At 46.4% G+C, this 938,309-nt stretch overlaps 16 protein-coding genes, 6 long non-coding RNA genes, 2 other non-coding genes and 3 pseudogenes across 131 annotated transcripts; 13 read left to right on the forward strand and 14 right to left on the reverse strand.

The window, feature by feature from the left end:
• The first annotated feature begins 11,512 nt into the window (after positions 1-11,512).
• Positions 11,513-16,193, forward strand: LOC147360283 (uncharacterized). The gene is made up of 2 exons (XR_015139068.1): positions 11,513-11,636; positions 15,985-16,193. It is a non-coding gene; the product is annotated as an uncharacterized LOC147360283 (long non-coding RNA).
• A 3,852-nt stretch (positions 16,194-20,045) lies between these two features.
• Positions 20,046-48,237, reverse strand: MANBAL (mannosidase beta like). Of its 8 annotated transcripts, none has more exons than XM_086331911.1 (4): positions 48,205-48,237; positions 44,955-45,495; positions 38,621-38,829; positions 20,046-20,920 (listed from the first exon to the last, which is right to left on the reverse strand). In XM_086331911.1, exons 3-4 carry the CDS (start codon positions 38,768-38,770, stop codon positions 20,813-20,815), a joined length of 258 nt encoding a protein of 85 aa, XP_086188037.1. In that variant the 5' UTR covers positions 38,771-38,829; positions 44,955-45,495; positions 48,205-48,237; the 3' UTR covers positions 20,046-20,812. The 8 variants fall into 8 exon arrangements, with proteins under 8 accessions (XP_086188037.1, XP_086188033.1, XP_086188036.1 ...); XM_086331907.1 differs by having other exon boundaries at positions 20,046-21,001; XM_086331910.1 differs by lacking the exon at positions 44,955-45,495 and having other exon boundaries at positions 38,621-38,826.
• A 5,770-nt stretch (positions 48,238-54,007) lies between these two features.
• LOC147360285 (arrestin domain-containing protein 2 pseudogene) lies at positions 54,008-55,346 on the reverse strand (annotated as a pseudogene).
• A 19,521-nt stretch (positions 55,347-74,867) lies between these two features.
• GHRH (growth hormone releasing hormone) lies at positions 74,868-84,323 on the forward strand. Its single transcript, XM_086331913.1, has 5 exons — positions 74,868-74,962; positions 79,178-79,278; positions 79,546-79,650; positions 81,888-82,007; positions 84,179-84,323. Exons 2-5 carry the CDS (start codon positions 79,199-79,201, stop codon positions 84,192-84,194), a joined length of 321 nt encoding a protein of 106 aa, XP_086188039.1. The 5' UTR covers positions 74,868-74,962; positions 79,178-79,198; the 3' UTR covers positions 84,195-84,323.
• Positions 84,324-93,632: 9,309 nt separating this feature from the next.
• Positions 93,633-148,292, reverse strand: RPN2 (ribophorin II). 2 transcript variants are annotated; one of them, XM_086331923.1, is made up of 18 exons: positions 147,987-148,292; positions 143,829-144,022; positions 134,428-134,523; positions 133,728-133,903; positions 128,916-128,991; positions 127,766-127,900; positions 125,500-125,676; positions 123,920-124,038; positions 123,119-123,224; positions 110,611-110,702; positions 108,778-108,892; positions 104,637-104,831; positions 103,276-103,362; positions 101,680-101,775; positions 100,278-100,353; positions 98,279-98,408; positions 96,726-96,773; positions 93,633-93,951 (listed from the first exon to the last, which is right to left on the reverse strand). In XM_086331923.1, the coding sequence occupies exons 1-18, from the start codon at positions 147,997-147,999 to the stop codon at positions 93,939-93,941; spliced, it is 1,944 nt and encodes a 647-aa protein (XP_086188049.1). In that variant the 5' UTR covers positions 148,000-148,292; the 3' UTR covers positions 93,633-93,938. The 2 variants fall into 2 exon arrangements, with proteins under 2 accessions (XP_086188049.1, XP_086188051.1); XM_086331925.1 differs by lacking the exon at positions 96,726-96,773.
• LOC147360288 (small nucleolar RNA SNORA38) lies at positions 136,235-136,365 on the reverse strand. Its single transcript, XR_015140071.1, has one exon. It is a non-coding gene; the product is annotated as a small nucleolar RNA SNORA38 (small nucleolar RNA).
• MROH8 (maestro heat like repeat family member 8) lies at positions 147,847-205,752 on the forward strand. Its single transcript, XM_086331926.1, has 23 exons — positions 147,847-148,133; positions 153,262-153,383; positions 155,654-155,799; positions 159,416-159,538; positions 167,310-167,389; positions 168,157-168,301; positions 169,123-169,218; positions 173,137-173,241; positions 178,118-178,253; positions 180,097-180,215; positions 182,847-182,999; positions 184,672-184,832; positions 188,548-188,683; positions 192,271-192,461; positions 194,002-194,139; positions 194,600-194,714; positions 195,042-195,182; positions 195,521-195,685; positions 196,729-196,884; positions 198,971-199,093; positions 200,576-200,675; positions 200,911-200,976; positions 205,599-205,752. The coding sequence occupies exons 1-23, from the start codon at positions 147,847-147,849 to the stop codon at positions 205,745-205,747; spliced, it is 3,153 nt and encodes a 1,050-aa protein (XP_086188052.1). The 3' UTR covers positions 205,748-205,752.
• An 8,072-nt stretch (positions 205,753-213,824) lies between these two features.
• On the reverse strand, positions 213,825-217,910 carry LOC147360290 (uncharacterized). Of its 2 annotated transcripts, XR_015139070.1 has the most exons (5): positions 217,357-217,792; positions 217,094-217,204; positions 215,700-215,756; positions 214,956-215,014; positions 213,825-214,329 (listed from the first exon to the last, which is right to left on the reverse strand). It is a non-coding gene; the product is annotated as an uncharacterized LOC147360290 (long non-coding RNA). The 2 variants fall into 2 exon arrangements; XR_015139069.1 differs by lacking the exon at positions 214,956-215,014 and having other exon boundaries at positions 217,357-217,910.
• Positions 217,911-217,926: 16 nt separating this feature from the next.
• RBL1 (RB transcriptional corepressor like 1) lies at positions 217,927-278,653 on the forward strand. 8 transcript variants are annotated; one of them, XM_086331918.1, is made up of 23 exons: positions 217,927-218,161; positions 221,122-221,255; positions 224,305-224,388; positions 228,697-228,897; positions 229,147-229,211; positions 229,313-229,441; positions 229,553-229,713; positions 231,401-231,450; positions 232,049-232,235; positions 233,206-233,372; positions 238,226-238,338; positions 238,524-238,627; positions 242,562-242,699; positions 244,473-244,637; positions 246,543-246,675; positions 250,958-251,224; positions 252,293-252,504; positions 256,823-256,999; positions 260,217-260,288; positions 262,750-262,840; positions 272,275-272,423; positions 274,861-275,025; positions 276,559-278,653. In XM_086331918.1, the coding sequence occupies exons 4-23, from the start codon at positions 228,719-228,721 to the stop codon at positions 276,727-276,729; spliced, it is 2,895 nt and encodes a 964-aa protein (XP_086188044.1). In that variant the 5' UTR covers positions 217,927-218,161; positions 221,122-221,255; positions 224,305-224,388; positions 228,697-228,718; the 3' UTR covers positions 276,730-278,653. The 8 variants fall into 8 exon arrangements, with proteins under 8 accessions (XP_086188044.1, XP_086188043.1, XP_086188046.1 ...); XM_086331917.1 differs by lacking the exon at positions 224,305-224,388 and adding an exon at positions 224,935-225,164; XM_086331920.1 differs by lacking the exon at positions 229,147-229,211.
• Positions 278,654-287,862: 9,209 nt separating this feature from the next.
• LOC147360292 (glucosamine-6-phosphate deaminase 1 pseudogene) lies at positions 287,863-289,008 on the forward strand (annotated as a pseudogene).
• Positions 289,009-297,092: 8,084 nt separating this feature from the next.
• Positions 297,093-310,165, reverse strand: LOC147360293 (uncharacterized). Of its 2 annotated transcripts, none has more exons than XR_015139071.1 (3): positions 310,045-310,165; positions 299,255-299,353; positions 297,093-297,343 (listed from the first exon to the last, which is right to left on the reverse strand). It is a non-coding gene; the product is annotated as an uncharacterized LOC147360293 (long non-coding RNA). The 2 variants fall into 2 exon arrangements; XR_015139072.1 differs by lacking the exon at positions 297,093-297,343 and adding an exon at positions 298,731-299,183.
• LOC147360294 (5-hydroxymethyl-dUMP N-hydrolase pseudogene) lies at positions 305,557-306,265 on the reverse strand (annotated as a pseudogene).
• Positions 310,166-310,253: 88 nt separating the features above from the next.
• SAMHD1 (SAM and HD domain containing deoxynucleoside triphosphate triphosphohydrolase 1) lies at positions 310,254-377,628 on the forward strand. Of its 5 annotated transcripts, none has more exons than XM_086331946.1 (16): positions 310,254-310,494; positions 314,389-314,440; positions 321,821-321,872; positions 328,068-328,228; positions 332,920-333,035; positions 335,043-335,113; positions 338,294-338,452; positions 339,521-339,621; positions 339,801-339,909; positions 340,721-340,812; positions 342,365-342,480; positions 351,720-351,856; positions 352,639-352,734; positions 360,109-360,213; positions 360,743-360,880; positions 377,404-377,628. In XM_086331946.1, the coding sequence occupies exons 1-16, from the start codon at positions 310,287-310,289 to the stop codon at positions 377,458-377,460; spliced, it is 1,770 nt and encodes a 589-aa protein (XP_086188072.1). In that variant the 5' UTR covers positions 310,254-310,286; the 3' UTR covers positions 377,461-377,628. The 5 variants fall into 5 exon arrangements, with proteins under 5 accessions (XP_086188072.1, XP_086188073.1, XP_086188071.1 ...); XM_086331947.1 differs by lacking the exon at positions 377,404-377,628 and adding an exon at positions 364,675-366,861; XM_086331945.1 differs by lacking the exon at positions 377,404-377,628 and adding an exon at positions 364,693-366,861.
• Positions 352,757-378,507, reverse strand: TLDC2 (TBC/LysM-associated domain containing 2). Of its 15 annotated transcripts, none has more exons than XM_086331927.1 (8): positions 378,317-378,507; positions 376,056-376,133; positions 374,155-374,316; positions 372,866-373,018; positions 372,614-372,709; positions 371,865-372,000; positions 368,854-368,927; positions 352,757-355,248 (listed from the first exon to the last, which is right to left on the reverse strand). In XM_086331927.1, the coding sequence occupies exons 2-8, from the start codon at positions 376,086-376,088 to the stop codon at positions 354,022-354,024; spliced, it is 1,881 nt and encodes a 626-aa protein (XP_086188053.1). In that variant the 5' UTR covers positions 376,089-376,133; positions 378,317-378,507; the 3' UTR covers positions 352,757-354,021. The 15 variants fall into 15 exon arrangements, with proteins under 15 accessions (XP_086188053.1, XP_086188054.1, XP_086188061.1 ...); XM_086331929.1 differs by lacking the exon at positions 352,757-355,248 and adding an exon at positions 366,693-367,983; XM_086331933.1 differs by lacking the exon at positions 352,757-355,248 and adding an exon at positions 367,335-367,457.
• Positions 374,838-374,910, reverse strand: TRNAE-UUC (transfer RNA glutamic acid (anticodon UUC)). Its single transcript has one exon. It is a non-coding gene; the product is annotated as a tRNA-Glu (tRNA).
• An 8,222-nt stretch (positions 378,508-386,729) lies between the features above and the next one.
• Positions 386,730-458,237, forward strand: MTCL2 (microtubule crosslinking factor 2). Of its 3 annotated transcripts, XM_086331951.1 has the most exons (15): positions 386,739-388,153; positions 410,027-410,251; positions 417,996-418,154; positions 430,226-430,288; positions 430,944-432,134; positions 433,322-433,468; positions 434,837-434,962; positions 436,167-436,397; positions 443,630-443,734; positions 444,704-444,871; positions 446,430-446,681; positions 447,713-447,784; positions 448,723-448,793; positions 450,522-451,875; positions 454,559-458,237. In XM_086331951.1, exons 1-15 carry the CDS (start codon positions 386,756-386,758, stop codon positions 454,709-454,711), a joined length of 5,715 nt encoding a protein of 1,904 aa, XP_086188077.1. In that variant the 5' UTR covers positions 386,739-386,755; the 3' UTR covers positions 454,712-458,237. The 3 variants fall into 3 exon arrangements, with proteins under 3 accessions (XP_086188079.1, XP_086188078.1, XP_086188077.1); XM_086331952.1 differs by lacking the exon at positions 446,430-446,681 and having other exon boundaries at positions 386,738-388,153; XM_086331953.1 differs by lacking the exons at positions 443,630-443,734; positions 444,704-444,871; positions 446,430-446,681; ... (2 more) ...; positions 450,522-451,875; positions 454,559-458,237 and adding an exon at positions 441,243-441,557 and having other exon boundaries at positions 386,730-388,153.
• A 7,038-nt stretch (positions 458,238-465,275) lies between these two features.
• On the forward strand, positions 465,276-481,277 carry DSN1 (DSN1 component of MIS12 kinetochore complex). Of its 4 annotated transcripts, none has more exons than XM_086332009.1 (11): positions 465,276-465,600; positions 467,301-467,343; positions 467,522-467,896; positions 469,774-469,847; positions 470,484-470,556; positions 472,128-472,215; positions 476,215-476,274; positions 476,766-476,840; positions 478,127-478,274; positions 479,449-479,536; positions 480,345-481,277. In XM_086332009.1, the coding sequence occupies exons 3-11, from the start codon at positions 467,674-467,676 to the stop codon at positions 480,446-480,448; spliced, it is 933 nt and encodes a 310-aa protein (XP_086188135.1). In that variant the 5' UTR covers positions 465,276-465,600; positions 467,301-467,343; positions 467,522-467,673; the 3' UTR covers positions 480,449-481,277. The 4 variants fall into 4 exon arrangements, with proteins under 4 accessions (XP_086188135.1, XP_086188132.1, XP_086188133.1 ...); XM_086332006.1 differs by having other exon boundaries at positions 467,573-467,896; XM_086332007.1 differs by having other exon boundaries at positions 467,579-467,896.
• Positions 481,278-489,421: 8,144 nt separating this feature from the next.
• Positions 489,422-552,514, forward strand: NDRG3 (NDRG family member 3). Of its 30 annotated transcripts, none has more exons than XM_086332000.1 (18): positions 489,422-489,579; positions 503,761-503,860; positions 512,202-512,237; positions 517,829-517,920; positions 523,663-523,768; positions 524,797-524,917; positions 526,709-526,771; positions 528,012-528,072; positions 529,069-529,155; positions 530,840-530,896; positions 539,090-539,193; positions 540,467-540,532; positions 540,646-540,697; positions 545,924-545,971; positions 548,529-548,564; positions 548,652-548,703; positions 549,839-549,877; positions 550,928-552,514. In XM_086332000.1, exons 5-18 carry the CDS (start codon positions 523,690-523,692, stop codon positions 551,107-551,109), a joined length of 1,047 nt encoding a protein of 348 aa, XP_086188126.1. In that variant the 5' UTR covers positions 489,422-489,579; positions 503,761-503,860; positions 512,202-512,237; positions 517,829-517,920; positions 523,663-523,689; the 3' UTR covers positions 551,110-552,514. The 30 variants fall into 30 exon arrangements, with proteins under 30 accessions (XP_086188126.1, XP_086188110.1, XP_086188130.1 ...); XM_086331984.1 differs by lacking the exon at positions 517,829-517,920 and adding an exon at positions 490,378-490,469 and having other exon boundaries at positions 489,422-489,467; XM_086332004.1 differs by lacking the exon at positions 549,839-549,877 and adding an exon at positions 490,378-490,411 and having other exon boundaries at positions 489,422-489,467.
• Positions 552,515-555,059: 2,545 nt separating this feature from the next.
• On the forward strand, positions 555,060-582,509 carry SLA2 (Src like adaptor 2). 5 transcript variants are annotated; one of them, XM_086332012.1, is made up of 9 exons: positions 555,065-555,435; positions 558,391-558,524; positions 563,266-563,365; positions 563,728-563,814; positions 565,827-565,930; positions 578,001-578,150; positions 578,885-579,017; positions 579,404-579,607; positions 582,107-582,509. In XM_086332012.1, the coding sequence occupies exons 2-8, from the start codon at positions 558,434-558,436 to the stop codon at positions 579,567-579,569; spliced, it is 831 nt and encodes a 276-aa protein (XP_086188138.1). In that variant the 5' UTR covers positions 555,065-555,435; positions 558,391-558,433; the 3' UTR covers positions 579,570-579,607; positions 582,107-582,509. The 5 variants fall into 5 exon arrangements, with proteins under 5 accessions (XP_086188136.1, XP_086188138.1, XP_086188139.1 ...); XM_086332013.1 differs by lacking the exon at positions 582,107-582,509 and adding an exon at positions 579,695-579,913; XM_086332010.1 differs by lacking the exon at positions 582,107-582,509 and having other exon boundaries at positions 555,060-555,435; positions 579,404-581,843.
• Positions 580,550-587,997, reverse strand: RAB5IF (RAB5 interacting factor). Its single transcript, XM_086332028.1, has 4 exons — positions 587,672-587,997; positions 585,683-585,786; positions 582,285-582,414; positions 580,550-581,094 (listed from the first exon to the last, which is right to left on the reverse strand). Exons 1-4 carry the CDS (start codon positions 587,783-587,785, stop codon positions 581,053-581,055), a joined length of 390 nt encoding a protein of 129 aa, XP_086188154.1. The 5' UTR covers positions 587,786-587,997; the 3' UTR covers positions 580,550-581,052.
• LOC147360303 (uncharacterized) lies at positions 587,813-605,885 on the forward strand. Of its 3 annotated transcripts, none has more exons than XR_015139079.1 (3): positions 587,813-588,154; positions 589,248-589,335; positions 605,137-605,775. It is a non-coding gene; the product is annotated as an uncharacterized LOC147360303 (long non-coding RNA). The 3 variants fall into 3 exon arrangements; XR_015139078.1 differs by having other exon boundaries at positions 588,138-588,648; positions 605,137-605,885; XR_015139081.1 differs by having other exon boundaries at positions 588,138-588,648; positions 605,428-605,806.
• On the reverse strand, positions 596,785-616,581 carry TGIF2 (TGFB induced factor homeobox 2). Of its 10 annotated transcripts, none has more exons than XM_086332022.1 (4): positions 616,525-616,581; positions 612,605-612,830; positions 599,031-599,577; positions 596,785-598,853 (listed from the first exon to the last, which is right to left on the reverse strand). In XM_086332022.1, the coding sequence occupies exons 2-3, from the start codon at positions 612,794-612,796 to the stop codon at positions 599,056-599,058; spliced, it is 714 nt and encodes a 237-aa protein (XP_086188148.1). In that variant the 5' UTR covers positions 612,797-612,830; positions 616,525-616,581; the 3' UTR covers positions 596,785-598,853; positions 599,031-599,055. The 10 variants fall into 10 exon arrangements, with proteins under 10 accessions (XP_086188148.1, XP_086188144.1, XP_086188143.1 ...); XM_086332021.1 differs by having other exon boundaries at positions 598,566-598,853; positions 616,431-616,581; XM_086332016.1 differs by lacking the exon at positions 616,525-616,581 and adding an exon at positions 615,522-615,674 and having other exon boundaries at positions 598,566-598,853.
• A 1,230-nt stretch (positions 616,582-617,811) lies between these two features.
• Positions 617,812-625,910, forward strand: LOC147360305 (uncharacterized). The gene is made up of 3 exons (XR_015139082.1): positions 617,812-618,075; positions 618,503-618,557; positions 625,697-625,910. It is a non-coding gene; the product is annotated as an uncharacterized LOC147360305 (long non-coding RNA).
• Positions 625,911-631,741: 5,831 nt separating this feature from the next.
• On the forward strand, positions 631,742-633,733 carry LOC147360306 (uncharacterized). Its single transcript, XR_015139083.1, has 2 exons — positions 631,742-631,881; positions 632,724-633,733. It is a non-coding gene; the product is annotated as an uncharacterized LOC147360306 (long non-coding RNA).
• Positions 633,734-637,031: 3,298 nt separating this feature from the next.
• Positions 637,032-645,012, reverse strand: MYL9 (myosin light chain 9). Its single transcript, XM_086332027.1, has 4 exons — positions 644,971-645,012; positions 641,779-641,988; positions 638,765-638,926; positions 637,032-637,817 (listed from the first exon to the last, which is right to left on the reverse strand). Exons 2-4 carry the CDS (start codon positions 641,960-641,962, stop codon positions 637,645-637,647), a joined length of 519 nt encoding a protein of 172 aa, XP_086188153.1. The 5' UTR covers positions 641,963-641,988; positions 644,971-645,012; the 3' UTR covers positions 637,032-637,644.
• Positions 645,013-656,664: 11,652 nt separating this feature from the next.
• On the reverse strand, positions 656,665-799,897 carry DLGAP4 (DLG associated protein 4). Of its 22 annotated transcripts, XR_015139073.1 has the most exons (13): positions 799,698-799,897; positions 745,619-746,690; positions 741,826-742,067; positions 739,250-739,364; positions 736,611-736,661; positions 733,515-733,755; positions 690,653-691,014; positions 688,425-688,504; positions 688,081-688,169; positions 687,121-687,533; positions 660,192-660,283; positions 659,348-659,503; positions 656,665-658,495 (listed from the first exon to the last, which is right to left on the reverse strand). XR_015139073.1 is itself a non-coding variant. In XM_086331954.1 (12 exons), exons 2-12 carry the CDS (start codon positions 746,615-746,617, stop codon positions 658,277-658,279), a joined length of 2,979 nt encoding a protein of 992 aa, XP_086188080.1. In that variant the 5' UTR covers positions 746,618-746,690; positions 799,698-799,897; the 3' UTR covers positions 656,665-658,276. The 22 variants fall into 22 exon arrangements, 20 of the variants coding, with proteins under 20 accessions (XP_086188080.1, XP_086188081.1, XP_086188084.1 ...); XM_086331954.1 differs by lacking the exon at positions 688,425-688,504; XM_086331955.1 differs by lacking the exons at positions 688,425-688,504; positions 736,611-736,661.
• A 112,912-nt stretch (positions 799,898-912,809) lies between these two features.
• On the reverse strand, positions 912,810-933,033 carry AAR2 (AAR2 splicing factor). 3 transcript variants are annotated; one of them, XM_086332058.1, is made up of 4 exons: positions 932,974-933,033; positions 929,308-930,104; positions 924,752-924,981; positions 912,810-914,132 (listed from the first exon to the last, which is right to left on the reverse strand). In XM_086332058.1, exons 2-4 carry the CDS (start codon positions 930,062-930,064, stop codon positions 913,965-913,967), a joined length of 1,155 nt encoding a protein of 384 aa, XP_086188184.1. In that variant the 5' UTR covers positions 930,065-930,104; positions 932,974-933,033; the 3' UTR covers positions 912,810-913,964. The 3 variants fall into 3 exon arrangements, with proteins under 3 accessions (XP_086188184.1, XP_086188185.1, XP_086188186.1); XM_086332059.1 differs by having other exon boundaries at positions 929,308-930,107; XM_086332060.1 differs by having other exon boundaries at positions 932,649-933,033.
• Positions 933,034-938,309: the final 5,276 nt, after the last annotated feature.

Raw genomic sequence — 938,309 nt, forward strand, 5'->3', positions numbered from 1 at the left:
GAAGGTTGTCTATGGAGAATATAGAAGCCGGAGGAAGTAGTTGCAGGTGAAAGATGGGCAGAGAAGGCGTTCCGGGCAAAGGGACCAGCATGAGCAAAGACACAGAGGCTGAAAACCCTGTTTGGAAGCAGGCTCAGGCAGTGCTAAAGGAGCACAGTGTAATGAGCAGTGGGGCTCAGGCAGTGCTAAAGGAGCACAGTGTAATGAGCAGTGGGTGCCTGGGCTGGGGGAAGGGAGGTGGGAAGGGAGGCTAGGGGGAGCCCTGAAGATGCTTGAATGTCAGGCTTGGCTTCTGTCCTGGAGGCAATGGGGAGCCATGGAGGGTTGGTCGAGAGGTGCTGTTCCTGAGCAGGGAGCAGATGGAGGGGTGGGAGGAGCAGTCTGGGGCCTCTGGGTTGATGGCAACTACAGCTGAGGACCAGCGGAGGTGGAGCCCCTGGCTTACAGTGTGTGTGTGGGCGCAAACCTATATTCCAGGGAGTGAGGCCAAACTGGCCCGAAGGCCTAAGACCCAGGATGCCAAGGGACTGCCCCCAATCCCATGAGAACCAGAAGGAGCTGGGAGCAAATGAGCGTATGTGTCCTCAGAGGCCGGCCTCCAGAGGGGTGGTCAGCCAACTGCAGGCTCCTGCAGCATCTGCCCACCTCCGGGGAGGGATGGAAACAGTGAGCACCTGAGCAGATAGAGCCCAAGCGAAGACCAGCAAGTGACGGCGCTGACCTTGGAATGCCACCCGCACACTTAGTCCTCGCAACCCACCTTCTGGGTCTGCACGGTCACTTCACAGATGGAAATGTGTGATTCCAACTTCTATTCTCAGCCTGGAGTCTGGAGACAGAACAGAGGCTGCCCATGTGAAAATAGGGGAGACTCTTGCCCCCCCCCACTAAGAAACTCAGCTATTCTTCACATCACTCCCCTCAGCTGAGGCCCAGAGGGGGACAGACACTCTCCCAAGGTCACACAGAGAGTTATTGGCCAGCAGAACCTGCCCTCCTCCACCCCAAGCCTCCTTCCGCCAGAATCTCAGAATGTTTGTGAGAAAAGATAAAAGGAACCAGGGCCCTTGATCTGCCTGGCCTGGCAGGAGGGCAGAGGGCAGGGCGGAAATCTGCAGCCAGAGCTGTGACCCCAGACATCAGAGGGGGTGAGAAACCTGCTGAGCTGAGAGGAGACAGTCTGCAGCAGAAGGGCTTCACAGAATGCTTGTGAAAATAATCAGCGTCGCAACAACCCACAGTGACCATAGCCGGAGCTCCCTGGGCAGTGCCCTGTTCTGGGGTCTGTGCATAGCAATGTGCTTGTTCGTCACGGCACTACAGGGTAGGAGCTATTTTTATTCCTACTGTACAGATGAGGAAACTGTGGCGAGGCAAGGCAATGTGCCCTGGGGAGGGAGGGCAGGACCTCGATCTCAAGCCCTCCTGAGTCTGAAATTCAGGCCCTGTGGTTCTGTCCCACCCAGACCTTGGGCGTATTTCACGTCCAGTAGGGAGAGGCGAGACCCACAGAGCTGGACGCCGCACCTGACCTCTCCTACCCTGAGCCTCTGCTTCCATCTCATGGAATGTCTCCATCTCCCACATTTCCCAGGTCTGTTGGATAGATGGAACATAGCAATGTTCTGTGGGAGTACTTTGAAAAGTAGATACTAAAGAAGAAAAAAATGGTAACTCAAGGAGGGGTGCATAACTCCCAGCTCATTAGATGGGGGGTGCTCACCGTGCCTTCTTCCTCCAAGAGAGGACAGCATGGGGTTGGAGGCAGTAACATTACCTTGGAGAGACCTGACAAACACTCCCTCAGCCAGGTGGTCAAGATCTACATCAACAGGGATAGGGCAGGATGATAATATGTACCCTTGATATGATATGATGAACATAGCACTTCACCTCTGTGGTCTTCCTCCCCCAAATCCACAATCCCAATGTCCTCATGAGAAAGACATCGGACACAGTAGTCCAAAGACATTCTACTAAACAGCAGACCAGTTCTCGAAACTGTCAAGGTCATAGAAAACAAGGAAAGTCCAAGAAATTTTCACAGCCAAGAGGAGCCTAAGGAGACATGATGATTAAATGTTATATGGCATCCTGATTGGGATTCTGGAACATAAAAAGGACATTAGGGGAAAACTTAGCACTCTGAATGAACTATGGACCTTAGTTAACAATAGTACACTGAGATTGGCTCATTCATTGGAACAAATCTACCATCCTGATGGAAGATGGCAGTTATAGGGGAAACCAGTTGGGGAGTATATGCCATGTTGGGCTTCCCTGGTGGCTCAGTGGTAAAAAATCTGCCTGCAATGCAGGAGATGTGGGTTCGATCCCTGGGTGGGGAAATCCCCTGGAGAAGGAAATAGCAACCCATTCCAGTAGTCTTGCCTGGGAAATCCCGTGGACAGAGGAGCCTGGTGGGCTACAGTCCCTGGGGTCCCAAGAGTCGGACATGATTTAGTGACTAAACCACTGCCACCATATGCTCTGTTATGTTCTTTAACAAAGGACAGAATTTTAGGATAGACAGGAAGCCAAGAGAGCTGTCACTAAACATTTCCTTTTAAAACTTGGAAAACCAAGGACTGGGGAATAGAAGAGATTTTCCCAAGGTCACATGCAAGTTCATGACAGCCCGAACTAGGATCAAGGGTTCTGGATGGCACAGGTATTTATCAAATACCTACTGTACACAGGACAGCAGCCTAGGTCCTTGAGAGTTTCAGAGTTTTGTCCATAGGTCAGCACCTCCCCTGGGCCAGGTGTGCAGGGACACAGACCCTGCCCATTGAGGGCTCTCAAACCAGAAGGGGAAGCAGATACTGAAACACCCTGAGCAGGAGAGCCAGAGAGCCATGAACTTCCATGTCTGGAAGATTCAGCCCCACCGTCTGCAACCCACGTGATCTTGCTAAGCCTCACGATGCTGCTTCATGGAAAGGAGCTGGTGATGGAACCTTCTCTCCATGATGCTCAGTGATGCTAAGAGGAGGCGATAAGGTGTTGGAGCTCTGGGGGATCTAATACAGCACTTTGGGCCCTGAAATTTCTCCATAAACAATGATTCCTTATTTTCAAGAGCAGTCTGAGTGCTGGAGAGCTCAGAGAGGGAGCGATTTGTCAAGTTGCTTTGGTGGGGCTTTCTTGGGCATCTTCCTAGGTGAAGGACCTTTCAATTGGGTCTTGAAGGATGGGAAGGAGTTTGCCAGGGAGAGAGGATGTGGAAACTGCAGCCCCAGCCGCCAGAGTTCACCACCTGGTCTGGCAGAGAAGGAAACGCATCGAGCAGCTCTCTGAGGGCATTCCCACGGGATGGGACTTCCCCATTTCTTGGCCTTGATGCCTCCTTCCTGACCTCCCCTGGGCTTTCGGGTTCACCACTGCCTTGAGTCAAGGGCAGAGGCAGTGGGAATGGGCGAGGGCGGGGGCGGCCACCAGAGCTGAACAACTCCAGGACTGTCTGGAAATGAAACCCAGCCCTGCCTCCCACTCACCAGCTGAGTGTCGCTTATACAACTTCCTCCTTCTGCTCTTGTTCAGGAATTACCCGGGGGCCGGGCTCTGCTGGTTGGGGGCACTGCCCCAAAGTCTGGGCCCAGAACCTCCTGGGGTCTGCTCTGGTCACTCAAAGACTCAGACACTTGGTCTCGTGTCCCGCCCCTGCCCTCCAAAATACACTTTCTCCTTCCTACCTCCATTCTTCTGCCCGTGATAGCCCGCCCTCTCCCCTCCACTAGTCCAAACCCCAGTTGCCCTCCTCAGCCCATCCTAAGCTCCTCCCGGAGGCCTTCGGCAGAGACCCCTCCTGGTCCCTGTATCCTCTCTACCCATTCATGCCTCCTGCCTGGCAGGCAAATCAGCAGCGAGCAAGACTGGCACGAACCCTGTCTTTGTAGCAGGGGCCTCTAGGCTCTATGTCCCATGCATCCTGCAGGCTCTGTCCACACCTGGGATGGTGAATTGGAAGTCTGGTACAGCCTCTGCACTGTGTGATCTTGGGCAAGTCCCTTCCCCTTTCTGGCCAGTGTTGTTTCCATAGCTGCTGAGGGGAAAGGTTCAATGCCACATCCAGGGAGCCTTAATTAAGGGAACAGGCAGGGGAGATGGAAAGGGTTGCCCCACCACCCCCCATTCTGTCGACCCCAATACAAAGCTTTCCTCTGAGTGGAACGGGTGAAAGGCAGACTCAGAGCATCGGTTCATCGGAATTTCTGGGTGGAAACAGACATGGGGGCCTGGGAAAGGAGGCTATGAGGTGGCCAGACATCATGATTAAGAGCAACTATGAAGACAGGGCTTTGAATCCTGCCTGGATAGTTCTGTGGCCCTGGGCAAGGCACCTGACCCTGTCATCCTCACTGGTATCATTTATAAACTAGGGGTAACTGTACACATTTCCTTTGGTTTTTAGAAGCATGACACATGCTTCTTGTTCAGTCACTCAGCCGTGTCCAACTCTTTGTGACCCCATGGACCGCAACACACCAGGCTCCCCTGTCCTTCAGTATCTCCTGAAGCTTGCTCAAACTCATGTCGATTGAGTCGACGATGCCATTCAACAACCTCATCCTCTGTCACCCTCCTTTCTGCCTGCCCACAATCTTTCCCAGCATCAGGGTCTTTTCTAATGAGTAGGCTCTTCATATCAGGTGGCCAAAGTATTGGAGATTCAGCTTTAACATCAGTCCTTATTGAATATTCAGGGTTAATTTCCTTTAGGATTGACTGGTTTGATCTCCTGGCTCTCCAAGGGACTCCGAAGAGTCTTCTCCAGCACATAGTTCAAAAGCATCAATTCTTTGGCACTTAGCCTTCTTTATGGGACCATGACACATGCTAGATGCTCAGTAAATGGATATTATTACTATTGTTATTGTTATTATTTCTGGTGTAGCCAGTTTACGGTTCCATTAGAAAAGTGGACAGCTGTGACAGTCTTAAAATTAGCAGTGTACATCTATATATTTTGCCCCGAAAGGGTTCATACTCTACTAGTACATTTAAATGTTATAGTATTAACAATATAATACCATTTCTGTTTTTAAAAAAATGTGGGAGTAGGGAAAATAAAAGGAATAAACACTACCACATTTCGAGCAGTTGTCCCAGGGATAGGGGGATGAGGGGCAACTCACAGATGAGCTTAATAATTTTTTCTTCTGTGCTTATCTTTATGTTTTAAATTTTCTAAAATGAGGTCATGATTTTTGTTGTTCAGTTGCTCAGTCGTGTCAGGCTCTGCAACCCCATGTAGCACACGAGGCTTCCCTGTCCTTCCCCATCTCCCAGAGCTTGCTCAAACTGATGTCCATTGAGTCGGTGATGCCATCCAACCATCTCCTTCTCTGTCGTCCCCTTCTCCACCTGCCTTCAATCTTTCCCAGTATCCGGGTCTTTTCTAATGAGTCGGCTCTTGCATCAGGTGGCCAAAGTATTGGCGCATCAGCTTCAACATCAGTCCTTCCAATGAATATTCAGGATTGGTTGAGGTTTTGATTCGGGGGCAATAGAAAGTGGTAGAGATTATTTGTGACTTGATCGGCTGCCTCACTGGTCTGGACGCCCAGGGCCAGGCCTGGTCATAGACTCCACCGCTCAGGGCTCCTGGGGGCCAAGGTCCATGAGGGTGAGCTGGCCCTGCACCTGGCCTCTCCCCACCCGCTCTGGGTGACCCACCCCCACCCTCCACCCCCAGGTGCCTCCACATGGGATCCTGTGGCTCATTTTGCTCCTGGCCCCACCTGATGAGGAAGAGCCAGGCTCCCGGGGGAAGTGCCTGGTTCTCTTCCATGATGTTCTGGGGCCCTGCTCTTTCTCTTTCCCTAGACCTTGGCTCACCCTGTGTATGTCCACAGGCCCTTCCAGGATGGGGCAGAGGCAGGTGATAAGGAGGGGGGCTCCTTGGCCCGGGGCCTGGGTTTGGGGCCGAGGGCACAGCCCATAGTAGCCCGGGAGGAGCCCACAGTCTGCAGGCTCCCACTCATCTCCATCTTGGTCCAGTTCTCCCAAACCAGAGCCTGAGGCCACACTCCTCTGGGAAGGGATTGCAGAAGCCACTGGGAGGGGACAGGAAGAGACGCAGAAGAGGACAGGCCAATAAAGGAGGTTGATCCAGGCCGGAGGCCACAGGCTCTCCAGCTCCTCTGAGACCTCAAATGAGTCTCAACACGCCTCCACAACTGTCCATCCTACGGAGATTTTGTCCCTCGGTTCTGACTCCCTTTGGCTTCGGGATAGCCCCCAGGCTGTTAACTCCCTCACATTCCATGACCAAGCCTGCTCCCTGCCTCCAGAGAGCCAGAGGGAGAAGAGTCCAGAAGGGAGCACCCACCCAGCTTCACCCGAGCCCCCCTCCCATGTCTTGGTCTCTCTCTCTAGAGCTTTGGACCTGTCTGTCCATCATCCTCCAGATCCTTCCCCAGGACACGCTCCCCTCTCCCACTCTGGCATCCTGGATACTCCCCCACCCCCAGAGCTCAGGTGAGCTTGGAGCATCCAGACAGCATCCGGGTCTCTTCATGATCTCCCGGCCTCTGGTCTCCCCATCCCCCACTCTTCCTCTAACAGCCCTCACCTTCCTATTTTCAGGACACCACTCTGTCCTTCAGTGGCTCCCCTGTGGCCTCAGGCCACAGCCCATAGAAGAGGCCACACAGGGCCAGACAGCCTCTCCAGTCCTGTCTGCATCCTCCCCAGGGCTGAACCGAACCAGCAGCACTGTCTCACCTTTACTCTCTATTCCACAAGGGATGATCCTTTCCCTGCCTCTCCTCCCAGGTTAATCCTCTTCATGTTTTGGCCCCTCCCCTGACACCCCTCCACCAGGCTTCCCTGGTGGTTCAGTTGGTAAAGAATCTGCCTGCAATGCCAGAGACCCGAGTTCAATCCCTGGGTAGGGAAGATCCCCTGGAGAAGGGCATGGCAACCCACTCCAGTATTCTTGCCTGGAGAATCCCATGGACAGAGGAGCCTGGCGGGTTATAGTCATGGGGTTGCAAAGAGCGACAAACACACATACACAGTGATTCCCCCAGTCTGGGTCAAAGTTTCACAAACCTCATCTGCCTGTCTCACAAGGAATGTCCAGTTGACCATTCCCCCCACCACAGGCTGAGAGCTCCGAGTGGGTAGAGTTTGGGCCGGGGTCATCCTTGTACCCCAGCACTGCCCCTCCTTACCCACAGGGCTTGACACTGAACAGGCCCCAGGCTTGTCAGGACAGGAATCTCAGGCCTGGATTTCCCAGCTCCACAGAAACACTGCCTGGCCTGTCTCAGCCCTTGCCTGAGGCTAACACATTCACTCAGCCTTCCATACCAGGAACTGGGCCAGCCACTCAGGTCACACTCCAAGTCTGGCCTCACCTTCTCCCCGTACTCCTGCTGGCTCAGGGAGGGGCTCGCTGGGGTTGGGGATCCCAGAAGGAGCCAGAAAGGAGCCTGGCCCTTCCCTGTCTGATACCTCTCCCATCCCAATGACGGAGTCTGGGGACGCACCTCCCCACAACTCCAGTTTGAACCAGGTCTCTTGCCGCCTCCTGTCGCTGTGGTCTGTCCTCAACTTCTACCGCATCTACCTCCCAATAATTAAACATATTTAATCATCCCTGGTGGCTCAGACAGTAAAGAAATCACCTGCGACGCAAGAGACGTGGGTTCGATCTCTGAGTCAGGAAGATTTCCTGGAGGAGGGCATGGCTACCCACTCCAGTACTCTTGCCTGGGGACTTCCATGGACAGAGGAGCCTGGCAGGCTACAGTCCGTGGGGTCACAAAGAGTCAGACATGACTGAGCGACTGAGTACTCACAACCATCCAACAGGTAAGAGAGCTCCCGGGGCCTTGAGCCTAGCTCCCCTTCCGGCTTCTCATTCCTGGAGGTTCTGGCATCTGTGTTTTCAGGGCCTTGGGGGCAGGGCTATTTGACTCAGTGCAGCTCAGTAAACACGGTGGAGCACTGTCTGCAGTAGGCAATGGTGCCAGCCAGGCTGCCTCCCTCCCCGCTGCCCCTGGGGCCCAGACGAGGAGAAGGAGTCCATCTACCTGTCGGGCACAGGAAACCCAAGGCCCAGAGAGGGTGAGAAACTTCCCCAAGGTCACAGAGCCCAGGAGCAGAGATCTGGTTAAGGACTTGGGAGTTGATTAAATATTTACTTTATCATCTTGTGGGTACACATGGTTGATAAAATACACACAGCTCCTGCCTGTGTGAAGTTCACCGGTTGGTGTGAGGGGTGATGGATAAAAAAGGCACAAACCTATAGAAAGGCGGATCGTGCTACCTACTAGGGTGAGAGGAAGCCTGGAGTGTGATGGGGAAGAGTGGGGAGCACTGAGGACAGGAGGTTTGGGAGGGCTTCTCAGAGGAGATGAGTTTTAGCTTTGAAATTTGAAAGATATACAGAGTGGCCATACAAGGACTTAGGAGGAAGAGCGTTCAGGCAAAGGCCTTGAGGTGAGAATGGGCTTGAGTTGGTCTGGGTGGAGCAGTTGGGGTGGGGGGTGGCGTGGGGCGCAGGCAGAAAGGTGAAGCTGGAGCCTGGAAAAGGGCCTGGAGTTTCCTGGGCTGTAGCGAGAGCCTTGAACTTTATTTAAATGCACTGGAAAGCCTATAGATGTTAAGCAAGAGGGAGTGACACGATTCAATGTATGTTTTTGAAATATCCCCCTGGCAGCTGCTCAGAGGGGGATTACAGGGGGGCAGGTAGGAGCAGAGAGGCGGGCGAGGAGGCTGGGACGCCCTCTTGGGGGGTGGTGAAGGTGGCTCATCCCAGGGGTCGGGGGCAGGGGAGATGGCAGAGGGGCAGGGGAGGTGGAGAAGAGCATGATTCAATTGCATGTGGAGGAAGCGCCCACAGTCCTTGCTTGCATCGGGAGCGTGGGCGCACACAGAGGGCGGAATCGAGATGAATCCCCAGGCTTTGGGTTTGAGTGGATGGAGTTGCTGTTAGCTGAGATGGGGAAGCCTGGGTAGGAGCCAGCTGAGGGCAAAAAGTCACAAGTTCGGCATTGGCCAAATTATGTTGGAAAAACCTTTTAAGTATCCATGGTGATGTGGAAAAAATGAATACTTCAGCCAACACTCATTGCACACATTCTGCATCAGGCAATTTAATCCCTTCATCAACCCCTAGGAATAGGTACTGTTATTATGCCCATTTCCTTGATGAGGAAACTGAGGCTTGGAGTAGGATGTAGCGTATAGGATGAGAAGAAAGCCAGGCAGAGTTTCAAGACGCCCTCATGTCTAAAAGACCATGGGCGGGGGATGCCTCTGAAGGGAGTCCTGGGCTCCCAGAAGGTGGTTCTTCTGGATCATCCTGATGTTGCCAGGGGTCACGTGAGAGAAGGTTGGGATGACAGAGTGTCCAGGGGGTGGAGACACAGCTTGGGTGCAGAGGAGTAGGGGCTGGGAGCTGGATCACAAGAGCTCAGGAAGGAACAGGAAGGGGAGAGGAGGACAGAGAAAGTGGCCTCACATTTTCCAACATCTAAGTCTGGCTGGAGAGGGCAGGAGAGAGACGGGGGCAGCTAACAGGGGCTGAGGGTCCTGGGCTGCCGCCCTGCCCATCTGGGGGCAGGGACGCCCATTTGCCAGAGGGATGGACACTTCAGAATAACTTCCTTTCTGATACAGTCCAGCTGGCGGTGCCCCAGTCCTGTGTTAGCATGGAGCGCTCCCTCCCATCCGTGGATTTTCTTCAGGGGACCCAGGACAGGGTGTGGGGTTAGGGGAGGCAGATGACTCACTGTCACTTCTCTCAACCCCCAGTATTCCCACACAAACCAGGGCTTTGTCAGAGCCAAGAGGTGTGTGGGGCACCCTGGTGCTTCCTGGGGACTGTGGGCCTGTAGGGGACCAGGGTGCTCAAATGCCAGAACAAGGAGCCTCACCTGGCTGCTGGACTAGGCGCCCTCCACGCTTAGAAACTTAACATCAAAAGGAAGTGGGGTGATGGGGAGGAATCGGGAGATTGGGATTGACACATGCATACTATTGATACTATGTATAAAATAGATGACTAATGAGAACCTACTCTATAGCACAGGGAACTCTACCTAATATACTGTGGTGACCTGAATAGGAAGGAAGTCCAAAAGGGAGGGGATATATGTATATGTGTGACTGATACACTTTGCTGTACAGTAGAACCTAACGCATTCTAAAGCAACTATATTCCCAAACATTTAATTAAAAAAAAAAAAGAAAGAAACCAGCAAACACTTTCCCCACTTCAGAAAGTCCAGAGTGACCACAGCTCTCAGCTGAGTTAGCCATCCCCCTGGAAGTGTGCTCCTGGGAGTTTTAGGCCCAGAGTGGGGAAGGGTCTTGCCCAACACCTCATTCCATTGGTCAACCCCTCCTTCATCAGTGCCACCAGATGCTAATCCTCTGGCATTGTCACCTCCTCCTGGAAGCCTTCCCTGATTCTCTTCCAGGCTGGATGAGGGACTTCCCTTGCATTCCCAAAGCCCGTCAGGTATAACATCACCAGACTTGCCTATCCGATTGTCTATCCGATTGTCTGCATGTCCACTTGGCTCCACAAATTGAGGGCAGAGGCCACATCTGATCCACAGCAGTGCCCAGCTCAGGGTCTGCACAGAGCTGAGGTGTGGGTGTGTTCGTTGAACAGATCTCATCTGAACCGAACCGGTGGTGCCTTGTGAAGGCCCACAGACTTTGATCCTTCTCTGGCTCCCAGGCAGAGTACCACATTTCGGGCTTAGCATACCTACCAAGTGGACGTGCAGAGGCACAGAGGCCCTGAAAGAAAGGAAACTGAAAGGGACACCCGGCTTCTCATGCTCATGTTCCAGGGGAGGAAGCTGAAGCTCAGAGCGACAAAGGCATGGTCCACGGGCATAACGTGAATCATGCTCAGATGGTCTTGGCCCTGTTCTATGGCTCTCCTCCCAGGAAAGCTAAAGCCTAGGTTTCCTCATCTGCAAAACTGGGCTAGATGCAGCAGCCTCTGGAAGCTCAGGCACGGTCCAGTTCTGTGAACTCACAGACGCCAGGCGCCGCGGTAGGGGAGGAGGGATCATTCCAGAGGCTGTTTATCATCTTGTCGTACCCCCTTGAGCTCTTGGAGCAAAACATTCCCAAGGAGCAGGGTGATTCATCACAGCACCATTTGCCAGTTCCAGAGAAAAGACAGACCATGAAATACATTCTGCAACTGTTAAACAGGAGACAAGGAAATTTTAAGATTAAGTTTCTTTTTAGTGGACAGAGACGGAATTGGGATATATATATATATATATATACATTTTTTTTTCCTCCCAGAGATTCAGGCTTTGAGGGAAGGAAACTACCATGGTTTGAGCCAAATTGTCCCCAGATGCAAGGTGGCATCCTCAGTGAACACCGAGGACAACATTGCTTTTTAAACAGCATGGAGGACTGAACCTGACAAGAGCCACTGTGAAGGCTGACTGACTGGATGTGAGTTAAAACCAAATTAGGTTGGATCCTTTTGTTGTTCTTGGCACTAATCCATTCCAGAACTCTGATGGTCAAAAGGAAGATCAGCAACTTATCTTGCTTGCTCCACTTAAACTAAGCAAAGGAGAGCTTGCTGGATGGTTTGGACATCTTGTAACTCAAGAAGACATGGAGGGAGGTAACAGGTGAGTCTGGTTGGGGGATCTAGGGGAAGCATGGTTTAATTGCGGTGAACTTGAATGGTGAGCTTCCACCATTCACAGAAAACCACAGGAACTGCTCCAGCAGTGCAGGGACAGATGGATAACCCCATCTCTTATTTCGAAGTCACTGGATATCTATGCCCTGAGTTCGCATCTCTCATAATACAACTGTTATATTCAACTCTTTAAAAAATGGTACTTTTTGTATGTTGGTAAATGCCAGGGGTCAGGGTAGGGGGTGGGAGGGGAGATGGGAAGTTAGTGTTTAATGGGGACAGAGTTTCAGTTTAGGAAGGTGAAAAATTCGGGAAATAGATGGTGGTGCATAGTGTAAATGTACTTAGTGCCACTGAACTACACACTTAAATATGGTTAAAATAGTACATGTTACATTATGTGACTTTTACCTCAAAAAAAAAATTGGGGGGGTCATAAATGATATTTATTAAGAATGCATATTCTCATGATTCAAAACCAAATACTTTAAAGGAATGGTATTCCTAATAAAAACTGACATGAAAGTGTTTTAAAATTGTAATAAAAAGCGAACATTTAAAACACCATTGTCTCTAGAAACACAGACTTTAAGGATTAAAAGTAACTCCAAACTGTCAGAATTAAAAGCTCACGTCACAGAAACGCTTAATCAGGACTGACCAACAGATTACAATAATGGTGGTGGTTTAGTCACTAAGTCGTGTCCGACTCTTGCGATCTCATGGACTGTAGCCTGCGAGGCTCCTCTGTTCATGAGATTTTCTAGGCAACAATACCGAACTGGGTTAAAAAAAATTTTTTTTTAATTGTACTTCTCACTCCCATGACCTGACTGGGCAGAAGTGGGAGTTAACTTGACCTCTTTGCCCAAGTGAGGTTGTGTGATAACAGTAAGAAATTTCCAGAGATATGGCTTCTAATTTGACTCGGATGCCAAGAAGCTAAGTCTCCTCACTGGGACTCAAGTTTCCCCAACTGTAAAATCATAGGGAAGAGAATGGGTAGAGTGAAAAGAGAGGACCCCTGAGGCATGGGCTTTGAAATCACACAACCTGGATTCTAATCTCATTTTTCTAGCTGTGTGTCCTGAGGAAAGTTGCTTAACTTTTCTGAGCCTCAATTGTCTCATCTGTAAAGCAGAGACAATAACATCTACCCATGGGATTTGCTGACAGGTTAAATAACATGATGTGTACAAAGCACATAGCTTAGTGTTTGGCCCATATGAATTTTTTTTTTTTATGAAGGTATGGTTTACACATAGTGAAATGCTCAGATCTTCAGCATTCAACTTTGATGATTGCATAGCAAGATACAGAACATTTCAATCACTGCAGAAAGTTTTCTCATGCCCCTTCCTAGGCAACACTTCTCCCGGGGTGGCGGGGGGGAAAGAGATTTGATTTCTATCACCACAGGTTAGTTTCATCTGTTTTACAATTCCATACAAATAGAATTAGGCAGTATATATTGTATTTGTGTGTTTGTGGGGATTTTTAGCTTCCTCAGCATGACAGTTTTGAGGGTCATTCCTATTACTGTGTGAGTGAGTAGGATGCTTCCTTTATGGTGTGTAGTATTTCATCACATAAATGCAGTACAGCTTTTCTATTATGAGCTTCCCTGGTGGCTCAGAGGTTAAAGCATCTGCCTGTAACGTGGGAGACCTGGGTTCGATCCCTGGATCGGGAAGATCCCTGGAAAAGGAAATGGCAACCCACTCCAGAATTCTTGCCTGAAGAATCCCATGGACAGAGGAGCCTGGTGGGCTACAGTCCACAGGGTCACAAAGAGTCAGACACGACTGAGCGACTTCACTTTCACTTTTTCCATTGTACTGGTGATGAGCCTCTGGGCTATTCCCAGTTTTTGCCTGTTATGAGGAAAGCTGCTATAAATCTTCTCATTAGAATTTAGTAGAAGACTTTCATGGACAGATATTTTCATTTCTCTTGGGTAGATACTTGGGAGTGGAATGTTGGATCATAGGGTAGATGTATGTTGCACCTTTGAAAGAAACTCCCAAATGATCTTCTAGAGGGGTTGTATCATTTCACATTTCCATCAGTGACGTATGAGCATTCTAGTCACTTCAAACCCTCGCCAACATTTGGAGTGGTCAGTCTTATGGATCTTGGTCATTCTGGTATCACATCAGGTTTTAACTTGCACTTCTCCATGACTAGTGACTCCCTGCCATGCGCTCATGTAGAAGACTTTCCAGGCAGCTCGTCTCCCCTTTGCTGCTGTGTAGCTTTCACGCTCTATGATTAGAAGGACTGACGAACAAATAAGGGGGGAAACTATGACCAAATCTACTGAAAATGTAAAGAGCTCTGCAAATACAAAATCAAACATAAGCTCAGCCTGGAATCCCTCCACTGACTTGGGTTTCCCAGGACTAGGGAGCTAAGGACTTGCTTTTCTTGAATGAACTGGGGGACAAGATCATGGCTGACTTGATGTCAGAATTTTTTTTTTTTTTTGGCTGTACCGTGTAGCGTGCGTGATTTTTGGTTTCTCAACCAGGGATTAAATCCCTGCCCCCTACAGTGGAAGTGCAGAGTCTTTTTTTTTTTAATTTTATTGTAGTATTATTTTGAGGTTTCCCAGGTAGCTTGTGGTAAAGAATCTGCCTGCAATGCAGATGCAATACCTGAGTCATGAAGATCCCCTGGAGAAGGAAATGGCAATCCACTCCAGTATTCTTGCCTGGGAAATCCCAGGGACAGAGGAGCTTGGTGGGCTTCAGTCCATGGGGTCGCAAAGAGTCGGAGACAACTTAGCCGCTAAACAAGTGCTATTTTTTATTTTTTAAGGAAGCTCATTCTATTTCACACTGTGACTGTACCAATTTATATCCCCATCAATAGTGCACAAGGGTTCACTTTTCTCCACATCCTAGCCAACCCTATTTATCTATTTTTGATAATAGGCAAACTAAAAGACGTAGAGATATCTCACAGTGATTTTAATTTGCATTTCCCTAATGATTAGCCATGTTGAGCATCCTTTCATGTACCTGTTGGCCATTTGTATATATATTTTGTGTGTGTGTGTGTGGAAAAATGTCTATTCAGATCTGCTTATTTTCTAATTGGATTATTTGTGTTTTGTTATTGAGTTGTAGGCTTTCCTTACTTTTTTTGGATATTGATTCATTATCAGACAGAGGACATGAAAATCTTTTTAAAGTTTCGCAGTTGCCTCATTTTGTTGTTGCTTCTGTAGTGCATCAAAGATTTACACTTCTTTTGTAGTGCAACAGATTTTTGATACTTTTTTTTCTTTTTGTTGCTTGTTGGTACTGTCAATGATTTTTTTGGGTAGGAAGCAGGGAGTCAACCACTGGACCACCAGGGAAGTTCCCAGAATGTTTTAATGATAAACTTGTCCCTGACTGAATAATCATGTTCACTGCTGCCTTTTATAAACTGCCTACTCTGCTCCAGTAGTAGCACGGTACATGTCTTTACACACGGTATGTGTATTTTTACAATAACCCTGCAAGGTTGTTATATGATCTCTATTCGGTGGTCTCTAAACACCAGGTATGAATTTCATTTATTTACTTTTGGCCGCACTAGGTCTTCCTTGCCACACACGGGCTTTCTCTAGTTGCGGTGATCAGGGGCTAGTCTTCACTGCGGTGCACGGGCTTCTCATCGCTGTGGCTTCTCTTATGGAGCACAGGCTCTAGGTGCATGGGCTTCAGTGGTTGCAGCTCATGGGCCCTAGAGTGCAGGCTCAGTGGTCGTGGCTCACAGGCTTTAGTTGCTCCATGGCATGTGGAATCTTCCTGGACCAGGGATCAAACCCATGTCTCCTGCATCTGCAGGCAGATTCTTATCCACAGAACCAGGTAAGTCCAAAGATATGAATTTCTTTGCCTAACACCACACAGCTACATCTCCATGGGGTCTAGATTCAAACTGCAACTGTGGCTCCAAAATCTCAGTCAAGTTGCTTTTTATTCAGCTATGAAAAGGAATGAAGTGCTGATACATGCTGCAACATCGACGAACCTCCGAAATATTGGGCTAAGCGAAAGACGGCAGACATAAATGGTCACCCAGTGTGTGATTCCATTTATGCCAAGTATCCAGAAAGGGTAAATCTACCTTTAGACGGATAGCGAGTAGGTGGTTGCCTGAGGTTGTGGGGAGAGGAGAACTGGAGAAATTGTTTAATGGCTGTGGGCTTTTCTCTTGGGGTGACAAAAATGGTTTGCAACTAGATGGAGATGGTGGTTACACAACACAGTAAATGTAATAAATGTCACTGAACTGAATACTTACGAATTTTTTTTTAATGTGTTTGCACCGGGTCTTAGTTGTGGCATGTGGGATCTTTGATCGTCACTGTGGCATGTGAAATCTTTAGTTGCAGCATGTGGCATCTAGTTCCCTGACCAAGGATTGAACCCGAGCCTTCTGCATTGGGAGTGCAGTCTTAGCCACTGGACCACGAGGGAAGTCCCTAAAACGGTTAATTTTATGTTACATGACTTTTACCTCAATAAAATTTTTTTAAAAACCAAACACTTCACCCTGCCATCTTTTCCTCATTAATGAGCATAATCTTACCACGAATGATTAAGTCCTTGGGGTAGTAAAGTTCCCCAGCACCTGGTCCCAATCTTTTCTCTCCCAGAGAATCCCTGCTTGCTTGAGAATTTCAGGGAGGAAATGGCAGCATGACCCAGAGAATGGGCCCTAGAGTCAGCCTGCCTGAGTTCAAGTGCAGGCACCTCCATGTTCTCATCCGTAAAATGGGGCTGCTAATGCTACCGGGCTCATGGGGTTGTTTGAAGATGGACCAGTATCGGGCATGTAGTGTCCGGGCACAGGGAGTGTTTAGAGGTGCTGTCTACGCACCAGGCTGTACTGTCAGGGCAGACCACCTGCTTCTACTGTGTGGACCAGTATCGGGCGTGCAGTGTCCGGGCACAGGGAGTGTTTAGAGGCGCTGTCTACTCACCAGGCTGTACTGTCAGGGCAGACCACCTGCTTCTACTGCCACCCGTGCTGCAAATGTTTAATGAGCGCCTGCTACATGCCAGGCACTCTTGTAGGCCTTGGGGATTCATCTCTAAGCAAGAACAATAGAATTCTTTCTTGGAGTTCACACTCCAGTTGGGGTACAAGACGATAAACAGACAACGTAAATAAAATGCACAGTACGTTGCGTGGTGCCTGCTCAGTTGTTCAGTCATTTGCGACCCCATGGGCTGCAGCCTGCCGGGCTCCTCTGTCCATGGAATTCTCCAGGCAAGAACACTAGGGTGGGTTGTCATTTCCTTCTCCAGGGGCTCTTCCCGACCCATACTAAAGAGGAAAAGATAAATAAAGGGTGTGGATAGGGAGTTTGGGGGAAACATTAGCATTTTTTAATTGGGTGGCCAGAGGTTTCCCTGAGTAATGTTGAGGGCAGGGAGGTGTCTGCATCTCTTCTCGCTGCTCTAGCGAGTTAACACGAACTTAGTGGCTGAAAAAAACACAAACGTAGTATTTTACATTCTTCAGTTGGTTCAAAATGGGTCTCATGGGGCTGAAACCAAGGTGTTGGGGGAGCTGTGTTCCTTCCAGAGGCTCCGGGGAGAATTCGTACCTTGCCTTTGTGAGCTTCTAGAAGCTGCCCACATTCCTTGGCTCACAGGCCTGCATCATTCCAGCATCCACCTCTGTCATCACGCCTTCTTCTCTTTGACATTTCCTACCTCCCTCTTTTCCTTATAAAGACCCTTGTTGGGGCTTCACTGGGGGCTCCGTCAGTGGTAGAGAATCTGCCTGTCAGTGCAGGAGACACAGCTCAATCCCCGATGCAGGAAGATCCCACATGCTGTGGGGCAACTAAGCCCATGTGCCACAACTACTGAGCCTGTGCTCTAGAGCCCAAGAGCCACAACTGCTGAAGCCCACGCACCCAGAGCCTGTGCTCAAGAGAAGCCACCGTAGTGAGAGGCCTGAGCACTACGGTGAAGTGCAGACCGCACTCGCTGCAGCTAAAGAAAAGCCTGAGCAGCAGTGAAGACCCAGCATAGCCAAAAATAAATAAAATTCTACATATATGTATATGTATACATGTATACATATATACACACATATATGTATGTACTTATATATATACTTATGTGTATATATATACACATATGTATGTATGTACTTATATATATATATATATACACACACTTGTGTGTATATATATACACATATATATGTATGTATGTACTTATATATATACACACATATATATAAAGACCCTTGGGCCCACCTGGATAATCCAAAATACTCTCCCCATTTCAAAATGCTTAATCACATCTGCACAGTCCCTTTTGCCATGTAAGGTGACATAGTCACAGGTCCTAGGGATTAGGATGGGGACATCTTCTGTCCACCACATGAGGCATAGTATCTAGAGGACAGCAAGTGCAAAGGCCCTGAGGCAGGGCTTGCCAGGCATGTCTGAGGAAGATGGAGACCAGTGAAGATGGAGGGGAGTGGGCAAGAGAGGAGTGGTCTCTCTTGAGGTCAGAGGGGGGAAGAAGCTTCAATGGCTCTTGCAGATCCTTCTGGGTCCCAGTGAGGACTGTGACCTTAATCCAAATAAGCTGAGAGCAGGTGAGGGACATAACCTTATGGGTTTTAATGGGATGCTTCTGGCTGCTGTGTCGAGAACAGACTCTCCATTGCAGAGTCTGTGGGATATTGCAGGTGGCTGCAATATCCATGAGATGATGCCAGCTGGACCATGGCAATAGAGGGAAGCAGTGAGATGGGTCTAAATCTGGATTTTGAAGGTCAAGTTGCAAGGAACCACTTAGGAATCAAAAGTGAGGTGTCACGGAAAAGAGGGGAGTCAAGGATCAACAACTGAAAGGACTGAGATGCTCTCCAAGATGGGAAGACCACAAAGTCAGGCCTGGGGCTGCTGGTGTCAGGACTTTGAGATGCCTGTTGGGTATCCAGAGGGAGATACTTAGTAGAAAGTTGATTTATGAGTCTGGAGTTTGGGTGAGGGATCTGGAGGGATGTTGGTGAGATATCGGCATGTTGGTATTTAAAGCCATGAGCCTGGATGAGCTCTCCCAGGAAGTACAGGCAGAGCGATCAAGGACTGATCAAGGACTGGGTCCCTTTGCTGAGGAGGAACCAGTGACTTAGGAAGAAAACCAGGCCAGGGCGGGGTCCTGGAAGCCTCGAGAGTGCCAAATCCTGCCAACACTATCCAAAGTGAGTGCAGAGCAAGGATGGCGGAGCAGAGGACTGTTCTCTGGCCAACAGCCTCTACGGGAGACAGTGTATGGGAGCTGGACTACAAGGCAGCCCTGCCATTCCAGAGCTGTCTTCCTCCAGGCAGCTGGACAGATCTGCTCGAGAGGTCTGACCCCTGCTCTCCCAGCATCATTTCCCTCTGGTCTCAGCTCCAGTTGGGCTTTTAAGACTCAGTTCAGTTACTCCCCTCTGCCACGTGGCTGTGCTGCCCCCCAGGGCTGAGCTGGGGGCCCCAACCCGGCTCCCACAGCTCCCCACTGGGCAGCTCTCCACACCAAGCCTGTGTACATGTCTCAGTCTCCCACTGGGCTTCTCAGAAGCTTCCTGTTTGGGCATCCCCCGGCCTAGCGTGGTGTGAGGTGTCAGACCCTCAGTAAACATCTGAGAACACACTCAGCAGAAGCCCCTTCCCCTGGGATATGGCTGTGTCCAGTGCTTTGTCATGCAGACGCTTCCGTCCCCTGAAACTTGGGGTGCTGGGATCCTTCCGGGCCCTTGCAGCAGACTGGCCATCACAGCACCCACCTGCTAACACTCACTGAAGAGCTGTTAAATATCAGGAAAGGGGCCAAGGACTGGGTCCAAGTTCAAGTCCTGGCACTCACGAGTCATCAGGACTTCAGTCTCCCATCTTTGAAAGGGAGAGGATGCACGCTCATCCCTTAAGCTCCTCCTCCTCAGCTGTGACCTCTGGGAGTGTGTTTGGCAAACTAAACCAGCCGGGCATTCGGAGGTACCACAGTCAAGGCTTCTCCCTGGCGATTCGGGCATGTGACTAGAACTGTGTGACCCACCCCAGGCCACGTGAGGCCTCCGAGTGGGTTCTCCTCAAGCCACTCTGAGGATAAGTGGCATCCTCACAGGCAGCCGGATCCGGGGACGGAGTGGGACCTGGCCCACGGAAACTCTAACACACACGTGGATGTTCATAGCGTTTCCACTGACAGTGACTAAGGGCTACATGAAGCAGTTGGCTGGACCCGTCCTGAAACTCATCCAAGATCTGCTCTGACCAGACCCCACTCAGGTCACCTTCTTTTCCAGGGGTGTGCCCTGCCTCACCCTCCAGGGCAGGGACCAGGCTCTGCCTCAGCACAGACAACACACAAGAGGCTCAGCGTGCGGGGCCATTCATTGACCTTTACTTCCCCAAATGACTGTGGTCAGGGGTTGAAGGAAATGGAGGGAGAGGAGGGGATACAGACAGAAGCAAAAAGCTACACCCTCAATGTGCTGTGATGGGCTGGACAGAGGTTTGTCTGTGACTGACAAGTCCCTGCCCCTATCCCCTATTTGAGATGCTCAGGAAGTCGGGACTCAAGAATACACACTCATTCAAGCCAAACCCCTTCCATCGGCTGGAGGAGGACCAGGCCTCTTAAGGCCTGGTTGCTGCACCAGTGGGACCACTGTGCTAATGGCCTTGGCGCGTTGACTTAAACAAACAGGGGAGGCCTGGCCTGGCTCCCTCTGCACAAGCAGAGACGAAGGTGACTGATTAGCAGGAGATCTGATCTGCGGGGTATAGATAATGGCAGAGGGTGGTGGTTGCGGCAGTAGATAAGGACTCTAAAGCGTAGTGTAAACCTACAAGGGGGTGACTAAAAGTAGGACACGGGGAGTAAGTCAGAAAATGGAACTCTGTGAGGTGACCCAACTTTTCAAGAAGCTTCCAGGACAGTCTCTGTTCACAGGGTATTTCAGCCCCCTTGGCCCGAACCCCTCAGGAAGGCAGAAGGAAGAAGTGGTGGTCTGCACTCCGGGGCCTGGGCACTGTCAGGATGGTCCAGATCTCTGTGGTCACAGGGCATCCCAGCCACTTGAGATCGTGTGCCACAGGAGGGCTGCCCTCAGGGCCCTCGTGCCAGGCTGCGAAGGCCGCCCCTTCTACCGCTTCTTCTTCGCCTCCTTCTTGGGTCTCTTGTTTGCAGAAGGAGCAGTGGCCTTGGGTTTCCTCGTCACCTCTGCACTTCGGGGCTCGGATGGTTCTGCCTCCTGTGTGATGACAGAGAGGAGAGTCCCGCTTAGACAAATCAAGCCTGACACCAGCGAAATGAGATCACGTCTGAAAGGACTCTGCAAACAGAAGCAGAGAAACCAGGGATGAAACCATCACCACGGGGACCTGGGAGCCGTGTGTTCCTGGACTGTCCCCGGGGAGCAGGTGAAGGATAAGGGAGGAGGCCTGAGGGGAGGGGCGGCCTTTGGAGTCTCACAGGCCTGGGGGGCACCGAGGCTCCCCCAGTTCCAGCCAAGTGACCTTGCTTGTGGGCAACTCCCTTCCCCTTTCTGCATCTCGGCTCACCCACCTATGGGATGGAAACAGTGATGCGCACCTTGCAGGGCTGATATGAGGCCAAAATGCTCGGGGAGAACCCGGGAAACGCACCCAGGGGCTGGTGGGACGCAGTGAGCAGGGCCTGGGCAGAGTACGGCTGGGGAGGCGGCGGTGGGCAGGCTTTCTGCCGCTTGCTCTCCTTCTGGCCCTGCTATCCTCTACTCCCATTCAAGCCACAGAGGCGGGGAAGGGAAGGGTGGAGAGCGCAGCCGCTACACAAGGTTCTGTGGCGCCTGGCAGGGGTGCCCTGTGGGAAAGGGCAGAGGGCAGCCTCAGGGCACAACTCAAGACTCTCCCTATGTCCAGGGCAGCTCTGGTTTTTATCTGTCATGTACACTGTGATTTGTTCCCTGTACGATCTGGTTTAAACAAAGGTTCTGCTGCTGAAAAAAAGTTTAAAACCACAAAGCCAGCCCTGGCCTTCAAGGGGCTGATAAAGAAAGTGGACTGTGGGGAGGGGAACTGGCCTGCCCCAGCCTCACAGGCTCATGTCAGAGGAGACTCTGGAGCGGGCCCTGTCCTGTTGGGAGTCTCCTCCTCCCTGTGATAAACTCAGCCAGGAAGGATGCTAGAGTTCCCATATAGCACAGAGAACACGAGCCACGGTCCGCAGGCCTGGTCGGGCCCACAGGCAGACCTCACTTGGCCTGCAGTGTTTATTTTTAGGAATTCGAGCCAGTTGGGAGATTTCCCATTCAACGTGGAGTCCTTGCTTTTCTTGAAAACTTTAAACATCCGGTGACACTGGCCTCACGGAAGAAATGGGCTGCGCACTGGCCGTCCCTTTATTCAGTGGCCCCGCCCCCTGCCCTGGCTCCCGCCACTCCACTGGCCCCAGCACTGTGGTAAAGAAACATTTTCAGTACTTGTGTTCTTTTGTTAAAAATGGGAGAAAAGCAGACTCAGAAGACAACGAGGGAGCACGGTGTTTCTAGAAAAGCATTTCTTCGCGTCTCACTGGCCAGCTCCCAGCTCGCTTCACTCTCAGTCCTTCTCTGCTCACTGTCGGCTTCTGGCCCCAGCCTCGAGCTTCCCTCAGACAGAAGAGGCTGGACTGTGGTTGTAGACGGGCGGTCCCCACCTAAGGCCCAGTCCAAAGGTGCACCGGCTGCCTCTTATCAGCCTTCACTAGCTCTCCACCCTCCTCGCCTGCCAGCAAGGAAACCAGGCGTAAAGGCCCAGCCCAGTTCCAAGCACCCATGGGTGATCCTCCCTAGATAACCAGGGGGCCAGCCCCTGGCTGGCCAGATCTCTGATTGAGCTCAACCAGTCCCCTTGCAGTGATGCTGTTTATGAAAGAGAAGGAGGGAGGGTGGAAGGGAAGAAGGAAGGAAGAAGAAAAAAGGGAAAAAAAGCTACCCTATTAAAAAAACAAAGAGAACAAAACCTCAGAGGAGACACTGTGTCAAGCGCACAGGCTGACAGCTGCAGAGCCAGCAGGAGGGCGATGGTTTAAGGCCGACCTCACAAGCACAACGCCTCTGGAGACTTTGGGAACTGGAAACAGTCCCCAGTCCAGTACCTGTGTGGCCAGTGGAAACCCGTCAGTCCCTGCGTGCCCCGAGCAAACAAGATCTGATTAAACAGAAGGGTTTCTGCACAAGGGACTTGCCAGGCCTGCCAGGATCTCCAGGGATGGAGCCCCACTCTCAGCTCAAACCTGGGGTCTCCTCTGATTTTAGTGGGGCCGGTTCATAACCCAGAGACGAGGACACCCAGCTGCCATCCCTCCTTTACTCCACAGACCTCTCTGGCACCTCATCCTGTCTGTCACCGGCCAGATCTCTCTCCTGGCCCAGCGTGGAACGGGCACCTCCCAGGCACCTCCAGCTCAAGTGTCGCAGACAGAGCATGGCCCCTCTGCAGCCGGCCTGGCCTTCCTCCTCCACCACACCCCCTCCAGTAGGCAGAACAACCCGAGTCCCAGCGACTCCACCGCCCCTTTGCTCCCCTCTGTCCAACAGTCACCAAATCCTGCTGACTTCACCTCCTCCACCTTGACTTGGCCACTGTCTTGAGCATCAAAGGCCCTAATTCTTTATGCCATGACTCGTGTACCTGCCAAAAGAATTTTTCTAAAATGCAGATCCTTTCCACGTTAAACCTTCCAGTGGCTTCCATCACCCACAGTCTTTTATGTCCTGGGATGGCAGCTAAGGAGGCCACCTCTCCAGCCTCTCCTCCATCCCCCACACCAGGCCAGGCCCCAGTGCTTCCACTGCTCAGCCCTAAGCAAGAGGAGCACCCTTCTCTCCTCGGTCGCCCAGCAAAGCCCTCCCCACGGCCTGGCCCCCCCAGGAACACACCGCTACTCCCTTCCAGCAGGTGCATGCCCTCCACCCTGATGCCCCAGGAACCTCAACAACGCACGTGCTCATGATGGTCTCCCCTCCTAGCCTGTGAGCCCCTTAGACGGCTTCAACTGTTTCTGAAAGAATGAATGAAATCAAAGAACACACAAGATCTCCCATAACCATGGGAACTTCTCCCTTGCTTTATCATCATGAAAATACAGCACTTAAGACTAGATCTGGGGCTTCCCTGAGTGGCTCAGTCAGCAAGAATCTGCCTGCCAATGCAGGGGACGTGGGTTCGATCCCTCCTTCGGGAAGATCCCACATGCGGTGGAGGAACGAAGCCTGTGTACCCACAACCACTGAAGCCCATGCGCCCTAGAGCCTGTGCTCGCAACAAGAGAAGCCCAAAACGAAGAGCAGGCCCTGCTCGCCACAACTAAAGAAAGCTCGGGCACAGTAGTGAAGCCAAAAAATCAGATCAGATCAGTCACTCAGTTGTGTCCGACTCTTTGCAACCCCATGAATCGCAGCACACCAGGCTTCCCTGTCCATCACCAACTCCCGGAGTTCACTCAAACTCACGTCCATCGAGTCAGTGATGCCATCCAGCCATCTCATCCTCTGTCGTCCCCTTCTCCTCCTGCCCCCAATCCCTCCCAGCATCAGAGTCTTTTCCAATGAGTCAACTCTTCGCATGAGGTGGCCAAAGTACTGGAGTTTCAGCTTTAGCATCATTCCTTCCAAAGAAATCCCAGGGCTGATCTCCTTCAGAATGGACTGGTTGGATCTCCTTGCAGTCCAAGGGACTCTCAGGAGTCTTCTCCAACACCACAGTTCAAAAGCATCAATTCTTCGGCGCTCAGCCGTCTTCACAGTCCAACTCTCACATCCATACATGACCACAGGAAAAACCATAGCCTTGACTAGACGAACCTTTGTTGGCAAAGTAATGTCTCTGCTCTTGAATATGCTATCTAGGTTGGTCATAACTTTCCTTCCAAGGAGTAAGCATCTTAATTTCATGGCTGCAGTCACCATCTGCAGTGATTTTGGAGCCCAGAAAAATAAAGTCTGACACTGTTTCCCCATCTATCTCCCATGAAGTGATGGGACTGGATGCCATGATCTTCATTTTCTGAATGTTGAGCTTTAAGCCCACTTTTTCACTCTCCACTTTCACTTTCATCAAGAGGCTTTTTAGTTCCTCTTCACTTTCTGCCATAAGGGTGGTGTCATCTGCATATCTGAGGTTATTTATATTTCTACCGGGAATCTTGATTCCAGCTTGTGTTTCTTCCAGTCCAGCGTTTCTCATGATGTACTCTGCATATAAGTTAAATAAACAGGGTGACAATATACAGCCTTGATGTACTCCTTTTCCTATTTGGAACCAGTCTGTTGTTCCATGTCCAGTTCTAACTGTTGCTTCCTGACCTGCATACAAATTTCTCAAGAGGCAGATCAGGTGGTCTGGTATTCCCATCTCTTTCAGAATTTTCCACAGTTTATTGTGATCCACACAGTCAAAGGCTTTGGCATAGTCAATAAAGCAGAAATAGATGTTTTTCTGGAACTCTCCTGCTTTTTCCATGATCCAGCGGATGTTGGCAATTTGATCTTTGGTTGCTCTGCCTTTTCTAAAACCAGCTTGAACATCAGGAAGTTCACAGTTCACGTACTGCTGAAGCCTGGCTTGGAGAATTTTGAGCATTACTTTACTAGCGTGTGAGATGAGTGCAATTGTGCGGTAGTTTGAGCATTCTTTGGCATTGCCTTTCTTTGGGATTGGAATGAAAACTGCCCTTTTCCAGTCCTGTGGCCACTGCTGAGTTTTCCAAATTTGCTGACATATTGAGTGTAGCACTTTCACAGCATCATCTTTCAGGATTTGAAAGAGCTCAACTGGAATTCTATCACCTCCACTAGCTTTGTTCGTAGTGATGCTTTCTAAGGCCCACTTGACTTTACACTCCAGGATGTCTGGCTCTAGGTCAGTGATCACACCATCGTGATTATCTGGGTTGTGAAGCTCTTTTTTGTACAGTTCTTCTGTGTATTCTTGCCATCTCTTCTGCTTCTGTTAGGTCCATACCATTTCTGTGCTTTATCGAGCCCATCTTTGCATGAAATGTTCCTTTGGTATCTCTGATTATCTTGAAGAGATCTCTAGTCTTTCCCATTCTGTTGTTTTCCTCTATTTCTTTGCATTGATCGCTGAAGAAGGCTTTCTTATCTCTTCTTGCTGTTCTTTGGAACTCTGCATTCAGATGTTTATCTTTCCTTTTCTCCTTTGCTTTTCGCTTCTCTTCTTTTCACAGCTATTTGTAAGGCCTCCCCAGACAGCCATTTTGCTTTTTTGCATTTCTTTTCCATGGGGACGGTCTTGATCCCTGTCTCCTATACAATGTCACGAACCTCATTCCATAGTTCATCAGGCACTTTATCTATCAGATCTAGGCCCTTAAATCTATTTCTCACTTCCACTGTATAATCATGAGGGATTTGATTTAGGTCATACCTGAATGGTCTAGTGGTTTTCCCTACTTTCTTCAATTTAAGTCGAATTTGGCAATAAGAAGTTCATGGTCTGAGCCACAGTCAGCTCCTGGTCTTGTTTTTGCTGACTGTATAGAGCTTCTCCATATTTGGCTGCAAAGAATATAATCAATCTGATTTTGGTGTTGACCATCTGGTGATGTCCATGTGTAGAGTCTTCTCTTGTGTTGTTGGAAGAGGGTGTTTGCTATGACCAGTGCATTTTCTTGGCAAAACTCTATTAGTCTTTGCCCTGCTTCATTCTGTATTCCAAGGCCAAATTTGCCTGTTACTTCAGGTGTTTCTTGACTTCCTACTTTTGCATTCCAGTCCCCTATAATGAAAAGAACATCTTTCTTGGGTGTTAGTTCTAAAAGATCTTGTAGGTCTTCATAGAACTGTTCAACTTCAGCTTCTTCAGCGTTACTGGTTGGGGCATAGACTTGGATTACTGTGATATTGAATGGTTTGCCTTGGAAACAAACAGAGATCATTCTGTCGTTTTTGAGATTGCATCCAAGTACTGCATTTCGGACTCTTCTGTTGACCATGATGGCTACTCCATTTCTTCTGAGGGATTCCTGCCCGCAGTAGTAGATATAATGGTCATCTGAGTTAAATTCACCCATTCCAGTCCATTTCAGTTTGCTGATTCCTAGAATGTCGACATTCACTCTTTCCATCTCTTGTTTGACCACTTTCAATTTGCCTTGATTCATGGACCAAAAAATAGTGTAAATAAATTAATTTAAAAAGACTAGGCCTCACTTTTTGCATAGGGACAGAGAACACAGCAGATTTTAAACCCAATATACGCACCCTAAGTCAACATCTAGACATAGCCATCAATAAGAACAGTAACAGTAAGAGCCACAATAGCTGCTAATATTTACAACATGCCAGGCTCCATGTTCTGTGGTCTGGACATGTCTTATTTTTCCCTCACAAAATGCCGTAACATGCCCCATTTTAAAGAAGAGACATTCAAAGAGGTTATGTGACCTGCGTCCGCTGGTAAGCAGCAAGGCCAGGATGAACCTAAGCCGAATGGTATATTGCCTCTTTCAGGTTTCCTAGTGGCCTCGGGCTGATGGACATCAAGAATCGGAGTGAACTGTGAATCTACTTTCTGTTTAGCCAAATCTGGAAGCACGGGGGATGGTGGACTGACAAAAACAGCTTGTTCAGGACCCTGCCGATGGGTGGCTCAGGACCCCCTGCTTGCGGCAGGAGTCAGGAAAGCGGTTTTGTGCTCCTCGAGTCAGGCTTTGCTCCTACAGTTGAGAGCAGCTCTCCACGGGCACGTGGACACAGTCCTTGAGTCATCCGAGCGCCTTGTCTGTCTCCTCTTCACCCCAGGCCTCCTCCTCTCTTCTCCAGCTCAGGTTCTAGCACTGTCACGCACCCAACTCCCCAAGCTACAAACCACTGAGCCATTTCTGAGTTCTCACCATTCCCTGCATGCCCCCACATCCAATCTGTCACCATAGCCAGTCCATTCGGCTTTCCACAGAGCTCTCAGCTCTGCCCGGTCCCCTCTAGACACACTACTGAGCCGGCTCAGACGACCCCTGCACCGCCCACCCCAACGCCCCAGTCTCCTGCCTGCCCACCTCAAGGTTTTCCTCACCATCCGCCACACTGCTTTCAGTCTATTCTCCTAAAACAACCATCCTGACCAGACTGTTTTCTGTTTTAAACATGTTGCTGGTTCCCTCTTCGTATAAGGCAGATTCCAAGAACCCCTGAGTGGCCTCCAGAGCTATTCCAACTGCAGCTTTGGCCCTGTCCCCAGGCACGCCCCCTCATGCAGCCCACTTTGCCACTTCTGGGCAACTGGCCAGCCAGTAACTCCCAGATGCGCTGTGTCTTTCCCACTCTGCACAGGTGCTCAGCACCCACAGCCCATCCGTCTGCGCCCAGCGCACGCAGGTTCTGGGTCAGGCAGCGCAGGGGAACCAAGAGGAGGAGCACTTCGCGATGTGTGCTGTATGACTGCCTCACAAACAGCAGCCACTGCGCCTCCCCTCACCTTGGTGAGCCCATCCCTGGGAGCCCTTCATTTTACAGGCCTCACCAAGAGGCTCACCAAGACTTAGCGACTCAGACAGTGGGGAAGAGCCCCTTCCCCGAAAGGGGGAGGGAAACAAAGGTAGCTGTTACACACGTGATTCGGCTGCTGGGGTCCTAGCCACACAGAGCAAGTTCCAAATTCTTAGCTGGCAAGAATGACTCTGAATAAATGGCTGACTTTTCATTTCTCTTCAAATGCGCATTGCTAGTACAAGCTAGGCAGACAGCAGACTCCGAACACGACAGCCCCACCTTTCAGTCGCGCCTCCTCTGCAGCAAGTTCCCCCCGCAATCTCACGTTAGGGAGTGAAAGAACCCCTCCACCCGGGGAGTTCCTGGGTCTGCGGAGGCGTCCTCCGTGATACAGGGCTCATCAATAATGAAGCAGCTCCACAGCCACTTATGAGGCCAGGAAATTGCTGCTATTCATCAGCTTCAAATAATCGAATCTGTGCCACAGTGCATCCAATCTCTTCCAGCAGGGAGAGCACACAGAATTTTTATAATTTCCATTATACAGTTCAGGGTGGACTGAGTCCAATAAATCAGGACAAAATGTCATTCTACACAGACTGAAGCTCTTCTCTCCTCTGAAATGATCCTGGCAAAGGAGACCCTGTGCTGTGCGCAGGCAGCCCCATGGGTCTTATCTCACCCAATCCTCAAGGACGGTGTGGGACAGACATATATACACGATCACGTATAAAATCGATAACTAATGAGAACCTACTGTATAGCTCAGGGAACTCTTCTCAACGCTCTGTGCTGTGCTTAGTGCTCAGTGATGTCTGATTCTTTGCGACCCCATCGACTGCAGCCCGCTAGGCTCCTCTGTCCATGGGATTCTCCAGGCAAGAATACTGGAGTGGGTTGCCATGCCCTCCTCTAGATCTTCCCCACCCAAGGATTGAACCCAAGTCTCCTGCATTGCAGAAGGATTCTTTACTGTCTGAGCTACCAGGGAATCCCACTCAATGCTCTATGGTGACCTAAACAGGAAGGAAATCCAAAAAAGAGGGGATATATGAATATGTATGGCTGACTGGCTTTCTGTACAGCGGAACACAACACTGTAAAGCACCTATACTCTAATTTTTTTTTAAATTATATTAAAAAAAAGAGGACCACATGGGTCGGGCGTGAATGCCCTCCTTTTCTAGCTCAGGACACGGGCTCGGAGAGGGTAAGGCGCCCGGGGCTGAATTCCAGTCTGCCCTGCTGTGCACTCTTGCCTGAGGCCCTGGGCAGGGTGGCGGCTGGGACACCTTGCGGGCTGGGACTAGCACTGGCCTTGAGCGGAGGACAGGACCAGCTGAAATCAAGCGGGGGAAGCTGTTCATGTGAGTTCCACAGGCGAACAGAGACAGAGTCCAGGACGCGCTTGGCAGGCGAGGAGAGCTATGATTAGAGAGAACGGCCCATGCAGCTTACCCCAGACACGATTCAGCACCCCGCAGGCCCCGCCCATCAGCTGGTCTGTGGCTTCATGCATGTCCGGCCGTCTCTCCCATGAGTTGGTAAGCATCTCAAGACCGTGTTTAGACCTTTGCCCTACCCACTGTGTGGCAATCTCTTGAGAACGGCTCATTAAGTAAAAAACATCCTGCTGCCCAATTCAACTGCAAACCCCTCCCAAGCTTAAAAAAAACAGGGCAGAACTGAAGAGGTGGTTCTGTGAGACTACCTCCTGAGGTGTGGAGAATAGGTATACACCTTGCCCAAGTTAATCATTTACTGCGGCAGCCTTCACTGGCCATCGGGGGCTGAGTTTAAAATCAAGACCTGGGACTTCTCTGGCAGTCCAGTGGTTAAGACTTTGAGCTTCCGATGGTGGGGGCATGGGTTCAATCCCTGGCTGAGTAAGTAAGATCCAGTTTGCTACACAGCATGGCCAAGATAACAAAATCAAATCAAATCAAGACCTCCATGCTGGATATCCCAACAGGAACTTCCAGGCCACGGCCCCACTACCAAAGGAAGGCTCCATCCATCTCGGGGCTTCCTGGTTGACAGTGAAGTCTACGTGGGCATCGCATGGAATGCCACTCCTGCCATCAATTCTGGTGAGCTCTCCTCCGCTGGATCACAGTGCTGGGCACCAGTTGTCTTTGTCTGCCCTCCCCCACCCCCGCCCATCAAGGCCATGCTCTTTCCTTGTCCCATGTGATTCTGGGGGGCTCTCAGTCACTGTGACCACAGCCACGGCCCGTTAAATGTGGCCTGGCCAGAAATGGTACCCAATGCCCCTTCCCACCTATGAGCCAAAGTACAGACATGTGGCGAGGCCAGGGCCAAGCAGAGGCCTTCCACGAGATCGGGAAAGCGAGCAAAGGCAGAGAAATGGCTTTCTTTGCTTATAGAACATGGGCAATAAGGACACAGACTGGGGCTGCTGCAGCCATTCTGCTGACGTGTGGCAAGGCCCTAAGAATGAAGCCAGCACTGGCGGGAAGGCAGGAGATGGAGAGACAAAGGGAGCCCTGATGACCTTTCAGCTTCTGGATCCAGTCTTGACATTCCCAGTTCTAAAAGCCCATACAGTCTCTTTCTAACCTCCTCAAAATTTTTTTTACTTATTTATTTGGCTCTACCGGGTCTTAATGATGGCATGGGGACCTTTGTTGCCACGTGTGGGATTTTCCATAGGTGCGGCATTTGGGATCTTCCCAAGCTCCCTGCATTGGGAGCATGGAGTCTGAGCCACTGGACCACCTAAAGAGTCCCCTATAGCCTCTAAGGAAACTGCTGGAGTTGAGTTTCTGAGTTTTCAACTGAAAGAGTCCCCATTAACAGAAGAGACTGAGGCAAGCCCGCAAAGACGGCAGGGTGGCAGTGAAAGCACCTGCCGAAAGGCCGGCAGCTGGCTAGGCACACGTGACATAAGCATATGAAGACCTGAGAACAGTCGGTATTTACACCACTAGGAGAGTTTGTGACTAGCAGATGAACCATTACTACCTACGACATGAGTCACTGAACAAAAAAAGTCAATACCTGCTTACCCAGGATGGACAGGATCAACATTCTGGGCAGAAGCGGATCCAAAAGAGGCTTGGGGAGGATGCTCAGGTAGGCTGTGGGGAACACGGAGAGGACTCCCGACCTTCGCTTCCTCATTACCTACTCCTTCATTCCTGGAATGTGGGTCCCACCTCGTTCAAACTACTGCTCTCCACTTGGAGAAAAGCTATAGGCTATCTTCCCAGAAGATGTGTCTAAGCATGGAAGCATCACGTTTTTGCACAGAACTGCAGGAAACGCACAGGCTTCTGCAGTCTTTATCTAGGGGCGCTCTAGGGGTCCAGAACTCTGCTAAGAATTTAGTTCTACTGAAACCCAGCTCTGAAGGAGGCAGTCTGAGTATGTCCTCTTCAGGTGGAGCAGCCTTCCCTCCATCACTCAGCCCAGTCTCGGTGTCCTCCTCGAGCCACATGGGGGTCTGCAGCGAGACCAGAGTCTTCTAGTCCTCTGCCCATTAGTCTGTCCGTCTCCAAGAGAGTGAAGGAACGGAGACCCCAGTTTTGTCTGCATGGCACTCCTGCTCCCTTGGGAACTGACTTCCCACTCCCCCACAGAGGTCACACCGCAGGATGCTCCCCTCTCTCACACTGGCCACAGCAGTCCCAAGCTGGGTCCCAGGTACAGCTCCTTCTCTGGGGATTCTGGAACTGGGACCAAGCAGGAAGGCAGGCTCCAGAGGCTGCAGGTGAAAGATGCAAACTTGGGAATCTGTTAGTGGCCATGTTGTATCTTATCACAGGGACAGCGAGCAGAGGAAGGAAGGCAAGAGAAGTGAGAGACAGGAGACGCACAGGAGGGGAGGCAGAGGGGATGTGAGTGATGGGGTCCCACCCCTTCCAGAGGCCCAATTGCATCCCTGCTCAGGGAGACCACCCATATCTTTTCAGTATCTCCACACTGCACAAGAACTGCCTCAAGCAAGCCAGGCATGCCTCAAGTCCAGGCCTTCCCTGAATCTTCATTTCCCTTGAAAGGCTTAGCAACTCATTCTTAGGGTTTCGAGAAGTAATACTATGTTGGTTAAAAGAATCCCCAGGTCTCCATCCCCAACTTCTTGCCAGCTCTTCCCTTCCCACTTGGGTGTCATCTGTTATTACAAACTTGACACATAGAGCGGAACACCTCCTGTGTGCCCCAAATCGGTTTGTGCTTCAGGGAGACAGTCTAAGGACCAGTGGCTGCATTACAGGATCACCTGGGCACTTGAAGAAATTTCTGATCCAAGGCTTCAGAGAACAACTGAACCAGAATCTCCACGGGTGCAGCCGAGGCCTCTGAAAATTCCCCAGGTGGAAACAGCCAGATAAAGAATCACAGACCAGACCAAGGAAAGGCAATTCACGATAACGCTCGCCAGTCCCTTGCTCACGGCAGACATCAACAAATAATTTCCTTACTCTGAAGCCTAAAAGCAGCCCCAGAATCCTTTCCACCATGGCCGCCATACAAACATCAGACTGAGCATGAGAGATGAAACACCGCTGCATCCTGGAGCTGACCGAAATGGTACAGGATCTACCTTCTTAGATTTTAGAACCTGGCCTACGAGGAAATGCTTGGATTAAATGTGGCCCAGGCCCCAATCAGGCTCAACCAAATGTTTGTTTTCTCGGGTCTTGGTTTAATGAGGTGTCAATGAGAAAACGTTCTCATCTGGCTTAGGATTCTAGGGGCTTTGGTTTTAATTTTACAAATTAGTTCTCGTTCCCACTATAGAAAAGAAAGGGGGGTGGGGTGGGAAGCATTTCTCTGTGTTCCTTTTTTCCTTCCCTGATTACCCCCAAAAGAGCTTTCAAATAATCTGCTAAGTATTGAAATACTGAAGTCATAAACTAGTTGCAGAAAATCGGCTTACTGGAACAACAGGAAAGACATTCTTTTGCCTTTCAAAGCCTTTCCCATCATCTAGAGCCAAAAATATTATCTTCTGACCCGAAAAGCCACTAATAAACCTTGCTTCTATAGGCTAAGCAAGAGGCATGATTTTCCCCTAAGCAATGTGGCTGAGAGAACAAGACTGTTCTCTGGGCCCCCCAGCCCATATCCATCCTCTCCCACCTCCTTGTCACCTTCAGCTTCCAGGTACTTTGCTCCTGCTCTCAAGCTGCCTAGAGTCCCCACAACTGTCCCCATTCCCACAGGCTCCTTTCCTCCACAAGAGCACCCCAGCCCCAAGTTAAAACCCCTTTCTTTTTCCCTTCCTATCCAAATTCCAGTCACAGCTAGCTGCTGAGCACAATCTCTAACCACAGTCTTAGCACTCATTCTCTCTTCATAGAGCTGTTTATACACACAGAATTTGGTGTTTCTTTTCCATTTACTTAAGAGTTTGGGAAAAGCCTGCCTTATGGGGGCATGCAGAGGAAAGCCAGCAATGGAATCCCTGCATAACTGAGGACCATTTTCGGGCATGACGCATTAATAAAAAGTCAAATTAATGGTACTATATTTTTTGCTACTGATCCACTGAAAAACCAAAAAACAAATAGAAACAAAAAACGTAACACAGGAACCTTCAGTTACAAAGATAATTCATTTGTGTTCCTTATTCCCCTAAACTTGAAGATAAAAGAAAATGAGATGTTTTGTGCCACATTTGTATTTTAAAACATGAGGCTATTACAGAGTAAAGTCAGTCAGAAAGAGAAAAACAAATACCATATATTAAGGCATATATACAAAATCTAGAAAAATGGCACTGATGAACCTATCTGCAGGACAGGAATGGAGACGCCGACATAGAGAATGGACTTGAGTACGTGGGGAGGAGACGGAGGGCAGGAGATGGCGGGACGGACTGAGAGAGTGGCAGGGACATACGTACACTCCCATGAGTGAAACAGAGCTGGTGGGGAGCGGCTGCAGCACAGGGAGCTCAGCCCCGTGCTTTGTGATGATCTAGAGGGGCGAGATGGGGGGGAGGGAGGCTCAACAGGGAGCAGACAGTGTACATATGGCTGATGCACAATACTGTACAGCAGAAACCAACACAACACTGTAAAGCAATTATATTCTAATTTTTTTAAAAAGATGAGGTTGTTGATACCAAAATCAAAGATGTCACAAATAAAGAAAATTAAAGGGTGATATCACTGATGAACACAGTGACGCAAAAATCCTCAACACAGTATCAGCATACCAAATCCAACAGTATGTTAAAAGGTTCACACACCATGACTAAGAGAGATTATCCCAGAGAGGCAAGGGTCAATCAACATGATATACCATATTAACTGAAGAATAAAAACCATATGAACAGAGACCCAACAGATGCAGAAAAAGCTTTTGACAAAATCCAACATCCATTCATGATAAAAACTTTCCAGAAAGTAGGCACAGAGGACATACTTCAACATAATAAAGGCCAGATATGACAAACACACAGCTAATGTCACACTCAATGGTGAAAAGCTGAAAGCATTTCCTCTAAGATCAAGAAAAAGGATGCCTACTCTCACCACTTTAATCCAACACAACACTGGAAGTCCTAGCCACAGCAATCAGATAAGAAAAAGAAATAAAAGAAATCCAAATTAGAAAAGAAGTAAAATTTCCCTGTCTGCAGATGATACTATCTGTCTACCATACATACAAAATCCTAAATAGGCCACCAGAGAACTGCAAGAGCTCATTAGTGATACAGAAATCTGTTGTATTTCTATACATCAACAATGAACTATCAGAAAGAGCAATTAAGGAAACAATCTCATTTACCATCATGTCAAAAAGAATACAGTACCTAAGAATAAACCTATTAATACCTAAGGAGGTAAAAGACCTGTACTTGGAAAACTATAAGACACTGACAAAAGAGATGGAGGATGACACAAACTGATGGGAAGAAATCCCATGCTCTTGGATTGGAAGAATCAATATTGTTAAAATGACCATACTACCCAAGGCAATCTACAGAATCAATAAAATCCTCTCAAAATACCAAGGGCATTTTTCACAGAACTAGAGCAAATAATTTTAAAACTTGTATGGCAACACATAAGACCCCAAATAGCCAAAACAACCTTGAGAAAGAAGAACAGAGCTGGAGGAATTATGCACTCTGACTTCAGACTATATAAAGCTACAGTAATCAAATCAGTATTGTAATGGCACATAGATCAATGGAACAGAACGGAGCTCAGAAATAAACCCATGCTCTTATGGTCAATTAATTTACAACGAAAGAGACAAGAATATATAGGTGAAAAGACAATGTCTTCAATAAATGGTGCTAGAAAACTGAAAGTGAAACAAGTAGTGTTTATTAGGAGGAAAAAGAGTAAGTATGGACAGACACACAGGTGAGCTCAGAGAATTTCACCTTCATGGTGGTTTTATTATAATCACTTTTATGGGGCATTTCTTCCAGGTTTTCCTTCAGCCAATAACCTTACTTTGCCTGGTTCTGAGTCTGTACTTGGCATCATTATATTTCAGGGCCCTTCCATGTGAGCCCACGCATCTCTTGGCCAAGATGGATTCTAGCGAAGGGGCCTATGGGTAAGCTGACATCACTTACTACAAGCTGACATCTCCTCTCGTTACCTCCAAGGAGCCTTTCTGGGCATGTGTAGTTGAGAAAGTCTCCTTGACTTTGAGAATGAGAAATATGTGGTCTTTTATCTCTTAACTGGGCAGGCTCAGCCCTTCTCTCTCCTGCTGTTTTGGAGTAGCTGTCCAGAGGGGAGAAACAAGCTGTTCACCCAGAGGCCCATCTAGCTCTTGCCTCTGCTCCACATTCCCTCCTAAGAGACCTCATCCTCTCTCATGGCTTTAATTATATCTTGCTGCTAAGTCGCTTCAGTCGTGTCCGACTCTGTGTGACCCCATAGACGGCAGCCCACCAGGCTCCCCCGTCCCTGGGATTCTCCAGGCAAGAACACTGGAGTGGGTTTGCCACTTCCTTTACCAACGCATGAAAGTGAAAAGTGAAAGTGAAGCTGCTCAGTCCTGTCCGACTTCTAGCAACCCCACTGACCGCAGCCTACCAGGCTCCTCCATCCATGGGATTTTCCAGGCAAGAGTACTGGAGTGGGGTGCCATTGCCTTCTCTGTAATTATATCTTGAAGTGAAGTGAAGTGAAGGGACTTCAGACGGTAAAGAGTCTGTCTACAATGTGGGAGACCTGGGTTCAATCCCTGGGTCGGGAAGATTCCCTGGAGAAGGAAACGGCAACCCACTCCAGTACTCTTGCCTAGAAAATCCCACGGATGGAGGAGCTTGGTGCAGGCTACGGTCCATGGGGTTGCAAAGACAGACCCTCCTCCTCATACAGACCAGTAGATACAACTGCCTACTTGATATAATCACCTGGACATTTTAAAGGCCTTTGTTAAAAACTGAACCCAGCATGCTCCTTCCCCAGATATATAATCTCCAGAATATCCTGTTAAATAAGGAAACATGTAAAACTGTGTTTAGTATCGTTTGTACATCAAAGGGAGAAAATAAATGAATAAATAAATATCACACACACATTACATTTGCATACACCTTCAGAAAAAAGAAACAAAAGGGGGATAAATCAAATAAAAATGGGTGCCTACCGGGGAGGAAGGGGAAAGGGTGCAAGATATACAGATTCAAGGAGATTTCTGTAACTGCATCCTGTTACACAGTTTTGACTTTGGCAAAATTTGTAATATAAAGGTTTACATAATTTTAAACTAAATCAAAAGGAAAAACCTCTAAAAGTGAAAAACAAAATGAAGCAAATCAGTGTTATGTCATGGTAGGAGTATACCAATGTGAAGAAAAGGCTTCTAAACACAGTACTCTGAATATATATACATCCCAAACTGGGACACATTTTGGGGCCCAGAAAGAAACATAAAGAAATCATGAATTTCATTCTAAATCTTACTGTTAATAGAGAAAAATAACATAGTTATTTGAAAGCTATAATAAGTATGTTTCAGGTGTGCTGAACAAAGTTTACATTAAAAAAAAAAGTAAACTGCTGTCCTTAGAAAACCCAGCTTGCAAAGCTGGCCCTTGGCTGACATTTGGGAAACTGGATTTCGGGTGGTTCCCACAATTCCCAGAACTGATAAGAATGGCTCACTATGCCTAACCTGTCTGTGGAAACAACATGGTTTATGTTGAAAACCTGCCTTCCTGCTGGAAGTCTGGAATTTTGGTTTGTGTTAGGCAAAGGGTGCTTATGTGATCTGTCCCCAGTAAAACCCTAGGCAATGAGTCTCTAATGGGTTCCCTTGGTAGACAGTCTTTCACACAACTGGATGGGGTTCCCATTGAAAATCAAAGCTTTATTGGTCAAGATTGGAGGTTGCTAGAGTCCAAACCCACAACTCTGAAAACTAATAGAGGGAAAGAATCAAGCATTTATCCTGCCTTTTACTATGAACAGCATTTCAGACTAATCATATAGGTGTGACAAAAACATGTTCTTCACTGAAGAATTCCAGGTAATAAAATGCAGAAGGAAAAATGGCTCTAAGCAATGATCAATGGATGCTAAAACCATTTAGGTGAAAGAGGGATGAAGATTTTGTAACAGAGGGATCAGCTATGACCACCTGAACCCACGGATATCTTAGAATCTCTATATGACAGACAGACACTAACTGCCTGTTGATTTCAAAGAACAAGACACCCACAGCACTAGCTATGAGGTGGTCTCACTAAATAACTGGACCTGAATTGAATCAAGCCTCTAGACTGCACTTCTCATTGACAGAAAATACGAGGAACAAGTTGAACATGTCAGATGACACCACACAGAAGCAATCAGCCAAATCCTGGATGTGGTAGACGATGACCTACCTCCTCCAACAAATCAGTGACACGAGAAAAGTGAAGGTAGGGTGGAGGAAGGAGGCTGTAGAGCTACAGAAATACAGACCTAATGAATAAAAGCCGAAATAACAAGAAAGTCAATCTGATTACATCACTCTTCTTTAAAAGCCCTGGGCCCCCACCCCCACTCTTCTGGCTGTACCTCTCATCACGTCCCCTCTGTGCTCTGGCCACAGTCACCTGCATTCAGGGGTGAGCCCATTCCTTCATTCCTTGGGTCCCTACACATGCAGTTCCTTCTCCCTGGGAGAGAAGTGTAAGTTCAGGTCCTCCCCCTGTTACACACCTTCTCAGTACCCTGTACAGGGAAATGTGTGTATTTGTTTCATATCTGCCCTTCTCCCAAAGACTAGAAGTTCCTTGAGGGCAGACACCACATCTTTCAGCAGAGTCTGACACATGGTAAGTAGGTACTAAATAAAAATCTGTTTCTCACACATGCAAACAAACAAGGTATGAACCACATGGCCCAGTGCCACCAGGTGGGAATTTGGAGACACTTTAAATCAATCAAGCCCCGCATAATCCCGGCTAGTCTTCACGGCTGTGAAGTCTGTAATTTTCAGGACTCAGAACCCAGCCTGAGGAGCTGAGGCTCACAGAGAAGGACTCACCGCCTCGTGGGACTTGGGAACAGGAATGATGATGGCCAGCACGCAGATGAGCTGGAAGATGGCCCCCAGGAAGAGTCCATACCGCAGCAGGTTCTCCAGGAACGTGGGCTCAGGCACCTCGGGAGGGGAGAAGTCCAGGTCGGAAGCCATGGCCCCAGCTGCCTGCTGCCTGAGGTCCCCTCCAACTCACCGCTCTCCAGAGCCAACTTCTAAATTCAAAGAGTTAATGTCACGTTTCCACAACTGATGTTTAAACGGTTCCACTTACACAAACACGCCCACATACATGCAAGAATATGTAAAGCACCTGTGGTGAAATGTTAACAGCTCTTGAATCTAAATGGAGGATATGCGCAGAGCCACCGAATCATTCTTTCAATTTTCTTCTATGTTTTAAATCTTTTCCAAATATGAAGTTACAGAAAATAAATAAATGTAAACACTTCAACAAAAATCTCAAATCAACATACATTTGCTGAAGGTCTGCTCTGTTTCAGGTTTTCTTTACTTGTTCACTTATACATCCAGTCATTCATTTAACAAATACTTATTGAACACCAAGCACTGAAGGCTGAGCAAAACAGTCTTCTCTTCTCTCGAGGCCAACTTCTAAGGACAGAAGGACAGAGGAAGACAAAGAACTCATCCAGATGGAACATGCCAGCTAGTGGTCACTGTTTGAAAAAAAGCTTCAGAAGGGCATCATTTTATTTTGTATAGAGTGACAGGAAAGGCCTCTCTGAAGACAAGACAGGAATGAAGTGGCGGAGACGGGAAGCGTGAGAGTGAGGCAGGGCGGCATCTCTGGGAAGTGTAGCCCAAGCAGAGAGAAAAGCAAGTGTAGAGGCCTGTGGTCAGGGATATGAGTCCAAAATGGCCAGAGACGAGTGCAGGAGGGAGAAGGAGGAGGTAAGATAGAGAGGAGAGGGACTGACCTGGAAGCACCCTGACACTCTGATTTTATGAAGTCGCCACAGAAGGGTTTTGAGCAGAAAAGTGACATGATCTGACTTACATTTTAAGTAGGGCAAGAATGGACATGAGGAGACCCGTGAGGAGGCTACTATCAGTAATCCAAATAAGAGATGCTGGGGACACAGACGACAGGGGCAGTGGTGGTCAGCGGTGGCAGGTCCAGTCTCAATCCACCTCTCCAGACCCTCCTTTCACCAGAGCCCCCAACTCCTAACACCCTGGTCAAGCTGAAAGACCTGCCTGTAATTCTCCAAGAGCACTGAGCTCTTTCAAATCCTAGGCCTTTACCCAAACTGCATACTCTGCCAAGAATGCCCTCTCCCACTCTGACCGCTTGCCAAGTCCCCACTCTGCCTCTAAGGCTGAGCTCATATCACCTCCTGAGCATGCTTTTAGCACTGCCCTCCTCCTGTCCTGGACTGAACTGCTCCCCCTCTACCACAGGACCCATGAGTGGCTTCCTCTGGCCCACCCCAATTTTGGGGAAAAGTTTTGGGCACCAGACCCATCTGACTCCACAGCCCTTTGTATTTTCAGGGATCTAGGCCACAAGGAAACTTTCTGCTAAATCTAAGCTGTCTGATATCATGGTCATGATATCACGTGGCTATTGAGAGTTGAAACACAGCTAGTCCAAACTGAGATGGCTGTTAAGTTAGATACACACACAATTTATAAGCGAGGATGATCCTAAGAATGAAAAATATCTCACTAGCAATGTTTTATATTGAATCCATATTGATGGCATGTTGAAAAGATACACTGGGCTAAATAAATTATCAATTTCATCTATCTTAAAAAAAGAACAAAGTTGGAGGATTCACTTTCTGATTTCAAAATGTATTATAAAGCTACAATAATCAAAAGAGTGTGATACTGGCATAAGAATCTAGGGCAATGGAACAGAATAAAGAGCACAGAAGTAAATCCTCACATATACAGTCAACTGATCTCTGAACAAAGGTGCCAAGACCATCCAATGGGGAAGGATAGTTTAGTTAACAAATAGTACTGGGAAAACTAGATATCCACATGCAGAAGAATGAATGGAAGTTAACTCAAAATGTTTCAAAGAACTAAACTTAAGAGCTAAAACTATTAAACTTATTGAAGAAAACACAGGAGGAATCTTTATGACATTGGATTTGGCAATGACCTCTTAGATGCCAAACCACAGGCAACAAAAGAAAAAATAAACTGACTTCATCAGAATTGAAGATTTTTGTGCATCAAAGGGCATTATCAAGAGAGTGAAAGACAAACTGGCAAACAGTTTGGCAGGTTCTAAAAAACTTAAACCTAAAATTATCCTATGATCTAGCAATTCCACTCCTAAGTATATATACCCAATAGAATTGCAAGCATGGACTCAGATACTTGTACACCAATGTTCACAGCTACACTATACACAATAGTGAGAAGACAGAAACAACCAAGTATCAATCAACAGATGAGCTGATAAACGAAATGTGGTATATTATATATAAACACCCACACGTATGTTTACTCGGCTGTTGAGATGAATAAAATTCTGACACATGCTACTACATAAATGAATCATGAAAACACAGTTAAGCGAAATAAGGCAGACGCAAAAGGACAATATTGTATGATTCCACTTGCTAGGTACCTAGGAAAGGCAAACTCATAGAGACAGAAACTAGACTATAAGGTTACAGGGACCTGAGGAGGGGGGATGGAGTAATGGTTACTGTTTAACGGGTACAGAGTTGCAGCCTGGCATTATGAAAACGTTCTGGAAATAGTGGTGATGGTTACACACGCTGTACACTTAGAAGTGGTTAAAATGATAAATTTTATGCTATGGATACTTTACCACACACAAAAAAACTGTACCTATTTCTTCTTACTTTTTAAACATAGCTACTAGAAAACTAAATTAAACACAGTGGCCTGCATTATACCCCTATGGATGGCTCTGCGTTTGCCCGAAAAGCTTCCTCCGCTTTGGCTCTGACACTTCGTTGCTCTGCAACATTTTTCCAACATGAACGCGGAGTGACTAAAGGATGACAAAAATGATCTTTGAAGTGAATAGACTGGGGGGTTTATGCAAATACACATGGTCTACCTTTTAACCTAGTCTCTTAGGAAGGTCATGTGCCTGTGCCGACAAGGTGGCCATTGTTCCACGCCACTCCTGTCTCCCTTGGGAATGGTTTTCAAAGTCTGAGGTTCACTCCCCCACCCCCAAACCCTCAGAGCTGGCAGATCTTATCCTCCCAGAAAAGATCTGACTTCTGGAAAGAACCCAACATCATCTGGATCGCAGGGTGGTGAATCAGGTGGAGCCTCAAGCCCAGGAATACCATTTTTGGTCAAATACAAGGTATGACGCTCAGACCCTCGGCAGATTGTTTGTAGTGGCTCAGACACTGGCTCTGAAGTGAATTCCAAGGCGGCTGCAAGAACAGCTTCACGAGAGGAAACATACAGCCAGGCAGGGCACTGCATCCTCATGCTGTGTGCATAGCAAGGCATAAAGAAGGTCTCTCATTTCTTCAGTTACACCTCATAAATACACACTTTTTAAAAATGCCCTTGGCCCTAAACTTTACCTTTAAGGCTGTAACCAGCCTAGGGGGTTTATCAATATTTAGATTTATTAGTGTTACTAACAGCAACATTGTTAAGAATATTTCTAATACAATAAAAACATGGGGCCAAGAGTCAGGCTAGGGGCACAGACTCTGCTTCTATTACCAATTAGCTACACTTTGGACCAATCTAGAGACTTATTGATGTTCTCAGGAGCCAAACAACAATAATGCATTCAAAGCTATAATGCATTTAGAGTTTTTTTTAAATAGCAATTAGGCAACACCTAACAAGAGTCATAAAAGTGATTATTATATCCTTTGACTGAGTAACTCACTTCCTGGAATTTACAGTAAGGAAACAATTCAAAAGAAGAAAAAGGCTTCAGGTACAAAAAAAAGAGTTCATGGCAGTGCTATTCAGAATACTGAAAACCAGGAAGCAACTCAAGTGTCCAACAATAAAGAAGCCATGATGTACCGTAATGTTAACCCAATTACGGTGCACCATGGCATGTTGCCCCTTGGCTTAAACAGCAAATACAGATGTTGTGTATCAGGCCAGTGCAAAGTCTTTGCAAATTTATATTACATGAAAAAATTAAACAATTACATAAACACTATCACTGCAACCATGTATAAATTGTGATTTCACTGGCTAAAGATCAAAAGAGGCCATAAGAAAATGTAAATAGTTGCTATTAAAAGTGAAGGGGCCATACGTTTTAATTCAGGGGAGAATCTTATTGAAAAAATTAATATAATCTAAAAGAAAAATCCATGCCCTATCTGCTCTCTTCATAAAACTTTTATAGAGTCTAATGAAATGTTGCCCAGGAGAACTTTCTGCAATGACTGAAATGTTCTATGCTTCTGCTCTCCAATATGGTAGCCACATGTGGCCAGTAAGCACTTAAAGGAGGACTGAGGAACTGAATTTTTCATTTTAACTTCAATTAATTTATAAATCATCACATGTGGTTAGAGGACTCCCAGACTGGACAGCACAAGTATAACCAGAGGATAGCTGTGGTAACGTTCTAGAAAACATAAAATGCTCTCTACATCCTGTGTCTGCTTTAGAACTCCTGTCTAGTTTTCTCTGCACCCGTGCTTTACTTCCTCGCCCGCCTGCCTGGATTTCTGGGTTTTCCTTTCCTGACTACAGAAGTCACAAGAGTGCTACTCATCCTTTGGCTCCCAATGAAGAGGCTCTTAGCTCTGACTCCGTGACAGGCTTTGCTCCCCGACCCCCTCCACTGTCACAGCAGATCATCTGCTAGATGAGCACAGTGCTTTACAGTCTAACTCATTCAATTCACAACCATTACAGACAGGGGGTATCACTAATGAGGATGAGGAAACCGAGGCTCAAAGAGGTTATGTGGCCTACCCAGGGATTACTTGGCTGACAAGGAGCAAAGTCAGGATTCAAACTGCCTGGTGGGTAAGACTGAAACTTACCTGGGGGTCAATGGTTCTCAAACTGCAGGTTTTGGCCCATTAGTGAGCCATGGAAACCATTAAGGGGCTTGCCGCTGACACTTTTTAATTTTATTAACCAGTATAATAGACAATATCACATTAGTAAGGGTGAGCATTATATCTTGAAGCTTTTTTTTTTTTTTCCAGTTATATCCATCTACATCCCAGCATGCATGTTCTGGGTCAAAATTCATTTCTTATTGTTTGAGAAATACCACACAGTCTAATATTCTTATTGTTCCACTATAATAAGCTCCTGAGGTAGCTGGGACCCAGGGTCCATTTTGAGTTTGTTCCAGGGACTGACACAAATATCTGGTAACTGATCAAACCTGTGCTTGTTTCCCATCTTTAAAGAGCAGCCTCATTTAACAAGGCGGGGGGGGAGCTGAGAGGCACGGGGCCTACGTAGGCTCGCCCACTGAATCAAGGCAAAGCTGAACATCCTGCTATGTCTCTAACCCTGTGGTGCTCCAGACTTGCTTAAGAGCAAAGGTTTGGTTTGTTTGTTTGTTTTTTAACACATGGGGATACTCGTACCCCCACTGGAATTTAATAAAAAGTACAGACTCATTTTGGAGAAGGAAATGGCAACCCACTCCAGTATTCTTGCCTGGAGAATCCCATGGACAAAGGAGCCTGGTGGGCTACAGTCCATGAGGTCGCAGAGTTGGACACAACTGAGCAACTAACACACACACACAGACCCATTTATTATCAAACATGGAAAATAATTTTATAAGGTCATCAGACCCCTTGAGGCTCATCCATGAATATCAGACACCAGTGGTCTGAGACATTCATTAACTGAACACAGAGTTACTGAGTCCCAGCCATGGAGTTTCTATACAATCAGAGGCACCCAAACACAAAGATATAATGTAATGTCGGCAGTGAGTAGTATGAGAAAATATAGAGAGGGAGGTAAGGAGTGCCATTTTATATGAGGTGGTCAGGGAAAGGCCACCCTGAGAAGGCAACATTTCAGCAGAGGCAAAGAAGAAAGTGAAAGAACAAGTTATTTCAACATCTGTTAGGTACCCCAAGACGGAGGAGAACAAGGGATAAGGTCTGAGGCAGAAATGAACTTTATGATCAGAGGAGCATAAAGTGAGCAGCTGTTTAAGACCAGTAGGACTCTGGGTCAAAGGGCAGCCACTGGAAGGTTCTTAGCAAAGAAACAACATCATCTGACTCATTTTTAAAGGGTCCCTGTGGCTGCTGTATTGAGAACAGATTGCAGAGGGACAAGAATCTGAAACAGGGAGACTAGTTAAGAGGCTACTATACTAGTGGTAAAGAACTGAGTCCTCTACCTGCAATGCAGGAGTCCCAGGATCAGTCCTTGAGTAGGGAAGATCCACTGGAGAAGGAAATGGCAATCCACTGCAGTATTCTAGCCTAGGAAATCCCACAGAGGAGCCTGGTAGGCTACAGTCCATGGAGTCGCAAAAGAGTTGGACATGACTTAGCGACTAAACAACAATTATTAGTCAAAACGACACATCTGCACCAGGCAATGGCACCCCACTCCAGTACTCTTGCCTGGAGAATCCCATGGACGGAGGAGCCTGGTAGGCTGCAGTCCATGGGGTCGCTAAGAGTCGGATACGACTGAGCGACTTCACTTTCACTTTTCACTTTCATGCATTGGAGAAGGAAACGGCAGCCCACTTCAGTGTTCTTGCCTGGAGAATCCCAGGGATGGGGGAGCCCGGTGGGCTGCCGTCTCTGGGGTCGCACAGAGTCGGACACGAGTGAAGCGACTTGGCAGCAGCAGGCAGCAGTGGAGGTGGTAAATTCTCAGGTTATAGATACATTCTAAAGAGAGGGCCAACAGGATTTCTGGGATGAAATCTAAAAGAGAGAAATTAACGAGACCTGAAGGTGAAATTATTCTGTATGATACTGTAACAGTGAATATAAGATAGGAAGTATTTGTCAAAACCCACAGAACTTTACAGCACAAAGAGTAAACTTTAATGTACACAAATTAAAAAAAAAAAAAAATCATTTAGGTATCCAAGATGGGATGTAGAATGTGACATTCTGAGTCGAAATATATTACAAATGGATGAGGTAATTTCACGGAAGGGATAGGGGGAATGAGGTGCTGACCTCAGTAACTGTGGAAATGGACAGAATTGAGAAGACTAAAAGCAAGAGGAACTGTACATGGGCTGTTGTTTTCTGCATGGTATACAGTTAACAATTCTGAAACTATACACACACACTGGAATTGCACTACTGAGTCAATGGATGGCAGATGGTGGGAGCCAGGTTTGTTACAGTTGGGAATAGAAGGTTATAGATAAGCCAGAGGAGGCTGGATGGTCCACGTGGATGGATAAGCGTTGTGGATATCAGTAAAAGTCATATTTAGATTATTACAGATACAGACAGCTATATATATATATATATATATATATATATATAAAGAGGGGCGGGGGAGAGGATAGCCTACACACACATGTCTCTTGCCTCGCATTTTCTGAGAGGGCCTAGAAACGGGAATTCCAAACAGTAGCAATAAGCAGGCCTAGCACCCAGACCTTGGTGTCTAATACGATTCTCCAATACAATGAACCAGGGGCTCCTTAGAGAAACGGTTAAGTCTAGGACTGAAGCAGGAAATATATAAGATGAGCCTGTAACAGAAAGTAAGAAAGTGTTCAAAAAAAACAAAACACATTGATCAGGGTATGTCAAAGGGATATAAGACCCACTTCGATGGCCAAAGCCAGAACAATCTGCCCAGCAAAATAAATTAAGTAGTCCTGGATTATAATCCAAAGTATGAAAAGAATTATTCAAGGCCGTACTGATATTATTTAATAAGCAAACAAACTTCCCAAGGAGAATTTAAAATAATTTATGTAAATAATCTGTCTTAAAGTGTGAAGTATAACCCCACACTCCTTAAGGGCGGGCTGTGCATAATGACTTCCTTCCAGGAGTACAATATGGAAGAGTGGTAGAAGGAGAGGAACTTCACAGTGGAAGAACCTCACTACTTCAAGCTAGTGATCTGGGGTAACATCGACAGTGATGACGTATACTGACAGCACGTACCCCACTGTGACGGTGTGAGGTACGCACAGCATAGTATATACCCTGTGAGGTGACGAGAATGGCACTTGACCTCCGGGATCTTCCTCCCCCAAACCTGTAACTCCAATGTCATCATAAGAAAAACATCCGACAAATCCCAAACGAGAGTCATTTTATAAGATATCTGACCGGTAATACTCAAAACTGTCAAGAAGACTTTTCTACAAGAAAAGTCTGAGAAACTACCACAGTCCTAGAAACCTAAGAAACCTAGAAACCTATGACTAAACATAATGTGGGATCCTGGAACAGAAAAAGGACTGAGCAAAGAAAAAACTGAGCAAATCTGAAGAAAGCATGGACTTTAGTTAGTTACCAATACTGGTTCATTAACTGTGACATGAGTATTGTACTAATGTAAAATGTTAATAATAGGGAAAATTGTTGGGGGGACATATGCGCCACTCACTGTAGTATCTTCAGAGTAATTTTGAAAATCTAAAATTATTCTAAAATTAAGTTTATTGGAAAAAAGTCAACATTTCAAAATAAATAACCCTTCAAACATGTATAGATGTCCAGACTTAGCAAACAGAAACTAAGTCTTGTCTAACACAGAAAAACCCAGATTCCAAGTATCTTGGTAGGGTATCCTTGGCTTCTAATGAAATGATTTTAGAATTCTGCTCTGAGACTTCAACTGGAACAGAATGGGTAACAGAAAATCAGTGTCAGGAATTACTAACTACCCTGTGCTGTTTACCCAGACCCCTCCCATTACAACAAATTCCCAAGAACTGCTCAAAACTGAGTTCGAATTTTGTCCTATGCAAAGATAAGCCATCTCCCAGAGCAGTAAAAGCTGGCAGCCAGTGGGCTGAAAAGACGGGCAGATGTCCTGTAAAATGTCATTCTGATGTGGTTGCCACAAGAAAAAATGTGGTTTCACAGATTCATTTCTCACTTCTCTCAAAAAAAAAAAAAAAATCAGCAAACACGCATTGTACATTTATTAGGCCTTTTGCATTCACCATCTCATTTAACCCTCCAATCAACTTTATACACCCATTTTACAGAGGATAAAACTGAGAACCAGAGAAGCAACCAGAGCTCGCCCACAGTTACCGAGTAATACGGTACACTAAGGATCCGAACCCCGGCCAGACTGACTCCGGAGCTCTGGCTCCTCCGAATGCTCCGCCCTTGGGAAGAAAGGCCAGGTCACAACTGTGAGGAGCACCGGGTCTGGTCCCAGCTCAGAGTTAAGGCGCTGGACACGAGCAAAGCAAGGCCCTCCGCCACCCTGGGAGTCAAACTCCCCTCCGCAAGTAACTTCCGAACAAGCGACCCAGGAAGTTATTTGCGCCAAACACGGAGCGGTCCCCGGGCCAGCAGAGCAGCGCCTCCGGGACAGGGGCAGCGGCGCCGGAGCCTAATCCCCGCTCCTGTACCACAGCCTCGGCGACGACGCCCCGCCCCGAAGCCCGAACCGACCGCGGGAGCTTCGGTACTCACCTCCCGCGCCGCCGCGCCGCGCCCCCCGGAAGTGGTTTCTTGCGACCTTGGGGCCCGGAAGTGACGCCCCTAAGCAACCAGCTGGCTCGGTTCCGCCCCTCCGCGTTGCTAGGGTTGGTGGATCCAGGCTTTGTTAGCCTTTTGTCCTAACCCTGTGGTTTGGAGCTGGAGAGAGGCCTACAGAAGTGAAAGCCAGGCTCCCTCGATTCTCTAAGGCTCTGTATCACAGCCCATTTCAGCAAACATTTATACACGTTTATAGACGCCTTCATTTTTTTTTTTTAAGTTTGATTTACAAACTAGTTTGTAAGTTTTAGGTGTGTTTGTAGTGGTGTGTAAGTTTTAGGTGTACAGCAAAGTGATTCAGCTATATATATATATATATTTTATTCTTTTCCATTATAGGTGGTTATAAGATATTGAATATAGTTCCCTGTGCTATACAGTAGGCCCTTATTGTTTATCTATTTTATGTTTGTTGTTGTTGTTGTTGAGTCGCTGAGCCATGTCTGATTCTTTTGCGACCCCATGGACTGTAGCCTGCCAGGCTTCTCTGTCCATGGGATTTTCCAGGCAAGAATACTGGAGTGGATTGCCCTTTCCTTCTCCAGGGGATCCTCCCAACCCAGGGATCGAGCCTGCATTTTCTGCATCTCCTGCTTTGTCAGGTGGATTCTTTACCACTGAACCTCTAGAGAAACAAGCCCATTTTACACATAGTGTATCTGTTAATCCCAGACGCCTAATTTATCCCTTCCCCTCATCCTGTTTGGTAACCATAAGTTTGATTTCTATGTCTGAGTCTATTTCTGTTTTATAAATAAGTTCATTTGTATCATTTTTTAAAAGATTCCACATGGAGGTGATATCGCATGGTATTTGGGCTCCCCTGGTGGCTCAGATGGTAAAGAATCTGCCTGCAATGCTGGAGACCTGGGTTCAATTCCTGGGTTGGGAAGATTCCCCTGGAGGAGGGCATGGCAACCCACTCTAGTATACTTGCCTGAAGAATCCCCATGGACAGAGGAGCCTGGTGGGCCACAGTCCATGGGGTCACAGAGAGTCAGACACAACTGAGCAACTAAGCACAGCACACATGGTATTTGGCTTTCTCTGATTTACTTCACTTAGTATAACAATCTTTAGGTCCATCCATATTGCTGCAAATGGCAATGTTTTTATGACTGAGTAATATTCCATTGTATATACATACCACATCTTCTTTATCCATTCATCAATTGATGGACATTCAGGTGGTTTCCATGTCTTGGCTACTGTGAGTAGTGCTGCTGTGAACACTGGGGTGCATGTATCCTTTTGAATTAGAGTTTTCTTGGACATATGCCCAGGAGTGGGATTGCTAGATCATTTGGTAACTCTAGTTTTTTTAAGGAATTTCCATACTTTTCTCCATAGTGACTGCAGCAAATTTACATTCCCACCAACAGTATAGGAGGGTTCCCTTTTTGCCACATCCTCTCTAGCATTTGTTATTTGTAGACTTTTTAATGATGGTCCTTCTGACCATTGTGAGGTGATACTTCATTGTAGTTGATTTACACTCTATAGATGCCTTAATTCCATGTGAGGCCCTGAGCTAGGAGCCTGCAATGCAGAAAGGAGACAAGCACAGTTTTATAATTCAGACAGAAGCAAATTATTAAAATTCATTCAAAACATTCACCAAGTACCTACTCTATGGCTTGTGCTGGTTGTTGAACTAGACAGATGGAGTCTCTGCCCTCACAAAGCTTACAATTTGAACCCACTATCATATAATGTGACAAGTGTTTGGATGGCAGTACAGTTCCTGACTGAGTGTGGGTTGGGCAAATAATGAAGGGGGAAGGGAACTCTAGTTGGACATGGTAATCAGCCTCCACTTTGGACCTGAATGATTCTTGAATCATAGGATCCATGCCCGTGTATAGCCCCTTCTCACACCAAATAGGGCTAACAGATAGTTAATAGGATATAATGGAAATCATGGAGTATGAGTTCCAAGATTAAGACATAAAAGATATTGTTCTTCCTCTTTGCGCTCTTTTCATCATTCATGAGGGATCCATATTATGAGGATACTCAAGCAGCCCTGGGGAGAGGCTTGCATGAATGATAACTGAGTCTCTTGCCAACAACCACCTCCAACTTGCCAGCTATATGTGTGAGTCATCTTGGGAGTGGATCCTCCAGCCCCAGCCGAGCCTTCAGATGACTGCATCCCTGGCTAAAATCTTGAATATGATTGAGAGACCTTGAGCTAAAAACAACAAAATCACTCTTCAATTCCTGACCCATAGAAACGATTTTAAGCGTCTAAGTTCCAGGGTAATTTGCTTTCAGCATACAGAACTAGTACAGAGAAGATCAAGGAGGAGGAGGGGGATGCCAGAGATTCAAAAACAAGAATGAGACCCGATCTTTCCCTCAAGGAGTTCATTTTCTCCTAGAGGACACAGACAGAAATGATTATAATTCATTCAATATCCACTATCACCCTTACTGTGTGAGATGATCTGGAGGATCCAAGGATGTGTTTCTTCATTCATTCAACAGATATCTATAGTTTCTACTCTGAATCATACACTATGGAATCAGGAAGGCCAATAGTCAGTAGGTTGGTCCCTACCCTCACTGTGTTTAGAGGTTAGGGGTTATCTGACACCTTCATTAATCAATTGCAAAGAAATGTATATTATTAACCATGAGATGTATAAGGAAGAAAGAAGAGGAAACCATGAGAGAGTAAATAACATGGGAAATGCAATCAAGAAAGGGTGATCAGGAAAGGTCTCTCTGTGGAGGTAATATTTAAACTAAGAAACAAAGGATGGATAGGAATTTGCCAGGCAAAAGAGGCATAAGGATAGTAGGAGGTGGGAAGGCTGTTGAAAAGGCTTGATGCATAAAAGAGTGGGGAGAAGCTGAGGCCTGAAAGGTACAAATATTTAGGGGAATTCCCTGGTGATCCAGTGGTTAGGACTTAGCACTTTCAGAGCCCAGGTTCGATCCCTGGTAGGGGAACTAAGATCCCACAAGCTACACAGCATGGCCAAAAAAAAAAGAGAGAGAGAGAAAGTAATGTACAGATATTTTAAGATAAGACTTGGTGTTTGTCCTGGAGGGGCTCACGGTGGGGTGTGGATGAGGAGGGCCATAGGAGATGGAGATGTCTTATGTTTTGAATTGTGTCCCCCAAAAATGATTTGGTGGAGAACCAACCCCAGTACTTCAGAATGTGATCGTATGCAGAGACATGGTCTTCACAGAGGTAATCAAATTAAACTGAGGTTATTAGGATGGACCCTAACCCAATATGACTGGTATCTTTATTAAAGGGAGAAATTTGGACACCATGCACACTTAGGGAGAATGCCATGTGAAGATGGAAGCAGAGACCAGGGTGATGCTTTTACAAGCCTAGGAATGACAAAGATCGCCAGAAAACTACTGGAAACCATGGGAGAGACATGGAGGGGATTCCTCCCCACAGCCCTCATCCTTGATTTCTGATTCCTAGCTGGCACAGCCGGAGAAGGCAATGGCAGCCCACTCCAGTACTCTTGCCTGGAGAATCCCATGGATGGAGGAGCCTGGTAGGCTACAGTCCATGGGGTTGCTAAGAGTCGGACACGACTGAGTGACTTCCCTTTCACTTTTCACTTTCATGCATTGAAGAAGGAAATGGCAACCCTCTCCAGTATTCTTCCCTGGAGAATCCCAGGGACGGGGGAGCCTGGTGGGCTGCCATCTATGGGGTCGCACGGAGTCGGACACGACTGACGCGACTTAGCAGCAGCAGCAGCAGCCGGCACAACTGTGAGAAAATAATTATCTCTTGTTGAAACCACCCAGTTTGTGGTACCACATTATGGCAGCCCTAGCAAACTAATACAGATGTGCAGGTGCTTTGAAACCTGTTAATATCAGTATCCAAATGTAAAATATTCCCAGCACGGCTGCTGCAAGCACAGCTACTTCCTTACTCTCTGGAAGCTTCTGGAGGGATCCAGCTGAGTCTTACTCATCTCTGCGCCCTGCCTGGCTTCATTAGCACCACAGCACGGTGGAGAACTCTGCGGCATGCTCATTCTTATCCATAACATCTCTGTGAGGCACACTGTTTGCACGATGAAAGAGAAAAAGTTGCAAAAAGCATGGTGTCTGCTCTGAGAAACATTTCCAAACTAGATGAACGCAACAGGGTGAACCAGTTTGAAATGATTAATTATAGCTGCTATTTATTGAGTATTCACCAGGTGCCCAGCGCTTTACATATATCAATATTCTCCCAGCAGCTTCCCTGTAAAGCAGATATTATTATTCTCATCTACAGGTGAAGAAAAGCAGGACCGGAGAAGTTAAGCAACTTCCCCAAGGCCCCACAGAGATGGTGTGTATAACCACTGAGCTACCTAACCAAGCTGTTCAAGCCAGATGGGCATTCCAGGCTTGAGTGCTCTAGGATGAAGGGAAGGATCAACAGGGAACGAGGTATCCAGGAGGGCTTCATGAGGAAGGTGGCTCAATGTGGGTCCCAGATGATGGGCTGAATTTGGATATGGGCGAAGGAAAGTGGGGTTTTCCTGGTGGCTCAGACAGTAAAGAATCTACCTGCAATGCAAGAGACCCAGGTTTCTGAGTTGGGAAGATCCCCTGGAGAAGGGAATGGCTACTCACTCCAATATTCTTTCTTTTTTCGTCCTCTGTGATTTTTATTTTTAAAAAAATGTACAAAAGAGAACAATTTAAGGCCTATCAGAAATGTGGAGTCCCAGGCGGGGGCCCTGCCTCAGCTGGGTCTCTGCACTTGGAGGCTTGTCCAGCTGCCCATCATATTTTGTCCCTCTGGGACACAGGGGGTGTTCAGAAGCATACTGTGGCCCTACTCTGTCACCCCAGGCTGACCTCTGTCCCCACAGCCTGGGTTAATGCTCTGCTGTCCCTGTCTTGAAATTCTTAATTCTTGAACAAGTAGCCCCACGGCTTCATTCTGCAAGTTATGTAGCCGGTCTTGTCTGTCTTCCTTTGAACCTGTGTTTTTCAGGCCATGCAGTACCCAGGCAGTGCTCATGTGCTGGAGTGTGTGGAGGCACCCAGGCGCTCCAGCCTGGGACAGGAGTCTCTGGTTTTCAAAGGTTTTAAGGCTGGAGCCGATGCACCTGCCACCCTTCAGCCCCACATGGCCCTGATGGTCTGCTTTCCTGAATACCTCGTTCCTAGGCGCTCTCGCCTCCTGGACCTTGCAGTATGGCCTCGACTGAGGTGCTTGCTCTCTGAGCCCCACTCCAAAGATGAAGGGGACAGTCTCCGAACATCAGTCAGCTCTGACCTTCTTTGACTTTTCCTCTTGCTTGCCTGCCTACCAAGCTCTTGTTCATACACCAAAGCCTTAGCTAAAATGCCCTTTCCCCAGGAAGCCTTCTCCACTCCCTCTTTGGACTCTCCCAGCTCGCGGTCCTTTCCTCTGGTCCTGTGGGTCTGGAAGTATTTATGTCTGGTTCTGTCGCTCCCAGACTGGAGGTTTCTGAGGGAACATAGGCCAACACAGACTGGTCGAATGGTTTCTCAGATCCTACTGTGGGTATCTGGTACCTTATGAGGACCAGTCCAGATACGTCAAGACTCCAGACTGGCTCTTCCCTTGTGTGATGTTGGAATGGCCCCGTTTTGTTCTGAGACTGTTTCCCCAACTTCAATGTAGTCAGCCCAGTCTGTTCTTCATCTAGCCACTCCTTGCTCATGTCCACGGTGGCTGGAAGCATGTGTAAACACCTTATCCTTTGAAGTTTCCACTTGACGCTCAGCAGGTCATGCAGCAGGGCCTCCTGGCCTCGGAGGGTGGGTTTGGATCGTCCTCGGAGTACAGGGGTGGTGGACGGTAGTGGAACTCCTGGATGTAGGCAAAGAAGGGGACTTCCATGCTCACATCAGGGTCTTGCAGTAGTGGCAAGAGGCTCTGTTCCATGGCTGCCACCTCCTCATCAGGTACCACCTCGGAGTACTCAGGAGGGGCTTCAGGCCGCTCTGGCAGGAACCCCAGCCCCCAGTCCATCAGGAAGCTGGCATGGCTGCCCACGCTGGATGAGCGGCTGCCGAAAGGGTACAGGGGGATGGTGCCTAAGACCAGTGGGAGCTCCAAGAGCAGCTTGGATGAGCCCAGGATGTCCACACAGACCTTGAGGGCATAGTCCATGTGTAGCAGACGACCGTGCAAGATAGAAGGACAGGAGGGATCCGAAGAGCCCGGCCCTGCCACAGTGCCCGCCGCCTGGGGCCCACAAGCTCCCCTGAGAGGCTAGCCACCATGGCTCGCTTCTGTTTGCGGGCACCTCGCTCCATGAAGGTCTGGGTCTGGACCACGGCTGCCCGAGGGAGCACGGGGCACGTGGAGCCGTTGTCAATCTCAGCGAAGACAGGGATCACTTCACCTGGTGTGTAGCCCTTGCCGTCGATCTTGGCTGAGAGGGAGACAAGGCCACGGTTATTGTACCAGGATTGGGCGATCTTTTCCCGAGCTCCAGCTTGAGGGGCCAGCAGAGCCGGTGTGTTGCTGTCCACAGGCTCAATAACAGTAAACGCCTTCTTTGTCCGACGGGCAGGGACCAGGGCCGGTGGAGGGTGGCTTTGATGCAGTATCTGACACTGCCGTGTTTGCCTTCAAAGGAAGTCAGTAGCATCGGTGGCAGCTGGAAGCTGAATGGGAATTCATGACGCCCAGGAGGCAGCGTTGTGGTCTCTCCAGTGCCTTGTCGAACAGCATCGCCGCGGGGATACAAACTCGGCCCCTGTCTTCAAACCCCTGGCGGCTCTACGGCTGCAGCCTCAGAACTCGATCCCACCAGGCGCGCACAGGCGCACTTGAAGGTCGGGCCAGAGACTCCACTCCAGTATTCTTAGCTGGAGAATTCCCTGCACAGAGGAGCCTGGCGGGCTACAGTCCACCAAGTCGCGAAGAGTCGGACACGACTGAGCAGTTAACACATACACAAAGGAAAGTGAGGCACAAGACTTGCTTTTCCACCTCCAAACCTTTGCCTTTGTTAATGTCTTCACCTCTTCTCCCTGCTCTTCACAAGAGAGGCTCATTCGCATCACTCAGGGCTCATCCCAAACACTACCTTTTCAGAAACATCTCCCATGATCACCTTTTCTAGCTAGTTATTTTTTCTAGGAATGGCTCCAGCAGTGTTGTTCATCCCACAGGGTAGGGCCTTTTCTGCCCTATGATTGCTTGGACCAACTACGTACAATGGAAGAGATGCTGTGTCCATCTCGGACTTCGCGCCCAACTGGCCTGAAGGTCAGCCATCAGCTAAGAGGTATGACCAGCCCTAGACCAGTGAGCTGTGAGAAGTCCAAGCCACATAGGGAGGAAGGGAATCTGAGCAGACACCAGACCTAGAAGTGAAGAAGCCATTTGGAGAGGTAGAAAGATAGACAGATGTGTGATAGAGCAAAGATGGTAGAATGTTAAGTGTAGAATCTAAGTGGTAGGCATAGCATGTGCTATACAATTCTTTCAACTTTTTTTTTTTTTTTTTTTGTATATTTGAAATTTTTCACTACAAAGTTGTGAGCAAAAAAGAAACCATCTTGGAATGGGATGCCTCAGCCCCAAACACCTCAACTTATCCCACTTGGAGCAGAGGTGAACCTCTCTGCCCAGCCTTTCCCAAATTCCTGACCCACAAAATCATGGATGGATATTTTAGGCCACTAAGTTTTGGGGACTAGATTACAAAACTTCTCTAAGTAGATCTCTTTTACTTTCTATCACAGCTTCCTGCCTATTTCCTTTATAGCATTCATCACAGGTTGTCTTATGTGCTTGTTGTCATCAGTCTCTCCCCTTCTAGGATATAAACTCTGTCTCCATTGTTTACTCCTACCTCCCAGCACCTAGCACCCTGCCTGGGGTATGTGTAGGTTGAAATGAATGTTTGTTGAGTGAGCAGGACATGGAGCTCTTCTGAAGAGTACTACAAGAGAATATGGAATTCACAGAGTTGGGGAAAAACTGCCATTTGTCTCTTGGGCTGCCCAAAATCTGAACCCGCATTTGTGGGACTCCCAAGAGGTAGGAGGAGACAGGCCCCCCTCACTGTGGCAGATGGATGGAATGAACACACCCTCTCCTTAGGCTGGAGCAAAGATGCTGAACTTAACCACGACCCATCAGAAGCCCCCCACTCCAGATTCTGAACCTGGGGCAGGAGTGCCAGCTCGAAGGGTCCCAAGTCTAGGGCCTTGTTCGGATCAAGTGGATCCTGGCCACTCCTGACCTTGGGTGGTTCCTGCCTGAGCACCTTCAGTCCTGCCGTGTTCCATTAACTCCTTCTCTGCCCTTAGGTTTGGCTCCAGCAAGAAACGAGGAATGTTGAGTGTGGTGCATCCTGGTAAATCCAGAATGTATCCATTGGTGAAGAAGCATATTTTATGTATTTCCCTCCAAATGGGGAGGACATACTTTATGTGCCAGAAAGGCAAGGAACACATTCATCTTGGAGCCAGCAGAGCCTAAACAATAGTGGAGGCTCATCATATTTTGGATTCTTTCTCTGGGCCTCCAGGAGCCTTCTAGCAGATAACCAACTCTGATAGTTCATGGACTGTTCTCTTGCTTTCTACAAGGTGTGAACTTGAACTAAAGGCTAGATTTCACACTTGAGTGTCTATAAACCCATGGTGGACTTCCCTGGTGGTCTAGTGGTTAAGACTCACCTGTCCGTGCAGGGGACATGGATTTGATCTCTAGTCCAGGAAGATTCCATATGCTGTGGGGCAACTGGGCCCATGCCCCACAGCTCCTAAGCCTGTGCTCTAGAGCCTGTGCTCCACAAAAGAGAAGCTGCTATAATGAGAAGCTCATGTATCGCAACTAGAGAGTAGCCCCCACTCATGGCAACTAAAGAAGGCCCACACATATCAATCAAGACCCAGCACAGCCAAAAATAAATTAATTCATTAAAAAAATTATAAACCCATGGTTTGTTGTTGTTGTCCAGTCACTAAACTGGACACATTTAGTGTCCATAGAAGCACACCAGGCTTCCCTGTCCTTCACTATCTCCCAGAGCTTGCTCAGAATCATGTCCATTGAGTCAGTGATGTTATCCAACCATCTCAACCTCTGCTGACTTCTTTTGCTTTCAATCTTTCCCAGCATCAAGGTCTGTTCCAATGATGGTCATTGGTCATCAAGGTCGGCTCCTCACATCAGGTGGCCAAAGTATTGGAGCTCCAGCTTCAGCATCAGTAAACTCAGATCCTAATACTGTGCTCTAGAATATTCCAGGAGCATGTCTGCTTCAGAGGAGGAGAGGTTCACCCATGGGCTCATTAAGTCATCACACAGGACTTCCATCAGAAGGTAGAGTACACATCAACACCACAGAGGGTTTGCCCTTCCCAGGAAAATCCAGATGCTATAACTTGTTCTCAAGACCCCAGGTTTCCCACAGTTTTGAAACCTGAAAAGTTGTATCCAGCAGAAATTCACTGAGAGCCAACTATATGTCAGGGAAACACTGGAATAAGATCTTAGGCTCTGGTGAGAGAGACAGACATAGATACAAACGAACACAATAAGATATTTTGCGTTTCTACAAAAGAAGTGTGTGCAGAACGACATAAGAACCCAGAAGAAGCATCAGACTTTGCTTTCATTGATCATGGAGGGCATCCTAGAGTAGGTGACATTCAATCTCCAGGAGGAGGTTACAGCTGAAGCAAAGACCAGGTCAGGGCTCATACTTCCAGAGTACTGAAGTTCTGGAAAGAGTCCAGAGCTTCATCTCCTTGAAAATCCTTCAGCCATGGAAGCAGCAAAAACTTCACAGGAAGCCAGCATCTGGATGGTGCTAATTACCTCCACCTTTATGAAGTGCTGCATTAAACCAGGCACATGAAAAGATATTCTGCATCACTAATTATCAGAGAAACGCAAATCAAAACTACAATAAGATATCACCTCACACCAGCCAGGATGGCTATCATCAAAAAACCCACAAACAATAAATGCTGGAGAGCATATGGGAACCCTCCACACTTTTGGGTAGGAATGTAGATTGGTAGAGCCACTATGGAAAACAGAATGGAGGTTCCTTAAAAAGCTAAAACAGGAGCTACCATATGACCCTGCAATCCCACTCCTGGGCATATATCTGGAGAAAAACATGATCCCAAAAGATACATGCACCCCGATGTTCATTGCAGCACTGTTTACAATAGTCCAGACATGGAAGCAACTTAAATGTCCATCAGCAGAGAAATGGATAAACAATATGTGGTACATATATGCAATGGAATATTACTCAGTCATTAAAAAGAATGAAATAATGCCATTTGTGGCAACATGAAAGGACCTAGAGAGTGTCATGCTGAATGAAGTAAGTCAGACAGAGAAGGAGAAATATCATATGGCATCCCTCATGTGTGGAATCTAAAAAGAAATGATACAAATGACCTTAATTACAAAACAAAGACAGACTCGCAGACTTCATGAAGGAGATTCTAGCTGCCATGGGGAAGAATGGGGGGAAGGGATAATTAGGGAGTCTGGGATGCACATGCACACACCGTTATATTTAAAATGGATAACTAACAAGGACCTACTGTGTAGCACATGGAACTCTGCTCAATGTTATGCAGCAGCCTGGATGGGACCAGAGTTTGGGGTTTAGTTGCTCCATCATATCTGACTATTTGCAGCCCCATGGACTGTATGTAGGCCCCCAGTCTCCTCTGTTCATGGAGTTTTTCCAGGCAAGAATACTTGAACAGGTTGTCATTTCCTCCTCCAGGGGATCTTCCTGACCCAGGGATCAAACCAATGTCTCTTGCGTCTCCGGCATTGGCAGGCGGATTCTCTACTACTAACACCACCTGGGAAGCCCTTGGGGGAGAATGGATACATGTATATGACTATCCCTTCAACGCTCACCCGAAACTATCACAACAGTGTTTGTTAATCAGCTATACCCCAATACAAAATTTTTTTAAAAATCCACACTATTCAATTATGCACAACACAAGCAGAGTCATATTTAGTGGAGATCAGTTCACTTGTTCTGTGAAGGCACTTTTCCAGCTAAATAATGATGGTGCCTTTTAATTGTGCACTACCTTTCTTCTCGGGAGCTTTAAGTGGGACCATGTCCCCAGAGGAAGCCAGAAACTAGGTGTATCATCTCCATTTTGTAGTTGGATGGACTCAGTAAAGAGATCTGGCCCTAGGCACACAAATCGGAATCTTAACTCCTCCCCAGGGCCCAGCTCAAATTACCTTGTCTTAGAAGATTTTTTTGTTTCCCCCATCAGAATTCCCCTGCTGTACATGACCCTGGAAGAAGCTGAGAGAAATGGCTGAGCTTCACTTTCTACAGACCTTGTGTTAGACACTTGATCTGCAATTACTCACTTGATCCTGCCAACAAACAGGAGAGTGCATTCCCATTTCACAGCCAAGGAAACTGAGGCACAGAGATGCTGAGTGACGGGTCTTTGATTGTATAGCTAATAAGTGTTAGGATTCAAGCCCAGGCCTCCAAGCCCTTTGTCTTAACCACACAGAATCCTGGCCCATTCATTCATTCATTCAACAACTATTTGTTGAGCATCTACTGTATACTCAGTGTTTGCTAGGAGTATAATACTCGCTAGGGATGCAGTAGGGAAGAAAACACAGTCCCTGCCATAACAAAGATTATCACCTAGCAGGGAAGACAGATATGAAACACTTTCACAAACAATTATTTAATTACATATCAGGCATCAGGCAATGTTCGCAGAATTTAATTGAACTAGGTAAGACACTAGCAAGCAAGAAAAGAAATCAGGCTCTGGGTAGCTCTTTCTTGTCTGCAATTCAGGAGTCAGTCAGCTCTTCCTTTTTTCTTAGATTCAGTAGCTAAGCAATGCCCGCAGATGCACACAACTGCTTTGGGAGTTTCCACAGACCACACTTCCTTCTCTGAATCATGGAGTTCCCAGGCTGTAAAATGGGGATGAAAATAGCAAAAGACTGGAAGTAACCCAAATATCTATCAACAGGGGACCACTTAAATAAGTGATGGTACATCTACAGCCATGGAATATGCAGCTATTCAAAAGCACGAGGCAACTCTAAATGCTAGAGAAGGATCACTAAGATCTGGACCCTGGTGAGTCACGGAGGGACATACTCTTTTTAAAAAATTATTTTATTTTTCTGGCTGCACTGGGTCTTTGTTGACGCGCACAGGCTTTCTCTAGTTGCAGCGAGCGGACTTCTCATCGTGGTGGCTTCTCTTGTTGCAGAGCACAGGCTCTAGGGCATGTAGGCTCGCTAGTCACAGGGCACAGGCTTAGTTGCCCCCATCTCATGTGGAATCTTCCTGGATCAGGGATCAAACCCACGTCCCCTGCATTAGCGGGCAGATTTTTAGCCGCTGGGCCACCAGGGAAGTCCACGACTTACTCTTAGTGTGTGCCATTTTGTACCTTATTTTGCACTCTATGCAGGTACCTTATCAAAATATAAATTAATCAATTCAAGAACATTTTAATACAACATTTTGATGGGTATAAAAAAGCAGCAAAATAGCCCTGCTCAACTCGGCCCATTTCATGGTGTTATTGTTAGTTTCAAAGGAGAGGTTAGATTTGGCAGCCCTTGGAAAATCTAAAACAATTAGAACACATGTTGCTTCTAATGAGATAAGAGAGGAATAAGGGCCAAACAGAGAAGAAAGGAGGAGGAGAAGAGGAGAAAAACAAAGAGGCCATGCAGAGACTGGCAGAGAAAAAATCCACAATCACTTTAGTGCCACTGAGACCCCAAGGCAGCTGTGCTACCTGCTTCTTTCTAACCAGCTGCCAGGTTGCCATGGTAATGTAATAGCCTGTGATAAGCTTATTTATGATTCTGAAAACATTAAAAAAAAAAAAAAAAACCCACCAGCAAGCTGCAGATATGCTGCAATGAGCAGAGAAGATGCCTGCATGAGAGGAGGCGTCAAGGTGACCTTCCTGAGGATTGAGGTCCTCCCTTGAAAACTGGTGGGGTCAGCCTAGAGCAGAGGGTCACAAACCTGAGCATGTAGCCAAATCACCTGATGTGCTGTGCTGTGCTTAGTCGCTCGGTCGTGTTCGACTCTTTGAGACCGCATGGACTGTAGCCCACCAGACTCCTCTGTCCATGGGGATTCTCCAGGCAAGAATACTGGAATGGGTTGCCATGCCCTCCTCCAGGGGATCTTTCCAACCGAGGGATCGAAAACACAGATTGTGAGACTTCCCTGATGGTCCAGTGGTTGGGAATCCGTCTTCCCATACAGGGGACACGGGTTTGATCCCTGGGATCGATCACTGGGATACCGCATGCCACAGGGCAACTGAGCCTGTTCTTCAGCTAAAGAACCCGAGAGCCACAGCTATGGAACCTGCACACTCTAGAGCCCAGGTGCCGCTATGCGAGAGCCGCGAACTACAACGAAGACCTAGTGCAGCTGAAAAAAAATTTTTTTTTAATTAAAAGATAATAATGATTTAAAACACACACACACACACAGATTGCTGCACCCATCCCAAGAGATTCAGATTCAATAGGTATGAGGTGGAGCATTTCTAACAAGTTCCCAGGAGGTTCAGAAACTGAGGCTTGGAGACCAGCATCCTAACCATCTCAAAAGGCCTCTCGTACTCAGGATTCCATGAGCTTTGGGCTCCACCTCCCGCTCGCCCTGAAACAGGAAATAATGCTTCAGTCTTTCGGGGCAAAGCACGTCCATCCCCTCCATCAGCTCCTCTGTTAACTAAGGAGCTACAACACCCAGTGTGGGTTGTAAGGTAGCCCCAAACACCGGGTGGGCCAAGGCCTTTGAGGGCAGTTTCCAAAGCCAAGGCCAATGCCTCATGCAAGCAATTGCCTGGGAAGATTGGCCGGCATACCAGCTGCCTTTGCCAGAACTCTCTCGTGGGGCCAATTAACTGGGTGTGATGGCCAACAGGTGTCATGGGGCCGGAGGAAAGGCGGCTGCCAGTCAAGACTGTGACTGAGCTAGGGCCAGGGCTGGTGGGAGAGGATTTGAAACTGACAGAAGCCAAATCTTCAGGCGCTGTAATTTCCCGCAGTGGGATTCTGATGCCCCACAGAAATGGAAGCAGGCAGACAAGTCCGAACACCCAACCCCGTTTAGTGCACACAGCATCCCGAGTGAGAAAGCTCCCGGCTGGGGCAGAATGCAGTTTTAGTGACAGGTCCCTCCAAATTCAGGATTTCTTGTACATTCAACAAATATCTGTAGAGCACCAGAGGTGTGCCAGATGCTATGATAGGTGATGCAAACGTGGGCAGCGGGCAAGAGTGGCCCCAGCCGTTATGGAGCCTACATTTAAGTAAAAGGAGACAGACATTATTCAAAGAATCAGACAGTTTAATTGTGCTGTGGTTTTGTAAGTGAATGATCTTGTTCTCAGGAAATAATGCTTAAGTATTTCAGGGTAAAGGGGCAAGATATCTGCAACTTATCTCAAGAAGTTCAGAAAAATAATCATATATCATATATTATCTATACATTTATGATTGTATATATTACCTATATAATCTATTACGTATATACATACATGGAGAGAAACAGGGAGAGAAAATGATAAAGCAAATGAGACAAAATACTGACAATTGTTGAATGGAGGCAGAGTATATGGGAAGGAGTTCTTTGTATTGATATTATTCCTAGAATTTTTCTGAAAGCTTGAAGTTATTTCAAAATTTGGATTTTAAAAAAGGCTCACATTATGAAATGGCACCTTGTCCTTCCTCTTAGCATTACAGGTTTTGCCAAAAGAACATTTTTGCGTCAAATATTGATGTGTGGAAGTGAGGGAGCTGGTCTGCTAAACCAGTAGTTTGAGATACTAAACTGTCATTTTTGCACCTTTGAATACTTGAAAGGCTGACTTTGTATAAATGTATCCTCTGGTTTCCTAGATATTGGAGATATTTAGACCATAATTTCATTATGAGTAAATGAATAAATATTCAAAAAATACAAAAGGATCACATAAAAACATGACAAATTATAAACAGTGAAGAGTGCTGTTTTGTTTTTTTTTTTCAAGTATGTAACGGTGGTGAGGACCTAAAGACGAAGTGGTTTGTCTTAGATAGGGAGATCAAGGAGGGCTTCCTGGAGGTGGCAGGTTTGAGCTGAGGTCTAAGTGGAAGTTGACCAGAGGAGAAGAGTTACCTTCCAGGCAGAGGACACAGCTCTGGCAAAAGCTCTTTGTAGGAAAGAGCAGAGCTCATTAGAGGAATTGAAGAAAAGAAACGGGGCAGTTGGAGCTGAGCTCTGCACGTCCTCTCCTCCGAGCGTGATGGTGGGGAGCTGGTGGGGGTCAGGGTTTCTGGACAGGGCTGCTCTTCTGGCCCCAGACAGGATCTGTTTTGTTTCTCTCCTACCCTTCTGCCCTTTCCAGCTCATGTTCTCTTGTATCTTCCTCTGGCTCCCCACTGAACCCAGGTCCTAAGATTCTGCTCGAACGCAGCTCCCCAGGCCGAGGCCCAGAATCCCAGCAGCATATAGCAACATGGTCTGACAGCTTCTCACTGGCCCCTTCCCTGTAGCTCCCTCTCAGCCTCCAATCCCTGGTTGCCATCCATCAACCCTTTTACCTGCTATACAAAAACCATTGGGCTGTCATTTAAACTTATTTCTACAATTTGCTTCCTGGGCCTCAGGCAACCAGCTCCATCTGCAGATGGCTCCGTGCAGTTTCCATCTGGTCTCCATCCACTGCTGGTTTTCCCGAGAGCTCACATGGAGCCACCTTTCAGATGTCTTCCGGGGGCTCAACCGAGAGCAACCGCAGGAGATTTTGGACCACGAACCTGCCTGATAAAAGCGTGGCATCCTTCATCTGGCCACGCATTCTGCAGACACGGGTAACATCATACCATATCCCGGTAATGCTTTGTAAACTCAAGGGCATGAGTGCCATTTCATTAGGTATCCATTGAATCACAGAGTTAAAAGCTTAAAAGGGAACTTCTTGGGGTCTAACACCCTCATGTTGCAGATCAGCTCAGAGAGGGGAAGTAACTTGGCCAAGATCACAGAGCAAGTTCGTAGAGGAGCTGGACCTAGAAATCAGGTTTCCTGAAGCCCAGTGGAAGGGTCGTGTCCAGCTGATACTCCAAGTTATAAATAATACGCAGGACCTCCCAGAAAGCGAATGTCCTCAGAGCAGCTGCAAGACAGTCCTTATCTACGAAGTAAGCAGGCTGGAGAGCCTTGGTGGGAAACCAGCCCCATGAATCTGTCTTGTTAGGTTTAGCAGCTACTCATTGTGTTATTTTTATCTGTTTCGTTTCGCTTTAGACCTGGTTCCCATTTCACATTTATGACTAAAGGCCCTTGTGTGAGGAAAAGGGAAGCTGGGAAGAAGATTCTTTTCTTTTGTACTCTGCAAACCTTTCCAGACTTTTTTTTTTTTTTTTCCTTTTATAACATTTCCATTCCAGGGCCCCCAGAGCTTCTCAAATCTTCTGCATTTCCAATCCCCTGTTCGGCCTTCACTGTAATTATCTTGGGAAAATTTAAATTCCTTATCATGGTTCTGTGACAATACCGGCTAAAGATAAGCACATTCTGAGGTCTTGTCAAATTGCCCTCAATAGGTTCAGTTAATAGGAATTACAGTTAGATTTTTCTATAAGTGTGATAATGGTATTGTGCCGATGTTAAAGAAAGAGTCCTTATCATATTGAGATACAGACTGAAATGTTTATGGATGATGTGATATGAAGTCTGGGATTTGCTTCAGAATATTCTTATGAGAGGTAAAGAAAAACCCGCTCCCTTCATACAAAGCTCTCCACTGGCTTTCTCTAGTTTCTTTTGCGGCCTCTTCCCCTCCCCCAATCTATGAATCTGTGTATTCCCTATCTGGGGGTGGGATTTGCCTCCTGGGGTTGCAGCCCAGAAGAGAGCTTATAGATGCTGGAGCCAAAGAGGCTTAGATTCAAAACCCCAGCTCCACCCTCATGAGCAGAGGGACCGAGGACAAGCCATTTAAGTGTCTTAGTTCTTACTTCCCCATCTGCAGAGTGGAGATAATACATCGACAACCAACCAACAGCCTATTTTTCTAATTTGTTCTTTTCCTCCACTTTTTCTAAGTCTGCCTCCACCAGCCCTAAAAGTGTATCTTTTTCTCCAGGATCCCACCCGAGCCCCTTGGCTCTTCAGTGAAAGTCACTCAGTCGTGTCCGACTCTTTTCGACCCCATAGACTATACCGTCCATGGAATTCTCCAGGCCAGAATACTGGAGCGGGTAGCCTTTCCCTTCTCCAGGGGATCTTTCCAACCCAGGGGTCGAACCCAGGTCTCCCACACTGCAGGCGGATTCTTTACCAGCTGAGCCACCAGGGAAGCCCAAGTACTGAAGTGGGTAGCCTATCCCTTCTCCAGAGGATCTTCCCAACTCAGGAATGGAACCGGAGTTTCCTGCATTGCAGGCAGATTCTTTACCAGCTGAGTTACCATGGAGGCCCTGGCTCTTCAGAGGCTCATCCTACTGCCTTCTCTGTGCTGGCTCTCCCATCCACCCACCCTGCCGCTTCCCCCGTCCCCCACCCTCACACCCAACCTTCCCACCATCCTCACCCTACCCAGATCGAGATCCAGGCTGGATCTGAGTGCCTGTTCCCCACTTCCTTGTGGAGGTGCCATGAGTCTGAAAATCCCAACACATGTAAATTGGAACTCATTGCTCCTTCTCTTAATCTGCCCCCTACAAAGCATCTGAACACCCTCCAGGCTCCCCACCCCTTCCCTCTTTTCCCTCCCCCTTCTCCTCTCCCCACTCCATCCTATCTGCCTCAGCCCCACACTCTCATCTCCCAGAGCTCCCTCAAATCCACCTCAGGGGCTCCTACCACATCCTCTGCTCAGGCCCACAGGCCTGGCCAGCTGTAAAAGCCTCCCACCTGGGCTCCTTCCCTGGGACCCCTCTGCTTTCTAGTCCCTGCTCCAGGCTGCTGGCACAACTCTCCATCCAAAACCAGCACTCTTGGACTGGAAGGCCTCCCAGGGGCTCTCTCTGCTAAGAAGAGAAAAGTTCCAAATTCCTGAGCTCGGTATTTGACACCCTGCATAGCCTGGCCTGTGCACATATTGTTCCAGAGTCATCCTCTGCATTCGCTGCCAAGGAAGCCCCCGGCCTGGGCATCTCGGACTGCCATCTCTCACACCAGCATCAGAATCATCTGGGGCCTTGTTGGGAAATGCAGAACCCTGGGTCCTACCCCAGACAACTGAATCTGGAGGGGTCCAGGCCTGATGCACACAAAAGCTGAGGACCCTCACTCTAGTCACACCAAACTGCTTGCCTGGATCATGCCTCCAGGCCTCTATTCATGCTATATTAATGTTTCCCCTTTCTTTAAGACCTAACCTAAATGTCATCTTCTCAGGAGTCATGTACGGATGTGAGAGATGGACAATAAAAAAAAAAGGCTGAGCGCGGAAGAAGTGATGCCTTCAAACTGTGGTGTGAGAGAAGACTCTTGAGAGTCCCTTAGACAGCAAGGAGATCAAACCAGTCAATCCTAAAGGAAATCAACTCTGAATATTCATTGGAAGGACTGATGCTGAAGCTGAAACTCCAATTGCATCCAATTATCTCCTATAGCACTAGGCACACACCTCTGTTGCAGACTGCATGTATCACAGGGTATGTAATGATCCGTTTGCCTGCCTTCCCAGCTAGAAGGAAGTCTCCGCCAAAGTCACTTCACAGAACGCCCAGAGCCCCCTACACAGTGAACGGCACCCGGCAGGCACTTGATAAATATTAATTAATTTGAATTGCATCTTACTACTTCTTGGCTCCTGGATCATAAACATAATGCATAGCTCCCGGCAGGTTTTATTACATTGATGTCTGATGGATGAATTATCAAAGGATAGATGAGAGCCTGAAATGAATGATGAAATATGCAAATAAACTAATGATGAATTTTCATCTTTGATTAGTATTCTGAAACGCCTGGGTGTGCCTAAAACCATCTCTAACCTGACGGGATGTATAAATCGGGTCCAATGTGAACCCAGGACTTCTGGTTCCAGGTTCCCCGGTTGAAATCGGCAGACCAAAGTTCTGATGTTAATCAGAAATGTCACTGTCACGATGATGAGTGCATGGCCATCTTCCATCACAACTTTCCTGGCATCAGCCTCGGGAAATCCTCACTTAATCACATTTATCATTCCACCTCACAGGGTCCACAGAGAGCCTACTGATACTGCTCAAAGAGAAACCTGATATCTGTTGTGAGGAGCAGGAAGAAATCAGCCTTCAGGTGCTGAGGCTGGGGAAATTCCCTGGCGATCCAGTGGTTAGAACTCCACACTGTCACTGCCGAGGGCCTGAATTTGATCCCTGGTCGGGGAACTAAGATCCCACAAGTATTGTGGCACAACCGAAAAAAAAAAAAAAAAAAGATGCTGAGACTGGGGTAGAAGGCAGTAAGGCATGTCTGGTGGCAGACAGGTGCCACTCCTAGTCCTGGCTTCTCCATTTACGGTCTGTGTGAGACCGGACAAGTTACCCAATGGCTCCAATACTCAAGTTTCTTCCACCATAAAAATAAGGTCACTTTGTGTTCCTACCCTTTAAGGTTATTGAATGAGATCATGTACATTACATGAGTAGCACATAGTACGCATCACGCTCGCGGTGCAGGGGGCCCAGGTTCGATCCCTGGTTGGGGAACCAGATCCCACATGCAGCAACTAACACCCAGTGCAGCCAAATGAAAAATAATTTAAAAAAAGAGAGAGAGAGATAGAGAGAGATGTTATTGCTACACTGCTGTAACCAGGGCAGCTAGATTCCAGTAAATGATTAGGTGGTGGTGAGTGGGGCTGACTCAGGGGCTGGAGTAACTGGAGTCAAGAAGCCAGGTCTCAGCCATCTCTTAGGAATAGATTCCCCAGTTAGAGGAGAATTCTAGCTTTAAGAATGGGGCCAATGGTGGGAATGCAAACTAGTACAGCCTCTATGGAGAACAGTGTGGAGATTTCCTTAAAAAACTGGAAATAGAACTGCCATATGACCCAGCAATCCCACTGCTGGGCATACACACCGAGGAAACCAGAATTGAAAGAGACACATGTATCCCAATGACCATCGCAGCACTGTTTACAATAGCCAGGACATGGAAGCAACCTAGATGTCCATCGGCAGACAAATGGATAAGAAAGCTGTGATACGTATACACAATGGAATATTACTCAGCTATTAAAAAGAATGCATTTGAATCAGTTCTAATGAGGTGGATGAAACTGGAGCCTATTATACAGAGCGAAGTAAGTCAGAAAGAAAAACACCAATACAGTATATTAACGCATATATATGGAATTTAGAAAGATGGTAACAATAACCGTATATGCAAGACAGCAAAAGAGACACAGATGTAAAGAACAGACTTTTAGACTCTGTGGGAGAAGGTGAGGTATTGTCTCAAGGTATGACTTGAGAGAATAGCATTGAAACATGTATATTATCATATATGAAATAGATCCCCAGTCCAGGTTCGATGCATGAGGCAAGGTGCTCAGGGCTGGTGCACTGGGATGACCCAGAGGGATGGGATGGGGAGGGAAGTGGGAGGAGGGTTCAAGATGGGGAACACGTGTACACTCATGGCTGATTCATGTCAATGTATGGCAAAAACCACCACAATATTGTAATTAGCTTCCAATTAAAAAAAAAAAAAAGAATGGGACCGAGCGTGGAAGCTGATCATTCTGCTCTGTGGCCTACGTGTTCAGGAACCAAATGATGCAGAGTCAGGAAAGGCCAGGAGGATGTGGCCAGACTGGGAGCTTTGGCCCCACAGGGAAACCCCAGCAGCACTGCTTCCAGTCTGGAGTCAGGGCTCTTTGGCCAGGTTTGCCCCATCCACGGCTAATGCAGCTCCCTGAACTGCACTCTGACCACAGACGGAAGTGAAGCCGTAATCTGGTCCCTGGTATGGGTCACCCACATCAAATGGGGAACTGGAAACTGGAGTCCCAGGCGGGCCTTGGGTTTTTTCTGTAGACACTGAATTACTGGGAACTTCCTCTCTCTGGGTCTGCAGGCCCTCTTGTCACTAAGATGCAACAACTCTGACTCCCAGTGAGAAGGGGCCTCGCAAGAGATGCCCTCGTCCTCACCGGCCAAGTTCTTGCTGGTGAGCCAGGCCGGAGGGAGGCTCCAAGTGCTGCTTTCTCCTTTGTGCTTCTTCCTGGGGACTCTGGGACAGGGGCTGAGCTTGGGGATCACACAGCCTCTCCTAACTGGAAACATAGCTGAGAACCCAGGGCAGGACCTGGGTAAAGAAAGATGAGGGTGTGGGCGGCACAAGGGGCTGAGGAGGGCATGGCCTGATGGAAGTAATTGACCTGGACCCTGGGCGCTCCCGGGATTTCATAAGGAACAAAGCCCTGGCTGTGGGACCTCTGACTTTCTTCCCAGGGCTCGACATGGTCAATGACTGGGGAACAGCGCCATCTCCTGGCTGCCTGCAGTCACAGCCCTCCTCCTGGTGGGAAAACTACAGGACGTTCAGAGACCATCTTAGGTGTGGGATGCCTTTAGAATCCTGGAACAAACAGGATTTTGTTTTTAATTCGGTCGTCTGGGGTGGAGCCCAAGATTCTGCATTTCTAACAGGCCGCCCATGCCACTGGTTTAGGGACCTGATCAGAAAGCTTTATATCTCAGTAAAACTAGAGGAAATTAAATGCTTTGAGGGGCTCAGATATGAATCTGGTCCCAGACACCCCAAGGGTCTCAGGAAAGATACTTTTCCACATATAAAATCTGTGAGTCACAAGGCAAGACAAGTAGGGAAAGCTTCTCGGAGGAAAGGGATCCAAAGTGCATTCTGAAGGGTGGTCAGATAGATCTTCACGACGGGAAGCTTGCCTAAAGGGTCAGCTGGGAACAGCCTTCCTGCTGCCTTGGGTCTACCAGCCCAGACGCAATGGTTCACAGCCATAATAACTGACCTGGGGCTGGTCCAAAGATTGCAAGCAAGGTGACTGGTTAAAGTAATCATGGGAGGGCTTCCTTGGTGGCTCAGTGGTAAAGAATCCGCCTGCCAAATGCAGGAGACTCAGGTTCGATCCCTGATCCAGGAAGATCCTACATGCCATTGAGCAACTAAGCCCGTGCACCACAGCTACTGAGGCTGTGCTCTAGAGCCCGGGAATGTCGACTACTGAAGCCCGCTCACCCTAGAGCACGTGCCCCCTAACAAGAGAAGCCACTGTAAAGAGAAACCCGCACACCGCAACCAGAGAGTAGTCTGTGCACTGCAACTAGAGAAAAGCCCGTCCAGCAACAAAGTCCCAGCACAGCAAAAAAAGTTATTTTTTTAAATAAAGTACTAATGGCAGTAACATTTCTGAGCAACAGTCACTTAATTGATTTGCTAAATATAATCAACATCACCTCTTATAAAGAGTTCTTCTAATGACCTTCCCAAATGCAGAATTTTCCAGAAAGAGATGAACGTCTAATGGTGATTGGATCACCCTTCAGTCACAGCCCCTTCTGCTTAGGTAGGACATGAAGTAGGAGAAAGGACCCCATTGGCCCCATTTCACAGAAGAGGAATCTGAGGCTCAGGGAGGTCACGTGACTTTGCCTGAGCCCACCCAACAAGGCTAACCCTGAACCCCTTGACATGGCACTCAGGAGCACTCCTGTGACATCTGCCAAGTTTGACTCCATAAAAACAGGCACAGAGAGGAGGAGGGGGCGGCGGGCCGGGGGTGTCACGGGAATCTGGGAGTCTGGGGTCCAGGCCTTCCATGCCTGCACAGTCACCTCGAGCTGGGAGCCCTGCCATCATCCAGGGAGGGTGAAAGCAGCTTTTACAAAGCAGGGTCTGAGGGCCTCGGACAGGCCCCCCTTTGTCGACTTCCTCCGTCCTCCGCCCCGACGCCCCGGCCTCAGCCTCCAGCGTCACCCTCTTTGAATGGCTGGCTCCTACACACTGGAAATTTGCAACACAAATGCACGGCTTGTATCTCGGTAGAGCTTCACTGCCCTAGCCTTTTGGAGCCTTTTAAAGCCAGCCTTTCTCTGGGGCGCTTTCTTTGCACAGCTCAAGCCCCCAGCCCTTACACGCAGGCATGATCGCTAATTAACGCTGGGTGAAAACCCGTCCTGGGAAGAGAGCCGGGTGGCGAGCGGGCTGTTCCCACCCCTCTCCAGGGCGGCTGGCAGCCAGAACTGGTGGAGGGGGCTGAACTCTCACTCTCAAAGCTCATGCTGGCTTCCTCCCTCCATCCTCTTCCTTGATGGGTTTGAAAATTTACAGTAAATTAAGCTCATCACCCAGGATGGCACCCAGCTTTTCAGAGCTCAGCTCTATTCATAAGAACTGCAGTAATGGCTAACACAGACTAAGAGTACCAGACACTTTATAAACATATTTCTGATGCTCATAACAACCTGGAAAGGCAGAGGTTATCACGCCCTATGTAGAGCCTCGATAACTGAGGCTCAGAGTGATTAAACACCTAGACCTGTGTCACACAGCCTACAAGTGGCAGAACTGATTTTCAAATCCAAATCCATCTGTGCCCCAAACACCTGCTCCCACTTTAGGCTTCTCTCTGCTCCTGTCCAATGCTCTCCCAGCTTTACTGTGACTTCTCCCTTTTCTCAATTCTTGGAACATCTAGTGGTGTGTCCATCTCTAGGTCTACTTGCCTGAGGTGATGGTGGCCCAACTGAATAAACTTATGAAAACATTGAACTGTAGACTTCAAACAAGTGACTTGTGTGGTACGTGAATTGTACTTCAATAAAGCAGTTAAGGCTCTTTGAAAAAAAAAGGGGGGGCAGGAGAACAAGAATTGGTGGTCTATGGGGACTTCCCTGATGGTCCAGAGGCTAAGACTCCACATTCCCAATGCAGGGGGCCCAGGTTCGATCCCTGGTCAGGGAACTAGATCCCACATGCCACAACTAAGACCCAGAGCAGCTGAATAAATAAATCAGTCAGTTCAGTCACTCAGTCCTGTTTGACTCTTTGCAACCCCATGGGCTGCAGCATGCCAGGCTTCCCTGTCCATCACCAACTCCTGGAGCTTGCTCAAACTCATGTCTATCAAGTCGGTGATGCCATCCAATCTATCTTATCCTCTACCATCCCTTTCTCCTCCTAGTTTCAACCTTTCCCAGTATCAGGGTTGGAGAAGGCAATGGCACCCCACTCCAGTACTCTTGCCTGGAAAATCCCATGGATGGAGGAACCTGGTGGGCTGCAGTCCATGAGGTCACTAAGAGTCGGACACCTGAGCCACTTCCCTTTCACTTTTCACTTTCATGCATTGGAGAAGGAAATGGCAACCCACTCCAGTGTTCTTGCCTGGAGAATCCCAGGGACAGGGGAGCCTGGTGGGCTGCCGTCTATGGGGTCGCACAGAGTCGGACACGACTGAAGCGACTTAGCAGCAGCAGGGTCTTTTCCAATGAGTCAGTTCTTCACATCAGGTGGCCAAAGTATTGGAGTTTCAGCATCAGTCCTTCCAATAAATATTCAGGACTGATTTCCTTTAGGATTGACTGGTTTGATCTCCTTGCAGTCCAAGGGTCTCTCAATATATACATAAATAAAAGATCTCTTAAATAAAGAATTTATGGACTATGGAATATTAGCTTGTCATGGATCGATGAATTTGCAAGTCAGAAATATTTGAGTCTTGGCTCTGCCACTGCCCTGCTGTGTGACGGCTGGAAAGTGGGCACCCTCTCTGTGCCTGTTTCCTCATTTATAACAGCAATAAAAATAGCAGTGGTAAGAGCTCATTTATGAGGTTTATTGTATTCCAGGCCTGTATCTTATCCACTATCACGTGTAATCCTCACCCCACAACCTCACGAGTTGAGCCTCATCATTCCCATTTTACAGTTGAGGAAACTGAGATCAGGCACAAAGTCTTTAGCACAACCCCTGTCACAGAGCTTCAGCCGAGGTTGAATTCGATCCCCATGATTTCTTCAGCTGACTCTGTGTGTCCTATATGTGCACACTGGTCTGGTGACCGTTCAGGGTGCCCAGCTCTCACATGGTGCCCAGCTCTCCATGGTACCCACCTCGTGTTTGCTGAGATAACCTCCTGACTGTATGAGCTCCCATTGCCCCAGAGGCTCCCGCCTCCTCCATCTGCCTCCGGCTGCTGTGACCCATCAGTCCATCCTTACTCCCTGGGGATCTGGCCTGACCTGACCGCTTTGTGTCCAGGCCTGCAAGGAGACCTGTCCCTCAGTGCCTGCCTCTCTGGGGAACACCCCGTGTTTGGTCTGTGCCAAGAACTTGGTTCAGTGCAAGCTAAGAAGCAGGATCATAAAGTATCACTGCTAGGAGGTTCCTTCAGAAACTACTGGCTCTGGCACTTCCCCGGTGGTCCAGTGGTTAAGAATCGCTTGCAATGCAGGGGACGTGGGTCCAATCCCTGGTCAGAGAATTAGGATTCCGTATGCCACTGAGCATCTAACCCTGCATGCCACAACTAGAGAATCTGTGTGCTGCAACGAAAGATCCCGCATGACACAATTAAGACTGGACATAGCCAATTAACTAATTAAGAAAGAAATGACAGATTCTAGCTGTGAACTGCAGAACTGTATCCTAAAAGGCAGTCTCCACTCCCTGCTCTTCAACCAGACCAGCCCTGTTTGAAAAAGTCTGATTCAGATACTGCACTTCCCTAGATTTCCAAAGAAAGATCTAGGTTTCAAATTCTTTTAAAATCTTGAAAACTACTGTCCTTTGCTGTTTCTCTGTGGATGGGAGTAGGAAATTGATGGTAAAGAAACTGAGGCCTGGAGGGTACCAGTAACCTGCAGAGGGTCACCGAGGCAGTGATGGATGGACACAGGAGGGCAGCAGGCGTCTGGACGCTTAGCTCAGAGCTATTTCCCCTGCTCGACAACAGCCGTGTGGGAAAGCACGGCTTCTGCCTCCCACACTTTCATGCCATTCTTGAGGATTCTTTAGCATTAGGCTAGAGAAATCCGAAAGTACAATTCTCCTAAGACTTCTCATTCCTTGCCTCTCACTCCATACCCCTCTGAGGCAGCTGTCGACTTTGGCCACCTCGACACAAGACAACGATGCTCCCCAGGCCAGCTGCCTACACCGGCCTGTGACCGCAAGAGGTTAGGCCAAATAGAGGACCATTTTGATAATTGGGCGACAAGGGAAATGGCAAACAACTCTCCTCACTAAGGGGAGAAAAAAACACTTTCGTCCGTAAAGTTGACTGTCGTCAAGTGAAATAAAGTTGCACACGGACAAAACAAGATTATGTGAACTTTTTAAAAGGCTCATTTAATTTCAGAGAGTAAATGAACCCTTGGCTGTCTCACTGTTAGGAGTACTCCAGTTATTAGATGAGCAGTATTAGACGCTTCCTCTGGGAATAATGTTATAACTTCTCGCTCTGTCCTTTCTCTCCAAGATAAAGTTTGATATGAATCTTCATTTGCAAGGGGCAAAACCTCTCTCCCCTATTAGGTTTTGTCAGTGTGATGCTAAAAATGATCCTTTGGCGGACTTGTGAGTAATTGACCCTCTGACGCTAACAACGCCCAGGCAAATAAAGGTATAATTGGTGGGAGCGCCACGCAGCCGCTGGAGCAGACGCCGAGGCCTGTGGAGCTGGAGCGACCTCTCACTGCAGAGGAAGACCTGCCACCTTGGAGGTGAGCGGGTAAGGGGCGGGGGGTGGCCCTGGGGGCTGGACTGGATGGGAGTGAGAACATTGAGCTGCTCACCAACTCAGAGGCCCCACGTTCAAGAGGCCCACTGCCATCCTCTCTGCCCCTGGACTGGTGAGTACATTTGAGGCCCCTTGTTAGGGGCTCGGGAATATGCTTTGAACGGTGGGTACCATTTTGAGGTTGTCTTGAATGCTTGAACCTCAGTCCATGGGGTAGTAGCAGCAGACAGGTGCCAGGTGGGCTGTCAGGGGCAGATGAGGTCTCCGTGCTTTTTCAAGGGTGTGCCAGGTGGGCTTCCAGGACAAATGCATCACCTGGCAAGATTCTCCTGTCAAGCACGGGATTCTGCCATGGACTACAGCTTCCCTGGTGGCTCAGATGGTAAAGAATCTGCCTGCAATGTGGGAGACCCAGGTTTGATCCCTGGATCAGCAAGATCTCCTGGAGAAGGGAATGGCTACCCACTACAGTATTCTCACCTGAAAAACTCCATGGACAGAGGAGTCTGGGGGCTACAGTCCATGGGGTTGTACAGAGTTGGACGCGACTGAGCGACTGACACTTTCCAAGTGGCTGTGCAAATCAGTACCTTGCACTGATCACTCAGAACCGATTCAACGTAATTGCCTGGAAATTGATAATATTTTGCTTTCTTGTGCAATTGTAGCTGTGCGCCTTACTTTAGGTTTTAGACACGATTATCTGCCCTTGGAGTACTCTATTACCCCCTGTTTGTCTCTCAACCCAGCATTCAATGATCCTAAAGTATTTGTATCTTTTATCACAAGCCGCCTCGAACCCTTTCTGGAAGAAGGTGAGGTGTTCTTTTGAATGACCATTCAAGATGCTTCTTCATGAATAACTTAGATCTCCTTTGACTTGGAACACTAGCAGTGAAACAGTTTATAAAGTGAATCAGGACATCATTGCTTTAGGGTTCTTAAATTACATAGCAGAAGATTTAAAAGAGGTAAAAGATTGTTTTTTTTCCAGAAGTTCAAAAGTGGCCTTGCTGGATTTGTACTTGAGACCTTACCTCTGTTGTTAACTGAAAGTTTGTCTGCAGAATTCTTGGAGCATTCCTGGCATGAAGTCTGGCAAAATGTGCCAACTAATGTAGATTAAGTGCCCATTTATCCTGAGTCCAGACGACCTCAAATATATCTAATCACGGAATTAGTTTGTAAGCATGGTGGAGAGCTAACTGATACACATAATGACAGCCGATAAATGCTAAAATGCCTTCAGAACCATCCAGGAGGTGTTGATGGTGTTCTTGGACTCATGCTTGATTTAATTCAGTGAATTCTAGTTTCTTAGACTCGCCCTGTGGAAGCTGTCTGCCACGACCACTTTTTTATTCCTAGCGGCACAATCTATCCTCATCATACCAGCAACTGGATGATTCTTGTTGTTTTCCCTCTTTGTCCAATGGGATTTTGTAACCCCGTGGAGTAGCTTATCACTGGTCAGAAGTTACAATGGTGTTTTGATCCATCCCTGGGGTACGTGGTTTTGGGCGAATGTTGTGCTTCTTGGTTGACCAGATTATGAGGTTGCCCAGCCTCCCTCTGAATGATCTGGGGTTACTGGCTTTCCTGTGACTTGACTCCCAAAGTCTGCCAATCTCAGGTTATTTTCTGCTCCCCAAACCCCTGCTGTGCACAGGGACAGGCCAGCCAAGCAGGTGTTCCTGTCTGTCCCCCTTGTCTCCTCCCCAGAGACTCAGTAACAAAGAGCAAACGCTTTCGGTCTTCTCAGAACTGCTTTCCATGTGCAGGAGATGAATTCTGGAGCGCCACCATGAATAGGGAGCCCTGTGAATAGGGGATTGTATCAAAGAGGCTGCCGCGCAGAGCGGGAGGCCCATTCTAAAGTGCCCACTCTGCGACTAATTTGATGGAGGGCCATGGAAAAAAAGCCCTTCTCTCTGGGTTCATTTCGTTGGCTGTCTAAAACTAGAGCTCGTGATACCTGCTCCCGAGGGCGAGTGTGAGGGTGGGCTGTGAGGGACAGGGGGGCCCAAGGGGCTGGGAATCCCTGGGAGAAGGGGTAAGCGTTGGAGAGGCTGAGATGGCGCTTAGGCCAAAAACAGGGGTTTGGGCTTTGCCCTGGAGGGAGTGGAATGCCAAGGGCTTCTGAGAGGTGAGAGAGGTGATTGCGAGCTTGGATGTGCTCAGGTCATTGAAAGAGCAGCTGGAAAGAAGGCAAGAAAGCCCAGACTGCAGCTGGGAGACAGAAAAAGTAGTGGTCATGTCAAGGAGACCCCTTTGCCCCCAAAGATCTCCCTGTTTAGGAGACTCCAGCAGAGGAGCAGGTCTAGAAAAGAGAGATGGGTGTGATAATGTGTGATGAGGACAGAAAGCTAAATATCCTTGGTCTGGGGAGCCAAGGTCTAAATCAGGTGCAAAACGCATCTAAAGGGCTCATCCTGTGGTTAAAGGTACAGAAGGTCTGGGAGGCACAGCTGGTGGATGTCAAAGGCGAGGCCACGGTCTCATCTTTTCTCTAGCCCCGATCCTTACCAGAGTGGTAAAAGCTTAACAAATATTTGCAGGATAAGGGGACTTGGACTTGACACAATGGGAAAAGCTTCCAAACAGGAAAAGCTGCCTGGAAGTAGGACACACTGGCTTGGAGGTAGTGAGCTCCCTGTCACTCACAGTGTTTGAGCTGAAGCTGGACCATAGGCTGTTGGGGGGAGGGGGATGGAGGGGAGCACATCAAAGAGGGGGCTCGCGTTTGAGATCTGGATGGCTGCTCGCACCCTCCAGCTCTGGGGGTGCAAGGGTCTCAGGCAGCAGTGAACAGTCCGCAGGGATGCTTCCTGGGATCTCAAGGCCTCCCGGGTTTAGTCCAGATCCCAGTGTCTGGGAGACGGAGGGTGATACCCTAAGAGGAGAAGTGAGCCCAGGGATGGAAGTGGATTCCTCCTGGGCTGCCCCACCTGCCGGAAATCCCTTCTGAGCAGGACCTGCCGGAAATGGAGACACTCAGGGAGATGGTGGGCTGTGAGTTGTCTCTTGCCCTTTCCAGGGCTGGCCAAGCATCTGGAGGGGTCTGTATGCCCCTAGAGGGGACATCCGGCTGACAGGGGGGTGCCTCTGGGAGATGGGAAGTCCTGACCCTGAGGTGACTGAGTCTCCCTGAGCCCAGCGGTTTCCACCCCGCAGTCTGGGTTGATAGCAGAGCATGGCCCTAGCAGAGGCAGCTCTGTCCCCCGAAGACTATTCTTCCTAACTGCTGAGAATGGTGTCAGCAGGCCCCCATTAAGAATAATTACATGATCTATGAGATGGTTCTGCCACCGGGCTCCCCAGGTCCCTGGTCTCTTCCAGGGCTAAAACTCTTAGACAAAATCTAAACTTCTGGAGCAAGAGGCACAGCCATTCTCCCTTCCCTCCAACTCCACACAAGACAAGACAGCCTGCCCTCTGAACAGGTCCTCAGAGCAGAGGTGCGTGAAGAATACCCCCTGTGCCAACCACTCACGTCAGCCGCCTCATCTCAGTTCATGCTCACACGACCCTAGGCAGTAGGTCCAGTTATCGAGTCCATTTTGTGGATAGAAAAACTGAGGTCTGGAAAGGAGAAGCCCCTAGTCCTGGGATGCACAGCTAGTGATGACCAAGCCTGGATGTGAACTTGGGTTTTTCTGACTCAGAGCCTGAGCTGTCAGCCCCACTCAACGCTGTCAGTGCCACACTGGGCAGGGGGGGACTTAGGCAAATATGAGAAGCTGTTTGCTCCTCCCCCACTCCAGTCTTCTCGCCTGAAGAATCCCCACGGACAGAGGAGCCTGGTGGGTCGCAAAGTGTCGGACGCAACTGAAGCGATTTAGCACACATTATTATATTATTCCTTGCTGAGGCCTGAGTCCCACGTAGAATGCCCTGTAGGAAGCGGTAGTTTCCCCATTGTCTTTCATTGTATGTTCAACCCTGTGAGGTCAGCGGCATAGCCTTATCATGACCATTTTACAGATGGAGAAAATGAGGCCAGAGTTTGTGACTGGCAGAGGCAGAACTTGAACCCAGGTGTGTCAGACTTCAAGTCTGCTCTGTCTTCCCTACCCCACAGCTTCCAAAAGACAAGGATCATAGCTCTCACGGACCAGGCCGAGGGCCAGAGCTAGCAGAGGGCATCTCAGTGTCTATGGCTATGCCTGACCTTTTCTTCCTGTCTGTCATTTCCCAGGTACCAGCACAGGGGTGAAGGATGCTGCTCTGGGTGTTCTTCCTCGTGACCCTCACCCTCAGCAGCGGCTCCCACGGTTCCCTGCCTTCCCAGCCTCTCAGGTAAGCAGTTCTGACAAGAGAAGCAAGAGAGGCACTTTGAGGATGCAGACTCGAGCTGGTCCCCAGCTGGGTCCTCAGGCAGCCTCCCTTGCTCATCTCTGGGAGGGTGGCAGACTGAGCCCCAGAGAGGTCACCACCCAGCCCTGGTTCCAGCCCTCTCTGGGGACGAGCAGGGCAAGAGGCGACAGAAAGACCTCACAGAGACCAAGTGAGCACAGTCCCCTGGGCCTCCCACCCCACCCTTTGACCTCTGACTCCTTCTACTAGGATTCCACGGTACGCAGATGCCATCTTCACTAACAGCTACCGGAAGGTTCTGGGCCAGCTGTCTGCCCGCAAGCTACTCCAGGATATCATGAACAGGCAGCAGGGGTGAGCCAGCGTTCTCGTGACTTCTCCCTGCACCCTCGGTTCATCATGATTTGGAGGAACCAAGTCTGGTGTCTTCGCTTGCACAGCAGCTGTCACTTCTGGACTTGCCAGGGCAGAAGGGCTCCAGTGTCAAACCTTGTCTTAACCCTTAACTGATAAGTGATCATTGAGCATAGATGCTTGTCCCTGAGTTGGGCTCCAGTAGTAACACTGACAGCAGTCACCACTTGACTGACTCTACCAGAAAAAAAGACTTTGCACTGGTTCATCAATATACAACCTGGCACAGTGCATAGCAAGCCCTTGGCAGTGTCAGCCATTATGCTCAGGTTCTTATGTGCTGTTTCCAACAACTTTACAAAGGATGTCCTCTTACCCCCATCACACAGAAGTTACATTAATAGCTTCTAAAGGACACACAGCAATGAGCGGCAAAATTAGCATCCAATCAGCCTGACTGCCTAAACATGTTTTAATTTTCATTTTGAAAAAATTCCAAACTTACAGAGAAGTTGCAGAAATAGTACAAAGGGCTTTAACATGCCCTGCTCTAAGAGTCAACAATTCCTAATATTTTTTTACTATATTTGCTTACTCCATATCTGGGGCTTCCCTGATGACTCAGTGGTAAAGAATCTGCCTGCAATGCAGAAGATGCAGGTTCCATCCCTGGGTCAGGAAGATTCCCTGGCGGAGGAAATGGCAACCGACTCCATTATTCTTGCCTGGAGAATCCCATGGACAGAGGAGCCTGGCAGGCTACAGTCCATAGGGTTGCAGAATCAGACATGACTGAGCATGTATACACACACACACACATTCTCTCTCTCTCTCTCTCTCTCTCTCTGCTGCTGCTAAGTCGCTTCAGTCGTGTCCGACTCTGTGTGACCCCATAGACTGCAGCCCACCAGGCTCCCCGATCCTTGGGATTCTCCAGGCAAGAACACTGGAGTGGGTTGCCATTTCCTTCTCCAGTGCATGAAAGTAAAAGTGAAAGTGAAGTCGCTCAGTCGTGTCCGACTCCCAGCGACCCCATGGACTGCAGCCTACCAGGCTCCTCTGTCCGTGGGATTTTCCAGGCAAGAGTACTGGAGTGGGGTGCCATTGCCTTCTCCATTCTCTCTCTCTCTCTCTCTCTCTCTATATATATATATATATATATGGGTAGATACAGGTCTAGACATATGTACACAAACTCAGGTATGATTATGAGTATTATTGTTTTGCTGAACCATTTAAGAGTGAATTATAGTCATCATGACGCTTTATCCTTAAGTTCTTTTGTGTGTCTCCTCTAATAGCTAATCAAAGGATACTCTCTTATATAATCACAGTATAATTATCACTTAGAGTCCATATTTAAATTTCACTAGTTGTCCCAAAATATCCTTTATAAAAATTTTAAAATATTTTTGGCTGTGTGAGGTCTTAGTTGTAGCACGCAGGCTCTTCCACTGTGCCGCGTGGACTCTCTGGCTGTGGCACATGGGCTTAGGAACTGTGGTGCTTGGGCTCAGTTGCTCTGCGGCGTGTAGGATCTTAGTTCCCCCATCAGGGATTGAGCTCATGTCGCCTACACTGCAAGGTGGATTCTTAGCCACTGGACCACCAGGGAAGTCCCTGTAACAATTACTGATCTTCCTCATCCAGGACTCAGTCCAGCCCCAGGTGGCATTTAGTTTCTTTTAGTCTGGATCAGTTCCTCAGTCTTTATGACACAGACATTTTTTATTAGTAAAGGGCAGTTCTTCATAGAATGTCCCTCATATTGGGCTTGCCGGGTGCTTCCTCATGAATAGATTCACATTATGCAACAGAGGTAATGTGTCCTTCTTGGTGCATCCTGCCGGGAGGCGCGTGTTGTCCAGTTGTCGCATTGGTGATCACTTGTAACCCATTGGAACCCATTGGTGATGGTAACTTTGATCACTTGTGTAACACGACGGCTGCCAGGTTTCTCCTCTGTTAACATCTTCTCCTTTGTGCTGAATAAGTCATCTGTGGGAAGATATTTTGCAAATGTGTACTTCACAGCCTATAGTCTTCACTCCTATACACACTGCCTTCTTAAACGCTGCTGAGTCTAATTCAGCTGGGTGCAAGAGTCTATGCCAGATATCGCAATAGGCCGAGGGATGCACCCCCACTCTGCTCCCTTTGCCCTGAACTTTCCTAGGCCTCCTCCACTTCCTACTCAAACAGCAACTTCTGTTGTTCCTCTTTTTCTAATCAAACAGAGAGAGAAACCAGGAGCAAGGAGCAAAGGTACGGCTTGGCCGTCAGGTGGACGGCGTGTGGACAGACCAACAGCAGATGGCACTGGAGAGCACCTTGGTGAGCCTGCTGCAGGAGCGCAGGTGGGAATATGTGTGTGTGCACAAGTGTGAAGGTGTGCACAAGTGTGTATTGAGGGACCTCAGAGGCTTCTGTCCCCAACGGTAGCCAGGAAAAGGACTCTCCTCCTCTCCAAGAAAACTGGGAACGAGGTCCGTTCTTCCATACATCAAGAACCAGAAGAAGGGGGGACATGTGTGATGGAGTCTGGCTCTCATCCACTCCTGTATCTCCAGTGGAGCCAGAGGCCAGCCTCAGTGTCTGTGTCCAGAAACGTCCCTCACTCATGAGTCCTGGGGATAGGACCCAGGAATCTGAATTTGAACGAGAGTCCCAGGGGACTCTGATGCTCCTAGTCTGAGATGCATGCCCTGGATCCCTTGCCAAGTTCATCAAACTGTAAAATCAAAGGGAGACCAGCCCCTCCCAACACCCTTGGGTAGAGGACTGTGAGTAGCGCTTGTGAGAGGGAGAGATGGGAATGACAGTCGCTCCCCAGCTCCCTGACCCTCACAATCCTAGTAGGAGTCAGGGAAGATCAGGAGTGAGTTTTCCCATTTTACAGAGGAGGAAAACTGAGGCAAAGAAGAAGAAGTAGCTAGCCCCAAGTCAGGGACTAGGCAGGCCCAAGACCTGCCTTTCTTCCCCAGAGCCCTTCACACGAACTCCATTTCTTCAAAACGACACAACTGTTTGCAGAAACTGTGCTGTATTTTAGAGCCTGATTTTTGAACTGTGAGCACAACCATGCCCCAGCGTGACTCTGCCAGACACCTCCAGCCCAAACTATTAAGCAAATCCAGTTCCCAGCAGAGTTCTCCGTGTGCCCCCTCGCCTTCTTCCCAGCCTGATTAGACACCGAGAGCTCAGAGATCTGGCCAAGTATTGTCCTGGGGAGATGCAAGCCGCAGCAGGCGGACAGGCAGAGCGTAGCAGAGGTGAGAACCAACCCCGGAGGCGGGATGGACACCTGAGCCCCAGGTCTGCTTGTGCAGCCAAGTCTTTGCACACAGCCAGTCATCTTCCCCGTTCCCACCTCTGTGAAGGGAGCAGATTTGCTCCAATGACCACCAAGGTCCTGGAGGATAGAATTCTTTTTTTAAATAAATGTCCCTAGAGAATAATGCCTCCCCCTTCCACACCGCCCCAGCCCCGTGCCTCTCATGCTGGGATTAGGTCACTATTCACCTGCTTCAGGGCTCCCACCAGGCCCCAGTGGGGTAGAGTGGCCCCAAGGAGAGCCACATCCTAAGAATGCAGGCTTGGTTCCTGCAGGTTAAAAGCTAGAGGCTTCACAGAGCTGAAAGTCCTAGAGCGGCAGGAAGGCCCCAGAGGTTGCCCCAGCCATTGTTCCCCCTCCAGCTCAACTGTTGCAAATCCCAGGACATGAGGCGGGGGCGGGGGGGGGGGCGGTGCTGAGAAAACAGAACTGCTGAATGAATTCTTACATTAATACGTTAAGAGTAGAATGATTTGGCAGTTAGCAGCCTTTCACACCCACCATGCTTTATGTCCATATAACAGTCCTCTAAGTTAATAAGTTCAGGTTTCTCCATCTTCCCAGCTCTTAAAAGTCATCCAGGGACTTCCCTGGTGGTCCAGTGGTTAAGACTTCACCTTCCAATGCAGGGGGCATGGGTTCAATTCCTGGTCTGGGAAATAAGATTCCATATGCCTTGTGGCCAAAACATGAAAACATAAAACAGAAGCAATATTGTAACTAATTCAGTAAAGTCTTCTAAAATGGTCCATATAAAAAAAAATCTTAAAAAACAAAAAGTCATCCAAAGATGGCCAGGCTCTGGGCTGAGGGGACGGGCATGGATGGGCCAGTCTTGGTTTCTGCTCTCATGGAATTCATAACACACTGAAGTAGACAGAAATTAAACAAGTACGTGCACAGTGGATTATTTAATTTGTGATAAATGGTAAGGGATGTGGTGAACGTGTGTGCTGGAAAGAATGACCTCATCTACCCCTGTTTGGGAGTTAGAAGTGGCTTCTTCAAGGGCCAGTGATTGCCCAGGCTCTCAATAGGAGTGGGTTGGGAGAGCTGGGGCTAAGACTGAGGTCATCTTGGGAGTCGGTCAGTCTCAACATTGGAGTCACGGTCACCCTAGTTCCAAGTGTCCTGTCCTACCTTGCCTTGGTTTCGGTGCCCCTAGACTAAGCTTTATCTTTCTTTCTGCAATAGGAATTCCCAAGGATGAAGATTCTGCCTCTATTTTCTGCTCCCTGCAGCTGAGACACAACTGCATCCGGTTAATCCTTTTAAATTTCTGACCTACTTTTTCCTTTATAAATACAATAAAGTTCCCCCATACTGGTCTGCATTTCAATTTTCTTTTATCTTCAGCCTAATTTTTTCACATCTTACAGAGTTCCATTTCCCAAAGTGGTATTACAAGCTTTTCTTTTTTTTTTTAAAAGCTAACATTTACCAAACACTCAGAGTGCCAGCTGGGCAGCTTCACGTGTAGAACCTCATAGACTCCCTACACAGCCTAACAGGAGGTACTGGCATCATTCTCATTTCACAGATGAGGAACCGAGGCACAGAAGGGTGAAGTGAATTGCCGTGGTCACTGCCAACAAGGAGAGAGCTGGGATTCAACTATAGGGGACCCAGCCCAGAAGTGGGCTCTTAACCATATTCGACTACTCTGAGCCCAAGTCATCCTTCATCCACTGGTGACTCATCCACCTATGAGCAATGCCATTTATTCACTCAACAAACGTTTCTAGAGATCCCACTATGTGCCAAGTGCTGTGCTAGGCAAACAAAGCCGCTGGCCTCATAGAGCTTACGTTCGTTCTTTCTTTTTGGCTGTGCTGGGTCTTCACTGCTGCATGGTCTTTCTCTAGTTGCTGAGAGCGGGGGCTACTTCAGTTGCAGTGTGTGGGCTCTCATCACAGTGGCTTCTCCCGCTACAGAGCTCAGGCTCTAGGGGGCACAGGCTTGTGTCATTGTGGCCACACGAGTTTAGCTGCTCCGAGGCATGTGGTATCTTCCCAAACTGGGGATCAAACCTGTGTTCCCTGCATTGCCAGGCGGATTCTTAACCACTGGACCACCAGGGAAGTCTAGCATAGAGCTTATATTCTAATGGGGGAAAGAATAATAAAAACAAGTAAATACAGAATTTGTAAGATGGTGGTGATTGCAAAGAGCAAAAAATTAAGGCAATGGGAGTACTGGAGGGGATAATCTAACCATAATGAATGAGTATGTGGTGCAGTGGTTAGGGAAGGCCTCTCTGATGAGGGACATTTGAATAAAGTCCCTCAAGAGTCGGCTTGAGGAGAATGACTCAGAGGAGGATGACTGGGTGAGGAACATTTTCAAAACAGTGAAAACCCAACACAAAGGCCCCTAGGCAAGAGTGTGGAGGGAGGAGGCGCAGGAGGCCGGTGTGGCTAGCCAGAACACAGTGAGGCTGAGAGCGGAGGAAGGGAGGCCAAGAGGGAGCGGGAGGCCAGCTCATGAGGAGGTCCTTGGAGGCCGTGGGAAGAACCAAAAGGATCTCTCAGCGAGATGGGAGCCACCGCAGAGTTTAAGCAGAAGAATGACATGATCTGACTCGCATTTACTGCCACTCTCAGAAAGGGTCAAATGCTGGATATATTCTCAGGGTAGATGGATAAGGTATGGGAACTGGAGAGGAGTTAAGAATAATTCCAAAGTTTGAGGCCTGAGCAACTGGAAGGACGGAATCGCCATTTAGGAGCTTTGGAGGTGGGGGGAGAATTAGGAGTTGGGGTTTAGACATGTTGAGTCTGAGATGCCCTTTAAAGGCCCCAGTAGGGGGGCTGAGTAGGCACCAGGGTATGCAGGTCTGAAGCCAGGAGAGAGGTCTGGATAGCTGTCACCTTTTAGGTGGTCTATAAAGTCAGGAGATTAAAAATTTTTTTTTTCATTTTTTAACAAGAACTTACTATACAGCACATGGAACTCTGTTCAAAATCATGTGGCAGCCTGGATGGATGGGGAGTTTAGGGCAGAATGGATACATGTACATGTATGGCTGAGCCCCTTTGCTGTTCACCTGAAACTATCACAACACTGTTAATTGACTACAATTCATACAAAATAAAAAGTTTAAAAAAAAAGGAAAATAATATGAAAAATAGTATATATGTATAACTGAATCACTTTGCTGTACAGCAGAAATTAACACAACATTGTAAATCAACTACACTTTAATATAATTGTTTTAAAATTTAATTTAAATTTTAGAAATTAATTTTTTTAATTAAAAAAATTAAAATAACTTTTTTTTTTAAAAGAGAATCCCCTGGAAGTCCAATGGTTAGGGCTCAGTGCTTTCACTGCTGGGGCCCCAGGTTCAATCCCTAGTTGGGGAACTAAGATCTCATAAGCTGTGAGGTTGTAGCCTAAAAAAAAAATTTAAAAATAAAGTCAGGAGAGTGAGTTAGATCACCGAGAAAGAAGAATAGAATAGCAGAAGTACAAGGACTACCCCAGGGCACTCCGTATTTAAAGGCTGGAGGAAAGATGAGGAACCAGCAAAGGAGACTGAGAAAGAAAAAGCAGAAAGACTATGAGAGAAATTCCAGAAAGCAGTTCAAGAGAGTGATGGACTGTACCAAATGCCGCTGATGGCTCATCAGTTGAGAACCGAATGTGAAAATGATCATGGAAGCCAATGATGACCTTGGCAAGAACAAATTGGGTGCATGGTGGAGGCAAAAGTCTGACTCTAGTGGGTTCAAGAGAAAATAGTCGGAGAGGGATCAGATCTGGAGAGTAGAGATCTGGCTGTACCGTATGGTGACCACTGAACACACGTGGCTGCTGAACACAAGATGTGGCTAATATCAACTGAGATGTGCTTTACATGGATTTCAAAGACAGTATGAAAGAAGAATACCAAATGTCTCATTCATGTTTTATATTGATTACCTATTAAAATATCTGATAAGTTTGGTTAAAATAAAATATATTAAGCTTGATTTCACCTATTTCCTTCTTACCTTTTTATTGTGGTTACTAGACAATTTCAAATCACCTATGGAACTTGCAAGCCTGGTGCGCTGCATGCAGTCTGTGGGGTCACAGAGAGTGGGACACGACTTAGCAATTTAACAACAGCAAATGGGGCTTGCATTATATTTCTATTGGATGGCACTGGCAGAGTCAATTCTTTTGAGAAATTTTGCTATTAATATAAAGAGAAGCAGAGAGTTGAAGTCACTGTCCAGAGTTACCTTTGTCAGTGATTACCCAACTTTTTCTTTTCATGAACCATTTTACTTGGGCATATCCCAACACATTGCCTCTTCGAAGAATTGGTGACCTTGGGACTTCCTGGTGGTCCAGTGGCTAAGACTCCATGCTTCCAATGCAGGGGGCCCGGGTCTGATCCCTGATCAGAGAACTAGATCCTGGCATGCCACAAATAAGAGTTCACATGTCACAGTGCAACTAAAGACCCCACATTCCGCAACTAAGACTCAGAGGTACTAAATAACTACATTTTTTTTTTTAAAAAGAATCTGTGCTTTCATTGCAGGGGCCACAGATTCCATCTCTGGTGGGGAACTAGGATCCTGCATGCCCTGAGGCACGCACGGCCAAAAAAATAAGTAAATAAAAATAAAATTTAAAAATAATAATAAATAAAAAAAATTTTAAGTGAAATGTCTAGATGATGGGATGTGTGTTTGGATTAAAACCATGAAAATATTCACAGCATCTTGGAGTTGATGGGGACTCGGAGGTGAGCAATCTCCTCTCTGTCCTTTTCCGGTCTGAGACACGTCAGTGCTGTATCCGTGGGTCCGTCTCCCACACCGGGACCATAAAGCCAGCTTGGGGTTTCACAGCATTCAGACCACCTGCTCTCCACAGTTTATCCTCCAAGAAAGAATGTGAAGCGTGGGAACAGCTCCACAGGGAGCCCGGGTGGCTCCACGGAGCAGACAATACCCACAATGGGGAACAAAAGACCCCTCCGGAGGAGAAGGCTGGCCTCTGAGGGCCGCAGTCCACTTCAACCAAGCCGAGCCGGCCACCGAGAACCTGCCAGGGGAGCAGAACAAAGGAGGCGGCTGCTGAATGGTGTCCAGCCCGACCCCCCTCCATCCCCCAGACCCACCTGCTCATCTCTTTCCTCCGCCTGTCCCCACAAAAGCAAAGACTGAGGGCTCTCTCAACTTCCAATTAGTTTTTCAAATGAAATAATGACCGCTGGGGCCCGCTGCTACTTGTGGGTTTCGAGGTGAATGCCGTTCGTTATAAAGGAAAAGACTGTGATGGCCACAATTCCGGTGCTTTATCTCCATTAACTACCACACTAATGGCGGCTTAAAGGACTTAACCGCTGCCCACAGAGGGGCTGGGAGCTTCCCGATCCCTTGAGGGTCCCACTTAAGATGAAGTGCTATTTTTATTATTTTTTTTTGTCCTACAGCATGCTCTGATCAATGGAGGATTTGTTTCTTATGATAATCCCTTATGTTTGCATTAAAACTCACAAAGAGGTTCTCATCCATTGCTTCATGGACTCCCTACCACAGCCCTAGGGAGAGGGCAGAACAGAGGTAAGAGGTCAGGTCCTTCAGCTCGGAGGGGTCAAAGCTGATTCCAGGACAGTGCCCTTGTGTTGTTCCAAGATGCCAGGCCCCTCAGGAAATGCTGGGGAAGCAAAGGAATTCAACCAAACAACAAAGAAACAAAAGGACCTAGTACAAACTGCTCCTGGGCCCCTGCTAACAACACAGGAAATAACAACAGTAATGTCTATACTAATCTGAGCAACCTCTGAGTCAGTGTCAGTGCCAGGCGCTCTGGTGTGTGTTTTGGATGTGACCTCATTTAACCCTTATAAAGCCCTCAGAGGTGTTATCCCATTTTTACTGATGGGAAACTAAGGCCCAGTGGGCTGAAGAAAGGTCAGTTGGATACTGACCTGCTGTGCTGCCTACTTGTGGGAGGCCAGGTCCAGGCACTACTGTAATGCCAAATGAAAAACAGAGCTGCATGGCAGTTAAAGTGGTAAAAACAGATTTTATCCAAGACTATTTCAACAGCGGGAAAGAAACCTCATATAGAAGTGGGCTCAATTCCGAATACAGTGTGGTCTACTGGGAATTGGTAGCCAAGGAGCAGGGTGGGGATCAGTGGATGAAAACTTACGAAGAGGATACAGCAGGGGTAAGGGGATTCTGGCTGAAGACAGACCAGGGAGATGAGACATCACCTGGGAGATGGTGGAGGGTGAGAATTCTGATCATATATCAGCGTGATCAGACGTGGAGGTGGGAGGGTCTGGTTAAACTGCTTAGCAGGATTCTTGCTAAAACTAGATCTTAAAAAAAAAAGGCACATATAGGTGAAGGAGAAATTTCAGGAGCCTGGCTAAAGTTTGATCAAGCAAAGAATCTTTGCCAGTGGTGAATAATTTAAGCAACAAATCTGGTGTATGTCATAAGTCCTAATAAAGAGTTAGGCCAGTTCTCAACTGCAGCCTACCCAGATCCATCCCTAGGCTAAAAGCAAGCAGACTCTCCCTTGCAGGCTTCAAGAGGCTTCTCCCAGTGGGTAGGACCAGAAAGACAGCATAAAAGGTGTTTCTGCCTCTGCTGCTGCTGCTGCTAAGTCGCTTCAGTCGTGTCCGACTCTGTGCGACCCCAAAGACGGCAGCCCACCAGGCTCTGCCGTTCCTGGGATTCTCCAAGCAAGAACACTGGAGAGGGTTGCCATTTCCTTCTCCAATGCATGAAAGTGAAAAATGAAAGTGAAAAGTGAAAGTGAAGTCGCTCAGTCGTGTCCACTCTTAGCGACCCCATGGACTGCAGTCTACCAGGCTCCTCCATCCATGGGATTTTCCAGGCAAGAGTACTGGAGTGGGGTGCCATTGCCTTCTCCTTCTGCCTCTGCTACATCCCAGCATAAAATTCAAGTTCCCTAAACTTGCAGTTGGTCCTAAAATAAAATTTACCCCCTTTACCACAGCCCTTAAAAATTGTATTTGGAACTTCCCTGGTGGTCCAATGGTTAAGACACGGGTTTGATCCCTAGTCCAGGAAGATTCCACATGCTGTGGAGTAACTAAGTCTGCACGCCGCAACTACTGAGCCCAAGCTCCAGAGCCCATGTACCAAAACTACTGAAGCCCATGCACCTAGAGACCGTGCTCCACAAGAGAAGCCTGTGCACCACAAGGAAGAGTAGCCCCCACTCCCTGCAACTAGAGGAACCCTGCAAGCAGCAACAAAGACCAAGCACAACCAAAAATGAATTTTTAAAAATTCCATATATATGTATTTGTGTTTCTCTAACTTACTTCACTCTGTATAACAGGCTCCAACTTCATCCACCTCACCAATATGCAAGGCAGCAAAATGTGGCTCAGCTGATAAAAAATCCACCTGCAATGTGAGTGACCTGGATTCGATCCCTGGGTTGGGAAGATCCCCTGGAGAAGGGAAAGGCTACCCACTCCAGTATTCTGGCCTGGAGAATTTTATGGACTGTATAGTCCATGGGATGGCAAAGAGTCGGATACAACTGAGTGACTTTCACTTTCACTTCATTTTCAAGAGACACAGATGTAAAGAACAGACTTTTGGACTCTGTGGGAGAAGGAGAGGGTAGGATGATTTGAGAGAACAGCATCGGAACATGTATATTACACGTAAAACAGATGACCAGTTCAAGTTCCATGCATGAAGCAGGGTACTGAAGGCTGGTGCCCTGGGACAACCCAGAGGGACAGGGTGGGGTGGGAGCGGGGAGGGGGGTTCCAGATGGGGGATGTGGCTGACTCATGTCGATGTACGGCAAAAGCCATCAAAATATTGTAATTATCCTCCAATTAAAATGAATTTTTTAAAAACCCTGTATTTGTTCTAACTTCCAAGGATACTCTCTTCCTTGCTAACTCTGCCCTGTTTACACTGCCCTGCTTTCAGAGCCTTTGCATAGGTTGCTTCTCTGCCTAGAATGTTCTTCCCCAGCTCTGCAAAGACTGCTCCTTTCCTTTGTCAGCTTACCCTTTCCAACCCCTCTAAATAAAAATTCCTTTTCAGATTTGGACTCATTCTGCTCCCTTTCCCCTGTCTCCTCTGGGATATAAGTAAACTGAGGGCAGAAAAGGCATCCATCTTGCTTACTGCCACAGCTCAACCAAGCCCAGAACCCGGCATGTAGCAGATGTCTGCTATGCTTTATTTATTTACTTATCGATGGCTATGCTGGGTGTTTGTTACTGCACACGGGGCTTTCTCTAGTTGCAGCGAGCAGGGGCTACTCTCTAGCTGCAGTGAGCAAATTTCTCGTTGCGGGGGCTTCTCTTGTTGCAGAGCACAGGCTCTAGGGGCGGTGAGCTTCAGTAGCTGTGGTACACCGCCCTAACTGCTCCACCACATGTTGGATCTTCCTAGACCAGGGATTGAACCATTGTCCCCTGCACTGGCTGGCAGGCTCCCAATCATTGAATCACCAGGGAAGTTCCTCTGCTGTGCTTTATTCTCCAGACCAGCCCTGAACCAGTCATGGCATCCCTGAGCCCTGCCAGCCCCTTTTCCAGACAGTTGTTTCCTTACCTCCTCTCCTCCATCCACTCTATTTCTGTTCTCAGGCCCTAATGCCCTGGCTCTCCACCTCTGTCCAGCAGGCTTCAATCAGCATCTTCCAGAATGGTACACGTCTGGTTTCAGTGTGAAACTCCCAGGTGGGTGGGCTCTCCTGCTCTCCCCTCTTCCCCACCACTCTGAGCTATTGAGGTCCCAGCATCCCTAAGTAGGGACACTAGGAGACACCCCTTGGACAGCAAGGAGATACAACCAGTCCATCCTAAAGGAAATCAGTCCTGAATATACATTGGAAGGGCGGATGCTGAAGCTCCAATACTTCGGCCACCTGATGCGAAGAACTGACTCATTTGAAAAGACCCCGATGCTGGGAAAGATAGAGGGCAAGAGAAGGGGACAATAGATGGTTGGATGGCATCACTGATTCAAGGGACATGAGCCTGAGCAAACTCCAGGAGATAGTGAAGGACATGGAAGCCTCGCGTGCTGCAGTCCTTGGGGTCGCAGAGAGTTGGACACAATTGAATGACGGAACAACAGCATGGGAAACCAACATCACCTTTTCCCATCAGAGTGGGTCTCCAAGTCATACATCTACGGCAGCCAGGCAGGTGCCAATCCCATGAAGTTGGTAGGGGGAACAGGCCCAGGGTAGGTGGAACTGACACCATCTGGGGCCGGGTAGGGGTGGAGTGGGACTATGGCTGGCGGAGAGTGCAGGCCCCACTCAAAGGCAAGAGCTACTCAGCTTCAGCTGACTGTTGCCATTCAGAAATCAGGCCCAATGTTGCCAGCTCTGATTTTCCTTTTCCAGAGAATCCTAAACCCTAGACCTGGATTTTTATATGAATTTTCTCAATTTGTGAATGTTAGCAACTGACTCAATCAAAAAAAAAATTATGGATCAAATAAAACATGGGTCACCAGTTTGCAACCTCTGGGAAAGGTGAAGTCACTTTTCCATCTTAGAGGCAGTCCTGTAACTGTCCATATGGGCCTCGCCCCCGCAGAATCCCATTCAGAATTAGCCCAGAGCTCCCGAATCGCCTTCACTCTCTCCCCAATCAAAACCCCCATTCCCTCACTGTAGCGAAGTCCAGCTAAGCTGGAAAGCAATCTGATTAAAGTCATTTCTCCCCCAACCCCAAACTCAGTAAATACTCAGGATTACCTGTATTTCAAAAGTTACCTTTTATTATGTTTGTTTATTTTTTTAGGCTGTGCCGAGTCTTCGCTGCAGCTCGCAGACTTCTCCAGTTGCAATGCATGGGCTCAGAAGTTGCAGTGCTCGGGCTTAGTTGTGGTAATGTGGGCTCTTAGTTCCCCAACCAGGGATCGAACCCGGGCCCTCTGTACTGGGAGTGCACAGTCCCAACCACCGGACCACCAGGGAAGTCTCCTATTATTTTCAGTTAATGGAAGTAAAGGCAATGAGTCCAAGTGTGTAACTATGGGCCAGTTTGGATAGATGCCAAGCACTAGGCCAAGATTTCAGATGCATGAAACTCCTTCAGTCATGTGAGAAGGTACCGTCATTATCTTTTACAGAAGGAAAAAAAAGGCAACTTAGTGACATTAAGCCACTTGCCCAAAGTCCTTCACCCTGTGGTGAAGTAGGCTTGCCCAACACTCAAGTTTGCACACTTGGAATACACAATTCAATATTACTTTCCTAGGTGATACCATATGACCTCTGTGCAATGGTGGTCCTGGGTACAACTCCAAAGGGGCATTTCCAAGATGCGTGTGTCCCTCTCAGCACCTAAGATGGCTCATGGGCCCAGCCTTCTTTTAAGATATTCCCTTCCTTTCCCCTCTGCACGCCAAGACCAAACTTTCCAGAAGGCAAAAGCAGAGGGGCCTTCAGATATCAGCAGGGCATAGGTGGTACCCAGTGCTGGACACAAAGCAAGGATGCTGGCTTTTCTAGGCAATTCTCACTTCTGTTAGGAAAAGTGAGAAGGACGAATGTCAAAGGTCCTGGAGAATCACCTCGCCATCACGTCAAGCATACTTTCCAACTAAGGCCTCATGTCATGTGTCCTAGAGACCCCACCAGCCCCAAAGTACCAAAAAAACCCTCTCAGGTCTTTGTTCCTGTTATTCTCTTTATTCCATTAACAGATTAATTACAGATTTCAACTTTTCAATGCAACAAGTGGGTAAGTCAGAATATTCACAGCATCTTGCTGGGGCACCATGCCAAAGAAACCAAGTACCTGGGTGCCTGCTCTGTGCTGGGGATACAGAAAAACAAGCAAAGTCTAACCACAATTTTGACTTTCTTCTTTTTAAATAAAGGGGTTTTTCATTCCTCTTTTCAAGCTGTGAATTGTCCTTAGCTTCTTTTATCAATATTCACTTCAGCCTTCAGAACTTCCTTCCTTTTTCTGGAACTAATGTGTTGTTCTGAAAGAAAATGGAGACAAACACAAAATTATCGATGGTTCCAACTCACTGTTACAGCTCTTAACTTGGTGACAACAGAGAAACCAAGGTCCTTTCCCACTATGAGATCCCATTTGTAAGGGAATAATCATTCCTCTATTTCCTATTTATTTATGTCCCACCTCATTTCATGAAAAATGAAAGACAGCTCAAACTAAAGCTGATGACAACTTAAATAAACAATGAAACACACCTGATGATACCTAAGTAAGCGTGATATGTGAAAACACAAGATGAGGTAATTAATTCCAGGCACACCTCTCACAGTGTAAGGCCAAAAGGACAGTGTACACTTCAACTAGAGGAAGGGTTTAAAGAATGCTCATCTTCAACTTCCCAGACTCTGGGTCCACCAAACAACACATGGCCCTCATGTAGCTTGGACAATGACATCCTAACCTTTTGGTACAGAAATCTGCACCATATTCCTGCCATGTGGTCATGTTCTTGTCAATGATCAGACTGGATGTCTAAACGTCACAGAAAAAAATTAAATCTACATCTCACTAAATCTCTTTAGCCTCCCCTAGACTTCAAGAAGTGACAGAGAAACACAAGAAGGACAATGATAATCTGGACAGATACTGTGCGACCAGAGGGTGAGAGCACCCAGGAGGTGATCTGGACGGTTCTGGTGACCAGAGGCGAGGGGCTCACACACATGCTCTCCTCACAGGCAGCTGTCCCCAGTGGTGAGGGCTGATGCGATGACAAGGAGGTCTTGCAGAATGGCATGCTCCAAACCCAGTAACCAACAGCCAAGGGGCACACACGCACAGGTGTGGAACTCGTCCTGAGTGCCTCTAATTCTGTGCCAACATTCAGAGGTTCCCAGGTGCCTCAAAATGTGTGTGTCCCAGGAATTCCCTGGTGGTACAGTGGTTAGGATTCCTCACTTTCACTACAGGGGGCATGGGTTCAATCCCTGGTCAGGGAACTAAGATCCCACAAGCCACATGGTTCAGCCAAAAAAAAAGTGTGTGCTCTGAAATATTTATGCAGAGAGGACAGTATAATTATGAAATAAGAACAGGTGAAAGCGTGGTGACCCACAAACCTCCACTGTGGCTGAGAAGCTAGCCCTCTATTATGCCTGATCAAGTAGATACCTGTCCTCAGATCAAAAACGCTTGGCTACCAGGGACTCTCCAATAAAAGACGAGGGCCCGACATCAGGAAGTCCCAGATGCCCAAATGATCAAGCGACTTTCCTCTTTCTCGGGAAGTATGGTTTGGGGCTAGCAGGGTCGGGGGTTAACTATCTAAAAATCAAGAAAAACAAATCTAATCCAGTTAGTCTGAAAGAATTAAAGAGCTCAATATGCAGGACTAGTTCTGAAAGCAAATCTCAAAGAGAGCGACTATAATTCAGGACAAAACCAAATGGGTAACGCTGAGGAATGGGGCGGGAGGGGCAGACCACAAAGGGACATGGATGGAAGCTTGCTGGAGGGTGGAAACAAGTTTGTACCTTGGTTGAGATAGTATTTACTACAAGATTGTCTACGTTTTTCAAGATTCACAGAATTATACACTAAAAAGGGTGAACTTTACTGTATATGAATTAATACTGAAAAAAAAATCAAAACATGTGGTTGCTTTCTATGTTGAGAACGAGATGGTTCAGCTTCTGTTCACACATCAGTGCAAAGGCTCTACATTCTATGCTCTTGTGAATTTCTGTTTCCAGAGGAGTGAAAATTAGATGGCTCCATTGCTTTGGCAGCAAAAGCCATCTCCATGGCAAAGGACAAGGGGGAACATGACCTGAAAACTCAAATACCCCCCCCCTCTTTGTTGTTCTAGTTCAGGGGTCAACACGTTGTGCCCCAGGGGCCAAATTAAGCCCAGCAGCCGTTTCTGTAAATAGCATCTCACTGGAGCACGGCCATGCTGGCTTGTTCACGTGGACTGGGCTGTCCTCACACTATGGTGGCAGAGTTCAGTAGTTGTAACAGAGACCGCACGGCCTACAAAGCCTCAACTACTACCTGGCTCTTTCTAGAAAACGTCTGCCAATCCCTGGACTACAGGAGATGATTAGTGAAGCATCAGACATTCTCCTTTCACCTTGCCTCCACTCCATCCTCATCCGAGGACCTGACAAGACGGAGTATGGGTGGTACTTCACTGGGCATTTTAGCCACACAAGGAGCACCCCTGAACCATGTCCTGAGCTCTAGGAATGTGAGTTTGGATGCTGGCTTTGATCTGTGGCCATCAGTCTTTATAATTTAGTGTCTTACCAAACTCCACTGTTTGGCCCAACCAGAGGATACTACTACAAAAAGGCCTAGAACGGTGACCAGGTGTGCCGGGATTTTCCATGGGACTATCATTTAATGAATTTAGATGTCCTGAATGGGGGGTGGGAGGGGTCCCCTTTAAGAAGTACTAAAGTTAAATCAGTCTTTTCCTCAACTCTGCTCTCCTATGAACACAGAGAGGGGCTCTGTCTATGAAGTACCTGTGGGACATAAGTGAGGAGGAAGCCTTACAGTCAAAGCCAGGTCCAGGCTGCTGCGCTGCCAAGTTACCACCAGCTAGGCTAACTCAGGGGGCTTTGGCTTTTGCCCTGGTCCAGGAGGTGGGGAAATGGCCTCAGAATTCAGCTCTGGGGTAGGGGGGATGGGAAGGAAGAAGTGTGCTGAAAATAGGTAAGTAACTGACATGCATGGACGTGGGCAAGGTGGAAAAGGGGCCCTGCTCCTGGGTTGAGTGCCCCTCATCTTTACCGTAGTGTCCTATATTTTGCCAATCTACTGCTCTGCTCTGCAGCGATCCTGCCAAAGGAAAGAGGGTTTGAGAGTCAAGAAAGGACAGTGAGAAGAGAAATAAGCTGAGGAAAGAAATGGCAAACAACCAACCAAGAGCTTTCGTTAATGTCACCGCTTTCCCGAGGGGCAAAGCCTGATTCTAGAACTCATGAAGACAGCAACAGACAGCTGTAACTTTCTATATAGGATGGAGGGGGCATGAGAGCCATGGTCTTCCTCCCCAGAAAATGTACTCCGTTTTATCTGTATTAGGAACTCCTGCTGAGTGGGATCTAAATCAAATGGTTTCCACCCCCATCTCCTCTCAATCTTGTTCGTCTTGTGTGAGCAAACTCCAGAAAAGAGAGCTCAGCAGAGGACAGCCTTTTGGCTCCCGGGGGCCTAGACGGGCTGCTCTGAGAAAACAGGGCTCTGCTGAGAGAAAACAGCTGAGCCCCTGGCTCTCTCTCAGATGCAGCACAGAGCTGCCAAGTTAGGGCTGCTGCAGGGGCTGAGAATTGAGCCAGCTGCCACTGCTGGTGCTCTGGGAAGCCCCAGCGGAATGCGGGCAACCCCGGGAGAGGCAGGGAGCACCCTGGGCCAGTATTCCTGGGGAGGCCCTCAGAACACTCACAATGGATATCCGGGCAGGAAGGAGACATGTGGCTCTCCCACCCATATGGTCTCTGAGAAAGCTGCTCTGTTGATCTGCCCAACTTAACCAGCAGCAGCACTGAGGGTACATTGAGGGTACTAAGATGCATTCTTCTAGCAAGAGTCCTGGAGAGGAGAACGCAGGGCACGTCTGAAAATGTTAACTTCCAAAGGTGAAAGCAATTCTGACCTTTTCTTATTGACCTTTACGTGGTTGAAATCACCCAAGTTCTAATAAAGTCAAATCAATGAGAAACACCAATGTGACATTTAAATTTACTTCTAATTCAGGTTCGAAAGTCAAGCTGCCAGCTAGCCGCCATCACGTTGGGCCCTGACCCTTTGTGTGAACTGAAGTTGTCTGGTTCTCGGGGACATGATGTGGGCCCCCGTGCAGTGCTCCCTGCCAGGGGCCTCTGCCCGATGCTGTTTTTTGGAGGGGAAGAGCATGGACCTCATGCTTAGGAGGAAAAGCTCTGGAAGGCCATTGGGGTTACAGAGGAGTCCCTCTCTGGGGCATGGGAGAAGCATGGAGAAGGATTCTCTGTGGTGGCAGAGGAGAAAATGGTTACACTGCTAGCACTTTAACTACAATCTTCTGCCACCTGTCCTGATCCACTTTAATCTTCACGAAGCAATTATTTTCTTCTCTCATTCTAATGTGTCAGGGCATAAACTGTTGTGGTTTTAATATATTTAAAGCTTACCATCACAACTGATTTAAAATGCTTCTGTTTCAGGCTGGATTGAGGTGTCACAATGGCCCCTCAGGATATGAACCTTTTCACCACATACTGTTGGTTCAAAGAGCTGGGTGGACAGAGCTGACAAAAATATTTCTAAACCACTCTGGGCCCCTGACCTGCCCCAAGCCTTACCTCTTGATTGCCTGCTGCGCCAGCATCCGATTGCCAGCCAGAAACGTCACGCTGCCTAAGATGGCCAGGTACTTCAGGGTCTGGAACATGTTGAGTTGTGTCCAGTAGACATACATGAGCCCCAGCATAGCTACAAGGACAGGCGTCGTGAGAACCAACTGAATCAAACAGTGACACTGCCCAGGGCAGAAGACAACCAGAAGCCAGTAACTGCGGAGCCCGAACAGGTTTGTATTTATAGACCAGCTGGTTTTATTCCTTTCCTCTGATGCCAGAAAATACGTAACTCAATATACTTGCTTCTCAGTCTTGACTACCAAGAAATTCGGAGGTAAGAACCAGATCTCAGTGATCTGATTCCACGTTTTTGCATCTCTGTTCTTAAATGACGGCTTTGCATTTGTTTTTTAAAATTGCTGTCAGGTTATATTGGGTTGGCCAAAAAGTTCATTCGGATTTTTCTGTACCATCGTCTAGAAAACCTCCAATGAACTTTTTGGCCAACCTAGTAATTTGGGATTCAGCTGATTTTTCAAATTCTGAATGAAAGCCCTCAGAATTAAAGAAATAAATCCTTTTCGTTTTTACTAAAAGTGAGAAATAGAAAAAAAAATTGAGGCTAATTTGCCATTGAAACTAGGAAGGAAGCAAGGAGGGCAGGAGGAGGGTTTAGCCCAAAGGGCTCAGGCCCAGGGATTCCCTGGTGGTCCACTGGTTAAGACGTCACCTCCCAATGCAGGTGGAGCAGGCTTGATTCCTGATGCGGGAGCTAGGATCCCCACATGGCTAGTGGCCGAAAGACCAGTACACAAACAATGCAAGCAGTGTTATAACACATTCAATAAAGACTTTAAAAATGGTCTATATTAAAAAAAAAAAAAAGGAAAATATTACAAAAAAAAAGCAGCTCAGGTCTGGGCACTGAGAACCCTGGGTTCTGACCCAGCCTCTGCCCTTCACAGCCACTTTATTTGTCTGAGCCGAAATTCTCTCACTCGTCAAACCAGGATCGTAACTCCTGCCCTGGTCACCCCCATCAGGGTTGTGATGAGTCAAATACGGGAATGTGCACAAAAAGCACTCTGGCACAAAAAGTCATGGCTCTAAACAAATTTATATTCAGGTTTTGTTTTCCCTGACCCAGGAGGGCTATCACTCAAATTCAGTAACTGGGCTGGAGAGAAAGGTCATCCTGTCGATTTTGCCCAGAAGGATGATGGATGAACTACAGCAGGGCTTCTTAGCCATTTTTGAGGTCACGGACCATTGTTAGAATTTTGATCAAAGAGACAGACTCTCTTTCCCCAGGAAAACAGAGATACACATTTGCCTAGAGTTTCAAGTGGTTCATCTGCGGACCCCTAAGGAATCTGAACACTACAGAAATGTGGGAGGGCTCCTACAGAAGTCAAAGAAATCAGAAAAGAATATTGAGGTCTTGGTGAAATGCAGGGGCCACCAATCCAATAGTGTCGAAAAGTTTCTGAAACGCTTAACTAATTTGTGAATTTACTGTCTTGTAACGTTTAGGTCCTAAGTTCTCTAGGGGACAATGCAGGACAGCGTGTTTGATTGTGGAAGGGACTGTTTTCTATTACTGTCCGGACACAGCCGCCAGCAAATGTGAAGATCGATATGGTGGGGGAAGATAACCTTTGGAAACTGCATTAATGCTCTCCATCCAGGAAGATGGCTCAACGTAAAGATGCGATAAGTGAGTAATCTCTGGAAATGAACAGAGCTATTAACTGAGGGTGAAATGGTCTGCCAATGGCAGCCTCATACAATGAAACCCGATATAATGACAGCTGTTCTAAGCTGATGGGCCAAATAGGTTTATCATCATATTAACCGTTGTAAAAGGCCAGGAGGAAGAGGGAAATGTTATGCTATTAAGTCATTATAGTTAATAGGTTGTGGGTCTACTTAACAGGGTTTTGGCGTGGGCAGGCGAAATGTCAAAGGAGGTTAAACGGAATTAGCAGCCTGGGGCGCTTACCAGCATGTCCCAGGTGAAAGACAATTGTGCTGGGAGCAAAAGTGAAGTTGGAGACATTGGCACCAATCCGGATCCACTGAAAGATGGGGAGAAATAAATTAAGAAGACATTAGAATGTGAAAGGGAGGCAACCCACACTGTGCCATGCTAATCCAAAAAACAGCCCTAAGGGCTTCAAAATTCATACATACTTGAAGGACAGGGAATTTGTCCAAGTGACAACCACCCTATTGTGAGTCCTAAGGAAAAAAGGCATTCCAACACCTGTTCGCAAAAGTGCTTGAAAATCATTTTTAACGACGGCAAACTTTTCTATTTTAAAACAGGTGAAGCCATGGAATGGAAAGGTCCAAAACTGTATTGATGATAAAGTGATGACACCCCTGCTAATGTCTCTAAGTTTTGGTAAGATAAACCCACTGGCAGCTGGGAGGAGGTGTGCTCACTGTGGGTTCTTTGCCTTTTGAAATTCTGATTACTCAAAATAACAGGTGCCTAGGGTTGGTTTCTGAAAGCTTGTGGCATGCCTTTCAGATTTTGACCAAGCAATAATTCTTTTATTAAAATCAGAGGATTAGGAACATCGACAATTTTCCAAAAGTAAAATCTAATGAGTTTTCTATATGGTTCTCAAAATTCTCTGAACTTGGAGGATCTGCATCTACGTTTATAGATTCTAAAGAGACAAGGGGAAAAAGAGATGATTAAAAAAAAATATTCAAATACCATGTTAAAATGGTAAAAATGTCCTTTCTCTATACTCCCTAAAAGGCCTTCTCCTTAGAGGTGACCAACACCAATAGTTAATGCCTTTTTAAGGTTTTTAAACATAGAAGATGATACCAAACACCCTATCCTACCACTTGCCTTCTTCACTCAATAGGACATTCTTAACAACCTTGTCATATCCGTTGACAAGTACATTAATTTATCCATTGTTTTAATGAGCTGCATATTATTCCATTGTGTGGATGTACCATAATTTATTTAACACTTGCTTTTATGAGGACTTTAGGTTGTTTATAGTTTTGTGCTCCAAACAGTGTTGAAATGCACAGCCTCTGTACTCATTTTTTCTACAGCTATCAGCATCAGGTCTTGCTTTTTTCACACTTGGCTTCATCTGAACATTTGTACGGAGCATACGTGTCCATATTTTGACCATTTATAATGGCTACCAGGTACTTTATCATGCCCCTTGTTAAGGGATCAGTTTTTTTGGCAGGTCCCCTATGGTAGGTAGTTTTATTTATTCTAAACTTTTTGGACCATCGGTTCAGGTCACAGCTGCTGGACCCCTTTGGAGCTGTGCTGAGGCCAGAGCACAGTCTCCTTTGGAACGGCTACATCTGTGGAGTCTGGCACCAGACACACGCTGCCCATGCTAATTACAGCAACTCACCAGAGCAAAGAGCAGGAGCAGGGGCGAGAGGATCAGCGCGGTGAATGTATTGGACACCACTGTGGGGGGCCTCTTCTCAGGCTCGCGGAACAGGTGCTGCCAAAAGAAGACACACCAGGAATATTCTACCATGTGTTCTTCCCAGCGGGGCTGCCATGTATACCAGGAGCCAAAACCCCAATGACAGTCAAGAGGAGGAAATGCCTTCCAGAGGCTGAGCCTTCCTGGCCATGAGCACCCCGTTAGCCTTTTCCCTCTTCCCAACACTGGCTTCTGCTCCCACTGGTCTCCTTCCAGGGACATCACACCAGTCCCAGCTCACAAATGGCAAAGTCTCTTTTCCCCTCCAAAACTCACTGCCATTTAGAGGCTAGAGGATGTAACCTATCAAGCAGCATCCACCTGGTAACAAAAATGGTACCCAAGCATCTGGATGACTAGGGTGACACATCCCAGGCAGGACGCTGGATTTCACAATGTTTCTGAGTTCCCAGGGTGGTGTCATCATATTTTGCTGACTTAAGTTAGCTAACTGCTGTATTAACGATTTTAAATTTTGAAATTTTCTTGCTTGCCAATGTCCAGTCAACCCAGCTCCATGACAAGGCAGCTCCATGTGAGACTCCTATTCCCAAATTTTTAACCTCAGCTCCTCTTTGCTGTCACTGTCACGAAGGGACTTCTAATATGGCCCGTGGCAGCTGCTGCTGCCTACCCCACCCTACAAAATCAGTTAGCACCCTTTGTCATCATGGTTATACATTCCAGTGTTTAACTGCATTCCACATTCTTAAATGATGCTATAGCAACATCAGGAAGAATTTTAAAAATACTACTACTACTCTACCTTTTGGGCCCTTGGCTTTTTTCTAAGTGGAGTAAGAGTCAGTAGTCTGCTTGGAACACTTCACCATTATTTCAGATTGTGAGTTTCCCTGTTACTGCAGTATAATCATTTCTGAGGACTCCAAAACAGTACACTGAGTGGATCCACTCAGTTTCCTTAACCAGGGCTCCAACTGTTTAACAATTATTGTGTTCATTTTGTACACTGCTTTTAGAAACTTTTCAAAGCTATTCTTTCCTTATCTGGGAACTATTTTGAGCCTCACAACAGTCCCATGGACTGGGCTGGGCAGGGATTTCTAATATTTGTGTGCAAGGAAGGTGAATCCCGGGAGAGAGGAAGGGCTGGCCTAGGGGGTGAAAGCCCTATGCTCCAGCTGAGTTGGCCACCTGTGGGCTCCATCGGCCCTGGTCTATGCAGGAACACAGAGGAGCAAAGCCAGACCCATCTGTGCTGTGGCATCAAGCAGTGATCTGAGGAATGAACCTCCTGCATGTTTAGGAAAAACAGACATAGGTTCTGATTTTGTCTCTAGTTATCTGCTTTCTGGGAACTGGCCGGCAGGCAATCTGAGCCTGTTTTTTTAAGCTCCAGGATGGGGCTGACATTTGCCCTGCCTGATCCACAGGGTGGCAAAGACCAAGCTACAACGTATCATCTAAACCACAGCCAGTGCCTGGGGCTCTGCTGCCCTCTCTCATGTGTCCATTTCTCCTCTGTGTTTAGCGAAGAAGCCCTCTGGGATGTACCTGAATTTCCTGTTTGGGGGTGAAAATGTTCTTGGACAGGACAGTTGACGGAACATCATCTTCAGGGAACCTGATGACCACATCAGCCTAAAACAATAAAAGCAGTGATGAAAGGCCCAGGGGCAGAGAAAGGGGTGAAACTCATCAGCAGGACAGTATCTCCCAACTCCCATCCAGGACTGTGACTGAAAGGAGCTCCAAGCAGTCCAATCACTTCTGAGTCATTAGCCAACAAATTGAGGCAGTAAAAATTTCAAGAACAAAATAAGTATTTGTTGAAAATGCTTTTTAGAGCAAGAGTTCCAATTTTCTACTGGTCTGGTGAGCCCCACAGGGCTGTTTAATACAAAAATCCCAGTTGGTACTCAGGCTGTTACAGTAGCAATCAGAAACTGCTCCTGGGGAAGTATAATTTAGTCTCAGACAAAGAAAAAAAAGAAAAAGAAATGAAAAAGTGCTCTCATACAAAAACAGCCCAAAATCCGAGAAGAAAAGGAGCTTTGACTACAGTAAGAAAATGCAGCTGCCCCTTTGTCTTGCACAGGGAGCCACCCATCATTCAAGGCCTGGCATCTGGCCTCTGCTACCTTCCCCACCTCACCACCTCCTGCCCTTGACCAGATTCAGGTGCTCCAGCAAAGCGGACCCACTCGTATCTCACTGAAAGCACCTCAAACTTTCCTGGAGGCTGTCCCCCAGTGATCATCCAACAGCCCCTCGGATACAATCCTGAAAAAGCCCTGCAACTCTTCAACCCTGGCTCAAATGTCATGTCTTTTAAGAAGCCTCCTCTCATCCCACCAGCCCAAAGTGAGTTATGTACGTGAAATGCACTATGCAAACTATGAACACACCATGCAGCTGAAGGGTATTAGTTTATCCTGGTTATCCTAGATGGTTATTAGAATATCCTGCAATTCATTAGTCCACACCATAATGAATTGGAACTGGATTTCAAACCTCAGGCCCCTCTCCAGCCTACCCTGCAAGGGCACACTGTACCTCAAAAGCTAGAGACTTTATCTCTTATATCTGTGTATTCCCTGCAGTGTTTTGCCTGTAATATGAAAACCTTCTTCAAGTACAGCTTTTAAAGAAATCTGCTAGAACCCATTAGGGCAAATCGATATACTTCATTCATTCACTCAGTCACTATTTATGAAGCCCCTATGACATGCCAGCCAGGCCATGTGCACGCCCCTAAGACTGCCAATGGGACGAGCATGATGTGTACTTATTTATGGCCCTCTGGGTGGCATGGGAGAGGCCTGGGTACAAAGCCCACGCCCTGGAGAGGGGCCATCTTTGTCTGACTGTGGCATAGCCACTCCTGTCTGGGTGAAGTTAAAGGAGGCACATACCACATTCCACAGGATTGGGTTCTTCAAAGTTGCATCTCCGATGATCAAGTAGAGTGTGTAGGTGCCAGATGCAGAGTCAAATTCGAGCTTTCTCTCGGAGGTGTCCAGTTCAAACTTGTACACATTCTTGCTGTCCGGCTCTGCAACAAACACCACTTCCTGGCCAGTCTTCTGGTTGTGGAGTCGGACAAATGTCTGGATGGAATAATAACGCAACTTTTCATCTGATGATTTCAAAACTCCCTCCGGGCCCAGATCCCTGAGGCAGCAGGCTGTCAGCTCTTCTGTCCCAGTGGGAGTTCTGAGGTCAGCCAGCCCCACCCTGCTTATAGCTCCGAGATCAGACAGTACTTTCTGCAAGTACAAGAAATTTAACTTAGGGGTCCGGCCAAATCTCAACGACTTGTAGGCCGAATGCCCAGTTTGTGAATGATTTAAGCCCTTTGCTGAGGCTGTAATTTCCTCTTCCTGCCAGCCTTTTGCTGCCCAATTAACTTCTTCACTAGAGGGTGAAAAGAAGGGAAATGAGGTGAAACTGTAAGAAGCCCATTTTCAATTTCCTAGTGCCTCCAGCTAAAGATTTAGGAGAGGAGGCATGGGGATGGATAGCAAGGCAGAGTTCTCATCATGCAGGGCAGCCCAGTGTCAGAGAGAACCCAGGCTTGAAGACAATCAGATATGATTTCACTACTTAAGAGCTGTTATTTAACCTCCTTGAGCCTTGATTTCTTCATCTTTAAGACAGATTTAACTTCTACATGTGTTGTATCCGTATGAAGACTCACAGTAAAGTACGCAATGCATTTAGCGTAGGACCTGCTATACACTATCTAGTCAACAAACATTTATCAATATGATGATACAAGTCTAATCACGTAATCCCCCAATGGTATAAGAAAATAAGGTTTCTGCACATAAGATGCAGCAAAACTTAATACACTCAGCTTTGCTTTCAGAAGTTTCCAAATAAAGAATTCAACAAAGCCGGTAGATTGGTTCCATTTTACAGATCATAAGGCATGGAGGATTAAATGAGTTGCCGTGGTCACACAGGTAGTGCTGAATCCACAGGAAAAAAATCTAAATCTCATTCATTACTCTACACCTGGGCAACAGACAACAACCATCAAAGTATTTAGGAAAAGAGACCCAGAGTTGTGAAGCCTCCTGGTTCCTGCAATTGTGGCCAAGAATGGGATTTAGGAGCCTGGATGCATGATCTTCCTCCTGTCACAGCCAAGCACAGGCAAGCAGCCAGGCTCACCCGCAAAATGCCATCTCTACCTAGGAGGTCTGTAAGCCAGGCTTTCTAGGATCTTGGATAAGACAAGTCTTCAGTTAAAGTTTTACTTCCTCACTAGCTCTTCCTGCACTAATCCTAATCCCACCAATTTTGTTTTGTATAATGACTTCTCTTCATATTCCTTCTTCTCTTGGGCTTTCATTGGCAAGTGTCATTTTGAGAAGGGCCTGGGAGATGCTACGGAGTTGAAGCAATAGTCATGGCTAAGTGGGGCTGACCCAGCTCTCTGGAGACTGGGGGTGGAGGGGAGAGAAGTTGAGAAGGGCAGGGATGGTGGTGCCAGGGGCAACCACTCTGGGCCTGGGCACGAGTGCAGCAGCTGCAGCAACGAGAAACAGAAAGCCAAAAGGTTTCCAAGTAAATCCACTCAGCTCCACGGTCTGTTTTGATGCTGCCTCTCTGTGTGGATTAAGTCTGCTAGCTCCAACTCAAGGACTACTACTAGAAAGCACCTAAGCCACGGCCACTAGGGCCCAGGTTCTTTCCTGTTTTTCCACACTCAAAGTATTTCTGGGATTTCCCTTTACAATACAACCATGGATGAAGCCGTGCACAGAACAGTTATTCTCAACCAAGTGGGAAGACAGAGGCAGGAAAGGAGGGAGTCTAAGAGAACAAAAGCTATATCAGATTCTCTGGGAAAAAGATATGGTTTGAGAATCTTTTCAATAATAATCATTATTTTACATATGGAAGACAGAAATGAAGCCTATTGCTTCCATCATACTTAGTAGGCACAAGTTAAAAAGTGCTGTTTTTGGACTTCCCTGTTGGTCTACTGGTTAAGACTCTGAACTTCCAGGGGGAGAGGGGCTCCAAAAAAGAAAAAAACTGCTAGTTTTCAGATTCTTACAAAATAGAAAATCTGTTTTGGCCAGAGCAAAACATACTTTGGTTACACTGCCTAAGTTTTCCTTTTTTCAAAATTATTTCAATATATGTTTTTATTATAGTCAGAAAGAAGAAAGAAAAAAGCTTCAATTAAATGCTAATCTGCCTTAAATATCTTTCGTACACTAGCTAATCTCTCTAAAAGAAGGCTCAGGGTTACTTACACACACACACACACACACACACACACACACACACACACACACACAGAGAAGTCGCTCAGTCATGTCCGACTCTTTGCGACCCCATGGATTGTAGCCCACCAGGCTCCTCGGTCCATGGGATTTTTCAGGCATGAATACTGGAGTGGGTTGCCATTTCCTTCTCCATGAGCAAAAGAAGCCAGACACAAAAGACAGTATACTAAATGATTTCATTTACATGAAGGACAAACATAGGCAAAACAAATGTAGGATGATAGAAATCAGAGAGTGGTTGCCTTTGGGGTGGGAGAAATTGGACAGAAAGCAGATGAGAGAATTTTTGGGGCTGATAGAAATCCATTATATCTTATTTCTGGTGGTGGTTGCACAAACTGTATTAACTATACTTAAGTAAGAATACTTAAAATCTGTTATTTTATTGTCTGTAATTATACCTCAATTTAAAAAAAGACATTCTAGAATAAAAGAGCATGGTATGTTTATAGGTGCAAATGACTAAGATACTCAGGGCTGATGGTTGCTTCTTTTATTTAATTTTAGCCTAGAAACCAAGAGTTCAAACCCCTGTCCCCGTGATAAATTATTCCTGTGTTTTAATCCACAGCAATGAAAGAGTTATTTATTAAAGCCCTTTCTCATCATTATATGTGTCATATAGGGGACAGGGGTTGAAAACATCAAAATTAATGAAATAAATTTTATCTCAAGTGGAATAACTCAGGACATGTTAAAAAAAAATGATCAGCAGCATGTGAGAAAGGACATGGCAGCTGGTTTTAAAAACTTTGGCTGGTGGAATAAGAACAATTTGAGTGGGGAGAATTACTCAAATAAGCCTCTGTACTCTATTCCTTCTACCTCCAAGTTATACTCAGTAAGTTTTACCCCCCCCCCAAAAAAAATTAATAAAAAATGATTGGTATCTGAAAAACAAATCCTGGGACCACACATTATATTATGATATAAAGAACTTAATTCATGAACCTTTCTTTTGAATCATGATTTACTTCTACAGGTAAGGCACTGTGTCTCCTGCAACTCATCTTTATATCCTTAGAAGAATCTAGGCCAGGATCTTGAAATTAATGGATCTGCATAATCATTTACTGACTTGAATTAATAAATAAATGTACTGACTAATTAGTTAGAATTTAAGTCCCAATTACACGTTCTTGTAATGGGAAATTTACCAAAATTATTTTATAATATCTTCATATAAAATGTTTGAACCAGCAATGATCTCATTTGGTAATTTATGAGAAGTATATTTAAAAGGAGTACATGAAATGATATAGAAGTCCAACTCACCCCAGCTTAAAAATACAAGCATACTGTAACTATCTTCCTGGGTTTTTGAAAAAACTTATTTAAAAAGTACAATTGCTAAAAATATAAAAAACAAAAAAACCCACCAAGTCAAGTTTTGGTCTCTGTTTGGATCTCTAAATGATTATAAGAGCGCGAGTATACTATTTTGCACTGAACACCACACTGGCAAGATCAGAAAAGCTGTGAGATGAGAAGGAAACTGTTATTCCAGTGATGGAACCTCCTCTCCTGAGTATCACTGCCAGCAGCTGAGACTTCAGAGGATTCTCACTATGAAAATCAGCAGTCCTTAGAGTGTCACAGGGGAGAACCTGATAGACCGTGAGGGTTCAGAGTGAAGACCTGAAAGCAGGAATTCAGAATTTTCTTGACTCTGTGTTAAATACCACATCCACACAACTATCGTGTACAGCAAGGTTTCATGCTAAGAGAACTGTCTGGGCTTTTTCCTGACCTGGTGAGGGGTGAGTTCAGCGCCAGTGTTCACATCTACCAGCTGGAAGAATAAGGCAAAGTTCTGGTGGCTGTCCGCGATGAATGTGCCCTTGGCTTTGGCTGGGTAGGTCACCCTGAAAGAGACATTTATATGGTAAGTCTTCAGAGAGGATCTCTGAGAACAGAGGGAAGGAGACCAACTTTGCTTCGCTGCCTAATTTTCTCTCTCCCAACTCTGTCTCTCAGTTCTAACACTTCTGTGGTCAAAAGAATGGAGAACTGTCTATGGCCCGAGGGCAAACGGGACTGATAAAGCTAAGATGGAGAAAAGCACAGAATCAACTTCCATCAGGGTCTGGGGAAAATGCTATGTGTGAGTCTCCAGGCTTTCACTTCAAGGATCTAAGGATTCAACCAAGCCAGACACCAGAGAGACTCACATGCCCTGCTGGAGGCTCCCGGGCAAACTGGAAAGCTGGGCTAGCAGAACCACAAAGATTAAAAAAAAAAAAATTAACAGGATGGACATTAGCAGCCTATGTGAGCATGGTTGGGAAACCAGGAGGTGGGAGATGCAAAAGAATGAGGGCTATTGACAGCTTTTTCTTTTTTTAATGCTGCATTTTTTTTTCCTTTCACACTGTTTCAACTATTTTTCTGCCTGAAATTGAGCTTTAAAAAGTCATTTTCTCCAAAGGCAGGAGTGATGAGAAAACTTTTCTCAGCTATCTCCTGAGATTTTAGGTTAAGATGGCCGGAGGATAAAAAAACAATCCCAATGGTTATAGAGCTCACAACTGGCTATATTTCCTGCTTATTTACTTATGAGTAATACCAACTCTTTATCTATATAGAGCATTAAACTCTGGAAAGCACTCTTACAGACATCATTCCAGTGGGTTCTCAATAGTGCTCTCATTTCTAAAGTCACTATAAAAATATACAAGCCAGAGACAGAAAGCCTAGCCCTTTCACATGACTTAAAAGGAGTAAATGCCTGGATTCTAGTCTCTGGCTAACATCCCATTTTCAAAATGACCTTGAGGGTCCCCCTCCTTTTTGTGATATCTACAGCCACCCCAGTTGAGTAAATTTGGGGTCTGAATTCTACCCAGAGGTCTAGATGGGCATTCTACCAAGGATCTGGAAGAGAACTAAGAAGTGGGCTTCATACAATGTTCCAGACGAACTCTGATCAGTTACTAATGGTGACCTAGAAGTGTGTGCTAAAAAAGATGCTGAGTTCCACAATCACCAATGTTATGACTGATCAGTGATCTCCATGGACTGGAGGAAAGCAATCCCAGCCCTAGCGCTGGGTACCTGCCATCTCATCTCTAAGGACCTATGAGACATACAACTGATTTCAGACCCACTGTGGGCCACAGAGTGTGGCCATGAGGACCCTAAAACCAAGTTCAAGATTGTGAGGAAAAACAGATAACACCAGAAAATAAATTAATACACTGCTTCCTCCATCAATAAAGTTTTTTTTTTAATTATCATCTGAACTAAATAGTGTGCTTGGGAATAAATCTGATGCAGACTTACATTCTGAGGCGAGCTCCTTCCCAACTTGTGGACTGTTAATAGTTTGTATAATGTATACAATATACATACAATACAATAGTTTGTTCAGGGACTGATTGCCAATATAGACAAACCCCAAGTTTGTCTGGATGCCAAGCGGCACCCTTGGTGCGGTCCCAGAAGAATAACAGCCACTTTAATTTGGAGTACAAGCTGGGTCACTGCTGACATGGAAAAGATGGCTGGAGGGCCTCAGGGCCTTGGCATTGTCCTCCCAGCTCAAGCCTGGGTTCTCCCTGGACCCGGGAGGCATCCCACCTACCGCGTTGTTTTGGGGGCGATGCTCTGATCCTTATCCACAGTGGAGAGATCGACATTTGTGATGCCAACTTCAGTGGAAATCTTGACTCTGAGCTAAGGTGAAACACGGAAGAAAATCGCCAGGTCAACTGGTGAATATACGAGTAATCAACATACATATCCAGCGTTTTCTCTTACTGGTGAGTCAAGGCAGGAAAAAATCCTAGGACAGGAATCTCCAATAATTTTAGTAAAACTGACCCAACCAGGTAGTATTTCCATCTCTTCAATCCAGAGGCCTAAAAGTAACTCCTTGATTCTTATCCCATCTTCCATTCTTTGGCTTTGGATGAATGGTATATATTAAAAAAGAAATGAAAAGAAACAAAGTGGATCTTTTCACAGGTACTTTAAAAAAAATAAGGGGGTAAAAAGTCCTTAAGTAGTAAGCTTCAAATAGTTTAAATTAACAAGTACTCAATTCTAAGCCACTGAGATTTGGAATTTGTTACAAGCATAACCAATCCCTCTTGACTCTTTCAGTGTTTAAATTCTATACATTCCTTATAAACATTTTCACAAACAGGAGCTAGCCAATGCTATTAAACAAGAAATTTTTTTAAAAATTAGATTCAAATAAATGTAAATTTCCAAAAGAGAAAACACGCTAAAAGTCTACTCAGGGGAACTTTTTTATTTAAAATTTTTATTTAAAATCAAAGTTAGAATGTGCAAATTATGCAATCCCAAAGCACTTCTAATCTGTAAACATATCTATGAGACTTTCAAATATTTGAAAAACTTGAATGTAATGCTTAAGGTAATCCTTGCCAAATCCACTGGTTTACAGCCTAAGTCAGGATGAAGGAACAGAGAGAGAGGTCTGGGCAAATAACTGAAGCAAAGCTTCAGCATTTTTCTCAAACACACTATGAAGGTGTGACAGCCTCAAATCAAGGGCAAAGAAGAAAAATTAAAAAGGGATAAAGATAGCTATCAAGTAATTCTTTTTAACAGCCTCTCTCCTGCCTCTATAATAACTATTTTGTGACAATAACCTCAATTATCAGGTTGAATAGGGGGTGTTCTGTTTTGCTCAAAAAGAAAAAAAAGAAAGCCCTAATAAAAGATTTATTACCAAAGGCCATAAGGATATTATTATCTCCTACTTTTGAATACAAAGCCACCTATTGGCAGAACTATGTTTAGCATCATAGTCTGTCACTGAATCTAGGCAACAGGGTGAATTATGGTAGGGGGAGGGGAACCGCTGGTCTTCAAGTTGAATAAACCATCAAGGAGAGAGCTACAGCAATCAGAGCAGAAAAAGAAATAAAAGGAATCCAAATTGGAAAAGAAGAAGTAAAACTCTCACTATTTGCAGATGACATGATCCTCTACATAGAAAACCCTAAAGACTCCACCAGAAAATTACTAGAACTGATCAATGATTATAGTAAAGTTGCAGGATATAAAATCAACACACAGAAATCCCTTGCATTTCTATACACTAATAATGAGAAAACAGAAAGAGAAATTAAGGAAACAATTCCATTCACCATTGCAACGAAAAGAATAAAATACTTAGGAATATATCTACCTAAAGAAACTAAAGACCTATATATAGAAAACTATAAAACACTGGTGAAAGAAATCAAAGAGGACACTAATAGATGGAGAAATATACCATGTTCATGGATTGGAAGAATCAATATAGTGAAAATGAGTATACTACCCAAAGCAATTTATAGATTCAATGCAATCCCTATCAAGTTACCAACAGTATTCTTCACAGAGCTAGAACAAATAATTTTACAATTTGTATGGAAATACAAAAAACCTCGAATAGCCAAAGCGATCTTGAGAAAGAAAAATGGAACTGGAGGAATCAACCTACCTGACTTCAGGCTCTACTACAAAGCCACAGTTATCAAGACAGTATGGTACTGGCACAAAGACAGAAATATAGATCAATGGAACAAAATAGAAAGCCCAGAGGTAAATCCACGCACATATGGACACCTTATCTTTGACAAAGGAGGCAAGAATATACAGTGGATTAAAGACAATCTCTTTAACAAGTGGTGCTGGGAAATCTGGTCAACCACTTGTAAAAGAATGAAACTAGAACACTTTCTAACACCATATACAAAAATAAACTCAAAATGGATTAAAGATCTCAACGTAAGACCAGAAACTATAAAACTCCTAGAGGAGAACATAGGCAAAACACTCTCTGACATACATCACAGCAGGATCCTCTATGACCCACCTCCCAGAATATTGGAAATAAAAGCAAAAATAAACAAATGGGACCTAATTAAACTTAAAAGCTTCTGCACATCAAAGGAAACTATTAGCAAGGTGAAAAGACAGCCTTCAGAATGGGAGAAAATAATAGCAAATGAAGCAACCGACAAAAAACTAATCTCAAAAATATACAAGCAACTCCTACAGCTCAACTCCAGAAAAATAAATGACCCAATCAAAAAATGGGCCAAAGATCTAAATAGACATTTCTCCAAAGAAGACATACAGATGGCTAACAAACACATGAAAAGATGCTCAACATCACTCATTATCAGAGAAATGCAAATCAAAACCACTATGAGGTACCATTTCACACCAGTCAGAATGGCTGCGATCCAAAAGTCTACAAATAATAAATGCTGGAGAGGGTGTGGAGAAAAGGGAACCCTCTTACACTGTTGGTGGGAATGCAAACTAGTACAGCCACTATGGAGAACAGTGTGGAGATTCCTTAAAAAACTGGAAATAGAACTGCCTTATGATCCAGCAATCCCACTGCTGGGCATACACACTGAGGAAACCAGAAGGGAAAGAGACACGTGTACCCCAATGTTCATCGCAGCACTGTTTATAATAGCCAGGACATGGAAGCAACCTAGATGTCCATCAGCAGATGAATGGATAAGAAAGCTGTGGTACATATACACAATGGAGTATTACTCAGCCATTAAAAAGAATACATTTGAATCAGTTCTAATGAGGTGGATGAAACTGGAGCCTATTATACAGAGTGAAGTAAGCCAGAAGGAAAAACATAAATACAGTATACTAACGCATATATATGGAATTTAGAAAGATGGTAACGATAACCCTGTGTACGAGACAGCAAAAGAGACACTGATGTATAGAACAGTCTTATGGACTCTGTGGGAGAGGGAGAGGGTGGGAAGATTTGGGAGAATGGCATTGAAACATGTGAAATATCATGTATGAAACGAGATGCCAGTCCAGGTTCAGTGCACGATGCTGGATGCTTGGGGCTGGTGCGCTGGGACGGCCCAGGGGGATGGTATGGGGAGGGGGGAGGGAGGAGGGTTCAGGATGGGGAGCACGTGTATACCTGAAATTTAAAAAAAAAAAAAAAAAAAATAGAATCCTCTACTTTGGCCCTTGGGTGCTCTGCTGAGCAAACAGCTTCACAACTCATACAGGGCTCACAACCAGAGCCAACTTTGCTATTACAAAGCTCAATCCAGAGAGGCACTGACAGGACTTCCATTTGGAGAAAACCTGGAGTGGAAGGCTCAAGCAAAGTAGTTAAGAGCTTTGCTTAGCAATGCACCCCACTGAGATCACTTCCCCACAACCCCCCAGAGCATCTGGAGCACCCAGGTGCAGGGACAGAGACAGCGAGATGCACTTCCTGTCCTAGAGGGAAGCATACAGGCAAAGCTAAATTACAACGGAGCAGGCTGCTGCCTTGGTGGAGGGAGGGACAAAGTGATACAGAAGCACAGCAGGAGGATCAGGGACCCAAGTCGGCAGCGCTTGGATGGGGAGGGAAATGGGTAGCAGGAGGGCTTAGGCAGGCCTCCAGTTTAGGGAGAGGCAGGACCTGAGCAACCACTCCATGCTATAATCTGTTTTCATAGGTAATTACTTTGCAATCTTCATCAACATCAACTAGATAATTCCCTCTTCACTTCTCACTCTCTTACGGACTCATTTAATCTGTAAATGTGCTTTTAAAATCATCATCTCACCTAAATGTCCATAAACAGGAGACTAGTTAAATAAATAATGGGATATTCACGTACACTTTTAATTACTCTGGAGCAATTAAAGAGAACACGGTAGGTATCTATGGACAGATAGGAGATATATCTCCTACTTTTGAATACACAATCACCGATTGGCAGAATTATATTTAACATCACCTGTCACTGAGTTCTGGCCACCGGTTGAATTATGGCAGGGGAGCGTGGAGGTGGGGAGTAGTGGGAGGCCATGAAGCTGAACAGACCCCAAGGGGTAAGCTGGGAGGCTCTACTTTGTAACAAAAGCAAAGAATGTAACTTTATAGAATGATTGTTTTTGTGTAAATAAGAAAGAATGTGCATACATTCAATGATATGGGCATTCTTCTTTTTCAAAGTAAATACAGTTAACTGTTACTAAAGGAGAGGGACTGGATCAAAGGAATGAGAGAAGGCTTTTATATTTCATTACATACTTTCTTACACTTTGAATTTTTAAACTACATGCATAGTCCACTATTTTTTTTTTTTTAATAGGGCTTACCTGAGCAATGACACTGTGTGACAAATACTTTCTTCTTTATAAACAGTTTTGTATTAAAAAGTACCACCCAATAAATATAATTAAAAAAAATTGCTCTCCCTTTCAACAGATGGATAAATACAAACAGATGTTTAAAGATATGTATAAGGTTCCTCAATGTATCCTAATTATAGTGATAAAGAAGCCATCAACTTGCGGGTTTTTACTTAGAATCCTGACTATAAGCTTTCAATAATAACATGGTCACTAAGGCCTGCTAATCAAGATTCAACTGTGTGTTCGTTCGGAAGACTTAAAAGCATTCACAGCAGAGACATGGAATAATGAGGGCAGACTGCAGTGAGCTCCAGTCCTTCTGGGATCGCTCTCAGCCCTAATTTTAAAAGGCCCCCCAAGTTACAGCTTCCTGTGCTGCACAGAAACCATAGGGCTGCTCTTAAATAGGGAACAATTTGAAACAAGTCCTTCTGCCCCTAAAATCTTAACTGCAAATGGGTCTCTGGAAACATTTAAAAGAAAAGCTTTTTTATGCTACTCTCTTAGAGCAAACTGAGAAATAAAAATCACGGTAACTTTTTTCAAAGCCCTGTTGTAAAGAGTTCAGAGGAGGATCCCTGTCGATTAGCTGCTCCTTCTCCTTCCTTCAAACTAACACTGCAGGATTCATTTTTTTTATAATAGGAAAGGGACTTGTTTAGCCACTTTAAATGCCACTAAGCCTGCTTTACAGTGAATCAACCAGTCCTTCCTTTGCCTGTGCTGCACGCCACATACACCTCAAAGTTTTAATGCCAGGAAATGCAGTCTTTCTGCTGAGAGTAATAGCCTCCCTGTTTAGCTCATTACTGTCAAAAATAATGGTGCATTAGGGGCAATTAATGCTAATGACAGCTTCTAAAACCCATGCTTCCCCTGACAGCAAGTCTAATGTCAATGAGTGCTATTACAGGCCTTCCACACCAAACCACTCTTAATGCACTCTGACCAATGTCAAGCATCTCTCAGGAGAGTAAACAGGACCTGCTGACCCGCTCTGAGGTTCTAAGTGTGACTACTACCGAAATTACAAAGTAAAGTTGCATATGTGACAGAGCATGCACGTGCGTGCACACACACACACACACACACACACATGCATAAAGCTTAATAAAATGAAGAGGAAGAGAGGAGATTTGTAAGACTTAATCACTGAAAAGAAAAAGGACAGCAGTGGCCTCAATGGGAGCTTATTATCTTTGCACGAGTAACAGAGCTATAAAGCATTTCTGCTATTCTGTACTTATTTAATTTTTCCAGCAACCACAGAAATACTTGCACAAACACCAAATTTGATGTTACAAAAGGTCAAGCTGTTCCAACAATCAAGATAGTTAGGTACTGGTATAAGGATAAAAGTATAGATTAATGGAATAGAACCGCAAGTCTAGAAATTAACTTTATATTTACAGTCAATTGGTTTTTGACAAGGATGCCAAGACAAATCAACAGAGAAAGAACAGTCTTTTCAACAAACGGTGCTGGAACAACTGCTCATTTACATGTAAAAGGATGCTGGATCCCTACCTCACACCACACAGAAAAATTAATTAAAAATGGATCAGAAACTTAAATGTAAAAGCTAAAATTATAAAATTCTTATAAGAAAACATAGGAGTAAATCTTCATGATCTTGGATAAGGCAACAGTTGATTAGATATGGCACTTAAGTCAGTGCTTCTTTCAGTGAAAGAAACAATTAAAAATATTGGGGCTATTAAAATTAAAACCTTTTGCGCATCAGAAGACAACATTGAGAAAGGGAAAAGACAGCCTACAGATGGTGAGAAGATATCTGCGAATCATATGTCTGACAAAGAACCTGTATTAAGAATATACACAGAACTCATAGCTCAGGAATATAAAAAGACAGTGGAGTAACAAAAGGAAATAAGAGCTATATAGATTCAGTTCAGTTTCGTCGCTCAGTCGTGTCCAACTCTTTGCGACCCCATGAATCACAGCACGCCAGGCCTCCCTGTCCATCACCAACTCCTGGAGTTCACTCAGACTCACGTCCATCGAGTCAGTGATGCCATCCGGCCATCTCATCCTCTGTCGTCCCCTTCTCCTCCTGCCCTCAATCCCTCCCAGCATCAGAGTCTTTTCCAATGAGTAGGAAGGAAGAAATAAAAAGACAAAATTTTAATGGGGAAAACATCTGAATAGACATTTCTCCAAAAAAGATATACAAATAACCAATTAGCACATAAAAAGATGTTCAACATCATTAGATATCAGAAAAATGCAAATCAAATCATAAGATACCACTTCACACCCACCTAGGAGGGTCAAAATGAAAAAGACAGAAAATAACAAGAGTTGGTGAGGATGCAGAGAAATTGGAATGCTTATACATTATTGGTGGGAATGTAAAGTGGTACAGCTTCTTTGAGAAACAGTGCCCGTTCCTCAAGAAGTTAAACGTACAGTTATCACATGACTCAGTACTTCCATTCCTAGGCATAAACCTAGAAGAATTGAAAACAGGTGTTCAAAAAAAAACCTGTAGATGAACATTAACAGCAGCATCATTTATAATATCCAAAACGTGGAAATTTCCCCACATGTCCATCAACTGATGAACGGATTAAAAAATGCAGTATATCCACACAAGGGACTATTCAATTATTTAGCCATTAAAAGGAATAAAGTACTGATACATGCTACACCATGAATGAACCTTAAAAATATTATGCTAAGTTAAAAACACAAGAAGCAAGATATTGTATTATTCCAGTTATATGAAATGTCCCAGACAGGCAAACCACAGAAATACAAAGTAGATCAGTAATTGCCAGGACAGAGAGGAGGATATATTCTTATAGAACAAGGAGTGTCTACAAATAGACACAGGGTTGCTTTTTGGGGTGACAAAAATGCTGTGGAATTAGATGGTACTGATAGCCACACAACTCTAGACATACTAAAGATGCTGAATTATACACTTCTAAAGGGTAATTTTCTGGTATATCCTCAATAAAACTTGTTTCAAAGAAAAAAGAAAGCTGCTTTGTACAGAATAAAAGGCTCACCCCTAAAAAGATGAATTACCACAGTTCTAAGGGTCTTGGAATGCGGGAAAACATCTTTAATCTTCAGACCACTCCATCCTTTTCTTCTCTTAAGTGGTCTGAGATGGAAGCTAAGCACTGAAAAAACAAGAGTTGGTCTCTGCCCATAGGGAGCACCCAGCTCAATGAAAAAGCAAAACTTACAAGCAAACAATGGTAATACAATGCAGTAAAAACAATTATGGACACAATATAAAATACCATAGCAACAAAAATAAGCCAAGTAGACTGAAGCCCTAAATATAAGGGGAAAATAACTTAAAAACTCTTGGAAGAAAATACTAGAAAATACTTTTTGGATCTTGGAGCAATGTAGAATTTTTTAAAGACACAAAAAATACAAACAATCTAGGGGGGAAAAAAAGACTTTTAAATTAGGCTTCACTGAAATTAATTTCTGGGCATCAAAAGATGCCATAAAGCAACACTAAGGAATTATATCTGATGCTTATAACTAAGGATTTACTAATACATACTGCTTCAGAATATATGCAGCACCTAAAAAGAAAATCAGTAACTAAAAGACTAACAAACCAAAAGAAAAAGACAAAAGATATATGGCAATTCAGACAAGAAACCTAAATGGCCAATAAACACAAGAAAATATGCTCAATCTTACAAGTAACCAAAGACAAACATTAAAACAACAACATACCAGTTCATATTTAACAGATTATCAAAACTCATCATACCAGGTACTGATAAGAATATGAAGAAAACAGCAATTTGGCAAAACATAAGAAAGCTGGAAGATGAACATATCCTATGATCCCACAACTTCACTCCAGATAAATAAAACATGCATGAAAAAATGTACTAAGATGTTCACAGCAGCACTGTCTGTACCAGTGAAAGTCTAAGTGCCCAACAACAGAAAATGAATTAATAAATCCAATGCATTCATAAAAGGAAGACAATTTTATGAAAATTATTTATATTTATGCATAGCTCTAAGTTTGACATGCATAAATATGGCTGTCATAAAATTAATATTGAATGAAAACAAGCAAATTGCAAAAGGATGCATATAATGAAGCATATAAATCTGGGGAAGATGCAAATCAATGCACTATACTGCTTAAAATGTAAAAACTGGCGTTGGAATATACACTTCAAATGTGGGCAAAGAGGAAAGAAAAAGTGAAGAATATACAGAGAGCTTAAGTTCAATCTATAGGGTTTTATTACTTACCAAAATAAAACAAAATGAAGGAGAGGAGTTTCCCTGGTGGTCCAGTAGTAAAGAATCCACCCGCCAATGCAGGAAACACAGGTTCGATCCCTGCTCCAGGAAGATCCCGCATGCAACCAAGCTGTGCGCCACAGCTCCTGAACCTGTGCTCCTGAGCCCAGGAGCTACAACTACTGAGCCCATGTGCAGCAACTACTGAAACCCGGGTGCCCTAGAGCCCATGCTCCACAAGAGAAGCCACCGCAGTGAGAAGCCTGCCTACCACAGCTCGACGGTATCCCCACTCTCTTCGACTAGAGAAAGCCTACACACAGCAATACATACCCAGCACAGCCAAAAATAAAATAAATAAACAAAACAAAGGAGAAAATATAGCAAAATGTTTGGGTTTGAGGGAGACAAATAGCTGGTAGGTATATACCAATGACACTATTCTCTATTCTTCTCTATTTTTGAAATAGTCTAAACTGAAAAAATAAAAATAAAATTCTAAGGGAGCACTGAAGGAGCAACATTTGAATTAGACCTTACAGGATGAGTACTTCAGCAAGGGAGGGGAAGAACATTCCCCATGGAGGAAACAGATGCCCAAGCGCATGTGCAGGTGGAGTATAGATGAGGACCAGTATGCAGTCAAGAGCAGCTAGAGCTGAGCGGATGAGGATGTAACCACAATGAAGGATGCCCATGTGCCTTGCGTGGGGGGCCTTCAAAAGGCACACCGAGGCGTCTAGACCTTATTCATATGCAATAGGGAACCAAAGAAATGTTTAACCACGGGAACACTGTGATTTTTATTATTCTACTGGTGTTTATGGCGCTTATGAAGTGGAAGGGGGCAGAGACGGAAGACAATGAAACTTGCTGGAAACTACCTACCTATTTACTTGGGATCTACCCAAGTGGGACCAAAGAACAAAGGAATCACGGAAAAGCCATTGAAAGGTGGACTCAACAGGGCTTGGTGACTGACTGAAGTCAGAAGTGGAAAGGAAGAGAGAGATTAAGAATGGCCATGATGCATGGGTATGGCACTTAAATTGGGTATATCAGTATCAAGATTGTACAGGTAGAAGGAAGGTTTCAAGCAAAAAAAAAAAAAAAAGGTTTGCCTTTCAATGAGTTCAGCTACAAATAACAAAAATAAGGCAGGAAACTAAAAGTGAAAGAATCTGACTTTTAAAGGTTAAGGCTACAGTCCATGGGTCGCTATGAGTTGGACACGACTGAGCGACTTCACTTTCACTTTTTCACTTTCATGCATTGGAGAAGGAAATGGCAACCCACTCCAGTGTTCTTGCCTGGAGAATCCCAGGGACGGGGGAGCCTGGTGGGGTGCCATCTATGGGGTCGCACAGAGTCAGACATGACTGAAGCAACTTAGCAGCAGCCGCAGCAGCACACACTACAATACTTTCTATCCAAATCTGTGTTAGTGAATGAACTAGGATCAGATGTCTCCTGCCTAAAAAGGTCAGACATGAGGGAGAGAAAAGGCAGAGCGATTAGAGTTCCAGAAAACATCCTCCTTTCTACCAAACTTTTAATCTAAATGCTGAATCTATGTTAAGTAATGGCCCGCTTTTAAAAAGGTCAAACTTTCTAGCTTTGTGTCCTTTCATTAAAGAAAAGTGACACAAGGCCAACCGGAGGAGCTCTCCAAAGGCTGAATCTGGGATAAAATGAGCAAAAAATAAATGATGACAGTAACGGATTATAAAATATACAGTAAAATAAGAATCCATGAGTAACTAAATACAGGGAGAGGTGGACAGCGTTTTCTTACAGTGAAATTCCAAGTAATAAATGTAGACGGAATGAAAGAGAAAAATTACCTTTTGGCATACACCATATTAATAACTCTTGTAGGCAAAATCGTCAGGGTATGTACAGTCTCAAAATATCACTATCTACAGTCTCAAAATATCACTTCAGCAGACACTTAATTACAAAGCAGAAAAAACAGCAACTTTACAATAGAGAAACCTAGTAGATGCCACCTTAACCAGGAGATGAAGGTTAACATCACCAGCAATGAGACATACCAACAGCATATACTTCCTAACAGGACACACTGGGAAGGAACATTGCTTTTAGAGTATTTTTGCATGACCTGAATTTAATTATGAGGAAACAGCAGACAAACCCAAAGTAAGGAACACTGTACAAACTAACTGGCCAGTACTTTTCAAAAGTGTCAAGGTCACAAAAGACAAAATACCCTAACTGGAGGAGGGTAAAGGGTCATGGCAACTGAAGGAATATGTGATCCCAGGTTGAATCTGGGACCAGAAAAGGGACATTAGTAAGATACCTAGTGGAATCTGAATTAAGTCTACACAGATCAGTTAATAGTATTGTATTAGTGTTAATTTTCACATATTGAAATTATATTAGTTATATAAAGTATACATTTGGGGCAGCTGGATAAGGGGTATACAGGAATTCTGCATACCATTTTCGCAATTTAAGACAGAAATGATTTCAAAATGAGAAAGTTTAATTAACAAAGAAAAGTCAGTGGAAAATGACATCTGAATAGTGAAGAAAACAACTGTCGCAAATAGCATATATGTAACTATTGAAAAGGCACTGTAACACCACAAGTTCCCCTGACCCAACAGAATGTGGGACAGTGTGGCCAAGGAGATGCAGAAACATGAAGAAATGACAGCTCCAAGGACAAAGTAATACTACGAACAGGCCGGCAGGTACAGCCGCACACAGGTCTCAGCCTCTGAGCTAGCTCAATACTCACCAGGGCAAGTAACTACACCAGCACTGTGGAAGGGATTCACCAAGCACAGACAGGCTAGAGGTTTTGGACAAATTACTTTACCCCTCATCAGTGAAAGGAAAAGGACTCCACGCATCTGTTAGGACTGTTGTAAGAATAAAATAATACAAGCAAAAGCACAGAGAACTGTGCTGTGTATGTCACATGCTTTCATGCTGATGACCCTCAGGCAGAATCAGAAAGGTTAAACCGTGTCTCATAGTTCAAGAAAGTAGGAAAATGTGTAATTCATCTTCAACAAACTTTTATCCAAAAAGATAAAAATGAAAACCACAGTGCCTGGAGGGGCAAACGTCAATTAGCTGAGAAAACCACTAATGTGAAATAACTCATTCTCACAAAGCATCAGATAAATGAGGCAGAGCTTTCCACCCTTAAAACCACTTGGATCTTCAACACAACTCAAGACAGCTAAACATCTGAAACACAGTTCATTAGGAAGGATTACCGATTTTCTTTGGTATTTCACCCACATAGCCTCGCTGTGCTGCTACAGGTCACTTGATGCTTTTGGTCCCCTTAATTAGCACCAAGCCCATCTGTAAATCTATCAAGGCCAACCATAGAAAACATCTTAAGAATATTTATATCTCAGGGGAATTAGGGATGATTTTAATTTTCTCTACTTCCTAAATTTTATGTTAAGAGAGTAAGGCTAAGTTACAATGCAAAATGAATAACTGACAAATCCAGCTGCCTATGATCAAGTTCTTGGCTGAGTCTGTCAAACAGCATAGTTCAGACCTACCTCTCTTAACATATTCATTTTAACTGGGTCATAAGAGAGGTCAATACATGTAAATGGTTAATGCCATGTGCCTGTATGGTCATTTCCTTGGGTGTATTAACACGGCAATGGGGATGACAAGAAAGCACTTACCTCTACAGTATTTGCAATGTAACGGTTGTCACCTTCAACTTTGACAGAGAAGTCATAATAACCACTGGAAAATTTGACATTCATGAAGTTTAGCTCAAAAACATCCCTGTTAGGAACGACAGTGGGGTTAGCAACAACTTGCACAGGAAAATCACAAACGGACACAACAAACAGGCTGCAAAGTGCAGCATTCCAGGGATGCACCACTTTTTTTTACTTTTCCACTTCCCACCCATCTTGGGCCACCTCCTGTTCAATCACGTATTATTATGAGGGGCAAACTTCAAAACCACCTAAAATGACCTTCTCTTTCAAGTCTCTAAAGTCTTCTTTTTCTATTCCCTACCCACCCCTCCTCCCAGCTCCTAAAAATCCCACCTTCTTCAGGTAAGTCTTCCACAATTACATTTTTTTTTTTAAAGTGGAAATGTTCAAAGAGATTGGTGTAGGGTAGTATAATTGTAGGTAATTTTCTGCATTAATTCTACTTTCCTGTGCTTTTTGAATTTCCTAAAAAGGGCATATCTTACTTTAACTTACTAATTCAAAACTTAAAAGTTTCCTACAAAAACTAACCCTTAATTTTTTTTTTAATTACCTAACAATAACACGCAGCCATTGAAGATAAGACTACGGAAGTATATTAAGCCTATGGGGGAAATGTTCCTGACACACTGTTATTAATAAAGCATAATCCTAAATGTAGGTAACTTTGGTTTTATGATCTGGGTTATATTGGCTGCAGGCTAACTTTCCAAAACAAGTATGTCAGCGCTCTGCAGAGATGTGCTCAGGACTTACCCGATGAGGGTGAATGATGTCTTCTGAAGGACTGTAGCTCTGGAAGCAACAGATTTCGCATGTTCTAGTTTAACAGTAGCCTGAGTCAAAGGCTGGGACAGAACGTTGGTGACCTGCAACTGGAAATACATTTCAAAATTATCTGTAGCCACAGAAGCTGAGGGGGTACAGATTTTTGCTTCTAGGGGTGGAAGCTTTATCCACAGGGAGTGAGCTCTGCTGAGGGAGAATCATTTCATTTCAAGAACAGTCTCTAACCTGTGGCCTACTATCTCTGAAGGATCAAACAGAGGAAAACACAATTAGTTCGGAATGACATAGATTACAGAATGTTAGGGGTGGGGGAGATCTTAAAGATGATTTTACCCAATGATCTCATTTTTCAGGTAAGGAAACCAAAGTCTAGGGAAAGACAATGACTGGCTTCAGATCACACAGTTAACATTTCCTTCTCTCTGATCCCCTGATCTTCCCACTCTACTGCTCTACTATAGTACTTAAAAAAGAAAAATTATTAGCAAGAAAAATACTTTATGACGGTATGGGCAATGAGAAAACTGAAGAAATATGGATAATGTTAGTAACAGTCATTTGTTAAAAGTCGACTATTTGCCAGACACCAGGCTAAGCACTTGTATCTATCCTACCACCAATCATCTGAGACAGCTGGTATAATCTTCACTTTACAGATGAAGAAACTGAGGCCACAAGAGGATATGGGGCAACTGAAGGCCACACAGCTAAGGACTGAAACCCCAGGCTATCTAGCTTCAAAAGCCGGTACTGTTTCTACTTTGCTTTCTTAGCTCCCCTGATTCATGGTGAACTATATTACCCAGGTGAGTTCTCACCCCAGTCTTTGCTGAGGGGAGGTGACACTTAAGTAGGAGCACAAGAGGCAACTCGACTCTGGGGCACTTCTCCTGGAGAGTATCTGAAGGGCCCTGCAAAGCACAAGAACTGATGGGACAGGTGGACAGTCCTATGTGAACGCGTGTATTTAGATATCAACAAGATGCTAATTTCTTATGCAGATTTTAGCTGCTCACTGGTTTCCAAACAATAGCAACAAATGCCTCATTGGAATGGAAACTCTTAAGTTGTGTGCATTTTGTTCTGCTCAGACAGTTAACATACACAACAGTCCTTGCTTACTGCTGAGGGGACGGAGTGCTATGTTATGAAGAAGTGGAAAGATACACTGTCGGCTCCAAGGAATAAGAGACCTGACACTGATCCTAACAATGTTAAAGAAAGCTACCTTAAAATAATGGATTTAGAAAGTCTGGGTATAGGAAAATACATTTTAAGAAGTAAGACTTCTCTATACATCTGGACTTATGAATCCATAAATGCAGTTTTCCAGCACTTCATTGAAAGCTGTACTACTTCAAATACTCAAAAAAAAAAAAAAAAAAAAAAAATCCTGTGACTAGTTCACTGAGTCCCCATTTGCTCATTTAAGAGATTATGTCCTATCTCCAATGATAATGGGGGTTACCACTGGCTGTGTAGATTTCTGGAAGCCCAACACTGGAAATGGCAATCAGAGCAGCACTCTGGGGACATGGAAGTCATACCCGCAGGATAGCCTGTTCCTGAGTGTAGGAAGGAGAGCCCTCGGGCACAACCACAACGGGCACATGGTAGCGATTCTCAGAGAGCGCAGCGGCAGCAGAGGCCACACTGAAGGCTTCAGAGAGTGACTCAAAGTTCTTCTTGCTGAAGATGGCATTCATGAGCTGGATGACCTGATCCTGCAAGAAAAGGCGAACACAGCTTGAGATCTTCCTCAGTCAGGCAGGGGGGACAGCCACCCATCCCTGTCCACCAGGGCTCAGTCATTCCTCCTCTGTTTCCAAGTGTTCACGAGAAGTCATTCAGCCACTAACCAATTTGGTAGGGGTGGGGGAAGCAAATATTCTGCATTTAAGCGTAAAACTTGAATTTCGTTGGTTTTTTGAATCTTCTAGTACAAACTGAAAGGGATGCATTTCTTTGTCAACCATTTACGAATGCTTGCTGTACAAATGTAAGGAACTTCTAGACAACTACTGAGATATAAAAGTTACTATATTATACCTATCGCAGTACCCATTTGTTCCAAGTCTATGTGTGCCAGGCACTGTTACAGGTGTATTAACTCAGATCATGACAAATAGCCTGAGAAGACTGCTCTCAATCCTTTCCAAATAAGGAAACTGAGGCTAAAGGAAGTTAATTAACTCTTACAAGTTAAGACAGAAAGAAAAAGAGAAGGACCAAAATTCACATGTAGGTCTGTTTGTCTCCGAAGTCCTTTCATAATAAAATATGTCCTTTCCTGTTTCCCCTCACCCTTAGCTCCCCTCCTACCCAACCCACCTCCACACAGGATGCTGGGACTAAGTAGGTGTTTACAAGACCAAACTGCACAGCCAAAATGTACATTAGAAAGAAACTAAAATAACCCTCCATTAAGAACTAATGGGCTGCTTAGAGAAGAGGACTGAAAGCAATTTTTTAAAAAAGTAGAACCTAAAAGGCATTATTAAAATTCTAGAGGTTGTTTGCTTAAGAGGAAACATTTTCCATTTCAATCAGTTTTATTTTTTAAAATCTACCATCTAACAAAAGAGCTCCCCTTGTTCCCGACAGTGTTATTCACAGTCGACATGAAATAATTTTCTTTAATTGTACCAATTACATTTTCCATCACTAAGCTGTTGACATGTTAAAATGGGGGACTGTTCACCAGAATGGTTATATCAAAAGCAGTAACAGCAAAATTATCCCAGCCAAATATCTGGTTGGTAGAAGTCTGGGAATAAAGCAAAACAAAGTTTAAGTTGTTTAATGCAGAATATCACCAATTCATCAACTGCACTGTGTACAGGAAAATCTCTAAATGATTTGTACCATAAGACCCACGTTCTTGCACTTTCACCTATAATGGAAATTTAATAAGGGTGTGGTGTCTCGAGACCTCTAAAAACTTAGGATGAAGGAGAAGACAACATAAAAATGCTAACACGTGACTAAATTATCAGATCATAGCCTCCAGAGAAAATACAAAATTAACTCAAATTACTCGAGAAAGGTAATTATTTACTGTTTAGTTGAAACTCGGCACACAACTCACAATGCATTCCTAACACACAAAAGAAGTGGAAATTCTAACTGGGGACCCAAATCTTTCCTCCTCAAATTAAAACAGCAGCAGCTTGTATTTGAAGTCCTTGAGATCAAGGGTTGGTCACCTTCTTACAAACAAGGGGTATCAAGAGGGTCCCACTCTCAAGACTTCCCACACACATTTCCACTAAAGGTTCCTTCAGGTTAACAAGCTCCTTTTGAAAAAAGAAAGAAAAGAATTAACTCTTGGTGGATGTCTGGTAGACACATGCCTCTCAGTGAACTATGTCAATCAGCACAGATTAGCTCTGATTGAGCCACTGCCGAGGGTCGGAGGGAGAGAGAACAGGCAATTCTGACATATAGGGTGCTTCTCAAGAGAAAAAGGATATGCACGGGCCACCAGCGTGGAAAGAATTCATGAGACAAGCACTTAGGAGTGCTGGGGAGGACAGGGAGGGGGACAGAGAAAAATGCACTTGGCCTCTGCACCACTGTCTCATGACAAAACCATATTCCATTTAAAACAAGTGTAGCAATTTGCTTTCATGCCTGTCCCACTGACAACCAATTTCTCAAGAACAGGCTTCACATTTTTCTTTCTCATTTCCATGCCGAACCCAAGATAGCCCAAAGCTAACCAAATAGCCCTCTCTGAAAGGCTATCGTTAGGAGATAATGTCAAGGATGCCTTTGAGTTTCATGTCAGAGAACTGTGATGTAGGAAGGCACCTCCTTAATGGATGGCTCCGTCCCCACATGGTCCATAAGCTTGTAGGTGGCAGCCACAAACAATGCCGTCGTTTCCAGTCCTTCTTCAAACTGGAGATACACACCTCCCAGTTCATCCAGGCGAGCAACAAGGTCCTGTCATGACAAAAATGGAAGCTGGTTGGAAGTCAGGGGATAAAACAGAGGTAAGATGGACAAACCACCGTCACCCCAGTGCAGACAAGGTTTTGGGAAATGTCAGTCTGTAGACCACTTCAGTCTCTCAGTGCTTTCTCAACAAAGGTGCTTAGGCGGAAAGCGAAGTACAGCATACAGGCATCTGAAGAGAACTGTATCTTCTGCAGCTCTGAGAGTGCTCCTTCCCCAACCCCTTCAACTTATGCCCAAGCCCAGGAGTCAGGCCACTCAAGGCACCAACTGCTCTGGGCAGAAGGCCAGTGGGCCAGGCTGCGGTGTAGCTGGGAAGCACTGTGACATGGATGGATTCGAAGGCCATCTGTTTGGATACAAGCTCTAGAGCTAAGCTTTTCTCCTCCTTAATCAATGCTCTAAAGGATGGAGAGAGACATACTGCTCTCCGGGGGAACATGATGAGGCAGCTAACGTGCCTGTGGGGCAACCCAGTGACACTGTCAGACTGCCTGTCATCACTGGCTTTGCGGTCCATGAGAGCAGGCTCTGAGCAGCGGGAGGGCCTGGGCAAAGGATGGAAGAAGGGCAAAAACCACAGCGACCACTTGCTGAGTGTCGATTCTGTACTAGGCACTTTAGAACTCCACTTGTTCCTAACTACCACCATGTAGGCAAATTGAGGCTCAGGCATTAATAATTTGAGGTAACAAAGTAGTAAGTAAAAAAAAAACAAAAAAAATGAATTTCAGGTTTGTTATGTTCTAAAATCTGTGGACTATGAGACCATACCTACCAAAGTAGGATGAAGTAGTTTGTTGTCTCACTGATGGTGTAACTATACTTGCCTAACCAATACTCCCTATGAAATACTGCTCTGATACAAAGAACAGAAGTGTGCCAGGGATATGAAAAGAAAGGTAACTGGCTGTAACAAATGATTCATGTTTATATGCAAGACTCTTCTAATGGGTTTCAAAGACAGGAACTGGGAGATTCCCTTGGCAAAATAAATTTGTACCTCAATCTCCTCCACGATGCTTCTCAGGTCAGCCTGCTGGGACAGGTAGGAGGCCGTCTGTAGAGCCTGGACTGTTCTGGAATGTAAAGAGTAAAACCCCAATGAATGGCAAGTCTCTATGCACCCCTTCCTGTATTGGGATATCTGTAAAAATATCCTGCTCTTGTTCTTTAGAAATGTGACAGTCTCGGGCCTGAAGGAGCTGGTTTACAGTCTATGTAAATGGGAATCTAATGGGGATTGTATGTACATTACATACAATCTATGTAATGTAAATCTAAATATATGGGAAAGAGGCAACAAAGACCATCACATTACAAGGAGTTCCCTGATGGTCTAGTGGTTAGGACTCAGTGCTCTCATCGCTGGGATCCCAGGTTCAATGATTGGTTGGGGAACTAAATCCCATAAGCCATGTAGTACAGCCAAAAAAATAGACCATTACTATCACAAAGTTCACTACAGCTAGAGAGAAGGCAACCTGGGCAACAGGATCCACAAAAGTACTGAAGGCAGAGAGAAGAGATGGAGCACCAGTGAACCCCCTTCTGAACCTCCGTTTGGTTCCTAATGGCATTGCACAGAGAACACTAGACGAAGACTTCATTAGCTCTAGAAGAGATACACTCTGAGATAGAATGGGACTCAATTCAACCAAGGGACATTGGGCATCCCCATGTCATATGAGGTACTGTGCCAGGCAGAGGCTAGCTACCTGTTAACTTTCTACTTTTCTTACTCCAAGACCAAAGAAACTTTGTGGAATGTACATATGTAGGTTGCTGGTAGAATCTGGAGCAACTTTTCTGAAACCAGATGAATGCAGCAGAAACAGGAAGCATTTGGTAAACATACAGCTAACACTTGTGCTGTTGTCATCCAGCTAGGAAACCTGAGAGCTGCTCGTCCTTGAGGCATTAAATAAGGTGAAAGGAATAAAAGATCTGGTTCTCAAACCAGAGTCTATTCTTTTTTTTTTCTTTTCTATTTCTATTATCATTTACTTCTGACTATAAAAGTACATATTTGTCAAAAATTCACACAGATTACTAAAGAAAGTTAAATTTCTTTAGGTTATTTAAGAAAGTTAAAATTCTTGTAATGCCTACCCCTAAAAGATAACTGCTCTCTAATTTATCTTTAACTTAATAGACTGTACACACTTTTCCATGAGTACATATAAATGTATTTCATCCTTATTAACAATGACAAAGTATTATATTGCTTAGATGAATCATAATTTACTCACTTAATCTTCAACTGATGCCCATGTATGTTTTACTAGGTCATACAGTGCTGTAACTGTTAACCCTTATCCATGATTGTATATGTATATATACATTTTAATTCACTGAAGTGAAATTCACATGAAATTAGCCATTTGAAATTAGCCATACTAAATTCAGAGACATTTAGTATGTTTCACAATGTTGTATAATCACCACCTCTATATAGTCTTAAAGCATTCCCATCAGTCCAAAATATTAATAAAACCCTATATCCATTAAACAGTTTCATTCCATTTCCCATCCCCCACTCTCCCTGCCCCCTGGCCCTGGCAATCTGTGTTCTGTCTCTATGGATTTACCTATTCTGGATATTTCATATAAATGGAGTCATACAAATGTGACCTTTTGTGTTTAGCTTCTTTCATTTAGCATAATGTTTTCAAGGCTTGTCCACTCTTAACACAATCAGCACTTCATTCTTAAGGTGCGATGTAGTATGTACGTCCGACAAAGGTTTGCATAGTCAAAGCTTGCGATTTTTCCAGTGACTACTGGAAAACTATTGTATGGATGTGACAGCTGAGCGCCAAAGAATTGATGCTTTCAAACTGTGGTGCTGGAGAAGACTCTTGAGAGTCCACGGGAATGCAAGGAAATCAAACCAGTCAATCCTAAAGGAAATCAACCCTGAATATTCATTGCAAAGACTGATGCTGAAGCTAAAGCTCCAACACTTTGGCTACTTGACGTGAAGAGCCAATTCACTGGAAAAGACTCTGATGCTGGGAAAGACTGAGGGCAGGAGGAGAGGGGGGTGACAGAAGAAGAGATGTTTGGGTTGCATCACGGACTCAATGGACATGAGTTTGAGCAAACTCCAGGAGTTGGTGATGGACAGGGAAGCCTGGCATGCTGGGGTCACAAAGAGTTGGGCACAACTTAGTGAACAACAAACAACAAGTTAAGTATGTCCATGTAAGATATTTTATTAGGTTCTATTCTCTTAACGTGGGTAACTAAGAATGGAAATGGTGCTTTTAGAAGTGGAATGGAGAGAGCTGAGGACCCCTGGTGGTTAAGCTGATGCTGCTCAACCCTAGAAAGGTTCTCTAATTCTCAAGAGATGACCAGGCCTTTGTGTAAAAACACCATTTATCAAGTCAGTATTTTGGGGGATGTAGAGAGAGAATTTGTCTGCTTTCGTTGTGATTATAACAATTTAGATTCCCTCCATGGAAAAAAAATTCCATTAAGGTGGCAAGCTGGAAAACACAGGAGTCAGAACTCATGGAGATGCTTGTTAGAATGCACTTGAGAAAATGAAACCTGAATTTCCAAACAAGACAGAAATTCCACATCTGCCTACAATAAACACTGAGCCCAGAAAAGACTGCTAGGAGAGCCTAGAAAGAACTTTTCAATTAAGATATCATTTTTCTCTTCTTCAGAACAAGACAGCATCACGCTGGTAACAACCTCAGAAGTTTTCAGAATGAAATTAATCCACTTAGCTTAATCCAAAAGCCATTAATCATTGGCTTTATTTATTCCCCAGTCAGCAACTTCTCTCCCTCTGGAGCACTATATGCAAACACTAAGAAAGCAGATCCTGTCTTACTAATATACTGTTGATGATTCAAAGACACTGGGTTATGAGAGACCACAACAGCATCTTTTTAGATTGTTCACTCAAGCTTACAAATGTTCTTTTCCTGTTCTAGACAAGTTTATGAACATTCATTTCCTACAATAAGTTCAATTAAATGTAGAAGGCCCATTTAGAAAAGTCTTAATTTATATCAGATTTCCTAAAACAGGGCAATTGAGTAGTAATATTATATAAGGCATTCTGCCAGTTTGATCTTCACAATAACCCTATGAGACAGATATCATTCTCCCTGTTTAACATACGAAAACACTGAGGTTTAGGGAGGTTAAACAGCCTGCTCATGGTCACAAAGTATAAGAGGCTGGACTTGAACATTTCTCTCACATCCCAAGCGTGTGGTCTTCCTATCTGAAGTTTTTCAAGAGGAGAGAACAGAAATATAAAAGTATAGTTTTGAACTTAACTCTTTCTTGGGCACCTACCATGGTACCAGGCTCTCTGAGCACTACAAATAAAGCTAAAAAATTACAATACAATCAAGTAACCAGCTCCCTAAGAAAGGGACCTGAGAAGGAAATGCTCTAGCGAGCACGAACTCCATGTGGCCCATGCCCACTAAGACCAGGCACTGCACTAAGCTCTTGACAAGAACCATCTTACCGAACCTTGATATTTGTTCTGTGATGTTAGGATTACTGATCTCATTTACAGATGAGGCTCAGAGAGGTTAGTAACTTGCCCAAAGTCACACAGCAAGAAACAGAGCTAGTATTCAAACTCAAGTCTAACAGACCCCAAAATGGATATACTTTCCTTGTACTTCTTTCTGTTATGGAGTTTAGAGGAGGGAGATTTTCCCTTTTGCTTAGAGGGCAATGGAAAGATATTTCTGTAGAAGGTAGCATCTGAGTGAGGCACTGACAAATGAATTCATGACAGGAGACACAGTGGTGATAAGTCCTGTGACCTGAAACCAGAGCATCACAAGGGCCAAGCACTGGGCAAAGTGTGCACAAAATGTCATTCCTAGGAAAAGCCCCAGCCCCCAAGTCACTGATTACTGACCATGTGAAAATGAGTAGGATGTGAGAGTGACAAAGAGAAAGGCAACTGACTGTGAACCTGCTCTTAACAAAGCTTCAAGTTGAGAAACATTTCAGTTCTTAGCAAAAGCAAAAGCAAAAGCAAACCAAACACTGGGAGACAACTGAACTACTCTGCAGTAGGGCACTGCGTCGCTAATGTCTTGCTGACGATAAACAGGAGTCCAGGTACTCCAATCCCTCTCAGGGTTGCAATTAAATGGGGGGCACGTAGAAAATGAAATACATGTATACTGTGCTTAATGAGGAGTTTCAGGATCAAAGTGGGGGAAAAACTACGTGCAACTTGTAAGCTTAGTAAACATCCTGAAGTCAGTTACAATACACGTACAATAAATGTATAACAAACAGGAAAGTTGCTCAGTGTTCCTTCCTAGTGTGTGCTTCTCCCTCACCCGAGCCTTTTGCAGACGAGCAGGGTTAGATCCCTAGGATACTCTCCCCTCTGAGCCCCTACTCCCCCGCTGGGTGCTGTCACCCACAGCTCTAAGGGACCCCATGAGCCCTCCTCCATGGCAGAGTCTCCACCATCACACCGTGGCCTGGCCAAGCCTCAGCACGAGACACACATGGCTCCCTGGCCTCGCTCTCCCTTGGTCACTCCTACTCTTGCTTCAGCCCTAACCTCAAATGCAATCGTGTCTCTGTAGCAGCACACTTATGTTCTGACTCAGTATTTGCCCTGGCCAGGGCAGCTACAGGAGACCATGTCTTGGGGAGCTGCACAAGGACATGGACCTTAGTACAACACGATGTCTGCAGTGCCGACAGAGCACCTGGAGCACAGCAGGTGCCCAGACAACACCTGTGGAACCAGCGGATGAAGCCTCTCGGGGAAGCAGCCTGAGAAGCGCTTGAGATGCGGACTTACGCTAGCACGGTCTCCTCCTTGCTGAGACGGGCAGTAAGGGCACCGAGCGCTTCCTGGGAAGCCAAGGGGAGGCCAAAGCCACTGAGGGCTGCCACTGCATGGTAGATCTGGGCCACCGAAGAGTCTTCGCTCACAGCTGCCAGTAGCAGGTCTTTGGTCTCATTTGAAATAGAGATCTAAGAAAGGACAGGCAGACACAGAGTTTAGAACAGGTGAGGGCCGCCTGCGGCAGGCAGAGCAATTACCACAATCATATCACCCACTTGGTCCTCGATCACTGTCTTCAACATCTCAGAAGCCAGAATTAAATATCTGGGAAACCTCAGCACAACACTTTTGAAAATATTCTGGCAAGTTACTAGCCTACTGATAGGGTTCTCCTGTGATCAAAAAAATAGATTTCTAGAAATGTGGCGTTTTCACTTTAAACATTTTGAAATGTTAAAGGGAGACTATAAGAAAAAAAGCAGGACTTCCCAGAAGAGAGGCAACTCAAGGAAGAAATTACTTAAAAATTCACAAAAAGTGAAAACTTGGGAAACATAAACCAAGTCCATCTCTTTAAGAAAAAAAAAAAACCCCACAAGAATGGAATTCCAATAGTCTCCCTGCTAAAAAGAAAAGTCTCACGTGACCACCTGTCTTCAAAAAAGGACTTGACAGTTTAAAGTAAACACAAACGTGAAGAAGCTGGACTCACCTCACACCCTGAGAGGGCCTGGCTGGACTGAGCGGCGTAGAAAAGGGAATCCACATTGCTGGGATCAAGGTTTGATTTAATGAAGGTGCACGCTTTCTAAACAGAGGGAAAATCAATGGTAAGTGGTGATACACACGATGACTGGGTCAAGTGTACGCAAGACTGAGCGACTGACCTGGACTGAACTGAACCACAGCCCCAGCTCAGGGGAAACAGCCCCTGAGAAAAGACCTCCAGGAAGCGCTTTCCCCCCAGGCCTGGAAGTAAGAGTTCACAGGATGGGGGGAGCCTCTTTTGGGGAAGAAGAGGCAGCAAACCGGCGTGTGTTTGCAAGCCTTTCTTTGGAAGGACCGTGTTAGCTTCTACAAGGGGAGAGCTCCAGAACTGCTCAGAGGCCCGATATTGCAGAATCACGGCCGAGATTCTGCTCTGCCCTTTGCGAGCCTTGCCAAGACATTCCTAGCTTCTAGCGTTACTGCCCAGGAAGGAGCAGGCTGCGGGAGTGTGTGAGACATGACTGGCGCCTTACTGGCCTCAGGGCCGCTACTGCCTTTCCTTTCGACCTAGGACCCAGGCCTACTTGGAGAGGGGTTAGGGTCTGGTTGTTTCCAAACTGCCAAGGGCTACAGCAATGAGAGCTCTGTCAAAGGTAAGGGAAGAGCAATTGGATGGATTCTCAAGACGTTGCTTGGTCGCACTTTTTTGAATGATGAATAAAATTCTGAGCAATCTATGATGGCTTAAAGAACCAGCCACACAAGATTTCAGTTTTTAAACAGATATTTTTCACAGGAAGCTATATTACTCCCAAATGCTAACTTCATAGAAAGAGCAACTCTAGGGCTTCCCTGGTGGCTCAGTTGGTAAAGTATCTGCTTGCAAAGCAGAAGACCTGGGTTTGATTCCTGGGTTGCGAAGACCCTCACCTGGAGAAGGGAATGGCTACCCACGCCAGTATTCTTGCCTAGAGAATCCCATGAACAGAGGAGCCTGGTGGGCTACAGTGCATGGGGTCACAAAGAGCTGGACATGACTAAGCAACTAAGCATACACACACACAGTCCTTCTGAAGCTGGAAGTAAGGAAAGGAAAGGTGGTCACTCCCACTGACACCTGCTCTGGCATAACCTGTGCAGGGTGTTTATGATGCTCTTCCTCTTAATGAACATGAGGACCCTGTGGCAGGTATTATCATCCCCAGTGAACAGAGTAAGAAACTGAGGTTCAGCATTGGTAGGTAACCTCATGAAGGTTACAAAGCTAATAAATGGCAATGTCTTCACTCAGATGTCTCCAAAGCTAAGTCAGGTTCAACACATCTAAAAAGGATTTGAAGAAGAAAACAATCTATTCAAGAAATCCTTTCAGCAGAATGTGGGTAATTGCTGTGTGCTTTGTCGCCATCTGGTGCTTTAACAATAGAACAACATCCAAAGCCCCAAATGACTATGGTCATTGTTAGCACTTTTTGAGCACTTAAAATGAGGCAAGCAGTGTTGACAAGTGCTGTATAAGCATTTCTCCTTTAGTAAGAGGATCTATGCACTAGGTCCTCCTATTACCTGAATTTTACAGATAAGAAAACTGGGGCATAAGGTCACTCAGCTCTTAATGAAGGAACTGGAATTCAGACCCAGGCAGCCTGGCTCCAGTCTGAGCTATACAACCTTTCTAGGGACTAAAAAAACGACCTATTCCTGTGTGAAGCCAGCATCATGCCTACTATACTTGCTTTGCAGAGACAGATCTACCAGCTGTCTGTGATTTCAAAGCTCAAAATGTCAGCAGCTTGTTTTTGCTTTTTTTCCTATGTGGGATGGTCGATCTTGAGCCTGCAGGAAGGAAGCTGGCCCCAGATTTCTCCAAATCCACATTTGTTTGCCTCCAATTCTTACGTGTCTAAAGACAGGAAACCACAGACACGCCTTTGTAGGAGGGTCATGCACGCTCCATTCTCTTTGACTCCACGAACCACAGCCTGTCAGGCCCCTCTTGGGGAAAATTCCATGAATATGGAGGCAAGAATACTGGAGTGGGTTGCCATTTCCTCCTCCAGGGGATCTTCCCAATTCAGGGATCGAACCTGCATCTCCTGCATTGGCAGGCAGATTCTATACCAAGGAGTCACCTGGGAAGCCCTACATATACAGTACTTAACACTGAAATGAAAGATGTTCATTCTTCATTAACACCTAAAATCAACTCTTATTCCACACTCCACTGTTCCCAGAGCTGTGCTCTCCTCTCATACTTACTCAACCCCATTCCTCTGTTTTCCTGTTGAATCTGTTATGACAAAATAACCAAAATCTCCCCTAATGATCTATCTATGACAGCAACCAACTCAGTGGATCTAACAGAACTGAGGGAGTTCTCCCTACTCACTGAAAGCAACGACAGCTGAGCAGGACACACCCCACTACATGGAAGTGGCAGTAACAGAGACTCTTTCTCAACTGGTTTATTTAATGTGCATCTCTAATAAGGAAATCCACCAGCTCCTAAACATCCATACAACTCCCTTCCTTCCACGGCTTACAATGTACACATCACACCCTCACCACAGCATGTTTCGTAAGTGATTAGAAGAATGAAATATGTGATTAAGCCATTTATTTTCTGATTAAGAGGCACATTTAGAGAGTTTTCATTTCTATTACGCTAAAGTTTACAATTCATTCATTCAACAAATATTTGTGGAACACCTTTTGTTCAGTAGGCATTAAGCAATGCGGATGGCAGTTTGATAAAAAAAATAAAACATCAATGTACATGAACTACCACTATTACATAATAGTACCATCAAGAGCTAATACTGATTACACACGTATTACCTGCCATCATCATGCTAACCACCCTACATCCATCAGCTGTGAGCTGTACTGTAACTATCTCCATGTTACAGATGAGAAAACAAAGATTCTGAAAGGTTCGGTAAGCAGCACAGGTCCCTCGGTGGTGCGGTAAGTCAAGATCTTGAAGCCAACCACTGAATTAGGAACAAAAAGGCACAGCTAACTGTACAATTTGGAGAAGGAAATGGCAACCCACTCCAGTATTCTTGCCTGGAGAATCCCATGGACAGAGAAGCCTGGCAGGCTACAGTCCATGGGGTCCCAAGAGTAGGACACGACTTAGCGACTAAACCACCACCACCACCAATCACACAATTAGCTGTGGTGTTGCAGAAGACTCTCAAGAGTCCCTTGGACTGCAAGGAGATCAAACCACTCAATCCTAAAGGAAATCAGTCCTGAATTACTCACCGGAAGGACTAATGCTAAAGCTGAAACTCCAATACTTTGGCCACCTGATGGGAAGAACTGACTCATTTGAAAAGACCTGATGCTGGGAAAGATTGAAGGCAGGAGGAGAAGGGGATGACAGAGAATGAGACAGCTGGATGGCATCACTGACTCGATGGACTTGAGTTTTAGCAAGCTCTGGCAGTTAGTGATGGACAGGGAAGCCTAGTGTGCTGTAGTCCATGAAATCGCAAAGAGTCGGACATGACTAAGCAAATGAACTGAATCACACAATTACCCCCGAATCACAGTGCACTGCAGCTGTCTGGATGGCTTTAGCCTATACCTTCAGCCTGGGCCAACATCCACTCGAACTTGTGACATCAGCAGAGAACACCCGCAGGGGCAAGAGTTCAATCTAAATCCACATGCAGCTCCAAATCATGAGACAGATTAAAACGTAGCGTTCTGGGCTTCCCTGGTGGTCTGGTGGTTAGGAATCTGCCTGTCAGTGCAGGGACTTGTTGGGTTCAATCCCTGGTCTGGGAGGAAGGATCCTACATGCCGCAGGGCAACTGGGCCCGTGCACCACAACTACTGAGCCTGCACTCTAGAGTCCATGAACTACAACTACTGAAGCCACTTGCCTACAGCCTGCGCTCCACAAGAGAAGCCACCGCAACGAGAGGCCTGCACACCACAGCTAGAGAAAGCCCGCATGCAGCAACAAAGACCCAGCACAGCCAAAAAATATAGAAATAAATCTTTTTAAAAAAAAGACATCATTCAAGTTAGAGTAAGACCACCCCACTCTTCCAGGAGGCCCCTGGACTGAATGCTATGGTCCCACAAATGTTTGAAATCCATCAGTAGAAACCTCTCATCTGCATTCAAATCCAAAATGTAAAATTAACCTAATAATCCCCATTTTCTCTCCTATACTTGATGGTACAAAACCTCTGCTGGTCAAGATTGCTCCACTCTATGCCTCTCAACTGCTCTCTCTCTTCCCAGGCTCTTTACAGACACCATGGGCTGTCCATACAGTATCTACACCAGCCCCGTCTGAACTCTCATGAATAAATTATCAAAAGCAAAATTATAAAAGCAAACGTTTTAAAATATTAATTATAACAATAGTTAACAATCAAAGGGCCTTTCATGGGCCTGTTACCTATCAGGCATAACATGATTTCACATTATCTTTTCAATGATCCCAGGAGAAAGGCATCATAACTCCCATTTTACCGAGATGGAGCCAAGATCAAAAGCTTGGGCTAACGACTCTGCTGCTTGTGCACTTTCTTTTGAGTAAAACTAATTTTATCAGGCGGTACCTTGACCTAGAGGGTTTACAACAACATGAGGAAAGTTAGTTTCAACAGTCACACACAGAAATACCAGGCAGGAACAAATAATAGCTATCAGGAAGATATTTGAATTTCTGAAAAAGTGCAGCTCTCATACAGCAGGGATTAGCAAATTTTCTACAAAGGGTCAGAGAATAAATAGGCTTTGGGGGCCAGATAACTCCCTTTAGTAATTACTCAACTTTACTGTTAAAGTGTAAAAGTAGCCATAAGCAATATACAAATGATGGGTCTAGTTGTGTTCCAGTAAACTTTTATTTACAGTTAACAGACTTCAAGCTGGATTTGACCCTAGGAGCCATTATTCAGATGATGGTTGGCAGACACAGGGCAATTTTCCTACCCTTTCTGAACTTATGTTTTCTCCTCTATTATAGGAAAATGTTTCTGACCATATGGAATTAAGAACTGGAAAATTCTTAAAGAGATGGGAATACCAAACCACCTGACCTGCCTCTTGAGAACTCTGTATGCAGGTGAGGAAGAAACAATTAGAACTGGACATGGAACAACAGACTGGTTCCAAATAGGAAAAGGAGTACGTGAAGGCTGTATATTGTCACCCTGCTTATTTAACTTCTATGCAGAGTACATTATGAGAAACGCTGGGCTGGAAGAAGCACAAGCTGGAATCAAGATTGCCAGGAGAAATATCAATAACCTCAGATATGCAGATGACACCACCTTTATGGCAGAAAGTGAAGAAGAACTAAAGAGCCTCTTGATGAAAGTGAAAGAGGAGAGTGAAAAAGTTGGCTTAAAACTCAACATTCAGAAAACTTTAAGATCATGGCATCTGGTCCAATCACTTCATGGGAAATAGATGGAGAAACAGTGGAAAGTGACAGACTTTACTTTTTTGGGTTCCAGAATCACTGCAGATGGTGACTGCAGCCAAGAAATTAAAAGACACTTGCTCCATGGAAGAAAAGTTATGACCAACCTAGACAGCATCTTAAAAAACAGAGACATCACTTTGCCAACAAAGGTCCGTCTAGTCAAGGCTATGGTTTTTCCAGTAGTCATGTATGGATGTGAGAGTTGGACTACAAAGAAAGCTGAGCACCGAAGAATTGATGCTTTTGAACTGTGTGTGATGTTGAAGACTCTGGAGAGTCCCTTGGACTGCAAGGAGATCCAACCAGTCCATCCTAAAGGAAATCAGTCCTGAATATTCATTGGAAGGACTGATGGTGAAGCTGAAACTCCAATACTTTGGCCACCTGATGGGAAGAACTGACTCATCCAAAAAAGACCCTGACGCTGGGAAAGATTGAAGGTGGGAGGAGAAAGGGACGACAGAGGATGAGATGGTAGGATGGCATCACCGACTCGATGGACATGAGTTTGAGTAAACTCCAGGACTTGGTGATGGACAGGGAGGCCTGGCGTGATGCAGTCCATGGGGTCACAAAGAGTCGGACACCACTGAGCGACTGAACTAAACTGAGAATTAACAACACTCAAGATAACATGTCCAGTGTATCTGGCATATATCAGATATTCAATAGATAGTAGCAATTACTGATTCTAGTCCCAGCCAGGAAAGATAAACCAAGGACATCAGAAATTCTCAAAGACTACCAGTTCACAAAAACACACACATACAGAAACATTCTGGCCCACTGGCAAAAATGGAACATTTTAAGCATCAAAAAAAAAAAAAAAAAAAAAAACCAATTGCAATGGACTCCAAGACATCAACTGGGACTACCTATTTTGACCAGGACGGAATCAAAATATTAAACTGCCACATATAACTATAAAACTGAACAAAATGAGATGTTGAGACACCAGACAGCACAAGGCTGTGATCCTTGAAAAAAAGTAAGAAGTATGACAGTAGTACAAATGATGGGAGTTTGAAGAGAAATATTTTGTTATAAGGTCCTTTCCTTACTCATGATGCAGCAAAATAATTCAAAATATACTGTAATAAGTTAAGATGCATATTACAGGGACTTGCCTGGTGGTCCAGTGGTTGAGAATTCACCTGCCAATGCAGGGGACATGGGTTCGATCCCTGGTCCAGAAGATTCCATATGCCACAGAACAACCAAGCCCAGGCCACAAATACTAAGCCTAGAGCCCATGAGCTGCAGCTATTGAAACCTGTGCTCACCAGTAAGAGAAGCCTCCACAACGAGAAGCCTGTCCACCAGGCTAGAGTAGCCCCCACATGCCACAACTAGAGAAAGCCCACACGCAGCAACCAAGACCCAGTACAGCCAATTAAATATTAAGTTTTTTAAAAAAAGATGTTTATTACAATCTCTAGATCAACTGCTAAAATGCTAAGTAAGCAAAAAGTCAATAAAAGAGATAAACTATTTTTAAAAAAAAGATTCAAACTAAGAAAGGAAAGGAAGAGGAAAGGATGGATAGACAAATAGAAAATAACAAAATGGTAGACTTAAATCCAACAGCATAGTTACAAAAAATATAAATGAACTAAATCCCCAACTAAGAGACTGAGATTGTCAGAATAGATGAAAAAACAAATCCCTGCTATATACTGTGTACAAGAGATAGACTAGTGTTACAACACGTGAATCTAATTTTATCATAACTAAAAATGAAACAATCAGGTATCATGCATCCACTAATAGGAAGTACACAGCACTGCCTACAAACTGAATATAAATAAGCCTCAAGAATTATCTGTTTATAAGAATCCAAGAGTTAAGAAAAGATGTTCAAAAACAACATGAGGATATAATCAATCAAAGGCAGAATGTGGAAAATTCTCCAGGACAAGTTGACAAGTAAAAGATGGGGGCAGAGGGAGACTGTTAAAGATACAAAGGATGTGAGAGTCCAGGAGGATGCCAAGACAGGCCTTGGCAAAGGGAGTGAGCCGCTAACTGGACACGTTGCTGCTGCTAAGTCGCTTCAGTCGTGTCCAACTCTGTGTGACCCCATAGACGGCAGCCCACCAGGCTTCCCGTCCCTGAGATTCTCCAGGCAAGAACACTGGAGTGGGTTGCCATTTCCTTCTCCAATGCATGAAAGTGAAAAGTGAAAGTGAAGTCGCTCAGTCGTGTCCGACTCTAGCGACCCCATGGACTGCAGCCCACCAGGCTCCTCCATCCACGGGATTTTCCAGGCAAAAGTACTGGAGTGGGGTTACCGCTCCCTAAATTGCAGTGTCCTCTGAAGATTACATTGCCCTGATCTGTTGAATCCAGGCATGGCTACCAGACTTGCTTTAGGCAAAGAAATGAGAAAGAAAAAACAAGTGGCAAGTATCTCTTCTGAAGAGAAGTTGTAAAAGTTATGCTTTCATCTCTACAACAGTCCAGAAAGAGACTACTCCATCAGGCTAAATCTTAGCCTGAAGAATATGAAGCAAAGCCCCAGCTGACTGTTGATGGCCATATTATAATACAAGTGAAAAATAAACTTTAGTCATAAACCATTTAAATGTGGGGCCATTTCCATGCTAGTATAAGAAAGGCAGCATTCTAAAGATGTCATTGTCAGATTTCCATCCATTGATTATATATTTGAACACTAACCTAAGAATTGCTATGAAGGGATTTTTTTTAGGTGTAATTACAGCCCCCAAACAGCAGACCTTAAAATTTAGAGATTTTCCAGGTAGGCCTGACCTAAAAGGTAAGCCCTTTTAATTGCAGAGAGTTTTCTCCAACTGGTAGCAGAAGAGGAGGTCAGAGAGATTTGAAGAGCAAGGACTCAACATGCCATGACTCACCTAAGTGGGGACAGGGCAAGATGAAAAGAAAGGAGATGGTCGTGAGGAGTGGACAGCAGCCCTTGGCTTGACAGCGAGAAAATGGGGACCTCAGACCCACGACCACAAGAAACTGGATTCTGCCAACAACCTGAAGAGCCTACGGTTAAGAGCCAAGCCTGGCCAATATCTTCAAAGGGACCTATGAGACACTAAGCAGACAGCTCTGCCAAGCCTGTCTGGACTTCTGACCTACAGAACTATCCATTCATAAATCAGTGTTGTTTTAAATCCCTAAGTTCACAGTAATTTGTTACACAACTATAGGAAACTGAGACACAAGGCTTATGTGAGAAACCTGGCCCTGATTCCCTACCCTAGGCTGTCCATGTTGCTGTAATAAATAAACTGTAAATTCACAATTTAAGACTTTTCCTAAATCCAGGAAAGGTTTCAGTCATGATGCATTTTTCCTCATCAAAGATCCAAAAAATGTATCAGAATTGCCTGATGCTGTAACTGTCAGTGTTTAATAAAAGTGAATGCTCCCCATCTTGAATTCCTTTAATATTTATTAGCCACACACACGGGGCACTTAACAAGTATACCCTCACTGTAAGTGAAGTGAAATGAAATGGAAGTCACTCAGTCGTGTCCGACTCTTTGCCACCCATGGACTGTTGCCCGTGAGACTCCTCTGCCCATGGGATTCTCCAGGCAAGAACACTGGAGTCGGTTGCCATTCCTTTCTCCAGGGGATCCTCCCCACCCAGAGATCAAACTGCGATCTCCGTAATTCTTTACCGTCTGAGCTACCAGGAAACCCCAGCCTCACTGTAAAAGTTTCAATAAAAGCTACAGAAAGTTCCTAAAGGATTTATGACTTGGTCTTCTTTATACTTTACTAAACACCCGGCATGGTACTAACATACATTAGTCATTCAGGAGAAAAAAGAGGATCTGTCAGATTGATATAAATAGTTATGATATTGGCTTAGCCTTGGGTATTCTCAAATAAGCAAGAGTTAGGTTTGAAGTAAACAAAAGGAAGACAGTGAGGGAATGAGGCCACCAGGGCAAAAGTGATCTCACCTTTACATCTGGCACCTGGGCACCAAGGCTGCTGAGTCCCACGATGGAGTAGAAAGCAGACTCCAAACTTGTGAAAGGGCGGTCCAGAGAGGCTTTCAGTCTCTCCACGTCATGCTTGGTGAGGTAGTGAGTAGGCGTCAAAGCCTGGGTGCTGGCTATGATTGTCAGGGCCAACAGGAAGACAGTGCTTGAACCTTAGGGGGAAATGATTGTTAAATAAATACACTCCACACTATTCAAACTTTTATACACAGTTCCAATGATGAGGCGCACCAAGGTCTGGGAACCAAGTCATGTAAGGAAGGGTGAGGAAATGGGAGGTTCCACCTGGGGAACCGCTGGGCACAGTCTTCAACTATTTGAATGACAGTTCTCCCAGCAGCTTCTGGGCATCTAAAGCAAGGGGCTCATCATGCCATTCCTGTCTCAGGTATGTTTGTAGCTCCAATGCCTCCTAGGACAAATCCAAACCCGAGTCCTCACGTGGCCTTGCCTGTTTCCCAGTGGGATCTCTTCCTCCACTCTTTCATCTGTGGCTCTCTGCCCTCCTCTCCGTTCCTCTAACGAGTCGTGTTCTTTCCTACCCAGCTCTTTGGCATGTCTTCTCCTGCTTAATTTCAACTTTCAGATTTCAGGTCAAGTATCTCTTCCTTTGGAGAAGGCAATGGCACCCCACTCCAGTACTCTTGCCTGGAAAATCCCATGGACGGAGGAGCCTGGTAGGCTGCAATCCATGGGGTCGCTAAGAGTCAGACACGACTGAGTGACTTCACTTTGACTTTTCACTTTCATGCATTGGAGAAGGAAATGGCAACCCACTCCAGTGTTCTTGCATGGAGAATCCCGGGGACGGGGGAGCCTGGTGGGCTGCCATCTATGGGATCGCACAGAGTCAGACACGACTGAAGCAACATAGCAGCAGCAGCATCTCTTCCTTAAGAAGCCCCCCAGCAGCCCTCCTCTGGATGGGGTCCCAGTTCTATGGTGAAACACAAGGTGTCTGGGGCCAGGTTTAAATCTCAGCTCTGTCACTTTTTAGCCAGGTGGCCATGGCAGTTACAATGTGACCAGTCTGTGCCTCAGTTTCCTCAAGTGGGATAATACCAGTATCTACCTCAGGGTTGTTAGGATTACATGCATTAAGTTAGAGTATCTTAGTGGCATGTATATAAATGTATATCTAGTGTATATATATAATGTATATCTAGTGTATATATATATGTATATATATAGTGTATATATATAATGTATATATAGTGGCATGTATATAAATAAGGGTTACTACTCCTTCTTTTACATTATTGTTGTTGTTTCTATATTTCTCAAAGCAACTTACAATTCTATGTAGTATTTTTTACAACTAAATTTAGTAATGTCTGATTCCTCTGCTAAACTATAAGCTCCACGAGGATAGGCTGTTGCTTTTATTCATCCCAGTATTTCCAAGCCTTGCACATGGTAGTACTGAACTAATATTTGCTGAATAAATGGGAAAAAAAAAATCAGTCCTCATCTATTATGCCCCAGGGGACAGAGGGAAATGCCAGGAGTCGAACATTTCTACTTTTCATTGGAATAAAATCCTTTCAAACAGGCAGCTTCATGAACAGTCTGCCTTCCAAGTAACAATAATCACAAGGTTAACATTTATAATTAATTCCCCTTTGCCTATATCGTCTACTTCAGTTTGAACTAGAACCCCTTAAGAAAGGTATTTTACAAATAAGAAAGACAACCAGAACAGCCTTTAGACACAGCCAATCTTGGACTCATATCCAGGTCCATCTAGAGTTCTCACTCCACTATTTTTGGGAGAATGTTGATGAAGGGATGCCTACATTAGGGATATGAGTGTTCGTGCTACTTAAGCCCTGGTGTGTATTAAATAACCTAAAGAATGTGAAAGCTCTTTAAAAAAACTAGAAAGAGATCTGTAATGTGGATCATCATTCATCAAATGTTTCTGAATAACTACTATGTACCAAGAACTATCTTTGGTGTTAATACAACATGAAACGGAACAAAAACCCCTAACCTCATGGAACTTACACTCTACTGGGAAAAGACATGACACAAAAAAACTAAGAAACATTATTCATCATCTTAGAAGGTGAAAAGTGCTGTGGAGAAAAATAAAGAACATAAGGGATATCTGGGAAGAGCTGCAACTTTAAACATGGCAGCCTCTGAAGGCCTAACTAAGAAATAGAGATATTATGTATAAACCTGAGGGAAAAGAGGGAGAAAGTCATGAAGATATCCAGAGGGAAACTATCCCAAGAAGAAAAGCAAGTACAGAGACCCGTCTGCACTAGCCAGGAGGACATGGCTGGAGAGGATTAAGCAAGGGGTGAGAAGTAGGACAAGGTGACAGACACAGCAAAGGTCAAACCTGGACGACCCTATGGGCACTCTGGCTTTTATTGAGAAAATTTTGAGCAGAGGAGTGATCTGTTTTACATTTTAACAGGAACTTTGTGTTGAGAACAAACAATACTGTGCTGAGATTACAGAGGAGCAAGGATAGAACCGGAGAAGGCAATGGCACCCCACTCCAGTACTCTTGCTTGGAAAATCCCATGGACGGAGGAGCCTGTTAGGCTGCAATCCATGGGGTCGCTAAGAGTTGGACACAACTGAGTGACTTCACTTTTACTTTTCACTTTCATGCACTGGAGAAGGAAATGGCAACCCACTCCAGTGTTCTTGCCTGGAGAATCCCTGGGACGAGGGAGCCTGGTGGGCTGCCGTCTATGGGGTCGCACAGAGTCGGACACGACTGAAGTGACTTAGCATAGCATAAGGATAGAAAAAGAGACACCAATCAGGAGACCACAGCCATACCTCAAGAAAAAAGATGGTGGTGGTCTAAACCAGGGGACCAGTTGGCTAGAACTCAATTAGAATTGCTGATACGTGTAAAGATGTAAAAGAGGGATCCAGATACTAATGCTGACCCAGTGCCTTGAATTCATGCATGTACTCAGTACATTAAGATCTAGAAACTATGACCAGCATTTTCCCAGCTAGACTGCAAGTTCCTCTAACACAGCACTTGTGCTAGTGTCCTGATATTCCCACCTCATATCAACGATATTAATGATATTACATCTTTGGGGACTGTAATCTGAGCACTTAACACGTGCCTGGTATGCCCACACAATACAAAAGAACTCTGTGTGCCTTTAGTCATTAAATCCTCACAATACCCTAGTCTGTGCACTTTACAGACAAAGAAACTGAGTCTCAGAAATAGTTACCTGCCCTAAGACAGGTTAACTAGTTGAGAATCAAACTGCAGGAACTCTATTATCTTCAACCTGTCAAATAATGGAGCAGTGAGCCCACAGATTTATTCATTGTTACCTTGGGCAAGTTACCTGTCTTCTCTGAGATTCCGTCTGTCAAGTGGAAATAATAAAATAGTACACATTTCCCAAGTTGCTGTGAGACTACACGAGGTTGCATCCTGCAGTGTCCTCTCAATACCTGGCAATATAGTTCAGTTTACTGAGTGCTTACTGATGCCGCGCACTGTTCTACACTATGCAGGGAGATGGTCTCATTTAACTCCCATTGTAATTTACGAGACTAACCTATTTAACAGATGAGAAACTGAGGTGCAGAGGAGTTAAGTAACTTGCACAGGGTCACTTTACGAAAACGTGGCAGACTGCAAGTTTGTACCCGGAGACATCTTAACTTCAGAACTCACGCTCGTAAGTTCTCAAAGAGGTGTGATTTTCTAACCCCTTTCACTGAACAGGAAACTATGGTCCAAAGGACGATTTAGCCAAAAGCTCACTCTTAGGCCACCTGGCCCGGAAGCCGGCGCGAGTCAAATGAATGGGTGAAGCCAGACCGCGGGTTTCCGCGGCTGCGGTTCCCGACTGGGTCTCGGGGGGACCCGTAGCCCGCGCCGTACCGACCGCCACCCTCTCCTCCACTCGCCCGCAGTCCCAACTGCTGGCCAGGCCAGCCCCCCCTCAGACGCCGGACCCCCAAAGAGCCCGAGCTCATGCCCCTGCCCCGCAGGGGAAGAGGACCACTCCTGGCCGGCCCCCGAATGGCCAGCACTAGCCCCCCGCGGGCGACGGCCCACTCGCCAAGGCGTGTGGGCCGCGGGACTCCCTTGTCCAGCCCTGCGCAACGCCTCACCCGGCAGCGCCATTCCTCCGAGCAGGTCCCACCAGGGCCCGAGCCGCAGGCGGACTTCCGCTCGAGAAGGTGGCTCCAAAAGGGCTCCGGAGGGGACGCCGGGGACTCGCGGCAGACCCCGTGTGCTGGGATGGGCTCCAGGCACAGGTCAGTCCCCGCCGTTCCGCTGGGCAGGGCGGCGCTCACCAGCTGCACAGTGTTGAGCGCGCAGTGCGCCACGGCCCGCGCGTACAGGTCCGCTTCCTCTCCCCCGCGCCCCGGCCCACTTGGAACCGACCTCCTTGCAACGGTCCCATTCCGGAAGGCACCGGCAGGCGGTTGGACAAGGCCTCAGGGGTGGGCCCGAGACGGGGCCTCCTGTGATTGGTCGGTCGCAGTGTCACTCAGTCGTCTCTCTGCAACCCGGCCGATTTTAAAGGAATGGAAAGGGTCCGGTGGAAAAGGGCCGGCAACATTTGAGCGGTTTGCGGGTTTGTTTTTTTTTTTTTAATAAGAAAATTATAGCAGCTTTCCCTGAAGATTGTTTCGGTTGTTAGTAACTGACTTATAAGTTACTTTTAAACCGATCTGCATACTTTTGTGTGAGGAGAATATAAATCCCAATGGAAGTGACTCGTCTAAGAATTTATTAATTAGGTAACTCAGATTATTCAACGTTTACGGGATAGCCAGACAGCGTACTAAACGCTCCATATACTTTGTTTCATTCACTGCTCATCCCCAGTCTGTGAGATATGTACTATTAATATTTCCATTTTATAGAGAAGAAAATTTAAAAATGTTAACCGGGACAGTCTGACTATAATCTGCTTTTAACTGTTACGAACACAAAGTATTCAGAATGCGATATAACTTTTACAATCATTAGTGTCCTGGATATTACCGTCTATTACTGTCCCAAACAAGGAAGAGTCAGTTCTTTCTCTGTTTGGTCGTGTGCTACTGTATGGTATACTAGCCATTAAATATGTGGATATTTTAATTTGAATTTAATTAAAATTAAAAATTCAGTTTGTCATTTGTATTAGCCATATTTCAAACATTCAGTGGCCCCATGTGGCTGGTGGAGATGATACTGAACTGCGCACAATTATAGAGCATATAGAACATTTCCATTGTCACAGAATATTCTAATGGACAGCACTGATCTAGAATATATAAAGAACTCCTCCAACTCAATACTAAGACAACCAGTGGTGTGCTGAAGCCTCAAACTGGCTTGTGAGAGTCAACTGTTAATTTTCTCAGAAATTTTGATAAACCTCAAAGTCCTACTGGGATGTTGGCAATTGGATCTCTGGTGCCTTTTTTTAAATTGCCAAATTTGAAATAGTCAAATTGTCTAGTCAAAGCTATGGTTTTTCCAGTAGTCGTGTATGGATGTGAGAGCTGGACTATAAAGAAAGCTGAGCACTGAAGAATTAATGTTTTTGAACTATGGTGTTGGAGAAGACTCTTCAGAGTCCCTTGGACTGACTGCAAGGAGATCCAACCAGTCAATCCTAAAGGAAATCAGTCCTGAATATTCATTGAAAGGACTGATGCTGAAGCTGAAACTCCAATACTTTGGCCACCTGCTGCCAAGAATTGACTCATTGGAAAAGACCCTGATGCTGGGAAGGATTGAAGACAGGAGGAGAAGGGGACAGCAGAGGATGAGATGGTTAGATGGCATCACTGACTCGATAGACATGAGTTTGAGCAAGCTCCAGGAGTTGGTGATGGACAGAGTAGCCTGGTGTGCTGCAGTCCATGGGGTTGCAAACAGTAGAACTCGACAGAGCGACTGAACTGAACTGAAAAGTCCTACTGTATAGCACAGGGAACTGTATTCAGTATCCTATAGTAAACCAATGAAAAAGAATGAGAAAAAATATATTTTCTGTATACATCTATATATTCTCTCACGTTGGTGTACACCAGAAACTAACGCAGCATTGTAAATCAACTATATGTGCATACATGCTAAGTTGCTTCAGTCATGTCCAACTCTTTGTGACCCCATTGACTGTAGCTCTCCAGGCTTTTCTGTCCATGGGACCCTCCAGGGTAGAATACTGGAGTGGGTTGCCATGCCCTCCTCCAGGGGATCTTCCTGACCCAGGGATGGAACCTGAGGTTCTTATGCCTCCTGCATTGTCAAGATGTGTTCTTTACTACTAGTGCCACCTGGGAAGCCCATAAATCAACTATGCTGCAGCTGTTGCTAAGTCGCTTCAGTCGTGTTCGACTCTGTGCAACCCCATAGACGGCAGCCCACCAGGCTCCCCCGTCCCTGGGATTCTCCAGGCAAGAACACTGGAGTGGGTTGCCATTTCCTTCTCCAATGCACGAAAGTGAAAAATGAAAGTGAAGTCGCTCAGTCCAACTCTTTGTGACCCCATGGACTGCAGCCTACCAGGCTCCTCCGCCCACAGGATTTTCCAGGCAAGAGTACTGGAGTGGGTTGCCATTGCCTTCTCCCTAAATCAACTATGAAGGGAAGGGAAAGTCGCTCAGTCATGTCCGACTCTTTTCGACCCCATGGACTGTAGCCTACCAGGCTTCTCAGTCCATGGGATTTTCCAGGCAAGAGTACTGGAGTGGGTTGCCATTGCCTTCTCCAGGGAATCTTCCCAACCCAAGGATCAAACCCGGGTCTCCCACATTGTAGGCAGACACTTTACCCACTGAGCCACCAGGGAAGCCACCTAAGTAAAAAATATATAAGTGAGGGGAATTTTGCAATTGGTTGTTAAATATTAGAAGAATTAAATTATATATACTTAAAATGAAATAAAGTATATTAAAAACAAAATTCATCATTTCCTAATTATTTTCCTTTATTTTACCATTGTCTGTGCTTTTGTGGTAGCTTGTATCTACTGTATATGAATGGTGGAAATATTATATCATGCTGTGCTACTAACACATCTCTTTCCAGTAACATTGGTAGCTTGATTTGGCTGCAAATGGAATATTTGTACCATAGAGTCAGCAAATGCTACAAACCAGGGCTTAACTTATTGCTTTGTTATTGAGTAAATTTAATGTTGGAGATAATGTTAATCGAGATTAAACTTAAAAATATATCTCATCTGTAGATTTTACATTATAAATAGCACAGAAACTTGAAAATATTTGTGTTGTGTTTGAAAATTACTATCTAATTCAGAAAATAAGTCACTTTTAAAGTTTCAGTTACATGTTTATTGTTGTTAGAGTCCCTTGGACTGCAAGGAGATCCAACCAGTCCATTCTGAAGGAGATCAGCCCTGGGATTTCTTTGGAAGGAATGATGCTAAAGCTGAAACTCCAGTACTTTGGCCACCTCATGCAAAGAGTTGACTCATTGGAAAAGACTCTGATGCCGGGAGGGATTAGGGGCAGGAGGAGAAGGGGACGACAGAGGATGAGATGGCTGGATGGCATCACTGACTCGATGGACGTGAGTCTGAGTGAACTCCGGGAGTTGGTGATGGACAGGGAGGCCTGGCATGCTGCGATTCATGGGGTTGAAAAGAGTCAGACTGAGTGACTGAACTGAACTGAACTGAAGTCATGTCCCACTCTTTTCAGCCCCTTGGACTTCAGCACACCAGGCTCCCCTGTCCTCTATTATCTCCTGGAGTTTGCTTAAATTCATTTCCATTGAGTCAGTGATGCTATCTAACCATCTCACCCTCTTCCGCCTCCTGCTCCTTTTGCCTTCAATCTTTCCCAGCATCAGGGTCTTTTCCAGTGAGTTAGTTCTTCGCATCAGGTGGCCAAAGTATTGGAGCTTCAGCATTGGTCCTTCCAATGAATATTCAAGACATTTTAGTAGAAGGATAATGATGATACAATATCATTAATAAGTGAATGATAGATGATACTGTGAGATAAGAAAAAGTATGAAAGGGTAAAGGGGGCTGAAAGAGGGGCAGTGTTCTGCCTCAGTCTCTTTTATCAGTGGAGTAGTATCTTTTACCTATCCATTCACTTCTCATGAGGCTGACAATGTGTTAGGTACTGAGGATGAAACCACAGAAATATGTTTCAGGGGCTCCAAAGAGCCCCAGTTCTTTATGTCTCAACACAGAAAGAATTGACTGAAAGGCAATGTTATAGATAAGAAGTGATTTATTAGAATAGGATGCTTGTGAGGTTTACAAGCAGATGGGCAGGAGGGTGCAGGGCTCAGAACATACTGCCCTATAGTTTTATACTCAAAGGAAATGTGGGGAGGGGGAGAAGACCACCTTCTCCCTCATTCTTTAGTGGACATCGAGCTTCCATCATCAGCTCCTCCTTTTCCTCTGTATCAGGTGGGGGAGTTTTCTCATCTCTACATGTTCAAACTGGGACTGTCATGGTACAGTGAAAATGAGCAAAAAGATGGTAACGAACACCATAAATGGTAAATCATCTCAGGTTTCAGTATAATGTCACCTTATCCCTTTTTTAGTGTGTGCAGAGGAGCATGAAATAGGAATCATTAACTCATCGACCTCATTGGACAGGATGTGGGTCTCATTCCCCTATTGTTTTCTTGTGCATGGGTATACCTCATGCTTCTATTGCACAGGTTTCTGGTGGTGGTTGTTTTTTTTTTTTTTTTGCCGTGCTGCATCTTCGATGCAGGGTGTGGACTTTCTTTAGTTGCTATGCATGGGGGCTCCTCTAGCTGCAGTCAGTGGGCTTCTCGTGCTGGGTTGCAAGGGCTTCTGTAGTTGCAACACATGTGCTTAGTTGCCCCGCAGCATGTAGGAACTTAGTTCCCAGACCAGGGATGGAACCTGCATCCCCTGCATTGGAAGGTGGATTCTTAACCACTGGACCACCAGGAAAGTTCCCTGCTGCACAGTTTTGTTGCTCAGCTTTGTTCTTAGTTTTGTCGTAAGTAAACCTGCTTTCTAGAGTGACTGTTAACTTAGGGGTCTCCCGTACTTTTTCCATTACTTATGATTCCTTAGTGGGATTACCTATTTAATCACCTACTTTGTCCCTTTACTCTGCCCATATCAAATATACAACTGTGACCACATCAACAAGATTTCTTCCCTCGTGGAGTTTATAGTCTGATGGGAGATGGTCAGTAAACAAACACACATAAACTTGATAATTGTAGGTAATAATTAAAAACTATGCAAGAAATGAACAAATAAATATGAGACTGGGTAGGGAGAAGCTACTTAATGTAGATTGGTGATCAATAAATGCCTCTCTGAGAAGGGGACATTTAAACTTTCACTTGAGTGATGAGACAGAAGCCGTCCTGAAAAACTAATTTTTCCAATCCCCTCTTCATTCCTAGGATCTGTGGTCGAGAAGAAATAGTGATGCCTTATGCTTCTGACAGTGATTCAGGAAGTGTGGATTTGCAGCTGGGCAACTTAGAGGATATTAAAAAGCAACCAAGTAGCCTTGAACTTACAGGTGAAATGGGGGAAAGATAAAGGAGTGGGGCTGGGAACAGGGAATCTCTTGTCAAGTGACGTTTCAGGATGACCAGCTGTCAACTAGATTTTGACAGCGAATTTGGTCCCTGACTTTAGGACCTTGGAATGTGATTGGCAAAATGAGGTGATATATTATTCTAGGTATATAGAAATCTAAACTTGGTCCTGAAACATCATCCTAAAGGCTTGTACAGAGTCTAAGTGCTAGAAGGATTCTGAGAAGGGAGAGGTAGATGTGGATGGTTGCTGGATTGGGTTACAGCATAACTATCTTTCATTTATTCTACAAACATTTTTTGAGGACCACTTGCTGGGCATACAACAATGAACAGGGCCAATGTGATCCCTGCCCTCATAGGATTTACATTATAGTGCTTTTTGAAAATGACCCCCAAAAAGTAAACAGACAACAAACAAAGTAATTACAAATTGTAGTAAGCACTATGAAAAAGTTGAACAGCTACAGTGTGTTTGAGGAACTACATTAATTCACTTGTACATTCATTCAACAAATATTTATTGAAGCCCTATTGTTCTCTCAACACTGATCTAGCTATAGAACAGTGTGCTTATAAACAAATGATTGGAGCTCAGTATAATGTGTGTGATTAAGGGTTGGGGAGGAAGTAATGAGCAGACAGAGAAAGGTTTATTAGCAGCTCAGAGGATACTTAGCCAAAATGCGCAAAGGGGATTCAGGAAAGGGATCCTGGAGTTGAGCTCTGATGGATGAGTAGGGGTTAGCTAGGCAAAGAGAGGAAGGGAAGGTGGGGAGAGGAAGAAGAAACAAGCAGGCAGAAGGAAAGCCTGTGCAAAGATCATAGGTGAACAGGAACATAGGCTTCCAATGGACGACAGACACATGGCAGGAAGTGGGAGAAATATACAGAAGACAGTAGTCATGGAAACCACTAAGTGAACAAAAGTAGAGAAACCCTCAGCTGATAGGTGTGTTAGGGAGGAACTAGGAAGGCTATTTACCCAATAGGAATAAGAAATTTGGTATCAGAAATGGAGGAAGCAAGGATATAAAACGACCTGAATCTAGGAAGGCCCAAAGGAAAACGCTATGTTCCTCACTGGCAATAAAATTATTGTATTTCCTCAATTATAAGATATACATTGTCACATTGTATAATTTCTAATCATGATATATTTATTTTATAATCACTGTAATTGGTATCAGAGTGTTCCTTTTTTCCTGCAAAGTTTATTAAACAGAATTGGTGTATTTTATAATCTTAAAAACTACATGAACAGGGAAATGATGCCAGCAGAATCCTTGTCACTCGATAAAGAAGGTTGTTATCATCCCCATTTTGGAAATGTAGAAATAGGCCCAGAGAAACTAAGGTTGCATAAAGTCAGAAAGCTAGAAGAGGCAGAACCAGGATGTGAGCCTAGGCAGACTCTGGAACCTGTGCTATTAAAGTATTAGGTTGGCCCAAAAGTTCATTCAGATGTTTCCGTAAGATGGTATGGAAAAACCCAAACTAGCTTTTTGGCCAACCCACTATATCTCAGGTCAAGAAGGAGATACCTCAAGCACTTACTCAGCCACCTGCTCCACTTGGAAAGAGATCATCAGCACAAGAGGCCACTATATTTTAAGCTCTAGTCACTGCAGGCTCAAAGACTTTTGGATTTACAGAAGAATATCTACCATTGAAGTGCTTACTGTGGGCCACATACTGAGAAAGTCTTCTGTATGTACTACCTCACTCAGTCTCCAACAATAACCCTGTTTTATTGGTGAGGAATCTAAGCTTCTAAGAGACAGACTAATTTAATGAATGTCATATAGCTAGTAAGTGGTGGATCCAGGATTCAAACTAGTCTCAGACTTAGAAAAACCCATGCTCTTATAACCCTCAGCTCAGCCTTAAAGGTGTTTGTAGTTTAGGAGGGCCTTGGAGAACATTGGAGGCTGTTGGAGAAGGAAATGGCAACCCACTCTAGTACTCTTGCCTGGAGAATCCCATGGACAAAGGAGCCTGGTAGGCTACAGTCCATGGGGTCACAAAGAGTCGGACACGACTGAGCGACTTCACTCACTCACTGGAGAACATTGGATTTGTAATTGAGAAAACAGACTCAGGAGGGGAAGAGACTTGTCCCAGGTTGCAGAGGAAATAGGAAGGGTGAGAACAGGACCTATCTATCTTGATGTCCAGGGGTCCTCCCCACTAAACCGTGTGACTTCACACAGTACAGAGGCACCATCCAATGTCTTTCTTTCGGCGTTAGACTCGGACATCTCGGAAATCCCCGGACTCCCCAGGGAATCCCTCACAGACACCTCCAGACACCTGACCCACCAAGGCCCCCTCGGTGAAGTCGTTGTCGAGCAGCTGATCCAATCCATCCAGAAGTTTTTTAATGGTGAACTAAAGGTACGCACAAGCAATCTTCCAAGGTATTCCAATTATTCATCTACCAAATATCTTAAAATTTTTTATATAAAACATTTATACTATAGGGTATAAAATTGATTAAATGTATACTGTCAACTGGAAAAAAAAAAAAAAAGCATAACCTGCAAATGAAGAGTTCGGCTTTTTCGGAGGTGTTACTAAGGACTAAAGGGCTTCCCTGGTGGCTCAGATGGTAAAGAGTCTGCCTGCAATGTGAGAGACCCAGGTTAGATCCCTGGGTTGGGAAATGCCCTAGAGAAGAGAATGGCAACCCACTCTAGTATTCTTACCTGGAGAATTCCATGGACAAAGGAGCCTGGCGGGCTACAGTCCCTGGGCTCACAAAGAGTCGGATAGGACTGAGTGGCTAACACTAAGGACTGGAATGACAGTCTTTCAGATAGCTCTGAGGGACTGTTGGTAAGAGAGGAGTCAGGATAAAAAGGAGTTTTGATGGGGAAAAAAAACTATGTAGTGAAAGCACCAAAAGATGGACTGCTAATTACAAAAGCAGACATTTCCAATTAATCATTTTAGTGCGTGTGAGAAGGTACGGAGCAGCTCCAATGGCTGATGGCTTGACAGGCACAGCACCGTTTGTTCACTCAAATGGCAGGTGGCATTCTTTATCCACAATACTTTTACATTTATTTTTTGTATTTATAATAAATATATTTACATATTCTTCTACATTATTTTTATGTTTATAGTAATTTTAAATTTCGTATAAAAACAAAGAAAACTGTAATAAAAGGTATAGGTTAATCTTCCCTAATCCTCTCAAGATTTAAGTTATCTTAGTTCTCCTTCTACAGAGAAGGCAATGGCACCCCACTCCAGTACTCTTGCCTGGAAAATCCCGTGAATGGAGGAGCCTGGTAGGCTGCAGTCCATGGGGTTGCGAAGAGTCGGACAAGACTGAGCAACTTCACTTTCACTTTTCACTTTCATGCATTGGAGAAGGAAATGGCAACCCACTCCAGTGTTCTTGCCTGGAGAATCCCAGGGACGGGGGAGCCTGGTGGGCTGCCATCTATGGGGTCGCACAGAGTCGAAAACGACTGAAGTGACTTAGCAGTTTTCCTCCTAAGATAATTTCTGTTAACATTTTGGTGTATGTATTTTCAGACTTTTTCTTGTGCGTACAAATACATGTAATTATAGAAAAGCACGCATCAGAGATAGTGGGAGAAAAAAGAAATTTCTTGGTCAGTAACTATAGATCTGTATTATCCTACTTAATAATGCAGTATTCATTATTTAAGTGAAACATTCATTCATTCTGTGGGAGCATATAACAAAAGAATTTGTCTTGACCTGGGGGTAAATGGAGGCATTCCTGAGGAAGTAACCTTTCAGCTCAAGTCTAAGGAATGAATAGGAGAAAGTAGGAGAAGTTAAAATTGGAGGATTGATCTCTGAGTTGGGAGGATCCACCAGAGGAGGACAGGGCAACCCACTCCAGAATCCTTGCCTGGAGAATCCCATGGGCAGAGGAGCCTGGTGGGCCACAGTCCATGGGGTTGCAGAGAGTCGGACACGACTAAAGTGACAGCACACACGCACGCACGTTCCAGAAATAGGAAATGAAACATTTAACAGCTTTGTGGCAGAAGGGGTCAGAGAATGTCTGATGAACTCAGAGAAGCCTGGCACATCTAAAGCAGTGTCCAAGGTCTCTGTCTTTTGTCAACAGACACTTGGGTTACTTCCATGTTCGTGTGTGCTCAGCTGTGTCTGACTCCTTTCGACCCTGTGGACTGCAGCCCACCAGGTTCCTCTGTCCATGGAATTCTCCAGGCAAGAGTCCCGGGTGGGTTGCCATTTCCTACTCCAAGGGAGCTTTTCGGCCCATGGATTGAACTCATGTCTCTTGCATCTTCTGCATTGGCAGGCAGACTCTTTACCACTGTGCCATCTATCTAACTGTGAATAATGCTGCAGTGAATATGGGAGTGTAGATACCTCTCTGAGATCCAGTTTTCATTTCCCTTGAACATATGTGCACAGATGTTTGGGGTTTGTGAAAATTCAACAAGTTTTATATTTTCTCTATGTATAATGCCAGTAAAAAAATTTTTTTTAAGACTTAAAGCCAGAGTGTTGGTCTTCACTTTTGACTTTGACTTTGCTTTATACTTCACGTCAGTAGGGCTTTCTAAAGGATTTCTTTGTAATTAATAAAGTGCTTGGATTGCTGCAGTGAATTGGAAAAAAAAAAAAAGCCCATTCCCTGCCCTGACCTAAATCCACAGCGTCAGGGTAATAGATGAGTAAGAAGGCAACTTTATCACAGTATCACAAATACCATGTTAGCAATATATACATGTGGTTAATGGATACACTTAGAAGGGTACTTAACCCAACTTCAGGAGAGAATGCATGATCTAAGTCTTAAAGCATATATATAGATTTCAGTCAGTAAACAAAAAGTGTAGACAATTGAGAAGGCGGAAAGGCCCAAAAGCAAGAAAGAGCAGCATGAAACTTAACTGGGCTAAAACTCAGTATGCTACCAGGCAAGGTGGAAGATGAAATGGCAGAAGTTAGCTGTGGTCACTTTGAGAAGGGCCTTAACTTTAATGGGTGCTGTTGAAAAGAGTTTCAGTAGACAGTGAGTTACCTGATAAAATTTGCATTTTATGACATGAAACTGGTCATAGCTGGGTGAATAGACTAGAAGGGGACAAAACTGGAGCAGAGTAACCCAATGTAGGCTTGTTCTACTAATCCAGGTGATAGAAAATCAGGCCATTGCTATATATTGCTACTTATTGCCACTTGCTGTCCAGAGGGCTTATACCAATTTATACCATCTACATGCAGGGGAAAAAAGACGGGAAGAGATTTTCTCATGATACATAGAATTATTGGTGTCTTTTGCTTTCTTCTTAATACCCTATTTTTTCAAAGTTTGTATGATAGATATTGCTTTTATAATCAGAAAAGGAAATAATACAAAAGATTTTATTCTTCAAATCAGAACTTGTATTTTCATAGAAAACAAAGACTCAAAATAATGAATTTTTAATGACATCAGGAGAGCTGGACGTAACAGTGTCAGAGGTCGCCTTTAAGAAACAGTAAACAGGGAGGGCTTCCCTGGGGGCTCAGACAGTAAAGAATCTGCCTGCAATGTGGGAGACCTGGGTTCGATTCCTGGGTTGGGAAGAGCCCCTGGAGGAGGGCATGGCAACCCACTTCAGTATTCTTGCTTGGAGAATCCCCATGGACAGAGGAACCTGGCAGGTCTGTCCATGGGGTTGCAAAGAGTCAGACATGACTGAGCAACTAAGCACACAGCACACAAACAGGGAAGGTAGGTGGAGATGCAGACTAAAGGTGCATAGAGCCATCATGGAGTACTTAGGAAAATCTAGCTGAGAGGGAAAATGAAGACCCAAACTCAGGCAGGGCCACTGGACAAGGAATGTTATTCCTCTGTAACTTCTTTATTCCTTGTAATAAAATGCTAATCTTGGGTTGAATGAGATGTCATTTAAAACATTCCAAGAAGCTTTTCAAAAGCCTTTTACAATTATCAAATGAGATTATAATGTAGAGTTGCGTTTTTATCATTTTCCCACAAACTCAGAGTGAACTTGAGAAGCTGACAGCCCTGAGATCTTTGTCTTCTCTCAGCCGAACTTTACCTTCTGATGAAACCACAGAATCATTCATTCACAGCCACATAGCAGACATTGTGCATCTGCTAAGTGTAAGTATTCTGACCTTATCCCAGATTATTGTCACCATGCAAATTCTATGACAACAAAATTTTTAGTGGCTGCATCTATGTTATCAATTCCCTCAACTTCTTTTTCATATTAGTATTTCTGCATAGAGGAGAAATACCCAAGGTACTCCACTAAGATAATCAGCCTTGAAAACCAATTAAAAGAGCAGCAGTAAGGGAAGGAACAGCATTTAAATAAGTGAGCAGTAGTTCTGAGGCAGATTCTATAATCAAATGCCTAGTTCAGTGCCACTTCTGCCTCTTTCTAGCTGTGAGACTTCGGGAAAGTACTGCACTTCTCCGTGCCTCAGTATTCTCATCTATTAAATGAGAATAGCTGTATCTATTGGAGTGGCCAAAAATTTTGTTTGGATTTTTCCATACGATGTTATGAAGTTTTTGGCCAACCCAGTACTTTACATAGCTACTGAGAGCATTAAATAAATAAATGCCGGCCACAGAACACAGTACCTAACACATATTTTGCATTTGAGAAACATGGTGGTATCCTTTTTATTGTTGTCCTGTTTTTATTTAACTCTAGCCATACTCTGCCACTAACTCATTCATGCATTGCCTTGCTAAGTACTTGACAGTTCCAGACAGTATCCTAGGAACTGAGGCCACAAAGATATAATCTCTGTTCCTGCAGCCAATCAAGTGTCACAGAGACTATAACAAAAGTTTAAATAAGTCTAGTAAGGGCACAGAGGAGTAAGTGAGTGGTCTGTTCCATGTCAAAGGATCCAGATGCACTTAGACAAGCACTTAACTTTAAAAAAACTTTTTTAATTGAAGGAAAATTGCTTTACAGAATTTTGTGATTTTCTGTCATACATCAACAAGAATCAGCCGTAGGTACACCTGTAGGTGCACAGATTTGTAAGGCTGATTAGATTGATGATTAGTTTTCAGAACTGAAGGCTAACCTGCTAACGGGTGTGTTAAGTGGTAGGCGTGGTAAAGAATCCACCTTTCAGTTCAGGAGACACAGGAGACATGGGTTCAATCCCTGGGTTGAGAAGGTCCCCTGGAGAAGGAGATGGCAACCCACTCCAGTATTCTTGCTTGAGAAATCCCATGGACAGAGGATCCTGGCAGGCTACAGTCCATGGGGAACCAAAGGGCCAGACACAACTGAGTGAGTGAGGCCATAGGCACGCCAGACTATATCAAAGATCTTCTGTACCCAGAACATTGTGGTGCTGGTTATTCCTTGCCCTTCAAGAGTTTACAGTTTGGAAGTGACTACACCTCATAAGTAGGTTGAGAAAAATTCCAAGTAATACATTATGTAGAACAGAATGATATGATGCAGATTTAAGGGTGAGTGAAGGTTTTTACTTGGCTCTGCTCCATGCAAAGAGAGTTATATGCAGCCATAGGACTCAGCCAAAATGGCATGATTCCACAGTCCCACGTCTACAAAAATTGGCAGCAGTGGGTTGACACATAGTTCAGCCAGTCAGCTCAGAAGATCCACAAGCTGAATCCACAAGCACGCTGAATTTCCCCATGCTTTGCACCTGAACCTGTCCAGCCAGTAGCAAAATACCTACTGTCAGGCATCAACCCAAGTTTGAGCTGGCAAGGGGTTCAGCCTCGAAGAGTTAAGGAGAGTCAATGTCCACCAGAAAACTCCAGGGGTCAGGACATCATTGTTCAAGACCATGTGCAGGAGCTAAAAGAGTGTTGCTTCCAACAACCAAGAGGAGAGGCAGCTCTGAGAAGAAAACCAGGGTCATTCTAAAGAAAGAGGTTTATGGGATTTTCCAGTCTTTCTCTTGATCCATGACAAAGCATGGCTTTTCAGTATCCAAATAAAAAGAGCAAAGGAAGCTGAGAGTAGAATATGGAAAAGAAGGGGGAAAAGAATCTGTTACAGTACTTCACCAGAGAAGATTTACAAATAAGCACATGAAAACATGCTCCATCACTGTGATTAGGAAAAAGCAAATTACAACCACAAGAGGGACTTCCCTGGAGGTCCAGTGGCTAAGATGCCACATTCCTAATGTAGGGTGCTTCGGTTCAATCCCTGTTCAGGGAACTAGATCCCACAAGCTGCAACTAAGAGTCTACATGCCGCAACTGAGACCCAGCACAGCCAAATAAAGAAATAATACACATTTAAAAAAAAACACAATGATATGCAACTTTATACCAACTAGACTGGCTAAAATAAAAAGAAAGGTGGTACCAAATGTTAGTGAGGAGGATGTGGCACAACTAAGACTCCCATGTACCCCACAGCCATTTTGGAAAACTGGCAGTTTCTTAAAAAGTTAAACATATACTTACCATATGACCCAGCAATTCCATTCCTGGGTAAAATGAAGCATATGTCCATACAATGACTTGTACGCCAGTGTTTTATAGCAGCTCTATTTGTAGAAACTAAACACTGGAGACAACCCAAAGATCCATCAACAGGTGAGTGGATCAACCAGTTTTGGTATATCCATACAATGGAATACTACTCAGCAACGCAAATGGATGAACTGTTAATATATTGTACAGCTTGGATGAATCTCAAAATAATTATACTAAGTGAAGGAAGCCAGATAGAGAATATACTCTGTGATTCCATTTACATGAAATTCTGGAAAATTAAGATTATCTATAGTGATATCACATTAGTGCTTTCCTGGAGGTGGGAGTAGAGTGGGGACAGGCAGGAGGGAGAATTTACAAGGTAGCACAAGAGAACTTTTGGGAGTGATCCATATCCTGATTGTGGTGTTGATTCCATGCATACATACCTATGTTCAGAATCATTAAACTATACACTTTAAATATGTACAGTTTATTGTATGTCTGTTACTTCAAAATCAAAAAAGATGTAAACAATATGTGGAGAACTTTAATAGAAAAGAGAAGAACTACAGTGACAATTGGGATATAAAGTAATGACAAGATTTGAGTGAAATTGATCCAGATAGATCTCCTGAGCTAATCTTAAAAGGAAGTGATAAATAGGGTTGAAAGAAAGAACCAGTGAGTAGGGACTTTGAGGGGTAAATTGGGATCTGGCTATGTGAAGTAGTAATTCTGAGTTATGGCAGAATTATTCATAACCCTGGGGGCTTCTCTCCTGGGATGCAGGCTAACTTGCCTCATAGGCATTTGGGATCTTAGTTCTCCCACCCGTGTCCCCTGCATTGCAAGGTGGATTCCTAACCAGTGGATAACCAGAAACGTCCTCCTGTTGCAGAATTTTAAAGTAGCTGGACTTGTCCATAATGCCTCTTAGTTTTCCTCTGGCAGCTTGGGACTCCACCCTAATTCTGCCTTGAGGTCCTCCACAAAACCCTACTACTAGGTCATCTGGTAAAGGGTATACTCAACATTGAAAAAGCACTGTGTTACTTGAGCAGCAGAGTAAGAAATGGGTGAGAATGATGTTTTAGGAAGACTCTTCTATGATATGAATAATGCATGCTGAAGGAGTATGGAGGACAGGCAGTTCACAAGACTGAACTAATAAGAAAATAATCTGTCCTGTTGTCCAAGTGAGAGTTTGAGCTCCCTGAAGCAGAAGGATGGAGAAGAAAGGGACCTGTTTTAGGAATTAAAGGACATAGTTTCTAGTTCTAGTTCTGTCAAGCACAACCTTTGTGATTTTAGACAAACCACTTTGCTTCTCTGAACCTCTAGCTCCACTTGGAAAATGGAGATAGTAATATCTGTATGGCTTTCATTAAGACCTTTGAAACAAATGTCTCATTTTGTTAAGATTGGTTAAGATTCTTCTTGAGGCGAGCAATGAAGATCAACTCTGGCTCACTTATGTTAAAAACAAAGGGATGGGGACTTCCCTGGTGGTCCAGTGGCCTCCCCTTCCCAATGCAAGGAGCCCGGGTTCAACCTGGTCAGGGAACTGGATCCCACATGCCACAACTAAGAGTTCTCATGCCACAACAAAGACCTGGAACAGCCAAATGATTACATATAGAATTAAAACCAACAAAGGACGCTGGAATATCTCGCTTAGAGCCTAAGGAAGATGTTTACCTATCAAGCCTCCAAAAAAGCCCATTCCAGGACGCCTCCAGGAGTCTCAAAGGCAGGGAATGCTCTGCCATCACTATGACCCTAACCTCTCGCAGCTCCCAATCTGTCCGTGTCGGTCAGTCCTTAATTCCACAATCCGAGGGAGAGAGTCTGCTTGGCCCAGGCTGGGTCTCTTCTCCACTCCTGCATCAATCGGGCGTGTCAGGGGGCAGCATGGTATCATGATGCCATGACTTCTGGGCATCCCTCCCTCCCTGTGTATTAGAGGCAGCTCCCAGAGAAAGGGTGAGTGCTATGATTTGGATAGTCACCCTGGGAGGTCCCTGCTACACAAATACTTTACAATCAAAAAGCCTCTCAGCTTCTGATTCCACATAGTGGTTAGCATAATTGTGAATATATAATAAGCCATTCATACCTTACTGATTTAAAAAAACAAAAGACATACTGGGTGAAGTAAGTTAGAGAAAGACAAAAGATACAATATCACTTATATGTGGAATCTATAAAAGAATACAGATTAACTTATTTAAAAAACAGAAGTAGAATCGCAGATACAGAAAACAAACTTATGGTATCAGAGGGTAAAAGGGAAGAGAGATAAATTGGAAAATTGAGGTTGACATATATAACTATATAAAATAGATAACTATTAAGAACCTACTGAGGGAATTCTACTCAATACTCTGTAATGAGCTTTATGCGAAAAGGAGTGGAGATATATATATGTGTGTGTGTGTGTATGTGTATAACTGATTCACTTTGCTGTAAACCTGAAACTAACACAACACTATAAATCAACTGTTCTTCAATAAAAAAAATTTTTTTAAAGATTATTCTGACAGAAGTGGTCAGGTATATTGAAATCAGAACTGCAGGCCTGGAGTTTTAGCTAAAAAGCACTGCCTTCATCCACGTGGGAGTGGCTACAGGAATATGTAGGAATATGGGTACCGGGATGGAGAGTCAGAATCTGTGCAAAGCAGGAAGGGGCTATCACTGTGACAGATTGGACATGGGAAGTAAAGAGAGGAAAAAAACCACAAATTGTCTCTCTTACGAGCCTGGGAAAGGATGCTGTCCTCAGTAATTGGAGGCAGAGAAGTGCTGTCCTTTGCATGGGAGAATGATGAGCTCACCTCTTAACATCCAAATGCCAGGCTGTCCCTGTGACCTTAGTGATGATGCTCTTGAGAGACGTAGATCGGAGTGAGTAGAGGCCGACTGTCAGCCTGAAGGCCAAGTCTGATGCTTTGTTCCTTCCAGACTGTGAACCATACAAATAAGTAAGAAAGCTCCATGAGGAAATCAGAAAGAACAAGTAGTCCATCTGCAAGATCTGACCAGAGTTGGAAAGTGAGACGAGAAAAGAGAAAGAGATAACTCAGAGAAGGGCACAAAAAAGAGCCCAGGCATGTTTGTTGAGCACTGCCTCCTGGGCACCGTCCTAAGTTCTAAATGAGATCTTTTGGGTGGCAGGCAAGAGAAACCTAAAAGGGAAGATCTATTCTTAGGATCACTGCATGCTGCCTAGAATCCTGTAATAGGAAGAGCATCTTGCTCCAGAAAGGAAATGAAACCGCACACACACACAAAAATTTCCTCATGCCCAGTGCGAACATTCCACCTCTTTCCTCCTTTGTGTGCATTTCCATCTCCCTCCGTCTCCCTCCTCCTTCCCTTTCCTCTCCCCCCTCCCACTTCTTTCCTGCCAAAATTTGCTCGTTTGGTTACCCAATCCATAGGGCAGTGCTCCCAAATTTTTAGTTTTCTCCTTTCATAGACCAGCCAGAGATTGAGGCTCCTTGTCTCAGTTCAGCATTCCTAAGAGAGAGAATATAGTGAGTTGACCTTGTGGTGTGTACTCCTAGACAGACGAGTTGTGGTTAATGGAAGAAAATGACTTAGCAGAAACATGGCTGTGTGCGGACTTCCCTGGTGGTCCAGAGGCTGAGACTCCACGCTTCCAATGCAAGGGACACAGTTGGATCCCTGGTCAGGGAACTAGACCCCACATGTCACAACTAAGGATCCTGCATGCTGCAACTAAAGATCTTGCGTGACACAATGAAGATCGAAAATCATGCTTGAGGCAGCTAAGACCTGGCACAGCCGAATACATGAATATTAAAGAAACGTGGCTGTGGAACACCCACTGTTGATGGCCGAAGGCAGTTGCCAGAGAGGCTGGGTAGACGGTCCCATAAGGAGGCCCCTACATCCGTTCACATCTGCTCTTCAGCTCAACTCCCTGAGAAAGAGCTCATCTTCTCCATCTGGATAAGGAAACTTAGGCACAGGAAAGTTCAATATGACACACAGGGTCACAGAGAGCGAGAGAGTCAGAACCAGTGCTCAAACCCAGGTGTATCAGCTCCAGAGCCTCTTTTTTCCTACCACTCTGCAGGTTTATTCAGTAGTGCAAAGCTGCTTTCCCTCTGCCAGTTTGGAATCCGTGAAGTTATTTGTTTTCCAGAACAAGCAACTTAGAATAAGATTAGGCACTAGACTAGAGATGGCTGGCTTAGTAGCAAGAAGAGTTAGGAAGCCTAAACTGGAAATAATCACTGCTGCTGCTGCTGCTGCTAAGTCGCTTCAGTTGTGTCCGACTCTGTGCGACCCCATAGACGGCAACCTACCAGACTCCCCTGTCCCGGGGATTCTCCAGGCAAGAACACTGGACTGGGTTGCCATTTTCTTCTCCAATGCATGAAAGTGAAAAGTGAAAGTGAAGTCGCTCAGTCGTGTCCGATCCTCAGCGACCCCATGGACTGCAGCCTTCCAGGCTCCACTGTCCATGGGATTTTCCAGGCAAGAGTACTGGAGTGGGGTGCCATTGCCTTCTCTGGGAAATAATCACTAGTCATGAAAATAGTGACTAACAGACACTATCTCACAGTTACTGCTGCTGCTGCTGCTAAGTCGCTTCAGTTGTGTCCGACTCTGTGCGACCCCATAGACAGCAACCTACCAGACTCCCCTGTCCCTGGGATTCTCCAGGCAAGAACACTGGAGTGGGTTGCCATTTCCTTCTCCAATGCATGAAAGTGAAAACTCAAAGTGAAGTCGCTCAGTCGTGTCCGACTCTTAGCGACCCCATGGACTGCAGCCTACCAGGCTCCTCTGTCCATGGGATTTTCCAGGCAAGAGTTCTGGAGTGGGTTGCCATTGCCTTCTCTGCACAGTTACTGAGGGCTACTGAGTAGCCAGTTGGCTACTCCAGTTGGCTCAGTGGGTAAAGAATCCACCTGCAACGCAGGAGATGTGGGTTTGATCGCAGGGTTGGGAAGATCCCCTGGAGGAGGGCATGGCAACCCACTCCAGTATTCTTGCCTGGAAAATCCCATGGACAGAGATCCCTGACGGGCTACAGTCCGTAGGGTTGCAAAGAGTTGGACACGACTGAAGCGACTGAGCACACATGCACTGAGTATTATGAATTAGCTCATTTAATTCTCACAACCAACTTATGAAGATAAATAGTACTGTTACCTTGTTTTGCAGATAAGGAAACAGGTACAGGCAGGTATCCGCTCAAATAGCTAGTAAGAGGCAAAGCCAGGCCTCAGAGACTAAACTCCTAGCCTGGCCACAGTCCTGCTGCCAGCCCGGTGGAACCCAGGAGCAGGCCCGCCAGAGGACCTGCCGTGGTTATTCCAGGCCGTCCACGTCTCCTGCCATCTGGCCTAATGGCTCTGCCTGTTCTCGACTCTCTAAAGTTCTTTCCCTCTCACTGCAGACACTGGTAGAGGAGGAGCCCCTGCAGTCTCTCTTCAGTCCTGTGCTCCAGGAGGTCTTTATCACCATCACTGACTTCAGGTGAGGCCCGCATGCCCCCTATGCATGCATCTTGCTTCCTCATTCAGGGCCAGTGCCAGAGCCAACAGACGTGCTTCCTATTTTTAACTCCTGAAAACTATTTAGAAAGAGAAGGGAAAGCCAGATCCATGTTTCTGTGTAAGAAGTTGGCTTTCGTGTGTGCTCCCATCTGTATCTCAAAGACCCACTAGAACCTCTGTGGAGCTCAGTTGTGTCCAGAGTATATTCAGTATAAAGGTATTCCCATATATGCTTCATGACAGCAGAAGTCCATGGCCTGAGAAATTTGGAAGGGCTGTCTGCTATTTACCTCTCTTAGAGATTAGTACGGCACATTAACTGATTAAAGGTCCCAAGAAGTCCTGTAGTTAAAAGGTTTTTAAACTTGGGTCCGCCTACCAGTCCCCAAACTCAAAACCAAAAACTAACAAGCATTCAGCACAACACACTTTGGAAAATTGTGGTTTGTTGTATCAGACTGTAGCTGGCTTCCTTCTGTGGTTGAACTGAAGGAAAGCCTGAGGAGTCACTCTTGTGGGTTGGGGAGGGAAAGGAAGGGACCAGGTTGGAGGCTCTGAGCCTGAAACTCCTCCTCTTAACCTTTTCGAGGTTTGTCCAGACAGACTGACAAGTGTGCCATTGGTCTCCTCCATTAGAATGATATACCAAGCAGTTTCTCCTTCTCTTTGGGGTCACTTGGATTCCTGCTTATCAACATCAAATCAGATTCTTCCCAGCTAGTTATTCCCAAACTGTCTTTTTTTTAGTTGCCAAGATGTCTACTTGCTGTTTGGTTCTGAAGATCGAGCTGACCTGTTCAGTCTTGTCACCAAAAGTGTAATCGCTCTGCCCTCTATCAAGACCCTTATCCATCCGCAGGAAATCATGCCAGGTGGATCCTGCAATTCAGAGGTAACTCACACCTTGCCAGAGTAACTCACCAGCCACAGGGTCAGCTGATCTTGGCTTTTTGAAAGTACATTCGATTTTTTGGAACTCACCAAAAACTATTTAAGCAAAGTCTGGTGAATAAAATGGGTGGCGCAGCCAGGTGGCACAGTTGGCAAAGAATCTGCTTGCCAGTGCAGGAGACGAATAAAATAGGTTGTTAAATAGTTTTGTTTTTTTTAATCCCACTTTATTTTGTTTTCTTCCCTTCATTCCTTCTTTTCCTGCACTTGGCTTTACAATAAGACGGGAACGTTCATATGCCTAGTTTTTCAATAACATGGGAAAACCAAATGAACTTGTTGGCCAGCCCTATGCATCAGGTGCCAGAGAGAGGCTTCCTGATGAGGTGACAGTTGCAGAGAGGGCATGTCAACATCTCTGTAAGAAAAGCTTTCAAGCAGAGAAAAGAGGAAGGGAAGGGCCAAGGCTGGATTTCCTTCTGCAGCTGGTAAACTGGAAGGTGAAGCAGTTGCCAAAGGGGACTTTGTTCTCTGGGTTTTAAGGTATCAGAAAGGCTCACAAGTCAAGCTTTAAAAGTATGTTGATAACCTGTAAGTAGTTCTCACATGTAGTGAGAATCAGTTAACTGGGTTCCTGGTAAGGCTGAGATGTCCATTTGAAATGAAGATTTATTGTTTCACCTCGAGTCACATACTGCCTGCGAGTGCTTTACGCAAAGGTCCTTTACCTTTGAGTAAGGTCTAAGATAACCAGGAGAGCCTTAAAGTGTGCAGTGTGGGAGAGCTTCCCGCGGGGTCCTCACTAACCCTGTGCCTTTGCAGTATCTCTACAGGCGGACGTTCCAGGCGTTCGTTGAGATGCTCCAGAGTTTGGTGATAAAAGACCGACATTTGGAAAATCTTGACATCATTTTTAAGGTAAACAAGATATCAGGAGAGAATGGGTAACTATTCCTATTAACTGGTGAAAGTGGAAGGAAAAAATTTGGAAAGGTTAAGTTTTAGGAGGCAACGTAATAGGCGAGTATGGGCTTCCCTGGTGGCTCAGACGGTAAAGAATCTGCCTGCAATTCAAGAGACACAGGTTTGATCTCTGGGTCAGGAAGATCCCCTGGAGTAGAAAATGGCAACCCACTCCAGTATTCTTAGCTGGAAAATTCCACAGGCAGAAGAGTCTGGAGGGCTACAGTCCATGGGGTCGAAAATAGTCAGACGCAACTGAGGAACTAACACTTTCACTTACTGTAATAGGTGAGTATCAGCTCTGCATGTTGAGCCAGACTTGGGTTCAAATTCTGACTCTCTGCCATTCATTGGTTACATACATTCAGCAAGGAATTTAATCTTGCAGTCTTCACCTTTTTAAAATACTTATCTATGTATTTATGGCTGCACTGGGTCTTGTTCTTCGAAAGCACAGGCTCCTTCCAGTTGTGGTGAGCGGGTCTGCTCTGCAGTGCATGGGCTGCTCATTGAGGTGGCTTCTCTATTTGCGAAGCACAGGCTCTAGGTACATGGACTCAATAGTTGTGGCACACGGGCCTAGTTGCCTCAAGGCATGTCAGATCTTCCAGGATCAAACCTGTCCCCTGTGTTGGCAGGCGGGTTCTTAACCACTGGACCACCAAGGAGGTCTGTCTTCTCACCTTTAAATGGAGATAATAATTACTATGAGTATTGAATAAATGGCCTTCAAAAATGGTTTAAATGCTTGCTATAATTATTCCTTAAATTATTTTTGCTCATTACTATAGAAGGGCTTCAATCAGTGATCAAGAGAACAGAGTCAGCCTCATGAAGGAGTAAATAGGCAGCTGCCTACCAGGCAAGGTTGTTCATAGCCACCTGCCATCACCTGTACCCTTTCCAGTAGCTGCCATTCCACCAATAGAGTGTTACTCATTGGAGTGCATTCACTGCAGTTCAAGCGTCTTACTCTCTTTCTTCTTTTTAAGATGCAGCTATTCTAGAAAGGGATACCCTTTAAATTATTATTAATCATTTGTGCCTTTATGCAAATGGATACTAATCTTTGCCACAACAGACCTTAATGTTATTTTTCATGCTTGTGCTCAGTCACGTCCAACTCTTTGTGACTCTATGGACCGTACCTGTCAGGCTCCTCTGTCCATGGGATTTTTCCAGCAAGAATACTAGAGTGAGTCGCCATCTCCTCCTCCAAGGGATCTTGCCAACCCAGGGCTTGATCCAGTCTCCTATGTCTCCAGCATTGGCAGGCGGGTTCTTTAGCACTGAGCCACCTGGGAAGCCAGACGTTATTTCTCATCCTCCTTCTATTTATACATCAACACTCCAGCCACGTTGGGTTTCTCTCATTTACCTGGTTGTGCCTTGTACCTTCCTGCCTTCCTAGCTTAATTCAAGCCATTTCTTCTACCTGAAATGCCACTCTTTCTCTGAAGTTCCTCCTCCATGAATCCTTCCCTGACTGTTTCAGGCAGATACAATTTCCCATTCTCAGTTCAGTTCAGTTCAGTTGCTCAGTCGTGTCCAACTCTTTGCGACCCCATGGATTGAAGCACGCCAGGCCTCCCTGTCCATCGCCAATTCCTGGAGTTTACTCAAACTCATGTCCATTGAGTCAGCAATGCCATCCAACCATCTCATCCTCTGTTGTCCCCTTCTCCTCCTGCCTTCAATCGTTCCCAGCATCAGGGTCTTTTCAAATGAGTCAGTTCTTCGCACCAGGTGGCCAAAGTATTGGCGTTTCACCTTTACCATCAGTCCTTCCAATGGACACCCAGGACTGATCTCCTTTAGGAAGGACTGGTTGGATCTCCTTGCAGTCCAAGGGACTCTCAAGAGTCTTCTCCAATACCATAGTTCAAAAGCATCAATTCTTCAGTGTTCATCCTTCTTTATGGTTCAACTCTCACATCCATACGTGACCACTGGAAAAACCATAGCTTTGACTAGACAGACCTTTGTTGGCAAAGTAATGTCTCTGCTTTTTAATATGCTGTCTAGGTTGGTCATAACTTTTCTTCCAAGGAGCAAACATCTTTTAACTTCACAGCTGCAGTCACCATCTTCAGTGATTTTGGGGCTCAAAAAATAAGGTCTGTCACTGTTTCCTTATCTATTTGCCATGAAGTGATGGGACCGGATGCTGTGATCTTAGTTCTCTGAATGTTGAGTTTTAAGCCAGCTTTTTCACTCTCTTCTTTCACTTTCATCAAGAGGCTCTTTGGTTCTTCTTCACTTTCTGCCATAAGGGTGGTATCATCTGCATGTCTGAGGCTATTGATATTTCTGCCGGCAATCTTGATTCCAGCTTGTGCTTCATCCAGCCCAGTGTTTCTCATGGTGTACTCTGTATAGAAGTTAAATAAGCAGAGTGACAATATACAACCTTGACATACTCCTTTCCCTATTTAGAACCGGTCTGTTGTTCCATGTCCAGTTCTAACTGTCGCTTCCTGACCTCCATACAGATTTCTCAAGAGGCAGGTCAGGTGGTCTGGTATTCCCATCTCTTGAAGAATTTTCCAGTTTGTTGTGATCCACACAGTCAAAGGCTTTAGCATAGTCAATAAAGCAGAAGTAGATGTTTTTCTGGAACTCTCTTGCTTTTTCGATGATCCAACAGATGTTGGCAATTTAATCTCTTGTTCCTCTGCCTTTTCTAAAACCAGCTTGAACATCTGGAAGTTCACAGTTCATGTACTGTTGAAGCCTGGCTTGGAGAATTTTGAGCATTACTTTAGTAGCGTGTGAGATGAGTGTAAATGTATGGTAGTTTGAGCATTCTTTGGCATTGCCTTTCTTTGGGATTGGAATGAAAACTGACCTCTTCCAGTCCTGTGGCCACTGCTGAGTTTTCCAAATTTGCTGACATATTGAGTGCAACACTTTCACAGCATCATCTTATAGGATTTGAAATAGCTCAACTGGCATTCCTTCACCTCCACTAGCTTTGTTCATAGTGATGCTTCCTAAGGCCCACTTGACTTCGCATTCCAGGATGTCTGGCTCTAGGTTGGTGATTCAGGCAGATGCAATTTCCCATCCTCAAAGCTCCTTAATAGCAGCACATCATTGCTTTTCTTTCTTTCTTAAATAGATTTCATAAGGCTAAAAACATACAGAAGTAGAGAATAAATAATTGAGGAAAGTTGGATGAAGAGAAAATCAAGTCTAGAATATAAGCACCGGTAGAAGCTGGACCACCTGACTCCCTAGGTCTTTGTGGTGGTTTGTCATCCCACTACTTTCATTTGCAACCAGAACTGGTTTGTCATTTAAGAAAATGTTTTCAGATGTGGTAGTGACATGTGGCAGACTTCCCAGAAGGCACAGTGTTAGGCCGGTGCAAGAGAGACAGGAGATGAGGGTTCAGTTCGTGGATTGGGACGATCTCATAGAGCAGGAAATGGCAATCCACTCCAGTATTCTTGTCTGGAAAGTTCCACGACCTGAGGAGTCTGGCAGGCCACAGTCCATGGAGTTGCATGGAGTTGGACATGACTTAGCGACTGAGCGTGCATGCACAGAGTTATATGTGAGACTTTTCCCTCCACACTTCTTCTAAAAGAATATGGTGTTATCATAGATCTTCCTGATAAACCATTTTTTTAAATGTAAAAAGTTAGTTTCAAGTTTTCCATTTATACTCTGTAAAAGCAAATTGAATGCCTCCTGTTATGCATAAATATCTTAAGTGATAAGATTTTCTAGGATTGTAATAGAAAACCAGTTCTATCAGAAAGTCTTTGAGTACCTATTAGAGAAATTAAACAATGTTAGTAAAATATGAGCTTGTGACTTTTGGGTTATTTTCCTAGATCAAGCTGCTTAACCATTTATTTTTCACAGCACATGGATCCCTGGTTACGGTCAGACAAAGACCATGAACGGGAACGGGCCACAGCCAGCATGACTCAAGTTCTGAAGTGTTTATTCAAACATCTCAGCCTGCAAGTAAGTTGACCTCCAGTTGAAGATGAAGGACCCAGAGCTATCCTTTGAACTGCCCAGTTCCCCTCCTGTTTATGGCTCTCCAGACTGGTGCCTTCTTGATGCTCATGTAAGAACATTTGGCATTATTCACTTATCTGCTCCTCTCCCGTAAGTGAGCAGCTTGAGGCCAGGTACTGTGTTTAGTAATCTTGCATACCCAAGGGGATGCACAAGAGTTTGAAGCAGTAAAGTGTAGCAGGCAAATATAAGTATGTAAGTCAATTTAAAGATCTCCCAGCATCTCAGAGAAAATGGTTGTACAATACCTCCTCTCTTTTCCCTTTTGCATTCTCACTTTCCAGTTGTTCTGAATTCTCTCCCATAATTCCTAAAAAGAATTCCCCAAACTCAGATCCTCTTTCCTGATCTGTTCCTTTTTGTCATCTACAAAATCTCTTTCTTCTTTCCTCAGTAGATCTTCTCCACACTGGAGTCTCTTCTGTTCTCCATCCACCATTTCTCCAATCTGCATAGTAAGGCCCAGGAATTGGAAGAGAAGCTGGGGGAGAGTCGGAATAGTAGGTCTTTATGACAATTCCTCAGAGAACTTAGCATTCATGTGACTATTCTAACAGTCAAAAGGACAGCGTGCCACTACCTTTCTCATTTCTCCCTTTGAAAACACATCCAAACTTGCCACCTCCTTACTGAAGCTCAGCCCCTCAAATGATGGAACTTCCCTGGTTCTCTGTTTGGTCGATGAGAGCACATGACTTCTGGCTCACTGACCACCTTATTATTCTGTGCTCACTGGCTACCCTATTGTCTGACCACATGCATGCTTCTTCCTCAAACTCTAATTTTGGCTGCAGACTAAAGACAAGAGTTTCAAATGACTTCTTCCTATGCATAATCTCCCTCTAGGCTCGGCGGAACCTCCTCAGCATTTTCTTCCTGGCAAGAATTGCCAACGTAAGGGTGCTTAACTTAGGTGCCTGAGGGGTCTGTGAACGTCCGGAAAGTTCTATGCAGAATTTTGTGTGGTGCAGTCTCCTGGACTTTTCTGAGGAAGGTTCACTGTTTGTGTCCGCAGTGGCAGCCCCAGTGCCTTATCCATAAGTGCTATGGTCATAACCAGTACCTGGCACATAATGGATACTCAGTGTTTGTTGATTGAAAGAATGAACATATTATCAGAGAATGAAAGATCTTACACAGTTTGCATATGTGTTTCTCTGTTTAGTGTACATAGGTTGTAGAAGCTGTTGTTTCCACTATCTCAATGTATTTTTCTGAAAAGCCACAGTGGAAATTTCTTTCTGCCTCAATCCTAGGAACAGTCGTGCTGCCTCTGTATGGCTATTTGCTTCTTGCTTCATGGACAGTGTGAATCCTATTAGTGCGTTCCTCTGTGTGAAGCCTGAGAAAGTTTGAAGCCTAGCTCTGTGGCCTAGTTTGAGTAAAAGATGATCCTGCATTCTGCATGCTAACAAAACCCTTAACTTCATTTATCTTTTCTGCCTTCATTTTTTTTTAATTGGTTCCACTTGCTTCATTATTTATTTTAAATTATATTTCTTTTTCTGGTAGGTTTTGACCAGCTACTTGACTTTTTTTCCATAATATGGTAAAGTATCTATAAATAAAAATTTTAAATATTGTCAGTTGGTATATCTCAACTTTGTATCTGACTTTTTCAACTTAGCAAACTAGCACATATTCCTGAAAAAAGGGAAGAGTGAAAGTTAGTCACTCAGTTGTGTCTGACTGTTATTCCATGGAGTGCAGACTGCTACACTTCTCTGTCCATGGAATTCTCCAAGCAAGAGTGTTGGAGAGGGGTGCCGTTTCCTTCTCCAGAGGATCTGCCTGACCCAGGTATTGAATCTTCATTGCAGGAAGATTCTTTACCATTTAAACCACCAAGGCTAATTTATTCCCAACTTATTATAAATTCTTGGGATACTTGTTTCCTAATGGTTGTATTCATAATTCTTGTTGTTGTTCAGTCAGTCTGTTGTGTCTGACTCTTTGCGACCCCATGAACTACAGCATGCCAGGCTTCCCTGTGCTTCACCCTCTCCCAGAGCTTGATCAAACTCATGTCCAATGAGTAGGTGATGCCATTCAACCATCTCATCCTCTGTCATCCCCTTCTTCTTCTGCCTTCATTATTTCCTAGCATCAGAGTCTTTTGTAATAAGTCAGCTCTTCACATCAGGTAGCCACGGTATTGGAGTTTCAGCTTCAGCATCAGTCCTTCCGATGAATATTCAGGACTGATTTCCTTTAGTATTGACTGGTTGGATCTCCTTGCTGTCCAGGGGACTCTCAAGAGTCTTCTCCAACACCACAGTTCAAAAGCATCAATCTTTCAGTGTGCAGCCTTCTTTATGGTCCAACTCTTACAGCCGTACATGACCACAGGAAAAACCATAGCTTTGACTACATGGACCTTTGTTGGCAAAGTAATGTCTCTGCTTTTTAATAGGCTGTCTAGGTTGGTCATAACTTTTCTTCCAAGGAGCAAGCATCTTTTAATTTCATGGCTGCAATCACCATCTGCAGTGATTTGGGAGCCGAAGAAAGTAAAGCCTATCACTGTTTCCATTGTTTCCCCATCTATTTGCCATGAAGTGATGGCACCAGATGCCATGATTTTTGTTTTTTGAATGTTAAGTTTCAAGCCAGCTTTTTCACTCTCTTCTTTCACTTTCATCAAGGGCTCTTTAGTTCCTCTTTGCTTTCTGCCATAAGGGTAGTGTCATCTGCATATCTGAGGTTATTGATATTTCTGCCAGCAATCTTGATTCAAGCTTGTGCTTCATCCAGCCAAGCATTTCACATGATGTATTCTGCATCATAACTTAAGTAAGCAGAGTGACAATATACAGCATTGACGTACTCCTTTCCCTATTTGGAACCAGTCTGTTGTTCCATGTCCAGTTCTAACTGTTGCTTCCTGACCTCCACACAGATTTCTCAAGAGGCAGGTCAGGTGGTCTGGTATTCCCATCTCTTGAAGAATTTTCCAGTTTGTTGTGATCCACACAGTCAAAGGCTTTGGCATAGTCAATAAAGTAGAAATAGATGTTTTTCTGGAACTCTTTTGCTTTTTCGATGATCCAACAGATGTTGGCAATTTGATCTCTGGTTCCTCTGCCTTTTCTAAAACCAGCTTGAACATCTGGAAGTTCACAGTTCATGTACTGTTGAAGCCTGGCTTGGAGAATTTTGAGCATTACTTTAGTAGCGTGTGAGATGAGTGTAAATGTATGGTAGTTTGAGCATTCTTTGGCATTGCCTTTCTTTGGGATTAGAATGAAAACTGACCTCTTCCAGTCCTGTGGCCACTGCTGAGTTTTCCAAATTTGCTGGCGTATTGAGTGCAGTACTTTCACAGCACCATCTTTTAGGATTTGAAATAGCTCAACTGGAATTCCATCACCTCCACTAGCTTTGTTCATAGTGATGCTTCCTAAGGCCCACTTGACTTCGCATTCCAGGATGTCTGGCTCTAGGTGAGTGATCACACCATCGTGATTATCTGGATCGTGAAGATCTTTTTTGTACAGTTCTTCTGTGTATTCTTGCCACCTCTTCTTAATATCTTCTGCTTCTGTTAGGTCCATACCATTTCTGTCCTTTATTGTGCCCATCTTTGCATGAAATGTTCCCTTGGTATCTCTAATTTTCTTGAAGAGAAAATTATTGTTTTCCTCTATTTCTTTGCATTCATCACTGGGGAAGGCTTTCTTATCTCTCCTTGCTATTCTTTGGAACTCTGCATTCAGATGAGTATATCTTTCCTTTTTTCCTTTGCCTTTTCACAGTTATTTGTAAGGCCTCTTCAGACAACCATTTTGCCTTTTTGCTTTTCTTTTTCTTGGGGGTGGTTTTGATCACCACCTCCTGTACAATGTTATACATCTCCATCCATATTTCTTCATGCACTCTATCAGATCTAATCCCTTGAATCTATTTGTCACTTCCACTGTATAACTATAAGGGATTTGATTTAGGTCATACCTGATGGCCTAGTCATTTTACCTACTTTCTTCAATTTAAGTCTGAATTTGGCAAAAAGGAGTTCCTGATCTGGGCCACAGTCAGCTCCCCATCTTGTTTTTACTGACCATATAGAGCTTCTCCATCTTTGGCTGCAAAGAATACAATCAGTCGGATTTCAGTGCTCACCATCTGGTGATGTCCCTGTGTGGAGTTGTCTCTTGTGTTGTTGGAAGAGGGTGTTTGCTATGACCAATGTGTTCCCTCTGACAAAATGTGGTCCACTGGAGAAGGGAATGGCAAACCACTTCAGCATTCTTGTCTTGAGAACCCCATGAACAGTATAGTTCTTATTGCTATTGGCAATTATTTTGAATATGTGGTCTTTAAAAACCATGCTAGAGGGACTTCTCGGCGGTCCAGTGATTGAGCCCACCTTCCAGTGCAGGGGACACTGATTCCATCCCCAGTTGGGGAACTGTGATACCACATGTCCCAGGGCAACTAAGCCTGTAAGCCGCAACTACTGACCCGGAGAGCCACAACTAGGGAGAAGCCTGTACACCACAACAGAAGATCCCACACGCCACAACTAAGACCCAGTGCAGCCAAAAATAAATAAATATTTAAAAAGAAAAAAGTAGTAAAAACAGTGCTAGAATGAACATCTTTAAACACAAAGGATTTTTCAGGTTGCTTACTTAAATTAGAATTTATCCTATGTAATAGCATCTGCTGGATATATTGTATCTACACATGTAGATAGAACACTGGATAGAACACTGGCCTTCTCTCAAGCAGGAGGTTCCAGAATTACTTCTACAGTTGAAATCTGAGGCACCAAATGCACATGCAGTCTAATGGTATTTTTCTTTTGCTTCCTAATCAGCTTCCAGTGCAATTCCAAAGACTTGGACACCTGGTGGCTCTGATGGCTCTGCTGTGTGGGGACCCACTGAAAGAGGTGGCCGAGGAGGCTGCGGAGGGCATGCACTACCTGCTGCACATCACCCTGAGGCTGAAGTGTAAGGCACTGCTGGAGGCAGTGAGGCCCTGAGTTCTCCAGCATAGCACAAAAAGCACCAGGCCTCCTTGGGCACTCACTGCCCACATTCTAGAAAGACTTTTACCCTGGTTCATAGAGAGAAGGGTAGCCTGTCCCTAGGCAAAGATAGAGCCACACTGACTTAATAATTAGAAGGATAACACTGGGTCAGACCCATCAGTGTTAGCCATGTGCATGCCCATGGAGTTGGAGCAGAAAACATGTGGCCCTGTGGAAAAGCTGGAGTAGTTAGTTTAGTTGCAAGCAGAAGAAGTTCTTGCCATCCCTTGGGCCTGCCTTTATGTGTTTATCCCAGAAATGTTTACTAAGTCCTTACTCAGATCTAACAGTAACCAGAAAATATGTGGTCCGATCCTTATGTGGGCTTCACAGGGGGCGCAGTGGTAAAGAATCCGCCTGCCAATGTAGGAGATGCAAGAGACATGGGTTTGATCTCCAGGTTGGGAAGATCCCTTGGAGAAGGAAATGGCAACCCACTCCAGTATTTCCGCCCAGAAAATGCCATGGACAGAGGAGCCTGGTGGGCTACGGTCTGTGGGGTTGCAAAGAGTCGGATACAACTAAGCGCACACACACACACAATCCTTAGATGTAACACATGATCTAGTGGGGGCATCAGAGAATCAGGGGGTCAACAAATAACTCTTCTTATAAACACTTGACTGCTATGAAGGGAGATTACAGAGGCCATGAGTAAGGATCAAATCTAGTTGTGGGGTTCAGAAACGGCCTCTCTGAAGATAACCTAAAAAATAACATTTAGTCAGGTGAAGTGATAAGAAGAGTGTATTAGGCAGAAGGAACAGCGTGAGCAAGGACACTCAGCAAATATGAACGTGGGGAATTTGAATAACAAAGAGAGGGCCATGGTGGTCAAGGAGTGAATCACCGATCCCCACAGTTGGAAGAAACTTCAGAAGATATCTAACCCAGACTTCCCCAGTGTTGAGTCTGAGTCTGTTCTATCCCTACCCAGCAGTTGCCCAGCCTGGCCTTGCTTATACCAAGGACAGCATAGTGCTCTACTTCCCAAAGCAGCAGTCTCATTTCCGAGCAGCTCTGAGTATGAGCTTTGTCTCCCGAGACGTATAGCCACGGGAACACAGCTGGTTGTTCATTCAGCAAATATTTATGAAGCACTTCTTGTTCGAGGGATGCATTGGTGAGTAAGACAGGCAAGGTCCCATCCCACAAAGAGCTTATAGTTGGAGAAACAGTATCCTCAACCACGGGCTCAAATACTTCCTATAGATCAACCATGGGCTCAGATACTTTCTAGAGATAAATTTCCAGTGAAGATGAGCCACAGTAAAACACAAGGAAAACAAAACACTGTTAGGGCATCTTGGCAGACTCAGTATCAGCAAAACTAGACACATAGACAGTTCTGATTGCAGAACTATCAAACTCAGTACAAAACTGTGTAAATTTTTGTCGGGACCTAAGCTTCATAGGAAGGAAGACTCCTCAAAAGTCCTCACCAATGGGGAAATAAATGGTTTAACTTGCCTCGTTTGTATTCCCAAATCACTCAAAAGCTCTTACAAAGAGCTCTTCTTTTTTCTTTCAGCTCTTTTTATATATTGCTCTTCCACAGAAGAGAAGCGAATCAGATTAACATACATTCCTTCCCCCATTTTTTTGGGAGGGGGTGTAAAAAGTAAAAATGAGCATTTTTACTCAAGTGAAATAGACAAAAATAAGACTGGGGATCTACTTCAACCTGAAGATCAACCAGACTTGCAAAATCAAGAAAAAGGAAATAAGTCAGAAAGTATTAATATGTTACATTATTTTCTCAGGTATCACTTACGACAAGAAAAATCGCCAACGCTTGAAAAGAGCAGTGAAAAAATGCCGAGAACTCCTAGAACTCTACAATGTTAAACAGTTCTATAGTTGTCCCTTCAGAATTGCCCAGGTAATCAGAATGACTAAAATTTTAAAGACAGCTTGAAATGTTGGAGAGGATGGGAAACAACCAGAAGTCTCATACATTTATTCATGGGAATGTGAAATGATAAAATCACTTTGGGAAAAGGTCTGTTAATTTCTTATAAAACTAAACATACAAGATTGCCCAGAGAACATAGTTTGGAGATGAGGTAATGGCCATAACTGTTACACACTTTGCCCTGTGAGTTTAAGGGATTTAGATCAGACCGTCAGTGAGGCCAGTATCACTGTGTGGACATTTTTTCAGACCAGCTCTGTGCCTGTTTGCTCTCCTAACCCCACCCAACCCCTTGCAAATGTAAATCCTTGTCACGAAAAGAGACCTCAAGAGGGTGAATTTGAGGGACTTCCCTGGTGGTCCAAGGGTTAAGACCACCTTCCAATGCAAGGAGTGCAGATTTGATCCCTGGTTGGGGAGGTAAGGTCCCCTATGCCTTGTGGCCAAAAAACCAAAACATAAAACAGAAGCAATATTGTAACGAGTTCAATAAAGACTTAAAAGAAAACTCTAATTTTAAAAAAATGGGTGTAATTGATCCAAATACAACTATTAAAAAGCCATACACTTCTTTGTTAATGTAATTATCCAATACTCCACAAATACTAAACATCTTCTAGGTATCAGGGTCTTCCCTGGTGGCTCGGTGGTAAAGAGCCCACCTGCTAATGCAGGAGACCTGGGTTGGGAATATTCCCTGCAGAGGAAATGGCAACCCACTCCAGAATTCTTGCCTGGGAAATACCATGGACAGAGGAGCCTGGTGGGCTGCAGACCATGGGGTCACAAAAGAGTCGGACACAACTGAGAGACTAGGCAACAATAGGTGATACACAGAAAAAAAGCCTACAGATCTTATTCATGTTTGGTCTAAGGAATCAGGTAAATTGTCTTTACGTCAATTTCCTCATTTGTATATGAGGATCTGTAAAAATTAGGATAAGTCAGTTGTTATGAGAGTCAAATGAGATACAGTACAGAAAATGCTTTGCTTAGTGCCAATCACTTGGTAAGTGCCTAGTAGATTATACCTATTATAATTATGTGGAGGACTTTATTCACTGTCATGTACAAACTGTGGAAAATTCTTCAAGAGATGGGAATACCAGACCACCTGACCTGCCTCTTGAGAAATCTTTATGCAGGTCAAGAAGCAACAGTTAGACCTGGACATGGAACAACAGACTGGTTCCAAATGGGGAAATGAGTATGTCAAGGCTGCACATTGTCACCCTGCTTATTTAACTTATATGCAGAGGACATCATGCGAAATGCCTGGCTAGATGAAGCACAAACTAGAATCAAGATTGCTGGGAGAAATATCAATAATGTGCAGATGACACCACCCTTCTGGCAGAAAGTGAAGAAGAACTAAAGAGCCTCTTGATGAAAGTGAAAGAGGAGAGTGAAAAAGTTGACTTTTAAAACTCAACATTCAGAAAACTAAGATCACAGCATCCGGTCCCATCACTTCATGGCAAACAGATGGGGAAACAATGGAAACAGTGACAGATTTTATTTTGGGGGGCTCCAAAATCACTGCAGATGGTGACTGAAGCCATGAAACTAAAAGAAGCTTGCTCCTTGGAAGAAAAGTTATGATCAACCTAGACAGCATATTAAAAAGCAAGGGACATTACTTTGCCAACAAAAGTCTGTCTAGTCAAAGCTATGGTTTTTCCAGTGGTCATGTATGGATGTGAGAGTTGGACTATAAAGAAAGCTGAGCACCAAAGAATTGATGGTTTTGAACTATGGTGTTGGAGAAGACTCTTGAGAGTCCCTTGTACTGCAAGGAGATCCAACCAGTTCATCCTAAAGGGAATCAGTCCTGAATATTCATTGGAAGGACTGATGGTAAAGGTGAAACTCCAATACTTTGGCCACCTGACTTGAAGAACTGACTCACTGGAAAAGACCCTGATGCTGGGAAAGATTGAAGGCAGGAGGAGAAGGGGACGACAGAGGATAAGATGGTTGGATGGCACTGCTGACTCGATGGACATGAGTTTGAGTGAGTTAAGATCTGGGAGCCGGTGATGGACAGGGAAGCCTGGCGTGCTACATGGGAATCACAAAGAGCCAGACACAACTGAGCAACTGCACTGAACTGAACGTATAGTGAGAAGCAGAATGACACATTATTTTAATAAATCATCTCCAAATTATTTTAGCTAGGCTTGTGTCCCTGTCAGCCATAGAGCATTAGGGCCTTTCCTTAATTCTTATTTCTATAAAAGTATCATATGTCACTCTTTCTGAGTATCTCAGTAATCAAGCTTTTTTATCTTTGGCCATGATCCCTAGCTTGCAGGATCTTGGTTCCTCAACCAGGAATCAAACACGTGCTCCCTGCAGTGGAAGCACAGAGTCCTAACCACCCGACTGTCAGGGAAGTCAGTACAAGCTTCTTTCTAAAAGTCAGAGTTGTAAGAAACCATGCACAGTCCCTCGGGACACTGGTTTGCTTCCAGTTTTTCACTTCTGTAAACAGTCTTTGTGTGCTTCTCTGATTGTTGACTTAGAATTGTTCCTTGTTCAGGACTCTTCCTGTTAAACCATCCATCTCGAAAGTTCATTTTCCCTAAATCATCTCAGGTCTTCGAAGTTTTTCTCAATTCCAACGACCTCTACCAGTTTGTGATGGCTACACTGGATGGCCTGAAAAACCTGAAACATCCCCACACGCAGCGGTCAGCGGGGGACTTGCTGAAAGCATTGGTGAAGAATGCACAGTCCCGGTTTGAGAAGGTAAACCACTCAGGGGACATTTCCCGAGTTTAAAATGCAGGTAGAGCCCTGTCCCCACCTGCAGATGCTAAGGTCTCTCCTGCTGTTCCTATTCAGCAGAATACAACTGAGAACAACCACTGAAGGGACCATGGCCAAAGCCTTAGTCTATTTAGTTAATGCGGAAAAATCATGCATTCAACAAGCATATACAGCCACTGTGTATGCAGCTAGGATGGCAGGTTTTGTTTTGTTTTTTTAATCTGAGGTATGGCCCCTGTTTTCCAAAAGATTGTAGTTTTGTTTTGTTTTTTTTTTTAATATAATTAACATACACGAGAATGGTAACTCCAGTTTAGATCCTCATTCGGGTTAGTTAAAGGTACCAAAATTTAAAAAACCAAGCCATCAGTGATCCTAGAGGGAGGCTAACTTAGTAAATTTAAAATCAAGAGAGTTTATTTTAATGAAATTGGTACATGAAGAAATAACAGTATGGTTATATCATCTAAAATGTGGAAGGACATACTGGAAGAAATAAAATGGATTAAAGTGGTTGTCTCTGGAGTATGGACCTGAGGAATAGGCCAGAGAGAGCCTTGAATACCACTGGACTTTTAAAATTGTGTGCATGTTGCACTTTGATAAAAATAAAAATAATTTTAAAATGATGAAAACCCATTTTTTAATCTATTAGCAAAGATACAAAAAGATCAGTACTATTTTGGAAGATGGTGAAATGGGCATTTGTATCTTTTGGGTGCTCTCAGCTGTGAAAAAAAATATTTGTGAGAAGCTTATACAAAGGGTTTATCACCTCATATATTAAGAAGTCTGGAAGTAAGGTATATTTTCTAGGATGGGTCCAGCAACTCAACAGCTTTATAAGAGAGCCAGGAGTTTTTCCATCATTCCCACTTAATCTGTTCATATATTCATAAGTAAGACAGCCACCACAATTTCCAACTCTCTAAGCAGTTAAGACTACCCAGCAAAGAAGAGAGAGGTTGCTTGCCTTTAATCAGAGAGAAAAATCTTTCCCAGAAGCCCCCAGCTGGTTTTCCTCCATGTTCATTGGCCAGAATGCCATCACATGCCCATCCTCAAACTGTTTCTGGCAGCTGGTGGTAAGAACGGCTATTTTATATAAGGCTACTAAGGACTGCCTTTTGAAAAGCTGACATTTTCACAGAGACCTTGAGCCACAAGACTAGGAGCAGGAAGAGCAGTCAAAGCAGAGAAATGGATCAAGCCCAGTGGCTCTTGTTTCCTTTACCTGAATATGATAAACTTCTGCAGGAGGAAGGCAGCTATGACTCCCCTGCCATTCTCAGAGCCAGAGTGGGGAAAAACCAGCCTCCTTCCAGCTTTTATTAGTTTGTCTTATTATAAAACCAATACATAATATTTAAGGAAAAATTAGAAAAAATATATAAGCAAAAATGTAAATATCCCATCACTCAAAGACACATTAATATGTTTAGATATATGTTTTTCCAAATCTTTTTATGTGCATATACATTCATACAGGTATACTTTTAGTAGTTTTGATAATAATAAACTTTTTGAAAAATAATAAACATTCGGTATTAAAAGTTGCCCCCAGGACCTCTTCAAAATAACTACAGTATGCTCAGTAACTATCAATGTCCCACAGCAGTAAGGTCTTAAGCGATTTCTTTCCCTTCTTCAGGTGCCAGAAATTATGGGCGTTATCTGTGCCCTGCTCTCCACAAGCAGCCAGCCTAATGTTCGCCAACAAATCACAAATATTGTGAGTTTGCTTATGTCCAGGCCCAAGTACACAGATACAGTGATCGATCACCTTCTGTGTCACCCAGTACCATATGACAGGTAACGGAATTGGTACAGCCTCTGGAGTAAGTAGGGGTGTGTGCTACACCTCTGAGTACTGTGGAGCAGGGTTGCCCTCAAAAATCTAAGGATGTTCTTGTTGAAATATGATATAGACAGATGTCTTCAGGGTAAATCAGAACATAATGCCTAAAATAAGGAAACAATCCAGAATGAAGAACATTTTACAAGAGAGTTGGACTGAACTCTTCAAAAAAATTATCATGAAAGAAAATAATTGTGCCAAAGGCACTGTTCTAGATAAAAAGACACTAAAGTGACATAACCAAATGCAATAAATGACTTTGATTGGATTCTGAAAGAAAAGCAAAAGCTATAAAAGAAAATTTTCAAGAGATTTAAATATATATACTAATTACTAAATTAATGTAATCTTAGTTGTGAAATAATAATATGTAGAAAATTTCCTTATTCTTAAGAGACAGATAATTTAAGGGAGATTTAGGGGTGAATGTCATGATATCTGCAATACATTTGAGAAAAATTTAGCCAAAAAATGAATATATATATAAAAAATAAAGTATAAATATATATATATATAAAATAAAGTATAAGTATATACATAAATAAGAATAGAATCACAGAGAGGAACAAAGAAGAAGCTTTTTTATGACTAGTGGTTTTGAGTTGGAGGCAAGGCACCCTGGAAGTTCCAGGAAATGCTTTATGGGGAAGGCAATGAGGCATTCAGGCCCTATCCCACTTTAACCAGAGCAGCCCTTCTATTTATCTGCTTTATATACTGTGATTTTGGGTAATTACTATTTTGAAAGAAAGATTTCTTAGCTTTTTAAAAAATTGAAGAATATTTGATTTACAGTATTATGTTAGTTTCGGGTACACAGCAAAGTGATTCAGTGTTTGTATTCACATTTTTTCTAGATTCTTTTCAGATTCTTTTCCATTATAGATTATTACAAGATATTGAATATATTAATAGTTCCTTGTGCTATACAGTCAGTCCTTGTTGTTTAACTATTTTATATATGGTGGTGTGTAACTGTTAATTCCAAACTCCTAATTTATCCCTCACCCCCGACTTTTCCCTTTGGTAACCATAAATTGTTTTCTATGTCTGTGAGTCTGTTTCTATTTTATTAAAAAGTTCATTTGTATCAGTTTTTTAGAGTCCGTATGTAAGTGATACTATATGATGTTTGTCTTTGTCTGGCTTACTACACATAATATGATAATTTCTAGGTCCATCCATGTTGCTGCAAATGGCAATATTTCATTCATTTTTATGGCTGACTAATATTCCATTGTGTATATATACCACATCTTTATCAGTTCATTTGTTGATAGACACTTAAGTTGCTTCCATGTCTTGACTACTGTAAGTAGTGCCACTATAAACATTGGTATGCATATGTTTCTGAATTAGAGTTTTTATCTTTTTCAGATATACACTCAGGAGTAAAACTGCTGGATCATATGGCAAATCTATTTGTAGTTTTTTAAGGAACTTCCATACTGTTTTCCATAGTGACTGCACCAGTTTACATTCCCACCAACAGTGAAGGAGGGTTCACTTTTCTCTACACCCTCTCCAGCATTTATTATTTGTAAACTTTTGATGATGGCCATTCTGACTAGTAGGTGTGAGATAATATCTCATTGTAGTTTTGATTTGCATTTCTCTGATAATTAACGATATTGAACATCTTTTCATGTGCCTGTTGGCCATCTGTATGTCTTCTTTGAAATGACTATTTAGGTCTTCTGCCCATCTTTTGATTGGATTGTTTGTTTCTATACTGAGCCGTTTGACCTGTTCAAATAATATGTTTTGGAAATTAAGCCCTTATCAGTTGCATTGTTTGTAAATATATTCTCCTAGTCTGTAGATTGTCTTTTTATTTATGATTTCCTTTGCTGTGCAAAATTTTTAGGTTTGATTAAGTCTCATTCATGTATTTTTGCTTTTATTTCTTTTGCCTTGGGAGACTGATCTAAGAGAATATTGCTACGATTTATGTCAGAAAATGTTTTGCCTATGTTCTCTTCTAGGAGTTTTATGATCTAGGAGTTTAATGTCTTATATTGAAGTCTTTAAGCCATTTTGAGTTTATTTTTGTGTATGGTATAAGGGAGTGTTCTAATTTCATTGATTTACATGCAGGTTTCCCAGCACCACTTGCTGAAGATTTCTCAGCTTTAAACTTTGAAAATTGTTTCAAAACTGGTTTCAATGAATGAGTTTCATATAATGTCTTGGTGCAGTGTTAATGTTTTCTGCAAGCTGAGAGAAAGTTTAGTTGCTCAGTCGTGTCCGACTCTTTGCAATCCCATGGACCGTAGCCTACCAGGCTCCTCCATCCTTGGGATTTTCCAGGCAAAAGTACTGGAGTCCGTTGCCATTTCCTTCTCCAGAGGATCTTCCTGACCTAGAGATTGAACCAGGGTTTCCCACACTATAGGCAGACGCTTTACTGTCTGAGCCATTACCCCACTGTATCAAATAAAGGAGAACTTTTTTTTAACTTGTTTTGCACTTATTTTTTGCAGCATTTATTCCCGGGCCATAAGTTTTTGTTTCTTCAGTTTCTCCTGGGATATCTTTTTCTTCCGTGCAACCTCCTCTTCTGGTTTAGGAACAATCTGTTCTTTTTCAATAAGGATCATCTCAATGTGGCAGGGAGAGCTCATGTAGGGGTTGATCCAACCGTGAGCTCTATAAGTCCTCCACCGCATTTTGGGACTTTGTTCACCTGGATGTGCTCAATGACCAGAGAATCTACATCTAAGCCCGTAAGTTCAGCATTACTCTCTGCATTTTTGAGCATGTACAGTAAAAATTCAGCACTCTTTTTGGGTCACCAACCCTGCGTCCAGCCCCACTGTTTGGCCTGTGCACACCTACCAGCTCAGCCGTTGTAACGACGGAATGGCACACGTTGCTTCTTTAAAGTGATATCCTTCAGATATTTGGTGGCTTTTTGGATATGCATATCCTTCATGGCCTGGGCAGTTCCACGAGTGTTCTTAAAGTGAACACGAAGATTTTAACCTCTTGATTTGCATGATTTTGTGGAGTTTTCTGGGTCGAGTGAATAGTGCACCATTTTTAGAGGTCACCTCAGGCCACTTACCGGAAAAGGAATAAAGGAGAACTTTTACTCATCCAGAAGAAAAATGAGTTAATACAGATTGTTTAATGGTCTTAATTTTGTGTATGTCTCTGAAACATTGTTTTTAAATCTTTACTACTTGCTTCAGCTTACCTATTAATACACTAGATTCTTATGTAAAATATATGATTTGGTATAAAGTATTAACTATATTCAGTTGATTTAAATGTAATTTTAGCATTATTATATTTTTTTGTGCTTGTTCTAGTTCTTGGAAAACTATTGCTTTAGGTCAAGTGAGAACTGTAGACTCTGTTAGAAATGAAAATGAGGTAGGAAACTTAGAGTACAGAGTATGAGATAGGAAAGTTGTGAGATTGAAAAGATATGTTAGGACCACCAGTTTGTGAATGGTCTTAATGTCCATGCTGAGGTTGTGGGAACTTGAGTCTATGAAACCTTGGGAGTTACTGTTGTGAAATCAGATGGCAATTCTGAAGAATCGAGCCTCAGAGAGGAAAACCTCTTATAGATTGGATTCCAGATGGATTCTGGGAAGCTCATGATCATGGTTGGCCTAGGATAAGCTGTTCTTCTGAACCCTCTTCCTCTGGGATTTCTAGGCATCTGGCTGAGTTGTGGAGAACTCTGGAGGTGGAGCTGCCCAAAACGACCTGGATTCTCTGGAGACTCCTGAGGAAGCTGCAGAAATGCCATGATTCTGACTCCCAGGACAAGATGGCCTATGTGGCTGTTGCTGTAAGCCCTTGAGCTTTGCCCCTCCAACTTTAGCCCACCATGGCCCTCCTGGATAATTGGCCCAGCACCATCTGGAGAGTATTCCTTTTGGTTCCTCTCAAAGTTTGTTTCCCTCATCCATTTATAAATCCACCAGTGTCACCACCAAGGGATGGATGTGGAGAAGGCTGAGATAAGTGAAAGAGTCAGTATGGTTTCATCTGTTTTAAACATTCTTTTTCTCATCTTTTAAAAAATGCATATCATCATAGTCAAGAGAGTACAAACATTTCAAAGAATATAGAAGAATATAAAATAGAAACCAAAGGTCCTCCTTTGAAAAATTGTTTTTTTTTTTTAATTTTTTTTGGCCACACCTCGCAGATGTAGGATCTTAGTTATCTGACCAGAGATCGAACACACATCTCCTGCATGAAAGGGCAGAGTCTTAACCACTGGACCACCAGGGATATCTCCCAAAGGCCCACCTTGAGCAGAGGTTGGCAAACTTTTTCTGTCAAGGACCAGGTGGTAAATATTTTAGGTTTTTCAGGTCACATATAGTCTCCAGTCTTCACCACATATTTTTGGATATATTTTTAAATAATCCCTTAAAAATCAATAAACTATCTTAGCTCATGGCTATACCATGTCCCTAAAAATGAGCTTTCTGCAAGTGTTTATAATGTATAAACTTCTTGTATATGTACTTGGCATACTTTTTCCCTCTATATTTTTCCTTTTAAATAATTTTTTTTTTACAGCAGTTTTAGGCTCACAGCAGAACTGAGCAGAAAAGTACAGAGAGTTCCTATATATTCCCTGCCCCTCTGCATACACAGCCTCCACCATATCCATGTCTATTTTATTTCATTTTATTAACAATGTATTAATTTCTACTATATATAGGAAGGTGATTCAGTTATTCATATATATATATGTATATTCTTTTTCATATTCTTTTCCATTATGGTTTATCACAGGATATCAAATATAGTTCCCTATGCTATACAGTAGGGCATTATTGTTTATCCATCCTGTATATAATAGTTTATATTATTAAAGCAAACTCCAAACTAATTTTAATCCACCCCTCTTCCACCCCACTTCACGACTACTTTTTTTTTTTTCTTTTTTTATAATGTGTCTGCTTTTTAATATGCTATCTAGGTTGGTCATAACTTTTCTTCCAAGGAGCAAGCATGGTTGCAGTCACCATCTGCAGTGATTTTGGAGTCCCAAGAAATAAAGTCTGTCACTTTTTCCATTGTTTCCCCATCTATTTGCCATGAAGTGATGGGACCAGATGCCATGATCTTAGTTTTTTGAATGTTGAGTTTTAAGCCAACTTTTTCACTCTCCTCTTTCATTTTCATCAAGAGGCTCTTTAGTTCTTCTTTGCTTTCTGCCATAAGGGTGGTGTCATCTGCATATCTGAGGTTATTGGTATTTCTTCTGGAAATCTTGATTCCAACTTGTGCTTCATCCAGCCCAGCATTTCTCATGATGTACTCTGCATATAAGTTAAATAAGCAGGATGACAATATATAGCCTTGACATACTTCTTTCCTGATTGGGAACCAGTCTGTTCCATGTCCAGTTCTAACTGTTGCTTCCTGACCTGCATACAGATTTCTCAGGAGGCAGGTGAGGTGGTCTGGTATTCCCATCTCTTTCAGAATTTTCCACATTTTGTTGTGATCCACACAGTCAAAGATTTTGGCATAATCAATAAAGCAGAAGTAGATGTTTTTCTGGAACTCTCTTGCTTTTTCAATGATCCAAGGGATGTTGGCAATTTGATCTCTGGTTCCTTTGCCTTTTCTAAATCCAGCTTGAACATCTGGAAGTTCATGGTTCATGTATTGCTGAAGTCTTGCTTGGAGAATTTTGAGCATTACTTTGCTAGAGTGTGAGATGAGTGCAATTGTGCGGTAGTTTGCACTGCGCCTTCTTTGGCATTGCCTTTCTTGGCAATTGAAATGAAAACTGACCTTTTACACTCCTGTGGCCACTGCTGAGTTTTCTGAATTTGCTGGCATATTGAGTGGAGTACTTTCACAGCATCATCTTTCAGGATCTGAAATAGCTCAGCTGGAATTCCATTACCTCCAGTAGCTTTGTTTGTAGTGATGCTTCCTAAGGCCCACTTGACTTCACATTCCAGGATGTCTGGCTCTAGGTGAGTGATCCCACCATTGTGATTATCTGGGTTGTGAAGATCTTTTTTGTATAGTTCTTCTGTGTATCACGACTACTTTTTACTTTATTTTATTCCCTACCAGTTTACAGTTCTGCTTTCTCTGACCTAAGTTATTATCATACTTTTTTTTTTAGCTTTCAGAATTACTTTGAAGTCTCTAATCTGCTACTGTCTTCTCTCTTATGCTCTCTGTTCTTGTGGGTTTATGCCTTTTAAAAAATCCCTAAAATGTCCTTTTAGTGCAGTTTTAGGTGTTAGAGCAGATAAAGGTATACATTTAATCTGATTAGTCTATAAAATTCTGTATGTATATTAATAACATCACAGTACATACCATTTGATGACCTGCTGTTCTTCATTTAATCATACACAAACTACTTTCTATATCAATATGTAGGGCTCTCTGTTATCCTTTTCATAGCTGCATAGTAACTGGTTTTAATTACCTTTTTAAAAATAGGTAATACATGACGCAGAACCATTTATTTCATTATTGTTTCCTATTAGTGAACATTTGACACTTTTCAAACTTTTGTCGTGAAAACAGTGCTATAGCAAACTTAATCATGCTTGCATCAATTTTGTTATACATACCAAATTATTTTCCTAGGATAAAGTCCATTGAAGGGGAATTTCTGGGCCAAATGGTGGGCTCATGTAAACTTCTGGTACTGTTCCCAAATGACCCTCTAGAACACTGCCCTCCTGTCATCATGTGTGAGCACGGCCTTGCCACACCGAGCATCGTTGTCTAGCTGCTAGGTGAAAAAGGAACGTATTCTAATTACAGTTCCGTCACTGGCAAGGTTCAACATTTATGTATGTTTTTCAGTTGGTCATTTATGTTTCTTCTTTCTTCATGTCCTACACACCCGTGCTTCTCCGTTTTAATACACACGCAAACCACCATCATCTAAGGATCTAATTGAAGTAGACATTCTGGGCTGGAGGAGGGGTGCTTGCGCGTCTCCACTTCTAATCAGCTCCAGGTGACGCCAGTGCTCCTGGTCGGTGGCCTACACTTCCCACACTTTGAGTAGCAGGCCTTTTCACTTGTTCCTCCTGACATATATGGGCATTGTGTATATTAAAACTATAGCATTTCTGCAAATTATCTGTCATCCGATTTTGTTTATGAACAGTCTTTTTTTTGCCCGGGCTTTAAATTTGTATGTGGTCAAATATGCGAATGGTTTCCTTATAGTTTCCTTCTGGTTTTCAGGATGTCCCTCACTGTGGCAACTTTTAGTGACAACTTCACTCCTATCCCAGTACCCTGTCACTTGCTGTTCTGCCTGTGATTTAGTAGAACCAGAAAGCATGTCCTGGAACAAACAGAAGTAAAACGAAAGCAAGACTTTAGGATTAGCAGGTGTTCAGCTCCACTGTGTGCTTTTCTCCACAGGTGACAGATGCCCTTTATGAGGTGTTTGTGGGGAACAGACTCCGGGCAGCTACGTTCCGGCTCTTCCCTCAGCTTCTCATGACGCTGCTCGTCCAGGTTCACCACGCCATCGGCCTCACCATGTCTGACGTTGCCATCCCCAGTGGCCTGTACCCAGAACAGGAAGTGTCTTCAGAGGTCACCCCCTTGTGGTACTGTCCACTGTGACTTTGTTGACCAGGAATCATTCTGTGCTCTCACTGGTTCTCTTTGGTCTTACTGGTGATGTCCGACTCATTGAGACCCCATGGACTGAAGCCCATGAGGCTCCTCTGTCCATGAAATTTTCCAGGCCAGAATACTGGAATGGGTAGCTGTACCCTTCACCAGGGGATCTTCCCAACCCAGGGATTGAACCCAGGTCTCCTGCATTGCAGGCAAATTCTTTACCATCTGAGCCAAGGAATACTGGGAAGCCCAAGAATATTGGAGTGGGTAGCCTATCCCTTCTCCAACGGATCTTTCCTACTTAGGAATCAAACTGGGGTCTCCTGCATTGCAGGCAGATTCTTTACCAGCTGAGCTACCACGGAAGCCCAGTCTTATTGGTGTCAAGGCAAATTTGGCTATCTGAGTTCATATGCCCTGCAAAATAATGGATGACAGCATGCCAGCCCTTTCTTGATAAATCAGGTAGCAACAGAGACAAGCGAGACAGCCTTAAACCTACCTCCAAGACCATACTGATCCGAAGCTGAGCATTTTCTTATTTCTGCTTCATGTATAGGGAGGTATTTTTAAATTCTCCTTTAGGGTCTCAATAGAAATTTCTCAGTATTTCTGGGGCACATGGATTTCTTTCTGAGGAAGTGCTCTAATATGGAATATTTAAGAATGCCTGACTAAGAGGCAGAAGAACTTGAGTTCTGATTCTCATTCATTTTTTGTTTAAGTATTTATTTTAGGGTCTTTGTTGCTGCACGCAGTCTTTCTTTTGTTGCAGCAAGTTGGGGGCTACTCTCTAGTTGCTTCTCCTTGCCGTGGCTTCTCACTGTGCAACATGGGCTCTAGGTGCATGGGCTCAGTAGTTGTGGTAGCCCGAGTGCAAGGCTCCATGGTTGTGATGCACAGGCTTAGTTGCCCTGCTGCATGTGAAAGCTTCCTGGAGCAGGGATCAAATCCGTGTCCTCTGCATTGGCAGGCGGAGTCTTAACTACTGGACCACGAGGGAAGTCCTGATTCTCATTCCTTTAAATAACTCTGTACTCTGGGCGAATCTTTCTGTTGTTCTGTGCCTGTTTTCTTATCTGTAAGTGAGCTCAGGCTAGGTATTCTCCAAGGACCTTTCCAGCTTCAAGATTCTCTGATATTATGTCCAAAATACTAGTTTGATAAGTAGTTTTCAAAAGCAATGGAGTAAATTTAAGGGAGGTATAAATTCTATCTAAATAAAGCTGTAAAGGAAAAAGCAGTGAATCTCAGTTTAGCATCCTACATCATTTGTTTTAGCATAGACTTCTTTCCATTCTCCCAGGGAAACACAATTTTATTGGATTTCTTTATGCTTAGAGTTTGTGTGAAAGGCCTTTCAAGTATTAGAGCACTGAGAATCTTTAGGAAAATCTAGAAAGAAGAGAATTAGAGTCCAGCAGCTATCAATACATGGCCTTCCTCGGTGAGAGCAGGTGATTTTATGCTCTTCAGTTGGAGGGACCGGTACTATATTCACTTGTACTATTTTTCTTGGATTAGCTTTGCCATACAGGCTACAAAGACTCTACTCCTCAGAACATTCTGCTGGCAGGAATTCAACATCATGGAAAAGAATAAAGGATGGACCCTTCTGGAAGGAAAAGATTGCCATCTTCAGGGAGTATCCCTCCTTGCCAAGTAAGACTTCCTTGCCATGCATCCCTGCTCTAAATCAGCTGTGTTTTAAGGTAATTTTTCCCCCCTTTTAGTTATCAGAGCCACCAAAGTTGAATAACCTACTCATCCCAGAATGGACAAATGCCCATAATTCCAGCAAATTTTTCAGCCCTGCCTTACCCTCGGGAGGAGAAGGGGGCGACAGAGGATGAAATGGTTGGATGGCATCACCGACTCGATGAACATGAGTTTGAGTAAACTCTGGGAGTTGGTAATGGACAGGGAAGCCTGGCATGCTGCTGTCCATGGGGTTGCAAAGAGTCGGACACAACTGAGTGACTGAACTGAACTGAACTTACCCTCTCGTGCACCTGAAGCTGAGGAAAAACTTGAGAGCCCCCTCACCCCCAATCCCTGCCCTGGGAACATTGCTCTCTGAGTAAGAGCATTTCTGAGAGTTGTTCTGTGTTCTGTCTTGCAGTGCATTGCTGGAGAGAAATCATCTCCTTGCACATAAGGTCATGTACCTGTTAGTGCCTTTTCTTAACCGAGGGAACAATAAACATAAGCTCACATCGGCAGGCTTTTTTGTGGAGGTAGGACTTCTTCAGAGGCTGTATGTATTCAGGAAGCCTATAAGGGAGCTGTACCAGCCTTCCTAGGCCATGTCCAACTGAGTGACCAACTAGGGTCCGATTCAGACATAGGATAGAAATGGTCCAAATTTAACCTTATTGAAGTTCTCTGTCCACATATTCAGTGTTCCTTAGGTCCCTGCAGTGGAAGCATCATCCTGTAATGTATGTGCTGTAGAGTAGAAGTTTCAAAGGAAAATAGGTGTTTCGGAGTTGGTAGGAAGCTGGCTCCCCTCATGGAAAAGGGCTAAAAGGTAACTTCTTTGGCCACTTTCTGGGTTCTTTCAGCTTCTTCAGAGTCCAGTGGCTCGGAGATTTCCCAGCATATACTGTGTTGCCCGCTTGAAAGACTGGCTACTTCTTGAAAATAATCCCTTTAAAATTCTTGCCCTGAGGGGACTGTGCTATCTTACCAGACAGGAGGAAATGGTAAGACCACCAATTCTATTTTTTTAATTAATTTTAAAAATTATTTATTTTTAGTGGAAGGATAATGGCTACACAATATTGCATTGGTTTCTGCCATACATCAACATGAATCAGCCACAGGTATACATATGTACATAAGTTCTTTTGCCTTCTCTACTTATCAGTCCTGCCAATACTGAGAGATGGCATCAGGCCCTCTTTAATTCTCTGTTCTGGGCTGGCCAGAACAATCAAAAACTCAACAAACACCAGGGACAGAGCACAGGTGGGAAGCCCTACTCTGGTAACAAAGGAAGTGCCGTCGGGAGGGGTGGTGATTCACTGTTTTGGGCACACAGAGGGAAGACATCAAGAGCCTGCTGCCGTGCATCCTAGACCTTTTATGTGAATCCGACGAGAAGATTGTTTTGTTAGCCATTCAGATACTCCTGCAATTCGTCAGGACAATGGATTTCACCACCCTGACTGCCATGATGAAGACCCTCTTCTCCTTATTTGGTGATGTAAGATAAGGGGAGAGGAGAGACTTTCCTAGGGGGAAGGTAATTGGCATAACAGCAAACCGAGGTTGGGATAGTAATAACTCTATTTTAGATCGTACTTTTTTGTTAAGAGCACTTTCAAATCTCTTAAGACCCTTCTAGGTAACCCTGTGATGTTGGTAGGGCTGGTGTTACTGTTTTTCAGATTAAAAAAACTGAGGCATAGAGACTTGCCAAGGTACTCCCCTGCTTCCTGGGATGAAGAAGGAGTTTCTATAAGAAAAGACATTGTCTTTTCTTTCAAGGAACAATCAGGACTGGGTCAGGATAGTGGACTATACTTATGTCTCCATCCCAGATCCCAAAGATTTGTTAAAAAAAATACACAGGGAGACTTCCCTGGCTGTCTAGTGGTTAAGACCCTACGCTTCCACTGCAGGAGGCGTGGCTTTCATCCCTGGTCAGGGAACTAAGATCCTGCATGCTAAGTGGCCCAGCTAAAAATAAAAGAGAAATAAATGTGGCCCAATGAACCACATTCTGAAGAGTCAAATATGCCAAGGCTGGAATTTTTAATTTCAGCAAAACAGCATGTGATGTGTATGTGCTAAGTCACTTCAGTCGTGTCCAGCTCTTTGTGACCCCATGGACTGTAGCCCGCCAGGCTCCTCTGTCCATAGGATTCTCCAGGCAAGAATACTGGAGCGGGTTGCCATGCCCTCCTCTGGGGGGATCTTCCCAACCCTGAGACAAAGCAGCATCTCTTACATCTCCTGCATTGGCAGGCAGGTCCTTTACCAACAGCACCACCTGGGAAGCCCAGCCTGAGTGGATGGTTAATACTAGGAGCAGATACAAGTGGTGAGGACTCATTCCTAGAGTGAGAGAATGAGCCATGCAAAGCAGCAAGTGTGACTGTCTCCACATATATTTGGTTTCTTGCCCTCAGCTACCAACATCTAAATATCCTCCTGTTAGGACTGGCATTTCAGCCGACCTAGAGCTCTTATAAGTTAAGCATGAACACATTCAGTGAGTTGCTTCCCTTTGAACATCCTTCATAGGTAAGACCGGATGTTCATCGTTTCTCCATGACCCTCTTTGGAGCCTCCATAAAGTCTGTGAAATACGCAGATAAGAAGGGTGTAGAGAGCCAAGTCCTGGACAGCTTGGTCCCACTTCTTCTGTATTCTCAGGATGAGAATGATGCAATTGCTACGGTAATGCCTACTGTTAACTTCTTTCAGCCCTGAATAAGTTCAAATCCAGAGTCAACTCTGCAAACAGGCCCTCATTTCTTTGAGGGCATGGACTTTGTGGTATCATCTTTATTCCCCATTTCCTCTGGCACGGGCTTCCTTTCAAGTATTTTACCTAAGTGAATTGTGTGAAAAATCTTACTCCTTATTTCTGTGTAGCAAATCATGATCCTATGTGGGTGAAAATCATGTATTATTATACCTTTCTGTAGCCCCTCCAATATTCAGCCTAGCCCAGAACTCTCAACACACTGCCTAATTCAAGAAACTCTTTCTGTTAATGATGATCACAGTCTGTTGTCTTTTCTTTTTAATTCAAGAACAGCCTTGTGGCCTTGAGACAAATAGACTAGTGTTGAGGCTAAATCAGGAACAGAGAAGCTTCTCTGAAATCTCCTTAATCTCCCAGAGGTTCCTCTATAAGAATTGTGGGAGGGATGGCATCATCTTTAGTACTCTCCCATACCTCAGAAGCTGGTCTTTTTCAAGGTCCTGTGACCACCAGTTACAGCCAACCAGAGAAGTGGGTTTAGGCTGCAAGGAGTCTGGGAAAATGCTGGAGCTCCCACCCACCTATAGTCTTCCTTACAGAAAGATTCAGAAACAGGACTAAAGATTATGGTGGGCCTTGGCACCTTGTTATGAGGGAAGTGTTATGGCCTTGTAGCCATAAATACAAAATATTTCAGACCTCAGTGAAGTATAGGTCAGAGCCTCCCAACCAACTGATGGCAAAGTGTGCCCCATAGAGGTCACAGACATGGGACAGACAGTACTGATCCCTAACCCCCACCCTGCACCCCAGCCAGCTTTTGGTGATCAGGCAAAGCCTAGAGCAGTAAAGACTTATTTTCCTTCAGACTTTGAACACCTTCTAGCCAGCTTGTCAAGGCTCCTCAGAAGGTGGCCTCAGCAAAGGGGAGGGATCCAGCCTAAGGTTAGGAATCACTGGCACTGACGACATAATTTAAAACATCAATACACCTACCACCTAGGCTGAGAAATAAAACTGGAAAAAATCACGCAAAATCTCAAATTTTGTTATCATTTCTGAGGTATTATTTTTCATGTTTTAAAACTTTATCTGAAAAAAATTTTATACCTTAAAAAACTTTGTTCATATCATTTGTAAATCCTTTCGGCAATTTGCTTTTTCTTTGTTTAACATATTTAGAAGATTTATTCATGTTATATAGCCCTAATTCACTTATCACTGCTATATAGAATTCTGTCTTATAACTGCAACTTATCCCATTCTTTTATTCCTAGACATTTAGATTACTTTTATTTTTTCCTTATTATAATGCTGCAGTGAGCATTTTGGTAAACTTCTTTGTGTAAATGTCTCAGAGTTTCCTGAGGGCATCAACCCAGAAGTGAAATATCCGGGTATCTTTAACTTTACTAGACACTTACAATTCATAACAAAGTAACTGAACTAATGTGCATTCCATCTGTCCCCAGAGGAATTTTAATGGCCCAGATGTCTAGTGGAACTGGGACCAAACACTTGCTTGGAGACTTACCAGGGGTGTTATATGGTGCATGGGGGCCTTCTGAGGGCAGTGTGTAAATAAGAAGACCACTTGCTAATTTTGCTCAAGTATCAGGATCAAGACAGGATCAATACTTTCCAAAGTTTCTTCCAAGCTAGAGATTTACAAGGACTGTGAGATGGGGAGCTACTTTTCTATGCGTAGTGACAGGAGAATAACCTAGGAGCAGCAAGTAGGCATGGGAGCCCTCTCTCTAGAAGCATGGGGTAGTGGGACTCCTGCTCAAATCTCTGATCTGGGTATTACACTTGATGTTAGTAGCTCTCACTTATGCCCTCGACCAGTGGTTTCTCCATTTTCCCCAGAACCCTGCAGATTTTATGGGTTCTCTGTAGAGACTGTTTGGGAAAGTTGAAGGAAGGCACCTTGCCCTCACTTCAAACAAGATAATTCTGAGTTTATCATATTAGACTTTAGCATTTTATTTGAAGAAAGGTAATCTCAGCTAAAACATGTTTGAAAATGCTGATCTCTGATCATCCTTTTCACAGGAGAGCAGGCAAGTGCTAACTATATGTGCCCGGTTCCTGAAGTGGAAGCTGCCCCAAGCAGTGTACTGCAAAGATCCCTGGTTCATCAACCCTAGTGATGTTGCAACAATCTGCAAGTTCTTTGTATGTGAGCAATAATGGCTTTGGTAACTCCTTAGTATGTTGACATGCTTATTTTTTTTCAGACATAGTTTTTAATGAAGGAATATGACATAAAGGAAACATTTCCCATCCTTCTCACATCAGCACTTGATATCTATGACCAATCTTGTTCTACGAATCCATTTTTCTGTAGTTTCCTCCCAAATGAATCAAAATTCATTTTCTCTTACCACCCTTCCTCACCAAAAAAGCCTAGTGAACTCTTGGGAACTCCACTAACCTGACTTAGGGGCTGCAGAGTCAGGGTAACAGTCCACACTCAAAAACTACTTATGGGGTGAATGGAAATGGGGTTATGTTTGGCCTTTGCAATGATCTTTAATCCTTTCTTTGGATATAGTGAATTATTTTACCCTCCATCAGAGCATCAGCCCAAGCAAGGGCTGACGTGCTGTTGTAAGCCTTGCAACACAATGGCGGCATGCCACTGGCTCTGAGAGGCCCCAGATGGCATCCTTTCTCTTTTAAAACTTGAGAGAGGCTACTGTGACTCATCTTAGGGGCAGGCTTGAGCCAGAGCAGCCCAAGGAGGCCCATCCATGGTTTTCTAGACAACTGAGTCTAGAACCACTGGTATCTGATTATGAAGACTCCTTGACTGACTCTTGCCAGGGGTCTTCCATATGTGTAGCCATTGAGGACCCAGTAGGGCCTCCTCTGATCAGACTTACTGGCCTAGGAAGCCACACAGTGCCCTTGTGTAAGGCTTTCCACGCAGGATTATCTCTCTGACCTGTGATCAAACATATCACAGATGCACTAATGACAGTTATTTTTGAAGCAAGAAATTCAATGCTGTTGGTTGATGAGACCACATATTGTCCATGTTAAATCATAAGTTCTATAAAGAGCAAAATCCTGTCCTCTTCCTGTCCCTGAGGTGCCTGGTAAGAGATCCACTGAGGAGTGAATTCATTCATCCAATAAGCATAACATGCTAAATGTGCAACAGGCCGCAGAGAACCCAGAAACATGCCCAAGATGAAAACTTGTAAGGGGAGCTTACAAGCTAGTGAAGGAGATTAAACCTCTGTGAAACACTGAATGGAAATGCAAGGTGGAAAATGATGTGTTGCCAAGACAGAAGGACCTGCAAAACACTCAAGAGTACAGGGTTAGGTCAGGAAGGTAAGAGCTGTCAGGGAAGAGCTATTAGGAAGGCAGAGCTCAAGACTGAGCTTAGAGACCCTAGAAGACTTACATACAGAAAAGAAACGACAGATTAGAGGCAGTGCAGGCACAGTATGTGGGTGTGAACGAGGTATATTCAGAGGATTTAACATTGCCAAGGGCCTCGTTATTGTGGCATAATTCACTGAGCAACTGAAGTTATTTCAACCACTATACTCTGTATGTATATCTGACACAGTCCCTATGTAGTGAGGCTGATAAAATAGTGCTGCTACTTCACTCCTTCATACTCTTTTTTTCCCCCCAACTTAGGGAAAAAAATGCAAGGGGAAGGTCAACATTTTAGCCCAAACATTGATGTTCTCCAAGAATGCAAAACTTCCTATCAGAAGAGCAGCAGTCTTATTTGTAGGTACAGAGAAAATCCTTTCATTTCTACAGTCACTTTTATCCTGTGCTTTCCCAAATTGCGTTTTTGGTGTCCCCATTCTTTATGAAGATGACCTTGAAAATACTTCTTTGGAGAAGGGGGCTATGTTATCTATAGGTAACCATCAGGCACTTGGAGGAATTCAGTTTTTAGAAAATCTAATTATCAGAAAGTCAGTTGTGCCAGCACAGACTCACAGGCTTTATCCTGCATTTAGGGCTCTTATCGAGGTACGTGGATCACAGCGAACTCGGGACGAAGGGTACTGACTGGATAGAGGATGGTAAGTGGTAAACACTTGGACTTGGGGTACCACGTGTTTGGAAGGTACCTGAGGCAGGCTCTGTGGTAGAGATGAGACTGGGAACCAGAGAGCTTGACTTTTGTTATTAAAAAAAAAAAGCCCTTGGAGGCTTCAACCAAATGACAGTCTCCTTCCAGGCCAGTTCCTTCTTTAGGAAAAGACATGACCCTATTTGTCTTGGAAACTAGCTTTGATGAATGTCTCAGGGGCAATTTCTGAATTTCATCGGCCAGAAAATAAATTATGTAGAAATATTATCTTAGTAAGTTCTGATGACACCTCATGAGTACTACACAAATTGACTGCAGCCCTCTTTTCTGTAAGTGGCTATTGTCCTGTAACGTGGGAGGACTTGCTAATAGAGAAGTTTTATAGTCCTGTAAGGCAGTTGTCATGTAAGTGGATTTCTACAGTTGTACAGCTTTAGGGATTTGTCACTCAGAGAATATTTATTTTCATTTAATAAGTAGTCCTACAATCAGAAAGTGCCATGAAATGCTAAGTCTCACTATTCAGAAGCATGTACTTTGAGAACCAAATTAAAGTCCTGAACAATTCATTGCTTTTAAAACAAAAAATATGTAACTGGTAATAGAGCCAGAAGCTGAAACTTATTTAAGAAAGATCATGCCACTTTTCTCTATGGTGCTCTACTTCCCCATAGATATCAAAAGCAAAAATGAAAAAGAAAAGTCATGTAGTTATTTTATTCTATGAGATGAGATATCACATGGTCAATTCTGGTCAATTAATAGGAAATTATTTTCTAATCTAAAACGCTGGGGAACCAAAGTTCTTTTTCCATTCCAAATTTATTTCTCAAATATAAAAAAATGTATCTGTACAGATGATTTAAGAGATGTGTGTGTGTGTGTGTGTGCGCACGCGCATGCTTAGTTGCTCAGTCATATCTGACTCTTTGCAACCCGGTGGACTGTAGCCCACCAGGCTCCTGTGTCCATGGAGTTTTCTAGCCAGGAATACTGGAGTGGGTTGCCATTCCTACTCCAAGGAATCTTTCTGACCCAGGGATCAAACCCACATCTCCTGTATCTCCTGCATTGACTGATGGATTCTTTACCAATGGGTCACCTGGGAAGCCCAAAGATATGTATAGGGTTGGCCAAGAAGTTCATTGAAGTTTTCCTATTACATATGGAAAAACCCAAATGAACGTTTTGGCCAACCCAAAGTGTAGATTATATATATATACATCAGAAAGAACCTTATTAAATTGCCATTTTGTAAGGCAAAAACAGTCAAATATCTGCAATCTCCCTTGGTTAAATCTAATGGAATAATCCCACCCTCTTTCTTCCCTTACAATGGCTTATCTGTCTTAGAAACAGGGTAGAACATCCTAGCACTCTTTTTTGGACAAGTTTATGTCATTTATCACAGGTAATTTTAAGCTAAATTTGAACAAAAAAATAACAAAAGTTTAAATATGAATTGAGATGAATTTCATGACAAAAATAAGTTTCAGTTCCTTTGGATTCCAAAATTGATGACTGCTCTTTCATATGTTCTGTGGAACACATATATCTTCATGCAAGAACTATAAAAAACTAGTTAAATATTCCATTTTTAAAATAAGCATGATGAATTTAAAGACTAAACTACTACTTAAATAAAAGCTCCAAACTATGAAAAGGTCCTGAGTATTTTTGAAGTCTTGGAGAATTAGAAATTAAAAAGAGACCATTTTTCTTTTTTCTTTTTTGGATTTGCCATGCCGTAAGTGGGATCTTAGTTGCCTGACCAGGGATCCAACCTGTGTGCCCTGCAATGGAAGCATGGAATCCTAACCACTGGACCACCAGGAAGTCCTCACCTTTTTCTAATATGATTCAAACACATATCCATAAAGTAAAATGATGGATATTTCTACGTAAAATTTTAAAAAACCAACTTTGAAAAATAAAGAAGCAGACAAAACTGAAAAATAGGAAATAATGTGGGAGGAGTATATTTACATTAGGATAAATGGTTAATATCCTTAAAACACGTCACTACTTCTGCCAAAGAAAAGTGGCAAGCAATGTGAATAAGTAGTTCATAGAAAACCAATAGCCAATAAATATATGAAAAATATTACTAGTAATCAAAAGTTTGTGAAATAAAACAATGATGAGATGACAGTATGTGTTTTTCTTTCAAAATGGCAAAGATTACTAGTTAATACTGAGTGTTGATGTGTTAAGGGAAAACTGATGTTATCATACACTGGTATGAGCATAACTTTTTATAACATACTCTTTAAAAAATTTTGTTTGATGTGCTGAGTCTTAGTTGAGGCATGCAGGATCTTCAGTTATAGCATGTGAGCTCTTAGTTGCAGCATGTGGGATCTAGTTCCCTGACCAGGGATTGAACCCAGGCATCTTGCATTGGGAGCGTGGAGTCTTAGCCACTGGACCACCAAGGAAGTTCCTGAGTATAATTTGATACAACTTTTTTATAGGGAAGTTTGGCAGTATGTATCAAAACCCTTTATTTTTATTTATTTACTAAAAATTTTTTTATTTACATGGCTGTGCTGGGCCTTAGTTGTGGCATTCAGGATCTTTAGTTACGACATGCGAACTCTGAGCTGCAGCATGTGGAATCTTTAGTTGCGGCATGTGGGATCTAGTTCCCTGACCAGGGATTGAACCCGGGCCCCCTGCACTGGCAGCACGGAGTCTTAGCCACTGGACCACCAGGGAAGTCCCTATCAAAACCCTCTAAATAAACATACACACTGACTTGTTGATTCCACCTCTAGGAAATTAAACTATGAAAGTTAGCAAAAATTGTTACAGGAATGTTCATTTAAGTGTTATTTAAAATGGGAAAAATAGGAAGCATCTAAGATTTAAAAAAATAGGAAATTAGTTAAGTAGAGTTTATCCATATTGTAGAATCATATATTTGGCCAGGAAAAATATTGTAGGAAAATGTTTAAATGACTTAGATAAATGATGATGCAATATTACTAAATAAAATAAGCAATGATTAGATAATATGTATATTATGGTTCCATCTGGACAAAAAACAGAAACATACCAGTGTAAATGAATGAATGGAAATAGACCAAAAAAGTTAATGGTGGTTTTCTCTGACAGGAGGATTTTAAGTGACTTTGATTTTCTTCTAGTGCTTGCTGCTAAGTTGCTTCAGTCGTGTCCAGCTCTGTGTGACCCCATAGACGGCAGCCCACCAGGCTCCCCTGTCCCTGGGATTCTCCAGGCAAGAACACTGGAGTGGGTTGCCATTTCCTTCTGCAATGCATGAAAGTGAAAAGTGAAAGTGAAGTCGCTCAGTAGTGTCCGACCCTCAGCGACCCCATGGACTGCAGCCTTCCAGGCTCCACTGTCCATTGGATTTTCCAGGCAAGAGTACTGGAGTGGGGTGCCATCGCTTTCTCCATCTTCTAGTGCTTACATACATGTATTGTCTAAATTTTCCACACAATGAACATGTATTTCCTTTGCAATAAGAAAACATACACTAAAAATTTTAAAGAAAAATTAAAAGGAAATAATGATTTATTTAAAGACTTTTGCTCCTTGGGAAAAAAGCTATGACCAACCTAGACAGCATATTAAAAAGCAGAGACGTTACTTTGCCAACAAAGGTTCATCTAGTCAAAGCTATGGTTTTTCCAGTAGTCATGTATGGATGTGAGTTGGACTATAAAGAAATCTGAGCGCCAAAGAATTGATGCCTTTGAACTGTGGTGTTGGAGAAGACTCTTGAGAGTCCTTTGGACTGCAAGGAGATCCAACCAGTTCATCCTAAAGGAAATCAGTCCTGAATATTCATTGGAAGGACTGATGCTGAAGTTGAAACTCCAATACTTTGGCCACCTGATGCAAAGAACTGACTCACTGGAAAAGACCCTGATGAAAGATTGAAGGCAGGAGGAGAAGGGTTGACAGAGGATGAGATGGTTGGATGGCATCACCGACTCAATGGACATGAGTTTGAGCAAGCTCCAGGAGTTGGAGATGGACAGGGAAGCCTGGCATGCTGCAGTCCATGGGGTTGCAAAGAGTCGGACACGACTGAGTGACCGAACTGAACTGAATGATTTAAGAGTAACCTCAAAGACCAACGGGGCTTTCTTGGTGGCTCAGCGGGTAAAGAATCTACCTGCGATGCAGGAGACCCGGGTTTGATCCCTGGGTTGGGAAGATCCCCTAGGAGAAGGGAATGGCTACCCACTCCAGTATTCTGGCCTGGAGAATTCCGTGGACTGTATAGTCCATGAGGTTGCAAAGAGTCGGGCATGATTGATCAACTTTCACTTTCCAGGACCAACACAGGAACTCACAAATTAACAGTGTTATATGTGGTCTGCCAGGTCCATATAACTTGAACTTGGATTACTTGGCAGTTTGATTATTGTAAAGGAGTGAAATATTTGGCAACTCAGAAACAAGTTAAGTTTTGTAAGTGAAAACTGGAATTGATCCACAAGTATACAGACTTTCACACAGAGGTATGGAAAAAGTTAGGTCTACGTCTCAGCTGTTCTGGGCATACTGGGTCCTTTGTGTCTGATCAGTGATCGTTTCCATAGATCTTCACCTGCGATTTGTTTTCTTACCACTTAGATCTGAAAAAACTGCTGCATGACCCTGAGCCATCTCTTCGCATCATCGCCTCCCAGGCTCTATTCCGAATCCAGAAGGCGGGGGCTGAACTACATTCCAGGCAGACACTGTATGGGCTGAGGAAGCTCATAGGTTGTTTGCCTTTCTAGAAGCCCAAGGCAAGCAACACTAGGTAAAAAAAAAAAACAAAAAACGAATCCCTTCAGAAGCCCCAGAAGCACCTGGTGCTCCATTAGCAAGAAACTTCCTCCACCCACTTAATCACCTCACAACATATTTTTTGCTGTCAAAACCTTTAAGGAATGGCAATATAGAAGACAGAGCAGCTTCTGGTGTACCTTTGCAGAAACAGTGAAAATCTACTGAGATTCTGAGGCATGCCAGAACACCCATAAAGTTCTAGTCTTGATAAACAGGTTGAGGAAAGCTTCGAGAGATTTTCAGTGTTCATATTGCAGTGTTGGTAGTGTTGGCTCTTTTATCAAAGCTCAATCTGCTTGTCAACCATCTTAAAGTAATGACCAGTTCTTATAATTTGATGCTAGTGATGTATTTTTTATAAAACTCCTTATGGCCTTTCTTCTTCCTCTTTCTCTTAAAAACAAGCAAGAAGCAGTTTCTGAAATGGTGTAATACTAAAGTATCTGATATATGTAAAGTTTCCACTCCTTACTTTGCCCTCTCTTATTTTCCTGATTCCTCTCCTACAATAGCTATCAGATCCTCAAATGGTTCTAGGATGGGAACTGTCATTTGTTGAGGACCACTGTCTGTTTTAACCTTTAACCATAGATGGAGAAAATTTTCTTACAAGTAGACATTTTCTGAGAAAGAGATTTGTTTTTACTGAGTGAATACTTTGATAAGCTGCATGTGGAAGGTTGGGACTAGATTAATTAGAGATGGTCTCTCATGGGCTAATTCCAAGGCTCTTGTTTGAGGAACCTAAGTGGAGAGCAGAGCTCAGTTATTTAAGGCAATGGAGAGGCATCCTGGAGGTGGGATGGAAAAAGAGAAAGGAAATGAGGCAACTGGCATATGAAGAAGAGATACATCCAATGGTGGATTGCATAAAGTTGTATGAATCCCTACTCCATCCCACATTCACCCCATCCCTCTGCCAAGACATCTTTAGGAATACGTTTCTCCATGATTCATTGTAAGTTGGATATATTTTGAGGGATGTGACAGCCAAGGGTGGCTTCAAGAGCAAGATTCCTACTCAAGAGAGGTCTTCATATTTGGGACTAGCAGACAGGAGTTTTGAGCTAAAAGGCAGGCTCCAGCTGCCTATGGACTAACTGTTCACCCTCAAGCAGAGCTAAGAGTACACCTTGAGGGTGGCCATTGGATGCCAGCTTCAATGCATTGAGCACATTGGAGTTACGTGCACCCCTTACTGCTTTTTCTTTGGTCTCACTACGTGCCACCAACTCCACTCCCCTTTCAAACTATCCATTTTGTCAATCACACAATGAAGATAACCTCAGATATGCAGATGACACCACCCTTATGGCAGAAAGTGAAGAACTCAAAAGCCTCTTGATGAAAGTGAAAGTGGAGAGTGAAAAAGTTGGCTTAAAGCTCAACATTCAGAAAACGAAGATCATGGCATCCGGTCCCATCACTTCATGGGAAATAGATGGGGAAACAGTGGAAACAGTGTCAGACTTTATTTTTCTGGGCTCCAAAATCACTACAGATGGTGACTGCAGCCATGAAATTAAAAGATACTTACTCCTTGGAAGGAAAGTTATGACCAACCTAGACAGCATATTCAAAAGCAGAGACATTACTTTGCCAACAAAGGTTCGTCTAGTCAAGGCTATGGTTTTTCCTGTGGTCATGTATGGATGTGAGAGTTGGACTGTGAAGAAGGCTGAGCACCGAAGATTTGATGCTTTTGAACTGTGCTGTTGGAGAAGACTGTTGAGAGTCCCTTGGACTGCAAGGAGATCCAACCAGTCCATTCTGAAGGAGATCAGCCCTGGGATTTCTTTGGAAGGAATGATGCTAACGCTGAAACTCCAATACTTTGGCCACCTCATGCGAAGAGTTGACTCATTGCAAAAGACTCTGATGCTGGGAGGGATTGGGGGCAAGAGGAGAAGGGGACGACAGAGGATGAGATGGCTGGATGGCATCATGGACTCGATGGACGTGAGTCTGAGTGAACTCTGGGAGTTGGTGATGGACAGGGAGGCCTGGCGTGCTGCGATTCATGGGGTCGCAAAGAGTCGGGCATGACTGAGCGACTGATCTGATCTGATCTGATCTGAATGCATATTGAGTGCTTACAATAAACCAGAATCTAAGTACATTGTATGGTTAACTCTTTTAATCCTCATTACCACTCCATGTATTATTATCTCCATTTGGCAGATGGGGAAGCTAAGGGACAGAACATGAAGGTGACTTGCCCAAGGTCACACAACTAGTAAATTCACAAACTCAAGTTCTGGCTCGAAAACCCACATCCTTGGCCAGTCTGCTCTGCTCCTCTCCAGTGTGCTGTTTCCCTTCACTGTGAATAAAGATTTCCTCTACAGTTCATCTGTTGTTGAATTCATGCCTGAAATTCATGTAATCAAACAAATGTTGTGAAATGTTATTGAGCCTCAGATTACAAAGTTTGAACACTTCTTACCTAAAAGTTAGTGCATCTTATTTTTGCCCCCCAATGGGATCGAATGCACATGCTACAGTGTAAGGAGTGGAGTTAGAGCAAAAAGTGGTGATTATTCTTGAATATTTTCTGAGTCCTTGGTTTAATCTCATGAGCTATCTGTGTCTCACTGCAGGGAACAGAGCTTTTAGATTTAGGAAGCAGTTTAGACCTCCAGTGACATATAAGAGGTTGAGTGAATCCTTCCTCTACACTCACATTTACCCTAGAGTTGCCCTCCAGGTGGTATTTTATTGCCTGAGTAATGCCACTAACAGGGAGTAGCAAGCCCAACAATGCTTATTCTATTTTATTTATGTTTATTGTGTTAAAATCCACAGAGAGAAGTATCCATTAAGAGAGGACTGCGCTTCACTCAACTACCTCAGTGGTTTGGGAAGGGCTGAAGAAGCACTTAATAGTGATTGTATGAACAAGTCTATTTATTCTAAATATCTCCATTACTTTTACATAAGGCTCTCTTCATAGATAGGTTTATGTTTTTATGGAATTTTAAAAATATACAAAATAAATATTTCTGGACACTTAATTTGTTGTAATATGTTGCATACATATTAAAAAGTTCCATACAATTAAATATCATTTTGACTTTATTTTCATCATATACTTTTCAAATGTACTGTTTGTTATCCATTACTGGCCCAACTGTGTCTTTATTATTTTATATTTTGCCTTTTTTAAAACTTTGAGTATCACTTTTCCTCCTTATACTGAGATATGTATTCTTTCTTCTTCTTATTGAAGTCTTTCAGCCAACTAAACCAAACCTACTAAATGCTGAATTTAAGCTCAGTATATGTATTAGTTGATCTTAGGAAATCACTTTTATGGCAAGAGGGGCACAACACTAAGAAGGAAAAGAATTTCTAGGCAGTTCATGTGTTGTGATCTTAAAACTAAAGAAGTTGGTATTTCCAAGGACGTTTCCACTGCAATAGTCTTGGTGATTTTTTTAATACTTATTTTTGTATATTTATTTTTCTAAATTTGTTTTTCTATATTTATGTGGCTACACTGGATCCCACAGTGTTGCAGCATGTGGTTTTTTAGTTGCAGCCTGCAAGATCTAATTCCCTGACGAGGGACTGAAACCCGGCTCGCTGAACTGCCCCTGGACCACCAGGGCAGTGCTGTCTTGGTGATTTCTAAAGAGTTTTTGTATTGTATTACTGTCCAGATTATCATTTTAGGTCAAGACCCCTTAGAATTTATAAGTCTGGCCAACCAATTACATTGCATTTTAGTATTTTAATATGAAAAAATTTTTTTCAAACAGGTTTTAGGCCAAACACATTTCTACAACTTCCTTTGTGGTAACCTATTTTAGAGCTTTAAATAGTCTTGTCATGTTTGGGGTTTTTTTGTGTTTTTTTTTTTTTTAAGATTTCTAAGCCAAAATTTCTGGCAGTCATTTCCATCTCCTGCATTATTAATAAAAATAATAAATTATAAAAGGATTTTCTAACTCAGACCTTCAAAGCTTTTCTTATTTGACAGTTAATGAAACTGCCACAGCATCATGGCTGCTAAAGAACCTGTTAAGATGTTTGAAATATTAGTATCATACCACCACCTAGGTCTTATCACTGCCAAAAGTGAAATAAAAGCATGAAGCAGACATTATTAAAGTAGTCTTGTGTTGAAACAAAATCAGTAAATGATTGAATCTGAAAATAATCTCAAGATATTCATCTCTGCATCTGATTCTTTATATGAAAGCCCCAACCTCAGTGTACTTCTTTAAACTCAGGATATTAAGTCAGTTGGGGTTATTTGAAGTTAAAATACAGTATTTTTCAAAAATTCAGAAAACTGTTTAGTCTTATTACAGATTAAAGTGGTAATGCATGTGTGTTCCTGTATCAGTCATGCTAAATCACTTCAGCCGTGTCCAACTCCTTGTGACCCTTTGGACAGTAGCCTGCCAGGCTCCCCTGTCCATGGGATTTTTCAAGCAAGAATACTGGAGCAGGTTGCCATTTCCTCCTCCAGGGGCTCTTCCTGACCCAGGGATTGAACCTGAGTCTCCTGTGTCTTCTGCATTGCAGATGGATTCTTTAGGCTTGAGAAGGTAATATTTGAGCAAAGACTTGAAGGAAGTGAGGGAGGTGGTTAGGCACATCTAGGGAAAGAACATTCTGGGCAGAGGAAATAGCCATTTCTAAGTCCTAAGGCTCCAGGGTCCCCTAGGCTAGTCAAGGAACCACAAGAAGGCCACTATGACCAGGGTGGGGTAAGAAAGCTGAGAGGAGCAAATGAAGACATAGGGAAGTGAAGTGATAGACCATGACAAAGAGTTGGGCTTCACTCTGAATGACATGGGGAGTCACTGAAGCATTTTCAAACTTGTGGATTTTTGCCAGTTTCAGAGTGTTTTTTTTTAATGGCTTTTCAGTGGCTTAAGTTTACATTTTCTCTTATTAGAAAAGTTGAGCATCTTTTCATGTCTAAATGCCATCTATATTTCCTTTACCTAGACTGTATTCACCCAAGAAGGAAATGGCAACCCACTCCAGTACTCTTGCCTGGAGAATCCCATGGATGGAGGAGCCTGGTGGGCTGCAGTCCTGGGGTTGCTCAGAGTCGGACACGACTGAACTACTTCACTTTCACTTTCAAGAACTGGAGAAGGAAATGGCAACCCACTCCAGTGTTCTTGCCTGGAGAATGCCAAGGATGGGGAAGCCTGGTGGGATACTGTCTATGGGGTCACATAGAGTCGGACACGACTGAAGCAACATAGCAGCAGCAGCAGCAGACTGTATTCAAGTCCTTCCCCCATTTTGAGATTTGTCTTTTTCACATTGATTCATATGAGTTTTTTATACTCAAGAAATTAGCGTTTGGTCTGTTACTTTAGTTACAAATTCACTTAACACCTTAAATAGTCTATAGTCACCTGGATTTTGCATTCTTGTGTTGCATTTCAAACTTTAGACCTTGGCAAAGATATTGCAATTTTATATGAAAATTAATTCATGATTCTTCACCCCTGTGTTAAATCATATATACAGAAAAATCATTTCTGAAATAAAATGTTAAGAAGTTCCTAGAAGCAGTTTTTAATTAACTGTTTATCCATAAAAATAAGTAGTAAAAAAAGTATTTTAAGTATCACTGTATACATATGTGATGGTCTATTTATTTTATAGCATACATTTTCTTTATTTAGTTTTGGGCATAAGTTCAAAGTTTAAGATACAAAAAGATAACACACTAAAAGTAACTTTGTTCTCAGCTCACCACTTTCGAATTTCTCTTCCCTTAAGCAACTACTGCTCCCACTTTCTCATGTATCTTTCCAGATATTTTATACAGATGCACAAACTCTGTTTGCTCTAAGTGAACACATTCCCAACCTCAGTTAATCTACATTTAAGAATCAGTAATACTGATCGAGACATGACACGCATGTGGAAAGAAAGTGGATCAGAGTTGATTGTAAAGCATCCACTTGTTTCTGATGCAGTAGAAAAGCAGTCGAGGAAACAGTAGTTATTCTTGTTCTTTGTATAGAACTTTCATGTTATTTTTTTTACCTTGAAGTGATTGTGTAATTTAGATATTATTGTTATCGCCATTTTACAGATGAGGAAACAGACTCAGAGAGGTTAAAGCCAGAGAGCACAAAATCAGTAGGTGATAGTGCTAGGACTTAGACTCAAGACTCTTGATTCCAATTCTCTGAACTTTCTTCAGTAGCTCCATAGGTAATAGCCTTAGCTGTTTTGAAGAAGAAAAGAAAAATATCAACTTCCCTAAATCGAATGAGGAAATTGAAACGAGGCAAAAAGCAATAGGGATAGTCTTGCTGAGACTATTTGCTATTGCCATCTCTGGGTGTAACATACATCTTTCTCATATGGCTTAATTTTTCCAACAAGACCTTCTCCTTAAAAGGCTTATACCTGGGGTGGGTTTTCACTAATGTTCAGTTTTCCAACTTTTCTGGGAATGCAATGGAGCAGGAGTTACCAAAGTATGTATAGATTGAGGAAAATAAAGTGATCCTAAGTTTTGGTTCTAGTAGAATGAAGTCAAGAAGGCAATGGCACCCCACTCCAGTACTCTTGCCTGGAAAATCCCATGGAAGGAGGAGCCTGGTAGGCTGCAGTCCATGGGGTCGCTGAGAGTCAGACGCGACTGAGGGACTTCACTTTCACTTTTCACTTTCATGCATTGGAGAAGGAAATGGCAACCCACTCCAGTGTTCTTGCCTGGAGAACCCCAGGAGCCTGGTGGGCTGTGGTCTGTGGGGTTGCACAGAGTCGGAAACGACTGAAGCGACTTAGCAGCAGCAACAGAATGAAGTCAATGTCAGGACAGTCTCTTAGAGGAAAACTTAAAAGAAAATGCTGTTCTGAAATTTCTTCTCATGACTGAACTGAGTGCCCAGGACACAGGTTTTGGTGGAGAAACCCTTAGAATGAACATTTTTAAGTTAAATTGGGCTTTTCAGTTTTTAGTTTCCTTATCTAAAGTCTGAAAGAGGTAGATAAAACATAAATTGTCCTTGTGAGCAGGGCAGGCTCTAATTTCTCTCTAAGGATCCAGCTAAAGGACCATCAATTTAGCTTTTTCTTTGAGGAACAACAGTTAAGAATGACAAGGTCAGGCCTTGCCCCTCCCCCACAACTATTAACTGCTTTTTTTTGTCTGTTAAAAGGTTAGGAGGTGAGTAGATTTTCCTAAGAGGGGCATGTGCCAACTAAGTAGTTGCTTAGGGCAGACTATCCCTGTTGCTTAGAGCAAAGCTGGGGGACAAAAAAATTTTGGAGGGGAAAGAATTACAAAATGAAATGGTCATGTTGGGGAAAATAATCAGAACTTTGTTGTACTTTCTTACACTTATTTTGGGGTTTAGAATTGTTTATATTTTGAATTATATTTGGGAGGTTGTAGATCCTAATCTTTTTAGTCTTGGAGCCTCTAAAGGTCTGAATCAGGCTCTTGACACATGCTCCAGGGAACTCTGAAATTTTAAATCCACAACTGGGAGGCTGCTAATCATACAGGTACTATGGGATTAAAATATAAACAACCTTCATGACGTATCTGGATCAGAAATGGAGAGTAAATCTATCTCACCACCCATAATTCATTTTCTAGTCAAAGAAGCTCAATTGAGTGTTAACACAGCAGGCCATTGGATAATAACGAAAAAAAAGAACCAACATGTACCCTGAGAAAAAAGCAGGGAGAGCATATTGACAAAAGGGAAGAGAGAAAAAAAAAAAAAACATGAAGGTGAGGCTGGATCAATGCTTACCTACCTAAATTTGATTCAACTGGTAATAGTGAAGCCCTGAAGAGTCTTGAGAAAGAGACATGATACAAATGCTGCTTGAGAAAGACTGGACTAGTAAGTAAACATAAGATGGATTGGAAGAGAAAATATAACATGTTGAAAGACAACTAGAAATCTGGTGGAGGAGGAATCCACAAGATTTTGTGATTAGGTCCACAAGATTTTGTGATTAGGTGTAGGGGATGAAGGAGCAGGAGAGTCAGTGATAACAAAAAGGACAGCATGGGCTGGGTTTTTTTTTTGGTGAGTTTGGCAGTCCTGTTTATTGAAAACCAATGACACAGTTAACAGTCCAAAAGAGGGGAGTAGGGGGAGAGTACAGTTTAAATCTGCTTTATTTCATAAGGGAAAGAAGGGAACTCAAGAGTATTTTCCTTTTCCTTTTATCTTGACCTCATTTCCAAAGCTTGTACTTCCTAATAGTTCATTTCAGGATAGTCTGAGAATTACCACATGGCAAAAGGAAACGTCATAGACGTGAGCGGTTAATTGAATGTAAAGAGTTACAGATCAAATGAATCAAAAGACAGGAGAGGAAAATGGGAGGTTCACATAGACAGGATAACAACGTATTGAAAATCCAAAGTTAGAGCACAGACTCACTCCGGAGGAGGAAAAAAACCCAGCATGCAGTGTTTCTCATTTTTTGTTTGGTGGATGACCTTTGAGAGAGGTGTGTCTTTTGTTTCTGGGTCATTTTCAAGCCAGCAGTGCCCCTCAGTTCAAATCTGGATGATCTGAAAGTCACAGCAAGAGAAGAATCAGTATCTTGCACATAGTAGGCATTCAGTAAACATATTTGGAATGAAGAAACGAAGGGTTTTCAGGACTTAGTGTGTGTGCATGAAGCAGAAAAACAAATCAGAATCATTCAGCTGCAAAGAAGAAATGGCCTTATAGTACATACACTGCAACTCACTGGAAACCCCACTACTGACTAAAAAGATGAAAAATGCAGCAATGACTCTCTGGTTTTCTTTGGCTTATAATTCCTGAGAGCTGTTTCCTTTTATCTTGGTTTCTTTTCAAGACCAGAATGACCCTCTGAAATTCAGATCTGGATAAAAATGGGTTCTTTTCAAGACCAGAATGACCCTCTGAAATTCAGATCTGGATAAAAAAGAGATTAATGAGTTATGGCAAAGGCAAAAAACTTGAGGTCTCTCAGCTCTTATGATCTTGTCCATGACCAGCTATGAAAGCCAAGACCCCATGGGGTAGTCTTATTTTTATTCCACTTTTCTTCAAAAAATTCCAATCATGATGTCTGTGTTTAACAGAGCCAGGGATACTTCTCAACAAAGAAATATCCAAACCTTTACCACTGTCATCTCCCAATTGCATGTTGCTATTTTCTACTCACCAGAGTGCCTCTCAGGTCTGTTTAATCTAGATGTGCGGTGATAACCTTCCAGAAAAGAGCTGTGAAAAGGAAGACCAGCCTCTAGATCCCCATCTTGGGCACCTTCTCCAGGGCCTGGCTACATCACTGGTCTCTTTATCTTCAGTCTCTGCCTGTCCCTGATTATTCACATGCTTGTGTTTCCCAATCCTAGAAAATACCCTTCCATTTGGCTCTCCTCCACCAGACTATGTAAAGACAAGTTTTTACTTTGTATTCCAGCTTTTTGACCTTCCTTCCAGCAGCCTCTCAACCACAGTAATCTGGCTTCCACTCCCACTGTGCTAAAGACAGCTGCTTCTGGAAAAGGTTACTGAAATCATATGAAAGATAATATAGGAGGTCTTCGTTGAATTCCTCATCCTACATCCTCTCTGTAGTGTTGGACTCTATAGAGTACTTCTTTCCCGGCCTCTGAAATACTGCTCCTCCTCCTTATACCTTCCTGGACAGTTTTTTTTTTTTCCTCTTTTCATTCACTCCTAAAATTTTGCCTATTGCTGAAATGTTGGTACTCCTAGAGGGTCTACCCTTGAGTCTCTTCTCGTGCCAACACACTCCCTGAGTGATATAAAACTGATCCCTTAACTTCAGGTACTGCCTGAAAATTCCCAAATCTTCATGTCCAGGCTGCCTCCACTCCTGGAGCTCTTAAAAACAGATGCACAGCAGCTTAATTAGAAAACAAATGATCTAGGGACTTACCTGGCAGTCCAGTGGTTTGATCCCTGGTCGGGGAACTAAGACCCTGAATGCCAAGTGCTGCGGCAAAAAAAAAAAAAAAATCCAGTACAGGAAAATCTTTATCCATTTCATCTCCACTAATCCTGACATTTCTTTGCTGAAAAATCTAATAGGAGGTGAGTCTCAATGCAGACACTACATGCCAATACCCCTTTCAGAAGATAATAAGATGGTCCTGAAGTCAGCTAGAAGAAAGCAGAGCTAGAAGTACCACATTTGAGTTTGGGGGAAGGAGTTTGAGTTTTTACTCATTTGATACCCAGACTGCAGCTGGTCCCCAAGTCCCAGCCCTCCCTATGTATGGGGAATGTAGAAGACTGGGAAAATGCTCAGGGGAGAGGGACGACCTTCTAGGATCCCACACACAACAGTTCCAGAACTGATCTTATCCGTCTGGTTATACTCCATTCTAGTTGAGAGTATCACCTTTCGTAGCCCAAAGGGAAACCTGTGTTATTGGAGACTCCTCCTCTTCAGCAGGGCCCCTTTCAGCTCTAGGACAGAGCTGTCTCTGCAGAAGGGCTCCTATCTATACTGGACTCATCTCCCACCATCTCCATACCTCTGCTCTCTACCCCCAACTAACCCATATGTGACACCCAGAGGAACCTGGTTGCACAGACTTCACCTCCTTTTATTAAAATCTCCATGCTTTTACCCTTCTGAGATCCTTTGCAACCTAACTGGACCTGCTTCCGTTTTCATCTCTGGTGACTCCTTCCCTCATCCAAGCAATAATGGGCTCTTTGTCATTTTTAAACACACCATACTAAGTACTGAGTGCCAACTATGCCAGTCACTAATCCATAAACTCTGGAATACACTGAATATAAAAAGAAGGTTCCTGCTCTCACGCAACTCACGTTTTAGTAGGAAGAGCCAGCAAATAAACAAGATAATTTCAGATAGTAATAAGGTGCTATGAAGACAATGATACAGGTGTGTGTGTGTGTGTGTGCGTGTGTGCGTGCGTGCGTGTGTGTCAGGGGGAGAGATGCGGTTAGCTATTTTAAATACAGTGCTCAGCAATAAGCTTGACAAGGTGACTTTTTGTTGGATGATGAGAAGGAGCCAGACAAGCAAAGATCCCATGTAGAGTATTTGGGGTTGTTTGACCAGCATGTGAGAAACGCTTTGAGGTAATAATTAGTTTGGCAGTTTGGCATGTCCAAGGTTCCAAAACAAAGCAGGTTGGAACTTATTACATACCTAAGAAAGGGGACAATGCCCTAGATGAGGTGGGACCAGATCACATGGGGCCTTATAGGCCATGGAAAGAAGTTTGGAAATTATTTTAAGAGCAACAGGAATCTATTGAAGGATCTTGAGTGAAGGACTGAGGAGCTCTGATTTACCTTTTTAAAAGATTCTGGCTCTTCCTGGAGAAGGGGTTTTTGATGGAGCAGAAGTGTAAGCCTTCAGACCAGTTCCATGCCTTCAGGCTTATGCTCAGGCCATTCCTAAATCTGGAATGACAAGTTTTTACTGGGTTCCAGGGTCCCAGTTCCTAGGGCCCAGGGAGCTGAGGAAGTGCCCCTTACTCTCAGCTCTTTCAGCCCAGGTCAAGCCTCGTTTAGCCATCAAAAAGAGATGGACAGGTGTCTGCTAATATCTTTACCTCATCAACTCCTCAGTGATTCTAAAAGACCGCTCTATAGGCGCTGGAGACTCTGAGGAGTATCCGACGAGGCCCTCCCCTGCCCTTGATGCTGTGGGATCACTTTTTTCAGTTCCCTCCTCCGTTTCCTAACTCAGAGAGCAAGTCTCGATCAAACTGTGATTGGAGTCCTGGGGCAGGGAGGCCCATGGGTTGGCGGGGCAGAAGACGTTTCTTCCTAAGATGAACGGGGCCACCTCGCAATTGGTAGCCCTGCCTGAACCAGAGCCACCAAGAAAGGGATGCGCCCCTGGCGCCAAAGCTGGATACAGACTACAACTCCCGGCAGACCCTGCGCGCGGACTGCCGATCCCTCCGCTACCAATTTGCCCCGCCGGCTGTGTCCACCGCTGCCCGCCAAGGGCCAAGTTCAGGTGTTTTAGGCCCCGAAGTCGGTCTTCTTATCACATATCCGGAGAGGGCCGGCTGGGAGCCCTGGAGGAGAAACGGACTTTTTAGAGGAGAAACGCGGATGCAGACCATCGAAGAGACGTCGTCCTGCAGCTCCCGATTTTCGCGCGCTTTTCGCGCGGGTGGTTGTGGGTAGCGCGCCCAGGAGGGAGAAAGGAGCCGGGGGGCTGTGACCGCGCCGCCCGCCGGGCCTGAGGGGATGGACGAGGACGATCCCCACGCCGAGGGGGCGGCAGTGGTCGCCGCGGCCGGGGAAGCGCTGCAGGCCCTGTGCCAGGAGCTGAACCTGGACGAGGGGAGCGCGGCCGAAGCCCTGGACGACTTCACTGCCATCCGGGGCAACTACAGCCTAGAGGTGAGCGGCGGCAGGTGGGGCGGCGGGACCGAGCTCGCCAGACCCCACCCCCGCCCCGCCCCTACCCCACCCTGTGGGGCGGTGGGAGTTTCCCCACCGGGAAGGGTCTCTGCCCAGGCGGGCGCCGAGGAGTGCGAAGCTGGAAGGGAGGGTATAGATCCCATTTCTCCATTTATTTTGAGGCGGGAAACAAGTCCGGAAAAGGAGTGGCTTTTCCAAGGTCACACTCCACTCAGAGGTCGTCCCCTGGTCTTCAGACCAGCGCCACAGACGTCTTGAGACTGCCCTTAAGTCCATTTGAGAAGCAAATACCATAACGATAAAAGCCGGAATGACTTGTGTGCCAAGACACCGCTGCCCAGCGCTTTAGATGTGTCGTCTTACTTGGTTCTCTCCACAACCCTTTGACTATGTTCTGTGATCCCCATTACACAGATGAGGAAGCTGAATCCCAAAGAGGTTAAGCCCAAGGTCGCCCGGTTAATGGTGGAGCCAGACTCAGTCTAAGCCATAATCTCTCTACCCTGCCGGCCCGAAATGTGGGTTACTTTTTTGCCGTATTGCCGCGACACAGCTATTTCATCAGAGCCAATTGTGCACACAAGGCTTATCTCTGGGCCCCAGATTCCTCCTCTCTCAGACGGGGATAATTAGATGTTCTTGACGCTAAACACAGTGTCTGTCTCTGAACAGAATAAAATGTAAGCTATCATTAGATTTTCCCCAGCCATTCTTGGGTTAACTTCTCACAACAGCTCTGTGACACGACAGGGCAGGGAGTATTAATCCTGCTGTCCAGGTATCAAGACCAGGAGGGTTGTGTTGCCCAGGTTCGTTCTGCTAATCATCGCAGAAACCCAAACAAGCATAAGCCCAATATAGAGGTAGAATTATGATGGAATATATTTGCAGTGGCCTCATGATCAAAAGTTTTTGTGATCTAAGAGGAGTGTTCTTCTGACTCATCACCCAGTAGAATAGTTAATCGCTGAGTTCAGAGGCATGGAGTTGGAAATTTGGAGTTGACTGTGTATGTGTGTGTCAGTATATGAGGGAGAAGAAGAGAGACTCTTGTTTGTCTCCAGGGTAGGACTGGATAGACTGGATTAAGGACAGTCATCTGCATCTCGGGTGACACGACTGGAAAGCTGAGGAAAGGAGGAGAAAGTAAGGGAGATTATAACTTACAGCCTCTCGATTGAAAACAAACTTTTTAGAAGCCAGAGAAAGCGTTTCTGACATCCCAAGTCTTCATTTAGTCTCTCATTGAATGTGCATTGCTGAGTGTAGACTGTATTGAAGGCATTAAACTAGGCGCTTCTTTCAGATTCTTGAATATGCCTAGCTTGCTCCTAACTTTCTCCATGCCAGTCCCTCTGCCTGGAAACTTCACTCCCCACTCCAGGGAAAGTTTAAGAGCCGAATCTCCAGTTAGGCAGAGTTGATCAGGATATCTTAATGTTTGACTTAATTCACAGTTGTGTTGAATTAAGATTTTGTGTTTATTCTATCTAAAGTGTTTTATTTTCCTCTTCTTTGTTGCTTTGTTTTTGGTGAAAGGCATTTTCATGTATCTACTGCTTCCTAAGAATCCCTCTGCCCAATCCCTATCCCCTCTAGTCTACCTGACAAGCTCCTGATTACCCACCCCACTTCACCCGTACATTTTGGTGGTTTATCACCACTTACTACTTTTGTCTCCCTCTGTGAACCCTTCTGTGACCCCCCAGTCAAAATCAGTTGCTCACTACACTATATTCTCCCATAACACTTTATTTTCAATTCTTAAAACGTGTATCTCACCAATTATAGATAACAGTATCTGTTTCTCTTAGTTCTACACTTGGAGTTTTATAAGGTCAGAGTGTTTTTGTATTTTGAAGGCCTAGTATCAAGAAACTAATTTAAATACTATAGGTGCTTTTTATTTTTAGAAAAAAAGTCAAAGTAGTAATTTTGGTTCTTAAAGTTTCTCTATATTAATCGTGTTTTCGTCTAGTAGCCTGTATCCAAAAGCTCTATAATACTTGGGTGTTATACCCACACAATTCGTTAATCAAGGCTTCTAAAAGTATTCAACCTTAAGCTTACCTGCCTCAAGCAATTAAGACTTTTCACTACTTTAGGGCAGGAACACTGGGTCTTAGATTTATTAGTAGCTACCAATTTCTGCTCACTCCTTTTGGATTATTGCAGGAAATCTTTATTAGTCATTTTTATTCTGCTAGAGTCTGGTCTTAAAGAGGATCTGCACTACAGTATTGTGTTATGGTATGAGATTTGTGGCTAGTTCTTAATTTCATGTAAAGCTCAGCAATGAAGTCATAAAGTGAATCTAGCTTCAATAGCTCAAGTCTAGTGTTGAATTCTCAAATGTCACCTTTTTTGTAGCATTGCAAATTGAAATATCTGCTAAGATAGAGAGCCATACTTAGACTGTTTTAAAGATTAGGGTAAATAATTCCCCCAATTTCTGCCTCACAAAACTGACAATCTCCTTTATGTTGAACACGATAGGTATTAGTTTTTATATGTGTGATTCTTTTGCCATGATTCTACTCTGTTCTTTCCTTTTCTCTGCCTAAGTGATTAAAAAAGAAACAAAATGATAGAAAGGAACTTCCACATCATCAAGGCCATGACTGGTGTTATAATACTGAAAAAGCTAATGCTGAGAAATTGAGAACTTTTTCAGTAATATTAGATTTGGGGTATAGATGAGAGATCTATATTTAGATTAATATCAATTTACCATGTTACACAGGACTGAGAGTAAGGAATTTTATACCCATTTTTGCTACCAACTAAGCTTTCTGACCTTGGGCAAATAGCCTCACTTCTCTCGCCTGTTAATACAGTATGAAAATTAGACCAGATAATCCTAAGATCTCTTTTGAGTCTAGAATTCAAGTGTTCTAACGAAATATATCCATTTTGCTGTTTTATCTTTTGCCTGCCAGGGAGAGGTTATACACTGGTTGGCGTGTTCGTTGTATGTTGCTTGCCGCAAAAGCATCATTCCCACAGTTGGAAAGGGTATCATGGAAGGAAATTGCGTTTCACTTACCAGAATACTACGTTCAGCTAAACTAAGGTAAAGCACTTTGATTTTTCAAACATTACTTTATAAGTCCTGAATTTAACTTTAGAATTTAATTTTTCTTCATTTTAAATCATTTAGCTTCATCCCATTCTAAGGTTTTTTTTTTACAGTTCTCACATTTTTTTCCTAGTTCTCACATTCTTTCTCTGACTTTCTTCCTCAAATTCTAACTTCAACCAAAGGCCCCTGTTCTAAATCTTTTTTTTTAATTGAGTTACAATTTATAAGTCATATAATTTACTTACTTGTACAATTCAGTGATTTGGGGTATTTTTTACAGAGTTATGTAACTATCACCACAGGCATTACAGGCATAGAGGTTTTGTTTTTGGGTGTTTTTTTTATTTTGGCTGCACCATGCAGCAGGTGGGAACCTGTGCCCCCTGCATTGGAAGCATAAAGTCTTAACTTCTGTACTGCCAGGAATATTACTAAGTCTTTTTATCTATGATTTTTTCCATTAATATTTTAAGTTTGAGAATAATTTGAAGCTTTCAGAAAAGTTGCAAAAATAAGAAAATTACAAAGACCATCCATACACCCTTGACCTAGACTCACCTTTTAGTGACATTTTACTCCATTTGCTTTATCATTTAATCTTTTTCCCTTAAATAATATATTTTCCTCAACTACTTCAATTTAAGTAGCATCCATTATAGCCCTATACCCCTAAATATTTCAGTATGTATTTCCTTAAATATCTATAGTACAGTTATCCACGTCAACAAAATTAATCCTGATACAATAATTTTCTATAATCTAACATCTCTATTCTAGTTTTATTACTTGACGCAGTAACGTTTTTTCTCTTTTTTGGCTATTCTGGGTCCTTGTTGCCGCTCGTCAGCTTCTGTAGTTGCAGCACAAGGACTCCTCACTGGGAGCACAGGTGCCAGTGCCTGTGGCCTCAGTAGCTGCAGTGTGCGGGCTTGGCGGCTTTATGGCACGTGGGATCTTAGCTCCCCAACCAGGGGTCAGACCCATCCCCTACGTTTGGAAGGTGGATTCTTCACCACTGGACCACCAGGGAAGTCACTAATTTTAAGTGACTATGTAGATCTTTATAGACTTGGGAAAATATGCATCAAATATTGCTAAATCATACTGCAAAATACTGTAGAAGTATAGATTCATACATATACCTGTAAAACTAGAAGATTTTTATTGATTTACCTGTGTGCCAGATATTATGTGCTAATAGTTTACATATCTTTATTCATTTAATCCTCACAGTAATCCTATCAAATAAATCTCATTTTAAAAATGAGGAAGCCAAGTCACCAAGAGGTTAAATTATATCCAGTGGTTATATACCTAAGTGGCAGAGCCTCTGAAGTCCATGCTGTATTACTTATGTATCAGTAAACAAAAATACATTAGTGTGTCTTCTCTTAAATTGTATCTTTAATTCAACTTCAGTTTACAAAAAAAAATTAGCCTAAGCAATTTCCAACTTAAAAAGAAAGTTTCATGTGGGAATTCCCTGTCTGTCCAGTGGTTAGGACTATGCACTCTCACTACAAAAGGCCTGGGTTTAATCCCTGGTCAAGGAACTAAGATCCTATAAGACATGAGGTGCTGCCCCCCCAAAAAAAAAGTTTTATGTAAAAATTTGTTCTGCTATTAATAGTGTTAAATATTAGTATCTGTTTTATAATTTGAATTTTAAATTCTTAATAAAGCAGCTGTCTGAGCCTCATTAAGTAGTGAGAAGTAATTTTTCCTTATTTTTTACAAGTTTTTTAGTAACTTGTGATTTAAATCAAGATTATTTTCATTCACTCATTATTTTCATATTTATTAGAACCTGAATGAAAAATTACTTTTCATAATTTTAATTGAAACATTGATATTAATTTTTTACAAAGTAATTTTCTTTTTTGCCTTTTGAGTACCCTTAAAAATAGATGGTGTGCCACTATTGGGACATATGTTCCATATTACCATCTTTTCTCTGTACTTGGTTTTTGCTGGCAGGGTGAGTCATAGCTCCCAGTAAGCCATGCAATCAGCAGGGTAAGCAACCAGTACATTTACAACCATTCTGTCTCACAGCCATTCTGTTTTTCACTTTCAGTAGAGTATTTGTTATATTATGTGAGATAGCCAACACTTTTTTTTTTTTTTAATAAAATAGGCTTTGTGTTAGATGATTTTACCCAACTGTAGGCTAATGTAAGCATCTGAGCATGTTTGAGGTAGGCTAGGCTAAGTTGTGATGTTCAGTAGGTTTAGGTATATTAAATGCATTTTCAACTTATATTTTCAACTTACAGTAGGGTTACAGGTTATATCCTGTAACCCCATTTGTAAATCGAGGAAGATCTGTATACACATAAATAACATAAAGAGAGATGGATGACAAAGCAAATATGCAAAATGCAAAATTGGTGAATACTGTTGAATAAAGAAGTTCTTGTATACAATTCTTGCAACTTTTCTGTAAGTTTGATGCTATTTCAAAATAAAAAAGTTTAAAAGAGAAAAGGGAATGCTTAGATACATTTATGGCACATCCATATAGTGGAATAAAATCCAGCTCTTAACATTATGGAAGGACGTTCATGTGAACTGAGAGGAAATGATCTCCAAAATTATAGGAAAAAAGAGAAGTATAGAATATCTATTGTAGGTAGTATTGTTTCATTTGAGTGGGGAAAAAGTATTTAATTAGGTGTGTATTCATAAATACCCTAAAAAGTTCTGCAAGGATAAATAAGAAACTAGTAACAATATAATTGTGATTTTCTCTGGCTCAGTAGTAAAGAATCTGCTTGCAGTGTAGGAGAGCCAGGTTCAGTCCCTGGATGGGGAAGATATAATTAGTCACTAAGGCAAAGTTGGTTGCTTTAGTGGAAAAAAACTGGGAGGGAGGTGATGGACAAGGAGAGATACTTTCCATCATGTATCCTTCAGTACCTTTGAAATTTTGTAATTATGTACATTACTTATTAAAAAAAGAAAAAAAAACTGTCATAGGGTAGCATGATATCCATCTTTGTATAAATATTTTTGCCTATATCTTTGACTCTCTCCTTAGATTCTCATAAAAAGCAATTTTTGGATGAAAGAATTGAGTGTTTTTAAGACTTTATATTCATGTTGCCAAGTTGCCTTTTGGAAGGTAATTACTAATACTTCTAGCATATTTCACTGTATCCTTTTTGGAGTAGCATTTTTTTTTAACAGTCCTGTTGAAATATAATCCACATATCCATTTAAAATATATAGCTCAACAGTTTTTAATATATTCACATACTGACTACAATTTTAGAACATTTTCATCACCCCAAAAAAGATACCTCATACTCATTAGCATTCACGTGTTGTACCCCCACTAAATCCCCTTCCTCTGGCAACCACTAATCCACTTTCTGTCTTTTTGCCTATCTTGGACATTTCCTATAAATAGAATCATACAGTATATGATATTTCTTTGTGATTGGCTTCTTTAACTTAGCATAATGTTTTTAAGGTTCATCCATGTTGTAGCAGTATCAGCATTTTATTCCTTTCTATGACTGAATAATTTTCCATTGCGTGGATATAAACATTTTATTAATTTTTTGGTTGATGGACATTTGAGTTGTTTCCACTTTGGACTCTTATGAATAATGTTGCTATGAATGTGTACAGCTTTTTATGTAGACGTATTTCTCATTTCTCTTAGATGTATGTATAAGGATTGCTGTGTCCTGTGGTAACTCTGGTTAACCTTTTGAGGAGCTATCAAGCTGTTTTTCAAAGTGACTATACTAGTCATTCTATGAAGATTCCAATTTATCCACATCTTGTCAACACTTATTATCTACCTTTTTTTTTTTTAAAGATTTACTTATTTGTTTATTTATTTATGGTTCTGCTGGGTCTTCGTTGCTGCACAAGCTTTCTCTAGTTGAGGTGAGCAGGGGCTACTCTCGAACTGTGGTATGCGGGCTTCTCATTGCAGTGGCTTTTGTTGGGGAGCACGGGCTCATTAGTTGTGGCTCCCATGCTCTAGACCATAGGCTCAGTAATTGTGGTGCATGGGCTTAGTTGCCCTGCAGTATGTGGGATATTTCCAGATTAGGGATCAAACCTGTGTCCCCTGCATTGGCAGCAGATTCTTAACCACTGGACTACCAAGGAAATTCCTATCGGTTTTTTTTTTTTAATAGTCAAGTGCCCATGAAGTGCTGTCTCATCATGGTTTTGATTTGTATTTCCCTAATGTCTAATGATGTTGAGCATCTTTCATATGCTTTTTTGGAGTACTGTATTCTTTGTAATAGATTTTCAATGAAACAAAAACTTTTGAAAGCTGTGAAGTTTACTTTGTATTTTAATTTAGTTTAAAAAAATCACATTCATAGTTTAAGTGATATCAGTCCTGGCAATGGCAACCCACTCCAGTACTCTTGCCTGGCAAATCCCATGGACCGAAGAGCCTGGCTGCAGTCCATGGGGTTGCTAGGAGTCGGACACGACTGAGCGATTTCACTTTCACTTTTCACTTTCATGCGTTGGAGAAGGAAATGGCAACCCACTCCAGTGTTCTTGTCTGGAGAATCCCAGGGACGGGGGAGCCTGGTGGGCTGCTGTCTATGGGGTCTCACAGAGTCTGACATGACTGAAGTGACTTAGCAGTAGCAGTAGCATTAAGGCTCTTTTGTTTGTTTTCAAACACTGATAAACTTTGTTCCAGGTTCAGTTTAGTTCGTTTCAGTCACTCAGTTGTGTCCGACTCTGTGACCCCATGAATTGCAGCACGCCAGCCCTCCCTGTCCATCACACCAACTCCTGGAGTCCACCCAAACTCATGTCAGTCGAATCAGTGATGCCATCCAACCATCTCATCCTCTGTCATCCCCTACTCCTCCTGCTCCTAATCCCTCCCAGCATCAGAGTCTTTTCCAATTAGTCAACGCTTCTCATGAGGTGGCCAGAGTATTGGAGTTTCAGCTTTAGCATCAGTCCTTCCAAAGAACACCCAGGATTGATCTCCTTTAGAACGGACTGGTTGGATCTCCTTGCAGTCCAAGGGACTCTCAAGAATCTTCTCCAACACCACAGTTCAAAAGCATCAATTCTTCAGCACTCAGCTTTCTTCACAGTCCAACTTTCACATCCATACATGACCACTGGAAAAACCATAGCCTTGACTAGACGGACCTTTGTTGGCAAAGTAATGTCTCTGCTTTTCAATATACTATCTAGGTTGGTCATAACTTTTCTTCCAAGGAGTAAGCGTCTTTTAATTTCATGGCTGGAGTCACCATCTGCAGTAATTTTGGAGCCCAAAAAAATAAAGTGTGACACTGTTTCCACTGTTTCCCCATCTATTTCCCATGAAGTGATGGGACCAGATGCCAGGATCTTCGTTTTCTGAATGTTGAGCTTTAAGCCAACTTTTTCACTCTCCTCTTTCACTTTCATCAAGAGGCTTTTTAGTTCCTCTTCACTTTCTGCCATAAAGGTGGTATCATCTGCATATATGAGGTTATTGATATTTCTCCTGGCAATCTTGATTCCAGCTTGTGCTTCCTCCAGCCCAGCGTTTCTCTGGGCTCTGCATATAAGTTAAATAAGCAGGGTGACAATATACAGCCTTGATGTACTCCTTTTCCTATTTGGAATCAGTCTGTTCCATGTCCAGTTCTGTTGCTTCCTGACCTGCATATAGGTTTCTCAAGAGGCAGGTCAGGTGGTCTGGTATTCCCATCTCTTTCAGAATTTTCCACAGTTTATTGTGATCCACACAGTCCAAGGCTTTGGCATAGTCAATAAAGCAGAAATAGATGTTTGGGATAGCAATATATACATTGGATTTATATGAGAACATATTAGTTACGGCTCTTATTTATTAAAAAGAAAAAAAAAAAAAAAAAACAGATACCAGCTACCAACTTTGGCTCTCTTAAGGAGAAAAAAAATGTATTGAAAGAATATTGGATAGCTGACAAAGTCTTTAGGATAACTTAAGAAATTAGGCTTAGAAAATGACCAGGAGAAAGAGAAGCTGGCTACACAACCAAAAAGCGTATCACAGATCCCATCTAATAGGTACACAGCTTGCATGGCCAGCAGTGCTGTCCCTGGATTTTGGCAATGTTTTTGTCCCTAGGAGCTGCTATTGAGCTCCATAAGAATTTACCACTTCCTCATTTCTATGCTGTCACCTCCAGATTCAAAAACCAAACAGATATATATGATTAAGGACCTCAGGTTTTATGCCTTCACCCTAAGTTCCAATGCAGCTTACCGTTCTAGTAGAAAATCCTCAGACAAAGGAAAGAATAGAATTTCACATGCTGAGCATCCCTGTCTCCAACAAAGTCCTCTATAAGAGACTATAATTTTGTCAGCCAAAAAAATTTTAGTAATCTAGCTTTTTTTCTTTTGTTGCTGCTCTTGATAAGAATCTTTTAAAAAGACTCAAATTCTTAGATTTCAGTCAGCATGTCTGGAGTTTGAACTTCTACAGACAACTAACTGATGATTTCTTCCACCACCTTTAAAAAAAAATTACATTCATTATTCTGTAATATCACTAGACACTTAAATGAACTTTAACACTACAAAATTTCAGTCCAAGACCATACTAACATGGGAACATAAAAAAATGCACTTATAATTGTATAAACCAGAAATGTAGAGCCATAGTCCATTAGGTGATTTTTCTGGGTATGTTCTACCTTCTTAGGTATATATTGATGTTTGATAGTAGAACCACGTGTTGTAACACAAACACTTGAATTTTATTCCTGCCCTGTAATAGTCTGGTGCTTTGTGATCAACTTCCAGAATCTAATATTGAGACAGGCTGTCTTTCCTCAGACTAGTTTTTAGTTTTGTGAACTCATCAGTCTGTTGACTAACATTTACTTTGTAATTTATATGCAGAGTATTGTCTAGGTACTACAGGGACTAAAAAAAGTAGATAGATACTGGAGAGGGCAATGGCACCCCACTCCAGTACTCTTACCTGGAAAATCCCAAGGACGGAGGAGCCTGGTAGGCTGCAGTCCATGGGGTCGCTAGAGTCAGACATGACTGAGCAACTTCACTTTCACTTTTCACTTTCATGCATTGGAGAAGGAAATGGCAACCCACTCCAGTGTTCTTGCCTGGAGAATCCCAGGGACGGGGGAGCCTGGTGGGGTGCCGTCTATGGGTCGCACAGAGTCGGACACGACTGAAGTGACTTAGCAGCAGCAGCAGATAGGTACTACCTACATAGTCAAAGATATTTTATGTATTGACTGTTAAGTTCTCACAGTGATTCTGGGAACCAAAGTAATTTCATAGCACTTGAAATGGGGTTTTTTTTGTCTCTCTTTTTTAAAAAATAAATTCAGGGATTTTAATGAAGATTCTTAGGTATAAGTAGAGTGTCTCCTTTTCTTACCATTATGTGGATTCATTTTAAATTTGCTTTTTTCTGTTTGTTTAGTTTAATACAGTTTTTTAGTAAAATGAAGAAATGGATGGACATGTCAAACCTGCCACAAGAATTTCGTGAACGTATAGAAAGGCTAGAAAGAAATTTTGAGGTGTCTACTGTAATTTTCAAAAAATTTGAGCCAATTTTTTTAGATATATTTCAAAATCCATATGAAGAGCCACCAAAGTTACCAAGAAGCAGGAAGCAGAGGTGAGACACTTTATCCTCATATAATTGACATAGAAATTATGATACAAACTTATTAAGGGCATTTGCATTTTAAAAGTCAACTTTTTAACCCCATTTAATAAACCATGGTTGTCTGTCCTTTGTGAATGGGATTTTATATGTAATTTGACTGCTACTTGGTGTATTTGCTGTTTCAATTTTTAAGTGACAAACGTAAAATGATATTTAGTAAGTTAGATAAAAAGTACGTTCCCCCCGCCCCTTTTTTAGGAGGATTCCTTGCAGTGTTAAAGAGCTCTTTAATTTCTGCTGGACACTGTTTGTTTATACTAAGGGTAAGGTGACACTTTCACTTGCTTTGTATTTCTGTTGTGGGAACTCGGTGCTATTTGACATGGAAGGTTCCTGGGTTTTATGTCTCTTTTTTCTTGTAAAGGTAATTTTCGTATGATTGGAGATGATTTAGTAAACTCTTATCATTTACTTCTGTGCTGCTTGGATCTGATTTTTGCCAATGCCATTATGTGCCCAAATAGACAAGAGTTGCTAAATCCATCATTTAAAGGTGAGACCTTATTTATTTTTGAAAACTGATAATCAGTTTTTAGAAAAAGAGTATTAAAAGTTGATCATATTCTTTTTTCCATCCATTGGTTCTTACACCCTGTCAAACTAGGTTTACCATCTAATTTCCAAACTGCTGACTTTCGGGCTTCTGAAGAACCTCCCTGCATCATTCCTGTACTGTGTGAACTGCATGACGGACTTCTGGTAGAAGCCAAAGGAATAAAGGAGCATTACTTTAAGCCATATATTTCAAAACTCTTTGATAGGAAGGTACTGTACTTACATTTAAATGATTCAGCTCCTGTGGGTCAGCAGTAGCAGCCTCCAGGAGAAAACCAGTATTTTAAGCAAGTTCTTAACATTATAGTACTCGGGCTCAAGTTCCCAGGTTTCAGCCTCTGCTGTGATGCAGTCCTGGCCAGTGATTTTCTGTGATGTGCAGAACTGAGCTGTGGAAGAATGTGACCAGCCGTATGTCCTGTTAACTAAATGCACAGCCAGAGGCATCTGTAGGAGGTTCTGATAGAGAATTAATGAAGGACAGACATCAGAGTAAGCCTAAGGAAAAGCAGGAGGTCAGAGTAAGCTGGTTTATTGCCACAATTTGAATACTGTTTACACAATTTGTTATTTACTAAAAGTAGGATGATATTTAACAGCTGTAGCTTTAATTCCATACAAGTAGAGCAAGAGTCCCTGAAAGGATTAGGTCATCACTAACTGGGTTCTTCTCTTACGTATACTTTTGTATCTAGTCTTATCTTTCAATAAACAAATATTTATGTGCATATACACAATTTTTATATTTCTGTGTGTGTGTATATACTCAAAATATCTCTTTCTAAAACTTTAATCTCCAGCAAAGTAAACTTTAAAGGAACTGAAGGATTTTGTCTGTTGTGCTCTGTAGAAACGGTGCACTCCTGGGTATGGTGACCATACATCTTGGTTTGCCTGGGTTATCTGGGTTTTGGCTGTTGGTGTGGCATAATTACTAGAATGTCTCCTTTTTTCACTTCAGAAGTATCCTGGTTTGAACAGTGGTTCTCTTGCCCATGGGCCACAGACCGTTTATTTGGCCTGTTTAGGATGTTTTACATTTTTATTTTGTTCAATTTTTAGCTGACACATGAAAACCTTTTATGTGAAAATTTTTTAAAAATCAGAATTGGCAGTGTTGGTAACTACATGGGTAACGATTGTCAAGCTCAATAATGGCTACCTCTTAGGACAAGGAAGCGTGCTTTCTGCCCTCTTCATTTATATATGTTAAACTCTGACCCCTGAAAGCATTTGAGTTTACAATCCCTGATGTTTGATAATCTAAGAATAGTGTGGATACACAGACAATGTGAATAACAGTGTAATTTTCCTTTCTCACCAGTTGTTGTTGTTAGTCACTCAGTCGTGTCTGACTCTTTGTGACCCCATGTAGCCTGCCAGGCTCCTCTGTCCATGGGGATTCTCCAGGCAAGAATACTGGAGGGGGTTGCCATTTCCTTCTTCTCACCAGTAACAGTAGCTATATTCCTTTCATATCTTTTGCTTGTCTGACACATACCATCATTCAATAACTGTTAGTTTCCATTCTTTATAAACAATCTTTAAAATTGGACAGCTTTCATCAGAATCGTTTGGGGAATTTGTTAAAACTGCTGCCGTAGTTCAGGCTTTGAGATCTGTCAAGTCTGCCTTTTTAACAAGTTCCCCTATATGATTGTTATGTCACTAAAATTTGGAAACCACTGCTATGGGTAGACTAACTTCAAAGTATTTTGAAATCCTGACGTTAAATGTTTTTTAATATTCGCATACTAAATAGGAGGTATTGGTCTGGAAAAAAATGTTTAATAATTCTGTTTTGTGTTTGTGTGTGTTAATTTAGATAAATGTAATGTTCTTGTGTGTATGTTAATATGCTTACTTACATAATGTCACAATGACTTTTTCTTCCCAGATTTTAAAGGGCGAATGCCTTCTGGACCTTTGCAGTTTTACTGATAATAGGTAATTATCTAGCACTAAAAGTATCAGGCATATCATATTACTGTCAGTAATGATTTGTTACAGTTGGTTAAGGGATATGTTGTATCAAGTTAACAGCTCCAAATTCAAATTCAGGTTTCTTCTGCATTGGTGGAATTCAGTGCGTGTTATTGCTAAGCCTTGTAGTCTTAAATTTATTTTCAGAAACCATTGGCACTTAAAATATCTGCTCTCCTGAGAAACTCATAAACAGACCCAATGACTTCTGTATTTGAGTTTACATTCTTTCACTAATCAAATATTGGCACATTCAGAATGTACTTATATTTCAAGGCCACACACAATTGTTTCCTCAATGATCAGACCTTAATTAGGTTCAACTAGTTTTCAGATTAAGTACAGATTCTTTTCAGTCACCTTGCAAAGTAATTTATTGCCTTTTATGTGAATGTGAAGAATGTTCATGATCAGATAGAAACCTCAGATATTGTTAGATGGGCAGAGTTAATAAAAACTAAAAAGTCATGAGCTTTTCCATGCTATGGAGTCAAAATCTATAAGATAAATCCATTGTGTAACTTAGTTGTATCATAGGAGCTTAAAAGAATTCTCTTTTCAGCAAAGCAGTGAACAAGGAGTACGAAGAATATGTTTTAACTGTTGGTGACTTTGATGAGAGGATCTTTTTGGGAGCAGATGCAGAAGAGGAAATTGGAACCCCTCGGAAGTTCACTGGTGACGGCCCATTAGGGAAACTGACAGCACAGGCTAATGTGGAGTGTAACCTTCAACATCATTTTGAAAAAGTAATATAACCTAGCCTGGCCTCAGTCTTGAATGGTCTTTTTCTGTGTGTGTGTGTGTGTGTCTCTACTAACAGCAGAAAAGTGAAGAAAGTGAAAGATGCTCAGCTGTGTCTGACTCTTTGCAAACCCATGGACTATACAGTCTACGGAATTCTCTAGGCCAGAATACTGGAGTGGGTAGCCTTTCCCTTCTCCAGGGGATATTCCCAACCCAGAGGTTGCACCCAGGTCTCCTGCATTGCAGGTAGATTCTTTACAGCTGAGCTACAAGGGAAGCCCAACAGCAGAAGCATCTTTCAAGTTAAATCTTGAATTTCTTCTACTAATTCATATTTCCCATGAAAACTTTAAAGAATAATTTTCAAAACTATAGCATATAGTATTTAGGTCATTTCTTGCTATTTTTCATATTTGGGTATTTTCCCAGAATGCCTGGATTTTCAGTAGACTGTGTCTTTGGATGTGAAGACATACTTTTTTCCTGTTTTTCCTTTGTACCACTTTAGCTGCTGCTTTCTTGCTTTAAAATTTGCTTTCCTACCATATGCTTTTCTCAAACATCAGCCATATTATTCTGGATTTGATTGTTTATAGCCAAGGCTTAATTCTCTGTTTATGTGTTAGGTGGGTTAGAGTATAAGGTCTGCTAGAAAACTCATAGAAACCTAAGTTTCAGTCCCAGCACTTCCATTACCTTTGTCAGCTGTTTCCTCGCATGCAAAATGAAAATGTGCATGTTATATTTCAAATGAATGTTATGAAGATAATGAGATTGTAGAGAGAAAGCACTGTGGAAAAGTGTTATTCAGAGGTAGGATGTTATTAGCATAATATTGCTAAAAATGTGGTAGGTAACCAGAAGAGGGAGAAAAAGTAACCTACTAAACATGAATAGAGAGGATGGTATCTGTACTAAATTAAACATGTAATTTAGTAATTTTTAATGTCACATATTTTTCTTTTCTGTCAGAAAACATCATTTGCGCCTTCTACCCCACTGACAGGACGGCGATATTTAAGAGAAAAAGAAGCAGTCATTACTCCTGTTGCTTCAGCTACCCAAAGTGTGAGCCGGCTACAGAGTATTGTAGCTGGCTTGAAAAATGCACCAAGTGAACAACTTATAAATATTTTTGAGTGAGTATGATACTATTTTTTTCCAAGTTTTCCTCTAATTTTAAATTAGATTCTGTAGTTCATTCTGTTTTCAGTACTTCTGAATTCTGGAGATAATGGATATACATCTGACAAGTTTTACTGTACCATTTCAATCCCAAAGTATATTGACCTAAAATCAGGTAGAAGTACTATGAAAAATTATATATAAATTTTACTTCATATTATTATAGACTTTGAAGATTAAGCGCATCTTAATGGTTATGTAGCTCTAACATTCCACTCTGGTAACACCCCTAATTTATGCATTACTGTTTTTGTTTTCTTTTTTAAATGGATTCAATCTAAATGTCCATCAAATGGAAGACTGGTTACATATTGATTGTACAGCCATGAAATGGAATTTTATGCAGTTGTTGGAAAAAAAGAGACACATTTTATAGTAAAGATGATAAAATGAGGCCAGACCAGAGAAACTTATTTCCTAATACCTAATGAAATAACAGAATAATAAAAATCAGCAAACTATCAGCAGCAACCAAATGAAAAGAAGGATATTATTTCATGCTATAATTTTCCAAAGCGATGGTCAAGAAAGGAAATGGATGCTCCTAGTATGCCCCACCCCCAAGAAGCATTAGTGAAGGAAAAGGGTTTGTTAACAGGGTCTTGAAAATGCTCATTGAGTGAGTAGGCAGATGGGCAAAAAGTCCTATTAATAGAAACTCCCCAAGTGAAAGTTCCTCTATACCACCAAGATAGCAGCAGAAATATGAAAAATCCTTAGGGCCTTCCATTTTCTGAGGTTCCTACCTGATTTGTGGTGAGATCCTCATAAAACTGGAAGGTATCCCTGACCTAGGTATAGTGAACCCTGGAATGGGGATATTTAACTAAATCTCAGAAGAGAAAGCAAAGCCCTGGTCTTCAGCAAAAGCTGAACCTAGCACCATCTGTGTTGTACTCACAGTCCCCAAACCTCAGTCTATAGAAAAGTGGACAGAACATTCATCCCCAGCTTCAACCACAGCTCAGAAGATAAACAGATGGCAGGGAAGGTAGGAAGACTCATAGCATCTGATCTACCCTCATAGTATTTGAATAAATAGATCTGGACCGAGCTGTGCATTTAGCATGAACGAGTTAAAAAGAAATGGCAAAGCAACTATGCAAACTTTTTAAAATCAGTACACTTATTTATTTGGCTGTATTGGGACTTAGTTGCAGCATGTAGGATCTTGAGGCATTGTAGTACATGGACTCTCTAGTTGTGTGTGGGCTTAGTTGCTCCATGGCATATGGGATCTTAGTTCTCTGATTAGGGATCAAATACTGCAAGACAGATTCTAAATACTGGATCACCAGGGAAGTCTCTGTGCACACATTTTAAAGCACAAAAGAAGGAAGGAAGAAAATGTGGAATGCAAAAGACAACCTGGAAATAAATAAATGGAAAGACATTTCGTGTCTATGGATTATAAGATTTAATATTGTTAAAATGTCCACATTGCCCAAAGCAATCTACAGAATCAGTACAATCCCTATCAAAACCCAATGACATTTCTTATAAGAATAGAAAAAAAAAACTAACATTCATAAGGAATTTTGAAGGACTTCTAATAGCCAAAATAATCTTGAGAAAAAAGCTGGAGAGCTCACACATCTTAATTTCAAAAACACATTATAAAGCTATAATAATGAAATCAGTATGATATTGTTATAAAGACAGACATGTAGACTAGACATGGAATAGACTAGCATCCCAAAATGCAGCTTCATGTATATCATCAACTGATCTTTGACAAGGGTGCCAAGACCACACTATAGGGAAAACTGGATATCCACATGCAGAAGAATGAAAAAAGACTCATTTACATATACATAAGTTACTTTAGATACCTATTATAGGTGGAATCATGTAGCATTTGTGTTTGGCTGGATTCAGTTAGTAGAACATCTTCAAGGTTCATCCATTTTGTAGTATATAATAGGATTTTAAGGCTGTATATATATATAGAAATATATATACAGCATTTCTCTATATATTTCTATATATAGAAATAATGGAATATTATCTATTATATATTATTTGCATAAATAATGGATATTTTGTATGTATATATATGTGTATGTATATACACACACACACACAGTTTATCTATTCATTCATCAGTGCACCTGTAGGTTGTTTCCACATCTTGGCTGTTGTGAGTAATGCTGCAGTACACTTGGGTCTCTTTGAGATATCTCCATGGAAAAAAATGAAGATGGGATTTTGTCTTATGCTTTATACAGAAGTTGACTAAAAATGGATTAAAAACCTAAACATGAGACCTGAAACTATACAGCTAGAAGAAAAAATTGGTGAAAAGCTTTGCAACATTGAAATAGGCAGTTATTTCTTGGATATGACATCAAAAGTATAGGTAACAAGCAAAAATAGACAAATGGGACTACATCATACTTAAATATTTCTGTATAGCATTGGAAATAATAGGATGAACGGCAGCATACTGGAATGCTTGCTTGCTTCTGCATGCTGAATCATGTCTGACTCTTTGTGACACCAAGGACTATAGCCTGCTAGGCTCCTATGTCCATGGGATCATCCCGGCAAGAATAATGGAGTGGGTCGCCATTTGTTTTTCCAGGGAATCTTCCCAACTCAGGGATCCAACCCGTGTCTTCTGTGGCTCCTGCATTGACAGGCATATTCTTTACCACTGAGCCACCTGGGGAGCCTTACTCAATTAAAAAATGAAAGTGTTAGTTTCTTAGTAATGTCTGACTCTTTGCAGTCCTTTGGGCTGTAGCCCCCCCAGGCTCCTCTGTGAAAATCTCCAGGCAAGAATACTGGAGTGGGTTGCCATTTCCTTCTCTAGGGAGTCTGACCCAGGGATCAAACCCAGGTGTCCCACTTTAAGGGCAGATTCTTTACCATCTGAGCCACCAGGGAAGCCCTATACTAGAATAGGAGAAAATAATTGCAAGCTGTATATCAGAAAAGTTAGTAGCCAGCATAGATAAAGAACTCCTACAACTCAAAAAAAAAGGCAAAAAACACTTCATTTTTTTTTTTTTTGATATTTTATCTCTAATTTTATTTTATTTTTAAACTTTACATAATTGTATTAGTTTTGCCAAATATCAAAATGAATCCGCCACAGGTATACATGTGTTCCCCATCCCGAACCCTCCTCCCTCCTCCCTCCCCATACCATCCCTCTGGGCCATCCCAGTGCACCAGCCCCAAGCATCCAGCATCATGCATCGAACCTGGACTGGCAACTCGTTTCCTACACTTCATTTTAAAAGAGGGCAAAAGACTTGACATTTCTCCAAAGAAGACATACAAATGGCCAAAAAGTATATGAAGAAAATTCTCAATGTTATTAATCATCAGATAAATGCAAATGAAAACCACAGTGAGATATCACCTCATAGCCATTAGAAAGACCACTATCAAAAAAAACAGAAAATAACAAGTGTTGATGAGTATTAGAACTGGTGTTCTGTTGCTGGGATTGTAAATGGTGTAGCTGGTATGGAAAATAATATGGAGATTTCACAAATAATTAAAAATAGAATTTTTATTACCTAGCAATCCCACTTTTGGGTATATTTTCCAAAGAGTTGAAAACAGGATCTCAAAGAGATATTTGCACACCCAAGTTCATTGCAGCATTACCTACAAGAGTTCTAGAGATCTACTGTAATGTGTACATAGCTAACAAAATGTACAGTTAAAAATTAAGAGGGTGAGTTTATTATTTGTTTTACCACATAATGAAATAAAAAAGACAACCTAGTTTGAAGAAAATATAACTCAAGAAGCACAGCTTTGTATTAGAAGAATGCAATAAGAACAAAGTGTTTTTGCCACGTATGCTACCTGCCTTTCTACACATGATGCTGGTCCATTTGAATATGGGATTGAGAATTCTGAACCCTGTGCTTGTTATTTGGCTTTGGGCAAGTCACATTCTTTCTCATAAACTTGGATTTGTCATTTCTGAATTAATACCTGTATTCTGTGGTTGAATGATAGGAAGGTAACAGAGTTAATATAATAATATAAAAGTAACAGAGTTAATTGCTTCTCGCCAGATGTCTTCCTTTTTGATGCTACATTTTTTTTTAACTTGTTTTGATTTTGGTAAAAATTACATGCAATTCATTTTTACACCACAGTATATACCTAAACACTGCCCATTATATAGTTTTTTAAATCAGGTTTATTGAAGTATAGCTCAATTGGTAAAGAATCCACCTGCAATGCAGGGGACCCCCGGTTTGATCCCTGGGTTGGGAAGATCCCCTGGAGAAGGGAAAGGCTACCCACTCCAGTATTCTGGCCTGGAGAATTCTATGAACTATAGTCCCTGGGGTCTCAAAGAGCAGACATGACCGAGCGACTTTCACTTCACTTTACTTCAAGTATAATTTATGTATGACAGTCATCTTTTTTACTGTACAGTTGTATGAGATTTGACAAATGCATACAGTTGTATCATCACCATGATGATTAAGACATAGAAGAGTCCCTCCAAATTTATGCCCCTTTATATTCAGTCCCTACACCATCCCCAGCCTCTGGAAACTGTCCTTATAGTTTTGCCTTTCTAGAATTTCATATAAATAGAAGCATAATATAGAAGACATAGACTCCACTAATGTTGAAATTCTAAAACAATATGCCAAATGGTTATATTTAAAGGCTGTAGACTAGTTTGAAATATCCTATGTTTATATATCCAGGTTTACAACTTAAAATAGGACTTTGGTCACTAAAATCCTGACTAATTCTTGAAAGAAGACATGTTAGTAGTCTGGGTTTTTTTTCCTGGTTATTAGATTCCTTTTGTGTTTTATAGGTCTTGTATGCGTAATCCTATGGAAAATATTATGAAAATAGTGAAAGGAATAGGAGAGACTTTCTGCCAACACTATACTCAATCAACAGATGAACAGCCAGGATCTCACATAGGTAAGGAGACAAAACTGAAATTGATACAGCATTGAAAGTAGACTGTCCCAAGAAAAATAGAAATCCAAGTTTTTCCTTCCCTGTAGTTTTTAATATATCAGATTTAAGTTTATATAAATTTTGTTCTTTAGTTATTAACAGCTACATTTCATTTTAGCACGTTTTCTTTTTATTTGCCCTCATAGACTTTGCTGTAAACAGACTAAAGCTTGCAGAAATTTTGTATTATAAAATATTAGAGACTGTAATGGTGCAGGAAACACGAAGACTTCATGGAATGGACATGTCAGTAAGTAAATTCACTCTACCAGCCGCTGGCAAGTTCCATAAATCCTAAGCCTGGAAGCTGTGTGTTGAGAGGCTCTGTAGTTCATTGTAGGTGGTTCATGGTCAGCAGTTAATGGCACATTTAGCCATAATGACATATTAATTGGCCTTCATTGTCTTTGGCACACTCAGTACTAGCCACCTCTTGGCAGAAATGTGGAACATGTAAAATTCGTTTTTGGTACGCCATCATCATCTTTCCCCTTCAGGTCTGTTGTTTGTCTTTCATTCCTAGTTAACTAATGTTGAAACCCCCCCACCCCCTGCAACTATTAATCCAAGTGATAACTTAAATATGTGGCCATACCTCTCAGGGGTTTTTAAGGAATAAAATGTTAGCAGCTTTTTTTTTTAATTGCTCCATTTTCTTTGGACATTTGATGAAGTTGGATCCCTCTCTCCAATAGCTCAGTAAAGAAATTTTTCTAAAAAGTTAATCCTAGCATGTGATCTTTGTTTCTTCCTCCTCCACTCTCTTGTCACTTTTGGAGCCTTCTGACCGTAATTTCCAGTAAGAGCAAGTTGATGTTTGGGGGTGCTGCTTTAACTGTTAAAATAAAATTTCTTTGTGTTTGCACCCTGGAAGCTTTCTTCTGTGTTGGTTCCCCATTTTTACTGGATTCCATGTTTTTATTTTTCACGATTTACTAATATTTGATGGAGCATAGGCTCCCATAACCTCCTAAGAAAGAAGTAAATTTTCAGCTTTTTATTTTGAAATAATTATAGATTCACAGAAAGTTGCAAAAGTAGTACAAAGGATCTCATGTATTCATTTGTCCCCAGTGGTTACATTTTATATAGTATGATACCAAAACCAGGAAGTTGGAACAATGTATGTCGCTCCCTTTACCATTGTATCACATGTGTAGATGAGGTAACCACCACCAAAATGAAGATACAAAATTGTTCTGTCATCATAAAGATCTCCCTCATGTTACTCCTTTTTAAGTGACACTTGCTTTCTTTAGCCACTAATTTGTTTTCCGTATCTATACTTTTATAATACTCTGTGAGTTCATTTCGTTTATATTTGTTGAGGTTTATTTTATGACACAGGAATGGTTTATCTTGGTGAATGTTCTGGGCTCTTAAAAAGAATGTGTGCTGTATTTGGGTGAAGTGTTCTGTAAATGTCAATTCTGTCTTTTTGGTTAATGGTATTGTTAAATTCTTCTATATCCTTGCTAATTCTTGGTCTAGTCCTGTCAGTTAGTGAGAGGAGATAAGGGTATTGAAGTTTCCAAATGAAACTAAATTTATCTATTTCTCCTTTCAGTTCTGTTAGATTTTTTTTTTAATTCATATATTTTGAAGCTTTGCTGTTTGATGCATAGACATTGAGGTTACTGTCTTCTTGGTGAATTAACCATTTTATTATGACAGAATATCCCTCTCTTGAGTCTGGTAATTGTCTTTGTTCTGAAGGCATCTGGCTGATGTTTATATATAGCCACTCCTGCTTTCTTTTGGTTAATGTTTGTATGATATAAGCATATGTAGTTTTATTGTGCTTCACTTTTTTGTGCTTCACAGATAGAGAGTTTTTAATAAAAGTTTGTGACAACACTGTGTCAAGCTTGTTGGTGCTGTTTTTCTAATAACATTTTCTCACTTCATTTCTCTGTGTCACATTTTGCTAATTCTTGCAGTATTGCAAACTTTTTCATTATTATTGTATTTATTATAGTGATATGTGATTAGTGATCTTTGATGTTTTATTGCAAAAAGATTACGATTCATTGAAGCCTCAGATGATAACATTTTTTAGTAATAAGTATTTGTAAATTTTTTTTAGACATGATGCTATTGTACACTTAATAGACTATAGTATAGTGTAAACAGCTTTTATATGCATTGGGAAATCAAATAATTTGTGTGACTCACGTTACTGTGGTATTTGCTTTATTGCATATTTATTGCAGTGGTCTAGAACCTGGTATGCCTGTATATATTTTTCTACTCTTTTACGTTCATTCTACCTGTATCATCCTTTGAAATTAGTTTCTTGTAGGCAGTGTATAGTTGAGTCACGTTGTTCTGTATACTATGTCAGGGTCTTTCTTTTAACAGATATTAGCTTGCATTTAATTGTTCCTATGTTAAGGGCATAAATCTACTATTTTATTTTTTGTTTTCTGTTTTGTTGTTTGTTTTCTTTTTCCTACCTTCCCATGGATTACTTTGAGCATTTTCAGAGTGTATACCTTTGTATTAAATTTTTTTTAGTGGTTACTCTAGGTATTACACTATACATACATAATTTCACAATCCACTGTTATAAACATTTTATTGACTTAAGTGTGGAAACCTTACCTTGCTTTAAATTTCTTTTTCAAAACTGCATGAATGTTTTATTTTAAACTCATACTTGATTAATAGTTGTCTGTATATAGGATTCTAGATTGACAATCATTTTCTTTTCTGATTTTGAAGGCATTGCTCCATTATCTTCTAGATCCCAGGATTGCTAATTAAAAGTCCAGGGGCATTTTAATTCTTTGTCTTAGTACGTGACCTGTTTTTACTTTCTGGAATCTCAATATGGGAGTCTTTCCTTGAATGTTGGATTATTCCTCAAATGTTAGGTTATACCCTTGTCTTTCAATTGGAGGAATTCCTCAAATGTCTACTTTTTGAATGAGTCACTAAAAATGAGACATTAATAAACCCTTATGTCGATAAAACAGTTTGGGGTCAAAACTCTTGTGCACAAGAGTGAGAATAAAAGTCCAGAAGCCTCGAGTGATCATGTAGTATAGGGACCCTCAACTGTTGGTGTCTTTAAAACTTATCTGGAGTATTTTGACTTGTCTAGAGAAGTATCTGCTAATCTCTTGCCTGGCTATTGGTGTTATGGAGCAGAACACAGAAGGGAAAGTTGGTCTCAAATTCAGTCTGCAGGCTTTCACCTAAAACCACAGTCTCTTCTATACCTGGTGTTCTGAGCTCTGATTCTCTCTAGTTCAGTTTTTGTAGAGACTAATTCTCTAGACTAGAGGCCTATCATCTGATTCCTTAGAGTGGGTGTTGTGTGGGAACCTGAAGAGTTCTATGTTAATACTGTGAACTTGCAGATCACCCATCCATGTCAGCCCCTGCCTAATAATCTCTACTTTCCATTCTGCCTGTGCCTTCAGTTGCTGTGTTTTTCTCAGGTTGTATGGAGCAAATTCACTTAAGTGTCTCTAGTCAGGCCCTTATGTTTGACCATCCTGCTTTCTGCTGGGTAATTTGTCATTCTTTCATCCACCTTCAGTTTACATATACAGTTTGTGGTTATAGGTAACTCCTTGTTTTATCCTAGGTATTTTCTATTTCTTATTCTCTTTGTTGATTTGGAGTGGTATTTTTAAGAAGGATGGCAAAAATACTATTTATAAAACTGAAAACTTACGTTAAATTTTAAACTCAGTGGTAAAATAGGACTTTATCTTCTTAGTAAAATGTTTCTTTCTCTGAACTTCTAAAAAGTCTTAGCTGTGATATACTATACCTTTGATTTTAGTGTTTGATTAATAAACACTGCCCTCATGTTGAGAGAACAGGTGACACAAAACTCATGTAAGTAAAGGAGCCAATTCTTATGTTTGTCTCTTTGTGGGAATATTAATTATTTTATTATTTGCTCCAGTTTCAAAGTAGATTTTTGTTTATGCCTCATTTACATTTAACATCTACCACTGACCAAGATTATATCTTACAAGAAAACTCTTTTATCAGTTTAAGAACTTGAAGTCTTATCTATATTAATCTAGTAGAATGGAATATGCTCTTAGATAAGTTATAATATGATTTATAACTTACGTAAGTTATTTTTTCTTGTTTCTGTAGTCCTCTTTATATAATGGCAGAGGCTAAAATCCTATTAAACTGTGGTCTTTCTCTTCCCCAAGGTTCTTTTAGAGCAGGATATATTTCATCACTCCTTGATGGCCTGTTGTTTGGAAATAGTGCTCTTTGCCTACAGCTCACCTCGTACTTTTCCCTGGATTATTGAGGTTCTTAATCTGCGACCGTTTTATTTTTATAAGGTGAGATGAGAACAAAGTTTTATTAATGCTTTGCCTCACATAAACATTCTGTTTGTATTAGTGATGAAGAAGTGAACTGTAGTGATGTCTGGATAATATTTCCAGAAGTATTCTGAAAACATACTGCTTTTGGGGTGGAATCAAGGACAAAGAAGAGAGGGAGAGAGAATATCAGTAAACTAAGCCTATCTCACAGCTTCAGACATCACTGAATTGCAAGTATGGCCAGGAACTAAGTACTTAACTTTGAGTTTTCTGTATTATGAATGAAAAATCATAATCCTGTTAAATAGAGGCATGATGAAGAACAGAAATTCTTTTCTCCTAGGAGAAAGAAAAATCTAAAATTAATCACACTCCTTCCCCAAATTTGAGTTAATTCACTGTGGATAAATCTTACTTCCCCTTTTTTTCTGCTGAAACCTTTTTCTTCCCTTTTTTTCTGCTGAAACCTTTTTCTTCTAAACCACAGAGGGCACAGCTACAGTAACACTTAATGTTACCTAATTTCTGAATTTAAGATTGATGCTATTATTATACTTGTTGGTGTGGTTTAGTTAATATTTTGTCACCTATGTTACTTTCAAACTTCTGATTATGGAGAAGTTAGTTTGGGACTTCCCTGATGGTCCAATCCAGTGGTTAAGACTGTGCTTCTACTGCAGGGGGCATGGGTCAAGGAACTAAGATCCTGCATGCTGTGTGGGATAGATAGATAGATACAGATAGATAAGCAAGCAAGCCTAATGTTGTAGAAATGCAGACCACTGAAAAGCTTACCCATTTGAATTGCTGACTGTGGAATTTAACTTCTTTTTAGTTTTGTGGCGAAAATTGCTTTTCTATATTTAATATTTATGTGAGTATTTCAGATTTTTCCATTAGGAAATATATGTAGTTTTATTTGAGGAAAAAGTTTAGTTTTTGCCCTCACCTAATAGAAATTCATTTTTATTTGTAACACCCTTTTTTTCATTCTAGAAGTTAAATACGTTAGTTTTTTAATCATAAATAATACTCCCTGAAGAAAAATGAAAAGTATATACAATTGTAAATGTTAAAATCATGCATTATAATCCTAATATAAATGATAATTGCTGTTAATATTTTTGTATATACGCTTTCAGAGTTTGCTCTAGATGTTTATTCTTATTGAAAGTTAGTTGCTCAGTCATGTCCGACTCTTTGCAACCCCATGGACTGTGGCTGCCAGGCTCCTCTGTCCACGGAATTCTCAGGCAAGAATACTAGAGTGGATTGCCATTTCCTTCTCCCGGGAATCTTCCCGACCCAGGGATCGAACCCAGGTCTCCCACATTGCAGGTGGATTCTTTACCGTGTAAGCCACCAGGGAAGCCCAAATATTCCTATTAAAATGTAACTATAGTGTATAAAGGCAAAGTTCCTTTTATATATGTTATCCATGAGCTGTTGGGAAGAATAGTCTGAGAAAGGAAATCGAATTCAAAATAGCACTGGCTTGGAAACCCAAGACCTGACTTCTACTGTTGGACTATTGACCAGTTTTACCTATCATTGCTTCAGTTTTCCATATACAGAATAAAACATGAAAACCAGAAATGTATGTGAAAGTATTTTTAAGATCTTTAAAACTTCTTTATAAATTAAAATATATTAATAAGCCACAGAATTATGATTCAAAATGTTCTTGGTTCTATGTCATTAATAAGACCAGAGCTAGCCATACATGTAAGCCTGGTCTAGAAGTGACTACTTGAGACCATATTACTTTCTCTGTTTTCTCTTCCCCAGGTTATTGAGGTGGTAATCCGCTCAGAGGAGGGACTTTCCAGAGACATGGTAAAACACCTGAACAGCATCGAAGAACAGATTTTGGAGAGTTTAGCATGGAGTCATGATTCTGCGCTGTGGGAGGCTCTCCAGGCTTCTGAAAACAGAGTTCCTACCTGTGAAGAAGTGAGTTAGGGCAAGGCTAATAATCCCATCATTTTATGAAATCTCTTTATTGAGACATGATCCCATACTGTATAGTTTACCTATAAGTATACAATTCAGTAATTTTTAGTATATTCATAGATATGTGAAATCATCACCACAGTCAATTTTGAAACATACCACCTCAACAAGAAAAACTTTAGGTATCACTTCCCTACCACCTGCACCCCTACAGCCACTCGCACCTGTCTTCTTCCTGACCCTAGGTAACCAGTAATCTACCTTCTATCTCTATTGATTTCCCTGTTCTGGACATTTCATGCAAATCATATAATATGTGGTCCTTTGTAACTGGCTTCTTTTATTAATATAGTGATTTTCAAGGTTCATCCATGTTGTTATATGTATCAGCACTTCATTCCTTTTTATGGCTTAATAATATTCCATTGCATGGAAATATGTATATATACACACACACACCGTTTTGTTTATTCATTTATCAGTGGATGAACTGGTGGTGTTTCCACCTTTTGACTATGGATAATGCTGCTATGAACATTCATGAACAAGTATTTGTATGGACATGTTTTCATTTTTCTTGAGTATATGGCTAGGAGTAGAATGGCTGGTCATATACTAACTCTAAGGTTTTGAGGAACTGTCAAACTGTTTTCCAAAGTGGCTGCACCATTTAACATTCCCACCATCAGTATATAAAGATTCCAATATCTCCACATCCTCTCCAGTGCTTATTATCTGTCTTCTTGATTTCTAGCAATCTTAGTAGGCATGAAGTATTATCTCATTGTGGTTTTATTTGCATTCCCTGATGGCTAATGATGTTCAACATTGATTCAAGTGCTTATCAGCCATTTGTATATCGTCTTTGGAGAAATATATGTTCAGATCCTTTGCCCATTTTTTATTTGGGTTGTCTTTTTAATATTGAGTTATAGGAGTTCTTTACATATTTTAGATATACTCCTTTATCTATTATATGATTGGTAAAACCTTTCTGTGGGTTGTCTTTTTACTTTCCTGATGATGTCCTTTAAAAAACAAAAGATTTTAATTTTAATGATGTCCAATTTATTTATTCTTAGTTTTGGTATCAGAGCTAAGAAATAATTAATCTCATCATTTAAAAATTTTCAAATACAGAATTTCATAAAGAATTAAACATTTTTCATTAGTAGTATTTAGAATAAAAAGATCAAAAGCTTCTGCCTAATACACTCAAATTGCACATTGAACAGTTTGGTATCATGAGAAATTGAGTTTTCTCCCTCCATCTCTGTGTTATTTTTTGACTCCTGTCTACATCCTTCTTTGCTTTTTTGTGTCTACTTATACTTCAATTAACCATCTTGAATTTTTCCCTAATCTCAAACTACTGAAAGAACTATTTAAGACTAGGAAGAACTGAAAAGAAAATGATTTCTTAAATACTCTCTTCCATGCTTCTGTTGTCTTTACAGCAGACTGTGGTTAATTGGACAGTCTTCAGTATTCATCAATTTTTCTATTACAGGATCCATTGGGGAATGAAAAAAACTATGACCTTGAAGGAAAAGGATTTGAGTTGAAGCCATTTCTTTAATACCTAATAGTAGTTTGTCCTTAGGCAAATTTCACATTTTGAGCCTCAATTTTCTCAGTCCCTAAGTGAAGAACAGTAGTGCCCACCTGATAGGTTTACTTCCAGTGGTCAGTAATCTTAAATGATATAAGGTTAAGTAAGATGAACTCTTTACATAACTTAATATTAACTATTGAGCATTTTATACAAGTTGGTATATTTTGTGACGAGAGAAAGAAAGGGAAATAAAACAGTAAAAAAGTTAAGACTTTTTTCTTACCCTTTCTGTTATGTTTTGATCAGTGGGTTTATCTGTATGTAAAGCAGAGGGGTTTTGTTTTCTTCAGGTTATATTCCCAAACAATTTTGAAACAGGAAGTGGAGGAAATGTACAGGGACATCTTCCCATGATGCCAATGTCTCCTCTGATGCATCCAAGGGTCAAAGAAGTTCGGACTGACAGTGGAAGTCTTCGAAAGGGTAGGTTGACCATTGGTAAAACAAAGGAAAAATAACAAAGACTTTCTTTGTTAGAGAAAATTTCAAGTTTTGCCCTAATATGTTATTAAGAAACCAATTTTTTTTATGAAGATTTGAAAGGGGAATAATGTTTATGCCAATACCCTTTGTGGCTATTTATATACTTTTTTATATTAAAGTAATAAGGTTTCCACTATGATTCTGAATATAATTATTTTTTTAAATTGCAATATCAGTTATTATAGAAATCATATTTTGGCCTTTTTATAAATACACACAATTTTTCCTCAATGCTAATAGAAAACTACTTAAACTAAGTACTCATCTTTGCAAATGTGACAGAAGTTATATTCTTTCTCTATGTGTGACTTGATATAAAAACGCCTAAAGCAGAACAAAGAACTTGTTGGGATACTTAAGTTCATTTAATGAATTACTTATCTGTACTCTTAAAATAGTTATTTTGAGCCTTACTGTAGGAAAATTTTAGTGCATTCTTCTTTATTTTCTCTTGTGATATACCAAACTGATGTGTGTATCTTCTGGACTATATAACTCTTTAAGTTTTAAAAATCAGTTGAACCCTTCTGACCACAGAATATCCCTGAAGAAACCTCAGATGAATGAATATTCAGGTTACTTAGTAAGGTAGCTCAAGAACCATTTCTGAACTATAATTGTGTGTGTGTGTGTGTGTATCTTGCTTTGCATGTAGTGTAAGTTCACAAAAATATGCAAGCTGTGCATACAAAACAATCCTCATTAAACTATAGGAATAATCAGGACTGTTTTATGACCTTTAAAAAATTGTCAAAACTAAAAACTTCCTTACTGTCAGTTATTGGTATTTATCAAAGAAGTGAAAAAATAGTAAAAAAAAAAAACAAAAACTTAATATATGGTTGGTTTAGTTGCTAAGTTGTGTCTGACTCTTGAGACCCCATGGACTGTATCATGCCAGGCTCCTCTGTCCATGGGATTCTTCAGGCAAGAATACTGGAGTGGGTTGCCATTTCCTTCTCCAACTTAATATATACTATGATTAAAAACTTTGGAAACATTGAGAATGGAAGTGTTTTGTTTTTTAAAAACTTAATAATGATGCTTGCCACTTTCTTCTTATATAACTTGTGATACTGAGTGAGCTTTTTTCCTGTGCCTTGGTGAATTTTCATGTTCCTTTCACACTAAAGGAACAGCTTTCAACACTTTTATCCTTTGCTCTTTGAGTGTTGTGAGATTTTTTTTCCGAGTTCCTTTAAAGTGAAGTTCTTTGCCATTGTAACTTCCTGTTGGATGTCTTCATGCTGTTCATCATAACAACTTTGCATTTATATTAATAAGTCTCATCTTCACACAGTTATTCTGGCTGTATATCTAATCTCTTGAACAGCAGCAGTGTCAACATTCTTAGGGTCAGCTATTCTATAATTTCACTGACAATTTTAATTTCACTTTCAGCATTATTACTCTTCATTTCTTTGTTGCACTTTTTTTTTTTTGACAATTCCCTCTTTCATTTATTTTTGTAAAATGTGGATTTATCACTGGGAAACAAGGAGGCGAGGTAACTGTATGCTTTATGCCCTACATGAGTTGAACAGCAGATTTGCCCTGACCCATGACTGACAGACTTTGAAAGAAGTGACAGGATTGGTCACCAATCATGATGCACATCTATTATTTACATATGATTTGTGGGAAAAGTTTGTAGTTTATGCAATTACAGTTAATATACCATGGCAACAGAAATTTGAAATTTGAACCTTTTTGTTAAGGCTTTTGTTAATTTAACTATGTTGTGGAAACTGAAATTCATGTATACTTTAACTGTACAAAGCATGAACTTTGTGTGTAGCATATATGTATCTGACTATAATTTATATATTTATGTTATATGTGTGTGTGTTACCTGGAGAATTCCATGGACAGAGGAGCCTGGCAGGCTACACTCCATCGCTTTGCAAAGACTTGGACGTGACTGAATGACTGACACTGTGTGTGTGCAGCCTAGCTAGAGATCTCAGAACTAAGATCATGAAGAATGGTCACTAAAATGATTTTCTCTCAATGGTGGGATTTTAAATGTTAACTTTTTCCTTATAGTTTTTGGTGTTGTTTGAATTTTTCAGTGAGCTTTTAAAACCTGAAATATAATTCACATACCATAAAATTCACCTTTTTAAAGTATGCAATTAACAGGTCTGTAGTAAATTCACAAGACTATACAACCATAGTTGTATATATGCCATTGTATACATGCCATCTAATTACAGAACATTTTTATCACTCCCAAAAGAATTCCTGTATCCAATAATCACACTTTATTTGCCCCTCTACCAAGACCCTGCAACTACTAATCTATGTCTCTATGGATTTGCCTATTCTAGACATTTCATATAAATGGAACTATATAATATGTGACCTTTGTGATTGGTTCTTTTTCAGGCATGTTTTCAGGTATATATATGTTGTAGCATGTGTCAGCACTTCCATTACTCTTTATGGCTAAATAATACTTGGGTCCAACTCTTTGTGACCCTGTGGACTATAGCCCTCCAGACTCCTCTGTCCATGGGATTATCCAGGCAAGAATACTGGAGTGGTTGCCATTTCCTTCTACAGGGGATATTCCTGACCCAGGAATCAAACCAGCCTCTCTATGTCTCCTTCATTGGCAGGCAGATTCTTTCAATACTGAGCCACCTAGGAAACCCTGAGCAAAGGTTTTTGAGCTTAATATGCATTACCTGAGAGACAGGGTTCCCAGAGATGGGCCATTATGGATAATTTAAGCTTATAGGCAACATCCCTTTAGTGACTAACCTGCAATAAAGGTTCCTTCCTCTTATATGGCAGTGGGATTTTGCAGTGAAGTGAGATTAAGTTCAACTCCTAGTACAACAGAGAAAGTAGGAACTTAACTGATGGACGTTTGGGTTATTTCTACCTGTTGGCTTTTATGAATAGCACTGATGTGAGCATTCAGGTAATATATTATTTTTATAATTAGAAGAAAAAGTTATTTTCTTGTAGGGGTTCATGCAAGAGAGTCAAATAATAGAAAATCCTTAGAAAACAATAATATTGAGCCTTGACTGTAGTGGGGGAAAAGACAGTTTATTAATTTGTATACTTACTAAATTTTTATTGAATGTCTACTGCAGCTTTTACAATACTGTGCTAGGCAAAGAATCATTTCAAGGGGTTTGCAGCTAACTTGGTGGTTATAACATGCATTTTCCCCCTTGAAATGTCAGCTCTGAACATTCCTACTTAGCTTCAAGGACTACATCGGTTTTCTTAGAAATAAGACATAAAGGTAGACTTCTGTTAAGGGCAATAGGCTACAATAGAACTTCCCACTTGTTTGCTAAGGCTGAAAGTCAGAGCTGCTTTCATAACCCCCAGAATTAAGAAGAGATTTTTATTAAACCATAACTATTTCCCCAGTTACCTCAGAAATCCAGAGAGTTGTCAAATTATTACCAGAGGTGATTTTTCTACCTTATAAACATGTTTTGAAAATAGATGACATGGCTGTTACACACTAATGCCTCAAATTAAACAGTCATAACACTTCTGCTCATCTTCATCTTTTAGTGGGTTTGTAAAAGATGATTCTGTGTCTACTAAATCAGAAAGCCACAGCTACTGCCTTAAACTGTTTGAAGTGTAGATATGTGGGAAGAGAGAAAATTGTGAACCAAATCACTGATTTTTCCTTTTTATCAGGAGGAGACAGAAGTAAGTTGGACTACTTTTCTAATTTAACAGTCACTGTATTCTACCTCTCAGCTTCTACTTTCCCCATAATATTTTGGTTCTTTAACATAGGCAGAGGTTTAAGAAACTAGGGAGGTTAGCTATTGTAATTTTAAGATTTATTTCATTCTTCTCTCTCCCACTAGATTCGATATTGCATGAGGACAGAGGCTGTTATTTTAGCATAGTAACTCAGTATCTAGGGCTTCCCTGTTGGCTCAGTGTTAAAGAGACACTGAGTGTCTGTGCAGGAGACACAGAAAATGTGGGTTCAATCCCTGGGTCGGGAAGATCCCTGGAGGAGGGTATGGCAGTCCACCCCAGAAATCTTGCCAGGAGAATCCCATGGACAGTGGAGCCTGGCAGACTACAGTCCATAGGGTTGCAAAGAGTCAGACACGACTGAAGTGATTGAGCACAAGTATAGCACAACTCAGTATCTATGGAACGAGTGAGTAAACCTGATTTTTTCTGTTTGAAATACAAGTCAAACTGTTAAAATTTTTCTCTTTATTAGATATGCAACCATTGTCTCCGATTTCTGTCCATGAACGCTACAGTTCTCCTACTGCTGGGAGTGCTAAGAGAAGACTTTTTGGGGAAGACCCCCCAAAGGAAATACTTATGGACAGGATCATTACAGAAGGAACAAAATTGAAAATTGCTCCTTCTTCAAGCATCACTGCTGAAAATATATCAATTTCACCCGGGCACAGTCTTCTGACAATGGCCACAGCCATAGTAGCAGGGACAACAGGACATAAAGTTACAATCCCATTGCATGGTAATATTTTGATGCATTTTTTTTTTTAATGGATAAAAATTTAAGAAATGTCTTACTGAATTATATCACATGGTCTTATTACTCCTGTGTTTTCTCCTGAACCTGTATTTTTTTTCCTCTAGGAGTAGTTTTAGGTTCATGGCAAAATTGAGCCTTTCTTGTCATCAATATCCTGCACCAGACTAGCTCATGTATTACAACTGATGAACTTTCATTGTCACATCATTATCATTCTAAGTCCATAGTTTACGTTAGTGTTCACTCTTGGTGTTGTACACTATATGAATTTTGCAAATGTCTAATGACACATATCTACCATTATCCTGTTATACAGAATAGTAACACTGCCCCTTTAGTTTTGTTTTGAATGTACAGAGGCTTTCCTCATTTTATTTCCTCATTTTATTGCACTTTGCTTTATTGAACTTTACAGATAACTTTTTTCTTTTTTTTTTAACAAATTGAAGATGTGTGGCAACCTTGTGTTGCCGTGTGATGATTAGCATTTTTTTTAGCAACAAAGTATTTTTTAACTGAGGTACATACAGTTTTTGAACATAATGCCCATAACACACCCTATAGACTGCAGTATAGCAAAAGCATAATTTTTTTATGCCTCGGAAACCAAAAAATTCATGTGACTCATTTTATTATGATATTCACTTTATTGTGGTTCTCTGGAACCAAACTCTTAATATAAACTCTGAGGTATACCTGCACAGTTTTTTGAATTTTCATATTTTATGGATTTACTACTCTCTTTGTTAGGACTTATTTTACCTGAGTTTTACAAATGAGTGCATTGAGCAAAAATTTTGTTTAGTGTTTAAAAACATCTCCTTTAGACCACAAAAGAGAACAGTATTATTGTTTCAGAGCAGAAATAGGAAACAAGAATATCATAACCTAGAATTAGTATTTTTGTGGCTTTCTTCTTCTAACATTTCGCACAGATAGATAGTAAACAAGAAGAGGGAGGGAGGGAAGAAGGAACGAACCAAGAAAGAAGTATTGACAACTTTTCTGGGACACATTTCTAAAACTAAGAACTCTTGCTTCTACATTCAGGTATTGCAAATGATGCTGGAGAGATCACACTGATACCAATTTCCATGAATACAACTCAGGAGTCCAAAGTTGAGAGTCCTGTATCACTTACAGCTCAGTCATTAATTGGTGCTTCTCCAAAGCAGACCCACTTGACCAAAGCACAAGAGGTACATCCAATTGGAATAAGCAAACCAAAGAGAACTGGGTCCTTAGCACTGTTTTATAGAAAGGTATGTGTTTTTATAGCATCTAAAAAGATCTCCTTTAATCAGTACAATAAAGATTGAGTAACAGGACAGCTTTGGCCTTTTTTTTGTACGTGGTAAAATATACATAAAATTTACTGTTCTAACCATTTTTAGGTGTACAGCTAAGTATCATTAGTACATCCACGTTGTTGTGCAGCTTCCACCACTGTCCATCTTGAGAACTTTTTCATCTTCCTAAACTGTAATTCTGTACCCATTAAAGAGTAACTCCTCATTTCTCCCCTTAACCCCCAGTCATCATTCTAATTTCTGTCTCTATGACTTCAGCTACTCTAGGTACCTCATAAAAGTGAAATTATACAATTTTTGTCCTTTTATGGTGGGCTTATTTTACTTAGCATAATGTCTTCACAGTTTATCCACATTTTTGCATGTGTCAGAATTTCCTTCCTTTTTAAGGCTAATATTCCATGGTATGAATATACCATGTTTTGTCTATCAATTCATCTGTAGATGGATATTTGAGTTGTTTCTGAACCTGCCTGCCAGCGCAGGAAACAGAAGAGACGTAGGTTCAACCCCTGGGTCGGGAAGATCCCTTGGAGGAGGGCTTGGCAACCCACTCCAGTATTCTTGCCTGGAGAATCCCATGGACAGAGGAGCCTGGTGGGCTGCAGTCCATACGGAGGCACATAGTCGAACAAGACTGAAGCGACTTAGCACATGCATGTAGCTTATGGTTATTTTGAGTGAGTAATGCTGTTATATTGATGTGCAGATATCTAAATTTCTGCTTTCAGTTCTTTTGGGTATAAACAGAAGTAGAATAGTAATTCTAAATTTAATTTTTGAGAAACTGCCATACTATTTCCCGTGGTGGCTGCTGCTGTTGCTGCTGCTAAGTCGCTTCAGTCATGTCTGACTCTGTGCGACCCCATAGACAGCAGCCCACCAGGCTCCCCCATCCTTGGGATTCTCCAGGCAAGAACACTGGAGTGGGTTGCCAACTGGAGTGGAATGGCAACCCACTCCAATATTCTTATCTGGAGAATTCCTTGGACAGAGGAGCCTAGTGGGCTGCAATTCATGGGATCGCAAAGAGTCAGACACGACTGAGTGACTAACACTTTCACTTAAAAGAACATTATGATCTTGATGAGCTGTGTTTGGACTCAAGTTCATAGAATTTGATTCCATTTCCTGATATGACTTAGGTTTCTTGCCAACTTCATTTGCATAACTTTAAGAAAGCAGTTGGAATTTACAGGAACTCCACTGTGTTATATTGCTTTGAAAATTGAAAGTGAAAGTTGCTCAGGCGTGTCTGACTCTGCAACCCCATGGACTGTAGCCTGCCAGGTTCCTCTGTCCATGGAATTCTCCAGGCCAAAATACTGGCTTGGATAGCTGTTCCCTTCTGCAAGGGATCTTCCCAACCCAGGGATCAAACCCAGGTCTCCCACATTGCAGGCGGATTCTTTACCATCTGAGCCACTTTAGATTGAGTTTATTGTGGCACAAGTACATCTTAGATCTTATGTATAAGTTTAAATTACTGAAGATTTATTATTAAGATTTTGGGGATACTGTGGGGAGTCTACACAATTTTTATCATAAATCTCATTTGTTACCTGTAAGATTTGACTAGTCATTATAATCCCTAAATTGTTTTAGTATTAATGCAGAGATTTAATGTAGAAACAATTTCTATCCTGCCTTGCTTTTATAAGTACCTTCAAGCTTCTAATAAGACAGACATGTTAATCAGATATTTGTAGCCAAACATGCTGCTGCTCTAAAATAAATCCCAGAATTGGGAGATATCTCTCCAGTCCACTCTATAACTAGTAGCTATCTAGCCCATTCTTAAAAATTGTAAATGAAAAAAAAAGGCACTGTTTTTTTGTTTCTTTCTCTCATTGTGATTAGAGTTTAAGGCTTAAAATTTTTAAGAAATTCATTTCTTTTTCAGATTATTTTTTGATGCAAATTTATTTCCTCTATCTAGTCTTTCTTAGAATATTTCTTGAGACATGTGCTCTTTTTTCCACCTCCCACTACCTTTTCTACTCTATCTCACCATCCCCATTCCTGCCCACTTGTGCGTAATGCCTGTTTTTAAAGGAGAGTTCCAAATGTAGTATTTCCCCCATTCATTTCCTGTTTTTAATTTTCAAAATAACAAATTGCTGCCTTTGATAATGAATCTAAGATTGACAGAAATAAGGCTTTATTTATAAATTTTTAGTTCTGAATTTATTTCAGAATCTAGCCTGTCCATTTCCTTTCATTTAATTATAGCTTACTTAGAAGCTGCTGCTGCTAAGTCGCTTCAGTCATGTCCGACTGCGACCCCATAGACGACAGCCCACCAGGCTCCCCTGTCCCTGGGATCCTCCAGGCAAGAATACTGGAGTGGGTTGCCATTTCCTTCTCCAATGCATGAAAGTGAAAAGTGAAAGTGAAGTCGCTCAGTCATGTCTGACTCCTAGCAGCCCCATGGACTGCAGCCTACCAGGCTCCTCTGTCCTTGGGATTTTCCAAGCAAGAGTACTGGAGTGGGTTGCCACTGCCTTCTCCTACTTAGAAGCTTAAAAAAAGTTTTATTCTAAAAGGGAATTGAGATGTTCATATCTAATAATGAGTTCAAAATAACCATTTCTTGAGTAAATTGCAGCTGTTATCCATGCTGAACTCAGTGTGATACTGGGTGTCCTATGCCTGAATAGAATTTACTATGAATTTTTTGTTAGAATTAGCAGCCTTTCAGAGGATGTATATCAGATTAGCTTCAGAGAAGTCATTGGGTTAGCTTTGTAAAAGATACTTAACAAGTAGTAGTACCTAATCCTTCTAGCTGGGGCTATATCTGTTATCTTCTCCTATCATGAATGTAAAGTTCCAGCATGTTTCCCACTGCTCTGACCCCAGTGGTTCCTATTTATTTCTTGACCAACTAGACCAGAAACAAAGGGATGGAATGCAGAGAATGAGTTTGTTATAAAATGAATCACTGGTGGCTTTGGAGTCAGCTTTATCTCTCTATCAGATTAGTGTATTGGATAGTTAAAATTAATTTTAAAGCTCTAATTTGTAAATTTTTTTCCCTCTCAAAAGATATTTTGATGTAAAGAATGCCTTACTCTTTTATTTTTTCTCCTGAATGTTTAGATTTAAAGCCTTAGTTCAAACAGAATAGTCTAGTTTAGGAGTATCACAGTAAGGTTACCAATTCTTAAAATAACAAAACAGAATGCTTTTTGAATGATCAGAAATCATTTTAGAATCTTTCAGGACCTTTGAGTCATTTTCATTAGTATCAGTTCATACAAAGACTCTGTATATAAAAGATTAAACTGAACTGAATTTACATTGAACTGAATTTACTCTGATATGTTTAAAAACAACTTGACAGAGACAGACAAATACTACATGATCTCATTTATATGTGGAATCTAAAAAACAAGCTCATAAATACAAAGAGCAGGTTAGTCGTTGCTAGGGGCGAGGGAGTGGGTGAAATGGATGGATGAAGGGAGTCAAAAGGTACAAACTGGAAGATATAAGTAAATCATGGGGCTATAATGTATAGCATGGTAACTATAGTTAATAACACCATATTGCATATTGAAAGTTGCTAACAGGATAGATCTTTAAAGTTCTTATCACAAGAAAAGAAATTATAAGTATGTGGTGGATGTTGACTTATTGTGGTGATCTTTTCACAGTATGTGTCAATAGTGAATCATGTTGTACACCTGAAACTAATAATGTTTTATGTCAGTTGTATCTCAATAAACATCAACAGTAAAATCTGGTGTCTCATTTACTTAACATTCCTTTCATGTGCTCATAAAAACAATGTAGAATATAGGGGAATTTTTAAAATGATTTTGCTCTCAGAGTCATTTTTGAAGTCAAACATTTTAGTGTATTATGTGACATTTTAGGCTTTCTAGCCATTTTACCTGAACCAAAAAAAGAGACTTCTGATTTCTTAAAAAGTTATATATTTATAATGGTCATAATGCTCATAAATCAAGCCATTTAGTTTTAGTATTTATCACTTTACATAGTTCACAGCATAGATAGAATAGCACAAAGCATCTTTTCCCAAAAATTGTTTAGGCTAGTTTTACAAAGAGAATTTTGTTTTAATATATTTTATTTAGCCACAGCAGTGAACTGATACTGTAAAATAGGTATTTTATGTAATTTAATGCATCAGCAGCCTTAGGTGTTTATTAATCTTGACCAAAAGCCCATCTTCATGGTAAGACATAAATTTGAGAAATTATTGACTTGTTTTTTTGCATCAGTGTGCTATGTTTTGTCTTAGGTCTATCATTTGGCAAGTGTACGCTTACGTGATTTATGTTTAAAACTGGATGTTTCAAATGAGTTAAGAAGGAAGATATGGACATGTTTTGAATTCACTTTAGTTCACTGTCCTGATCTGATGAAAGACAGACATTTGGATCAGCTCCTCCTTTGTGCCTTTTATATCATGGCAAAGGTAATGTATAAGGTGGGGGAAGCTCCTTGCTGTCCTTACCTATATTTGAAGCATGAGGTGAAAATCTGTTGCACTCATTAGTTTACCTTAAGTGCTATAAGCCAACAGTGCCCACCTTCATTAATTAGGTGGTAAATTCCAGCTAATGCAATTGCAGGCCATTTGTAGTAAAGTGGTTCTCCACACTATTAATAGAGAACCATTTCCATCTCCACCCCTGTAACACCTCTAATCTTATACTTTAAAGTAATAATTCTAGATCATTACGTTTTAAGTGAGTAACAGAGACTCAGAGCTGAAAGTAACTTGGCCAAAATTACACAATTAGTGACAGCCTGTGATCTCCTGATTCATAATTTGATGTAAAATAGCTTCTATACTATATTCCTTTTTAGTGATTTATTCCATTACCTCAGAAGAGCATTTTATTTTCTGGTTGCTACAACATGTTTTAAGTCATAAAATGGCATATCTTTCTTGTTTTAAAAATTCTAATGTGTCTATAACATTCATCTGTAACTTTGGTCTTGATCATATTGGCCACAGATCCTAGCAGATGAGCATGTTACAACCTAATTTTTCAGCTTCTTGAGGCAAAGGACATGTTTTCGAACTCATTTGTGACTTCCTTTTCACATTGCCTCTTTAAAATCTCTATACAAAATATGTATTAATAAATATTGTTAATTAACCTTTTTTTAAGTTATTACTATTTTTAAATTATTTCTCTTAAGGATACCAGAACTCTAAAAACCAGCCATGGGTTTCTAATTTAGAGAGTTAATTTCCTTCTATGGTTACAATTTTTATGCATTTATTCCGGAACCACTAGATAAATACAACACAAAAGACCACATAGTTATTCCCCTTTTATAGTCACATGCTACATTGGCATCCATACCAATAATGCTTTATATTTGTATTCTCTTTCCACTTTTAAAACCACACCTATATGCATATTTCATTTATTTTACCATTCTAAGAATCTCCAGGGAATTACCCAGGAGTCCATTGGTTAGGACTTTATGGTTTCACTCCTGAGGGCATTGGTTTAATCCCTGGTGGGAACTGAGATCCTGTAAGATATACAGCAAGGCCAAAAAAAAAGGAAAGAATCTCCGAAGTCCGAACACTAATGACAACAAAACCCAAAGTTGTCCCAGAACTGATAATACCGCTGGGTTTCCCAGCAGAAGCAAACTGCTTTGAGGCATGAAACACTCAACCCTTAAGCCATTCAGTATTCACATAAGTAAAACCCTTACTAAAGTAGAACTAAAAAAATCAAAAATTATAAAACATTCAAGGAAATGAATCAATATAAGTATGTCAACAGATAAAATTTAGAGCAGGTTAGATATTGAAAATTTTAGTTAATGAAATTATTGACCTCAAAGTAGGCAGTTAATATGTTTAAAAGGATTTAGTGTATACAAGAAAATTCATTTTATGAATAAAGACCAAGTTACTTTAAAAAGGACCCAAAAATTAAAAAAAAATTTTAAATAAAAAGGACCCAAAAGATGTCAAAAAGAACTGAAGGAAACTTGGAATGGAAACCCAGTGAAATTTGGATGGAAACAAAATTCCAACCCAAAAAGACTCAATAGATTAGAATATAGATCTGTGGAAATAAAAAGCAATGTATCACATAGAGATAGAAAATACAAAAAAATTAAGAGACAGAGTGGCAAAACATTTTTTTCTTGTTCCCTTTTTCTTTTGTTCTCTTGTGATTTGATGACTAACTTTAGTGTTGTGTTTCATTTCCTTTTTCTTTTTATCTGTTGTAGATTTTTGATTTCTGGTTACTATGAGGATTTGCTATAGCAATCTATGTAGAAACAAGATTGTTTTAAGTTCCTCATCTTTACAAGTGCATTTCCAATATCTTGCATTTGTATTATCTCCTCATAATTGTTGGTTTTGATATCATATTTGTGTATGGATGATTTCCTACCTTTTGTGTGTGCTTGTGTATATTTGCCTTTACGGGTGAGCGTATCCATTTGTAATTTTCTTGTTTCTAGTTGTGGCTTTTTCTATTTAGAGAAGTTCCTTTAGCATTTGTTGCAGAGCTGGTCTGGTGGTACTGAGTTCTGTTAGCTTTTACTTGTCCATAAAACTTTTGATTTCTCTGTCAAATCTGAATGAACACCTTACTGGGTAGAGTATTCTTGATTGTAGGTTCTTCCCTTTCATCAGTTTAAATGTATCATGACACTTCCTTCTGGCCTGTAGAGTTTCTGCTAAGAAATCAGCTGATAAACTTATAGTTCCCTTGTATGTTGTCATTTTTCTCCTGTTGCTTTTAATATTTTTTCTTGGTCTTATTCTTGTCAACTTGATTACTGTGTGTGTCTTGGCATGTTCTTTCTTGGATTTATCCTGCCTGGAACTCTGCAATTCCTGGACTTGAGTGAATGTTTCCTTTCCCATGTTAGGGAGGTTTTTCAGCTATTATCTTTTTGAACTTTTTTTCATATCCTTTCTCTCTTCTCCTTCTGAGACCACCCCTATAATGTGGAATGCTGATGTGTTTAATGTCCCAGATGTCTCTTAGACTGTCTTCATTTCTTTTCACTCTTTTAAAATTCTCTTCCACAGCAGTGATTCCCACCATTCTGTCTTCAGGTCACTTATCTGCTCTTCTGCCTCAGTGTTCTGCTAGTGTATTTTTCATTTCAGATGTTTTATTGTATATCTCTGTTCTTCAGTTCTTCTAGGTCTTCATTAAACGTTTCTTACATCATCTTGATCCTTGCCTCCATTCTTTTTCTGAGATCCTTGATCATCTTCAGTATCATTATTCTGAATTATTTTTTATGGAATGTTGCCTATATCCACTTTTAAATAAGTACGTAAAAACTAATAAAACTGAAGACTACAGGAGAGTCAGCAGATCTGAGTTTTCTTATGTTCTTTTTTATAAAGAAAGGCATTTTGTGGTTTAAAAATACATTTTCAGTAGAGTTATACCATAATAATCTTAGTGCTTTTGATTAATGAAACTATCTGCTGAGTTCCCACAGGCCACAAAGCCTGAACTTTTAAGGTAGTAGAAGTCATAAATGGTAGTGGTTTTTAGTTATGAAGTGGCCTGGGGTTAATAGCTTTCTGCAAGACTGCTCTCAGTGCCAACTGGTAATTGAAGTTTTTGTTTAGAGCCATTTTTCTTTTAAAAGCAATTGATGAATGAGGTTTTTATTTTCCTTAGGTAACAAAAGAAGAAAGAACTTTTCAAGAAATAATGAAAAGTTATAGGAATCAGCCCCAAGCTAATAGTCACGTGAGTTACATTATTTTTCCTCCTGTCCCGAAATAGATTTGTACTATTTCTCTGCTGATAAGTCATATAAAAGGTAAACTTCTTTTCTAGGTTTACTATAGATATTTGGTTTTATGGATACCATTAAACTTGAGACAATTTTAATCAAAAAAGTTTCAATAGAAGCCAAAAATCTTGCTGTTTCTGACTAATCTACATATTTGCATGTACTTCTCACACATTCTCTTATTCCATGTGTCCGTTTGTTGAGTGGGGATGTTTTTCACTAGAAAATCTAATGAAAAATATTTATAATAATAACATTCTTTAATTATATGAGATTTGATTCTCTGATGATATTTAAATCCAGTGAAATTTGAAGATATATTAAGTCAAGTTTCTTTTTTCCATTTGCTAAGAATCTTAATGTTTGTATCTTTGAATTTGAATAGATGTCAGTCATTTTTTATATAATAGCCCTGGTAAGAATTCTATACAACATTTCAGTCATGGAAATATAAAATGTTAGCATAGTGGCCTGGCACATGGTAAGCATTTAATAACTGTTAGCTCTACATGATTTTTATTGTTGTTCTGAAGAACACAGGATTAGTTTACAGTAAGGCTTTGGCCGTTCAACAGCCTGATTGCTCTAAAGGAACATATTGGCCTCCTCTGTGGCCCCAGTGATCTGCCATCTTAGACTAGAAGAGAGAAAATAGTAGCTGAGATAACCCTGGCCCCAGTACTAGTAGCCGTACCCTTCTGTAGGAGAGCCCCACAGGTAGTTTCACTTCTTTACTGAAGCCCCAAATACACTGCTAGCAGTATAGAGATACTAGAAGAGCCAAGTATAGGCATTTCTTATATCCTGTGATAGACTAGAAGAGGCCTGGTTTCTGGGCCTCTTCAGAAAAATCGTTCAGAAACAGAGCTTAGAGAGGTTCAGAACATCCCTAAGTTCATTAAGGCAAAGTTAATGTGGGTCAAAATTGGGTCAGGGGATTTCCCTCATGATCCAATGGTTAAGAATCCACCTTCCAATGCAGGGGACATGGGTTTGATCCCTGGTAGGATAATTCATATCCCACATGCCGTGGGGCGGCTAAGCCCATGCACCACAACTAGAGAGCCCACAATCTGCAACTAGTGAGCCACGCACTCTAGAGCCCATGCTTTGCACCAAAAGAAGTCCTGACACGCTGCAGCTAGAGAAGGCCAGCATGCCACAACAAAGACCCAGCGCAGCCAAAAAAAAAGTCATGCCACAGCTTCCTAAAAATTCTCTCAATACCATTATCCATAGGATGAGGGAGAATGGGCATGCTTTTCAGTTACCCTGGAGGTTAAAAACAGTTTAGGAGCAGAGAGGAGAACATATTTTCATGTGCCCACCTGAAAAGACTTGGTATGGGATTGGAACAGGAAAGCAAGCCCCAGAGAGATCAAATGAGTCTCACGTAAGGAATTAAAGGGAGGAAGGAATAGGCTCAGATCTTTTAAGTAGCTTTTAATTGGCAAAACTTGCTCATCAGTGTTTAGTTGCTGCTGACTTAATTCTTCTAATTTGTAACCTCCTAAATGGCATATTTCAGGTGGTAGGCTCTGCTTAATAGCTCCTCTTCTAAGATGTTTGCAGTAATCTACAGGCTTAAAGCTCAACATTCAGAAAACTAAGATCATGGCATCCGGTCCCATCACTTCATGGGAAATAGATGGGGAAACAGTGGAAACAGTGTCACACTTTATTTTTGGGGGCTCCAAAATCACTGCAGATGGTGATTGCAGCCATGAAATTAAAAGACTCTTACTCCTTGGAAGAAAAGTTATGATCAACCTAGATAACATATTCAAAAGCAGAGACATTACTTTGCCAACAAAGGTCCATCTAGTCAAGGCTATGGTTTTTCCAGTGGTCATGTATGGATGTGAGAGTTGGACTGTGAAGAAAGCTGAGTGCCGAAGAATTGATGCTTTTGAGCTGTGGTGTTGGAGAAGACTCTTGAGAGTCCCTTGGACTGCAAGGAGATCCAACTAGTCCATCCTAAAGGAGGTTAGGCCTGGGTGTTCTTTGGAAGGAAGGATGCTAAAGCTGAAACTCCAATACTTTGGCCACCTCATGCAAAGAGTTGACCCATTGGAAAAGACTCTGATGCTGGGAGGGATTGGGGGCAGGAGCAGAAGGGGACGACAGAGGATGAGATGGCTGGATGGCATCACTGACTCGATGGACGTGAGTTTGAGTGAACTCTGGGAGTTGGTGATGGACAGGGAGGCCTGGCGTGCTGCAATTCATGGGGTCGCAAAGAGTAGGACACAACTGAGCGACTGAACTGAACTGAATAACATCTTGCCCTTAATTATCACCCTTACAGACAAATACTTTTTAATTGGCTTGATATCTTGCTCTTCTTATTTTGGTTTTGCTTAACCTGTGCCTGTTTGTGACTCAACAGTCCTTTATTTCCCTTATGACCTATAGGTCTATAGAAGTGTACTATTGAAAAGTATTCCAAGAGAAGTTGTGGCATACAGTAAAAACCTGAACGGTGATTTTGAAATGACAGATTGTGGTAAGTTGCCCAATTTAGCATTCTATATGTAGTATACCTTTGGTTATATATTTGGTTACATACTACAGTGGGTGTCTTGGAGTTACTTATGTAGGTGGGGTGGATAATGCATGTGTGTTTTGAGAAGAAACAAGTGACTTTGAAATAAGTATGGGTCAGGTACCTCCCTCCACAGAGATTGTGTATAGAAACTATTAATTTATCCTCTGTTTAATTGTGTTTTAGAAGTTTCCTAGTATACTTATACACACTAATATTGTATATACTTGTACACATTTATTGTATAAAAGACACAATAAAATTCAAAACTAAATCTGAATGACAGGAAAAGTAAGACAGCTGTCAGTGATCTGCCCGGGAAGACAAGGAAATGTCCTGTTCATTAATAAGTGTATTTGATATTCTGCCACCATCAGCAAGGTCACCTTGTTCCACCATCATGCTAAGACTTAAGACTCTAGTAATTTTTTTTAAAGAAAGAAGAATCAAATATTTGGTATTCATATGTTGATAAATTATGAAAAGGCCTCTTCTGCCTATATCCTTTTTCTTGTCTCATCTTTCCATTACTTAACGTAGACGTATGTGTGCATGTGTATATAGGTACTGTAATTTATTTAATTCCTCAATGTGAGGCATTTAGGTTGTTCTAATTATATACAGCTTTGTGAGGAACATCATTGTAAATTGGTCTTTGGTCCACATCCTTAGAGCAAATTCTTAAAGAAAATTGACTGGGTCAGAGACATTTTTTAAATTACCCAAATATCCATGATCATTATGGTGTCTACTGGGATCTTAAGTTTTAAGGTCTTAATGAAAAAATGCTTTAATGATAACGTCCTAGAATCTGATCCCATTTAAGGCCACACAGGCCAAATTCAATTCTTTTTGTATAGATATAGACTAGAGATCTCTTCAAGAAAACTGGAGATACCAAGGGAACATTTCATGTAAGGATGGGCATGATAAAGGACAGAAATGGTAAGGACCTAACAGAAGCAGAAGAGATTAAGAAGAGGTGGCAAGAATACCCAGAAGAACTATACAAAAAGTCTTAATGACCTGGATAACCACGACGGTATGGTCACTCACTAGAGCCAGACATCCTGGAGTATGAAATCAAGTGAGCCTTAGGAAACACTGTATTAATATGAACAAAGCTAGTGGAAATGACAGAATTCCAGCTGAGCTGTTTAAAACCCTAAAAGATGATGCTATTAAAGTGCTGTCAGCAAATTTGGAAAACTCAGCAGTGGCCACAGGACTGGAAATGATCAGTTTTCATTCCATCCCAAAGAGAGGCAATGCCAAAGAATGTTCAAACTACAGTTGTGCTCACTTTACATAGTAGCACGGTTATGCTCAAAACCCTTCAAGCTAGACTTCAGTACGTGAACCAAAAACTTCCAGGTGTTCAAGCTGGGCTTAAAAAAGGCAGAGAAACTAGAGATCAAATTGCCAATATTTGTTGGATTATGGAGAAAGCAAGGGAGTTCCCGAAACACTTCTACTTCATTGACTATACTCAGGCCTTTGACTATGTGGATCACAACAAACTGGAAAATTCTTAAAAGAAATGGATGGGACTATTAGACCAACTTACCTGTCTCCTGAGAAACATGTATGTGGGTCAAGAAGCAACAGAACTGGACATGAAACAACTGACTGGTTCAAAATTAGAAAGTAGTAGGACAAGCCTGTGTATTGTCACCCTGCTTATTTAACTTCTATGCAGAGTACATCATGCAAAATGCTGGGCTGGATGAAGCACAAGCTGGAATCAAGACCGTCAGGAGAAATATCAGCAATCTCAGATATGTAGATGATACCACTCTAATGGCAGAAAACAAAGAGGAACTAAAGAGCCTCTTGATGCAGGTGAAAGAGGAGAGTGAAAAAGCTGGCTTGAAACTCAACATTAAAAACAAACTAAGATCATGGACCCAGATTGCTTTGGCAATTATGGGTCTTTTATAGTTCTCTATAGGTTTTAGAATTATTTGTTCTAGTTCTGTGAAAAATGTCCTGGGTAATTTGATAGGGACTGCATTAAATCTGTAGATTGTTTTGGGTAGCATGCCATTTTAACAATATTCTTCCAGTACAAGAGCATGGGATATCTTTTCACTTCTTTGAATCATCTTCAGTTTCCTTTATGAATGTTGTATAATTCTCAGTATATAAGTCTCTCACCTGCTTGATGAGGATTATTCTTAAGTTTTTTGTTGTTGGGTTTTTTTTATTTTTTGGATGCAATTTTAAAAGGGATTATTGGATTATATTCCCTGTTTTGATATTTCATTGTTAGTGTAAAGAAATGCATCTGCCAATCTTCTTATTTTAAGTATTTCTAATTCCCTCAACATAGACTGATTTTTAGGATTAGGCATACTTAATAAATGACCACTGTTTTCATCAATAAAAACCTACTTCTGATGTCAAGTATGTTAATTATCAAAGCATTGGTCTTTGATTGAGATATGCCCAATAGAAACCCTATTTATAGTAGCCACCTGTGGAGAAAGAGCTCCCTTGTTAAAAAACCAACTGGCTACTCGGCCTGTGCATTCATTATCATGTTAGCAGAGCACCCCAGACTAGCATTCTTGATTAGAACACTTGAGAGATCCAGATTATAGCTTAGTCTAAGTGATACAAAAATAATGCTCAAGTAAATTGAAAACTTTACAATACTTCCTCTGAGACTTGGCTTAAGAATTTTTTTAAAAAAAGATGCATGTGTGGTGTTTCATACAAGGCCTTCTCACAGTAAGGCCTTAGTAAGTAAGTAGTAATTATTATTTTGTTTATAAGTATAAAATATATTTTATTAATCAGTATGGCTCTTTAAATGTCTTTTTTTTTTTAAGCTAATTTTTCTAAGGCCATATTCCTTACATAAAATCCTTTAAATGTTGAAAACTAGGTCAGACACACAAAAACAGTTAAATCCTCTCAAGTGACAAAAGTTCTGTTTCCATAGGAGATGTATAAGACTGATAACTACAAATTGATAATTAAGTGACTTTATTGACATTAGAACTATTTTACGGTCACCAGATAGACAGCCAAATGTGGGTAGAGCACATTTTCCTTTTAGATTGTCTGTGTAAACAAGGTTTCCTTGGTTTTAGATTACAATGAATGCCTTTTAGAGCTTATGAGAAACTGCCAAAATAGTCTTAAAGCACTGTAGTTTTAAACTGGTGTGTGCTCGGTGACTTTTGCATAACTGGAGCTCAAGGGCACTGCAGCCTACACACTTTTACAGTGAGGAGCGAAAGAGGATAAGGAGGAACGTGGTAGGAGAAATACACAACAAATACCAAATGCTTACTCCAGGGAAGTGCTGCTGTGCTGGTCAACCCCATCACATCTCAACATGACCCTTGAATTTAGAAATAAATTCTGATCTTTCTTACTTTCATCCTAATTTTGCTTCTTTACTTTCTCCAGTTTCAGATGGTAAAAACTCACTGTATGTGTTTCTTCTCAGACTGAAGGCTAAGGACTATATGCAAAGAAATCAGCATCAGTCACTTGAGCAGCTCCTCTAGGAGTGAAGGATGGGGTTTCATTAATATGTGCATTCTAGACAGTTATGTGTGCCCATCCTCTGAAACCACGTCCCCTGAGAAATGCATATCTACTGTGCTCTCAGTCTCTTTTCCCCTGAATGCAATTATATTGTCCTGGGATATGAAACTAACCACGTATTATGGTTGCATTTGTTGGCCACCTGCAGCCCTGGAATAATTTGCCTTGTCCCTTCCCACTTTCACTTTAGATCCTTTGAAAATTCTGAAGTCAGAGATCCAGGCTAAAAATTTCAGCATGTTTCTCCAGAGTTCTGCAGATAATATCTCCTTTTTTCTAAGAGCTTCTGTCATTCACTGATAGTTTTTTATGAAACCACATTTTAATTGCTTGACAGTGTTATATAATAATTCAGAAAAGACATTCTTCTTATTCATGAGAACATTAGGGAAAATTATGAATCCATATGTAGTTCATTGGTTCATTTCACAAATATATGTCAAATAAATACCATGTGCCTAAATTTATATTAAGCAGAGATCCCTTCTACCCTCTCAGGGAAAACAGATTTGAACCATTTATAGCACCAAGCAGGAAGATCTCATTCTCTTTCCCAGTCTTTCATAAGTTCTGCCTGCCAATGTATATGTTGTAAGATGGGTCACCAGGCCTACTGAAGCTTTAATTTCTGAGTGCCAAAGTCCTTAAAGAGGTGAGAATGTAGAAATCTTTTTCCAGCTTAAAGGATAACTGACATCTTGTTTTCTGTTTTGAAATGAAAAAATGCTAAATAGCTAAATGTTGTTCTTGTTTATGAAGAACTAAAAGACCTTTTAGAACTAACACCCCAAACAGATGTCCTTTTCATGGTATGGGACTGGAATGCTAAAGTAGGAAGTCAGGAAACACCTGAAGTAACAGATTTTTGGCCTTGGAGTACAGAATGAAAGCAGGGCAAAGGCTAATAGAGTTTTGCCAACAGAAAGCACTGGTCATAGCAAACACCCTCTTCCAACAACACAAGAGAAGACTTTACACATGGACATCACCATATGACCAGCACCGAAATCAGATTGATTATATTCTTTGCAGCCAAAGATGGAGAAGCTCTATACAGTCAGCAAAAACAAGACCCGGAGCTGACTGTGGCTCAGATCATGAACTCCTTATTGCCAAATTCAGACTTAAATGGAAGAAACTGGGGAAAACCACTAAACCATCCAGGTATGACCTAAATCAAATCCCTTATGATTATACAGTGGAAGTGAGAAATAGATTTAAGGGACTAGATCTCATAGACAGAGTGCCTGATGAACTATGGACAGAGGTTCATGACATTGTACAGGAGACAGGGATCAAGACCATCCCCAAGAAAAAGAAATGCAAAAAAGCAAAATGGCTTTCTGGGGAGGCCTTAAAAATAGCTGTGAAAAGAAGAGAAGCGAAAAACAAAGGAGAAAAGGAAAGATATAGGTATCTGAATGCAGAGTTCCAAAGAATAGCAAGGAGAGATAAGAAAGCCTTTCTCAGCGGTCAATGCAAAGAAATAGAGGAAAACAGTAGAATGGGAAAGACTAGAGATCTCTTCAGGAAAATTAGAGATACCAAGGAAACATTTCATGCAAAGATGGGCTCAATAAAGGACAGAAATGGTATGGACCTGAGAAGCCGAAGATATTAAGAAGAGGTGGCAAGAATACACAGAAGAACTGTACAAAAAAGATCTTCACGACCCAGTTAATCACGATGGTGTGATCAGTCACCTAGAGCCAGACATCCTGGAATGTGAAGTCAAGTGGGCCTTAGGAAGCATCACTACAAACAAAACCAGTGGAGGTGATGGAATTCCAGTTGAACTATTTCAAATCCTAAAAGATGATGCTGTAAAAGTGCTGCAGTCAATATGTCAGCAAATTTGGAAAACTCAGCAGTGGCCACAGAACGGGAAAAGGTCAGTTTTCATTCCAATCCCAAAGAAAGGAAATGCCAAAGAATGTTCAAACTACCGCACAGTTGCACTCATCTCACACCGTGGGAGCCTGATGGGCTGCCATCTATGGGGTCGCACAGAGTCAGACACGACTGAAGTGACTTAGCAGTAGCAGCAGTACATGCTACTAAAGTAATGCTCAAAATTCTCCAAGCCAGGCTTCAGCAATACGTGAACCATGAACTTCCAGATGTTCAAGCTGGTTTTAGAAAAGGCAGAGGAGTCAGAGATCAAATTGCCAACATCTGCTGGATCATCAAAAAAGCAAGAGAGTTCCAGAAAAACATCTATTTCTGCTTTATTGACTATGCCAAAGCCTTTGACTGTGTGGATCACAATAAACTGTGGAAAATTCTGAAAGAGATGGGAATACCAGACCACCTGACCTGCCTCTTGAGAAGCCTGTATGCAGATCAGAAGGCAACAGTTAGAACTGGACATGGAACAATAGACTGGTTCCAAATAGGAAAAGGAGTACGTCAAGGCTGTATATTGTCACCCTGCTTATTTAACTTCTATGCAGAGTACATCATGAGAAATGCTGGGCTGGCGGAAGCACAAGCTGGAATCAAGATTGCCAGGAGAAATATCAGTAACCTCAGATATGCAGAGACACCACCCTTATGGCAGAAAGTGAAGAGGAACTAAAGAGCCTCTTGATGAAAGTGAAAGAGGAGAGTGAAAAAGTTGGCTTAAAGCTCAACATTCAGAAAATGAAGATCATGGCATCTGGTCCCATCACTTCATGGGAAATAGATGGGGAAACAGTGTCAGACTTTATTTTGGGGGGCTCCAAAATCACTGCAGATGGAGATTGCAGCCATGAAATTAAAAGGTGCTTACTCCTTGGAAGGAAAGTTATGACCAACCTAGACAGCATATTAAAAAGCAGAGACATTACTTTGTCAACAAAGGTCTGTCTAGTCAAGGCTATGGTTTTTCCAGTATTTGTGTATGGATGTGAGAGTTGGAGTATAAAGAAAGCTGAGCGCTGAAGAATTGATGCTTTTGAACTGTGGTGTTGGAGAAGACTCTTGAGAGTCCCTTGGACTGCAAGGAGATCCAACCAGTCCATCCTAAAGGAGACCAGTCCTGGGTGTTCATTGGAAGGTCTGATGTTGAAGCTGAAACTCCAATACTTTGGCCACCTGATGTGAAGAACTGACTCATTTGAAAAGACCCTGATGCTGGGAAAGATTGAGGGCAGGAGGAGAAGGGGACAACAGAGGATGAGATGGTTGGAAGGCATCACCGACTCAATGGACATGAGTTTGGGTAGGCTCAGGGAGTTGGTGTTGTTCAGGGAGGCCTGGCGTGCTGCGATTCATGGGATCATAAAGAGTTGAACATGACTGAGCGACTGAATTGAACTGAACTGAAATGCTGTTCTTGTTTACTCACTTAGTTCAACTTTTTTTTTTTAATGTTCTGTATAACAAGAATTTCTTTTCCATGGGGATGGATCACTTCATGGGAAATAGATGGGGAAACAGTGGAAACAGTGTCACACTTTATTTTTTGGGGCTCCAAAATCACTGCAGATGGTGATTGCAGCCATGAAATTAAAAGACTCTTACTCCTTGGAAGAAAAGTTATGACCAACCTAGATAGCATATTGAAAAGCAGAGACATTATTTTGCCAACAAAGGTCCGTCTAGTCAATGCTATGGTTTTTCCTGTGGTCATGTATGGATGTGAGAGTTGGACTGTGAAGAAGGCTGAGCGCTGAAGAATTGATGCTTTTGAACTGTGGTGCTGGAGAAGACTCTTGAGAGTCCCTTAGACTGCAAGGAGATCCAACTAGTCCATCCTAAAGGAGATCAGTCCTGGGTGTTCTTTGGAAGGAATGATGCTAAAGCTGAAACTCCAGTACTTTGGCCACCTCATGTGAAGAACTGACTCATTGGAAAAGACTCTGATGCTGGGAGGGATTGGGGGCAGGAGGAAAAGGGAACAACAGAGGATGAGATGGCTGGATGGCGTCACTGACTCCATGGATGTGAGTCTGAGTGAACTCCGGGAGTTGGTGATGGACAGGGAGACCTGGCGTGCTGCAGTTCATGGGGTCGCAAAGAGTCGGACATGACTGAGTGACTGAACTGAACTGATAACAAGAATAACCTACAACTGCTGTAACTAAGGAGAAGGCGATGGCTTCCCACTCCAGTACTCTTGCCTGGAAAATCCCATGGACGGAGGAACCTGGTAGGCTGCAGTCCATGGGGTCGTGAAGAGTCGGACACGACTGAGTGACTTCAGTTTCACTTTTCACTTTCATGCATTGGAGAAGGAAATGGCAACCCATTCCAGTGTTCTTGCCTGGAGAATCCCAGGGACGGGCGAGCCTGGTGGGCTGCCGTGTATGGGGTCACACAGAGTCGGACACAACTGAAGCGACTTAGCAGCAGCAGCAGCTGTAACTAAGCCAGTGTTTACTGTCTTACAACAGTGTCCCCCAGGATGGTAGCAAGTGTCATGGAGAAGAGGGACTGTGCATAGAAAGTTTGAGAAATATGGAATTAAAGTGAACGTATTTTTTTTCTAATTGCAAAACTTCTGTAAGCCTTTATTATACTAACGTGTATTCTGAATTCCTAAGAGAAGGCTATAATATGCAGCATTTTTTCAACTTACTGATCACATAGCTTTTTCTGCCTTACTAAGATCCTGCAAAAATAACGGGAGTAAAAAAGACATCCAAATGGGGACCAAGATTCCCCAGGGAGATTCCCTGTGGGCTGCCTGACTCTTGGACCATGTCAGAGTTTTCTTATTTTCCTAAGGTAGAAGCATAGTAGTAGTAGTAGTGTTAGGTGCTCAGTTGTGTCCAACTCTTTGTGATCCTGTGGACTGTACCCCGCCAGACTCCTCTGTCCATGGGATTCTCTAGGCAAGAATACTGGAGTGGATTGCCATTCCTTTCTTAAGAGGATATTCTCGACCCAGAGATTGAACCTGGGTCTCCTGCATTGCAGGCTCTTTCTTTACTGTTTGAGCTACAGGGAAAACCAAGGTGGCAACATTCTTCTACTCATATTCTCAATGTTTGCAGGCCAATGTATTGAGAATGAGACATTTTTTTCACATGCTGAATTCTTTTTAATTGCCGGTAGTTTTCTTAGCTGTGTACAAGAAGCTCAGTTTAGGTAAACATCAACTCAGAGCTAGGTGATTGTTGTTAGTACAAGTAGAAGATGTTTTGTAATTCTCTCCCCCCCAAAAAAAGAACAGGATAAAGTTCTGCCTGGTGTCACAAGCTACCCTAGAGTTACACTAAAAAATATGAAAGCACCTTGGGGCAAGCAATAATTTTATAGCTGAGGATGATGCCTATAGACAGCATTAAGTTCCTGTTGTGCATGAGAAAATAAGGCTTTTTGAACACTTGTCACCTGCCATGTATTTGCAGAAAAGTAAACATAAGCAATTCACCTTGCTTCTTCCTTAACCTCTGAGGATACACTTTACCTTTTAGAGTCTTTCCACCTTTTCCAAAGAGCCAGTAAGAATATCTGCAGTCCTTTTTGTTATCTGAAGCTCAGGATTTACCACTGTTACCCATATTCTGAAGCTCAGTTTAGGCAAATTTCAACCCAGGGCTGGTGCCCCTCTGAGAGTCACCGGTGACAGTGGGTTCAAAGGAATGGTTGTGAAAACATTCTTGCTGAAGTGATATCTAGAGAATAGAGCACCCATTTAAGTTTACATGTTTGTATTTCTCAAGTTTCCAATTTATCCATAATATAGGTAGATTTCTGAACTTTTCTAAAATAGGTCATTGTCTTACATAAATATTTAGGTTTATTTGATTTTTTTCACTTTTATATTGTAGAGAGAGTTGTGTTTCAGATCCTCAAATTATAGATTAAGGTACACCTATCACAACATTGAATTCTTTTAACAGACTTGGAAGATGCTACAAAAACACCGGACTGCTCCAGTGGTCCAGTGAAAGAGGAAAGAGGTGATCTTATCAAATTTTACAATACAATATATGTAGGAAGAGTGAAGTCATTCGCATTGAAATATGACTTGTCAAATCAGGACCATGTGGTACGTTTTTTATTTTACTACTTTATTAATATCTGTTCTCATAATTGGTTTACTCTGAGTTTATTTTGGTAGATAAGTATTTCAAAGTTAAAGCCTTACTGATACATTTTACAGGAGAAAACATGCTAGTGATTAATCAGCGTGATTAAGGCTGTGATAAAACAGACTAGAGAAAATTATGGAAATTTCATCCATACTGTGATTATACATTTCTAGAAATTATGGATGCATATGGGCAAGGAGTCAATGGGAAATGGAGCAATGAAAACAATTCTGGTGGTTTTTTCCCTTGGTTTTGATTTCTGTTGTTATATTTCTGAGAGAAATGTTTTTCTCAAGATAAAGAGAAAAGGAAATAAATAGGCTTAAGTCAATAATAGAAACAACGCTAAGAAATTTTTATGCTGTATCTAGATTTGACACTACCAGCAGGCCTTTGTAAGTGTTATCAGTGTATAAGCTGATGTTGGTTCCCAAAAGAGCAGACTTCAGTTATAAGAAAGGAACCGAGTAGAAGCTGCATTCAGGCAGTAGCTATATACGTGTCTGTGTCTTTACATTTCTTTCCTTGTCCCTTTCAATGAATATGAGCTGACTATCCTCAGAGGCCATGACTACTCATTCTCCTCCCTCAGTTCCACACATCCCCCCACCATGTGCTATACTGAGGATATCTCTAACATCAGCTAATTGGGAAAAAAACAAAACTAGTTTTCCTAGCTTCAGGTGAAGATGATGAATGAAATAGTAATTAAGGAGTCATCCCCATTTGTGCTTGGAATAGAACATTGTATAGATTATTAACAGTGCAGTTCCTTCTCACTTTATCTCTGAGTCCTTTGCATTTCAGCATAAAGTCTTATACTTTGTACTAGTAACTCAATCAGTAAAAGAATCTCCCTGCAATGCAGAAGACGGGAATTTGGTCCTATGGTTGGAAAGATCCCCTGGAGAAGGAAATGGCAAGCCACTCCAGTATTCTTGCCCGAGAAATCCAATGGACAGAGGAGCCTGGTGGCTATAGTACTTGGGGGTCAAAAGAGTTAGACATAGTGACTAAACCACCAGGCATAAAGTCTTAACCATTTTATTAAGAGATTTGTTCCTTGTTGGACTCTTCTTGCTGGCCCACAGAATACTCTGTCTCTCTCATTCTCTGAGCTACTAATCTGGTTGTGGGTATATATGTGTGGACTCTTAAGACTCTTGAGACACCTTTGGTGATCAAAGGTGCATGGAGATCAAACCAGTCAACCCTAAAGGAAATCAACCCTGAGTATTCATTGGGAGGACTGATGCTGAAGCTGAAGCTCTATTAACATTGGCCACCTGATGTGAAGAGCCAACTTATTGGAAAAGACCCTGATGCTGCAAAAGATTGAGGACAAGGTGCGGAGGGGAAGACAGGACGAGATGGTTAGCTAGCATCACTGACTCCATGGACATGAATCTGAGCAAACACCATGAGACAGTGAAGGACAGGAAGCCTGACACTGCAGTCCATGGGGTCACACAGAGTTGGACACAACTTAGCACCTAAACAACAATGTATGTGTGGAGAGAGATCCTTATTGCAAGTGTTAGGACATAAGTTATTCTTTGCCTCACTTTCTGAGCATGGCATGAAGTTCCTATTCTCTTGGCTTACTGCTTCTGGGATCTTACTCAGAATCCTTCAGGATTTCCTGAAAGATCCAGACAAATAAATTTGAGTTTATCCATTAGTAATTGTTGAAAAACAAGGGTTAATGAATCATTTAAAAATTTTTTTCAGCCATAATAAGTTCTTATGGTATAGTTCAGTTCAGTTCAGTCGCTCAGTCGTGTCCGACTCTTTGCAGCCCCATGAATTGCAGCACGCCAGGCCTCCCTGTCCATCACCAACTCCCAGAGTTTACCCAAACTCATGTCCATCAAGTCGGTGATGCCATCCAGCCATCTCATCCTCTGTCGTTCCCTTCTCCTCCTGCCCCCAATCCTTCCCAGCATCAGGGTCTTTTCCAATGAGTCAGCTCTTCACATGAGGTGGCCAAAGTATTAGACTTCTAATTAGGAGATACCAATAAGAATAAAAACATGGTACAGGAAAAAAAGTTCCATGTTGATCCTTCACCCTTATGAGGAGGAGGGGAGTGTAGAATAAAAAATATGGTGGGATTTAAAAAAAGAAAGAAAACCTTTCATCTGATAAAAGCTTTGGTGGTGGTTTATTCACTAAGTCATGTCTGACTCTTGTGACTATGTGGACTGTAGACTGCCAGGCTCCTCTGCCCATGGGATTCTCCAGGCAAGAATACTGGAGTGGGTTGCCATTTCCTTCTCCAGGGTATCTTCCCTACCCAGGGATTGAATCTGGTCTCCTGCATTGTAGGCAGATTCTTTACCAACTGAGCCATGAGGGAAGCCCTATAAAAGCTTTACTTTTATGTTATTTCAGATGGAAGCTCCGCCACTCTCCCCTTTTCCACATATTAAGCAACAGCCAGGCTCCCCACGCCGCATTTCCCAGCAGCACTCCATTTATGTGTCCCCACACAAGAATGGGTCGGGCCTTACACCAAGGAGTGCTCTGCTATATAAATTCAACGGCAGCCCTTCTAAGGTAACGTGCTCCCAAACTTTACTCCAAAATGGCAATATCCATGTTAAAAATTGGATTCCAGATTTCCAGTTAGTAATCTTTAATCATACCCCAATTTTTTGCAAAGTTACTGCAAATAAATACAAACTCTTACTATGGCAAGTTTCCTGTGTATCCAGTTGAGGGAGTTTAATCTGTTATGACTGACATGGTATTGGGGGAGTTTGCAGTGTATCCAGTTGAGGGAGTTTAATGTGTTATGACTGACATGGTATTGGGGGAGTTTGCACCAAGAGCACAGTGTTTCCCTGCTCAGGCACCATCTTGCGAAGGACCAGTAAGGCAGCACCTGCAAGTGGTCAGATATGGGGACACTGTAAAGAAAGATCTTGGAAGGGAAAGTTCATTTGGTGGATGGCGCCTGGGATAGGGAAAAGTCTGAAAGCAGAGGCCTCTTCTGACTTACACAGACAGCTCTGTGGTCACCTCCATCTTTAGTCTCATTAATGATGATGATCCAAAGGGGACATGATTGCTGTTTGCAGGTAATTTAAGGACTATCAAGTAGATGTGTTCATTGTATCTCCAAAAGCCAGAATGACTACCAACTAGAAGGAGTTGTAGTGGGATAGGTTGTAACTCAGTCCAAATACGTGGCAGCTCCTTAACTCATTAGTTTCTTAACTCATTTAGATCCACAAGCATTTGTTACATTCCTGCCATACTTAGCAAATAAAGTTTACTGAGATATACCTCACAGACTTGCATTACCTCTTCGTAGAAGGACTTTTAGAAGACATTCTTGGATAAAATCAGAAATGGGTCTAATTGAATTCTAAGGCAGTAATTTCAGAATCATAGGTCAGAATCTGGGGAGCTTGTTGAACACAGATTTCTGTCCCGTAGACTTACTGAATCACAGAGCTCTAGCAGGCAGATTCCCTGGACAGTGTTGATGCACTGTGTTCAGGAACAACTTCTCAAAGGCTGTTTTACAGTAAGACCAGCAACATCAGCATCACCTGGGAGCGTGTCAGAAATGCAGAATCTCAGGCCTCACACCAACCCTACTGAATCTGAATCTGCGTATTATCATTCCCCAGATGATTAGTAAGCACATTAAAGTTTGAAAAGCAGTGCTTCAGAAAAAAGACCTCAAACTTGATGAAAGTTTGTTTGATTTATCAGAATCACCTGGAGGGCTTGATAAACTAGAGATAACTGGGTCCAATACCTAGAATGTGTGATTCAGTCGGTGTAGGGTGAGGCTTGAGAATTTGCATTCCTAATAAGCTCCTAAATGCTCTGCTGCTTGTGGTCTGATGTCCACATTTTAAAAACTATTGCTATAATGTAAATCCAATTTTTAAAATCACCTGAAAAGATTAATTCTAATCACCCTTAATAACTTGACCTAGATTCAAAAAATAATCCCTTCCTCCAGTGTTTAGCTTTGGATAGAGGATAAAGGGTAGGAAAAAGCAGTTAGTTTAGTTCTTTGCTGCTATTTCCCCCCTTTCCCCTTTTACTCACACATATCGTCTGTTTTTGCAGAGTTTGAAAGATATCAACAACATGATAAGGCAAGGTGAGCAGAGAACCAAGAAGCGAGCAATAACCATCGATGGTGATGCAGAATCACCTGCCAAACGCCTCTGTCAAGAAAATGATGATGTTTTACTTAAACGACTACAGGATGTTGTCAGTGAAAGAGCAAACCACTAGCACCCTTCTCACTTCTGTGGTAAAAGCACTCTCAGGTTGTTTTGCAGCAAGCTGGGGCTCTGTCTTCAAAACAGTCAACCCTGAAGGTAGTAAACATCACTGAATTACAAGAAAAGGTACACCAAAGTTAAGTGGATTTTTTTTTTTTTTTACTTTTATCCAAAATGTAGTTGACAGATGTATTTTGAGTTGGATTGTAAAGGAATGTTTTTAAGTGCACTTAAAAAGGAATGGTTTTAAGTGCATTTAAAAAGGAATGGTTTTAAGTGCCTTTTAAGCATATTAATAGTCATAGAATTGTTAAAATATTTGTTCTCTGAGTTTTTCAGACAAAGTAAGGAGAAACCTTATAATTTTTAAGCTCACTTTTTAAAATAATCAAATGTCCTCTCCTTCTGGGCTTTGTCATAAGAGGGTGAATAATCTATTTTTGGTAGGTATGCTTTGAGATGTTTGTGCTCCCAATTTAATATTGAGTAGGGGTTGCGTCCCATGGCATCTAGGCCAGAGGATGATGTAGGAGCCTGTCTCTGACCCAGTGTGCTAACTCCACATCCAGGTACCACTGTGGGTTGTCCAGAGGCTTCTCATGCTCTTCCTCTCCTTGAGCAGAAGCATGTTTGTACTTAAACCCATGCACTGCCCGACTCCTTGCTTTCCAACCTTAAGCCCTCTTAGCCTGGTGTCACAACCTAATAAAAGAGCTACTTGCTCCTTTTTAAAACTATTATTACTTTGTTTTCCAAACCATTAACTTAATTATATATGATTATATCATATAGCTCTCAAAATAGGAAACTGCTTCTCAGGCCAGTAGAGTAAAATACAGAAAAGAGTTGTTAGAGACTAAACTTCGTATTAGTGAGGTAGCAGCCATGATAATATGTAAGATACTGTTTTTGAGATCATTATAAGATTGATCATTCTCAACGTCTAATTGATTCCTTAAGAATAGTTGAAACCTTTCTCAAAACGATGTTAATATCTTATAATTATGCCTTATAATTATACTATTCCATCCATGACACAGCTGCTTATCACGTCCCGCTCTTTGCTCTCTGTATCATCAGTGCATTATGAGTTTCCCATTAGGGTCTGATCACTGGCCCCTTAAGGATATTTTCTAGGGCTAGGGGTGCCACTTTACAAAGAATCAGCTGTTCAATATTCACTTTTCTAGTGTGTTTCCAGAATCTGGAAGGAGGTGAATAAGCCATTCTTAATTAATTTTGAGAAAATTTTATCAAATGTATGTTTCTTAAACTGCAAACTGTATTTTTTTTAATGCTAAATATTTAACTAGTAAAAAGTGAAACTGGCTCAGTCATGTTCGACTCTGCCATCCCATGGACTGTAGCCTGCCAGGCTCCTCTGTCCATGGAATTCTGCAGGCAAGAATACTGGAGTGGGTAACCGTTCCCTTCTCCAGGGGAATCTTCCCAACCCAGGGATCGAACCCAGGTCTCCTGTATTGCAAGCGGATTCTTTACTTTCTGAGCCACCAGGGAGGCCCATTTAACTAGTAACCCTGGCTAATTTGAATTAGTCTAAAATTTGGCTATTAACTAGTATCAATAATTATGATTATTAGGAATTTTATTTTTAAATTTTAAGAAGAAAACTGAGTCTGGTCACATTTTGCTTTTCTTAAAATTACATCATTTTTTTGTGTAGTATCTACACATGTTACAAGCCAAATACCATCAAGTCTGTCTTGAATCCTTGTATATATTTTTATGTAGCTATAAATATTGTGTCATTATTAATGTGCAAAATGTAAATGAGCATTTGTACGTTGTCTTTATAAGAAAATCTGGATGTGTTTCTATCAGTTTTCTAGACTGTATATTCATGTACATAAAATGGTTAATAAAATATTGGTGTTTTTGTGAGATTACTGAATAAAACCTATCAGTTCAGTTCAGTCGCTCAGTCGTGTCTGACTCTTTGTGACCCCATGAATTGCAGCATGCCAGGCCTCCCTGTCCTTCACCAACTCCCGGAGTTCACTCAGACTCACGTCCATCGAGTCTGTGATGCCATCCAGCCATCTCATCCTCTGTCGTCCCCTTCTTCTCCTGCCCCCAATCCCTCCCAGCATCAGAGTCTTTTCCAATGAGTCAGCTCTTCGCATGAGGTGGCCAAAGTACTGGAGTTTCAGCTTTAGCATCATTCCTTCCAAAGAACACCTAGGACTGATCTCCTTTAGGATGGACTAGTTGGATCTCCTTGCAGTCCATGGGGCTCTCAAGAGTCTTCTCCAACACCACAGTTCAAAAGCATCAATTCTTCAGCACTCAGCTTTCTTCACAGCCCAACTCTCACATCCATACATGACCACTGGAAAAACCATAGCCTTGACTAAACGGACCTTTGTTGTCAAAGTAATGATCACTGAGGAAGGCTTTCTTATCTTTCCTTGCTATTCTTTGGAACTCTGCATTCATATGCTTATATCTTTCCTTTTCTCCTTTGTTTTTCTCTTCTCTTCTTTTCACAGCTATTTGTAAGGCCTCCCCAGACAGCCATTTTGCTTTTTTGCATTTCTTTTCCATGGGGATGGTCTTGATCCCTGTCTCCTGTACAATGTCATGAACCTCAGTCCATAGTTCATCAGGCACTCTATCTATCAGATCTAGTCCCTTAAATCTATTTCTCACTTCCACTGTATAATCATGAGGGATTTTGTTTAGGTCATACCTGAAGGGTCTAGTGGTAGACCTTTCCCTACTTTCTTCAATTTAAGTCTGAATTTGGCAATAAGGAGTTCATGATCTGAGCCACAGTCAGCTCCCAGTCTTGTTTTTGCTAACTGTATAGAGCTTCTTCATCTTTGGCTGCAAAGAATATAATCAGTCTGATTTTGGTGTTGGCCATCTGGTGATGTCCTTGTGTAGAGTCTTCTCTTGTGTTGTTGGAAGAGGGTGTTTGCTATGACCAGTGCGTTCTCTTAGCAAAACTCTATTAGCCTTTGCCCTGCTTCATTCTGTATTCCAAGGCCGAATTTGCCTGTTACTGCAGGTGTTTCTTGACTTCCTACTTTTGCATTCCAGTCCCCTAAAAGGAAAAGGGCATCTTTTTTGGGTGTTAGTTCTAAAAGGTCTTGTAGATCTTCATAAAACCATTCAACTTCAGCTTCTTCAGTGTTACTGGTTGGGGCATAGACTTGGATTACTGTGATATTGAATGGTTTGCCTTGGAAACAAACAGAGATCATTCTGTCGTTTTTGAGACTGCATCCAAGTACTGCATTTCGGACTCTTGTTGACCGTGATGGCTACCCATTTCTTCTAAGGGATTCCTGCCCGCAGTAGTAGATATGGTCATCTGAGTTAAAGTCACCAATTCCAGTCCATCTTAGTTCTCTGATTCCTAGAATGTCGACGTTCACTCTTGCCATCTCCTGATTGACCACTTCCAATTTGCCTTGATTCATGGACCTAACATTCCAGGTTCCTATGCAATATCGCTCTTTACAGCATCGGACCTTGCTTTTATCACTAGTCACATCCACAACTGGGTATCGTTTTTACTTTGGCTCCATCCCTTCATTCTTTCTGGAGTTATTTCTCCACTGATCTCCAGTAGCATACTGGGCACCTACCGACCTGGGGAGTTCCTCTTTCAGTATCCTATCATTTTGCCTTTTCATACTGTTCATGGGGTTCTCAAGGCAAGAATACTGAAGTGGTTTGCCATTCTCTTCTCCAGTGGACCACATTCTGTCAGACCTCTCCACCATGACCCGCCCGTCTTAGGTGGCCCCACAGGGCATGGCTTAGTTTCATTGAGTTAGACAAGGCTGTGGTCCTAATGTGATTAGATTGACTAGTTTTCTGTGTGTATGGTTTTAGTGTGTTTGCCCTCTGATGCCCTCTGGCAACACCTACTGTCTTACTTGGGTTTCTCTTACCTTGGACGTGGGGTATCTCTTCATGGCTGCTCCAGCAAAGCGCAGCCATTGCTCCTTACCTTGGACGAGGGGTATCTCCTCACCGCCGCCCCTCCTGACCTTAAACATGGAGTAGCTCCTCTCGGCCCTCTGTGACTGGATGCAGTTGTGCAGCCGTCTAGAATCTGTATCTCTAAGTATCTGGTTTATATCTTTTAAATGTCTTAATGTAATTAAATGTAACATTAACAGTAAAACTTGGTGTAACAGTGTAACTAATTAACATTAAAAGTTAATATTCTCAGTGCTTTCCAGGAGCCAGGAAGAGAATGGGGAGTGAATTGTCTGATTGACAAGTACAGGGTTTTCTTTTGAGGTGATGGAAATAATTTTATAACTTGATATAGGTGGTGATGGCATACCATTGTAAACTTACTAAATGACAATGAATTTTACACTTTAAAATAGTTATTTTTATGTTGGGAGAATTTCACATCAATTGAAAAATGCCTTACGCACATATAAGAAGCAGAATTGTGTCAGGGCCTTGAAAAGGACCAAATTACCATACGAATTAAGGAAAAGTCTTCCCTCTTCGGAGTGCTTTCAGGTATATTTATCCATTTGAGACTCAAAGCTTAAAAATTCTTTGCTATTTAAGATATTTTTAATTAATTTTTAAAATCAATTAATTTACTTAGCCACATTGGGTCTTAGTTTTGATGGCAGGATCTTCACTGGGTCATGCAGGATCTTTGATTTAGATGCACAGACTCTCAAGTTAGGGCAGTTGAGCTCAGTAGGTACTTCCCATTTTATAGGATCTTAGTTCCCTGACTAGGGATTGAACCCAAGTCCTGCATTGCAAGGCAGATTGTTAAGCACTGGACTATCAGGGAAGTCCCAAGATATTTTTAATTAACTTTTTAAAAATTTTGGCTGTACTAGTCTTCCTTGTGGTGAGCGGGGGCTTAGTTGCCCTGCAGCGTGTGTGCATGTGTGCTCAGTTGCTCAGTCTGTCCATCTGACTCTTTGCAACCCCTGTGTCATTGGAAAATGGATTCTTAACCACTGGAGCCCCAAGGAGGTCCCTCTAATTATGTGGTTAGATTGTTTAAGTTTAAAAAAAAAAGTTTTTTAAAGATGGTAATATTCCTGCGTGTTTTTATTTTGTTACTTACGCTACTTTCACCAAGTCAACAAACCTAATTGGCTGTTTACTCTATGCCTGGCCCTTTGCTATGTGCTAGGTATGTGTTGGAGAAGACCCTTGAGAGTCCCTTGGACTGCGAGGAGATCCAACCAGTCCATTCTAAAGGAAATCAGTCCTGAGTGTTCATTGGAAGGACTGATGCTGAAGCTGAAACTCCAATACTTGGGCCACCTCATGCGAAGAGTTGACTCATTGGAAAAGACTCTGATGCTGGGAGGGATTGGGGGCAAGAGGAGAAGGGGATGACAGAGGATGAGATGGCTGGATGGCATCACCGACTAGATGGACATGAGTTTCAGTGAACTCTGGGAGTTGGTGATGGACAGGGAGGCCTGGCGTGCTCTGATTCATGGGGTTGCAAAGAGTCAGACACGACTGAGTGACTGAACTGAACTGACCTGAGGGATGTAAAAGTGATCCAGGCATAGTTCCTGTCTTCAAGGTATATTTGTAGTCCATTAATATAATGGTGTAAGTATAGCAGTACAGTACTACACAGAGAGGTATGGTGTTAGCACAGAGCAGATGATTCACTCTGCCTAAACAGGTGTGTCAGGGAATGTAAAATCACTCTAAGTAGTAGTGTTAGTTGCTCAGTCGTGTTTGACTCTTTGAGATCCCATGGACTGTAGCCCACCAGGCGCCTCTGTCCATGGGATTCTCCAGGCAAGAATACTGGAGTGGATTGCCATTCCCTTCTCCAGAGGATCTTCCCAACCCAGGGATCAAACCTGGGTCTCCTGCACTGCAGGCAGATTCTTTACCATTTGAGCTACAGGGAAGACCAAAATCACTCTAAAGTGGGGGTCAAATGGTAATTTAGTCCTTAGGGATGACTACTGCCAGGGCAGTAGAAGACAGCACAACCAGTAGAAAGTCCCAGAGAGATGGAAGTACTGTAGGTTTAGGAATTGCAGATACTTCAGCAAGGTTGAAAGAAAGTGTACATACTCAAAAGTGCAGTGCAAAGAGGGCTAGAAAGGGGCCTTTGTTAGTTGGGCTCTAAGCCAGGTTAGGGAGCTCAGGCCTGGTCATTTCCAATGGTTCTCAACATTGGCTGCAGCTGGGGAGTTTTAAAAAACACATCAGTGAATGGGCTTCTCCACCCAGAGGTTTCTGATTTAATTGGTTTGGGGAACAACCTAGCTTTAAGATTTTTAAATACTCCCTCAGTTCAGTCAGTTCAGTCTCTCAGTCGTTTCCGACTCTGCAACCCCATGAATTGCAGCACGCCAGGCCTCCCTGTCCATCACCATCTCCTGGAGTTCACTGAAACTCAGTCCATCGAGTCTGTGATGCCATCCAGCCATCTCATTGTCTGTCGTCCCCTTCTCCTCCTGCCCCCAATCCCTCCCAGCATCAGAGTCTTTTCCAATGAGTCATCTCTTCTCATGAGGTGGCCAAAGTACTGGAGTTTCAGCTTTAGCATCATTCCTTCCAAAGAAATCCCAGGGCTGATCTCCTTTAAAGTGGACTAGTTGGATCTCCTTGCAGTCCAAGGGACTCTCAAGAGTCTTCTCCAACACCACAGTTCAAAAGGATCAATTCTTCGGCACTCAGCTTTCTTCACAGTCCAACTCTCGCATCCATATGTGACTACTGGAAAAACCATAGCCTGGACTAGACAGACCTTTGTTGGCAAAGTAATTAATCACGATGGTATGATCACTCACCTAGAGCCAGACATCCTGGAATGTGAAGTCAAGTGGGCCTTAGAAAGCATGACTACGAACAAAGCTAGTGGAGGTGATGGAATTCCAGTGGAGCTCTTTCAAATCCTGAAAGATGATGCTGTGAAAGTGCTGCACTCAATATGCCAGCAAATTTGGAAAACTCAGCAGTGGCCACAGGACTAGAAAAGGTCAGTTTTCATTCCAATCCCAAAGAGAGGCAATGCCAAAGAATGCTCAAACTACCACACAATTGGACTCATCTTACACGCTAGTAAAGTAATGCTCAAAATTCTCCAAGCCAGGCTTCAGCAATATGTGAACCGTGAACTTCCAGATGTTCAAGCTGGTTTTAGGAAAGGCAGAGGAACCAGAGATCAAATTGCCTATATCCGCTGGATCATGGAAAAAGCAAGAAAGTTCCAGAAAAACGTCTATTTCTGCTTTATTGACTATGCCAAAGCCTTTGACTGTGTGGATCACAATAAACTGTGGGAAATTCTGAAAGAGATGGGAATACCAGACCACCTGACCTGCCTCTTGAGAAGCCTATATGCAGGTCAGGAAGCAACAGTTAGAACTGGACATGGAACAATAGACTGGTTCCAAATAGGAAAAGAAATACGTCAAGGCTGTATGTTGTCACCCTGCTTATTTAACTTCTATGCAGAAGACATCATGCGAAATGCTGTGCTGGAAGAAGCACAAGCTGGAATCAAGATTGCCGGGAGAAATATCAATAACCTCAGATACGCAGATGACACCACCCTTATGGCAGAAAGTGAAGAGGAACTAAAAAGCCTCTTGATGAGAGTGAAAGAGGAGAGTGAAAAAGTTGGCTTAAAGCTCAACATTCAGAAAACGAAGATCATGGCATCTGGTCCCATCACTTCATGGGAAATAGATGGGGAAACAGTGGAAAAAGTGTCAGACTTTATTTTGGGGGGGCTCCAAAATCACTGCAGATGGTGATTGCAGCCATGAAATTAAAAGATGCTTACTCCTTGGAAGAAAAATTATGACCAACCTAGGTGAGTCCAAAATCACTGCCATCTGTGACTGTAGCCATAAGACGCTGCAGAAAGACACCTTGGAAGAAAAGCTATGACAAACCTAGACAGCATATTAAAAAGCAGAGACACCACTTTGCCCACAAAGGTCTATATAGTCAAAGCTATGGATTTTCCAGTAGTCATGTACAGATATGAGAGTTGGACCATAAAGAAGGCTGAGCACCAAAGAATCGATCCTTTCAAACTGTGGAGCTGGAGAAGACTCTTGAGAGTCCTTTGGACTACAAGGAAATCAAACCAGTCAATCCTAAAGGAAATCAATCCTGAATATTCATTGGAAGGTTTGATACTGAAACTGAAGTTCCAATACACTGGCCACCTGATGTGAAGAGCCAACTCAGCAGAAAAGATCCTAATGCTGGGAAAGATTAAGGGCAAGAGGAGAAGGGGGTGACAGGATTTGTTGGTTGGATGGCATCACCGACTCAATGGACATGAGTTTGAGCAAGCCCCAGGAGATGGTGAAGGACAGGGAAGCCTGGCATACCTGCAATCCATGGGGTTGCCAAGAGTCAGACATGACTTAGCAACTGAACAGCAACAACAGGTGAGTACCTAAGGTGAGAATCAGTGGTATATAGGTCACGGGGGCGCCACTAAAGTGTTTTGTTTCTAATATTTATTTAATTTAGACTGTGCTGGGTCTTGGCTGCAAGGCTTCCCAAGTGCATGGAAAAGAATCCACCTGCCAGTGCAGGAGATGCAGGTTCAGTCCCTGGGTTGGGAAGATCCTCTGGAGAAGAAAATGGCAACCCTCTCCAGTATCCTTGCCAGGAAAATTCCATGGACAGAGGAGCCTGGTGAGCTGCAGTCCATGGTGTTGCAAAGAGCCAGACATGACTGAGCTTGCACACAAGGCGGGGGTGGGGCTGGGGTGGGTGGGTAGTCTTAGTTGGGGCTCATGGGCTCTTCCATCTTTGTTGTGATATGCGGGACCCAGCATGAGAACACTTAGGTGCGGCATGTAGGATCTATATCCCTGACTAGGGATTAACATAGGCCCCCTGCTTTGGGAGCACGTAATCTTAGCCTCTGGACCACCCGGAAAGTCCCAAAGTGGTTTTTTAATTTTATGTGGATAAGGACAAAATCTGATGTGTATTTTAGAGCAGCAGTTCCCTAAGTTGCCCAAAGGTAAGGATTACCTGAGACACTTGACTCCTAGGCCCCACCCTTGACCCAAGGAATGAAATCTTCAGGAGAAGAACTTAGGAATTTTGTTAATCTCTGTTTCAAGTGATATTTAACCTCAAGCAAGTCAGAGACGTTTCTGGCAGTGTTTCTCAAATTTTAAGAGCATAGAAATCACCAGGACACATGTATACCTGTGGCGGATTCATTTTGATACTTGGCAAAACTAATACAATTATGTAAAGTTTAAAAAAAAAAAATGCAGTCTGGTGTTGGGTCTGAGATTTTGCTTTTTTAACAAGCTCTTACCTAACACCAGTGCTGTTAGGCCAAGGACTGTGCTTTGAATAACAAGTTTTAGAAATCTGGAAGCTATGTGGAGGACTGATTAGAGGATGTTTAGCCTGATGAGAGACAAGTTAGTCATTTTTAACTTGGTAAATTTTACCACCTTCAGGGACATTGGCAATGACATTTTTGCATTTTGGTTTGTCACAACTGGGTATGAGAGGTGGTGCCCAGTAGGTAGCTAGCAGACAGGAGCCAAAGATGCTGCTAAACATCCTACACTGTACTGGGCAGGCTCACAATAAAGAATTATCCAGCCCTAGTATCAGTGCCAATCCCTGAATTAAGTAAACTTTTACCTGGGCAAGAAGAGCTCTGTGTTTTAATGTCCTAGTAGTGGAGATAGAAAAGAAACCACCAAGGGTTACCCCACTGAGCAGGTATGGAGTCCTAGTCAGTGATGGCTTCATAAAGAAGATGACTTTCCAGGGAGGATTCATCGTAATAGATTCCAGGTGGAATAACTAATAACACACGTGGGATTATTTGGTGTTGATGATAGATCCTTAATATGTTGAAGAAAATGTTCCTGAGGTTTCAGATTCTACCTGTGTCAGTGGTTCCATCACATTTTCCCATGAATCACCTTTGCAGGTTTATTAACTATGCAGATTTAAAGTGTAGTACACAAACAGCTTTGTTAAGCATCCCAGGCTGCTATTCTTACCCAGGAAGCTCAGAAGGTACCAGTCTAATGATCAGAAATACAGAGATCTGGGTTCAAACATCTGCTCTGGCACTGTCTCACCAAACCAAGTGGAACTTAATTGCTTACTCACCTCAGTTAGGTCACCATCACTTCAGGAAATAATTATGGAAAATAACATTCATTGTAGAAAACAGATTATATATAAGCAAAAAAATAAAAACTATATTCCCACCAACCAGAGGTCACCTTTTCAAATTTAAAAAACATTGTTTTTTCACATGAGGAAATTGTATAAATCTTGTTTTATACTATGATGAATTTTTCCCAGCTTCATTGAGGTATAATTTACATAGAATAAAATATACCCATCTTAAGTGTACAGTTTGATGAATTTTAGTAATTATGTATGATTGTATAACTACCACCACAATCTTCATCATACTGTGCTTTGCTTTATTGATTTTTACAGATAATTGCTTTTTTTTTTTTTTTAACAAATTGAAAGTTTGTGGCAACTCTGCATCAAGCAAGTCTTTTGGACTTTTGCAACAGTATTTGCTCCTTTTGAATTAGAGTTTTCATCTTTTCCAGATATATGCCCAGGAGTGGGATTGCTGAATCACATGGCAACTCTATTTTTAGTTTTTTAAGGAACCTCCATATTGTTTTCCATAATGACTGCGCTTCAGTGACCTCTTGATGTGAATCTTCCTAGACTTTTTTTCAGTGAATTTATTATGTATTTTTAAAGTATTAATAAAAATGGATCATATATGTAACTTCATATATCCTTTTTGGTGGTGGTGGTTTAGTTGCTAAGTCGTGTCCGACTCTTGTGATCCCATGGACTGTAATCTGCCAGTCTCCTCAGTCCATAGTATTGTCCAAGCAAGAATACTGGAGTGGGTTGCCATTTCCTTCTCCAGGGGATCTTCCCAGCCCAGGAATCAAACCCGGGTCTCCTGCATTGCAGGCAGATTCTGTACCTATTGAGCCATGAGGGAAGACTATATCCTTTTTGCAATGTCTAAGTTTTACCTCTCTGACAGTATTAATGCTTGTGTTCCAAAGGATTATTATTATTTTTTTAGTATTCGTTTGACTGCTTTGAGTCTTAGTAGCGGCACATAGGGTTTTCATTGTGTCATTCAGGATCTGTTCACTGTGACGCACGGATTCTTTACTTGTGGTGTGTGAGCTCCAGAGCAGGCAGCCAGTGAATTATTTATGTTATCGTCAAACAAGGAAAGATTAGCACAGTCACTGCAGCCACTGCAGGAGGTGTTCTCGACAAGATGAAGCACAACATTCTGGACCACTATTCTCAGGCCAGTGAGTACTCAGCCAAATATATCAGGAACTGCATCACCAGTTTAGTGCAAGACCAGACAAGTACTTCACTCTGGGGCTCCCCTCTGGGAGCACCCCCACTTGGCTGCTACAAGAAGCTGATTGAGTACTATAAGAATGAAGACCTGTCCTTACAATATTGAAGACTTTCAACATGGATGAGTATGTGGGCCTTCCTTGAGACCACTGGGAGAGTTACCACTCCTTCATGTGAGACACCTTCCTCAAACACATTGACATCCTCCCAGAAAACACCCAAATTCTGGATGGGAATGCAGTTGGCCTACAGGCTGAGTGTAATGCCTTTGAAGAGACAATCAAGGCTGCAGGTAGGGATTGAGCTGTTTGTTGGAGGGATGGGCCTTGATGAACACATTGCCTTTTACAAGTCAGGCTCCAGTCTGTTGTCCAGGACCCATGTGAAGATGCTGGCCGTGGACACCATCCTGGCCAGTGCTAGGTTCTTCAGTGGTAATCTCACCAAGGTGCCCACCATGGCCCTGACAGTGGGCATGGGCACTGACTGTCATGGGTGCTAGAGAGGTGGTGATCCTTATCACAGGGTTCACAAGGTGTTTGCTCTGCACAAGGCCATTGAGGAGGGAGTGAACCATCTGTGGACCATGTTTGTCTTCCCACAGCATCCCCACATGGTACTTATGTGTGATGAGGATGCCACCCTGGAGATGAAAGTGAAGATTGTCAAGTATTTCAGAGATTTAAAGCTTGTTCATAACAAGTTGGTGGACCCCCTGTGCAATATCAAAGAGAAAGAAACAGAGAAAAGCCAGCCTTTTAAGAAGCCATACACTGATTAGCTGATGCTACTTGTAGTCTCAAGGACCTCACTGGGACAGGTGGGTCTCTCTGAAGATTGTCTTTAGGAGGACAGAATTGTTTTTCTTTAATCTAGTATGGTTACTAGCTAAATGGGTGAACTTGTTCTTGGTGGTGCAGTGTGGAGTCTAGTCATGGAATTCAGCTAATTTATAATTTAATCAGAAAAAAAATCACTACATAATTTTGATGTTTGCCCCACAGATTCGGGGTTTTTAACTTTTTATTGTGCCTCTAACACTGTTCATGTGTACAATATACTCCCGTCAGGAATGTCTATCATTACATGCACTGATTCTCAATTGAGAGGGAGCTTGGGGCTTATGTGTATTGGACAAAACCTCTTTGGAAAGTCTTAAAAGCCTGTGTTCCTGCCCCTTGTTTTAGAATCATTGTTCCGGATCAAGGAACAAACTCAATGTCTAAAATCAGTGTAAGGCAGCAGTCCCTTTAGTCAGTAACATGTGCCATGGGACGAAAACTCTCCCTCACTGTTTTTCCCCAGCTAGGAAAACTTTGCCCAGCTGTTTTTTTCTGCTCTCTCAGTTGGCCTTTTCATGAACTCAGAGGCCTCCTTGAGAGAGGATTCGGGTGGGTGGGGCTAAAGAGAAGGCTTTTGCCTATGAACTCAGTGCCTCAAGTGGCCCAGCCTCATCAGACTCCTATCTCTCAGGGACGCTCCAGCACCAGGAGAAAGGCAGAGATCCTGTGTTTTGTTCCAAGGTCTCACTATGGTGCCTCTCTTATATACACTCATTCATATGTAGGAAGTTCATGGGGGCAACAGACACAACCAAGATTCAATGTTATGTTGAGCCAGGGGTATGGGGTCAGGGGAAATAGCTCAATTATGAGTTTAGAAACAATACCAGAGATACGTGTTTTCTGTGTCCCTAAGAGTTACAATACCAGAGATACGTGTTTTCTGTGTCCCTAAGAGTTGACCGCCAAGAAATATATCAAGTGCTTCTACAGTCGTCTAATATCCTTTCTCCACTTAAAATGTTCTGCCCTTCTAACCTCCTGGGTCTGTGTGGTGTGGTCTGATGTTCCCAGAACATCAGGAAGTACACTTTTGCCCCGTTACCCTTCACTCCTTGTTCACAGGATGAGTCTATCGCTCTGCCTTCCATTCCCTCTTATGTCTTGATGGTCTAGATGCTGCCTTCTCCTCCTCCCAGTGTTTGTGTCTGTTTGAAGTCGCTCCTGCCTCTATTTCTGGAAAGGTCTTTCAGAGCCTGGCTCAGGCTTTAACTGCTGTGTTTGGTACCAGCGTTTCCTTTTTAGCTTTTATACGTGATTGTGCTTTCCTTCTGTTTTTTTGTTTTTGTTTCATTTTTAAAGTTTATTATTATAGATATATTTATTTTTGGCTGCACTGGGTCTTCGTTGCTGCATGTGGGCTTTCTCTAGTTGAGTCAAGTAGGGGCTGCTCTCTAGTTGCAGTGTGCAGGCTTCTCACTGTGGGGGCTTCTAATTGCAGTGGCTTCTGTTGTGGAGCACAGGCTCTAGGGCATTCAGGCTTCAGTGGTTGCAGCTCTCAGGCTCGGGAGCACAGGCTCAGTAGTTGTGGCGCATGGGCTTAGTTGCCCTGCAGTATGTGGAATCTTCTTCAACCAAGAATCGAACCCATGTCCCCTGCATTGGCAGATGGATTCTTAACCACTGGACCACCAGGGAAGTCCTGTCATTCTGTTTTAACCTAATGAATCAATGGACTTATTTTACAGTGCGATATTTTCTATTAAATCTAGTACTTTCAAGGAAAAAATAAAGATTTAAAAGGTTTTAGATTTATTTCTTTGTTGAATTTGTTTTAGATACTGGCATTTGCAATAAATTTAGTGAGTCTAATGTTTGCAAAGTTAAGAATTAGACACTATTTAATCTATAATATTATGATGCAAGTTGGCTAAAATACGAGATATTGATTACATAATGGAGTACCCCTTACTCCCTTACTTCATTTGGGTCTCTGCTGCAAGTTGGCTAAAATACGAGATATTCATTATATAGTGGAGTACCTCTTACTTCATTACTTCATTTGGGTCTCTGCTCAAGTGTCAGGTCATAGCACTTCCCAGCCTTTCCTATACTCTTACTTAGCATGTTTTCTTTTTCTTCCCAGAATGTATAATCTACTCATTTGTTATCTGAATCTACCACTAGTGAATGAAGCACCATGTAGGGGGAACATTTTTTCTGTAGTTTTCCCAGAGGATAGAATGACGCGTTGAAGGAAGTATGGACTCAACATTTGCTGAATTAGGGAACTGAAGAAAGAGGCTTAGTGATGCTTTCTCTGTTGTTGTTTTTTTTGGTGGTTTTCTTGGCCTCTTGGCATGTGGGATGTTAGTTCCCCAAACCAGGGGTTGAACTCTCACCCCACACGCCCCCCACTGCAGTGGAAACATAGAGTCTTAACCACTGGACCACCAGGAAAGTCCCCAGGTTGCTTTTTATAATAATTATATCTCACATGTACTAAGCACGTACATACTACAATGAACAAGGGGGCATATTTGTTGTTGTTCAGCCACTAAGTCACGTCCAATTCTTTGTGACTGCAGCCACGAAATTAAAAGACACTTACTCCTTGGAAGAAAAGCTATGACCAACCTAGACAGCATGTTAAAAAACAGAGACATTACTTTGCCAACAAAGGTCCACATAGTCAAAGCTATGGTTTTTCCAGTAGTCATGTATGGATATGAGAGTTGGACCATAAAGAAGGCTGAAAACCGAAGAATTGTTGCTTTTGAACTGTGGTGTTGGAGAAGACTCTTGAGAGTCCCCTGGACTGCAAGGAGATCAAACCAGTCAATTCTCAAGGAAATCAGTCCTGAATATTCATTAGAAGGACTGATGCTGAAGCTGAAGCTCCAGTACTTTGGCTATCTGATGCAGAGAGCTGACTCATTAGAAAGAGACCCTGATGCTGGGCAAGACTGAAGGCAGGAGAAGAAGGGGACAAGAGAGGATGAGACAGTTGGATGGCATCAACGGACTTGAGTTTGAGCAAGCTCCAGGAGATGGTGAAGGACAGTGGAGCCTCGCATGCTGCAGCCCGTGGGGTCACACAGAGTCAAACATGACTGAGTGACTAAACAATGTAATAAGTGAGTGACAAAATGTACTAAGCATTTTCTGTGTGCCACACCAAATTCCCATAAAACCTTACAACAAAACTGTTTACAGAGGAGGAAATTAAAGAGAGTATGTAACTTGCCCAAGGTCACAAGATTCAAACCCAAGCACTCTGGTTCTATAGTCCCACTTTTTAAAAATTCAATGAAATCGGGGGTTTTGTGTGGTAACATATGGATAACATAAAACTGATCATTTAATCATTTTAAGTATACAGTTTACTGGCATTAACATTCATGTTGTACAGCCAATCTCCAGAACTACTTCATCTTGCAAAACTGTAACTTTATACCCATTAAACAACAGCTCCCTTTTCCCTGTCCCTCCCTGCCCCTAGCAACCACCATTCTACTTTCTGTTTCTCTTATTTTGACTACTTTAGATGCTTCACCTAGGTGAAATCATACAGTACTTTTTCTTTTCTGATTGGCTTATTTCACTTAGCATAATATCCTCTGGGTTCATGCATGTTGTAGCATGTGTCAGGATTTCCTTCTTTCTAAAGATGAGTAAATATGCCATTATGTATACTGGCATACATATTTTGTTTATCCATTCACCCTTGGATGGACTGCAGCCCAATTCTAATCTGTAAACTTTTCAAAACTGTGTCTTTTGATATTAATCTTGAGGTGACAGATTGTGGGAAGTACCAACTGTCTAAGCTTCTCTTTCTTCTGTGGGAAACATTTTTACTTCTTCTTTCTGTTTTGGAACAGATCTTCTCACCCCCATCACACACACAGGAAATTCAACTTGTTGAAACCTTTCCATCCAAAAAGTTGCTCACAACAAATATTTGGGGATGGAGAGGGGTTGTTCAGTGGTCCAGTAACAATCTTCTCCCTTCAGTCCTTCACTTCCAAACCCTCTCTCCCAGTTGCCTCTTGGGAGCCCTAGATTCCTTGCCTTTATTACATGTTCCCTAAATTTCCTACTTTACCATCAGCTTTCACCAACATCCTGAAAATTGAGTCAGGTTGGCACTGAAAAGGGTCTTTTTCTCCAAGGAACCCTGCTCTCCTGCTCAGAATCCAGTGCCAGCTTATTCCCAGATACTCAGAGCACACTAGATGGGAGAATGTTCAGTGCCCTAAAGCTGCCTCACATGCAAATTATACTTCTAATTAGTAGGGAAAATTGATGTTTTCTCAGTCTTTTGAAAATATGTGAATAAGAGCATCTTACTGTTTTGTTTTCAGTTGTGTTTGTTTATTTTGGCTGCAGCATGTGGGATCTTAGTTCCCTGACCAAGAATCGAACCCTCATTCCCTGCATTGAAAGTGGGGAGTCTTAGCCACTGGACCACCAGGGAAGTCCCCCAAATAAGAGTATCTTAAACATTACTATGTGTATTGGCATACTCTAACTCACAATATAGGAAAACACAATACAGTAAGTCCCCTACAGATGAACAAGTTCCATTCCAAGAGTGTGTTTGCAAGTCCAATTTGTTCATAAGTCCAACAAAGTTAGCCTAGATACCCAACTAACATAATTGACTATATAGTACTATACTGTAAATAGGTTTATAATACTTTTCACACAAATAATACATAAAAAACAAAGACAAAAAATAAAACATTTTAATCTTACAGTACAGTACCTTAAAAAGTACAGTAGTACAGTACAGCACCTGGCAGCACCTGGCACAGAGGGGCTGGCATCCAGTGGACAGGCAAGAAGAGTTACGGACTGGAGGAGGGAGAGGGTGGGAGATGGTAGAGCTGAAGGATCATCAGCAAAAAGAGGAGGGCAAGCTGCAATATCACTCACGCTTGACACTGATGGCACAGGTTCTGGTTCCTTGCTGGATTCAGCTCTATCTACCCACTTGACATGAGTTTGAGTAAGCTCTGGGAGTTGGTGATGGACAGGGAATCCTAGAGAGCTGCAGGTCACAGGGTCACAAAGAGTCGGACACGACTGAGCGAATGAACCCGCTTGAAAAAATGGTCCAGTGATGACTGGGTCAAAGTGAAAGTGAAGTCGCTCAGTTCTGTCCAACTCTTTGCAACCCTGTGGACTGTAGCCCACCAGGCTCCTCCTTCCATGGGATTCTCCAGGCTAGAATACTGGAGTGGGTTGCCGTTTCCTTCTCCAGGGGATTTTCCCAACCCAGGGATTGAACCCAGGTCTCCCGCATTGCAGGCACACACTTTAACCTCTGAGCCACCTGGGAAGCCTGTGATGACTAGGTGTTGGCTCTTTTTTTCTCATTGTAGATGACATGGTAGCACTGGATTACATTTTGAATGGCTGCTGCATCCTTTGTGCACTGTTCTACATTCGGCTCCTGTGCCTCAGAAACTAACAGTGCCTCCTCAAATAAGGAAAATCCCCTCACCATTTCCTGTGTCATGAATCGCTTCCATTCTTCAGTTACTACTTCTTCCTCTTGTTTCTATTTGTCCTTCCTCTGGGCCTCCAATTCCATCAGGCCTTCATTAGTAAGCTCTTCGTGTTGCACAGAAAGTTCCATTATTTTCACTTGGTGCTTCTTAGCAATACCAGCCACATCACCACTCCTTTTCGCTTGCTTACAGACATCCTGGGCTTGAAATGAAAATATTGTACTACTATACTCATCTCACACGCTAGTAAAGTAATGCTCAAAATTCTCCAAGCCAGGCTTCAGCAATACGTGAACCATGAACTTCCAGATGTTCAAGCTGGTTTTAGAAAAGGCAGAGGAACCAGAGATCAAATTGCCAACATCCGCTGGATCATCAAAAAAGCAAGAGTTCCAGAAAAACATCTATTTCTGCTTTATTGACTATGCCAAAGCCTTTGACTGTGGATCACAGTAAACTGTGGGAAATTCTGAAAGAGATGGGAATACCAGACCACCTGACCTGCCTCTTGAGAAACCTGTATGCAGGTCAGGAAACAACAGTTAGAACTGGACATGGAACAACAGACTGGTTCCAAATAGGAAAAGGAGTACGTCAAGGCTGTATATTGTCACCCTGCTTATTTAACTTCTATGCAGAGTACATCATGAGAAATGCTGGACTGGAAGAAGCACAAGCTGGAATCAAGATTGCCGGGAGAAATCTCAACAACCTCAGATATGCAGATGACACCACCCTTATGGCAGAAAGTGAAGAGGAACTAAGAAGCCTCTTGATGAAAGTGAAAGTGGAGAGTGAAAAAGTTGGCTTAAAGCTCAGCATTCAGAAAACGAAGATCATGGCATCTGATCCCATCACTTCATGGGAAATAGATGGGGAAACAGTGGAAACAGTGTCAGACTTTATTTTTGGGGCTCCAAAATCACTGCAAATGGTGACTGCATCCATGAAATTAAAAGACGCTTACTCCTTGGAAGGAAAGTCATGACCAATCTAGATAGCATATTGAAAAGCAGAGATATTACTTTGCCAACAAAGGTCCGTCTAGTCAAGGCTATGGTTTTTCCAGTGGTCATGTATGGATGTGAGAGTTGGACTGTGAAGAAAGCCGAGCGCCGAAGAATTGATGCTTTTGAACTGTGGTGTTGGAGAAGACTCTTGAGAGTCCCTTGGACTGCAAGAAGATCCAACCAGTCCATCCTAAAGGAGACCAGTCTTGGGTGTTCATTGGAAGGACTAATGCTGAGGCTGAAATTCCAATACTTTGGCCACCTCATGTGAAGAGTTGACTCAATGGGAAAGACTCTGATGCTGGGAGGGATTGGGGGCAGGAGAAGGGGATGACAGAGGAGATGGCTGGATGGCACACCGACTCGATGGACATGAGTTTGAGTGAACTCCAGAAGTTGGTGATGGACAGGGAGGCCTGGCGTGCTGCGATTCATGGGGTCGCAAAGAGTTGGACATGACTTAGCGACTGAACTGAACTGAACTGATTTTTTTAAAGTCTTTATTGAATCTGCTATAACATTGCTTCTCTTTTACATTTTGTTTTTTTTTTCACCACGAGGCATGTTGGATTTTAGCTCCCTGAGTAGGGATCAAACCCAAACCCCTTGCATTGGAAGATGAAGTCTTAAGCACTGGACTACCAGGGAAGTTCCAGGTTTACATCTTTGAAAGTTTGCAGTTTGAAGGTTTATATGTAGGGAACTTATTATATATTTGTTTTTCAAATGCAACTCTAAAGACAACCATCCAATCCCACCCAGCTTATCAGCTCTAAAGTGAAAAGTGAAAGAAAAGTGAAAGTGTTAGTTGCTTAGTTGTGTCTGACTCTCTGAAACCCCATGCCTCTAGCCCATCAGGCTCCTCTGTCCATGGAATTCTCCAGGCAAGAATACTGGAATAGGTAGCCATTCCCTTTTATAGGGGATCTTCCCGATCCGGGGATTGAACCCAGGTCTCCTGCATTGCAGATGGATTCTTTACTATCTGAGCCACGAGGGAGGCCCCACCTCCCCTTAATAAAAAATCTGAAACTATTTTCCTTGTCAATCACAGTATTTAACAACTCCCAAACACTAAAATGCCTTTAGACCTTCTTGAGATAGGGTAATGTTTTTAGATGAGAAGGATTACTATGTAACAGATACTTAACTTTGAGGAAAGAATATTTTTTAAAAGATCAAAGCCTTCCTTAACATTTGAATTAATATGTACTTTTAAAATATGATAGATGATAAATGTATATTTATTATATGATATATTATCATATGATAATGTAACAAATGATAAATATAAATGATAGCACACTTAGAATGGAGAAATAGACAAGTATGTATGAGACTTTATTCTGTATGGTATGCAATAGCACAAGGGTTCTTGGTTGTAACCAGCTCCATGGTTGTCAGAAGTTTGGGGCCCAAACATTGCGAACCACTAAATCAAAATGTCCGACCTCAGGACATCAACTCAGGAGTGGATATCACATAGTACAAGCATGTTGGAGGTGTGTATCAAGTCTGCTAGGGTTGCCATGACAATATACCATGGACTGGGTGGCTTAAACAACAAATTCATTTTCTCAACAGTTCTGGAGGCTGGAAAACCAAAATCAAGGTGCTAGCACAGTTAGTGTTACTGAACCAGGTCCATCTGCCCAATGTGCAGCAAGCAAAATACTGAAACGCCAAGGTTTACAGTCAAAGTTTATACATAAGACAGCCAAGTGAAGAGATGGGGGAACAAATCTCAGATCTGCCTCCCTGAAGGCAGAAGGACTGGAGTGCTTATGGGATAAGTAGGATGGTCTAAAAAGTGAGCAGGACACTGCAGAGCCCTCCTGAGTACAAACGCTCTTCCATGTCCCCCATTTCTCATTTGTAGGAAAAAGGTTTCAGCCTTCTAGATCTTCCCTGAGTTCCAAAGGGCAGATTCAAGCAATTACCTATTACAGAAATGAGGGAATGAAGAAACAAAGGAAAAGCAGTTAAATAGAAAAGTAATAACAAGAGTGCAGCAATATAAGAATCTCTTCCTCAAGAGATACACATAACAATCCAATACATATCTTGAGTTGTTTTTGTAGGAACTAAGTCTCCCCACCCAGGTGGAGGATGGTGACTTCATGTGGAGCACAAGATTCCTGGAATATAACCCATTACTTCACCATCCCCCCATCAGAAGAAAGCTATGCCCTCTGCAGCCCTCACCCAAAAGTTGGCTTTAAAAACTGTTCCCTAAAACCCCTTATCAGAGAGTTTGGGTCTTTTGAGCATGAGCTGCCCATACCCCATGTTTGGCACCTGCAATAAAAGCTGTACTTTTCATCATTCTGAAAGTGAAAGTGAAAGTCGCTCAGTCATGTCCAACTTTTGCGACCCCATGGACTATACAGTTCATGGAATTCTCCAGGCCAGAATACTGGAGTAGGTAGCTGTTTCCTTCTCCAGGGGATCTTCCCAACCCAGGGATTGAACCCAGGTCTCCTGCATTGCAGGTGGATTCTTTACCAGCTGAGCTACCAGGGAAGCCCTTTCATCACTACAACCAGGTGTTAATAAATTGGTTTTGCTGCACAGGAGGTAAGTGGACCCAAGTTCAGTTTGGTAACAGTCTTAGTTGTGGGATAAAAGTAGCTGGAGGTAGGGGGAAAGGTGACATAATAAATATTCTGCACAGGTGCTTCTGGGTCACATACAAAGACTTTATTAGAATATTAAGAATTGCAGTTCAGGAGACACAGATTTAGGTGAAAACCAAAAGAGTGCTCAGAAGAAGAAAATGAATCAGGCTTACATGGCAAAAATCACAAGGTTGTTAGGGTTTTGTGTTTAGGTGAGAATTGTCATTGACTCTGACATAAAGAAGCATTTGTTATTAAGGAATAGGCTGCCACGAGTTGTTTTGGGGTAAGGTCAATAAGTATCTTGCATTTCTGGCACATGTTCTGGATGCCTGTGTTAAGACAGCAATGGTCAAAAGTTCAGTTTCCCTCCAGGCTGAGATATGCACAAGTCCTGTTTCCTCAATGGCCTTTCAGCTCCATCTTAGTGACCTCTCTTAGCAATACCTACTCCATTTTGACTTTTCTTTCACATTTCCCCCCTTTTGATCAAGATCTTTCTTTGGGAGGCATCAATGATCAACCATCTGGTTATCTGACATCAGCATCAACTTCCCCTGTGCTGGGAAGGCTCTTCCCAGAAAGTCATGTCACACAGAGGAAGGAAAATGGTGTCTATGCGAAAGATATGGTTTTAGAAAGTTTATGGCCATATTTGAGCAACAAGGAGTAATCTAGGAAGTGAGACTTCAGAGGCACTCAAAATAATAAAAGTTCAAAAACCTTTATTAAGAAGAATCTTATTGGAGTGGTCAGTCATCTCCAGATGTCTAGCTATCATTATTCCTTTTAGTATTTCTCCAAGACCTGGTATTAGGTCGTTCATAGCAATTATTTATTTTTTCATATGACTTATTAATTGTATGACATTCAGCAGTTCTCAACCTTTTTAGCACCAGGGACCAGTTTTGTGATTATTCAAGTGCATTACACTTGTGCACTTTATTATTATTATTATTATTACATTAGCTCCACCTCAAATCATCAGGCATTAGATCCTGGAGGCTAGAGACTCCTGCATTAGATGGTCCATGTGGTCTGGAATCTTGGGAAAGCCGTTCACAACAGATTTCATCTGCTTCATTATCCTGACCTTTGTCTGATTAACTTTGCTTTCAGGTCTGTAGACTTGTTGTGACATCCAGGAAGGAGACGGTTCCTTCTTTAAATGAGAAACAGGAATCTATGAGTCAATGTCCTTAGGTTTAACAGCACAAATTTAGTTACCAATACCTGTCAAGGTCCCCTCCAACAAGGTTGGAAGACGTCACTGTTAAGGTGTCATTTCCAGTAGATACAGTCACCAGTCTGTTTTTTCCTGAAGGAGTGGATCTGAGATTAAGCAAAACGAAAGTCAGTGCTTTGGACCACAGAAGCTTAAATGATTAGTCATCATAAATGTGCTGTGGTAGGTAGAGTGCAAAGACAAAAAAAAAATTTAGTTTGCCAGGAAGCCAGGAAGTACCAAGCAGTTGTTTTGGTTTTCCTGTAGCCTCCACTGTTAATTTAATTTACATCCAGTGTTTACCTATCTTAATTTCTCTGATTCAGGAGCAGTCTGTTGCCATGTTACAAGATATCAGGATAGGAAAAGTCTGACAACGAGAGGTCAATTCTTCTGAAGAAGCAGAATGGATTTCATCTACAAATGCCACAATATTTACATATTCTGTTGCTGCTGCCTTTGCATGAAAGTCAGCTAGGACTTTCCCCTTATACTCAGTCCTTTTAGTGTGAGCTTCTATTTGATGACAGACAACATTTTATGTCAGGACATATCAGACTTCTAGGAATTTCACACAATTTCTTGAACACCTAAAACACATACCCACATAGACACAACATAAAGAAGGCTAAACATTACTTATTTGACAATTCTTCCCCTACAATTTAAGCATATCGAGTGCATCTAATTAGTTTAATATCTCTTCCTTTACAATGAGAGAGAATAAATCTTTGAGATCTCTGAAATATCTCTTATCTCAAGTTAGTTCTAAGTCAAAAAGAATTCATTTGGAATTTGATTTGGGGAAGTTTGTAAAAAATATCCAAAGTTTTAAAATAGTCAAATAGGATCATACGTCACTGTGAAACAATGCTTAGTTATTCATTTAACCAAGATAACAAAGAATTCACAGGCAAATAGGGAAGGTTGGGCTTCTCAGAGGGCTCAGAGGTGAAGAGTCCACCTGCAGTGCAAAAGAACACCTGCAATGCAGGAGACCTGAGTTGGATCCCTACATCTGGAAAATCCCCTGGAGAAGGAAATGACAACCCACTCCAGTATTCTTGCCTGGAGAATCCCATGGATAGTGGAACCTGGCAGGCTACAGTCCATGGGGTCGCAAAGAGTCAGACATCACTGAGCGACTGAACCACCACCACAGTTCTGAGCAAATCTTAGTTATCAAGAGGACTTGCATTACTTAAGTTATCATATGATAAAGACATGATTATTTTGATAAGATACAAGATGTTTGTTTTTTTCCCTAGGCATATTACTTAACGGTAAAGAAAAATCTTCCTTATTTCTTATCAAGAGCAGACAGATAGGAAAAAAATCAAAAACAAAAAACTGTCCTTTTAACAGAGGGAGAAAGCCAAACATATTACTTAAAGTTAAACAAAAACCTTTCATAATTTCTTATTTGAAGACCATACCATTAGGGAAAAAAAAAAATTATTTGTCCTTTAAACATAGAAAAACAAATTCCAGTTTTGTACCAGTTTACTTTTGATATTAAAATTCATTTAATTAAATTCATTTCAATCATTTCTAGTCTTAACCAGGCATGAAAGTCCTTTCTAAAGATTCCTTCTTCATAAACTTTCTTTTACGGAAAACAGACATCCTACTTTCCTCATATATGGAGATGTTTTTACTTATTTGTCTATTTATTTAGCTTTAATCACATATATTAGAATTTTTAAAAAATCCTTCAGCTCAATTGCTCAGTCGTGTCCAACTCTTTGTGACCCCATGGACTGCAGCATGCTAGGCCTCCCTGTCCATCACCAACTCCTGGAGCTTGCTCAAACTCATGTCCTTTGAGTCGGTGATGCCATCCAACCATCTCATCCTCTATCATCCCCTTGTCCTCCTGCCTTCAATCTTTCCCAGCATCAGGGTCTTTTCCAATGAGTCAGTTCTTCACATCAGGTGGCCAAAGTATTGGAGCTTCAGCTTCAGCATCAGTCCTTCCAATGAATATTCAGGACTGATTTCCTCTAGGATTGACTGGTTGGATCTCCTTGCAGTCCAAGGGACTCTCAAGAGTCTTCTCCAACACCAACTTAAAAATCCTTCTTAAGATTTTTAACTTCCCCACTTAAAAATCCTGAGAAAACTTTAATTTGAAAATTAATAAGAACTAAATAGCAATTATGAACTATGTTTTACATTGGCATTCTGTATATTGGCAACCTTATAAATAATTTTTATCATTTCTAGAAACATGCTTTCTCATAGAAAATTTCTCAGACTGGCATCAAATACTTTAGTTTCTCTGTAAAAAGAAGTCTATGTTCAGTAATTAATTCAATATCATCTTATTTGGAAATAGATATTCAATGAATTTAACTTAAAATTTAACTTATTACTTAATTTAGTAAAACTCTAAAGGTGTAAGTTACCAGTGAGATTTGAGAACCATTTTATTTATTTAAAATATTTATTTGGTTGCCTGGGGCCTTAGTTGCGGCACATGGGATCTTTACTTTCTGGTATGCAGGATCTTTAGCTGTGGCATGTGGGATATGGTTCCCTAACCAAGGATTGAACCCAGGCCCCGTGCTTTGGGAGCACAGAGTCTTAGCCACTGGACCACCAGGGAAGTCCCCCTGGGAAACTATTTTAAGTAATTGTTCAGTGCGTAAGTCGTAGCCAACTCTTTGTGACCCCATGGATTTTAAGCAGATATATCATTGCTAAAAAGTTTGCCTAAAAACTCAACTTACTTACATTTAATTCATTTGTTCTTAACAACCATGTTTAGATCTCCTATTAAAATACTTCAATAGACATTAGATAACATCAGTCATCCTAAGTTATTTTTCTGACTGACAAATTTTGTAACAGAGGTAACATGAGCTTATTTGACTTTTAGTAAACCTAAGTAGAATAAAATGTTATACTTGAGATTTTCCTGGTGATCAGGGGTTACGAATCCACCTGCCAATGCAGGAGACGTGGGTTCAATCCCTAGTCTGAGACGATTCCACATCTCCAGGGGTAACTAAGTCTATGTACCACAACTGCTGAGCCAGAGTGCTCTAGAGCCCATGAGCTACAACTGCTGAAGCTCACACGCCCTAGGGCCCGTGTTCACCACAACTAAAGAAAGATTGTGCACAGCAACAAAGACCCAGCACAGCCAGAAATTAATAATAAATAAATAAACTTATTTTTTAAAAACTCCTTAAAAAGTGTTATACTTAATGTTGGCAATGCTAACGGAATGTCTGTATTAAACCAACAAACTTAAACTAGCTTTTATTTCCTAAAGATTCACCCTAGATCACGTGAACTTGAAAAACATTTGGGTTAGGTTCTATTACATTTTTGCAAATAGACTTAATTTATATAATGCTTGTTCGTGTTAAGCCAATGCAATAGAACTCTTTTACAGATTAATTTTAGCAGCACTATCCAAAGGTAGGAAAAATACCACATATTCCCAATATATTTATATATAGACACATATGAACATGGTCTTCCCTAATAGCTCAGATAGTAAAGCATCCGCTTACAATGCAGGAGACCCAAGTTCGATCCCTGGGTCGGAAAGATCCCCTGGAAAAGGAAATGGCAACCCACTCCAGTATCTTTGCCTGGACAGTCCATGGACAGAGGAGCCTGGTGGGCTACAGTCCATGGGGTCGCAAAGAGTTGGACACGACTGAGCAACTAACACACACGCATGAACATACAGACAGATGCAAACAGAGGCCTTAAAGTTTTTGTTTTAAAACTTTTCTTAAACTGGATTTCTAGGCAAAGGCACTTCTAGAGCAGCTTGTATTTTTATTTATTTATCTTTAGCAATTTATTTATTCACTTATTTTTATTTTTGGTTCCCGGGCCTGCCTTCCTTGCTGCTTTCAGGTTTTCTCTAGTTGCAGCGAGCGGAGGCTACTCTTCGTTGTGGTGCATGGGCTTGTCATTGCGGTGGTTTCTTTTGTTGCAGGGTATGGGTTCTAAGGCGTGTGGGCTTTACTAGGTGTAGCACGTGGGCTCAGTAGTTGTGGCACACAGGCTTACTTGCTCTGAGACATGTGGAATCTTCCCAGGTCACTTATCGAATCCGTCTCCTGCATTGGCAGGCTGATTCTTATCCACTGCGCCACCAGGGAAGTCCAGCAGCTGTATATTTAAAAGTCTTCTTCTCTTCCTTTCCCCTCCTTTTTTTTTTTTTTTTCAATTTTAGGAATTGGAGGGAAGTGGTCTAGATAAGAGTTCCCAGAGAGGTTACAAGCCTTTGAGATAAACATGGGAGATGTGGGGAATGATGAAAAGGAATGGGTGAAATATGAACTGCCTCTAGAACTACATTTCCACTTTCACAAAGATTCATAAGGTATAACTTACTGTAAATAACACCATAGGCTGATCCACCCATCCAACTACTTTATCCTCAGTTTGCTTCTTTATATTAGGGAGATTTCTAACTGAGATGTAAACAAAAAAAAAATTATGTTTTGCCCAGGCAACATTGTTGGTTAGCTTTGTCACGTCACTATTAATTGGACATGCTAAAGGGCATGCTAAAGAGCATGTCCAATTAATAGTGCTTGAAAGGTGGATTTACATGCCTTAGTCCAGAGGATATATGTAATGGTGTGGTGCCATCCTCATTGGACCTGGCTTTAAAATGGGCTGCCATTACAGGATGGGCAGTATGGATGGTCTTCTGCTGGGGATCAAGCTCAGTGTTACAAAAAAATAAGGAAGTTCAGAAAGAGATGGATAGCAGTGAGGAGAGCTTTATGACAGATATTCAGAGGGACAGAAAAAAAGGAGATTTGGAAAGAGAGAGTTCTCAGAAGCCTCAGAGGATTTTTCTAGCTTGGAAATCTTTTGAGATAATTGTGAGTTAGTTTCTCAGGGGGAAGCAATAGTAGCAGATTCATTAATTATGGTTGGAGGCCTCAAAATATGAATTGAAATATGCTTCACATTCTCTTTGTTTTGTACTATAGCTTTTCTCCAGTTGACCACACAGATAAACTAATTTTGAAATTCTCAACAAGCCAAAAGTAGACCAACAGAGTTTCAAGTCATTGCAGGCGATTTTAGTCCAACGCAAAAGAAATTTACAAGAGGAAGGCCCATAACGTGTTTTTTTTTTTTTTTTTTTTGGCCCATAAGTTTTAAACATTAATTGATCTGGAGTTCTGAACAGTGGCAGTGCCTTTAGAAACCTAATTCCCCACAACTGAGTACTCACCAAGATGAACCATTCCCTTTCCAGATAAAGCCAGCCATAGAGGACCCCCAAATAAAGGCTCAGAACCTTGACTTTACTGGGAGGTTTGAAACTGAGAGGACTTACCCCTAAAGACGCAAGATCACTGAGGAGACGACTGAGTACAAAGTTGAATATAAGTTGAAATACAAGAGGAGGTTGGCTGTAAGCAATGAGTTTAAAAGGATTCATGAACTATGTTTACTCAGGAGCAACCCACTGAAGTCTGGCCACTCCCTCAAATGTTGTTTGAGCATCCTAACTCCCAAAAACATGGTCACTCCACCCAAACACTGAGGCACTCCTAGGAAGTCACCATAAGTGAAACTCTATAGGAGTTGGCCACTCCCTGTGACTGCCTAAAAGCCATAGAACTTGTACCCAGCTCAAGTTACAGAACAGAACAGTGTTTTTCAAGGCTATGCGTGTGTGCTAAGTTGCTTCAGTCGTGTCTGACTCTGTGAACCTATGAACTGTAGCCCGCCAGGCTCCTCGGTCCATGGGGATTCTCCAGGCAAGAATACTGGAGTGGGTTGCCATGCCCTTCTCCAGGGGATCTTCCTGACCCAGGGATCAAATCTCTGTCTCTTATGTCTCCTGCACTGGTGGCAGGCAGGTTTTTTACCACTAGCATCACCTGGCTGATCTAGGTTCAAATCTCAAAGCACTTAACACATAGGTGTGGGCTTTGGCAAGTCATTTCACCTCCCTGGGCTTCATTTCCAAATTTATTAAATAACACCAAGAATCTTTGTCCAGAACCAAGTCTCTTCTTCCTGATACTAGACCTTGCCCTCCAACCCAAGGGGTAACGTACATCCTGATTGGGTCAATCATTTCAAAACACAACTGGTCCAGGAATGAAAGCAATCCAGACTTATTGAAGTCATTCCCTTACATTTGAACAGAGGAGCAGAGGCTTTCTTTTATTTCTAGATATGAAGCCATAAAGATGGGACCTCAAAGCCACTTGCAGCTGGTAGCCCTCATGTTTCCACATGATTTGCACCCTCCTTGACTTAATCTCTTAGTACTTACCCTTTGCTCACTTTTCCCATCCACATTGGCCTCTTTTCTATTTCTTTTCTTTCTTTTTTTTTTTGGAGGGGGCATCAGGAGAATTTAATAAAAACTGGGGTGAAGTCAAGCAGTTGGGTCAGGAGAGGCAGCCACCTGCTCAGGAGGATATGCCTCAAAGTACCGATCTAGCAGGGCCTCCACCTCTGCTTCCTCCGTAGTCCCACACCTGGAACCTGGAGCCATCGGCTGCTCCCTGGATCATGGCTGAGAGCACTTGGCCAGACTTTGGGCGAAACAGGCACAGGACCGGTTTGTGGAGGGCCACAGCCCAGCCCAGCTCATAGCCTACCCCCAGAGAGGGCTGGGTCACTTCTGCCACGACCACATCTGCCTGCTGCAGCCAGGCCAGGTCCCGATCATGGATGAACTTGTCGCCTCCAGCAGCCTCTTCCCTGCTCTTGTCCAGCTCGGCGGCTGCCACATGCTCGGTGAGCACCACCCCGAAGCTCCGGAGGCGAGACACGATGCGCACGTACAGTTCCCGGTCCTCTCGTCCGCCGCGGATACTCCCGCAGAAGTACAGGGAGAGAAGACCCGGCTCCCCACGCACCAGGATTCCAGCCGCCGCTGCCATCCCGGCCGACGCAGGCCCCTCTCTTTGCTGTTTCTTAACACCCAGCATGCTCCTGCTTCAAAAGCCTTTGCACTTGGTGTTCTCTTTGTCTGGAATGCTTTTCCTCCAGACACCTACCTGCATGGTTGAGGAAGGGTTGAATCCTTCCTCTCCTTCCTGTTTCCTTAAATTTCAAGTTCTCAAAAGGCCTATTATATCCCCACTACTCAAAACTGTGACTCTATCCTCCTCCTCTACTCCTCTTAAAAAAAGTTTTTCCAAAGTACCTTCTTCTAACTTTATTCTTGTTAATTAGACTATTATTCATTGCCAGTCTCCCCCAGCTAGAATATGTTTCACTGGGGCAGGGGTTTTTGTTTCTTTGGTTCATTGTTGTGTCCCAGGTGCCAAACAAATTAGTATGTACCCAGTAAATATTAATATTGATGGAATGAATGAATGAACATATTTATAACCAAAGAAGATCAGCTAGTATAATACCTATCTAATGACATTGTTATAAGGATTGGAAATTATGGATAGAAAGTAAAGCACAAATAGACTATCTGATTCATAGTAGGTACTTAAATATGTTCAGTTCAGTTCAGTTCAGTCGCTCAGTCGTGTCCAACTCTTTGTGACCCCATGAATCACAGCACGCCAGGCCTCCCTGTCCATCACCAACTCCTGGAGTTCACCCAAACTCATGTGCATCGAGTCGGTGATGCCATCCAGCCATCTCATCCTCTGTCGTCCCCTTCTGCTCCTGCCCCCAATCCCTCCCAGCATCAGGGTCTTTTCCAATGAATCAACTCTTCGCATGAGGTGGCCAAAGTACTAGAGTTTCAGCCTCAGCATCAGTCCTTCCAATGAACACCCAGGACTGGTCTCCTTTAGGATGGACTGGTTGGATCTCCTTGCAGTCCAAGGGACTCTCAAGAGTCTTCTCCAACACCACAGTTCAAAAGCATCAATTCTTCGGTGCTCAGCTTTCTTCACAGTCCAACTCTCACATCCATACATGACCACAGGAAAAACCATAGCCTTGACTAGACGAACCTTTGTTTGCAAAGTAATGTCTCTGCTTTTGAATATGCTATCTAGGTTGGTCATAACTTTCCTTCCAAGGAGTAAGAGTCTTTTAATTTCATGGCTGCAATCACCATCTGCAGTGATTTTGGAGCCCCAAAAAATAAAGTCTGACACTGTTTCCACTGTTTCCCCATCTGTTTCCCATGAAGTGATGGGATCAAATATGTTACTATTATCATTTTGCCAGTTCACTCTTTTTTTTTTTTTTAACAATTCCCTGACAAACATGCAGATAAGTTTCTGCATCAATGAACCAAGAAAGACTTACAAAAAAAGGAAAAAGAAAAAGACTTATGGGGCATGCAACCACGATCTGTATCTTTGGATCTGTATGTGTCTATATACACATTTTGTTTCCCAAGTTTTCCTTCTTGAGCATTATTTTTATCAGACAAAGAAATCTATATTTTTTTTTAAAAGAATTTTGGCTTGCTTTGGGATTTTGGCAGATGGAACAAACAAGGTCCTTGAGGAGGTTAGGTTCTGAGAGAACCAGGGAGTGGTGATAGATGGCACTGAGAACTAGCAGTGCTGGTTGAAGAGGAAGTTGTGGAGAGATGCAAAACCACAAGGTTAATAGTGCCAGGAATAAAATTGCCCAATTCAGCTGGGTGGGTGGAAGCTAGCTTGGAAGAGCAAGGAGGACTTGCTGACGGTATTCAAGGTCATTAAACAATGGGCCTTAAATTAATTGAACTTTGAATTCTTTTTTTCTAGTTCTAACTATGGTGAGATTGACATCAGAGGAGCACATGAATATTCATTTCTCTCAATAAGACCAGAGCAGAGGGCCTGTGTCTAGTAGGCATTTGTTTCCAGGTTGTGGAATGCCTGGATGAAACAGAATCACCAGGACCAAGTGGAAGTAAAGCAGCAAACTAGAAACCATCCAAGTTTTGGAGTCAGTTCTGAATCTTGAGTCTGTCAGTTACCAACCATGTGACCTTGCACAAGAAACCAACCAACTTGTGTAAGATTTAGGGGCCCTATGAAGTAGATTAGGGGAAACATAATAGCTATGGCATATATCATAGTCTTTAATGAGCAAAAACAAATAGAAAATTAATTTCTCAAAAGCAACTGCTTTGAACAAACCCAACTGATTAAACTTAAAACCCTGCTTATATCACCTTCTACTGTCCAAGAAACCTTGCTGTCAGGGCAGGTTTTCCCACAAGTCTTATAAACACAAATTTTCAAACAGCCACGTTCAAGTTTAAATATATATCTTTCACATATGTTACTTGTCTCTTTGACCCCCTTGCCCTTGTGGTTTTGGTTTCACAAGTCTTGAAAAACATTCTTTACTCAAAATATTCTGGGGTTTAAAGATATGTCTTTTGGGCCCCGGTTCTTCCGTCCTTCCGTGCAGAGGAGGGCAAGGTCACCTCTCTATACTTTCCCTCAGGGTTCTATGGGATAAGGGAGCAATTGAAAAATTTGGGTTAACTAATATAAAATAATTTTGTATCAGAATTCCCATTACCAAGCAATGTTGGCAATTGAGTAGGAGCAGGGGCTTCAGAGAAAAGCTAGATTGCCCCCTGTTTAAATTCAGGCTTCATCACTCCCTAGCTGGGTGACTTTGAGCAAATCACTTATTTCTCTGTACCTCAATTCCTTACATCTTAAAGTTATTGTGGGCTTCCCTGATAGCTCAGTCAGTAAAGAATCTGCTTGCAATGCAGGAAACCCCTGTTCCATTCCTGGGTTGGGAAGATCTGCTGGAGAACAGATAAGCTACTCACTCCAGTATTCTTGGGCTTCCTTTATGGCTCAGCTGGTAAAGAATCAGCCTGCAATGTGGGAGACCTGGGTTCGATCACTGGGTTGAGAAGATCCCCTGGAGAAGGGAAAGGCTACTCACTCCAGTATTCTGGCCTGGAAAATTCCATGGACTGTATGGTCCATGGGGTTGCAAAGAGTCAGACACACCTGAGTAACTTTCACTTCACTTCACTTAAAGGTTACTGTGATGCTTAATTAATACTTGCAAAACCCTTAGAACAGTGCCTGGCACACAATGAAGTTCTAAGTGTTTGCTAAAAATATTTGGCTCAACTGCTAGACCACTGACAGGTTCATGCTGCTTGATCATAATCTGCCTCATTCAACCTTTATCTCGTAGATGGGTCTATGGTTGGGTTGATGGGCAGGTGTATCGGCTTTAGTAGCAGTAGTAATCCTTTTACAAGTAACTGGACAGATCAAGATTTATAGGTAAGTTTGGGTCCTGCTCCAGGGTGGCAAGAATGAAGGCAAGATGCTTGCCATTTTCATAGGCAGCTACCACCAGGTAGTAAAAGTCCTTGAAGATAAATTTTAATTTATCAGATTGTCCACTTCCTTTCCTCTGGGCAGGGAGTTGGGATGGAGTGAGGGGTGAGATTCTTTTGGAAAGAAGTCTGACATCTGCTGGTGTGTGGAGACTTGAAGATAGGCTAAGAGTTCATGGACAGACATCCCCAAGACCTTCTAATTGGCCAGCAATACTCCAGAACTTGTTAATGCAAGCTGACAGCTTTACATCAGGTTTTAATTCATTCTAGCATCTTCCAGTTCTGCTTCCTGCCCACTTTTCTCTTAATCAAGATGAGGGCAACCTTATGGCCTTTCAGGTTTCTTTTAAGTTTAGCGCATCTAAAAAAAAAAAAAAGTTTAGGGCATCTGAAATACGGCCAAGGGTAAACCTGGGATAGTCTGAAGTTCAGTTCACCAGAATAGCCTCTGCTCTGGACTGTAGCAGCTTGTACTGGGCACACTCTTTGCCGGTTCCCCCCCTTATTAGCACTACCCTCACTTTTCCTTCTACTCGCTCGCTTTACCGTAAATACCTGGTTGCGGTTTAGGTCCATTGGGCGGTCATTGCGCCTGCGCAGGGGCTGGGGGGTTGGGGGACTGAAGTGGGCGGCCTGTCTGGCCTCAAGGCCTGAGCTGTCAGTGCGCCTGCGCGGTCGGCCTGCAGCCTGGCAGTATTAAGCGGACTCGCGGCCGGCGCCGAGCTGCGAGTGCGCTTGCGCGCGGGTCGGGCGCCGGGGTTCTTGAGTGTGCTGAGGCGAGCTGTGTGTGCGTAACCATGCAGAGTGCCGACTCCCAGAACACCCCCAAGCGGCCCCGGCGCGATGGCAGCCCAAGAACGCCGCCAGACTCCTCTCCCGCAGACGCAGAGACGTCCCCGAGCCACGATCTCGACCCGGACTACCGAACCTGGGGCCCGGAGCAGGTGTGGTCCTTCCTAAGGCGCTGTGGCTTCAGCGATTCGGAACTGCTGAAACGCTGCCGAGGTATCATAGCTGGGTTGCTGAGGGGCCGCGGGGCTGGCGACCCGTGCCCGGGACAGCCGGGCCTGAGAAGAGGGCGCCCTGAGGCGGGGGCCTCTAAGAGGGGCCAGAGCGGCCAAGGGAGACCGGACGCGGGAGGCACCCGAAGGGGTGGACTGAGGCGGCGGCGCCGAGGAGGGAATGACCTGAGGCGGAGAGCGAAAACCTGAGGCGGCGAGCCCCCGGAGAAGGGGACCCGAGGGAAGGGAAGGGCAGACTTGACACGTGGGAGGCATCCGAAAGGATGGACCTGTGGCGGCGGCGCCCAGGAGGGATGACCTGAGATGGAGAGGAAGGAGAAATGGGGCGTCTGGGGTTGGGGACCCGTAGGCAGGGGGCGGACTTTGGGGGTTGGGACCCTGGAGGAGAAAGAGGGAGCAGCTGGTCTAACTCTGGTGGGCTTCTTCAGGAACTTAACAACCCGGCGCCGGAGAGGCGAGTCTCGGGTCCCTTTTTTTTAGAAGAACCTAAGTGGGAGGGTTGCTGTCACTCATGTTCACCAGGTTCAGGACACCCCTCTGCTGATGCAGCTGCATGAACACTAGCCGCGTTAGATTATATGGGGATGCTCGAAGGGGCTGCCCAGGTGGCGCTAATGGTAAAGAACCCGCCAGCCAATGCAGGAGACTTATTAAAATGAGACGCAGGTTCCATCTCTGGGGAGTCGGAAAGATTCCCCTGGAGGAGGGCATGGCAACCTACTCCAGTATTCGTGCCTGCAGAATCCCCATGGACAGAGGAGCCTGGCGGGCTGCAGTCCATGGGGTCGGAAAATATCGGGCACGACGGAAGCAACTTAGCACACACTCTCTGAGTGCTTGAAAGTTTGTGTTTCCTCCGCTCCCCTCCCAACCGGGAGTTTTTCTAACGGGGAAAGAAAATTTTTGTTAATCTCTTAATCCTCATCGCCTACCGTACCATCCCGGTAGGACTCTACGTGCTTGGTGCCTGTACTTGCAGAGCTTGGTGAAGATCATGTTTTGTTATCCAAAAGCAGTTTCCCTCGCTAACTCTAAACTCTAGAGTGGCTCAGTTGACCTTTGAACTCCCAGGAGCTTGCAATTTGGCTTGTAGGTTATGAATTTTAAGCAACTTTATTGGCTCAAGTTCAAACATCCATCCACTTGAAATCTACTGAGCTTCCTGTAAGCGATGTGAAGCTTAACCTCTGCTTTACCCTCTGAAGTGTTCAATAGGAAAGTGGGTGTGATTTGCAAATTCAGAAAACTTTTGCAGTTTGAGGGTGGAGCCCTGTTTGCTTAGGCTGGGGACTAGGGTGGGAGGATCTTCAGTGGTTCAAGTCTTAAGAATAGCTTGATGGATGTTGCACCTAACTACAGCCAGACAATGTCTTGTTAGACTGAGGTCACTTCTCCTCCAAAGGTTCTGGTTATCTCTGCTTGTCCCTTCTTTATCCTATTAAAAAAAAAAATCTTTTTTTTGAGCCACTTGCAGATTTCTGAGATCAAAGCATTCTCCCTATTGCAAATAATTTTTCTCATTAATTAAAGTCTGTCCCTAAGTTCAGATTTTTTTAAAAATTGAAGTATGGTTAATTTACAATGTTGTGTTAGTTTCTGGTGTACATCAGAATGATTCAGTTATACAAATGTGTGTGTGTATGCTATGATCATTTGTGTCTCTTTGTGACCCTATAAACTGTAGCGCTCCAGGCTTCTCTGTCTAAGGATGCACGAACACTGGAATGGGTTGCCATTTCCTATTCCAGGGGATCTTCTCCACCCAGGGATCAAACCTGCATCTCTTGTGTCTCCTGCATTGGCAGGTGGAATCTTTACCACTAGCGCCACCTGGGAAGTATGTGTGTATATATATATATACACTTGAGATGTATATATATACACCTGAGAAGTATGTATATATATATACATTTATGTATATATGCATGCATGTGTGCATGGCTTCAGTCGGGTCTGACTTTTTGCAACCCTATGGACAGTAGCCTGCCAAGCTCCTCTGTCCATGGGATTCTCCAGGCAAGAATACTGGAGTGGGTTGCCGTGCAATCTTCCCAGCACAGTGATTGAACCTGCATCTCTTATGTCTCCTGTATTGGTAGGCGGGTTCTTTACCACTAGTGCTACCTGGGAAGCCATATATACACATATAGAATGTAGTTCCCTGTGCTATACAGTAGGAACTTGTTGTTTTATACACAGTAACTTGTGTACAGATTAATTTTTATTTGACAAACTAAGCACAAAGTGCTGGGTCCCTTTCCTCATTTTGGAATATGATTTACAGGAATTTAGAAGCTGTGATCCATGTTTTTTAACATGGTATATTTGAGATTCAAAGGTCACACAACTAGAAAAAAACAGAGTTGGATTTTAAGATTAGGTCTTTGAACTCCAGAATTCATCCCAGCTATATCTTAACAAGTATTCTCATCAAAATACGCTGAATTTCCCTCAGCAATACAGGAACAAATAAACCAATAAGAAAAGAAAAGAGAACATATCCAAAGTTATAAAGTCAGCTAAGAGCAAGGAAAAAAACACCCCAGTAGGAAAATGAGCAAAACACAAGAACAAACAGTTGACAACCAGCTTGTAAACACAGAAAAAGATATTTAAAGATTGATAATAGAAATGGGTAATCTAATAAAGTTGATGAAAGTATCAATTTGTTTAACCCTGGACAGTTTGGAAATACCTTTTGCTTACAGGGAATTTCACTTGTAAAAATTTATAGAAATATTTGTACAGTGTCCAGAGAAATATATTCAAGAATTATTCTTCTAACCACTAGTTATAAAGAGCAAAAAAATAGAAATTTTCTACTGGACCAGGCCCTGCTCACCTGACACCTGAACGTTCATGCTTTGATCTAACTCACCCTAGCCTTGTAAGGGCAAGGTTGGCTGTAAACTTGGGGGCCCAGAGTCACCTTTGCCCTCCCACCAACAAACCCACGTGGGAGGTGCTGAGTCCTGAGTGTTCAGCATCCACACTATGTGACCCTGAGCTGGCTCCATGGAATTTTCCAGGCAAGAACACAAAAGTGGGTCTCCATTTCCTACTCCAAGGGATCTTCCTGACCCAAGGATTGAACCTCCATCTCTTGGCAGGAGGATTCTTTACCACTTTGTCACCTGGGAAGTACCTTGTTGCCAGTACTTGTTGCCAGCTGAAATCTTGGCCTTCTCTGCCTACTGAAGCTGAATGAAAAATATGGAAACAGAGTTTGGAGGAAATAGAAAAGTGGCTTTTATTCTCAGCTGGCGGAGAGGGGAACACAGTAGGCTCCTGCCTGCAGAACTGTGCCCCCACCCCACCCCCGCTCCACGAGGAGTCTGGGGGCTTATGTAAAGCAAGGGCTTGCAGTCAGGAGTCAGTGATGAGGAATAAAGGTGATAGGATCTTGATTTCTTCCTCTTGTATTGTTTCAAAGACAATCATAAGCTGGCATTAGTAACCCAGTGATTGAGTCTGGCAGTTCAGTGGCTCTGTGGCCTTCTTTCTGATATGTAACTACAAGGTGAAGGGTGTTGTAAGGGTAAACACCAGATACGGGGATGTATTTAGCATAGAGTCAAAAGAAAATAGGTGAGAAGTGTAGCTCCTGCAGAGTTAGGGGGCAGAAAAGCAAATTCAGACATTCAGAATTAGGAGCAAAGTGAAAAAAACTAGGAATGTTGAGACCTGCTCACTATTCCTTTATATTTGTTCTCAGGAAAGGGAAAGAGAAAAACTCATTGTCCTTTTCACTGCAACATACTGGATGCTCTAAAAATCTTGATCTGAGTAAATTCTGATGGATCCAAACTGAAAGAAATGAAAAAGCAAATGCTGTAAATATTGAAATCATTTATTTTTTCTCTGTTTTCTTCCATAGAGAAGAGAATGTCAGGTTCGTTACTGCCCTTTCCTGAAGATCTTGGAATAAGGTGAGAATGATAAAATTCACATTGTATCCAAGCACACTTAAGACCTTTTGATTCACATTTGAAAGACAAAGCCCAAGATCATTAGTATTAACTGTCCTCATTTTAAATTTGTAGGGTTTTAAAACAGAATACCATGCCTGCTGTTTAACAGTTGTTTTTGTTTTTGCTGTGCAAATCCTGTGTTTAGTATTACTAATGATTCCTGTTTAAAAATTTTTGCTGACAAACCTTCATGAAGTTTGTAGTGACCAACTTTTTACTCTCAAGTTCAGAATAATTGAATTATTCACATCAGAAAATGTAGAACTGATAGGAAAAAACATTAGCAAGCAAAATGCAGTCCTATCTTGAACGTATTTCTAGGTTTTTTCTAAAGGTGTCTTAAGACTGAAATGCTTCCTTGGTGTTAAAGACACTGTCCAAAGAAGTTTGGCATTTTTCATTTGAATGATATGGGACAATTTATTTAACCCTTCAGTTTCTGCACCTGTGAAATGGATACCTGTGTGACAATGTGTGTAAAGTAATTAGCACATGATAAGCCCTTCATAAGTTATATGTATAGGTTGAGGTCTGTATGTATGACTGGAGATTCCAGGATCTAGATCTAGGTCTGCTTTAAAGATCTAGGTTGAGGATCCAATATCTAAATATTCCTTAAATAGAGACTTTATTTCTATTGGAATTGGCAACAGTAGTAAAATACTGTCTTTTTTCTGGAATTCCACTTAGTTAAGTGTTGTTTGTGGGAACAGTAAGCAAAGAATCAAAACAAAGGATTATACTTGAGTTACTTTGTGCATTGCTGCTTAGTAGTTGGTAAGGGAAGTAGATTGAGGGAAGAGATCACTTTAGGACTTTTAACAGACTTCATTCCTCCAAATTCCCTCTTACTACCTATTTCTTAGGTATAGTAGTTGCCTACTATTTGAACTGAATGGATTTTTCTAGTAGAGTTTTGCTTTAAAAGGGAAACGTGTAGTTTGTGGATCCAAATACTATTGATTTATTCAGCAAATATTTGTGGAGGACCATTATGTGTTAGGCATTCTTCCAAGAACTTGGGACACATGAGTTAACAAAATAGTACAAATTCCAAAAGGGACACTATATATCACGTCTTTTTGTGTCCATCTCTTAACTCTGACGTGGGTTCTGCAGGACTCCTTATAACTGTGTTTTTCTATACAGCAGCCGCTAGCTATGTGTTAAAATTAATTAAAATGGAAATTTTAATTTCTCAGTTACACTGAGTCACAGTTCATTTCAGTTCATTCACTCAGCTGTGTTCGACTCTTTGTGACCCCATGGACTGCAGCACGCCAGGTCTCCCTGTCCATCACCAACTCCCGGAGTTGACGCATAACTCATGTCCGTTGAGTCGGTGATGCTATCCAATCATTTCGTCCTCTGTCGTCCCCTTCTTCTCCTGCCCTCAATCTTTCCCAGCATCAGGGTCTTTTCAAATGAGTCAGCTGTTCCTATCAGGTGGCCAAAGTATTGGAGTTTCAGCTTCAACATCAGTCCTTCCAATGAACATTCAGGACTGGTTTCCTTTAGGATGGACTGGTTGGATCTCCTTGCAGTCCAAGGGACTCTCAAGAGTCTTCTCCAACACCACAGTTCAAAAGCATTGTTATAGCCATGTGTTCTGGGAAACAAACTCACTCAGAAGGACAATGCAGATAGTGAAGTGCAGATTGCACTGGTGGGCCCACGGCAGAGTCTCCTCTTAGCCAAGGACCCCAACCAGTTTTTGTGAAAACCTTATATACCCTAAGTGTAAGTGCCCAAACCCACCTCCCCAAATTCCCTGAAACTAGTCTGAACAAAGGAAGAGAAAGATACAATCAAAGGTAACCCGTGATTCATATGCCCTAAGCCTAGGTAGTTAACAGTGGACAATTATCAGTAGGCCTGTGGTCATACCCCAATAAGCATAATAGAATTTATGATTCTATTTGGTTACACAGATAATTAGGGTATTCTTTTAGGCAATGGAGAGTCTAGGTATGAGCCCTGGGGTTCTTCCATCCGGGGGGTCTGGTTTTCCAGTTGCTGTGTCGTTTCCATATGTACTGGGCATATAGCTCAAAGTCCACAGTCTGGTCCAACATGGAGTCCTACTTTTAAGATGGAGCCTGTTCTGTCTGTTTCCTCCTTCAGCATCAATTCTTCGGCCCTCAGCTTTCTTTATAGTCCAGCTCTTACATCCATACATGACTACTGGAAACACCATAGCCTTGACTAGACGGACCTTTGTTGACAAAGTAACGTCTCTGCTTTTTAATATGCTGTCTAGGTTGGTCATAACTTTCCTTCCAAGGAGTAAGCATCTTTTAATTTCATTGCTGCAGTTACCATCTGCAGTGATTTTGGAGCCCCAAAATATAAAGTCTGCCCCTGTTTCCACTGTTTCTCCGTCTATTTGCCATGAAGTGATGGGACCGGATGCCATGATCTTAGTTTTCTGAATTTAAGCTTTAAGCCAACTTTTTCGCTCTCCTCTTTCACTTTCATCAAGAGGCTCTTTAGTTCTTCCCTTTCTGCCATAAGGGTGGTGTCATCTGCATATCTGAGGTTATTGATATTTCTCCCAGCAATCTTGATTCCAGCTTGTGCTTCCTCCAGCCTAGCGTTGCTCATGATGTACTCTGCATATAAGTTAAATAAGCAGGGTGACAATATACAGCCTTGATGTACTCCTTTTCCTATTTGGAACCAGTCTGTTCCATGTCCAGTTCTAACTGTTGCTTCCTGACCTGCATATAGGTTTCTCAAGAGGCAGGTCAGGTGGTCTGGTATTCCCATCTCTTTCAGAATTTCCCACAGTTTATTGTGATCCACACAGTCAAAGGCTTTGGTGTAGTCAATAAAGCAGAAATAGATGTTTTTCTGGAACTCTCTTGCTTTTTCGATGATCCAGCGGATGTTGGCAACTTGATCTCTGGTTCCTCTGCCATTTCGAAAACCAGCTTGAACAACTGAAAGTTCACGGTTCATGTATTGTTGACACCTGGCTTGAAGAATTTTGAGCATTACTTTGGTAGCATGTGAGATGAGTGCAATTGTGCGGTAGTTTGAGCATTCTTTGGCATTGCCTTTCTTAGGGATTGGAATGAAAACTGACCTTTTCCAGTCCTGTGGCCACTGCTGAGTTTTCCGGATTTGCTGGCATATTGAGTGCAGCACTTTGACAGCATCATCTTTTAGGATTTGAAATAGCTCAACTGGAATTCCATCACCTCCACTAGTCATACTTCAGGTGCTCAGTAACAATTTATGACTGGTCGTTACCATTTTGGACAGGGCAGATATAGAATATTTCCATTTTGACAAAGTTCTCCTGCTCAGAGCTACCTTTGAGGATCCCACTGGGATCAGCTGAAGTTGTTCACATTAGTACCAATGCAACTGATTAAGTATTTTCCCCTTGTTTCCTGTTTTACCTTTCCTAACCCTCCACTCCATTTCCCAGGATTCACATCCCAAAATAAATTACCTGTATGCAGGCTCTTGTCGTAGGCTCTCCTTTCTATGGGGAAATCAGTTTAGACAAGTACTCCTGTATTTCCTCATGATTAATTGATGATTGTAAAAGGTTTTTCTAAAAAAATATTAATAACAAACATTGTCACATAAATGTATACATCAGTTGTAAGAAACATTACATTTCAGAAATGATGAAATACAGAAATAAAATCTTCTTGTAGTCTATCCTGGCCCAAATCTTTGTTTAAAGTATTTATTTGGGGACTTCCATGGTGGTCCAGTGGTTAAGAATCTGCCTGCCACTGCAGGGGACACAGACTGGATCCCTGGTCTGGAAAGATGCCATGTGCCTTGGAACAACTAAACCCATGTGCCGTAACTATTGAGCCTGTGCTCTAGAGCTCAGGAGATGCAACAAGAGAAGCTATTGCAGTGAGAAGCCTTCGCACCACAACTATGAGTAGCCCCCACAACTAGAGAAAACATGCTCAGCAAACAGAGTAGCCAAAAAACAAAACTATTTACTTTATCATAACTTTTGCCAAAACAAAGACATTTCCAGGTTTTGGGTGGCTTTTTAATATACTTTAATCAGTAATTTTTTTAATTAAAATTTTATTGAGGTATAATTGACATGTAATATTATAGTCATTTCAAATGTATAATGTAATGATTCAGTATTTGTATATATTGAAAAGTAAAAGAAAAGAAAAGTGATCACCATAGTAAGTCTAGTTACCCTCTGTCACCATACAAAGTTACAAAGAAATTTTTTTTCCTATGATGAGAAATTTTAAGATTTACTTTCTTTGGAATTCCCTGGCAATCCAGTGATCAGGACCCCGCACTCTCACTGTCGAGGGCACAGGTTCAGTCCCTGGTTGAAGAACTTAAGATTCTGAAAGCTGCGCAAGGAAAAAACCAACACCGAAAAAACAACAAAAGTTTACTCTCACCAGTCAACAAAAAATTAGAATTCCATATAAAGGAGAAATAGAGAATTTTATTTGAGCCAACCTGAAGATTATAACCCAGGAGACAGCCTTTTAGAAAACTCTGAGGAATGTTCTGTCTGTTAGAAGTCAAAGACAGTCATGTACATTTTTGAGATAACAGATGGTACATCAAAGTGACGCACTGAAATTTTACATACAGTTCACCAGAGATTCATACTCCAGATCTGCACATAGGAGTAATGTGTCACCATGACCTTTACAGGGTTAGGAAAGGAAAAATTCGTCTTCTAACGAGTTACATTGTTTACATCAGAAGGAAAAACAGCATTTTTTTTTTTACACTCAGGCCAGCATTCTCACCTTTGAAGAAGTCTGGTTAATATGTAATCCAGATACACACTGCACATTAGAGAGGGCCCAGCACAAGCAGGGAACAGGTTATACTTAAATTTTCTTGCCTTGCCTTAGAATAGAAAATGTATTTTATCATTTGGCAACTTTGAAACATGTACTGCAATATTAATTGACTATAGTCATCATAATGTTCATTACACACCCATGACTTATTTTATAGCTGCAAGTTTGTACCTCTTGAACCCCCTTCACGCATTTTGGTCACCTCCTCATGATTTCTATATGAATACGGTAGCTTCTTTTTGTGGAGAAGGCAATGGCACCCCACTCCAGTACTTTTGCCTGGAAAATCCCATGGGCTGAGGAGCCTGGTAGGCTGTAGTCCATGGGGTTGTTAAGAGTCAGACAGGACTGAGTGACTTCACTTTGACTTTTCACTTTCATGCATTGGAGAAGGAAATAGCAACCCACTCCAGTGTTCTTGCCTGGAGAATCCCAGGGACGGGGGAGCCTGATGGGCTGCCGTCTATGGGGTTGCACAGTTGGACACGACTGAAGCGACTTAGCAGCTTAGCAGCAGCTTCTTTTTGAGTTCTAATTAAGTAATGAATACTGCATATCAGTTGAGGGAAAGACTAGGCAGTGAGGTTGGTTTAGGTTTGGTATTGTTTTATGCTGTGATTCTTGGTTATGCTGTGCTGTGCAACAGTGCTTAACCTTTGTCAGTTATAGCTCTGCCTTTAAGTACTTCTTGGGCCTGGCCTTTTTCTGTGCTTGTTACGTCAAACAGCTGAGGAGAGGGGAATAGTAAACACAAAGCATGCTGCTTTAATGGTTTATCAGCTGTAATGATGCTTCTATACATTTTAGGAAAATTATTCTTAAATTCTGTAGTTACCCTGAGTTTCAGGGTACAACATAGAGGTCAATTATAGTTCTCCTGGTTCCAAGTCTATTTAAGTACTTTTAGCAAACAATTTGGAGAAGGCAATGGCATCCCACTCCAGTACTCCTGCCTGGAAAATCCCATGGACGGAGGAGCCTGGTAGGCTGCAGTCCATGGGGTCGCTGAGGGTCGGACACGACTGAGCAACTTCACTTTGACTTTTCACTTTCATGCATTGGAGAAGGAAATGGCAACCCACTCCAGTGTTCTTGCCTAGAGAATTCCAGGGACAGGGGAGCCTGGTGGGCTGCCGTCTATGGGGTCACACAGAGTCGGACACGACTGAAGTGACTTAGCAGCAGCAGCAGCAGCAGCAACAAACGATTTACATTTCAGTCTGATTAGCTAGCGGATTGATGAAACCTAACCCCTTGCCTTCTGCTTCAGCCAGGTATCAGGCTGACATGCCTAGACCATTTAGTAAGTGTAAATGGAGACTAATTAATAAGTGTAAATGAAGCAGGAAAATTAACTACAGGATTTTGAGCTGTTAAATTCCTATTCTTTCTCAGAATTTTAGTATTATGAGTAATTACTGATAGAGGAAGATAGGGAGGTATAAATGAAGCTAAAACCATAAATATTTGATTCATGCTTAAGTCATACCTGTACTCATAAGTCAAACTTGGACCTTTGAAACTCGTCACTATAGTGAATTTTAAAAGTCTATTCATGATCTTGTTTTTTTTTTTTTTTCATTCATGATCTTGTGACTGATCACCACCCCTGCCAAGAAGTTTTGTATTATTCTGCATTTCCTTTCATTGTATCCTAGATACTTCTTAATTGACATAAGCGACAATTATATCTCTTTGAAAGTTACTTTGATATGACAGAGACTCAGATTGTCAAAAAAATGTAGTTTTCGTAGATGTGACATCTTTGCCCATTTAGGTAGATGACTTTGTTTACATACTCACCACAGGGTTACACTAATAAACTTCTAGATTCTTATACTTGAAACACTGCTGATGGGACAGATATTCACTTGGACATCAATAGTAATTTCTATAACACCTGTAATCATAATTAAAATTCTGTAGTTCTTGAGGGCAGGGACTGAGTCTGTTGTAACCTCAGTGGTGAACACACTGTTTAATCCCTCTGCAGCCCTGTGAGGGAGATATTAATAGTATTATCTCTGTGCTATAGATGAGAATATCAATATACCAAAAAAGGTTAAGTGACTTTTTCAAGGTCATGTAGATTCCATGAGAAGATGTGAGCCAGTTCCGCCTGATGCCAAAATCATTTTTCATTATCACTGTACTCTACTTCAAAGAGACCTGGCTATCTTGAGATTTCACTTACGTAAATCAAGCAAATTTTAGGATCATTAGGGTAGATGTTGGCATTGGTTAGGTTTAAGTAAGTTTGAAGTGTATATTGAACATTCAGTGATGCAGATATGGGAAGTGTTGAAATCTGAATTTACCAAGAAAGGAGGATTAAGGGCAAAAGTCTCATGTCTCAAAAGAAAAGGTAGGAGAGGGTTTCTAGGGAGGAGCATGTTTGAATTATTAATTGTCCTTTTAATCTGACTTCTATTCTAACAATCTAAAGTTGATTATATATTCCAGGATTATTATTAAGCAAATAATGACAGATTTGCTTATCCTGTTATAATTTTAGTTCCTATGGGAAGAAAATGAAGCTGCTTAATTGTATCCAAGATACAATGAAGGTAAGAGAAATCTGAGTTTATTATTATTTTTTAACATAAAGTGATATAATTCAGTTATGTAGAGGTCATTTTTAAAAGAATGGAAAGAAAGCTCTTTTCAGTAATTGGATTGAGAGTAATGGGTTATTACTTTCCTAAACTTTCTGCATTTTCTAAAATAACCATAGAGTATATAAGTCAAGAAAAGCTAAAATATTTTAAGCACATAGAAAGTATACATAGGCTACTGCCGAGCTTGTCAGATTTTAACATTTTGCTTAATTTGCTTCAGGTCTTTCATTTCTAGAACAAAATATTAGAAACAATAGAAGGCCTCCTTTGTATCCCTCTTGAATTCTGTTTCCATCCTTTTTTCTCCAAGAGTAAGCACCATCCTGAACTTGGTGTTTAATCATTTTCTTCAATGGTTTTTGGATTTTTTACTACATGTATATATCCATAAACAGTGTATAGTACTGTTTTACATGTTGTTTTTAAACACTGCTGCTGCTAAGTCACTTCAGTCATGTCTGACTCTGTGCGACCCCATAGACAGCAGCCCACCAGGCTCCCCATCCCTGGGATTTTCAGGCAAGAACACTGGAGTGGGTTGCCATTTCCTTCTCCAATGCATACAAGTGAAAGGTGAAAGTGAAGTAACTCAGTCATGTCTGACTCTTAGCGACATTATATACATGGAATTTCATTCACAGTAAGTAGCCTTCTAATGTTGTATTTTTGAGAGATATTCATACCAACACATATAGCCCTACCCTTAGTCATAGAATAACAGTTTTTTCTTTTTTGCTATCTGGGTCTTTGTTGCTGTACATGGGCTTTCTCTAGTTACAGCTATTCTTTGCTGTGGTACACAGGCTTCTCATTGTCGTGGTTCCTGCTGTTGCAGACCATGGGCTCTGGAGCACTCGGGCTTTAGTAGTTGTGGCACGTGGGCTCAGTAGTTCCAGCTCCCAGACTCCAGAGCACAGGCTCAGTAGTTGTGGTGCACAGGCTTAGCTACAGTATGTGGGATCTTCCCAGACCAGGGATAGAACCCATGTCTCCTGCATTGGCAGGCAGATTCTTTACCACTGAGCCACCAGGGAAACCCTAGAATAACTTTTACATTAACATTACTTAATCAGTTTTGGTAAACATTTTTATCAAATGATGGGTCAAAGAGTAGGTATAGGCCTAAAAATTAGTTGTTTATTTTTCATCCCCCAGCCCCTTCCAGACATTTTAAAAGCCGTGTTTTTCAGACTTAGTGTCCCAAGAATCATTTTAAAAAGCAATCAACTGCCTAGCTCCCATCTCAGAAATTCTGATTATGGGAACTTACTTTAGATACCTAGGAATGTGCATTTTTCACAAGCTCTTCAGCATAGTTCTAATACCATAATTAAAGAAATTTTTTTTTTTTAAAAAGGAAACATATTTCTTGATTGGTTAGTGATAAGAAATGTACAACATTGCTTACCCTTTGACATCTATAGGGTAAGGAAACTTAGTTTCAGATCTGGAAGAGGGGACAGGGTTGTCATTCTCCTTTTACCAAGTCACCATTTGTATTTTTCGTCAGAGGTATTATATGCACTGAGTTATCTTAGATCCTATGACCATTTTACTTCTACAAATTAGTCTGCTTATTTTCCATTGAAAATCACATTTGAAAATTTGCTTCAATTCCACAATAACATCCTTTTAGAGATGAAGTAGTGATTCTTAGAGTAAATTTATTTAATTCCAGCCCTTTTTTGAAAAAGTTACCTATTATTAAAATACTTCATTTTCATAAAGAAGTAAATAGAAGGATCACTTCCAAAGATGATATCTAAATATTTCGTCCTGCAGTTGGAAGACAGTTACTGTCCTCCATTCTCTTGTGTCCCTCCTCAATAGCTGCAGCTTGGGTGGTCTCTTCAGGCAGGGCAGAGATAAGATGAGTTTTCTTCATTAGTTGAGATCATCTCAGATAATCTGAGGTCACTTTTTCACAATTTGCTGCAAAAAATCTTTTCAAAGTAATTTTCAAGTCAGTAGTTTCATTTATTCCCTTTTATTTATTTTTCTATTTTTCATGGAAAGCAAAATTGTTTAACCTCATGTATGAACTATAGTCACTGAAAATAGTTCTTAAAGCTACTAAGTGCTTGAGTCAGTGAGTCACTGTCTAGTAATGAAATTGATACCTTTTTGACCTTGGTTCCATCAGCAGTACAGTTGAACAAAAAATTGATTTCTACCCTAATTTGACATCTACCTTTATTTCTTTTTAAATAAAAACAGCTTTAGTGAGATAGAACTCACATACCTTACAATTCACTGTTTATTTTTTCATTTTTATTTTTTATCGAGATGTAGTTGATTTACAATGTTGTGCTAATCTCTGCTATACAGCAAAGTGACTCAGTTATACACATATATGCATTCTTTTATTCGTTCATTTTAAATATATGAGTCATTGTTTCTTAGAAATTTCATAGTCATCACCACAATCTATTCAAATTATGAGTTCTTTATATATTCAGGATATAAGACCCTGATATTTGATACACTGTGCAACTATTTTCTCTCATCTTCTGGATTATCTTTTTATTTTTATTTATTTAGGGCATGTTGAGGAGCTTGTAGGATCATAGTTCTCCAACCAGGGGTTGAACCTGGGCCCCCAGCAATGGAAGTTTGGACTCCTAACCACTGGATTACCAAGGGATTCCCTATCTTTTTACTTTCTTAATAGTGTTCTTTGGAGCATGAAAGTTTTAAATTTGGATGTAGTTCACTGTATCTATTTTTGCTTTTGTTTCTTACACTTTTGCTATCATATCTAAGAAACCATTGCCTAGCCCAGGATTATAACCTCTATTCTTGAGTTGGTTTTCCATGCTAAATTTAGTTCAGTTTGCCTCTGAAGCCAGAAATTATATAATAGTGAAGATGAAGTACAGTATTTGACATAGCAGGCACTAACTCCAGGACCCAGCATTACTCACTGGTGGGTGGGCACCAGTCCCAGGATCTCCTGGACCCCGATCCTCCCACACACCAGAGGGCAGACACAGGCCCCAAGACCACTGCAGCCCCACAGCCTACCCTGTCAGGACCCAACCAACACATTAGCAGCCCAGCAGCAGTCCTGGGGCCCTACCTCCTGGCCCTGCCTTACAGCAGGCTAGCTCCAGCTTTGGGACACCTTGGGTGCCACAGCCAGTGGTCCTGGGATTCAGGCCCACCCATCAGCAGGCTGACATCAGCTTCAGGACACCAAGGACCCTGTATCCAGAGACCTTGGGACCAGCTACACCCACCAGTGAGCTAGCACTAGCCTGGAATGCCCCCTGAGCCTGGCCCTGCCCACCAGCAGGCTGACAACAGCCCTGGGACCCCCCAGGCCCTGGACTCACTCATTAGCAAGCCAACACAAGCTCTGAGGCACTTTGGACTCCTCAGCCAGCCACTATGGAATTCATCCCCACTCACCAGCAGGCCAGCACCAAACCCAGGAACCCCGCCTCACAGCCTGTCATCTCAGAGCCTGGCTCTGCCCACCAGTGAGCCAGCACTAGCCCCAGGATGCTCTGGGGTTCTGCAGCCAGCTACCTTGTGATCTGGCCCTGCCAACCAGTGGCTGGGAGTCTCCACACAAGGCAGGCCCTGGCAACCAACCTAATTGGGGAGCAGGCCACACCTACCACACTACCCACGATACTCAGCCCACCACAGTAGAAGGACCCACACTGGGGGCACCCCTGAAGCATATAGCTCTGATGACCAGAGGAGTGTGAGATGCTGGGACACACAGGACATCTCCCACAAAAGGCCACTTCTCCAAAGTCAGGAAACATAACCAACCTATCAGATACATAGAAATAAAATCCACAAGTTAGACCAAATGAGACAACAGAGGACTATATTCCAAACTAAGAAACAGAACCACAAAAGAACTAAGTGAAGTAGAGACAGATAATCTACCTGATAAAGAGTTCAAGGTAATGGTAAAGATGATCAAAAACTTGGGAAAAGAATGGATTTACAGAGCAAAATGTTAGAAATTTTTTAACAAATAGAAAAATAGGGAAGAATCAAGCAGAGATGAAGAATACTGTAACTGACATAAAAAATACACTAGGAGGAATCAATAGTTGACGAAGTCATACAGAGGAGATCAACCAGCTAGAAGACAAGAGTGAAAGCAAAACAGAAAAAGAAAGGAAAACAAAAATGAGAACAGTTTAAAAGACCTCTGAGAGAACCTCAGGCATTCACATTCTAGGGGTCCCAGAAGGAGAAAAGAGAGAGAAAGGAGTAGAGAACATATTTGAAGACATAATAGCTGAAAACTTGCCCAACCTGGAAGAGGAAATAGACGTCCAAGTCCAGGAAACAAGGAGAGCCCCAAATAGGCCCAACCCAAAGAGGAACACATCAAGACATACTATAATTAAAATGGCAAAAATTAAAAATAAAGAGAGAATATTAAAAGCAGTCAGAGGCTAGCAGCAAGTTTATATAATGAATCTCCCATAGACTATTAGCTGACTTTTCAACAGAAAATCTGCAGACCAGAAGGGAGTGGTAGAGTAAAGTGATGAAGGGAAGAAGTTAAAACCAAGAACCTACCTGGCAAGTTCTCAGTAAAATTAGATAGATCAAGTTTTACAGATAAACAAAAGCTAAAAAAAGTTCATTACCACCAAACCAGCTTTACAAGAAATGCTAAATAAAGGCACTTATGAAAGGAAAAGCGCATTGGTAAAGCCAAATATACAGTGAAGGTATTCAAACAGCCACATATAAAACCAGTTAAAAGACAAAAACCAGAATCATCTATATCTATAGTAAGTAGTGAAGGGATACGCAAAACAAAAAGAGGTAAAATATAATACCAGAAACAGTACTCAAGGGGGTCTTCCCTGGTGGTCCAGTGGATAAGAATCTTCCTTATAGTGCAGGAAACTTGGGTTTGATCCCTGGTCAGGGAATTACAGATCCCACATGTCACAGAGCAGGTAGGCCTGCATGCCATAACTACATGAGCCCTTGCACCACAGCTCGAGAGTCTGTGCACTGGAATGGAAGATTCCACATGATGCAGTATAGATCTTGTGTGCCTCGACTAAGACCCAAGGCAATCAAATAAATAAATAATTTTAAAAAATAGTACTAATGGGAAAAGGGGAATAAATAGAAGTTTGTTAAAATTCATTTGAAATGAAGAGATCAGCAACTTAAAATAATCATGTGTGTGTGGGGGTATATATGAGTTTGAGCAAGTTCCAGAAGATGGTGAAGGACAGGGAAGCCTGGCATGCTGTAGTCCATGGGGTGGCAAAGAGTCAGACATGACAGAGTGACCAAACAACCAACATATATATATATATATATATGTATGTATGTATATGTATGTATGTATAAACACATGTATGTATATATATACACACATATATAAATATATATATTGCTATATATAAACCTTCCAGTAAGCACAAACTATAATAGATATACACACACAAAAAGAGAAAGGAATCCAAACATAACATTAAAGATAATCATCAAATCACAAGGGAAGAGGACAAAAGAAGAAAGGATCAAAAGCTACAAAAACAATCCCTAAACAATGAACAAAATGGCAATAAGTACATACCTATGAATAATTATTTTACATATAAATGGACTAAATGCTCCAATCACAAGACATGAAGTGGATGAATGAGTACAAGAACAAGACCCACATATAGACTGCCAGAAGACTCACTTCAGACCTAAAGAAACACCGACTGAAAGTGAAGGAATGAAAAAGTGTTTCATGCAAATGGAAATCAAAAGAAAGCCGGGGTAACAAAGCCGAGTAGTAAGTTAGTCCTGTATTCAAGTTAAACACATTCATTTAACACACTCATTCAGATCGTATAAGCCATTAGACTCTACTAAAGGCGGATGAAATCATATACGTAACAGAAAGGTTGAAATCTTTACCCTTCTGTTATTAGAATCCATTAAGAAATAAAGTGTACCCAGGTCCAATACACTTGATCTGTCTGATAGTGATTCCTAAATAAAGTTAAGATTTTCATACCTTGTCATTTCCCGTAGTAGTATTCTTACTTGAAAGCAAATAGCTTTAACTTCACACTGTAGATCGGAATGAGTGGACAAAAATTTTAGATGGGGTAATGATTTCTTGCTCACATTAACTTAAACATAATTTTCTAGGTGATCAATGATCCTATCCATGGCCACATTGAATTTCACCCTCTCCTCATGCGAATCATCGACACACCACAATTTCAGCGCCTGCGATACATCAAGCAGTTGGGAGGCGGTTACTATGTTTTTCCAGGAGCTTCACACAATCGATTTGAGCACAGTCTAGGGTAAGAAGCCTCCCTGTTGACTCAGATGGTAAAGCGTCTGCCTGTAATGTGGGAGACCTGGGTTCCATCCCCGGGTTAGGAAGATCCCCTGGAGAAGGAAGTGGCAACCCACTCTAGTATTCTTGCCTGGAAAATTCCATGGATGGAGGAGCCTGGTAGGTTACAGTTCGTGGGGTTGCAAAGAGTCAGACATAAGTGAGCGACTTCACTTTCACTTTAGGGTAAGAAGAATACAATGAGTTAAAAGTTATGTGATTAATTTAAATTTTTTTTAAAAAGTTATGTGAACGTAGTTTCTCCCTCTCTTTCTGAATACCTTGTTGTATAAATTTAATGCCTTTTTCATCTTAACTAAGCACTTACCACACACCATAGCTGTAGCTTTCACAGTTTGAGGTATATCATTGAAACTAGCACAAATTTCTTTTTCCTTCTTCACAATTTCACAGGAGATCTATTCTTATGATAGATCTTAGCAACCTCAGCATAACAATCTTTTTTTATCTTTATTGAGTTGAGAATTTTGACCTTTTTGCTCACTTACAATGGACATGAGTTTGAGTAAACTCCGGGAGTTGGTGATGGACAGGGAAGCCTGGCGTGCTGCAGTCCATGGGGTCACAAAGAGTTGGACACGACTGAGCAACTGAACTGAACTACTCACTCACAGGAAGCACTTCTAGGCTTCTCTTTGGCACATCTGAATTGCCAGATTTACTACTCTTGCACTTTGGGGCAAAATAAGGGTTACTTGAACATAAGCACTATGAAATGTTGATAATCAGCCTGATAATTGTGCTGGCTGCTAAGTGGCTAATGTATGGGATGCGCTGGACAAAAGAGTCATTCATGACCTGGTCATGATGAAACAGAAAAGTATGAGATTTCATCATGCTACTCAGAATGGACTGATTTAAAATTGATTTATGAATTGTGTATTTCTGGAACTTTCCATCTAATATTTTCAGACTATAGGTGACTACTGGTAACTGAAATGAGAAAAATGAAACCAATGATAAGGGAAAACTGCTCTGTTACTTTGGTCTTGTTTATTTGTTTAGAAGCATTTTTAATTAGCCAGAACACAAACATCTACTCAAATCTTTATTCATCAATAAATACTTACTGAAAAATTGTCCAGTTCAGTCACTCAGTCATGTCCCGACTCATTGCGACCCCACAGACTGCAGCACACCAGGCTTCCCTGTCCATCACCAACTCCCGGAGCCTACTCAAACTCACATCCGTCGAGTCGGTGATGCCATCCAACTATCTCATTCTGTGTTGTCCCCTTCTCCTGCCTTCAATCTTTGCCAGCATCAGGGTCTTTTCTAGTGAGTCAGTTATTCACATCAGGTGGCCAAAGTATTTTTAGAAAAATTGTTAGACCATACCAAACTGATAAGGTAGCAACTGTTTCTATTCTTGTGGAGTTCAGAGTTTAGGGGACAAGAAAGATATTTATTCATTCAGGAAGTACTTTCAGGTGGAAATGCTAAAAGTGTATTTAACATTTGTTGGGCACCATATCTTCAATCTATGTTGTAAACATTAAGATGCCAGAAGTTTGCTTTTTAAAAAAATGGGATAAAATAAACAATATAAAATTTACCTTCCTAACTATTTTTAAGTTTACAGTTCAATAATGTTAAATATGTCCACATTATTGGGCAACCAATCTCCAAAACATTTTCATCTTGCAAAATTGAAACTCTGTATCCATTGAATAGCAAGTTCCCATTTCTCTTCTCCCCAGTCCCTCAGTAACCATTATTCTACTTTCTGTTCCGGTGAATTTGACCATGTTATGTACCTCATTACAGTTTCCCAGGTGGCACAGTGGTAAAGAATCCACTTGCCAATGCAGGAGATGCAAGAAACTTGGTTTAGATCCTTGAGTTGGGAAGATTCCCTGAAATACGAAATGGCAACCCACTGCAGTACTTTTTGCCTGGAGAATATCATGGACAGAGGAGCCTGGCGGGCTACAGTCATATGAGTGATTTCATAGAATATTTGTCATTCTGTAATTGGCTTATTTCACTTAGCATAATTTCCCCAAGTCACTCATGATGGAGCGTGTGTCAGAATATCCTTACTTTGCTCAGTTAAAAACTGCTGATAGGTTACCCTAAGTGACAGACACTGGGAAATTTGTATTATGTATGTATAGAATTTGTACTTACAAGTAGTTGTTTAATTGGGAATTAACTCTTATCCTAAAGTTGGCCAAAATGGGGTTCTTTTGATATTCCAAAATTAATTTTTTTCATGTGCAGCTAGAAAAAGCCAACTTGATAAAACATCTTTTCAAAATTCTGAACTTAAAGAAATAGAAGTCTTTCTGGGAGTATTTGCGTTTCTTTTCCTGTAATCTTAAAGATATAAAAGTTCTACCTGATCTTCTTAGGCATCCCCCCACCCCTACTGTGTTCTGAGATCTTGGTTTCTGCTACCCGAAAGTTACTCACATGGTATACATTTGGCAAGCAGTCAGATAGACTGGGAAGTCTGTTTGTCTGGCTGTGGCAACTCTCAGGAAAATTTGTTATAAAGGGTCTTTTTCATCTTAACCTTCATTACATCCTCCTATACACCAAAGGACTTTACTCTCTTAGGCTGTTTTGGGAAATAAATTTCTAAATCTTATGAAGGTTGCGTCCTTTGCACTCTCTTGTGGGGATGCCTCTTGCATTTTATTGGTTTGAGTCACTGTTAAGATACTACTTGTCAGTGACCAGACAATGGATCCTTAAAAGTGGAGAAACTTGGTAAATTGGTAAATTTTTTAGAGAGCTTTCATTATAAAGAGCTGTTTTATTGTTACCTATGAAAAAAATTAGAAGACGGATAGTATATAAGACAGCTATGCCATCAGTTTAGAACAGACAAAAATAAACAAATTTGGGAAGGCTTATTTTGTAGTGTCCATTTAGGGTTCCCTGACAGATGCCAATAAACACATTAGGTTAATTAATGTTAATTAGATTGATTAATAGAGAAAAAAGCTGAGAGGAGAGTGACGAGACTTCTTCCCAAGAAGGTGAAAATTTTAAAGGGATTTGTCCCAACAGGATAAAAATCTTTAGATTTTATTAAGAAATTAGATATTTAAAATGGATGTTAATAGGATTAAAAGAAAGGTTTTGATACAACACTATGTAAGGTTGGATGGGCCATGGGAACCTTCTGTTGGTGCCCAATATAAAGGGCCCCAAACAAATCCATTCTTTTTACCTCAGTTTAGTTTATATATGTCGAGAGTCAGACATGATTGAGCAACTTCACTTTCACTTTTCACTTTCATGCATTGGAGAAGGAAATGGCAACCCACTCCAGTGTTCTTGTCTGGAGAATCCCAGGGACGGGGGAGCCTGGTGGGCTGCCGCCTATGGGGTCGCACAGAGTCGGACACAAATGAAGTGACTTAGCAGCAGCAGCAGTATATATAGTAAATATACTTAAATATATGTTTAAAATATTTATGTATATATTTAGAAGGCTGGAAGAAAATTACACTGAGATACCTGATCAATAATTGTTGGGACAACAGTTAAGCCAGTTAATCAAGTTAAAGGTATTTTTTTAAAAAGACCTGAGTCCCTTAGTTATCCTCCTCCCTGGAGACCCCAGAGCCTTTATATAAAAATAGATAAAATGACCAGAGGATAAAAAGGAAAGTTTCTAGAACCCCTTGTAAGACCATAGATTGTTGATGGTGTACTGCTGCTGCTGCTGCTACGTCACTTTAGTTGTGTCCGACTCTGCGACCCCATAGACGGCAGCCCACCAGGCTTCCCGTCCCTGGGATTCTCCAGGCAAGAACACTGGAGTGGGTTGCCATTTCCTTCTCCAGTGCATGAAAGTGAAAAGTGAAAGTGAAGTCGCTCAGTTGTGTCCGACTCTTAGCGACCCCATGGACTGCAGCCCACCAGGCTCCTCCGTCCATGGGATTTTCTAGGCAAAAGTACTGGAGTGGGGTCCCATTGCCTTCTCCGTGATGGAGGCTAAAGTTAATGGTGTAAGAGTTGATAGGATTGAGATGACAGTTTATAAAAATAGATGTATTTAAGTGGGTTTAATATAATATGTTTATATCTCTTTTTCCTAACTATATTGTGTATAGACATTATGTCTTCCTGGGGAATGCTTCTCCTGCCTGGTATTATAAGACAGGATATATAAATCCACCCCTCAGAAAATATTAAATATATAAAAAATTCCAAAACAATTCAATAGGATTACCTGAACTTACACAATATAATGTAAAAATAAGGCCTAATATTCATAAGCTAATAATAATCAAAGTAAAGAAAAGGTAGCTGGGGAAATCAGTCTTTTAATATTATTCAGGCAGCAGACCAATTCTTTGGGGAGTTAAAATCAATTCTCTCTGTCTTGCAAATCTCTACAAATCAGAAATATAAAACAGCCTACAAGGACCAGAAATGTAATACAGGCTGTTACAGAAATGTAATACAGCCTACAAGCTCAGACACGTAGACTCTGAAACAAAAAGAGAAAAAGAGGGCTTTTTACACTCAAACTGCTGAGAAGGGTCCATAACCCATAGTCTGATTCACAGCCTCCTTAGGGATTTATCATGGACAAATATACATCTTAACAGTCGCTCATCTTTCAAACAGAAAAATAAATTTTTCGTTTTTGTTTTGTTCCTTCCTGCTCTGCAGCGTGGGGTATCTAGCAGGACGTCTAGTTCGTGAACTGAGTGAAAAACAACCAGAGCTGCAGATAAGTGAACGAGATATTCTCTGTGTTCAGATCGCTGGTCTTTGTCATGATCTTGGTAAGCAGTTCAAAGAACCAGAGTTCTAGTGTAAAATCACCTGTCACCTCTCTTTGAAATACAACTAAGAGCAATATGAAAGTTGTGTTCTAATTCTTTGAAGAGTTAACATTAATGTAAATTTGCCATTGCTTCTTCCTAGAATGGTTCATAAGCCCAAAGCATTGCTTTCTTTTTTTTTTAAGTCTTTCAATGAGTTTCCCACGTTGCACCCTTCATTGCAGGTTATATGAAAGGACGTTCTAATAGTGGTTTTTCCTTACTACTGTGTGTTGGAATGTTGTAAATTTGATTTTTCCTTTATCTTTGCTGAATAAAATTGCTATTTCCCTTCAGTTACTTTGTGAAATCTATTCTCACACCTAGAATATATAATCTGCTCTAGCAGATTAACAAGAAATTTAGAGAACTCCTTGTGACCTATACTCACAACCTCAGTCTTGGGCCACTTAAATCCAAGTAAAAGAATATCATCTTTCTCCAGAGACAAAGAGAAAAAAGAATGTTCTCTTTTATCATGAGGAGTTTTTCCTCTCTTCTTGTAATTTTTTCCTATTTACTGGAGTAATTTATGGATATCCCAGGCAGTGAAGTAGTAAAGAATCTGCCTGCTAAAAAAAAAAAAAGAATCTGCCTGCTAATGCAGGAGACTCAAGAGACATGGGTTCAATCCCTGGGTCAGGAAGATCCCCTGGAGTAGGAAATGGCAACCCGCTCCAGTTTTCTTGCCTGGAAAATTCCATGGACAGGTGAGCCTGGCTACAGGCTATGGGGTCACAAAGAGTCAGACACTAAGCGTGCGCGCGCACACACACACACACATTGAAGGATCCTAAGAGTTTGCATGTGCCCTCGGTGCAGACAAAGGGAGGTTTTTGTGTTTCAGTAGTCAGATAATTAAAGGCATAGGGCTGTCTTTTCAGCACGTTCCCTTGGAGATTTTAGTAGGACCAGTATCAGCCTTCGATCATTAAAGATTCTTGGTATTTTGAGAGGGAGCTTTTGGGAATCTTATACCAATCCCCAGGAGTCTAAACTCTGCAGTAACAAGCCTTTATTTATGTACTGAAACATGCAGAAAAGGCCTGGGGCTGGTCCAAGTGAGCTCCCTCTCCCATCTAGCAAGGAAATGTGGGGGGGGATTTGTTCCCAGGACCCCCTCCGGATACAAAAAAAAAAAAACGAAAGCCCAATGCTTATATAAAATTTGTATATAACCCATACACATCCTCTCCTGTGTATAGAGAATTAAATCAATTATTCTATAATTAAATCAATTCTAGATTACTGATAATACCAATATGTAAATAACTGCCAGCAAGCTTGGCAAATTCAAGTTTTGCTTTTTGGAACTTCCTGAATTTTTTTTTTCCCCCAAATATTTTCTGTCCAAGGTTGATTGAATCTGTGAATGCAGAGGGCCAAGTTTAACTCCTTCAGAAATTCTGATGATTCCAGATTTGTGCCTCAGCAAAGTTTCATGTTGATAGATGTTGTAGAATGTTAAGGTCACTTATGAATAAGATGAAGTAGTGATCTCCACTTTTGATTGCCCATATCATCAATAAAAACAAAGATAAGCCCTGATATGTGTCTAAAAGTACATACATTATAAAATTTACATAAAAAGGGATGTTTTTAAAGGTTCAGAGTACTAAAGTTCTAATGATTTCCTGACCCTAGTAGATTGTCTTAAAACTGCTTTTCTAACACTACCAATATGTAATCTAAAGAAGCCAAAAGTTTTTGTCATTAACATTCCTTTATTTACACAAAACTGTCCTTTCATTATGTAAACTCCAGTGACTCAGAGACCCCTCAGTGGAGAATTTACATTCTTGTATTGTTCTGCTTCCTGTTCTCTTGTTTTAGAAAATAGGAAGGAACAATTTGTTCCTTTTTTGTGATTATAAATTATTAATTTCCATTGATATTCACATTTAACTAAAAAAATTTCCTTTCCACCAATTTACAGTGTTCTGTTCTAAGGCAGCTTTTGTTTTTAAGGTCATGGGCCATTTTCTCATATGTTTGATGGAAGATTTATTCCACTTGCTCGACCAGAGATAAAATGGACGGTATGTATCCATATATTCAATATTTAGTAAAATAAAGACTAAGCAGTGACTACTGTGTTATAGTATAATTCCTGTTACAGTTTTTCAGGGTGTTGTTTTCATTTGATCCTCACAGCAGTCTCTAAGGAGGAAATCATTATCTCCATTTTTGTAAGTGTAAAGGAACTCGAAACCCAGAGGTGTACTGATGCACCAAAAATCACAAAGCCTGTGAAATGATAGAGCCAGCACTAGAAAACCAGCAGCTAATTTAATGCTCTTTCTACTCTGTCATACTAGTATAAAATAAAAAATCAAAGGCTGACTCTGGCTTTGATTCATTTTGTGTGACCGTAAAGTAAGTTCTAGACTAAGTTCTTTGTATAATTACAGATTTGCAGGTAGCTAACCCATTTTTCTGGAATCAGTTTTTGAGAAGTAAAGGTAGGTCATCTTCCATTTTTGGCTGCACTATATTTGAAGCAGAAGATGATATCACTGCATCCTGAACACTTCATTACATGTCAACCACTATTTATTCTCTCATTTTTAGAAAGGTATAATTCATCTTAAATATGTTGTCCAGATCATCATTGTATAGTTCAGTGAGTATTGACAAGTGTATTCATCCATGCAGCCACTACTCAAGTTGAGATGTGCAATATTTTCATCTTCCTGGAGAATTCCTGTGTGACTCTTTCTAGTCAGTTCCTACCCTCCCCATCATCATCACCTTCTAACTTTTATAAACAGATTCATTTTGCCTGTTTCTAGACTTGATAAAAGTAGAATCCTGTAATAGGTACTGTTTTGTCCTGTTTGTATTCATATTGTTTGTCCCTGAGGTAATAGCCCATTGTATGAATAAGTCACTATTTGTTTATCTTTTCTCCTTTTGTAGAATTTGGGTTGTTTTCAGTTTGGGGCTATTACAAATATAAGGATGTTGTACATGTTACTATACACAATTTTTGTGGAAAATATTTTCATTTGTCTTAGTTTCATTTCTCCTTACCTAGTAGTAGAATTGCTGAGTCATCAAGTAGATGCATATTTAACTTTATAAGAAATTACCAGACCTTCCCCATTTTACACTCTGCCAGCAATATGTGAGAGTACCTGTTCTTCCATGGCCTTACCAACATTTAGATTTTTGGTTATTCTTTCTATTGAGTGTGAAATAGTCTTTTGTGGGATTTTCCCTTTTTTATTTGGCATTCTCTTTGTGTGTTAACTTCCCATTTCCTCTACTTTGTCACTGATAAATCATCTTTTGTAAAGAGATTTTCCATTTACCCATTAGAAAAAATTGAATATTTACCTTTTAGTTATCAATTTGAATAAATATATATATATATAGTCAGATACATGTATTATGGATATTTTTTCTCTGACTTACCAATTACCAATTTATTTCTTTAAGATTTTTTTTTTAATGTGGACCACTTTTAAAGTCTTTATTGAATTTTTTATAATATTGCTTCCATTTCATGGATTTTTTGTTTGTTTGTTTGTTTTCTGTTTTTTGGCCACAAGACCTGTGGGATTTTAGCTCTCTGATGAGGGATTGAGCTCACACACCTTGCACTGGAAGGCAGTCTTAACCACTGTACTGCCAGGAAAGTCTTAGTTCATTTCTTGAACAAAGGTGGCTTTTCAGAAAGAAAATTTAAAATTTTGATGAAGTATTCTGCTTCTTTCACCTAGTAAAAAGAATAGATTCTTTCCAGTTCTCCTGCCCTAGGGCCTCCCTCAGGCTAAAAGCCATAAAAGAACTGGAATGTTGCCCACAACAAAGAAGAACTAGAACGTTTCTCTTCCAAGTGTTTAGTTCTCTCTAACATCTGCCTGCTTTTGGTGGTAATCCAATACCTTCAGGAAGTTCAGTTCGGTTCCATTTAGTCGCTCAGTCTTGTTGCACTCTTTGCAACCCCATGGACTGCGCCAGGCCTCCCTGTCCATCACCAACTCCTGGAGTTTACTCAAACTCATGTCCGTTGAGTCGGTGATGCCATCCAACCATCTCATCCTCTGTCGTTCCCTTCTTCTCCAGCCTTCAAACTTTCCCAGCATCAGGGTCTTTTCAAATGAGTCAGCTCTTCACATCAGGTGGCCAAAGTATTGGAGTTTTAGCTTCAGCATCAGTCCTTCCAATGAATATTCAGGACTGATCTCCTTTAGGATGGACTGGTTGGATTTCCTTTCAGTCCAAGGGACTCTAAAGAGTCTTCTCCAACACCACAGTTCAAAAGCATCAGTTCTTTGGGGCTCAGCTTTCTTTATAGTCAAACTTGTTGCAGGAAGGGGGACCCCTTCCAAGGCCGAAACTGGGCTCTTGTCTAACACTCGGGAATGAGTTGCCCGAGGAGACACATGTGCTGATAAAGCAAGAGATTTTATTGGGAAAGGGCACCGGGGTGGAGAGCAGTAGGGTAAGGGAGAACAGCTCTTAGCAAAGATCTGTCCTATCACAGTTCTTAGAGGCCCTCCAGGGGGCCATTTGTTCTTTGTAACAATTACAAATGACTGACCAGAGACTGTGAGTAAAATGAGTCTATAGTTTGAGATTCCAGCCCAGATTTTAACTTCAGATCTCTGGAACATCCCGACACCTTTTTTTTTTTTTTGCTTCCAAGTTTGGAATTACCCCTTTTCACCACTAGATGGAAATGCTAATAGAACTTGTAGCTTCACAAATTCCAAAGCTGATGATACTATAGAACTAAATTTTATAGTAATATTCATTAAAATGGTATTCTACTGGGAATTTCCTGGCAGTCCAGTGGTTAGGGTTTGGCGCTTGCACTGCAAGGGCCTATGTTTGATCTCTGGTCAGGTAACTAAGATTCTGCAAACCATGAAGCTCACCAAAAACAAACAAACAAAAAGGTGTTCTATCCTTAAAATCTGGTAGTATTCAGCTGTGCTCTATAATACATACGTATTATAAATCTTATATCTCATTAAATATATTTATCAAATAATGATGCACCTGGATTATAAGGTTTTGTAGACTGGTAAAATATAGACAGATTTGACAGATATTTTTTAAATATCTGGAGGACTGTAGTTGAAAACTAGGTCATTAACGTGCATTAGAACTTTATCTCTGAATTACCAGGGAGCCAAGAGTAATTTGAATAATCAGGGGTCCCTGATGGACTAGAGTCTGTAACAAACCATACTGCTGCCTTTTCCTAGCATGAACAGGGCTCAGTTATGATGTTTGAGCACCTCATCAATTCTAACGGACTCCAAGATGTCATGAAATACTATGGTCTCATCCCTGAAGAAGATATTTTGTTTATCAAGGAACAAATTACAGGACCACCTGAATCACCCATCAAAGATGCTTCAAAGGTAAATTTGTGTACAACCTAATTTAAATCAACTGGTTCTTTTCATCTCGTCTTCTCTTGGTTCCTTCAGATTTGTATTTGAAGGGGTGACATTTTGCTATTTTAGGAGACTAAATGATAAAATATGTGATACATTTCTACTGTTTAGTGCAAAAAATAAAAGGCTTATATAGTTCTTCCAGCTCTTAACTGAGTTCTTTAGAAGTTATCCCCCAAATTAAAATACACATATTAATATTTTTAATGAATATGTATGCAGAATTTTATATAGAAGCCTAAAGTAACTTAGTTCTGAAAGTATGTGTCTTGTTTACCCATTAAAATTAATGTTTGGATTATTTAGATATGTGAAGACCTAGAAAAAAAAGTTGAATTAGTTCAGAGGGAAGTATGATTTGTTTCCTTTTTGATCTTTTTTCTTTTAATTAGGAAAAAGAATTTCCCTTAGTGTTTTTTAGTCTTTTTTTCCTTAAAACACACAAATCTACTTGTAAGGTATAAGATAAATAGGAGGATTTTACAGCAAATATCCTATCTCCAAAAAACAGAGTTCCTAGGAATTCCCTGGTGATCCAGTGGCTGGGACTCTGGCGCTTTCACTGCCGAGGGCCCAGGTTCCATCCCTGGTTGGGGAACTAGGATCCCCAGGATCACTCAGCGCAGCCAGAAAAAAAACACAGAGCTCCAAGAATTTTCACTCCTGAATTTAAGCATTCGAATATAAGAAACATTCTTACTAGTTTATAAATAGATCTTAATATTTTAAAAAATCTTTTAAACCAAGAAAACAAGAAAGCTTGTTGGTTATCTAAGTGTAATAGAATTAGGATCCTTCCAAAGGCACTAGGTTTAGTATTAACAGGATATCATATTTTAGCATTTCTAGCATTTCTTTCCCTTTTCTACTAATTTGGGAATTAAGTGAAGGAAAAAAGAGTAGAACCTTCTCACTTACCTAACATTCGCATTCAAATATCTGTTTATAATTTTCGGGTTAATACACTTGCTTTGCTTATAAATAGATTTATCTCCTGTTCTATAACTTTCAGTGGGTTTTCTTCTCTTCCAGTGGCTCTATAAAGGGCGTCCTAAAGAAAAAAGCTTCCTTTATGAGATAGTGGCCAATAAAAGAAATGGCATTGATGTGGACAAATGGGATTATTTTGCCAGGTATGCACTGAACACTTCAGAAAAATTGATTAGAAATCTTGTATACTTTAAATAGATACAATTTTTATTTAAGTAAATAAGCAAGCAAAATAAAACCCTTATATAAATTTAGTATTGATATTTAAGGTATGGTTTCCTTTGCTGAAAAATTTCATCTCTCTGCTTGGGAATCTCTCCAGGGACTGCCATCATCTTGGAATCCAAAATAGCTTTGATTACAAGCGCTTTCTTAAGTTTGCCCGTGTCTGTGAAGTAGATAATATGAAGCATATTTGTACTAGAGAAAAGGTAAGCTATGTCAGAGGACAATAAGGAAGGTGTGATTCTTAGCTTGAAGTCTAGAAATACCCTTTCAGTAAATTGGAAAAATCACTACCTGGTAAATTATCTATCTCTTTACTTCGTGCTTAGCATTTGTAAGTATTTTAAAGCTCTTTTCACTTCTCCTGTATGGTCTACTGTCTACAGTAGACATTTACTGAGTCTTGTTCTCAGCACTGTTTAACGTGCTTTAGAGGATTAACTCAATCTTCACAATCCTGTAAGATAGAAACTGTTATTTTCCCATTTAACAGATAAGCAAATTGAAGCGCAAAGAAGGCATACAGTTAATGGCAGAACTGGAGTTTCAATCCAGGAAGTTTGGCTTGAGTCTTGTCCTTAATCACTGTATTGTATGTTTCATAGTAGTTATAATCCTATAATCATTAATTCCCTGCTAGGTTAGTCATATAACTAAAGAATAGAACAGTGCTATACTATACAAAGTCTTTCTTTTCAGAATGAAGATTAGAAGAAGAATACCTAACTTCTAGAATTATTGGGAAATTTAAAAAATATATTTAAGATGCCTCAAACAGAATGCATCGCAGAGTTAAGATGCTCAGTAGATTTTGGTTTACTAAGAATAAAAGTTGCAGATAAGTAGTATTATGAGTCTTCCTTGCTCTTTCTTGGGAGTCTTAGGGGTTTTGATGAATTTTACCTGTGTCCAGTCTTCTTTTATGCCACCATCCCTTTTTCCTGACTTATATGCTGTCTACTAACAAGGGAACCTAATCTGATCCTACCTTAATGTTTGTTTCACCTCTTTCTGCAGGAGGTTGGAAACCTGTATGACATGTTCCACACACGCAACTGTTTGCACCGCAGAGCTTATCAACACAAAGTTGGCAACATCATTGATACAATGTAAGAAATTTGATTGTTATTTTCGTATAAAATTTTCCATGATTTTTACTAGAGTATCATACTTGGGTCAAGTTGAGATTTCTAAATAAATTCAAGTAAAGTTTAAGTGAACAAATCTAAAATGGTTCCCTTAAACAAAACAAAAACTAGCATAAAGTGAATTTAGAGGTGAGTGTTAAAGAGGATAGACTCAAGCAGAAGAGGGGGTTTAGGCTAGATAGGAAGAGGCTACCCTGGGATGGCTTAGATCTCCACACAGGTAGTCACTTAGGTACCAGATATTAATCATCGAGGTGAGAAATGAGATATGGATAATTGACACTCTGAAATTAATGACAAAAATGAATTTTGAAGATTAATGTCTCTCCCTACCCTGTCAATTATCAACATTAGTAGAAAACAGTAAAACCTACAGGAATTTCGGGCTTTCCTCGTAGCTCAGTCAGTGAAGAGTCTGCCTGCAATGCAAGATATCCAGATTCTATTCCTGGGTCAGGACGATCCCCTAGAGAAGGAAATCGCAACCCACTCCGGTATTCTTGCCTGGAGAATCCCATGGACAGAGGAGCCTGGCGGGTAACAGTCCGTGGGGTCGCAAGAGTCAGACACATCTGAGTGACTAAACCACCACCACAGAAATTTTACTTCTCCCTGATCCAGTCAGAACCAAAGCAGAAAAGTACAACTAGGTCCCTAAGTGACTCAGAGACCTCATGAGGAATTTCCAAAAGTGGGGTATGAGTCAAGTTAATTCTGTGGCCCTAAAATAGTTTTAAATGAATCTCTTTTAAGCTTTTACTGTTCATGTTTACATTTGTGTTGAGAAAATTTACTTTCTGCTTTTTTCTTCATCTTTTGTCATGAGCAGACTAGTTAGAATCCTTTCTCCTATTTGTATGGCTGTTACTTTGGTAAGCGGAGAAGGCTAAGAGGTTTTTTTTGTTTGTTTGTTTTCAATGCAGAGACTCAGAGAGATCTAGAAACAGTCTGGTACTGCTTCTTCCTAACTTGATTAAATGAAAATTACTCAATTTCTATGTCTATATAATATAGGTTGATTACACCTGTGTTACTGATAGAAAGATTAAATATGATGATGTATCTAAAGCTTTGTAGTAATGCCTAGAGCACAGTAAATATTACAGTCCACAAATTATCGTGGACTTACTTAGCATGGTTGAGATGCAATTGTCTTTTTTTGGTTTGTTTTAATTGTAAGTTGCAGGTGTACAATATAGTGATTCACAATTTTTAAAGATTATATTCATAGCTATTATAAAATATTGACTACATTCCCCATTGTACGGTGTATCTTTGTAGCTTATTTTATACCTAGTAGTTTATACCTCATACTCCCTCACCTGCCCCTGTCCCTCTGCCTACTGATCACCACTAGTTTGTTCTCTATAAGTCTGAAAAGCAGTTGCCTTTAGAACATTGTATCTCAAGATTTTGTTTCTTAAAAGTAGAGAGGTTTCCTAAATGTTAAGTAAAGCATAAAGCAAATATTCAATTTCCTCATAAACATAAACCTTTATAAAATGATCTTTAGGATTACAGATGCCTTCCTCAAAGCAGACGATCACATAGAGATAACAGGTTCTGCAGGAAGAAAGTATCGCATTTCTACAGCAATTGATGACATGGAAGCCTTCACTAAGCTGACAGGTAAGAAGTAGAAGGTAACATAGGTGGTCCATCTCAGAAACCGTGTAAACTTTCCCTGGATTGCAGATGGGTTATTTTCCAAACATTCCAGTGTATTTAGCTTCTGAAGTGATTGTATACTACTGGATTTGAGTTTTATCTCTGCTTTGTACTAACAAGATAACCTTGATAAAGTTATTTAACCTCTCTGAACCTTGTTTCTTCATCTATAAAGTGGGAGTAATGATACCTAGCATGTAGTTTAGTTGTGATGCTGCAGTGAAGCATATAGCACTTGGAATAGTACTTGGCACACAAGTGCTGTGCTGTGCTTAGTCGCTCAGTCTTGTCGGACTCTTTGTGGCCCCGTGGACTGTAGCCTGCCAGGCTCCTCTGTCCATGGGGATTCTCCAGGCAAGAATACTGGCGTGGGTTGCCATGCCCTCTTCCAGAGGATCTTCCCAATCCAGGGGTTAAACCCAGGTCTCCGACATTACAGGCAGATTCTTTACTGACTGAGCCACCAGGGAAGTCCAAGAATACTGGAGTGGGTAGCCTATCCCTTCTCCAGGGGATCTTCCTGACCCAGGAATCTAACTGGGGTCTCCTGCATTGCAGGTAGATTCTTTACCAGCTGAACTACCAGGGTAACCTAAGTGCTCAATATTAATTATTTTTAACTTCGAATACAATTTGGCTTCCCTGGTGGCTTAGTTGGTAAAGAATCCTCCTGCAATGTGGGAGATATGGGTTTGATCCCTGGGTTGGGAAGATCCCCTGGAGAAGGGACCAGCTCTACCCACTCCTGTATTCTGGCCTGCAGAATTCCATGGTCTGTATAGTCCATGGGGTTGCAAAGAGTGGGACATGACTTACACTTTTAATTACACTTTCATAAAACCAGACCAATACCAAAAAGCTGACTTGCTCATTTAACATAATTTTTGTTGCAAAACAGGATGCCAAAGACATTTCTGTGCACTTCAGCAGAAACAAACAACTTAGGGTGGGAAGGAAGAGGGGTGAGGTGTCATAACTGATTCTTTAATGTGGGAAAGTTTAAGATCAGTAAAGCAAAAGATGTAAACCAAAAAGTATATACCAGTTAAGAGTTCTTAGTTGCAAATCCTGAAACTGACTCTGCTTAACTAAAAACAAAGTGATAGAATCAGTGAGAAGGCTGGAGTTTCTGAAACGAGAGAATGGCAGAAGCTGAGTGGCCTCACACACAAGATCAGCTTCCTGTTCCATCACTGCTAAATTTTTTTTATACAGGTGTAAGCAGTGGCACCCCACTCCAGTACTCTTGCCTGGAAAATCCCATGAACGGAGGAGCCTGGTAGGCTGGAGTCCATGGGGTTGCTAAGAGTCGGACACGACTGAGTGACTTCACTTTGACTTTTCACTTTCATGCATTGGAGAAGGAAATGGCAACCCACTCCAGTATTCTTGCCTAGAGAATCCCAGGGATGGGGGAGCCTGGTGGGCTGCCATCTATGGGGTCGGACATGACTGAAGCAACTTAGCAGCAGCAGCAGGCAGTTAATATATGGGCTTTCTTGGTAGCTCACATGGTAAAGGCTCTGTCTGCAATGCAGGAGACCTGGGTTCAATCCCTAGGTTGGGAAGATACCCTCAAAAAGGGAATGGCTACCCACTCCAGTATTCTTGCCTGGAGAATTCCGTGGACAGAGGAGCCTAGTGGGCTACAGTCCATGGGATGGAAAAGAGTCAGACACCACTGAGCAACTAACACTTTCACCTTCAGGCAATTAATAGAGTCCCCATTACACTTGTAACTTTTTAGGCACTTTCCATTCATACCTAAACTACAGGTTAGAAGGGAAATGGTGATTCTATGTATCAAATGTTTATATACTGAGAACACTGTGTCCATCAAATATTTGCAGTTTATAATGTGACAAGTGAGTTTACTTTTTTCTTGTTAATTCATCTGGGTTGGATTGATGACAAAGTTACTTATAGGGGATAATGTATTTGCCCTGAAACTTGTTGGCCCTTGTGTGGTGCTTGGTTTCAGTGCAGGTATGGAGGCATTTGATGAGCTCCTGTCAATTAATGTTCCTTGGAGTCAGGAGCTCCCTGGAGTCAGGGTTTGGACTTAAGCCTCCTGCTTCCAGTTATCGGTCTTATTTTTACAGTAGTTTCATAGCTTCTCCTTCTATACAGCACCATTGATAAAACATCTACGTTAAAGATGAAAAGTTTCTCTACTGTGAGGGTCACCCAGAGAGGTTCACAGCGTTATATGGAGAAGAGAAGAGGGAGGAGGGAGTTAGAGGTGACCCGAATGAGATGAGGTGGAATCAACAGAGGAGAGAGTGGGCTATCCAGTAATCTCTTCCTTATGTGCACTCCACAACTGGACCACTCAGAGTTGTTCACGGAGTTATACAGAGAAGAGAAGAAGGAGGAAGGTGACAGAGGTGGCCAGGAGGATAAAAGGGGGGAATGAAAAGGAGGGAGACAGATCCAGCCAGTAATCAATTCCCTAAGTGTTCTCCACTGTCTGGAACACACAGAAATTCACAGAGTTGGGTAGAGTAGAGAGGGGTTAGGGAGGAGACACAGGCGACCTGGTGGAGAAAAAGGAGAGTCCAAAGGGAGAGAGAGCAGTTAAGCCAGTAATCTCGCTCCCTAGTGATAAAGGGGTACTGAAGATTGGGTTCTTAAAGGTACAAAATTGGTAACAAATACATAAAAGCAAAAATTAAAAATCTAGAGTAGAGTTTGGAATTTCAAAAATATGATGTTAAAGAAAAGAAGAAGGAAAAGAAAGAGAGAAAAAACAAACAAAAACAAACAAGGTCGTGAAAATTATAAAGAAAATATAGGTACAAAATTGATAACTAATACCAAAAAGCAAAAGTTAAAAATCTAGAGTAGAGTTTGGAATTTCAAAAATACAATGTTAAAAAAAGAAGAAGAGAAAGAAAAAAAACCAAACAAGAACAAACAAATTTGCATAAATTATAAAGAAAATACAGGTATAAAATTGATAACAAATACCAAAAAGCATAAATTAAAAATCTAGAGTAGAGTTTGGAATTTCAGATATACAATGTTATTTAAAAGAAGAAGAGAAAGAAACAGAGAAAAAGAAAAAGAGAAAATAAAAAAGGGTCACAGAAATTGTAAAAAAAAAAAAAAAAAAAAACAACTACAGGTACAAAATTGATAACAAATACCAAAAAGCTAAAATTAAAAATCTAGAGTAGAGTTTGGAATTTCAAAAATACAATGTTAAAGAAAAGAAGGGAAAAAAAAGGTCAAAAAAATTATAAAAAATATATATATGAAGTTTGCTTTAAAAAAAAATGGGGTCTTCTTTTTTTTTTGCAAAGTCATCGGTTATAAAAGTGAAAATTAAAGGAATAATAGAAGACTTAAAAAAAATTTTTTTAATTAAAAAATAAAAAAAGAATGATCATAAAAATAGTAAAAATATATCTAGGACTTTCTCTGGTTTTGTTGTGAGTATTGCGGGTTCAGTTCATTTTTGGCTAGTTCCTTGGTCCGACTTATATTCTCAAGATCTACAGGCCCCTTCCTGTGTAGCTGGTACTAACCACAGGGTTTTAATCTATTGCCTGTAGCTTCTAAGGCGGTTCCCTCTGTTATAGCTTCCTCTGTTTGCTGGTCTCTTCAGTGTCTGGTTTCCGCCCTGAGCCAAAGGGGACGGTGGAGGACACTTTTTTTTTTTTTTTTTTTTAGGCTCACTTGTTCAGTTGCGCTGAGGGGAGGTAGGGAGGGATGCTGCAAACAAATAACACTGGTGTGTGCTCACAGTGCCTCAGCCACACTGGGTCTGCCCCCTGTTCACGGCGTGTGTAGCCTCCCTGCCCATGCTGCTCAGGCTCTAGGTTGCTCCAATGGGAACCATCCGTGGCCGGCCCTGGGCTGCCTGCACTTCCAGGTCCAAGCCGCTCAGGTTCAGGCACTCGGGTAGTCCTCAGAGGTGCAGACTGTCGGTTGGGCCTGCATTTTGTGCCCTTCCCAGATCCGAGCAGCTCAGGTGATGAGGTGTTTGGTGCGTGGGATTGCTGTGACTTACCGCCTCCTGCCGCTCGGTTATCTAGGTGTGCACCGGCACACCTTCTCAGGCAGATATTGACCGTCCAGACCCCCAAGAAGTTTTAGTTAGCAAAGAAGCCTGCTTACAGTTTTACAGATGATGTCTCTCTGGGGCTGCGATTGTCCCCTTCCAGCTCTGGCTGCCTATCACCGGAGGGGTATGGTCTGCCGCCGGCTATCTCTGTTCAGTCCTTTGTTCTGTGCGCGGGCCTGGTGGTGTCATAGGTTAGGGCTGGCTTTTTGCGTGGTAGATATCCCACAGTCTGGTTTGCTAGCCCAAATTATTTCACTCAGATAGCGCTCGGGGTATTCAGGCCAGATCCTTGCGATGCAGCCCGCGCCGCGCCTCCCTGCCCAGCCCCTGCTTGCTAATGGCGGATGCAGGCGTCTGCGCTGCTTCTCCGCTGGGGGAGTTACCATGGGGCTCGAAATGTGCGGGTTTTAATTGTTTATTTATTTTTCCTCCCTGTTATGTTGCCCTCTGTGCTTCCAAGTCTCGGCACAGATTCGGCAGTGAGAAGGTTTCCTGGTGTTTGGAAACTTCTCTCTTTTTAAGACTCCCTTCCCTGGACGGAACTCTGTCCCTCCCTCTACTGTCTCTTTTTTTGTCTTTTATATTTTTTCCTACCTCCTTTCGAAGACTTGGGTTGCTTTTCTGGGTGCCTGATGTCTTCTGCCAGCATTCAGAAGTTGTTTTGTGGAATTTACTCAGTGTTTAAATGTTCTTTGATGAATTTGTGGGGGAGAAAGTGTTCTCCCCGTCCTACTCCTCCGCCATCTTAGCTCTTCCCCCTTCAGAACAGCATTTTCTTTTATGTTTTCCTCTAAGAGACTGTCCTGACATTGACTTCATTCTGTTGCTGCTGCTAAGTCGCTTCAGTCGTTTCTGACTCTGTGCAACCCCATAGACCACAGCCCACCAGGCTCCCCCGTCCCTGGGATTCTCCAGGCAAGAACACTGGAGTGGGTTGCCATTTCCTTCTCCAGTGCATGAAAGTGAAAAGTGAAAGTGAAGCCGCTCAGTCGTGTCCAACTCTTAGCGACCCCATGGACTGCAGCCTACCAGGCTCCTCCCTCCGTGGGATTTTCCAGGCAAGAGTATTGGAGTGGGGTGCCATTGCCTTCTCTGTGGCTGGAAATGGAAAAAGAGATTATAAGAGAATTTAAGCAACCTACAGATAGTTATTTTTAAACTTTTACTCATACTGAAGCAAATGATGCTGTATTTTAAAAAATCATCTTCAGTCTTCCTCAGAGACCAATCCTAACCATTTATCCTATAACAGTATGTTACATTTAAATTATCTTTCCAGTTAAAAACAAAAATGAATTTTGGACTTTATACACTTTTGGGTTAACTGACAAACTGTCAAATATCATACATCTTAATGAGGTCATAACTCCACGTGTCTGTACATAGCTCTTGCTCACCATGAATGAACATGCTGACTAGAACACTGAAACTGGCTTTTACCCTGTTCAGTGAGATGAGTTCACTGTTCACTTGCTTGGATGTTGTCACAATGCCAAAAATCCCAGAAAAGAAATTAGGTCACGTTTTTATGCTTTAACTGTCAGAATATAGAAGAATAAGCATACTGCCTTTCCACTTTCGTCATTTGAGCCAGAAATCATCTTACTTTTCTTGCATGTTATTCTGAGCAGTCATATGATCCTTATTGTCCTTAATAATAACACGACCTTGAAGGAATAGGATCCCATGAGCCCTCCTTTTTTTGGTTGCAATTCCAAAAGCAACTCATCTTTATTTTGAAAATCTTCACTTCTTATTTTTAATTTTTTTAGAATTTTTTTCATGTTTTAGGGATAAGTGTTGAAAATAAACAGCAATGTTAAAAGAATTTAACAGTTGAAACCTATATACCTAAATACTAGCATTTGCTGGACTTGCTTTATCACATATTTATTACTTACCATCCCTCTATTCATTTATTTAAAGCTTGACATTTGAAAGTAAATTTCAGACATCAGTATACCCTAATTCCTGCAGCATGCAGATTAACTAAAGTTCAGTAACTGTTATAGATTTTTCTTCTTTTTATGCAAAATTACATGCAATTTATGTGTTAATAAAAATTGTAAGGTTAACATTTGCTGGACAAATGCAGGACACAGAACATTATCTTCTCCTTAGAAAGTCCCTTCATGCTCTATCCGACAATACCTGTTCTACCTCATCTCTAGAAGCAACCACTATTACCTGTCCTAGAGTTTCATATCAGTGGAATCATACAGTATATATTCTTCTGCATAAGGCTTCTTTCACTTAGCATTGACGTTTATCCAGATTGCATGTATCAGTAATTCATTCCCTTTTATTGCTGAGTAGTAGTCTATTGTATGAATATGCCACTGTTTGTTTATCTCTTCTCTCTGCTTCCTAAATTCCTATTTCTGATGAATGTTTCAGCTTATCTGGATGCAACTATCGTAAGCATTGCAAATGTTATGACCACTGTCTTAGGTAGTCATTTTCATATCTTGGTCTTTATTCTGCAATATTCCTAAGCAATAGGTGGACCTTACCCTTTCTTCCCCTTCCCTTTCAAGACCTTACCCCCAAATCCCTTAATTAAATTGGGGCCTTAGAATGTTAAATTCAAAAGAACCTTAGAGATCATCTGCTTAAAACTCCTCTTGATGAGGAAACTAAGGCCAAATGAAAGAAAGCAACTTATCCTAATAAATGGCAAACCTGAGCTCAAATCAAGTCTTCTGACTCCCAAGTTGAATGTTGTCTACACTCTTTTAGTAAACACTTTAATCATTCAGTTTAATAGACAAGCAGTTTCCCTTTACTTTTGTACATGACTGTTTTCTAAAAAAATGTATGTGGAACAAATAGAACTCTCATACATGGCCAGTGGGAATGCAGATGGTACAGCCACTTGGAAAAAGTTGAGCATTTTCTTTTAAACATATATGTATCCTGTGACCCTTTAATCCCTCTTTTGCCCACTCAGCCAATGAAAACGTCAGTCCACCCCAAAACCTGTACCTGGTAGAATAAGATGAAAGGCATAAGAAGAGTATCGGTTAAGTTCTTTGGGGTTCGAGGGAAGAAGAAATTACATCTCTAATTTGGATGCACTGGGGAAGGTTTCATAATTAGGCAGTTTTTGAGATGAACCTCAGAGATTAGATAGGCCTTCAAGAAGTGAGATTCTGTCATGGGGGAAAGCATTTCCCTAATTTAGCTGGGAATAGGGTAGATTAAAGCATGGATTAGAAAAGTGTGCTCTTATTATATTAAAATTGTTTTGTTTTTCAAACTGAATATAATATGTAAAGAAATAATGAAAACCAGACTTCCCTGGTGGTCCAGTGGTTAAGAATCCTCCTGCTAGTGTACGGGCCATGGGTTCCATACCTGGTCCGGCAGGATTCTCCATGCTATGAGGCAACTAAGTCCATGCGCCACAACTATTGAAGCCCATGGGCACTAGAGCCCTTGCTCTGCGACAAGAGAAGCCACCACAGGAGAAGCACGAGCACCGCAGCTAGAGAAAGCCCATGCCCAGCAAGAAAGACCCAGCACAGTGAAAAATGAATAAAATGAACATGCTTTTAAAAGATGTTTCTTAAAAGCATTACTGAGAGGGTAAGGAATCTGTTAACCATGGATTAAGAGGGAAGAACATACATATACATGTAGGTGACGTGAATGACATAGGCTGCTAATATTTTGCCAAGAAAGGGCATTTTAATAAAATTCACTTTGCAAAATGCAATGGTTGATTCAATCAAGGATAATGAATGAATGCTAAACCATTGGTTGAAAACTTACTGGGATAATCAGAGCCTCTGAAAATATCACCTTGCAGAAAGATTCACTTTTAACAGAGAAAAACCTGAGGATTATTGCCCTAACCAACTTTTGGAACTTGTTAACAAAGCCCATTATGTGATACATGATGTGATGCACTGAGCCAAGCTCATGTGGTGCTCTTAGATGTTATAACACTTGTATAATGTTCTTCATAACAGTGTTTTCCTTGAATCTAGTGGTAAAGAAACAGTAAACAAGTTCACAGTCTGGACATTTTACACAATGACTGCGTGAACTTTTCTAAATTGTCAACATCATGAAAGAAGTTGGAATTACCTAGTTCTAGATGGGAGGAGCCTAGAAAACACGACAACTAATGTCATCCATCATCTTTAATTGGTATCTCTATCCAGCAACAAAAATTTGTAAATTGCATTGTTGCAACAATTAAACAAATTCAAGTACAGATTGTATGTCAGATATCTTTATATCAGTGTTAAATTTCTTGACATGATTGTGATTAAGTTAGATAATATTCTTGTTCTTGGGAGGTATATGCTGAAATATTTAGGAGTCAAGAGTCTTGCTATCTGTAATTTTCAAACGTTTCCTCAAAAATTTATATGTGCACACATACAGTGTTTGCATATGTCGAAACAAAACAGTTGATAAATTTTGGTGAAGGGTATTTTATTTTGAAATTTCTGAAATAAAAAGTTTGAAGAAAAAGGAAGAAGGAAATTAAGCTACCTTCTATCATCATGGAATGAAACCTTTAAAAGCTTTTTCTTTTTTTTGACTGTGCCTTTCTTTGCAGGATCTTAGTTCCCCTACCAGGGATCGAACCCAAGCCCCAGCAATGAAATTACTGAGTCCTAACTACTGTACCTTCAGGGAACTCCCTTAAAAACTTTTTATTAAGGAAATTTACATCACTTAGTTTCATGAGTTAGCTGCAATAATTAGCATTGCAGTTTTATTTCATCCCTTCACCCCATCAGACCCTGGGCCATTTTGAAGCAGATCTCAGACATAATTTTGTTATTCCTTAAGTTTCATTCTCTTTTTTTTAAAAAAGCAATAAACTAATATACCCTTTTGTACCCCCAAACTCAGTCTCAAGTCATCATCTCCAGTGCAGTCTTATCTCATCTCTCCCCTTTCCCACTCATTAGGTTATCCTGAAACAAATCCAAGACACTGATTGGAGCACTTTTTACAAAAGTTTTTTCACATCTTTATAATCATAGTGTATCTATGTATGTAAACCTCTGCTTGAAATCATTTCAGAAGTACAGCAATATGAGTCTCTTTAAATATTGTTTTTTTTTGTTTTTTTCATTCTAATATAACTGAAATTTCATCAAATTGGCAGATAACATTTTTCTGGAGATCTTATACTCCACTGATCCCAACCTGAATGATGCACGAATGATTTTAAAGAAAATTGAATCCCGTAATCTATACAAGTTTGTGGGTGAGACTCAGCCCATGATACAAAGAATTAAAAAGGTAAGTTGAAAGGTCCTCTGTCCCCACAAGAGGAAACCATACCCATTACAATACCACAGCTGTATTCTAAGTCCTTTATAATTAATACGTTCTCATTTAATCTTCACATCAATCTCTTGAGACGTATCTTGCAGACAAACTGAAGCTTGGGAAAGATTAAATAACTTGCTTACAGAAGCACACTTAGTAACCTAGGATTCAAAGTCAAGTCTCATTTACTCCAAACCTTTACTTTCTCAACTCGGAAGTGAGAGGGGGCCTCGTTTTACCTAGATCCAAAGACCAGAAAATGACTGTAATGGAAAAGGGGCCTCAAAATAAGGCCTCTGCAGGAGCTTCTTTGAGACTCTAAGGACCTGCTTTTTAACTACTTCCTTCTTTCACGGTTTATCACTTTGTCCCAGACAGTGCTTGCCTGCCTGCCTTAGTTCAGTCATTAGTTCTCTCTCCTGCTTGTTGAAGGGTCTTATCTTTGTCAAAAAACCTGTAACACAAGCTATGCTGATAACCACACCCTGCCTCACAATACTGCCTTAGGTCACACTTTACTTCTTCTTGTTTTACTAATAGGTTAATGCCTCATTTTTTTAATGTGAAATTCTGTTATGAAAATCACACTATTGTGATTTGATTAAAAGGTAGCATGGGTATATATTTGTTAGGGAAATCTCTATCTATGTGTCTTGGTAAAGTGCCATTTTTAGAGAAGAACCCTCTTGGTGGCACAAACACTGTAGGATGAAGAACTGGAGTTCTAACATAAGGAGCCTTGTCTTTTCCAGGAAAACTATGAACACCTTCCAAATGAGGTCGCCAGTGCGAAACCCAGTGATGTAGAGCTAGAAGCTGAACTGAAGGCTGAAGATTTGATAGTGGATGTAAGTAGTTAGCTCAATAACATGCTAAGCAAAGAATTTATTTAAGGTAAAGCATCACTACCACCCCTGTTATAACAGTAGTACATGTTCATTAGAAAATCTGGAAAATATAGAAAAAAAGATGGATAGAAGAGAATCACCTATGATATCACAGAAAAAACTAACATTAGGCAGATTTTTAAAATGACAGCCAACTCCAGTATTCTTGCCTGGGAAATTCCATGGACAGAGGAGCCTGACAGGCTGGGCTAACAGTCCATGGGGGCGCAAAAGAGTCGGGCACAACTGAGGGACTAAACAGCAATGAACAAAATTTTCTTTGACATATTTTTATGTCAATATTGTCAATATTTTTATGTAATTGTGGTCATGTTATTAATATAGCATTGTATATAATGATTTTTAAATGTTTTCTTGATCAAAAAAGTAATTGTTGTTGTTCAGTTGCTCAGTCGTGACTCCATGGACTGCACCATGCCAGGCTTCCCTGTCCTTCACTATCTCCCAGAGCTTGCTCAAACTCATGTCCATTGAGTCCGTGATGTGATCCAACCATCTTGTCTTCTGTTATCCCCTCCCCCTCCTGCCTTCAATCTTTCCCAGCATCAGGGCCTTTTCTAATGAGTGGGCTCTTCACATCAGGGGGTCCACTGGAGAAGGGAATGGCAAACCACTTCAGCATTCTTGCCTTGAGAACTGTATGAACAGTATGAAAAGGCAAAAAGATATGACACTGAAAAATGAACTCCCCAGGTTGGTAGGTGCCCAATATGCTACTGGAGAAGAGCAGAGATATAGCTTCAGAAGGAATAAGAGGCTTAGTCAAAGTGGAAACAACGCTCAGTTATGGATGTGTCTGATGGTGAAAGTAGAGTCGAATGCTGTAAAGAACAATATTGCATCAGATCAGATCAGATCAGATCAGTCGCTCAGTCGTGTCCGACTCTTTGCGACCCCATGAATCGCAGCACACCAGGCCTCCCTGTCCATCACCAGCTCCCGGAGTTCACTCAGACTCACGTCCATCAAGTTAGTGACGCCATCCAGCCATCTCATCCTCTGTCGACCCCTTCTCCTCTTGCCCCCAATCCCTCCAAGCATCAGAGTCTTTTCCAATGAGTCAACTCTTCGCATGAGGTGGCCAAAGTACTGGAGTTTCAGCTTTAGCATCATTCCCTCCAAAGAAATCCGAAGGCTGATCTTCAGAATGGACTGGTTGGATCTCCTTGCAGTCCAAGGGACTCTCAAGAGTCTTCTCCAACACCACAGTTCAAAAGCATCAATTCTTCAGCGCTCAGCTTTCTTCACAGTCCAACTCTCACATCCATAAATTACCACAGGAAAAACCATAGCCTTGACTAGACAAACCTTCGTTGGCAAAGTAATGTCTCTGCTTTTGAATATGCTATCTAGGTTGGTCATAACTTTCCTTCCAAGGAGTAAGCGTCTTTTAATCTCATGGCTGCAGTCACCATCTGCAGTGATTTTGGAGCCCAGAAAAATAAAGTCTGACACTGTTTCCACTGTTTCCCCATCTGTTTCCCATGAAGTGATGGGACCGGATGCCATGATCTTCATTTTCTGAATGTTGAGCTTTAAGCCAACTTTTTCACTCTCCACTTTCACTTTCATCAAGAGGCTTTTGAGTTCCTCTTCACTTTCTGCCATAAGGGTGGTGTCATCTGCATATCTGAGGTTACTGATATTTCTCCTGGCAATCTTGATTCCAGCTTGTGTTTCTTCCAGTCCAGCATTTCTCATGATGTACTCTGCATATAAGTTAAATAAGCAGGGTGACAATATACAGCCTTGATGTACTCCTTTTCCTATTTGGAACCAGTCTGTTCCATGTCCAGTTTTAACTGTTGCTTCCTGACCTGCATATAGGTTTCTCAAGAGGCAGGTCAGGTGGTCTGGTATTCCCATCTCTTTCAGAATTTTCCACAGTTTATTGTGATCCACACAGTCAAAGGCTTTGGCATAGTCAATAAAGCAGAAATAGATGGTTTTCTGGAACTCTCTTGCTTTTTCCATGATCCAGCAGATGTTGGCAATTTGATCTCTGGTTCCTCTGCCTTTTCTAAAACCAGCTTGCACATCAGGAAGTTCACGGTTCACATATTGCTGAAGCCTGGCTTGGAGAATTTTGAGCATTACTTTACTAGCGTGTGAGATGAGTGCAATTGTGCAGTAGTTTGAGCATTCTTTGGCATTGCCTTTCTTTGGGATTGGAATGAAAACTGACCTTTTCCAGTCCTGTGGCCACTGCTGAGTTTTCCAAATTTGCTGGCATATTGAGTGCAGCACTTTCACAGCATCATCTTTCAGGATTTGGAATAGCTCAACTGGAATTCTATCACCTCCACTAGCTTTGTTTGTAATGATGCTTTCTAAGGCCCACTTGACTTCACATTCCAGGATGTCTGGCTCTAGGTCAGTGATCACACCATCGTGATTATCTGAGTCGTGAAGATCTTTTTTGTACAGTTCTTCTGTGTATTCTTGCATAGGAACCTGAAATGTTAGGACCATGAATCAAAGTAAATTGGAAGTGGTCAAACAGGAGATGACAAGAGTGAACACTGACATTTTAGGAATCAGTGAACTAAAATGAACAGGAAAGGACCAATTTAATTCAGAGGACCATTATATCTACTACTGTGGGCAAGAATTCCTTATAAGAAATGGAGTAGTCCTCATAGTCAACAAAAGAGTCTGAAAAGCAGTACTTGGATGCAATCTCAAAAACGACAGAATGATCTCTGTTTCTTTCCAAGGCAAACCATTCAATTTTACAGTAATCCAAGTCTATGCCCCAACCACTAATGCCAAAGAAGCTAAAGTTGAACAGTTCTATGAAGATCTACAAGACCTTCTAGAACTAACACCAAAAAAAGATGTCCTTTTCATCATAGGAGACTGGAATGCAAAAATAGGAAGATACCTAGGGTAGTAGGCAAGTTTGGTTTCGGTGTACAAAATGAAGCAGGACAAAGTCTAACAGAGTTTTGCCAAGAGTACACACTGGTCATAGCAAACACCCTCTACCAACAACACAAGAGACGACTCTACACATGAACATCACCAGATGGTCAATACCCAGATCAGATTGATTATATTCTTTGCAGCCGAAGATGGAGAAGCTCTATACAATCAGCATAAATCAGGAGCTGACTGTGGCTCAGATTATGAACTCCTTATTGCAAAATTCAGACTTAAATTGAAGAAAGTAGGGCAAACCACTAGGCCAAGGTATAAAGTAATACATACCAATAATTTTTTAATAGCACACACACACAAAGGAAAATATTAAGATTTTTTACTCCTATTTTCGTAGAGAATGTAGTGTCTTCTTATATCCTATGAAAATGCCAAATGACTTTCTAATATTTTCTTCTGATCTCTAGTAAGAAATTCTTTTCAGAGTTCTACTCCTGAAATCTCAGGACAGTCTTCCCTGTGTACTTTTTCCATAAGCCTCTCAATTCTTATCTTCTTGCTGATGCATCTTTGAGTGAAGGGCAATCTTACTATAACCATTCTTTGCCCTTGAACCCCCTTTCTATTTCTTTGGCTGCGTGTTCAAGTGCCTTAGATCTGCAGATCGGCTGCAGCTTCCTGTTTGATTAGATGAAGTTCCCTCAGAATAAAGGGATCTCGCGTCCTGACTTCCTGAGGCTCTGAAAGGCTTCCCTCTCCGGAATGTTACCCCTGGGCTTGCACATGTCTGTGCTTGCCCTCAGTGCCGAGCATTGCTCCTAGTAGTCTCCCACTTCCCAGTGCATCCCCGTCCAGGTGGCCTCATGCATAGCTGACGTACACATGGCCAGTAGGCATGAAAAGAAGTTTAACTTTCTTATTAACCTGTAGGCAAATTGATGCAATGAGTTTCTGATTCTCAGATATATAAGACGAAAAAAATTTTTTTAAGATTTTGTGATAATAAAGATATGTGATAATGGAAGTGTAAATTGACACAAGAGATCAAACTTGGGTCAGTTTTAACTGACCTGGCAATTTCAGTCTGGAGGTTTGTCCTAAGGAGATAATCAGTTTTGCACCAAAACACAAATATATTTATTGTGGCATTATTATAGTGTGAAATTTGAGGGAAAGTGTATATGTCAGTGGAATAATGGAAGCATTAAAAGTTGTTTTTAACATGGAAAGATGTTTATAATAAGTGAAAAAAGTACATACAGAATTATTTTATTTTTGTATCTTTAAATTTATATACACGTGTGTATACAGTGAACACACTGAAAAATCCTGGATATATTAACGTTGTTTCTACCTGGGTGGTAGAATTGCAGGTGACTTTTTATAGTGAGTGTGGTATAAGAGTTTCATAATCAGAAAAAATAACTATCCATTTTAAGATGGGTAAAGCCCTTCTATATTCTGAGAAAACAAGTAAAATTGCTAACTACATTTCTTATTGTGTGTTTGCATTCCAGTTTAAGTTTTACAGTGTGATATATTTATGTGGTCCATTTTACCATGCGTGACTCCTTTTAAGACTGCGAGTAGTAATTTTATGATTATCTAATGGGCTGTAAAACATAATTTGCTAGTTAGAATTAAAAATATGTAGTTGTTGGTCTGTAGCTACGTTTTACTCTTGAGTCCTTGGTTAAAAATGGGGTCTCTGGGACTTCCTAGGTGCTCCAGTGGTTAAGAATTTCCCTGCCAAGGGGACACTGGCTCGATCTCTGCTCCAGGAAGAGTCCACATGCCACGGGGCAACTAAGCCCGAGCATCATAACTACTGAGTCCACACTTTAGAGCCCACAAGCCACACCCACTGAGCCCGAGAGCCCTTAAAGAATGGGGTCTCCAACATTGCCCTCTGGAAGAATAACTGTTTCAATAAATCTGCTTAAAGGAGGAATTTACAGTACATTGTAGAGAAAATGAGGATTACCTTTTATTCCAATTCTAAAGCCAAGGAAATAAATACCTAAGAGCTAGGAGTACTTGTAAAATGGTTGAAAATTTGATTAGTATTCATGCCTCATCATGATGGGTAAAAATGTCAAGGCTGCATCAGGGCTCTCGCACATGGCACTACACAGGGGCCTGTGACAGCACCAGCCCCGGGATCATGGGGAGGACTGAGCAGCTCTCCCTCACGTCAGAGGGATGCAGCTCTCAGAGCCAGTGGACCACACAGAATGGGAGGGTCAGCCATGTACTGCAGATGCTGGGCTCACTTCTGGCCCACAGCTGAATCTCAGATGTCCACGCTTCTCACAGGGAGCATCGCCACCAAAGCTCATATACTGGTTTTCTTCTGTCACCACTCACAGGAAAAGCCCCTCTCATCATCTGTTCTTTTTTTTTTTTTTTTGCACTATCCTCGCCACATTACTCTATTTCTTCCTGTTATTTCACTTCCAGTTTCTTCCCTTGTCCTGAACTTATCCATGAAGCCCTTAGGAATTTCCATTCCATAATTAATGCACCTGTATCTTCAGCCTCTTCACTATCTCTTTGCCTTTGTTGCATGCAGCCTGCTGTCCCCTGAGAAGCTTATTCCCCTGCAGCTCTTTCAGGAAAAGCACATTCCTCAGGGTCAAGAGATCTTGGTCATCAGTCCTTTTGTTCCCTACTACCATCTCCAGACCCCATGCAAGATCCCCGTTCCTCTGAGACTGCCATCCTTAAACCAGCTCCTGTCCTCTTGGTTGAAGATTTTGGTATAGTATAGAGCCCTCCACTCACTCCAGTTCCTGCCATCATCTTTAGAGGCTTCATAGTCCCATGACACCAGCTCTGATCTCCGTATCCTCAACCTCAATGACTTTATCCCCTCCACCTCAGCCAGCACACTCAGCGGATTATGCACTCTGAACCTTATTGACATTGAAAAAGGCCCTTTCTCTAAAATTCACTAATTTAAGCATCCCATCTCTGTACACAGACTCCTTTCTTCCTTACTTTCTTGTTCCTAGCTCATTGGGAACTTCAGTTTATTGTCTCCTTCCTTTCTTCCAGCTTGTCCCCTTACCTTTCCTGGGTACCACGGTCCACTCCATATTCTCCCCTCTTGCCTCTCTTTAACAACCAAACTTCTAAGAGTTGTCGTCTCTCTTTTATTTCTCGACTTCTTTTTTGTTTTATTGTTGTTTGTTTTAAGCCACGCCATGTGGCATGCGGGACTTCCCCCACCAGGGACCAAACCTTTTCCCTGCAATGGAAGCACAGAGCCGTAACACTGGACCATCAGGAAAGTCCATTTTCCTCTACTTCTAAACTGCTTTTCTGTCACTATCACTATACAGCTCTACTCGTTTTATTGCCAGTCATCATATTGTACTTGGCATGTATTGCGATATCTCTAAGGTCTAGGCCTGTATTAAAACTACTCACTAAGACCACCAGTGACTTCAGTGTTACTAAAACTAGCAGACAAGTTTCTGTCCTTTGTGCCTCAGAGCTGTTTCTTCCGCCTAAAATTCTTTTCTTTCCTACCTAAGCCTGGTTAATTTCTGCTCACTTTATTAGTAAAATCACTTTTCCCAGGAGAATATTTCTAGTCATTGCCTGCTGCTGCTAAGTTGCTTCAGTCATGTCCAACTCTGTGCGACCCCATAAACGGAAGCCCACCAGGCTCCCCCGTCCCTGGGATTCTCCAGGCAAGAACACTGGAGTGGGTTGCCATTTCCTTCTCCAATGCAGGAAAGTGAAAAGTGAAAGTGAAGTCACCCAGTCGTTCCTGACTTGTAGCAACCTCATGGACCACAGCCCACTAGGCTCCTCCGTCCATGGGATTTTCCAGGCAAGAGTACTGGAGTGGGTTCATTGCCTAGGAGCCCCAGACTACTAGGTTCTCAGGTCACAAAGTTTCACAGCACCATTTGCTTTTCCTTGGTAGCTTTTTTTTTTCTTTTTTTAGCCACACCACCATACAGCTTGCAGGATCTTAGTCTTCTGACCAGGGATCAAACCCAGGCCCCTAGCAGTGAGACCACCAAGTCCTAACCACTGTACCGTAGCAAGGGAATTCCCAGTAATTACTTTTATAATTATTTGTTCTACCTTAGTCTAGGCCATGTGGTCTGTAGGGGCTGGGATTTTATCAAACGTCCTTGTATCTCTGCACAACAGTGCCTGGCACATGTCTGTCACATAGTGTATATTGACTTTATACCCTACTTATGTTGAAAGCACAAAATGTCTGTCCTTACTCCACCCAGATTTCAAATCTATGGGTCATGCACCAGAACTCCTGTCGTTCCACTATGAGCCACTCCAGCAGGGCTCCTACTTCTCCAGAGAGTGCAGCTTCGTTTCTTGTGATACCCTCACAGTCCTGAATTAAATTCTCATTGCTGTTATGTACATGATCGCTCACTTATTGCTTGTATTAAGGTTATCAACATGGATTATGGGATGGAAGACAAGAATCCTATTGATCATGTTCGCTTCTATTGTAAGAGTGACCTCAGCAAGGCAGTCATGATTACTAGAAACCAGGTAACTACTTACAGTGGCATTTGGCAAATCTTTGTAGTAAAGTTGCAGTTTACATGCAGCTTAGGCTCTGAAGTCAATGTATACAGTTTTAAAAAAAGAAACAGAAACATATCTTTAAAGTATACATGATTTTCATAGACTAGACCATCTTAACAGCCAGTTTTTCCTGTTTGCTGAACTTGAAGAAAGCTCCGTTTTTTTGGTTTAGAAGGTAATTTATAAGTCTGGTGGGACAGAAATATCATGGTTGAAGTCCTCTAAGTTAAATGTGCTTATTTGTATATCTTCTGTGAGAGAGTCTGTAGTCTTCATATATCATACAAACCTTTCATATTGATGAACATAAAATTATGGGACATCGTGCAGGATGACAGTTACCCTGAATTCTTTTCTTTGGATAATCATTGGTATAAAGTACCAAGACAACATGGGGTGTTTAATACCACATCGAGCGCAGAGCTTAGGAACAGCTGATCTCTCTTCAGCATGTGAATTCAGGGTGACAGTGAAACCTTTCCTTCTTTAAAAGGTTTCTCAGTTTTTGCCAGAGACATTTGCTGAGCAGCTGATTCGAGTTTACTGTAAGAAGACAGATGAAAAGACTCTGTTTGCTGCACGACAGCATTTCGTCCATTGGTGCTTAATCAATGACTTCACCAAGCCACAGGTGGGTGACTTATTCACATGCATCACAGAAATTTTAAGTAAAAGCCACAAGCAATCTTTACTTCCCTCTGAAAAGTTCTCATTTAAATGATAGTCGTTTGATGAACTTACTTATAAGACAGAAACAGACTCACAAACTTAGAGAATGAACTTACAGTTACCATGGGTGAAGGATGGGGGCGAACAGGAATAGTTAGGGAGTTTGGGGTTGACATGAACACACTGCCATATTTGAGATGGATAACCAGCAAAGACCTAGGACCTTCTGTATAGCACAGGGAACTCTGCTCAGTAGTATGTAACAACTTAAATTTGAAAACGAATAGATACGTATTTATGAATAACTGAATCACTTTGCTGTATACCTGAAACTGAAATAACACTGTTAATCAACTGTACTCCAATATAAAACAAAAAGAAAATAATAGTCATTTGACTTGATTTGGGGGGGAAAAAGTTTTTCCACATTAAGCTGCCCTTTAAATCTTTTATTTTTAAAATTGGAGTATAATTGCTTCACAATGCTGTGTTAGTTTGTGCTGTACAACAACGTGAATCAGCTCTATGTAAACATAAATCCCGTCTCTGGAGCCTCCCTGCCACTCACCCCCGTCGCACCCGCCTCGGTCATCACAGAGCACGGAGCTTAACTCCCTGTGCGGTACAGCAGCTTCCCACTAGCTGTCTGTTTTACACCCTGGTAGTTTTGCCAGTCATTTTATTATACTTTGCATGTATTGCAATATCTCCAAGGTCTTGGCCTGTATTAAATCTACTCTCACTAAGACCACCAGTGACTTCAGTGTTACTAGAACTAGCAGACAAGTTTCTGTCCTTTGTGCCTCAGACCTGTTTCTTCTACCTGTAATTCTTTTGTTTCCTACCTAAACCCGGTTAATTCCTGCTCACTTTATTAGTAGAATCACTTTCCCAGTGCTGAGTAAACTCAGCATTTCCAAACTTGTAACCTATTTAAATTCACTAGTTGCCAATCCCATAGAGAATGTTGTTGAAATGGTCCTTTATTGACCTGCACGTGGTGGATGCCTGGCACAGAGAACATTGATAGTTGTTGATTGAACAAATGATTGGTAGGTAGGTTGGAAGCAGCATTCTGCTTCCTGGTCTAGTACTGTCTGTCACAGCACCCTGCCTGCTTTAACCCCCAAGCATTGGATACTGAAGGAAACAAAAGTGAAAGGTTAGATGTGAAAGAGTAGCCCAGTATATCAGATCTTTGTCAAATGCCAGAGGGAGGGACACAGGGAAGTCTTTTAGTATTCAGAGTTGAGAGAGCTGTCAGGTAGGAGGGAGGATTCTTCTAGATCCAAAAGCTGGATTGTGTTTGGATGAGTAGCAGAGAGAAATGAGAGCTACACAAAAATGAAACTGGAACAAGTCGGGTGTGTTTGGGAGCTATGAAGAGACTGGTCTGACTGGAGGAGAAAAGTCATATTGTTGAGGTGACAGGGCACACAGAAGGAATTGGCTTGATTGTGGAGAAGCACTGATAATCAGCTAAGAGTTATTCTTATGCACAGTGGGGAGGGAATTGCCGAGAGTATTCAAGACTTACCGTGCTGCTATAATTATTTTCTTTTAGCAATTTTATTTATGTTTTTTTTATTATTTATGTATTTTTTAATTTAATTTTATTGATTTATTTTTGGCTGCACTGGGCCTTCATCGCTGTGCATAGGCTTTCTCCAGTTGCAGTGAGCAGGGGCTACTCGTTACTGCAGTGCACAGGCTTCTCACTGCAGTGGCTTCTGTTGTGGAGTGCAGGCTCGAGGTGCCCAGGCTTCAGGAGCTGTGATGCACGGGCTCAGTAGTTGTGGTGCATGGGTTTAGTTGCTGCATGGCATGTGGGATCTTCCAGCCTGGTCCAGGGATTGAACCCATGTCCCCTGTATTGGCAAGCAAATTTTTGTCCATTGTACCACCAGGGAAGTCCCTGCTGTAGTTATTATTTACTTCTGGGCTTTTATCTCTAGCTAGACCTGTGGGAATATAGGAAGTATGTCCATCTTAAGAACTATAGCTTCTAAGGAGACTAAACCCCTGATGAGAAAGGAAGACTCTAGCGACAGATAGACTGGCACATGGAGAGACTGGAAACAGAGAGACAAGACGCTACTCAAGTTCAGCAACTCAAGTTGGACCCTAAATCCAGATACATTCTTTCAGGGAATGAGTGTTCCCTCAGGTCCTGTGTCCGGGACCAGGCTTGGAACAGTACCTGAGACAGTTCCCGAGGGTCTCGCTCTAGTTGGGGACAATAAAAACTCGAGTAAATAATAATCACAGTAGTGCGTAAGTACTTTGGGGTCAGAGCAGTGTGTACAGTCTTAGAGGAGCAAAAAGGTGAAGGGTTTATGCCAGAGTTGGTTGGTTGGGAAAGACTCACTTAAAGAAGGACTTGGAAAGACTTCCCTGGTGATCCTGTGGTTAAGAATCCACCTGCCAATGCAGGGGACACGGGTTCAATCCCTGGCCTGGGAGGATCTCACGTACCATGGGGCAAGTAAGCCCGTGTACCACAATTACTGAGCCAGTGCTCTAGAGCCCGCACTCCACAACTAGAGGAGCCACCACAGTGAGAAGCCCATACACTGCGACTGGAGAGTAGACCCCACTCGCCACAACTAGAGAAAGCCCGTGTGCAGCAATGAAGACTCAGCGCAACCAAAAATTAATCAATTTTTTAAAAAAGGGCTTGGAAGCTGAGACCTGAAGGATGGATGAGGAGTCAACTGGGTAAAGAGGGTGGGGGACTGGAAGGTGACAGAAAAGTAGGTGCATTTAGGGGTGAGATCTGGGCTCTGTGCATAGTCCTGTAAGCCAGGAGCCCTGGAGCAATGGGAGCCGTTGGGGTGTTTTAAGCAGGAAAGTTACACATTCAGGTCAGCGTTTACAGCAGAGTCACGGCCACTGTACCTGACCAGAGAACTCATAGAAGCACCTTGACTTCTCTTCCCACCTCTCTTCCAATCTCCCACCAGTGCCTCCCACTAGCCCAACCTGACTGGAGGCCAGTAGGCAGGGGAGCTGGGAGACGTGGTTCACAAGAGCCGCTCCTGTTATGCAGAGCAGGGCAGAGGGAGGCAGAGAGTGGATCTGAGAGCAAGTAGGCATGTGAGGCCCACAGTGTTCTATGCCAGCCTTCTCTTCCTTGTGCAGTAAAGGCTCTGACAGTCCTGTACCCTCATGTAGCCTAGAGAATCCAGCCACGAGTTCAAAAACAGTTCAGGATAGAGTCAGGCGTTGGAGGGCCTAGCTTCTTACACTCTGATTTCCAGTTGTAGTGTCGCTTCACTTCGACACCAACCCTTGTTTTGGGTGGAATCTAGGAGGCTGAGGCCAAAGTGACAGCTTTGATTATGGAGCAAAGGTCAAGTTCCACAGGTACACACTATCTTTCCCCTGTTTGCCATCTTGTAGACCTGGGCCATTTGTTACAGGGGAGACTAAGAGGGTCGAGCAAGGATCCAGCACATTCCATCTTTCCCTGGAAAACCAGGACAAGGTGCGTCCCCGGAAGCTGCATGAAGGGAAGGGGTCACTGAGCTGGGCCACGTGCTGCTTCTGGCCATCTGTGAAAAGAACTGGCGTGGTGGCTTTTGCTCTGAAAGCTCTTCCCTTCCCAGGACCGTGTGTCTCTAATTAAGCATATACACCATCCAGGGTTTCCCAAGAGTAAGTCTGTCCAGAAGCAGGCTATCTGCAGGACGAGGATATGTGTGCTTGAGACATTCACTCAAAACCACGAGAACTGGCTTTCTTCTCTATTCCTAGTTACTCTGTCTTTGACAGGATGGTGACGTTGTAGCCCCGCTTATAACACCTCGGAAATCGGATTGGAATTCAGCTGGCATCCAGGAAGCGGCCAAAGTCAAAGCCCAGCTTTTCCCAAGTGACTCGATGTGAATGTCTACACTCGATTGTTTACAAAAAGCCCCTCCCATGCCCTTTCCCTCCTCCCCCAGCACAATTAATTTAGGGAATTTGATCACAGAGTCTACAAATGGAGTGACAGCTAGTGCTTTATATTTTATATCTTGAATGTACGCACATACTAAGTCATTTTTATCCAGAGGAACAGGTACTAGGCAGACCTTATTAACATGAGCTGTGGAAAGCGCTGCCTTGCCTCTTTTTAATATTAATCAGTCTTTCTTCTTTAGCAGTCTATTTTCTTAGAATTAACAGCTTTTTTAAGTACTTTGAACTCTTATGACATAAGATTGTTTTTTAAAAAATGTGGAAATAAGACAAAGGCGCACACTGGAATTTGCAGTTGGGGTTGTCATGAACAGCCGTGGTTAAAAACAGTACGTGAAACTCCGGCCCCCTGAGGAGGTGCCCATCACCCTGAATTTGAGGCTAGCTTTCCTTGAGTGATTGCAATATTAGTGAAAGGTACCTCCCCTCACCCTTTTAGCCCCCCATAAACTGCCAGGTTGGGGTCAACAGTATAGGAGGGCCACGAAGGGGCTCCAGCTCTTCAATGAGAGGCCTGATTGATTTGTTGAAAAGATCTGAGGGTGCTGGCCTCCTCTGAAATGGGACATAAAACTGCCTTATAGGAGACCCCCTAGCTCCAGTAGCAGAGGGACTCCCCAAACCAGGCTGTCCTCTGGGTCAGCTGTGGCTCCAGCCCGTGTGGGTTTCTTTCTCTTCTGAGTGCTCACTGCCCCCTCCCTGAGGGTTCCACCACTGCCCAGCCTGGAGAAAGCAGCTCACCGCCCCCGCCCCCCAACTCTGACCTCTGCCTCTCACTTGGGTGCTGATCGGAGGCCTTCGGAGGAACCGCCCTCAGGGCTGCTCAGAGCTGGGGCTTCATTTTTGCCAGTTCAGTGCATTTGATGAGTTTCAGGGCAAAGACTGGCTGCCTATGCTGAGACAAAGTGATTTACCCAGTGAATTCCAGGTTCCCCTTTGTGTCTCTACCTCCAGGAGTGGAGTAGCCACCACTGTGGTTGAGCAGTGCTCCTGAGCTAAACAGATTCTGGAGTTAGAGCTAAATCCGGCCGCTGCCAGAGGCAGGTCCGTGGGGAGTGCAGTCGTGAGCGCTGGCATCCTGTACTTCACCACACCCTTACAGAAGCCTCCCTGGCAGCCTGGGCGTGGGGAGCCAGCCTTGGCTCTGGGTCAGAGCAAGAGGGAGCAGGGAGGAGCTCAGATCACAGGGCAGAAGATCACCCCCAACATCTTGGGGGTGCTGCCACCGTCCACTGTGTCACCAGGTGCTCCTCTGTTGACACTAGGGTGACAAGCGTTTGGAATGTCTGCTGTTCTGCTCTGTCACCCCTCTCCCACCCCCAGTAGATAATCGAGTTGACCCTAATTCCTAGAGTAGTTAAAACCGTGCTCCTCTCCCACCACAGTGCTGTGTGATGGGGATGTGGATACAGTGGGCTCCTAGAAGCCCAAAGGAAGTGGTCATGGTACCAGGTCATGTCCGTTTTGGCCACGGTGCTTCCAAAACAGCCAGTGGGGGGAATCCTCCACCTCAGACTTCATGTGTCCAGGCCCAAGGTCAAGAATGTAATGTTTCTCTGCAAAGATTGCTTGATTTTTGCCACTCCTCCATTTACATCATTGTTTTATTCTGGAATTTTGTCATCTCAGAGTGTATCATTGTGCTCTCTGAGGAACAACTTGAATCTGTTTTGTTTGCATCTTTTGTTACTTTTTGGCAGCTGCACTTTATGCTCTTTGCAACTGTTTTAATTATGGGAACCACCTGCCATTGACAAGGTTAAATTTTTCTTAAGAAGCATCTTCAAAAAAAAAAAAAATCAAAAAAAAAAAAGAAGCATCTTCACTATTGTATTAAAAGGGAGCCTTTAACATTAACAGCTTGGCCTCTAGAGTTACTGAGCTTTGTCACCTTGAGAATGTAAATAAGACTGCAGGTTCAAGTGCCTGGTCACTTCATCCTGGTGAGGGAAACAGCTGCAATAAAGCTTCATGAATGTATCTCTGTCTTGAAATCAGTGGTGTCTTCCTCAGTGACTTTCACACTCATGTGCCCAGTTTTGACCCTTTTATGCAAAAGAACTGTGTTTGGTCTAGGAGTGTACCTCAGTACTGTGCTGGGTCTTCTGAGGGGATGGTTTTAACAGGCCCTATGTTACTTCGTTTTCCTCATTCAATAAAGGCAAGTAATGGCGTGATAAAGAATCTTATTCTGTCAGGAGGCAGGCTCTAGCATGGGTTGTGGGTTTTTTTTCTTTTTTAGTTTTTCTAAGTTCCTCTTTTGCCAGAAAAAATACCCTTCCTTTTTGTTTAATCTCCCTGAGTTCCCGAATCTACAGAATTTCAGCTTCTTTACCCAAATGTGCATATAGTTCATTTGCTGCTTTCATATTTTCCTTGTGGAATTAAATAAGAGATCTTCAAGTACCCAGCACAGTGGTAGCAGACTGGTCAGTTTTCTGGGAAAAGAAGAATGCTATTTTGGAGTCTTTATTAATTTCACTGCTTGAGTTAGGTGTCTGTGGTTTGACAATATTCTTTAAAATAATGTCCAAAGTATATAGAGAAGAATCCTATACACCTCCTTGGAAAACTGTCTGGAAGGATATACATGAAAATGTTAGTGTTTTAGGGGATGGTTGAATTTTAGTCAATTTTAATTTTTTTACATCTTCTGGTTTTTCTACAATAAACACACATTAACTGTGTACTCTCTAAAAGGATCATTTTCCTGAGGAATTTTGTGCTGCTCGGGTGAGGTATAACTGTCTTTTACTCCGTCAAATCCCCTCTCAGTAGAATGTGGCCTGTCTCCACAGCTGTCTTGGTCCTCAGGCGCCAAGAGGCTGCTCTCAGCCACAGTCCACACCGGACACTTCTCCATCTGTGTTTCGGATGGAGCGGGCTCCCTTGGCTGAGCGCAGCCTCGTCAGCATCCGGGGGCAGGTCTGAACGCCTGTTGCCTCAGGAAGCTGCCCGCCGTGGCATCAGCTCAGGACCCAGGCCTCCAGCTCGTTGATGTAGAACTGCTCCTGTCGGGCCAGTACCTCATTGTTGAAGGTCGCACAGGGGTGGCTCCCCCCACGGTACAAGTCTCCATCCAACCACAGCCCAAAGCGGCCACTAAAGAGAGGAGAGTTTTGGCACAGCTCCCTCCAGCACCCTTCAGACCTGCCCCAGCAGCCCTTGGCCACACCGTGACTACTCTGCCTTAGTCTCATCTCCTCTGAAACCAGTTTGTCCCAAATTGTTAAGGACTCACACATTGTCCCCCATGGGGTTTCAAGCTTTTTTTTTTTAAACAATTCAATGATTTTGATACACATATACAGTGGAGCAACCATCACCACAGACCAGTTTTCGAACCTTAAGAACATTAAGATGGCAATGCCTTAACCAAAGGACGGACTCTCATAAACTTGGACTCCAAGCCCAGAACACGTCAGACCAGGGCGTCCGTTCTAGTCCCCTCTTGACAGCAAACCTAGGCTGGAGCTGGGAAGTGGGTTACTGCAAATTGGCAGCGGCTGGTGGGGACTGTGTCAGTCCACCTGTCTGTGGAGGCTATTCAGACAGCTGGGAGAGCGAAGAACTTGTGCTAATCAAGCAGTGCTGTCATCTGTGCCCTCAGGATAAGACTGAGTCTGCCTGAATATGCAGGTCACACCAGAGGCAAGATTGACCGTGTAAAACACACTCCACTTCCCACCCCCCAACACACACACACACACACACATGCTGTCATCAAGTAAACACTTTGGGGGACATTTCACGCCATCCTCACCTCTCAGTATTGACTTAGAGCAGAGTTTAGGGGGTTGGCTGGGAGGCCAGGCAGTGCCACAATATCTATCGAGAGGAGATTCTTGAAGGTTAACCAGCAGCCTCCCCCATTTTGTCTGGGGTTGCCTAACCCAGCATTTCCAGACAGGGGAAAGGACCAGAGTACAGACCACCTCGAGACTCAAGACTAGGGAAGAGTAGGACACGCACCTGCCACAGCCCATCATCAGAGAATCCAAGTCGCCTTTCACAAAGAAAGAGTTGCTTCCGGTCCACTTGAAGACCTGTGATAAGAAACCTCGTTATTGGTGGAGTCCTGCTCATGCAGTTTTACTCTGGACCACTGGGTGGCAGTGTGGTGAAGGAAACAACCTCCAAGCCCCGACTAAGGCACCAGAGCTACTCTAGGCTCCTAACTCGCAGTTTCTCTCCGTCTCCCTGGAGTTCACCTCCTCTTGCCCTCCAGTCTGAATTCCCACAGCCCCAAAGCCCTTCTGTTCTAGGAATAGACCAGAACCCTCTGAGGCTTCCTGCTTCCGAAGCTGGAGAGAGGAGGGGAAAAGTCCACATCAGGAGCCAGGCCCTGATTCTACCATTAACTGTTTCCTGCTCTCACTGGAGTTAACACTAAGCCTGCACACCCTCAGTGCTATTTCACACCCAACAAGTGTTTCGATCCCCACCCCAAAGAGACACCCTGACTACCACCAATTCTGTCCCCGCCAGTCACTCCTTCCTGGATCACAGCCTCCTAATGGGTCTCTGCTTTCTCTGTCTCCTGCCCCGAAGCCCATGTGTGCTCTCTCAGTGAGCTATTCAAAATTAAATCAGGGATTCCCCTGGTGGTTCCGTGGTATAGAATCCACCTGCCAATGCAGGGGACGTGGGTTCAATCCCTGATGGGGGAAAATCCCACATGCTGTGGGCAACTAAGCACCTGGAGCCAGTGTTCCCCAACAAGAGAAGCCTGTGCACTGCAACTGGCGAGTAGCCCCTGCTCACTGCAAGTAGAGAAAGCCTGCGTGCAGTGACAAAGAGTGAGCACAGCCAAAAAATAATTATTTTTAAAAAATCAAATTAGATATTAGCCCTCCTCTGCTAAAGCTCTCCAATGGCCCTGACAATGAGAATAAAATCCAGCATCTAACAACAGCCGAAAGCCCAGCGTGCTCTGCCCTGATTTTCTCTCCAACCTCTTTCCCCCTTTACCGCCTGGACTTCATCTACCCTGGCCCTTCTGTTCTGGGAGACCTGAAGCTATTGCTGCTCCAGGGTCTTGCTGACCCCTCTGCCCAGAATGCTCTTCCCCCAGATCCTCAGAAGGCTCACTGCTCAGCTTTCAGATGAAATGTCGTCCCAGAGAAATTTAAAGTAGCCCTTCCTTCCAGGCCCTGTTCAGTGACAATATGCCCTGGTAACATGTAAGTTCCATGAAGGCTGTCTTGATTCTGGCAGTATTCCTGAGACATGGTGTAGATGTTAAGTGAACAAATTATTCAAGAGTCAATTTAGGACTTCACTGGTGGTCCAACAGTTAAGGATCCACCTGCCAACACAGGGGAAACAGATTCAATCCCTGGTTCAGCAAGATCTCACATGCCACAGAGTAATTAAGCCCACACACCGCAACTGCTGAAGCCTGCACTAAAGCCTGTGCTCAGCAACAGGAGAAATCACTGCAATGAGAGCCCGAGATCTCAAGTCAAACAAACGCAACTAAAGAGTAGGCCATGCTCGCTGCAACTGGAGAAAGCCTGAGCACAGCAATGAAGATCTAGCGCAGCCAAAAATAAATAGAATACTATTTTTTTTAAGTCAGTTTAGCTAATAAAAAGATTTTTAAAGGGCTGCAAAAGTATAGCCTATGATTGCCTGTAATTAGTTGCAAAAAGTGCTCTGAGCAACCAAAAGGTTTTTAGCAAGGAAACGGACTAATCGAAGATAAGCCCTGGGCTCAGAAGAGATAATATTAACAAGTGACCACAAAAAGACAGAACTATTCAGCTCCTCCTCTACTTTCCTCAAGGTACATGACCTTCAGACTTGAAGGAGGAAGATAAACATTGCTACAGAAAAAATTAAGATGATGCTTCTTGGAATGAGGGTCAAGGAACTGGTGGGAATTCATGAAGAACACAGATGCCAGAAGACCAAAGACAGGCAAAAATTAACCAAGTTTTTGAAAAGATGAGATTCCATAATAATAGCCTGGGAAGACCATAGCAATTGCCTGGAAAAAAAAAATCATTCCATTCAAGAGTTTGGTTTTTTGGTTTGTTTGTTTTGTTTTTACATTTAGCACAAGGCACTCTTTTAGGTACTGGATAGACCAGTGATGTAACAGACAAAAATTCCTGCCTCCTAGGACTCCCACTCTAGTGGCAGGAGGCAGGTTAAAAAGTAAAATAAATAGTGTGTTAGCTGTGACAAATGCTTAGGAGAAAGAAGTAGAGAAGGGCGATAAGAGTTTCCAGCAGCTGGAGTGCTATAAATGTAAACAGCAGGAAGGGTCCTGCTGAGAGGGTGATATCTGAGCAGAGTCCTGAAGGAAGTGAGAACTGACTTACACGGAGATCCTGTGGAGGGAACCTTAGGGAGAACAGCATGTTTAAAGGCCCTGAGGTCGGAACAGGCTTGCTTGTTTAGGAAGCAGCTCTGAGGTCAGTGTAGGGAGAGGGAAAGTAGCAAGAAATGACGTCAGAGAGAGTCCAGAAGACGTAGAGACCCGTAGGTTATTTTAAAGACTCGGGATTTGTCTGGTGGTCCACAGGTTAAGAATCTGACTGCCAACGGAGGGGATGTGAGTTCAGTCCCTGGTTGGGGAGCTAAGACCCCACGTGCCTCGGAGCAACTGCCGCAACTCCTGAGCCTGCGTAGCAACTACAGAGAAGCCTGTGCACCACAGTGAAAGGCCACACGTGTCGCAACTAAGACCGGATGCAGCCAAATAAATAAGAACAGATTCTGAAAAAATACTTTGGCTTTTCTCTGAGGGAGAAAAGAAGCCATTGGGAGCTTGGAGCCAAGGAGTGATATGTTCTGACTTCATTTATTTTAAACATTTATTTGGCTGTGGCTGTGCCGAGTCTTAGTTGCATCACACAGGATCTTCAGTTGCGGCATGTGGGATCTAGTTCCCTGACCAAGGATCGAACCTGGGCTCCCTGCAGTGGGAGCTCAGAGTCTTAGCCACTGGGCCACCAGGGAAGTCCTCGACTTACCTTTTAAAAGGCTCACTCCAGGTACTGTGATGACTGAAGGCGGAAGCATTAGGAGGCTATAGCAGGGACACAGGCAAGTAATGATGGTGGCTTGAACCAGGGTGACAGCAAAGGACATTGTGAGAAGTGGTAGATTCTGGGTAGAGATAGAAAGAGAAGGAGGAGCCATCAGGGTTTGTTGACAGCTCATCAGATATAGGGTGTGAAAGAAGCGTTAAGAAGGGCTCCAAAATTTTTGGTCTCAACAGCAGGAAAGACAGAGGTGCCATTCACTTTGTCAGGGAAGATGGCAGGAGGAGTCAACTTTCTGGGAGAAAGTCAGGAGATCAGCTTGGCAAAACCCCAGTCGTGGTTGGACCCTCCCATCCACGCTGTCTGTGCTTGAACCTGATGAGCTGAATGCTGCTAGAGGAAAGCACACAAAGAAACCAGCCCTGGGACTTCCCTGGTGGTCCGGTGGTTAAGAATCCTCCCTGCAGTACAGCAGACATGAGTTCTATCCCTAGTCGGGGAACTAAGATCCCACCTGCCACTGGGCAACGAAGCCCATGCACCACAACTACGGAGCCTGCCCACCCTAGAGCCTATGCTCCAAAACAAGAGAAGCCACCACGATGAGAAACCTAAGCACCGAGACTGGAGAGTGGCCCCTGCTAGCCACCACTAGAGAAAGCCTGCACACAGCAGTGAAGACCCAGTGCTGTCATAAGTAAATAAAAATTCTTGAAAAGACAAAAAAAGAGCATCACCTTCAGCTGTGGAGAGAAGGAGAAGAGGAAGGTCTCGCCAGTACCATAGAAGCCTTTGCTGAGTCGAAGGGCCGAGGAGGAGAAAGCCCCAAACATCTGGAAGGAAGAGTTTGTAGCTTGCAGCCGGCAGGGAGCTGGAGATCCCCTCCAGGCTGGGGAGTCTGGGGCAGAGCTGTGGGGGTCGGAGAGGCCCCGGGGGACCCATCAGCCCTTAGTGGCAGCTCTCTCCCCAACGCCCCCAGCATGGCTCACCTGGCCGTCCTGGTCTCTCAGCACCAGCAGCACCGGCCCGCTGTGGCCCTCCATCTGCCTGTACAGGCTCTGCAGACTGAAGCCATCCCTTGACGTGCAGAAGGCCAGGCTCCAGGAGTATCCAGTGACTCTTGGGGGCAGATGGAGACTGAGCTGGGGACAGAGCAGAGGGTGAGCAAGGGTTCCCCGTCCTCCCACCCTCGGTGCTCCATATCCTTGGGGTCCCAGGAGGACTAAGGTTAAACAGCCACCCCTCACCCACGCCTGTGCTTTACAGGTTCAGTTCAGTTCAGTCGCTCAGTCGTGTCCGACTCTTTGCGACCCCATGGACTGCAGCACGCCAGGCCTCCCTGTCCATCACCAACTCCCAGAGTTTACTCAAACTCATGTCCATAGAGTCGGTGATGCCATCCAACCATCTTGTCCTCTGTTGTCCCCTTCTCCTGCCTTCAATGTTTCCCAGCATCAGGGTTTTTTCCAATGAGTTGGCTCTTCGCATCAGGTGGCCAAAGTATTGGAGCTTCGGCTTTGGCATCAATCCTTCCAATGAATATTCAGGACTGATTTACTTTAGGATGGGCTGGCTGGATCTCCTTGCAGTCCAAGGGACTCTCAAGAGTCTTCTCCAACACCACAGTTCAAAAGCATCAATTCTTCGGCGCTCAGCCTTCTTTACAGTCTAACTCTCACATCCACACATGACCACTGGAAAAACCATGGCTTTGACTAGACGGACCTTTGTTGGCAAAGCTTTACAGGTTATGGAGTACTTTCATGTTTCCAGGGGGCACCATGGAAACACCAATGAGCAGGAGGCCTCAGAGAAAGGGATCACTATTCCCATTTTATAGATGAGGAAGCTGAGGCTCGGGGAGATGAAGCAAATTGCCGGAAGCCCACATGGGGAGGAAGTGGCAGAGCCAGGATTTGAACTCAGGTCAGGCCCATCATGGCCCCTAGCAACCAAAGAATAGACGAGATACTGACTGCCTCCTCCTAACTCCCCATCTCATCCTCCCATTCCCACCCCAGCTTTGGCCTCAGTTCCCAAGGACTGGTTCCACTTAAAGAGTCAAGATTAGTTCACCATATCCTTAACCTCCTGGTGAAGTGAAGAAGGTGGTGCTAGGATTACTGACTCATTTCACCAGAAAAGCCCAGCGAGGAGAAGTGAGTTGCCCAAGGTAACATAGTGAGCAGAGGACAGAGCAGGAGGGACCCCAGGCATCCCTGGACCTGGCTGGGGTGGGGCAGGACTGAAGTCTTTGTACCACGGACTGTGCCCGAACCTGACTCATTTCTGAGGCTCCCAGAACCTGGCTGGCTCCTGCCAGCTGGGGCACCACGGGGTGTTCAGGAACCGGAGTTGGGGCTGGGGTTGTGTCCTCCTCCTTTTCCTCCTCCTCTTCCTTATCCTCCTCCCCAGACAGAGCATCCTCCACCTGGCTGGGCTGTAAAGACACACAGAGGCCTGGTGCGTTGAGAGACAAGGAGACACGAGCTTCCACATGTCCAGAGCCTGAGAGCCTTGGCCACCTCATCACCCTTTCCCCGGGCCCCTGCCAGTCCAGCCGGAGGAGGCTGTGAAGTGTCCACAACAGGCCAGACCCTGTCCTTCCCGCCAGCCAGCTCCCTCCCTGGCCCCTTCCAGCTGTGCCCACTGGATGGGGCCTTGGGCCCCTGAGGTTTGTCTGCCTGGTTGCTCTGGATCCAGAGTGGATGCCAGGGATTGTGTTCTAAGCTTGGGAGGCAGGAGAGAAGGGCAGGTGGCAGCTCCCAAACTGTGTGCATTTGTACATGAAATAAAAATAATAATATAGTAGTGGCTGAATATACAGGTAACAGGACACACTTGACTAGGCCCGTGTGAAAAGCTTGGTGAGCATAATCTCTGAATTTTCCCAAGAATCCTAAGAAGAATGTGCTTCTTTTTTGTTTTTTTGGCTGTGCCACAAGTCTTGCAGGATCTCAGTTCCCCAACCAGGGATTGAACCTGGGCCCTCCACAGAGAAAGCGTGGAGTCCTAACCACTGGACCACCAGGGAACTCTCCAGAGTAGGCTTTTTATTACCCCCATGTTATTATTATCTCAAAGGAAGAAAGAAGGCCTTTTGAGCTGGTGAAAGAACGCATGTTTCTCATGGGTGAAACAGTGCACAGGTTCATATAAAATGCGCATTTAGGGCTTCCCTCGTAGCTCAGTGGATAAGAATCCACCTGCCAATGCAGGAGACACGAGTTTGATCCCCGGCCCAGGAAGATCCTGCATGCTGAGGAGAAGCTAAGCCTGCGCACCAAGACTACTTAGTCTGTGCTTTAGAGCCCGGGAGCCACACTGCTGAGCCCGTGAGCTGCAACTACGGAAGCCTGTGTGCCCTAGAGCCCATGCTCCGCAACAAGAGAAGCCACTGCAGAGAGAGGCCTGCGCAGCACACCCAGAAAGTAGCCTCTGCTTGCCACAACTAGAGAAAAGCCTGTGCAGCAACAAAGACCCAGCATAGCCAAAAATAAAGATAAATTAAAAATGCCTCGATAAAAAAATGCACATTTGTGTGAAGGTGTGTGATGTGTTGGCTTAAAATAGAGTTGTGTAGGCAAATCAGCGTGAGAAGGTGTTGAATGTAACTTTGTATGTTACCTTTCAGTGTGTGTGTGGGTGTGAGCTGGGGTTGTGTTGTATGTGAGTGTCAGTGGGCATGTATAATGGTGTGTTCATTCATTCATTCATTTAATCAATCACTGAGCTGCCACTCTGTACCAGAACATGTGTGTGTGTGTGTGTGCACACACGCGTGCACATGATGCCTGCACACAAGGACTTTGGGGCTTTTCATCAGGAGAGATCTCCTTGGGGAGAAGAGTTGGACAGGACACTGCTTTCCTATTCCCCAGGTTCAGGCCTACGGAGAGAGTCCTAACTGGACAGGCTTCTGGACAGAGCTCCATCTGGCACCCACTCCAGGGAGGAAGGAATGGAGACAGTAGTCTGCTCCTTGAGGGTCCCGGAACCACAGGGCTGGGCGCTAAGGCCCCAGCTTCCTGAGTCCCTGCTCTGAGCCCTGGGCCAGCTGGGGAGGGCCTCAGAAGGGGGCCACCCAGCTGTATGCACCCTGGCCCAGGCCCCACGCAGCCAGAGAGCTCACCTCCCCTGCCTGTCCTGACCGATCCCCGCCCCAGCTGGGCCTCTTACCAGCCGAGTGTAACGCCAGCGGAGACTTTTCATTCTTCTGTCCGAGCCCAGCCAGGGGCAGTAAGTGAGCCTTCAGCCCTGCCAGGGAGGAGGCAGTGCTGAGTGAGACCTGGAGCCGAGAGGGAGGGGCCTGGGGCACGCCTGGCTGGCTCCACACCCACCCAGCTGCCCTTTGCTCTCTCTCACCTGCCACTCACCTGTCACTCCCAGGCTAGCTTGTCCATGAGTGAGTCTGTGAGGTCAGCTATGCTCGGCATTCAGGGCCATACTTGTAGTTAGCAACTAATGCAGGTTAGCCATAAATTCTAGCTGTAATTCAGGCCCATAGACGGTAACCTTTGGGCGGCTGCCTGAGCCCCAGACAGGGTGTCTGGGGCCTGTACTTCCCTCTGTGACCTTGCATAAGTGCCATGTACCCCTGGGCCTCAGTTTCCCCACATATGACATGTTGGACCAGATTGTCTCAGAGGCCCTCACAAGACTGACAGCATGCAATTCGGTTTTCTCTCAAAGCCATTATAACAGAAGCTTGAAAAAGGCCAAGCTAGACCAAAAGAACAGAGATATATATATTTAATAGTCATTTTTCTAATTAAAAGAGCAATACATATTTACTAAAGAAAATTTGAGAAATTTAGAAAAGAATAAAGAAAAATACAAAAATATTCATAATTCTACCTCTTAAAAATAAACTCAACCCCTACAGGTTTATTTTTTCATCCTTTATATTTATTTCATATAAATGTATATACATACATTTATAAATAGATCATACAGTGTGTTGCTTTATAAGGTGCTTTGTCAAGCTTAACAAAAGAAAAATTTCCAGTTACATTCAGTACCCTTTGAACATGTGATTTTTTTTAATGTATTTATTTAATTTGGCTGTGCTGGGTCTTAGTTTCAGCACACGGGATCTTTTTTTGTTTATTTCACGTGGGCTCTAGTTCCCTGACCAGGGATTGAACACGGGCCCCCCAGCATAGGGAGTGTGGAGTCTTAGCCACTGGGCCACCACGAAAGTCCCATGAACATGTGATTGTTAATGGCTGCATATTATTTCATGACAGGATGTACATCATTTCTCAAATGTTTGACATTCTGTTTGCTTATAATTTTCTGTGATTATAAGCAAAATTATAAAAAACTTTCTTGTTCATAAATCTGATTATATTTTTATGATAAATTTCAAAAGTTGAATAATGGATCAAAGGGTGTTCACACATGCTTTTCCAACTGTTTCCAACGAGGCTTCCCAGAGCTTAAGGCTGACCAATGTCTGGATATCTTTCAGGAATCTCAAGGTAATATCTTTCTGATCATCATGTTTTACATCCTTAAATTACAGATAAAGAAACTGCCACTCAGAAAATCGAAGAAGGAGCTAACCACAGCCACAGGATAATATAACACAGTGAAAAGAGCACAGACTCTGGAGTCAGGGAGTCTAAATCCTCTGTCACCTTGGGCAAGTTACTTAACATCTCTGTTCTTCTGTCTCCTTGTCTGTAAAATACTAATACTTGTTTACCTGATAGGGCTGTTGTAAAAATAAATGAAGGTAATGCCTGAAGGGACGACTCATTGGAAAAGACCCTGATGCTGGGAAAGATTGAGGGCTGGAGGAGAAGTGGGCGACAGAGGAGGAGATGGTTGGATGGTATCACCGACACAATGGACATGAGTTTGAGCAAACTCCGAGAGATAGGGAAGGACAGGGAAGCCTGGCGTGCTGCAGTCCATGGGATTGCAAAGAGTTGACACGACTGAGCGACTGAACAATGCCTGAAGAACCAGGAGGCTGAAAACCAGGTCTCCATCCTCCTGTTCTGAGTTCAGTGAGATGACACACGGTGCCTGGTGTTTGGTGAAAAAGTGAAAGTGTTAGTTGCTCAGTCGTGTCTGATTCTTTGCAACCCCATGGACTGTAGCCCGCCAGGCTCCTCTGTCCGTGGGATTCTCTGGGCAAGAATCCTGAAGTGGGTTGCCACTTCCTTCTCCAGGGGATCTTCCTAGCCCAGGGATCAACCTGAGTCTCCTGCATTGCAGGCAGATTCTTTACCGTTTGAGCCACCATGGGTGCTAGGTAAGTGGCAGTGCTTAAGACCATCCCCCGACCGACTGCCTCTTTGGGAGATTCAGGGCTCAAATCACTGACAAATGGCCACTCAGTCTCCACCCGAGCACCTTGGGCACAGTCACTTGGTCACTTGCAGGGGTAGGTAGCTCAGTGGGGCAGGGAAGGGCAGGAGTGTACTCACTTTGCCAAGTCTCGACCTCTGGTGACCTCTTCCAGCTCGTCCAGCCTGATGGCTTCCCTAGTACATCTCCGGGATCCCACAGAGAAGGGGCCACTTCCGGAACCGACCCTGTCCACCTGGAGGTCTGTACGAAGCAGTTTTAGCTCTGTACCCTGGTTCTCTGGCAGACAGCTGTCACTTCTGCCCCAGCCAGGCTCCAGCCCTCCTCTCCTGGCTCTTATACCTGCCCAGAGGGTGGCATGCCCTGGCCCCGAGCCTGCTCCGGTTTCAGCCGGAAGGACCTGGCTGTGATTTTAATCCATCAGAAACTCAAATCCCACAAACAAGAGCTTGTCACCTCAGGTCCCTGCTCTACCCCTACCAGCCCAAAGAGGTGGGGTTTACCGAACTCCTGGGCTCTTCCTGGAGCCTCTCACCCACAGCTACTGAGCGCCGCATGGTGCCTGAAGCCCATCATGGAAGGCACTTCCCTTAAGGGGCGCAAATGTTACAGGAAAGGGTCGAGCTGTGGGGCCACATCCACCTCCTTGTGCTTCAGGGGAAACCTGGGGCTTGGCGGGTGAGGAGAGGCCGCCCTGCTCTGGTCCTGTTTCCCTTCTCTCACATAGGGGAGGTGATTCTTATTGGCCTGTCATGATGTGGGGTGAGGTTATGCACAGGAAGCCCAGTATCTGGCACACAGTAGGCATGCTCTCGGTTCAGGTAGTTCTCTGTCCCAGGCTCATAGTGGGACTTTAGTGAATGCTGCTGTTGAAACACAGAACCTCAAAGTTAGAAGGGGTTTCAGCCAGTCCCAGACCAAGTGACCTCCATGCAGGGCAGGAAGTCATGAAAAAATATGCCCAGCAAGGGTCCCCCAGCCTGTTTGGGGTGGGTGAGCCCACTCCCTTTGGTGGCTCACACCCTCGGACGGGCCAGCTGCCCGCTGGGGGACCAGGGTACAGAGCTACAGCTGTTTCACACAGACCTCCAGGTAAACAGGGTCAGTTCTGGAAGTAGCCCCTTTTCTGCAGGATCCAGGAAATGTGGGATGTGGTGGTGGGGAGGCTGTAAAAACCCCTTGGCTTTTAGAACCCCTTGGCTTCTAAAAACCCCTTGCTGGCCTTGGTGGAAAGGACTTGGGTCACCAGATCCTTTCTCCATGACCAGTTCTCCTGGGGCAACGCCCCAACCAGGAAGATAGGATACTGAAAGGACTTGTATTAATATTATGGGGAAAACATTCAAGTGATGGGCCCTGTTGCCATCTCAAACAAGGCTGTTGCAATACGTGTTTGAACTATTAACAGCCTGGAGGTCACATGTCTGGCCCTCCTGCTCTCACGGCCCCACTCCCAAATCTTTTTCCTCCACACTCGATTCCTGAACCTTTGGGCACTTTGGGAGGCCAGTGAGATGTGCCTTGCTGTCCCATTCTTTGTCCTTAAGTCTAGAAATGTGACCTGGCAAGAAAGCTAATTGCCACGAAGTGTGTTCAGTCGTGTCTGACTCTTTGCGATCCTGTGGATCGTAGCCCAGCAGGCTCCTCTGTCTGTGGAATTCTCCAGGCAAGAATACTGGAGTGGGTAGCCATTCCCTTCTCTGGGGAATCTTCCTGACCCAGGGATGGAGCCTGGGTCTCCCACATTGCAGGCCGATTCTTTACCATCTGAGCCACCTGGAAGCCCAAATCACATGTAATTGGCTTCTGAAAAGCTTCCACGATCAGATTCTAGACGCCAGAGGGTTGAATGTCCCAGCTCTGCCTTGCAGCCTGCCTTCTCCTTTCTCCACCAGCCCACACGCTACCTCTTTTAGCACGGCAACAGTCATCGCCAGGAAACAATTTCAATGTCCAGTACAAGGGGAAAAGGTTAATCGACCCATGGAACATCCACTCTGTGCATTATTTCTAAGAATTAAAAGCGATGTTTGCCAAGAGTTCATAAATGCACAGGAAGATGCTTCTGCTACTCTGTAAAGTGAAAAAAGCAGATATAAAATGAGATGTGTGGCACAGTTTCCGCCTTGCAAAATAAACCCTAAGACATTAGGAGAAAAGGGAGAGAATACACCTGGTGGCTTGCTGGGCTGACTGGCTTCACTCTGAGCTGTGGATGGGTGCATGATGTACCCCTCGTGCATCCTGGGAGCTCTGATCTCCGTGCTCTGGTCCCTGTAATGGGCCGTCTTTGCCCCACTCACACACAAGTGCCACTCCTTTGGCACCTCACTCTCAGCTGGTGACTTTGTTCCTCTTTGAGAAAATGGAAGTCATCAGTCCCTCCCTCACCCTTCCGATAGACCCACCTGCATCTCACCCATCTCTTCCGCCTTCCTTCCAGGACAGTGAAGGAACAGCCTCTGTTCCTTTTGGAAGCCAGTCCCTGGGGTCCCCCTAGACTTCTCGCTCTCCACTTTTCTCTGCCTCATCCGTCTCTCGCTTGCCCTTGCCTCTCGACGTGACCATCCCCTCCATAACGGCTCCATCCTCTTCTCCCCACACTCCACCTCTACCTCCTCATCACTGTTCAATCCCTGGCCTTTGACATCTGTCCTGACCACCCCTGCTCTTGTTGCTCTAGGCTGGGGGTGGGGGGGACACACTTTTCTGCTCTCATCTTCCTCCAGCCCCTCTGCTATTTGACAGAGTGATCCTCCCTCTCTTACACTTACTCCTTCAGTGGCAGCTCCCCCGCTGTCTTTTGTGGCTGGTGTCTCCTCTCTTATCCACTTTTTAGTGGATTCTTTTTTAATTTTCTACTTTATTAAAGAAATGATATATGGATGTAGCTTTATTTAATAAGATTCGAACAATTAATGATAGATGTTCTGGAAGCAATTGTGAAGGCCCCTCTCATCCTGTCTTCTCTCAATCTCATCCACAGTTGGAGGGAACAACTACCAATTTTTTTTCATTTTTAAATTTTACTTTTTATTTTAAATTGAAGTATACTTGTTGTACAGCATTATATAAGTTACAGGTGTACATGATAGTGACTCACAATTTTTAAAGGTTACATTCCATTTATGGGTATTATAAAACAGTAGCTATATTCCCTGTGTTGTACAATAAGTCCTTGTTGCTTTATTATTATTATTATTTTGGGAGGTGTGTGCCACATGGCTTGCAGAATCCCAGTTCCCCAACCAGGAACTGAACCTCGGGTCATGGCAGTGAAAACCTGGAATCCTAACCACTAGGCTACAAGAGAACTCCACTTGTAGCTTATTTTCTACAAAACAGTTTGTACCTCTTAGGCCCCTTCCTTCTCCCCACTGGTAACCACTAGTTTGTTCTCTGTATCTGTGATAGAACCAGGGATTCCTAACTTCCTGGTTCTAGGGCAGTTTTTCCTCTCTCTCTAGACCGTCTCTGTATGTGACCTATCTGGTCTCATGGATTTAAATATTATCTAACTGTTAATAACCTTTCATGACTCCGGACCACATGTTACCATGGGCTCCACACTCATAGGTCTGTTGCCTATATGCCTTGAAAGTCTCCAAAAACATTTCAAAGAACTTTCAGTTGGGCCCAGAAAGAACTCTCAATTTCTATCTCTAAACCTGGTCTCTCTACCCACAATCACCTCTAAGCTGTTTTCCCTGTCTCGTTAAACCACACCACCACTTGTCCTGTAACAAAAGCCAAAAACCTGGGAGTTGAACTTCATTTCTCTGATCCCTCACCTCCATGCATGGGTGTCTAAGGCTTCAAAGTTCCCAGAAGCGATCTCTGGAGCATCCCTCTTCTTCCCTCTCTACTGCCTCCACCCTCATCCCAGCCACCGTGACCTCTCAGGGGCTGGTCCAACAGCTCCATGCCCCATCTTCTAGCATCTTCTTGCCATCAGCTAGAGTGATCTATTTAAAACACAGATTACGTCTCACCCTGGCTTACTCCAAAGTCCCCAGTGGCTTGTCACTGCATCAGGAATAAAGGCCTGCAAGGGCTGCTGTGACTCCCTCTGTCCACTCCAGCTCTGTCCATCAGCCGTCAAGTGCTGGTCACATGGCCCTTCTCACTTTCTTGAACATCTATCAGATGGGTTCTCTCTGCCTGGAATTCTCTTATTCTGGATCTCTGAATAACTCACTTTAAATGTCACCTCCGAAGAGAGGCTGACCTGACTACTCTTTTTAAAGCAGGTTCCCCTACTAATTCCTCTAACTCTTCTTCAGCCAGTGGTTTGTATAAGGGACAAAAACTTTGGGACTTCCCTGGTGGCCCGGTGGTTAAGACTTCACAATTTTTAAAGGTTATACTCCATCTATAGTTATTGTAAAATAGCAGCTATATTCCCTGTGTTGTACAATAAGTCTTTGTAGCTTATCATTATTATTATTATGGGGGGTGTGCTAGGGCATGGGTTCCATCCCTTGTTGGGGAACTAAGATCCCATATGCTGCATGGTGTGGCCAAAAAATAAAAGCACTTTTAATAAAGGAATAAAAATTTCAGTTTTTAAAAAATCACCTCCTCTTGGGAGCCTTCCAGGATTTAGTCTCTATTCAGTTTCCATCATGTTGGTCAGTTCAGCTGCTTGAATGGGAGAACATAAATTGTTTTTCCACTGGGTGATCAGCATCTTCATTTCTTACAATCTGATTTATTTCTTATAATCATTTAATTCTTCATGACTTCTAGAGTAGAACTTTATACAGTGTGTGCCTGAGCTGAACACTACCCAGCAGTGCAGCACAACACGGTCAAAAGCTAGATGGCCCTCGGTTCAAATCTACCCCAGCCCTGCCACTTCCAAGTTATATGACCTTGAACAAGCATTCCAGTTATTCATTGCTGCATAACAAACTACCCCCAAAATTAGTGTCTCAGAACAACAATATTTATTTTGCAGTTTGGGACAGCTCATTTCTGCTCTGCTCTGTGCATCAGCGGGCACAGCTCCAAGGCTAGAGGCTATATCATCTGAAAATTCCTTCTCTTACATGTCCAGGGCTTGGTGGGGACCAGAGCTGGAGTTGTTCATTGGAACACCTTCATGTGGCCTCTCCCATGAGGGAGGCCTTGCTTCCTCCCAACGTGGTGGCTGGGATCCAAGGGAAAGTGGATTGAGAGAGAGAGAGACTCAGAGACACAGAGAGATTGAGTTTTCAGTCATATTGCCTTTTAGGACCTAGCTTTGGAAGTCACACTGTCACCTCTGCCATTCTCTGTTGGTTGAGGCAGTCACAAAAGCTGCTCAGGTTCTAGGCGAGGGAATACAAACCTCGTCACTCAGTTGGAAGAGGGTCAGTGCCACACTATAAAAAAGAATAATTGGGGGACTTCCCTGATGGTCTAGTGGTTGAGAACCCACCTTGCAATGCAGAGGACGTGGGTTCTAGCCCTGGTCGGGGAACTAAGAAGCCTTGAGCCCTGTACCTCACCACTAGAGCATCTGTGTGCTGCAGCCGAAAGATCCTGCATGACACAGTGAAAATCCCACATGCCGCAACTAAGCCCCCATGCAGCCAAATTAATAAATATTAAAAAAAAGAATAATTGGGATAAGCTATACGTACATCAAGGCTGTATATTGTCACCCTGCTTATTTAACTTATATGCAGAGTACATCATGAGAAACACTGGGCTGGAAGAAGCACAAGCTGGAATCAAGATTGCTGGGAGAAATATCAATAACCTCACATATGCAGATGACACCACCCTTATGGCAGAAAGTGAAGATAAACTAAAAAGCCTCTTGATAAAAGTGAAAGAGGAGAGGGAAAAAGTTGGCTTAAAGCTCAACATTCAGAAAATGAAGATCATGGCATCTGGTCCCATCACTTCATGGGAAATAGATGGGGAAACAGTGGAAACAGTGTCAGACTTTATTTTTTGGGGCTCCAAAATCACTGCAGATGGTGATTGTAGCCATGTAATTAAAAGACGCTTACTCCTTGGAAGGAAAGTTATGACCAACCTAGATAGCATATTCAAAAGCAGAGATTACTTTGCCAACAAAGGTCCGTCTAGTCAAGGCTATGGTTTTTCCCGTGGTCATGTATAGATGTGAAAGTTGGATTGTGAAGAAAGCTGAGCGCCAAAGAATTGATGCTTTTGAACTGTGGTGTTGGAGAAGACTCTTGAGAGTCCCTTGGACTGCAAGGAGATCCAACCAGTCCATTCTGAAGGAGATCAGCGCTGGGATTTCTTTGGAAGGACTGATGCTAAAGCTGAAACTCCAATACTTTGGCCACCTCATGCGAAGAGTTGACTCATTGGAAAAGACTCTGATGCTGGGAGGGATTGGGGTCAGGAGAAGGGGACGACAGAGGATGAGATGGCTGGATGGCATCACTGACTCGATGGACATGAGTTTGGGTGAACTCTGGGAGTTGGTGATGCACAGGGAGGCCTAGCGTGCTGCAATTCATGGGGTCGCAAAGAGTCAGACACGACTGAGTGACTGAACTGAACTGAACTGATACATCCCTGAACCTATCTTCAAAAAATACAGTCAGTCCCCCAAAATTCCTAACCTTTCCAGAATCCTCTGCTGAAGTGTTGGGCACTGAGCCTGGCATGAGTGCTCAGGGGGGCAGGAAGCCCTGGGTGGTCTCCCCACCTCCATGGAGCCAAGTCTGGGCCCCTGGCAAGTCTTACTCCTTCTGCTGTTTCCCTCCTCTGAACAGAGTCCAGAGCCCCCACCTTGACCTTGACTCTACCCAGCCCTTGCCACCCCACCCCCACCAGGGCCTTGCTGTTCCCCAGGCTCTTCTGGGGCTGCAATGTGGATTCAGGGCTCCCCACATCTGAAGACCCTCAGAACAGGAAGGGCCATTCGCCCCCTGCTTAGCCATGAGTGTTGGGACCCAGACAGGGTATGTGGTAGAGCCAGGACTCTGGCCCAGGCCCACATGGGGAGATCCAGGCAGCTGCTGCTGTGGCCATGAGTGTGTCAGGAGTGGCTGAGCAGCCTGCTCTAGCACGTATTCCTCTGCCACAGTTCACATCATCCAGCATCTCCAAGCCCACATTCTGCATAGATGGAGAAATTGAAGCTCAGAGAGGGTATGGAGTTTCCAAGAGCCACACAGCAGCTCTCTGTGCCAGACCAGAACCAGTCTACAAGAAAGGGGGACATCAGAGCCAGAAGGACCCTGTCATCCATTATATCACATGGGGTCTTCTGAGGCCCGAGAAGCAGAGGAGGGCCTACCTTGGCCCTTGCCTTGGTGGAATATCATGCCATCCTATGGATGATGACTCTTTTGTGGCTCATCTCCTCCCTTGACTGTGTGCTCCATGAGGCCAGGAATTCACCACTGACAAGTCCAGCACTGCGGCCCTCTGTGGACTGGGTGAGTGGACAGTCAGTGTGGGCAGGGGAGCTGGTGCTTTGCCAGGAGCAGGTGGAAATGCCCCTGAAGAAGTGTTTGCAGAGGACCTGTCGAGGGGCCCTGCTCCTTACCTGGCTGATGGAGGGCACCTGGAGAAAGGGTTTGAGGATGGAGGGGGCACTCACACACCTAGACACCCCTAGATGGGAATGAAGCCGTGCCTCACAAGGAGAGGGCATACCCCAGGAGTGTATTCACCGCTGTGGGGGAGGAGGGACAGAAACAAAGTGGACCTGGGGCCAGCTGTGTGTCAAGGGCGGAGGAGTGAGGTAACAGGATTGGGGGGAGGAGGAAGAGGAGGGAAAGAGAGAAATGAAAAAGGAGTGGGGAAAGGGTTAGGAGGAGGAAACGAAAGGAAGAGGAACAGAGGGAGGTAGAAGGGGCTGCTGAGGGGTAAACACAGCCCTGCCCCCAACAGTCGCAAGGGGCTGCCACCCTGAGGGTGATCGCCAGCCCGCTGGGCAGCCAAAGGACTTCCGATGACTCTGCCCAGCAGGGGCTCGGCGGCGATGGCGAGTAGCAGCGAGGAGAGGGGGCGGGGAAGGTGTGACAGCCCCATGGGAAAATCAACAACACGGCAGCACAGTTCTGGAAGGAAAGAAACAACACCCATCAGAATCGGGGCTCCAGGGTCGTATGGAGTTGCTCTGTCGGGGACGTGTGAGGATCAGGGCAACCAGGTCCAGCTCGGACTAGCCCCCGCGGGAGCGAAAACCTACTCCCAAAGCACCCGCAGGTCTGACTTCTCAGAACGGGTCGCCTCGATTTTAGCCGGGCAGAGCCTGAGACCGGGTTCAGGGAAGGAGCGAGCGTGCCTGGGGTCACAGCCGGTCAAGGCGTGCAGAGCCGGGCAGGCACCGAGGGCCAGACGCTCCCCACGACTATGAGAGGGAAGCCAAGCCTGGACATCCGGAGCACGCCCTTGGAGGCGCGAGGTCTGGCGTCCATCCCGGCTCTGCCAGTAACCGTGGGCCGGGATCGCCGGTCTTCCCCAGGCTTCAGTTTACGCATCTGTACATTGGGATGATCTGTCTCGCTCTGCCAGGTTCAGGGGGGCGGAGTTCGCGCACGCTCCGCACAGCCGCGAGGGGCGAGGTGCTCGGCGTGTATATGGATGCTGGCTCACGCGATCTGAGGTCCGCCCGGCCTCTGCCTGGGAGTCCCCCGTCTCGCCGCTCGCGCGACCTCTGCGCGGACGAGGGGAGCGGAGGCGCCTCCGCCGGGGGCGTCGCCCAGGCCAGCAGGGGAGGGCACGGCGGCGGAACGGAGGCGGAGGGAGCCGGGGCCTCGGCAGCCTCGGCCGGCCTGACCCTTGAGGGGGTCGCTGTTGCCTCGCAGATCCCTCCCTCGCTCGCCGCCTGTGTCCCTCCTTGCCGCTCCCGCCGCGTCCGCCTTTTGTTCGCGGAGCCGCGCGTCCCCGAGCCGAGGCGGCGGGGCGGGGAGCTGGCGGGGCTGCGCGGGGGGCGGGCCGCGCCGGGCGGAGCCGGGGCCCGGGGCGCAGCCGGACTCGGAGCTCGAGAGAGCGATCGGCGCGCAGGCTGCCGGGGCCCGGGCACGCTCCGGGGGCGCGGCGAGGCCGAGGGGGCGGGCGCCGGGCGGAGCCGGAGCCGGAGCCGGGGTGCCTGGAGGCGATCGGGCCGCTCTCTCCGAGCCCAGAGCAGCGGAGAGACCGTGCGGCGGGTGTCCGGGCCGGAGCGCAGCCCGGGGGCTGAGGTGGGCCGAGAGGAGCCGCGACCCCAGCGGCCGCAGCGGCGCCAGGAGCCTCCCCCGGGACGCGGAGGCCGGGCGGGCCCGGGCCATGCGCGCCGCTCGTTGAGGCCGAGGGAAACCGCGATGGAGGTGCCGGCGGGGGAGCCCCCGGCTCGGGGCTGCGGCCCCCCGCCTGCTCCCGCCCCGGAGAGGAAGAAGAGCCACCGCGCGCCGTCGCCGGCCCGGCCCAAGGACGTGGCCGGCTGGTCGCTGGCCAAGGGCCGCCGCGGCCCAGGCCCGGGCGCCGCGGCCGCTTGCAGCGCCGCGTCCTCGGCGAGGCCCGACAAGAAGGGGCGTGCGGTGGCGCCCGGGGCGCGGGGCGCAGGGACGCGAGTGGCCGGGGTCCGGACCGGGGTCCGCGCCAAGGGCCGTCCGCGCCCGGGGACCGGGCCGCGACCGCCGCCACCGCCGCCCAGCCTCACCGACAGCAGCTCGGAGGTGTCGGACTGCGCGTCGGAGGAGGCGCGCCTGCTGGGCCTGGAGCTGGCGCTGAGCAGCGACGCCGAGTCGGCTGCCGGGGGCCCCGGGGGGGCCCGCACGGGACAGCCGCCCCAGCCGGCGCAGCCGGCGCAGCAGCCTCCGCGGCCCCCCGCCTCCCCCGAGGAGCCGTCGGTGGCCGCGTCGTCGGTGGGCAGCAGCCGCCTGCCCCTCAGTGCCTCGCTCGCCTTCTCCGACCTCACCGAGGAGATGCTGGACTGCGGACCCGGCGGCTTCGTGCGAGAGCTGGAAGAGCTGCGCTCGGAGAACGACTATCTCAAGGTGCGGGGTCGGGGCTGGGGACCCGGTTGGGGAAGGGGAGGCCGCGGGGAGGCGCGGGTGTCCGCCCCACCGGCCCGAGGCACCAGCCGGCCTGCTGTCCCACCGCTCGAGGTGGGCAAGGGGCCTAAAGCCTCAGGGGCTCCGTCGCATCCCGCTTCCCATTGTATCTGGGAAACCTCCTAAGGGAAGAACCTGGAGGAGGAGACTGCCGACGGGCTCTGATTTAGGAAGGGGGTCTTGGGTGCTTTGGAGGATGCTTAGATAAGGTGCCTGGAATGGGGGTGGGTGCTCCGTGAGGGGCTGGACCTCGGATTCCGCGGCTCAGAGCCCCCACCCCCAGGCCGCTGGGACAGGGCCCTCCTTTCTGGGACAGGCACTGATGTGCCGTTTGCCGGGGAGACCTGTGGCCATCTCCGGCTAAGGAGAGGCCTGAACACTAGCCTGAGTCTTCACCCAGGGCTTTCCTGGCTCAGGCCTGTCCCTGCCTGCCTTTCAGGGCGGGTCCGCGTTTGAAAGCATGACATCTGGGAACATCCCCTTGGCTAGAGTCCGACTTCCGCTCAGTCTAACGGTCCTGCAGCTTGGGAGGATGGTGTCCTGGAGAACCCGTTCACAGCTCCCTAAATCCCAGGGTATTGTCTTCTGCCCAGTTTTGGATAGGCCCTGTATACACAGCAGTCCTATCGGTGCCCCCCAGCAGTGCCCATCTCCTTTCCAATGAGAAGAGGGAAGCTGGCATATAGGGAAGCTTTTTCTCTGGGCATGTAGGGGACCTGAGAGCTTCCCAGGAAAGCAGGCTTGACCGTCACCCTTTCGGTGCACATGAGGACCTACTGGATCCAGGCCAAGCTCTGTCTGCCCACTGAGGCAACTTTAGCGTCCGCCCAGCCCTCCTATGCTGGTGGTGGCCTGGGAGGTTGCCGGCTTCCTGGGTTCTCTCCACATGGGCTGGGCACGGTTTGGAAGAGGCTGAAATGTTACCTGCTCTTATCGCTTGATATCCTGGCACAACACACAGAGCACCCCTGGCCAAGAGCCTCCGAGTTCATGGCACTCTGCTAATTTCTGTCTGCCTGGCAACACTTAGCCTTGCACTGTAGCTCTTCAGGCCAAAAGGGTTTCTCTCTCTTTATAGTCTGTGAGGTCTTGCTTAACTGTGTCTCTCCTTCTCCATCTCCCCCAGGATCTGCTACCCTACATGTGTTTGGTAACTGCTTGTACAATACAAGCACAGGGTCTGTCTGAATCAGAATAACCTACCCCTTTAGCCTCTAACCTTTCCTCAGTCCAGGCCTTAGTTTTCTCATCTGTTAATTGGGAGGGTAAGCCTTCCTGAAGCCCCCATTCAGTGTGGACGATCGGGGGCTCAGTCAGCTCCTGCAGTCTTCACAAGCCAGCTGTGAGGAGGGTATTAGGAGAGAGGAGGGAGATAAGCCAGAGAAGGCCTGGCCCTGCCCAGGTGGTGCCTGACCTGCCCTGAACTTGAACCCTGAGCTCCTCAATCCTGCTTCCTGGCCTCCATCGCTCCCCTGGCAAGGGAAGATGGGCCATAGAACTTGGCTTCATGGTCTCCCTCACCCACCCCCACCAGCTCCTGTTCATCCCAGGAAATTACCCGGCAGAGCTCTGGAGTCCTGCTGAGCCACCCATGACTGTTAGGATGGAAAATAGTTCCAGAAGGCTGGAGATTGAACCTGAGGCCTCACAGGGGCCAGGGCCTGGCTGGGGACCACCCACTGCCTGGGTCAGGGCTCAGCCTCAGTTTCCCTCATTCATTCAGTGTTTCTGGCTTCACGAGCAGGCCTCAGGCCACTGTTATATCTGAAGAGTGTGCCTTCCTGGCTGTGTGATCTAGGGCAAGCCCCTTAATGTCTCTGGACCTCAGTCTCCTTGTTGTAGAAAAAGACATCACACATCTTCCAACCTTAAGGGTTAAATGAGTTATGTGCGCAAACACCATGAGAGCGCCTGGCATGGAGCGAGCCTCAGAGGAGGGTAATTTCCACCACTGTTATTCTCAAGTGGTACATGACACATTTCCGTGGGCGCTTACCATGTTCTCTGGCAGACTCTGTGGGGAAGGAATAGAGCCTCCTCCCCACCCGAAGCAGTCCTGGCCCCTCATTCATTCATTCGCCAACTATTTACTTAATGCCTGCTGTGTACCAGGCACTAACACAGATCTGAGGATGAAGTGTCTGTTTTCATGGAGCTGTTGGTCCTAGTGGAGGGAGACTGGAATTAGACAGTGGTCACACACTGCATCACACACTACATCACACTAGGGATCGTGATAAGGGTGGGGAGGGACATGAGGTGGGGACTGGGGGGCTTAGGGAGGCCAGGATGAGAGGGAGCCAGCTGAATAAGGAGCTGGAGTGAGACCCTTCCAGGCTAAGGGAAGTAGGAAGAAACTTATGGAATTCAGGGAACAGTTCAGAGCCTGGATAGAGGGAGGAGGTTGGATAGGAGAGGTGAGCAGGACTGGACTGTGAGGTTAATGCTGTGTCCACGTGAATCAGTCCCTGATCTACTCTCCAGCTGCCAGCCTCACAGAGGCGAGGTGAAAGCCTAGAGACTGTGGATTTGGGGCGTAAATGTAGAGGCTATTACAGGAGTTGAGTTCTTTGTTTGGTTTTGTTTTGGGGGGCACGCCATGCGGCATGCAGGATCTTAGTTCCGGGACCCAGGGATCAAAGCCGCATTCCCTGCAGTGAAAGTGCAGAGCCTTAACCACTGAACCGGCTGGGAAGTCCCAGGAGGAGTTGTTTTGTTCATTCTACAGATGGGTAAACTGCAGCCACAGCAGGGAGGGGGACTTGCTCCAGGTCCCAGAGCCAGTGCTCCAGACAGCCAGGCTCGGAGTCAGAGTACCTTGTACTCTTGACGTGTTTCCTGCCCCTCTGGGCCACTTTGCTTCTAAGATGCAGGAACCAAGTTACCAGGAGAGACTCCAGGTCCCTAGCATGTCCTCGGCAGGCCTGGTGCTGCCTGGCTTGAGTCCCTTGGAGCCCCGTGGGGCCTTGCTAGAGCTCACCTCCCAGCTGATGGATGGCACTGAGACCTGTCGCCTGGGGAGGGCCTTGCGGATGATGACTGCAGATCTCCTGTGCCCTGAAGCTTGCTCTGGGGCCCCGGGGGTGGGGAGTGGGGAAGGTGGAAACCTGGCAGTTCTCTCCCAGTGAGGAGCTGCTACAGAGAAGGGAGTGAGCTTGCTGTCACTTGAGTTATTCAGAGTTATTGAATGCTGGAGGTATTCGCCTATTAGATAAAGACATGGGGCTTGTGGAAAACAGCTTGTAAACTGAACAAAATGTAGTGTTTGTGATTAGTTGAGGAGGATTTAGGAAGAGGTTTATGTGAAGGCTGTAGTTGAAATTGCCTGACCTCAGGGTCCCTTCCAGCCAAGGAAGTGTGAAGGTTATTAACTTTTTAAAAAATGTAAACAAGACATTGAAGTACAGTGGCTTTACAAGGTTGTGTTAGTTTCTGCTGTATGGCAAAGTGAATCAGCTATATGTATACATATATCCTCTCTTTTTTCCTTCCCATTTAGGTCACCACAGGACACTGAGTAGGGTTCGCTGTGCTATAATAGTAAGGTTCTCATTAGTTATCTATTTTTACACAGTATCAATAGTTTATATATGTCAATTCCAATCTCCCAATTCATCCCATCCCCTCCTTTTCCCCTTGGCATCTATGTTCTCTACCTTGAAGATTATTAACTTTTAAGGGTCCAGGATTCAAAGAAGCAGACAGATTGACTGTTTGACCTTCAAAATCCTGGTGGTCTGAGGTCTTCCATTTCCCCATCACCACTACTTGTTGCCCGTGTACCATCAGGACATGCTGGGAACCACCCCGTGTGGACTGAAGAATCTGAGAGTTGGAACCCAAAGATCTGGCTTTGCAACCTGACTGTCATTTACTGTGTGGCCATGAATGAGTCACATGGCCTCTCTGAGCTCTCTTTTGGTTTCATCTGTATAATGAAGAGATGGAATCTGCCTGGGCAACCTCAGAGGACTGTTTACAGGGATTCAGTTCAGTTCAGTTCAGTCGCTCAGTCGTGTCTGACTCTTTGCGACCCCTTGAATCGCAGCACGCCAGGCCTCCCTGTCCATCACCAACTCCTAGTGTTCACTCAGACTCACGTCTATCGAGTCAGTGATGCCATCCAGCCATCTCATCCTCTGTCGTCCCCTTCCCCTCCTGCCCCCAATCCCTCCCAGCATCAGAGTCTTTTCCAATGAGTCAACTCTTCGCATGAGGTGGCCAAAGTACTGGAGTTTCAGCTTTAGCATCATTCCTTCCAAAGAAATCCCAGGGCTGATCTCCTTCAGAATGGACTGGTTGGATCTCCTTGCAGTCCAAGGGACTCTCAAGAGTCTTCTCCAACACCACAGTTCAAAAGCATCAATTCTTCGGCGCTCAGCCTTCTTCACAGTCCAACTCTCACATCCATACATGACCACAGGAAAAACCATAGCCTTGACTAGACGGACATTTGTTGGCAAAGTAATGTGTCTGTTTTGAATATGCTATCTAGGTTGGACATAACTTTCCTTCCAAGGAGTAAGCGTCTTTTAATTTCATGGCTGCAATCACCATCTGCAGTGATTTTGGAGCCCCAAAAAATAAAGTCTGACACTGTTTCCACTGTTTCCCCATCTATTTGCCATGAAGTGATGGGACCAGATGCCATGATCTTTGTTTTCTGAATCTTCAGCTTTAAGCCAACTTTTTCACTCTCCACTTTCACTTTCATCAAGAGGTTTTTTAGTTCCTCTTCGCTTTCTGCCATAAGGGTAGTGTCATCTGCATATCTAAGGTTATTGATATTTCTCCCGGCAGTCTTGATTCCAGCTTGTGTTTCTTCCAATACAGCATTTCTCATGATGTACTCTGCATATAAGTTAAATAAGCAGGGTGACCATATACAGCCTTGACGAACTCCTTTTCCTATTTGGAACCAGTCTGTTATTCTATGTCCAGTTCTAACTGTTGCTTCCTGACCTGCATACAGATTTCTCAAGAGGCAGGTCAGGTGGTCTGGTATTCCCATCTCTTTCAGAATTTCCCACAGTTTATTGTGATCCACACAGTCAAAGGCTTTGGCATAGTCAATAAAGCAGAAATAGATGTTTTTCTGGAACTCTCTTGCTTTTTCCACGATCCAGAGGTGTGAATAGACAAGAAAACATTTTGCAAGCAGTGAAATCCTGCACATTTTAGGGAATTACCATTATTGTTAATCAGTGAGCAGAGAGGATGTCTAGGTCTTCATTCTTTTTTGGGGGGTGTGGCTGTGCCGGGTCTTTGTTGCTGTGCAGGCTTTATCTAGTTGCGAGGAGTAAGGGCTACTCTCTAGCTGTGGTGCATGGGCTTCTCATTGCGGTGGCTTCTCTTGTTGCAGAGCATAGGCTCTAAGGCACAGGCTCAGTGGTTATGGCGCATGGCCCTAGTTACTCTGGGGCGTATGGGATTCTCCTGGACCAGGAATCGAACCCGTGTCTTCTGCACTAGCAGGTAGATTTTTTACCACTGAGCCATCAGGGAAGTCCTGAAGTCTTCATTCTTGACAGAGCTGGGAGAAGACAGGAGGGTGGATCCCCTTAGCTTTAAGATGTTAATAAATCAGGAGCTGCTCCAGGGAGGACAGGAAGGTGTGGATCACATTCCATACTGTGTGGACTCCATGAAGCAAGCCCTCCCCACCTCCCTGGAGGTTCTGCATGTGAGAGTTTGTGCGTGCACGCTATCACTTCAGTCATGTCCGATTCTTTGCGACCCTATGGACTGTAGCCTGCCAGGCTCCTCTGTGCATGGGATTCTCCAGGCAAGAATCCTGGAGTGGGTTGCCATGTCCTTCTCCAGGGGATCGTCCCTATCCAGGGAACGAACCCGAGTCTTTTATGTCTCCTGCATTGGCCAACGGGTTCTTTACCACTAGCGCCACCTCGGAAGTTGGAAGGACAGCCAGTTTTAGATGTCAGCCCAGGAGGGGCCAGAGGAAGCATCTAATTCACCTCCAGTTCCCACTGGGTACAGTTGGGTAAATGGAGGCTCCAGCTCACACAGCCAGAATTCCAAACCTGGTTGGTCCAACCGTGGGTCCTGTTCTTTTCACAGTCTGAGGAACGTGAGCTTGTGGTTGCCAACGACGGGTCTAGTGTGGACAGAGGTTGGTGAGAGGAATTCTATTGTGTGCAGTGCCCTAGGCTAAGACTTGCTGGGAGCAAGTAGAGAACAACCTATGCTGGAGCTGAGGGCCTGGAGCCTGCAGGCAGTGTGTGTTGGGGGGGTTGGGCGGGGTGGCACGTGCCTGCCTCCGTGTACATGGATATGTACCCTGCATCCATGCAGAGTGAGGTTGGGACCAGGGGTCTGAGACTGGAGGAAGTGATGGGGGGTTGGATCCAGCTTTAAGGGTTAGATAATGGTTAGGCTGGAATCCAGAGTGCTGGAATGTTAGAGCCTGCCTGGGGACCCCCAAACCACTGATTACTGGCCTTCTCTGGTTCTTGCGCACAACAGCTATCAGCTATGAGATCATTTCCAGAGTGCCAGGCCCTGAGTTAAGTAAGTCCTTTACTCCTCCCAGCAGTCCTGTGTGGAGAGTTCTGACATCAGACCCGTTTGACAGAGGAGGAAGTGGAGAGGTTATGTCACGTGCACAGCTGGTACACTTGGGACCTCATCAGACAGCCCCGGGGAGCTCCCTTGCCCAGTCGTTCTTCCACCCTCTCCCATGCAGGAGGCAGCCCGTGCCTCCAAGTTTCACAGAACAGGATTCTCGCCTGATTCTGCCAGTTACAAGCTGTGTGAGATCCTCAATCTTTCTGAGTCTCTGTTTTCCCTTCTGAAGAAGGGGAGATAAGCATATCTGCCCCTTTTCCAAGTGGGGACCCTTTTCCAAGTGACAATGTAGATCTGCGTGTGTGCCAAGTCACTTCAGTCGTGTCCAACTCTTTGCGAACCTGTGGACTGTAGCCCGCCAGACTCCTCTGTCCATGAGATTCTCCAGGTAAGAATACTGGAGTGGTTTGCCATGCCCTCCTCCAGGGGAGCTTCCTGACCCAGGAATCAAACCCACGTCTCCCGCGGCTCCTGCATTGCTGGCGGATTCTTTACCGCTGAGCCTCCGAGGAAGCCTGATATACATCTAGCACGCAGTAAATGCCAGTGCCTGTCCTGGTTGTCACCTTTCCCTTACTTGCTGCTTCAGGCATTCATTCATTCATTCATTCAACATATATTTTCCGAGTGCCTCCTGGATTCCAGGCCCTGTGCCAGGTGTCTGGGGCAGTAGCCAGCAAGCTGTGAAGCATTTCTCAGCTCCCGGGAGTTGTAGGGGGAAGGGTTCAATCTGCCTGTCACTGGATGGGGGGAGAGGAGTGGTCATCGGTCAGCAAAGCTCCTGGCCAGTCCCTGTCTTGAGTCGCAGCTGTCTCTGAGGCGGCTGAGAGGTGGCCTGGAAGAAGCAACTCTGAGAACTGGGTCTTTAAGGATTTTCAGCCTGTCATGGGGGCAGGGAGCAGCTCCAGCGAGATGGAGAATGAGATGGAAAATGTGAGATGGCTGCTGCTGAGGCCTTAGGAGGACCACGAAGCTCCCAGGGCTCCCAGTATTCCTGGCAGAGGGGCTTGGCCTGTGTCCCTGGGCACACTTTCTCCTGCACACACAAACTCACGTACCCATATTCACAGCGCATGCGCAGAGATCCACGCCCACTGACACACCGTCTCATGTACCCATTCAGGCACAGGCTTGTGCTCTCTGCTTTCCAGAAGCACACTTGCAGGCGTATTAGAGAGGAGACCCACTCAGAGAAGTACACAGACCCACGCAAGATACACCATACGTGTCTCCTCACACCCCCCGTTACCGGACAGACACAACACAGACTCACACCGTCTAGGAGACGGCAGGCTCCGAAACACACCCTCACACACCGCCAGACACGTTTGGCCGCGTCCCAGAGATGGACAGACCCTGGAGACAGTCTCAGACGTATCGGAAGTACACGTGCGTATGCGGGCGCAGACTTGGTACACAAACCCACTCAGACTCATTACACACAGGTGTTGGCACCCGCAGAAATCCACAGACCCACTCCTGCCAGGCAGGCACAGACACCGCCCATCACCCAGACACCCCCACTGTGTCTGCCACAAAGACAGCAAACAGCAGACCCAGGCTCACTGACCCGGGCTTGCACACACGGGCTCACAGACACACACAGCCAGGAGACACATGTGAACAGGACATGGAGCCATGACATAGAAGCAGGCCATGAGCACAGAGCGTTCAGATGTCAGGTCTGTAGCATTGGCTAGCAGGAGCCAGAGACCCACAAAGGAGGATGCCCAGACATGCTCTCACACACCACACACACACACACACACACACACACACACACGCTGGCTGTGACATTTCAGCCACACAGAAACACAGGATATCCTGGCCCGTGTCTCCCTGGAGCTTATGTGTACAAACTACTGTTTTCAGCGCCTCCATGAGGCTTCCTTCCACTAGGCTGCTGAGAACAGTGAGGAGTGTGACAGGGGCTTGATTTTCCAACCTCTGGGATCTGGGTGCCCTGGAGCCTGACTGAGGCTGAATGGTTTGTAGGCAGATAAAGGGCTGGGAGGTCACCGAGGTGGAGAAACTGCATCAAAGGCCCTCAGGCCCCGGACACACGACACTTGGGTTGGGGCCCAGTTAGCCAAACGGAGCAATTGTCAGGCCTGCCTGTGGGAGAAATAGTGCCCAGGGGCACCTCCCTCCTAATCTCCTCGGAATTTCCTGCTTGCCCTCATCTCCTGCCTCCTCCCCTTGCCCCTTTGCTGGGGCTGTGGAGGACTGTACCATTCCTGTCCCTAATGAGTGCCTGATTGTGCCTGGGAAAAGGAGACTGGGATAGGGAAGTATGTGGGCACTCAGAGGATGGGCCTGGAAGACTTCCTGGAGGAGGAGGCATTAGAGTTGAGGAGTTAGCCTTGAATGACTGCCTCTGTGTCCAGTGGCCGGGACCGTGCCTGGCACATCCTAGTGATTCAATAAATATTTGTTGCACGATTGAATGAAAGGCAGTGATCTGGGTCTGCAGGTGGGCTGCAAGCAGACTATGGGCTTAAAATAGAAGAGCTTGGGGGAGTGGTGGGCGGGGGCAGTGGTGAGGGGGAGACTGGGAAGGGGAGGTGGGCCCGCTCGGAAAGGGCACTGGGCGCTGGGCTGACTGAGGCATTGTGAATGCCTTGCTGGTAGGGGCTGTGTTGGCCTAGAGCAGGGCTAGGCACTGCCTCCTTTCCATGTGTCTTCAGCACGGGGCAGAAGACCCAGGGGCCTCTGCAGGGACGTGGAGAAATTCCACTTTGGGGATCCGGTCTGGGCCAAACCTTGCTTTGTTGCCTCTTCCCTGTACATGAACCCTGTGTTCAAGGCCCCTCTTCAAGCCTCAGTCTTCCTGTCTGTAAGATGGGAACTTAGGGGGTCCAGTGATTAATAATCTGCCTTCCAATGCAAGGGATGCAGGTTTGATCCCTGTTTGGGGAACTAAGATCCCACATGGTGCGGGGCAACTGAGCCCATGCACTCTAGAGTCTATGCTCTCTATTAAGAGAAGCTCCTGGATCACAGTGAAGACCCACTATAGCAAAGAAAAAACAAAGGGAACTTAATTCCTTTCTTTCTTTCAGAGCACTTGGGAGGATTAATGGTCAGGTATACAGCACATTCAGCACCATCCTGGGCATAGCAGAAGGGAGGGAGCCCCACATGTGTAGTCTCTGGGGCAGAAAGAGTTCCTCAGGGGAGGAGCTTGGCTAAGTTCTAAGCAGAGGCCTGACCAGCAGCCAAGGTTATAACTAAGATCATTCCCCTGGGTGCCCCACAGGCGTGACCTCATATGCAGTCACATTCTCTTCCTTCTGGTGCCAGAAGGAACTGGGAACTGGGGTGGGGAAAGAGCCTGGAGACTTGGGTGTTCTGGGCCGGGCTGGCCCTGGCAGTCACTGGAGGAGCCCCACAGGTCAGCGGATGGTGCTGGCCTCTCTGAGGAATGGTGGGGAGCTGGAGAAGGTGGGAGCAATAAGCCAGCCTTTCCCTTTTTTGGGGTCCAAGGCGGTAGAGAGCACTGTGGTCTGGAGCCAAGCCCACTTGGGCTTGAAACTTTGTTCTGCCTTTTCTTCTATGAGCTTTGCCTTTACAAGCCTCAGTCTCCTCATCTGTACAATGGATGGGCATGCTGATGGTGCTCGCCCTACAGTGTTGCTGTGAGCATTAAATACGAGAAAGCATGTATGTGAGGATTACCCGGGGCCTATAAGGTCTCAACAGCTCTGCACCCTCATCACTCGTTATCACCAGGCTTGGATCTGACTGCCCGTGAGCCCTGGGTTTTTGTTTTTAATGTTTATTTATTTATTTCATTATGTTGGGTCTTAGTTGCTGCACACGGGATCTGTGTTGCAGCATGTGGAATCTTTAGTTGCAGCCTATGGGATCTAGTTCCCTGACCAGGGATCGAGCCCAGACCTCCTGCATTGGCAGTGCGGAGTCTTCTGCCCTGGACCATGGGGAAATCCCACACCCTGGGTCCTTGACGACAGGGGTTGTGCCTGGCTCTGGGTGTGGGTCTTGGCATGGAGCAGGGGCCTGGGAGGTGTGTGTGCAGCTGAAGTGCATTGTGGGTATCCCCAAACACATCTCTCCCTGCAATGCCCACCCTTTTCCCTCCTGCCCCAAGTCAGGCCAGTGCTGCAGGCTCTCATCCAGAGATTCCTTTTTGCTGATGAGGGCTACTTTTGGGGATCCCACATTCTAGAAGTGGGGTGAAGAATCTCCCATTGCCTGTGCCTCAAAGAGAAGCTCAGACTCCAAAGAGTTTGGGGTTCTGTATCCAGGCTGGACCAGCTGTCTTTACCCTGATTTTGCCCCATATCCACATGAGTTCTTCAGGGTCAGGTGCCTTGACCTCTCCCCTCCACACCCCTCCTGAGCCCTGCCCAAGTGCCTGGGTGGCCTGTGTGGTCCTGCCTTTCTCAGCCTCACCTCACCCCAACTCCACCCAAGCTCTGAGCGCTCTGTGCACCCCAAGCCTGTCTCTGTCTTCTCTGCCGCTGGGCCTTTCTACTGCAGTTCCTCCCGCCTCCGTGGGTTTCCTCCTCCACCTTCCTGTGTTCAGCTCCAGGCCAGGCTCCTGACTTAGACACCTAGGCGCTTCCTGTGGGCTCCTTTGGGGCATTTACCTCTAAGTAATTACATTATTAACTAGATAATTACAGGTTTCATCCCCCTTCCCCACGCTCTGCATGAGGATACAGCTCTTACCCTGGTGGGACTTAACCCCTTCCTTTCACATTGGTGTCTGTAAACTGAAGCTCAGAGAGGTTAAGGGGCTTGCCAAAGGTCACACAGTCTGTAAGTGGCAAGAGGCAGAAGGACTAGGGTCGCTGGTGCTCTTTGCTGGATGCTAAGCAAGGGAATGGTGCCCGCAAAGGTTTGGAGGTGTGCGATGCTGGAGTGTGCTGGTGCCTCAGGCCACACCGCCTGGAGCCACTCCCTTGACTCTCCAACCTCGCCTTCCCTCCCTGTACACCTTTGAGGCTGTGCTGTCTCTGCTCAGATATTTGGCTGCAGCCCAGAGGCTGTTTGGGGGATGATTTTGAATTTTTTAAAAATTATATTTATTTGTATTTATTTTGGCTGTCCGGGTCTTCATTTCGGCACACAGGATCTTCAATCTTCGTTGCAGCCTGTGGGATCTAGTTCCTGGACCGAGGATCGAACCCAGGCCCCCTGCATTGGGAGTGCGGAGTCTTAGCTACTGGACCACCAGAGAAGCCTCTGGGGGACGTTTTAAATACATCCAGATCCAAATGCTACTTTCCTTCCTGTCAACAGAGAAAGGACAGGAGGGGCACTGCTGGGTGTCCCCGCTCTGAGCGCCCCCCAACCCAGAGGCATCAGGGGCTGCAGAGGTCTCGATGCTTTGGCTAGTGAGGCCTGGAATGGGACAGCGACAAGTCAGGCCTGGCCTTGGAGGTCAGCGGTGTCCAGGTGTCTCCTCCCTCCTCATCCCCTGCTGCCCATGCACACCTATGCCGACACACACACAGCTCCCCACCAGAGAGTGTCTGTGGTCTCATGCATAGAGCTGTGCCACATCTGAGGGGCTCACTCCTGATTGACTTTGGAGCCTTCTTCCTGACTCTCTGCTTATCTGTAAAATGGGCATCTATAGAATAGCACTTGCCTCAAAGGAATTGTTACTGAGGTAATGGACATTCAGAGCTCAGCCCGGTGCTGGCACAGGGTAAACCCTTGTATATATCAGCTATTATTACTGTCACTACTGTCCCATCAGAGACGCCGTCTAGTCTAGTTTACAAGAGCTCAAACTGGACTCGAAACCTGGCCATGCCGTTTAACGTGTGACCTCAGTCCCTCACCAGTCAGTGCGGATGGCTGGAGATACAGCGAGATACGTGTGCCGCCTGGCACAGTTGGTGCGCTCGGGCAGCCCTGTGCCTGTGGGCGTTTATTGCTCTTGGAAAGGCAAGTCCAGGACTCTGTCTTCTGCCACTGAGACCAGGCAGCCTCCATGCCAGTGGGAGGGGGCATTGTGTGGCATGGCCATGCCTGGCTGGGGTCCAGGCCCTCCTTCTCCAGGACCTTTGACCCTGACCCCACTAAAGCTAGAACCCAGCCCCCACACAAGGAGGCTAAGCGGGAAGCAGGAGTGCAGAGTCCCTCCCGGCTTGACTCCGGACAGTCTGGGGGACAGCGGGGTGTCCCAAGCCCCTCTAGACCACAGAGCCCCTGCCTGTGAAGGGATGAAGTCTCTGGGCCCCCCCGCCCCTGCTACTGCTCCTGCAGTTCCTGGCTTTCGAGCTGGAAAGGAAGTGGAGCCGCACAGCCTCTGCCCTCCTTGGGGTCCAAGTGCGATGATCTCATCTGGAGCCTTGTCAGACCCTGGAGGACGGGCAGAAGGGACAGCAGATGGCTGCCCTGGCCTCTCGGGGAGGCTGGCATGCTGCCCTCGTGGCCACTGCTGGCCCACCCTGCAGGTCAGCCCTTCCAGGCGGGGGCGAGTGGCCCGGCCAGAGCCAGGGTGGCAGATGGGCAAGCAGCCTGGGCTTTGGCCTGAGGGAGGGACCGTGGTGGCCAGGGTGGTGTGGAGAAGGCCGGCCAGGCGGAGGCTCCCAGGCCTCTGTGGAGTGGTTGCCATCCTGCAGATTGAAGCTTCTGGATCCTTCAGCTCAGCTGTCATTCTTGCTGGGTCTGTTGCCCATTGGTGGGTCAGGTTCCTAGAACCTGGGAAGGAAGTGATAAATTTGGGGAAGGTTTGAAATTGAGCGACGCTTCCCTGTGACTCAGATGGTATAGAATCCACCTGTAATGAAGGAGGCCCGGGTTCGAATCCTGAATTGGGAAGATCCCCTGGAGAAAAGAAGGGCAACCCACTCCAGTATTCTAGCCTGGAGAATTCCATGGACAAAGGAGCCTGGTGGGCTACAGTCCATAGGGTCACAAAGAGTCGGACACGACTGAGCAACTCACACTTTCACTTTTCTTTGAAACTGAGCAGGGGTGTAGTCGGGCTGCAACATGTGTTACGCTCCATGGAAGAAAAACAGGGTTGAGATGGACACGATGGGCCTAGAGGGATCTGGAGGGCTTCTCTGAGGAGGTGGCCTTTAAGTGGACTCTTCAAGCAGGACGGGAAGCCGGTAGTGGGAGATGCAGGGGAGGGGAATCCAGGCAGAGGCTTAGAGGTGAGATAGGTGAGGTATCTTCTGGCCTCTGGGAAAAGACCTGAGTGGCCGATAAGAAGAGGAGTTGGGGTTGGCAGGATCAGGCTTCTCTTTTGCTCTCAGGCCCGGTGATTTACATACAGTAAAATGAACTTTGGCAAGTGTATGGAGCTCTGTAACCACCACCATAATCATTCCATTCCCCAGTGGGTCAGATGGTTAAGAATCCACTTGGGCAGGAGACGCGGGTTCAGTCCCTGATTCAGAAGAGCCCCTGGAGAAGGAAATGGCAACCCACTCTAGTATTCTTGCCTGGGGGAAATCCCATGGATGAGGAGCCTGACAGGCCACAGTTCACAAAGAGTCAGACACTACTAAAGCGGCTGAGCTGCACCAGCTCTTGCCCCCGCCCAACATTCCCCCATACCACTTGGTGGCCAGCGCCTCCCTCCTCCAGCCCCTGGCAACCACTGATCTGTTTCCTGTCCCTATAATCTTGCCTATTCCAGAATATCATGGAAATGGCTTCATACAGTCTATAGCCAACTGAGTCTGACTTCCTCCACTTAGCATAATGCCTTTGGGCTTCACCCGTGTGGTTGTGGGTATCAGCAGTTCCTTCCCCTTTATTGCTGAGTAGTTATTATATGGATGTACCACCGTTTAGCTCTTCACCAGTTGAGGGACCTTTGGGCTGTTTCCAGAGTTTGATGATTGTTGAAGGATTTCACATAGGAGAATTAACGGTTAAAAAAAATCACTCCATGTACTAAGTGGAGAACAGATTAGTGGGGAGTAGACCAGCCATCCTGGGGACCAAATCCAGTGATTTGGTGATGAAGCTGGCTCACTGCGTGTGTGCTCAGTCGTGTCCGACTCTTTACGACCCCACCTGACTCCTCTGTCCTTGGAATTTTGCAGGCAAGAATACTGGAATGGGTTGCCATTTACTACTCCAGGGGAGCTTCCCAACCCAAGGATCAGACCTCCATCTCCTGCATCCCCTGTATTGACAGGTGGATTCTTTACCCACCTAGGAAGCCCGTAGGTACTCGATAATTCTTCATATAAAATGGCTGTGCCCTGCGGTAGCCAGGGAGGCTTCTTGGTGGAGGTGGCATTTGAGGTGGAGGGGTGAGAAGGTGGGAGACAGATGCAAAGAGGAAGGAGGCCCAGGCAGTGCAGAGTCCCCATGGGAGCTGGGTGGGCTGGGACCCCAGCTTCCTGCTCCTGCCCCAGCCTTGGTATCCCAGGGTTTCTAGAATGTGGTCTGCAGGGCCCAGATCAGGATTCCCTGGGGATGCTGGGTGAGCAGGCACCCGCCAGGGCCCACCCCAGCCCCATGTGGGCTGATGCTCTGGGGTAGGAGTTAGCCAGGGGACCTCAGCTCTGGAACAATCTCTTCCTTCTTGGCTGATAAGAGGCTACCCCCTCATGCGTTCAGGAACCTCCTGTCCCCCTAGCTCCTCCTGTCCCCTCTGGGCCAGCTGGGAGCTGTTGCTGGGGGCTCTCCCACCTTTTGCTACTTGCTGTGTTTCTTTAAGGGGCTTTGTGTTCGTCCCTTGCACCTCCAACCCCATGGGCTGGGAGACCTCACCAGCTGCTTTCCCAGTCCAGTTCCATCAGACGCATGTATCTGGAGCCCCTCCGAATGTTCCAGTAGCCCCAAATATAACCCCTCCCTTCTGTCCTCATTGTGCAGAGATTAATCATCTTACATTCCAGTAGGTTTCCTGCTGAAAGTATTTTTCCTGGAACATCTTGTATTTTTTTTGGCCATGCCACACAGTTTGCAGGATCCTAGTTCCCTGACCAGGTATCAAACCCCCACCCCCCACAGTGAGAGCCCCAAGTCCTAACCACTGGACTGCCAGGGAATCCCCTTTTCTGGAATATTTTAAATGTGGCTTGAAATCAGAGCTCTTCTCCAGCTTTATGCCCTGATGGTGGAGAGAGAGGGTCTGGGGTCGTTATCCAGACCCTACAGATGAGGCAGCTCCAGAGGAAACACAGATTCCGTTTTATTTTGTGCCGTGTCTCCCTTTAGTCTCTCTGCTGAGAGTAATTTTCAGAATAGTGTTTCTAAATGTTTAAAACAAAATGTAAAGGAAAGCAAGCATATGGAAATATAATTATCAAAGTATATATTTAAATGATGACATAGTAATAGGTGTGCTTATTAACTCATAAGATCTGGAAATAGGTCTACTAACACTGTAATTTCAAAGTACTGATGAGTGTAAAGGATATTTTGACATTTCTGCAACAACTGTTATATGCTATGAAAATCTATGTGGTTTCTTTTGGTGCCAAAGCCGTAAGTACTGCTGATACAACTGTGGTTTGTCCAGAATAGAAGGAAATGTTAATTTTTAGCTAGTGTTAGTGAAAAATAAAGGCGTGATTTTTTTTCCCCCTTACCACTGAAGTTCATGGGCTCCCTGCATTCTGGTGCAGATGAGAGAGCCTGAGTCCTGCTTGGAGGTGTCTCTGGGTGACCTTGGGCACAGCCCACATCGCTGTGCTCCTCTGTGGTTCTTTGCCCCTAGAACGAGATGGTAATTCCTGTGCTGCCTGGCCGTGGGGCTTCTGTGAGGACCCACGAGATGAGTCACGTGGAATGTCTCTGTAAACTGTGACGCCCCGTGCTGCCATGCAATGCCATGCTATTATTAGCGGTCGTGTGAGCTCATGTTTGGCCCTCCAGCCCAGCGTGGACCGAGAGACTCTTCCTGGCCAATTCCCCCAGGGTTCCTGGGAATCAGTCCGTTTGGGGGAACTGGCCTGCCCCTGAGAGGCTGCTTCCTGCAGGCTGACCTCATGGGTCATTAGGGAGTGTGGTGGGGATAGACTGAAATGTACTTGTGGGCACGGTGTGGGTGGGGGAGCAGACCCTGCCCATCCTCCTGGGTGGCATGGGGGTCTGAGGCCAGTGCTGGAGCAGCCTAGGCTCTCCCTCTTTTAAAAAAATTAGTTAATTAATATGGCTGCATCAGATCTTAGTTGGGGCACATGGGCTTCGTTGCTACACAGCATATGGATCTTAGTTCCACGACTAGGGATTGAACCCATGTCCCATGCATTGCAAGGAAGATTCTTAATCCTTCTGGGAAACTTCTGAGCCTCAGTTTCCTCATCTGCAAAGTGGGAACATTTTCCCCTACCTACCTCACAGGGCTGGTAAGGGGATCAGACTGTTGTGCATGTACTCCGCTTGGACTGGGCCTAGTAATCAGTGAGCTGTTTTTTATTTGAGGGCATGTCTAGACATGGGGGGCTAAGGATTCTAGGGCAGAGGGAGGGCTGTGAGCGCTGTGAGGAGGAGACCTGGGGAGAGGCGGGGCTGGATTCCAGGGTAAGAAGCATGAACCTAACACAGAAACCAGCAAGAATCAGGAAGGAAATAGAAAGCTACCTGCTTTTTCTTTTTTTCAAGTTTTTCCCAATAAACAGGTGTTACCTCTATGAAAGTGAAAGTGTTAGTCACTCAGTCATGTCCAACTCTTTGTGACCGCGCAAACTGTCTGTGGAATTCTCCAGGCAAGAATACTGGAGTGGGTTGGGTTGCTATTCCCTTCTCCAGGGGATCTTCCCAACCCAGGGATCAAACTCGGGTCTCCTGCATTGTAGGCAGATTCTTTAGGATCTGAACTACCAAGGAAGCCCATTACCTCTATAATCAGAGCAAAATAATTTTTTTTTTTTTGCTGCTCCGCACACTTTGCGGAATCTCAGTTCCCTGACCAGGGATTGAACCTGGGTCACAGCAGCGGAAGTGCTGAATCCTAACTACTGTACCACCAGGGAATTCCCAAACTAAATATTCTCTGTAAATGGAAAGTCTGACTACTGAGGCTGCAGCGTGGATGTCCGATCTAGTCTTCAGACCTCCCCCCTCTACTCCCCGTCCTCAGGTTAAACAATCAGGTTAAGCTTCAGGGGGAGGAGAGGTTACCTCGAAGGAGCGGCCAGAGCAGATGAGTTTGGAGGCCTAGCAGACTGGGCCCAATCTGGGCACCTTTCTTCAGCTTCTTTTTTTTTTTTTTTAATTCGTTTTTTAATTTTTTACTTGTTTCTTAGCCCTGCTGCATGGCATGTCGGATGTTAGTTCCCTGACCAGGGATCAAACCTGTGCCCCCTGCGGTGGAAGCAAGGAGTCTTAACCACTGGACTTCCAGGGAAGTCCTTCCTCAGCTTCTTTAGTCTGGCCTTTCTGACAGGGGTTGAGAATCAGGGGCCCCCAGGCTCCAAGGTGGGCACCTTTGGGCAGTGTGGCTGTTTTCTGTCTGCCGTGGGGGATGAGGTTTGGGTTTCCCCACCGATACGGGGTGGGGGGTGGTCTGTGACAACCTTACTGAGTAGGCACAGGGCTGGCAGAGTCCAGTGGAGTTTGGCCCCTCTCTCCCCACTTCCGTGCTTTTGGGGTGAGGGGCTCAACTGGGTCACTGAGAGGTCTTTGAAGGGAAGGCTGAGCCCCCCACTCCTCTGGCAATTCCTTACCAGCTCCCTCCATTGGATCAGACAGCCCCTGGATGCAGGAGTCCTGGGAGGTGGAGAGGCTCGGTGAGGTCTAAGAACCTCGGAGGAAAGCAGAGTTCTGCTCTTTGCCCGCTCCTCGTGTCCCAGAAGCCTCTTTCCCAGCCCCCACCTCAGACCCCGAAAGCTTAACCCGGCCTATGTCCCGCCTTCACCAGCTTCTGCTGCCCACATCCCAGCAGACCCAGCCATGCGGCCCACAAGCCAGCCTTTGTGGACTCAGCCTCTCCTGTGGACTGTGCCAGGAGGGGCTGACTGCATTCTGCCCAGCTGGGACAAACCCCCAAGGGCCCTGGGCCCCCCTTGGCTGCCACGGAGAGATGAAGCTGGCACGAATGCAACATCCTGCATTTTCAGAAATGGACTGTGGTGAAGGGTGGGCCCAGAGAGGCAGCTGCTCGTGTGAGAAAGATCATTCATTCATTCATTCATTCACTTCTTCAATAGATGCTTACTGAGACCCTGCTCTGTGCCAGGCCCTGGGCTGGGGGAGCTTGTGTGCTGAGACACAGGACTCTTGCCCATTTAGGGAAAAAGACTGTAAGGAAACACCCTGCCTTAGAGTCACTCGGGGCCCCCCATTTCCAGGGTTTCTGATTCAGTTGGTCTTGGTGAGGGTGTAAGAATTTCACAGTTCCCCGATGTAGCCCACACTGCTGGTCCAGGGACCACACTTTGAGAAGCACTTGATTCAGGACCAGGTGGAAGAATTTTGAGTGATTTGTATCCGCTATATTTTCTAAACTATTTCTATGGTCATCATTTACTTTCATCAGCAGAAAAATCAGTTATTTAAAAGGTTATTTTTTAAATGGTCCTGCAAAATTGACTTCAGTGCAGTGGGTGTGGTCCTGTGATGAGGGGTGTCACCTCTTATGATCTAAATGTCACACATCTTTTTTAAAAAATTTCATTTATCTTTAATATTTATTTATTTGCTGAATGGCCTTTTCATTGCAGCACGTGGGATCTTCGTCGAGTCATGTGGGATGTTTCGTTGTGGTGCATGGACTCTCTCGTTGTGGCACACGGGCTCCAGAGTGTGCAGGCTCAGTAGTTATGGCACATGGGCTTAGTTGCTCCTCAGGGATCCTAGTTCCCTGACCAGGGGTTGAACCCACATCCTCTGCATTGCAAGGAGGATTCTTAACCCACTGGACCACCAGGGAAATCCCTAAATGTCATACGTCTTTTAATGTAGCCGAGCATCATTAGTTGTGCATGCCCTGCACTTCCCTTTGGCTCCTCCTGAGCTTGGGATCCACTCAGACCCCCACATCCTCCTCATAAACATGTTCTATAAATGGTGTGGTGAGGATTTGAACACAGGCCCATCTGGAGGCTGGTTTAGCTTGGATTTAGCCAACTGGCCCACACTTCCTGAGTGCCGTTTCCGTTATGCTTCCTTAATCTTGCCAGCTGAAGTGCGTGTGGACCCCTCACTTCCTCATTTCTTTAACTGATGTGATCATTGACTGGCCCACTTCCTCCTCCACAGATTAGTTATCTATTTTATATATAGCAGTTCAGTTTCTCTTTTTAGTGAACAGTCTTATTTAATGCGTTCAGTCATACGAAAGGTAGATCCTTTTATTTGTGATTCAGCTTTCACATCTGCTATTAGACATAGTGATCATTGGTTTCTTCTCCCGGGTCTCCCCACTGCTACACTTTGTCTAGTGATTGCTGCAGGTTGGTGTGTCTCCTTATGGTTGTTTGCCTAACCAGACCTGCCACCATGCACTCAGGATGTTGGGCCCTATGCTGGGTGTGGGGGATTCAGCAGGGAGTGAGATAGACATGGAGAAGCTCCCTGCCCCTGCCCCTGGCACTCATAATGTCTCTGGGAGATAAACTATTAAATGAAGTATTACTGATGGGTTCATGTGGACAAAGGGGAAGTGAAGGACATCTGGGAACTGATGACAGAGGTGGTCAGGAGCTGCCTTGAGGAAGTGAGGTCACCCTCCTCACCCCAACCCCCTCCACTTAAAACCCAAGCTCAGATTCTTTTATTTTTTATTTTTTTGGTTCTGCTGGGTCTTCGTTGTTATGCACAGACTTTCCTCTCCAGTTGCAGTGCACGGGCTTCTCGTGGGCTTCTCCTGTTACAGCACAGGGTGTTCGGTAGTTGTGACCCATGGGCTTAGTTGCCCCACGACACGTGGAATCTTCCCAGACCAGGGATCAAACCTCTGTCCTTTGCATTGGCAAGCAGGTTCTTAACCACTGGACCGCCAGGGAAGTCCCAGACTCAGATTTTTTATTCAGCCCTTCAAAGCCCTGGATGGCTGACCGTTGTCAGTCTCCCCAGCCTCACCTTACCCCTGTAGCTTCCCTGGCCACTTTGCTGTATCCTGATACGCTGAGCTCTTTCCTGCCTCGGGGCCTTTGCACACACTCCCCCCACCCCTCTGTCTCATGGGTGTTCCTTCTGCCTCAGCTCAAATGTCCCTTTAGGGGTGGCCTCCCCAGCCATGTCCTCTAACATAGCACGTTCCCCCATCACTCTATCATCTTACCCACGTGTTTTGTTTTTGGCTTTTTATCTTCATAACTCTTAACAGTATCTGAGGGGTTTTTTAATCTGTCCATTTACAGTGTGTCTAGCCAGTGAGACTTGGGTCTCCACACAGACGATACAGAAAGGGCCACGTTCGTCTTGGTTGCCATGTTCCTTCCCCACTCCCCTGCTTGCACAGGGCCTGATATGCAGTTGGTGCCCATAAATGTTTGTTGAATGAGCCCTTTTCTGCTTCCCCACTGTATTAGTTTCCTCTTGCTGCTATAAGAAATTACCAGAACTTTAGTGGTTTGCAGCAATCTCGGATTATCATTTTACAATTCTGAAGATCAGAAGTCTAAAAACCAAGGTGTTGGCAGGACTCCATCCCTGTAAAGGCTCTGGCGAGAGTCCATTCCCTTTTCCTGCTTCTAGAGGCTGCCTGCCTCCGCTGGCCCTCGGCCCTTTCTCCACCTTCAGCGTACATCACCCCAGCCTCTGCCACATCACCTACTCCTGCTCTGATCGCTTTGCCTCCCTCTTTTTCTTTCTTTTACTTTTTATGTAGTTATTTGGCTGCTCCCGATCTTAGTTGAGGCACGTGGGTTCTTCAGTCGTCATTGCAGCATGCAGGATCTTTTTTTTTGGTTGTGGGACGCGAACTCTTAGTTGAGGCATGTGGGATCTAACTCCTTGACCAGGGATCAGACCTGGCCCCCCTGCATTGCGAGCGTGGAGTCTTAGCCACTGGACTACCAGGGAAGTCCCTTACCTCCCTCTTATATGGATGTTTATGATTACATTGGGTCCACCCAGAAAATCCACGATAATCTCCCAATCTCAAGATCCTTATTTTAATTATATCTGTACAGTCCCTTTGCCATGTAAGGTGACATATTCAGATTCTGGGAATTAGGATGTGGGCACTTGAGGGGTTGCATTGTGCAGCCTACCACTCTCAGACCCCCCTCCCCCGAGGGGTGCCTAGGACAGTGTTGGGTATGGCTTGTGCTCAAGCACTCTGGCCACTGCCACAGGGCCCAGCGACCTGACCTCTCCTCCCCTCTGCAGGATGAGATCGAGGAGCTGCGGGCAGAGATGCTGGAGATGCGGGACGTCTATATGGAAGAGGATGTGTATCAGCTGCAGGAGCTGCGGCAGCAGCTGGACCAGGCCAGCAAGACCTGTCGCATCCTGCAGTACCGGTTGCGCAAAGCCGAGCGCCGCAGCCTCCGCGCTGCCCAGACCGGCCAGGTGGATGGCGAGCTCATCCGTGGCCTGGAGCAGGACGTCAAGGTGAGCCTGGGCCCCCTCCCCAGTCCTCAGAGGCGCCCCTGCTGGGTGGGGTGGTGGGGAGGGTCCTGAGCCTGAGTGGGCCCTGGTCAGTTCACTCCTTGTGTGTCCCTTGGGCAAGTCCCATCATCTCTTTGCATGTCAGCATCCTCGTCTGTAAATGGGGATCCCTGATGAACTGATAGGCCATCAATATGAATCCTCCCAGCAACAGCTGCCGTGTGAGTCGCAGCCACACACCTGATGCTGGGCTCCGTGTTGTCTCTGCGCAGTTCCGTGGAAGTTTTCTTTCTTGTGCTGAAGGAGAGTAGTGAAGGTCTGGAGTTGGATAAGGCTGGTTTATATCTTGGCCCCAATATGCCCTAATTTTATGGTTTTGAGCAAGTCACCTGTGTTTCAGTTTCCTCATCTGTAAAATGGGTGTAACAGCAGCCCATGCCTCACAGGGCTTTATGAGATGAGATGAGATCAGGTAGGTAAGAGGTCACTGTAAACACTGAAAAATGTTAGCTACTATTATTATTCCCATTTTTCTGGGTGAGGAAAGTGAGGCTCAGGGAAAGGAAATACCTCTCCAAGGTCACGGGACCCGCTGTGTAGCTGGCAGAGCGCAGACTCATCAGCCTCCCATGCTGGCTGCCTGACCTCACTGTCCTCGGCTTCAGGGAGCCGAAGGATGGCCTGCAGTCTGGCGGGGGGAGGAGTCTGCCTTACCTGTCTGTGTGAGCCTAGGTCTGGGGACTGAGAAATCTGGGGGACCTAGCCCAACACCCAGCTCTCAGCACTCAGCCCAGCGTCATCCAGGGATGTAGGAGCTGGGGGTGAGGGCATCTCGCACAGCCTGGGGGCCTATGGGGTCTTCCTGCAGGGGGACCTCTGAGCCAAGGCTTGAGGCACAAGAAGGAGTGTTGGAGGAAGAGGGCACCTGTAAGCGGGTGAAGAGTGAACACCAACCCCACCCTGGACTTTGCGTCTCCCGTTGTCTTGCATGTGCCAGCTGCATCAGGTCTGCTGATGACGAAACAGAGCTCAGAAAGGTTATATCTCCAAGTCCAAAGTGCACAGGGACCTCCCTGATGGCCCAGTGGCTAAGACTCTGCACTCCCAAAGCTGGGGGCCTGGGTTCAATCCCACATGCCACAACTGAACATCTGGCAGACTGCAACAAAGATCGAAGATCCCACATGCCGCAACTGAGACCGAGAGCTGCCAAACAACTAAATACAAATACTTTTTAAAAAATCAAGAAACGAAGTGCTCCTCACTATGTGAGAAGACAGCATCTGGGATAAATGGTTACAGAAATATTCAAATTCCCAGCACCGGATTAAGAGGGTGGCGGGTGAAGGAGAGCCCTAGAGGCTTAGAGGAATCTGGGTTTGGGTCCAGGTAGTTGGGGCTTTCAGGCAGAGACCCAGAAAAGTCAGCCTTAGACGAGGAAGGCGTGGAGGAAGGCTGGAGCTGAGAGCAGACTGGCTGGGTGGCTGGTGCCTCCATGGGAGGAGCCGGGAGCAGCTGGTGTGTGTGCAGAGTGTGAGTGGGGAGGCCCCTGGAGTCTGGGCGGGGGGAGCAGGCCCCTTCTGTTGGGATTTGAACCAGCCAATCAGCAGTCGGCTTGCCCCTTCCCTCCCTCCTCTCCCTGAGCCTGCAGCTGGGGCGCTGAGCTCATCCATGCCGGCCTGGACTGGACAGCTCTGGCTGCCTCCCTCAGTCCCATGTGCTGGGGACGTTCTGGGGCGTTTCTCGGAGGTTCTCAGAATGCTGACTTCCCTGGTATCGCCTGGGAGGGCTTGATGGACCTAAGTGTGGAAAGGACTGCTTGCTGTCTGGAAGGGACCCTCTGATTTCTCAGCCAGCAAGAGCAGACTGGCATGGGGCCACTTCTTGGGGTCTCAGTTTCCTCTTCTCTTAAATGGTGGGGTTAGAGCAGCTGAATTTTCAGGGCTTTAGCAGCTCCAGTGGTTGTAGCAAGCAGGTGGATTATTGGTGTGGGTGCTGTGAAAGAAACCTCAGGCCTTGGTCCTCCCTCTCCCCCTGCTCCCCCAGGCTCTCTCACTCTTTGCTGGTTCTCACAGTTGGCAGGACCCACAGAATCTCAGCTGGAATGTTGTCCATCATGAGGAGGGCAGAGGTGGGGACAGAAACCTACTCTGCCACTCGCTTGCCCTGTGGCTTTGGGAGAGCTGCTTTGCAGCCTGAGCCTCAGTTTCCCCATGTGGAAAATGGGGGTGCAGCAAGTCTACCTGGAGAGACTTTTGTGAGGATAAGATGAAATAGTGTAAGTAAAGAGCATGCTGAGCACAGGGGCCCGCTCGGGATGCTCCCCCAGCAAATAAGTAAATGTTGGTTGGGGTGTTACTGTTATTGTTCAGGAGAAAAACTTAAAAGTAGGATGAGTGGCTGGGCCAGGGTGAGGAAGTGGGTGGAATCTCAGCCTCCCTAGATGGATAAGTATAGCCTGGAGGTTTGTTTACCATACAGATTCCCAGGCCCCAGCCTCAGGGGCTGGGATCCTGTGGGAGGGTATCAGGTTCCAGGAATCAGGGATGAAAATTCCCACCTGAAGAGACCCTTGTAGGGGGCCCCAGGACACACCAGTAAAACATTTCTTAGAAGCCGTTGCTGGAGAAAAAGTTTTGGCTTTGGGTTTACTTCCTGGGTGACTCGAGCAGGTTACTTTCTCTTTTTGTGTCTCAGTTTTCTCATCTGTACAATGGGGATGACATTCCCACCCTCCCTGGGTTCTTGGGAGCATGTAGCCACACTGAGTCCAGATGCTGCCTGGACATGGGGTGTTCCTCAGTGAGGGCTCTCAGCTCCTGCCCTGAGGATTCAGTGTGACAGAGATGCCTTAAAGCCTTAGGCTTAGGAGCCAAGGGACTGATGAGCGAGCTGGCTGTGGCCTGGAGGCTGCCAGTTGCATTTGGCAGGAGCCGGGCCCCAGCGCTGTAAACAGTGACCTCATGGCTGAGAGCATTTGTTTGTGCTTTGGGGATTTGCCCTGGTTTCCGGAAGCTGCAGCTGCTTTGCCTCCTGTAGTATCTCAGTCGCCCCAACTTGGGGATAGTTGGGAGGGTCGTGAGGGGATCACATGAGACAGGCAGGTGGGGCCCTTTGAGCCCCTGATGCTGTGAGCACACGTTGTGCTTTTTTAAAAAAATATATATATATATTTAGTTTTTGGCTATGCTGGGTCTTAGTTACAGCACATGGGATCTTCCTTGCCGTGCATAGGCTCTATGAAAGTGAAAGTGAAAGTGAAGTCGCTCAGTCGGGTCCGACTCTTTGTGACCCCATGGGCTGTAGCCTATCAGGCTCCTCCGTCCATGGGATTTTCCAGGCAAGAGTGCTGGAGTGGATTGCCATTTCCTTCTCCAGGGGATCTTCCCGACCCAGGAATTGAACCGGGTTCTCCCACATTGCAGGCAGACGCTTTATCATCTGAGCCATAGTTGTACCTTAATGGGTGGGGTCTTAATTCCCTGACCAGGGAGAGAACCTGCATCCCTTGCATTGGAAGGCAGATTTTCAACCACTGGACCACCAGGAAAGTCCCTGTGCTTATTATTAATACTTTTATTACCAATATTAACACAATGTGTTTTCAAGTTTCAGGCCAACAGCAGGCTCAGACTGAGAGCAAGACTCCAGAGCTGACCCACCTGATTTCAAATCTGGTTCTGTAGCTTCCTAGTGTGTGACCTTGGACAAGTGACCTTTTCTTTCTGAGCCCCAGAATGGGGATGATAAAGTACTTCCTGAGGGTTGAAAGGCACGTGGTGCGTGCTCAGGGAGTGACCTGATTCTGCCTGCTTACCTGTGGGAGCCAGGGGGCCAAGGACCACTGAGACTCAGAGAGGGGAAGGGACAGGCCCAGACAGCAAGGCTCCTGCCCTCTAGACGTGTGCTGTTTGTTGCTGAGGGCCTTCATCAGGGGCACCGGGCTCTGTGGGGATCTGAGATTTGTCCACACTGGAATTCTGTAAGCTACCTGACACTCGGCCTTCTTTACAAGGTACCCCTGGGGATAGAGAGCAGATGGAGATAGGGGTTCCTGGGGAAGGGGACAGAAGGCAGCTGGGGACTCATGGAAGGGATGAAATCCACAGAGTCACTCATGGACCCCAGAAGATCCAGGAATCCACACTGATCATGCCTTCTTGGTGGGGAGTGGGTCACCTGGTCACCAGGTTGAGGCCTAGGTGGGAATGGAGTGAACCCCAGGTGGAGACGAGCTTGCCCAGGTGGGAGTGTAGTTGGGAGAGGAGCCCCAGGTCCCCCCCAGCAGCTGGTCCCTCAACCCCAGTCAGGGACACAGCCCCCTCTGGACATTTGGGGGTGTGGGTGGTTGGGGGGGCGCATCCCCAGCCAAGTTTGGCCAGGTGCAGCTCCATGTGTCAGTCATTCACTCCTTCATTTCCTACCACCCATTTTGCTTGTTGGAGTCTCGGATCTGTTTGTTCATCCAACAGGCATTTATTAGGCACTTAGTATATGCCAGACTCTGCACTGCTACCGGGATAGAGAGATATGAAGGAGTCCAGACATGGCCTGGATTCTGGACCTCTGTACTCCACCAGTCCTGCCTGCTGGGGGCTAAGCAGATGGATGAGTGAGTGAATGAATGAATGAAGTATTCATCAGGACAGGGGCTCACTGGGTGACCTCACAGCCTAAAACTTGGGACCAGAGCCACAAGCCTGGGGCTGAATACCTCTAGCAGAAATACTGACACTAAACTCAAGAGTGAGGCTATGAGATGTTGGACCAAGTCGGATAAAATTAGTGCGCAGAGGTGAAGCGGTAATCTTAACAATGCATTACAAAATCATTATTCTTTTTTGGCCACACCACGTGGCATGTGGGATCCCTGACCAGGGATCGAATCTGTGCCTGCTGCATTGGAAGCTTGGAATCTGAACCACTGTACCACCAAAAGGTCCCCCAAATCATTATACTTTTGAGTACCTACTATGTTTCAGGCATCAGCCCAAGCCCTGTGTTGGTTATTCCCCACGACAGCCTTTGTGACAAAGCACTGTCACCCCCTTTTACTGATGAGCAAACCGAGACTTTAGATGGTTAAAAAAACTCCTGTCCTGGGTCACACACCCAGTGAGGGCTGAAATTTGGCTTGAAGCCAGTTTTGCCACCTGCAACGTCTTTGTTCTGCTAGTGAGGAATCACTCACCCCACTTTGTGGAGGGGGAAGGTTTTGGGGGGCCTAGAGAGACTGTGGAAGGAGCCTAGTGGGCCGGCTTCTGGCCGCCCTTGGAGATCTTCAAGGGTGGAGAGAGGCAGTGGGCAACAGAGGGAGGAGAGAGAGGGAGTGCTGAATTTCCTCTCTGGCTGTTGTTTTTTCTGGCCTGCCTTGCACACTGCCAAGGGGTCTGTGCTGAGCTGGGCCTGGGCCCAGGCAGAAGGCAGAGCCAGGGAGGGCCCTCTTCCCTTCCGGCGGGGAGGAGGTGCCACGGCCATTTCCGAGACTGGCAGGCCCGAGGCGCTGGGCTGTCTGCCTCACTTATCCTTCTTGCTGGCAAAAGTCCTCATACCCCTTGTGGAGTCCTGGCCACACGGTCCTTCAGCCAAAGCCCCTGAGGTCCCCCCAGCTCGGCCCACACTATCTCTGTTTGACTCTGAGCAGGTCATTTGCACTCTGAGCCTCTTATTTCCTTGCCAGCAAACTGGGGGCAGAATTGGGGTGAAGATGGGTGAATCTGGCACATAGCAGGCATTCAACAAATGCTGGTGCTCAGTCCTCTTAGGGATGGAGGTTATGATTTACCATCTCAGAAGGGCCTTCCTGGGACTTCCCTGGTGGGCCAGTGGCTAAGACTCCATGCTCCTAGTGCGGGGGCCCCGGGTTCGATCCCTGGTCAGGGAACTAAATCCTGCATGCTGCAGCTGAGACCTGGAACAGCCAAAAAAAAAAAAGAAGAAGGGCCTTCCTCATCACCAGGGACCCCTTTTCCTACCCTTTCACCCCCTCCATCAGGGGATAGGACAGGGGGTGTCCTTGAAGAAATGGAGCATTTTTGCAGCAGAGTCCTGGAGCCGGTGACCTGGGGTTTGTGGGTCTGTCAGCTCCTCCCGGAGGGATGACCTGGACGGCTGCCCAGCCTCTGTCATTTGGGGCATGTACTGTATCCCAGACAATTGGAAACAGGCCTCAGGGTCTGTGTCACACTGTGACCCCCAGCAAGCCATGCCCTCTCTGGACTCAGCCTCTCCCAGCAGCCGCCACCACTCACCCAGCACGCACTGTGCAGGCCCTGGGCCAAGCCTTTGGTGCAACAGCTGATTCAGGCCTCCTGTCGGCCCGTGAGATTGTGCTATTATTATTGCACCCATTTTGTAGTGAGGAGAAGGCAATGGCAACCCACTCCAGTACTCTTGCCTGGAAACTCCCATGGACAGAGGATCCTGGTAAGCTGCAGTCCATGGGGTCGCACAGAGTCGGACACAACTGAAGCGACTTAGCAGCAGCATTTTGTAGTGAAGGAGACAGAGGCAGAATAGGAAAATGATTTGCTCAGGAATATATGCTGGTCACTGGCAGAGAAAAAATGGGCTTCAAAGGGCTTTAGGGGAGCCTATCTTGCTCTGGGTTTCCCCTCTATGTATTATTATTTTTTTTAATTTATTTGGCTGTGCTGGGTCTTAGTTGCAGCATGTGGGATCTCTTTCGTTGTGGCATGGGAACTCTTAGTTCAGTGTGTGGAATCCAGTTCCCTGACTTGGAGAAGGCAATGGCACTCCACTCCAGTACTCTTGCCTGGAAAATCCCACGGATGGAGGAGCCTGGTGGGCTGCAGTCCGTGGGGTTGCTAGAGTCGGACACGACTGAGCGACTTTATTTTCACTTTTTACTTTCATGCATTGGAGAAGGAAATGGCAACCCACTCCAGTGTTCTTGCCTGGAGAATCCCAGGGACGGGGAAGCCTGGTGGGCTGCCGTCCATGGGGTCGCACAGAGTCGGACATGACTGAAGCGACTTAGCAGCAGCAGCAGGGGTTGAATCCGGACCCCCTACATTGGGAGCGTGGAGTCTTAGCCACTGGACCACCAGGGAAGTCCCTCCCCTCTCTTTAAAGTGAGCTTCTGGGACTTCCCTGACGGTCCAGTGGTTGGGACTCCACCTGCCGGTTCAATCCCTGGTCAGGGAGGATTCCACCTGTCGCAGGAGCCCGAGAGGAACATCTACTGAAGCCCGTGTACCTGGAGCCCGTGCTCTGCAAGAGAAGCCACTGCAAAGAGAAGCCCATGACCGCAACTAGAGAGTAGCCCCTGATTTCCTCAACTAGAGAGAGTGCGCATGCACTAAAGACCTAGGACAGCCAAAAATAAGTAAGAACATACATATATACATAAATAAAAATGAGTTTCTGGTCCTGCCATAGGCTCTTGAGAGAACTGGGCGAGAAGGTGGATGGGAGAGGCTTTTGGAAGCATTAAAAGATCCAGATAAATGTAAAGGCACTGCTAAGGATAGACAGGGCCTCTCACTTTCTAGGGGCTGGACCATGATGTGAACACAGGAAGCATATGGTTTCTGGGTTTGGGTTTTGGTTCTCCCACTTCCTGGCTGTGTGACCCTTGTTGAGTTACTTGACCTTTCTGTGCCTCAGTTTCTTCCTCTTTAAGTGGGGGTGATAAGAGTAACTGCCTGCCCTGGGGTTGCTCTGTGGCCAAGGTGGGATGGCCCTCAGCCTGCTCACGCCCTGCTTGTCACTCGCCTTTGCTCAGGTCTCTAAAGACATCTCAGTGCGGCTGCACAAGGAGCTGGAGGCGGTGGAGAAAAAACGGGCGAGGCTGGAAGAGGAGAATGAGGAGCTTCGGCAGCGGCTTATCGAGACTGAGCTGGCCAAGCAGGTACTGCAGACGGAGCTGGAGCGGCCGAGAGAGGTGAGGGTCCTGTCCTACCTGGAAGGGCCAGGCCTGGGCTGGGCAGGCATGTGCCAGCCCCACCCCAGCCAGCGTCTCTGAACCTCTGCTCTGCACTGTTATGCCATCCTGGCAGAGCTGTCTATTCATTCATTGGTCCAGCACATGCTCCCTGAGCACCTCCTGTGAGAACTGTGTGCTGGACACCAGGGACACAGTGGTGCTTGAGAGACACGTGGCTCCTGACCTCCAGGAGCCCAGAGGCCAATGAAGGAGACAGCCAGCCATCAAAGGAGCACAACTGGGTGCGAGATTACCTGAGAAGACATGCAGCAATGCCCAGCCTAGAGCCCAGCCCTCTGCGCCTCAGTCTCCTCATCTGTAAAATGGGATAGTAATACTTCCAAGTCATCAGAAGGACTAAGCGGGATATATTTTATGGATGTGCTTTAGGGACAGCCAGGCGCTCCCACTCGGTGTAAAGTCACTGCTGGGGCTGGCCTCTGACTGGTGTCTCAGCACATTTTTAGGACACAGCTGCTTCTTAAATGTGACTCCAGGCACCAGGCTCTCTGTCTTTGCTCAGGAGCGCCCCTCCCACCTGGCAGCCCGTTCTTCCTCCTGCCGTGTGTTAGGTGTACAACATGTTAAGCACCATGCCAGACACTTTCTATAATTTCCATAATAGGCCCAGTGAACTTGTGATTGTACCCATTTTATGGATGGGAAAATGGCCCCGAGAGAGGGAGGAATGTCCTCCAGGTCCAGTAGGGCCCACTGGGGTGCACTGATTAGAAACCACCAGCAGAGGCGATGCCTAAGGGCTGGAATCTTCCAGAAGCCAGCACTCTGCGTCCCAGACAGCCCGGGTGCCTTCTGGCCCCAGCTGGGCCTCAGCTGTCTGACTGCTCCCGAGGCATCCTAGGATCAAATGTTGTGCTGGGGCACAGGCCTCATCTTCCCGGGGACAGGCATTCCATCGTTCCAGGACACACCACGGCCCCGAGGCCAGAGCAGTCCTTCAGCTGCCCTTCCCGCTGGGTGTGTTGGTGTGATGTGCCAAAGGCTTCTCAGAGTGGAGAGGGAGGTATGTGCTGCTCAGGGCTTCCCAGGGCGGGGTGGTGCCCCCTTCCCTCAGGCAGCCTCCTGTCGCCTGTGACCTGGCCTGGCCTGGTGCCAGAGGGCACCGTCTCCGCACATCTCATTGCTGCCACCCTTCATAGTGAAAAGGAGAGACAGTTTCAGAAAGTGCCTTGGAGGTCAGGCTGTTCCTACTGTAAAAGAGGGGGAAAGGTTCGATGCATGAGAGAGGGTGCTCAGGGCTGGTGCACTGGGATGACCCAGAGGAATGCGACAGGGAAGGAGGGAGGTGGGAGGTGGGTTCAGGATGGGAACACATGTGCACCCATGGCTGATTCATGTCAGTGTTTGGGAAAAACCACTACAATATTGTAAAGTAATTAGCCTCCAATTAAAATAAATAAATTAAAAAAAAAAGAGGGGAAAAGGAGGCCCAGAGAGGGAGAGCTTGCCTGAGGTCACCCAGCCTTTCCTTGGCTGAGATGTGGCTGAGACCCTGAAGCTACCTCCCCTTTCTAAGTCTCAGTTTCTTCCTCTGTGACGTCAGGATAATAACAGTACCTAGCTTACGAGGTTCGTGATCAGTCATAAGATTCATAGCCATAGAACACTATGAAGAAGTTAGAAAGAATAAGGTAATATGGCAATTCCTGAAAAAATTAAACACAGAGTCACCAAATAGGCCAATTCTCTTTCTGGGTATATACCCCAAAGAATTGAAAAGAGGGACATGGGCAGATATTGGTACCCCCATATTCATAGCAGACCTCCCTTGTGGCTCAGTGGTAAAGAACGCCCCCTGCCAAGCAGGAGACCCAGGTTCGATCCCTGGGTCAGGAAGATCCCCTAGAGAAGGAAATGGCAACCCACTCAGTATTCTTGCCGGGAGAATCCCATGAACAGAGGAGCCTGGTGGGCTGCAGTCCCTGGGGTCCCAAAGAGTCAGACACGACCGAGGGACTAAACAACAGCATTCATAGCAGCGTTATTCACAGTAGCCAGAAGGTACAAGCAACCTACATGTCCATCAATGAACAAAGAAATACGTAGTATGTACTTACATTGTATGTGTAATCCCAAGAAGGAATGTGATTCCAACACAGGCTACAGTGTGGGTGAATCTCGAGGACACTGTGCTCGATGAAGTAAGCCAAACACGACAGGACAAGTATTGTATGATTCCACTCGGATGAGACACAGAGAGTAGTCAGATTCATAGAAACAGAAGTAGGCTGGAGGTTATCAGAACCTGGATGGGGGAGGGTGTGGGGAGATATTGTTTACTACATACAGCATTTCAGTTTGGGGTGATGATAAAGTTCTGGAGGTGAGTGGTGATTATACCACTGAATTGTACACTTGCAAGTGGTTAAAAATGGCAGATTTTATGTTATGTATATTTTACAACCATAAAAGGAAAACATGGTTAAAATGGCAAATTTTGTATTAGGTATACTTTCCCTTTTTTTTTTTTAAAGGTAGATACATATGCAGTGATGTGGAAAGATTTCTAAGGTACATTGTTAAGCACAAAAAGGAAATGATAGAACCATGCATGTTGTGCAATCTCGCTCATCATTTTGGAGACCTATACAGAACAAACTGGTTTTGAAGCATATGTGTCTATGCAAAAATGCATAGCCTGGAGGGAAATCGGGGGAAAAACCCGCTGAACTCTGGTGTTAGAAGTGGTGGTCGTTTATGACTGCTGTAGTTAGGGTTTTTTTTTAGGGGGGGCATGGTGATTATTAGTGAAATTTTAAATGAAGTCAAGCGTGTAAAGAGTCCTTTGTGGGGCCTGGCACACAGTAGATGCTCAGGAAACACTGGTTCACTTCCTACTTACTTATGTGGCTACAGCAGGTCTTAGTCGCATCATGCGGCTCTTTCGTCGTGACGCATGGACTCTTTAGTTGTGGACGAGCTTAGTTGCCCCACAACATTTGGGATCTTCGTTCCCCCACCAGGAATCAAACCCGTGTCCCTTGCATTGCAAGGTGGATCCTTAGCCACTGGACCTCCAGGGAAGTCCCTCACTTCCTCTTGAAGGTGATAGCAGCAGAGTTGGTTTAGCCTTCCCTGATGTCCCTTGGAGTCTTAGGATCTGGGCAGGGAGGCGTGGCCCTGTGTTTATTGGCTGGTTGCCCTCTCCCCTCTCCTTCTCTTTCCTGATATGGTTTCTATGGAGACAGGGGTCCCTTAGCAATTCTGCCAGAGCTGCTCTAGTCCCATCATCGAGATCTGCCTTTGCCATCCTGACAGGTTGCTGTGGCGATGCTGTCACCCGGCTGGGAACAGGAGCCCCTGGCCTGAACTGATGTGGTTGCTATGGAGACGGCACTTTGCGGGAGAGAAGGGAGGGTGGCCTGCCCCAGCCATGTCTGCAGTGGCACTGTCGCCAGCTGGATTGAAGCTCAAAAACCGTAATAGCAGCCCCCCAACCCCAATCCAGGATCACTCCCCTTCTTTGTATTTTAGGCATAAGGCCAATATCAATGTTGATGGGATTTATTATAATAAAGCTGCTGTGTCTGAGCGCTTCTGTACCAGGCGCTGCACTAAGCATTTTATGTGTCTTCACGTGGTGTAGCCAACAGCCTCCCAAGGTACATAGTGATTTTTGTCCCCATTTTATTTTGTTTTCTTTCTAGCCATGCTGCGAGGCTTGTGGGATCTTGGTTCCCCAACCCAGGACTGAACCTGGGCCCCTTGGCAGTGAAGACTCTGAGTCTTAAGCCCTGGACATCCAGGGAATTCCCATTTTGTCCACGTTCTATAGATGGTACTCCTCTTGACAATTGTTTAATTGCAATATAGTCCACATACCATAAAAGTCACCATTTTATGTGTTTATTTTGGCTTGTGGGATCTTAGCTCTGTGACCAGAGATTGAACCCAGGCTCTTGGCAGTAAAAGTGTGGCGTCCTAACTGCTGGACCACCAGGGGAAAATTCACCATTTTAAAGTGTACAATTCCATGGGTTTTAATATATTCATAATGATGTGCAACCATCACCATTATCTAATTCCAGAACATTCTGTTGTCAACAGTCACTCCCCCCTCCGGCCCGTGGCAACCTCTCATGTATGAGTGTATGAGTGACATAGAGACTCTCTGTCTCTATGGTTTTGCCTATTGTGAACATTTCATCCAAATAGAATCATGCAATGTGATCTTTTGTGACCGACTTTTTTCACTTAGCATCATGTTTTCAAGGTCTATGTTGAGACAGGTGTCAGTACTTCATTCCTTTTCCTGGCCATATAATAATCCTTTGTATGGAGAGACCACAGTTTGTTTATCCATTCATCAGTTGATGGGCATGGGGTTGTTTCCACTTTGGGGGCTGTTATGAACTAATGCTGCTGTGAGCCCTTGTGTACAGGTTTTTGGGTGGACACGTTTTCAGTTCTCTTGGGTGTATACCTGGAGTGGACCTGCTGCATGTAGACGGGATAGGAGAAAGGACTCTTTGCGTCTTCCAAAGGCACACTGACTCTCATGGCAATGCCCCTGCGCTCCTTGCCCCATCCAGGGGCCTTCCCAGAAGGAACCCTGCTGTGTTTCAGGACCTCTGAAGGGGCTGCTTATTCCACTGAGGACCTCCTTCTCTGGCCTGGGCTTCTTGGCCTGATTCCCACTCTTATGGGTTAAGAAGGGCACTGACTATAGCATCAGTTCACCTGGGCTCCCCTCTCCGTCTGCTGGATTCATCATGTCGTGCAGCCCTGCTATGGCCTCTGTGCTGCAGGACGAACTTGAACTTGGAAGTCACATGGGCCTGGGTTTGAATCCTGGCTTTGCCACTTATTGGCAAGTAACTGTAGCATTGGGCAAATCGTGTAACCTTTCTAGTGCTCAGTTTGTTCGTTTATAAAATGGGACTATGAATCCCTGCTTCTCAGAGGTGTTTGTGAGAATTGATCAAGACAAAGCAGGTAAGGACTTGATCAATGCTGGTTATCAGTATTGTGTCAGCACCCTGACAACCTCTATGATGGCTGTGGTCCCGAAGAAGTATTTACCTTAATCTAATAACTATGCTTCTGGGACATGCCTGGTGATCCAGTGGTTAGCACTCTGCACTTCCAATGCAGGGGGGTGCGGGTTTGATCCCTGGTCAGGGAACTACGATCCCACAGGCCACAAGGCGTAGCCAAAACATAAAATTTAAAAAATAAGTCATAAGTAAATATGCTTCTGCTGCCTCTAGCAAGAAGCTCTCCATATCAGGCTGCCAGTTGCCCACAGAAGGAGCAGTTAAGTTGCAAGACTGCGCTTGCAGTTGGCGGCGTCTGTCCCAGTGATTTGATCTGGGGCCCTTGTCAAACCACTCTCTGTTCCCTCCTCCCCAGTGGTCTCCCCCAGCCAGGAACCACACCCACTCTCTAGCTTCTTCAGCCAAGAATGCCTCAGTCTTTGAGATGCACCCCCAACCCAGATCCCCCTCCACCACCACCACCACCACTCCGGAGGAAATTTCATCCACACAGCACAGTCTGTGTTTTCAGGAGACCTTTCCAAACATCCCCTCTAAACTGGGTGAAAATCTACCCAACTGTTTTGGCAGAAGGCTCATTTTATTCCTTGAAGGTTGGTCTTTGTTTCCTGGCAGGATGGAAGGTATTAGCAGGCAGGGGGCCGCTGCAGTTGTGTTCTGCAGCCTCTCCAGTGCAGGCTGGGGGGGGGCGCGGGCACCATCCTGGTCTCCCCAAGAAGGGAGAGAAGGGCAAGTGGGGACAGAGTTCCTGCTGCTACTAGGAGCCGTTAGACCAACGATGCTTAGAGGCGCCACCCTGGCTGCCCAGAGGCGGCCTTGTGCGTTGCTCGTGGGTGGGGAAGCCCCCTGCTGCTTGGCGGCCAAGGAGTGTGCCCTCGGGGTCCGGTACATGTGACTGGCATTCCTGTGGGTGCTCAGGCGTTGTCCTGCCCCGCCCCGCCCCATCCCACCCTGCAAGGCTCAGGAACAGAACATCTGCCCCTGGGGGCTCCACAAAGGGGCTCTGACGTCCTGGCTCCCTGGAGGGAACCCCGCCTGACCAGCTGCTGCCGTGCAGAGGGGAGGAAGGTCTGTGTGCTCTGTGAGCCTGCCTTGTTTTCCCTCCAGAGCCGCAGAGCACTATGGGAGCCCACGTGGCTGAGATGGGGTTGGGGCAGGGTCCGTTCCATCCAGAAAAGACTGGAGCCACTCTGGTCCTGAAAGGTTTCCTGCTTCAGCCCCTCTTCTCTGCCCACTGCCTGTACTTTCTTTCTTTTTTTAAAAAATTAATTTTTATTTATTTGGCTGCACTGGGTCTAAGTTGCAGCATGTGGGATCTTTACCTGTGGCATGTGGGATCTAGTTCCCTGACCAGGGATTGAACCCGGGCCCCCTCCATTGGGAACGTGGAATCTTAGCCACTGGACCAGCAGAGAAGTCCTGTCCTCCTTTTTTGGTGGGCACTCAGAGCACCCCCTCTGCCTATTGAAAAGGCATTCATGACTTTCCTCGGGGAAAGTACGTTAAAAAAAAACACAACAAAATAAAACCCTTTACTATAACTTTCTCCTTCCACCTGACAGTTAACATATGCTTAGTAGAGAAAGACTACAAAATACAAGGAAGCCATAAGGAGAAAAAGTTTCACCTGTAGCCCACTATTCAGAGGGAATTCCTCTGCGTAATTACCAGATTACTATTTGGGTCGGAGTTCTTTCCAATCTGTTGTATTTCCAGTATGTTTTTCTATGTGTGTGCACACATATTGAAATGTACATATGCATTTGTTTTGACTAGAAAAGTAATACAAGGTCAGTGAAACAAAAATTTCATTACAAAAACACATAAATGCATGCCTAGCATACCTCTAAGGCTGGACACAGCAGACTCTGGTTGCCTTGGTTGCCTGGGGTGAGACAGCCGGTTAATGGGTTCACTGTATTCCCTGATGCCAGGAAAGATCGAAGGCGGGAAGAGAAGGGGACGAAAGAGGATGAGATGGTTGGATGGAATTACCGACTCAATGGATATGAGTTTGAGTAAACTCCGGGAGTTGGTGATGGGAGGCCTGGCGTGCTACGGTCCATGGGGTCGCAAAGAGTCAGACACGGCTGAACAGCTGAACTGAACTGAACTGTATTCCCTTTTGGATTTTTTTGAAGTTAAATGAATGTGAGTGTGCTCTCCAAAATATAAGAAATGATAAAAACCATACATAAAAGAAGAAAGCCTCCCCTAACCACTTCCCTCAATTCGATGCCTGCTTCAGCCTAACCCATGGTTTTAGTTTGTGCCTTTTCAGGCCTTTATGCTTTACAATGTATAGTTGTTTCTGTATGTATTTTTCAAAATAAAGATGGGATTATGTTATAAGCACAGTTTCTGTAACATACATGATAATGTAGCATGAACACAGGCTGTCTTTTTAAATGCTGGATGTTTAGGGGTTTTCTTCTGCTTAAGGTGCTTATTATAAAAATCAAAGATCACAGAGCCAAGTAAACATAGGAAGGAAAAAAGTCTAAAAGAACACCATCTATTTCAGTATTTTAAACACAGAGCCAGAGGTCTAGAAGGAGCTCCAGCCAACCTTTGGCTGTGGTCACCCTCAGGAGATTGGGTGAGGGTATAAACAGGGGGACTCCTGCTTTGTCAGCATAGTATAGATTTACAGTGAGAATATAGCTTTATGTATTAATTTACTTTTTAAAAATTATGTAATTTTTAAAAAACTTTAAGGAGAAAACACTGGTGGACTATGTCTTCACTCCTCTCAAAAACATGTGGGGTTAGAAAGGTGAGAAGTGCAAGCTCTCTGTACTCTCCTTGTTTTCAACTGGGTGTATATTCTTTAAATCATATCCCCCACCATGCACACACACACACGTATACCCACATGCATGCATGCACACACGTGTCTTATTTTTATAAAGATGTAACACGTTCTAGTTTTTTTAAAAAATCATTTTATTTATGTATTTATTTTTGGCTGTGCTGGGTTTTTGTTGGTACTTGGGCTCCTCTCTAGCTGTGGTGCGTGGGCTTCTCGTTACAGTGGCTTCTCTTGTTGCGGTGCACAGGCTCTAGCGTGTGCGGGCTTCAGCAGCTGCAGTGCATGGGCTCCGTAGTTGCAGCTCCCCGGCTGTAGAGCCCAGCCTCAATAGTTCTGGTGCAGCCACTTTGTTGCCTCACGGCCTGTGGGATCTTCCCAGATCAGGCATCAAACCTGTGTCTCCTGCATAGGGAGGTGGATTCTTATCCACTGAGCCATCAGGGAAGCCCCCCTCTAGCTTGTCTTAAATAACAGCTTTCTTGAGATATAATTCATTTACCATAAAGGTTGTCTTTTTTAAAGGGTAGAGTTCAGTGGTTTTTAGAGTACTCAGAGTTGCACAGCCATCACGGCTCTCTAATTCCAGAACATCTTCATCGCCCTAGAAAGAAACCTCAAGCCATCGAGTCACTCCCCACTCCCTCTTCCTCCCTGGCAACCACTAATCTACTTTTGGCCTTTGTGGATTTGCCTCTCCTGGACTTTTCATGTAAATGGAATCATATGCGATGTGTCCTCCTGTGACAGGCTTCCTTTACTCAGCACAGTGTTTCCAAGCATGTTGTAACATCGATCAGGACGTCATTCTTTCCCATGGCTGACGAATATTCCCCTGGGTGGATATACCATGTTTTATTATCCATTCATCAGTTGGTGGACGTTTGGGTTGCAGGTTTTGTTTTACAGTTTCCTTCCTTCTGTCTCAGAGTTTATCATGTCAGTGAATTTCACTCTCCCACTGCCCTTTTTAATGACTTCAGGTTTTGTATCATCTCAGTCCTTTATATGTGATGGCTGGGACCTCTCAGTGCCTCTGGGAACCCCTGGCTCCCCTTCCTGTCACCCACTTGCCTCCTCCAGGAGGTCTGCAGTAGTCATTTAATCTGTAGCTCAGTTTTGTAGATGATGGAGTGGAGTTTCTGGGAGAGGAAGTGGTTCACCCAGGCGTCCCACCTGAGTTCCCGGACCCACCCATCAGCTTGTGATGTGAAAGTGTTCTGTGCTCAGTTCTGTCTGACTCTTTGCAACCCCATGGACTATAGCCCACCAGGCTCCTCTGTCCATGGGATTTTCCAGGCAAGAACACTGGAGTGGGTGGCCATTTCCTGCTCCAGGAGATCTTCCTGACACAGGGACCAAACCCGGGTCTCCCGCATTGCGGGCAGATTCTTTCCCATCTGAGCTACCAGCGAAGCCCAATACACTTGCGATAGGCAGGCCCAGATCTGCAACCCTGACCGTCTGACTCCAGACCCCGCACCTCACCACTGCGGGAGGGGGTCTCTCTCTGAGCATCCCCTTCCCAGACCTCTTTTGTGGGAGGAGCTCTTTGTGGAAAGACTTGTTTTGTGACCCTCACCCACCTTCCCTACTCTTACCTCCTAGCTTTTGAAAGATTCCCCCATCAGCCCTTCTCAAATACTGCCTTCCTGCTCTTGGCACCCAGCGTCTGAAATATCAGCCTCTGCCTTCCTGCCTCATTTACATTTCAAAAGGTCTCTTTAGAATTTGATTGGGCTTTAAGATAAACTTAAGAGCCTGTCTCGGGTTCATCTTCCTCCCTAGCTCTGTAGTTCCAACCTTAGCTGCACATTAGAATCACCTGGGAAGCTATTTAAAAATACTGATGCCTGGGACCTACTCAGACCAATGATGTGAGAATCTCTGGGGCTGGGATCTTGGGTATCACTTTTTAAAATTTCCTCTAGGTAATTCTGATTTGCCCTCAGGTTGAGAGCCACTGTGCTGGGTCCGCCCTGGCCTCTGTTGAAGAAGATACATTTTCTCCTTCCAGTTTTTGGAGCTAGAGCAAGAGTTCTGTCCAGAACTGGTCTCTGGTTTTGCTGTGGGACCTCTCTCTTGCCTTCAGTAAAGAGGAGGCTTGGTTCTCACCTACAGGGGTGGGGTGTGAGAGGTGGTGGACAGGAAGCACATGTATTCAAACTACTTGGAAGCATGCTCAAAGATTACCTGCCCGACTTGAAAAGTCAAATGCAACCCCAAAGTGGTTTTATACTCCACTAAGTGAAATACTTACTCCTCTCAAGGGAAGACGTGGTCAATGGACTCATGCCTCTGAGTGACTTTTTTAAATGCTGAGAAGCTTCAGAAAAGATGATTGTAACAATTCCTCAAATTCCCCTCTATAGAACTTGTGCTATTTTGCATTCTTGCCACTGATATTGAGTGTTCCTGTTTTTCCATCGCCTCATCAATAGAATGTGTTGTCAGATGTTTGGATTTTTGCCAATCTGATAGGTGAGAAATTGTATCTCAGTGTAGTTTTAATTTGCATTTCTCTTCCATGAATAGGGAACCATCTTCCTATGGTTGGAGCTATTTACCACTCTTTGCCTGTGAACTGGTTTTCATCTCTCTAGCCCATTTCTCTGTAGGTTTGTTGGACTTTATCTTGTGACTCTCTTTATGTATTTAGGATATTAACCATTTGTCAGTGTCATACACTGCAAATATTTTTTCCCAGTTAGTCATTTATATTTTTACTTTTCTTAGAGCATTTCTTTGCCCCAGATAGAATTTGCTTATCTAATCAAATGTATCAATTTCTTCCCCTATTGCTTCTGTATTTTTGTGTTTTTTTTTTTTTGGCCTCATTGTGCAGCCTGTGAGATCCTAGTTCCCCCAACCAGGGATAGAACCCTCGCCCCTGCACTGGGAGCATGGAATCTTAACCACTGGACCACCAGGAAAATCCCTGCTTCTGTGTTTTTGAATCATGATGATTATCAGAGCCTATCTGCATGAAAACCTACCATTTACATTGTAAAAAAAAGATCAGTTCCTCATCATTTCTAAGCCTCTTATATAATTATGATTTGTTTTACCATATTCATTTTGTTTATTAATGTGTGTTAGTCACTCAGTTGTGTCCAACTCTTTGCGATCCCATGGACTGTAGCCAGGCTCCTCTGCCCATGGAATTCTCCAGGCAAGAATACTGGAGCAGGTTACCGTTCCCTTCTCCAGGGGATCTTCCCGACCCAGGGATGACACCCTGGTCTCCCACATTGCAGGCAGCTTCTTTACCATCTGAGCCACCAGGGAAGCCACCTGGAGTTCCATGTAAAAGTGATATCATACAGTATTTGTCTTTCCCTGTCTGATTTATTTCACTTAATATAAGAGAAATATTACTGTTTACTAATATCCACTCTGAATTAAAGTTCTCACTACAATGCCGGTTCCTTGAGCTCAGGATTCCCCCTGAGATGGAGATTTGCATGCAGAGGCTTATGGAAGCGTCCTCCTGGAATAACGCCATCAGAGATGGAGGCAGCAGGAGAAGCTGAGTTGCGGAGCATTCATACTCATGGCCTCAGCTGATCCAATGGGGAGCTCCAGAGCTGGTGTGGGAAGAGGGCATGGACTAGTCATTGAATGTGGCTTCCCCCCATTGCCCCCCTTGCCCCCACAGGGAGGGCACAAGACCTTGGTTGAGGTAATTGCCCTCAGCCAGTGACCATCGCTGGAAGGGGGACTAGAGGAATGTTCTAGTACTAAGGGGAGGATCTGGGCATAACACTCCAATATCCCCCTGGTACCTGTCTGTCATGGTCCCTGCTGTATTCTCCATGCCTTACTCTGCCTGGCACATGATGGGTGCTCAGGGAGTCTTTGGTGAATGAATGAAAGACAAACAAGATTGGAAACCCAGATTTTCCAGGTCTTGGGCTCAAGCCGATTAGATCACAATTCTGGGGTGGGAGAGAGGGGAGGAACCCTGGGCAGGTGGGTTCAGAATCGTCTTAAGTACTGACCTGGCTCTCCATTTGCAGTCTCTCGGTGGTCTTAAGACTCCTCTAACTCAGCAGTTGGTGCTGCTCAAGGCTGGCCATGGCTGGGCTGGGCTGGCTGGGGAGGGCAGCATTTCTCAGCAGAACCCTGGCTACCACGACTGCTCTTGGATGTGCATCACCCTTGTGAGCTTTCAGTTCAATTTCTTTTTAATCCTCCTCCAGCACTCCTTGAAGAAAAGAGGAACGCGCTCCCTGGGGAAGACGGACAAGAAGTCTTCGGTGCAGGTACTTCTGGTCAGCCTCCACAGCCGCAGGCAGCATAACCCCAAGTGGCAGGTTTTAGTCTGAAGGCTCCTGGCTTAACAAGTGGCCTGAGGAGTCCCCAGAGGTGTCCACCCCTCCCCTGTTTCTACTCCGTCCTCCCCTTGTTCATTTTCTTAGCTTTGATGCCAGCTTTACTTCTCCAAACTACGCCCTGAACCCGTGGTTCTCACATGCTCTGCTCTGTATAGTGCTGTCTGTAGCACAGGTCAGGCACAGAATACAGTTAGTCTCAAGTGGTTCTGGATGATCAGGGTGTCAGGCACTTTTTATATATTGTCTCCTTTAATTTTCTTCATGGTCTGTTGGGGGCGGCGTTATTGCCCCATTTTACAGATGAGAAAACTGCAGTAGCAATGGTAGTAGTACTAGCAGCAACAGTCACACTGACAGAATGTCACTTACTCCAGGAAGCCCTCCTGGACTCCTCAGGCTATATGTGTGCCCCATTTGTGTGCTGCGTCCGCCTCTCTGCCTCCTCTCTGGACCCCCAGCGCCTTAAGTGTCAAGACTCTCTTCCCAGCACCTAGTAGTTAGAGCTCCCGAAACGGTGTGGCTGAGCCTCCCAACACTAACTTTCCTGGCTCCTGCCTATTCCCTGTTCCCCCTCCGGCCCCAGGAGGACAGCGCGGACCTGAAGTGCCAGCTGCATTTTGCAAAGGAAGAGTCGGCGCTCATGTGCAAGAAGCTCACCAAGCTGGCCAAGGAGAACGACGGCATGAAGGAGGAGCTGCTCAAGTACCGCTCGCTCTACGGGGACCTAGACGGTGCCCTGTCGGCGGAGGAGCTGGCGGACGCCCCCCACTCACGGGAGACGGAGCTCAAGGTGCATCTGAAGCTGGTCGAGGAGGAAGCCAACCTGCTGAGCCGCCGCATTGTGGAGCTGGAGGTGGAGAACCGCGGCCTGCGGGCCGAGATGGACGACATGAAGGATCACGGCGGCGGCGGTGGCTGCGGGGGCCCCGAGGCTCGCCTGGCCTTCTCTGCGCTGGGCGGTGGCGAGTGCGGGGAGAGCCTGGTGGAGCTGCGTCGACACCTGCAGTTCGTGGAGGAGGAAGCCGAGCTGCTGCGGCGCTCCTCCGCGGAGCTGGAGGACCAGAACAAGCTGCTGCTGAGCGAGCTGGCCAAGTACCGCTCGGAGCACGAGCTGGACGTGACGCTGTCGGAGGATAGCTGCTCGGTGCTCAGCGAGCCCTCGCAGGAGGAGCTGGCGGCCGCCAAGCTGCAGATCGGCGAACTCAGCGGCAAGGTCAAGAAGCTGCAGTATGAGAACCGCGTGCTCCTCTCCAACCTCCAGCGCTGTGACCTGGCTTCCTGCCAGAGCACGCGGCCCATGCTGGAGACGGACGCTGAGGCTGGCGACTCCGCCCAGTGCGTGCCAGCTTCCCTGGCTGAGGCCCCGGGGCCCGGGGCCGCTCGGCTCTGCCGGGCCCGGGAGGCCGAGGCCCTGCCGGGGCTGAGGGAGCAGGCCGTCCTGGTCAGCAAGGCCATCGACGTCCTGGTGGCCGACGCCAACGGCTTCTCTGCCGGCCTACGCCCCTATCTGGACAACGAGTGCGCCGACTTCCGGCTGCACGAGGCCCCAGACAACAATAGCGAGGGCCCCAGGGACGCCAAGCTGATGCATGCTCTCCTGGTGCGGCTGAGCCTGCTCCAGCAGGAGCTCAACGCCTTCACGAGGAAGGCAGACTCGGTCCTCGGGGGCCCCGTCAAGGAGCCTCCGGAGCCCTTCTCCACACTGCCTGCCTTGAGCTCCCAGGGGCCCTCCAAGGAGATTCTTCTGGCCAAAGACCTTGGCTCAGACTTCCAGGTAAGACGTCCCAGGCAAGGGCCCTATTGCTTTTTTTTTTCGCCTGGCCGCACTGTGCAGCAGGCAAAACTTCTCCAATCAGAGATCGAACCCACGCCCCCTGCAATGGATGCGTGTGAAGTCTTAACCACTGGCTGTGCAGTGCTAAGTCGCTTCAGTCATGCCCGACCCTCTGCGACCCCATGGACTGTGGCCCACCAGGCTCCTCTGTCCCTGGGATTCTCCAGGCAAGAATACTGGAGTAGGTTGCCACGGCCTCCTCCAGGGCATCTTCCCAGCCCAGGGATCGAACTGGTCTCTCTTAAGTCTCCTGCATTGGCAGGCTGGTTCTTCACCACTAACACCACTGGGAAGCCCCTTAACCACTGGACCACCTGGGAACTCCCCTATTACTTTTTATATATTTGTGTGTATACACACACACACACACACACATATATAAACCTTTTACTGAACCATATCGTACAGAGACACACACAAAACACAAATGTGCAGCTTAATGAATTTCCCCAAGGTGAGCACACCCATGTCATCATCAAGATGACAAGAACCCCAGCAGCCCCTCCTCAGGTCCCCTGTTAGCCACTGTCCCCACTCCCAAGGTAACCCTTCTCTCAATTCAGTTCTGTCTTTGAACTTTGCATAAATTGGATCACACAGAACACACTCACCTGCGCCTGACTTCTTTCACTCACCATTACGTTTGCTGTCTCAGGTAGAAGTAGTTCCAAGTGTTCTCCGGACCAGATATGACCTCATGGAGTGAATATACCACAGTTCCTTTAGTCGTTCACCATTGATAGATACAGGCTCCTCTGTCCATGGGATTCTCCAGGCAAGCATACTGGAATGGGTTGCCATGCCTTCCTCCAAGGGATCTTTCCCACCTGAGTCTCTTTTATCTCCTGCATTGGCAGGTGGGCTCTTTCCCACTAGCAGCACCTGGGAAGCCCCTAAGACCTGACACAGTCAAATAAAGTTAATTCATTTAAAAAAAACAAAAACAAAAAAAATTCATGGAGAAGTTGCAGTGCGCCAACCACCGGAGGTGAGTCCACTTAGGTCCCTGCCCTCAGGTGCCCGGTCAGAGGCTCCCACAGAGCCGGGGGCCTGGAGTGGGCGCTGTTTCTGGCCCCCCATGTGCCCCTCTCGGGGTCACCTTTAGTTTCCTCTGCTTGTGCCTCTAGGTGCAGCCTCCTGACCTCAGGGACCTGCCAGAATGGGAGCCCAGGATACGAGAGGCCTTCCACACCAGCGACTTGGACTCCAAGTCCGACCCTAGCCGGAGCTTCAGGCCTTACCGAGCTGAGGACAATGATTCCTACGCCTCTGAGGTGGGCCTGGGCCCACACAAGAAGGGGCGAGGGGTAGGAGGAGAGTGGCTGAGGTGACTCAAGAACAGAGTGACCTGTGGAGAATCTTAGCCGGTGTTGATATGGATTCTGAGTGTTTCCTTTGGTTGCAAGCTTCCTGGCAACAAGGGCTAGATGAGAAACAAGGAAGTTTGGGCCATTCTCAGGACCTGATGACAGGAAGTTTATAAACTCATCTGAGGAAGTTTTTTTTTTTTAATTTATTTTTGGCTGCACTGGATCTTCGTTGCTGCCGGCTTTCTCTTGTTGCAGCAGGCAGGGGCTACTCTTCCTTGCCGTGTGCAGGCGTCTTGCGGTGGCTTCTCTCGTTGCAGAGCACAAAGTCTAGGCTACGGACCTCAGAACCCGGGGCCCTCTGCATTGAGAGTGCAGAGTCTTAACCTCGGGACCACCTGGAAAGTCCTCAAGTAATTTTAGTAAGCTGCACACTGCTGTGTAATCAGCAAGCAGATCAATGAATAACCCATGACCTGTCCCTGGAAGCTTCCCTTCTAGTCCCCATTTAGTCACATCCTGACTTCTAACCAGATAGATTTGTTTTGCCTGTTTAGCTCCAAATCCTTATAAACAGAATTTCTCCTGAAAATGTAGAGTTTTATTGTCTTTTTCATAGGAGTTTCTTATATTATAAACAGCAAATAATTAGAATCCCTAAATAGCATAGCATAAGGATGGAAAAAGAAAATCAAGATCACAAGATTAACACATAGTTAACTACCGTGAATGTTTAGTCTGTTTAACTTGTTATTGAAATATAGCGTAAAAATATACATATAGTAAAGGGCACTATCCTTTTTGGTTTTTTGGCCACACCTCTCAGCTTGTGGGATCTTAGTTCCCTGACCTGCGCATTCGGCGGTGAAAGCACGTTGTCCTAACCACTGGACCACCAGGGAATTACCAAGGGCACTATCCTTAAGTGTACAGTTGAATGGATTTTTACATAAGTATAGACCCATTAAACACATATGTTTGATCCCTGACTTACCTAAGCTGTTTGTAAATTATTACAGTTATAAACAATGAGATGAACATTTTTGTGAATTCACTTAGTTTTCATAGTATATCATTTTCCTCAAATAAATTTTCACCAGAAAGTATCAAGTTAAAATTCTAATAATAGCTAGATTTGATGTGCACTGTTTCATTTCATCTTCATGACAACCCACTGAAGTAGGGACCTGCCGTCATGCCTGGAGTATACGTGAAGGATAGCTTGGGTCTGACTTCCTGCTGTCTCGATCCCCTCTGACCATCATCCTTTGACTGCAGTTTCTGCCCTTCTGCTCTCTCCCTGCTCCTCATCTGTGTCCCTCATCTCGACCCCAGATCAAGGAGCTGCAGCTGGTGCTGGCCGAGGCCCACGACAGCCTCCGGGGCCTGCAAGAGCAGCTCTCCCAGGAGCGGCAGCTCCGGAAGGAGGAGGCCGAAAGCTTCAATCAGAAAGTGGTGCAGGTGGGTGGGGTCCTATCCCGCACCTCCTGCAGCCTCTCTTCCCTGAACTGAGGGCGGAGACCCTGGCGGTCCTTGGGTTTTCAGAGGCAAGCATGTGAGGGGCAACCTGTGTCTTTGCACGCGTGCTGCACTGGTACTTATGCATTAACTGTGCTGGGCTGGAATCCCGGGCTTGTCATGGACTGTATGACCTGAGGCCCATCCTGTCTCCTTTTGGGGCCTCTGTGTCCCATCTATGAAGTATTGCCCCGCTCAGAGCTGAAGTTCTGCATTAGAAAGTCCATAGCCCTAGTTGGTAATCAAAATGGTAGTTCTGCTAGTAGAAATCATTTATGAAGCCCTTACTCTATGTCAGGATTGCAATGCACTTTCCACACATCATGTCCTTTAATCCTCATGTTTTCCCCTGTGAGGTGTCCCCCTTTTACACCTGGAAAAACTGATGCCCAGAGGGCTGAAGTGCTTTGTCCAGGACTCCACTTGCAGGGTGAGGTGGAGCTGGGATTCTAATCCAGGTTATCGGCTCCCTCTGATCCATGATACCTCGTTGCTTCCTAGGGTATTCATGTCAGCCTTCCTCACCCCAAGCATGGCCTTTGTTTTGCATGTTGGGTCACCCCTCCCTGCCATCATCACTCACCCTCCCAGGTGTCTCATTAAATGTGAGAGTCCACGTGAAACACTGGTGCCTGGTACAAGCTCATTGTGAAAAAGTGAAAGTGTTAGTCGCTCAATCTTTTCCGACTCTTTGCCACCCATGGACTGTAGCCTGCCAGGCTCCTCTGTCCATGGGATTCTCCAGGCAAGAATACTGAAGTGGGTAGTCATTCCCTTGTCCAGGGGATCTTCCTGACCCAGGCATTGAACCTGGGTCTTCTGCATTGCAGGCAGATTCTTTACCATCTGAGCCACCAGGGAAGCCCACCTGGGCTCATTAGATAAAGCCAGTGTTTTTATAATCAGACAGAGCGGGTTCAGATCCCAGTGTTTCTACTGTGATTGCTGCTGTTTTTATGAGTTTCCTTTCCCTGGAGTGGCAGAGGGAGGTGTTTGTTTCAACAGAATGAACTGCTAGTGATAGAATCCCCAGCAGGGTCACCACTAGGCACCACATATAATTTCTGCCTTTATCTGAGGCCTGGAATGGGAAGAATCGGGGTCCCCAAGACAGCTGGGGTGGCTCACGCTTTGGTCCCTCTTGCAGCTGAAGGAGGACCAGCAGAGGGCGCTCCTACGGCGCGAGTTTGAGCTCCAGAGTCTGAGCCTACAGCGGAGGCTGGAGCAGAAATTCTGGAGCCAGGAGAAGAACATGTTGGTGCAGGAGTCCCAGCAGTTCAAGCACAACTTCCTCCTGCTCTTCATGAAGCTCAGGTGGTTCCTCAAGCGCTGGCGGCAGGGCAAGGTTTTGCCCAGCGAGGGGGATGACTTCCTTGAGGTATGGTTCCCCTGGGACTGGGACTGGGGTGGGAATGGGGTGGAAGAGAGAGGAGGGGAAGGGGCACCCAGCTGGGTCAACACAACCCTGGGGCTCAGATCTGAGCCATCATCTTGCAGCTTCCATCCCAGCATTCGTTCACTCATTTGCATCAGTTTGTTGAGAGCCAGCTCTTCACTGAGTGCTGTGGCAGGTGCTGGGGATAAGGTGGTGAAGACTTGGTCCCAGACTCGCCAGGAGGAAGTCTCCTTGGGGGCCAGAAGGTCTTTACCACCTCTCTGGTATTCCTTGGTTTCCCTCTTTAACAAGCCTGAGTCTTCAGCTGGCAACCGTATCTGGGTGAATTTAATGATCTAGTTTTGTTGCTTTTGCATTATATGCAAATATGATACATATTAATGTTTTTGTAATCTTTTAAGGTGTAATTTATATACAGTAAAATGCACACATCTTACGTGTACAGCTGATGAAGTTTTATAGTATACACCCCATAGATACACAGTATAGCATCCCCCAGATTATAATGAGCACATTTCCAGTGCCCCAGAACATTCCCCAGTTCCCCAGGTGATATGCCCATCCCAGCAGTCAGCACTGTTCTGGCTTCATAAACACCATGGATTAATTTCGCCTGTTCTAAAACTTCATATAAAGACGTCTAGTCTTTTGTGTCCGGCTTTTGCTTAATAGGCATACAGAATCCTCCCAGATCAGGGATCGAACCCATGTCTCCTGCATTGACAGGCAGATTCTTTACTACTGAGATAACAGGGAAGCCCCTAATTTATTTCTAATGTTATCTTTGACAATGGTAATGGACAGTGACTCTCCATTTTTAGTAATAATATCAACTTCCTTTTTAATTTTATTTAAAAAATATTTATTTATTTGGCTGAGCCAAGTCTTAGTTGCGGCATGCAGTATCTTTAGTTGCAACATGTGGGATCTAATTCCCTGACCAGGGCTCGAACCCGGGCCCCCTGCATTGAGAGCTTGAAGTGTTAGTCACTGGACCAACAGAGGAGTCCCTCACCTTTCTTTTTTACATTTATTTCTTTAACTAGAAGGAGTAGGTTGACTTAAAAGCATCAGTGATAGTCCAGGTAGTATTTGGGTGTGGCAGGAAATAGGACAAGTGGGGCTTTGGGAATGTGTGAAGGTTGGGAAGGACTCACGTGGCCCGTTGGTCCCTCAGCCTGTGACGGCTACAGGTTGACCTCAGATCCTTGACCTCAGATCCTCATCCTCCTGTCACAGTCAGCCAGCGCGCTCACATTACTGGGAGAAGGGGACAGGTAAGGATGTCATACCTGCCACATCCACCTGAGTTGGCACTGCTCACCTGGCCTTTTGAGTACAGATACCTCTGGTCTAGACCAGGCTTTGCCCTTCTCATTCAAGCTACTCATTCCACAGTCAATGGAGACTAGTGGCCACCCCAGTGTTCCCCTCTCTGGGATCCCCTAGAGTAGCCTAAATGTCCCAATAGCAGGGGATGGTGGTTAGACCTGAATCTGTAGCAAGCATTCCCTCCCCTACCCCCAGCAGAGCTCATGATTCTTCTCACAGGCCACCCACTTACTCCTGAAGGGCCTCGAGAGAGAGTTGCTGACCAGTTTCAGTGGACATGCTCCCTGCTGCCCTTGTCCAGGAATGTCTGACCCAAAGGTGCCCCTATGAGAAGCACCCTGAAAGCCCAGCATGGCTGCTCCTTGAGCATGACTCTTTGTGACACCAGGCTACTACTTTTTTTTTTTAATCTTACCCATGTATTTATTTATTGGAATATAATTGCTTTACCATATTGTATTAATTTCTGTTTTACAACATCATGAATCCTGCATAAGTATACACATGCCCTCTCCCTCTTGAGCCTCCCTCCCACCCCTGGGTACTACTATTTGAAACCACTGTCTGCTTTAGGACTACCCCTCCTGTTTGGAAGTCCCACACAAGCCTCTGGATGGAGCCCAGTGTGGTTTGTTTTTTTAAATAATTTTTTTAATTTATTTTTTTAATTATAGTAAAATATATATAACATAAATTTTAACCATTTTTAAGTTTACAATTCAGTGGCATTAATTCACATTCTTGTGCAACCATCACCACCATCCAGAACTCTATCTTACAAATTTTTTTTTCTTTCCTTTTCATTTTTTTTTAAATTCTATTTTATTTTTTAGCTTTACAATATTGTATTGGTTTTGACATACATCAACATGAATCTGCCACAGGTATACACGTGTTCCCCATCCTGAACCTTCCTCCCTCCCCATACCGTCCCTCTGGGTCATCCCAGTGCACCAGCCCCAAGCATCCAGTTTTGTGCATCGAACCTGGACTGGCGACTCGTTTCATATATGATATTATACATGTTTCAATGCCATTCTCCCAAATCATCCCACCCTCTCCCTCTCCCACAAAGTCCAAAAGACTGTTCTATACATCAGTGTCTCTTTTGCTGTCCCATATACAGGGTTATTGTTACCATCTTTCTAAATTCCATATATATGCGTTAGTATACTGTATTGGTGTTTTTCTTTCTGGCTTACTTCACTGTGTATAATAGGCTTCAGTTTCATCCACCTCATTAGAACTGATTCAAATGTATTCTTTTTAATGGCTGAGTAATACTCCATTGTGTATATGTACCACATCTTTCTTATCCATTCATCTGCGGATGGACATCTAGGTTGCTTCCATGTCCTGGCTATTATAAACAATGCTGCAATGAACACTGGGGTACACGTGTCTCTTTCCCTTCTGGTTTCCTCAGTGTGTATGCCCAGCAGTGGGATTGCAGGGTCATAAGGCAGTTCTATTTCCAGTTTTTTAAGGAATCTCCACACTGTTCTCCATAGTGGCTGTACTAGTTTGCATTCCCACCAACAGTGTAAGAGGGTTCCCTTTTCTCCACACCCTCTCCAGCTATCTTACAAAATTGAAACTCTTACTCATGAACTCTTTATCCCTCTCTGTGCCTGCCCCTGGCAACCACCACTCTGCTCTCTGCTTATATGAGTTTGTCAGATTCCATATATAAGTGAGATCTTGTAGTATTTGTGTTTCTGTCTCTAGCTGATTTTGCTTAGCATAATGTCTTCCAGGTTCATCCACATTATCACAAATAGTAGGATTTCCTTCTTTTATAAGACTGAGTAATATTTCCTTGTGTGCATATGTCACATTTGCTTTACTCTTTCATTCATAGACAGACACTTAGGTTGTCTCTATATCTTGGCTATTGTGAATAATGCCCCAGTGAACACACAGAGATCCAACTTTCATTTCCTTTGGATATATACCCATAAGTGGGATTGCTAGATCATATAGGAGTTCTATTTAAAAATTTGGGGGAAACCTCTACACTGTTTTCCATAGCTGAAGCCCAGTTTTGGCAGCTAGGGAAGATGTTTTGCCCCCAGAATTGTCTACAGGCCATATAGCCTGTATTTTAAATTAGTTTGTTGCAAGCAAATTCTCTGTATTTGGTGAAAATCTTTGTAGCCATTTCAATGTACTGGGATAACAGAGAGAAACAGAAACTTACTTTAGGAGAAAAATAAGGTATAAGCATAGAATATGAAATGATATATATACCTATAATAAATAGAAACATACATACTTACTGAAATAGACATAAATAAATAAATAAGTGTAGGGGCTTCCGTGGTGGCTCAGAGAGTAAAGAATCTGCTTGTAATGCAGGAGACCCGAGTTCAATCCTTGGGTCAGGAAGATCCCCTAGATGGGAATGGCTAGAAATAGACATAATTAATAAGAAATAAACATAACCACCCATATTGTAAAATATATGTATATATACACACATATAAAATATGATATAAAGCCCAGTGTATAAAAATATATATACACAAATGCATAATAGCATACATACAACTATATAAATAAGGGGCTTCTCAGGTAGCTCAGTTCGTGAAGAATCCATCTGCCAACGCAGGAGATGCAAGAGACTCGGGTTCCATCCCTGGATTGGGAAGATCCTCTGGAGGAGGAAATGACAACCCACTCCAGTCTTCTTGGAAACTTCCATGGACAGAGGAGCCTGACGAGCTACAGCGCCTGGGGTTGCAAAGAGTTGGATACAACTGAGTGCACACACACTCAGATGCATGGGCCCAGGGCCCAGGCGTACAAGTAACAAATGATGCATAGTCATACTTTGAAAGAAACATATATGTCCATGTATGCAGAATTGAAACTGTGTTATGACTTCCCTGGTGGCTCAGACGGTAAAGCGTGTGTCTACAATATGGGAGACCCGGGTTCAATCCCTGGGTCAGGAAGATCCCCTGGAGAAGGAAATGGCAATCCACTCCAGTACTACTGCCTGGAAAATCCCATGGACAGAGGAGCCTGGTAGGCTGCAGTCCATGGGGTCGCAAAGAGTCGGACACGACTGAGCAACTTCACTTCATGTGAATGATAAACCCTCATATACTGAGTATTTACAGTGTCCTGGGCGCTGTGTCAAATGCTCTCAGTGGATAATTGCATTTCACTTTTACACATACCCTATGGTTTGGAAACAAGTACTGTCCCCATTTTACTACAGATAAAGATCTTTGATTCCTTGTCCTCAGTTCGGAAATCCAGAAATTCTGAGAACCGTTTTGTTGAGTCTAACTCAGATGGAAAAAGTTGACCTGATATTCATTTGGCAGCAAAACCTTTATTTATCCCATTTCATTAGTATTCACATGTTTGAAGGGGAAATACTGGTGTTGGTGAGCACAGGGTGTCACTCCAGACGGGGCTGTTATATAATATACAGTGTGGGTACCGTATTATCTTTCTAAATCCCGATTAATTCTGAATTCCAAGCACACCTGGCCTCAGAGAATTTCAGAGAAAGAATTGGGCACCTGTGTATCCAGATAATAAAGTCTGCATGTTGGACTGCCCTGGTAATCCGGTGGTTAAGAATCCACCTGCCAGTGCAGAGGACATGGGATCCCTGGTCCAGGAAGATTCCACGTGCCACGGGGCAGCTAAGCCTGTGCGCCACAACTACTGCAGCTCTCACACCCTGGAGCCTAGGCTCCTCGACAAGAGAAGCCACTGCAGCGAGAAACTCAGGCACCGCCACCAGAGAGTAGCCCCTGCTCACTGCCACTAGAGAACATGCAGCAACAAAGACTCGGCGTGGCCAAAATAAAATGAACAAATAAATACATTTGTTTAAGTTTGTATGTTTAGATACTGGTGACCAAGGATGGAACTGCGTGTTTTCTCACATAGGCCCTTCTACCCGCACATACTTCCCAGTGCCTGCCCTGACCCTGGAAACGTCTTCATTTGGTTTTTAGGACACCATATTCTCTTGGTTTTCTTTCCACCTCACTGGTTGCTCCTTCTCAGTCTCCTTGGCTGGACCCTCCTTTTCTTCCTGAACTGACCCCTTAAGGTCACAGTTGCCAGGGTTTGTAGCCCTCAGGCCGCATCTCTCCTTTTGACCTTTGCCTACTGCCTTGGAAAGCTTGTCCAGGCACTTGGCTTCCATGGCCTTTCCTGCACATTGTGAATCTATCTAGAATCTACAGAATCTGCCCCAGCTGCACTGCCCAGCCCTGTCACCACCCCCATCTGAACCATCATCACTTCTTGCTTGGATTATCACTGCAGCCTCCTATCTGAACCATCATCACTTCTTGCTTGGATTATCACTGCAGCCTCCTATCTGAACCATCATCACCTCTTGCTTGGATTATCACTGCAGCCTCCTATCTGAACCATCATCACTTCTTGCTTGGATTATCACTGCAGCCTCCTATCTGAACCATCATCACTTCTTGCTTGGATTATCACTGCAGCCTCCTGACTGGTCTTCCTGTTGTTGCCCTAGCGCCCTTCCACCTCGCATCTTCTATTCGAAACAGGCAGGTACCGGGCTGCGTGTACTCCACGTGGATGGTGCCCCCCTGGTGCTGTGGAGCTCTGTTTCTGTCCTATAAAGTATCCCAACACAGCAGCCAGAGTGATCTCACAAAATTGGAAGTCAGGTCAGTGTCACTCCTTAGCACAGCCCTCCTCTGGCTCCCACGTCACCCAGAGTAGAAGTGGAAGTCCCTACAACACCCGGTCAACCCGTCTCGGTCCCCGTACCTCTCACTTCCTGGCTCTCTTGCTCTTCCTCAGACAGACATGTTCCCACCTCAGGGCCTTTGCATTTGCTGTGGTCGTTCCCGGGAATTCTCAACCCACAGGTCTTCACGTGACTTATTCTTTTACTTCCTTCAGAACTTTGCCCAAATACTACCTCCTCCCTGAGGCCTTCCTTGACCACCCAGTGGAGCACATCCTGGCTCCTTTCCTGGTTCTCCTCTTCTTCATAGCACGTATTATTATGGAACATTTCATATACTTAATGACATTTCATGTGTTTCACATATCTGTTTGTTTTATTGCTACTGGAATGGAGGCTCAAGGGGACCAGGGTTTTTTGTCTTGCCCACTGACATATCCCCAGTTTTGAACAAGGACCTGGTGCATGGCAGATATTCAATAAATATCTGTCAAATAAGGGACTTCCTTGGTGGTCCAGTGGTTAAAACTTTATGCTGTCAATACAGGGGGCACAGGTTTGATCCTGGATCAGGGAACTAAGATCCCACATGCTGCCGGGCACAGCTAAAAAAAAAAAATTGTCAAATGAATGAATTAATGAACAGTAAATAAACACCCTCTTCTTCTCCTTCTCTCCCTTCTTGAACTAGCCCTCGTCTCCTGGACTGACTCTGGACTCCTGTCCAGAATCAATTAATAGCAACCCCTGCCCCCAGGAAGGGCCCCGTCTGTCTACCCAAAGCTCTGGTTGCCCTTATCTATAGTTAAGAGGGCGCCTTGTGGACCTTTTAATCCAATCACTGTGCCTCCTTTGACAACAGAGCTATTTCTGAGTAGTTCTCAGGGATGTCTCATGGTCCTTGGGGCAGAAGAGATGGTTGTGGGGTAGGGGAGAGGGCCAGAAGGACCTGACTCTCTAGCTATGCTCCTTGGCCTGGACGATGCTTAGGAGTAAAAGTTAAATTTTGGGAAATCAGTGCCTAGCTGGGGTGCCTTTGGTCCATAAATCCTCATACTTGCTTCCTGCCTGTCTCTTCAGCCCCCTTTTTATCTGAGTCACTAGTCTGTATCCTCTCCACCCGAAGGTTAGACCCTCAGGCATGATGCTCTGCCACCCCCTGATCAGTGTGTTTTTTAAAAAATAGGTAAATAGCATGAAGGAGCTGTACCTGCTAATGGAGGAAGAGGAACTGAATGCCCAGCATTCTGATAACAAGACTTGTGCAGGGGACAGCTGGACCCAGAACACGGTGAATTCTCAGCCCATTTCCAGTCCTGTCCTGTCTGTCTGTTCCTCTGTCTGTTTAGTGATCATGTCTTGCTGCTTTCTCTGATGGCAGTCCTCCACCAGGGACTAGAGCTCCAGAGGGTCATTGCCTGGTCACTGGCCCCAGATGCTCAGTACTGTGCGGTACGTAAGTCATTCCAGGGCAGTGATAGAGAGTCAGATGATGGATTGTGGGGTCACAGGTAAGACAGCAGTTAATTCTGTTCAGCGCGTAGGGGATGGTATTACAGAGAAGGGGTTTTAGGTGGTAGGTTTTGAAAGATGAATAGGAGCTTGCCTAATAAAGAATGAGGAAAAGGCCATTCTGTGCCAAAAGAACTGTGTATGCAGAGGTGCGGCGAGGTATTCTGAGACTGGCTGCAGCTTGGGATGCTCGTAGTGGGGTCAAGGACAGCAGGCTGGAGTGAGTTGTATGAAGAAAGGCCTTGTGGCCTAGGATCAGGAACTTTCAGATCAAGGAAGGGGGTAGTGGAGCAGTGGGATCAGGCTCCCAGGGGTACCCACACTAAGCTGGGTTATAGGTGGGAAACAGGTCATGTGCCCAGGAGAGAAGATTAGGCCAAGTCAGATAGTCAGGTAGACTCCAGGGTTCAGATGCTCATCTGGCCCCTGGTGGGTCAGAGAATGCAGGGAGAAAGACCCAGGCCTAGATGCTGCAGGGCCTCAGAGAAGCCAGGGTCCAGCTCAGCTTTAGGCTGAATGATTGGTGTAACTACAGAATTTTGTGTTTATGTGAAGCTGGGGCATGTGTAAGCCTTGGAGGGGGCCTGGGCTGGGCTTGTTATGCCTGTTTTATGAAGAGATGATCCAGAGCAGCAGATGATCTGAGGCCTGGTAGAGTCCCAGACTGAACTCTGGATGAGTTCCCAGTCCAGCCTCCCCTCCTTGCCGCTCTGAAAGTTCCTGACTGAGACCTTGCCCCCATCTGTAGCCCAACGAGTACATCAAGACACTGGCCGACATGAAGGTGACGCTGAAGGAGCTATGCTGGCTGCTCCGGGATGAACGCCGAGGTCTGACTGAGCTTCAGCAACAGTTTGCCAAGGCCAAGGCCACCTGGGAAACAGAGCGGGTGGAGCTCAAGAGCCATACTGCCCTGGTGAGTGTCTCACCAGTCAGAGACATCCCTCTCCTCGTTCCTGTCTCTGCCAAGGTCTCAGCTGTCAGACTGGGAAACAGGATGGCAAGCCATGCTCCTAGAAGCATAGGAATCACTTTACTTACTTTGTGGCCCAGAGAAGGCAAGAGCCTTGACTAGATCACACAGCAAGGATACCAGAAGCAGTGGAGGCTGGGGGTCTCTGGGCTAGGAAAGGCAGGTGAGGGGTTGGCAAAGGAGCCTGGGGGCATCATGGGCACCTTTCCCACACCACAGGCTCACAGGTGAGGCCAGAACACTTAAATGCCTGTCTGCACCTGACGGCATCTTCATCCTCACACCCAGACTTCTGTGGCTTGCTGTCCTTGTAAAGTCCCCTTAACTCTCTGCTACCCGGCCCTGTTTTGCTCCGTCCACTCAAAGTGGGGGACTCCCCTCTCTACAAGCCAAATTATCAAAGAACCCTTAACCAGGAGCCCTGGGTATTTAGTCTCTGCTGTGTGCACCTGGCAGCAAGTTAGCTGCCCTCTACTGTGGTCTGAGAAGTGTGAGGGTGGCTTCCTCCCACTCAGAGTGCTCTTACCAGCCCCATCCTGCCTGCACGGCCCAGCTTCCTCCCCACTGCCCCTGCTTCAGGCTGCCTTCCCAGGCGTCACGGGCCCCTTGGAGGTGGGTACACTGGCTATCTTTGTTGGGCAAGTGACAAGACAGGCACAGAGGAGTTCAGTTTCTTCTCCAAGATCACCCAGCTAGTAAGCAGCAGACCTGATCCTCAGTCCCCAAACCTTTGCCCTCCTGGCTTCTCATGACCGTGATCCCCGCTTCTTCCCAATTCTCAAACTTCTGGCTTCCCGGTGCCACCATTCTGTTCTCCCAACCTTCCCTGCAGATCTCACAGCTCCCTTCCCATCTGCACTTTCCAGTGTCCACTGTTCATACTGCCCCGAAACCCCAGCCATTGCAGCGGCCCCTCCCCCATGGGAATCTGACTACAGCCTGGGGTGTGGGGTGCCTTGATTCTTCAGATGGCATCTTTACCTCCTGCTCCCCGCTCTCCCGAGCTTGGGACCAGGAAAGCCATTACTCTTGAGTGATTCCTGCACACGTTTTTTTTATGTTTAGACTGTGCATATCTCCCACTAACTGTAAACCCTGGTAAGTGTTGATGAAATATCCTGAGAAGCAATAACTAGGAACTTCTGCCATTGTGTAGCTATGTCACCTGGGAAGAGTAACCTCTCTGAACCTCTTCCCCCTTGGTAAAAATATCAAAAATGGTAGTTATCTTGCTGAGTTTTCTTGAGGATACACATAATGCCTGAAAAGCCCTTAGCACCGAGCTTGGTGTGTAGAAACTGTGCCACACAAGCTTTGATTGTGAGAAGAGACTAGTTCTAACTGAAGGGGTCAGTGACGGCTCCTGGGTGACGGGGTCCTCCGAGGAGAGGACCCTCCTCCCTTTGCCTACCCTCTGCTGGTGCCTTGGAGGGAAGATCATGGGAGGGGACGGCAAGGGGCCTCCCAGTGCCAGCTACCCAGTTTGCTCTTCCTTCCCCAGATGGAGCTGAAGGCTGGGAAGGGGGCTGGGGATCGGACAGGGCCTGACTGGAAGGCAGCCCTGCAGAGGGAGCGGGAGGAGCAGCAGCACCTCCTGGCCGAGTCCTACAGTGCGGTCATGGAGCTGACGCGGCAGCTGCAGATCAGTGAGCACAACTGGGCCCAGGAGAAGCTGCAGCTGGTGGAGCGGCTTCAGGGTGAGAAGCAGCAGGTGGAGCAGCAGCTAAAGGAGCTGCAGAATCGCCTGAGCCAGGTGAGGCCTGTCCCAGCCCCATCCGCCTTAAGCCACAAGTGGGGAGTTGCTGTGGGCACAGACCAGAGGGAAGACTCCTTCAGGTACTGCTGGATCCGTGTGCTCAGAGACCGTGGTAGGGACCAGGTCTTCCTTCCTGCTGGTCTCATAGGCTTGCTTTCCGTGTGTTTTATTCCAAAGCAAGATGTCCTCCAATGTGGCCTCTTTGAATTTTGTGTTCACATCCTCACAGCTTAGCATGTGCAATGGGAAGAAAGTTTTTTCTCCACGGCTCTGATCAGCCAGGTATGAGTCATATGTCCATATCTAGAGCCTACCAAAACCCTTGAACCAAGAGGGAAGAACCAAGGCTGGTTCCTCATGAAAATTAGAGTTCTCTGACCAAAAGAGGTAAATAGGAAAAACAGTCATTGACTGTAGCCTCACTACAGTTAACATGCGCCTCGCTTATCAAGCTCTGTGACTTTTTCCTTTGTTTATTATTTCAGTTGTATAAATCAGGACTTTATATAAGACTCAAATACTGCAAAAGCATACTCCGTCCCTTTCTTGCTGTTTAAATTTACATTCAGATTTTTTTTATCATTAATTGAATCATAATATATATATATATTATTTACATTTTGCCTGTTTCATAGAGAGCTGTTCACAACAGAGTGCAGAGCCATGCCATTCAGTTTAATTGCTGCTTAGCATACCTAGTGTGGAGACACCACTTTAATGTCATTCAGCTGCTGCCTGGCTGACATAGCTGTTCCAGGAACTGCAGCGTGAATTAACATAGTAATAACAACTATTACTGTATTTGAGATAATGACACTTATAAGGATGCCTATAAATGGTTGGTTTTATGATCATTTGCCAAACCCACTTTGTTGGCTCAGAGCTGCTGTCCATTTGGAAGGTGGCTCCGAGCCCATGACCTGGGTCATCTGGGCTGCGGAGTGGAGCCTGGGGAATGGCACTGCACAAAACAGGGCCCGGCTCCCCAGCTTTGCCTGTGAGTGACCACCTTCTTTATTCTTGTTCAGCTGCAGAAAGCTTCTGACCCCTGGGTCCTAAAGCACTCAGATCTGGAGAAGCAGGACAACAGCTGGAAAGAGGTGAGAGAGGTGACAGGCTCTTGGTTACACTGCAAAATCCCTCGCTTGGGGGAAATGTGACCAGGACGATGCTAATCCTGTCCCGTAGGTCACATACCCTCACCCCCTTGGGCTCCTCAATCCTGAGGTCTCTACTTCATGATTCCAGCCTTAAGACCTGTGAAGGTCCCCTCCTTGCCAGCTCCATCCTTCCATGCCTGGGGAGAAAGGTTAGGTGTCTCTCTGTTTTAATTATGCTCTTCTCAAAAACAGGGCCTCCAAAAGAGCTTTGTGATCCTGGGCAAGTCACTCTGTCTTTTTGGGCCCCAGTTGCCTCACTGGTAAAATAAAGTCATATTTTCTGCCTTAGCCCAGCCCAGCTTCTGGAGATTAATCAGTGAAGTTTGCTTCTGAACCTCAGGGGCACTGTCCATATAGCAACACACTGAGTAAAGAAACAGTGACCATACAAGCCCTTGCTCATGACAGCCTGAGGATGTGGTGAATTAGATTTGGTTGCAGCAAAAGCCAATTCTGGGGAACTGGAGTAAGAGAGGATTTCATTAGGGCCTTAAGAGGGCTGGTGATGCCGGGTCAGAAAACTGGTGCAAGTCTTGGTTCTGGAACGAGGGTGGGGCAAACCCCAAACAAGACCTCAGGTCACTGCTTTCACCTTCAACTGAGCAGTGGCTACTGGTTGCTTTGTTGCTGCCATTACATTCACAGTAAGTTCTAAATAGACTCTCTTGGGTTCTCCCTTGGACTGTGGATTGGCCAAGCTTGCATCACATACCTATGGGGGCGGGGTTAGATGCACTATAGCCAGAAACTGACCAATGGGCTTTTAGATCGGTGCTAACAATACTCTTGCTCTACAGGAGGAGACTCAGGCAGAGGGGCTGGGGCCAGCTCCCACATTGTGGCCAGACTGACCCTTTCCTGTCTCTCTTCCATGACAGACCCGCAGTGAAAAGATCCATGACAAAGAAGCTGTTTCTGAAGCTGAGCTTGGGGGAACCGGCTTAAAGAGGTGCTGGCAGCCCCTTCCCCTTGCCCTGTCCGCAGCCCCACCCCCTGCCCCGCCCCCGGCCTGCGGTCTGGCCTGCCACTTTGCCTTTCTTCTTTGCTCCATGTGCCCAGCACTGCTCCTCCACTGAATTGAGAGAACATGGGGATATGTTTTTATGGAACCCCAGCCACTTAGGAGCTGGAAAACTTTGGGTGATAGCAATGCTAGCCTGAGATTTTTTTTTTTATTCTAGTCATGGAAAATGGGCTCCAGCATATCCTAGCTGAGAAAGAAACTGTTTAGCTCCTTTTGGGGTTCTTCCTGTCTCTGGAGTTTGGAGAGTCCTACTGGACCTCTATTCCTGGTAGTACTGAGCATCATCCTCTGGGCCCAGCCCTGTGCTATAGCCAGGGAACCCCCCGGGGCTCTCAAGACCATGTCTCCACCATTAGGAAACCCATGAAGAGAGTTGGGGTAACAGAACCCCACAGGCACCATGTGAGCAGCCCAAAGCCAGGTGAGCCCCAGGAAGGAGGGTGGCTCTGGAGTTGTGATGTGAGATTTGAATTTCAGCACTGCAGGTTCTAGCTCTGTGCCCTGGTGCTGTACTTCCCATCTCTACCTATGGGGTAACAGAAACTGGCCCCTAGACTTGTCCGAGGACTGAATGGTCTGACGTGTGCAGTGCTGTCACGTATGCCTGGCACTTACAGTCATCAGACAGCACGCACACCAGCTCTGGGCCAGAGATTAAGTGGTGTCCTAGATCCTGTTATTATTTGTTGTTAGTTACTCAGTTGTGTCTGACTCTTTGCAACCACATGGACTATAGCCTTCCAGGCTCCTCTGGCCATGGAATTCCCCAGGCAAGAATACTGGAGTGGGTTGCCATTCCCTTCTCCAGGGGATCTTCCCAACCCAGGGATCAAACCTAGGTCTCCTGCATTGCAGGCAGATTCTTTACTGTTTGAGCCACCTGGGAAGTCCTAGATTGGGCTCCCCCAAAAGTAAGCCTTCAGGCAAGGATTTGAGTGCAAATGGGACATTTGGGAGGGGATTCCAGGAAAAGTCTGGAAGTGAGACAGGAAAGGGAAGGCACTATAAAGGAGGTGTTATCAACCAGGTTACACGTGGGCAGCTGGAGCTATTTCACAACATTGCTGGGAGCCAGAGTGGAGCGTGAGTTCTTGCACCTACGGGGACCTGGGGACTGGTATCAAATTACCAAACCCCACCCATGGTTTGTTGATGGCTATGTCTATACATCATGTGAAATTTTTAGTTTCCACACAGTGGTAAAGAATCTGCCTGCAATGCAAGATATGTGGGTTCCATCCCTGGGTCTGGAAGATCTGGAGAAGGAAATGGCAACCCACTCCAGTATGCTTGCCTGGGAAATCCCATGGACCGAGGAGCCTGGTGGGCTACAGTCCATGGGGTCACAAAAGGGCTGGACATGACTTCAGCAACTAAACAACAACTGGGTGGAGGCCAAGTATGCTTCTGCAGACAGAAAAAAAGCCCTCAGATGGAGAATGGCAGGTGCTCGGACCATGCAGTACTGCACCTGTGGGTGTGCGTGTGGAGGGAGTGAGAGGCAGGGCACCAACAGCATCTTTCACAAGAGGTGAGCAGGACCGCCATGGTCCCAGGTCCTGTGAAGCGCAGGGACCAGCGAGGAAGACCAGAGTGCTTGCTCTGTATAAGGCATCTTCCACTAACTCAGCCATTCTCTCTGCTCTTCCCCAGGACCAAATCTGTTTCCTCCATGTCGGAGTTTGAGAGTTTGCTGGACTGTTCCCCGTACCTCGCCGGGGAAGCCTCCCGGGGCAAAAAGCTGCCCAACAGCCCTGCCTTTGCCTTCGTGGGCGCCCAGCCAGTGGACCCTGAGAAGGGTGCCCCCGAACAGCCAGGGCTCTCGCCCCGTGACTGCAACCGCCTGGGTGCCCTGGGCTGCCCGGAGCCGGCGGGGAGGCAGATGCAACGCAGCTACACAGCACCCGACAAGACGGGCATCCGCGTGTACTACAGCCCCCCGGTGGCCCGGCGCCTGGGCGTCCCGGTGGTCCATGACAGGGAGGGGAAGATCATCATCGAGCCGGGCTTCCTCTTCACCACAGCCAAGCCCAAAGAGTCGGCCGAGGCGGACGGGTTGGCCGAGAGCTCCTACAGCCGCTGGCTCTGCAACTTCTCCCGGCAGCGCCTGGACGGGGGCTCCGGGGGCGGCCCCTCGGCAGCAGGGCCTGGCTTCCCTGCAGCCCTACATGACTTTGAGATGTCGGGGAACATGAGCGACGACATGAAGGAGATCACCAACTGCGTGCGCCAGGCCATGCGCTCGGGCTCGCTGGAGCGGAAGGTGAAGAGCACGTCCAGCCAGACGGTAGGCGTGGCCAGTGTGGGCACGCAGACCATCCGCACGGTCAGCGTGGGCCTGCAGACCGACCCGCCCCGCGGCAGCCTGCACGGCAAGAGCTGGTCGCCGCGCGGCTCCTCGCTCGTGTCCGTGCGCAGCAAGCAGATCTCATCTTCCCTGGACAAGGTGCATGCGCGCATCGAACGGCCCTGCTGCTCACCCAAGTACGGCTCGCCCAAGCTCCAGAGGCGCTCTGTGTCCAAGCTGGACGGGGCCAAGGACCGCAGCCTGTGGAACCTGCACCAGGGCAAGCAGAACGGCTCAGCCTGGGCCCGCTCCACCACCACGAGGGACAGCCCTGTGCTGAGGAACATCAATGACGGGCTGTCAAGCCTCTTCAGCGTGGTGGAGCACTCGGGGAGCACGGAGTCGGTCTGGAAACTTGGCATGTCCGAGGCCCGGGCCAAGCCTGAACCGCCCAAGTACGGCATCGTGCAGGAGTTCTTCCGCAACGTGTGCGGTCGGGCGCCGAGCCCCACGGCGTCCACGGCTGGGGAAGAGGGCTCCAAGAAGCCGGAGCCCCTCTCCCCCGCCAGCTACCATCAACCCGAGGGCATGGCTAGGATCCTGAACAAGAAGGTGGGCAAGTCGGGCGGCAGTGAGGAGGCCAGGCTCTCCGTGCTCCCGCAGGTGGGGAAGGATGGAATCACTCGAGATGGAGATGGAGCCACGGTCCTTCCCAATGAGGTAGGTGGGTTGGGGGCGAGGTGCCCTTTTTCTTTTGAGGTGCATTTGTCTTATAAATGGGTAAATTGTTAAAGTATTTGATAAGTGTTACTGAATTTCCTTTCCAAAGACTTTGTTGAGTTTCTAGAACCCCCAAGAGTATATGGTGAGTGTTTTACTTCCCTATACTCTCTGGCTGCGTTAAATTAAAAAAAAAAAAAAAAACAAAACACTTTAAAATATTCCTATTTTTTTAATGAAAAAAAACCTTTGTTAGTTTAATATACATACTGTAAAAAAATATGGCTTATTGAATTCTTACAAACTGAACACAGCCATTATATTAGAGTTCCTTGGAGAAACTTGGGAGTAGGCTTTGTGGTTATGCATGCGTGAGAATGTGTGTGTGTGTATAGAGACAGACAGAGACAGAGACAGAGAGACTGAGTCCAGAAGCCTGAAAACAGAAGAGCCAACGTTATAGTTCCAGTACAGCACATATAGCTGATGTAGTTCCAGTCTAAAGGTCATCAGGCAGGAAGAATTCTTTCTTACTCACAGAGAGTCAGCCTCTGGGTTCTGTTCAGTAGGCCAACTGATTGGATGAGGCTCACCCACGTTAGAGAGAGCAAGCAGCTTTACTCTGTCTACTGGTTTAAGTGTTAATCTCAGTCAAAAGCATCCTCGCAGAAGTACCCAGGATAGTGTTTGAGCAGGTGTCTGGACCTGTGGCCCAGTCAAGTTGACACAAAATTAATCATCATAATCACATAACCACAACTGTATCACGAAACCAGTAATACAAAGCTGATTGTATTTTGCATGTTGGTTGACCCAAACATTTTTCAGTATGTAAAATATGCTTATTACCCATTGATCCAGTAGTTCTCTTAAGAATGTAGCCAATGGAAATTTTTACAGAGGTGGATATGTATATAAAGAAATGTATTGCATTATTAATAAAAATTGCTAAGACTTACTAGGCACTATGCCAACAGTTTGTTGTGATCACAACAGACTTTGAGGAAAAAATCCGGGCTGAGATCAAAGTTGATCACAACAACTTTGAGAAAAAAATCAAGGCTCAGAGAGGTTAAAAAACTTGTTCGAGGTCACATAGCTGGTAAGTAACTGGGCTAGAATTTGAACCAACCAATCAAGTTTTACAGCAGCACGTTTTTGGTGCTTTTTGAAGTATAGTTGCCATACAATATTATATAAGTTACAGGTGTGTAATATAGTGATTCATGATTTTTAAAGTTTATACTCCACTTGTAATCATTATTAATATTGACTATATTCCCTGTGCTGTAAAATATATCCTAGTAGCTTATTTTTCAGAGAAGGCAATGGCACCCCACTCCAGTACTCTTGCCTGGAAAATCCCATGGGCAGAGGAGCCTGGTGGGCTGCAGTCCATGGGATCTCGAAGAGTCGGACACGACTGAGCGACTTCACTTTCACTTTTCACTTTCATGCATTGGAGAAGGAAATGGCAACCCACTCCAGTGTTCTTGCCTGGAGAATCCCGGGGACAGGGGAGCCTGGTTGGCTGCCGTCTATGGGGTCGCACAGAGTCGGACACGACTGAAGTGACTTAGCAGCAGCAGCAGCTTATTTTTATTCCTAATAATTTGTACCTCTTAATCCCCTACCTCTATATTGCCTCTTCTTCCTTCCCTCTCACCATTGGTAACCATGAGTTTGTTCCCTATATCTGTGGGTCTGATGCTTTTTTGTTATATTCACAAGTTTGTTGTATTTTTTAGATTCCACATATAAGTGATGTCATTCAGTATTTGTCTTCCCCTGTCTAACTTAACTTTACCTAGTGTAATGCCCTCCGAGTCTATCCACGGTAATGCAAATGGCAAAATTACTTTTTTTTTTTTAATAGTTGAGTAGCATTCTATCCATTCATCTATTGATGGACACTTAGGTTTCCATATCTTGGCAATTGTAAATAATGTATAGCAGCACTTTTAACCATTATCCCTGTGTGTTGGTAGTAGTAAAAAAAATTAGAAACTACTTAAAACACATAAAAAATGAGTTGGATGAATAAATTAAGCTATTTCCACTCAGTGGGATACTGTGTGGCCATTAAAAAGAAAGAGATCTGGACATACATAATGACAAAAAAGTATTCATGTCTTTGCGATTACAAAGTAAACTATAGGAGTTGAGATCATTTTGGTAAAGGTATGTTCCAGAATTTATTTATGTATATTCCAGAGTTTATTATATTCTGGAATGTTTGGGTTTTTTTGTTTTGCTTTTTTGTCTGTACTGGGTCTTTTTTGCGGCACACAGGCTTTTGCTAGTTGCAGTGTGCAGGCGTCTCTCTAGCTGCAGTGCATCAGCTTAGTTGCCCCATGGCATATAGGATCTTAGTTCCTCGGCCAGGGGTCGAACCCGAGTCCCCTGCATTGGAAGGTGGATTCTTAACCACTGGACCACCAGGGAAGTCCCTGAAATGTTATTTATGAACACTCATTACTGTTTTATTTATGAGCGTTCATTACTGCTCTAATGGAAGAAAATACGTTTTTAAAATTGGTTCAAAGAGGGGCTACAGCTCCTAGGAACTGGTCCCGGGGCACAGCTGAGTCCAGATTGCTTGCCTGGCTGGCCACCCAGTCCCGGGGTGGGCGGTCAGTCGGTGCCTCCAGGCTCCTCCTGACTTCTCTCTCTCCCCCCACAGGATGCAGTGTGTGACTGCAGCACCCAGTCTCTCGCCTCCTGCTTCGCCCGGCCATCCCGCTCTGCCATCCGCCACTCTCCATCCAAGTGCAGGCTGCACCCTTCAGAGTCTGGCTGGGGTGGGGAGGAGCGGGCAGCCCCGCCCAGCGAGTGATAGAGTAGCGGAGCTCCTCACCTCGACCAGCCCCCGTCCCTGGACAGCCAAAGGGAACCAGTGGAGAGGAGAAGATGCTTGGGGCCCGCAAGCTCCCTGCATCTCTCGCCCTGGAGGGCTGCATCTCTGCCATGGAAGCGCTTTCCCAGCCAGGTAAAGCGGGGTCTCCTGCTGACTGCTGGGTGGTGATCTCTGACTTCCCAGGGGAAGGCAGTGAGTGGGAGAAAGACCAAAACTGGGTTTCAGAAGCGTCTCCAGAGAGATCCGTTGAGAGCTGATTCCTGGGTCATAAGTTGGGAGAGCCTTGCCTGGTTCCACCCACACCCACTTCTGAGAAGAGCCAAGGAAAGGATCTACTTCCAGCCATGCGCCTCAGGGAAAAGGGCTCACAGAGATGTTCCTGGCCAACCACATCCCTATTCATGGGGAGGAAACACCGATGAGAAGAACAGGCTTTGCTCTAGGGCTCAATGTGGGGTGTCTGGTGGAGCTGAGCTGGGCGTCACCCCATCCCTCTCTTCCCTCCGCCACCGCCTCCTCCTTCCAGCCCTGCTGCTCTGGATTGCTGCAGCTCTAGGGGATATGATAGGGCAGTAGCCACAGTCAGGTATCTGCTTGGAATCCTGGGGCCCTGGATCTCCCTGCCCATAGCTCAGATGCAGCAAGACCTAGAACGTGAGGTAGAAATGTGCAGGACCCAGGGTCGGGGAGCCACTGGCACTACCTTTCTTGTTAAGTTGACTTGGGGGGACCCCAGCCTTTCCAGGAGACTCCTTGAGGACAGACATAGGTAGAGTCCATCTCAAGACCTGGTGCACAGATAAATAAATGCCTAACTGCCCACTGCCTTGATTGCTGGGGGCTCTTGCCCCAGCACCCTGGAGGGGTGCCTCATCTCCACTGTGTTTACATCCTGCAGCTGGTGGAGGGCAAAGATGTTCCCCAAAAGAGGCCCCCGGTTGGCCAGATCAGGCCCAGGAGCCTTCCACGAGGCCGGTGCCCCGGGACATGGCAATAGACTGGGGCCTGGAAACACATTTCTTGCCGAGGTTGTTTATTTTGAGTTTTTCTTACTATAAATATTTAAGGTGGTTTTACTTTATTTTAATAATTTAATTTACCCCAAAGTCCCTAAGGTAATTTATTGGAGGTTGAGACATGTACTCTCATCACTGGGACAATGCAAGGCTTTAACACGATGGATGGGTGTAAGGTCCTCTCTGTGGACAAGGCAACTCAGCAGGCGCTCTGGTCTCCTGGTTCAGGTTTGGAGGGGGCCCCAGCAGAGGTCCCCACAAATCTGCTGACCCTTTGGCCTCAGAGCACCACTTCTATGCTCCACACCTGCTACTTGCCCGGCCCCCAGCCGTGAGATTGTAAATACAGACAGGACAGAGGGCCAGCAGCACCGCTTTCCAATCACTTCCCATTTTCCTTCCTCCTTCTGACACCTTTTTTTTTGGTTTCTAATGAGTCCAACACAGATTACTAAGGCTTTTATCAAGAGCATGGAGATCTCTCCAAGTTCCCTAAGTGAGAACTCGCAGGAAAACAGGACTGAACTTCGAGAATGTTGTTTATTGCAGCTTTGCACATGGATCTGAGAGTGTCTGCCAGCCTGCCTCAGTTCTCACCAGCCTCCAGCCTTTTCACCAGCCTCTCTCCTTAGCCTTACGGACTCTCCAGGCTCGTCTCTCAGTCCGAACCCCACTGCCCACCCTTCCCCGTTGCATGTGAGCTGTCTGAGCTATCGGACGGATTGCAGCACAGCTCATTGCAGTGGTGACAGGGCAGGGGAATGCAGGGGGTCTCCCCCTGGTGCCAGTGAACCCATTTTGGTTGCACACGTACCTGCATATCTGTGTGTAACTGGTTGGGGGCTCAGAATGAAAACATCAGGATAAAGTGGCTTATCTGTGAATTTTCTATCAGGAAGACTGAAAGCCGGCAGCTTTGCTAGTGTGTCCCCTAGGACTCAGGAGATGCCTCTGCGCTCCCACCCACCAGCCCCCAGTCTTGCCCTTTCTGGGGCACCTGGACCAGTTACCCAAATACCTTCATCTCCATTGCCTATCGGCAGAACTTTGGGGTCACATTAGTACAACCAGCCACTTCCTCATACCATAGTGACCTGTGTGGGCAGAGCAGGCAGGTCAGTGGAGCCAAGGGCCAGGCCCCTCTGGAATGCCAGTGCTCCCACCCAAGAGGTCAGGGGAGCCCCTCCAATGCCATCTCCAAGGGAGGGGGGTTCACACCAGGCCACAAGCTACCAGAGGCCTTGTGCCACCTCCCCGGGCTGCAGAGGGCCAGGGAGGCTGTACTTCTAGCCTTGGGGAGGAATCCTCACGAGACCTGGACCCTGCTGACTGCTCAGCCTTACCATCATTGTTCTCATCCAAGATTGTCCTTGCATTCTCGTTGTCTTAGCGCCTGGCCGCCCAGCCCTCAGCCAGTGTCAGAGGCCTCAGACCTTGGTTTTCAGTAAAGTCCCAGTTTCTGCTTCCTGCATGCCACTGGGCAAGGTCACTCATCACTGTTCCTACAGAAGCCTCTGGACATGGGGCTTGATGGGGTTGAAAATGTTACATGTAAATATTGGTTTGATTTGGGTTTTAGCATTTTAATTAGTAACTGGTTGTGTTTTCTTTTTGGGGGGTGGGGGGTTGTCTTGTAAAAACTCTCTACTCTTTTGGAATGTAATTTCTAAGTTTGTTTGTTCCTTCAAATGCCTTTTAAGTCTTGGTAACATTCCGGAAGCAGAAAACTGCCTGGCCCACCGTGAGGACTCCCCAGGAGCACCGGGTCCCAGGAAGGAACACTGCCCTTTTCCCCTTTCTTCTTTGCTGCCTCTTTACTCTCAGCAACTTCCTTCTCTTCCTCGCCCTCTATCCTTCTTTTTCCTCTCCTTTCCATCTTTGTTCTCTTCAGCCAAAGTCCCAAGGAACCCCGGGGTCCTAATTCCCTACAGGCCCCTAGGCTTGGATCCATTGTGTTGGCACAGTTGGTTGAGGGGAAATGGAAGACCAGTTGCCATGACTGACCCCAAACTGGATGATCTTGTGTTTCTGACATCTGACCTCTTCCCATAGCCAAATCAGACCCTCCTGGGGGCAATGATGTCTGTATTTGAAATGAAAATCAAATTACTCTGGCATGTCAGTGGCCCCTAGATCCTGCATGCATGAGGTATCAATATTCAAGTCCCTGTCACCCTGGCAGCCCTCTCCCCCCCAATTTTGTCCCCACCAAAGGCTGACCAATTTAAAAAACCCCTTCTAAGAGGTCTTGCTGAAAACGGACCCTTCCCTTGGTCTCCCCAGGGATGCTCCTCTACCAGCTGCTTTCCCAGGTGACAAAGTTGAGGGTTTAAGACTTCACCCTCTTGTGCCCTGATTGCCACATGGCTCTCTCCTGCCTGCCTGCATCCACTTTTCATGGTTTCATCACATGGCCTGTTCTCCTCTTGCCCATCCAACTTCTAGGGCCTTCCTCCCTCTCCTCTCCCATCTAGAATGCCCTCCCCAGCTTTGCCAGTCTTCCAGGCTCATCAGCCCCCCAATCTCACCACCTCTTCATTAATAATTAAGTCCCTGGACACCTTTTCTAGAGCACATGGCTATTTAGAAATTGCTTCCCCTGCCACATCTCCTTCAGGCTTCTACATGCTAACTCTGGGAGGCAACCTTGGCAGGACAAGGTTTAGTGCTCCCATTTTACAGATGAGGAAACTGAGGTACAGGTCTCATTCCAGAGTCACCTAACTAGGAAGTCATCAAGTTCAGACTAGAACCTAGGTCCACTGGAACCCTCAGTCCAACCTTGTCCCTTGCTGTGTTAACCTACTGCTCCACTGGGGGCTTTGTGTGGGTGCAGAATACCCAGACTATGCCACTGCCCAACCCAGACATAAAACCAGTCTACCCTGAATCTCTGGACCTGTGTGTCCCAGAGGGTGGTGTGGGGACCCCTGCATCAGAATCCTCTGTGGACATGTCCAAAATGCAGCTTCTTGGCCCCCACCTCACCCCAGAGGGCCAGGAATCTGCATATCTAACAAACTCCCAGAGAGATCCTAAATACCAGTGCATACCATTGATGTTCACAGCCTTGACCATTGTTGTTCAGTTGCTCAGTCATGTCTGACTCTTCGTGACCCCATAGACTGCAGCACGCCAGGCTTCCCTGTCCTTCACCATCTCCAATTAGGCCATCTTTTTTAAGCCCAATAACCACGGTGTTATATCTTTAGAAGAGCCTTGAGCTGAGAATTAGGGGACCTGGTCCTCAACCCAGCTCTGATTTGGGTTAATTATGCTGAGAATTTCCAAAAAGCACTGGAGGCAATTTACAATCCTAATCGTGAAGTTCAGTAAGACAACAGGAAAAAAAAAAAAGGGGGGCAAAAGGCAAGAGGAATTATCATTCCCCAAATCTATCTTCCCAGGTGGCACAGTGAGTAAAGAATTCTCCTGCCAGCGCAGGAGATATGGGTTTGATCCCTGGGTTGGTAAGATCCCCTGGAGGAGGAAATGGCAACCCACTCCAGTGTTCTTGCCTGGAAAATCCCATGGATAGAGGAGCATGCAGGACTACAGTCCATGGGGTTGCAAAGAGTCGGACAGAACTGAGCAACTAAGAGCACGTGCACACGCGCGTGCGCACACACACACACTTATATCTATCTGACATGATCCCCATAATCCTGCAATTAAATTTTACTCTGGAGTTTCCTGGCAGCCATGGTGAAAAGGGAAGCACATCAACTTTCACGACTCTCATCATCCAGTCATGGGAAGTGACAATATTTGCCCCAGGAGGCAAATTCTTATGCTAATTTAGAGCATGCGTCCTTTCTTCAAAGGCCACTAAGTCAGTTGTGGTATGAACCTAAAATGCAAGGATGTTTTCCAGGTCACTGAACTGAACTGATTTTAAAGATAATAAACTGCCACTGACTTGAATGACCTTGACCCCAGAGCATGTGGCTAGTCTGTGCCTCTGTTCCTCCAGCTGCAAAGTGGAAGAAATCCTACCTCACATGGCAGTGCTGAGGACCAAATACAATACTGTGCCTGAGTCTACGTGGGCAAACATAAGGTTCTACACTGATCTAAAGTGGTCTGATCACACTCATTGTCCCCTAGTGCCCTCACTAGTCTTAGTGAGTGGAAAGGCTAATAAATTGGACCAGTCCTCTCACTTTTTAAAAAATTGTGGCCCAAAATACATAATATAAAACTTACTGTTTTAGCCCTTTTAGTGGCTTTAAATACATTCACACAGTGGTACAACCATCAGGACTATCCATTTCCAGAACTTTTTCATCACCCCAAACTGAAACTCTGTACCCACTAACAGTAACTCCCCATCCTTCCCTCAGGCCCCTGATAACCGCTATTCCACGTTCTGTCCCTATGAATTTACCTGTTCTAAGTATTCCCAGTGGAATCACACAGTGTTGGTCCTTTTTTGTCAAACCCCTCACTTTTTTGGATGAGGAATTGGCCCAGAGAAGGGAGTTCCTCACCCAAGGTCACACAGCAAACTGGAGGCAGAGTCAGGACCAGAATTCAGGTTTCCTGACTCCCAGCAGGTTCTGCATTCCCGGGGGTGAGTGAGACCCCACCTACCATTCCCTGATCTTGGCTGAACCCTGTCTTCTCTCTGGGCTCAGCCTGTTTGCTTCCCACCACCCATCCATCCTTTGTTTTATCACCTTCCTCCAAAGCCTCCCCTTCTGCCTCCTCTTCTCTGACTGATTCCCACCAGCAGACCGAGTGGCCCTGACCCATGGCCAGGTTTTCCTCTTCTGAGCCCCGGGCTTCTTTGTAGCACCCACCCCCTTCAGACCTCCCAGAATGGCCTCCTGTGGATTTCCTGGCCCTTCAGGCTCACATCCCCATCCTCCCGTGTCTGTGGTCTCCCAACTCCTGATGTTTGCTTTCAGATCTGATTGTATTTCCTGGGTTCTGTTTTGTTTTCTCACACTGAAGGGGGAACCTTTCCCCGATGCCTCAGGCTGGGCTTGGCCCAGTGACCGCCCCCAGCCCAGAAAGACACCCCCATCTCACCCTTGAGTCCCATTTTCTTCTGTCCACAGCCTCCCGACAGGACCCCAGCACTATCCACTGGGATTTGGCGGAGGTCACTGGGACCCCCATTTTGGCCTCCCCTATCCTGCCCAGTCCTCCATAGCCTTATTTGTAAAGCAGATGCAGCCTGACTTGGGTTCTTCCCTCCTCTCCCTGGCCATCTGTCCGTCCATCTGCCTGTCCATTTGACATCCCACCATCCTCTCTACCCTCCCCTGGATCTCTCTGCCTCTGAATAGCTTGCCCTGGCGGAACCTGTAGCCCACCCTGGCATTACCCCTTATCCCTTCCGTAGTATTTGCAGTTTGCAAAGTCCACAGAGCCAAGAACCAAAGGGAACTGGTGACAAGGTGACCCCTTGTCTAGGGCTGCCCCACCCTACCCTTCCCCACACCGTCCTTGGACCCTCCTTTGTCTACCCCATCAGCCTTGCTCCCCTCCCTTCCTGCCCTTCACCAGCTCCCTGAACCCCAGGCAGTAAGGAAAGGAGCTCTGGTTTCCCCTAAGCATCCTTGAAGGGCCAAAGTCATCAAGGCCCGACCATCTTGTCTTTCTCCGCTCTATACCACTCGAACTGCTCCTGTGAAAAGGAATTTCAGCCAGGATTTTGGAGACCTGGCCCAGGTCTGGGCAGTTGTCCTAACTTCTCTGTGTTTGGTTGGTTGTATGATTTTACGAAGATGATCCTTAGGGACCCCAGAGCACGCCTCATGTTTTTGGGTCCTGCATCACCATCCTCTCTCCACTGGGCCCTGGTGTCCTGGCTCCTCTCTCAGCTCCGCGACTGACCTCTGTGCCTTAGTTTACTTCTCTGCACAGGGGGGCTCACCACAAGTCTATTCCTGGCAGCTTCCCAATTTGGTGCCTCTAAGGCAGGGCCTTGGCAGCTGTGGCCCAGCTCCCTGGCACTGTCTTCTTAGGGCACCAAGTTGCTGAGGATGAGATGCCTGGAGGTTCTCAAAGAAGCCAGAGCATCACCTGGGAACTTGACAGAAATGCAAAGTATTGGCCCCACTCAAGAACTACAAAACTAGAACTTTGGCGGGGGTGGGGGGAGGGCAGCAATCGGGGGGTTTAACAAGCCCTCTAAATGATTCTGATATACATAGGCGTTTACTACCTGCCGATCTAAACCAGCAAATAGTGTGGCCTGGTGAAGGACCGAGGCTGGTCCTGCCCAGGAACAAGTGGGAAACATCAAGCTCATCTGGATTTCTGAGGCTGGGAACCCTGGCCATCCCTACCCAAACCAAAACACAACTGTGTTCTCCTCTTCCCAGAAACTGGGGGGCTGGGGAAAGGCAGGCATTTTTCCTTTCCCTACCCCTGGCTTGGTTCCAGTTCTACCCACCTCTCCTACTTGTCTGGGTTTTACTAAAGGTTGTATAGGGTTGTGCCAGCCAGGCAGGGGGTTGGCATCCTGGGGGGGGGGCGGGGAGCAGGGGACAAAAGACCCTGACCCTTTATCCCTTGGGAATCTCACCATAGGCTTATGGCTTCTTTTCAAATGGAAAGAAACTTAGGTTCTCAAAGAAAGACTCCTAAATCCCCAGCCAGCTCCTCCTCCTCCTCCTCCTCCTCCTCCCACCTTCAGGGAGACCTTATAGACAGTGCCAAAAAGCAGCTCCTGCCCCTAGGGGCTGAGGGGAGAGGACCAAAAGCTGTCCCTCAACCTGGCCCCCCATCCCGAACCCCCCGCCAATACTGTGAAACCCCCTTCCTGACCATCCCGGTTTCCTGGTGTGGACCCTGAAGTGGGCCCAAGGGGTCCCCCAGGGAAAGGCCTTTGGGAAGGAAGGGACCAGGGGCATCCTTGGGCCAAACTCTCTGCCTCTCCTGTCCACTCTTTCTCCTCCCTACTCCTTTCTTCAGAAGGCTCCTTCCCAGGAGGTATTGGGTGCTAGACAACCGTGGTCCAGTCCGCCAGCTCTCCTTCCCTCCCGTGTCTTATTTCAGACATGAGAATAACTGTACAGTGTAAACTTACAAAGGGTTTTTAATGGTTGTAGATTGGAAATAAAGTATGTCATATGAACAGTTTCCATGGACTTGGCTTCTCTGATTTCTCATGTGAGGTGGGTGCGGTCCCCAGCAGATCTGGAACTTGACTCAACCCCACACCCAGTTGCCTGGGAAGGAGGGAGTCCTGGGAATGCCACAGCCAACTGGCTGGTCTGGGGTCACTTGGGAGGAGCCACCAGGGGCTCCCAGCTACTGACTGCTGACACCTCAGAGTATCCCATGAAGGGTGGTAAGGCCACAGCACAGAGGAACAAATGCAGAGTCATCAAAAATGGAATTGAACTTTCTACAGAAGACTTCAAATATTTATCACAAAAAAATGACGGGTTAATTATCTATTACAGTATAATTAAATTATCCCCAAACATTTATTATATCACAGATGACATGGGTCAGGGATTCAAGAGCTAAGTTGTTCCGACTCAGGGTCTCCTGAGGGTGCAGTCAAGTGTCAAATCAGGCAGCAATCATGTGAAGGCATGATTGGGGCTTGGAAGATCCATTCCCAAGCCGGGTTACTCATGCCTGGTAAGTGAGGGTGGGCAGGAGGCCTCAGTTCCTCCCCCTGTGGACCTTGCCCTAGGGCTGTTTGAGTATCCTCACAACATGGCAGTTGGCTTGCCTTAGAGCAAGTGATCTATAGGAAAGCAGAAGAGGTCACAGTGTCTTTTATGACTTAAGCCTTGAAAATCATACACTATCATTTCTGCAGTATCTCACTAGTTATACAGATTAGCCGTATTCCTTTTGGAAGAGAACTATACAAGGGCATGAACAGCAGAAAGTGGAGGTCGTTGGGGGCTATCTTGGAAGCCAGCAACCACATGAAAATTATTTATTTTTTTTTGTGGAATGTTAGTTTTCAGACCAGGGGTTGAATATCGGCCCTCAGCAGTGAGAGCAATGAGTCCTAACCACTAGATCACCATGGAATTCCAGATCTCTTTTTTGAGGGTCTAACAACAGCCAGGCCTGTGCTGGGCATTGAGGGTAACAATATATGAACCTGAGAAAGAGGAAAGCAAATTCAGTGGCCAAGGGGTGGTCAGGGAGCTGGAGGGATCAGGAAAGGCTGCAATGATTCCTAAGGTTGAGATGTTGACAGATGAAGGAGGTGGTGATGTGTTGCAGGCAGGAGATGGAGACAATATGTTCCAGGAAGAGGGAACAGCATGTAGAAAGCTTAGTAGTAAGAAAGGAGAGCAGGATCAGGGAACTGAAAGAGATCACTGGTGTGGGGAACGGTGAAAGAGGCTGGGTGAGATCACACAGTGCCTTATGAGGGAAGGAATGTCTACATCATGTGGACAGTAGAGAGTCATGGAAGAACTGAAAGTAGGGGAAGGACCTAGAGGATGTACTGGTTCTGGATTCCACGAGGCAACATACTTGCCCGCCGTGCAACGAGCTGAAGGAGTGGGGTGGGAAGAGAAGGAACTAGGCTCCAGAAAGTGATACTCAGGGAACAAAGAGCAACTTTCTGCTTTAGACATCTGTTGGGAGTCAACATGCTAGAACCACACGGTGGAAATTTCAGGAAGGCAGATTTCTGCCTACCACCAGAAAACTTTTCCAGGGACCACAGCTGCTATGGAACTATGACCACAGTCACATTCCAACTGTGGTTCATTAACCAATTTTTGTGGACTGCTTGTGATTCAACACTTGCCGAGATTTCAGATGCAGAAGGCCTGTACGTGCAAGGTGACACTCTGATGGCATCATGCTGGGTGCTGAAGCAGCAGCGTGCTATACAGGAGCCCCAAGCCAGCAATGGACAATGTGCCAGGCGCAGGCTAGGCTCCCGGGAGCACAGAAAGGGCATCTGCTTTCCAGCCTGGGGCCTCAGAGAAAGCTTGCACTGGACCCTCAATTGAGGCTTAAAATTGGGGAATTCTGCCAAGAATAATCCGGGAAGGACTTCTCAGGCCAAGCAAAGGAGCAGAAGCAATGGGGGTGATGAGAAGAGTGGCAAGCAATTTGGGGAGGGGGAGGTCTGCAATGAAGTTGTAAAAGGAAAGATCCTGAACTTTCGCAGGTGTTGAAGGGGCCACAAAAAGAGGAAATATGCTACAGGAGAACTGGAAAAAGTTATCCCAGTTGCCCTGGGAGAGTCCACAATTTTAGAGTTAAGACAAATGGAGAGAGGGATTGTGGCCTAGCGACCGGACAGGGCATCACTGCCCACTCGCTAATGAATTCCTTTGGCAAGTACCTTTCTGGGCCTCTGCTCCCTGTCTGGGCATGTCAGGCGCAAAGAACACGACGATGTAACGGTACCTAGTCAGGGGCTCCTTGGGCGTGCCGTCGTTGGGAAGGTGGTAACTTTGCCAAAATTGGGCGGGGAAGAACTTGGACAAACCGGGCGGGGCCACAAGTCTCCAACAACGGTTTGCGCATGCGCCTCGAGGAAGCGGCGTTGTGCGCTTGCGCGAGCCCGGGAGCCCGCCAGCCGCGCATGCGTCGTTAGCCGGCGGGAGTTTTCTAAGGGGCGGCTCTGGGGCCGCTGGAAGCTAGTGAAGCGGTCCCAGAGTTGGAAGGAGCATCGTCCTTGGTGCAGCGCGTCCAGGGGTAACTCGGCGTGGCGGAAAGAGTGACCTGCGGCCTTGTGTTTCGGAGACGGAGGCTCTGGGCTGGACAGGCGTCTCTCTGAGGTGAAAAAGTCGCAGGCCTGTTCACGGACGAGGCCTCCCTTACCTCCGCACCAGCCTCTTTGGGGTCGGACAACTCGGCTCAGCCCACACCCTGCCTGCCCGTCGTCACGCCCGAAACCGGGTAAGAGGAGACCCCGGGGCGAGAGGCGCCTCTCGCTCGGGAGCTGTTTGCAGAGCCCGTGGTCTAGACGTCACTGTTGGTGGAAGGTTGAAAGCGGGGTGGGGTGGGTCACACAGGCCAGGGTTCGAATTTCGCCTCTTCTCCAGGCTGGCTGCCTAACAAGTTTGGTTTTGTTTTTTTTTTTTTTGCGCCTCTGAATTTCAGTTCAACTGACTGCAGCGTGAAACTGTTGATGGTACTTCCAGAGCTGTGGCAACGATTAAATGGCGCAGTAACGCACATACAGTTTTTACATACTCAGGTCCTGGCATGTAATACGCGCTTAAAAGGTGTCAGTGGTTGCTGTTAAGTAACCGGCCTTTCATCTGAATGATACAGCCGTAACTGTGACGATTTAGATCCTTGATCCTACTACCCCTCGTTATTCTCTTATCTTTTCCACGTTGTCCCTTCACATATATTTATTTTTCTTTACTAAGCACTCCCCCCACCCCGTATGGATTTTTATTGGTGGTGGAGGGGGAGGCTTGGTCATGTTCCTGCCCTTTTCCAGTCAGTTACTTGTCTGTGACAGGCACTAGAAATACAGTCTGGCCCCGGGAGACGTGTAAACAGACTTTACAACCAGTGCCAGGGAGGCCCAGGGGTGGAGCTGCCAACTCTGCCAAAGAGAAGTGGCATGAAAGCTTCACACTTGAGCTCGATTGGGAAGGAAGAATAAGTTATAAGGCAATGTGTACAAAGATTCGGAAGTGGTGTGTGGAAAATGAAAAGAGTTTTCTGGATGGATGGTGGTGATGGTAGCCAGCAATGTGGATGTACTTAATATCACTGAACTGTATGTACACTTAAAAATGATTAAGATGGTAAATTTTATGTTGTGTATATTTCAGCACAATTAAAAAAGAAACAGAAACTTAAAAAAAAAAGTGGTGCATGGAATGGGAGTAGCAGGAGAAAGCGGGAGTAGGTACTAGTTAGGACTAGCTTCTGGAAGGTGTTCAGTACACTGGAGGAATCTGCTGCTGTCTAAAGAATGGATTGGAGGGAATTACCCAGCAGTCCAGTAGTTAGGACTCAGAGCTTTCACTTCAAGGGCCGGAGTTCAGTCCCTGGCTGGGAAACTAAAATCCCACAAGCTGCTCAAAAAAATAAAGAATGTATTGGAGAGGAACAATGCTGCATGTAGGAAAAACTCGTGGAGTGGCTGTTCGATTCTTGGGGGAAGTGAGGGAGAGGGATAGAAACTATGAGATCTGAACTAAATAGCTAGAAGTTGGAAGAGTTTTAGAGATTGTTGGAAGTAGAATCTGCAGAATTAATAAGTAAAGGGTAAAGTGATTGTTCATGTTTTGAAGACCATGTAGATCATAATGCCATTGATTGAGTTATGCAATTAAGCCCTTATTAAACACAAAATAATTGGGAACTAAGAGATATATGTTAAGGAAGATAAGATTATTTCTAGTGATAAATTCTGTAGAAATTCAGAACAGGATGTGATGAGCCCTGCTGATGTTCTGTGGAAGAGGTGTGGAGGTGAGGTTGGGCTGGGCCTTGTCAGGCAGGTAGAATTTCATGGGGCAAAAAGGGGCGGTTCAAAGAGACGAGAAAGCGCAAGGCTGATTCTGGGGGAGTAAAGCCCCAGCAAGACTGGGACTGAAATGTGGAGAACAGATTACTTCATTTTCCTGTTTCAGGATTCTCACCTCAGGATGACTTCCAGACCGGAGATAGTAAAAGGTGAGTATTCGTGAAGTTCAGTACCTTCTTGCCTTGGGTTTAGGTTCATGAGCTTTACCTAAATACCTCCTGGCTCTTGGTGGATTTGAAATCACTTATTTGTGTATTTGCAGAGATGCTTCCTTGATGTTTCCATGACCTGGGGCATATGTTTCCTTTTGCCACTTTTTTTGCACAGATTCTTAGTTGTGATGGGTTTGATTCTGTATTTTGACTTTTTTATGACAAGTGCTAGAAGAGGAACCAGTGGCATCTAAGACTCATGATCGTCAACTGGAATCAGATCCCAACCCTGTGGAAGTGTGTAATAAATCGTCTGCCTCCCTGAAGATGACTGAACGTGTTTCAAAGGAACGAATTCACCTTGGCCGTAGCCCCCCAAAAGGGGAAAGTGGTGATCTCAGCCACCAGGAAGGACTTGAATCCAGGTCCCTTCATTTGTCTCCAGAGCAGTCTGCTTGTCATCAAGCCAGGAGGCAGTCCTGGCGGCGAGCAAGTATGAAGGAAACGAACCGGCGGAAGTCACTGCCTCCCTTTCATCAGGGCATCACAGGTGGGGTGCTTTGTACATAAGACTGGACTCCAGCTCAGATAAGAGGCAGTGAGGCATGGCAGGAAGTTAGGCTTGACTTGGCTACTTAATAGCTATGTGACTGAACAGATGACTTCACCTCTCTGAGCTTCAGTTTCCTCATCTATAGGAGTATTCTCAGATTATAAGTATTGATGTCAAACACCTAGTAAGTATTCAGTATCAGTGCTGTTTATATCATGTTATTAGCTACCCATTGTAATCTATACCATGGACAGAAAATCTGATTTACAGTTGTTCAGCATTCACCTTTGCTCAGTGAATGTTCAGCATTCACATTGGCTAGAAGTAAAGATTTCCTCTGGCTTTCTTCCTCGTATCCTGAAGTAGAATAGAAGGTGGATGGGTTGCTACCTGATTTTAGGTTTTATAACTGAAAATATCTCAGAGGGAAGAACCCATAAAAATAGGGTAAAAACCTAGTTTTGAGACATGGTGTATTTGAATGTGATTTTGTGTGAATTTATAATAATAGCATCTCAGGAAGCACTGAAGGACAAGATTTAATGTGGAAAGTAGCACATTTCAGGAAGAACTTAACTAGCTTTGTGACCTTGAACAGTTTAATCTCCTTTGCTTTACGGTCCTCATCAGTAAATGGGGTGAAATAATACCTATTTTACAAGACTGAGAATTAAATGAGTTGATACATAACACAGTACTTGGCACATAATAAATAAATATAGCTCGTGTTAAGTTATCATGATTAAAGATATTACTTCACTTCCTGAAGGTCTGATGTTTAGAAGGAAATCTACCTAAGAACAGCCATGTAGCATATCAGAAAATTGCTGCCATGGTTATGCTTGTATACTTCATAGATGTGCCAAGAAATTTCAGTTTCCTAAGGTTACCCTTATTACGTTCATCTATGTTCCAGAGCATGTGGACCTAAAATTCTGTGTAATAAAAAATCACTGACGTATAGGATTTGTTATTTTCTGGTTATTCCTGGCCACTTCCCAGATTTCTTTGGTTATAGGCAGAAGGTATCTTATTTTTCATGACTAAAAGTGAGAAGAAGTAATCAAGAGAGGGCGCAAAAGAACTTAAAAACAGCCAGCTGAGGCTGGAGGGCTAAAAGACATGTATCTCTCCTAATTCTCAAAGCAGATTTCCTTTGCTGTATAAGAAATGATGTTTTAAAATGGACATAATTGGGAAAAACATTATCTACATCTTTTATTGATAGCTGAGGATTCAGTGGCATAATTATGTAAAATGCCTGTTTAGTTCAGGCTGATGCACTGTGTGACCTTGGGCAAGTTGCCCAGCACCTAACCTTTGTTAAATGGTTAGGCTGATAAGTCACTTGCCTCAAGTGAGGGTGACGGTTAGAATTTAATAAAATTCCTGTTAGATAGTCTGTGTTCAACAAACTTACTATTAATGTTATTGTCTCTGGCTTCAGACAAGTGTCTCCCCTCTGAGCTTCAGTTTCCCCATCTGTAAAGTGGAACTCATTTAAAGCACACTACAATGGCTATCACAAAAATTCTGAAATATTCCCATCTCCTTTCTTCAAATGGTGAATATAAAACACAAAGAGAAGTTAAATTATTTTTTTAAATCTGTTTTATTTAGCAAGACAAGATTTTAAGGTAATACATAAAAGGTTCTTTTAACTTTTTAAACTTAGGATGCACAGATAGGTAAATTTCATTCTCTGGTGATCTTGAACAAATTAGATGTAAGAAGACAGAGAAGACTTCTTGGGTTTTTTTACCTTAATTTGGGCTGCATCAAGAGGGAGGGAATTTTTCAGGTTTTTTTTTGTTTTTTACTTTGCTAACTGTATAAATGTCCAGCTCTTTGAATGTGGTAATATTTTATGTTAGAGCTCTGCAGATCCATCAGTGTCGACCTAACAGAAAGCAAACGGCTGAGCTCTCTCCTCCTTTCCAGTTTCCAGGTGAGAGTCACGTCTCAGAATTGGGAGTGTTTTCTTTTTCTTTCCTTTTTTTTAAAAACTGTTATTGTGACATCCTCAAAGACACGTCAGTACTGTGTGATTTATCAGTAAAGAGTAAAAGGTGTTTCTCTCTAGTGATATTAATTTAAAAGCCAGATTTAATCCCAGAAGTTTTGTCTCTGGATCAGGCTCTACGAGTCCCATTGGTATTGCTGTGGCTAACTGAGCAGTTAAGAGAGTTCCCCTGTCTAGTATATTTTGCTCATTAGCAGCAAATGATGGGACTTTAAGGTGGGTGGAGGTCATATCTAAGTTTAAGCAGACATTTGAGATCTGGCTGCTCTCTGAATTGGAATTATGTGACTAACTGGTGATTGCATCAGTGTAGATAAGCAAGTCATTTGTGTGAATTAAATGACCGTTTTTCCCCCTGAATCAAAAATCACATCATGTAGTCTAGGCAACAAAGAATTTTTTCCTTACCTTTTTATTTTCTTGTTTTGTTTATATGAAAAATCTTAGGTGTAGAATTAAATCATGCTTGCTTACATTTATTAAATGTCCTAAGATTACATGAATTCAGGATTGGCCTGGCAAATCTTGGTTGTTGTACTGAAAATGCTTTTCTTTATTTAGTTCTCTGTTCAGAAACTTGAACCTTTCCTAAGGGGAACTGAGGGCTTCAGTCTTGAAAGTTTCAGAGCCAAAGGTAAGTTGCTAAGAGCAGACACTCGAGCTTTGACCTTGGTCTGTACCTTCCGTTAGGGTTGGTTGAAACCTCTTGGGGTCGCTACTTATAGGAGCTGCTACCTTACACAACCAGGCCTCCTCCATTTTGGTGGGGAACTGCATTAAAAAAGATAAGAATATGTGCTTACGAAGTTTAGAAGGTCTAAAAGTAAGCCTCTTGCCCCATGACCCCCAGTCTCAGCTCCTCTCCTCCCAGAGGCAACCACAGCCACCAGCTTCTTGGATATCTTTGCAAATTTATTGCATTTCTAAACATTTATCCATTAAAATCAAATAATCCTCTCTACACACTGTTCTTAATCTTGTTTGTTGTTTTTTTAAACCTTAATTTATCTTGCAGATAGTTCTTTATCACACTGATAGAGCTGTCTTGATATTTTAGCAGCTATATGTTGCTCTATTTTATAAATGTACCATATTTCATTTAAATGGTTCTTTATTGATGGGCTTTTAGGTTTGCTTTCAGTCTTTTGTCATTACAGTGAATGGATAATGAATACCTTTTTATACAAGCCTCTTAGCACATATTCAAGTAAAAATAAGATATATTAGAATTAACTAGTATAAGTGTACTGTAACTAAAAGTTTAGATTTTTTTTATTATTTAGTAGGTATTATTTAAAGGTCTTTTTGGGGTTTTAATCTGTGTTTCTTTTTCTTTTGAAGAGGATAATATTTTTTCGTATTTTTAGAGGAGAGCCATTTGTACTTTATTTTCTGTGTATTGTCTCTCCATATCCTTTGTTCATTTCTTAAAATTGAGATATTGCCTCTTTTATATTGGTTTTGCAGGCACTCTTTATGTGTTAAGGAAATTAGCTTTTGTCTGTGACATAAGTTGCAAATATTCTTCCCTGGGAGTCAATTTTCAGCTTTCTAGGAAGTAGCTATTCTCCTTGCAGTGTAATTATACAATCATCCAGGTCAGAAATAAAAGACCTAGAAAATACATGAAGTCAGACTTACTTGCCAGTTAAAGCTGTTTATCTCAGAGTTGCACTATTACTGTAATTAGGGTAGACATGTCCAGGTTTATTTTGATAGCTATTTAACATATCTTTTCCCGTTTGCATTCCTCACCTGAATTTAATTGTGAACTCTTTTTAAGTCTAAGCAGAGACCTGTTTTTACCTTATGCCCATCATTTTTTTATTTGCTGCTAGCATTTCTGACTTCCGTAATAAGTTTTTTCACCTAGTGCCAGCAGATCAGATCTCTTGAAAGAGTGAATTGTCAATGCAGATACACTTTTCTAACACATCTTTTAAACTGCTTCTTCATCAGTTCTGTGAAAAACACTATTATAAATGTTATAAAGAGGAGTTGTCTTCCATTTTATCTGTACCTACCCAAAGAAAAAAGGTAAAATCTTCCCGCATATTTCTATCACTTTTTTGAATAGGTGAGAGGGCCAGAATGTAACAGGTGACCCTAGAGCTGAGACTACCATACGTATATTACATCTTTGTCAGCAGCTCACTGTGAAAAGTATTCTCTTTATTTTATAACATATAATTTTATTTTCTGTAGCATCTTCCCTTTCTGAAGAGTTGAAACATTTTGCAGACAAATTGGAAAGTAATGGAACACTACAAAAATGTTTTGAAGATTCAGAAGGGTAAGAGCAGTTCCCTTTCTCTCCAAAATTATAGTTGAATAAGGACTTTTTCTTTTTTAATTTTTTACATTGAAGTATAGTTAATTTACAGTGTTAATTTCTAGTGTACATCAAAGTGATTCAGTTATATGTGTGTGTATATGTGCGTGTGTTTGTGTATACTTCAGTTCATTTGTATCATATTTTAGATCCCACAAATAAGTGTTGTATGGAATTTGTCTTTCTTTGTCTGACTTAATCTGTTAGTATAATCTCTAGGTCCATCCATGTTGCTGCAAATGGCATTTATTTCATTCTTTTTTATGGCTGAGTAATATTCCTGTGTGTGTGTGTGTGTGTGTGTGTGTGTGTGTACACATACATCACATCTTTATCTGTTCATCTGTTGATGGACATTTAGGTTGCTTCTATGTCTTGGCTATTGTAAATAGTGCTCTATGAACGTTGGGGTACATGTATCTTTTTTAATTCAGTTCAGTCCCTCAGTCATGTCTGACTCTTTGCAACCCCATGAACCGCAGCACGCCAGGTCTCCCTATCCATCACCAACTGCCAGAGTCTACCCAAACCCATGTCCAATGAGTCGGTGATGCCATCCAACCGTCTCATCCTCTGTCGTCCCCTTCTCCTCCTGCCCTCAGTCTTTCCCAGCATGAGAGTTTTTTCAAATGAGTCAGCTCTTCACATCATGTGGCCAAAGTATTGGATTTTCAGCTTCAACATCAGTCCTTCCAATGAACATCCAGGACTGATCTCCTTTAGGATGGACTGGTTGGATCTCCTTGCAGTCCAAGGGACTCTCAAGAGTCTTCTCCAACACCACAGTTCAAAAGCATCAATTCTTCGGGGCTCAGCTTTCTTTATAGTCCAACTCTCACATCCATATGTGACTACTGGAAAAACCATAGCCTTGACCAGACAGACCTTTGTTGACAAAGTAATGTCTCTGCTTTTTAATATGCTGTCTAAGTTAGTCATAACTTTCCTTCCAAGGAGTAAGCGTCTTCTAATTTCATGGCTGCAGTCACCGTCTGCAGTGATTTTGGAGCCCCCAAAAATAAAGTCAGCCGCTGTTTCCACTGTTTCCCCATCTATTTGCCATGAAGTGATGGGACTGGATGCCATGATCTTCGTTTTCTGAATGTTGAGCTTTAAGCCAACTTTTTCAGTTTCCTCTTTCACTTTCATCGAGAGGCTCTTTAGTTCTTCTTCCCTTTCTGCCATAAGGGTGGTGTCATCTGCATATCTGACGTTATTGATATTTCTCCCAGCAGTCTTGATTCCAGCTTGTGCTTCCTCCAGCCCAGCATTTCTCATGATGTACTCTGCATAGAAGTTAAATAAGCAGGGTGACAATATACAGCCTTGATGTACTCCTTTTCCTATTTGGAACCAGTCTGTTGTTCCATGTCCAGTTCTAACTGTTGCTTCCTGAGTTTCATACAGGTTTCTCAAGAGGCAGGTCCGGTGGTTTGGTATTCCCATCTCTCAGAATTTTCCATAGTTTATTGTGACTCACACAGTCAAAGGCTTTGGCATAGTCAATAAAGCAGAAGTAGATGTTTTTCTGAAGCTCTCTTGCTTTTTCGATAATCCTGCAGATGTTGGCAATTTGATCTCTGGTTCCTGCCTTTTCGAAAACCAGCTTGAACATCTGGAAGTTCATGGTTCACGTATTGCTGAAGCCTGGCTTGGAGAATTTTGAGTATTTACTAGCATGTGGGAGGAGTGCAATTGTGCGTTAATTTGAGCGTTCTTTGGCATTGCCTTTCTTTGGAATTGGAATGAAAACTGACCTTTTCCAGTCCTGTGGCCACTGCTGAGTTTTCCAAATTTGCTGACATATTGAGTGAGCACTTTCATAGCATCATCTTTTTTAATTAGTTTTTGTCTTTTCCGAATATATGCCCAGTAGTTAGGTTGCTAGGTCATATGGTAACTCTATTTTTACTTTTTTAAGGAACTTTCACACTGTTTTCCATAGTGACTGCACCAATTTACCCTTCCACCAACAGTGTTAGGAAGGTTTCCATTTTTTATACACACTGTCCAGCATTTATTATTTGTAGACTTTTTCATGATGGCCATTTCTGATGGGTATAAGGTTATACCTCATTGTAGTTTTTATATATAATTTTATTTGCTTATTTATTTAATGTTTGGCTGTGCTGGGTCTTTGTTGGTGCGCGATTTTTTTCTCTAGTTGCATTGAGCAGGGGCTACTGTCTAGTCACGGTACCTGGACTTCTTATTGTGGTGGCCACTCTTGTTGCAGAGCACAGGCTCTGGGTGCACAGGCTTCAGAAGTTGCAGTACGTGGGCTCGGTAGTTTTGACTCTCCGGCTCTGTGCATAGGATCAGTAGTTGTGGCGCATGGGTTAGTTGCTCTGAGGCATGTGGGATATTCGTGGATCAGGGATTGAACCCGTGTCTCCTGCATTGGCAGGTGGATTCTTTACCACTGAGACATCAGGGAAGCCCCTCATTATAGTTTTGCTTGCATTTCTCTAAGAGTGATGTTGAGCGTCTTCATGTGCCTATCAGCAATCCGTATGGCTTCTTTGGAGAAATAAGACTTAATTAGACAGTTGTTCATTCACTTATCAAACGTTTATCCAGCATCTTCTATGTACCGTGCGGAAGCTGGAGATATCAAGCAATATCAAGCAAGATCTTTCTTCTTATTCATTGTAGTAGGAGAGACAAACTACTTAGAAAATAATGACTTCAGATATAATCTGAATGATTTCAGTGATAATCTAATTGGGCAGGCAATATTATAGTGACTTGAAGCAGTGGGCAACTTACACTAGAGTGTTCAGAGAAGTCCTCTAATGATTTGCCGTTTGCACTGAGACCTGTAAGACCTGGATGATGAGGAGGAACCAAATATGTGAAGATGAGACAAAAAGCATTCATATTTTTGCTAGCCATGCTAGTTGTAGATAAAGTCATGTTTTTAGCTGTTGGCCAGCAAGAGTATTAAGAGAAAGTTTACAGCCGCCACCACTGCCCGCCGCCACCCCGCCTCCCCCGAAACTGGTAGTTGCTCAGCAGGGGCAACACCAAGCCCTCTCCTCATCCTGCAACAAATTACATGACTTGATCTTACACTTTCAACTTCACAAAGGTCTGCCTTTCCATGGATCCTTAGAATTAACATTGCTATTCAGGAAATGAAAATTATGTTAGCTCGACATTGCTCCTCTTTTAACGAAATATATTTAAACCATAGGCTGCTGTATTGCAGCTAAAGGTGATAGAGGCTGTTTGTCACAGGCTTTGATAGAAAAACATAAAAGGTGACACAGCTGATTTGCCTTTGCCGGGTAGAGTACCAAGTACATCTGCAAAATTTTGGCATTTTCAATGCCTCCTGCTTTTCCATTAGAATTAATCGCCCTACTAGCCAAGCTATTGGTTTAAGGAGAACATATCCAACTGAAAGCTTCAACTTAAGTGCAAAGACAGTTGTATGAAAAAGCTATTAAGGTTTTGATTAGTGGGAAGGCAAGAGGCTAAATAAAAAAAAAATGTTGTGAACAAAACTTTGAAGATTGAAACCGGCAGATATTTGAGGCTGAGTGGCATTGTATGGATAGAAGAGATAAAGGGTAACGGCAGGAATCAAAGTTAATTAGCTGGACAGAGCCAGAACACAGAGAACCTTAAGTGCCAGGTTAAGGAGTTCTGGCTTTTCTTCTGAACGTAGTAGAGAGTCACTAAATTTTTAAGAAATGAAAAACACAAAAGGAATATTTGAAGAGAGGTTAATCTGTTCACGTGTGAATTCAAATTGATGAGGGAAATAGACAATGAAGAGCCCAGTGAGAAAGCTAATACCTAGTGCAAAAGTGAATTAGAGTCCAAGACTAAATATTCATTGAAAGATAAATTCTGAACATGTTTTATTGCTGTTAAAATTATGTGAGACATCCAATACTAAAAGCAAACACTCTTGGAAGATTTCTGTTAATCTCATAATCCTGTCTCTTCTAGAAGAGTGTCAGATTTGGCTCTGGAAACTTCAGTGGCTGAGATGAAGGAATATATAACAAAGTAAGTGAAAATGAGTGAACTTTTGTTGGGAAATCTAAATTTGTCTGGGGAAATAACTAAACCCAGAAATGGATAGTAAACATCCTTTTCAGTGTGTCAGTGTTGGAAAGCTGCACACTGGGATTTATGTACTGTTGGCGCTTTGTCACTAAGTTGTGTCCGACTCTTTCTTAACCCCATGGACTGTAGCCCACCAGGCTCCTCTGACCATGGGATTTCTCAGGCAAAGACACTGGAGTGGTTTATGGACTGTATTGATGGCCAGTTTCATAGAATGGAGTCTAGAGACTAAGGATGTGGATTTGATGTAAAGACTCATGTTTGATTTGATTAATATCCTCTGACTTGGTCATGCTTTCTAATCTTTTTTTTTTTTTTATGACCTTTTTATTCACATCTTGGAATCAGAGTAGACACCTAATGTATGGTTGTCCTGAGTGATTCAGAATGAGATGATCAAAAGTTAACTGAATTTTTTCCTGCTTCTGTAGGTTTTCTTTAGAACGTCAAAGTTGGGATCAGCTCTTGCTGCGCTACCAGGAAGAGGCTGAAAAGATCCTATCAAGGTTAGATCTATGACAGGAAATAGGAAGGTTTTACCTTGTGACTTTTGATTTGATTTCAGTTCTCTTAGCACAAGTTGAATGATGAATCCAGAACTCATCAAATTTCTGTAGAGTATATATGAACAGTGTGACTGAAAATGGAGAGTGAGGGGGCTGGGAAGGAAGAGTCGTCACTACTTTCAGTCAAAGAACAGAACTGCCTCTGTTCTGTGCCCTTGGCTGCTGTTCCACATTCTGGGGGAGACAGGCATGTCTCTGCCCTGTACCTGGCAACCTGGGGCTGGGCTAGGAACAGTATCAAGGGACTTCAGTGAGCACATGGCCTTTGAAAAGCTGCGACTGTGGGAGAGAACCACAGCCAGGGCCCTCATGGAGACACGGGGTGAAAGGGGTGATGGAAGTGGGTCTACAGGAGAGAGATGATCTTTGGGTCTTGAAGGCATAATAAAATGGGAAAGTGCTAGATTTTGGTTTCATTTTAGTGTCCAAACCAATGATTTTAAGCTTTTTTTCCCCAAACAGAACCTTAGCTAGAAACACAACTATAAAACATTAGCCAAAATAATAATTGCCAAAGTGGCCTCCTAGTAGAGAGGCACCTTGAGGAGCACAGTATGAGAAGCTTCCCTAATCCAAGCATTGATACTTATTACTTTCTTCACCCTTTACATGTTCTGTGTATGAAGACAGATAATATGTAAGATGGCAGTTTCAGAATAAACACTTTTGACGGGCCATAGTTTATATTAACAGGAAAGCTTCTGGAAGCAGACTGTCTCTGTTCAAATCCTAACTAATTCTTAGTTCTGTGACCTTGGGAAGTCCACTTAATCTGAAGTTCCTCATTTGAAAATGGGATAATATTACTACCTACCTCATTGGGTTTGTTATGACTAAAGAGTCATCAGCAGTTTTCATAAACTCTCCATTATAATGAGTTATTTTAGATAATTGAAGTGGGCCAACATCTTTTTGGTAAAAGATCATAGATGTTAACTTCAGGCGTTACCCCAGTAGTCCTTTTTGTAAATGGACCTTACTGTTAGATGGAGTCAACTAACCTAGCATTTCCTGGAGTCCAGAGGTATAAAAACATTAACACCGGATAATTATCTCAGAATCTCCTGTTAGTAAGAGAACCTATGCTCACCCTGGGGTGGAAGAATATTGATTCAGGTTAGTAAAGCCTTTTAGGAAGTGTTTTCCCTGGGTAAATCTTTGCTGTTTTCCTACAGAAAATAATTGTAAAATTATTTGAAAGCTTTTTTGTTGTATTTTGTTTTTAGAGGATCAGCTGAAACCAAAAATACTGAAGTTGAAGTGGAACCTAGAATGTATGTTGGGTCTTCCCAGAGTGAAGTCCTTAATACAAAACCTGACTACCAGAAGATACTGCAGAACCAGACTAAACTCTTTGATTGTATGGAGTTGGTGGTGAGTTGGGTCATGTTTCTTTGGCTGAGTTATTCAGCTTTGATACCTTCCCATCCTTGTTAAAAGAGCTGGAAAACATGTGTAATTAGATAAGTATATTCAACTCTACCTTGGGGAAACATTGGAGAGACAGTGAAAGAAAATAAACAAGTAAATGGTGATAAATGCTATTAAGTCAGGTGGAGGAAGAGAATATGCCGGGAGGGCTTCAGTTTGCTATGTAGAGGGGTTGAAGGCCCTTCTTAGGTGCCACCTTAATAAAGACTTGAAAGAAATGGGGAAGTGAGCCATGAGGACATTTTGAAGAATGTCAACCCCAATTTTTCTTTTTTTGCCAAAATACCTTCTTAAACTTATAGCATGAGGTCTCAAGTTGGACTTTTTTATTTGTTTGTTACTTTTATTTTGGTTGCACCACACAGTATGTGGGATCTTAGTTCCCTGAACAGGGATTGAACCTGCACCTCATGAATTGGAAGTACAAAGTCTTATCTGCTGGGCCATCAGGGAAGTCCCTCAATCCAAGTATTAGGTTGGCCAAAAACTTTGTTCACATTACATAAGAGCTTACAAAAACCCAAACGAACTTTTTGGTCAGCCCAATATGAACAGGAAGCAGGTGGCATTTGATATAGAGTATGGAGAGTCTGTTTACAAAAGGGCTGAGTATAAAGATGTGGGTATCAGGAATTCAAAAGTGAAGTGAAGTGATCTGGGGCTAAGAGGCAGCTGAGCTGTTCCTACTCCTCAGCTGAAGGGTGAAACAGTCACTGTGGTACCTGGCAGGGAGTTGTATGGTGGGGTGTCCTGAAAGAGCCATGGTCTTCAGTTGAGAGACACTAGTAACTCCAGATGACCCTTCCAGGAGCAGGCTCAGGTAAAAATACCCTGAGGTCATTCGGCTCCTGCTTGGCTCCCTCTTGGTCAGGCCCACCTAGAAGCCAGAGGACCTGGGATCCTGTTGAGGTTGTGCAGGTCAGTCTGCTCAGGAGTTAGAGCAGTGTGGAGAGGGGTGATTATGGATGTGAAAGGGCAAACAAAATGTCTGGCATAAGCATTCCAGGTTGAAAGAGCAGCCAAAGCAAAGCTCCTGAGCAGGAGCTCGCTTGGTGTGTTTGAGGAGCCACGCAGAAGCCGTGCACCCTTCCAGTTCACAGTTGTCTGTTGTCTGCAGATGGACGAACTGCAAGGATCCGTGAAGCAGCTGCACGCCTTTATGGACGAAAGTACCCAGTGCCTCCAGGAGGTGTCAGTACAGCTCGGTAAGCCTGTCTTAAGGGGACCAGAGCTTGCACTGTTGTACATCTGATGGCCCTTCAGATGTACACTGCCCTTCAAAACATTTTAGGGGTCATTCGGATTGTAAAGGGAATGAGACTGCTTTTCTCCTGTGACTTTGAGGGTGATTTTAAGGTAGAGGAGTTGTGAGCATTGTTTGTATTGTGTGGATACAAACAATGGCTTCCAAGGGTAAGGCCTTCATCTGGTGACTTTTATTTCCCCCTTACAATAACAATGACTATTGTGGGTACTCAAAGTTAATTGGAAATTTTTAGACAGGAGCACAGTAGATTGAGAATTAAATCTCCACAAACTGACAAACTGTGTTGTTTGGGCAGATCCAGGACAAGAAATATCTATCCATTGCCTTTTTTCTCTTTTCATTCTTCAAGAATCTACCAAGTGACACTGACATTACTTTTTAAAAAAATAATGTTTATTTATTTGGCAGTGCCGGGTGTTAGTTGCAACATGTGGGATCTTTAGTTGCAGGCTGTGAACTCTTAGTTGCATTTGTGATCTGGTCTCTGACCAGGGATTGAACCGGGCCCCCCGCACCGGGGCGCAGATCTTAGTCACTGGACCACTGGGGAAGTCCCCATTTGATTGTATTGTGGTTGTAGTTGCAGCTGGCTTTCCTACCAGAGAGCCATCTCCCTGAGGGTAGAAGCGCTCTTAAGTCGTCCTTCGAATACCCTTCAGGGTCTGGCACAGTATTCACACAGTAAGTTTTCAATAGTGGTATTTGAATTCAATTGAAATGTATTTTTTGACTCCTTTTCTCTGCAGGGAAGAGAAGCACTCAACAGTTAGATCCTTCACCAGCTCGAAAACTGCTCAAGCTTCAGTTACAGAAACAACCTAGCACTTATTGCTCTAAATCTTGTCAGTGACCTAATGCAGCTTTTCTGCCACAAGGTGCTCTAGAGGAGAGAAACCGCAAGAGTGCCCCAGTGCATGGTGGGATGAGCTGTGACATCTGCTCTGTTGCCTTTGAAGATAACTGGCTGACTGTAAAGCACTCTGATTTTTTTTCTTAAAATGGAATTTATGCATTTGAAAGCATGTCATATACAAGCTTTTTCCAAGAACAGGGAAAATGCTTGAGACTTTGCTTTGGAATGACCTTCAGAACTAGTAGCCCATTCTTTGAAATAGTGATCAGAAATCTCCCTACTCTGAAGATGTTTTTGAGGTTTTGAAACAACCTAAAGTCATTCAGGACCAAATCCAGTAAGCATTTTAGGGGTCATTCTGGTTGTAAACAGAATGAGACTGACTTTCTCCTGTGACTTTGAGGGTGACCTTAGGTAGAGGAGTTGTGAGCATTGTTTGCATTGTATGGATACATATATCTTCTTACAGGATTCCCAAATTGAAGATAATAACACTCTTTTTCTATATCCTGATGTCTATAATGTGTTTTAGCTTTTTTTGGGAGGGCGTGCTATACCATGTGGCATGCAAGATCTTAGTTCCCCAACCAGGGATCAAGAAGGGGTTAAGTATCTCTTTTTCATTGTTCTCCGTATTTGTTAATGATTTGCATTATAAGATTGCATGTTCTTAAAAGCTTTCCCTTGTCCTCGTGTATGAAAAAATGAAAAGGCTTGGAAGGCTTAGCAGAAAATAGGATTCTTTGTCAGGACTCAGAAGTGAACAGTAGCGTGGAGTTATACCTCAGTGTTAACAGCCAATAAAACACCAACTAATTTATTGTCAGTATCTCTTATTTTCTGATCCTCCTAATAGAACAGAACCCAATTCACTTAAATACGCAGTCATTATCTTAAGTCTTAAAGCTTGGACTATGCACCAGTTAGTGAGAGGTGATATATCCTAGCTTTTCCCTGTGTTCCTTATTGTTTTAAAAATTTTTTTTTTATTTTTTAGTTAATTTGGCTGTGCCAGGTCTTAGTTGCTGCACATGAGATCTTTGCCCTTCGTTGTGACCTTCAGGATATTTTTTTTCTTAGTTGCAACATGTGAACTCTTAATTGCAGCCTGTGGGATCCAGTTCTAGGGATCAAATCCAGGACCCCCTGCCTTGGGAGCACTGAGTCTTAGCCCCTGGACCACCAGGGAAGTCCCACGTTCTTCATTCTTTCATATATTTACATAGCCCCTGCTATATGCCATGCACAGTTCTAGGAACTGGGACAAGCGCAAAGAACATAAAGTCTTAGGACCTCTTTTCATGATTTTCACAGTCTCTTGGGCACAGGGAACAAGAAGAAACCACTTTTCCACAGAAGTAATGTTTTAGTGACTTGGGAAGGAGAAAGGAGAAATAGGGCAGTTATTTGAGGTAAAAGGAGCCACATTTTAAAAGGCCTGAGAAGAGAGAATAAAGCATTCTGGGATACTAAAAAGTAAAAAAAAGACTGGTTAAACAGGAATGCTAAGTGCCAATGTAAGAACCACCTGAGACAAAGATAATTGAAAGTTATTGAAAGGTTTTGAGAGATGGATGGGATCAGAACTTTATTTTCTTTTTTTTAAATTTATTTCTAATTGGAGGACAATTGCTTTACAATATTGTGTTGGTTTCTCCCATATATCAACATGAATCAGCCATGTATACCATATATGCATAGGTATACATATGTCCCCTCCTTTTTGAAGAACTTTATTTTCAAAAGATCACTCCAGTTGCTGTTTGGAGAACAGTTAGAAGCAAGTAGGTGTGGATTTTAGAGACCAGTTGGTCTCTTAACAGTCTGCAGTGGTCAGGTGCGGAGTGACTGCCTGGGCTGGGAGTTAGCAGTGGATGAGTAGGGGGCATCTTTCATAGTGTCTGGAACACAGCAGGCATGTCACCTCCATGTTAAAAGCCTCACTGCTACTTACTGACTGAGAAAAAGTCATTTAACCTCTTATTTGTAAGATTGGGAGAATGATCCCACTTGCTGCAACTAAGAGCCTAAAAAATTTAAAAAAGAACAGTGGATGGAGGATAATGAGCAGTTAATTAAATAGGAAAATTCTCAGTTAAATTTGGCATACCAAACAGATTTCAACTAGATTGTTGGATATACAGGTAGAAAACGATAGGAAAACCTAGACTAGGAATAAAATTTGGAAGTTACCAATACCTAGTTATTAAAGCCTTAAGAATAAGATAATATCCAGAGGAGAGCATGAAGGGAAACTGGACAGCCCCAAGGAAGCTTTTAAAAATCAGAGGAGTGGTGTTAATTGCCTCTCTTTCAGAAGCAGAATAATATAGTGGAAAGTGTAGTTTGGAGTGAATCTTCATCCTTATCCGCAATTTCCTTTCTGTGAAATGGGGAGAGAACACCTCTCTCCAAAGGTGATTGTACCTCCCCCCCTCACCATTTTATTTAGTACACTGTATTACATTTTTAAAACATTTATTTGTGGCTGCGTTGGTTCTTCCTTTGCGGCATGTGGGCTCCGGAGCACATGGCCTAAAGTTGTGGCATGCAGTCCACATGGCATCTGGGATCCTAGTTCCCTAATCGGGGATCAGTCCCAAGTCCCCTGCATTGGAAGGTGGATTCTTAACCACTGGACCACCATGGAAGTCCTTGGTGTTTTGGAAGTTTTGTTTATAAGAATTAAGAAGTGTCTTTGTATCTCCAATAACCATACAAAATAGAGCACAGATAAAGAATAAGATCTGAGCATTCTATATGCATACACACCACAACTTGAGATTGCCTCTTTTCTTTTTTTTCATTATAGATGAGGAACTCAGGCATGGAGGGGCTTAATAATCCAACCAAGAACATAAAGATAGGAGTGGAGGGTCATCTAGAACCCATGTAGCATTCAGTAAATGTTAACTAACACAATAATTAGTAAAAGGCTGTGCCCAGGTACTACTAGTTTTTTCTCCCCCCAAGTTTGGTTCAGGAATTGTACTAGGTGAATGTTATAGATAGTTGGAGCCTTAGAGATGTTTGGTAATATTCTTCATTTGCCCTACTTTAGTTAACGAGTATCTTGCTTTTAATCAGTGATATTTAACACTAAAGAAATAATAGGTTATATTATAAACTCTTTCAAGGAAGGGAATATATCGTGTACATTTTGATGGCTTAATGTAATCGTCTGGGAAAATCTCAGGTTGCACTCAGAGGAGATGGTGTGACTGGTGGCTGTAGTAGAGGTGATGTAATGGAGGACTGGGAATTCGGAGCCCTGTTTTGGATTCTAGTTTGGGGTATTGTTTTTGTTTTTGTTTTGAGTATAGTGGATTTACAATGTTGTGTTAGTTTCTGCAGTACAGCACAGTGAATCAGATATATACGTGTGCATGTATATATGTGTATACACAAACACATACTCTTGCTTAGGTTCCTTGCCCATATAGGTCATTACATAATATTGAAGAGTTCCCTGTGCTATATCTGGTTCTTAAGTTACTGGTTCATTCACCAAAAACTTACTAAGCCTGTCCTGATGCCAGGCACAGTGCTCAACGCCATGTGACCGTGGGTACCGCTCTAGGCCCATGTCAAAGGAGGAGGCCTTGCAGTGTAAAGAGTTCTTAGGGGCTCCATAAGGATGTAACTCGGCAGAAGGGGAGAAGCCAGCCAGACACAGCTCTCAACACCCCTCCCTCTGAGCAGTTCTGGTTAAAGGTTCTCCAAGGAGACTCCGAAGCAAGAAAACTACAGTACTTTCCTCTTAACTGAGGGGGAATATGTCCCAGGACCCTAGTGGATGCTTGAAACTGTAGATAGTATGCCTTGTAATTGCGAAGTTTTTTCTTATATTTACTTACCTACAATAAAGTTTAACTTATAAATTAGGCACATTAAGAGATTAACAACAACAATAGTAAAATAGAGCAATTGTAACTATATACTGTAATAAAACTTGGGTAATTGTGGTCTCACTCTCAAGATATTGTATTGTCTTGTACTTACGTTCCTCAGAGATGATGTGAGATGATATAGTGCCTATGTGATGAAGTGAGGCATTGTGACATAGCTTTAGGCTACTATTGACTTTCTGACTGTACATCAGAAGGAGGATCATTGAGACATTACAGTGTCCACGGTTGGATGTCTGAGTAGATGATTTTGGGGATCTACAAAATATAGTTGAAGGTGGTTTTGCTGAAAGCTTTTGGGAAAACATTGTAATTGGAGTTGTCGCTTTAACTCACTGAAGTGTTGCTGCAGCAATTGTAATCCTTTGGTGATCGTGAGTAGTTGCTTTGATGCTTCTTTTCATCTGAGGGTCATATTCCATATATTTGAAATTGTGAAATTTGAAACATTTTGGCAAATTTCAATAGGGTCCACGTTGCTGATTCTGCTTCAGTTGCTTTGCCTTCCTCTTTCTCAGTAGATGGCTCCACAGGTTTGTCCAGTAACTGTGTTGTTAACACTTCTCAGTGCCCTTCAATATGTTCTTCCACTTCCTCATCAAGCGTGTTGGCAGATCCTCTGGCACCAACTTGTCTTGCTATGTGAATGAGTTTCCTAACTTCTCCATCGAACCTCAGTAACCTTTAAAATCATTTACGACTTCGTAAGTTCTTCCAGCAGGCATTAAGAGTGTGGTTTTAATTCACTTACTGCACCTCCGATGAACGTTATTCACTGGCAGTAGTAATGATTTCAAGCACTGCATTGTGTCCAGATTAAAATCTGCATTAATTGCTGACCATATGTTGTCAGATATCAGGCAGGTGTATGTGGCCTTGACCGACTGATGGCTTGTCAAGTGGCTGAAGCATTGAGGTTGTGTTTGGAGATAAAAGTACAACTTTGACATTTTCAAAGCAAACAGATTCAGGATGACCAGGTACATTGTCTATTAATAATAGGATTTTAAATTCCAACCCTTCCTTTTCCAAATATTTTTCATTTCTGGAATGAAGCATTGGTAGAACCATTCCATAAACAAGATAGCTATCACCTAGATTATGTTGTCAGAATACAAGCAGATAATTCTTGGTTTTGTTTTTGAAAACCTGTTGGGTCTTTGCTCTGTATACAACTCCTGCCTTCAACATATGCTCTGTAGCATTGCCAGTAACACCAGAGTTAATTTGCTTTTCCAGGTTTTATGATCTAGTGCTTCCTTTGTACTTTGATGACAGTAGATTTGTTGCAAGTTCTTGTGCCTGACACACAGTGAGGCCAGACAAACTCAAACACAAGTTTGGAGCAGAGAAAGGTTTATCAAAAGGGCCAAGGAAGGAGAATGGGTGGCTCGTGATTAAAAATCTAGAGCTTCCTGGATGGCAATTTGGTTCTGCTGGGACTCTTCTTCCAGAAGAGCCCAGTTTCATCACATGAAGACTTGCTTTGGATGGTATCCTTTCCTTCCTCTTCAATCAAATTCTTCACCTCTGATGGAACTGTGGCAACAGCTTCTGAAGCCAAATCTGGCCTCTGTACCCTGACACCAAATTAATTCTCAGGGACAGGTTTTGGTGAAATAGGAAAGAATAGCTTTATTGCTTTGCCAGGCAAAGGGGATTAATGCCCTCAAAACGGTGTGTCCCAACCTGGAGCAGGTAGTGAGAAATTTCATAGTAATGATTCAAAGAGGACGTGATCAAGTAGCTCATGGATAATCTGATTAGTTGGTGGTGAAGTGGAAGTCAACATCGTCAGCCTGGTTCCAACTGGTCTGGGATTTCTCCCATCTGGTGGGGGTTTCTGCAAAATAGCTCAAAAGATATTGAGACCTGCCCCAAGGCTGCTCTATTGTTTCTCTAGACCGCTCCTTGCTTCTGCATCCCCTCCCTTCTCTAATTGTTACTTAGTCATTGAGTTTTGTCCAACTGTTTGTGACCCCATGGACTGCAGTGTGCCAGGCTTCCCTGTCCATCACCATTCCCGGAGCTTGCTCAAGCTCATGTCCATTGAGTCAGTGATGCCATCCAACCATCTCGTTCTCTGTCGTCCCCTTCTCCTCCTGCCTTCAGTCTTTCCCAGTATCAGGGTCTTTCCCAATGAGTCAGCTCTTTGCATCAGGTAGCCAAAGCATTAGAGCTTCAGCTTCAGCATCAGTCCTTCCAATGAATATTCAGGATTGATTTTCTTTAGGATTGAATGGTTGGATCTTGCAGTCCAAGATGGAGAAATTGGAGAAGAGTTCTCCAACACCACAGTTCAAAAGTATCAATCTTTCAGCACTCAGCCATCTTTATGGTCCAACTCTCACATCGGTACATGACTACTGGAAAAACCATAGTTTTGACTATACGGACCTTTGTCTCTACCTAGCAACAGTTTGAACCTGCCTTTGCAACTCCGAGAAGGTCATGGAATGAATGAGGCCTATTTCTTGTAATCAAGAAATGGGAGGGGGGATTCCCTGGTGGTCCAGTGGTTAGGACTCGGTAGTCTCATGCCAGGTCTGCTGGGTTCATTTCCTGGTCAGGGAACTAAGATCTCTGCATCCCAGCAAGCTGTGAGGTGCACCCAAAGCAACAACAACAAAGAAATGTGGGACAAAGAAAGGCTTTTGTTCCCAGGAACCCCCCACAGGGTCCTGCTTGGTATCATTTGGCAGACACAGTCTCCCCAATAATTTTTCTACTTTTCAGTCCAAACTTGCTGAATCTGTGTAACCATCCCTTAGGTCAGTGTCAGTTGCTCAGTTGTGTCCAGGTCTTTGTGATCCCACAGACTGTAGCCCGCCAGGCTCCTCTCTCCACGGAGTTCACCAGGCAGGAATAGTGGATAGCCATTCCCTTCTCTGGGTGATCTTCCTGACCTAGAGGTCAGACCCAGGTCTCTTGCATTGTAGGCAGATTCTTTACCATCTGAGCCACCAGGGAAGCCCCCAACCATCCCTTACTTTCAGTAAATAGCTTGGTGTCACTCTTCAGGGGATCCCTTGCTGAAGTCTTTGTAATGGCTTGGAACCAAGCAGGAGCCACTGGGGCCCTCCTGCATACCAAAGCCCTTCGACGTCCCATTTCTTGTGTAGAAAGAGGCTTTGGTCTCCTAGGCCTCCTCTTGAGTTCCAAAGAGCAATGCAGAAAGAAAAGAAAAGCAACCAGGAAACAATAGTTCAGTGATAAAAGAGCCCTTGTTCCTCCTTAAGGATATACAGAACCATCTGAGTTGTTATAAAGAAACTAAGACCTACCCCCAACCCCAGCCCTATGCAGTGGAAGATGGTGATTGCATGAGGACAGCAGTATACCCCAGACTGACTGGAACCAGACAGTTGAAACATCACCCTGTTACCTTACCACCAATCAATCAGAAGAAAGTTATGCATCCTGCAGCCCTCACCCCAAAATTTGCCTTTAAAATTCCTTCCCTGAAAGCCATGGGGGAGTTTGGGTCTTTTGAGCCCAGGTTGATTGATCCTTGCTTGGCCCTGTAATCAATCTTTCTCTGCTCCAAAGTCCAACATTTTGGTTTGTTTGGCCTCACTGGCAGTGGGACACATGAACTTCAGTTTAACAATAGATTCAGTGCTTTCTGGGGCAACACGTCAATCAGAATATGTATTTTGTTTGTGTCTTTCATAAATTAAATGCCTTTTCATTTTTAAAAAAGTTTATATTGAAGTATAGTTTATTACTATAAAAGCAAAGCCATCATTTTGCTGACAAAGGTCCGTATAGTCCAAGCTACGGTTTTTCCAGTAGTCACGTACGGATGTGAGAGTTGGACCGTGAAGAAGGCTGAGTGGAATAGTTGATACCTTTGAACTGTGATGCTGGAAAAGACTTTTGAGAGTCCCTTGGACTGCAAGGAGATCCAACCAGTCAACCCTAAGGGAAATCAACCCTGAATATTCATTGGAAGGACTGGTACTGAAGCTGATGCTTCAGTACTCTGGCCACCTGATGTGAAGAGTCGACTCACTGGGAAAGACCCTGATCCTGGGAAAGATTGAAGGCAAAAGAAGAGGGTGGCAGAGAATGAGATGGCTAGATATTATCACTGACTTAATGGACATGAATTTGAGCAAACTCCATAAGGTAGTGAAGGACAGGGAAACCTGGTGTGCTGCAGCCCCTGGGGTCACAAGAGTTGGACAGACTTAGTGACTGAACAACAACGAATAGTTTATTAACAAGGCTGTGATAGTTTTAGGTGTATTTCATTCTTAACTAAGCACCCTTTATGCACTGTGGCCCTAACTTTAGCAGTTTGAAGTGTGACTCAAAAGCTAGTACAATTTTTTTTTCCTGCAATTTTACAGAAAATTCAATTAAAAAAAAATTATTTATTTAGCTGCACCAGGTTTTGGTTGCAACATGTGCAATCTAATTCACCAACCAGGGATCAAACTCAGGACCTTTGCATTGAGAGCTCAGACTCTTAGCCACTGGACCACCAGGGAAGTCCCTCACAGAAAACTCATTCTTACCATAGAGCTTAGCAACCTCAGCATACCTATTTTTTTTCTTACTAATTTGAGAACTTTCACCCTTTATGGCTTCTCTGGCTTCTCCACATCACTAGCAATACCACTTTTGGACTTTGGGGCCATTATCAAGCAAAGTAAGAGTTACTTGAAACAAACACTTCCGTATCCAGACGATCTGATGACAGAGACTAGAAGACTAAGGGCGCAAGCAGCATATACCGCGTGGGTATGCTGGACAAAGGACTAATTCACTTACCCTGGTGGGAGGGAGCAAAACCAGAGATTTCAACACATTACTCAGAACAGTACAGCAAATAAAAACGTATGAATTATTTTCCATTCATTACTTTCAGACTAGAGCTAGCCAAGGGAAGCTAAAACCACAAACAATGAGAGAAAAATCACTGTACGCCGAAGATGGCGCCAACTCAACCATCGTCTCCATAGTTCCCCAGCCGGGCAGGCACAGTGCGCATGAGCTGCCTGGCGTCCTCAGCGCGCCTGCGCGGCCGCACAGCCTTCCCCGCCCAACTCCAGCCGCCGCCGCCGCCGCTGCTGCGCTGACGGCGGTTGCCGGAGCTTCAGGTGAGTGTGAGCGCCTCAGCCTGGTTGACTGGGGGCGCGCCGTGCTGCCTGTGGGGTCGTCGTTCCCTTTGCCTTCTTCCCCGCCTCACCACCCCAGCGCGCCGGGGCTTGGGTGAGCGCTGCCAGCCTCCTCCAGGGGTTCGGGCGCCCTCCGCTCTCGTCGCCTGGGGACCCGGAGCAGCCCGGCCTCTTTCGGCCGCTACTCACCTGGGCGGCGGGGCTCACGGCGAACCCTCTGGCGATGGCGTGCAGGCGGCCGCGGCCGAGCCTCTGGGTGCCCAGCACCTCAGCCTCGGACCCACCGCAGGCGCGACCCCCTTTCCTGCTCTGCAGTCGGCGGAGCTCGGTGGGCCTCGGGGTCGGACGTTCGTCTACCCCGTCTGCCCGGGAGCCGGGTAGGGGGGTGGGGAACCTGGAAGATGCGCCGAGAGCTCGCCTTGCACCCGTGGGGTCCTGGTGCAGTCAAGAGTACCCTCTGGCTGTACCCCGCGGCGACCATGCGAGGGAGCGGCTTCTTAGCCCCGGGTTACAGATGAGGAAACTGAGGCACCGAGCAGTGAGGCTCCCTGCCCAAGGTCACGCGCCGGACCTGAGGCTGGAGTGGCTCTTGAACTCAGGGTCGGGGGCTCTCAGGCTAGTGCGGTTTTGTCCCTTTGGAAAAAAGAGTCTGAAATACACTAGCATCTCCTGAGATTATTCAACGTCATAAAAGTAGGCTGCAAAAACAGCATTTTCTTGTTGATGAAGTACAATTGAGGTGTTAACTGTATTAATGGTAATAGCATTGTTATTAAGAGCTCACGTTCACCCAGCGCTTGCAAGTGTGACAGGGATCTTCGTAAACATTTTAAGATTATCTCAGTACCTCAGCGCTTCACCATCAGATGCGTCCTCTTTGCTTTTCATGCAGCTTTTTTCCTGCAGAGCTGGCCTCTCTGTCACAGGTAAACTGGGAGCCTCCTGGTTTAGGAGCAGGGACGGTGGCTTACTGGCAGAACAGAGGTAAGCCTTGTCTTGGGTCCAGATTTTGCCCCCAGAGGATATTATTAGCCTTCCTTTTCTGGCTGCCAGGAGGTCAAGACTGATAGAGCTGGGCCGGTTGGATTTGGAGGTGAAAGAACAAATCTGGCGAGCACTCCCCTTATCCTGGGGCTTTCTGGCTCTGTTCCAGTGCTGGGCTTGAACCTCTCATTTAAGATGAAGTAAAAAGAGAAAAAGATCCTTGACAAAGTAGTGTTGAATATAAGAAGCCTCGCTGTTTTAAAGTTCCCAAAGGAACAGCTGTAAAAATATGGGAATGTTTCTTCCCCAATAAATAGCTCAAACTGTCTTTTTTCCCCCCAATCCTTAGCAAATTCTCCTGCGTTCTTCAAAGCTCCATTAACTTACCACCTTTTCTGTGAAGCCTTCCTTGCTTGATTTTCCCAATTAGAATTATATACACATACATGTGTGCATGCGCGCTTGTGTGTGTGTGTGTAGGTAGATAGGTAGGGTAGAGGCTTCAGTCTTATTCTTAGGACTATTAGCCTGTTGAGGTCAGGGAGCATCTTTGCAGCCCCAAGTGCTTGGCTCACAGTAGGCCCTGGGAAAGAATCAGTGAATTTCCACAGTTCCTTTGTATTACTCAAAGAGTGATGTTTTCCTGCTGCCCTTCTGTTCCTTCATTCTGCCCTTCAATTTCTTTTCGCTGGCCTTCTTTTTAGATTCAACTTCTGGTCATCACTGACCACTCAGAGGTCTCTAGTCCACCTCTTGTGTCTGAAAATTTGCAGAAAAAGGTCCTAAGTCAAGAAGGCTGTTTATCCCCAAGAGTGGAATTGGTATATGTCGCTTAAGTGTACAGGGCAATTTTTATTTGCATGTTGCCCTAAGGGAGCCTTAGGCTTATAGGTTTTTAGTCTGTCCCTAAATACATGTAGGAGAGGGAACTGGCAACCCACTCCAGTATACTTGCCGGGAGAATCCCATGAACAGAGGAGTCTGGAGGGTTAGAGTTCATGGGGTTGTAAAGAGTTGGACACGACTGAGTGACTAGCACAAATACATGTAAGTTTCAGTTTTACCTTCTTTTGCCTTATGTGGCTGACTGCCCCAGTGTTATCAGAGTAGTCACAATTTTTACTATAAATCTTCATAGTACTTATAACAATAAATATTCAAAGGGCTGTTTGGGAGGCAGTAGATGGTTGCATAGGCTTTCTATATAAATAATTAATTTAAAAGATTTTTTCCCAGGTAATCTGCAAATAGATTGAGCTGTTATGCTTAAAAAATGGTGCTGGGTATGGTGTAAGATTCTCATAGTTCTTGTTTAAAGAGCTTACTAGCTAACTAGGAAATACTATTTTCTAACTATAACTCAAGTCTAAAAAATCGCCACAATAGCAGTATATGCAAAGCAATGTGTATAATGGTATACTCAAACATAACGGAATACGATATTCCAGTGTGGGACATTTCATAAAATTATACATTGCCCAGGGCTGAAAGGAAGCAGCAAGTCATTGAATCCAGCTGTGCTGCTTTTGTAGACGTCTTCCTGAGAAGGGAACTTGTCCAAGGCCAGGGTTACAGAACTGGTGCTTCAGCTTGAATGTAGACTTTTTATCCACTAAAAGTTTATCAGTATTTCAGTGAATTCATCCTTGTATGTGTGCTTAGTCTCTCAGTTGTGTCCACTCTTTGCAACCCCATGGACTGTGGTCCGCCAGGCTCCTCTGTCCATGGGGATTCTCCAGGCAAGAATACTGGAGTGGGTTGCCATGCCCTCCTCCAGAGGATCTTCCCAACCCAGAGACTGAACCCAGGTCTCCCACATTTGCAGATGGATTCTTTACTGTCTGAGCCACCAGGGAAGCCCAGCTCTTAATATTTGTGAAACAGGGGTGAGGAAGGGGTGAAAGAAATACAATTCACATCTTCAGGGAGCTTGTGGTCTGTTGGGAAAGAGTTAAAGAACCCGTCTCTAACGTTGGAGACAGTGCATACCTAACTGTTAAATTATGTGATAGAGGGACTAGGTATGTCAAGAGGGATCAGTATGAGCTTTGACACAGAGAGCACTTTGGGGAGGATCGAGGGCCTTTCTGGGCTCTGACAGATTGGTACGGTCAGAATTAATCAACAGGACAAGGAACGCATTTTGAAGTAGGATGGTAGGTGGCTCACATGGTAAAGAATCTGCCTGCAATGGGAAAGACCTAGATTTGGTCCCTGGGTTGGGAAGATCCCCTGGAGATGGGAATGGCAATCAACTCCAGTGTTCTTGCCTGGAGGATTCCATGGACAGAGGAAGCTGTTGGGCTACAGTCCATGAGATTGCAAAGAGTTGGACACGACTAAGCGCCTAACACTTAAAACCAAAGCACGGTTGCCACTCCTGACAATAAAATATTTAAGAGACAATAAAAAAAAAACCGGCTTGACCAGGGTGACTTGCTTGTGTTCAATGGTTGTCAACCGTTAGTGTGTATAAGAATTACCTGAAGTTTATTAAGACAGATTGTGGGGACCCCACCCCCAGAATTTCTGATTCAGTAGGTTTGAGGTGGGGCCTGAGAATTTGTATTTCTAACAAGTTCCCAGATGCTGCTGATGCTCCTGATTCAGGGACAGCACTTTGAGAACTTGGGCTGGATTAGAAGGTTGAAAAACTAGAGTCAGAAACTGTCAAAGAACTTGTTCCAGAAAAAGTATATCTGTGTGTGTTGTATACCAGCATAAGAAAATTCTGGAAAGATACATTCCAAACTGTAATAGTAGTCATTTCTAGGAGTGGGATTTAGAGGGTTGGAGAATTCACTTTTTACTCCATAGCTTTCAGTACTATTTTTGCATTGTGCACATATTGTTTTCGTGTTTTAAAAAGGAAAGAAAAGTAAGAGTTGTTTTTGAAGATATGTACTAAAATATTTATGGAGTTAAAAAAGAGCTTGCTAAAGTAATCTAGTGTCACACAACAGACATTTTTAGAGTGTCTGCTGTATGCCAGATGCTACTGGTTCTGGAAATACAAAGCCTTTGCTAAAGCTTGCAGTCTGGTGATCGAGATGGGCAGACAGCAGCTCTGCTGAGTATCACGTGAGCTTCCTCAGATGAGGGGCAAGGGTCTAGCTCTGTATGTGGCAGGTAATAGACACTTGGTAAATGGTGAATGAACAAATCCAGGCAAGAAGTGAGGATAGTCAGAAAGACAAGGAAAGGGCAAATGAGAGGTTCTGGGGGAGGGAGGGGAATGACAAGGCTGAATAAAGATGATGAAAGGAAGGGGTGTTCTGAGTACTTTCAAGTCCACAGATTGATAACATTTAGGTTTACTGCTGACCTGGATATCCAGTCATCTATTCTGAAAGAACTTTTTAAACCATTCTACCCCAACCCCACTTTCTGTTTTTTAAGAGACTGCTTGAAAATAGCACAGAGGTACTTAACCTAGACTTAATATGAATATTGACCAGGGCTTTCTTTGGTAAATGAATTTTTTTTTTTCTTTAACCACAGTGCTAATTCTGTTGTATTTATAGTTTACCTACAATTTTGCCATTAATTGTCATCTTATTAATGTGAAAATAACTGAGGTGTATGGGAGACTGTTTTTTTTGTTGTTGGTTTTTTTTCGCTGCGCTGCACAGAATCTCAGCTCCCCAACCAGTGGTTGAACCTGGACCACTGTGGTGAAAGCCCAGATTCCTAACCACTAGGCTGTCAGCAGAACCGAAGGATATTTTAAGTGCCATACAAAATTGGGTATTTTGTCTTTTGATCTTATCTCTTCAGTGAAGAGATGTTACAGTGATGCAGAATTCTGTCATGTTCCCAAAGCGCATCACAGAGTTTGACATATTATCAGTCTGAAATAAATATCCATGGTTGTTGGATATTTCATGGCTCAGTGGGATGTGCTTTGGAAGAAATATGGCTTCACTGCATTCTGAGTTGAATTCTAGGTAACACTACTCAGAAAACTATCAAGCCATGTTATTAAACTTGGTAGAGAACATGATATGGAGCAGGCTTTCTCCCCCACTTTTTGTCTGGAGTTGCTTTTTATATTCCTCAGAGATTTAATATAGAAAAAGAAAATAAATTTCCCAAGTAGGAAGTTTAGCTCTGCCATTTGTTTGTTAATCCTTTACCACCTAAAAATGCCCACTGTCTACAAATCGAGTTTTCATTTGGGCCAAGGATAAATTTCTGATACAGCCACTCTTCATACTTGATTTTATTACTAATTATTAGAAGGTGCTTTTGGTTGCTTAAGAGTCCCTAGGACTGCAAGGAGATCCAACCAGTCCATTCTGAAGGAGATCAGTCCTGGGATTTCTTTGAAAGGAATGATGCTGAAGCTGAAACTCCAGTACTTTGGCTACCTCATGCAAAGAGTTGACTCATTGGAAAAGACCCTGATGCTGGGAGGGATTAGGGGCAGGAGGAGAAGGGGACGACAGAGGATGAGATGGCTGGATGGCATCACTGACTCGATGGACGTGAGTCTGAGTGAACTCCGGGAGTTGGTGATGGACAGGGAGGCCTGGTGTGCTGTGATTCATGAGGTCGCGAAGAGTTGGACACGACTGAGTGACTGATCTGATCTGATCTGATAAGTTTTACAGTATCTTTTTTTTTTTAATTTGGTTTGCTGCACCAGGTCTTAGTTGCAGCTGTGAGATCTAGTTAGTTCCCTGATCAGGGCCCGAACCCAGGCGTTGGAAGCATAGAATCTTAGACCCTGGACCACCAGAGAAGTCCTAAAGATGTTGATTCTTTTAAACCTTTCTGTCAGGACATGGTTTTAACCAGGATGTTGCCTGGAATGTAACTTTGGGTGACTAGACAGTCCAAGGGTAATTGCTTTTCAAATATCCTCAGATAGGTACAGGCCTCCCCTGTTCATTAATAATAATGGTGATGATAATAATACCTAAATTTTGTTGGATGGTTCTCAGTTTTCAAAATTCTTTGATCATTAAGATCCTGGTAGGTCCCAGTAGCCAAACCTGAAACGAATAAGTAGAAGAATTAATGATCAGTTGGGATCAAGTGGAAAAAGTCATTTATAGAGGCCGGCCAAAGCTCTAACTGCAGGCTGCTCAGGTTCAGATCCTTTCTGTGCCACTTGCTGGCTGTGTGACCTTTGGCATATTACAAAACCTCTCCCCACCTCAGTTTCTTCATCTGTAAAATGGGAAGGATTACTAATGTACTATCTTATAAGTGTGTCAGGAAATATAAGGAAATAATGAATGGACAAATAAAGTGCATATTATGGTATCTGGAATAAGTGATCAATATATTATGAGCATGAAGTTAGTTTGAGTTTTAAGGACTGCCTCTTAGGTCTCTTGTTTGTCCTTTACCTCCACTCAGGCTGTCTTAAAGAACAAATTGTTTTCCGGGATTCTGTCTTAGAGCTGGCGGGAACCTGGAACCCATCCCAAGAGCATATACCAGCACTTTGCCAGCAGTAGCTTTCCTAGTGTCCTGAGCTGCATCCTTCAAGAGCTGAAGCCAGAGGGTAGTGCTTCTTCTAGAGTTACTTCAGTGTGATCCCCTCATTAGAGGGGATCAACTGGTTGATGGGTGTGTGAGGTGAAAAAGAACACCCCAAGATGTGTGTTGCTTTGTTCTAATAGTTATCTGTACTGATACCCTGGAATTAATCTGGTGATTATACAGGCAGACTCAGATTCCCAGCTTGGCAGTCTCTGCAAACCTCCTGTTCACCACCTGCTGCCAGAATCCAGGAGTGACACAACAGGAGTGGGCCTGTTGTGAGGGGTGCCGTTCTCTTCCTTTCAGAAAAACACAAGGTGTGTGGATAGCCCTCATCCAGGGCTGAGGCCTGGTAGAGATTTTTACTGTAAAAATGAGGTTCTGCAAGGATGCTTCAAGCGGCTTTGATCACTCCCCCATCCCCCACCTTTGCTTATGGCATAGCATCTCTCAGAGTATTTTTCTGATAAAGAGTAACCCAGACTTTCCTTTATGTGGTGCACAAGCTCAGTGAGCTAGCTGCATTTTAAAAAGCCATTGTTTCTTCCACAGAGGGTGGTTTGGCTTGTTTATCTGGCTTTCTGGGGAGTCTCCTGAGACCCTTTCTTTTCCTAAGGGCCCTCAGGAGACAGCAATGAATCCAGCATCCATTACCCTAGACACTTGAGAGGATGCTTAAGTCAATAGTTTTATGATTAGATTAATTCAGGCTTTAACCCTGGCAAAACTTGAGAGCCAAGTCATCAGATTATGCTTCTTAAAGACTGAAGTATGGAATTTAGCCCAGGACTCTGTGATATCTTTCAGAGCCTGGAATAGGAATTCAGACGCCAGCCAGTCCCAGCCCCACACCCAGCTGAATACATGAATTTAGGCAAATCACTTCAATTTCTAGGCGTATCTGTAGACCAGTGGTTCTCAGCTTTAACTGCATGTTAAAAACCATACTGGGCCCTATATTAGCTCAATTAAGTTGGATCCTTAGGGTTGGGGCCTGGTATTGACCTCCTTCAAAAGCTTCCTAAGTCTTTCTAATGTGCAGCTAAGAGAACTGTTGGACAGGATGCCACATTTTAAAAGACTGTTATTTTGCTTCTCGGGAAGCACAGTGAAGTGTGGTTGTCCACACAGTGAAGTCTGATTCATGTGCTCAGTGTTCTGACCAGCCTTGTCTTCTTTCCCAGCTATGTTGCTCTTCCTGCTGTCTCTTGGATATGTTGTGTACATTTATTCCTCTCCCAACTCAGATGTCCTCACCTGGAATGTCCTCTCCTCCCTTCCAGCCATGCAGAACCTGTCCTTTCAAGGCCCAGCACTCTGTAACTCCTTTGGGAACCTCCTGACCATCTCGGTCCCTAGTTATTTCTCCCACCTCCGCTCTGGTTCCAAGCGTGGTTTGCTGTGTGCTCAGTTTGCTCAGTCACGTCCGACTCTTTTCGACCCCATGGACTGTATCCCTCCCAGCTCCTCTGCCCAGGTATTTCCCAGGCAGGAATCCTGGAGTGGGCTGCCATTTCCTACTCTGTGGGATTTTCCCGACCCAGGGATCGAACCCGCATCTTCTGCATTGGCAGACAAATCGTTTACCACTGTGCCATCTGGGAAGCCCCAAGCTTCGTTTAACGCTGACTAAATGTAATGCACACTAGAGGCAATGTAAGAGATGATACTCAGGCAATGTTCTGTCCTCCTGGGTAGGTGGGACATAGGAAAACACCACTGGTTTGACTCACAAATTATTAATACTAATCTGTTTAGTATCCTGTATTGTTGGCTACTTCTTACTGTGTATGTGTATCTTGTAACTGTTAGTTGATAAACAGCTATCCATGATGTGACTCCAGTGGACATTTTATCCCCAATAGCAAGCTCCTCTTCTTGCCGAATTAGAGCATTTTTCAGCACTGCTTTCTCATCTTGCTTTTATGTTCTCCCTTTCTGGACTTCCTTCTTTTTATTCTCTCATCCTCACCTGTAGGAATTTTATCTATTCTTCAAGGTCCAGTTCAAATATTACCTCCTCCATGAAACTTTTCCTCAGCACCCACAACTTGCATTAACTGACCTTTGCCTTAAACCTCTGTAACCCTTAGAGCAGTGGTTCTCAGCTGTTGATTTTGCCCCCCAGAGGACATTGAGCAATATCTGGAGGTATTTTTGTTTGTGTCAACTGTTGGAGGAGGGTGCTGATAGCATTTAGTGGGTAGAGGCCTGGGGTGCTACTAAACGTTGTGTGATGTACAGGACAGCCCCCATGATGAAGAATTATTTGGCTCAAAATGTCAGTACTGAGGTTAGCCTCCCTCCTGAGGGACCTCCTGAGGGGCTTCCCTCCTGGCTTAGTGGTAAAGCATCCGCCTGCCAGCACAGGAGACACGAGTTCTAACCCTTATCTGGGAAGATCCCCTGGAAAAGGAAATGGCAACCCACTCCAGTGTTCTCGCTGGAGAATTCCATGGACAGAGGAGCCTGGTAGACTGCAGTTCATGGGGTCATAAAGAGTCAGACATGACTTAATGACCAAACAACAACAACAACTGAGGCTGAGAAAATGCCTCAGAGTTTGTCCAGTTTGTATTCGTCTCATGTTTATCCAGTCTTGAACTGTAGTGATTTATTTACAGACTTAATCTCCTCTACTCAATTGAACTAATGGGTGAAGGCAGACTCTAGTTCCAAATCTGGGCTTTCTCGTTATTAACTTCATATTAACGTTTAATCCTCGAGCCTGTGCCCAGATCTTAACTGCACAGTGTAATTTAGGACCAGAGATGAGAGCACGGTGAGGGAGTCAGCTGAACTTCTTTTCCTTTTTTACCAACCCACATCTTTTCATCTGTGATGACCTGGGAGGAAGTATGGTACAGGGCACAGAGTGAGCGTTTGGGATCAGAAGAAAACTGGGTTTCGGTTAGAGCTGTTGGATTTATCAGTTGTGTTTTTTGTTCGTTCCATTTCACCTCTTCAAGTCTGGGTTTCCTCATCTCTGGAATAGAAGTGATTCAGTGCCCCAGTGTTTTATTCCCAGTGCCGTTGTGATAATCCAGTGAGATGTTAGACGTGAAGGTGCTTTGTGAAGTGCTGTAATCATGACTCAGCCAGTAGTTTATAGGTAGGAAGAGAGGATGTGGGTCAGCTTGCTATAGGAGCACCACTAGCTTCCCAGCCAGTCCTCTGGCCACTTCCTACCGCTTTCCAGTCATCACTACTCCAGCACCAGCTCCAGCTGACCCCTCCCAGCTCAGTCTCCTGAGAGTGCCTCCTCTATTTGCTGCCTTCATTCTGTTCTGATTATCTGTCTGCAATCTTGCCAAAACCAAAGTGACTGACTCTGCTTCTAGAATACAAACTAGTAGCCTGCTGTCAGTTCGTTTCTGGCAAAGCGTGACAAAGGCCAGACAAATTACCTTGGTCATGGGGAAAAGCTGGGAAATACGATAGCTTGTAGTTTTAGAAAGCCAGTACTATGTATAGTCCCTTGTTGTCTTCATTTAAAGTAACAGAGCAGTGTTTTTAAGCACTGGAAATCTCAGTGAGCTTTTTGTGACTGAAAAAAAAAAAACATGACGTGGGGTGTGCTAAAAGTCTGAGACCCTCCTGTGCCTGGAATCAGGCCAAGTGCACCCTCCCACTGATTTGCTGAGTGAACTTCAGCTAATCAGTGAATCTCAATAAGTTGATAACTGGGTGACCTCTTAGGATTTTAGTAAGAGCCTTGTGAGGTGGAGGATAGGTGCTTACCCTGGGGAGTAATGTAAAGTGCTACATTTATAGGGGGCTTTTGGGTCACAGATGGCTTCCTTGGTGGCTTAGTGGTAAAGAACCTGCCTGCAATGCAGGAGACCTGGGTTCAGTCCCTGGGTCAGGAAGATCCCCTGGAGAAGGGAATGGCAGCCCACTCCAGTATTCTTGCCTGGAGAATTCCATGGACAGAGGAGCCTGCCGGGCTGCAGTCCATGGGGTTGCAAAGAGTCAGACACTACCGAGCGATTAACACTAACTAACTTTGGGTCACAGAACGTCAGTCCTAAATGGGGGAGAAAATGTTATCCGACTCAACCTCTTCTCTTGACAGATGGGGAAACAGGTCCAGAAAGGAAAAATGCTTTGCCCAGTGCCACTCAGTTAGGTAGGGCCCGCCTGGGTCTATATCTGATATGCTTATAGGCTCTTTCTATGACTAGAAGAGTCAAATTTTTAAATCCTTGCATTGTTACTCACTTAGATATGGATATTAGGAAAGCCACTTAACTTCTCTTAGCTTAAGTTTTTCCTGCCTATAAAGTAAGAAATGAAGATGTCTACCCAGGAGGGGTATTAAACATAACTCCTGGGATGAGGAGGATTAACATAAGGTCCTTAGACTATAATTTCTGGCACAGAGTAGGAATTACACTTTTCCCCTTTCCCTTTTTAGCCTTTTGATACAAGGCTCACTTACTTAGGCTGAGGATGGCTGTTTTTTTTTTTTACTTGTCACTCTTCCCCCTATCTCATGAAACTGGAAAAGAGTTCTTATCTATTACATTTATAAAATCTCCACTAGCCTTTTAAAAATAGTAATAGCCCTTAGTATCAGGTTGGGATCTGGCAGCCATATCATTTGTGCGGATGAAGGCACTGCAGCCCTTTGATCCCCAGGAGGGAGCCAGTCTGTGTAGCAGAGGGATCTGGAGATGGAGTTTTCCACCATGTGATGTTAATTTTCTTATAGGAGTTATAAAACTGCTCATTGGCAAGGGCTCAAGACAGTGAGCAAAAATCCGATCTCTGGAAGAAGACATTGGGTTCCCTGTCATGCGGAAGGTGAACACCTGCTGTCCTGTTGCCAGTTCCGAAGTCACACCGTCCTCCATTGACTGCATTGGGCCCAGCTGATAAGGACAGCCTTCTCATTTAATTGCGCCCTTGTTTTAGTGTTTGTCCTGGCACAAACTGCATCTTTCTTTATCTTTAAAACTTGCTCGGGAACACTAGATGAATGCGTCACTTTGGAGGCACCTCAGGTTTCCCTCTGTCCCTGAGGCTCCTTGACAGGCTCCCCAGTGGAGTCACATTTGAATGATTCACACCTTGCAGTGCCCTGCTTTCAAATGAGTGAATTAAAGTAGTGAATAAAGCAGGGTTGGAAAAGTTTCAGAATATCACCATTTTATGTGTTTGGGGGGGGGATGGAAATAGACTGAAATATTAACAGTGATTGTTTCTAGAAGGAAGGACTGTGAATAAAATATCTTTTGGTTACCCTGTGGTTTCCATATTTTCTAAAACGGGCCCATATTTTATAATAGGAAGAAGAACTTTAAAATTGTCATTTTAAATTACTGACAAATAGTGGAGTCCAAATGAAAAGAGGCCACAGTTCATTGTGTGGTTAATAAACACTGTGAAGGGGCTTTCCTGGTAGTCCACTGGGTAAGGCCGTGCTCCCAATGCAGGGGGCCTGGGTTCAATCCCAGGTCAGGAAACTAGGTCCCACATGCCTCACCTAAGACCTGGTGCAGCCAAATAAATAAATAAAAGTTTATTTAAAAAATTCAATGAGTAGATTCCAGTTGGGCCAGTATTTGGGGCGCTAAGTGGGTTGATGTGGGGACTATAGAAGAGAGAAATGTTAGATGCTGTTTGAAATTTGTGATAAAAAGTTCAAGCCATCTCATCCCCTTTGGAAGTGTGACTGATATGAAAATAAAATAAATTCTGGGCATTCAGTAGCTCAGTCAAGGGTATAGGGTACCTGGGGTCTGAGAAAAGACCCGCAAATACCGGGCTTGTGCTCTTGCAGTGACACAAATGTTGGGGTCCTCACGGTTGGCGTGTGCGATCCACGGTTTGAGCAGTGGCCCCCATTGGCACCCTCAGGGTTCTTCAGAGTAATGGTAGAAGAGCTTTTGTTAGCCTAAAGGAAGTCAGCCCTGGATAGTTCATTGGAAGGACTGATGCTGGGGAAGCTGAAGCTCCAATACTTTGGCCACCTGATGCAAAGAGCTGACTCATTGGAAAAGACCCTGATGCTGGGAAGGATGGAGGGTATTAGGAGAAGGGGACAACAGAGGATGAGATGGTTGGATGGCATCATCGACTCAATGGACGTGAGTTTGAGCAAACCCCAGGAGATAGTGAAGGACTGGTGTGCTATAGTCCATGGAGTCGCAAAGGATCAGATACAACTGAGCAACTGAACAGCAACAACAAATGTAGGCATAGTTGAAAGCAGGATTCATTTTGGTGTATTGGTCATTAATACCTAAGAGGTAACGTGGAACACAGACCCTCTCCATAGCCAAGTCAAAGCCATACATCCTATTCCTGGAGGGAAAAACAGAAAAATGGATTAATGAACTAATATATTGTGAATGATTCCCACCAATCAGAAGGAATTGCTCCTCCTTTGAACTCCTCTGGCCCTTTTATTTCTCATTTTGTAGGTAACTTTATGGATAGTGGTCATCTCTGCTAATAAACTTGTAGAAGGCAGGGACCCTATTTCTGTTGTCCATATGCTTTGCACAGTGGGAACTCAATAAATGGTTGTTGAATGTCTGAATTCCCAAATCATTGAATTAGCATTTTTCCTGCAAGGCCAAGGCAGAAGAGATGAAGCCTAGACCTTTGAAGTCTGGATGGGAACCACTTGTATCCAGTATTTGTAATCTCTCCCCATGGCTTCCTGTACAGTAGGATGGAATCTGTGCCTCTCTACTCCACACCTTTCCCTAACTTCTCCCTTTCGGTCATAGTTATTTCTCACTATGTAACTAATCACTCCAAAACAAAGTTATTTATTATGTCTCATGGTCTGGGGTCAGGAACTGGGGAGCAGGCTCATTGGAGGCCTTTGTGGAGGCTGCCTGCCATACCCTGCGTCTACTGTTGTGATTCCCCAAGTGAAGGCTAGTGAGTGTAGCCTCGGTTCATCTCTCTGTTTATGTTAGGCTACAGCATTAACCTTCACTTTTTATTGTCCCTTAATCCACCTTCTAAACTGTTGCTTTCTAAATTGTAGCCCCGAGCATGTTGTTCTCTTACTTATACATCTCCAGTAACTGAAATGAATTCTCCATGTGGGCAAAGACTATTGTATTAATTATCTGTTGCTGCATAAAAATATTACTGCAGACTTCGTAGTTTATAACACACATTTGTTATCTCAGTTTCAGGGAGCTGGGACTCCAGCATGGGCTGACTGGCTCCTCTGCAAGGCTGTAGTCAAGGCGCCGGTCAGGGCAAGGTGCAGCTGGGGAAGGATCCACTTCCAGGCCCACGTGGTTGTTGGCAGCCTTCAGTTCCTTGCACATGGTTGGACTGAAGGTCCCAGTTTCTTGCTGTTTTGGCTGCAGGCTGTTTCTTGCCACATGGCTGTCTTACAGCATGCCAACTTGCTGCTTTTTTTTTTTTTCAGAGGAGGACAACACATTTACAACCTGCTTCTTTAAAGCTATCAGGGGAACTCTGTCTCTTTGCAAGACAGATGTTAAAATATCATGTAATGTAATCATATGCAGATACTCAGGTACTTTCCATCACTTTTGCCATATTCTAATGGTTAAAAGCAAGCCTAACCCTAACCAGATAAGTGTGTTGGGGGGTTATGCTTGGGTGTGTATGCCAAGAGGTACAGAGATCACAGAGGCCACGTTAGAGTCTGTTTGCCGTAAGTATCTAGTTTACTGTGTCTTCAGCACCCTGAGCAGTGCCTGACACACGCTAAGCTCTTAATATTTGAATGAATGGATGTAGTGTGACCATTATGTTTCCAACTCCTAGTTTTAAGCCTTTTTCTCCACTTCTGTTTCAGAGTTACTGATTTATTCTTGAGAATCCTCTATTCATCTGGCCTCATGGATGAACTTCAGGATGTTCAACTCACAGAGATCAAACCACTTCTAAATGATAAGGTAAAGACTGCTGTTGTCACTAAAATATATGTAAGTCCTTTCTTCTGTGGTTAGTTTGTTTTCTGTATTATCTGAATAGTAACTAAAAACATATTTATCTTGACTTTCTGTGGGGAGAAAACTTTAAAAAATATATTTCTTAACCTTCTTGATGTCTTGCCTCTCTTTCTTCCTACTTTTGTTTCCACCAGCCAAATTCAGACAAATTATCCTTGACATGTCCTATTCTACAGATAGAGATGTTAAGTGGAAAGTATGAGTGGGGTTTGATTTAGAATCCAGGAATCGTGACTTTCAGTTTCTATAAGGAAAACTTAGCATCCATGGCTGGTAATGCACACAGGTTGCAGTGCTCTCCGTAAGGCTTGTCTGTGATGTGACCTCTCTGTCTGCGTTGAGGTTTTCATCAGGGGTGCCTGGATGTTGGTGATATACCTCATCTTTCTGTTCATGTCAGAGAACACACAGTGAGCGTCAAAGTTAATAGTCACCAGGATTCAGCAGGTAAAGAGTGCTGTGATGATAAGAGTTACCAAAAAGCTAAGAAAGGTTTATCTTCTCTCTTCTCCCTCTCCATTCAGTAAGTGTGTGAAATTCCTTCTTTTAGGCCCTGTTCTTTTGATGTATTGTCATTGTCCCCTATTAAATTACTCTTCTAGCTTGGTGTGGATGAGCTCATGGCATCCTTTCCTGGGGAAGTATTGATGGAAAGGGTAAAGTTGGGTAGGGTCAGGATGCCAACGGGGGCTATACCAGAAGATGCTGTTGCTTGTTAATCTTTTTTTGCCCAAGGCAGGGCCCTTCACCTACAGCTTCTAGGGCTATTGACTTACTGTGTTCACTAATTTGCTATTGAAACCCTTCAACCCCATTCTTGTCCCTGTGACCTCATCTCTACCCCTATTCCCACCCCTTCCTTTATCTTTCACCAGATCTCTTGCTCTCCCCCTTGGCAAGCTGCACACTTTTTAAACCCTTTTTTGTTTCTTTTGTTGCTTCCCTTCATGTTTTCAGAAAACTCTCTGTTAAGCACTGAATTTTGGTGCATATGAAGGGCTGTACCCAAATGATGGGCCATGAAGAGGAGGAAGGAAGTAGAATCTACATCTGTAATGCTTACATACAGCCACAGAAATGAATAGTTACAAGGCAGGTGCGGGTAGGCAGTTTAGCTTCAGGAACTAGAAACATATCCTAAACCTGAGTGGTCACCAAAGTCAGCTAGGAACTTGTTTAAAAATACAGATTCCTGGGTCCCCACTCTAGAACAACTAAATTGGAATCGGAGGGGATGGGGACAGGGCACGCACACCTCTCTATGATCAGTGGTCCTCAGCCTTGGCTGCTTATTGCAATTACTTGGGGAGATTTAAAAATAACTGATGCCTAGGTCTTACCTCCAGAGATTATGATTGAATTGATCTGGGGTGAACGTTTACAAAAGCATCCAAAAATTGAGAACCATGCCTAAAGTGATTCTGACTAGCCAGCGTTGGAAGCCTATGACCTGATGGATCTCAGACATTTGAGGATTGGGGCCCAGGTAAGAAGAGGAGTCTTTCCTGACCTTGGAAGTCCACAGGATGCCTGAGGCAGCTACATGAAGAACTCCAGGAGTTAATTGCCTGGATGTCTCATAGAGAAGGCAGCTGGAAAAGAAAGATTTGGCGACTGTAACCACAGAAAAGCGTTGGATTAATGTTTGAGTCCTCATCTCTGAGGCTATAGTGATTCCCTGGCTGTGTCTGATGTGTGCCCGAATGCTATGAACAGAATTATGTCTGCTCCCCTAAAATTCATATGTTGAAGCACTGGCCTCCTATGTGACTATACTGGAGATAAGGGCTTTAAGGAGGTGACTAAGGTTAAATGAGGTCATGTGGTAGAGCCCTAATCTGATAGAATTGATGGCCTTATAAGAAGAGTGAGGGAGAGGGAGAGAGAGATACACCCTCTACCTCCACCCCTGGACAGATGAGGAAACATGGATGGCAGCCGTCTGCAAGCCAAGAAGGGAGCTCTCACCTAAAACAAAACCCTGCTGGAACCTTGATCTTGGACTTCCAGGCTCCAGAACTGTGAGAAGATAAATTTTTGTTGTAAAAGCCATTCACGCAGCCTGAGCAGTCTAAGGTACCAGGCATTGTCTCACTTCCTAACATCTGGTGGCTCTTCTTTGATGTGCCCGTGCTGTTCCTACCCACTTCCCACGCTCCATCTCGTGCCTCTCTCTCCCTGGGAAGTGCTCCTAGCCCATCACTATTCATGAGCATTCCCCCTGCTCCAGCCAAGCTTTATAGAAGTAGATTGGCAGTAGGCCCTCCTCAGATGGTGTCATTCTCAAACAAAGCCTTCTACCCCATTCCACCCCCACTCCCCAGTATATCAGTGCTCTGCCTTTGCCCAATAAGCGGGTGCTTTTGCATACGTTTTGAAGGGTGTAATGACGGTAGTGCTTCTCATCCATTATTTCATTTGATCCTCCCAAAGGCTTGGTGATTTAGGACACACAGATCGATTTATTCTCATATTGCTGATGAGGAGACGAGGGCTGAGAAAGGTGAAGCAGCTTACTCAGATTGTGTACCCAAGAGCACGTGCTGTAGGACAGGGTTTCTTGCTCTTGGCACTCTAAATGTTTTGTTGTGGGAGGCTGCCCTATTCATTGTAGGGTGTTTAACAGCATCCCTGGCCTCTCTACCCACTAGACACCAGTAGCATCTTCAAGTCATGACAACCAAACTTGTCCCCAGACAATATCAGATGTCTCCTGGGGGTCAGAGTCTCCCCAGTTGAGAACCACTGCTGGTAGGGTATAAGCTTTCAGACTTGAATAGCAAAGAAAGTCTTAACGTTTTTAGTTTTCATGGAGGTTTTATTTTTGCCTAATAGCCTATCCTGCTGTTATTTGTTGAGTGCTTTACATACCTTCTTTCTTTTAATCATCAGAACACTCCTTTGAAATAGATAGTCTTCCTCACTTAGTAGATGAAAATCTGACTATAAGGCTTGCCCAGTCAGGAAGTGGCAAAGCCAGGACTGAAACCCAAACCTTTCCTACTCCACAGCCTGAGGCCTTTCCACTCTGTTCACCCTGTAGAAGTTTTGGCATCACCTCTGAGGCTTGCCCTCTCTCTGTAAGCAGAAACCTAGAGATTTATATCATTTCACATCATCTTTCTGTCCATTCTCTTCCTAGATACATTCTTAGAGATATTGTTGTGCCCTTCCAGGTTTCAGGGAGCTAAAGGGAGTCTGGACCCAGCCTGAAATGCAGAAATTTATCCTGAGCTGACTATAAGGAAGCATTCTCAAAATAGCTTTAAGCGAGACTTATGTTAACTTTTTTCTTGTCATTTGTTGGTACTTTTCCCATTTAATTTTAGTATGCCTGTGATTTTGTCTATGGCTCAGAATTGTGAAGAAGTGGGTAATTTTGCCATGCTTGTTTTGGCTCCAGTGATGAAAAGAAGCACCTGCCAGCACTTCTGTATGTGTGTGTGTGTTTTTTTGAGACAGAATTATATGAAATGATTTTTTTTAATAGCATTTAACCATTTTCAGAGCATTTTCACAAGTACTATCTAATTTGAATCTCCTAACTTCTTGTGAAGGAAGTAGTTAAAGGTATTTTTAACTCCATTTTACAGATGAGGCTCAGAGAAATTATATGACTTGTCCATTGCTGGTGTCTAGTGAGGTGGTGAAGCCAGGACCGGACCCCACAGATGTTGACTTCAGTCTGGGTCAAGGGTCCCAGGTTCTTCCCACCACCTGCAGCCTCTTGTTAGCCGGTTGTTCCAACCCCTTCCCCCCACCTCCACAGAGCTGTATAAGCAGGAGGGCTCCCTGATTTGTGCTTCATTTTCCCTATCTTCCTTTACCTACCCTTAGTTCAGATACTGCTGAGCCTATGGATGCCAAAGACCAGACTTGAGAAAATAAATAGGAGACCACAGTTGGCTTCAGCAGAACTGAGGACCTACCAAGAAGGGGAATAAATATTCAGTGTGGGGAATGAATAAGTTATTAATTTGTTTTGGTTGTTACAGTAGAAAGTGAGGTAGACCCTCTACTGGTGACTGGATATAGGAGGTAGGGAGGATATTATAAGAGGAAGAGCAGGAAGAACCCAGGGATGAGCATTTTAGTCATCTCCAGGGCAGCACAGACAGGCAGAGGTTGTTTTGTTTGGTCTTTAATTTATTTTTAATTGGAGGATAATTGCTCTACAATGTGTCGATTTCTGCCATACAGCAACCTGAATCAGCCATAAATAAACATAGAGCCCCTCCTTCCTGAACTTCCCTCCAACCCCACACCCTCCAATGTCTCTTTGAAAACAACAGCAACACAGACTTGTTGATATTTTCATTAAAGAATATTTATGAAGTGCTGTTAATACATTTCTTGTACAGTTTCCCATGTTTCTACTTTCTGTTGGTAAGAGTTATTGTCCTTTTTTTTTTTTTAGTAGACATGCCATATTTTGTTCTCTTTGACAGTCTTTAATCTGCTTGTTTCTAAAACTTTTCCTGTTTTAACAACTGTCCTTTAGTTCCAAGCTCATCAGTTGCGTGTCACTCTTCCTCTTTGGTATTCATATCTTACTCAGATTGAGTATCTCTATTTTGAGATGCTCATATCTTCCAGAATGATGTTTATTGCCTTTACTAAGTGCCAGAACTGGGAATAGAGTAGTGAGTCAGACACTGCACCCCACATCAAGGTCACCAAACACACAGATTTGCCCCAAATCTCCTCCTGTTGGTAGTTGGTTCTAAGGTCTGTCTTTCTGTTCTATCTGTTGCTTTCTGTCTTTTGAAACTATATGCTGATCTTGACCAGATCTCATAGTGGGAAATTATGTTTCTCTTCTGTCCAGTTATATTTCTATAACTGTCCAGCAGTTACTTGATTTTTAAATTTTTCTCCTTGCCTTCCCCCTTTCTCTCATACTTCTCTTCATACACTGATAGATTCTCAGTTGCTTTTTGCCTATTCTCCAGGCTTGAACTGAGAATTACTTTTTTAAAATTTACTTTCTTGAGCTCCTTCATTTACCTTCTTCACTTGGCCTAGAGTCTCCACCAAGAAACATGCCCCTTAGCTGGCTTCTACCTTGACTGCAACTTTCAGTTATGATTTCTCTTTTTCCTTGATGTTTCCTTTTTTTCCCTCTTCCCCTACATTATTCTATTGTTTTCATTTATTATCTTGAATCCCTTTCTGCAGCTTAAGTCTGCTTAGTGCAAAAATCTCTCTGAACATGGAATTAATGCTATATTCAAATGGGACAGAAAATAAAAAGAAAGCACCCAGAGCCTGAAACTTCTGAAAGTTTTGTTGGAGTGGAACCCTGCGCTACAAATATCAGAGACAAATAAATCCCCAGGGAAGTGTCCCAGGGAAGTCTTTCCCCTTCCAGAATCTATCTAGTGAGCAGTATTGAATTTTTAATGAGTTCAGAGAATTTGGCTTTGGTTGACCACACTCAGATCATTTGGGGACCAGCTAATGATCTTGGCTCAGAAAGTCTGGGCACCAAACATGGTCAGACTGACCCAGTCATATCCTTTCTCCAAGATGCTTGATCACTCATGAAGCCTGAAGCCAGACTCCAAGAGGATCTGACATCTTTAAAAAAAAAAAAAAGCCAAGAAAACAAGTGTTAGTCTTCCTCTGATTACTCGTGTCTTTTCTTTGAGAGGTGAACATTGCATAAAGAATGTGCAACCGTGTTCTTGCTAGGTTCTCAACAAATATCATTTGGTTTCAGGAGAGAATTGCATCTTTCTGCTTTTTGGCATTTCCCTTTGTGCTCATCTCAAGCTTCAGCCTCACAAAATGCTTCTTGACTGTGATCACAAGATAGTGAAGAAAGGAATTCATGCATACGGCGACAGCTGCTTCTCAAATTGCTCATCAGAATTTGTGTGTCTGTGTTCCAGGACCAAGATTTTAGTTCAGACTGGAGGGATACTCCCTAAGCTTTCTAAATAATCTCTTAAGGGAATCTCTGGGAGCCCAGTAAGATTGAAGCTCTAATACGGTCTGTTTTGATATCATTATAGATTATTCCTCAAAAGATTAAATGAATCTTTAAATCATATTTTACAAAATACTAAGTTACATATTTTTTATTCCACACCAAATCTTTTTTATTTTTCCATTGCAAAAAGTGAAGTACATGCTTATTGTAGAAAAGTTTCAAGAAAAGTGTAATTGCCCATAATCTTTCTATTCTGAAATAGTTGCTATTGTTAATGTTTTGGTATTTTTCTTCTAGTCTCTTTTGGTGCATATTTTAATGTAGTTGAGGTCAAACTTTGACGACTATTTTGTAGTCTATGTTTTTATTTAATGACTGGGATGCAGTGGAATTTTTCTGTTGTTTTTGACCCAAAATCTTAACAGAAACTTGTATTTAATTTTATTACATTGGCTTATTCCTTTTATAAATATCCATCAAGTACCTGACTTACCCCTGGCCCCCTGCTGAATGTGGTGGAGGGTGCAAGTTGAATCGGACTGGGGCTCACTGGCTGGTCATTTATATCCTACTACAACAATCTACCCTCGTCCATGAGAAGGACCCTCCCTTCTGCTTCTCACAGTCAAACTAGAAATTAAGTACAATGACTTCTCGGAAGGAGTTCTCAGCAGTTGTGTGGGGCCAGTGGGGCCATGGAACACTATTGATCCTTCTTACCAGTGGCAGCATTCCTTGGGAATGTGCTTTCTGCATGGCATTGTAGTTGTTTCTCCTTGCTGTGACTGCATCAAACTTTATTTTGTGAACTTGGTTTCATTCTGGGACTAATACCTCAGACTAGCTGTCTCCACCACTCTCTTCTCTTCTCAGTGTCATCAGTAGTCTCTCTGATTGGTAATCTGTTGTGACTTTACTGCCACCTGTAGAGAGATAAGAGCTGCTCATCCATAATCTTATTCCCTCAAAAGCTCTCTAGATCGGCCCTGTCCACTAGAAGTTTCTGCAGTCAAAGGAAATGTTCTGTGTCTGCACGGCCCAGTAATACAGTAGCCACTGGCCACATGTGTGTGCTGAGCACCTGAAATGCAGCTAATGTGACAGTGAGACTGAATTTTAAATTTCAGTTTAAATTGGCAGCTGTGGCTATTAGCTGCCGTATTAAAGAGTGCTGTGCATCATCCCAGCTGCCTCCGCTAGTTCCTCTCAGGGGAGGACAGTTTGTTTCTTTGGGTGGCTTTTGTTGTTGCTTTTTCTTTACCGCGCCGGGCTGTGCTTTTAACCTCTGTTCTGTCCTGCCAGCAGTGCGAGTGGTGGGACACAGAACTGTTTCTAAGAGGATCTTCTTGACGAGAGAGGGGATTGCCTAGTACTCCCTTGGCATCAGAGACCTCGATCTTCTCTGAAGGGGCAGCTTTGGATAAGGTGCTTTATCCAAAGCTTTTTTATCATTATAGCTCCACGCCTTCTGGAGGGTGGATGGATATAACAGTTTCTGAATAATGAGGGTAATGAGGCTTGGGAGGAGCTTTTACTTTATGAGTCAAAAGGTTTTTTTTTCTCCCAAAGACATCACTCATTTACCCTTTTTATACTCTTATGTCATACTCTTGCACCTCTGGCATCTGAAATATTACAGAAATGCCTCTGAGTCATTACCATTGATTTTTTTTTTTTGGCAATCCAACCTTACTATGATATAGTCTCCTCTTAGATGCTTGTGAATTCTTCTTGGATCTTTTGACTATGTCCTACTTTTTAAACAATTCAGTGATTTGTCCTTTATCCTGTTAGCAGTTTCCTAAGATAGACCAGTGTATGAGGAACTGCGTTTTATCTGTTTCCCTTCTTCACTGACACTGCCTTTCTTCCTTGTTAGATTTCAGATCTTTCGTTCTTAACCCATCTGTATCTTTGTTCTTGTCTTCATCCTTTCTTTGCTTCCTTGTCCTGAGCACACTGGCTCCTGTCAGAGTTGGCCTCTAGCTCCTTGCCTCCCAGGTACCTCCCGTGTGGATTGTGAATGTATTCTCAGACTCTGATCCATGTTTTCTCTCTTCCCACAAGCTCTCCCTGCTCTCCTTAGGTAGGGAGACAAGTTACAAGCTTTACTAGGAAACCAGACTCTTTTCCTTCATCTTCACGGGAAGCCTGCCAAAGTGTAACCCCATCACTAAAGACTCCCCTTTTACTGACGTCGTTGCCTCTGAAGCCTGTTGATGAGAACCATTTTAGTTTTATGGCAACCAGGAGGCTGCACATGCGCTGCTGTCACTGTGAACTGAATTTGCTGCAGATGGGGGAGTCCACACGGGGAAACTGACTGTGTTTTCTGCCTTCTGTTGACAGAATGGTACACGAAACTTCCAGGACTTTGACTGTCAGGTAAGGACTGTACAAGCACCAAGGAGGGCTGTGTACAGGATCTCTGCAGCGCTTTCCTCCCTGTGCTGGTGGTCTTGTAGAGGTGGACCTCTCTTCATAGCTGATCACGGTTCCTTCGTGTTCTTTTGAACACTGGATCAAGTTTATTTAAAATGATTTGCTATTGTGTTCAAAAATTGCTTGCCAGGTCCCTATTTTTGTAGGCTATTGGGTGGTGTCTTTTTACAATTAAGATCTCCTTTCCTCAGATTGGTATTTGAAACCGTAATCACGAGTGCCATATGGTTGTCACCTCACAGCAGAGAAGGTTGGGGGCGGTCAATTTGGAGGGGAGACTTTACTAAAAACAAAACCTGTTCTAAAAGAAAGATTTAGTGATTTTAATACAAAAAGCAGATGTCTCTTGGCTGTATCTCTGGAAACACAAAATTCAACTTGACTCGTTAGTATTTTCCTAAATGGTAGTTCATCTTAGACTGCTTTTTGCCTGTTGCTCTGTTGCTAATTTGAAAATCCATAAAGTAAACTAGCAGTTCCATCTTCCTACTTTTATCTGTTGGCTGGCCCTGAAAGAAATGGGAAGAAAGAATTAATACAGGGAAATGGATACCTTACAAACCCATACAGCCTGACTCTCCTACTTTTGGGGTAGATGTGGTAAGTGGCTGTCAGAGGCAACACGAAGGAGACTCCAAGGGTACTAAGTAGGAGTGGAGGGTGCAGGGAAGGCATCTTCCCTGTGTCTGGGATTCAGCCAGCTCGCACAGCCACAGGCACATCATTATTTTCAGGTATGCATTCTATGTTAAGTACAGTGGAATCTCTCCATGTTAGCATTAACATCAAAAGGAGAAGCTAACATCTGTCTCATAGGCAACCCAGTTATATCGTATTAATTTATTAGGTACCTACTATAGATTCTAAACGTACATTTCTCTAATCCTTGGAGCAATATTACAAGGTGGTTTTTATCAGAGATGAGGAAATTAAGAGTCAGGTTTCATAACTTGCCATGGGTGGAATTGAAGTTGAAAACCTCACTTTGTTCTAAACCCATCGCCCATTCTTTCTCACCTAGCAATGTCCAGAGCTGAGAGGTGGCAGGGAGTTGAGCTGTGTATAAAGCTGAGCTTCCTTGGCAAGACAGATGAGACTGAGACTCACTTTGGAAGGGGCAGGCTCATAGCATTATTACAGATTTTTAACTCCCAGTGCTAAACACTTCTTATTATGACCGGTATACTTTATGTATACCACATACTCAGCCTGCTGCTGCTAGGAAATCATTTGTTATAAACTCCTTACTCAAAAACAAGAAGCTATATTATTTTTTTGGTAAATGGTGGCAGTCAAGTTTTGGTTTAGTTGTTTTTAATTTGATCTTTTGATCTAACTTCAGTTATGCTTTAGATCCTAGGTTGAACTAATTTAACTGCATTACTCTTAATATTTGATATAATTTACCTAGAAGGAGCTCATTTGAGAGAGGGTAATAGTAAAATTCAAGGTGAAAAATTCCAGAAGTAGTTTATATTTTCCTACTTTTAATATGTGAAAGCATTTATTTTCATCAAATTGGACATGCCGCTAAATCAGAATATTAAAAAATTGTGCACTTATGGCAAAACAGATATAAAAATACCAAAAAGTAAAGAAATAAAAAGCACTTGTTATTCATCACTGTTAATATTTTGGTGTATATCCTTTAGGATTTTTCTCACATATAAATATACTTAGATATAAATGAAATTGAGTTTTAGAAGTTACATTATCAACTATTTTTTAATACTAAGGCTTAAAAATAGTCTGACAAAAATTCTTTGTATTTTGGGTGAAGCTTTAATATAACAGTGTGTTCTGGCCTCATTAAATGTAACTTTTAGTTCAGTTCTGATACAAATAGAAGGATGGCAAGTGTATGTCACTGTCAGTGGTTATGAATGTACAGGTTCTCTGTGTTCTAAAGAAGAAAAAGTCAGAGGCCCTTCTTTTTTTCTCCTCAGCACTCATGAATGTACTTCATTCTCACCTCTTTGGTAAAGGCTTCTGTGGTGTTCTGGAGACTAGGGGTGTCTGGGTCAGGAGTTTGGCTACAGGTGGTAGAAGGCCTCGGAGGTAGGAACTGTGACGTGAGACATCTGTAGAGTGGCGCAGTATACCTGAAGGCTTTTTGGAAACCACTGGGCATTCTTAGGAGACAAAGCAGAACAAATCTAAAGCCAGCATTGCTACATTCAGCCTTGGCATCAGTGTTGTTCTTTAGCATAACCGTGGCATGGGACTAGCTGATGAAGCAAGTTCCTCTGGTCTCTATCTTGCCTTAGAAAAACCTTTACTGAATTTGATGATACTCCAGGAAGTTATCTTAGCATCAAATAACTTCAATCTGAACTGTCTTTTCTTCCTCTGTTTTCTGTACTAATCCAACTACATGTTTCCCCTCCCCCCAGTAATTGAAAATATAATTAAAATCGTACCATTTCTTTTGGTTCTTTGATTGTCCTAGTGACTTCGGTACTATACAGCTCCCCTGAGGCAAATAGCAGTTATATTGAGATCTCAGTAAAGAGAGGAGGGGTGATTAGCGGTAACAGTGCTTGGAATTGATGTGAAAGGAGAAAACCTATTTCCAGTTGAAACAGTGAATCAACAGACTTATTGTTAATTATCTACTTTGGTGCTGCTTAATTGTCTTCTGCTTGTGAGAATGTTTAAAAATTTGAAAGTAGAACTAAGACAAATACAGTAGCTTCTTTGTGCATGTGATATATTGCCTTCAAAAATAATTATACTAGGAAATCAAGAGGCACAGATTTATATATCTTACTATATATAAGATAAATAAGTTACGAGGATATACTAGAGAGCACAGAAAATATAGCCAGTATTTTATAAAAATTTTAAATGGAATATAATCTATAAGAATTTTGGATCACTATGGTGTACACCTGAAACTAATATTGTAAATCAACTATACCTCAACTTTACAAAAGGGATTAGTAAGATGGATATAAGGCTGGATAGATGTGTGATAATTGAGTATAGTAAAATATTAATGGTAGAATCCAGGTTGTGGGTATACAGATGTTCACTGTAAATTCTTTCAGCTTAGGTGTATGGTTGAAAGTTCTCATGATAAAATGTTGCAGGGGGAATCAATGTTTAATTTTACAAAAAAGTACACAAAACTGTTTTTCATTTTTAAACAACTCTCTCCATGGACATTTCTACACATTCACACACACTTATTATGAAGTTGTAATCACTATGTTTGTATAAATATCATCATCATTATTTCTCACATATTTCTAAAACTTCATGTGTAGTGTAATGTGTGCATATCACATGAGTAAACATGCTGTATGTTTAAAAACAATTCTTGTGTATAATCAAATTTGGAAAATTCAGAAAAGTGTAAAACTAAAGGGTACCTATAATCCTGTTACCTAGAGATAGCTGTATTTTATTATATTTCTTCCCAGTTTTCACTTTTGTATTCTGGTTATCAAAAGAGTACATGCTCATAGTTGAAGAGTTGGAGAGCACAGAGAGTTAAGAAGTAGCAGAGAAAAGCTCAGAAGCCTAGAGCCCAGGGACAGCCATGTTGCTGTTTAGTTTGAGATATGTTTGTGTGTGTATAGTTTTTTTTAATTTTAAAGTTTATTTGATTGGTCATACTGGATGTACAGTTATATATTTCCTTTTCTGACTTAATATTAGAACACAATCCCATTTCCATTTTTAAACTCTCATAAAAACAGTCTTTAATGGGGAATTCCCTGGCACTCCAGTGGTTAGGACATGGCACTTTCATTACGTGGGCCTGTGTTTAATCCCTGGTCAGAGAACTAAGTTCCTGCAAGCCACATGGCACAGCCAAAAAGAAAAAAAAAAACTCTAATGGCTGACTGTTATATCCTCGTATAGCTATCCCATGACTTAACTATTCCATTATTTTTGGAAATTAGATTCCTTATAGTATGTTCAGTTATTATAATTTGTTCAGTTCATTGAACATTTTTCTGCATTAATTTTGTATACACGTTGGATTATTTCTTTAAATGGATCTTGGAATGAACACACTTAAGGCTCTTGGCATATCTTGTCAGTTTGCCTTCCACTTCCATCAGAGGGGCACTCAATAAATATTAATGGAGAGTGAAAAGCTGCTATCTTCCAGGATATATATTCCTGTAGAAGATGCTGATAATGGAGTGCACTCACAAGAGTGGAGTTCATATTCCTAGGATAAGAATTCCAGACCTGGCTGAGGGCTGGGTGGTTTCATGCTGGCTGTTTAATGGCAGTAGTTCTTTGGAGGACTGACTTCTAGAACCCTACTGTAAGGATGTATATATGTGACTGCCTCTTCTAAAGGGATTTAAACATCTTTAAACTCTCGCACATCACTTGGTAAATGGGCACTATTACAAAATAAGAATTAAGTGAAGTAAATAACTGGAAGTTGCTTCCGCAGAAAAGAAGTATTTGGAAAGAACTGGGGTTCGGCCACCTGCTATAGTCTGTTAGGGAGCTTGACCAGTTCCATGCTCCTCCCCTTGCCTTAAAGGACGTGAATGTGGCCCCAGTCCCCCTTTCAGCCTCTGTCCCACTGTTTCCCATTGTTTACTCACCCACTCCCTGGAAAACTAGGATTGTTGCTGACCCACCCATGCTTCCGCTTTGTGCCTTTCCTTTCTGATGGCCTCTGTTCACAGGTCCTCCCCTCACGATGCACACCTGCCCCCTTTTGGTTTGTTTTTTTTTTAATTGAAGTATAGTTTATTTACAATGTTGTGTTAATTACTGCTGTGTTGGTTTCATTTTGCTGATTTGGGGGGGGGCGGGTAAAGGAGAAATTGATTATTAAGTTCTAAGGATATAGTTGACTTTATTTTCATTTGCAGAGAAAAAAGAACCTTATAGATTCTAAGGCCTTTGTATCACCACCCCCAATCTCAGTTCCCTTTCCCTGTCACTATTTCTCTGACAAGCTGTGTCACAGCATGGGCCTGATGGCTACCAAAGCCCCAAATTCATGTCCTTTCAGCTTAGCAGCCTCACTGCCGAGAGAATATCTTTACCTATAACTTGATAGAAAAGGCCAGGGGAGGAGTCTTGTTGGTTCGGCATGGGTCATGTGTGTGGGGGTCACACTCTCAAACTTGGACTGCTACCGTGGCCAAAGATTGGGGTGTTTGAATTGGCCAAATCTGTTCCTCTTCCTATCTGGACTAGACAGTCCATATTCTGAAGGTGTTCTGGGCTATATTGCATGTAGGTTAGTCATTCACTCTCTTTTTCCTCATTGTTTACTAAGGCTGTTTGAAGAAGATATTGGATTTGGCTTTGAAAAAGATAGGAAAAGACAGATTTTATCTTGACATATTGCAAAAAGAGCTTTCAAATGAAGAGCATGATTTGTGAGAGTTCTGAGAGTGTGGGTAGCTGGAAAATAAAAGTAGACGTCTGAAAGAATGTTGAGTTAACTAGGCTGAAGGATGTGAGAGGTAAAAGGGGAGAGAACTGAGGCTGAAATTAGGGAAAACATATTACAGAAGTTTAAAAAGGAAAATGTCATTTACTTGTAGGCAGAAGGCTGAATAATTGTGGAGACAGATTCTTTTACTATGGGATTAAATGAAGTCATGCAAATGAACTTTATACCACTATCCAGGATAAGGTAATGGGGTATTATATTAAAATTTCCTTTGTAATAAATAACAAAAACTATACCCAGGGATCGTAGAGAGGTCTGCTTATTAGAAACAGAATAAAATTCATACTAATATGAATGTTGATATTTCTAGAAGTATGTTGTCCTACAAGTTTGCCTAAACTGTTTCAGACTGGCCAGGGAGAAGCAGCAGCATTAACAGGCATGATGTGGTCAAAGTTTAAATTCTCAGAGAGGTATAACACGTCAGATTGTATAACTGGTGATAGCACATTGAGCTGAAGGAAAAGGACTTAGAAAAATAGGTGAATATTGGTTATTATCAATTAATGGTAATAACCTAAACTCTTATTAAAGTCTTAAAAAGATAATCTGTCTACATCTTTGATTAAGAGGGAGAGGCAGCCCAGGATGGAGAAGTGTGTTGGGGACCAGTATAATCTCAGGCTGTTTTATAAGCCTGGAGAATAAGGGATCATACTTAAGAGGTGCATAGCCTTGGAGGTGGTAAGTAATCAGAGTGCTGGGAAGATCTATGACCAGAGCCTACTAGGCACTCTATTGTGCAGTCACACCCTCTAGAATGCTGGGGCGAGTGGCGGGGTCACTAGAGAAACAGCCTGTGCAGCGGGTGATAGTTGACTAAAGTGGAAAGGTGGCACAGCACCACCCCTGCCTGACCATTGAATCAGCTCCACAGCCAGAGTCTCTGCACACTCAGCTCCAGGCAGAGACTTGTTCAAGCCATTCCCACAGAAGGTCACAAAGGATATATTTACGGGTCCACATGGAGGTGAGTGTCTCCTTTCTTTCCATATTTCTTTGAAAATGAAGAGTAACCCTATGAGATACTGGTAACCAAGGGTTGCTCCAGTGGGGCAACAAGATTGACAGATAGAGCCCAGGAGATAGGGGCTGAGATCTCCCTCAAAAGTTGAAATTTTGCGAGTCAACTTTAACTCTGAATTTCATCCAGATTATGAAATGGTGACAAGAGTAATTGCTTTGCCCTATTGCCTTGTCTGCTTTTAATATGTCCTGTTTTGCCCCATCTGTTATAGCTCCCTTTTCATATCATCTGAACTTCCCTGACAGCTTGCTATCCCCCACCCCTTCACTCCACACCCACCTCCCGCCTTTCCTGCACACACTATCCCCATTAATTATCAGATCTTGGGAGGTCCTGCTAACCCCCAGGGCCAAAGTATAAATTGTTTTTTACTCATTTCTCAACATAGCTGAGACCAAGCTGGAATACTTAAGCAAGACTGTACTAAAGGCTTGGATATGACAGAAAGAAGGCTCCAGCAACTAGATTGTTGGATGACTGGTTGTTGCCCATTCTCTTTAGTTTGGATTCTCCTGTCGTGTCACTCCTCTGGCAGAGGCTGGCTTCTCCCTCTCTCTTTACTCTTTCTCCAGAAGTAAGACATGACAGAGGTCAAAGCCTCCTTAAATTCACTTTCAGAATAGGTCACTGCCCAGAAGGAATCAAGTCTAAAGTTAATGTATGTTCCTTCTCCAAGTTTTTGCACTTTAAATATATGTATATAAACATATGCAGTCTATGCAATGTTGCTTTTTAAAGAAATCTGCATATGTAAATCATATGTCATATACAAATCCTTCTGTGCTTCTATTCAGCATTGTTTTTTCAAGATTTTCTCTGTGTATTAATGCTTATAGTTCTAGTTCATTCATTTTTATCTGTATCTCATTATGTGAATATGTCATAATTCCATTTTCAATTTCCTTATACATGACTGTTTATAGACTGCTTTCAGTTTTTTGATGTTATAAATAAGGCTGCAGTGTGTATGTGTATATGTACATATACATATATATATATCTGCATATCTTTTTGTGTGTTTGAGTATGTTTGAGAATTGCCTTAGATTATACCTAAAAGTAAAACTGCTGTAGGGTACACATTGCTTAACTTTGCTCGAAATTACCAAATTATTCTCCAGAGTAGCTGTTCTTGGTTACTGCCTACCAACAGTGTATGAAAGTTCTTGTTTCTCTACACCTTGGCTGACAGCATTATATGACTTAAATTTTTTTGCCATTCTGGTATATATGAAATTACATCTTATTGAATTTAATTTGCACTTTTCTGTCTGCTAATAGAGTTAATATCTTCCTCGTTGATTTTCTTTAAGAGCATCCTATTTATTTCTTTCACAGTACTGATCACAAGCTGTTGTTATGGTTGGTTGGTTGGTTGGTTTTTTTGTCTGCCTCCGAGGCAGTGGCACCCCACTCCAGTACTCTTGCCTGGAAAATCGCATGGACGGAGGGGCCTGGTGGGCTGCAGTCCATGGGGTCGCTTAGGGTCGGACACAACTGAGCGACTTCACTTTCCCTTTTCACTTTCATGCATTGGAGAAGGAAATGGCAACCCACTCCAGTGTTCTTGCCTGGAGAAACCCAGGGACGGGGGAGCCTGGTGGGCTGCCGTCTGTGGGGTCATACAGAGTCAGACACGACTGAAGTGACTTAGCAGCAGCAGCAGTAGCATGTAGAGCATAATCTCTGTGAGAGCAGGGGTCACGCCTCTCTTGCTCACTGTTTTGTGCCCAGAGCTCAGCCCAGGGTCTGGTAGTAGGAGTTCAGTAGATGCATAGTTGTTTAGTGAATGAGCCTGGTGGAGAGGTTCCTCACTAAGTCTGACACTGTGTGTTAGTCTCTCAGTCATGTCTGATTGTATGTGACCCCATGGACTGTAGCCCACCAGGTTCCTTTGTCCATGGAATTCTCCAGGTGAGAATACTGGAGTGAGTTGTCATTCCCTTTCCCAGGAAGTCTGACATTTACCACACAAGAAATGCTCATACAGCAACAGGAATTTGTGTCTCTATGTTCCTCCATCTAAACCCTATACTTAATTTCATAACCAGTTCACAGGACCTGATTCTCTCCTTCATTTCTTGTTTCCCTTTTTTAAGCCTTTGAATAGGAGGTAGCAAGCAGTAATAGAGAAGAGCAGAAATACTGAGTCATCTGTGGTTTGATTTGATAGAGATATCTGCTCCAGCCTGGGACCTATAATTTGAGATGCACTGATGTTCAACTAGTGTAAGATTGGTCTCTGCCGTACATGAGTGAAGAAACCAAGGCTCTGTTGAGGTTTATTGTTAGGTTGGAAGACCTTTGCCTTTGTTGGGATTCTTACTCACAGTTTATTTCATCTACTGTAAGACTTACTGAGATAGGTAAAGACTTTGTCAGCAAAATTCAGTAGGCTAGGCATGATAATGTATTTTTAAGAAACATAGACATTGAAGAAGACTAGAATAAATTTCAGTTACTTTTCCTACAGAGTCTTTATTTTCCACCCAGTCACTCTTAGCACTATCCCAGCACCTCTGACTGCATCTTGTCCTGGCTTAGTCTGACACTGTTTCCACTGTTTCCCCATCTATTTCCATGAAGTGATGGGACCGGATGCCATGATCTTTGTTTTCTGAATGTTGAGCTTTAAGCCAACTTTTTCACTCTACACTTTCACTTTCATCAAAAGGCTTTTTAGTTCCTCTTCACTTTCTGCCATAAGAGTGGTGTCATCTGCATATCTGAGGTTATTGATATTTCTCCCGGCAATCTTGATTCCCGCTTGTGTTTCTTCCAGTCCAGCATTTCTCATGATGTACTCTGCATATAAGTTAAATAAGCAGGGTGATAATATACAGCCTAGATGTACTCCTTTTCCTATCTGGAACCAGTCTGTTGTTCCATGTCCAGTTCTAACTATTGTTTCCTGACCTGCATACGGGTTTCTCAAGAGGCAGGTCAGGTGGTCTGGTATTCCCATCTCTTTCAGAATTTCCCACAGTTTATTGTGATCCACACAGTCAAAGGCTTTGGCATAGTTAATAAAGCAGAAATAGATGTTTTTCTGGAACTCTCTTGCTTTTTCCATGATCCAGCGGATATTGGCAATTTGATCTCTGGTTCCTCTGCCTTTTCTAAAACCAGCTTAAACATCAGGAAGTTCACGGTTCACGTATTGCTGAAGCCCGGCTTGGAGAATTTTGAGCATTACTTTACTAGCATGTGAGATGAGTGCAATTGTGCGGTAGTTTGAGCATTCTTTGGCATTGCCTTTCTTTGGGATTGGAATGAAAACTGACCTTTTCCAGTCCTGTGGCCACTGCTGAGTTTTACAAATTTGCTGGCATATTGAGTGCATCACTTCATGGGAAATAGATGGGGAAACAGTGAAAACAGTGTCAGACTTTATTTTTGGGGGCTCCAAAATCACTGCAGATGGTGACTGCAGCCATGAAATTAAAAGACGCTTACTCCTTGGAAGGAAAGTCATGACCAACCTAGATAGCATATTGAAAAGCAGAGACATTACTTTGCCAACAAAGGTCCGTCTAGTCAAGGCTATGGTTTTTCCAGTGGTCATATATGGATGTGAGAGTTGGACTGTGAAGAAGGCTGAGCGCCGAAAAATTGATGCTTTTGAACCGTGGTGTTGGAGAAGACTCTTGAGAGTCCCTTGGACTGCAAGGAGATCCAACCAGTCCATTCTGAAGGAGATCAGCCCTGGGGTTTCTTTGGAGGGAATGATGTTAAAGCTGAAACTCCAGTACTTTGGCCACCTCATGTGAAAGTTGACTTATTGGAAAAGATTCTGATGCTGGGAGGGATTGGGGGCAGGAGGAGAAGGGGACGACAGAGGATGAGATGGCTGGGTGGCATCACTGACTCGATGGACGTGAGTCTGAGTGAACTCCAGGAGTTTGTGATGGACAGGGAGGCCTGGTGTGCTGCTATTCATGGGGTCGCAAAGAGTCGGACACAACTGAGCGACTGAACTTAACTGACTGAACTGAGCTGCGCTCTGACTACATCTTAAATTTTACTCATTGCCTTGGATATGATCCTTTGGGATACAAGGAACAAACCCACCCAAATAGCTTAAACCAGAGGCAGTCCGGAGATGTCTCAGAACTTAATGGCATACACAGTTGGAATCAGGAATCAGAACAGTAGAAATGCTTATTATACACAGTTGGAATCAGTAATCAGAGCAGTAGAAATGCTTATTATAAGCTCCCAAGTTTACTTCTCTTTTCAAGAGAAGAACCAAACTAAGGATGGAATCTCTTAGTCCCAATTACACATTCTTAAGAAAGGGCTTAGCATGGACCAAATGTTCACCGGACTCCAGTGAACCATAACCATAAGGTTACAGTCTGCAAGCCAGGTGGCCAAGAGCCTTCCCTGTGCTGTATGGATGGCACAGAAGGGCAACTCCCAGGGAACGGGAGAGATTTGAGATAGTCACACTCATAGGTGCTACTGAATTTATCAGTTGCTGCACATGCATTTAGAGGATCTGAAACCTCTGCCTTTTTACCTAGCAGCTTCTTCATATCTTCTGCTTCCTTCACTTACCTTTCTCCAGGTCTTTCCTGGCTTCTTATTCAACTTGCTGATCTCACCATAGCCATTTGTGAATATATTCTCAGCAGATACCCTGGCTTCCCCCACTTAAGAAAGTGAGCTTTGTAGATAAGGTGCATTTTTTCTTCATTTGTTTGTCTGTTTATCTGGAAGGAATTAAAAAATAGGACTATCCTATGTAACATAGCATCTCTCTAGTAGGCTTATGGTTCAGTGATGTGTCCTGCCCCAACTAGTGGGAAATAGTGGTGAATTCAGGTATCGTGAAACTTCAGCAGCCTGGGCAGTGCATCCTGCCCTTGCTGAGACCTTTACGTTCTCTTGTTACAGGAACATGACATAGAAACAGCTCACGGTATGGTCCACGTCACTATCAGAGGCCTGCCGAAGGGAAACAGACCGGTCATTCTAACATACCATGACATTGGCCTCAATCGTATGTATTTGATTTTATACCGTTCCTTTTTGTTATAACACATAATCTTTGTATATTTTTTAAAAACACAGAAGAAACCCCAGTATTCTAATAGAACATAGGTTTTCTCCTCTCTGCCTTATCCTCGTTGCTACTTGTGTTAATGGCAGAATTGAAGTTCCTGGGAAGTATGCAGCTAAGTGCATTTTGGGGAATACTGGGATTTTATCTCATTTTGTGTCACATCTGCTAAAGGGCTGAAGATTATATGATAGACTGGTTAAGAAAGTAGGGTTGAAGTCAGTTGTTTGTTTTTTTAATTAATACTCTGGGTTTTTTCATATTTCAGATTAGAAAATTCAGAATTTGAGCTTAACTTTGTTATGAGCCCTTCAATGAGTTAGTAGAAGTATCCTTGCTATAGCCTTTCCCTGATGACTCTAAATGGACCTTTCTAGGTGGTAACATAAGATTCTGGCCCTAGCCCCGGGTCCACGGAATCTGCATTACATGTGTTTCTTTCACACTCCTCTGGCTATCAGAGGTGACCTGCATTTGAAGTTACAATCTAGTGCTGGAGCTTTTGAAAAGGAATTTAAGCAGTAGAAGTTGAAGCAGTAACCCTCCCTGCACCTTAGCAGTTTTGCCATGTGAGAAGTTTTCCACATGGTGAATGTAAGCAACAAGAAACTCACTTTAGCCAGGCCTCCTGGGATATGGTCAGTATCTCTGTATCAGGTAGGGAATAAGATACATGAAAAATGACAGTGTTATGGGTATAAGATTGTTTTGTGAAACACCAGGATTGGCTTCCACTCTGTAGATGTTCTGTAGAATTGAGGACTAATTAAATGTTCTTTTCAAGCCGTTGAGACGTCTGGTAGTCAGCCTTTAGGGCAGCTTGAGTCAGACAGTTGTTCAGATACTTGATTCTAGTGAAATAGTGATTTAAAAGGAGTAAGAGAGGACGATGATATGGAATTGATTGAATAGAGGAAAAGTGAGACGAAATGAAGAGCTTGTGACTTTCAAATGTTTTGTTGTTACAGACAAATCCTGTTTCAATGCGTTCTTTAACTTTGAGGACATGCAGGAGATCACCCAGCACTTTGCTGTCTGTCATGTGGATGCCCCAGGCCAGCAGGAAGGTGCACCCTCCTTCCCAACTGGGTAAGGCCACAAGCAAGACCCTTCTGGAAAACAGGCACTCAGAGAGCAAAGCTCCAGTGGGAGCACTAGCCATGTGCTTCCCTCCAAGCTGGTTTTAGCACAGCCTGCAGGTTATACTTAACCAACCGTCCAGTTGCTTTCTCTCCTCACTCTGGGAGAACTGTCATGGACAGTCTATTCAGGAAGACTATATGTTTTCCCATATCCAGGATTGGCCCTCCATAAATGGAAGCCAATCACAAGACAGTCATGTCTGGAACACCCACTTCTTACTGTCTTCTGTCTGTCCCTTTCTTCATCTGTTTTAAACCTGTCATTTTTCCCCCTCGTGGAACTCGCAACTCCCTTTAGACCCAAAACTCAGATTTCTCTGAGCTTCCTGAGAGCACCTCGCCAGCCTGATCTTCAGTCCGGTGACAGGAATTTGAATATCAGTGTAATCATTTATTCAGAGAAGCTGCAGCGTCAGGTAGACGTGCGTTTGACCAAACATGCACGTGGAGCTCTCAGCCTCATCTGCTTTGCGTGGCGGAGCTCCAGTCTCCCTGACTCTTCCCTGGACAGTGTAATTATGGAGGAGACCTTGGGGGAGGAGTGAAACCACAAGCTGTGGAATGCTCATCCTTCCCCTCTTTGCTTATCTTCAGAGCTGCCTTTGCCAGTGATTGCTGTGAAGTAGACCGTTGCAGACAAATAGCAGCTAACATTTACACCGTACTCAAGACAGTAATCTTGAACATTGCGTTACATTCTTAACCCATTTAATGCTTAAAACCCTATGGGATAGGTTTACTATTATTCCCATTTTACAGGTGAGGATACTAAGGTCCAAAGATATTATGTACTTTGTCCAAGCCTACATAACAAATAAGTAGCAGAGCTGGGATTTTAACGCAGGCAGTCTGGCTCCAGAATCTGTTATTCACTATGTCCAAGCCATTTCTGTCCCTTAAACACAAACTGGCCAGTGACCAGTTTATATCCAGCAAAATTTAGACACAGTTCCTTTTTTCTGTTTTATGCACAAATGGTTCAAAAGCATGCCAGTGCTTGAAGTGTTTCAAGCAGAGGCAGGCTGACATCTCTGTCAAATGTAGAGCAGAACTGCCACATATGTAGGAAGCTGTCTTAAGATCTCTTTCATCTTTGATGCTGCAGTTTATGTGGACACTCCCTACTTTTCTTGGATTCTTGGTCTGAGTCAGTTTTGGGCTTGCTTGACCATCTTAGGATCCAGTGACTTAGATCAGGAACCAAATTCAAAAGCAAATAATAAAGTAGCTGGGTTATTCTATGCCTAAGTGAAACAAATCAGCCTTCATGATAAGAGCCCAGGATTTGTGACCAAGCGCCCTAGGCCCAGTAAATGTTTGTTTACTATTGCGCTTAGCTGCCTAAACATAAGCAGCAAGCCAAAAGCCACTTCCTGAGTTGACTCTTAACTGGTAGAAGTTTACTGAACCTGAACCCCAATTGAAGTAGTTATTTGGGGATTAGAAATACCTAAGAACTCTGCAGGCTTCCCTTGTGGCTCAGCTGGTAACGAGTCCGCCTGCAATGCAGGAGACCAAGATTTGATCCCTGGATTGGGAATATCCCCTGGAGAAGGGAAAGGCTACCCACTCCGGTATTCTGGCCTGGAGAATTCCATGGACTAGTCCATGGGGTCTCAAAGAGTTGGACACGACTGAGCGACTTTCACTTTCAAGAACTCTGTACTTTTCTAATTGTTCTAGTAATTGGGAATTGTTGAGTGCATTCCAATTCAGGAGGTATCCTTCTGGATTTCAGGTACCAGTACCCAACCATGGATGAGCTGGCCGAAATGCTGCCTCCTGTTCTCACCCACTTAAAGTGAGTTCATTCTGTAGTTCTTCCATGTGGTTTTTGTTTTTCAAAAAAACACTTTTTTTTGCTATGTGTCTGATCTGGGCGCTATGATGGTAATCAAAACAGTATGGTCACTACCCTTATGGAGTGTGAAGCTTACATTTTGTTATGGAAAATAATTAACAACAGGGAAACAAACAAATAGTCACGACTTACATTGCTGTAGAAGAAATCAGTAGGGATGTGTGATAGAGAATAAAAGCAGGCTCTACCAAATACGGCTAACTGAGGAATACCTCTCTAAGGAGTCCTTTAGGTTAAGACCTGGAGGGTAAAAAGGAGTTACCTAAATAGAGAGCCAGGACAAGAGGATTCCAGACGGAAGGAATATGTCCAAAAGGCCTGACCCAAGTGAACAAGTGGGAGAAAAGCATAAGGTGATATTTGAGAACTAAAACAAGAACCAGATTACACAGATCTGACAGATCAGGTGAGACTTCGGGATTTTATTCAAAAGGCAAAGAAAAACACTGAAGAGTTTTATGCAGGGGAGTGTATCTGATTTAGTCTTTTAAAATGATCACTCTAAATATGTAAACTGCACATCAATAAAGCTGTTTGCATTCTTCTTTTAATTACTCTAAAGACTTCCCTAGCAATCCAGTGGTTAAGATTCCATGCTTCCAACACTAGGGGCATGGGTTCGATCCCTCGTCATGAAACTTAAGATCCTGCATGCTGCATGGCACAGCCAAAGATAAGTAAATTAAACACTGCCAAAAGGAACCTTTAAAAAAAAAAAAAAGATTAGCTGTGGAGAGAATCTCCACAGGTTTAAAGAGGGGTAAAAGAGAAAAAGCAGGGGACCAGTTAAACTATTACAACAATCAGGCAAGTGATGTTGATAGCTTGGCACTAGATGCCTCCCAGAGGATGGAATGGAGGAGAAGGCAGATGGAAGGACTGTGAAGGTGACTATAGGACTTGCTGATGGGTTGGGTGTGGAGGTGATAGGAGAGTGAGCTGTCAAGGATGACTCCCATGTTTTAGTCATACTTCACATAATCTTTAAAATCAACTTAGAAGTCATCATATCCTTGTTTTATAGATAGGGAACCCAGGCTTGGGAAGTTAATGAAACCTAACCAAATTCTCCATCTAGTAAGCATCAGAGCCAGATTTGAATCCAGTTGTATTTTTCCCATTATGCCATGCTCCCTTCAGATGAGTTAACCCTATTCATATTGGTGTATTCCATTTACAGTCTGAAAAGCATCATTGGGATTGGGGTTGGAGCTGGAGCTTACATCCTCAGCAGATTTGCAGTAAGTACATGGAGGATTAGTCTCAACACCCTTAAGGCACTGCCTAGGTCACAGCTCTTACTGCTGTGTTAAATGAGAAGGAACTGTCATGGATCTTATGTCTGTTTTTCTATAAATTGTGTCCACAGATACTAGTTTGTATAAAGCCTTGCTTTGTACTTCTAGCACCTAAAAACATAAGAGATGCGGGCAGGATATCATCAATAAAAAATAACTCTCAGAGAACATTTAAAGTGGAATTTCTTACAGCCATTAAAATTTTATAAGACGAGCTTATGATACATAATTTACATATATTATAACCTTAACAAAGAGGTTAGAATACAGATGCAGGTAAAAGTTTGTCATAGGCATAGGAAAGAACTGGAAGAAAACATACCAAAATGCTAAGATTGATGATGTGTAATTAGATAATAATGAGATTTTTTTTCCTGCTCTTCATTATTTCTGTTTTATCACATTTTCTATAATGAGCGTAATCAGAGGGGAAAAAGTAAGCTGGGAAGTTTTTAGTTTACATAGAAATGTTCTTACTGATTTTTCCAAATGCCTCCTGGGTGATAGGACAATCTTCTGAGGGTGGTATTACCTCTTCATGTGGTAACAAAACAAGAAGTTGCTATTGAGGACAGTCTAAGCTTTAACAGCCCCTTATGTCATGTAGTCCCAAGGGTACTGCCCAGGAGGGTAGACCCACCCTGAGCTAAACAGCTGTGGAGATAGCTGTGGACATCCTCTGCTGTGGAAATAAAAACCATCTCCCCCATAGATCCTTGCAAGGCAAGGTCATTTGATGGCAGTTTAGGAAGCTGGTTTTTCTACATGCTGAGTTAGATTTATGGAGCTGTTTTTCTAAATATCCTCCCTAGCACCTCTCTGACCTTTTTTTAAAATCTGAGACATCCATGCCTAGGAAGAGTTGACTAACTACACTCCAGTAGTTTTAGAAGAAGCTGAAAATGGGGCTCTCATGCTGTTGTCTTTGTCTCGTTTCAGCTCAATCACCCAGAGCTTGTGGAAGGTCTTGTGCTCATTAACGTTGACCCTTGTGCTAAAGGCTGGATTGACTGGGCAGCTTCCAAAGTAAGACCAAACAGTATCCATTGGCTCATCCCTTAGTCCCTTCTCAAAATGGCTTATCTGTTTATTTTATTTTTTCATTCATACAGTTAAGGGCAAGAAGTCTTAAATATACAGCTTGATATGAATATTTACACATGTAATCACCACTCAGTCAATATACAGAATATTTCCAACTTTGGTCTTAATGCTTCCTCCCTTTCCCAAAAAGGAACCATTATTCTGGTTTCTGTCACCATAGATTGATTTTGTATATTCAGAATAATGGAAGGTGTGTGCTTTCATATCTTGCTGCTTTCATTCATCATTGTCTGTGAGTCTCAGTCATGAATGGAATACTATGCAACTGAAAAATTATGGGTTTTTTTGTTGTAGGGAAATGAGAAAATTCTCATGCTTAAGAAACAATAAAATTTTTAAAAATACATATATGCATAAGAAAAGAAGGAAAATGCTACTAATAGTTACATCTTTGGTTGGTAGCATTAAAGACAATTCTTATTTTTATTTTATATATTCTATATTTTCCTAATTTTGCTTTGCTTTTATAGTTATTTTAAAATATTAAGCTGTTCCATCTACCAGCAGACCAGATTCTGAAAAGTTTATCTATTCTTCCCCACCTTTAACTTCCAGAGAAATGATGTATTTCCTAGCTTTGGATGAAATACATTAACATTGCTTTTGCCAGATATTATGGAAATTCTTTCTTACAGCTGACTTCAAATTTGTTCTAATTCCTATCTAGTATGTGGGTACATTAAAACTTAAATGAACACTCTTAATAACGTGATGAATATTAAATAGGTTATTAAATGATGAAATGAAATAGGTTATTAGTTGTAATTATCTTTAATTTACAACCTGTGGATCATTGATAACCCAGGTGAAGATTTCTGGGCTTCTTTCTTACTCCGTCTTTCTGGGACTACCTGATCCTGCTCCACCCATATCCGCGTCTGTCTGCCTTATCTCATCTTCTCCATCTCCACCCCCAACTCAGTACTTTACCTCTGTGCCAAGTCCACAGTAGGAACTGAGCTTAAAATCAACAGAGAAGGTTTAAGGGAAATCAGCAACATAATGTGAGTTGGAAATTTTTCTGAAAATAGACTAACAGGCTGCAGATCTACACAGATTGATGCATTTATTAGACGGTGATGTGCATAGCTTTGACGTGGGGAAAATTAAAAGAAAAGCTTTCAAAACGCCAGAACATTCTGTAAACATAGCAGTTTCCTCCCACTCCTTGAAATGAGGATAGCAAAAACTAGAGGAAAGAAAAAAAAATTGCTTTTTCTTTTGGATGACTTGGGAGTAGTTGTAAGTCTATCTTATTAAGCATAAACCCAGTGTAAATGCAGAAACACAGGTAGAAATTAAGTAGCTATAGCAGTGAGCTCTGAGTCCCACGTTCTCAAAGAAGTAACAGCCAGCATTTCTTCTAGCCACCTATTTCAAAGTGGGCCATATTATTACCCTAGAAGGAAGGTTTTGTTTTTTCCTGACTTCTTTCTTGTTCTCAGATTTCTTGGGACCACCATCTCACGAAAATGTGTGACACTGAGTTGTGTTTTTTGTGTTTTTAAGCTTAGCATATTTATAAGGAAGTGCACTAATAAAGTGGACAGATTGATAAAATTTTACCCATGCTCACTCTCTTGACACAAAGTTTTTATCTTTTTAGCTCTCAGGCTTGACAACCAACGTTGTGGACATTATTTTGTCTCATCACTTTGGGCAGGTAAGCGCCTTTTCCAGCCAGGAGAGGGGTGTGTTTATTGGCTTTTGTGTAAAGTCTTATTCACCTCAGGAAAGAAAGGGTTCCCTGGAACTCACTTGATTCCAGTGGGTTAACACTTTCAGTGCCGTGGGAGATGCACATGTCGCCCACCAAAGGCCAGTCTTAGGGGAGGGCATTAACTCAGTGCCACCCGGCTCTTGGCGTTTAGAGAGATGAGAGAAGGCAGCTCCCACCCTGCCCCCAACCCGTTCCCTGTAAGCCGCATGCCATCTGTTCCTGTTTGACGACATCACGTGCCTCACCAAGCTTCTTCAGAGCCAGGATGAGGTCTGGAAAGAAGGGTTGCACAGAAATAGAGATTTCAGAGAAAATAAAAAACAAACCAAAAGACACCACAAATGTTAGTGCTAAAAGAACCTTTTGTTCAAATCCCATGTCTTTCTGGTAAAGAAACTGAAGTCTATAGAGGAAATAACAATTATGTGGATAGCTGTTAGGTGAAAGAGGTCAGGACCCCAGTCCTCTTTTCAGAGAGAAAGTTGAGTAACAGAGAATTCCTGTCCCAATTACAGTGTGTTTTTTCTTACATTACCAAAGAATTCTCAGACACCAGCTGGATGTCCTGTAGCTCAGCTCGATGACACGGTCTACCTGAGTATTGGTCAGATCCCGCAGATTAGAGCTGAGTGCCAGTCACTGAGCCACCACCACTGCTCACCCTCCCCCGACTTCAGCCCCTCCAGGTGGTCACCTGTGCTTCTGACCAACCAGCTATAGATCAGAGGTTCCAATAGCCCCCTCCTTGGGTCCAATTTGTTCTCTAGAGCTGCTCACAGAGAAACACTATATTTACCAGACTGGCTTATTATAAAAGGACCTAACTCAGGAACAGCTGAGTGAGAGAGATGCACAGAGCAGTTGTATGGAAAGGGGCAGGGAGCTCCCCTGTCCTCTGGAATGCCCTAGTCTCCCAGAGTGGCCATGCACTCCCCAACCTGGAGGCCCTCCCACACCTGTCTTTTGGGGCGTTATGGTGGCTTTGTTACAGACACGTGATTATGTGGCAGTCAATTCAATATTCACCTCCTTTACCCCCCCAACCCCGGAGAGAAGGGCAGGGTAGGGTTGAAAGTTCCAGCCCGCTACTCACAGGGACTGGTTCCATGTAGAAGTTACTTAGGGGCTTTCCTAAAATCCCATCATTAACCAAAAAAAGATTCTTTATCAGTGTCATCGCGAGGTTTTACAAAGCTCTGTGCCAGGAGGGGAATGAAGACCAAGTATATATTTCTTGCTATAAATGACAGCATCACAGGTGACCTATGAAGGAGGGAGGGAATGAATGAGCAATGAGCATGGAGAGCTGTGAGGTGTCTGGAGTTGGGGTGAAAACTCTAAGTAGGAGTAATGCATGCTCAACTGTTGCCTGTGTATTAAAGGAAAATGGTCACTGTGGAGAAAATTAACATTTACTGAGTACTCATTCTGTGTAAAGTACTTTGACAAGTACCTTTTAGGCACAAAAAGGTGGTTCTATTAAACTTATGGAAAAACTGAGGGCCAGAGAGGGAACATAACTTGCTACAGTTGTCCAGCTAGCAAGTGATCTGAATCCAAATCAGGCTCACTCCAAAATCCATAGTTTTTTCTTTCATTGAGATTGTATTTCAGCAAAATTACAAATTCACATATATATATTTTTAACATTTAAAAAATTTTATTTATTTTTGGCTGTGCTGGGTCTCTGTTGCTTTGTGCGGGCTTCCTCTGGTTACAGTGAGTGGGAGCTAGTTTGATGTGGTGCACGGGCTTCTCATTGTGGTGGATTCCCTTGCCGAAGCATGGACTTCAGTAGTTGAAGCACACAGGCTTAGTTTTGCAGCATGTGGCATCTTCCCAGACCAGGGATCAAACCCGTGTCCTCTGCATTGGCAGGTGGATTCTTATCAGTTGTGCCGCCAGGGAAGTCCTCACATACATTTTAGAGCACAGGAGTTCTGCAGGGCTTAATACAAAGAATCTGTTACTCACCCCATTTCTGCCTCTTAGAGGTAACCACTTTAAATCTTTTAGCAGATTCTTTGGGTTTTGCCTCATTAATTAAGGTATTATTTATATATAATAAAGGACACAAATCATAAATACATCTCAGTGACCTTATATACATATACTCATGTCTGTCCATCCTAAGTCACTTTAGTCACGTCTGACTCTTTGTGACCCTATGGAGCCTGGCAGGCTCCTCTGTCCATGGGAGTCTCCAGGCAAGAATACTGGAGTGGGTTGCCATTCCCTTCTCCAGGGCATCTTCCTGACCAGGGACTGAATCCGAATCCCTTGTGTCTCCTGCGTTGGCAGGCAAGTTCTTTACCACTAGCACCACCTGGGAAGCCCATTCTCTCATGTGACCGCCACCGAATCAAGATGGGGAACATTTCTGTCATCTCAAGAAGGTTCCCTCGTGCCCTTTCCTAATCACTAATTCCCCTCCCCAAACAAGTATTCACTGTTCTGTTACCTCTATAGATTATCTTGCCTGTTCTTGAACTTCATATAAATGTAATTACATAGTGTACACTCTAATGGGCCCAGCTTCTTTTGCTCAGTATAGTCTTTGAGATTCGAACTTGTCTTCCTATGTATCAGTAGTTCATTCTTAGATTCTGTGTAGCAGTCCATTGTTATATGTCATGAATGTTCCTATGAGCATTTGGGTTATTTCCAATATTTTGCTTTTGTTTTGCTATTATGAATAAAGCTTCTGTGGACAGTCTTCAGTCAGTTCAGTTCAGTCGCTCAGTCATGTCTGACTGTTTGCGACCCCATGGACTGCAACATGCCAGGCTTCCCTATCCTTCACCAACTCCCAGAGATTTCTCAAACTCATGTCCATCGAGTCAGTGATGCCATCCAACCATCTCATCCTCTGTTGTCCCCTTCTCCTTGTGCCTTCAGTCTTTCCCAGAATCAGGGTTTTTTCCAGTGACTCAGTTCTTTACATCAGGTGGCCAAAGTGTTGGAATTTCAGCTTCAGCATCAGTCCGTCTAATGAATATTCAGGACTGATTTCCTTTAGGATTGACTGGTTTGATCTCCTTGCAGTCCAAGGGGCTCTCAAGAGGCTTCTCCAACACCCTAGTTCCAAAGCATCCATTCTTCGGTGCTCAGCTTTCTTTATGGTCCAGCTCTCACATCCATACATGACTATTGGAAAAACCATAGCTTTGACTAGACAGACTTTTGTCAGCAAAGTAATGTCTCTGCTTTTTAATATGCTATCTAGGTTGGTCATAGCTTTTGTTCGATTGAAGAAAAAACTTTTCTTCCGTGAACATTCTTACATGTGTCTTTTTGGACATAAATGTCCATGTGTCCTTGCCTCTATCTCTCTAAACATGCATGTATTTCCACCTGTTGGTTTTTCAGTTGTAGGCATTATCTTTGGCATTCCATTATGAAAGATGATTTCTCATATTCACACATACACCCATGCCATGACCCTCGTTTATGTTCTCTACTACTCCATCCTTCCAATATAACATGCTTTGGATTAGATAAATTTTCAGCATTTATACTAGCATGTAAATGTTATTCAGAGCTGAGCCGTGACAGATTTCTTTTTCTGTACATTTCTCCTTTACCAAGTGACAGTGTTAGAATTTTTAAATAAAGGATTCCAGGGGGACACTGTAGGGTGATAGTGGCAGGAGCACAGCCTTTTTTATTTATTTTTTCTTTTTGCTGCACTGCACGAGGGGCTTTTGTTCAGGGATTGAACTCTCACCCCTACAGTGAAAACACAGGCTTAAACTGGACTGCCAAGGACACTCCTGTTCTGCCTTTTAAAAATATTTAAGCACAAGAGTCAAGACTTGCCATACAGAAGATCTGGTGACACTCATCTCAGCCTCCTTCAGGTCACACTTTCTCCATCTTATGGGTTTTTCCAGGGTCCAGTCAGGGGACAGAAGCTACATGCTTTGAGTAGAGAAAATTTCATGTAATACATCAATTAGTAGAAGGTGGCTTACTTCTTCAAGAGGTGAAAAAGGACTTTGAGGTGTCCAAAAGTAGCAGGTGGAAAAACAGCAGCTACTCCTAGGCTGAGGGGAGGAGAAGCAGGGGCGGGGACAGAGAATATGATGGTTGGATGGAATCACCAACTCAACGGACATGAATTTGGGCAAACTCCAAGAGGTAGTGAAGGACAGGGAAGCTTGGTGTGCTGCAGTGCGTGGGGTTGCAAAGAGTTGGATACGACTTAGCTACTGAACGACTCTTAGTCCAAGGGAATGTGGACACTGAAGGAACTGAGGACTTAGTTGAGCCCCCACCAGCACACCTAAGAGACGCCTGTTCATGGGAGGAATGGTTTCCACAGAAAGCACAGCTGGCCAGCTGTGAAGAAACTTGCCCAGAGGGTAAGGGCCCTAATTTGTCCACAGAGCCATTCACCAGATGGGGGAGACAGTTGTCCAAAATAAGGTCTGAACAGCTGCAGAAGCTACAGAAACTGCAGTTGGATGGGAAGAACCTGAGCCTAGAATGTGGTGACAGCTAGTCTATGAGAATTCTTAAGACCTTGGGCCAGTGGCTCCTGTGCTAAATTTTAAACAAAGGACTGGCAAACAGAGAATGTTTTTATTTTTTGCCTGTGCTGGGTCTTTGTTGCTTAGTGTAGGCTCTTCACTGGGGCTCACAGGCTTTCTCTAGTTTCCGCTCACAGGTTTAATTGCCCCACGGCATTTGGGATCCTGGTTTCCTCAGGGATTGAACCCACATACCCTGCTTTGGAAGGCGGGTTCTTAATTGCTTGACCTTCAGGGAAGTCCCTGTCTTATACCTTTTCTTTTTTTTACTATTTATTTATCTGGCTGCTTCGAGTCTTAGTTGTGGCCTGTGGGATCTTTGTTACATCCTGCAGATCTTTTGTCCCGGCATGTGGACTCTGCATGTAGCACACAGACTTTGTTGCTCCTTGGCGTGCGGGATTCTAGTTCCCTGACAGGGATCGACCACCTCCCCTGCATTGCAAGGCAGATTCTTAACCACTGGAACACCAGCAAAGTCTCTCTCTTAACTTTCTTAATGGTGTCCTTTGAAGCACAGTTTTTATTTATTTTATTTATTTGGGTTTAACCTAATGAAAGTATCTTTTTGTTTTGTTTTATTTCATTTTTATTGGGGTATAGTGTTGATATACAATGTTGTGGTAGTTTCAGGTATACAGCGAAGTGAATCTTGTTACATACATGTATCTATGTATCCACTCTTTTTTAGATTCTTTTCCCATACAGCCTATTACAGAGTATTGAGTAGAGTTCCCTGTGCTATACAGTAGGTCTTTATTAGTTACCTATTTTATATACTCCAATACTTTGGCCACCTCATGCGAAGAGTTGACTCATTGGAAAAGACCCTGATGCTGGGAGGGTTTGGGGGCAGGAGGAGAAGGGGACAATAGAGGATGAGATGGCTGGATGGCATCACCAACTCAATGGACATGAGTTTGGGTGAACTCCGAGAGTTTGTGATGGACAGGGAGGCCTGGTGTGCTGTGATTCGTGGGGTCGCAAAGAGTCGGACACGACTGAGTGACTGAACTGAACTTTATATATAATAGAAGTGTGTGTGTCAGTCCCAGTCTTCCAATTTATCTGTTCGCCATGCCTTGCCCCTGGTAACCAGTTTATTTTCTACATGAAACACAAAAGGTTTTAATTTTGATGAAGTCCAGGCTGTTTTTTCTCTTGTTGCTTGTACTTTTGGTGTTACGTCTAAGAAACCATCACTTAATCCAAAGTCATGAAGATTTACAACTATCCTTTCTCTTTAGAGTGTTACAGTTATAGCTCTTAATATTTAGGTCTATGGTCTATTTTGAGATAATTTTTTGTACTTAGTGTGAAGTTGGAGTCTAACTCCATTCCTTTGAAAATCCAATTTTCCTAGTACCATTAAAAAAAAGACTTTTCTTTGTCCAATGAGTTGTCTGGGTTCCCTTGTTGAAAACTAGTTGGCCATAAATGTAAGGATTTATTTTGGAAGGCTCATTTTTATCTCCCTGATATTTGTCTGGCCTTATGCCATATCACAAAAGGCCTTCCCAGGTGGTACAGTGGTAAAGAACTGCCTGCCAGTGCAGGAGATGCAAGAGACACCATTTTGATCCCTGGGTTGGGAAGACCCTGTGGAGAAGGAAATGGCAACCCGCTCCAGTATTCTTGCCTAGAAAATTCCATGGACAGAGAAGCCTGGCGGGCTACAGTGCATGGGGCTGCAAAGAGTTGAACAGAGTTGGGCAAATGAGCACGCACATACACACATACCCATACCACAGTATCTTGAAAACTATAATGATTTCGGTAAAGTAAGAACATCCTCACAATATATACATGTTGTGTGTTTAATTAAAAATGTGTGCAGCCACAGACAAGAGGTTGTCACAAGGCTGATGAGTTCATTTAAAATTTAAACAAGTGAGTGCATGTATTACTCTTACTGCTTTGAAATGGAAGCATGTAAGGTTTCTATACATTAATAATCTCATCTTCACTAATGAAAATACAACGATAACCCCTTTTTATCTGTCAGATTAGCAGAAGTCAAAAAGAGTGATCATTTGTACTAGCAAGGGTGTGGGGAAACAGTATGAATAAATGAGAAGGCCCCATATGTCCTGATAAGGAGTGACCTCAGTGCAGAATAGTATGTCTAGCACACTACAGTTTGTGTTCTAAAGAAATGTGAGTGATGGTGTGCAATTTACACAGAACAGCTTTTCCTCGGGTGTTCCATTAGCACTTAAGCCAGTTTTACCCCTTTTATACCAGTGTTACCTCTGCCCCTTTTTTATCTCAAACTTCTGCTCAAGTTCCTCTTCAGACTTTCAAGGGGAAACTGTAGAGGTCATTTCATCTCTGATTGCGATGCGGTTCATTTGTTGTCCACTTATCTTCATATCTTCAGCATTTATCAAGTTTCCTTGGAATGGCTCCAGTGCCCTTCGTTTCAGGGACACTGTGATTCAGTTATTCTTGGCTCACTTTCCCCATGTAGCAGTGAGAATACTCACACAAGCTCTCCTTACCTCGGTTTCTCCACAAGGCTTGCTGGTGGTGACCTTTGCATACTGCTTCAGATTAACTGACTCTCTCACTACCCTGATACATTTTTTTCCTCCAGTGTAAACCCTTTTCCTTCTGCTTAAAACTGTCCATATTTACTGGTGTATGTGTGTGTCCATATATGTACATATATACTTACATATACAAAAATCTGGCAACTGGTTCTAGTGGCCTCCGAGAAGGCCAGCAAGATAAGGATCATTCGGTATGGGTAGTAAGGAGGGAGATTTTCTTTTTACTGATACACTCTTGTTTCTCTTGAATTTTATACAGGGCTTATAGCCAGTATTTTGCAGTAATTTTATTTATCGCTTTTTGGCTTCACTGGGTCTTCTTTGCTGCATGCAGAAACTGTCTCTAGTTTTAGTGAGCAGGGCTGCTTTCTTGTTGCAGAGCACAGACTCTAGAGCAAGAGCTTAGTAGCTGTAGTACAGGGCTCAGTTGCCCCCCAGCATGTGAAGTCTTCCCAGACCAGGGATTGAACCCGTGTTCCTATCATTGGCAGGCAGACACTGCACCACCAGGGAAGTCCCTGTAATAACTTCAAATGGGACATTATCTATAAAAATTTTAAATCACTATGTGGTATACCTGAAACTAATGTAATATTATAAATAAACTCCACTGCCTCAAAAAAAAAACCCATAATATTGGTAAATGATAAATTGACTTAATCACTAAAATATTAATGGAATGTAATATGCCGTTCTAGAATGCATACTATTAAATAATAGTATATAAATAGATATTACACCCACTATATTGATGAAAACATAGATAAGTTAATGATACAGGTTTATGACTAATAAGAGAAGTGTTACTTTCCATTTAATTTATACTTTACAATTCATATAGCATTTCTTATTTAATCCTTAAAACATCCCTTTCGGGTAACGGGTTGTTATCTTCATTTTACAGACAAGACACTGTCTCTTTGAAAGTGCCAGAACATGAATAAAAGACAAATAAGGAAATTAGGGTTGCAAATGGTGAGAACGCAAACCAAACAAGATAGATTTGTACTGTAGCTCAGAAGTTCACCTGTGTCTTCTTTTCATTGTTCTAGGAAGAGTTGCAGGCCAACCTGGACCTGATTCAGACCTACAGACTGCATATTGCCCAAGACATCAACCAGGAAAACCTACAGCTCTTCCTGGGCTCGTATAACGGGTACAGTTGGTTCTGTTCCTTCACTTAAATGCAGACGAAGTCTGAGAAGCTAATGGAAATTTAAGAGAGAATCAGGAGGGGAAGTAAACTGCTTCTTACAGTGTTGTGTGATGGGGTTACTTTCACACTTTCACAACAGTAGAAGAGGAAGAGCTTTCAGATAGATATGAAAACAGCTTTCAAGAGGAATGAATGAACTGAATGCTGTTTCAGGCATATTCACCTACCAGTTGTACTTTTAAGATGTTTTGAGACCAAAAGGACCTAAAAGTTATGTACACACACAAAAACACACAATTTGGGTGACACAGAAAAATGCATGTTGAGGATAGAAGGATAGAAGTTTGGGACCTTAATTCAGTCTCTCTCTACTAATATCCTGTCATCAGGCAGAAGTGAAACGTGAACAGTGGTAAATTCTCTTTTGTTTGTGTATTCCCAAAGTTGTCACATTTCCCCCAGTCACTGAGAGAAGCCCAATTCTTATCTTGCATCCAGCTTCTCCAGTGAAAATGTCAGTTCCTTCTAGCTTCCTGGGTATATGGAAAAAGATTGAGGAAATAGGTCAGCTGTAACTTACCCAGACTTACACAGCCAGTAGGAGCAAAGCAAGTTTTGAATCCAGTCTCTAGCTCCTTCCTCTGTATTACAGAGCCTCCTTATTTTTAGCTGAAATCAGAAAGGATATTAAATACTACAATAAACTGTAAGTACCAGGAAAATAGTTCCCCTAAAAGGTTCCCCTTAAGAAATTATTCCTAGGGGCTTCCCTCATGGTCCAGTGGCTGAGACTCCACCCTCCCAATTCCCGGGTCCCGGGTTCGAGCCCTGGTCAGGGAACTAGATCCTGCGTGATGCAACTACAGATCCCACCTGTGGCAACTTAGAAGATCGAAAATCCCATGTGCTGCCACTAAGACCCAGCACAGGCAAATAAATAAAATAAAAACAAATATTAAAAAAAATATTCCTGTAAAGTAATTGGAAAATTAGACACTTAGGACTTGAGGATTTCAACAGCATTGCTGTTAAGTTTTCAAGTTGTCTCCTTTCATCATCCTACTGAGTTCCTTTTTCCTTCTCTGTTCCACTCAGGATGCCACTGATGAGGCTACTTATGAACAAAATCTATAAATAATCTCTTCCCTTGTCAGGTGTGAAGGAAAGATAATTTTCATATTCTTTGATACCTTTGGGTTTTCACATCCAGGAAGTAACCTGAGTTGCCATGATTTTACCTGAAACGTGCATTGTTTCCTTTGTGTCTCTCTAGACGCAAAGACCTGGAGATTGAAAGACCCATTCTGGGACAAAATGATAACAAATCAAAGACGTTAAAGTAAGTCTCGATCTGCCCACTAAGTTGCTAGATATACCTGCCTTTGATAGAAGTCAGTGTCTGTGGAGTCTGTGTGCTCCCAGCTGAGTGTCCTCCTGTCTGCCTTCCCCCAGGTGCTCTACTTTACTGGTGGTTGGTGACAGTTCACCCGCAGTTGAGGCTGTGGTAAGTATGTCCTGACACTGTGAAGATGAGTAAGGTGAAATATAATAAGTTGTTTGTAGCACACTGCTGATGTACTGGAAACAGTTGGTAGATACTGCTACTGCTGCTGCTGCTAAGTCGCGTCAGTCGTGTCCGACTCTGCGACCTCATAGACGGCAGCCCACCAGGCTGCCCGGTCCCTGGGATTCTCCAGGCAAGAACACTGGAGTGGGTTGCCATTCCCTTCTCCAGTGAAAAGTGAAAGTGAAGTCGCTCAGTCATGTCCGACTCCTAGCAACCCCATGGACTGCAGCCTACCAGGCTCCTCCGTCCATGGGATTTTCCAGGCAAGAGTACTGGAGTGGGGTGCCATTGCCTTCTCCGTGGTAGATACTAGGTTTTGTTAATTCTGATTACACATATCAGGTTTGTGCTTTGTTATCCAGTCTGGGAAAATAATTCCTCATTGATCACTCGGTTTCATCAGAAGGGATCAATAGTGCCCAGACTGTTTTATATGGTGCAGTTCATTCGGTGGCAGATAGTACCACTAAATACCATTTGCTTATCATCAGATTTCTGACAGCCTTGGCCTTCTGCAGCCACCACAAATCTGGAACTGTTGCAGCTAGCTGGAAGGTTGCTGAGAGCCTGCGTACTTTTCTCTACCTCTTTCTCAAGCACATAGCACATTGGTAAAAATAATATGTGTTCATCGTAAAAAATTGGTAAATAGAAGGACAGGAGGAAAAAAACCACGATCCCGAAGACAAGCCACCATGTTTTTCTTCAACATAGATATTGTTGTTTAATCACTAAGTCATGTCCAACTCTTTTGTGACCCCATAGACGGTAGCCTGCCAGGCCCCCCTGTCCATGGGATTTCCCAGGCAAGAATACTGGAGAGGGTTGTCATTTCCTTCTCTAGGGGATCTTCCTGACCCAGGGATCCAACTCGTATCTCCTGTATTGGCAGGCAGATTCTTTATCACTGAGCCACGAGGGAAGCCCCACAGCATAGATTGGATGATACTAAATATACAAGTTTTAGAGACCTGATTACTTAATGCTGTATACAATTCAGTCTTGTAAATATACCCTTGTTTATATAACTTCATTCTCTTGTTGATTATTTATGATTGTGCACCATTAATAATGTTGCCGTTGAACATCCATACAGAATCTTTGCCTGCATTTTTGATCATTTCCCTGGGATGAGATGGAAATAATGTGTCAAAAATCATATACCTTTGTAAGGTTTTTAATGCCTTTTGCCAGATTCCTTTCCAGAAAAGATATAACAGTGTGTTGCTGCTGGCAATGTAGGATAGTGTCTGTTGCACAGCATGCTGTTCAGCTTGGACTTTTCAGTTATTAGTAGTTAATTTGGTTAAAAATTAACTACTGTTAACCACTGTTTTAATTTGCACTTCTTTAATTACACATGAAGCTTTCAGTTTTTCATAAGTCATCATTTTCTTGTCTTTCCCACATATATAACGTAACTTAAGTTTCTGCATGAAATGATCTGGTTTTCTTTGGCCACCTTCACTTCTTTAGCTGAAAAGGTGGAGATACATGTTTTTGATAGATCTATCAAAACCATTTTTTCATGACGTGTATTTGACACAGAAAAATAGTAATGTTTATAGAAAATACCCTTAATGAGAATTTTCTAATGATGCTGAGTTGTCTTTCTAAAATTACATGAACTTAAAGTAATGTTGGACTTTCCTGGTGGCTCAGACGGTAAAGCGTCTGTCTACAATGCGGGAGACCCGGGTTCGATCCCTGGGTTGGGAAGATCCCCTGGAGAAGGAAATGGCAATCCACTCCAGGACTCTTGCCTGGAAAATCCCATGGACAGAGGAGCCTGGTAGGCTACAGCCCTTGGGGTCGCAAAGAGTTGGACACAACTGAGCGACTTCACTTTATAAAGTAATGATACCAATCATTTTTCAAGATTGTATAAGTTGGCCATACATATACAGTCTTTTTCTCTTTCTGATTCCATACCTTCAGTGCGTATAGAGAATAACTTCAAAATGCCATCTGTACCACAAACTAGATGCTCTCTCTTCTAGATACATTCAAACCTAACTCCCCTGCCAGAGCCTTTTATCCCCTGAATTGGTAGGGATTTAGAGGGCTGTCCAAGTGTGGAAGAGCAGGAAGAAACTCCACAAGTTCTAGTCTCTAGTATTCTTGCTTATTCATTCAGTATCATTTTTTGAGCTTCTCCTATTTGCTCAGTGGGCTTCCCCGCTGGTTCACCAGTAAAGATTTGCCTGCCACGAGATGCAGGTTCAATCCTTGGGTCAGGAAGATTCCCCTGGAGGATGAAATATTCTTGTCCAGTATTCTTGTTTGGGAAATCATGGACAGAGGAGCCTGGCTGGCTCCAGGACATGGGGTCACAAAGGAGTTGGACATACTTAATGACTAAACAACACATATGTGCTCAGTGCTCTGGAGAATATGAAAATGAATAAGATGGAGTCTTAGCAAGATTGCAAGGAGATCAAACCAGTCAATCCTAAAGGAAATCAGTCCTGAATATTCATTGGAAGGACTGATGCTGAAGCTGAAACTCCAGTACTTTGGCCACCTGATGTGAAGAACTGACTCATTGGAAAAGACCCTGATGGGAAAGATTGAAGGCAGGAGGAGAAGGGGACAACAGAGGATGAGATAGTTAGGTAGCAAGACCGATTCAATGGACATAAATTTGAGCAGACTCTGGGAGACAGTGTAGGACAGGGAAGCCTGGCGTGCTGTGGTTCATGGGGTCACAAAGAGTTGTACACGATTGAGCAACTGAACTGAACTGGAGTCTTAGCAGTTGGACCTGGGGAGAAAGTAGACATGTCAAAAACCAACCATTGTTCTTGGCCTACAAGATCCTGAGCCTTCGTCTTAAACAGTTACAGAAATTACAAAGTGATGAACCAAGGAAAAAGTATGTTTTATTATATTAAATACAGACTTAGGAGTCATTCTTCTAGAAGATACTTATTGTATATCTAGTATGTTCTCAGCACTTTGCCTGGCATTTAGGGATCAAGTTTTTACATTCTTCTTTTTTTTTGTTTGGTTGGGCTGGGTCTTAGTTTCTGCGCGCGAGCTTTCTCTAGTTGCAGAGAGCGTGGCTACTCTAGTTGCGGTGCGTGGGCTCCTCTTGTTGTGGACCACAGGCTCTAGGTGCGTGGGTTTCAGTAGTTGTGACACAGGGCTCATTAGTTGTGGCTCATGGGCTCTAGAGCATGGGCTCAGTAGTTATGGCGCACAAGCTTGGTTGCTCTGCGACATGTGGCATCTTCCCAGACCAGGGATTGAACCTGTGTCCCCCGCATTGGCAGGTGGATTCTTACCCAGTGTGCTAACAAGGAAGTCCTACATTCTGCCTTTTAGAGCATATTCTGTAGTAAGGAAACAGGTACATTTGTTTACTTCCTGCATTGGCATTTGTATAAAGAAAAAACCCTGACTTGATGATCCTGGCTTTTAGATCATCCTCTGATTTTAGAAGTTGTGAGTAACCACCCATCAGCCATCCCCAGAGTAAGCATTCAGCTGGATTACTGGTTCTTGCCTAGGTAATTTTCATGGCTTCTTAACTGGCTCGCTGCCTCTGCAGTCTGTCATACAGGCCACTGCTGGTTATTTTCCTGAAACAGTTCACATCCCGTCACCTCAGAAACCCTCTGTGACTTCTTGCCTTCCACAGTCAGCTCAAGTTTTCTCACCCTCTCCCCACAGTGCATCCTCATACCATATACTGGCCTCTGTAACCCCACACATGCCCGGCACATTCACCTTGCATCCCCTGGGTCTTTGCTTCTGCTTCCCCATGACTCTGCTGCTGCTGCTAAGTCACTTCAGACGTGTCCGACTCTGTGCGACCCCATAGACGGCAGCCCACCAGGCTCCCCCGTCCCTGGGATTCTCCAGGCAAGAACACTGGAGTGGGTTGCCATTTCCTTCTCCAATGCATGAAAGTGAAAAGTGAAAGGGAAGTCGCTCAGTCGTGTCCGACTCTTAGCGACCCCACGGACCGCAGCCTACCAGGCTCCTCCATCCATGGGATTTTCCAGGCAAAGTACTAGAGTGGAGTGCCATTGCCTTCTCCACCCCATGACTCTGGAAGCCTTCAAATGCCCACCTCTTCTTACTTTGGCTGTAGAAATCCTATTTATCCTTCTGTTCTCACTCAGCTCAGAAGTGAAGTTTTCAAGTACTCTTATTCTGCCTTGGGGCTTCTCTAGTGGCTCAGGAATCTGCCTGCAATTCAAGAGACACGGGGGTTCGATCCCCAGGTTGGGAAGATCCCTTGGAGAAGGAAATGACAACCCACTCCAGTATTCTTGCCTGGGAAATCCCATGGACAGAAGAGCATGGTGGGCTGCAGTCTATAGGATTGCAAAAGACTCAGACACGACTTAGTGATTAAACAACAACATTCTGCCTTGTGTTACATGCTTTTGCCCCTCTAGATTCCATGCTCTTAGCACGGTGTTCTATATGTGTGCTTGGGCAAGCATGTGTAAAGAAGAGATCTAGTAGATCAAGTTAACCATAAAACATTGTTGAACCATAAAACAACCTCCCCAGAACATTTTCTTTGAGGTCCCTGCCTTTGTGGATACAAAGGTATGAGATACCAAGCATGAAAATAGACAAGATTGTAATTCTTAATTGTGATGATTGCTCCGAGAGAAAAAACCATAGAGAAGTTCAACTTTCAAGGGGACAGCCAAAGATCTTGAGGCTTAGAAGAGTCAGGGCGAGAGGAATGGCACCCCTGCTACCTCCGGGGCAGAGGATGGGGATGAGGAGTGGGCACAGGAGGTGTGAGGGCTCAGTCATAAAGACCGGTTGTGCTGGGGAATCATCAGGACCTCAGCAGGTGAGGCCCATAGTTCACATTTTAAAGAAGGAGATAACTTGCCCTGCTGCTGCCTAGCCGTAAGAGGAATTAGGTTCAAAATGTAGCTCTTTAAAGACTCTACTTGTAACGGGTCCAGAAAATGAACTTAGCCAGATTTTTATATCTACTAAGAAATACAAGATATAAAGTATATCATGTAAATATATCTCCTGTTTTTTATTTTGGTAATTTCTTTGGCTGATTCAGCCAAAACTGAGTTTCTCCCAGCTGAGCTTCTTGAAAGATCATTCGTGTGCCAAGCTATTTTGTATTTAGCAGTTCATAAAATTGTCTTTCTCTGTTTTTTTTTTTTTTTTTAGGTTGAATGCAATTCTCGCCTGAATCCTGTAAATACAACTTTGCTAAAGGTAATGTGTTTCCTTTCCTCACTGCCAGCCCTTAGTGAGTAAATTATATGTGGTTCAAATCACTTTATTTCTGGAATAGTTGCACAGAAACAAGGAAAACTTCTTTCTGTCATTCTCTTTTTTTAAAAAGAAATTATTTTCCTGAATATAGTCTCAGTATAGAAAATGGGAAAATAGAAAAAAGAATGGAATATAGAAAGAATAAAATAAAATTACTCATAATCCTGCCACCCACAGGTTACCCTCTGGTACAAAATGCATGTACTGGTCTTCCTCCTGGGTGGTGAGGGGCTGAGCTGGTCTTTGTGGTGGTGCATGGGCTTCTGCTGCTGTGGAGCACAGGCTCTGGAGCGCGTGGGCTCCGTAGTTGTGGTGCTCAGGTTTAGTTGCTCCCTGGTATGTGGGAACCCGACTCCCTGACCAGGGATCAAACCTTCATCCCCTGCGTTAGAAGGCGGATTCTTAACCACTGGACCCCTGGGGAAGTCCCTCTTATTCATTTTTAAATCATTAAGATTATAGGCTATTTCTAGCCCTGTGTCTGTTTTCCTCAACTTCTTGACATGTAAACAACTTTCTGTGTCATTGAAAACTTCATAAGCATTATTTAATGTTGTGAGATATTAGATAATGGATAGGAGTTCTTCACAAGCTAAATTCCCTTGTATGGATAAGAGAGTTTTCCAGTAGCATTGTCACAATAAGGGTAGATGCGTTTTCTGGAGCTTGTAGTGGAATATTTAAGGGCCTGACCTCCTGGTCCGAATTTGGATTACAGTATATTTAAGTGCTAAACTTATGTTGCTTACTGCTGCTTTCTCAGCCTGAAAGACCTCTGCTTTCTTCCCTTTTTCTTTGAAGTGCAGTTAAAAGGGAAGTGCTGCCACTATAAGCAGCCTATAGTTCCTGGAAATAATGCTCTGATGTGATAAAACTAAGAGTGTTCTAGGGTCCAGGTGATTGATGAACTAGTCTAAAACATGAATTTTTTTTATTTTATAAGTATGTGGTTTCAGATTAGCTTTTCAATGCAAGTTTGAATCAGTTTTCTAAAAGTGCAGAACTGAACTTAACAGTAGCCACAGGTGTGCTTATTTCTGGGCAGAAATGCCCATCCCACAGCAACGTGATGGAATTGATTCTCTGATAGGTATCCAGCTTGGAAATAGTCCTTCCCAGTACTGTCTCTAAGTATGAGAACTGTTTTACGATTCTAATCAGATTTTGACTCCTAAACTTCTTGAAAATACAGCCTGGGCTAATTAGGTCTGTTTTATACTTAAATCAGGTTAAATGTTTGTTCCTGATCTTACACTTAGAATTTTCAGGGAACTGACTATTCCTTGTTAACCTCGGATTCCTGTGCCTCCTCTGGCATTCCCATCTGCAGAATAACAGTCTACCCTCAAAGTTTTCATGTTAGTGAAGGTTTCATGAGGTTCATGTCTCTTTTCTAAAAAATGCCTGAATACGCTACTCTGTGAGTATGGAATACTTAACAAGTAGAAGGAAGAAGGTGGCCTCGTGATTGGCCATTGTGCCCTACAAGTAGCGTTCTCTGCGGATTGGCAGGGTATGCATCTCCGGGGCTTGTTAGAAATGCAAGTTCTTGAGCTCTGCTCCAAAGGCCTCGGGCAGGAACTCAGAGTTTTAATAAGCCCTCCTGGTTATTCCAATGCATGATAACAAAACCCTACTCTAGAAGTTTTTGTGCAGATGACAGTAATCAATGTGTAAAGATTTATGAAGTGAGAGAGACCCTCATCACTCCCAACAGTGAAATTAAAATGTCTGACCAAGCAGGTTGGCTGAATCCAGCATCAGTGCCTGATCATAGACCTCCCCTTAGTCATGAAGTGGAGACAGTGTAGAGTTGAGAGGGAACTTTTAAGAGTTTGGTGCCTTGAGAAGTAGGGTCACACTGCTTGAGGACTCTGAAAGTAAATCCTCCAGGTAGAGGCAGAACCAAGGTAGTAGTTAACTTTACTATCACCTGACATGGACCTGACAGCCGGGCCCTGCCCTACTGATGAATAAATAGTGAATAATCTTTCAGAATTATATCCAAAGTTATTGCTAGAATTTAGGTCTGCGTATAAGAGTGCATTGAGGAGGGACTTCGCTGGTGGCTCAGTGGTAAAGAATTTGCCTGCCAGTGAAGGGGATATGGTTCATTCCTTGATCTGAGAGGATCCCACATGCCATGGAGCAGCTAAGCCTGTGTGCTGCAACTGCTGAAGCCCACAAACCCTAGAGCCCATGCTCCACAGCAAGAGAAGCCATCGCAATGAGAGGCCTGCGTTCCACAACTCGAGAGTTCCCCCGCTTTCTGCAACTAGAGAAAGCATGAGCGCAGCAGTGAAGACCCAGTGCAACCAAAACTAAACTAATTAATTAAAAAACAAAAAGAGTGCATTAGAAGATGGACACTAGGGTGCAGTTAAACATTAAGGAACCTGTAATTTGATTCTGTCCTGTTTGATAGGACCCTGGATATGCAGAGCGTTCCCCTTAAGTGTATTCAAGTCTCAGCTGACTTACATGTTTTCCCTTCTAGATGGCAGACTGTGGTGGACTACCCCAAGTAGTTCAGGTAAGGAGACTTTTTTTAAAAAGCATCCATTTGATTTCAGTTCTCTGTCCGTGCAAAGATTAACAGCTTCTTCTTTTGTCTTCCTAGCCTGGGAAGCTCACCGAGGCCTTCAAGTACTTTTTGCAGGGAATGGGCTACAGTGAGTAGTACATAACTTTCTATTCTAACCAAGATTTATTGATAAATGGGGTCATTTTGGCATCTGGGGAGCACTCAGTTCTCAGGGCGTAACCTCTGTGCTAGCCAGGCTGAAGTTAAGTAGAAACCAAAATTTTTTATGAAAGATTCTTCTGCACATATATACAAAGATGAGTAATGCTTACTTGTGCCAGGCACTCTGTATTCTTAACCTTAAGAGGTAAGTTCTGCTATTAGTCCCATTTTACAGAAGAAGAAATTGAGGCTTAGAGGCTAAGCATGTTTCTCAGGATAACATTTCAGGGGTAGAGCCATGATTCAGTCTTAACTCCAGAGTCCACATGTTCAACCACTGAAGCTTTGGCAGTCCTGGCTGTGAATATGAGGTTGTTACTTGCATTTGAACGTAGCTGGTTAATGACTCCTGGTCTAGAGAAAGAAGTTACATCAGTGAAGTCTGCTCCCCACAGGAGATAAACTTGCAGAGTATTTCAGAGTGAATCCAAGGATGTGTCGTATCATGTGCCACTGTCCTGGTCTCTTGTATTGTGAGACTCCTGAGCTTTCTCATTTGTCCCAGGATATCCTCACTGGCTCCTTTCTTGGAGTTTTAAAAAGGAAACCCCTTCTACCCAGGTACAGAGCTCTGTATCCAGTAGGGTGATTTTTCTCCTGTCTTTGGTGTCAGTGTGATTAATGACCACTGGGCAGCTGCTCTGGGCAGCAGCTGGACCCCTGGGTACAGCCCTGTACCTGGCAGGCAGCCCATGTATGTCTCGTCTGGAGTGGCCGTGTCATCCCCGTCTGTGAGCCACTATCAACCGAGCCCACACCCCTGTCCCTCTGGCTCGCTGGGAGGAGCACAAGTCCCTCTCCTTTCATAGGAAGCAGTTCATTATCCAGGCAGGTTGGCTGTTTATAGTGGAGGAAAAAGCAGTTGCCTTTGACTAGTTGAGAGAAGTATCATCCAAGATGTTACTGAATTATTAGTTAGCCTTCTGTCCTTTCTGGAACCTTAGAATGAAACTTTGCCCCTGGCTTAGTCTGTTCTGTCAGTGTCTGCCAGGTAACCAGGTTTACCACTTGGCACTCTTGGGTCACTAACCTGCCTTTTCCTGTGTCCATCCTGCTTCCAGTCCCGTACGTGCAGCTCAGTCACCTGAGCACCGAGTCAGGTACCTTCCTCTGTGCTGGCCCCGCCCCTGCCTCCCAGCGATGCTCTCCTGGCTGCCCGCAGCATGTCCATGGTTTCCCTGTGCAGTGAGAGCCCGATAGAACGCGGCTCATTGTGCCCCAAGAGAGTTAGCCTGACGGTCCAGCCCTGGTTCCCCAGGAGTAAAGGGGTGGGTTGTAACAGCCAGGGTCGCAGCAGCAGCTGAAACTTCATAGGGGGCCCTTCTTCCATCACCACCACCTACTGAGTGATCCTTGAGTTAACTCCCAGACACAGGGTTCTCAATTATGAAGGTTGGAGCCTATGCCCGGAGAATGCAGGTACTGGCATCTTCTGACCCCAGCATTGAAATGACAGCTGGAGGAGTGGCTTGTCTTAGAAAGACAGGCAGGGAGGTAGGCCAGGTTAGGCCCTTTCCTAGCCAAGCTGGAAGGACCTTACAGCCAGAGCAGTGGCACAGCAGAAGTCTGACTTAAATAGACCTCCAGTGTGCTTTCTCACAGTCAGCCTGCACCTCGGTGCCTGTGCAGAGGCCAGCTCCAGGCCCCCCTGCCCTCCCTGCCCCTCACCTACCTACATGTCTCCTCCCCAGGTAGCAAGGGTCACCTGTGGACACAGATGGTAGTCTTGTTGTATCGGGCTTGCACTGTGTGTGTGAAACACCTTCGTACTTGTGTGGTGTGATTTGTCTTTCTTTGGTTTAGTCTCGCATGCATCACAGGTTTGGGTTACCTGTTTGGGTTCCCAAAGCCTTCTTCCTAATCACTGTGTGGATGGCATGGGCATAGCTAAGAGGTTATACTCTGGACTTAGTTCACCCATCATTCTACTGTAGACCAGAACCAGCTGAGATTTCACCCAGATCCAGAGGATTAAAGCAGCCTTGCCTAGAGCCCCTCACCTAGAGCAAAGTGGGATGGCTGTGTCTCGTCCTGGTGTCGCCTTAGATGATGGGTTGGGAAAGCTACATGTAAAGCCTTTGGTGAAACTTCTGGATTAGCTGAGCTTAACCACAGTTCTTTCCTCTAGTCCTCTCCGTTCTCTCTTACAGTCCCATCTGCCAGCATGACCCGGCTCGCCCGATCCCGAACCCACTCCACCTCAAGTAGCATCGGCTCTGGAGAAAGTGCCTTCAGCCGATCTGTTGCCAGCAATCAGTCAGATGGAACTCAAGAATCCTCTGAGTCCCCTGATGTTCTGGACAGACACCAGACCATGGAAGTGTCCTGCTAAGCAAATGCTCCTCCCCAGGACCATGCAAGTCCATCCTCCTTCAAACAGCCACTCCATAATATAACACTTCATCCAGCAATCTGGCATCTATCTTTAACTCCTGCATGGCCACTGACTCTCTCTTTCTGGTATCCTGGATTTATCATCCTCTCTGCCTGCCCACCCTCCTTTTTGTATGTACCAAGAACCACTTCCATCCCATTTCTGTAACATTCCAACCTCTTTAGCTGATCAGATCTCCATATCTTCTCTTACCAGCTTTTCCCTGTGCTTTCCCAACTATGTATCTAAGATTCTTTGATTCCTGACGTATGTGTGTGAGCACACGTGTCTGTGTTTGTGTGTGCATAGTTTTGTGATTTTAAACATGCTTTCTTGTAGAGCTTCTGCAGACAAAAACAAAAAAAGGGACTCTTTTTTTTTTTTGCATTTTCAGTGATGTTTTTAGGAGAAATATGCAGAACAGGTTTCTAGGTAGGCCATTACATTCTCTTTTGGTTCCTCTCTGATGGTCAAGATTTGTGAAGTGACTTCAGGAGAGAGGAGATCTGAGGAAGGTGGAAGATCATAATTTCTGTTTGGATTGTTGATTATGACCAATAGAAGGGAACCTGTTACATAGAAAAGCAGGCCAGGTGGCCAGCCACCTTCTCCCGTCCAATTGAATTCATGTATCCTATAAATGAAAGGAAGGGATATGTTCTCTTAGAAGCCCATGAACAATGACATTCTGATGCAATGTTGCATTTTTCTGAAGGAATGAGTGTGGCTTAATTATTGGACTCTCTTAGCACAGGAAGGTGGAAAACAAAATTCCAGGCCTCTGCTCTGTCAGAGCAAAATTGATGTCTCTGCAGTGTCTGATGCCACACACCAGACATCGGAAGGAGGCGCCTCCCAGGAGAAGCACTCTCCATCCCCCCAGAAGGGAGAAGTATATAGCCTGAAAATTATATAGATGCTGAGGAAATAGTTGGAGAGAGAGGATCAGACATTAACACAATATGATGCTTTATAAGTATAACCTTGATTTCAGAAGAGTTAATGGAGCCTAAATGAAAGATAGAACCCATTTCTCAGAAAGTTAATCCTGTGAACTCCCTCTTCTAAGAGGGAAGGAACCATAAGGGCACCCCATCCAGGTAGAATTGTGTTCGGTCCACTGCTATGTGAGGGGGTCACAGCCACCCAGAGAGTGTCTCCAGGAGTGTGAAAACAATTGCCACCCAGTAAGGGTCCCGCTTTGACAGCACAGAGATGTCAGCTCAGGGTTATATAATTTCAGTCCTAGGAAGGGGCTTTTCAGATGTAGCATTCGCTTTCTGCTCAGATAGGGAATGCATCACTCTGCCGGAGTATGACTTTTTACAGACGACGAAATAAAGCTGTATATGTCTCATTGTTACCCAGTGGCTGGTGTGACTTCTCTCAAGCCACTTCCTGGGGCTCTGGTGGGGACTGCACATGGGCTTCATACTGGGTCACATACCTGATGATTGTCCACCCAGCGACACCATCCACTTAAAGTGAGGAAACCAAGTCCCGGGATTAATCATTTGCCCAAGATCATCATGCCAGTAAGCTAGCCAGGACTGAACCCTGAGTCCATCTGACACACCTGTATTCCCCTCAGACGAAAAACTGTGAGAAGCTTGGTCATTGGTTTGTGATGGAGGAGCAGGTGAGGTCTCGGGAAGGCGTTCAGCATCTCAGCTCTGCCCTTCGTGCACGGTTGCTGCGTCCCACCCCTTGTGCGGTAACCACAGCCACCTGCCAGGGCGCCACCGACAGACCAGGCTGTGTTTCTCCAGAAGGGGCTCTTTGTACCCTGCCCCCCCAAGAATAATTCCAGGGGGGTGGCCATCCTAGATCAGTTCCGAATGATCCAGGGGCTGCGGCTACCAGTATACCCAGGTCGCAGTGTCTGTGGGGAGGTACTTGTAAAATGACTCGACCCTGCCTCTCCTAGTAGAGGACAGGAAACCAGTGCCCATGGGCAGATGAGGTGTCCGCGCTGAGTTCCAGACAAAACCACCCGGCACGGAGTTGCAGAGCTGCAGGTGGTCTGATGGCCAGGGCTGCTCTGAGAGCCCACCCTGCTCCAGCTGTCTTGGCTGTACAGCACGGATGGTTGCCTCTTCCCAGCTTGGCTTTGTGCCTGGGGTCAGGCCCCAACTGACTACACCCAGCTGGTTCTTACCATACTCATCCTCTTCTCATTTGCATTTTCTTTCTTCCTATTCAATACTAAAAAAAAGAAGTTGGAGCGCCTACTTTGTGAGAGGTAAGGAAGTGGCCAGGTAGACGCTACACACTATGACTGTGTTAAGCTTTTCCGTGTAAATTTTCTCACGCAGTTCTCGTGGCAGCTCTGCGAAGTGGGCAGTGCGTTTTACAAAGAACGGTTGAGGAAAGTTAAGTGATGTCGCCAGAGACACCTACTCGACAAGGTTCCTAGTTCTTCCAGAATCAATGCATTTTCATGTTTTATTAAGGCTTTTATTGAGCACCCACTACAGATTGAGCCCTTTCATCTTCTTGCGTGTCCCTCCTCTGATCCAGGAAGGTAGACCTATTCCAGTTTTATGGATGAGAAGACAGGCCCAGAGGTAACTAACTTAAAAATAGTCTAGAAACTAATAGAGCCGCACATCTAGGCTTTAGACTCTCTCATTTCCAGGTACCTCCCTGAGTGGAATGGGAGAGCATATGGTGGGAATGTTTTGAGACCAGAGATGTCATTCCCTACTTCGTTCCTTGCTCATGGACTGCTCCTTAAGGCCAGTGTGAAAGGCTGTTTGTCACATGGAAAGATGGACATCACAGTGGTGTGGAGGCAAGAGCAGGTGGTTGGGGCTACGGTCAGGTCCCTCCCAGCCACAGGCCACATCCTTGAGGGGCCGTCACCCACAGTAGCATGCTAGTTAGAACTTTCTTAAAGAGGAGGCACTTCCGCTCTGGCCCTCCACTCTCCACATCACATGCCTCAGGAGTTAAATCTCAAGCCTTACCCAGGAGAAAGGGAGACCATGAATCCAGGTACAGCAGGGCCCCAAATCAGGCTGCATTGTCTGTGAAATGACAGTTTTGCGTTCAAAGCATCTGTCTCCAGGATTGCTAAGCCCCCTAAAGGGGAGATAATGAGTGGGTATGATTATTTAGATGCTAATGAGCTGAGGTTTTTATTTTAATTTATTTAAATGTTGTTAACTGATTTAAGCACACCAATCAGAGACAATTTTATCAGAGATTCTTCATCCCAGCAGAGTGAGTCTCAGGGTTAGGGAATGCATCAAGGATCACCTGGAGGGCTTGTGAAGACAGGTTCCTGGCCCTCCACCATGGAGTTTCTAATTGGGTAGACCTAAGATGGGTCTTGAGAACCCTCCTATGAAACGAAGTCCTAGATGGTACTGGGGCTACTGGCGTAGGGACCACACTTGAAGAACCACTGTCCAGGTCCACGCACAGTGTGGCTCCCAGATGGTCAACATGGTTTTATCCACTGGGAGTTGTTAGCGATGTAGAATCTTGAGCCCCATCCAGACTCACAGAACCAGAATCTACTGTTTAACAAGATCCCCAGGGGCTTCCCTAGACACAGTAAATTTTGGGACACCTGCCTTCTTGGCAATGCTTCCCATACTTGCCAGCCAGAGGAATCTCTTGGAGTGGTGAAGATTCAGAGTCTGGGGGCTGCTCCTCTGCTGACTTGGATTCAGAAGATGTGGGAGGGTCTCAGGGATCTGAGTCTAGCAAGCCCCCTCAGGTGATGGTGACGATCAGGGAAGCCTGGCTACCCATTGGGTTTGTGTTCCTCAGAGCAGACCCAAACCCCAGAGCCAGAAGAGAAGCCTCTCCCTCCGGGATCGTGACGTGGCAGCTGCTTCTCCCCCACAAACAGGAACTTGAGGAAGGTGGCTCCTTGATGGTCTGTGATGCCGTCAGAGGAAACGGGTGGTTGTGAGAACCACAGAGCCTGCAGATGTGAGCCGGGAGCCCTAAGAACCCTGCAGCAGAGCTCAGAGATGTGGGTCCTGCTTCCCCGCCTGGCTGTACTTGACAGGGCCACCTAGTCAGAGGTCTCTGAGGAGCACGGGGGTCCTGTCCCATCCCTGGGGTACAGACCACTACCACGGGCAGATGCCGAGCTCCCCAAAGCTCCCTGAAGACTCTCTCAGGCCAAGAGGTTTCTGGGTGGCCTAGAACTAAGGACATTGGCAGACTTCTAGAAGACTTTACACCCCACTGACAGCTCCAACCTCTTCAGCTAAAACATGCGTCTTAGCTGGTCCCCCATCCCAAGACTCTGATGACAGGAAACCAGTAAGTACGCTTGATTTTGTTTTCTGATGGCCTTGGGACTGTGAGGAAGGATGGTCCCCTCAAGACTGGGAGTGGGCTATACAGTTGGGAAATAAGCTCAACGGGAAGGGCAGTTGGTTCTGCTGAGGCTGTGAGAAACGGCTTCTGAGGGTCCTCCTCTTCCCCTTTGCTGTTCCCTCCAGCTGCTTTTCACGCCCATTCTGGTCTCATCTCAGTTCCCAACTTGCTGTGTGACTTGGGGACCCTCTCTGAGCGATAGCCATATGGTGTCAGTGGATACGAGGAGTCTAGATTATAACCTCTGAAGGCACATTCAGTTCTGGAGTCTACAGTTCCTCTCAAAAAGGTCTTCAGCTGATCTTTCTCAGCTAAAAGGGAGGGCAGGGGTTCTCCCTTTAGCTCAATCCAAATCCGTGACTTACCTCCACCACTGAGAAATTATTTTCAGAAGCACAAACACACAGAAGACTCAGATTGTAGACCCAGGTCTGCAATAACCAGCTACCAACAGAGCGCGAGGTCACTTTCTCTGGGCCCTGGTCATTGTTTGGAATGGTATTCAAACCCTGGGATCTCTCAAAAGGTCAAGTGCGATGATCAAAACAATGTGGGCGGTGGGTGTGCTGACCTCAGCTGTCTTTAACTCTTCCGCCCATGCCTGGGCCCCTGCAAAGTGCCTAACATGAGTAAGTTGTTCAGATACTTACACAGTTATTATTAGATTCTTCTCTTTAAGTTTGGGCCAATACCACCTCCTCTTCCTAGGTCTGCCCACCCCCGGTCTTCATTTTGCCCCCAGACGTCTTCCCGACCTTGACCTGACCTGGTGAAGGGAGCTGGCAGAGTGCTGGGGGCTGGCAGCCTGAGTGCAGGGTTCTCCTGCGGCCCAGCCCCCACCTCTACCTGCAGCGGGAAGAAGCCTCTGGGTTTAGTGTGGTTGGTAACTGTGGTGACTTTGTCTTGCTCAAAGAGAAGAAAGCAACCTTCACTGAGCACACTCTCCCTGCCAGGCTGCTCAGCTTCTCACAGCCCGAGGTGTCAGTATTATTCCCAGATTCACACATGAGACTCAGGAAAGTCGCGTGCTTTGCCTGAGGTCACACAGCTTGAGTTTGGTTGGTCTGAATTAAGCCCTCGCGCTAGCCAGGCATGATCTGTCCCAGGGGTTTTCTGGACCCATGTCTGTGCCTCATACCCAAGGGAAGGAAAGGCTGGGACCAGCAGGACTGTTGAAAACCTGACCATGAAAAGCTGCCTTGACCTTGAGGGAAGCAGAGACCCCAGGAGGCAGCAGCACCAGCTCGGGCTGCCAAGGTTTCAGGATTTCCAAGTCTGAGCAGGAAGTGGCTGCCAGGAGCCATCCCCTAAGGGTGGGCCTGAGCTACCCAAGGAGGGAGAGCAAACAGATCCTGTTTTCCCCGTGTTGATGGCAGGAGATGGCAGATGGTTTCACAGATAGATGTTCTAACCTCTAAGGCAGGACCTTTACTCCTCAGACAGGATGGCTGGTGAGGCCACGGGAGCCCCTCCATGATCATGGCGAGCAGCTGTCCTCACCCAGGGGTAGGGAGATGTTCAAAGGCAGGATGGAGACTGCCATGTCCCCACACTGGTGTAATCGTGTCCTGTCTGTAAGGAAAAGACTGAAACTGTCTCAAAGAATGAAACCACCTTCCTGCAGCGTCTTAATAATATATTGTTTGAAAAAATCAGCATTACCATGGAAACCTGAGAATTTAAATTATTCTAAAGATAATGGGCAAGATCCCCTGGAGAAGGAAATGGCTATCCACCCCAGTGTTTTTGCCTGGAGAATCCCATGGACAAGGGAGCCTGGCGGGCTACAGCCCATGGGGTTGCAAGAGTTGGGCACAGCTTAGAGATTAAGCAATAACAAACAAGGATAAAACACCTATCCAAAGAGCTTGTAATCACTCCATCCATTTAGGTAATGTTCATCAAGTGCCATCGTTGGGTGAAAATGCCGAGGAATTGGGCAAACAGAGAGGTCCTTGTTCATAGCATGCTATGGAATCGTGACTGGTTAAACAAGCACCCCAGCACATGAATAATTAAAAATTGGGAAGAGCACAACAGGGAGCCAAGAGGGACACAAGGGAAGGTCCCCAGAAACAGCCTCTGGTGAAGTGACATTCAGGGTGTGAGAAAGGAAAAGCAGGCACCGGCCAGCCTCTTCACACGCGTTATCTCTCAGGCCCGTATGGCGGGTGTCGTTATCCCCTTTTTCAAACGAGGAAATGGAGGCAAAGAGAGGGAAATGGTTCGACAGCCAATCCTGTACAGACTTGCAAGTCACCACTGTGTCATACGGCCTCCCAGGCACCCTACTCTGCCCTGTGACACTGGTCACTGTGCTCGGTGTCACCTTAGCTCACGAGACGCGCCAGCTCCCAAGTCCCCTCAGATCCCCCTTGCCCACCCAGCCATGGGTCCCGGTGTGCCTGGGATGAATGAACTCTGTCCTGTCATTGGCCCTTGCCCCCCAGGTGACAGAATGTGATCCCAGGTCAGGCAGTGGTTCTGAGGAACCATGGAAATGAGCAGCTAGGGCTGGGGGATTCAGGGAAAACTTCCTGGGGAGGGTGGGATACAGACAGGCCGGAAATGGGAAAAGGGTCTTCCGGCCAGTGGGAGGGGACTTCACACAGGGAAAGGCCCAGAAACATTGAATGGAGCATGGCTGCAGCATAGAAAAGATGGGATGAAAAGAAAACAAGGTCTGGTTTGCAGAAAGCCTTCAGAGGCTGGTGGGGAGGGGCTGGAGCCTGGTGCTGACGGGAGGGATCTCGTTCCCTTGTGTCGGCCAGGAGGTCAGCAGGGCTGAGCTGGGGCAGGGCGGGGTGGAGGAGGGGTGGGCAGGAGCAGGAGGAGGCGGGGGTCTGGGCACCAGGCTCGGGGAGCCATGGTGCGTCCCCATCACAGCATCTCTTTCAGATTTCTCTTGGCGATGTGCTCCTGAGTGTTCTTCTGAGGAACGATGGGAAGTCAGCCCAGCAGGGGGAAAGCCCTTCCAAGCCCAAGCTTCAGCCCCTGTGTGCAAGGCCAGAATCCTGAGCCCATGCAAGCAGGTAGGCCATGGGCCCCGGGACAGCCAGGGCCTTCCTGACCAGCCACTCCGACACAGCTTTAAGTATAAACACAGCTTCGAGCGTTCGCCTCCCCATGAACCCCACAGCCAGGGTCCCTGCTCTCGCGGAGCGTACATATTAATGGTCAGAACATTAACCCAGATAAACTAGAATATGTGAGAGGGTGACCCGAGCGAACTGGAGGGTGTGATGGGCCCCAGGCGTCTCCCAAGGCTTCCCTCCTCCCAACTCAGCTTATCCAGAGACTGAGCTGCAGCTCTCAGACCAGCCCACTTCCGCTGCTCTCCAAAGCTGCACCGTCCATTACCACAGCCACTAACCTTATGTTGCTATTTCAGTTTAGACTGAAATTAATGAAAATCAAAGATTCAGCTCCTCAGTCACACCAGCCTTATTTATTTTAAGTGCTCACCAGCCGTATGTAGCTAGTAGCTACCTTATTGGACAACACAATTATAGAACATTTCCATCAGCACAGAAAGTTCTGCTGGATGGTGATGCTGTTATCCTGAGAGGTGCTATGAAATACTTGAAGCAAAATAGAGCTATGATGCCTGGAAAAATGAATTCATACAAGGCATAGGCTAAACCTATCACTGTGGTTTTCTAAGGCAGTCCTGACTAAAAATGTCTGTTTTTATGATGATTCAGTTCAGTTCAGTTGCTTAGTCGTGTCCGACTCTGCAACCCCATGGACTGCAGCATGCCAGGCTTCCCTGTCCATCACCAACTCCCAGAGCTTGCTCAAACTCATGTCCATCGAGTCGGTGATGCCATCCAGCCGTCCCATCCTCTGTCGTCCCCTTCTCCTCCCGCCTTAAGACTTTCCCGGCATAAGGGTCTTTTCCAATGAGTCAGATGATTAAGATGATTAGGCCATCAAAATATCCTGCAGTATCTAATACTTTGAGGTTAGAACTATAGCCCCAGTTTTTTCTTGTTCCCTAAAACAGCCCACAAATCCTTTCTAACATCACTTTCTGATTTGGGGTTTTGATAATGCATTTGTCAGCAGCCTCCAGAGAGAAAGAGAACTAGTAGGGTATGTGTGTGCACACGTGTGTAAGAGAGAATTTAAGAAATTGGCCCACGCCGTTGTGGAGTGGCCAGTCTGAAGTCTGCAAGGCAGGTCAGCAGGCTGGAGACCAGGGAGGAGCTGATGCTGCTGAATTCCAGAGTGGAGCCTGGAGACAGGATTCTTTCTTCTTCGAAGGACATCAGCCTTTTTCTCTCAGTCTTCAACTGACTGGAGAAGATCCACTCACAAAGTGGAGGGTAATTCAAACCCTACTGATTTAAATCATTGGAAAAGACCCTGATGCTGGGAAAGATTGAAAGCAAGGGAGAACGGGGTGGTAGAGGATGAGATGGTTAGATAGTATCACTGACTCGATGGACATGAAGCTGAGCAAACTCCAGGGAGGACAAAGAGGCCCGGCGTGCTGCAGTCCTCAGTGTTGCAAAGAGCTGGACACAAGTTCTGAACAACAACTGACTTAAATGTTAATCTCCTCTAAAAAACAGCAGCATGGCAGCCTCTAGACTAGTATTTGACCCAATATCTGAGTACTGTGGGCTAGCCACTCTGACACACAAAAGTAACCATCACAGATAACAAGATTACTGTAAACCATCAGCACTTTTAGGAGGAAGGACATAGCCACACAGGTAAACAGAAGTGGGAGAGTGCAGAGCCACAGTCTGGATGTCTGGGTTTGGCAGGTGTTGCCCCCAATCTGAAGAGTCCTCTACATTGGCGGGGGCGTCCTTTCCACTTCTCTGCCCCCATCCCCAATATCCTCCTTTCTTTTTTTTTTTTATTATTTGTTTTCTTTCTGGCCACACCGCACAGCCTGCAGGATTTAGTTCCCCGACCACAGATCAAACCCATGCCCCCTGCAGTAGAAGTCAGTAGTCCTAACCACTAGACCCCCAGGGAAGGCCCAGTATCCTCCCTTCTTTAATACCAGCCTCCCCCAGATCCCAGATCCAGGTGTTATCGACACCTGGACCCTGCAGACACCTGGTGGGCAGGCAGCTGCCTCCTCTTTGCCACTCACTGTACACCCAGAGTGTGGGGCCCTGCAGGAAGAGATGTGGAAACCACACAGACCTCCACCTTATTTCCTCTGAATCAAGCCACAGGCAGTGCCCTCAAGGTAGCTCTGACTCACGGCGAGGCAGCTGAGAGGGGTGACCCCCAGCAGGTGTCCTGGGGCCCTCCCTGCCTGTGGGAACAGAGGGGAACTGGGTACCCCCCTCTCCCAGGGTCTCCAGGGGAAGGACGGGCCACAGCTGTGAACAAGGCAGGCATAGCCCCTGAGACAGGAGCTAAAGCAACCATCAATTACAATTGTGTTAGATTTTAGTGACAGTTTTAAGGGTCTCTGATTCAGAGTGTGGGCTGAGGGGCTCGTCAGGGAGGGGACATTTCATCTAATCCAAGGAGTGAAGAATGAAGATGACTCAGCCACTGGAGGGGACCCGTCAGGGGGCAGCATGTGCAACTCAGTGGCTCCTGAGGATGCAAAGCCAGGGCTTCCAGAAGGGAGAGGGGCCCTTCTGGCCACCTGCTTCCATTCTTGTCACAGGACACCCTCCCCAGACTTACTCGCACCGTGTATTCGAGCATCAGGCATTCCCCTGCCCCGTGGGATGGCCAGGCCCCAGGGTCTGAGGACTCTAGTCTGGGGTCAACAAGGGGATCTCCATGTGGGTCTGGGAGAATATGCAGGAACCGGTCCATTTCCAGAATCTCAGTCTCACTCTGTCCATGTCCCGGAGGCCCTCAGCCCCCATAAAGAGTCCAGCTCTGTGTCTGCCCCGCTCCATCCCCTGGGTCCTTGTCTGTCCTCTTCTGTCCCTCCCTCACTTCCTGGGGCCCCAGCTCTGTCTAGAGGGCCTCACAGAAGCCTCTCAGGCCCTGAGGAGCATCTGTGGGTTACATAAACCTTTCTTTCTGGCCCTGACTGCTTCCCATAGCTTGATTCAGAGGCCCCTACTGAGATGGGATGAGGAGGAAGGGGAGGGGGCCACTGGGGTGTGGGTGAAGGGTGCTCAGTAGGATGGGATTTTTCAGTAAAAGTGGGCCTGGACAGGCATTAGGAGGTCTAGTTAGACGGGACAGGCTGGTGCCCAGTGGGGTGAGGGGATGAGCATCCTGTGCTAAAGGTAGCTGCTTGCCTCCTGCTCTCCAACCTCAAGATTAGGCCTCAAGGCCCCTGTGTTCTCAGGACCAGTCCTGGTGGCGTGGCGTGGGGTAGGGGTGGGGGTGGCTTGGCATCCTCTGTCTCTGTGACTCCCTCTTTGAACGTCAGCCTCCCAGGCAGTCTGGGCCTTTCAGAGATGTGCTGTGCAGGCCAGTCCACCCTCCCTGGGCCCAGGAGCAGTGCCCCACGGGTGGAGAAGGACTCCCGGCAAAGCGCCCTGCGGAGCCTCAGTTGCTTTGCTGTGTCATGGGGCTGAACAGAGACGATGCATACCGCAGGTGCTCAGCAAGATATGGCAGGTGTGTGACTAAGACACTTGACAGAGCCACGCGTTCCTGCTGGGCACCTGCTCTGGGCCAGGCCTGTCACAGTGGGCCTGGGGCTGCACTTCTGAGGGGGCAGCGCAGACTTGCCCCTGTTGCTCAGGACAAAAGTCACGAGAGAACCACTCTGCCCATGTGCAGGCACTCCAGAGTTACAGCACCCTTCCAGATGGGTGATGTCCTGGGCCCCTCCAGGAACCCTCACCCACCATGTCCCCCTCCAAGCCCCTCAAAGCTGGTCCATCTGGTAACCACCTCATCAGTGCCTTTCAGAAGCTGAGCTCAGAAATCTAGGCTAATACCTGCTTAGAACTGTCAGTTAGCTATCAAAATCTCCTGTGATGATCTGTGTAAAAATGGGGTTGTAGGGACTTCCCTTGGAGAAGGCAATGGCACCCCACTCCAGTACTCTTGCCTGGAAAATCCCATGGACGGAGGAGCCTGGTAGGCTGCAATTCATGAGGTCGCTAAGAGTTGGACACGACTGAGCGACTTCACTTTGACTTTTCCCTTTCATGCATTGGAGAAGGAAATGGCAACCCACTCCAGTATTCTTGCCTGGAGAATCCCAGGGACGGCGGGGCCTGGTGGGCTGCCATCTGTGGGGTCGCACAAAGTCGGACACGACTGAAGCGACTTAGCAGCAGCAGGGACTTCCCTGGTGGTCCAGTGGTTAAGAATCTGCCTGCCAGTGAGGGGGACATGGGTTCTATCCCAGGTCTGGGAACTAAGATCCCACATGCTACAGGGCAACTAAGCTTATGCGCCTCGACCGCTGAGCCCACGCACTCTGGAGCCCATCCTCCACCCACTGCCGCAAGAAGCCCAATCACTGCAACTAGCTAGAGAGTAGCCCCTACTCACTGCAACTCAAGAAAGCCTGTGCACAGCAACGAAGGGCCCATGCGCTGCCACAAAGACCCTGCACAGTCAAAAAAAAAAAAAGGGGATTGTAGTCAGGAGCCCCACTCCCTTTGCCACGCCAGTCCTTTCCCTGAGGGGCCCAGGAGATGTCTGGGTGCCCTGGGCTCTACACAGCCCTGTGGAAAAGCATCAGATCCAGGCACCCCTTGGGAGCCCAGCAGACATGCCACCCCGGGTGCCTGTGGGAGGACTGATGGAAGAACCCAACCTCCACCGGAACTCACATTCTGGCCCAAGGGTGACCACCTCTGTCCCTCCCTCCAGAGAGGAGCCGGGCCAAGGCCGTGGCCCTGGGCAGTTTCCCAGTGGGCGAGCAGGCAGAGCTGTCGCTGAGACTGGGCGAGCCGTTGACCATCATCTCGGAGTAAGTCCTTCCGAGGGCGGTGGGTTGGATGCCCTGTCCCTTCCCCCAGTCCCTGAAGATGCACTCAGGGGTGGAGGGGCCTCTTCCAGGAGAAAAGAGCGTGGCCTTTGGTGCTGAGCTCACACAGGTGGAGTGTCTACAGCTTGACACTCCTGCAGGGAGAAGCAGTGGGGAGGGGCCCTGAATCAGACCACCTGCTGCCCAGGAGATACCTGGACCGGCTGGTGCAAGGAAGCCTGGGACACTCAGGTGGGACAGGTGGCCACAGGAACCAGCCTGGGGGGTCCCCGTGAGTCCCCCAGGGGCACTTCCCAGGGCTTGGCCCTTCTGAGAAGGGGGCCCCCTCGTCCTTCTCTCTCCAGGGATGGAGACTGGTGGACGGTGCTGTCGGACGTCTCAGGCAGAGAGTACAGCATACCCAGCATCCACGTGGCCAGAATCGCCCATGGGTGAGTCCCCATCCCAGGCCCTGCCTCAGGGGCTTCCTGCTGTCTCCTCCCACAAGCCCAGTCTTATCTGAGCAGAGCTGGCGTCAGAGGCCAATCAGGCCAGGACCCTGTCCTTCAGAGGGGCTGACAACTGACTCTCTCAGGTCAGCTTGTGAGGCTTGGGAGCCCAGGGGAGGGGGCTCACGAAGGCCTCATGGAGATGTGGCGCCTGGTCCTTAGAGGGTGGCCAAGAATTTGGTGAGGAGGGCACAGCAACCCACTCCAGTATACTTGCCTGGAGGATCCCATGGACAGAGGAGCCTGGCGGGCTGCAGTCCATGGGGTCACAAAGAGTCAGACACAACTGAAGCGACTAACACACACGCACACACAAGAATCTGGTGGTGGAGAATGCTGAGCATCAGTGTGCCCAGGGAGTCTCCTTGGGTGGCCTTTCCAAAAGGCATTTACTTGGGAGGATTGGACTTGGGCACACATGGTCTCTTACGAAGTGCGAGCCATCTCTCGCCAAGAGTAAGGGACAGACTGACTCCTTAGCAAATTCTGTGTCGAGAGAGAAAGGCAGTGAATAACCTGGAGCCAGGAATGTATCACTGAGTGCGCTGTGACAGCCACTCTTCAGTTCTGAGGCAAACTTAGAACTCAGGGGCGGCCTCACTTTCTGAAGCTCACGGGATGCCTGGCTCTGATCCTGAGACATGAGAACCCCTCATAGAATCAGTTCACACAGAGGCAGGGTGAAGCCCACGTGGCCTGCGTGTCTCTCTGTGGCCTGGGCCTGCTGGGCAGAGTTTTGTGCCCATAGCTGACACTGAAGTTTAAACCGAGGAAACACTGACTACCTCTGAGAGTCAGTCCCCTTTCTGGCCACGACTTCATTTGCAGCCTCTTTATGAAAGGATGTGTTTTATTTGCTATAAAATTAGGCTAAGTTTGCTGCTGGCACCAAGAAAATCACAGCTTCTTATTTACTTGGGATCAACTCAACCCTGACTCTGGCTTAGACTGTGGAATTTCACGGAATGACAGCCATTTCCATCAAATTGGCTTCTTAAGGCTTTGCTTGGGCCCGCCCTGGCTGATGCTGGGAAAGATTGAAGGCAAAAACAGAAGGGGGCGGCAGAGGATGAGATGGTTAGATAGCATCACCAACTCAGTGGACATGAATTTGAGCAAACTCTGGAGATAGTGGAGGACAGAGGAGTCTGGTGGGTTACAGTCCATGGGGTCACAAAGAGTTGGACACGACTTAGCCCCTGAACAACAGCAACAACCCAGGAATGACTCTGGGGACAGTGTGAAGCAGATGGACTAGTATGCCAAAAAATTCCTACAAAACTTCCTTGAACTTTCCATGGCAATGGAGTCCCTCGTGGACATATATGGGTGAGGATAAATGAAGAGAGGAAGGAAGATGTGGGCCCAGAATTATCAAGAATCCCAGCATTGGAAGCACATATGAAGATCTGTGGACTATGTAATTTTTTTTCTCAAAATTTTAGACTGTCTTGAACATTATAGTTCCAAACTTTTGACCCACAAATAATCTCCAATCGAAGTGAGATTTCAGTGATAATGAGTAAATGTTCACCTGCACACCGTTTGACTACATAGTTAAACTTTAAACTTCAAATAAAATATTCACTAAACTTAAAAAAAAAGAACAATTCTTAGAGAGGTGAAGGCTTAGAAATGTGAGTGAATGGCGTACGGGTACTGGGGGAACTGGGCGGGTGACAGGAGAGGATCTGGGATCACCTAACCTGCCCCCAGACCCTGGCCATTTGGGAATGAGGTCTCCAGTCAGAGAAGACTGGGGCTGACCCCGTGAGACTGTCCTCTGAGGGCCCTGGAGCCAGGACCAGGACACAGCGGCGGGGCCTGAGAGACCCCGAGGCCAACTCTCCATGGGACAGTTGGAATTGGAGGTCCACAGAGGCAGGAGAGGCTCCAGTAGGGTCTTGGCCCACCCACCCCCAGGCTGACCCCCGACCGTCTCTCCCCACCCCCAGGTGGCTGTATGAGGGCCTGAGCCGGGAGAAAGCTGAGGAACTGCTGCTGCTGCCTGGGAACCACGGAGGGGCCTTCCTCATCCGGGAGAGCCAGACCAGGAGAGGTGGGTAAGCTCAGTGCCACCCTGGGTCCGTCCCTGTTGTGCCAAGAGCCAGGTGTGATGTGACTCGGGGGTAGCGGTAGGAGCCCAGATGTGGAGGGCTGGAGACTGGCCTCAGAGTTGGGCGGCCTGACTAACTGACCACAGGCTGCGGCCTTGAGAACCCATCAACAACGGGGAAAGGGGAGTCCCCTGGTGGCTCCAAATGCAGGGGGCCCGGGGTTTGACCCCTGGTTGGGGAACTAGTTTCCACATGCCACAACTAGAGATCCCAAGTGCTGCATCTCGGACCCGGTGCAGCCATATAAATAAATGAAAATATTAAAAAAAAAAAAAACGAGGCAATGACCTGCATTTCCAAAAATGGGTATGAATTGCCCACAGAAGGGATCCAGGCTCAGCCAACGCTTTGGCAACCAGGACTTACCATATAGTCATAGGAGAGTGCAGTCATTCCCTGCCTTGACCAGCAATGATTTCTCCTTCCCCAAGACACAATAGGATCCTGATCTCTTGGCAAAATGTTGACAAGTTGACAAGGTCTCTGTGCTTTGGGTCATTAGCCAGTTGGAGCCAGAGAACCCACCAAGAGTCACCTCATGACCCTCCTCTCTTTGTTGTGCAGATGGGGAAACAGAAGCCCACAGAGGGATGGAGACCTGTCACACTGCACATCCAAATGGGGCCTCTCCCACCCCAGGTTCAGGGCCTTTGCAAACAAAACATGAAGTGAAGTCTGTCTCTGATGCCCTTGCTTACTCTCTGAACTGCAGCCAGGCGTCCCTTACAGCAGGGACAGAGAGGAACAGCGTTCATGTTTATGTTAGGCCCTTTAATTGCCTTCACACAGCCCTGTTGCAGGGGCAGGGTTGTACTTCCAATGTTCCCATTTTACAGATGAGAAAACTGAGACTTTTAGAGAAGAGAAACGATTTGCCTAGGGAGACACAGATACTAAGTGCAGAGCTGGCATTCAAACCCAGCTGAGGTTCATCTTACTTCAGACCCCCAAGAGAGGCCCACCTATCATGATAATGGTGATTCATTGCAACCTCAGGGATGGACTGGGGAGAGGCTCTGTAGGATGGGCTTTCTGTGCTTCCCCTGAACTGAACTAACTTTGATGCATTGTCAGGGGCGTACTCAGTTCTCTACTCAAGTCTCCCTCCTGGGGCTCCTTCCAGCACATCTTTGCCTCTCCTTTCCTTTCTTCGGGAGCCCCCTCCCCACTCCACCTCTCCTCAGCCCCTTCTGCTGTTTCCCGAAAGTACCAGCATCACCCCCTCACACACACCAGTAGGCTGACCAGGGTCGGGGGCTGGCTCAAGTGCGGTAGCTACAAACAGGAAACCATAGCGGTGCTGTTGGGGGCAGGGGTGCTGCAGACCAGGCCCCAGTGAGCTTGAGAAGCCACAGGAAGTGCTCCAGTGCTCAGCTGCCCCACCCCCGCTCCTTCTCTGGCCTGGTTGAACCCCAAGAGCATAGTGACCGGAACTTACTGCCACTCTGCCCCCTTTCTAAGAAGGTATATATACAGGAGGAACCAGTGGAGAAATAAAGGAGAAAGCAGATAAGAATCCAGAGAGTCTTTTTTTTTTCCTTCTGGTTTTATTGAGACATAACTGATATCCAGCACTGTATAAGTTTAAGGTGTAAAGGATCCGTAAGATCTCTAAGGAGCCACAAAACTGTTGGGATTAAGGTTAGATTTGACTCTAAGGTTTCCCACAGCAACGCCAGAAGGGATTAGTACAGAAGGCAGCTCTCATCAAAAAAGAAAGAAAATTGCCAGTTCTACAGGAAAGGTAGCAGTTTCCCAATACTAATTTTTGATCTCTCATCTGGGGCTTCCTTTTGGAGAATGCGTGTCAAGAAAATGGGTCACGACCCATTTGTGGGTCAAGAAATCAGGTTAAGTCGGTGGTTATAGACCAGTGGGTCTCAAACCTGGGTGGCCATCAGAATCACCTGGAGGGTTTATTAGACCAAAGACCTGGTCCAGGCAGTTCTGATTTGGTAAGTTGAGGCCTCAGAGTTTGCCTGTCCAACAAGTTCACAGTTGATAATTGCTGCTGCTAGTCTGGGGACCACACTTTAAGATCTAGACCTTAATGGGCTTCCCAGGTGGCTCGGTGGAAAAGAACATGCCTGTAAATGCAGGAGGTGCAAGAGACGTAGGTTCAATCCCTGGATCAGGAAGATCTCCTGGAGTAGGAAACAGTAACCCACTCCAGTATTCTTGCCTGGAAAATCCCACGGACAGAGGAGCCTGGTGGGCTGCAGTCCGGGGGATCGCAGAGTCAGGACTGATCTAGACCTTGGCTATGTATTGGAATCATCTGGGGGAGATTTATAAAGTACTGATGCCTGCCCTCCACCCCCAGAGTTACTGATTTAATTGGTCAGGGGTGTGGCCTGGGCCCTGGAAGCTATAAAAGCCCCCCACCCCCACCCCTGGGTGATTCTGATGTGCAGCCAAGGTTGAGACCCATTAAGCTGGTGAATCTGGACTGGTGAGTGTTTAAAGTGAAATACAGCTGAAACATTAGGGTGCCTCACTGGGGTTGGGGAAAATACTACTTCATCAAACTTTTGTTTTCAGTCATTTTAACGGTGTCCTGGGTCACAATGTAAAATTTCGTATTGTGGTTTGTGGTCAAAAAAAAGTTTGACACTAAAGCTGTAGGGGCCCAAGTGACGCCATAGGATGGTGGTTCTGAGACTCGAGTGTACAGGAATCGTCAGGGAAACATCTTGCCAGTGTGTTCCTGGGCCCCACCACAGACCTGCCAAATAAGACTGTGGGGCACAGAGGTCAGAAATCTGCTTCCGTCACAAGCTCTCCGGCCGGTTCTCCTGTTCTTTTAAGTTTGGAAACAAAGTTCCAGTCTAGGGAACCCAAAATCAAGTAATGAGAGACAGTGTTTTTCATGTTTGCATAATGCATCTTGTCATCTATAATGGTAATTAACTGTCGACTGAGTGGGTGAGACCAGATTTTCTTTGGCCCAAGGTGTGGATGTACCTCTGGGAGGGAAATTCTACAGGGGCTTTGAGTCTGTGGATGGACCAAGGAGGAAGTCCTGGGGCACTGCGCTCCTAAGAATACAATTCGGGGCCTGGAGTCAGGAGGGGACGAGGCCCCTACATCTTCCTAAGAGTCCCTCTGGCGTACCTTGTGTTTTAGGGAACCATGGCAGGGTCTGAGTCAGGCTGAAAATCTTGGTCTGTGAAGGGGCTCGAAGGGCTTCTGGAGGTCCTAGGACTGTGCTAGAGGTCAGCGCCAGGACCAGGCCCCACGAGCACCACCCTCTTACCTTTCTACTGTCCTCCTGTGTGTTGATACTCTGTTGAGCATAAGAGATTGATGAACCGTACACACTTCCCCCCTGAGGGGCTCACCTCTGTGTGTTCTGTCAGCTGAGAAATGCTTAAAAGCATCTTCTCCGAGTCAGGCCTGCTAAATTGTGGTTCCTGCCCTCAGGCTCCAGACAGTTGAGGGGCCAAGGTGCAGCATCCTCCAGACTCTTAGCTTCTCAGAAGTCTCAGTGGAAGTTCAGAGCTTTTAGTCTAATCTCACACTACTGTGGACCCCTCCCCTCCTCCTGGCATCATCGTCAGAACACCTGGGAGAACATGTGCCTGGCCCCACAGGTCACTGCAGGCCAGCCTGTGACACTGGCGAAGCCTGCCTGAGCTTCCAGCAACCCCAGGACCTTGCCTTTTCCCCCGTGGGTCTCCCAGTGGCCCTGCACCAGCCGCAGCTCCCACGGCCTGGCTCCCAGCCCCCTGCCTACCAAAATGCTCCATGAACAAACACTGCTTGTTCTTTCCATGCTGCATCCTTGCACACAAGCCTCCCTCGGCCTGGAGAGCCCCCTCCTCCGTTCTTCCTCTTGGCCAACGCCTACTCATCCTTCACAACCCACTGCAGTGTCGCATCCCCGGGTTGTTTGCCACCTTTTGCTCTCAATTCCCATAGCCACCTGAAAAGACCTCTTCTGTAGCCGCAATACATTTATTTCTTAAAACGAAGTCAGGTGTGTGGTCTAAGAGCAGGGGAACTAAACATAAGGATGAGGACCATAAAGGAAAATTCTGGCTGAGGCACGTGCCAGTGAGACATCCCTGGCACATGCCCCACAAAACGTGCCCCAGAGAACGAAGTTCTGATTACCTGTGTCCGGGGCTCACGCAGTGCCAGCTCCTGCTCAACAGATATTTACTGGATAAATGGATGAGTGAATGAGTGCATATATGTATGTTGAGGGGAGGAGAGAGGGTGAAGAACCAGGGTAGGGTAGACTGCCCCCTCACACCATGTGTGCTCAGCAGTTGGAGTACAGATGGTGGCAAGGACTCCTCGAGTCTGCTTTTAATCATGCCTGTGTCCAGTGTTCATCACTGAGATTCAGTAATTCATTCAGCAAATTCTGCATGGTGACTCGGTGCCAGCCGCTGTTACAAGTAGCGGGGATTCAACAACAGAAAAAGCAAGATACCTGCCCACAGTTTAGTTGGCAGCGTGGATAGTGAACAAATAGTCATTATGCGTCTGATCATGGCAAGTGCCCTGGAGTAGGAAATGGCAACCCACTCCAGTGTTCTTGCCTGGAAAATTCCATGGACAAAGGAGCCTGGCGGGCTGCAGTCCATGGGTTTGCAGAGTCAGACTCGTCTGAGCACACACAGCAGCCCGGCAAGTGCCACAGAGAAACAACAAAGCGGTAATTAGGAGGAACCAAGTCAACAGGCGCGTCCTCTGTGGGAGGCAGGTGTGCACCGGGAGCAGATTCAAGGTCACCCAAAGTCAGGTCACACAAGGTGTTGCCAGGGTGAGGGCTTCCGATTTATTTTAAATGTGACAGGGTTCTAAGCAGGGGAGTGACATGATCTGATCCCTATACTGTGCAAAGAGAGGCTGTGGCAGGGGATGAGGTGAAAGTGGGAAGCCACAGTAAGAAGTGGTTGGTTTCCAGATTTGTTCTGAACATAGCCAGTACATTCAGGTTTTTCTGTAGGGCTGGAAGGGAGATTAAGAGAGAATGGAAGCTCTGAGGGATGATGCTGGGGTTCAGTTCAGTTCAGTCACTCAGTTGTGTCCAACTCTTTGCAACTCCATGAATCGCAGCACGCCAGGCCTCCCTGTCCATCACCAACTCCCGGAGTTCACTCAAACTCATGTCCATCGAGTCGGTGATGCCATCCAGCCATCTCATCCTCTGTCATGTCCTTCTCCTCATGCCCCCAATCCCTCCCAGCATTAGAGTCTTTTCCAATGAGTCAACTCTTAGCATGAGGTGGCCAAAGTACTGGAGTTTCAGCTTTAGCATCATTCCTTCCAAAGAACACCCAGGGCTGATCTCCTTTAGGATGGGCTGGTTGGATCTCCTTGCAGTCCAAGGGACTCTCAAGAGTCTTCTCCAACACCACAGTTCTGGGGTTAGGAGCTTAGTAATGGGTGAATCGTGTTGCTATTTTCTGAGATGGGAAAATGGTGGGCAAATAAATTAGAACCGTCCCTCGCGAGACTCACCGTTGGTTATATGATGGGTGGGGTAATGTTGAGGGAGAGCTGGGGCTTCTCCCAGGCAGAGAACAAGCTCTGGAGAGTTGTCCAAGTAGGAACTGAGTTGTAAAAGGAAGACTGGTGTTGACTCAGGTGGAAGAGTGTTCCATATAAAGGGAACAATGTGAGCAAAGAGGCAGAGAACGGATCAGGAGTACTGGATGCTTGCTATATGCCAAACCCTGCTGAATGTTTTATCTACTTTACCATCTGAATCCTTGTGGCAATCTCCTGAGACAGGGACAATTATGATCCCCCTTTATAGATGAAGAAACAAATCTGAGAGGTCAAATAATGTTTTAGAGACACAAGTAGGGTTATAGTATGCAGGGGTGTTATAGGGTGTGACTCTATGGGATGTGAACCCAGACAGTCCAAGTTTAAAAGATGTCCTAAAGCTGAGAGACAGCAGTAGATATTTGGGACTGGCTGCAGCGTGCAGTGAGATGGGCCAGCAAGGTACCAGGCACACGGACCAGTCGCAGATGCCTTGGTAGGAGGCCTGTCCCCACATGGGGTTGACAGAGCGTATTATCTCTGAGTCTACCCGTCAGGTTCTCAGTGTGGCTGTCAGGACCCTTCCTGGTTCTGGTAACTGTGGTTACAGTGGCCAAGATGGGGTGGCTAGAGAACCAGGCCCCATAGAGGAACTTGGTCACTTAGTTCAGCTCACTGGTTGGCCTCCAGAGACTATTTTCAGATATGTAGCCCTTTCCCAACCAGAGAACTTTTTCAGGGTGACAACACAGCTCCAGAAGAGATATATCTCTTTAAAAAAAAAAAAAAAACTTGTTACTTTTGGCTGCTCTGGGTCTTCATTGCTGCAAAGACTCTCTGTCCTTGTGGTGAGCAGGGGCCACTCTTTGCTGCAGTGCTCGGGCTTCTCATTGCAGTGGCTTCTCTCGTTGCAGAGCACAGGCTCTAGGTGAGCAGGCCTCGGTGGGTGCAGCACACGGGCTCAGTAGTTGTGGTACATGGGCTTAGTTGTTCTGTGGCATGTGGAATCTTCCCTGACCAGGGATTGAACTGGTGTCCCCTGCATGGACTCTCAGGCAGGTGGACTCTCAGCCGCTGGACCACCAGGGAAGCCCCAGAAGAGATTCTTAAAGATAAAAAGTCAAGGTGTCTCCAGAGTCAAGTAGAAGACAAAGAAAAGGAAGCAGGGACCCTACTCCATACTTCTCAAAGAATACTGACTTCGTAGCCTGAAGCCTTGCTAAATTCACTTATTAGTTCTAGTAGGTTTTTTGTAGGTTCCTTAGGATTTTCTACATATATGATCACACATTATCGATAAATAGTTTATTTTCCAACCCATAGACCTTTTGTTGTTTTTTCTTGTCTTGATTGCACTCGCTACGACCTCTAATATATAACAAGTAAAGTTGTAAGAGCATTCTTGCTCTGTTCTTAATCTTAGAAGGAAAAATTTAGTCTTTCCCATTAAGTATGATGTTACTTACAGATTTTTCACAGATCCTCTATGTCAGGTTACGAGGACGTACCCTTCTGTGATAGCAGTATAGTTCCCCAATAATGTCTAGGTCCAAATCCCTGAAACCAGTGACTGTGAATTACCTTACATTGCGAAAGAGAGTTTATTGATGTGACTAAGGGTTTTGAGATGGGGAGATTATGCTGGATTATCCAGATGAGCCCAGTGAAATCACAAGGGTCTTTACAAGAGGGAGGCAAGAGGGTAAGAATAAAGATGGAATAAGGGGCCATGAACTAAGGAATGCAGGTGGCTTCTAGACACTGAAAAGGCAAAGGAAGGGGTTCTCCTCTAGAGGCTACAGAGGAAATACAGGCTTGCTGATACCTTGATTTTTGTTTAGTGAAACCCATTTCAGGATTTTGACCCCCAGCATTGTAAAATAATCCACTCTTGTTGTTTTAAACCTCTAAATATATGGTAACTTGTTACAGCAGCCATAGGAAACTATTACATCTTCTATTTGTAGTTTTATTTTTTAAAAATCATAATTGAACTGTGTCATATTATTTTTCTACATTTCTCCAGATGATCGTTCCCCGCCCCGCCCCATTTATTCTACTAATATAGTGAGTTAACACTGATGTTCAATTTTTAAATCAACTTGTATTCCTGGGATAAAGTCAATTTAGTCATATTGTGTTATCATTTTTATATATTTCTGGGTACAGTTTGCTAACAGTGTGTTAAGGATTTTTTTGTCTATATATATATATGTGTGTGTGTGTATGTATGTGTGTGTATATATATATATATATATATATATAAGGGATATTGGTCTATAGTTTTCTTATAACGTTTTTAGCTGGTTTATATAGCAAGTTAATTGGTGATCTCATGAAATGGGTAGGAAAATGCTGCCTTCTATATTTTAAGAGAATTTGTGTAAAATTGAAATTATTTCTTCTTAAATGTTTGATAGGACTCACTAGTAAAGCCATCTGGGCCCAGAGTCATCTTTGCAGCAAGTTTTAAAATTATGAATTCAACTTCTGCAATAGATATAGGTCTATTCAAATTTTCTATTTCTTGCATCAGTGTTGGTAATTTGTGTCGTCTAAGGATTTGTCCATTTCACCCACATTGTAGAATTTGTTGGCATAGTTGTTCATGCCCTTATCCTTTTAATGTGTGTAGGATCTCTTCTATGGTGATGTCCCCTCTTCCTGATGTTGGCAATGTATGTGTGTGGTTTTTTCCTTTTTTTCTTGATCAATCTAGCTCAAGGTTTATCAATTTTATCAATCTTTTCAAAGAATCAGCATTTGATTTTTCTCTGTTTTCTATTTTTTATTTCTGCTTTATTTCCTTCTACAAAAATTTATTTTTTCCAGCTTTTTAAGGTAGAAACTTTATTTTATGCCTTTTTCTTGAAATGTAAGGTTTAAAGCTACAAATGTACTTTCAAGTCCTGATTTAGCTGAGCTCACAAAATTTTCTTTGGTTAAAAATATTTTCTAGTTTTGCTTGTAATTTCCTCAATCTCTGGGTTATTTCCAAGTATCTGGGAATTTTCCACATATCTTTTTGTTATTAATTAATTTATAATTTAATTGTTGTAGTCAGGAACTATACCTTTAATTATTTCAGTACTTTTAAATTTGTTTTTATGGCCCAGTCTACAGTCTGCCTTGAATATTCCATGTGCATTTGTTGGGTCCAATGTTGGCTAATTAAGCCAAATGGGCTGATTGCATTGTTCAACTATTCTATTTCCCTACTGATTTTCTATCCTATCAAGTACTGAGAGAGGAGTGTTGAAATCTCCAGTTATGATTATGGACATCTCTTTCTTCTGTTAATACTCTCGGCTTTGCTTCTGTGTCTTTAATCTCTGTGATTGAGTGCATGCAAATGCAGGACATCCTCTTATCTCTGATAATATTGTTGATCCTGAATTCTACTTTTCTGGTATTAATATAATCACTCCAGCCTTCCTATGATTAATGTTTGAATGATACATATTTTTCATCTTTTACTTTTAGCCTATGTTTTAAAAGTCAAAATGTGTTTCTCAAGTAGTTGTATTGGTTTTTAAATATATATTTATTTATTTGGCTACATGGGGTCTTAGTTGTGGCATGTGGGATCTGGTTCTCTGACCAGGACTCGAACCCAGGCCCCCTACATTAGGAGCTCAGAGTCTTAGCCTCTGAGCTAAGGGAAGTCCCAAGTAGTTGTATTTTTAAAATACAGTTTGAAAATCTCTGCCTTTTCATGGAGTATTTAGACCATTTCCTCAAAGTAAAAGCTTCCTAAAACCAAGCAGTGCCTGTGCTTTGGGAAATTCCCTCCTGCATACCATTGGCATTCCACAGGGAAAGGTTAAGTGACAGGGCCACTGCCTCTTCTTCCAGGTTCTCTGTGCCAGTCTTCTCATCTGTAAAGTGGGGATAATTGTACCTACCTCATAGGGTGGTTAGAATTATATCCCATATAAAAGGTGCATAGTAAGCACTCAATAAATGAAAGCTACAGATAGCTTTAGATCCTTAGACAGTAATAATAGATTATTACCATTATACCACTAAAAAACCCTCTTCCTGTTTGGCTTTAAAAAAAATAATTTTATTTATCTATTTTTGACTGATCTGGGTCTTCTTTGCTGCACATGGGCTTTCTCTAGCTGTGGATGCTCTTCACTGCGGTGTGTGGGCTTGTCCTTGTGGTGGCTCCTCTTGTCGCAGAACACAGGCTCGAGGCACGCGGCTTCAGAAGCTGCAGCATGTGGCTCAGCAGCTGCAGCTCCTGGGCTGTAAAGCACAGGCTCAACAGTTGTGGCACACGGGCTTAGTTGCTCCTCGGCATGTGGGATCTTCCCGGATCAGGGGTCAAACTCATGTCTCCTGCAATGGCAGGGGGATTCTTTACCACTGAGCCACCAGGGGAGCCCCCCTTTCGCTTTGATGAAGTGTTGACTGAAGAAATGAATCCCACGTTATAGAGAGCTCTCATATGTATCCTCATCTGCTGAAAATTACTATTCTAGGCCTGATTTTATATAGTTACAATTTTATATAGTCCTTTTTTCCTCTATTTTTTAACCATGGCCAGTTATCTGTTTTTTGTTGAAACCTATCATCTGTATACTTTAAACATTTGCATTTTCATTTTATATAAATTATCTCTCAATAAAGTTTATTTTAAAAACTAAAACAGGCAACTCCTTGGTGGCCCAGTGGTTAGGATTCTGGGCTTTCACTGCTATGGCCCAGCTTCAGTCCCTGGTCTGGGAACTGATATCCCACAAGCCACATGGCATGGCCAAAACTACCAGTTCAGTTCAGTTCAGTCGCTCAGTTGTGTCCGACTCTTTGCGACCCCATGAATCGCAGCACGCCAGGCCTCCCTGTCCATCACCAACTCCCGGAGTTCACTTAAACTCACGTCCATCGAGTCGGTGATGCCATCCAGCCATCTCATCCTCTGTCATCCCCTTCTCCTCCTGCCCCCAATCCCTCCCAGCATCAGAGTCTTTTCCAATGAGTCAACTCTTCGCATGAGGTGGCCAAAGTATTGGAGTTTCAGCTTCAGCATCAGTCCTTCCAATGAACACCCAGGACTGATCTCCTTTAGGATGCACCACCCCACTAAAAAAAAAAAAACTGGAAAAATTCTGTCACTTGCATCAGTGTATATAACATTCATGTATGAAGCTCCAATACTTTGGCCACCTGATGCAAAGAGCCGCCTCATTGGAAAAGACCCTGATGTGGGGAAAGATTGAAAACAAAAGGAGAAGAGGGCAGCAGAGGACAGGATGGTTATATATCTACTCAGCGGACATGAATCACTGACTCAATGGACAGAATTTGAGCAAACTCCAGGAGATAGTGGAGGACACCAGACACTGGCATGCTACAGTCCATGGGGTCGCAAAGAGTCGGACACGACTTAATGACTGAACAACAGCAATAGGTTAAAGACTAATAAAAGCAACACCCATGTGCCCACCTATCAGCGTAGGTGGGCAACTGTGCATCATTACCTTTGAAGCCCCCTGCCTGCTTCACTGTTGATCAGTTTCTTTTTTTCCTAGCTTTGCCACACATGCAATATAGTCAATATAGTCTTGGCTGCCTCTGAACTTTATATAAATAGAATCATACTGAATGTATGCTTCTGTGACTTGCTGTTTCTGCTCATTATTTTAAACATTTACCTATGCTTGTGTGCATGGTGGTTATTAACTTTTACTACAGAATAGTGGGGCTTCCCTGGTGACTCAGATTGCAAAGAATCTGCCTGCAACACAGGAGACCTGGGTTTGACCCCAGCACCAGGAAGATCCCCTGGAAAAGGAAATGGCAACCCCACTTCAGTATTCTTGCCTGGAAAATTCCATGGACACACAAGCCTGGAGGCCAATAGTCCATGGGGTCACAAAGAGTCGGACACTACTGAGCGACTAACACTGTCACTGAATAGTGTTACTTTCTAGAATCTACCATTCTCTTGAGTGCATATGGGCTGTTTGCAGTCTGGGGCTTTTCTGAACAGTGCTGCTCTGAATATTTTTGGTTTTGTATTGGCAAGGGATCATGCTGGGATGGAACCACTGGGTTGTGAGGTATGGGCACGTTCAACTCGACTAGTTAATGCCAGCTGTTTCCAAAGTAGCTTATACTGACTTACCTTTTTACCAGCAGGCTAAGAATTCCTTTTTCTCTGCATCCTTGCTGACATCTACTGATCACATTCTAAAACACTTCCGTCCACTTGGGTCTTTATAAGAACAGCCAACACTTAATGCTCACTTCAACTGTGGCAGGCCCTGTTCTGAGCACTCTGTGTGCATGATCTCATTTCATCCTCACGAGACCCTAGCTGTTACGAATGCGTTGTCATTTGTGAACAAGAGAGCACGTCTTTGTCTTTCCCCTCTGCTTCCCCTTCTGTCTGAGCCTCGTGGCCACTCTCTGCGGCCATTTCACACGTTCCTTCTCCCATCCTAGGCAGGGCTGGGTCCCAGCACGGCCTTAGTCCCACCCAGAGCCTTTCCTCCTCAGGCTGTTACTCCCTGTCGGTCCGCCTCAGCCGCCCTGCGTCCTGGGACCGGATCAAACACTACAGAATCCAGCGCCTGGACAACGGCTGGCTGTACATCTCGCCGCGCCTCACCTTCCCCTCACTCCTGGCCCTGGTGGACCACTACTCTGGTACGGCCGGCCTCCGCCTCATACGAGAGTAGATGGGGATTTGGGCTTTGGGGGCAGTCAGTCATCTCTCGGACAGTTTACTTGCTGGAGAATATCCAGACAGAAGAGGGACCGCCCCTTTCTCCACGCCAGTCCCTGTGCCAAGAAACGCAGCCTGGGAGCCCCGGCTTCATCTCACACCAGCAGAGCCACTCAGATGTCCTGTGGGTGTGTAGGCCAGTACCTCACTGACCACTGTGGTTCTGAGTCAAGGTCCCCCACGGCTGGCACGGTTCTCTCCGCAGGAATTAGGCCCACAGCTGTTGTTACTGTGGAATTTAGTCAATTCTCAGCATCTTCTGGTGCCTATCCTGTAACAGCACAGTGTCAGAGGCAGAGAGGAAAGACCACTGCTGAGAAAACTGATCAGGGGCTTTCTGGACAGCTGTTCCAGGCAGCAGATACTGACCGAACAAGTGGAGACTGATCATCCCTTAGCTTTCTTCTTTCCAAAGCACTTTCCTAATCAGAAAACTGGGGCTCAGAGAGGTCCCTCAACTTACCCAAAGTCACACAGTAAATTAAGTCTCCCCAGTTAGCCCAGAATCTTTGACTGCATCTCAGCTTCCAGATGAACAGTCTGGGGCTCCCCTCCCACTAGCCAAGTGTGGAAGGCTGTCAGGGTGAGGGTGGTTGGTTGGCGAGGGAAACGGGGCTGGAGTCGGCCAGGTCAAAGGTCTAGGTCTCTTCCTCAGAGCTGGCGGATGACATCTGCTGCCTCCTCAAGGAGCCCTGTGCCCTGCGGAGGGCTGGCCCACTCCCTGGCAAGGCCATACCCCCACCTGTGACTGTGCAGGCGACACCACTCAACTGGAAAGAGCTGGACAGGTGAGGGGCTCCTGCAAGGGGAAGTGGAACAGAGTTAGAAGGACCCGCCCCTGGGAACCTGGACTGGGGGCGTCACCTTCAGGGACACCTGGGAGCCACCGAGCATCGTCTGAACTCAGAGGCCAGCCCAGGCTCAGCTGGTCTGCTGGGGGGACCAGCAGGGATGCCAAAGCGGGCACGGATACTAGGCATGCCTGGACACCAAGGTGGAGGGACAGACAAGATGGGGTACAAGAGTACCAGGCCTGAGTGAGGTCACGCAGGGGTCTGATCTGACAGGGAACAGGAAACCAGGGGGTTTTCAGCAGGTTCTGAGAGCAGGGACTGGGTGGCAGGGGCGGGGAGGAAGCGGAGGCTCCCGACCCAGCTCTGTCCCTTCTCCACAGCTCCCTCCTGTTCTCTGAAGCATCTGCTGCAGGGGAGGAGTCCCTCCTCAGTGAGGGGCTCCGGGAGGCCCTGAACTCCTACATCAGCCTGACTGATGACACCTCCTTGGACGATGCCAAGGCCGAAAGCAGACGGCGAAAGGGTAACCAAGGCTGCGGCACCTAGAGCCCCATCTCAGCTCAGCCTGAGCAAGCACCCCAAAGGCAAGGCGGCACGAAGGGGAAGGGAGGGCTGGGGCACAGAGGCACATCCAGGGGCCCAGCAGTATCCTCTGTTCCTTCCCCTCTTAGCCCTAAGAAATCACTTAACCTCCTCTCAGCGTGATGACTTGGCCTACAACCTCTAGTTCGGAGTCTGGAGCAGTTAAGAACAGGGCCAGGACTCCAAAAAGAGACCAGATGTCCTCTGGGGTCTGACCCAGTCAATTCCTGAGTTTGGGATTTCCAGTGTCATGTCCTGCCTGTCGAGAGTCATTTTCCATCCCACAACTCCTCCCACAAGATAGAAAACCACCACCAGCATCAAGGTGGAAAAAGTAACCATTTAAAGAAAACTGACCAGTCTCGCTCAGAATGCTACCACACCTCTGAAGGTAGGACTGTGGCCTGGAAGGAACAGGAAAGCAGAGGGAATAGGTGGCTTAAACAGCAGCAGAACCTGGGCTGGCCAGCTCCCACCTGACCGCCAAGCCAAGAGCAAGACCCCTGACAGTCCAAGTCCTCCACATCCCCGTTAAGCCCCTTCTTGGGACAGTCCTAGCTCTCAGGTCTGTTTCATTGTGTGGCTCATCCTTTGAACCTGACTACGCTTTTCTGGCTACAGCAGCCTCGCCACCTTGTGGCCAAATGCAAAATGACACCATCTGAGCCCAGCACACTGCGGTGAGGTTATAGGCACATTCTCTGGGCAGGGGCATCAGAGGGCGGGGAGCCCTCTCTCCACAAAGTCAAGGCCACCGCCTGTACCAACTCCAGTCCTCCATTTCCCTGCTGCCCATGAAAGGAAAGGGGCCTGGCTGCAGCTGCTAAGTGAGCAGAGAGAAGAGGGAAGAAGGAAGGGGAGGGAAGGCCACTGCCTCTATTGCCCTACTGGGTTCTGAAGCTAGAGTGGAGGTGGGAAAGGCTTTACCAGTATCATCAACAGGGTCTCAATTAAAGATCTGATTTATTCAAGTATCTGAAACATTCTACAATGAAAATCATTATCAGATGCTGCTTGTACTGTTCTATGGACCATGCACATACTGCCATACTGTTTTCAGAAGACTTGATATGCCCATGATTGGTAGTTTAAAAACTGTACACCTGATGGAGAAGGAAGACAATTTAATGTTTCATCCAGATCCAGAGGTGCAGCAAATTAAAGGACAGCTCCAATTGGCAAACAGGTATCTCATGATGGTCTCCAAGAAGAAACGGTTGGCGATGGACAGTTCAAAAGTGCTTCTCCAAAAGGTGGATGGTTCTTTAAAAAGTTTCAGGTCGCAACCCTTGCAGAAGACACTGACGCCCAATACACTGATTCTCGGTCCAGGAAACACGGGTCTTCCGGGTTCCACGTGGCTGGGGAGCCCCCACCAATCGTGCTTCTGTGCTGTGACTAAGAGGGTCCTCTGGACCGGGCAGGGAGCAGGTGGAGCCAGGCGCCGTCAGTCATAGTGGACGGCAGTGTAGAAGATGATCCAGATGACCTAGACAGCAAAGAAGCAGTGTTTACAGGTCCCTTCACCGAGAGGGTCAACACGGGCTCCTACTCCACCAAACAGAAGTGTCCTAACAAAGTGCGCACAGTGGACTTCCCGGGGGCTAGCCAATGCGCGAGCTGCTTGGGGGCTTATATAATTTCACTGAAAACAAGATGTCTCCAGTAGAACCCAGGACCACCTTGCTGTACTCCCAAAGGACCCTGGACAAGTCTCTCCTCCTGTCATCAGTGCGAGGGCTTAGAGTTACAGATGTGGAAATGATGGAGATGAAGTCAACTGTACTGCTAGTAAGCGTTAGAATTAGCAACACGTCAAAGCAGAACTCATGTCATACCCTGTCAGCTTCATACCAGAGCAGAGGTTCTCAAACCTGACTGTCCTTGGCAATCTTCTGGGATCTTAAAAACATACAGAGATGCCCAGGTGCCACCTCCCAGAGATTCTGATTTCATTGGTCTGGGCTAGGGTCTGTAACTTTTAAAATATAACTTTGAGATGTAATTCATTGTTCATAAAGTTTACCTCTTTAAAGTATATATAATTCAGAGGTTATTCATATATTCGGAGTTGTGAAAACATTTTAGAGGATTTTCGTTACCCTGGAAACAACACCTCTTCCCGTTATCAGTTACTTTCCATTTCCCTTCCCACCCCTGTCCTAACAACCACTAATCTACTTTTTATCCATATGGGTTTGCCTCTTTTGAACATTTCACATAAACAGAATCACAACATGTGGCCTTTTGTGTCTGCATTTTTTTCACCTAGCACCATGTTTTCAAGGCCCATCCATGTTGGAGCCTGTACCAGTATTTCAGTCATCTTTATGGCCGAGTATTTTATCCAGCCATTTGTCAGGTGACGGCAAATGCAAAAAATTTTCATTTGGGGGCTATTATGAGTATATGTGTTAAATGTTTCCCAGTTTTCAATATGCAACCAGAGTTGAGAATTGGATGCAGACGTTGACAATGAGCCCTGTATTCACTCACCACAGGGAGACTGCACAGTGCATCACCCCACATCTTATTAACTCAAGAAAGGCCCTCCAGCCTCAGGAGTCTTGAAGAAACAGTACGCAAATCACACGATGTAACTATTAAAGGGCTCCCCTTGAATAACTGAGAGCTCTAGGAAATGACAGACCTTGCTGTGACATCCTCAGTGACACATACCATGAACAAGGCAAACGACGTCATGAACCCTTCTTTCGTGAGCTCCCACGTGCCGCCGTATTCCTCCTCGTCTATCTGCAGGTAGTTGCTGAAGTAGACGTACAGGACGCCCGCGTTGATCAGGCAGAACCTGGAGCAAGGGAGGCAAGCACCAAGCATGAGCGGCAGGCGTGGAGGACCCCGAACTCCCACCGGCGCGGTCCAGCTCTGTCAGGGCTGGCAGCTGCAGTTAACCGTGTCGTGGGGGCGAATGAAATGATCCATGAAAACATACCCAGGTCCTCAGTGGAGCTGCCCACTTGGTTGTGTTAGAGAAAAAAAAAAAACACCTCTTTTTAGTTGATCAGCAAGCATATGTAAGTTCTCCTAGCCCCCTTGAAGTAAGACAGAAGGCTGATGAATAATCCCAAATAGGACCAGTTCCCGACGGCTCCAGGTAGTTCCAGCTCGGGAAGGGGGGTGGCCATGGAAAAGACCCATGTGAAGCTGCTGCTTCAAGGCCTAGTCGGGCACGCAAGGGCATGGTAAGGCAGCCCCTGCATAATTCCCAATGGGAGGCAATTTCTGAGTGTTCACTGGCAGCTACTGCACTTAATGCAGAGATGAACATGGCAGTGCCAGCCGTTAGCTCACCATCTATGAGGGGGGCAAAAACAACAGTCAGAGTGGATTGAAACCAGAGGGTTCAGAAAGGTCTCTGACCCCCATCACATATGATTTAACTGGTGCAGGAATCAGAATACTGAGAAGAGTAACAGTACTATGCTCTACTGATCTCTTGGTACTGCAGCTGCGTAAAAGTAATATTCATTAAGTGACCAAAACTTCCTTTATGATCTTTCCTCTTATAGCACCTAATCTTACGGGGGACTATATGCCTTAGGCCACACCCCTCTGAAGGCTGCAGTGGAAAATGCAAAGAGAACAGGTTCCTCCTGCTCTGCGGATGAGGATGAAGTGTGAGCTGCTGCAGGGCATGGTAGGGCAGTGTGAAGATAGGAGTGTTAATTCCTTGTGCAAGGTGGGGAGGGGGTGTGCTATAGACCTGAGGCTGTCTGAGCAAGGTGAGGTTGAGGCAGGGTGTGAGTAGTCACTGTGGGCTTTCTCAGGCTGGAAAGAACAGGAGTTGGGAGACTGGTTTAGACCTGTTTCAGGATATCAGTTCAAATAAAGTTTGAGGACAGGGACTGAGAAAATAGCTGAATGGGGAGGCGAGAAGCCCCGAAGGCTTCGCGCCTAAGTGCTTGGGAGAAACATGGGTCCAGCAACAGAAGCAGGGAGTCAGGAAGAACAGATGGTTTTTCTTGGATACCACGCAAACTACAGTCCTTGGCTTCGCTATGTCATGGCCACATCCTTATCTGCCACTAGAAATCTGGGGACCCAGCCAATCTGGCCACATCCCTCTGACAGGAGTTTCATTTTGGACAGGCTGAGTTAGTGGCTCTAGACAGAGCCTACTAATGGGACTTAGAAATGTCAGTGGGGCTCAGCTACTAAGCTCATTTAGAGTCTCCTACTGTAAAAGTGGTTGCTTAATGAGATGAAAAAGGGAAATACAAGTGAAAGAGACAAAGGCTGACGGGGAGAGAGAAAATGGCTGACACTGGGCCTGCCTGCCAAGGCACTTTCACTAAGTAGAAAGTGAAGTCATAGAAACACAGCATTTAAATGTCTGGTGGTCAAGGGGAAGGGGTCAGGAGAGGACTGGAAGTCTCCACACTGAGATTTAAGGATGGGCATCAATTCTATATTGTAAACAGGAGAGAACCACACAGCAAATGTATGGGCAAAGAGACAAGCATGCTGGATTGGGGCGGCGGGTGCCGGCTGTGTGTGTGTGTTAGTTGCTCAGTTGTGTCCAACTCTCTGCGACACCATGGACTGTAGCCTACCAGGCTGCTCTGTCCATGGGAGTCTTCAGATAAGAATATTGGACTGAGTTACCATTTCCCTCTCCAGGGGATCTTCCCAATCCAGGGATCGAACTCGCATCTCCTGCACTGGCAGGCGGGTTCTTTACCACTGAGCCACCAGGGAACCCTGACTAGCGTGAGTCTTTGCTATATTATTCCCAGATTGGGTGACTTCAGAGAAGTCCCTCAGGGCGCCTATAAGACGAGACAGGTGCAGGGGTTCAAACCACTGTTACCCTCTCCTAGAAAAGTGATCTGGGGAAGACAGGAGACTACTCTTTTTTGGCTCTTAGATTGCCTTCTGCCATCTCTGGCCATTTTCCTGGTATCTGCCTTTTTTTTCTCATAGTAAGCTCAAATGGGGCGACCAACGTTCTAAAAATGTGGTGTGTATCTTCATACCATTTCCACCCTGAGAAGACCTCTATGAACCCCAAGTCCTGCCTGCATCTCATCATCCTCAATGAGTCCTCATCAAATGTCCACTCTGTCAAGAGTGAGTTGGAGGATAAAGCCTATGGTTTCCTTGGACAAACAGTTTGCTCAGCATCATAAATCAAAAACCCTCTTTAGCTGGGAGAGAGGACTGTACATTCCTTTTCGGTTACCTTCTGAGAAAACAGCCAACTCAAATGAGTTTGAAATGATTTCACACTTTTCACCCCAGAGTAAGGAAATAAGACATGTGATCACAACTAACACATCTACGTGATTTTCCAATGTTGAGGACTGACCGTTTGTATTCCCTGTGTGAAAAGAAAAGGCCAGAGGTTTGCCTGTCCATTTCTACCATAACTTGCCCACAACTCCCATCTTAAGACAATTCCCATGAATCTTTTTAAATCAACCTGGTGGGCATGCAGTGACTTCTTAACAAGTAGAGCGATGACCAGGGGCTGCTGTCAAATGCTGCCACTGGCCACAGGCGCACAGTAAAGGAAGAAGGACCCAATCTCCTGCTTTTTCACTGCCTTTAAAATGTAGGGACCTGGGGCTTCCATGGCAGTCCAGGGCTTAAGTGCTTCCACTGCAGGGGACACGAGTTCGATCCCTGGTCTGGGAACTAAGATTCTGCATGCCATGTGGCAAGGCCAAAAAAAGGGCAGAAACCCAAAACAACTTCTGCCAAAGCCAAGATTCAGGACATCCAGCACAGTGCACAGGGGAGGGATCATCAGGTACAGGAGCTCTTCCACCTCCCAAACTTGCCTAGACAACAAAGGGCATGTCAGAACTAGATGCCTGTTATCAACAGGCAGTATAGCAACCGCCTGCATGAGGTCACTAGGGACCCATGAATGAATAAACTAACCAGATCTTCGTAAAGGTAACAGGCCTGACCAAGATATCCCCAGGCCTGCTGAACTGAGGAGTGCTGCATCAGACCCAGGAGGGCCATCATGGGGCCAGTTTTTTGCTTTAGTTATTACACACAAATACACACACAGAAACCTAAAAATACAAAAAAAAACCAAGACTTACCCTGCTATTCCCAAGAAACCTCGCAATGGTAACACTCCCCAAATGACACCTAGGACCACAGCAATGATCTGTCGGAACCAGTAGATCACATCTAGAAATTCATCCTATAGAAAAAAGAGAGAATGTATGCATTATCTGGAGGGGGTACCACAAGAGAACCTTTTGTAACAGGTGAGAAACAGAAAATCTTTCTGCTAAACTCATCTTCCAGAGAAATTTCCCCCCAAAGCAATGGTATTTGGTTCTCCAATCTCTACATCTTCTTCTTATACTAAATTGTGGTTTAAAAAAATGATATATATTTACTTATCTTGGGACTTCCCTGGTGGCTCAGACAGTAAAGAATCTGCCCGTAATACAGGAGGCACAAGAGACGTGAGTTTGATCCCTGGGTCGGGAAGATCCCCTGGAGAAGGAAATGGCAACCCACTCCAGTATTCTTGTCTGGGAAGTCCCATGGATAGAGGAGCCTGGTGGGCTCCAGTCCATGAGGTCACAGAGTCAGAGAGTCTCTTGTAACAGGTGAGGAACAAGTTTAGCAGAAAAGCTTTCTGCTAAACTCATCTTCCAGAGAAAATTTCCCCCAAGACAATGGTATTTGGTTCTCGAATTCTTCTTGTACTAAATTGTGGTTTAAAAAAAGATGATATATTTACTTAAGTGATGGCTTCCAGGGTGTTGTGCTCTAGATAAGAATTTTAGAAAAATCATTTACTTTTTTTTCCCCAGAAGCTACAAAAATGAAATCGCTGTGACACTAACTGAGCTACTGGCCAGTTACCTGACCTGGGGATACCTGGACAGACTAGCCACAGGCGGAAGGGCTGACTGTGACCAATTCACTACCACTTCCCCACACAAGGAATTCTGAGTAAGTCACAAAGGAGAGGTTGAATTAGAAACAAAAGTGAAGAAGGTGCCAGCACATCTAATTTTCATACAAGAACATGGAAGATTCAGGTTTCCGACCTTCCCTGGACTGCAGAAACCAGCCCTTACACAAAGAAAGAAGACATGACACAGCAAATCAGAAAGGTTTTACAACAGCTGGGCAGGACAAGGGCGCTTTCAGGAAGTACCTCCCATTCACCCCCGCCCTCTTACAGGAACCCCAGGAAAACCTATTTCATCATTCCAAAAAAAAAAAAAAGGGAAAGATTGCAGGTATAACAATCTTTTCAGGCCAACTGGAATCAAGCTATTTGCAATAGTTCCTTGCCCACCATGGAGCAGAGGTGGGGAAGTGCTCACACTCAGATCTTCTGAATGCATGTGACCAGTAAGGACATCTTGAAGTTCCCCAGCCATTCCTCACACACATTTGGTGGTGTCTCCTCGACCTCTACTCCTCACCACACGCATGCACTAACGCTCACCCATGAAAGGTGGTTTCAGTCTCCCCTCTTAACTCTCACCCTTATTAGGGTATTCAGTTTTCTCATTCGACAGGAAAGCAATGGCAGCTCACCTTTAGTGAGCCTCACTATGTGCTAAGCACTTTAACGCAGCAGGTACCCCACTTCAGAGTTTTTCTGAGACTCAAGTGAGATGATACACACACAGAACCGGACACACAGTAAGTATTCAATAGAAGTCTGCTCTAGTTATTGCTCCTGCCAACGACGCTGGTACATCAGTCACTTACTCAAGATCCTGCTGGCACTAAAAGGCGGAGATGGAATCGAACTCAGCTCAGCCTTGCCGTTCAGGCACGCGACCTGCCTGCGGGGACATCTCCTCCGCCCTTCCTTGCGGCTTCCCGAGTGACCTAGGCGATTTCACCCTTCGACCACCCTGTGATGAGCCCCGAGCCTGACAGCTGGGCCCGCGCAGTTCGCCCCGCCACCCTTGGGCCACCCGTCCCGCCACCCCGAACACTCGGCCGGGCCCGGACCGAGGCAGGGGTAGGGGCCAGGATCGGGCCTGTCCTTTCGTCCCCGAGTCCCAGCTGGCTCCTCGAACGTGCGCCCCCGCTAGTCCCCACCGCACCTTGTCTTCCCAGGCCGCGTCGCTCCGCAGCACCTTACTCCAGACAGAGACTTTGAGGGCCCCGTTGGCCAGCTGCAGCTGAGACGGCTCCTCCTTCCGCCGCCCGCCGCTCATCCTCCCGTCGCGCCGCCCGGGCCGGGCCTGGGGCGCGCGGGCCGATCTAAAAGGGGTCGGGGTCTGGGGTCGCGGGTCACGGAGCGCGGGTCGGCGGTGGCGGCGACAGCGACAGGCTCAGCGGATCGTTTCAGCGGCGCCCCTCCGGCAGCCTGCACTTGGCCAAACACCCGGGCTCTGTTGGCTCGGCAGAGACCAGGCGCGCGGAAGGCGGAGCCACGCAGCGCCGCGCGTCCTCCTCCCGCCGACGTGCACACGCAGCCAATCCACGGCCGCGCAGCTGTCCGAGCGCAAGAACAGACGCCGCTTCGGCGCAAGCGCACTATGCGCGGGGACATGACGGCAAGCTTCCGCTGACCCCGCAGTAAGGTGAGAGGGAAGGGACAATCTTGGTAACGAAGACGCCATGAGCGCGAGGAGGCTCGGTGGAAGCATAAAAACGATGTCACCGAGGAAAGCGAGGTTAAACAGGAGCTTCATCCAATCCGCCACAGCCATGTCCCTCGAGCAGCGGGGCAGAACACGGCCCTGCCTTACCCGGGGCGTCCTTTGGAACCCAAGCCTTGCTGCCCGGGGGCCCCAAGTTGCCCCTCAGGTTTTAGCCCTTGCTTGTTTTCCCCTAACCTTGCAAGTCCCTTAGGACCTTGTTCAGAAAGTTCATTGTTTTGTGTAGTAGTAACTTTAGTGTCTCTTCATGCCTAGCGGCCTCTTTTGACAGATGTGAGCCCTGAGATCCAAAGAGGGGAAATGATTTTTTAAGGCTTTCGAGCGTGTTGGAACCAGCTGAGGACTCCTTAGGGGAGAAAGGTGGCATCAGAATATCTGAGCATTCTTCCAGCGAGCGTGTCCTTGCTACGCGCTTGGTTAGTAGTTCACAAGTGTGGTTCTGGACCAGCAGCAGGTGCATTACCTGGGAATTCGATTAGATTCACATTCTCAGATCCCACTCAGACCCATTGAATCAGAAAGTCTGGGGCGGGGCCCATAATCAGAGTTTCAGCCAGCCCGCCAGGTGGTGCCCTGCGCACAGTGTACAAAGTAACAGGCACATGGGTCCTGTGTGGTGGGTTTATAGAGCCAAAGTAACTTGCTCTGAATCACTCAGCTAGTATCTGGGTCTGTCTGATTTCAAAGTCTGCACCCTGGGGAGTTTCCTGCAGGTCCAGTGGTTAGAACTCGATATGCTTTCTCTCCCCTGGAATCTGGTTCAATCCCTGGTACCTGAACAAAGACCCCGCAAACTAGAGGGGCACCAAAGATGATACACACTTCACCAGACATTACTTTGTCCACACCCGGTGGCATGGCCATATACCTGACATGGGTGTACACCTTTCGTCCTCACTTTCACATTATGAGCCCTCCCTCCTCTGAACCATCTCCCCTGTGCAAACCTAGAGTAAAGCCTAACCAGCTCACTCCAGTTTGGACATGCATCACTGATATAAAACCTATTTTACAGACTCCCTGATGGCATGCAGTGCTGGAGATAGATCATTCTATCACAGACTGTTGGAAGAATACCTGGCCTGGAGTCAGAGACAGAAAAAGTAAGTTTTTAGCCTGCTGGGTCTAGTGGCAGAGGATTGTAATGGGGAATCTGATCTGGGCTGTTAGGGAACTGAACTCAGAGGGAAGAGTAGGAGTTAAGATGAGGAAGAGGGAGGGGAAAGGAGGAGAGTATTCCAGGAGATGAAACCACGTCTGCTATTGGTGAGGAATAAATCCACAAGTTAGGGAGGGAAGGGGAGGCTCGTGCTGAATAAGCTTCTTCCAGTTTTATTGAAAAATGACGTGCGTCACTGTGTAAGTTTAAGGTCCACGGCATGATGGTTTGACTTACGTATATTTTGAGATGTTTACCAGAGTAGGATTGGCTAACACCCACCTTCTGAGATAGACACAATAAAGAGAAAAGAAAGACGAATATGAAAAAGGAAAAATAAAGTCTCCTGTGATGAGAACTCTTAGGATTTACTCTTTTTTTAATTTTAAAAATTACGTATTCATCTTTGGCTGCACTGGGTCTCCGCTGCTGAGCTTGGGCTGTCTCTAATTGCAGCAAGTGGGAGCAACTCTCGAGTTGTAGTGCGTGGGCTTCTTACTGAGGTGGTTTCTCTTGTGCCACAGCGTGGGCTCTGGGGCCACGTGGGCTCAGCACTTGTGGCGCATGGGCGTAGTTGCCAGGCAGGTAGAATATTCCTGGAGCAGGGACTGAACCTGCTTCCCCTGCATTGGCAGATGGATTTGTAACCACTGGCCCAGCAGAAAAGTCCAGAATTTCACCATTTTTCAACGTGTAGCTCTGTGACCCGGTGCAGTACATTTGCTGGTGGTCGCACCCATTTTCAGAACACTTTGATCCTAAAAAACTGAAACTCGGTGCTCATTAAACTATTAACTCCCCACTCTCCCTTCCCCTCAACACCTGGCAATTACCATTCTGCTTTCTTCTCTGAATTTGACTGAGTTCCTCGTTAAGAGTGTAATGGCAGCATTTGTCTTTTCCTTGTTTCACTTTGCAGCACGTCTTCCAGGTTCATCTGTGTCATAGCATGTCACATTTCCTTCTTTTGTAAGGTTGAATAATAACTTTCTTAAATGTCCACAGTGTTCTGTTTATCCATTTATCTATTGAGGTATCCTTGGGCTGCTTCCACCTTTTTGCTATGGTGAATACTACTACAATGAATAAGTGTACAAAGCATCTGTTCAAGTCTCTTCTTTCAATTCTTCTGGGTATATACTCAGAGTGGAATTGCTGAATCATATCATACTGCTTTTAATTTTTTGAATTATTGCCATACTATTTTCCATTCCCACCAAGAATACACAAGAGTTCCAATTTCTCTACATTCTCATCAACACTTGTGTTTTTTTTTTAAACAGTCAACCTAATGAGTGTAAAGTGGCACGCATCGTGTTTTGATTTGCATTTCTCTAATGATTAGTGATGTCAAGCATCTTTTCACTTGCTTGCTGACCATCTGTTTCTCTCTTTTGGAGAAATGTCCATTCCAAAACTTTGCCTATTTTTGAGTCTAGTCTTTTGGGTTTTTGTTGTTGAGTTGTAGGGGTTTTATGTATAGACTAGATATTAATCCCTTATATGTAATTTGCAAATACCTCCTCCCATTCTGTAAGTTTCCTTTTTACTTTGTTGGTCATGTCCTTTTTGGGGGGAGTGGGGCAGATTATATGTTCATAAGAATATATAATCAAAAGCTTTGTCAAGTGCTAAGTACCAGGTCAATAAAACTTTTATTGTAAAGTTTGCACTATGTCATCAGGGAAATAAAACAAGAAGTGTCCTTCAATAAACAAAAGTTTTAAATTTTAATAAAGTGCAGTTTGTCTAATTTTTTGATTGTTGTTGCCTGTGCCTTTGGTGTTACATTCAAGAAATCACTGTCAGTCCTATGTCATCGAGTTTTTTCATGTTCTGTTTTATAGTTTTAGTGTTAGGTAAAGGTCCACCTTTATTCTTTTACATGTGGATATCCGGTTTTCCCAGCACCATTTGTTAAAGACTGTCCTTTTACCACTGAATGGTTTTGGCATCATTTGACCATATATGTGAGGGTTTATATCAGGGCTGTCTACTTTATTCCATTGGTCTGTTTGTCTGTCTTTATGCCAGTGCCACTCTTTTGATTACTATAGCTGTGTTAAGCTTTGAAATCAGGAAGTGTGAGTCCTCCAACTTTGTTCTTACTTTTCAAATTGTTTCACTTATTGGACATCCCTAGAGATTCCATATGAATTTTAGGATGAGTTTTTCTACTTCTGCCAAAAAAAAAAGTCATTGGGATTTTGATAGAGAATGCAATGATTCTGTAGATTGCTTTGTAGTAACAATATCAAGTCTTCTAATCCATGAGCATGAAATGGTTTTCTGTTTATTTGTATATTTTTAAATTTCATTCAGTGATGTTTTGTAGTTTTTTTGACATGTAAGTCTTTCACTTACTTGGTTAATTCCTAAGTAGTTTATTCTTTTTGATGCTATTGTAAGTGGAATTATTTTAATTTACTTTTTGGATTTTAAAAGTAATTTGTATTTATTTATGGCTATGCTGGGTCTTTGTTGCTGTGCAGACTTTTCTGTAGTTGTGGCAAGCAGGTTTCTCATTGCGGTGGCTTCTCTTGTTGCAGAACACCAGCTCTAGGGCACAGGCTCAGGAGTTGTGGCACACAGGCTTAGTAGCTCTGCGGCATGCAGAACCTTCCTACAGCAGGGATGGAACCTGCATCTCCTGCATTGACAGGCAGATTCTTTACCACTGAGCCACCAGGGAAGCCCCTCCTTTTCAGATATCTCATTGAAATAGCTGATTTTTGTATCTTATAGCATTGCTGAATCCATGTATTAGTTTAACAGTTTTTCTGTGTCTAGAATCTTTTGGGTTTTCTACATACTGATCATACCATATGCAGAGATAACTATTTCTTCCCCCTAAGAAGAGTTAATTCTTTATACGTCATATTGTATTTTGAAGTTCTGATTGGAACCCCAAGATTCACTACATTTATCTTTACGGGCGAGGAGTACAGTGTCACAGAAGTTTTATTTGGAAAGCTGCTTAGATCCTGCAGTCCAGCCCAAGGTCACTTGGTTAAGTTCGAGGTCCAACAGGCATCTTAAACCTCATCTGTGTTCCTCCTCTTATCTTTCTGTGCTGTGCTTAGTCTCTCAGTCGTGTTCGACTCTTTGTGACCCATGGATTGTAGCCTGCCAGGCTCCTCTGTCCATGGAGATTTCTCCAGGCAAGAATACTGGAGTGGGTTGCCATGCCCTCCTCCAGGGGATCTTCCCAACTGAGGGATTGAACCCAGGTCTCCAGCATTGCAGGGGGATTCTTTACTGTCTGAGCCACCAGGGAAGCCCAAGAATACTGGAGTGGGTAGCCTGTCCCTTCTCCAGAGGATCTTCCCAGCCCAGGGATGGAACCCGGGTCTCCTGCATTATAGGATTCTTAACCTGCTGAGCTATCAGGGAAGCCCCTTAGCCTTCTAGGAGCAGACAAAGCCAAGCTGGCAGCGTGGAAGGTCCTTGCCTAGAAGGCATTCATGGCACTGAGACTGGTTCCCTTTCTTCCTTTCACCCAAAGCTTTCCTTATCTTAGGAAGTGGGGAATTTGGCTGAAACCCAGTGGATCCATCTGGTTAAAATAAACGTCTTGGGTGGTCTTAGATGGAAAAGAACTTGATGAAGAGTCAGATTTGGAAGGAGAAATTTTGGCTTTGTGAGGTTGGGTTTTTGTTTTTTTTGTTGTTTTTTTTAGCACCAGTTAAACGTATGTCACTCTTGGGACCGAGAGTGTTCTCTCAGTTGAATGCCCCTGTAACGCTGCAGCTGCTTGTAGCAGGGTTTGGAGGGAGGTATGCTCTGAGGGGCAAGATTGTGGCCTCAGAGAGAAACAGATGGAATCACAGAAACCAGGTGCCCTGGGGGGGGGGAAAACTAAGGTGCTGGGAAGAGAGCACTGGTTGTGAACTAGAGGCCCGAGTTTCTTCTTTTTGCCTAAAAGAAATATTTTACTAGCATTTTTGAGCCCTCGCATGTGTGCAGGCTAAATTGCTTCAGTTGTATCTGACTCTTTGCAGCCCTACAGAACTGTAGCCTGCCAAGCTCCCCTGTCCATGGGATTCTCCAGGCAAGAATACTGGAGTATACTGCCATGCCCTCCTCAGGGGGATCTTTCCAACCCAGGGATTGAACCCATGCCTCTTGTCTCCTGCATGGGCAGGCTGGTTCTTTACTAGTGCCACCTGGGAAGCCCATTGATCCCTTACCAGGTGCCAGCTTTACTAAATGTTTTACATACATTTGTTTTTCTCCCAAAGCTGGCTGGGATCTTAGTCATTATACTGAACTCCTCTCCTATAAACAGTAGTCCTTCCCTTATCCACAGAGTATGTGTTCCAAGACCTTCAGTGGATGCCCGAAACTGTGGCTATCCTAGGTATACTATGTTTTCCTTATGTGTACATACCTATGATGAGGTTTAATTCATAAATCAGGTACAGTAAGAGCAGATCTGAGTCGCCAGCATCACTACTATTGTACTTTGGGGCCACTATTAAATAAAATAAGGGTGACTTGAACACAAGCACAGTATAGCCACAGTGGATCTGATAACCAGGCAGGCTCCTGAGTAACAGGTGGGGTGAGTAGCATATACAGCATGAACAAACAGGATAAAGGGGTGATTCAGGTTCCAGGCCTGGAGGGTGGGAGATTTCATTATGCTACTCAGGACAGCATGAAATTTAAAACTCATGAACTGTTTCTTTCTGGCATTTTCCAGTTAATATTTTCAGACCAAGGTTGACCGTGGATAAATTAATGTGGAAAGTAAAACTATGGGTGGGAGATTACTGTACCTTTACTTAAAATTTGTAGTGAATGTGGACTACTTATGTAATGAAAATGACCATCTCAAGAAGGCTACACTTAACCTTCAGGCCGCTACAGCTTTGAGAAGTCGAATGGTTTTAGGGGACTACTTGGTGGTAGCCTTCTTCTCACCTTGTAACTTTGAAAGATGATATGCTGTCTTCCCAACCCAAGTTTCCTTGGGTAAATCAGAACCCTGATTATAAACGATCAGGTCCCTGGAGCAGCAGCAAGAGAATCTTCTTTGGCATCACTGAAGGGTGCAGATTCCTGGACTCTCTGGGGGTAAGGTCTGCGCACCTTTGTAAGCTCTCTTGATGCATAAGGACTACTTCTTTGGGCCATCAGTCCCAGTTCTGCCACTTAGAAGCTGTGTGGTATTAGGCAAGTTACTTTAATCGTTCTGTATTACTCTCAGCCCTGTGCAGAGAAGCCAGGTAAGAACAATAACATACAGATTATCCTATTTCATTCTCTGAAAAGATGAGTATTACTGTTCCTTTTTACTGATGAGGAAACTGAAGCTTGGAAGTGGTAGACCAAATTGCCTGTGGTCATAACAGCTAATTAAGTGACAGAGCCAGAACTTGTACCCAGGCTTAGATCACAGAGGACTGGTTTGGAAAACAGTAACACTGGCAGTAGTGATGATTATTTCCAGATCTCCCCTGAGTTTATTCTCTAAAGTTTCAGGGGCTAACACAGAAAGGTTACAGCCAGACCAAGGCATACTTGGTCCCTCTCCTCTGGGAGCTTTCACATTTGCAGCTTCCAAACTAAAGTGTCCTTTTACAATCCAGAGTCCTAAATTGTACCCTCAAAGTGTTAAGCCTCTCAGTCATATCTGACTCTGCAACCCCGTGGACTGTAGCCCGCCAGGCTGCTGTGTCCACGGGATTTCCCAGGCAAGAATACTGGGGTGGGTAGACATTTCCTTCTCCAGGGGATCTTCCCGACCCAGGGATCAAACCTGAGTCTCCTGCACTGCAAGCAGGTTCTTTACCACTGAGCCACCAGGGAAGCCCCTGAGTCCTTCTAGCATGTTCTTATTCTGCCAAACCCCAGGGCTAACTGTCCAGCTTGAGGGATACTGACAGGGAAGTGGGAAAACCAGGACCCTGGATAAATGGCTAAGGGAGCTGGGGCACTGTAATCTGGGGAACTTGAGCAGGGAGGCTCCATTTCCAAATTCCTGACAACTGACCTGTGGTAGAGATTAGACGTCCTCCATCTAGGTACATCTAGGTGTACTGGGGAGAATCAGTAAGCCAATTTGGCTGAATGAGAGAAACTTCTAGTGCTTAGCTCAAACCACGTTAGATAGCTGGATGCCAGCAGGCAGTGAACCATCCATCATTAGTTTACGTAAGGGAGGGACTGACTTCAGAGTGACCTTAAAGCCAAGAGAGACTTGAATTCATACCCTGGTTTCACTCCGCACTGTGTAAGTGCTGTGTAAGTTTGGCCAAGTAACTTAACAAATCCCATTTCTTTAGCTATGAGAAGGGCATCTCATTTTTTGGTGAATGTTAAGTGTATAAAAGAGTTAATGTTTGGGCTGTTAAGTCATTTCATCGTAACAGAAATGCAACACACAGCTAGTTTAAGCAAAAAGGGGAATTTACTAGCTTACATAATAGGGAATTTCAGAGATGGTGCTAGTTTTAGATATGACTAGAGTCCATGTATCGTCTCTGCTGCTTTCTGTGCTGGCTTCGCACTGTCGTCACACTCCTTCCTCATTAGGAGAGCAGGACGACAAAGCTGCCAGCTCCCCATCGCCTTATAGCTTAGCATCCCCAAAGCAGAACTTTTGACCCCAGGGAAGGCTGGTCCAGCTTGGGATACAGATGCTCCCTGCACACTGATGGAAGGATACAGGACTTCCCTGATGGTCCAGTAGTTAAGAACCCGTTTGCCAGTGCAGGGGATGTGGGAATGATCCCTGGTCCAAGAAGATTCCACATGCTGCAGGAGAACTAAGCCTGTGGGTCACAACTACCAAAGTCTGCATTACTTCAATAAGAGAAGCCACTGCCGTGATAAGTAAGTGTCTGCATCGCAACTGGAGAGTAGCCACTGCTAGCTGCAACCAGAGAAAGCCCTCGTGCAGCAATGAAGACCCAGCACAACCCAAAATAAATAAGTAATTAAAAAGATATGGAATGCAGTTGGGGCCTGCTGCTGCTAAGTCACTTCAGTCATGTCCGACTCTGTGCGACCCCAAAGACGGCAGCCCACCAGGCTCCCCCATCCCTGGGATTCTCCAGGCAAGAACACTGGAGTGGGTTGCCATTTCCTTCTCCAATGCGTGAAAGTGAAAAGTGAAAGTGAAGTCGCTCAGTCGTGTCCGACCCTCAGCGACCCCATGGACTGCAGCCTATCAGGCTCCTCCGTCCATAGGATTTTCCAGGCAAGAGTACTGGAATGGGGTGCCACTGCCTTCTCCAGGAAACAGAAACACAGAGTACACGACACTTAAAAGCAGCTACTAGAGAGAAGGTGAAAGAACTAAGGCAGAGTAAGAACTCAGCCACTGTCCCGTCTCCAGGCTGGGCCCAGGGTCATAGTGAATCATCTTTCTGCTTTGAAAAACAAAGACAAAAACAAAAAGACAACTTTATTTGACAAAAGACAAAAACAAGTTATTTACAGTAGTTTTTCGCTCAAATAATTCAACGGGATAACTGTGCTTCTCCTCCAGGCTTCTCTCACAACCAGACCAAACAGAGCCTGCCCCACCCCCAGCCTCCCCATCGTGTACAAGAGGGGAATGCCAACCAAAATTCAGCAGCACGGCTCCCTCACCCCTTACCACCCTCTATTGCTCAGTGCACTGTGGGAAGGGAAAGTCCCCCCACCCCCAGCCCAATACACTTCCAGAGTCCCCTGCTGTAAGTTTTGCAACAGTCACGCCAGACCTGGGCTCACAGATACGGGGTGGGGTGGTAGAGGCCGGGCAAGCAGCAGCCTCCACTAACCCTGAAGCTGCCATGTTCATTCTTCCCCAGCGGGGCCTCAGGAGGGTGAGGGTCCCTGATCCCCCTGGGACATGCAAGGAGAGGGCCCAGAGAGGAGAGGAAGTGGAAGAGAGAGCCTAGAAGACTCGCCTGCTAACAGAGAAAGAGCTCCCTCTCTTAACCAATCCCCATTCCTACAGCAATGGGTGGGCCAAGCCACTGAGAAATTGGGGAGCCTCCCTGAAGTCTTCAGGAAATCATCCCAGAAGGATAGAACACATGTTGCTGCCTTTCTCCTGGCCAGGCTCACCCCAGTCAGCCAACACCCAGCAACTGTGCTCCTGTGCCCAACCTGGCAACTTCAGGAAACTACAGGCTGAGTATCCTGACCTCTTTTGGCCCACTAACAATGTTACTCATAACAAAAATATTTCAGCTAATAACCTAGGATTAGTGTTTCTTAGGATATACTATAAGATGGGAGTATATTGCTGTTGAATGCTATCAGCAATAAAACAGCAAAAAAAAAAAAAAGGGTAAGGGGAAGGAAGAATAAGACTTAACTGATCTTTCTCACTGTGAAGTTCAGGGCAGGGGCTTCTGCAGCTCTGATTTACAGAAAGGTGCAACAAAGAGACACTCACAGAGACCAGGCTTCATAACCGGCTTCTAGCCCCAGCCTCTCCCAAGGCAGGTCCACAGGCAGCAGCGGGGCACCAATCCCACGTTTCTTCCGGGAATAGTCTCCGGCCACCATCATGGGAAAAGCTGCCCACTTAAGGGCTTCCTGACCAGTAGATGGCTCACTTTTCTCCAAGCAGGAGCTATAGGGAACTTTGACATTCTGGCCCCACTAAGCCAAGTTCCTAGAAGGAATTTAAAACTCAGGCCACGGGGTGAAGCTTTCAAGGATAAAAAGAAAAGATTAAAGAGGGAAATAAAAAAACAAACCACCCCACTGCCTCAGTCTAGCTTACCTCCCCCACCCCCACCCCCACCACACAGTACAAACAAAAACAAACCAAAAAAAACCAAAAACACCTCTTTTTATCCTCCTTCTCTGCTCTGCACATAGAAGGTTTGGTCGGATTCTCTGTTGGACCCTCTCTGGTGTGGCTTGATCCCCTTCTGTGCATGATGCAGAAAAGCCAAAGCCCATGAAAGTGTTTTTGCTATTTTTCTGGAGGGGGGCAACCGGGACCAAACCAACAACAAAACCACCATTTGGAAATCTGCAGAGATTTAGATGGTCCCGCAAATGAAAATACTCCTTCCTTGTAAAACAATCCCCAGCTGCAGTGGTGAACTAGTCCCAGCTCATCAGGCTCCATCAGGCAATGCACTCTCATTCCCTACACCGGGTTTAACTACGCCTGTTCATGCAAACCACAGCAAAGAGGGAAAAATAAACACAAAGTTTCGCAAAAACCTAAACATCCAACTGGACTCGGTTCTGTTACATCTGGTCAGTACCTCTTTTCTTTTGTTCACACTTATGAACCTGGAATGTCCACCCTTGGCTTAACAAAAAGAGGCCCTGTCAGGGGCAACTTGGACCCAGCACAGGTCTGAACGAAGCCGGTTTCCCGTGCCCAGCCCAGGAGAGCAGGCTGGAACAAAGGCGTCCTGGGGATTCTCTGAAGCAGCAGCAGCAGCAGCAGCAGCACCACGCCTGTCTCCCACGTCTTGGTCTCATCACCGAGGAGGCCTAGAGAAACGGCAGAGTCAGCAGAGAGGTCCCATCACAGAGCAGTGACACCGGTTGGTGTCTTCCTGCTGAAGACCTCCGGACAGAGGAGATGATCCTGATGTTTGGCAGTGATCCAAAGAAAACCCTCTGTGGGAAGGGGAACCAGAATGGAAACCCAGGACAGCGGGCTCGAACCTTGAGCACCCCTGCTGGCGGATGCCTACTTGGGGTTTTCAGGGACTAAGGCAATGGGAGTGCGCAGCAAGGCGGGTGATGGGTTCTGCTGCTTCTGGAGCTCCATCTCCGCAGCCCTCTGGAGCGCCACCTCCACCAGCAGCTGGAAGCCACTGAAGTCCTCCTTGTCCTGCTCTGGGGGTGTGGGCGGGGGTGTGTTGAAGAGTCCGCCCGTGGGGCTTCCAGCTTCAGCCCTGGTCAGCAGGGTGAGTGTGCTACCAGGGGTCACCAGGGGCTTGGGGGGCTCCAGCTCCCCTTGTGGGAAGGCGGCTCCTGGCTTATCTCCCTGGCCCGAGTGGAGCGGCATGGAACACATGGACAAGGACAGCACGCTGGTGGGGGCCGGTACGGACACAGCCAGCACGGAGGGGCTTCCGCCGCGGGGGAGGGCCACATCGGAGGCCTTGCCCCCGCGGCGGGAAATGGTGTACTGGTTGGGGTCTTTGCCATCCTTCCGAAGCATGTCTGGGAGGAGCCGCCGCCGGGCATTGATGAACCAGTTACAGATCTGGAATGAGAATGAGAAACTGGGATCAGATTCCTCAATCAAAACCAGCTACAAAACCCCCATTCCAGGCCCCAGGAACACAGCAAACAATTCAGGTACAACTGCAGCCCTCAGACAGATGTTGGGGAGAGTTAAAAAAGAAATCATATAAATGAAAATAAAATGCAACCGTGATCCAGCCAATGAAGGGACAGTACGGCAGTGCTGTTGGAGACAACAGTGGGAAGACCCAGTCAAGTTTGCGAGGACTCAAGGTAGTGGTCTCTGAGGACAAGGCTCGAAAACTGAGATGTGAAGGAAAAGCAGCAGGTCAGGTGGGAGGCCAGAGAGAAGAGCATTCAATCAGGAGGGATGTACCTCTGAAAAGACTAGGTGGCAGCAAAGTGCCTCTGAGAAGCTCAGCAAGGTCAGCTCAGAGAAGGCGCCATCCTGCCTGGATGGAACTCAGAGTGGAAACCAGAGGTTACTTATCTCTGATGGTGGGGACTTGATTCTTTATACTAAGGGTGATGGGGAGCTGTAGAAGAGTTTTAAGCAAAGAAGTGACTTGTGATGTAGAGAAGAGTGGAAGCAGAGCGAAAGGTTTTAGTACAAATTAGGTTAAGAGAGATGATGAAAAGATGACAAATGTTTGATCTATTTGGGAAACTGGTACCCAGTTGGATATGGATGTATGAAAGAAGAGAGATACGACCAAGGGTGATTCATTCACTCCTGAGATTCTAGAACAGTCTTGTTGTAGGCCAGGGAAAGAGGCACAGAGATACTACGGGACTCTCAGGTAGAAGAAAAGTTACTGTTTCCAAGCAAAACCAGGGCCAGTGGTTCTAGCTGAATGTGCGTTCGACCAACATACGTAAATCCTTTTTCCTACATGCTGCTGGAAAAGCTACCATGAACCTCAACCCCATTCCTGTCGAGCTGATTTAGATCAATCCTCTTGGGCCCGTGCATAAGGCATGACGTTTCTTACTGTGAAGTGGTATGCTGCAAAGCCAGGACATGTCCAGCACCCAGTCCTGTATCTGTCTGGACTCTTTTTCATAGTCCCCAGCTTCACAACTCTCCAGTTCAGCCTTGCCACTGGTTGTCACTTTCTAAAATGCAGTATCCCAGAGCTTCCCTGGTGGTTCAGTGGTTAAGAATCCGCCTTTCAATGCAGGGTACGTGGGTTCAGTCCCTGGTCGGGGAACTAAGATCCCACATACTGCAGGGCAACTAAGCCCACGTGCCGTGACTACTGAGCCTGCGCCTCAACTAGAGTCCATGGACCTCAAACTACAGAGCCCACCTGCCACAACAAAGATGGTTTGTGTACTGCAACTAAGACCAAATGCACCTAAAATATAAAATATTTTTTAAAAAGTAAAGTAAAATGCAACACTATTATCCTTGTTCTAGAAAACTGCCATTTGTCTCCTACCACCTATAGGATCAGGTCCAGACTCCTGGGCCTGGGTATTAAACCCCTCCCCTGTTCATGGCCTATCTTTCCAGCCCTTGTATAATTTTTAGTGTGAAATTGCTCACCAGCCTTTGTTGAGGCCCTGTGCTTAAAAAAGAAAAAAAAAAAGTCTCCATGCTTTTTTGCACATGACATTCGTTCTTTCTGCAACACCCACTTCTCTATCTGGAGAAGGCCTACTCTTACAAGTCTTGGCTGATCTAAATTGGGCTGGACAGAGGACATGGTTTCAAAACACATCTCTCCACCTACAGCTGCTGCAGTGTGTTAGCTGATCTGTCATATCTGACTCTGCGACCCCAGCCCGCCAGGCTTCTCTGTCCATGAAATTCTCCAGGCAAGAATACTGGACTGGGCAGCCATTCCCTCCTCCAGGGGATCTTCCTGACCCAGGGATCAAACCTGGGTCTCCTGTATTGCGTACAGATTCTTTACCATCTGAGCCACCAGGGAAGACCACAGCTGCTGTAGGGCCTAACAGTTTTTTATATTTGAATGAATGACACCATGAGGGCAGATAATAGTTTAGAAGTGTGAACAGTTTCTGTACACCCGCGAGGAGAAGGCACCTAATTATGGCATGACTGCTGGCATCTACACCACCAGCCTCTCATATCCCCTTTCCTCTCATTTACTCCTAACAGCCTGGAGTAACATGATCAATCCTGTAACAGCTCACCTGGGCATTATTTTAAAAGCTATGGATTAGACCAGGAAACAGTTTCTTAGCTGCATAGCTAGTGTAAGCTCATAAATACCTGTTTTTCCTTAAACAGGCAAATACAACCCCTTATCATTTTTTCCATGTCCTTCTCCCTCTTGCCCTCCACTGGAGGAGCTACTGCTGGAAGAAAGAGGCTGAATCCCTTTCCCGCTAACACGAAGTACTGCAGAGAAGAAAGACTGTGGGAGCATGCTGGTGATGAAGCATGGCTGAAGCGTGGTCCACACCCACACATCTAGGCATGTTTCTAGGTGTTTTCGTTGAGAAGGGTTCATCGGCAGTAGCCATTTAAGCACTGTGTGTGCGTGCGTGCATGCTAGATAACTTCAACCATATCCTACTCTTGGCGACCCTGTGGGCCATACATCTACACAATTTTCTGCTAACGGTTTTATCAGCTCTATGTGTTTGATCAACTCCCATTCTACTCAAGAACATACATAAAGCTGAGCCTGAAGAAGTCAGGCAGGAGTCCACCTCCAGCCAGGGCTCCCTAAGCCTGGCCCTTTGGATCTGAAGGAACAACAACCCCTACTCTCTGGCATCTTTCTCTCAGGATACCAGAGTCCCAAAGCCCAACTTATTTTATTCACTGGTATGGTCAAGTTAGAACTTCTCACCTTCCTGTTGCCCTCCCTTTCAGGACTTCGTGCTCACTCAGTATTTACGGAGTGAATACAGTGTGCCAGGCCAGTTCTTGGTGCTGGGGGTGCTTCTGTGAATTAAACAGATACACACTCTGTCCCCTGGAGCTTAAAGTCCATCTGGTTGTGGAGACTGGCAGTGAACAAACATCACCATCACTGCCAACAAGTGCCAGGAAGCAAGCAGATAGGAATAAAAAGGTAGTATATAAGGATAAGAGAGACTTCTGTAGATAAAGGATATGGGAAGGCTGAAACCTGACGGATTATAAAGAGCCAGCCATACAGAAAGCTGAGGGGAGAATGTTCCAGACAGAGGGAACGGCAAATGTCAAGGGCCTGAGAGACAGGAAAGGGCATGGTGTACGGAACAGACAGAAGCAGGCAGGGCTGACCCCACAAGGCCAGGGCACCATGGTTAACCACCGAAGCGGCCTCGCCCGTGAGTGGCCCGACCCAGTTTCTACACTGTCGGTTCTCCTCCTCAGTTCAGTTCGGTCGCTCAGTCGTGTCTAACTCTTCGTGACCCATGAACTGCAGCATGCCAGGCTTCCCTGTCCATCACCAACTCCCAGAGTTCACTCAAACTCATGTCCATTGAATCGGTGATGCCATCCAGCCATCTCATCCTCTATCGTCCCCTTCTCCTCCTGCCCTCAATCTTTCCTAGCATCAGGGTCTTTTCAAATGAGTCAGCTCTGTGCATCAGGTGGCCAAAGTATTGGAGTTTCAGCTTCAGCATCAGTCCTTCCAATGAATATTCAGGACTGATTTCTTTTAGGATGGACTGGTTGGATCTCCTTACAGTTCAAGGGACTCTCAAGTCTTCTCCAAGACCACAGTTCAAAAGCATCAATTCTTTGGCGTTCAGCTTTCTTTATAGTCCATCTCTCACATCCATACAGGACTACTGGAAAAACCACAGCTTTGACTACATGGCATGCTGGCAAAGTAATGTCTCTGGCTTTTTAATATGCTGTCTAGGTTGGTCACAGCTTTTCTTCCAAGGAGCGAGCGTCTTAATTTCATGGCTGCAGTCACCATCTGCAGTGATTTTGGAGCCCAAGAAAATAAAGTCTATCACTGTTTCCATTGTTTCCCCATCTATTTGCCATGAAGTGATGGAACCGATGTCATGATCTTAGTTTTGAATCTTGAGTTTTAAGTCCACTTTTTCACTCTCCTCTTTCACTTTCATCAAGAGGCTCTTCAGTTCCTCTTCACTTTCTGCCGTAAGGGTGGTATCATCTGCGTGTCTCAGGTTATTGGTATTTCTCCCCGCAATCCTGATCCAGTTTGTGCTTCATCCAGCCCGGCATTTCTCATGCTGTACTCTGCATATAAGTTAAGTAAGCAGGGTAACAATATACAGCCTTGACGTACTCCTTCCCTGATTTGGAACCAGCCTGTTGTTCCATGTCCAGTTCTAACTATTGCTTCCTGACCAGCATACTGATCTCTCAGGAGGCAGGTAAGGTGGTCTGGTATTCCCATCTCTTTCAGAATTTTCCACAGTTTGTTGTGACCTACACAGTCAAAGGCATTGGCATAATCAGTAAAGCAGAAATAGATGTTTTTCTGGAATTCTCTTGCTTTTTCTATGATCCAGTGGATGTTGGCAATATGATCTCTGGTTCCTCTGCCTTTTCTAAATCCAGCTTGAACATCTGGAAGTTCATGGTTCACGTACACATTACTTTGCTAGTGTGTGAGATGAGTGCAATTGTGCAGTAGTTTGAACATTCTTTGACATTGCCCTTCTTTGGGATTGGAATGAAAACTGACCTTTTTCAGTCCTGTGGCCACTGCTGAGTTTTCCAAATTTGCTGGCATGTTGAGTATAGCACTCTAACAGCGTCATCTTTTAGGATTTGAAATAGCTCAACTGGAATTCCATCACCTTCACTAGCTTTGCTCATAGTGATGCTTCCTAAGGCCCACTTGACTTTGCATTCCAGGATGTCTGGCTCTAGGTGAGTGATCATACCATCATGGTTATCTGGATCATTAAGGTCTTTTTTGTATAGTTCTTCTGTGTATTCTTGCCACCTCTTCTTAATATCTTTTGCTTCTGTTAGGTCCATACGATTTCTGTCCTTTATTGTACCCATCTTTGCATGAAATGTTCCCTTGGTATCTCTAATTTTCTTGAGGAGATCTCTAGTCTTTGCCATTCTATTGTTTTCCTCTGTTTCTTTGCACTGAACATTTAGGAAGGCTTTCTTATCTCTCCTTGCTATTCTTTGGAACTCTACATTCAAATGGGTATGTCTTTCCTTTTCTCCTTTGCCTTTAACTTCTCTTTTCTCAGCCTTTTGTAAGGCCTCCCCAGGCAACCATTTTGCCTTTTTGCATTTTTCTTGGGGATGGCTTTGATCACTGCCTCCTGTACCATGCCATGAACCTCTGTCCATAGTTCTTCAGGCACTCTATCAGATCTTATCCCTTGAATCTATTTGTCACTTCCACTGTATAATCGTAAGGGATTTTATTTAGGTCATACCTGAATGGTCTAATGGTTTTCCCTACTTTCTTCAATTTAAGTCTTCTCCTGGTCCTGTCTTTTCTCTCCTCCTAGTTTATCAACAGATAACTTACAGAGCATGTAGCAGCTGCTGTAGGGGAAGGAAATGACAGGACCCCCCACCCCAAACACACACACCTGCCTTGTGCTGAGATGCTGGGAACTGTGTGGGCTGCAAAAATGTCTAACGTTCCTCTTACAGGTAATGGACCAAAGGCCCAGGCTCCTCAGGGCTCCTGTACCAGTTTCTACCCCATCACCTTTCTTGGCTCATATATTGGCAAGGCCTTGAGTACCACTACTCAGTCAAAGGCATAGCTACCTATGACCAGAGCTGGCGCCTGGAGTTGGCATGGCTTCTTGCCCAGCAGCCACACTTGCTCTACAGGTGATCCAAGGACAGCACTGGACTCCAGGTCCTGTCAGGCTGGGAACACTCCTGGGCAAGGCAGAGCCAAAGCCTTCTCATGGCTTCTCTTCCTCTCCATTCCAGCCTAGAAGGACCTTGCCTCTGCGGTTCTCACTTACTCCGCCTTACCTCTCTGGTCCTCTCAGTACAAGCGAGCACACACATGACAACAGCCGTCAGCTGACAGGGGCTGAGCTGCTCACTCCATCACCTCCATCACCTTGGCTGCAGTGGCAGGAGAGCCCTGAGGGAGACGTAAGACTGAACAGGCTAAGAGGATGAAGGAAGTAAGGACTTTGATACGAGGTACCATGCCAACCATCTCACTTGTGATACGTTTAATCTGCAAGCAAGCCTGGACGGTAGTAAGCAGCATCCCCAATGTACTAGAGGGACCCGGAACTCAGAGATGAAAGAACGTGCCCCGAGTCACACCGCCTCCGAGTACAGAGCTGGGGTTCAAGTCCAGGTCTTTTGGCTTTAGGGGCTCTCCTGTTCTCCTCATTCTCATTTGCTGTGTCTTATTGAACAGAGGAACAAAATGGAGAGCTGGAAGTCATCATCGTAATCCTAAAAGCAGACACTTGTTGAACAAGACAAAACAGTAAGCAGGCTGCCAAGTTTTCCGCAGGCCAGGGTGAGCTTGGGGAGGGGGGTGTTCTTATGCTGTTCACTTCTCAGAATTAGAAGCCAAAATGGGAGGTGCAGCTAGAGGCTAGGTGCCCACGCATCTGCTGGTAAAGCCAGGCTCCCCTCTACATGACCGCGCTGCTGATCCAAACATCTCCCATCGAACTAACTCATTTAATCTTCTACCTGGTGGCTCAGCGGTAAAGAACCTGCCAGCAATGCAGAAGACACAGGTTCGATCCCCAGGCTGGGCAGATCTCTTGCAGAAGGAAGAAGCAACTCACTCCAGTATTCTTGCCTGAGAAATCCCATGGACAGAGGAGCTTGGTGGGGCTACAGTCCACGAGCTCACAAAAGAATCAGGACACGACTTAGTGACTAAACAAGTTTATGAGACAGCTTCTGTGATGAGCTCCATTTTATTTAGGCTGTTGAAGAAACAGAGCCCTGACCAGAGAGATTCAGTAACAAGTGCAAAGGCTGGGATGTGGTCCAAATAGCCTGGTTTCAGGCAACAACCAGGTGAAGAACTGAAGACAGTCAGCCCGAGGCCCTTCGTCCTTGCTCAGAGGCTTCCATCTCTGTCTCCAGCTGCCTCCCCATCTACCTGTGCCCCAGGAGAGCACTGCACCTCTCCCCCTTATCCCGGATGTAGAAGAAACGTGACCAGGGTTGAGAGAAGCAAGGGACCAGTGTTTCTGTTTTGAGTGCAGTCGTGTGGAGGGGAGCCTGGCTTTACCAGCAGATGCGTGGGCACCTAGCCTCTAGCTGCACCTCCCATTTTGGCTTCTAATTCTGAGACGCGAACAGCGTAAGAATACCCCCCTCCCCAAGCTCACCCCGGCCTGCGGAAAACTTGGCAGCCTCCTTACTGTCTGTTTTGTCTTCTCATCCGATAGAAATGCACAGCTGAGGGAGGTGGGGGAAGGGCCCAAGGCCCGAGTGTACCACCATGCCAGCCGTGATAACGGGCTGTGTGGATTTTCTGCAGCTCCCTCTGGCTGCTCAACCCAAGCTTAGATCAGGAGAAAAAAAAGCACGTGACCTGCCCCAGCTCAAGGTCCTTGAGGAGCGGGAAGGAGAATGCCAAGGTGAATCTATGATTGATATGCCAAAACACAGGCTGGGAGCCTGAAGACTGTCCCTACCATAAAGCAGGGCTCTGCCTGAAAGGCTGCCGCCCTGTCACAAGTTTTTTTTAATCAGTGGCCCAGAAGAAAGACACAGAAGGAATCACTGTGGCAAATGGGAGTGGGAGGGGCACTCGGGAGTTGATGAAGGCCATGAGGATCAGAGTAGGTCTTTTGAAGGCAAGTGAGTGCTTTTTATTTTTTTGGCTGTGTCATGCACCATGTGGGATCTTAAATTTCCCAACCAGGGATCAAACCCAGGTCTCCTGCATTGGCAGCACAGAGTCTTAACCACTGGACCACCAGGGAAGTCCCCGGAGTGCTTTAACTTTAGGAAGTCTTTTCAACTGTTAAAGACAGAAGCAATAAGAGGGGAAAGAATGAGGGCGCAGAAAGACCCTTCCCAAACATCTGGTCCCTCCACCTGAGCTGTGACCACTCCTATCTGGGTGCTCCTAAAGGCAGCTGGCTGGGTTAGATCACCTCAAGCGTGATTTTTAAAAACTATATATTCTGCTTTATAGATGGGGGATAGGGGAGGGTGGAATCAGGAATGTGTATTTTTAAGCAAGCTTTCCAGAATTCTGCCACCCAAGCTGAAGAACCACTGGTGTAGCCCACTGGTTTAACTTGTCCTAGTGGACCAAACCCCGTGTTTAAGCAAAAAAGCTTTACACAAAAGCTCAGAGAACAAAACAGACCATACAGATGAAAAGCCTGAAGGTGGGAAGACAGTGGTAACCTGCATGCAGGAAGAAGCAGGGAGCCTGGCTTTGGAGCCTTTTGGAGTAAAGAGAGTAGCTTCGAATGGTAAGGCTCAGTGGTCAAAGAATTTGCCTGCCAATGCAAGAGATGTTAAGAGACACAGGTTTGATCCCTGGGTTGGGAAGATCCCCTGGAGGAGGGCATGGCAACCCACTCCAGTATTCTTGCCTGGGAAATCCCATAGACAGAGGAGGCTGGCAGGCTGCAGTTCATAGGGTCATGCCTATGCATGCCAGGGCAGGGCCAGGCCACCCCTGGCCACGCAACAGGTCACTACAGCTTTGGCTCCTCTCTGGCCCAGGACAAGCACCAGAGGGACTGCTGACCCCACCTCCCTGATCCTTCAAGTCTGTCAGGATTCCCGTCAGTCAGACTCAGCTTCCTGAGAGAAGCCTCGCCTACCAGGGCAGTTCAGCTGACACCACACTGGTAATAACTACACTGAATCCTTAGTCCTTTGAGTAATGCCTTCCCTCCCCCTGGGGGGTGGGGGGCAGTGCCTACTGTGGTGTTTCCAGGACACAGCATCAGGTCTCGCACAGAGCACACCGCCATCAATACTCCACACGGTGGAGGGAAACGGGCCACCCCTCCCTGCCACGCTTACCTTCCCTCCCCAGCAGGCAGCCCCTAAGAACAGTTAGAAAGAACAGCAAAACTTGGGCTTAGAGGGTGTCACTGGGACCTGTGAAAATCCTTCACAAATGACTTTTTGCTTTTACCTTTGCAACTGCCTAGCCCGGGGACAAGTACCAGCAAACCAGTTAGTTAAATGACTCATTGACTTGCTAATGAGATTGCTCCTGGGCCAGTTAAAGGAGACAATCAAAAGGGACGTCGCGGGAGGGAGTGAACAGGCTTGGCAAAACGTTGATGCTGGCTGGAGCCAGGTGACCGACGCCAGAGGTGTATTACAATATTCTCTCTTACTTTTGGGGTTATTTGCAAATGTTCTTAATAAATAATGGAAATTTTAAAAACTAAATACAGGAAAAAGAGATGCCTCCAGGGACTGGCTTACACCAACTTTTCCTGGTTGAGGAGCCACTGCATTTCCGTATTTCTAGAAGTCCTCACTGTTGACATTTCCAGCAGTTTAATCTTCACTTTGTCACTTCAAGAATTATTTACTGAGCACCTACCAGATACATGGCATTAAGCTAACACTTAGAATGTATGATAAATAAGACTAGGCTTCTGGAGTTTACTGTTCTAAAAATCATTCAGGGCTTCCCTGGTGGCTCAGAGGGTAAAGAATTCGCCTGCAATGCAGAGACCTGGGTTCAATTTCTGGGTTGGGAAGATCCCCTGGAGAAGGGAATGGCAACCCACTCCAGTATTCTTGCCTGGAGAATCCCCATGGACACAGGAGCCTGGCAGGCAAAGAGTCGGACAAGACTGAGTGACTAAGCACAGCACCAGTGACTAAGACTCCAAACTCCCAATGCAGGGGGCCTGGGTTCAGTCCCTGGTCAGGGAAATAGATCCCACATGGAGCAACCAAGACCAGTCACAGCCAGATAAACCAATCAATTTTTTTAAAAAAAGGCCATCAGTCAATTCCAGATGCTGACCAGTCCTGGTGCTGTGGAAGCACAGAGCTCCTCTGGGGTCAGAAGTCTCCTTGGTCAGGGGCGGGCGCAAAGGGGTCTGGGTATCTGTCAGGGTGACGGGAACATGGGAGGCCAGAGACGAGGCCTGCTATGCAGTCGGCACAGCAGCCACTGAAGGGTTTTCAGCAGAGGAGGGACAGGTGATCCAGGCTCAATCAGGGTAGGAGAGGAGCAATATTCCTGAAATACTGGCTTCCCTGGTGGCTCCAGTGGTAAAGAATCCACTTGCCAGTGCAGCAGACGCCAGTTCAATTCCTGGGTCAAGAAGAGCCCCTGGAGAAGGAGATGGCATTCCACTCCGGTATCCTGGCCTGGGAAACTCCATGGACAGAGGAGCCTGGTGGGCTACAGTCTGTGGGGTCGCAAAGAGTCAGACATGATTGAGCATCTAAACAACAGCAAATGTATAGGGATTGGTGAGAGCAAACGAGCTGAGAAAGGGCTATCAAGGGGAACGCCTTAGAGAAGGAAGGATCCAGCTTGGAGAAATTACGTGTTATCAGTCAGGAAGAGACCTTTAAGAAGGGGTGTACGGCTGGCGCTGCTTGGGATTCACAGTACAGTTTTCATCAAGAATGCCAGTCAGGGGACTTCCCTGGTGGCCCAGAGGTTGGGAGTCTGCCTTGCAGCGCAGGGGATGCAGGTTCGATCCCAGATCGGGTAACTAAGATCCCACATGCTGTGAGGCAACTAAGCCCAAGCACCACAACTATTGAGTACTCATGCTACAACGAAGACCTGATGCAGTCAAAAAAAAAAAAAAACAAAAAAACAAAAAACGCCACGGTCCAGACTGCTCCTTAACTCTCAGCGTGACTCTAGTGCAGGGTGGCCACCTCTGAAACCCCTCCCACCAGGGGATGCCGAGACCCAGCCGGCCCTTCCGAAGAAGCCTCCAGTCTGCAGCAGCTAATCCGTGTCCCAGACCTACATTTCTGTAATGCAGGGATCTGGGGGTGTGGCATCTGAGGGGCCCACGAGTTCTGCACAAGCACGGTTTGGTCCTGTGTTTCCATTTTGGTAACAAGGAGCAGTGCCGTGGCCTCTGGCCACCCAGCTCGCGCCAGGCAGCGCCCGTGTCTCCCGCTCACAGTGCAGCCAGCAGCACGGCACCCACCATTTGACAGCAGTGCAGCTGGGTGGGATCGCCTTCCTTTTACATTTCTTTACCTCGGAAAACTGGTTATTTTACAGTTGTCTATAAGACCAAAAGCAAGTTTTGTTTTTTTTTAAACCCAGTTTTATGTTTGTACATGCTTAAAGAATGTGATAAAAATTACTCAAGTCAACACTGTGAAGTAGGCAAATCCATGAAAAATATTTTCTTTAAGAGAAGCCAATACATGATTTAGGCTTGAGAAATAGTGTCCTTGATAACAAGCAATTTCAATAAAGTGTGACAGGTGGTTTAGCAGCACAGGTAGAGGCTTACTGGAATACACAGCAGCGGCCTCCGCCCTAGGCTGGGGAGTCAGAGCACGAGGGCATGAGAAGATGCTTTGCCAGAGTGAGCCAGGCTCAAGAGAGGCCAAAAAGAAACCAAGGGAGATGGCCCGGAGGCTGCAGAGTTCAAGGGCCCGAGAGACAGGAGGGACAAGGCTACGGGCAGAAGACTGGCAGCAGGCTTCCTAGGTAATCCTGGCTCTTAGGTGCCTGTCTTTGGCCTGTGCTGTTCTATATCCTGTGAGTTAAAGCCCACCTCTTCTGGGAGGCCTTCTGAGGCTCCAGGCCTGCTCAGAAGCCCTGCCCTCATCTCTGCTGCCATCTGTCCCAGCGGTGATCACTTCTCCCAAACATCAGGGACCAGGTCTTCCCCAGCTGTCCCATTCCAGACTAGACACGGCCCAGGGTAGGCCTGTGTCTGGATCCTCTCCGGGGCCCCAGCTCTGCCCAGCATATAGCGCTTGTCGGTACAGAGGGTCTTGGAACTGCTGGGCAAGACCTGTGATCTAGGAGAGGATGAGAGGGAGAGCAAAAGCACCGCCCTTGCCAAACACCTTCCAGTAAGCCTTGAATTCTCGGTCTCGCACCCTGACCTACTATCAAAGTGCTCCCAACATCTCCCTTTCTCAGATGAGGAAACACGAAGCTCAGAGAGGAGGCAGTGACTTGGCCAAGGTCCAGGCTTCCTCTTGTGGAGAAGATGGGATCTAAGTCAGGGTCTGTAACTCTAGAGCCTTTCTCACAGACAGACTCCGATTAACCACTGCCCAGCAGGTATAAAGTCAGGTGACAGGAATTCAGAGGGCTGAATACTCACCATGAGGCTTTGTAAAAGAGGGAAAACAGCTGGAAGATGTGGGAGGTTCGGAGCCGGGTAAGGGAAAGAGAGGTAGGGCCATGGGCTGGAGTAACGGGCCAGGGAAGAACAGGCGTGGAAGGGGAGGTGGTGGGCAGGGAGATGGGCCTTTGCTAGGCTGCGGGGCCGGCTCTGGGTCGGTGTCTTACCTCAGCATCATGAAAACAACAAACACACCTGCAGGTTGGCAACAGGGACAATCCAAAGTAGCTAATTCCCCTCACTCTGACCAAAAGTGGGTATCAGGCTCCTTTGAGCATCTTCATGGTTGTGGTTTACAGAGCACTTTCACAGCCAGTTCTGAATCTCTTCCTCACAGCAGTTCAGTCAGGCAGTCTAACCCCACTTTACAAATGGGAAATCAAAGTGTGGTTCACAACTCCTACATGGCAGAATGGGGTTTTGACCCCAGAACCTCTCCCTTCTGCCCTTTCCTTCACTGTGATTCCAACTCCTTTTTAACCAATCTGCAGATCACCAGCTGCCCCTGGAAACCAAACTGCCATCGAAGCACCAGTCTGGGGCTAGAGGCCGAAGCCCACTCACTGCCTTTTCACCTTCTCCTGGCCTCCTGCACTGATGATGACACCCAGACATTAATAGCAATTCCCTGCCTCTTCAGAACACTCCAGAATCTGAAATCTAGCTGTGAAGTCTTCATGCAGTTGTCTTCCCGTGAGGCAGAAAGGCTGGCTATTCTCACCTGACCCAAGAAGAAACTGAGGCCCAGGGAGGGCAGGTGACCAGCCCAAGGCCACACAGCTGAGTCAGTGACAGGCCTGGGATGGGACCAGAACCTGAGTCTCCTGTGACCCCCTGCTTACCTGCAGCACCGACAGATTGGTCTGTCCAGAAAGGCTCAGCTTCTCCTGTTCTGAAGGGTAGGCGTTGTAGCGGTGCAGGTACAGCCAGTCCCGGAGGATCTTCACTGACTCCTTGGGCAGGTTCCCTCTGCGCTTCCTCTTGCCTGCCAGGGAGAGGAGGCCTTCCTCCTCGCCCAGGTCACTGTCTGACATGGTGTCTAGGGGCAAGGCGAGACCCCAGGCAAGTCTGAAACAGGTGACAAAGGAAATGGGGACATTATTACCATGCGCTGCCTGTGACCCTTTCCTCAGCACGTCATTAGAGCCTGGGACGCCAAAAATGGGGTAATCGAAACTCAGTCCCAGGCCACGCTAAAGCCTGGGCAAGGTAGAAGAAGAGCCTAAAGTGTCTCTAGTTCATCAGGCCAGAAAAAACTATTGAAACAAATGGCAGATCAATAATAAATAGAACCAGACAGTAATGACAGCTACCACCGAGGCCTGTTTTCTATGCTCTGTACTGAGCACTTCACATTTGTTATCTCATTCAGTCCTCACACATGCCCTTGTGAGGGAGACAGTAATATCATCATCCTTTTATAGATAAGAAAAACGAAGGCCCAGAGAGATTCAGAAAGTCATCCAAGATGCTATGGCTGTTAAACAGTTACCATGGGACCCAGTAATTTCACGCCTAAGGTAGCTGGTTATGAAGATAAGTGAAAACCCATGTCCACACAAAACCTGTACAACATTATTCATTAATAGTAACATTATTCATAATAGTCAAAGGTGGAAGCAACCCAAGTGTCCTCCAACAGATGTATGGATAAATGAAATGTGGTCTCCCCATAATACAGTAGAATATTATTTGGCTGTAAAAAGGAAGTCGTGATACAGGCTACACTATGCATGAAACTGCAAATACCACGCTAAGTAAAAGAACCCAGTCACAAAAAACACATACTGTGTAATTCCATTTTTATGAAATGTTCAGAATGGGCTGGAAGAGGACAGAAGAGTGATTGCTAAAGGGTACGAAGTTTCTTTTCCAGGTAATAAAGTCATTGATTGGTTTCTTTAAATGTGTAAGCTGGGGACTTCCCTGGTGGTATAGTGTGGATAAGAATCCGCTTGCCAATGCAGGGGAAACAAGTTTGATCCCTGGTCAGGGAAGATCCCATATGCCGAAGAGTTACTAACGAAACCCGTGCACAACTACTAAGCCCGGCTCCCCAACAAGAGAAGGCACCACAATGAGAGGCCCTCGCATCACAACAAAGAGAAGCCCCCCACCATCCAAGGCAGCAACGAAGACCTAGTGCAACCCAAAAAATAAAGTGTAAGCTGTATGGTATGTGAATTACACCTCAATAAAGTTGTTATGGGTGGGGGGCGGAATCTGACCTCCAGGATATGGTACGGAAGCACGGTTTGGACCCTGATAGCTTGCTCTGCCCCCATGCCTTCTTGCTTCCCAGGTCTCCCAAGACCCAGTGTGGAGTCTGGAAACCCTAGCAATCAGTGCCTCAAAAATCCAGAAAAATGAGCAAAGGCTAGGCTCTGGTTCCTCCGGCTTGGCTGTGTGACCTGGGGCAACCAACCTTCCCTCTCTGGGCCTGCGCTTCCTAGTCATCTGTCAATGGAAGGAAGGTGTTTCCCTAGACACTCCCAACTCAGTTGCTCATCCGCACCCTCCCCGGCCAAAGCTCTCCTCCGCAAAGGCAATAAGAGATTTACATTTTTAAAACCAAAAGTTCCAGGACAAGCTGATGCCAGAATCTCAAGGCTCCTCCCTCCTCAGCCTTTTAACAGCTCCCTCGCAGTCTGGGCCAGCAGACTCTGGCATCTCCCAGGTTTTGTTTCCTCGACTTGGGCCAGAGCCCAGATATCTGGGCTGGCTAGGCCAGGCTTTCGAGGGAAGGGTCTACTCTCCCAGCCAGGCCACCTGGAGGTGAGACAGGCACTGGTGAGAGATGCCGCTCCGCAGAGAGCACCAACAGCAGGCTGCTTTCTGAGGTCAGGTTTCTGAGATTTAGCTGGCCAGGGCAGTCAGGACCTGAGCTCAGGCAAGGATGCAGCCCTGGCAGGCTGGGAGTTTACCCGAGGTGATCTGCACAAATTCCACCCTGGCTGCCAGTCAAATCCCAGTCTGCAGGGTTCCAGTGGGTGGCCTGCGGAGATGACCCTGCACAGACTTCCCCACCGCAGTGTCTGCGCCCCAGCCATGATATACACCGACAAATACAGCAGACACCGTTCACAAACCCCAAGCCGGGAGGTTCGCCACCTTCACACCCCACATTCCCACCCAGCCTCACACCAGGCAACTCTTAACAGCACTCCGATAACTGGCACCAACCCATCGCTCAGCTCCTGGAACCCCCACGATTTACACCGACAAATCCAGCAGACACACAGTTTACAAATCCCACCTCCAGCACGAACAACTGGTACCACGCAACCAGTTCCTGGATATACGCCCACCCAAGAACTCCAAACGACTCACCCCGCCACGAACTCTCAGACTGGGAAAACTCCCGACGGCATCACACCAGTGATCAGTTCTTACCCTCACTGGCCTGCGGCAGCACCCTCTGAACACAACACCCGGGGCACCACTCCACGACGCCGGACCTGCAAGCACTCCCGCATCGACTTTCTGACAACTCCCCGCAGCTCGGCCGACACTCCCCCGGGCCGAGCCCTCGCGCGGCGTTCCCAGCAGTTCACACAAAGCGCGCAGCCTCCCCCGCGGCCCAGACCCGAGTCGGAGCACATGGCTCACGGGGCGGCGGGGGAATCGGCCTGCGCTCGGGGAGCCGGCACCCCTCGTCTCCCCCCACCCCCCCGCCACCCTGCGTCACACTCGGCGCTTCGGCTCCCCGGCGGTCCGCCACCCCCGTGGGGCGGGGGCTCGGGAAGAAAGAAAACTCACGTGTCTGTCCCGGGGCAGGAAAAAGTTTGGTTCCCACCCCCCTTCCCCCGCCGCTCGGCGCTGGCTGACTCTTCGGGGCGCGGGGCCGGCCGAGCCTGCGCGCTCGGCTTTGTGCTCCGAACTCGGCCCGGAGGGGGAGGGGAGGGGGCTGGGCTCCCACCTCCGCACCGCCCCCCCCCCACCAGCCCTGCGCCCAGACTCCATGTTGGCCGCCCCCTGCCCCGGGGACGGCGCGCTTCCCCCCCCTCGAGGGAGGCTCGGCTCCGACTCGGCCTGCCCGAAGGACCCGGCGCGCACAAACTTTCTTCGGGTCGCCGGCCCCACGCGCCCCGCTCCCTTGGCCCGCCCGGGAGTGACAGATGCCTCAGAGACAGACTTTCCTTTGTTCCAAAGGAAAAGGGAACTCGCGCGGGCTCCCCGGCACCCCCCAGCTCCGAGACCTTCCCGCTGCCCCCACCCGCAGCTGTCACTCTCGGGGGGCCCCTCCCTGGCTCGGCCGCGGCGGGGGGCGGAGGGGGGGGCGACCGGCGGTTAGCAACGTGCACTTTTGAAACCAAACAAACCCGCCCCCCGCGCGCTCAACCCCGACCCCGGGGCTGGGGCGGCCCTTTCCCGGGGTGGGATCCTCGGGAGCTGGGTCCCCCCCACCACCGAGGGGCCCCGAGCGAACTTCCTCCGGGAGGAGGGGGGGAGGGCGGGAGAGCCGCGCCCCCCCCCCGTACCCCGACTGGCCCCCACCAGCACACCGCAGTCGGGACTCACAAACACACCCTGGCTCACACACCCACAATCGCACGCGCTAGGACGACGCCCCCTCCCCCGCCGGGCCGAGAGAAAGAAACTTTCCAAGTTGTCCGCGCGCCCCCCCGCCCCCATCCGGCCCCCCCAACTCCGGCGCCCCGCACTGACTTTCCCCAAGCGGCTTTTCCGTCCACGCGGCCTCGGGCTTGGTCCCGGGCGTCCCGGCAGGGGGCGGGGGGCGCCGGGGGAGCGCGCCGCGTACCTGCCGGGCCTGACACTCGGGCCTGACAGCTCGCGGCTGGAAAGCACCTCGCGGCCTGACGTCAGATCCCCTCTCCTCCCCTCGGCGCTCCGCTCGCCCTCCCCCACCCGCCCGGAGGGAGAAAACAAACTTTGTGCGGAGCGCGGTGCGCTACGCCCACCCCCCGCGGGGCGGGCCCTCGGCGGCTGGGGGCTTGGCCCCGCCCACCGCGCCCGGAGGGGGCGGGGCCGGGAGGGCACCTTCTTCCTGCGCCCACCCCCGCCCGCAGGAATGCCGCATGGCCTCCGGAGAGGAGCGCTGGGACCCCGGTCGGGACGGTCCGCTTGGGGGGCAGGAAGTGGCCCGTTCCTCCTTTCGGAGAGCGTTTCCGGAGCGCCTACTGTGTGCCCCACGCTGGGGGGTGGGGGCCGTAATGAGGAGAAGTCTTGCAGATCTTAACGTTTGTTAGTCTGTTCCCTCCACCGGGATCTCCCGCCGGCGGGTTGATTGTTTCCCTTGCTCGCAGAGGAAACTGAGGCCCAGTTGGTCCGGGGATTTACTGCCCGCCCCCCAACTGGTAAGGACTTCGGTCTGAATATGACGCTGGTTCTGTCCTCAAGGTCTCATAGAGTCGGGTAGAGGTCACCCCTCAAACACAACCGCAAAGCACGTAGCCCTAGAGTTATCACACAAGGGGCAACCAAAGGGAAAAACAGCCAGTGTTTAAGGAGTGTTTGTAAGGCAGTGACGTTAAGCGAGGCACTGCGTGTGTGTCACCCTCGGCTCTTGCGGTAGGGGCTTATATGTCAGTCCTTGGTTTGCCCGTGAGCGATTCTTGGCGATTACTTGTTACAGGGTCAACCACTGTCATTCAGCCCAGGTGTGTCCAGTAGCTCAGGCCAAGCCCTTATCTGATTGAGACCGGCCCTTGAAGGAGGCAGACCACCTGAGAGCTCTCAGTGCTCCTGGCTGGTATCTTTTTACTCTGCCCAGGACACCCAACTCCAGTATCTGTCCCTTGGTCTCCCCAACCCTACCCACTCTCTTCCCTGCTCTTTGCTCTCTGTTCCACATTCTGTGAAATAATCTGTTGACCAAGCTGCTGGCCTTTCGGGGAGACTTTGTGCCCCGCAGAGCCTAGCACAGAGTCTAACACAGAGTTAGCCTAAAAATGGGCAAGGCCTTTGCTGGGCCTCTGGTTCCTATAAGACCCTTGAGCTTGGAAATCAGCAGGTTTGAAATGGCTTTTGGTCTTAACTGCACTTTAACTATGGAGAACTCAGAATAAAGATCTAGTTTGCTCCCCAGGCCCTAAGCCCATCAGAATGCTGACTAAATGATTGTTAAGGTGCACCTGGGTTCCTCATTGAAGCCGCACCAACCTGCAAATGCTTAGAACCCAGTCGGCCACACTGCTCTCCTTGCTGCGATCGCCAGGGTGCCAGTTCTGCCGCCCAGTGCTTCCATTTCAGATGGGGAAACCAGGGCCTGACTAAAGGCCCCAGACAATTTATTGGGGTGCTCTGTCCACAGCCTTCTGAGAGAGAAAGGGAGGTTTACATGAATTCTCAGGTAAGAAAGGTAAAAACCTCAAGGCCCTGGTCACTAGGATCACAGAGGGGATGAGGGCCTAGGTGAGGGGGACCTGGAAGGGGAAGCAGCTGCAGCCAGGTGAGCCTGGCAGTGTGACTGTTCCCAGCACTTGGCGACAGGCATTGTGCCAAGTGCATGGGATGACCCTGTGTATTCAGCCAGCGGCAGCCCCCTAGGCCAGTATTTCCCAGCTCTTGTGCCACAGCAGGTATCAGTCCATCAGGACGAAGGGAAGGGAGCAGCTCCTTCCTCCTTTTAGCCCGAAGCACAGCCACCTGGGAACCGATAACAAAGCAGCTTCAGGAGCCCCTCCCAGACTTCCTGGAGGGGGAGGGGGAGGGGGAGTCAGGAGGTACGGGGCTGCTGGTAGGGTATCAAGATGGTGCATTGTAAACAAATTCCGCAGGTAAAGCCTAAGTACTCCTAGAGTTTGAGAATTACCGTACAACATTTCTCAACTGGTAAGTACCAGAATTTATGTGCATCCTTTGAGCCAGGAAATGTACTTCTAGGAATGTCTTGAGAAATGGTTGCAGAACCATTTCTGCAACCATGAATGCTTCCTCAAGATTGTTCTCTGCAGCACTATTTACTTTGGTGGAAAATGTGAAACACTCTCTGCCTCTCACTGGGAGCCGATTGCTCACGGTCACTCTGGGACCTCTGCACAGCGGTACGTTGTACTGGAGTAAGTCTGAGCGCTACCTAGGGGATGGCCTAGGTTTATTTATTATGTCGCTTTGTGGCGTCCTAGCACGAAGGGGGGGTTGGGTATACTTGCTGAGAACTTTCGTGGGAAAGCTTTTCCAGCTGGGAGGTTATTTTGTCATTTTTCTCTCATCCAGTTTTGCGCCCTGCCCTGCTGCCTTTTTTCATGTTTGGAAAAGCTGTGTCCTTGAGAGGGAAGGACTAGCCTGGTGATGAACCTGGGGTCCTGACTCCTGGGACAGGTCTGGGGTGGAGCTTGTAGAGGAAAGAGAGGTGGGCGGGGCCTGAGAGCCCAGGCTAACCTGGTGGCCCCCAGGAGGCCATTTTAGGAAGAGTCCCAGGAACTCAAGGGCCCTCAGGCTAGACAAGGGACTGGACAGGTTGCCGAAGGCAGGCCAGCCTCTGCACCTGAAAACCCAAGTCAGAGGCTTGTTGGGATGGGGGTCTTTCTTGATTGTTCCTGTTTCTAGTGAACTGGATTGTTGCATAGGTTCAAATGAATGTCATGCAAATGTATTTCTCTTAAAAAAAAAGGAATGAAAAAGGAACTTCCCTGATGATCTGGTGGTTAAGACTTCCATGCTTTCAATTCAGGTTGCACCGGTTTGATCCCTGGTTGGGGAACTAAGATCCAGCATGCTGCGGGACGAGGCCCCAAAAATGAAAACAACAAAAAAGCCAGCCAGTACCTTTCTCACCTGTTAGTGTTAGTTGCTCAGTCGTGTCCGACTGTCTGCGATCCCATGGACTGTAGCCTCTGTCCATAGAATTCTCCCAGCAAAAGTACTGGAATGAGTTGCCATTTCCTTCTCCAAGGGATCTTCCCAACCCAGGGATCAAACCCAGGTCTCCTGCAGTGCAGGCAAATTCTTTACCGTCAGAGCTACCGATGAAAATGGGAAAAGGGACCAATATTCACCAGAAGCCAACCTGAGCCAAAGTTACAGCCAGTGGCACAAAGGAGATGGGGCTCCGGGAGTGAAAGCAGAAGCATCCAGCAAAGGCCAGGGTCAGTAAGTAACTCAGGACACAGTTGTATTGGATCAGCTTGAAGAGCCTTGAAAGCTGAGGTGAAGAATTTGGATTTGGCAGTGTGAGTAAGTAGGGAGCTCCTAAAGGTTTCCGAGACAGTGGCTGAGGAGAGGTGGGAAGAGATGGGAGGCAGGGTGATCAGGTGAGGCACATCTGGGTAATTCAGACCAAACAGATGGCCACCTGTGTCAGGTCTAGGAGATATGTGGCTCTCTTCTCTGAGGTTCTGCATTTTTAGCTCCTGTGAATTTCAGTTTATCAACATCTTACTTTAAAAGCCTTCAAGTGTTTTGTTGAGCAGTTACAATACAATTTGCTTTGTATTAGCTTTCTCCTAGTTGTTGGGTATTCACTTATCTAATTTTTCAGAAAGTATTTTTTTACTTTTTGGCTGCATTGGGTCTTAGTTGCAGCTCATCGGCTTCTCTGATCGTCGTACATGGGCTCCAGGTCTCTGGCTCAGTAGTCGCTGTGCACGGGTTTCCCAGGTGGGCCAGTGGTAAAAAAACAAAAAAACCCGTCTGCCAGTGCACATTCAGCCGCTCAGTCATGCAGTCGGTCAGTCAGTGCAGGAAATGTAAGAGACTCGGATTCAACCCCTGGGTCGGGAAGATTCCCTGGAGAAGAGCATGGCAACCACTCCAGTATTCTTGCCTGGAGAATCCCATGGACAGAGGAGCCTGGAAGGTTGCAAAGGGTCGGACATGACTGAAGCGGCTTAGCACACACGCAAGCATGGGCTTAGTTGCCTTGAGGCACATGGAATCTCAGTTCCTCCAGCACAGATCAAACCCGCATCTCCTGCACAGGAAGGTGGATGGACCGCCAGGGAAGTCGCCGCATTCATCTAATTTTTGAGCATCCAGTGCTTTGACAGGGTGTGCTTCAAGATGGCGAACCCACCCCCTAGGTTGTCGTGAAGGGTTTGGGCTGCAGCACCCAGTAGTGGAAATGATATGGGAATTGGGGTTTGGAGACAACTAGCCTGGTGATGGAAATGGCAACCCATTCCAGTGTTCTTGCCTGGAGAATCCCAGGGACAGGGGAGCCTGGTGGGCTGCTGTGGGGTCGCAGAGAGTCAGACACGACTGAAGTGACTTAGCAGCAGCAGCAGCAGCAGCCTGGTGATAGAGGCAAGTCATCCAAAGCCACTGAACCTCAGTTTTCTCATCTGTGGAAACATCTGGCTTTGGTGGGGGTCAGAGAAAATAAAGGCTGGGTAAAAACCCTTTTGTGAATAGCATCCAGCATTTGTAGAAGAGCAGATACCATTATCAAGATGTCTTAGCTCTGCTTTTTTTTTTAGTGATTATTTATTTTTGGCTGTTCTGGGTCTTCGTTGCCGCGTGTGGGTTTTCTCTATTGTGGTGCTTGGGCTTCTCACTGCAGTGGCTTCTCTTGTTTCGGAGCTCAGGCTCAGTAGTTACGGGCTCGGGCTTAGTTGCCACACAGCATGTGGGATTTTCCCAGACCAGGGGTCGAACCCATGTCCTCTGCCTTGGCAGGCAGATTCTTAACCCCTGGACCACCAGGGAAGTCTTCAGTTCTGCTTCTGACAGCTGTGCAGCATTTGGCACTCCGAGTTCCCATTTCTTTCTCTTCGTCTGAGGAAATTGAGAGGGTAGGTCATGATAATCCTAAAGGTCTCTTCCTCCTTTGGCATTTTACCATCTGAGGCTTACATGTTTTTGAAAGCGACATATTGTATATATAATATCTGTTTGCCCATAGTTCAGGTAACACTGGGTTAAAGATTAGAACGCTAGATTAAGATTTTAAAAATCTTTAAAATTGTTATCTTTTCAGGATTAAGTGCTGAGGAATATTACTTAAAAATTGTATATGTCTGCATGACTTTCTTAAGTAGTTTTCTAGTTACAGTTGATTATTTGATTTTCTTCTTGTGCAGTTTGCATTTCAGAAGGTCCCCAAGTTACAGCATCTTAACTTGGGGATGTTGATGTGGCAGGGATGAGTCAGTAACCTGCGGGTAGAAATACCACAGTCTCTTCTCTTGATGCCCTCTGGCTTCTGGCCAGGTTGATTAGCGAGTGTTCTGCTTTTAATTCCGGGATTGAAGAAAATCCCTTTCTATTTTTCTGGTAGGCCCTACCTGTAGACCTCTGGGTCCTACAGAAATCAGCCTCCAGAGCTGGCTGTTGTGGGGACTGGGAGACTTACTGATTATATTTTTCTTCATTCTTTTTATTAGGGTCTCAGGGGATAGGATAGATGGGGATCAGATTCTATTTGGCATTCTTTCATCTTTTTTATACATGGGAACTTTCTTACCTCCTAAAGTATGTTTTACATTATAAAAGCAAATACACTGTGTTAATTATGGCAAGATGAACAATGCAAAAGCACGGAAAGAAAAAATGAGTAAGCTCCCCCTTATTCCCACCTTCCTGCATTAGCAGTGATGGCAGGTATGTTTTCTTCCTCACCTTTCTCCGTGTTCATGTAGACACGTGCAAATATCTACACACATCCTGAGAGGTGTTTTTCTCTCCTCCCTCTTATTTAAATTTTTCCTGATTGTCAACAATTGCAGTTAACATTTTGAAGTAAATATCTTTGCAATTCTGAAAATTTCCTTAAGTAGATTCTCTGAAGTAGAATTAATGGGACGAAGAGTTGGAGTGCATATTTGTAAGGCATGTTAACGAAGTGCTCTCCTTAACAACAATTGTGGTGTTTGAGTGCTTGTCTTACCTTGTCCTTAGCCGCGAGTGTTAGCAGTTTTGTGTTAATCTCTGCTCATTTGATGGCTGAAGAATCGTCTTTGGTTCTTTTAATCAGCATTTAAAAATAACCTGTTTTGCCTGTGCTGGGTCTTTGCTGCTGCGCATGGACTTTGTGTAGCTGCAGTGAGCAGGGATTCCTCTAGTTTCGGTGCTCGGGCTTCTCGTGGCGGCTTCTCTTGTTACAGAGCATGGGCTCCTCTAGGGCACGTGGGCTCAGAAGTTGTGGCCCATGGCATTGGTTGCCCCGAGGCCTGTGGACTCTTCCCGGGCCAGGGAATGAACCCACGTCTTGTGCATTGGTAGGTGGATTCTTAACTACTGGACCACCAGGGAAGTCAGATGTTTGTACTTGAAGGACCCTTACTTGCCTCTGTCTCTTCCAAGGCCTTGAAGAGGTCTTATGTTTCCATAAAATGTACAAATCAAGAAATTGCCCTTGTAATCACGTAAGGGGCTTCCCAGGTGGCTCAATGGTAAAGAATCTGCCTACCAGTGCAGGAGACTCAGGAGACGCGGGTTCAATTTCTGGGTGGGGAAGATTCCCAGGAGGAGGAAATGGCAACCCACTCCAGTATTCTTCCCTGGGAAATCCCACGGACAGAGGAGCCCCGAGGGCCACAGTCTATGAGGTCACAAAAAGTCGGACACGACAGCACGCATGCGATCACCTAAGACCACTGTCTCATTCCACCATGGCCTCCCTCCTCACTGCTCCCTTGTTCTAAGTAGCCTTCCGTTGGCTCTGGACATTGTTTTGGATCTGCCTAAAGATTTAGTTAGAATGTGTTTGCATGCTTGTGTGCTTAAGTCACTCAGTCTTGTAGCCCACCAGGCTCTTCTGTCCATGGAATTTTCCAGGCAAGAATACTGGCATGGGTTGCCATTTCCTCCTCCAGGAGGTCTTCCCAACCCGAAAATCAAACCCTCGCCTCCTGTGTCTCCTGCATTGCGGGCAGATTCTTTACCCACTGAGCCATTGGGGAAGCCCAGAGTGCATTTGGGTTGGGTTTATCTAGTTATGTGATTTGCAGTCACTTCCGCCAACAGTTCAAATACTGACAACTGTTCTGGCAGAGGGAAGCCTTTCATGACACAGAGTTACAGGAACAGAGGCGTTAATAGTAGCACCATATTAAAGATGTCCTATAGAATCCACACCGGAGGTACCTGAGTAAAGGAAGATGTGACAGGGTGTGAAACCTCCAGTCAGAAGCTGGTCTGTGGCAAGTTCTTCCAATCATGGAGACCATGAAATGGAAGCAGAGGGCTCAGTTTTTAACCAACACTTATTAAAAATGGAACTTTTCTTCTGCCAAGAATGTACTTAATAATGTAGTGTACACAGTTATAAGTGTACACGTCAGAAGAAAAACTGAGTCATCTTTATTTTCTCTCTGTTAAAGTTGTGTTACAAAGCTATTATCATAAGGCCAAAGAAAGTGCCCCCAGGGACTTCCCTGGTGGTACAGTGGCTGAGACTCTGCATTCCCCAGTCAAGGGGCCCGGGTTCAGTCCCTGGTCAGGGAACTAGATCCCACATGCTACAGCTTAGACCTTGTATGCTGCAGTGAAGACTGATGATTCACATGATAAAGCTAGAACCCAGCGCAGCCAAATAAGTAAGTAAATGTATTTTTTTGAAAAGTGCCTCCAGGGACTTCCCCGGTGGCTTAGTGGTAGAGAATCCGCCTGCCAGTGTAGGAGACATGGGTTCGATCCCTGATCTGGAAGAATCCCACATGCCGAGGAGCAACTAAGCCTGCGCACCACTGCTATTGAGCCTGTGCTCTAGAGCCCTCAAGCCACAGCTACTGAAGCCCACACGCCTTGAGCCTGTGCTCTGCAGCAAGAGAAGCCACCGCAATGAGAAAGCCTGTGCACCGCAACTAAAGAAAAGCCCAAGCAGCAACGAATACCCAGTGTAGGCAAAAATAAATAAATAAAATTATAAAGAAAAAGAGAAGACTTTTAAAAGTGCCCCCAAAAGTAGGAAAAAAGACTACTTTTGTGATAGTGGTATTTGTGATGTGAGATTTGTTAGTTGTTTAAAAATTTGCAGTTTACTATCTTTTTTTCTCATTTTGAATACAGTCATATTTGTGCCAATTTTATATATTTACTATAACATTTTTTTCTTAATAGAGGCCCCTCAAATTACATAAGTTTCAGTTCTGACAAAACCCTTACGTGGTTTCAACCCTTAGGATGAATATATTGTTCAAGATTAAGCCTTAACCCCTCAAGAAGACGCACGCGTCTGTCCCCTCTGGTGCTGCAGTGTAGATGCTCAGTCGTGTCCAATTCTTTGCAGCCCAGGGACTTAGCCCGCCAGGCTCTGCTGTGGGATTCTCCAGGCAAGAATACTGGAGTGGGTTGTCATTGCCTTCTCCAGGGGATCTTCCTGATTTAGGGATCGAACTCATGTCTCCTGCTTGGCAGGTGGATTCTTTACCACTGTACCACCTGGAAAGCCCTTTGGAAATGAAATTTTTTGCCTTTTACTCTGATTTTGACACGGAAATAAAACTTTTGAAGGGAGTGATTACTTTTTAAGTGATTGATTACTTGATGCAATCTGTTCATCACCTTGCCTTTTTCACTGAACAGTATATACCTTAGAGGCCTTTCTCTCTTCATGCATGAAGAGCTCCCTTGTTCTTTTCAGCGATTATCTCTTTATATATATATTTATTTACTTATTTGGTTGCACTGGGTCTTTGTTGTGGCATGTGGGATCTAGTTTCCTGACCAGGGATCAAACCCAGGCCTCCTGTGTTGGGAGCTCAGAGTCTTAGCCACTGGGCCACTAGGGAAATCCCACAGCAGTTACCTCTTATTTCTTTGTGTACATATACCATCTTTATCTTACTGCTGTGCTGTGGATTGTCATGTGGGTTGATTCCAGTATTAACTGTCACAAACAAAATGCAGTAAGGAACCTTATATACATCTGTCATTTTGCAGAGTACAGTTTTAGGATAAACTTTGAGAATTTGCACTCCCATGAGTGTATGAGAAAAGTTTAGGTTGGAAATAAATTTTCTTTGGATATATATTTTTTTTTTGTGGAAGAATATATGTAAGATAAAACTTACCATTTTAACCATTTTCAGGTGTATGGTTCCGTGGTATTAAGTACGTTGACACTGTTGTATGGCCATCACCACCATCCATCTCCAGGACTCCATCTTCTCAAACTGAAACTCTGCACCCATTGAATAGTAACTCCCTATTCCGTTTTCCCCAGCCCCCGGCAGCCACCATTTTACTTTTTGTATCCATAAATTTGATTACTCGGATTCCTCATAAAAGTGGAATCATACAGTCTTTGTCCTTTTGGGTCTGGCTTATTTCACCTAGCGCAGTGTCCTCAAGGCTCATCCATGCTGGAGCGTGTGTCCGAGTGGCCTTCGTTTTTCAGGGCTGCATGGTATTTTGCTATGTGTGTATGCCTTGTTTTGGCTTATCCATTCAGCCGTCCCTGGGTGCTTGGGCTGTTTCCGCCTTTTGGTTATTGTGAATAGTCCTGCTACAGACATGGGTGTGCAGAAATCTGTTGAGTTCCTGTTTTCAATCCTTTTGGGTATATACCCAGAAGTTTCATCAGGTTTTGAAGGCATCACTCTGTCGTCTCTCAGCTTTCAGTATTGCAGTTGGGAAATCCCAAGTCATTCTGAATACTGATACTTTGCGTGTGACCTACTTTTGCTTCTCTAGAAATTTCTAGAATGTCCTCTCATCCCTAGCGAACTGGGATTTCTTGATTATATGCCCTGATGTGAGTCTATTTTTGTTTTTTTCCTGTTGTGCTGAGAGTTCTGGGAGTCAAGTGGGGGATGAAAACTGGGGGAGGGGGTGGACTCGGGGGGTGGGTGGGTCTCACCATGTAGTATTATGAGCTCCGTGTCTCACTGGCAGTGTTCCCAGCGCTGAGTAGAGGAAGAAGGCTGAGGATCTGGACATCTTCAACAGTTAGTAAATGAAGTTTCGTATAATACCTCTTGTTGGTATCTTCTCAGTCTCCTGTGTCTAGTAGCTACCTGTCCAGGGACCTTCTTCCACATTCCAGAATAATTCTGACGTGCCTAAAAATAAATTTCTGATCTGCCAGGATCTGGGTTGCAGCCATGGTGGGCAGGGAGTAATATAGGGAAGGGATCTAAGAGTCTACTATTTGATATATTTAAGCTGCTCTTTGGAGAAGGAAATGGCAACCCACTCCAGTATTCTTGCCTGGAGAATGCTATGGACAGAGGGACCTCATGGGCTGTAGTCCATGGGGTAACAAAGGGTTGGACATGACCGATCAACTACACAGCAAGCTGCTTTTTAAGCCTTCTTCTGCGAATTTTCCCTCCTGTAGCAGCCCTCTCTCCCAGCCTCACCTTTATGCCCCCTTCTAGAGATGCCACTAACTTCTGAGACTTTTGGGGGATTCTGTGGTATAAATTAGGTTAATTTTCACCTTTTCTTACTGCCTGCTTGGTTTTGCCACCTGATAATACTTGCCCATTTACTTTCTACCCCAACAACTGTGTCGTGTGATCCCTCTCCCATGCTCCTCTTTCTTGTAGGGTTAGGCTGTTGTTTTTGGTTTCTTTTTCGCCACACAGCTTGTGGAATCTCAGTCCTTGACCAGGGATTGAGCCCATGCCTTCGGCAGCGGAAGTGCAGAGTTGTAACCACTGGACCACCAGGGAACTCCTGGTTTCTTCATTTTGAAAGCAGAGTTTCCAAGAGAGAGTCTAGTGGCATACCTGTGATAAATCCACCGTCTTCAAATAATTTTTTCCCAAACGTCTCCCCAGTGATCCCAACGCCCTGTGTTGACTAGTCTACCTTTCTGCCTCTGGGTTGAGATGCTGCCTTTGTCTTGCACAAATGCACCCATTTGTCTGTGGATCCTATTCCGGAGCTTTTTCTTCCGTTTCAGCAGATCTTTTAATTTGTTTTTTAAACTTGAAAGTAGTAGAGTTTTTGTGGGATGGAAAAAGAGTTCTTTGAGTTATTTATTTTATTTTCCAAAGGCATTGTCATTTTTTTTTCTTGGCCACACCTGAGCATTTGGGATCTTAGTTCCCTGACTAGGGATCGAACCTGCACCCCCTTCAGTGGAAGCATGGAGTCCTAACTACTGGACCGCCAAGGAAGGCCCTCAACAGACCTTTATTTGCATATTCTACATGTCAGGCTCTGATCTAGGCACTGGAGGTAAAAGCAGTGTGTAAAGTAAAGCCTCTGCCTCCTGGAGATTACATTCTAGTGAAGGGAGATAGGAAATAAATAATGTCAAAGAGTGAGAAGTACTAGGACGAAAAATAGAAAGTAAGAGAGTAAGAGGTTGAGCTACTGTAGATACCAACAGAAAAGTGATGATGAGTGGAGTCTTTAATAAAGTGGAAACTCCAGCCACGCTTGGATCTGTAGAGAGGGGGATGTTGTGGGCAGAGGAAATACCCAGAGCAAAGACCCTGAGACAGAAATGAGCTGGACGAGTTGGAAGAATAACAAGACCAGCGTGGCTGGAGCCCTGCAGGCAAAGGGGAAAGTGGTACCTCAGCCTAGATTTTGCAGGGCCTGCTAGACCATGGCAAAAAGTGTGTATTATCCCCCCACACCCAATGAGGGTTGAGAACAGAAGAAGGGAGATGTGCACATCATTACGTGTTAAAACGAGGCTGTGGTGGTGTGTAGAGAACAGACTATGGGAGGGGCAGGAGTGGCAAGCAACACTTGGGCTGTTGTCAGCCAGAGAGAGTGGTGACCTGGACTAACTAGGTGTGGTGGACAAGGTGAGAAGCTGTTGCTTCTGGAATATATTTGGAAGGTAGAGGCAGCCGAACAGATGGGCTGAAGGACTGATGTGGATGGAAAGGAAAAGAGTGACCTGATCAACTAGAGGAGTGGCAGTGATTAATGGAGCTTGACCAGGTACTTGACACAAATCCTTTTGTTTAGTTTTTATAACCGTTTGAGAAAAATGATGTCTTTTTGAAGAGTAGAGGAAATGGAGGCACAGGTAACCTGCCTGTGACGACACTCTGGTCATTGGAAGAGATAGGATTTTATTTCTGTAAGGTCAGTAGTAAAGTACCCTTCTCTTTCTGATTCTAGTAATTTTGTGACTTTTCCTTTTTCGTCTTGGTCAGCTTAGCTGAGGGTTTGTCAATTTTTACAGTCTTTTCAAAGAACCTACTTTCAGTTTTGTTAATTTTCTCTAATGTTTTTCTAGTCTTTTTCATTAATTTCTGCTCTAGCCTTTATTTCTTTTCTCCTGTTTGATTTAGGTTCCATTTTCTCCTCTTTCCCTCTTTTCCAGTGTCTTAAGATAGACAGTTAGGTTATTGATTTGAAATCTTTCTTCTTTTTTTGGCCATGCTGTACCATTTGCAGGATCTTAGTTCCCCAACCAGGGATGGAACCCTCACCTTCAGCAGTGAAAGCCTGGATCAGCTTCCCATATAGGAAATGGGAATAGCAGCACTATCTCCTCCAAAGGCTACTATGAGAGATAAAATAATGAAATGCTTATGTCATGCTCTGCATAATGCTTGGCAAATAGGGAAAGTAACACACACACAAATCTTCCTTTTGTTACATTATATGACTTCTTACAATTTTGTTTTTATTTGTTTGCTTATTTATTTATTCGGCTGCCTCGGGCCTTAGTTGTAGCACCCAGGATCTTCACTGCATCACGTGGGATCTTTCCTTGTGGCGCACGGACTCGTTAGTTGCAGCGGTTGAGTTTAGTTGCCCGGCTGCAGGTGGAGTCTTAGTCCCCAACCAGGGATTGAACCTGTGTCTCCTGCATTGCAGGGTGGATTCTTAACCACTGCATCACCAAGGAAGTCCCGACTTCTTACAATTTTCTAATCTGTATTTCACAAATCATTGTGTGTGTCTGTGTTTCATATGGAAAAGACTGTAGTAAATCAGTAGCAAGATCAGATCAGATCAGATCAGTCGCTCAGTCGTATCCAACTCTTTGCGGCCCGTACCTATTTTTTGCATGGGATAGCAAGAAGCATCGGGAGAAGGCAATGGCACCCCGCTCCGGTACTCTTGCCTGGAGAGTCCCATGGATGGAGGAGCCTGGTGGGCTGCAGTCCATGGGGTCACTAAGAGACACGACTGAGTGACTTCACTTTCATTTTTCACTTTCCTGCATTGGAGAAGGAAATGGCAACCCACTCCAGTGTTCTTGCCTGGAGAATTCCAGGGTGGGGAGCCTGGTGGGCTGACGTCTATGGGGTCACTCAGAGTTGGACACGACTGAAGTGACTTAGCAGCAGCAGCAGCAGCAGCAAGAAGCATCACAGAGCAATCTGTCATTTTGGGGAGGGAGCCAAGTATGTGTCCACGCAAAAGCTTGTACATGAATCTTCATCGCAGCCTTATTCATAGTAGCCTCAAATTGTAAGCAACCCAAATATTTATCAGCTGGTGAAAGACTAAATAAATTGTGTCATAGAAGGAAATGGCAACCCACTCCAGTGTTCTTGCCTGGAGAATCCCAGGGATAGGGGAGCCTGGTGGGCTGCCGTCTATGGGGTCGCACAGAGTCGGACACGACTGAAGCGACTTAGCAGCAGCAGCATAGATCCTTACAGTGGAATACTACTCAGCATTGAAAAGGAACTGCAGGGACATGCAGTAACATAAAGGAATCTCAAACATACGCCACATGAAAGGAGCCAGTATTGTATGGCCTATTCATTTAAAATTCTAGAAAAGGAAAGAAATCTATAAAAAAGTGGATTAATGGTTGCGTGAACTAAGAGAGCTCAGCCAAAAAGGGGAATGAACAAACATTTGCCAAAATTAACTTCATTTTTGCACTTAAAATGGGTAAGTTTTATTTAAACCAAAAAAAGGACTTCCTTGGTGGTCCAGTGATTGAGAATCTGCCTGCCAATGCAGGGAACATGGGTTTGATCCCTGGTCCTGAAAGATTCCACATGCCACAGAGCAGCTAAGCCTGTGCACAGCAACTAGAGAATAGTCCTTGCTTGCCCCAACTAGAGAAAGCCCTCTTGAAGCAATGATGACTTAGTGCAGCCAAAAATAAATAATTTAAAAATAAAGACGAAAAACTGTGGGACACAGACAAAGCAATAGTAAAGAGAAACGTGCAACAACAATAAATGGTTAAATTTAATCATACATTAAATTTAGTTGATCAGTAGCTTACATATACAGTGAAACTATGTTCTTTTTTCACTGGGTTGTAAATTCACTTTCTCATCATCCCAGTTGGGGACATTTTACAGCTCAGCATCTGGGTAAACAAAATCCTTCAAGGCCCAAGTACTCAGTGGTAAAGAACCCACCTCCCCGTGCAGGAGATGCAGGTTTGATCCCTGGGTTGAGAGGATCCCCTGGAGAAGGCAATGGCAACCCACTCCAGTATTCTTCCCGGGAAGATCCCATGGACAGACGAGCCTAGCGGGCTACAATTCATGGGGACGCAAAGAATCGGACACGACTTGGCGACTAAACAACAACCTCGTGGCTCACAGTTTCCCTTTAGTGGCAGCGGATTCCTTTTCTTTCTTTCTTTTTGGCTTCGCTGGGTCTCCGTTGCCGCACACAGGCTTCTCTAGTTGCAGTGAGCGGGGCTGCTCTTTGAGGGGCTGGCTTCTCATTGCGGTGGCTTCTCCCGCTGCAGAGCACGAGCTTTAGGGTGTGTGAGCTTCAGCAGTTGGGGCACGGGCTTAGCCGCCCTTCAGCATGTGGGATCTTGCCGGGTCAGATACAGAGTCCCTGTCCCCTTCGTTGGCAGATGGACTCTTTACCCCGGGACCACCAGGGGAGTCCCATGAATTCCTTTCTTAAGGGAGAATTTATATCTGACATATTTCTTTCTCAAAAATGAGATGTGCTTATGTGTTGTGTCTGTAAGTCTCTGTCCTGAAACATTCCAGAGGAAGAATGTGCTGGAGGGTTTTGCCCAGGGCAGTGACATGGTCCCTTGTATTGATACAACTGGAAACTGCCCTGTGGATGGAGGAGAGGCGCGTTTGGGGAGAATCAGAAAGGCTGGTTAAGAGGCTCAGTGTGGTTCATGGATCTGTATGCTTCAATCTATGCATTTTTCTATATATATGTTTTGTGCTTGCGTGCAAAGTAGCTTCAGTCGTGTCCAACTCTGTGCGACCCTATGGACTGCAGCTCACCAGGCCCCCCTGTCCATGGGATTCTCCAGGCAAGAATACTGGAGAGGGTTGCCATTCCCTTCTCCAGGGGATCTTCCCCACCCAGGGATCGAACCTGTGTCTTACATCTGCATTGGCAGGTGGGTTCTTTACCACTAGCGCCACCTGGGAAGCCCCATGTATACGTTACACTTCATTTCTTAAAACATGAGAACAAAGAAATGCCTCAGTAGTCCACGTGAAGTCCCGCGGTCAGAGGAAGAGGCTTCAGGTCAGGCTGACAGTTAGTGGGGCCAGCCTGGGGACTTGCATGGGATTCTGGTTGCAGAACTGACGGGGTTTGAGGGGAGTTTGGAAAACGGAGAGGAGGCACTGGGGGAGGAACGGGAGGCCAGGAGAGGAAGGAAGCCAAGTCACACCGAAGCACTGAAGAGCGTTTCTGCGTGGGGCTCAGGGGTTCTGACTCACTGTGTAGCTCTGGGATTCTGCCGGGATGGGGAGTCAAGAAGAGACCTAGACCCCATCCTCAAGTGTCATGGTTCAGTGGGGAAAGGCGACAGCCTTCGTGGACCAGCGGGGGACGGCGTGGAGGGCCTTTGGGGGAGGAAATAGACATCGCTTCATGACCCCTCCATCGTACACTCTCCTTACCTGTTGGCCTCCCAGATCTGAGGGTGGGGATTAATAACGAAGTGACTGAGCTCTCACTCGTCTGGGTGTGATGTAAATTCTAGTTCTGAAGTTCCCTAGCTGTGTGACCTTGAACAGGTTGCTTAACCTTTTTGAGTCTCTATTTCCTCACTTGCAAAATGAGGATAATATCCTATTTGCTCACATAGGATTTTCGTCTCCTCTTCCCCTTCCTAAAAAAAATGCATTTACAGTTTCCCTGCTGCCTTGCAATATGTCTGTATAGTCGATGGACAGAAATGGTACTAAGGGTGGTTCTTGGGTACCTGGGTGAAGAATTCTTTTATTTCAGCATCTGAGGGCTCCATGGACCCGGGGCCACCAGTCGCTTGCGCATCGTAGAACAGAAGCAACTCTGAGGAGGCAGCAGGCAGTGGAGGAAAGCAGAGAGGCTGGGAATGGAACTCTCTGGGTGACCTTGGGTGACCCCTAGTGGGAAAGTATAGCAACACACAGCATGGCTGCAAGGATGCGTTTTGCAGCTTTCTAACAGATTTTGCTGATAATATATGATTTTGCTGCAGGTACCAGGTAGAATGCGTTGTAGCTTGCTTTTTATTCACTTGGATGCAGCCCTGATGTCCTCATTTACGCCATTGTATGTATGGAAGGGGGTTTCCTTTACTGGCAAATCTGGTAAATCTTGTTATTTATGTCACTGTTTTCCTTAGCTTTTACAGTTGTTGTTCTTTCCAGAGCTTATGAATTCCTACTAGAATCCTCTGAAATATATTTACGTAACAAAGGTGTTTTCTATAAAAGGACTTTAAAATCACATTCAACGCATATATTTTAAGATTCATTTATGGTGTTTTTAAGATTCATTTTATGATATTTTAAGATTCGTTTTATGCAATAACTTAAAAGTAGCACTTTATGTACCAGGCACTGTTCTATGTATAACTGTAAATTTATTTAATCCTTATAACGACTCTATGAGGTGCATATAATTATCCTCATTTTTCTTTTGTCCATGGTGCAAGGTATGCGGGATCTTAGTTTCTCAACCAGGAATGGAACCCATGCCTGCTGCATTGGGAGCTCAGTCTTAGCCACTAGACCGCCAAGGAAGTCCCTGTTATCCCCATTTTATAGTAGAGAAACTGAGCCTTAGAGAGGATAGATAATATGCTCAAATTCATGCCGTTAATAAATGGCAGAACCAGGACTGCAACCTAATTTTATTCTCTTAATTATTCCATTATATTACCTATGACCTCAAAATTATTTCTCCAAAGCTTTCCATGTAAAATTGGGGTGCATCTTTTGTATCTTATAAGCCAATAAATACAGTAATAATAGGTTAACCAACTTAACCTCTAGTCTGAGTCTTGGTTCTTCTTCACAGTGACCTTGGATCCCCTAGACCTCATCTATGAAACGGGGGTGGGCATGTGAAGAATTATATGAATTTTTAAAAATTAAAACAGTTGGGGCTGTGCCGGGCCTTCGTTGCTGCATGTAGGCTTTCTCTCCTTGCGGCGAGTGGGCGCTACTCTTCATTGCCGTGTGCTGGCTTCTCATTGTGGTGGCTTCTCTTGTTGCAGGGCATGGGCTCTACGCTCGAAAGCTCTAGAACGTAGGCTCAGTAGTTGTGCTCGGGCTTAGTTGCCTTCGGCATGTGGAATCTTTCCAAACCAGGGATCAAACCCGTGTCCCTTGCAATGACAAGTTTCTTAACCAGTGGATTGCCAGGGAAGTTCCCTGATGCTGGTTTTAAAATCTCACGCACATTTAAAAATCACATTTACGTTATTAGGTGCTAGCACTCGTTCTGTGTCTCCTTTCCCCACCCCACACGTTGCTTTGTCCTCCCCACAACCAGGGACGCTTTTGATATCTGTCTGTGTGGATGCAGGAACATTGACTCATTGCATCGGAATGCTGCATGGTATTCCACAGCATGCATCTCTCACATTTCTCATTCCTTCTTGTGACAGGTATGGGGCCTCTCAGGGTCTCTCCAAGGCCCTGCTGCCATCTCTGCAGGGGCAGTGGACATGGTGTCCTGCCCCTCTGGGCTTGCCCCCAGTTTTTCTGGGAGATGTCTGTAGCTGTGGAGTTTCTGAGCCAGAGGGGCTTCACTTGTTCACAAATGCTGACAAATGCTGTCCTGCGTGGGGGACCAGTCTGTCCCCTATCAGCCAGTGTATGGGGATTCCCCCTCCTCTCCATCTTTGCCAGTGTTTGGTACTATCTGTGTCTCTGATTGGCAGTCTGACGAGTATGAGGTGGTCTCTTGTTTTTGCTTTCTGAACACCAGTGAGGTTGATAGATTTTTCTTGTTGGTTGAAATTCCCCTTTTGTGAGTCTCCTGTTTATACACTTTTCTTATTTGTCTATTATATTCTACAACTTTTTCTTTTAGATATTAATTCCTTGTTTCATTTTAATACAGTAAAAATTCACCATTTCTAAAAAATGGGTTTTACTAATACAACATTGTAAATCAACTGTAGTCGGGTATAAAACAAAAATTTTTTTTTAATTAAAAAATGAGTTTTAGGGAATTCCTTGGCATTCCAGTGATCAGGCCTCTGCTTTCACTGGCCGAGGACATGGGTCGGGGAACTGAGATGCAGCCAATAAAATAAAGCATGTTTATTAAGTGTTTGTATTTCTTCTGAGATTTTTTTTTTTTTTCATATTATTTGCCCATTTTTTTCCTACTGACATGGCTTTTTTTTTTTTTTTTTTTGGCTTGTAGGGATCTTAGTTCCCTGATGAGGGATTGAACCCTGGTCCTGGTAGTGAAAGTGCCTGAGAGTCCTAACCATTGGACCACCAGGAAATTCCCTTTTTCTTATTGAATGATTGAAGTTCTTTTTATAGGATAGTGTCATTAACTTAAAAAAAATTAGTTGTGTTACAAATATTTTCTCCCCATCTGTCCTCGGTTTTAACTTTGCTCAGTTTCTCTGGCCTTATGGAAACATTCCGTCTTCATCATTTAAGTCCACTGGTCTTTGTGTGCACGCGCGCGCATGTGTCTCTTCTGAGTTTTGTGCCAGACATTGCAACTTTAGGGGTCCTTCGCTAAGAAATAAAACAGCTGCTGCTGCTTTTCTGAGGCTGCTGTGAGATGGTAATAAATTAACGAGTGAAAACCGCCTTCCTCTTGGGTCCTACGTCTGTGCCACATGCATTCCTGTTCCTGGACTTTTGTTCAGATTGTCTCCATTCCTTGCAGTACCCTCTTCCTTAGCGCTTTCTGCAGCTTCCTCCTGGTCCTGCCCGTCGACACACAGAACGCTTCCCTCTTCCCATCACCTGGGTTCCTTCAGCCCACGCCAGCTCTGAAACCGGTGAGGCCGCACCGGCTCCATCCTGCCACCCCTGGGTGTGAATCTTTCTCTCTGGGGTGGAGGGGGAGGAGGCTTGTGACACCACTGGGGGTTGAGACCAAGGAGGTTTGTTCCTGACCCCATGTCCCTGCCTTCTTCAGGAAGGCCTTTGGTACCACAGTGGCTCCGCCGAGAGACCTGGACCCTGGTGTCCGGCATGCATGGCCAGTGCTCTGGGAGTCCTGGGAATTGGTCCCAGTGAGTGGGTAGCCAAGCTCAGTGTCAGGTTGGGATGAGGGTTGCTCAGGGCCCACAGCCTGGGGTCAGTCAAGGGTATGGTGTGGTTGGGACTGAGTCTGGGGAGCATTTGGACCCATTTGGAACTCGTTTGGGGCTGGCTCAGTCTAAAGTTGACCTCAGGGATTTGTGGGGCTCAGTTTGGAGGCAAGAGAAGGGCTTTCGTGGCTTTCTTCTGGAAGGGGCTGGGTGCCTACGTTGGGGCAGTGGCCTGGAGGAGGTTCGGCTTCCTCGGCCAGTGCAGGGTCCCCTTAGTGCTCGGCGCTCCTTTGGCTCTGATCTCACACCTTTAGGGAAGGCAGCAGCACCTGCTCCCTGCTGGCTGCAGATGGGATGTGTCCAGTCCTGGCCTGAACCCCATGGAAGGTCCAGAGGCCAGGGACCAGCTCTCCCTCTGCCCCAGACCCACCGGGTGACCTCAGGCGGTCCCTGTCCCTGTTGACTTTGTTCATTCAACCAGTATGTCCCTTCCCCTTAGGCTCCAGGCACCGTCCTCAGTGTCCCCACTGTCAGCTGTAACAGGGATCCCAGTCCTGCCGGTCTCTTGCACGTGTGGGATGTGAAAAGCTGTGGCTTGCTGTGCTGCTGGTCACATGGCAGAACCGACCCTCCAGCGGTGGAGGGTGCACCCAGACACCTGGTATCTGCCCGCAGGGAATCTATTCTTTCTCATCTCCATCCCCGAGTGAAGGGGATGTACCGTCCTCACAGCTCCCAAAGCCTCCCTGCTCTTCTAGGACCACCTGGCTTCCCAGGAGCATTGAGGGGACCCTGGAGACCAGGCTCTAGTCCTGAAGGCTGTGACCTTGACCCCTGCCCTCTCAGAGCCTCAGAACCCCCACTGGGGTTTGCTGTGGTGGGTACTGCCCCCTCTGCTGGCTCCCTCCCAGGAGAGGTTCTCCCCTCAGGATCTGCCTGCTCCTGCTGCTGGTCTGGTCTCAGCTGAGCCTTCCCTGGGCTGGTAGTTGGGGTGGAGGGAAGGACAGGGCAGCCACTGGGGAAGGAGAGGGTGGGAGGTGTTTGGGGCCTCAGGGCACCTTTATTTCACCCCAGCCACAGACATACACACCCAAAGCAGTGCTCAACCTTCTATTAGAGGCTCTGCCTCCCCAAGATGAACGTCCGCCCTCTTGCATCTTCCAGAGCACACTCCCGGGGGGGTGCGGTGTCGGGGAGGGGAGTGGCACCCTGTCCTCTGAGAGGGGACCTCGGTGAGATGCGTGTTTGTGGCAGTGGCTGGGGAAGGGCTTGCAGGGGGGGTGCAAGTGGAGTGGTGTCCCAGACCAGGACACAGCGCCCTTCCTGTGGGGGCACCCGGAAGCGGGCAGGCAACAGCCGAGGCTGGGGCTCTCCTAGGGGCCTCCCCTCGGGGCCTCCCGGTCCAGCCCCCTGGCCCAGCTCCCGAGAAGATGGGGTTTCCTTGGAGGGTCACCGGCCTCCCGCTGGCTCTGCCCCTGGCCTGGTGCTGTGCTTTCTCAGCCCGTTTCCTTCACTCGGAGCTGGGCCCCCGGCCCCTCAGGGGGAGAGTCCTCTGAGAGGGGGCTCTGGGCTCATGGGCATGGAGCTGGTGCATACGGTATATGTGGGAGCAGGTGGCTGGGACAGGGGCCGGGCAGGGGGCGCTGGGATGGCCTAGTCATCCTTGTCCTTGGCGCCGTGTTTGAGGATGCGGGTGAACTCCACATAGTTGAAGTTGCCTTTCTTATCAATGGGCGCCTCTCGGTACATCTCGTCCACCTCCTCGTCTGTGAAGCGGTCACCCATGGTGGTGAGCAGCTCCCGAAGGTGGTCCTCATGGATGAAACCTGGGGAGGGGGGGTGGAGGGGGCGCAGGGCCAGGGCCTTGAGACACACCTCACACCCCCTGCCCGGGGCACCCTCCAGGACTCGCAGACCTTGTAGCTGGAGGGGGGGGGGGCAGCCAGGAAAAGACACAGCCCTGGTGTCTGTTCGGTTCGAGGTCACCAGGGCCCAGCGGGAACAGTTCTGCAGTGAGGCTGTCTGCGAGGTGTTTCTGTGGAGGTGCGGATGGGGGCCCTGGGGCTGTGAGGGTTGAAGTGGCCCTGCCTGGGGCTGTGGGGGTGCTGACGGTGCTGCTTGAAGAACCTGGGCCCCAGAGCTCCACTGCCTGCGTCTGAATGCTGTTCTCCTCTTCTTTCTAGCTGTGTGACCTTGGGCAAGTTACTTAACCTTTCTTTGCCTGTTTGATCTGGAAAATGGGGAGGCAAATATGCCAGCCTAGTTAGGGAGCTGTGACACAGTCAGGAAAAGGCTCTGAATGTGCTTAGGCCTGTGGTGCACCTCTAGGCCCTGAGAAACCACCAAAGTGGTGTCCCGCAGGCCTGTCCCTGGGAGAGACCCACAGTGGCTGAGAAGCCCTTTGGAGAACCTGAGGGTGAGGGGCGCTGGTTTCTGTAACCTGTTGGCCCACGGGCCTGAGATGGTTTGGTTTCTGGAAGGGTCAAAAGCAGAGGCCAGTGCATTAAGACAACAGGAGAGCTAAGGAGTGGGAAGGCGTGCGGGATGTGGGCTGTTTCAGTTTAGCCTTTGGGGGGTACAAAACGAGGAAGCAGCTTTTATTATTCTGGTGGCAGAAACAGGTGGACAGATGATCTCTGTCCTGGCCTTTGGGGGGCAGAGGAGGGCCCTGAGGTGCCAGCACAGCCAGGTGCCACTTGCATACATGGGGTGCCCGGGCGAGGTGCACGGCCCCAGCCCCATCCAGGCCTCTGTCCCGAGGCTGCCAACTGACCTGAGGCCTCCTCGTCGAAGCAGGCGAAGGCGTTACGGATCACGTCCTCGGGGTCTGTGCCGTTTAGCTTCTCCCCAAACATGGTGAGGAACATGGTGAAGTTGATGGGCCCCGGGGCCTCGCTCATCATGCCCTCCAGGTACTCGTCCGTGGGGTTCTTCCCTGTGGGGAAGGGCCATCCGTGCCTGCTCTCACCTCCCGTCCCCTCCCTGCATAGCCCCATTGACAAGAGACAGTAAATTTAGTAAACTATTTAAAAGTGTGAAAAGGTAGTCACTCAGTCGTGTCCGACTCTGCGACCTCACAGACTGTAGCCCACCTGGCTTCTCTGTCCATGGAATTATCCAGGCAAGAATACTGGAGTGAATAGCCATGCCCTCCTCCAGGGGATCTTCCCCACCCAGATATCGAACCCTGCATTACAGGTACCATCTCAGCCACCAGGGAAGCCCTAGTGTTAGTAAACTAGAGCAGACTAGTTAACTTAAGTCAGAGAAGGCACTGGCGACCCACTCCAGTACTCTTGCCTGGAAAATCCCACGGACGGAGGAGCCTGGTAGGCTGCAGTCCATGGGGTCGCTAAGAGTCGGACATGACTGAGCGACTTCACTTTCCCTTTTCACTTTCAGGCATTGGAGAAGGAAATGGCAATCCACTCCAGTGTTCTTGCCTGGAGAATCCCAGGGACCAAGGAGCCTGGTGGGCTGCCGTCTATGGGGTCGCACGGAGTCGGACACGACTGAAGCGACTTACCAGCAGCAGCAGCAGCAGTTAACTTGGTAAACTGTAAAGCCTCTCTCTGGGACCGCTGGCTCTGACTGCCCCGCCCCACTGATAATCACCACCCACTCCCCTGGCGGCCTCGACCATTTCTACCTTGGGTCTGGGGTCTGGATATCGCTGTGGGTCACGCTGTCTGAGGTATAAGAGCCCCCTTCTGCTGACTGCTCCCTGCCTTTGGCACTCCGTGTGCGTTATGGCTTTAAGTGTCACCACCTCGGCCTTCTTACCCCTTCACCAATGTGGGACTTGAGGCTTCACCTCAGAGGTGAGGTGACTTGTCCTCTGTCACACCGCGAGTGAGGAATGGAGCCAGTATGTGAAGCCAGGCAGCCAGACCCCAGGCCCTAGGCACAGTTTCGACAGTAGGTAAACCAGTGAGCTTTGGTGCCACACAGGCTAAGGTCTGAATCCCAGCTCTGTGCCTGCTTCCCCAGTCCCTGAGGAGAACTGCGAAGATGAGGACGGCAACAGCTGTAAAATGCACAGAACAGTGACTGGCACAGCCCTATGGACTCTGATCAGCTGCTGGGTTCAAATCCCAGCTCTGCCACTTTGTAGCTGTGTGACCTTGGGCGGATTACTTAACCTCTCTGAGCCTGTTTCCTCGTTTATAAAATGAGAATGATAATCACGCCTGCCTTTGAGATTTAGGATCATACCTGCAGAGCTGCCGCTTGTTATTACTGTTCTATTGTTTGCTGCTCTTGTTTTTACCGTCTGAGCCACCAGGGAAGCTATTCTTTGCTGCTCTTGTTTTTAAACCTGAGAGGATGGTTCTGATTCTTGTTTTCAGCTGTGCCACGTGACCCACAAAATCTTAGTTCCCCTACCAAGGATCAAACTCACACTCCTTGCAGGGGAAGTACGGAGTCCTAACCACTGGACTGCCAGGGAACTCCCAGAGGGTGATGTTCTTAACCAGAGACCCTGACTGATCTGTGGACCCACTGACTTGAACTGCAAACAGCAGTGGGGGTTTTTCTGGGTAAATATCCAGTCTAGTCTCTGGGGTTGAGAGCCCAGGTGTGTGTGCTCAGTCACATCTGACTCTTTGTGATCCCATGGACTGTGGCCCACCAGGCTCCTCTGTCCACGGAGGTAAGAAAATACTGCAGCGGGTTGTCCTTTCCTACTCCAGGGGATCTTCCCGACTCAGGGACCGAACCTGCGTCTCCTGCATTGGCAGGTGGATTCCTGACCACTGGGCCACCTGGGAAGCCCGGCTTCTACCTCCTAAATGGGAAGGAGTCTTTGTGTCCCTGTCTTCTCTGAGCCCTACACTCTGCTGTGTCCCCATGGGATCTGAAGAGCTGTGACAGACACACAGCTCCTGTCCTGCCCAGGCCTCTTCCTTCCTGCCCCTGACTTCCCAGGGAGGAGCCTCCAGGTGAGTCTGGCCTGAAGCTGGGAGAGGTGTGGCGCTGAGGGTGGGGACAGTGTCCAGTGTCCGCTCTCCTGGTCCCGCTAGGTCGTTTGCCCCTCTCACCAGACCCCCTGGGATGCACCCACGGGCCACGGGCCTGAGTGGGGCTGCTCAGTGAGGGGCGGTGCCAGGGACTGACTCAGGCGTGACTGCCGTAGGCTGCCTCCTCTGCTACCTGAGACCACCCCCCAGCCGGTGTCTGACCCAGATACTTTCACCTGGATGAAAGCGGCGCCAGGAACTGGGGCTGAGGGGGGTTGTCTGTGGCCAGTGCACGGGGAGCCATGTGGAGGCAGACCACCTTGGTATCTGGGGGCCTGGCCTCTGGGCCTCAGTTTCCCCATCTGAGCAATGGTGCAAGGTGCTAGATTCCTGAGGCCTTTCAGCTCTGAGATTCTGAGTCTGGGGAAGTCACCGGAGTCCGCCTCTCAGAATCTTACACAGGTAGCCTCTGAGGGAGCAAGAAGGTGCCCTGGTCTCCACTCTAGGCCTCAGTTTCCCCATCTGTACAATGGAAAGTCTGCAGTTTTGTAGCTGCTGATCCTTTTCCTTCAGTGAAGTGGTACCAGGCAGTTGAAACCTCAGATCTGTCTGAGGCAGGCGTGGGCCTGTCTGGGTTCAAGTGCCGAACTGCTCAGTGCCTCAGTTTCCCTGTCTGTTAAATGGAGAAAGAGGTGGCAGCTCCTCTCCAGGGTGGGCACCTCAGTCGGTACACAGGAAGTGTTTCCTGAGGATGAGCCGCCCCACCGCCTGCTCCAGCTGCAGCCCTCGTGGGCCCACTCGGCCCCCCAGCCCCGCCTCTGCTCACCCATTGAGGCCAGCATGTCATGCAGGTCCTCCTTGTCGATGAAGCCGTCCCGGTTCTGGTCGATCATGTTGAAGGCCTCCTTAAACTCCTGGATCTGGGACTGGTCAAACATCGCGAACACATTGGACGTGGCCCTCTGTGGCCGCTTCTTGGTGGTCTTGGCCTTGGCCCGTTTACTGGACATCTTGGCTGCAGGCGTGTGGGGCTTCCCTATAGGCAGAGGGTGCAGATGGGCAAGCCAGTGACCCTGGGCCAGAGAATCTTCTGGCCTACCCCCACCCCACTCGGCTGTGCCTGGCCTTCGTGCTCCTATAGGCTGGGGGCTCCTGCCACCCGGCTCATCACAGAAGCAGCCAGCGTTGGCCTTGTGATATGCTCTGAAACAACTTCCTCTACCTCTCTGAAGTGTTTCCTCATCTGGAATGGATAGGAGTGCCCAGCCAAAGGGATCCGTTGACTTGTGCCCGAAAAGCCCCTGGCATGGTGCCCGGCCCAGAGGAAGCTATTTCTGCTGTCATCGTGTGGGTAGACACTTAGGATTGGGTTCGGTGCCAACCACTTCCGTGCTTTATCTCCCTTAATCCTCAAGAGCATTCACACCATCCATCTCTCTCCCAGTGACAAGGTGGGCAGCCTTGGAGAGGCTCCGAGGCTCCCTGCCCCCAGCAGCAGGAAGGAGCCGGTAGGCGGCCCTGCATTCCTCACATTCCTCCTCCTCCTCTCCCTCCTCTGGAGGTTCTGGAAGGCCAGCGCTCTGGGCAGCCTCCCTTCCCCCCACCTGTCCACATTTGACCAGCCCCTTAGGGTGGGGGACAGACCTGATTTGGGCCCTCTCTTTGTTCTCCCTCTTCAGTGCTTACAGAAGCATAGAGCTTCCCGGACCGAGCACCCCAGCTGCCCGTCACATTTGTTTAGGCCTGGCCTCCGAGCCTCCAGCCAGTCTCGCCCATTGCATGCGGACCCCAGTACTTCACCCTGAAGCCCTTGAGGGTTCCTGCCATCCCCCTCTCCCACCAGGCCTGGCACAGAAGGAGGCCCTCTGAGCCTCCGCTACCCTGCTCTCTGACTCGCCTTGCCATCCCTCTTGCCAGCTGTGATCCTGCCTAGCTGGACCTCTGGCTGCTCCCTGATACCCCCAGACTTTCCTTCTTGGTTCTCCCCCTGAAACACCCTTCCTTCTTGAGCCCAGTTCTTCAGACAGCCCTTGGGGAGCAGTTCCCCGACCCTGGCTTTGACAGCAAGCACTTAAAGGTCTCTCTCCATCACAGTCAGTCAGGGCTGGTGTAAGCACCCTGAATTATACCTAAGCCCATGGTGGCAGTCACAGATGCTTGTTTAATGAATGACCTTGAAGGCAGCTGCAGCCAGTCTACTGATCCCACTTACAGATGGGGAAACGAGACGCAACGAGGGGCTCTTTCCCTGAACTCTTGTCATGGCTTCTGGGCAGTTTGGGGCCCCAAGACTGCTGCCCCCTCTTCCTCTGTCCTGAGTCTTGTGGTTGAGGATCTGCAAGAAGCCTTAACTGCTCCTCGATCTGTCTTCCAGGCCTTTATCCCATGACTTTGTTCAAGCCATTCTGGATCTTTGGCCTTTGAGATCTTAAACCCTGAGCAGGGACGCTGGCCAGCCCCAGCCTTTCCCCACAGGCACAACTGCTTATAGTTATAGACTGTCCCCCTGCACCCACACACCTGGCCCTCGGTGATTCTTGTGTGGTTCAAGGTGGGTAGACAGAAGCCTTTCCCTTTTGGGCAAGGGTGGGGGTGGGACAGTGCCGTGGGCAGAGAGTGCCACCCTCTCCTGTATGAGTGCTTCGAGGAGCCCAGTTCTTCCCCGAGCTGGATGTTCTCTGGAAACTTTAACTCACGACACCCACAGAAGGCCGCCGAGAAGAAGTCCACCATGCCCAGCAGAGACTGTCATGGTCCCCAGCAGTCACTGCCACCCCCATCTGTACAGTCCTAGGGCAGGTGTGGCAGGAGTGGCCAAGAGCTCACCCACTGCTCTGATCCTGGCTTGGCCGCCCTGTCTCCATGGCCGCCCCATCCCCACCCTCTTCTCTTGAGGGGCCATGACAGGGCTTGGAGCACTGAACTTCGCAGGGTGGGGAAAATGGGGTGCCCCCACTGTGCAATTAAAAGAACTGGTGTGCCCATAAGAGGGATAGAGTCCAACTGGAAGCCGGGACCCTGGGCTAGACTTAGGTCTGGGGGTGGCAAATGGCCTTTCTTGGTGGGCCAATGGTAGTTGAGGGGCACTGTGGTGACCAGAAGCAATTTGTAGGCTTGATTGAGGAACTGGGGTCAGAGCCAGGCTGAGCTCTTAAGACCTGGAGCCATCGCCGCCTCCTCCTGGGGGTCCTAGACACCAGGGATCAGATATAACTGGTCCTTGGCCTGCTACAGCTAGGTGCCACCTCCCCACTTCTGACCCCGGAAACCCTGGTAACAGCAAAGACACGGCCTGTGTCCCCCATTACCTCAGGGTCTCAATGGCTGGCAGTGCCAGCTGCCTTGTTGGTAAACTCGCCTCCCCTGAGGGGGAGTTATCTGACTTTTTCCTGAAGTAGCCAGAGCAGCTGCAGGGCTGGGAAGGAGTGGGGACCACTTCCTGCAGCCCAGGGCCTAGTCAGGCCAGGGGGTACAGGGGATGAGCCCTACAGCCCTTGGCCAAGCTTCCCCACCCAGCAGGCCTAGCGGGCTCAGAGCAGGGAAGCCCCGGAGATGGCATTCAGCGTTGGTGTGATGGCGGAGACAAGTTACCCCAGTCTCCATCCTTCTTTCCTGCCTCAGGAGATAGGGGAGGGGTCAGGGACGCTCCGCAGGAGCCTGGCAGGGCTGTTTCCCGTCTGTGACACAGATGCGTCCTCTAGAGCAGCGACCCCAGGCCCCTCCCGTCCTCCGGGACACCTCGAGTTCTGGGCTCGGCATCTCTAACTTCACAGCGAAGGGGCAGGGCCTGGTCAGTCGTCCCTTGCTGCAGGCCCACTGGTTCCCAGAGCCTGTCCAGTCTCCCTGCTGCCCAGCCGCCGCCCGAATCCCCGTAGGACGGAGCAACCTCGCAGCCCCAGCCCCGCGATCTGTCCCTGCCCAGAGACCCTGCGAACCCCGCTTCCGCCTCGCGTCCCCATGTCCCAGCCGCGGCCGTCACACCGCCCACACCAGACCCCCCGGGCCGCGGGGCTCCCACCTGGTGCGGAGAAGGTGCTGGCGCAGTGCGCGGAGCGGCTGCGGAGCCGGGACCGGCGGGCCGTCGGTGGGGTCTGGGCCCGAGGGTGGGGGCGCGGGGCGGGGCGCGGCGCCGGGCCTTACAAGGCAGAAGAATGTGCGGCGGCGGGCAGGGGCGGGGCCACGGCAGCCCGGCCTTATTTGGCCGCGACCCACGGGCCTGGGAGGTGGGGTGTTCCCGGGTGAACCCCCCAGTCTGCGAGGGCCTTCCCCATGGTGGGCTGGGGGAGGTGTCGGGGGCGAGTTGGGGGGCCTGGACAGCCCGGGGATGGGGGTCTGTCTGGGCCGGTCCTTCCTCTCTAGCGAGGCCGCCGGACCTCCGGGGGGGCCTCCAGCCCTCAGACCCCACCCCCACCATTCCCCCAGAGCCCGCGCCCCGGCCTATTCCCCGGGGAGAGCTTCTTTCCACCAGGCCAAGTACGGCTTTTTTCCACTCCCAGAGAAGAGCCGTGTCAGAGTGGATCTGCTGTACTCACAGGTTCCTGCTGGGGTGGGGCGCCCAAGGGCCTTGGGCCAAGTCACTCTCCAAGTGTCCTCACCTGCAAAAGGGGAGTGTGGTGGTGAGAATTAGCGGCCAGGAAGACCCACGGAGGCCCTGGGGAGCCAGCGAGAGCTGGGACCGGGGGACCCCCGGAGCATCCTTGCCAGTGGGGCTGCACCCCCAAATCCCTCTCTTGTTGGCCTGAGTCAGAGGATGGGGGCTGGGAGGACAGACGCATCCCTCTCTGCCTTCGCCATCAGGCCCTGTCCATCATTGTGACCCCTGATGGCCCAGCTTACCCATTAGCTCCCACTCTGACTCCTGCCTGTGCTTTCTCTCCTTCCCTTTGATCCAACTCAGACGTTCCATTCCCGAGGGAACGTTTTCGACATCCAGTTACTTGCTTGGTAAATATTAACTGACACCTGTCTGGCACGGTGCTTGAATGCTGGGGAAATAGCAGTGAACTATAGTGATTGCGCTCAGGAAGCTTTTGTTCTTGTGGAGAGAAATGTCATGAACAAGTAGCTACACAGCTTGGAGGGTAGAAACAAATGCCTTGAAGGAAAATAAAAGGAGGTGAGGGGAGAGAGAGCAAAGGAGAGGTAGGGGCTGCCCCCCAGGAAGGAGGTGAGGGAGTGAGCCCGGCCCAGTGAACACCTGAGACAGAAGCCCTGTAGGGGGCGCTTGTCCAGCTCCTGGTCAGTGTCACTGAGGGACCGGGGCTGGGAGAGGAGGTCTGAGAAGCAGTAGGGACCTAGCCCCGGGGATCCTTGTGTTACTCCAAAACTGGGTTTGCCTTTTGGTGGGTGTTGAACCAGTAGACACTGCCAAGCCAAAGATAGGAGGAGGAGGGAAATAATATTTCCTGTAGTCAATAAGGAGAGCATGGGGAATCTCCCAAAGCACTGTCTCCCTGAACAGCAAAACTGGGGGAGGCTCAGCTGGTGAAGAATCCGCCTGCAATGCGGGAGACCTGGGTTTGATCCCTGGGCTGGGAAGATCCCCTGGAAAAGGGAACAGCTACCCACTCCAGTATTCTGGCCTGGAGAATTCCATGGACTGTATAATCCATAGGGTCACAGAGTTGGACACCACTGAGCAACTTTCGCTTTCACTTTTAAGCTAAGGGTATGTGCATATTCATGAAGAATTCCTCATAGATTTGGGGCCAGGGTTGACTAAGAGTCCAAACTTCAGTTGATTGAAGTCGAAAGGGTCAGTGTCCTCATCCCTTCCTCTACCTGGGTGGGGACTGTAGTTCCTGCAGTACTCAGAGGTGAATTGTTATGCATAATCCCTTGAGGAGGAACTGAGACTGCGCTTTATCACCGCTGTATTGTTTGACTGCCTCTTTTCTGCATGCTATTGTTCCCTTAAGATCATTCATTACTGAGAACTGTTCAAGGGCAAGTTTTGTGGCCAGGCTTAGATCATAAAATGGCTTAGGCCAGAATGGCTTCCCTTGTGTCAAGAAAAGCCATTTCTGCTTCTCTTTCTCCAGGGACCTCTTCGCTTACCTGCTTACACTGGTAGACCTCTGTAAGACCTCAGAGAGTTCTGAGCAAAGGGTGGCATGATCTGGCTTATGTTTTAACTGAATCCCTGTTGGAGTGGGGGGTTGGTGGGGAGCAGCGGCAGGGAGCAGGGAGATCAGTGAGGAGCTATTGAGCAGGATGAGGTGTCCAGACTAGTGAGCTGGCAGTGGGAGAAATGATGGGATTCTGGACATATTTTGAAGTTGCATCTGGTAGGATTTTCACGTGGATTGGTGTGTGTGTGTGAAGATTCCAAGGTGATTAATGTGTGTGTGTGAAGATTCCAAGGTGATTAAGTAGTTAATCGCAGTAGGGGATTGTAAGTAGAAAAATATGGGAGACCCCTGTAAGTTAATGGTTACTCGAGAAAGCAGGTTTGCTTAACCACAGAACCAAGCAGGCTTGCTTAGCAACAAAACCATGCAACAGAAGCATGAGACATGCCCCACAACAATAAAAAAAACTGTGGCATGAGCCCTACATCTTGCCCAGTGAGCAAGTGAGTTACTGACCTCTAGGACATGCTCTCTGCACACATGAAAAAATAATTTGTGGACCTAGTTGACCACACAGGGACTAGAAAACTTCCCTGTACAACCTGGAGGATGAACTAATGATGAAAACATCATGTCTACTCAAGGAAGACGAAGAAGGTCTTCTCCCCCTCCCCACTTATCCTTTGATTGTAAAACTGTAGCCCAGTAAGTTCTCGGGTGTGGCATTCCTCACCTGTCCACTTGCAAGCCTCACAGGCATCCTATTCTAATAAACCACTTCTCATCTACCACTCCGCTGTCACCGAATTCTTCTCTGCACTGAGACATAAAGAACTATGGTACTGGAGCTCTTCAGAGCCCTGGAAGTGACACCAAATACCGGTTTCAGTCTGAGCAGCTGGAAAGAGCTGACGTTGTCTAAGCTGAGTCTATGGAAGGAGCAGGTTTGGTGAGGAATCAGAAGTTCTGTTTTGGACATATTTAAAACTTACTACATTTTAAAAACTTTATTTTGAAATAGTTTCAAATTTAGGATAAAGTTATAAGAACTATACGGAGAGTTCCTGTATACCTTCATCCAGAGTCTGTACTTGTTAGCATTTGGCTTTCTTAGATTCTCTTCTGTGTGTGTGTGTGTGTGTGTGTGTGTGTGAATTTTCCTCCCAAACCATTTGAGAGTAACTTGCACAGATCAAGCCCTTTTACACTGAAATACCTCAGTGAGTATCTCCTAAGAAGGAAAGTATTACATATCCATAATGCAATGATTAAAACCAGGGAAAAGTAAAAAATTGAAATATAGTTGATGTACATATTATATAAGTTATAGGTATACAATCTAATAGTTCACAATTTTTGAAGGTTATATTCCACTTATGAAAGTGAAATTGCTCAGTCGTGTCCGACTCTTTGCGACCCCATAGACTGTAGCCTATCAGGCTCCTCTGTCCGTGGGATTTTCCAGGCAATAGTACTGGAGTGGGTTGCCGTTTCCTTCTCCAGAGGATCTTCCCAACCCAGGGCTCGAACCCAGGTCTCCCGCATTGTAGACAGATGCTTTACTGTCTGAGCCACCATAGTTACCATAAAATATTGGCTATATTCCCCACATTGTACCCATGCACTCTTGTAGAACTGTTTCTATGACTTGCTTTTCATTGCTGTTATTATAATCATATGTGCTGGCCTGCCTCAAAGGACCCTGCTCCTCTGCCTGACTGTTAAACTAAAGCGCCTTTGTTCAGTTCACAAGGAGATAATCTGACCCTGCCCACCTGTGAAAAGAAGAGATTAACACATCCCCTGTAACACAGCTGGCCATTCCCAGACATGTTTTGCAAGACTGATGGCCCTTTTACTTTACTTCCCGCAGCCTCTCCCTCTCTGTTCTGTCTTTTCACTTTACTTCCTCACCCCTTCTCTTTTTGTTTCTACAAAAGAACCTGGAATCCAGAACCCTGAGAAAGATGGTTATTTTGAGACATTAATCTGCCATCTTCTCGGCCTGCTGGCTTTCCAAATAAAGTCATATTCCTTGCCTCAATACCTCTTCTTTTGGATTCATAGGCCTGTCATGTGGCGAGCAGAATGAGCTTGGACTTGGTAACATATCTTTGTAAAAATCAGGAACATTTTAACATCAATTTAATACTATTGTCTAACAGTCCATATTCAAGTTTTGCCAATTATCCCAATAATGTTCTTTACAAAAAAATATTTTTCTGGTCCAACAGCCAATCCAAGGTTGTCATATTTCTTTGATCCTCCTCTGTGTGTGTGTGTGTTTGGCGGGGGGGGGGGGGAGGGTTCAGTTCGGTTCAGTCGCTCAGTCGTGTCCGACTCTTTGCAACCCCATGGACTGCAGCACGCCAGGCCTCCCTGTCCATCACCAGCTCCCGGAGTTTACTCAAACTCATGTCCATTGAGTCGGTGATGCCATCCAACCATCTCATCCTCTGTCGTCCCCTTCTCCACCTGTCTTCAATCTTTCCCAGCATCAGGGTCTTTTCAAATGAATCAGTTGTTTGCATTAGGTGGCCAAAGTATTGGAGTTTCAGCATCAGCCCTTCCAATGAATATTCAGGACTGATTTTCTTTAGGATGGACTAGTTGAATCTCCTTGCAGTCCAAGAGACTCTCAAGAGTCTTTTCCAAGACCACAGTTCAAAAGCATCAATTCTTTGGTGCTCAGCTTTCTTTATAGTCCAACTCTCACATCCATACATGACCACTGGAAAAACCATAACTTTGACTAGATGGACCTTTGTTGGCGAAGTAATGTCTCTGCTTTTTAAGATGCTGTCTAGGTTGGTCATAACTTTTCTTCTAAGGAGCAAGCGTGTTTTAATTTCATGGCTGCAGTCAACCATCTGCAGTGATTTTGTGTGTGTGGTAAAATAGCAGAATTTACCATTTTAACCAATTTGAGTGTATAGTGGCATTAAGTACATTCACATCATTGTATAACTGTCACCACTGTCCATCTCCAGAAGCATTTCATCTTCCTCAGCTTAGATTCTGTAGCCCAGTAAACAGCCATTGCCTGTCCTTTTCCCTCACCTGCTGGGCAACCACCCTTCCCGTCCCGACTGTGAATTTGACTCCTCTGGGAAACTCATGTAAATGGAATCACATAGTGTTTGTCCTTTTGTGACTGGTTGATTTCACTTGGTGTAGTTTCTTCAGGGTTCATCCATCTGGCAGCATATGTCAGAATTTTCTTCCTTTTTAAGGTTAAATACTGTTCCATTGTGTGGAAAGACCACAGTCTTGCTTCTCCATTCATGTCCACGGACATTTGTGTCTTTTGGTTATTGTGAAGAATACTGCTCTTAATATGGGTGTAATACAAGTATCTTTTTGAGTCCCTGCTTTTGATTTTTTTTTTTTTTAGGATATATATCCAGAAGCAAAATTGAAGGATTACATGGTGACTCTGTTTTCAGTTTGTTTATTTGGGGGGCGGGAATGCCATACTGTCTCCCATCATAGCTATACCGTTCTGCATTCCCACCAAGAGTTCACTAATTCTAATTTCTCTACATCCTTGCCAACACTTATCATTTTCTGTTATTTTTTCTTTTTCTTTTTGCTAACTAGTCATCCTAATGAGCCGGAAGTGCTGTCTCATTGTGGTTTTGATTTGTCTTTCCACAATAACTGATGTTAAGCATCTTTTCTTGTGCTTATCAACCACTTGTGTATCTTCTTTGGAGAAGTGTTTATTCAGATTCTTTGCCCATTTAGGGAACTCCCTGGCGGTCCAGTGGTTAGGACTCAGCACTTTCATTGCTGGGTGGGCCTGGGTTCGATCCTTGGTCAGGGAACCAAGGTCCCATATGATGTGCAGTGCGGCCAAAAAAAAAAAAAAAAAAAACAACCCAAAAAGCTTCTTAAAACATCAGGTTGTTTGCTTTTTTTGTTGTTGAGTTATAAGAGTTCTCTATATATTCTGGATACTAATCCCTTATCAGATACGTGATTTGCAAAAATGCTTTCCCATTCTATGGACCTCTCTGTTTAAGATCATTTTTAAAACTTATATAATTTATGTACCATAAAATTCATTCTTTTCAAGGGTACAATTCAGTAATTTTAAAACTCACAAAATTGAAAAAAAAAAACCTCACAAATTATACATCCGTCACCACCATGTAACTCCAGAACATTTCATCACCCCCAAAGTGAAAGTGAAAGTCGCTCAGTCGTGTCTGACTCTTTGCGACCCCATGAACTATACAGTCCATGGAATTCTCCAGGCCAGAATACTGAAGTGGATAGCCTTTCCCTTCTCCAGGGGATCTTCCCAACCCAGGGATCGAACCCAGGTCTCCCACACTGCAGGCAGATTCTCTACCAGCCAGCATCACCCCCAAAGAAACTGCATACTCATCAGCAGTCACTCCTCTCCTCCCCTCCCCCCATCCCCTGGCAAACACTAATCTGCCTTCTGTCTCTTGATTTGTTTACTCTGGAAATGTAAATGGATATAATATGTGGCTTCTTTCACTTAGCATAATGTTTTCAAATTCCATGTATGTTATAACATGTATCAGTGCTTCATTCTTTGTAAATTTGTTCTTTTTTGGCCACATCACACGGTATGTGGGGTCTTACTTTCTCAACCAGAGGTGGAACCCGGGCCCCCTATCTTGGGAGCCCGGAATCTTAGCCACCGGCCCACCAGGGAAGTCCTGTCAGGATTTTCTATATGAGAGATCATGTTATCTGCAGATAGAGGTAGTTTAACTTCTTTCTTTCCAATTTGGATGCCATCCGTTGGTTCATTCACTTACTCATTCGAAGCTCATTCTTGCCTAAACGCCCTGGCTGGAACCAACTGTGCAGTGTTGAATAGAAGTGGCAAGAGTGAAACTCTTCATCTTTGTTCCTGATCTTGAGGGGAAAGCTTTCAGTCTTTCACCATAAAACATGTGGATTTTGGGGGGCGGGGGGGATGTTCCCTCCTCAAGGGTCGGCTTGAAGAAGTTCTGGTTTGTCATGCATTCTTTATCATGAAAGGGTGTTGAGTTTTATCGAATTTTTTTTTCTGCATTGATTGCAAGGTTTTTAATCTGTCCGTTAGCTTTGTTTTGGCTCTGCTGGGTCTTCGTTGCTCTGTGCAGGCTTTCTCCAGTTGTGGCGAGCCGGGGCTGTTCTCTAGTTGCGGTGCGCGGATTTCTCATTGCAGCGGCTTCTCTAGTTGCAGAGCACGGGTTCTAGGGCGTGAGCGGGCTGGTTGTGGCACATGGACCTAGTTGCCTCATGGCATGTGGAATCTTCCTGGACCAGAGATCAAACCTGTGTCTACTGCATTGGCAGGTGGATTCTTAACCACTGGACCATCAGGGAAGTCCATCTGTCCCTGAGCTTTTCTGTGTCTTTCACAGACTAACATTTTCGGAGAGTCCGGGTCAGTTACTTGGTACTTCCTCATGATTATTCTGTGGATTTTTAAATTTTTTATTTATTTACTTATTTTTGGCTGTACTGGGTCTTCATTGCTGTACACGGGCCTTTCTCCAGTTGTGGCAAGTGGGGGCTACCCTCTAGTTGCAACGCGAGGACCTTTCATTGCGATGGCTTCGCTTTGCAGTGGCTTCTCTCGTGGCTCGCGGGCTCTAGAGCACAGGCCCAGTAGTTGCAGCCATGGGCTCAGTGGCCCCGAGGCATGTGGGATCTTAACTCATGGACCAGGGATTGAATCCAGGTCACTGACCCACCAGGAAAGTCCCCAGATGGTGATTTTTCTAACCCTTCTCATTTCCATTTACTAGTTGGTGGACATGTTAACTTTGAGATTACCTGTTAGACATCTAAGTGGAGATGGTGAGTAGGAAGTGTAAAGTTCAGGAAAGGTTCAGGTTGTAGATTTAGATGTAGGAGTTGTCAGTCTATAGGAGTTAAAGCCATTAGCAGTTGAGGGGCTCCAAGGGCCCACATCCCCTCTTGGTCACAGAACTTCTCCAGGCCTGGGTCCCCTGACCTGTTTTGGGGACAAACTCAGGTGCTGACTGGGTCACCAGAGTCCCATGGCTCCATGGAGGCTGGGACTGGGGGCGCGTGTCTTAAGGGAAACTGGGTTCTATGAAAGGAAATGATCTTGCTCTGTTCAAAGCTGGTAAAAGCTCTTGGACTTAACCTGGCATTCAAGGCTTGTCCGGTGCACCCCTTCCCCGAGCAGCAGCACAGTCCTACCTGTCTGCCCCTGCTCGCTGTGCCCTTCACTGCCGCAGCCCGGAGAAGTCCTGCTCATCCTTCAAAGCCCAGCTCAAATATTACCTTCTTTGGAAAGTCCCGCCCCTGTGCTCCCCAACAAAGTCGTTCATTTAAGAAATATTTCCTGATGCCAGGCACCAAGACCAGTGAAAAAACACTCTATTCCTGCCCTCGGGGAGCCCATCTGTCTCCCTGGGGGAGACCGATACTGTATTTATTTGTAATCTCACAGATCTAAGCACCGGTGACAGCAATAAAGGACATCACTCTTGCGCTCTGAACGTAGAGCAGGAGGTTTGCACCAGCCTGGCCTGGCTGAGGTGTTTTGGGAGGGTTTCCCTGCAGAAACGCTGGCTAGCTGGAAGGCAGAGGGCAAGGGATGTGCTCCCATGGGCGGTGCACCTAGAAAGATGGGCAGAGGCCTCCAAGGCCAAGGTGAGGAGGCTGGATTTTCTCCCACTGGTACCGGGAAGTGTGCAAAGGGTCCTGATCAGAGGGGGACTTTTGAGGGAATGGAGGGGGTGCTTCAAAGGAGTCCCTTGGCTGCCATATGGAAAGGGCAGTGAGGACTGCGTTGATTTTTCAGATCAGCCAGATTCAGGTGGGTAGCAGACGCCCTACTTCATTTTATTTTTAAAAAATATTTATCTGGCTGCGTCAGGTCTCAGTTATGGCACGCAGGATCCTCGTTGTACAGGCTTCAGTGGCATGTGGGATCTTAGTTCCCTGACCAGGGATCACACCCACGTCCCCTGCATTGCGTGGCAGATTCTTAACCACTGGAGCACCAGGGAATCCCCCCAACTTCACTTTACATTTCTCTTATCAGCCCCGCTCCAGGGCTGGTGGTGATGGGAGCTTCTCATCTCTGTTCATCTGGGGTCCTCGTGGTCTCTGGCTCAGAGGGCTTGGCCCTTTCTGTTCCCTCAAGGGTTGTGCTCTAGAAACGCAGACGCCAAGGATTCTCAGGTCCCCTGGGAAGCTGCCTGTCCGTGAAGAGAGAAAAGCCTCCCTGATAGAACAGAGTGCAGGAAGGGGACATCATCTAAGCCATGTTCAATCTGAGTCTCATCATGAGGAAACAGAAATCCAAATTATGTAACACTCTGCAAGATGCTTGGGTATTTTAAAAATGTCAGGGTCATGAAAAAAAAAGTGGGGAAACTGTTTTTGATTCAGTGGGAGTAAAGAGACACGATGACGTGAGAGCAGTGAACAGTCCTGCTTTGGATCCTGGCTGGATATGAAGGAAGAGCCGTGGAGGCTGTTGCGGGCTGTCTGGAGACCCCCACTTTAGCTGGTGTTAAGGCCTCAGTGCTGTCCTGGGTAAGGGAGGTGCCTGAGGGCCACTCGGTGGTTAAATTAAGCGGGTAACAGTGGTACTGGGCTTCCCAGGTGGCGCTAGTGGCAAAGAATCCGCTGCAGTGCAGGAGATGCAGGAGACGTGGGTTTGATCCCTGGACCTGGAAGATCCCTGGAGCAGGCAATGGCAACCCACTCCAGTATTCTTGCCTAGAGAATCACCATGGACAGAGGAGTCTGGCAGGCTGCAGTCCATGGGGTCTCGAGGAATCGGACACGACTGAAGTGACTGAGCATACAGCACACGGCACGTGCTCACGTGGGAAGGAGTGTCCGTGTTCTTAGGCGTCACCTGGTGTGTTTGGAGTGAGCCAGCATGGTGTGTGCAGCTTCTGTTTAAATGCTTGAGGTGAGGGAGATGTTTGTGTCCCAGAAAGGAACAATGCAAATACGGCAAAATCTTGCCAGTTGGCGATTCTGAGTAAAGACATGAAATGCTCCTTTCAGCCTGGGGAGGCAGGCCTCTCCTGTGCTGCACCAGGAGGGCTGGGAGCAGGGGCCCAGATTCAGCACATCAGGTGTGTCCCTCCCCCCCGCCCAGCTCATGCTCTGACACGGGGTGTGCAGGGCTCTCCCTGGTCTGACCCACAAGGCCTCACCCCTGCTGCAGCAGACACACTCAGGCTCTGAAGAGGTGAGGGTCCTCCCGGTGCCCCGAGGCTGGGCTGGCATAAAGCTTGGCTGCTGATTGGTCAGAGCCAGTGGGAGCAGCTCCTATATTCCTCCAGGCTTCTGGTTCTGAGCATCCAGCTCAGTGCCCAGGCCACCTGAAACTTGTTCACTTACCCTCAAGTCACTCTTGGCTATGTCTCAGGGTGGGGCTAGGTCCAGGCAGCCCCAGGAGTTAATCTGAGCCAGCCGTGGTCACTGGATGCTCAGCCGCCACTACTAGGATCTAGACATGAGGGCACCCTGCTCCTCGGGAAGGGGGTCCGGCCCAGTGGCTTCAGATAAGCTCACAGACGGCCCCACTGGGGAGGGCAGGGCAGCCCGAACAAAGTTCCTGGGAAGCTAGTTCCCTTGGGTCTGAGGTCAACCAGCACCTCAGCTGGGTTGGGCCAAGGGAGGAGACCAGGTATCTGTAGCTTAGTTGGGTCCAAGAACCTTCTTTTTTAAAAATGTTTATTGGGAAGTAGAATTGATTTACAGTGTTGTATTTACAATGGTGTGTTAATCCAGGAACCTTCTATAACACATATTCTTACCTCCAGACATCATTACTTCCTGTTCCTTCTGCCTAGAATGCACTTTCCCGTGGTCTCCCCATTGCCACACCCGCCCCCGAAGCCGGTGAGCACCCCTGTCCCTTGCCCTGACCAGAGGCTGCTGCCCAGGCCAGCCTGAGCAGTGCCTTCAGGGTTCCCATGACCTCACTGCGCCGCAGCGCCTTCTCTACTGTCTGCCACGGGCTGGCGCTCCCTTGGGACACGCTCTGTGTCTCCCCCACCGGAGTGTGAGCTCTGCGAGTGACCTGCCAGGCCATGGGCCTGGCAGGGTGGGTGCTCAGGAAGCGCATCCAGGGCGTGTAACTGTCTGGGTGGAGACGGCTGTTGGGGGTACCGAGTGCCCCATCCTGGGTGAAGTGCATGCAGGGTCGGGGTCTGGCGTGGGCACCAGCTGTCAGCAAGGGTGGCCCATCCTGGCTCTGGTATAGCAACTCTTTAAACAACATTTTTTAGCTGTGTCACGTGGCATGTGGGACTTTAGTTCCCAACTGGGGATCAAAGCCACAGCCCCTCATTGGAAGCGTGCAGTGTTAACCACTGGACTACAAAGGAAGTCCCACCATATAGCAACTTCCTAAGCCTTTATTTCTTCAAGGAAGCTGGTCAGGCAGATGTTACACACTCAGCTTCCAGATAAGGGAATCCAGAGCTTAGTGTTCTTGCCCAGCGTCACAGAGCTGGTGTTTTAGCTGGAATTGCAGTTTGCCCTCGACCACCTGTCTCCAAAGAGACCCCTGCCACCTGGGAGGGGTCTGGCTGCCTCCTGGGGTGTCCACTCCACCCACCTCATGCCAGCCTGGCCCACCCCACCGCAATAACACCATGAGCCCTTGGTACACATTACCTCATTTATTCTCACAACATGCCTGTGAGGTAGGGAGGGGCGGGGACTGTCCCCATTTTACAGAGGAGGAAATTGAGGCACACAGAGGTCAAGTGACTTGCCCAAGGTCACAGACGGCGGCCAAGCTGGAATGGGCCCTAGAGCAGGCCCGCAGTTCACCCAGGCCCCCTGCGGTGGGTGCTGGACAGAGGACAGCCCCAATACCATAGCCGTGGCCACTGGAGCGCGCAGCCTCGTGCACAGAGCTCGCTGCGGGCCGGCCTCACCTTCTCCCTGCCCCCTGCCCACCCTCCCCTCACCCTGCAGGCCTGGACCATTGCAGCGCAGGGCTCATGACACCCTGGGAGTGGGGCTGGGAGTGGCGCTGGGGAGAGAGAAGGATGATTGGGGTGAAAAAATAGAAAACTCAGAGGCTGGGCAGATGGGCCCATGGTGGGGGGCAGGCGAGAGTCAAAAAAAAAAGGGGGGGGGGAGGGCTGCTTACACACAAGGTATATATTTTTACACACACTTGTACACACACCTAGATATAGTACATGTAAAAATATATGCTATTCACACACCCGCCTCCTGCCAGGTGCCCCGAGAGCCCGCGGCGGCGCTGGTGGGCACGGGTGAGCAGAGGGGCGACTGGTAAATATACACTCTAAGGCCTATGTGCATATGTACACGTACGTACAGACACGGCCGCCCGCCCCTCGGGCGCTGTACACGGGCTCGGCCAGGGCACACCACCCCTGGAGCACAGGGGCCCTCTCCTGAGTGGCCCCAGCAAGTCACTCTGAGTCATACATTTTTGCTGAAGGAAGGAAGGGGCTGGAGAGAAGAAAAAGGCGGGAGTCTGGAGTGTGGTAGCTGTGGTTTTTATCTCACCCCGCCCCCCCCCCCACCCCCCAAGACCTCAGCCCTCCTCCCGGTCTCGGAAAGGTGAGACCGGAGGCTGCTGCAGCGCGTGGGAGGGCCGCTTCTGCTGGGAGGAACCTGCAATCGTGTGCACGCGCGTGTGTGACTGTGTGTGAGCACTTGGTGGGGGAGGGGACGCGTGTCCATCTCTCTGTCCTCTAGGCTCAACCACACAAAGGGCTGAGAACCAGAAAGCCGAGCGTCGGGATGGTGACCCCTGTGTGAGCTCTGAAGGGCAAAGAGAAACGTAAGGATGAGAACTCCACGGTCAGAGCTGGGTAGCCGGGAGAACGAAGGGCATGGCAGGCGCCCAAGGCTGGCCCTGGGCTGTGGTCATCTTGTAAACAGGCTAGTTTAAGCTCTCATTAGACAGAACGAGTAAAAAGACCGTGGTCTGGAGGCTGGGCCGGGGAGTTGCCGAAGTCCATCTATCTAGTCCGCCGTGGCCAGCAAGAGGAGAAAAAAAAGTTTCCTAGTTTCATGTTTTTGTTGATTTTTGTGTGTGTGTGAAGTCTCCATAACCTAAAGCTTGGAGGGACCCAAAGAAGCCAAATCGTGAGCCCTTGGATGCGTCAATTTGAAAGTTGGCTCAGGGTCTCTAGACAGAATAACCATACTAAAGGTTGAGAAAATTTTGTTCCATTTGCATTTAGTTTGTGGTTTTTTGTTTAATGATTTAAAACTGCTTGCTTCCTGGTCTCAGAGCCGGGTCTGGGCCTCAGGGACATAAATCTCGATGCTGTCCGCGCTCTCTGTGGCTGAGTTCTGCCGCACGGAAGCCGCCCGCTTGGCCGCCAGGAGTCTCTTGCGGGCCTCCTGCCGCTGCCTGTCCCCAGCATCAGAGGCCTTGTCGCGGCTCACTGCCGGCTTCGATTTGGCTGGCTTCTTTGGGACCGGAGGGGGTGCTTTCTTCTCTTCCTTTAGTGAGACAGTGAGGAGGGAAGAAAAATAAAATAAAGGCGCCACCGTGTATGTGGCGGCACTACCACCCACCATATGCTGGCAGCTGGAGTCTCCACCCCAGCTCCCCTGCATCGGGCACAAGCAACACACATTTGGAACCAGGAAGCCACAAGAAGCGATGATGGTGGGAAGAGCACGAGGCAGAGGAGCAAACAGCAAGCTCACAATCCTAAAGTTCTAGGAGGAGGGGACAGACAGACCACCTCTTCCCACCCCTGCTTGGAACCACTGAGAGCCCAAAACTCACGCAGGAATCACACAGCGAGAGATGGGATTTAAATTCAGGGCCTCCGACTCCCAGATCACATTGCACGTGCTATTCTAGGGGATCAGAACTCACAAGGGCCACAGTCCAGTACCCAATAACCGAAGGGGTCACTGGGCACCACTGTTTCACAGATGGAAGCCCGGGCCTCAGGGACGAGGCCGGCCTGGGAGGCAGAATCCGGTCCAGACCCCTGGACTCCTGGCAGCGTGGTCCTAGGAGGAGGACCATTTTTCTGCCTCTGACGTTCCAACAGCTGTGACTACACTAGCGCTCCAGGCTGAGGGCATGTGTCTCCCGGAGTCCCATTTTCCGAACATGCAGGGCAGGAAGGCATGCTTCGGGGGCAGCCTCAACTACACAGAACCAGCGGCATGCTGGACGAGCGCCGAGCATGGACCCCACACACTGATGGACGTGAGCCCCCAGCTCAGAGACGACACACGGAGAAGGGAGCCAAGCAGCACTGACCGATGTGGGCAGCGTTATTGCCGACCAGGAATTTGTCCCTGGACTTCCCCTCCGCACTGCTCCATGCTCACCTTCCTCTTCTCGGGGGTCTCCACCAGCTGCCAGCTGTTGGCCTTGAGGTGGTAGAGTTCATCAAACTTCATGCTGATGTCCTCGATGGACAGCTGGAGCAGGTCCCAGAACCCTGCCAGGTCCTGGGCAGTTGGACGTGGGTTGGCATCAGGGTTCTGTGGGACAGAGGTGGGTCAGTGGGGCCAGCAGGGCAGGGGGGTTTGTCTTGCACCCCATCCCAAGTATGGTCTCCTGGCCCTGTGTGGGTTCTCATGCACATGGTAATGAAGCCTTTGCCACCTCTGCCGGGCTCTGGTAAGGAAGGCCCTCGGGGCCTACTGTGTGGCTGGCAGGCGACTCATCTGGTCTCATAGGGAGGAGGCAGCATCACTCCCAGGTTGGTGTGATTACAGACCCATAGGGGTGCCCTCCCATCATTCTGTTCTCAGCCAACACACTCCTCATGACTTCCTCAGTGAACCCCCAAACCCCTACTGGTCCTAGAGACAAACACTGGCCGTTGTGCCCCAGCCCTGGCCGGACGGAAAGAGGCTCCCCACAGGAAGAGCTGCTGCCCGACAGGTGAGGGTGACGGAGAAGGGAGACCCGCCAAGCCTAACGGTGGTTATTTCTTTAGTTCTTACCTTGACTGTCTGTTTTTACACAGAGCTCACGTTTCTATTTCAGAAGGTGTTAAAGACCTGAAAGGAGCACCCCGGCCCTTTTCTGGTGGGGGCACCGACACGTGCAGTGTCATCCTTCCGATGGCTGAGGGGGCAGGGCCTTCGCCATGTCAGGGAGGAGGCCACAGCGGCTCGGAGGCTAACCCAGCCCCCACTGTGGAGGAAGAAGAGTCACACTTACCAAGTTTTGCTCACAGAGGCCCCGGAACTGCTGGAATTTCTGCGACATCAGTAGCTGGGCACTGCCCACAGCACTGAGGACTTTCCCTAAGACTGAGAGAGAAGGGGGAGAAAGGCTGAGCAGAGCACAAGGTCTGGTTTCACCTCCCTCCCCACCACCTCAGGATACCAGTCATCATGTGGTGATGGCAGCCAGTCTTCATTTTATTTACACAGTAATTAACCCACTAGTTGCTAAGGATATTTCATAGCAATAAATCGGAAAACTGAGTTTAAATGGAAAAAAACTTTTCAGGGAAACAAATTACTACTATAGGCTCAACAGGAAATAGAAAATCTGACTAGACCAATAATTGTTTAAAATAACTGAAGCAGGAGTTAAAAATTTTCTCTAGAAAAAGGAACCAGGCCTATATAGTTTTATAGGTGAGGTTTTACAAAACCTTCAAGGAAAAGATAACCCCTGTTATATATATTCAAATTCTTCCTGAGAGTAAACACACACAGAAAATGACACAGCTAATTTCAGGAGCCCTGAGAAAAGATAGGACACGACAAGAATGGGCCACTTGCATTAGGAACACACAAGCCTTAAGAGCAAAGAGCAGCGTTAACCATGAAGTGTTCAGCCCAGGAATACCAGACTGAAGTCTTTTAGTGCGATTTCTGTTTTTAAAGTGGCAGGGGAGACTTTCCTGGTGTACAGTGGTTAAGACTCCACACTTCCAATGCAGGGGGTGCGCATTTGATCCTTGGTCAGGGAACTAAGATCCCACGAGCCACACGCCACAACGAAAGAGAAGCCTACAGGCTGCAACAAAGAGCCTGTGTACTGCAGTGAAAGCTCCCCCAGGCCACAACTGGGGCCTGACGCAAATATTTTTTTTTTCTAAAGTAAAAAAATTAATTATGTTGTATGTCATCAAAATAATAAAGTATGTCATCAAAATAATAAAGTAACAGGAAGACAATACTATCTCCTAACCCCCTTAGAAATCACTGAAAAGCAAAACAGTACATAAATCAAAACACACACTGTCTCCTGATGGAGCTCCAGAGCACGGTAAACGCTGTCTCCTGACGGAGCTCCAGAGCACGGTAAACGCTGTCTCCTGATGGAGCTCTGGAGCACGGTAAACGCACAGTCTCCTGGTGGAGCTCCAGAGCACGGTGTATGAGGAAGTGTCAATGTGCAGCGACAGCCACACAGGGGGGGTTCTTGCAGTTGAAGGGCTCAGATAAAGGTGACAGTTTTGAGTTCTTAAAAGTAGCATAACTTGAGAGGAGAACCAATAATCTCTTGTTTGAAATAAAAAGGGGTGTGGACTGCAACAGGAGCTTCCCTGAACCTGATTCAGCACCGAGGGTGGGGGGCAGGGGGCGACAACACTGCCTGGTAACTGCCCTCTGGTGTCCTGGAGAGAAGACCAGGCTGAAGGACGCACTGCACCCGTCGCCATGCTGAGGAGCTCCTGCCAGCCTGGGACACCCTCCTGCCTCCTCCCCCATAATAGTCTACTTAAAACAGCTTATCTAGGAGGAATTTCACCTCATTTAGAAATTAGTTTACAAAGGAGCCCATGCAGGAGCTCAACATAGTATAGGAGCAGCAAACGGCAGATAAGCGTTTACCAGGAAGTTGTTGCCAGAGAACAGATGAGAAGTGTGACATGTAGCCACAGATATTTAAACGGTAGTTCAAAGCAGAGATTGAGGTGCTCTGAAAAGAGATTTAAGAGCATGGAAGGAGGTAAGACATGAGCTCTGGAACTACTGCAAGAGAAAAATCAGGCATCACAGAAACCAGGGTCATGATGGTCACAGCACAAAGAATAAACTGTAATGAAAACCAGTAAGGATGAGGGGACAGGAGTGGAAAAGCTCCCGGTGTAAAACCCTTACACTGCTAGATGGACATCTTAAAGCTGCCAGGAATAACTGCAGGTAGTGGGTGTATGTTGGAGAAGGCAATGGCACCCCACTCCGGTACTCTTGCCTGGAACATGCCGTGGACGGAGGAGCCTGGTTGGCTGCAGTCCATGGGGTCGCTAAGAGTCAGACACGACTGAGCGTCTTCACTTTCACTTTTCACTTTCATGCATTGGAGAAGGCAATGGCAACCCACTCCAGTGTTCTTGCCTGGAGAATCCCAGGGACGAGGGAGCCTGGTGGGCTGCTGTCCATGGGGTCACACAGAGTCAGACATGACTGAAGCGACTTAGCAGCAGCAGCAGCAGCAGCAGCAGTGGGTGTATGTACCTGGCTTGGTCTAAAGTAGAATGGGAATAAAAGAAGTCCCTTTTGAAGAATTCCTCATCATAAGACTGCACTTAGGTACCTTATTTTTTTAAGAAATAGAAGAAGCAACTAGAGGACTTCTCTGGTAGTTCCAGTGGCCAAGACTCTGTGCTCCCAATGCAGGGGCTTGGACTTGATCCCTGGTCAGGGAGCTGGATCCCACATGTGGCAACCCAGACCTGGTGCAGCAAAATAAAATAAATACTTAAAAAAAAAAAAAAGAAGCAAGTAGGTATATTATAATGAAGAGACTATTTAAAAGAAAGTGACTGAGAGTGCCAAAGAATTGATGCTTTTGAACTGTGGTGTTGAGAAGACTCTTGAGAGTCCCTTGGACTGCAAGGAGATCCAACCAGTCAATCCTAAAAGAAGTCAGTCCTGAATATTCATTGGAAGGACTGAAGCTGAAGCTCCAATACTCTGGCCACCTGATGCAAAGAACTGACTCATTGGAAAAGACCCTGATGCTGGGAAAGATTGAAGGCGGGAGGAGAAGGGGATGAGAGGATGAGATGGTTGGATGGCATCACCAATGAGATGGACATGGGTTTGGGTGGACTCCAGGGGTTGGTGTTAGACAGCGAGGCCTGCCATGCCGCAGTCCATGGGGTCACAAAGAGTTGGACACGACTGAGCAACTGAACTGATACTGACTGAGAGACATGGAAGAGAGAGGGAAACTTAACATACATCCGTCAGAGTTCTAAAAGGACAGAGGAAATGGAAGAAAAGAAATTTCTTCAGAGTGATCATGACTTAGGCTATGACTAGAAGAACCACCCCATCTCATTTTATGCTTAGAGAACCTTGGTACTAAAATAAGACACGGATGAGAAGGGAAAACTACCAGCCAAATTATCAAGAATAAAGGCAAAATTATTAAATCAGATATTAACAAAAGTGCAACAATGTACTAAAGTAATATAACTCAGCTGGGTTTATTCTGGTACTATAAGACAGATTCAATATTAGAAAATTCTAATAACTTCTGATTCTGGCTATGAAAAACCAATTACTATCAGATAAACTGAACTTAAAAAAAAAACTAAATAAGATACTCGAAACAACAAAATATCTCTTTCAAGGCATTAAAAAATTACCAAAGCAGCCAGAATTTGAGAGGCTAAGGTTTTAGTGAGAAGGGAAACTATAACCAGGTGAGTCTGATAGTCTGTTATCCCAAGGCGCCTCCCAAGTTTATAGGCAGCAAAAAGCTGAGTGCTCCGAAGACGAAGTGGTGGCTGAGAGTCTCAGAAGCTGGGCAGAGCTTGTGGTAGTTCCACAGGGACAGGGAGACAGACCAAAACCGGAATTCGGAGCTACAAGGCAGACAGGACTTGGGGGAAAGCACCTTAAGTTGAGCAAAGCTTCCAGCCGTCTTAAGATGGGGGCAAGACAAAAATTGGAGCTCAGTGTCTGCCAAGAAGGAGGGGCTTGGAAATACCCCAAGCTGTCACAAAACCCAGCTCTGAATCAGCTGAATCTCATATTGGATTAAGTTGGTTTCGCCCTATGCTATTGTCTGTAAGAGTAAATCCATTCTTGAAGAATAGAAAATCATTCTTAAAAAAAAAAAAAAAAATCATCCCGAGTCTCAAGTTATTTCTGTAGTTTTCATATACAGTTTCTGGTGTTGAATAAGAATTACCAAGCATGGGGATTCCCTCGTGGCTCAGTGGTAAAGAATCCGCTGCCAATGCAGGAGACGCAGGTTCAATCCCTGATCCAGGGGGATCCCACATGCTGTGCAACAGCTAAGCCTGTGAGCCTCCACAACTATTGAGCCTGTGCTCTAGAGCCAGAAGCTGCAACCTCTGAAGCCTGAGCACCCTAGAACCTGTGCTCCGCAACAAGAGAAGCCACTGCAATGAGAAGCCTGTGCGCCACAACTAGAGAAAATCCCATGCGGCAACAAAGACCCAGAACAGCCAGTAAATGAAAAATAAAAATTTAGAAAAATTACCAAACATGCCAGGAGGTAGGACCAAATGACTGCACAGCAAAAGAGAAAAATCAGAAAAAAGTAAAAGACCCGCAGGGGATACAGGTACTAGAAGCGCTGGACAAGGGCTGTAAAATGACTGAGTTCGTCCAAGAAAATATATGATATGATGGGGAATTTCAGCCAAGAACCAGAAATCTAGCAAAAAGAATAAAATGTAATTCTAGAACTAAAAACATACTGAAATTGACTGCAGTGAAAGTGAAAGTCTCTCAGTCGTGTCCCACTCTTTGCAACCCCATGGACTATACAGTCCATGGGATTCTCCAGGCCAGTATACTGGAGTGGGTAGCCATTGCCTTCTCCAGGAGATCTTCCCAAACCAGGGATCGAACCCAGGTCTCCTGCATTGCAGGCGGATTGCACTGCACTGGATTCCTTACCAACTGAGCTATCAGGGAAGCCCACTGATTGCAATAGATAAGTTTTGTAGATTAATTACAGCTAAACTATAAAATAATCCATCAGAAAATGTCCAGATTGAGGTCCAGAGGAGGAAAAAAAAGAAGGAAAATTCAGAAGAGAAAATGAAGAAACGACATGGCAGTCTAAAATATGTGTAACTGGAGTCCACAAGGAGAGAAGAAATAAAATGGAGCAGAGATCTGAGGAAATGATGGCCAAGACTTTTCTGAAACTGATGAAATTTATTCAGGCTGAAGATTCAAGAAACCCTGTGAGCATCAAGTTGGAAAAACACAAAGAAAACCATACCTGGGTATCCTAGTAAAAATGGATAAAACTCAAATACAAGAGAAAAATCTTAAAAGCAAAGGGGAAAAAAACTATTCTTCAAAGAAGCAGCAGGAAGACTGACTTTCCAATAGAAAGTCTGGAAACCAGAACATAATAACTTTTATAAATAAAAGTACTGAAAGAAGATCAATACCTACCTAGAGTTTTATACTTAGCAAAAAATACTGTTCAAAAAAAGGGAAAAATACAGAGATTTTAAGACAAATACTGTATTAATATAAATACTAAAGGGAGTTCTTAGGGCAGAGGAAAGTGATCCTCATAACCACAGAAATAAAGAAGTGAAGTGTTACCAGAAAGAAAAGAGTAATTATGTGGGTAATATTGATTGTATAAAACAACAATAATGTCTTGGGGCAGTGAGATCATATTTATAGAACTGAAATATCTCACAGCCATAGTACACATGATCAAGGTCCTTGCATTATCTGTGAAGTGGTAAAAGTATTAATTTAGTCTTACCAAGTCAAGGATACAGAGTAACTGCTAAAAGAACAATAAGCTAACATGAGAAAAGTGGAAATAAATATTTGATTAATCTAAAAATAAGACAAGAAAGGAGAAAAATCTATCAATAAATTTACCACATTACAGATTAGAAAAAATATGATTATCTAAATAGATACACAAAATTCCATTAAATTCAACAATTTTCTTAACCAGAATAAGTGTATTTATAAGAGACCTGTAGTAAACATCATACGCAATGGTACAATGCTAAAAGCAATTCCTTATTTACAAATAAGAATACAGCAGTATTTCTAGATACAAGATCAATAAAAAGGGCAAGAGCATTTCATCAACTAAAGAAAAAGAATACAATAATAAAAATACTACTTACACCTTTCCAAAATTAAAATACTAATCTAACGAATCTTTAAACAATATGTAAAACTTGTGTGTGGAAAATATAAAATTTAAATGAAGGACACTACAGAAGACCTACATAAATGGAGAGACATAATCATGTTCTTGGATACAAAAGACTCATTTATAAACATCAATTTTCTACCAAACTGATGTACAGATTTTATATAATTCCAGTCAGAACCTCAACATAGAAGTTAAAAAGCCAAGTCTAAATTGTACATGGAAAAAGCAAAGAGCCAATGCCAAGATATTCCTGAAGAAGAACAGGTTGGAGGAATTTGTCTTTTCACTTACAGTAAGTCTCCTTCGTACGAACATTCAAGTTGTGAACTTTCAAAGATGAGAACACGCGTCCCATCAGGGTCAGGCTGGGTGCAACTGCAGCCTGCCCATCTCCCCGTGCCGACGTCGCTCAGCCGCGCTGTCTCCCACCGCCTCTCCCTCCTCTAGTCAGTGACGCTTCCTGCCTGTTAGTGCCGGCCCCTGGATGCTAGCTCTTGCACTGTACTGCCTGACTCTTCAAGGTACTGTAGTGTAACATTAAAAATGTTTTCTTTACTTCTGTACTTGTTTTTTATGTATTATTTGCATGAAAATAATATTACAGTACAGTACTATATAAATGATTGTGTTAGTTGGATACCGAGGCCAACTTCGTTAAACTTATGAACAAACTCGACTTACAGATGTGCTCTTGGAGTGGAACTCATTCATATGTAGGGGACATAATGTATATAAAAAATCCTAAGGAATTCCCCCCAAAACAGACAGGTTGCAGCATACGAGACTGATGTACAAACATCAATTGTGTCTATATAGTATCAATGAACAGCTGACAATGGAATGAAGAAAGACTTCATTTACAATACCATCAGACAGAATAAAATATTTAGGAATAAACTTAACAAAGAAATATGACTTGTCCACTGAAAACTGCGAAACAGTACTGAAAGAAAATTTTAAAAACTTAAATAAAGATAGCCTATGTTCATGATCAGAAGACTTAAAAGATGGCAACACCTGTCAAACTGAATTACAGATTTAACACAATCCCTATCAAAATAAAATTCTATCTGCCTGTTTTTTGAGGAAATTGACAATCTGATCCTAAAATTCATATGGAAATGAAAAATGAAGTATGAACTTTAGAACTTCCTTTAGTGAGAAAATGAGAGCTAGCCATAAACTTCTTTTGCTTGAAAAATAAAATTGGAGGATTCACACTTCCCAGTTTCAAAACTTATTTCAAAGCTACAGTAATCATGACAGTATGGTACTGGCCTAAGTATACACATGTCCATTAATGCAGTGGAATAGAATTGAGTCCAGAAATAAATCCTTTACATTTAGTCCGCTGGTTTTTGACAAAGATAGAAGACTATTCAATTGAGAAAGAAGAGTCTCGCTAATAAATGCTGGGACAACTAGATATCCGAGTGTAAACAATGAGGGTGGACCAACACCTCACACCACATACAAAAACTAACTCAAAATGGACCACAGACCTAAATGTAATTACTAAAGGTATAAAACTCTCAGAAGGAAACAGGAGTAAATCTTCACAAGGCTGGATTAGCAACAGCTTCGTAGACTTGACAGCAAGTCACGAGCGACAGATGAAAAAAACCAACTGGACTCCATTAAACTTTTGTGTTTCAAAGAATACCTACTAGCCAAAAAGCGGAAACCACTGATGAATGGATAAGCAAAACGCAATATATCCACACGATGGAATACTGTTCAGCAATAGAAAGGAGTGCAGTGCTGACACATGCTATAACATGAATAAACTTCAAGAACACTAGGCAGAGTGAATCCAGACATGAAAGAACACATCGCGTATGATTCCATGCGTGTGAAATGTCGCGTATGATTCCATGCGTGTGAAATGTTCAGAACGGGCGGATCTATAGCGAATGAAGCAGATGCACGTTGTAGTGCTTGTGCTCAGTTGCTCAGTCGTGTCTGACTCTTTGTGACCCCATGGCCTGCAGCCTGCCAGGCTCCTCTGTCCCTGGGATTTCCCAGGAAGAATACTGGAGTGGGTTGCCATTTCCTAGAGTGATGGCTGAATGGGTACAAGGTTTCTTTTGGGGTAAGGAAAATGTTTTAAAATTAGGTAGCAGTGATGGTCACACAACTCTGGATATACTAAAAACCGCTAAATTGTATACTTTCAAGGGGTGAATTTTATGATATATAAATTACATTTTAATACTATTATAAAAACACTGCTCACAATCAAAAAGTAGAAGCAATTCAAATGCTCATCAGTGGAATGGATAAGCAACATGTTCATACGGTGGAATGCTGCATGTCAATGGAAAGAATGAACTACACGTACATGCATTAACATGGATGAATCTCACAAACCAGGCTGAACCAAAAAGGCAAGCTTCAGAAGAATTCAGACACCCAGCTTCTATGAATGTAAATTTTGAAAACAGGCAAAACTAAACAGTATGTTCCTTAGGGTCACACATATATGTGGTACAAGTATAAAGAAAAGCAAGGGCATAACTAACACAGAATCAGGATAGTGCTTACTGCTATGGCAGAAAGAAGGTGATCTATCACCAGGTCCAAAGATCCTGGTAATATTCCATTTTGTAAACTAGGTGGTGAGAAAAGGAGTGTTCTAAATTTTTCTTTATTCTGTCTACTGTTTGCATGTGTATTTCACAATAAAAATGAAGGTTAATAAGAATGAGAGCAAAAATAAAGGTTTTCAGATAAATCAAAACAGGGTTAATGCCAGTTCTCCAGGTTCTCACTAAAGACAATTCTAGGGACTTACCTAGTGGCCCAATGGTTAAGAATCAACCTTCCAATGCAGGGGACACTAGTTTGATCCTCTGGTCAGAGAACTAAGATCCCACATGCTGTGGGCAACTAGAGAGGCCTGCAGACCCCAACTAGAGAAAGCTGATACGCTGCAACGAAGACAGCCCATGTGACGCAACCCAGACCCAGCACAGCCAAAAAAAGACAGTTCTAAAGGATGAACTCAGTAAAGAAGAAAATGATCCAGGAAGGAAGATCTGAGATAAGGAATTATGAACAAAGAAAATGATAAACACATGGGAGTTATTATATATACACACATTTAGATAATTGAAATTATATAATGATAATGTGTGCGCTTTTAAATCATAAGAAAACAATTAGATAAATTATATGTTAAGGCTTTTGTGTTGTTTGGGAGAAAGGTAAAAATGTTGAATAACTTGCTTTTACAATTTTAAGTGTTAAAGGAACAGAAATACGGTGCATAACTTCTATGGTGGTTATGGCTAGTTGTCCTAGCATTTGTCTCTCCTTCTCCCTCAGAAGTAGAGCCTTTTCTTTATTTTGTTTGAAACAGCAACTTTATTCAGATGAAATAAAACACAGGAATTTCTCAGGCAGACTGGATTTTCTAGGACAAAGTACTGTCAAACGGAAAATATGAGACATGGTATGCAAAGTCATAGAATAAGTTACATCAGTACCAGGGTTGAATAACGACTTCTGCTGTTAGTATGATGTCCTATCTCTAATATGCACACTCTGTCCAGCAAGCGCGGCACAGACGTTTGAAAACAAGTACTCTGGGGGGGACCTGTAGTTTTAACTGGGCACATACATGGCTGCCCAGACTCAGGCATTTCCCAGGCTACCCTTGCGACAAGCTATGAGAAGTCTGGTCAAAGGGATAGAAGTGGGAGTGGTAGGTGGGGCTGGCTTGTTCTATTTTGCTACTGGTTCCTTTGCAGCTGGAATGCTCTCGGGGTTCTGGAATCCAGCAGCCATTGGGAAAGATGAGAAGATCTCATGAATGGAAGCCAATTATGACATCGAACCTAAAGAAGAAAGCCTGGGGCTACAGCATTACTATTGCAGACATTCCTGAATGTGAGAGAAATAAAGTCTTGTTCAAACCACCTTTTCTTTCCTTTTTAAATGTTATTTATAGGCAGACCTCATTGGAAAAGACTCTGATGCTGGGAGGAATTGGGGGCAGGAGGAGAAGGGGATGACAGAGGATGAGATGGCTGGATGGCATCACTGACTCGATGGACATGAGTCTGAGTGAACTCTGGGAGTTGGTGATGGACAGGGAGGCCTGGCGTGCTGCGATTCATGGGGTCGCAAAGAGTCGGATACGACTGCGGGACTGAACTGAACTGAATCCAAATTAAAACACAGCCTCAAAATAGCAATGGGAATGGAGAGAGAGAGGTGTGTTAATGCAAAAGAAGGCAAGAAAAGAAAGGGAAAAAAAGAAACCTCTAAAAAGTAGAATGAAGAGCACAAAATAACATGGTAAGGATAAATCCAAAAAGGAGCAATCCCATTGTAAATGGGTGACATTTTCTACTTTTGAAATAAAAATCAACAGACTGAACAGATTACCAAACTCGGGTATATGCGTATAAGACGAGTGAAAAGTTGAAAGGACTGAAAGCTGTGTGGCAGATGAACACTAACCGAGGAAAGCTGGTACAGCAATACTCTCAACACTTTACAACAAAGACTTTGAGGCAAAACACAATTAGGCATCTGGAAAAATAGAATGAATCACTAAACATTCACCAGGGATATTATTACATCCTGAGCTTCGTACATCTAAGATATCTTCAAAATAACATAAAGCAAACATCTAAGATATCTTCAAAATAACATAAAGCAAAATGTGACAAAACTTTAAGGAGAAATGGACCAACTCACCATTTTATAGAAAGTGCTAGACTTCCCTCATGGTACAGTGGATAGGAGTCCACCTGCCAATGCAGGGGACACAGGTCCGATCCCTGGTCTGTGAAGATTCCACATGCCTCGGGGGCAACTAAAGCCCATGGGCCACAACCACTGAGCCCTTGCTCAGAGCCCAGGAGCCGCAACTACTGAGCCCTTGAGCTGCAAGTGCTAAGGCCCATGCCCCAGAGCCTGTGCTCCGCAACAGAAGAAGCCCCTGCAGCGAGAAGCCCACGAACTGCAACCAAGAGTAGCCCCCCGCACCCCCACAGCAACTAGAGAAAAAGCCCTCACAAAGCACCAAGACCCAGAACAACCAAAATTAAAAAAAAAAACAATTTTAAGTGCATGATACACATCCCCTAATACAACACAATTACGCTGACAACAAAATAAAAAGGAGCCCGTCTTCTGGATTAACATCCCCACTCAGATCTCCCTCTACAGCCTCATCTGGCATGTGGTTCCTTCGCTCTCCTCCATGACCATTTCAGATGCTCCCCAACCTCCTGATTCCCCTCTGACCTTCTCAGTCTGTGTTGGTAACTCTGCTCCCCCACTGCAGGGTTCCCCGAACACAGCTTCCTCCTGTCACTCTGGAGGAACTGTGTGTTCTCTACTAGTTCAGTTCCCTCTCGCCCACCTAAGAATGTCATCCAACAGTTATCCCCTTTCTCTCCAGCATAATGAATTTCCTTTTTCCTGCAGTCATTCTCAACAATATAGAAATGTGCCTGTAACACTCCATTTAAACATAAAAAGAACAACAGAAAAATCCGAGCCCTCCCCTTTGACCCTTCGCTCCCTTCATTTCTCTGCTCCCTGAACAGAAAACTTCATCAATGGAGTCATCTGTACTTGTGGTCTCCCAGTTATTCTATTTTCTCTTAATCCTTCTTCAGTCAGGCTGTCCTCCCCTCGGCACTCCACCACCTCCAAAGCAGACCAGCTCTTGAAGCCTGTGATGACCTCACATTCCTAAATCTGCCCTGCTGTGCCCATCAGAAAAGCATCTGACACAGTTGATTCTCTCTTGAGAGTTCTCGTCTCATTTTTGACCTTAAGTCTGTACTTGGATGGCTTTCAAATATGATCTCCAACCCAGAGACCTGGGGAGACCAGACTCATGTATCCAACTGCCTGCTTGACATCTCCACTTTGATACGTAATTTGATAGTGTTCAAAACCAAACTCCTGACTTTTCTCCCGATATCTACACTAGTCTTTCCTATTGCAGGGGCAGCTCCATCCTTTCTGTGACTCACAACACCAAATCTTTTTTGACTCCTTTCACTCTTAAGTCTATATCCAACCCTGTCAGGAAATCCTGCTCTACCTTGCAGATACACCCAGAATCTCACCCCTCCCTTAAACAATCTACAGTCTCCATCTTCTCTTCCCCAGATCCTGTTACTTCCTCCTAAGTCATCTTCCAGCTTCCCCTTGCACCCCTCCCCCCACTCTCTTTTGAACAGAGAAACTAGATTAATCCTGTAAAAAAGAATGTCACATTGCAGGGCTCAGAATTCTCCAGCGTGTTCTCTTCTGGGCAGTCAAAGCCAAGCCTTTATTCTGAGGCCCTCTGTGATCTGGGGCTCCGCCACACCAACTTCATCCCCCATCTCCCCCCTTCTCACTCCTGCAGCTATACTGGCGGCCTTCCCCAAGCCTGGAACAGGTCAAGCTCTTGCTCACCACTGGAGTTCTCTGATCTTCAGAGTTCTAAGACCGCTTCTCTCTTCCTTCCTTCTGGCTTCTGCTCCAAGGTCGCCTTATCTGGGAGGCCTTCCCTGACCACACTCTGGGGGACAGCAACACTGCCCCAGCCATGCAGCACTGCATCCTGCTCTTACTGGGCTTTGTTTTCTGTTGCATGTCTGACCATCCTGCACACTGGGGTTATTTTCTGTCTCTCCCCATAAGGAATGTAAGCTCCATGAGGGCAGGGACTTCATGTTATTCTGCTACATCCCCAGGAGCTGGCATGTGGAAAGAATTCAGTAAATATTCACTGAATATTCACTGAATGAAGGTCAGGACCAAGGGAAGGATGCCGCTGTCTTCCTACTGTCCCACAATGTCCTGACACTCCTGCAGTTACACAAGATGCGCATGAGACACAGTAAGATTAGAAGGAGACACGCAATTGCCATTCGAGCAAAAGTGATCATTTATGATGTGACTCCAAGAGGACTGAGAGCTGAACAGGTCTCGGGACACAAGATCAGTGTGGGTGTCTCAACGCTAAGTATGCAAATATAGAAACTCATTTTACTACCAAAAAAAATACAAACCTAGGAAGTAGCAAGGAATAAATCTAATACAAATACGTAGTCTTCATAGATATGTTACTCAAACTTGAAAAGGAGCATGTAAGAAGGAGATCTGAATAAATGAAGAGATAAACTGCATTCATAGCTAAGAAGACTCAGTATTTTTTAGGTATCAGTTTTTCCCAAAGTAATCTATACACTCTATTTCTAGTCAGTGATTCAGCAAAGTTTTTCTAAGGAATTTGATATACTAATTCTAAAATTAGGATTGGAAGAATGAAGATATAAGTAGACTTTTTCTTTCAGAACAAAAAGAACAGGGAAGGGGGTTCACCCTCTGAGATGCCAAGGCATGCCAAAAAGCTATGGCAATTAAGTCGTATTAACACAGAAACAGACAAAAGGGTAGCAGAAGAGAACAGAACTCAGAGACACACCCCTGCGTGTGTAGAATTCTCGGCAGAGGTTATGACTGCTATGACTAATCAGCAAAGAAAGCAGAGACTCAGGAATGTGTTGTGACAACTGGCTCTGCATATGAAAAAGTAAGATGAGATCTTAGAATGCACAAATGCAAATTGCATATGGATTAAACACCTACATATGAAAAAAACAAGAAACCCCCCAAACTTTAATAGCAACAGCTGGAGATCTCAATACCTAATTCACGATAATAGAACACCAGTCATAAGTAAGGAAAAGGATTTAAACAGCATAATAAACCAACTACATCTAACAGACACATACAGAGCACTCCACCCAACAAATGAATACACATTCTTCTCAAGTATACATGGGACATTTTTCAGGACAGACCATGTGTTAGGCTACAAATTAAGCCCCAGTAGACTTTTTAAAAGATAATATCATACAAAGTATCTTATTCGACTACAAGAGGACAAAATTAGAAATTAGTAACAAAAAGAACACTGGAAAATTCACAAAACTGTGGAAATTAATACACAGTTGAACAACCAATAGATCAAAGAAGAAATACAAGAGAAACTGGAAAATAGTTTGAGACAAATGAAAACAAAAGACGTTACATACCAAAACTGATGGGACACAGCAAAAGCGATGCTAAGGGGGAAATTTATAGCCATAAACATTTACATTAAAAAACTTAGGAAAGATCTCAAATCAACAACCTAACTTACAACCTAAGAAACTAGAAAAAGAACAAACTAAACCCACAGCTAGCAGAAGGAAGGAAATAAAGGTTAGAGCAGAAATAAGTGAAAGAGAGAAACAATAGCGAAAATCAATAAAACCAAAAGTTGGCTCTTTGAAAACTGACAGTACTTCAGCTAGGAAGACTAAGAAAAAAAGATTCAAATACTAAAATCAAAAATGAACGTGGGCATATTACTACCAATTCTACAGAAATAAAGATTATGAGAGAGTACTTAAAATAACTGTACATCAACAAATTTGAAAACCTAGATGAAATGGACAAATTCATAGAAAAACAAAACCTACCAAGACTATATCATGAAAAATATAAAACCTGAATAGACCTGTAACTAGTAAGGAGACTGAATTAGTAATAAAACTCTCAACAAAGAAAAACTCTGGATTCGGTGGCTTCACTGCTGAAATCCGTCATTTAAAAATGACTAAAAGCACTCCACCATTACCCACACCGTACAGCTGCCAGAACTTACACAGGACTGGGAAACAGGCTCTGGGAGGGCACAACAGAACCTTGTGCACCAGGACCCAGGGGAAAGCAGTGACCCTTCAAGAGACTGTCCCAGACTTGCCTGTGGGTGTCTGGGAGTCTCAGGTGGGGTGTGGGTCTGTGGCGGCCTGCTGCACGGTTGGGGGCACTGAGTGTAGCAGTTCATGCATGGGATCTTTTGAAGGAGGTCACCATTATCTTCATTACCTCCACCATAATTTCAGTTCAGTTCAGTCGCTCAGTCGTGTCTGACTCTTTGCGACCCCATGAATCACAGCACGCCAGGCCTCCTTGTCCATCACCAACTCCTGGAGTTCACCCAAACTCATGTCCATCGAGTCGGTGATGCCATCCAGCCATCTCATCCTCTGTCCTCCCCTTCTCCTCCTGCCCCCGATCCCTCCCAGCATCAGAGTCTTTTCCAATGAGTCAACTCTTTGCATGAGGCGGCCAAAGTACTGGAGTTTCAGCTGTAGCATCAGTCCTTCCAATGAACACCCAGGACTGACCTCCTTCAGAATGGACTGGTTGGATCCCCTTGCAGTCCAAGGGACTCTCAAGAGTCTTCTCCAACACCACAGTTCAAAAGCATCAATTCTTCGGTGCTCAGCTTTCCTCACAGTCCAACTTTCACATCCAGACATGACCATTGGAAAATGGCAACCCACTCCAGTACTCTTGCCTGGGAAATCCCATGGACGGAGGAGCCTGGTAGGCTGCAGTCCACGGGGTCACTAGGAGTCAGACATGACTGAGCGACTTCACTTCCACTTTTTACTTTCATGCATTGGAAAAGGCAATGGCAACCCACTCCAGTGTTCTTGCCTGGAGAATCCCAGGGACAGGGGAGCCTGGTGGGCTGCTGTCTCTGGGGTTGCACAGAGTCAGACAAGACTGAAGTGACTTAGCAGCAGCAGCAGCAAAAGCACTCCTTAAACTTTTCCAAAAATTGAAGGGGAGGAAACACTTCCTAACTCATTCTATGAGGCCAGCATTACCCTGTTATCAAAGCTGGACAAAGATACTACAAGAAAACTACAGGCCAGCATCCCTTATGTACACTGATGCAAAAATACTCAACAAAATACAGAATTCAGCAGCATATGAAAAGGATTATACATATGACCACGTGGGATTTATTCCTAGAGTGCAAGGATGGTTCAACATGTGAAAGCTGATCAATGAAATATGCCACATCACCAGGATGAAAGGCAAAAACCATACAATCAATTCATGCAGAAAAAACATTTGACAAAATTCAACACTCTTTCATGAGAGAAACAGTAAACCAAGAATAGAATGAAACTACTTCAGTAAATAAATGCCATATATGAAAAATCCACAATGAGCATCATACTCCAGGGTGTTTTCTCTAAGATAAGGGATAAGGCAAGAGTGCCCACATTCATCACTTCGATTCAACATAGGATTGGAAGTTTCAGCCAGAGCAGTTAGGCAAGAAGTAATAAAAGGCATCTAAATTGGAAAAGAAGAAGTAAAATAATGTTTGCAGATGATATGACCTTGTATGTAGAAAACCTAAAGATTCCACCAAAAAAATCTGAGAGAACTAATAAATGAATTTAGCAAAGCAAGTAGGATTAGGATACAAAGTCAATACACAAAGATAAGTTGCATTTCAGAAATTCCCTGGTGGTCCAGTGGTTAGCACTCTGCACTTTCACTGCTGAGGGTCTGGGTTCAATCCCTGGTCAGGGAACTAAGATCCTGCAAGCCATGTTGTGTGGCCAAAAATAAATCAGTTACATTTCTATATACTAATGATAAATACCTGAAAAGGAAATTATAAAAATGATTCCATTTATGATACCATCAAACAGAACAACATATTTAGGAATTAACTAAGGAGGTGATAAACTAGTACAATGAAAACTATAAAACCCTGTTGAAAGAAATTAATGATAAATGGAAACACACTCCTTATTCATGAATTAGAAGACTTAATATTGCTCAAATGTCAATACTACCCAAAGCAATCTTCAGACTCAATACAATTCCTATCAAAATTCCAGTAATTTTTTTTGCAGCTACAGAAAAATCAATCCTAAAACTCATACAGGACTTCTCTGGTGGCCCAGTGGTAAAGAACTGCCTGCCAGCGTAGGAGACATGAGTTCTATCCCTGGTCTGGGAAGATCTCACATCCCACCAAGCAACTAAGCCTGTGCATCACAGCTGCTGAGCCTGCACTCTAGAGCCCAGGAGCTACAACAAAAGTCACTGGATAAGAAGTCCTCGCACTGCAATGAAGAGTAGCCCCTGCTCACTGTAATCAGAGAAAAGCCCGTGCAGCAACGAAGACTCAGCATGGCCAAAAATAAATAAATAATAAAATTATATCCATAAAAAAAGATGTTGATGCTACCATCTTTTGGTAGCATCTTTTGGGTTCTTGCCAAGGGCTTCGTGTTTCTAATCTTGCATTAATACACAGCCCGGTGGGGTTGATACTGGCCCACCCAAGTCACATGTGAGGAAGTGGAGGCCTGGAGAAGTGAGGTGACTCACCCAAGGTCTCTCTCATAGCTCCCTTTCTCGAGGGCACCTAGGAGACAGGATGGCAGGCCCCCTCCCTCGGGCTGCTGGCCCTGTTTCCACCCCTGTTCACCTCTAGCCTCCCAGCACTGGGCCTCCTTTTCAGTTCCTGGCTTGGGCTGCCTCCATCTACAAGTTAGGGTGATGGTGGCGGTCGCTGCAGCAGGCACAGCTGGTATCATTCACCACTGGGCCCTCAGGCCAAGCACTCTTCATACACAGGGTCCCATCTTACCCCCGCCGTAGGCTAAGAGTGGGGCTCATGATCCCCACTGAACATGGGGAGAAGTAGGCGCAGATGTGCCGAAGGTCACACAGCTGTTAAGCCGTGGAGCACTTCGCTTCCATGTGTTTGTTTCTTCAAGACAGGATTTTAATAGGTCTGACCTCACTGGGGTGAGTTTGGGTGAACTCCAGGAGTTGGTGATGGACAGGGAGGCCTGGCATGCTGCGATTCACGGGGTCGCAGAGTCGGACACGACTGAGCGACTGAATAGACCTCAATGGGTAGAAGCGAGTAAACAGGACGGTGAATGTTGAGAGCTGGCTCGTGGTAAGCCGCCCAGCGCCCAAGGCTGCTTCTCTGGAACTAGTCTCATCAACCCCCCCAGGCCACAGGAGTTTCCACAGGCTATATTTAAGTGTTCCTTTCATCTGCACCTCCTTCAACAGCAAGAAAGACATGCGCACAACTTGATCTTGCTTATCCAAGGGCTCCCCCTTAACCAACCAGGCACGTCCTGCCTCCATCTCCCTCTTTCAAGTTGATGACCTCTCCAGTCACCCGTGGCCCAGACCAGGGAAACTGGAGCTCTCCACTTGACTCCAACCCAGGGCCCCTCTGGCTGGTTCATTCAGAACATTCAGAAACATTTGTTTATCCATTCCTTCCTCCTCCACCCCAGGTCTCCCTGTTTCCAAAGCCTATTCAACACAGCAATCAAGGGTGAGCTTTCTAATAAGAAAATCTGACCATCTCACTGTTACTTCAGATCTTCAGCTGCTCCCCACCCTGCCTGGAGGGTAATGCTCAATACTTTGATCTGATATTTGAGGCCCCTCTCAGTCAGCTTCCTACTCTTGTGATCCCCCCATCCCCCGCTTCCCATCCTTTACTTTCAGTCGTGGTTCCTGGAATCTGCCCTTCCCTGCCTTTGTCCCTGTTGTTCCCTCCAGCTGCAATGCCTGGAGGATCTCCGCCAGGTTTCTGCATGATATGCAGGTACCACGGTCTCCTTCAGGCACCTCCTTGGTAACCCTCTTCCAGAGATCTAAGAACAGTGACATTAAAATTTGTGGCCATAAGAAAAAAAAGAACAAAAAACAAACTTGTGGCCATGGACTTCGCTGGTGGTCGAGTGGTTAAAAGTCCGCCTTCCAATGCAGGAGATGCAGGTTCAATCCCTGGCCCGCGCACAGCAACTACTGAGCCCGGGTGCTCTACAGCCTGCGTGATACAACTAGAGAGACACTTGAGTGCTGCAACTAAAAAGATCCTGCGTGCCGCAACTAAGACCCGATGCAGCAAATAAATATTAAACACAAAAAACCTGTGGCCATAAGTTAGGCAAGGGCCTTGCGTGGACACACAAAATTTAATCAGAAAGCATGGTCGTCAAGGAAGAATTATGGTCCTAAGAGATAGAAGTGTCGTTACTGGCAACAGACAAAAGATGGAAGCAATCTGTGTAGCCACTGACAGACGAACGGGTAAGCAAACGTGGGTCTTTCCCCACAAGAGAATATTATTCAGCCTTAAAAAGGAAGGAAATTCTGATAGAAGCTGTAACGTCAATGAATCTTGAGGACATTATGCTAAGCCAGTCACAAAAGGACAAACACCGTATGATTCCATTTATATGAGGTGCCTAGAGTAGTCAATGGCACCCCACTCCAGTACTCTTGCCTGGGAAATCCCATGGACGGAGGAGCCTGGTGGGCTGCAGTCCATGGGGTCATGAAGAATCGGACACGGCTGAGCGACTTCACTTTCACTTTTCACTTTCATGCACTGGAGAAGGAAATGGCAACCCATTCCAGTGTTCTTGCCTGGAGAATCCCAGGGACGGAGGAGCCTGGTGGGCTGCCGTCTATGGGGTCACACAGAGTTGGACATGACTGACGTGACTTAGCAGAGTAGTCAAATTCACAGAGACAGAAAGAATGGTGGTGGCCCAGGGGTGGGGGAGGGGGAATGGGGAGTTGGTGTTTGATAGGTACAGAGTGTCGCCTGGGGAAGATGAAAATGTTCTGGAGATGAATGGTGGTATAACACAAAACCTATTTGAGAAAGGCAGCCACCTGTGTGTTACTGATTCACCTGAGCAGTCAGAATACTTATCCTGAATCTAAGGGACAGAGCAATGTGGCCAATTCTGTCCTTAAGTTATAGCCACAGATGCAGGGCTGGGAAAAGGGCTCCATGCAGAGTTCGGGTTCAATAGCAAGGGCTGGGACTGCTTACTGAGAAATGTCATCATGTTGAAAGAGCACGTGCTCATAATACTACAGGAAGGTAATACTGTTTGGCATGAGATAATAACCCTTAGCAGGGAAGCCTTTTCTCAATCCAGAAAGAATTAAGAATAGTGCCAGAAAGTTTAACCTACTCCACCAACACTTTGTCACTAAGGTACCTTTGCACCTCCGCCTTAGGCTTTTTTTTTTTTTACTGACTGTATTTGGCTGCACCGGGTCTTGGTTGCAGTATGTGGGATATTTAGTTGTGGCATGCAGGATCTTTTAGTTGTGGCATGTGGGATCTAGGTCCCTGACCAGGGATCGAACCGGGGGCCCCTGCATTGGGACCGTGGAGTCTTAGCCGCTGGACCACCAGGGAAGTCCCCTCAACCCCAGTCTTATTCTCATCTGTGCCGTCTAATAGACAGCTCCCGGTCGTATGAAGCAAGTGAGCAGCTGAAATGTGGTTTGTCTGGATTGAGATGGACAATAAAGTATGCACTGGACTTTATTTATTTTGGACTTTATTTAGTATGAAAGTAATGTAACGCCTCAATAATTTTCTGTGTTGAACACACGTTGAAACACTACTACTTGGACATCCTGAATAAGATAAATGTATTAAAATTAACTTCACCTATTTCTTTTTTCTTTCTAAATGCAGTTCCTAGAACATTTAAAGTTCATGGTTCACATTATATTTTGACTAAAAGTGCTGCTCTAGGTGCTCCAACCCTAGGCTACCAGGCAGGGTCGGTGGAGGACGGCGTGGAATGAATGATAGTCTGTGAGCGCCCTCCTGCTGCCTAGCATCTAGGATGCCAGCAACCAGACACAGGCCCCCGGGAGAAACTAGAGGATTCTTTTCTGAAGAAGATTCTGAAGGGGTACAGGGAAAAGACACTGACGTTTCAAGATCTTCTAAGGAAAGGACCAGGACGCCCTTAAACTCAGATAGGCAACAGATACTTCGGTTCAGGGTCAGCAGTCCCTGCCACACTGTCACCAACAGAAATCAAAGAGAATTTCGCGTCGCATTACAGCGGTTACAGTTATCTCGAAATAATGCTGTCGTCATTACTTTAAAATTCAGCAGACAGACTGCAAGACTGTTTATTTCATGCCTTAACAAAGAAGTACATATATTATCACATCACAGGCTTATTTACTATTTTAGTAACTATATATTAAGTACCTGGCTTCCTTTGTTATCCTGACATGATTTTTACTGTGTGTTATTTGAAACCAGTATTCTGAGGTGTCTGCAAGCCTACCTCTCAGAAGGCCCTGCCCACAGACCTGCTGGTTACCTCTCACTGCCTCATTGTTTTTTGTCCCAATTAAAAAAAAACTTTTTTTGTTTTGTTTTAGTTGTGCTGGGTTGTCAGTGCAGCTCGTGGGCTTCTCTAATTGCAGGGTGTGGGCTTAGTTGCCCTGTGGCATGTGGGATCTTAGTTCCTAGACCAGGGATCAGACTTGAGTCCCCTGCATTGGAAGGTGGATTCTTAACCACTGGACCACCAGGGAAGTCCCTGTCCTAATTTTAATTTTTATTAAATTAATATATATTCATAATTTTAAAAAAAACAGAAGCACAGCAATAAAAGAAAAATAGATAAATTGGATTTTATCAGAATTAAAAACTTTTGCACATCAAAGGACACTATGAAGAAAATGAAAAGACAACCTACAAAATGGAAGAAAATATTTATAAATCATATATCTGACAAGGGCCTATTATCCAGAATATGTAAAGATCTCCTAAATTCAACCACAAAAAGACAAACAGCCCCATTAAAGAGATTATTTGAATTAGATATTTCTCCAAAGATATACAAATGACCAATAAGAACACGAAAAGATGCTTAGTATCAGTCATTCAGTTCAGTTCAGTCGCTCAGTTGTGTTCGACTGTTTGCAACCCCATGAATCGCAGCACGCCAGGCCTCCCTGTCCATCACCAACTCCCGGATTTCACTCAAACCCACGTCCATCAAGTCGGTGATGCCATCCAGCCATCTCATCCTCTGTCGTCCCCTTTTCCTCCTGCCCCCAATCCCTCCCAGCATCAGAGTCTTTTCCATTGAGTCAAGTCTTCGAATGAGGTGGCCAAAGTACTGGAGTTTCAGCTTTAGCATCATTCCCTCCAAAGAACACCCAGGGCTGATCTCCTTGCAGTCCAAGGGACTCTCAGGAGTCTTCTCCAACACCACAGTTCAAAAGGATCAATTCTATCAGTCATTAGGGAAATGCAAATCAAAATGACAAGATACTACTTTATACCTACTAGGATGGTTATAATTTTTTTTTAAAAGATGGAATAACAAGTGTTAGCAAAAATATAGTGAAACTGGAACCCTTATGCATTGCTGGTGGGAATGTAAAGTGGTGCAACTGCTGTGGAAAACAGTTTGGCGATTCCTCAAAAAGCTACGGAGAAGGAGATGGCACCCCACTCCAGTACTCTTGCCTGGAATATCCCATGGACAGAGGAGCCTGGTAGGCTGAAGTCCATGGGGTCGCTAGGAGTTGGACACGACTGAGAGACTTCACTTTCACTTTTCACTTTCATGCATTGGAGAAGGCAATGGCAACCCACTCCAGTGTTCTTGCCTGGAGAATCCCAGGGACAAGGGAGCCTGGTGGGCTGCCATCTATGGGGTCGCACAGAGTCAGACTCGACTGAAGCGACTTAGCAGCAGCAGTAGCAGCAAAAAGCCAGACACAGAATTACCATGTGACCCAGCAATTCCACTTCTGGGTTTAAACTCAAAAGAACTGAAAATTGGAATGAAACAGATTCTTATATCCAGTGTTCACTGCAGCATTATTCATAGTAGCTAAAAGGTGAAAAAACCCAAATGTCTACCAACAGGTGAATGGACCAAACAAATGTGGTATCAATATTCAAATACAGGAGAATATACTATTCAGCTATAAAAAGGAAGGAAGTTCCGATATGCTACAACGTGGATGAACCTTGAAAACATGCCAGACACAAAAGGACAAGCACTATCATTCTACTTACATGAACGATCTAGAATAGGGAAGTTCATAGAGACAGAAGGCAGATTAGAGGTTACCAGGGGCTGTGCAGAGGGGAATGGGGAACTATTGCTTAATAGGCACAGAATCTCAATTTGAGGTGATATAAAAGTTTTGGAAATAGATGTTGGGTGATATACAATATTGTGAATATAAGTAATGCCATTGCATTACACTTAAAAGTGGTTAAAATGGCAGGTGTTACATATATTTCATAGTAACAAAATGAAAAAAATTTAAAGAATTACCACATGATCCAGCACTTCCACGCCCAGCTATATACTCAAAAGACTTGAACGAAGGTAGTCAAACAAAATCTTGTACATGAATGTTCACAGCGGCATTATTCATAATAGTTTTATCTGCTGTTATGAGTTTTATCCTGCTATTAGAGAGTTTTTATCCTGATGGTTAAATAATTATTTTTTCATCTTTGATGCTATTACTGTATATTACCAACACACCAGTATATTACCATGACTTTTGCTGTTTTTATATAATTTGCTTTTGCTAACTCTAAAATTAAGTTTTATTTTATTTTTTGGCCATGCCACATGGCCTGAGGGATTCTTAGTTCCCCAATCAGGGACTGAACCTGGGACACAGCAGAGAAAGTGCTGAGTCCTAATCACTGGACTGCCAGGAAATTCTGAAGTTCTATTTTAAATCAAATCATAAAATTAAAAAACAAGAGGAACTACTAGGCTAACAATAAAGTCAGCAATCTTATACTCCATCCCTTCCTGCTCCTGGGTTAGTTGCTCACTTTTTTTGTTTGTTTGTTTTTTTTTTAGTTGCTCACTTTTAATATAAATAAACAACCAAAGATTACTTGACATTCCAAGAAAGATTCCAACTGAAAAAGATACATAGAAAGAAGCATCTAAAGGAAACAGAGAGAACACAGAGACACGTGAAAACTTAAATAAATATATATGTAGGTCTTAGAAAGATAGAAGATACTCTATCCACTTAACAAGGAAAAACTGTTACTAAAAAGGAACAGAGTAACAAAGTGCTGTTATACGGATGGCTCTAATAAACATTTGATGGACACAGTGAAGTCAGGAAAACCTCCAAATCTCAATAGATTTCTCCAGTAAAAGATACACAAGTAGCATATGCAAAAATGCTATACACTTTATTAGCCACCATGGAAACACAAATCCAAGTCACAACAAGGCACTGCTTTCCCCCTGTGATGGCTATAATCATAAGGGCAGTAATTACAGGAGTTCAAGTGAGGAGGTGGGGAAATTAGAACCCTGGTGTGCTGCTAGTGGGAATGTTATAAATGGAGCAGTCATTATGGAAGTTCAGCAGGTTCCTCCAAAAGTTAAACACGAAATAACCATATGACCCAGCAATTACACTTCTGGTTATATACACAAACTTGTACACAAATGTGCACAGCAGCATTATTCACACTAGCCTAAAAGTGGAAACAATTCAAATGTCCATCAACAGACAAATGTTTAAATAAAATGTAGTATATCCATAAAATGGAGTATTATTCCATGGTAAGGAATGAAAACCTGATACATGCTACACCATGAATGAACCTGCAAAACGTGGCAAAAAAAGGCAAAAGTGAGACACAAAAGACCTGTCATGATCATACTGTATGACTCAATTTGCGTAAATGTCCAGAATAGGCAAATCCGCAGAGACAGAATTAGTGGTTGCTAAGAGACAGTGGGGCGGAGGTGATGAAGGGTGACTGCTTATAGTCATGGGGTTTCCTTTTGGAGTGATGAAGATGTTCTGAATTCAGACAGCAGTGATGGTTGCACATCATTATGAGTGTACTAACTGTACTAATGGTAACACTGTAAAAGGGTCAATTTTATGGCATGTGAATTATATCTCAAAGTTGTTATAGCATGGAAAAAAAAAGAAAAAGCCTTCCAGAAAGACAGACAATAAAAAGAGACAAAAAAGATCTGAGACAGGATCAACTCAGCAAACCCAACATCTGAGTGACAGCAGTTTCAGAGAGACAAAACAAAACAAGTGAGGGAATTATTTTTTAAAAATTAATGTAAGACTATTTCTCAGAAACAAAAGGTCTGAGTCTCCACATACAAGTGGCCTATTAACCACTGGTGCAAAGACCCATTCCAGGACACAGCATCTAGAACCTTCACAAGAGGTGAAGTGAAGACTTAACAGCTTCCAAGGACTGAGAACTGGATCGGCCTCAAACTTTTAGGCACAAGTGAAAGTGAAAGTCTTAGTTACTCAGTCGTGTCCAGCTGTTTTGTGATCCCATGGACTGTAGCCCTCCAGGCTCCTCTGTCCATGGAATTATCCAGGAAAGAAAACTGGAGGGGGTTGCCATTTCCTTCTCCAGGGGATCTTCCCGACCCTGGGGCTGAACCCACATCTTCTGCATTGCAGTTAGATTCTTTACCATCTGAACCACCAGGGAAATCCACACTTTATTTTTTTTTTTTTAAGCACAAGTAATGGAAGCTAAGTATAATACAGCCTCTTTAAGGTTCTAAGGGAAAATTATTTTCAATTTTATTTAATATTATATATATATATCTACATTTATATAAAAATAATGGGTATTTATTATTTTCAACTTTACACTCAGCCAAACTATATGAGGTCCGAAAAAAGACATGGTGGTTTCCAAAAATTTATCTCCAACTGAAGGTGTGTTCCAGTAAAGTGAAGGACTAAACCCAGGAAAGCAGAAGACCACATGATCCAAAAAGCAGGAAAGTAGCTACGGGCAGTCTCAGGTGATGAAAAGGGAAGTCTCCGGACAGCAGCTAGGTAGCAGGCCTAGATAGCAACTTGGCCAGACCACAGCCGGGGACAGAGGGCGCTGGGAGAAAACAGGAGATCATGAGATGATCTGATACGTCTGCACACCTGGGAAACAATGTCGATGGTGGGCTGGCAGATCTTGTGGGGCATGTGAAAAAAATTACAAATAAGAGCTTAGAAAACAAAGTATACAGAAGAGGAGGCAACCATTCTTTTTAGGAAAAACAAGACGTATCAGACAATGAAATCATACTACAAGGCTCTGCAGTGAACATCACTTACATGCTCACAGTAAACAGAAATACTGGTGGTTTTTTTAACCCCAAACTGATGTAATATATGGAGGGTGGGGCACAGGAAGTGGAGGTGACAGAGCTAAATATGAACTATTATAGCCGATTTCAATACATGATGATGACTAACTTAAGAGGAAATGAAAGGTATTCCCATTTAAAAAAAAATGAAAGAAATATTGAAGGTAGATACCAGAAGACAGAGCAGTTGAGAGCTGAAGGTGGGGAAGGCTGAGGAAGAAGGCCAGAGGGCTGGATGGTTTCTATTAGAAGCAGTTCAGGATCCATGCCGCTGCTCTGATTTTGTAAATACTAGTATTGTAAGAAGTCATTAGGTATATACCTCACAACAGTTCCCTGCTGTGACATCAAAGCTGGGAACTGGCCTAGAGACAGTAGAAACAGGGACTCTGCAGCATCAAGGGGTGTCTTCCTCAGGCCCTGCCCACCAGGGGTTAGTGGGATGCTTCGTCCCTTCCGGACAATCTAAGGACCTGTCCCTCCTGCCTGGTCTGTGGAGGGGAGCAAACTGGAGGCCAGAGCTTCCCTCCCCTGTATCAACCACCTGTGACTCCAGGCTCCCTACATATTCCTAGATCTTTCTTGAACTAATTTCTCAGGGGAATTTTTGGGAACAGGTATGGTATAAACAGAAACCTAAGTGGGGAAGTAGATGATTTCTGTCTCACCCATTCACAGTTCCTCACACCCTGCTGAGCCCACAGTTAGATCCTTGATGCTTGGCACACAGTAGGTGCTCAATAAGGAACTGCTGAAGGTGTAATTATAGTGCCAAGTTTCTGTGCTTGGTACTTCATCAGACCTTGAACAAGTACTACTACATCAGACGGTAGGACTATCTCCACATTACAGGTAAGGAAACAGGCTCAGAGAAACCTGCCCAGGTCACTTCCCTAGTAAGGAAAGAGCTGGGATTTAACCCCGGGGACGGCTGACCCCACAGCCTATGCAACTAGCAGCTGCTGACGTAAATTCTTTCTGGAAAAAGGCTGGTTATGTAGGTGGATAGAAGGAAGAAAAGCAAGAATGAAAATAAGAGGTGGGCTCACAACTGAGCCTAAGAAGAGAACTTAAAGAGACTCCCCGTGCCGAACCCTGGAGACTTAGGGCTGGCACCCCCACAGTCTGCCCCAGCCAGCCGGCCTCGCAGTACCCACCTTCTTCAGAGAGGTTGTTCTCTTTGGTCTCCTTGTCCATCTGGCAGCACCAGCCCTCCAGCCGTTCCGTTTCTGCCTGGAGCAGCTTCAGGAACCAGTAGCCGTCCCGGCGGCAGGCCCCGGGCTGCGCGGGCTCTGCCGGGGAGCTGGAGGAGGTCTCCAGCCAGGGGTCGGGCGGGGGCAGCGAGGACGCCTCCAAGGCAGGGTCGCTGTTGTCTCCATAGGAGAGGTTGCGCTTGATCTGGGCAATCTTGGGGGCCTGCCGGGGGCCGGCATCGATGCTGATGGAGTTGGGGTGCGGGGTGCAGTCTGGGAGGCTCTTCTCAGAGGACTTACAGCTTGAGTCATTGGCATCCTGGGTATCCGAGTCGGTGTCCCGTCGGGAGGACATGCTGTGAGAGGGGGCACTGCTTCTGTGGGGGGCAGGGAGGGAACGGCGTGGAGGAGGAGTGGGGACAGGAAAGGGTGAGTCACCAAGAGGGTCAGAGACCAGAGGCCACCCCGACCCGGACACACGGGAGACAGAGAAACGGATGCATCGTCTGCTCACCATGCGCCTGAAGCGGGTCCCACAGCCCCGTCTCATTCTCAGCTCAGCCCCCGCCCTGCCCGCACACGCACACACGGACAAGGTCATAAGGTTGCCTGTTTACTGCAGCGGGGCCAGGAAGCCCACCAACATTGGGGGTGCTGGGCCGTGACTCCGCCCGGCCTCAGTCCCCGTGGCTGATTCCTCTCACGGAGCAAGCGCTCACCCTTGCTCATCAGCACACCCGGCCGCCCCGCCCGCCCAGCCTCCCACGCCTGGACCACTGCCCGCACCCCCAACCCAGCTTGGTTCTTAGAAATCCAGCAAGGAGAAGTGGGTTAGGGAGAGCAGGAGGAGGAGGCGCGGGAGAGGTGAGAGCAGAGGGAGGGAGAGGAGAGGGGAGAGGCAGCCACCACCTCGGTGCCACTTACCGCCAGTCGTCCTCTACCTGAACCCCGATGGACTGGAATTTGGTAGCGGGACTGGGCTCCTCGTTTGGCACTGGCTGAATGCAGTCAACCTTATTGAAGGACAACGACAGCCACGGCACGGGGACAAAGACAAAAATAAAAAAACAAACACCACACTTGCTGCTGAAATTCACATTAGTGGGACGACGCAAACGGACGAGCGGACAGACGCACACGAGGCATGCGGACACTGCACGTGGGCCCGAGGCCGGACCAGGTGAAGCCGGGCACTGCTCATTCGCGCGGAGGCGGGCGGGCAGGCGGGCGGGAGGTGGGATGGGGTGGAGAGGACCGCCTTTCCCTACTCTGAGGAGGGTGCCATCACATCGATCGCTTTGGGTCCGTTGTCCTCCGAGAGGTGGGAACCGTTCCTTCTAGTCCTCTCCTTTACACGCATCAGAGAGAAGAAAAAAAAAAAAAAGGACAACGAAAGAGAAAGAAAACACACACACACAAAGCCACAGCCGTTATCTGGTGTAGTTGAAGCCAGGCTGTCTCGAGGCAGAGGTCACTCCCCCAACCCTGCAGCTGAAGGGCAGGCTGGGGGCGCCACACGAGGGGCAAACCTTGGGCAGCAGTTCTGGATTTGAAAGCTGTCACCAAGGCCACAGCCGGCCCAGTCCCTGGGCCATACAGGACGCCATCCCTGGGCCTTGATCACACTCAGCTAAGGTTACCTTCAGCACCAAGTGGGCCGGGGGGGCAGTAGGGCCAGGGCCACGCGCAAGGCCAGCACTCTCTCTCTATACCAGGGATGCTCTGGGCCTACCTTTCATTCCTGGGACAGAGGTATGTGGCCACAGAGTAGCCAGGCCAGCCCCCCCATCACCCCTCATGAATGAGGGAGAACCCACGTTTGAGCAATTTGAGGAACTAAGGGATGGGACGAGGGTTGTTGGGACTGTCACTGGAAATTGGAAGCTCTGGTCTCTTGGCTTCACAGAGGCTAGAGGCTTCCTGGGACGGGGCTGAGTGCCTGGCACCTCCCCACCATGGAGGGTGTAACTGCATGTCTCCTTCAGCTATAGCCAGCTCAGGGGACGTGGCATCACTGGCTCCCAGGAACTGCTTGGAGAGCTTGGATGGGGGTGGGGTGATCCGACAGGGAGAAGCCTAGATGGGCCCGAGAGCCAGAGTTCGCAGCCCTGTGTGAGCCTCTGAGTGAAAGAATCAGGGTGAGTCTAACTCTCCCTCGGGTCTTCTGTAAAGATGAGAGCGTCTGGCTTGGCCAAAGAGAGGGTGGGGCTGCCCAACCAAGACTAGGCTGTTTTCTGTACCCCTCAGAATCCCTCCAGAGTGACGTGCAAGCCAGGGGCTGAACTTCTTACGAAGGAGACCAGAAAACAAGTCTCCTGGCCAACTTTCTTGTGTCCGTGGCGAAACTGTAGCCCAGAGCTGCCTAAACCCTGCCTCCCCAAGAAGCAAGTGCAAGCAACTGGCCAGTGAGCCATCTCTGGTCCATTCAGCCCTCCTTAGAGTCCCATGTTCCTTCTGTAATTCTGGTGCTTTGTCGTGCACTTGGCCAGGGGTGGCCAGGGAAACGGACAGCCTGTCTGATCTAAGCCACCATGCAAGCCACCTGGATGTCCTTGATCGCCATTTGGGTTAGGAGGGGCTCTGCCATCCCCAAGCTCTCAGCCCACTGTAGCTGCCCTCCCCACGCCCCACCCCCGCCCGGAGCGTGCTTTACTTAATTAAGGACGTAGCACAGCTCTTGAAAGTCGCCAGGCGGGGCCCAGGTTTCCCCTGCTCAGCTCACAGCACAAGTACTGCTATGAGATCATGCTACCGCGCAGCAGTGCGGGGGAAGCTAGCGCACCCGGCCCTGCTGTGCTCTGCGGTCACGAGTGCGCTGTGAGCCCGGCTTCCCGAGGCGTCTCCTGGCTTTGGCCCCTCGGTCCCAGGGAATTATCTGCCTGGATCGTTTCTTGCGGAGGGAGGCGTCAGGACCGACGTCCCACTTCTCAATCTGTTGTGGGCCTGGCACCTTGAGCAACCTACCTGTCCCCAAGGCCCGAGAAGGCTCTGGGCAAAGTCCCCCTGGAGCAACCCCCAAGGCTCCAGGGCCCTGGGTCCTGGTCCCCCCGGCCCTTGGCGTCTATGCTCCACGCTGCTCCCACCACCAGGCAGGGCTGCAGCCTCCGCACCTGAGCTGACCTTGGATCAGAGAACTGTCGGGCCAGTCCTGTCTCCCACATGTCGGCTGGCAGGGCAAAGGGTGGAGTGAACAGACAGACAAAGGACAGGCAAACAGTGGACAGGAGATGGCTGGCTGAGTGTAACTACATTCACCGGGACAACCCATCGCTGGAGCGGGGACACGTGCCCACAGCTGCACGGCCCGCACCACGTTCGGGCGACCTCGAGGAAGGCATGGCTTATGGGTGGAATTTGGTTTGGCCACTTGGGGCCGACCCCCCAAAACAGACAAACCACCGTGACCCAGGAGACCTAGTGGGCCTCCGCCAGATGTAATTACACGCAGGCAAGTGCGCGGTGCAGGCCGAGGACAGAGTGCGAAAGGGGCCCCTACTTGTATTCCTATAGATGACAGTTTCCTTTTGGGGATGGCCTCGGGGTGGGATTCAGAGCTGGTCAGCGTCCCTTGTTCGCTCTTCAGAGCTGCATGTTTTGGGGGTGGCTCGGGGGCCTCGGGGGCTGGGGTAACACCGCCCCGTGTCACGCTGGGTGGGCGGGTACTGCTGTCCAGGCTGTCCGAGGAGTTGCTCAGGCCAGACTGGCTCGTCACTTCGCTCTTGTGGTCCTGGCTGTCCAGGTAGGTGTCCTGGGCAGACTCGGTGCTGCTCTGGACTGTGACAGAGATGAACGGCTTTGACGTGGTGCGTGGAGGGACCGGTGGCGGGGTCTTCTTATACGCCACTAGGCATGATGAACCTGCAGATGGGTGAGAGGAAGGCAGGGGAGGGGTGAAGCCGCCAGCCCTCTGGAGTCCCTTTCAGGGCTGAGGCCCCACCTGACCCGACCCTAGCTCTGGCCTCGGTGAGGATTTCTGGAGGAGAATGGGGGTCAGACACAGCCATGACCAAGACAGACAGACCTGAGCCCTGCCCATCCTCATGCTGAGCCAAGGTCAAGTCTAGTGGGGGATGCCCACAGGGAACAACAACACCCTCCGCCTCTTAGTCCCACACAAAGGGATTATCCAGCTGGGGCAAACATGGTGACAGCAGAGGTGTGGTCAGGACAGTTCAAGAATGGTTAACCTCGCCTGTCCTCAAGTGCAGAGACCTGCCACTCCCCTTCTCGGTCTTTCCTTCCTACTCTACCTTCCCTCCCCCCGCTGCTCCGCTGCCGGAGGCCCCCTCCCTGTCTGGTCAAAGACCAGCGCATCCTTCAGGGCTCAGTTATCCTTCCCCACAGGGTGCCATTCCCACCCTACCACCCCCACCTCATTATGTGAAAACCCCACACACCAGTCTGCCTCCCCCAAGACTCCATCGCACCCAGTCAGGCTCTCTATTTCCAGCAAGACTCAGGGAACTAAGACCTGCCCTGGGTGGGAAGTAGGGTCTCAGAGTCCCGTTCCGGTCCTGGCCCAGGGCTGGCTCCACTTTCGGTCTGAAACAGGAGACGCTGGTCAACTAGCAGAAGCTACTTCCTCTGAGGGGTGGGGTCACATCCAGTGGCTTTTCTTGGCATCTTAACTCCAACTGTCCGTTCCCCAGTGAGGACGGAAACAGCCTCTACCAAGGTGAGGCCCACAGGGAGCAGGAGCCAGAGGAGGGGCTTTAAGCCTGGCCTTCAAGGGGCTGCCAATCAAGGTGATGGTGACGGCCCAGTGGGAACCCTCGAAACAAGGCTCAGAGCCACCAGGGCCGTGGACAAGGCACAGGAGAACCCATTCATCTGCCCCATGAGACATCACTGTGCAAACACCAGAATGGCCAAAATGAGAAACGGTGACACCACCAAATGCTGCTGAGGATGTGGGAAAATGGAATCACTCGCACATGGCTGGTGGGAGTGTAAAATGATACAACCACCTGGAAAACGATCTGGCAGTTTCTTTTAAAATCAAACATGCAGATATCATACAACCCAATAACCACACTCTTGGGCATCTAGCCCACAGAAATGATAACACGTTCACAAAAAACTTAGCCATGTATGTTCAAGGCAACTGTATGTGATATAGGCCTAAACTGGAAACAACCCGGAAGTCCTTCAATGGGTGAGCAGCTGTGGTGCACCCAGACCATGGGAGACCACTCAGCAACCGAGAGAAAGGAACCACCGATGTAAGCGACCACTTGGGTGAATCTCAAGTGAATCATGCCTCGTGAAAAAGCTATCTCAAAAGTTACAGAGCACGTAATTCTATTTATAAAACATTACTGAAATGACCTAATTACAGAGATGGGAACAGATGTGCGGAGACTAGGGGGAGAAAGTGATGAAGAGGCTGGAGCGACTTGGTTATAAAAGGGTGACAGGGAAGACCCCAGCACGTGCTCACTGGTGGGAGCTGTGTATCTTGGCCGTGCCGGTGGACACAGGCACCTGCACTTGTGATGAAAGCAGTGGATTAAATGCACCACAGGTGATACAAGTGAAGACGGCGGAATTTGAGTAAGACCGCCGGGCTATATCTGTGTCAGTATTCCGGCTATGACAGCAGACTACAGGTCTGCAAGATTTGATCACTGAAGGAAACCGGGTAACGGGTACCAGGATCCTTCTGTATTATTTCCTGCCAGTGTATGCAAATTACCACTGCCTAAAAAGAAAAAGCCGACTCACTGGAAAAGACCCTGATGCTGGGAGGGATTGGGGGCAGGAGGAGAAGGGGACGACAGAGGATGAGATGGCTGGATGGCATCACCGACTCGATGGACGTGAGTTTGAGCAAACTCCAGGAGATTGTGAAGGACAGGGAAGCCTGGTGTGCTGCAGTCCATGTGGACATAAAGAGTTAGACACGACTGAGTGACCAAACAACAAAAATAAAAAATGCAATTTAGACAGTCCGCCTGTTCACCTGACAGACACGTGTACTAGGCCAGGCCCATACTGGGGACTAGGAAAGCCAGGGGCCCTCCTCAGCAGAGCGACAGCCGAGTGCCTCAACAACAACAGAGGCCACCCCAGGAAAGCCCCGGAGCCAGGAGCCACGTCTCGTGCCCGCCCCAGGTGACTCTGCTCCGGGAGCTTTCAGTCCCTTCTCTGTTCAGAATTCCCCAGCCCTGCTTGGGGAGCCCCTCAGACACACACACCTGCTACATCACTGAGGTCAGACAGCCCAGGGCCAGCGCAGCTCTGACTGCTTTCTCGTTCTGAGGGAGACAGGCCTAGGGGTGAGCCAAAAGTTTACCACTCCCCAGCCCCTGGTGGGAGACTGGACTGGTTCTCAGACCAGGCCCGGGGCAGTCTCCCTCAAGAGCTGACACAGAGAGCAGCCTGTTGAAGCCCACGACCAGCAGAGCCCGGACTCACCAGGGATTTCATGATTCATTTGTTTGGTTGGCCTGAAAGTTCCAAGGAAGCTTCAGTGGAGTTTTCTTCCCCAGATCAGGAGGAAACCTCAATCTGCTCAAAATGCTTAAAGGGGGACACGTCCCTAAGAACATCTCCCTAAAGGGGGTGGCAGTGAGCGTGAGGACCCAGAATTGGGCTCTAAGCCTAGCTGAGGCCCTGTGATCACAGGCGAGGTCCTTGTCCCCCACCTGTGCTGTCGGCTGACACTGGCCTGAAGGAGTCAATCTGTGCGGGGACGCGCCCCACCCAGGACACTATGGGACCGTCCACAGTCGAGGGCCTGTACAGAGGGCTGACCCTCCAGTCTCTGTCAGGGTGTGTAGGCCGGAGTCCTGCTGATGTACTCACTCATTAGAGAGAGAGAGAAAGTGAACTAGGGAGGCCAGGCCAGATAGCCAGGTGTGGTAAAAGAAAAGTGAACTTACCTTGGATTCTCTACGTCTCCAGGGGCACAGGTGACAGTCAGACAAGTGGTATGACTAATGGAGTGGGTTTGGAGCCTTGGGGCCTCTGTGGGTGGGAGGCGGCACTCATTGTGAGCACTGTACCCCCCCCCCCCACCCAGGGCAGGAGGATGGGGCCTGACTCTAAGGAACAGCCCTCATTTCACAGGCATGAAATGCCAAGAAATACAGGCCAACACCTCCGCAGCCCCTTCCAGCATCCAGATGCAGCCAGCCTGTGTTCTCAACTCCTGCACTTCCTCCCACCTCGGGGCTTTTACACATGCTGTCCCTTCTGCCTGGAAGGCTTCTCTCAGCTCCTCACGTTTCAGGGGTCACTTCCTCCCTGAGGCCTCCCCTGACTGCTCCCTAATCTCGCGTCTCTCAGGATCTCCATCAGAGTACCTGCCACATTTGTCATCGCTCATCTCAGCATTTACTCGCCAGTGGTTACAGGCCTGACGTGGATGGGGGACTCTGTCTGTCTTGGCACAGCAGGTCGTATCCCAGGCCCATGGTGACGTCTCAAGCACAGAAAGCTCTCAATAAGTATTTGCTGAATAAGAAAAAGAACCTCACCACTACAAAAAAGCCCTCGGGTGCTGAAAATCAGGATTTAGCCATAGTGAAGGCTTCTGGCACTTTAGAACCTGAGGTTCTAGTCCCATCCCAACTCTGGAGCCCATTCTTCTTGGTCCCGCTTTCCCATGCGGACAGCCTCACCTCCCACCCTCCCACACCCTCAGCATGCCCCTTCGAGCTTGAGAGAGCCCTCCCACCCTTTCCCAAACATGCCACACTCTTCATGCACCGAAGCCCTCTTGCACATGCATCATCTCAGGCAAAACCCCTCTGCACATCCTCCATGTTTCCTGCCCTCCGGCCCAGCCCTCCACCCCCAGCCCTTTCTGGCCCAGGCAGTCTGACCCTCTCCTCTGGAGCACTCAGGCCCATGGCCAAGTCTCCGACTGAGTGTGTATCCCATGCATGTGGGCAGCCGGGCCCCAGTCCAGAGGGTGCACAACCATCATTTGCTAACGAACTTTAGAGGAAGCAAATGCCCCGAGCCCCAAGATGTTGGCACCGGCCAGGATGTGACTGCGGCCCTCCCTGCCCTGTGTGGAGACGTTCTGTGCGCCACACTTGACACCGGCATGGTGAGTGGGGCCAACTCTGTGTCCATTCACTCTGGAAAGCTTTCAGACCTGCCCTGGGAAGCGTGGGGATCGCTCCAGGATGACTAGCTCCTCCAGCTGGTTCTTGTGTGTGTTTTTAAAGATTCTGAGAGAAGTGTCTGCTGAGCCCTAGCACTGTCTGCGCACTGCACTGCTGAGCCCTGGGGGCCGCGTGCCTCCCTGCCCTCTCCTCGGCCCGGCCGGTCCCTCATGCCCAGGATCAGACAGAAGCCGGCTGTGCGAGGCCACCTGCCCCCGACCCCAGACATCCAGCCCAGTCTCCCCACCCCACTGTGCACAAGCCCTTGCTTCTTCTGAGAAGGGGCCCCCTTTGTCTCATTACTGCCTTCTGCACCAAGGTTTTACCCAGCAAACTCTCAGCTTGGAATAAATTTGCTTCTGCACGTTGTTTGTTTTTTTTAATGTCAAGATACAGAAGATGGCCAATCAGAGTTCAGGTGCTCAGAGGAGTGGCTGTGGTTCCCTAGCAACCTCAGGATGCTAGCCCCCCTGCAAGTGCTTTGGAGGCCCAGCCTGGCCCTCAGGTCTGCTGGTGCCCAGGAGCCGAGCAGGAAGCAGCCTCAACAATGTGGGAGCCACGGCCACAGGCTCTGCAGAAGAGCCAGTGGACCCACCCGAGACCCTGTGCAAACGGAGCTGACCTCAAATCCAGACCTCTAAACTCCCTTGCTGGCTCTGCCAGGCTCCAGGGAGGACTTGTTGGAGGAAGGGCTGACTGAGAACCTGTAAGATCCCTCTTTGTCTCATGCAACGGGTCAACACGCAGCTAAACTGGGCGGCTCACTTGCTATGGTAAAAACAGAAGTCAAGGCTCCCCACCCACTCGGCCTCCAATTCCTCTTTCTTCCCTGTCTCCCTCCCCAAAGCACAGGATGCTGGGAGAAAATCCCAGGAACAGACTGGCCTCTGAGATCCACTTTCCTGTTGACGGCCCGCATGCTCCCTGCTCTTCCCTCCCTGTGCCAGGCTGGAACCACCTCCCTCACTGCTCCTTAGAAGAACATCATCAAACTTTAATTTCAAACACCAGCAAGAGGGACTGGTGGCACTTCTCCCCCCAACATCTTCCTGGAGACCGAGTGCACACAGCCAGGTGCTTCCTAACTGCCTCCCCATCCTTCCCTTCTCTCTTGATCGAGAGCCAGTGCCCGCAGACGCCCCACACTGCTGCTCCCTGGCCCTCCAGCCTCCTCCTTACCTTTCGAATCCCTCTTTGATGCTGATCAATGGGCCACTTAAGGAATCCAATCACACCCCTGCTTTGAAACTTTTCAGTGGTGCCACCACCCACCCAGTGGAATTGGAACAAACCCTTCAGTTGTGGGGGAGGGGGGCGGGAGGCGGCCTCAAGGCCTCCAGAACCTACACTGGCCTCCCACCCCTAAGTCCACAGGAGCCAAGAGGTTACCAAGGTGACACTCTGGGGAAGATAAAGCCACAAAGCTCAGGGAGTCCCAGCCCTGTCCAGAGGGGACGCGCTCAGGACACACTCCTGTTGGTGTTGGTTCCAACACTAACCGCAGACCTCACTGAGCGAGTGCTCCATCTACACCCAGCCCTCATTATTAACAAGTCTGTAACGCAAGTTTGCCTACACGCTAAGACTCATCTGTAACCTTTAAATCAACACTCGTGGGGCTTTTGTGGCCACTGGCAGAGCCTGACAGATCGAATCGCCCCCACACGCAGGTTCCCAGCTGACACTGAACAGGGCGACACTGTCCTTCTGTTTCAGCTCATACTGTAAACAAGCCTCCTTTTCCTGGTCTCCTTGATGCTGCACTTCCACATTTTTGTGTGTTTTTTGTTGCTGGTGGTGATTTCTCAGTTTGAAACGGCCTGAAGTATAGTGCCGAAGTGCTGTCCAGTGCTGTTAAGTGCAGGAAGGCTGTGATGTGCCTTATGGAGAAACCATCTGTGTCAGACAAGCTTCGTTCAGGCATGAGTTAGTGTTACTGGCCGAATTCCACGTTGACACATCAACAATATACTAAATAGGTGTCTTTAACACAGTCGCACCCCACTCCAGTACTCTTGCCTGGAATATCCCATGGACGGAGGAGCCTGGTGGGCTGCAATCCATGGGGTCGCTAAGAGTCAGACATGACTTCACTTTCACTTTTCACTTTCATGCACTGGAGAAGGAAATGGCAACCCACTCCAGTGTTCTTGCTTGGAGAATCCCAGGGATGGGGGAGCCTGGTGGTCTGCCATCTATGGGGTTGCACAGAGTCGGACACGACTGAAGCGACTTAGCAGCAGCAGCAGACTTTATTTTTCTGGGCTCCAAAATCACCGCAGATGGTGACTGCAGCCATGAAATTAAAAGACGCTTACTCCTTGGAAGAAAAGTTATGACCAACCTAGATAGCATATTGAAAAGCAGAGACATTACTCTGCCAACAAAGGTCCGTCTAGTCAAGGCTATGGTTTTTCCAGTGGTCATGTATGGATGTGAGAGTTGGAGAATTGATGCTTTTGAACTGTGGTGTTGGAGAAGACTCTTGAGAGTCCCTTGGACTGCAAAGAGATCCAGCCAGTCCATCCAGCCAGATCCAGATCAGTCCAGCTGATCTGGAGATCAGCCCTGGGATTTCTTTGGAAGGAATGATGCTAAAGCTGAAACTCCAGTACTTTGGCCACCTCATGCGAAGAGTTGAAAAGACTCTGATGCTGGGAGGGATCGGGGGCAGGAGGAGAAGGGGACGACAGAAGTTGAGATGGCTGGATGGCATCACTGACTCGATGGACATGAGTCTGAGTGAACTCTGGGAGTTGGTGATGGACAGGGAGGCCTGGCGTGCTGCGATTCGTGGGGTCGCAAAGAGTCGGACACGACTGAGCAACTGAACTGAAGCCTTGGTGTTTTCTGTTGGCAGCTGGTGGACATGCAAGGACTCTGCATTTCCCATTGGAACAATAGTTCAGGATCGCTAATTCAGTGTCTGTGAGACATTATGTGTGTAAGCACTGTGAATAATGAGCATGGATTGGACTTTGGCCAAACGAATCCTCAGAACAGCTATGCGAGGTAGGTCTGTCGTTGCCCCATTTTCCAGGTGGGGCTCAGAGAAGTGGGGAGGCTTGGTGGAGCTCACCTTCTAGCCAGGTGGTACTGGGGCCAGGGCTTGAACCCAGGCTGCCTGAAGTCTGACCGCTCCCCCATGCCCCGGCTACTGCACCAACTCGATGAGGGTCACATGGAGGCAACAGCCTTGAGCACGTCAACTGCTTTGCCCAGAAAGTGGGGTGTGACACCCCAAGTGCTCTGAGTGGGATCCAAAAAGCTGGCAGATATGGAGATGCCTTGTAATCCTGGGGTGGCCCCTGCAACTCCAGTCACCATGGTTTCTGGATGAAGGAGAGACTGATCACCTTCTGAGGGATGGCTGGAAGACATTAAGGTTGACTGGGTCTGGCAGGACTGACCAGAGTCACTGAAGGGAAGGAAAGGCAGGGTTTTTAGGTGGAGGGGTACTCTGAGCAGAGGAGCAGGGCAGAAGAGCTCAAGGCGTGGGCAGACAGATTTGAGCAGGGCCTGGCTTGGCGAAGTGGTAATTCAGCTGGTGAAGGGGAGCCAGGGGGCCCAAGAGAGGGGTGCCGCCTCTCGGACAGGGTCCTTGGTTTCCTGGGGCTGCCCAGACAATGGGAACAGTGCAACCTTCTTGCCCAGAGAATCCCTCACAGTCCCTCTATATGGGCCTGCAGTTGGAGGATTCCACAGCACGCAGACATGACTGCAGCTGGAAGCACGTTATCGCCTCCTATCTCCAAGGCCTGGCACACGAGGCAGCCCTGTGTCAGGCGCCAAGGCCATCCCAAGTCCAGAGTGTCCAGATGAACCTGCGCCTCCCTCCTTCACATCGGCCTTGTTTTCCTGGAGAGGGGACCCCCTGCACTCAGCTACACACTCCAGGAGCCTGGGGAGTCCTACCCCCTCTTCCCCGGCCTCCCCCACAAAAGCACATGTCACAGAGCCAGGTTTCTCTCCATCCCATCAGCCCGGTCCAGGCTTCCACTTCCTACCCTCCTGCCGCCCTGCTTTGTCAGTGGCCCAATTCACTCAGAACCACTCTCCGATAGTGACCCGAGGAGTTACTTAAAAGTACAAACTAGATTACTGCCTCCCTTTTCTAAAGTTCTGCCAAGGCTCCCCATTCTATAACGTTGCCTACTTTGGCCTGCAACAGGCACTGCCTCTTCTCCACGCTCAGCTCCTGCACGTCCCCCTTGCTCCTTCCGTTCCAGTCATGCTGTTGTTCTGCAAACACTGCAAGTGTGTGCTCACATTAGGGCCTCTGAACCTGCTGCTCCCTGTCTGTGATGCTCCCACCCCCATCTCTGCACACCTACTCCTTAACCTGCTCTCATCACTGCTGCCAACTCAGGTCTTGGCTCAGGGGTCATATCCTTGATGGATCCTCCCTGACCACCCTTGTCTACAGCGGCTATTCTTGTTCTGAGGACCTCGTTGGTTTTATCAGGCACTCATCCACCTACTGGTTCACTAGTCTTCTGTCCCTCTCCCCAAACAGATACACATCCTGGGTATCTAACACAGCTTCCTGAGAGTGTGTATGTGTTAGTCACTCAGTCGTGTCTGACTCTTTGTTATCCCAGCCTGCCAGGCTCCTCTGTCCGTGGGATTCTCCAGGCAAGAATCCTGGAGTGGGTTGCCATTTCCTTCTCCAGAGGATCTTCCTGACCTAGGGATTGAACCCGGGTCTCCTGCATTGCAGGCAGACACTTTACAGACTAACCCTGAATATTTTATAGAATTAAAATGCTTTCCTAGGACCAAGCCCAATACAGGGCTGGGCTCAGTAAATATTTATTGAATGACTGAACAAACCTGTTTGACAGCTGGATAGACTGAGGCTCAGGGAAGAATAATTTACTCCTGACTTGGAGCTGTAATCTAATGCCCAGGGCAAACACTCTGAAAAACTCCCTGTGAATTGGTACAGACACTATGGATAATAATATGGTGGTCTCCTAAAAAACTAAAAATAAGAGCTACCGTATAACTCTGCAATACCACTCCTGGGCATACATGCCCTGAAAGGATACATGTACCTCAGAGTTCACCGGAGCACTGTTTGCAACAGCCATGGCACTGAAGCAACCTGCATGTCCACTGACAGAGGACAAGAAGACGTGGCGCATACATACAATGGGATATTACACAGCTATTAAAAAGAACGAAATAATGTCATTTGCAGCAACATACACAGACCTAGAGATTCTCACAGCGAGTGAAGTGAGTCATTCAGACAGAGAAGGAGAGATATTGCATGATATCCCTTACAGGCAGAATCTAAAAAGAAAATGATAAAAATGAACTTATTTACAAAACAGAAACAGACTCAGACGTAGAGAATGAACTTAGGGCTGCCAAGGGGTAGGGATAGAGGGAAGGGATAGTTAGTGAGTTTGGGATAGACATGTACACACTGCTATATTTAAAATAGATAACCAACAAGAACCTACTGTATAGCACACGGAACTTTGCTCATGTTATGTGGCAGCCTGGATGGGAGGGGAGTTTGGGGGAGAAGGGATACATGTGCATGTATGGCCGAGTCCCTTCACTGTTCACCTGAAACTATCAAAACATTGTTAATCAATACAATATAAATTGTATTCCCAATACAATATCCCAATATAAATTGTATTCCCAAAAACTATATCCCAATACAAAATAAAAAGTTTAAAAAAAATAAAAAACAAAGAGGAAAGATCCCTTTAGGTCAGCCCTCAACACATACACACACACACACACACACAAACACACACTATACGAGTGCAATCTGGTGGGAGGTAAAGCTTGGAGCAATTCTGTTTGAAGTTCAGCAATGGAGCTGTGCTTCAAGCTATGTCTTCCAGGCAAGGCCTGTCTTATGTACAGATTTAAAAGGATCATGACTGAGTGAGTACTGGGGCAGATACTACTTTATTCCAGACACAGGCCTGGGAGGGGAGATAATCATCACTGACGTTTTACAGATTCGAGAACAGACTTTTAGCTTTCTAGAGTGGCTGTGGGGCTTCCCTGGTGACTCAGTGGTAAAGAATCTGCCTGCCAGTGCACGAGACTTGGGATTGATCCCTGGTCCAGGAAGATGCCACGTGCCTCGGAGCAACTAAGCCCGTGTGCCGCAACTACTACTCAGCCTGTATTCTAGAGCCTGGGAACTGCCACTACTGAGCCCGTGTGCTTCAGCGGCGGAAGCCCAAGGGCCTAGAGGCTCTGCTCTGTAACAAGAGAAGCCGTGAGGAGAAGCCCATGCACCGCAATGAAGAGCAGCCCCCACTCACCGCAACCAGAGAAAAGCCCTTGAAGCAGCAAAGACCCAACACAGCCGTAAATAAATAAAAATTATTAAAAAGGAAAAAAGAGTGGCTGTGTAGAAAAGTCTGCTCTGTGAGACCGTGGTGGGCCGTATACTCTGCACAGGGTCTAATCCCTTAGTTTTCCCAGCTAAGTGGGTTGGCCTTGAATGGGCATCGGAAGTTTAAATGTCTATGGGACACCAGGCCTCTAATGCCTCTGGCCCCTGGCTGTCAGGTGGAGACATGGGTGAGTGAAGCCAGAAATATCTGGACTTAAAAAAAAAACCTCAAGATTAACAAATGGAGTTAGTTAATCCAAAGTTTAAAAAAAAAACACACCACTGTGCTGGCACACGCCCACCTGCTAACATGGCCCATGGCACAGACCTCCCCGCTCCTTCCGGAACCCCAGCTCCTCTCCCCTACACCCCAGGAAGCCGGTCCCCAAGAACCTCCTGCAAAGGCAGGAGACCCTTGGGAACTTTGAAATGGAGGCAGCAGGAGGCCCCTCTGGCACTATGTCAGGTCTGCTGGGCGAAAGCAAAGAAACCTCTTCTGGTGGCAGGCCAGGTCTGGTTGCAGGCTCATGGAACCAGGGCACAGGGAACGGGAGAGCCCTACCAGGAACACAAATGGCTGCCCCCTCTTCAAGGCCCTGGAGCAGCTGCCTGGGAGGGACCTGCTCGGTTGCTGGGGCAACAGCCTTGGTGCCCTCCAGAGACAGCTGCTCCTTAGAAAGCCCTGCTCACATCCCCGTTGGGCTCAAGGTCTGAGGTGGTTCTGTCCTGACACGTTCAGGCCGGAGGGGCTGGAGGATGGGGTTAAGCAATGCCCTCCAGATAGACCCACAGTTCAGGTCAGCTGGTTCTCTGAGGACAGCGAGCTGCCAGTCAGATGACTCACAAGCTCCAGGGCATCTCCCCAGACGGAGGGCTGGCCGTGAACTGGCCTAGCATGAAAAGATGTAACTGTATCAGATCATCAATTCCTCACCAGGCCTATCGTTCCCACTTCAAAGAGGAAGACAGTGAGGCTCAGAGCGTAGCGAACAGCCCCAAGTCAGGTGGCCAGGATCTGAGCTCCGGCTTTCTGGTTCCAGAGCCGGCACTCGTAGCTGCTGCTTCACCACCCTGCCCAGGGCTGGAGGCAGGTGCCACTCAGCCAGGCCTGCAAGATCTTGGCCAGGCCAGTTCCCCAGTCAGGACCCTAGTCTTGGTCCTCACACAAGGTCTGGCAATATCCTCTGAGTGGGTTAGCTGGGTGCCTCTGGCTCTGCTGCCCCTGGACAAGAGCCCCAGCATATGGACGAAAAAGGTGCCCTGCTCTGCCTGTGATCATGGCCACCCAGCGCCCTTCTCCCCTGGATGTGCAGTCCTGGACACTCTGACCCTTCACCAGAAAACACCAGAACCCCTGATACAGGTTTCCCAGTCACTCAGGACTTTCCCAGCTTGGCTAAATCTCACTACAGCCTCAAAGCAGAGACCAGAGACGCGAGGCCACCTGTCCCAGGTCACACAGCTGGTTGACGGGGTACTGTGACTGGAACGAGGATGTGAAACTCTCAAATTCCAGGGTCTGAGGAGATAGTAATTCCAGTGAGTCTCAAGCCAGATTCTGGGGACCCCCAAGAGGGCCTGGGGAGGCTGGCTGACTCCCAGCCAGGGCCCTTGGAGGGGCTCCATTTTCCTTTTCCCCTCCATGTGGGGGAGAAATACCATTTCCCCATGTGGTATTTTGAGCTCCACCAGACTAATTCAACCTCTTCATAGTACAAATGAGGAGACTGAGGGTCAGAAAGGCAAATGCGCTCCCTGAAGAGTAGGTACCAGAGCAACGACCTCGCCTGGGGCTGTAAGTGTGGTGTTCCCCATGCCCCCCGCCCCCCACCCTGCCTCCCAGCCTGGAGACCACCGGCTCCAGACATTCAGGGAGGCACCCACCTGTGGCCAAGCCCCACCTCCTCCAGCCCCTAACCAGCATGCTGTTTCTCAAAAAACATTTCTACCATTACAGCAACTGCATCCAGTCAGCAACCTATCAGGCAACATTCACCCCTTACCACCCGTTCTGTGATGGAATCTCCTGCAAGCATCCTTTTATTTCTCCCTGGAGACCTGCCTGCAGAGTTGGCTCTGCCAGAAGCTCTGCTGAGGCCCCTGCCCTACCCCACAGGACACCTTATTACCACCAAAACTGGGAATCCAAGCTTTAAAGAGATGCCGGTGGTTACTGAATCATGATTTTTCTCGTACATTAAAGCTATAAACTCTAGTAAGGAGGTGCTGACAAGTAGAAGATGGCCCGTTACAGGGCCACTATGGCTCCAGCCCAATGCAAAAACTTGACGTGGACAGCCCCTGCCTGGCCTGGCGGAGGAGTAGGGGGTGGAGGATCCAAGATTTGGCTTTTCAAATACTATCTGACTTGTCAAATGCTGGCTCTAGCATGTGAACCTCACTGTGGCCTTTCCAAAACTCTAAGGTCCCAGGAGCCCAGCCTGGGAAGTGCCAGTTAAAAGAAAGAGCCTCTAAAACCATCCTCACTCCTGGAGGGCTGACGTCAAACCCTGGTAACGGGTCACAAAAAGCCTGGCTTTTGACAAGCTGTCACAGGACCCTGCGTCCAGTGTGCAAAGCCAGACACTGCCAGGCCCTGTGCACCTCGATTGCTGGCCTCTTTCATCATTCTGAATGACCAAGCGAATCCCGGAATAGAAAGACGGTGTTAATAGGCTTATTCACTGCGCCTGGAGTGACAGGTGGCCTATCGGGTGACAGAATCTGGAGCCAAGAACCCTGGGCGGCCGAGAGACAAGATGAGATGAACGGTGCAGCAGTGAATGGGGAAAACCGTGAGTTCAGCTCAGGTCAGCCCAGGCCGGCCGCCTTCCATGGTGCCAGGCCTGGGGACAGGGACACAGGAAGGGAGAGGGCCTGGTCCTCAGAGCTTATATTAAGGTCCTCAGTTCAGGATCCCAAGTTAGACAATTACACAAAGCAGCAGACACGTGGGAAAATGCCTCAGTGACTCTGGTGGATCACAGACACGGTCTGAGGCTATACCACCAGAGGAAGGTGCAGGACCAGGGAGGCGGCAGCCCCAGGGGGCTCCTGGGTAAAGCAGTGGGGACTGTTGGTGACTGTGGACAGGGGCGTTGCCAAATTGGAGCCTGATGAGAAGTGGACAATTTGCACTGGGGAGAAGTTTCTAATCCATCCTCCTGTTATGACAAGTGAGGCCACACGTTGGCCCCTGGTGGGCACCAGGGACCCAGGATGCGTAGTCCTTGACCTCAGGAAACTCACAATAAAGTAAAGCTCCACCGACTGGGCGCAGCCACGTGGAGTACTGCAGGAGAAAGCCTGGGACTGACTGAACAGCAAGAAAAAGTATTAGTCGCTCAGTCATGTCCAATTCTTTACCACCCCATGGACTGTAGCCCACCAGGCTCCTTTGTCCATGGAGTTCTCCAGGCAAGAATACTGGAGTGGGTTGCTATTTCCTACTCCAGGGGATCTTCCAGACTCAGGGATTAAACCTGGGTCTCCTGCATTGCATGCAGATGCTTTACCATCTGAGCCACCAGGGAAGCCCTAGCTGCCAGGGAACAAGAGTTACCGCAACTGACTAGTGACTTGTGTCACAGATCTACCACAGATAGGGTATGACACGTGTGCACCAAGAGCCGTGCCCAGTCTAACACGACGGGTCGGGGGGCTTTGAGAGATTGGAGTAGGAGCCTGGAAAAGTCTTCAAATACCTAGGAGACTGTCACATACACACATGGTCCCGGTCATCACAGTGCAACCAAAGGGGGGCACGAAGGTGGGGCTCCAGGGGGAGCAGATGTTGCTTCATCCTAAGGAGGGGTTTCTAAGGGGCAAAGCTGCTTGGGAGGCAGTCAACTAGGCTGGACCCAGGCACAATGGATGCAGGGAGGGACTCACGCTCCCACAGGTGTGGCCTCTAAGATGCCTCCCAGGCCTGAGATGTTTGCTCTTTCTTTGCTTCCCTACTTCACACTCAGTTCTCGACGTGACATCAGACATCTTTTTTGTGTGCATGACATTCATTGTTCAATTCTGTTTTGGCCTCCAGAGAATTGGTTCTAACAATCAGAGGAGGGGGAGGAGAATGTTCAGATGGCCAAGCTGCAGAGGAAATAAGGAAGGACTACCTCTAAGACAGCACAGTCAGGGCTGGACCTGGACTTCCTCTGGACAGTCTGGCAGCACAGAGCCCCTAACTGTGACGGGAAACCCCCTCCTGAGAACATGAAAGCGGCTGGCACTGGCTATCCTGGCTCTTGCCTCCCCCCATACTTGCTGCTGAGTTGGGGGAAGCCTGTAGGTCGGGAGGCCCTGAGTGTGAGCACCATTCTGCACTGACTCATGGTATGACTAAGGCTCCCACTGGTAAGAAGGGAAGGATACGGGCTCGCCCTGTTCACTGCCCTAGGACTGCCACAAGATTCATCTTCCCACAGATGGGAAAGGGCTTGGCAGGTGAGGAACCATCATTACAACTGCCTGTGTGTGTGTTAGCCGCTCAGCTGTGTCCAACTCTTTGCGATCCCGTGGATTGCAGCCTGCCAGGCTCCACTGTCCATGGGATTCTCCAGGCAAGAGTACTGGAGTGGGTTGCCATTTCCTTCTCCATACAACTGCCTGAGGGGCCTGTATATCGGAGCCAGGGGCCCTCAGGGCAGCTGTCTGACCCCAGGCCCTCCAAGCATTCGAGGGCCCAGAAGCTGGGGGTTTCTGGCCTGGGGTAGAAGCAAGGTGTCCTGTCCCTCCAGGGGGCAGGCTCAGGAAAATTCAGGGCCCTGAGGACCCCAGCTGCCTGCCCATCCCCCAGGCCACGCCTGCATGGCTGTGTTAATATTTTAGGGTAGTGACCTCTGGTGACACTGCCTTGCCAAGCACCCCTCTAACTCCTCTCTGCCCCCCTCTCCATGCCAACCCCACATGTTCTCAGTGTCCAGGCCTCTGCATGGCTGCTCCCTGCCTGAATCACCCCTCCTGCACCCTACTGCCTCCCCCCGTTCCGGTCTACTCCGAGCATTCCTCGCTCTGAGACTTCCCTGACTGTCCTCCCACCCCGGCCCGGTGCCCCTCACTGGGTCACCCACCGGGGTTTAGAGACGTCACAGGCCTCTGCCATCACACTGTTTCACAGATTTGCTTACTTTTCTCCTTCTCCCTTTAGATTCTGAGTCCCCGGAAGGCAAGGACCGCGTGCTTCCCATGTCCGTGGCACCCAGGAGGGGTCCCCCCAGAGAATGCCTGCTGCCACTCACGAGGCGGGATCCTCTGACTTCACCCCCAAAGCAGCGCAGGGCTGCAGGGCCTTCCCCCTCACGCCACCATGCCCGTCTCTACTCGATGTTTCTCCCGACCGCCTCTAAAAGCACAATATGGCGACACTTGGGAAGATCTCTTTGAAAGAACACGTACCCAAGGGAAGGTCAGCAGCTTCCAAACCCCATGCACAGAACCCTGCCCTTGCAATGGCACAGTGTGAGACCCCCCGTAAGGACTGGTTGAATATTAGCGACTAATAGTCATAGGTACCGGTGTTTTTGCCTGCTCAGGCATTGGCGGCTATGGCCCTGCCGCTGTCCGAGGTCCTTTTGATCCCCACAAGGAGATGTCTCCACCATTGCCCTTTGTGCGGCTGAGGAAATGGAGGCTCAGAGAGGCTGAGGGATTTGCTCGGCATCACACAGCAAGCTATCTACTAAGGGAGGGAAAACCTTCCAGGTTTCAGTCTCCAGAAAACCAACCTTCACAGCATCTGGTCGCACAACAAAAATACAAGTTTGCTGGCAAGGAGACTGACAACACACATTCCTATAGAGCTTAGAAGTCACCGCAGAAAGTCTGGTCTCCCCTTTCTGCTGGCAGACTCCGGCTAGCATTTACTTTTTTAATATAAATTTATTTATTTTAATTGAAGGCTAATTACTTTACAATATTGTATTGATTTTGCCATCAACATGAATCCGCCACGGGTGTACACGTGTTCCCCATTCTGAACCCCACTCCCACCTCCCTCCCTGTACCATACCTCTGGGTCATCCCAGTGCACCAGCTGCAAGCACCCTGTATCATGCATCGAACCTGGACTAGCAATTCATTTCATATATGATATACATGTTTCAATGCCATTCTCCCAAATCATCCACCCTCTCCCTCTCCCACAGAGTCCAAAAGAGTGTTCTATACATCTGTGTCTCTTGTGCTGTCTCGCATATAGGGTTATCATTACCATCTTTCTAAATTCCATATATATGCGTTAGTATACTGTATTGGTGGAGAAGGCAATGGCACCCCACTCCAGTACCCTTGCCTGGGAAATCCCATGGATGGAGGAGCCTGGTTTAATTTTATACAGACCTCAAGCCCGAGCCAGCATTCTGAAGAGCACCTGGAGAAAGTGGACTTGACCTTGACCTTGACCTTACGTTCCACCCCTCTGGAGCTGCTCTGTCCGATGTTTTGCAAGCATTACCTATCACCCACCTCCCCCAGGCTTTGGGCTGTCCTGCCAGGCCCTTTTCTGCTCTCACAAAGAGACCTGTGATATCACTTACCCCTCAAATGGTCCCTTCCCCTCCTAGGACTGATCCTGATCTATAAAGGCTGGGCACGGCACTAGGCGGGGATGGCACAGTTTCCACTGGGTGTGCTGCTTCTGGTTGATTATAGCACCTGCCTGTGTTAAGAAGGATCCTGAAGCTGTGCCCAGGCTCCACACAGCCACCGCGGGCGTGGGAACCAAGGCTGCCTCTGGGGAGACAGCCCTCCTGGGACATAAGCAGCCTTTTAAAAATTCTGCTGGAACCCAGCCACATAAAGCTGAGGGCTGCAGTGTGCATTAACTTGGAGAGTTAACCCAAAGAGTTTGTTATTCAGACACCACCTACTCCTCCTTTCAAATATACCTCCTTAAAATGGGCCAGTGCATGAGGTACCCGGCCACAGAAACAGAAAGTAGAGGTGCGATTTGCAGGGGCTGGAGGAGGAGGGAACGGGTACAGAGTCTCAGCTCTGCAAAGATAAAAAAGAGATGGAGGGCAGTGATAGCTGTACAAGACGTGAACTGTACTTCATACTACTGAACTGTGCACTTAAAAACAGCTTCAGCGGTACCGTTTTATGTATACTTAACCACAATTAAAAAAAAAATAGGCTAGTGAGAGTCCACTGAGGAATCCTCTACAAATGAGCCCCAGTCATCACACTGATTTTTCACCAAAATCCAGAAGTCACAAATAAAATGTTTAAAGCTACTTTAAGCATGACTTTTCTGATCTGACTTAAATGTATTTATGAGCAGGGGCTGACTAATAATCTGAGACTATTTCCTGAGATTCAGGAAACAGAAATTTTAAAAGGTGGGGGGAACACCAGAATTCAAATAGGGCTTCCCTGGTGGTGCAGTGGATTAAGATTCCATCTGCCAATGCAGGGGACACAGATTTGATCACTGGTCTCGGAAGATCCCACTTGCTGTGGAGCAACTAAGCCCGTGCACCACAACTACTGAGCCTGCGCTCTAGAGCCGGGAGCCGCAACTACTGAGCCCTCAGACCCAGAGCGTGTGCTCCGCAACCGCAGTGGGGAGCGCACACACTGCAACGAAAAGCCGTCCCCACCTGCTCCAGCTAGAGAACGCCTGAGCTAAGCAATGAAGAACCAGTGCAGACAAAATTAAATAATAAACAAAATTTTAAAAATGCAAATAGAAAATTAAAAAGACTGGAGGTCTACAAGGCTAGAGATGGATGTGTTAGTATCAGAACCTTGGAAAGGAGATAGAAGGAAGGTAAATGTGGAGGTTACAAAATTAAAAACTCGGGACTTCCCTAATGGTCCAATGGTTAAGAACCCACCTGGCAATGCAGGGGATGCAGGTTGGATCCCTGGCCTGGGAACCAAGATCCCACATGCCACAGAGCAATAAGCCTGTGTGCCCGAACTCCTGAAGCCTGTGCATTCCAGAGTCCACGCACCACAACTAAAGGGTCTGTGTGCTGCAACTAAGACTCAACGCAAATAAATATTTTTTAAAATAAAAAAAGAACTATAAATATATAACAGTATAGAAAAGTTAAAAAGTCACTTTAATCCCAGTGCCCTAACACAATCACTATGACATCATTCTACACAAAAACTTTTAAACTGGGCTTCCCCAATGGCTCAGTGGGTAAAGAATCTGCCTGCAATGCAGGAGATGCAAGAGACGTGGGTTTGATCCCTGGGTCAGGAATATCCCTGGAAGAGGAAATGGCAACAACCCACTCCAGTATTTTTGCCTGAAAAATCCCACAGAGGAGCCTGGCAGGCTGCCATTCAAAGGATCGCTAAGAGTTGGGTACGACTGATCATGAGCCATTTTGGAATGGCAATCTGGCTAAAAAGCAGCAGAAACTTCTGCTTTGGCCTTCTTAAACAAAAGCAGTTGGCAGAAAAGAAAGAGTAGTGAATCAGGATTTCAAATCTTGGTTAAGCTGTGTGACTCCAGTTAAGTCACTTGACCTCTCTGTTCCATCACTTCTAAGAACGTAGTACTAACTGCAACCCGCCTCCCTCAGCAAGGGAAGCAACAGGGCTCTGCACTGCTGAAGCAGTATGTGAAAGGGCGTTAGCAGTAAGCAGGGAGTGCTGAAGAAGCTTTTCTTGATGACTAATGATCAGTATGGAAACTTGATGATGACAGTGATGATGATGTAAGTATTTGGAAGCTCTGATGATACTTAACCAGACTCACCAAGCCCAGCCACCCGGCCCTGACCTTGCAGACCCTTTCAGACCGGAACCTGTCCCAGTTCCCTCCATACACCAAACGCCTTACACCTCAGGATCTTGCCCCTTACAGTTCCCAATCTGCCCTGGCCTGCCTCCTTCCCATCCTCCACCCCACTTTCCCTGAGGTGCCTTCCCCATCCTCTTTCTCAGCAACTATGTTTCCTTCAGGGCTCTGATCTCAATTATACAGTATCCTGTGCATGGGTACTTGCTCAGATGGGATCTCCAAGCTCCCTGAGGAAAGAGACCAAGTTTGTCTTGTTCCCTCTTCTTCCCCTGGCTCAGCGCCTGGCATGAATGGCCGATTGTTTGGAAAGGGGCGTGGAGGTGGGGGCGGGGAGGAGCTGGCTGGGATGAACCCAAGTCCTCCTCCCTTGGATTGTTCCCACACACTGCTGCGCGTGCCCCCTCTGAGGAAACTGCTGTGGTACAGTAGCGCTGGCTGCCCTGCCTTCATAGGTACTGTCGGACAAGCCCAGTTCCTCCCACCCTGCAGGCTGACACCTCCTGACTGCTACCACTCCCTGTGCTGGGCCGACAGCACCTCATGCAGCCTGGGAAGGCAAGAATGCTCCAGGAGAGCCTGGATCTTGTACTGTATTCACAACACATAAGAGCAGACTCCTCAACACAGCCTGAGGAAGCAAACTGCCCAATGGAGTGATGACCATGCCGAAATAAACCCTGGCTGAGTGCCTGGTGGACTCTGACGGCCCTGAGCAGGCTTCTCTAGCCTGACTCAGATCCCCAGGCCCCTGGACAACCAGCCCCTGCCTTCTCTCTCCTACCCTAGGCACCCTCACCTAAAAATCTCCATCCACTTAGAGTTTGCCCAGCTTTTGAGGTCCTCTCTAAAGCCTGCCTTGATTGGCTTCATCTTCCCCATCAGAGCCCCACACTCGACAAAGAGCCATCAGATGACCAACTCCTCTCCAAATACCAGGTGCATCTGAACTTTTTCAGGCATGGGACAGGGATGGTCTTTAAATATTCCAAATCTTCTCTGGATATCAATAAGAGCAGGGCTAACATTTCTTGAGTGCTCCCACTGTGCCCGGCACCGAGCTGAGTGCTTTACACACATACATACACACACACTCACTCTCACCCTCACACTGTGACTCGTGTGGTATCAGTATTATCACCTCTATTTTGCAGATGAAGAAACTGAGGCCCAGAGAGGTTAAGCAACTTGCCAAAGCCTCACAGCTCCAGGCAGCAGTCTAGGATCTGGATCCTGGCAGTATGACTCCAGATCTATGCTCTTAGCTAACGGGCTGCACGGCCCCTGGCATGTGGGCTTCGGGATACGGCTGGGCTTTGTAAGCGCCCGGTTCTGCCTCCCATGGGAGCAGCACGGTCCAGTGTGGATCGGCAGTGCAGTCGCTCAGCCACAATGTCCAGATCACCTACTGTGTGCTCAGTGTGTGCCCCCCGGAGCAGACTTGAACCAACATGGCTCTGTGCCTGGGGACCTTGGGATTGTGCAGAGGAGGGGAAGAGAGGTGGACAAAAATTCCTATTTGTTGAAGCAACCAAATTGTTACCATATCTGCTTTGGCAAGGCTGAGAGTTTCCTTAGAAAAAGCACAGAGAAACAGGAACTTGAGACCCCAGGTAGTCAGGCAACAGTTCATCTCTGAAACACACGGGTGAACCCAAAGCGTGTTAGAACTTTATCACTAGCTCCCGAGGGACCAAGATCGATTTGGCTGAACGGCAGAGCTAGAAGGATCTAGCTCCTGCCAAGAAACAAATGGGGAACCTGAGATCCAGGGGCTTGTTGGAGGCCACCTATCAACTCCTGGAGAAGCCTGGCTCCTGCTCTCCACACCCCATCCTCTCTAAGCCTCTGGGGCTGGAAGCACAATCAGGACAAAAGGCTCTCAGGCCATCTGGGTCCTTGAAACCGCCAGGGGGTAAGGTAAGTGCCCACAGGGACTGAAAGTTTAAAAGCTTTCTCAGTGGAGACGGGCGCTAGCTCTTACCTTCAGAGAGACTGGAACTGCTCTGTGCAAGCTGGATTCGGGAAGCCAGGGTTGATTTCCCAGGCCAACACGGGCCCAGCTCCAGCCCAGCCTTGCCCCGGAAGGACGGGAGTTTCAAAGGCAGTTGCTTCCCACCTGGGGCCACACCTGGGAGAGGCTGACTTTACCGGGGGGAACCCGTCGAACTGGCTGTCTCCCAGACAGCGTGGGCCCAGCCAGGAGGCCACCGCCTGTCTGCAGCCTGGCGCCTCTCCTGGCGGGGCCCTGCCCGGCCCCCACCCAGCCAGGCCCCCAGAACCAGGGTGGGAGCCAGTCGGAAAGAGGCCTGCTCCCCTGCCAGCGAGGCCTTGTGAGGCCCCCCAGGGCCCACTGTGGCCTGGGCTGGGTCTCGGGCGGCTGCTTCCTGCTTTATCTTTTTCTTTCACTTTGGGTTTTAACCCCAAAGCGAAACTAAAGACGGGGACAACGTGGGAGAGATAGTGAGAGTTAAGGGCTGAACACCTGACTTCTCACTTGGGAGGAGGGCCTCAACCTCAGCTTCAGTCTCCCCACTGATAAAACAGGAGGAGGAACTCGGCTAGTGATTTCAAGTGTCCTTTTAAACTAGAAAAAGGACAGAACTTCCCCTTCCTCATCCCCGCCACCACTGAGAACTGACAAGGAGCTGCAGAAATGACCAGAGGATGACCTTTTGGGTCATCCTTGTGGGTCTTCCTGTGGGCTTGTGGGAGGATGCAAAACTCTGGCTGCCGTGTGGAGACCCTCCCTCATCTTCCTGTCTTGTCTCTCTCCAACCTGTCAACTTTTTTATCCTGAGAAGCCCCTGGGACAGAGTAAAGTCAGGAAGACCCCAGAGATGAGCCCGACCCAGTCTTGGTACAAGAGGAAACACCAACAGCTGCCTGGAAACTCCTGACTCGAGGGTCAAGGCCATCTGCCAAGAATGACAGCAGCCCACCCAGGGTGGGTCCAAACTTCACTCTCTGCTGACCCCGGGGTGCCAGCACGGTATGGCTAAGACCACTGCCATCTGTTTTTCAGAGTTTTTCCCCCTGGCTGGTTTACCACATCTCCCCACTGGTGAGATGGAGCCTGGTCACATGAGAAAGGCAGGGAGGGGCCTCCCCATCTCTCAGATGAGGAAAACTGAGGCTCGGAAAGGCACAGAGACATAGTGGCCAAACCAGAACTGGATTCAGGAGCTAAGTAAATATTTGCTGGACCAATGAGCTCACTGGCCTAGCTGCTGCCAAGCAGGTGTGGCACACACCAGAGAAGCAGAGAAAGGAGGAGTGTGAGTGTGTGTGTGTGTGTGTGTGTGTAGGGGCAGTCATCTCTCCCTGGAGACCAAGTCACAAACAGGTCCCCAGGTACCTATAACAGCATCCCTCCCCCTATCCTGGCTCCACTTCTGATGTGTCCCCCAACCCACCTCTTCCCTTCATTCCCCCCCCAACCATCTGAACCTTACTCCAGAGACATCTCACTGGCTGACCACTGCTGAGTGACACTGGTCGGCCTCCCCCTCTCTGGGCTGGATCAGCATCAGTTCAGTTCAGTTCAGTCGCTCAGTCATGTCAATACCTAACCACAGTGCTTTATAAAACATACAGATTTTCAGGATGCAAAAGAAGGTAATAGAATTTTAGGTGCGCAGATTCTTGGAAACAGCAATTCCACTTGCAGGAATGGCTCCCACAGTGATGCCTGCCCACATACATACGGCCGAGTGGGGAACGGTGTTCGTAACAGCAAGGCTGGGAACAACGTAAAAGTCCCTGAGCAGAGGACCAGATAAACAATGGATGGCCCATCCACCAGCGGACTGCACGGCCATGCGCAGGAATACCTACCACAGAGACAGTCTTGCGTGAAGACGACAAGGAACAGAACAGCAGGGGCAGCAGGCAGTAAAACCGGATGTACTGACGGACACAGCTGCCCGCGTATGCAGAATATTTCTGGAGGAAAACACCAAGCCTGTTTGACAGTGATTATCTAGGAGCTTGGGTGGGAGACAGACAACTGTCACTGGACATTTTTTTCCCCTACAAGTTTGAAATGTTTAACCACCTACGTGGATTGCTTTCTCAAGAGAAGCATAACTTTTGCACATAAAAAAAGAACTCCAGCAAAATGTACCCAGGGAAGCTTTCTTCTAGGTGACAGACGTTGCATTCCCTGGGGGCAAGGCCCAGACATCTGGATTCTGAAGCTTCCTCAGGGCTGCTGGTCGCCGTGCAGAACAGGTGGTCAGCCTCCGAGAGCAGACGGAGGCCGCCTGGACACCACAGGGCTCTGGCAGGGGAGAAAGTAGCAGGGAAGACTCAGGGGGAAAAAACTTGGCCTTAAGGCATAAGAAAGACTTGAAGAGGGTTTTGAATGCTCAACAGGTACAGTTGGGAGGGGGGAGTTCCTCCAGAAGGACTGGGGAAACTAAGCTGGGCTGGTAAGACAGAAAGGGGGAAAAGAATCTCTCTCCATATGGGCTACTGGCAAGTCCCTTCCCCTCTGATACATGGTTCCCACTCATGGGAAAGTGAGGAGGCTGGGAGAGTTCCTTCCAGACTGATATCCTACGATATGCCTTTACTTTGTCTCATTTAATATTAAAGGAGGCAAGGAGGGACCCCAGCTTAGCACATGGCCACAGGGCTCCACATCTGTGCAGACTGTAATCAAATATTTGGAGGTGGCAGAAAATTCAGGCCAGGATCTTAGGTACGGCCGCCCTTGGGCGACTTCCATCCCCCTGGGGAGAAGCAGATGGCCTTCTGTAGAGATGCCCTCCCTCACCTTCTTGTTAATAATTAAGTCATTACCAAAGACCTCCTTTGTCACTCTTGAAGTTCAGTTTGCGGAGACTTGCTGTCTTGGCTTGCTTTATCATGACGCTCCAGGTTGAAGGCTCACAGGCTACAACAATTTAGGTGTTAAGCCTCATGCCCAAATTCCAGGGCTCTGCAGTGGAAAGAGCCCAGGGTGGGGGAAGGAGCACTGGGGTGGATCCTTGCTAGACCCTAAAGGTTCGGTGGACTCTGGGAGGTCAGAAGCTAAGTCTCTAGATGGCTCTCCTGGTCACTGTATCCCCAGGCCCAGCTCATCACCTGGCACACAGCAAGCACTTAATAAATATTTGTTGAAGAAGTGAACAACAGCTCAGTCAGTAAATCCCAGAGTGACCTTGGTCAAGTCACTTTCTGGAAAATGAGGATGACAAGAACAGTAGTGATCTCCGAGGGCTGGATAAGAATCTGAGATAAGGTGGGTAAGTTCTCTGCAAATCAAAAACGGGCTACACAAACATTAAGGATCCAAAACTATGTGATGTGAGCAAAATAAAAAGAATGAATATACCTGAGAATGATCACATTTACCACAAAGCACCTGGCAAGTGGTAAAGCACTGACCAAATGAATGACTACAATCGAAAGGGACAGCACAGGGGCGCTCTAGTTCACTCCTCCAATGTCTGCATAATTTCTCAGGCTTCTCAGGCTCAGTCTGTTCCAAAGGAGCACAAAAACCCCTCATCGAAACTCTTACCCTGCTTTCTGATATGAAAATTGTGGGAGCAGTTACAATTGTACCCTGTAAACCCCAAGGCTCAGAGAGTACATGCCAATGTATTCCCTGGTGGCTCAGTGGGAAAGAATTAGCCTGTAATACAGGAGCCGTGGGTTCGACCTCTGGGTTGGGAAGATCCCCTGGAGGAGGAAATGGCAAACAACTCCAGTGTTCTTGCCTGAAGAATCCCATGGGCAGAGGAGCCTGGTGGGCTGCAGCCCATGGGGTTGCAAGAGTCGGATAAGACTCGTGACTTATCACTAGCACTGGCACAAGGGTTCCAGGGGTGTTTACTGCAGACAAGGGAGGAGTGGGGAGCGGGGCATGGAAGCTGTGCCAAGACCCCCAGCCAAGGCTCTGCTCAAGGGGGCACACAGAGGGCTGGCCACTGGTTTCCAAGCCGCGCACTGTGACCAGCCACCGCTGCCTCCCCTGGTAGCCACTCACCCTCGCCTTCCCTCTGCCCAGTGGGCATCCCTGGCTGCAGCCTGGGAGAGGAGAACTGGGTTTCATCACCTGGCTCTCCTGTGGTGAGAGGACCTTGGACAAGTCCCTTCCTGCCTTTGTGGCTGGGCCAGGGAACACTCTCTCTCAGGGTGGGGAAGGAGGCCAGAGGAGAATTCCAGTGTGCCCAGTCATGGACGTGCCCACAGTTGGACCAGACACAGGAGGCCCAGCTCTGGAGGCTGCTCACAGCCTGGTGAATAAAACGGCTGATGTGAAGGCCCTTCAGTTCTCTGAGGCTTCCACCTTAAGGAATTCTGAGCTGGTTCTCAGGCCCAGTCTTCTAGGTCTTTAGAAACCACGGGGGGTGTGGGCTGTAGGGGATATATTTGTGCATGCATGTGTGCTAAGTCACTTCAGTCATGTCCGACTCTTTGCGACCCCAAGGACTATAACCCACCAGGCTCCTCTGGCTGTGGCATTCTCCACGCAAGAATACCGGAGTGAACTGTCGTAACCTCCTCCAGGGGATCTTCCCCACCTAGGGATCGAACCTAGGTCTCTCACATTTCCTACATTGGCAGGCGGGTTCTTTACCACTAGCGCTGCCTGGGAAGCCCAGGGGATGTATTAATTCAAGGGTCTCAATTCAAGGGTCAAGAAGGTTCAGACTCCCAGGACCCTAACAGTAGGAGGTTCCTTTCTAAGAAGGCGAGCTGAACTGGGAGAGCCAGTGTTTGCAGTCAGCCTTGGGTCTGTGCCACACGTTCCTTATCTGTAAAAGGGGGATGGTAAGTCTGTCTGCCTCAGGCTTATTTAGAGGATTTCACGAGAGCACCCATGGAGGCCCTGGCACAGAGCCTGGCACAGAGCAGGTGGACGAGCAATGCGCTCAGACTGTTATTTCCTGCTCCAAATAGCAACACCCAGCATCTTTCCCACTGGCCCATCAGGCCCCTAGTTGGGCTCTCCTCAGAGAACACACATCCTCTGCACCCCAACTGGCCCTTCCCCCTCCCATGGGCTCCACCTGCACCCCGCCCTCTCCCTTCTCCAGGATGCTTGCAAAGCTCCTCCCGTCACCACTTTCACTCAGTCCCACTCACACAGCCTGACTCATCTTGAAAAAAAGCCTCCAGTTTGCTGCTCTGGCTCTAAAACCTTCCATGGCTCTCCAAAGCCTCTGCTCTTCGGCTCAAGTTCAATGCGGCCTACAACCCTCTGGGCCCTCCCAGAGCGGCAGCTAAACTTGTCTACTCACTGTTTCCAAAATACGTGCTTACCACGTCCAGCCCCCGCACCTCTGCTTTTGGAGAAACCATCCCCAGGCACGCCAGCCCCAATGCCAGTCTCTGAATCCAGTCCCCCTCTCAAGGGCTCTTGTTTCCTCTGGCTCACGCTCACTTCTTCCTCCTCAGACAATGCCCTTCTTCAGCAGATGCTTAATTACAGACTGTCACACAGTCTCTCATAATTGTAGGCCTTGTCTCCCTTGTCAGAGCCTGAGTTCCCAGGGGCAGAGGCCCTGTCTGTCTGGTTTTTCCCATCCTCTCGGAGCCCGGCCCAGGGCTGGGAGGGCAAATCGCTGGTCAGAGAGTGTTTTCCAAGCCCAATTCAGCTAAGCCGGGTCCAGCTTCAACCACTTGGGACCACTTTTCTGGCTCTTGTCCTCTACACTGGCCAAACGGAGCCTCCGTGCACCAGCTCTCCCCAGGTGATCCAGGCCAGGGACAGAGAAATGTGGGAGACCTGGGCGGGGAGGCAGGGCGGTGGCTCTTGCCTGGCCCTGACATGGTCTTCTGGAGTGCTAGGCACCCCCTGTCCCTTCCCCTCCCTGGGACTGCTTCTTATAGTGAGACAAGCAACAATAATCTTTTAACTCCAGAATATAGATTTTTGTCTTCCCTGGTTCCCAGGAGTGGGCGGGTGATATACCAGCTGATTCCAACACAGGCTGAGGGACGGGAGGCAGCTGTGGCTCCCCTCCCACAGGACTGGGAAACCTGAGAACCTGAGAGGCACGCACAGCACACACCTGGACAACCTCATTCAATTCCTGTTGCTGACTGCACTGCACTCCTGCCCAGCTGTTCAATTTCATAGCCCCTACCCTGGCCAGGGCTGACGGCGTCTACTGCAGGGACTGAGCAGGGGAAGTTGGTAACCTCTTTCTGGAAACAACCAATCCTGCCTGAAACAAAGAGCACGATGAGGCACCAGTCTCCCCACCTGTCAGTTCGGGATCATATTGAGACCCGTATCACAGGACTGTTGCAATAATGCAGCGCGATAATGCCAGAAACCGCCTAGCACAGTCCCCAACACCCAGTGTGGCAGACACGCTTCCATGTCTTGCAGGACCTTTCTGATACCAGTTCACGTTCTCAGAGCAATGTGGGAGAAATGCATTTCCATCCCTTTCTGACCCAGAAGAAAAGTGAGGTGCAGAAAGTCGATCAGTCCAAGGTCACACAGCAGGGACAAGCCAAACTGTGATCCCAGGCCAGGAATCGCTCAGTTCAGTTTTTCCCCGAGTGCAATCCATAAGCCCTCAGCATCAGCCTCCTCCAGGGGGCTGGTTTAAAAAGCTCATTCCTGCCCCCAGACCTGTCAACTGAGACCCTTTGGGGATAGGCTCAGAAGCCTGAACTGTGTCAAGATGTGGAGCCTAAATTTTATGAGGAAACGGAGGCAGAGAGAGGTGATCTTCAAGGTCACACTTTCATCGAGTGCAGACTAAATTCACAATCTGACTCCAGCCAGAGGCAGCAATCACAGACTTCTTGGAAGAGGAGGCATGTGACTATGTGGCCTCCAAGGGAAGCGAGGTACCACGGGGGAGGGTAGAGCACACAAGGGCTAGAAGCAGGAGAGGCCAGGCAACAACTCAGTGTGGCTTGTGCTTCCAGAACCCCTAGGCGTGAAGAAATACATATGGAGCCTCCCTGCAGCCTGCCCTCCCCGGAGAGCCCAGAGAGCGCCACCTGAATTTCTGGGAGGAACGCCTGTTGTATGCAGGGTCTATGACCAGCAGGTCTACGGTGGTGGCCCTCTGGACATGTGTGGCTGCAGCTCAGGGTAAGAAAGTGGAGGAAGGTGGTGACTCAGTCCCCACCCGAACTCAAGCTAGTCTCTTTAAATCTGAGATGAGCTCAGAGGCTGGGGAAATGTCAAGCAAACCCTCCTGGCAGAACAAATGCCAGATGGAGAGAAGGTGGCCGAGGGGTAGGCTACCAGGCAGCAGTAAATGTGGAGCAACACTGTGGTTGCAGGGGAAGAAAAGTCAAGAGGCCTGGGCACAAGGCCCTCCCTGGGCCCCCTATGCTTCATTCACCTGTGAAACAGGGAGAACTCCACTGGCTTCTGACTTCCTCCCAGGACTGTTGTGGGGAACAATGAGCAAGGAAAGAGCCTGGCAGATTATACAAGGTCTCACACAGCGAGGGAGAGATTAGAGGATTACTGCTATTATACATCAGAACAGCCAGAAGGTGCTTTCCTGGTTACCTGAACCCCAGCCACAGGGGGGTAGTGGGAGAGGCTGGGCCTCTGTCTTGTTCCCACAAAGGAAAAAGGGATCCAGATATTACTTGGAGGTGAAGGCTCCCATTTATTAAATGCCTACTGTGTATTGCGCACGTGCACAGTTGCTAAATCGTGAAGGACTCATCGTGATCCCATAGACTGCAGCCCACCAGGCTCCTCTGTTCATGGGATTTTCCAGGCAATAAGACTGTAGTGGGTTCCCTTTCCTTCTCCAGGGGGATCTTCCTGATCCAGGAATTGAACCCATATCTCCTGCACTGGCAGGCGGGTTCTTTACCACTGGGCTACCTGAGAAGTCACCTACTGTGTACTAGGTATTTTTAAATATAGAAGCTCACTTAATCCTCACCATGACCCTGCAGTGTAAATATGATTATCTTGAGTCCAGATGAAGAAGCCGAAGTTGAAAGAGAGTAACTAGACCAAGATTACACCCGCAGTGAGTGGAGAACAATTAAAACCAGGCATTTTTGACTCAAAACCCCACACTCTTTCTTTCGTTTGGAACAGTTCCTGTAAGAGGCAGAACGTGTTGGGTACAGGGGCCCAGCTCAAGCACTGCCTCCTTCTGGAAGTGTCTCTGATCTCTTTGCCCAGGCAAGGTCTCTCTCTGATGAAAGCCCACAGTGTATCATCAGCACACACCTGGCAGCGCTCAACACATTCTGTTATTTTGTGATCACACGCACTTTTACAGGTAAGATGAGATGTAGGTACAAACAGGTGGCCCTTCAGTTACCTCAATATCCTCAAATGTCATTCATAATTAAAAAAATAAAAAAAACCACAGGTGTTTAAAAAAAAAATCCTCAAATGTCAGAGCTGAAAGTACCTCCAAGACCACAACACCCAACTTCCTCATTTTTTTGAAGGAAAAATACAGATAGAGGAAGACACTTGTCTGAAGTCACACAGCATCTTAGCATCAGAGCCTAGAATAGAACCTTGGCAGTCTGCCACCCAGAATTTCTTTAGGGATCCATGATTTCAGAATCAGTCTGAGGACAAGGAAGATCATTCCCATGTTGCAGATACGGAAGCTGAAGCCCAGGGAAAAGCAGCCTCCCTGAGACGGTGCGATGTGGGGACCACACCCTGATCCTCCCACTTCTAGACCAGAAACCAAGCCCTTTCTCCTCCCCACTGCAAGAAATCTGTGTAACATGTCAAGCTCGGGGCCCACAATAAAAGGTCAATGGATGTTGGAAATTGTCATTATACACCAGTAAGCAGGTGACACCCGCCTGACTGTGACCGGTCTGGCAGTGCTACAGAAGAGGATGCAGGAGTCCTGGCTGAACCCTCTGTGCTCTCTGGACCTTGTTTGTAAGACAAGGGAGCTATCATAGCTGATCTGATCTCCTGCTCCAAAGTTCTAGGATGTCTGAGGCTCCCTGACAGCGGACCCCAGCTGTCTGCGAAGCATCTCTCAGCCAGGGCCTTTGTTCCCCTGCTCTACTGGAAGCCGGCAAAGCAGGTGGGGCTCACAACCACAAACTGACTGACTTTATTCCCAAGTGCCACTGGACAAGCAGGACCACCCTTAAACAACAATGGGATGGAACACGGAAAATCCGACAGCCTCCCAACACAGACATCCCACTGGGCACACCACCTACCTTTACAAACTGAAAAACAACAACTGGGAATCGGGGCATAAACGGGGACAGCTGGTTCCCTGGCCTATTGGCAGGGCAGGTGTATTTCTGAATAATAGGTGGCAATGGACTTTGGGGTGAAGAACTCTGGACCAGGGCGTCCCAGGCCCAGATCCCCGTCCCAACTCTGCCATGAACTAGCCTGTGTGCCCATGAACTAGCTGCTTCCCCTCTGTGGGGCTCAGGTTAGAGCTAGGCTGGCAGTTCCCACAGTGTCTTTACAGATATTTCATTTGATCTTCATGACAACCCTGTGAGATTGACACAACTATTCCCTTTTTACAGATGGAGAAACTGAGGCTGGGAAAGGTTGAGGGTCTCATTCAAGGTCACAAGGTTTGAGGCTGGCAGACCCATGGCCCCAGAGGTCTTAGACCACCACGCCCAAACCTCAAGGGTGGTCAGGTGAAGAACAACTCCTTTCTCCCCTCACCCTGACCTACGGTCTCGGCAAGACCAAGGCAACATAAACCCTGGTTCACCTGCCCAGTCTGGTGGCTTACAAGTTCTGGCCCCAAACCTCACAGCCCGGCTGCCTAGGAGGCCGCACCCCCCTGCAAAATTTGATTACTCAAGTTGGCAAGAACGCAGCCCCCACCCCCAGTCGGGTCTAAATAAACGCCCAAGTGATATCACATCCTGCTGGCTCCAAAATAGCCCAGGCCTTCCCACAAGCGATTCCAAAATGCCAGGCCATGCATGGCCGAGCGGGCAGGGATGCCCAGCCCGTGGCACGGTCCACACACACACAAGCAACTAAAGCAGAAGCCTCAGAGCAGGAAGGGCCCCCACTCCCACCTCTGCCAGACAGCCCGGCCCCTCTCCCCTTGCCCTCTTGGTGGGGAGTCCCCAGCGCCAGCCCTTGCCCCAGCGCCAACCCCATGGAGCCTCGGCCGCGGCCAGCCTGCGGGCGGACTCCGGCCCGACCCGGACACCCCACCACTCACATTGCTTCAAGAGCTCCAGACACAAAGCCATGAGGGCCGGATGGGGGTCAGAGACCCAGAGACCGGCAAAGACAGAAAAGGGGAGAGGGAGAGACACAGGAGCGGAGAGAAGGGGAGACAGGGAGACGGGGCAGAGAAAGCGCGGTGGGGGGTGGGTGGGGGGGGGCAAGAGACCCCGGCAGAGGAGAAGCCTCAAAAAGGGGTCTGCAGCGCAAGAGACATCGAGCGGTGACACCAGCAAGACAGATGTGAGGACAGGGAGAGACAGGGAGAGCAAAGCAGGGGACCCCGACCCAGGGGGCTGGGGGGCGCGGAGTCCTGACAGAGAACAACGACTGGGGCACAAACCAAGGAAAGGCAGGGAGGGGGTACGGAAGTCAGGGAGCTGGGGAGCTTCGGGGTTCCCAAGGAGAGACCCCAAGGGATCAGAGGTCCCAGCGTACAGGGGAGACACCAAAAGAGGCAAAAGCCTGCAGAAAGGAGGGCTAAGAGGAGGCAAGACCCCCGGGGTGTGGGGGACAGATGGGAGGATCCCCAAGGGATGTGCGGGGAGTATGAAAGGTGTTCTGAAAGAAAGCCCCCTCCCCACAAGATGAGAGGGCGCTCAGAGAGGGAGTCCCGAAGAACAGGGGCGCTCCGAGAGGGAGACTTTGAGGGATGAGAAGAGCGCTTTGAGGGGGACCCGAGATCGGGGAGCGAGGGAGGGGCTGGGAGGCAGCGCGAGGGCAGAGACAAAGAGACAGCGAGCCAGGGAGAGACAAAGCGGGCGGAGCGGGGAGATGGGCCCCAGGGTCGGTGGCTGGACAGAAGGACGGAAGCGCGAGCGGGAGGGAGGACGGACGGACGGACAGACTGGGAGGAGGGCGGGGGCAGGGCCGGGCGGGGGCGGCGCCCGTCTCCTCGCGGGGCCGCGGCTGCTCTGAGCGGCGCTGGGCGGGCCCCAGGCGTCCGGGCTGAGGCGGCGGCGGCGGCGACGACGTGGACCGGACAGACCGACGAAGTGACGGACGGGCTGGCGGCAGCTGCGGCCAGCGGCGGGCACTCACCCTCCTCCCTCACGCGGCCCGGCCCGAGGCTCCGGTTTTGTACGCCCGAGGGGCGGGGCCTCTGGGTTAAAGCCCCGCGCCGGCCCCGCCCCGCCCCGCCCCCCGCGTCAGACGCGCGCGCGCGTCGCTCGGGACTCCCGGGGCGGGCGGGGGCGCGCGCGGCCCTTTCGGCACGTGGCCCGTCGCGCGCGCCCGGCAGGGCGGGTGCGCAAGCGCGCGGGGCGCTCAGTCCAGCCCACGCCCAGGCCGCCCAACCCTGCGAGGGAGCGCGCGCCCACGTCAGCACGCGCGTGCCTGAGCACCCGGGACTCCGCCCCTCCAGCCGCCCCCACCAAACCGGTTCCAGCTGGAACGAGACGCATGCTCCCTGACGAGCGAGGGGCCGGGGAGTCTGTACCAGTTTATCGTGGCTACACCTGGATATTCCCCAGGGGAAGCAGAGGCTCCGCACAAGCGGGTCGTCTCACCTGTGTGTGGTCAAATTAGCCTCCCAATACTATGGACTCTACGTCCTAAGGGTTTCTAGTGTCCCCACCGCTCCCTCCTGGTTTTGCTGTGCTCATCTGGGGTCTTGCAGGTTGGGTTCTAATCCCTGCTCAGCCTCAGGAGGGCTCTGTGACCTTGGACAAGATGTTCATTCAACTTCCTGAACCTTAGTTTCCTCTTTAGTAAAATAAAACCATTACATCCAGGATACCTTGGAGGGCCAAGTGCAGTAGGAGCTGTGTAAATTCCTAAGTCACTCCCTTCACAACTCATGGAGCTTCCCCACTTCATTGAGTCCCCGCCTTGCCCCTGTGAGTCCCCCTACTCACAGTCCGGGCCCTTGCTCCGGGCCTCATCCCTCTAGGCTGCACCTACAGTAGGTCTACCATCTGCATATCCAGTTTCTGCTCCCCGACCTGCCTTGCTAAGTGACCTAGACAAGCCCCTGCCTTTCTCTGCACCTCTGTTTTCCAAATGTAAAATGGAGAAAAATTTACTGAAGATGATACAGTCTTTCCAATACCACTGTTGTGATTTTTGCATAAAGTTATAATGATAACAGCGGGCTGCCCTGGTGGCTTGGTGCTAAAGAATCTGCCTGCAACACAGGAGATGCGGGTTGGATCCCTGGGTTGGGAAGATCCCCTGGAGAAAGAAATGGCAACCTGCTCCAGGATTCTTGTCTGGGAAATCCCATGGACAGAGCAACCTGGCGGGCTACTACCATAGGGGCACAAAAGAGTCAGACATGGCTGAGTGACCAAACAGCAACAACAAAAATATTAAAAGCAACCGTTTGCTTTTAATATTGATGCCAGGCACTGCCCTAGGCACTTTGAAAAATACTAGCTTACTCTGCCCTTCTCACAGTCACTAGGCTACACCTATATCATTCACTTATTCTTTAGATTGATTACGTAGGAAAATTCAGGAAGCCCCAAAGCACAGCCTGCCTGTCTTGCTGTGTCCCAACCACACCCAGCCCTGTTTGGCCTCCATCAGCTACTGAGCCCTCCTGCCTCTGGGCATTTGTACCACTCTTCTCCCAGCCTGGAGTACCCACCACTACTTCCTCCCTCACTTCCTTCAAGAGTTTGCTCAAACATGTTTCTCAATGAGGTCTACCCTGGTACCCTATTTATGCTGCAATATCCCTCCCCTCTCCCTGCTGGCACTCCCAGTACTCCTTGCCCTACACTGCTTTCCAATAAGCCATGTACTTAGGGGACATCCCTGGTTGTCCAGGGGTTAAGAATCTGCCTTCCAACACAGGGGATATGGGTTCAATCCCTGGTTGGGAGCTAAGATCCTACATACCAGGGCAACTAAGCCCACGATGTGCCCTGCACCACAACCACAAAAAGACCATGCCACAATGAAGACTGCAACCTGACACAGCCAAAAGAAAGAAATATTTTTTTAAAACCCCATATACTTATTTGCGTTATTTATACCGACTGCTTTGTCTGGCCTCCAACCCACCCATCTGCACCCAACAAGAGCATACTCTCTATGAAGGCCAGGGTTTCCATTTTGTTCACTGAGGTGTTCCTGGTCCTACACCACCACTTGGCTCATGGTAGGGGATCAGTAAACATCTAGTCAATGAAAGGGATGCCCCATGGCAAGGCTCCTGTCCTTCATCACCACTCTAGGGCCTCCACAGTTCAATGTAAGCACCTTAGTCTCTCCTCCTTTGGCCTGACCTCTCTACCCTTGAGGGAGTGAGGGATATTTTTGTCTCATTCAGAAACCTGGGGTTCCCAGCCTGCCCACCAGCCCAATCACTGTTTCCCTGAGAAGGTTCTACAGGTCTGCCTAAAAATGGGACTTAGGAGAGTGGCTCAGTTAACCAGGGACTTCCTGGTCCAAGGCTGGGAGGAAGGAAGGCCCAAGGAGGTCCAAGGAGGGAGGAAGGCCCCATTCTGCCCAGTGCCCTCTGTGGAGAGGGCCCTTGTTCAGGAGGCAGGAATTCTGGCTCCTCATCACTCACTCTAGGAAGGTCTCCTGGACACTTGCATTATTCTCTGACTATGTTCCCTGCCCAAGCTCCCTGGGCCTTGCCTGGGCCACTGCACAGCCTCCAATCCATCCTGCCCATGTTGCCAGATGATTCTTCTTTAAACTCCTGTGACCACACTGCAGCTCTTTACCAGAACCTTGGATGAGCACCCCTCAACACCCACAGAATAGTGGGGAACTCAAGTCAGGCTGACCCGGGGCAGGGGAAGAGCTCCTTGACCTACTAACTGGGTTACCCTGACTTGATACTCACCTCTTCTAGACTACAGTTTCTTTGTAAAATATCCGTCAATATGTATGTGTGCACACACGTGTGTGTGTGTGTGTGCGCATGATTAACTGGGCTAAATCAGGAATGTCAGATAAATGCAACTCTCCTGGCCAAAGCAGACATCACTAATCAATGGTGCCACGCTTCTCTGCTTAACTCACTCTCAGTCCTGAGCTCCAGGGATCAGGAATGACACGTGAGTTGAAGCCTATTTGCATCGCTGGACATGATGGTCTTTGAGGTTCCTCTCTGCCCTGACACTCTGGAGACTGGAGTGTCCAACCTGACAGGAGCCTGTAGTGTGATAATCAGAGACTGTGGAGGGTCAGGCCTGGGAGAGGGCTTGGGGGACGAGGCTGCCTGGAAGGTTGGCTGCTTACTGGAATTTTGTCAGCCTCCCTTCCTGTGTCTGTGCAGAAGAGAATGAATCAGAGAAGAAACTGGGGGAGTTCCGGGGGAGGGGAGAGGGAACAAAGAAAGGAGGACAGAGCATTCTGTGACTCAGATAGGCGGTGTTTGGTGGTCTCCAAATCCAAGCCTCAAAACATAGACGGAGAATCTGGGGCACAGGAAGGGGCCAGGACCCACCCAGAGTGACTTAGCAGAGCAGAAACTAGATCCAAAAGGATCCAGGATGTTTCCCAGGCCAGCAACCTATCCCAGCTCACCCTAGAGCCCCAAGCACCACCAGAGAGTGACCCCAGGTGTGTGGACCTCTGTGTGTACACACGTGTACCCACGTGCCCGTGCAGAGAACGCAGCTGGCTCAGGGCAGGGGCAGGTGGTGGGCATCACCCCGCAGCCCACCACCATCGCGGCTCCTGAGTGATGTCACAGCCTCTCTTGTGATTCAGAGGGAGTGCGAGAGAGACAGGCTGGGGAGGGAGAAAGGCCAGAAATGGAGAGGAAGACAGGAGAGAGGGTGGTGGGGAGAAATAGGGCTGAGGGAGACAGACAGAAGGCTAAGATGATGGTGGGGAGGGGAAGCTGGGAGAAAGGGATGGAGGGAGGGTGGGGGGGAGGAGAGGAAAGGAGGTGGGCAGAGTCAGAGATGGGAGGAGTGAGAGGGAGGGCGTTCTCTGTTCTTTTCTTTCTCAGAAGTGCAGAAAGAGGACGGAGGATGGGGCAGACTGAGGGGTACCCAGGGGCCTTCCCGGCAGGTCCTGTGGCTGGGGAGGGGCATGTGTAGGTACCTAAACATGTATCTGCTGCTTCCCCCACCATCCCAGTAGGGGCTGACCCCCGCCTGCCAGTCACCTGCCAGAGCTATTTCTGGAATGTGGAATCTGGGTCAGAAAGGGGGAGGGAAAGGGGGGGTGTCTGTGGAGGCAGCGCTGGCAGCTGGGAAGTTGGCCAGTTCCCAGCGGGTGGGTGGGCAGCTTCATGCCTTGCCCATGGCCACTGGGGAGGGGCCCGCCACTGCCAGGCTCTCACTGTCTCAATAATTGCCCCCCACATCTCCCACTCACCGGCTGATGGCCCGAGAGCATATGTGCCCACGTGACAGTGACAAAGGGCTTTCATGCCCCTTAGCAACTTGGGGGCTCAGAAGAGTCCTCGGTGGGCTCACTTCTTGGAGACATATGCTGAGGACAGGGGGTAGCCTTCTGAGCAGGAGACCCCTGCAGGGAGACAGTGGCTGCAGGAGGGGGTGCCTGTGCATATTAGGGTGTGTCTGTAATGAGGGAGGTGGTGGCCGGCAAGACTGCCATGTACGGTGGTACAGGTTGTACACAGATTAAGGATGCCACATATAGGAGAGGGTGCTATTCACAAAATAGACATAATTGAATTATACATTTATTATGACATGTTTGTGGCAGATGGCAGTACAGGATCTAAGCCTAATAAAAATTGTGTGACATGATAATTTTGCAACAGATGACAGTTAAGTGTCTTTCCTAACCCAGCACTAAGGTACCTAAGGGACCAATTGCAGCTCTGGGCAGAGGTCTGAAAATCTGGTGACTTTGCTTTTCCCTGCAAGACAGGTGAGTTTACCTGCTGAGCATGAGGGAGTCAGAGGTTAGCGTAGAGAGAAGCAAGAATGTAGTGGTCACTATGGAGACTTGGATGGAGGGCTGAGTGGGGAAACAGAGCGGCGGGGAGGGGGGAGATGTTTTTGGTGGCTCCAATCTGGTAGGGGCACAATTTCCTCACTGGTGTGGAGGTGGCATGAGCCTTGAAGAAGACATACACACATATGTGAGAGCATGTGCAACTGTATGTAGAGATTAGGTGTATGTGTGTGCATACATGTGAGAACACCAATGTGTATATGCTTTTAAATGTTTTCATAGAGGTCTAAGGGTATAGAATCTTATATATGTCCACAAATAGGTATATATGTGTACATATGTCTGGGCAGGTATCAGATGTTGCTACCAATACTTTTTTTTTTTTTTCTTTTTTTAATTTAAAAGTAATTAATTAATTTGGCTGTGCCAGATATTAGTTGCAGAACACCAGATCTTTAGTTTTGGCAGGCGGGATCTAGTTCCCTGACCAGGGATTGAACCTAGGCCCTCTGCATAGGGAGTGCAGAGTCTTAGCCACTGGGCCACCAGGGAAGTCCTCCCATACTTTCCTGAGTATCTTGGTTTGGGCTTAAGTCCCCAAATTGAGAATAATTGAAGTCCTCCCCCCTCCCCCCAGCCATCCCCTACATTTAAAGCCAGAAGTGCTGGATCATTCATATGGGAGGTGCTGAACGAGCTGTGACTGAATTTTTGGCCTCAATCCTCAACCCTTCCCTGTGTTCATGCCCTTTGCTACATAACTGCAGTTTCTCCCACAAAAGGTCGAGTGTATTTCCCTGGACCTTGGCTTTGGGCTCACGTGACTTGCTTTGACCAACCAGATGTTCACAGGAGACTTGAAATGTGCTTGTACAGTGGGCTTAGCCCTCTTATACTTTTGCCACCGCCGTGGAAAGCACATGGCATGGCTTGGGCACTGATTCCAGGAATGCACTTTCGTCCCAGGAGGAGAAGGATATAGGATGTGCAGAGCAAAACTAGGTGACTGGAAAGCTCATGAATGAGAACAAATGTGTATTATTGGGTGCTGCTGAAATTAGATGTGCTTGCTTGTTCCATGGCATTATTGTTATAATAGTTGATAGATACAGAAATTGGTACCAAGAGTAGGGTGTATGAGCAATAAAAATGAAAATATGTAGAACTGTCTCTGGGACCAAGTGGTGCGCAGTGAGTTGTTACTGGAGGCTTGAAAAAAGGTGACCTTGCACTATGAAGAAACAAATACTTGGTAAAACTGTCCATCTATAGTAATTTGAAGAGAACCAATGGATTTGGGCAAGATGGTTTCCAGGTAAATGCTGAAAGCAAGAGCTGGTGCCTCTGGGCTGGATTTGAAAAGGACTTACAAGAAAGAGTGGAATTCATAACAGACATAGGGAGTGTTGAGTGTTTAGAGGGAATACAGAGAGCCCAGAACTTGGCTGAGTTGGAAAATAAATCAATCAACACTTCTCCAGCCAGTAAATCAGTCTCAAATTAATATGCAGCCTGGGGACAAAGACCAAACCAAGGTCATGACCAGTTAAGATATAACATATGGGCCAGATCCAATCAAGAGCACGGTTACAACATCTTTTATTAATACTTGAAAATAATAAGGTACCATTTAGTAGATGTTCTCAGCTGCTCAAAAGGGCTTCCAGAAAGTTTTAGAGCATGGCCCCATAGAAGCCTGATGTACCCAAAGTAGTCATAATTGAGTAGAGAGAGACTGTCATAACTTAAAAATTAATGGTGTAGTTTTTGCAACATGGAAGTTAAGTGGAATACAATACATAGAAAACCCATAAAGTGTTTGAGGGAGGTGTGTGGCCAAAACAATGATCGCTTAGGCTAAAGAGACTGAGACCATTCAAAGTGTAAAAAGACATCTGGGTCCCTAACTTCCTTCAGGCAGGAAGCAGGCAACAACAGTTCATCAACTGCCCAAAGACCTATATTCTCCAGTGCTTCCTTTAGACAAGGCCAAAAAAGGCTAATGGAAAAGGAAGGGCTTCCAGAGAGCTATAGAAAAACATGGCTTAGGGAATCAACCCCAGGGAGCAAGACCTTGGGCCTCATCAAGAGATATTCCCTCTCCCAGAGTATTTGCCCAACATTTGCCAAGAGGGACTTCACAATGGCCATGGATCAGTAAGTCTCTGAGCCTCCTCCCCTCCTTCTGAACAAGAATGTGACCTGCAAGTCATCCTGTCCCTATTTCACCAATGCATGCTGTGTGTGTGTGTGTGTGTGTGTGTGTGTGTGTGTGTGTAGAGGAGGTGTTTGGGAGGTGGGAGGTAGATACTTTTTTTTCTTTTTTAGGTTTTAGGTTCCTCAATCAAGAGGAGCCAAATCCAGATTTGACACAGATCATGAGATCTTTTTTCTTCCTTAAAAATATATTTATTTATTACTGAAGAATAGTTGATTTTCAGTATTAATTTCAGGTGTACCATGACATCCTGATGTTATGGTTGAATGAGACTTTTCAGGATCTTTGGGATAAGGGTATTTTCTGTAAGAGTGACAGGACTAAATGTGGCCAAGAAAGTGGACCACAGTAGATTGAATTACTGACCCTGATTCTTCACCCCTTCCTCAATCCTCACACTTTACCATATAAATCAGTTTCTTACACAAAGGTGGGAGGGTATTTCTCCATCCCTTGTCCTTGAGCTTAGTCATATGACCCCCTTCAACCAATAAGATTTTTGTAGATATTATGCAAGCAAGGACCTTGAAATGTGCCTGTGTAGTTAGGCTTGCTGTCCTCCGCTTCTGCCAGCACCACAGGAAGAACATGGCCTGCCAAAGCCACTGATCCCAGGAGGACACTTTGGTCCCGGGAAGAGGGTGAGAAACATGTGGAGCACATTCCAGCTGACCACAGAGGTGCAAAAGAAATAAATGTTACTTTTTTTTTATACCTCATTTGTGGTTGTTATGCAGGAATGTTGTATCAATACTTGACCAATACAGGGTTCCAAACAGTTCTGAGTCATGTAGCCCATCACCCAACCTCAGCCCATTTATGAGTGAATGAGGTAGGGGGAGATTGGTGAATGAGGGTTTATTTGAACAAAATCGTTGGAGGTGCTGTTTGATTCCCCACGCTCACCTTCTGCTTAGAGAACTTCCCTTACAGGACTTCCCTGGTGGTCCAGTGGGTAAGACTCTGTGCTTCCTCTGCAGGGGGCATGGGTTCGATCCCTGGTTGGAGAACTAAGATCCTGCAAGCCACATAGCGTGCCCCCACATCCACCCCCACCAAAAAAAAAAAAAAGAAAAGAAAGAGAACTTCTCTTGGGCCTGGTAATGTGGAGAATCTGATCCTCCCACCCAAAGCTCTTAGAGGACTGGAATGGAGTACCTGGGAGAGTCGGGCAGAGAGATTCCCTGGATTTGGAAGCCAAGCAATGTGAACCCCAATGCCTGCTTGAGACTCCTAAAATGGAGAGGCTGGCAGGGTTAGCTAGAAGGAAGGGGGTAGCAGACCACCCTGTACTTTCAGAGTTTTGCAAGGCACAGGCCCCACTGTCATATAGGTTAAGTTGAGCTGAGGAGACAGTAGGGCTGGAGTTGTCGTCAGAGGAATCTGTCCAAGAAGCCTGCCTGGCAGGGGCAGGTCCCCTGGCAAAAAGAGGCTGAGTGGGGAGGAGAGGGACCACTGCATGGAGAAGCTGAGGGGGATAAGCAGCAGTGGCCTGGAGGGGGTCTGCCCAGGCCAGGAGAGAAGGCATCATGAGGGCCTTCAGGCCCTCTTTCTAAGAGAAAGACCGGCAAGTGGCATCTGTCCCACAGAAAAGTCCTGATGCTAGACAACCCCTGCGCTAGCGACCTTCCCCTCCCACTGGAGGAACCAGCAATGGCCACTGGTGAACAAGGAACCCAGGAGACACTGACCACCATGCCCAGCTCCCCACTGTGGGCTTTCCAGCCCAGTCAAGCCCTAGCTACCAGGTGCATGAGGTCTGAAGTGGATGAGCCTGGCATTTTGACATGAGGCCAGACTCTCAATATCTGAAAACGAGACTGTTCCTTAAGGTCTAAAAGGGATAGGAAAAGCTCAGGAACCTGCCCAGATATCACCCATGATTTGAAAGGCAATAGTGAAACACAGTGGTTTCTTGCTCTGTCCCCAGCCAAGTTCATTCCAGTCAATAAGCTGGCTTCTTGTGTATAGAATTCCTTGAGATTCAGGCTCATTTGATCATATTAAACACCAACTGAGCACTTGAAGCAAGTGTCTTCTCCTACAATAATCCAACCCCAAATGCCTTTGATTGTCAGGAGGCTCCAAGTCAAGACTGAGAACCAGTAATAACAACTACACTTGTCAGCTCCTACCACGTGCAAGGCCCTACCCACCTAAGCCTCCCCAGGCACAGACTTACTTCATCTGCTGGAGAGCTCTCTGGCGTCTGGTTTATGCTTCAATTTATAGATGGGGAAACTGAAGCTCGGGGAGGAAAAGTTGCTGCTAGAGTGAGATCAAAGTTCTGTCTACTAAGCTAGAAACTGTACTATGATTTTCCTTGGTCTTGATATCATGGCTTGCTCTGGGAGAGAGGGTCCCCCTTTTCTCTGATCATCCCTGGGTTATTGTCAGAGAACTCAGAACAGGTATCAGGAAGGACAGGTTGTCCCTGATTGTGAATATGAGAGACACCTGCAAACTCACCCCTTTGAAATGGCTCAGTGTAAATCCCATTCTCTTCCCTGCAGGGTCCCACTCTCCCCACAGGTTTGCCTACCTGAACTAATCCAAACCGGTAAGTAGGGCTTTGGTGAGCTCTGCCTGCCAGCAGGAGGCTGCTCTGAATCAGGGTTTTAGAGACCCAGGGGCCACCAAGTACCTCACAAGCTAGACCTCTTCACCCCACTCCCAGTGTTGACATCTCTCTCTGTGACCCCCTCCCCCACACCCCATTTGAGCTCCAGTTTACCAATTGGTGGGAAGTTCAGCCCCAAGGGCTCCTGCTTTGCCTAACCACCCCTCCACTCCTGGCTTGCCCACTATGGATTCCTATCCACCTGCAGTCCACCAGGCACGGTCCCAGGGGCCCCCTGGCAAAACAAACGAACAAGTCCCGCCCCCACCTCGGTACTCACTTGGAAGCGTGCGACTATTGCTGAGGCTGCCGGTGCTGGGCGGTGGGGAAAGGGACTGCAGGGAAACACTGTCCTCCTCCTGCGAGCAGCCCGCCTGGATGGCGCGCAAGTAGCTGTGGCTGCGGGAGCGGAAGTAGCTGGGCAGCGGCAAGTCTAGAGCCTCAGCCGCAGTCGACTCCGCTTCACTGCAGGCCGACTCGCAGGCCGCCTCGTACTGGTCGCTCAGATCTGCCTCCCGGACCTGTCCGGGCAAAAGCAGGCATCAGGGGCCATCTCCACCCATTCTGGAGGGATGGGGGTGCCTGGTGGTGGGCTCAGCTGCAGAGCTGGAGTCTGGTGCTGCAACTCAGCCCACCTTCCTGTTCCCATCTCACTCAGGGCATGTGATGGGCAGAGGGAGCCCTTAAGAAATAGGCAGCCCCTCTCACCTCTCTGGGCCTCAATTTTCCCATCTCTAAGATGGAGGAGAAACTGTTCAATATACTTTCTAGGATGTTAACTAGGTTATATCTTATGTGTTCAGACTGATTAACTAATAGATTTTGAGGTCACATCTGAAGTCAACCAGAAAGAAGGCTATACTCAATTAGTAATGTTTGCCCTGACGGTTGGAATGGGGAGGTGGCAGTAGATGTGCTAGACATTTACCATCTTATGGTCCAATTCCTTCATTTTTATAAGCAAAGAAACTGAAGGCAACTGAGGGGAAGATACTTGCCAGGTACACCCAGTGAGGAAGTAGCAGAATCAACACTCCAAATGTGTATTTAAGGAAGATTAATCTAGCCCTGTGACATAGAATGGATGTTGGATAGAGGGTGTGGAATGGAGGCAGAGGCCAGAGACGAAGCGATGCAATAGTCTGGTGGGAGAAAATAATACTGGAATGAGGGTCGTGGCAGTGAGGATCGATTAGTGATGTCTGCCATGGGCAATATGGAGAATGGTGGTATATGTGCTATTTGCCATCTCTCCTTTAGCTCAACCTCATCTGGATCGTTTCTAAGTGTCCCTCTAGAGAAAACCATTCAAGATCCTACAAATCTGCAGCTGGAGTTGTGAGCATAGAGGGGCCTCACCATACATATACCCTCCAAGAGTTCTGGAAGGGTCTGTCTGACCCATGTCTCAGGCCATCTTGGTACCTGGGGATCACAAAGTATGAGCTGAGGAGTGAGTTGGCCAAAGATGGACACTGGTTAGGGGTCTTGGGAGACACCTGGGCAAGAGGGCAGGGGGGCAAGAGGGCAGGGGGGCAAAAGTTTCCTCCACCACGTGGAGGAAAAGATGAGGCTGGGCCTGGGGCCAGCTCTGCCCTGGACCTGCTGTGTGACCTCAGGCCAGCCCTATCCTTTAGACCAGTGTTTCCGCCTCTAAATGGAGTGGAACGCCTGTGAACTTATCAGGTCCTGCACCAGGTAAATTGGCTAGTGGGATCATCACCCAATTTAGAGTATATGTTTGGAAAGGGCTAAATTTGCTCTGTTCGATATGGTAGCAATTAACCATGTGTGGCTATCTAGGGTCAAGTTAAATATAATTTTTAAGAATTTCAGTTCCCTAATTACACCAGCCACATTGCACTTGCTCATGCTACCTTTATTGGACAGCATGGATTATAGAACATTTCTAATTATCACCAGGTTCTATCAGACAGCACTGATAAATTAACATGTAGGCCATGTGACATATCCAGAATTCACCTGGAGGGGGTATTAAAGAGATAGGTGTTTATCCTCCAAAATTGCAACCTGAGGGAGGTATACTGAGAGACCCTTGTGATTGCCAAGGGCAATGAGGTCTTGCTTTGGGATTGCACAGTAATGGCCCAGCTCTGGAGCTAGATGGCCAGAGTTTCACTGCCAGGTCCATCATTTTCTCACAATATGAATGTGGGCGAGTCACTGAACTGCTCTGTGCCTCAGTTTCCCCATATATAAAATGGGGGCTAATTGGAGACCAGATTTCACAGAATGATGGCCAAGATTAAATGAGATCATTCATATCGCATGCTTTGAAGAGTGTTGGGGGGAAAGTAAATACCTGATAACCTGTATCTGTTATCACAGGAAGCTCTGTGGGGGTGATTGCAAGGATTTGTGAGTGTTGGTTAAGATGCTCCCAAGCTCTTGGGGGAGAGGCCAGCTGGTTAGTGCTGTTGGTATGTGTACCACTAAGGGTACACTGTGTGTAGGGAACCTCCCCTGGAGGTTTTATATGTGAAACATCACACCCTTATCATGAGGCTGTTGAAGGAAGGAAGAGATCACCTGGCCCACTGTGGGCTCCCCAAAGACCCTCTGCATCAGTGCGATCAAGAGGAACTCCGAAATGAAGATGGGAGGTGCATCAGGCATCCACGGCTGGAATCAGGAGATGTAGGGCCAGTCCTAATTCTACTCTGTAGGGCATGTGGCCTTGGGGATGGGGCATGGGGGGAGGAAAGGGCCACTTCTGGGGGTAAGATGTGTGTGCATCCTACCCCCGGGCACCCTTAGGACAGGCAGACAGTGCCAGTACCAGCATCATCTTCACCAACTTTGGTAAACTTGAAAAGTCTCTGCATTCATTCCAGAACCCTAACATCCTTAAAAATCTTGATGGAATTCAAGAAAAGAGATAAGTCAGAGGATCTGGGGCCTGGAACATGGAGACCAATGTCCCCAGCCCCTGATCTGTCCAAATAGAACAGTCTTGCCTGGCCTTTCCCAGGCTTTGGGGGAAAAGACAAGGAGGGAGCTAGAATCTCTCAGGATATGCCTTCCCTTATCCTAGGGTTACTCTTTTTTAAAAAGTAGAGTTGATTACAATGCTGTCCTAATGTCGTGGGGCTATTCTTGCCTCATCCATAGAACCTAACTCATTCTTTTCCATTTTTGAGAAGAGGAAACTGAGGCACAGAGAAGTGAAGTGACAGGGCCAGGGAGTGAAAGGTCCAGGTGCCAATATGAGCCCCAATTCCATCCTCCTTGGAGGAGGTTTTCCTGGCGCTAGCTCTGCTTGCAGCTGTCTGGGTTAGGGGCCAGGACACTGAGGTGCCTAGGCCCAGCCCTGGACTCTGGGATGGGGCGGTGAGAGAATGGCAAACATACTGACCTGCTGTTCGTGGCCAAACAACTGGGGGATCAGGGAGGCCTGTCCAAAAATCTGCAGGAAAGAGATGGGGAGGGTTATGGGGAGACCGAGGCTGGGGGCTGGGGAGGGGTCTTCAGGCTCGGCTACAAGAGAACTTGGGGCTGGTCTAACCTCCTCTCCAGACTGGCTGGGGCCCACTTACTAGGAGGTTTTGGTTTCCTCCAGGGATAGGAGGCTCACTCCTTCTGAGACTGGGTTTATACATGTTTCTCCTGGGTTGGCTTCTGGGACCATGGATGTCCTCTCTGCTGCCTGTCAGCTGGGCAGGTAGCCTCCCAGGATCTATAGATTAGCGGAAGAACCTGGAGGCTTCTCTTCCCTGGTCAGGGCTTACCCAGTCCAGTGCCTGGTGGGAGGGGAGCTTCTCCTGGCAGGAGTTGAGGCTCAGAGATACAGACAGAATTGGACATCTCTGACTTTGAGGCCACATATGTGGCTCAGGTCACTCAAGCTTCACAGGGTGAGGGTTTGGGGGTTCAGAGCACTCTAGGCCAGAAGAGAACTGGGGCTAGGCAGGGGGTAGTGGGAGAGACTGGTGGTGTCCCCAGCCTGGCTGATTCCATATACCTTTTTGTGTGGCCAAAGGACAAAATAGTGTTTCCAGTGCCAAGGCCAGGTGGGGGATGGAGAGGGTGCATGTGAGACAGACAGACAGACCCAGAGAGAAACATGGAGATGAGACGTACTGGAGAGAATCAGAGAAAAATGTGAATGAGAGGAGAGAAAAGCAGAGGGACACAGACAAGACAGCTGAGGGATGAGAGAACAGACAGGATGGGAGAGACAGGGAAGGGCACTGTCCATCCAGCACACACCTCATGCCCCGCGCCACCTGCTTGGGGACAAGACAGCAAGGGCCCCGTCTGCACGGAGCTCCCAGTCTTAAGGGTGAGACAGACACCAAATAAATAAGCAAACAAATATAATTCCTGATAGTGCGAAGTGCTGTTGAGACAATGAAGCAAGGTAAGGGAACAGGGCCCCAGGCACCCCTGAGGTGGGAAGTGATACTGCAGGCCTCTCTGAGGTGACATTTGAGCCAAGACCTGGATCACACAGAGGAACCAGCTGTGCAAAGATCTGAGAGAAGAGTGCTCCCAGGGAGGAACAAGCACGGGGAGGCTGGGGCAGGAATGAGGGATGTAAGCAGCAAAAGGAGGCCAGTGTGGCAGGAGCAGGGCCGGTGACAGAATATGTCAGAGATTACCTCTGAGAGGGAGGCCAGGCCTCGCGGGTCTGGCTTTCCTGGGGGTAGGCAGGAGCTATGGGATGGTGCGGAGCAGGTGACGTGATCTGACTTCTGCCTTTTGCTAGCTCCCTCTGGCCACCGTGAATAGGTTGGAGGTGACAGGCACAGAGGCCAGCACAACTGTTCAGGTGAGACTTGGTGGGACCTGGAGGATGGGAGGGGCAGAGGGTCCCCTGGCTGGGGTGGGGGGGCTCTACCTCACCCCCCATCTGAGGTCAGTCTCCTTGGAGTCTGGGAATGACAGTCCTGAGGGTGGGGGGCTGGGGAGAGCTTGGCCAGGCTAGGAATAATGGTGTGGTGGGGATCTGAGGTCCAAAAGTTCTAAGCAGTCCATTAGCCCGGGCAGTGGGGCTGCACGCAGTGAGACCTGGGGCCTGTTCCTGCCTAGAGAGGCAGCTGGGTCTGCACCTGACTGTCCCTGCTGCCTCACTGTGCTACCGTTGGCAGGTGTCTGCCCTCTCTGGGCCTCGTCCCCCCATTCACACTGTGGAGGGAGCCCTCGAGCCTTGCCTGGCTATCCCTTTGCAAATGGTAAAGTACTGTGCACAACACAGTAGGGACTGAGGTCCAGGTTTGGGCCTGACAGTCCATCTCTGCCCAGTTTCGCCTCCTCCTCCCTGTGTGATCCTACCTATCTGGGCCTCAGTTTCCTCATCTGTGAAATGGGGATATGGATATGGACCCTCTGGGGTGGTGGTGAGGGATCCAGGAGCTGATGGTTGAGAGAATTAACAGCACAGCGTGCTTACCACTATTACTGGCAGAACTGGCCGGGTCCTGGAAGCCCAGCTATCCACCAAGCAGATGGGACATGGGGGTCCAGAGTGGAGAAGCAACTTGCCGGAAGTCATACAGCAGGATGGCAGCACGAACCATCAAGGTAGCTACCCTGTGCTGAGCACACTGTGTTTATTATCTCACTGATGCCTCACAACCCTTTCAAATAGGAAAGATTACCTTCTGGTGATAAGTCAGGCAACTGAGGCTCCGGGAAGGGGGGCGGGGGATTTGACCTGGGTTTACACTGTTAGTGACAAGACTGGGACTCAAAGCCAGGTCTCCAGTTCCACGTCCTCGGTACTTCTGGGTGGACAGCAGTAGTGCAACCCCTCCCTCTGTGGCCACAGCTCAGGCCATCAGTGTCGGGCCCTGGGGTTGCTCTCCAGGCACTGGACGGTCAGTGAGGAAGAGGCATGCACAGACAGCTTCAGGAACCAAGACTAAACAGAAGCACAGGGCAGACATGCTGGGACTACTCAGCGGAGGCTGGACCTGGATGTTGGTCCTTCCCCTGGGTGGGAGTCGGGGCTCTCTCCAGCCCACTGGCCTTCTGCCTGCCCACCGCCCTCACCTGGCTGATGCAGCTGGAGTCATTGAGGCTGTCACTGACAGGGTTGTATTCCTCCTCCCAGCTCGGACACTTGGAGGGCAGCAGCATGTCCACGGAATCCAGGCGGTCCAGACTCCTGGGGAGGATGGGGAGCAGATGGGGCTCAGTCTCCTCTTTGTTTAGCCTGGGAAACTGAGGCCCAGAGGTGGGAAAACTGGCCAAGGTTATCCAGTGGTAGAGGGGAAAATGGAAGTCACTGCCAGCCTGGGTAGTATGAGGGGTGATGAGCAAGGGGAGAGCTCCTAGCTTTTGGATGCCTTGTGAGTCTCGTAGGTGCAGGCGGCTTTCATTGGTCATGTCCGCTGTAGTCACGAGGTGGCAGCACAAGCTCGCTTTTGACTGTTTCAAACCAGAGGCACTCCACACCAGCTCAATTCTACAGCGCCTTTCTCTGCAGGCCTGGGGCAATTCCAGAGGCTGGACAGAGGAGACTGTCAAGGCCCACAAGCCTTGACCTCCAGCCAAGATTGCCCAAAGGTCATCAGTTTTGACAGAACGTCCAGGTAGCCTCCTCCAGGCTCCTGAAGACTCACCACTTTTCCCCCACAGTTTTGGTGCTTCAGTCTTTCTCACAACTACCTGACCACGAGTCTCCTCTGCACCACTGCTCTCAAAGTAAGATCCAAGCTGCCAACAGCTCAGCCCTTGATATAGACAAACTTAGACTGGAACCCAGGCTCCTCCCAGGGTGATCTTGGGTAAGCTGTCACCCCGTAAGTCTCAGTTTCCTCACCTCTAAGTGGGGGTGTCACCATGCCTGTCTGCTGGGGCTGTGGGGCGGTTTCAGAGATGCAAAGGGCACTGGGGCAGGCAGAGAGCCCAGAGAGCAGCAAGTGCTAACAGATGGCCCCCATTACTGTTACTACAGGCATACTCCTTTTATTGCAGTTCCCCTTACTGTGCTCTGCAGAATTTTTTTTTTTACAAATTGAAGGTTTGTGGCAACCCTGAGTTGTCAGGTGATGCTTAGCATTTTTCAGCAATAAAGCATTTTAAAATTAAGGTATGTACCTTTTAAAAGACATAATGCTATGGCACACCTAATAGACTAGAATGTAAACATAGCTTTTACATGCATTGGGAAACAAAAAAATTCATGTGACTCACTTTATTGGGATATTCTCTGTATTACCGTGGTTTGAAGTATGCCTGTACTACTATTATCAATTTGCTCACATTCAAGGCCTGTACCCTGGTCCTGCCCACCTCTCCCACCTCCATGCCCACAGATCATTCAAGAATTGTAGGAGGTCAGGACTAGAAGGGATCTTAGAGATCATCCAGCTCAGCCCCCTTTCCTTAAAGCTAGGGAAAAAGGCTCAGAGAGGGTGAGACCTAGAAACAGCCCATGGTGTCCTGAATTCCCACCTGGAGGCCATTCCCTGCCTTCTGTCCTCGCCAAGGAGACTCCCTGCTCCTGTCACCTGCTCTGCTCTCTTCCCATGGCTGCAGTCCTCCCAGCCTACCTTCTCAGTGAAGCCTTGGCTATTGCCCCCAGGAACTGAAGAACTAGGACTAACCTCGTTTCCTTTAACCCTTCCAAGTCTTTTGTCTGCTTCTGACTTGTTTCTCTTCCTCAGTGGGTTCTGAATCGCCTACAACTTTCATCTGTGTTCTACTCATTCTTTTCTGTTCTAATCCCCACTGTGACTTCTGCATGTGAAAGCTCACTTCTCTAACATGTTAATTGTTGCTTTCTGTGTGAGTGCATTTCATTTTTCACACTTTCACTAACTCTTTCAAGCCTTAAAACAATAGGTTTGGGCCCCATTCCAGGAATTCCAGGCGAGGTAATGGGCAGGGGAAGGCTGTGTATCACTCCCTTTGACATCTGGATTCCCCCTCATCCTCCAAAGGGCAGGGCTCTTCTAGCCAGAAGAGGGTCCCCTGGAGAAGTTCCTGGGGCTGTGGGAGGGGAAACCACCTTGGGGGTGTGGCTCCTCTGGGCAGGGTTTACCTGGGCCAGTCTCTAGAGAGACTCCCCTTATGCTTTATCAGAGCATAAGGCTCACCTGTGGCCAGGACTTAACTGGGGGGTAGGGGGGTAGTGGGGTAGCTCACCAAATGGCGGGGCTGTCCGGAGTCAATTCATCAAAGAGAAGGGGCCAACCTAAGGAGGAGGATCTCAGGAGGGGGGCTAAACTGAAGGAGGGTTCACCTAGGGTACCTGAGTCTGAAGCTGGAGGGCAGGATTCATCTGCGGGGCTGCTTCATTCATTCAGCCGGCGGCCGAAGAGGAGGAAGGCGAGGTTCTCAGGGGTTGGGCATACCTGTGAGGGGCTCACCTGGAAGGCGAGGCTTGGAGCGGGGGTTGCAAGCAGCTAAAGAGGCTTTCCCAGAGGCTAGCTCGCAAGTGGGTGGGGCCCGGTGGAGGCGGGGACAGCCGGGGGGCGTGGCTCACGCGGGGCGTGGCTTACTTTAAGGGCGTGGTCCTTTTAGGGAGCCGAACTCCGAGTGGCCAGGGCTTCTGGTGCGGGGCTCCCGGGGGCGGAGCTGGCCTGTGGGCGCGACTCTAGAGGCCCGGGCTGTGCGCTCACCTGCGGGGATTGCTCTGCTCTCCCAGCGACTGCTGAGTGGCCCTCAGGTAGCTCTGGCGCCGCGCCGCCGTCTTGGGGGAGGGCTTGGGGCTGCCGCCGGACTCGTCACTGTCCTCGTCGCCCATGGCTTTGATGTAGCTGCCGCTGCGCATTCGCCGGCACGGGATGGGGCCCTCGGCCGTGGCGTCCGCCTCGCGCGGGGACAACAGCGAGGTGGTCCACTCGCCGCCGCCGCCGGGCACCTGGGGATGGACCGCTTTCAGCGAAGGTGGCTCGGGGGTTGCGGGTGGGCAGCGCACACCCTCAGAGCGCCACCGGCCACCCAGGATGGGACTCATCACCTGGGGAAAGAGCTGCGGGATAGAATCCCCATCCCTAAGACTGTAAAGCTCCCTCGCTCTCCCATCTTGGAGAATTCGGCCTTACCGTCGAAGGATATCCTGGGAAGTTTCACTATGTGACCTTCCCTGACCTTAGATTTCTCCATGGATCCCAGGCTGGGTGCCCCAGCAAAACCGCCCAGACAGAATGTTCACAATGGCTTCCACCCCAGCTACAGTGTAAGCACCGTTACCTTCCTGTCACTTCCCCCACCAACTCAGTGGATGGCTCATGATCTCACTGCACAGATGAGAGCCGCAGGCCTGAAAGAGGTCCCCAGACCTTAGGATGGTGAGGGAGGACAAGTCAGAGGGCCCCAGCCAGAGGACCTCACCTGAAGGATGGGGGTGAGGTCTCTGGGGTCAACCAACATTCCTCACCCCATAGATGGGTGAATTGAGGTACCAAGAGCAGAGGGGCTTTCCCGGGTTGGGCAGCCATGTGGTGAGCTGGAAAAAGGGCTCAGTGTTCCCATCTGAACCCCAGGGACCCCATCAGTGGAAGGGAGCTGTGATAGGGCAAGCGAGGTTGCAGCTGTGAGGGGAGCCCTGACCGCAGTGATTACAATGGCAAACCAACTGAGGGGACCTCTCCTGCCCTCTGAGGCCAGGATCCGCCAGCCGCTCCAGGAAGCACACAGTCTACGCCCTCCTTCACCTGATACCCACCGATGTATCCACGACAGTGGATGGTCACCATGTGATGGAGTATGGCCGTACCTCAGCCCAGCACAGGGTGAACACACTGTGCCATGTACACTCATCTCAGACAGCAGGCATAACCCCCACTCCCGCCTCCCCAAGGACACACCCCAGCCACTTCGAGGTGTGCCCCTCCCTCAGTGAGTACATGATGTGAACACAGAGCTTACACGCCTTCTCACGTGCACACTAGCCACCAGTGTGCCTCGGACCCACCTCAACTTGTCCCCGCCTCACCGTGTCCCTGCCTCAACACATGCAGAGCTCACACTCTCGCTGGGTCTATATGTCACTGTGGACACCCAGGCACACGTTTCTCAGTGCACACAGCACACCGATTCTTGCCCACACCCACAAATGCACACACTGCCCAAATCACCATGCCTGCAGAGTCCACATTCTTCTTGGTCCCTGCATTGCTGGTGGTTGATTCCTGGCTGAGGGAAGGTCCCTGCCTGGGATTCCCAGCCCAGGTCCCCCCCCTGCAGACTTCTCATTAACTCCTTCTCCCCGCTGACTGTTCTGTACATTCCACCCCAAACCATTGGCTAGTCCGTCCTCTCTTCCTCACCTGTCCCTTGGGAGGTGGCTTTATATACCCCCTGCTCAACACCTGTTGCTTCCCCAGCTCTTACCCACCTACTTCCTGTAGAGCAAACAGTTGGCATTACCCCAGCGCCCGCAGGGTCACTTTTTCATGGTGTTTCTGAAGCATTTTCACATGATCAGACTAAATCACATTATCTGAGAGGGAGCTAGGTTGCACACCACCCTCTCCTATATTTCTAAACTAAGGAAGGTAGATTGAGAGCCACAAAAGCCTTAAATATATAAAATACTGCCTAGATTTCATTTCCCCCCTTTGGAAAAACAAAAAGAATCTTTCCCCTCCGTAGTCTCACTGTCTTTGGAATTTTATATAGAATGACAAGAATGCAGGGATCTGTCAGACTTTGATGTTCATCTAGTTCAAAATGCATCTAATGTGGTCCCAAGGGCTGGCCAGGCCTGTGCTGACCTGCCCTCTGGGATGAGGCACGAGCTACCTACTGAAGCAGCCCCTCCCATCTAGTGAACAGAAATCTACTTCCTGTCATTTTCACCCACAGCTTGGGCTGTGGCGCTGGGAGCTACCCAGTTCACAGCCACTCACCCTGCCCTTGAGAGGCCAGTGCATGTGTAGCAGCAGAGATGTCTCTGAACCTTCTGCCACTTTCCAGCAGTGGGATCTTGGTGCATAATAAGTGCCTCAATAAACTCTAGTGTCTGAAAGAAAAAAGCTAGTCCTCCAAAAGGACTTAGGGCCTCTGGGCTCCTGCAGCTCCCTGCTCATCTTCATCACATTCTGCTCTCACTGACAGGACTGTCTGTTCATGTGTCTTTTTCTCCAGTGTGCATGCTCAGTTGCTCAGTCATGTCTGACTCTTGTGACCCTATGGACTGTAGCCCATCAGGCTCCTCTGTCCATGGGTTGCTATTTCCTCCTTCAAGGGATCCTCCTGACCCAGAGATCGAACCCACATCTCCTGCATTTCCTGCACTGGCAGGCGAATTCTTTACCACTGAGCCACCTGGGAAGCCCCTTTTTTCCTCCTAGCATCCTAATAATCGGGAATACTGCTGCTACTGCTAAGTCACTTCAGTCGTGTCTGACTCTGTGCGACCCCATAGACGGCAGCCCACCAGGCTTCCCCGTCCCTGGGATTCTCCAGGCAAGAACACTGGAGTAGGTTGCCATTCCCTTCTCCAATGCATGAAAGTGAAAAGTGAAAGTGAAGTCGCTTAGTCGTGTCCGACTCTAGCGACCCCATGGACTGCAGCCTACCAGGCTCCTCCGTCCATGGGATTTTCTAGGCAAAAGTACTGGAGTGGGGTGCCATTGCCTTCTCCGTAATCAGGAATAGGTCTTATTTATTTTTTGATCTCTTCACTTAAGTGCTCATCTGCTCATCTACCCCTCTCTCCTCTCATGTTTCTTGACCACTTCCTCTATGACAGACTCTGTCTTGGGCCTTGGGGACACAGGATGGCACCAGATATGGTCCCTGTCCTCAAGGAGCACCCAGTCTGGTGGCAGTACCAGGTAGGAGGTTGGCACCAGAATGCCATGCAATTGGTTCTAGGAGGGGATAGATGACTCAGCTTTCAGATTTTTCTTCTCAAGAGCAGGGATATATGGGCTTCCCTGGTGGTCTCCTGGTTAGGAGTCCACCTGCCAACGCAGGGGACGAAGGTTTCATCCCTGGTGCAGAAGATCCCACATGCCATGGAGCAACTAAAGCCTGGATGCCACAACTACTGAAGCCCGTGCGCCTAGAGCCCATGATCTGCAACAAGGGAAACCATCGCAATGAGAAGCCCATGCACCACAATGAAGAGTAGCCCCTGCTCGCGGCAACTAGAGTGGGAACCCAGCACAGCCAAAAATAAAAATAAATAAATCTTTTTTTTTTTTTAAGGGGGGGCAGGGATATGTTTTAGTCCCTACTCAGGGCTGGTCTCAGAAGGGTCTTAATCAATGGCTCTTGAGCACATGACCAATGGAAAGAATCTTCTTATTAGCAAGATACCACCAGCCACCCACTTCCTAGGGGAGTAAACAGAGGCCTGAGTGAAACAACTTTCCAAGTCAACCTGTGGTACAGCTGGGTCTCAAATTGGTGCCTTCCCCACAACCCTTCACCCCACCCCTGACCTTGGCAGGGACCCACCTGCAGGTAATGGTAGGCGAGACCCTGGTGGCAGGATTTGGACTTTAGCAGGCTCTTATCCAAGGTGGCCGAGGTCTTCTGGCAGACCTCGTGGGCGTGGCTGAGGGTCAGAGTGGACCAGGAGCCCCGCTTGACATAGTTGGTGTCGGTGCCCACCCCAAGGCTGGGGCAGGTGGCCGGGGGTGCGGGCGGGGGTGGCGGGGCGGTCAGCTCAGTGGTGGTGTTCTTGGCGGCTTTGAGCATGTGCCCGCTGATGGTGTTGTAGGCGTGCATGAAATAGCGGGGCTGGCTGCGCTCCGCCTGGCGGCCGAGTGTCATCAGTCCCGAGGCTGGGCCGCTGCTGCGGAAGGCGCCACCTTCACCATCCAAGTTGTCATCCGAGCTCCACCAGCCGGAGATGTTGGAGCGGCTGCGCCGCTTGGGCTCCCCGGCCTTGGCCCGCTCCTTGCTCTTGGCCCTCCGGCCCTTGCCGTCCTCCAGGACGCCTTTCTTGCCGCCATTGCCACCGACCTTGCCTGCCGTGCCCTCCAGGGAGGGCGCCTTGGTGAAGAAGAGCCGCTGGACAGAATGGACCAGGTGGCGGATGCGGCCAGGACTCTCGCCCCGGGCCTTGGCCTCCCCGCGGGGGAACTGGAGCGTGCTAAAGCCATCACGATGGATGGGCAGCTGCTTCTCAAACTGGTCCAGCAGGTTGGCAGGCAGCCGGTTGATCTTGGTGGCCTGGGCGTGGCTGGGGAAGGGACTCTCCTCTGGCACCTCAAAGTGGGAGTTGTAGTGGATTCGGGGGAAAGTGCTGCTCGGCGGTGGCAGCTGGTTGTTGAGTGGGAAGAGCCCGTCCCCTGGCAGGGCATTCTGCCCGGGGAAGCGGGCCTCGCAGGCAAAGGCCTCTGTGGGCGATAGCAGGTAGGGGTTGCGGTCAGGGCCGGCAAACAGGGGCTCGTGTGGTGGGTCCAGGCTGTCAGAGAGGTGGCGGGGGCGGCTGTCACCGAGGCCTTTCATGATCCCGGCCCTCAGGGCAGGGGCCGTCGCCCTAGCGGGGCGCCCGGGTTGCCTCTCCCGGGCAGCAGCTGACCTGGGGAGAGAAGACAGATAGGCATCAGCTGGATTTGGAGGAGAAGGCTAGCCCAGACGCCCCACAGATCTCAAGGTTGGGAAGATTTCTGAAGACTCCTGGCCTGCCCTTAGCATTGTGCGTTGAGATCAAGAGTAAAATGGACAATGAAAACCCAGCACAGCCAAAAAAAAATTTTATATATATTCTTCATTGACAAGCTTATTCTAAAATTTATATGGAAACACAAGGAATTTTTTAAAGTTCATTCATATCATTTTTTTAATTCCAAATACAAATGATAGCATTAAAAATAAAAGAGTAAAATGGAGACCCACTCACCATGTATGTAAATAAAAGTGACAGCTCAGGCTAGCAAACTGTTAAAATACGTTCTACTTTCCTACCTTGATGAATATATTTTCACAATAAACTGGAAACCCAGGTTCAAACTCAGACTTCTTGTGTGTTAGTCACTCATTCGTGTCCAACTCTTTGTGACCCCATGGACTGTAGCCCATCAGGCTCCTCTGTTCATGGAATTCTCCAGGCAAGAATACTGGAGTGGGTAGCCATTCCCTTCTCCATGGGATCTTCCCTACCCAGGGATCGAACCCAGGTCTCCTGCATTGCAGGCATTCTTTAGCACTGAGCCACCAGGGTCTCCTCCAGATTCCATGGCGGCATAACTGTTCCTCACCGCAAGGAGCTCCATACATGCAAGCTCACTCCACATGCCCCTCAAACAGCCACCCCTCATCCCTAGGGCTGGTCCCACTGGCAGTGTAGACCACCATGGGAAGATCCCTGCTGGCCCTGGAAGCAGGCCTGCCATCCTTGGACCTGGCTATTTTCATGACCAACGGTGCCTCAAGCCTTCCTCAGCCTGAGACTTGCTCAGAGTCCACCAGGTGGAATTCTCCCCATTCTTTGCCAGAACCTCTCCTTGCCTCTAGAAGCCTGAGGGACCCCACTTCTGAAGTCCAGAGCATTTTAATGATGGTCGCTGTGACTGAACAGCACTCCCGGAAGCATCTCTGCTTCTACCAGGTGACTTGTCAGAGCCTTTATCCCCAGCCTGGAGAGGAATTCTGCTGATGTGCGTCTTTATCTTCATTACAGCAGCTACATGAGGTGGAGGACCATTGTCTCCATTTTACAGATGGGGAAACTGAGGCTGGGAGAAGCAATTCTAGCCAAAGTGAAGTAAGTAACTCAGACTTCAGCCACCCCATCAGTGTCCCAGAAAATCAAGTATCCTCCTCCACTCCAGCCAGCAGCAGCTCCCTCTGGGCACAAAACCACCCCCAGATCCCTCTTGCTCTTGGCCAAGCTTCCTTACAGCTCCTCAGGGCAGCAGTGTCCTTGGGCTCAGGGGCCAGCCTCCTCGGCTCTCCAGCTGGAGAACTGTGTGTGTAGGAATCTGTCCTTGGTGCCCACTCAAGTAAAGCCAATGATACTGAAAATGCAGAAGAGTTTGCAAACATAGTCCACTTGCTCGCTGGCTCAGCAGGGGTCTGACTCCCTCTAAATACCAGAGGTGGAGTGGGCTGGTCACCAGGAGCAGAAGACAGCTGCAGTCCTGCCCCAGAAGTGCACACTACACTCGTCCTCTCAGCCCTGAGCACTTCTCTCCCGACTTTTCTTATCTTTCCCCTAATGACAGTTCCCACTGTGCCGAAAAAATGATTCAGACTTCCTTCCTGTGGTCTAGGTGGAATCAGCCTTATTCCAGAGCCGCAGGGGTAGACACGTGATCCAGGCCTGGCCAATCGGAGTCCTGCATCCCCGAGTACTGATTGGCTCTGAGATAGAAACAGGATCCTTATTAGCCAGTGAGAGTCAGCCCTGGGATTATGGCTGAACTCTTGGGAAAGAGGCATCCTCAGGCTGCTATCTGAGTGTCAACCTGCAGTTCTTTGACAAGATCTTGCCTGACATCTTAGATATGAGCGTTAAGAGCCTTTTTGCTTAAGTCTGAGTTGCGTTTCTGTGTCTTTCAATAAGAGCCTGTTACTGAACTCATGTCCAATTGGTCACTACGGCAGTGGCTATGGGTACCCCACCCGTATCTCGCTGTGATGCCCAACAGACTGACTTCCAACTGTCAGCACCTGCATCCCTGCTGGAGGGAGCAGGGGCTTTCTCTAGCAGCTGGAGTGCGCTCTGCTCACATGTGGCTGGCAGGAACTGCGGGAGAATTAACAAACCCCTCCCCACTGCATCTTCTGGCTGCAGCTCTCAGCTATGACTGTGTGGTTGGTGTATAAATACCCTGGCTCTTTCCCCTTGGCTGGAACTACAGAGGAGTGGGCTCTACAGTCCTCAGTGAGCTCCAGTTGGGTGGTCACTTGCTTGATAACACTCCCTTCATTGGCCACCTCCCTTCCCTGCCTTACCTCCCCGCTCCCACACTGTGCCACCTATTCCCCAATAAAGTACTTGCACCTGAATCCTTATCTTGGTCATGCTTCTGAGGAACCCCAACTGTGATAGTCCCAGGGACTCCACCTCAGTTATATTTTTGGATGCCATCCCCTCTCTGTATCCTCTGTCTATGTCACTTCCACCGCTCACCTGGAAAATCATACCAGCCTCCTCCCTGGTCTCTCTACGTTCACTCTAAGACCCCTGCAATCCAGGCTGCAAACTGCAACTGGAATGATACTCCTAAAATGCCAAAGCAGTAGTGTCCTTCCACTTCAGTGGTTCCCCGAAGCTCTTTCATTTTTTTAAAGATTTTTGTTGTTGTTGTTAAATTCATTTATTTATTGACTTGGCTGCATCAGGTTTCAGTTGCAATGCACAGGATCTTCACTGTATCACAGGGGATCTTACACTGTGGCACACGGACCTTCTAGTTGGGGCTCAGTAGCCCCACGGCATGTGGAATCTTAGTTCCTCGACCAGGGATCAAAACCATATCCCCTGTATTGCAAGGTGGATTCTTAACCACTGGACCACCAGGGAAGTCCCATCCCCATAGCTCTTGGCTGGGTGTTCAAGGCCATTGAGGAGAGCTAGTCTACGCAGACCGCTAACCCTAGGCTCCAGCCACATGGCATGCTGGAGCTAAAGCAACTGTGAGACAAAGAGTGTCAGCCTGGGAAAGGGACAGCATAAGGCCTCATGTCAAGGTCACTCCAACCTGGAACCCAAGGCTCTTTACTCACAACTCCATTGGTCCTCCGGCACTAGAGGGTCTGCAAAGGAAGAGGACTGTGTTGGGGCTAGATCGCCAGCTAAGGAGTAGAGGGTAAGGAGATTCCTCAGTGAAGAGTGGAGGGCTAGAAGGCCCAGCATGCTCTAGTTTCTACCAGCTTCTCCAGCCTCAGTCCCACTTCAGAACTGAGGCACACCCATCTCCAGTGGCCAAGGACACTGGCTGTTGACAGTTCATGGCCAGGTACCTGTTAGGACTTGCTCTCCGCCAAAGGGCAATGCCTCAGTGAAGGTCATGCTTCCTCCCAGGGGCAGCCTGTGTCTAGTCACTGATGGGTGTACAGAACCCAGGTCTGGCCTTCCTGCCCCGTTCAGAACAAATGGGCCATCCCAGCCCCAGAGCTTCCCCTGGGATTAACCAAGGCTTTTGTTGTAACTGCATCTCCACCTAACTCTTCATACTGGCCCATCCTGTGCCCCTCAGCTGTCACAGATGTTTCCAAGAGACTTCCCAGGAAAGCTTCAGAGTCCACTTCCTGGGGAATCTGAATCCAAAGCCAGAGTGTAACTGGGTTCTACTTCTTTCGCTTCTTACTGAGGATCATTTGGTGATCTAATCATTCCTCCTAAACCTCAGTCTCCTCTTCTATAACATGGTATGAGGATCTTCACTTTTCAAGACTATGATGAGGATTAATTATGACGTCAGATAGAAAGCCTCTAGGCCCTTGATAAATATCAGTAGTGCTCTGGTCCTCACCTCACTGTGCTTCTTAGGGGTAGGCCAAGGCATCCAGTGTAGGAGGCCACATAGCTTAGTGGAAAATGCAGGCAACTGCACCCAGATTCCAATCCTGGCCCTGCTCTGTACTTTCTGCGACCTTGGATGGGTCCCTCTCAGTTTCCACCTCTAGGCATTAGACGGACGGTTTGCTGAGGGTGGTCTGGCCACATGGATCCACCTGAGCTCTCTTGGCCAGGATTCTTGGAACACTGGGTGCCAACCTCTCAGTCACCCAGCACCCAGGGGTGTCAGGAGCCTCACCTTGGGGAAGTCTTAAAATAGGCAGGCCTCGGCCTTGCAGGGGAAGCAGCTGGCTGCCTTTGTCTCCGAGCTATACTTAGGCCCATCCGGGTGCCCATAATTACCTCTCATTAATATAAGCCTCATTGCCCTCCTGGAAACATGGAGGAACCAGCAGAGCTGCTGCCTCCCCAAGAGCCCTCCCTGCTCTGTGGCGCCTCTGTATTTGCAGCCGCTAACCCCATCTGCACAGAGTGGTGCCTCCCTGCTCTATCCCAGCTCACCCTGGAGCCAAAGTTGGCCAGTGACCATGGGAGAGCTAATGAGGGACAAGGCCAAGGACAGAGCCCAGCATGGCCCTTCCTGAAGCAAAACTCACCTGATTGAGCCATCTCCCTAATCTAGAACTTTCTCTGGGTTCTCTTCCCTCCTCAGTCCAAACTCCTTGGTGTAGCAATCAAGAAAGACCCTTCCTGGACTTCCCTGGCAGTCCAGTGGTTAAGACGCTGTACTTCCATTGCAGGGGGCATGGGTTTAATCCCTGGTTGGGGGACTAAGATCCACATGCCACATGATGTGGCCAAAGGGGAAAAAATTAAAAAGGCCCTTCATGATCTAACCCTAAACCTCTTTTCCAACATTTCCCATCTCCCTTTTCACAGTCCCTCCCTCTAAGCAGCCCAGATTCCTTACTGTTTCCTTCCTACATCTTTGAATTTGGTGCTATCTGAAACACTGGTTTTGTCTATGGTCACATTAACAGAGAAAGAGTCTAAATGAAGGGAGAAGATAGTTCTGTTCAGTGCTGAGTCCTGTTATTAAGAGAGAGACAGACAGACAGACAGAGCGGGACACAGGAGAGTGAGTTGAGTGATGGAAGGCTGGAAATGGTGTGGATGATGGCTGGATATTCCAGGGATGTTCATGGAAGTCCATGGAGGATACAGCCACTGCATTCTGCCTCTGAAGGGCTGATGTGTGGAAGGGGAAGGATGGGCTCTATGGGGCCTCCAGTGCCTCGATGTGGCCCGGAGTAGGGCTGGAGGCAGAGAGAAGCAGGCTGTGTTACAGTGTGACTTCATCTCTGGGTACCCATCCCGTTCTCCTCCCACATCTTCTGCTCTATCTCTGGCTGTCTTCCCCTCCTCTGACCTCTAAATTCTAGAGGAACTGCTCCCCGCTTCTCCCTACACTCCCTCTCCTGCTGATCTCATCCAGACTTGTGGCTTTAAACACCATCTATATCTGACAACTCCTAGATTTACATCTTTCACCCAATCTCTCTCAGACACCAGACTCACATCTCTAACTGTCTCCTTCACATCTTGCCCTGGGGGTCCAAAATCGAATGTCTGATGTCCCACCTACCCTGACCCATTCCTCTGACAGTCCGCTCCAATTCAGCTCATGACAACTCCATCCTCCTGCTTGCTCCAGTCAGAAACCTTGGAATCATCCTTGACTCATCTTTTTCTTACTGCCTCCTCCCAACCCCCAATCCCATTCAACAGCAAATCCTTCAAAATCCCACCACTTCTCCCCGCCCCTACTGCCCTGCCTATGGCCAGGCCCCTATTGGATCTCACCCAGACAATTTAAACTCCCATTGACCTTAAACTCAAAGATGATCTTTTACTCTTCTTTTTTCAAAAAAATATTTATTTATTTGGCTGTATTAGGTCTTAGTTGAGGCATGTGGGCTGTTCATTGCAGCATACAGGCTTCTCTAGTTGTGGCGCGTGAGCCTACTTGCCCCGGGGCATGTGGAATCTTAGTTCCCTGACCAGGATCAAACCCGCATCCCCTGCATTGGAAGATGGATTCTTAACCCCTAGACCACCAGGGAAGTCCGCTTTTCATTCTTCTTACTTCTTCTTGCTTTCCTGGCCTCACTTCCTGCACCCTCCCTTGGACCTCCATGTTGTTCCTTGGACACAAATCATTAACGCCCCATCTTGGGGCTTTTGCCCTTACTGGTGCCTGAAATGCTCTGTCCCCCTCTGACCATGTGTCTCCTCCTTCACTTTATCCAGATTTCAGCGCACAGGCTGCCTCCACAGAGAGGCTGGCCCTGATTACCACCCAAAGCAGCGCCTTACCTGCCAGCCCTTCGTTCTGTATCACCCAGATTTGTGTCCCATGGAGCCTGAGGTAGCAGGGACAGGGTCTGTCTTTGTGACGCTTGTGTCACTGGCACCCATCACAGCGCCTGGACTCCGTGGAGACTCATCAAGGCTTCTGCTAACTGAGAAGAGCGGCAAAAGGTCTTGGGGATGCTCAGAAGTGATGAAGAAAGTGAGGCAGCTACAGGGTGGTGAGCTTTTAGCTCCAGCTCATCAAAGCGATCCTTTCTTGAATGCTTTCTGGATAGCAGGATAGCCCATTTGTGAGCTCATTTAATTCTCAGCACAGCTCTTCTTGGTGGGCATAATGAGCCCACTGTGGTAGTGAGCCTCCAACATACACTCCAGTGGTCCCACCTTCTGCTATTCACGTTCTTGTGTACAACCCACCCCAACCTGAACAGGGTTGACTGTGCAACTGATAAGATATTGTGGAAATGACCGAGCATAACCTCTGAGGCAGGTCAGAATAGACACTGCAGCTTCTTCCTCGCTCTCCTGGACCACCAGCCCTGGGGGCGGTCAGCCGCCATGTTGTGGGGACACTCAAGCAGCCCTAAGGAAAGGTCGGGGTGGGAGGAACTAAGGCAGCCTGCTGACAGCCAGCTCTCATTTACCAGCCATGTCAGTGGCTGCAGATCCTCCAGCCCAGTTAGGACTTCAGACGGCTGCAGCCCCGGGAACACCTAGACTGCAACCTCCTGAGAGACTGTGGGCCACTGAGGCTGTTTCTGACCCTCAGATACTGTATGAGATATAATACATTTTTTGGTTTGTTTTAATATTTATGTATTTGGCTGCAGCAGGTCTTAGTTGCAGCATTCGGGATTTTCAGTTGTGGCATGGGAACACTTGGTCGTGGCATGTGGGATCTAGTTCCCTGACCAGGGATCAAACTTGCCTCCCCTGCATTGGGAGCAGAGAGTCTTAGCCACTGGACCACCAGGGAAGTCTCTACATGTTAGTTGCTTTTAAAGCCACTGCCAGGTTTTTAAATATATATATATATATATATAATATATAAATATATATAATAAGTAATACATATTTATATTATATCATATTACATATATACACTTTTTACATAGAAATAGGTGACTAATATTAATACATCCATGCTTGCAAAGAACTCAGATGGCTAAAGTCACATGCTCTAGACCCCATAGCTGGTAGGTGTCGGAGTCTGGTGCATATCAGTTTAACTCCTGAGCCCACATTCCAGGCTGAGGTTCCAGGATCCTCCCCATCTATGAAGGATCTGTTATCCCGATGGTTTCAAGTCAGGATTACCTCCAGCCTAAGTCTGTGTCCATAGCAACTGTTTAGAAAGCATGACATTCAATCAACTGGTTGTTTGGTCAACAAGATGGCCGGCAATGGCTCCAGCAGGTTCCCCTGGATGGGCTGTTCAGGACATGTGGCTGATCCTGTCCCCATCTTAGGTCCCCTCCTCCGCTCAAAGCCGAATTCCTATGCCTCCCATCCTGGTGGTGAACTCTGGACCCAGGGCCTGGGATGTGGGTGCTGAGCTCCTCTGAGGTGAGGGCCACAGATCTGGAGTTGAGGAGCTCTGGGGGACAGGACTGCTAACCAGGCCTCTCTGAGACCATACCCCATTTAAGTCATCTGTTCTCAGCAGGGGCTTCAGAGGTCACCAGCACACTCCCCACTTGGCACCCAACTTTGTGTAGCAGACACAGAAAAGGTAGAAGGAAATAACCTAGAGCCTCAGAACAAAGGCACTACAGGGGAAGAATCACAAGAGTCATCCTTTCAAAATCCCAAATAGAATAGAATCACTTCATCCAGTTCCCTTCAAGGTTTCCCCTCATTCTCGGGCGAAACCCCATCCCCCGACTTCCCTGATGGTCCAGTGGTTAAGAATTCACCTTCCAATGCAGGGCACATGGGTTTGACCCTGGTCTGGGAAGATTCTACATGCCACGGGGCAACTAAGCCCGTGCACCACAACTAGAGCATCCATGTGTAGCAATGAAAGATCCTGCATGTTGCAACTAAGACCAGACATAGCCCTCCCCAAAGACCAACAACCCCCCAAAACAACCCATCCCCCTCATCCTGACTCAGCCACATTGGCCCCCTCATTCAGCATTCCCCCAGCACTCCCAGCTCTTTCCTGCCACAGGGCCTTTACACATGCTGTTCCCTCTGACTGGAAATTTTCCCTTCCAACTCTTCACATACCAGCTATTTCTGTTGAATTGAATCTCTGCTCAAGTGTCACCTCTGCAGAGGCCTTCCCTGACCCCTATGTCCAAGACAGTTCCTCCGTCCCACCCTCCTCTCCCTTGACCTTCTTCTTGATTTCCTTCAAAGCACTCGTCAGGGTTTCCAGCTATCCTGCTTGATTCCCTGTGTACTTGATTAATATCTGTCTCCCCAGTCTCTGTGAGCTCTGAGAGGGGAGGAGGCGGGAACCATGTTATTTCATTTTCAGCTGTATCCCCTGCACGAAGGACAGAGTCATCACACAGTAGGTGTACAACACGCAGTTGTTAAATGAGGTAGTTGGACAGACAGAGCCTCAGAGGGAGGGTAGCTGGAAAGAGCTGGGGCTGCCCAAGGGGCAAGAAGGAAGTTGATTATTGGCTTAACTCACTCCCCTTTCCTGCTTCTTCTCCATGCCTGTATCCCACATAGGCTGGTCTATTTCTAGTCCCTAGAACCTTTCTGAAAAATGCTCTGTTCCTAACCTCCTTCCCTACTTAATATCCTCGAAGCTCAGAAGAGATACCTCCTCCACCAGGAAGTCCTCTCTGACCTTACAGGTGGAGGAGGAAGGCTTCCTCTGGGTTCCCCAGTGATGGGAGCCACCACCCTAAGGAATCGTAGGCAGTCCTGAGAGTTTCTCTATGCCTGAAGCAGGACCCTGCACGGAGCTGGGTCTCATACATGTTCAGGCATGAAGAGAGTGACATACATTGTGGTTTACTCAGATTCTAGCTGTTATCCTGAATTCCTGATGGCTAGTCTCCCTGTTTTATTCTCATAAGTGTCGTGGTTTAAAGGTGAATCATATGCTTACCCCATGCAAGAAGAAACATGGGGACACAGGCAAAAGAAGAGGTGTCTGTGGCTGAGATGGATTAAATGAGATCTGAGTTTCTGCCCCAACTTCCCAAGCCAAGACCCCCTCAATCCTAGGGGAATCAGGGTCAGCCCACCCTCACCTAGGAAAATCCCAAGTTGGGGAGATGAAAGGGTGATTATCATGACTTTCCCTTCCTCTCCTCCTCCAGGCTTCACCAAAGGCCTACCACTTGGCACTTCAAGCCTTGTTGCCCTTCTTCAGCCACTCCCTGAGATGCCCTAGGGAGTATTGAGGATACTCCTCTCCCTGCAGGCAATGCAGTATGGAGGCTGAGAATGTGGGCTCTGGAGGCAGCCTCCCCAAGTTTGAAGCCTGGTGCTGTGTGACCTTGAGCTGGTTACCGAACCTCCCTGAGCCTGGCATCCTAAAATGGTTGTTGGGAAAGATAAATGAAGTTATTAATAATATAGTCAGACGGCTTGGCACAGCACCAGGCGTGGTGAGTGTCCTACATGTATTCACTATCACTGTCCTTATCAACAGGACCCACCCACAAGCAGACAGGGCTGGACACCACCCATGTTTAGCTACTTAGAAGCTCAGGAGGGAATGAGATTTGGCCTGGATCACACAGCATGTTGGTGATAGCTGTGATTTGATCCCAAGCTTCTGACTCCTAGTCTAGTGCACTCTAGAGGTCAAGAACCAACAACAGCTGGGTGTGTCCTGGCCTGTCGCACTTTCTAAGTGGCCTTCTCCCTTCCACATATCCCCAGAGCCCAACTGTCTAGACCAGCTCTAGACATTTAATTAAACTTAAAAAGAATTAAATAAAAATGAAAATTCAGCTTCTCAGTCTCACTAGCTATATTCCCACTGTGTAATGGCCATGTTTTTGCTAGTGGCTACCACACACACAGTGCAGATAGAGACCATTTTCACCAGTACAGGCAGCTGGGACAGCGAGTGCTGCCTGGAACTGGATCACTGTATGTAGTTATTGATCATGATGGTTATGTGGGACTGAAGGGGGATAAGATGGGGTCTCACCCTTTGCAATGCCCACAGAAGCCTCTCTGAAGCCCACTAAAATGCTCAGCTCTGAATCTGTCGTATCTTGTCCCACCTCCTCATGATACACTTTGCTGACTGGGTTCAGGCAGAGGCTGGGACTTGCCCAAGGTCATATGGCAGGTGGACACTTCAAGGGGCTCAGATCACCTGACTCTGGGTTTGCTGTGCCCCACCACCCTGCTGCTCAGGCTACAGTCAGCAGTCTGACTGAGGTGCTGGTAAACAGAAATGATTTTTTTTTTTTTTTTTTTTTGCTGATGAACAAAAGCCAAAAAAACCACTCTGGGATGGACGGCAGGGGACAATTGGTCACAGCTGCAAAGCAGGTGCCTCTCAGCACCATGGACAGCTCCCCAGGTCACACTGGGATGACTATAGGACTAAGAAGGGGGCAAAGGCAGAACTCATCTTCTCCCCATCCCACTCCAGAGGGGCCTAGAGGGACCTCAACAGCCCCCGTGGCTGCCATGTCAAAACATTCCTTGTGCTGGTGGGGCCGGGGACTCAGTTCTGGCAGACTCACTATGTGGCCTCAGGCAAGGCATCTCCCTTTCCCTACTTTGGTTTTCTCATTTGGAAAATGGAGATGACTATCCCAACTGTGTGGGGCCCTTGTGAGGCACCAAATGGGACTAATTTGGCTAAGACAGCATTTGTCCACCAGGAGGTGCTAAGAGAGTTGAATCTCATCTGACTTGGGTTTGAATCTGGCGCTACCTCTTCCCAGTGGTGTGACCTTATGCAGGTCACCTGGCCCCTCCAAGCTTCAGTTTCTTCGCCTGGGAAGCATGGATAAGATACTTCACTTGCTACAACGGAATATTATTTCTCCATAAAAAGAACAAAGTCCTGATACAATTTCCAGCATGGATGAACCCTGTAAACATTACACTAAGTTAAAGGAGCCAGACACAAAAGCCCAGCTATTGTATGATTCCATTTATGTGAAATATCTATAATGGGTAAATTACTAGAGACAAAAAGTAGATTAGTGGTTGCCAGAGGCTAGGAGGAGCAGGGAGTGACTGTTAAATAGGTACAAGATTTTTCTTAGAGGTGATAAAAGAGTTTTAAAGATAGACAGTGGTGAAGGGGGACTTCCCTGGTGGCCCAGTGGTTAAGAATTTGCCTTTCAGTGCAGGGGACACAGGTTCGATTCCTGGTCAGTGAATTTAGATCCCACATGTCGAGGGGTAACTGAACCCACACGCTGCACCTACTGGGCCTGCATGCTCTAGAGCCCGTGCTCTGCAACAAGAAGCCTTGCACCGCCAACTACAGAAGTCCTCACGCACTGCAACAAGAGGAAGCCGGCAATGAAGGCCGGCACAGACAAAAGAGAATAGTGGTGAAGGCCGCACAACGTGGTAGGTGGACTTAATGCCGCTGAATCGCACACTTTGAAACAGTTAAAATGGTAAATTTTATGTGTATCCTACCACAATTTAATACATTAAGATACTTCACTTATAGGGCATGTGTGGAGCTTCAGCAAGAGCATGCCTGCAGAGTACCCACAAAAGTTTCTGGTACATGCTTGGTATGGGAACCCCCAAAAAGCCTTTCAAGACCTTTCTAAAGCTTATTTATCAGAGGTTTCCTACATATGCACAAGCCCTTCATATGAATTGTCTTGTTAGAGCCTCCAGTAAGCCCTTGGACGAGCATCCTATTGTTAGCCCCACTTTATAGCGGGTACAGAAAGACGTGACTGTCCAAGGGGACATAGGTGGGACATGACGGAGCTGGGATTTGAACCAGGCAGTTTGGCTCTAGAGCCTGTCCCTCCAGCCCCCTCCCTGAGCTACCTCTCAGCTTTCAGATAAGAATGTCCCCTGTGCCACCACCTCGAAGAGCCCCAAGCTGGGATCAGGGGACACACCCTTCAACCGCCTGCTCACCATGACCCTCCTGGAAGAGGTCTGTTAGGGGAAGGTCATCCAAGGGACACACTGCCCTGCTCTCCAGCTTCCCGAGGCCTGACTGTGGGCATGTGGGCCCCAGAGTTCACCTGCCTCAGCCTGATTCATTTTGAGCCCCGCTGAGGGACCATCCTGGAAGGTCGTGTTGGCAAACAACAGAACAAAATGGCCAGAATGCAGCAATTGCCAGCACATTTAATTCAATTCCTTCAACATTTATGGAGCCTGCTCTGTGACTCAGACAGTTCCAGCCCTTACAGAGCATGTGGCCAAGTGCAGGAGGCAGAAATACACATGGCAATTAGACAACACATAAAAATAAATTCCGAGAAGCATCAAAGCCAGAGTGTGCAGTCAAGTGAAAGGAGGCATTAATACTTACTGGGGCACCAGAAGGCTCCCTGGAAGAGGTGGCATTTCAGCCAGATCTCTGAGGACAAGAAAGATTTCAACAGAGGAAAGTGTAGAAAAGAGCATTTCACAGAAGGGAAAAGCATAGGCTAGACATAGTCAAGAGGGGAGAGATGGAAGCAGTGCTGGAAACATCAAGTTATCCTTGTGGTGGGGGTGGGAAGGCAGATCCCTGGGGCCAGATCATGGGGGCCTTGCTGAACCCCAGGGGCCCTAGACTTAGAGCATAGACCATCCACCATCAAAACAGAGCAGGGCCCCAAAGGCCACTGCCACCAGCAATTCCACTTCCAGGAATTATCCAGCAGCCCAGGCTTATGCATGGAAAATGGGGGTGCAGAGTTCTTACTTTTTTTTTTTGGCCACGCCATGCAGTTTGTGGGATCTTAGTCCCCCGACCAGGGACCAAGCCCAAGCCCTCTGCAGTAAAAGCACAAAGCCCTCACTGCTGGACCACCAGGGAATTCCCCACAGGGTTCTCCTTAAAATGCTGTACTAGCAAAAGCCTGGAGACAACTCAGATGTCCACTAGGAGACTAAATAAGCAAATTATGCTCTAGCACACTAAGGAATGCTATGTAGCTATGAAAAAGAACAAGGCAGTTCTAAGTACTGCCATTAAAAGCTCTTTAAAATGCATCAGTAATGGAAACAGCAAGGGCCTGTCTTAGCTTGGGTTCTCTCAGAAGGAGACCCCTAGTCAAGGATTTAGGTCTATCTAGAAGGTGATTCCAGGAAGCACAGTGGAGAGGTGGGAAGCAAGGAAAGAAAATCAAGGACTCATTCCTGTGTGGTGAGCAACGGAGTGCAGGCCCCCCACGGACCCTGCATAGCAGGGAGAACTCATATCTCAGAATCTCTGCTCCTAGGAGAGGGCCAAAGGAACAGGGGTGCTTACTCCCCACTTCCGAAAGCCCCAGCAGAGGGCTGCCTGGGGGCACAAAATCCCAGTACTTCCACCCTTTCTGTGCAAGCTGAAAGAAATCCCTCAGCTGGAGAGTTGCAGGTGTTTCCAGGAGGAAGCAGTTGACATGAACCAGACAGTGAGATGAGACGGTAGGGGCAGGGCCCCCACGGCATGTGCTGCAGAAGCGTACTGATTGACTGCCTGAAAAGGGGACATATTCGCTTATCTGTGGATGGGTACCCAAAACTCTAGGAACAGAGCAGATGGAGGAAAAGGTAGGAGGGGGGCTTTTCTACTATGTTTTTTGAGAATTAAAAAAAAAAATTAAGCCTTTTGTTTCGGAATAATTTTAGATTACCCAGGTTGCAAAGAGAGTTCAGAGAGTTCCTGTATAACCCTCACCCAGTTCTCCCAACATTAGCATTTTACATAACAATAGCACATTTGTCAAAACTAAGAAATTAACATAGGTACATTACTCGTAATGAAATTCCAGGCTTTATCTGGAGTTCACTGTTTCCATTAATGTCCTTTGTCTGTTTCAGGATCCCATGCAGGATATCACATTGCATTTAGTCTTTAGAATTCCGATCCAGGTGTGTATATCATCTATCCCAGAACTGTATTAAAAATAATAAACTGCAGCTCCGAGGGGTGGTCTGAAGGCTTCTGAGCCAGCATGACCTGACCCAGGGGTAAGTGGACAGAGCCTCAGCACTGGGTGCCTGTGGGAAGGTGAGCCCGGGCTGTGCAAGTGGCACCCGAGAGCTGGGTTTCCTGGCACAGGCACTTTGCCGGTCCCTTTTCCCCAGAAGATAATAGAAGGATGAGATATGCCACAGACGCTGTCAGAGCCCTGCCCATATCCGCTGGGCACTCACCTCCACCTACCAAGGCTGCCTCCTGCAAAGACTGTGACTCTGTCTATAGGAGCAAGCTCAGCCCATGCACAAGGCAAGCAAGACATATCTGGGAGCAGATGCCCACAGAAGTAGCATCAACCCACGACGGATGGGGTGTGGGTGGAATAAACCCCCTGGACTCCTCAACCGTCCGGTGCTGGTAACTCTGAGATGTGTGTTCTACTCAGCCTCCCAGGGTCCCCCATCGTCCACAGCAGTACCTGCCTAGATAGCAGTCCTTTACTGACTGCCTTTTCCTCCATTCTTCTCCCCAGTCAGGCTTTCTTAGGATCACCCTGCAAAAGATCTCCCTACAATCTTTATCACTGGATCTCCAGAAAAACATCAACCAAGTTAAAAATCAAGGCCCATGGCCTTATTCATAGGCTGTCCGCACACCGATCCCTGTCTTCCACCCAGAAGGCACACACAAAAATCCCTTTGGGGTGCCCCCAACATGATACTTTCAGATGTCCCCGGCTCTGCACCTGCTGTTTCCTCTGCCTGGAGTGCCCCTCCTCTGCCTATTGCCCAGGAAACTCCTGCTCATCTCAGTGGCCCAGCCCGAATACTGTCTCCTCTGGGAGTACTTCTCTGACCCTCAGGGGCACGTGGTCCTTTAGTCACCCCTCCAGCAAATCTGGATTCCTCTTTCCTATATCTTGTGAGCTCCTTGAGGGTAAAGACATTCCTGACTGAGTCTGATCTACCTCCCAGAGCCTGGTATACATCAGGTGCACAATAAAAGCCTGGAAAATGAATGAATGGGGTTTCCTTGATGACTCAGATGGTAAAGAATCACCTGCAGTGCAGGAGTCCCAGGTTTGATCCCTGGGTTGGGAAGATCCCCTAGAGAAGGGCGTGGCAACCCGCTCCAGTATTCTTGCCTGGGGAATCCCATGGACAGAGAAGCCTGGCAGGCTACAGTCCATGGGGTCGCAAAGAGTCGGACACGACTGAAGCAACTTAGCATGTGCTCACGCACTACTGACACCTGAAGACTTTCCACTGTCCCCCTCAACCGCCAACCCCCCTCTAGCAACCTGGAGCACAGAGCCTGCATCTGGCCCTGGCTGAGCCCCTAACCCCTGATGTGAGCTCAGGCTGGCCCCCATTGGCTTCTGGACCTCCGTTTCCCCATCTGCACAACATAGGGGCTGGCTGGAATAGGAAGACTGAGGTCTCTAAGACTCATATTCTGAGATTCCAGTGTCCTCCAGCTGACTGCCCTGGGTGAAGGGGATCTGGCCCTGTCCCCTCCTCCCTCAGGGATGGGATGGTGTTCCAGGGTTAAGAACCATCTGTGAGCTACACTCCCCCCACAGGTGCTCCATCGTCCCTTCCAGCTCTGAGACCAAGACAAACAGGGTGTCTCTGCCCTCCAGTGCAGAGGTGACTCATCCATGACTTCGGCCATGAACCTTTCATTGCCACCCGATCCCTCGCCAAGATGAGGAGCTGAACAGGTAGGACAGGGGTTGAGTGCCTCACTGTGGATCCAGCTCCCAACAGTGACCTCCATGACCTTCACTGGGGGACCCAGCCTCCCTGTGGACACCAACAGTTTGCTTCAGCTGTTTTCCTCAAACCTTTAAGGAAGCCTCCTTGGGCCCCATGGGCTGTTCTTACCTTGGGCCCTTCTCTCAGGGACCAGCCTGGGATGTTTCCTGGTACCCTGTCCATGGAGGCCCCTGGCCTGATGTCCATTTGGATCTAGATGTCCCAATATGGCTGTATCAACCCTGGGGTATGCTCACTCTACCCTCTCCCTGTCTTCCACATATAACAAGGTCATCAGGCCTTTCTAGGGTGGTGGCATCTAACACCCTGATCGAGCCCTTTCCCCATTCCCCACATCCTCTGCGTGACTGGACCCTCATCAGCTCTGGTCCAACCATTCCCCAGTCCCATCGGATCTTCCCTGTCCATCCGCCATCATTATGAAAATAGCACTTGCCCAGGATGTGTTAAAAAAAAAAAACAAACGAAAAAAAAACCAGAAAGTTTCCCCCAACTTACACCCCCTCATGGAATTTTCCACGTGGTCTTTCAGAAATGGCCTCTGTCTCTCTCAAATGTGTATGCAATGCTTACAATAACTAACACTTAAACAGCCTCACCAAGGGTTGGACTCTGTTTCAAGCACTTTTAGCACATATTCTAACTTGTTTTAACCTCCAACTGTCCCGTGTGGCACTTAACTATTATCAGCACCTCCATTTTACAGATGAGAAGCTGCCCAAGGTCCCAGAGCCAGCTGGTAGTAGGGCTGGGGCTTGAAGTAAGTCCAGGGTCCTTGCTCTTCGTGACTCTATGTGTCTTCCTGACTCCAATCACATCTCCCTTTACCAAAGACCCTTCCCTGGCTGCCCTGCTCCCCTGGCACTCAGGGCCCTTTGCAGTCCTGCCACTGCCCACCTCTGCAGCCATCTCTCCAGCCCACGCCACCTGCTCTTCCCAGGACACACTCCCTCCAGGCTGTCGTGTGTGCTGTTCCCTCTGTCTTGAATGCCCTCCTCCCCCAGATCTGGCTCATATGTTGGTCCTCCAGAGGTGCTCCCTGATCTGCTTGCCCACCACCCCTCTCGCCTGCAGCCTGGTCAGCTGTCTCTCCCTCCAGGAGCTCTTACATGAGGCTACTGGAACATCTTGCATCTTCCAGAATGAGCTGTCAGGGTCCCTCTGGACCAGGGGCTCCCCACAAGCTGGGGTGGCAGTATACTCAGTCCTGTATCTCCTTCATTTATTCACTTAACAAACATTTGTAAACATCTCCTAGGGGCTAGGCCAGTTCTCACCAGCAGAGCTGTCTCACAGGGAGGCCAATATCTCACACACAGAGCATCATCTATGCACGCCCTCTGCATAGGGGAATGTCCCATCATCTCCTCTGCATCCTTCACTCCACTCCGCCCCTTCATATACTGTCTCTCTGGAGAAGCCTCCAGAAACAGAGCCCTGGAAGAGGAGATGGAAGATATAGGAGCTGATCACTGCAGGGTTTTGGGGGGAGTGGAGGAATGTGCCAGTTGCAGCCTGAAAGTGAAAGTGGCTCAGAAGGTGTCCGACTCTTTGCAACCTCATGGACTGTAGCCTGCCAGGCTCCTCTGTCCATGGGGTTTCTTAAGGTCAGAATACTGGGGTAGGTAGACTTTCCCTTCTCCAGGGGATCTTTCCAACACAGGAATTGAACCGGGGTCTTCTGCATTACAGGCAGATTCTTTAACAACTGAGCTACCAGGGAAGTACACCTACCCCTAAGATGTAACCTGGTGTCTAAGGATGGTGCCCTCAGTGGAACATCTTACAATCCATCTTGGTACCCCTCATGGACTCCGGGGTAACCATGGCTCACTAGGAGGAGTAAATGAGTTAATGTAATGATGATGACAGCATAATAACACCCGCTCTTTCATTCATGGGGCACAGACATTAGCCCATTTAACAGTCCTGCAGGCAAGGTGAGATCATACCTCATTTTTCAGAGGAAAACTAAGCCCAGAGAAGTGAAGTAATTTGCCCAGCTGGTACGTGGTGGAGCTGACATGTGAACCCCATACAACTTCCCAGGTCGAGAGAGATCTTGGGTTAGGGGCAGTTCCTTTCTGCTAGCCTGTTCTCATCAGTACAGCCCCAACAGGGAACCTGGACCTGAAATGTACTGACTCAGTGCTCTTCCCACTGGGGTAAAGCGAGTCTTCCTGGCCCTGCTCAGTCACAGCAGTGAACAGCCCCACAGTTCATCTGCTGAACAGATATGTAGCATGACTCTGACATCCTACTCGGCCCTGGCGCTGTGTCCAGCATCTTCTCACATCTCTCTCCCCACTGCTCACTTGGCTCCATCCACAGTGGTGTTCCTGATCCTCAGACACATCAAGGGGTTCCCTACTTCAGGGCCTTTGCACTTGCTGAGCCCTCTGTTGGGAATCCTTTTCCCAATTCAGATCTTGGCCTCTGGGAGACCTGCCTCGACCTTTCAGTCTATAGTATGTGCTCCAACATAGCATACTGACTGTATTCTTGGCAAAACTTATCTCCTGCAAAAGTGGTGTTGGTTTCCATGATGATTTCTGCCTCTTCCTCCCTGATCACAAACTGTGCAAGGGTGAGGATCAGCCTGTCTTCTTCACAGCTATGTTTTCTACCACCAACCACGATGCTGGGCACAGAAGCTACTCACTGACTATTTGTCTGATAACAAACACAAACTTCCCATGTGCCCAGCACCTTGGTCAGCACTCCGTGGGGGAGGATACAAGCAGGAGAGGAGGTTTTGCAAGTCTGTTTTGCGAGTGAGGCCGTGCAGTTCCCAGGAAGGAAAAGCGATGGGTCCGAGGTCACCGGAGGGCTAAGGCAGCCGCACATGGCACAGACTGAGGGCCCCATCTCTTCATTCAAACCACCTTCTTGGCCAGGACTATCTGGACCCACCAGGGAGATGGCTAGATGCTGCTTGATATTCTGCCTGGGACCACTTGGAACGAAATGAAATATTTATCTGTGGCTGGAGGTTTGCAGAGGACATTTGAGATGGATCGTGTTTTCATGTGCCTGTGAAATCTAATTGGATTCATTGTAGGATATTTGATTTCTCAGAACAGACGCATCATTTTCCCAGGGAACAGAAGCCTCTGCCACCCGGGATTGGGTGGGAGCTGGTTTGGCCTCAGGCTGCCTGATTGGCTGGGCCCGGTTTGGGTCTCTGGTTGCTCTGGGGGCGGCTGGCAGGAGGAGATCTGTCTTGCCTCTCTGTGGGGTGGCCTGATTTCCTCTGGCATTCCCAGAGACGGCCAGGTTTTCCAGCAAAGGGAGGAATCCCTCAAGAAAGAATTAAAAGCACATGCCCCCCACCACCCCCTTGCCCCACCCAGTCCCCTGTGACACACGCCTGCCTGGCCTCCAAGCCATCTCTCCACTCTGCATCTCATCTCCCTTGCTCCAGCCAGCCCTCTCTCACTCCCATTCTTCTGCCTCAGGCACTTCGTTGATCTCCTGCCTCCCTGTTCCCCCCACTCTAAAGGGAGATAAATCTTCCTAAAGCGTGAGCTTCAAGTTCTGCCTCCCACAGGCCATATAAACACAGGCAAGCCTCTTCTCTCCCTGGACCTCAGTTTCCCCATGAAAGGCTGCAGCTGGGCTCCAGCAGTAGTTCTCAGCATCATCCAAACCAATCAGACCCCAATTTCCATTTTTTTCCCCCAATTTCCATTTTTATAGCAAATATTTGGTAATGTCCCCCTTTACCATCTCTGAAATGAAATTCATAGGTAACACTGCCCACCTACACACATAATTTAAACAAAATTCAGGGACTCCCCTGGTGGTCTGGCGGTTAGGTCTTTGTACTTCCACTGCTGGGGGCGCGGATTTGATCTCTGGGTTGGGAAAATTCCCTGGAGTGAAAATGGCAACTCACTCCAGTGTTCTGTCCTGGGAAATCCCAGGGACAGAGGAGCCTGGTGGGCTGCAATCCAGGGGCTCACAAAGAGTCAGACATGACTGATCAACATTACGCACATGCACTCGCAGGGAAATAAGAGAACTAAGATCCCGCATGCCACATGGTGCGACCGGAAAAAAAAAAAAATACAAAGCCTTAACAGAAATATAATGGAGATGTGAAAGGCAAGTAATTTATAATAGAGTATATTATGAAGCATAAATGCTGGGCCACAACTCCACTAGAAGGCATAATGAAGGAATCGGATGCCGGCACCTACCCATACATAATCAGTGACAGCAACGAATGCAGACAGAGAGAAATGTGCTATTGAATCAGTTACTCAAATACTACATATACCAAAAGCTAGAGACGGTGAAATTTTTCTCAAATGGCGACCAACTCTTGGCAAAGTTCTGAACAAGCTGGCAAAGTATATCATTTCCTTTGTAGATGTAATAGTTACCTTCCTGGAAAATTCAGGGTATGTTAAAACTGTGCAGAAAATACTTCATGCACGTATATGAAATATAGTGAGGGGACAGGCTCAGTGAATTAGAAACATTTTTTAGCCTGCTAGAATGACTACTGCATGCGTGCATGCTCAGTCGCTTCAGTCATGTTGACTCTTTGCAACCCTATGGACTGTAGTCTGCCAGGCTCCTCTGTCCATGGGATTCTCCAAGAACACTGGAGTGAGTTGCCATGCCCTTCTCCAGGAGATCCTCCCAACCCAGGGATCGAACCTGTGTCTCTCGGGTCTCCTGCATTGGTAGGTGGGTTCTTTACCACTAGTGGGTTCTTTACCTGGGAAGCCTGGAATGACCAGTAGGACATTTGACAGTCATGTGGGATGCAGGTGGGACAATTCTTCATTGTGAGGGGCTGACCAGAACCTTCCGTTTTCCGCCCTCTAAGTGCTAGCAGTGCGTGCACAGCCTGTGGTAACAACAAAGAAAGGTCCCTGGAGGACAGAGCCATTCCCTTGAGAGCCTCTGGACTAGAGCCTGAATGGCAGACATACAGCTTGCCGCCACTGCTGTTTCCTGCATGTGAGGCAGACATGGCTAATCAAAAGTTCACTTCCTTGCTGAATCCTCAAATTGGCACTCTATGTAACCCACTGGAATCTGCTCACGAGCTGAAACTTGGCTCAGTGTAGAAACTCATTCAACTCTTACGAATATTTACTGAATCGACAGACTGGATGGAGGATCTGAGTGGTCTTTTTCAGTTTCAGGCTCAGGATTTCCTGCCCTTCCCCAGCTCAAAGCCCACCCAAGGCATCCCAGCACTGACAGAAGGCAGCTCTGCTTCCTTGGCCTGACATCCTAAGCTCTCCCTGAATCAGTCCAATGACACACATGTGCAGAGCACTTTAAAGATTGCAAAGCACACAGGATCATATTTGATCCTTATATATCAGGCTCTTTGAGTAGAAGTGACTTGCCCAGAGTTACAGAGCTGGGAAGCAGTCAGCAATGGAATCCTGCTTAGTTTTGTTTTTAGTAATAACAAGACTTTAATTTTTAAATTTTTTAACATTTATTTTTATTATTACTTTTTTATTTTTGGCTGCACATGGAAATTCCCTGACCAGAGATCGAACTTGGGCCTCCTGCATTAGAAGCACAGAGTCTTAACCACTGGACCACCACAGATGCCCCAGAACCCTGTTTTTTTGAGTGTAAAACCCTCATCTTGTCCAGCCTGTGCTTCTCAGCTCCACCCGATATCAGGTAATCCAAGGCCCGCGACAGTGGGCCGCAGGTCATTCCCCTATGGCCGCATCATACCTGGGAAACAGCAGTGCAGTGGCTAAGATTGCATGGGAGCTACCGTCAGAGTGTACCTGGCTGACTTCAAGTCCTGGCTCCACCACTTGGAGCTGTGCGACCTGGGGCAAGTTACTTAACCTCTCTGGTCTCTGTTTTCTTATCTGTAAAATGGAGATGACAATGGTATCTATTTCACTGAACTGTTGAGAGGATTAAATGAGGGAATCTACATAGAACCCTTAGCATAGTGCTGAGCAAGTAGTGAGAGCTCAATAGATGTTAGCCGGAGTTAGTATTATTACTCTCAGAGTTCCTGCTACCTGACATTCCCTTCTACATGGCTACGTTAGTTGAAACTGGACTCATCCCACCATCTTAAGATCAATATGTCCTTCTATAAACATCACCCCCTGACCCTGCCACCTCAATCAGATTCATCTTATCTCTCCTGGATTCCTAGCAAGTTCTGTCGGTGTTTCCTTTTTTTTTCTGCAAGTTATTCCTGCCTCCTCTTCTTTGCCCATGCTGTTCCCTCTGGATGGAATGCTCTTCCTGTCTTGCCTACCAGGTTAACACATCTTTAAGTAGCATCGCCTCCAGGAGGCTTTCGCTGAGACACACAGGCTGTGTCAGGAGTCTCCTCTTGGTTCCCACAACCCTCAGTTCTCTGAAACACCAGAACTGCTACTGAAGATGCAGAAAATTCTGACCCCAATAATTAGAAAATGTATATTCTTTTCAAACACACATGCAACATTTACAAAACTCAGCCATGTTTTAGGCCATAAAGCAAGTCTCCTTTCCCACCCCTCCCTTAGGCATATGGGATCTGAGTTTCCTGACCGGGGATCAAACTCATGCCCACTGCATTGGAAAAACAGTCTTAACCACTGGACTGCCAGGGAAGTTCTGCAAGTCTTAACAAGTACCAAAGAAACAGTATCATACATACATTAAAAAGAAAAAAAAAAAAAACACCACAAAACAGTAACAAAAGATAACTTAAAATCACCTGCATGTTTGAAAATTTAAAAATACATACTTCAAATAACTCATGCATTGAGGAAGAAGCCAAAAGGGAAATGAGAAAGTATTCAGAATGGAGTGATAATGAAAATACAATATATCAAATTTGTGGGATGCAGCTAAGTAGTACCTAGAAAGACATGCACTGGCTTAAGCTCTTAACACTAGAAAAGGAAAAATAAGACTGCAAAATAATATAAGCATCCAAGTCAAGAAGTGAGAAAAGAACATCAGAATAAACCCAAAGAAGGTGGAAGGGAGGGAGGGAGTGCCTGCTAGCTTCCACGTCTGTGTTCCTCGCATGCTGGGGGCATCGCTGGGTCTGGCACAGGCTGGCCCAGGGCTCAGTGCTGGAGGACTGTAGTCAGAGTCAGGGGAATGCGTGCTGTGGGGACAACAGTTTCAGTTTCTCATTATTCCACTTTCCGTGTCAGTGTTTTTCAAGCTGAAGTTCCTATCCCTCGTGGGGTCCTGGGGTGTGTGTGAATGAGTGTGTGTGTGTGTGTGTGTGCGCGCGCGTGTGCTGGAGGAGGGGGTTAGAGCTGGGAGGCCCCTGGCCCCACACTTTCTGGTCATTTTCTTAAACACAAAAGAGGTCTCAAGTGGGCTGAGTGACCTCCCAAGATGCCAAGGGGCAGATGCTGACCCAAGGTCACCTGGCGATGAGGAGGTCAACATAAGACCAGAATTTGGTGCTCCTGTTTCCGGGGCCCACCTTTCTCCTTGACACAGAGCCACCACCTTCCTCCGTGGACTGTAGTGCCTGCTGCCAGGATGCTATATCACTGGGGCTCCCAAGACTGCTGCATTTACAGGTGGTGACCTTGGGGTTGGCAGGAAGCACTGGCTTGGAGCTTGCACTGTGCAGGCCTGGGCTCCAACTCCAACAGCCTGGCCAGCCTCAGGGACCCCTGGCAACTCGAGAAGCCTCACTGCCTCCTCTCGGAAGTGGGGATAAGGACATCTGTGCTTCCCTCCCTGGACTGACTGTGAGGGTCACAGGCAGTAAGGTGTGTGGAAATGCCCAGCACAGAGCCGACCAACACTCACTCGAGTGAAGAATGGCATCAGCTATGAGAGATACAGTCCCGATCACCAGGGGCCGGGCTCTAGCCTAAGGGCTGTAAGTTCACTCACTTGTCCCTTTAACTGATACTGGCTGTTGTTGATCAGTCACTCAGTCGTGTCCGACTCCTTGCGACCCCATGCACTGCAGAATGCCAGGCTTCCCTGTCCTTCACCACATCCCAGAGTTGGCTTAAACTCACAACCATTGGGAGAAGGCGATGGCACCCCACTCCAGTACTCTTGCCTGGAATATCCCATGGACGGAGGAGCCTGGTAGGCTGTAGTCCATGGGGTCGCTAAGAGTCAGACATGACTGAGTGACTTCACTTTCACTTTCATGCATTGGAGAAGGAAATGGCAACCCACTCCAGTGTTCTTGCCTAGAGAATCCCAGGGATGGGGGAGCCTGGTGGGCTGCCGTCTGTGGGGTCGCACAGGGTCGGACATGACTGAAGCGACTTAGCAGCAGCAGCAGCAGCATGTCCATTGAGTCGGGGATGCCATCCAACCATCTTGTCCTCTGTTGTCCCCTTCCCCTGCCTTCAATCTTTCCCAGCACGTGGATCTTCTCTAATAAGTTGGCTCATTAGATACTGACTGAGCACCTACTAAGCACTAGGCCATCGAGACTTTGGGGTTCAGCAGTACAGACCAAGTTCTTGTCCTCATAGACCTTATATCCTGGGGCGGGGGTCGGGGTATGGATGGGCAAATAGCAGAGAAATGTACATATTGTAACTCAGGTAACAATAGCTTCTTGGAACCTAATCAGAGATGGTAAAGAATGGGCATGACACATGGTCAGGACAGGCTTTCTGGAAAAGCGGTGCTTGGGCAGCAGTGAGGGGAGAGCCTGTGGATACTTAGGGAAAGGATATTCTGGGCACAGGAATGGCAGGTGCCTAAGTGGGTGTGCAGCTGGCGCTGCGAGTGAGAGAGAGTGCAAGACAGTGAGTGTCAGAGTATGTGAGTGTGTGTTGGGTGAGCAGCTTACTGTGAGGGGTCAGAAGGGCAGGAGGGGCGATGCAGTGTGCAGAGGAGGACAGATCCTGAGGGTCCTGTGACTGGGTCCCTCGGGTGTGCCGGCATCATTTTTTGGCCATTCACCGGGGTAGGGGAAGAGGGTCCAGCCCAGGCAGTCGCACGCCAGCACCCACTCTCCACGTGGTTTCCAGGAGCGTGGTTGGTCCTGAATGAGAGGCGCGTCTGGGGAGGGGCCCTTGAACGCCGAGCGTTCAGAAGTGAGACCCCTGCGGATGTGGGAGGCGAGGTGGGTCGAATCTGGTCGTGGAGAAGTCAGGAGGGGAGCCAGCTAGGGCGGCAGAGGCAAGCCACCAGGGGCTGGGGTGGTGGGGGCGGCCTCTCCATGGAGACGGTGTTCGGAAGCCCCACTGGAATTACTCACGGAGGCCCGTGTGCACACGTGTGTGTGCACCTAGGGCCATGTGCACACACACGCACCTCAGAACCTACGCAATCCCAGCTCATCTCAGAAGCCACTTAATGATTGACGTCACGCCCCAGAGGAGACGGGGGCCTGGTGTCTGTCTCAGGAGACAGGTGTCCAGTGGGACCAGCAGGGACAGGGCTCCTCTGTACCCTGGCAGCCTCGCTTCCCCACAGGGCTGGGGTGCTGGGCAGCCCCCCATCAGCTCTGGAGCTCTGTTCTGCATTAGGCCCCATGGGCACCAGGAGAAACCTGGTCCCTGCCCTTAGAGTCTCTCAGGGAGAGAGATCATAAACATAACTACAGAGATGGTTGAACACTGACCAGACCTGCAGAGAAGGAATGGGTGGATCACAGAGCGCATTTAAAAAGAGAGAAAGTGTAACAAAGCTTTCTGGAGAAAGTGAGGTTCAATCTGAGGTCTGAAGGATGAGTAGGAATTGACAGGATAAGGTGCATGTATGTATGTGTGTGTTTCAGGCAGAGGACAGTGTGTGCAAAGGTCCTGGGGTTAGAGAAAGAATCACAGGTTTAGGGAAACAGAGAGAAGACCAGTGTGGCATGGGAGACAGAGTTGTGTGCCACCAAAGTCATCCTTCCCTGTGTGTGTGCAGGGCCCAGAGCTGGCAGAGAGACAGGTCAGGGTTGGAATGCACCCATTCACGTGCAACTTTGAGCAGGTCACCTCCCCCTCTGAGTGTTGGTTCCTTGTCTGAACAATGGAGACTCCAACCATGCTGAAATTCAAGATGGCACGTTTAAAGTGCCCTGAAGGGTGCAGGCACGTGGTAGCTCTTGGCAAAATGAAGCCTATCTCCTGTTTCCTTCTCTCTTCTGTGCTGGTTTCCCCCCTCACTTCGCTCCCCAGCTCCTTAAAGGGGCCAAAGTCTTGTCTGAGACTGGAGATGGGACCAGCTTAGCCCGGTCAATGCTCACAGCGGCCGGCCCACCCAGACTGCTCCCACTAGGCACGCCAAGCTGGGCTTTCTCCCCAAGGGCTCTCTGGGGTCTCCATCTCTGGAGACCTGGGGGCAGAAACAAGAATAGAAATCCAGACCAGCCCTGCTCCCCAGCTCAGCCAGAGGGCCTGGGCTTCCGGGTCACCAGGTCACCCCCTAAATGTACAGTCCTTCATAGCTCAGCAGCCCCCTTCTCTGGGGACAAGGATTACTGCCTCCATCTAACAGAGGAGGAAGTTCAGTGAAGGGAGACCTACCTAGGCTGGGGATCGGGGTGCTAAGTCGAGGTCTTCTCACTTCCAGGTCTCCTCAGGCTCTTGGCCAGGCCAGTGTTCCCCATTCAGACTTCTTCTCCCATCTCGCACCTGGTCCCCCTCAGAATTTTAATCAGGCATTCTGTCCTGATGACTCCCAGCTCCCAAGTTCCACCCCACCCTTGTCCCTGAGGTTTTTTTTTTTTTTTTGGCCACTTCAAACTGTGCCCCCCATAGTCCTAACTCCTAGACCACCAGAGGAGTCCCTGCCCCTGAGTTCCGTCTCTTTCCGGGGAGGTCACAAAACTCCTTCCTGCCCGTCCTCACCCCACAGCCCTTCTCACCTGGTTCCCTCCACCAGGAGTGCTCTGCCCCAGATCCACTCGTGGCTCCTCCCTTCATTCAGGGCTCAGCCCAAATGCCACCTCCTTAGAGAGGCCTCCCCTGCCTCCCTGCCCCACTCCCATGTCACCCAGGTTTATTATCTTCAAGAGCACTTGTCCATTTATTTTGCTTACTGTCTGTTTCTTCCACTATAGAGAATCCCTGGAGAGCTAGCGCTGGGTCCTGTCCATTTCAATATCCTGAGTCTGATACGGTCCCTGATCACAGGAGGTGGAGTGGATGAACACATAAATGAATGAGTGAATGAATGACCAGTAGCCCTCAGGATGCATCACCTCCAGGCCGCCTGCCCTTACATGTCCACCCAGCATCTGAGACTCAACATGTGTGAACTGAATTCTAGATCTCCCATGGCAGACTTGTTCCTTCCACGTCCCCATCTCAGTGGCAGCCCCCAGCACCTGAGCTGGACACTGAGGCGCCCCTGCTCCCCTTCTCATGCTTCAAAAATCCCCTCTCCTGTAGCCAAATCTGGTGTGCCCTCTCTGAGCCAGCTCTCAAATCTACCTGTTTATTTCCATCACTGCTGTCTCAGCCCTGGACCTGGCTGCCATCACCTGTCAGAAAGGTCACAGCAGCCAGGCTCCTTCAAGTCATGCCCCCTGATCATGGCTCCTTACCCCTCACTGGCTTCACAGTGACCATAGGCTGAAGCCCAAACTCCATGGCCCAGTAACAAGGGTCCTCTGTGACATGACTCAGGCAGTTTCTCCAGCCTCAAATGCCACTGCACACCCAGGCTTCAGCCACCATGACAGCCCGTGGGTGTCATGCCTCCAGACCTCTATTCAGCAGTGCCTGCTGCCAGGAAAGACTTTCCCTTTGTCAGCCTGTCCCATCACATCCCAGTTTTGCCCCACCTTCTCAAGAGCTATTGTCCTGGCCAATTGTGGGCCAATTTTCCCTTCCCTTAGGCAGGTGTCTATTGCATCCTGGGCCAGGCTGCCCTCAGCCCGTACCCTCCAATCCAACCACTATCATTTCCCCAACGCACGTCAGCCCCTCAGAGTCTTGCATGCATCACTTCCTGTGACCTGCACAGCAGCCCACTTTACAGATGAGGACACAGGTTAAGTGACCTGCCAAGATCACATAGCAAGTAACACATGGAGCTGGGATTAGGATATGAGTTCATCTGACTCTAAAGGTGGATTATGAATTCCTCAACAGCTGGGTTATGTTAGGCTTTTTCCCATGGGGCTTTAGAGCCCAGTGCACAGGACTGGATTCAACAATCACTGTTTCAAGCAGAAGAATCTGGGTAAGAGAGCAGAAGTTACAGGGAGAAAGATTTGGGCACAATCTAAGAAAAATCCCAACGGTGCAAGGAGCTGCCCAGGAGATGGCGAATCTGAATGCAAGCAGAGGCCAGAGGAAGGCTGGTGGAAATTTGAGGAGGGGCTTCTGCCCTGGGAAGAGGTCCTGGAAGACCTCTGAGACCCCTGACTTACTGGTGAAGCTGGGGTTACTATGGGGGACCGGTCAGGGGCATGACCCCAGGCCACTGCCTCCTATCACCCAAGTCCTGAAGCCCACCACGGGAAGTCAGGAGCCTCTGTAACTCATCGGAAGGAGAGCCCTAAGCTGCCTCCTTCCTGGGATGATCTGTGTTTTAACTGAGCTTTCTAGACAACCCGAACGATTCACCTTCAGGCCCTGTGACAGGCTGTGGGAAGGGACAGTAGGGCCTGTCCACTTGCTCACATGGCACGGGTCATGGTGGGAACACGTCTAACACCAGGCAGATCGTCTCTGCCAGGCCTGCACTGAGCACTCTGCCCTTCACTGAACCCCACTCCCAGCCCACGGACTCGGGGGCCAATGTTCCATTTGCAAGACAAAGAGCCGGGCGCTGAGAGGGGTAGTGACTCACTGGCAGATGCACGGGGTCCCGAGGGGAGCTGCTGCCCCCTCCCTTGCCCCACCCCTTCCGCTCCAGCAGGGCTGGCGGCTGCTGGGAACAGTGTCCTGAGCCTGGTGGGGCCTGAGAGAGGGGCAGCTCTGAAATGTGGGAGCTACGGCTTCAGCTGGACTGTGATGCGGGCCTCTGCGCTGGATGGTTTGAAGTTTAGGGGCTTGGGAGAATGAATAGAGCGGCTCTGGCCTTGGTCCCTGGGGCTGGCTTGATCATGAAGGACACGGATTTTATAAATATCTCAGCCCTCACATGGATCACACGGCATGGGGAATTAGCTAGGAGGTGAATTAGGAGGAAGGGGAGGAAGGGTTTCAGCTGTGCTGGCAGCCCGTTTGGAGATGCAGAGTTCATGGTCAGAGCAGACAGGACTGAACGGCCTGTCCATTACCCATGGATACCGGTGCCCAGGCCACTGAGGCCAAGGCCAGGGTATGGGGAGCAGGTCTTTGAGACAGAACCCTGGGGGCACAATCTGAATCAGGAACCACTGCCTTTATTGGGGGGGCAGGGGGGCGTGGAATCCTCAGCTGAGTTTCTGGCAGTGATGGGGGGCTGATCCCAGCTCTCCATGAGCTCAATCTGGAGAAGGGATCAGGGTTCAGTCTTCCCAGTGTGGGTCTAAGGTGAAGAGATCGACTGGGATCAAAATCGGGGCTCGGTGTGTATTCAGGACCCCTCAGTGGGTACTTCACTCTTTTTATTTGGCTGCACCATGCCTCAGGCAGGATCCTAGTTGTCCAACCAGGGATCAGACCTACACCCCCTTCACTGGAAGTGTACAGTCTTCACCACTGGACTGCCAGGGAAGTCCCAGTTTCTTTGGGGAGGTGGTACTTCACCTCTCATAGCTGAGTCTGACTGAGGGACAAGGCAGTTCTGCAGTGACACCGAGGCCCGGGATCCAGAACTCCACTCTGTCTTAGGGAAGGAGCTGCGACCATGCGAAATTCAGCTAGCCTAGAGGGGAGGGCCGTGGAGGCATGCCCCCCCTCCTTGGGGCTGCTATTCTGGGTCTCTGTAAGTCACAACGTGGGAGTTAAATATAAGGGGACGCCACGTGACAGGCAGTAGGTGGTTAATGACCCTGCAGAAGGCAATTCAGAACCCAGAGAAGGCGCCATGGGGGGTGGGGGTGTGGGGACAGGGAGAACTAGCCTTGGCCAAGGAGACAGGAGGCTTGGCTTTGAGGACCGCAATGTCCCTGCCTCTGTGTGTGACTTCAGGCTCATCCCTGCCTTCTCTGGGCCTCAGTTTTCCCTTCACGGGGTGGGCAGTTGAACTCAGGTCTCTACATCCTCTTTATCTGTGAGATGCCGTGAGCGGGCACTCCTTCCCTGGGCAGGACCGGGTGGGGATCTCACCTCCACCACCTTCATCCCCATGGGTTAAAGTCTGAGCTGGCCTCAGAGGCCCCAGGGCAAAGACCACTTCCTCTATGAAGACCTCCCCTACGGGCAGGGACAGTTAGGGAGTTTGGGCTGGACATGTACACACTGCTGTACTTAAAATGGACAACCAAGGGGGACCTGCTGTTTAGCTCATGGAGCTCTGCTTGGTGTTACGTGGCAGCCTGGATGGGAGGAGAGGCTGCGGGAGAATGGGTACATGATTTCGCTTGGCTGAGCCCCTTTGCTGTCCACCTGAAACTATCACAGCATTGTTAATTGGCTGTACCCAAATACAAAATGAAAAGTTAAAAAAAAAGACACTCTCCACTGAAATTCACTGCCCCTTGGTTCAGTTTGCATACTTTTGAACCCCCATTTCAGCCTGGAGCCCACTCTGCCATGCAGTAGGGTGGGTGTGGTCCTGGCCATCTCCCCCACCAGACTGGGAGCCCAAGAGTTCAGAATCCATCCACCACCCACCCCTTGGTATCCTGGCCTTCAGGGTCCCACAGCCATGGTCTCCAGCCCCTCAGAACCTTCAGAGACTAGAACTGTAGCAGCCCCCATGGTTACTATACTTGTCGTACGGATGGCATTGCACACATGGTCATTCCGCACATACCTGAGCAATTAATTGCCTCCTCTTTCAAGGGTGCTATGTGAGTCATGCTATTCCTTGTATTTCTCTTTTTTCTTTGTCTATTAAGAAGGTCAGAGGCAAATGTATAGCCTCCCTTTAGCAAAGTATAACCTGGAATTATCTCATTTCTGTCTCTATTGATTCTTCTTCTGATCTCTTATTTCTTTTTCTTAATTCTATAAGGAAATTTTAAAAAAGATAAAGGAGAGAGGAAGAAAAGGAACACAAGGATGAATTGGGAAATAATACCTTAGACTCTTAGCTGTAAATGATAAATATTAGTTCAGAGTATAAGAGTGTTTTGCCCATGACAGGCCTTAGCAAAGCCTATGACTTGGCATTTATTATCTCCTCTAATCTCCACCATTCCCATAAGGGGCAGGTGGTATACGTGTTATCTCTCTGTTGCAAATGGACAAACAGAAGCATAAAGACAGGAAATAACCTGCCCCAGGACCCATGGTGAGAAAGAGCAAAAACAGCAACTTCAACTATCTGACTCCCAAACCAGTCTCCTTCACCACTGTGCTTTCTTATTTCCCAGCCACAGAACACTGGAACCTCTAGGTGGGAGGGGTCCTCAGGTGTCCCTGCAGCTTGAACTCAGGCCCTGCTCAACACCTGACTCAATAAATATTTGCTTTCAAACTTTTCAAAGAAACTTTAAACCCTCGGGTAGAGGCCAAATATTAAAAATGTGAGCCTGGAGTTGCCATTAGCTCCGAGGTGAGCCTGAGAAATTCCATCTCCTGCACAAGGAGAACTCTGTGAAATTGCTCATGATACAGTGAGTGAGAGAAGAAGGCAAGAAACACCCAGTCTCCAACAGTAGGAGACTGGGAATATAACTGCCGTCCAGCCACACTGTGGAATATTATGCAGCCATGAAAAAACAAAAGGTTCATTTCTAAGTACTGACCTGAGAAGAAATCTCTAAACCATAGGATACATGAAAAAAGCTGGCTGCAGATAAATTAAAGTATGGTTCCATTTATAAGAAAGGAAGACAATAAAACACCTACGCAAATGCAGAGAAAAAGCTCTAGGAAGATCTTTTTACATTTCCACCTGGATCCCTCCCCTGAACTCTGGACTCATGTACCCAGTTGTCCACTCAGCATCTTGGACATCTAACTGGCATCTCTAACTCAATATGACCAAGGCTGCAACCCTGACCCTACAGATCTGCTCTTCCCAGTCTCCCCATCCCAGTTTCTGGTAGCTCCACCCTCCTAACTGATCAGACCCAAACCGTGGATTCAGCCTTGACTCTGCTTTGTCATCCTCACAACGAGCCCAGCAGCAAATCCTGCCATCCCATTTTCCAGACAGGAGAGGCCATGGTGGTCTCAGCCCTGGCCAGAGCCTACCCAGGTGCTCCTTTCAGCGCTGGGCACCTCTCCTGATGGATGGACATGGGACAGTGGCCATGATGAGAGTCACTGATGGAATAATCAGTGACTATTGATTAGGAATAATCACAGGAACAATGTTAACAGCTATCACTTTTTTGGCAATCCCATTAGGCCTAGGACTTGTCCTGCTCCGAATCCTTTATATCTCTCTTGACCTTGTCCTTGCCTCAGAGGACCTTTTAATAAATGGGCACAGAGAGATTAACTGGCTTTCCCAGAGCCACACAGCTAACAGGTAAGAGAGCAGGAATTCTAACCCAACGTGTCCAACTGAAACTCCAGAGGTGCCTGACAAGGTGTCATGTTATGGATTCCATTCCTGGCAGCAAAGCAGAGTGGAAAGAGATTATGAGAAAGAAGAATCGAGAAGGGGGCAGGGGCTTCTCCTATCAGATATCAAAGCACATTTGACAGTTATTTGTGGTGGTTCTTAACAGCAGGTGAAACTGTGCTCTTAGGGTGTATTTGGAAATGATTGGGGCATTTTCCATTGTAACAACGGCTGGGGACAAGGGAGCGGTTCTAGCGGCATTGAGCACCAAGGTCTGAATCTGGGGTCCTAAAGAACCTATAACTAGCTGGATAGTCAAGCCCCAAAAAGAACTGTTCTACTCCAAATGCCAAGTTCTACTCCAAGTCCCTGCTGAAAAAAGAATGAGATACAGTAATTAGTGTAGAATTAAAATAGACAAAGGGGAAGACAAGGAGATCAATGAGACAAAACAGAACTCCCAGAAACAGATCCATAAATACACAGGCACCTTAACAGAAAACAGATGATATTTCAAATTAGCAAGAAAAGGATGGAGTGTTTCTAAAGCTGCTGGGACAAACTATCCGGGTGCTAAGCTGCTTCAGTTTTGTCTGACTCTTCGCGACCCTAAGGACTGTAGCCCACCAGGGTCCTCTGTCCATGGGATTCTCCAGGCAAGAGTACTGGAGTGGGTTGCCATGCCCTCCTCCTGGGCATCTTCCCAACACAGGGATCAAACCCAAGTCTCTTTCATCTCCTCCACTGGCAAGCGGTTCTTTACCACTAGTGACACCTGGGCAACTCCAAAGATATGCTGTATCTCCTTCTAATAATTTTAAAGGTTTGTTTTTCCTTTATGTTTCAAATTAAGCCTTTAATCCATCTGGAATTTTGTCTTTGCATGTGGTAGGAGGTAGGGAGCCTAATTTCATGTTTATATGGATAGTTTTGAGCTTCCCTGGAGGCTCAGATGGTAGTCTGCCTGCAATGCAGGAGACCTGGGTTTGATCCTAGGGTTGGGAAAATCCCCTGGAGAAGGGAATAGCAACCCACTCCAGTATTCCTGCCTGGGAAATCCCATGGACAGAGGAACATGGTGGGCTACAGTCCATGGAGTCACAAAGAGTTGGACACAACTGAGAGACTAATACACACACAGATAGTTTGGGGCTTCCCAGGTGGCGTAGTGGTAAAGAATCCGCCTGCCAATGCAGGAGATGAAAGACACGCAGCTTCAATCCTTGGGTCGGGAAGATCCCTTGGAGAAGGGCATGGAAACCCACTCCAGTATTCTTGCCTGGAGAATCCCATGGACAGAGAAGCCTGGTGGGCTACAGTCCATAGAGTCACAAAGAGTCAGGTAAGACTGAAGCAACTTAGCATGCACACACGCATAGCATATCTTTATGACCTCAGGTCTGGGAAACTGTAAATAAAAGCAAATAAAGGGGAAAAAATGATGCTTCATTTCACCAAAAATTTAAACTTCTAAATGAAAGAGACACAAAGATAAAAGAAAAGCAAAACACTGGGAGAAAATATTTGCAACAAACATAAAAAGGACTAAGATCTACATACATAAACGTCTTTAACAAGTGACTAAGAAAAGATAAAAAGAAAAAACTGGGCAAAGTATATGAACAGGAAGCTCAGCCTCTCTGATAGTCGGGTGATGCTAATGAAGATAGCTGCTTTTTCCCAGCAGACTAGCAAAATTGAACAGTGATGAATCAACTGATGGGGAGGGAATGAGGAACTCAGATACCTCGCTAATAGGAGCACAAAGCATCATAACCACCTTGGAGGGCAATTGGCAGTGTTTGTTAAAACAGAAAACCCTGCTTCCAGGGAAACGTGAAAACATGTCTACAAGGAAGTTCATGGCAATACTGCTTAAGATGAAGAACTGGAGATGCTGAAATGTCCACCAGTGGGAGGATGGGCAAAATGTGGTATCAACATCTAATGGAATCCTGCTCAGCAGAAGAAATGAATGAACTTACAGATACACTTGTACTTGGATAGATGTCAAAAACAGGGGAAGTGAAGAAAGCAAAATGCAAAGATAATTCACTTATTATGACATAATTTATATAAGAAAATCATTCAAATAACACCCGTGAGCTTGGGTTTGTGAAAGCTCCCTCTAATACCTGGAAAGACTTTCAGCATTTCCTCCCTCTCTTCCTCCCTTTCTCCCTCCTCCCCTCTCTTCCTTCTTTCCTTCCTTCCTCCCTTCCTTCAACCTTCTCTCTCTCCCTTCCTGTGACATGCTTGCTCTGTGCTGACAGGTTCTGGAGATGAGGCCAAGGCCCCAGGTTGTAATCCCTGCCATGCAAAGCATCCCACCATGACCCCCAAGCCTGCCCTAGACTAAGCGCTCACTGCAGACCTCATGTCACATATCTCTTGGGGTCTGTGACATGGACATGATCCTATGTCCTGCTGGCTTCCCAGGCTGTTGAGAGCTCTCCAGGAGGGTGTGGATGAGCTGAACTTGTGTCTTCCAAAGTGCATCAGCTGACACCAGTGTCACCAAGGAGAGTGGCTGGTGCATTAAGTTCCTTGCCTTCCTTTCCCACTGTCCTCCTCTGTCACCACTCCCCATGTTTCCTTCTTCATTTGCTTTAGTGCCTGGAAGCCAGAGTAGAGTGTGGGGGGAGAGGGCAGCCAAGTCTTTGGGTCCAGGAGATAATCTCTCCTTGCCTGGGCTTGGGCATTAATACCCTAAGGTGGTAGGTGGTCATAAGAGCAGGTGGACACCTTGTCACAAAAGCCAAACAGGTGCCAAGGACAGCAGCCATGATCATGTCCAGAGCCTCAGACAACCACAACAGGGCCCTGGAGAGAGGGTGGTGGTGGACAGACTAATTGGGCGTGACAGCAATCCTGTGAGGCATATTAAGCATGGAGCTGTTAGGGTGGCGGGTGGAGGAACAGCCAGAGCTGGCCCAGCCACTGACCCCCACAGGGACACTTGGCTCTGAGGCCCAAGTCTGCCTGCCTGAAGGAAAGTCTATCAGCTGGGGCCGCCAGGTGCTGTCCCTGCCTGGCTGCCAGTCCTGCTGGGTAGTTCAGGGTGGCAGGGCTAGGCCCTTCTCTGTAAGTACATTCTAACACTTGCTGTGCTGCCTTAGGGGGCGTCTTTCCCTTCTCTGGGTCTTATTTCTACTAACTAAACTGTCAGCCCTTTCCACCCACTGTCTCTTCTGATTCTCAAAATACAAAAACAAAAACCCCACCCTGTAAGGCAGTGATTCCATGTGAACATACTAAGTTACTTCAGTTGTATCCAACTCTTTGTGACCCTATGGACTGTAGCCCACCAGGCTCCTCTGTCCGTGGGATTCTCCGGGCAAGAGTACTGGAGTGGGTTGCCATGCCCCCCTTTTCCATACAGTCCCTCTTTCAGATTTGGCTCATATATAACATATACCATTCAGGAAAACTCCACCAGATTCTAAGAGCTTATACTTAACAATCCTTTCACGCCTTCCTCTGTGTGTAAGACCAAGGTCACCCCTCCACATATCAGTTTACAAAGCCTGGCCCCACCCATTAGGCTGTGTAGTGCTACCAGCAACCTTCCTATTACGACTGAGGAAACAGAGGCTAGAGAGAGACAGAGTCCTCAGTCCACTTAAATTCTCTAGGCTTCAGTTAGCTCACATCTAGAATGGGGAGGGGATACATGTTAGTACCTCTCCTGTAGCTTGATGTTTGGAAATAAACAGCATAATACATTTCTTAGTTCTTCAAAAAGTGTAAACAATAACATGGACCCAAATCTCACCTCAGATACTGTTAGGGTTTTTTAATGCCAAGGCCAAAGACTCTGATCTCCCAACTGGGTTCCCAGTAAAGCAGTCCTGGAAATGATTCATGAGAGTCCCTGAAGACGGAACCACGGACAGCGTCCCTAGCTGCTGGGACCGAGCCAAACCCTCTCTTCAGTACCACGGACAGCACTCCACTATCCACCTCGAGGACAGGGCAACCACGTCGTGCACACCCTATATACCCAGTACCAAGGTCAGTGGCAAAACCCCCTCTGCCCATGCTATGGTGGCATTGAAAGCCTCTTTTTTTTTTTTTTTCTCAGCTAGTTACCTCTTTCTCTATTTTTAAGGCCCAGAACAGGCTACTTTTTTTTCCCTGTCCCTATATGTAGTTATTAATTGCCATTGGCCTGTTTCCCTGTTTTTCACCCAACGACTGAGGTACCTCAAGAAGGCTTTCTAGGGGTATTTGACTGGGAAAATCCATCTCCCTAGGCCAGGAGAGCCTCCCAAGCCTTCTCTTTTCTCACTCTTGGCCTCATTTCAGACACAAGTTAGTGATGGCCACTGGGCAGAGTGTCACAAGCCAAGAGTGGCAGCAAGGGCCAGGCCCATTGCCACCTCATCTCAAGGACTGGGCTCGCTGCCCTGTTCTCAAGATACTGAACAAAGAGGAAAAGCACTTCTGAGTGGAATAGATGCCTGTCCCCTCCCCCCTCCTCCCACATCACTCATCCCTGAGTCCATCTTTATTGGCTCCTTGCCCATTTGATGAGGGCTAGATTCCTGCCCTGCCCACCTCCATGTCTGACTTCATAGGCCACCTACATGGTCTCAGAGAAAGCATCATGAGCTGCCTCAGGCCCTTCTTCAAGGACCTGCAGGGCCTCCGTTAACCAGGGACTGCAGAAAAGCCAGCAATATCCTTCTAAGACAGCAGGAGGGGAGGATGAGGCCACAAAAGAATACCAGTGTCCTCCTCTGATAAACAGGAAGAAGTCTATCTCCTCAGAGCTGTGATAAAGTGAGGTGGTGTGTCCAACACTGAGCCTGGCTACAATAGGGGCTTAGTAAATTTCTATTCCTCTTCCCAAGAAGGAAAATACAGTGATGGTAATAGTGAAAAAGTTGGCTTAAAGCTCAACATTCAGAAAACTAAGATCATGGCATCCAGTCCCATCACTTCATGGCAAATATATGGGGAAACAGTGGAAACAGTGTCAGACTTTATTTTTCTGGGCTCCAAAATCACCGCAGATGGTGACTGCAGCCATGAAATTAAAAGACGCTTACTCCTTGGAAGGAAAGTTATGACCAACCTAGACAGCATATTGAAAAGCAGAGACATTACTTTGTCAACAAAGGTCCATCTAGTTTTTTTTCCAGTGGTCATGGTTTTTCCAGTGGTCATGTATGGATGTGAGAGTCGGACTATAAAGAAAGCTGAACGCTGAAGAATTGGTGCTTTTGAACTGTGGTGTTGGAGAAGACTCTTGAGAGTCCCTTGGACTGCAAGGAGATCCAACCAGTCCATCCTAAAAGAGATCAGTCCTGAATATTCACTGGAAGGACTGATGATGAAACTGAAACTCCAATACTTTGGTCATCTGATGAGAAGAGCTGACTCACTGGAAAAGACCCTGATGCTGGGAAAGATTGAGGACAGGAGGAGAAGGGGACAACAGATGATGAGATGGTTGGATGGCATCACCGACTCAATGGACATGGGTTTGGGTGGGCTCCGGGAGTTGGTGATGGACAGGGAGGCCTGGCATACTGTGGTTCATGGGGTCGCAAAGAGTTGGACACGACTAAGCGACTGAACTGAACTGAACTGAATGAGGATCACTACTGATACTGAGTGCCTACTACATGCCAGGTGCTGGGTCAAGGTCTTCAGGGGCAGAGGAGGCAAGGATTATTAGACCAATTTTGTCAGTAAGGAAATCAAGGCTCAAAGAGGTCAAGAAATAGGCCAAAGGTCATACAACCAACCAAATGACAGAATCAGATTTTCACCCTCAAATTCCAGGCTGCTTCCCTATCTCCAGGCGCTCTCTGATAACTACAATCACGCTTACTTCTCACCTGGGGGACCCAGCACAGCCTACTCGCTACTTGCTCATGTACAGTGCCGGAAGCTCCATGCCCAGCTACTTGGCAGTTATCAAGCTATTGGTCCCAGATAGTGGAGCAAGTGAGGATGGAGGCAGAGCCCATACCCCTTGCCCTCCCAGGAGAGTTCAGGGGTCTCAGATGCAGTCCCCTCCCATCTCTCTCCTACTGTGGCAAGCTGCCACTAGCCCACTTGCCTATGTAGTGCTTATCACCCAGCATCCCTGAGCTTCCACATGCAGCCTCTCACACCTGTCATACGGATGAGAACCCTGAGGCCCAGCAAGGGGCAGCACTTACTCCAGGACGCATGAACAGATGTGATCTCAGGACTCCAGGCTCCTCCAGACTTCTGTTCCTGCCCCAGACTGCAGGGTCAATGGGGCAAGAGTCCAGCGCACTTGTTCACTCCTAGGTACCCAGCATCCACCCCAAGGCCTGGCCTGTAGCGATTTTCTGTGGAAACGGGTGATGTGTCACCCATTTTCTCTATATGGCCCAAGGAGCCATGCACACAGTAGGCCCTTAACGAATACTTCTGAAATGCTTTCATTCAGAATGCTTTATTGAGTTCTTAATGTATGCCAAGCACTGCTGTTGGTGGTGGGACCACAGCAGTAAGAAAAAGTAGATAGGAGTTCCCTGGTGGTCCAGTGGTTAAGAATCTTCCTGCTAATGCAGGGGACACGAGTTCAATCCCTGGTCTTGGAAGTTGCCACAGGCCAAGGAGCAACCAAGCCCGTGCACCACAGCTACTGAATCTGTGCTCTAGAGCCTGGGAACTGCAACTTCTGAGCCTGCGTGCTGCAACTCCTGAAATCCTTGCTCCCTAGAACTTGTGTTCCGCAATAAGAGAAGCCACTGCAGCAAGAAGCCCGTGCACTGCAAGTAGAGACTAGCCCCGGCTTGCTGCAACTAGAGAAAGCCCGTGCGCAGCAGTGAAGACCCAGTGTAGCCAAAAATAATAAATGAGTAGTTTCTGAATGGGAAAAAAAGTCATAAGTAAATGGACATTCCAGTTCTTCTGTGACACCGATTGGAGTAAATCTGCCTGCTTCCTTGCTCATTTTCCCTATTCATTTTAGGTACTAAAAGGGTAGGGACTGCCCCTATCACGTCGCCAAGACTGTATACGTGCCCAGAATACAATATACGCTTGCTGAATCAATGAATTGAGTAGTGCAGTATAATAAAGACAGCCACCATATACTGACAGGGTTCTCTATTTGGTGCTAAATATTAAACTTATTTAAAAACTTTTTTGACGTGGACCACTTTGAAAGTCGCTGTTGAATTTGTTACAGTACTGCTTCTGTTTTACATTTTGGTGTTTTGGCTAAGAGGCATGTGGGATCTTACCTATACAACCAGGGATTGGACCTGCATCCCCTGCAATGGAAGGCAAGCTCCTAACCAATGGACTGCCAGGGAAGTCCCAGGTGCTAAATACTTTATACACACTAATGTCTTCCCAACAACTCCCGTGAGGGGCCGCTTTGCAGTGGATGCTGCTAGCTATTTTGCTAGCCGTTTCTCCTCTTGCCTAATTGGCGGAAGTGCCCCGTCAGTGTTTATTCACTCCACCAGCTGCCCCTGAGGCAAGGATGGCCAGGTGACCACACTGATAAATGAGATGTAGGCAAAAGTCCACTGAGTAGGTCTTCTAGGAAACCTATTGTTTTCCTGATAAGAAGGGTAGACTCAGAAAGCATACAATCTTTATTTCCTTTGTTTTGCCTGGAATTCAGATACAACATCTGGAGGTAGAGCAGCCAGTTTGCAGCCATGAGAACAAAAGACACACGCCAAGGATGGCAGAGGCTTGGGCCCTCGATCGCTTGTTTGAAGTGCTATACTGGCCCTGGGCTGCTTCTAGGATCCTTGTTATATGAGAATAATCTCCTGGATGTTTGTGTCACTGTTACTTTCTTTATTTCTTCTGTTAAACGCAGCCACATTCAATTCCAATTGATTCAGTATTATAACAAGTGAGGCCCAGAGAAGTCAAGAGATTTTCCCAAAGTCACATAGCAGGTAAACAGGTCTGGATTGGCCTCTAGGTCTAGTGTGAGTCAGTGCTTCAGCCTATGCCCACTCCCTCACCTGCGTGCTATCAGTTCCAGCCTGATACCCCACACCCAGCACCTGGCTCTCCTTTGACTGCTCTGGTGTCTGGCTTTAAGTTCCCTGATGTCTCCTCTCTTAACTGACTTCACCTGCCAGCTAAATATAGGTTTGGATTCTCCCTTCAAAACTTGACCCTTCTGACTGCCTCCAGCAGTGCACACAGCAGGCTGTCAATCAGTCTTTGCAGGCACATTTCCTGGTTCCCAGCTCTTCCCCACCAGAATCCTATGCCTAGCACCAGAATGACCATCCTCAAGAGCAGTTCTGACTGCACCCAGCATTCAAGGCCCCTAGGATCTGGCTCCTCCCCAACATTTGCTCTTACTGTTCCCTCTGCCCCTGCCCCCATACCCTGTATTTGCAGGTCAGCTCCAACTTCAGGTCACAGTGAGGCCCTCTCTGCCCACCTGCCTCGAGTAGGTACCCACCACCACCAGCCCGCGCACCCTCCTCTCTCAGCCACTTGGTCAGTTTCAGCACACACAATCTTGTTAATTTGCTGTCTGCCATCTATACCCTCCCCCCTGGCCCCACCAGAACTAGAGCTTCTTGAGGGCAGGAAGCAGGCCCATCTTTTCCACCTGTCTCCCCATGCCTGGCACAAGCCCAGTACTAGAGCTCAATCGGGACGTGCTGAATGAAGCTCAGGCTAGCTTCCCACACCTTCCCGCCTCCCCCGTTCTACTCCAACTGAGCAGCACTACTCAGGCTTCCTGAACCTTCCTACTGCTGCCGAGACCCAGAGCCTCCCCTCAACTCCGCCTCCAGCCAGGCCTTCCTCTTCCTCCGTCCATCAAAATCAAGCTGTTATGTGTCTCGTGCCCTCAGGATGTTGCTTATAACTCAGCCCCAACAAAATTCAAACAGATGGGCATTCCAGACTCCAGGGTGTGAATGAAACTTTGGGACAGAGTGTGTGTGTGTGTGTGTTTGTGTGTGTGTGTGTGTGTGTGTCTGTGCATGCATGTGCACGTGCTGGAGTGTCTGGCCACCAACACTCTACCCTGGATGTGGCAGCTTCTCTATGTTCCTTTTCTTGCAAGTCTGTCTCTGGTCACCTCTGTCTGAGCTCATTTTGAGATGCTCCAATGTAGCTAGGTAGCTACAGCTGTAAGAAAGGAGAAGAGAAAAACACCAGTGTTTACTAAGCCCCTACTATGCGTCAGGCATTGTTCTAGATCAAATAATAATGATATGATGACGATGATGACAGCTGATAGTATTTGTAGAGCACTTTAGCATGAGCCTGATACCATCCTAAGGGCTTCTACTCAGATAGATGCTATTATTCCCATTTTACAGATGAATAAAAAGAGATTCAGAGAAGTGGAGCCACATCTGCCCAAGGTTACAGACACACAAGTAGTCTTGAGTTCAGGTCTCTCTAATCTGAAACCTGCTTCTCTGTGAGGTTAAGTTGGGCGACGCCCAGGGGTCTGGAAATACAGGGAGGAGGCTTCCTCTTGAAAACTCTCGCTGCCTCTGAGCACAAAGCTGGAAGCCACCCCTCCTGACCAGGGGCTCTCCTGGGGGCACGGCCCAGCTGGTAAGACTTACCCTAATCTGCAAGGCTGTAGCACGGGGCTCTGGCCCCCGAGGAGCAGGCCGGAGGAGTCGTGGGGTAGACGGAAGTCAGTGAGCCGGGGCTTTGCTTCCTCGGAAAGGCTAAAGATTTTCCCAACAGCCAGGGCCAAATTTATCTGCCAATCCCCCGAAGAGCTGATTCCAGCGTCTGTCTGGAAATGTCAGCCCGTGTGGTTGGAGGAACGCAAGCAGAGTTTTCCTCTAAATAGCAGGAAGCATATGGGAGGCGGATGGCGCCCGCCACCCCAACCTGCCAATTCTCACTCAAGCAGGAGCTAAAAGGGGCCCAACAAGGGTCTGGAATTCCTACCGACCCTGAGGGGATGGGGGGAGGGGAGGAGCTGGAGACACAGACAGTGGCAATGAGAAGGTCAGAAAGCGGATCCTGAAAGGTGGTTGGGCAGGAACACCTGACCCACACGCTGCAAGTGGAGGTCCTCGGATGGAAGTGACACACCCAGGAATTTAGCGTAACGTCAACGGGGAAAACCACTCACAGAGCACTTGCTCTACGCCAAATCTGGGTTAAACACTTTATTTGGATGATTTCACTTAAACTTTGCAATCAACTCTAAGACAGGGCTGCTATTTCCCTCCATATTACAGATCAGCAAACTGAGGCTCAGAGAAGAAAAAAACATGAACTCAAAGACTCTCTGAGCTAGAAAGGACCTTCCAGATTCTCAGCAGAATTACAAATACTCTACAGACTTCTTGGTCAAGTTGTGATGCAGCTGATGCTTGAATACTCCCATTGACAGAGAGCTCACTATCGTCTGAGTTAGCCCATCTACAGAGAATTCTTTGTATCCAAAATATTTCCTAACCTTAGCTGAAATCTCCTTCCCTGGAGCTTTTTCCCTGGGTCTGAGTGCCAGACCCTGCCCCTGCCTTCCCTCACAGAGAGAAAAAGGCAGGGAGCAAAGCCCCCTCAGGGTCTCTGGATTCCCTTCTGCAGGTGACACACCCAAGTTCCCTTGGCCATCTCTGCACCCCTGACCATGATAACCAGAGCAGCCCCCAGTCACCAGCACTTAATGTGTGCCGGGTACTGTGCAAAGCCCACCCACTCCCAAATCCTCCTCTGACCCTCCCCCCAATTCCTGGGGAGGGACTACCATCAGCCCATTTTACAGAGAAGCAAAATGATGCTATGCTTCATGGGAGGAAGAAACTTGTCTCCGACATTCAGCGGGGACAGGGGGACCCTGGAGGTCTCACCGGGTTGCTCCTCTAAGTCTCACGAAAGTGGAAGAGGTTCCTCCTGGTCCCACCTGGGGACCATCTCACTGACTCTGAGCCAGTCTTTGCCAGGCTTCTCCTCCACACTGGTCCACGGTGCCCCCAAGCCCCACAGCCCCCTCCTCCCAGGACTGAAATGAATCCCCCCTCCCATTCTGCAGCACCTGCTAAGTCCCCAAGTCCTGTTCAGTCTCCCTGCTAACCGCCCCTCTGAGCCATTGCCACGGTCCTGCCCTGCCTCACTGTCACCAGCTCAATGTGCAAGTTTTTCTAACATTCAAACTGCCCTGCCCTTGGCTCCCTTCTACTCCAAGGATCAAATGCAACCCCCCTGGCCCAACAGCTGAAGCCTTCCTTCCTGGGACAACCTCTCCAACCCTCATGCCCAGTGGCCTAAGAGCTTAGCAGGAGCAGGTCTGCAAAGACCTCGCCTTTTCCTTTACTTGGTTCAACCTGCTGCTGAGTCACTTCAGTCGTGTCCGACTCTGTGCGACCCCATAGACAGCAGCCCACCAGGATGCCCCGTCCCTGGGATTCTCCAGGCAAGAACACTGGAGTGGGTTGCCATTTCCTTCTCCAATGCATGAAAGTGAAAAGTGAGAGTGAAGTTGCTCAGTCGTGTCTGACCCTCAGCGACCCCATGGACTGCAGCCTTCCAGGCTCCTCCATCCATGGGATTTTCCAGGCAAGAGTACTGGAGTGGGGTGCCATCGGTTCAACCTGCTCAGTTGTTTCTCCTGAAGAACCCCTATGCATCCTTCAAGACTCTGCTCAGAGGGACAGAATCAGTGCTCTCACCCCAGACACCCCTGAGTGATTGGCACCTCCCTCTGATCTGCCATGTGTCGCCTGCCATCTGTGAAGGAGGCATCGCTGTCCCCAGCTGAACTGTGAATTCCCCCTGGGCAGGGGCTGCCCTAACGTACTGGTGTAGCCTGGTGTCTAGTATAGCACCTGGCACAAGGCAGGTGCTAGCAAATGTCTGAGTGTGAGAAGAAGTGATTAAATGGGGACCATGGGGCACAATGAAGTATTAGAGATGACCCATAAAATATGGTTCATGCGTGTCACAGCTCTGATGTATCAGAAACAATAAATGCTGCTGCCACAATAAACAGACACACAAAAAAGTGTGATTAATGAAGACTTTGCTGGCTGCCTCTGAATTTAGAAGGGTATCGAGACGATCTGGCATGGTTGGAACTTCCAAAAAAAAGCCGTTCAAGTAGATGAAGTAACTGGGGCTCACTGAAGGATGGAAGGAAGGCCATGGAGGTGGCAGGGGTGAAAGAGACTGGGTCCACATCTCAGACTTGCCTCTAACTTGCTCTGTATCGTTGTATGGGTAGCTGGGCCTCTCTCAGCCTCGGTTTCTTGTATGTAAAATGCAAAGAGGGGTTTGGAGAACTGCTGAGGCAGATGTTTGTCCTAAACACTCCTCTGTGATCGGACTGATGTGACACTGTTTGCCTGCCCCCTCCATTCAAGCTGCCAGCAAAGTGTGCAGACGCTCAGGACTCCTTGGCTTTAGAACCCTCTGGCCTGAAAATGCTATGGTTTTTCCAATAGTCATGTATGGATGTGAGAGGTGGACCATAAAGAAAGCTGAGTACTGAAGAATTAAACTGTGATGTTGAAGAAGACTCTTGAGAGTCCCTTGGACTGCAAGGAGATCAAACCAGTCAATCCTAAAGGAAATCAGTCCTGAATATTCACTGGAAGGAATATTCCAGTGATGCTGAAGATGAAGCTCCAATACTTTGGTCACCTGATGTGAAGGACTGACTCCTTGGAAAAGACCGTGATGCTGGAAAAGATTGAAGGCAGAAGGAGAAGGGGATGACAGAGGATTAGATGTTGGATGACAACACCAACTCGATGAACATGAGTTTGAGCAAGCTCCGGGAGTTGGTGATGGACAGGGAAGCCTGGCATGCTGTAGTCCATGGGGTCACAAAGAGTCAGATATGACTGAGTGACTGAACTAACTAGAGTCTGAAAATATAGGTCCCTGGCAGCCCTCCCAGCAGGTCATTCAGGAGACAGACCTCCGCACAGGTGGATGAGCAGTGTTCTGGGTATGCCTCAGGCAATGGCAGAACTGTGGACTTGATCCAGTGTGGGAGATGTTTAACTGGAGGTAGAGGGAACAGGGGCTTCCCTGGTGGCTCAGATGGTAAAGAATCCTCCTGCTAATGCAGGAGACCCGGATACGATCCCTGGGTCGAGAAGACCCCCTGGAGAAGGGCATGACTACCCCTCCAGTATTCTTGTTTGGAGAATTCCATGGACCGGGGACCCTGGTGGGCTACAGTCGATAGGGTTGCAAAGAGTCAGACATGACTGAGTGACTAACATTTTCACACTTCAGAGGAAACAGAGAATGAGCTCCCCATCTCTGGGGGCATGCAAGCAGTGACTGGATATATTGGGACAGGAATAGAGGGTGACCCAGGGTGGGGAGGAATTCAGACCAATAGATATCTAAGCGCCCCTTAAGGGACCACTGGGTCTCTTCTCTCCTTCCCCACATGGAGCCTCGACCTGACCCCTTCGAGGCTGTGCTCTCAGCAACAGCCAGACTGAACTTGCTCACATTTCCCTCTTCCCATGACATCCCTCCAAGGCTCCCCATCACCTTCAGGATCAAGTTCAAGCTCTTATCCTGGCATTCAAGGCCCGTGTGATCCAGGCCTGCTGCTGTTCGTTCAGTTGTTGTTCTCCTACAACACAGGCCTCCAGGGGCCTCATGCCTTGTAACTCATGGCCTTGGACACATTGTTTTGTCTACCTACAATGTTCTTCCTGTACTCCTGGCTATTTAGCTTAGGTGTCACCTCCTCCAGGAAGTCTTCCTTGCTCCCATGCTAGGCATCATATTCTCTCAGCCCCAGTTCACACACCCACATTACAGGCGAATCATCTGTGGGCTCCTCTCACTCCTCAGGACAGCTCTCCTCCTGGCCCAGAGTGACTCTGACACAAAGCCAGTCGAGGTCTCCTGAACTGAACTGCTGCTTTACAGATTCTGATGTTCTGATTCCAAAAGCGTCTCCTCAGAGAGATTAGGACTCCTTTTAATAGCTACACTTTTTTTTTTTTCCCCTGATTATGAAAGTCACACATCTTGGGAATTTAGGTAAGTACAGGAGGGGGAATTTGCTGTGTTTAGTTATTGCTGGGTCTACTTCCCAGATGGCGCTAGTGGTAAAGAACCTGCCTGATAATGCAAGAGAGGCAGGAGATGTGGGTTCGATCCCTGGGTAGGGATGGTCCCGGGAGGAGGGCATATCAATCCACTCCAGTATTCTTGCCTAGAGAATCCCATGGACAGAGGAGCCTGGTGGGCTACAGTCCATAGGGTCACAAAGAGTCAGATACGACTGAAGCAACTTAGCATACATGCATGGGTCTACTTCAGGATCAGACTTTGGGGAAGCTATGCTTCCCCATTCTCCACTGATAAAGTTCTAGTATCAATTCCCTCTTCAGCTGGGGGGTGGTGGTGCATAGGCCCAGGATGCCAGTCAGAGGACTTGACTGAGGAATGGGAACACCCACAAATGAGACTGATCATCACTAAGACTCTGTTCTGGGACTTGTGTCTGAGCTATCTCGGAAGAAGTCTTGCATGCTCCTCTGGACAGGCATCTTATTACCTGTACAAGAAAGACCTATAAGAACATAGGAACAACTCAGAGGGAGCAGACTTGAGACACGGTGACTAAAAATCAGGTCCAGTGGTTAAGTCTCTGTGCTTCCACTGCAAGGGGCACAGGTTCGCTTTCTGGTCAGGGAACTAAGATCCCTCAAGTCGCATGGCATGGCCAAAAAAATAAAAAAGTTTAAAATAAATAAATAAACCAGCAGTAAAAAAAAAAAAAAAAAATTGGGTCCTAGTGACAAGGTTTGAACCCCTGAGACCAGCCGAGCCTGAAGTTGGATTTGCCTCTAGACTTCACATTCACAAATCAATAAATTCCATTTTTGTTTAAACCCAGTTTGGGTTGGGTTTTCTATCACTTGTACCTACAGAATACTCTGAGTGATACAAGCAAAAATAAAAATAGAATTTGCCTCTATTTCACCATTCAGAGGAAACCACTATCAACAGTGAAATGGTTGTCCTTCTGGGCAGGAGCATGGATATACTGATATTTCTTAACAAAAATGAGATCATACAATATACACCATTTTATAATCTATTTTTCCTTCAACAATGCACTGTGGACATGTTTCCATGTCAACAAGTATAGATCTATGGCATTGTCTTCACTGCCACTGAGAACACTATTGTCTGGCTGGACCGTAATTTATTTAACTATCTCTTGCTGATAGATGATTGGGTGGTTTCTAATTTATCACTGTCTTCAGGAAAGGTGCAGTGAGCTTACTTGCAAAACGCATATGCTTGCTCTTGCTGGATTATTTATGACTAAGATTCCGTGATTTCAAGAGTTTGACTTCACCAGTGTAAGTTTCTCTGCTTGAGATTTCAGATTCCCTGAGTGTCTGGAAGGTAGCATCTGTCTTCCCAGGCAGGATAAATGGTTATCAAAAAAGCAAATCCAGGGCATCTCCATTAAGAGTGTCTCTGGCGAGAGACTTCCCTGCTGGCACAGTGGATAAGAATCCATTAGCCAAATGCAGGGGACTTGGGTTTGATCCCTGGTCCGGGAAGATTCCACATGCCTTGGAGCAACTAAGCCCGTGCGCCACAAGTACCGAAGCCCTCCGCAGAGCCGGTGCTCCGCAACAAAAGAAGCCTGTGCACCGCAGCTAGAGAGTAGCCTCCACTCACCGCAACTAGACAGCCCGCACAGCAATGAAGACCCAGAGCAGCCAAAACTAAATAAGTAAATAAAATTACATTAAAAAGAGATGTAAATGTGAAAAACAAACTTTAAAAAAAAGTGTCTCCAGCGAGAGTGCTTATTGGCAGACCCGAGTGAGTCGGTGACGATGTAGTTGGGGAGCGGGGGTCCAGGGTGCTGCTGGCTTGCAGTCCAGCCAGCCATGCGCACCCTGTTGAGCTGCGTGCCTCCCTGCGCCTCATCCCCCACCTGGGTCTGTCTCTCAGTAACTGAGGGGAATGGCGAATGCGGGGACCAGCCAGCACCGAGGGTCCCAGTAGGATGTGATGAGCAGATGAGCACACAGGAGGTAGCTATCACCTCTGGAGGTCACAGTGGGAAAAGCAGCGGCCACCAGGGATCCAACAGTGGGATTGTTCCAGACTTCTAGTTCTCCATAGTTCGCTGAGGCCCCACAACCCCCATCTGGTGCCATTATGCAGGCATCCTACCCCATTCATCTTTATAATGTCACCATTCATTTCCTTCAGCGCAATGATGGAGTCTCTGCTTATTCAGTTAATTTGTTTGGGTGTCTGTATAATATCTGTCCCTCCCCAAGGCTGAGCGCTCTGCGCGGGGCACAGACTAGCAGGGACTAGTCCTCAATAAGGGCTTCCCAGGTGGAGCTAGTGGTAAAGAACCCGCCTGCCAAGTCAGAAGACATAAGAGATCCGGGATCGATCCCTGGGTCAGGAAGATCGCTTGGAAGAGAGCACGGCAGTTCACTCCAGTATTCTTGCCTGGAGAATCCCATGGACAGAGGATCCTGGTGGGCTAAGGTCCATAGGGTGGTGAAGAGTTGGACGCGACTGAAACAACTTAGCACAACACAGCACAGCACTCCATAAATGTCCCGGGAATAAAGAAATCTCTAACTAATACAATTATGTAAAGTTTAAAAATAAAATAAAATTAAAAAAAAAAAAGAAAAGAAATCTCGCTGGGGCTGGCGCCCTGTCTGTAGAGCAGGCGTCTCTGCTTCTGGGCTTGGAGACACCTTCTGCCATGCCACCCTCTGGACCACATCCCCAGCGCCTGTTTGGGGACCCACAGATCTGCCTTAGAACTTGACTCTGTCCATGGGTTGCTTGGAGCTTCTGTGTCAGGTGCCTGCCCTGCTGGGACCCCCTGCCCCGAGTGGCGCTTACTGTACCCACAGGACACTGGGCCCTGGAGATGGCCAAGCTGATGGAGCAGCTCCACCCCTCACTGGCAGTGTGGACTTGGGCCAGTCATCGCCTCTCTGGAAGCCTCAGTCCCCTCACCTGTAAAATGGGGTGAATTCCACTAATCTCTCGGGGTTGTTCCAAAGATGAAAGGAGACAACGGATGTGCCTAGCGCACAGTGGGTCCTCAGGAAATGTCGCTTCTGCACTACGTGCAGTTAGCTCAGAGGTGGAATCTGATCCTGTCTCACCTGGATGACCTGCTTTTACCTTCAATGATTCCCAGGTGAGCCCTAACCTCCTCCCTCAGTCTGTTCCTAGGGAGACCCACTCTTACCTGTCAATGCTAATCATTTTTTAAAATTTGTTTTGTTTTGGGCTGCCCTGGGTCTTAATTGTGGCACGTGGGATCTTTTGTCACAGTGCGCAGGCTCCACAGCTCCTGGGCTCAGCGATTGAGGCGTGGGGCTTAGTCACCCTGTGGGCATGTAGGACCTTAGTTCTCTGGCCAGGGATCGAACTGCGTCCCCTCCATTGCCAGGTGGATTCTTAACCACTGGACCACCAGGGAAATCTCTGTCAACACTTATTCACTGGTTAAGTGCTCTGCTTTGACCCCTTGTCAGACTCAGATACCTCCCGTGTTGCCTACAACACAGACACCCATCTGGTGTCCTAAGGCTTAAGAACATAATGGTGTCGATGCATGTCTGAGGGACAAATGTAGGAAGCCCTGCCCTTTAGCGGCAACTTCCTAGCCCTCGATTTCAAACACGGGACAGTGATACAGGGCTGAGTCCATCTGTCCTGTGTCTCATCCCATTTCTCCCAACTGAGTGCCCTTTGATTATATAATAAATAACACTATACTTCTCAAAGCCTCACTTCTCTCCTCTGCAAAATGGGTAGAATTATAGAATCTGTGAGAATTTCATGAAATAAGGTAAATGCTTTGCAAAGAGCCAGGCTTTAGTAAGTGCTCAGGAAGTATTAACCATTATGGTTGTAATTGCTTTTTACCCGTTATATTGTGAAATCTAATTCACAGAGAAAAGCACACAAAACAGAAATGTTTACTGTAATAAATGATCACAAAACCACATGGGTCAGTGACTAGAACACTGCTTGCCCCTAAGAAACCCCTCCTGCCCCACTCTTAATTCTTATATCCTCTTTTCTTCATAAATTTAATCCCTTTCTAGATTTTTATGATCCTGTTACCATTATTAATAATAATAGGCAAATGAAAAAAGAATGCATGGCTGCCCCATCCGCACCCAGCCAGGCTCCTGGACCCCTGGCTGCCTCCGCCCTGGGCACGGAGACTCCCCATCCATTTCCCAACTCTAGCTTTGGCTGTTCTTTAAATAACCAGCTTGTTAGCAAAATAGCAGCAGTAACACCTCCCTCGCTGCCACCCAGGCCTCCATCTTTCAGCGCAGTGCTGACGGCTGTGCTCCCAGCTCGTGCCAAGGAATCCCGTTCTCCGTCACTGGGCCACACATGCCATGGGCTGCCAGCTACGCTGTGTTCTTGGCGGCCAAGATCCTGCCCCCCTGGCTGAGCCCGGCCGGTGGGGGAGGGGGCAAGTCAGCACAGAGCGGCAGTAATTTGAGGGAAGGACTAGAAGGTTGCCAGATGAGTCCTCTCCCCCAGGTCCATGGCTCAGTCTCCCCATCAAACTCCCACAGGGTCACCAGGAGCTTAACTGAGATGATGAAGACAATGAAGCATTAGCACAACACCACCATGTCCATGCTCAGTCACTCAGTCATGTTTGACTCTTTGTGATCCCCATGGACTGTAGCTCACCAGGCTCCTCCATCCATGGAATTCTCCAGGCAGTACTGGAGTGGGCTGCCATCTCCTCCTCCAGGGGTCTTCCTGATCCAGGGATCAAACCTGCATCTCCTGTGTCTCCTTGCACTGGCAGGCAGATTCTTTACCACTGAGCCACCCGGGAAGCCCAGCACAATGCCCGGCACATAATAACTGCTCATGAAATGCCCTGCTGTCATTCAGGCTGCACCTGTCACATACTTAGTCCCTGGGGAGGGCATGCAGGACCCTGGGGACCACCAGGAGTATCTGCCAAGGATTAAATCCCACAGACACAGCTCTCAGACCAGGTGGCCTTAGGACATTTTTTTCCTGCGACAGCTTCTCAAACAAATGCAAAAGCTGTCTATGGTCACTACAACAGCCTGGCCAGGACGGCGGAGCTGGGTTGGGGGTTAGCAAATTAATAGGGTCCTTTACATGGTCATTAGTACTAAGTGGGCATCACACAAGTGTGTGGCTCTTGTTCCTGAAGAAGCACTTCTATAAACGTTATCCACAGCAAACTTCCCAGCTTTTTATTAGCCTATGATATTTGCCTATTATCCATATTTATGAGTCTTTTCCCTTCTCATAACCATTCCATTAAGGAGGTTGATCAATTGTTGGCAGATGAGAGAATGGGGACCAGAGGGGCTGGCTGCCCTGCTGAAGGTCTGAGCGGACCGCCAACTCTCTGGGGTCAGCAGGGACCAGTGGCTGCCCAAACGCCAGTGGGCTCTTGGGTCCCACTGGGGTCTGGGTGGAGGGAGGTAAGAGGGTCTTCCCTCCTCTCTATCTTTCCTTCCTCCCATGAAGACATGAAGATTTACTGTCTACCCACTCTGTGCCAGGCCCAGCTGCTGACTGTCCGGTGGGGAAGGAAGCAATTGTTCCCAACCCTTGAGTTGCTGAGACCAGACAAGGAAATCGATCGTGAACCAACGACCCCATGTCATGGTGAGTGATAGCAGATGACCCTGGGCAAGCCCCTTGAGCACCTTTGAGCCTCGGTTTCCTCATCTGTGAATTCGTCACACCTACACAGCCTGGGGACACGGCAGGAGAGTGAGATGCAGGAGAGGGGTGCCTGGAGCTGTGGCTGGTGACCAGTGGGGTGACCCTGTCAGGGTCCTTGTTGCAGGAAGGGTGATGGGGCCAGGTGTGGGTGCACAGAGGCATCCTCAGATGGATGTCAGAGATGCTGCAGGGCTGGGCACCTCGTCCATGTTGGGGTCAGGCACCATGGGCACTGCAAGGGTGCCAGCAGAACAGGCTGGAGGGGCAGGAATGATGTGGCTCCCCAAGATTCAGGAACTCTGAGGACCTCATCTCAGCCCCCCATCCCGCCAGGGGCCCCAGAGGTTCCATGGTTTCCAGCCCAGCTGGCTATTCCCCTTCCCTTCTTGAGCCTGTGTCACCAACCCCCCAGCCCCTTGGGTTTGGAAAGAGCTGGCTTTGGAGATGGATAGCACTGGGCTTTCTCTGCCTCCTTGGGCAAGTGGTTTCTCCACTCTTAGGCCGTTTCCTTTGTAAAAAATGGGCACAATCACTGCATCCAACTTGTGGGTTGCTGGGAGGACTGGATGAGGCAGGGGGTCACACTATAAATTGAGCACAGACACACAGAAGCTCTCACTGAGGTCCCTTCACCAGCACGTGGGCGCTGCTAGGTGGGAAGACTGGGCATTTCCCAACCCATGCCAAGTGCAGGTTGGTGGGTGAGCAGCCCTGACTCCAAGTGCCCAGGCTGCAGCCGTGGTTACTTACCCACCCGGGAGCTATGTGCAGAGGGAAATTGGGAACCAGTCGGAAAGCAGCAGGTGGCGTCACCTCAGGAGCAGGCGCTGGACCGAGGGCTAGCACACACATCCTCTGGGCACTCGATCAGAGGCGCTGGCGGAAAGCAGCATGGGACAGGGCCCTCCAGCACCTGGAGTGACCAGGTTCTGAGGGGGAGGCACGGGAGCCTGCAGGAATGAAAGGGAAAGTGTTAGTCACTCAGTCGTGTCCAACTCTTTGCGACCCCATGGACTGTAACCCACCAGGCTCTTCTATCCATAGGATTTCCCAGGCAAGAATACTGGAGTGTGTAGCCATCCCTTCTCCAGGGGATCTTCCCGACCCAGGGATTGAACCCTGGTCTCCTGCATTGCAGGAGGATTCTTTAACATCTGAGTCACCAGGGAAGCCTCCCCGCAGGAATGAAGGGGGATGTCAATGAGGAGGTGGCTAGGGGTAATCCCGGGACCCTGAGACCCCTGGGTGGACCCCGGGGATGCTGGGGAAGGGGACACCATGGAGCCATCAGGATAGAAATGCAAGTGTCTGTACAACACCATCCCAGCTACATGGGCCCCCACATTGTTTATCAGAGGCAGATTTGCATGTCATGCATATTTATGATGCTTTCCCCACCACCCACAGAAATCCCACAGCAGCTGGGAAGTTGGGGTTCCAAAGGCTCCGATCCTCCCCCTCTTGCTTGTCCCTCTTTTTCCCTGGATGGGGGCGGTCAGGAAAGGGGCCAGAGTCACAACAGTCCTGAGTTCAAATCCCAGATGAGCCCTCGCTCGCTGGGTGACAGTGGGCAGGCAGCTACCCCTTTCCGAGCCTCAGTGTCCCTGCCTGCCCAAGGGAAATTAAAGTGCTTCCTCTGAGGGTTTCAGTGAGGACTAGGACGATAACGCAGGTAGAATACCTGGCATCGAGTCTGTGCCTGATAAAGGCTTGCAAGCTGGCTCGGTCCCTGACCCTGCACTTGGAGCAGGAGGTGTTGCCTCACCATCCCAGCACCTCCCACATCACACGTCTCATCTCGTCTCACAAGAGAGGCCCAGGGAAGCCAGGTGTCCCTTTCCACCCGCCTCTGCTGAACAGGTGCCGTGGTCCCGCTTGGATCTTTAAGTCAGCAGGAACCAGGCTCTCCTGGAGGAGAAAAAGGCTCCCCCACCCCCACCATTCCACACCCATGCTCCCAGGAGCCTCTGGGTCGCTCTGGAGGTTTCAGGGGAAGCCCCCGCCCTAGTCCTCTCAGCCTCAGGTGGAGCCATGGAGACACCGAGCTGACATGGAAACATAGAATCCAAGGGGTGGGGCTGGGATCCTAACTCAGACCTCCCCCTCAGACCCAGGAGAAGGGGTCCAGGGGTCAGTTCACAGCAAGAATATGGAGAAAGGGACAGTGGTCGGTGGAGGAGGCTTGTCTTTTTCTCCTGGTGTAACCAGGACCCTGGAAAGCCCTCACGCTCTCTAACCTCCCTATGTCTGCACCTCTTTTGACCTCATTTCCCCCTCACAACCCTACAGTGTAATCTGCATTTTTCAAAGGAAGGGACTGGGGCTCAGAGAGCTTCAGGAATTACCCCCACTGAGGACGAGTCGGGGTATCTGATTTCAAGACCTGGCGCTTAACCCTACCCAACGTGGCTCTGCCTCCCCAAATGGGGAAATCACCACCCCAGAAAAACAGGCGTAACCATCTGGATGAGAAGTGTTTAAATAGCAGAAAAGGAAAATACTGAACTCCAAAACATTCTGAATTAGCAGACACAAATTCTTAAAAGATTTCAAGATGAACCATGAGGCGTGAAAATTGCCAGTACATGAAAATCCAGGGCTGGGGAGGATGTGTGCCCGACCACGCTGTCACTCTGAGCCAAAGTCAGCTAGAACCCAGAGTGGAAGGAAAAGAGGAGAAGGCCGAGGGAGGGGCAGGGAGTCCCAGGGCTGGCCTTGGAGTCGCCCCTCAGCTTCCTTACTGAGGGGCGGGGGCAAGGCTCTTCCAGACTCCCCGCTTTACAACAGGTGGGAGAAGCACGCGAGACAGCCTCTGAGGTTCTCGCCGGTTCTGACGATGATTAAGATTCCGGTTCTTCCAACAGGGATGAACCCCCAGAACATTATGTTAAGTGAAGAAGCCAGTCACAAAGGACCACATGGTACATGATTTCACTTATATAAAATGTCCAGAACAGGCAACTCTGTGTGGACAGGAAGTAGATGAGTGGTTGCCAGTCGGGGGCGGGGGGGATTGGGAGAGGGTAACAGTTAAGGGGTTCATGGTTTCTTTCCAGGATAATGAAAAGACTCCAAAGTGGAATGTGGTGATGGATGCGCAGCTCTGTGAATATGCTAAAAGCCATTGAACTGGACACTTTACATGAGTGAATTGTATAGTATTCTATAGAATTCTATATAGTCTATAGAATTCTTTATTGAATTCTCTCAATAAAGCTGCTAGAACAAACCAAACTAAAAGAAAGGTTCTGTGACTTCCCAATGGACAGCGGTCCTCTGGGAGGTAGGGGTTCCCTTGGGGGTTTTTCCACTATGGCCTGGGAAATCAGGGAGCATTTTTCTGAGAATTTCTCAACACAGAACCCTCCATCCCAAAGGCCTTTGCATTTGACTTTCACCTCCTCCAGGAAGCCCTCTCTGACCTCCCAGCCAGGCCAAGTCCCCAGTTCCTAGGACTCCCTCAGTTTCTCACCACTTATCATGCTGATGTGAGGAAGCCATAACTATGATCACTGGTTGACACTGCTTCCTCCATCAGACTGGGAGCTCCTTGAGGGCAGGACCATCATCACTGGCCATCACTGTCAATGCTCAGCACAGTGCCTGGCACACAGAAGGCGCTCCAGAAATGTTTCCTGATTGGACGAATGGATCAAAATTTCAATGCACACTTGATTTCTGGTCCTGGCTTCACCTCATTCCAGCTGAGCGATCCTGAGCAAACCTCTAAGTAACCTCCGAGAGTTTCAACAACCACCACAGAGAGCAGCCAGGTCATTAACAGGGCTGATGGACATGAAAGGTACTTCATAAAGCAGCTTCGGCCAGCGCCCCATCACAGTCAGTGTAGCCCCCTCCTTCCAGCCACTCAGGCTCAGGCCCTGGAGTCACCTCGATGCCTCTCCTTCCCTCACCCTCCCACATTGAAGCCCTCAGCCGCTCCTGCTGAAGCCACCTGCACAACGGATCAAGAGGCGGGGCACCACCTGTGCTGCTGCCAGTGCCGTGGGCTCAGCCACCATCACTTCCTACCCGGATCAGCCACGTTCTCTCTTGTCTCCTGCTTCTGCTCTGGCTCCTGACACAAAAGCCAGAGGAATCAGGCTAGAACCCAAGCCAGAGCCTGCGCCTCCTCTGCCCTCCATGGCCTCACTTAATCTCAAGTAAAAGCTGACAGCCCCACAGATGCCACAGGTGGCCCCCCCCTCACCTCTGAATCTCCCCTTTACTCTTTGCCCACTCCCTTTGCCCCAGCCACTCTGTCCTCTGTGGCACGCTTAGGCCTCAGGCCCTTTGCACGTGCTCTTCTGCCTGGGAAGTCTGTCACCTAGGTGTCCGTGAGCCTATCCCCTTACTTCCTTTAGCTCTTTGCTGAGACCTGACCTTGTCAATGAGAGGCAGTTCAGCACAACAGTTAAGACTCTTTTTGTTTGTTTGTTTTGGCCATGCTATGTGACTTGTGGGCTCTTAGTTCCCTCACCAGGGATTGAAACTGTGACCCCTGCAATGGAAGCATGGAGTCCTAACCCCTGGACTGTCAGGGAATTCCCTCAATAGTTAAGACTCTTAACAGAAGAGCATGGACTTAAAATAAAAATCCAGGTTCTGCGAGTTATACAGCTGAGTGACTGTGGGCGAGTTTCTTAACATCTCTGTGACTCAGTTGCTTATTCCTATAATGAGAATAATTACAGCACCTTCCTCGTAAAGTTGTGAGGTTTAAATGAATTCAGTGAGCACAGCCTTGATGGCTGCCCAGCCATTCCACCTAACATTCCCAGTCCCTCCATGCCTTATTGTTCTCCTAGGCACGTATCACTTTATAACAGGATATGCAAATGAGTAATTTATCCCAATTACACCCTGCTCCTCCCACTAAAATGTCGGCCCCGTGAGGCTGAGAGTTAGGTCTACGCAGTTTATTTCCAGGTCCCCCGTGCCCGCCACAGCACCTGCACTCAGAGGTGCTCAGGGAAGACATCACTCAACAAATGTTTTTGGTGCTGAATAACTATTTATTAGCTAATTGTCATGAGCTCTGGGTTCCCCCTCCTTCCCTATCACAGACATTTCCTTCTCTCTCCACCCCAGCCTGTCTCATGGAGTACCAAGTCTGCAGAACCAAATTCCCACTGGCAGCTCTGCCCACTGCCCTGTGGACACCTCACGCGTCACATGTCAGGGTCTCTTCTGCAGAGACCCTGCCCTCTGATAGCATCATCTAACCAGGTACCTGGAACCAGCTCACCCTCTTTGATAACCAAGATGCCAGGGGGTTCCTGTATACCTTCCTCCTCTCCCACTACCTGTCACATTCCCTTCTCTTTATGCCCAGTGAAAGTGAAAGTTGCTCAGTCATGTCCACCTCTTTGTGACCCCATGGATATAGTCCATGGAATTCTCCAGGCAGAACACTGGAGTGGGTAACTTTTCCCTTCTCCAGGGGATCTTCCCAAGCCAGGGATTGAACCCAGGTCTCGCACAGTGCAGGCGGAATCTTCACCAGCTGAGCCACCAGGGAAGTCCCTTTATGCCCAGAGTCACCCCCTGTCTGGGTCACCATGATCCCTCCTTCAGACCATGGAACTAGCTCCATGGTAGCCACCCCCCCTCCCCCGCCGGGTGCCCTGCTTGCTGTCTCCCTCAGTCTGACACCTTATATCAGTTGGGAGAATCTTTCCAAAACACAAGAGGAACAAATGAAAGCCTTCCTCTGTGAGCCTAGAAAGTCAAAATCCTTGTTGACACAAAACAAACAAACAAACAAACAAACCAAGTAGGGGCTCTGGGTTCCCTTGTGGCTCAGCTGGTAAAGAATCCGCCTGCACTGTGGGAATCTGGGTTTAATCCCTGGGTTGGGAAGATCCCCTGGAGAAGGGAAAGGCTTCCCACTCCAGTATTCTGGCCTGGAGAATTCCCTGGACTGTATAATCCATGGGGTTACAAAGAGTCGGACACAGACTGAGTGACTTTCACTTCACGAGCAAGGGCTTTTCAAAAGACTCCAACTCAGGACTCTTCAAATAATGAATGACCTCACCAATCTTGCCATCCCAGGCCTAGGTAAAATAGTATTTGTCATACGAAAATTTAATTTACACAGAACCTTTTAGCTCCATAAATATTTGTGGAGTTGAAATGAAAAGACAGTTTTTAAAAATAGCATTTATAGAGTTTCCTCATGCAACTGGGGGCTTCTCACACTCCCACATCTCATTTACTCCTCTCAGCAAACCAGGTTGGTGGTGTTGATTCTGGTTTCCAGGTGAGGCGACTGAGGCCCAGAGAGGGGAGGTGACTTGTCCCAAGTAGCACAGCGCCCAGATTACCCCAGAGTCCTCCCAGACCCTGGAGTCTGTGGTCCCAGCGTGCTATCAGGGCAGAGAAAGGGTGTTGAGCCTCCTGTTCTGCAGCTGACTGGCTGCCACAGGCTCTGAGGCCCGCAGAGCATGTGGACATAACCTATTTTCACTTCCTGCCTTGGACTATGCAGTTTCCCTGCTCAGGGTAACCCTCATCAGACTGGTCAAAACCTCACCACCCTTCATGGCCCATTTCCAGCGTGGCATCTCCTGCCTGCGCCCCCTTGGCACTAGGTCCCGACAGCACACCGCCTACAGTGGTTGATGGAGGTTTGCAATATGGCAGGGCCCTCCCGTCTCTTTTAGTGTCCCTCCTGGCTGCTCCTCTACCTCAGGGGCCATGGTTCCTCCACCTCCCCTATCAGCTTGTCCTCCAGCCCTCAGTCCTGAATCCATATGATCTCTTAAGTCTCTCTGAGGCCAGCCCTTGCCACTGAACTTGACCAAAGCTCATCTCCCCAGCTACCTCCCAGGCCTTCCTTTCATGGGCCCTTCAGGCTCCCACATGTGAAACAGACCTTGGCAGCTTCTACCCTAAACCTGCTCCTCCCTGAAAATACCATGATCCTCCCAAGTCCTGAAAAGCTAGAAAACTGGCCATTGTTCTGGACCCTTCCCTGCCCCTCAGCTCTCTGTGCAAGCCCTACTGATTCTGTCCTTAAATGTCTTCAAACCACTGATGCTCTATACACCATTCCCCTGCACTCAGTTCAGCAGCCACGGGCATTTGAGCACAAGCCACCTGTCCACCCACACTCTATCCATCCATCCAGTTTCCCAACCTCCACCAACTTCTACTCTCCCGTTGACTCACCATCCATTGACACTACCCATCCTTCCATCCACTCACTCATCCACCCTCCAATCCACCACTCGTAATTTACCAAGACCTGGAATGCTCCAAGCTATGTGCCAGACGTTGTGATACAGAAAGGACTTAGGCCCGGTCCTTGGCCTCAATGTGCTCACTCTAGAACTGGGTCCCAAAGGATAAACAGGACTCTGTGGAGCACCAAGGAGAGAAGGGGATGAACAAGGGCACAGGCATAGGAAGGAGACATCTGGGGTCTCTGAGGAACTGGACCAGATAGGTGGGGAGTGACTCAAAGTGAAGGCAGAAAGACTCATGGAGACCAGCTCTGCAGGGACTTTCCAGACCAGGTTAGGAGTCTGTTGGAGTGGGTAGCCATTCCCTTCCCCAGGAGATCTTCCCGACCCAGAAATTGAACCCTGGTTTCCTGCACTGCAGGCAGATTCTTTACTGTCTGAACCACCAAGGATGCCCAAGGGAGTCTGTACTTTATTCAAAGCATATATTCTGGGGCCTGGGATCCGTCTCCTGCTCTACCACCTCATAACTGTGTGACTTAGAACAAATGTCCTCAGTGTTCCCCATCTGTAAAATGGTAAGAACAACATACCTATTATAAAGAGATGTTGTGAGGAGGAAATGAGTTAATGCATCTGCATAGTACGTCCCTCATACTATGTGCTCTGTCTATAAACTTAGCACAGTGCCTGATACATAGAAAATTCTCTGTAAATACAGCTGCTAGTGGGTTCAGTTCAGTCACTCAGTTGTGTCCGACTCTCTGTGACCCCAGGGACTGCAGCACGCCCACGGACTGCAGCGTGCCAGACTTCCCTGTCCATCACCAACTCCCAGAGCTTGCTCAAACTCATGTCCATCAAGTCAGTGATGCCATCCAACCATCTCATCCTCTGTCGTCCCCTTCTCCTCCTGCCTTCAATCTTCCCCGGCATCAGAGTCTTTTCTAATGAGTCAGTTTTTCACATCAGGTGGCCGAAGAATTGGAGTTTCAGCTTCAGCATCAGTCCTTCCAATGAATATTCAGGGTCGATTTCCTTTAGAATTGACTGGAAGCCCCTTGAAATGATCAGGGCCCAAGGTAACACACGGATGTGCAATTTCTAGGCATTGATGAATGCTGTCCAAGAGAACTCTCTGCAGTGATGGGAATGCTCTCCCCTGCACTGTCCAATAGAGGCCATGGGCCACATGCAGCACTGAAAGCCCAAAATGTGACGAGTGCAACTAAAGAACTGAATTTAAATGAAATTTAAATTGAAATAGTCCCAGGTGCTTCGGGGCTACCCTATTGGACAGCACAAAAAGACGGCATTTAGCATCCTCGACCTCGACACGGCATTTCTGGACAGTCACACTGCTGGAGCCAAAACTGATAAAGCATTTTGACATTTCATTGGAGAGACTTCTACCATGCACCAGCCGGTCCCTGTTTTTACAAGCAGAGGCTACCCAGCACCCTCATGTTACCTGCTTCTCTACAAGCCAAGGTCATTCGAGAACTCCTTGCCAAGTTCCTGCTCTGGGTCAGGCACTGAGCCAGATACGGAAGAATGATGCGCTTGTCCCCACCCCCAAGGAGTTCAGGCTGGCGGGAAGGGACATGTCCTTCCTTAGGGTCTGTGACTGAGGGGAATGGGTCCAAGAGTGAGGTTTATATACATCTGGGGAGGACAGGGTGACTCACTCAGCTGGGAGAGTCTCTGAGAAGGCTGCACGGAGGAGAGACACGGACAGGGTGTAACAGCTCCTTACAGTTTGCAAGGCACATTCACATCCACAGTCTCATCTGCTCCTGACTCTGGTCCCACAAGGGAGTTCAGGCCTGGCCTGGTTTCTGGCTTTCTGTGCCCCAGATTCACATCAGCACCTGTTTCTGGAAGGAACCCTGAGCTGGGCCCCAGCCCTATGCCCTGCCACGTGGAGGCCAAGACCCCACAGTGTGTAAGGCCAGAGCTTCTCTGAAACCTCCATAGCAGCTTCTCGGGGAAGGTTCACCCAGGACCCAGCCAGCTGGTGTCCAGCGGGTTTTCCATCCAGGATGGGGAGATCAAATGTTCCCTAAATCCTCCAAAGGGCCAGTCTCATAAGTCCCTAAACTTTCTGGCAACTCTGATGGGACCCAGGGGCCCCCTCACTGGCCACCTGGTCTCCTCCTGGCCCCCTGACTTTCGGAGGCCAGGGAAGATCTTCATTTTAATGTCATTTCCTCATAATCCTTTCATTTCTCTTCTGTGGTCTCTAGGGCCCGCCGCCGTGGCCCCTTTTGCCTGCCCTACTTTTCTCTTTTCTGAATACTGGGAGGCGTTTCTCTGCACTTCCTGAAGGTGCTCCGGCCTGGAGGACCCAGGCAGTTCCAAGCCTTCCATCTTCCCCTGTTAACACTGAACCCAGGTGATCTCTCCTTCAAAGCCTCATCCAGTCTGGAGCCCCTCTGATTCCTCACGGTAGCTTTGGAGCAGAAGGCAGGGGACACTGTGCCCCACAAACAGACATTTCTTGAGCCCCTATACTAACCTGTGCACACAGATTGGCTTAGTCTGGGTCACGTGCTCTATCCCTGGGTTAGGGAGGTAGAGAGTTTCCAAGCAACCACATGGCTTCCCAGTGAAAATTAGGGCCTTGCACGATGGTGGAAAAAAGAGAGCAATGCAAGAAAAGCAAAAGTACATGTCCCTATAAAAACTTGTGCATGAATATTCATAGCAGCATTATTCATAATAGCCCCAAATCCAAATTTCCATCAAGCAGTGAACAGTTAAAACAAAATGTCATATGTCCATAAGATGGAATACTACTCAGAACTAACAAGGAATGAAGTACTGATATGTGCCACAATGTAAATGAGCATAAAGAATATGCTCTCTGACTTATTTCACTCTGTATGACAGGTTCTAGGTCCAAAAACAAATATTGTATATTAACGCCTACATGTGGGATCTAGAAAAATGGTACAGATGAACCTGTTTGCAGGGCACGAATAGAGACACAGATGTAGAGAGAATGGACGTATGGGCCCGGGAGGGGGTGGGTGAGATACAGTGAGAGACTGGGATTGACATATGTGCACTGCCACGTGTAAAATAGATAGCTACTGGGAACCTGCTGTACGGCACAGGGAGTCCAGCTTGCTGTTCTGTGGTGACCTAGAGGGGTGGGATGGAGGGGCGGGAGGGAGGTTCAAGACGGGGGTGGGTATATGTAAACACATAGCTAATTCACTTGGTTGTACAATACTGTAGAGCAACTCTACCCCAGTTTAAAAAGACAACAACAGACAACATGCTAATTGGAGGAAGCTAAAAGCTAGATGCAAAGACTACATATTGTATATTTCCATTTATAGGAACGTTCCAGAAAAGGTAAAAACTAGAAAGCAGATCAGTGGTTGCCTAGGGTATGGGATGGGAGTGGGAATGACTTCAAGTGTACACAAGGAAACTTTGGAATTGTGGTAATGATTGCACCCTATGAACTTACTAAATCTCATCAAAATTCATAAGATAACTAAACTCTGCTGCTGCTGCTACTGCTGCTAAGTCGCTTCAGTCGTGTCCGACTCTGTGCGACCCCAGAGACAGCAGGCCACCAGGCTCCCCTGTCCCTGGGATTCTCCAGGCAAAAACACTGGAGTAGGTTGCCATTTCCGTCTCCAATGCATGAAAGTGAAAAGTGAAAGTGAAGTCACTCAGTTGTGTCCAACTCCTAGTGACCCCATGGACTGCAGCCTACCAGGCTCCTTTGTCCATGGGATTTTCCAGGCAACAGTACTGGGGTAGGTTGCCATTAACTAAACTCTAGGGTATGTAAATTATACCTCAATAAAGCTATTTTTGAAAAAGGCTGATGGGGGTAAAGGGGATACTGTGGCTACCAGCATCCATGCAGAGGATGGTGGTGCCGCTCACTAGTCAGGACGGGGAGGCAAGGGCAGGCTGGAGGGCAAATGCCAAGGTGCCCCTGGACACGCTGAGCAGGAGGTGCTTCTGGGACTCCGGGAGTCCATCCAGGAGAGCTCCAGGGAAAGGTCAGGATGGAGCTGGAGATCAGGGGATGGTGGGTGTTCAGGAGGACACTCAAGTGGGGGGACAGTGAAGCTGATGAGTCCCCATGAGGAAGTGTGGCCTGAGGACAGAAGGCAGACAGCACAGAGCCCTGAGAAGCAGAAATATTCAGCAGACCAGCAGAGGAAGGGAAACCGGCAAAACCTCGAGAGGCAGCAGCCAGGGCAGGTATCAGAGGTCCTGCTGGCGTGTGCCGATGGCCAGAGCCTGCGGGGCTGAGGACTGAGATGCGGCCACCTGGTGAACCACTGGAGAGTCCAGTGGCCTTGGTTCCAAGAAGGATGACCAAGGAAAGATGAGATGTGATCCAGGCTGCAGTGGGTGAGGGATACAAGGGGTCAGTGAGCGTAGTCAACACTGTTGAGAAACTCAGCTGGGGATGGAAGCGGGGCGGCCAGGGGCAGGGCAGAAATCAAAGACAAGCAGTGGGCGTGGTCTTCCACTGTCAGGTGTGGAAGAGGAGGAGACGCGGGTGGGGGCAGCTGCAGCCACTCTGAGCTCCAATCCCTTGCTGGAACGGAGCCGCCTGCCTGTCACTGGCGCCACCACACCCCAGTGAGCCACCCAGCTGCTCACACTGGAGAGAGACGGCTCCTCCCGGGGTTGGCTCCCAACCTGCCCCAGAGCACTGTCCACTGACCAGGACAGTGTGGTTGCATCTCAAGTGTGGCCAGCCTGGGCATGGAGGAGGCGGCATTGAATGGGGCAGAGGACAGCTCTTAGTCCCTGAGGCATTGTTGTTCTGGCCTTTTCTCCTGACTCCCCCACAGGGTCCTGGCCCATGGCCTTTTCTCCTGACTCCCCCACAGGGTCCTTGGCCCACTCCCAAATTCTGGGAGTGCTTTGTGTGATATTCCAAGTGGGCAGGGGTTCCCTGGCAGTTCAGTGGTTAGGACTCGGGGCTTTCATTGCTGTTTGGGGTTCAATCCCTGTTCAGGGAAACTAAGACCCCAAAAGCCAAGCTGTGTGTTGGCCAAATAAATGAATACATCAGGTTGGGGAAAAAAAAGTCAAGTGGGAGAACTTGCTCGGCACCACCTTCACTTTATGTCTAGGCATGGCCTCCCACCAGATAACCCAGATGCCCATCAGCCCAGGGTGCTGGAGACTGGCACCTGTCAGCCTCCTGTTTTTCCAGTTCTACAGTGTTCATCTGGTGGTTCAGACAGTAAAGAATTTGTCAGGAAGATCCCATGGAGAAGGGAATGGCAACCCACTCCAGTATTCTTGCCTGGAAAATTTCACAGACAGAGGAGCCTGGCAGGCTATAGTCCATGGGGTTGCAAAGAGCTGGACACGCCTGGGCGACTGTCAATCACTTGCTCATAGTGTTCCACTGGCTCCTCCCCACAGCCCTGATAGATTGTCATCATTATCTCCCCTCTGGCTGACAAGGAGAAAGAGACTCAGAGAGGTTAGGTGGCTCAACTAAGGTCACGCAGCAAGTAGCAGAAGTGAGTTTGGTACCTAGGTCAACCTGCCTCAAGAGCCTGCTCCCTGTTCCCCACTGACCTTGACAAAGGGTGGGGAAAACAAAAGAGAAGGGCAGGAGGGGTGGGGAGGGGAGGACAGAGTTCAAAACGGCAAGTGGTGAAACCTCAGTTCTGCCCAGCTCCTGGGGTCAGGGTGACTCCTCGGCTATACAGTGAGCTCTTAGGCCCCTTGTGGCTGTCACCTGCTGGTTCTGTTACCAGGTGCTTACTGGAGATACCTCTGTCCTTTATGCTGAAAACAAAATGCCCCTGGGAAGGTCAGTAGCAGGGAAAGGCCATGGGGGCGGGGGGAGGGGGCTGGGGGAAGCAGAAATGGCCTCCTGTCTCAGGCCTGGCCCGGAGGCTCTGCACCTGGGGAATCCAGCCAAGCCCGGCCTACACGCTGCCTCAGCACTTCGCTGGGACAAAGGCCCAGCCTGAGGTCTTCTTGCCTCTCGCAGGAGCTGCCCCTTCTCAGTCATCCCAGCAGGACTTGTCACGGCTCTGCATGAGTCTCTCCTCATTCTCAGCTGGGGCCTCCCTGTCTGCATGTCCCCTCCAGGGAAGCAGCTCTCCAGGCCAGCTTTCTCCTGACCCTTAGCTCCCCTCCCCACCCCTCCTCCCTGCTTCCACACCTGCAGCCCCCCTGGAGTCTCATGGCCACCCGAGAGCCTCCACAGGAGATCCCTGAAGGATGGCTTCCTAGTTAGGGAGTCCAGACCTTCCGAAAGGAATCAGAGGCCCAGAGAGGGTAGGTGCCTAAGCAAGGTCACACAGCAGACAAGGTGGGGGAGGGGGAGGGAGGGACGGCAGCATGAACCTGGGCTTCCTGATCACCCAGCTCATTCCTGTGGCCCTTTCCAATAGTTTTCATGACAGAAAAGATTTCATTCTTCTGTACGTCCTTGTGTTATAACTCAGACCTGCAACCTAATTTTCAGTTCACCAGACACATTTCCAGTCACTCAAGTGTTGCTCCCCAAAGTGACCATGGCTCAGTCCGCTTTCTGCCCACACGGGCAATCTCATACAGCTTTGTGGCTTTTTAACACTGTCTTTCTCTCTGCCCCTCCCCCTCCCCTTCTCTCCCTCCCCACATTCAATCCATCAGGAAATCCTGTCGTCCCCACCTCCAAAACATCTCCAGAATCCAGCCACCCCTCCACCTCTGCCGCCTGGTCCCAGCCACCATCATCTCGCTCCTGGGTCAGAGCTGTAGCCTCCCCAGGGCCTCCCTGCCTCCACTCTTGATCCCTTCAGCCTGGTCTCCATGCAGTAGCCGGAGGATCCTGTTAAAAGGCAAGTCTCTGCTCAAAGCCCTTGCTTGGGGCTCTCATCTCACCAGGAATGAAAAGACAAAGACCTTGCCTTGGCTTACAGGGCCAAACACCTCTGACCTCCAGAAGCCTTCACCTCCTACACTCTTCTATCAAGAACCCTCTGTTCCCCCTGTACTGACCTCCCAGCTTTTCTGCCACAATCCGTACCCACCCCAGGCCCTTTGTGCTGGCTGTTTCCACCACCAGAAGCACTTCTCCTTGGATATCCACACATGGCTCCCACCCTCCCTCACTTCCTTTAAGTCTGTGCCAAACGTCACCTCCTCAAAGAAACCATCCTAGACCTGGACCCCCCAGTCTAACTCTACTCTCATTCTCTATCCCTTCGTCCTGCTTTACGGCACGCATCGCCACCCAGACTGCAGTACTCATATCTACTGGTTGGTTCAATGAGTCCCATCCCTAAAGTGAGCCCAGGAGGAAAGACAATATCCCTTTTTCCTACGGATGTATGCGGAACCCCCAGTCTGGTGCCTGGAACATAGAAGGTGCTTAATAAATATTTACAGAGCAAATGACAGAGTGAGACCTAGCACCTGCCCTCCTGTCTTGTAGGGTTTCTGCCATTTATAGCATCGTTACAACGACATGCCAGATCCTGCCAACTGGCAGAGCTGGCACAAGGCTAAGGGCGATGCCAGTGGCAGCAGGTGCTACTCGCTCCTCTGTACCATGTAATCAGGTCCCCCTAACTCTGAGAACTCTTTTCTATTATCCCCATTTTAATGAGGGAACTGTAGGCTCGGAGAGGTGAAAGTACCTGTCTGAGGTCAGATGGCCAGCATGCATTAGAGTTGGGATTATAATTTACATCTGTTGGGCCCACAGATCCCCACCGCCAAGGCTAGCTGCCCTGGCCTGGCATCCAAACTCCCAGGTCCTCAAGGTTCCTGAGTTAGGGGCTCATGGTGCTGCCAGGTAATAGCAGGATGAGGTCTTCCTGGTGGGAGGAACAGTGCCCCTCCCAACCTCAGGACCAGCCTCTGGGAGCAGCAAAGTCCTCACGCCCCAAGTAGGAGGAGTCAGGCGTCAGTGACTGCAGCCTCAGCAAAGGGGAGATGGAACCCTCAACACACATCACCTCCCTGCATCTGCTGCCGGGGCACAGAATCATCACCTACTGTATGCAGAGGTCTGTGCTGACCCTTGTGGGAATGAAGGGATATCACCCGCCACTCCCTCCCCACCTGCTGGTGCTGTGGGCAGGCAAGCCCCTTGTCAGTCATCAGAAATAACAGGTGAGTAATATCAGGTCCATTTTACAGGCCAGGAAAGTGAGGCACACATTTTTGTCAAGCACCTGCCAATCCAGCTATTTAATACTTTAAAAAAATGTACTGTATTTTTTCAAATATTTCTCCTTTATTTATTTCAGCTGGACCATGTAGCTCTTAGTTCCCTGACCAGGAATCAAACCTGCACCCCCTGAAACCTCCACCTCCATGGAAGCATGGAGGCTTAACCACTAGACCACCAAAGAAGTCCCCAATCCAGGAATCTAAAGAGGCTGAATTCTGAGTCTCAGAAGTGTCAGGATGGGGCAGGTACTGGCACAAGGAGAGACTGTCCCCAGCGCCAGGATGATGGATGAGATCACAGGAGGCCACCCCACTGCCTTGTCCAGGAGGGACTGTTCCCAACACAACCCAGGTACTTGCTCAGGGCTCCAAACCCTGAGAAACTCATCCACTACTTCATTTGTGCCTCCACATCCACAGGGGGACTGTCGCTCCAGCACCGAAGAAACTGGTGCCAAGAGTGGGAAGGAACTAGCCAGGCCCAAGGTCAAGTTGAGCAAGGGGGCAGACGCTGGGCACATGCCCACCTCCTGCATCCCTGAGTGGATCACTTTCCTGTTCCCAGGCACCTCCTTCAGAGACACATCTGGGGAAGCCACGAAGCCACCCAGGACTCTCATGCTGAAAGTGTGCCAATTGTGAGATGCTGGCGCTCTGTTCGCTTGGGAGTGAGGGGCTGGCACAAGCATCGCTGTGCCCAGTAGGGCAGGGAAGTGGGGGCTGAGATGGGGGAGAATGTCGATATGAGGAAGGTGGCCCATCTCCTGGGGACACAGAACAGGCTGGGGCTGCTGCTCTCCCAGAAACACCTTAGGGAATCAAGCTTCCCAAGAAATAGCTCTTGCTTACAGATGCAATGACCATATATTTTATTATCCAAACCAGGAACTTATGGAAAGGGAAGCTGTTAATAATTACTCCAGAAATGACCCGGGAAAATCATGACATGGGCACATCCATCATTGAACACCTACTATGTGCCAGGATGAATGCTGGATATTTTATGTTCATCATCACTTTTTGTCTGCATAATGACCCCTGAAAAGGTACTTCAGTCATGCTGGCCTCCTCTCTGCCCCTCTATCATGTCTGAGTTCTTCCCACTGGAGTCCCTGCTTTGTGCTAAGTACTGTAACAAGCTGCTGTGAGTGTTGGACCATAAAGAAGGCTGAGTGCCAAAGAGCTGATGCTTCTGAATTGCGGTGTTGGAGAAGACTCTTGGGAGTCCCTTGGACTGCAAGGAGATCAAACCAGTCAATCCTAAAGGAAATAAATCCTGAATACTCATTGGAAGGACTGATGCTAAAGCTGAAGCTCCAATACTTTGGCCACATGATGCAGAGCCAACTCATTAGAAAACACCCTGATCCTGGAAAAGATTGAAGGCAGGAGGAAAAGGGGACAACAGGACAAGATGGTTGGATGGCATCACTGACTCAATGGACCTGAGTTTGAGCAAGTTCTGAGAGATGGTGAAGGACAGGGAAGCCTGGCGTGCTGCAGTCCATGGGCTTGCAGACTCAGACATGACTGAGCGACTGAAAAACAACAACTGTAATAAGACACACCTCCTCACCACCAGGACCCCCACCCCCAACGTCATCAACCTTTTTCAGCTGCTGTGACTTCAGCATGGATACATTTCATAGGGAATAGATTTCATTTCATAGGGAACTGATTTCAAGGTCAGGATATGGATGAGAAAGAGGAGAGAGGGGATGGGGAGGAACTGGGGCTCGGGAGGGGACTAATTGGGATCAGAGATGGAATAAATAGGTCTTAAGATTTTGTAGTGATGGAAGGAAGGAAAACAGAGAAAGGTTAAGGGACTTGTATAAGATGTAGCATTCGAGGTCCCTGACGATTCACATAAACCCCACCCACTTCTCCGAATATATCATCTACTAGCTCATCCCACGCTGCATACCAGGCACAACCTGTTTTTCCTGCCCCCACCACTTTGTGTGTGCTACTCCCCCATCCTCGATACCATCTGCCAATCTCAGCTAGGGAACATCCTCCCCACTCTTCAAGGCCCGATGGATGCACCACTGCCTCCAGGAGGCTTTCCCTGATAGCTTCTCTCTAGGGTTTACCCTTCCCTCCCTTGAGATCAGCACCTTGTCCAGACTTCTGTGGAACAAGGCCTCAGGTCCTGCTGGGGTTGAACAGGACTGCCTTAGCAGCCCACCAACTCCATGCTTTCCAGGCAGTTCATCACTGAACCCCTCAAAGCAGCCACAACAGCCTCCCACCACTGATGACAAGCACAGGGTGCTCACAATACTGGACCCTGGACACTGCCTCTAGAGAGTTGGATCCCAGGGGTCTTGATGGGGCCAGCAATCTGCAGTGTCAAGTCTCTCCAAGGGATTTCAGTATATGGTAAATTTCAAGGCCTTCTGACAAGGCAGATGAGGAGTAAATGTCCACTGGAATGAAAACACCATAGAATCAGGAGGCGGCTGCCCCTGATGCCCTCAAGGAAAGTCCTCATGATGGGACTGGCAGGTGGATTCCACTCATTCATTCAATGTACATCAAGTGCCCACAAACCAGTAACAAAGACAACAGCTGACACTGGCTGGCACCTGCCACCTGCAAGGCTCAGTGTTCCTACCAACTGAGCAAATGTGCAAAGTAACCATCATTCTCCCCATCTCACAGGTGAAGAAACTGAGGCTCACGGAGAAATGACCTGCCTGAGGTCTCACAGCTGGTAAGTTGCAGAACTGGGATGTCAACCCAGGCCAGCTGGCCCTGGAGTCCATGCCATAGTGAACAACACAGTGTGAAATAGCCATAGGATATGGCCATAAACAAATGGCTCTGGCCCCAGTTTGTCTGCCAGCAGGGAAGAGACACCAAACACACAAAATGCATACTTTCAAATTATGGCACATGTAAGGAAGGAAAAGAAGCGATGCTTTCAGAAGACAATTGCAGGGGGACCTACTGCAGATCTCCCTGACGATGGTCCCTATGCCTCAGTTTTCTCATCTATATAATGAGGCAGTGGGGCCAGACGACCCCTGGGAACTTTCTAGCTTTCCTTCCTTTGGGCCTTGGTTTTCCCATCTATACCATGGGTTAGAGTGAGAGCAGAGTCAGTGGTGACCCCTTCAAACTCAGGGCCCCTGAGGGCTTCCCAAGGCCAAGTCACCCTGAGGTTCCTGGAGCCATGTCTTCAGGTATGCAACTGTCACCTGTTGCCATGGTGACCCTACAGCCTAGGATGGGGATGTGGTGATTCTGGGACCTGGAAGTGGTGCCCTGGCTCCTTCCCTTCCAGGAAGATGGGCCTTGTGTACAGCAGACTCATTGTGCCATGGGATGCAGTGGACGCTTGGCTTTGCTGGCTCATCCAGAGCCCTGCTATCCCTAGATGGTGAGGATGAAGTGGAGGGTCCCATCCCCCTAAAAAAACACCTGCCATCCAAGGTCCCAGGCACAGCTGAGAGCCAGTTCCCTACCTCAGGCCCTCAGCCTCCACCTGGTGGCCACTGAGCTCTATCCATGGTGCTGAAACCCCAACAGTGTTCATGAGACAGGGCTCCCCTTGGCAAACACTTCCAGGAGCCAGCTCTGCTGGGGTTTGGGAATTCAAGAGGAAAGATTAGCACTTAGGGACAAGCAGGGAGCCATGGCCAATCAGGCTCCACACTTTCCAGCACTGCGATCTCTGGATGGCCCTTTACCTCTCTGTGCCTCAGTTTCTCCAACGTAAAATGGGGGCAATAAGCGTATTAACCTCGAAGAGTCTGCAGTGAAGGGTGAATGCAGATGAATTACGTGGTGCATGGAGGGGCCCAACGAATGTTAGCTATTATTGTTGGATTGCGTATGTGTTATTACTTTGTGAGGCTGATTTTGATTGCGTGCCTGCTCTGTGCCTGGTCTTGCAAGAATTTTACCTGCTTTTACTCACACAAGTCCTGCAAAGTAAGTACTAAAATGAGAATAAGAATACAGACATTTTGAAGTTCAGAGAGTGAAGTTAGTTGCAGAAGATACACAGAAAGTGAAGTGGGGAGCAGAGATTCAGACCCATGGGCCTTCAAAGTCACTGAACCTATCCCATTCCACTTCCACTGTCCAGATGGGAAAACTGTGGATCAGGACCAGAGAGGGACCTGACTTACCTGGGACCCAGGAAACCCAGGATCCCATCACCCAGGTTCAAGCCAGAATGCCCCTGGCAAAGGGAATAGGACACCCCCATGTCCACAGCACCCAGAACGACAGGCAGGCAGCTCCCTCCATGGTGATACCTCTGTTCTGCTGGAGGGTCCTCTGTCAAAAGCAGAGACGTGAAGTGGACAGAGACAATGTGTGGCAGCTGCAGCCATGGGCCAACGGCCACTCACTGTCCGCCAGTGCCCTTGCCAGCAGGCATCTTAGTCCCAGGGAGAGGGCGGGGCCAGGGCAATGCTGCTAGGCCTCCCCACACCCCCCTGCCACCCCCCAGCTCTGGCCTGGTTTCCCAGCAAAGAAGAGACCCAGACATACACCCAAGCTCCTCCTGTCCCAAATTTCCTGCTGGATGGAGCATGTGCACACACACACAGACACATGCAGATATAGTTCAAATCCACCCAACAGGAGGCTCCCAGTAGCCTCAAAACCCCAATTTTTACCCTGGAGGAAGTACAGCCTTGATCTCTGGTTGGGGGTAAGGGGCAAGGGGAGGTATGAAAGAGTTGTGGGGTCTGGAAACCTGGCTTCCTATCCCAGCTCTGCTCCTTCCAAACTGGGTGACCTTGAGCAAGTCATCAAGTTGTCTGATGCAGTATCACCTCTACTAAACGGAGTTCCTGGGACTTCCCTGGTGGTCCAGTGACTGAGACTCCATGCTCCCAATGCAAGGAGTCCGGGTTCGATCCCTGGTCAGGGGACTAGATTCCAAATACTGCATCTAAGAGTTCACATGCTGCAACAAAAGGTCCCACTCGCTGCAACTGACAATCCCCTGAGCCGCAACTGAGGCTTGATGCAGCTAAATAAATAAATACTATTTTGAAAAACAGGGTTCCTGGGTCCTAGAGAGGGGCATCATGGGGATCATGGATTGGAATGGGTTCTGAGACATTAGAATTGGTCGCTGCCCCCAGGGTGGAGAGAGGTTTAAAGCAGAATCATAGAGACAAATCTCAGCTCTGGGGTTGGGTCATCCTCAGTCACCTTTGCCCCAGGGTCGACAGCAGCCACCCTCTCAGGCTCCCCACTTTCCCCTGTGCCTCTCCAGGTCACTTTTCATGAACAGGCAGGAAGGCTCTTTGGAAAATGGAAAGCAGAGCTGTTCATATACCTCCAGAGCCTGCCTAAGGGGCTTAGGATGAGGTCCAAACCCCTGGCTGGGGCTTGGAAGAACCCCTCAGGGTCTAATCAGGCCCCACTCTTTGCAGCAGCATCACTAACCCTGCCCCTCCCCTTCAGCCCCTGGAGCCACCCTGCCCTCCTCACTCTTCCCTGAAAAATGCACCAGCCTCTGTCCCACCTCCAAGCTCTAGCCTCCGCGGGTGGCTCCACTCAGCTTACTCTCTTCCTACCTTCACATGACTGGCTCCCTCTCATCCCGCAGGACTTAGCCCGAATGCCAGCCCCTTTGAGTGGCTTTTCTTGGCCAGTCTGAAGTCGACAGGACCTCCCAGCACCAAACACCAGCTCTGGCTCTTGGTTTCTGCTGCACGTTAGAGGAAGAAGACTCTGCTGGCAAACGGCAGGGGTACAAACGTGTGCACCAGGCAGCTTGGGGCGAGTGAGCGGCAGAGTACCAAGTCCTGATGTTGAGGAATCCCTCTACCGAGTGGCCCTGGGCATGTCACCTGCCCCCCGTGGGCCTCAGTTTCCCAGCCAGGACGATGGGTCAGTCTTGACATCCCTTCTAGGCAGCCATGGTAGCCTCCATCCAGGCCCTACTCTGCTTGGCCCGTTTTTCTCAGGCTTCGCTGAGCTCAGACAGTTGCTCCGCGAGGGCTCCAATCCCATAAATCACAGCTAATTCCACCGATGGGGGCAGCTACTGGCGCCCAGGCACCTTGCGGCCATTAATCAACATCGGTCAGACCAAAGCTGCTGCTGGCTTTGGTGGGAGCTGGGCCTCGCCTTCAGGGCTTCCTGAGTGGCGCTAGTAGTAAAGGAGCCACCAGCCAATGCAGGAGACATAAGAGATGTGGGTTCGATCCCTCGGTCGGGAAGCTCCCTTGGAGGACAGCATGACAACCCCCTCCAGTATTCTTGCCTGGAGAATCCCATGGACAGAGGAGCCTGACGTACTACAGTCCACAGGGTCACAAAGAGTTGGACACAACTGAAGCAACTTAGAGAGCACAGGCCTGGCCTGCAAGGTTAGGGAACTTGCCAGGCCAAAACCCCAGACCCTAACAGGCTCCTCTTGTCCTGACAGGTTCCCACCCAGCAGCAGCCCTCTGCCTACCCTGCCTCTCCCTCCCCATCCAGTCAACACACGCTCCCGTTACTCTTCTGGAGGCGCCCTTAGCTAAGGTCCTCACGGTGTCCTGCACCTTCCATTATCAAAAAGGAGTCCAAGGCACAGAGAGGAGGAGTGGCTTGCCCAAGGTCACACAGCTAGTGTGTGGAGGTCCCTGGCCATAAAACTTCTGTTTTGCCCCTTCCACCAGGGAGACCCCAGTCCAGAGAGAAGGCACGGGGGGTCCACTTGCCCGGCTCCATTTGACTCTGTTAGGGCCCCAGCTGACTATCATGCCTGTGTTCGCAGCCCCCTCTCTCCAACCTTGGGGGCCTGCTCCAGCTGCCAGGGCCTCCTGGGAAATTAAACCTCTCGTCCCGACATACCAGTCTAACAGGCTGTCTCTGTTCCCACTCTTCAATCTGCTCAAAGAAATGAGGAGAAAACTGAATGAGGCGTCCCTGGAGAGCTGAGCCTGAACTACCAGCAGCCAGGAAGCAGGAAGCTGTCAGGGTGCCCCCCTGGGGCTGAGGTTGCTATCCCAGCAGCAGCCGAAAACATTGGGGAGGCAGAAGCTGGGGTGATGAGTGGGCTCTTCCCTCAAAGTCTGGGTAGCCCTGGGAAAAGCCTGATTTCCTATCCATTCACCAAGCCAATGTCTACCAAGCAAGCTCCTACTGTGTGCACTGGAGCAGAGGGAGTGAGGGAGAGGGGAGCCCAGTGGCTTGTATGGAAGTGCGGGCTCTGGGTGGACTGCCAAAGACCAGGTCTCTAGATCCCTTTCTGCATGAGCATCCTCATCCCTAAAATGGGAGTGATGGAAACTGTGCCTCTCTCAAGGGGTTACAAGGGATAAGGGCCTCTGGAGGAGTCTGTGTTGTGCCTGGCATGGACAGCATGCTTAGTCGCTCAGTCGTGTCTAACTCTTTGTGACCCCATGGACGTAGCCTGCCAGGCTCCTCTGTCCATGGGATTTCCCAGGCAAGAATACTGGAATGGATTGCCATTTCCTTCTCCAGGGGATCTTCCTGACCCATGGATCAAACCTGGGCCTCTTGCATTGCCAGCAGATTCTTTACTGTCTAAGCCACTAAGGAAGCCTGCCTGGCATGGAGTAAATGCTGGGTATTTCTACTATTATTGTTCTATGCCAGGTTAGAGCTCTGAATGAAATGGATGTGGACCTGGAGTTCACAGAGCTTACCTCTTGGCAAAGAGGAGAGATAAAACTGGTAAAAGCTATTATAAATCACGGTAAGTGTTCCAAAGGCAGGGGACAGAGGAAACCAGAGGGCCAAGAAGGGTTACAGAAGGCCCCTTTGAAAGGGCACTAAGCTGAGAATCTTGACGCATATATAATAAGGAGGGGGGAAGGGTTCCAGGCACAGGAAAGTGCTAAGCAAGAGCCTGGGGTCAGGAAGCATCTGGGTGTAGTGTTCTGGACCTGAAAAGAGAGCTGCGTAGGCAGAGAGGACTGAGTAAGCAGGCATGAGTGTGCCCTTTCTGAGCTTCAGTTTCCCTCTCTATGCAAAGAGGGTGATGGAAATGCCCCAGGCTCTCCTTGCAGCCATGAAATTAAAAGATGCTTGCTCCTTGGAAGAAAAGCTATGACAAACCTAAGCAGTATATTAAAAAGCAGAGACATCACTTTGCTGACAAAGGTCCGTCTAGTCAAACCTATGGTTTTTCTAGTAGTCATGTATGGATGTGAGAGTTGGACCATAAAGAAAGCTGCTGCTGCTGCTGCTAAGTCGCTTCAGTCGTGTCCGACTCTGTGCGACCCCATAGACGGCAGCCCACCAGGCTCCCCCGTCCCTGGGATTCTCCAGGCAAGAACATTGGAGTGGGTTGCCATTTCCTTCTCCAATGCATGAAAGTGAAAGTGAAGTCGCTCAGTCGTGTCTGACCCTCAGCGACCCCATGGACCATAGCTTTCCAGGCTCCTCCATCCATGGGGTTTTCTGAGCAGCAAAGAATTGGTGTTTTTGAATCGTGGTGTTGGATAAGACTCTTGAGAGTCCCTTGGAGAGCAAGGAGATCAAACCCGTCAATCCTAGAGGAAATCAACCCTGAATATTCATTGGAAGGACTGACACTGAAGCTGAAGCTCCAATCCTTTGGCCACCTGATGCAAAGAGCTGACTCATTGGAAAAGACCCTGATGCTGGAAAAGATTGAAGGCAAAAGGAATAGGGTAGCAGAGGAGAGACGGTTGGATGGTATCACCAACTCGATGGACATGAGTTTGAGCAAACTCCAAGAGATGGCAAAAGACAGGGAAGCCTGGTGTGCTACAATCCATGGGCTCGCAAAGAGTTGGATATGACTGAGCGACTGAACAGCTCCTAGGAGCTACGTTGGAGCAGGCTGATCGCTCCAGGAGCAGCCTGGGAGAGCAGTGGGAGGCTCTGGGGGAGGCCTGACCCAAACTGCTCGCATGCGACCTTGACCGTGTCCTTTTCCCCTTCACCCCCTAGGGCTGACTCAAAGCTGCAAGCGGTGCCTGACTCACTACTGTGGTGACAGTTAATTACAACACCCCCTCCACCCACTGGATCGCAGCACCTGCATCGAAGCGTTTTGGCTCCTGACCCCCCTCACCAACCAGCCTCCTGACAGCCCCCTGGGGGACCAGGCCTAGCCCGGAAGACCCTCCTGGGTCTCCTGGGAGGATGGGGGGCCCCGTGTGGAAGCAACTTCTCCCTCATATTTCTCTTGCTCTCTGATGACTCAGAGCCAGGGGGTGGGATAGGTGGGGGCACAACCAACACCTCTCATCTGGTGTGGCCACCAGGGACCCAAGTGCCTCAAGACCAGTGGAGGCTCCTGGCCTAAACTGGGGACACTGAGCATGGCACTGGTAACATGGGAGCCCTGGCTTCCTTCCTGAACTTCCCCACCCTCCACCATGTGCCCCTGGGGAAGGTGAGTCACCCAAGTGAAGCCAGCCATGTGCAGGAGAATGACAAGCCGAGGCCCGGCCCTCAGGGTGTGTGTGGGTGTCCCAGGGACACCCCTCTTCTGTACCATCCCCACTTTTGGAACAGCCGGAATTTCCCGAGAGAGAGAAAGAGGGGGTATGCAGGGACTGGCGGGCAGCCAGGAGAAGGCAGGAGCTGACACTGGGGATGTCAGGGACCCCCACCCCTACCATTTCCAGAAGAAGAGGGTGCTGGGATCTTAGGCCACCCCCCCAACTCTCTGGGAGGTTATTAGCATATTCATGAGGGTTGGTGTGATCATGAATATGCTAATCAGACACTGCTCCAGGTTCCTCTGTCTTTCCTGCTCCAGCCACAGGCTCCCTCTCTCAGCCTCGTCCTTCTCACTCCCACTCCCCTGGCTGATAGTGGGCCAGCCTCGCAGGCTTTTCCCATGTTCTAACTTGGCCTGCTTCTTCCCGCCTCAGCACCTGTGCTGTATGGTCCCTCCTGCCCTGCCCTCCATCTCTACCTGGGTGGCTGTCACTTATCAGAGCCCAGTTCCAGTGACACCTCCCCAGAGATGACTTCCCAACCCCTGACTAGGTTGGGACTCTCCACTTGATTGCTCAGTTGCACTTACTTGTTTTTGTGATAACTTGACGACTGTCTCCCCTCCTGGACCGGCTCCCTGAGGGCAGAGGTCAGTCTGCACAGGGCCCTGCATACAGGTGGTGCCCGATAAATGTTGATTACATTGGTGATTTTTACTATTGTTGCAGCAGACTCCAGATGGGCCTCCCTGTCTCCCCCTCGCACTCGTGGCTGACTCTCCGCCAGCACCCAGCTCTGAGCAGACAATGCTTCCCACGTCACATGCAGCCGAAGAAGCCTCCGCCTCCCTCCTCTGACCCTCTCACTTCCTGGACAGCCGAGGTCCTCGAGGTTCAGAGCCTTTGCTGGTCTGCATGATGCGGACTGTGGAGGCCAGGGCAGGAACTCAGGCCTGCCGAACACCCAGCCCTCCCTCTCCAGGCCTCGGCCCCCACCCTGGAACAGGCCAATCCCCATCTCCTCGTGGCCTAGTGATGAGGATGAAGGGAGACTGGGTTGGGTGAGGGCCTCTGGATGCTGGACAGGGTCCCCAGCTCCCCTCACACCCTAGACCAGGTGTAAGGCAACACCACCTGGGCCTTCCTCCCCTGGGAGAGGTTGAAAGAGGTGCAGAGGGCAGAGGAGTGGGCCTACCTGTGGGCCCTCACCAGACACAGTGGGGAAGGGACTCTAAAGTCAACACTCTAAAATGTTAGTCACTCAGTTGTGTTTGACTCATGGATTGTAGCCTGCCAGGCTCCTCTGTCCATAGGATTTCCCAAGCAAGAATACTGGAGTGGGTTGCCATTTCCTTCCCCAGGGGATCTTTCCAACCCAGGGATCGAACCAGCATCTCCTGCATTGCAGGCAGATTCTTTACCACTGAGCCACCACTGGACACACTGGGGAAGGGAAGCTGGGCTTAAAGCATGCTGCATGGAAGCTAGTCCTTCACTGGGGAGGGGTGATCACCACAACTCCTACCTCTGCTGCAGTCACCATCCCTCAGGACCCCAGAGCCAGGAAACACCACAGGAGCCCCGGTCCCACCATCCAGCTCCTTGTAGCCCGGAAGCAGAAGGGGCTGCTGACCACCTTCCCCTCGGGTGTCTCCATTCAATGCTGAAAGGCTCCAGCCTGCCCCTTACCTGGGCTTTCCCTCCCTCCTTCCTCATTGGCCAGGGGACGCCTGCTCATACTTCAAGCCCCAAATCCAACCTTCCTTGGAGGCCACCCCCAGCAGACCTAGCTGCCTCCACCACCCCTACAACTGCCCTCCCATCCCCCTGCCCCCCAGCATGGTGCTGGACACGAGCGTGTTGTTTGAGTGAATTCTCGGGTGACTGGGCAGCAACTCCTAAAACACTACTTGGGTTCTAGCTTTACCCTCAAGCCCGGAGCATGTCTGACCCTCTATGGGCATGTGAATAATGTAGGGGGTTGAATCTGAGCTCTTCCACTGGGCAAGTAACTTAACCTTTCTGGGCCTCAGTTTCTAAATTGTAAAATAGGTCAATCCAATCCAGAATGGGGGAAATGCTAAGCTACTGAGCCCCACCTATCTTCTCTCCCTCATTTTTCCCGCTCCCCAGGCTGTATCTTCCTTCTTTTTTATCCTCAAGTCCAAAAGCTTCCAATGGATAGCTGTTAGGGGGAGGCAGAGGTGTGGCCACAGCAGGGAGAGGGCAGAGACAGAGACTATAGGTGCTGGTAGGAGTCCAGGTGGGGTCTGCCAGGACCCCCGTGTGGAAGGAAGGTCCAGCCACTAGGAACAAAGCTGGACTGATGCCCACTCTGATTGGACTCAGGGCCACAGTCCTGCTCAGAAGGAGCAAAGGAAACCAGAGCAGGGGGAAGAGGCTGATGGCGGGGCCTCCCCTGGGGCAGAGCCAGGCCTTCCAGTTCTCCTGCCCCTGGGATTGCTGAACCCCAGTGCCTGCCACCCCCTCAGTCCCACCCACACGGAGAGTGTGCAAACCAAAGGAATCACTCAACCACAGACCTATAGGTACTGTATGTCAGCGACCATTCTGGGGATTGGAGATAAGAGGTGAGCAAAATGAATGCGGCTACTGACCTTGAAGTCCAGCAGAAAAGATGGAAATTAAACAGACAACTGTGTGATATTTCAGGGTGTGACCTCTGTCAAGAGGCAAAATAAAGCAGGATTAAAGGTGGAACAGAGGGCTCTTTGAGGAGGTGACATCTGAACTCAGGCCTGAACGAAGTGAGGGGGGAAGCTCTGTAAGTATGCAGGAGCAGAAAGTTCCAGGCAGAGGGAACAGTAAGTGCAAAGACCCTGGGGCAGAAATGTGATATGGATGCAGCTGTCAACATTGCTGAAGAGAGTGAGCACCAGATGGAGCATCAACGGTTGTCAGCTGGGTGACCTTGGTGGTGAAAAAACTTCAGCTCTGTAGCTTTTGTCTCCTTATCAGTCAGATGGGCACAGAAAGATGTCATAGGTGGTTACCAGGATGAAAATGGAGGAAGTCAATGTAGGTAGTACCTTATAGCTCAGGGAAACACATAGTAGATGTTCAATAAAGAGGACTGAAGTGGCGAAGGTAACTGGGGAGGCAGGAAATGGCCCCAGGACAGGAGCAGGTCTTAGAAACAGGAATTTCACCAAAGGGCTGTGGTCCTTCCCTCCACAACTTTCCTCTTGACCTGACCTGCTGGGTCCTGCAGGCATCTGTTTGCAACTCTTGGGAGTAAGTCTGTGATCAAAGGCAGCAGACCAGGTCCCTAAGAGGAGATGCTTAAGCAGCTCTGAGAACCCAGGTCCCAGGGAAGAGGGAGCGAAAGCTTCCCATGCAAAGGTAAAGGGCAGGTTTAGTCTCCTGCAGGATCCAGGACAAGAGGAGGAAGTAGAAGGGAAGGAGAAAAGAGTGACAGCATCAGCGATAAGGGCAGCTTGTATTCAGAGAGCACCTGCTGTGCAATCCGCACAGTCTTGACAATCACAACCACACAACTCTCATTCATAGAATGCTCGGTACGGGGCAAATGCTTGGATATTCTCTGTGTTCTTCTTAACAACCCTACGTATGAGGCAAGAACTCAGCATTCCCATTTTACAGAGGAGCAAACTGAAGCTGTGGGCCATTAAGCAATTGGCCCAAGGTGCTGTGGCAAGTAAGTCGCAAAGACCAGACTCAAACCCAGATGTGTTCCACAAGCTCTCCACCACAGGCCCCCAGCCTCCTGCAGGAGAGGGCACTAGGGAGCCACAGAAGGTTCTGAACAGGAAACAGAAGTCACGGGAGCCATTCTGGGACAATTTTCTGGTTGCATCACAGGAAGCCCAATCCCCCCCAGTGTCTGCTCTCAAGGTCTCAATGGCAGGGCCCCCTGCCTTAGCCTTCCTGAGGAAAGGACCCCAGCACAGAACCCCCAGCTCCGTAAGGCAAAGAATGAGCACTCAGCAAGGCCTCCTCCCACCCGCCCCAAGGGCTGGGACACCAGCTCCAACCTGCAGCTTTAATTAAAAGGCTTTTTCAAACCATTAGCAGCAATAATAATAAAACCCCAAATAGGAACAATAAAACAGTATGACTGTCGGAGAATTAAAATGGGCACCTGGAGTTCTGCCGCCCCCAGGGGGCAATTTGGGGACCAGGCAGGAGACACAATTTTCACCTCCAATAGACCCATCAGTTCCAGACGCAGGCTGGGAGGGGATGGCTTCAGAGAAAGGGACCACTCAGCTCCCCCCAGCCACTTTGGGGAGCCTCACAAGGAGGACTTTGGCTGCGTGTCCCAACCCCCATCTAGTCAGCCAGTGTCCCCCACACTTCCCTCCACCCAGCCTAGCACAAAGCCAACAGGCCTGGCCACTAAAATCTAATTGGCCGCTCCCCTCCACATCCCCAGTCTGTCCTGATGCAGTCCACTTTCATCTCTCCTGAAACTGCACCAGCCTCGTACCCGGGGTCTCCATGTTCATCTGGCCCCCAGCAACTGAGCCCAAAGCAAATGCAGATTTTACTACCTCCTCTGGCATCTCCTCCCTCCTGGAGAACACTCCCAACTTGTCCTGGGTGAGCCCAGACTTTCTCCACCGCAGGGCCCTTGCACAGTCTGCCTGGGAGACTCTGCAGCCCATAGCTCCCTGATTGGCTGCCTTACCCGGCAGAGCTCAGCCTCAATACCACCTCCAGAAAGCCTCTGACACTTGCCATGCCCGCCCCGACTCCACCCCGCCCCGCCCATCATTCTTTTCAGCACTGTAGCATTCCTATCAATTTTTTGTCTGGCCATCCTCTGCCTCTCACAGGAGACCCCTGTGAGGGCACAGGTTGGGTCTGCTTGTCTCTGTGCCCTAGTGTCTACCACTCTGCCTGGCACTTAAAAAATGTTTGCTGGACGATCCAGCAACCATGAACCCCCTGCTATTCACTGAGCCCTGTCCTCCCCCTGCAGTCCAAGAAACCACTGCTCCCCAAATATCTGGTCCTCCCTGTGGGTAGGTGGGGACACTGACTTTCTAGCCTCCCAAGGTTTCTAGATCCTGAGGCCTCTACAGGTGGTTCATGAGACCTGCAAGCCTTTGCCTTCACTCCATACAGGCAGTGAAAAAGTGAGTGTCAGTCGCTTAGTAGTGTCTGACTCTTTGTGACTCTATAAACCGTAGCCTGCAGGCTCCTCTATCCGTGAGATTCTTCAGGGAAGAATACTAGAGTAGGTTGCCATTGCCTTCTCCAGGGGATCTTTCCAACCCAGGAATCAAACCTGGGTCTCCTGCATTGCAGGTGGATTCTTTACCATCTGAGCCACAAGGGAAGCCTCTATAATGTCAGGGAGTAGGGTAAATGGTCTCCAAGATTCTGGATCTAGGTTTTTACCCATTCGACAGATGTCTTCCTGGTGCCAGCCCTGGGCTAAGTACACAGAATCCAGAGCCCAGGACCCATCCTTGGGGGGCTTCCAGGCCAGTAGGGGAGACCAAGCCAGAAAGACCTGTGCTACAAAGTGCCATGGTGTTATACATACGCAGGGCAGAGCAGGGACGGGTGTGGCGGCTGGGCCACATAGCCACACACTCATTTGGATCCTAACCCCACCACTCCCTTACTGTGTGACTTTGGGCAAGTGACCTCACCTCTCTGAGCCTCAAGTTTCCTCATGAAGGCATGGGAACCACTGCCTGAGGCATCAGAGCCATAGTCTGGAAAAAGAACAGAGTCGAAAGCACTGTTCATGTACTGAGGGCTGCTGATGAGGGAAAATGAACCAGGGGCTCTGAGAGAGGCAGGTGTGGCTGCCTGAAGGAATCCGGGATGGCTTCAGAGAGGAGGTGACATGGGAAATAAGCTTTGAAAAATGAATAGGAGTTTGTGAGGCCAGAGGGGGAAGCACATGCAAAGAGTGAAGAGCCTGTAGAAAGGAGCAGACCCTCACTGCAGCCGCAGCACTAGAGGAGCCTGACTACAAAGGCTTGGGCTGCCATGCCCAGAAGGGGTGGCCCTCCCCCCAAAGCACACCAGTCTGCAGAGTAGGTTTTATTTTTTTGCTTTTAGTATTTTTTAAAAAATAACTCCTTTATTAACTTCTTATTATGAAAACTTTCAAACATATACAACGGCAGGGAGAAGAGCTGCATTTATGGGGTGCATTTTAAGCAGGGTGAGGAGGTAACCCTGGCATGCTGAGGCCCCCTCTGCACTCTGCCCCCAGTTCTCTGTGACTCCAAAGTGAGACCAGATGGCCTGGAAGGGAGGACGGAGGACACTACTTGGCCAGCAGCTCCAGGGCCCTCCCACCTTCTAGAACCAACCAGGCAGAGTCTGAACCAACCCTGTTCAGAAGTCAGAGCTGGAGGCAGCCGTTTTCTTTTACCAATGGGTGAAAAGGAAAAAGAAATCAAGTCTTTTCCCAGGCAGACGACATTTCCTGCATCGGAGAGGGTGAGAATCTGCTCTTGGAAGGAAAGAAAGAGTCTCCTGTCTGGAGCTTCCTCTTTGAAGCTCCATGAATATACATGGCGGCAGGCAGAGGGTTCTTTGAGATGCTAACAAGCTGCCTTACCTTGGAAAATTGAGGTCATCAGCTCTGAGGGGATCTTGACTCCAAGGGGGGAGGAGGGTTGAGAGAGCAGGTGCTACAGAGACCAGAGACCCGGTGGCCAGCTCTGACCTTGGGCAACTCAGTCCTTTCCCTTCTGAGCCTCTATGTTCTCACCTGTGAAATGGGGATACTTACTCCATCCTGGGGCTGGCGAGGACAGAAGATGATGCTAAGTGACACACCCAATATGGCACTTGGTACACACTAGGTGCCCAATACTTGTGGTGCTCGTATCACAGAACCCAGAGCTTGGTGGGGCCGCTGGGACAGTTAACAATGAAGAAGGGTGGGTTTGGCAAGTCATCCAACCTGAATTCAAATCCTTGCTCTGCTTGCCACTAGCTGACCTCTTTGCACCTCAGTTTCTGGATCTGTAAAATGGGAAGATCTCTGTTTACCTACCATGGGGATGAGAGGAGCTAAGATATACGTAAACCTCTGGTCAACACTAACACAGATAGCCAATTTTAGTCCTTGAGGTTCATGGTCATGTAGGCTTTGGCTCCTTGCTGCAGCTGAGGCTGGGGGTGGGAGGGTGGGGTGGAATGAGGCATGGACCAGGCAGGGGAAAGGCTGACAGGAGAGATGCCTTGGAGATCAGCCCACTTCTTGGTGAAGAGGATAAGGAAGACTCAAAGCCTAGGACGGACTCACTGGAAGGACATGAACCCTCTGCCCTGCCCAGCTCCATGATCTGTCCTTCATCCTCAAGACATCCGCACTCCTTAGCTCTCAATGCCTCCCAGATCAGTGGCCACACCGCTGGGGCAACTGGCCCAGCTGGGCTCCTCCCAGTGCCCCTCCTCCAGAAGAAAAGTCTCATGAAGCACAAATCTGATCACCTCATCTCCTGGGCCCAAGCTCTGCAAAGACTCTGGCTTGAATCAGGGAAAAGGCCAAGTCCCTCCTAAAGCCCTTGTTCAATCACCAAGTCATGTCCAGCTCTTTGCGACCCTATGAACTGCTGAACGTCAGGCTGCACTATCTCCTGGGGTTTGCTCAGACTCATGTCTATTGAGTCGGTGATGCCATCCAACAGCCATATGCCACTTTATTTCCATGACCGCATCTCCTGCTACTGATCCCCTCACTCTTCTCAGCCACACTTAAACACGCCAAGCATGGCCACGTGGTGCTAGTGGTAAAGAACCCATCTGCCAATGCAGGAGACTTAAGAGTTGCAGGTTCAGTCCCTGGGTTGGGAAGTTCTGGAGGAGGGTACGGCAACCCACTCCAGTATTCTCGCCTGGAGAATCCCATGGACAGAGCCTGGAGGGCTCCAGTCCATAGGGTCACAAAGAATCGGACACAACTGAAGCAACTTAGCACTCACAGTCTCCTTGGCACGTAGTAGGTGCTCTAGAAACATCCTCTGAATGACTGAGTCAGTAAGTGAACACCTGCTTCAGTCTTCAGTGATGTAAGGAATTCTGCTGCCTAAGAAACCCCTTTCTCTGGCCCCTTTCCCCAGGGACAGAGCGAGTACCCAGCAGAGGTTGGGCAGGCAGGTGGCCAGCAGTCTGGGTGACCCCTGTCCGGCTCTGGCTGCTGCTCAGACTGCATGCAGGGCTAATTGCTACAACTCCAGAGCAAAGTGAGTTAATGAAGCAGATTAATGTTCCCATGTTGCTCCTGTTCCCACCACAGCCATCAAGGAGCCATAGGAGGGACACCTGGGGCTTCAGGGCACCGGCCACTGGGTACTTGGGGTGCCTGACCCCACCCAGCCTGGCCACGTGGCCGCTCCTACTCTTCTCCCTGACGCAGGTGTCATCCACAAAGGGCAGGGAACAAATCTTAGGTGTCTTTGGTGTGCAGGCACTGGACATGGGCGCCCGTTTACCCACCACACGTAGAAACAAGCATCCCCATTGGAGAGAGAGGGAACCAGAGGCCAGAAAGATAGGGCGGCCTGCCCTAGGACCTCCAGCTGAGCTGAGCTATAGCCTCTCACATCCCGCTTCATCTTGTGAGGGAGATGGAGCCCCTCTTTGGATTACCAGTCCCCTCCCCTCACCACCTGCCCTGGAGGCAATGGTGAATGACTATAATAAGGAGAGTAGCAACAACAGTGACAATAATCGGCACACTGTCCGCTGGGCACTGTGCCAAAACTAAGAAGTCAGGACTTCCCTGGTGGTCCAGTGGCTAAGACTCCACGCTTCCTACGCAGGGGGCCCAGGTTCAGTCCCTGGTCAGGGAGCCAGATTCCGCCGGGTGCAACTAAGAGTTTGCACGCCACAACTAAAGATCCCACGTGCTGTAACCAAGACCCAGTGCAGCCAGACAAATAAATAAATAAATATAAAACAGACAGACCTTTAAAACACAGAACAGGAAACTAAACAGTCACTGACACCTCAAGAACTCTACGCGATAGAAGCTCTTATGCGCCCATTTTACAGATGAGGAGACTGAGGCACAGAGCGGCAAAAGTGCTTGACTGAGGCACACTGTGAGTAAGCGGACCTGCAATGCTATATGCTCCACCACCTCCCTCCATGGCCTCCTTCTGGATTCTGACCTAGGCTCTGGCCTCGGCGGTGGAGATCTGGTCACCTGGCCCTTCTCTGGCTCTGTCACCCCCACCTCTGGCCTGGCTCATCCGGTTTCTCACTCCTTTCAAAAGAAGTTTGGGAAGAATGACGCATATTGTGTTTAAACTGCCATCATCTTTTCCTCATTACAGAGGCCATATATGTTCACTATAGAAAACTGGAAGAAAACAGAAAAGCATTTAGAAAATAAAATGATTCATCTCCCAGAGATGGCCATTTTTGATATTTTGGGCATGTCATTCTTGTCTTTTATTTTCCATATATAATCATCTTCAAGACATCACCCAGCAGCATAAGATTTGCTCTCTCCTTGGCCCTGTACTGAGTATCTTGTATACATTATCTCATTTAACCCTCACATGATCTTATTTCATCCTCATTACAACCATGATACCATGACTAAAATCCCTGTTTTACAGATAAGCAAATGGAGGTTCAGAGAGTTAAAGTAATATGTCCAAAGTCACAAAGCTGGTCACTGTCCAGTCTTCAAATTTACATCTTTTGGCTCTGAACTGTTTTCTTATAACTTCCAGGAGCTGGAATTGCCAGGTCAAGTATATATAAAATTCTAAGCTTTTTAAATCTTAATTTTTAAAAATTCTATACCAACTTGTCCTAAAAAATGGGGGGGGGGTGTCTCAATTTCTCAGTTTGCACCTTTGCCAATAGGGTCTCAGTTCAGTTCAGTTCAGTCTCTCAGTCGTGTCCGACTCTTTGCGACCCCATGAATCACAGCACGCCAGGTCTCCCTGTCCATCACCAGCTCCCAGAGTTCACCAAAACTCATGTCCATCAAGTCAGTGATGCCATCCAGCCATCTCATCCTCTGTCATTCCCTTCTCCTCCTGCCCCCAATCCCTCCCAGCATCAGAGTCTTCTCCAGTGAGTCAACTCTTCGCATGAGGTGGCCAAAGTACTGGAGTTTCAGCTTCAGCATCATTCCTTCCAAAGAAATCCCAGGGCTGATCTCCTTCAGAATGGACTGGTTGGATCTCCTTGCAGTCTAAGGGACTCTCAAGAGTCTTCTCCAACACCACAGTTCAAAAGCATCAATTCTTTGGTGCTTAGCTTTCTTCACAGTCCAACTCTCACATCCATACATGACTACTGGAAAAACCATAGCCTTGACTAGACGGGCCTTTGTTGGCAGAGTAATGTCTCTGCTTTTCAATATGCTATCTAGGTTGGTCATAACTTTCCTTCCAAGGAGTAAGCGTCTTTTAATTTCATGGCTGCACTCACCATCTGCAGTGATTTTGGAGCCCCAAAAAATAAAGTCTGACACTGCTTCCACTGTTTCCCCATCTATTTGCCATGAAGTGATGGGATCAGATGCCATGATCTTCGTTTTCTGAATGTTGAGCTTTAAGCCAACTTTTTCACTCTCCTCTTTCACTTTCATCAAGAGGCTTTTGAGTTCCTCTTCACTTTCTGCCATAAGGGTGCTGTCATCTGCATATCTGAGGTTATTGATATTTCTCCTGGCAATCTTGATTCCAACTTGTGCTTCTTCCAGCCCAGCGTTTCTCATGATGTACTCTGCATATAAGTTAAATAAGTAGGGTGACAATATACAGCTTTGACGTACTCCTTTTCCTATTTGGAACCAGTCTGTTGTTCCATGTCCAGTTCTAACTGTTGCTTCCTGACCTGCATATAGGTTTCTCAAGAGGCAGGTCAGGTGGTCTGGTATTCCCATCTCTTTCAGAATTTTCCACAGTTTCTTGTGATCCACACAGTCAAAGGCTTTGGCATAGTCAATCAAGCAGAAATAGATGTTTTTCTGGAACTCTCTTGCTTTTTCCATGATCCAGCGGATGTTGGCAATTTGATCTCTGGTTCCTCTGCCTTTTGGAAGGCCTATTTTCCCATACTCTTGTCCATGGCAAACTTATGTTTTAAAAATCTGCCAGATTAATCTGCAAACAAGATGTACCATCTCTGCTTCTGATATTTCTTTACTTTCACTGTGTATTGTTAGCCTCTGTGTGGATCGGGCCTGACTGGCCAGGGCGTAATGTCCTTCCAGCTAGAAGGAACCAGAAGAGAAGCCGAGGCATCAGGTTAAGGGTCATATCCAGTTACCTGACACCTTAGTCACCTGTCATAGTGTACTCTGACCTTCGAAGCAAGTCTTGCATGGAAAACAGAATGCCCTGAATGTGCAGTTTCCCTCAGCCTACTTGACAGGCAAACTGAGTCAGAAGTAGCTTTCCCCCAGCTTTGGGGCCAGATACTTCTTCTCTATTCCTGAGTCTCACTCTATCATGTGAAAAATTATAAACCTTCAGATTCAATAAATTCAAAGAATTCAAGATCAAGAAGTATGAAGCGAACTACACCAAGGTAAATCATCATCAAATTGTTCAAAACCCAAGATAAAGAGGAAATCTTAAAAGAAATCAGGGTAAAAAAGAAGAGAACAAAGATGAGAATGACAGCAGATTTCTGGCCAAAAACAATGCAAGTGAGAATGCAGGAACGACATCTCGAAATTGTCAAAAGAACAAAATCTGTCAACTTAGAATTCTATGTCCAGCAAACATAACTTTCAAAAAGGAAGGATAAAAATAAAGATTTTTTCAGGCAGAGAAGCTGAAAAAATTCATCACCAGCAGACCCACACTAAAGAAAAGTCAAAGTCCTTCAAGCTGAAGGAAAATGATATGAGAGAGAAACCTGGATCTCCAAAAAGGAATTAAGAGCACTGGAAAATGTAACTACATGAATAAACTTAAGATTATTTTTCTCATTATTTAAATCTCTTTAAAAGATAACTTACAGTTTAGACAATAATAATATGATTTTGTATTTAAAACGTGTAGAAGTAAAATGTATAGCAATAGAATAAGAATGCAATGGTCTTATACATGAAGTGATATAATATGACTTGAAAGTAGACAGTAGTTAAGTTAAAGGTGTGTACTATAAACCATACAGGAATCACTCAAGTAACAAAATAAAGTGCTAAGTCACTTCAGTCGTGTCTGATTCTGCAACCCCATGGGCTGTAGCTCGCCAGGCTCCTCTGTCCATGGAATTCTCCAGGCAAGAATACTGGAGTGGGTTGCCATGCCCTCCTCCAGGGGATCTTCCCAATCCAGAGATCAAACCCGCTTCTCTTAGCAAGCAGGTTCTTTAACACTAGCATCACCTGGCAACCCCAACAAAGCAAAGACTAACAGCTGAAACAAACAGCAAGAGAAAAGATTTAAACCTAACCATGTTAACAATCACATCAAATGTAAATGGTCTAAACACTCCAATTAAAAGTCAGAGATTTTCAGATTGGATAAAGAAATAGACCCAACTATATGCTGCTTATAAGAAATGCGCTTCAAATTATTAAAAAAAAAAAAAGTGGGTTAAAAGTTAAGATATAGAAAACCATAGAAAAATTTTAGAAATGCAAGAAAAAACAGACAATTCCCAATTATATAGTCAGGGATTTCAATATCACTCTCTCAATAACTGATGGAATATGTAAACAGAAAATAAATAAGGATATAGAAGATTTGAATAACACCGTCAACCAACTTGACATTTATCGAACACTTCACCAAGTAACAACAGAATATATATTCTTTTCATGGAACATTTACCAAAATGACCATATTCTGGGCCATTAAACCAGTTTCAATACATTTCAAAAGATTCAAGTCATACAAAATACATTCTATGGTCACAGTGGAATTAACGTAAAAACCAATAACAGAAAAAATCCCTGGAAAATCCCAAATATTTGGAAACAAAATAATATACTTCTAAAGAAGCAGTGGGTCAAAGGGAAATGAATAGGGAAATTGGAAAATTTTGAACTGAACGAAAGCAAAAGCATCACATCTCAGAATTTCTGGGATGCCGCTAAAGCAGTACTTAGGGGGAACTTTATAGCACTAAATGCCTATACTAGTGAAGAAGAAAGGTTTCAAACCAATGACCTCTGCCTTTACCTTAAGAAACCAAAATAACAAATTAAACAAAACTAAGTATGAACAAGGAAATAATACAGATTCAATGGGAAATCAATAAAAAAGAAAACAGAAAAGCAATAAAGAAACATCAGACACAATAAAGCAGGTTCTTTGGAAAGATCAGTAGAACTGAAAAATCTCTAGCCAGATGGATCAAAGAAAGAAAATATAAAAAGAAGGGAGAGAAGACACAAATTACCAATATCAGGAATGAAACAGGTGATATCACTACAGATTACACAGATCTTAAAGAATAGTAAGTTTCAAAATTCATTACAAAGCTACAGTAATCAAGTCAGGGTGGTACTGTCATAAGGATAGATTAGGAGAACATAATTGGGAGTCCAGAAAAAAAAAAGCCCTCACATTTGTGGTTAGCTGATTTTCAACAAGGGTGCCAAGACCATTCAAAGGGGGAAAGAACAGCCTTTTCAACATATGGTGATGGCACAACTGAATATCCACATACAAAAAAAAAATGAAGTTGGACTACCTCACACCATGTACAAAAAAATTCACTCAAAATGGATCAAGGACCTAAACATAAGAGCTAAAACTATAAGGCGCTTAGAAGAAAACACAGGTGTAAATCTTTACAACCTGGAACTAGGCAATGCTTTTTCATATACGATACCAAAAGCGCATGCACCCAAAAAGAAAAAATAGGTAAGTCGGACTTCATCAAAGTTAAAAAGGACACTCACAAGAATGTGAAAAGACAACTCACAGACTGGGGTAAATATGTGAAGATCATATATCTGATAGCAGACTTACATTCCAAAATATATAAAGAACCCTCCTAGCTTAATAACATAGAGGCAAACAGCCCAATTGTAACATGGGCAAAGGATGTGAGAGGATATTTCTCAAAAGAAGACACAGATGGTCAATAAATACATGGTCAACATCAGAAGCCATGAAAATAATGCAAATCAAAACACATCTGCTAGGATGGCTATAATTAAAAAGATATACAGTTAGGGACTTTTCTGGGGATCCAGTGGTTGAGACTCCACAATTCCAATGCAGGGGGCGTGGGTTCAATCTCTGGTTGGGGACCTAAGATCCTACATGCTGTGTGGCATGCCCTCCCCGGCTCCCACAAAAAAAAAAGAAGAAGACAGTTAAAAATATTGGTGAGGATCTGGAAAAATTAGAACCCTCACAGACTACTCTGGAAATACAAAATGGTACAGCCACTTTAAAAAACAGCCTGGAAGTTGCTCAAAAGCTTAAATACAGAACATAGGAACCAGTGATTCCCCTTCTAGATACATGGTGGTGGTTTAGTCAGTAGTTTAGTGACTAAGTCATGTCTGACTCTTGTGACCCCATGGACTATAGCCCACCAAGTTCCTCTGTCCTTTATCCATGGGATTTCCCAGGCAAGAATACTGGAGTGGGTTACCATTTCCTTTTCCAAGGAATCCTCCTAACCCAGGGATTGAACCTGGGTTCTGCATTGCAGGCGGATTTTTTACTGACTGAGCCACTAAAATGAAAACATATGTCCACGTGAAAACCTATATACAATGTTCAAAGCAGCATCATTTGTAATGGATGAAAAGTAGATACAACATAAACAGCCACAAAGAATGGATAGACAAAATGTAGCGTATCCATACAATGGAATGTGTGTGTGCATGTGTGTGTGTGTTAGTCGCTCAGTTGTGTCCAAATCTTTGGGACCCCACGGACTATAGCCTGCCAGGCTCCTCGATCCATGGGATTCTCCAGGCAAGAATACTGGAGTAGGTTGCCATTTCCTTCTCCAGGATACAATGGAACACTATTCAGCAATAAAAATGAACAAGGTACTGTTACATGCTACAACTTGTATGAACCTTGAAAACTTCATGGTAAGTGAAAAAAGACAGTCACAAGGACCATATCATATGATTCCATATTATATGAACTGTCTCAAACAAGCAACTCTCTAGATACAGAAAGTAGACTAGTGGTTGCCCAGGACTGAGGGTAAGGGAGTAGGTATACTAGGAAGTACAGAGTTTCTTTTGGGGGTGATGAAATGTTCTAAACTTGATGTGATGATTGCATACAACTGTGTACAATGGTACTAAAACCATTGATTTTTATATTTTATGCAAATTGTATGATATACAAATTATAACTCAATAAAGCTGTTATTTTTTAAAGTGATAACAAAGGAATATGATGAACAAATTTATGCCAATAAATTTGACAACTGAGATGAAATGAACAAATTTCCATGAACATACGAATTACCAAAGCCCACGTAAGAAGCTGTAGGTAACCTGAGTAGCCCTATATTAATGAAAGAAATTGAATTTTTAGATAAAACTTTCCCACAAAGAAAACTCATGGCTTAGATGGCTTCACTGGTGATTTTAGACAAACATTTGTATGTTAATTCTACACAAACTCTTGTAAAAGACTGAAGGGAGGGAAATATTTCACTTATAGGGCCCTAATATCAAAACCAGACAAACTCAATACAATAAACAAAAACTATAGACCAACAGGCCTTATGAATATGGATGCCAAAATCATACACAACATTTTAGCAAATCTAATTCAATAATATATTAAAAGGCCAAATGGGGTTCATCTTGAATGTGGAGTTGGCTCAACACTTGAAAACTAATCAATGTACTTCATAACAGACTAAAACAGAAAAGCCATGTGATCATCTCAAAATAAAGAAAAAGTGTTTCACAAAATCCAACATCCATTCCTAATTTTTTAAATTCTCAGCAAACTGAAAATAGAAGAAAAATTCCTCCAACTGATACAAGCATCTACAAAAACCCCTTAATACCGTATCTAAGGTGAGAGACTGAATGAAGTCTTCCTTCTAAGACCAGGAATAAGACAAGGAAGTCCATTCTCACCACTCCTATTCAACATTGCACAGGAGTTTCTAGCCAGGGCAGTCAACCAAGAAAATGAAACAAAAGGCATCAAGACTAGAAAGAAAGAAAGATAACTATCTTTATTTGCAGGTAACATGCTCATCTATATAGAAAACCCAATAGAAGCCATGCACAACAAAGCTGTTATAACTAATAAGTAAGCTTACTAAGGTGTAGGATAAAAGATCAATCTACAAAAATCAATTTTTTTCTATACACTAGCTACAAACTATCAGAAACTAAAAATCTTAAATACCATGTATAATAGCATCAAAAATACGAAATAATTAGGAATAAATATGACAAAAATGTGAAAAACTAGATATGGGAAACTAAATTATTGCTGAGGTAAGTTTTTAGAAAAACACCTAAATAAATTGAGATATCTTGCTCACGGATTAGGAGATTCAATATTGTTAAGATGTTCATTCTACTCAAACTGACCTACATATTCAAATCAATCTCAACCAAAATAGAAACAGGCATTTTTGTAGAAATTGATAAGCTAATTACAAAATTAATGTGGAAAATGCAAAGGATTTACAGTAGGCAAAACAACTTTGAAGAAAAAGGGTAAAGCTGGAGGCCCTGCTTTTAAAACAGTATCACACTGCTTTGAAGTATCAGAAGACAGACAAATAGATTAATGGAACAGGAGAATCCAGAAATAGACCCACACATATATATGAACATATATGACTTTTGACAAAGGAGCAGAGATAATCAGCAGAGCCAAAGTTTTTCTTTTTCAACAAATGGTGCTGGAATGATCAAATATTTATGAGCAAAAAGTGAAATTTAATCTATATCTCACACTGTAATAACAAAAATTAACACAAAATACATCATAGTTATAAGCATAAAACCTAAAACTATAAAACTTCAAGCAGAAAACACAGACCAAACCTTTATGATCTTGGACATGGTAAAGATTTCTTAGATATGACAATAATAGACACAATCCGTAAGAGAACAAACTGATAAATTAGACTTCTTTCAAATTTTAAAATGCCAGTGCTTTGAAAAGGCAAGCCACAGACTGGAGGGAAATATTTGCAAAACATATATCCTTTATAGGACTTGTATCCAGAATACAAAAAGAACCCACAAAACTCACGAATAAGAAAACAACCAACCCAATTTAAAAATGGGCAAAAGAGACAAAGAGATATTTCACCAAGGAAAATATACAGATGGCAACTAAGGACATGAGAAGGTGTTCAACATCAGTGGTCATCAAGGAATTGCGAACGGACACCACAATGAAATACTCCAGCCATCAGAATGCTTACCATTGGAAGGACTGACTCTGCAAAGCACTGGTAAGGACGTGGAAGAACTTCCACACACTGCTAGTGGGAATTCTAAATGGTGCACCCATTTTGGAAAACACCTCGACAGGTTTCCTAAAAAAATTAAACACACACCTATCAAGTCATCCCATCCCTCCTCTGGATATGTTTACGCAAGACAGTGCAAACATATGTTCATACAAAGACCTGTACACTAAAATTCATAGAAGCTTTGTTTGTAATAGCCCCAAACTGGAAATAAGCCCAAATGTCCACCAAACGAGTAAATGAATAAATAAACTGTAGCATATTCACACAATGGAATACTACTCAACACTATAAAAAAGAACTATTCATACATGCTACAACGCGGGTGAATACCCAAATAACTATGATAAGTGAAAGAAACCAAACATCAAGAGGATGCATGATTCCATTTATATAGAATTCTAGGGAACACAAATAAATGCTCGCCTGTGGACAGGGAGGGACAATAGCAGAGTGTGGGGGAGAGAACAGCGAATAGGAGAAAGAGGGAGGCTTACTTAAGGTCATAAGGACACTTTAGAGAGTGATGAATACGTTCATTATCTTGATTATGGTGATGGTTTCACAGGTGCATACATTTGCTAAAACTTATCAATTTGAACACTTTATGTGTGATTTATTGTATGTCAGTTATACATCATTAAAAGCTATTTTTTAAAAAAGGAAAATAAATCAAAGTTATGTGAAAAAGAGGCAAAAAAAAAAAGATCAAACTAGAATACTTTGGTTTTTTCAACAGAGGTTCTAATGTTTTTAGAGTCTTGAAATGTTGTCTCATCTGTTCAAAGATTCATAATCATTTATTTCCAGAATATAAACATACCTCATTCTGTCACTTGAAGATAACTGTACTGAGATTCTGAGATGCATTGGTACCAGGTACAAGGCTGTCATTCTAAATCATTTATCCTAAAGTGTAACACCCATCACCAGATCCCCAGATTCCATTACTTTGTACGTGCTGTGCTTAGTCGCTTCAGTTGTGTTTGACTCTTTGAGACCCCATGGACTGCAGCCCGCCAGGCTCCTCTGTCCATGGGGATTCTCCAGGCAAGAATACTGGAGTGGGTTGCCATGCCCTCCTCCAGGGGATCTTCCCAACCCAGGGATAGAACCCAGGTCTCCCACATTGCAGGCAGATTTTTTACCGTCTAAGCCCCCGGGGAAGCCTAAGAATACTGGACTGGGTAGCCTATTCCTTCTCCAGGGGATCTTCCCGACCCAGGAACTAAACTGGGGTCTCCTGCCCTGCAGGTGGATTCTTCACCAGCTGAGCCCTCCATTATCCCCTCTCCATTCTTTTATCCTAACATGGAAGGACGAACAGAATGGCTCCTAGTCTGTCATTGAAATTCTAAATCATCTCCTACTCTAGGGAGCCACGAAACATGATATTTAGAAAGAGTTTTAAGTAATAGGGGGATGTTCTTCCACCATAAGAATGAGCAGGAAGAGAGGGAGCAGAAGTGAAACACGGAGGTGTTCTGGAGTCATCCCTTATGGAGAAGGAAAACCTCCCCAGACCGAACAACCAATGGGACCTATCTCCAACACTACAGCAGAAACCTCTACTGAATTTTGTTTTCATCTTTTTCCTTTAAAAAAAATTTACATTTTAATTTACTTTTTAATTTTTAAATGAATAGGCTTTGTTTTTTAGAGTAGTTTTAGGTTTACAGAAAAACTGAGCAGAAATTACAGAGTTCCCATAGATCCTTTATCCTCCCCCCTTGCAGTTCCCCTAACACCTTGCTTCCATGCGGTACATTGGTTACAGTGGATGAACCAATATCGATACATTATTATTAACTAAACTCCAAGGTTAGAGTTCATTCTTTGAATTGAAAAGTTCTATGGGTTTTGACAAGTATTTAATGTCACATATCCACTGGCTTAGTATCACACAGTAGAGTTTTACTGCCGTAAAATATTCTGTGCTCCACCTCCTACTCACCCCTTCCTTCCTCCCCTCAAATCCTTGGCAACCACTGATCTTTTCACTGTCTCCACGCTTTTACCTTCTTCAGAATGTCATACAATTGGAATCAGACAGTATGTAACCTTTTCAGACTCGCTTCTTTCACTTAGTAATTATGTTTAGAGCTCCTCGGTGTCTTTTTGTGGCTTGACAGCTCATTTCTTTTTACTGTTGAATAATATTCCACTAAATGGATGTACCACAGTTTGTTTCGCCATTCATCCATCAAAGGACACCTTGGTTGCTTCCATTATTTTCCATTATATACATATACACATGAATCAAGTCATAATATATATATACACAATAAGGTTCGTGTACTCCATAACACACAGGTCACGCCTCAATACACAACTTTTAAATATAATAATATTCTGTAGTCATTGACTCAGAAAGATGGCCAATATCAAGGGGAAAGGTAGCTATAGACAAAGAGGACTTATATGATGCTATTTATGCAAAATCAACTACACATACGCACTTCATCAGCAGACTTCAAAACTACGAGTGACAAGCTATGAGAGTACTTGTGTACACCGAGCATCGTCCTAAGGCACTTTTTAATATCATTTCATCTTCACAACTTACGAGGTATGGAACTTTACTGGCTCCACTTTACAGATGAGAAGCCTGAGGCACAGAGAGATCAGGTAACTTGCTTCAGTCAAACAGCTAAGTGGTAGAGTGGGATCTGAACTTAGACCTTATGGTACCAGCAACCATGCTCTTATGTCCATGGGGTCACAGAGTTGGACACGACTGAGCGGCTGAACAAAACCCTGACCGCAGCCCCTGAAGCTGCACACAGTGTGGCCTCTGTCACCCCCCACCTCTCCTTCCCCCTCACCCCATCACCTGTGGCTTCCCTTCTTCCTCTCTTCCCTGAAAATGGTGTTGCCCTCACACCACAGGGTTTGCCCATCAGCCGTTCTCTCCACCTGGAATGATTCCTCCCCACTCCTCTTTGTAAGGGCAATATCCTCTCATTCCTCAGGTCTCAGCCCGAGTGTCGCCTCCTCCATGCAGCCTGCCAGACCCTCAGCCTGGGCTGGGGTCTCTCATCTAAGTCCATAGCTTCCATGACCCACCCTGTGGACCTCATCTCTGTTCTATCTGCTTTTTCAGTCTCCTAGCAGTGAAAAGGGCTGAGTGGCGAAGCACTGATGCTTTTGAACTGTGGTGCTGGAGAAGACTCTTGAGAGTCCCTTGGATACCAAAGAGATCAAACCAGTCAATCCTAAAGGAAATCAACCCTGAATATTCATTGAAAGGACTGATGCTGAAGCTGGAGCTCCAATACTTTGGCCACCTGATGCGAAGAGCTGACTCATTGCAAAAGACCCTGATGCTGGGAAAGTTGGAGGGCAGGAGGAGAAGGGGGGCGACAGAAGATGAGATGGTTGGATGGCATCATCAAGTCAGTGGACACCAGTCTGAGCAAACTTCGGGAGATGGTAAAAGATGAGGAAGCCTGGTATGCTGTAGTCCATGCAGTCACAAAGAGTCAGACAGGACTGAGTGACTGGACAACAACAAGGAAAGTGAAGAAGCGTGTTTCACTCAGAGTCAAGTCCCCTCTGCCCACCACAGTGCCCACTCAGCAAATACTTGATGAAGGAATGAATAAATGAATGGATGAATCCACCTGCCAGGGAAGATCTACTTGGAGGGGCCTCCAGAAGGTTGACATCAAAAGGTGAACGATGCTCACCACAGGGAGGTGGATTTCAGGTCATTTTTTTACTCTCACTTTTGTACTTTGGGTTTATCTGACTGGAGAGTATTCCAGGGGACAGATACCATCTTCCAATCCCTCAGCAGTTCCTGTCTGGGGGACCCTCATCTGCCACCCTCCCTGCCCCCTACAACACTCTCCGAGCTCTGCCTGCAGCTCCAGAGGGAGATGTATTAATAAACTGAGGGAGAAGGTCACCCAGCTCGCAAACACTGAGCAGAGCTGTCCTTGACTCCAGTACGGATGAAATGTGCTGGGGGGCGGGGGGGCGCTTCACTGAGCAAGCGCTGAGCACGTGTGAGCTATTTCTGATTCCCACCTGGTGGGGCCCAGTGCATCTGCCAGGGAACCAGGGCCAGCTTGGTGGGTAGAACCGCTGGCCAGCCACCCTGTAATGTTCACACCAGACCTGGCCATTGACCTGCTCAAAACCCTCCCTCAGCTCCCCACCACTCAGGGTGCGGGGGAAAGGGAGGCCAGAACCTCCCCCTGGCATTCAAGGCTCAGCGAGGTCTCGTCCCAGCTCAGCATCCTGCTCTCCACTCTCCCCAGTGCAGCCAGGTCCTCACTCAACTCCTGGCCTTGGCACACGCCGCGCCCTCTGTCAGGAACACCTGCTCAGCCCCCAGTAGTTGCTTGCTCCCACGTAACCTGCAGGTCTCAGCTTGGACAACTCCTCCAAGAAATCTTCCCTGGCCATTCCCCCACACCTTGTCCTGGGGCTGCGCGCTATGGTGACACAGATCCTGATGACTTAGTGGCCTGTGATCCCTCTCCCAGCCTGTGACAACGTCATCTCCATGTCCCAGGGTCCTGCAAAGGCGTGGCTCAGGGCACAAATGAATCCACGTTTGCCGATTGACTACATGATGAAGAAAGTGTTCCTGTGCTGAGAGGGACAGAGGAAGTGGGGGGCAAGAGAGCAGGAGGGGAGCAAGTGATTGCATTTGGCTGAGGCTTGGAGGCCAAGGGTAGAGAGATGTGGTCCTAGCGGGCAGGGAGGGGTCCACAGTCAGCTGCACCTCCTCCAACCTGCCGGGCCCAGAGCTCCAGGGACCAGGTGTGGCTGCCTGCAGGCCCTGCCTCCCCAGCCCCAACGGGCACAGTGGATGTAGAATCTGTACAGAACAGAGCATTCTGTCTAAATATATCTGCTCCCAACACAGGACACACAGGGAGGGAGTGGGGGGCACGGTAGGCCTGAGTGCTGGGGGAGGCTTTCTGGAGCACTCGCCCAGCCCACGGCCCCCTGCCCTGGCGGGGGCAAGTCCAATCTGGGGCCCAGACTCAGGGCTGGGCCTGGGTGGGTCTTTCTAAGCAGGGTTCCCAAAGCCTGACCTCCTACCCAAAAGCAGCTGCCTTGAATGTGGGCCACGTACAAACCAGGCCAGCAGAGGAGGGAGGGGACCCAGAAGTGGAGCCTGGGGGAGGAGGCCTCGGTCCCCGGCAGTCCAGAGTCCAGGCTCTCCCCACCACCCTGAAACCAAGGCACAGAGAGAGAGGCAGCTTCAACAGGGTCACACAGGGGGCGGAGGGCAGCGAGGGGTGGAGAACCCAAGGGTCCTGGCTCCCAGAGACCCTGAAGGCTTCTAGAATTCTCTTCAGCTTCTTGAGGTTCTCTCAAGGATCTCTCAGATGGGACAGCAGAAACAGCACTAGGTTCAGAGTCAAGACTCTGTGGTTCGGGACTTCCCTGGTGGTCCAGTGGTTAGGACCCTGCGTTTCCACTACAGGGAGCATGGGTTTGATCCCTGGTTGGGGAACTAAGATCCCACGTGCCACGTGGCACAGTCAAAAATAAAAGTTTTTAAAAGGACACTGTGCGCAGTCCCATCTCTACCACTGAGGCCCTCAGGCAAGCCCTTCTGGGACTCTGTCTCCCCACCTACAAAATGGGGATGAGCACACGTTCCTGTGTGTGCAGGCACTCTGCACATTGGAGTGTCCACTTCTTGGCCCTCCCTTCCAGGCTGGTCTCAGTGGGAGCCCAGGCAAACCTTCTGTGAGCAGATCTGGACTGGGGTGTGGAGAGAGTACGCCAGAAGCCTCCAGAGTGTGTGTGCAGTTGGGGGAAAGGGTCATAAGAGAACACAACAACATCAGCTACTTTCTCTTGAGCACCTACTGTGTGCTAGGCCCCGTCCTAGATACTTTAACACAGAGACGTCACCTCACCCTCACAAGCAGGCAATGATGCTGTTAGCCCATGGGGAACAGATGGGGAAACTGAGGCTCAAAGAGGTTCCTGTGACCTGCTAAAGGTCACACAGCTGATGAACAGAGCCAGACTCAAACTGGGGCCAACCCACAGAGTCCGCTCACTTCCTCCTGTGGGTGGACTAGCTCGCTGGGGTTCACCCAGGGAGGTCAGCCTATGACTCTAGAAAGCCTCCCTAGGTCCTTGGGGCTGAGACAGTCGCTACTTTTCCACTCAGTTTTGTTCTTTCAATTAAAAACAAAACCAGATTTAAAATACTTCTATATTAAAACAGTTGGACATAAATACTCGCTGGTATATACGCTTCAGTTTTAAGCAGGCATTAAGGCCGCACACGATCCCCTGGAGGAGGGAAAGGCCACCCACTCCAGTATTTTTGCCTGGAGAATTCCATGGACAGAGGAGCCTGGTGGGCTACAATCTATGGGGTCGCAAAGAGTTGGACACGACAGAGCGATGACTGAGCGACTGAGCACATGCCAGGCCCCAAACAGCCGAACCTCCCTCCCGCCCCTCGTGCACTCTCACTCTGGGCAGCACAGTGCACAGCCTGGGCTAGCCAGGGTTCAAATCCCAGCTCTACCACCTGCTGGCTGTGTGACCTTCGTAGTGTCATTCTCCCTCTCTGTGCTTCGTTTTCCCACCCTCCATCCAGAGTCACCGGGTATTGGAGAGACAGTGAGGTCAAGTTCTGGCCCAGGTTTCACAGCAAACAGCTAGCACTCTGGTTTAACTTATCACTGATGATAAGTTTTTGTTCAGTCACTCAATCATGTCCGACTCCTCATGACCCCGTGGACTGCAGCATGCCGGACTTCCCTGTCCTTCACTACCTCCTGGAGTTTGCTCGAACTCATGTCCATTGAGTCACTGATGCCATCCAACCATCTCATCCTCTGTTGCCCCCTTCTTCTCCTGCCCTCAATCTTTCCCATCATCATGGTCTTTTCCAAAGAGTCAGCTCTTCGCATCAGGTACCCAAAGTATTAGAGCTTCAGCTTCAACATCAGTCCTTCCAATGAATATTCACAGTTGACTTCCTTTAGGATCAACTGCTTTGATCTCCTTGCAGTCCAAGGGACTCTCGAGATTCCATAAAAAGTTCCCTAGATTTCCTGAGTGGCTCCTGGAGATTGCGTGTGTCTGTGTGTATGTGTGTGTGTGTGTATGAAAGAGAGAGATCATAAATGTTTATTATCTTTTTAAGCTACTAAGTTTTGAGTTAATTTGTTACACACCACCAGATAACTATTAATAACACAGAGGGTCAGCCTTGTGACAGGGTAGAGGAGAGGGCAGAGAGCAACTGGGGGCTGGTTTCAGAGGGTGTGATTTATATGCTCCCAGGCTGGGCACGCAGGGGGACCTTCTTCTCATGTCTCCCCGCACCCCTCAACCCCAGCCTTCCCTGTATGATTGCTTCTTACAACTGTTTACAGACACAAGAACAGACCTGAAAGAACTCCTCTAATCCAGAGAGCATACCGTGTGCCAGCTCAAAGCTAAAGGCTTTCACATATCAGTTTTCATTGAATTCTTCCAAAAGCCCTTTGGGGGAGAATACCATTATGTCCAGTGCTAAGAATAAGGTCTGGCACATAGTAGGTGTTGGTATTACTCTGTATGGACCGGCAGCCCCAAATTTCAGGGGCTTAAAGAGCAAGAACTGTATTCCTTTCAAACAGTTGGGCTTCTCCTTGGGTTGGTTAAAGAACAGCCCTGGTGGGTCCATGCTAAAACACGGCGACCAATCAGCCAGCTTCCCACTGGTTCAGTCCCTGGGCACCCCATGGTGCCCCAGAGGGGCTCGTGCAGCCATCACCTCCTCTCCTAGTTGGGAAAGAAGGAGCGAGGGCCCACAGTGGGGGTCAGGGCTGAACTCTGGTCTGAGGCATCCGCCACCTGGCCCGGGGAATGACCCAGACATCCCTGGGGGAAGGAGTCTGAGGGGCACAGGCCATTCCCTCGTCACTGGGCCTTACACCCTGTCATGGGTTCAACAGTGCTCAGCTAACATCAATGAGCTGTGCACCCACTGTGTGCCAGGCCTCAGGCTGGGCGTGACTGGGGGAACCAAGAGGTGCCAGCCTGGCCACCTGGAGCGGCCGCCGTCTGGTGGGGGAGGAGGGACCCATGTGGGACAAGAGGCCTGGTCCCTGGAAGGACAAGGCCTGAACCAAGTGGTGAAAGCCCAGAGCTCCTGAGCAAAGACTCGGGAAGGGGTTTCTGGGCAGAGGGAACAGTAAGCGTGGAGGGTGGGGGCCAGGGGACACGGCGTGCTCAGAGTCCCAAGTCATTCAGCTGAGACGTAGGCAAGGGCACGGCGGGGGCAAGCGGAATGCGTGGAGGCAGGTAGCAGAGGTGTGGACTGCTCAGGGCTCTGGGCCATGACAGGGTGTCAGGGGCTGGCTGTGGTTCTAGAGAAATCTCTCTGCCTCTGTGTGTGGAGGGTATACGGGCAGGAGACCCAGGAAGGGCCGGGACAGTCATCGTGGCCATTGGCCATGAAGTGCTGGAGTCAAAAGATGCTTGAGAAGGGGACGTGGGGCAGAGGAGGAGCCCAACTTCTGCTTCGTGGCCAAACCCGTAGTCCCACCCCAAGGGCTCCAAGCCTAAGGCTGCCTCCCTTCCTCCAGCCTCTAGGAACAGACTTGTCATTGATTAAACCCAGCCTGGCAAATGGTTCCTAGAAGCCCCGGGGCCGCTGGCTGTGGGGCGCCCTGCCCACTGTCGCCCCTCAACAGGCGGCCGGCCGCCTTTGCCCCTGACCCGTCCAGTGTCAGCAGAGGGTGGTGACATGCCGGGTCAGCGGAGTCAGTCAGCTTTGGCCTCAGCCTCAGCAGGCAGGCAGGTGGCCAACACTCGGTGCCGGGAAGGCCTGGGGCGTGGCCGGCCAGGGGAGCACTGTGGGTCTGCCCTTCTCTGGAACCTTCTGTGACTCCTCAGTCTCTCTCGGCGGGAAGCACCCTTGCAGCGGGAGGCTGAGAGGGCTGGGAAGAGCGGCCCAGCTCCACCCTGACGTGCGGCACGACCTCTGGCACGTCGCTCAAACAACCTGAGCTTCCCCCAGGAACCCCTCAGCAACTCAACCCCCACCTGGCCAAGTGGCCAGCCCCTCTGGACAGGCTGCCTCACCTCTCCGAGCCTTAGTTTCCCCACATTTCAGCCATGCCTGATTCTACTTCACACCGAGCTCCTCCAAGTTCCTCCGGGCTTGAGACCCATACGCTTCCCAAGCTGCCCGCACCTCAGGGGCTTTTCACCAGTTAACTCCTCACTCGCAGGTCTCAGCTCCAGCATCACCTCCCTGGGGCAGCCCTCCCCGAGCCCCAACCCCCTACCCCATCTGGGTCAGTTCTCCTTGTGCTTCTCTGGAGCAGCCATGTCTGATGTGAGCTTACATTCATCTTGGAAGTTAGGTCATGACTGCTGCCCTCCCATGAGGATCGTGGCCCCCACAGGATGGCCAGGGGCTCGGCTCACTGATGTACCCCCCAGCACCCACTCTGAGCATATGAGCTTCCCTGTGGCTTAGACGGTAAAGAACCTGCCCGCAATGCGGGAGACCCAGGTTTGATCCCTGGGTCGGGAAGATCCCCTGGAGAAGGGAATGGCAACCCACTCCAGTATTCTTGCCTGCAGAATCCCAATGGACAGAGGAGCCTGGCGGGCTACAGTCCTTGGGGTCGCAGAGTCGGAAACAACTGAGCGGCTGACACTTCCACTGTGGGCACAGAGCAGGCATTTACCATATGTCTGTTGAATGCACACTTAGAAGGAGAAAGGGAGGAAGGGAAGCGAGGTCCCGAGGAGTGACAATATCTACCTCGCAGTGCTAGGAGGATCTAACAATATACAAAAGGCCTGACCTTAACAGAGGCAAACATCACAACTCCCCACATGCACCAAACACACACACCCCATACACGTATCCCACACTGGGATGGGAAGGGCACTGAGCGCAGCCCTTCCTCTCTGTCCACGCCCACACTCTCCCCAAGTCCCCTGATGAACCCGAGAGATGAGAGGCAGACCATGGACCGGCAGAGGTGGACCCGGCCTCATGGCTCGCAGAGACCATCAGGCTCCCCAGAGCCAGCCAGCCCACACTGTCCCTGGAAGGCTCTGCACTCTTCCCGTCCTCCAGGAATTTCTCACACCCCAAAGGTGGCAGGTCGCCCCCCTAACTGGAGGAGTGGCGTGAGCTGCTGACACCTCTTCCCTGTTATCACACCTCTGCTTCGAGGACCGAGGACCAGAGATTGGTGAGCAGCCTCAGAAAGGTCTACCACGTGGACCTGCCCAGTGTGGACCAGGGCAGCCCCCACCCCTCTGACCCCAGCCCGCTCCTACTGCACAGATGGAGAAGCTGAGACCCAGGCCGGCCTCCTGCCTGGATGCCCGAGTCACACAGACCTGGCTTCAAATCCCCACTCTAATGCCCACCAGCTCTATGGCCGCAGTTTCCTCAGAGGTCAAATGCGGATGAGCACAGCACCTCGCCCGCTCCACGGCGGGGTGCTCACATGAACACAGGCGGCAGAGGGCCCTGTCACCCCCAACAGCAGACAGTGTCCGGCCAAGACAACCCCCCTCAGAACCATCCCGGCAAAGCTGCCTGCTTAGCCTCACTCGGAACCCCAAAGCCTGGCCCAGAAAAGGCAGGCAACCAAGCCAGGGTCACACAGCAAGACCCCAGCCTGCAGAGAGGTGAACTTGGGCTCTGTTTGGCTGAAACTCCAGCCCTGAACCTCCCACCCTGAAGTGGATCTGGCAGAGCCAAGCAGGTGCCAGGGCTTGGCGGCAGCTGGGGGAGGGAGGCAGGCAGGCAGGCAGGCAGCTGGGGGTGGTGGGAAGAACCCTTTTTCCCCATGTCTTTAGCAAACCCGGATCCCCGTTTCCAAGCTGCGCTCCAGAGCCCTCTGTGGCTGCTGCGTCACTGCGCGCAGTCAGCCCACAGTGGGCGGAAAGGAAGGTTCCCTCCCTCTGGCAGGGGCTGGGGGCAGGGGGAAGGCAGGTGTGGGGGGGCAGGAGTGAGCACAGTGAGGGCTCCCTGACACCTCCCAGCTGGGTTTACCCCTCGAGTCACAGAGGGCTGAGTTGGGAGAACCTCAGAGACTTAACCCCCAGCACCCCACAAACGGATGGAGACCGTGAGGCTCAGAGAGGTGCTGCAACTCAATCAGCAACACACAGCAGCAAGGCAGCTCACCGTTCTCATCCCCAGTCCCTGTCCCCTAGCAGCTGCAAAGAAAAAGCCTCCTGGAGTCACCTCTGTCACCACAGGCTCAGCTGTCACTGAAGAAAGAAACACATCGGAACCAGAGGCCCAGTTCTCACCCCCTAGATCCAGCACCTGGGACTGCAGAGACCCCACCTGCATGATCACAAATACCTCTTTGGGGTGGGATCCTGAGCCCATGTCACGGATCACAGCACAGTGCTAGGTACACAGCAGGTGCTCAATAAGGGGTCTTGTGTTCCGTGTATAAGCCGGGATGCTGGCCTCGTTTCTACACTGTCAAAGACAGAACCTGCTCACACCGTGTGTTTTCTATCGATGACCCTCTCGTGTACCAAATGTCGCTTGAGCCATTTTTGAAGCAAACTCTGGGAGATGGATTACCTGCACAGGCCTTACGCTAAAGAGAGGAATACAAACGCTGGGTTTGCTTTGCTACCTTCTCGGGAGCGTCTGCACCCCTGTGACGGGGCCCTGGGGGCTGTGGGGGTGTGTGTGAGAGCCCCTGTCGCATATCCCCATCCCCCCTCCCAGAAGCCATAAGTGTATGCTAGTGGCGACCACAGGAGCCGGGAGAAGCCAGCTCTCACTAACAGCAGGCTTCCTCCAGGGCCGCGGGCAGGGCCTGGGAGGCGAGGTGCTGCTGAGTGACCAGTGACATCCATGGGCACTCTGACGTCGCTCTCAGGCCAGGCTGAGCTCCGCCTCCAGTGTGTGTCCAGGTGCCCTCACACCACGATCTGGGTCTGCCACATGCCATTCCTCTGCCTAACCCCCACCTTCCGTGCCCCCCACCCATCACTTCTGTTGATCAAATGGTAACTTTAGAATCTCCAGTACACGGGGCTAAGACTAGAATCTGAACGCTAACCGAGATTAGTGGATTCAAACCCTGGTGCCACCATTTCACCACCTGCGGGACCTTGGAGCACCTACTACAGCTCTCAGTGCCTCAGTTTCTTCCTCTGTAAAATGGGGAGAGTAATCAGAGGGTGGGATGGGATGAGAGGAGAAGCAGGATTTATGGTGCTCAGAGCCGCTGCTCAGTCAGCAGAGGGCCCAGCCCTGTGCTTGGCTCCTGGGATGCCATCACAGGGGCTCTGCAGAATGAATGGGTGTTCATCCATGATCCCTTGTTATTATTATTATCATCATCAACATCAGCAGGGATCCCCAAGCCTGGTTTTGCAGCCAGCCCTGGTGAAGGGTGTAGCAAAATTCCCCAAACAAAATTTGCTTCCATTCATTTTGGGTTTTTGAAAAGGCCACGTCAGACAGCTCGGCGGGGAGGAGGCGGCGTTGCGAAACCGGCACAGAGGAATCTGGGCCCCACTCCTCGGTTTGGGAAATGAGGTGCAATCGGTGAGCAAGGGGGGGCCTGGGAGCACAGTGGCAGGAGACTTCCATGTTGTATGTTTATCTCCACCCTCTGAGTGACCTTCAGCAGCCAACCAACTGCTCTGAGCCTCAGTTTCCTCATCTGTCAAAAGGAGACAGTATCTCTTTTTATTCATATTCCTCCCTGGGGGTGATTGGAAGATGGAGGCGGGGATTAAAAGTGTTCTGCAAACTGTGGAGCACTGCACACACCCTAGAGGCCTCAGTCCTGGCCTGGGGCAACCACCAAGAGACTCTGGAGGGGGCGTGAGAGCGGAACAGGCACCCCATCCCCACCAAAGGCCACAACTAAAGGAAGTCCAGTCACTGGAGTCTTAAAGGGCTCCCCTCACAAGAGTCTGATGAAGTGGGGAGTGGGTTTGTCTTTGTGCCACACAGGAAGCCCCTCCTAGTGCAGGTCTTTCTCAAAGAGGCTGCAGTGAGAGTTAGAATGGCAAGGCTCCCCCATCCCCGGCAAGCTAAGCCAGGCCCCACACTCCAGTAACCATCAGGGTCATCCTTCAAAAGGAAGCGCAGAGTCTCACACGCGGCCCCTGAAAGCCACCAACCCCTCCTCACACCCAGAGAAGAGGCAGGGCCCAGGAGGACTCCCTCTCCAGGCTGTCGGGATCACAGACTCAGACTGTGGGCAGAGACGCAAGGGCCCTCTGCGTTCACCAGGCCTCACCTTTCACTTTACCAAGACAGCGCAGAGAGGGGACATGCCTGGTCCAAGAGCACACAGCAAGGCAGCACTGGGGCTCCTGGCACCGGCTGGACACCCACCCTGACAGCACAGTGCCCACCTCCAGGGCCACCTCCATGGCCAGCCCGCTCAGGAGGCTACCTTTTTCAGGAGGCTGCACCCACCTACCCCGCCCCCACCCCCCAAGCCCACCCAGCGCTGGCTGCCTTGATGCCTCTAACCATGCAATTCTCTCAGCCAATAGTGCCCTTCCCTGCCATCCTGCATCGACCCAAATCCCTTTAATCCTCCAAAATCCACCACAGATCCAGTGGACATCCTCCAGGAAGCACTCTCACAGGTCCACGCTAGGGGCCCCTTCCCAGAGCTGGGGCCGCCCCAGCCTCCATCATGGAAGGGCGCCTGGTGGGATGACCAGAGTTTACAGAGCAGGGCCCTGTGGGCTGGACTCCGAGTCCCCACTCCTGGCACAAGGCTGGGCACTCAGCAGGTCTCGGGAAGCCCTGAGGGCCCAAAGACAGAATGGAGGATTAGAAACTGGAGAGGTGAAGGAGCTGGTGGCCTAGTGAAAGGAAGATGGGATGAACCAGTAAATGAGTGACGATATGAGCAGATGAAGCTGATTCAGGAAGAGATGAACTGATTCAGGAATAAATGCCTGAAGACAGGCACACAGACGTACCCCTGAAGACGTAGGGTCTTGCCCAAGTGTGGCCCCTCACCCTCTTGTAGAGCTTCCAGGGGCCCCTAGATGTATTGGGATTTTATTTTTTAAAGAACTAACCATTCTATTTTTTTGGCCATGCTGAGTGGCATCCAGGATCTTCCCCAACCAGGGATAGAACCCATGCCCCCTGCAGTGGAAGGGGATTCTTAACCACTGGACCACCAGGGAAATCCCTGTCTTGGGATTTTAGAGTCTTCAGGCCTGTCACTCCCACAGAGCCCAGCCAAATGACTAATCTAAGCTTGCAGACCCACTTGGAGGCCAGGAACCCACAGGGATGGTCCGGGTGGTGACTGGGAGTGGCCAAGGGTCCCAACACTCTCTACCACCCTGCCCTTGACTGAGAATGGCCTAGATCTGTCCTCAGCCCCAGGAGAATGGCATGAAGAGGCAGGCATAACCCTGGCCCTCTCCACACCATCTACACGGAGTGACATCTAATGATAAGGAACGGTGACTTGCACAGTGAAGGCAGGGGCCCATGGGGTGTAAAGGTGGTGACAGAGATACAACCTGGCCTGGGGACCAAGGAAGATGAGCAGTAGTTAAGTAGGCAAATGGGGAAGGGGGTCCAGAGGTTCAGAGCAACAAGCATGTGCTAAGGCCCTGAGGCTGGAGGAAACCTGGCCTATTCCAGGAACTGAAAGCAGGCCAAGGGGACTGGAGCCAAAGAGGGAGGCGGGGAGGTGGTGCAAGACGTGGCTAGAGGAGTAGCAAGTTGGGGAAGGAGTCTGGGCTTCATCCTGGGAGATGTGGGCAATTATTGAGTACCTACTGTATACTTTAAAAATATCTGCATTCAAGATTTTATGAAGTCACATTCCAGAATGTTTGAGTGAACATGTTTGTGTGCACATGTGCTCAATAGAATCCCACTCATTTCAACCCCATGGGCTATAGCCTGCCTGGCTCCTCTGTCCATGGAATTCTCCAGGCAAGAATACTGGAGTGGGTTGCCAGTCCCCTTCTCCAGGGGATCTTTCTGACCCAAGGATTGAACCTGTGTCTTCTGTGTCTCCTGCACTGGCAGGCAGATTCTTTACCACTGAGCTATCTGGGAAGCCCAAGTGGAAGTGTTTAAATGCACTGTAATCAGATAATGCTATTTTTTAATGTTTTGAATGAATGAATGAATGAATGGATCAATCAATCATGGACGGGGGCTGGGGTAGAGACCACCTGCCCTGTGTCACACAGAGTGCCCAGTATAATTCCTCAGAGCCTCCCCATCATGGAGAAACACTGGCATTTATGAAGCCAGAACCTAACGAGATGCCTGTGGGTGCCTGGGGTGCGTTCAGTACGTCACTGAGTCTTCCGAAAGCTCCAAAGTACACAGTCTATCGTTAGTTTCCAAGAGCTGCACAGCCTTCTCTTCAAAAATACCAACCAAGCTGCCAAGCAGCCTCGCACTCAGGGCACAGCCCTCAAACCTGCAGCTCCATCACAAGGCTGGCACAAGCTGGGTGCTGCCCTGGGTCCCACAGAACAGCCATCCCTCGGCCCTCTCCACTCCATGCTTCCTCTCCAGTCTGGACTTCGTCCTCCGTTTCCAGGGCTCAGCACAGACCACCTTCCCCTGACAAATCAGGGGCTCCTGGAGGGTGGGGACCACATCAGGCCATCCCAAGTCTCCAACACCTCTCACAGGCCCAGCCTGGCCTCCAGTGGATGAAAGAGGGGCGGGGGCCTTGGACACTACACACAAGCACTCTCGCCAAAGTCCAGCTGCCGTCTCCCAGCTCCAGGAGGACCCAGGAGCCCTGGGGCACCCCTGCCACAGTGCAGGCACGAACACACACGCCTGCCCCACGTGCGCAGCCACTGTCTCCAGGAGCTGCTCGGAACACAACCAGCATCTGCCGCTGACTGGCCGCCAGCAGCGGGCTCCGGGGCCTGGCAGTGGCTCCCTGCACTCCAGCGACCAGCGGGCCACCAGCTCTGCGGCCCCACCCAGTCCTGCTGCCCTCAGGAATCTGGCTCAGGCCCTGCAGGCCACCCGGCAGCCCACAGTCCCCTGGGTTGGACAGAAACTGGACTCCTCCAACAGCTACTCTCTGAGACAGTCCTGTACAATCTCTCTTCACCACCTCCTGCCTGGCAAAAAATACAGCCCCCCTTTCACCCGCGGAGGCACAGCGGTGGAGAGAGCCAGGACCTCAGGGAACTGGGCTGGCAGGGGAGGTGCAACCCACTAAAGGCAGGCTGGCTGGCCTCCTTTGAAGGTGGGGACCGCAGCCCCCTCCCCCTCTGTCATTTCCACTTCCAGGCAGGTGGGGGTGCAGGAACCTTTCCCCCATTAGCCCGGCCCTCCAAGCTTGAGGCTTGCCATCCTGGGGGCACCTCCTCCACCTCCCCCCTCCCCCCTCAACCCCTACAACTGGCCTTCCCCAACCCATAACCCCTTCCCCTGTTTCATTTTTCCCCACCACATCAACAGTCAGTCTCTGGCAGCACCTCTGCAACACAGGCAGCGCGGAGGAAGAAGGGAGAAGGGAGAGGGATGAAGGGACAGAGGAACTGAAGGATGGAGGGGGATCGGAGACAAGAGGGCTCGGTCCAAAGAGGCCAGGGGCCATCACATGTCCAGGAACGCAGGTCCCCTTCCCAGCAGCCCTGGCACATCTGGACTCAGCTGGCCTCACTGGCCACCTGGTCCACCTGCCACCCTCTCTGAACGCGAAGCCCTTTCACCGCGGGGCACCGCACGTGGGGGCCTCCCGTAGCCATGTGAGTGCCCCCCCCCCATCCCAGTCCGGGTGCCCGGGTCAGCTCGGGCCCTTCCCGGGTTCGCAAACAGGGAGGGGGCGCTATGCAGCGCTGGGGTGGGAGGTGTGTGTGTGTTGCCCTTGCCCCCTCCCCAGATGCCAGGTCCCGGAAAAGAGCTGGGGAAGGAGGGGTGCCCGGTCAGACAGGCCCCCGGGGCTACCGAGGCGGGATCGGAGAGCCGGGCTGAATGGAGGAATGCCCGGGCCGGCCGACTGGGCAGAGCCCTCGTTCTCCTCGGCTCCAAGGTTGGTGGGCAGGGAAGGGGTCTACCTGACCCCCTGGCCGCCCTGCGGATAGAGGGTCGGGCCGGAGGAGGGACTTCTCAGCTTTGGTAACCCGTTGACAACGGGGAGTCCGCGGGAAACACAGCTAGAATGGGGGCCCGGCCCTGGATGGGGGTTCCGGGCCCCAGCGCCCCCGCCTCCCCCGCCCCCGCGGCTCGAGGGTCGGGCGGGGGGAGACCTAGATTGGGGATCCCACCCAGAGAAGGGGGGCTTCCCAGCCGCAGAACCGCCCCCTCGGATCCGGGGCTCAGAAGACGGAACTGGCAGGGGGAGGGGGCTTTTCTGCGCCAGCGCCGCCCCTCGGTTCGCGGAGGTCTGTCCGAGAGGAGACTCGGATTTGGGGGTCTTGCCGAGGGACGGGGCGCGTTGCCCCGGAAAGGGGGTCCTCCGCACTACCGCGCACCACCCCCGCGCCCTCACCTGCGCCCGGCGCCCCGGCCGCCTCTGGCCCGCTCGGCCGCTGCGCTGCGCCGCCGCCGCCGCTCGGGTCCGCTCGCAGGTCCGCCCGCCTAGGCCCCGGCCCCGGGCCCGGCCCGCGGGCACCCCATGCCTCTCCTCCGGCCGGCGCGGCGCCCCAGATGCGGCTGCGGGAGGAGGAGCCGCGCGGCCCCGGCTCCCCGAGAGCGGCGGGGAGGGGGCGGGGGGCGGGGAGATGCGCGCGGGGGAGGGGGCCGCGCGGCTGCGCCCAAAACCAGGCGCGGATCCGGCCGCCGGCGCGGGGCTGGGGGTCCCGGGCGCCGTTTCCAACGCCCGTCCCCACCCACGCCCCGCAACGCCACGGGGAGGGGGAGGGTCTCCGCGGCCTGCGACGCTCGGTCGCGAGCCGGAAGGGAGCTTAGAGATCCCCGGTTGGCCGCCCAGAGAGTGCAGGCTACTGGCACAAGGTCACACAGCGAGGGCTGCGGTAGCGCGGGAACCTGAAATCCAGGCTCCAGAGTGGGTCAGCGAGATCCTAGGTTGCCGAGCGCCGGCCCCGTGGAGACGGGAAACGGAGGCCCACACGGGACGAGATTGGCCCGGTTCGTACCGTGCTAGTCTGGAGGCCCTTGGGATTCGAACTTAAGGCTCCTGCTGCTGAGAACATTGCCCCCTTCTGGTGACCCGTTTCTTGCAGAAACCTCCCCCTGGTGTCTTCTTGCCTATGGCAGCATGGGGGTTAAAAACCATCCCTGAAGTCTGATGTACCGGGCAGAGAGTATCCGTCCTACCTCTCCTGAGGCTCTGCTCTGCGATCAGAAAGGAGTGACTGCCTTGTCTGAGCTCCAGTTTCTCCACCTGTGAAATGGGGACAATACCAGTATAGTATCCCCAGCCGGGATGGAGGAAGCAAAGAGATAATGGATGTAAGCTCCTTGCTAGTGCCTGGCATTCAGTAAGTGTCAAATGAATGTGCTTGCTCTCTCTGGCTCCAACATCTCCCCAGAATGCCAGTTGAATGCAAACAGAGTCAAAATAGTGTTAAAGGATGGCATTCAAGGCTCCTCACAGCTTTTCCCAGCTTCATTCATCACCCACCCACGCTGCCCACATCCTCATCTCAGAAACGTCTGTTCCAGTACTTCTCTGCCTTTCCCTGAGCCTGCAAGGCCTTCCCACCGTCTCTCCCTGACAAACTCCTATTCATCCATCAAAGCCCTAAGCCATTAGTTGTATATCCCAGTTTCTCACACTCCCTCTCAGCCCATCTGTGTGCCCCCCTTTATCATTCCCACTGTCTGCTCTAGCTTAGTCTCTGTCTTTATGGGCTCTGACAGTGTGATGAGAGGATGTCACTCAGAGGAGATGACACCATGAGGTCATGTTCCCCAGGGGAGGCAACTTTAGCAGGGCATGGAAGAAGTGAGTTTGGAGTTCAGGTGGTGGGTGAGGAGGAGAGTGTGTAGCAGGCAAAGAGGTGGTTATGTTTTAGCAGAGTGTCAATAGGACCACAGAGAATGGACCGCCTGGAGCAGATAGGAAGACCTTCTTATCCGAGCTGGGAGCTAGCAAGAGCCAAGAGCTGGACAGTGACCTGGCAACATACAGTCAAGTCAAAGATGAGCAGGATTTGCCCTGGAGAATGCCTCACACAGGGGTCCCCAGAAGATTCTTACAAGGATGTTCATAGCAGCATCAGTGAGTAAGAGTGGAAAGCTGGACACAGCCTAGCTATCCATCAAGCAGAGACAGGATAAACAGTGATGAATTCAGGCAATGGAAAATTCTCCATGCCACGATCTTCAAAACAGGTGAATCCAAACCACATGCCTCTGTGAAGATGAATCTCAAACAAACAAACACTGTTTTATTTCTGTTTGATATCTAGTTGGTCTTTTTATATGAGGGAGATGGACCTTTTGCCTCTGATATGAGTTTCAAAAGTTTTTCCCATGTCAATTATTTGTCTTTTGACGCTGCTTATATTTTTAATGTAGTAAAATATAGCAAGACTTTCTTAAAAAAAAAAAAAAAGAACTACACTGTTGATTCAGTTCATGAAGATTCAGAGTTGTACAGTTATGATTCGTGTACCTTTTGTATGAGTTTTATACTTCAGTACAAGGAAAGAAATAAAAAATATATATCATTAGATGAAAAAAGCAAATTGCAGATGGGAGACAATTTGATGCTGGATGTATAAAGTTTGAAAACCTGCAACATAATACTATATATTGTTTAGGGACACATGCATACATAATACAAGTGTGTTAACGTAAAAACATGCCTTGCAGTGATAAATAGAAAATTCAAGAGAGCAATGACCCAGAGGGAGAAAGGGAAGGGAATGTAATAAGGGCTTCAAATATACTTGAAATGGTTTATTTCTTAAGCTGGATGGCAGGTACATGGGTGTTTATTATGCTGTTCTCAAGACTTTTTTGGGAACGTGAAATATTCATAATGTAATAATGCTTTCCCCCCGCCCCGGGAAAGTCAGGAGATGTCTGGAAAGGTAATGGGGAGCCATGGCTGGTTCTTAATTGGGGTTGTGACATGGTCAATGGACTGGAGAGGGCAAGACTAGTAAAGAAGGTGGGGGAGGCTGGTGTCACAGTTCAGGGGACAGGGACAGAGTTACTGGGAGGAGGGAAAGGATGGGAGAGATTTAGAGGAATAAACAACGGGTGTGCTTTAGGCAACATCACAAACAAGTGTCCATGGAGCCCACACAGGTCACTGAACAGGCTGTGAGTGTGGAGGTGGGGGGGCCGTGACGCACGGTCTGGTAGGGGCAGCCCCTGCTCAGGGCCAACTGATTGTTGCTCTGGAGGAAGGGCGACCCAGTGGGGTGACATCTCATTTTTCGAGGAGAAATCAGCAATTCAGATTTTTGAAAATACAAAATTTTCTGAATTTTAAATTATGGAACTAAATTGAAAAAATAAATCAAAACCCTGTAGGGGCCAAGACACAAGGTTTGCAGTCTCTTTGGTGAGGAAGAGTCTTTCGGAGATGAAACAAAGGGACAGTGACACCAAGTTTTCCTGCCAGTGGGGCTGAAGAGGCTGTTAACCCCAGCAGCAGTCAGGGAGGGCTTCCTGGGAAGAACTGACACTGGGTAGTGAAGCGGGGAGGGGTTTCAGGCTGAGAGAACAGCAAGCGCAAAGGCAGGGGCAGAGCTGAGTGAGCCCAGTTCAGTTCAGTGGTTCAGTCGTGTCTGATTCTTTGCAACCCCATAGACTGCAGCATGCCAGGCTTCCCTGTCCAGGAAGTGAGCCCGAAGAGCAAAAATCACCAACAGGGCATTTCACAGAAGGAAATCATGGCTGGTAAATATAAGGAAGGTGCCTGATCTCATTAGTCATGAGGGACAGATAAGTCGAGACCGTGTTGAGCTGCCACTTCACATCTATTAGACTGGGAAAAATGAGAAAGTCTGACAACACCAAGTGTGGGTGAGAATGCATATCAGTGTGGCCCTCTGTACTGCAACATCAGTGTGACCCAGCAAATCTGCTCCTGGATACACGCACCCAAGTGAACCCTGCACACGAAGCCTGGGCCAGTGCTTCTCAAACCTTAATGTATACAGGAGTCCCCCAGCAATCTTGCTCAAAGGCAGGTTCTGATTCGACTGAGCACTGAAGAATTAATGCTTTTGAACTGTGGTGTTAGAGAAGACTCTTGAGAGTCCCCTGGACTGCAAGATCAAACCAGTCAATCCTAAAGGAAACCAGTCCTGAATATTCATTAGAAGGACTGATGCTGAAGCTGGAGCTCCAGTACCTTGGCCACCTGTTGCAAAGAACTGACTCATTGGAAAAGACCCTGATGCTGGGAAAGATTGAAGGCCAGAGGAGAAGGGGATGACAGAGGATGAGATGGTTGGATGGCATCACCGACTCAATGGACATGAGTTTGAGCAAGCTCCAGGAGTTGGTGATGGACAGGGAGGCCTGGCGTGCTGCAGGCCCTGGCGTTCATGGGGTGACAAAGAGTCAGACACGACTGAGCGACTGAACTGACTGAGGGCAAAGCTAGAGAGCCCACATTTCTGACAAGTTTCCAGGCGATGCCAACACATTTTGAGGAGCATTAAGAGAAATGTACTCAAATATCCATAGCAGCAGGCTTCCCAGCTGGCTCAGTGGTAAAGAATCTGCCTGCCGATGAAGGAGATGAGGGTTCAATTTCTGGGTCAGGAAGATCCCCTGGAGGAGGAAATGGCAACCCACTCCCTTATTCTTGCCTGGGAAATCCCATGGGCAGAGGAGCCTTGACAGGCTACAGTTCATGGGGTTGCAAAGAATCAGACTCGACTTAGCAACTAAACAGCAACTCATTCATAGCAGCACTGTTCAAAAGAGTGGAAAACCTGAAAACAATCCAATTATCTATTGATGAGAGAAGGAACAAATAAATAAGCTGTGGGATAGTCACACACAGCCCTCAAAATGAATGAATCACAACTACATACAACACAGATGAATTCTCATTCAACGTGGCACTGAGTTTTTTTAAAGAGAGCATTATGTATAGTATGCCTTTTAAAATAGTAAACAAGAAAAAACAAATTGTTTAGGCATTCATGCATGTAAAGAACCAAAGAAATTAGAGAAGGATTAACTCAAAATTCAGAATATTAATGACCTTGGATGGGGTGGGACACAGAAGTGGATGTCAGGTTTTGCTTCTGTTCTAGTTCTAGGGGCATGGACAGTGGTTCACAAGCACATATATTGTATTATGTTGTGTTTTATAGTGTATTGTTTTATATACATAGAGCTGTGCACGGACCATTATTGAGATTGTGTCATGAGCCAAGGATGCTGTTAAGGATGCTCAATCATGTGCATCTGAGGCCCATACTTAAAAAGAGAGAAACTATTTGTAGAGACTCAAAGAGAGATGAAAAAACTGAGAGAGATGGGGAGGGGGAGAGTTGGAGATAGGTATGATCCATTTGGGAAAGGGTGTTATAACCCAAACATAGCACAGAACAGTCAAGCTCTGAAGGAAGTTGTGGGACTGGGGCATGTTTGACTTTCTGGCCCACCCCAGGGGCCAGACAGGATATGGTGGGGGAAAGGCTGCAATAGCCTGGGTGTCAGATTCTCTTCCAACCTCTGCAATCAGCCCACCAGCTCAGACTACGCAGAGACATAGGCTTCAGGAAAGACCCTGGGAGAGGACAGAATGACTCAAAGCAAGTGAAGCGAGTCCGCATGGCAGCAGGTAACCTCCAGCCTTGGGTAATGATCAGCTCTGGTAATGACTAGATCCATGCAGTAACCACATCTACCTATGAGACTTGGCTTGTGACCAAACCAGATAATGTCCAGATCCTTCAAGATCGGATCTTCGTGTAAGTGACCTCAGTACTGTTTTTAGGTCAACCAGGCATCTGGTCAGGCTGGATCAGCCCCTGGAAGGAGTGGAGAGAGGGGAAACTCCAAGGACCCCTGCAGGGAGGGAGGGTTGGCATCTGTCTCCTCACCCTCTGGCACACATCAACTTTCTCTCCCCTACAAAGACTGTGGGTCTAGCCCCTCCTTCCCATCGCTCTGGCCCTACCCTGGCTGCGCCTCTGCATCCCCGACTGGACCACCCCAGCCTCCTCCCAGGACTCCTGTCCAGTCTCTCCCTTTCCAATCCATCCTCCACACCAGCCACAGAGAGAGATCCTTCTATAGAACAAATTTGTGCCTCTCTCTTGGTCAGAATCCTGCGGCTCCCTAGCACCCAGAACCTATAAACACATTTTTTTTTAATTTTTTAATTGGAGGATAATTGCTTTACAATGTTGTGTTAGAGTCTGCTATACAACAACATGAATCAGCTGTCAGTTCACTTCAGTCACTCAGTTGTGTCTGACTGTTTGCGACCCCATGGACTGCAGCACACGAGGCTTCCCTGTTCTTCACCAACTCCCGGAGCTTGCTCAAACTCATGTCCATCAAGTTGGTGATGCCATCCAACCATCTCATTATCTGTCCTCCCCTTCTCCTCCCACCTTGAGTCTTTCCTGGCATCAGGGTCTTTTCCAGTGAGTCAGCTCTTCCCATTAGGTGGCCAAAATATTGGAGTTTCAGCTTCAGCATCAGTCCTTCCAATGAATATTCAGGGTTGATTTCCTTTAGGATTGACTGGTTTGATCTCCTTGCAGTCCAAGGGACTCTCAAGAGTCTTCCCCAACACCACAGTTGAAAAGCATCAGTTCTTTGGTACTCAGTCTTCTTTATGGTCCAACTCTCGCATCCATACATAACTACTGGAAAAACCATGCCTTTGACTATCCGGATCTTTGTTGGCAAAGTAATGTCTATGCTTTTTAATATACAGTCCCTAGCACCCAGAACCTGTGAAAGTGTTTTTAAATTTTTAATTGGAGGATAATTGCTTTACAATGTTATGTTAGTTTCTGCTGTACAACAAGTGATTCAGCTATAAGCATATATATATCCTTTCCTTCTTGAGCCTCCCTCCCACACCACCCCGCCCCCTATTCCCCCACCTCTAGGTCATCACAGAGCACTGAGATAAGCTCCCTGTGTTATACAGCAGAGATGTTCTGAAAATTTGAACCAGTATTCAGAGTTAATCTTGTATTCAAAAATCTTCACCATTTGACTTTTGCATCCTCTTCTAATTCAATTCTGGTCAAATCCCATGACTCAGTTACAGGCTCTGCAGGTTCTCCCAAAGCTAAGCTGTTTCACACCTCAGCCTGTGCAAGTCCTTTTTCCTGGAATGCCTCTGCCCCAGCTGGATACTCATCTTTCGAAATTTGACTCAGATGCCACCTGCTCTGGGGAAGCTTGCCCTGACTTCTAGATGCCACTCCCCATTCCCAGTTTGTCACCCCCAAATACTTGACTTTTTCTTTTTGGTATTATCAAGCATGTCTTTTTTTTTTTTTTTTTCATCTTTAAGTGCTAAGTCGCTTCAGTTGTGTCTGACTCTGTGCAATTCTATGGACTGTAGTCCACCAGGCTCCTCTGTCCATGGGATTCTCCAGGCCAGAATACTAAAGTGAGTTGCCATGCCCTCCTCCAGGGGATCTTCCTGACCCAGGGATCAAACCCACATCGCTTATGTCTCCTGCATTGGCAGGCAGGTTGTTTACCACTACTGCTACCTGGGAAGCCCTTTTTTTCAACTTTATTGAGGTATCAGTTCAGTTCAATCCCTCAGTTGTGTCCGACTCTTTGCGACCCCATGGACTGCAGCATGCCAGGCTTCCCTGTCCTTCACCAACTCTCAGAGCTTGTTCAAACTCATGTCCATTGAGTCGGTGATGCCATCCAACCATCTCATACTCTGTTGTCCCCTTCTCCTGACATCAATCTTTCCCAACATCAGGGTCTTTTCAAATGAGTCAGCTCTTCACATCAGGTGACTAAAGTATTGGAAGTTCAGCTTCAGCAACAGTCATTCCAATGAAATTCAGTACTGATTTCCTTTACGATTAATTGGTTTGATCTCCTTGTAGTCCAAGGGACTCTCAAGAGTCTTCTCCAACACCACAGTTCAAAAGCATCAATTCTTCTGCACTCAGCTTTCTTTATAGTCCAACTCTCCCATCTATACATGACTACTATAAAAACCATAGCTTTGACTAGACAGACTTTTGTTGGCAAAGTAATGTCTCTGCTTTTAAATATGCTGTCTAGGTTGGTCATAGCTTTTCTCCCAAGGAGCAAATGTCTTTTAATTTCATGGCTGCAGTCACCATTTGCAATGATTTTGGATTCCCCCAAAAATAAAGTCTTTCACTGTTTCCCATCTATTTGCCATGAAGTGATGGGACCAGATGCCATGATCTTACTTTTATGAATGCTGAGTTTTAAACCAACTTTTTCACTCTCCTCTTTCACTATCATCAAGAGGCTCTTTAGTTCCTCTTCACTTTCTGCCAAAAGGGTGCTGTCATCTGCATATCTGAGGTTATTGATATTTCTCCCAGCAATCTTGATTCCAGCTTGTGCTTCATCCAGCCCGGCATTTTTCATGATGTATTCTGCATATAAGTTAAATAAGCAGGGTGACAATATACAGCCTTGATGTACTCCTTTCCTGGTTTGGAACCAGTCTGTTGTTCCATGTCCAGTTCTAACTGTTGCTTCTTGACCTGCATACAGATTTCTCAGGAGGCAGGTCAGGTGGTCTGGTAGTCCCATCTCTTGAAGAATTTTCCACAGTTTGTTGTGATCCACACAGTCAAAGGCTTTGGCATAGTCAATAAAGCAAAAGTAGATACTTTTCTAGAACGCTCTTGCTTTTTTGATGATCCAGCAGATGTTGGCAATTTGATCTCTGGTTCCTCTGCTTTTTCTAAATCCAGCTTGAACATCTGGAAGTTCACGGTTCATGTACTGCTGAAGCCTGGCTTGTAGACTTTTGAGCATTACTTTGCTAGCGTGTGAGATGAGTGCAATTGTGTGGTAGTTTGAGCATTCTTTGGCATTGCTTTTCTTTGGGATTGGAATGAAAATTAACCTTTTCCAGTCCTGTGGCCACTGCTGAGTTTCCCAAATTTGCTGGCATATTGAGTGCAGCACTTTCACAGAATCATCTTTTAGGATTTGAAAGAGCTCAACTGGAATTCCATCACCTCCACTAGCTTTGCTCATAGTGATGCTTCCTAAGGCCCACTTGACTTCGCATTCCAGGATGTCTGGCTCTAGGTGAGTGATCATACCATCGTGATTATCTGGGTCATGAAGATGTTTTTTGTATGGTTCTTCTGTGTATTCTTGCCACCTCTTCTTAATATCTTCTGCTTCTGTTAGGTCCATACAATTTCTGTCCTTTATTGTGCCCATCTTTGCATGAAATGTTCCCTTGGTAACTCTAATTTTCTAGAAGAGACTGACCCAGGCTCACCTGTGGGTGTCCAGGAGTCTCTGGTGGAGGTGTGGGTTGGCGGTGCCCTGCTGCAGGGTCGGGGGCACTGAGTGAGGCAGTCCGTGCATGGGCCCTGTTGAAGGAGGTTGCCATTTTCTTATTGAGGTACCGGAATACCAGATCACCTGACCTGCCTCTTGAGAAACCTATATGGAGGTCAGGAAGCAACAGTTAGAACTAGACACAGAACAACAGACTGGTTCCAAATACGAAAAGGAGTACGTCAAGGCTGTATATTGTCACCCTGCTTATTTAACTTATATGCAGAGTACATCATGAAAAACGCTGGGCTGGATGAAGCACAAGCTGCAATCAAGATTGCTGGGAGAAATATCGATAACCTCAGATATGCAGATGACACCACCCTTATGGCAGAAAGTGAAGAGGAACTAAAAAGCCTCTTGATGAAAGTGAAAGAGTAGAGTGAAAAAGTTGGCTTAAAGCTCAACATTCAGAAAAGTAAGATCATGGCATCTGGTCCCATCACTTCATGGGAAATAGATGGGGAAACAGTGGAAACAGTGTCAGACTTTATTTTTTGGGGCTCCAAAATCACTGCAGATGGTGACTGCAGCCATGAAATTAAAAGACGCTTACTCCTTGGAAGTAAAGTTATGACCAACCTAGATAGCATATTCAAAAGCAGAGACATTACTTTGCCAAAGGTTCACCTAGTCAAGGCTATGGTTTTTCCAATGGTCGTGTATGGATGTGAGAGTTGGACTGTGAAGAAAGCTGAGCGCCAAAGAATTGATGCTTTTGAACTGTGGTGTTGGAGAAGACTCTTGAGAGTCCCTTGGACAGCAAGGAGATCCAACCAGTCCATTCTGAAGGAGATCAGCCCTGGGATTTCTTTGGAGGGAATGATGCTGAAGCTGAAACTCCAGTACTTTGGCCACTTCATGCGAAGAGTTGACTCACTGGAAAAGAGTCTGATGCTGGGAGGGATTGGGGGCAGGAGGAAAAGGGGATGACAGAGGATGAGATGGCTGGATGGCATCATCGACTCAATGGACGTGAGTTTGAGTGAACTCCGGGAGTTGGTGATGGACAGGGAGGCCTGGCCTGCTGCGATTCATGGGGTCGCAAAGAGTTGGACATGACTGAGCGACTGAACTGAACTGAACTGAAAAATTGTAAATATTTAAAGTGTACAATTCGAAGTTTTGATATATATGATATATATATACACACATTGCAGAATGATCACAACTGAGTTTATTAACATATCTATCACCTCACATATTAATAGTCACCTTTTTTTCCTTGTGGTGAGAACACTTAGGGACTTCCCCTAATCCCTTGTTGGGACTTCCCTAGCCATCCAGTGGTTAAGACTCCATGCTTCCACTGCAGGGGTGTGGGGTTTGATTTCTGGTCAGGGAACTTAAGATCTGGCACACTGCTTGGTGTGGCCAAAACTAAAAGAGGAGGGTTTAACCTCTTACCAAATTTCAAGTTGTACAATACAATATTGTTATCTGTAGACTTTTCAAATGCTTTATGATGGCAAAGACACACCATATCTCAAACACCTTATAGCAGCTGCTTTTGGCGCCTACCTTGGAGCCCAGCAGCAGCCAAGGTCAACAGTGGGTCCACTGGAGGCCCCCAGGTGTCTCTGCTCTTCTGCCTGATGACTTTAAAAAAAATAATAATTTAAGTATAGGTGATTTACAATATTGTGTGTTTTAGATGTATGGCGAAGTGAGTTAATGATATCTATGTGAAAGTGGAAGTGTTAGTCACTCAGTTGTGCCCAACTCTTTGCTACCCCATGGACTGTAGCTTGTCAGGCTTCTCTACCCATGGAATTCTCCAGAGAATACTGCAGTAGGTAGACATTCCCTTCTCTAGGGGATCTTCCAGACCCAGGGATCAATCCCAGGTCTCCTGCATCACAGGCAGAGTCCTTATAGTCTGAGCCACCAGGGGAGCCCTATATATATTCTTTTTCAGATTCTTTCCATTGTAGATTATTGTCATATGTTGAATATAGTTCCCTGTGCTATACAGTAAATTTTGTTGTTTATCTATTTAACATACAGCAGTGTGTATTTACTGGGCTGCCCAGGTGGTGCTAGTGGTAAAGGACCTGCCTGCCAGACTTAAGAGATGCAGGTTCCATCTCTGGGTCGGGAAGATCCCCTGGAGGAGAAAATGTCTGGGTTCAGATCTTGGCTCTGTCACACACTGACTGTGACTAGGCAAATCACTCAACCTCACTGGCCCTCAGTTTCCACATCTGGAAAATGGACACAAACATGAACACCTACTTTACAGGATGGTTGGAGAAGGAAATGGCAACCCAATCCAGTATTCTTGCCTGAAGAATCCCAGGGACAGGGGAGCCTGGTGGGCTGCTGTCTATGGGGTCTCACAGAGTCGGAAACGACTGAAGTGACTTAGCATAGCATGCATGTGTGTGATTTTGATGATGGAAGTTCATTGTAAATCACAAAGTAAATTGCAAGCGTGAGTTGTTGTCCCTGGGGCTGGCATGGAGGAGGTGCTTGGGAAATGTCTGGAGGGAAAAAGGAGTGAAACAAGCAATGGAATCCTAGGATGTCCCTTTTCTCGCTCATGTATTCATTTCCTGCTCACAGATGCCACTGGACACCAGGGATGCCCAGTGCAGGAGGGATGTCTCTGGCCTCAGGAGTCTTGCCAGCTCCAGGGAGACCCAAGAAAACCCACCATTCCAGAGGGGCCCTGACCAACTGTTAGCAGAGTGTAGGAAGGCATCCGAGAAGTAGTGCCTCCCGAGCTGTGCTCATCACCTAGTCTGATGAGCAAAGTGAAGACAGAGTGGACATTCCAGCAAGAGGGTACAGTGTACACCAAAGCCTGAAGCCCAGGTCGGGCCCTTGCAAGGGTCAACCACAGATTGGCACTTGCTATGGGTGCTTGCCATCTATGTGTACAAGGATTAAATCATGTGCCATAGCGGCTGCTGACCTCCAACACCCCCTGAAGGAGTTCAGGGTGGAGAGCAGAAATGAGGCACTCTGTGCTCCGAGAAAACTGGCAGGAAGGGTCTTCAGATAGTTAGATAATCTCAGCTGATTTTATGATCCCAGTTCTTATATCTCCTTACATCTAGAAAAGCATTAAAATCCTTCATGGTGACGACTGTCTTTCGTGACTAGCAGAAGCTTCACGAGACCAAAAGAAACTTTCTACCAAAAATATGTGCTTGACTGCATGTGCTCCCCCTTTACCAAAATCACATATATACCGTCTTTTGCCCCTATCTCTTTGGAACAGTTTCTCAGAGCTGTCTGAGGTGCTCTGTCTCCCAGGCTGCAGTCCTCCTATGGGCTCCAAATAAAACTTCACGTGCAACTCTCGTGTTGTGCTTTTTTTGTTGTTGAAAGTCAACACAAGCCACCATGGGCAGCTCACTGGGGCTGAAGTCTCAGAGTTCAAAGATGAAGCCAGAATCTAGCCAATTCCGCATCACGACCCTGAGGAATCAGGATTTTCAGCCGAAGGTGGAGGTTGCTGTTGTTCAGTCACTAAATCATGTCTGACTCTTTGCAACCCCATGGACTGTAGTACGCCAGGCTTCCCTGTCCTTCACTATCTCCTGGAGTTTGCTCAAACTCATGTCCATTGAGTCGATGCCATCCAATCATCTCATCCTCTGTCACCCCCTTCTCTTCCTGCTCTCAATCTTTCCCAGCATCAGGGTCTTTTCCAATGACTATGAGCATGGAAGACATCTGTGGGAAATAAGGACAAAACTGGGAGAGAAGCTTTGACTTTCTTTTGAACCAGGGCAACTTCTTTTTGCCTCTCGGAGCCTCAGTTTCCTCATAAGTACAGTGGGGGCAACAATATCACATCAGGGATATTCTGAACAAGTCTTGAAACAAAGTGTGCTCCTGGCCTGGCTGAGGAAGGCGCTCAGGATACAAATGGAATGAATGGACGAGTGAGCGAATGAATGAGATTCTGCTGAGTGCAGGAGCGCCTTGGTACCTTCTCTCGCAGGAGTCTCAGCCCAGAACTCAGCCCCCTGCCCCCAATCTACCTTTTCCCTGCCTCATCCCTCGCAGTAGGGCCTCCTATTTGCTCATAGGCCAATCGACTGGAGCGCAGGACTTTTCTAGGGTCATCAAGTGAGTCAAAAGCTTAGCCAGGCCCAGTGCTCCATCCTGCTCTGTGAAGCCAGAAATGCCTTTTCTCTGCCATTGGACAGATTCACCTGCAGGCCCAGACCTAGTATTTTCTGGGATGGGGAGGTGCTTGGGTTCCATTGTCTCCTTGAAGGGCCAGAGCCTCCTGCCTCTGCCTCCCAGATGCCCGAGCCACCATCTGCTCCCACCAGGGCCCTCGGCTCTTTTCTTAAAATAATTCCTCCCGTTTCCTTGGAGACATCTCTCACACAGAAGAAAGGAAGGGAAGGAGGGAGAGAGGGAGGAGGAGGCGGACAGGTTGGGTCCCATCTCCTGAGTACCTACTGTGTGTTGGGTCTGACTCTTGTCACACCACTTTCACCTGGGGATCTCCTCACCCCTTTTCAGATGAGGAACTGAGGTTTGGAGACCAGTGACTACATGGCCCAGATCTCAGAGCGAGTAAGAGCATCGTCAGTATTTGGACCTGGGTCTATAGGGTTCAAAACCTAAAGCTGGTATGACATAAGGGGAAGGTGCATTGGGGCTGCCCTGACCCCATGTCCAAATGCCCTGGGCAGGGCACTGCCCCCAAGTTGCCCTCCCTTACTTACAGGAACACTCATGGTCACCTGTTGTATCTTACACCCTGAGCCACATATGAAATAGCAGGAGTGCCTCGGATATGAATGGAACAAAGTCTCTGCCCTTGAAATGGGGTGTAAGGAGAGTGGGAGGGGCAGAAGGACATTGAATTTCCTGTGTATACACCAAAAGCTTCAGAAGGATTGTTTTGGCTGATCCTCTGAATACCGCAGTTGGTAGGATTTAAGAGCCGCATTTTTTCAGAAAGGAAACTGAGGCCTTAAGAAGTTAATTCACTTATCCAAGGATAAATGGGGAAAAAGTGGTAGAATAAACATAAAGTGTTAAAACTTTATGCTAAAACTTGCTGGAATTGCTGCCCACTCCCATCCCAGAGACCTGCACAAAGTGTCTCTGTGAGGTTGGGAGGGAGTGGTGGCTGACAGCTCAAGAGCCCTGGAGTAGGGGGTGGGGAGAGATGAAAGGATGCAGGCAGATGGGTCTCAGCCCCTTTCAGCCCCAGCAGTCCTCTTGATCTGGTTCCAAGGCTGACATCACCACAGTACATGATACCACCAGTTCTAGTAAAGAGGTAACCAGATCCCACCTGTCTTAATATCTAGTGAATCACACTCAAAGCATTGCACAGACATGCCTCACCCAATGGATATCTTCTTCTAAGTTGCTTCAGTCGTGTCTGACTCTGTGCGACCCCATAGACGGCAGCCCACCAGGTTCCCCCTTCCCTGGGATTCTCCAGGCAAGAACACTGGAGTGGGTTGCCATTTCCTTCTCCAAGGCATGAAAGTGAAAAGTGAAAGTGAAGTTGCTCGGTCATGTCTGACCCTCAGCGACCCCATGGACTGCAGCCTACCAGGCTCCTCCATCATGGGATTTTCCAGGCAAGAATACTAGAGTTGGGTGCCATTGCCTTCTCCAAATGGCTCTCTGGTCAACCCTAAACCTCTGTGTCCTCTGGTTGACCTTTCCCAAGCAGTGCATCTGGTTGATGGCATTAGTCCAAATTTTGGGTTTAAGACGCAACTCTCACATCTGATGACTAAGCCTAGGGGAGGAGAGGCCATTTCCAGAGATTTCTGGCAAACGCGGGATCATTATCATATCAAAATGCCTGCATGCTGCATGTGTACCTTGCAGTTTCCCCCTCTGCAGTGTGGGTCTTATTACAAGGGGTGTGACACCCCTGCAGCAGGCAAGGGAAGAAGGGGAGAAATTTGGGGTGGAGAAACTGCATAAACAAAAGGCAGGAGGCACAGGGGATTCAAGGAAAAGCAAACAGATGAGTAAGGGTGCATGTGGAGGGCAGAGCTGAGGCCAGAGCAGGGGCTTGATCAGGAAAGACCTGGATTACCAGGGGAACAGCCCACCTTCATCTGGGAGGAAAACAGGCATCAGTCCAGGGTTTAGAGGATGGGGATGATGTGATCCAACGTTGTTTAATGGTGGCCAGTGTAGAGGACAGCTCTCAAGAGAGCATGAGATAGAAGCAGGGAGGCCAGGGAGGAGGCCACTGCAATCATCTGGAGGAGAGATGATGGGCCGGGATTAGGCTGGAGCTGTGGAAAGGGACAGGAAGAGGGTGGTTGGGAGAAACTTCAAAGAAGCAGAATCAACAGCTGTTGCTAGACTTTGCTGTGGTCCAGTGGCTGGGAGTCTGCCTGCCAATGCAGGGGACAGGGTTGATCCAGGAATCTTGTCCAGGAAGACTGAGGGCAAGAGGAGAAGGGGGTGACAGAGGGTGAGATGGTTGGATGTCATCACTGGAGAGAGTTGCCCCTGCTCCCTGCAACTAGAGAAAGCCTGAGGGCAGCAACAAGGACCCAGCACAGCCAAAAAGAAATAAAATTTAAATAAAGTTACTAATGTTTATTTTTAAAAAAAAGAAAAAGAAGAGTTATTGCTGATGGATTCCTCTGTGTGGCCACAGGATGGGAGGAGGCAAAATTGAGGCTCAGGTTTTTGGTGTGAGTGGCTGATAGAACTGCCGTGAGATGGGAGGACTGGGCAAAAGGTGAAGGGGAGGAAGGCCCACCTGGGAGCCAGGTGAAGTATATGTGGGCACATGATGCTGCTCCTCCTGTGGGCTCCATATTTTACAAAGAGTTGTCAATTCAGACTCCCGGGAAACTGCTCCCCCGCCAGCCCTGCCCCCAACAACCTGTGAGTTCAGTTCAGTCCCTCAGTCGTGTCCAACTCTTTGTGACCCCATGAACCACAGCACACCACGCCTCCCTGTCCTTCACCAACTCCCGGATTTCACCCAAACTCATGTCCATTGAGTCGGTGATGCCATCCAACCATCTCATCCTCTGTCATCCCCTTCTCCTCCTGCCCTCAATCTTTCCCAGCATCAGGGTCTTTTCAAATGAGTCAGCTCTTCACATCAGGTGGCCAAAGTATTGGAGTTTCAGCTTCAACACCAGTCCTTCCAATGAACACCCAGGACTGATCTCCTTCAGAATGGACTGGTTGGATCTCCTTGCAGTCCAAGGGACTCTCAAGAGTCTTCTCCAACACCACAGTTCAAAAGCATCAATTCTTCTGCACTTAGCTTTCTTTATAGTCCAATTCTCACATCCATACATGACCACTGGAAAAACCATCGCCTTGACTAGACGGACCTTTGTTGACAAAGTAATGTCTCTGCTTTTTAATATGTTGTCTAGGTTGGTCACCCTGCTTATTTAACTTATATGCAGAGTACATCATGAGAAACGCTGGACTGGAAGAAACACAAGCTGGAATCAAGATTGCCGGGAGAAATATCAATAACCTCAGATATGCAGATGACACCACCCTTATGGCAGAAAGTGAAGAGGAACTAAAAAGCCTCTTGATGAAAGTGAAAGAGGAGAGTGAAAACGTTGGCTTAAAGCTCAACATTCAGAAAACAAAGATCATGGCATCTGGTCCCATCACTTCATGGGAAATAGATGTGGAAACAGTGTCAGACCTTATTTTTGGGGGCTCCAAAATCACTGCAGATGGTGATTGCAGCCATGAAATTAAAAGACGCTTACTCCTTGGAAGGAAAGTTATGACCAACCTAGATAGCATATTGAAAAGCAGAGACATTACTTTGCCAACAAAGGTTCGTCTGGTCAAGGCTATGGTTTTTCCTGTGGTCATGTAGGATGTGAGAGTTGGACTGTGAAGAAGGCTGAGCGCCGAAGAATTGATGCTTTTGAACTGTGGTGTTGGAGAAGACTCTTGAGAGTCCCTTAGACTGCAAGGAGATCCAACCAGTCCATTCTGAAGGAGATCAGCCCTGGGATTTCTTTGGAGGGAATGATGCTGAAGCTGAAACTCCAGTACTTTGGCCACCTCATGTGAAGAGTTGACTCACTGGAAAAGAGTCTGATGCTGGGAGGGATTGCGGGCAGGAGGAGAAGGGGACGACAGAGGATGAGATGTCTGGATGGTATCACTGACTCGATGGACGTGAGTCTGAGTGAACTCCGGGAGTTGGTGATGGACAGGGAGGCCTGGCGTGCTGCAACTCACGGGGTTGCGAAGAGTCTGACATGACTGAGCAACTGAACTGAACTGAACTGAACTAGGTTGGTCATAACTTTCCTTCCAAGGAGTAAGCGTCTTTTAATTTCATGGCTGCAATCACCATCTGCAGTGATTTTGGAGCCCCCCAAAAATAAAGTCAGCCACTGTTTCCACTGTTGCCCATCTATTTGCCATGAAGTGATGGGACCAGATGCCATGATCTTCGTTTTCTGAATGTTGAGCTTTAAGCCGACTTTTCACTCTCCTCTTTCACTTTCATCAAAGGACTCTTTAGTTCTTCTTCACTTTCTGCCATAAGGGTGGTGTCATCAGCATATCTGAGGTTATTGGTATTTCTCCTGGCAATCTTGATTCCAGCTTGTGCTTCATCCAGCCCAGCGTTTCTCATGATGTACTCTGCATATAAGTTAAATAAGCAGGGTGACAATATAGAGCCTTGACATACTCCTTTTCCTATTTGGAACCAGTCTGTTGTCCCATGTCCAGTTCTAACTCTTGCTTCCTGACCCACGTAACTGAGAGGCCAACACCATTTTTCTCAGAGAGAAAATTCAAGGCTCAGAGAGCAGCAACAATTGGTCCAAGTGGGTGATGGAACTAGGTATTCTGCCTTCAATATCAAGCCTTTTCTTCAGCACTCAAAGAGCTTCCCAATATCCCTGAGGTTTGTAAGAAGATGTCCAGGAAAATGGGAAACCAGGGGAGAGTTTGGAGCTGGAGACAGAGAGACTGAAGGCATGGAGCAGACAAACTCATTCATAAGAAGGCATCTCAAGAGATGAGAAAATTTCCTGGGCAGAACCTTAAGCATCAACAGCCTTCAAGTGTTGAGCCAAGGGAAGACTTCCACCATGTCCTGCCTTGCCATTCACTCACTGCACACGATGGGGTGCTGCTCCAGGACCTTGCTTCAGGCGTAAGCTCCCTCATTCATTAAACCATTGATATCTCTGTTGCTGACTCCGGGCTCTTTCGTCGTCTTGAAGCTGGGCAAGCACAGGCCTGCAGGGTACAGCCCAACAGGTGGAGATAAAGAGCCCATCTTTCAGAGCCCATCTAGGAGGGATGAGAACCCTAAAGCCCATGCTCCCCAACAAGAGAAGCCACTGCAATGAGAAGCCTGTGCACCACAACCAGAGAGCAGATCCCACTCGCCGCAACTAGAGAAAAGCCTGTGTAGCAGTGAAGACCCAGCAGAGCCAAAAGGAGAAAGTCAGCTGCTTTCCTATACACCAGCGAAGTGGAATCTGAAATTAAGAAATGCAATGTATTTTATGTTAGCATCTCCCAAAATGAATTCAGTTCAGTCCAGTTCAGTTGCTCAGTCATGTCAGACTCTTTGCGACCCCATGAATCACAGCACTCCAGGCCTCCCTGTCCATCACCAACTCCCGGAGTTCACCCAAACTCATGTCCATCGAGTCGGTGATGCCATCCAGCCATCTCATCCTCTGTCGTCCCCTTCTCCTCCTGCCCCCAATCCCTCCCAGCATCAGAGTCTTTTCCAATGAGTCAACTCTTTGCATGAGGTGGCCAAAGTACTGGAGTTTCAGCTTCAGCATCATTCCCTCCAAAGAAATCCCAGGGCTGATCTCCTTCAGAATGGACTGGTTGGATCTCCTTGCTGTCCAAGGGACTCTCAAGAGTCTTCTCCAACACCACAGTTCAAAAGCATCAATTCTTCGGCGCTCAGCCTTCTTCACTGTCCAACTCTCACATCCTACATGACCACGAAAAACCATAGCCTTGACTAGACGGACCTTTGTTGGCAAAGTAATGTCTCTGCTTTTCAACATGCTATCTAGGTTGGTCATAACTTTCCTTCCAAGAAGTAAGCGTCTTTTAATTTCATGGCTGCAGTCACCATCTGCAGTGATTTTGGAGCCCAAAAGTAAAGTCTGACACTGTTTCCACTGTTTCCCCATCTATTTCCCACGAAGTCATGGGACTAGATACCATGATCTTCGTTTTCTGAATGTTGATCTTTAAGCCAACTTTTTCACTCTCCTCTTTCACTTTCATCAAGAGGCTTTTTAGTTCCTCTTCACTTTCTGCCATAAGGGCGGTGTCATCTGCATATCTGAGGTTATTGATATTTCTCACGGCAATCTTGATTCCAGCTTGTGCTTCTTCCCAGCGTTTCTCATGATGTACTCTGCATATAAGTTAAATAAGCAGGGTGACAATATACAGCCTTGATGTACTCCTTTTCCTATTTGGAACCAGTCTGTTACTTAGTTATAAATCTAAAAATATACATATAAGATCTTTACAAGAAAAATTATAAAACTAATGAAAAGAAATTGAAGAGCTAAATAAATGGAGTGACTTCCATATTTATGGATAGGAAGCCTCAATATTGTCAAGATATCAGTTTTTCCCAACCTGATCTACAGGTTTAACATAATACCAAACAAAATCCCAGCAAGTTATTTTGTGAATATTGACAAACTAACTCTGAAATGTATATGGAGAGGCAAAAGACCCAGAGTAAACAACTCCTACTGATGGAGAAGAACAAAGAGAACTTATATTACCCAATTTCAAGACTTACTGTAAAGCTGCAATAATCAAGCATTAGTGAAAGTATGGATAAACAGATCCACAGGATGGAATTGAGAGCCCAGAAATAGAACCACATAAATATAATCAAGTGATCTCGGAGCAAAGGCAATACAATGAAGCAAAGATAATCCTCAAAAAGTGGTGCTGGAACAACTGGACGTCCACAACCAAAAAAGGAAAGAGAGAATGCAGGCCCAGACCCTGCACTTTGCACAAAAATTAACTCAAAATGGATCACAGGTAGACCCAAATGTAACATGTAAAAATATAAAATTCCTACATGACATTAGAAGAGAAAACTTAGATGATCTTGGATATGGTGATGACTTTTTAAATACAACATCAAAGGCATGACTGTGAAAGAAATGATAAGCTGGACTTCATTAAAACTAAAGACCTTTGCTCTGTGAAAGACAGTGTCAAGAGGGTGAGAAGACAAGCCACAAACTGGGAGAACATATATGAAAAAGACAAATCTGATAAGGGACAGTTATCCAAAATATACAAAAAACTCTTAAAGCTCAACAATAAGAAAATGAAAAACCTAGTTTATAAATAGGCAAGAGACCTGAAAAGACACCTTACCAAAGAAGATATATAGATGGCAAGTAAGCATATGAAAAGATGTTCAACATCAAAGTTATTAGTGAAAGTGAAAGTTGCTCAGTCATGTCCAACTCTTTGTGACCCCATGGACTGTAGCCTGCTCCAATTAAAAAGAAATGAAATAAGTCTTCTGTGCTCACTGCTATATTTAAAATGGATAACGAAAATGTCTTACTGTATAGCACAGGGAACTCTGCTCAATGTTAACATGGCAGCTTGGATGGGAGCGGAGTGTCGGGGAGAATGGATACATGTATATGTATCCTCCTTTGTCCATGAAATTATCCAGGCAAGAATACTGGAATGGGTAGCCTTTCTCTTCTCCAGGGGATAGTTGCTCAGTCAGTGTCTGACTCATTGCAACACCATGGGCTGTAGCCCACCAGCAGGGGGGTGTAATCCTTTGTCCATGGGATTTTCCAAGCAAGAATACTGGAGTGGGTTGCCATTCCCTTCTCCAGGGAACCTTCCTGACCTAGGCATTGAACCCAGGTCTCCTGCATTGTAGGCAGATTCTTTTACTGTCTGAGCCACCAGGGAAGTCCATACATGTCATTGGGGAATTGCTAATCAAAACAACAAGGTACTACTACACACCTATTATTAATAGAATGGCCAAATTCCAGAACATTGAAAACACCAAATACTGATATGGATGTGGAGCAACAAAAACACTCATTTCATTGCTAGTGGGAATGCAAAATGGTAGAGCCATTTTGGAAGACAGTTTCTCACTAAAGCTAAACATACTCTTACCACATAATCCACCAATTGTATACTCTCTGGCATTTACCCAAATAACTTGAAAACTTAGGTCCACACACAAAGAAACTACACACAAATATGTATAGCACGTTTGTGTATAATTGCCAAAACTTGGAAGCAATCAAGATGTCCTTCAATAGGTGAATATTGGAGAAGGAAATGGCAACCCACTCCAGTGTTCTTGCCTGGAGAATCCCAGGGACAGAGGAGCCTGGTGGGCTGCCGTCTATGGGGTAGCACAGAGTTGGACACGACTGAAGCAACTTAGCAGTCAATAGGTGAATGGATAAATAAACTGTGATACATCCACACAATGAAAAAAAAGAGATGAACTATCAAGCCTTGAAAAAATATAGAGGACATTTAAATGAAAGTTGCTAAGTGAAATAAGCCAATATGCAAAGGCTTCATGCGGTATAATTCCAACTATGTGACTTTTGGAAGAAGTGCAACTATAGAGACAATGAAAGGATCACTGGTTGCCAGAGGTTGGAGGTGGGAGGGATGAACAGGCAGAGCACAGAGGATGTTTTTTAATTTTTAATTTCATATCAGAGAGTAGTTGATTAACAACATGGTAGTTTCAGTGGACAGCAAAGGGACTCAGCCATACATATACATGTATCCATTCTCCCCACACTCCACTCCCATCCAAGCTGCCACGTAACACTGAGCAGAGTTCCCTGTGCTATACAGCAAGACATCTTCGTTATCCATTTTAAATATAGCAGTGAGCACAGAAGACTTCCTTCATTTCTTTTTAATTGGAGCATAATTGTTTTACAGTGTTGTGCTGGTTTCTGCTGTACAGCAACATGAATCAGCCACTGCAGGCATACGTATGTCACCCATGAGGCTGTCACAGAGCACCGGGTTGTGTCGTATAGCAAAGTCCTGCTGGCTGTCTATTTCACATTTGGTAATGTACATGTTTCAACGCTGCCCTCTCAGTGTGTCCCACCCTTTCCTTCCCCGACTGTGTCCATAAGTCTGTTCTCCATGTCTGTGTCTCTATCGCTGTCCTGCAGTAGGTTCATCCGTACCACTTCTTTAGTTTCCGTATATATGCATTAATATACGGTATTTGTTTTTCTCTTTCTGACTTACTTCACTTGAGCGCAGAAGGTTTTGATGGCAGTGAAACTACCTAATATGATACTGTATTGGTCACGCATTTGTCCAAAGCCATAACACTCGGAGTAAATCCTAGTGTAAATTATGGACTTTAGGTGATAACGATGTGTCAAGGCAGTCCATGCTAAGCTGCTAAGTTGCTTCAGTCGTGTCCGACTCTGTGAGACCCCATAGACGGCAGCCCACCAGGCTCCCCCGTCCCTGGGATGCTCCAGGCAAGAACACTGGAGTGGGTTGCCATTTCCTTCTCCAAGGCATGAACGTGAAAAGTGAAAGGGAAGTCGCTCAGTCATGTCCGACCCTCAGTGACCCCATGGACTGCAGCCTACCAGGCTCTTCATCTATGGGATTTTCCAGGCAAGAGTACTGGAGTGGGGTGCCATTGCCTTCTCCGAAGGTAGTCCATAGATTATAACAAATATACCCCTCTGGTGGGAGATTTTGATAGTGGGAGAGGCTGTGCAGATGTGGGAGCCGGTTTTTACATGAGAATTCTCTGTAATTTCCACTGAATTTTGCTGTGAATATAAAATTTCTATAAAAAATACAGTCAATATATTTTTAAAAAAACTAAATATGCTATCACCATTCAATCCAGAAATTGCACTCTTGTGGGCATTTATCCAAGAGAAACAGAAACAGGTTCACATAAAAATCTGTATTCGAACGTTCATAGCAATTTTATTAATAATTGTTTCCCCAAACTGGAAACAATTCATATCCTTAACTGGATGAATGATTAAACAAATGACTACATCCACACCCTTCAACACTATTCAGTAATAAAAAGGAACAAACTATTGGTACTGTAACAACTTGGGTGAATTTATACAAAGAAAAAGAAACCAGTCCTAAAAGATTACATACTATGTGATTCCATTTATACATCATTTTTGAAATGACAAAATAATAGAAATGGAAAATAGATTAGTGATTGCCGGCGTTAAGGAGGGTTAATATGATGGGGAGAGGGTGTGAGAGGGAGGTGGGTGTGGCTAAAAATGGGAAACAAGGGATTCTTCTGAAGATGAAACTTGTTTATCTTGACTATTGTGGTAGACACGTGAACCTACATGTGTGGTTCTGTTTAGAACTGAACATACACACACAGCGGGGATTCTGAGTAAGACTGGTAGATTGTATCAATATCAACATCCTGGTTGTGACACTGTAGTACACTTTTGTAAGACCTTACCACTGGGAAACACTGGGTAAAGAGCACACAGGATCTATTATTTCTTACAACTGTCTGTGAACCTTCAATTATCTCGAAATTAAAAGTTTAATTATTTTGCAATATATATTAATATCGAATTGTTATTTTGTACACCTGAAACTAATGTAATGCTATATGTCAATTATATCTCAATGAAAATTAAATTAAAAGTTTTAATTAAAAAAGAAGGAAATTCTCCAGTGGCCCAGTAGTTAAGACTGTGTTCCCACTGCCAAGGGACTGGGTTCAATCCCTGGCTGGGGAACCAAGATCCCACAAGCTGTATGGTTCAACAACAAAAAATAAGTAAATAAAGAATTAATAAAAGAGAAGCTACAGTAATTAAGGCCATGTGCCATTAGTGCATGGATAGATAAGTCAATCAGGAATACAGAACAGAGAGTCCAAAAAACAGAGGTGCGTAGATATGAGCATCTGGCTAATGAGTTGTCCCTGCAGTTCAGTGGGGGAAGGATATGCATTTTTCAATTAAAAACTATTTACCAAGAATTACATTTATTTTGTATTTTCAATAAATAGTGCTGTCAAAACTGGATATCCACATAAGAAAGAAAAGAAAAGATTTTCGAGCCTTACCTCACACAAAGAAATCAAGATGGAGGATCATACATCTGTACGTGGACACTGAAACAATAAAAGTTCTAGAAGAAAATGTGGATAGATGCCTTCATTTCCCAAAGATTTATGAAAAGGTATAAGAGAAAAAAAGGATAAATTAGGCTTTATTAAATTTGAACTCTTCATTTAGGAGAGGTTAAAGATAAGCGTCAGACTGGGAGAAAGTAGGTTTTTCAGTGTATGTATCCAAGGAAAGGCTCATATCCTGAACATACAAAGAGCTCCTATGAATCTGAATACAAAGACAGACAACTCAACTTTATATATATATATGTATATTTATACATATATATATATAATATAGCTAATTAACTTGGCTGCACCAGCTCTTAGTTACAGCATGCAAACTCTTAGTTTGTGGCATGTGAGCTCTAGAGTCCTGACCGGGGATTGTACCTGGGCTCCCTTCATTGGGAGCATGGAGTCTTAGCCACCGGACCACCAGGGAAGTCCTGACAACCCAATTTAAAAAATACCCATCAGAACAGTTTAGCAATGTAGGCCTGACAAGAGGGGCCACTGGCATGCTCACACCTCAGAGGCTCAGCCACCATCCCCTGGCCCCTGGGGAGGAGGGCTCCCCTTGGACTGGGCAGCATTGGACGTGAGTCTATTACAGCATCCACTGCCCCTCAGAGAGAGGAGATGGATCTAAATCATGGCCTTCAGACAGGCTCTAGAGGAAGAGAAAGACCTAAGAAATCAGGTCTGAGACAGCTCAGGATAGGGGGAGGCCTGGAATGGGGTGTTTCTCAGATAAGCACAGGATTTTCTGAGGGAAGAGAGTGGCCTTGGGCCTGAGCATCACTGACCAAGCAGCTGCCCTAACCAGCCACTGTGGGCACAGATCAGCAAGGTGGAAAGATGGAGAAACACCCCAAGCACCAAGCGTGGGCAACATAGGTCCTCGGGCTGCCGTTACAAAGTATCCGCCCTGCACTCACCAAGGCTGACTAGTCCAAGATACTCAACGCAACAACCCGGGGTCTCAGGTATGAGGAAGCCCCCAACAGGCAGCTCTGAGATGGTCCCTAGGAATTCTGTTTTTTTTGTAACCTCAATTTTCATGATCAGATGAGGAAACTGAGGCACAGAGGGGTTTAATGTGAAAGTAAATAGTAGACAACTTCCCTGGCGGTCCAGTGATTAAGAATTCACCTGCCAATTCAGGAGACACATTGCAGGTTTCGATCCCTCATCTGGGAAGATCCTACATGCAGCAGAGCAATTAAGCCCATGAGCCCAAGGTACTGAGCTTGCGTGTGCAACTACTGAAGCCCGTGACTACAATCTGTGCTCTGCAACAAGAGAAGCCTCTGCAACAAGAAGCCAGAGCACTGCAGTGAAGAGTAGCCCCCATTCTCTGCAACTAGAGAAAGCCCCCACCCAGCAATGAAGACGCTGCTGCTGCTGCTGCTGCTGCTGCTGCTGCAGCTAAGTCGCTTCAGTTGTGTCTGACTCTGTGCGACCCCATAGACGGCAGCTCACCAGGCTCCCCCGTCCCTGGGATTCTCCAGGCAAGAACACTGGAGTGGGTTGCCATTTCCTTCTCCAACGCATGAAAGTGAAAAGTGAAAGTGAAGTCGCTCAGTCGTGTCCGACTCTTAGCGACCCCATGGACTGCAGCCTACCAGGCTCCTCCGTCCATGGGATTTTCCAGGCAAGAGTACTGGAGTGGGGTGCCATTGCCTTCTCCAATGAAGATGCAGCATAGCCAAAAATGAATCAATTAATTAATTTTTTAGAAAGGTAAATGGTAGAGCCGAGATTCCAAGCTAGGCAGCCTGACTCCACAACCTTCTGTGGGCAAAGCTATGTGACCTCTGGACCCAGTAGTTCCAGAAGTCACATTTTGGAAGATTCTATTCTACAGCTCCAATACTTGGGTCACCTGATGCAAAGAGCTGACTCATTAGAAAAGACCCTGATGCTGGGAAAGAATGAAGGCAGAAGAAGGGGACAACAGAGGACAAGATGGTTGGATGGCATCACTGACTCAATGGACATGAGTTTGAGCAGGCTCCGGGAGATAGTAAAGGACAGGGAAGCCTGGTGTGCTGCAGTCCATGGGGTCACAATGAGTTGGACACAACTGAATGACTGAACAACAAACAACAACAATTCTGCAGCAATGCTAAAACAGAAATAAAGCAAAGGGGACAATTGATGGAATATTTCTTGTATGTTCAGCTGTAGACTTCCCAGACTAGAGGAGACTTCAGAGATGAGCTAGCTCAAAATCGCTGTTTGTTCCTGGGCACACAAGCCCAAGAGGATTTCCTGACATGGCCCAACAGCACCAGCAAACCTTCAAACAGTAGATTAGAAGCAGTTGCAGATCTACCACCTTTTATGTGCCGCATGAAAACCCAAAGAGCTCTGTAAATTGAAAGTTCTCTTACAGTTAATTGGTGGTTGACTCATTTGCAGGCAAAAAAATGACCTCAACTGATGTGAGTCTGTTTTATACTAATTAGTGTGAATATTTACATATTTTGCTGCAGAAATATCAATTAGTTTCATAAGAGGTGTTACCCCAGACGTAGCAGTGTCCCAGAGCCGATCCAGACCGGCTCATGGGAGCTGCTTGTTAAATATTCAGGAATTTTGTGAGCCATTCAGTCAGTAGCTTGAAATCGACTGTGGCTGGAGTATTTACACCACAGAAATCAGAAAATGATATGAATCGGGCTATTTTTACTTCCAAGAGCCAATATCAGTACACTATTGCCATGTACTCTGCTGGAGGTGTTATATAATGTGGAATACACACCATTTGTACATTTCCAGTGAATTCCAACTAAGTCTAAGTTCAAAAAAAGGAGGGCAACCGATTTGGACATGCACCAAATAGGGTATCAAAAGAGCCAGTAAACATAAAGGGTGTTCAACAGCATTAATCATCAGGAAAACACAAATTAAAGCCACAGTGAAATACCACTACATCCCCATCAGAATGGCAAAAACTAAAAACACATGAGGCCAAGTGCTGGTAAGGACGGGGAACACCTGGAACTCTCATATGCGGCTCGTGGGAGAGTAGACTGGCACCACTGTTTTGGAACTGTTTGGCAGTATCTACTAAACCAAACATCCGTATACTCCATCACTCAATAACTTTACTCCTGGGTATTCATCCAATAAGAATAAGTGCTTGTGTTCACCAAAAGTGATACACAAGGATGTTCATAGCAGCTTCATTTGTAATAGCACCAAACTTCCATTATCAGGACAATGGATAATGAACTGTGCTCTCTTCATACACTGGAATACTACATTGTCACTACATATAACAGCAGGAATGAATCAGTCAATATTGCATCAACATTAGGAATCCTGCATGATCTCATTTATATTAAGTTTCACAACTTATCCAGAGAAGGCAATGGCATCCCACTCCAGCTGTAGTCCATGGGGTCGCTGAGGGTCGGACCCGACTGAGCGACTTCACTTTCACTTTTCACTTTCATGCTTTGGAGAAGGAAATGGCAACCCACTCCAGTGTTCTTGCCTGGAGAATCCCAGGGACAGGGGAGCCTGGTGAGCTGCCGTCTATGGGGTCGCACAGAGTCGGACATGACTGAAGCGACTTCACTTCACTTTCACTTCACAACTTATCAGTGATGGTAGAACTTAAAAAAATAATGGTTCCCTCTAAAGTCTTGTGAACTTTACTTTTTGTAGGAAATGGTTCCATGTTTGAAAGTATAAAAAATACAAAAGTAAATTCTGTGGTGATACCAGGAGCTCAACAGAAGCAAAACTAAATCCTCCCTGGAAGAAAACACCCTCAATCTAGCCTTCAGTGAATCCCCACAGATACATTAATAGGTCCAGCTGTATCCAAGGGCCCTGAAGTCATCGTGTGTGATTTCTTCTGTCTTGCTCAGGGCAGCATGTTTCTTGAATGCTTTGAACCTTTTAAATTGTCGATTGGAAAAAAAAAAAAATTGAGGCTCCCTTTAGGATCCTGAGTCCCCTGCATTGCAAGGCAGATTCTTAACCACTGGACCACCCGGGAAGTCCCAACACCCTGTGTTCCTGAGTATCTCTGAATACCATGCTGTTCTCTCTGCTTGGCAGGCCCTTCTTTCTCTTGAGTATCTTAAAAATTTAAGCTTGTCATTTAAGATTTTGTTTAAACATCCTATATCCTGCACTCACAGAGGACCCCTCTCATGTTCTTCCTGTCCCACCACCAGTGGTCTTTTGCCCCCTGATGCTTCTCCGATTTTATACAGACTTGTATTTTAATGAAGTCAAAGTGTTTCTCATATTACGCTGTAACAATCTGTTTGTGTAGCTGTCCCATTGCACTTGCCATATACTGGGAACATACTGAAGTCAGGGACCAGGTGTTACCACGTCCATGCCACCAGCCCATCATGAAGTGGGTCCCATCCCATAGAGAAGGTAGGAAAGTCAGCATGAAAGGTGAAACATGAACAGTTAAAATTGCCCTATGAGATCCAATCAATTTCCTTCTCCCTCTGTTGAACTATGACATTTGTAGGGGCTTTTTAAAGCTTCAATTAGCTTTTATTGACATGTATTTGAGGAGCATTTTTAAGTCTTCCAACACACTCAAGAAGACTGATCAAATAAACAAACCATCTATACAATGTCTGATCACTTAAAAATATCTTTTCTTCCTATTGTCATTTTCTTAGCTGCTTGTAAGCTCACTAGCTTCAAGAGCCATAATGAGGTGCTTTTTGAACCAAATTTACCAGTTTATTCATTCTAATAGCAAGCAGGATACTCAACATAATTAAAAACACACAGAAACTTCAGTTGGTTTTTCTAGACTTGTTTAAATTACTAAAGATTAATCCAAAATAACGTGAGTCTGAGTGAACTCCGGGAGCTGGTGATGGACAGGGAGGCCTGGCATGCTGCGATTCATGGGGTTGCAAAGAGTCGGACATGACTGAGCGACTGAACTGACTGACTGACTGAATCCAAAATACTTACAGTACTAAGCGGCTAAATGCTGACAAAGTATTTTAGTTCTGCAATACCTGATTATTTAATGACCAAACTGCTGTGTATATAAGGGAAGGTACCTGGTGGCTCAGATGGTTAAGAATCTGCCTGCAATGCAGATCTGGATTCAATCCCCGTGTCATGAAGATGTTCTGGAGAAGGAAATGGCAACCCACTCCAGTATTCTTGCCTGGGAAATCCCATGGATAGGAGAGCCTGGTGGGCTATAGTCCATGGGTTGCAAAGAGTCAGACACAGTTCAGTTCAGTCTCTCAGTCATGTCCAACTCCTTGCAACCCCATGGACTACAGCATGCCAGGCTTCCCTGTCCATCACCAACTCCCAGAGCTTGCTCAAACTCATGCCCATCAAATCTGTGATGCCATCCAACCATCTCATGCTCTGAAGTCCCCTTCTCCTCCTGCCTTCAATCTTTCCCAGCATCAGGGTCTTTTCCAATGAGTCAGTGCTTTGCATCAGGTGGCTGAAGTATTGGAGCTTCAGCTTCAGCATCAGTCCTTCCAATGAATGTTAAGGACTGATTTCCTTTAGGATTGACTGGTTTGATCTCCTTGCAGTCCAAGGGACTCTCAAGAGTCTTCTCCAACATCACAGTTCAAAAGCATCAATTGTTCAGTGCTCACCTTTCTTTGTGGTCTAGCTGTCACATCCATACATGACTACCGGAAAAACCATAGCTTTGACTAGATGGACCTTTGTCGGCAAAGTAATGTCTCTGCTTTTGAATATGCTGTCTAGGTTGGTCATAACTTTTCTTCCAAGGAGCAAGCGTCTTTTAATTTCATGGCTGCAGTCACCGTCCACAGTGATTTTGGAGCCCAGGAAAATAAAGTCAGACACAACTGAGTGGCTAACACTTTCATGTTCACTGTATATATAAGGACTTCCAGGTGGTGCTAGAGGTAAAGAACCTACCTGCCTAATATAGGAGACATAGGAGATGTGGGTTCATTCCCTGGGTTGGGAAGATCCCCTGGAGGAGGGCATGGTAACCCACTAGAGTATTCCTGCCTGGGAAATCCCATGGATAGGGGAGCCTGGTGGGCTACAGTCCATGGGGTTGCAAAGAGAATCCCATGGACAGAGGAGCCCGGCAGGCTACAGCCCATACAGTTGCAAAGAGTCAGACACAACCGAAGCAACTTAGCTTGCATGCATGGTACCTAAATTCAAATTTTCTTATTTGCTCAGTGTGGGAAATATCTAAATCACAGAATTGAGGAAAATCAACTTTGTTTTATGTAAACTATAAAAGGCCAACCAAAGTCAAATCATGCTTAATAAAATGAACAATTTAAAATTAGAAATATATAGTATTTGTCTCCCAGAGAATATATATATATAAAATATATTTTAGTTCCTTTTAGTTACTTTGTCTCTTATTAACAACATCTGGGCATACTAATTTTATCTTTTTAATGCTATTTTAAAAGCAACAATGGAGGTAAGAAAATACCCTTTACTTTTGAAAATCTTTTCAGCATAGTCTTGTTTAGTTGTTAAATCGCACCCAACTCTTCGTAGCCCCATGAACTGTAGCCCGCCAGGCTCCTCTTTCCATAGGATTTCCGAGGCAAGAATACTGGCGTGGCTTGCCACTTCCTTCTCCACGTTCGTGGTTTTGCTTTCACCACCCTATCTGGTTACATGCTCCTTTATGATGATCTGCAGAGTCTCACGGCTCAGCTCAAACTCCCTCAAGGGCAAACACCCACTGAGTGGAATGACAGGTAGAGTCAATTGTGCTTTTAAAATTAGTTTTCCCTCCTTTCTGTTTTCCTAAGGACATAGTTGAATTTATATAAGTTCAATGTGCATATGATCCAAATGTACTGTTGAACAAATGAAAGCACAGGTAGATAGAAGAGGAGATAGGTAAATGGAGATGGGTTAGAATTCCCTCGTGGTCCAGTGGATGGGTTAGAATTCCCTCGTGGTCCAGTGGTTAGGGCTCACGCTTCCAGGGCAGGGGCCATGGGTTCGATCCCTGGTACAGAAAATAAACTAAGATGCCACAAGCTATGCAGCACAGCCAAAAATGAAAAAACAAAAAGGATGGATGGGTGGGAGAGAGTGGCTGTACTGATGGAAGAATGCTGCTGCTAAGTCGCTTCAGTCGTGTCTGACTCTGTGAGACCCCATAGACGGCAGCCCACTAGGCTCCTCTGTCCTGGGGATTCTCCAGGCAAGAATACTGGAGTGGGTTGCCATTTCCTTCTCCAGATGGAAGGATGACAGATAAACAAATAAAAAAATCTCTGTTCCTCTGCACCAGATCAAACCCTGCCTTGTTACCACCAGCCTTGTTGCCTAGACCTCAGAAATCAAACCTCAACCAAGCTACTTATTCTTGGACCCACTCAGACTACTCCTCCCCCCACCTCCAGCCCGTTCTAGCTTTCACAAAGCTGCTTCCATCTCCACTCATAGCAGCCACTCACTCAAACTGGTCTCGTAGTTTTGACAGCCAACACCCACCTCCTGCCTACAGCAGCAAAGCATGTTTATAGCCGAGTAGGTGACAGTGACGGACACAACAATGTCGCCCGCTCTGCATGCTGTCCCCTTGAGAGGTAAGGTCTATGTCCCTTCCCTTGAAACCGGGTGGGCTTGTGATCCGCTGCAGAAGTGATACAGGGCTATGTGATTGCCAAGATTAGGTCATCAAAGGTGCTACACCCTCCACTCGGCCCTTTCGGAATGCTCGCTCTTAGAACCCAGCTGCCATGCCGTGAGGAAGCCCAGTTTAGTCTGAGCAGGGGTGGTATGGAAGGGCGCCCCGTAATTGTTCTGACTGACAGCCCCACTGAGGTCCCAGCCGACAGCCAGCATCAACCATCAGACGTGTGAGTGAAGGTATTCCAGATGATTCCAGCCTTCAGCTGTTGCATCACCCCCAGCTACTGAGCCTTCCCAGAGGAGGCCCCAGACATCGAGAAGCATACCCCTCTCCCCACTGTGCCCTTTTCATATTCTTTTCTTAAAAAAATTTGGCCATGCCACGTGGCATTTGGGATCTCAGTTCCCTGGCTGGAAATCGAACCTGCATCCTCTGCATTGAAAGTGTGGAGTCTTCACCGCTGGACCACCAGGGGAGTCTTCTTGTTCATGTTCTCACCTACAGAGTCTGTGAGCATAATTAAATGGATAGATTGTGCCTCTAAGTTTTAGGGTGATTTGTTTTGCAGTAATAGTAGCTGGAACATCCAGGCCCTGCCTTGACTACCCTTGGGGAGGTGAAGGGGGTGGATCTGAGCCCTGAGCTGCTCTGAATCCCACAACAGTCGTATCCGAGGTCCTGTGGGTTTGGGGAGCTGGCCTCTACCAAGCTCTCCCTCCCTGACTTTTGGGGGTAGAATGAGGTCAGCTTCTGGGCGTCCTGGATTCCCTACAGACAGGGGTCAAGACCAGGCTGGGGCCCCTGTTGATGAGACGGGGCTTCTGAGCGGGAGCTCGACTCCAGCAAAAGCGTGTTCTGGCTCCATCTGAGACTGGCCTGGTTTGCTTCCAGGTTTTGTTCTTTTTAAAACTGGTTCACTCAGTAGGTATTTAAGACAAAAACCACTGTCTGATTCGAGGGGAAAAAATAGTATTGGGGTCTAGGAACCCGACAGATCTAGGCTGAATCCCAGCTCGGCCACTTGCTTGCCGTGTGGATAAGTGACATCACCTCTCTGGGCCTCTTCTGTGTAGTGGGGAGGAGAGTAGCTGCCTCGTCCCGGGTTTGTCGTGAGAAGAAATAAGCGCTTTGAAAGGCACCCTGCTCTATGCCTGGCACACACTAGGAGCTCAATAAATGTCAGTTACCTTTCCTTACTCCTGAGTGGAGTATGGCTATAACCCATCTCTCTTCCAGTCACACAGCCTAGTACAGTGCCTTGTATACCCTAAGCGCTCAATAAATGTACCTCAAATAAATGGATGAATTTCTCAGTCTTCTCCACTCCTCTCTAATCTCAGTCTACATGTTGACATGTCTCTTCCCCACTTAACACTGACATCCCTAGGGACAAGGATGCTCACTCTTATTCGATTTGTTTTCATCCTTTTGTATCCTCAGCATGCAGTGGGTGCTTAACTGGTGATTACTAAAGCAAAGCAAGAGCCTTCCAGGTTCAGCACAGAGTCCTATGGTCAGGATTTGCATCAGGCTCCCAACGAGGATTTACAGCAAACTGCCCCAATACAGTTTGTGATTCATGCAGCCCGGCATTTCGCAGGATGTCCTCTGCATATAAGTTAAATAAGCAGGGTGACAATATACAGCCTTGACGTACTCCTTTCCCAATACAGAGCTCTCTGCTACCCAGCTTTCCACTGATCATCCACTTTTCTTTACTAGAATCATCTGCCGACCAGCACGTCCTACTCTAGCACCACAGGCCCCCACAGTTTTGTCATCATAGCTCACATGATGGATACAGTCCCAAGGGTATCCACAGGCCCTGGATACCTCTCAAAATTTTTTCTAGGTCAGGAAAGCACACACGATTTTGCAGAGTGTCTTCAGTTCAGTTCAGTTCAGTCGCTCAGTCGTGTCTGACTTTTTGCGACTCCATGGATTGTAGCACGCCAGGCTTCTCTGAAAGCCAACTCTCAAAGTCATGTCCATTGGAGAGTGTCTTAGGTCAGGTTTTCTCCCAGTGCAGATCTTGGATGAGGACTAGGCTGCAATAGTTGAGTTGCAATGAGGGGAATGATCCAGGAAAGGGAGGGATGCCAAGAACAGGGCTAATCCTTGAGTTACTGCTGTGGCTGTCTGTCCCACTGAGGGGTGAGGACGGCTTTCTCCACCACCCCAGTCCCCATGGTTAAAGGTGGCTCCTGGGGGCATGAAGGCCCTAGGACTTCTGGTTGAGTGTCACCCCATGGCAGAGAACACCTTCAGGCAAAGAGGCCAGCAACCGGCACCTCCAGGGAAGGTGGGCAGGGCACACCAGCCCCTGCCATAGCACCATATTCACACGAGCCCTCCTGTCATGGGGGAATGACTGTCAACAGACTTCAGTTGCTCATGGCTTAGGGTACAGGTGACAGGCTCCTTTATCTTTCACTCAAGGATGCAAGTGAGTGGGGGCTTACCGTTCTATGACTCTGAATCCCCTCAAATTGATCATTAAAGTGATTCATTTGGAGAATCTAGGACTTTAACAGTTGTCTGTATAACAAACCTCAGATCCCAGTGGAGAGGTTGGAAACCACCGCCCCACGGGACAGAGATAATAATTTCCCAGTGTCCTCTGAATCCCCAAAGTCTGGTTCCCTTGGATCCAGCCTGCTTCACGTGGGCTGCAGGCTCCAGCCCCTCAGATCTCTCTGCAGGTCCAGATGACAGGAGGAAGGGGCTCTTCCAGGGTTCCCCCTCCCAGGCTGTGAGTAGCTCAGAGGTTTTATAAGCAGATCTTAGCAGGAAACCACCCTCCACAGGCAGCCCCTTTTCTTGTTTTAGCAAAGTTACATTGTAACTAACTTTTAAACCAGGCACCCCCATGCTCTACTCATCTCCCAGCCAAGCACACCTTTCAGATCTTTTGATCACACAATACCTTGCCTAATCTGTTGGTTCTTTCCATAGATCAAAGAAGTAGAAATGAAGACAGATCTCTCCCCCAGCTTCCCCTTCAATCATCTCGCCAACAAACTGTGTGACCACATTGTGTGAACAAGATAATCTAGGGGAAGATCACAAGAAGCCCACGAGCCTACACACAGTGGGGGATGGCAACGACTTTGACCCTCTGTCTCGATGATTAACAGAGATTACTTCCTTTCTCTCTTTAAAACTTCCATGGCTGAGAAGAATCTTCTAGGGTGGTTTTTGGACCATGTTGATTAAAGGCATCTTGCCTTTCTATCAACATCTGTGAGTATTGATTTAGTAAGCGGTGAGCAGTGGGACCCCGATTCGATAACAGATTCTGTCCCCAGATGACTCCTCCAGAAGCCAGGTCTCTTTCAAGCTGTTCCTTAACCTCTTAGCAGCCATTTGTGGATTGAGGCTTCTTGTATTTTCTAGGCTTTTCCTGAACCTGTTTCAGGAAGGGCCAGCTCTGAATAGCAGAATTGGGGCATAACAGTGATAATAACAAAGATAACAAGAGTAACAATAGTTGTCTCCCTGAATCATTTTTAGAGTGAGGCAGAATATAGAGGAAAGACTATCTCACATTTATTTGGCATTTTGCAGCCTACCAAATGATGGCTCACATATGAATAATTTCCAAAACACGTTGTTATTATGTAAAGTCCCTAAGTCCAACTCTTTGCAACCCCTGGCACGCCAGGCTCCTCTGTCCTCCCACTATCTCCCGGAGTTTCCTCAAACTCATGTCCATTGAATCGGTGATGCTACATAGCCATCTCATCCTCTGCTGTGCCCTTCACTACCAAGTGAAAATTGCTGGGGTTACAGGGGTGAACGAGGTGGACACAGTCCCTATCCTCATGGAGCCTACATTCTAGTGAGAAAGATGGACAAGAAATAAGAAATTAGGGACTTCCCTGGTGGTCCAGTGGCTAAGATTCTGTGCTCCCAAGGTAGGGGGCCCAGGGTTTGATCCCTGGTCAGGGAACTAGCTCCCACATGCTTCAGTTAAGTCCTGGCATAGCCAAATAAATAAATTAAATATTTAAAAAAGAGAAATAAGCCATTAGACAAATTGTGATGATCAGTAGCATTTGGTAAACACTTGCTGAGTGCCAAATACTGTACTAAATTCTTTGCATGGATTGCACCATTCAGTCCTTACAACACTATTTTGAAGTCATAATGTTTTGTCTCCAATACACAGATGAAGACATCGAAGAACAGAGAGGGTAAGCAATCTGCTTGAGACCACACAGCCAGCCAGAGGCACAGCTGGGAATTCTGAAGCTGAGGCCTTTCTGATTCCAAAACCCATGTTCTCAGCCAGGCTTTCTCAGCCCTTTGCTCTCTGCCCCTCAGTTTCTCTACTTATAAAATGGGAGAAAATAATAGCCCCCCACACACACCCTCATTACAATTAACCAAGACAGCGGTGGGAACACTCTGTAAATGGCCAAGTGTGAGCTTCTGGTTTTCTTAGTGCTGACTGAAACTCTGGCCTCTTGTGCCTGCCCCCCGCCCCTGAGGGCTGCCTGTGCATGGCTTGATCCACAGCCCCCTGGAAGGGCTCTTGGTTCACAGAAAAAGCCTATTTCCCTCATCAGCCCTCCAATGACAATATGGTTCTGTGCTGATTTAATTATAGATTAATCAGGAGAGTGGGGTTGGGGTGGGGGCTCTCCTCTTTTCTTCAGCAAGCTGGAACATGATCCCCGAGTGCACACACACATGTGAGAGACAAAAGTAAGCCCTCCTCGGGCTCCCTGCCTCAGGGGAGAACTGAAGCCAGTCCAGACCCCTCTGAGTGGGGCTCAGGACTCTCCCAGCTCCACCTGACACCTCCCAAACTGAGTTTCCAGCCCCTTTGCTGTCCCTTAGACACTAACTGTCCTTCTTATTCCATCCTCTCTCTTTACAGCCACTTTTTCTTTTCTTTCCTTTTTTTCAAGTTTTTTTTTTTTTTTAATGTGGACCCTTTAAAAAATCTTTATTGAATTTGTTACAACATTGTTTCTGTTTTATGCTTTGGTTTTTTGGCCAGGAGGCATGTGGGATCTTAGCTCTCTGACCAGGGATCAGACTCCCATCTCCTGTATTGGAAGATTAAGTCTTAACCACTCTACTGCCAAAGAGGTCCCTATAGCCACATTTTCAAGGTTCAGCCTAAATGCCACCTCCTGCAGGAAGCCTTCCCTGATGCTCCAGCTGGGATGGCTTCTTCCATTCCTCTTCTGAATTTCCATGGAAGTTGATCTGGCTTCATCTGAAGGTCCTATTTCTTACCCTGAGCTTACCTCCTTCATGGGAAGAGATCTCCTGGAGGACAAGTGTCCCCAGCATTCAGCAGGGGCTGGCATCAGTAAACTGACAGAATGAACAGTGAACAGACTAACTCTACAGAGAAATTCCCGTGGTCGTGAAGAGCCTGGAGCCAAGAGCCTCCTGCCAGAACCCCAGCCTCAGGAGTACCTGCTGGCCCCAGGAAGGGCTCACACATCCACGCTTGTGGCCTTTCCTCAGAGGCTGAATGGCTTCTTGGGCTTCTCCTGCCTTCCTGGGGACTGGCCTCCTGATAGTCAGTCAAGGGGAGCTGGTATCAGCAGGCAGGCACAGGCTGGGGAGAAACACCACCCACCCCACTCCTTCCATGGCCAGAACAGACCCAGGCATCCTCCAGTGGCTGCCTTATTTCTCCCTGCGGAACCAGACCAGCCAAACCACCACTCAGCCGTGACCATAATGATGATGGTGGAACGTGTTGATTGCTTATACCCACTCCTACCCCCTCCCACCCCACCCTGTGATCACTGACATGTAATATCTCTTGCAACCCTTCCAGTGCCCCAGGGCAGTGCCAAAGTGTGCATGCTAAGTCGTTTCAAGAGTGTTCGACTTGTTGTGACCCCATGGACTGTAGACTGCAGACTCCTTTGTCCATGGGATTCTCTAGGCAAGAATATTGGAGTGGATTGCCATGCCCTTCTCCAGGGTATCTTCCCAACCCAGGGTTCGAACCTGTGTCTCTTGTGTCTCCTGAATTGGCAGGCGGGTTCTCTATCACTAGCGCCACCTGGGAAGCCCTGGCAGTGCCAATACTGGTCCCTTTTGCAGACAGTAAACTGAGAGGGGAAGCCACTTCATTAGCAACAAACAGAGGATTTAAAAGCCAGTTCGGCTCCAGAGCCGGGGCCCAGTGACTCCTCATGCAGGCTGTACTCTAGGCCACCTGCCTGGCTTCAGCCCAGGCCCTTGACCTCCTGACCCTGGGGAGCCCTTGCCGCGGGTGGGATCCGTAGGCCCCGGCCGCTGCCCCTGGCGCCGGCACCTGACAGTCTCTCGGGTGGCATGAATGAACCGGCTCATGAATATGCAGGCCGGCCCGCGCGCAGAGCGCTCACGGCTAAATCTGATCACAATGCGGGATAAATTAAGCGCCAGGATAAATGCATTAAAAATCACGGTCGGAGGAACACGCTGTTCAGGGAGGAGTCTGGGAAGTGGGGAGAGGAGCAAGTGGGAGAAGCTCCGCCAGGCGCTGCCAGCCGCTCCGCAACAGCCCCAAATGAAGTTCCCTTCCGTGGGGGAGGACTCTCCCTCCATCTCCACCCTCCCCGCGGTTCCTATGGAAACGCAGGGCGAGTTTAGGAGGGAAAATGCCTGGCGATGAGCGGTATGGGAAGGGACCAAGAATAGCTGCTGGAACTGGGGCTGCGAACAGGTGTCAACGGGGCCTCTTTCCTGACATGGGGGTGAAGGGGAGAGCCTGCCTAGTGCAGCCACACAGCAGAGCCCCCATCACCCCACAAGCTCTTGGCACCATCCCGAGAGGGGATGTGGGAAGAGGACCACGTTTGATCAGACCCAGGATCCAATACCGATGGCAGATGTCCTTGGGTAAAAGCATAGTAATATGCGCTTCCCAGGTGGCTCAGATGGTAAGGAATCTGCTTGCAATGCAGAGGACCTGGGTTCCATCCCTGGGTGGGAAAGATCCCCTAGAGAAGGAAAGGCAACCCACTCCAGTATTCTTGCAGGGAGAATTCCATGGACAGAGGAGCCTGATGGGCTGCAGTCCATGGGGTCACAAAGAGTTGGACATGACAAATGCGACTTAGCACATGTGTGTGTGCATACACATAAACACACATGTGTACGCACGCATATGAAAAAGCCTAGTGTTTTACAGCAAAACCCTTTTTTAAAAAATTGTTAATTAACTTACTTGGCTGTGTCAGGCCTTAGTTGCTGCGTGCAGGGTCTTTGTCATAGGGATCTTTCTGTTGCAGCGCACGTGCTCTCTAGCCATGCATTGCAGCGCGTGGGCTTTCGTAATTGCAATGCCCAGGCCTAGTTTCTCAGAAGCATGTGGGATCTTAGCTCCCCAAGCAGGGATTGAACCCACATCCCCTGCATTGCAAGATGAATTCTTTTCTTTTTTAATTTTAATTAGAGGCTAATTACTTTGCAATATTGTGGTGGTTTTTGCCATACATTGACATGAATCAGCCACAAGTGTACATGTGTCCCTCAGTCCCAAATCCCCCTCCCACCTCCCTCCCCATCCCATCCCTCTGGGTTGTCCCAGGGCACCGGCTTTGAGTGTCCTGTTTTATGCATCGGACTTGGACTGGTCATCTATTTCACATATGGTAATATACATGTTTCAATGCTATTCTCTCAAATCATCCCACCCTCGCCTTCTCCCACAGAGTCCAAAAGTCTGTTTTTTATATCTGTGTCTCTTTTGCTGTCTCGCATATACGGTCGTCATTACCATCTTTCTAAATTCCATATATATGCATTAATATCCTGTATTGGTGTTTTTCTTTCTGACTTACTTCACTCTGTATAATAGGCTCCAGGTTCATCCAAGGTGGATTCCTAACCACTGGACCACCAGGGAAGTCCCTACTGCAAAAGTCTTAACCGCAGCTTGGTGCTAAGAATCAGGGAACTTAAGGAGTTTTTCCTTATCTGCATTTTCTAATTTTTCTTTATCACATATTCATTTTGGAAAAAAAGAATAGAGTTAAAATTTTGCATTTATCTTTAAAAAAAAAATGTAAACCCTTTGACCAGTCATTCAAATTCCAGAACCTTGTCCTAAGGGAATAATTAGGATAGCCACAAGGGTTTAACAATAAGAATCAATGATTCATTGCTTCTCATGGGGAAAAATTAGACATAAGCTAAAATTTTCAGTGCTGGGGATTGGCTGAGCAAAGTGTGGTGTAGTCATTGCAGGACACTATACAGCCACTAAAAATCCTGCTGGAGGAGTTCATCTGTTGACTAGGACAGATGTTTGTGAATATATCATTGGAAGAAAAAAAAGAACAGGTTTTAGAACATTATGTACTGAATTAGCCCTTCTTTCTATAATATGTGTTTGAGCCAAGGTCTGGAAGGATATGTGTTTAGATGCTAATAGCTTTATTGGGAGAAGTTGATGATAGGTGATCTTAATTTTCTTTACACTTTATTCACTATTATACGATAAATAGATATTCAGTTCAGTTGCTCAGTCATGTCCGACTCTTTACGACCCCATGAATCGCAGCACACCAGGCCTCCCTGTCCATCACCAACTCCCGGAGTTCACCCAGACCCACGTCCATTGAGTCAGTGATGCCATCCAGCCATCTCATCCTCTGTCGTCCCCTTCTCCTCCTGCCCCCAATCTCCATGTTTACTATTACCTATATATTATTACATCTGGAGAAAGAAATGGCAACCCACTCCAGTATTCTTGCCTGAAAAATTCCATGGACTCAGGAGCCTGGGGGGCTACAGTCATGGAGTCACAAAGAGTCAGACACGACTGAGCGACTTCACTTCATATATTATTACAGGCATGGTTTTTAAAAATAATTTTTTAAAGAGTTTTTGATGTGGGCATTTTTATAATCTTTATTGAATTTGTTACAATATTGCTTCTGTTTTACGTTTTGATTTTTTCACCTCAAGGCATGTGGGATCTTAACTCTCTGACCAGGGATTGAACTCGAATCCCCTGCCTTAGAAGGAGAAGTCTTAACCACTGGACCACCAGGGAAGTCCCTAAAAAATAATTTTTTAAGAAGGAAAAATCAATAGCCTATTCTGAGAGTTCAGGCAATGAATGAATGGTGGGTTTTGCAGGGTGGGCAGGGGCTGAAGCCCCTGGGTAGAGGGCTGGGTTTGGGGGCAGCCTGCTCTGCGCCTGCCCAAGGAGCCTCCCTGCGCATGCGCTAGTTAAGGAAGGGCCTCCACCCCCACCCCCCAGGCCTGCTCTCTGCCATTCACCCTCTGGAATTAGCTTGCAGAGACTGTTTTAGGAAGCCTGTGGGCGGTTGGAAGCAGCTTGTGAGCAGAGCTGGGGGCCGGCTGAGAGCTGTGGAGAATGAGTGCCCAAAGGAAGGCAAGGCAGAAAATAAAAGGAAGCCAGCACCCTTTCCCATTTTTCTTTTTGGTTTGATTTTTCAAAAACAATCTCTGGAAAATCCTTGCTTGGGTCCAAATGTTTCCTCCTCTGCCTTCCCCCATCTCCTCCAGGTCTCCATAGATGGGCCATGTCTAAGCCTGTGTGGCCAGGACCAGGGTTCTGGTCTCAATGCTTCCACTAACTTGCTGTGCAACCTCACCTCAGTCACTCCCCTTCTCTGAGCCTCAGTTGTCTCTTGTATCAAACTGGATTAGAATGGCCTCAACATTCTCTTCGGTCTCCATGTTTGGGATTCCATCCCAAGAGTGAGGCCACTGGACCGGGAATCTCCAAGGCCTCCTTATAGCTCCAAGATTCTGGATTCTGAGATTTGTGCTTTGAGGTCCTTAAGAGTCTAAAATATGCTGGCAAAGCCTCTGCATTTTGCACTCCATAGTTCTAGAATGCAATGATACTAAACTGCCAAGATTCTAGTTCAGGTTCTAGTAGTGCGGTTCCTCACTGTTCAACATCAAAGACTGTTTCTGGGGACATTGTGCTCCTAGCCCCTGAGGCTGACCAGGCGCTTGGAAGCTGTCTTCATTAAGTGGGAAATAGACATTCTCAATCTTGGGCCCCTGCAAGGGGGACACGTGAGTTCAGACCTCAGGGAGCCTCCTGAAGGGCCGTGGAAATGATAGCTCATGAATAAAAGCCCTCACCACATGTGGGGCTGCAAGGAGTGAGAGGCCGTTTGGTAGCTGAGCCTGTCCCCTGAACTGACAGCAACATCTCCATTTACTCCACATCCAGGGGTGCCAGGCCTGCAGACTACAGAGATTACTGGATCTCAGAGACAGCTATGTTGATACCCATTTTCCAGCTGAGAAAGGAGAGGCCCAGAGGTCCAGTGACTTGCCAGAGTCACAGAGCAAGAAGGGCAGTAGAGTTCACGCCTGAGCCCAGGCTGGCTGGCCTGAGAGTCTGCTGGGTTGCTCCCCTGCCTCCCTGCAGACCCCAGCCCTGCTGGCTGCCAGTGGGCCGAGTCAGGCGTGGGGAGAGATGGGAAGTGGCTTGCATACAATCTGGCTTCAGAACAAGGGCCCAGCGCACCCCCCACCCCCGGGGCCTGCCCACCTTCCCCAGCCAGGGGACCAGCGTTTGTGCCTCTGTGGCTCCATGAGGGTGTGTCTCTGTCTCCGTGTGGGTGTCCCTATGCATGACGGATGCCCGTCTGATGTGTGTGAATGGTTTGGATGTGGGTGCTGCTGTGCCTGTCCCGGAGTGGAGTGTGTGAGAGAGGCAGATGGGTGTGAGCTCTATGGAGCCCACGAGAGGAAGGCAGGTGCCAGAGAGTTCTGGGCCATGCTCCTTCTGTCCCCCTCGTAGAGGTGGGTGTACAGACCTTCTGAGACCATGGCCTTGGGCCCCTGAAAAGTTGCCTGTTTCCCAGGTATCCCCACATTTTGCAAATTTGAACCCAGGGCCCCGGTCCCCACCCCCATTGCTTTCCCTGGCCTCCACACCCTTCTGGTGGCTGGACCCAGCACACAGCAACATCAGGGGAACCTCTTGGAGGTTAGGGTCTCTCCTCGGCCTTGGCCTTGATCCAGGGAGGACCAGTGAAGCCCCTGCAAAAAGGCAACTGGATTCCAGGATCCCGGGTCCTGAGCCCACAGTGTGTTCACAAACAACTTTCCTTCAGCCTCTGGATCCCCCTTTCCTTGGCCCTTAATTGGGTTTGCTATTGCTGGTGTTTGTCTTTAGCAGGTGGGAGGGAAGGAGAAAGTCCTAGGAAAACAGGAGATTTGAGATCTAAGAACCCAGAAGGGAACTTTGCGGCCACCTAGCGAAGCTGCTCTCTGGGCTGAGCTCTCTGTTCGCCCCACAAAGCTGCCTGGGTTTCACCTGCATACTTGCAAGAATGGAGACCGGCTTCCCTGTTGGCTCAGCGGTAAAGAATCAGCCTGCCACTGTGGGAAATGCAGGTTCAATCCCTGGTCTGGGAAGATCCCCTGGAGAAGGAAATAGCAATCCTTTCCAGTATTTTTGCCTGGAGAATCCCATGGACAGAGGATTGGTAGGCTACAGTCCATGGGGCCGCAAGGAATTGGTAGCAACTTAGCAACAGACCAAAAATAAACAAAGAATGGAGAACTCACTTCTTCCAAACAGCTCATTGCATTCTGGGCAGGTTTAACTCTAAGTTCTACCTTATACTGAGGTTTTAGACTTGCCTCTCTTAGCTTTGCCCCACTGGCCTCAGCTCTGCTCTCTGAGGTCCCTGAGGCTCAACTTTAATCTCTCCTGATGAGGTCGGGGGAAGTCAGTACAAATTGTGGAGACAAACCCTCAGGCCAAGAGGCTGTTTCTGAGGCCAGGTGTAGGACTGAGAACCCTCAAAGACAGACACACCAAGCTGAGCAGACACGGGGAGGCCAAGGGCTCACCATTCGCCAGGGGCTGATCTCATCACTGAGGACATGAGCATTTCTGGTCCTGCCAGACCAGGATCGAAGGAACCTTGGGGGTGGCTGCCCTGGCCCGGCCTGGGTCAGGGGTCTCAGGGACAGTTCCTGCCTCTGGGGAGCTATGGGCATCACAGCGTGAAGAGAGAAGGGTGTGTGCATAGTGAACAGAAGACAGGGAGGGGGTGTGGCTCCTTCCACAGCACACGGTCGCCACCAGGATGAGCCATGGCGTGCGTGTGCAGGAAGCCTGGCACACAGAGGGGGCTGGAGGAGTGCCGCTGTTAGGATATCATTCATCCATCCACCCGTTCACTCACTCTCCTCCTCTCCTTCAGGCCCAGGACTGAGGACTGGTGACCCAGGGATGGAGCCCCGCCCCTGAGGACTGAGCAGGAGGGGACAGACTCTGCTCTGGTGTGTCTTTGTGCCATCAGTGTGTGCTGGGCACACACTCCCTGGCTCCAGATGTAGTGCCCAGAGGGAGCTGTGAGTGTCGTAGGCTCAGGGTCCTGCTTGGGGAGGTGGGGAGCACACAGCCTTCTATCCTCCAGGACTGGGCACTGGGGTTTCCCAGGAGCCTGGGACACAGCCAATTCCCTGTGTGGTAGAGAAGACCAGGCCCCAGCGACAATGACCGATTTGTCCAAGGATTACGGTAGGGTTAAGACTCTGCCCGCTTGCAAGGCTGCGGCCTCTTGGTGGGGAACACAGGTGAGAATGCAGATCTCAAGCTTGGGGCAGGTAGATGAGGCCACAGGACACCTGTCCTACTGAGCAGCCTCAGCCCCACAGAGCCCATGCTCCCAGCTGCGCAGGGCAGCTGGGATGCCCGCCCTGACTCGAGCACGCTGGTGACCTTGGACCAGGGCTCTGCCCTCTCTGGGCCCGTCTTGTCCCTGCTCTAAGACAAGGGCACTTTAACTGCATCAGGAAAGAAAGCGGGTTTCGCCTCGTGTGTCAGTTTCCTGCACTGGCTGAGGCTGCCTGGGGCACCACACGGAGAAGGAAAGGGCGTCACAATCAATTTGTCACGTCTCCCTGGGGTGGGGACCGGAGTGGGCACACCCAGCCTGGATCTATCACCAGGAGCCCCCACCCCTGGGGCTCGGCGTCCAGTGAGTCCACGAGCCTGAAGCCTCCATGAATGCACCCCTCCCAGGGACCCCCCTTTGCCGCACGGGAAGCAGGAAACGCCTTGAGCCTCTTTCTGAGGAGCACCCAGAGCATTGTGCGCTGTGGCCCAGCCCTGCCCCCAGAGGGCCCTGAGCCCAGTTGGCTTGTGATCTTGGGCCCGTATCCACAGTGACACAGGCCTGCTGCCCCGCCAGCTCCCCATCACCTTCCCCTCTAATTGATTCTGACAGATGACCAGGCCTACCTGCCTTCAGTGCGGACTGAGTACAAGCGCGGCATCTGAGTGAAGGCAGGAAGGACCGTACCGAGAGGGAAGGGCAGGAGCGAGCCTTCCCCTCACCTTCCTGGTTCTTGGCTGTGTCCTGAACAGAGCGGGAAGAAAAGGACTTACTGTGTGCCAGCCACTTCCAGTCTGTCCTTCGTGTGCTCTTCACTCGTATCCTGAGAGGCAGTTAATACCCCTACTTGCCAGATGAGAAAACTGAGTCCCAGAAAGCTTCAGTGACTCCCCTTAGTACTATCATTATGAGCAAGGCTGGGAGGCTGCCACTTCCAGAATCCAGGTGTTTCCTCTTTCTAGCCCAATGGCCATAAGCGCACCACACCTGTGGCTCAGAAGGATATCAGATCTAGTACTGATGTCTGTTTTGCCGAGTTACCGTGGGGTGTCGCCCATTCACACTGCCTCACGGGCTGTTCCATTGTCGCCCATAAAACTGAAGAGTAAGTCTCCGCCTGCTCTCTTGGTTCCCACACAACCCCTACCCTGCCCCCACTTCTGCTGCCTCGCCTCTGAGGCACATTCAGGAATGAATGAGTGCGGGCCTGGGCAGGGGCAAAGTCTAACAACATCAGTTCTCCCACTAGGGGATGGACAGAGACCCCCAGGGGTTAGAATATCATCATCCAGCCACGCAAGAGTAGAGAAGAGCAGGAAAGCCACAATCCATGGGCTTTTGGTTGGCTTGCACAGTGTTGGTTTTTTTTTTTTTAAATCTGAGTTTGTTGCCAATGCTTTAAAATAGAGAAGTTTCATGTAAAAATTTGAGTTTCTGGCTTCTCTTGAAAAACTGGAAGCTTTAACAAGCCTGCCTTGAATTGGCCACCCTGGGCTGGAGCACGGGAGCAGAGTGGGCTCCTGTCCACTCAGCCAGGGGCCCACCTGACTCCTGTCAGTGTCCGAGTTTGCCTCCCCTGATGCAAAGGGTAAGATCATGGGTCTGAAGTCAGGCTGACATGGGTTAGCACAAGCAAGAGTACGTGCTCAATTGCTCAGTTGTATCTGACCCTTTGTGACCTCATGGACTGCAGCCCTCCAGGCTCCTCTGTCCGTGGGATTTCCCAGGCAAGAACATGGATTGGGTTGCCATTTCCTCCTCCAAGAGATCTTCCCGACCCAGGAATCAAAATCGAATCTCCGGCAACTCCTTGCATTAGCAGGAAGATTCTTTACCACTGAGCCACCTGGGAAGCTAGTCCAAGCATGTGGCTCAATTACAGTGTGACTATCGGAAAGTTCCCTAACTTCTCTGGGCCTGTTTCCTCGCTGGTAGGATGGGGATTCCCACAGTAACTTCCTTCATGTGGACGTCGCTAGGCTTCATATGAAGGTGAATGTATGGAAAGCTACTGTATCGTTGAAGATGCAGCCTGGCACGTACTGAGCACTCAGTAAATGGCAGCCATAGGCTTGATCACAGCCACCCTCTCCCGACAGGGGCCACAGGGTCTGGAGCAGCAGAAGCAGCAGCCCTTGACGCCCTCCCCAGCTTGGTTTGGACCCATCTTGGAGCACTCCCTTGGCTGCACATGTGCTTGTGGGGTGGCGGCAATTCTGTCTGGGTAATGCATCCAAAGACAACAGATCAATAGCCACTCGGCACTCCAATGCCATGGCTGAGGCCCACGGCACGTTCCAGGCTGCTGGCCAATGAGTTCAAGCTCCTTTTTCCTTTTGGGCAGAAAACAACTCGCCATGTAAGCTTGGACGAGTTCTTTTTTCCTCCTGGAATCTTGGTTTCACTGACTGCAAGGTCAGCCTATGGCCTCTAGTGCTCCTTTGAGCTCTGACCCCTTGGGAGTTTTGCAGACAGAAAGGCAATAAAGTCCAAAACCTTACCATTCAGGAATGAATGAGTATGGAATCTTTTGGCTGCAAGGGCAGGGACCTGTCACAAAGGAGCCTAAAGAAAAAAGGTATTTATCTTCTTGGGACTGGCTTATTTCACTCAGTAGAATGTCCTCAAGGCTCATCCAGATTGTCACATATTGCAGAATTTCTTCTTTTTTAAGGCTGAATAATATCCCACTGTATGCATAATCTACAATTTCAGTATCCATTCATCCATTGGTGGACGTTTAGGTTGTTTCTACATCTTGGCTGTTGTGAATAGTACAAAGTATCAAAAACAGTCAAATTCATAGAATCAAAGAATGGAATGGTGGTTGCCAGGGGGAAGTGGAAATGAGGAGTTACAAGTCAATGGACATGAAGTTCCAGTTAAGCAAGATGAGTAAGTTGTACAACACTGAACCTGTAGTCAACAACACTGCATTGTACACTTACAATTTCTTAAGAAGGTAGGTCTCATGTTAAATGTTCTTAGTTCAGTCAGTTCAGTTCAGTCGCTCAGTCGTGTCCGACTCTCTGCGATCCCATGAATCACAGCACGCCAGGCCTCCCTGTCCATCACCAACTCCCAGAGCTTACCCAAACTCACGTCCATCGAGTCGGTGATGGCATCCAGCCATCTCATCCTCTGTCGTCCCCTTCTCCTCCTGCCCTCAATCTTTCCCAGCATCAGGGTCTTTTCAAATGAGTCAGCTCTTCGCATGAGGTGGCCAAAGTACTGGAGTTTCAGCCTCAGCATCAGTCCTTCCAATGAACACCCAGGACTGGTCTCCTTTAGGATGGACTGGTTGGATCTCCTTGCAGTCCAAGGGACTCTCAAGAGTCTTCTCCAACACCACAGTTCAAAAGCATCAATTCTTCGGCGCTCAGCCTTCTTCACAGTCCAACTTTCACATCCATACATGACCACTGGAAAAACCATAGCCTTGACTAGAGGGACCTTTGTTGGCAAAGTAATATCTCTGCTTTTTAATGTGCTATCTAGGTTGGTCATAACTTTCCTTCCAAGGAGTAAGCGTCTTTTAATTTCATGGCTGCAGTCACCATCTGCAGTGATTACCACAACAAAATTAAACTGGGCAGGGGGAGGCATACTGGCTCATTTGGAGGAATACTGGGGATGATGGGCTGCAAGTGGGGTTGGTTTCAGATGTTCCAGTGATGTTGTTGGCTCTCTTCCTCATGCTTATCTCTCAATTCAGCTTCTTTCTGTGTTATTCTCACCCTCATTTCTGGTGCAAGGGCTTTTTTTTTTTTAATAGATATGATGATCCCTATTAGGTCCAACCAAGAGTCCTCTACACCATAACTCCAAAAGTATGCGGTATCTTTTTGCACGTTCTAGAAGAAGCATCCCAGGGAAGATGCCAAGTGGTCTAGCTGAAGCTGTGTGTCTGTCTCTGAGGGTGGAAGGATGGAACAAGATTGGCATGCCTACCAAAGATGTTGTGGAATAGAAAAAGTCTTCCTCAAAGCAAAGGAGGCTTGACATGAGTAGAGGGGTGAAGAGAAATAGGTTGTTTAGTCTACAAAGAGCAGCTACTGGCCATTCTAGGGTACAGCGATGGGACCTTCTCAGAGAGGGAGAGGTGATCCTTCAATCCACAAAGCATTGATGCCCTTAGCTCCATGTTTGGAAAAAGGCAGTGCAGAATCGTGAACAAACAATTCTAGCCTTGGGAAGCAACAAGAAAAGCATTCCACGTCACCAGCCTATAATATTGAGGGCTGGATATGGGTGTGGTTCTGGCTGTAAATGCTCTGAGGGGATCAGGAAGGCTTTTGAGAAGCCCTTGGTGGCCAAGGAAAGGACAAGGTTGGAGGCGTGAAATGGTTGTTAGGACTTAAAATCTGGAGAGAAAAATCAAGAGCAGATGTGAGGTGTGATAGGTAGGAGTGGGGATGGATTAAGTGAGGCCAAGGAAACAGGGTTTTTGACTCTGGCAAAATACAAAATGAAAAATGGAAACACTGAGAAACACTAGAACAAAATATAGGTTAGTATATATTTCATCTTAATACAGGAATGGACTTTTAAGCATTTAAAGCAGTGGGGAAAATTGTTAAAGCAGTAAAAGACCAAATCAAAAAGAAGAAGTTCAACATATTTGACATAAAAAAGTATACATTTTAAAACATCATAAAATTAAAAGGCAAATTGCAGGAAATATTTGTAATGTTAAGATCTATTATGATAAGATAAATGCATATTTTATTGGGTCAGCCAAAAAGTTCATTCGAGTTTTTCCATAACATCTTACAGAAATTAAAAAAAATTTTTTAAAGATTTCAACAGGAAAATGGGCAGAGGACATACATAGACAATTTCTAAAAGGGAAAATGAACAATGGTCTAGCCTTCTTTATTCAAAATATTCCACGGAGACACCCCCTCAATCCCCGACATCCTGTTCTCTATCGTCGCCTCCTCTGTGACGTGTGTACATGTGTGTGTTAGTCGCTCAGATGTGTACGACTCTTTGCGACCCTATGGACTGTAGTCCACCAGTTTCTTCTGTCCGTGGAATTTTCCAGGCCAGAATACTGGAGTGGGTTGCCATTCTCTTCTCCAGGGGCTCTTCCTCACCCAGGGATGGAACCCGGGTCTCCTTCATTGCAGGGAGATTCTTTAGCATCTAAGCCAATAGGGAAGCCCTCAGGCTCCTCGACTTGGAATAGAACAGCTTATTGGTCCACAGAGGAAGTCCAGGTTTTTTATCAGCTCCTCACAGACCCCACATCTCAAAGCATCTTTCTCTCAAGCAAATACCTTTTGCAAATTCAATATCAACTCTAGCAGGACAGGGTGGAAAGGCCCCGGCTCAGGCGTACCCCAGACTTGAGCAGCCCCTTGGGGGCCCCAGTGGTCCGCACAGGCTAGAAGCAGCCTTCTTCTGGACCAAATGCTGCCCCCTCTCCTCCCACACCCAGGTGCCACCTCGCTTGAACCAGTCAGTCCATCGTGGCCAAGGCCAGATCCGGACACTAAGAGTCTGGGTGGAAACATTAGCAGCTGTCATGAACCAAGAGGCCAGTGGGGCCTGCCCACCACTCTTGTAAGTGGCTGACACTGCCAGTTACCAGGCTGGCAGCCTTGGATCCACTGGTAATTATCCCAGATTATGTAACCGTCCTTATTAAGGAGAGCTGTGTGATGGCAGGGCTGTACTGGACTCAGGCTGGGATTCGGGCTTGGAGACTCGGTCGCCGGTGCCTCACCTCTCTCACCTTGACTCCTGTCTACACAATAAGGAATGATAAGACCTTCCTCAAAGACCTGGAGCTTGGCCGGAATAAGGTGAAGCTCATTCCCAACATGTTCCCAGCTGTGAGGAGGGAGGCCCTCAACTCCATGCCAGTTCATGTTAGTCCCCTGGAAGTCCACGGACATCCCCTGGGGGAAGTGGGTGCGTGAATGATTCTTGTCCAGGACAAATTAGTACCAACAACCCTTGACTTTCTGTTAGTTGTGAGAACCCAGCGTGACCCTCCTCGTCAAGCACTAGCAAGAAGAACAGCCGCACGGGTGCTGGCAGTGCAAGCACAGCCTACGGTGGCCCTGATTCACTTATGGTTTCTCAACAGAGCCGTCGAGGCCCTGCCTCCGCCCCACCACCCAGAATCCCTGTGAGTTCCTCCCCAGCCCTTGATCATCGCCCCACCTGCACTAAGGTACCACATGGACACCTGGGAACTGGCAGGGCTGGCAGATCGCTGATGGGAGAGTTGACAGGGGACTCGTAGTGTGGGGGACCCAATGAGTCAGTAGTCTGCCCAGGTTCTGAGACTTGAGGGATTATCAGGGTAGAAGAGCCCTGGAAAGACATCCAGTACATCCCTGATCTGAGTCATGAGTCCAGCCCTAGCATGCACACGTGATCCCACCCTCATCAAGTCAGCATCACCCGTCCGCTCCATTGCACCAGCCTCCTTACTGGTCTCCCTGCTTCCACCCATTCCCCTGCAGTCTATTTCCAACAGGGCAGCTGGTGATCCTGTTAAAACAAAAATCAGACCACGTCACTCTTCTGCTTAAAATCCTCTAATGGATCCCATTTCACTGAGTAAAATGCAACATTCTTGCCACAGTCTATAAGCCTGGGACAACCTGATCCCTCTGTACAGTTGGAGATGGTCTCTCCTTCCATTTTTTGCTTTTATCACTACACTCACACAAAGCTGACCCCCTGGTGCTCCTCTGACATGCCAGACACGCTGCTGCCCCAGGGCCTTTGCACGCACTGTTCATTCTGCCTGGAACACTCTTGCCCCAGATACCTGCATGGCTCACTTGTTCACCTCCTTCCAGTCTTGGCTCAAATGTCACCCCGTTTAAATTGCATCATGTCCTCTTGCCCTGCCAGGACTCTCCATTTCCTTCATTCTGCTCTTTTTCCAGAGCATTTCTCACAACTCACATAGTCTGTAGTCTACTTATTACGCTTATTGCCTGCTGTCCCCAACCCTCACCTCACTGGAATGTAAGTGCCCAGGGACAGGTACTCAGAAAGTGTGAGTTGGGTAAAGAAGGGAAGCCAAGCTCTGCCTCCTGCAGTTTGGAGTCTCTGCTCTGCCTTCTGAAGGATGCAGAGAGCTCCTCTTTCAAGACAGCTCTCCCAGCCTCTCTGTTCTTGGGTGAAGGTCCCACATTTTTCTTCCAACTGCTTCTTATTCCACAGCTCTGTCTCCTCAAGACGAAACTCCATCTGTCGGCATCCCCCTTGGCCAGGCAGAGCCCAGACTTGAGCCAGGTAAAGACGTCTGGAGGCAGACAGAGGGAAAACAGAGCAATCTGGGGAGGGAAGAAGCAAGACAGAGATGCAAGGATGGTGCCCTTGTGCAGTTGCTTTGAAACTGGCCATCTGACATTGCACTGAAGCCTCTTGACTTCTCCTACCTTCCTCCCACCAAGGGTTTTTAACTGACAGCCTGAGAACCCTGAGGATCCTTGTTTTCCAGAGACATCTATTGAGTCTGTGCAGGTGAGCCCCAGATTGAGGACACAGGACAGAAGGCCTAGCAGGTGGGGGGAGGGGCTGGACATGCTCCTGCCCCTCCCCTCAGCAGGGAGCAGCTGACATTACATTTGGTCCTCAACCCCCATCTCAGCAGGGAGGCCCCCTGCCAGTCCATAGCAGGTGCCCAGGGTTTGTGAGGAGAACAAGCCAGCCCCAGAGACAGACACTGGATGCTGCAGAAGAAGGGACTGGAAGGGCCTAACGACTGCAAAGGCTGCCTGGCCCAGCTGTGGTGAGCTCTGGGTAAAGCAGTGCCATGGCCCGCGGGGGTGGCTCTGCGGAGTCACAGGACCGCACCGCCTCCAGTATTCACAGGTAGCTCAGGTGAGCTGCCCAGCTCCGTCCTGCTTTTGGTCTTGGCGGCCGTGACTCAGCGATGGCTTTGCCACGGCATCCTCTGCTCTTCCAGCCTGCGTTTCAGCAGGGGATGGCATCTCGGTCAAGCCAGAGTCTGATTAGTTGGAGAAACCAACATGTCACAGAGCCCTGAGAATATTAAATAATATTTACAAGGGGATGATGTTGGGAAAGTAATTACTGGTGGAAAGAGGCAATCAGTGGCGGGGAACTCCTCCCCTCCTCAAGTGGTGAGAAATGAGCCGGAGCGGGGCCCCGGAGCAGCAGGGTTTGTCACAGGGACAGCGGAAGGCGTTGGGGAATCGCTACCTCTGCTGATTCTGTTAATAGGATAAAGCAGCCTGGCAAATAAGAGCCAGACCCCAGGAGGCCTGCATTTGAGGGGATTTGAAAATCAGGCCAGGTCCTGCCAATAGCTTCACTTTTAAATGTGTTAGAACTGGAAGGGAGCTTAGAGATCAGTGATGCCACTGGTTCATGGTTTTCAAGGTTTCTGCCTTCCAAAAACACTGCAAGTGTTAAGTAATAATTAATTTGTTTTCACATTTTTTATTCATCAAAGACACACAGAGGACTGCCAGCTGGGACAAGCAGGAGAAGACACAGTGTCGCTGTCACTCCAGCCCCAAACAAGAGACCTATTGTTGTTGTTGTTGTCAGCTCAGCCGTATTACCTCGTGTGAATGTAGTTTCCCTTTGAAAACATTTAAAATGACACAGGGGTCCATTTTTTAAGTGGAGGGAGTCTGAAGGAGACTGGAGTGTCTAAACCAGAAATCTCCACTCCAAGCAAACCCTCTCACTTTATACGTAAGTACACTGAGGCCCAGAGAATGCATGTGTCTTGTCCAAGGTCACACAGCTGGCTGTCAACAGGGCCAAGGTTAGACCTGGGGATGCAGAGAGAGGGGAAGGTTGTCCTGCACAGGGAAGGGTAGGGAAGGAGTAAATCATAGTGGATGCAGTGAAGAGCATGGGCTCTGGGCACCAACAGGCTTGGCTTGATTCCTGCCCCAATCCTTATGAGCTATGGGGCCCTGGTAAAATGAAGCTCTCTGAGCCTATTTTCCTATCCGCAAAATGGGGATAATAAGAGCACTGGGGATAATAAGAGTACTGTTGTGAGGATTAAGTGACAGAACAGAGTACTTCTAAACTGTAGCTACCTTTCCTTAACCCATTTGTGTCGGTGGGCAGAGAGGGGTGTCTGTATAGACATGAGACCAACAAGGTTAGAGAACAAGGTCACGTGGCCCAGCTTCCAGGTGTTGCCTTGACAAGGTCATCGGGAGCAACTTGTCTCAATGGAGCTCCAAGTACTAAACTGCGATGCTGTTACTTCTAGGTATTAAGTCAAAACCGAGCGTGCCTCAGAACCCAGGCCGCATCCAGACTGACTGTCTTAGTTTCTGTAGGGTGGGACTTAGAAGCTTGAACTTCGAAAAGTTGAAATGACAATTTACACACCATAAAATCTACCATTTTTAAGTGTGCACTTTCAGTGGTTTTCACTATATAGTTGAACCACCGCCCCCACTATCTACTTCCAGAACCTGTTCATCATCCTGAAAAGAAACCTGGTACCTATTAGCAGTCATTCCCCATTTCTCTCTTTCATCCCTGGTCTCCTCGGATTTGTCCAGTCTGGACGATTCATACGAACAGAATCACAGGACACGCTGTCTTGGTGGCTGGCTTTTTTCACTCAGCACAGTGTTTTCAAGGTTCATGTATGCTGCTGAACGGATCAGGGCTTCATTCCTTTGGAATCTGCACTTTTAACAAGCTCCCCAGGTAGTTCTGATGAGTGGGCTTTGGGGAGAAAAAGAATAGCAGACCCACACAAGGTGAATCTGCTAGTTACTAGATAGATACAGGGCCTCGATCCCTCCTTCTGGTGTGCTCATCCCGCAGGCCCCATGATGACAGGCGACGTCGCTGGCCGCCTGCCTCCTCAGAGCCTGCAGAGGTGGGCAGGGTCTTCTGGCACCTGGGCGGGAGGACATGTGTGGCTCAGGACAGTGTCTGACTGCGTGGGGCCCTGTGCATCCGCAAGAGACTCACACAAAGGGATTTGGTCTCAACTCCAAGACTTTAATGTACATTATGCTCTTGGAAAAACAATTCCAAGGAAACAAGTGGAACTAAAAGTCTTAACCAGTGGGGATTCTCACTCAGAAACCTGGTGTGAGCCGCAGCCTTGGGAGGCAGTGGGACAGGGACCCTCATCAAGGTACAGCGGTGTGAGGCCAGGGTGCCAGGGCCTGGGTGCGTGATGGGCGAGCCCCTCAGGACACCCAGGAAACAGGAACCATCATCCACTCCTGTGGTCTCCACAGCAGGACAGGGGGACCCAGGCTGACAAGGTCGTCTCTGGAGCTCTGGATAAAGATGCAGAATTTCCAGGAGGCCAATGAAGCCTGTCCAGAGCAAGAATCGTTCTCTTTGTTGCTGAATCTCCAGGTCATCAGAAACAGTCGTGGTGACTCTGGTGAGGAACAGGGCCATCTGGGAGGGCTGCCAAGGGCCACTTCTGGGTCTGAGGCCTCAGAGTGGAACAGGTGGGAGGTGAGTGGCACTAGCGAGGCCTCTGAGTTCAGGGGCCACAACCATCTTGAAGGTTATCCACTGGGACCTCTGGACAGGAGCAAGGAACTTCAGAGACTGCAAGAGCTGACCACTCGCCAGATTTAACCCATTGTCTTATTTCGCCCTCCTCAACCTGGGGCTCCAGAGAGGTCACAGGCCCATGTTTTCTGTGATGTGTTCCCATCCACAAGAGGCAGGCAGGAATTCTGGCTCATTTCCCTATTACCCCGTGTTTAACTTTTAAAAAGTCAACAACTGACATCTCAGACTCCTGGGCAGTCCAGGGTTTCCTGAAACCACTCTATGGAATAAGCAATCTCGGGCTTGTGGCTCAACAGCTTCTCTTCTGGAATGAAGTAGACTGCTGCTGAGGCAGGTCTCTCCCAAGAGCCCGTGTGGAATTCAGTTGGGTTAGCACCACAACCTGGCTGACAGGAAACCCACAAGGTGCCTGCTAGATGGGGAGCAGCCTCTCTGGCACTGAAGGGACTTGATTATTGGTGAAGGAGGGGATTCTGGCTCCATCTTTCAGAACCTAGCAGGGTTCCTGCCCCAGCAGGTCCCAGCTGCATGGGTGAATGGAGAAGCCAGGACTGCAGCCGTGGGGAAGGGGCCTCCCCTGGCCGAGAGCTCTCCCACTTAGCCCGTCCCCACACCGTCGGGGAGCTCCACCACCACTGGGGCGCAGTCCTCAGGCTCCGCCTCGAAGTCCCACCGGAACTTCTTCGTCAGGTGAGCTTGGAACCTTTCGGCTTTCTGCCTCAGAGTGGCATCCACAGCAACGCTGCGGGCAGAGGAGAAGAAAACCTACAGAGAACAGAAGAGAAGTCACTCCTGAGAACACGCAGGGGCTGAGAAAGCGGTGGAAATTTCCTCCGGGTGTTCGGCTCTCTGGGGCGGGAGGATCAGCTGCTGCTGGCACAGACTCAGGACACCTGCTGTGCTCTCCCCCAAACCAAGAAAGAAGGTCCAAGCCCAGATGAGAAGCTGGGGCAGGACTGGAATGGAAAATTACTGTCTTGGGCAGAGATGCCCCCCTGAGAATAAGGCCAGCAGGGCCATCACCCGGCCCTGCCCTCTGGTGAGATCTACTGGGCACCTGGGCAGGAACTTAGAAAAACAGGCAGCAGCGACACCAGCTGGTGCTAAGAAAGGTGTGGGGGGCTTATAGCCCCTAGGTCCCGTAAAAAGCCCCAGGCCCTAACCCGCTGAGGGTGAACTGCTGCTCTAGTCTAAATGGACTCCAGGTGTGGGTACGCACTGCATACAATGTGAGGTATGTAGTCTCCTTAAAAGCGGTCTTTGATTTTTTTTAAATTGTGGCAATATATGCATAACACAAAATATACCATTTTAACCATTAAAAAATTATCATTTAAAACACTGTACTAAATACATACACTAAATATATATACCATTTACGATTTTAAGAGTACAGTTCAGTGGCATTAAGTATATTTACATTATTATGCAACCATCTCTGGAACTTTTTCATCTTCCCCAACTGAAGCTTTATACCCACTAACTCCTCATCCCCCCTCCTCCAGCCCCCGGTAACTATCATTCTACTTTCAATCTCTATGAATCTGACTACTCCAGGTACCTCATGGGGCTTCCCTGGTGGTTCAGTGGTAAAAGAACCCAACTGCCAATGCACAAGATGTGGGTTCTATCTCTGGGTTGGGAAAATTCCCTGGAGAAGGAAATGGCAGCCCACTCCAGTATTCTTGCCTGGGAAATCCATGGACAGAGGAGCCTCGTGGGCTATAGCCCAAGGGGCTGCAAAAGGGTAGGACATGATTTAGCGACTAAAAAACAACAAAAAATCCCCAACAAGTACCTTATATAAGTGGAATCATACAATATCTGTCCTTTTGTGCCTGGCTTCTTTCTCTTAGCATAATGTCCTCAAGGCTCACTCATATAGCATGCACTAGAAATTTCCTTCTTTTTAAGGCTGAATGATATTCCATTGTATGTATATACCACACTTTGTTTTCCGTTCATCTATCAACGGCCATTTGGGTTGTTTCTATGTTTTGGCTATTATAAATAATACTGCTATGAACATGAATCTAAAAATATCTCTTACAGAAGCCTTGCTTTTGATTCTTTGGGGGTATATACCCAGAATGGACTGTGGGATTATAAGGTGATTCTATTCAATGCTTTGAGGAACCACCATACTGTTTTCCACAGTGGCTGTGCCATTCTTACATTTCCATCAGCAATCCAACATCTCTAACATCTTTTATTTTCTGTTTCTTTTTGTTCACAACAGCAACCCAAATGGGTGTGGCAAGCATACTGGAGTGGGCTGCCGTGCCCGCCTCCAGGGGATCTTCCCAATCCAGGGATCGAACCCGCATCTCTTACGTCTCCTGCATTGGCAGGTGGATTCTTTATGACTAGCGGAAACGCGGGCAGGGGCAAACAAGAGTAATTTTCTCTACATCTGAAACTCCATTTCAGACTGTCCTGGATCTCAATCCCTTCTAAGAATGATAGCAAACTCATTTCTCCTCCTCACACTATTTTACTATTTTCAAAGAAGTTTCACAGAGTAGCCCAATAGATCCTCACAAGGCCCTGGGAAGACACACTGCTGCTGCTGCTGCTGCTAAGTCGCTTCAGTCATGTCTGACTCTGCAACCCCACAGACAGCAGCTCACCAGGCTCCGCTGTCCCTGGGATTCTCCAGGCAAGAACAGTGGAGTGGGTCGCCACTTCCTTCTCCAATGCATGAAAGTGAAAAGTGAAAGTGAAGTCACTCAGTTGTGTCCAACTCTATTATGGAAACGGAAGCTAAGGGGAGTTAAATGCCTGGGTCAAAATTACCAGAAAGGAAGTAGTTTTCCCAGACTACTCACTGGCTCCCTGCAAGACCACCCTAGACAAGCGGCATCAGGGTGACAGCAGCAATTTGATCCACGTCACCCTCGTGCCCCAGTGGCCGTAGACCACCATGGAAGGAATATGGGCTCCAGGGGTCTTGACCTGACAAAGGTAACAGGTGGACTCTGCAGCCGCTTCTAGAGACAACCCCCTCCCGCCTGCCGCTCCACTGCCTTCCCGTTGGCAGGTGGCGTGAGGCTCACGTTTGTAGTCTTTGTTTGCAGCCACTCTGTTCAGGTGGGAGCAGGGACAGAAGTGACAGGGGAGGGGGTACAGAGGCAGAAGGTGGGGGGTTACAGAATTTGGTTTCATTACTTGAGAATCGACTAAACACAGGAGCAGGAAGCACAGCCACAACAAAACACGGGATCAATAACTAATTAGAGGGGCTGTGCAAGCTCGGTGGCCAGCGGGCAGTGGGGAAGCCGGCGGCCTGTCTGCAGGCGGCTAATGGAGCTTGCTCTGGAGCGCTGAACTCGGGGAGGGGCCTGGTTCGGGAAGCAGAGAAGCTTTGTTGCAAACGGCCTTAGCGCTGGAGGCCCTGCACCCTCATGGGTCTGTCTCCAGGGGTCCTGATGGCTCAATTAGCAAAAGCCTCCACTCCTTACATGGTACACTGTGCTACTCGCTTCACAGTCCTTCCCCTCCAGTTGCCTTGAGCAGCAACCCAAAGATGCTCCATCGTCTCTTCTGTGTTTCTGCGCACACAGGCGATTCCCTCTGCTTACAGCACCCTTCCACCCCTGCTTTCTCCTCCTGCACCTACTGTTTTCTACTAGTGACCCAAGCTCAGCTCAGACGCCACCCCTTTGGGATGTCTTCCCAGACCACGGATGGACCAGGTGCTCTTCTGCGCTCCCCTGGTGCCCAGGGTTACGTGGGACACAGTCTCACTCTCGGTCAGTGCTAATCCATTTACTACTGAGCTCTCCCAAGAGATGAGGAGCAACTCCAAAGCGCTGACTCCTTTACATACCTGCATCCTGCTCCCCTGGTATGAAGTCTGACATATAAAAAGGACCCATGATATGTTTAATGAACGAAAGACAACCATAGGTTCTATGAAAATCCATTTCTGGGTTCCTTTGGCACAGTGCCTGCACCAAATGATTGCTCAATAATTATGTGATGGTGCTGGACAGAGTAAGGGACTCATCCTGGGGAGGAGGTGGCTTATTTACAAGGCCCCTGAATACCACTGGTTCACAGGCCATCTCCTTGTGACAGGACTCTTATAAAAGCCCAAGCTGAAAGGAACTGCTCCAACCTCTGCTCCCCCAGTACCACGCCTGAGCTTCCCTTATGGCATTTCTCCCTCTCTGCTTGCATCTGTGATCTATGCCCCTTCAGAGTAGAGGTCACTCCCTAATTATCCATGTGACCCACATGGCAGATTGCCCAGGGCCTGGCACAGAGTTAGAGCCCACAGGATGCTCCCTGAATGGATATGAATGAGATGGAGGGATCACCCCGCATTCAGCAACAGCCAACAGCAAGGGACTGAAACAGGCTGGGCTCAGACTCATCGTTCACACTCCCCAACACCAGCGGGGCAACATCAACTCTAGGCAGGTACAACAGAAGCCTTCAGTCTGAAAAATAAGGCTTCAGATTTAAAAAGTGCTATGTCCTTTTTGAAGAATCTTTCAGTCTAATCCTTGCTACAAACCTGGAGGTAGGAGGACAGGAAATTACTATTCCCATTGTACAGATGAGGATGGTGATAAATGCTGAGCAAGTGATACATGTCAAGCAAGATGCAGTCCAAGTAGGGAAACTGAAATCCTTCTTCCCTACCAAGACCTTCTTTTTGTCTTGACACAGACTTAATCCATCCTTGATATTTTAGCAGTGCCTGTGGGGAGCCAAGGGGCCTGGAGACCAGGTTCTTCTGGAACTGTGCCTTCTGTGGGCCTCCAAGACCCAGGGCACAGTCCAGGTTCACTGTTTTAACAAACCAACTTTATTGAGGCATAATTTACTTACAATTAAATTCATCCACTTAAAATGTTTGATTCATTTTGATGAATGTATACATCCATACACTGACTTCCCCAGTGGCACAGTGGTAAAAGAATCTGCCTGCAATGCAGGAGATGCTCAAAAGACCCAGGTTTGATCCCTGGGTCATGAAGATACCCTGGAGAAGAAAATGGCAACCCACTCCAGTATTCTTGCCTGGAAAATCCCATGGACAGAGGAGCCAGGCAAGCTACAGGCCATGAGGTCGCAGAGTCAGACACGACTGAGCGACTAAACAACAAACAACAATATACCCAGGCAACCAGTATATGACATAATCAAGACAGATAAATATCTGTTTATAGCTTTTTCTTTTGGTACCTAGTTCTATGAGTTTAAAGGCCCACATCCCATCACTATCAGGATATTGAACAGTTCCATCACTCCAAAAATATTCCCTCATGCTGTCCCTTAGGGATCAAATCCTCCCCTGTCCCTATCCCTGGGACCCACTGATCTATTTTTGTCCCAAGAGTTTACAAAATTCACCATTCAGAAGAGGAGATATTTAGAGTTTCACATTGAGACAGATGTTTAGACAATTTACTTTGATTCTCTTATTTTTAGATCAATTGTATGCCTTCTTATGTAAATTTAGTAATGATCTGGTTACTGTGAAACAGTAAACTTTTTAAAATCACTGAGAAATGAATCACCTTAATATGGGAATATTAACCCTGGATATTTTTAAAAAACATTTTACAAACATCTGTATTTATCTAAAACTAAAAGCAAACCCATTGGGGATTTTTCTTCAAATGTAAAAAAAAAGGTATTAATACATCTATCATTAAGTCTATATATTGTAAAATTGTAAATTATTTTAGTCAGAAAAGTGAAAGCTTTCTTTTAAACCCAAGTTAAATAAATTGAGTTCAGTCAGGTCACCTTGAGAAATTCCAAATGCCACGGTAGATAGCTGAGTCACTTCTTATCCTATTTTTTGGCTAGACCAAAAAGATGCAATTTTCTAATTTTTTAAACTCCCAGATGATTATTCAACTTAGAATGAAACTAGCCAGAGGTAGGACATTTTATTTTCACTTGCAGAAGAAAGTGGTGTTAAAAGCAAGACTATCACTTCACAGTGATTATCAAGAAGACAAAAAGCAGCAGCAATCATGCTTTCTAAGGTCAATTTAAAGAACTTAGGATGTTTTATCTGGGGCACTAATCACATATGGGAGATTCAGAATTAAAGTTCAGCCTTGTCATCTACCAGCTCTGGCAATCCTGGGCAAAATTATTTGTTTCCTCATCAGTAAGGAAATCAGTAAAATGGGATTATATGCTTAACTTCTTAAACTGTTGTGAGGGCTAAACACAATATGTACAGGAAATGTGCAGAGGTGACAGCTGACAGCAGGAGGTGTAGGAGCAGGTGGGTGGAGTTTATCATGGCTGGTGTGATGATAAAACACAGGTATACGCTGTTTTACTGCACTTCACGGCACTGCATGTTTTTACAAATTGAAGGTCTGTGGTAACCCTACATGAAGCAAGTCTATTGGTGCCATTTTTCTAACAGCATTTGGTCACTTTGTGTCTATGTTACATTCTTGCAATTCTCAAAATATTTCAAACCTTTCACCACCAAAAAGATTACAGTTCTCTGAGGGCTCAGATCACTGACTCGATGGACATGAGCCTGAGTGAACTCCGGGAGTTGGTGATGGACAGGGAGGCCGGGCGTGCTGCGATTCATGGGGTTGCAAAGGGTCGGACACTACTGAGCCACTGATCTGATCTGATCTGATCTGAGGGCTCAGATGCTGGTTAGCATTTTTTGGGGAATAAAGTATTTCTTCATTAAGGTTGTTTTGGGACATAATGCTATTAAACACTTAATAGACTATAGTATATGACAGCATATGACTTTTAAAAAATAAATTTCTTTACTTGGCTGCACTGGGACTTAGTCATGGCACACAGGATCTTCAGCTGCAACATGTGAAGCCTCAGCTGCAGCACGTGGGATCTAGTTCCCCAACCAGGAATCGAACCTGACCCCCCTGTGTTGGGAGCATGGAGTCTTAGCCACTGCACCACCAGGGAAGTCCCAGTGTATGACTTTCATATACACTGGGAAACCAAAAAATTCATGTGACTCACTTTGGGCAATATTTGCTTTATTGTGGTAGCCTGGAACCGAACCCATATCTCCAAGGTGTGCCTGTGCTATAGACATTGTCAGAGCTAGTGTTCTCCCTTGAGAGTTAAAGATGGACAGTATTTAGAATACTGGCAAGAAATGAAGCTGGAAAGCCTATTTGGCCTACTGTGACTAAAAGTATTTAAAAAAAAAAAAAAGGTTACATGACTATATGCCTAAATGCTATGCAATCAGCAATAAGAATTCTTATTTTGTACATAACTCACTTTATAACATACTATTAAATCAGATTATCCTTTCATTGGCTTTAAACAAATCATGATGACTCAAGTTGCTTTAAGTAAAAGAAAAAACTGTATCTATTTTTGTAAAACAAATAATTTTTATTCATGCTAAATCCACGGGATTTGTAAAAATCCCAGTGGCATCTATTCAAAGGGGCCTCTAATGGCAGAGGGCATTACATGGTTGATTTTACCCAAGCTAATGTGGCTAAGTGCTCACTCACAGACACCAGTCCCTCCCTGTGGGCAGCAGCCGTTTAAACTCTGAAGTAGGAAAGCTGCTTCCACTTGGCGACCTGTGGGGAGAGCAGGCGACTGCTGAGGAAGGCTTTTATGGGCTGATTCATTCCCTCACAAACACCCGGAGGTGAGTGCCTGTGTGTGGGGGGACTGGATCTCAGTGCCAAGATGGCATCAGTGTAACTCACCATGGAAAAAGCGAAACAAACTTTTGTAATATCTTTTCCACATTTTGCCCGTTGAAATCTGTGTCATCCTTCAAGCTCATGGCCAAATGCCCCCCTTTACAAAAAAGCCATTCTTGACCCTCCATCTCTTAAATCTCAACCCGTGTGAATGAACCAACCAACCAACCCTCTCTGGTGCTCCTAATACTCTTTGATCGGACTTCACTGTTTACAGTATTGTAGCACGGTCATCTATTTACACTGTCACAGGAATTATGCGCTGTGTCCATCTAAAAACACCCAGTAACACAAAGTAAGATAAGTGCTAAACCTCAACTAGGTGTTGAAGATAACCAGATGGACAAAAAGTAGGCTTCTGGAAAAAGCCCATGGCTTAGTGGGGAAGTCAGACAGACAATACATACATTTCAGCAAACACAGCCTGTGCCGTGTAACAGTGACAAGTACAAAGCAGGCTAATAGTATGGAAAGGAGGGAGAGATCAGAGATGGCACCACAGAGAGCGATGCCTAGTGGGCACCTTGTGGGATGAGGAGTACACAGCAGGCAGGGAGAAAAGCAAGGTTCAGTTAAGAAGACGTGAAATATGGGTATAAAGTTTTAGTTGTATTAGATGAGAAAGTTCTAGAGATCCACTCTATTCATAGTTAGCAATACTGTACTGTATCCTTGGACTGCAAGGAGATCCAACCAGTCAATCCTAAAGGGAATCAACCCTGAATATTCACTGGCAGGACTGATACTGAAGCTGAAGCTCCAATACTTTGGCCACCTGGTGTGATGAGCTGAATTACTAGAAAAGACCCTGATGCTGGGAAAGACTGAAGGCAAAAGGAGAAGCGGGCAGCAGGGGATGAGATGGTTAGACAGCATCTCCAACTCAATGGATATGACTTTGAGTAAACTCCAGGACACAGCAGAGGACAGAGCAGTCCATGGGGTTGCAAAGAGTCAGACACGACTTAGTGACTGAACAACAACAACTGCACACTTAAAAAATTATTATGAGGGTAAATCTCACGTTATGAATTTTTTACAGTTAAGAAAATAAAAGGGAAGCATGAGACAACATGGCAGGTCTGGCGACTTGCAGGGAGACCACTGCCGCTGCGGTTGATGGGGAAAAGGGAAGAAAGGAGACGCTGGAGAACAGGTTAGCAGCAGGATCAACATGGACCTCGTGACCTAGGTTTGCAGGCAGTAAGGACCACAGAGAGCCAGGATCACAGGTGCCTTTTGGTGGCAGAGTGCGAGACAGACGGATTAACAGGGATAAACACGGAAGCTTGTAAAGTCTGATGCAATTCAGATGAGACCAAAAGGCCTGGGTTAGGGAAATGGTACTGCCTTCTAAAACACTTAATGCTATCTGGAGTCATTTGGTTAATTCATTTGTTTACTTTCCCACCAAAACATAAACTCCAAGGGACTATGTCTTGCTCATAGCTATATTTCCCATCCTAGATCAGAGCCTTGTATACAGCAGGTGCTCAGCAAATACCTGCTAAATCAATGAAGTGAAGCCACCGCACAAGTCCTTCAACTTCCAGAGTTATACGTCAGCTACCTGATAACAGGGACTCTTCCAACAGTATGCTGGCTTCAGAAAAGTGTTCTGTACCTCCAAGAAAGCGGGTAACTCACGTATGTGTCCCTCAACACTTTCAGAAGAATGTTGTACATAAAGAAAGGATGCGCAAAAACAGATGCTGATTTATTTTTTAAAAGGCACGTGTCCTGGATTTTTTCCAAATAATGACACTGAATTTTCTTGGTGAAAACTCCAAAGACAGAATGCCTCTAACCATCAGCTTTGCACACCCCACCTGGATATTGAGCAATCCAGCTGGGCCCTTTCTGCTTCATAAATCATTGCTGGCAACAAAGCCTCAGCAATTAGAGCTCAGCTGTTGGTTGCGCTGACAATGGCTGGGACAGCCAGTGACATAGTGTGGCTCTCCTGTGTTTGCGCGACAGCATTAATGCACATCGCAAGGGCAGTGTGTATTCCCGCGGGCCACAGCCACCGCCAGAGGCAGGTTAGCAGGCTGAGGCCTCCTACTGCTCTGCAACCCACAACCCAGTAACTGTGGAGCGGATTTCCCCTGCAGAGGAAGAATAAAGGGATTTAATTTCTCTGTTACATCAAAAACCAATAAAAGGGCAGTTTTATAACTTGTATGAAGTGGAATATGCCAGGCTCAAACCATCAGCTTGCCTGACTCATCCCTCGTCTGCACATGTCCTTCAACATCCAGAGTTTTATCGCAGCTGCTTGATCACAGGGACTCTTCCGACAGCATTTTGGTTTTAGAAGTGTTCTTTACGTCTGAGAAACAGGCCCCTGATGGTGTCGCCACTAATGTCAATCAAGACTCTTTCCAGAGGGAGAGACACTGTATTCAGTATGCAGGGGCATAAGCACAGGCCTGAAATCAAGACTCAGGCCTGGGTACAAATCCTGACTCTGCCACTTACCAGTTGTGTGACCTTATGTGAATGATTTAACCTTTGTAAGTCTCAGTGTTCTCATCTGTAAAATGGGAACAATCCTCCCTGCCTTATGGTGCTCCAGAGAGATCAAATGAGAGAACCCACATAGACAGAGAAGCATGGTGCCCATTAAATGTCAACAGGCATTTCATGACTGTTCATTCCTCCCCTTACCATGCGTGGGAGTGGGAGATGAGTGACCGGCCCCCTTTCAAGGGGTAGGCCTATGGGGGTCTCCCACACAGAGAGAAGAAAGCAGTCCTGGAACAGAAAGTATGGAAACTGACAGCCTGCAGCTCTGCCTCTTCTACACTTGAGAAAGTTACAAAACGTGAGTGACAGAGGCTGTCCCAAGAACATAAAGGGAGCTAATCTGTTTGCAAAGGGAGGAAATAGCACAGGATGAAGATTTTAAGTTGTTTGAAGCTTCTTCCCTAATTACCACTCATAATGAAAATTTAATTGCTGAGTTAAAAGCAAATTTCACTTTTTTCTATCAGAGAATCTCCGCAGAAATTGGCACATTTTGTTTGAACAGGAAATCAAAGTTACTTTTGTGCTTAAATGAGATCTAAGCAGTTGCAGATGTTTCCTTGGGAATAACTAGCTTCCAAACTCTGTCCTACTGGGTTGCAGCAACTCACAGTTCTAGGCCAGGAGAAAGAAAACCTGTTTTGAGTGCAGTTGCTCGAGGGGTGGGGCTGATTCAAATTCCAAGTGCCCCACTGATAGGCATGTTGGGGTGAGGCAGGGAGAAGAGGGTACAGAGAGAGGGTCTCTGGCATTATGGAGCTTACAATTGAGTAGGAGAAAGAGAACCAGGGAATAGTCTATGATTAGGAAATTGAAATGAAGAAAGCTTGGCTCAGGAAAGCATTGTTGTTCAGTCGCCAAGTCGTGTCCGACTCTTTTGTGACCCCTTGGACTACAGCCCACCAGGCTCCTCTGTCTATGGGATTTCTCAGGCAAGAATATTGGAGTGGGTTGCCATTTCCTTCTCTGGGGGGTCTTCCCAAAGTGGGGATCAAACCTGCATCTCCTGCATTGGCAGGCACATTCTTTACCACCGAGTCCCTGGGGAAGCCCCAAGGAAAGAACAGCAAGAGACAGAAATGTAAGCCTCTGTGGGTGCTTTCACACACCTTGGCCTTCATTCTGATCCACCTGGGTGTCAGCCAGAAGCCCACTCACCTGTAAGGTGCTGGTGAGGAAGTTGTCCTGGGAGACAATGTCCACAAAGAAGTCGGCAGGGATCTCGCCGAGCTGGTGGTACAGGATGGAGATGAGGTTGACGTAGAGGCTGTGGTGCTTCACCATGGCCTCTTCTGACCGGCACAGAAGGTTCAGGAGCCGCTTCCAGTGCTCGAAGGCCTCGTACACATTCCCCAGCAGGAAGCACACGAAGGCAAACTGGAGCTCACCTGAAAGGTGCAGAGAGGAGCGATGAACCTGAGGGAGCGGGGTGCTGGCTGACTCGACTAAGCCATCAGAGCCACTGGACCTCAGCCAGAAGTGGCTGTCTAGCCTTGTCACTCCTCCAGAGCCTGGCATGGGGTTTTGCACCTAGCAGCTGTTCAATAAACGTTTGCTGAACTGCTATAAACTCAAGCCATGAGAAACCCAACTGGTTTTGGACCAACCTAGATAGCATATTGAAAAGCAGAGGCAATACTTTGCCAACAAAGGTTTGTCTAGTCAAGGCTATGGTTTTTCCTGTGGTCATGTATGGATGTGAGAGTCGGACTGTGAAGAAGGCTGAGCGCCGAAGAATTGATGCTTTTGAACTGTGGTGTTGGAGAAGACTCTTGAGAGTCCCTTGGACTGCAAGGAGATCCAACCAGTCCATTCTGAAGGAGATCAGCCCTGGGATTTCTTTGGAAGGAATGATGCTGAAGCTGAAACTCCAGTACTCTGGCCACCTCATGGGAAGAGTTGACTCACTGGAGAAGACTGATGCTGGGAGGGATTGGGGGAAGGAGGAGAAGGGGACGACAGAGGATGAGATGGCTGGATGGCATCACTGACTCAATGGACGTGAGTCTGAGTGAACTCCGGGAGTTGGTGATGGACAGGGAGGCCTGGCGTGCTGCGATTCACGGGGTCGCAAAGAGTTGGATATGACCGAGCAACTGATCTGATCTGAAGATCAGATTGCAAGAGAAGAAGCACACTGAGTATTTACCTAGCATTTAACAAGTTAACAAAATGGGTCTGTGGACACTATGCCAAGTGGATCCTCAAACTGGCTGCCCATCTGAATTACTAGGAGAACTTGGGAAAAATAAAGCTGCCCGAGCCTCACTGCGAGAGATCCTGGTTGAGGACAGATGATGGAGCCTTGGCATCTGTAGCTCTAACAAGCTTCCCGGGTGAGTCTGATGCAGATGGTCTGCTTCAGGGCAGGGAAAGGCTGTGTAACACTACCGAACCCTCAGCCCAACTCCATAAGGTGGTCAGGGAAGGGGGTATTTGCCTCAGTGTACAGATGAGGTCAAGAGACTTGCCCAAGGTCACACATCTAATGCTTAGCAACTGAACAACAGAAAGATAGAACAGATTTCTGTTGGGTGGGAATAGTTCTAGGGCCTTCTAGAACAGGAAAATTCATGAGTACTTGTTCCAGGGTGAGCCTGCCAGCCAAATTTTTTGTTTGTTTAATCATAGAGCTCTATGATTTGCTTGCTATGAGCAGCTTGTGACTAAGAGCATGGGCTCTGGAGCCAAACTGCCTGGGTTCAAGTCTCAGCTCCACCACTTCCCAGTTGTGTGACCTTGGGCAAGCTACTTAATCTGTTTATGCTTCAGTTTCCTTATTTGAGGGATGCAGTAGAGATTAAGTGAATCGATACAGTATTGCGTTGGCCCCAAAATTCGTTCCAGCGTTTCCATAACATCATATAGAAAAACCCAAATGAACTTTTGGGCCAGCCCAATACGTATAAAGCATTCAGCATAACGCTTGGTGCAAAATAGCACTCCAGAAACCTCAGTTATTATTCCCACATTCCCAGCAGATCCCTGTCGCAAAGAGACCTGATGGTCCAGAAGCCACTGTCTTGGATGAGCAGCTGGGTCTCTGGGTGCCAAGATATACTGTTGCTGATCAGACATGTTTTTTCTGGCTTCAAATTTAAGGGGGACTTCTGTGGTATATCCACACGTGGGCCATAAAAAGAACAGATGTGGGACATCCCTGGTGGTCCAGTGGTTAAGACTCTGCCTTCCACAGCAGGAGGGGCAGGTTTGATCCCTGATTAGGGAACTGTAAGGTCCCACATGCTGTGGGGTGTGGCCAAAATTAAAAAAAAAATGTACTCAACACTAAACACCTCTTTAAACACATGGTGTCCAATTTCTGTCACTTCTGGAGCCCTGGAAAAACTAGTTCTCTGTTCCCAGGCTTGTGGAACTAAGTTTGATTTGAGCAGATAGCTACGGGGTCTAGGCGTTTTAGACATTTGATCAATATTTTCAAAATATAGTCACGTTTCCTCTGTATGACAGAGGTTAATGATTTGCTTCTTCAGTTGGCTTTACCTGGTTAGTTTGTGGAAATACGAGCTGCTTCTCTGAATTTAGGGCATTCATTTAAATTTATACATTTCTGGCTTAGTCTAAAATTAAATTGAGATGAGAAATAATTTCAAAGAGCTGTCATAAAGATACAGTGATCCTTCCAACAGACCTTTTCACAAGATTACTTTGAAGAACTGAAATGTTTAGGAGGTAGAAAACGGGATTTCTGTTCATTTTGAAGCCAGGATTTCAAGTGTTACTTATTAAATGAAAATAGATACACACCCTTAAATTGTCCCTTTTTATCAGCTGAGCCTATTATATAAAAGGCCCTGTATTCAAAATTCTCACTGATCTTCCAATAGAAAAATATGCAAATATTAGACTTGTAAAAGAAAAAATATTAATAGCTATTAAAGATGTGACAACTGTTTGCTGTCACTAGTAATCAAAGAAATATAAACTGAAACAGGAAGTCATTCTTCAACTATCCAGTCAGAAGAGGACTTTGCTAAATCACCACGTCAAATGCCATGCCAAAAGGTGATGGGCCACAACCTCATCAGCAAAGACACCTGACCTTCTCCTGGCAGCACGCACAATCTGATCCAACAATTTCAACCCCAAAATATGCAGAAGGGCACACCAGGAGACTCTTCCACTTACAATAAGGAAACCAGGAACATCTTAAAAAATTCATTAACAGGGGCTGGTCCAATAACTATGGAAGTTCAGTAGCCACTAAAGAGAAGTGACCATTTCAGTGACATGGAATAATATTTATATTAAAGCAGATTATAGGATAATATACTGTAATCCTGTTTTTGTAAAAATATCATATATACACAAACGTATAATTGAATAAAAAGACTAAAAGGAAACAGAAACATATTAAACTGAGAAATACATACAAATATGTACCTTAAAAATGTGTATGTATCTTAAAAACATTTTGTATGATTTAACTCCTTTTAAATTGTCAAGGTTTGTTTTAAGACCCAGAATATGGTCATACTTGTTTATGTTCTGTAAGGATTTGAAATGAATGTATATACTGAGGTTGTTGGGTGGAATGTTCTATAAATATCAATTAGATCCTATTCGTTGATGCTATTGTTGAATTTCTATAAATATTTGCTGATTTTCAATCTAATTGTTCAATCAATTTTTGAGTTTAGTGTTGAAGACTTAAAACTGTTGTGGGTCCATCTATTTCACCTTTCAATTCTATCAAGTTTTCATTCACATGTTTTGCAATTCTGTTGTCTGCTGCACACAAATTTAGAATAGCTATGTCTTCTTTGTGGACTGGTGCTTTATCATTATATAATGTCATTCTGTGTTTCTAGTTAAAAAAAAAGAAAGAAAAGTACAACAAAGTGAACAAAGATGGCTATTTCCAGGTGGTGGGATTTGGACTTTCATTTTTGTTTTCCTTTAAGGATAAATATGTTATTTTTTGTAATAAGGGGGGAAAACAACAATAAAGACTGTAACAGTGAAAAGAAAATCACTGTTCTGGTTGAGAGTCAAGAGTAAACCGATGGGGCAGGTGGAAGGCTCCCAGGAACACGGATGGGCCGGGAACCGGGAGCCCTGGGCTCCGGTCTCACTTCAACTATATCACTTAGCAGTCAAATCCCTTCCCTCTATGGACCTCAATCTGTAAACTGTAGCGGTGGGCAGGCAAGGCCACACTATGGGTTCCCTGACACGGGACTGTTTGCATCAGGTTCACCTACAGCACTTGTCTGTCAGGCAGACAGACAGGTAAAATGCTGGGAACCTACTCCAGATCTCTTGAATCAGTCTCCAGGGGTAAGGCCTGGGAATCTGTACCTTTAAAATATATATATATATATATATATATATATTGTTTATTTATTTGGCTGCATCAGGTCTCAGTTGTGTCATGCAGGACTTTTTGTTGTGGTGCACAGGGTCAGTAGTTGCAGCATGTGGGCTTAGCTGCTCTGCGACCTGTGGGATCTTAGTACCCCGAGCAGGGACTGAACTCAAGTCCCCTGCATGGCAAGGCGGATTCTGAACCACTGGACCACTAGGGAAATCCCTGGGAATCTGTTCCTTTAACAAGCATTCTGGGTAAGACCCCCTCCTAGCCAGGTTTAGGAACCACTAGACTAAATAATCAAAAAGGGACTCCCTATTCTCAAGCCGCTCGGCTACACACCCCTCCCCTGGCCCACTCTCAAAGCCGTGTTCCTCCTCACCGAGCACGTCCTGGGGGCTGCAGGGGAACTGCTTGCTGAGCACAGTCTCCAGGGCATAACTCAGGTCCATGCTGTGCCTGGTTATTTCAGCCGGCGTGGCACCTGCCGGGAACATCTGTGTGGGCAGCTCGGAGAAGCGGATCTCGGTGCCGGCCCTAGGCTTCATCTCAGGCAGCCGGGCCAGGCCCTCCTGGTAGCTCTTGCACTCGGCACCGCAGCGTGGGAGATTCTGCCCCACCCGGTCCTTGGTGTGCCTCATGGAGAGCACGGGCAGCACCTCTGAGAAGGCACAGATCTGCCGACTCTCAGGCTGCAGCTTCTCTACGGTGGCCTCGCTGATGAAGTTGGTGAGGGAGATCCACTTCTTGAGCGTGGTGTAGGGATAAGGTCCCAGGAACTGGTCCAGCTCCTGGAGGTTGGCCCTCATGGCTTCCACCTCAGCCTCTGGGGCTGGGGACAGGTCGACCTCTTCCCGGGCGGCATCCCAGCGTAGGACCTTTAGCCCCCGCTGCTGCAGGTTAAGGAAGAAGCCCATGCGAGGGCCCACCTCCCTGGGATTGGCCTTGTCCACAGAGCTGTAGTGGAGGAAGTGGATGCCTGGCGGGATCATCTTCACGCCCCGGAACTTGGGCCCCACTTCCCAGGAGTTGTAGTCAATGCCAAACTCTGTCCCCTTGGGCATATTCAGGATGACCACGGTGGCCCCTTCAAAGAAGAGGCGCCTGGCAAGCTCAGGATCCATCTGCATGGCAGCCATGGGGCCAGGGGTGAGTGATCAAAAAGAAAACTTTTCTATTCTGCTGAAAAAGAAAGAAGTTAGAGTTAATCAGAACCTTGGGAAGGATTATTCATTTGCTGAGCATTCTCTATGTGCCAGATACTGAATTAGATCCCTGAAATAATTCAGTTCAGTTGCTCAGTTGTGCCCGACTCTGTGACCCCATGGACTGCAGCATGCTAGGCTTCCCTGTCCATCACCAACTCTGGAGCTTGCTCAAACTCATGTCTATCAAGTCAGTGATGAGTTAACCATCTCATCCTCTGTTGTCCCCTTCTCCTCCTGACTTCAATCTTTCCCAGCATCAGGATCTTTTCCAATGACATAATTTTCTACCTTAATTTTCACCACAGGTAAAGAAAACAATACTCAAAGAGAAGAGGATTTTTGTTTCTGAGTTTAATGAGCAAGAACACTCACTTCACAGCTGGAAAGACATCAGTTAAAGAAAAGAGACATGTTCAAGATCACACAAGGACCCAGTTAGAACTTGGTATCCTGCCCTCCAGGCCAGTGTTCTCTCCACTGTGCACTTGGAAGCTCCTTCAGATCTCCTTCAGATCTGAGATCTTCAGATCTCCTTCTCATAACAGAGGATGAAGGCGGAGAACGCCTGGTCCACTCTAAAGGGTTACTGTGCCTAAACTGTCTTAAACTATAATTCTGTCTAAAACCTAGAAGATTCGAGAAGCATCCACCCAGTTTCCCATAAGCCTCAGCGAAGACCCAGAAATGGACAGAAGGTGGAAACGGGGTGCTTAGCATCTAAAATTCACAAAAGGTTTGGGCAGTGGAGAGCTTTTCAACCACAACCCTCTTCTCCTACATATGTACACATATATATAAAATATGTATTATATATAAAGAAATCTAAAGTCCAGGGAGTGAAACAACTTTCCAAAGGGTCCACAGTCAGTAGCAGCTCTGGACTGCTCACCCAAATGGATCCAGGTGGCATGGCTGGCCTCGGATCAGTATTTAGAAGACAAAGACCTTAGAACATTTATTTTTATCTACCTCTGAACTACCCATGAGGACACATTGATAAGACTTCTGTAAACAGACACAGCCTCTGCATTTATAAGGATGGTTCCAACATGAACTAATTTAAACAAAACACATCTAACTCTCTAGTCCCAAGACACCACCTATTCAATTCAACAAATAACCCTGGAGAGCCTGCAGGATTTTTGCCAGACACTAACAGAAATAATCATGGAGAAGACAGTTACTGCCCTCCAGGCACTTCCAATCTAGCCAGACATATCAACAAGACCACAAAACTTCACAAACAGAAGAACCAGCTGCCTGTTTAATTCCTGTTACTCATTTTAAACAAACAAAACAATACCATGAGGAAAGGAAGACCAACCCTTTTCCCAATATGGAAAGGACATATTTTATTGTCTTTACCCAAAACCCACACGAATGATTATGACTCTAAATCAGCATTTTTTTTCAAACTGCAAGTCACAACCTGATAATGGGTCAAAAGATCAACTTAGAGGATCTCAACCAACATTGTTTGTTTTTTTTTTAAATAAAAGGGCAAAATTAAAAAAAACCAGAGCACATCCTAAGTAGTAAAGCTAAGTACTGTTTTCTGAAGCTTTGTGTGTTTGTATGGACTCTTGGTCACCATGTAAAATATATGCGTTACTGTAGGTCACAGTGCAAAAAGTCTGAAAGCCACTGCTCTAAATAATTTATATCATCTTACCAATCTTGAGTTCAAAAGGCACTTAATATGTTTGCTAAATGAACAGCTACTGCATTTAGAATAATTGCTCATCAATTAGCCATTTTCCCGGTGGCATCTGTGTGCTCCTCTTTGATAATGCCACTTCTTTCTATTTCCAGCTGATTGTAATTCTCTTCACTATATCTTCCACAGTTGGCAAATGACCTGGCACAAAGAAGATGCCTTGAGATGCAGAGAATCACATCTACCCACTTCTCTCCACCACATCCTTAATCTAAGCTACCATGTCCCTCAGCCAGATTGTCCCTCCAGTCCGTTCTCCATCCAAAAGCCGGAGTGACCTTCTCAAACCGCCAGTCTAAGCATGTCACCACCCATACTTAATATCCTCTGGCTCTTGGCAAACGAAACTTCCCCCTGCGACCTACAAGGCCTGTATGGCCTGGTCCGTGGAAACTCCTCCAGCTTGTCTCATATCATGCTTCCTCCACAAGCTCTGTTGTAGCCACACTGACCTCTTTCAGACCCTCAAACAGAGGCTCCCCTGATAGAAAACTCTTCCCTCCTGTCTCAAACCATTTTTCTGATCTCTGCTCAATATTAACCTCCTCAGCAACGCTTCCTTGACCTGGGGCTAAGTCAGATCTGCTGTGATGTGCTCTCAAAGTGCCTTTTATCTTTCCATTTCACTAATCACAGCTGCAAGTTTGCAAATATTAATAGAGGGCTGTCACCTCCAGGAGATGCGGGTCTTTCGTACCTCTAGCACATATTAGACGCTTGCTAAACATCTGTTTAATAAAAGCACGATATCCATTTTGTAGATGAAAACAAAGACTTGGTTCGGGGAAAAGACCTTACCGAAGATAGAGTAAATCAGAATCACGTCAGGCGGAGCAAAGGCCTCCGAGCCCATAAGTTCTAAAGTTAGGAAAAAAGAAGTTTGGCACGTGCTCCCAGGAAGTTCTGGCGACGGCGTATCTGACGGTTACTCGGGGAGCAAGTAAGAGTAACCTATCTGAAAGAGGCAGGTGGGTCCCACCACCGGCTCAAGACCGGGACGCCACAGTCCCAGCTCGGTGTCCCAGTTCAGGACCTCCGCGATCCCCAGCCGAAAAGAGAGATGGCCGGACCACACAGACAACGAAAGCAAAACAGTTAAAAGAGGACAGGAGGGTGAACTCACCGACTGGTGTCTCGCCGAGGTCCAGGGACAGCATAAGCGCACCGGAAGTTCTCCCTCTTTGGCGCCGGACGGGAGCAACGGGAAAGGGGCCGGGCGGGTCCCTGGGTCGCGGAAGAAACGGCCCGTGCCAGCAGGTTCCGCCCCATCGAACGTCTTTTGCTACCTTGAGTTACTGGATTTAGTTCTTGAGCCCGTGGATAATAACTTTCATCAAACGATGCATTTTATATCCCGGTCCAGAAACACATCCGCAAGCCACGGCTTTTCGGTTTCAATCAGTCGTGGTCTCTGAGGTTCGTAGACTCCTAGTCATCCAGTAGCCACAGTCAAGAGGCTCAGTCATAGTCCTGGTCAGACGATCTCAATCCGAGTGAGTGTCACAGTTGGCCCTTTATCACCTGGTCTTAGCTTCCAACCATACTCAGCTGTAAGGGAGAGCTTCATAAACCCAGGCCAGAGAGACCCAGCCTAACAGCAGCGGTCACCACAATGGTCCTTCCAGCCATGAACACCCGATATCTTCTGGCAGTGCAGGCCTAGTATGAAATCTCAGTCAGGCTGTATATGCACCTTGAGGCAGGGAACCTGTCTTGTTCTCCACTGTTTTTTCTGGAATCCAGCACAAAGACCCAGTTCAACACATATATTATGCATTTAATTAATGACAGTGATTCTTTATTAATTAGTGACTTCTATTTTGGAGCCTAGCCCTGTGGTGGGTGGTTGTATCAGTCAGGGTTCAATCAAAGAAGCAGAGCCAGCAGGAGGTATTTAAGAGCTTTATTACAAGGAATTGGCTTATGTGATTCTGAGGGCTGCCTAAGGAAATACAAAATCCAGAGGGCAGGCCCCTTGGGTATATGATTTCTAATCCTTGCACTAACCCTAGTAAGCAGACTCAGTATTCCCAATGTGCAGAAGAGAAAACTGAGGCTCAGAGCAGTTGCACAGCCAGAGAGAGTTCAGGCTAGGATGCAAACCAAGGTCTGACTGGTGACTGGCTCTTCTTGTCTCTCTGCTGCTGCTCCTTAGCTTGCCTGTCACAATTCCTCAGTGACAGCTGGACATGCCCATCTGTCTCAGTCAAAATTCATCTCTTAGTGGGTTGCAGACTAGACTGGGCCCTGCAGTCATGGTTGATCACAACGAGCTGCCGCAGGATTAGCCAGAGATGGCCTCCATCAGTCACAGTCATGCATGTCAATCTCAGCCTGTCATGTCAGTTCCATTTCCTGCATGAAGAAGCTCAGCTCCCTCCCCACCCTCCCCATTCCTGGTCTTGGGTGCTGAGCATCATGGTCTGTTTTCATGATGAGCTCCCTGTTCCAGCTGAACTCACCATCTTCTGAGACTCCAGGGCACTGAACTCTGGGCACAGGCACTGTTAAATGGTAGTCCAGGAATCTCACGTGGTGCGTTGCATGTCTGTTCAAATCAGGTTTCTCAACCTTGATACTACTGAGATTTGGAGCCAAATAATTCTTTGTTGTAGGGCAGCTGTCCTCTTGTGTTGTAGGATGTTTAGCAGGATCCCTGGTTTCTACCCACTATATGTTAGTAGCATCCCTCAGTTGTGACAACCAAAAGTATTTCCAGACATTACTAAATGTTCCCTGGGTGACAAAATCACACATACTCCCGAGTTAAGAATCACTGATCTAAATGAATCAGCCACGCTATTCCTTAACAGCTCAGAGACTGACCCTGTATTTATGGGAGACAGAGACACAGATCCAGGGTGTGTGGGTACCCAGTGTTTGCAAACAATGTCCTATTTCAGGATCCCAGGAATGACAGATAACTAAAGGAAACCTACAGGGAAAATACGGGGAAGGATTCACAATTGCTTCTGACAATGGACAGGAGTTTGGAGATAGTAGAAGAATTGCTTTTCATAGCACAGCATTTTATATCATTTAATGAATTCCCTTCAAAAAGAAAAAGCATAGGGCTTCCCTGGTGGACCAGTGGTTAAGACTCTGAGCTCCTAATGCAGGGGACATGAGTTCAATCCCTGGTTGGGGAACTAAGATCCCACATACTGCCTAGTGTGGCCAAAAAACAAAACAAAGAAGAAAAGACGTGGTGTTTAGTGTTTCAAATTATAGGGAAATGATCAGGATTTAAGTTTTTACAAGTTTTTAGAATGGTATGTACAAGGTGACTTCAACTCTGATAAGATACTTACACATGAGAAAAGACTGGAAGAAACTGCACCAAATCGTTTAGCCATGGTTGTTGCCTGTGAGATTTGGGGTAATAAAGAAAGCGTTTGGGGTGAGCTGTTTGGTAGAATTAAATTGCTGGTATGTGTATCTCAGGTAGCCCACAGGACAGGTTTAAATTTTACATGGATAATGGTTTTCAAATTTTAGTATTTTTGCATTTATTTTTATAAAGACCTCCTTTCTTTGGCAAGTGACCCTAGTTTTTCATTTGTGGACATAACGGTTTCCTTTACAAATAATTCTGTTTTTGTTGCTGTTGTTGAGTCACTTAGTCATGTCCGACTCTTTGTGACTCCATGGACTACAGCGTGCCAGGCTCCCCTGTCCTTCGCTATCTTCCAGAGTTTGCTCAGAGTCAATTTAAAGAAAAATGATGTCAACATTGGGACAGGTGGCATGTGCAGGGACATGGCAACATATGCGAAGGGGATGAGCAAAGGCTGATGTTGGGGCTTGCTGTGTACGTTATCCATTCGACTCCCAAGGAGGGGTCTCCACACACCAAGCCCCTCTGTGTCCTGGGCCCACCTGCTTACTGTTCCTGCTGCCTAGAATGCACTCACTCAAGTTTTTCACCTTACTGGATCTTTCTCTTCACTCAGCTCAAAAAGATGTCCTCAGGGAGGCCATCGGGGGCCACCTTATTTAAAGTGGCCTCCTTCAGTGACCATCCCCTCTCCCAGCGCATTTCCTTCCTGGTGCTGATCACTCTGGCTGGAGTCATCTTTGAGCGCTCGCCTGGTTCGTTCAGTTTCTCCACTAGCCTCTGAGCTCCTGGAGGGCAAAGGCTTTGTCTTATTCATTGTTATTCCCGTAAAGCCAAGACCTGTTCCACACTGGGATCTGCAGATATTTGAATGAAGGTGTTGTAGGTTGAATGAAAATGTTCCAGTTGGGATCTCACCACCCCAATTTTAGCCTGTCCCACAATGCCAACTTGTACTGGTAGCCAAGGTCAGAGAGAGATGCCAAGGCAGTTTGTGGTTCAGCATCAAACACATTTATTTCACTTTTATTGAGTATACAAGAACAGAGAGCACACGCATACAGCACGGAGCACTGAGGTGGGGGAGCGCGGGGACGAGAGAGGAGAGAGGGGTGTGAGCAAAAAGGACCAGGACAGCATCGCAGTTGGTTAGGAAGGTGCTTTTTGAAAAAAAAAAAAAAAAATTTAGAGTGATGTTGCTCATGCAATTTCAGGCCAGTCTTGGAATGTGCTTACAGGATTCAAAAACTGAAACAGGTCTTGGCACTTCCTGTACCCTCAGATTGAAAAGATCCCAAGAAAGCAAAATAGGGGCAAACAAAGACTTATACAGGCTGGCAGAGTGGACAAAGGCCATGGAGGGCATCTGCTTTTCCTGTTCCTTTTGCAAGTGAGGAAACTGAGGCCCCGAAGCGAGGAGAAGATGAGCTCAGTGGCACGTGGTGAGTTAGAGGCTGAGCCAGGACGGCCACCCAGAACTCCTGACTGCCCTCCAGGACTTCTTCCACTACGCTACATGGTCTCCTGGGTGGAGAGGTGGCACAGAAAGGACGTGAAATGGGAAATGGAAAAGTAGGTTGACGACAGATACGACAAACATCTATATTCCCTATGAAGAGGAGGATGGGAAGGAAACAGCGCCCTAGATTTCAGCTTTGCAGCTCCCCTCCTCCCTGCTGGCAGATGCCTGCCTCTCTGTGGAAGGTCAGAGCATCTGTGGACTGGAGAGCTCCATAAACCCTGGCTGGCCCACAAACCAAGCCTGGTCACTTCTTCCCTGTCCTGAAGCCACACACATAGGGTCTGTAGGCAGGTGCAGAACGCACAACAAATATTCTCCCTCTGAGGTATGTCCAGTGCGCTCAGGACGCCTGGTTCCTGCAAAGACAAGGATGCCTGAGCCAGATTCCAGATGGCCCAGAGAGGGCAGAGCCACTCCAGCTCTTGGCCCAGAGGGAGTGGGGGCTCTCAAGCTGAGGAGAACGGGGAGGAGGTTCTGTGGCTTCTGTGTAAGAAGAACCTGGCGCACTTCCACTCTCAGGGGGAGCTGGAGGGGGTGTGGCTGGCTGTGCCACCTGAGCCCCAGATTCAGGGCTCTCTCTGCCTCTCCTCATCACATGTTTACCTACAGAGGCAAACACCGTTCTGCCTCAGGTCAGCACCAGTTAAGCAGCAAAGCATATGTGTCACCAAGGGAACGTATAAGCAAGCCTGGGCCCTTGGCAGGGCATCCGCAGATGTCTGATAATTGGAGAGAAGGCGGAAGTGCTCTCAGAGGGGCTGGAGATGTAAGGCTGGCTCAAGGAGCTTCCCAGGTCCCTCTGCTCCCCGCGCCCCCACCGCCATGCTTTCTCCTTGAGCCTAACAATAGTGCCTGGCACAAGTAAGTACTCAGTAAATATTTGTTGAATGAATTTATCAACTGCTTTAGAAGCAAGATGGGGGAAATGAAATGGGACTGAGAAATTAAAGGGCAAATGCCTTCAGAAGGGGCCTCATTGAGCTCACGAAAGCAGCTTGTGTCTGGAAAGCCCACGTGTGCCACAGGGCAATGCCAAGCTTTTGATGGGACCTTCTCCAAGGGCTCCTGTGGTCTGACTCTTAGGGCCCAGGATCAGAGTACAGATGTTGACTGAAGGGGAGGTCTCCAAAGCCAGGGTCTTATTCAAAGGTGGAGCCCCAGCAACACCTCCTGTCCACCTCAGCTTGTTTCAGGAGCCTCTGGGAGTCCAATTTTGACCTGTCAGGGCCTGCCCTGTGTTCAGTCTCTACCATCGCTGCTTTGACCCAGGAAGAAGAGAATGATTCAGACAGAATACAGGAGTGGTCAAAAGAAAGAACTGAGCTGGGGACATTCAGACAGCCAGGTGGAAGCCACCGTCTTCAGCGGCAGCTGGGGGCATCACCTCCCTTGGGATAGGACTTAGCTGTCACACTGTGGTCAGGGAAAGGCAAGACATGTGGCACAACAAAGAGACGACTGAGAACTGAGGCGAGCCTTCAGGGGAGGTAGGGGGACTGAGCTAGGGGATCTGTGCTGCAGGGTCCTGAGCACGGTCCGGGTCCCAGCTGCTACTGCCTGGGGGAGAAGGCATCTTGAACCACACCCGGGTCGCTTCCTT

This window comes from Bos grunniens, chromosome 13, assembly GCF_055505025.1.
Source record: "Bos grunniens cultivar Pamir isolate PY7600 chromosome 13, Bosgru_T2T1.0, whole genome shotgun sequence".
Taxonomy (NCBI): domain Eukaryota; kingdom Metazoa; phylum Chordata; class Mammalia; order Artiodactyla; family Bovidae; genus Bos; species Bos grunniens.

Bases quoted from the DNA above. Each gene is read 5' to 3' on its own strand.
- RAB5IF (XM_086332028.1), bottom strand. From the start codon at position 587,785: ATGAGCGGCGGGCGGCGGAAGGAGGAGCCGTCTCAGCTGCAGCTGGCC. The intron at 585,787-587,671 runs GTGCGGTGGGGA...TTTTTTCTATAG, and splicing joins ACGCGGCCTGGGAAGACAAG to GATGAATTTCTAGATGTGAT. The intron at 582,415-585,682 runs GTAAGTCTTGGT...CCCTTGCTCCAG, and splicing joins GGTTTCTTGGGAATAGCAGG to GTTCTGCCTGATCAACGCGG.
- AAR2 (XM_086332058.1), bottom strand. From the start codon at position 930,064: ATGGCTGCCATGCAGATGGATCCTGAGCTTGCCAGGCGCCTCTTCTTT. The intron at 924,982-929,307 runs GTGAGGAGGAAC...TGCACCTTTCAG, and splicing joins CAGCCCCCAGGACGTGCTCG to GTGAGCTCCAGTTTGCCTTC. The intron at 914,133-924,751 runs GTGAGTGGGCTT...TGTTCTCTGTAG, and splicing joins TCCTCACCAGCACCTTACAG to GTTTTCTTCTCCTCTGCCCG.
- SAMHD1 (XM_086331945.1), top strand. From the start codon at position 310,287: ATGCAGAGTGCCGACTCCCAGAACACCCCCAAGCGGCCCCGGCGCGAT. The intron at 314,441-321,820 runs GTGAGAATGATA...TTATAATTTTAG, and splicing joins CCTGAAGATCTTGGAATAAG to TTCCTATGGGAAGAAAATGA. The intron at 340,813-342,364 runs GTAAGAAATTTG...AATGATCTTTAG, and splicing joins GGCAACATCATTGATACAAT to GATTACAGATGCCTTCCTCA.
- RBL1 (XM_086331915.1), top strand. From the start codon at position 218,006: ATGGACGAGGACGATCCCCACGCCGAGGGGGCGGCAGTGGTCGCCGCG. The intron at 242,700-244,472 runs GTGAGATGAGAA...TCTCTTCCCCAG, and splicing joins GACCGTTTTATTTTTATAAG to GTTATTGAGGTGGTAATCCG. The intron at 244,638-246,542 runs GTGAGTTAGGGC...TGTTTTCTTCAG, and splicing joins GAGTTCCTACCTGTGAAGAA to GTTATATTCCCAAACAATTT.
- MANBAL (XM_086331906.1), bottom strand. From the start codon at position 38,770: ATGGCTTCCGACCTGGACTTCTCCCCTCCCGAGGTGCCTGAGCCCACG. The intron at 21,002-38,620 runs GTGAGTCCTTCT...TTCTGTTTGCAG, and splicing joins TTCCCAAGTCCCACGAGGCG to AGTCCTTTCAGACGTGATCT.
- GHRH (XM_086331913.1), top strand. From the start codon at position 79,199: ATGCTGCTCTGGGTGTTCTTCCTCGTGACCCTCACCCTCAGCAGCGGC. The intron at 79,279-79,545 runs GTAAGCAGTTCT...TCCTTCTACTAG, and splicing joins CTGCCTTCCCAGCCTCTCAG to GATTCCACGGTACGCAGATG. The intron at 79,651-81,887 runs GTGAGCCAGCGT...CTAATCAAACAG, and splicing joins ATCATGAACAGGCAGCAGGG to AGAGAGAAACCAGGAGCAAG.
- TLDC2 (XM_086331927.1), bottom strand. From the start codon at position 376,088: ATGAAAAGTCTCCGCTGGCGTTACACTCGGCTG. The intron at 372,001-372,613 runs GTGATGCTCTTT...ATCTCTACCCAG, and splicing joins CCTTCTCTCCACAGCTGAAG to AATCTACCACTTCTCACAAT. The intron at 355,249-368,853 runs GTGCGTGTCCTA...CTAACATTTCAG, and splicing joins CTGATGATGGGCTGTGGCAG to GTTCCTATGCAAGAATACAC.
- MROH8 (XM_086331926.1), top strand. From the start codon at position 147,847: ATGCCCCTGCCCCGCAGGGGAAGAGGACCACTCCTGGCCGGCCCCCGA. The intron at 167,390-168,156 runs GTGAGGCCCGCA...TCTTTTTTTTAG, and splicing joins ATCACCATCACTGACTTCAG to TTGCCAAGATGTCTACTTGC. The intron at 178,254-180,096 runs GTAAGGCACTGC...TTATTTTCTCAG, and splicing joins CATCACCCTGAGGCTGAAGT to GTATCACTTACGACAAGAAA.
- DLGAP4 (XM_086331954.1), bottom strand. From the start codon at position 746,617: ATGAAAGGCCTCGGTGACAGCCGCCCCCGCCACCTCTCTGACAGCCTG. The intron at 687,534-688,080 runs GTAAGTGGCACC...TGCCCCCCACAG, and splicing joins CAGGTAGAGGACGACTGGCG to AAGCAGTGCCCCCTCTCACA. The intron at 658,496-659,347 runs GTGAGCATGGAG...GTCTCACTAAAG, and splicing joins AGACCCCCGAGAAGAGGAAG to GAAGAGAAGAAAGCACCCCC.
- MYL9 (XM_086332027.1), bottom strand. From the start codon at position 641,962: ATGTCCAGTAAACGGGCCAAGGCCAAGACCACCAAGAAGCGGCCACAG. The intron at 638,927-641,778 runs GTGAGCAGAGGC...CCTTCCCCACAG, and splicing joins TGACATGCTGGCCTCAATGG to GGAAGAACCCCACGGACGAG. The intron at 637,818-638,764 runs GTCAGTTGGCAG...CCCCCTCCCCAG, and splicing joins CTTCGACGAGGAGGCCTCAG to GTTTCATCCATGAGGACCAC.
- RPN2 (XM_086331923.1), bottom strand. The intron at 104,832-108,777 runs GTCAGGAAAAAG...TATTCCATCCAG, and splicing joins CTGAACTCACCCCTCACCAG to ACATTTGTCCGACTCCACAA. The intron at 103,363-104,636 runs GTATGTGCCTCC...TTATTGTTTTAG, and splicing joins ACCCAATCCTGTGGAATGTG to GCTGATGTGGTCATCAGGTT.
- MTCL2 (XM_086331951.1), top strand. From the start codon at position 386,756: ATGGATGCTGGCTCACGCGATCTGAGGTCCGCCCGGCCTCTGCCTGGG. The intron at 433,469-434,836 runs GTGGGCCTGGGC...TCTCGACCCCAG, and splicing joins ATGATTCCTACGCCTCTGAG to ATCAAGGAGCTGCAGCTGGT. The intron at 443,735-444,703 runs GTGAATTCTCAG...CCCCATCTGTAG, and splicing joins ACAGCTGGACCCAGAACACG to CCCAACGAGTACATCAAGAC.
- NDRG3 (XM_086331981.1), top strand. From the start codon at position 490,372: ATGCAGCTTTTTTCCTGCAGAGCTGGCCTCTCTGTCACAGGTAAACTG. The intron at 526,772-528,011 runs GTGAGTTCATTC...TTCCATTTACAG, and splicing joins CCTGTTCTCACCCACTTAAA to TCTGAAAAGCATCATTGGGA. The intron at 528,073-529,068 runs GTAAGTACATGG...GTCTCGTTTCAG, and splicing joins ACATCCTCAGCAGATTTGCA to CTCAATCACCCAGAGCTTGT.
- TGIF2 (XM_086332022.1), bottom strand. From the start codon at position 612,796: ATGTCAGACAGTGACCTGGGCGAGGAGGAAGGCCTCCTCTCCCTGGCA. The intron at 599,578-612,604 runs GTAAGCAGGGGG...TTCTCATTCCAG, and splicing joins CCAATCTGTCGGTGCTGCAG to ATCTGTAACTGGTTCATCAA.
- SLA2 (XM_086332010.1), top strand. From the start codon at position 558,434: ATGGGAAGTCAGCCCAGCAGGGGGAAAGCCCTTCCAAGCCCAAGCTTC. The intron at 563,366-563,727 runs GTAAGTCCTTCC...TTCTCTCTCCAG, and splicing joins CCGTTGACCATCATCTCGGA to GGATGGAGACTGGTGGACGG. The intron at 579,018-579,403 runs GTGAGGGGCTCC...CCTTCTCCACAG, and splicing joins AACTGGAAAGAGCTGGACAG to CTCCCTCCTGTTCTCTGAAG.
- DSN1 (XM_086332006.1), top strand. From the start codon at position 467,316: ATGACTTCCAGACCGGAGATAGTAAAAG. The intron at 467,344-467,572 runs GTGAGTATTCGT...TTTTATGACAAG, and splicing joins CAGACCGGAGATAGTAAAAG to TGCTAGAAGAGGAACCAGTG. The intron at 469,848-470,483 runs GTGAGAGTCACG...TTCTTTATTTAG, and splicing joins TCCTCCTTTCCAGTTTCCAG to TTCTCTGTTCAGAAACTTGA.